This window comes from Trichosurus vulpecula, chromosome 7 (assembly GCF_011100635.1).
Source record: "Trichosurus vulpecula isolate mTriVul1 chromosome 7, mTriVul1.pri, whole genome shotgun sequence".
In the NCBI taxonomy this organism is placed as follows: Eukaryota; Metazoa; Chordata; class Mammalia; order Diprotodontia; family Phalangeridae; genus Trichosurus; species Trichosurus vulpecula.
Window position 1 is genome coordinate 133398019 of NC_050579.1, and position 1153433 is coordinate 134551451.

A 1153433-nucleotide genomic window follows, 5' to 3' on the forward strand; every position below is an offset into this window, starting at 1 on the left:
CTGCTGGGTAAGTTGGACAGCAATATGGGAAAATGTAGATTTAGACCAATACCTCCAAACTCAAATAAAGATAAGCTCCAAATGAGTACATGATATAGATACAAAAGTTCACCTCTTTAAAAAAAAATTAGAAGAATGGAAAAAAGTACCTGTTGGATCTATAGAGAGGACAGAAGTTCATGAACAAATGAGGGATGGGGATCAGAGAAGATATAAAGAATAATTTTAATTACATAAAATATAAAACGTTTTTGCACAAAGAAATCTAAGACTAAAGGAGAAATAATGAAATACAATAATATTTTCAGCAAATTTATCTGATAAAGGTCTCATTTTCAAGCTGAATAAGGAACTGCTTCACATTTGTAAGAACGAAAGTCATTTCCCAATTGATAAATAGTCTAGCGATATGCATAGACAATTCTAAGGGAAGGAATGCAGTCTGTCAATAGCTATATTTAAAAAAATGCTCCAAATAATGACTAATTAGAGAAATACAAATTAAAGTAATTATGAAATTCTGCCCTACGTCCATCAAATTGTCAAACATGACAAACAAAATAAAAATGACAAATGTTGGAAGGTCTATGGCACTCTGATATAGTGGTGGTAAATGTGTGAATGGGCACAATTTGACACAACTATATCTTTGCTAGGCTGATCTCCAAAAGAGATAAAGATAAACATCCAATATGTACAAAAGAATTTATAGTAGCTCTATTTGTAGTGAGAAAAATAAATAGCCTGGAAACTAAAGGGTTGCCCATCAGTTGAGGAATGGTGAATACATGTGTATGTGAATGTCATGGAATATTAATGTGATGTAAGAAAAGAGGTGATTTCAAAAACACATGGAAAGACTTTTTTGAAGTGATATAGAGTGAAGTAAATAGAACCAGAAGAAAAAATCATGCTATAACATTAATATTATACAAATGAATAGGTTTGAGCATTTTTATAAGCCAATGAAGAATGAAATGAGCAGAACTAGGAGAACAATTTATACAGTAACAACAAAAATTATACAAAGCAAACAACTAACATTCATTTTTCTGTTAAGACAAACCACTTTGGAAGCTCCAAGAACTATGATCAATATAATGACCATCTATGATGCCACAGCACAGACAAAAGAACTATCTACTTCTAGGTATAAAAGAGTTTTTGAGAATGAAGAATAGAACATAACTATTTTTGTATAAAACTAATGAGTTTTTTTTTCCTGCTTGACAATGCGTTTTGTTACAAGGAATTTGTTTTCTTTTTTGCAGTGAAGTGAGGTTGGGAGGGAGAGAAAATAGATTTCTGTTAATTGAAATAACCATTAAAAATAAAGAGGGGGTGCTACAAATATAATATGTCACATGTATTTTCAGATGAGGTCATTGGATTATTTGTTTTACTTAAATGTTTACTTTCTTCTGAGAGACTTCTGGAGGAGTAGGGATAATGGGTAAATGTTTGTAATGTAAAAACAAAATACATCAATAAAGCTTTTTTTTTAAAAAAAAAAAAAGAAAGAAAGATGACAGGATCTACAAGGCTCCAAATGTGAAGCCACCCTCTGCACCCCTCACCACCCCCCACCCCCTGCCCCATACTCTTTAGGAAAAAGTGGAGGAGAGAAGGAGAGTAAACATTTAGGAGTTTCTGTTTCAACTTTGTAAATTATCCTTATGCTTTAACTTAGCATATGAATTCTTAAATCAGAAGAATCTTTTTAGGAGACTTGATGTACTTAACTTTAAGTTGTCCCTTTTCAGGTTATTACCAAACAACAAGTAAACAAAAATACCAAAGGATAAACTTCCCTTTCATGCTGAAGGAATACTAATACAAAAAAAAATAGGAATATTATATAATATTATGTACTTCTCAGGCTAGTTCTTATGGAGAGCTAGAATAAATATTACACCCCCTCCTTTTTTTTGGTATGGAAATAGTGCACCAGTAAAAAGGAGTATTAAGGCATCTTTTAATTACTTGGAGGAAGCAATTTATTAAATACATACTGAGGCACCATGGATTCCAAACTTTATTTTTAGATATTTTTCTCAGCCATCAAAATATCTTGCTCATCACTTCTTACAGCACAATAGTATTCCATTACATTCATATACCACAACTTGTTCAGCCATTCCCCAATTGACAGGCATCCCCTCAATTTCTAACTCTTGACCACCACAAAAAGAGCTGCTATAAATATTTTTATACATGTGGGTCCTTTTCCCAGTTTGATGATCTCTTTGGGATACAGACCAAGAGGTGCTATTACTAGGTAAAAGAATATGCACAGTTTTATAGCCCTTTGACTCATTTTTCCTTATTTCCAAATATAGTAATAATTTTGCATCATTTACCTTACAGGGTTGTAAGTGGTTCAAAGGTCTCAAAATGCAATATAAATGTGAGATATTTTGCTTCCCCTCCCCCCAATAAAACTTATCACCACAATCAAATAACAAATTCTATAATACCAAGTCATTAGGCAAAGTTGCAGGGTTGGTCGATGTAAAAGAGATTCTCTTTAAAAAGAGAAGGAAAAAAAGTTATCATCTTTGCTATTGAAAACTTACTCATAGGCTGCCATGACAATAGTTCTGTAATTGCAGCTCCCTTGAATACAAGGTGTATTTTAAAAAGAGTCTGAGTGCAGATTACCCTAGGCCAGAGTCTCCTCTACCATTGTGTGAGGAAGAGCTGCTTTTCAAGCCTTTAGATTATCTGTGTCTAGTTTCCTAGAGATAAGAAACCAGTTAGACCCATTTTTCTCCCTAAAATACACATGAATGCCCTAACCCCTGAACTGCCCTGAAATATGGAACCAGGAGTCCTGCTGAGAACGTTTTGCTATATAATGGGAGCAACCTCTTAAAAAACCCTTCTGGATTCTCTCTACCACCTATGGACTGAAGACTATGGTACCCAAAACTCATTAGACCCTGGATTGTCTCCCACTCCATCCCTTTCCTACAGTATGAGTCCCAACTGGAGCAACAGGGAATGGCAGACTGTCTTAAACTTCTCTTGTTGCTCCTGCCATCCCCTCCAATTCCATTGGTGGCTCCATCTGCCTTTATTCTGACTAGGCCAAATGAAAATGCCTATTAATTTCAGCCTTGCCTGACTCATCTGATTCCTCCACAAAGTCCCTTTAGTCCCAGCAATAGATCCTGACAAATCATTAACTAGTACTTGTTATCTGAGCCAACACCAGAAGTACCTGGTGGCACACTGGAAAGAATGCTGGTCCTGAGGTAAGAAAGACTTGAGTTTGAATGTGCCCTAAGACATTTACCAGTTGTGGGATGCTTAGCAAGACACTTTAATTGCTTTTTACCTCAGTTTCCTCAGCTGTAAAATGAGAATAATAATAGCACTTACCTCCCAGGGTTGTTGGGAGAACCAAATAAAATGATATTTGGGTTTTTTTTAAGTGTTTAGCACAGTACTAGGGTCTATATAATGCTTGTTTTTTTCCCATTCCTGTCACTTTATGTGTCCTATAAGTTCCATGAATGCAGGAAATGTGTTAATTCAATGTTTGATCTCCTCCAGTGCCTTGCACAGTGTTTCTGCACACAATAACTTTTCAATAAACACTTGTTGAATTTGAAATACCCAGTACAATGATACTTTGATAAAGGAAAGAAATGGGAACACTCTGGGATCAGTATTACCAACTAGGAGGAGCAATTTACTTACAATTTGATGTAATTAACAAACATTGGTTAAAAAAAGCCAATCACAAGAGTGGAGATTGCATTAAGGTAGAAGGAAGGGACCATATCAGTGACATTTCAATCTTGTCTAAGCTGTCCCTGTTGAAATTCTTACCTATTTTCAGTGAGTCTAGCCTGACAATAACCTGATACAATATTAAGAACCCTTTCTTCTGGATTTCAGTATCTGGCAATGTTGTACCAGAAGCGAGCGAGACACACCACAGAGTATAAGTTTTGAGTGGAGAATTTATTAGCCGGCGGCCATTGGGGTATGGCACCACAAATTAATGGCAATGTGTTGGGGTGATGGCTTGGCTTATATAGGATATGGGGGTACAGAGTGGGGGGAGGGGAACAGGAACAAAGGTCCTGGCTGATCAAAAGATTCAGTCAGGTTATTGTACTAGTGGGATAATCTCATTTACATTCCTTGGTGGAGTCGCGGAGCCCCAGGGATATCTGCTAGAAAGGGTCTGCCAGGTTATCCTTCAGTGGGATGGTCCTATCTATTGACATTCCTTGGTGGAGTCATGGAGTCCCAGGGGGTTTGCTAAATGCCAAAGATATCTGAGTCCATTCTTTCTGGGGGTGCTTGTCAGTAGCTAGGGGTTTCTCAGGGGTTCCTAATTTTCCTTGTATTACAGCACCTTCTAGCTGTGTGATCCTGGGCAGGTCACAACTTCTTTGACTCTTTTTTCCTTATTTCCAAATATAGTAATAATATTTGCATCATTTACCTTACAGGGTTGTAAGTGGTTCAAAGGTCTCAAAATGCAATATAAATGTGAGATATTTTGATGGCTCAGAAAAATATCTAAAAATAAAGTTTGGAATCCATGGTGCCTCAGTATGTATTTAATAAATTACTTCCTCCAAGTAATTAAAAGATGCCTTAATACTCCTTTTCACTGGTGCACTATTTCCATACCAAAAAAAAGGAGGGGGTATAATATTTATATAACTAATGAGTTTTTTTTTCCTGCTTGACAATGCATTTTGTTACAAGGAATTTGTTTTCTTTTTTCAGTGAAGTGAGGTTGGGAGAGAAAATAGATTTCTGTTAATTGAAATAACCATTAAAAATAAAGAGGGGGTGCTACAAATATAATATTTTAAAAAAAGAAAGAAAGATGACAGGATCTACAAGGCTCCAAATGTGAAGCCACCCTCCACACTCCTCAGCCCTCCCCCCACCCCCACCCCATACTCTTTAGGAATAGGTGGAGGAGAGAAGGAGAGTAAACATTTAGGAGTTTCTGTTTCAACTTTGTAAATTATCCTTATGCTTTAACTTAGCATATGAATTCTTAAATCAGTAGAATTTTGATGAGCAAGTAAACTTCAGAAAAAACCTGGAAAGACTTATATGATCTGATGTTGAATGAAGGAAGCAGAACCAGGAGGATGTTATACACAGTAACAGACACATTGTATGATGACTAGCTTTCATAGACTTGGCTCTTCTAAGCAATACAATGATCCAAGAGAATTCCAAAAGACTCATGATGGAAAATGCTATCCACATCCAGAGAAAGAACTATGGAGTCTGAATACAGATGGAAGCATACTATTTGCTCTCTCTTTTTCTTTTGTTGCTTTGTTTTCTATCTTCTTTCTTGTGCTTCCTCCCATCGGTTCTAATACTTCTTTGCAACATGACTAATGTGAAAATATATTTATCATAAATGTATATTTTAAGAATGAATATTGTGGTGTCTTGTTTTGCTCCTACAGATGTTATTGAGAAATGGTTAACACTCCCAGGTTGTTGGAAGCTTGTGATAAGTTTGCATATCTTGTTTTGCAAGGATGGTGGTGGTTGAGCACATTCTGGCTCCAGGGGAACTAGAAAGGTTGGGACCTGACAACTGGCTGGAACTCAAGGGGTCATGCCATGGTTACAAGTGTCCTCACTACTGCAATGATAATGTAATTAACATTAGGCATATTAATGGATCCACCTTAAGGTGGAGCTTTCCACCATTTTCTAATCATGGGATGTATGATCTGGAAGGGGGAACATAATAAGGAGGGAATTTAGTAGAAGGATAAGGAAGACTGTAACCCTGACTCTGATGGAAGGAGTATGACTACACTAACAGTATTTAAGTTTATTCTTGCTTCTGTATTGGTGTGTGTGTTCTTTTAGAGCAGCACACCCATTTTCCCACAAGAAGTGTAATAAACACCTTCCTCTGCCCACTCTGCTTCTGAGTTCTTTCCATAAGAATGTTTCTATCATGTGGATCTTCCTGAGGGCTCACAACCAGGGAAGCAGTGGGCAGCGGCAGTTTGCCCAGGCTTATTCCTTGACCTTGGCTGGGAAGTCCTGTGATCTCCATAAGTGTATTTCTCACATATATGTAGAGCCTATATCAGATTGCAGGCTGTCTTGGGGAGGGAGGAGGAGAAGGAAGGGGAGAAAATTGAAAACTCAAAAGCTTATGGAAGTGAATGTTGAAAACTAAAGGAATAAATAAAATTTTTTTTAAAAAAAGAAAATGGAAGTTTTTAGATTGGAACAGATAATTCCAAATATTGGAGAAGAGACAGAATGAAAAAGATGAGATACCAAGGAGGAAGAGAAGGTATAGCTAAGTCATACACAGCTTGCAGGTCTGAGAAGGATTAATCCTGAAGAAAAAGAAGGATAAAAAAACAGAATATAACAAGAGATGGAGAAAATAGAAAATTGTGCCTGAGAAGCAACATTAGGGAAGGCCTGGTTTACACCATACCTTTACCTACCTCCACCTCCCCAAGGATTTCTCCCTCAGCACAGACCTACACGGGAATTTACTTTTAGCACCTTCTTTCCTCTCCAGTCTCACACCAGACACACATACACAGATAATCTAAAGGCTTGAAAAGCAGCTCTTCCTCACACAATGGTAGAGGGGACTCTGGCCTAGTGTAATCTGCACTCAGACTCTTTTTAGAATACACCTTGTATTCAAGGGAGCTGCAATTACAGAACTATTGTCATGGCAGCCTATGAGTAAGTTTTCAATAGCAAAGAGGATAACTTTTTTTCTTCTTTTTTTAAAGAGAATCTCTTTTACATCGAACAACCCTGCAACTTTGCCTAATGACTTGGTATTATAGAATTTGTTATTTGATTGTGGTGATAAGTTTTATTGGGGGGAGGGGAAGCAAAAAAAGGGAAGGGGGAAGGAAGTAGGTTGTGGGAAAAAGGGAAATGGGAATTGGGGAAATGTCTAGGATGACTAAGTAGAGACACATTCTATTTACCTGTCTGTGTTCACTGTGAAGCAAGATTCATTTTTAGTGACTGGACAAATAAAGCCTTACTGTTGGTTACAGAAGTGTAATTTAAGATTGACCAATGAAGAACCTATAGGTTATACAAGAAACCTATAAATGGGATTTTGCATGAATGGCAGCTGCAACATTGATAATGCTTCCTTTGGTGTTCTTTTCTTCTTCCCTGATCAAATTCATTCTTTTTCACTTTCAATTTGTAAGAAGAAACTAAGAATCTGGACTTTCTGTCTTTTTTCTCTTGATATATTGCTCAAAATTCATTATAGATGAGTACTATACTTAGTCTTATGGTTAAAGGGTGCTTGTTGGTCAGAGACGTTAAAGTGCCAACATGCTGCTGGGATGAATCTCTCTACTACTGAACCAAGGAAAGGGAATGCAAAGAATCCTGTAGTAATTTATGTCTGCATCTAAGTAACATGTTAAAAAATTATGATGGAGTTTGGTTCTAGTAAAGAGATGAGAAAATACAACTCCCTCCCTTCTTTATAGAAGTAGGTAACTAGGGTTTGGATCATTGCATATATTGTAAGCATCTAATAATATATTGATTTGTTTTGCTGAACTGCTTTGCCTCTCTCTTTAATTATTTTTGTTGTTAGAATGACTCATTGGTTTGTGGATAGGGGAGAGAAGTATTTAAAAATGAAGGTGATTTAAAAACAAAAGATATGACTAAAATTTTTTAAAAATAGACATACTAAATGAGTAATATGAAGGCTCTCAGGAGAGACACTTTACTAAAGTAGCTTAGACCCTAGGCCCAAATTCTTGTGTACTAAAGTCACCTGACTTACAGGAATCCGAAACTTAGAGCTGCCCAACCCCTTGTCAACTGCCACCTCAGCACAAGCTCTGCCAAATAAGGATAAAATGTTTTTTTTTTTATTGGCTTGCATTGGCTAAACTAGCATTTCCTTTTTCTCTGTGTCTGGGGTAGATTTCTGCACTTAGAATGTATGGCCAAACTCTAAGCCAATGAGGGTGAAGGTCAGTGGTGGGAGGAGGGTAAACATGCTAGGATATATAAGCATGCTTTACTTCCTATACTGCACCTTTCCTACTAGCTTGCTGCTGGTGGTGATGATGCCCTTTCTCTCAAGATCATAATGAAGAAGTTTTCTGTTTCTACCTTGAGAGACCTCTGACTCTTTTAATTAATTGCTGGCAAATGGTCTCACCCCACACACTAAGTCACAGGCACTCTTTTCTTGTTTTAGTTGCCCATTTCCCTTAAGCCAGTAAGGCAGCTTAACAAATTAAAACCTACCAGCAATATTAATTAGGGAATGGATGAATAATTTATGGTATAGGAGTATAATAGAATGTTATTTTACCATAAGAGAGGATGAAAGGCACAATTTCAGAGAAACCTGGGAAGGCTTGTAGGAACCTGTGCAAAGTGAAGTGAGCAGAACCAGGAGAACAATTTTACAACGACATTATAAAGACAAACAATTCTGAAAGACTTAAGAACTCTGATCAATGTAATGACCAACTATGATTCTATAGGACAGGAGAACTGATCATGAAACATGCTACCTATCTTCTGGCAGAGAGGTGGTGAAGTAAAGGCCCAGAGTAAGATATACATGTTTGGATATGGCCAATGTTGGAATTTGTTTTGCTTGACTAAGCATATTTGTTGCAAGTGGAGGTGGGAAGATGGGGATGCAGTTTCAAAAAGAAAGAAAAGGAAAGAAACAAAGACAGAAAGAGAAAGAAGGAAAGAAAAAAATATAGAGAAAGAAAACATGGATAAGAACATTGCTGAAGCATTTATGAAAGATTCATTTAATAGAATAGAAGTGAGAAGGAATCACAGATAAGCAAGATAGCTTTGAAAGTTACAGGCTGAATTTATTACATACTTAAAAAGAAAAACAAGCTATACATAGTAGTGACTCAGTTTCATATACAATCTTTTTCCTACCCTACTATGTGTATGCAAATGTTAATTTAGTTTGGTATTTGAATTCAGAATTTTAAAAACTGAAAAGAAAAAATCTATCTGCATGTGTATGACTTGTGCGTATGGCATTAAAATTTTTTTTCCTTTCCAAATCTCCGTTAAAATCTACAGGAAAATAAACCCACTGAAGCTACCAGGTAGCACTCACAATTGATTTGGGGATGCTCACTAGTCAGTACAAAATTTAGTTGTAAATGATGTCAAGAATGACCTTCTATCTGGTAGTGGTAGTGCTATGGGGTCAATGAGTTGGAAAAAAAAAAACAACCAACAAACAAAATACTGCATTTTACCCTGGGGAAGAATAATTAAGCTAAAGTGAATTGAAGTGTGTTAAGTTAGTATGCTTATAAGCCGTCTCTACAGCTCCAGATAATGTCTTATGAGGCTGCTTTTTCTTATCAAATTTTAGCTGAAAAATGTCTTTTTCTCTTGACTTTTTACTTATTCTTTTTTATCAATGTTACTTTGGTCTGTAGGTTCTGCCATTTACTTTATCTCTGATACTATTTAATTTGGTTAAAGGAAAGGTTCAGAGTATAAAATGTTAGGTAATAATAATAGAATTAATAGAATTTCAAGTTTTTCTTGACTTCTAAATGCCACATGTGTCTGAACATGTGAGGGAGGTCAATATATACCACCTCATTTTCTGTATTTCTATAAAACCAATTTAGGTCCATCAGAATATGAAATAAAACACTTAAAACTCTCTTCAATACATTTATGTACTTTTCTGCTATTTCCTTCCATACATAGCACCACTGAATTAATTCCACACTATACAGGTTTAGCATGAAAGCAAGTGATTATGGTATTCAGTGAAACACTTCAGGCTGCTAAAGAAGAGTAAACTGTCAAGTATTCTTATTATCATTCTGCAGTATCATTAGTCTCCATCTAGATGAAAGAAGCATCTTTGTAGGTGGAAAAATCTTCCCACTAGGTGTTTCTTGTGTTTTGAACAACCACTATACGATATTGTCAATGACTGGTAAGCCAGACTTTTTCAACGACTGCTGGTTTGGGGTCGGAGGTCCTGGTTTCAAAATCTGGCTCTGCCATTGATTATCTTTTTGACCTTGAGAAAGTCACAACTTATCTGGGTTTCCATTTCCTCCACTGTTAACCTTGTGATTGGACTAGATAACCTCTAAGATCCATTGCTACTCCTGCTACTTCCTTTTACACCTCTACAAGCTAGATCTACGTGAAAGAGGGTACTGTGCCTTCTTTGGACGGGGGAGAGTTGGAAGATTTCAAAACTTCTGTTTAAGGTAAATAATGTCTCATCATATCTGGCAAGTGCCAAAAGTGAGCCGAACAGAAAGGAGACAAATCAGCTTCCTATGCCATAAAAGTTGAGAGTTGGTTTGACACAGCACCATTCATTTATTATGCATTTCTAAGATGATATAAATAATGAATAAGGAGTTGAAGGGGGTGGGGTGGGGAGGTGGAGCATTCCCTCAAGTCTCCCTACTTTCCACCAAAAAACTGCTCCCAATCTGCTCTCTCCTTTCTCATCTCCGCCTCCTAGCTTCTATACAATCTTAGCTAAAACCCCACCTTCTATAAGAAGCTTTTCCCAATCTTGTTCAATACCAATTCCTTCCCTCAGTACTTATCTCCACTTTACCCAAAATTTATCTTGTTTGTACACAGTTGGTGGCGCGTTATCTCCACCCTCTGTTAGAATGGAAGCTCCTTGAGGGCAGGGGCTGTTTTGCCTTAGTATCGCCAGCGCTTAGCACAGTGTCTGGCACACAGTAGACCTTTAAGAAATGCTTCTTGACTGTCCAGTTGCCAAAGCAGGGTTACTTCTCGACCTCTTGAATCAGGAGGGCAGATGTTCAAGGACTCTTCTTTAGTCCAGCTACCGCTGTCGAGGTTAGAAAAGCCAGCTGCCATTTCTCTCCCCTTCTGCCTCCAATCCAACCGCGCCCCACAAACACAAGCGTTGATCCAGGCAGCCGAACAAAAGGGCTTGGGATTGCCGTTCAGACAGACGGACAGACAGACCCCTTAGACGGACGCGAGGACCGACGCTTCTGGACCGTGCCGCTTGGCCAGCATGCCGGGCTTTGGTCTCTCCGGCAGGAGGCGCGGGCGGCCGGGCAGCCTGGGCTCGGGAGTCCCACATTCCTGCGAAGTGTTTGAAAACGGAGGAGGAGACGTCACCCCGCGGGGCTCCTCCCCTCTCCCCTCAATCCCTCCCTCCCTCCGCCTTCCACCAAAGTAACTCTGGACTAACAAGAGTCGCCGCTGCCGCCGCGGAGCATGGAGAGCCGCCGCGGCCGCACCGGGACGAAGGTTGCCCCAGCTCCCCGGAGCTAGTTTGGAGTCTGCGAAAAAGCCCAAAGAAAGTGATCGCGGGGGGTGCTGCTGGAGGCCGGATTTCGGCCCGCGAGGTCTCGCCTCTCCGGGGTTCCACCGGAGGAGGGGGGGGGCGGTGTAATTTGCGAAGAGGCTGGAAAACTTCTCCCCAACTCAACATGGATACAGCGGCGTGGGCGCTGCCTCCTTTCGTGGCTCTCGTGCTCCTCGCCCCGTGGCCTTTCCCGGGAGCTGCCCGAGCCCAGTTCTCCGCAGGTAAGTTGTATAGTGGCGGCGCGTGTCTCTCTCCTTCCCCTCCTCCTTTCCCGACAGTGCTCTGGCAGGAGAGGCTTCCTTGGAGGGCTAGGGGAAGGGAGAGGGAAGAAGCCCCTGTGTCCCGGGTCCGGGAAAGGTGCTGGGAAGCCCTGGACTCTGCTCGAGTTTCTTGTTCTTGAGAACCGTGAAGCAGGAGAGGGGAGCCAGACAGGCACTTTACGTTCTGGTCACTTTCGTTATGCAAACCCATTGTTTCTTTTCGGACGGTTTCCCAGACCAGGGTTCAGGTCACTCATAGGTGGCAGCGTCTCGGTGTACTTGTGCTGGAGTGTGGCGGTTGCCTAGCCTTTCCTCCAGGGATTGTTAGCCGCCGAGTCCGGCTCGCTCTGGGTTAGTAGGGTAAGGGGGAGCAAAAGTACTCCGGACTTCTTCAAAGGATACTCTGTAGCTCTTGTTGATACTTGATATTTGTTCATTTAAAAAGAAAAAAATCACCCCCCCCCCGCGCCCCCCCCCCGGTAAGCCGGCCTCCTTATTGTGGCGGATCAAGTAATGTGCAGCTCCTTTCCCTGGCAGGTAGTGTTTGTCCCGGGAATGATCGAACCTGCCACTATTGTCTAACTTCTTTCTTCCCTTCCTCCTCCCTCTCCTGCCCCTCAGCAGCCTGCCTAGTAATGTTAAGCTACTCCTGTTCTTTGTATTGTTGATTTTCTTACCCAGTCTTAATGTGTGTGCGAAACATGACTTGAGGAAACAATAGTCATATTTCATGGAAGCCAGGTTTGGGCAAGGTTGAGCCCTCGCGTAAGTGGGGAGCTCGGCGTAGGTTTTAGGAATCCGGCTACTGCGCTGCTAAGGTCAACTGGAACCAGGCAGAAGGAGGATCAAGGTGATGGGGCGCGGGGGAGGGGGAAGGAACGGAATGAAATTCCTCTCGCCAGGAAGATAAACATATTAGCTCATAATTCAAGCCAAAGAGAGCCCTTGAACCCAGTCCCTTCCAACGGATCTGGTTCCTGCCCCCCTTCGCGTGCGACTGGCGCCTTCCCAAATAAAGTAACTTTTTGTCGGTTGCCTCCTGTGTCTCATCTGAAGCTTTGTGAGTTTCACCTGGTGGATGGCGGCGTGCAGTGGGGCTCTGTGGCTCCTACCCGCCAGTCCCAGCAACTTGGCTGGCCAGGCTCCCACAGCTCCACTTCGCTGGGAACTGCATCTGCTGCTTTGGTTGGTTGTGCAGATGGAGACACAGAGGTGGCCAAGTTATTATGGAGAAGATAGAGCGAGGAAGAAGCTTCACAGCTATCTAGGTTATCAGCATGTCTATTCTGGAGATGGATAATTAACTTAGTTTATAATTGGTGGTTTCCGCACGTGGTTGTGATTGTCCAGTTTTCTGGAAGGTGAAAAATCCTCAGCCTGAAGGTTTCACGAGTATGGCTTTATTTTCTCCTTCTCCCCTAACTGCGCGTCCCCCCCCCCCCAATCTATAAAGGGAATCAGGCTAGAAAAATTCAGGTAGTTCCATGTGCTGTGTATGCAGTGCAGTCAGGCAGAGATTATGAAATACAACGCTTGCAATAAAAACTGTTCTGAATGTTAGCCATGTAGGTGATATATGCAGAATGCATTTGCTGCCTGTGATGAATGATCTGATAATAGAATTTAATTCTCCTTATAGTAAACATTACTGCATGCATCTTTGACTTAGTATGACTATTAGTATTGGAGTTGTTCTTGATGTGTAAGGCATTCTATGCAGGCAAGTTGGAGGGAGTATTGATTTCTGCCACAGTGTTTGTCACTGCATTGAGTGCCTGAGCTGGAAAAGACAAGGAGTTTGTTAATTGAAAGTTTGAACTCCTGGCTAGTAGAGTGATTACACTACCTGTAGTCAAGAGTTGTAACCACTATTGTTACAACAGCTCAGGATACAGTCAGTAGTAAAGAAAACGAGCTTTCCTCCCCATCACACATTTCTTGTAGCATATAAATATTACTTTTTTCTTCAGAAGAATGCTTTTAAATCGAGAGAGGAGATTGTCTACTGTAAGCAGTAACGATATCTCTACATGATTTATCAGAGGGCTTCCTATAGAAGTTTTGAGATTAGTCAACCAACCCTAACATTATCCTAATTTTCTCTGTGGTGTCTTTTGCACCGAATATTTATTTATTTATTTAATTGTGAATTATATCTGAACTGCTTTCAAAAATAATACATTTTGAGTAATGCACTGTACATTGCTGTACTAAGGGGCAAATAAATGGTGGAACAGACCAGTTGAAGGCTGATTTGTCCAGGAGTTAAAAGACAGTGAAACTCATTAGATGTTTTCCATCAATATGTAGACTGAGTAGAGTCTGGGTATGACTGGATAATGATCTGGATAGAGTAATAATAAACATTTATCTGACCCCATCTGACCTGAGTAGATGTTCTTTTTGCTTTTCTGGTATTTTCCTTACCCTTTGTATCTTTTTGCAAGCTTTATCTTTATGAATAAAAGATGGAATAAGTTGTTTTATACAGTGAACTCCAACTAGTTGAGTAATTATGATAGGATATGCCTAGATGTTCTTTTCTGTTTAAGAAAAAAAAAGTTTGACGTTATATTGAACTAAACTAAAATGATGTGCTTCCTTAATGGATGTAATCTTCACAGGACTGTGCGACATAAGTTTTGTAAATAAAGAAAATTGCATCAGGTATGATACAAGATTGATTTACATATAATCTCCTACTTAATGTGAGTCTTTAAATGGCCCAGTTGTAGAAATTAAAAGTCTGTTTTGTTAAGAATGGCTTTAGTTGAGACTATTAGAAATTTGGTACGGCTTATTGTTAATATTAATTCCAAATTCTGTGTCAAGCTTGATGCAAAAACACAGATACTAGAAACATAGTAAGCATATTAGTTCGTGAGGTCTTTATGTCAATGTGGAGTTTTTGCCTATGGTGTTTTTTCTTTACTAGGTTTTTAAATGGTAGACCAGGCAATTCTTTTGGGAAGCCCTTTTAGAAAAGCACCTTATAGTTTGTAAAGTGCTCTACAGATGTAAGGTAGTATTAGTGTTATAAAGATTGCTTACTATTGTACGCATTTTAAATTATATACACAAGGGTCAACTTTCTACTTCAAGAAATTATAGTCTGTGGCTCATTTCAAACAAGTCTTGTTTTATGCAGTATACCCAGAAGGCAAGTGGAAGGTTTGATATTCAGCATTACTGCTGTGGAAGCTGCTGCCAGTCTATGCATTTTAAAACGTGATAGATTGTAAGTTTAAAGTTATTTAATATTGAAGAATTTTGTGATTGGTTGAAGTGTAGACATGCTATAAATGAAGCTCATTTTAAATAGACCTTCGTGTCAAGCTCAAATGAACACACACTCTCATTTTTCCATATTTCACTTAAAACAGCAACACCTGTTTCATAGTTAGGGAAACTGATGTGTAATGAAGTTAAGTGACTTGTTGAGATTATTCAGTGAATCAAGGATGAATCTGTACATAGAAACCACATCTCCTCACATTAGGTTCCGTAGCGTAGTGATTTTTGTGGACAGAAGAAGCAGTGTCCTGGATGATCATAAACCTAAGCAGTCATAAGAGCTCAGGTCTTAATCATATCTGTCCACTTACTGACCCTGGGCAAGTTACTTGCTCTCCCTGTACCTTACTTTCCTTATCTGTTAAATGGATCCAATACAGGGTTGTTGTTAAGTATCAAATTAGTAAAGTGCTGTGTACTATCTATAAAGTGCTACAGAATTGCAAAATCATATATTTTTAGAAATGATCAAATGAGTAGAACCTAAATGTCACCAGGTGTCACTCGGCATGGGAAATAATTTTTTTCTGTCTTTCACCTTCAACTAGTTGTTGCTTTTAGTCAGTATTACCCACAAGCACCCATACAGACTAGAGCACAATTTTTGTCATTTCTAAGAAAGAGATTGGTATTCTTTTATACCTACTAGCCTTGTGCAAATCACTACTTGTGCTGAGCAAGTAGGTGAGTGTTCTATTGACATTTTAAATATTCTACTAAAGCTGAATATATTTTACAAGTCAATTTCTTTTAGTAATTTTTATTCTGAATTCCTGTCGGTTCAGTTTTCAGTATTAGTGTCCAGCATAACATGCAGTATTTTAGATGCAGTCTTATCAGTGTCCTAGAGAGGGACCATTGTCTCTCTAGTGTGATGTATGTCTTTGCATGCAGCTCAAGATACTACTTTGAGTATAGCTTCATGTCATACTACAAGGCAAATATGCATCCAGTTTTCTTCTAGTTCTTGCATCTCATTTTAGCCATCCCGCCTCTAAGTGTTGCATTTTTGTGCTGTTATCTTACCCTGTTTTATATGTAAAAACAAACATAAAAATCTTTATCTTACAGTTCGCCTTTGTTTTAATTTTCTGCACATCTAGTAACACTCTTCAGTGCATTAATTTTGTAAAATCAAAACAAATGTCAACAAAGGTGCTAGCACAGGATGTTTCCTGGGAATGGCTCATATACCAACTCTCAACTCTCCACATGCTTTATGTGACAGAAATTTCATTTGTTGATTTTCTCAGTCCATGTAAAACCTCATTTTGTGTCTGGCCTAACCAGATGGGGACAAACAGATCTGGCTGGTGCTGGGGCATTAGCATGTATGGTGCTGACAGCTCTTCTTTCTCTCTTATTAAGTGTACGTTAGGGTGACAAAAAACCGTTGTCTTATGTTGGGACCAAGAAAACTTCTGGTCCTGGGCACATTTTTTTTAACTGAAAATGAGACTCACTTACATCCATTTACTAATGCCAGTCATGTTCCCATTGAACTTTATGTCTCAATTTCTGTCACATTACACTTGGTTTATCAACTTTTACATGCATAGCCACCATGTGGTAGTTATATTTAGGGAAACTTGCTTTGTTGCTTAGTAATATTTTTAGTCCCAGTATCCTCCTGGGTTATTGAAAGTATTAGTAAATGCATAAGGACTAAGTAATATTTACTATGATTTGAAGCCATAGAAAAGCTTGACCAAGTTTATAAAAACATGGATTTGACTTGAAAAAGACCTTAGAGATTATTCATGTTTTGGGTGTTGTATTTTGTTTTCCTGTTCCTATTCCCCTTGCTTGCTCTTCAGGGGGTGGCAAGAAAGAGGAATGCAGGAAGGCTGACAGACAGGAAACAACCTAGAGAATTTATAGATTCTTCTATTTTGTTGTTGTTTGTAAAGTACAAATAAAAAAAAAATGGAATTCTTTAAGGAGAGGTGTTTAGATGGTCTTTTACTTTTTATTTTCATAATGAGGGAAGAATCCTATGTTTATCTCTTTAAAAGCTACACCTCATTCATTCAGTAAATCAAAAATTTCCTCTTAGATAGACCTTGTCCTAAGGTTAGATCCATTCCACCAGCTTTCATTTCTAAGATTCTTCTTGCTCTCCCTTTTCCTTCTCCCCCTGCCCCATGTTGTCTTATTTTGTTACTACACCATATATTACTTTTCCTTTTGTCTAAAAATATTGTAGTGCTTTTTATCACTGCATATTCTTCATTAAACCACATGCTAGATGTCACCATTATGAAAATTCTATTCGTAAAATTATGGTGTTTTATGTTTCATATCAAAATACAAATCAACGTAATAGATTAACATTGGTATCATTGACTTTTGAACTTTGTGTCTTCTGATCTTTTGCTTTTCACAGAATAACTATTTATTTGTATTTCATGCAGGGAGGAAAAACATGGAATCAGTTGTTAAAATCCTTTATTAAAAAGGTAGCTTGAAAAAAATTCTACTTGTTGAAGCAAATAATTTCAAAATATTCTTTGGAAAACTTTATTGCTTTGTTTGAATATTTATTATGTTCATTAAGCAGTCCTTAAGAAATCTGATTCTGGAGATATTCAGAGACCAAAAATCCATTTCCTGATTTTTTTTTTTTTGCAGGAAGTGGTCTAAAGAAAATGGGATTTCTTTAATGTAAAATGGTTTGATAGCTACATAAATAGCTTTCCTACTACCATGTTGAGCATGTTGGTGGGTGTGGTACCTTCATTTTCCTTTAACATTTTAGTAAAGTGCTTGAGCAATTATTTTGATTTATAGTCAGTTTTTCCAGTATTGGAAATAAAACTTGTGTGATGAATTGTTTTTAAAAAAAGATTGTCGCCTTCTCTTCTGTTCAAGTGCTAAGATTCTGGGGAAAAAAAAAACAAGCCTTGGGATATAAGCATCATAGGGGCTGAATTGTGGAACATTGCCATTAATCCACTTACACTGAGCTGAATTTTTTGGCATTCTTCATTGCCTGTTGGTAATCCAGAAAAAAAAAACCAGAAGTGTCTCATTTTGTCACTTGTAATTGTTATAGGAACAAATTTAGCAGTTTGAAGTGAAATAATCCATGTTTTTTTATTGCTATTACTTCAGAATAGTTAAAGGAGCTGATAGAGAGGGTATTTGTAATTTGGAGGCATCCTAGGGTGGTGGAATGCTACCTGGGTCCATAAGGAGAGCCCCTGGTTCCCCTACTTCCTATCTGAATGGCCACAGTCCAGTGAATTCATTTCTTTGGGCCTTTGCTGATCTTTTAAATGGAGAGCCTTTACAGCTCTCCACCTGGAATCCGGGTTCTAGTAAGATTGTCATTGCAGCATGTTTTCTTATCAAGAAAAAATCAATTAGAAATAAATCCAAACAGAAATTACATACTCTCATTTAATTGTTAGAATTTACCTTTCAGTAGTCATTATTCTATTATGTGGGACATGAGTTAGCTAAGTTAATTAGGTGTATAAAACATTTTTTTTTTTGTTTTTCAGTTGTGTCTGACTCTGTCACCCCATTTGGAGTTTTCTTGGCAAAGGTACTTGAGTAGTTTGCCATTTCCTTCTCCAGCTCCTTTTAGAGATGAGGAAACTAAGGCAAACAGGGTTAAGTGACTTGCCCAGGGTCACACAGCTAGTAAATGTCTAAAGCCAGATTTGAGCTCAGGAAGAGGGGTCTCTGACTCCAGGCCCAGCATTATTCACTTCAGCACCTAGCTGCCCTATAAATTATTTTACTTGAGGGATAATATGTGATCATAGGATTCATAGCTGGAAAGGACCTTGGAGATTACTTAACTGAACCCTTTCATTTTATAGGTGGGGAAGTTGAAGCTCAGAAAGATGGAGTACTCGTCTTTGCCAAGAAGATGTCGAATAATAATTACTTAAGGCCTTTCCATGCATGATACCTGATTTGTATCAGCACATCCTGGTAGAGAGGTAGTATATAATACTATAGTGGATACAAAGAAGTCAGAAAGATTTGAGTTTCAGATCTACCTGTCTGGTCTCTGTGTGACCAGGCTCCGAGACCCTGGGCAAGTCACCTAACCTCTTGTCCTCAGGCAGCTCTCTCAGATTTTAAGTTGCAGGACATTTGTCGAATCTGCAGTGGTTGGGAAGATTTACTCTCCTGGAGTGTCCTAAGTAAAGGAGATCACAGTTTAGGACTCCCCCCTAAAATCCCTGCACAGCTTATTTGAAGGTAAGGTAATTATTTCCCCCATTTTGCAGATGAAAAGACTGAGCTGTTAACAGGACTCTATGTACATTATGATTTATAAGTTAAGCTTTTGAGGTTAAAAGAATCTTTGGAGACTAAATATAAATATAAGCTCACCCTTTCCCCACCCCTCATTCTGCAAAAAAGCAGCTGCTAATGGGCCTCCCCTAAAGCCCATTCTTGTGTTGCTTTGCAGAGTAGCAGCTGACAGGCCACAGAAATTCCCCCAAGTCAGAGTGGAGCAGTGGGATAATGTACAGCTGTTTAAGCAGCAGCCTGGGTAAATGAAGTTCCTTGACTCAGTTTGAACAAACTGACTCATCGAACAAACGCATATTTAGATCCTGTCAACCTCCCAAATCTACCTACTTCCTATTGAATCACCTAGTGATTTCCTTCCTGTCTGTGCCCTCACCAGAACTACAAAATGTTCCAGGGTATGGGCTGTACACCGAGTCTGCTTGAAAAGATTTGCCATGATGAATTAATTGATGACTGAAACATGAATGTGATTGTTGCTTTTTTTTTAAACAGAGAATATTTACCTATTGATAGCTTACCTGTTCAGATATATTAAAGCAAATGCAAATTCAGGGGCCAGAAAGAAGAAAGTTGCTTTTAATGGGAATGGAAAGCTTGTGGGGCTGCACTTCACTGTTGTTGTTGGACTGAGTATAGCAAGGGAAGGTTCCTAGGAGAGGAGAGGAGAGAGGTAGGGAGTAGAAAGGTGGGGGGAGGAAGGGGGGGGAAAGGGAGAACAGAGGTGGGGAGGGGAAGGAGGAGAGTGGAGGGGAGAAAAGGAAGGGAGAAGAGAATTGGAAAAGAAAAGAGGAGGGGAGGGGAGGAGAGAGATGGGGAGGGGAGGAGAGAGATGAGGAGGAGAAAGGAGAAGTGAGAGGAGGACAGAGGAGAAGAGATAGAACATAGATGAGGGGAGAGGAGAGGAAATGATAAGAGATAAGGGAGAGGAGGGAAGGGAATTGAAGGGGAAGGGAGAGAAAAGAACAGAGGAGAGGAAAGAAAGGGAGGAGAGGAGAGAGAAGAGAAGAGGAGGAGGGGAGAGGAGAGAAGAGGGAAGAGAAGGACAAGGGAAGGAGAGAGGAGAGAAGAGGAAAAGAGAAAAGAAAGGGAGGGGGAGGGGAGGAGAGGATGGGAGGGGAGATGTATATGGAAATGTCATAAGTGATATAAAAACAAAAGTCATCAATTAAAAATAAAAAGAGTAAGATATCTGATTCCTAAGAACCAAGAGCAGTACAAGATTGAATTGGACTTAGCACATGTTTGTTAGTAACATTGATATTAGAAGCTTAAAATACAATAAATGGTATTTGTTTAAATGTTGCCAATAGCAATTATATTTTCCTGTAGATTCTTAGTCTTAGATGGAAACTTAGAATCTTTTTTGCAACCACTAACCCCCCCCCCCCCCCCCCCCCCCCCCCCCCGCCCCAAGAATCCCAGCTCCACTGTCCTAGATGATAGTTCTTCTCTTCTGGATGCATTTTAAGAATGTTTGTAAAGAGAATACTTTCTTCAGGGGGCAGTCATTTAATAAGTGAGAGTTCACACTTAGAGCATATTAAATATTACTAGTATTTTCGTTGCTTTCCGTTCTCCACATTTAAAAAAAAAAAACTTAAAAAAACCATGAGATCCTTGTCAGTTTTCTCAAAAGAGAAATTATGATGCCATATACACCGTACAGTATTGGTGTCAAAACATAATTTTACTTGAATTAGATAGCTTAGTTTGGCATTCTTTTAGAAATGGATTTTCCCAGAAGACCTAATTGCCTTCTTATTAATGAGCCTGTAAGTGTTTTTCTTGATTCATTTACTATTCTAAGTGTGTCTACTTTTCCTGGCTGTTTCTGCAGTGAAGTCTCTGATTAAATCATGACTGCTGTATTTGTTTTTTACTGCTCACCAGTAATTCAGAAAATATCGAAAGAATGGTAAGGTTGTGACAGAGGCTAATGAAAAACAAGAAGGGTAAATTAATGTTAATCTCTCGTGCTCAGGCATAACGTGGTAGCTTACATGGGTATGAGGCTTTTTTTATATAAACTGTGGTAGGAGCTGGAGGGGGGCAGGCTCTGTGTCATTATGGAATTATTCTTTGCATACATTTTAGTCTGCTCTCATTGTTACCTTTAAAATGAAAATCCTAGAAAACCACACTTTTCAGAAGTGATAATTCTGTTCATTTCTTCTTAAAATGCTGGGGCCCACCCAAGCCACTCACTTTTTCTTTTATTTCTTCTCTCCCTCTAACATATTTGTTTCTATGCACTCATAGAAGGGTTATTTTATAATGTAACTCAGAAGAATGTACTCAGTTAATACTAATGTAGGACAGACAAAATCTGACTTGTATAAAACCCAATTGTGTTCCATTTTGGTATCTTGGAGCAGCTAGATGGCACAGTGGGTACAGTGCCAGGCCTGGATTCAGGAAAACTTACCTTCCTGAGTCAAATCTGGCCTCAGACACTAGCTGTGTGACCCTGGGCAAGTCACTTAACCCTGCTTGCCTCACTTTTCTTCATCTGCAAAATGAGCTGGAGAAGGAAATGGCAAACCACTCTAGTGTGTTTGCCCAGAAAATATCAAATGGGGTCAAAAAGAGTTGGATATGACTGAAATGACTGAACAACAATTGGTATTTTTAGTAAACAAAAAGCAACCAAAGTGATGAAAACAAGGAAGTGATAATAAAAATAAATAAGGCAAAAGGAAATTAACATAGAAATGTAAAAGTACTTTCACTGTGCCTTTATTGTTGAAGAAACTGAGACCGACAGTGGTTAAGTGACTTGCCTAGGGCCACATAGCTGAGGCTGGATTTGAATTTGGGTTTTCCTTACTCCAGACCCCACCCTATAATATAGTGTGTCCACATAGCTGCCATTATGATTTATGATGTAATACTTTCAACTAGTCTACATATTCATGAAAAAAGCTTATTTTGTGTAGAAAAGTTTTTAACGTATTTTTTTTTCTTCCATTTGAGTGAAAATCTAGTTAACCTATAATGTAATCCCTTTTTAAAACTGAAGTTCTGTAGTCAAGTACAGGAGAGTTTGTAAGTTTACTAACTGTTGTGCAAAATTACAGAGATAAAGAAGACTGACCACAGAGTTGTTTATAAGGACATTGAATGGTAAACAGAATGCTGTTCCATCATAAATTTAGTTCTAGCAAGGCCCTAGACCTCAAAATTAACGTTAGTAATGCTATTACTAATAATTTCTTATCTACCGTTGGCTTTAAAAATAATTTTGAGAAAATGTTAGTAAATTTTAGCTACCTGGGATTTCATTGATAGGGGATGCTTCATTGACTGGGAACAGATTGCAACCCCTTCCACACATTAGTATGCATTCTTAAACAAGTTCTATGGCCCCAAATTTCAAAACCTGGAAGCTGACCTCTAGTAATGCCAGTAAGATGACAGCCCAATCCCTAGAAGTCTTTTTTGCATCTTAGGATTTGGTGAAGAGTTAGGCTTCATGGGCATTACCATGAAGAATCCAGTGTCACAATGAGGTATCTGAGCATGACTAGCGGGGAAGTAAACAGAATAACATCCTTCTGTCCTTCAGTGATCTCGTAGGTGTGGGTATCCCTTCAGTTCACCCCCTTTTCAACCCATCTGCTTATTCTCATCCTCTGAAATTGTTGTACATGTATTTCCATAAAGCCTCTATAGAAGATATACCTGATATACTGGGCCTGTTTCTAATGCTTTTAGTATTTTGGGTGTATCAGTCCTCTGCTCAGGCCGTGAATCCCTTGCTTTTCTCTCTTACTATATGATTGACCCACCTCCTTTTTCAGATAAACATGCTTGATGTTGTCTTTTATGCCAATTTTTGTGCTCAACTCATTACGGATAAGATGCTAGTCAACTCACAGCCATTAATTTTATCTATAGACAATTCCAAGATTGTTTCTGTGATATACAGATATTGGGTATCCCTGGAAAAAACATTGGTATTTTGAAAAAGGCCACAGTATATATTTTGTGTATAATGGTCCTTTCTCTTTGTCTTTGGTTTGTTTGGGAGATTAGTGGATTTGAATTTAAAGGTTTATAATAGGATTACATTTACAAGCTAATTCAGAGGAACATGTGCAGTCAATCTATAATATAGCCGAAATGCTATAAATTTGGATTAAAAGTCACCAATCTTCCCAGGCTTCCATTTCCTCAGCTGTAAAATGAGGAGGTTGTATGTGATGGCTTCTGAGGTCCCTTCTAGCTTTAGATCTGTAATTTTAATTATTAGTGCTGTTGCAATATTAGTAATTAAAATAAGAAGCAGTAAACATATTAAAAAATTTCAATGCTGTTGCTGGAGTAAAAGCAGGTTTAATTTACAGAAGAATGAGGGGGAGTAGATTGAATCTTTAATGGAAATTCTGAAAGGGATCTTTGCTGTACTTTGAAGAGCTTTAGAGATTGAGGGTAGTGATTCTTACGTCTAATTTCATTTTACATTTCAGGATTTTCCTTTTCTTGTGACAGGGATATTCCTGGTGCTGCTTTTATTATCAGCCTTAAGATGGGAGGTATCTATAGTCTAATCTGATTTTACAGGTGAAGAAATTGAGGCACTGCAAAGTTGTGGCTTGCTCATGGTCAGACTGGGAATGAGTGGCTGAGCTGGGATTTGACCTAGGTTTTCTGATGCCACAGCCAGGCAATTTACGCTGCACACACTGCCTTTAAGGCTCATTTGCTGGCTCTCATATGAAATAAAGGCAGGAAAAGAAGATTTTCTTAGAGTAACAGTTGTAAGAGACAGAATGACAGAGGAATATTATTGCTATTATAATAAACTATATTAATAAGTAATTAAAATAATGCTGCTTTATATTTGTACAGCATTTTGTGATTTAATAAGGGCTTTAATATACATAGGTTGTGCAGTAGATAGCGTGTGGGCCCTGGAGTCAGGAGGACTGTGTTCAAATGTGACCTCCCAAAGTTACTAGCTGTGTGATGCTGGTCAAGTCACTTACCCCTGTTTGCCTCAGTTTCTTCATCTACAAAATGAGCTGGAGAAGGAAATGGCAAATCACTCCAATATTTTTGCCAAGAAATCTCCAAATGGGGCATAAAGAGTTGGACATGACTGAAATGACTAACCAACAACAATCATTTGATCCCTCAAATGGTTCTATGGAGAAACAAGTCAGAGAGCAAAGACTAGGCCTGCAAAATGGTGACTTTCTTCATGTCACAGAGCTAGTGACAGACGGAACCAGGGATGGAAGACTTATGTACAGTGGTCTTTACATTGTTCCACATTTTCACCTCCAAAGAGAATATGTTTGTATGAAAGAGTTTGAGTCTGAACTAAGTTAAAAAGGAAAGATGGTTGGTGCATAGCCTGGCCCTTGGGAGAGTCTGGGGCCTCCCTTCCCAAACTCCCTCCAAAAAGGAAAAGATGGTTAGTGAACTTTATCTGCTATGGGTAAAAGGGGCTATAGATCCCTTGGTTACTATTCAGGGAGTGAATTGGCCTTGGGATAAGTAGAGTAAGTGGTTAAGTCATATACAGTTGACTGAATATAAAAACCAGTGTTTATAACTGAGGGAATATCTTACAGGTGTTTCTTTTTAAGATCTAACTCAAAGTGTGTTTGGAGTGTTCATGGGATGTGGAATGGAGTAGATAAAGAGTTCTGGACTGGAAGTCAGGGGATTTGAATTGAAATCCCACCTCTGAGACTAGCTGTGTGACATCAGGCATGTCACTTTAACCTCCCAGAGCTTCAGTTTTCCTGTCTGTAAAGTGGGGGTAGTAATGCTCATGCATAGTAACCTCAGAGAGTTGTGAGAAAAGTAAACTCTTTTGAATACTACATAAATGTGTGATGTTTGGTAAATGTTTTTACTGTTTTCCTCATTGACTGGCCTGGGTAGTTTAAAAGGCGTAAAGTAGAGAATAAAAGTTGGATTAATTTAACAGTGATGTGGAAAATGAGAACTGAAGTTTTTATTTTTTTTTTAGCTCTGTTTTAGACATTTAGATGATGAAGTTTCTATTGTTTCAGGGTCCAAAATTTTGGCAAAGATTATCTTGGTAGCTTTAATGAAAGATTGAAACAGTAGCACAAGAAAATTCTGTCTTATTCCAGTGGTCTTAATGTGGTGTTAAACCTGAGGTGATTAAAGCTAAGGATCTTCAGTTACATGGCCATAAAGGCATTTAGTTTGAGAAAAAAATTTATTATCCTTTTACTTTGCATATGAAAATCATAGCATCACTGGTCATAGATCTACAGCTGAGAGAGTCCTCAGAAGATATCTACTTCGGTCCCTTATTTTACAGATGAAGAAACTGAGGCCCAGGGAGGTTAAATCACCTGCCCAAGGATGAACAAGTAGTACACATTGGAGCAGGGATTCACATCCAGGTCAGAGCCAGTGGTCTGTCTACCTGTCCATTCCTAAAAGTGAAAGTCTGACCATGTCACATCCTTACTCAATAAACTGGTGGCTCCATATTACCTCCAGAATCAAACATAAAATCCTGCTTGATATTCAAACCCCTTGATAGCCTGCTTTTCCCACCTACCTTTCCAGTCTTCTTACAACTTATCTACTCTCATCCCCCCAACCCCAACCCCATATCCTGGAATCCAATGACACTGGCTTCCTATCCTGTTTTTGTTTGTTTCTTCCATTGGATTATGTTTTGCTCCTTGAGTGATCCAGGCTAATTTAAAAGATAGTTAAAGTATGTAGGTCAGAGTGGAGTCAATCTTTGATCATTCCAGGAAGCTTTTTGGTTTGCCATATTTCTGAGTCTGACTTCTTGACTTGGGTGAAAATCAGTTCAGTTAAAATTTCATTGTGTTTTCCTCCTCTCTTTCCTTCTTCTCTTCCTTTCCTTCTCCTCCTTGTCCTCCTCCTCTTCTTCCTTCTCCTCCTTATCTCCTTCTGCCTCCTGTTCTCTCCCCCCCTCTCCCTGCCCTTCCTCTTCCTCACCCTCTCTTTCCTCCTTATTCTAATTGGGCTGGGGAATATAGTGAAATAGTTTGTGGATTTTGTGTGGCTATGCTGCATCTTAATTAGCATAAAATACATGATTGGCTGTAAAGCTTTCTAACTGGACTTTGAGGTAAACTTCACTGAGAGTTTTAATGGCTTTGCTTACTTAATTGGGAACAAATTGAGAGGTCAGTAGAGGCAGGACAAAGTTTTCTTTCAGGCAAATCTTATCTCACCTGTGTGTCACTGAGAGTAAAATAAGCCTGTTTAGGTAGCCAGAATTTCCACACAGTTGGAGTTTAAAAAGCTCAAATAGGAGAGAAAGGTCTGTTAAAGCTTAACAAAATAAAGCCAGATAAGCATTGTTTTGGGCCTGATGTGATCTAGCCCCTATATGCCTTCGGGACTGGCTAGAACTGAGGATTGTTGTAAAGGTGATGACTTTGTCTTTTGTACACTTTCCTTTTAGAAAATCGATTGTTAGTCTTGAATATTAAAAAAAAAAGAAATGTATACTCATGTGCTGGGTTTGGTGGCAAACTCCTGTAATCCCTGTTACTGGAGAGGCTGAAACTGGTAGATAGCTTTAGCTTAGCACTGAAGAGCTGAAGGAGATCTGCAGGAGTTTGCATGCTGCCCATGGAGGGCCAACTGGCTGGAGTTGGAAAGGGGCAGGCCAGTGCTTCCATGCTGGTCAGCATTGGCAATGAGACTGTAAGTGGTTGTACAAGATTCACATTAAAAGTCTGATTTGAGCTGCGCTTTGAAGGAAACTAGAGACACTAACAGAGGCTGGTGAGGAGTGAGTGAATTCCAGTCATGGGAACATCCAGGGTGAAGGCAGGGTCCTATGTGAGCAATAGCAATAAGACCAATTTGACTGCATCAAAGAGGATCTAGAGGAGTGGTCTTTTAACTTTAACAGCATGGTAATTTGTATGCTTCTTGACAGGTACCACTGGTTGACTCTTTTCTCTTTTTGAACTAAATTTGTTTCTTCCCATTGACTTTTTAGCCCCATTTATAAGTATCACTGAATTTTCATGCTTATTATTTGTGATAAGTGTGAAAATTGAGCAGTACAGTTTTAGTGATAGTTTGCCTACCACAGACTTAGTAGAACTAGCAAATAAATATATTTACACACATGGACTGAATTTACATTTAATACCTATGATGCTGGTCACACAGAGAAGGTATCAGCAATCTGATTCTAGTAACCTGGCATGTATTAGTGCTACAGCACATGGTAATGTAGGAGTATAATGATTAATAGCTGCCAGAAAACAATAATACATTCAGATGTTAATTATAAACATCTTAATGTTGAACAGAAATGAGAAAATAGACATTTCATATATTTGTTTCAAAGTTTGTGTTTTTGTGAAAGCAACATATGGCAAACCCAGTCAGCATATTTATTGTGATTTCTGGGTAATTGCTTAATATTATATTATCAAATTCCTTAATATTGTAATATCAAAACTATCTAAATCCTAAATGATTAGTAAAATGTACTATTTAACCTGATCAAAACAATGCCTTATATTCATAAGTATTTGTATGTATGTGTATACATATATAACATATATATGTATATATGCATTTTCCCTAAAAATTTGGTTGCTTTTTAAACCTTAAAAGTTTTTTTTTAAATTATAGATGAAAAAATGTTAAAATCACTCAGTGATAAAAATAGGCAATACCTGTGAAACTTCTTGACACTTTTTAGATCTTTTTCCAATAGATTCCATAAAGAGACCTTTAAAAAATCCATTACTGAGAAATCATGATAAGAAGATACTTGGTTTTAACAGTTTTACTTGAGTTGGTTAACCTAGCATGATGGTGATAAGGTTTTCACAGCTTGATCTTCGATCAAAACATGACTTTTCACTTTGTACAGAGAAAATTTTTCTTCTGTGGCCATAGGTATATAAAGTATCCTATAAATGAGTAGTATTGATTGAGTTCTGTGGATCTCAGCAGTATCTTGTGATTAGCTCATCATCATAACTAGAAAAAAAAATTATTTCCCTCTACTATCTCCTTCCGGTATGAAGGATAGCTCATTTTAATTGTCTTCCATAGATTGCAAGCTATTAGAGGGCTAGAATCAGATCTATTTAATTTGCTTTTGGTTTGTTTTGTGTACAGATCAGCTCCAAGTTCAATTCATGCTGAGTAAGTGCCTTTTGATTATGATTGAGCAGCAGAAACTAGTTTATATCATTCCTTTGGTATATATGAAAGAGTGGAATGTGCTTTCCAAACTTGAACCTACTTTACCCCTGGTCTGTATATGTACTTGAGGGAGAGTGTCACAGACTTCTGGATTGTATTGTGTCAACTGTTTCTTACTGTAGCACTTTAGGAAACACTTTTTTCTAAAAAGCTAAAAAAAAAGCAAAAAAAAAAGAGTGGAATATGCATTTTCAGTTGCAGCATGTGATGTAAGATAGGAGCTGGCTTGAAATGCCAGCTTGATATGTAATATATGAATTGTTTTGGAAGTGGTTGATGGATATTCAGTGCTTGGAGAGGACAGATGATCATCTGAGTTGACTCCTTTTTTCAAAAGTATATTAATACTTCACTGCTTGGAGGAACCTCTTTCTGAATTTCTGACATTCAGGTTTTTTTATACTAACTGAATTTTATTTTGAAAATACAAACATTGCAAAGGTATCCTTTCATACAAATTGTTAACTCTACCCTAAACTACAGAAGTTTATTTTTAATTTTTAGTTTACACCACTCAGTTCTACAAGTTTTTGAGTTCCAAGTTTTCTCTCCCTCCCTCCTCCCCACCTCAATCTCATATAGGTTCTACATATACCTTTGCATTAAACTTATTTACCCAATAGTCAAGTTATGAATCATAAGAAAGAAGAAGCAAAACCAAAAAAGAAGGAAAAAAAAAGAGAGCAAATAGTTTGTCTCAATCTGCATTCAGACTCTGTAATTCTTTCTCTGGATGTGGATAGCTCTTTCCATCATGAGTCTTTTGGAGCTGTCTTTGAACCTTGTATTGCTGAGAAGAGCCAAGTCTATCAAACTTAGTCATCAGAGATACCGTGTGTCTGTAATCATGTATAATGTTCTAGTTCTGCTCCCCTTTTAGGTTATTATGAAGTTTCTGCTCCTCATTTCTTATAACAAAATAGTATTCCATTACATTCGTATACCACAACTTGTTTGGGCATTCCCCAATTGATAGTCATCCCTTTGATTTCCAATTCTGTGCCACCACAAAAAGAGCTGCTATAAATACATGTATATATATGTATATTTATATTTATATAAGTTACAGGTCCCTTTCCCACTTGTGTGATCTCTTTGGGATACAGCCCTAGAAGTGGTATTGCTGGGTTAAAGGGTATGCACTTTTTATAGCCTTTTGGGCATAGTTCTACATTGTTCTCCAGAATGGCTGGATCAGTTCACAACTCCACCAACAATGTAAAAGTGTTCTGATTTTCCCACGTCTTCTCCAGCATTTATGATTTTCCTGTTTTGTCATGTGGCCAATCTGACAGGAGAGATAAGGTACCTAAGAGTTGTTCTGATTTGCATTTCTCTAATCAATAGTGATTTAGAGCATTTTTTCATATGTCTATAGCTATCTTTAATTTCTTCCTCTGAAAACTGCCTGTTCATATCCTTTGACCATTTCTCATTTTGGGAATGACTTGTATCCCTATAAATTTGACTCAGTTCCCTGTGTATTTTAGAGATGAGGCCTTTATCAGAGACACTGGTTGAAATTCTTTCCCAATTTTCTGCTTCCCTCCTAATGTTTGTTGCATTGACTTTCTACAAAAACTTTTCAATTTAACATAATCAAAATTATCGATTTTGCATTTTGTAATGTTCTCTATTTCGTTTGGTCATAAATTCTTCCCTTCTCCATAAATCTGACAGGTAAACTATTCCTTGCTATCCCAAATTGCTTATAGTATCAGCCTTTATGCCTAAATTGAGAACCCATTATGCCTTTATTTTGGTATATGTAAGATGTTGGTCTATGCCGTTTCTGCCATACTATTTTCCAGTTTTTGTGAAATAGTGAATTCTTAGTCATCACATCAGTTAATTTATACTCACACCCTCTTTCTATGTATATCCCTTTTAGATGTCGTACTAACTATACCATTCTCAAAATTAGCAAATATCATCCTCCCATATAGGAATGTAAACAGTTTGCCCTTGTTGAATAACAAGGTTTTTTTTTTTATATATTTTTTTGCTGTTTACCTTTTTATGCCTCCCTTGAATCTTTTATTTGAAGATCAAATTTTCCATTGAGCTCTGATATTTTCATCAGGAAGGTCTGGAATTCCTTTATTTCATTGAATGTCCATCTCCTTGCCTGAAAGATTATGCTCAATTTTGCTGGATAGTTGATCTTTGGTTGTAGTCCAAGCTCCTTTGCCTTTCAAAATATCATATTCCAGTTCCTTTTATCTTTTAATGTAGAAGCTGCAAGGTCTTGTGTGATCCTGACTGTAGTTCCACAATATTTGAATTGTTTCTTCCTGTCTGCTTGCAGTATTTTCTCCTTGACCTGATAATTCTGGAATTTGGCTACAGTATTCCTTGGACTTTTCAATATGGGATCTCGTTCAGGGAGTGATTGGTGGCTTCTTTCGATGACTATTTTAGTCTCTGGTTCTAGGACTCTGGGGCAGTTTTCCTTAATGATTTATTGGAAGATACTGTCCAGGCTCTTTTTTTCATGGCTTTCTGGTAGACCAATAATTCTTAGATTATCTCTCCTGGGTCTGTTTTCCAGGTCAGTTGTTTTTCCAATGAGGTACTTTACGTTTTCTTTTCTTTTTTCATTCTTTAGATTTTGTTTGACTGATTCTTGATGCTTCATATGGTCATTAGCTTCTACTTGCCCAATTCTAATTTTTAACAAATTATTTTCTTCAGATAGCTTCTGCATCTCTCTTTCCATTTGGCCAATTTTGCTTTTCCAGGAGACATTTTCTCCTGTTAGATTCTGTCATTTTTCTTTTACCTCTCTAATTTGCTTTTAAAATCCTCTTTGAGCTCTTCCAGGAATATTTTTTGGGCTTGAGATCAGATCATATTCTCTTGAGATTTCAGATGTGGGTATAGTGTCAATGTTGTCCTCTTCTGAATTCATATTTTGATCTTCTTTGTCCCCATAGTATGATTCAATGGTCTTTTTTGCTTTTCTAGCTTGCTGCTTTATGGTCATTGCCTTTTTCCTGGCTTTTTAAGTGGATCTCTGCTTCTGGGGCCCAGGGGGCTCTGTCTGAAGCTTCTAGTATTGGAAACTAGGAGCCTGGTTACTGGCTTTCTGTGCCGTGGCCTCTGGTTTTGTCAACTAGAAGCTATATACTGCTACAGTTCACCTGATACTGAGCTGAACCTGGCTGGTGTGTGCCAAGGATCGAGGCCCAGTGAAGTCTTTCTGAATTTCCCTGGAGTCATGGTGTGAGGTGTTGGGGGAGTGGTGGTCTGGCTGCTGGAAGTCTCCTCTTCCCCTAGGGCTGTGCTATATAGTATGGGTGGTCTCAGCCATAGGTCTGCATTGGTGTCTGCCAATTCCCCTGGCTGTGCAAAGGCACACCTGGGGTCCTGGTGTAGGTGCTTGCTAGCTCCACCCCACTGGGGCTCAGGAACTCCCACTGGTCTGCTAAGGTGGGGCTTGCTGTGGTGCCTCCCTTCCTGCACTGGTCTCCTATCAATGCAAGAGGGGGTCTCCTAGGCTTCCCAAGCTAAAAGACTACTGAACCCCAAGTTCTGGCTCCTCTATTCCAGGGTTTTTCCTAGGGCAGTATTCTCTGGGCTTTTCAAGGGAGGGATGAGAGCTCTTAGAGTTTACTGTGTCATCATCGCTCCCAGAAGTTCAAGAAGGTGTTTCAAACCTTTAGACTGTGGGCTGATAACTACTAGAATAGCTGCTGCTGCTGCTGCTGCTGCTGCCGCAGGCTCTGTGCTTCTGTCTCACCTAGCTCCTACAGACTCCTGTCCTCTGCCCAGAGACCTGGGGATCACCACTGCAGCTGGCTGGCTGGGCCTACCTGATATTCAGGCAGGTTTTATGGCATTAACAGCATATTTCCTGGAGCTTTCCCTTATTATGCTCTGGAAATCAATGCTAGGACAAAGTGAGGTTAAGTCTCATTGCCACTTGGCTGTTTCTTAGGGTTGGACCACTGGAAGACTCATCAACTTTCATTTTAGTACTTATACCCTTTAGAGGCTTGGCAGCAGTAGGCCACAAAGGGTCTGATGAAGGAGGACTGGAAGACAAGGATAAACATTGGGAGAGAAATGTTGATGAGAAAGGAGGTGTAGGGCCTTTCCACTGTCAGCCACTCTATGTATCTACTCCCTGAAGGACATCCAGACCACCCACTGCAACTAGCTCATACCTGTGAGAGACATCTTGACAGTGAAGATTATTTATACTAGGTATTCTTAACTTTTTCTGTATTATGGACCCCTTCGGCAGTCTGGTGAACCCCGTACCCTTTCTCAAAATAATGCTTGTAAATGAATAAAATAAAATAAAACACACAGGATTGCAAGTGAAACCAGTAACTTCAAAGTACAATTTATCAAAATGTTTAAAAAAAAAAAGATTTACAGATTCCAGGTTAAGAACTACTTATTTTCCAGGAGCTCAAAATCCTATTCAAAATTCTGGATTGATTTAAATAATTAAAAGTGGATGAGTTAAAGTTATTGCCATATTCTTTCATCATAAAAAGTAGAGGTAGACTAAGTTTCCATAAGTTGTATCAGAAAATTCAAGAATTTGGGTGTATGTATGAGTGTCATGGTTTGGGCATAGGATGGAAGGAGGCCTTGAAACTGATTCTGTTTTGTTTGAGGCACTTCAAATACTGATATCTCTGTCTCTGTCTCTCTCTCTCTCTCTCTCTCTCTCTCTCTCTCTCTCTCGATTTTATAGATGAGGGAGCAGTAACAAATATTTAGGCATTTATCTCACAGGTAGTAAAATAAATTACTATTTGCAATGCACTATCAACTTGCTGTTCCATTAAAAAAATCTATATTCACTTTGTTATTTTTCTTTGTAACATACAACCAATTTAACTGTTTTTCAGAGAATGTTCTTTAAGAAGGTTTGTTTCAGTCTTTCTGAAAAGTGTCTCTATTGAAACAAAGTGAATCAATAAGTTGAACAACTGAGAAAAAGACTCTAGGTAGCAAAATATGCAAAGAAGTGATTCAACTCAGAATGTGGGTCGGCTTGACAAAGGCAGGACTGCTAAGAATACAGCAGAGTATTGATGCAAAAGAGAAGTAGAAATAGATACAATCCTCATGTATATGGTGCTTAGAGGTTTGTAAAAGCATCCTGTACAGTGTACTTGAAAACAATGGGAAATATGGAAGCCCCCTCCCCCCAAAAAAAGGCCCAAATTCATCAAACCCTAAAAGCAGGCCTGAAAGTGAAATGAAGGGAATTCAATCTATTAAGAAAAAAAAAAAGACCTCATAAATCTTGATGAAACTGAATTAAAATTGACCAGCCACAATTGGGGAGGCAAGAACTATGTTGCCTATGTGAAGTTGCCCACCTCCATGGAGATTTAATCTCACACAATATATGAAAATTGACTTGGGGATGAGATTAAACTAGAATTGGCCAGAACAGGAGGATAGGTCATACCACTTCCAGCAGAAGTATCTACTCCTGTGGAGACTAATATCACACCAAGGAGTGGCAATCTGATTTGGAAATGAGACATTTAAAAATTAGCCAGAGGAGAAGTTGGGCCAGGGGCACCTAGAGTCACAGGGAGTCTTTGAGGCCTTGTTGCCTTTTGTATTTGATATATTTGCTAAGGAATAAATGGCTTACATTTAAAGATGAATTTTGTGGATGGATTCTTGGTATAGCATGTTAGCAGTTTTTAGCTAATTATGGAATTTAGAATCTCCCTAATCAGATGATAAATTTGAATTTCATTTCATTTTCTGAATCTTTTTAGCAGGGTCAAGTTACTTTTAGATAAGATAGATCCATAAATCAATGATACCAATAGATAGAATATTTATTAAGTGCATGCTGTATGCCAGGAATATGATTTTTCTTAGTATACAACATAAGTGTACTTCAGAGTTTATGTAAGGTTTTTGACAGTTGTCTAACCTCATTTGTGAAGTTGCTCTTTGATCAGTCAATGGCCTAATCTCTAATCTTTAGCAAAAATTTTATAGTTCTAGTATAGGTCAAGTTCCAGCCTCCTCCCCCCACCCCCCAACAACAGCTTTCCACCTGTGTGTTTTCTGGTTCTAGGTCAATTCACCCCCCCACCCCCCTAGCTCTAGTCTTTTTTACATATTACTATGCTTTCTTACTTCAGCTGAGTATTAGGGATGACAACTTTTGTTATCGTACCTGGGATACATCAATATTTGGTACTGAAGCTCAGTAAATAACAACCCACAAAAAACCAAATAACCATTCTGGTAAATTTCTAATCAAAGGGGAGGTGGGTTTTTTGAAATTATTTTAATGCATTTTCAGTTCAGCATGAAAAGGTAATTTCATGTCTTAAGTGATGTTTTATTTACTTTTTATTTATTTTATTGCTTTATTGATCTACACTTTCACAAAGTCTCTGCTTATGGTAGTACAGTGGATAAAGAGCTGGACCTGAAATCTAGCAGACTGAGATCAGATGCATCCTCAGATGCATTAGCTATGTGACTCTAGACAAGGCATTTAAACTCTCTCTGCCTTAGTTTTCCTTATCTGTAAAGTGGGTCTAAAAATAACACTTATTTCCCAGGGTCCTCGTGAATGTCAAATAAAATAACATGTGTAAAGCTCTTTTCAAACCTTAAAGAAAGATAAATGCTGTGTATTATTTTAGCTATCATTAGCAGGCTGTTTCTTTGTGGTGTTTTCATTTTGGTGTGATATTTCATCACCTGTACACAATTAAATATTCTTAATAAAATTGAATATTCCTTGTCCCCATACTCTCCTGAAACATGATAATGTAGCCTTTGTGAAATACTGAATTGTTTTTCAGGAGTGAGCATGAAGTTGAGCGAGAGGCAGCGAAGGTCTAAGGCCCTTGGCTGAAGTCTTGGTTTGGCTGGGAAAATTTCAGTGTTTTCTTACCAGTGCTAGGAAAGTTGATGTCCTGGGAATTGAGATGTAGTTAGAGAGTCGTTTGCTTGTTTGGGGTTGGGGAGGTGAGTATTTCATAGAATCATACAACTTAGAGGTAGAAGGTATCTTTAAAGATCATGTCTCTTCATACTTCTGGTTAGGAACTTGGATCTTAGCTCTCAAGATTACCAGTGCAAATATTCTTAGAATTACAAGGATTGGAAGGTGAACTTTGCCAAGATGGTTTTATATACCAAGGAAACTGGTCCCCAGCAAAGTGATAAACTACCTTGGGACCTATTTTATCATCGGTTTACTTAGTTTAAATTTATTTTCTCTCTCTCTCTCTCTCTCTCTCTCTCTCTCTCTCTCTCTCTCACACACACACACACACACACACAGGTTTCCAACAATATTTGGGGACTCCACATATATATATATATATATATATATATATAGATATATAGATATATAGATATATATATATATATCTCCGGGTGTCTACAATTTGAGGTCTTCTAGAAGGACTTTGGTTCTCCTCCTCACTCTCAATTATGATGCTTCCAAATCACCAATGATTTTGGGAAAAAACAACTTCAATTAATTTTATTTAGAATATCTCACCATGTCCTCTCCCTACTCAGTAAACTCTAGTAGTTCTTGTTTGCCTCCAGGGTCATATATAAATTCCTCTGTTTGACTTTTCAAGTTTTTTACCACCTGGCCCCTCCCTACCTGTCCAGGTCCTACTTGCTGTTCCTCAAACCGGTCTTGCCATGTCTCGACATAGTATCCCAAGCCCAAAATCTTCGCTCTTACCTGCCCTTCCTGGCTTCCTTTAAGACTCAGCTAAAGCCTCATCTGCTGCAAGAGGCCCTTCCCAGATCCTCCCTCCCCCCAAAACTAGTGCCTTTTTTCTGAGATCTTTTTCAGTTACGGATTTTGTTGTTGTTGTAGTTGTTACTATATGGAACCTCACTATCATGTCAAATAGAGAAGAATACATTGGAAAGATGAGTCTCTCTTGGATCCCATTACATAGAACTGGACCAAAATATATTTAGTTTCTTAGATGCTCTAAAGCACAAAACTTTCACTCTCCCTTGATGGATAGTATTAGAAGTATCAGTGTGTTAAAACCCTTAAAAAGAAGGTTATTAGATCTTCTCTTATGTTCTAACACTTCTTTCTCTGTTCCCTGCAGTTAAATAATAATCTTCTAAATGCCTTTTTCTTTTTGGTTTTAAGTGGTGCAATGGATTATTTAGACCCCTTTAGAGAGTTTTAACCTCAGTAGGTCCTGTACTAAGCTTGGCGAGAGAAATCATTTAACGTGTTTTTATGTTAAGCATCATTGACTCCTGAATATTGCACAGTAGGAAATATGGCCTGCAAATTACTATATACTTCTGGTTGCCTACCTCACTGATGAAAAATAGGAACATTCAACATTTTATACATGTATGGAATTGTGCATGATACAAATTCGGTAAAAAAAAATCATTCTATTTGTGCATTTCTCAATATTTATATTCACTCTGTAGTTCTCTGTTGTCTGTTACATTGTTAAACTATAGTAATGTATTTGTGAAATATATACGTATGTATGTCTTTTTTTTAAAGGAAAAAGAAAACTTAGATAAGATAGTTTGTATTGCTTATGCTTAGCCTCTGGTTTGACGATTTCTGATTTCTTAATTTTACTCAGGTTCATTTACCAGAGGTTCAATCTACAGCTTATTGTATTTTTCTTTGCTGAACTTTCCCTTTTAGTATAAAATGCAGATGCTAGTGTTGTTATGTTAATTTCTAGCACTAGGACATCTATTTCCACCAGAAATTGGCTATTTCCATACCCTCAAAAATGGTTCATGGTAGATAGTGCTTTGGGGGATGGGGTTGGTATGTAGTTACTATGAATTGCATTAAGTGGAAAAATTTGCTAAATTTCACATCTATCCAACCACTCAGTGTATCACTTTGGGCATATTTGTGTTGGAGTCCATTTTTTTTTAACAATTCACAGATATATAAATAATATACGCTTACTTTGGCATATATGGTCCTACTGTTTTCAATTAAGACGTTCTTAAAATTGACACAATTTGCAAAAAGTTGTGTTGATTCAAAGGCACTTTGTGGAGCAAGGTTGGCATCAAAATGTTGCCTCCAGGGACTGTAAATACAGAGTTAACCATTTTTTAAAAAAATTTTCTATGTATAGCCATTTTATGTATTGGTATTCATGGGAAAATTTCCCCCCACTTATCTAACCTCATCAGAATCTGGGGCGGGGAGCAGTTCTCACCTTTATGTTTTAAAGCCCATTTTTACCACAAACCATCTTTTGACTGGGTGAAAAGAAGTAATCTATCCAATCTGCCTTTCGTTTGATGGCATATATTTTGTTAGTAGTGAATATCATCATAGAGAACCTTGACTTTTTAGTTGTATTTGCTTTTTTTTTTATCAGTTTTGGTGTCACTATTGATAAAAGAGCAGAAGGCTAAAGTTGTTTAGATATGTCTCTAAAACTGATTATACAAGTGCGCTTTCAAGTAAACATGCATTTTAATTTAAATACAAAAATCTTTGTGAATCATTTCATTTTTTTTTTTTTTTTTGGTAATCATTCATGTGAAGCAAAATGGTAAAACTTAAGTTCTTGTGACTTAGAATACATTCCATGTATCTCAGAACAAAAATAAACTAAATTCAGGAAGCTGTATTTGGAGATATTTTGATAACCTCAAATAGCCTTTTCCCTTTTTCATCAATGGTTTGCCTTAAGTATTCAGTAAGATAGCTGTCAAGATGTGTGTTTAGGTTTGGTGACTATAGAATGACTAAAGTTCAGAATGTGTATAAAAGTTATTAGCGTTTATATATGTGATTAGCTAGAGTTTGAATGCTTTGCATTGTCTGTTACTATGGTAAAATATTATGAATTTGACAGCATTCTGTGAATGTTCACTCATGTATGATTCTATGTATGACTAAGGAGGTCCAGGCAGTTTCAGGAATGGGGGTGGGCAGCTAGTGTGGGTGCTATTTTCTTGATGATACCAGTTACTTCCTAACTGTTCGATCTTTACCTCTGGCACATGTTGAGATATAATTGGCCCCTTCCAAACCATACCACCTGAACTCTGTCCGGCCTCTCCAACCCTGTCCCAATCAGAAATCAGACTATTATTGTGTTGTGAGAAGTGAGATTTCATCTTAGGCCAAAACTACACAACATTGACAGTTCTTGGTCATTTTGCAGCTATTTTGCCACCTAACTCCTTTTTATGTATTGTGTTACTCTGGTAGAGTGTTAGCTGCTTTAGGGGAAGGACTGTCTTTCTTGCCTGTATTTGTATAGTAAAAAATACATTTTTATTCACTTATTCATTCATAAACAAGGCAAAGTATATGCTTCTAATAGGGAAAGGAGGGATAGGAAAAAAGATGTGATTGATGTTAATTTATATTGGGAGGTAGCCCATTACAGATGGTTTAACTAAGTCATTATCCTTTTCAGGGATCTAGGATCTTCTTTCCACCTGATAGGAATGGTCCAGGCCTCTGTAGTAGCTACCTGACCAGATGCCCCACCCTCCTCCCAACCACATGTCTAAAAAGAAGGTAGCTTTATGAAAAGGCGGTGGCGGGGCAGGGAAGGAAACCTGTATGTATTGTATTTTTTATTCTGTTTTTCTTTGTGAGTGACAGCTGCCTTAAAAAAATCTCTAGGTGGTAACATCATATGAATGCAATTACTCCATGTAGTTCACAGTGTAAAAATTTTGTATTTAAAAACATGCTATAATTCAGACTTTTTCACTGGTTCACATACCTGTTCTCCAAGCAGTGGAAATTAGTAGCACTTTACTGTGTATGTTTATCATCATGTGATTGTAAGAAAAACTGTTTTATGATCACTTATTCTGTGTCCTAATGTATACCAATCACTAAGCATTTATTAAGCACTTACTGTGTGCCAAGAACTATGTTAGACTGTAAGTATACAAAAACAAAAATAAAAGAAGCCTCTACTTAAAAGTATCTTCTGTTCTAAGCAGAGAGAAAACATGCACGCAAATAAGTATGTACAATATATTCAATAAACAAAAAAAAGATAAATTGTTTTTTAATTCAGATTTAACAGATGGGAGATAAATGGTTAATAATAACTAGCCCTTTAAAAATCAGTTTAAGGTTTGGAAAGCACCTTACAAATGCTATTTTACTTTATTCCCACAATAACCATGACAGGTAAGTGCTTTTATTATTCCCATTTTTACAGTTGAGGAAACTGAGGCAGTGAGTGTCTGAGGCCAATTTTGAACTCAGATCTTCCTAACTTCAGGTCTAGGCTTCACCCATGGCACCACATATCTGCCTCCCTATAAAACAGTTCTTAATCATGTGTATGTCAAAGATGGCTTTGGCAGTCTGGTTGAAACCTATGGAGCCCATCTCAGAATAATGTTTTAAATGCATGAAAGAAAATACATATGATTACAAAGGAAAATATGTTGGAATAAAATTATCAAAATCTATTAAACTAGTTCACAGACCCCAAGTTATGAATCTCTGCACTAGAAATTATTTGTATACTTGTGTTAGATAGTGTCTCACATATTTTGTTTTCATATCAGTCTCTAGCACAATGTCCTTCTGCATAGGTGCTCAGAAAACGTTTGTAGAATTCAGTTATATTGAATTGTGGATGAACGCATAAGGCAGAAGCAATAAAATGACAAATTTATCTCAAAAGGTAGAAGAGATATTTTAAGCTTCTTTTTCCTATTTTAGTGTGCATTTGAACAAACTAATATTTTTCAAATTTCCTTTTCAAAACCGAGGATTGAATCACAAACGTTTTGAAAGAATTTTAACAATATCTCATGTCGTAATTCGAATTTTCAAAATGTATCTTATCACTATGCATAATTAAGTTTAACAATATACTTTAAAAATTCCCTCTCCCTTTAATGCTATTGATTTTCCCTCTGGCATCAGAGCACAATAAGGTTAGTGTTTTGCTGTTGATTTTAGTTGGCATGTACAGTTTGTACCTCTATAAAAGAATTCCAGGATTGCTACCTATATTGCTGGGATACAATAGTCCTCACTCTTTGATTACTAGGAGTAAAAGTGGAATTTTGTAAATGATTAAATAGTCTTTCTTGGGTGAAACTGCTGCCTGTGATTGTGTGAGACTCTGGTCATACTTCATGTGGGCCCAAGTCACAGACCTGGTGTTTATGATTTTTGCTAATTCTGGAAAGAGTTTTAGGATTTTTGAAATGCATATTTTCCCTTCAAAAGTCAAGGTTTAAAGATATAATAATCTTGAAAATTATTTTAATTTTTAATATGTATCTTTCTCATATTTAAGCCAAAAGAAATTACCATATTCAATGATCTCTGACCAGCTGAGATTATAGGATAATAATTAACTAGCATTTATATAATATTTTAAAGTTTCCAAAGTACTTTATAAAAATTTTCTATTTTCTCCTCACAATAACCCTGTTATTACCCTTATTTTACAGATGAAGAAACTGAGGCAGGCAGAGGTGAAGCCGCTTCCCTAAGATCACATAGTTACTAAGGGTCTGAGAAAGGATTTGAACTTAGGTCTTCTTGAGTGAAAGTCTAGTGCTGTATCCACTTGACACCTTGGACGTAATCTCTGAAGTTAATGGGGCCAGCTCCTTCATTTTGTAGATAAGGATCCTGAGGCACAGAGAGGTTAAGCACCTTGTCCAAGGTCACACAGGTAGTAAGGAGAAGACCTGGCTTTGGAACCCAGATCCTCTGAGTCTAAATCCAGTATTCTTTACATTAAATCAGGATGACTGGTGGTGTTCAGTTTTTTCAGTCCTATCTGACTTATGACCCCATTTGAAGTTTTCTTGGCATGCTACTGTGGTTTGCCGTTTCCTTATCCAGATCATTTTACCGATGAGGAAACTGAGACAAACACGATTAAGTGACTTACCCTGGGTCAGTAAGGGCTAGTAAGTATCTGAGGCTAGATTTGAACTCAGGACTTTCTGACTCCAGGGCCAGAACTCTATCTGTTCCATCTAGCTGCCTAGTACTTCATAGGAGCTTAATAAATATTTATTGAATTGAATCTAGTCCAACCCTCCCCCATTTTACAGTTGAGGCTCAGGTATGTTAAATGACATGGCCAAGGGCACAGATTTAGAGGCAGGTTTTGAATGCAGGTCCTCCATTTCTAAATCCAGGCTGTTTTGAAATGTGCCATGCTGCCTATCAAATGCCACCTTTCTTCCTTCTTCACAGTACTTTCATATAGTCTTATTTGGTTGGTAAGTATTAATATGGATTTAGTCACTTGTTTAGTCCCATATCAGCTCTTTGGGATATATAAGCATGAAGTTGGTGCACTATGAAATTTGAATTATTAAGGGTTCGTAATTCACCTTTAAAATTCATCAAGTTTCTTATAAACGAAGACATTTTGGAGAATTGGCAGAAGAAGAGTGAGATCTAAGTGTCTTTTGTTGTGAGAAATTGCAAATGACAATCTTTGGATGTGTAATGAAATCAGAAAAGTAGGAAACTGTGCCTTACTCTTTCAAAGTATTTATATGTATATCTTTTATAATATATAGTCACACATATATACTATAACTATAAATTTATAAAATATTTATAGATTGGCAGGAGACCTTTGATAAAAAATTGGAACATTTAGAAAGTGCGGGATAATTCCCTTTCACAGACAAATCGAGTTGCAGGCCCTTTTGGAAATGTTTACTGGAAAACACCATGGGCAGTTTTAAAATGTTTTTGGATTGCATGACTGTGTGGTGCCATTTCTATAGAAAAGGCTTGTAAGATTTTATTTTCTTCTCAAGCAGTCAAGATAAATCTTGTAAACATTTTCTCTTGTTTTGTTGTTGCTTTTGTCCTATTGTGTTCTGCTCTAACCTTTTACCCCAGGGAAACAAAAGTCTTTTTTCACATCAGTGCCCCTGCTGTGTATTCCGGCTAGTGTCCGGCAGCATCAAAGCTAAAATGTGCCTTATTTACACAGTCAGTTCAGCCCTGATGAGAAGTGTTTGTAATACCTTATCTGAAGATTGTAAGATATAAATACTAAAGGGAAGTTCTTGTCACAAAATAATGAATGTAGCTCATGTATTTATAGCATTGTAAGGGTCACAAAGCTTTTTATATACATTATCTCATTTGAACCCAGTACAAGCCTGGGAGATAGGTGCTGATGATCACCCTTATTTTTCAGATGAGACTCAAGCTCAGTAAGGTTAATTATTTGTGCAGGGTCACACAGCTGGTTAGTATCTAAGGTGGGATTCAAAAACCTAGCTCTTTTTGACTTCATGTCCGACACTGTATACTTTGCCATAAGGCCTTTCCATGTAGCTTCTTGTACTTCAAAATATAATGGGTCAAATCTTTTGTAGTTTTTCTAATGGAATATTATAGTGAACATTATGCCTTATATAGATGACATTGACATGTAAAATGTCTGCATAAAACACAGGCATCTCTTTGTGGGGGATGACACCTGTTCATACCAAGTTCAGGTGTTACTAGAGTCTCTATCAAAATTGATGGGGGGGAAACCCGAGTGGAATGCAGAGAGGTCTGGAGAATTGAAAATTCGTGGACTGAATTAAAACTTCAGTGGAATAAGGTGAAGGGCCTATTCTGTCTAATGAAGCACTGATGGCCTCCGAGATGTTCTTACATACAGAAGCCACATATTGTCGATAGCTACTTCTGATCATTTTTCTCAGATGTTTTGGCAGAAAGGTAGGGACGCCTGGCCACTAACTAGGTAAGTGTCCATGAGCAAATCATAGAATTGCTGATTGGAAAGGAAACTCCTCAGAAGGCAAGATATGCTTGTTATTTACAAGACAAACCAGGTGTAGCATAAGCCCATCAGCTAGAGAGCTGCATATCAGTGGGGTTGAACGGACATTGGACCTGAATAGTAAGTAACGTGTTTGGAAATATGAATGCAGGTCATTTGGTAAACTATCCCTCTCTTCACCTGTACTTGGTTCATGGCAAGGAGTTCCAGTGACTACTAAATGTATGAGACTGGAACCCATGCATCAGACTAACATATAGCTAGAACTAGAAGTGACTTCAGAGGCCATGTAGTCCTAACTTCATAGAAATTGCAGGTGGAAGCCTGAGGACCAAACATGGCTCCTTTAATTCAAGATGAGAAGGAAGATGATTAACGTATTGATAAAGGGAAGGGCAAGCAGTGGACTTTTGTCTCTGGCTACAGCTTAGGAAATGAGACAATGAGACTCAGTAGTGAGCACAGGTTAGCAAGGGCCACCTTTAAATAGGCCTGAGATATAATGGTTAATGACAAAGGTTAAAGGAACAAGTGAAAGGCTAGGCTTTGCCCAAACTTGGGGGAAGCATAGCACAGAGGCAGCTGAGGTTACAGTAGGATATGCTGAGAACAGAAGGAAATACCTGACAGTTGTCAGGTAGAAGAAAAAAGAATGTGCTATGTTACTTTGTTTTAGAGCTCAGAAAACAATCAGAGCACCTCCTCCCCTCATATTAGAGGTAACAAAACCTGCTGTTTGAAGAGCTGTTGGCTTATAGTCCTAGAGCGATGAACAGCTCTTTTGGCCTCTGTAAAATATTTTTTTTTCTGAAAATGAGGAAAATAGATTCTATTTTGTTCCAAAATTTCCTTTACCTTTTAGGACCACAGATTTGGAGCAATATAGGACCTTAAAAGGCAACTAGCAGGGAAAGAAGATCTATTCCCTTCTTGTGGCCCCCCATGTCAACAATGGAGTTCCACCCATGTGTTTTAAGCCTTCCATATGTTTTTTGCACTTGTTATCTTGACAAACTTTAAACTAGAAGAACTCTGAGGCCTGTTTTGGTTCTAAAAGGATGATTAAGAGTCTGATTCTGTGAAGATTTTTGATAATATTTGAATTTTTTTTTTAGAGCAAACAAAACAGTTTTAGCCAAGACTATGGACAGTAGGCAAAAGTTTGTACGATCTCTTCTTTCTGAACAATCAGTTAACCGACAAAATTATGTATTTGAGGTAGTGCTTAGTCCAGGGGGTAGAGGAAGAAAAAAAACAACCCAGCCCCTGTTCTCAAGGATACTACGTTTTGATGGGAGAGACAACATGTAAATAAATAGATAAAAGATAGATACAGTGTAGATAGCTCTAGCAGTTAGTGTTATGTTGAAAGGCTTCATGTAGAAAGAACATTTAAGCATTGGATGGAAAGAAGAATAGAATTTCGACAACTTGAGGGAGGGGGCATTATAAGATTTAGTGGTAGCAGCAGCAGCAGCAGCAGTGACTGCCACTGATAGAGGGCTTTAGTGTTTGCAAAATGCCTTACATACATCCTGTTATTTCGCAATAGCAGTAACCCTGTGAGGTTATATTTGGGGCCATTACCAGTCATCTTGACTTTTGTCTTGCCACCCTGCCTCACTTAAATCCATTTCACACATGAGTCAAGACATCACTCCTAATGTCATTGGTCCTCTTGAAAATGAGTGACAAACAACAACCCCGTGGAGTAGATAGTGCTGACCCCATTTTATAAAACATGAAACTCAAACTCAGAGATTAATTGACTTGTCTGTGGCCACTTAGCATTTCCTGACTTCAAGTACAATACTTTGGCTAACTCACCATTTGTCTCTAGTAAGAAACTGACTATAGAAGGAATACCGATAACGTAAGAAGAGGGATCAATGCCAGACATTTGGGAGGTAGGGAGACAACTATGTCATGGTGAAAGAGGATTCAAAACTGGCATGTTTAAAAGCTAGCTGACTGGAAGAATAGAGGTGATGCTGATAATCAGTCAATAGATATTAAATGCCCACCATGTACCAGGCACTGTGTTAAGTGTGGTGGATACAAAGACTAAAGTGAAACAGTTGCTACCTTCAAGCAACCTACATTTTAAGGGGATAGTGCTGCATGTCTGTATGTATGTCAATAGGTACATATCATATGAATAGGCTTTAGTCTGGAAGGGAGTGAACTAGCAGCCGAGGGGATCAGGAAAGACTTCATGTTGAACATGGTATTTATATTTATTCTTGGAGGAAACCAGGGGTTCTGAGAGGTGGAGGTGAGGGTGGAGTTATTTTAGATGTGGGAGATAGACTTTATAAGAGAATCAGAGACAGGAGATAAAAGCATTTTCAGTTGTTTGTATATGCGATAGCAAGTTAGAGCGTTATGGTTTAACTGAAAAGGTAGTAAGAGACCAAATTGGGAGGAACTTTAAATTCCAAACGGGCATTTATATTTGATCCTAGAAGCATTAGGAAGCCACTGGAGTTTATTGATTAGTGGCTTTGTGTGTGACATGGTTAGACTTGTGTTTTTAGAAAATCACAGAAATTAGAAGGAGCTAGTTTAGCTATTGAGCCAAAGTGAAGGTATTCTGTGATTAAAGGATTGTTAACTAATTGAGAATAAAAGTTGTGGCAAACTCTTTTCCAAGAGAGTAATATCATTCTACCACTGTTACCAACTCGTACACTAATTATATTCATTTTTTTCCTAACTATGTCTCATACTATCCAAGAATCCTTATGATTCTTATACATTTGTCCTGGCATGGTGTCTCTACCCTAAGCTTCCTTTGTTCCAGTGTCTCTGTTATTTCTATTTCTAATACTTCTATATTTTAGATCCAGGTCCAGTAGTTGTAGAGATATATAAGTATACTTCACACAAAGCTAAACCTCATTTTACATTCCCAAACCCTGGCAGTGACCCATTTATAACATTCTTATAAAATTAGCTATTTCCTTCTCCCCAGCACTTTTATTAATGCTGTGTTTTCCTGGTACCAATAACAGATAACAAATAGGGGAGAAAAACTTGCAGAAATTAGAGTAGTAATTATGTGAACTCTGATATTAATAAGTAGTAGATGGTGATCTTTCCAGTGGCATTATTAGAGCCAGGGGGTATAAATTTGTGTCTATAAGTGAAAAATAATTGGAAACCTTATAACAATGAAAAGAAGCATCATTGTTACGACTGCCAAATATAGAACTATATGAGCCAATTGGGAGATCTGGGTTTAAGCCCTATCTCTTTTCCTAGCTATGGAACGTTGGACAAGTCTCTTTAATGTGTTGATATCTTTTTTCTCATCTGTAAAATTAAGAGGTTTGTCTAGATGACCGTTAAGCAAGTTCCCTTTAAATATGACATCTTATAATTATATGTTTTTCATTGCTTTCTCAAACATTTCTTCTGTCTCTATCTCTCTCTGTCTCTCTTTGTTTCACTCTGTCTCTTTCTTGTGCATGTATTAATCTTAGTGGGCAGCATTTAAAAATGCCAGACAGATGAAATTCATAGAAACCAGATTCATCCAAATTCTAATCAGTTGGGATAGCAATGCATAAAGTGCTGTCAGTTGTGCTCCTCTTCTTCCCCCTTCATTAAATATATATTTTTTCTGTTTCTTTTTGTATGATATTACTTAAGATGACCTCTACTTGAATTATAGGTGATGATTTACTCTGATTCAAGCAGTTTCATGATACATAGTGAAAAGACCACAACAAACTATTAAACTTTTCACATGATTACTTTTCAAATGATAATAAACCTAAACTTTCCCAGTGTCAAACTTGCTATTCATGCTTAGCAATATATGCAGAAAATGACTGTGCTGTTTTTCAAGAGAAAAAAATACACACACACACACACACACACACACACACACTTCATCTTTTTGGAAAGAAAAATGCAGAGTATGAGAGGTGAATTGGAGAAACCAGCACCATGAGATTAAGGACTGACTACTCTAAATATAAAACATAATTTGTTTCATCATGTTTAGCCATAATTTGAACTTAATGTGCAAAAGTTTGGATTAAATCTAATAATTAGAATTTCTGGGGTAAGGGCTTACTATTTAAAAAAAAAACTGCAGGAAAAACTGGGAAGTAGTCCAACAAGTTAAGTATAGATCAGCCTATCACATCACATACTAAGATAAGATCTAAGGATACATGATTTAGTTACAAAAGGTCATATCATAAACAAATTTGAGGAGAAAGGAAGAAAATACCTTTTAGAACTATGGCCAGGGGAAGCTTAATTACCAAATGAGGGATAGAGAGGATCACAGAAGATAAAATGGACAATTTTGCTGACATAAAACTGAAAAGATTTTGTACAAAGCATACCAAATGCAGTTAAAATTAGAAAGACAGTTAACTGGGAAAATAAATTTTATTTTTGCAGAGAGTTTCTCTGATGAAGGTTTCATATTCATGATTTATAAGGAACTGATTCAAATGTATGAGATCAAGAGGAGTTCTCCAATACGTAAATGGTCGAAGAATATGAACAGGCAGTTTTAAAAAAGGGAGGAAATCCAAGATACCAACTGCTCTATAAAAAAAGTTCAAAATCACTAATAATTAGAAAAATACAAATTAGATCATTTCTGAGACTTCCACCTTATACCCCTAATGTGGGCAGATGTCAAAAGAAGAAAATAACAGTTGTAAGAGGGTCAGTAGGAGAATAAGTGTGCACTGTTGGTTAAGCTGTAAATTGGTTCTGCCATTGGAAAAGTCAATAAACAATGTATACCCTTCAGACCAGTGATAAAGCTATTAGGTCCATACTCCAAAAACATAGAAAAGGGGTGGGGGGAGGACCCATATGTATAAACACAATTGTAACAGATTTTTTGTGCTATTAAAGAAATGAAAACTAAGGGGGTTCCCGTCAATTGATAAATGACTAATTGTATGAAGTATGAATGATTTTGAAAGCTGGAAAGACTTGTATGAATCAGTGCAGAGTGAAATGAGCAGAACCAGATAGCTAGTTATACAGTAATAATACTATAAAGATAAACAGCTTGAACGCTGATCAATTCAATGATCAGCCATGATTCCAGAAAACTGTTGATGAAACATGGTATTAGGGGTGTATTAGAGCCAATTTGAACTAGTGTGGCTGAGTTGATTCTTAAATTTTCAGCGTGAGAATTTACACCTTGGAAATTGGCAAAGGATACAAATCTGGTCTTGATTTATTATTTTTATTGTGTTTTTCCTAGACTTAAGAAAGTGATGGAGAAAATGTTAAATAATGCTGATTAAGCTTAAAAGTGTGTCCTGTACTTTTGTAGGTTTTTTTTTTTGTTGTTTTTTTGGAGAGCTCTTTATTAAACATTCACCCCGATGAATTACATACCTGCTGACAGAGAGGTGATGAGCTCTCAAGCAAGATGCAGAATGAAACATTTTTGGATGCAGCCAATGTGGGAATTTGATTTGCTTGTTTTTGATTATTTTTACATAGACTTTTTTTCTTCTTGATCTGGGGAGAGGCATGGGGAAGAAAAGAGGAGCTAAGAATAGAATTCACAATCAAGAAAATAAAGAAAAAGGAGAGAAAAATGAGTATGAGTGAAATATTTTGTTTTGTTTCTGAAATGCACAGAAGAGCACTGGATGGCCAGAGGGAATCACAGACAAGAAGGACAGCTTTGAAAATTATATGTTAATTTTATCATGTATTCTTTAAAAAGCAAGCTATGCATAATAGACTCACAGTTTTATGTTAAAAAGTATGAAGACAATAATGTATTATATCTTCTTAATGTGGACTAACCAGATTAGTTCATTAGTTTAGATGTTTTAGATTGTCTTTCTTATCTTATTCCCTGATGCTGATATTAAAGTTTACAACAACAACATTTCTAATTTTGCCAGCTGATAGCTTACTGAGTCAACATAAAGTGAATCAAATGAAAAAAAAAAGATTGTGAGATGAAAAAATTGAAATTTTTTTCTGAAGACATCTTATTCAGTGTATTTGAAATGAGTTAAAGTTGAGAGTGCTTTTATGTATTTAAAATGATATTTGGAATTGTGCTTAGAATACTACTGATGTATTCAAGTGGCTGGAAACCATTTCATTTTAATGAATTTTGATAAGACTTAGACTTTGTGGCAAATGGGTTATTTCTCACGGCAGTCCCATAAAGAGATTTATTTTTGAGCTTATTACAAAAATGTGCTTCATACACATTTATAAAAAGGTTTTAAATTCAGTGTGTGTGGAGAAACAAACTTCTAGTGCATAACTGAACGGTCTTCCTAAATTCTCATGTGATTTAGAAAAATGAAAATCATGCGTTTTTTATAGGCAATATTGATGTAGCATCTGTACATGTAGACGAAAGGGGGCTTGGGATTGAATCTGTAATTTCAGTGGTGTAGGGAACCCCCAGGTGAGAAAATTTGCATTATTAATGCAAGTTGACACCTTCTGTGCAACTTTTTCTTTGAGAGTACCATAATTTTTTTTTAAAAAATATTAATTAATTAATTTTTAGTTTTCAGTATTCACTTCCATATGATTTTGAGTTCCAAATTGTCTCCCCCTCCTTCCCCTTGCCAAGATGGTGTGCAATCTCATATAGGCTCTACATATATATTCATATCAAACATATTCACATTAATCATATAATCACATAATTCACATTAATTAAAGAAGAATTAAAACCAAAGGGAAAAACCACAAGAAAGAAGAAGCAATGAAAAAAAGAGAAAATAGTATGTCTCAATTTGCATTTAGACTCCATAGTTCTTTTTCTGGATGTGGATAGCATTTTCCATCATGCTTCCTTTGGAGTTGTCTTAGATCCTTACATTGCTGAGAAGAGTTAAGTGTATCAAAGTTAGTCATTGCACAATGTTATTGTTACTGTGTACAAAGTCCTCCTGGTTTGAGCACTGGTTCTTAAAGAGTGGACTGGAGTTCCCATCTTTTAGGGGGTTCTCTAGATCAAAACTATTTTCATAACAATATTAAGATGATTTATTTTCAAATATAGTCAATATCTATAGCTATAATCCACATAAATAAGAACTCTTTGGGATCCCTAGTAATTTTTAAGAGTGTACAGGTTTCCTGCATTAAGAAGTTTGAGTACCTCTTCTCTGGAGCTCTGAGAAGCTGGTTCAGTTGCTCAGGGTCCAACAGCCAGCATGTGCCGGGCAGGACTTACCTTCAGGTATACTTGTCTTCCAGTCTGTTTAAACCAAACTACCTCTAAATATAGATGCATATATCTTGTTCTTTATTGAATTATTGAACATATCTGAAAAAGTAGATGGAATGAATAAAAGGGATGTTATATTTTTAAGCATATAATGTAATATTTGTCAAAGTAATTGAACCAGGTTAGTATGAGTTGTGTTACTTTTGGAGAGGAGGTTTTAGAGCAGAGGTTCCCAAACTTATTTGGCCTACTGCCCTCTTTTAAAAAAAAATTACTTAGAACATCCCTGGAAATCTACTTTTTTTAACCCTTTGACAGTTTTTTTTTTTGAAGTTGTGTCACTTCAAAAAATATAATATATATTTTTAATGAAGCATCTTAAGTTTAATATTTTATTGTAAATTTGTGGGGTTTTTCTGCATTGACATTTTGATGATGCAGTATTGTGTCATATAATCATATAGTATCATACTGTAAACAAGTCATTACATGCATCTATTCCTGCTGGTGCATGCTGGACTTCTGGACACTTGCTGATCAGTTATAACTTGCATTTTGTGTGTTTATTTGGAAAATAACGTAATCACTATGACTTTAACTCTGTTATACAATAGATTAAACATGAAGTGTTTTCAAAATTTCCCATCATTCTAGCACCCCCCAGGGGGTAGTGTCACCCACTTTGGGAACTTATGCTAGAGTTTTCATTGTCTTTAAGAGAGTTTTGATTTTACAATTCATTGTTCAACTGTTTATTATCTATCTGTACTATGCAGTTTTATCAGGATAAGAAGGAGCAAAAGCACCTGAATTTACACCAAATTTAAGACTATAGGGAACCCATGTTTTGCATTAGATATGATTTATATTAGATTTTCTAATATGAAATTTTTTTATTTCTATGTATATGTATTATTAATATATAGATTGTGTGTATAATTCCTACATAAAGTACATTCCACCATGAATTTCTGACTTTTGTCCTTTTTTTTTAAATCAGCTTATTTACCACCTGAAAGTATAATCCTCTTGTTTATGGCACTGCAATTTGTTGCTGTAGTGGTGCTTTAAAATCCCAGGATTATGACTTGTGAGGAAAAGTGCTATAGAATAAAAGCAACTGGTTTTTGTCACCTTGTACAAGTCCTCTTGTATATGTTCCTAATTAAAATTACGTGATAAAAGAATATAAATTTTAAAATAAATTAATAATACAATACATAATTTGATGTGGTTTTTAAATTTTTCCATTAGTTGTCAATTACTTTGTATTTTGGAAGAAAATGCTTTTAGGAGAATTCTAATTCTAGGCTTCTGCCATTATGTAGTGATAACAAGATTTGGGATCTTTCAACATATACAGTTATCCTTTCCACATCTCTGGGAATAGGGGCACGGCACTCCCGAGGTCTAGAAAATCTACATGAAATGTTTTGGTCCTCCCTTTGTACCAGAGAAGTATCTGATTTTTTTCTTTTTCTTTTATGGGGTGTTTACAGTACCTTATTGTAAAATTTGGGTTGCTATTATAGAATACTTTACATATATTTTATGCATTTCTGAGTTTTCTGAACTTTTTCTGTGTTGTTTGCTGACCTTTGCATGTTGTCTGCTGCTTCCACAAAACTTCCCCCAAATTCCCATTGAATTTCTTATGCTGACTCACAATATATCAAAACAAAAATGGGAAAAGTCATGATGTGGAAGAGATAACTATATACTGAGATATTAGCAGTTCCTTTATGTTTTAGAAATGACCTCATCAGCTTTTGAAGAACCAATTGGCACTGAACTCGATTAATTATCTTTAGAGGAAAAACTAGTTAGTAAATGCAGCCTATCTAATGCCTTTTATAGTTTTCCTCTTGGTTACCCTGAGCTACTTAATATAATATATATGCATGTATATATGGGCAAGCCTGAGCCTTGATGCACTTGGACTACCATTTCAAACAATTCTCACACAACAGCAGTCAGTATGTGTGGCATATAGAAGGAGATAAAACATCTCCTGCTGACTTCAGTGAACAAGGGTAAAGGCCACTATCTGTTTGCTGCTTATTGTCTCAGTAGAATTTTCAAAAATAAATGAGCTATTACCAAAGCACCTTAATATAAAAAATATTTAATATTTATACAGTTAACAGATCATCTCTTGTAGTATCTCTCTTTTCTCCTGTACGATTTCTCTACGTTCATGCTGCTAACCATTCTCTGGTTTCCTTCCTTCCTCATTTATTGTAATAACCTCCTAAACAGTGTCCCAGGCCTTCTTCCAGTCCAGTCTTGCAAACTGGTGCCAGATTAATTTTTTTCTAAACTAAAACATCTCTCATACTGCACAGAGACCTTTAAGCCTAGTGGCTACTACAGGAAGAAGTCTAGACTCTTGTTGCCTGGCCTTCAAAGGCCTCTAAAATTTGGTCTGAGATTATTATGCTAACCTTCTCTCCCCTTGCCTCTAAAGAAAGCTCAAGCTCCAGCCATATTGATTCACTGACAGTTTCCTTTACTATTCATTTTGGTACTTTTTTTTTTGATAACTTTGCACAATGAATTATTATTTTTAAGGACATATTTTCCACCCTGCATTTTAACTTTCTTGTGCCCAGGGACCATTTCTATTGTTCCCCAGACCACCAAGCAATGTGCCTTGCAGATGGGTATTAACTATTGAATCAATATTGTAATCACTTGGTGATCCTTTTAAATCAATTTCATTAAAAAAACCCAAAAAACCACAACTTTAATGCTAGTAATTAGATTGGTGAAAGTTAGGCTTTCTTAAAGTTCTGTATTAGTTGATATGGAGATGATGAGATAAGGAGACTATTCATGCTGAGAAACTTAAATGACTTTGGTTAATATCATTTGAACATGACTGGTTAACCTTTTCACCAATTCTTTTTTCCACATTATTGATAACTATAAGGAATAGATTTGACAGCCACAGTCTTGTGAAAGTTAAAGTATATTAGTAACTGGTTAATTGCTTAGCTCCTGATCATTAACTTAAGAGTGTTTGCTATAACTATATACAAGTATACATTAAGAGGGCCCTCGTTGACCTGATTCTTGAAAGTGATGATGGGCAGAATTTGAGGAAACCACAGGTTAACATTTTTATAGACCACTGAAGGGGTTGCTATTTCTGGCAGTTTTCCTAGTTACATGCTTTGATTGTAATTATAGAGCTCCTGTTTGTTATTAGCATTAAAGTTCTAAATGATCAATGTTTATGATCTGCAGATCATTCTCCATTTTTTGTTGTGGTTCAGGGACCTTCGTGTTTAAATTCTTGATCCTATCAGTAATCCTATTGAGTCAGATTGCTTATTTTTAATTGCACTCTAATTTTTATGAGGTTCTTGTACATTTGGAAACTTAATTTCTAGCCAGAATGAAATTATAGTACTTTAGGTAGATGTATGTGTTTTTTTATATTTGTTAATTTAATTTTTCTTTTCCATTGAGAAGAAATCCAAATGTTCAGGAATGTTTCCTTTGACATTTTTGTTTATATACCATTTTGAACTGTAGAAGCTATGCTAATTAAAATAATTTGGAGAGCCTGTTAGAAGAACTATGTGCATGGGGATAGTTTGATACTGCCTTTCAGTGTTATCAAAAGACATTTTTTCAATTACTATCCTACTACATTTGTGTTTACTGGAGTTTTTAAGAATAGTCATTTACCACCAGTGACTGCTTTGGCCTTTAAAGTTTGCTTCACAGAAGATTAGTCAGGAAACAGATCCACTTCCCAATTTACAACTGACCTTGGGGATAAAAAAATGTGTATTAGTATTTTCTTTGATAATCTCAACAGCAATTGAAATTATTGTCAGACTTTGCCTTTTCACTCATATTTGTTAGAACTAGTTAAAATCTTATGATTGACATTTAGTTTACTAAAGGTCAGAACTTGATTTTAAAATTGAACTATATGTTTGGAGACATTAAACAAATCAACCATAGAAAGCATTTTTAAAGGAATAATCTGAATTTTAAGAGTGGCAGTGCTCCAAAGTTTTATATTGGGATTTCTATAAAGATAGAAGTGAAAATAGATTAGTGAAAATGAAGTCTCCTCATTCTGCAGAACATAAAGCTAAATTTTTGAGCTATGAGGGTGTTTTTTAGCAGCCATGTAGTACTGTAGCCTTCTCACTTTACAAATGAGGATACTGAAGCCCAGTGACTAGAAATGACTTCCTGAACTAGTAGAGCTGAGACAAAAATCTAGGTCTGCCAACTCTGGTCTAATGCTCCCTATGATAATACACTATGTTTTTAATGTGATTGTTCTTTAAAAACCATTTATTTCCCCCCACATGTAAGGAAATTTAATGGAAAAGGAAAAAAAAGAGATTGCTTTGATAAGAACTTTGTTTAGATCATCTAATCATGCACTAATGAGAAAATTCCTAGCCAATACTGGCATTTTGATAAATCTGGCTGCAGTAATATGTATAGGTCTTGGTGAAATTACTTAAAATCTGTCAAGAGATTTTAAGTAAGCTACTCCAAATACTTTTAAGTATTGAAATAGAGAAGTTTTGAAGAGGTGGTTAGTATATTGGTTCTGAGAAATCCTAGGGAATTGTTGTGAGAACATTAAGGTAAAGGGAGAAAATAAAATTGTCAAGGAAATGATGAAACCTAAAAATTGCCAGGGGAGATATATCCTTTGCTATTGATGTTATTTCCATTCTTTTATTTAAAAAAAGAATAAAAATCTGTATGTATCTAGGGGACTATGGCATCCTTGGATATGATTAACCTGAGAGGGTAAGGCAAATTAAAGCAGATAAATTTGGTAATTTTAATTATGATTACAGTTTAATTACAGTCATACTGTAATTCATTATATTCATTATATAATGATTGAAAATGAAGATAAGTTTGGGTCATGAAATCTTTTGTGCACAGTTATTTGACCTATACTCTATAACCAGCCCGATGCCAGGCCTCTACCAACCTTTCCTTGCCTGATCAACAATAAACTGTCTAGCTCTTCCAACCCTTCTGCATCTCTTACTCCGAGATTGCTAATCAAGTAGCCTTTACCATTGCTCCAGCGAAGACTTTCACAAGCTTCTCCCTTAAACCTCTACTCTGAATTTTATTATGAGTTGTGAATTGCCTAGGTAGAAGCTCTGTTCTGTTGACCTCCCAATTCTCACTACTTACTCTTCTTCCATGTCATCCATGTCACCCTCACCTTTCCCAGCCCTCCCCTGGAAATTACTTTGTGTACCTTTTTTAAAAATTTGTTTTGTGTGTGTGTGCGTGTGTGTGCATAATGTCTGTCCCCTCCCAAAAGAATGTTGTCTAAGAAAATTGTTACTTAAATAAAAATTGTTATCTTCTCCTTCCCTTTTACTTGGACATCTTTTCAGTTCCCCAGTGTTGGATTATCATTTCTATACAGATGATTCTCAGTTATACTTAACTATCCCTAACATCCCTCCTGACTTCCAGTTTTTCATCACCAATTGACTATTGGACATCTGGAAATGGATATCCCATAGATATTTTAAACTCGGCGTACCCCCCAAAAGAACTTACAACTTTTACCCCCAAACCTTCCATTCTTCCTAACTTCCCTATTACTGTACAGGACACCATCATCCTATTTGTTGTTCATTTATTCAGTTGTGACTCAATGGACCAAAACTTGCTAGGCCTTTTTATCCTCTACTATCTCTTGAAGTCTTTCCAAACTTGTATTTGTTGCTTTCGTGACACTACCTATCTATCTTATCCTTTGCCATTTTTGTCTTTTGTCTCCAGTCTTTCCCAACATCAGAGCCTTTTGCATTGAGTCCTGTCTTCTCATTATGTGGCCAAAGTATTTGTGTTTTAGCTTTGTTATTTGTCCTTCCAATGAGTAGTCTGAATTAATTTCTTTAAGTATTGACTTATTTGATCTTGCTGTCCAAGGGACTCTCAAAAGTCTTCTCTGGCATCACAAATGAAAAGTATTGATTTTGTGGTGGTTAGAATAACTGATGGAGAAAGCATTCACCTGGCACTTTATATGTGTTATCTCATTTTTTACTTGAACCCTGTGAAATGGTTAGTGAAAATATTATTACCACTAGATTTTTTTTGTCAAGGAAATTGATGCTCAGCTTTTAAGTGGTGGAGCTGGAACATGAAATCAGCTATTTTGACAGCAAGCCCAAAATTTGGAAGAGGAGAAGAAAAGGAGCCCTCTAAATTAGAGGAAATAACTGAATTATAGATTTTAAGAAAAGGATGCTTTTATTACTTTCAAGTACCATAAATAGTATAAACCAAGATTTAAATGGGTGCTGATAAATTAAATGAGGCAGATTGTTAGAAAAAGTTACAATTCACAGTAGGCCCTTACTGTATAATGCATCATAAATTTAAGCCTTGTAGTACAAATTATTTGCTGGCACTTGTAATGAATGCACTTTTTACTAAATAATGAAAACAGCACAGAAACCCTTCAGTGACTGAATTGTGACAAAAATCTCAGGGAGCAGAGCTTGAATTAGTGAGATTTTATTGTAATAATCATACTTCTAGAGACACTGAGAACAAAAACTCTTAGTAGACACAAGTAGGCAAACAAGCGTGATGTTAATGCATTAAGTGGCTTTATGAGCAGGAAACCACCTGGTTCCTCCTTGCACTGACTTCATTTGTTGTTATCTGAAATGATGAGTACTGTTCATTGGCCTAGTGCCTTCGTTTGTAAGAGACAGATGCTATCTGATTCCTCCCTGTCAGAGGAATTCCCAGAATAAGCCATTCAACCGAGAACAATTGGTGGCTTGTTGAGTGCAAACAACCAAAGAGGGAATTCTTTGTAATCTTTAGCACCTTGCTTTCTCTATCCCAGGATGTAGACTGATCCATCACTAGCAAGGACTGGGTACTTAGGAAAGTGAGACATTGGTTGCTTTGAGACTGTACTTCTTGGGGGGGGAGGGGGCTGGTGTTTTCTGCTAAAGTATGACATAAAATCTTGCATGTGATTACTCTGTGTTTGACAATTATAATGCATGATAATGTGCTTGTGAGGAAGCATGACTTAGCAGATAGAAAGCTGACCTGGAGGCTAAGAGGACTTGGGTTCGAGCCTTGCTTCTGAAACATAAAATCTAGTAAAGGGCTAGTCGCTTCCCACCTCAAGAAATAGGAGGTACAAAAAGCTCATCCAGTGTATAATTGCTTTCCATCTCTGGAATACTCTAGTTAAAATGTACATTCTTTCCACTAAAATACATATATATATACACACATACATATATTACAAGTCCTTGATGATAAAATGCTTATTTTAGTACCTAGACGGATAACAAGAGTCTCTCTGCATTCTGGATCCATAGTTATTTCAGTCTCTTATCTATTGATAGGAATTTTCCTTTGTTGCCATCGTTTCAGAAACGAACTAAGCCTTCTGTCTCTACATATTTCTGAACAAGGTTTGTGATTATCTTCTTTCTGGTGAAATACTTGGCTCCATTTTCAGAGATACAACTCCTTATTACCCATTGTACTGACATTATGGCTTACTAGGCTGCCCATATCTGTTTGCAAATTCAAATTTTATTACCTTAAAAATGAAGTGACTTATTCAACATGGAAGATGAGGAAGTAAACCTCAGTCTTTCTGTTTTGCTTCTGGTCACTTTTTTGGGAGAAGGACTTTGGTACTTTTGGATGAATGAAGCTTTGCCATTTGTTTACCCACACTGTCTTCATTACCATGGAAATTTAAAATCTGCCTTCACTGAACAGACCCTTCATATAAAGTACAGGGACAATGCTTAAAAAGCAGGGCTTATAAGCATCATTTCTCATTGGAAAAATGAGAGTATTTTCCTATTATAGATCACTGAGGTTCCCAGAAATAATGATCTTAACAGAGTGCTTCAAATTCAGGACATTCATGTCATTCTTGCTCCTATGGTATTGTGCTTCATCTGCCAGAAAATGTTTCCAGCACCCAAAAGGGAATCATTAAGAACAAATAGGTATTTTTTATATCAAACTGTAGTAGTGCCCAAGTCGTGCCTCTATTTAAGCCCCCTATTATAGCTAATGTAGGGGAATCCAAATATCCTACTAAAAGGGAACGATTTGGGGCAAAATAGCACGTCAGAACAAAATGAAATGTTGGGAAGAAAAAAGCAAAATAGCTAGCTGTATCTCATACCTCTCTCAGGAATTAATCACTAGTAAGGTAACAAGCAACTGAATGCCATCTTATGCCTAGCATTTTGTTGGGGCAGAGGCAGGTAGGGGGCAAAGTGGATAGAGTACTGGACCTGGAGTAAGAGAAACCTGGATTCAAATCCACCCTTACTGGCTGTGTGTCTCTGAGGAAGTCATTTACCCTGTCTGCCTCAGATTCTTTAACTGTAAAGAGATGGCAATAATAGCATGTATCTCCCAGGGCTGTTGTGAAGAGAAAATCAGATTACATTTGTAAAGCACTTTGCAAACCTTAAAGTACTATATCAATAAGTGTTGTTGTTATTAATGGCAAGATACAAGAGAAGTAAAAGATATAGATCTTTTCCTTGAACAGCCTAGAGTGAGATTTGCTAATATGTGCATTCAAAATATGCACGCATGAAAGGATGGAACACTGGACTTGTAGTCAGAAAAACCTAGATTCAGCTCCTACCTCAGACAGTGATTAGCTATGTGACTGGACAAATTAATCATTCTCTTCCTCAGTTTCTCCATCTGTAAAATGAGGGAGTTTGACACTTGGTAGCCACAATGTTCAAGCTCTAAGTTTGTTTTCCTGTGGTCCCATGATTTGGAACAGTAATAAATACAAAATCGTATTTTACAAAAAAAAAAAGCAGTGGATGGTGAAATTTGATCAAAATACCCAAAATTAATTATATGAAAGCTTCCTGATCTGTGTTTGAACAGAGTGGCTGAACATAGGGGGAACTCTTAGTTCTCTACTCCTGTATTCATGTAAACCACCCCTAATGTCTACAGTGAATTCTCTCCATATTTCTTCCTATTGAAATTAATCTTATTAAGGCCCCATTTAGGCATTATCTCCTCCATGAAATGTCCTTTGACCCCCTCAACTGAAAACAATCTCTCTCCTTGGATATTTTATATGATTTTGGATCTCTCCTGTGTCCTGATTCTGAATTGTATTACACTTATTTATGGGTCTTGTCTATTTGATGCAGTAGTTGTTCATAGACCTTGGAATTATCTTTCAAGTGCCATCTGGCATTTGGCACTTAGCTTTGTCGATCCTGACTTTTGTTGTTATTCTAGCATTTTTGATATTGAAAGATGTAGTTTGTTGGTTCAAAAGAAATCTAGGCATGTCTCATAAAATTGCTCTAAATAAACAGTTCGTAATAAAATCATTAACGTACTATAATCTAATCCTACTGTCAATTTGTAAAAATCACCTCCCTGTCCTTTGCATTTAATCACCCACTGAGTACACTTAGAACTTTATTTCTGTAGAGGAAACTGTCCTCTAATTCATCTCATAGAACCAATCAAAGTATTAGGCAGGACATGCCAGTATTGTGAACTTGACAACTGCATTATGTTCTTATATGAATACATTTGAGAGCATCTCAGATTTCCCATATCTTTATTTTAGCTAGCACAAAATAGCTTTGGTATAGCCCCAAACGTTGTTATATTACCGATGTCATCTAGAGGTCTGTATGGGAAGAATAAAAGTTTGGGTCACTTAGCTTGTGACTTTGGGCAAGTCAACTGGCCTCACCAAGTCTCAATTTCTTTTTTGTAAAAATGAGTAGGATGAACCAGATGACTTCTGAGGCCCCTTTCAATCCCTGACATTCTTTGAATGTGTTCCAAGTCACCATAGGTCTCTTTCATATGATGTATCAATGAAACTTTTAAAAAAAGAAACAAGCAGTAGATGGAGGCTGAATATTTTGTGTAGCACAGAGGAGGTAATGAAGACCAAGTATTGAAATAAAGAAGAAAGGTCAGATCCAGGCTGCCACAACTCTGTCTGTAGCCTATTCCATTTTTCGTTCAGCTGCCATAACTACATGTCTGACCATATCACCCTCCTACTCAGTAAACTCCAATCCGACCTATCATACCTTTCCATTCTTATACTTTAGACTCCACTGAGTACTCTTCAGTTCAGTGACACTGGCCTTCTTGCTGTTCCTAACACAAGACATTATATTTCCTGATGGGGCATTTTCACTGACCTGTCCCCCATGCTTGTGGTATACTCTTCATCTCCATTGCGTGGCTTTCCTGGTTTCCTTCAAGACCAGCTAAAATCTCATCTTCTACAGGAAGCCCCTTTCACAATCACTCATAATTCCAGTACTTTCCTTCTGTTGATTATTACCTATTTATCCCATGTCTGTACAGAGTTGTTTGCGTGTCATCACTCTCATTAGATTGTAAGCTCCTCAAGGTCAGGGATTGTCTTTTGTGTTTTGCTTTCCTTTGCATTCCCAGTGTTTTATTTTAGCACCAGGCTGGGCACTTGGTAAACACTTAGAAAATATTTATTGAATGACTGAGATCAGTCAACAAATTGTAAGGTGTCTAGGCTGCTAGGTGGCACAGTGGCTAGAATGTCTGGCCCAGAGTCAGGAAGACCTGAGTTCAAATCCAGCCTCAGACACTTATTGGCTGTGTGATCCTGGGCAAGTAATTTAACCCTGTTTGCCCAAGTTTTCTCTTCTGTAAAAAGAGCTGGAGAAGGAAATGGCAAACCAGTCCAGTGTCTTTGCCAAGAAAACCCCAAAGAGTTAGTCACAACTGAACAATAATAACAGCAAGGTATCTTAGAATTCATCTAGCTCAGTGCTCTAATTTTATTCATGAGGAAACTGGGGGCCTGACAGTTTTTAAGGGATTTGGTCAAGGTGAAATAGGTAGAAGATAATAAAACCATGATATTAACTTAGATCCTTTGGCTCTTAATCCTGCATTCTTTCTACTTATAACTTACTGTTTCATTAACTACTACCTTCCTTAGACTGCAAAGTATCATAGACACATTTGGAGATAGGAGGCAGATTTATGACAGACAAATCCATTTCTCAGTTTGTCCAGGGATAAAATAAAAATTTCAATTCAGTTTAACAAACATTTGTTAAGTAATGAAAAGGCACTGAGGATGTAGATAAAAAACTGAAATGGTCTCTGCACTTTCTCTGCCATTCTCTTCCCTCATCTTTTTCTTCCTTCTTGTCTTTGTCTTCCCAGGGTTAGCACACACCCTGCCTAACATATAATAAGTGAGTAATGCGTATTTGCTGGCATTGACATTGCTCTCAAGCAGCTAAGTTTCTGCTGGGGGGACACACAACTAAGTAGATATTTAAACTATATTGAGTAATAAAAAGTAATTTCAAGAGGAGAATGCTAATTAACTGGGAGTCAGTAAAGTCCCATGTAGGACCCGAGTTGTCCTTTGAAGAAAACGCAGGGCCTTGTGAGGCAGTGTTGAGTGGTGCATACATTCCAAACATAGGGGATCCTTGAGCAGAAACAAGGTGATCGAAATGAAATGTTGCTTACAGGGAGCAGCCAAAGAGTTACACTGGAGTACAGAAAGGGGGAAGGAAAATATAACTAAGTAAAACTTGAAAGTTAGGAGGGCCCTAGATGGTTGAGGGCTTCAAATGACAGGCTGAGTAGTTTGTATGGTACCCCCGAAACAGTAGAGACTAAGTAGCCTTCTTGAGGGTAACAGGGTCATATCTGTGTTATAGAAATACCTATTTTGGCAGCAGTGTGAAAGATAAGTTTGGAGAGAGGAGAGAATAGAGGAAAGGAGATCAATCAGCAGGCAGTTATAATAAAAGTTCAGGTGAGAGGTGATAAGGACCAGAGTTAGGGAGTAGAGATAAAGAGAGAAATCTAGAGTTATGATCCAAAATATTTACCAAAGTAATGAGATGTAGAGATTGAGGGAGAGGAAAAAGTTGCTAATAACACCAAGCTTGAAAACCTTGATGATGGGAAAGTTGGTGGTGCTTTCAACAGGGATAGGAAAGTTTCCCTGATCAACTTCCCACTATCCTCTCTGAGCTTTGTAGTGGTCCAAAGGTTGCCTTGGAATTATAATACATAAAGGGGGAACATGCCTGGAGCTATTGCAAGCCATTGGGTAATCCATATTCAAACTGATAAAGAAGCCAGTACATCTTCTGTAAATTAGATATATAATCTCTCACCTTTTTATTACAATTTTTCTTTATGTAATTAAAAAGTTTTAGTTAACAAAAATCTATTTTCTCCCCACACCTTCTCAAATTGAAAATAAAAGTACAATAAACATATGTAGCCAAATGAGACAAATTCCCAATATTGCCTGTCTCCAAAAATATAATTCTCTGTATATACATATATATATATATATGTGTGTGTGTGTGTGTGTGTGTGTAAAATCTATCATCTATCTATGTATCTATGTATCTATCTATCTCATTCTGTACCTTGAGTCCAAGAATCACCTCCTGAAAGAGATTCCAAAATGGAAACTCCCAGGAATATTATGGCCAAATTCCAGAGCTGCCAGGTTAAGTAGAAAATATTGCGAGCATCCAAAAGAAACTATTCAAGTATGGCAGAGCCACAGTCAGGATAACACGAGATTTAGCAGCTTCAGCACTGAAGGAAAGACTTGGAATATGATATTCTGGAGGGTAAAGGAGCTAGGATTACAACCAAGGATAACCCACCCAGCAAAATTGAGTATAATCCTTGGGTGGGGGGTGGGGGTGGGGCGATGGAATTCAATGAAAGAGAGGACGTTCAAGTATTCCTGATGAAAACACCAGAGAATAGAAAGAATAGAAAATTTGAGCTCCCAATAGAAGACTCAGGAGAAGCATAAAAAAGTAAACAGGAAAGGGATATCATAAGGGACTTAATAAGGTTAAACTATTTACATTCCTACGTGGGAAGATACTTGTAACTCCTAAGAATGTTTTCATTATTAGGGCAGTTAGAAGGAGTGTATATAGACAAGAGGGCACAGGTGTGAGTTGAACATGATGGGATGCTAGCTTTAAAAATAAAATTAAGGGATGAGAAAGAAGAATGTACTGGGAGAAAGGGAAAGGGATTGAGAAGGGAGGATGGGGTAAATTATCTCACATAAAAGAGGCAAGAAGGAGCTATTACAGTGGAGGGGAAGGTGGTGGGGAGCACTTGAACCCTACTTTTGTTGGAATTGGCTCAAAGAGGGAATAACATACACACTCAATTGGGGATAGAAATCTATCTTATCCTGCAGGAAAGTAGGAGGGAAAAGAGATAAGAGAAAGTGGGGGTGCTCATAGAAGAGAGGGTGGATTGGGGGAGGCAGTCAGAAACACTTTTTGAGGGGGCAGGTGAAAGGAGAGAGAGAATTGAATAAACAGGGGAAATCAGATGGAGAGAAATACAGTTAACAATTATATCTGTGAAAAAAATTTTGAAGGAAGTTTTTCTGGTGAATACCTCATCTTTCAAATATATAGAGAAATGAGTCAAAAGAGCCTTTTCTCAATTGACAAATGATCAAAAAATATGAAGTCAGTTTTCAGATTAAGTAATCATATTTTTTTAGTTATCTGAAAAAATGCTGGAAATTACTACTGATTTAAATAAAATAATACTGAGGTACTCCCTCACAGATATTAGATTGGCCAATAGGACAGAAAAGGAGAATGGTTAATGTTGGAGGGGTTGTTGGAAAATGAAACACTAATGCACCATTGGTGGAGTTATGAACTGATCCAACCATTATGTACAGCAATTTGGAACTATGCCCAAATATTTATAGCAGTTCTTTTCTGGTGGCAAAGAGTTGGAAATTGAGGGGATGCCCATCAGTTGGGGAATGGATAAACAATTTGTGGCATATGATTGTGATGGAATGCTATTGTGATATAAGAAATGATGAGCTAGATGCTCTCAGGAAAACCTGGAGAGACTTATGTGAACTGATGCAAAGTTAAATGAGTAGAACCAGGAGAGCCTTGCACACAGTAACAGCAATATTGTAAGATGATCAATTGTAAATGACTTAGCTCTTCTCAGCAATACAGTGATCCAAGATAACTCTTAAGGACTTATCATGAAAAATACTGTCCATCCCCAGAGAAAGAACAAATAGAATCTGAATACAGATTGAAACATAATTTTTTTTTACTTTATTTTTCTTGGGTTTTTTAATTTTGGTCTGTATTTCCTTTACAAAATGATTAATATGAAAATAGGTTTGCTTGATTACACATGTATAACCTGTATCAAATTGCTTGCCTTCTCAATGAGGGGAGTGGGGAGGGAGGGAGAGAATTTTGTAACTCAGTTTTTTTTTTTTGCAGGGGGGGGGGAGGCAGGGCAATTGGGGTTAAGTGACTTGCCCAAGGTCACACAGCTAGTAAGTGTGTCAAGTGTCTGAGGCCAGATTTGAACTCAGGTCCTCCTGACTGCAGGGCCAGTGCTCTATTCACTGTGCTACCTAGCTGCCCCTAACTCAGTTTTTAAAATGAATATTGAAAATTGTTTTTACATGTAATTGAGGAAAAATAAAATAATTATTTAAAAAAATGCTAGCACACCTTAGGCCAATAATAACTGCTTATTACCTTTTTCCTCTCTCTCTCTCTGTCTCTCTCTGTTGCTCTGTCTCCCTGACTCTCTCTCTGTCTCTTGCTCCACCCCTCCCCACCGCTTTTCTTGCCAGTCCCAGGAACATTGAATTAGATTCCAAGCAGGAAGGGCTCTTGAAAATCAAATTCACTAACTTCAGGAATGAACAGAGAATCAGAGAGATTTTTTCCTTTCTCTCCGGTCACACAAATAAAAAACAGCAGAGTCACAATCCGAACCCATTTCAAATCAATCCAAATCAATAAACATTTATTATATTCTTACTGTGTGCCGGGTACTTATAAATCTTGTGCTCTTTCCATTGTATTGTACTGCCTCTGAATCAGAGGGGTTTTTGTTTCCTGCTGAAGTTATTTATTATTCTAATTAATATTTTGGATGTGTTTCGTGTTTTCCTATTGCATCATCTGTATATTGAGATGTTTTATCCTTTGACTCCAAATATATAGCTGTATTTGCTATATTGCTTTAGCTAACATTAAAAAGGAAAAAACTGTCAAATAATAAGGACGTGACATGGAGACATTGGCATAGCCCCTTTTGTGTAATGCTAATAGTGATCTCAAATACTAGTTATCATGTTAAGAGAAAATCTTTATGTATTTATTTTTAGCTTTTAAAGCAAATACATTTCTGCTTCACTTTATCAGTTATTTTTTGCATGTATTGATATTCTAGATTTTAATTATTTTTCCTATTGCTATGACTCATGTTATTGTTTGTTTGCCTAATGCTGATCCTTCTTAATATTCTTGTTATAATAAAATCTTTGTACCACAGTATAATCTCAATATTATAACATGTATAACACATATATATATATATTATGTATGTAAATTATATATATGTATATATAAATGTTAATTATATATGTATATAATTTACCCCCAGATAAAATAGATTGAGGCATCAAAAATAACTCCAAATTTATGAGAAACATCGGGACAATGGAGGTGCTATTGACATTTGTAGGGAATTGGAACAGGCAAACTCATTATTGGAGGAGGATTAAGAATGAAGAGGTGATGATCTCAGTTTTCTATATGTCAAAATTTAAATGAAATCTGAGTGAGATGTCCTCAAGGCGTATACAGGTATGTGAAGAAAGAGAATGAGAGGTCAGGACTGGAGAAGGCACTTAAGATTAATCTAATTTAAGGTTGTAGCTAAAAATATAATGGATGAGCTCAATGAGAGTGAAAGATGATAGTAAGTATTTATATAGCTTTTTGTAGTTTCTAAATCAATCTCAAAGTTTTTTATTAAGTACCTGTTATATTCCAGACACTGTGCAAGGTACTGGGCATACAAAAACAAGATTATAAGCTCAAGGAGCTTATAATCTATGGGATAGACAACAACATAAATGAATGAAGACATTAATTTATTTAATACATCTGTAAATTTGTGCAGAATAAATACAAAATAAGTCCATTGGGGCAACTAGCAGGGCACAGTGAGTAGAGCACTGGCCCTGGAGTCACAACGACCTGAGTGAAAATCTGGCCTCAGACACTTGACACACTTACTAGCTGTGTGACCTTGGGCAAGTCCCTTAACCCCAATTGCCCTGCCTTCCTCCCCTCCAAAAAAAAAAAAAGAAACAAAATAAGTTCATTATAGTAAAATAATTAGCTACCACACTGGTTGGAGTTCTGGACTTGGCATCAGGACAACCTGAGTTCAAATACTACCTTTGAAACTTGCTGGCATGTGACTTTGGGCAAATCCTTTAACTTCTCTCAGCCTCAGTTTCATTATCTGTAAAGTGGGGATAACAATAGCACCTACCTCACAGGGTTGTTATGAGGATCAAATGAGATAACAAATATAAAGCATTTGGGAAACAGAGCACTATATAAAAGTTTTAGCTAGCTCTCATCATTAAATTGGAGATATTTTGGGAGGCTGGGCTCTAGCTGATGAGGATGATACCATGAAAGGCTTGTTTCAGAAGATCAGATTTAAAAGAAGGCTGTGTCTTAAAGGAAGATAGGTGTTCTATGAGATAGAAGCAAAGAGAGAGTGCATTCCAGGTATAGGGGATGGTCATAATAAAGGCGGAGAGGCAGCAGATTGGAGGAAGTCAGTTTGGCCTGACCATAGAATCAGTGAAAGGGTTGAGGCTGGGAAGATATGCTGGAAATATGTGGTGAAGGGCTTTCAGAGCTAAACATTGGAAATTATCTTTTATCCTAGAAGTATAGGGATCTAGTAGAGCAGGGATTCTGTCCTTTTTGTGTCATGGACCCCTTGGCTAGTCTAGTAAAATCTATGGACCCTTCCTTAGAAAAATGCTTTAAGATGAATAAAACAAAATACCTAGAATTACAAAGGAAATCATAGAAATATAATTATCATAATTTTTTTTTAGGAAAGAAAATTTTTAAGGAAAGAAAAACAACTACAAGCAGTTTGCAGACCTGAGATTAAGAACCCTCACTCCTGAGTTTATTGAACAGGGGAATATCATGGCCAAATCTACACCTAAGGGAAATAATTTTGGCAGCTGTGTAGAGGATGGCTTGGATGGGGAGCAGACTTGGGTCAGGAAGATCAATTAGGAAGCCATCCTGGTAGTCTAGATGAGAAGTGATTAGGGTCTGGATTGAGATACTGACTGTGATTAGAGAGAGAATGGGTTAGAGTCAAGATGATGGGGAGGTAGAAACAGGGTAATTTGGCAACTGATAGGTTACATGAGATGAGGGAGACTAAGGAGTCAAGGATAATGCCAAGGTTATGAACTTGATTAACTGGAAAAAATGGTGGTGCCTGTTGATGAAGGAGAAAAAAAAATACTTTTTTGTAAAGGTCAGAGATATATTTCAATACTACCCTTAAGCCATGGTTTATTTGTGAAACTACCTTGTAAATTCCTTTTATATTTCAGCAAGAAAATTTCATTGGATTCAAGGAGTAGTATGGAAACAAAGAGTAACAAGACAGTTCAGTTCAGTTTGGCGAGTATTTATTAAGTACTGGCCAGATACTGTTGTTACCCTTAGTAAACTGATCTTGGGGGGAATTTAGCTCCAGACCCTGTTCCTACTTTCTGGGAACTAATCATTTAGTGGAGAATTAAGGAACAAAATATGCTGCAACCTAGGCAGTGTGTTGCAATTGAAAGAATACACTGGAGTTCCAATCCCAGCTCCACCACTTACTGCTGGAATGACATTGGGCAAGTCACTTAATCTCTCTGGGTCTCTGTATCCTCAACTGTAAAAGCTGAGAATTACATTAGAGGGGATTGAATTAGATGATCACCTAAGTTTCTTGCTGCTCTTATCTCAGATCTTACTTATGTAAAATATCTTTCCATTGTGCTCTGGTTTACTTGCAATCCAGCTCTTCTGAGGTTGAGTTATATTGTATCATTTGAAGAATATTCATGTTTAGGAAGTAGATTTTTTTTGGCAGCAGCAATTCAGGTTATCATTAGTTTTCAAAATGTGATCCAGATTTATCTGGTTCTTGTACTTAATTCTGGTCCCAGTTTATCCATTTACAGTACCTGTCCAATTTACATATGTTGTTAGACTCATTTAATATCATGATCTTGGTTAATATTCATTTTTATCCACTTTGTTTTATCTAGAGGGAATGTGTAAACCTATAGCATTTTTGCTGTTTAATCTTTATGAACTTCTATTTACTCATTTGCAAAATGAGACCTGGGGGTGTGGGGAGAAGGAATGATAGCTTTCAAGAATTTGAAGGATTGTCTCTTGGAAGAGAAATTTGCCCTGTTGAGATCCAGAAAGCAGAATTAGGTTAATTTAGGCTTGATGTCAGGAAAAAGTTGATAAAAATTAGAACTGTCCAAATGTGAGATAGGATGCCTTACAGGCTGGTGTGCATCCTTTGACTGGAGGTCTTCAGGTAAAAGCCAGATGATGTCTTGTCCAGTGTGTCAAAATCAGGGTTCTTATTTGGGTGTGGATTTGACTGCATCGCTGTTAAGGTGCTTTCCAACTCAGAAATTCAATGACTTGGTTGAGAGTAGTCACAGAATCACAAACATGTAATAGCTCACAGTGTTGATGTGAAAGCTTTAATGAATTGTATATGTATAAAGGACTTTGCAGACTTGAAAATGCTATGTAAAGGTTAGTTATTATATAGTGTCCCAAAAGTGTTCAGACTGATACAGAGCACCACCCTAGCTGGGCTAACTCTTTTCTCTATATATTTGATTCAGACTTTACTGGGGCTTGAGCCCATTATTTTGCCACAAAAAGCATCCTTGTGGTGCATCTAGAGTAGAAGAATAAAAGGAAAAGGACTTCATGTAAAAATCCTACTATGGGCTCGATATAAAGAAGTCATTTCCATGTTTTGGTGACTGTCCCATAATTACAGTGCTTTGCTGTCCTATTTACTGTGAATTTTCTTTAGTGTTTACTGTTTGCTAGCCAGTTCATTCTCTGATCGTTGTCCAAATAGCAGTTAATCATTCTTTGAAATTCACTTGATGTTATGCTAAGGAGAGGAAAACTGAGCTCGCTTGTCCTTCCATCAAGTAAAAGCTATTCCTCCCAATTTCTCTGCTACCTAAAGTGTCAGACTACCAAAAAAACCCACAAACCACATAAAGAAAAACATGAAGTTTAGGGAAGGTAAATGACTGTGCAAGAAAACTTTTTTTTTTCCCTTTGGAGTTTAGAGCATTCACTATTTTTTTTTTCACAGAGATTGTAGATCAGCATTGCTAAACTATTGTTTCCATTACTGGAGAGCATAATTAAAAAAAATAACCATATTTCTAGAGTTTATCCTAATAGAAGTTAACTTGAAATGAATTGTCAATACAGAGCTTCATTATGATTAATAAATTAGATTTTGAATGCAAGTTTTGCAATGTGTATCATCCAGATAAGGGAGACTCCTTAGGTATCTGTCCATGTTCTAATTCAATAACTATACATTGCAGTAATTTCAGTAGAGATATATAGATAATTATTTTTGCAGTCCTCATCAAAGTACAGACATCTAATAGTTTGCACCATTGTATCAGGAGTATTGTAAGGTTCGATTTTCAGGGGAAAGTAGAAAGTAGTGTTCTAAGCGGGGCCTTCTGATCCTTGGACTTTTGATCTAAACTCTCCTTAAAATACCCAATTCAGTGCCATGTATTAAGGTGTACAGTAAATGTTTGCTGACAACTTCCTCCAACAGGAAAACTGACTCTTGAACCCGGACTGCCTTTAATGCTGATACCAGTATTAAATGTATTACATTAGTAGAACAGATAAGAAAGGAAGTAGGTGTTGTTCTTATCTGAGAATGGGTGCTTATCTCATTCTGGATGACTGGTCCTTTCCTTATTCTGAGAAAAGAATAGGTGTACAAGAGCCTTCACATTTTTGGAAATGCTTTGGTTAGACCAGTCATGAGCAAATAATGGTACATCAAGATTTTCAGTGTTAGGACCCTGGGGGAAAAAGACATTGGAAAAAGTAGCTTTCCAACTTTTATGCATCTGTTACCTCTCACCCTGGTGCCTGATACTTTCAGGTAACTGTCTTTCTAGAGCTTTCCTTCTTTTAAGTTCTCTACTCAAGATCATATTACTAGGGAAAAAAATTCATATTCCAATTTTTAATTTGATTTGATTGCTCCCCCTTTTTGGAATTCTAACAACATTTGATACCACAATGCATAATTATTGTGCATTTCTTCTTGCCAGTATTAGAGCCTAAGCTATATCTTCTTCGATGGATTGTGAGAAGGAGCAAAAATAGATTTAATTAAAAAAATTAAAATAATAATGGTCCTTTAAATGTATACATCCAATAGACTTAATGCTTGAAGGAGTTAAATCATATTACTTTTGACATTGTTACTCTAAATGAAACTAGAAGGCAGAACTAAATTACAGCTTAATAGATTGTGGCACAGAGGTCCTCCTTGAAGGGAGAAGTGAAAGAATTAATAGTTGTTTTTATTATGGATCTAAACACAACATGAAATGCCATTTCATTGTAGCACTTATAATAATAATAGATGACATTTTTACAATACTTTATGGTTTGAAAAGTGCTAGGTAATTGAGCCTGGAGCTAGAAAAACCTGAGATCAAATTCTCTAAATTTAATATATATGTGCTTTTAATAGTTAATTCAGTGAGTTGACCAAAGTTGGGATGGGAGAAATGTCAAGAAATATTTTGGGAAGTATGGCTTATTAAGAAATGAAACAGACCAAAGGCTTGAAGACTTCATGTAATGAGAAGCCAAGTGGGATTCTTTGTTATTTTTTGTTTAGGAGTGCTCAGCACTAAGGCAATTAGGTGCCTTTGATAAACTTTGCCTTTGTTTGAATCAAAAGTCACTGATTGGAAACAATATATATAATGTAGTGCTAGTCATGATTAAAGATCTTTCCCATACCCTTTTACTAAGTAGCTGCTAAGCCCCAGGGCCCTAAACAGGATATATATGCTCTGAGGTTAGCCTTTTGCTTTTGGGGCTCACTCATTGGAAGAGTGTTCATGTGATTTGGCCAGACAAGACTCAGGGTAGCCATTAAGGAACCTCCCCTGCCCTGGCTTTGAAAACCCCAGATGTTGATGCTTCTCTCTCTCTGGTAACTATGTGTGTAACATCTTGGTCAGACAGCTAGAAGCCTGTCTGTTGATTTATGTTATTTGCTCTGTTTATATAATTTCTGTTTGTGTTTTCTCTGAAATTCAGGGTGCTGACTTTTTGCCCTGAACTAAGTGAATGATATATGTATGTTTAATTAAAGTGAGATTGTAAACCTCTTAAAGTTGCTTTCCTTAGAAAAGCAGATCAAAGAACCTGTGTAAGCAGCCCTCCTGTATGCTGGTGTTATTGATTTTATACCCCCACATCAGCTGCTAGTAACATTGTTGTTGCATTACACAGAAGCCTTGCATTGATATATCATGAATACTTAATTTTAAAAAAAATCACTGATCTCACTGGTATTTATTTCAGTTACTGTCACAAACCCCTAAGTTAGAATCCTGGGTTTATTCAGTAAAGAAAAATGTAATTTTAGAGAGTACTTCAACAAGGTGGTGACTCCTCTGCATATGACACAACCAGAAAAAGATGCAAGAACTGAGAAAACTTTGTATTACAGTTAAATAGAGCATAAAACAGGGAGGCATATTTTCACTAAAGGTTTTTGCTATTGTTATAAATAACAATAGCAGAGAGTGGAAGAATTTCTATCAATTGTTAATACCTTCTTTCAGATGATGTAAGAATTACAAGTCCCTCGAAACCTGTCACCACAGAAAAGTTCAGCTTAACTACTCACAAAAACCAAGTGGATTAAGAATATTTATTCAGATTGGATGCTACACATTTAGGACGGCCCATAAAATTGGGCTTTCAATTCTGTCAGGGAAATTTTGCTTTTGTTGTTCATTCGTTTCAGTCATTTCCGACTCTTCATGACCCCATTTGGGTCTTCTCGGCAAAGATTATGGAGTGGTTTGCCATTTCCTTCTCCAGTTCATTTTACAGATAAAGAAACTGAGGCAGCCAGGTTTATGTGACTTGCCCAGGGTTATACAAGTGTCTGAGGTCAAATTTGAACTTAGGTCTTCCTGACTCCAGGCCTGGTGCTGTCTCCATTACACCACCTAGCACCCAGTCAGGGAAATTCTGTTAGCCTTTACAGGTGCCAAATCTCTTTCTCTTCCTTTGAATAGATTACTAGCATCCTGGAAGAATCTGCAACCATTTTACAGGTCAGATCAAGAATCATTACACATAGTTTTTCAAACTTGCATTAGTAGAACAGGAATTTGTTTCATACCACATATGGATGTCTACAGTAACCAAAATTACAGCTCCTAAAAGGAAATACAACTTTTTAATTTGTTTTCCAAACTACTCAATACAGTGACTTGTGCATAACTGCTTTGGGCATATAGTATCCTGTAAGCATGGTGTGCTGGGAAATAAATTTCTTTTGATAATATATTTTTATATTTCTTTCCATTTATTAGTTGACCTTATAGATGTGAGCATGAGGATATTAATGGTAGGAGTTTACTACCATTTACTACCTGAGAATTGAGTGGTCATCCTTTCTCTAAGCACTGTCATCAAAAAAATAAGTCTTTATCATTACTTAGGTTGGTCTGTTAGTAGTAATGGAGAAAAAAATCTTTTAGGCAAAACTATAAATCAAGGGGAAATGACTGAAGATGGTCTTTGAACGTTTCTCTGCCTTTCAACCTTATATATCACGCATTCAGCTGATGTGGTCTTTGTACAAGGGAATTTGAGTGGTATTGTTTTAGCAAATACTAAAAAAGCATTGCCTTCTTTCTCTTGATTTCTTAAACATTTTTTTGTTGTTAGATCACAGTACATAAATCCCATGAAAATTAACAAGGCCATGACTCTATAAGACTTTAGTTTATAAGATATAGAAAGAGGTGACCTTTTGGGAAGGTTAAGGACATTCATGCAAAGAGCTCTGTACTTTATATTCCTACAAAACTTTTGGTATTGTGATCTCTAAGAGAACACATGCATTTTACTTTTAACATAGTTCATTAACTTTTGCAAGAAAACTGGCTGATTTGCCGTATGTATTTAAAAAGCATGTGCAAGGGTAGTTTATGTCTTTTAATTTTGAAAAACTTTTCTTCTTTGCTTGGTCATTCTTATAGTTCCTAAGCAAAATTTGGAATTCACGTTTATCTTTATACCTGTGCCTTGTTAGGTAATATTAGTAGTTGGCCTGGTATATTAGAAAGACCTCTGAACTGAGTGGACTTAGATTGAAGTTCAAGCTCTGACCCTTAGCAGTGGTGCATCTGGGAGCGAGTCTTGTCAGCTTCCTGAGCATCATTTTCCACATAGATAAAATAGGGAGAATAGTATTGAGCATATAGCCCAAGTAAGTAAAGACCAAAAAGATCTCACGTATACAAATAACTCATATAGCAAAAAACTGGAAATAGAATGAATAAGTTAAATAATGGCTGGACAAATGCTGACGTAAGAATATTATTGAACTATATAATAATAAAATATAATGAGGAATTCAGAGAAACATGGAATGCAGAATGAAGAAGAACCATGCAAGCAATATAAAGGGAGTTCCAAAAGTCGTAGTGCAGTTTTAAGCTATTAAAGCTTAGTGTAATTTTAAGCTATTAAAAATTAGCTTTAATTTAATAGCATAAAATGACACTAAGACTTTTGGGACACCTTGAATGCCCTAAGTGGCCATAATAATATAAATTAAAATGATGCTGAAAGTTAACAAAACTCTGATTAATTGTAATGATCTGAGAATAGAAGAAGCATGCCTCCCCGTTCTTGGGAAAAAGATAGGATTTTATGAGTATGGAATATTCTGTTTGATTTGGTCTATGTTGTTTGGTTTTATTTACTTTCCACTTTTCCAGTAAGAAAGATTTTGTGTGTGTGTGTGTGTGTGTGTGTGAGAGAGAGAGAGAGAGAGAGAGAGAGAGAAAGAAGAGGTATGGTATATAGTGAAATGACTGGTTAAAAAAACAGCGGCAACAATAAAACTTTTTTGAAAGAGGAGAGAAAAATACATTTTCTCTATCTACTTCATGGAGTTGTAAAGAAAGAGACCTCAAAGAACTAATGAAATGGACTATTAAAGATACCAAACAGTATCACTTTTGTATATTGCAGGTTGCAAGTTGATAGCATTGAAATTTGCTGATTTATTTCTCAAAACCAGGCTTCTTGAACCCGGCAAGTTTTCTTTTCAACACATCACATTTGGTACATATGAAATAATAGACTTGAAACAATTAGTGATCCTTGAAAAACCACACAAATGCTCACACAGTCTTTCCAAGTAGATTGGCTTTTTAACTAAATTCCGAGTGTAACTAAAGTTGAATTTTTTAAAATGCCACGTAAAAACTTGGTGGAATGATTTTGAAAGGGTACTGAATTTGAGAGTCAGATGACCTGGAACCAAGCCCTGTCAACAGCTTATTTATTAATTTGTGGCCTAGACAAGGTCACTCAAATTCAGGGTCTTTATTTCCTTATTTCCAAAATGGAAATCATAACATCTGCCAAACCTAATAATAATTTTTGTATTATTTTGTATATGATAAGCCTAAATGAAATAATGTAAATAAATATTATGTTAAACGGAGACATAATTTTAAACTATAATTGTACCTAGAAGTAAATTCAAACCTGTGTATTTCCAGAAAATTAGTAAACTGAATAAAAAGCAGGAGAACTTTTGTAAAAAACAAATGGTCCTGTGGTCAGACAGCATGTTATTAATATTTTTTCCAATATAGATGGTGCTAGGTTACTGAAGGTACTAATTTAGTTACCACCTGTCACTCAAGAACTTAAATTCATTCTTAACCAACTTAGAATACTAACATTCTATGGCAAAATGATATGGAGAGATTACTGTAGATCTTGATACAGTATAGGAGAAACCCTGGAAACCTTTTAACTTTGATAGAAGTGAAAAGTTGGTAGTGTCTGCATTAGATGCCTCAGCCTTCTTTGGGGAAGATAAACCAAGTGTCATGCTGTTAGAGAATGAACTTGGTGAGTGTTTGGTATTATTTACTTCCTTGATTGAAAGTATTTAATAGAATGGACAAATGAATGGATCTGATAACAGCTTGTTATCTTGGTAGGAGTGAGTCTCATGCTACTTCTGAAGAAGAAATAACTCTCTGGTTGCTGAAGTCCAGTGCTGCTGTTGAACAGTTGACAAAGTGATGAACAGACCACATAAAAAGACTGGCTATTGTTGAGGATAGTATAGAGGAGATTTTTTTTTTCCTTTCAGTTATGTGTTAGACTAAATGAACTCAGAGGTCCCCTCCAATTCTTAGATTCTGTGATACTTTCTGAACTTCAAGTCTGTGTCAAAATAAAAGTTCACAAAAGTAAATTGTTTTCATGATTCTTTCTGTGCTATGGGAAGTGACTCTAGTATTACCCGCATTTCTGTACTAGTGAGCTTGACTAGGTTTATGTGCACACTCTGAGACAGATAGCTGTGAAATGGCAAAAATAGAGTCCTAGAATTTTAGAGCCACAAGGGATCTGAAAAATAATTTATTTTAATTCCCTCATTCTTACCGATTTGAAAATAGAACATAAACTTTTAGAGCCAGAGGTAATGGCAGAGATCATTCCCTATAAGGAAGCTTAAAAAATGTTTAAAAAAGTCTTAAAAAAAAGAGATTTGCTCAAGATCACACAAGGAGTTGGTGGTACCGAACCCAGGTCTGCTGATTTCTTGTCCATATCTTTTTCAAATGTGTTAGTATGTTAAGTTTGTAGCATTATTAAATAGAGCTCATCATGAGGATGATGTATTCCTGTATGAATAGAAGGTTTTAGAACCTTAAGAATATTTTGGGTCCATTTTTGTGGTACAGAGTAGGCAGTTGGATGGTATGCTTCCTACAAATTTTTTATCTTGAATATTTTCTAGGTCAAATTCTTTTTATAGCTGCAGAAAGTGAGGCAGAGAGAGATTGGAACTTTTCAAGGTCTCTCAGATTATGGCACACCTGGTAATAGAACCTGGTTCTCTTACGGTCCAGATCTCATTATATATCACAGTATACTGCTACCTGATATAAAAAATCCTCCAAAGTTAAATTTATGGGAACAAAAAGTAATGAGAAGCCCCCATATATTCTATGTGAACCACAGCACAACAAGAATGTTTAAAGAATGTTAGCTGAGAAAATCTGTGGCTACAAAGAAATGGAGAGGTGGTGTGGAGCAAGGGGAAAGCTAGATTCAGAGTCAGAGTAACTGGGTTCAAATTCTGGTTCTTGTCAACTAACCACCTGTTTGATTTTAGACAAGTAGTTAACCTCTCTAGACTTCATGTTCCTTGTCTGTTAAAAGAATTGGTTGGATCACGACCCATAAGTTCCCTTCTGTTTCTATCAGTGAACTTGAGTACAGTGTATTAATTTAGTTAACAAACATGCATTAGATGACTGCTGGAACCATCCAGCAGAGTTGAACAGGACCTTAGAGTCCATCTGGTCTACCTTTTCTCCTATCAACATTTAGAATACCAGCCTTTGTCTGAAAATTGCCCAGGTTAAGGAGCTTACCACTTTACAAGGTAGTCCATTTTAACTTTGGACATTTCTATTTTTTTTAATTGCAGGAAAATTTTTATGTTGATTTGAGATGTTTTAATTGTAATTTCCATCTAATGGTCTTAGTTATTCCATCTAGAATGACAAAGAATGAATATAAACCTTTCACTACCAATTTTTTTCATATTTTTGAAGATAGCTATCATATCCTTTCCTAAGTCTTCAAAATAAAAAAAATCCCTTAGTTTCTTCAACAATTTCTAACAGTAACGGTTGTCCATTCTGGTAACTCTCCTCTGGAAGCAGCTCAGTTGTTAATTTCTTTCTTAAACTGTGGTCTGACAGGGTACAGTGGGTCCTGTGTTCTGGATACTTGACTGTTACTATTAAAACTGAAGACAGTACTAGGTTTTTTTTTTTTGTGTGTGCGTGGCCTCCTACATTGTTGGCCCAAGTCTTCTGAATTGTGTGTGTGTGTGTGTGTGTGTGTGTATATGCAAGCAATAAATGTTGAGTGCCTAGCATGAATTAAATGCTTAATACATTTTCGTTGTCTGTTTACGGAGTGCCCCAAACAAGTTGGTTACCCAATGTGCTTATCCTGGCATTCAAGGCCAGTCACAATTTGGCTCTAAACTTCTTTTTTAAAGGTCATTTTTTAAAAAAGGTATTATTTGTCTTAATATATTGTAAAAAAATTGAGCTCCAAATTCTCTCCAGACCCACCCCCAGCCACTTAGAAGGCATGCAATTATATGTATTATACATTCTTTCAATTTAGCCTTTACTATTTTTCATGTCCTATTAAAAATCTGAGCTCCTTAGAGAGCTTCAGATGCTTCCCTCTTTTATTTCTCATTGAAATGAATCATTGGTAGTACTATTGTCAGAATTTCATTTTATAACAACTTCCAATCATGCTGGATCAGTTGTTTTTATTTTAAAATTTCATTGATGCCTTTTGTTTTTCTATTACCCATTTCCATATATGAAACCTACCCACATCCCATAGACCTTCCCTTTAATATGAGAGGTGGGGATGGGGGAGGGGGAAGACTCAGTTAAGCAAAAGCTGTAAACCTAACTAGTACATCTTAAAGCACATACCACATTTCTTACTCAAAGCCCTACCTCTGTAATAAAAGATGCCTTTCTTGAATTCTCTAGGGCCAAGATTGGTTATTATAATGACAAAGTATTTAACTTGGTATTTTTTCTTTTCATTTAAATTGTAAACTTGTATCTATGTTCATGGTGTATTATATCAATTTTTACAAGATTTCTCTGAATTACTCATTTGTTATTTTTTAGGGCATGTTCTAGAGCTCATATACTGCAATATGGTTATCCATTCCATAATCCACAGACACTTTGTTTACAGTTCTTTGCTACTATAAAAAGTGCTGGCCCCTTCCCTACTATTCCATCTTTTTACTCCTTACTCCTCTTCATATTCTGTAATCCAGTGACCCTAGCCTCCTTGTGGTCAAAACTACATCTCCTGACTTGGAACATTTTCTCTGATTGTCCCCTATTCCTGGCTTCTCTTACTTCTTTCAAATCTTAGAAGCCTTTTCCAGTTCTCCTTAATCTTTGTGCCTTCATACAAAACTACCTTAAACTTAATCTATCTATAATCTTGTTCATACATGGTTGTTTGCATATTTCCTCATCTCCACCCCCATTTGACTGTGAGGTCCTTGAGAGCAAGGATTGTTTTTTTTTATTTTTGTTTATTTTTTCCTTTTTTCTATATCCCTGCCCAGGAGTAGCTGACCTCTGCAGGGGTCACAGAGGCCTCACAACTGTGGAAGTCAACATATCCTTCTAAACTTCATGCCACTGTGGCAAATACCAAAGTGAGAGGAGGTGTGCCTGACTGTGGTTTTGCTCTCTGTATTTCTCATGCTGCTAAGTAAACTTCTTTTATTAAATGTCATATTGTTTATGTGTGTCTTATTTAATTCCAAACTCCAGCATGAAGAATAGAACTGGCCTGGGTCACATTTTATCCACAACTCTTTTTTTCTTTTTCTTTTTTTTCTTCTCTTTTTTATTTAATATTTTATTTTTCAACATTGATTTCCACAAAATTTTGAGTTACAAATTTTCTCCCCATTACCACCCTCCCCCCCTACTCCAAGATGGCATATATTCTGATTGCCCTGTTCCCCAATCAGCCCTCCCTTCTGTCACTCCACTCCGCTTCTCCCATCCTTTTTCCCCTTACTTTCTTGTAGGGCAGGATAGATTTCTATGCCCCATTCCCTATATATCTTATTTCTCAGTTGCATGCAAAAACAACTTTTTCTTTTGAGCATTTGATTTTAAAACTTTGAGTTCCAAATTCTCTCCCCCTTCCCTTCCCACCCACACTCCCTAAGAAGGCAAGCAATTCAACATAGGCCACACATATATCATTATGTAAAACACTTCCACAATACTCATGTTGTGAAAGACAAACTCTATTTCCCTCCATCCTATCCTATCCCCCTTTATTCAATTTTTTCCCTTGACTCGGTCCCTTTTCAAAAGTGTTTGCTTTTGATTACCTCCTCCCCGAGTCTTCCCTCCCTTTTATCCTCCCCCCTTTTTATCCCCTTTCCCCTACTTTCTTATGGGGTAAGATACCTGATCATGTGTGTATGTTATTCCCTCCTCAGTTGAAATCAGATGACAGCAAGATTCACTCATTCTCCCTCACCTGCCCCCTCTTCCCTTCCAACAGAACTGCTTATTCTTGCCCCTTTTATGTGAGATAATTTACCCCATTCTATCTCTCCCTTTCTCCCACTCTCAATATATTCCTCTCTAATCCCTTAATTTGATTTTATTTTTTTTAGATATCATCCCTTCATATTCAACTCACCTGTGCCCTCTGTCTATATATATATATATATATATATATATGTATGTATGTATGTATGTATGTATATTCCCTTCAACTACCCTAATACTGAGAAAAGTCTCATGAATTACACATATCATCTTTCCATGTAGGAATGTAAACAGAACAGTTCAACTTTAGTGAGTCCCTTATGAATCCTCTTTCTTGTTTACCTTTTCATGCTTCTCTTGATTCTTGTATTTGAAAGTCAAATGTTCTATTCAGCTCTGGTCTTTTCACTGAGAAAGCTTGAAAGTCCTTTATTTTATTGAAAATCCATATTTTGCCTTGGAGCATGATACTCACTTTTGCTTGGTAGGTGATTCTTCATCCTAGCTCCTTTGACCTCCAGAATATCATATTCCAAACCCTTCAGTCCCTTAGTGTAGAAGCTGCTAGATCTTGTGTTATCCTGATTGTGTTTCCACAATACTCGAATTGTTTCTTTCTGGCTGCTTGTATTATTTTCTCCTTGATCTGGGAACCCTGGAATTTGGTGACAATATTCCTAGGAGTCTTCTTTTTGGGATCTTTTTTAGGAGGCAGTTGGTGGATTCTTTCAATTTCTATTTTGCCCTCTGGCTCTAGAATATCCAGGCAGTTTTTCTTGATAATTTCTTGAAAGATGATGTCTAGGTTCTTTTTTTGATCGTGGCTTTTAGGTAGTCCAATAATTTTAAAATTATCTCTCCTGGCTCTATTCTCCAGGTCAGTGGTTTTTTTCAATGAGATATTTCACATTGTCTTCCATTTTTTCATTACTTTCGTTCTGTTTTATAATATCTTGATTTCTCATAAAGTTACTAGCTTCCACTTGCTCCAATCTAATTTTTAAGGTAGTTTTTTCTTCAATGGTCTTTTGGACTTCCTTTTCCATTTGGCTAACTCTGCCTTTCAAGGCATTATTTTCCTCATTGGCTTTTTGGAGCTCTTTTGCCATTTGAGTTAGTCTATTTTTTAAGGTGTTATTTTCATCATTATTCTTTTTGGGTCTCCTTTAGCAAATCATTGACTTGTTTTTCATGGTTTTTTCACACCTCTCTCATTTCTCTTCCCAATTTTTTCTCTACTTCTCTTACTTGCTTTTCCAAATCCTTTTTGACCTCTTCCATGGCCTGAGACCAGTTCATGTTTTCCTTGTAGGCTTTTGATGTAGGCTCTTTGACTTTGTTGACTTCTTCTGGCTGTATGTTTTGGTCTTCTTTGTCACCAAAAAATGATTCTAGAGTCTGAGTCTGAGTCTGTGTCTTTTTTCATTGCCTGGCCATGTTCCCAGCCAACTACTTGATCTTTGAGCTTTTTGTCAGGGTATGACTGCTTGTAAAGTAGAGAGTGCTTTGTCCCAATCTTTAGGGGCTGTGCTGCCCTTTTCAGAGCTACTTTTACTCTACTGTAACTACAAGCTCTGCCACAGCAATGCTCCTTCTCCCCCAAGAACTGCCAACTAGGATTGCAACCCAGATCCAAGCAGGGCAAAGCAAGCCCTGCACTCCCACACTGGTCTGCCGCTTGATTCCTCCCACCGTGTGAGCCAGTGACTCTGGAAGCAGCTGATGCTGGAGCTCTGGAAGCAGCTGCAGTAGCTTCCTGCTGCTGCTGCCACCACTGTGGTACCACCTCCACAACCCCAGGGCTGGTGTTGGTCCGCTATCTAACCCAGCCTAGCAGTTTTCCCCTCAACCTGCTCCATGGTCTCTGTTTCCCCTCAACCTGCTCTGTGGTCTTTGGCGGTTTTGGGTTGAGAAGTCTGGTAACTGCCACAGCTCAATGATTCATGGCCCTAAGGCCTGCTCTGGGCTGACTCCCAGTCTGATTTGTCCTGGTGCAGCCCATGCGGGGCTGTGCTCTGCTCCCAGCACCATGTGATAGACTCTTCCCAGCGGCCATCCAGGCCATCCTGGATTGGAGACCTGCTTCCCTCTGCTATTTCGTGGGTTCTGCAGCTCTAGAATTTGTTCAGGGCCATTTTTTACAGGTGTTTGGAGAGATTTGGAGGAGAGCTTAAGCAAGTCCCTGCTTTCCAGCCACCATCTTGTCTCCATCCCCTATCCATAACTCTTTCACCGTAACTCCTTAAACTTTTAATATTTCTTGTTCTATTAGTTAACCTTTTAGATTATTTTAAACCCCTGTTTGTCTATAGTTACTGGCTGTTAAATGTAAAAGATGCTGAACCTTGATATGTGAGTGTATAATACCTATTCTTTCTGAGACAGTAGAAAAGGGGGAAAAGTGGAAAACTATGTCTCTTTTCCCTGCCATCTTGTGGACAAGGAACATAGGTGGGAGAGAATATGGTAGTAGTGTTCCGTTTTTATGAAAAAAGAACATTTTTTAATTTTTATTAATTTTATTAGGGATAAGTATAGGGGTAGATATATGCTTCCAGTGGCATAGGGAACTCCTGAATGTAGAAACGTCCTCTACCTATGCAGGTTGGCACCTTCTCCACAATAGTCTTAGACTCTCTGGATATCACACACCCTCCATTAGGAAACAGCCCCAGAAGTGATGCTGTATTGAAGAAAAAGAACAAACTGAGTAAGGGAAATTCACATAGTCCAAGTGTTTCCAGGGGGTTATCAAGAGGACTTGTGTTACTTCTAAACCATGGTGATAAAAATGGGAGAGACCCAAGAGAGTGCAGTGTTATATCCAGCTAGGTGGTGGAATGAATAGAATCCTGCACCTGGAGCCAGAAAGGTCTGAATTAAAATCTGGTGTTAGACATCAGTTGTGTAACACTTGTCAAGTCACATAACTGCTGCTTCCCTAAATTTCCTTATCTGCCAAATGGGAAAAATAATCCTAACTACTTCTCAAGGCTGTTGTAAGGGTAAAGTGCGACAATATTTGTGAATTTGTAAACCTTAAAGTGCTATATAAATGAAATGGTGATGATGGTGATTATAGAATTCAATGGAAGAGAAAATTTCAAGAAGGGTGTACATCAAAAGCTGCAGAGAAAGCAACGAGGATGAAGATAGATAGGGTCAGTGGTTGCCAGTCACTGGTAGCTATTGAGAGTAATTTTTACTGGTTCTGAATGTGGATATAATTACCTGTGGGTTTACACGTAATTGAGGAGAAAGGAGGAGTGAGGAGGTGTATGAACAGAGGGTTAGCCTGCTAATTTGAGAAGTTTGGTTGTGAAAGGAAGAAGTATCATTGGGGTGGGAGACAATGCAGTGTTAAGATTGGGTTGTTATAGCTGGGGTGGGAGACAATGCAGTGTTAAGATTGGGTTGTTATAGCTAGAGATTTCAGATCTTTTGTCAATGAAATGAGTAACCACATCTCTAGAAGACTGATGTAGATATTTGTTTTCCGCCTGTTGGTGGAGAGGTAATAAACTAGAGGTTTAGGATGAGACATTCCTTTTTAGACACAGCATGTGGTTCTGTTTTGCATGACTACTTAATTGTTGGAAGGTGTTTTTTTTTTTTAATAGGAAGAAGTGGAGAGCAATAAGACCAAAAATAGGCAGAAGAAAGAAAATCAATGAATAATTAAAAAATAAAGTAGAAGGAAGTTCAAAAGGGGACAGATATGAGCAGGATGTGTAATATGCAAAAAAGTTGTTCTATTTATAGTGTATTTTCATGGTTTCCCATACTGTCCTCTTTCTCAATTTTTTTAAAATGTTCATGATTGTTGATATTAGTCAACTTATGATAATAAAAAGGAACTTTTTAAGAAGCTGAGGTTATTCCCACATTGAGATTGTTGCAGTGGAAAAATCACTGTAAGTAGTCATAGGAGGACCCCCAGACCTGGAAGTAGTAGTCCACATCTAATTATATGACCTTGGGTAGATTGTGTCACTATCTAAGTCTTAGCTTCCTCAGCTGTAACAGCATAGTATTTACATTAACTACATCTCAGTGTTACTGTGAAGAAAGTACTTTGTAAAATCCTATAGAAATGTTAATTTTTATCCATAAGAGCCACCTGTCAGTTGCTTTGTGTCCATATAACAAGAAAGTGGCAGCATTTTGCTTTATAATCCTGTGACCTATTTGACGCTTTTTTGCTTACTTGAGGACTTTTTTTCTGCCCCAGTAATGACCTAATTTTTAAAGGCAGGATGTTCATTTTTATTATTTTATTATTGTTATTAGAGATAAGGACTACTCTTGTGATTTCACTGATTACAGGGAGCTCCTGAATACAGAAACTTTCTCTACTAGCCCAGGTTGCCACCTTGGCAATGGTATTAGATTCCTTGGACGTTGGACATCCACCCCCATCCCCCACCCCATTCCCCACTCTGATCTAGCCAGACTGTTTGTTCTTCACAGTCAACAATTATTTATGAGTACTTCCGATGAGCCATGCAGGGTGCTGAGCACTGGGAATACAAATATAAGCAACAAGAAAGCTCCTTCTCTCAAAGAACTAAGATTATGATGAGGGAAGAAGATGCATAAAAGGAAGCTAAAAGTTGGAGGAGTGAGGAAGGTATCCAGCCAGGGACGTGATGGCAGAGTCAGGACTTCAGCCTGATGAGAATGAAGAGCTGGCTGACCAGACCTTCCTCCTTAAATAGAGGTTCTGGGAAGAGGGAGGGGCCTCAGGGGCTGAGGGTACTTCTCAAGTGTGAATTTTAGGGCTGAAATGATTTGCCAGGATAAAGAGTTGTTTGGAATGTGATGGAGGAGACCAGATTGCAGCCTGGTTAATGATGCTACATTTCCCAGCTCTCTCCTTTTGCTCTGGCTGTCCCACATGCCTAGAATGCCTCTCTGCTGTTTTCAGCTGGGAGCCCCTTTCTTTCAGATGTAGATCATCCACCATCTTCTATGTGAAGCCTTTTCTGATCCCCACAATTGCTGGTGCACTCCCTTCCAGACTGCTTTGTATATATTAAATTTCTCTTTATTCTACATAGTTTTATATGTACTTGTTATTCCTTTCCTCCCATCAGAATGTAAGCTCCTTATTGGTGAGGATTGCTTCAGTCTTTGAATTTATATCCCCAGAACCTAGCTCAGTGTCTGGTGCAAAGGAAGAACTTAATAAATAGTTGTTGTTTAATGGACAGTTTTTTAGAAAACTAAAGATTTAAATAATTATCCTGGGGTTGCACATCTGGGATGTGTCAGAGGCAGGATGAATCCAGATCTTGCCTCAAAGGCCACCTCTCTATTTACTGGTGTTTGACACCACAGAGGTATCAAATTCACCACCAGCAACACTCCCCAGTATTAACCATATTAAAATATAATTAGGAAATATTTAAAAAAATAAAATACTATCAAAAATATATAACACATTTTAAAACTAAGTCAATATTTGGCCCAGGTATCGTTATGTAAATCTTAGTGGCCCCTATTTCTATTTGTGTTTGACATCATGGAATTACACCATCATGCCTCTTACTGATGCTGTTACTAAAAGAAAAAGATAATTTTGGCCAGAATATTTTTATGGAATTGAAATACTTCAAAATTTCATATTTGAAATTAACAGGGCAACTCATGTGGTCTAAATTTGAATTGAGTTGTTCAGAATTAATGAAAGGATACTTAGGACTTTTATCTAGTATGTTGTTTTTCTACATGTGAATAAATATCTTTTCTTATCTCTGTTATCACTGGTAATTTGGTGTACATGTCTAGCTCCTGAGGAGAATATAATGAAACTCTGACTTGGTATGAAGATATTTCCCTTCATGCTTGTGCCTCAGGCGGTCAGGCTCTTATGAGATGAATTTTCTGTTGTTGCAGATGCTAGGAGAGCACTTAAATTCTGATGGACAGGGAAATAGAATGTTGTCTAACCTAAAGTTGAGTTTGGTTTGAGTGTAGGAGGCCACATTAATAAGGTTGTTGAATCTATCATGTGGAACTCACTGTCAAGCTCTGGATTTGAAATTTCTCGTTCTAGAGGAAGAATCACTCATGCAACTTGGCTATTGCCTTGTGGATTTTTCTCCTTCAGTCAGTCATTTACATTTCTAACCACTTCTTTCTTCAGTAAATCCCTATTCATTGACTGCTTTGTACAAAACCTGGTAAAGGCCCTAAGCGTGGGGCAGGGTAAGGGGAGGGTGATGCAGAAAAGCATAGATTTGTCAGGGAAGGTACTTTCAATTTGTTTGGGAGAGACAAGAAATAGATGGGAAAGGGTTAAGTAATAATAATTGACAATATGGTCCACCCTTTTTAGCATGTAATCATATGAGTTATGTGAGAGAATCTGAAAAAGTCAAGAACTTTTGTTTTTATAAGTAATTGGAATTTGAACTGGACTTTGAAGGGCTTATAGTTAAAGGGGAGATGTAAAGGCATCTTTTGCAGGGGAAGTAGGAGAAAAGGCTATACCATGAATGAAAGTTGTCTCCTCAAGGAAGGATACAGAATTGATACTAAATCAAATTGAGAGTTCTTACTGAGGAGTCCTGAAAAAATAAAATCGCTTTTCTTTTTGGGCCATGATTGCATTGATAGGAGGGACTCCCTTCGAGCAAATAATGTTCAGTGGGAGAAAGTTATTCTTCAAGCTTCCCTTTATGAGGAAGCCTGTCTTTCCACTTGAGAATTTGAGCTCTTTGAAGGCAGGGATTCTCTCCCTTCTTTTTTGTATCTCCATCACATGCCCAATGTCTGGCACAGTTAGTAAACACTTTCTCTCTCCCCTCTCCCTCTTTTCCTCCTCCTGCTCTTCCTCCTTCTTTCCCTCCCTCCCTCAATTGTGTCATTTGCAATAGAAAAAGAAGGAAGTGATCGAAGAGTTTTCAGAGGAGAAAGAATCAGCAGCATTTCAGTGGGGATCAAGAAAATGGGAGTGTCAGATATATTGAGATTTAGGGTCTGGGTCACTAGAAAAATGAAAACATCATTGATATAAAGGAGGTCTAATTGCGAAAGGGAAAATGAGTTCATTTTCACTGAATCTGAGGTCGTGAAAGTGTCCGAAAGAGAAAGTCCAGTGGGCGGTTTCAGGCGCTAGAGTTGTTCTAAGAGATGTGAGATGCCCCTCCCCCCCTTCTCACTTCTTTCTGCATTTCTTCCTTTTAACAGGGTGCGTTCTCCTCTTTGCTTTCTTCTCCTAAACCTCTAGAGAACTATTCCCCTCCATCTCCCACCTGTGAAATGGTGTATCATAATCTTAACTTCTGCTGGGCTCTGATAAACAAACAAGATCAGGACTGGAAATCAGTTTTAGAAAAAAAATGTGGTTTGAACACATTATGTCTGTTTTCAACATACATTTTATGCTGGACTTCAGAATAGTAGCATAGAAAACAGGCCACATTCAAACTTGTATTCCTTGTCCCTACCTTGTGTTTAAATAAATGGAGCAGTTTGATAATGGGGGTCAGCCCATCTTGCCTAAGTTGATTTTCATGACTAGACATCTTTCATCATGTAAGTCCTTTTTTTCTCTGCTGATTGATTCTTGTTTCCCTGTTAGAAATTGCTTTCACCTACTCAGTCCTCCAGATCACACTGAGCTAATCACAATTGCTTCTCTCCTCCCAAATCTCCTTTATCATTAATCACCCTCAGGCCCTTGAGCTCCTCTTTCCTTACCTATCTCAGTCCCCAGACAGAACAACTTTTCACTGCTCGTTCATTTACACCTTTCTCCTGCTCACTATAGAGTTAGACTTAGCCCAATATTTCCTACTACTCCCTATAATATCTAGATCCCTCTAACACCTCCCCCCACCCCACTCCTTAAAGTAGCAGCACAAAAGAATTTACAAAAATCTGAAATGCAATTTTCTGGATGTTGGCACTGTCCCATACCTGTTATGAATATTAGCAACAATAATCAACATGATTTTTTCAAAGCACTCTACACATCTTTTGTTTTTCACAAAAACTTTGTGAGGTAGGTGCTGTTATCCCCATTTTATAGATGAGAGAAACTGAGGCTGAGAGATGTTAAAGGTGTTGCCCAGGAACACATAACTAATAGGTAAAATCACATTCATGAGCATGGTAGCAATTCAGAGATGAATGATGTTTTAAGATAGAGGCATCTACTCCCTATTGCATGGCATGGTGTGGTGGACTGGATTTGATGTCAGGATAATGGGGAATTGGAGCTTAGGACAATGGAGTGTCATGAATTGCCCTTACACTTACTGGTTTTGTGACCTTGAGCAAGTTGCTTTCCTCCTCTGAAATTGGTTTAGTTATAATATGAGGAGGGTAATTTTACTGTCTACCCCAGAGGCTTCTTGGAAGGAAATTTTCTTAAACAGCAAATCTATACGAATATGAAATGATATTATTTAGTCTTGGAGTCCAATAGTAGTACCATATGAAGAAATATTAAATTCAAGTAATGATAGTATAATATTGCTACATGAAAGTATTTTTGAATAAAACAGTTTAGTGATGTGTATGTTAAGTGTAAACTTGTATTCATGCAATATTGTTTTAATTCTACAAACTTGAACAGGATTAAACTTAGCTCCTGTCCCTAATTAAGCTGAAATATCATAGTGTCATTTCTTTTCAGTTTGTAGAAATCTTCCTTAAGAGGAAAGAAAATAAATACTGTTGCCAAAGAAGAAAAAGAGTAAAAAGAGCCCTTCTTGTATGCAGTGACTATAAGAAGATGGCTTTCAGTGCTGATTTTTCGAGATCTTTCTGAGTTTATGTAGTAGGTGACTAGAAGGGGGAAAAAGAATTCTGTCTCTTTTTTTCTTTTTCTGTCTCTACCCCTGCTGTATCCCGTATCTCTTCCCCCTTATATAAACAAGAAAAGAAAAAGGATTTAATGTTTTCTTTTTCAAATTGTTGTTATTGTACTTGTACTTACACACACACACACATACACAAGCACACGTGCGCATTTAAAAGCTTGAGATTCTTAAACTACATGGATTTTTTGAGGGGGGATGGAGCTTTTCCTTTTCCTCTTCTCAGATAACAGGCTTGTTACTGAGCCAAAAATTACATGCTAACTGAAGCTTTCTCTTATTTAGACTTTGCCCTTTTGAAATAAGAACAGACAGGTGAAAGAAACTGTTAGGGGCTTAAAGCCAAAAAGTTAGGTTATTATGAGAAGATGAATGCACTTAATTTGGGTCATACTTATTTTTTACCTACTTTTTTCATATTCTAAGATATCACCAATCAGAGACTAAAGAACGGTGAAATTGATAATGTTGAGATGAGGAAGAAAGCCATGGGGTATAATGGACAACACTGAATTTTCGAAAAGAAGAAAGGCAAAGTATCAACAACCATATGAAAGAATGCTCTAAATTATGAATAATAAGCAATTTGAAAAAACCTTTGGGTTTCACCTTATATTTATCAGATTGGCTAAGAGGTTGAAAGGTAAGAAAAGCTAACTGTTGATGGTACTGTGGAAATATGTGTACTATGATACTCTATATAATATATAAAGAGTATATTTATTGATTGAGATCCATACATAGATCTATTGATGGGGTTAATTGTTCTGAACATTTTGGGAAAGTATTTGGAATTGTAATAGAAAATTTATAAAATTCTATGTACTATACACTTTGACTAAATGAAATATTATTAGGCATGTAATCCAAGGAAGTCAAATATACATGTTTCATGTATACAAAGAATTGGTAGTAAAAATGACAAAGAAGGTGGGGAGAACATGTGAATGCTCATTGGTTGAGGAATGGCTTAACAGATTGAGTATTAGTTGTTTGTGTGAACATAAGTGAGTCACTTCTGTAGGCTTAGTACCTTCATTTACTAAATGAAATGGCTCTCTCCAAAAATGATCTCTAAAATTTCTATACATTTGGATTTCCTGTATAGATTTCATTAGATGACTTCTGAAGTTCCTTCCAAATCTAAAATTCTGGCATTAATATGAATACACACCCATATCTCTATTTTGTTAGAAATTGTTTTCTGAACTAAAATTGTACAAATAGCAAAGTGTACATGTATGCATGGGTCTTAGAAAAAAATGCCTTGGTACAATACTTCTCAATCAGTGAACCGTTATAGGCACTGTGCTGGGAATGCAAATATAAAGAATTGAAACATTCCTTACTAAGGAGCTTGCATTCTTGTTTAAGGAATCTCTTTACCTTTAGTAATGCAATAAAACATATTTAAGGAAGAACAGCACATAGATAGACTTGCTTCCCTGCAAATTCAGCCAGTGGATAGAGTGCCTGGTCTAGAGTCAGAATTCAAATTCAGTCCCAGACACTTAGGAATTGTGTGATCCTGGGCAAGTCACTTAACTCTTCCTCACCAGTAAAAGATGAACTCAGAAGGAAATGGTAAACCCCTGTAGTATCTTTGTCAAGAAAACCCCAAATAGGGTCATGAAAAGTTGGAAATGACTGAAACAACCGAATGACAACATTTTTTCTAGTTTATATTAGAATTTATTTCAATTAAGATATAAATCAATTTTCAGCATAAAATACCATATTTTTAACATAAAAACCCACCACCACCACCATCATCATGTCTTGATTGTACTTTGTTTTTCTTTTTGTTACCTTGCCTTTACTCAAGACAAAAACTCTCTATATACTTGTATAAACTGGAAAAATAAATTTAAATAAATTTAAAGTAAACATATACATATATATGGGGTGTACACTTATACCTACACAATGAAATGTTTGAACTATGTATTTTTCTCTGAAACTGTTGTCATCTACTGAATGTCATTTAGGTACATCATTCAAGATAAAAAGTTAATGGAAATAAAACTGTAACAAATATACTTTTTTGATAGGGAAATGTATAAACAGCTTTGTTAAAACAGTCAAATACTAACCTAAGTTCTTACTAATGTAAAACTTATTTTATGGTAATGATCATTATTTACTCGAAAATACACAGAATTTTTTCGTTCCTTTCTTGAACTATTTATTCTCCTACATCCAACCTTACCTAGTAACAATATTAATAGTTGCCTAAATTTTGTTCCCTTGAATTTTAGTGCCTTTCCAAGTCATTCAAGTGTAAATTATTATGTAACTATTTCACTTATTTAGAGTTGGGTGAATCAGGCACACTCTCCAAGTATACATTCCTTTTCTGTTACATTGCAACAGCACTCTCCTCCCCTTAACATACAGTGACGGCTAAGTACAGAAGATAACCTTTTGTTTTCTGATAGATGGCTTAATATATGCCTACCAGGTAGATAAAACAACTGGAGAAAGGTACAAATTGGTAGTCATCATTTTTTTTTTCAAGGTTAGATGCTAGTTAATCACACAGCTGATATTGAGATCTCATTTTTCTCCAAAAGAGGAGAAGGCATTTATCATTGCTATCAAAGAAATAGGTTGATATGAAACTGTGTGGATTATTCATCAGAATAGTCTTCTTAGAAAACAAAAGAGCTTGGGCTTTGTGTATTCTTCATGTCCCTTTTTACTGTCCTGATCAGATAGTGGGTGGACTTTACAGAAATCTTCAAAGTAATAACTTCATTTTGGAAATAAAAGAAAGCCAGAGCTTATAGTTGTCAGATAGTTGACTAAAAAACCTTGAAATCCCTATTTCAGGAATCCTTAGATATATGATTGCATATCCACTTGGGGCATTTTACTGCTATACAATTAAAGTTATATTATTGTCAGTCTGTTGAGGGGGGAGAAAGGGAAAAACAAGAGAATATTTTCCATAAACATTAGTTCACATTTCTTTAAGGGTACTAGTAGTATAGAAATGAAATATTAATAACATATGGCAGTTTTTTAATTTTTAGGAAGATTATTGGATTTCTTTAGAAAAAATCTTTTCTCATATATTTATATATGTGGTTTGGCAAAAAATTCAGTTTACATGTAAGTTTTCTGGAGCATATTATATCTATTCTATTTAGTGTATTATTTCTGCTTAGCCCTGTGGACTGTCTGCACATTTGATATGGGTTCATTCAGCAAATATTTAATCAGCCCCTACTATGCAAAAGTTGCATTTGAGAGCCAGGATAAATGCTGAGTAAGGTGAACTCTCTGACCCTAAGGCACTTCAATCTTGTAGGGAAGATAAATAACTGAAAAGAAATGCAGGCTGTAGGCTGCATTGTTACACGTCATTAAGATTTGCACCTAAAACGCTTAAATTTATTCATGATAAAATTTTGATGCTACCTTCTTACCAGTTTACATTCTTCTGAACTCAGTATCTTCTGTCCTAGCTACCACTCAGGGGTCAGTCTTCCCTTCCCTGGCCATATTTTACATTTCAGTATGTTATGGTTAGTTTGGAATGAAATATGCAGCTCAGCTACAATATTGTCTTCTTGGTCTCTAAATAAAAAATTGGATGTGAGAGGTGAATAGTTGATAATTCAACACACAGTTAAACACCAGTTGTGCACTGTGCATGGTACTTTGAACTAGGGAAAACATGAAGATTTTAAAAAATACCTAGTCTGTACTTCAAGGAATTAATATTTACAGAGCAGATAAAGATTCTAAATGTAATGTTCAGAAATAGTAAGCATGGTATAGTGTTTGATCAAGAGGCCTCTGTTAAAAGATACTTTTCTTGTTGCACAATTGATAAATGGCCAATTTCTGTTTTTTCATTTCTTTATTTTTTTTTTGGAGGGGGAAAGGCAGGGCAGTTGTGGGTTAAGTGACTTGCCCAAAGTCACACAGCTATTAAGTGTTGTCAAATGTCTGAGGTCGGATTTGAACTCAGGGTCCAGGGTCAGTGCTCTCTTCACTGCCCACCTAGCTGCCCCTAAATGACCAATTCTGGCTCCTATGTTTACATAATCAAACCTAAGTGATATTGAATGTCCAGTGAAAATGCTATCTGGAAGTTCAAAGGATTTCCCAAATAGTTCTCAAAAGAATTGCAAACTATTTACAACCATGTGAAAGAATATTTCAAATTAAAACTACTCTGAGGCTTCAACACATACCCAGCAAATCAATGAAGCAAAATTAAAACTGAGAAGCTCGATCTGATACTAAGCTAAGTAAGCAGAGCTAAGCAAACAATATACGCCACAATACAAGGTTAATAGAGACCAGCTCCAAAATAATTCAAAGTGAATCTTGCAGAATTACAAAGAGTAAGTTGGTCCAAAGGAAAGTGATGAGAAAACACTTTACCCTACTCCTTTGAAGTGGTTTAGAATTAACAGGTTTGTTTGATGTACTGATAAATTTTACTGAATTATTTTCTTCTTTTAAAAGATTCTTTGTTATAAAGGATGTTCTCTGGGAGGGGAAAAATGGAAGTACAGGAGTAAATTTAGATGCCATAAAAAATTAACAAAAATATTTTTTGTTTCTGTTTAAATAATTTCCTTTTTCTTTTCAGTTCTAAATTCTCTTCCTCCCTTCAGCCCTTTCCCTATCCATTGGAGAAGGCAAGAAATACAATAGCCATTATACATATAAAGTTGTGCAAAACATGTTTCCTCATTATCCATGTCCTGGGGGAAAAAAGCAAGAAAAATTTTAAAAGGAAAAAAAAGTATCTTCAGTCTGCACTCTTGAGTTTCAGTTCTCTGTCTGGCAGTAGAAAAGAGTCCTTTGCAGTTGTTGTGGATCATTGTATGGGTCAGAGTAATAAATCTTTCACAGTTAATTTAAAAAAAAAACAATATCGTTACTATGTAGATTGTTCTGGTTCTGCTTACTTCACTTTGCATCAGTTGCTATAAGTCTTACTGGTTTTTTACAGATTTTTCAAGTCCCGTACAAATGTGATCTACTACTCCTACCCATTGCCTAGTCCTCTTCTTTGCATTAACGTACTCTTTCTTGTATCATAGTTATTTCTTCAATGGTGAAACATTTATTAAACATTTACTATGTGCTAGGCACCATGCTAAGTGCTTGGGAAGCAAACAACATAGTCCCTGTCCTTAAGGAGTTTACATGCTGATGAGGTTAGACACCACACATAAGGCAGCTAGAAGGAGGAGATATATGATTCCTTGTAAGAGTAAGGCAGCAGTTGTGAAGGAGGAATAGCAGTTTGGAGAAGTCATCTGATGGATAAATGAAGTGAAGTGTGACTGATGGTCCTAGTGAGGGAGTCTCCAATTATTAGAGTGGGTCCTTAAAGCAGGGTTTTTCCAGATTGAGACAATAGTAGATAAGAAGGACAGATTTTGAGAATGAGTGGGTGGGCATGAAGACTTATCTTTTGTGTCCTTACCTTTCTCCCCCAAGAGACTGTAAGCTCTTGGAAAGAATTTTATCTATATTGTATTTTCCTTTGCATCTCCATTGCCTAGCACAGCATTTTTTACATAACCGCATTTAAAATAACTCCATTAAATTTAATTTGTACCATAAAAGATCCATGATTTCATTGGTGTAAGCATACCACAAATCCCAACCTCAACACTTCTTAATGGAAATTCTCCACAAGTTGCTTCTCTCCTGCTTATTCCATGTTCATAACCTAACCCCACCCCCCCAAAAAAAAGGGGGAATCAATTTCCTGGTGGCCAACTTTCTGATGGCAAGCCTTAGCCTCCATGCCATAATGAGACAATGGATTAAGATTTTAATAGACAGGGTGTGTGTGGTGGCGAGACCACCCGAGTACCCCAATAATTCACAGAGGCTTCTCAGGTAGGAACAGAAAAGGAATTAAATTTTATTTTACAATCTCGCGAGATTTGGAAGTCACCTTCACTAGGACGCACCAGTGGAAGGAGGTGGTTCACAAAGGCAAAGCACCAACATATATCCTATAGCAAAAGAATTCCCACCCACCACTATCCTTCCTATCCATTATTTAGTAACTAGCTGCTGATGTGGCAATAATATGGCTGAGGCAAAGAGGAGGAATGAGAAAAGAAGGAGGGGCCTTCCTGGAGCTGGGAATGAACAACCCATAGGCACTTATTGCCCCAGGCCTTGAATTCCTGAGAGTTAGGTAATCACATTCCTACAAGGTTAAATCCCAAATCCATTCCATCCTCTTATTGCTCCTGCTTATTCCAGAAATAAAAAAAGTAATTTTTACTTTTTCTCTCTTTGTGAAGTCTTCACAAGAATTACCTCCTACTCAAGGGCATTGAATATGGAGTGAAGAAGACCTGGATTCAAATGCTACCTCAGCTTGTAGTGTGCCCCATGGCAAGTCACTTAAACTCACTAGACTCAGTTTCCACATCTGTAAAATAGGCCTAAATCATTCTAAATTTATGATACTTTTATCTACAAACAAGTTATATAAAACAGATTGGTAAATGGTAATTTTAGTTAAATGGAAATTTTAGTTAAATCAAAGCCTTTTAGCATACTAATGGAGTAATTCCTTCTCCATTCCCAGAATTTCCACTACTCAAATATCACCTTTAACAAGTAGATAATCTGACCTGGGGCATATGGGTTTATGTGTCTTTATTGTTGAGAAGACTTTACCTCTTCAAACTCTTTCCAAGTCATTAACTTCTGGGTGTTACTTTGAATAGAGGGATATGTCTTACATCTGCCTTTCTTGATGTCATAGCAAGAACTGAATTGTGCTGAGATTGTATGTGTGTGTGTGTGTGTGTGTGTGTGTGTGTGTGTGTGTGTGTGTATGTGTGTGTGTCTCCTTGGGGAAACATTTCAGAAGGATTTTTATTTCTTTTAGAATGTAGTGTTCATAAGACTTCTCCACTGTGATTTCCAGCAAGGTAAATTAGGAAGGGAAGACCATATCAGCCCTCTACCCCATTGGACAAGCTATATATAGTCAGGTTATTTAGTTATAAATTGACTAACATTTCCAAGTTTCATCAGTGTGTCACTAGGGATTGTAGTGAAACTTGGCTTTAAAGGAAGGTTCTTCAGATTTAAAAAAAATAAATATTATATATAGTAATTTCCAAATTTGGAGAGGGGATATTGGTTCTGCCCTCCCAATGGGAATTGCGTGAGATCTGTTTAAACAGTGTAGTCATCTCATGGATAGACTTTTTAGCTTCTTATTTTTAGAATATAGGGAGATAAAACAAGATCCAATATAAACATGCTTGAGTTGTGTAAATTTGGATGCATTTGCTTCAGTAGGGCAAGGCACATGGAGATACAAACACTTGTTCTTTCGAACATTTTTCTCAGGCTTCCATATATGCCAAGCATATTCCATTTCCATGAATGTACATTGGTATTTTGACTAGCAGTGTCATAAATTCCTTACTTTCCATGTGTAGATATGTTTATATATAATGTAAATCTTAAAAATAATGATTTTTATTAGTAATTATCTACTCACAGGAATGTATTAAATGCCCTTATGCAAGGCACTGTGCTAAACTCTCAGGATACAAAGACAAATAAAATATTCTCTGCCCTCAACTATCATACATTCTATTTGGGAGAATATATATATATAGATATACAAATATATGTGTAATAAAAACAATATAATTTTTTTTCCTGTGGGAGGAGCCCAAGGAGATTTTCCTAATATGCATTACAACTAAATAAGACAGCATTTAATTTAAGAAAAGTTGTGATGGGGAAATCTACAACATTTCAGGCAGGATGCCTCCAACCTCTGCTGAAATACTTGCAGATGAAAAGGAATATAATCTAAGATGGTGCCTATGTTACTGTTGAACTGATGAGGGCACAGTCTCTGGGAACCCCTTGAACCCTTGAACTCTCCTTGAATCTTGCCACTCGACCTGGCCTTGGCCTGAGGCTATAACCATTAAGCCCAAATGCCTACCTTGCCCAGTCCTATTGTCCAGCTGTTTCCCACCCTTAATCCTGTTTCCCATCCTTAATCCTGATCAAAATATCTATACCCTAGCTCTGCTACCCCAGCCCTTGATGGGTTGTCATTTCCATATGGCCTTCAGCTATTTCCCCCACCCTGGAGTCTGACCTCGTCCTTAAGTCCCTCCCTAGACCCCTCTTCTGGTCACCCCAGACCACCCCTCAATCCCTCCCACAACCTTTGTGTATATAATCTCCATCTTGCCTCCATGAGGTTGGTCAGAACCAACCTAGCTCAGATGGGTCTGGCCCTTTTTCCTTACAGGCGTCGCAAGGGGTGGGATCTCTCGGGGCAGGCTTATTTGGCTAACTCTTAATAAACTTTATCCCTTCCCTTGGCTGAGAAGGCTTGAGTCGAATTCTTTCGGCAGGACCCGGCGTGTCGGTACTTTGGGGTGTCGAGCACCTCTCACCCCAAACCCTCATCAGAACCACTCTAATCATTCCTCCATTCATTCATCCAATCAATTATTTTTTATCGTACTCCAAAAAGGCCCTTTGATTACAATGAGAAAATTCTTCCTGGTACTGAGCCAAAACTTTCATCCTGTAATTTTTACCTAGTGGCCCTTGTTTTTTGCCCTGGAGAACACAAAATGTGTAATTTTCATTTACTTGAAAGTTGGTCAGATATTTGAGCTATCTACTATGATTCTTCATTCTCAGTTTCTTCTAGATAAACAATGATTGTTGATTTATTCCCCATATAAAATGGGAATTCTATACTCCATAGTATCCTTAGTCATTAATTATGTGTGCCCCCTTCCACACGCGCGTGCACACACACACACACACACACACACACACACACAAACACATTCTTTTATATAGCAATAGGGATTTGATACTTTGGTGATTTCATTGGGATAAAGGTAAGGAAACTCCCTCTGCAACGTGCATTTGTACTTTCTCTGTAACTTATAGTATCAAACAGGGGCTATTAACCTGACATGAACTTTTATTTATATTTGTGTATGTGTATCTATGCTTCATATAATTGATTTCCTTTGCAATCCTATGTATTTTCTTTTACGCATTTAAAAATATTAGTCTGAGAAGAGGTCTGTAGGTTTCACCAGACTGACAAAAGGGTCTATGACACTGAAAAAGGTTAAGAATCCTTTTTACAGGGGCAGCTAGGTGGCGCAGTGAGTAGAGCACCGGCCCTGGAGTCAGGAGGACCTGAGTCAAATCTGGCCTCAGACACTTGACACACTTAATAGCTGTGTGACCTTGGGCAAGTCACTTAACTCCAATTGCCCTACCCCTTCCAAAAAAAAGAATCTCTTTTATAAAGAGTTGTCTAGAGCTCTGAGAGGTTAATTAACTTACCCAGGGCCACAAAGTATTGGTAAGAGGCTGTATTTGAACTTAGATACTCTTGACTTGGAGGCCTGCTCCTTTTTATAAAAATTTGAGCTCAGAGAGTATATTCTTATTTAAGTTTTTGGTGATTATATAATTAGAATTTCACCTTTTAGTTTTTTCCATCTAAATGAGCTGTATATTCTTTTGGAAAGTCTCTAATCTTTAGTGATACCTATTTGTTTCTTCTGAATTTCTTGAATTCTGCTCTCCTAAAGTACAAGGCATGACTCTTTGACTGTGCCTAACAATCACCTAGGTACCCTGAAACTTCTTTAAGGTGGTATTTTCTTCAGTGGTCTTTTGGACCTCCTTTTCCATTTGGCTAATACTGCCTTTCAAGGTATTCTTCTCCTCATTGGCTTTTTGGAGCTCTTTTGACATTTGGGTTAGTCTATTCTTTAAGGTGTTATTTCCTTCAGTATTTTTTTGGGTCTTCTTAAGGAAGTCATTGACTTTTTTTTTCATGGTTTTTTTGCATCACTCTCATTTCTCTTCCCAAATTTTCCTCTACTTCTCTTATTTGCTTTTCCAGATCGTTTTTGAGCCCTTCCATGGCCTGAGACCAATTCATATTTTTCTTGGAGGCTTTTGATGTAGGCTCTTTGACTTTTTTGACTTCTTCTGGCTGTATGTTTTGATCTTTTTTGTCACCAAAAAAGGAATCTAGAGTTTGAGATTGAGTCTGAGACTGAGTCTGAGTTCATTTTCACTGCCTGTTCATGTTCCCAGCCAACTATTTGACTCTTGAGCTTTTTGTCAGGGTATGACTGCTTGTAGAGTAGAGAGTGCTTTGTCCCAAGCTGTAGGGTCTTAGCGCTGCTGTTTTCAGACCTACTTCTTCTGCACCGTCATGGTAGGCTCTGTTACAGCAGCGCTCTTCCTCCCCCAAGAACCGCCAACCAGGACCGAAATCCAGATTCGAGCAGGGCACAGCAAGAGAACCTTCCTCTGTGCCTACAAAGTGCTCCTTGCACTCATGCTCTGCTCCGATGCTAGATTCCTTCTACTGTGTGAGCCAGGGACTCAGGAAGCAACTCTGGAAGCAGCCTGCTTCTGCCACCGCCACCACTTCACCGCCTTCACCACCCCCAGGGATGGGGCTGGACTGCTCTAAACTCGATCCCACAGTTTCCCACTAACCTGCCCTTTGGCGTTTGTGGATTGAGATGTCTGGTAACTGCCATGACTCAATGATTTATGGCCCTAAGTCCTGTTCTGGCTGGCTAACTCCAGGTCTGGTCTGTCCTGGCCTGGGCTGCACTCTGCTCCCAGCACAGTGCAGTAGACCCTTCCTGGAGACCTCTTTCCCTCTGCTATTTTGTGGGTTCTGCAGCTCTAGAATTTGTTCAGAGCCAATTTTTACAGGTGTTTGGAGGGATTTGGGGGGAAAGCTTAAGCAAGTCCCTGCTTTCCAGCTGCTATCTTGGGTCCACCCACCCCCCCCTCCCACCCTGAAACTTCTTGGCAAGAACCAGCTGGTACCTGGAAATTCTCCACTCTAACTTTTAACTTGCAAATTATCGACTGCATCTTTAGGAAAATAGTGAGGTTTGCTACCCAGTTTTAGCTGTTGTTTTTTTTCTCTGCAGCGTTCAAATAGATTTTTGTTTTAGCGATTGGAATTTTCAAACACTGGTGACTGCATAGTAATGGGAGTAAAATAGGTGGTTATTCTTGAACAATCTTTCCACGGACTAAGCTGTCAGACTTTAAATTTGATTTTCATTTCTTTGAAAGCTATTTGAATGAAAAATTTATATTTGTGGTATTGAATCCCAAATCCTATGCAACTGTTCTTTAAAAAAAAAATCTCAACTGACCATGGAAAATCTGTTGACTAATTAGCTACTGGTAAGTCAAGTTTCTCCCTAAAATGGTTAATGTTAGTTCATTTTTCTTTGATGGTATAGTATTTAAAGACTTCACTCTCTGTCCCCCTACCCCCCATTTCCCTTATTTTGGGCCTTCCCAACCCTCAAGTAACTGAAGGTACCAAATCTTTGGTTGGTTAAAAAAAATTCTTTGATTGCTTTACCAAAGGTCATATTTGTTTTTCACAAGGCCTTTTAATACATAGGAGTAGAGTAGGGCTGCCTATGGCAAAAACTTGAACCTTTCTCAGTTCAAAAATCAAACCCAGGAGAGAAAGAACAAATTGGATTTAATCTTTCAGTTCATAACCTTTGTGACCTGTGTTATTCCCACTCCTATAAACTTGCAATTGGTTTTTTTGTTTTGTTTTGGGTTTTGCTTTCCAAAACAAAAAAAAAAAAAAGCTTGGTTAACTGTATTTTTTTCTTTGTAATATTCTTGCCTCTGCTTGAATTTTCCCTTCTGTCAAGACATGGAGTTGTATACAAAATGGAGTTCATATTTCTGATGCTACAGGTACCCACAGGGCAATTTGTTAGTACCATAGTGTTTGCCATCTGTTACTTTATAAACAGGCTTTACTAACTTAAAAGCTTTCAAAGACTCCAATTGAGGAACATGGTAATGGGATGTTGGTACTTAGTGATTCCATTTGATTTTAAAGTTGAATTTGTTCAGGTGTTTTTTTTTTAATAAAGATATGGAAATGAAATTCCAACTTTGAGATTTCTGCATTATTGATTCACTCAATGATAACTTGCAACTATACTTCAGGTTTTATGTTTGCAAATCAAACAAAGGTTCCTTAACATGATTAATTATTAATGTACCTCTTTAGTTTTTCTCTTCAAATGGCCCTTTTCCTTAAGGAAGCTGCTTGGGTAGTCATGAATTTGTTTGCTCAGTTAAGTAGCATAGAAACTTATCCACTTCCATAGAATAGAACTTCAATACCAACATTTAATGTCATGTTTTTGAGGCTTGGCATTCTTTTCTTAAGGTTGCAATTTGTTATATAAGCTTTTGCATGTGTTACCATGGGCTTTTTGCCAAGCACATTATGCCTAAATAAATAGGTGCATCCAATTTTCAGACATGCTTTATTTAATGTGACATTATCTTTGGCATGGGATTTATAGGCCAAAGCATCTCTCTCTCTCTCTCTCTTTCTCTCTCTCTCTCTCTCTCTCTCTCTCTCTCTCTCATAAATATATGTCCTCTCTCTCTCTCTCTCTCTCTCTCTCTCTCTCTCTCTCTCTCTCTCTCTCATAAATATATGTCCTCTCTCCCATTCTCTCCCCTCTCTGTTTCATTTTATAGTCATTTGTTTGTCCTTGTTGGAGCATACAATTCATCCATCCTAGAAGTTTGCAAATCCCATGCCTCTTAATGGATGTCCATAGTTTATGATATTTTACTATCCAAGGAGTATATGTTTTACTCGAAGGCATCAAGTTTGTGTTTGGATAAGTATTCATAAAATAAAAGAGTGAAGCTGACTTAAATGCTAATAGGAGGTCCACTGGAGGAAGAGAATGTTGAAATTATCTAACTGGTATGGTACTAGCCTTATAACAACACACCGTGAATTTTAAAGTAGAATTTGTAATTTAAAGAGGGATTATAGAGGGATTGTATTATAGCCTGGGCTAGAAATGTGATTCACTTGGGCCATGACTAAAACAGAGTAAACCAGAAAGGTGAGGTATTTTTATAATTTTTAAAATTTCATTTATACACAATTCCTACTTCCTGAACTCACATACAGGTTATGTCTTTGAATCCAGGAAGTTGTAGTAGGAAGGAAAACACTGAAACCACACTGATTCTGTGGACTTTGTGGTAAAAAATGCCCTTGTGACTGGGAGAACCATGGGATGGTGGAAAAAAAAAATCTTAGGTGGATTCATTGTTTGAACACTCACATTATGTGCTTGATTTCTTTTTGTCCCCACAATTTAAAGGGATTCCATTCTTTTTTCTGATTTTCTCTATTTCTTATTCTTTACTATTTTTGCCCATTCTCCACTACTCTTATCATCCAAAATGGTAAATTCACCTTTCTTCCCTTCCCCTTGAGAAATACCTGGTCAAACTATTATTCCAGCAAAATGATGAGAAAGCATGCTGCCCACTTCATGACGTAGGGTTGGTAGGCTCCAGGTACAGAATAAGATATCTTTTTTTTTTGACATGGCCAGTGTGGATTTATTTTACCTGACTATGGTTATTGTTTAGAAGGATTTTTTTTAATTGAGGAGGATTTGAGGGGATTAAGGGAAGCTAGAGATAAAAAAAATGATGAAAAATGAAGAAAAGAAAGAAAAAGCGTTATTCAAACATTTTTGAATACACAGAAGAGAACTGAAGGAAGTTCAGAAGGAAATACAAAAAATAAAATTTTTGAAAGTAACATGTTGAATATATCATATTTTTAAAAAATAAAGCTGTATATAGTAGAGATTTGAATTTTCATATATCCTTTGTTTCTCTTGTTCTTTGTATGTGAAAATTTACTTTTCTTTGTTCATTAAATGCAGAATAAAATAAAATTAGCAAAAAAAAAAAGCCTCATTAGTATTTAAAAATAAATGCTAGGTTGAACTTATTATTAAATACTGGGTGGAATGGGCAAGTAGGTGGCACAGGGGATGGAGTGCCAGGCCTGAAGTCAGGGAGACTCCTCTTCATGAGTTCAAATCTGGCCTCACACACGTATGAGCTGTATGACCCTGGGCAAGTCACTTAACCTTTTTTCATCAGTTCCTCATCTATAACACATGCAGGAGAATGAAATGGCAAACCACTCCAGCATTTTTGCCAAGAATACCCTAAAAGCTTAGGGTCATGAAGAGTTGGATATGACTGAAAAAATGACTAAACATCCACAACAAAGCTAGTGCTTGTGCACTTAATGCTTCCCATTTACTATTCTGCCTATGTTTATTTCATTTAATGTTATCTTTGGTTTACCTATGTATTCTTGATACCCCTTAAGTATATGGTGATGATTGAAAGCTGATCACCTAGAATATGAATAAATACAGTAGCAGAAAGGCCCAGTGTGCAGAAAATGTGTCTCCTTTCAATCAGATATTATTCCATCTTGAAAATGTTATGAACAAAGCAATCATTTTGTGAAATCTCTCTCTTTTTTTACTCTTAGGGAACTTTTTAAACAAATGTACTAAGGAAGCAATTTAATGTATTTTTATAGCATTTTCTGGTTCTCTTGTTATTTTACTGATGTTCCAACATCTGAAGAATTGTGGTTTTTCATTAGGACATCTGGGGTAAAGCTTCTTTATTCTGCATAAGATGTTGTATATATATCTATTTTTGCTATAAATTTATAAATATGTATCTTTTGAACAATGCATGTGTTTAAGAGAAGTGTTTTAATTCAACTGCTTCGTTGTAAAAAAATGAAAAAGATTTATGTGGAAAAGTATTTTAAACAGTTTATTTCTAGTGTGCATTCTTCTTCGCCCCCCAGTCCCCATTTTCTTCTTGAATAACATTACACAGAATGTGCTCTAACTTTGTAAGAGAAATATCCTATTGTGGTGTTTCAGAGCTTCATTATTGACGTTCTCCTTTGGTTTCTGGAATAAGCTATCATTATCAATATATATGGAACTATTATAATGCATAACTATAAAACTGAAAACAGTAATTCTTTCTCTGGCCCTCCTACACATTTTTTCCTTGCAGTGTAAAGGAAGAAATCATCATGGATAAAGCATTTATTAGGGTCTTACTGCGTGCAATGTGATAAGTCCTGGGGATGCAATTTCATGCTAACAAGACAGTTTCAGAATACATCTTTTTTGCCGAGATCAAGATTTGGAAAATGTTACTTTGGGGATGAAAGTGAAACTTTAATAGTGTTAGTGACCAAATGGTCACTCTTGGTAATATTGTCATCTTGCCTTTTTCTTCCTCACTGTGAAAATCAAAAGAACATATGAATGTTCAGGTCGTAGGTCAAGAAAAGAAAGGTCCATACAAACTGATTTTACTGATCCAGATGCCACAGGAGTAGAAATATGCAATACCAGGTCCCCTTGGTACCACTGATTTAAAGCTTTGAACAAATTGCCACCTGATCCAGACCTACATCATATTTTTTCACATAGTCCAGGATTCTCTTATATCTACTTTTGAAAGGGTTTGTTATAGGACTCTTCCCAATACGACTGGTACCATTTGAATCCTTCCTGATATAGGAAATTGTATCTTTAATGCAAGCTCCAGCTGGCAAAGACTAATAGCTCACTTAGTGTTGTGTGTCATGGGCCTTCTGATACTTTGGACTGAAATTCTTTTCTTTGCATGGTATGTGTGGAGTAAATCATCCATGAAGGGGGGAATATTTCTGGGAAACTTGAGATGTAGGAATTGATACAGAATGAAGCAAGCAGAAACAGAACATTTTACATAATAAAAATATTGTAAATAGAAACAACTTTGAAAGCTTTAAAAACTCTGATCAGTGCAATAACCAGCTCCAATTCTAGAGGACTCGAGATTAAATATATTACCAGGAGAGGCATGATCTCTTGGCAGAAAGGTGATAGATTTGGAGTGCAGAGTGACACATATTCTTTTTGGACATGGCAATTTAGGAATTTGTTTTACTTGACTATGCATGTTTGTAATGTTTCTCAATGAAAGAAGAAAAGAGATGTGAGGGAGTAAAAGCAAATTTTTGTCGATTCAAAAAAACCCCAAATTTCTTTCCAAATAAAAAATAGTAAATCACCATTGCTTATTTTGGTTGAGGAAAAACAAACTTATGTTATGACCTTGATCCCTCTCTCCTCCACCAATAATTTTGCCTTATTAATATTTATTATTAATGCCAAAGTAATTTTAGGTTGCTGATAGATAAGGTCCATTGATGTCTTGTTTGAAAATGGAAACATAGTAAAGCTTTATTTTTAATTATTTTGAGATAGAAGATTTAGGTACAATGTTGGGACACTAATACTGAACATATTTTGAAGCATTTTAAGATTCATTATGCTCTTTTCTAAAGACAGCACTATGAATAATTTGCATAGCTATTATTATCCTGATATGACAGATAGTGAAGCCATCATTCAGAGAATTGAAGAGGCTTACTCATTGTCAAACAGCTAAGGAAGGATAGGCATTTGAATCCAGAGGTCTTGAATCCATGTGAGTAATATTTTCTGTAGGATCACTGAATGTGAGCAGCTGTGTTGCATGGGGGCTCTGTAGATTCAGCATCAGAATTTGTGTCTTGCCATTGGTGAAGGGGCATATTTAGTTGCAAAGACATAAAAGATTGATGTCACATTTGTATCTTTTGTAACTTAGGAGTCAGTTCATGTCTTAGTAGCAGCCATTATCCTTAATTTCTAATACAAGGACAGGGCCTCAGAAGCCATAAAAGAGGCACACATGTGTTAGAGATTCCCTAGACCCTCATTTCAATTCATTCTTCTCCACTTACTATCACTATCACTGCTGGAGGGATAGAGAGATTACAGAGCCTGAGGAACACATTCTCTGCTCAAGTGCCATATCTTGTGCATGGTGATGATGTAGTGATCAGACTCCTAGAGCAGTGGTGTCAAATGTAGGCCGGGCCTGCAGGTTTGACACTTGTGTTCTAGAGCATGCTTCACTTTTCTTTAATGTAATGTAATGGAATGTTCTAATTTAGATGTTTCTCCACCAGGTCTGACTCTTTTTGACCACTTTTTGGGGTTTGCTTGACAATGATACTGGAGTGGTTTGCCATTTCCTTCTCCAGCTCATTTTACAGATGAGGAAACTGAGGCAAAGAAGGCTAACTGACTTGCCTAGGGTTATACAACTACTTGGAACCTTAACACATAATACCGACAAAATAAGAAAGGTAGTGACATTTGAGTGGCCATGCTGCATTATTACCAAAAACAAAAAAATTGACTTGGAAGTCAGAAGATTTGGCTTTGCAGTTTGGTATATGTGTAGATAGATTGATCACTTCTAACTTCCCTGTGAAATCAGTATCCTCTTCTGTTAATGGGGATTATAGTTGTATGTAATTGTATTACCTGTTTTATAAGGTTATTGTGAGAATGAAGTTAGATAATTCAGTTCACTTAAAAATACTTATTCAACATCCTCTGGGGTTATAAAAAAATAATAGGAATATTTGTGCTCAAAGAGCTTACATTTTCTTGATAGTAAAGAACGTGTTTTTTGGATGTGTGTTTACATATACATACATGATTATTTGTCCTCCCATTAGGTTAGAACAAGGATCCAGGTTCAAGGATGTGTAGAAAATTGGTACTCAGGAAGCCAGTATAGATACAAGCTTTATTACTATACAGTGCAGCAAGGAGATTAAAAAAAAAACAAATAAATACACATACAATGGCAACATAGGCAGACAGGCATTTGAACACACACAGGCCCAGTGTCATGGAAGGGAGGGAGCCTTCTAAAGTGGGGCAAAGACTGCAGTGCAGCACGTGCTCAGAGTGTGGTCCGGGCAAGGAAGTTTAATAGATGGCCCTTAAACTAAACCTTGAAAAATTTAGGGGTTCCAAGAGATGAAGATGAGGAAAGAGAGTTTCACTGTGATAGGGACAGTAAGGAGCCACCAATGTTTCTTGAACAGGGTAGTAACATGGTCAGATCTGTGTTTTAGGAATATCAATTTGGTGGCTATTTGGAGGATGGATGGATTGAAGAACTAAGTGCCTGGATGAAGGATGATCAATTAGGAGATAAAGCATATGAAAGTAGGAAGCCTTAATCACAATAGGTATATAAGTTATGATTATTGTCTTTAAATATTTAAGTTTAAATATATAGCATACCGTTTATTCATACAAAGCTTAGTTTTGTTCATTCCTGGGTGTGGGTGCTTGTTTTTAAAAGAATTCCCCTTATGTGAATAGGCAAATAAGAATGTTAAATGTGTTCTGTGGCTTTATGTGATACGTGCTGTGTTTTGTGAACAGTTTTCAAGGAGGCACATCTTTATTTTGTTAAGAGGCAAAGTTACTTAAGTTTTTGGTTGGTTAGTCAAGAGACAGTGAGTGCCTACTGTGTGCTGAGGATTTCATGGAGCCATTTGTGGGGGTATGTGGAAAAAATACTTGACCTAATTATAAGATTAAGCAAAACTTGTCAAATGATGAGGTCTTCCTTCTTGTCCCCTACCCCTTCCCCCAATGCTCTTATTATATCTTCACCTAGTTTTCTTTGGAGGGGCTAGAGGGAAGTGGGGAGGGAGCTGACTGATGTTTTTTATTGCTAATCTTGACAACTGGCACTAGGGTATTATGGTGAGATGGAGGGAAATTGTCAGATTACTAAAGTCCCCACAGAGCCCTCAGAACTCTGCTGCATGGAAAGCTGGGAATACAAATCCTGGGGAACTGATTTCTTTGCCTTCTGTGCAGTCTGTGCCTTTGACAGTCTGAAGGAGTTTGGGGGCAGCACAAGGCAGTGCCATGTGGGAATGTTAAGGAGTTAATGTGGTATGTCTTAGTGTTACTGTACTGTGGCTAAACAGATGGTATAATTAGCCTACAATGGTGAAGAACTATGTTTTTATGTTTTGATAGAAAGGACTGACTGTGGGTGGTAAAATAAAAAGCTCTAAATTACCAGTACCTTAAATGTATTTATAAATATTGTGAGGGCAATAGTTATGGACTCTGTTATATTATACAGTATGCATATATGTGTGTTAGATATATTAATGCATCTTCTGTATATTTTAATATGCTAAATATTCAAACTTGTTATCTAACGGGGAAGAAGTATTCTATATATAGGCATAAATGAGCAAAACACATATTGCTAAATAATTTTTAGTGGCAGATGCAAAGGATAGTGGTGCAGACCAGGATCAGCCAAATAGCAAATCTGAGCTCTGTTACTAAGTGTGACCTTGGACAAGTCATTTACCTACTCTGGGTCTCAAAATTCAATTGTAAAATGAATGATATGGAGTAGATGGCTGGTCATCTGCAGTTTTAAATCTATGATCCTATGATCTTGGATTGTAAGTTAATGTGAATTTAATTATGTTGCAATCAGATGATAAAGCAACTTGGGTTAGAAGCCCCTGTTCAGCATTTTCCACCCCCAATTTCATATAATTTAGGCAAAGATTTGGAAAGCAGTATTGTCACCTGCTTCACTGTTTATGTGTAGGCTTTTTTCCCCCCTGTCTCATTTGATTTATTCTGAACTCTATGAGACATATTTTTATGAAGTACAAAAACAGTTTAGAAGGCTGAAAGACAGAAGGAGAAAATAAATTGAAGAGTTTTGTGCCTGTGTGATTTGAAAAAAGTTTCTCAGTAAAGAAAATAATTTTAAAATAGTTTTTTTTGACATATAAGTGCTCCAATAGATCTTAACTCTAAATTCACACCAATGTGCTTCTCACCTGCCTACATTAAATAATATCACCTGACACTTTGGCTAATTACCAGAGAGAACTGTGGGTAAAGATATTCCCTTTTGCAGCCCATCTGTTCTTATGGTGAAGTCATAATGCTGAAATAGTGACATCTCAATTATTTCCATGGCAACAAATTGATGTCACGATCCCATATTTGCCTTCACTGCAGGACCAAATAGAATTTGGATTGTGAAGTTTCTTATTCAAATATTGAAGGGAAATAGAGAACTCTTCTGAAAATAAACTTAATTAAATATATTTGGATTTAAACCACCCCCGGCCCCTGCCCAAAAAACAAGAGGGACATTTCTAAAGAGTGTTATGCCATTAATATGTCTTTTTGTAAAGGGTAATCTCATTTCTTCCCTTGCATCACCCCCATCCCATTACCTACATTTACTCTAGGTGACATTCACCATCAGTTGAGACTGTTTTCATGGAAGCTGACTTAATGCTGTCTTTAAATTCTAAAAGATTTAAGGATTAACCAAACATCAATATTATATGAGAGTAAAAGTCAAGATACTTTATTCTTCTAACTGGATAGTCAATAGAAGTCATCAGTGTGCAACATGTAACTTTCAGTAGTTGTTTCTCTGTGCTGTGGTTTTCTGTGTCATCATTCCACTAGCCAGGAATGGAATTTTTTTTTGAGGGGTTAGGAGAGGGCTAAAAAGATAGTAGGTTATATCTTTAAAGTGTTTGAACAAGGAATGTCTAGGTTTTAATTACTAGGTTCCCTCTTGCTGTAATCCATCGCACATCCTAATAGTTGTTTGCCATTCCATTTGCCCTCTTCATTAATGTCCCCTTAATCATTCCAGGTTTGACTTGGCTTAATCTATATTGGATAATTCTCAGGAAGACCCATTCAAGAGAATTTTAGTTCAATTTAAATTGTGGTCCTATTAACTAATTTCTCATCTATTTCTAGTATTTCTAGTTTGAAATTCTTAGAATCAGAAAACTGCTGAGAACCAAAGATAAAAAAAAAAGGATTATTCTTTGCTTAATGTAAGGCATTTATATTGAGAACAAAGATGCTTAGTTTAGTTTTTCACTGTACAACCTAAAATCCACTGTGCCTATAGTTTATATTTTCTTTTTTACCATATACCCTAAAATTTACTATGCCTAGAATCTCATGATTTCAGACCTTTCTATATAGTAAAGGTAAAATACATATATTTTTAAACCTCTATGCAAGCTTTTAAAACCTTAAATGATATATTAAGTTACGTATTTAAGTTCTAACATTATTTCTATACATCTAGTTATGATAAAACATGATGATACCAAATTACTTTTTTTTTCTTGGTTTGATGTGGGGCAGAAAAAGAACATAGGAGAGAGAGTACACTGGTATAAATTACTTGAAAATCTTAATCACAGAATAACTTTAAGGAATGAAGTTTTTTTTCCTCTAATTGTTAATACTAAAAGAAAAATTAAACTCAAGTTATTGGCTGGAAGGAGCCCTTAAGTTTTTTTTTTTTTTAGCTTTAAAGATTCTATACAGTTAAGTTGTGATTAACTTATTAATTATTCATTGTTTATAAGTAGGTAGTTCTGAAATACTTTATGTTCTTTTGGATAGATCCATAAGGGTCTTTTGGATCATTAACTTTTGGAAGAACTTAGTGTCTATAAGTAGTATATACTATTTGATAGTCTAGCAAAATTCACCTTATTAAATGTGCATTTATTAAATATATATTACCTACATAATTTTCACAAAAAAGATAGAGATCTTCATTTTGTAAGGGGGAAATTCCATTCTGAGATTTAAATTACTTGCTCAAGGTCACATAAGCAAGTAGAGAAAGAGCTAAAGCTAGGATCTAAGTTAATAGATTTGTAATCCAGTGCCCTTTAGAACACAGAGGCAATTCTGATTATATGAAATTGAAAAGTTTTTATACAAACAAATCTAATGCAATTAAAATTAGAAGAGAAAGAAGTAACTGAGGGAAAATCTCTGTAGTAAGTTTCCCTTGATCAAGGTCTCATATTCAAGGTGTGTAAGGAATTGATTGAAATATATAAGAATAACAGCCATTTCCAAATGATATGAAGGATATGAAGAGGCAGTTTTCAAAGGAGGAGATTCTGGCTGTTCTTCTCAGTGTTGGGGGCTGGAATTTGACATCTTTACTCTGCTGTGACAGGATTTGGAGGCAAAGAAAGATAATGAGTTTCACTTATTGAGTGTGAGATAACTATGGATGACTTAGCAGGTCAGTAATTGGTGGGGGTGGGACTACAGATTATGAAAGAAGTGATTTGCTGAAGGCCACGAAGGTAGTAGTAAGTACTAAAGCTTAGTTCTGAACACAAGTCTTTTTTTTTTTTTTTTGCAAGGGGAAAGGTAGGAAAATTGGGGTTAAGTGACTTGCCCAAGGTCACACAGCTTGTAAGTGTGTCAAGTGTCTGAGGCTGGATTTGAACTCAGGTCCTCCCGACTCCAGGGCTGGTGCTCTACTCACTTCACTACCTAGCTGCCCCAAAACACAGGTCTTTTAACTTCAAATTCAATGCTTTTTCCATGACACCTACTACTTTGCTTTCAAGTACAACATGATATTCAGGTCAGTGTTTAATGAGTTATTATGGATAAATTATTGGAATTCAAAGTAACAAAGTTTTAGAAATATTGCAGGTGCACCTAGTTTATAATTATTCTTAGCATTCTAGAGCCTTTAAACTTTTGTGGCTCTTTAGCCACATTTATGAATTATAACAATTATGAATTTTTAAAGATGATGGTTCTTATAAATATTATCAGGTTACTTAGTTTACAAAAATATAGGTTTGCATTAATTAGGATTAGCCTTTCAGGGCCTTCTAACAATGAGATCCTATGAACTCCTGTTATTGAGTTGTCTTGTGTTTTCATTTGAACAGTCAATCCAGTCAAATGCTCTTTGACAATTGGCCATTATATTGTTTTAAATTAAACTTAGGCAGAGATCCACTCCCTGTAGTGTTCATCCCTTCTTACAAATTCCCATCATGGTTTACATTTACCAACCTATGTCCCTCTAATGAGGCTTAGGCAATGTTACAATCCGGAAGTTTTACTGAATCGCAAAGATAAATCTATATAATAACTTCTCTTTGGACAGTCTCATATCTTTTTAACTGAGATATCACGATACCTGAACTTGTTCCGAAGGACTTTTAAATCCTTTTTTATGAAGATGTTAAACTATGAAGTGAAGTGGGGCAACCAAAAAAAGAAATGCCAACTATCATGTATTTGATGAACACAGGAATAAGAGTCAGTCAACTATCAGTGTGCAGAAGCACCTTTTATGCAAATGCCAGGCACTCCACTAAGTGTTGTAAGAGAATAGCCCCCAAAAGAGCCAAATGGCAAACAGTGCAGATAGATACTTGCTTTAAGCACGTAACACTTCAAAGAAAAAGAGAAATCTTTATAGCGATCTGATTTAGTGGCTACCCACTAAAAAATACTGCTCTTACAGAGTTAGACTAAACCACAGAATTATACAATGTTACAGTTGGCAGGATAGCTTTACTTTTTTTAAATTCAGTACTGCTAAGATGTATATACACTCTAAAACAAAATACTAATCATTGCAATAAAGGGAAAATTTATTTTTACTTTACATCTGAAAGAGTTTTCTAACATTTTCATAAAATAAATCAATACAATACTAACAATTATTCTGATTTAAAAATGCTTCAGTGCCTTAACGATCCTACTATCCTTTCCTCACCTTGACTCCCTAGCTTCAGTAAAGCTCCATTTAAAGGGAAAATGTATTTGCCTTTTTAATTGTGGTTTGATCCATGTTGATTGGTGCTATTTTAAAATTGCCCTGCCTACAGAAATGTAACTACAGTGAAATTCTCTTATTGGGAGTACAGTTGAGGATTAGCAATATGCTAGGAAATATTAAAAAGGAGTCTAGGAAAAGTGATTTTGGAGTAATCCTTGGTGTGTTTGTTGCTTCTTTTGTTAGCATCTGGTCATTGACATAGGTACAAAGGAATCATAAGATCATAAATTTAGAGCTAGAATGAATCTAAAACCATCCAACCTCATTTTAGAAAGGTGGAAACGGAGGCTTATAGAATAAATGAATTAATGGAAAAAATTCAAGCACTTAGAATGTGCTAAGTTCTGAGAACACAAATTTAAAAGCAAAGTTAAGCAAGTCCCTGTTCTGAAGAAAATTATATTCATTCTAATTTGCAAAACCAATACACATGGTGGGGGCCTGGATAGGCAGGGGACACTTTTGGTGAGTGGGGGATTAATTAGTTCTCTCCTTTAAAAACAATGGAAATATTGATTTGATAACGGTTCTAGAAGGGGAGCAGGAGTTAATGGGGAAGGTCAGCTTGTGGCAGGTTGCCAGGTGGTTGGCTAGGCTCCTGAGATAGTAGCTTGGTAGTAAGGAGTGAAGTGAGGCATGGGTGATGAAAAAAGGGGTGAGTTTGAGGAGATGGCTGGAGAGAGAAGTTAAATGACTTGCAGTGGTTACTCAGTAAATATCAGGGATAGAATCTGAACACTGTACTTGATCATTCTAAGATCAGTCTATCCATTATGCTTTGCTAGGGTAGTGAAAGGAGCACGATATCAAGGCAAGAGACTGCTTCCTTACAAGGAGGCTTTAGGTGAACCACTTCAGCTCTCATAACCTGAAGCTCCCCATCTGTGAAATATGTTTAGACTAGATGTTATCCAAGTTTTTCACATTTTATGAGCTTTTTTGTAGGCATATTTGCATCTCTCTCTCTGTCTCTCTCTCTGTCTCTCTCTCAATCTCTCTCTCTCTTCCCACCCCCTAACCATCCCCCCAACAACCTCATGGTAGTTTAACCTGTATTTTTTTTAGTGCTTGTTGCCCTGTACTTATCCATTGTAACATGCAATATTAAGCAGTGGATAATTTTAAAAGTCAATTATTTTTTAGATTGAATTATAGAATCAGCTTTATGTCAGTACTCACATATTTCTTCCTTAACTCTGTTCAAGCCATATTGAAATAAGTTTGTTATTCTCAAGACTACAAATATTGGCCAAAGGGAAGAGGTAGCTAAAATCTAAAGTATGCTAAGTTGGGATTTTAAAATTTGCTGCAGATCATTTACATGTTCTATTGCAAAGTTAGGACAAAATAAACATCTTTTTTTAACTGTTCAGTGAATTGTGAGGGCCTCATTTTGTCCCAGCATTGAACTGGAGCTAAGAGAGTAGCTGGTGTTAGGGCTGCCTTTAACACATGTGAATAATCAGATAACTGAGTCTGACTTATATAAGCTTCTTCCATCCTTTCCTTTTTATTTCATAGGATGGATTTCACAGAAAGACGTAGTATGTAATAATGATAGAAGGATGGCCTTGGAATAAAGAAGGCCAGGGATTAAAGTACTACCTCTGAAATTTACTTGGGTGTGAATTTGGACCTCTCAGTGCCTGGGGCAACTCTCTAAGCCTGAAAGTAACTGACCAGCCTTCTTTGCATTGATAGATGGGCCTTGAATTCCCCACAATGATGGATGGAATCACAGGTCTATCTCACTCCCTCTACCTCCCCGTGTGTTGTTTTGTTTTTTTTTTGATATATTCTTTTGAATGTTTCCTAATTCTTTGCTGGTCACAAGCACTCACTAATTCAGTGTAGTCATAGGAGCCTAAAACTGGAGAGGGCTTAGTGATTATTTAATCTAATGACCTCATTTTGTAAGTAGAGTTTGGAGTCATAAATGTTGAGACTTACCAAGGGCCTGATGGATAGGACTAGCAAAGCTAAAATTAGAAGTCAAGGTTTCCTGACTTCCAGTTCTGTATTTCTTAACACATGACCAGAAATGGTTTTTCTAACCACTTAACCATTTTTTTTGTCCTCTTACCCATAAAATAAATTATTAAATTGCAGAAAAATAGAGAGAGGGGGCAGGGAAGAAGGGGGAAGAGAAGAGGGAATTAAGAGAAAACTCTTTGATGCTACTTTGAGCCTGACAGAGGTGTGAGGACATAGGTAAAGAGCAGTGAGTTGGTGAAAATTGGATATAAAAGTTAGTGAGAACTATTCTGCTTAGGACAGAAAATAAGCAACAACAAAATCTAAGGAAAAAGCCATGAAATCAGTAAAAATAATTTTAAAATCTAGCTTAAATTTAAAATGTAGCTAAATCTAGAACCAAAACCAGGAGGACCTGACATACAAATGTGCAAAATGAACAATTTCAGTCTTGGACCATTATCTGGCTTCAAGATACACAAGTGGTCATTATGATTCCATAGTCCCATTACCTTATATCTTTGTCTGTTTCTTAGGTCTTTTTTACTTTGAGATTCTGTCATCTTACAAAAGGCTTTTCTACTAAAATTCTATGTGGAAAAAGATCAAGATGCTGAAGAATCAATAATTTATTTTAAGTTGGCTTTTGTTTTAACAACAGATTTTCTTGTTTATTTTAAAAAGATTGAGAGGCCATACATCAAAGTGGATAAGCAGCTGATATCAGAATTGAATAGAACTAGGATCAAGTTCTAGTCTAATATATACTGGCTCTGAGACTCCAGATGAATCATTTGGGAACATTTCATAGCCTTCTTTTGGTTCTTCTACTTGACTAAACACATTTATAATCTCCTCTACTGTTGCTCCTTTTCTGCCTGCCTGTTAAGTGTCAGTGTCTTCTAAAGTTCTTTCCTTGGTCAGCTTCCCTTTCTTCCTTAGAGGTCTCACTCCCAACCAAGGCTTTAATGTTACCTAATTTTATTTTGATTTCAGTTTTGTTTTTGATTTAGATTTGATGTTATTACTTTTCAGTCACTCAAGCACATGTACTTTGGGTCATATTTGACCTTTTCTTTGCTATTACTCCTCATATACAGCCAGCAGCCAAGTCATATTTGTTATACTTCCATAATATCTCTTGAATCTATCTGCTCTTCTCCTGTCACATTCTCACCAACTCAATTCCAACCCTCATTATTTCTTATTTGGCCTTCTTTAGGAGCCACCTTGCTGTTTTTCCTCTTTAAAGCCATTTCTCTTTTTAATTCACCTAGATATTTCTTAATGCCTAAGTCAAACTATGTTAAGGCTCTTGCTCAAAAACTTTTAGGTGAATCCCTTTTATCTTTTGAAAAAAAAAAACTTCTTAGCCTGATGTTTTAGGCCCTTCCCAATCAACATTCACCCTAACCTTCTCTTCTTTATTTCATCTTCATGAACTCTGCATTCTAGTCTCTGTCTCTCTCCGTCTCTGTCTCTCTCTGTGTCTGTCTCTCTGTCTCTCTCTCTGTGTCTGTCTCTCTCTCTCTCTCTCTCTCTCTCTCCCTCCCCTCCCACCTCCTCCCCTCATTCCCATTGGATTAACTATCTGCTGAGGTGCCTTCTGCCATCCTGTGATTCTTGCCCTTGTCATATACCCTTTATCAGAAATATTTGAATGACTGCATTATTCTTCCAATCCCCCATTAGTTAGAAACCTCCTTGAGGGCTGGGACTGTGCTTTCTTTGACGCACACCATATACTCTTGAATATACTTTGAATTAAGTTTGGAGTATTGCTCCACGAAAGATTTCTTGATTCATTTTTATTAGCGTTGCTCATCTAAATGCGTAAGAAGGAAAAACTTCAATAGTGTTTGGAAAGTTAGCACATTTCTCCAAATTTCAAGTATTGTTGATTTTCTGCCTGTATTCTTAGTTAAATTTTTATCCTCACTCTCCTTCTCTGCCCACATACTGATTCTGCCCAGTAGGAGCTTGAAAGGTAGTGGTGGTTGTTTTGTTTTCTCAACTACTGAATTCACATTGTGTCCATTTTAGACACAATTATTAATTGCTTTTTTCTATTCTTGGCTAAATGTAAGAATGAAAAAATATACCTTAGAAAAAAATAATGGCTTTGTCAAGTGTCTGAGAGATCAGAATCTTATACATTTCTCTTGTCTTTATGCTCCCACTTCTTTTCAGCTTTCCCTTCTTTTCTCTTGGGAAAGAAAGTGGATAAGGTACTGCCTTGGAAAAGGTGGCCTTTTCCTTTTAAGAAATAAAAAGGCCCCAAGCTCATTTTTCCCTCATGAATCTTCCACTGGCATGGACATAACCTGAAACAGTGTTGCAGGTTGACATCACAGCTTGGGAAATTAAGTTAGCAATTTCTGATAAAGGGGTGAGTGAGTGTAAAACAAGCATCAACTTTGACTTTAAGCAACTGTTAGTGTGGCACAAAGCTGGAAAAAGTGAGACATCTTAAGAAGTTTGTTTTTATTCAGGATCTGCCTGGTTTTAAACCAGATTGGTGTGATTTTCACAAAATTCCAACTACTCACAGTGCCTGAGGTTTTGCGAAGTACTTAATAATGACATTCAAGATGGTCGTGTGTTTAAAAACAAACACTTAAGAATTTAAACATTTTAAGCATGTTTAATAATCTGAAGGGTGAGGAGGGGTAGGGAAACAGACCACAGCAGCAGTCTGCTTTACATAATCTGATTTTATCTACCCAACAAGTTTTCAACATTTATCTAATGGAATATGTTTTATTTCGTCAGTGTAGAAATAATCAATTGTCCATTATATCTTAAATGGTGATTTAAAAAATAATTTCCAGGGTTTCTTTGATTTTCTTTTTTCCTCTCTGTGGCCTATATACAACAGAAAATAAGTGTCCTTTGCTTCAAAAGGGATTATATTCCCTATAAAAGCAAATTGAGGTATAGACTCAAAAAAGATGCATTATTGTTTTAAAATAAATTGTTTGGTGTATGATGACTTGCCAGAACTCATATTTTGATTTTAAAGAGTCTAAATGAGACAACATATGTATAGCACCATGCAAACCTTAAAGTGCTACATAAATATAACTATTGTTATTATTATCTTAATCTTTGGCTTCAGAATACTTGCGAGACTACTGTGTAACAAAAATATAATGGCTAACATTTATATAGCACTCGAGGATTTACAAAACATTTGTGCATTTCAAATGAAATAATGTATACAAGCATTTGTGTGCTACAGCCGAGTCCCAATTAGCACGAATGATAAATAGAATGAAGTGGTTGCATGTATTCACATTTGCACTGTTTGAAGTTATTATGTCAAATATGGTCATTAACTCTAATCCAGTGGAAATTGCGGAGAAGTGGTGGTGGTGGTGGGGGGCAGATATATAGATGATGATCCTACAAAGCAGAGTAAGGAACAGTCAGACAGAAGGAAAGATGAAGCTGAAGGCAAAGGGTAGTTAATTGTCAAAAACAGCAGAGAGAGTCAAGTCAATAAACATATGTTGAGTACTTACTATGTGCCAGGCACTGGGCATACAAAGGCAAAAGCAGTCCTTCCCCTCAAGGAGCTCATAATCTAATAGAGAAGACAGCACGCAAATAAGTTCATACAAAGACAATATGTACAAAGGGAAGAGGGAAAGGCTTCTTGCAGAAGGTGGGATTTTGGCTGAGATCAGGACTGAGAGAATTCTATAATGCATGGGGATAGCCTATGAAAATGCCTAGATATTAGAAAATGGAGTGGAGGAGGCCAGTGTCACAGGGCCACAGGGTACATTGAGGAGTAGGGGTATATATAGGTGTAAGGACACAGAAATGGAAGAAAGGGATCAATTTATGAAGGGCTTTAAAAACCAAGTAGGATTTTGTATGTGCTCCTGGAGCTGACCACTGGAATTTTTTGATCAAGGGGAGTGACATGGATAGATCTGCACTTTAGAAAGATCACCTTGGCAGCTGAGTGGAGGACAGATGGACTGGAGAAGAGTCTTGAGGCAGGAATATTAACCAGGCATCATTGCAATAGTGTTGGCATGAGGTAAGAAAGACCTGGATCAGAATGGCGGCAGCGTCAGAGAAGAGAGCCTGGGTATATGAGACAGATGTTACAAATGTAGGTAGAAGTCGCAAATGGTGACAACTAAGAAAACAATGCATTTTGCAAGCAAAATACAAACTCTGTGAGGTGGGTATGGCTAGAATTATCATTCCCATTTTACAAAGTGGAGGGATGAAGTTGAGAGACATTAACTGACTTATGCTGAGTCATGCACTCCTGTCAGGTCCGATATGTGGGTCCAAGTCTAGCTAGTTCTTCCATCACGGTAAGCTGCCCCTCTAGTTCCTATCTAAGTATATGCAGTGGAAAAGGGTCAAGTTATCCCTTGTCTTTAGCCACCCACCCTTTTTGTGGGAAGGAACTAGGAACAAACTTTAATTACGACCAAGATTTGAGAGAGAAGCCTTTTTGTGGAAGACAGTCCTACCCGACTGTAGCAGAACACGGAAAACAATTCTGTTCAGTTGCTTTCTGTTTTGACTTTGGACAGTCTGAGGGATGAAAATGTAAGACTGAAATTCTTTTTAGTGATGGTCTTTGTTAGAAAGCTGTTTTCCCCCACTGTTTTCCTTGGTTTTATTTGCAAGCTGGAGCAGGTATTAAAGATGAAGTGCTCTGGTGGGAGTAGTAGCCTGGGGTGCTTGAAGTATTGCTAATTTCAAACCTTGTAATTTAGTTAAATTGAAACATAACTGCATTTAGATGAATGGGCTGCTAGTTTTGTTTCCCAATACAAACATGCCAACCTTTCATTACTACTTGTCTGTGCTACAGTTTCTGTACTGTACTGTTCAGATATATTAGTTTCCCCAAAATTGACATGTTGCAATGATTTTTTTTTTAATTAAAAAAGAGAAAGCTCCTGTTAGAAAAAATGGAGTGGTTTCAGTGGTATACTTCCCCCTTCATTTTATATTCTGAAGGGAGAGTGAGGGAGTGATTGCGAATGACTAGATGTTTCCGTAGAAGCTTTGCACTTGGATGGTATACATTAAAAACATGCTTTTAATAGCCTGAGTGTGAATAAGTGGCATAGTAGGTATGATTACAAATACAGTTTATCTTCATTTGAAATCCATGGCTTCTATTAAATTTAATTACTTCCCCCATGGCTTCTATTAAATTTAATTAATTTCCCCTGCAGCTGGCATGGTAGAGGTGCTGCTACTGAATGAAGGTGATTGCTAATTGAGGGATGTTACTGCAAGAGGCCCTGTGTATCTGGATACTGCTTAACCAGCTTGGAAGCTCAGAACACTAGTGAGATGTCATAGGTTAGGCAGCCATCGGTTAGTGCATTGCCATGACCTAGCACTAATTTTTTCCTCCATCCTTCTAGTGTAATGTTTCCAGTGTTAGGGCCTGAAGCAAAGAAAGCTGGCTCAGGCCAAACCTAGACAAGATGGAGCATGCTATGCTCCGTCAGGCATGTAAAGGTTTCTGGCAACTGTGTCCAGGTTAATGTCTGCTGAATTTCTGAAAGCAAAAAAGGAGAAGGGAGGCCTGTTATTTTTGCATGGTTCCCTGGAGTAATATTAAGATAAACAAAGATTAGGAGTTGGTGTTCCTCAGGTTTTGAGGTGTACAGGTTTAAAAATCAGGTAAATAAAATATATGTTCATAGGCCAACATCGAGGTGAGAAAAAACACAGACATTTTCGGAATGGTATTAAACGTGTTTATACCTGAGGTATTGATGCCTCCTCTCTTGCAGAATGACTGTCTCCCTCACTTTTTATTTTCTTGGCTCTATTTATTTCACTTTGCCATATAAATCTTTCCAGCATTCTCTGTATTCATCATACTTGTCATATCTTATAGCACAGTCATATTCCATTACATTCATGTATCACAGTATGTTTAGCTCTTCCCTCAATTAATGGGCATCTACTTTTTTTTTTTTACAAGTCCTTTGCTAACAACAACAACCTCAAAATCTTGCATTTCTTTTGAGCGACTTCAGTGTTGTTTTGCACATAGAGCACAGCACCTTCTCTGATGAGGGCATGTCATGCTGTGCAGTCCTGTGCCATTGTCTCCAATGTCACACAATCATTTCCAAGGTTCTTAAAAGACACCTTGTGAGTGTCCTTGTATCATTTCTTCTGACCACTATGTGAATGCTTGCTCTGTGTGAGTTTTCCATAAAATAGTCTTTTTGGCAAGTGTACGTTTTGCATTTAAACAACATGGCCAGTCCACCAGAGTTGCACTCTCTGCAGTAGAGTTTGAATGCTTGGCAGTCTAGAAAGGATTTCAGGGTCTGGAATCTTATCCTGTGAATCACCAGGCATTGCTGGACCAGTATCTTTTATGTGTTGACCCTTTTAAGCTAAGGTGTATGTAAGACCATCCATAGGACATGAGTTTCTAATGTTGAGCATCATAGATTTTGAGCTCACAGAAGGATCTGCGTGTTCTATAACTTTTGTGAATGCATTTATGCATAATAATTAGCTAGATCAAGAATTTGTTGATTGCTTACTATGTGCCAAGCCCTGTGCTCAGCTCAGGGGATATAATTTTAAGCAAGCAAGACAGTCATGGTGCCCAGTGAGAGAAGTCTAGGTTTCTTGTCTTCATGTTCTTCCAAGTAGCTGTTTTTTTCCTTAATGGTTTTCTCCTTTAACTGACTCAGTTTCTTTATTGGGAATATCTTCCTGCCTCTGTTTTTCTCTTTCATTTTAGACACACTACTGTATAAGATTCCATATAATTTTAGGTTACTATATCACACTGCTGATGCATATAGGGCTTGTAATTCATTAAATGTCCCAAATCTTTTTCAGAGAAGCTTTTAGATAGACACATCATTCCCACCTTATACTGATGAAATTGAATTTATTTTTACCCAAGTATAGACCTTAACATTTCTCTCAACTAAACTACATCTTAGCCCACTGTTTCAACTTGATCATGTTTTTGATCCTATCATTCAACCGTAGCTCCTCCACCCAACTGTGTCACTTGCAAATAGTATAAGTATGCCATCTATAGCTTCATTAAGTCATTGACAAAAATGGCTTAAAAAAAATACCTAGGGCCAATGTCAGATTCTGGAAACTGTGAAAACAAACAACCTCACCTCTGGGAGAGAAAGGCAGACAAGTATTACTTGACTATATTTTTTCTTTATATACTAATAGATATAATTTTTAAATAACAAGAACTCAATTAATCTTTTGTCTAAGGAGTCTAACAGTAGTAGGAATAGCCTTAGATGTGAAGTCAAAAGAACCTGGTTTCCACCCCCAAATGCATTATGTAACTGAGTAAAAGACCCAACTTCTACGCACTTTGGTTAACCTATAAGGACCAGATTGGTAACAACCAGGGCTTATTCAGACTACCATTTGTACAGAGAATATTCCCAGTTATCAATTCACAGGCATACTTGAGTTGTCCCACTCCTGACAACAGAAACTAATGTTCAGCTGGGCATGGGCAGGGTCATGAAAATTGCAGTAACAGCTGAGGTAGAGTCTTCAAGAGGGTGGTATCAATGACATTTGTGGATGAATGAAGAAGAAGTGTTACTTGGGGAGCCCAAGGGAGAAAGGAAGAAGACCAGATATTTAAGGGTTCACACCTTTGCAGGGTAGATGGGGAGAGGATTTGGGCTGCAGAATGTCTTGTACAGCAAATCTGTTCTCACTTAGTATTTACTGGCACTATGTAGACTCATGGGGATGGAAGGAGAGTGGAGTATAACTAAATGTATATGAGGCCCTATAGTCAGATGCCAGGGACATTAGGGTTTATATTGCATGCATCCATGGCTTCTGACCTTATGATTTAACTGAAATTGTCGTCTTCAAAGTTATGAAGAATCTCTTCATTGACACGTCTAATAACCTTTTATAATCCTGTTCCTACTTCATCCATCTGCAGCTTTTGACACTGTTATTTACCCTCTCCTCCTGCATATTTTCCTCTCTATATTTTTGTGACCCTCTTCTTACCTGGTTCTCCTCCTACTCATTTCAGTTTCCTTTTCTGGATCTTTAGGTCATGCTCACTGGCAGTTAATTGTACCCTAAAGCTTTATCATGGGCCTTCTTCTCTTTTCATCCTGTGGTGTCTTTCTTAGCGATCTCATTAACTCCTATGTGTTCTGCTATCATCTCTAAGGAGATCATTCCCAGATTTCTGTATCCAGCTTGCATCTCACCACCAGTCGCCTTTTACACCTCTTGAATGGGATGTCCTGTAGGCATTTCAAGTTTATTATGTCCAAAAACGGAACTAGTTACCTTTCCTCCTAAACCTTCCCTCCTTCCCAGCTTCCTCCGTACTTTCAAGGGCACCACTGAACTTCCAGTCATTCCAATTTGAACACTGTTCATTTCTGTCTCCTGACTTTCACCCACCCCACATTTATAGTGTTGTCAACTCTTCCTTTTGCCTTTATAACATCTCTTATGTACATACCCCTCTCTCCATTCCCACATCCACAACCCTTGTATAGCTCTCTTTATTCTTGGACTTGGACTATTGCATTAACCTTCTAATTGATCTTCCTGATTCATATTTCTGCCCACATCAGTCTATCCTTCACTCAGCTGCCAGTTATTTTTTCAAAAAGCTAGGGTCAGATCCTGATTAAGCAAACTCCTATGGCTCCATATTACCCCAAAGATCAAATATAAAATCCACTGGCATTGAAAGGCTGTCAAAATCTGGTCTTTCTACTGTTCTACCTTTCTAGTCTTTTTAAACATGACTCCCTTCTAACTCTGTGGTACAGCTATACTGGCCTACTTGCCTGTTTCTCACATAGCACAAACGTTCCATCTCTCATGATGGCTGTCCCTCAAGCCTGAATTGCATTCCCTCTTCACTTCTGCCTCTTATCTTCCTTTAAGATAAGAAAAAAAAAATCTCTTCAAATCCCACTTTATACAGGAACCTGTTCCATGGAACTGCATACCCCTCTGTCCCTTTCTTCTGAGATTACCTTCATTTTCTACTGTATGTAGCTTTTCTATACATAATTATTGATACAGTCTCCCCTGTTAGAATATGTGAGCTTTTGGGGAGCAAAGACAAGTGTTTTTACCTTTCATTGCAACCCCTGCACTCAATAGAGTGCCATCCACATAGGAAATCACTTAATAAGTGGTTGTTGACTGACCGACATCGTAAGTTCTATCTGCAATTATATCTGTCTAATAAAATGCTTAGTTAGGTTTACTGTGAAGTATTCTACAACCTTACAAAATGCTAAGATGGGCAGGAGAAGAGCAAGGAAGGGAGAAAGGTGCATTTATGTCACATCTACTACATGACAAGCACTTTTAGAAAATATTTCATTTGATTCTATGATTTAGATACTATAATTATCCTCATTTTACAGTTGAGGAAACTGAGGCAAACAGAGGTTAAGTGTTCATACAGTTACTACAGGTTACATACAGGTTCATACAGTTACTATGTGTCTGAGGCCAAATTTGCTCTCAGCTCTTCCTGACTCCAGGCCCAGCGCTTTCTCTACTATGTCACCAGTTGCTACCACAGGGAGAAATATCTGGAACTAACAGTTTATGCTAGATGTGAAGGCCAGTGAGGTTCCCCACGAACCACAAATTCAGTGATTCTTATGTATTTGTTTATTTTTATGTATTTATGTATTTGTTTATTTTTATTGGATTTTATTTCATTTTAAGCATTGGCAGAAAATTACAGATGGCCACATCTCCAGATTTAGAGTTAAAGGAAATTATTTCAAAGTAGTTTGATAAAGAGGTAATGTTAGTATGTGAAATGTTTCTAAGTATATACTCATAAACACATGGATAGATAGATAGATAGATAGATAGATAGATAGATGCATAGATAGATGGATGATAATAGACAGTTTGTTTTAAAGAGGAATCCTTGCCAAAAACTCCTAGGAAGTTGTCTTTTCAGAAGGTTGACCTGAATGTATTCCCCAACAGATAGTTAATTTTTCCCCAAACAAATTGTCCTTACTAGGTGCTATAATTTTATTGTTTACCCAATTTATCCTTACTAGGTGCTATAATTTTATTGTTTACCCAATTTAAAAAGTGGTACAAAATAGAAACTCTGAAATTCATTTATGTGTTAAAGAATGCAGAAGTACTGTGTACTGAGGGTTCTTTGAATTTGAATGCTTTCTGCAATAAATCTTTTTCCCCCCAATTAGCCATTAAGGTTACTGATTATTGCTTAACTGATGGTATATTAATGGACTTGCCACACTAATTAGTGTCCTGAAAATGCAGCAGTAGATCAATGAATGAATTAGAGCTGGATCTTAATCTGTTTTTCCTCTAAGCCTAAGTAAGTTTGACTTCAGCATAGTGACTTGCACTCTTCTTGTGAAACCTATTTCTTATTATTGTAATTTTTAGTATGTATGGAGGCTCCTTGTAATAGAGTGGCTGCTCACTCTTCCATTTTCATAAATATTCCGGCTTTAAAATTCACTTTTTCTGCCTCATGAGTATTTATTCTTTTTCATCTCATAGTTAGTTGTGGTAGTTCATAGTTTGTTATTTTTGGTTCTTAAGAACAGAGACTTGTGGGTATATAAATGGAAAGGCAGAGGAAAGAACATAAAGATAATTTGGTACTAAAGAAGAAATTGTGTTGGGGATGTAGTTCAGAGTCATGCAAATAAGACCAATGAGGTAGATGTGTTTGTTGGTTGGTCTAAATGATATTTATTTAATAGAGTTACAAGAACACAGGGCAAGGAATTGCAAGAAATGCTGATTATATTTAAAGTAGTTCAAAGAAACTTAGAAAGACTTCTATGAACTGATGCAGATGGGTCAGGAGAAGCAAAACCATATGACTAAAATAGCATAAAGGAGAACAGTCAATACACAAATATTTATTGAATGGCTCTTATGTGTCAGGCAGGGCAGTTGGATGACAGAGTGGGAGCACTACACCTGGAGTCAGAAGACACTTCTTTTTGAGTTCAAATCTTGCTTCAGACATTTACTAGCTCTGTGACCCTGGGCAAGTCACTTAATCACATTTGCCTCAGTTTCCTCATCTGTAAAATGAGCTGGAGAAGGAAATGGCAAACCACTCAAGTATCTTTGCGGAGAAAACCCCAAATAGGAGTGCAACAACTGAACAACAACATGTGTCATGCACTAGGCACTGGGGATACAATTACAAAGAACAAATAATCCCTGCTTCTGAGAAGTACATTTTATTTTATATTCATTTCTAAAGTCCATTGATTTCATCAGTGGAAATAACATTAAAAAACATTACCATCTGCTTTGCTGCTACCCCCAAAGGACCATGGGACCTTAGCATCTGACGTACTGCTGAAACTTTCCATATGTTTTATCTCTCCCATAAGAACATCAGCTCTTTGGGAGCAGGCCCTATCTTAATTTTCTCTTGTCTCTTCATTTATTAACAAAGTGCTTTGTTTATACTAAGAGTTTTATAAATGCTTTTTATTTCGTTCTAATAGGGGAGACAGTGAGTACATATATCAGTATGTGCTGTATCGATATAACATATAAATAGAAATAAATACAAAGTAGTTAAACATGAGCTAGTTTGGAGGGGAAAGCACCAAGAATTGGAACATAGGAGATCCTGAGAGGCTTCATGAAGAAGATGCAAGACTGAAAGGCATCAGTGCTGTGCTCGATACAATAATCAAGCTTTGAAAATACCGATGAAGGGGCAGCTGGGTGGCGCAGTGATTAGAGCACTGGCCCTGGAGTCAGGAGGACCTGAGTTCAAATCTGGCCTCAGACACTTGACACATGTACTAAGCTGTGTGACCTTGGGCAAGTCACTTAACCCCAATTGCCCTGCCAAAAAGCAAAAAAAAAAAAAAAAAAAAAAAAGAAAATACCGATGAAGCTGGGATTGTTCAACTCTAAATATGGACAGACACGTATGTTGTTAGATGTGGCCAATGTGTTTTCATCTTGCCTAAAAACATATCCTTTTATGAACAAGGAATCTATTTGATGCAGGCAGGAGAATCATTGGGAAGTGATAGCAGCGTTACAAAGATACATACTTTAATTATTTTATTTTACTTTTTTAATTAAGATTTTTTATTTTTAGTTTACAACACTCAGTTCCACATGATTTTGAGTTCCAGATTTTCTTCCCCCACTCCCCTCTCCCTCCCCAGTACAGCATGGAATCCAACGTATCTTCTACATATAACTTCACATTGAACTTATTTACACAAAAGTCAAGTTGTAAAGAAGAATTATGACCAATGGAATGAATCATGAGAAAGAAGAAGCAAAACAAAACAAAAAAACAAAACAAAACCAAAAACGAAGATAACAGATGAAAAAAAAAAACAAAGGGAAAAAAAAGGAGAGCAAACAGTGTGCCTCAATCTGCATTCAGACTCCATAGTTCTTTCCCTGGAGGTCGATAGCTCTCTCCATCATGACTCCTTTGGAGTTGTCTTTGAACCTTATGTTGCTGAGAAGAGCAAAGTCTATCAGGGTTAGTCATCACAGAATCCATATATCTGTGGTTGTGTATAATGTTCTCCTGGTTCTGCTCCACTTACTCAGCATTATATCATGTAGGTTTTTCCAGGTTATTATGAAGTCCGTATCTTCCCCATTTCTTATAGCACAATAGTATTTCATTACATTCATATACCACAACTTGTTCAGCCGTTCCCTAATTGATAGGCATCCCCTTGATTTCCAGTTCTTTGCTGCTACAAAAAGAGCCGCTATAAATATTTTTGTACATATGGGTCCTTTTCCCACTTGTGTGATCTCTTTGGGATACAGCCGTAGAAGTGGTATTGCTGGGTCAAAGGGTATGAACATTTTTATAGCCCTTTGGGCATAGTTCTGAATTACTCTCCAGGATACATACTTTCAAGGACAAAGACTGAGGGGCTGAGACAGGAATGACTACTGTACAGTTACAACCACCACAATAATAATAATTGACATATAATGCCTTCAAGTTAGTAAAGAACTTAACATTGGCTCTCTTGCTTAATCCTCAAAACAGTCTTCGAATTCAGTACTGTGGAAATTAGTCTTCTCCATTTTACTTCAGGAAACTTAGAATTAAAGTGGTTAAGTGTTTGATCTGTGGACTTTTGACCAGTAAGTCCAACAGAGACTTTGAACTCAGGTGTTCCTGATTCCAGATTTCCTTCAAGCCTCGACTCAGAACTGACCTTCTGTGGGAGACTTTTCTGAGCTGCCTTCCTTCTGAAATAATAATAATAAACAAACAATAAAAATAACAGCTAGCACTTACATAGAATTTTGCAGTTTGCAATTTCCTTTACACATATTAACTCATTTTTTCCTTACAACAACCCTGAGAACTTAGTGTTGTTATTATCCCCAGTTTTCAAAGGACAAAACTGAGGTAAATAAAGGTTAAGTGACTTGCCCAGGGTCACAGCTAGTAAATGAATATCAATTCAAGTCTAACTAACTCCAGATCTAGGGTTCTATCCAATTGCCACCTAGCTTGTATACATCTTGTATGTTATACATATATGTTTTACTATTTATAAGTACATGCTTATATATAGCATACATAGTATATAGAAGCATTTATGCTACAAGTATATACTCTACTTAAATATAACATGTGTTATATATAATTATTTATTTGTCCCATTAGAATGTGAGCTCCTTGAGGAGAACACTGTTTTTGTCCTTTATATTCTCTGTGCTTACTACAGTATTTGGCATGCAGTAGTCACTTAATGAATGCTTGTTGAAGCTAGGTATCTTAGTGCTTGTTTACATGTAAAACCTTCTGTTTTTTTTTAATATGGAAATATTTGTGCTTATCAAGTTTAGAACAACAACAAACAATTTAGAAAAAAAAGGTTGTTGACTGATTGACTCTATTTCCTACACAGTGCTACCACCTTCCCTGGAATGATCCTGTTTCTAGTACCTGAGTAGAGCGACCTTGCTCCATTCCAAATCGGTGAAGATTGGAGCTTTCTCAGTTGAACACCTTTGTCCATATTGACCTTTGCTTCCCTGTTGGGATGGCCATGTGGATTGGGGATTGAGAAAAGTTGATTTGCTGTGGGATGACTCTAAAGCCAATGTAGACCTGCCATAAAAAAGTTCATATAGTGTAGATTGAGTGATCCTACACTTCCTTTTTGTTTGATGTTTCCAGCTTTCCTTGGGATAGGCTTCCGGGACTGGAGTTGTCTAGACTTATTTCTTGTTTCTGCAATTTGGATTTGAGATGATTTTATCAGTTTTCTGTTAATGGACATTCTCTTATGCTAAAACTGGTTGCCTAAATTTCATTTAGAATTTACGATAAAACAATTGCCCTACTTGGTGTGCTAGCTGAATATAGTAAATTTCAATGAAAGCCTTCTTGTTAGCCTTTCCCCAGGGCAGACTGAAACTCTGGTAAGCTTCTGTTTGGTTTGGTTTGGTAATGTTTTTTCCCCTGCAAGACTCCTAGAGTAGGTTCCTAAGATGTGAAACTTAGCTTGGTTTGTGGACCAGGCCTACCTCCCCTGCTAGAGTATTTTAACAGCAGAGGGAAAAAAATGAAAGAAGGCCAGCAGAATGCAAAATACTAAATTTAATGTTGCCTCAGGCTTGCTTTTCTCATAGATACTCGAGTATCCTCTTTAACAACCTTCCTTCTGTCTTCAGTTTCTTACCCACTTGTCTGAAGAAAATCTCTCTCCTCCCCTTCTTTCCCACTCAGTATTCCCTTCTGTCTGCTTTTGAGACAAAAAAAAAATTATCCTAATCACAGCTGAGAATTGTGAAACTAATTAAAGGGTGTTTGTTGTTGTTGTTGTTGAGTCTTGTCTTGACTCTTTTTGTTCCCATCTAGGGTTTTCTTAGCAAAAGATATTGGAGGGGTTTATGACTTCCTTCTCCAGTTCATTTTACAGATGGAGAACTGAGGCAAACAGAGTTGTCACTTGTCCAGAGTCACATAGCTAGTTAAGTGTCTGAGACCAGATTTGAACTCAGGGAAATGAATCTTCTTCACTTTGGGCCCAGCACCTTATCCACTTAACCTTCTTGCTGCCCAACTGTAGGGTGATTCAGTGAAAAGAGTCCTAGACCCAGAATCAGGGAGACCTGAATTAAAATCCCCATATCAGAAACTTACCAGTTAATTGTGTAACTCTGGGAAGTCCTTTAACCTTTATCTCCCTTTATCTTCCTTATCTGTAAATGGGGATAAGGATACCAACTTCACCAGAATTGTTGGAAGGATAAAATGAGAGAATATTTGTGAGATAATGAGATAATTTTACTTGGCAAACCATAAGTCACTATGTAAATGTTAGTCATTATTATTTTCATAATTATTAATTATTTTCATTGAACATCAGTGTACATTACTTATGTCACCTTGGTCAGGTCACTTGACCTCCCTGGCTTTCCTTTCCTAATCTGTAAATTGATTGGATTAAATGAGCTCTTAAACTCCTTTAGACCTCTCTCTCTAGGATTCTGTGAAATTTGAGGCAAAGCCTTCTTTTCACCCAAACCCTTACAAGTGCTTAGAAGTCTTCTGGCTGTCCCGCAAAAAAAGATTTAATCTACATTCTCATCCTAATTGATCTTTGCGAGAAACGTGGTTTTGGGGATCTCTGGACTTCCTAGGCAGGGCCAAAGTCCCGAGGAAGAACCCTGTGATAATCCCTAGGGAAGGCTGTACAGACCACAGGACTTCCAGAGGAAGACCAAGTGGTAGCCCCTCCCCACGTAATCTGTGGGGATTACAGGGCCCCCTAGGGGTCAGACCCTAAGGAGGACCCAAGTGATGGCCCCTTAAGATGGCAGTAAGACCACAAGGCTCCCGAGACAGGGCCGGAAGACCAACTGATTTCCCCTTAAGAAGGCTGTGCTGACCACAGGGTTCCCTGGGGGAATCCTGAGTGGTAGCCCTCTTAACACTGCAGTGGGGATCACAGGACTCCCCAAGGCAGGGTCAGGAAATCAGCCCAAGATGAGCTTCCGATGATTGTTGCTTTCCTGGTTGCATGACCTTGGGAAGATCTATGTGATTTGCCCATTGTCACCCAAAGAACTTAGGACCAGAGTGGGCAGAGGAAGGCATTTTATTATGGAGTGGGTGTAGTGCTCACTGGAATACTCACACTGATACAGCTGCAGGAGCAGGGGTAACCATTCCCTCCACTCCTGCTAGAGTTATGGTTAGTTTACAATCTTTATTTTTTACATAGTTTTAGGTAGGATAATAAGGATACGGAAGCAAAAGTGAAGTTAATTGGATTTCCCTTGGCTTAGTTTAGGATTAAACTGCATTCTTTTACTTCCCCTACTTTCCCTCTTTAACATATGCAAATTATGCAAATCAGTAGGCCTGGATTCTCCACCAAGACCAGACCCCAGATAAGTTTGAACTGGTTCAAGGGGTTTGGCCTCTCTAATTCTGCTGATCCCTTCTCAAAAAGCATGTGCATGCCTACAAGCTTCTGACCTCTCACCTGACAGACCTTGAGGCCTGGTTTCTGCTAAAGCTGGGGTGGGGGGGGGGGAAGTACACCTTTAGTTCTGTGGAAACAAAACTTCTCCTCCCATTTCTTACAATCTTGCATCAAATAAATTTCCTATTCAGTATAATTGTTCTCTCTTAATCTCATTATAGTAGCATTGTTTATCATTTTTGTATAGCAAATGTTTATGGAATTTTGGCCACATTATGAATAGAATTGGCTTCTATGAACCAGTCTGAAAAATTAGTGTTTCAATGGAAACTCGAGTTTCTAATGGAAAACGTGAAGCTCTAAATGACTTATTTTGCATTTGCCAGGCTCATACAGCCTTTCTTTTTTCTTTAAACTTTGGGAACTTCTTCTTCCATGAAGCTTAATATTGCTTGTGGCCGTGGAAATCCTTTTTCCCGGCTAGTTATTGCCTCTGTCAGTTTTCCTCATATCCTTAACCTAAGGATGGTAATTATTCAGCTACATTCTACTGGAAGTCCTTATGAAACTGTGCCAACAAATTGGTTATCTGTAAGTTAGCTCATTTGCTTTATAAATGTGAGATGTTCTAGTCCAGTTTATCTTCTCTGATGAGTATTTGTTAAGGCTTTTTACTTTGTGCCAGGCACTACACTAAGTTGCTGGTAATAAAAAGAAAAACAGCTCATATCCTCAGTGTGCTTAAATTCTAATGGTGGGGACTAAATATGTAAATAGCTAAATGCATGCAAGATAGCCTCTCCTTTACAGAATTTTAGAGCTGGGAGGGAAATTAGAGATCATTTGTGGTCGATCAGTGGTTTTCTTTTACAGATTAAACAGCTAAAATACAGAGAAATTAAATTATTACAGCTGTTGTTCCCAGACGAATGCAGCCATGAAGCACCTGATTCATGGATTGATAATTTTTTCTCTTCTAGCAGTTTGCCTCTCAATATTGGATTATACGAAGGGCAATATGATTTTTATTGTTGATAGTACAAGAGGAAAGTGGAATCATTTCCCTTAGATTTATTTTTATGATAGGTTGGGTTGGGGTAGCTGAAGTGAGTTAAACTTGTCAAAACATTTTCTCCATAAGTGGTCTTATTCAGGGCTTTTGTTTGATTAACATGAATTATTTACAGGTCATGCTGGAGAAGCCATTAGATTAGTTTTTAAAACATTGCCTGGGAATGCTGGGGTTTCCATTGTGACTCATAGCCTTTCTCTGAATTGCTTGTAAAGAAGAGTGATCAGGTATTTGGCCAGAGTGGAAAGAGAATGAAAAAGAAGGAATTTTCTTGTTTTTGTTGGGGGGAAGGGTAGGCTAAAAATGCTATGCTGAAAGGGAGGGAAGATTGTAAGACATAAAAGAGAAAGGGAGATTTTCGAAGTTCAATGAGAAAAAAATTCTTAAGCTCTACATTTACGTAACTTCTCCTAGCAATTGATTATTCCACATTTGGTTTATGGGCCTTTTGCTAGGTTTCTTCATTGCTGCCACCCTATTTTAGATCATATTGCTTGTTTGAAAAGAATAATCTACCAGAATTATATGTAATATTTAACTATTTCCTAAGTGTACTGGGGCAAAAAACAAAATTCAAAACAAAACAAAATCCATTGTTTCAAGTGAGAAGGATTTTCCTTTTTTGACACATATTCTTCTTTTTATTATTCTTGTCTTCTCATCTTCCATTATGGAATTGATTTGATGCTGCTGAAAACTGTGAGTTACCTTGAATTTTCTGTTTAAACATGAAAAAAATTAAAATACAGGAAATTAAAAGTTTCGACCCCCCCCTTCCCTCCCCACAAATGTCCACCATAAATCAGGGGAAGAGCTAGAAGTTGCTTTGACTTTTTGTCTCAGATTTTAGTGTCTCTTTTGAATTCAAAATCCCTGGCACGTAGGTCCTTAATAAATGCTTATTCATTGAATTATAATTGCTGAGAATGAAGTTTTCTATTTTTTTCTTGTGTTTTTTGAATCTAAGCAGTAAAATGCACTTTTCCTTTTCTTGTCTAGTTCCTTATCTCCTCTTCTTTCTGTGTTTGAGGGCAGCTCAGTGCCAGGATAAGGAGGGAGGTTTGGACTTGAAGTCAGGAAGACCTGAGTTTGAGTGATGGCTCAGATAATTACCAGCTTTTTGACCCTGGTTAGATTTTCCCTTTACATCTCAGCTTTAGCTTCCTCCTCAGTAAAATGAGGACAATAGTAGTATCCACTCCCTAGAGTTGTTCTGAGGATCAGATGAGCTACCATGCAGAAAGGGCTTGACATACCTTAAAGTGCTATGTAAGTTCTGTTGCAGTCGTGGTTCTTGGTTAAATAAGCAGGTGGGGAGAGTTTCTTCATCTTCAGATGGTTTTACTTGTTGCTTCTGGACAGGAAGGCACTGGTCTAGAATGTTTGGAGAACTAGCCAGTCCTTTCAGGTTTCTCTCCTTTTTCCTTACCAGCAGGAGGGGAAGAGGTTAAACTGCTTGTTGCTTAGTGGTAGTAAGAGCATTACCCTTTCACACTTAAATCTGGGGATGCAGCTGGAGCCCAGAATAGGAGTTTTGAGAGATCCCTATTGTGCTCCTGAAAGTTGCCTCTCACTCCCTTGAAGTGTCAAATAAAATTTATGGCATGTTGGAGAGGAGAAAAAGAATTGGGTAGGAGAGGGACAGAAGCTTGGTCGGTAGAAGATCATGGTGTAGTGGGGAGAGTACTTAACATGGAATCAAGCATTCTGAGTTCAAATCCTGACTTGGCCACTTCCTTGGGCGAATAACAGTCTTTCGTAATTCAATTTAACAACAGGCATTTATTAAACAAATCTTTTGGCCGTAGCACTATCTTGGAGATAGAATCTAATAAGGGAATATAACTTTTATAAATGATTGTAATGCAAGAGATGTAAACAAAATGAAGCGCAAGAAGGGAAAAGTCATTGCCAATGGGGAGCATCAACCAGGACCCATTAGAATCCACTTTTGCTGGTTCCTCTTCTGAAGCTGAAGCTGCTTGAGTGTGGTCAGATTTATTACTTCTGTCCTCTAGTACAGGAGAAGAGGTGGTAACCACCTTTGCCGCACATTTCCTTAGAAATTTAATCGTCTGGTTGTGACAACAGCAGCTCTCAGAATAAGTTTTCTTCTCCTTTTGAACACAGAGAATTGTTAACTATCTGGGTAGCTTTACATAAGTCCTGAAAATAAGGGCATAAAATTTAGCAGATTATCTTTGTTCCAGGAGGTCCATGGATAGTAAAATTCAAGCTGTAAATGCTCCTTACTTGTCTAAACAGTTAGTCAATTGGAAGACATCCATAGGCAGGTGTACTTTTTTCAAATGCTCTTGATAAATGTCCAAATTCTCATTAATGGAAAGTAGATCAGTTATTTTTATGTTCTTATTGAGAAGAGAGGGACTGTCCAGTCTTTTGGTAAGATGTTTCATTCTTCCTTAATGCAATAAAAATAGCTCACCTTTTAATCAAAAATAGCATTTAGAAAGACTTGTCCTCACAACAACTCTTTGCTAAGTAGTACTAGTATTACTTTCCCCATTTTGCTGATGATAAAACTGAGCCTGTGAGGGGTTAAGTGACTTGCCTAATGTCAGAACCAGAACTTGAACAAAAGTGTATTTACTTTATATCTATTTCCCTCCCTGCCACATTGCATCTCCTATCTTCACATATTCACCATGAGCCTATCAATTATTCTGAGAAAAATTTTAAAAGATAACCTTCTAATTCTTTTGCCTTTTGTCTTCTTTTTGAAGGGACACCATATTGTACTCTACGAGAAGTTGGTTAGGAAGGGGATTCTTTTTATGTATCAGAGATACGGGTTCAGCCAAAAGATAAATGAACAGATTTATGTTTATCTCAATATTTCAGTGATGAATATTATCTTCTCTGTGGGTACTCCACCAAGGCAGATTACAACTTTTCTATAACTTAGTAGATGATTTCCAAGAGTGAGTAGCGAAGGTCAAAAATTCACTACCCTAAAAGTGTGCTGCTGTTGAGCCCCAGTGTATAAAATGTTGCATTAAGTGTGTTCCAGAAAAAACAGTGGCCCTGCAAACTTTAATCACAGTGTTGACTTAAAAAAAAAATGTTTCCTGGATGGTTCTTTATTTATAAAAAAAGCAACATGTGTTGAATTTGTGTACTACAATTGAACTCACTCTTTTAACATAGGCATCTTATTTTGGAAAAAAAAAATCACCTCTAACTCACCCCTCGTCTCAAAGCCCAAGTTAACCAGGGTCCTCCAAGAGCTACAAAGGACATTCATAGTCCAGTCATAATTTGCTCTGGAACTTCCCAAATACCGAGAGGTGTTGTTACTGTTGTTCTTTTTGGTTCCGTCTATTTAAAGCTGCAACCTTTTCATTTGAAATTCTTAAGATTTCCCTGGATGGCTGTAAGGCCTTTTGTGAATTTTGGAAGTGTTGCCCTCCTTTGCAAAACCAAAGAGCATTTGAAATTATGTGTGTTCTGTGGTACTTTTGTGGGGAGATAAAAAGTTTAGGTCACGTTTGAATTTTTCAGTTAGGAAATAATTAGTCTAGTCTATGCGTATCATAGTACCAGGAATTCTAGAAATTATTCCTAGGGAGTTTCTTGCTTCCGCCCTTTTTGTGTTCAAGTTTTTTTTTTTTTTTTATGAACAAAAATCAATTTTCTGTCCTATCCCCACCATATGCTCACTATACCCCGCAATTTGCTAGAAGTAATTAGGCTCTCCCTGAAAAGTCAAGCTACTTTGTTGCCCCTCTTAACTATACCTACACATTCTGCTTTGTATGGTAGGTAATTGTATACATGAGCTGATCCCCATAGACACTTAGTGCTTTTTCCTTCCTCAAATAATCTTGTATTTACTCATCTTTATAAATGTAACATTTCCATAGAATGTAAGCAACTTGAAGACAGTTACGGTTTCCTTTTTTGTGCTTGTATAATCAGAGTACTTGCTGTGTTTATTAAGTGCTTATTTAATAAACTCACATCATACCTGTTAACTAAGCTCTTAAGAAGGCAACACTGTATTTCTTGATGTTGCTTAGATTGTCTTATATGTAGCCGATAGTATTATTGAAATTTAAGTTATCTCTATGTGGGTAGGCGTTTACACTAGAACACACTTCTGTTGTAATACTGAGTTTTTCGCACAGTTGGTGCTTAATAAATGTTTGATGAATGATTGAAAAGAGATCTGTAAGTTCTTTGAGAGCAATAACTGTTTCCTTTCTCCTTTGTGTCTCTAATACACCAAACATAGTACCTGGTACATAGCAGGTACTTAAAAACTGTTGATCAGTTGATCCAAATGCCTGTATGCTGAGTATAAGGAAATATTCTCATTTTCTGTCTACACATTTAAGGTGCAATAGGAAGATGAATTGCTACTCCTGAAGCTCTATCCTAGGGTAGGAGCTGGATGAGGTTCCATTAAAAAAGATAAAACTGTATAGGATCTATGATTTTAAGAAACATAACTCAGATATTTTCTATTTGAAGGTTTTTTAATTACATATTTGCACTTTCTAGTTCATTTATTCAGTAATGTCTAATAAAGGTCTCAGTTTCATTCTTTGCCACCATAATCTGCATATTTATCAGTTTCATGGCCTTAAAAAAGCACCCCAAATCCAAGACAAATGGAAACCTAATTAGCATTTAGCCTCACCTGTGCAGAAGTGCCATCTCCTGGTGACAAGGGAGAACTGCAAAGTGATATAGGTAGGCAGCCCCTAACTCTTGGGTTGCTCTCCCCCCACTATTTAATAAAGGCTCAGTGATACCTCTTTTCTTTCTGTCCTTACCTGTGGGTTATTTAGAGTAATGAAGTGAGGGGGAGGAGGCAAGAAGCAAGAAGAAGCTGGAACATCAGTTTTCCCACCCTGCCTCACCTATGAGCCACAGGCTCCTTTTTTATCCTCTGTGCCTTAGTTTTTGCTATTTTCCACTCCTCTTTTAATACCACTCCTCTCCCATTGAGTCCTTGCCCTAAATCTTAGGACTATCTGTGTCTTGGAGCTGGAAAGATCATCATTCTTACCATTGTTCTATGAAAGAGGGTATGAGTGGAATGATGGACCCTGTTCTAATGGCCAAGATTATAATGAGGCAAGATATGTTCATGGTATCTGAAAGTGGAATTCAGTTTCAGTCGAGAAAATGTGTTCATTGTTATAAATAATGGTTAGGCTATAATGTTATCAATATTATTATTCAAATGCATTTTATAGGCTAAGTAAAATTTGAGGAGCTGGCCTAAGAATCCCACCACCATTCATAAAAATATCTCAGTGAGAAAAGGGGTTCTGAACCATAATATAACTCATTAAATTTGGGCTTTGCTTTTATGGGCATCCTAACCCCAACTGGACAGTTGGAGACCTGTGGAGAATAATCTGCTTTTTACCATTTCACTTTCCCTCAAGGTTTCCTGGAACACGTTTTGGAGGGGGAAAACAGTAAGGACTGTTACTTGAAATGGGGATTAGTGACTTCCAGCCATTTTCAGAGCCTCTAGTTGCCTTCTTTGCCGTACTGCTGGCCTGTTCTGCTGCAGATATCAGTAAGCCAAAAACAATCCCAGAAGAGAGTATGTAGCTTTGCTCCCAGACTAAACTTCTGACTTGTCTGGAAATATAATGGAATGAGTACTGGATTTGTCATCAGGGTTTTGGGACAAATCCCAGATCTGCTTCTTACTACCTTATTACCGGAGGCTCCAGTTTGTTTATTTGTTGAAATGATGGAGTTGGATTAAATGATGTCCAAGGTTCCTTTTGGCTATAAGTCCTATGCTTCTTTATTATTTTATATCAAAAGAACTTAACCCGAGTTTGTGTTTTTGGTAACTGAATGTCAATATAATTGTCCTTTGTAATCCTATGTATTTTATTTTATTCATTTAAAAACATCATTTTGAGGATGAGTCTATAGATTTCACCATAAGGTCAAAGGGTTCCATGACACACATAGGAAAAGTTAAGATCCACTGTTTTAGGAAGAAGCTTCCAGAGTTGGCCCTCCTTTTCAAGTAGGGATATAAAATCTGAGGGGTCTGTGAGACGGATGCAACTGTCTACCCGTATGCACCCAAACAAGCCTTTGTTGTGGTCATTGACTATCCAAAGGGAACTTAACAAAAGCCTAAATCTGGTTTAGCCAGATATTCAAGGGCTAAAGGAATAAAGGAAAAGCTTTGAAAGTGATGTCAGAATGTCACATGTTAAATGAGAAATGTTAAGGACTTTGGACTAGGTGAAAAACTTAGTTGATTCATAAAAATGCCAGGTCTCTCTTTTTCCAACGATTGCTGCCTTATTTCTCATGCAGCAATCATTACAGTGCCTGACACTTTCAGTTTCAATATTTGTAATTTATTTTGTATATTAATATTTTATCTAACATGATCATTGTTCTCTTAATATATTTCTAAGAAAGCTGTGCTGCATTCTTAAGTGTGATTTTATTAAATCTTAGAGCTGAGTTCTTTTCCCCTAGGACTACTACTTTAATTTTTATATGGAAAGTCAATGGTAAAATAAGATTTAATACATAGAAATGCGTTTTACAGGCAACTTTTTAAGGATAGATTTCTTTGGTTTATGAAGAAGCACTTATAATGACTTGAAGCAAAAGTGTCATGAAGTTTTCTGAGGTCAGGGACCATGTCCTATGTTACGGGTATTTTTTGTAACACATAAAACACCTGGCACTGTCCCACATTTGATATATTACTGGTAATATGTACTTGTTGGATTGAATTATATATCTAAATCAAAAAGTATAGGAAGAGGATCCTAGTTATGTAACTAATGTTCATTGGTGTAATGTTTCCTTTAATCATGTAGTCAATCTTTTAAATGTCATTCATTTGTCAGATCTTGAGTTTCTCAAAAAATTTGCATAATTTTGACCAAATAATTATGTGGGATAAAATTAGACCTCCTTCTTGAGAATTTTTAGATCCTTGTAGTTGTTTTGGGGATACTTAACTTTAAACCTTTCCCTATATTTACCTCTCTTCCACTTAAAAAACCCCGCCATTTTAAAGGAGTAACTGATAAAAAAAATTGAAACTTTAGAGTTACTTTTAGGTTGCACTTATAGTTAAGTAGAAGAGCCAGGATTTGCACCAACGCCCTCTGACACCCAACTCCAGTATTTCCACAAAATTTACCTAATCACTGTGGTCTTTTAGAAGTAATTCAACAAGTTTTTATTTTGTACCTACTTAATGTCTGTATCAGGGCTTGTCCCAAGCATTGTAGGGCAATGACCAATACGAAACAAAATGAGGAGACCTTGGAACTTGTATTCTACGGGGGCAAAAAATGATAATGGAAGTTAGTTAAATATGGTGTTTTTGAATTTGTAAAGCACTTTTAAAAAAAATCTCATTTGAGTCTCATAACAACACAGAGATAGGCACTACATACAGAGAGGTTAAGTGAATTGCTCAGTGCTTTACAGGTAGAGAATATCAAAGGTAAGGTTTAAAACTTAAGCTGCCTGATTCCAAGTCCAGTACTCCATCCCCTGTGCTATATTGTCTCTCTAAGAAAACTTTACTGTGTGCCAGACAATATGCTAGCAGTTACTTTAGTGTCTGACACATAGTAAGTGTTTAATAAATGCTTCTCACCTTGCCTTGCCAATTCTACAAGTAAGTTCTGTTTCTTAGTTTTGAGAGAAGGGACTGGCATAGGAGAAGAAAGAAGGGTGAGAAGACCACAGACACTGGGAAGTATTAGGGTAAGTTTGCCAGTGTGGCATGGTGACAAAGTCTAGGAAGTTAGAAGCAGAGCTGAGAGAGGAAAGATGGATGCGGTAGTCAAATTGGAGAAAGGGAGGTGAGGACAAAAGAAATTGGTAGTAGGGAAACCAATTAAGATGCTGTCGCAGTGATCTAGGACTAAGATAATAAGGATTTGACTTCTGGTGGCTACCAGATTTTGAGACTGTTTAGAGTTTGTTGTTGAGGGAAAGGAAAGATTCAAGGATGATTCTGAGTTATAAAGAAGAAGGGTAAGAGGCATAGTAATTCTCAGTACCTATTCATTTTTTGATAGATAGGATGATACTCCAAATTCCATTTCAGGAGAACTTATCCTTGAAAAAGCATTCTTTAGTATGATGGTTTATAGGCTATTTTGTAATAAGGAAAATACTGAATTGACTCAAATGCTATGTGCTTTAGGAACCTTTTACCTGTGGGGATTTTATTGTAGTTGTCCCTTCTATCAATGACAACCTGTGTAGAGAATGAAGAGGAGCAAATTCCATTTTTCTCCTTCCACTCCTGTTTACTCCTTCCTGGTATTAACCAATTTTAAGTATAATCTCTTACTAGATATTAACCTGTTGTAAGTATAATCTCTTTGAGTAAAATGTCACTTAGTTCAAAGTATCATGACCATAAACTTTCTTTTGTTAGAGTCTGCCAATATACAGATGTTCATCCCAACCTTTGTGTGACAAGCCTAAATAATACTGGAATGGTGGATAGCCTTTTTTCTTTTTAGTGGGAGATAAAATCCTAGGCTCATAGGGGGCGGAGCCAAGATGGCGGCTGGTAAGCAGGGACCAGCGTGAGCTCCGTACCGAGACCCTCCAAAAACTTATAAAAAATGGCTCTGAACCAATTCTAGAATGGCAGAACCCACAAAACAGCAGAGGGAAGCAGGGCTCCAGCCCAGGACAGCCTGGATGGTCTCTGGGTGAGGTCTATCCCACACGCAGCTCGGAGCTGGGAGCTGGGAACGGAGTGGAGCAGAGCCCAGCCTGAGCAGCGTGGACCATCCAGACCAGAAGCCAGGCGGAGGGGGCCCTAGCGCCCTGATTCAGTGAGCTGTGGCAGTTACGAGACTTCTCAACCCACAAACACCAAAGACTGCGGAGAAGGTTAGTGGGAAAAGCTGCGGGAGTGGAAGGAGTTCACGGTTCAGCTTCCAGCCCCGGGGGCAGCGGAGGTGGGGCAGCTACAGCTGTTGTTACTTCTGGCTCCAGGCCCACCTGGTGGGAGGAATTAAGTGGCAGATCAGAGCAGGGGTGCACAGCCTGCCGAAGATCTAAGCCCAGTTCGGGTTGGGGGTTCTTGGGGAAGGAGCAGTGCTGGTGTGGCAGAGCTGGCACCTCCCCCCCAAACGTGGAACATAGGACTCTGTAGTCTACAAGCAGTCATACCCCACTGAAAAACTCAAGGGTCAAGTTAGTTGGCTGGGAATATGGCCAAGCAGCGAAAACGCACCCAGATTCACTCTCAGACTTTGCATTCTTTCTTTGCTGACAAAGAAGACCAAAACATACAGACGGAAGAAATTAATAAAGTCAAAGAGCCTACAACAGAAACCTCCAAGAAAAACATGAACTGGTCCCAGGCGATGGAAGAGCTCAAAAAGGAGTTGGAAAAGCAAGTTAGAGAAGTAGAGGAAAAATTGGGAAGAGAAATGAGAAGGATGCGAGAAAACCATGAAAAACAAGTCAATGACTTGCTAAAGGAGACCCAAAAAAATACTGAAAAATAAACTGAAGAAAACAACACCTTAAAAAACAGACTAACTCAAATGGCAAAAGAGCTCCAAAAAGCCAATGAGGAGAAGAATGCCTTGAAAGGCAGAATTAGCCAAATGCAAAAGGAGGTCCAAAAGACCACTGAAGAAAATACTACTTTAAAAATTAGATTGGAGCAAGTGGAAGCTAGTGACTTTATGAGAAATCAGGATATTATAAAACAGAACCAAAGGAATGAAAAAATGGAAGACAATGTGAAATATCTCCTTGGAAAAACCACTGACCTGGAAAATAGATCCAGGAGAGATAATTTAAAAATTATTGGACTACCTGAAAGCCATGATCAAAAAAAGAGCCTAGATACCATCTTTCAAGAAATTATCAAGGAGAACTGCCCTGATATTCTAGAGCCAGAGGGCAAAATAGAAATTGAAAGAATCCATCGATCACCTCCTCAAATAGATCCCAAAAAGAAATCTTCTAGGAATATTGTTGCCAAATTCCAGAGCTCCCAGATCAAGGAGAAAATACTGCAAGCAGCCAGAAAGAAACAATTTGAGTATTGTGGAAACCCAATCAGAATAACCCAAGATCTGGCAGCTTCTACATTAAGAGATCGAAGGGCTTGGAATGTGATATTCCAGAGGTCAATGGAGCTAGGATTAAAACCTAGAATCACCTACCCAGCAAAACTGAGTATCATGTTCCAAGGCAAAATATGGACTTTCAATAAAATAGAGGACTTTCAAGCTTTCTCAGTGAAAAGACCAGAACTGAATAGAAAATTTGACTTTCAAACACAAGAATCAAGAGAAGCATGAAAAGGTAATCAAGAAACGGAAATTGCAAGGGACTTACTAAAGTTGAACTGTTTTGTTTACATTCCTACATGGAAAGATGATGTGTATGATTCATGAGACCTCAGTATTAGGGTAGTTGAAGGGAATATGCATATATATATATATATATATACATATATATATGTTTATGTATATATATATATAAGTGAATGTGTATGTATGTATGTATCTATGTGTATATGTATGCATGTGTATGTATGTATATATATGTGTGTTTTTATATATATATGTATATATATATGTAAAAGAGAGAGAGCAGACACAGGGTGAGTTGAAGATGAAGGGAAGATATCTAAAAGAAATAAAATGAAATTAAGGGATGAGAGAGCAACATACTGAGAGAGGGAGATAGGGAGAGATAGAATGGGGTGGATTATCTCACATAAAGGTGGCAAGAGGAAGCAGTTCTGTGGGAGGAGGGGAGAGGGCAGGTGAGGGGGGAATGAGTGAACCTTGCTCTCATCAAATTTGGCCTGAGGGGGAATACCATACATACTCAGTTGGGTATCTTACCCCACAGGAAAGAAGAGGGAGGAAGATAAAAAAAAATAAAAGGGGGGGGGATGATGGAGGGGAGGGCAGATGGGGGTGGAGGTAATCAAAACAAACACTTTGGAAAGGGGACAGGGTCAAGGGAGAAAATTCAATAAAGTGGGATGGGTTGGGAAGGAGAAAAATGTAGTTAGCCTTTCACAACATGAGTATTGTGGAAGGGTTATACATAATGATACATGTGTGGCCTAGGTTGAAGTGCTCGACTTCTTAGGGAGGGTGGGTGGGAAGGGAAGAGGGGAGAGAATTTGGAACTCAAAGTTTTAAAAACAGATGTTCAAAAACAAAAAAAAAAGTTTTGCATGCAACTAAAAAATAAGATACACAGGCAATGGGGCATAGAAATTTATCTTGCCCTACAAGAAAGGAAAGGAAAAGGGGATGAGAGGGGAGGGGGGTGATAGAGGGGAGGGCTGACTGGGGAACAGGGCAACCAGAATATATGCCATCTTGGAGTGGGGGGGAGGGTAGAAATGGGGAGAAAATTTGTAATTCAAACTGTTGTGAAAATCAATGCTGAAAACCAAATATGTTAAATAAATAAATTTAAAAAAAAAAAAAAATCCTAGGCTCATAGATATAGTGTTATATCCCCTGTGTCTCAGAGGTTATCTAATCTATCTCCTCTCCACAACAGCCCTAAAACTAGAACTTTAGATTCTTTTATTCCATAAGTCTATGCTTTTCTTGATGCTTTCATTTAATTCTCACAGAACAATAGGCATCATTTTTGTGAAGGTACATCTCTTATTTTCAGATTATTAAACTGCCAGCTCATATCTTATGTGAGCTACTTGGTCACCTGTTTTTCCCAGGTTAGGTACCCCCCCCCCCACCCTTTTTGGTTATATGACCTTGAAGAAATCCGAGGATTTTAATTATTTTGTCCTTGGCATGTATTTATGGCCTCTGTTCTGGAGCACCTTTTCTAATAAAGTCAGTAACATCAGATTAAGGATAGTTACTTTGTTCACCCCTTGTTAATCAGTAGGACAAATCATTTGGTGAAAGGAACTCAGGAACTGAGAAGTGAGGAATCCCATGCTTTCTAGAGGGGCTAAGCAGAAGCACTTGATTTCTAATGTGGAATGATGCAAGCTTGGCAGTAGAAGTGCCAGTCCAAATTTCTATCAGGTGTCCTGTTCCCTTGTTAGAATTGGGACAACTCTGAATATCAATTAAATTTTAAAAATGAATTTATGTACAATAAGCAAAATACATTAGAAAGTTTTATCAACAGAATTTTAAGCAGGAAATGGCATGATTTCAGCTGTGTAAAGGTCTTTTAAGGTAGAACCTGTGCATTTTTATTTTAGTATTATTATGATTCTTTTAAGCTTAAAAATCACTTGAAATTTAAAGTATGAGCTAAACACTCGTTGACATTTTTTTTTGATATGAAGCATGTAGTGTAGCAGGAAAGGTATTGGACAGGACAGGAATTTAACTTTTATCTCCCACATTTACAGCACTGTGACTGACCATAGACAGACCAATTCATCCTCAGGGCCCAAGTTTTCTTATCTGACAATCAGGGATATTAATACCTCCCTCACATGACCATTATAATTATCAAATGACATATAAAATGCTTTTTAAATTGGAGAACACTTTATAAATGTCAACTATTTTCATTTGATCAATTGCAGATTTATGTAGTGTTTTCCTGGGAAGAGAGTTGATAGTTGGAATACTTATATAGAGTTCTTAAGTATTTTTTGCTATCACATAACATTAAATTCTTTGCCAATTATGAACTATGGATGGTATTTGTTGTTAGTACAAGAGACAGTGGAATAGTGGATAGAGAATGGTGGCCTTGGCACCAGGAAGATCTTGGTTCAAGTCTTGTCTCTGACATACATTTCCTCTCAGTGCACTAAGCAACTCTATAAGTTGGAGAGAAGGTGTTGGAGAGAGAGAGAGAGAGAGAGAGAGAGAGAGAGAGAGAGAGAGAGAGAGAGAGAGAGAGGGAAACAGAAATTTATATGCTAATGAAACCACAGATCCAGTCCTTAAAATCAAGTCAGCAAGCATTTATTAAGCTCCTACTATTTGTCAAGCACTGAAAACATCATTAAATAATGAAGGCATGAAACTAATTTTACATAAAAATGCATAAGAACAGAAATGACCATTTTACTTGCCTGGTCAAAAACTTAGATGGTTCCTCATTGGCTATGAAATTGATTTCAAAGTCTTCAGCCTGCTATTCAGGGCTGTTCATGTTATGGTACCAACCAATTTTTAGGGCCTTATCTTCTCCTATTCTTTTATGTGTCTAATCGCTAAGCTTTAGCTATTGCGCATTTCTTAACTATGCATGAATTTGCCTTGTACCTGCCCTCATCATAGCCTTTTTTCTCTTGCTATTTTCCTACAACTCTGCTTATTAATAGAATAGCTGTCTTTCAAAACTCCTATCAAATAACAACCACCTGCATAAATCATTTATAAATCCTTCATTGATGCCACCGTATGTATGAGATTGCTTCTTCTTTTGAACCCATATAGCACATAAGATGATTTATGCTACCCTTATGGAACTTAGCACACTCTGATGTGCTCACATTTTCATTCTACTTGTTTTATTGCCCCATCTACATTGTAAGTGCCTTAAGATGTGGCCCTTGCCTCCCTCATCTTTACGTTCCCCACAATACCTTGAACGTAACAGTAAAGTTAGCAGTGTGTTATATCCTCTAAGGCATCCAGAGGTACAGGAGAAGAAGGAAGATGAGAGGATAGATGTGGGAATGGCACTTAAGAGATATCTACTTTCAAATCAAATATATTATAACAATGAAGGAGCACACTCTGAGTAAAAGATTCTGATAGCAAATACATAGCCCTTTAAAGTTGGTAAAGCACTTGTATTAAGTATATTATCTCTTTAGATACTCAAAATAAAGAGATTATGTGTATCATGGAAGCCAAGGGAAAATAGATTTTAAGGAAATGGGTAATAACAAGTACAGATGAGTGGTCAGGGGTTGGGTGGAGGGACGAAAAAGAAGACAATTGGTTTGGGGTAGAAAGAAGTCTTTAGTGATCTCAAAGAGAACACTTTATTAGTCTTCAAGTAAAGGCGGTGTCCATGCTTGTTGGAAATGTTGTAAAAGAGATTTTATTTAGGTACCGTTCAGAACAGATAGCTTCTGAGGCCTCTTGTATATGGGAGAGACTGTGATTCTATTATAGTGGAAAGAGCACTGGATTTTGAGTCATGTAGACTGGAGTTTGATTCTGCCCCTGGTATTTATTGCCTTGGTAAAACTAACCACAATGCAGGTAAGTAGTGCAATGGATAGAGTGCTGAGCCTCGAGTCAGGAGGACCTGAGTTCAAATCCATACTCAGACACTTAGCTGTGTGACCCTGGGTAAATCAGTTAACCCTGTTTACCTCAGTTTCCCCATATATAAAATGAGCTAGAGAAGAAAATTGCAAACCACTCCAGTATTTTTGCTGGAAAACCCCAAATGGGATAAGAAAGAGTGAGACATGACTGAAAATGATTAAACAACAAAACTTTATCATTTAACCCTTTTGAAAAAAACCTGTTTCCTCATTGGAAAAACAAAACAAAACATGATAATAGCACTTAACTGACAGATTTGTTATGAGATATGAGATTATGTATGTAATGTACTTTGCAAACCTTCAAGTTGTATATAAATGGTAGCTATTATTATTAGTAAATTCCCTATAACTACTTGTTACTTGACCTTAAATCCATTATAATTTAATTTTTAAATCCCTAATTTCCCCTATGAGAGTATTAACTCCACTTTCAAAATGCTTCTATACCTTACCAGAAATAGTTTTATAGTCCAAATGTACTTATAGACTTATCATAAGCCTTACTAAACTTAGTCAGATTAGGGTTTGGGCATGTCACCAAGTCTCTACTTGAAATATTGAAGCTTTTTGGGTTCCCTCAAAGCATTGTTCTTCCAATATGGCCTAGGAGAAACTGAGACCACCTTCATGACCCTGCAGGTCTTCTGAAAAGAAATTGCATGAGTAGAAGAAAACCAGTGTTACACATATTTGTCTCTTTAATACCTGAAAAAACATTGATGTTATAGAAACCTGTTCCAAATCTTTTTTTTTCCTTGCCTTTGTTTCCACAATACTCATGGGGGTGGGAGGTGGTGTTATTAATATAAAAAAAGCCACTCACTAAAGGTCTTCAAAATAAGGCTGTATAGACTTTATATCATGTATATTGTAGATGCAGTTATTTTTCAATAGAGTTGGACTAATTGATTTCTGAGGTCCCTTATAACTTAGAGATTTTGTGATTCTGACTAATATAGTTATAATTGTTGTTTGGATCCTGTTTGTTTTTTTCCTTTCCTTTTTAAAGTAGATACTAACCATAGTTCATGAGAAGAGTCTGAAAATAAATAAGCTTATTGTTAATCACAGCTGTGTTGCTGACCCATAACCTGATCCTGCATAAAGAGCAAGAGAAAAATGCTTGAGTTTTCTCTATTTAATTAGATCAGCTGTTTTCCCAAGGCTTCTTTGCCAGACATGTTATGAGGGCTTCAGTACTAAGTCCATATTCAATACATCCCTAGAAAGTATGAAAGTGCCAAAGTAGAACAAATGTTTTAAAATAACCATATTATATTCATAACAGTAGTGCTGCATGAGATTTGGGGTAGGAAACCACAAATTCTGAGATTTTTGTTAGCCTGTCTCAATAGACAGACAACATGAGGTTAAAAATTGACCACTAAGGTCTTGTAGCTGCTTACTGAACCCTTGGGAACCTTGGTTTCTTTCTTTGCAAAATGGTGCTCCTGGACATTTCTTCATGAGTTAAGATAATTTCTGTCTTAAGTATTTTTTAGTTCCTGGGGTGGTGGGGGTGGGGTGGGGTGGGGTGGTGGTAGTGGTGGTGGTGGTGGTTCAATAGTGCCATGAAAAGGGGAAAGTGTGCAAACTTAAAAGCATTTTCTGTGTTTTAATTTTGTTGAATAAAGATTCTCAGAGTTTCACTCCAATTCAATAATAATGAGTTGTTTACTAAAGTGATATGTGAGTGATTTAGAAAAAACGGTCAGGGAACTCAAATGGTGTGGTGATTTTATTCATTAAAAGAAAAAAATGGGGAAATGGGTTTGTAATTTTTATTGGCAGGGTGTCTTGAATGACAAAGTGTCAAAATAATTATTCAAAATGAACGTGAAATTATCACATACATAAGTGCTAAATCAAAAAATAAAATAGACAAATTCAGTTAAAATGCATGATAATTTATATTTATGGCCTGCTTTTATGAAAAAAATAGAGGCTTTTTTTTTTTTAACAAGCTTCCATATCTCTTAAAGCAGCTCTTGTTAACTTCAGTAGATTGCATGGGGCAAGCCTTTGGTTGATAAGCTTTTGTATGTTGCTTAGCAAAGTACATTTCTTGTTTGAATGAACTTAGCAGATTGAATCATGAATTGTTGATTTATATGAGTAAGGTTCTTTTATACAGCCTGCCGAAAGCATAACCAGATTAAGACCACCTAAAAACTAGAAAGGTCTGAAGAATAGATTCCAGCTCTTTGGAAGTTTTTTTACTTGCCTTCTTTCTAGATTTGCTATGGAGTACTCCATTGTAAATCCTCATGATAATGCTCTGGATACAACCAGCTTCCAAACCCTCAAATCTTTTGTATTCAGATCCTTGGTTTTATTGTCTTCTGCTTGGTGGTAAAGGGGTAGAACACTGAATCTAAAGTCAGGAAAACCTGAGTTCAAATTCGACCTCAGCCAATTAATTAGTGGTTCTTGGACCCTGAGCAAATCACTCAACCTCTTTCTCAGCCTCAGTTTCCTCATCTGTAAAATAGTAACACCAACCTAACAGTATTGTTGTGAAGATTAAACAAGACAATACTTGCAAATGCTTTGTAAACCTTAAAGTGCTACAATAATGCTAGCTGTTATTCTATTGGGAAAGAACAGTAATAGTTTCTTGATAGCACCATCTGTGGCTTTTTGTGGAATGCCTTGGGTCCTTCGTTTCTTTCTTCTTAGACTGAAAATTTTAGATGCCTTAAAGAATTTTTTTTAAAGATGCTAATATTTAATCCTGGATTTAAAATATGAGTATGTTCCTCTTGTGTAATTTTTGAGTCATTGTCACAATAATCATATTCCCACAATCTTAATGATTTTGCCATTTGAACAGTTGGGTTTAATAGATCCATTGGCATCTTTGATCACCAATATCAGCCTTGTTTTCCAAAATCTTATTGCTCAGATGTGACAGTTCTCTTAAAAATCTTTTTGGCAATGGATCTCACCTTTCCACACTCCCTTCTTCTCAAACATATTTTCTTATGACTGAAACACCTTCATAGAAAACCAAAGCAAAATCACCACATTTAAATGAAAAAAAAAGTAATTTATAATTGGCCAAATTTGTATTTTCATCTTTGCCTGGTTTATGCAAGAGTTGAAGGGGGAAGAGCCATCTCGCTTACTAAAAAATCTGAGCTGTGTGATAATTTTTCAGGAAATGCTTTATTGCTTTTAGATAGATAGTAGAGTGAATCTTGCCTACCTCCATCTAACACTCTCTTCATAGTTCTGTCTCTTTACCTTTTTTCAACTGCTATTTCAGTCACTTAGAATATTTCCTTTTTTCTAATTTTGACTGAAATTTTTCCCTATAAAAATGGGTATATAACTTAGGTGAAGTCACAAACAGATTGGAGGAGTAAGGAAGAAATTGCTTCTTAGACTTTTGGATAGGGGAAGAGTCCATGACCAAACAAGCAATAGAGAGCATCACAGAAAGTGAAATGGAAAATTTTGATTACACAAAATTAAAATTTTTACATAAGCAAAACCCTGTTAGAAGAGAAACAGGTAAATGGGGGGAAACACTGAAGCACTTTTCTCTGGTAATGATCTCATTTCTAGGATGCAGGAGAAATTGATTCAAACTTAAAAGAATAAGAAAGATTACCAAATTGATAAATGTTAAAAAAAAATAAAGTTCCCTTCTCTGAGACTCACTTTTGTCATATGTAAAATGGGGAAATAATAATGCTTTCAGAGTTACAGTGTGCTTATATAAACATTATTGCTATTGATAGATTAATTTACTCTTGCAGTTGGAAAAGATTTAGAAATGACCTAGTCTAACTTACTGTTATTATAGTTGAGGAAACTGAGGCTCAGAGGTAAAGTAACTTACTCATTGTCATTTAAGCAGTCACAAATATTTTTGACTTTTTTTGGCTGTCATAGTAACTATTGTTCACTTATGAATCATGTGTGTATATATTATATATATGTAAATATTCTTCATGATAAACACATAAAACTTTTAACCTTTTTAGACTTTCTCATCTCTCAAAATATGTGTAAGTGAAGGTTCATGTCATTGCCTACTGCTGTTTTGGATGGAGTAAGAGAATATACAGTGGAGTGAATTAATCTAAATGAGCAGTATCATATCTATTAGCTTATACATCTTGGAAAGTATGTAGGAAAATGAGATTTGGGAAATGCTCTGAGCCCCTCAGAATACACTGTCAGTTAACATGCATTTTATTGACCCCTTACTAAGTGTCATATACTGTATTAAAGCAGTAGGTTTACAAAAACAAAAAATGAAAGAGTTTATATTTTAGTAGGGAGATAGGTACACATACTAATGTAACCCTTGTTTCAAATACTTTTCTCACAGAAACAATAGATGTAGTTACTATATCTTAAAGAGTAAATGGAATGCTGGTAAAAGCAGTTTGTGCTAAGAGTTTAGAGAATCAGTTGAAGTCAGGGGAATGTGTGAGTTAATATTGATCTGTGAGATGAACTTTGAAAGAGGCAGAGGGTGAATCTGGACTAATATCTTCTCAGAATTTAAGTGACATCTTTGTTGTTATAAAGAACTTTAAAAAGAAAATTCTGTAAGAGTCTGTGAAGGGCTGGCAAGTACAATGAATTCTGGAAAGGCCCTTCCCTAAGACTGCTGAAGAGAGGAAGGAGAAAGGCAACTTTTTAAGGATAGATTTCTTTTGTTTATGAAGGAGCACCTAACTTAAGAGACTTAATTACTATGAAGAACAACATAAGGCTATTAATTAATTATTTAGAATGAAATGAAAGACAAGGAACTGGGTTGTTAACAGCATAGAGGAATCGCCTATAGTATTGTTATGGTATTGCAAGGCTTGAGGTAGCTGACTATGGTCTTCCTTATGACCAACATATTGCAAATGGTCTCCATGCCTCAGTCTTATTATTGATTGATTTATTAAATACTCGTATATAAATACCTACTATTGGAAAAGGAGATTCCTTCAGTCTATTTATAAATAATATTTAATGAATTAGAATGAGGACTTAAGATGATTAATAAGCTAATGAGAAAAAATATTGCAAGTTGATTAATAATGAAAAAAAAAACCCACCTTTGCATTGCTGTAGAGCTCTGAATGATAAAATTAATATAGCATTCAGCCAAGTGGCAGGCTGGGTTTGGGTGACCTACAAATAAATTTGGTCAGACTGCAGACTCCCTTATATCTTGTTACATAAGGGTGTACGTAATGTGTACAAAATCTACAAAAGGTAGTTTTGGAAGGGGGTGCACTAGCTGCTGAAGGGTATTGGGGATCAGGGAAGACTTCATGTCAAGAAGATGATACTTGAACTGAATCTTGAAAGAAACCCGGGATTTCAAGAGACCAGAGTAAGAAGGAAGAGGCAGCAGCATTAAGGATAGTTCTATTAGTTCTATTTTATACATAGAGAAACTGAGGCAAAGTTTCTTTCATTTGATCCATGATTAGATAAAAGCTAGCATCATTTAGCAAATCAAATTGGAAAGCTCTGATCTCTGATACCTATTCAATGTTTGGTTGAGAAGTCTGAGTGATTGAGTGATAGATGCTGAAAGAATCTGTAATGATATGCCAACAAATTAGATTGTTTTCTTGTATTAAAGTGATCTGTGCCTATTAGCATTATTAAATATCCCCTGGGCTTTCCATTAAACAATTGCATTTTTTTCCCCCTGGATTTTAAAATAAGTCTTCAAATTTGTTCTGACTAGAAGCTGCACACTACTGTCTAATACTGTCTCTGGTTCCTAAGATACTCCCCATTTGTAAAGTGGATATGGAGAAGCAGTTATTAATCTCAGTGTTACCATGAGTTCATAATGTAATTTTAAAATTGCTAAATATTAACTCTTGATATAATCCACTTGTGATTTATTGTTTTGTGGCTTTTTTGTTGCTGATTGTTTATCCTCTCTTCCTGGCACCTAGTCCCAATTTAAAATTCTGGACTTCTTTCCACCAACCCACCCAATTAAAGTATGCTCCAGTAATGTAAGAACTAGCCTAAGCAGAATTAGAAGACTAATCCCTTTTCAAGGAAAAAAGAAATTTATCCACAGAATTTCACAATTAAGAAGGGATCGCTCAGAGGTTCTTAGCCTCAGGTTCATAGACCTCTAAGTGGTCATGGACATTTTTCAGAGGGTTTAGGAACTTGTACAGGAAAAAAAAAGTTATGTCTTTATTTTCACTAACCTCTAACTGAAATTTATCATTTCCTTCAATTATGAATGTCGGCAATAAATCATTGTAATACTGGCATCATCAGATTGGCAAAGGGGTTCATAACCCAAAAAAAGATTTAGAACCCTCTATCTAGTGTAACCCATATATACCTGAAAAGTTATCTGTCACCACTTTTGATCTCATGATACAATCTCATCCATTTTTGAACAGCTCCAATTGTTAGGGGAGTTTCTTGATACTAAGCCTAAATTTTTCTTTTGTACCTCCTACTCATTGATCCCAGTTTTGCCTTCCAGGGCCAAATAGAATAAGCCCATTTCTTTCTTTCTTTTTTTTTTTTGACTTGACAATTTTTGAAGTGTCTGATGACAACTATCATCCATACCACCATCTCCAATCCATTTTCTTCAGGCTTAAAATCTCCAATTCCTTCAGTCTCTTCATTTGATTCTTATGTGTCTTATGTGTCATTGACTTAAAGCCCTTAACCATTCTGGATGCCCTCCTTGGGATGTTCTCCTTTTTAACAATGCCCCTCCTAAAATGTAAACACCAAAAACTAAACAGGAATCGTAAGAAATAATTTGAAATTAGCTTTGTGTTGTCCTTCTTTGCACTTCTCCTCACTTTCTGCATGGGTGATGGAAGCACATTTAGACTTTACCTAGTCCTCACAATGCTGAGATTTCATGAGGGCAGCTACCCTGTTTTTAAGTAGTGTTACCTTATCTTCCTGGTTCCCATCACAGCACCCAGGGTACATAGTAGAAACTAAATGATAGGTAAATTTGTATTTATGAAGAAAATGAAGATAAGATTCATTGTATTTTGCTGAAATATCAATTTTTTTGTAATTTAAAATCTTTGCATATTCAGTTTGTACCTTTGTCATGAAATCTGTGCCAGTATTATATTTCTCCATGCAACTTTCAATCTTTTATTCCTAAACCAGTGGTTCCCATACTTTTTTTAACCCTTGGAACACTTGGAACCTTGAAATAAATTTGCAACTAGGGTTCCTCAGGATAAGAAAGTATAGGAGGAGGATCAGGGAAATGTTTGAGCAACAATAGAAGAAAATTAGACCACATTTTCATGCTGAAAAGTTGCTACACATAATAAGTATTTTATGTATATGCAAATTTGATATGCATAATTCAAAATTTGTCAATTAGCCACAGGGCAATAGAAAGATGTGCAGTGGTTGTAAATGGGCTGTAGCACATTACCGGTGATGACTACTACCCAAGAATTAGTATGAAATCATATCATGCAGATATGATTATGATCAGAAATTAAGTTGAGCTCATCATGTAATGAGGGCAAGGAATAACAAATGGACACTGTGCTGGTACCCACAGGCTGTAAGGAAACTGAGCAGAAGTTCTTTAGCACATTGGATAAACCTCTTCTCTTGCTATGGAGGACTTTTGGGAGAATGATGGTTGTGGATAACTTGAGAACTAAGCAGCTCAGGAGAATACCTTCAGCCATGGTGTTGTGGATCCCCTTAGGTAATTAATTATTAAGATTAATCTCTCGGTATTGTTACCTCTGGGAAAAACCTCTTCTATGTATACTTGACCTATTCCAACTTGTCTTCTTATCTCTTTTTTTTTTGTTTGATTTAGCACTGTTTCTACTCTCATGTAATACATTTGGAATGGTGAAATTAAAGTCAAAGTATGATAGCACTTCTATTATTAATGGAGAAATAATTCATTATTATTTAAAAAAAAATGCTGAGAAAGCTTTTGTCTTCCATTTTCTTCCCTGAGTATTTCCAGGATGGTATGGTTAACGATGACAAGTTTTATGTAAACTTGTTTTCTCTCTCTCTCTCTCTCTCTCTCTCTCTCTCCCCCTCTCTCCCTCTCTCTCCACTGATTGTTATTTCATGAGGTGATATTACTCATAATGTTGCACCATCCTCTATAAAATTTTATAAATGAATTAATTTTTCTAAGCTGGTGTTGCCTTGGCCACCATATCTCTCTCCCACATAATAGATACTTCATATTTCAGCTGCATAATGAGTAAATGAATTTTTGTGGACCTGCTAGGAAACTTAATTATCCTTTGAAACATTTTACAGGAATCCTATTCCAAGTGTCAAACAACCAACTTATAAATGAACCTTTCCAGCACAACTTATCCATCAAACTTGAGGTTCTTCTCATATCTTATGATCTATATTTGTAGAGAAGATCAATTTTGAATTATGGATGTTGAAGGAGCCTCTAGAAATCATGCAGCCCAACCCTGTTATTTTACACGTGAGGAAACTGAGACCTAGAGAGGTGAAGTAACTTGACCAAGGTCTCAAAGCTAACGAGTGATCAATCTATAGATCCTACTTCTGGGAGAAGCCAATTTCCAGATTTATTTTTACTTTTTTTATTTTGTAGAAGCACAGGGGCTCTGAAGGCCCTTATTTGATGAGTTCATAGGAGCTCATTTGTTTTGATTTATATAAGCAAAATGTGTATTTCCATTGTAAAGTTTTATTTATTAACCATTACGATAGTTAATGAAAGTGTAATTTTTAGATTGATGACTAGGATTTTGTTTTAGCTTCGTACTTTTTATGAAACCCTAGTTCTTTAGATTCCATATATAAAATTTTTGAGGTTTAGATGTTTTATAGCATTAGACTTGAAGGAAAACAAAAGCCCTTGCATATCAGTGGAGTGTTATTTATAGGTAGAGACAAGAAGAAGGTGCTGAAGTGTGCTTATTGCAGACTGGAATAATTTACTTTTATTTCATTAGGATAAGGAAATATGAAAGCTGCTATCTTTTAATTTTTTTTTCCCCTCTGATGAGATTTTATTTGCCTGTGTAACATAAAGGAAAATGGGTTGGTTGTTGTATGACAGCTTATTGAGGCTGAAGTTAATAAAAGGTGATTGAAAGCATATTGGGGAGTTAGCATGTTGCAGTGGAAAGAGCAATTGATCTGGAGTGTCAGGACCAGCCCACAAATACCAGCCTTACAATTCAATGCCTGTGTGACCCTGGACAATTGACTTAATTTCTTTGTATGATAGAGATTAAAAATGCCTTAGAATAGATAGTGTAGTCTTCATAGGATATCATTCTGGGTAAAATATATGCATAGGATCAAAAAGTTAGAAATCAAAAAGACTCCAGAGACCATCTAGGTTAACTCATTTTACAGATGAGGACATCTGGGCCTGGATTTCCTAACTAGGCCTGTGTTCTAATCCTAACTTTGCTACTAACTGATAATTTGTTCAAGTCAGAGAAGCTCTTGTAAAAGGAGGACATTTACTCATTACTAGATGAATTCACCCCTTCCAATTTTAACATATGGATTCTGTGATTTTATTAATTTGCTGGGATATGGCCCTTGGGAAAATCTGGTTTTCCATTTGAAGAGACACTTAACTTCAAAGATATCTGTCAAAAACACTTGTTGGTACCATAAATACCTTGCCTTTTACAAAGACAAGAGTAAGATTTGGAATGTGTTAGAATTCAAGATATATAGTTGTGGCACCCAAAGTGTAAAAGAATTCAGATAAAATGGAATTCTTTGAGGGCCAGAACCATGACTGGTAATGCACATTGTGAAGTGATTAGAAAGAGTAGACAGGTACTTGATAACTGCTTGCAGTGCTGGTTTATTTTCTCTTATCTTTATTCTCTACCCACTCCTTCCCCACAAGAAACAGCTCAGAACTTTGGCAGAAGTCATGTTAGAATGTCATTGTCTTGTTCTGTCTAAGCTGCCACGTGGGCGGTTTAAATATAGTCACCATCCTTCAAATCACTGGTTCTTCTTCACTAAGTGGCCCTTACTTCCGAGGAAAATATATGGGTTGTAGATGCTGAAATAAATGGGAGTTAAAAATATTTATTTCACAAAAGCTATGCTGAGTTGAAAGTGTGCTACAAGGGTTATGCATCCTTAATCTCCTAGCAGTTACTTGATGGTTAATGACACCAAACAAGATTTTGAACTTCTTACTGTGGGCATTTGGCACAGGCAGCTGAGTCACAGTTGCTAAAATAAAGACCATGCCTCATTTTCCTTTCCTAGAGGAGCCATGGGAAGAAAGGAAGGGATGAGAAATAGTGCCACTGAAGTATTTTAATGCATTGGATTGAGAGAGGAGAATCAAGGTTTTTAGCCAAGAGGAAGCTATTACTTCACAGCATAGCACTGTTTGGGCCTTTGGGTAAAGGAGCTCTTTGACTTGGGCAAAACTATAACTCCTCTTTGTATCAGTTACAGAATGAGCACCGTTCTCTAATGCCAGCAACATTCAGAACAAGATTTTGCACTTATCTTAGGCAGAACAACAGTAAAATTTGTAATTGAATAATACCCAGGATTTGGCAACCGCTTTCTTTTTGGCCCTGTTCTGAAGCTTAGAGGTTATTGGTAGCCTGCTGTAGTGGAAAATCACGTCAACAAGCACTTGCTGGCCTACTGTGTGCCAGTGCTGTGGATGAAGAGCAAAAGGCTTGGAAATAGGAGAGAGCACATACTAGCCCTGTGATCCAGGGCGAGTTTCTTAATTTCTATTTTCCTCAGTTTCCCCAACTGTAAAATGGGGACAATAATAGTACCCTCCTGGAGGATTGTGGTGAGGATCCAATGAGAGTATTTGTCAAGCACTTAGAACCATGCCAGGTGCACGTTGGGCACTTCATAAATGCTTGTTCACTTGTTTCCTTTCTATTCAGACTATATATTTTAAGTTTAAGGTGTTTCTTCCTTTCTTTTCAGACTGTATATTCTTAGTTGAATGTATTACTCCTATTCAAAGAATGTCTCCTACTGTGCTGACAGTGGAAGGAATTAAATGGTAAGGAGTATAGTGCCTCAGTTTCACAAAGAAGGTGAATAAGAAGGCATATTAAAAAAGGTATGTTTCCAAATTCTGGCAACAATCACTCTCTGTAAACCCAAATTCAGATCAAGGCTATAAAGTAATGGTTTGTTTTTAAAATTTATGGTTTGTGTTCAGTCAAAAGATTTTCATTAAAATCCCTTGAGGCCCATAAAGCCTTCCTGAGTTTTGTTTATAAATTACCATGCAACTAAAAGATTGCGATCTCAATCCTGCCTACCCGACTGGCACATGCTGTAATTTGCTGCTGCTGCTGGAAATTGGCAATGTGAGATGAGATTTGATCAGAGGATTGAACTAAAACTTCTTGCAATGTATGAGTGCCAACTTCATCTTCTTTTGTTTTCCCTTCTTTCTCAGCACTGATACATTGAGATAATTTCTCTATTCCCTTCCAGCAAGGAACAGTATATCACATGCTTATTAGTGTGTAATTTCTATTACAAAGATTGACCAGTGATCTTCTGACACAGATCATTAGGAAGGCTACGTTTTGAGAAAAGCAGTTTTCCGGGGGCAGCTAGGTGGCACAGTGAATAGAGCACTGACCCTGGAGTCAGGAGGTCCTGAGTTCAAATTTGACCTCAGACACTTGACACACTTACTAGCTGTGTGACCTTGGGCAAGTCACTTAACCCCGATTGCCCTGCCTTCCCCCTCAAAAAAAAAAAAGCAGTTTTCCAGGTACTGTATTCTATCTACCTTTGCACCATCAACATTTCTATAAGCTGTTTTGGTACCCTTGCTTTGCTTGCTGTGGTTATAAAATGAGGCATGTGCAGAACTTTTTTTTTTTTTTTAACATTGAAGATAGGAATTTGTTCCAGAGAGTTTGTGATTTGAACAGGGAGTCAAATTCCCTGAGATTTATTGCCTTCTTTTGTGACTTTCCTATTTGTATAGTACTATGAAGTTTTTAATCTGTGAATCTTTTTAATCTTCCAGTTTGGTCCTGGAAAGAAGGAAATAAGCATTTATTAAGAACCTACTGTGGTGCTAACACCAAGCTAGGTGCTTCGCCAATATTATTCCACTGGATCCTCACAACAACTTTGTAAGGCAGATGTTGCTATATTCCTTTTTTATTATCTGTGAATCTTACAGGCCTCACTTCACCTCTGGCAATATAATTAGCACAGCTTAACCAAATTCATAACCTTTTACCTGTAGAGTTTCTGGGGTCTTTAAAGAAATCAGATTATGTTGGGAGGAGGAGAGATTATACATTCTGTACATGAAAATGTCTACGCACAGCTAAAATGACACGGTAAGTCACTAGCCTTTAATTTTGAGAGTAAACATATTTGGACACCATAGCATTATGGCTCAAAGTGCTGAAAACATGACTTTCTCTTGGCACACTCTCCACTCTAGACATGATAAAAGGAAACTGTTTTGTTTGGCTGCTGCACCAGAATATCCTGTTAGAAGAAAGAATTCTCAGATAGTAGGCATTGTTTAACCTTTTTGTGCCTTACTGAAGCTGAAATTTCTTCTGGGAGACTTTCTGTGAATAGGAGATTTTTATCTGCTTAGGTGACCATGCATTCAAGATAATCTAGAGTTGTGATTGGATAGACAGGAACCTCTGAGATTGATTTCATCCTCCTCAAGTTTCCCTTGCTCCGTTACATGCATTCTACAAAAATATTGGTAAACTAGGAAAGCTTTTCATTCTTGTGCTTGGTACACAGTTGGTTCTCAATAAATGCTAGTGGAAATAGCCACATTGAAGCAGCATGAGGCTATTATGCTGGCTCTTCATTCAGAAATTATTCTGGATTCCCTTTCGGCTTTCCTTGCAGGCTGACTCAGTTAACTTGAACAAGTGACTTTGTCTCCCTTTGCCTCAGGTTATTTTTGTTGAAATTAAAGAATAGAGTAACACCTATCTCCTTCCATTGATCTGGAGCATCCTCAGCGGAGGTGCAATTTCGTTAATTTAGTATGCATTAGAAGACTCCATTGTATTAAGTAGCTGCTTAATAAATATTTGCTCAATGGGGACAGGAGGGGAAGAACCTATGAAGCTGTGAGAAACGTGGTTTTGGCGATCACTGGACTTCCTAGGCAGGGCCAAAGTCCTGAAGAACCCTGTGATAATCCCTAGGGAAGGCTGTACAAACCACAGGACTCCCAGAGGAAGACCAAGTGGTAGCCATCCCTTAAATCTGTGGGGATCACAGGGCCTCCTAGGGGTCAGACCCTAAGGAAGACCCGAGTGATGGCCCCTTAGGATGGCAGTAAGATCACAAGGCTCCCGAGACAGGGCCGGAAGTCCCATGTGATGTCCCCTTAAGAAGGCCGTGCAGACCACAGGATTCCCCAAGGCAATCCAGAGTGGTAGCCCTCTTAACACCACAGTGGGGATCACAGGACACCCCAAGACAAGATCCAGGAGTAAGCCTGGCGAGCTTCCGCTGCCTGTTGCTTCCCTTCACTTGACCTTAGGAAAATCCATGTGATTTGCCCATTCACACCCAAAGAATTCAGGACCAGAGTGGGCAGAGGAAGGCATTTTATTACGCTCCCCGGGAGAGCGGGTGTAGTGCTCGCGGGAACACTCACACTGATACAGCTGCAGGAGCAGGGGTAACCATTCCCTCCACTCCTGCTAGAGTCATGGTTAGTTTACAATCTTTGTTTTTTACATAGTTTTCCTAGGTTATATAGTTTATATAAATAGGATAATAAGGATACAGAAGCAAAAGTGAAGTTAATTAGATTTTCCTTGTCTTAGTTTAGGATTAAACTATATTCTTTTACTTCCCCTACTTTCCCTTTTCAACATATGCAAATTATGCAAATCAGTAGGCCTGGATTCTTGACCAAGACCAGACCCTAGATAAGCTTGAACAGGTTCAAGTGGGTTTGGCCTCTCTAATTCCCCAGACTGCCTTCTCAAAAAGTATGCACATGCGTACAAGCCTCTGACCTCTCACCTGATTGACCTTGAGGCCTGGTCTCTGCTAAAGCTGGGGTGGGGGAGGGCAGGGAAGCACACCTTTAGTTCTGTGGAAACAAAACTCCTCCTCCCATTTCTTACAAAGCTATAAGCATTTCTTACTTTTGATTGTAAATGAGTCTAAGTACAGGTAGCCCTCAGTTTAGAACAAAATAAGGTACAACAATTCAATCAGCCATACAGGAAATAAATGAGCCAGTCTGCTTCCTGAGGTGACCTTTAGCACAAGACACTCTCTCCTTTCTCCTTGTCAAGTCAAGTTAACAAGCATTTATTAAATACCTACTATGTGTCAGGCACTGTGGTAAGTGCTGGGATTATAAGAAGAGAAAATAGCCCAGAGTTCACATTCTGACAAAGTGGGATAACACTTAAGAGGAAGCTGAAAAGGAAGAGGAAGTAATAGGAAACAGTTGCCATTTGGGTAGGGTAGAGGAAGAATTCAGGAGTCTGGAGAAGAATAAAGGTGTGATCATGACCCTTCAAGCTTCCTTTCTTAAAAAGATTATGGCAGGAAATAATCTTTTAGAGGAGTGGATTGATCCTCCAGAGTGGGTAGACTGAGGAATGATGGGATAGATATCTTCAGGGAGTCTCTCTCATCACTTCCTATTATCCAACACCAGCCTAGCCCTTTTCCCCTCAAGTTCAACTTGATGAAGGCAGAGCTTCACTTCGAGTTTCCTCTCTTGACCCTTTGGCACTTTCCCATTAAATAAAATGACTCTTCTAGCTGTAGAAATCTACGAGTCTGTGAAATAAAATTTTTTATGATTACTCACTGTCATTTCTTATTTAGTTGATTTATGTATACTTCAAAAACTGTACTGTGTGGAGTATAAGCATATATCATTGATAGGTAATTAAACATGGTGCTTATGGTGACTTTTATAAAAAGTTAGGCATCAATTTCTTGGTCCAAATTGTAAAATCCTATTATAACATATAATATGACATATTGTAATATAGGATTTATATCATTCGACCTTAACAATTCTCTGTAAGTTTGGGGACTGTCTGTGTAACAAGCCATTCATTTTCATTGTGCCCTTCTGAAAAGCTATCGTGAGGCTGGCCAAACTGACAACAAAATAAAGCCCAGATGTGAAGTGAATTTCCTTACTTATATTTTAATCTGTATCTCATGATCATAAGAGGATTACTGTACTGGAAGAGACCTAAGAATCCATCTCCTCCCTTCTCATTTTACTGTTGAGAGATCCTGGGAATTGGGAACTAAAATGACTTATCTAAAGTCATACAACTAGTTAGTGCCAGCAATTGCTGTCCTCTAGTCACTAAAATGAGCTGGAAGTTGTATTTGTTAGTGTATAATAGTCTCTTCTTTTTTCTTATTTTTCTTTTTTTAGATTAATAAGAATGTGTTTGTACGTGAAGCTGCAAATCTATTATGTACACCTTGCTGTTCCTCTTAAATATATAATAAATTTATCATATAAATTTCTTTTTTTCTCTTCCCCCCCTCCCTGTTCTAGAGATGGCTACCATTAGTGACAAATATATGTGTGTATAAATGTAAAATCATTTTATCAGTTCTTTCTCTAGATGCAGATAGCATCTTCCTTCATAGGTTCTTTGTAGTTAATTTGGGTATTTACAGTAGTCAAAATGACTTAGTTATTACAGTTTTTTTTTTTTTTTGCTTTTCTGGCAGGGCAATTGGGGTTAAGTGACTTGCCCAAGGTCACACAGCTAGTACATGTGTCAAGTGTCTGAGGTCCCATTTGAACTCAGGTCCTCCTGACTCCAGGGCCGGTGCTCTACTCACTGCACCACCTAGCTGCCCCTACAGTTTTCTTTGAAGGGAAATCAAACATTAAATTGTTGGTTTATAATTATGGGAAAATCCCTTTACAGCCAAATACCTTATAAAGAAATTTTCTGTGTAAGAAACTTATTTTCATATGTTGGTGGCCAAAGCAAAGCAATATTAGTATGCAGATCTGCTTTAACAACTTCCGTACAACAAATAATTTCTGACAAGAAGTGTTCTTTCTGACTCCTGCAAATATAACAACTACTTTATATTAGGAAAGATTTGATTATGTGCTATTTTCATCATAGAAAAAGATTGGGAATTGCTAAGTGACAGGTTAAAAAAGGTGTAATGAGCTATCATTGACCTAAATGATAGTTCAGTATACTTCCTTTTGCTCTGCTAGTGAGGATCTTTTATCCAAACAAACTTGCCCCAACCCTTCCAACTCCTCACAAAATCTCATAATTCAGACAAAGAAGATCAGCTAGGTGGCTCAGTGGATAGAGTGCTAGGCCTGAAGTCAGGAAGACCTGAGTTCAAATTTGGCCTCAGACACTTACTATCTGTATGATCCTGGCCAAGTTGCTTAGTCTTTATTTTCCTTAATCCACTGGAGAAGGAAATGGCAAACCACTCTAGTATCTTTTTGGGCATGTAGGTGGCAGGGTGAATACAGTACGAGTCCTAGAAAAGTCACTTAACCCTATTTGCCTCAGTTTTCTCATCTGTAAAATGAGCTGGAGGAGGAAATGGCAAACTACTCCAGTGTATTTGCTAAGAAAACCCCAAATGGGTTCATGAAGAGTCAAACATGACTCAAATGACCGAGCAACAAGGAGAAAGAAATGCAGATAGCAATGGTGTCTAATATACTTTTTAGTTTTCTGCAGTGAGTTCAAAGTACTGTTTGATTTGCTAATCCTGTTTATCTTTAATTCTGAAGATTGGGAGTCAATAAGCAAAAGGAGACATATGTAACATCAAAATAATTTTTCCAGAAATATGGATATATACTATTTTCAATGTAATTACTTACTATTTGATGTATCTATTCTAGTATCAAATTTTTGATGCTGTTGTGGGGGGTGTGATATTTTTAAGATAGCATCATGTGCCCATTAAATAGTTGGAGGGGATGACCTAGCCAATAAGATTTTTGGCAATTTTCGTGTCATCATTGACTCTTCACTGGTACTTCACATTTCTAGTTGTCAGATCTAGTGCTTTTAAAGTCTTATTGTTTCTACCTTCATAAAATCTCATGTATATGTTCCTTTCTCTCTACCCATGCTACTACCAACCTAGTTTAGGCCTTCATCTCCTTTTATCTATACTATTACTCTAGCTTACTAATTGCTCTTCCTGCCTTAGACTTACACACAGCTACTAAAGTGATTTTCCTCCAGTGTAGGTCTGACCATGTTGCCCTCTGCTCATTAAACTCCCAAACCCTACTGTAGAGAGCATAACTCTGATAGGCTGGCTGCATTGTTTAAATGTTAAATGTACTTTTGCCTAAAAGTTATTTTACAAGGCAAACACAGAGAGGTCAGAAGAAGCATTAAAAGGACACTATCACATTCTCTCTAAAGAACTTTTGGGGGCAGTGAGGTGGTACAGTGAGTAGAGCACCTGCCCTGGAGTCAGGAGGACCTGAGTTCAAATGCGGCCTCAGAAACTTGACACATGTACTAGCTGTGTGACCTTGGGCAAGTCACTTAACCCCAATTGCCCTGCCCCACCCCCCCAATAAGAACTTTTGAATTTCTTTGAAGAACTTTTAGAACTTTGGGTTGTGAGAAATGGGAAACACCAGAACAGGACCATCTAACGTGGTGTGCCCACATCAAAGAAGGTACTGTGCTTTGCAATATTAGAGCAGCTCAAAAGAAACATGAGATGTGCAGATTTAGAAACCTCTCCATTCCAAATGTTCATGTGGACTATTTGTGCCTGACGTGTGGAAGAGCCTTTGGAGTTCATATTGATCTGAAAAGCCAAAACTGGACACACTGTACATGATCCTGACATAGTGATATCATTTTGGGTCCTCTTCAGCTATGAAGGACAACCACTACCATTAACTGCTGGTTATTTCCTAGATTGAATGTTAAGTCCTCTGTTCAGCATTTAAGTCTTTTCACAGTCTGGCATCTTTTTTATCTTTCCAGACTTCTGACACATTGTTGTCCTTTACTTGCTTTGTGATCAAGTAATACTGGCTTACTTGTTGTCCCTTTATTGAAACACTTCAGCTATTGTTCTCAGGGATATAATAAGGATATGACGTAGATTTTTTTGATGTTAGACAAGTGTCTCCATGTTGTGACCACATTTTATGATGCATTTCTCTTTTGATAGTAAAAAGTTAATGATAGTTACTTCCTCATTCAACTATGATGCTTTTGATCAGATGGGCAACATTCTGAAAGCTATCAGTGATGATAGTGGCTACTTTATTTGGAGGCTATGAGTGCCACTTGTTCAAACATGCAACAATGAGACTCTCTAGTAATGAGCACCAAGTCAGTATATATGTCTGTGAAAAATGTAGATGTATCTTGGTTATTGACACCCTCCTGTAAAATTCCATCACAGCAAAGCAGTACTGAATTTGTCCAAACGTGTAGTAGCTGAATATTCTCTATTAAGTTTCAGGAATGCTTTGGAAGGTTTTATTTTATATGGAAATCTGGATTATTTTTAGTTTCTCTCACAAAAGTTATGAGCCATGCCTTCCAGTTGCAGGAACATCAGAAATGCTTTGTGACATGCCTGGCTCTATATTCTGCCTAGTCTGTTTTGCATTCTGTCTGTATTTTCAGATGAGGCCTGAACTTACTGAACTGATAAGTGAAAAGGAGATAAGAAAATGTTTATTGGAAGGAGGGAGAGGAGAGAATACTAGGAACTCATAAACTAAGCCATTTTTAAAGATAATTTTATTTCTGCTTTGGCTTTTAGTGCTATTAAATATAATCTATCTTATTTTGAATGGTGAATCATATAAATTATATTATTCCAAAATAATTTGCCTGTGCTCATTTTGGTAATCTACTAGAATACTGCCAAAGAACCCATTCTGCCTTACTGAATTGTGGGGAAAATGCTTTACTATCTGATCTAATTTCATAGCCACTATGCTCTGTAAAAAAGTGACCTATAGCTAAATACTTCTTTGCTTTTATAGTCATCCCCAAAAGGAAGCTATGCCATCCCCACCCCACCCCACCCCCACCTCCACTAACATGTCAGTCAAAAAACTGCCAACATCTACTGCTTATCCCTTTCACTGTATTTTCTATTCTCTTCTTCAGCTCAACTTAGTAAATATTTAATTTCTACTGGGTGTAATTCACTCTACTAGGCACTGGGGCTACAAAGACAACCATGAAACAATTCTAGCCCTCAGGAATTTTAAAAAGGAGCAAATCAATTAACCTCTCAGTAATCTGGGTAGCCCAGTAAGACTATAAGTTGCAAGAGAAGGTCCTGGCCTGAATCAATAGAAGGAGTCTTCTCTCCTAGGAGTTCACTATACCAATGAAATTGTCATGAGAAATTTTAGTATGGCCAACATTTGCTTTAGACAGCTAGTCACATCACTAGCTAGAGCCTGTAGAATTTAACTGAGAAACTAAACTTTAGTTCAGATGATTAACTGAATAGTGGTAAGAGATTTTCTGATTGAGCTTTATTCTTCCTACCTAAGATGAATATGTCAGGTAAGTAGGTGTTAATGATTAGTCTGTAAATTCCAGCTTTATCTCTAGTGTTTACTGACTAGTTCATAATTTTACCTGATGCAGATATTCCCCTTCTGTTATCTGATCTTTGATACATACAAATCTTTACCGTCTTCTTCTGACCTCTGTCGAATTCTATGCTAGCCATGCTGCCTTGGAACTAAAACTGATGTAAGGTTGCTGAAAATGTTGCTTGTGGTCGATAGGTTTCTGTGTACCATGGGGTCTAAGCTCCCAGTTTTCAAATTGTCTCTTCTTTTTGACAAGTATGATTGACTGCAGGACCTATCAATAAATCCTTGGACAATTTTTTGTGTCAGAATCAAAGGTCTAGTTCCCATGCCACCTTCTTATTTGTAGTAAGCCCTATAGAGACAGATTTAAGGAATATGCAGCTATTTTTTTATTCGTTGAGATGCAGAACTGAACTAGTTTATTAATATTTTACTTTAGTTAAGTGTGGAATATTGGATGGAGAACTACCCAAGATCCATGAAGACCTGGTTTCAAGTTCTCCTGGCACATATTAGCTGTGTAGGTCTGGGCAAGTCACTTAACTGAGAGCAGTGTTCTAGGCATTCACTAAGACTATAATTAGACTGTATTATATGATATAAGACTACATTAGACTCTAATTATGCTTCCATAGAGGTAATCTTCTTGCCTGAGAGTTCTCCATAACAATTAAATCATAGTTCTACTCCCTGTCCCTCTTTATTATTTGGAGGGGGGAAGGCAGGGCAATTGGAGTTAAGTGACTTGCCCAAGGTCACACACCTAGTAAGTGTATCAAGTGTCTGAGTCCTCATTTGAACTCAGGTCTTCCTGACTCCAGGGCTGGTGCTCTACTCACTGTACCACCTAGCTGCCCCTCCTCTCTATTATTTGGAGTAAGATGCCTGCAATTGTTTCTGCTTTGTGAGCTAAGTGAAAAAATTTGCTCAAAAACTGCTATCTCATCTTTGCTATTGGTCTGCTATTCATAGGCAGTGTAATGTTGTACCAAAAGTAGGTGCCTGGGCCATACAACTAACTATTGGGCTGCAATTTAACTCTTGGTGGGGATTTGACCTCTTCTACATATCCAGTTTCAAACAGTTGCTAAATATTAATTGTGTCTATATGGTGAGCACTGGTTAAGTTTTATATGAGTGTCCAGAAGGGAGGAGGATGTAAAAGAAGTTTAGAAGGTGGACTTGCCTACAAGAAGCTTATACTCTGGTTGGAGAAGGAGGGTGGTTATACACACACAGACACAAAACAGTTAGCAAATAGTATTCTGTAGGCAGAGAAGGTTTGGAGGAAGGGAATGTCTCAGATATCTGAGAAACGGACTGTCTCAGATCTGTGGCTTCATCAGTGTGGGGAAATCTCAATGAGGAAACTCACTTTGCCAATGTAAAAGAAGCTGCTTTCTAATTTATAATGTTAGGAAGTTTGGGTCCATTCTGTCAGTAAGAATTTTAAGGTGTTTGCTATGTGTTATACAGTATGGTAAGTGCTGAGGATACAAATACAAGCACAAGAAAGACAATTCCTTCCCTCAAGAAGCTTATATTATAATGGATCAAGGTAATATGGAAAAGGAAGCTTAAAAGCTGAAAAAGGTACCAGATATGAAGTTCAGGGCATAATGAAGAAGGGCTTGATGGAAACATCCAGAGTGTACATCCTGGTGAGAAAGGAGGAGGTGAGTGGCCTGGGTGCCATACTTTGGTGGAGCTTTGAAACAAGCCATCCAGCGGGGGGCAGAGAGGGTACTGTGGATGTATGAATTCCTTTTGAGAGGAGCCATCATCCAGTCAGAGGCAAAAAGGGTACTGTGAATGTGTGAATTCCTGGCTGAAGTGAGAGTTCAGTGGAGAAGTTCAGATCCAGCCTGGTAAGAAATAGAGAGCATGGTACTAATGGTTTGGTTTTTAATTTTAATTTTATTTTATTTTTTGGTTAAGGGGGGAAGACAGGGCAATTGGGGTTAAGTGACTTGCCGAAGGTTACACAGCTAGTATATGTGTCAAGTGTCTGGGACCAGATTTCAACTCAGGTCCTCCTGACTCCAGGGTCAGTGCTGTACTCACTGTTCCACCTAGCTGCCCCATGGTTTTTTTTTTTTTAATGGTTAAGGTTAAATCAGTTGCCCAAGATTGCATAGCCAACATGTGCCAGAGATAGGGCTTGAATCCAGGTATTCATGAGGTCAGAGACTATCTCACTATCCATACTGATTCTTATCCTAAAATTATATTCTGATTTAATGAAGTGCTAAATCCATTTGACTCTCAGGTTTGGTTAAGCAAATCTGAATGGAATGATTGTTCTCATGGAAAACCTGTAATCCAGAAAGTTTCTGATGGAAATCATCTTGGTGTTAGTATAATTCATCACTGACGTGATAAAGCCATTTCAGAATTCATGTGCCTTATTAGGTTTGTTTCATTTACTTATGCTGATATTAGTTCACTTTGTGGAGCCGACGTGCTTTTAAAAAGTCAGTTGGGAAGCAGATTTCTTTCTGTAAAGGACCTTTCGCTATAACTTTGGAAATGTAATTCTAAATCTTGTTTCTGTTTTGCTGATGCTAGAGTGAGGAAGAAATGTTAGGAGGCCACAGCATTAGCTCTTCTAAAGATGGGACCAGCTGATTCTGAAATCTAGCCACATCCTGAAATAGTAGTGGTGAGAGTATAATTTTTTTCATGTCTTACTCCGGCTGAAGTTGCAGAGAAATGGGTCATAGGATTGATCATAGATTTAGAGATAGAAGGGGCATGCAAGGTTATTTAGTCCAACCCCCACATTTTACAAATTAGATTGTCAGGTCTAGAAAAGTTAGGTAAGGTTTTGAAGTTCATGCAGGTAGGAAACTGAAGAGCCAGGATTCATACCCCAATATAGCATATGCTGTCTGTCTTTCTACATTGTCCCCATTTCCAGGAAAATGTCATTATTATGAGAGTTGATACCACAGGTAGAATTGGCAGGGTTTAAAGAATACCAATGTTTTTAAGTGACTTCGTGAATTTTAAAGGGTATTCTCTGGAGACAGTGAATAGCAGAAATGACTTCAACATTTTTCCTTTAAAACCAGCCCATCTTTTTACTTTTATTATTTGTATTAGTGGTACCATCTGAAAGAACTTGAGAAACTGCTCCCCTTCCCCTTAAAGCCTCTAGGGAAGCTTAAATCCCAAGTCAAGTAAGGCCTGCAGTAATGGCTGACTTTCCTGGTGGTAAGTTCCAAGCTGCCATCTTCCCATCTTCACTTTTTCCCCCAGTTCCCCAGTGAATCAGCGTCAATCCCCAAATATTATCTACATATCTGATCCAGCAATCCCACTCCTTCCCCTCAATGTCTGGTTCTACTTGACCCCTATAGAAGCAACCAGGCTTTACTGGGTTGGACACTTCCCTTTCACTGAGGGACTCAGTGGGATCTGATCTGTGTCCATCTTCCCTGACTGGCCCTTCTAAATTGGGATTATATTCCACCAGTAAAGCTGGCTTGCTTTACCCTCTCTGCTGACTTGATGTATGTTCTGACTTGTGGTGCTGTATTCTCCTTTGTACTCTATGTTCTCAACCCTCCCTAAAACTACATTAAAATACCATCATTTCTCCTCCAAAACATTTTCCATGTCATTGAAACATTATTTTTGTCAATGTACAGTTCTGATCATGCTACTTACATACTCAAAAGTCTTCAGTGGCTCTCTCTCCATCGCCTGTTGGATAAGGCCCTTTAGCTTAGCATTTGAGGCCTTCCACAATCTGGCTTCAGTCCTTTCCAGGCCAGTCATACTCTCCTGTTCTTCTCATATATACTCTATGTAATAGCCAAATTGAGACTATTCCTTCCCCAATATATCTTGTGTTTTCATGCCTTTCCACTTTGTTCTCATTCTGATCTGTGCCAGTATTTACTGGTTAAATAAAAATCTGCCTGTCAAGGACAAGTTCAAAGTCCTGGGAAAATGAGAAACATGCAGAAAAGACAAATTTTGATTGGAGTCAGTTTTGTGACACAGTGTGGTAGAGTCTAACCTACTCTAGCCTAGCACTGACCCAAGTCAGAAAGAACTGAGTTTGAATCTTGTCTCAGACACTTAATAGTTCTGTGATCATAGTGAGGTCACGTAACCTTTGTGCCTAAGTTTCTTAATCTTTAAAATGAGGGAGTTGAACTTGATGAGCTCCAGGATCCCTTCTAGAGCTCTACATCTAGGACAGGGCTGTCCAATCTTAGGTTTTTATTGAAACAGAAGACATTATATTTTGATTTGCCATTTTAGTGAGAGCTCTGTGGTAGCTCCTTTCATTTACTAAAGCATTGATGTAAATTTCTATGCTTGTAGGCGGGCTGCCTAAATCGCACTGTGGGCCACATTTTGGACAGCCCTGATCTAGCATATAAACTTGTTTTTGATATACCATGTAGGACAAACCATCTGAGTTGGGGCAGAGGAGTCAGGGGGAGACTGGCAAGGGTATGAAATGGCAGAACAGGGGAAGGAAAAATAAAGGCAGATGTCATTGATGGCAAACTTAATCAATATACAGTTAAGCCTATAGGCTTGTCCTTATAAAACCAAATCTATTGCATGCTATCATCACCATTTTCTGTTGATGTATTTTCTGTTGAAGATGTTGCAAAAGTCTTAGTGCAATTGTAAACTGTTAAAATTTTCAGATACCCTGTTTTTTTTTAACTGTAAAATTCTGCTTTTCCATATACTTCTAATATTATTGGTATTGAGGCTACAATCATATAATATGAAGCCTACTTCCTTTTCCAAGGGACATCTCAGTGGACCACACAGGAACCTGCTGGAGAACATGGAGATGATTTTTCTTTTTCTTTTCTTTTAGAAGCAGTTGGGGTTAAATGACTTGCCCTGGGTCACATAGCTCATAAGGGTCTGAGGTCCGATTTGAACTCTGGTCTTCCTGACTCCAGGTTTGGTACTCTTATCCACTGCATCAGCTGCTGCTGGAGATGATTTTTCACAAACTCTTTACCACTTTCAGTAAAACAATGGAAAGCATGTACCCTACTGACTCTAGTTAGTAATCCCATCATTTTAAACAATAAATAGGGCATCGTTGCTGTTTTTATAACTTTAGGGTTATTGTTGTCACTGTTACTTTTAGACTTGTGGCTATCCATCATTTCATCGGTGCCTCTTCTGTCTCCACTGATGCTGTTTGGAGCATCCCCTGATCTTTTATGCGTTTCTGTGGCTAGAAGGCTCAAAGACTCATGAGCAGTTACCTGATGCTCAGTTTCTCCATGTTGTTGTATTGTTGTTGTTATAACTACTGGGATTAATATACCAATGTTAGATTTATAAAGTTTTTTTTTGAGGGGGAAGAGCTCCTTGAAAGCAATTAGCTGTAAAATATAGTTACGTTTTAGAAACTAACCAGTATTTAACCTCAGTGATACTGAGTCTACCAGTTAAATTTCCTTATTTCTCTGCTGCTACTTTCCCTTGCTTCTTTTCAAAAAATTAAATTTTACACATTTTAAGTCTTATTACGAAGAATTTTTTTTTTTACCAGCAAACCTTCCTGTTTGATAGGTTTAAAAAGCTGATTATTATATTTTTGGAGCAGGAACCAGAGTAAAAATAAAAGCAGGTTGTTGAATTAGTGGTGTAGATTGCTTCAGCTAGTCATCTGAACTAGATGAGACCCAAGTATGTTAGGAATCATGGGCATATATGATCTACAGATCTGCAGATATGATAGTAGAAAAATTGCTTCTTTCCAATGGCACACACTCAGTTATTCTATTATAGGAATTCTGTCTGTTTTGATCCCTTTTCATGTTGGTAAATAGTACTCCTGAGACTGATCAGTGTGCAATTAATGGACTAATTATTGGAAGTTACATGTAAGCAGCTATGCTAGTCACAGTGGTCAGACATTTTAAAAACTGATAACTAGCTATATTTGAAAATGCATAGTCTCTATACCTGAAAAATGTTTCATAAGGTGACTAAGACCCAGAGCATGCATGGCATGTACTATGTATATTTCTCCAACTTAGAAGATAATGACATTTAGAAATTAGAATCAAATATGGAATACAATTGCTGCCATATCATTTTCTTTGACCAAATACTGTGGCCATTAGTAACTTGGATATTGGCTCACACTTAGCTTCTAGTAAGTTTTAATGTATTGCTTGAAACGCTATTCATCTGGAAGAAAGGAGGGACTAGTTAATAGTTTCTTAATTTTATGGATGAGAAGATTGGGGTGCAAAGAAGATTCAGTTGCTGGATATGGGGCCCAAGTTATTGGTGTTTTCTGAACTCTTAGGAAGCTCTACAGTATTAATATGAACTCACTGAAGGTCCAAGCATGGGGATGCTATAGAAAAAGGAATTTGTGTAGTATGTCCTGCATCAGCACTCTAGACTTATTGATTCAGTTAGGATTCTTTGGAAGGTGATAACCAGGGATGAATTCACAAATATGTGGCTTTATTCTTTTCTTCATCTCCTGTGTTTTTCCTCTGAAAATTCATTGTAGAAAGAACCTTGATTTCTTCCTGCCACGTCTACTTTTTTTGAACCACATGGACTCCTTTGATGGATCTTGTTTTTGTAGGAATAAAACTCAAAAGTGATTTTCTCCACACTTTTCAGGGATGTTAAAATCACCTTGCTTACATTCATTGGTAGCTGAACTAATTTTACCTGTAGTTTTCCTGACATGGATTAGTGCCTTCTAAAGTTGGATTGTTTATTTACTTAGGGATTTTAAAGGTTTAATACACCGTAAAGCACCTCATGTATGCTTAAGAAGCTTTCCCTCACCTAGAAGACAACTTTGAATTCATAATCCTAGAGTAGATCTTTGCCGTGCTTTTAGAGAGGTGTTGAATTTTGGAGATATGTTTTCTGTACTTTCGCTCTTTAACAGGACTCCCTTCATAAAGGAAAAGTGATCTTCTGAGTTTCCATACCAAAGCTCAGGCAAGAGGAATTCTGAAATAAGCCAGACTAAGTCATATGTGGGTGAGGTAGAGCCCACCAGGAATCTCTCCCTGTAATATTTTTTAAAAAGGTTAAATGTGAGGTTGGGTGGTTTCCAGTTTTGTCAAAAAAGTAAACATGGCTTCAAACAGGAATTGTATTTTACAACTGTACTTATTCTCTATTACTTTGTTCGTTGAGTTCTTTGGGGTTAGAATGTCGAAAGCTAAGTGAAAAGCTATGATAGAATTTAAATAGATACAAGGATAAAATTTAAAAAAAAGCTAAATATTTTGATCATCCACAGAACAGTTTTTCACCTATATATCGATTATTCCTAACACCATCCTTGAGATGAGATGTTATGGATTATTTCAAGTGATATCGTGCAATTCTTAAAACACAATTCTAAATCTCTGTTATTAAGTACTGTGTGTATGTTTGTATGTGCTGAAATCACTGAATCTAGGAACAGTGATTTAGGGAGTACTCCATAGCTAATACTCATATCTACCACAACTAACTATTCATGTGTTTAGAATTTCAGTGGGTTCATGGTTTAAATAAAAAATCAGTTTAAATGAATAGTTGTGTGTAGCCATTTTTCAGTGAATTGAAATGAGAAGAAATGTTGCCAGCATATTGTAAGAGCATTTTCATGATTTTTATGTGGACTAATAGGACAAGTAACTTATTAAATTTTGTTATTTAGAGCAACTTCCTTGTTGTAGTCAGTAGTTAATAGATATGGCCTATTTAACTTATCCCAAAGACATCACTGTACTAAAGTTATAGGGGAAACCTCAAGGCATAGGATTCAAAACTTTTTGAATTATTCTTTGTATGTTAATGTCATTAGGCACTCCTTCCATCTTTGCCCCTAAGCAACTTTCTGTAAAGGTGTAGGAAGAGGGAGGAGAACTTTAGAACTTTGTATGTTGCTCTGACAGAATTATACTGTTTTGAGAAGATCAGAAAACTCCTAGTCTTGCCTCAATTTAAGAATGAACCATAGATAATTAAGTCTATAAAGATGAATAATATCAGATGTGTGGAGGATGGTCTTTGTTCTTTAATGGAGGTGAGTAAGGCTATACAGCATAGGAATGGGGTCGTATAGATCATGAATTATTTTACAGATAACAAACTGAGATGCAGAGACATTGAATGATTTTTCCTTAGGTCCCTCTGACTTTAAATTTGGCACTCTTTCTAAAGTTACCATACTGCCTCCCACTGGCATCCATTGATTTAATGTATTAGACAAATCTGAAATCCCATGAGATCTCCATGTTCCTTCTATAGATTATCAAGGCTATGACAGTGATTATATTTTCTAAATAAAAAAGTTGGTATCTGATTTGAAAAAAAGGGATGTTCCTCTTGCAAAGCTTCATTTAAAATATTTTTTCTCTTGAAATTTTCACCGTTCTAAGAATTCCAACATGTACAATTTGTTATAGTTAGGTATATATTGTTATCCCAGAATAACATGGGTTTGGGACACCTCAACACTTTTTTTAAATAGATAATGTCAAGAGCTTTTGGTCAACACAAATTCCTGGTTTTTGGTTCCTCCATTACATTTCAATCTGGACAGGTATTGGAAAAGGAGGGATGGAAAAGAACAATTACTTTGGCCTTGTTACAATGTAACCAAGCAGATTTTGTATCTCTTTTTCATTACTTCTATTTTAGATTTGTGTCTCCTTGATGGGAGACCCCCTAATCCATTGAAATTTTGTCAAAGCTACCTTGATTGAATTTGGGAGAATACCCTAACTTCATCAATGACTCATTTGTAAACCATCTCTTTTTATTTCTACAGCTGGCTCTTCTTATCCATTTCATGTCTGTTCTTCTGAATTTTTATTTCAAATATCTTTTAGCAACCTGATTTGTTAATTTTGGAGGTTCATCTTATTTGTTTGCCTCCCATTCTTCTAAATCTATGTTATAACTATATCTTAGTGAACAGTAACACTCTCTGATTCTCAAGGTGCTTTCAGTGTAGGAAATTAAAAATTCTTCACTATTAATTCATTCTTTCATCTGTTTTTGTAGTCTTTCCATTCATCAACATAAGTCAAGATAGCCTGTTCATAATAATTTTCCTTTCAAGGGGCAGCTAGGTGGCACAGTGAGTAGAGCACCAGCCCTGGAGTCAGGAGGACCTGAGTTCAAATCTGGCCTCAGACACTTGACACAAGTCACCTAACCCCAATTGCCTTGCCTTCCCCCTCCAAAAAAAATTCCTTTCAGTGAAGTTGTTGATTGAATCAGTGGTTGATTATTGACTGGCTTTCTGACTAACTGAAAAATCCCATATTTATTAGTTCTCCATTTTCCAGGCTAAATGATTCCAGCTATTGTGACCTTTCCTCATAGGCGCTAGATGACTCAGTGAAGCAGTTAGCTAGTACAGTGGGTACATTGCAAGACTTAGAGTTGAACTCAGGACTTAGAATCTCAGCGCACATACATACTAGCATCTGACCTTGAGAAACTCACTTAATTTCTACATGCCTCAGTTTCCTTATTTGTAAAATGTAGATAATAGCACTGGCTTGCCAGAGTTGTTGTGAGCATTGAATGAGTTAAGATATGTTAAACTCTTTGTATACCTTAAAGTACTACATAGATGCTATTTATTGTTATTACTATGATTAGCATTAGCATGAATATTTTCCCATTTTCTGTGCATTGGGTTCAGGGCCCAATATAATTTTTTTCATGTCCTTCTGAAACATTCAGTCAAAAAATGAAACACTGACTAGTGCTACATATAATAAGGATCACACTACTGTTGAGTGTAAAAAGAAAGATTACTTGGTGATTCTTACATGTCAGACACCACGTAATTGATCCTGACTGTGTGCTAGTTTTTTGAAGCAGTTTTGCACTGTTGATACTGATGTGTAGTGATATTGTGACCATGTCCTCATTATTTTTTTCCTAGCTTGTACTAACTCATCATGTCCCCCTTCTCAAAATCCCTATCTCTGTGCTTATTAAAACGCCCACATTTCTGATGGTTTCTGCAACATCAGCTAGTGGAAGGGAGATACAGTAGTTGTAATAAAGTATCTGGGATTAATCATTCTAATATTATATTGTCACTCTTAATATTTAAAAATGCCAATATCTGTATTGGCCAATGGCTGTTCAGCTTATCAGAATGAAAAATTTGTAGCTAGCAGTCAAATTTGTAGCCCATATCCTTAATTGCTGAGCCCTGGTGCTCTTTGTAATCTTGCTTCCTATTTAAGATCATATAATCATATATTTAAGAAATGGAATTGAACTTACAGGTCATCTAGTCCAACCTCCTTTAACAGTTGAGAACATTGAGACTAAGTGACTTGCCCGAGGTAGTAAGTACCAAAGAAATAATTTGAACCCAGGTTTTCATGTTCCAAATTCAGTGGTTTTTCATTTGAATCTGGAGACTTAGGTCCTTCTGGATGCTTCAGCTCCAAAGATAAACCCCATTTGGATTAGCTTTACAAACTAGAGTCCCATGTAACTTTCCCTCCAGCAACCCACCAAGTTGTGTCTTTAAGCTTCTTTTCATCATCGAACCTTTTGACCCTCTGGGGAAACTTATGGACCCCTTCTCAGAATGATGTCTTTAAATGAGTAAAATCAAATGCATAGGATTACAAAAGAAACACTTTATGTCAAATTACAGTTAGATGATTCAGTGGATAGAGCACTGGGATAGAGCACTTAGGATCAGAAGGACTCACCTTCATGAGTTGAAATCCAGCCTCACACACTAGCTGTGTGAAAGTCACGTAACCCTATTTGCCTCAGTTTCCTCATCTGTAAAAATTAGCTGGAGAAGGAAATAGCAAATCAATCTAGTATCTTCGTCCAAAAAACAGAACAAAACAAAAACGTCAAAATGGAGTCATGAAGTGTCACAAGTGAAAAATGATTGAGCAAAATATTAAAAAAAACCCAAATTTATGGGTTTCAGGCTATGAACTACTGTGCTATAAATAAATGGTTTTGTGAAGTTGTGGTTAAACATATCCTTAAGATCTGTCTTTGAAGTTGTGGTTAAACATATCCTTAAGGTCTGTTTTCAGCCCATTCTGCTTTTTTTTCCCTCCTCATTTTATCCAACTACATACTTTGTCTAGCTCATCCAATCAGCTGTTTGGACATATGTGTTTGTTGCTCAGTTTCCATATGATTCTGCTTCCCTTAGTACAACACAGCTTTATGTTATCTGGTACCTGCCTCACAGGATGGTTGGGAGGATGGTGCTTTGCAAACCTTAAAGGAAATATGAAAGGAAGGTATGAAGGGAACATTAAATGACTGTAACAAATTGTATGACTTGACATCTAAGTTTCTTTCCAACTCTAGATTTCTAGGAGTCCTCTACTAACACTGTGTTATTAGTGAATATTCAGTTTGAAATATTTCAACACTTTTTTTTTGAGGCAACATGACATAGTGAGCTGGCCTTGGTGTCAGGAAGACCCTATTTCAAATCTCATATCTGCTACTTACTATCTTTCTGTCCCTGGATAAATCACCAAACCTTTGTATGACGCAGGAATTCCTTAGGACTAAGTCAGTCAAACAATTAACAAATATTTATTGGTAAAGAGCTTGTGTTCTTTTTTGGTGGAAGTAGTTTCCATACTTTGAAATAGAGAAATTGCAGATCTTCCCATGTCAGATTTATATATCAAGTCTTGTTTTGCCTTAGTACTTTTATTTTTGTGGGGAGGGGACCAAACATGTTATGTCATATGCTCTGTACATATTAGCTATTAAACATAATCTCTCTAATTTAATGTCTAATGAAACTTTTGCAGATGAGGGAAAAGTTACCAAATGAAGAGGACATAAAGTTATGGTATGAAAACTATAGGTGCTCATAGGAAGAATTTACATACTAGACAACAACATATCAATTGTATCTACCTCTCTCTCCCATCTATGCCTTTCTTTTCACTTCAAAACCCCAACCCTAGGACAGGCCCTTGACATTTCTCATCTCCTAATTGGTCTGCCCACCTCAAGTCTCTCCACACATTCTACTCTCTCTTTCACTAAGCTGCCAACATGATTTTCCTAAAATACAGGTTGGACTGTTTCATTCTGTGCAAGATGCTCTAGTAACTCCCTATTGCCTCTGGGATCAAAGGAAATCTCTTTTATTTGATTCCTGCCTACTTTCTCAGGCTTCTTTCTCATTTTACTCCATCATAACTCTGTGTTCAGCCAAACTGGTCTGCTTGCTATTCCCAACATACGACTCTGCGTAACTTTTTGCTAGTTTATCCCCATGCCTGGAATACGTTCTCTTCCTACTGCTCCCTAACAAAATCCTTAATTTTCCTCAAAGCTGTTACAAGAAGGCTTTTTTGATCTACCTCCCTACCTGCCTCCCTACTCCTATAGTTGCTAGTGTCCTGCCCTCAGAATCAATCTTAATCCTCTCCTCTCCCCTCCCCTCCCCTTCCCTTTCTTTCTCTCCCTTCTCCCTCCCCTCCCCTCTACTCCTTCCTCTTCCCCCCTCTATATATACATACACACATCTATGTATATTTTGTATATATATTTCTAAATTCTTTACGTACATGTTATTTTGCCTCTGTAGACTATATATTTGAAGATAAAACTGTCTCATTTTTTGTGTATCCAACATCTAGCATACTTCCTGGTGAGTCAGAAAGTTAACAGACATTTAAATGTTTGTTGAAATTAATTATACGCTTGTAATGGGATACCAGAGAAATTTTGAAAGGAAGATTCTTCTTTGGAGATCTTTAAAAAGAAAAACTATTTAAGTATAGTCCTTCCTGGAGGCGCAGGGATTGATCTGACTGAACTCTCAAGGTTTCTGTCTTTACAAAAAAGTGGGATCTTGTCTATAGTTAGACTAGTGTTTTTAATCAGCAGTGGAAGTAGGGATTATACTGGGCTGTCCCAGAGAGATGACACGTCAGAAAAGGGTGTCCCAGTTGAGAGTTTTACAGTTGGAGTGGAGATGAGTTTCACTCAAAAAATGAAATTCACTCTAGGATAAAATTTATAAGTTAGGGAGGGAGGGGAGATTTATAAACATTACCTTTGATTTGCTTTTTTGGAGTTTTGCCTGGAGCAGACTTAGTAGTTCAAGAGAGGGAATAGTAGAGAACTTTCTGGTGAAGGAGCTACTGCTGTGCATGATGTCCTGCACTTTTGGAAAACATAGCTTCTTCTGGACAGTGGACAAATCATTAATTTGCTCCTTTTCATCAGACTTTCCCAGATATCCCTAAGAACAGACTGAAAGTGCAGGACTGAGGTCTGAGAGGAATTGCAATTTCTAGTAATAAAGTTTCTAAACAGTTCACTTACATACTTCAGGAATCTGGAACACATTACAGGAAGGCTGGACAGACTGAGCAATTGGCTATAATTTTCTATTTCCACATAATCAGAGTTAAATGTCCTTTTCAGTCTATGACTTTTCTATAATTTAGTATTTGTCAGGCCATTCGAGGATGTCACTGCTACAGTGGAAGTGGTAAGGTTCCATTTCTTTCCACCCAGTACCCCTCCCCCATCTTTCATCATGTGTTTTTCTGCTGATATTCTCTGTGTCATCTCCCACTCATCACTTTTACTTCATGTATCCAATCTATTATAAAATTAATATGGCTTCTAGCTTTCTAGCATGTCTCTCATACACTCCTTTCTCCTCACACGGTATCCACCCAAGTAAAGGCCTTCATTACCTCTCATTTGGACTAGAGGCTGTCAAACTTGCTGCTCAGCCTTAGATGGAAGCATCCTTCAGAACTCCTGATTGTTGACTGAACAAGATTAAAATGTAATTGGGAAATGTTTAACAAAATAAATAAATATACAATTCACCATAGATAATGTTAATTTGTAGTGTTTCAAGTTAATATGTATCCTGCAGGGATCTGTTTCTATTTAAGTATGACTCCAGCTGACCTGGACTATTGCAATAGCTTTCTAATTGGTTTCCTTGCCTCAGGTCTCTCCCCAGTCCAATCTATCCTCCACCCATCTACCAAAGTGATCTTCCTAAAGTGCAGGTCTGACCTTAGTTATACCACTGCAGCTCAATAAACTCTACTGTCTAACTGTTACTGCCAGAATAAAGTATAAAATCCTGTTTGACCTTTAAAGATCCTCACAATCGGATTTGCTTCCACTCACCTCTGAGGCTAAGGGGCCAGAATTAGAGCCCTGGATTTTTCTTAACCTTTTCCTCTTCCACATCCCCTCCCACATCAGAGATGTAGGTTTCTGATTAAAAAGCTTTGTGATTTTATTAACAGTAATAATGATAATAATGAGTAATTATTATTAATATTTACATAGTACTTTAAGGTTTGCAAAGTATTTTATATGCAAAGAACAAGCATGACTTCCTTTAGAATAGGTGACACTAATATTATTTCTTTTTTAAAAAAAAATAGAATTAGACCATTTAAGGAGATGCTGTAGACATAGTTTACCTACATTTTGATCAAGTCAATAAGCATTTATTAAGTGCCCACAATGTATCAGGTACTATGCTAAGTGCTGGGGACACAAAAAGAGGCAAAAATAGTCCTTGTCTTCTAGGAAGTCTCAACATGATGAGGGAGACCACATGAAAATAACTATGTAGAAACAAGATGTGTTGTGTGCATGATAAATTAGAGGTAGTCTCAGAGGGAGAGCTCTAGCCTTCTGGGGTACTGATTTGCAGGTGAGGTTTGAGCTGAGACTTGAAGGAAGTGAGGAAAGATAGAAAGTGAAGGTGAGAAGAAAGGGAGAACATTCTAGGCTGGGGGACAGTTAGTGAAAATACATTGACTGGGAGGAAATGGGAGAATCTTGTGTGAAAATCAAAGAATTTGGCAAAAGTATATCTTATCATTCAATCAGCAAAGATTTGTTAATTTCCTACTATGTATTAGGCACAATTACACATGCTGGGGATACAGATAAAAAAGTGAGTCAGTTCCTATCTTTAAGGACAACATAAGCTCCTGGAATATAATTCTCCTGGAGCTATTTGGCACCCATACTTTTCTTGTGGAAAAGTTGGAGAGATGTGAATTAGACAATATTACAATTAGAAGGATTCCAAAGTGGTTCAGTGACCAGACTCGAAGAGTAGTCATCAGTGGTTTAATTTCATCTTGGCAGATGATCTCCAATGGACATGAATCTGGATGCCTTAACTTTTTTATTTCCTCCAAAGTATTGGAGTGAGGTTCAGATGACAAGCTCCTCAATCAGGGTTGCTGGGGAGAGAATTCATACACTGGATTACAGTAAGAACCTAGAACAACCTTGACTAGATAGAGAGAACATTGAGCCAAAGGTAGTAAGATTAATTTAATAGGGGAAAATGTAGTCTCACATGTGGGCTTACAAAATAACCTTTACAAGTATTGAATGAGAGTCATGGTAAGGGCATAGTTTGTCAGAAAAAGATCTTTTGTTTTAATGGACTTTAACTTTTGATTCTATTCTCAGCCCCACAGGTTAATAATGAGCCTTGTAAGCCAAAGAGTATCTGGAGGAGAGCAGTCAGGATAGTAAAGACCCTTAAGTACATGTCATTTGAAGATTGGTTGGAAGAACCTGGAGAAGAGAAGCCAGTGGGGATTGATTGCTGTGTTGAAGTATTCGAAGCTCAGTCATATGGAAGAGGGATGAGACTTCCGATGGTTGGCCCTAGATGGCAGAATCGAGAGCAATGAGTGGAAGGTGAAAGATGCAAATTTAGACTTGATTTCAGAAAACATGTCCAAATACTTAAAAGCTAAAATGGAGTGGGCTGCTTTGTGAAGTGGTTGATTTTCCTATGACTGGACGTCTTTAAGCATAGAACTGCTTGTTGAGATGCTGTAATGGGAATTCCTTTGGGTGTGAATTGGATTGATGGCTACTGAGAACCCTTCCAATTGTAAAACTATGAGATTTTTTTTGACTTCCCATTTCATCGCTGTAACCACTATGTGAGCAGAGCTGAGCCATACTGATGCTCTCATCGTCCCTGTTTTACAAATGAGAAAAGAGTCAGTGGCCTTAAGTGACTTGTCAGTGGTTACCCAAATAGTGGCAATGTTGTTTCAGTTGTGTCTGACTCTTTGTGACCCTATTTGGGATTTTCTTAACAGATACTGGAGATCTTTGCTATTTCCTTCTCCAAGTCATTTTACAGATGAGGAAACTGAGGTAAATAGCATTAAGTGACTTACCCAGGGTCACACAGCTATCCCACGCCAGATTTGAACTCAAGGAAATCGATCTTCTTGATTCCAGGCCTGAAACTCTAGCCACTGGGCCATCTAGCTACCCAAGTGGCTATAGTGGAATTCAAATTCAGGTTTCTTCCTGACTGTAAGTCTAGCACTATTCACATCATCTCTGTTGTCTTAGTATTCTTACTGCTGGGACTTACTCTAGGAGTTGGCTAACTGGTGCTTGAAAATACATTCACTTTGGTCTTCTCTCAGATTCCTCCTCAGCTTCTTATCTTGTGTCCTTGGATGGTGTTTGTTACACTTTTGCTCTTGGCAGATAATCCTGACTGTGAATTCTAGCTCCCTGATTTTAAATGTTGGCCTGGCCATCTCTGTCTCAGATCCTAACTCTTGTTTGTGGTTTCTCTAAGCCTTGGAGTGTCCTTTGTTCTGGAGAGGCAAATTATGATGCCGAATGAAACTTAGAATCACAGATCCAGAAGTTACTTTAGAATCGTCTTGTCCATTTCCCTTATTTTGTAAATAAGTCTTTAGAGGTTAAGTGGCCTGAGCTTTCACAGCTGGTTGAAACAGTTTAATTTAAGTTTAAATAACCTAAAATTTAGCCAGTGCCTTTTGTATTATTTCATTTGTTCTGCAAAACAACTCCCTGAGGTCAATGCTACAGATTTTGTCATCCCTATTTTATGGATAATAAACCAATACCTGTCAGATTAAGTGACTTTCCTATGGTATGTTTAACTCAACAAACTTTACTGCATATCTACTATGTATTGGGTACTGGGTATTAAAAAAATTCTTGCCCTCAGGAAGCTTACAATCTAAAACAAGATATACATATGTAAATATAATATATTCAAAAGTAATACAAAGTAATTTCAAAAATTGCTAATTAATTGGAGGATCGGGTAAGTGTTCCTTTAGGAGGTAGTACCTTAGCTGTGCTTAGAAGGAAGTCAAGGGTTCTATGAGGTAGAGGTGAGGAGAGAATGCATTCTAGACCTGGAGGACAAGCTATGCAAAGGCAAAGACTTGGTAGGTGGTCACACAACCCATAAATGCAGTGTCAATTCTAGGATACTAATAACTATGCTACGTTGATTCCTGTCTGTGCCGCACAATCTCGTTTTACCAAATGGTCATAGTAAACACATGGGTACTATGAGGGTAGTGTTCTTTGCAGTAGACAGTGTCTTATATTTAATTTTACCTCCTCTGAGGTCAGGTCAGTCTTGATATTGGTGCTCAGCATTTATGAAATTTTCCTGGTCAGGTTACCTTTGTGTTGAGAGAAACTTTGGTAAAATTAGGGATGACAGTGCTGCTATTATGGAAGTTGCTGATGGACTTCTTTTACAAAAAATGATGAGGAGCATTCTCTTTCCACTAAAGCAATTAGTACTCACTTCAGTCAGAAATTTGGGCATGTGAATATAGCCATATGCTATTGCACGGGGCAAAGTGTTATTTAAAGGGTGACCCTGGATCAGTATTTTGTTTCCCAAAAGCTACCTTAGTGGATGACTAGTAAGGGAGTATACCAAAGATGGAAACCCTAGTTTCTTAAAGTCTTTTTAATGTAAAATGCAGAAGACTAGAGAAAAGGCTCTGACAACCACTTTGGGCTATCCACTATTCTTATTGAAAAATAAGGTACCCAGTCAGCTGAGAAATAGCTTTCACTTCAGAATATACACCATTTGAATAGAAATACTATTGGTTTAATAAGCTTGTATTGTATTATTAGGATTCTGCCCCTCCTTTAATACCAGGTTTGTCTGAAACTGCATGTTCCCAGGGATACAGTTTTTGCTGAATATGGGAAATTCTTTCATCACTACCAGTGTCTTGGTGCAGTGTGACTGCTTCTTATTCAGAGGAGAGTCTAAGTGCAGACATGTACCTTAGGGCCATGAATAACTCCATCCTCTTTGACCATTTTCTCCTGGGGAGGGCAATTAGGAGAGAATATAAACAGACTAAAAATAAGAATATCCCAGGGCCCAGATTGTGTCAACCTGACCCCCTTGACACACCCTCAAATCTCACCTGGTTTTCTCTGACTCTGTCTTTACACATGATCCCTGAAAATCAATAGAATTGTAGCTACCACGTTTGTCTGAAGATGTACCTGCTTTGAAAGTACATTTATCTTTACTTTTTAAATGTCAGTATTTCAGCGGTGGGTAGAAATACCATCAGACTAGCTTGACTTGTTCTACCTGCCCTCATTAGTTAGTGATGTGGAAGAACCACTTGTATTTTCTCCTGCCTGTCTGTCTGTGTCTCTGACAGTCTCACTGTTTGCTTGACACTGCCTGTCTCTGACTGACAATCCTCTCTGTCTGTCTCATGTACGTGTGTGAAATGGAGCCTAACTAAAGATGAAATAGTTATCCCTCCCACATCGTGGGGGTTAGGGGTGCACACCGCTATTTGGAAAATTCAGCGATTTGGAAAATCCATGTAAAAGTTTTTGGCCCTTCCTTCATACCAGAGAAGAATTTTGAATTTCTTCCTTTTCTTTTATAGGGCCTTTACAATACCTTATTGCAAAATTCAGGTTAAGTATTTGGTCATAGGCTCTATGTCATCTTCTGGCCTTTGCGTGTAGTTTGCAGCTTCTGCAAAACTCCCCCCAAATTTCCATTTAATTTCTGATGCCAATCTGTGATATATCAAAACTATAGTGGGGAAAGTTGTGATGTGGAAGGGATAACTGTAATAGGGATGAACAATTAGAAGAATTAGGGGTGATTTTGAAATTATCTCATTTTCCTTAAATGAGTCTTTTGTACCTGTCAGTATATCTTGTCTAAAATTCTATAAGCATATTTGTATTGCCCAAGTCTTGTGGATCCAAGATTTATCTTCAATGTTAATGTAGGTCCTAGAATTTTGAACTGGAAGGGATTTCAGAAATGATCTAGTGCCCCTTTTCTCTTATTTTATGTAGGAGGAAAGCAAATCCCCTGCCCAAGTGAAATGTAAAATATATAAAATATTTAATATGACAAGATTCTTTCTGTGATGGGACTCTAAACAAATTATTAAACCATATTTGCTGATTACAGTTCTGTATTGCTGGCAGTATATCATCAATGATTTTTACCCAGGCATATTTGGCCACTTGCCATTAGCTGAAGTTGTAAAGACATTTCTTTGTCCCATTTAATATTTTTTTAAACTGGATTCCATTTGGTAAATTAGTTAAAAAAGTAACATCACTTGTTTTTGGTAATATACCTAAACTTTTATAGATTAAAATCAGTTGTTATGAGTATTCCTTCCATCAGTGCAGATCTCAAACTGTCTCTGTCTTGTGATACCATGTATTTTGTTTTCTATGCCCCTGTTATGGGTATAGCATTACTTTGGTTACAAAATAAGAGTATGGTGAAAATAGGTAAAATTAATATGTCTTTATTAATTTAAATAAAATAACTTTTTAATGATCATCATCGTATATTTATCCTAGTGTAGCTGTAATTTGATAGACTAGACATAAAACTTTAAAGGACATTTGATTTTTGTGACTATTGTTTGACATTTGAATTTTGGTCTATTACATTTTCTTAGCAGTTGATTGTATCCTTTATTAAAAGGTTTATTTTAGGCAGACTTTTGCATTACGCTTTCCTATTAACTCATGTAAATATGATAGATTTAAAGTTAATTTAAATTAATGCCCCATGTGCCATGAGGTAATAGTTCAATGCTTCTTGAAGGGAGGAAGATCATTCCAAATGTAATGGACAGTTGGATATTTGAATGAGCAAATTTATGTTTCTGACTTGAATTCACAAGAAAAATGATTATGTTTGTGATTTTGCTTGAAGGTCATCAAACATTTGAACTGATCATTTATTCCAAGTACATTTGTTTTGACATAACCCAACCCCCCCCCCCATATGTTTTGCCCCATACGTCCCTCTTAACTTTTAAAACTTTGTTTATTCCAAGAGAAATTTAATTTGAACAAATGAAATGAAAATGGTCTGTGTCTTTAGTTAAATGGAAGCTTGTTCTATGCAAACAGAAAAGGAAACCATGAAAGATAACTCTGTGTGCTCATGGTCCTCATATTCAGTAAGATAATTAAGAACTGCACAGCTGCCCTGGAGAAGGGAGGGGGACTTGTTGGAGGACGCTGCAAATTAAAATCCAACACAGTGTGGCTGTCCCCCACTAACTCTTCTGAGCCATCCAGAGCACCTAGGGTCTCTTCTTGTCTCCCTGCCCTGCACTGTCTTAGGGAATATTGATTTAATGTTGGAGCCACAGGTCTGCTTCATTTTACTTTGACTTGTTCCAGCATTTTATCAAATTATGTGCCTTCAAAAAGGTTCAGAGTTGAGTATTCATCTCTGATGACTTCAGAGAAATCGGCGCCATTCCCATGTTCACACAGAGAACTACTGTCAGCTCTATAACTAAATTCCCAAGGCTCTGTTTTTCAAAGTGCCAGATGCTCTGGCAGGCCACATCTCAGGCCCACAGCATCTCCTCCTGTGCGCCTCTCCTTTTGAGTGAGCAGCTTAGGAACTTAAATAAGAACTGGTGGTGCAAGCCCGATCGGTATTTGATTTTTAGGTGAAAGGCTTGCAATGTATTTTATAAGCTTCAACATAGTGGAGGACATACATTTATAGTGATAGATTTGTTTTTTCAGCTAATCAGTTAGCACCATGGAATTAGCAGTCTTTGAAACACCTTTTCAGAGGCATTTTTTTTCTTTTAAAATCCTTTCCATTTATTTATTTTTCTTACACTTTAAAAAAAAATTTGCATTTGAAATTCTCTCTCTGCCTCTAACCCATTGACAATACAAGTAATATATCAATTATACATTTGAAATCAAGCAAAACATATTTCTATATCATCCGTTTCCTTAAAATAATGAGCCATGATTTTCTTTGTTAACTAGACCATTGCTATAAAACTAAAGATCACTCCATAACATCTTCGAACTTAAGAAGAAATCAATCATCTAGTCTGACCCCCCCCCCCCCCCCCCCCCATGATTGTTGAAGACATGGTGACTCAGAGAGCTGGCCGCAAAGCTGGAATTGGAGCCCAGGTCTCCTTATTCCCAGGGTCTATGCATTGTACAAAATGTACAAAAATGTCCATTGTAGCGACAACTAAAGTGGCTTAGAGGATAAAAGTCTGAGCTTGGAGTTAGAAAAACCTTGACTTTGACTCTCTGACTCAGACATTTATTCGCTGTATGACCTTAGGGAAGTAACTTGATGCCCCCAGGCTCACTTTCCTTATCTTTAAAATGAGGGGGTTTGATTTCCAAGATTCCTTCCAGTCCTATGTCTATGATCTTGTGATTTGTGAAGATAATTCCAGATGAGGCATATGTATCTTATAAAGAGAATTCACTTTATTATGTATTTCCAGATACTCCATAGTGCTCTCTATCTTTGATTTCAGACAAGTATGAATTTGAATTTTCTTCAGGGAAACCCTCATCTGAGGAATCTTCGTGTTAGCCTATAGGAAATGGGGAACTATTGAAGCCTTTTGATAAGGGGGCCAACATGGTCATACTTTGGGTAGTTATTTTTGGATTGGGGAGGAGAGAGACTCAAGATAATGAGATTGGTTAGAAGGCAGTTGAGATAGTCCAGGTGAGAGGTGGTAAAGGCCTGAAGTACTGTGGTGGCCAAGTAGGGAAAATGGAATAAAAGTGAGAGATTTTATGAAGAATTAGCAAGATGTGGCACCTGATTGCTTTAAGAGAGAAAATGATCAAGGATGGCACTAAGGTTCTGAACTTGGGTGACTGGAAGGATAATGGTATATATTCAGTAAAACAGGAAACTTTCTAAGAGTGATCACTTTAGAGGGAAGCATCTAAGATAATGAGTTCTGTTTCAGACATCTGTTTTGAAAAGTCTATAGACATCCTGTTGGAGATAACCAAAAGGGAGTAATGGTGCGAGATTGAAAGTTCAGAATAGATGCAATGGATATATAGAAGAGAAATATTAAGGCTAATAAAGTCTTTAAGGGAGTCATTTATGTAGAGATAACTGAAATCAAAAGAACTGGTGAGATCACCAGGAGAAATGGTTGAGAGGGAAAATGAGAGGGCCTTAGAGGTGAACCCCATAAAGGGCGCTAGATGGAATGATAATCCAACAAGGGACACTGAGGAGTTAAGACAGAGGAAGCAGTGTAGTACAGTGGAAAGAGTACTGCGTTTGTGATTAGAGATGCTGAGTTCAAGTCCCATCTCTGCCACTTGCAACATGTGTGACCTTGGGCAAATAATAATCTTTCTGGGCCTACCTAAAATGAGCAGGTTGAACAAGCTAGCCTTTAAGGGTCTCTTTTAGCTTTCAATCTCTGATTCTATGCAGTAAGAGAACCAGGAAAGAGTCCAAGGGAGGTCTGTTTGTCTAAGAGAGAATGAGAAAGAATGGTCAACCATGTTAGTATAGCAGAGATATCAAAAGGATGAAGAAGGAGAAAAGGCCACATGTTTTAGCAGTTAAGGGATTACTTGTAACCTTGGAGAGAGCAATTTCAGTTGTCATCATTATTATTTTATGCCATAACTCAAATAGTGACCAATTCCTTTCATTTTCATCTTGAGTAGTAGCATAATAATAATGTGAATGTATTCCTTTCTTTAGTTTTGAAGCATTAGGTATCTTGAGAAACATAAACAGCAATACAGTTCTAGTCAATTTTTCTTGGTCAAGGAAATGCCAACATTATTGAAATTTAGAAATCAGAATAGATGCCTAGTCTTTTGTTAGCTTAAAAAAGCCCTACCCTTAAGTTTAAGGTTTTAACCTTGTGAATAGATACAAAAATACCAATTTTCTACATGTGCCAGCTTCATTTGCTTAGGGAATATAAAAGGTAGAATGAACAGTTAGCGAGCGTTTTGCAAACTGGAACTCTGTGTTACCTGGAACTCCTGAATTTCACAGTTAGACATGAAGTTAAGAAGTTAGACTGAGAAGTGTTGTAGAATCTTAATGTGTTTACTGTAGTATTAGAAGAAAAAAGGAGACAGATAATATGAATAAAATTATTTTCATTATAGTTTGTCTTAATTATACTTTATTACATTTTAAGTCTTTGGAAATTAGTAATCTTTCTAGAATTAATTATCTATTAAGCGTGGTGTTTGATTAACTGGAATTCAAGTAATGATCACCATTCCTGATAGAGTTTATTATGAAATCAAAGAAATTCATCTCTTTTCCACCTGGAATAAATAGTTTCCCAAGTAAGCAAGCAGTTTTCTTATTTTCATGGGTGGATTTTACAGTTTGCTGTGTTCCTCTAGTTCAACAAATAGCCAGGGCTGACCCATTTATTTTGCACTGACTCTCCTGGTTGTTGTTGCTAATCAGATGCCTGATGTCTAAAATTAACATTGAATCTGAAGGAAGGCAATTAAAGCCATTTGTCTTCCAAATGAGTCAATGTAGGAACCACTAGTAGTTTAAATTTATATACTGAGGGCACTTAGGCCATTAAAAATGGTAATGGGTGCCCAGAAGACATATTTTGCAAAGCTGTAAGTCATTTTAGAACCTGACACCAAACAATTTTTTTTTGGGGGAAAAACACTTTCCCATTGTATGTGAATATGAGTTTAAATTTTTATTTATTGTAAATTTAAACTTATTATTTTTCCTGAGGACAATATAGAAACAATTTTAAGGGTAAATTTTAGGATAAATTTAAAGTTCGTTCTGCTAGACACACAAGCTATCTATAGATTGTATTTTAAACAAAAGCACTTACTGGCAAACATCTTCCAGACCTTACTGAGAGACTCTTAGCCGGTGGCACTGACATTTCTGCCCATGACATAGCATATTACATTTACATTTTTTATCATAATTGTCAAAATGGTGCTGAATGGAATTAATCCTCAGCATGTGGGGCAGAAGTGACCCCCATTTCTTTTTAGGCTGTGAAATCAACCATTTCCCTGTCCTTTTGTTCCCTGAAAAATAAGCTAACTCAAGGCTGTACACTTAGTCCTCCTGGAAAGAAGAAACATAACAAGCAAATTGCTTGAAAGGAATTAGTATCTTTATTTTACTTACTAGGTCCATTGACTCATTGTAGTAGTTCTACTTGCTTCCTAAAATGCTTAGACATATGGGTCAGTACTTATTTTCATGGTTTGGTTAAGCTAACTATGGAATGTGCTTCTAAAAATAGTCATCAAAAAACCCAAAACAAGCAGAATATATTTTCTTCAACTGCTTCAGACACTCTCACAAATTAAAATCAAATGTACACTTGACTTATATTATGGGAAAAAAAAATACTGTTTTCAAGAGGCCAGGGCTAGAGATATAGAAGACAAAACCCAAATCATATGGAGGTAAATCTTAATTACAAGATTATTTTGTCCTCTAAACCAATAATACAATATGTAATAAAATAAACCTGTCCCATGCTTACAAGCCACCTTGTGACCCAGAATGAATTTCTGTTTCTACTTGATTAAGGGCAGGGACATTAAAACTATTTTTGTAGTAATTGAAATACTATTTCACTTGAATGGAACTGTAATTATAGCATCAGACTTATTTTCTGTTCTTACCTTTTTGTTAGTCTTGCTGCAGGTAATTTGTATATCAGGGAAATTGAAGTATACATTAACATTATATTTCTTAATTAAAATGACAGCATTTGGGGTGTGTCATTCAGGACTGACTTATATATTTCCTTTAGTAGCTCAGTCTCATTACTTCTATGAGGAGAATGCACTACTGGAGGGAATTCACTTTGTGTGAGGTAAATAAAATGTGAAGACTTCAGGGAAGATACGCATAAATATATATATATATGTATATATATACACATATCTATATCTATCTATCTATCTATATATCTATGTCTATACTAAGGAATGTTTAAAAATCAAGAAATAGGGAAATAGGGAAGTGGAAAAATTCTGAGGCCATGAGTATCTGATGACTCAGCCTCTGGGAAAGTTTACCCTGAAACTTTTTGTTCTTTCTTCTGGTTCTGGTTTAAAGATTTGCTCAGTAAGAATAGGGTTACTGTGACCTGCTTTCCTTTGCTGTAAAAGTACTGTAGAAGAATGGAAAAGGTCTCCCCCTCCCTTTATCCTATTCTCCTTCTTTAGATTTATAGATGTCACCTCAGTTGTAATCATTAACTAAGGGAATAGGAATTGGAGTTTCTGTGCCTCGATTTCCTGGTTCTTTGTCTAGCTTTGGTGCTCAGATTGTAAGCCCGCCTCCCAGCCAATGGTGAGAAGGGTCAGAGGTGGGCGGGAATTCTCTTGTGTTAGGTATAATTATTGGTACTTTGCCCTTTGTAAAGTGCCTCCTTTGCTGGTTCTGCTCTGTGCTAGCAGAGGATGCCCAATTCTCGAGAATTGAATAAAATTTATGTCTGTTCCCACCCTGAGATGGCTCCTTATTAACTTCAAATTGATAAGGGTCTTTCATCCCACACAACTTGGATAGAGTACAGAAATTCGAAGAGTCCATTGATAGTTGGAATGCTTAGGAGAAGAGGGAAGAGTTGAAGTTGTGAATTGTTTAACAAGCCACTTTGAAAAATACATGCGGTATTCTTACTAGTCTTTCTAAAATATTTTGAAAAGTTAATTTAATTTTTCTGGAAATTAATCAAAGGCTTCTCTCTTATTTCCTCTAGGGGGCTGTACTTTTGATGATGGTCCTGGAGCTTGTGATTACCATCAAGACCTATATGATGATTTTGAATGGGTTCATGTTAGTTCTCAAGAACCTCATTATTTGCCTCCTGAGATGCCTCAAGGTAAGCGCCATTGTGATGATACCATGTTTGAAAATGACAGAAATGATTATTTCTCTCTTGTATTAATAATTAATTACTGAATTAGAACCAAGATTTTTCCCTTTTTCTCCTTCCTTATCCAGGAATCAACTACTGTGGGAAATCTTGCCCTTAGCTTGGCTAAGATCTAATCAAACACAGTAAAGAGAATTCTAAGTTTGGGGGAGTGGGTGGATTGCTGCTCATTGTGTTTACTCCAACAGGTCTGGAAAAATGTGGATTCTAATCCCTTTTGTCAGACAGGTTATATGGAAATTGATAAGTCTTTTTGACCAAGATTTGGGTGCTCAGTGTCACTTACCTTAGGACCCTCATTCTCTCATTTAATTGTTAGCCAGTCAGAGTTGATTGCCACCCTCAGAAACACCCACTCTTCCAAAGGCATATAAGCTGTGAGCCCCTTGCCATGAGGGGTCTTTGGCATTTGAGAGTGTTACTGACCTCTTTTATTAATAACATGCTAGCATTATTAATAAAATACTAATTACCTAGAAACTATGTCTCTCGACATTTTTAAACATCAAAGAAATACATGGTTTTATGTGTTCTTTGTTATTTTTTTTATTTTAAGAGCCACACCCCCTTATTCGTAGTGATAATGTGATTTGTATTTGGTATACCCTGTGCAAGCTTTAATGTCTTGATATACCTTTTGCTTTATCTTCATAAGGCTCAAATATTAGTATATACATTGTGGGTGGTCAATAAATGCTTGTTAACTGGCACTATCTCTTGGGGGAATATAAGAGATAATATTGTTCATATTATATTTAAATAGAGAAAACATTGACATTGGCAGAACGAGTAATAGTACTGGGTTGATCAAGCTTGCAGTTTAGTCCCTTAGTGCATTTTCCCTCTACATTATGCAGCCTGAATTATTTAATATTAGATTTGGTGTGAAAAGGAACCTTTGTCAGTTAAATAACAATGTAAACCTAGAAGGAGCTTAGGCAAAAGGAAAAAAAATGATTTCTGGCTGAAATCCCTTTTGCCTCTATATCCTTACTTTGCCAGGTATAGTTATTTTGGATTAAAAAAAAGATCTAAGCTTTGAATAAGATATTTATGATATAATAAAAAATATACTATACTTACAGTAAAAAAAAAAAAACAAACCTATTTTTTTTTAATCATCTCAGCACTGACGTTAACTGATTTTGTGACCTGGAGAAAATTCTTAGACATAGAAATATTCCTTATTCTCTCTTCTTCCATATTCTGCCCATGCTCCTACTCCAATGCCTCATCGTGTTTTGATGACCCTGGATTCTCAAAGGCTGTGCCAGTTGAATGTAAGCTCTGGGAGGTTATATCCTGTTAGAAAGGCTTTTTGCATATGTGTCCAGCTTCTGAGGATGATGTAGGCTGAGTGTGAAAAGATTCATTAACAGTAGGCTGACTGACTGCTTGGTGATGAATTCTTTGGCATGACATTTCATGAAATAAGATAAAACACAAGATCTACTCTATCCTATGCTTTCTGCTTCTATGATGGTGGTGGTAGAGTGGCAGAAAAGGGGACTGACAGTCACACAGTTTTCAAACTATATATGATATCCTTGTTATTGAACTATTGGAATGCTACTAGAAGAAAGAAATCATCAGTCTTGACATTCTCACTATGAGTGAAGCCAGGAATTTGGGAATAAAAGGAAAGGTGGCATACAGGTTTTCTTCAGAAAAGCAAACAAAGGATTTGGCAGAGTTAGTGTTATTTTTAGTCCAAAAGCAACAAAAGACCCTATATTTGAAACTACCATTACAACATAACGGTTCTCAGATTGTAGGGCTCAAGAGGAACATACCAACAAAGATCACATTCAAGATTACTGCCGTGCATGCCTCAAGATGTTGCAAGGTTAATATCCTGTTGAACTTATGAAAAGCCTCTAAATTAAACCACTATTTGTATTGATGACTCCAATTAAATATAAAAATGGGCACAGAGGAGGATTATGAAAAATGTTGGAAAATATGATGGAAGAATAAGAAACAAAAGCAACTCAAGGCTTGTTCATCACACAGAAGCCACATCCATATATATCATAGATACTTTTAAAAGAAGAGAATAAGAAGGCTTTGGAAACAGCAAACACCAAATAACACCACAAAAAAATAAAACTGATTACATCTGAATATACAAGAAGTGATTGCTTATCCACATTGGAGTTATCTCTGCCTCAGTTGTATGTGCTTAGGTAAATCATAGACTTAGTGAGGCACACATCGAAGTAAAATATCAAACTAGGAGAAATAACACAGTTACATTGATGATGTGTAGTACAATAAACCAGTTTTGACCTAAACTCTTGATGCCAAGAACTGGGAAATGACAAAAAAATAGACAGAACACAACCTGTTGTGTAAAATCTTTGAGGAGTGGTTTCATTTTTGCTTTTGTCTGTCCAGTGTCCAGCACAGTACCTGGCAGTGTTTGCTGATTGATCTTTATCATTTTCTAAGAAAGTTTATCCTCTATCAATCAGTTGTTACAACAAACAGATCCAGAGAACTTGCAGAAGGTTTTAGTCAATAGACTCTTGAGCTATTTGAAAATGGAGAGAGATGGCAGCCAATGGCAACACTAGCTTGGAATATAAACTTGTTTGTAATATTTCTGTGCCTCTGGAATCTCTTTAAAACTCTTAAATTTCAAATAAGGTCTAGATCTTCTATTGACAGAAACTGTTAAAGTGACAGGGCTAGTTAAGAACAAAATAGTCAAATTTGATGAAAAATAATTCATTTAAGATTGTTTTTGAGGATTACTCCTGCCTTCCCCCTCCCCATCCTCAATAAAACAACAAAGCAAATCAAAAATACATACCCAAGAACAAGTAAAACCTGAAATGGAAATTCTAAAATTTCTGCTCTTTATCCCCATCTTGTAAATTAAGCACAGAAAAGAGGTCAACTTCCACAGAATTACTTTACTAATTCTTCTTTCTTTGTGGTGATAAAACTGACAATAAGACGAGTGAAATTTATGTTCTTTTCTAACTGTTATTTGACATGGGTGAATAGGCAGGTAGTGGTTGCTGAAGCTAGATTGAGCCATCTTTCCTTGCAAAGGAAAATAATTTCACTGTGATGCTAAGATCCTTTGTTTTCTAAATTTTATTCCTACATTGTCAGCAGACTTATTTTGTACATAGGTTTGTTTCTCTCCTTCAATGATACTTAACCATGTTTTGCTTGTATATTTTAATTAGAAAAACATTTGCAATTTTTCAGTATCACTATGCTCTCTGGTATATTTAGCTTGAAGTATTAGGACAAAATTAAAAGGGGAGAGGATTGGAGCATGCACACATTTTGACTGTTCATCATCAGAGAATAATCAGAAAGATGTTGATTTATGGAAATGTTGCCATTGTTAATTACTACTGAAGTTAGGTAATGAATAACTGAAGAGGTCCTGACTGGCTCAGATGACCTTGATGACTCACCTTTGATGAACAACTTAATTTGTGGTTCCTAGATAGAATGATATGCTGAGAAAATGAAAGTGCTTGAAATTCTGCAACATCTTCCAGTTAATGGGATATTAAGTAATTAATTATGCAGAGGATGATAAAAGGTCATGGCCACTTTATTTTTACCTAATGTAACTACTGTTAGTTAAAAAAAGGGGGAGAAAACTTTACCTTTTTTTGAAACAATCATTCCTTCTCATCTGCCACCCTATTTCTTTTATCATACCCTTATTATGCTGACTGAACATTGTCTTTTGATGTTAACTCTGGAAGGCGGACATTTAGATTTATATCTTACTAGGTGACAGATGACTTAAAAGAATTGCATTTGGTATAGTATCCACTTATATAAAGCAGAACCTTTTGGTTTTTTGATTGAATAAATTGTGGTATGCTGACTAGTTCATGGGGCAGCAAGAATGAGCCACAGATACGAAATTGTGACAAATGATTTCCTTCAGTAAGCATTTATTGAATGTTTACTGTGCCCTGGAAGCTATCCTGTGAACTGTGGATACAAAGAAAAAAAGCAAAAATGAAAATAGTTCCTCTCCCCTACAGGAGCTTATTCTCTACCAGAGAAAAACTCTACATGCAGATAAATATTTGCAAACTTAATACTATTTAAGGAAAAGTTTCTAAGGGAAAGTTGCTAATAACTTGGCAAACTGATAAAGCTTTGCTTAGGAGTTGGGCTTGAGCTGAGGTGGAGGTGAAATCGAAGAATGTTCTCGACATGTAGTCATCCTGTGCTTTTGAATGGAAGCCAAAGATAGGATGTCTTAAATAGGAAATAGCATGTAGGACTTTTGGGTTAGCCAGATAAAGTACTTATTTCTTTGAGTCATTTTAATTTCTCTTAGTGTGTCTTGTCACCTTGTCCCTTACCAAAGCCCTAGGTAAACCCTGGAAGTCTAGAGCCCTCCTCAGCTCAAAGATTGTTCTCCACCCACCCAAATCCTCTATTATTTGTCCTCATTACTATATCTCCAGAGTTAATTAGCTACTCCTTATTTTTCCCTTCCTCTTCTTATTCCTGAAGGCATATGGAGAGTGTCTATTCACTGTAATCCTTTTTCCACATCTGTACAGGAGCAGAGGAACAGGCTTCTGAGCTCATAATTCCTTGTGGCCTTTGCTGATCCTCTTGTTGTATTCCACAATATGATGAGGCTAGCTTTCCTTGCTACTGTTTGACTGAGACTGAGCCATGGCCTTACCGAACACTTTTCTTTTGGGGTTGCAAGAACCCCTGGGTCTGGAAGCTGTTCTTTGTCCACATTTTCAGCCCTAATTTGTATATTGAATATTAGCAAACCTAGCCATTTCCATGTCCCAACTCCCTGTATTGGAGAGCTTTTTGGTTCTACCGGATCTTTACCCCTTCTAGTAGATCTCTAATTAATAACAGAGGCTAAAGTCCCTGGCTCCAGGGAGGGCCTTGTGGGATCCATAGTCTTCCTTAGACCCATTGATCTGCATCTCTGGGAAAGCTCATACACTCTCATTTGTTGACTAGTCTTCAGCATAAGTATTCTAGTTTACCATTTGCATTGCATTAAAAATTGAATACCGGGGGCAGGGGAAGGGATGAGGTGATTAGATTTTATGATCTTTAAATTGTCCTCTAGATCTGAAAATCTATATAGTTTTCTTACCTCACTAGGTTGTGGTCAGACTAGATAGGATAGGATAGGAAACTAAATTTGGAGTCAGGAAGATAGGGGTTCATATCCTGTTTAACATACTGTGTGGCCTATAGCAAGTTCTCTTAACATTTCTTAGTCTCAATTTTTAGACTTTGAAGTATACTAGCAAGCCTCCAAGGTCCCTTCCATCTTCTAATCTATGATCCTATCATCTGTAATTTTAATTTTTAAATCAGAAAAGAACATACAAATGGCAACTTATAATGATTATATTATCGATTGTCTGGTCCCCTCAATGCTCGTGTCTTCCTCTGAAATTATCTTCTGTTGAGAGAGAGAGAGAGAGAGAGAGAGAGAGAGAGAGAGAGTGTGTGTGTATGTGTGTGTGTGTGTGTGTGTGTGTGTGTGTATCTTGTATGTACGTAGCTGTTATGATGTTGTCTTCTACATTAGAAAGCAAGCTCCATGAGTTTAAGGTACATGTTTTTTACCTTTCTTTCTATCCTGTGCACTTGGTACAATGCTTGGCACATACTTTTTGACTTCATACTGAGGTCAGTATTTCCCAAACTGAAGTCCTTTTTTCCTGTCTTCCTGTTAATCACATCTCTCAGTCACCTAGTCTTAAAACCTCACTCATCTTGACTCTTCTCTTTACTTTGTCCCTTTTGTCCAGTTAGTTACCAAGTCCTGGTATTATAGACTCAGCACAGGCTCATTGGTATGTCTTGAATCTCTGCGATTCTCTCTAGTCATGTTACCACCATTCTCATTCAGACACTCATTTGTTTGGAGCGGTATCTCTCTTCTCCATTCTGACCTTAAAACAGGTTCCAAAATAATCTTCCCAATGCAAAAATGACTGTGCCATTTGCCTGTTCAAAATCCTATTATTTTTAGAATAAAATACAATTTCGTTAGCCTGATATCTATGGAGTTCTCCACAATCTGGTTCTAGTTGACATTTTTAGCTGGATTCCTCATTGTCATACTATAGTCGTGCTATACTTTTAGATGTTCGGTTCCTTGCATTTTACACAGGCTGGCTGTTCCTTTTACATAGAAAAACCTTTCTCACAGGATCACAGCATCTCAGAATTAGGAGGGACATCAGGGGCTGTCTGGTTCAACTCAGGCCTGAAAAAATTCTTTACTAAAACACATGTGACAACTGGTCATCTAGCTTTTGGTTTTAGAAAGTCAATGAAGGGGAAATGTAATATCTCTAGGCAGTTCTTTGTACTTTTAGATAGTTCTAATTATTGGGTAAATTTCATGTGTGCGTGTGTGTCTATGTGTGTGTGTGTGTATATATACGTGTGTGTGTAGATATGTGTATACATATATATGGTAAATTTCATATATATATATATATATAATATATAAAGTAAATATCTCATATACATACACATCCAAATCCAAATCCATACATGAGGCAATCAGGGTTAAGTGACTTGCCCAGGGTCATGCAGGTAGTAAGTGTTAAGTGTCTGAGACTGGATTTGAAATCAGGTCCTCCTGATTTCAGGGCTAGTTTTCTATCCACTTCACCACCCAGCTGCCCCAAATATCCCCAATATTAAACTTTAGAAATCTGCCTCTGCCACTTATTCACATTGATTCTAGGTCTTAGGTTAAATATCTTGGGTTAACAAGATAAAATCCTTTTTTTCCACATAATAGCCTTTCAGATACTTGAGTATGGTTGACTTACATTCCCTGATCTTTCTCTTCTCAAAGTGAAACATCACTAGTTTCTCTGATTGTTTTATAAAATGAACTCAAGGTTATTTGCTACCTGTTTATCCTCCTTTCAGATTGTCCAGTTGATCAATATCCTTCTTAACTTGTGGTTCCCAAAACTGAAGATAGTATTCCAGATTTGTTCTGAGGTGATCAGAATATATTTGGGTTCTTGCCTCCTTATTCCTTGGACGTCTACCTCTCAATAAAGAACAAGGGAGAATTAGCTTCTCACTTGCCATTTTATACCATTTACTCATATTAGGCTTGAAGTCTTCTAAAACCTATGGATTGTATACTTCAAAGGGGAAGGACCCTGGATTTAGAGTCAGAACACCAGGGTAAGAAACCCACCATGGATGTTTACTGATAGTCAATGGACATTTATTAAGCACTTACTATATTTTAGGTGCTCTGTTACCTATGTGATCTCGAACAAATCATTTTCATTCCCTGGGCCTCAGTTTCTTCACTTTTAAAACAAGAAGGCTATACTAGATGGCCTTTTAGATTCTTTTTTTTCTTGATAATTTCTTGAAAGGTGATGTCTAGGCTCTTTTATTGACCATAGATTTCAGGTAGCCCGATAATTTTTAAGTTATCTCTCCTGGATCTGTTTTCCAGGTCAGTGGTTTTCCAATGAGATATGTCACATTGTCTTCTATTTTTTCATTCTTTTGGTTCTGTTTTATAATTTCTTGATTTATCATAAAGTCATTAGCTTCCATTTGCTCCATTCTAATTTTTAAGGAATTATTTCTTCAGTAAGCTTTTGGATCTCTTTTTTCCATTTGGCCAGTTCTGCTTTTTAAGTCATTCTTCTCCTCATTTGCTTTTTGGGCTTCTTTTGCCAATTGAGTTAGTCTATTTTTAAGGTGTTATTTTCTTCAGTATTTTTGGGGTCTCCTTTAGCAAGTTGCTGACTCATTTTTCATGATTTTATTGCATCTCTCTTATTTCTCTTCCCAATTTTTCCTCTCCTTCTCTTTACTTGATTTTCAAAATCCCTTTTTGAGCTATTCCATTACCTGTAACCAATTCATATTTTTCTTGGAAGCTTTGGGTGTAGGAGCTTTGACTTTGTTGCCTTCTTCTGATTGTATGTTTTGATTTTCCTTGTCATGAAAGTAAGATTCTAAAGTCTGATTTTTTCACTGTTTGCTCATTTTCCCAGCCAATTACTTGACTTTTAAGCTCTTTGTCAAGGTAGGCCTCTGCCTCCAGAGTGGAGAGTGCTCTGTCTCAAGCTTCAGGGGATTTGTGCAGCTGTTGTCAGAGACACTTCTAGGCACCTGTCAATTTTCATTTCTTCTAAGGTGGTATGATCAAAGGAGAGGTGTTTACTCCTCTCCTGGGCTATGCTGTGCTCTGTGAGTGACCAGAAGCACTCTCTTCTACCTTGGAAGTGTGAGGACAATTCCCTCTCCACCACCACTGCAAGCTCTGCCATGCCAGTGCTCCTTCTCACTCCAGGACTACCAACCAGGACTGCAACCCAGAGCCAAGCAGAGCAAAGCAAGAGAATCCTACCTCAATGCCAGCAAATCCCCCTCTGATCAGCCACTTGATCCTCCCACTACCTGTGGGCCTGGAACTCCTGAAGTAGACACTACTGCAGTCACCACAGCCACTGCCACTGCCCTGGGGCTGGGCCAGACCATTCTCTTTCTCACCCAGGTCTGACAGAGTTTCCTCACTGACCTTCTACCTTGTCTTTGGCATTTGTTGGTTGAGAAGTCTGGAAACCACCACAACTGCCACTGATTCAGTCCCCTGATGCCAGCTCCTGCCTGGTCTGTGCTGGAGCGGTCCACACTGGATTGTGCTCCACTCCCAGCCTGATGTGATAGACCCTTCCTGTCAGCCTTCTAGGTTGTCTTGGGTGGATATATGTTTCACTGTCATTTTGTGAGTTCTGTAACTAGAATTTGTTTAGAGTCACTTTTTACAGATATTTGGAGGGTTTTAGGGCAGAGCTCAATTAAGTCCCTGCTTTTACTCACCATCTTGGCTCTGCCTCTGGCCTTTTAGATTCTTTCCAGTTGTCCATCAGTGTTCTTATAATTGTTTTCGGACTTCTGTCTTAATATGTCTCCTCCATCTTGTACTTGTCATTTTTAATCAAATACATTTTTTCCTGAATAAATTGAATCTATTAAATTCACCCCAATGTTGTTGGTGGTGGAGGTCTTTTTGGTCATGACCCATGACGACTTCTGGTATGTATGCAATTCTCCCAGACTTGTGTAATCTGCAGATTTGTAAAATATGTAATGAATTCAACACATTGCTTTGAAAACTTTCTTGCTTATCTCTTTCTTTCTGAATGTCTTTCTGTTCTTTGCTTTTAAAAATTGTTCTTTTTTTTTTTTGGAGGCAACCGTATCATTAGCTTTTCTCAAACATCATTAAAAAAACACAATCATCGTAATAAATAAGCATAGCCCAATAAAACAAGTCATGCATTTATCATGTTCAAAAGGGATTTTCTAGTTGCATACCCTGAATTCATCATTTTTCTGCCAGGAAGTGGATAATATCCTTCTTTATCCATCCCTTAGAGTCATGGTAGATCATTGAATTGGTTAGCTCTTAAAGTCTTTCCAGGTTGTTTTTCTCTGTACAATGTTGTTGTTACTGTATAAATTGTTCATTAATAAAAATGTTGAACAGGATAGGGCCTAGCAAGCACAGGTCCCTGAAGAAGTCTATGAGAAACTGCTCTTCAAGTTTTCATCTGGTCATTAATAAATAATCATTGTGTCTGGCTATTTATATATTCCCAAATTCATCTGACAATATTATTATCTAATTCCATGGCCCCTTTTCCAGAAGGATAGTGTGAGATAACTTTATTAAGCACTAAACATTAAAGTAAGGTAAGCTGTGTCTCTAGAATTCTGTAACCTACAAGCTTAATAACCCTGTCAAAAAGAGGGGTGACAGATATGGTTATCCTGGCATGACTTAATTCTTTTCGGAAGCTACATACTGGTTCTCATTCTGTTAATTCTCTTCTTCTTTTTCCTTAAGTTCCAGCTTGATGGTTATATTCTTCATGAAATTGTCTTTGAATCTCCTGGCACTTAGTGGGCATTTAATAAATACTTATTAATTGATTCTTTATTCCCTCTTCATCAACCCCTTTGGAAGTGAAAGTAACCTTTCCTTCCTCGGATGTTGCCACTGCACTTTGTATCTGCTTTGTCATGCCCACAGGTCTACAATCTCACATTCCCAGTAAACGGCTAGTTGCTTGAGTGCAGAATCTATCATTTTAAAAAATGTGTATCTAGTATGCAGAATAGTATCTTAATGCGGTAGATGTTTAACAATGTACCCAACAAACTTTTTTTTATTCTCACATAAGGATTTTATAGTCCAATTATACTTTGAATCAAAGTCAAAGTTGGGGGTAAATGGGTAAGGAGAGAGCACACATAAGCATGATTATAGATGGAAAGGGGAAGGGTCCAAGAAATGAGGCAAACAAAGAAGTTCCCCTGGTGAATTGCATATTGCTGCTAGTAATCATTTCAGAAGGTCACTGTGCCTTGGCTAGTTACCCTCAAATCAGACTTTTTGAGTGGCAATGGTTGAAACTGTGATTTTTTTTTTTAAAAAAAAGGAGGGCAAGGTAGAGATCATTTGCATTTAGCATAGTAGTACCAGAAAAATCCAAAGACATGGTTTTTGCAGATGTTGGACATGTAACACATGGTACTAGTATCAGGAAACACAAGACCCTTTAGAGACTCTTAAGTATATATCAGATCCCCAACTAAACCTCTATTAGAGGCTTAAACAATGTATGTACTTATTTGAGGCAGCTAGATAGCACAGTGGATAGAGTGGCAAAAATACTGGAGTCTTTTTTGTGGTTTGTCATTTCCTTCTCCAGTTCATTCGACAAATGAGGAACTAAGGCAAACAGTGTTAAGTGACTTGCTCAAGATCACAGAGCTAGTCAATATCTGAGCCCAGATTTGAACTAAGGAAGAAAAGTCTCCCTGGCTCCAGGCCTGGCATTTTCACCACCTAACTGTGGCACCTCTCTGTTTAAATACAAACAAAATGACAACCACATATCAGAAATCTATTTTCTTTTCCTCCCACCTTCTAATCCATTGGGAGGAAAAAGAAACAAAAGAGAACAAATGTCTTATAACCAACACATATAGTCTGGCAAAACATATTCTCTTGGTATTTACACAAATGGATTGATGTCCATATGTGTACATGTAAGTGTGTATATATACACTTATGTACATACATATATGCAATTCTAAACTATAACTCCATCACCTTTTTGTAATGGACAACATGTTACATCATTTTTGGTCCTCTGGAATCATGAAGGATCATTGTATTGATTGTATTTGTTACAGCTTTTAAAGTTCGTTTTACAGTGTTGTTGTTACTGTATAATTCATTCTCCTTCTTATTTCATTCTTCACAACTTCGTAAAAGTCCTCAAAATTGTTAGTTTTTATAATATTGATGTTACAGTAAAAAATTTTCTTCAGATTCTGCTTACTTCATTTTGCATTAGTTCATATAGCATTCTTTTTGAAATCATCTTTTTTCATTTCTTACAGTACAGTAGTCCTCAATTATTTTTCTAATTTTTCTTCCATTTTTGTCTAAAATAATCTTACCTTAAAGTCCACCTTATTTTCTGTAAAGAATAAGACTTACTTTACTTATTGTCTAACTTTTAGCTTTCTCTTTCTTACCTGACTCCCTTATATACCTTTCCTTCTCAACAATTCCTGATTATCATCTTTCTTGTTACATTAGGGATACATGGAATTTCAGACAAAAAATAATCTGTTATTTTTCCCATTTTTTGTTTGATACAAAACAATTCATAGGAAAACTGTGGCCTTTTAGATTGTAGGCTTCAGTGCAACATTGATGAATCAAAACCCAAAGATTGTCCTCAGAATCCTCCAATAATTGGATTCCCCCTCCCATACCCCATACTTGTTGGAGAAAGAGGCAACAAGGAAGAAAAGCCTCAGGTTATGGCAAAGACTTATTCAATATCAGCTTTCAGAGAGCAGCTTTATAGTCAATTCATATTTCTTGGAGCATCTAAGGGCCCTCAGTGATAATTGGTGTCCATCACTGGTTCACAGAAAAAAACTATACAGTCTTCACACACACACACACACACACGCACGCACGCACACAATTATTTTACATTTATTGCACTATATATGTAGTAGAGAAAATGTGGTTTGGAAAGATTTTCTACAGTAGAGACAACTTTTAAAAAATTTGACCCTACTTGATTAGGAAATACTCCAAGCATTCTCATAATTGAGAATTTACTGTAATTAGAAAAGCTAGCCAGATAGTTTAAAAAGATATTCCTTTGATTACATGTATTAGACAATTTATTTTCAGGCATCTTTTATTTTAAAATTTTGTTACTTCCATAGTTGTTTCTGTTATTAATAATAACAACATTAATTTTTATGTAGTTCTTTACATTTTAGCAGAACACGTTATTCCTTCTTGCTTGCCAGGACTTTAAGTCCCCATCTTCTACACCTGAAATGTATGGAAGAAAGTAAATGAAATATACAGGTATGGGAGGAATGAGTGTGGGGAAGGGGGAAGAACATAACCCAAACCTTTTCTGGCTGAAAGCAACCCCTGGGCTACAGCTGACCCTGGACTTATATGGAGAGGGCTTTTACACACAGATCCTGAGATGAAAACTTTTAGAACTTTTGGATACTCTGCCAGAATGCTCCTGTGCTGCAGGAAGGACAGTGATTGCAATTCTCCAAAATGTACATGGCACCTGTGTCCCATTGATGTTACCATTGCTATTCTTTTTCCCCTCCCAGGTTTTTAAATGCCTAATTGAATTTTGGGTGAGATTCTCTGGAGATGCTTTTAGATGGTATTTGAAATTATAAAGACATTAAAATTTAGCTTCAGTCTAGCACTTTATATATTCACTAAGATAATTCTTTTCAAAGTTTTTTGCTTAAAGTAAACATACATAAGGACAGTACTATTTATAGTTATCACTATAATTAATCTGAGCGTTGTTAATGTGAATGATTCCTCCTCTGGCTTATGAAATTTACTAAGATATATTGTAATTATGTAAAGTCTTATTAGTTACCAGATCTATTCTTTGCGAAACATAGAAATTATATATTAGATTGCATGTGAGATTAAAAAGGGTCATGGACAAGAAAGAGCTGATAGTAAGCAAGGTGACTTTGTATTTTAGTCTATCGGTAAATATTTATTAAGCACCTACTATGTGCCAGGCACTGTGCTAAGTGCTGGGGATACCAAAAGAGGCAAAAGACAGTCCCTCCTTCAAGGAGCTTACAGTTTGATGAGGGAAACAACGTGCAAACATATATACAAAGTAAGCAATATGCACGATAAATAGGAAATAGTTAACAGAGGGAAGGCATTGGAATTAAGAGAGGTTGAAGAAGACTGTCTGTAGTAGGTGCAATTTTAGTTGGGACTTAAAGAAAGCCAGAGAGGTCAGTAGTTAGAGCAGAGGTAAGAGAGCATTCCAGGCATGGGGTATAGCTAGAGAAAATGCCCGGAGCTGAGAGATGGAGCGTCATGTGTGTGGGCCAACCAGGAGGCCAGTGTCACTGGATTGAAGAGTACACATTGAGGAGTACATAAGGTGTAAGAAGACTAGAAAGGTAGGGAGAGATTAGGTTCTGAAGGTCCTTGGATGCTAAACAAAGCATTTTCTATTTGCTCCTGGAGGCAGTAGGAAAGCCTGCTAGGTGCCAGGTTGAATGCCCACTACTTCCTGCCATCTCCCCATAGCCAGCCTCCTCTGGTGAGACTTCAGACTTTGTTTCTTTTACTTGCTCCCAGTGTATCCCTTGAGAAAAGGCTGCTAGGGACCAAACTGAGCGTAGTGGGTTTTTGTTTTGGAGAAAAATAATGAAGCTATCCTTCATAATACTTACCTTCTCTTTGTAAAAACTTCATGTATTGTGTGGTGACATGTATTGGTCACATGTAGGATGACTTGTCTGATGGTGTTAAGTATGGAAGAGCAAAGAATTACTGATAGCATTTGAAACTAGAAGCATGTTATTGTTTTGGAAGCTTTTGAATCAGAACATTTAGGCATCTTGGTATGCCAGGCTTATAGTGAGGATGTAGGCTCAAATCTAACCTGACACTTGTTAGTTGTGTGTGACCTCTGTACAAATCATTTAGCCTTTGAGGTGGCACAGTAGATAGAGTGATATGCCTGGTGTCAGGAAGACCTGAGTTCAAATATGTCCTTAGCCAGGTACTTATGTGACCCTGGGCAAGTCACTTATCCTCTAGTTACCTCAGTTTCCTCAACTATAAAATGGGAGAAGCAATGGTACCTATAACCCAGAGTTGTTATGAGAATTGAATGAGATATTTACAAAATGCTTAGCACAGTGACTGGCACTTACTAAATGCTTATTCTCTTTCCTCCTTGCTCCTCATGCAACTTTTTTTTTTTTAAATTTAAACACTAAGCCATGATCCACTTTGAACAAATGTAATCATGATGACCAAAAATCAGAAACTCTTCCCAGATCCTTCTGTGGACACATTGACTATATTTCACTGTATTTTCCCTTATATTTACTCCAGAGAATTCCTTTTCTTCAGGGAAAGCAGAGCTATCATTTATTAAGACAACATTATTTGTGTAGCATATTGAATTCTGAATGTAAAGGGAGTTTTTAGAAGTTCACTTACCATTTCTAGTCTGTCATCTGCCTCTTAGAGCCTTGTTTGTCCGTTTAATAACTTTCTGAGTGGTCATAACTGCTGAAATCTCTGCAACCTCCTCTTGACAGTTACTTGACAACAAAACTGCTTTATGGAAAGCTTGGAACCATGGGGAGGCATTAAGGTGCTTGGGCATATAGTACTGGTAATAAGTGGTTGAGTTATTGGCATTCAGGAGTCAGTTAATCTGTTACTTAGAGGTTGGTATTGATGAGCCCTAAATCTTGTGTTCTATATCTAGTATAGATAGGTTAGCTTTGATCTTTTGGATGACCAAGGACCCTCTCACTAATTTCTATCCCAGTTGTCCTGCTTGTGTTTGTGTGTCATTTGGGGTACATTAAATAAATGACTTTAGATAAACATATCACCTCTATTGGAAAAATATCTCGGAGCACAAAAAACTAGTCCCCACCCCCATTTTCTTAGAGCATCCCCCTAGTTTAGAGTGTTTATAATTGGACAGAACTTTAGAGGTCATTGAGTCTAATTTGAACTTCTAACCAGGAATTCAAAGAAAATCTACCTTCTTTCTTCCTCTCTTCTTTTTCTGTCTGAGAAAAAAAAGAAAAAAAGCAAAACTACTTCTTTATATACTTTTATAGTCAAGCGAAATTCTCCCCATTGGCCAATAGTCCAGGGATTCTTAACTTATTTTGTGTTTGATAGCCCTCTTTGGCTTTCTGATTAAGCCTATGAACCACAGCTTACAATGATGTTTTTAAATGTGTAAAATACAGTACCTAGGATTAAAAACACACCAAGGGATACTGGAAGTAATGATAGAATTTGAAATTTCCTGCCAAAGTTCACAGGTCCCTCTGAAATCTATCTACATACTTGTCTTGCTGGATCCACTGACTTCAGGTTAAGAATGCCAATTTCAGACATTGTGTTCTACTGCCATGTCATTTGGGAAGTCAGCATTACATTGATGAGACATTATAGTAGGACTGTTACTCTTTATTTACCCTTTAACATGCTCTAAAAATGAAGCATATTTTATTAGCTTTTTATAACATCATAATACTCTTTCTTGCTAAGATTAGAAAGCTTCAGATAAGTATATCCTCCCTCTCCGCATCTTTCTGTAGTAAAACACCAAATGTCTTGAAGGGTTACTGGGCTTTAGGACTCCTGTGTGATATTGTATCTATGCACAGTGATGCTTCTGCTTTTCTTAGATTTACGTATATAATTTTTTTGCCCTCTGGATGAATGTTTTCTGCTTGTTTGTCTAAGCAAACTTTTTGGAAAATAGATATCATCCCCCACTTAAGCATATATGACAAGGGAAAAGAATCCTTGGTACAAAGGCCATTTGTTGCTCAGAATTAAATGCTTTCCTAGTTAGTTTGGGGTGAAAGTTTAAAAATATTTTTTTAACGCATGACTTTATCCACAATGGGGTCCTTCAGGAATAGAATTATGGGCAGTTTCATGGTGTTCTTTCCATCTACATTCTCATGAACCTGTTGGTGCATTTCGCTTCAGCTCCTAGAAGAGAGTTTATTTACTACATTTGGTTAGCAGTGGGGGTCGGCCATGAATCAGGGTCAGTGAATGAAAGCCTGTAATGGACTACTTGAGGGGGAGCCACTTAATGAAGGCTGGTTTTTAATGTAGGGACTATTACCCTCCTGGACACAAATGCAGCATGAAGAATGTCTAAATTACAGTGGACAGAAATGGCATGCTGAGGCAGGCATTTTCCCCTGATGTTTCAGGTACATAATGTATTTGAGTTAGAGATGTACTAATGTTTCATCAAGAGGGAAGTGTAGAAACAGAAAGGGAAAAAGTGAACTTTAATATTAATGTCAGTGCCATTGGACACCCCTCACCCCACCCCATAATGTTTTAGGAATAAGATTACAGAGTGATTTCAAGAACTGTACAGTAACCTTTTACATGCACCTTTAAAAATCAATATGTGATCCACAGAAACAAAATTACTTTCTCTTAAGAGGAGTACTACAGAAATTGCAGTTATGACCTTGTACCCTTACCCTACACAAATAAACTTTGTTTATTATGGCATGACTGTTGTCTACCAATTCTTAAGTTAAAAGATCCATCACTTTGAAGTACATGATACATGCTAGGGGAACATACTCAGTAGTGACAGAAGTTAGTATTGGGGTCCTGTTATTATTGGAATAGGTGTGGCAGGAAACTCCTCGCTACATGCCACTGAGACTTCCACATTCCCAGCCATTCCCCTCCATTCCCCTTCTCCACAGCCTCCATTGCTGTAAAACTCTAGAAAAAATCTTAAAAAGGTGACTGTGAGTGATAGGGGAGGAGGGGGGAATGTAGAGGGAATGGGAAGAAGAGGCAGAGGAATCCCAGGGTCTGAATGCCAGACTGACCTGCAACTCTTCTTTGTTGCTAACTTCGAACGTTTAGTGTGCTGTGATTTTTCACAGTAAAGAATACTTTGTCATGAGTCCCTCCCCTCAGGAAACCCCCCCAACCCTTGAAACCCATTGGAATAGTCGCTGAGCAGAGACCACTTCTTAATCACCTATTGAGCTGAAAAACCTTGTAGCAGGACCTGATAAACAGTTGTTGACAGAAACAATGCTGTAAGTATCCATAGTTATATAATTAAATAGCTATTGAGTGATAATCATATCCTGAGCACTTTAGAAATGTAACAATTAATGGGCTCCATGTGTAATACAATGATGCAGTGGATAAAATTCACAATCTGGAGTCAGGAAGACCTGAGTTCAAATGTGGCCTCAGACTCTGTGATCCTGAGCAAGATACCTAACCCTATTTGTATCAATTTCCTCATCTGTAAAACAAGCTAAGAGAAGAAATAGCAAACTATTCCAATATCTTTGCCAAGAAAAACCCCAAATGGGGTCACAAAGAGTTGGACATGACTGAAATGCCTAAACAACCATATGTATAATACACCATATTCCCTAGAAGAAATAATTGACCAAGAAATATGAATTTACCAACAAAAGTGAGTATCATATATTTAGAACATATGAGAGGTAAGAAATATCAGCAATATTATATTATCAATATATATTATATATATATTGATATATATATCAATATATATAATATATCAATATATCAATATATAATAAATATTAATATATTAATATAATAATATGATAAATATATCAATATATATAATATAATATATTATCAATATATATTATCAGCAAGTTTTACCTGGGATTTTAGATTCGGCAGAAATATGCTGACTTGTTTATTTATATCCTAAGAGAATAGAATTAAATATGACATAATCAAACTCCGTGTGGCTTTTTCCTACACCTTTTCTAGATTTTGTAATATTTGTGGTCATATTCTACTGCTCACTCTCATTCACCCCACATATCCAATCTATTGTCAAGTAGTATCAATTTTACTTTCATAACATCTCCCATATATAACCTCTTTCTCTCTACTCACACAGTCACTTCCTTAGTATACGGCCTTATTGTCTCACATCTAGACTATTGAAATAGTTGATCTTAACCATCCCAAGTCTCTCCCCACTCCATTCTATTTTACCCTGAGCTGACAAGCGATCTTCCTGAAACACAGGTCTAATAATGTCACCTTCATATACAGTAAAATTCAGTGGCTCCCTATTACCTCCAGGAAAAAAATAGAAAATGCTCTGTTTTGCATTTAATATTATTTGCACCTTTCCATTCATGTTACACTTTATTCCTCTCTGAGTCTTCTTCAGTCGAGCTGCATACCCTCTTCCCAATCCATCTCCCTTCTCAGTGCGTTTCCACTGGCTTTCAGCCGTGTCTGAAGTGCTCTGCCTCCTTGCCTCTCTTTCCTGTCTGCGAGATTCAGGCAGGCCTCACTTTGAAGGAAACCTTTCCCTCTCAACTCTTGTCCCATTCATCTGAGATTACCTTTCACCCAAATAGCTTTTATATACATAACCTCATTTGATTCTCACATCTACGCTGTGAGGTAGATAATGTGCTAGCATCATTAGCTCCGTTTCCCAGATGAGGACACGTAGACCCAAGAAAAATTTATTGATTTGTCCAAACTTTATAAGTGTTTGAACAAGGACTTGTACCTTTGTTCTAGTAACTTGTTCTAATAACCCTAGTTTAATGGCTCCAGATCCATGTTCTTTTCGCTACACTATGCTGCTTCTTAGAAGGAAGGACATTTCTTTTTGCTAAACATTGTCGGTAGTTACATATTAGTCAAGAAATGAAACTATAATTTTAGATATTTAACACACTTGCTATGCTGCTTTATTAATGAGTAGAAAGTAATGACCTAGAGGAGGCTCTGGGAAATTGCAGAAGGGTTTCACGAGACATGATATATACAGGTAGAATGTAGAGGTGGTAAAGGTAGACATGCAGTGGGGAGGTTTGAACGGATGGGGACCAGAATTGCCACGTTCGCTTGGGTAGCCTTTTTTCTGTACTCCAACTTCCTCCACTGCTCAGCTTTTGCTTTCCCTTTTCCTTTCCCCGTCTTGATTAGATAGGCACTCACAAGTTTGGAGGCATTGGGGGCAGTACAAATATAGACATTGATAAAAGGGGCTTGTGAAAATATAGATGTTTCTTCAGGTGAAAAATGAAGGGGTTGCTATGATTTCAGAGGATTCATAATATAACATGCTGTTCACCTACTGATAGGAATACACATATGCAAATGGAAACACACGTATGATATGGCCAGTGTGGGAGTAAGTTTTACTTGACTGAATATGTGTTCCAAGGATTCTGTTTTTCTTTCCATTTTTTCCTCTAATAATAGGAGCAAGGATGAGAAGAAAAAAAATAGATTTTTTTTATTAATTAAAAACATTAAAAAATAGAATGGAGTTGGACTAATATTTCTCCAAGCTTTAAATGCTCTGAACTCAAGTTATCATTGGGCATCATTATTCCACATATTTCTTTCCTAAATAATAGTAGACTCACTTTGTCTCCCCCATTATCACCCTTCTATTTACTAGCCTCAAGAAGTGTCTGTCCTTCTTTTGGCGCACTGCATCTTCTTCTGGGTGTTAGAAGACAGAATAATAATACACTTCGTGGAACTTTTAAAGGTTCAGATGGAAATTAAAGACATAAACTGCTTGGTCAACTAAAAATTTGAAATGTTGACACTAGTTTTTCTGCTGAATCTTTCTGTAGAGTTGACCAGCGTCCCATTATAAGTTAGTAAAGTTATTTTATATAGGAAGAAAGAAGTAAAGGCAAAATGTCTGTTTGAAAATACATTGGGATAAATCACCAGTGGATATCATTGGAGGCAATGAGTGTGTCTAAAATTGCCAGAATGCACTTCCCAATTTAGAATCTGAGACAAATAGATCATTCTTCTCAGGAAAGTTACAAGAAAGAAACCGAGCAGCACTGTTCAAACTGTTTGGATATTGAAATCATTTGTCTCATAGAACTGCTGGTTTACTGTACTACACATGGGGCCAAGTGCCAATATAGCCCAGACCTTCCTAGATAGAAAATGAGAGCTTGTCAGCTTGATCTGTTAAAAGGCCATCATGAATTTCCTCTTGTTAAACAGCACCCTTTGGTGGTCGATATGGAATGTATTTGATTAGATTTAAAGTATTTTGTGACTGTATGATGAACTAAGTGATGAAATCTAAGGCTAACTAATTCAAGATATGACTTAACTAGACAGAAGAATTAAAGATAATTAACTTAATTCACTACTAATGTTGACTTAGGGCAAAATGTTCACTTTTATAGCCTAGAGGAGTAATATTGAAAATAATTGGAAAGAATGTGCTAGTCTTTGCAAAATAGTCTAGCTCTTAAAATGGGAGCCTAGAAATTTGTAGTCAGAATTACAGCAGCAGATATTTTCCCCAGCTGCTTAATGTGTGTTTGTTTATTTTTATTCATACACAGAAGCATGTTTTGCCATTTTGCTTTTTAGCATATAATTTATATTTCCTTTTTATGTTTTGGTAGATTATCTATTAACTGTAGATTGATAAATGTTAAATAGTGCTGCTATAATATAAGAAAGGAACAAATTTTGATTATTCCAATGACTATGAATTAAAACTCCTTCACCGAATTTTCCTACTTGTATGTGTATAAATGAAAAATAAATGAATGTTTTGGGAAATGGTTTGAATTTGAATACTGGATACGTTCATGTACTGCTGCTTAACTGGCCTTTTTGTTAGGTAACACAATTACAAATGACAATGCCTAGGGCTGGAAGTATTGTCAACCCAAGACACACTCCCTAGCTAAAACTGGGAAGGAATGGCCAAGCCCTAAGCTTGTTTTGAATTGTGTTTATTTGTAAAATGAGGGTTATTACTTGAACCATCTACTTGTATGAATTGTGAGGCAAATGTTTTGAAAGTTGTAAAATGATTTATAAATATGAACTGTTACTTTGTGAGTTTCCTGAGACTGAGTTGTCCAGTTCCTTCCTTCTGATCCCCATATGGTGTGTCTTTGGAAGAAGTTAACTCTTGAGTTTAATGTATTTGGGTTTGGGGGAATAGGTGGTGGATCTGGGCAATACTATCACCCAGGTATGTTTGGAGCAGCTTACTGAAGACTTCCAGGTTGCCTAAGGGAAGTGACAATTGCAGTGGCCTGGGAATCTGAGATAACATTTATTCATCCTTACGAACTGCAAGTAGTTTGAATTTTCTAGGCAGATGACTCCCAAATCTTTATCCCTAGACCTAATAGATTTCCATTCCCACATCACTCATTATCCTTTGGACCTCTCTAATTTGATATCACGTACCTATCTCAGACTCAACATATCCAAATGAGAACCCTTAATCTCTTTTCACGACCACCTGAACTCCTTTCCCTAAACTTCACTCTTTCTGTTGAGGGTTTCACCATCCTGCCAGTAACCAGAATTGTCCAACTCCCTCATTCTAGCTAAAATCTTGTTTTCTATAAGTTTTTCCTCATTCCCTGTAATGTCAAAGCTTCCCTTTTCCTAATTATTTCCCATGTATATTGTCGATATCTTATTTGAACATTGTTTTTTGCATATTGTCTTCCCCATTGAACTGTGAGCTGCTTAAGAGCTGGCACTATTTTTTCTGGTGTTGATGTTTTTGTTTTTTGTTTTAGTTTTCGCCCCTTTCTTTGTATCCTTAGCACTTCAGTCAAGTACTTGGAACATATCAAGCACTTAATAAATACCTGTTGACTTGGCTTCTTCCTATTATTTTACTTGTTGCTGAATCTTATTGTTTTGATCTGTACATTACCCTTATTTCTACTTATGGGTATGACCATAGTTCAGGTCAGTTTTCCTTTTTCCCTGCACTGTTATGAAAGTCTACTGTTTAGACTTTCCAGATTCCAGTCTTTCCACCTTGTAATCAGTCCCTCAACGTAGATGTTAAATCAATGGCTCTCAAAATGTGGTGTCAGCACTCCTGAATATCCTTGAGACCCTTTCAGGTTGTCTATATGATCAAGACTTTTCATAATAATACTAAGATATTGTTTACCTATTAAAATACTAGTCCTTTTTCCAACTACATATTTATATGGCCAATTTGTAGCTATTTCCATATCACGCTGCATTTCTCAACTTAAGAGGTTTTGCTCTCTTGGTTCAATTGTCATTCAGTCTGTCCAGCACCGTTCAGCCAGGCCTCAAAGCCAGTGGTTGGCCTCTACAGCTGGAATTTGTATCAGAACCCTAAGATTCTTTCAGCCAAGTCAAGGCATAAAACTTTGACATTCAGGATCACATCTCTGAATATTCATGCACTTATAAGGGGAAGGAGGGAGTCTGTATACCACAAAGGAAGAGAATAAATACAGATATCCAGTATCATGGAATAAATGCACAAACAGGTATAAATTACCTAAATGTTTTCACTATCTAAGTCACTAGCAACTCAGCATCAACAGTGGCAAGTGTTCATATTGTCTTAGATATAGACCTGGAAGAGACCTTAGAAGCCATGTAGTCCAATGCTTCCATTTTACAGACTAGCAGACTAAGGCCCAGGGAAGTTAAGAGACTCACCCAAGGTCATACTGGTCATCTGTGTTAGAGTTAAGATTTGAACCCTGATCCTGTTGACTCCAGGTCCCTTTAAACTTCAGACTGAACCTGACAATGTTGAATAGTGCAAAGAATACAGGGTATGTAATCAGATGATGGGGACAGGAATCCCCAGCCATTATCCTGGATAAGGCCCTTAACCTCTTTTAAACTACCATTTTGTTAGATATAAAATTAAAAATTTATAAGGTGTTTGGACAAGATAATTTCTAAGATTTCTTTAAACTCTAAAATCTTGGACAATATTATCTCCATTATTTCTATATAATGGTTGGTATATAGGGAAGAGTAAATAGAGGGAACACACTATAACTTTTTAAATATTCCTTTTTCTTTGATGTGAGTACTGTACCCACTGATACAGATATAGTAAAAGTAATAGGTGACACTCTGTAGTTTTCAAAGGTATTCAAAGCACGTCATCTTCATTATTTCATTTAATATTCAAAATAACTGTAGGATAAATTACTATAAATATTCTCTTAATGTTACAAATGCAGAAACAGAGGGTTAGAAAGATTAAATGACTTATCTAAGGTCACTCAACTTAATGCTAAAAACTAAACTTGAATAAAAAGCCAAGTCTAAGAGATCAGAGCTCTGTGTCTTAGGAGAGGTATCATTATTGTCTTTTTTAATTGTCTTTTTACACAATTTTGCTTAGAATTGTGAGAAACATGCTTGTGGGAATCACAGGACTTCCCAGGCAAAGTCCGGGAGTAAACCCAGGCATGCTGCCCCAACCTAATGCTTCTCTGGTTGCAAGCCCTCAGAATGATCCATGTGATAGACACATTTTCACAGCCCCCCAAATTGTGAGAAACATGCTTAGTCTAGGGAAAAACAATACTCATTTCAAAGCCATGAAGTTTTCTTTATATTTATTTTTACATTCGTTGCAAATGAATGGGTAGCCCCCTTAATGGAGTACGTGGGCTTAGACAAATGTAAGCCTTTTTAGGCTGTTTGCAATTCAAATTGTCTGCCTTGTTCTCTATTGGCTAGATGCAACTTTCTGAACTGCCCACTTCATACCCCCCCTCAAACAGCTTGTCAGGCATGTGTACAAGGTTCTAATCTTTTACCTGATCAGAAGCCTGGTTCTGCTAGGTCATAGTTCTGATTAGAACCGGTCACTTCTGACTTTTATTTTGCTATCACTCAAAGCTGGGAGGAGTCCTTTTAATCCTATGGAAACAGAATTCATTCTTTTGTTTCCCACAGAATGGAATTGCTATTGTAACCTAATACACACACACACACACACACACACACACACACACAAAGCCATAAATGTCATGGTTTCATTGTAGGGCAAAAAAAAAGTCCATATTAACCCTTTCTACTTCATCTATTTTTGGAAATAGCAACTTGACCCAATAAAGACAATTTAGAAATTCAGGTTTGAGGAGAACTTTAGAGTATTTTTTTATTTTGTCTTCTATAGCTGCTGCTACACTTCTACAAATTTGGTTTCCATGTTATATAGATAGATAATTATAATTGTGATGATGATGATTTAAAAGACAGAGTAGCCTAGTTGGTTATGTATAGTCTTATATGAAAATCATATAATATGAAAATTGTATTTTGATGGATGCTTCCAGAACAAATGAATATACAACATAACCTTATAACAATGCTAAAAATCAAATGCTTCTCTAAATATCATTAATAATTTCGGAAATTTATCATAAATTTCTTTGGACTACTCTTTCTTGTATTTTTGTCGATTGTTCTGTTTTCCCTGAGAGAAAGTGTGGTATGATAGAAAGAGGGCCAGCCTTTAAATCAGAAAGACTTCTGTATAAGTTCTAAATTTGACCCATCCTGGCTGTGTGACTCCAGGATAATTAATTACTTAATCCGCACTCTGTGCAGCTCTCTTAACATTATAAATTGTAGAGAAGGTGCCAAACTTTATTTGTAGAGTGAGTTTTCTCATGTGGGAATTGCCTTTAACAGGGAAATCATAAGCTTTGTCTTTTTCCCTATACTTTTATTTGTCCTACTTTAATTTTTCAAACTTCTCAATAAAAATTATCTTTGCATTGGTTTTCAATATAGTCACACTCTTTTAATAATATCATCTTTGTGCATTTTAAAGATTATAAAGAGCTTTCTTCATTATAGCCCCGAAAGGTAGTTACATTGGAAAAACCAGTTATACTTCTTTGTGATATAGCTATTACAAGGGCTTTGCTAATGGTATAAAGAGAAGTTGCAAACAATTTATAAACACTTCATTGCAATTAATTCCTGTCATAAATTTGTTGTAACAAAAGACATGATAGTTGAGCTTTCTAGAGAATGTGTTAATGCAGGACTAATTTTTTTTTTTGCCTGTGAATTTTTTATTTTTACTTAAGTTAGTTTTTGTTATTTTTTTTTTTTAGTACAGTCTTAATTTGTTTACCAAATTATGTGGTGACCATTCTTACCCTGTATTAAAAATAACTGTCTTACCAAGATTTCCACCTGGCCGTGAGTGAATTTAGAAAAAGAAAAGGGTGACTTGGCCTTTTACCCCTTGTGAAAAATGGCCAGGTGTAAGCACACCTTACGATAGTTACAAAAGCCCTTTTTATAATTCTCCTGATACTAATTTCCTGCCTTGCTCTCCATTGGCTAGATGCAACCTCCTGAACCTCTCACTTAATGTTCTTCTCCCTTATAGGTTCCCCCTTCAGGAGCTCATTAACATTCTGACCTTTTACCTGATCAGAAGCCTGGTTCTGCTTTCTAGAACCAGTCACCTCTGACATACACTCTGCTATCAGTCAAAGGTGGGAGGAGCTTTAGTCCTGTGGAAACAGAATTCCTTCCTTTGTTTCCCACACCTGAAAAGATGGTTTGTGAAATGCATCATTGTCATTGGGATTTCATTTCATGTTCCCATTTCATGTTCTCTCTTAAAGGCAAGGGAGGAAGACATGTAAGAGGGTTCTAGGCAACTGGAAAAACGCGGAGAAATTATTGGAAAAAATATCCTTAATGGAATTCTATGAACAATGATTCTCTTTTAACTTCAAAATCATGAGATAGAGTATTGCCTTAAAAAATGATATGATTAAAAAATACCCCTAAAATAAGTGTGGGAAAGGTGCAAATTCGTATTGTCTAGCAGGGGAAGAATGCTTCATGTATGTAAAGGAAACCAACAATAGACAGTTTAAAGAGATGCTTTGGATAGCTTCTCTAATCCTGGTAGCAGTTATACACCCTTAGCCATCAAGATTTAAAGCAAAGCTCAGCTGAGTTTGCATATAAATAATATCTATTAGTTTGCATTACAGTTTCTAATGTGATTTATTAAAGGATAAGGCTTTTGTGAGTTTGGAGGAGATCTCATTTGTACATTTTGAGCATAACAATGACAGTAATAACATTCTGGTTACTAAGGTCTCATGATTAAACAAGAGATAGCCTACTCTTATGGTTTGTGGCTGACAATCACTTCATAAGTCAGGTAAATTATTGGGAGTTAAGGCAAAGTAGCTGTATAAGTTCTTTTGGCTTTGCCTTCTTTCATCCATGGAAATAAAACACATTTTTAGCAAAGGAAGATGAGGAAATATGTGTTGGTTTAGACTTCTAGCTTTAAAGATTCATCAACATGTTTACAAGACGGGATTGACTCTCTAAATTAGGTTGTCATGGCTTTAATATTTAGATGATCTAAACTATTTTAGGGAACTGCATTTGGCTTTATGACTTAAATGGGACTTGACTAGGGAAGAGAATAATCTGTTTGTGTCACACTTATACAAGTGTTTATTTAGCTTCTGTAGGTTTTGGGAATTTCTGTAACCTTGGATGAGGGGTTAAGGGTAAGAGCAATTCAGGAATTTTAAATAATTCTGTCATTTAAACACTTTCTGTCATACAGTTGTCATTGTCACTTGTTCCAATTTCAGTAGATTCACATACTGGAATTGTCATAGGCAGTGTTGATGAGGTTTGGGGTTAAGGGGTGCTTGAGACCCCAAAATACTGACATGCCAGGCCCTGCCGAATTATTTTGACCCAAGCCTTCTGAACCAAAGGAAAACAAAGTATATTAAAGATTTCACATATTGGGTAGACTCGTAGGGATCCTGAGCATTTGTGATGCTAATGCCAGCTGGGTCAGTTAACGGAGCTGAGCTAGATTGAATCTGAGCACCTTCATGGAGGCAAGATGGAGCTTATATACCGAAAGATCCTGGGAGGGATTAAGGGGTGGTCAAGTAGTCTGACCAGAGGAAGGGTCATGAGGAGGAGTCTAAGGAGGAGCTTAATGGAAATGGAGTAACTAGAGGTCAAAACTCCTGGAACCAAGAAAATGGGATTTTGATGGGATCTAGGGTGGGAAGCAGCTGGACAATTGAGGGCTAGGCTAGGTAGAGATAATGAAAGGCTTATGGCCTCAGGCAAAGGCCAGATCAAGTGGGAAGATTCAAGGAGAGTTCAAGGGGGGCTCTCAGACTGTACCCCACCAGATTCAAGGGGGGTTCCCAGAGACTGTACCCTATCAGTGTAACTTGGATTATATTGTGTCATTTCTTTGTGCCTCTTTGTACCTTTTCAAAAAAATAGAAATGATGGAAGCTGAGGCTCTTTTTCTTTTGATTATGTTGCCAGGATAAGAGTTAATGGTATCCCTTTTCAAAATCAATGTTTAGAGAAGAAAAGACCAGAGAGAGAGAATAATAGATCTCTTTTACATGTGTGAGATATATTTATAGATGTTTCATCAGAGGAAAGTTTGTCAAAAGAATTCTTTTATTATTAATAATAGGTGAGTCATAAAGCAAGGAGAAGTATTCTCACCAAAGGTGTTTACCCTTGTTGTGGAGGTTTTCCTGCATAGAGTCCAGTGGAAGTGGGATTCCTTGTAGATGGTAAGGTCTTCCACAAGGACTTCAGTTCAACAAATATTAAATACCTGTTACATGCCAAGGTCTGTGTTAGGTAGTGTGGTGGTGTGTGAGGTAAATAAAATGTGAAGACTTCACAGGGAAGATATGTATAAATAAATAAATACATACATATATGTATATACACTAAGAAATGTTTAAAAATCAAGAAATAGGGAAGTGGAAGAATTCTGAGGAAAGTTTACCCTGAAACTTTTTGTTCTTTCTTCTGGTTCTGGTTTAAGGATTTGTTCAGTAAGAACAGGGTCATAATGACCTGTTTTTATCTACTGTAAAGAATGGAGAGGGTCTCCCCCTCCCCTTATTCTCCTTTAGGTTTATAGATGTCACCTCAGTTGTAATCATTAACTAAGGGAATGGGAATTGGAGTTTCTGTGCCTCAATTTCCCAGTTCTTTGTCTAGCTTTCATGCTCAGATTGTAAGCCCACCTCCCAGCCAATGGTGAGAAGGGTCAGAGGTGGGCGGGAATTCTCTTGTGTTAGGTATAATTATGGGTGCCTTGCCCCTTATAAAGCGCCTCTCTTGCTGGATTTGTTCTAGCGGGGGATGCCCAATTCTCAAGAATTGAATAAAATTTATTTCTGTTTGCACCCTGAGATGGCTCCTTATTATAAATTTAATTGGTGAGGGTCTTTCATCCCACAAAGTGGTGACAAAGACAGAAATGAAGCTGATCCTGACCTCAAGCAGTTTATTTTCTATTGGATTGTATAAAGGCCTAGAATATTACGGAATGTAGCAATCTATATAGAAAAACCCAGGTGGATGAAGAATATTTCTTGTTGTCCCTACATTGATAGCAGTTGGATGGATAGTCCATTGAGCTGGTCCATCATTACATGGAACAGACATTGCAGAGGGATGATAATGTTGTACCAGAAGCGAGTGAGACACGCCACAGAGTATAAGTTTTAAATGGAGAATTTATTAGCCGGCGGCCATCGGAGCGCTGCAACCCAAATCAATGGCCCCGTGTTGGGGTGATGCTGTGACTTTTATAGGACATGTGGGGGTTAATTTTCTCCTGGAACCTACAGGCCAGGTTACAGGGTGGGGGGAACAGGAACAAAGGCCCTGGCTGATCAAAAGATTCAGTCAGGTTATCATTAAGTGGGATAATCTTATTGACATTCCTTGGAGGAGTCACAGAGCCCCAGGGATTTCTGCTAAATGCTGGAGAGATCTGAGTCCATTCTTTCTGGGGGTGCTTGTCAGTAGCTAGGGGTTTCTCAAGGGTTCCTAATTTTTCCAGTATTACAATAAGATAGGAACAGAATGGAACAGGCCAAATTATCCTTTGGAAATTTTAAAATAGTTTCAGCAATTTCAATTTTTCCACTTGGGAAAAATTAAACAAAACATACGTTTAACATGACGCTATAGATGATCTGATCTGATAAACTATTATTTTAGTACAATTATTTTTATATAAATATTTGTTGTTACATACACACACACACACACACACACTTATTACAGTTATATGATGATGTTGTTGTTTGTCCTTTGTTCTTGAAGAGGACAAGTGACATCAGGAGGGTGATGTCTTGACTTTCAAGTGAATTGCATTTAAGTGAGGCAGGACTTGCAAAGTCACCAGCCTCGCTCTCTCCTCCAGAATCACCTGGGTCCAGTGGCAAGATATAGATCAGAGTGAGTAGAGATAGCATTGCATCAGTGGGAGACCTTGGTCATTTTAAGCTAAGATTTTTCCCAGGTCTCAGTTTTTCTGAGGCAGCACCCATTTAATGGTTAAGGCTAGGTAAGAAGTGAGCCTCCTTTACCTATTCCAAAAGAAAAATCAATCTGGGAGGGAAAGACCCTCGAGGTTTCTGGCCAGAACAGAAACACTTGGTATTTGCATTTACTCTGAGCCATCAAAATTCAAACAATGATTAACATAGGCTTAGGCTGAGACTTATTATTGGCCAATCAGTAAGGGCCAGAATGATTTGGGTTTAAGGCATACTCCAAGAGCTCCATTTGAATCCCAGTGGACCTTACTAAAACCTGTTTTTTCCAGAGCTCTGTTTCAAAAAATCCACTTTCCTTTGGGCAGAACAACCAACCATATGTAAGAGCAAGCAAGCAGCATTGCCCAACTGGAATTGGCCAGTTGGGTCCCCAGTGGGGCAACTACTACTACTACTAGTACTACTGGAAAATATGGTCTTGACTTTCAAGTGAATTGGATTTAAGTGACACAGGGCTGTGAAAGTCACCAGCCTGACTCTTTCCTCCAGAGCTATCTGAGTCTAGTGGCAGGATATTCATTAGGATTACTGGAGATGACCCTGGATGTAGCAGGAGAATGGTAAGGCCCATCGGTATTCAAATGGAGCTACTTGAGTAGCCCTTAAACCCAAATCACTCTGGCTTTCACTACTTGGCCAATAACAAATCCCAACTCTAGCCTCTGATGGTCTTTGTTTAAGTTTTAATGGCTCAGAGTGAGTGTAAATTGCAGTTGTTTCTCTTCTGGCCAGAAACCCTGAGGGTTGTTCACTTCCAAGATTGTTTTTTTTTTTTTGAGTAGGTAAAAGAGGCCTCCTTTTTCCTCATTTCTTTGCCTCATTTCTTGCCTAGCCTTAATCACTGAATGGGTGCTGCCTCAGACATACTGAGACTTGGGAAAGACCTTAGATTTAATATAACAAATTATGGAACAGCACCTTCTCAAAAATGTGAAAATTGTGTGTGACCCAGAAGGGAATAGAGATATGTATAGTGACTATAAAAGATTTTACATAAAAATTAATGCAAAAGATATTACAGAGGAGATGGATCATTAGAAAAGGAAATTGGCTAGAGATGTTTTCCCTTATTTTCACTATGGCTGCTATACCAGTAAACATGAAATCTCAAAAGTCTTTGTATATTTTAATCTATTAGTAGCTTAAAATATATTGAAAAGCAGTTTTAAAGATTTTAGTAGCTTAAAACACACTAAGACTTTTGCTATTTTATATTAAAAGATTTTGAAGAAGGCCTTCATAATGTTGAATAGATTTTGGGTGAACTCTTATATGGGGTATTTTGGATGTCAGTATAGAAAACAGTTTCAAAGGATAAGAAGGCATGTGGCAGTTATGATTTGCACAGTTGGTAGAGATGTGGAGAATCTCACTTTTGTGAAACCATAGATCCACTGAAGTAAATCATAGATCCCAAGTTAAGAACTCTTGTTCTAGAGGATAGAACCAAAAAGTAGGGGTAGAAGGTACAATGATATGATGTAGATTTTTGTGTGGCATATGAAGAGAGTTTTAATAATTATCCAAAAATGGAATAGATTGAAAATGTGGTGAGTTGTCAGTGGAGTCCTTCAGGTGAACCCTGTTTATAAATTTGCAGTTGCCTCCAATAATAAAGATGTGAGAATCGAAAATTGGAGAACATATCAGAAATGCATTAAAAGACCAATCAGAGAGATAGATATAGAATGGAAGATCAGATTAATGTAAGTATAGGGACTTTAGGTAAGTGAAAGATTTTAGAATTTTTTCTCTCTCTCTCTCTCCCCACATATGTGTGTGTGTGTGTGTGTGTGTGTGTATGTATGTATGTATATACACGTATATGTATATATACATGTATTTATAAAATATTTTTAATTTTTAATTTTAATATTTATAAAATATACACACACAGATATATATACATACATACATATATGCATACATACCTATATAGTCACATATAATTCAATATATAACATATAGACATATAATATAATATGTATGTTTCTTAGATTTATCTTTATATCTGTCTGTCTATGTATCTGCTATATTTGTAATAATAATGTGGCTTGCTGCTACTGTGGCTGTGTGAGACCAATAACATCAGCACACAGGAGGGCTGATAGCATAGGTTCTTTGATCTGCTTTTCTAAGGAAAGCAGCTTTAAGGAGTTAACAGTCTCACTTTAATCAAACATACATATATCACTCACTTAGTTCAGAAGGAAAAGCCAGCACCCTGAACTTCAGAGACAATACAAACAGAAATTACAAACAGAAAATATCAACAGATCAAATAACACAAACCAGTAGACAGGCTTCTAGCTTTCTGTCCAACCTCTCAGTACATAGTTACCAGGGAAGCACCAACATGTGGGTTTTCAAGCCAGGGGGCCCTTAACAAAGGCTGTCCAAAATCTCATCTAGTCAAATCATACAACACTCTTCCAGTGATTGACAGCCCTAAGCAAAACACTAACCTCTGAGTTTATACACCCTGTTCAGGGTCAAAGGGCATCACAACCATGTGACTTAAAACTATGTGATGCTTCTTCAGGCATCACAACCATGGGACTCAAACCTATGTGAACTAGGATTTCTTGTTTCTTAGTAGGTCATCAAAGACTCCTGGATTTAATCAAAGAAACAAAGGCACTTGATCACTTCAGTGATCCAAAAGGGAAAACAGTAAAAAAGTCCCACCTTAGTTACCAATACAGTATTGTAACTAAAGTCTCATCTTTACAGACTATTCCATTGTTCGTTGAAAAGAATTTTGGTGATAGAGCATAATCTGTCGTTATATTTGAATACTTTATGGAGGAAATCAGTTATACCAGAGTATAAGAAAGATTAAAGCATATTCTATATTGGACAGAAATATGAGGAGGATCTGGAAAGTTAAAACTAAGTCAAGTGGTAAAAGGGTAGAAGGGATGCCCCAAACTATTCCTTTGGAACTAAGTGCACAAGAAACAAAATTTCTTTGACACTGGAATATTCTACATGAAGAATAAACAGTAATCATTGTCTTTATGGACAAATTTTTTGCTTATTTATCCTTTAATCTAACTGGTATTGAAGATATTGGAGGGATATTGAGTTCAGGCTTCCCTTATAGAAACCACTGTTTCCTTCTTAAAAAAAAAAAGTCCATCCTTTCTTTCCTTTTTAAAATGATAGAAGAGAGGACCATTCTAGAATACAGATTAAAGAGATGATTCTTTTCTTTTTTATTTTCTTGCCGTTCAATCATTTTGGTAGTGTCCAACTCATTGTGACTCCATTTGGGGTTTTCTTGGCAAAAATACTAGAATGGTTTGCCATTTCCTTCTCCAGCTTATTTTACAGGTAAAGAAATTGAGGGAAACAGGGTTTAGTGACTTGCCCTGGGCCACACAACTAGGAAGTATCTGTGGCCAGATTTGAATTTAGGAAGATAAATCTTCCTGACTCCAGGACTGCTGCTCTATGCACTGCACCACCTAGCTGCCCTTTCTTTTCTGTAAGGACATGATTTTAGAACAATTTCCATGGGTTTCTTTCATAAAATATATTTTAGTTTATTTTGAACTGAGTTAATCTTAAAAAAAAAACCCTCAGAGATCATATAGTATATGTAACACTAAATTTCTGACTTCAGAGTAACAACCTGAAACAAAAATGGTTTAATTTATTCAGACCAAGAAATTTGCTTGTATATAATTATTAGAGGCACTGATTACCTACTGAGTTCTTCCTTTCTTTGTTTCACTCCTTAGAACATTAGAGAAATACTTTTTTGCTTAATATTAACTAATATTACTTCTCATTCCTGTTCATTGCCACAAAGTTTTCAGTTTAACATATGAAAGAGATTTGTTTATTTTGAGGAAATATCTAGAAAGCAAAGATCACAAAAAATAAATTTGATTGTAGTTTCACTTTTGAAACATGGGGTTTGAATGCTGTATTCGAGTTTAGAACATGTAAAGAAGTAATTCTTTTTATGCCTTGAAGAATTAAATATTTTAAATGTTTTATACATTTAAAAAGCTGTGTGTAAAAAGCTGAACTTGATTAAAATCTCTAACATGAGGGGAATTTGCCCGCTGTAGTCTTTGTAGATGACCTTCTCTGTTAATTAGGACATTTTTGTTTATTTAGGGACTAAGTATGATGTTTTGTCTAATAGACTCTTCAATTTTTAAATATCTTCTTCCTTAAATGTAATAGAATATCCTGATACAGCTCTCTTTGTTCTTTATGCAAACTCTTATCTTGTTAAAAGAGAGCATAGCAGTAGCATAACCCAGTAGTCATTCTTGATACCAACTCATATGTATATTCACCCTCATCACTACTGAATTTATTTAAAGGTAATGTACCTACAACTTTTCAATCCCATATGCTTAATGAAACAGAGTAATAAAATTGGCTTGAGCAGAGAATATAATTGTTTAAACACCTATATACATACATAGATATGTTATACATAACAAAATTAATGATGCAACCTTAATTTCTCACTTTGATTAGATGTCGACCATTTGTCAAGTTCATAATTGACCTTCTAAAGTCATTCATTCATCACTAATTCCTGAGAAAAATAATTTTGAAAATAGTTCTCTTAGTGTAATATCATGGTAGATTATAAAATAATATCAGTTTTTCTTTTTCTTTTTGATGATGAGTAGGAATTGATTGGGTTCCAGTATTATCAGGGGGAACTAGAGGACAGTGCTAGAGGTATACATTTTAATACCTTATTAGCTGTAATGTTATGATTATTTCATGGAAAATCAGTAAGCTAATCCAGCATTTAGACTTGAAACCAATTAGCCAATTAGCTCCAAGTACTGAAGAGAAGTTGTACAAGAACCTTGAGTGTATATTACTGTACACTATCCTTATCTAGATGGTAACTAATGATGTATTTGAGTTATTAAAAATAATCAATTTTCTAGGATCAACTAATCTAGTCCAGTGTTTTCCAAAACATTTTAGTCTTGCCACACAGGCACATTCTGATTTACTCTGGCCTGTTTGATGGTCCATTTGTCAATCCAGGCATAACCTCACTGCAAATAATGTTTTATGATGCCTATGCAAACATTTATTTTATTTTTATGCTTTTTTAGTTTGTAGGAAATTAATATTTTTATTTGTTTATACATGCCATCTAACTAATAGAAATACTTGAATACCCAAGAAAATTCTTTATGTGATCAAGAAAAGAGATTTTTAAAAGTTATTTTTATTTATTTTGTTAAATATTTCCCAATCTCATGTAAAAATATTAACAGCCTTTTAAGAAATTTCAAGTTCCAAATTTTCTCCCTCTCTCCTCATTGAAAAGGCAAGCATTTTGCTTTGGATTATACATGTGAGGTGAGGAAAAACATTTCCATATTAGCCATGTTGCAAAGGAAAACACAAACCAAATAAAACAAAGTGAAGAAAGTATGTTTCAGTCTGCATTAAGAGTTTATTAGTTCTCTACAGGTGGATAGTATTTTTCCTGATGGGTCCTTTGGAATCTTGGATCTTTGCCTTGATCAGAGTAGCTGAATCTTTCACATTTGATCATCCTTACAACATAGTTATTATTGTGTACAGTGTTCTCCTGGTTCTGTTTACTTCACTTTGAATGAATTTGTGTAAGTCTTCCCAAGTTTTTCTGAATCCATCCTTTTGGTCATTCTTACAGAACAATAATATTCCATTGAAATCATATACCACCACTTGCTCAGCAATCTCCAGTTGATGGGCATTTCCCTTGCTTTCTTTGCTACCACAAAAAAGCTATTAAAATTTTTGTACAAAATAGGTAGAGACCTGTTTTGATTTCTTGGGGATTCAGACCTTGTTAGAAGTTGTTGCTATGTCAAAGGATACACACAGGTTTATAGCCTTTTGGGCATATTTCCAAATTGTTCTCCAAAATGGTTGGACTAATTCACAACTCAACCAACATTACATTAGTGTCCCAATATTTCCACATCCCCTTGAGCATTTGTCATTTTCCTTTTCTGTCATATTAACCAATCTGATAGGAGTGAGGAGGTAATACAGAGTTTTTTAAATTTGCATTTTTAAAATCAATAGTGATTTAGAGGCTTCTTTCATTGATTTGGTTTCTTCTTCTGAAAACTGCTTGTTCATATCCTTGGATCATTCATCAATATTTGGCTTGGTTCCCTATATATCTGAGAAATGAGACCTTTACTATAGAAATGGTGTAAAATTTGTCCTCAGTTTCATTTTAATTTTGGCTGCATTAGGTTCCTTTGTGCAAAAGCTTTTTAATTTCATGTAATCAGAATTGTCCATTTTATTTTCCATGATTCTCTTTGTCTTTATTTGGTCCAGAACTCTTCTATTATTGATAAATCTGACAGGTACATTTTCCCATGCTCTCTTAATTTATTTTTGACATCATCTTTTATGTCTAAATCATTTTTCCATTTTGACCTCATTGTGGTATATGTTGTGAGATATTGGTCTGTGCCTTGTTCTGCCAAACTGATTTCCAATGTTCCCAGCAATTTTTGTCAAATGGTGAGTTCTTGCCCCCAAATCTTGATTCTTTGGGTTTAATCAAACGCTAGATTACTATGACCATGTACTACTCTGTATCATGCAACTAATCTATTCCATTGCTCCACCACTCTATTTCTGAGCAAGTTGTTCATTCCTTTCAGTCATGTTTGAATCTTTGTGACCCTATTTGGCCTTGTCTTGGCCAAGTAACTGCAGGGGTTGTCATTTTCTTTTCCAGCTCATTTTACAGATAAGGAAACTGAGGTAAACAGGGTTAAGTGAGTTGCTCAGAGTCACAAACCTAGTAGGGGTCTGAGGTCAGATTTGTACTCTGCTCTCCTTGTCTTGAGGCATGATGTTCAATCCATTACACTACCTAGCTGCCCCCAGGGAGTACCAGATTGTTTTAATGATTACTACTTTGTAATATAGCTGTCAATCTGGAACTTCTAAATTGCCTTTCTTTAATTTTTTTTATTGATTCCCTTGATATTCTTAACCTTTTGTTCTTCCAGATAAATTTTGTTACTATTGATTCTAGCTCTATAAAATAATTCTTTGGTGGTCTGATTGCTATGGCACTGAATAAATAAATTTATTTAGGTAGAATTGTCATTTTTATTGTATTGGCTTGGCCTACCCATGAACAATAAATATGTCTTCAGTTGTTTAGATCTGTCTTTATTTGTGTGCAGAAAGTGCTTCATAATTTGGTTCATATAATCCCTGTATTTATCTTGGCTGGTAGAATTCCAGGTATTTTATATTGTCTGCAGTTATTTTAAGGGTAATTTCTCTTTCTGTCTCTTGTCACTGGACGTTGTTGGTAATATACAGAAATGCTAATGATTCATGTGGGTTTATTTTATATCCTGCAATTTTGCTCAAGTTGTTAATTACTTAAACAAAATTTTAAGTTGATTCTCTAGGATTCCATAAGTATTCCATCATATTTGCAAAGAGTGATAGTTTTGTTTCCTCATCGGCCCAGTTCGTTAATCTACTCTTTCTCTCTTTTATTAATATATATATTTAGAGATATAAGATTTCTCCTAAGTGTACTTTGGCTGCATCCCACAAATTTTGGAATGTTGTCTCATTGTTATTCTCTTTAATGAACTTATTGATTGTTTCTATGATTTGGTCTTTGTCCTACCCATTCTTTAGGATTAGATTATGTATTTTCCAATTGGCTTTTAATCTCTGTTTCCATGGCCTTTTGTTAAATGTAATTTTTATTTCTTTATGGTTTCAAAAGGATGCATTTGATATTTTTGTATTTTTTTTTTTGCATTCGATTGTCAGGTTTTTATGCCCTGCTACATTGTAAATTTGTGTAAAGGTGGCATGTATAGCTGAGAAAAAGGCATACTCCTTTCTGTTCCCATTTGGTTTTTTCCAGAAGTCTATCATATCCAACTTTTCTAAGATTATATTGGGGAAAGTTGAGGCCCCCCACCAGTGTAGTTGTGCTTCTTATTCCTCTAGTAAATCATTTAGCTTTTCCTTTAATAATTTGGATGCTGTGCTGTTTGGTGCATAGAAATCTAGCATTGATATTACTACATTATTTATATAATTCCTTTTAGCCAGATGTGGTTTCCCTGCTTATCTCATTTAATTAGGTCTAATTTGCTTTTGCTTTGTCTGAGATCATGGTTGCTACCCCTACTTTTTTTTTTTAATTCCTCTGAATCATAATAGATTCATCTCTAGCCCCTTATTTTTAGCTCTGTGTCTCTGCTTCAAGTGTGTTTCTTATAAACCACACTTTTTTGGATTGTAATTTCTAATCCATTCTGGTCTCCTCTTCTGTTTTATAGGTGAGTTCATCCCACTTGCATTCAATGCTATGATTATTAATTGTATATTTCCCTCCATCTTCTTTTCTTTTGTTTATCTTTCTCTCTTTTTTTATCCTGTCCCTTCTGATTCTGAATGCTGCCTTTTTTAATCTGCTCATCCTGTTATCTCTGTTTTCCCTCTTTCCCTTATCCTTTTCCCCTCCTACTTCCCTATTAAGATAGATTTTTTTTTTTTTTGCCAATTGAGTATGGATATATTTTTCCCTTTTAAAATAAATTTAGATAGGATTAAGTTTCCCCCTCCAGTGTAAAGTTTTTCCTTGCCTGCTTCTTCTATATAATATGATTTTCCCCATTCTTCATCTCCATTTTTTATATCATCACAACATAATTGTCTCATTCCAGCACCCTCTTCCTATGTAGAATTCTTCTAACTACCCTAATGATGATAGAGTTCTTTGATGATTCATGTATCATCTGCCCATAAAGGAAGATACACAGTTTAACCTTATTGAGTCCCTTTTCATTTCTTTCATGTTTGCCTTTTTATATTTCTCTTGGAGAGTCAAATTTTGCAATCATCTCTGGTCTTTTCATCCAGAATGCCTGAACATCCTTTATTTCATTAAATCTTCAAATATCCATTTTTTCCCCTTGAAAGATTATATTCAGTTTTGTGCAGTAGGGTATTTTATATTGTAATCACAGCTCTTTTGCCTTCTGCAATATCATACCCCAAGCCCTCCAACCCTTTAATATGGGAGCTGCTAAAACTTGTGTGATCCTGAATGTGGCTCCATGGCATTTTAATGTTTTTTTTTTTTTTTTTATTGTTGGTTGAAGTAGTTTTCCTTTGACCTGGCAGTTCTGGAATTTTGCTAATAGTATTACTGGGAGTTTTCATTTTAGTATCTCATTTGGTTGGTGATCAGTAGATTTTTTTTCCATTTCCATTTTACACTCTTGTTCTAGGATGTCAAGTCATTTTTCCTTGATAATTTCTTGGAATATAATATCAAAGATCTTTCTTTGATCGTGGTTTTTGGGTAATCCAGTAATCTTTTAATTATCTTTCCTTGATCTGTTTTCCAGGTCAGTTGTTTTTCCAATGAGACATTTCACGTTTTCTTCTATCTTTTTTTTCTTTTGACTTTGTTTTATTGTTCTTTGACGTCTTATGGAGTCATTAGCTTCCACTTTCCCAGTTCTAATTTTTAAGTAATTATTTTCTTCAGTGAACTTTTGGACCCCTTTTTCCATTTGTCAGTTTCTGTTTTTACGGTATTATTTTCTTCTGTATATTTTGTGCCTCTTTGGCCAAGCTGTTGATGTACTTTTCATAATTTTTTTCCTTTGCTTTCATTAACTAATTTTCCTCTACCATTCTTATTTTTTTTTCAAGATTTGTTTTTGTTCTTTCAGGAATTCTTGTTAGACTTATGTCCAATTCCCATTTCCCCCTCTCTTCAGAGGATTGGCTTATAGCTATTTTGACTTCATTGTCTTCTTTTTTATTTGTGTTTCAGTCTTCTTGTCACCATCATAACATGTTATGGTTAGATTCTTGTTGTTGTTTACTCATTTTTCCACTCTCTGTCTTGATTTGGAACTTTATGTTAATCCTGGGCCCTGTTTGTGGTGTGCAGGTGGGCTAGGAGCTGTCTCAGCCTTTAGGCTTTTTCATACTGTTATTTTCAGAGCTAGTTCTGGGGTTTTTCAAGTTTTTGGTGCTTCCAAAGTGGTATGATCTGGGGAAAGATGTGGTCCCTGCATTCATTGTCTACACTCTGGTCTTAACCAGAAGGGTTAAATCCTTTGGAATTATAATCATTACTGCTCCTCAGGGATCCTCCTCCTTTGGGATTGGAAGTGATACTGCCCCTCTGGGTCCCTGATCCTTTAGGTCCATAAAATGACACTGCTCCTTAGGGCTTCCACTCTCTCCACTGAAAGTGCTTCATTCTGCCCTTGAAGTATGATCTAGAAGACCGTGCATATGTCTCAAAAGTTCTTAATATTTTTTCACTTTGAGGGGTCAATCCCTAATTGGTTGTTTAGGGCCCTTGACCATTGAGCCTCTGCATATGAGAAGAGCATGATATTGTTGACTAAGCTTGTAAGTACCTGTGTAGATAAACCTGGTCAAGAATTCTACCAGAATTAAAAAGTATGAAAGGAGATAAAACTAACAAAAGTATGTAGAGTCAATTTGTACTTCATAGTCCAGAATTTAGCACAAGGATTTGTAGGTATTGGTATCACACATCCTCTCTACAGGCTAAACTTTGAATAAGTTGATGACTTGCTTCAGGGACTGTTTGAAAATATTCTAAGCAAAGACCCTGAACTTAGTAAATACCTAGTTTCAAGAAGAATATAAATAAGCAGCCTTGGAGTTGAAAGAGATACAAAGATATTTGCAAAGCCAGAACACTGGTTAAGAAAAGAAAACTATTAAAACAGATTATCAAATACATTCCTGCTATTGCAAAACAGGTGTATCCTTACTATCTACAACTATCCCATTGTTGAGGGGAATTTAAAACTAAAGGGTAGAGGCATGCTTAATTGGTAGATTTGAAGAGGGAATGAGAGAGAGGACTTTGATCCCTGAGGGCTGATGTGTGAGTCTGGGTGGAAATATACTTTTATTGAAACCTGGAGGAAAATTCTCTCCATCTTTCCCATTTGTCTCTGGTGGTTAGTATTGGCAGGTTTCTCCTTCTCTGGGGCCTTGGAAATTGTTTTTCTGACTCTACTTAGTTTCTAGGAAAGGAAGGCATTTTAATATATCATACGGTCCAATGAGGCAACAAAATGGGCATCTTTTTTGTTCTCCCCATCTTCCCAGAGGTATTTTCCTAGAAAATAGCAGCTCTAACTTTTGTCCCCAATATTCTGTGTGTATATAGTCTTTATTATGAGGCTTAGTCACATCTCTCTTCTTTCTGTTATGTAATTTTTGTCCACATGTGGTGCATAAGTTACAAATTGTTAAAGCTTGATTTCTTGGAAAGTAGTTAAATGACTAAATTTGCCATTATTGATTAACAATGAGTTGCATATTTTAGATGAAAATTTCTCTAATTTATCTGTCTATATTTTAACTTCCACATGCTCATAAATCAATGCTTATTTTTTTCAAAGAAGAACTTCTTTGAGTTTTGGGGTATAGTCTGACAAGACACGCTATTGCCAAAATGAAAGTTTAAGAGACTTATGGAACTCAAGGATATATCTAGAGGAGGAGACTTGGTCTCACTGTTGCAGCAGAAAAGCTATGTCTCTATCCCCTAAGGAACTGATAACCTAGTTGGGAATATCAAACAAATATCATTTGTCTCTTTTGGCAGTTTATCTTCTGTTAAATGAATTACTCATATGTCCTAAAGTTTAGGATGTGACCTAGACTTTCAACATCCTTCCTTTGATTCTTTCAGTTATTTTGTCTTTTCATATGAATGAGTATCTTGAACTTCAACAAATCACCAAGACTTTTTTTTTTCACAGTGTACTTCTCAGTTTTGCCACTTTTTGCTTCAGTAACCACTGTCCTACTGTCTTGGTACAGGCCTGAGCCACTACTCATCAAGGTTACTTATTAATGCCTTGTTTAGTTTTGTTGTATTTGTTTTCATTTTTTTTCCCTTTGTGCTCTATTTTCTCTTTATTCTGTTAATCAACAAGTATCTGTTCAGTATGTACTGTATTCTAGGAATTGGTCAAAGTACTCGGGATAAAAAGATAAAAATGCAACAGTCCCTGTCCTAAAGTAACACATTTTATCAAGGGAGGCAACATGTACATAGATGTATGTGTTTACAAAATAAATACAAGGTAATTTTTTGTGGAAGGTATTAGCATATGGCAGGCTGGGGGAGGTGGGGTGGGGTTGTCAAGAAAGCCTTTACGCAAAGGTTGCACTTGACTTGAACTTTTAAGGAAACTATTAGTTCTAAGAGTCAGAGCTTAATGAGTGTGCTCCAGACACAGAAGACTGCCAGAGTCCAGGCACAGAGGTAAGAGAATGTCATGTAAGGAATAGCAAGTAGGTCACTTTATCTGAACCTGTAGTGATATCAGAATTAGGCAAAATTATTATTGTTCAGTCTTTTCAGTTGTGTCTGACTCTTTGTGACCCCATTTGGGATTTTCTTGGCAAAGACACTGGAGTAGGTTGCCATTTCCTTCTCTTGTTCATTCTGCAAATGAGGAAACTGAGGTAAACAGGGTTAAGTGACTTGCCCAGGGTCACACAGCTAGTAAATATCTGAGGCTAGATTTGAACTCAAGAGAATAAGTCTTCCTGATTCCAGGCATGGCACTCTCTTTAGCATACCACCTAGTTTGCCATGGCCTTGCACAAAGTTAGCAATTAATTTTAGATTGTTTAGTGGTTTTTTTTTTTGACCTGGACATGTGATTTCAAAGTGTTGGGGATTCCTGTTTTGTATAAATTTTCTCTTCTGGTACAAATCATCAGTTATCTCGTAATTTCAAATCTTAGAAAATTTCCTATAGGTCAGTGAGAAGTTAAATGGCTTTCTGGTGAACTTAAGGCTAGCATGTACAAGAGGTTGAACTGAAATCGTAGTCTTTCTGATGCCATGATTAGTTCTCTGTTACTGTGCCAAACACCTTTTCTTTCTGTTAGCTAAAGTAATTCACTTTCCACCAACATCCCTACTTCCCCCTCTTCCCCCCCCCCCCCCCCCGCCCCACCACATACACAACCTTTCTCAACTGTTTTTAATATCTTGTCTACTGCTGCTTCATAGATGGTGCTCTCCTGACTCAAAGTTCACCTTTTCAAGAAACTGTCTGTGATTGACTGCATTGGATTGAGACAAGCTTATATGGATGTAATTGTGTTATGTTAATTTTCATATTCATCAAGATGCTTTTTAAAAGAAGCAATCTTTTATTTTGCACATGTGGATTTCTGCTGCTAATCTAGAAAAGAAATTCATTTCATGTCAATAAAACTGTCTTCCTGTCCGTCCAAAAGAAGGGCAAATAGACTCAATCACCAAGGTAGTGATGGTAGAAAGAATGCTGGTCCATGCCGTCTAGGGGAGGGAGGGGGGGAGGGAAGGAAGAAAATCTGGAACTCAAAATTATGTAGAACTGAATGTTGTAAACTAAAAATAAAAAAAAAAGAAAGAATGCTGGTCTTTAAGTTTGGAGACCTTGACTTCAGTTCTTCTTAAGCCAGTGACTTAGCTATGTGACCTTAAACAAATGAACTCACATTTCACTCATCTGTAAAACTGACAGGATGATGTCTAAAGGTCCTTTCCATTCTCTTTTTCAGTAATTTTAGATAGAGCCGAGGTCTTAGTTGTGTGCTAGAAAGAGTTGTGGATTTATTCCTGGTTTTCTGTGTCTATTATATACTGATCACAAGCAGCTGTAGGTACATTCTATACATATTTCACCTGTTTCTCTGATTTCAGCCTCAAAAGAGCAATATTGTTCCATTTCCAAAACTGAAGGAGGGAGAGGAAGAGGGAAGGAGGGAGGGGGAATGAATGAATGAATGAATGAATGAATGTATGTGAAATTTTCATTGGCTGCTCTTTTTTGTCTAGTGGAAGACTAATTATCCTTTCTATGTCATGTTATGGAGGACTTAACCTTTTTGTGCTTTAGATACCTCTGCATAGGAGAATTGGGCTCATTAAATCACTTTGAAAAGGCCCCCCAAGTTTTAAGCCAGAAATTGGCTTTTGCATTGTCATCTAGTTTGCCAGACATTGGGACACATACATGCCATTAATCCCTGCTTCTTGGGAAGTACAGACCAGTAGATCTCTGGAACTTCAGAGTTCTGAGCTGCAGTGGGCTAAGCTAATCTAGTGCCTGTGCTAAGTTTCGCAACAGTATAGTAAACCTTCAGCAGCAGGTGTTAGCTAGGTTTGACTGTGGGGAGGAGTATCTGAATTGATAAAAGTCAGAAACAGAGCAGGTCAAAGCTCCATTACCAATTAGTATGGGATCCGGCCTATGAAGAGTCCCTTAACTTCTAACCAGGCCAACATAGAACACCCCCGTCCCCCAATCTCTCTCTCCGCCCACCTCCCGCTCTCTACCTCCCTCCCCGCCCCCTGCTCTCTCCCTCTCCCCCCTCCATCCCTCTTCCCCCCTTTTTCTCTCCCCCCTTTTCTCCCTCCCCCTAATTTTTTTTTAATCTTCCAGGTGATAAGACTAAGACTGAGAGGAATGAAATGACTTTCCTGAAGTCATACAGGTAGTAAGTGGCAGAACCAAGGTTCTCTGAGTCTACAGTGCTCTTTCTACCACACTGTGCTACCTGCTTGGCTAAGCTACCAGTTATTACTAAGTTCATATAGAGTATTTGGGTGGAAATGACCTTTAGAGATCATCTTATCAATTTTGCATATGAAGAAACTGAAAGTGAGAGATTAGTTCATTTGCTCAAGGTCATATAACTTAGTCATTAGTGGAAGCAAGAATAAAACCCAGTTCTCCCAACTTACAGTCCAAGAGCCCTTTCTAACATAATAAACATAGTGCTTGAGTCTACGTTCTCATTTTTTTTGGATATACATAAAGATTCTTTTGCTGGCATTAAAAGAAATTTCTTTTCCTAGGTTATCAGCAATTTAAGGTACTACTACAAAGCCTTGAACAAAATAAATGCTTAATTTGGGTGTTAAATTTGAATTCCAAGAAGAAATCGTTCCTGAAAGGAAAATAAAATACACAAACTATTTTTTACACAAAACCAGTGAACAGAAGGAAGTAATCAAAACGAGAGAAAAAAGGACCTACTCTTCATTATTGTTAAGAGACAAGGATACAATTATGTTTTAATGATTTCTTAAGAAGAGGTATAGGTCTTGTTGAAAATGTTAGCATTTGAATGGCTTCGGCTCTAGTAGCGGCTCGAGGAGCGTGCCCCGGACCAGCCTATGGGCCTATGGGCCTCGCCCCGGACTGGGGGAATCGAGGCGTCCCCACCGGGACCACCATCATGGCCGTGCAGTTTGATGGGGGCGTGGTCCTGGGAGCGGACTCCAGGACTACCACCGGGTCGTACATCGCCAATCGAGTCACGGACAAGCTGACCCCTATCCACGACCGGATCTTCTGCTGCCGGTCCGGCTCAGCGGCGGACACCCAGGCCGTGGCGGACGCGGTCACCTACCAGCTCAGCTTCCACAGCATTGAACTGAACGAACCTCCCCTGGTCCACACAGCTGCTAACCTCTTCAAGGAGATGTGTTATCGTTACCGAGAGGATCTACTGGCTGGGATCATCGTGGCTGGCTGGGATCCCTATGAGGGGGGCCAGGTATACTCAGTACCCATGGGAGGTATGATGGTTCGGCAGCCTTTCTCCATTGGGGGTTCAGGTAGCTCCTACATCTATGGCTATGTGGATGCCACCTATCAAGAGGGTATGAATGAAAAGCAGTGTCTTCAGTTCACTGCCAATGCTCTTGCTTTGGCCATGGAGAGAGATGGCTCAAGTGGAGGCGTAATCCGGTTGGCAGCAATTACTGAGAAAGGAGTGGAACGGCAGGTGCTTATGGGGGACCAGCTTCCCCGATTTCCTGTTACCACTTTTCCTTCAGCTTGAGATCTACTACCTCCTCCCTGTTCTCTCTGTACCACCCCCTCCCCCTAGTCATAAGCCATCCTCAAATATACCCAAGATTCAATAAACTGTGGGTCAAGGGAAAAAAAAAATGTTAGCATTTGTATGAAATGGCCTATGTATTGAGGTGAGGTTATAATACACAGAATCTCAAGGCAGCAATTGATCAAGGGGCTGAGAATTCAGAGGGTAAAGAATTTCTAAGGGAATGAAATTGATCATGGTATAATGCTAGTTTTCTGAAGATGTTCAGTACCTCTGGCAGTTTGTCAGAAGTACTTTGGTTGGTTTGTTTAGTAGTAGGATTGTGGACAAGAGGCCTAGAGTTGAACCTTTCCAACTGCCACAGCAGGATGAAGAACTAACAAGGCTGCTTAAGTGAAAGAATATGAAGGAGGAATCAAAGTTAAAGTTGCAGGACCTGCCGCATGAGGGGGAGGGAAAAGGAAGAGTAACAGATTGTAATGGGCATAGAAGTGTTCCAAGTTGTTATAGCAACTTAGAATTTAGACCCATAATTATGTAATGACAATGTTATCACTGTAGCGAAAATTCTAAATAGATTTAAAAAAATTCATAGGGATATATAAAATTACCTTAACATATGTTAACAAGCCTTTTCATTCAGCTTAGAAATAGAGAATATTATTCATATTATCTTGTAGTAGCCATTTATTTTTTGTTAACTACAAGTGACCACGCAGTTGCAGTTGGAGTCTAAAATATTTTTTAAAAAATAGATGCTGCTTATAAATTAAAAAGGCGGTAAGCTTTTTGTGAAGAGGAGGGACAAAGGCAATGACAGTGTTATTTCTTCAGTTTTCATGCCAGGCTTAGGAATGCTTTTTGTTTGGCTATGATTCATTGCATCCTCTGATTTTAATTGAATTGCTCATAGCATTTACTAGAAAGCTTTTCAAGAAAATAATCTTAGAATTCAATTATACAGAAACAATAGCCACAAGACATGTTAAAGTTATTACTGATAATACTAACAAAGACTGAGATGGAAAAACTTTATTTGTGCTTATTCTTGTTGAAGCTATCACTAGAAACAAAATGTTTGGGAAACCTTAGAATTTTAGAGTTAGAAGGAACATAAGAGATGTTCGAGTCTAGTCCGTCTAGTTATAGTCTAGTTTCATTTATGAGGACCTGAGAGTGGTTAATGTCTTGCCATACAACTAGTCAAATAGTCAGCCAACAAATATTTATTAATTGCGTGCTATAGGCCAGGAAGTGTGCTAAGCAGTGGGGCTACAAAGAGAAAAGCAAAAGACAGTTCCTGCTGTCCAGGAAATCGCAGTTGAATAGGGGAGACAATAAGCAAACACTAATTTACAAATAAGACATAAACAGGATGAATTGGGAATAATCAGCAGAGGGAAGGTACCAGAATTAAGGGCAATTGGGAAAGGCTTCCAAAAGAAGGTAGAATTGTTTACCTAGTGAGGAAATGGAGTCCTTGTGCTTATTCCTGTTAAAATTCTTTTCTAACTAGTGAAGTAGCTAGACAAGAACTTTTCTTTAATAATGAATGTATTTTGTAAAAACCCTTGGGGGAAAAAACAGAAAAACACCATATCTATTAAAATGAACACTCACAGGTATTTTTCCTTGAGTTTTTTTGTTTTTTGGTGGGGAGCAGCAAGTAGGTGATTTTTAGATGTTCAAACAGGTTAAAATGTGAAATCTGATTCAAGAATTAAAATCCCCACCCCACCCCACCCAAAACCACAAGGGGTGATAAAATGTATGGAGAATATAAGTAGGCTGTAGTATATAAATAAAAATGATATATATGACCAGAAAGGGAGATAGGTTTGTAATTTAATGATTGAGAAAGAGGCAATGGACATTGAAAGTAGGATGCTGTGAATGAGAGAAAGGCCTTGATTGCCCTTAGTGGCGCCATTTTGGAAGATTTGTTGATGGAAGACTTGTTGATATATATTTCAATATCTGTATAGAATAAGAGCTTGTGAAGAGGTTTCAGTTTACATAGTGGAGAAAATACTTACATTGATGTAATCACGAATCTTTCACAGTAGGAAGTTTTTGTACCTGTTGTTATAGTTTCTACTAAACTGAGAGCAGATCAATGGCAGAAAAGGGTTTTATATCTTTGTATCTTGGGCAGCTGTGGGCAGAGTTGATAGAGCGCTGGGCCTGGAGTCAGGAACATTTTCTTGAGTTCAGATCTACCCTCAGACACTTACTAGCGGGGATCCTGGGCACTTAACCCCATTTACCTTAGTTTTCTCATCTGTAAAATGAGTTGCAAAAGGAAATGCAGACTCCTCCAATATCTTTGCCAAGAAAATCCAAATGGGATCACTAAGAGCTGGATATGATTGAAACGGACTAAACAAAAACATCAATCTTTGTTTCTCTTTCAACCTCATTTGGTGTTTTATCCGTCATTCTTCTTTAGATACTTATTAGGTTACTTAGGATCTCTAAGCCTTGGTTTCCTGCTTTGATAAATAGAGATTATAACAGCACCCATCTCCACAGGGTTGTTTGGAAGATCATGTGAGATAACATATATAAAGTGCTTTGCAAACCTAAAGGTGCTATATAAATGTTAGCTATATTATAGGCCCTTAATGCATTTTTGTTAAATTGTTTATAGACAAGTAAAAAAGAAATGACTAACCTAGTCTTTTTCTCCATTTCTTCTGTAATTTAAACCCAATTATTAACACAAAAAACTATATTGACTTTTGAAATACTAAAAGCTATTATCTGTCTACTTTGTGCTGCTTTAAATTTGTTATTTATTGTCATCAAAAAGTGAAACCTCTAGAATTGGGTTCTGGATTTGTTGTATGTGGTTTTTATTGAGTGATTGGAATTACTGATAAGAGGCTAAATGTTTGCTTGAGGACACAGCTAATAAGAAGCTTGGACTTGATACTTAATAAATGTTTATTGACTGACTGACCCAGACCTTCTGATGCCTGGAACTCTTAGTGCTATACCATTTTCCCTCTTTACATTGCTAGGTAAAACTGAGCTGGCTCTTACAAAAAATATTTGTTTCCAAGGTTCTTTCAGACCTCCATTTGTGACATACATCTAGTATTTAAAATTTATGTAATTTGAATTTTAAGAATACTAATATGTTTTGAGATATCCAGTACTTCCTTGTACAATATGTGGTATAAGAACAAAGAAATACTTTATTTCCTCCTATAGTATGTAATATAAGAGCAGGATGCTAAAGAGGCCACCATCACAGGTTTGATGCTTGTCTGATGAAAGAAAAAACAACAAAGTTTTATTTCTATAACTCTTAGCCATTTCATAAACATTTGCTGGGGGGTGAACATACCAAGTGTTACTCACTTAATGTGTTTTATCACCATCCTTTGAAAAAACAACTCATGGCATCTCTCGTGGAGGGGAAATGATGCTGTTTTAAATAATGGATACTGTATGTTTTTATAGATGGGAGGGTTGCCCCTGTCAGCTGTTACATTAGGACATCCAACATATAAGTGAATAGTTTAATAGAACAGATGCGAAGGACAGTACATCTTCAGAGAAACAGAAGAAGAGTGAATGGATGATTGGCTAAATTTAAAAATGAATTATCTTATTTAATGTCCAAGAAAATTTGCTAATGGATATTATTAAACTGTCCCAAATAGCAGGCTTATTTACCTTGAGCTTTCTCTCCATAGAACCCCAAACTTGAAAAAAAAAAACATGCAGTGTATCTTCTGAGAATTTTCTGGAAAAAAACTGCTTTGTTTTTCTCTAAGTGATCTGAGTATCTACTTTAGAAAGACATTTACAAAAATACCCAACACCTACAATTCATCATCTAGAAAGCTGGGCAAAGTGATGAACTGTTCTCATCAGGACTGAGGATCTATTTTATTCCCTCGCTTTCTTTTGGCCTTTTCTGTCTGACCCCCTAGGGCTGACAAGTTTTTCTAGAGTTTGGATGCTGTCCATCTCAATGGAGAGGCTTATCTCTCTTCACCTCAAATAGCTCATTTCCTGTGACTGATTTGAAGTCTGTGGAAATCACCTGGCTCAGATCTTACCCAGTGTTTGGGGAAAGGTTCAGGCCTGGTAAAACACAGTCATCTGTTGTTTGAGACTAGTGTGACGAATATCACAGCTATGTTGTTACTGGGCGTCTGTGCTAAGGGAGAGAGAATTTTGTCTGACATTTTTGAATCAATCTTCATAAAGGTGTTTTAAAGCAACTCAGCTTTTTCCAGATTCTTTGTCTGCTCAACATTATATCAGGATGATATCTTGGGAAATAGCATTATATCATAGATTTTTAGTTTTATAGTTGGAAGGGACCTTACAGGCCATTCATTGGGTCCAACCCTCTCATTTTATAGATGAGTAAGCTGAATCCCAAGGTCAAGTGTCTCCCCCAAGATTACATAGCTAGTTAAGTGCCCAAGGCAAATTTGAACTCAGTGCTTCCTGTGACTTCAAGAGCAGCCACCACCACATTGTAACCTGATATTTCTAAAGTGCCCTCTTAGAAATGCTTAGCATGTATAGGATCTTAGAGAGTGTGTCTTATCCTCTATTGACTGAGATGGATGACCTACCCACCATCAAGCAAGTATCAGGTATTTACTAAGTCCTTGGCTTGGAATACAAAGGCATAAGCAAAAATAAGCAAAGAAACAAGCAAACAAAATAAACAAAAATTAAAAAAAAATCTTTGTTCTTGAGGAGCTTGTATGCTGATAGGGGCACCAACATGTGTACGTAGGTATGTATAACACCACATCATCATCGTCTTCATCATCATCATCTTCACCACCACCATAATAATTGTAACATTTGTCATAGCCAGCATTTATGTAACACCTGCTATGCGCCAGGTATTGTGTTAAGTACTTCACAAGTCTCATCTCATTTGATCTTAAAAACAACCCTGAGAGGTAGATGCTGTTGTCATTATCCCTGTTTTACAGATGAGGAAATCAAGGCAAACAGGTGAAGTGACTTTCCTAATTTCATATAGCTTTTTAGTGTATGAGACTAAGACTGGATTTGAACTTAGGTCTTTTTAACTCCTAGCCCTCTATCCTCAACCCCACTTAGCTGCCACTGATATAGAAAATAGACACAATGTAACATCATAAGGAAAATGGGGACCAAAGGAAGGGTGGCAGCAAAAATATTTTTCAGAAGGTGTTGCTTAAGCAAATTCTTGAAGGAAACCAAGGATTGACTCTAAGAGACATTTTACTAGATTTGTGACTCTGGGTAAGTCACTTAACTTTTCTCTGCCTCAGTTTCCCCATCTGTCAAATAAGGATAATAATAGCATTTGTTTAACAGAATTGTTTTAAGATGAAATAACATAAAATACTTTTTACACCTTAAAGTGCCATATAAATGTTATAGAGCTCTGGACTTGGAGTTAAGAAGTTCAAATGTGCTCTCAGCTGTTTACTAGCTATGTGAAGAACCCGGGCAAGTTACTTAACCTCTTGTCTTCCTCAGTTTCCTACTCTGTTAAATGGGGCTAATAATAGCACCTACCTTCCAAGATTCCTGTGAGGATAGAATGAGAAAACACTTGCAAACCTTAAAGTGCTATTATAAGTAAAGATGTAGAGGGAAAACGTTCAGTCTCATGTGGACAATAAATGAACAAGAGCATGGAGAAAGGGCATTTGAACCAAGAAATAATAAGTAGGAAGTATTTACATGGCTAAATCCATATTTATATTTGTACCATCTGTTATACAGGATGCTTATGATGAGGTATTTGGGTATGGTGGGTCAATGGGGGAACACTGAAGAACTGTGATGTCTTACTCAGTATTGTTACACAAGGCTTCCAATTATTATCACTCATTTTCTTTCTCTTCTAGAGCTCCTTTGGCCAGTAAATTGGCTTTTAATTGTGTCATTAATTTCCCCATTTTACCATTTTCTTTCCCTTGTAAAATAAAGGAATTTTATACTCAACTTCTGAAGCATAAACTCTCAATAATGACTAGCTCATTTTTATTATGCAGAATTGTAACAGTGAAGATATTTCTGCCCCTAAAATTGAATCGTGGATTTTTCTCCTTTACAGAGCACAACAGGTCCCTGACCTTTACCGATTAGTGCCTATGGAGAACACAACTTTTACTAGGGTCACTAGGGATCGATTTTCAAAAGAAGTAGAAGACATAGTTGCTGTTCTCAAGGGACCCTGAAAAGTTTATTTTTATTTTTAAATAAGGCAAACTCTGTTCCCTACCATCAATCATGGAACATAATGTATGAACTCTATATATAATGGGAAAAATGTTGTATCAAGAACAAGTAAAGCTAGTGACATTTCTATAGAAATTTGATGTGGAATCTGGATAAACCACTGCTTTAGCTATAGTGAGATGACAGAAAACTGAAAGTGAGAGTGTGTGTATTGATTCTGAGTAAACTTAAGGCTTTGTGAGCATATGGGTACATAGAATATGAAAGCTATAGATATGTGACTAGTTATCGGTGTGATGTATCTTGTTAATCCATGGTTTAATGAAATTGGACATATTTAGGAAGTGCCTGATAGGAAAAGTAAAGAGGTTAGGTAATGCCCTATTATCCACATACTTCAAATAAAATAAACTCCTTATTAGCCATTATTGAATAGAAAATGGTGTATGTAGGTGTTGGAGGAGGTAATATAGAGGTAAATGGTTAGGAAAGAATCAGCTATCTTTAATGATGAATTTTGACTAGTTTGATTGCAGTCACCAAATAGTTATTCAGCTCAACACTGTGATCTGTGTCAAAAGAAAGAATGAATGACAAAGTACTTATTAAGCGCCTAATTTGTGTAAAGCATTGTGTTAAGTACTGGGGATAAAAGTAGAAAAGCTAGGCAGATTCTGCTTCAGTGAGACAAGACATATAGGAGGATCAGCTTCGGGATATACAGAAAAGCCTGGTGGTGCTTAGGGTAGGAGGTAATACCCAGGCCTCTGGAGATGGCAGCAGCAAGGCAGATGGTAATGAAGGCCCAGTGGTACAGAGGGCAAAGGAGCAGGTGAGGTGGTAAAGCAGTGGTCTGGCAAAGAATCCAATTTTGCTTGACCATAGAGAGAAAAGACACATCAGAATATAGTAGAGATAGATCATGGGACATTGCAAACTAACTCTCTTCCACTTTTTGACAAGTTATAATAATTTTGGTGATAACAACTTAAAAAAAATTGTTTTCCTGACCTAACAAGTAGAATACATTTAATTGAGCAAAGGAAGTAGGGGGCAGGATGGGGTTTCTGGACCTCTTGTTTCATTGATATAGGGATTTACTCCTCAGTAGAAACTCCTACTGCTGATTCAGATTGGCTACTCTTCTGAAACTTAGTTGTGTAGAGATGCCAGGGTGTTTTGTAGAGGGGGAGCCTAAGAGTTAAGGTTAGACTGCTAATGTGTGTGATAAATAGAACTGGTCCTCAGGGCTTCCAAACTCCAAGATCTGACATTCGTCTATTTGATATCTTCCCATAGTACTCTACAGTTCTGAAACAACTTAACACATGTATGAGATAGCATATATAACGCTCTCCAAGGGGGAGCTCACAGTATGATAAAGATATGGGACTTGGAGTTGGGGGACATGAGTTGAAATCTTAACTACCACATACCTGTTACTGATCCTTAGTTTTTGAAGGGGACCAGTGACATCATGGGTTTAAGCTGATGTCTTGACTTGCTTGTGAATTGTATTTAAGCGGGGCAGAGTTGCATAAAAGTCATCAGCTTCACTCTTCCCTACTCATTTAAGTCCAGTGGCAGGACAAAAGTCAAGATGACTTAGTGATGGCCCAGAATGCCATGGATGACCTTGGTGTCTTGAATGCCTGATCAGGCTCTAAGTACTTCACAGCACCTGCTTCAGCCACTTTCATGGCCTTTGGGAAATCTTTACATGCTTGGGGTAGACTGTTTGAGGCCTGTCAGTTACCCTCAACCTGGAAATGCTTGTGCTCCTGAAGAATGATATGAGACTAAAATTTTCATATATGCAATGTTTAGGGAAATAGAGGAGAAAACAAATCTATTACCTTTTATAAAAACTAGATTTATTTTGAGTATTTCTTAATTACAGACCACAAGAGGAATTAATTTCTTTATTTGTGACAAATCTGTAACGAATGAGATGATATGAATTCATAATTATATTCAACTGTGGTCAATATAATTATGTGGAATAAATGCCAATAGGAGAGCTCATCTAAGATATGTGAATATGGCTCAGAAATATATACTTTTGGAAATCATCACCTCCTACAAAATGACTTCCAAAGGGACAGTCTTACAAAGTTAAATTCTGGTCCCAAAAGCACAATTTCAGAAAATGCCTCCTTGCTATTTATCAGTTTAAAAAAATAAGGTTTCTGTCAAAAGTGGGATAACTTCATTTGTAGATTCTTTTTAGATCCCTAGGTCAAATTGATGACTATGCCTGGAACTTAATTATGAAATAAAAGTCATCCGGATATGCCTATTTGAGATCAAGGTTATAGAATATTTGAACCCAGGTCTTTAGAAAGACTTAATCATTTAAAATATATTTGCCCTGCAGTGTGCATGACAGTGCAATAAAAATGAGAGTGTGTATGGGTAGGTGAATATACATTGGAAAAAAGTCAGGTATAACAAAGGTGAAAGAACTTGCAGAACTTTATGGCATTTAGGTAAGTAGTTTGGAGATTATCTAATAGAACGATAAAACTTTAAAACCAGAGTGATCAGAAATCGTCTTGTCCACAGTCTTTATTTTATAAGTAATGACACCAAGGTTCAGAAAGAAGTTAATAATTTGCTCAGTCACACATTGATCACGTTAGTGACAGAGGAAGGACAAGATGTTGAAATAAAAAAAAATGAATTTTTTTTTCCCTTTGAGTTTTGATCATTAAGGAGATAATTTGTAAATGCTATGAGGTTAGAGTAGTTTATGGTCCTCTTCCTAAGTATCTTAAATGGTATTTGCTAAAAAGAAATTTAATGGAAACTTTGCTTAATCTTATGGGCTTGATTTAAAGACAGAGATGAGTGTTAGAGCTGGGACTTGTGCCAGCATTCTTAGTTCAGTTTTGAAGGCACTCCTTGAATGATTAACACAAAGTTGATTTACTTTTCCCTCACAGTAATGATCTGCCACAAATGTACAGTGCTGCTTCTCTTCAAATTTGGTAGACCCCACTTCCTCAGTCTCCTTGCTGTCATTTGCCTCCTTATGGAAAATCATCTGGTCTGCAAGTCATTGGGATATGGTGAATCAGTGATTTTAGGCATCCAAGTCTGAGAGGTCCCAACCTCACTTGGGTGGGACTTTTTATTCCCAGCAAGGTTCATTAGGGAAGCTGGGGCAAATCTCTTTGTGTTCTTTTAAGGGAAAGTACCCCTTTTGAGGGAAGAAAGAAAGAATGCCTAAATCTATAGAGGAGATAAAGTAGGTATGAGCTTAACACATGTTGTGGGGGAAAGCTGGTACATACTAGTACTGTGACAACTAGGAAAATTAAGGATGCATGAGAAAGAACTTTCTACTGTGAAATGAAGAGACTATATTGCTTTCTCTCTTTGTGTATTCTAGTACATTAAATGTTGAGAGAGCATGTAGGTGGGTGAACATGTACTGGAGAAAACCAGTTGCGTAATAATTTTGGCAGATGCTTCTTTGTGTTTAACAGATTCATTTCCAGCTTTTGGTGGAAATTATATTTTATTGAGGGAAATCAAACTCATGCATTGTATCTCCTTTATGTAGACAATAATATTTTTGGGGCGATGCTTTAAAAATGTAAATAAACTTGCCTTGAGTCTGAATGATCATCTGCTTGGCCTACTGTTTTGTTCTATTTCAGAATTTTATCTTGAAAGGTAAGCAGTTGTAGCTCCTCTTTAACAAAATACAAGAGCAGCTATACATATGGATAAAACAGGGATCAGGCAGGAAAGCTTACTCACAAACAAATGTTTCCTTTCTCATTTCCTTTCCATTTGTGAATTCGGAGTGATCCAAGTTAGAGCTAAACAAATAACTAAACATTAGAGAAGTTGAAATACCCCCTAGAAGCCCTCCTATTGTGCTGAGTGATAGAGTTATCAAGATAGTGTGTGGGGGTGGGAAAAGGAGTGCACATCTTCTTCATTAGCTTTAGTTACCTAATGCTTAGCAATATTCATTCCAATTTGGGGATTGGGAAGGAAACTAATGGAGTCTATTTAGGTTAGTATTTTTTAGCTGGAGAGTCAGGACCAATTTTTAAGGTCCAGGGAGTTCCTAGGGAATCCCTGAGACTAGAGCTACCAAATTACCAAAAAAAAATTTTTTTTGGGTGGACATGGTACTTCTAAATAAATTATTTTGGTCTAGCAATTAATTAGTATGAAATCCACTGAAGCATATTGTAATCCAAATCTACATTAGTGAGAAATGTCACTGAAGAACTTAGGAGTTGTGGCAGGGGAATGGGAAAAAAAAATCTAGAACTTATTAAATATTAAATTTTATTTTAATAACTTGAATATTTCATGCTGATTTATTTCAAATTATATTACAATACAATTCTCAGATACATCTAGTGATTCTATGACTATTTCTTTTATAGTAGTCATAGTGAAAAAGATTGTGTCAGTCAACGAGAAATAATTGATTGCTTACTATGTGGTAGACGTTGTGCTTAGCTCTAGGGTTACAAAGAAAGACAAGATCACCCCTTGCTTTCAAGGAGCTAACATTATATCTGGGAGGATACCATGCAAATAACTGTGTGTATATAAGATATACAGAGTATGAATAAGAGATGTCAGAGAAGGCACTAGAAGCTGGGAGACTCTGAAGAGACCTCTTGTAGAAGGTGAGGTTTGAACTGAATCTTGAAGGAATCCCCCACACTGCACCAAAATAAATATCAGTAGGTGGAGATGAGGTGGGAGAGTATTCCAGGCATGGGAAGCAGCCAGTGTGAAGTCACAGGATCAGTAGGTGGAGTGTCTGCTGAAGGAACAACATATGTTTTTTTTTTAAATCCTGCTTGATTGGGAATCAGGAAACCTGGTTTCTGGCCGTAACTTCCAATTGCTTCTAGAACAAAAAAAAAATGACTCTGTTTAGCTTTGAAAGCCCTTCATAATTCATCCCCAATTAGTCTTCCCAACCCTTTCGGACATTATTTTCAATCCTTCCCTTCCCTCTTCCCAACCTCTGTGATCCAGCCAAACTGGGTTTCTTCTCTGTTCACCACAAACTTTGCTTCATCTTTCATCTCCACACCTTTGCGGTGCATCCCACATGCCTTTATCCTTGTGTAAGCACTGTCTTCCGCATGAAACCTTTCCTGCCTCCTCTGAAGTGTGCTAGTGACTTCCCTCTCAAGCCACCTTGTATTTAATATTTCTCTCTCTCTCTCCTTCCCTCTCTCTCTCCCCCTCCCTCCGTCCTTCCCTCCTCTCTCACGCATACATACACATGTTAACTTTATATTTATTCTATGTATATGTGTACATAATATATTATCCACACATGCATAAATACCAGCATATAGGCACATGTATTTTATATATCTATATATCTATATATATGTACACACACAGTATACATGTATCGATATTATATATATACATATATACTATACACATAGATAGTATATGTGCATGTGTACATAGACATAGTATAATATATATCTAAATATATTTTATCAATATGTGTATACACACACTCCCATTAGAATGTAAGCTTCTTGCTATTAGGAATTGTTTCATTCTTTGTTACCCGTTATCTATGTAAGCCAGTGTGTTAATTGCTATTTCCTCATTTGTAAAATGTGAAGCTTATTTTAGAACCAGCATTTATTAAAGTGTAGACTCTGTACTATGCACTATGCTAGGCACTGGAGATACAAGGATAATATGGAAACAGTTTCTACCCTCAAGAATCTCATATCATAAAGGGAAAATTTGCCTATAAAAGAATGAATATGAACTACATATGAAGTAAACATAAAGTACTGAGGTGGGGAAGGCACTAACAACTGTGGAAGGAGATCAGGATAGGAAATGGTGTTTGAGCCAAGTGTTAAAGGAAGGTAGGGATTCTTTGAGGGTAGAAGAGAGGAGGGGAGTATATTCCATGCCCTGAGAACAGCCTGTGCCAAGGAAGTGTGATGGAATGTAGCGTACTGGAACCAGCAAGCTAGAACATACAGTAGGAGAAGAGTAGTGTGTAGCATGCTTGGAAAGGTATGGAACCAGATTATGTGGGCCTTTAGGTGACTCTACCCCCTTCCACAAAAAAAAGGAGTTTTCATTTTATTTTAGACCTAAGAGGGAACCACTGGAGTTTCTTGAGCAGCATAGTGACATGGTCATACCTGTGCTTTAGGAATATCAATTTGGCAACTTTGTGGATGACAGATTGGAAAAGGGAGAAATTGGAGACAGGGAAACCTGTTAGGGAGCAACCTTCAGTAGCCCAGTTGAGGACCCGAACTAGGGAGGTGGCTGTGTGATTGGAGAGAAGGAACTGATGGGAGAGAAAATGTGGAGGTAAAATTTACTAGACTTGGTAACTGATTGTATATGAGGGATGAGAGGAAGGAAATAGTCCCCAAAATGACTTGGGTAGCCTAAAGAACAACTGTACTCTGAATGTAATTAGGAAAGGATGACCAAATAAGGGTGTATTAAGTGACTATCTAGCACCAGGTACTGTCCTGGTCACCTGGCCCCTCAGGATACAAATAAGTGACAGAATGAGGATTTAAATGTATGTTCTCTAAATCCAGCACTCTTTCTCTTATACACTGCTGCCTCTAGAGTTAGTCCAAACTCCTGCTTTATAAATGAAAGCCAAACCCCCACACTTTAATTTTAGAGAGGATGAAACCTAAAGACAGAGAGATGAAATTATTGTTGAAGTTTACACAGGAATTAAGGAAAAGAACCAGGATTTATATGTAGGTCTTCTGACTTCAAATCCGGTTCTTTCAAAAAATGCCAAATGTTTTCAATGTATGGTCTCTTCTGTTTGAGTAAAAATTTCTAGACTATAGGGGCTATTTGGCTTCTCTTATTTTTATATGCAGAGCTTAGCCTACTGCTTGATATATAATAGTTGCTTAATACATGCTTCCCCCTCCCCCCCCACCCAACTCACCCATTTGTTCCATGATGTTTGCATGATATGAAATTTTACTCTTCCACTAAGTCATCCTCACTTGCTACTCCCATTGCCATTTTCATGTCCCCTCTCCTCCTAAAACAAGGAACAGTGTTATTCTTATCTCTAACTCTGGCACAGAACAAGAAGAATTTTCTTAGGTCTCCTTTAAGCAACCTGTTTGAATGTAACTAACTCAACTTCCTGTAGTCTCAGGGCTAAATAAATGTTTGTTGAATGAATGCTTGACTGTCTGGGCAACTAATCAAGGGATGGATTCCTTAAAAGGAGAGGTCCATTTATCTACACTTAGGAACAGTGATCTTGTGGGACATTATTCATTTGATAAAAGAGAAAGAGAATCTTTTAGTGATGGTCTCTTGCTTAACCTACAACTGAAAGGAAGTGTTTCATTTAGGGAAGAAATATTGTTCACATAGATCTTAGAAAATGGTATCAGCTAAAATTCGTTCAAAAGAGTATTAATCTTGAGGTTAGCATTATGGTCCCATACTGGATTTTCATATACGAGGATTTTCACAAGTAGAAGTAACCAAGGCAGATTGAATAATATTGCCTAGCTTTATGGAAAGACAAGCAGCATTCTGCTGTAATGATGAACCCCTCTTAGCAATGTCCAGATGTAGAACAGTGTACTGATTTTAGTGAAGGTTCTAGGTGATTCAACACCTTTCCCTTTTAATGTTTTAGCTTTTTGGTGTGGATTTTTTTTTTTTAGAGATTTATAGCCAGTAGAGATCTTTGAGGTCATGAAGATTAAGGTCACTTTCTGGCCTCTGGCATATCTTACTCTTTTTTTTCTTAATTATATTGATAATATTTTGTTATCATATCACCTTCATTTCCCCATATCTTTCCCCACTCACACCCAGAAAGGCTCTCCTTCTAATAAATAATACAGAAAAGAAGAGTGGGGGAAAAAAGAAGTTCAGTAAAACCAAATCATGTATTAGTGGTTCTCAAACTTTTTAATCTTAGGACCCTTTTACACTCCTAGAAATTATTGGGGACTGCAAAGAGCTTTTGTTCTGTGGGTTCTATCTATGGATATTTATTATTATGAAAATCATTTTGACCTCATGGTATCCATGAAAGAAAACATCCTGACCTTTTTTATGGCAACCCATGAAACGATCTTAAGAACCACTAGTGGTTCCTGGATCATACTTTGAGAACCACTGGCATACATCAGTTAAGCTTAACAGTTGTAAAAGGTTTTATGCCCACAGTCCCCTAGTACTACAATGAAAGGGAGGAGTTACATTCTTATATTTCTTCTTCAAAGTCAGCCTTGGTCATTTTATTTCCTCAACTTTCAGTTTTGAAATATTTTTATTCTTCCTTTTTCATTGTTGCAGTATTCATTGTTTATTTTGTTTTCCTGGGTCTAATCTTAGCATACTCTGCATAATTTCATATACATCTTCCCATATTTCTCTTTATTTTTAATATTCATTAAAAAATTTGTAACCTTCATGTGCCACAATTTACCTTTTCCTACAATCACCAAGCATTTGTTAAGTGCCTACTATGTGCCAGGTATTCTGCTAGCCAGTGAGGTTAAAAAGACAAATGACACTTATGCTTTCCTCAAGAATCTTACATTCTGTTGTGGAAGACATGTACATCAATCAGTATGTGCCCATCACTGTGCTAAGTGCTGGAGATACAAAAAGTGACAAAGGATATTCTTTGCCCTCAAGTAGCTTACAGTCTAGGCAGCAAAACAAAATAAGCTATATTCAGGATAAATAGGAAATAATGAACAGAGAGAAGTCACTAGAATTAAGACGGTTTGGGGAAGGCTTTTTGTAGAAGGTGGGATTTTAATTGGTAGTATAAAATATAAATGGATACAAGATGACATTTTTGGGAGAAGATCATTACAAAGGTAGGGGAAAATTGAGAAAGGCTGTATGTGGAAAGTCACACTGAAGTTAAGTTTTGAAAGCAATAAGAGATTCTAAAAAGTAGAAGGTAAGGAAAGAGGACATGCAAACATGGAAGGGGATGGGGTGGTGGTGAGGCAGAATAATGCTGGTATAATGGCAGGAGGATAAGAGTTAAAGTATCTTGTATGAAGAATATCAGGAAGGCCAGTTTGGCAAAGGAAGTAATGAATAAGATTGGAAAAGTGACTTGTGACCAGATTGTGAAGAGCTTTAAAAGCCAAGCTGGAGCTTATATTTGAACCCGGAGGCAATAGGGAGCCATTGGAATTTTTGCTTTTGAGTAAGGGAGTGAGATGGTGTGATATGAATTTTTAAGAAAATCATTTTATTACCTGTATGGAAGATGAATAAGAAACAGGGGAGTTTTGAAGCTAGAAGTTTGAGTGAAATTGATTTGAAGTCCAGATGAAAGGTGATGAGGGCTTGAAATAGAGTAGTGGCCATGTGAGTAGAGATGAGATAATTGTAAGAGCTATTGTGGAAGTAGAAGCAACAAAAATTGGCACATTATTGGATATTTGGTGTGAGACAGTACAAAGAGATGGGCATCTACTTTCCAGTTTTTACCCTTCTTTCTCTGTTTGACTTCCTTAGGGCATATACTTAACAGAGGGAACTCTGGTTCAAATTAGTACCATCAGGATATGCTCTATTATTCTTACATACAGTTTTTGGTGATGATAGTATTAGCTTGACTTAGTACTAGAATATGGATTCCAGGACTTGAAGTATAAATAAAAGCAAAAAGGAATGGTATTTTCTATCTCTTTTGCCCAGAGGTGGGTCCATCACAGGGAGTAGGGGGCGGAATGGTGTAGATGGATGCAAAAATCTATATAATCCTAAGTTTTTTTTTTACTTACACTCACATCATGAACAACTATTCCAAGGACCACTTTTCTGTTAATGTAGGTATCTCTTCATATATTCCCAAACTTCCTTCTAATTACCTTTTATTTACTTAACAACATGTATGACTATTTAAATTTATTTTCTACTTTATGTATGTTTTGGTTATTTATACCTGCTTTACAGTGGTACTGGGGGAAGAATTTCACATTTGATATGGTGTAGACACATGCTAGGGAATGTGTCTTATACTCTGTGGATCATTTTTTCAGTGCCTGAGAGTTTTGCCTGAAACCTTAATTCTAAAGGAATGTAGACATGCTATCATCCTTGCTTTTAGGCTAGGCCCTGAGGCAGACAGGTGTGGAGTGTCTAAATATCCAAACAATCATTGCCTCATAAACAGTCCTTTGTTTAAAATCATCTTGGAAAGGTCCATATGGACAGAATGAAGGTTTTTGTGCATAGAGAGGCATAGACTGAAGGGAAAAAACCTAATAGTTCTTCCATGGATGATTTCTATGGGATAATAGATTTAGACATATGTTATTTTGTTATTTGGCAGATGAAGGGACTGAGGCCCAGGAAGGTTAAGTGAGTTCCTTAAGACCAAACCAGGAGTGAACTAGCACAGGTCCTTTGACCCCAAATCCAGTGTTCTGTCCCCTTCATCACTCAGAGGACAGTTTTTTCTCTCCTTGAATATGTGAGTAAAGCAATATTTTAGTGAAGAATAATCTTTCTATTCTTGCCACCACATACTTTCTCATTTTTTACAGAAATATATAGAAACAATTTAGAAAAATATAATATAGCAAAATATAGAAACAATAACCACTGTGTAATATGTCATTCCAAATGGCAAAAAATGACCTCTCACCAAGTACCTAGAAAGATGATTGGGTGGTGAGGTTTGTAAAGCAGAATCTTGTTACCATTCATATCATTCAACTAACAGATGACAGATCTCCATATTACAAATACAGATGCCAAAGTATGCTTGAGAATTCAACAAATTAACTGTTCCAGACCCTTATGACAGACAAAACTGGTGTCCCAAATCACTCAGATTTAGTGTTGATTTAAAAATTGAGAACATTTGAATTTTCTATTGTAATGTTGAATACAGCACTCATTTTCCAAATTATATGGAATAAGAGCAGTAAAAAGATAAAAGATCTCAAAATCATGTGGGAACAGGGTGTTCATCCTTGTTCATCCCTATTGCTCCTGGAATTTCCTGAAGCAACCTTCAGTGAGCCTATTGAGGAAGAGTCAGTCAATAAGAATTTAATAATTACTTTTCTTGCACTAGGCACCATGCTAAGGGCTAGGAAAGCCAAATAATAGGTTCTCTTCCTTCTAGTAGCTTATATGCTACTGGTCTTGCATTCCAGTGCATTTATTCAGTTACAATAATCTGTCATTTATTCTGCATTTGTAATAGTTCACACAGAGGCAAAATATAGAAAAATAATAGCAGCGTAACTTACTGTCTTGGGATAAAATTGTGGTAAAAACCTGACACTTTTATAGTTCTTTCAGATAGCATTCATACAGCACTTTATGATGCTTTACATATATTTTTCATTTGATCCCAATTAAAACCCTTTTGGGGAGGTGCTATAATGATCCTCATTTTAGAGAAGAGGAAACAGAGGCTGAGAGGTTAAGTGACTTCCTCACAGTAACAAACCTACAAAATATTTGAGATGGGATTCAACTCATATCTTCATGACTTCCAGGTCTATAAAGTTCTATTTAAATGATATTTTATTTGATCTTTACCAAAACCCTGTGAAGTAAGTACTGCAGATACTATTTATGTTTTTACAGATGAGGAAATGGAAGTTTTAAAAAGCCGAGTGACTTGTCTCTGATCACTTAACTCAGAATAGACTTGCATGATATAGTACAGAGTAAGTAATATTAGCAGACAGAGTTAACAACAATATTTTTTTAAGAGCAGCTTTGAGTGACCAAGTCATTTTGACTACTATAAATACCTAAATTAACTAAAAAAGACATATTGAAGAAGATGTTATCTGCATCCAGAGAAAGAACTGGTAAATAGAAGTATGTATAGGATGGTGTGACACACACACACACACACACACACACACACACACACACACTTGTGTCTTTATTATATATTTAAGTGGAAGAGCAAGTTGTATACAATATTTACAGTTTTATGTACAGTCATCTTTTTTTCTGTTCTACTGTGTTATGGAAATGATTGTTTTACCTCTTAAGTTCAGAATGAAATAAAATGGGGAAAAAAGTAACAGAGCAGTGATTCAAGCCCAGCTTGTCATGTCCTTAAGTCTAACCTTGTATGTACTATATCGGGCTTTTATTCTATTTATACACAGGGGTGTATGCATTATGGAACACTAGGTAAGTGGGGTTATGGTATCAAAAAGTAGTTGCATATTTAGTATTGTAAAATACATAAAAAAATCTAACCCTATCATCATTCTATCTATCATCTTCATTTTAGTGAAAAGAGTCTAAAGGCAGGGTTTTGATTAAGAATGCTTTCTATGTTGCCTCTTCTAGGCTTTTATGTCTCTCACTCTGAAATCATCACCCTAATAACCTCAAGACATTGTCAAAAAAAATTAAGTTACATTAGTCTTTGGGGTAACAATGTAGTCTACTATGATTTTACCAGCTCTGGTATACCTCAAAAAATTCATTTGCTCAATAGTTCCTGAAATTATCAAATGATAGTTTTTAGCTTTATCAAGGAAAAAATGTTTCATTATAATGTTTTAGGTCTTAAAACATTTTGGAATTGGGAAAATAAGAAGATATAAATTATTCAAGTAATATTTATTAAGCACCAGGCACTGCAGTAAGCATTGGAGATATAAAAAGGACCAAACCAAACAAAAAACAGTCCCTGCTTTCAAAGAACTCAAAGTTCACTAGGGGAGATAGCATGCAAACAATTATACTAAAACAAGCTACATACAGGGTAAATTGGGGTTAGTCTTAGAGGGTAGGCACTATAAGATTAAGGAGGTTTGGGAAATAAATCTTGTAGAATTGAGCTGACACTTTAAGGAAGCCAGGGAAGAAAGAATGTGGAGAGGAGGAGGAAGAGAATTCCAGGCATAGGGGACAGCCAGAGAAAGTGCCTGGAATCAGGAAATGGATTTCTTGTGGTGTAAGGAACAGTGAGGAGGCTGATGTCACTGGAACGCTGAGTATATGGAGGGTATAAGAAGTCTGGAAAGTTAGGAAGGAGCCAAGTTCTAAAGGATTTCGAAAGCCAAATAAAATATATATTTTATATCTGATAGTGTAGATGAAAGGGACCTATTGGTATTTATTCCTTTGGGGAGACAGTCAGACTTATGACAGCTGAGAAGAGGATGGGCTGGAGTGGGGAAAGACTTGAGGCATATAGAACAACCAGTGGGCTGTTGCAGCAGTGATGAGAGACTGCACCACAGTGGTATCAGTGTCAAAGGCAAGAAGGAGGCATGTATGTGAGATGTTACAAAGGTAAAATTCACAGGACTTGACAACTGATTAGATACGGGGTTTAAGAGAGTAAATAGTTTGAGGATTACGTACACCAAGGCTGCTTGCCTGAATGAATGGACTGAGAGGATGGTGGTACCTTTCTATGGTAACAGGAAAGTTTGGAAGAGCAGTGGAGAGTTTGGTGCTGCTGGTGGTGGGAAGATAATGAATCTAGATAGTAATTGTACAGAATTTGTAGTTGTAATTATACAATACTTTTAATTGTACAGAACTTGGAGTCCCAGGATAGTAGGATCATAGATTTAGACTCAAAAAGAACCTTAGAATTTCTTCATTTTACACAGGAGGAAACTGATGCTTAAAGATGCTAATGTGGTTTTCTTCCTACCAATTATATTGTTTTAATAATAATAACTCATTTAGAGGGTTAGAATTTGCAGCTCATTTTTCATGCATTACCTTTTGAGTCTTATAACAAATACTTCTGTTAAGAGGGTGATATATTTTTTAGTTTCACCATTTTACGATGAGAAAATGGAGGCAGAAAGAGGTTAGGTGACTTGCTGAGAATCACACGCTAGAAAGTGTATGAATCAGAATTTGTACCCAGGTCTTTTCAACTCCAAGTCTTATGCCCTACCTATTATACCATAGTCCAGCCACTTTTTATTGTTCTCTCTCTGTCAGTGCAATCCCCCACTTACTCTACACCTTAGAATGAGCTCCCTCAAACACTGAGAGGACAAATGATTTGTTCAGGTTTGCACAGCCAGTCAGAAGTAGGACCAGAACTCCAGCCTTCTTGGCTCCAAAGGCAACTTCCATTCTCTATGCCAAGTTCCCTCCCAAGTCTCCATGATCCCTCCTAAACACTGTCAAATTGAGGGGTGACACCAGAAGGCATCCACAAATTGGTCAATGTGGGAATTGGCCGTGTAACTTTGTGCTTATTGAGATTGTGGTTAACTGTGATAGGCACTACTGGGGAGCCTTTTCCTGCTTAAAAAGTTGAAGTAGTGTTTTTTTTTGGGGGGGCGGGGGCTGTCATGGTTCCTCTCCTACCTCAGCTCAGTTCTAGTCAAAGTTACTCATTTTACAGATAATAAAACAAAGACCTGGAGGAGTGAAGTTCATGTAGTGGAAAGAGTACTGGCTTTGGAGTCAAGACAGAGGACCTGGCATTTGTGGCTCACCTTCACTTTTTTCACTTTTTGGGGGGCAGGCAAATAGGGTTAAGTGACTTGCCCAGGGTCACACAGCTAGTAAGTGTCTGCGACTGGATTTGAACTCAGGTCCTTTTGACTCCAGGACTGGTACCCTATCCCCTTTGCCACCTAGCTGCCCCTCTCCCTCACTTTTACTGAGAGACTGTTGTCACATCATTTCACTGTCCCTAGATTTCAGTTTCCCAATCTGTACAATGATGCTCTTGGACTAGTGGATTATGACTTCTTTCCCTGCCAGCCTATCTGTGATTCTGTGATCCCTGAGATCCTTCCCAGTTCAAAATACATGATTCTATGATGCTAAATACTTTCTTTATCCAGGTATCTGAACAGTAAGATCTGAGTGATACCTAGATAGTGAATAGTATAGCAAGTAGGACAGATGGGAATTCTTACCCAAGGTCTCTGATCTCATAAGGGGCAGTGCAGTGGAAAGTGTTAGCTTTGACATGAGAGGATGTTGGTTCCTTTTCCAGCTCTGCTGCCTTACTACCTTAATCTAACCTCCCTGGGCCTTAATTATGTCATCTGTAAAATGAAAAGTTTTGATGGGAGACCCTCTCAGGTGCCTTGTAGTTTTGGACCTGTGGTCCCATTTCCCTGTTTCCCTTGCCCTTTTCTGTCTCTCTCTGTTTCTTCAGAATTTAAGCCTGAAGTTTTCTGCTTGGCAATCCAGAGCTTCCAAAATCACACTTATCTCTTTGATCCAACCATATCTCCTTGGATTCCTCCCTAGGAGCCTGAACTTCATTTAAGCCAATCTCCTCAGTGTTACCCTCACTAGGCAGTGAATCACTTAATGCCATGCTTTTATTATAAGTATAGCGTAATTATAAATAGAATATTAAATTTAGAAACCAAATAACACTGATTTCACAGCTCAGTTGTCATTAGTTGCTATTTAAGGTCCTCCATTGCTTGGCTGAGCTGTGTTCTGTGGCATTTTTTCAGGCATTCCACATAGTTATATGGGCTCTTATTTCTTAGTTTGGTATTTTGGGTTTGTAACTAACCTAGGAGTCAGGGAGATCTTGGTTGAAGTCTTGCCTTTGACACATGCTGGATGTGTGGCCCTGGGCAAATCATTTAACTGCTGATGGCCCAGGACAATTATCTAAGCCTAGGAAGTTGCTGAGAAGAGCCTAACTACAATAGTAAAGAATTTGCTCACTTTAAGAGTCCAGATATCAATGAAATCATAAATCCCATGTCTGCCTCTGTCAATCGGGTTGTCACATATAATTCAATTAAGCTATTTTTGATTGATAGCATATCAATATTATACATTATATGCTTATCATATATGAAACAATGTACACATTCAGTTAAGCCATTTCAAATCATTAGCAATCAAATGTTGGATTAGCCTTAGAATAGTAGAGGAAAGAGCTGTTTGATGTGGGGGACAAAAACATGATGTTGAAAAATGTCAAGCATATAGTTGTCTACTGCTATCGTTACTTAACATTTGTGCGCATGTTGGGTGCCTAACATTGTACTAAGAGCTATTAAGTAGATTTAGTTGATCTTTCACTAGAAATAAGTAAGCAAGGCAATTGTCATAGTTTAGTCTCAAGAGTCAGATTTTGTTCAATAGTAACCTTGGGAACTATAGACTGTTATTTTTTTAGACTAGTTGTAGAAACCATTTCGTTACCATGAGGATAGTCTTTCTATATACGAGCTTCTGTTATATTCTGTGTATGATAGCTTTTTCCATTGTGTCCTTTAAGCAGTGCTGGTGGAGGAAGAGATGCAGAGTCTGAAAGGTAAAAGAGCATCTTTAACTTAGAAATATTAACTGTTCTTTGCAATATCCTAAAAGAAACATACAGATTTCAAAGATGGTCCTCCTGAAACTACAATGATTTTGAGATTCCCCTTAAACATTTTCTTGAATGCTACAATGAAACAAGGCAAGTCAGTGGATTTATTTAAATCTGAGAAGCCTTTATGTCTTACGTCTACACAGAACCAATCTTCAACCATTAAATGACATTTATTTCTATATGTGTGACTATGCTTGTGTATTGGCAATCAAAATGGGCTCTTAGCACTTAATTCAACCAAGTGCCCTTGAAGAGTTTGGCCTTTATTTCCTTGATTAAATTAGGAGTCCTTGACGACCTCCTTGCCTAAAGGGAAAGCCTAGTTTACATGGGTCTGAGTGACATGTTTGTGACATCAGAGGCTTTTGGACCACATGGGTTCAAGTCACATTTTTGTGACGATTTTAGGTCACGTGGGTGAGTGGCATGTATGACTCACCCTTGACCCTGAAAAAGACATAAAACCAGAGGTTGGCTTTCTCTTTTTCCAGACCTCTGACCCACAGCTGTAGTGGTGTGTGTGACTGGGCCAGCCATTGTAATGAGCTCCCCAGCTGAATTCAGATGTTGGTAACTATGAATTGTATGAGGTCTGTCTGTTGATGTTTGTAATTTGTTTTGATTTGCTCTGAAGTTCAGAATACTGGCTTTTCCCCCTCAACTGAATGAATGATATTTGTATGCTGGATTAATAAGATTGTTAACCCCTTAATGTTGCTTTCCTTAGTAAAGCAGATCAAAAGAACATGGGCTTGTAGTATTCTGTGAGCGGGTTGTTGGTTTTACACCCCCACAGCAGCTGCTAACTGGATTGTTGCAACAGCTTGGTATAATGAAAACGGCATATGACTAAAAGTCAGAAGTTCTAGTTCCTGTTCAACCTAAATAAATTAAGGTACTTCAGGCTTCAAGTTTTTTATTTATATAAAAGGTGGGTTCTACTCCTGGTGATTCTCTGACATTAAGGAATCCTAAGGTTCCACTGGAGGCATTCAGTTTCAAATATTTTGTTATCGTTTTCCTTTTTGGTCACTTTTCCTAGTTTTCTCATAGTTTCATGCTTTGCCTTGTAGACATCTTAATACTTCTGAATATCTTCTAAGAAGATGTGTGGGGAATAGATTTAGGGGGTAAACAAATCAGTAATTTTTAGTAATTCTTAGCTATGAGAGAAATTTTGTCTGTGAAGAAGGTGAAAACCATTTGCTTAAAATGAATGTTTTTAGCTTCTTGGTGTAACTTATTTTGATCTTCAGTTGCTGTTGGTAAGTGCAAGTCAGGAGAGAATTTCATATTTGCCTCCCTAATACAGTTAATATTGCTGGAGTTAAGGTAGCAGTGGAGCACAGAGAAAAGACAAAATATATAGTCAAATCTTTGGGGTTCTTTCTTTTCAGTATTTGTTATAATTGAGAAAGGAGTTGGACTGAAGCTTACTTTTCCATTATCTGTGAATAAAAGATTTGCTAAGCAGCATCAGCTCATTCCTTTCATTAAGGCTTCACAGGATGCCATCAGTGAAGTCTCCAAATCTTCTCAGTCCTAAAAGTCTTCATTTACTGTCTTATTTGGGAGTGTAGATGAAATTTTCTATCCCCATTTCAATACCTTAGTAATAGAACCATAATGCAATATTAGAAGAAGTTTAAACTTCTTAAAAAATAAATATTTCCAGGTTCCCTTGAGTATTTCAGTATTATCCCATTTAACTTGGTATGATAATTAAAAACCATTCTTCTGTATAATAATGACAACAAATACATATAGATGGAATCTGAGATTTGTAAAACACTAGGCATCTATTCTAATTTCAGACTCAGGACAGGTCTTTTCTCCCTTTCTCTTTATTTCATATTATTCAAATGCCTTTTAAAATTTTAAATTATCACCACCTTTCCCCTAGCTCATGTGAAGAGAGGACCCTTTTCTTTGCAAAGGTAAACTGAATAGAAGAATATTTTACAAATTAGAAACTGAGGTTTTGAGATTGATTTTTCTGCTCATAGTCACACATCTTGTATGTAGTGCTTAGATTTTTGTATGTAGTGCCTAAATTCAAATATAGTTCTCATAGTTCAGTAGTGCTCATTCTACTTTATCTTTCTCAGTAGATTGTAAGCACCTTGAGGCCTGTTTATGGCTTAACAAATGTTAGCTGATTGTTTGCATCATTTCTGGATGCTTTTCTTTGATCACCTGCCACTTTTTGGTTTTGCAGAGCTATGTCAGTATTTTCCTTTAGACCAAAAGTTTTCGTATTTGAATGAAATACAGAATCCTCAGCCTGACATTTAAGGTTCTCCACAGTATAGCTCCCATCTATTTGCCCATCTTATTTTATTTTATTTTATTTTATTCCCTTTTGCAAAATTTCCATTCCAATCCAACTAATCTGCTAAACCTTTCCCTGTATTTAAAAGAAAATCTCCCATCTCCCTACTTCTATGCCTTGAAGGCCACTCCCCTCTAGAATCCCTACCTTCCTTCAAAGCATGGTTCACATGTTACCTCCTATGGACCTGTCTTGGTCCCTCCTCTCCCCAGAGTTAATGTTTTCTTTCTCTTGAAATTACTTTATATGCACATTGTGTTTGTTGATCTGATTTTCTTGTTATGTTGCAAAATATAACCTCCTTAAGAGGAACATTTTTTTTTCCTCTTTGTCTAGCATAGTCTGTTGACCATTTCATGTTAAGTACTTGATAAATATTTGTTTAAGTGAATTAAATATTTAGATCTGAGAAACCAAAATTATTGGAAACCTTTCACTGAGGCTCCTTTGGCCATCTTTACATGTAGTAAAAGAAGGGAGAATATTCTTCCTTAGAGAAGTGTTTGAGATTTATGTTACACATTCCTAATGTTTTAAGATTTGAAAAAAAAGTTGCTTGTTCAGAAGAAAATTAATTTAAATTTTATGTAAATCTGAGTTATTTTTCTTCCAAACTATTTGTGCTTTTTACATTAAAAACTCTTTGAAGTTTAGGTGATCTCAGATTATCAATGTCTCTATTGTACATATTTATGTGTTTAGTGGTATTAAATTTGAACAGAGAAACATGATTTAGTTTTAAAAATCATTATTTGAAGAAACACTTGTTCAATTGGCACAGGCTATGATTTTGAGTTAAAAAAATATGCCTAATGGGCATCTTTCCCAAACCACAATTCTGAAATGTAGAAGATGCTATTCTAAAGAGAGAAAATGTATAATTTAAGGAAGCTCTTCCCTATAATAATAATGGTTTCCATGATAACTTAATGAGTCATGTGATATTCTGACTTCGATAGAAATTGCTTTGGTTTGAAAATGACAAACTGGAAGGTATTAGCTGAATTTGATACCTACTGATAGGGTTTTTTTTTTTTTTGGAGGGGAACTCATTTAGAAAAAAGAAGTCAGACTTTTGAGTTGTGGTGTTAATATGAATTGGGTATAAAATTACCTATTGGGAAGGTTTAGGTAATGTTTCGTTTGTGAAAATTACCTAAGAAGAGCTATCCTTTGAGGCTAATCCCTCAATCCCCTTTTCTGACTGGAGTTTATGTTAATCTACCATTCCCTCTTCACTTCTGGAGACAGGTAGCTAGGTATTGGTATAAACAACACTGACAGGAATGAGAGGACCAGTCAAGATTCAGATCCTGTCTCTGACAGTTACTAAGAAACTCAACTTTCCTGGGTATCAGGTTCCTCATCTCTAAAATGAGGAACCACTGAAGGTCCTTCCAGCTGCATACCTGTGATTCATATATCAGCTTTTCTGTGGATACTTGAGGAGTAATGGTGATAAATAATCCTTTGGGATTTGTAACTTTGAGACGTAGTGACCATTTTCTACCATATGAGATCCACATGTATCGCTTCTTATATAAATGGTTTAATTCTTGTGTACCTAGCTCATGGAGCATGGGCCAACATGTACACAAGTCCTCCATCTACCGCTTGTTTTTTTTGCCCAGGAGGAGGCCTGCTTTGCATGGGGTTATGGAGTGTAATTGTGACATGAGTTGGGGACCTGCAGAGACATAGTGATCAAGAATCGTACACAGAAAATGTGAATTTCCTTATGTGTCAATTGGAAGACGAAGTTGGAGAAGCAGCTTATTCAGAATTTCTTTGAATTTTCTTGAGTGCTAGTATGATTCAGGGGCTGCAGATGTAGGAGAGGCTGAGCCTGTGCTTTTATTGAGTCAGCAAAAAGCATTTTTAAAAATGCTTATTGTTTGCTTGGCATTGTGCTAAGTGGTGATGATACAAAGAAAGGCAAAAACCATGAGTTAACAAACAACTAAGTATTTATCAAATATATGCAGGATAAATTGGAGATAATTCTCTGTGGGAAGAAACTAATAGTGGGTGGGACTGGGAAAGGGCCCCTTGAAGAAGGTGAGATTTGAGGTAAATTTTGATGAAAGCTAGGGCTGCCGGGAGGCAGAGGAGAAGAGGATGCGCCTGAGGAACAGCACCAGAAGGGCACAGAGTTGGGAAATGAGTAGTATCTTGTGTAACAAACAGCAAATAGGCTGGATCCAGTTTCAGAGTACTTTTAGAGAGGAAGTAGAAGGACAAGAGTTATCTTGGAAAGTAGCTGAAAGGGGTTATTCTAGTATTTATTTGTCTTCCAATTAGATATCTGCTGTTTTAGTGCCTTTTTTTTTTTGCCTAAGGAGCAACTAAAAATAATTTCACAGTTTTAGGTGAAGGAGAGTGATCCATGATAAATAAAAAGCCAATAAGAATTTCCTTGTTGTGGTATGTGAATGAAATGAAATACTATTTCCATAAGAATACTAATTCCATCAGAAATGATGAGCAGGCAGACTTCAGAAAAACCTGGACTTACATGAACTATTACTGAGTGAAGTGAGGGAGTTTTGGGTGAGGGGTACCTACTGCGGTTTGGGTGATAAATAATGCTAATAAGAATTTCTTTGTTGTGATATATGAATGAAATGGAATGCTATTGTTCCATAAGAAATGATGAGCAGGCAGACTTCAGAAAAACCTGGAAAGACATGAACTACTGTTGAGTGAAGTGAGCAAAACCAGGAGAATGTTGTACACAGTAACAGCAACATTGTGAGATGACCAACTTTGGTAGACTTAGCTCTTCTGAGCAATGGCATGATCTAAGACAATTCCAAATGTCTCATGATGGAAGATGTTATCCACATACGGAGAAGGAACTGCAGATTGAAGCATACTATTCTCTCTCTCTTCTCTCTCTCTCTTTGTCGCTCTCTCTCTCTCTCTCTCTCGCTCTCTGTTTACTTTTTCTTTCTCATGGTTTTTCCCATTGGTTCTAATTCTTTATAACATGACTTATCTGGAAATATGTTTAATACCATTGTACATGTATAGTCTGTATGAGATTGCACACCATCTTCGGGAGAGAGGAGGAGAAAATTTCGAACTCAAAATCTTGTAAAAGTGAATGTTGAAAATGAAAATGGATAAATAAATCAGTATTTAAAAAAAAAGAAAAGGAAAAAAAGGAATTTCTTTGCTTCAAAACTGAGTCACTGCAGGTGTAGACTTTATAGGATGAGGCGAGAGGGTGGATGAACTAGCACAGGACTGTGAAGTAGGCAAGGTAAGTATTTCTATAATTTTATGTTTTGCAGATGATCTCCAATCACTTTCTCTTACCTGTAGGATGAAACAAATTCATCTTTTTGCCAAAGATCTTCACAGTTTATCTCCAATCTACCTTCCTACAAAACTGAAAAAGTCCCTGGAGCTCTTTATGTCTTCTCTTAGTCAGGCAATGAGAAAGTAAAACCTCAGTGGTCTGAGCCTATAGTTCCCTATGCCAACCAAGGTCCAAGTTTGGTTTCAGAACATTTAAAAAAATGTTGGCCCAACTTGCTTGGGGACAGGGATTTAGGATATTCTCTTATCTCACTTACTTTTGTACTTCTAATTGATGCTCTCCTCCCCATCTTGAGGACAAGGGGTTATATTTAGGGTTTTGGCTTTGTACCTTAAATGCTTAGAATTGTGCCTAGAACATAGCAATTGATAAGGCCCTTTTTGAGTTATCCCTTATAATAAAAAAATTTTAAAAGCCAAAACAGTTCAGCAAAACCAATCCATGTCAGTCAAGTCTTACAGTATCTGTGATATTTTGCACCATAGTCCCCACTGTCTTCAAAGAAGGAAGTAGTGCATTTTCTCATCTCAAATTGGAGGCCAGACTTGATCCTTACAATTACACAGTCTTCAGTTTCATATATTATTTTTCTTTGTTTTTGAATTTAAATAGTGGTAGTCATTGAGGGTACCGTCTTGTTGGTTCTACTTCTTTGATTCCGTTTATATCCATTTTTATGTGCTTCTGAATTTTTTTCATATTCATCACTTCTGAAGGCACAAAAATAGCATTCCACTATATCCATGTACTACAACTAGTTTAGGAATTCCAAAATCGATGGACATTTGGCACCATGATTAGAGAATGGGACCTGGAGTCAAGAAGACCTGGGTTCACATCCTACCTCTAACATATCCTACTAACTTTGTAACCCTCGGCAAGTGACTTATTCCTCTTTGTCTGAGTTTCCTCATCTGTAAAATGACCTGGAGAAGGAAATAGCAACTCATTCCAGTACCTTTGCCAAGAAAACTTCGAATGGGGTCTGAGAGAGTCAGATACAACTGAAATGACTAACTAGCAATATAAAGGGGATAATAATATCAACATATACTATAATAATAACTAATAATACCTCAGGGTTGTTGTGAGGGTAAAATGAGATAGCATTTGTAAAATACTTTGTAAATAATAAAGTACTACTGTTAAATAGTGGCTATTTTTTGCTACTACAGAAAGCTTTGGTATGAATATTTTGATGTGCGTAAGGCCTTTCTTTTTGTTTTTATGGACTTAGGATATTGTAGAAATACACTTATTCATGAATTTAAAAAGATTCTTCCTTCCCTTAATCTTCCCCAGCCTCTTCTTTTCTTCTCCTATAAAAATCAGGGTAAAAAAAACCTAGTTTAGTCCTTAGAACAAAAGTAAAATGCTTCAAAGTAATCCACATAGCTCTTGTGTTTATTTGGCTTTTTGATGAAATCGCAAAAGGCTTATGACCTTAAACTTTTGCAAATTTTGAAGTACATTATTCTAAAGTGGCATTGCTTACTTTAAAAAAAAAACTCTTTTTTAAAAATATTTTTTAAAATTCACTTATTTTTTAAAGGAGAGGAGAAGATAAAAAAGGAAGGGAATAAGGGAGGGGGAGGGAAGGAGGAGGAAGGGGGGGAAAGGGAGAGGGACAGGAGGGAGGGAAGAAAAGAGAATGAGAAACTTCTTTTATATGTACTTTCTGAAAATATTCTAGATTTGTTCTGTCAACTGAGGCAAGATAACAGCATACACTATAGCTAAATTGTCCCACTGGGCCTCTCACCTCAAGTTTTCATTTATTCATTTATTTATATTTGATATAATAAGAAGAAGATATGAAGAACATGGAGCTCAGGGAGGCGTGAAACGAGAACAAATTTCTACATTTTCTCATTGATGCAATCTCTCATCTATCAGCAATGGTACATTCAATTATAGACCACTATCTGAGGGATTTAATTCTTAAATAGAAAACCACAAGGGAATATTTATGGGCAAATTCATTTCTGCTCTTTGCCTTGTGCTTACATTTGATGAAATGAATGAGGCAGGAGAGAGGTGTGGAGAATAGTAACATTGTATATTTATAGCTTGGTTAAGCTATAATCTTACCATGTTGTCCTTGGCCTTTTGATGGGTTTATGTTCCTTTTTTTGCCTGCCCCACCTCTTCTTTCCCCCTCCCCTCTGCCCAAATCCACAGATAAACTTAGGAGAATTTTCACTATTCCTTGTTCAGAATGCTTCTCAGTATTTCACATTCTTTTCCTTTCTTCATTTTTAATTACCTTCTTGTATTGTATAAGAGGAGGTGAATATAGAATTTTCTATTTGTAATAGCCAATAATTACTAACACACTTAGGTATCAAGGTAGAGTTTCCTTTTCCTACTCATTTAACAAGAGTTCTGCCTATCCTGTGCTGTGGGCCCCACTAGTTTTTATTCATTAGTAACCCAATTAGCTATGATTTTTCTTATCTCTTTTCACAGAAACTTTGATTACTCCATCCTCTTTTAAAATTTAAACAAAAAAGAATGTTCTTGAGGCTCCCATGATTTTATTCATGGCCTATTTAGACATATCTCCAAATGCAGGAGTGACTGAGGAGAGGTAAAGAGAATTAACTTCAGTGTTGATGGGCTGCTGATTAGTCCTGGTAGCAGGCTATTCACTGGACCTTCAGGTGAGACATTTGTGTTTCAAAGCAAAATCAAAGGGGAAAAGGTGCTTTTTGTTAAGCAAAAGAAAAAAAAAGATGCTATTTCATCTTACAAAGGTATATTTGGAATATAATTCTTAATGTGGTGCTCTTTTTTTTCCTCCCAAATATATCCTGTGCATTTTTGAGTACCCAAGAATAGAAAAGCAAGGGGCCAAGAGGGTGTTTGTGACATGGCAAATTCTGTACTTCAAAAAATCAAGTCAAGTGAACAAGCATTTATTGAGTACTTTTGCTTAAGGTGTGTGTGTGTGTGTGTGTGTGTGTGTGTGTGTGTGTGTGTGTGTGTGTGTGTGTGTTTTTTTGTGTGTGTGTGTGTGTGTGTGTGTGTGTACATACATCAATATGTTTATATAAAATTTTATTTAACTAACAACTATTTCTTTTGAGGTAGAAAGTCCTGACCTTCAATGGATGTCTTCAGAAAGATTTTGCTAAAGTATTCTGTAACAGTATTTTCTCACTAGTATCTTGTGATTTTGAAAATGATATAGGCAGATTTAGTGGTAAATATTACTTGTTCATTGGCACATTGCTTTAATCCATTGCAAATTTCATTTGCAAATTATCTAATTATGGATACATATTTGGGAATAAAATGACCTTATTTCAGAGCTCAATTAAAATAAATATAAAAGCACCATTTTGACTTTGGGATTTTCAAGTACAAAATTTTTATTATTTCCTCAATCTTACATCAGAATGACCTAAGTGTTCTAGCTCTTCATTCTGTTAAATGTCACTTTTGGAAGTCATGATATCTTTCTGTAATAGAGAGCCCACTTTCTCTCATGAGAATATCCTTGATGATGTTGACACAATCTGATTCATCTGGGTACTAGGTGAATATTTTACACATCCAGCAAAGCAGTTATCCTGAGAGCTCCAACATGTTTAGGCTAAAGCTTTCTGACAGAACAAGAAAATCCATTACCTTCACTAATTAGTTGAATAATATATTTATAATTCCAGGGGTTTGATTTTCAAATTGTATGTCCATGCAAGCAAAGGGAGTCATTAATATTAGGAAATTGAACTGTTTAAAATAAGTAAAAGCTAGTCATGATTGTGAATCCCCAGCTGCTAATTATTTTGTTTTATTATAATTGTCTTCATCAATAAAATTTTAAATTCTTAACCATTTAGTATAGCTATTTCTTTCCTCATTTAATTCCTGTAAAGTTGAGTCACCATTGCCTTATTCATTCCACTTCAGTAGATTGTAAGCTCCTCTTTGGGTCGGAAATGTCTCATTTTTATAATCATCTCTCAATTCAACAGTATATTAAATATTGAGTAAATACTATGTGCCTGGCAGTGTGCTAGGAACTGCCAGATAGGAAGACACAAGTGAAACAGTTCTTACTCTCAAAGATGTTATGTCTAATCAGGGAAGGCAAGATAGAAGTAATAAATTATAGAAAAATGTTTCTGGGGGAGAATATCAGCAAAACGAGGGCTCAATATAGGCCTACTATAGGAGGCAGAATTTGAGCTGGGTTTTTAGGAGAGTTAGGAATTCTGTGTGGCAAAGGTAATGAGTGATTGTATTTAGGAAATTGGAAGCCTCCTGTGTAAAGGCACAAAAATGGGAGACAGAATTTCCTATATGCAAAGACAACTAGCATATCAAGCCCTTAATACCTGCTGGCATTATGATAAGCTTTGAGAATACCTTCTCCCCAACCCCCACCAAAAAAAAAAAAAAGGAAGAAAGAAAAAAGAAAGACAGTCCCTGCCCTCAAGGAGCTTACAATTTAATAAGGAAAGGTACATGTATGAATTCATGGAGTTGAAACCTGGAAAGTCCAGAAGCATGGCAGTGAGGGGAATGAAGGCTGGCCCACCTGTGCCCCTCTTCTACATGGAATCCCTAGGAAAAACTCATCAGTGGGAGAAGGGGGAGCAATAAGGTGCAGCACATGTTAATGAGTGCTCATCTATTGCTATCTAGACCAAAATATGTATGTAGCACTGACCTGTGTGACCTTTCAAGAGGGATGCAACAGTCTTCCCTGTATTAGAAAAGCTGCCCCAGTTACAGATATCTTAAGCTTATTGAATCATTATAGCATTTTTCTCATGGGATGACATGGTCTTTCTTTATCCAAAAGGAAATTTGTAGGAATTACATCTGTAAGTAAAAAACCGTTGAAAGAAACAAAATGTTTAGGCATTAGTAATCTTATTGGTTAAGAAATATGAACAAGTCAAAGATCTGAGAGGTCTTTGAGATCTCTGAGGATTCCTTAGGACAATTTACATACCACCACCACCTAAATTTTAGTTAGCCAAAACTCGGAAAGCTTGGTTGACTTGCCCCATAGTCATGGAGGGAAAGATGAGAAAGGGGGTTTGAATTTGAGGTTACTAACTTGAAGTGCTGAATTCTACCAAAGCTGTCTGTTAATTATTTCGGAATAAGCTAAGCATTAGCTAGAATTCACCATCATAACTATTTTGCACTTACTTAAAACACTTCAATTTCTTAATATTGCTGTTTTTACTTCCATACAGACATTGCAATGTTAATGATTATGCCTTTTAAATTATGAATTTTAATTTCTCTTAGCTCCAAATTGTCAAACATTTTTTGAGCATCAAAACCACCTCCCTTTGAAATTCTCCTATTTCTGTCATACATACCACCATTATTCCAATTTCTAATGTTCAGAACCTTGCAATTTATTCTTGAATCCTTACTCTTCCTCACCCCATATATGTAGTCAGTTGCCAAACTTTGCTGTTCCTAACTTCACATCTCTTGCATCTGACCTCCTTCACACACACCTCTCACCTACTCTTGCCCAGATTGTTGCAACAATTTCCTCATCGATCTCCCTGCCTCAAGTCTTTCCTGCTCCATTCCATCCTCCAGTACCTCTGCCAAAGTAATTTTCCTCAAGCACAAATCTGACCATGTGACATAGCTAGTCAGTTGAATCCAGTGGCTTCTTATTGCTTCTAGGCTTAAATATAAAGCTTTTCTGTTTAGTTTTTAAAGTGCTAAGCAATCTGCCTCCAATCTGTTTTTCTAGACTCACTGGAAATTACTCCCTCTACTGGACTCAATTTAGGAAAACTTGCTTTTTCTTTTTATCACACAGGATATTCCATCTCTTGACACTCCCATCTCTGTGCCTCTCCCTTGGCCATCATCCCACATGCTTGGGATATATAGCCTTCTTACCTCCACTAAATATAATTCCTTTTTTCCTTTAATATATAATCCAAACAGCACCTTCTTAATGAAACCTTTCCGTCTCCCCTCAACTTCTAATGCACTCTCTTGTAGGCTATAAATTATATTAACTATTTTGTATGAATTTGTGCTTAACTTTATATTCATGCTGTATAAACACAAACGCATATATAAATATATGCTTGCTGTCTCCTCTAAAGGAATGCAGACTCTTTGCTAGTAGGGATGGTTTCCTTCTTTTTATTTTTATCCCCATCGTCTAGCACAATACCTGGCACATAGTAGGTGATTAATAAATACTTGATTGATTACTTCAGAATGCCTTGTCTTCCTTATCTTTTCTATTCCTTTGCTATCAAAGGGACATCTGCTAGCTGCTAATTCATTCTTGCTTATTGGTCAACTAATGTTTCAGCTGGGCATTTTATTTTAATGTTTTATCAGATTAAGAGCTAGTTGTTTTTTCTTTGATTTTTGCACTTTGAAGTTTGATTGCAATTAATATTTTTGTGTGTGTGTAGGAGAAAGGTATCCAACTTAGTGTTAAATTTTCTAAGGGACACTCTAGCCTTGAAAATAGGCTGTATATGGTTTTGTGGGTTGTACATGGTAGCACAGAAGAAATGATGTGGTTTGAAGGAAGAGAAAAGGAAGAGAGTAACTTGGCAAAACTGGTCCTGGCATTTAATACTGCAATAAATACCCAGTAGATTGTTTTAATCCCATCTTGGATATCACCCAGCAGGCAGTCAGAATTAACCAGCTGCCCCATTCATGCAATTTAAGTAGATTGCTCAATTACTTCAGCATTTCAAGGATCCCTAATTTTAAGAAGGTAAGTATTCCCTCCACCTATACAGTTCTCTATCCCTTAACCTGTTAGTACTAAAGGGTATTCCTGATTTTCAGTGGTTGAAAAAAAATCATTATCTACTGGATAACTTTCTTGAAATGCTTCAGTATATGTAGCTGTGCTAGTCCTCAGGAGACAAACATTCAGTCCTTTGCCATGCCGGGCTCATAGCTGTTCCAGCCTAGGAGAATCTGTCAGAGCTTTTGTTCCCCTGGAGTAACCTTCAGTGCACCTGGGTTGCCTCCAGTACAAGAGGAATTGGATTTTAGTTGAGGTGAAAGCTCAATTTACCCTGCCTTCCCCTCCCCCGATCCAAGAAAAGGAAAGCAGCGAATACCTATGTGCAAAAGCACATCACATTAGGCATTATGGGGGTATAGAAATATTAGGCATTATTTCTGCCTTTAAGAAGGCATAAGTAGCTGTCTTCCTCTAGTCAATAGTATGAATGTATTTTGGCAATAGGACAAAGACTTACTGACCAGCCCACTCTGTGTTCTATTATAAGGAGATCATTTGCCTGTTTATTCTTTAGTTTTGACAAGCTGAAAATTGAACTGTTGTTTTGAGGATGCAAAGAGATCTCCTGAAGAGGCTTCGGTTCAAATTTTACCCTTTCTAGATAGATTGGTAGATAGGCAAATAAATTAATAAGGCATTTAGTAAGTAGTTATTGTATGCAAGGCATTGTGCTAAGCATTGGGAATATAAATACAAAAAAAAGCAAATATAAAGCAATATAAAAAGCAAAAAAGACAGTCCCTAACTTCAAAGAACTTGAAGACAACAATCTCCAAGGTTCATAACCTTGGTATTTTGTTCTTGAATCCCTACTGTTCTTCACTCCACATATCTAAGGGAACTGGAAAGGCGAAGGAGAGGAAAGTGGTAATAACACAGTGGCAAGGCTGCCAGCAAAGGAGAAGACAGGAGTCGAGCTGGGAAAGAAGTGAGTATTTCAGAAAATGGTGGTCCCAAGTTAAGAGTCCTTCAGGGGAGGAGGCACTTTCAGGTTGAGAATGCTGCTGACAACGAGGTAGAAAAGTCAGGAGAGTCAGGAATGGAGCTGGGAAAGATGGTACCTTGTATTTAGAAACCATGTGACCCTGGGCTGTGCATTTAGTTCTCCTTGCTTCATTTTATTTATCTTGATGGTATAGGTCAGGGCTCTCCAACCTTAGGTTTTTATTGAAAGAAGACACAATATATTTTGATCTGCATGTGAGAGCTCTATGTATACTAAAGCATTTATGTAAATTTCCATGCTTGTAGGTGGGCCACATTTTGGACAGCCCTGGTATAGGTAAAAGCACTTTGCAAACACTAAAGTGCTATGTGAATAATCAGTTAGTATTATGTTTCTCCACCATTTTGTAGCTAAATTCCCTGAGCAGGCTGTCTACACACAATGCCTCCACTTCTTTCCTCTTATTCCCTCTTCTTAACTCAGTAGTCTGGCTTCTGACCTCATCGTTTAATTAAAATTACTCTATCCAAAGTTACCAATGTTCTCCTAATTGCCAAATATAATCATGGCCTTTTCTTAATCATGATCCTTCTTGATCTCTGTAGCCTTTGCTACTGATAATCACCATCTTCTTGATACACTCTTCTTTCTAGGTTTTTGTGACATCATTCTCTTCTTATCCTATATGTTAGACCACTCCTTATCTTGATCTTCATCCAGGCCATGCCTGCTAACAGTAGGTGCTCCACAAGGCTTGGACTAGGGGCTTTTCTCTCCCCTCCCCTCTGCTCCTTCCTTCTCCCTCTCCTTTTTCACACAGTGATCTCATCTTCACTCATTGAATTAGTGATCATTTCTATTCAGATGATTCTGGGATCTGTTTGTCTGCAGTTAATTTGTCTCATGACCTTCAGTCTTACATTTCCAACTGCCTATAGCACATCTCACATTGATGAATTTGACATGTATAATTAGCAAGAAAATTACAAAATCCTGTCATCCACAAATTTTCTAAACATGTTATCTATGTATTTAGGCCTATGGCCAAAGACAGACATGTGGAGGTACTCCAGTGGAGATGGATCATTGTTATAGCCTGGAGAAAAATGAAGTTGGAGGACCTGAACCCACATCTTTAAGGATTCCAAAAACAGTGCTCCTTCCACTGCACCATACTGTGGAATCACTGCTGTCATGGCCTGAAATTAGGTGTTTTGTCCTTGGACTTTTCCTTGGTCTGACTCACCAGAATTTCATCATTCTGTAAGATCACATCAGGCTTTAAACTCACACCTCCTCCAAATCTTGGGGTCTCTTTCTCTCTCTAACATGAGAGTAGACATCATAGAGAGCTCCTCCCAGATCCTCCATTTACGGAGCACACCCAGGTTAGCCATCTCATCATTTCCCACCTGGCTTTACTTTCCTAGACTCCATCAAACCATTCCCCAACTCAGCTTTTTTTTTTTTTTAATGTGCTGTCTTCTCCCATTAGAGTGTGAGTTCCTTGCAAGCAAGGACTATTTTATGCTTTTCTTTTTATTTCCAGCTAGTAGTACTGTACCTGGTTGGCATACCATAGGTGCATAAAAATTCTTAAAGGGCAGCTAGATGGTTCAGTGGAAGGAATGCTAGGTCTGGAGTCAGGAAGACTCCTTTTTTCTGAATTCAAATCTGCTCTCAGGAACTTACTAGCTATGTGACCCTGGGAAAGTCACTTAACCTTATTTACCTCAGTTTCCTCATCTGTAAAGTCAGCTGGAGAAGGAAATGGCAAACCACTCCAGTATCTTTGCCAAGAAAACCCCAAATGGGGTCACAAAAAGTCAAATAAGACTCAAATGATTGAACAACAAAAATAACAAATGTTTACTTTTTATTAATTATTTTTTAACTTTCAACATTCACTTCCACAAGATTTTGATTTCCAAATTTTCTACCCATCTCTCCCCTCCCCCCACCCCAAGGCAGTGTGCATTCAGATTACCCCTTCTCCCAATGTGCCTTCCCTTCTATCACTGCACCTCCTTCCATCCCTTTCCCTTCTATTTTCATGTAGGGCAAGATAGATTTCTATATACTATTGCCTGTGTATCTTATTTCCCAGTTGCATGTAAAAACAATTTTTAACATTCATTTTTAAAACTTTTAATCCACATTCTCTATCTTCTTCCTTCCCCACCCACCCTCATTGAGAAGGCAAGCAATTTGTTATAGGTTATACATGTGTAATCATGCAAAACACTTCCATAACAGTCATGTCGTGAAAGGCTATTTCCCTCCATCCTATCCTGCCCCCCATTTGTTCTATTCTTGCCTTTGATCCTGTCTCTCCTCAAAGTGTATGCTTCTTCTTACCCTCTCCTCCCATTTGCCCTCCCTTCTATCATCCACACCTCCCCCCCATCTCCTTCCCCCCTCCCACTTTCCTTTGGGTAAGATAGAGTTCTATACCCAATTGAGTGTATATGTTTTTTCCCTCCTTAAGCCAAATCCAATGAGAGTAATGTTCCTTCATTCCCTCTCCCCTCTCCTCTCTTCCCCTCCAATGTAAAAGCTTTTCCCCACCTCTTTATGTAAGATAATTTACTCCATCGTACTACCTCTCCCTTTCTCCTTCTCCCAGCACATTCCTCTCTTACCCTTAATTTTATTTTTTTGGTATTATCCCTTCATAGTCAACTTACCCTGTGCTCTCTCTCTCTCTCTCTCTCTCTCTGTACATATATATGTATTTATGTATGTATGTATACACACACCCCTCCAACTACCCTAATACTGAAAAATGTCTCATGTGTTACAAATACCATCTTTCCATGTAGGAATGTAAACAGTTCAACTTTAATAAGTCCCTTATGATTTCTCTTTCCTATTTACCTTTTCATTCTTCTCTTGATTCTTGTATTTGAACATCAGATTTCTATTCAGTCTGGTCTTTTGATCAAGAATGCTGAAGTCCTCTGTTTTCATCGGATGTCCATTTTTTCCCTGAAATATTATACTCGCGTTTTACTGGGTAGGTGATTCTGGTTAAATCCTCTGTCCTTTTGACCTCTGGAATATCATATTACAAGCCCTCAGATCTGTATGTAGAAGCTGCTAATCTTGTGTTATCTAATTGTGTTTCCACAATGCTTGAATCATTTCTTTTTGGCTGCTTGCAACATTTTCTCCTTGACCTGGGATCTTTGGAATTTGGCTAAAATATTCCTAGGAGTTTTCCCTTTTGGGATCTCTTTCAGGAGGTCATCAGTGGATTCTTTCAATATCTATTTTCCCTTCTGGTTCTAGAATATCAGGATGGTTTTCCTTGATAATTTCATGAAAGATGATATCTAGGCTCTTTTTTTGATCTGGCTTTCAGATAGTTCAATAATTTTTAAATTATCTCTCCTGGATCTATTTCCCAAGTCAGTTGTTTTTCCAGTGAGATATTTCTCATTGTCTTTTATTTTCATCCTTTGGTTTTGTTTTATTATTTCTTGATTTCTCATAGAGTTATTAGTTTCCCTTTGTTCCATTCTAATTATTTTCTTCAGTGAGCTTTTAGACCTATTTTTCCATTGGCCAATTCTGGTTTTTAAGGCATTTTTCTCCTCATTGGCTTTTTGGACCTCTTTTGCCATTTGAGTTAGTCTATTTTTTAAGGTGTTATTTTCTTCAGTATTTTTTTGGGGGGGTCTCCCTTGGCCAGCTGTGGAACCATTTTTCATGGTTTTCCTTGCATCCCTCTTATTTCTCTTCCCAATTTTTCCTCTCCTTCTCTTACTTGATTTTCAAATCTTTTTTTAGCTCTTCCATGACCTGAGGCCAATTTATGTTTTTTCTTCGAGGCTTTGGATGTAGGAGCTTTGACTTTATTGTCTTCTTTTGGTTGTATGTTTTGGTCTTCCTCATCACCAAAATAAGATTTTAAGTCTGAATTTCTTTTTTTCTGCTGCCTGTTCAGTTTCCTAGCCAATTACTTGACTTTTTAGCTCTTTGTTAAGGTAGGTCTCTGTGTGCAGTGTGCAGGGTATGCTGCACCAAGCTTCAGGGCTTTTGTGAAGCTGTTTTTAGAAATATCTCTAGGACCTGTAACTTTTCAGTTCTTTCAAGGTGGTATGATGAAAGGAAGTGTTTACCTCCTCTCCTGGTCTGTGAGTGACCACAAGCACTCTTAATTTGCCTTGTAACTGTGAGGAGGATTGCCTTCTCCATTGCCACCACAAGCTTGGCCAAGCCAGTGCTCCTCTTCAACCCAAGACTGTGACCCAGGTCCAAGCAGGGGCAAAGTGAGAGAATCCTGCTATCTACCTCTGATCAACCCCTGGATCCCTCCACCGTCTGTGGCCCAAGAGCTCCAGAAGCATCCCCTGCCACCCTGGGGCTGGGGCCGACTGTGCTCCTCTCTCCCAGGTCAGACAGTCCTTTCCTACTGACCTTCTAAGTTGTCTTTGGTGTCCGTGGGTTGAAAAGTTTGGAAATTGCCACGCTGCCAGTGATTCAGGTGCCCTGAGGCCTGCTCCAGCCCCGTCTGTGCTGGTGTAGCCCGTGTGGACTGTGCTCTTCTCTATGACTGGTGCAACAGACCTTTTCTGTTGACCTTCCAGGTTGTCTTGGACTAGAAATTTGTTTCACTGTCATTTTGTGGGTTCTGCTGCTGTAGAATTTGTTTGGCAACATTTTTTACAGGTATTCGAGGGGTTTGGGGGAGCCCTTAAGCAGTCCCATCTTGGCTCTGCCCCTCTCTTCCCTAAATATTATTGATGGACTATTTCTGATAGCTAAAATTATCAGATTTACTATTTATGATTCCAATCTGCTGCTTTTCTTCCTATACCCAGGGATTCCACTGGTCCAAATTTTCCCTGGAAGCCCATGAGCACTTCTGTTGGACAATAAACACATTTCTTTTAAAATGCCTTCCTATCTAAGGACTTGTTAATTTTTCATTTATTCAGTTCATTTTTGCGAGTATTAAAATAGTACCTACTTTTCATGTTCTTGAGTTCTTTCTACTAAGAAAGCCAATTCTGTTTCAGAAGGGTTAATGGGAATTGAATTTCAGTCATATTTTATTCCAATTTTGCCTTTGCAGAAACATGCACATGCACACGCACATGTGTATAGATGCTCCCCTCCCCAACACCCATTGTAGATAGTGACAGGTCCCCCCGAGAACAATCATCTTTTAATTAAACAAACTGATCAGGATAAATATGAAACATAATGAAGAAGAAAAATAATGGAAGACTGCTATTCATTCTCAAAGATTTACTTTATACTTGAAAAGATCTGTGATCTGATTGATGTGGGTACTTTCTCTGATGGTGGAGAGTATAACAACTCCCCAGCCCCCTTGCCTTAGAATCCTTTCTGTAGCCTGTATTTCCCTCAAAGGGGTTCCATCCATTGGTCTGGCAACTTTCTTTTAGCATTATATAGGTGCTAGTCCAGCATAGGGTCTATCTATCTGCTTCCTATACTAAGTCTATTCCTAGATTGGCTATTTTTTGGAGGGGGGGAGTTGCATTATAGAGCTTTTTGGTATCCTTTGTACTCTTTAAAATATTTTTAAATTTCTTATTGTTAATATATTGTAGCTTATTTATACTTTTCAGTCCTGTGGATTAACTGTAATTCTGATTCTCTGAGACTGTAATATGCCATGATTTATTGAAAAAGTATAAAAATGTAGGTGGATTTTTTTTTCCAGAGTCAGACTCTGCAGATAGGCAAAGAGGCAATCCCATAATTCATAGACTCCTAGAATGTTAGGTTTAGATCTGGGAGGTATCACAGAGGCCATCTAGTCTCCTTATTTTTATAGAGGAGGAAACTGAGGCCTTGAGAGGTTAAATGACTTGTTTAAGGCCATATAGATAGGGGCAGAGTCTCAAATTGATGTCAGGTTCTTTGACTATAGAGCTTGTAATACTAGTTCCACTGTATGATGGTGTTTCTTGTAATGGGCTAGACAGTATTTGAGAAATTATTTAGCAGTTTTAGAAATCCCAGTTTCAACTAAGTTGATATTGTGGTTCTCTCCTGCCCTCCCACAAATTTGAATATTTTTGGCAATAGATGATTCTATCCATTGCTGTTTGATGATAGAAGGTAGAAGTGGAAGTTTGTGGAGGATTATGGGCAATTTTTCTAAAATAAAAGATCTTTTGAAAAAGAAGAAATCTAGGTAAATACTGAAAATTAATTATATAAAACCATCTTTTTGTGGAACATAGGATTTGTGCAATGTAATAGAAAAAATTCAACTCAAGATTATCAATTTCAGAGATATTTCTAGGGACCTGTAAATTTCAATTCTTCTAAGTTAGTATGATGAAAGGAGAGGTGTTTTCTCTCTCCTGGTCTGTGGCTCTGATCTATGAGTGACCACAAGCATTCTTTTTTGCTTCAGAACTGTGAGGAGAAATACACACACACACACACACAACACACACAATCAAAAAAATCAAACAATCAAAAATTATCTTTTAATTTAATGAAGTTTTATTCAAGTCTTTTAGTCATACTTGCTGTGTCAAATGGTTTTAGTTAACTATTGGTTCATTTGTTTTTTTAAAGGTAGTATGGAAGGGAATTACGGATGTGATTCTGTAAAGTGTTAATAAAACAAAATGAAGATGTTTTATTAATGTTTATCTTTATTGTTCTCCATTGTCTTTCTTATAGCTTTTCTTGAAAAGTGACACCTTTGCTATTGTTCATTATGTTTGAAATACAGTGTCTTAAAAGTCCCAGATGATAGATTTAGGAGCACATAAAATCCATTTGAATGGATCAAAGAATGGCTTTTTGCCTAGTTGCTATGATAGTCATGATTTCTGGACAAAACCCCATGGAATACCATCTTTGGAAGGTGTCTGTCAAGGGTCAATGCCTAATGAAGTGGCAGATTTTAATTTTGATGTCATTTTACCTGGAAATAACTATTAGCTTTTATTTTGATGTCACATTCTTTTCAACTTCATGAATCAGATGCCTTCTAAATTCATTGTGCCTTACTTAGCTTTCCCCCTTTTTGAAGTAGAGCTCTAGGCCTCCTATTTCATCCATTTGATAACCAGCCATTAATTTAGTTGTCATCCAGCCCCTTTCTTGGCATCTTACAATTATATCACTGGAGAGTGTTCTTTTGTAAGCATTTTTCATGTCAATATATATCATATCAGAAAGGCAGTGTCATATAGTGAGTGAGCTGATGGAAAGTCAGCCTTGAAACTAGGAAGACCTTGATTCAAATTCTGTTTCCAGAAAACTTGTTATAGGACCTTGGGCAAGTCACTTAACCTCTCAGATTCCCAGGCAATTCTCTAAGAAGAGAAAGTTGAGATAAAGTGCTAAGCTGCATAGGTAAATGGAATTTCTTCACCCAGGAGTTAGTTCCCTATACCACAGAAATCATTATTCTCATCCCTGTCCCATACTGAGGTTTCCAACTATCAGCTGGAACAGCCAACCTTATTATAAAGCTTTTCCTCCCCTTCCAATTTCTTCAGGTCTTTAACAGGATGGATTGAGTTTGTTCATAATATCAAAAGAACGTGAGGGATTCATAAGTATTTACAGTTTGGCTACTTTGAAAGTTGTGTTTTTTCCAAAGATAAGGAAATGTTCTTGGTATTCTACCAAGTTCTTATTTAAACAAGATGGCTACTGCTGAGCTAATGATGTCCTACATCTTCTCAGGCAGCAGAATAGTAATTAACTGTTGTTTTAAGATTTAAATTGTATCCTTTTTATTTGAACATAGCTGCCCATAATTTTGCAATCTTAAAAATAATACATACCTCTAGATATGCTCATTGGGTACACAGTAACACCCGGTTATGATCTTTGTTGTCAAAAAACTACTAAAGTACACCAGGGCTTCAGGTGTTGCCCAAGAGCCCTTCTCAAATCTATTGTGAGTGGAATCAAAATTTTAGGGCATGAGTGAGCTTTTTACATTCCAGTTTTGGGGAAAAGTATGGCTTTTATTCAAACTAGTATTCCAAGTTAGGTATGCTTGTTTAAAGAATAAACAAATGGCAGTTATTATGCCATAGTCTGAATAAATTGTAGAGCCTCAGACCCTAGCCAAATTCAGCCTCTATTTTTGTTTTCTGATTGGAAGGTTGGAAATTTGCTAGGAACATTGCTTACACAAGTTAAAGTTGCCATGGTAAGTCACTACAGTTCCACTCATCAAATATTTATTAAATGCTTCTGGTGTGTTAACCACTGTTTTGGAGTACTGCACAGAATCTTCTAACCTCACATGGTGGTTGTATTAAAGTTCTTGGTAAACCTGAAAGAACAGTATAGATGTTAGTTATTATCATTGGATTTTATTTAAGGAGCATTTAAGAAGTTTTAATTACATAAATTGTTTTTATTCTACTGTCATTTTCGAGTATATCCCTCAACTCCTCTCCTTCCTTCTAACAAAGAATAGAAAAGAATAAGAAGGACTTGAAGGTAGTATATTAGTCTGATTCTCTTGAATATCATGACCAGATTTGTGTTTTTCTAGGATTATTTTGGCAATCAATGATAGAATCAGAGACTAAAAGTGGGGAACACAATTAAGAGACTCATCAATTTCATTGTTGTTATAATCATCTAGTCACGTCACAAAAAGCAGATTAGAGAGTTACAACCAAAGTAAACAGCTCATGTTTATAACACTTTTTTCAAAACACTATCGGGTATCCCTACTTATAGAAGACGAAACTGAGGGTCACAAGGGGTTGTGGTGAAATCTGTCATTACCAAATGCAATGTCACCGCAACCCCCCAGTCTATATATTCTCTTTGATCTTTCAGCTGGATTTGGCAATGTTGACTAATCCCTTTTCCTTGATGATTTTAATTCCCTTGGTTTCTTTGGCACTTCTCTCTCCTGATTCTCCTTCTCCTTCTCCTTCTCCTTCTCCTTCTCCTTCTCCTTCTCCTTCTCCTTCTCCTTCTCCTTCTCCTTCTCCTTCTTCTTCTCCTTCTCCTTCTCCTTCTCCTTCTCCTCCTTTGGATTTTTTATTCTCCAAGTATGGATATTTCTTAAGCTACCTGCTAGACATCTCCACCTGTAGATCCTAGCAAGACTGCAAATTTAGTATGTCCCAAATGAAGCTCATTTTAGCTTCTGCTGACACTCTCAATTTGCCTGTGCCTTATCATTTCATTTGATGTTTCTTTTCTCTAAGCCTCCATATGCTGTCAATTACCATATCCTCTGAATCCTGCCTCCAGAATATCTCTTGAATTTGTCCTCTCCTTTGATCACACTACCACTACCCTAGTTATGATGTTTACTGCTTTTTGTCTGAAGTATTGTAGTAGTATCCAAACTGAATTTCCTGTTTTCACTTTCCCCCTCTGGTATTTCCTTCATACAGATGACAAATTAGCCGGGTGACTATGCCATTTTACTACTCTCTGAACACTTACTAGCTCTTTGATGCTGAGCAAATCACTTAGTCTGCCTCAGTTTCTACAACTATAATGTGGGGATAGCAGCTTCTACCTTCCAGGCTTGTTGTAAAGATCAAAAGAGATAATATTTGGAAAAAATGAAAATTGATTTTATCTTATACTATGGTTATTTATATATATATATATATATATATATATATATATATTAATTTGTGGAAATTTTCCCCTGTGCATGAAATTATCTCCTTCCCCATCTCTCCCTTTTTCTTCCAGCCTCTGAAAATGTGGTATACTTTCCATGGAAACTTTCTTGATGGTCTCTCCTCTCGCAAACTTTGCCCAAATTTCCATTTCTTACTTTATTTGGCTCATCTACTACCCTTATTAATTTCACATAAGTCACCATTTATCAAGGGCTTACTTTGTTCCAGGCACTGTGCTAAACACTAAATACTAACAATAACTCACTTATATTGCTATTAAGATCTGCAAAGTTCTTCCCCCATGACCTTAAAAAGTAGGTGCATAATTATTATTCTTTCCATTTTAGAAATGAGGCTATAAATAAATAATAAAAGAATAAAGGGGGGAGGGGAGAGAAGTTCAACAAAACTTGGTAGAAGATTGGTTTTGTTGAACTCCTCGCCCCTCCCCTTTTTATTCTTTGTTATAAAGTATATATATCCATCATCAGCCATCTACCACGTCTGGTAGGGCAGGCAATATTCTATAGCCATTGCCTCTGACCTCTACAAAGATGGAATGGAGGGAGCTGCATTTTCATTTGGGGTGGGGGAGGGGCAGGACCAAATTAAGTTTTGGTCATTAGAATTCCACACTTAGGGTTAATTATTTTCTTGGATTTTTTTCATTTGTGTTGTAGTTGAGATGTACATTTTTTTCCGCTGATTCTAATGATTGTGCTTTGCTTTTGTTCAAATGTCTTCTTGTGCTTCTCTGTATTTACCTTATCCATTATTTCTTGCAGCATGAAATAATATTTTGTTTTCTTTCCAGTTACCCAAATTTATAACCTTGGTGTCATCCTTGATTCCCCACTCTCTCTAATCCCATATACCCAACATCTGACCCAAATTTGATCTCCCTAACCCCTGATAGCACGACATCTGGCATTTAGCAAACATTTAATAAATGCTTGCTGAGCAACTCACATTCAGATACCATATTTATCAATTCAATTGATAAACATCTGCCTTCTTAGCAGTGTTATTAGTGATTTTAAGTAATCCTTCCTGTGGTTGTTAATTCTTTGTAATTCTTTCTTTGAGAACTCTTCATATTGTTTGGCCACATGGACATGTGCAGCTCGTCCTTTATAACACCTTCAATTTCTGCATGTTCTCTTGCAAGAATCCTCCACAAATTTATGCTGCCACATTAATCTCATTATACACAAATTTACTCATGTTATTCTTAGACTATTGGCCTCCACATAGCATACAATTCAGCCAAATTGAACCACTTATTTCCCCAGTATGGTACCCCAAGAGCTACCAGCATAGTGCTCTGCAAATATGTAGAGGAGAAAACTAGATTACTGGTAGCAGTTTAACTCTGTTTCTCATTCTGTAATCAATAGTTCTGCAAAGTTATGCAAGTAGTCTAGGCTCCTACAACTGTTGGTGTCATTGAATATCCTTACAATGAACCTGAACTCATTCACTAAATCAGATATGTAGTAGTCACTTTCTGCACTTGGTAATTTTAAGTTAATCTCTGATCAGCTAGTCTGAATGGGTTAAGACAACATATGTGTTTAGATACCTCATTTGTTGATTGGGTATGGGTTTGCTGATTTGTTGATTTGTTATTGACTAATAGCTTTTTATTCTTTGTATTCTGCAAAACCCAATTGATGGAAGCCTGTTCCTTGATTTATGAATTGCATTCTTGGAAGCATCCAAAGCATATTTATTGATCCTCATCAACTGCACAGGAAAATTCAAGTGGAGAAACTTAAGGTCCTATCTTTGGTCCTAAACCTTTGGTAGCTTAGGGCATTTTAATTTAGAAGGACAAACAGAGACTATTTGAAATTTGGAATTGCCCTGAGAACTCTGGGGATCTGTGATTTTTATTGGTAAAACATTTTGTTTCTAGGTTATTCTATTTGGGAGGACAAACAAAATAGCATTACAGGTTGCCATATTCATTCCAATGTCACAAGCAATAGATATGATATTTTTAAAAAATGAAGGAAAAAGCAGTGAGGGAAACAGTTCAGGTGTTTGAAGAACCATCATGAGGCCTTCTTATGGTCAAAGGGTAAACTGAGAAATAGGAGTAAGACTCAGACATGTTCATGGAGACAAGATAGTATTTCAGACTAGGATGAAGTACAGAGTTAACAACATCAAAAAAGTAGGAATGCCTAGGATATAATGTAGAAATAGTAAGTCATCCCAGCGTGGCTGGACAAAAAGTGTTTTTATGGATAATTCTGGAAAAGTAGTTTGATAAGAGACTTTGAATACTGAACCTATGAATATGTCTTTTATCATTAAATCAGCTTCATCCTTTAGAATTTCCTAAGGGCCTTGTAGATATGCAACAAATGATTTTAGTCATAAAATTTTGGGTGTCTTTTCAGAGAAATAATTCATTTTAATCATGTAAATATTTCCAAGGGGTTGCTTGTTAACAGAATGATCTGGGGACATACTTTAAGACTACTGCTAATTCTCAAGTGGAAGACATTTGATTCTCTTCTTTAATGCAGAAACCAATTTAACAAATTGTAAGGGAATTCTGAAAAGGAAACCTATCAGTCTGAGCATAATTTTTTTAAAAAGCCATTAGAAATTTAGAAGGCTGGCAATTCCTTGTGTGTGTAGGGGTCTCTAATCCAACAGTTTCTTAGATCCTTAACTGTCCTCTCATAATTCAACAGTTTCTCAGATCCTTTACTGTCTTCTCATAAAACAAAACAAAAGAAAACCACAACAAACCTGTATTTGAGGGATGGGCAGACATTTCTAGTGTTTCTTACTTTGGCTGAACCAGTTTATCCTGTCTTCATTTTGATATCTAGAGTTTGCAAAGGAGGGATACTGTAAGTGTGTTTACTTAAACTGAAATTCTTCAGTGTCGTGCTCATTTGGAACTTCAGCTTAGCAATGTATGAAACTTGTAAAGAACAGATAGCATTCATATTGCTCTTTACCATTTGCTAAGTGCTTTACCTAAATTAGTCCATTTGATCCTAACAGCAACACCATGAGGTTGGTGCTATTATTATCCTCATTTAACAGATGAAGAAACTGAGGCTGAGAGGTTAAGTGAGATGCCCAGAGTCACGAATCTATTAAGTATCTGAGTCAAGATTCAAACTTAGTTCTTCCTGATTTCAAGTCCAGCATTCTCTCCGAATTACCGACTAGCTGCTTTAAAAAAAAATAGCTAGTATCTATTTAGTGCTTTAAGGTGTTTAAAAAGCATTTTACATTTCTTATCTCATCTTATCTCAACAGTTCTGGTGTGCTTTTATTATTCTGTCTTACAGATGAAGAAATTGAGACAAACAGCAGTTAAATGATTTGCCACTGGTTCAAACAGGCGAAATCCGAGGCAGATTTTAACTCAGATCTTCCTGACTCCAGGTCATCTAATGAACCATGTGACCTGCCTCCAAAAGAAATGACTTCTTTAAAGAAGTATCCATTTTTTCCCCCCAGTGAAAAATAAACTTGGTTGGAATTGGGAGTATTTCTACTGTGACCCAGTTATCCAAGGGACTGCTCTTAAAATCAACGAGAACTGGCTTCAAGTCCCATTTCTCAGATCAACTTCTATGGGACCCTTGCCGATCATTTTATCTTCCTGTAACTCTTTAAGGCAGTATATGGAAAATGCCAACCTGCTACCTGTTGATCAAGGGAGTCGCTTCTACCATTGAAATGATAGATTCAGCCCCTATCCATGTGACTTGTTCAGCTTCTAGAACAACTGCTGGAGTGGCAGCCTGCCCATGCTGAAGCACGTTAGTCAGAAGGGGAACTGAATTGGCTGTCATTTTATTAATCCCACCAGTTGGAGAGAAAACCATCACTTGCTGCTTAGACTTCCCTTTGCCATAAGGTTGCTGAATATGGCACTGCATAACTGACCAGGTGCATTCTGCTGGCATTTTTTTAAGCATCTGCTGTTGACAGTTGTAGCAGGCAGAATATCTGATGTTGGGCAATACTGAGAGTCAATTACACATTAGTTGGTTGTATATGTGGGAACAATAATGCTACTAGAGTTTTGTAAAATGATCATCCCCCAGAGGCTTCAGAAGGTTCCATTTTGCTGATTAAAGCTCTTATTTGAAAAATTTCTGAGTTTGTAGAAACTTTTTTTTTTCTCTTGCTCTCAAGCTCTTAATATGTGGTGCTGTCATATAGTTTTTGGAATGGTTAAAGCAGGTGTAAAGTGTCCCTGGTCACCAAAACCACATTTTTATTATTTTTAAAAAGTAGGCCAGAGGTGTCAAACACATAGTCCAGGGGCCATAGGCAGGCACAACACTCCTAATTATGCTGAAGCTGATTAAAATGTTTCTGGAAAATATTTAACAAAATAAATAAAATTACGATAAAATATAGATAATATATGACCCACAGGGATCCTCCATATGTACAGTTTTAGTAGCCCCTGTTTCAGTCTGAAACTGCTAAAGGTACGTAGGTGGCACAGAGCACTAGCCTTAGAATCCGAAGACCTGAGTTCAAATTCTGCATAAGACACTAGCTATATGATCCTGTGCTAGTCAATTAATGTTTTTATCACAGTTTTCTCATCTTTAGAATGGGAATAGTAATAGGACCTACTTTACAGAGTTATTGTGAGGATAAAAAACATGTAATAATAATAATTGTAAAGTGCTTTGCAAACCTTAAAGTACTATAAAAATGCTAGGTTTTATTATTTGCCTTAGAACTGTAGAGTACACTTCAGAAAAGATAAGCTTGTGTTTGTGCCACTTAGCAGGATTTTTAGTAACTCCAAACACATCTACCTACTTTTTCATTAACTTGTCTACCTTAGTATCTGTTTCTATCACAAATTCCAATTTCACCCCTCCCTTCTTGTTTCACTTCTTTTCCCCTTCTTGTTCATTCCTTTTCTTTGTACCTCTCCAGCCCATTTTTACTTTGGTTTTCAAGGCTTTGCCCATTGGCAATAGTAGGCATCATTTAGTTCTGTTGGTGACACACTAAGCTATTGAGATTGCTGTCATCTGGTATAAATGGTACATTATAAGATGGCGGAAAAAAGGTTAATTTTTTTTTTTCCTTTTTGACATGTGGGCTTTGTTTGGCTTAATTATGAATATTTGCTTGCAACATTTTTCTTTTCATCTTTTTCAATAAAGGGAGGAAAATAGAATTTTTAAATAATATTTTATTCTTTTTCCCAGTTACATGTCAAGACAATTTTTAGCATTCACTTTTAAAAAGTTTGAATTCCAAATTTTTCTTGCTCCCTCCCTCCCCTCCTCTCTTCCTAAAATCTTAGGCAATTTAATATAGGTTATACATGAGTCACAGTTGTGGAAGATGAAACATATCAAAAGGAAAAATAAACACAAAAAAAAATAAAGTGCTTTGTCATCAGTTCTTTGTCGGTATGGGGATAGCATTTTCCTCCATGAGTCCTTTGCATTTGTCTTGGATCATTGTGTTGCTGAGAAGAGTTAATTTATTCATAGTTGATCATCAGATAATATTGCTCATACTGTGTACAATGTTTTCCTTGTTCTGCTTATTTCACTTTGCATTAGTTTGTACAGTCTTTCCACGTAAAAAGTTAAAAATTTTGCTTTGATTTTTTATTCTCTTATCATTTATAGATTATTACTGTTGAAGGTTATCTTTTTCTGACTTAGTTGATCCTTAAATAAAAAGTTCCTGGTTTCCAACTTGGATGATGCCAAGATATATTTGACTTTTTTGGAGAATATATTGCTTGTCTCTTCTGTTGCTAATCAGGATCTTTTGTTATTTGGATATTGTAAGGTCAGTGGAGGCATTTCCTTATTTGTGCCATCCCAAAACTTTCCCCCAGTAGAATATAAGCTCTTTGAGGATGGGGACTATTTGTAGGCACTTAATAAATACTTCCTGATTAGTTGGCATAGGGGTTCTCCCAGTGGGGGTGGGGAGGGACTTCCTTTGTCACTGCAGAGTGAGTGACAGTTCTTCTGAGGGTGACACAGTCAATAGGTGGTAAAGGTGAGAGGAAAACTGTAGCTTTTCTATTTCTGAGGCCAGCTCTCTCTCTCTTCATTATTGCTTGCTATCTCTTCCTGTCTTCTAATGTTTTTATCCCTTATCCTTATCCTCTCTTTTATTTTTCTGGCTGAACTCCTTGAGAAAGCCATCTTTTGTTGCCTTCATTTCTATTCCTTTCACTCTCTTCCTGATTCCGTTCCTTCCACTCTCTTCTTGATTCTGGCTTCCTACCTCATTATTCAACTGGATGAAATTTCCTTTGTCAGATATAGCTTAGATGTTAAAATTGGATCCTACCAAAAGATCATCTAGCTTCAACTTTTTGTCTGAAAATTATGAAGAGTACAATGACATAGATAAAATCCTTTAGGAAATAATGGAGAGTGGGTGGAAACATAGAACCAGAAGGTCGTACGCACTAATTATGAAAAAATAAGAAAAAAAAAGGGGAATGAATGAGCAAATTGGGTCCTGATGGAGATTTATTCATGAATGTCATATTGACATATTGACTCTTCTTGGTTTAGGTGTAAGAGAAATGAGTAAAAAGAACACAAAGGACTATTTGAGATAAGGAAAAGGAAAAGTGGTCAATTCATGTGTTTTAAGGAGTGTGTGTATGTGTGCATACGTTTTGATGGATGCTAGGAAAAGAGGCAAAAGAAACTGAAATTTAAGTTGCTTCTAGAGATAAGCAAAGGAAGAGAAAATCTTACTTTAATCATTTGATAAAACAATTTCAAGTAATCAAAGTTTTAAGTGGAAAAATCTGGAAATCAAGAGTAGGCCATGTAAAGGAGATTCATACTTTGGATTTTCAGTATTGTGTGTGGGTAAAAATTAAACTGTATATAACAGTAACAAGTAATCCCATTTCCTAAATTTTAACACATATCAGATGAGATCTCTTCCCTCCTTTCCCCCAGTCTTGTGTCAGAATAGGAAGGAAAACTGCTGTACACATTCAATAGCAGGCTTCTTTCTAGTCTTATCTGCCTTCTGAAAGATTATTGAGGTTGTTCTCCCTTATCAAAACATTTTTGTTCCATTTTTGAATGTAAATTGGTTACACAGAACAGTCACAAATCCCTTATGGAGGGATTAGAAAATATTTCACCCATGAGGAATGTGCCTGTGTATTTTGCCAAGTCAAGGGGAGGTTAAAAATGAATTTTTTTTTGAGACAAAAGCTTTTGGGAATTCTCTAAGTTCAAATTCAGCCATTTTCTTCTTAGGCTATGGGGCCTAATCATGTTGTTTAATCTGGCATTTTGGCATAGACTTGAGGTATTTGGTCAAAAGGTGGGTTTTATTCCCTTTTTTTTGGTAATGGACATATTATTTTGAAGGTGTAGGACACTCTTGGAGAGTTATTTCCTCTTATGCACGGTCAACTTCTCTCCAAGTTTTAGTCTTAGAACTTTGTTCAGGGTGCTGAGAGGAAGTGATTGGGTCAAGGTCACACACCCAGTATCTGTCAGAAGCAGTAAGTGCATCAAAGTCATCCTGATTCCAAGCCAGCTCTCAGTCTACTACACAATGTTGCTTCTGTGGAAGGGTACTGAATTTCGTTAGCATAGAAGCATTACCAGAAAAAAATAGAGACTGGTAGAGCTTGAAGAATACTGATTGATGGATCATCTAAAGAAAGATGCCAGTTTCATCTGTTTTGAATCAAAATGTAAATAAAAGTAATTGTAGTTCCTGAGTTTTCTTCCTCTTTTCCTTCTCAAAGATATGTTGTTTTTCCTTGTCCTCTTCTTAAATTTCTCATTTTGTTTGACTTTCCAGTTCCTGATATACCTGTGGTTTTGAAATAAGCAATTTTAAAATCCTGCTATGAACAATTTAGCATCACCTCTTTAGACAGCTATAATTCACCTTCATCTGTTAAGCCTCTATCACTTTCTTTATTCTATGTGGTGCTCCTTTGTTTCTTAGGCCTTTTATTTTCCTCTTAGTCTTGATCCTTGTCTTAGCTCATGGGAGCAAAATGAGACTTCTTTATGCTGATGTGGTACCTTTGTTGAAAGGCTTTTAACATATTACATCTCATGAGTCTTCTGTGGGGAAAAGCAGATTGCATTTCAGTTTTTGTGTTTTTTGTTTTTTCCCCTTGAAGTGAGTAGTTGGGTGTGGAGTGGAGCAGAAAAAAGAAATTTAAAGTTCAGTATATTATTAGAGGATATGAACTGAATTTCCATGGAAAATAACCAACAATAGATGTCTGCTATATCTCCTCTCAGACTTGATAAAATAGATACCACTATTACTAATTGTGAAAGATTAGGAATCCTAGGATCATGGATGCAAAGCCATGTTTGACCTCAAATGCCAGCCAGCTCACTTCCCTCATGTCTTAGATGAGGCAATTTAATCCCAAAGAGATTATGTGATTTGCCTGAATTCACACAGGCAGAAAGCATCAGAAGTAACATTTGAACCCAGTTTGTCTGACTCCAGAGCCAGTGTTCATTCCATGTTATCACACTGCAATCTTGGATAATGAGTGGGTGGCCTACATCAGTCTGAGATTCCTACAGGATAAATGGAGGACCTTGAATCACAGTCAGCTTGTCATCATAAAATTATGGGTAAAGTGCTAGACTTGAGGTCTAAAGTACCAAAATCTGAATCCTTCCAGAGACACCAACCAGCTACTTAGACTTGAGCAAATCATTTAATTATTCTTAGCCTGACTTTCCTTATCTCTAAAATGGGGAAAAATAATTAGTATCTCATTCACAGGGTTGTTGAGATATTCAAAGGAGATAATGTATCTGAAGTACTTTGTAAATTTTAAAATAGTATTAAAATGTTGACGTTTCTCTGAGTATAGCAGTAGCCTCAGCTAAAGTACTCATATTATCCAAAGTCATTGTCAATTTTGAGAAGAAGTAAGGTCGGAAAAAAAATCCACATGGGGAATGTAGACTAAAGACAGCACAGAAAAATGGCCCTCCCCAAACTACAATATTCATCTGTGAAGGCCATAGCAGTAGATAGGCTTGAGGGCATTATTTTTGGAACAAAGGAGAAAAAATTATCCTGTGTTGGCTGGGCCTCAAGTAATGATTTCAGTTTGTCTCTCTTCCCCCCACCCAGTACTCCTGATTACTGCTTCTTAAACTGTCTGGGCACGAAAATGTATTACCACATCATGTCTTTAGTTCTTTCAATCAACAGTTTCTGGCATGTTCATTTCTTCTTCTGGGATAATCTCATTTGATGCCAGAAGCTAACTGCTTTTCTACTGTGTGATGGTGCTCCAAAGAAATACTCAAAATAATCTATTTTTAAGGAAAATTAAAAACACAACTCCACTCGCTCCCTTTACAGTAAAATAGTATTGTTTGTCTCTTACATTTATTGTTGCATTGAAACGTTAATTGTGGTATAATGAGTCAAATTCTCAAAATTTTAGATGTGGTATGTTCTAGGACTAGAGTTTTCAACCTGGGGTCTGTGGATAGATTTCAGGAGTCCTGTGGCTTATGTGAGGAAGTGTGGGTGGGAGGCTGAAATACATCCTGGTTTCTTTTAAATTTATTTTGTCCTTTATACATATTTTTCCTATTTATTCTTTCTATACATTTAATGCTTTTAAAAACATTGTTTTGAAAATGTGTCCAAAGGCTTCACCAGACTATCCAGAAGGGTCCTGACACAGGAAAGTCAAGGACATTCACAACATTATTGAATGTTCTAACTCAATAGATTTACACTTTCACTTCACTTTCTTCCTATCCTTTCCACTCACACTTCATTAGGGAAGACCAACCTTTCAAGGTGTACCTTGAAGCAACAGAATGGTAGAATTTTACTCATTGTTGATAGCAGCAATAGTGTTCCGATAAGATTACCAGAGAATAAATAGCATTTCTCATATTATAAGTAGGATTTTGCTTGCAGGGTTAACAGGGTTAACATAAATGGAGTGGTTGAATGTTCCCTTCCCTTATCCTCTTCTGCCTTCTCCTTTTTGTTCATTCTGGTAAAATTTGCCATACCTATAATAGCATAAAGCAACAGGTTTTTTGTCCATGTCTGAGGTTTTGAGGTCCATGCTTTGTCTGCCTTCTGTTTTTTGCTCGTTCTATTAAAATTTACCATACCTATAATAGCATAAAGCAACAGGTTTTTTTTGTCCATGCCTGAGGTTTTGAGGTCCATGCTTTGTCTGCCTTCTGTTTTTTGCTCGTTCTATTAAAATTTACCATACCTGTAACAGCATAAAGCAACATGTTTTTTGGTCCATGTCTGAGGTTTTGAAGGACCTGTAAAGTCATCATGTTTTGTGTAAGGTGGTTATTATCCACATTGTTAATATGTATTTGTAGCTTAAAATTTTCAGTTATTCATTCACCAAACAAGTATTTTTCAGGCACTATTAAGGTACCCAGCGGGTGATATGGTGGGACCCAAGATATGGTTATAGAAAAGGATGACATAGAACCTTTCTTTAGAGAGTTTATAATATTTTTGGAGAAATTAGGCACCAGCTCGTGAAATGTGTAAAAAAAATACAAGCACATATAATTGAATCCAGTATTTAATAACTGCTAATCATATGCAAAGCACCATTCTGGGTGCTAGCATGAGGATACGAAGTTTGATAATCCATGATTTATGCTCCTATGCAACTTAGTTTACATGTTATATAACACATAGAGCAATATCAGAAATAAAAAATAATTCGCAAATGCATAAAGATGCACAGGCAATGAATGAATATACAGATACGAGATGAAATGTTATTGCTGACTTAGATGATCTGTGAGATCTTTTCAACTCCAGAAAACAAATGATTCTATCATTTTAGGATGGGGATAAATTCAGGAGGGAGATGGGATTGAGTTTTGTCATTCCAGGTATGAGACCTGTTCACAAGGCACAGAAGGTAGAAATTGCAGGGTGTACAGGAATATCCCAGTAATCCAGTTCAGCTAGAGTGTAACATAGTTGAAGGGATTAGTAGGAGGTGAGACTGGTCAGAATGATGCCAGATTGTAGAGGATTTTGACTATCAGGCCAAATGAATATTAACTGCAACCTAGAGGAGAAAGATATCAGAGAGTAGGATAGGTTAAAACCACATAAAATACAGGCATGTGAACCAATTTAGTTCATTTCAACAAACATACACTATGTCAGGCCCTGGCAATGCAAGGCTGAAATGAGATAGTCCTTCATCTCAAAGGGTTTATAATCTTGCTTGGGGATTTGGTGCACATAAAACAAATACAGAAGTTGCTCTAAGTCATTGTATGATAAGTGTTTAGGAGGGATCCAGTGTAAGATATGAAGGATTCAGGAAAGGACTGATTATTTGAAATTGGAGAAAATTTTGAGGGGATTCATAGAAGTCAGACCAACAATGATTTGGGAAGGAAGGTAAAGATCTGTCAAAGGTTCAAAGGCAGGAAATGTTGTGTCAGTGAGTATAGTGAATGGTTCATTTGGAGATTGCGAAAAGGCAGTATTGGATAAAATGTGTAAAGTTGGTTGGAGTCAGGCTTTAAATCTAGACTAGTGGTTATATTTTATTTGCTAAGCCTAGGGAAACCACTGGAATACTTTGAGGTGATTTGGAGAAGCAGGAGAATGCAACAGAATGTGCCTTGAGGTTGGGGGCTTCATATTCCCAGTATCTAGTACATAGCAGCTTCTTAATGAATGTTTTTTGAATTGAGGCAAGGAAGCTGTTGCAATATTATAGTTCATAATCAGTGAAGAAGAAATGAAGAGGAAAGAAACAAGCATTTAAGTTACTGCTGTGTGCTAGGCACTGTGCCAGGCACTTTACAAATATTACCTCATGTGATCCTCACAGACAACCCAGGGAGGTAGGTGCTATTATTATCCCCGTTTTACAGGTAAAGAAACAGGTAAACAGAGGTTAAGTGAGTTGCCCAAGATCACATAGAGCATAACTATCTAAGACCAGATTTAAACTCAAGTCTTCCTCACTTGAGGCTCGGTGCTCTGTTTATTGCACTACCTAGTTGTTTGACAGAATGGGTCTATGGAGAGGTATGTCACACCTTGCAGAAGTAGAATGTGTGGGATTTAGGATCTAGTTGATTGTGGTTGGTGGGGTTGTGAAGGAATAGGAGGAATTAAAGAAGACTGAGCTTTTGAGCTTGGGAGACTAGAAGTTTGGGGTGTCATCAATAGAAGTATTCAGCAGAGAGTGAGTATGGTGTAGTGACAGGAATATTTTGTTGTTTGTGGCACCAGCCAGTTGAGTTGAACCCTAGCTTTCAAGCTAGTTTTTTAATCTAGAGCAGTCCTTCCTCCCTCTGGGTCTCAATTTCTCACCTGTAAAACTGGGGATAAGAGAGGGCAGATGGACTAGAGAAAATATACAGGTCTTTCTAGATCCATGATTAATGGCCTATGCAGTATTGAAGTTAAGAAAAAAAGGCAGATTCTGGGAAAACAATTTAGAGATATGCCCCAAAGCTATTCAGTTGTGTGTACCTTTTGATGTATGATACCACTATTAGGTCTATGTCCTGGAGATCAAGTAAAGAGGAGAGGAGAACTCAGAGAGACTGGAAAAAGGAAAGGAGACAGAAAGGAAAAATCAAAGTGCCGAGAGAAAGTATCAAAGTGGCTGAGAGGCCAAGAGAAATGAGGGCTGAATACGACCACCGTATTTGGTGACAAGGAAGTCATTAGTGATTTTGGGAAGAGTCTCAATAGAAGAATGAGGAGAAAAAGGCATTACTAAGTGTAGGGTGAATGGTTATGTGTGGAAGTGGAGACCGTTGCTTTTAGACCATTATTTATCTTTTTCTATTCTTGTCTTACTCTTTTGTGACATCATTCATTAATCATCACCTTCAAGGTTAGTTTAGTTAATTCTAAATTCCTTTGAATATGACAAGGAGAAACACTCTTAAGAGAGTCTTAATATATAACCACAGTATAATGATCACCATAGCTTAGATGTCTTTGAAACTCTGGTGTTTATTTTTATCATAGCTTTTTTTCTTTGACCATTCTTTATGATATGAGCTGCTATGTTGTCTATTTTTTTTAGCAGTTAAAAGTACATGGATTTTTTATAGTAAGCTCTTGATTATCAATATATTATTGATTTGTAGGATAATATTAAATAAAACTTATTATTTAAGCATATCTTTATAATGAGGATTCTTGCACTTCTCAATGTTAAGTAACTCCAAAATTTAAGCTGTTATGGAAGTAAGGAACCTCCTTTTACATTATCTAGTCTTTCATGGAAGGATCATTTAGTTTTGAATAGAGAGAGAACTAGCTTTGAATTCCACCTCAAAGCTCTTTGTTGGTCAAGTCTCCTAGGCTCTCTCCACCCTAGTTTCCTTAATTCTAAAATGGGGAACAAGAATATTCATGATTTCTATCACAGGTTTATTATATCAAATGAACTAATTATACACAGGGTTTTGAAAACTTTAACGAACTACATAAATACCAGCCATTTTTATTTCAGTGTATCCATATGAGTTTTCTCTGATATAGAAGGAAAAGCATTAATTAGTGGAAATAGGTAATGAAGAAGGCAGTGGTTTCCTAATTGGCTTTCTATCACAAGTTGCATTTCTCTCTCTCAACCATTTTCCATACAACAGTGCTGTTTTGTTTTAAAGCGCAGGCACAACCATGTCAGTGTCCTACTCTAGAAGATCTTTTCTCTCCATTTTGCATTTAGAATTAAATGAAAAACTCCTTGATTTGAAATTCAAAGTACTTGGAAATCCGCCTCCAGCACATCTTTTTTTTTTTTTTTAAAATAACTCTCTTTGGTCCTCCATGGGCCAGCCAAATGGGCCTATTTCCTGTTCCATGTATATCATATTTCATTTCTAGGCATTTTTCACAAGCTGTCCCCTATGCCTGGGATTCACTTCTACCTCTTGTCTCCCTTTCAAATCCTTAGTCCCCCAACAAAACTCATTTCAAGTGATATTTCCTTAATGAGACCTATCTGGTACCTCACTTCTTTCAGCCACTACTGCTTCCTCACCTTCAAATTTCTTTGTATTGTCCTTGTATGTGTTTTACCTTCCCATGAGCAATGTTAAATCTTAAAGAGTAAGAACTGCTGCTTGACTTTTGTATTTCTAGCCCATCTTAGTGATGCCAACAGAGCCCGGCATAGTGCTTGGCAAAGAGTTATGCTTATTAATCTATGGATTATTGAGCAGTTTTCTCTCTGTAATGCTGCTGGAACAAGAAGCTTAAATTTTAAGTAGGAGGGGAGAATCAAGCATCTCTTGAGTACCTACTATGTGCTGAGCACTGTGCTAAGTGGTTTTTAAATATTATCTCATTTTCCTCACAAAAATCCTGAGAAGTAGTTGCTATTACTGTTAAAGTTGAAGAAATTGAAATAAAGAAAGGTTAAATGACTTGTTCAGGATCCCACAGCTAGTAAATACCTGTTGCCATGTTTTAACTGAGATCTTCCTAACTCCAGGGCCAGCTCTCTATCCACTACAGTTATTAAAAGTCAGTCACTGAGGGAGGCTATGAGAAATCATCTTGTGCATCTTTAGCAATAGCACAGGTGACTCTTTGGATTATACTGAAAGAGTTCTCTGCAGTGGAAATACTTCCATAATAGCTATGAGGCCAGAGTCACTAGTATTTTGTGTTCCCCTTTCTTATTTCCTTCTCTTGAATGATGCACTAAGTATAGATTATCCTTATAAGTCACCTAGAAGATCCAACTGCAGGAATTGGATAGAACTTTCCAAAGGAATCAGAGAAGTACTATTTTGCTACAGAAGATTGCTAATTACTGTGATGATTTAATTAGTATTGTTCACTTGAAATGTTAGTGTTAAAATGGGAAAATCTCTTATTTTTTAATTATTTCATTGTATTTCAAATTTGTAATTTCTGTAGACAGTAGAATTCTTATTGTCCATTCTGCTTATTTTTTCCCCTTAAAATCAAAGTCAAGCAACAGAAATGTATTAGAATTATATAAGATGTCATTACTGAAACCACTTAAGAATAGTGGAAGTTTTAAGATAATGAAGATTAAAAAGTAATAATTTGCTCAGTGTTCATTTTAGCAATAAAGAATAGGTAACAGTGAGAGCTAATTCAATACTTCTTCAAATACCAATGGCAGGGACCACTAATGTCTAATTGTGAATTGATTAGGAAGCTATAATTATTGGAGGCCTCCAATACTAATTTAAAAACCCTACTTCTGTCTTTTCCTTTTAAATGAAATCCATCAGTGGTGAAGTTGGCCATATTCCAAGGACATCTTGCTAAATTGTGTATGGTGATCACAATGGTTGTTTCTCTGAGGGTAACCAAGTAGAGAAAAATCCCATTTCCCTGGAATGGGTCATGAAAAAGTCATTTAATTAAAAAAAAAACCCAAACCCCATTTTTCTCTTGAAATGGAAACAGTAATTTTGTGTGGAGTGAGAGAGCCAGGAATCAAAGGAATTCCAACTGCCCCCCCCCCCAAATAAAACAAAGCAAAAAACAAACAAAACCCACCTGTCATAACGTGAAAATATTAGATGGCATGAATTTGAAAGTAATAAACTGAAAGGAAATTATGAACGAATTTCTTAATCATGAGCTACATCAAGACACCTTTTTCTAAAATACTGTATAATATGATTTGAGGTGTGGTTTTTTATGTGTGTTTAATTTGATTATTCATTCATTCCGTGTGAAGTGCTTCCTTATTGTTAAGTAACAGGCTTGGAGTTATCGACTAGGTACTGTATAAATAAACCTGTGCTGGCTACATTGATTGTAAAGCACTTCATGAAATCATTCATTTTATTTTGTAGCCTCTGTTTTTTCAGTCATTTAACAAGCATTTATTATTCACTTACAATTCCAGGTCCTGTACTAAGTGCAGTAGAAGTAGAATTATTTATCAAACAAATGGCCTCTGTGTTGCTCTGTCTTCTTGCATATTAAAACAAAACAAAACAAAATCTGCATCTCTGTTTTGTACGGGATATTTCTTGATCTAACACACAGGTTGAAATAAAAGTATTTAAGTGTTATTTTTATTGAGCAATAGTTTAACATTCAGCAATCTGTCCTGCATATCAAAACTGCATTTTAAACGATATATATGCAGCTTTCTCAGAAAGATGTTGGCTTGCCAAATGGTCTCATAGCATAAACATAGATAAGCATTTTTGAAAATATAAAACAATTAATTTATTACATATAAGAAAAGGTGAGCCAAAAGCCTACTAACTTTCAACTGAACCCATGGAGCTTTATCTGCACTAACATGCTTAGAAATAACAGAATGTGAGAGATTTGCCCAGATCATTCAGTTGTGCTAATTGTTTAACCGTCTGAGACCATCCTTGCTCAATTTCAATGAAGTCTAGAGTATTTATTTTATAAAATATTTTTCCTAAGTTTCTTTAATTTTAATTTGTTATAGTAGTGATTACTTTTATTGGTAAGATGTACATTGAATTTTTCATAAGAAACAGTATAAATGGAGGAAATTTGTGGATCTAATTAGAAATAGAAAGACGTGTGTGTACAATATATATGCATATATAACATATGTATAAAATCATGTATCTCATAACATGTCAACTTAAACTGGTACATAGACTGTGAAGTGGGAGCATTCCCTTTTGGAAGATTGAGCTTTAATAATATATTTCTGTGAATTCTTTAGCTTTTCTCCTCCTCAAACCCTCTTTTTTATTTTCTCACTTTTGTTTTTGTTTGATGTCATTTCAGGATCCTACATGGTAGTGGATTCCTCCAATCATGACCCTGGAGAAAAAGCCAGACTTCAGCTCCCAACAATGAAGGAAAATGATACACATTGTATTGATTTCAGCTATCTCTTATATAGCCAGAAAAGGATGAATCCTGGCACTTTGAACATATTAGTTAGGGTGAATAAAGGACCTTTGGCTAATCCAATCTGGAATGTGACTGGCTTCACTGGTAAAGACTGGCTCCGGGCTGAACTGGCAGTGAGCACCTTTTGGCCCAATGAGTATCAGGTAAAACTATGGTTTTGTTTGTTTGTTTTAGTTTCCTTTAATTGATTTAACAAATCTCTTTTGCAATCCAAATGATTGAAATAAAATCTTTTTGGATATTAGTTAATCTTTTAGCTCTACTAAATTATTAAGTTAGTGATAAGACTTCCAATAAAAATTAGATAAATCCATACTCATATTGGGACCAAATTCATTATTAAATATATTAGATCTACTTATCACTGGTGTGTAAGGGCCATTTGGGGATAGAGAAAGGAATAAGCACTTACATAGCACCTAGGCACCAGACACTGTGCTAAGTGCTTTACAGATATCTAATTTGATATGCACAACAACTCTGTGAGGTAGGTAATGTTATTATCTCTATGTTATAGTTGAGGAAATGGAGGCAAAAACAAGTTAAGCTAACCTACCCAAGACTCACACAGCTAATACATGAGTGAGGTGGATTTTGAACTTAAGTTTTCCTTACTCCAGGCTCAGAGCTTTTCACTTGTGCCACCTAGCTGTTTTAAGATTTTCCTTTGTAGAAATCTATTTGTTTGATAGATCTTTAACTGGAAAAGTTAAAGAAAGTAGTTTTTTTTCTTCTTGGAAAAAATTTCAAAAATATATTTGAATTAGAGTGTGAAGCAGGTCTTCTTAGGAAAGGTATTTTTGAATGATTCATTTATACCCTTAAATTCAGACAGAGTATTATGAGATTGAATATTTAACAAACTAGGCAGATTATTTTTTCTTTGTCAATTTTTTTAAAGACATGGTTGGACTAGTTGAGATTAAAATAAAGTAAAAACTGTTATGTAGGTATGTGGGGAGGGAGTCTGTTTCATGGATTAAGTTAGTCGATAGGTAAGGTTGTCCTATCATCCCTAATTATCAAGTTCCCTATTTATTTTAAGTATTCAGCAGCCAGAAAAGAGAGCTGCTTTTTGAAAAGAATGTGTTTTCAAAATCCTGGAATCTTGGTGAACTTTTTCTTTAATGTTGAGCCTATCAGACTTCTTAGTGTTCCTCAGTTTGAGAAAAAATACATTTTTCCTGGTTTTGTTAATCAGGATTATTTGGTAGTTTAAATTTCCTTTGTAATTTTTTTTATGATTACTGGTAAAATGTATGACTGATTTAGGTGTTCTTCTATTTCTTAAAAAGTAACAAATGGTTGTATTTCCTTTGTCTTGGGTTGAAGTTTTCCTTTTAAGCACTGTCGTTTGCTCTATTGAATGCCTAGAAGTCAAAGACTAGTTATTTTTTGTTCTTCCAAGTAAGGTAGCTAGTTCAGTACCATGTGCCTAATGGATCTTTGTGGGTCCTCAGTTGATGGTGGTGTTAAATTTGTAGCCCATTGCCTTCTATTCCATTCTATTTTTCTAGATCAATTCAGGGTTCTTCCATAGACTAATGGAAAGGAGCTAAAATAGGGCATCTAATAGTTAATACAGTCATACATACAGAAAGGTCTTTCAGATGTTTTGTGTTGATATGAATTTAGATATCATAAACTCAGAGAATCTCAGACTTTGAAGGGACTTTACCAGTAGCTACGTGCAACTTGGGCCAGAGCAGAAATGCCTTCTATTATACGGAAACTGCTTGTATACAATGACTCTTCCTATCTCCAACCATGTCTTTTTCATTTGTTTTTGTAAGATCTATGTTTGAATGCTTAAGGTTAACAACTCTGTTAAGCATTCTCCACTTTTAAAATGCTAGCTTTCATGTTGCCTTTACAGTATATTCCAAAGTGTGAATGTGTCTTTTGTTCTGTTCCACTCTGCATGATGATACAATGCTTCAGTTCACTGGTTCCCAAGGTTATTTGTCTGTATACCATGTGTTTAGCAAGCAGGGGAGGAAACACTTAGGCAAGTTTTATACAGGTCAGTAATCTCTTTCAAGAATTCCATTGTCACAAAGAAAAGTAGCTAGGAACAAGGGACCTATCACTAATGTCTCTTTGTTAAAACAATTAGTATTTGGAACTGACATATTTGTTTCTTTTATATAATAATAATTACTGACAAAGAAACCACATTTTAAGTTTTGTAAATTGCTTCAGATGAACAATTGTATACAACCACTACTTTTACTTAGCTGTGATCTTGTTTGCTTCTTGTATGCATTTAGATTGCTCTTGATTTTTCATGCCTGTCAGTAGTGATCATTAGACCTTTTTTTTTTTTTTTTTGACTTGTGTTGACCCGCAACTGTACTGCAAGTATAGTCTTTGTTGTCTGGGACACTGAGGCAGGAAGGGGATGAGAATAAATATATAATTGCCTACTTTGTACCGAGCATTGTGCTAAGTGGTTTACAAGTATCTCATTTGATCCTTACAACAACCCTACTATTGTTGTCCCCCTTTTAAAGTTGTGGGAACTGGAACAGAGAGAAGTGATAGGATCACAGAATTTTGGTGTCTGAGGCTGGATTTGAACTTAGGTTTTCCAGACTCCATGTTTAGTATTCTATCCATCCTACCACCTAGCTGGGAGGTTCATCTAACTTTGGAAGATTCAAGAACTTGCTCTCAGGTGTGAGCTAGTATCTGTTAGATGTTGGCCTTGATGCTAGTGCTTGTTATTTATCCCTTACTTCATGCTGCCTCGCAAAGAAAACATAGCAAATGAGTTCTAACTCAGCAGTGACTTACATTTACTAAATAAATGTTCTTTGTAACATTAAACAATTAAATAAACATGGGCTATTACTGTTAAAAATGTAATTGATTCAGTTGTTTAGACACCCAGCAGTATAATAATTATAGACTGCTGTAGTCTGGGAGAAAGACCTTTGGTGAAGTTTGCATTTAGACTACTTCTTGCCTCTTTGTTTCATCCCCAGTTTGATTGAGTGTGCTTTCATGTTCATTCCCTTTACATGGTGTGTTTTGATTTCTTAGTTCTTTTCCTCTAATACCAGGATTTTTTGTTTTTGTGTTGTTTTTTAATTTTAATTTTTAGTTTGAGTCATTCATCTTATTTGTTCTTTGGCTTACTCATTACATCCTTATCGCTTCCTCCATGGTCTGCCCTGAACTCCCCTGGGTTGCTGGACTGCTCCCATGGTGAGATTGCACCCTTAGGACTTGGGGCCTTTTCCTTCCACTTTACAGCTGAACTTGCTTTTATGTGTTATATCTCCCAATTAAAATGTGAACTCCTTTGGAGCAGGGATTTTCTACCTTTTTTTTTCTATTTCTCTCCTCAGAGTTCAGCACATTGACACATTATAAGAGTTTAATAAATGTCTCTTCCTCTTCCTCTCCTTGTCTCTTTCCCTTTTCTTCCCCAAGAGTATCAGTATACCACTCTTCACGATAGATGAATGGTATAGAACTTCAGATACTTTGTGTATTAAATAGACTTTTCTTTCTAAACTGTGCTGCATACAGTTGATAAACTACTTTTTGCCTTATACTTTTTTGTCTACTTAAAAAAAGAAAAGTATGGTATAGTTGACACAGTCTTGTGAGGCCCAGTACCTTTTCTTAGGGCCACATTTGTGCAAGCCAATTGTTTTCTATCATGCTCATGATCAGACTTCTTTGAAAGTTGTAGTTTTCTCCTTTCAAATAGTCTGACCCATCTTGTATGCAAAAAATTAAGTTCTGGTCTAGGATTAAATCCATTACTTCTTTACTGAGCAGTGAGGTTGTTACCAAATGAGCCACAAAGATATAACTCTCAAATCTATTAGTGGAAACCTAATCTGCTGTTTTCCATTAACTGGGTGCACGTCATTAATCACTACAATGATGCGTGATAAAAACTACAGGGGTGGCCAGAAAGTGGTATGAAATAATAGTTGAATTTTTTTCCCTGAGAAATAAACCATAAACTCTTGCCACCTAATTGTTTTTCATGGTTTTCTTCAGAAAAATAACAAGATTCTGAAGGGTAAAGTCTGTTGTATCCCATTCCCTGTTCACCCATCATCCTTTTTTTTTTTTTTTAGACATTTTGTTTTTACCCAACTTTCATGTCTTCTGTTAATATTTTTGCCTCAGAAAGGGTTGGTAAAACCCAAACTATCGATCCCTCTGACTTTAGGTCTGGGAGAGATCGGGTATGATTTGAACTCAGAGAGTTTAAGTCATCAAAATGCCATGACAAGACAGATTTTCCAAAAATGAGAAATTTAGATAAGGTCCTTCCAGTGCAATCCTATCTGAAAGGGAAGAGTTTAGGAGTGGGTATATTATACACAGTAAGCCTCTAATAAATTGTTTGTAATAAACCATTGTAAAGAACAAAAATAATAATGTTACATATGTAGCTAGATGACATAATCCCTGTCTTCTAGTGTACTTGATATTCAAAATTTTGCTTTTTTTCCCCCTTTTTGCTTCTAGTAAACCAGTCAGCCAACCAAAAGACAAACAAAACAGAAACATTAAACAGATCAATGAAAGTATTTCCTTTAGGATTTTTGACTGTAATAGTAATTTTTGAAGTTATGCTGTCATCTAATTGATTTCTTTTTTATAATAAAATGTGCATTCTTGCTGAATTTTGCTTTTTTATTACAATCAGTTCTTGTCTTCCTACTCCCCTATTGAACCCTGCCTTTTGGCAAAAAGAAAAAGCAATTGAACAAAACCTTTGATACAGAGACCTTCAGTATTCTATTCTATTATTCCCCTGCCTCTTTGCATTGGGGAAGGAAAAGGAGGTTTTTACTGTATCTTATCTGGGACTTTTGTTGGTTTTTCCATTACTCAGAGTAAATAATACTGATACTAATACTTAACATTTATTTAGTGCTTTAATGTTGATATCATTTCAATTGATGCTAACAACAAATCTAGGATTGGTGCTATTATTATCCTCATTTTACCGATGAGGAAACTGAGGCAAAAGGCGGCCAAATGACTGCCCAGGATCACAGAACTAGTAAGTCTCTGTGGCTTAATTGAATCTCAGGTCTTCTTGACACTTAAGCTGAGACTTTATACACTGGACCTTCTAGCTGCCTCATAGCTTAATAGCTGCCTCTTAGAGTTAAGCTTCCTTTTAGTGATCTTTTCATTTATATTATTATAGTCATCTTAAATATTGTTCTCCTGGTTCTGAGTATTTCTCTTGCATCATTTTAAGTAAATCTGCCCTCAGTTCTCTGAATGGATTTCTATTATGCATCATTTCTCACAACATAGTAATATTTCACTAATTCATATATCTGGTTTTTTTCAATCATTCTTCCATCAATGGATACCATTTTATTTTGATTCTTTGCTTCGAGTGCTAATGTGAATATTTTGTGAAATAATAGAATTTTGTTTCTGTCTTTTACATTCTTGGGTATCTACCTAAGAATGCTATCACTTGGTACAGTTCAGTCATTTTTTCCTTGCATCACACCAAATTGAAATCTGTAATGGTTGGGACTACCTTACACCTCCACCCACAGAGAATCAATGTGCGCTTGGTTCCCACAGAATCACATTAATTTTTCCCATCTTTTTTTCCTCCATCTTTGCTGCTTTGCAGGAAGTATGGAGGAAAGTGTTTCATTTTTCTTCTTATTAGTGATTTCAAACAAGTTTTCACGTGGTCATTTACAGTTTTCAGTTCTTTCTAAAACTGTTCATATCCTTTGTCCATTGGTAGAATAGATCTTGGTATATTAAATTTTAACTGTAGCAATTAAAAAAATTTCCATAGTCAAAATTTTCTTTAAAAATCTATTATGTTCTCCTCTATCCCTTGTTTGGTTAGAAGCAATCCTTTAAATATAACTGTAAAACATACTTGGTCACATTGTGAAATTTTGTCATGGTATGACTTTTTGTATTCATGTCTATATTCATTTGCCATTTATTTTGCTATGTGTTAGTCTAATCTTAATTTCTATGAGACTATGTTTCAGTTTTCCCAGAAGTTCTGTTCAATTGATTGCTTACATACTTGGCAAGATTAATTTTGAATTAGAAAGACCCTTTATATTAGATAGTATATTTGGCATTTTGGTCTTTTTTTCTGCTGCCATTTAACATGTGTATTAAAGTGTTTCTTTTATTTTGGATGGTACCAACAAGGTTGCAAAAACTCCCATGCTTTTTCAGTTGTTGTTTTCTTAAACTTCGTAATACTATTAAGGAGATTTGTCTCTTGTCAGTGCCCTCCTGCCTATTAATGACCATGATCTTGATTTAGGATGAAAATTTAGACTTCAAAACTTTGAATTGACTGATAGCTATATCCTTTTGTTATTAGATAGGTATCATAAACATATGATTAGAAAACTCATGATATTTATCAAAACTATTGAATGAAGTATCCTGCTAATTAAAAAACAACAATAAATAATACCAGCTTAATTCCAGAAAGCAAAAGTAGTCATATGCATGCTTGTTTCTGGTTTTTTTTGTGTATGAATTTTTTTTATCTTAATTTTGTCAATTGTCTCTAAAATAATATAAATTACAATGTATCAGCAAGTTAAGACAAACCAGTGATGATTTTTGGATGGTTCAAAGTTTGTGTTGATCTAGAAGAGTGGGGAGTAGAGTTATTCAAAGGAAATTCGATGGGATGCTGCCTGTCAGCATTACGATCCACTTGGATTCAGTTGCAGCAACTCGCCATACTGAATTAGTGCGTTTTGATTCTTTAGTTTAAGGTATCATTGCATCAGTTATTTTTCTCCATATATCAAGAAAGGAAAAGGGAAGGGCCCTACTGGGTTGAGAGTTCCAGCAAAGCACAATCTCATCATTCAGAGCCATTTAATGCCTTCTAACCTTGCTTTGGCATCTCTTGATGCAATACTACATAATCAAAATGCATATAAACACCATTTTAAACCAATTTCTTCCACTGTCGTGTTGACTGGTGCCTTCAATAGTCAGCTAATTTTGTTTTAGTTTATTGGTAGTTAGTATTTTTGTATGGTTCCCATTTCTCTGTGAACTCTTTATTTTATTTTAAGATACAGGGTTTTTATTTTCACTTTTCAGTAGATTGCATAACAGTAGTGAAACAGAGTCATAAATCTAAAGGTGAAGAATACCCATACAAGTGACATTTATTTTTATACATTTGTTATTTCTTATGATAATCTGAGACATCAATTTTGAGGCCTCAATGGACAAGTGAAAAAGTGTGAAATCAAAATCATCATGAGTTTCTGCTACCTTTGCAATTATAAGAGACTAGAAGAAAGGAAGCCCAAGTAGGACAGCAAACATACTTGTGGTTGGGATTTCATTAGGACACATTCTGAGGATGTTGTTTAGTCGTTCAGTCATGTTTGACTCTTTGTGACTCTGTGGACCATACATGGGGTTTTCTTGGCAAAGATACTGGAGTAGTCTGCTCTTTCCTTCTTAAGTAGATTAACACAAACAAAGTTTGAGTGACTTGGCCAGGCTCTTACAGCTAGTAAGTGTCAGAGGTCAGATTTGAATTCAGGTCTTCCTGACTCCAGGCCCAGCACTCTGTTTACTGAACCACCTAGCTGTCTCCCCCAAACAAACAAATAAGCAGGGAAGTCGGCATGTCCTATGAAGAGAACTTCAAGTAGTCCATTCTGGCTAGAATGTAGTATGTAGAGTGTGTGTGTGTGTGTGTGTGCGCGCGTGCACGCGCCTGTGTTTGTGTGTGTGTGTGTGTGTGAGTAGTGTGAAATCAGTTTATAAATACAGTTTGGAGCCAAACTATGATGGGCCAGAGGAGTATGCATATTATCCTATGGAAATAGGGTTGTTGTCTTCTTCATCTTTGTCTTCATTGTGTTCTTCTTCAACTTTGTCGTCTTCTTCATCATCTTCTTCATTATTGTTGTTGTCCAGTCATGTTTGACTCTTTGTGACTCCATGGACAATACTAGCCATGGGGTTTTCTTGGCAAAGATAACTGGGCTGCTTTGCCATTTCCTTCTCTGGTGATTTAAGGCAAACAGAGGTTTGTGACTTGCCCAAGGTAAAACGAATGTCTTCGTGACTCAAGACCCATGCTCTATCCACTGAGGCACCTAGCTAGATGCCTTTCTGAGGATACTGACATATAAACAAATAATACACTATCAGTGAGGAAGGCATTAACACTGAAGACCAAAATTTAATTGGACTTAAAATTCCATTAAGGACCTATTCCTTAAGTGTGGTCTTAATTTTTTCAGTGTAAAACTAGCCTTTTCTTGTTATTTTGGATTTATTAATATAAATAACTATTTCATATCACTACTTAAATTCCCAAATGAGAATTAGATTCTAAATATTCTTGAATAATCTTAAAAAAAAAACCATTCTCTATTGCCTTTTTGAAGCACTAAATCAATTCTCATTGTATAGTTTGAAAGGGAAAAAAGGAAAGGTCTATAATCATAAATTTCTACCTAACTGCACTTCAGTGAGTAAAAGGAAAAAGCTATAGAAAATAAAAACTTTTTTTGAGTCTTGAAAATTAAGAGAATATTTGGTCTGGTATAAACATAAATACCTTTATTTCTCAGAGTTTTGTAACAACAGTAGTATTCTCTAAAAACAGTTGTAGGTAAGTTTCAATACAAGCTTCTTTTAGTCCAAAAAGGACACAAATCACATTTTATTGTGTCCCTAAGTAACGTATAGGTTCCCACAGGAATCAGTATTTATTCCCTAAATACTACAACTAGATTTTAAAGCAGAAACAATAGGCATGTGGTTATCATCTATTTTTGAATGTTTATGTTATATTCAGGGAGGCTAAAAAAGAAAAAGAAGACCCTTGTTTTGGGATGGTAAATATTCATATGATAAAAGGAATGGGTATAATGGAGAAAGAGATTGGAAAGACCATGGATCTGGTCCTGACTTTATCATATACTAAGTCTAGGCAAGAGGGCATGCTTGGTTTTCTCATTGGTAATGAGGACATAATAATTATCTTACTTACTTCCCAGGGATATTGTTATGCCAAATGATATAATGGGTTAAATTTTCATTAGATATGAAAGTGTAAAAATCAACATATTTAAGGTATTATTGCCATTACATATGCCACAACATGTGATAGGATCACAACCTAATTCATGTAGGAACATAGTGTATGATATTAACACATGTATGAACTTAATATATGATACATGCAGTGGAATAAAATACATAACTGACTTTGTGAGAGGCTTCAGAACTTTAACTGAATTAAGCTGACATTCTTGAGACATTCTTTAAATAATTTTTCATTCAGCTGTCTAGTTCAACTTGTGACTTCTATTTTTTCTATCAAAAGGCTTCATATATAAGTAGAGAAGTATTTGATTATTACGTGCTTATTCATTGATCCCTTAAAATGTAGTTTCTGTCTATACCATGGGATTAAAATTGCTCCCTTCAACCTAATTCATGACCATTTTTCAGCCCTCATTTTATCAGTCTGGCTACCTCTTATAACAAATAAGGAAGGGAAAACCTAGAGAGATTAAATGACTTACTTCAATGGTGCATAGGTAATAAGTGGCAGGCCTGGGACTTGAACCTAGGGCATCTGACTCCAAATCCATTACTCTTGCCATTTCATCATGGTTACTCTCCAGCAGTGTCCTCTGTGTGCTTCCCTTGCCCCAGCAATTCTTTTGTAATTGTTTTGCATATGTATTTTTGGTTTCCTTTTTGTGTATGTGTATTGCTTCCTCTTAAAGACAGGGACTGTTCAATTTTGCCTTTATACTTCAGTACCTAACATGGTGCCCTAGCACATAGTAATGTCTTACAAAGTGCCTGTTGACTGCTTGAATTTGAGTTAAGGGAAACATTTTATTATGGGGCGATATATAAGACACGGTATAATATGAACAAAACCATAGAGACAGAAGTAGGTGCTAGGACTTGTTCAATTTTCTTAGAACATAGAGTATATGGATAAGGTAGGCTCTGAGATCCCTTCCAGGTCTTTCTCTTTTTTAAATTATCGTTACGGAGGAATAATTTTCAAGCAGACATCTCCATCCCTTCCAGAAACAAACCCTTTCTTCCTGTTAAGTTCTTACTCTTCCTTTAAGATCCACTTTATTCTTCACCATCTCCATGAAGCCATTTCCAAATTGCTTCAGCTTCTGGAAATTAGTATCCTCTTAACTTCCATAGAATTTATTTTGCTTTTAACAGGTAGTACATGTGGTATATTTTTAATGTTTATGTCCTGTCTCTTTAATCTGATTGTAAATTACTTAGGGACAGGGACTATGCTTTAAATCTGTTTGCATGTTAATGGTTTGTGTGGTTTTCTAGCTATAATTCATCAAACATTTCCACCCCTGGATTCCTAAGAAAAAAATGACTCGACAGCTAACTATTTATTTGTCAAGGATAAGGTAAAAGTATTGTTAACCTTAATTGATTTCCATAGTGTGTGTGTGTGTGTGGGGGGAAGTTGTTTTATAATATTGTTTTCCAGCATATCTTTGAAAAGGAATATATCATAGCATTGTCTCACCTTCATTTGTCAGCCTGGGAACAAAATAATGTAATGTAACTGCAAACCTTCTCTCCACTGTCTTAAGTGCTTTGTTGGGCTGGAATTCAGTTTATTTCAAGCAACAGGTATTTACTGTGAAACCCCAACTACATTCTTCACAGTATGATAACCCAATAGGACAGAGAAGAAGCATGACACACAATATGTTTAGGGAGATATGACATATACACATGAAATAAATTGGAATATGATAACTACGAGAATCAGTAGCTGGGGCAGACTAAGTACTCTTATTGAGAGGAAAGATAGATTAGTACCTACTGGGGCAATTGGAAGGAGGCCCTGTGGGGCAGGTGAGACTTGAATTAAATTTGGAAAAATGAAGAGAATTTGCATAAGATTGAGTGAGAAGAGTTGAATTAGGATAAGGTTGAGTGAGAAGTGTTCTACATCTCAGGTAGGAGGCACAGCATGAACAAAGTCTTAGAGGCAGGATAATGTATATCTTGTGAGGAGGATAGTGAGAATGATTTAGCTCAAATTGAACATACATTGGGGAGCAGTTGGCAAATAAAGATAGATATATTAGGATTCCAGTGTTGAAAACCTTGAATGTCTGGGTGAGGAGTAAGGATTTTATTCCATTGGCAATTGGGAACCCTCAGAAATTTCTAAAGAGGGATGTAGGATGTGGGGTGTCTTATGATGGAAGTAGTGAATAAAAAAATATCCAACCTATTTTAAGGTAACGGTAGTATTTGCTGGTCAACCATAGTTGTTATCTTGATTCACCTCATCACCATCCAAAATGGAAACCCTTTGATAATTTTGGCAGGACAGGGGGTGATGGAAGAAATATTTTTTTTCTTTTTCTTTTGTTTTTCTTTTTTTTTTTTAAATAGTGCCTCTGTAGCTTCATGGAGATTTGTGTTCTCTTAAAAGGTAGTGGCTTTGAGGCAGACAAACCAGAGTCTTTCTCCTGATTTCTTTTAGAGGATCCTTCCTTTTTTTCCAATTAATAGTGAATTCCTGCTCCTTCTGTTTTAATCTTTGGGGATCTTTCCCTTATTATAAAGGATGAAATGTGTCCAGATGATGCTCTTCTACTCCATCTGCTTGCTAAATCCTTAATCTCCTACACCTGGGTGGCTTCTAATACTCTATTTGTTTTACCTACTGATGGCTCCAAGTTCTACAAGCTCCCTGCAGAATATGCCAAATAAATTTTCCTGCACCAGAAAGGGGATACTCCCTGCAATCTCCCAGAAAATCAAGTGACTGCTGTTCACAAATGGACCAGACAGTTTTAATGCAACCTGGTTAGCAAATTGCATTCACTACCTTTACCACCAGGAGTGCCCTATTGATTGACAGCAGGAAGCTACTTGTTCACATTGAGAGGTCCTTTGTACCAATCTGCTAACCTCTGAATTGTCAGTGTGTTTCCTTTGCAATGGAGTTAAAGGTGCTTCCCATTTTTCTAACTGCCATTTGCTTCCCAGTTTGTAGCCAGTTAAGTAATCTCCCTGCACCGTAAGATGTGGAAGTTTAAAATTAGTTTGATTCTTGGACATTCTGTAAGCACTCTTTTTAAAGAAAAATGTTAAGAAGAGACTAGGAATGGCCCAGCTTTCCAGAGCTTCTAGTCTATCATTGCATTGACATTGGTTCTGGACAGTGTCTTTTCTTAAGTGGTTATACTCTGTATTGTATTCTAGTCTTGAATCTTGCTCTAATTGAAAGTGTGTCATCCAGAAATGATTCCTTTGCTTTTTAATTTTAAAAAAGACCTTTCTCATTTATATTACTATAATGTACATATATTACTATCTCAACACAGGGACCATGGTTATGTAATGTTTTTTTATCACCTAAATCATTCTGCTACAGTGATATAAGCAAGCAAGCAAGAAAGGAAGGATAACAGAGAAATTAAAACTGTGGTCAGTTCATCCACTGCAATACTGTTAGCTGGTTGACAGAGAATGGTACTTATTAGGACAAAGCTATATAGATATGAAGCATTTAATGCAAAATCAGAATATTATTTTCTGGCTGAAAATTTCATCTATAATTTTTTAAAATAAATTCAGTTCTCCAGAAGGAGCTAATGTGAGAATGTGGCTAACTCAGTGTAAACAAAGTGCCTAGCATTTGTGGAAAGAAGTCACAAGGACAATAATTTATTTCCACAAAAATTTAATTTTTGTAGTAAATTTTTTGCTGATAACTTTTTTTAACATTACCTATATATCCCAATAAATTTCTCCTCTCCCTCCGTCCAGAGAGCTATCTTTGAACAAAGAATGAAAAAGAGAAAAGCAAAGCTCAAAAAGAAACCAGCACATCGAAAAAGATTGCCATTTCTTATAGTATTCCACATGCAAAGCTCAAGATCTCTGTAAAGTAGGAAATTGGAGATGCCTTCATATACTTTTTCTTTGGAGCAAAGCTTAGCCATTTTAATTTCATAGCATTCAGTTTGGATTTTCAACTTTTAAGCATGTATTATAAGGCATCTTCTAAGCAGCCAGACTTATTATTTGTAAAGTACAGGGGTGTGGGTGTGTGTGTGTGTGTGTGTGACCATGTGTAATAACAATGCTGCTAGCAGCTGCTGTGGAGGTGTAAGACCAAAAACCACCTGCACACAGGAGGGCTGCTAGCACAGGTTCTTTGATCTGCTTTTCTAAGGAATCAACTTTAAGGGGTTAACAATCTTACTTTAATTAAACATACATATATCATTCACTTAGTTTAGGGGGTTCTGAATTTCAGAACAAATACAAACAGAAATTGTAAACAGAGAAAATAACACAAATAAACCAACAGGTTTCTGCCTGACCATAGCAATACATATGTAGTTACCAGAGATAGAAGCACCAACATCTGGGTTTTCAAAGCCAGGGGTGGGGTTGGGGGGGGCGCTCCTTAATGGCTATCCAGAGTTTCTTCTGGTGAAATCACAGGAACACTCTTCCAATGAGTGAGCCCACAACCAAAATGCTAATGTCAGAGTATATATACACTTCTAAAGGGTCAGCCGACGGTGGGGGAGGGGCATTGGGGGGGTGCTTGGTGTCACAACCATGTGATTCAAAGTCATGTGACTTAAGCTTTCTTGTGACTTAAGCAGGTCATCAAAGACTCTTGATTCAAACAAAGGCAAGACTCAATCAAAGGCACTCGATTGCCTTATTGCTGAGAAGATCTAGAATTCCAAAAGAAAAAAGAGCAAAACAAAAAGTCCCGCTTTGCTTGCCATTATACCATGGTACTCCTTCCCTCAGGAATCTTCAGTAGTACTAAATTTCCTTTAGGATAAAATACATATGCCTTTGACATTTAAAACTTTTCAGATTCTAGCTCCAGCATACCTTTCTAAGCTTCTTGCATATAATTCCCATTGATGCACTCTGTGATTCAACCAAATTGTTTTTCTTTACCATATAAGATACTGTTATCTTTCAACCAAGTATAAATCTGCCCATCCTGAAACAGTTTTACTTGCTCTAACTGCCCTTTTGCCCTACTATTCCTTTTCTCTGCTTTCACTATCAGATTTATTGAAATAGTGAACAGCATCTACTGCCAACTCTTAACTGTTTTCTATTTTCTTAACCCTTTGCTGGGCTTTACTCTTTCAATTTTACCCTGAATCATCAGATCTAATGGTCTTTACTATTATTTTACTTCTGTAGCACCTGATACTGTTGATCATAGCATCATTGTTTGACAGCTTGAAGGAACCTTAGAGAATCTAGTTGAGCACCTTCATTTTAGCGATAAGGAAATGTCTTGTCCAAGATAGTTGGAATTTGAACGTAGGTCCTCTAACTCCAGATCCAACACTGTCCACTGCATCATACTGCCTCTTCATGGTGTTTTACCCATTCCATTGTGAACTATCTTCTGACTTTCATGATGCTATACTCATCTGGTTCTCCAGGCTATTTGACAGCTCTGTATTTTTTTTTTGTCTTTACTTGTTCATTTAATACAAAGCATTTTCCATAGGTCAGTCCTTGATCCTCTGCTCTTTTATGTTTCACTCTTCTTATGAGTTTAAGTTCTTTTCTGCCTGCTACATATTTCTTATTTGAATTAGACAATTACATTGTCTAATAAACAGTACATCTAGAATCCAGCTCATCTTTGCCTGACTATCCCTCCTCTTCCTGACTTTTTGTAAAGGTACTGTCCTGTTTCTGACCTCTTGGGCTCCAATTTTTAGAATAGCATTGGCTTACCTTGATCTCTCTCTACCTTCACACTCTGTTACCTCATTTAAGGATTTTAATTTTTTTTTTCAAAATGTCCTCTCTATTTCTTCTCTCTAAGCCAACCATATATAGTTACTCATTTTTTCTTATTACAAAAGTTTTGCTTGGATCATTCCTCCTGCCTGGAATGTTCATTTTCCTTCTTTCTGCCTATCCAAGCCTTGCCCATTCTTTGAGACTCAGCTCAAATCTTTTCTTCTTAGTGCTTTCCCCTATTCTAGCTAATCATGCATGATGCTATGGTATTTATTATGTTAGTCATTTGGCAGTTGTTCATATACTGGCTTGGGATGCATCTTCCATAAAAATTATTTTTCTCTTGCATTTTTTATTCACTTTTCACATCTTTAAGGTCACCAACTTCATTGTAAACTCCTTGAAGTAAGAAGCATTGTGTCTTCATATTACTTCCACTCCTTCATTAACTATCCATCACTATTCCTTCTACAGTGAATATACTTGTTTGTTAATTAGTTATACTGATTAGAGGAACACTTAATCTTAAAAAGTTAATTGTTTAAATGACTTATTTTTCACAATTTTATAGGTGTTTTCTCATGAGTGAATTATTTTTATCTTCTTTTCTGGTGCTTTTTACTTTGAAGAAGCAATTTTTAAAAATCACAAATTATTGAATAATTTATTTACTGTAAAGTGCATTTCTACTCTTCCTTCTTTGATATTTTTTCCTCTCCTCTCCATTTAACCTGTGTTTCTACATTTTCTCAATCATTAAACCAACCTACCTTCAACTTTTACTATATTAGCTACATTCCTTCATGTCCCCCCAAACCCTCCATATCCTCTTCCCCTTCCTTTCTAGATTGTAATTGCATGTACAATTCTATGGTCCAGTGTAAGAAACTTTTCTTTTCCAAAGGAGAATTTTGGGGGGAATTCCTTGATGGTTTTGTAGCTTCCTTGTAGGGAAAATAGTGCTTGAAATTCTCCATACTGCTAAGCATTATGGTGGTAGACTCCTGTCTTCTCTGAACAAGAAAAAAAAATCACAAAATGAGATTTTATTTAGGTCATATCATTCTAAATTGCACTTAGTTTCATTTATACTCCAAGGTGACATTTATAAATTGACCAAGAATATATATTAAGGAATGAAATTCTTCACAGATCTCCCACAAACCATAGTGACCTGGGTTGCCTCCATTTTCAAACTTACTGTTTAAGGCAAATAATAGAAAGTTAGGTGCAGAAAAGATCTTTATTTCTTGGAGACTATTGTTTGTGAAAAGAAAATTTGCAGAAATAAGAGTAGCAGAAGAGGATGGGGCCACATTCACACACTAGCAAGTAGAATTTTCTGTTTCTTTACCAAAACTATGTGAGTGTTTTGTCATCAGAGAAAATTGTACATCTTAAGGTTTATTTTTCCCCCCATATGTGCTGCACATAGAAGACCATAGCATTTAAAACTGGAAAGTGCTTTTAAGGTCATCTAGTTCATAGACTGAGATAAGTGAAGTGACTTGTTTGAGAACACACAGGTAGTAAATAGTGAAGGGATTTGAACCCACTTCCTAATTCAATTACATTGCTCTTTCCAGTGTGCCACACTGTTTTTGTCTTTTTTTTCCTTCAAACTTTGCTACCTACCTACTTGTATAGTTTCTACAGGATGGGGTCTTGTATTTTTGCTCATTAAATTGAATTTTGTGGAAATCTGGCACCATCTCATTAAGATTGCCTGTTTTACAATTATTTGAGAAATTTTTGCAAACTACTTTGGTTCTCTTGAAATGATCTTGTTAGCACCATTCAGTGGATTATCGATCTATATATTTATAACTATGGGGAGGGCAATCACAACATCTTGCTTTTTTTTTTTTTGCTTGTTTCCTCTGGAGTTCTCTATATTTTTTCCCCAAAGGAGGTAATTTTCCCTCTTCAATGGCAAACTCAGCTGGATTGAGTAATGTGTGCTCTTGTTTGTTACCTTCTCTGGCATTCAGAGAAATGCAAACATAACAAGGTCCAACCCATTTCCTGTGTTCAGCTAGTCTTGGTGAATAAGTCTCAGGCATAATAGGAATGGGCCTTCCCTGTGGCCTTGGTGAGCAAGCCAAATTCCACATGGGTTTGCATGGTTACAGAATTGTGCAAGTGGTTGGGCTCTGACGATATCTCTTGTACATGGGCTTCTACATACAGTGCAGCTTTTGTCTTCTGAAAGGAAACCTTTGTTCCCCTAACCTGACTTCAAAGGGCTTCACAATAAAGGTGTTGAAGCTGAGGTAATCAGACTTTAGCTTGGAAGTTACAATTATGGTGGAAAAATCTCTGTTGGGAACCTGGTACTGTGGCCTCATAAGTTTCTCTTGGGAAAAAGAATGTGGGCTTTAAAAAATATTTTTAATGAAATAAAATAAGATAATTTTTTTATTTGCATGTCAGGACTTTTGTTTCAGATCTGCAAGTTTTATGTGGTTTATATGATAAGAAACATTAGGCTAACACCTTAAGATAGCAGAGTCATGTCCACTTAGGGAATAAATGATTTACAGCAAATGAATGCATATTAACTGAGTTCTATCCAGTACATTAAATCTTTTCAAAGAAAGTCAACCTTCTTTTTCTTTGATCAAAGGAGATATAATATATGTGAAACATTTACAAAACTTAAAATGCTATGCAATGTTAACTCTGTTTCCCCCCTGGTATTCAGTTACATTGGTAAGTGAGAGAAATTGGTCCTGAATAATACAGTGGAAGAAGTAATATCTTTCTAGATAAGGAGTTCTTAATATTGAGTCTGTGAACTTGAAAAAAAATGATCATTTTATTTCAATGTAATTGGTATCCATTGTGTTATTATGATTTTTAAAAAATTGCATTCAGAACCTCATTTTGAGAAAAATCCTATAGGTTTTACCAGATTGCCAAAGGGGTTCATGACTGGAAAAAGAAACTAAGAACTTCTGTCCTAGATGTAAGAATTCCTATTGTCTTCCATATTTACCCACAATGAATTTGCCTTTGCTTTTCCCCCATGTATACCTTGCCAAGAAATCATAGACATTCACTATGCAGAAAATGTCCAAGTCCTTGGAAAGATTGTGTTACAGTTTTATGGGTATGAGAGACAACATGGTCTAGTGAGTGGTCTAGTACAGGACCTGGAACCAGGAAGATCTATGTTCAAATTCCACCTACCATCACTATGACCAAGGAATGTCCTAAAGCTTAGTTTTTTTCTTCTCTAAAGTGGAGATAATAAAACCTGTGGTACTCCCTTCACAGTGCCATTAGCAGGTTCAAGTGTGATAATTTCTATGAAGCAGGCTGAAAGACTTTGTTTTATACATATCAGACATTAATGTTAGTAGCAATGTTAATATTAATAGCAATGACATTAAGGGATATTTGTATTCTTCTGTCAGGAAAGGCTTTTTAAAAAAACCCAAAACTTGATTGCCACTGTTCATTATGCTAGGGAAAATTCAAAGACACATCAGAGTAAATGGTTTTAAAAGTAATGAAAACAATGTAGTAATTGAAGAATACTACCATTTCTCTTAAGTCATAAAAATAATGATAAATTATTTCATCTGTGTGGGTATGCCTTTTCTCAGCAAGAATCACAACAGCCCCACCCCTTAATAGATGCTCTTCATGTATTGCTGTGACAAAAGAAAACCAATTACCTAGTAGTAAGTCTTCTAGTGATGAATCTGTTTGAATTTATCTAGGCTGGTCATCAAAAATCTTTCAGTCAAATAGGACCTACATAGGTGGACCTGTAATCAAAGGCCTTCCCACTTGGAAAGGTAGTGTATTACAGGTGGATTTGGAGTCAGAGGATCTATGTTCAGCTGTTGGTTCTGATGTTTACTCCATGTGTGGCATTGATCAAGTTACTTTTTTACTTGGGCCTCAGTTTCTTCATCTATACAATGCAAGGGTTGGGCTAGATGATCCCCAGAAACCCCTCCAAGTATAAATTTAATTCTATGACCCAGCAGATGTGTTAGAGTTTTTACTCTGGTGACACAATCACTGAAAGCTCTGTGGATTATGTCCATTTTATGAGACATCACAGTGGAGCTTTCGTATGTATGATTCAAGAATGGTTGACTGAACCCTTTGTATCTCCTTGAATAGGATGACTCCCTCAAGTTATCATATTTTTCTCTTTGAATCATAGAATGTTAGTTTTGTAACGGATCTAACTGATCCTTGCAGAGCCAATTGCTTACTCTTTATAGGGTCCTAAGGATACACAGTTCATCTTTCCCAAAATGAATGACCCATTTAATTGGGTGAAGAAATGCTGGTGTAAATCTGGGCAGTATTCTCTTTGTAGCTATATGTGACTAATTTATAGGGAACAGAATTTTTTCTTTTGATCATGGATCATTCTAAATATACAGTTTAGCTAAAATTACCTGATACATAAGGTTCATAAGTCTTCTCAGGAATCATGAAAGTGAATTCATGTCAATTTGGTAGAGTAATAGAGTAATACTATAAAAAGGAAATCACAACTCTATCATGATACTTAAAATAAGAACCATAACTGTATGGTAACTGGTCAAGGATGGACAATAATTAGATAACTGGGAAGAATATCTTTGGTCATCTGGGTAGAACTTGTGGTTTTAAACTACAACTCAGTAAATTTGAAAATACTTATATTTTTACAAAGAAAGATTATTTGCTTCCTTCTCTGTATGCATTTCTTTAAAAGAAAATTAGACCTGATTCTTCTATATTTTCTTTTTGTCTTTATAGATGTCTCCTATAAATTTAAATAAGTAGTAGTGTAAATCCAGAAAAAAAAAATGTGTTATTCTCTACTTTTGGAATGTTCTAAACTCTTTTTTAGGGTTTTTTTGTTTGTTTTTAGTTTATTTTTCTTTTTCTTGGAGGGGGGCAGGCAGGGCAATTGGGGTTAAGCGACTTGCCCAAGGTCACACAGCTAGTGTGTCAAGTGTCTGAGGTTGGATTTGAACTCAGGTCCTCCTGACTCCAGGGCTGGTGCTCTACTCACTCACTGGGCCACCTAGCTGCCCTGTTTTCTGAATTTCTTAAAGAGACATCTAGGTTTTTTGCAGGTTGAAAAATTTTGGATTTGTGGTAAAGAAGTTCTCTTGTAATTAAAGACCTAACAGAATGGTGCATAACATCAATAGTACCTATGTCTGCTGCCAAATTGTGAAATATATAGGTGGCACTGGTTTTTTAAAAAAAAAAAAAGGTAACTTTTTATTATGTGCCGGATGGCTTTTGCTTGCTACTTAAAATGTATGTTGAAGGAGCTCATTATTTTTGTCTTCCTGAGTTATTTGCTTTGTACTAAGGAAAGGGAGGAATGATTTCTAAAAACCTGCTCTCTTATGAGAGGATAGATGAATTTACATCAGTTTGTAGAATGTATTAAAAATGTCAAGGCTTTTATTTAGGCAAATACCCATGTTGGGGTACAAAAGCAGGAGATCCTGGTACGTATTGATGCTATCACAATTATGAAAGTAATGAATACACCTGGTTTTTATGTGATTCAGTTTTTATTAGGGAAATTAGACTTTCTCATCTGTCACAACTTCTAAACTGTTGACATCTTTGGGAGGGTGGAGATGGCAAATCTGATAGAGAAGAAAAGTGGGGGGAGATTATTGCAACACAGCATCAAAAAGTAAAAAAAAATTTGGAAACAATTCATTGTTTGGGATACATGAATTAAATTATTCAGGGATTTTAATCAGATTTGGGGTCAGACTTTGGGATGTTGAAATCTGAGTGTGTTGTTCTACTCATTAGAAATGATGCTTGCTGAAAATACTACAGCCTTAAGGTAATCCACTTGGGCCAGTCTAGACAGATTGTAGTTAAAGTATCTTGCTTTAGTTTAGTTTGGCCATGACTGCACATAAATCATTGTAAAGATATACTTACCTTAAAAGGAAAAACAAACTCCTCTGGCCAACTTAAAAAAAAAAGGAAATTTTGGCTGTTCTCATTGTTCTCATTATCTGAGGCTATATAAATGATCCTAAATCTTTCCCTAAAGTCTGTAAGGCACAGAAATGTCTTAAATCTATAACACCAGAATGGTGCATACATTAAGGCAAAATTCTACTTTCTTCCCATTTTATATATGTGAAAATCATAACATTTCCTTTAAAAGACAAAGCAGTGATTCATTATAATATTGAGGTAACAGGGATTATGGGGTAACAGAACACTTAATCTGAAGTCTGGGGACTTGGATTCAAATCTTTGTTCTGCTACTTACCATCCACGTAATTTTTAGCAAGTCATGCAACCTCTCTGGGCCTCAGTTTACTTTGCTGTAAAGTAATGAAATTGGAGTTGATGACCTAGAAAGTCCCTTTCAATTCTCAATGAAAAGATCTTTTTGTTTAACATTTCCCCCTTCTTAGCCATTTGGATTTAGATTGGTATCTCAAATTTCCTTGATCATATATTCTTTTGTATCTGGCTAAAATTATGTTAAAGAGCTATGGTTTATCACTATTGTATTTCATATTATGATTCTCAGTAAAAGTAATAACTGGATCTCCTAAATTCACTTATTGTAATTTGAAATTGTAGTTACATGTTCATAATCATAAAAAAGAAGATATGATACATATTAATGTGTTCAAACTTAAACAGATCTTCCTATCTGCAACTTGGAAAATTTACTGCTTAGAATTGAAAAGTAAGGAGAAACCCCCACAAGTAATAAAACCTGTCATGAATGAGGTTTGGAAAAGGTGAGTGAGAATGGCTAAAGGAGAAATTCTGCCATTAATTGGTGCATTTGTCTATCCCTAGTTTCCGCTGTGCTTTTTATGTATGTGTGTAAAAAAAGGCTTCATTGATACCTCCCTCTGTGGTAAAATTGAGAGAAGGAAATGTTGGTGGTATTAATTTATTATAGTTCATTAAAGTGCTTTAAAATGATGGAATAGGAAGCCAGAACTCTTGGTATAATAATGTATTATAGGATATTGTTATAGTGTAGCCTACTGGCTCTTCATGGAAGAACAGTTTAATAGTGCTGGATTCAGCACGTGAGTTGAAAGGGGACCTCGGGGCTATCAAGGTCATTTTGAACAAGAATTTCTTCTACATCTTACTGGACAAGTAGTCATTTGACCTTTACTTCAAGATCTCTAGTGAAAAGGGAACCTGATGCCTCTGCCAGTAGCCTATTCCAGTTCCAATTATTAAGAAACATTTACTAATATCAGGTCTAAACTTGGCTCCTACAACTTCTGTTACTCATTGTCTGCCTTCTGGGAATGAGTAGAGTAACTAACATCCTTCTTCAGTATGATTATGCTGCAGATACTGAAAGATGATTATCATATCTCTTTACATCTACTCAGAGATTCAGAAAACCTGAAATGCCATGAACTAGAAGCCATTGGCACAAAGGATGGTTTGGCATAAGGAAAGAGTGGAGGTTGAAAGAGTAGGTGGGTAATGATTGCATTGGTATTGACTGGTCGTAAGGAGGACTTGTATTACAGGGGATAGAAAGTTTGTGTCAAAAAAAAAAATACTGCCACGTTAGAAGTCACCTGAGTCTAGAGATTTTACTTGTCAAACAAGGGGAAACCGAGTCAAATTGTTTTGAACACCTTACTAGTTCTGCTTAGTTCTGCTTAGCACAACTTTCCATTTCTATGGGTTTTCTATGGTTTCCATTTTCTATGGGTGAAAAGTAGTGGGACAGTGAAATGAATATTTTGCTGTTTTCTATCTTTTAATTCTGTAATATTTATGTTTTACATTCTAAAACACTTTGCATCAAAAGCATGCATCCTAGTGATTTTAGTAGAAAGTGCTTGTTGCATCAGTTCTGATCAAGGTAGAATTCCTTCTTTTCAGCAGAGATTGCTGAGATAGGATCCATGAGCTTGATAACTAATTGGATGTGGATATAGGAGAGGGAAGAGTCAAAGGATTCACAAGGGTTTCAATCATGACAATCCAGGCAAATGGTGGTGCCATGGCAGAAATAGAGAATCCAGAAGGAGGAACTAGTTTTGAGGGAAAACATATATTTGGCTTTAGACTTTCTGCATTTGAGATGAAGAAGGGGGCATCAAAAAGGCAATAACTGGCAATGCCTCTTGAGTTCTGAATAAGACTATAGGGATAGAGGTTCCTAAAAGTTTTCCATTTTCTAGAGAAGATAGCTATTATACTATTGATCATTAGTAATGGAAACAAAAAATCAGATAGAACTTGATTTGAAATACTATATAAATTGTTTCATGTTACTTTGGAAAATCTTTAAGGCAATATTTGAAGACGTACATTCAAAAGGCTATTGTTTTAATCGTGTGATCTCATCTATGATGGTTTTATATTTCCTTACGAATGTTAAGTCAGAGTCAAAGAGAGTATTTGGAATAACCTTTTTATTTTCTAAGGACAAGTAGCTTCTGCTCTTGATAAATAGAAAAGAAAGTAAAATGACAGATTTCACTCTGGTCTTTTTTTTTATGTTATTGAAAAAAGAACTGTCAGTCTGCTAAACTGGCTCAAAAAAAATCAACATGTCCTCTATATGAATCCTGATAGTTGCTTTTTTTGTTTTGGCTAAATTAAGTGCACTTCTCTTTCTCCCCCCACCCCCTTTCTAGGTCAAGATGATGAAGGGAGAAGGAGAATCAAATAATAATTCCTATCTGACAATACTACTGAATTATAGATAAATCAAAAAGATTTTGAAAACCTCAAGACTAGAACTCAAGATTTTCAAAATATTCTTCCAAGGAAGTAGAATTTATTCACTCTGGCATTTGGCCAAAATGAATTCAATCTTGAGATGTTTGTAACATTTTGTAGTTTTGTCAAAATAGTGCCTCAAATCTAGGTATCTAGTTAAAATTTTAAATGGAGACAGATTTCCATCAACAGAAATTTTGAAACAATGAAATGAAATTTTAATTGTCATATAAAATATTATGTATTTGACTGTATGAGCTATTTTGTTCTCTTCCCTTTCCTCTTCTATTACTTTGCCCATCTCTTATATTAAATTAAGCTGTGTTTCCAAAGGTCTGTTATTTCTACTTTGATCTTCCCCTCTGTCATTAGTTTTAATTTGTAAAGTAAAAATAATTCTTCTTGTAAAAACTTGATTTCATAAACCATAAATGGCAACACATTAGAAATAATGTGAAAGTGGTTTGTGTGTATGTGTATGTGTCTGTGTGTGTGTTTGTGATGCATGTGCATCAGAAAATGTTTTATTATCTCAACCCTGAAGTCATTTTGAAGCATTCACACAGGGGGCAAACAAAAATTGGTTTTTTAGCAAAGGCGATATTTAACTAAAGCTCAAATAAAATTTCTCTGCTTATGGTGGCTCTACCTCAAGTTATTTTAAAAACACACTGCCTGCCTAGTAGAAAGGGGAGATCAAACACAAGCTTTGTTCCTTGCCCTACAGCACTGACTAGCAAATTACCTTAATAAAATCAAATGTGCAAAATACAAACATTTGCCAAATTCATCCTTGCTGGTCACAATTGAGGGGCAAAAAGTCTGGGACTGTAAGCCCATGGGAATTGCAAAGAAAACATAGTTGATGATCTGTGTGACAGTGGAGAAATGTAAACTGAGTGGTTTTCTACTTCACTGTACGTGCAAGAAATAAAAGGAAGGTTTCATGAAACTGCTGACAAGAGAAGCAGAAATAAATCTTGCCCGTTCAACAAAAGCTTTAACTTCTCTCATTCTCTCACATTTAATCGATAAGCAACAATAGATATCTGACCTTCCCTAAGTAGATTGTAAGTTCTCTGTGGACCAGAACTATCTTCTATCCTTTTGTTTTCCCCAGAGTTCTTTCCACAGAATAGTTTCACAATTAAGATTTGTTGAATGATTAGTAATCGCAAAATTTTTTTAAATGTACCAAATGCTCTTTGGTTATGGTTCCAGTGTATAACGACAATATATACATTTTTGGAACAAAAGTTTTAAAAATGTTAAAAATTACAAAATTTGTAATATAGCAATTTTTATATATTAAAATGTTTTATTGAAACATTTTTCATTTTTCACATTTCCTTTACTTCTCGGTAAATCTCCGCTCTTCAGTGGAGGTTGTTGTTGGTGGTGGTGGTGGGGTAATGCTGTATTCCATTTAGCCCAAAAATAGAATCAAGAAGGATTCATATAAGAGGGTATGTTTTATTTTTTTTGGGGGGGAGGGGAGTCAGTTTAGCAGACTGACAGTTCCTTTTTTCAACAACATGAACCATAAAAATGTATAGTGTTCTATTTGATTCCATTAATGCTTCACAAATCAAGTGTGTTTTAATAATGTTGTCTTGAAGGTGCTAAATACAGTGCTATTATTTTGTAACATGACTTTTATGCAGTGCAAAAGTATTTTCTTGTTATATAATGCATGAAAAATGAAATGTTAAATTAATAATGTACTTTGACACATCCTTGAAGTTGTCCTTGAGTTATGATACTATAAAATACCAAACAGTTTGCACTAAACTAAATTTGAACTCAATTTTGCTATAATATATTACCGAAGTAACAAGTTGTAGAAAGTATTAAATCTTCTTAAACTAACTTAAGATGGCATAGGTCAAATTATCATCATTTATCTAAGTTGTAAAAGGCAGAAATTTTAGAGGGAAAACAAAGATGGGAAAATCTCATTGAAACCTTCAAGTTCATAATTAAAACAGTAGACTCCTGCAGGAGTAATTGCTGCATTTTGGCAAATGGTGTTTAAAAAAGTTTAATATCATTGCACTGAATGGAAAGTGGAAGAAGAGCTTGTTCGCTTGTGAACTACTGTGAACCACTGCTTCCTTAAGTGCTAAGTCAGGTGTTCTTTTTCAGCAGTCTTGAACGGACTTGGTCATTTTAAAGTGGACTTGTGTGACCCACTTGTTGGAAGAATAATGTAAAATAGCTAATGAATTAGAGATAGATAATGACCTACTTCTGGTTTCATGTCATCTTATTGGGATAACTTACTGAGATTATATAACTGTGTGGTATTGTTACCTACAGTGGACATTAGGTATCTGACCCCAGGAACCAGGAGGGTCAAGAGCCTTGATTGTACCAGCAGGGAAGTAAGTGGACAAGGCTGACTCAGGGATGTAGGTAGAGTCACAGGGGAAATGGTGAGAGAGGAAACTAGCAAAGGCCAGTGCTTTTGTGGGCAAAGGGGAAGAAGAGTCAGGAGCTTGGGGAAACAGTGGGTGACATTACAAATGGTGACATTTCTGGAAAGACACGTACTGATTTCACTAGTGGAGGGAGCTCAAAGTAACTAACTCCTGCCTTCCTCAGCCTTTGCAGCTGTTCTATAATTGATAGCCTTGGAGAATTGCCTTGGCACTGAGAGATCAAATGACTTAACCAGGGTCACACTACCACCGTGTCAAAGATGAAACTTGAACTTTGAAGTGGCCCTGATGCCAAGGCTGGTCTACTGTCCCTTATGCCATGCTGGCTGTGTGTGTGTGTGTGTGTGTGTGTGTGTGTGTATGTGTGTGTGTGTGTGTGTGCGCGCGCGCATGTGTATGTGCATGCGTGCATGTGCATGTGTACGCATGCCTGAGCTCGCCATGCACGTCTGTCTGTTTTTCTCTCAGTACAGAGGTACATGCATGTGTCAATCTGACTTTGGTATTTTAGAGTCTTTTTAAATTTCCGGAAGTAAAAAGTAATAATCACTGATAAAATAGCTAGAGAAAAAAAATCAAATTAAAATTCTTTGGCTTGTGGATTAATGTTACTTATTTTTAAAGGGGAAATGTAATTTTTTTTTTTCTTGCAATTTGGAGGGGTGGAGGGGAAATGTATGAACATTTAGCTTCTAGTTTCTCCACTGGTCCATCATAATGGTATCAAAGAAGCTTTCATTTTCTTTCTTTTTTCCTTCCTCCATCCCTCCCTCCCTTCCTTCCTCCTTTTCTCTTTCTTTCTTTCTTCCTTTCTTTCTTTCTTTCTTTCTTTCTTTCTTTCTTTCTTTCTTTCTTTCTTTCTTTCTTTCTTTCTTTCACTCTCTCTCTCTCTTCTTCTCTCTCTGTCTCTCTCTCTCTCTCTGTCTCTGTCTCCGTCTCTCTCTCTTTCTCTTCTTTCTCCCTTTCTCTCTCCCTTCCTTCCTTCATCTCTTTCCTTTTTTGGCTGATTTTAATTTTCTATTACAATGCCTTCTGATACTTTGATTTGATTTAAGTAGCATGGGATAATAGTTTGAAGCCAGGAAGATCTGGATCACAAGTCCTGCTTCTGACTGAGTGTGATCCTGGCCAGATTACTTTATTTCTTAGTATTCTAAGAAACTGTTTGGAATGATAAATTACAGAGAATGTACCTACTTACATTGGTGAATGGGATTTCCTCACTAGAAATTTCTCTATACCAATGAAATCAAAGATCTAGTGCCAACTCTAACTCTGGTGTAAGTAGTTATTTCAAAGAAATAAGATTTTTAAAAAAGGTTTATCAATACACTTGTATTTTTTAACAGCATTTGTCATATCCCAGAGACTGAAGGTTGCTGGGAAGGAGAATACCTTCTCAAGAATGCTGTTTATTAGCATATTCTGCAAATTGGCCCCCATAGTTATTACTGTCCCTTTTTTGCCTGGGCATCTATTTAATATATCTATGCACTACTAGATGGCTTAATGGAGAGAGTGCTGGCCTGGAGTAAGGAAAGACCTGAGTTCAAATCCAGCCTGAGACACTTACTAGCCATGTGACTCTGAACAAGCCATTTAACCTCTGTTTGCCTTAATTCATTGGAGAAGGAAATGACAAATTACTCTAGCGTCATTGTCAGGAAAACACCGTGGACATACTGTGCTTCACAGGGTCACAAAGAGTCAGACATAACTGAATGACTGAACGATATCATCTGTCTCTATGTCATTCTGTGTATATGTGTGCATGTATCTGTCTGTCTTTTTGTCTGTTAGTCTGGGCTAATCTGGAAGCTGTTGAGTAGGAAATTAGAAAGTTGGCCAGATAAAAAAGTTTGTGAACTGCTATCATGGGAAAATTAATTAACAAGGGGATAAGAAAGCTTTAGATTTTAAGAAAAATGGAATAAAAGTCAAGGTGCAGCTTTTAACATTTTGTTTTAATAGTCTTCTTTTGCTCTTTGTTGGAACTTAATTGATCTGCTTGCATTGCATGTGACTTTGGACCTTCCAGAATAAAGAATTGAGCTTCATTTGTGGTTGCAACGTATCCTTCTAATCCAAACTAGATGATCAGATGAGAAGCCTTTGAGCCTGAAAATGAAAAGGAAGTAAGGAAGAGTTTCACTGGATTGGATTGTATCACCTACCTAGTATCAAACTTGCAATATTATATACTTATGCAGCACAACCAGGACGCTGGGTATGTGAATTGTAGAGAAAAAAAATCGTCTGAAATTGTAACTTTCAGGCATAGAACTTTATCTCCCCGCCCCCCCCCCCCATTTGTTACAATTTCCTTTCTTACATGCTCTGAGCATGTTTCTTCAACTATAAAATGGATATAAAACCAAATACCCAGGTTGTTTCTGAGGAAAGCACTGTCTAAGCCCCACTGCTCTTTGTTAGAGTGAGTTCTCAGTGTCGTCATTCACATAATTCTAAAGTGTATTTTTATAAAATACTTTTGAAAGGTTGTACAGGAAGCTGCCAGTTTACCACTTATTTGTTTCATTTTCTTCATCAATAAAATTAGGAGATTGAACTATATCTTGTTTGAGATTCCTTCTAGCTTTAAATGATTTGATTTCTGTGAATTATTAAAGATCTAAATGCCCAATGTGTTCCTCTAGTCTTCCTTTTCCTCTGCTTTTGACATGCTGTTTGGTCATTTCAGTCCTTATTGTAGCTCTTAAGGAATGAAGAATAGAAAAGAGAGAAGTTGAATTCATCACCCAGCATTTATTCAGTTCCTGCTTTGTGCCAGGCGCTGTGCTAGGTTCTGGTTCTACAAAGACAAAAATGAACAGTCTCTGTTTTTAAGGGGCTTTCAGTCTGGCTGTGAGACAGCATGTACATACAATGGTATATGCAAAATAGATGCCAACTAGGTACAAGGTAACCTTAGCTGGAAGATGTGAGTGGCTGAGGTGGTCAAGAAGTCTCTCAAGTAAGAGAGACTTGCTTAGCTAGGAATTCTAAGAAGCACAGGTGAGGAGAGAGCAAATCTCACATACATAGCTCAATCAATGCACAGTCCTGGAGGCGGCAGGTGGTGTGCTGTAAAAAGGGTTTGGGGCCAGATTGTTAAGAATTTTAATGCCAAGCATAGTAGTTTATATTTGATCTTTGAAGTCATAAGGAGGCACCAGAATTCACCGAGTAAAGAAATGACACCATCAGATGAGCACTTAAAGAAAAAACACTTTGGCATCTGTGTGTAGGATGGGTTGGCCTGGGGAGTGACTTGGGGTGGAAAGAACAATTAGAAAGGAATTATATCAGTCTTGGAATTGAGAGCTAACAGGGTTGTGTAAGTGGAGCAAAGGGGTCATATGCTAGAGTTGTTACAGATGTACAAATGGCAAGATTTGATGATCTGCTATGTTGGGTTTTGTGTAATGGAGGATTTGAAGACAACACTGGGGTTGTGAACCTGGGTGACTAGAAGGATGGTGATGTTGCCCTCAAGAGAAACACAGAAGGGTTCGGAGGAGGGGGGGCGGTGGAGAAGAGATATATTTGGAGTAGGGAGGATAATTAGTTGCATTTTGGAAATGTAATTGAAAACCCTATGAGATGTCCACTTAGAAATGTCCAATGGGTGAATGTGGTCCTTGAGTTCAAGAGAGAGTTTAGGGCTGGATAGGATCATTCCAGGAGTTATCTGTATAGAGATGATAAAGATGGGGACCATTAAGAGAGATAGTGTCAAGATAAGAGCAGAGGGCCAGTTATAGTGGCCTGTGGTTCACTAGTGCATTGAGGGCAGGGGCATGGTTGATGGTTCCGGAAAAGAAATTGAAAAAGATTGGTAACACAGGCCGGAGGAGAAATGAGAGAACAAAGTCTAGAGAGGAGAGGGCATGCAGGAAGAAAGAGTAGCCAATGAATGAAATGAATTAATGAGACAAATATCAATTAAGTTATTTCTGTGTGCCAAACACAGTATGCTAAGTGCAGGGGTTATAAAGGTGAGAGGGTGAGACGGGAAGAGAGAGGGAGAGGGAGAGAAAGAGATTATATTCTAATAGAGGAAGAAAACACATATGAGCATAGGTGACCAGGGAGGGCAGTTTTAGTTGCACAGGTAAGAAGGGAAGAGACTTATGGAGTTCTATGATGATGATGATGAATGCCTTAGGTGAGTGGCTGGATGGGAAATGAAGCCAAAGCATGATCTGAAATCAAGGGCCAGTAGATAAAATTAGTTGAGAGGGCTTAGTTTGCACTCATCCAGTTCCCAAGCTCTTGGGTTAGGTTTTGGGGCAGGGCTGCCAAGGATGAGTGGATAAACTTTCCCTGAATCTGGGATTTGGATTCCAGAAGACCTTGCTGTGGAATTCAGCCTCTCAGGTTAATAGTGTCAAAAGCTGCAGAGGGGTCCAGAAGTATGGGATAGAGAAAAGGTTGTCAGTTTTGGCAGTTATTATTAGTAACTTTAGTTACTAATAATGATTAGTTACTTTGGAGAGCAATTTCAGTTGAGTGATGACATTGTAAGTCAAATTACAAAGAATTATGGGGTGAATGAGAGGAAAGGAAGTGCATGCAATGAATATAGACACCTTTTTCTAGGAGTTTAACTGAGAATGGGAAAATTAATATAAAATGGTAGTTGGGATAGCTGGATCTAATAAGATTTTTTTTAAGATGGTATAGATTGAATAAATTTGTAGGCTGCAGGGAAGGAGCCAGTAAAGAAGAAAGATTATAAAGTTTAGATCAACATAGCCTGCTTGTTTTTTTTCTTTAGCACATTCTTCTAAAATGTCAATAAAGGGAAAATTGACAACAAATTTGAACACTATTGGTGGATGTAAAATATGTCCATACTCTATTAAGATGACTGAAATTAACTTAAAACGGAAGTAAATTTTATTTATTGTTGATAGAATTTTTTATTTGGGATTATTTTTTTTTAAAAAGGTCTTCCTTGCTAGGTGACATTCTGATGGACTTGGCTTTACTTTTGTATATGTTGAGAATGACTCAGTAGAGGAACTTCATGAGAAAAATCTTTGTGTCTCTATTTCTAATTCTTTAAAAAGAAGATAGCATTACTTATATACTGACATATAGGGGAATTATGAACAATAATTATTAAAAGCATCAAGCACTTAATAAAATCATTTATAAATGCCAGTAAAGCATTTTTCAAATAGTCATGTAATATTAATAAAGTAGTTTAGCTTGCTAAGTCCTTCTATAATATAGGCAGTTGGGTACTGTCTTCAAAATGGTACTTTATATGTAACTATAACTATTTACTGATTCATTAAACAAATTTGTTCATTTGTTGTCTCTGTTTCATACAAGGCTTTGCTTGGTATGTGTAGGATAAAAAGTATGAGAATGGTCCTTACCCATAAGGAAATAGCTAGCATTTATATAAGGATTTATAGTGTGCACACATTTTATATATATTATCTCATTTGATCTTTACAACTGTGTGAAGAAGATGCTATTACCCTATTTTACATAGGAGAAAACTGAGCTAAACAAATTGTCAAGGGTCACAAAGCTAGGAAGTGTCTGAATTTAGGTTGTTCTGACTCTGGGTCTGGCAATCTATCTGCCGTGCTACCCAAATGCCATTTAACAGTACCTCTTTCTGTGTTCAAGGCTCCATGTTAAACACTAGGAATTTTATAATGGAAGAGGGTAGAATAAATCAGATACATATATCTGTTGCTGCTATAAAATCCTAAAGTTATTTTTAATGAACAGCTTTCTACTGAATCCTTGAATAGGAGTGTTTCTCTATCCCCATCACTCCCATCCTGCAATGAAATCACTTCTGCCTCTTCAGATCAAGGGCTCTATAGTCATCAACTCTTTCTCACATGATGTCGAGCCTCTGAAGTTGCTTTTCTTATTCCTAGCATTTCGATCCACCAGGAGATTTAGGTTAGTATTAATCAGAACTAGCAGATATGCTTGTTGGTGGTAGAAGAGGCACATGCCTTCCCAATCTCTTGTTGGGCTAAGAAGTCATATAGATTATGTCTTCTGTTCTCTTTTCTCTCTCTCCTCTATCACTCTATCCTCTCTTCCATAATAATAATAATAATAATAATAATAATATATGAATATCCTCCTTCTCCTCATCATCATTCTAGAACAAGAAGCATTGGAGTTGTTGTTTCCCACATTCTCATTCTAATAGACAAAGATAGTGAACTGGGTTACATCTGCCAAGAGATGCTTGGACCCATCATAATAGCTTCAATTTCATCATCTGTTAAATGAAAGATTTCATAGGATAAATTTAGAGTTGGAAAGGATCCTAGAGACCATATAATCCACCCCCCTCACTTGACAGATGAGAAACTGAGGCTCAGAGAGAGTAAATTATTACCCCAGGGTCATACAGCTGTAGAAATGTCAGGCTGGATTTGAGCCCTAGTTCTTCCTTGTCCAGCACTCTATCCCCTGTGTTATATTCCCTCTTTGAACCAGATAACAGGTAAGTTTATTCACAATTCTAAAAATGTCTAATTATTATAATGAAGATTAATATAGTCCCCTTTGTAAGTTGTAGTTTTTGGGATATTAGTTTTCCTCTCCTCCCCTAAGATGGAGATTCATAATAGGAATCTGTGCTAACAGCGTACTGTCCTCTTGGGAAAATACCCCACTGCTAATTCTCCACTTAGTCTCTAGAAAATATTCTCCCATGAAAGATTCTTTGTGAATACTTAACTCACCAAGGAAATAAATCAGTTCCTTTCAGACCAATGAGGATTTGACTTTTCAGTTTGGTAGATATCAGCCCAGTTGCCTCTGGTTAACCTTCTTTCTGCTATATTCTGTAGAAATTAGACAGCTCCTTGAGCAACTGCCTCTATTTTTTGTACTATAAGCATGCTATGAGAAAAGTTGTGTGCAGATACTCAAGTATCTTTAAGGTTTGTGATTTCACTGTATCCTTACTCCCTTGGCTGGTAACAGATCAAAGCCCCTTCACAATTTAGTAGATGACTTCTTGAAATTCTGTGATCGGAAATGTCTTCACTTTGTGTCCTGGACAATTTTCAGGCCCTGCTCTTCTTCAGTAACATTTTTCAGAGCTTGCATTCTACTGGTAGAATTTTGGAAAATCTGAATGATATGATAAGGCATTTAAATTGAACATTAGAGGGAAAAAAATGTGCAGATGATTAATGACCATTACTCATTAACATGCATATTCATGAACTCATTAATTTCCTACATAGAGAGTCAGAGACACTATTTTCACTCCCTACTCAAACCCTAAAAAAATCAGCAGGAGAATCAGTGAAATGTAGTGGTAAAAATGTTAGGCTTGTAGCTCAGGAAAAATAGGTATTCATATTTCACTAGTGGCCACTAGATGGCAGAGTGCATCGAGTGCTGGACTTCGAATTGGAAATAGAGGATATCTTTGTGATCTTGGGTAAGTCAATTAACCTCTTTCAGCCTCAGTTTCTTTATTTGTAAATTGAGGATAACAACAGCACTGACCTTGCAATGCTTTAAAGATCAAAAGAAATAACACATGCAAAAGCATTTTGCAAAATTATGGTGATTTTTCTTAAAAAGACATCAATAAAACCTTTTTAAAAAAAATCTTTGCAAACCTTAAAGTGTTATGTGAAAGCTAGTATTATCTCTCCTCTGATACCTTCTGGTATCATAAAGTCCAATGATCAAGGGTCATCTATTGCTCCATGATATACATCAGATGATTACACAAGCTTTTCTCACATGCAAACTCAAAGCTGCATCTCCTACTCCATAAACCAAACTTCTTGCAGGCTCCAGTATTGGGCAGGTGACTTCACCTGATTGGCCCTCAGTTTCCTTATCTCTTAAATGAGATGTTTGAACTCAAAATGTCTATAACAAAATTCATATTTTCTACCCTTCAACTTACCCTATTTCTGTCACAAAAGTTCACAGCCTTGGCTACACAGATCTGCTCATTCTCTCTCATTTCACATAACCAATCAATTGCCAAATTTTATTATATCTATCTTTATAATATCTCTTGCATTCATATCCTTCTCTCTAACTAGTCATGACCTTGATTAAGATCCTTACCACATTTTACCTGGATTATTGCAATAGCTTCCAAATTGGCTTCCCTACCTCAGTTTCTCCCCTTTACAATCCATCATAATGTAGTTGCCAAAGTGATTTTATTAAAGTGTCCTAAAAATGATATTGTTACTCTCTTACTTAGTGAAATCTATCTTTCTATATAGACTCTAGAGTCAAATGTAGCTTTGGTTTTTAAAGTCCTTTACAAGCTGTTCCCAAACCTAATTTTCCAATCTTATTATATGTTACTTCCCTTCAAGCATTCTGTGGTTCAGCCAAAATGACCTTCTTGCTTTTCCTCATGTTTTGTCCACTCAATTTTTCCATTTCTTTGCCTTTGAGTTGGTTGTTCTCCATGCTTGTAATGCATTCCTTTCTAACACCTTGTCTTAGATCTATTTTCTTCACAGCTCTGCCCCAGTGCTTTTGACTCCCCCCCCCCCCCCCCCCCCAATTACCTTGTATATATCCTTTTACAAACAGATGTGGTATCTCCCTAATAGAATAAAGGACCTTGAAAGTGAGGACTGGTTTTGTTTGTGTTTTGCACTGTAGCTGGCATATGGTAGGTGCTTCATAGATTCTTTGTTTATTGATTGTTTGAGATCATCTCTAAGACAGCATGTCATAATGGATAAAGTTTAAAGTCAGGAAGACCTGAGCTCAGATTTGGTTTCAAACACTTATTAGTTCTTTGGTTCTAGGGAAGTCACTTGAACTATTTCAGCCTCATTTTTCTCATTTGTAAAATTAGGGTTGAACCTAGCATCTTAAGTCCCTTCCACCTCTGAATCTATGATTCTATGTTATTTTGGCCACTACCAGAGGCAGTTTGATTTTGTTTTATGCACACACACACACACACACACACACACACACACACACACACACAGATATTATACCAAAGTGACCTAATTGTCTTTTTCTTCTGAACAAGATTACTATTCTAGTAGAACAGGGAAGGGACAGCTAGGTAGCATAGTGGATAGAGCATCAGGCCTAGTCAGGAAGATTCTTTTTCTTGAGTTCAAATCTGCTTTCAGAAACTTACTTGCTGTGTGACTCTAGGGAAGTCTTTTGACCCTACTTGCCTCATTTTCCTAATCTGTAAAATAAACTGGAGAAGGAATGACAAACCACTCTAGTATCTTTGCCAAGAAAACCCCAGATGGGGTCACAAAGAGTCAGACGCAACTGAAAAATAACTGAACCACAAGGAAAGGGAAATCCTATAGACATGGGTTACCTGGATTTTATCAAAGCATTTTGCAAAACATCTTTCTATTACTATTTTTGTGGACAACATCTCCTGAGTTGTAACTCTAGAAGAAGTTCTCACTCTGACTTGCTTCCTTCAAAGCATAACTCAGGTGTTACCTTCTACATTAGCTCTATCCTGACCCTCCCAATTATTAGCATACTTTCATTTCTGAAGTTACTTCATGTGTACTTCTATTTACTCATCTGAGTATGTAGTCTATCTTCCCCACCACTTCCAAGCCCCTAATAGAATATAAGATCTTTGAGGGCAAATTCTCTTGAATTTTGGTTTTTGTATTCCCACTACTTTGCACAGTGCCTCCTTACACAGATGTGTAATGATTGTTTTTGAATTGTATAGAATTAAATGTAGGATAGATAATAATAGTTAGATGGATCAAGAACTGTTTGAATGACTAGGTACAAAGCATAGTCATCAATCATTTTATGTCAGTTTGAATGACGGATGTCAGTGATTATGATTGTGCCTAGGCTGTTTGACCTCTTTTATCAATGACTTGGATAAAGGAAGAGATGGCATGCTTATCAGAATTGCTGTTTATACCAAGTTATGAGGGATAGTTAACATGCTGCATGATAAACTGAGCATTCAAAAAGATATTGACAGGCTACATTGTTGGGCTGAATCTAATAGGATGAAATTTAAGAGGAATAAATCTATAACCTCAGACCCTTGAATTACAAAAGAACCAGAAGTATAGAATGTAGGGCTGTGTGTCTAGGAAGCAGTTTGTGAGGGAAAAAAATATGTGGGCTTTAGTGAACCTCAAGTGCAATATGAAATAGAACTATGTTGTTTTAATGAAAAAACTTGTGACAACTTTCAGATTTATTAAGATGAGGAGAAGTCCAGGAGTTGAGAAGAACTCATCCTCCTCTGTCCTGGTCAGACCTGTACATCTGAAGTATCCTATTCAGTTTTTGGAGCCACATTTTATTAGTGGTATTAATAAACTGGATAGTCTCAACAGGGATCCAGAATCACAAAGGCCCTCAAGGAAAAGAGGATCATTAGCCCTATGAATAGAAGAGTTGGGGGATTTTTTTTTAAACTTCAGAGTATAGTTGTGAGAGCAATGGATAAAATTTACAAATAGCATAGTTGAGGTTGATGTCAGTTTTTCCTTTTTTATATAATGAAAGCCACCTGAAGGTTGAGTGGCCTTGGGAGATGAGTAATTTCTCTTTTCCCTCAAGGTCTTGAAATTAAAATTAGATCATAAAGGCACCACTTGTTTTGAATTGTGTTATAGAGGCTTTTGCTGTTGTTCTAGAATGCCTTGTACTAAATGGTCTTCACTTCTTCCTCAGCTCTTCTTTTTCTTGAGGCTATGCAAAGATACAAAGGCTCAAGTTAATAAGGTGTGATAAAGTGATGAAGAGCAGATTGCCATCAATAGATTGTAGGATAGTAGAAGGGATCATGAGAAAGAGCATCAGGATCAGAATCAGAATATTTGGATTTAAGTGCTATATTTTCCACTTTCTCACCATGGGATGCTGGACAAATTATGTCACACTAAGCCTCAGTTTCTTCATCTGTAAAATGGGAATGACACTTCCACTGCCTATTTTGCTGAATTGTTTCAAGAAAAATACTTTGTAAACTATAAATTGTGAATTGTTATATTGGTGATATAATTCTAAAGCACCTAGAATACTGACTTAAGAGTTTAGAATTTATCCTGTGACAATGGGAAATAAGCAATTTATGGTTTTTAAATTAGCCATTAAAGTTAATATATAATTTGTAATATAAGGAATTAGTCGTTTGTGGAAACAGTCCTATAAGATCAAAAGACATAGATGTTATGTTAACTGCTATGGTATTCTCATGCTTAAATTACTTAGCCTAATCAATGAAGTCTTGGTCAGCAGCCTCTGGTTCTGTTTGTAACCTGTACTTAGTAAAGTATTGTTGTGGCTTGGGTTTAGTAGTGGCAGCTTTTCCCATCTTGCTCAACAGTGGGGTGTTAAGTTCCCAGGACCAACAACACTAGATGCGATGGAGCGATGCCTTCCCCAGCCCAAGAACTATTGTGCCATTGCCAAGTTCTCACTTCCAACCCAATGATGGTCTCCATCCCCATCCAGACCTTTACCAAAAGGATCCCAGTGGCCCCATTATCTCTTTGCTTGGGAACCATTTACCCTGACGTTGCTTTCCAAGGTCTTCATGGCCTTGCCATCTACCCTGTTATTTCCCCTGGTAGGACTTAGGTACCACCTCACTTTTGCTCGTCCATGAATTTAATCTTCCTCAATGTTGTCTCTTTCAATTGGAGCTTGCACTCCTTGTGAAGATTGTCTCAGTTTTGAACTTGTATCTCTAACATTTATCACAGTTATTGGCATGTAGTGAATACTGTTCTATTCCTTTCCATGTAAAATGGTTAGGTAGGATTAACTCCTGTTTATAATAGAGGAAATATTGAAATTGTAGTCAGAAGACCTAGATTTCATCCTGGCTCTACCACTTAAATGCTGTGTGGTTGTCAGCAAGTAATTTTTCCTCTCCTTGAAAAACCTAAAGTTCTATATAAATAAGTGAGTTAATAAATAAACATTTACTGAGCACCTAATCTATGCCAGGTACTGTGATAGACACTGAGGATACAAATTCAAAAGTGAGAGTCCTTGTCATCAAAGAGTTTTTTGTTACCATTGTCGTTGTCGTTATTTTGTTATGGGGTTACAACACATGCAGGAGAGTTGTGGCTAGGGTGGAGAATTTTGGTTGGGGAGTCACAAGATTTGTCAGTGGAATCATGGGTGATTTGAGACAGTTCAACAACAATCGTGATAATGATTTGGTCATTATAGAGAGCAAGAAGCACACAAGGTGGTTGTAGGGTAGAGGAGTACGGTAAAGGACAGTTTCTGAGATCTGGAAAAGTCACTGTCTCAGGTGATAGATGAGGAGGTCAGTGTCTTGGCAGATAGCAAAATATCCTATAGGCTCTGGTTTCCTCATAGAAATTTGAATAGAATGTGAAGCTTGAACTGCAGTTGGCTAGATATAGTAGGCTAGGTGAGTTTTCACTCACTTAACAATTTGTGTATCTAAGACCCAAGAAATAGTCCCAAAGCTGAGTACATTAACCCAGCTAAATGCCATCTTTAACATTCAGTGTCCTCTGGGATAGTTGCACTTGATAATCTCTAAGGCACCTTTCTAGTTTATAATATTCTATGATTCTGAATTATTACATGTGAAGAAGCCATCATGGTGTTTGGGCCCCACGAAAAATATATAGAAGTCTCCTGGTTTTTAAGTCTTTAGGACATTTCTGAAGGAGAAAATCTTGCCATTTATACTCAGAATTTAAGCCTGTCATCGAGGCCCATCTACAATCACCCCAACCTTCTTGGATCCTCAGTACTATTTAACCTAACATATTGTAGCTGGTGAGCTCCTCTCTGCTTTAAGACAGGACTCTTGTGCTTTTCTTTCTTCATCTGGAGGTAATGTTTTGAGCTACAATTCTCTTATCATTTATATTATACTAGTGAAACGCTTATTAAAAAAGAAACTGAAAGCTTCTTCCTTAGGCATTAGAACCTGAAGATCAATTTGGCATAGCTCTGTGCTCATGATTTATTTACATGTATCTCTATCTGTACCACTTACTGTTTTCTACTAATCTGTTTTACTTTGTCTTCTCTGCACTGAAACAGTCTTGGGAGTTCCATTGATTTTTTTAAAATCTCAGACAATTTCAGTTAGAACTAGAGGCTTGAGTTAGCTAAGGCTATGTGGTATTAAGATGCTGAAGTAAATGTGGGGAGAGTAACTGATATTGGGTCTTATATTATAAAAGAATGCTTTGTAAATTTCATATTTTTGGTTTTCTTTCATCAACAAGCATTTACGAACCACTCACTAGTGGTCAAGTGATATTTATGAATTGTAAAGTATAAAGACAAAAATGAAAAGGACCTTACATTTTATTAGGAACAAAACACACAGATTCACAAAATAAATACAATTAAACATAAAATCATTTTGGGGAGGAGGCACTAGGAGCTCCCATACCACCATTCAACTAAAAAGCATTTATGAAATTGCTGTTATCTATAAAATTATTCAAAGACTAATAGGTTTAATTTTCAGTGTTCCTTCAAATAAGTACTTTTTTTAAAAAAAAGTATGGATTGTATCCTTACTGTTCTTTCACAAAGAAGAAAGCAGTGGCAACATTGTTAAAAAGTTGCAGGAAATAGCTTGGTAACCAGTATTTGGGGTATAAAAGCAAAAATTCAGAAAATGTTAGAAGTGGAAAGGAACCTTAAAAACCACGTAATCCAACCTCTTTCTTTTATAAAAGAGAAAACTGAAGTTCAGAGAGATGAAGTATCTTTCTTATCATGCCAAACAGGCATCACCACATAATGTTGCCTGCTTAACATGGTTTTACCATAACATAGTTTAATAGATAATTACCTAGTTTCCCTGTATGGACACTGACAGAAACTAGCTCTTTTCTGTTCTCCCTTAGCCAACTCAACTTAGCTGAGCAGAAATCCCTACTTACCTCCCCTTTTCTGTTCCCTCTTTTCCCCAGGACTTTTTTAGTCTCCAGCTAACCCTTGTTCCCTTGATAACTGACACCCAGCCCCCTTACCTGTAGCTCATCTCCCCTACTTTCCTGTCCCACTTATACAGAAATGGTGCAAGCTCAGCTTTTCTATGAAAGTTCTGCTTACCCTGATAGCAGCCTTTCCCAGTCCACCTCTTGCATCTCTAGCTCTAACCTTCCTTGTAGAGCTATCTCTCGTTTATAACATGGTTCCTGTGTCACTAAAAATCCCCAGTGATCTTATTTTGCTTAGTGTCATATTTTCAAGGGACCAGTTAATGTTAGTTATAGCTGTACCAGAGTAATTTATTTCCAAGTGCTGTGTATTCAGTAAACAAGAGATTTTAAGATTTTGGATCAAAGAAAATATCTTGTTGCAAGTAAAGGAACAAGCCACTAAAAGCTTTCTGACATGTCTACTGAGAAAAAAATTATGTGAAACCTGAAGTTCCCTGTTCCCACAAAGAAATTGATGAAACTTATCTTATGTTGTTTTGTTTATATGCTGTCAATAACCTGGTATTATACATACCATGAGTTGATTCAGAAATGCTTATGTATGAAGTATAAAATATTATCATAAATAGCATTAAAATTAATGCTTAATTGTGATCTATGAATACATTTTTCTCTCCTAAACTAATATTTTCTATGTGGACGTTATAAATTGCTGCTGTCTCATGAAAATTAGAATTAATGATATTTTGAAATATTTAATCTATGCATATTATTTGCACACACATTTTTTGGACAAACCAAACCTTCTGAAATAATGTCGCAAAAGTGACTTCCTAAGAAGAGTATTTTTTTTTTTAATCTAGGAGCCTGGAAGGAGTGTAAGGGGAGAGGAGAAGAATTACTAGGACACATTCACATCAGCTATTCAACTACATTAATCTTTATTGAAAAACTGTAGTTTTAGCATTCATTTGGAAAACTGTTTCTTACCCACCCACCTCAGGAAAGTGTTTCAGTAAGAAAGGAATCCATTTACTTTGTGATTTTAATTAAAAGCCTATGACTTTGGAGAGCTTATAGTTTTACTGTTTTCTAAAATACCACTTCATTTTTCCTGATTTTTCCACAGCTGACCTATGCTTTTTTAAAATTAATTAGATATAGAAAACAATACATAAAATAGTATGCTTGCATTTAAGTAATGAAAAATTTATCCAACAATCTTCTAAGCAAATGTTCTTGTGAGAATTTTTTAAAAAATCTTTATTTCTACTTAAAAGTTCTGACACACACATACACATATACATACACATATGTGTGTATTATCAGTAGCTTCTTAGCTATTATTTACATAGTACTGTTAGTAAGTTTGGGGTTTTTTTGTGTTTGTTTTTGCAAGGCAATTGGTGTTAGAAGCTTAATGACTGAACTGTAAGGTGGGTGCTATTATTATCTCAGTTCCACATATGAGGAAGCTGAGATTGAGAGAGGTTAAAGGACTTGCCCAGGTTCACACAGGGAAGTGTCTGAGGCAGGACACAAACACAGGTCTTCTAATGACAAGTCCAGTCCTCCCTGTATTCTGCTACCTGTCTGATTCTGTAGCGTTCTGGACTTAGTTGGGAAAAGTTGCAATTCAAATCTTTCCTTTAATGCATATATACCCATTTGTCTAATGGTAGCCTATATCTCTAGGGTGAGGAAGAGAAAAAAAAATGGGGGAAAAGAAATTTGCATGATAATTTGATTATATGTTTAAAAGGAATAGCAAGGTGTACATAACATATTCATGTGCAATCATCTTTTTATTATACTATGTTATGGAATTACTATTACATAAATTAAGAATAAAATAAATAAAAATTTAAAAAAATTAAAAAGAACTGATTGATCAGGCATTATCAAGGATGTCTTTAATAATAGAGAGGAAAAAAATAAATGCCTAGAGATCCACATAAAAACTGATCAGGCTGAACAAACCAGTAATAAACAAATACTTTGAAGGTAGTCTGCATTATATCACAGGATGTTTTCTTCCATCTCATTCAACTGAATCCTCACCTTCTATGAAACGATTATTACCATTATGAAGCTACTCTGTGAGGGATTGAGACCTAGGCTTCCACTCAGGAAGGCCTGAATTCAAGTTTCACCTCAGTTGCAATCCTGGGCAAGTCACTGTAATATCAATTAAGTTGGGACTTTTTTTTACTGTTTTAGAATGATAAATTAAGTGTCTTTGAGCCTTACTAGGTGCAAAGCCCCAAGCCCAAACCCCTATCTACTAGGTACTAAGCCTATGTGGGCATGAAGCCCTCAGGGTCCTAAGGCAAATTGCTAAGACCAGAGCCAAAAGTAGGAGCCTACATTCTGGTTGCTCAGATGACATTTGATGATGGCTAAAGGGTGTATAAAAAGAGAGAACAGAGCTATTTGCGAGAGGCTCACACTCTTGGAGGCATGGGACTCTGGGCAGCTGCTCTAAGAGCCTCCCAGGTCACCCAGATGTTGATGGTTTCTTGGTAACTATGAATTGTATTTGGTCTGTTTATAATATATGTTTGTATTTATGTGTATTTGCTTTGAAGTTTAGGGTGCTGGCTTTTTCCCTTGAACTATGTGAATGATATTTGTATGTTGGACTGAAATAAGACTGTTAACCCATTAACATTGCTTTCCTTAGTAAAGCAGATCAAAAGAACCTGTGATTGCAGCATTCTTGCTGTTGGGCTTGTATTGGTCTTTCACCCCCACAGCAGCTGCTAGCCAGATTGTTGCAACAGTCACTTGACCACTCAAGGCTTTAGTTTTCTTATCTGCCCATCCAAGGATAGATAATGCACAGAAAGTGCTTTGTAAACCTTAAAGTTCTATATGAATGCCAGCTCTATAACAACACTTCAAGTTTATACAGTTCTCTAAAATTTTCAGAGTGTTATTTTCACTCGGCCAGGATGCCTATCTTGGAGTGGGGGGGAGGGTAGAAATGGGGAGAAAATTTGTAATTCAAACTATTGTGAAAATCAATGCTGAAAACTAAATATGTCAAATAAATAAATTTAAATAAATTAAAAAAAAGCTACCTATCACTAATCTTCTCTCTTCTTTTACAAAGGAAGAAAGAGAGTGGCCTTAAAGGCAGCTAGGTGGTACAGTGGTTAGAGTTCTGGATGTGGCATCAAGAAGATCCATTTCAAATCTGGCCGCACACACTTACTAGCTATGTGACAAGTCACTTTGGTTTGTCCCAGTTGCCTCAAAATACAAAATCAGGATGATAATAGCATCTACCTCCCAGGGTTGTTGTGAGGATTAAATAAGATAATATTTTATAGCACTTAGCACTGTGCCTAAAGCATAGTAGGCTTTATATAAAAGCGTAGCTGCCATTATTGTGGCGGCAGCAGCAACAGCAGCAGTAGGAATAAGAATAAGAATAACATATATTCTCATTACTGCGTGACTCTCATTTTCTCTTATGTTTACCCCAAACTCTGGTCCTACATTTTTACTAGTTAACCAGTTGCTTTATTGCCTGAGGATGTTGGTTTTCATTCTTTGTCATATTTAAGGGTCCTTCCTGTCTTCCATCCTACTGTCCTTCCATTCCTCCCTCCCATGTCCTCTGCCCCTTTGATTGGAGAATGGATCAAAGTACTCCTCCTAAAGCCTCCATTTAAAGAGGGCTCCTGGGCCAACAACTCTTCATTTTTTCACCCACTGCATTCCTTAAACTGGACTCTACTTTGCCCCTGCATTGGGCACTGGGTACCTTCTTACCAATATCCTACCTCCCCTGTTTTTCAGCCCCCCACTCCCAGTTCCCTATTTGATTATAGGCTCTTTGAAGGCAAGGATTATCTTTATTTTTCTTATTTGTATCCTGAGCACTTACCACAAGGCTAGGAACACGACAGGCACTAAATAAGTCTTTCCTTCCTCCTTCCCTCCTTCTCTCTCTCTGGTAGTTATCAGGTTCAAACTGACAGGTGTCATTCACTGTGAAGCAGTAGTGCGCTGAAGTTTCATTGCTCTGGATTTCTACAAATACTGCTTTAAATACCATGTAATTATTAGGATTAAGGACTCCTTTTGGTATATCGAATTAGATATGTGAGATTAGTATAATGGGATTTGAGTGTTTTAGGTAGTGGAAAACTGGAGACAGTGTTTCATCAACATTCGGCAAAAAAATGAGATTTGAATTTTTTTTAACCAACTGTGTAGAAGGCCATTCTACTCAACCTCTCCTCCCTCAAATCTTTTACCCATGGTAGTATGTTAAATTTATGTATGCTCCACATAGAAATACTCTGGATATTTGTGTTTGTGCACATGTATATATATATACATGTATATGTGTGTGTGTGTGTGTGTTTGAAGATTATGGGTAAATTTTATAACAGAAAATTCTTCTATTAAAGTTTTTAGTGCTCAGAATGGATCTTATATTTCTGGTGAGAAAGGTAAAAATAAATTGTACACTTTTGAAGCTTTTAGGAAACAAGTACATTTAGTAAATCATTTCTTCCACTTCACTAAATGACATTTTAAATACTAGTCAGTGAACGTAGTTCGAAAAAGCAAGCAGTCAACTCTCTATCACCTGTTTATAGATGTCTCCTATTCTTAAATTCTGAAGTACTGCATTATTTATTTGGGATTTAATAGCTGATGAACGTTTGTGAAATTTTGTCAAAATTTGTATGTTAGAGCTAGGTTCTTGCTTTAGGAAACTAACTTGATTACATATTTCTAGGTGAGTTTGCAGCATTCCTAGTGTTTTCTTTGTAAAGGGTAATACCTCTTATTTCTGTAATGTTTAAAATTTTTAATATGGATAAACTTTATATCTAATTCTTCCTATTAGGATGTGGATGTTAATAACACGTGATTACATTATCAGGATGTAACTTTCCCCTTTGCAATCTAATCCGCAACTTTGGTTTCAGTGATCACTTCTGTGCCAAGAATTCTCAAACCTAAGTACCTTCTCTTGAGGCTCTAGTCCTGGATCTCCATTTCCAAAATGGGCATGTCTACCATCACTCCAAATACACCACCTCCATAATTGAGCTCCTCATCCCTTTCTACTCCCAAAGTTGCCTCTCCTCCTATATTATCTATTTTTGCCCCTTTAAAACTTCCCTACTTGTAACTGACCTCTCATTTATCCAATATGATTTTTCTTGGTCTTGTCGCCTTTATCAACATATTCCCTGTGTCATACATATTTGTGGACAGGTTTTATGCCCTCTGTTTATTTCTTTTAAGTTCCTGAAACAAGTATTGCTTTACTTTTCAGCTTCGTGTCACCAGTATCTAGTGAAATAAATGTTGTGTGGTACAGTGTGTAGCACTGGCCTTGGAGTGGGTAATACCTGAGTTCAAATCTGGCATCGGACCCTTCCTAGCTGTGTTAAAAATCTTGACGATATTTTGTTAACGCTTTTGTAGGGGATTGATGCAATTTGTGAGCAGATGATCATTTTTCTATCCATTATTCCACTTGAGGTGGTAGATTTTTTTAAAATGTCATTTGGCTTTTATAACCTAAATAAGGTAAATAGAAGACGTGAAAACAGAAATTAAATTGTGCACCAGTGCATTCAACCAATTGAGTGTAATGTGAAAAGCGAATGGTGTACTTAGACTTATGCTTCATGATAGAGTGACCATTTTTTAACTATATATCTTGTCTGTGTAAATTGCTGAGGATACAAGTATGATAAGCATGTTAGTCCCTGTTCTCTAGTAGCTTCTGCTATCCCAAACCTGAATGGTCCATTAGTTTGCTGTCTTGACATCCCTTGTGTATCCCATAAAGCCTGACTCAAATGTCAGTTCCAGTGAAGCTTAACCTGATGATTCTCTGGGTTTTAAGTGCTATTCCCTTTACATGATTTCTTCCTACTTTTTACTACTCTCATGTACTTATTCTTTTATTAAGTACTTCAGTGATCCATGACATTAGTGACATGAGTATTCTTTCAGCAATAAATATGGCTCCTCTAAAACTTCAAAAATAGTCCTTGTGAGTTGCTTTGGTAAAAAAAAAAACAAACAAAACAAACAAACAAACAAAAAAAAAACACCTCAGCACCCTGAGGCCAACCTGGTGGTGACTATCTCCAGACTTAGCTATGTACTGGTGGTTGGATGGTTGCCAGGCTGTTTTAAAAGTTTTTACAGTTTGGTATAGTACCTGCTTTAAGGATCACCTCTACATCTTGATGAGATTAGATTAGATTAGACAAGTAGATCAGAGCTGAGAAGTATCATCTTATATTGTAACTAAAACCCATGGAAATCCCAACTAAAATCCAATCTTTTACTGGAAGCTTTCCCTGGTCCCTTCTATTTCTAGTGTCCTGCCTCTGTTAATTATTTCCTATTTATGCTGAACACAGCTTGCTTTGCATATATATTCTTTTGCATGTTACCTCCCCCATTAAATAGTAAGCTCCTTGAGGGCAGCAATTGTCTTTTGCCTCTTTTTGCACATTGCCTGGCACATAGTGGCACTAATAAATATTGACTGATTGATTGTTTTGTGTTATATTTATAGATGTTCATGTTTTATTTCTTCTTCCTAGATTGCTGACACTTTGGTGCTTGGGACAAACAAATGGCTCTCCTAGCACCTAGTAAAGTGAAGTGCTTATATTGCCTATATATTAAATACCTCTTGAATAGATGAGTTGACCTGAAACTCAGCTTTTAAAATGTGGGTATTTTTTATCAAATATTCTGGAGATAAGATTACAAATCAGGCACTATGACCAATGATTATTTGTTTTTCGGCATACTAAATAGATATTCTTTTCCCTAAATTACCAGTTTATGAAACAGAAATGTGAAAAAAATGTTCTGGACAAAACACTTTAAAATGATTTTTTTATTGAGCTTATAATTATTTTAGGATATAGTAGAAAATACACAAAACAGACAGGTGATATACGTGTAACAAGGGTACATAGTATTTTAAATATTTTAATTAGATGACATGTATTTAATAGGAAAACCTCTCTATAGCAAGAATTACTAAAATTAGATGATCAGGTTACAGTACATTAGTTTAACTAGTCTGTGTTTTAGAGAATTTCAGAATGTGTGAATTGTCCTAATTGTTTTATTGTTCACTGGGGCATAATGATTACTGCAGAATAATGCTCTTTCTGTTCTTCCTCCTGTTATATAAAAGCAACGAAATTTTCACCTTTTCTGCCTGTCTTTAATGCTCTATATTTCTGAACTAGACCTTTGTTGTTAAGAAAAATAGAAATTATGATCAGCATTTACTTTTTAATGACTTTTTGGTGCTATAAATTTGAAATGATTATTGAGACATTCTTTAAATTAAAAAAAATCCACTCTACTAGTAAATGTGATTCTACCTTTACATTAAATGAAACTCATAGAATTTAATGAAAATACGGGTTAATTTAAATTGTTAGCTTTGCTTTATCAAACACCTTAGCTATTTTTTTTAAAAAAAATTATTGTTTTGAAAAACATAGTTCTAAAGGAAATAACATTTATCCATGAGATAATAAAATGCTGTGCTTGCAAAAGATGAAGACATATATCACTGTTTCTTTGACACAATGATGACTTCATAATAACTGGGTACTCCACTCCAGGTCTTTAATGATGTCATCACATTTATTTATTTAAATTTGTCAGTGAAGTGGAGAATATAATTTTCTGTATGTGTTAAAGTATGATGCTGTTAACTTTATCATATGGTTCAATGTAGATTTCTGCTGAGCTGTGCATCGCTTTCTAATTTGAAACCTTAATAGCCCATTAGTCCAGGCAGTTTCTATAATTAAGAGAGAACATTTTCCTGAGTTTTCCTTTTCTTTTCCTTTCCCAGTCTGGCCTTCCAAGCTTCTCTGGTTAAACCACAAATATTAACATGACCTCTGCAGGTGCCAATATTTTGAATAAAAATATCCTTGTGCTCAACGCTTTGTCCCCCTGAGAACTTTGAGGCACAAAGTTGCATTGAACTCTATAGACTGGTCATCAGCAGCCAGTTTGTTTTGGTGCCTTGGATTTTGGTGTTCAGGTATTGTGATTCTTCTTGACCATAGCAGATTACCCTGTCATTTAATATTCTGAGTTAAAGATGACTAGGTAAACAGGAAAAATGACTAAATTATTGTTGACCTTACTTTGTACTCTAATCAATTAATTAATTAATTAATTTTCCGCTAGGTCTGTGATTTCATTGTCATAGGGGAGTTTCCGGTTAATAGCTTTCTCAGCTAATGCTGTATCAGTAAGGCAAGATTCATGACCTCCACGATGACCATGAACATGCCTGAATGGTTCAGAATTGCAAAGTATGAAAAACTCTCTATGTAGAAGGCAGAGGAAGTATAACATTTACTTAGATTCCAGAGGATCAAGTTCAAGAACCACTATCCCCAATTCGATATAGTAGCAATTATATTCCAAAAGCAGTAAGCCCCGCTCTATGTAGTAACAAGGAAATTATAACACAGCATCATAGCAAAGAACCAAGTCATCTTGTAACCTTCCCCCTTCCTAGGTCATTCCTGTTAACAATCACTCACCAATCCTAACTCTCCTCTGGAGCTCTGCCTAAGCTGGTTCTCTCAACGTCTGCTCTTCAGTGCCCTCTGGATGTCTGCTGCCTCAATGTCTTCCTCTCAGTCCTGCTTCTCTTTCAATTCTGCTCCTCTTCAATTCTGTGCTCTCCTTTTATGCAGTTTTAGCCAGCATCTGATTGGCTAGAACTCAGGTCTCTGATTGGCTGAATTCAATCAAGCTTTCCCACCTAGGCCCACCTGAGGCCTATTGAATGGGTGGGGAAGATCTTTGATCACATTAATACTACAAACACACATAGGCACCTATTCTGCAATTTACGGTCTGAAAATTACTTGGAACATAGAGAGGATGAGTGTTTACCCAAGGTTACAAAAGGTCAGTTAGTATCAAGGATCAGAGCTGAACCCATTTCTTCTTGATGGATGCCATCTTTCTGTCTACAGCTTCATGCTGCTCTCTTCCTTTACAAAAATTCTGATTGTGATCATTTGTTGTGAGAAGGAAGCTGTCATATTCAATTTTTCTGTCTTCTCGTATCTTCTCTTCTTTTTACTACAGTCTGGTAGGATAAGTTGACTTCTTTCTTTCCTTCCTTCCTTCCTTCCTTCCTTCCTTCCTTCCTTCCTTCCTTCCTTCCTTCCTTCCTTCCTAAATATATGTCTCTCATTCTCTCTCTTTCTCTCTTTTTCTGTGTGTGGGCAAATTGAGGAAGACAGAGGAGTTCTTTCATTGCATGCCAGAAGTATCAGTATGGAAATCCCTTCTGTCCCATGGTGATCAACACATAGTCTGTAACTTGAAGTCTTAGAGAGTATTAAGAATTAAGAATTAAGAACTTAAGTTACTTGGCCAAGGTTTAGGGACGGTCTGTATCTGAGGGAGAATTTGAACCCAACTCCTACTGACTTCAAAATCAGCCTTCTGTTTCCTGTTGCCACATTACCATTCTCATTTTGTATTTGGACAAGTCTTTGAGCCTCAGGTTCCTCATCTGTAAAATGTCTATTTTTTTTCTCAATCCTAAGATTTTTGTGCTACCAAGTTATAAATTTCAAAGGAGTATTAAATATTTGCAAGCTACCCACCCAGTGCCAATGTACCAGGCCCAAAGTTTAGTTTAGAAAATATAAATGACAAATTTAATTTAACAGATTTCACAATTTAACAGACATTTACTAAATAGGCAAAAGATTCTCTTCAAGATGCTGAATATATGAAACAAAAATAAATGAGTCCTTCCCTACAGAGAGCTATGTTTTACACTGTGGAATCAGGGAGGTTAAACAGACCAGACCCTCTGAGCTAGTAATTGTTGATGCCTCTCTCCTGCCAGAACACTTTGAAGGGCTCAGTATGGGAGCTGTAGTAAAGTAACAGAAATCAATTGTTAACTGAATCTGTGATCCTGTTTGCAACAATGTCTTGCCTTCTTTTACCTACATATATTTCTATTTAAAGGCTCTTCTCTTCTTCTCTTAGCATCCTGCCTATTCCTATGCTTTTGAGATATTTATATATTGACCATTTTGTAAATATCATTTTGAGATTAGTTCTTTTATTGAAATTAGGGCACTGAAACCAACATGTTAAAAGTAATCTTCTTCTGGTCTTGACAGAATTGGTACTCAGAAAGACCTCATATAAACTTGAGGGTGTCTTTAACACTAAATTTTCTCTTTAAAATGTCTAAGTTCTTTTTTGGAGTCAGCATTGAAATAAGTGTTGATTAAATTACTTGACTTGAGGAAAACCAAATTAGTTTAACAATCCATACATTTTTACTCTTGCATAAATACACATTTTTGTTCTTTTATTACATCTACTGATACCAAGGTTATAGGTACAGAAAGCATGCGTTTTTCTTTTTTTTTTTAAAGTAATATTCTATTTATCCCCAATTACATGTAAAAATTATCTTTAACATTCATTTTTTAAGAATCGAGTTCCAAATTCCCCCCTTTCCTCCCTTTCTTCCCCCGTCCCTTAGATGGTAGACAATCTGATATGTTATACATGTGTAATCATTATTTCCACATTAGTCATTTTGTGGAAGAAAATGTGAACTAGAGAGAAAGAAAGGCAGGAAGAAAAAAAGAAAAAAAATAGTACGCCTCAATTTCTATTCAGACTTTATCAGTTCTTTCTTTGAAGGTGGATAGCATATTGTATCATGAGTCCTTTGTGATTACCTTGGATCATTGTACTGCTGAGACTAGCTAAGTCATTCACAATTATTCATCATATAATATTGCCGTTACTGTTTACAATGTTCTCCTGGTTCTATTCACTTCACTTTGTATCAGTTCATGTAAGTCTTTCCAGATTTTTCTGAAATCATCCTGCTTGTAGTATTCTATTACAATCATATACCACAGCACGTTCAGCCATTTCCTAATTCATGGGCATCCCCTCAATTTCCAATTCTCAGTCACTACTCACACACACACACACACACACACACACACACACACACACACAAAACAGCTGCTCTAAATACCCTTGTACGCATAGATCCTTTTTTAAAAAATCTCTTTGGGATACAGACCTAGTAGTGATATTGCAGAATCAAAGAATATGCATAGTTTTATAGCCCTTTAGGAATAGTTCCAAATAAAGCTCACATTTTCAATATAAAATACATCTAATTTGTACAGTAATTGATAGCAAAGGTATAGGGAGGCAGTAAATGAAAGCTAAATTGGGAGAGGGAAGAGAAAAAGGAAAATCATGGCTCTTGGTTGTGGGATTTTTCTGCATGCCTTTCAAACATAAAACATATTATACTCTTACTTTCCCCATTAATCTTATCCTTAGAAAATTTATTGTTGAAAAGATACCTTGTATTTTGTTCCCTTTTGACTCATTTATTGCAATGAAATTAAACGGGAACTTTTGATTTATATTATGTTTATCTTGTACCAACACTAATTTATTTAATTACTATACAAGAATATTTACTAATGCTTTCCAGTAATCCCAGATACCAAGGTTACCATTTTCTGTACACTGAATTATATTTTAAATTAACTGTGATATTGCTGTTAGAAATTTATAGGTATTATAGCAACATTTAAAAATAAACATAGCTCGGTGAACAATGATATATTATTATACCCAATGATATTTAACAGAATAAAGCAAAGCATCCCCCCCATCCCCTTTTGCCTTTATGATTGCTGCATTTAAACTGAGCTTAATGAAATGGACAGAAAGCTGGATGTAGTCTCAGGATACTTTTCTTAATCAAAGATTTGACACTTAGTTGGAGTGTGACTTTAGGCAAATGAGAATAATAAGTCTTCATTAGACCTTGGCAAAAATATTATCTCTTTTTTAAATAAGGAAAGGATCAAATAAATGTGAATACTTGTTTTATTATGAATTGCCTTCCTTCTACTTGAGGGGGGAAGGCAGGGCAATTGGGGTTAAGTAACTTGTCCAAGGTCACACAGCTAGTAAATGTGTCAAGTGTCTGAGGCTGGATTTGAACTCGGGTCCTCCTGACTGCAGGGCTGGTGCTCTACTCACTGGGCCACCTAGCTGTCCCCTTCTTTCTACTTTCTTACTTCTTTCTCTAGTATAGTTAGCTCCACCTGCAGGTTCCGAGCTAGCCATACTTAGAAATTAGTTCTTTCCCCCACAGGAAACGTAAAAAATCTCTTGAATCAGAAAGAACGTGTACACTAATTGTGATGCTGCTTTTTGATAGTAGTGCCCTTTACCTATTGCTTGTGCTCCTTTTTGTCTATCAAAAGCATTTATTAAGTTGTGTAAGAATTGTGAATACAAATCCAAGCCCCCACATGTACTTACCCCCCAAAAGATCGTTCCTGCCTTTGAAGAGCTTATTTTATGATGGGGGAAGATGACACATAAAAGGTAATCTGAAAGTGAGGAAAGGAAGAAGGAAGGAATCTGGAGAGGGTATATGATGGAGAAGTCTGGATTCTAGCCTGGTGAAAATGAAGATCTGGCGGGCTTGGGATTCCACCTTAAATGGAGGTTCTAGGTCAAGGATGGAGGCTGCTTCCAAGGAGTGAATTCAAGGAAGAAGTGATCTTTCAGGATGAAGAGCTTTTGGTGGCATGGTGGTGGGAGCCTGGTGAGAAATGACTTTGTCTTGACTGTCTCAGATCCTTGATCCTCAGTGGGGACTCTGGATAATGGAGCTATTGTCTGCATTCACCTTCAACATGTTCCTATAAATTATAGAATCATAGAGATGGAAGAGGATCATTTAATAGATGAAATTGAGTTTTCACATGAGTTGACATAGATAATGACAGATCTGGAACTAGATCCCAGATCTCCTCATTTCTAGTCTAGTTCTCATGCCAAAATGATACAGTGTTATCCATGTTTTTGTTTCCTACTGTTCAACTATTTTTGTACATCCTAGTTTAGCCTGAACTGAACTTTCAGATTCTTGTCCAAGGATTGCCTATTTTCGAGCTTTACTCTTTGTTATAGAGACCACACTTCCTCTATTTTCTCACTTTCAAATATTATGTCCATTCAAAAGTCCTTTGTAAAACTTTATGTCCTATCTTTTTTGATTGAGAAAATATGAACATAATACTTCTTCATATCCACCCTTCTCGGTGTGGAAAATTGCTATGATTCCAACATAATACATTTTTTTTCCTGTTTGTTGTTTTATTCCCTTTCTCTTTCCCTTTCCCAATAACTGTTTGATGTTAGCAAACCACCGGAGCATTAGGATACAATTTAGTTTTTATTTACACTCAGTGGCAGTTGATAGAAGTTTTCTGATGGGGATAGTGTCTAATTTTCCTTTAATAAACATATTGTGAAATGCTCTATTGATTAGAAGTTACAGCGGTAAATGACATGCGATCACCTCCGTTTATCTCTTTCTGTTTGTTTTTTCATTCATTCATTTTTTTTTGTGATCAGTTGGATCACCTTACATTGCCCAGGCTGGAAGTGCAGTGGTCACTCATGGGTCTTATCCCATTGTGGACTTTTACGGGAGCTCTGTGCTGCTCCATTTCTAACTTGGACCGGTTTACTCTTCCTTAGTCAGCCTGAGGTTGAGAGAGTATAACAAGGTGAGAATATGTTCTTAATATTTAGAAGTAAGTCTAGGTAAATTATTACTGGCTAGAAAGGAGCCTCTCTATTGAGGGAGGCAGATGATTAAACTGTTCAAGGCCCTTCTTATAAGGTAAGAACTTCATTGCAGATGATAATGTTGTATTCTGTGGGGTTGAGGAGGCCTGCCTCATGATAGGAAGGAGCAAATGACAAGTATAGTCTGGAGGAGATTGGATAGGAGTTTGGAGCTGGAAATTTTGTATGGGTCTAATTAGACACAGGTCTTTGGAGCACTGGAGAAGGCCCTCTCAAGTCTTGAGCAATTATAAAATGAATTTAAATGCTATGACATGGGGTGAATATAAATTTAACAAATATATTGTTTCTTTCTTTCTGGTTCCTTTTAGCATAATGTAATTTTCCTGTTTATCACTGGTGATCATGATAATTTTTCACTGTTAGCTTTTCTGGGATCATGAGTGCACACATTTTGTGTGGTTATTAACCCTCTTCAACAGGGCTAGAGGGAAGAGTGCATTTCTCCTGTCTCCCATTAAAGGGATTAAATAAGGTGACTACTATAGGGAGAATGTTTGATTCCATGAGGTAAAATTCCATAGGGAGGCTGGGTATGATCTGGTTGGGGGAAGGATTTGATGGCATTTATGAATAACTCTACTAATGTAAGTTGCTGTTTCATAGATCCAAAGGATATCTTTTTTTAAATGTAGTTTTAGTATTTATATATTTGGTAGATTGCTTATTTATTTGAATTGGCTTCTGGAAATTATGTTTATACCTGTTCTTTTTGCATTCGTGTGATACCACATTAACTTTACAAAACATTTAGCCATGCATTGTCTCATTTAATAAAGTTGTGTGACTAGGTTATGGTATGCTTCAATATATTGTAATAATACTATGCATCCATAGGGATTCATATGGTATGTTTTATTGAAAAAAAGTTTGCTTCCTCCTTTAAATATTTAAAGTAAGTGGAAGTTTCTTTTATAAATCTTTAATTCTGTTTTTCTTGTCAGATATGTCCACTGGTGATAATTTATAAATACAGGCTACTAAAAGAGTTAAAAAATGATAGAATTTTCATGTAAATGAAAAAGACAGGATGACTGTAGGAAAAGGAAATTTGTAGTCCCAGATTATTTTTTAGACCTAAGAGCTATTTTTTTTGAGAGTTTTCTAGAGTATTATTTTGATTTTAGATTTATGCTTTAAAGGGATGAGGAGAAAAATTACTTTTATTGAAGGTAATTGGAATTGGTGTATATCAAAGCTCTTCTCACCGTGAAGTTACTATCTTGCAGCTGGGGGGAGCAAGACAAAATTTAAATAACTTGCCTAGTTAGGCAACCACTAAACATACAGTACAGAAATACCATGCAGATTAGTGACATGGTTTATCAATAACTTTTAGTTGAAGTATATCTTTCAGTGTGTTGCTGAATTTTTCAGCCATAAAATTAAGGCGAATAGCTAACCCAATAAAGGAATAGTTCTTGGTGCTAGTAGAAAGCAGTACAATTTTGTTAGACCAAAAAATAGTAAAGCTCCATTGATCTGGTATATTTGTTGAACCTTTGGAGATTTTTTTTTCTAACACTGAAGACTACTAGATATAACATACCAGAAGGAATTGTGGTGATTGTTGGTGTTTATTTGCAACATGAATGACATCATGTTGTAACGTCCTAAATCAAATAGTACTTGCAGAGAGAAATGTTATATTTGGATGAGAGAGAGAGAGAGAGAGAGAGAGAGAGAGAGAGAGAGAGAGAGAGAGAGAGAGAGAATGAACAGTGGTCTTAATTTGTATTGCCTACTTCAAAGGTTTTTTGAAGATTAAATGAGATAATATGTAAAAGCACTTAAATATTAAAAATCACTATATTGTTATTATTGCCACTACCACTAATAAAATATGAAAGGATGTAGAGAAGCAAGTATTTCATAAATTTGCTGCCTAAATACCAAAGGAAATTACAGTTCCCATCACAAAATTGTTCAGGCTATGCTGTGCAATTAGTTAAATGGAAAATACATAGTGCTTATCTATTAGTGTATGTATGTGTGTCTGTCTGTGTCTTTGAGAGACATTAGAGATGGATTCTGATATGGATCTATGATTGAACAGCAGTTGGAAAGCCAGTTGCATTTTGTTTGGGAATTTGCAAAGTACATTTAACAACCCCAACCTACTCACTGAAACAAAGAGGCGTCTTTTTAATATTAATATCCTTTAGTTTTATATAGCTGTGAGGCATAAAACACCTTTAGAGTCTGGGAAAAATTGAAAAGTGAGTATCACCCAGAAGGTAATGTGTAAGTGTGTGGTGGGGGGAGAGCGCAACACATTACTAATAAGAAGTTAAGAAGGAAGAATGGAATAAAGGATAATGAATGGGGAAAAAAAAACATAGTAAGCATTTCTTTCATGATAAGCACCTTGCCAGTGCCGGAGATGGGAATTTAATAGCTAAAACAGTCCCTTTACTCAGTGAATATACATTTGAATGAGGAAAATAATACACGTTGGGAAGTGAGTGGTGGCTAAGGAGAGTCACCTTTTTTCCAGAAAAGTTACCGGGAAGGTAAGTTGACTTGGTTGTGGTTGTTGGTTCCAGAACTGGAAGAAGGAAGTACAACTGATATTAAGGAAGAGTTGTGGAAGTAGTAAGTAGTGGTGGGGTGGGAACGAGTAAAGTGATGCATGTCTGGGACTTTACTGAAATAGTGGTCTCACAGAGACAGTCATCCAAAAAAAAAAGTGAAAAAAAGTTACGGGCCAGTCACTTGGCAAATGTGAAGGGTTATAGCCAGCAGGCAGCCTTTGTGCTCCATAGTTATCCTCATTATATGAAGAGACTTTTAGGAAAGCCTCCCAGCATGTTTGGTGAGTCCCTTGTGATACATATTTGAAGAACGTGTGCAAACATTGCAAATGACAGACTCAGTTGGATTATGATGCATTATTGGATGTGATTTACACATATATAAAAGCACAGATCATCCATTTGGGTATTTGAATTTAACAATTTTAGAGCTGAATGGGGATTTTTATATCATCTATTTCAGAGGTTTAAAATGTGGTGCATGGGACTTCCTGCAGTCTATAACATCCTTTCGGGGGGTCCACGAAGAGGAAATGAAAAAGCATTTATTACACACCTACTCTGTGCTAGGAACCATGCTAAATGCATCACAAATATTGTCTCATTTGGTTCTTAGAACAACCCTGTGAGGTAGGAGCTATCATTATTTCCATCTTACAGTTGTGGAAACTGAAGGCAGACAGAGCTTAAATGACTCAACCTGGGTCACACGGCTAGTAAGTGTTTGGGGCCAGATTTGAACTGACTTAATGACTCCAGGCCCAACTTTCTGTCCATTATGCCATCTAATTGCACATTCAAAACTATTTTCATAATAATATTCTGATGCTATTAGTCTCTTAAAATACACTGTTTTCTAGCTATGTATCTGTATGAAGCTGGATTTTCTTCAACCAGCGTAATATATCACAACATATTGAATGCAGAAGCAGATAGAAGATTCCAACTGTCTTTTTGAAAGCCAAACATGAAAGACATTTGCAAAAACTATTTAAAATAATGCTACTCTTCCATTCAATATAGGGAGAAGTGTCATAATTTTATATCTATATGTAAATATTTGCATATATTTAGTGGGGATAAATGTACAATTAAATGTTTAAACCATTAAAGCAGTGTTTCTTAGGTACGTTTGGAATAACTCATAATGACCTTTTCCTTTTGCACTATCTTCTGGCATACTTGAGCCCTCAGACATTGAGCTTGTTTTGACAGTTGAACTGAAACAGCAAAGGAAATCTGTGCCTACCTTTCAGGATGTGACATTAGCATGTAGGCCTAAGAAATGGAGATGGTGAGGGATAACCATCTAGTGACTTGCCTGTTTCAGACATGAACAGAATTTGATTGTAAAATGCTCCCAGTAATCCTTAGAGCAAAACTCCTGATTTTGCATCTCGCTGCAATTATACTCTTAAATAGCTAGGATTGCTCAGCCCAAGCAGAAAGTAGAGAAGAAAGCAGGTATTTTTTTTCATTTGCTGATGCCTGTGCCTTGAATGACCTGACCTGGTCTCTGCATGTTGGAAACTTGTTTTATCATCTCTTTACTCCCCTGAAGGTAAGATTCAGTGAGTCAGTCAGCAAGCATTTGTTAAGCCTTTACTATGTGCCAGACACTATGCTGAGAGCTGGGGGGAAGAGATTAGTGAGTGATTAATAGGTTCAAGTTGTATGTGCCTGAGTGCCTGCTATGGGGAGGAGAGTGGGATTCATTATCATGTCCTAACATTGTTCTCATTCAGGAGTTCAAGTGAGCAAGGTTTCAAAGGTCAAAATGATCCTCTCCAGGATAGCAGATAATAGTATGAATTTGACAACTGTCCAAAGCCAAGGGGAGGTATAGAGAACAAATAGGGAGTGGCAGAGAAGTTTTAATGATGACACTTGCTTCTCCAAAGAATTGAACTGAGACAGCCTAATTTTATGGCTGAAATCACCTCTGTAAATAATAGGAGAAATGTTAAGTCACAGTCCTGTATTTTCACTCTAAAGATTGACATAGTGACCTTTATAATGTGTTGTGATGTAAATAGTAAAATTGGTCTCTATATAGACATAGAACTTTAGGCTTGGAGTGATGAAGACTTGAGTTCAAATTAGCTTCAGCTTTGTGACAAACCCTTGGCAAATTATTAAGTCTGCCCGCCTCATTTTTTAAAATTTATATAATGAGTGTAATAATAACATCTACCTTCTAGGGTGGACATGAGGATAAAATGAATCATTTGTAAAGCGCTTGTCAATCTTTAACATGCTATATAAATATTGGCTATTATTATTAAGCTTTAAAAGTTATTTTAAAAAGTTATATGATACTTTCCCTCTTTCTTTCCCTCTCTCAGTCTTTTCTTCATTTATTTCTTCCTCCTTTCCTCCCTTCCTACTTCCATCCATCTTTCCTTTTTTTCCCTGTGTGAATAGGTTTTCCCCATTCACGTCTCATACCTTTTTTATTGCTTCTTTTCCTTTTACTGCCACACTTCTAGAAGGAATCCTCTATTTTGGTTGCCTGTGTTTCCTCCTATTCTTCCACTTGTTTTTGCAATCTTGAAACATAAAACAAAATAACTTTTATTTTTAAAAGTCCCTACTATGTGCCAGGTGCTGTGCTTACCTGGGAATACAGAGATAGGCCCCCTCGAAAAACAGTACCAACCCTTGCTTTCAAGGACTTCACAGTCTAATGGAAGACATAATGTTGCTAGCAACTCTATCTATACAAGAAATGTATGGAGTAAATTTGAGTTAATCTCAGAGGGAATGCACTAGTATTTTGGGGATCAACAAAGCCCTCTTAGAGACTGAAGATTGAATTTGAGGCTGAGACTTGAAGAAAGCCAGGGAAGCCACAAGGCAGAGATGAGGATAGAGAACATTCCAGGCATGGGGGACAACCAGTGAAAAGGCTTGGAGTCAGGAGGTGGAATGTAATGTGGGAGGAGAATCCAAGACAATAATGGTGCTAGATTATCGATTATGTGGAGAGGTTTTGAAATGTAAGAAGACTGGAAAGGGTGACCTGGGTTGGTAAGGATTTTAAAAGTCTGGTGGGACTTTGTTTTATTTTATTTTCAGGTGAGGCAAAATGTCTTTTATTTAGCTCCTTCTGGAGATTAGAGATGAGTTTGTTCTTTCTCCTACATCTTAATGCTGGTATCTACTTTTTTTCCCCACTCGGTAGTATTTTATTTTTTTCCAATTACATGCAAAGATAGTTTCCAACATTCAATTTTACAAAATTTTGAGTTGCAAAATTTTTTTCTTCCTCCCTCTCTCCCTCCTTCCCTTCTCCCCGTGATGGCATGCAATATGACATAGGCTATACATGTACAATCATATTAAACATATTTCCACATTAGGCATGTTGTGAAAGAAGAATGAGAACAAAAGGGAAAAACAAGAAAGAAAAAAACAACAAAAAAGAGAAAAATAGTATGCTTCAATCTGCCTTCAGACTCCATAGTTCTTTCTCTGGATGTAGACAGTATTTTCCATCATGAGTCTTGCATTTCTCCTAGATCATTGCATTGCTGAGAAAAGCTAAGTCTATCAAAGTTGATCATTGTGCAATGTTGCTGTTACTGTGAACAGTGGTCTCCTATTTCTGCTCACTTCACGCAGCATCATTTCATGTAAATCTTTCTAGTTTTTTCTGAAGTCTGCCTGCTCATCATTTCTCACAGAACTATAATATTCCATTACATTCATATACCACAACTTGTTCAGCCATTCCCCAGTTGATGGGTATTCCCTCAATTTCCAATTCTTTGCCACCACAAAAAGAGCTGCTATGGATATTTTTATACATGTGGGTCCTTTTCCCTTTTGTGTGATCTCTTTGGGATACAGACCTAGTAGTGGTATTATTGAATCAAAGGGTATGCATAGTTTTATAGCCCTTTGGGCATAGTTCCAAATTGTTCACCAGAATAATTAGATGAGTTCACAACTCAACCAACAATGCATTAGTATTTCACTTTTCCCATTTTTTTTAGCATTTGTCATTTTCCTGTTTTGTCATCTGACAGTCTGACAGGTGTGAGGTAGTACTTCAGTTGTTTTAATTTGCATTTCTCTATTCAATAGTGTTTTAGAGCATTTTTTTTTCATATGACCATAGACAGCTTTAATTTTGTCTGAAAACTGCCTGTGCATATCCTTTGACCATTTATCAATTGGGGAATGACTTGTATTCTTATAAATTTGACTCAATTATCTATATATTTTAGAAACAGGGCCTTTGGCAGAGAGACTGTGGTTGTAAAACTTGTTTCCCAGCTTAGAGAACACATAATTCTTGAAGACAGGTCTCTGTACCATCAGCTGGTAGCAGGGCCTAACACCTTACATGATGGGCACTTAATAAATGTTTATTCATTGGGATTGAGTTAGCTAAGGCTATGTCCTTGTCCCTCTTCTTTTTTTATTGTCTTACACTTTGTGATCTCATCCAGTTCTCATGGGTTTATAGCATCATAGATGTAGAGGTAACATGGGCACATTCTTTTTAAAGATGTGGAAATGAAAGCACAGAGAGATTAAGTGACTTGCCCAGGGTCAGTTATCAAGTAATATCTAAGGCAGGACTTGAATCTAGGACTTGGAACTGAGGGGATAAAACATGTATTGTTAGTAGATTGTAGATTGTAAGCCTCCTGATCCAAATTCCACTGTTTTATGCACTGTACTCCCAAAGCTGTATATCTATGTTACTTCTTCCTCCACACATCTGGTGATAATTTCTCTCCTGAACTCCATCATCAGCTCCCTCCTAGGTGTTGACTATTGGACACTATTAAACTCAACATGTTTAACATGGAGCTCTATATCTTTGCCCTGCACCTACACCTTTTCAAAACTTTCTGATTTCTAATGAGGACACCTCTGACCTCCTCCATACCCAGGATTATAATTTGGTTCAATGTTCACTCTTCCTCCTGTCTCTCCTCTCCTCTCCTTCAATCAATCGCCAAATTTTGTCACTTCTACATCCATAGTATTTCTCACATCTATTCCTTCTATGCTTCTCATATATTGAGAACCCTCATTCCTTCTTTGCCTACACTACTATAATGGTTTCCTAATTGGTCTCCCTGCTGCCAGTTTGCATCCTCTGCATTCGGCATCCCCCCAGCTGCCAAAATAAGATAAAAATACATCTATGTCACTTTTATTGGGGAAAGGAGGGTAGCAACTCAATAACTTCCTATTGCTGACAGGATAAAAATACAAATTCCTTAACTTGGCCTTCAAGTGTTTCCATAGTCTGGCTCCAGGAATTCTAGTCTCATTTCATGCTGCACTTGCTTTGTCTCTGTTCCAGGGAGAGGATGAAGAGGATGAGCTGGACTGCTTACTATTCTATGAACTCCCTCATATTCTCTCCCCTATTTCCTCGAGGTCAAATGTGCCAGATGGAAATACCTTGACAGCTCTCCATTTTTACCTATGCCTCTCAGAATCTTTAATTTTCTTCAAGATTTAGTTCACTTGTCACCTCTCCCTCATTTCACGGTTACTAGTGCTCATTTTGCCCTGAACTCTCTCTGTGGCTTTTGATATTATTGGCCCCTCTCCTCTCCTCCCAGACATTCTTGGTTTCTGTAATCATGTTCTCTTGATTTCTTTCCCAGTTTTCCTCGAATTGTACTTATTTGTATACATGTTTTATGCCCTCAGTTCCAATCCACTAGTAGATTGTAAGCCTCTCAATGACAGGGATTGTCATATTTATTCTTTTTATTTTGGTATAAATCGGCATTTATTATTTAAGTTCAAGAACAGGTTATGAAGGGGGTAGGGAGTACATTCAGAACAAAGAGTCAAAGATGGAGCCATAGGGGAGGGGATGGAGGGAGGAGACAGGCAGAACAGAACCTCTGATCTGTGTCTCTACGTGGTGTCCCTAAAGTCTGGACACATAGGAAATCTCATTAACCATTTCACTGAAGACTCTGTGTTGTTCAGCAACTTCTTTTTCTGGGATATTCTAAAGGAAAAGGTGAATGAAAATGACAATGAAAATCACAGATGCAACACACTTGATTGAACACATAAAGGTAAATGTGCTAAAAGTGATGGCAATGTGGAGTTACTGCATTGAGTTCACATGAATCTTGCAAAGCACATCAACCTTTGCATCACAAATGATGGAAATCATATTGAAGATGTTGTTAATATTCCAATTCAATAAAATGTTATTGAAAATTTCATTGGGGGGGCGGAGCCAAGATGGCGGCTGGTAAGCAGGGAATAGTGTGAGCTCCATACGGAGACCCTCCAAAAACCTATAAAAAATGGCTCTGAACCAATTCTAGAATGGCAGAACCCACAAAACAGCAGAGGGAAGCAGGGCTCTAGCCCAGGACAGCTTGGATGGTCTCTGGGTAAGGTCTATCCCACACGGAGCTCGGAGCTGGGAGCTGGGAGCTGGGAATGGAGTGGAGCAGAGTCCAGCCTGAGCGGCATGGACCATCCAGACCAGAAGCCGGGCGGAGGGGGCCCTAGTGCCCTGATCCAGTGAGCTCGGCAGTTATGAGACTTCTCAACCCACAAACACCAAAGACTGCGGAAAAGGTTAGTGGGAAAAGCTGCGGGAGTGGAAGGAGTTCGCTGTTCGGCTTCCAGCCCTGGGGGCAGCGGAGGTGGGGCAGCTACAGCTGTTGTTACTTCCGGCTCCAGGCCCACCTGGTGGGAGGAATTAAGTGGCGGATCAGAGCAGGGGTGCACAGCCTGCCGAAGATCTAAGCCCAGTTCGGGTTGGGGTTCTTGGGGAAGGAGCAATGCTGGTGTGGCAGAGCTGGCACCTCCCCCCCAAACGTGGAACATAGAACTCTGTAACATACATGCAGTCATACCCTACTGAAAAACTCAAGGGTCAAGTTAGTTGGCTGGGAATATGGCCAGGCAGCGAAAACGCACCCAGATTCAGTCTCAGACTTTGCATTCTTTCTTTGCTGACAAAGAAGACCAAAACATACAGACAGAAGAAATTAATAAAGTCAAAGAGCCTACAACAGAAACCTCCAAGAAAAACAGGAACTGGTCCCAGGCCATGGAAGAGCTCAAAAAGGAGTTGGAAAAGCAAGTTGGAGAAGTAGAGGAAAAATTGGGAAGAGAAATGAGAAGGATGCGAGAAAACCATGAAAAACAAGTCAATGACTTGCTAAAGGAGACCCAAAAAAATACTGAAAAATACACTGAAGAAAACAGCACCTTAAAAAACAGACTAACTCAAATGGCAAAAGAGCTCCAAAAAGCTAATGAGGACAAGAATGCCTTGAAAGGCAGAATTAGCCAAATGGAAAAGGAGGTCCAAAAGACCACTGAAGAAAATACGACTTTAAAAATTAGATTGGAGCAAGTGGAAGCTAGTGACTTTATGAGAAATAAGGATATTATAAAACAGAACCAAAGGAATGAAAAAATGGAAGACAATTTGAAATATCTCCTTGGAAAAACCACTGACCTGGAAAATAGATCCAGGAGAGATAATTTAAAAATTATTGGACTACCTGAAAGCCATGATCAAAAAAAGAGCCTAGATACCATCTTTCAAGAAATTATCAAGGAGAACTGCCCTGATAGTCTAGAGCCACAGGGCAAAATAGAAATTGAAAGAATCCATCGATCACCTCCTCAAATAGATCCCAAAAAGAAATCTCCTAGGAATATTGTCGCCAAATTCCAGAGCTTCCAGATCAAGGAGAAAATACTGCAAGCAGCCAGAAAGAAACACTTTGAGTATTATGGAAACCCAATCCGAATAATCCAAGATCTGGCAGCTTCTACATTAAGAGATCGAAGGGCTTGGAATGCGATATTCTGGAGGTCAATGGAGCTAGCATTAAAACCTAGAATCACCTACCCAGCAAAACTGAGTATCATGTTCCAAGGCAAAATATGGATTTTCAATCAAATAGAGGACTTTCAAGCTTTCTCAGTGAAAAGACCAGAACTGAATAGAAAATTTGACTTTCAAACACAAGAATCAAGAGAAGCATGAAAAGATAATCAAGAAACGGAAATTGCAAGGGACTTACTAAAGTTGAACTGTTTTGTTTACATTCCTACATGGAAAGATGATGTGTATGATTCATGAGACCTCAGTATTAGGGTAGTTGAAGGGAATATGCATATATATATATGTTTATGTATATATATAAGTGAATGTGTATGTGTATGCATGTGTATGTATGTATATATATCTGTGTGTTTATATATATACACATATATATACGTGTGTGTGTGTATATATATATATATATATACATATATATATATATATATATATGTAAAAGAGAGAGAGCAGACACAGGGTGAGTTGAAGATGAAGGGAAGATATCTAAAAGAAATAAAATGAAATTAAGGGATGAGAGAGCAACATACTGAGAGAGGGAGATAGGGAGAGATAGAATGGGGTGGATTATCTCGCCTAAAGGTGGCAAGAGGAAGCAGTTCTGTGGAAGGAGGGGGGAGGGCAGGTGAGGGGGGAATGAGTGAACCTTGCTCTCATCAGATTTGGCCTGAGGAGGGAATACCATACATACTCAGTTGGGTATCTTACCCCACAGGAAAGAAGAGGGAGGAAGATAAAAAAAAAATAAAAGGGTGGGGGGAATGATGGAGGGGAGGGTAGATGGGGGTGGAGGTAATCAAAACAAACACCTTGGAAAGGGGACAGGGTCAAGGGAGAAAATTCAATAAAGCGGGATGGGTTGGGAAGGAGCAAAATGTAGTTAGCCTTTCACAACATGAGTATTGTGGAAGGGTTATACATAATGATACATGCGTGGCCTAGGTTGAAGTGCTCGACTTCTTAGGGAGGGTGGGTGGGAAGGGAAGAGGGGAGAGAATTTGGAACTCAAAGTTTTAAAAACAGATGTTCAAAAACAAAAAAAAAAGTTTTTGCATGCAACTAAAAAATAAGATGCACAGGCAATGGGGCGTAGAAATTTATCTTGCCCTACAAGAAAGGAAGGGAAAAGGGGATGAGAGGGGAGGGCTGACTGGGGAACAGGGCAACCAGAATATATGCCATCTTGGAGTGGGGGGAAGGGTAGAAATGGGGAGAAAATTTGTAATTCAAACTGTTGGGAAAATCAATGCTGAAAACCAAATATGTTAAATAAATAAATTTAGATAAAAAAAAAGAAAAAAAAAGAAAATTTCATTCAGTTCATTTCTTGAAAATATGCATTTTTGCCTATATGTCCAGACTTTAGGAACACCCTATAGATGGGGTTGATCCTGATTTCTGAGCCTTGGTCCAGGGCACACTATGAAGTACACAATAAGGTGAAGTTCCAAAGGGTACAGTTTTAGGAAAACATCAAGGGGTGACCAAAGTTACACATCCAACCAAAGGTCAGGCTGGGATTCTCCTTGGATCAGTGGCATTGCTTTGCTTCCTGTTATGCAATTGAAGCATAGAAGTTTGATAAATTCCATCCCATGCATTTCAGCTCTTATGAGACAGTCTTGTAGTTAGAGTCATTTTGCTAGAGAGTTCCTTGATCACTTCTCTAACATCTTCTACTTTCCTTCTAGTTTCTTTGAATATTCATCCAACTTCTAGGCTTAAAGATGGAGAGCTGCTCCTTGCTCCTCAGTTAAAGCGATCTGATCCAGATAAGGGTGAAGTGTTGCATATTTCTGGTTTAAGTCCTTTAGATTTCTACTTGTGTTTAAAGCAATATCTTTCATTTGTAGACACTTCAGGCTAGTCTGTTGGTTCATATTTTCCAGAAGTTTATAGTCTTCACTGGCAGCTGGCAGCTCATGGTTTTGCTCTTCATAGCTCTTTATCATATTTCTTCTTGATCCTCAGCCTCTTACTCATTGCTTAGCATATAGTAGAAGTTTAATAATGTTTTGTAAGATAACTAATAACAACAATAATAAAAAAGGGATAATAATGATATAGGGGATAATAATAGCACCTTCCTTACAAAGTTGTTGTGAGGATTAAAAAGGATTGTATTTGTAAATATTTTATACTTGCGAACATTTTTAAAAATTACAACTTTGTGAACTATAAAGATCTATATAAATGCTGCCCAGTAGTACTGATAATGATGAGATGATGATGATGAGTATGACAACAATGATGATGCAGTATCATGATTCATCTTTGGTCCTCTGGACCCTTGGCTGGTAACTGCTTGATCAAAGTTTTTAAGTGTTTCCATTTTCCTTTTACAATGTTTTTACTAAAAAAAAAAAATGTTATCCTGTGTTTCTGCTCAATTCACTATACACCAGTTCATACATGGCTTTCTAAGTTCTTCTGAAACCATCTTTTTTGCCATTTTGTGACATTTTTATTACACAGTAATTTCCCATTATACTTATATGTAATACATTATTAAATCTTTCCTTATTTGATGGGCAACTCCCCTTAGTTTCTTACAGATGATGAATAAAAAAAGATTCCTTAACAATACTGAATCTATGCTATTAAAGGTCATGCTTGATAACATGAGACTAAATGTAATTTTTTGAAGAGATTATTGGGGTATTAGGAAATTTTTTGAGGAGGGGAGAAAAGCCCTGTTCTTGGTATAGTGCAAAATAATGCTGTCCGTAGACTGCTAATTAAAAAAAAAGAATAATGTATTTTGATTTTAAAACACCTGTGCTCTTATTTTTTTAATTAAAAAGTCAATATCTTCTATTTTTATAGCATCTTCACTTCCAAATATGTCCTTTTCCATCAAACCATCTCTTACAACAGTCATAGTAATAATGGTAATAATAATGCAATTGAACACAATTAATGGAATTTTAACCATAGACATTGATTATATTTTATTGATATCTATTGGTTTTTTTTCCTAAATGTATCCCTTTACTTCATTGCTACTCTCCATCTCTTATAAGAAAAAATAATTAAAGCAAGAAAAATTTTAAAAAAGAGGAAGAAAAAAGGCAGGAAAATCAATCAATGCATTAGAGAAAAAAAAAGGAAAACCTGATAGCTCACAAATGTACCATGCCTGTGTATCCCTCACTATTGCAAAAGAGTGTGGGGTGGTAGACTGCATAGGGTGTTGGGTATAGATTTAGAAAAAAATCCTGTTACTGATACTTATTTATTCTTTAATCCTGGGCAAGTCACTTAACTTTTCTTAGCTTCAGTTTCCTCATCAGTCAAATAGGAATGATATTGGCACCTGCCTTCCGTCATTGTTGTGAGCATCAAAGGAGATAACGGCTACACAGTGCTTTGTAAACCATCATGTGCTATATGTATTGATGGTTCTCTTGAAAAGCTCAGGGCAAACAACAATTGGAAGCATTATATTTTTTTTCTTTAGAGCCAAGTGTTGTCTTCGTGATTTTGCTACATTGACTTTTTAAAAAATAAAATGTTACTAACGTTTTTAACATGCCCTAAATTTCCCCCATATTCTCTCTCCACCTCCCAGAGATTCATGCCATATAACAAAGAATTTTTTTAAAGAAAAAAGAGAGGAAGAAAAAAACCCAGCCATATCATTTAATACATCAGAGTTCTTAAAATGTATACAGTTTTCCCCTCTTGTACACCTTCTTTATCTATTGCCATGTTTTCCTTCATCTGGACTGAGGCAAGATGTAGAAATATTTTCTGTCTTTTCCTAAATATTTGTAACTCTTCATTGGAGGAAAGAGGCCCAAAGAAGCAAAATCACCCCCAAATATGTTAAAATTTATTCTTTTAATAACTTTGAAGTTTTGCCTATTTCTGATAGTCTCCTCTAGAAAGAGGAAATAATGTAATTTTAATTTAATGTAAATTACAATTTCCCAAATCAAGTTCTATCTGAAGAACTATGTTAAATAATCCCTTAAGCTGTTTTTCTCCCCTTTGAAATGAATGGTACTTCTAATTATTTCTCCTTTAAAATCAAAGGGTGGTCTTTATATTCTCTAAAAAATGTATGTAGGTGCTGTAGATATTTCCCTTACTTCTCTATTATTAGCAAACAAATTATTAATAGCAAAAAATATTTCAGTATCAGTGTGGGTAAACTTAAAATGACAGAAATCAGGTACAGACCCAACTTTCTTTGTGAGACTCTTTCCCAAAATATGTTTCATACTCATGAATCCTTACAAGTCCCACCAAATTATGTTCCATATAAAATGTTAGTTGGCTCTCTTTCTTGCTTTGCTTTCTTATAAAGTTTATGGCAAATAAATGTTTATTCTTTTTATAAATGAGTGGCCCTGGTATGTAATAAAGAAAGCTATAAATTAGTTCAGCATGCTGTGTCAGATTTGTGATGGCCCACTGTTTTGAGACGATTAAAAGTGATTACACATCTTGCTTCTCTTTTAGGGCTAGACTTGAATTATAGTTTCAAGGGTTCAAGGTTGGCATTTTATCTACAACATCTTTTCTTGACAATTGATAGTTCTTTGCCTAAAAAGAGAAAAGTTTGTTTATTATGGCACAAAAAAATCTCTCAAATTAAAATTCAGTATACTGCTGGCTGTGGCCTTTCATCTTCAGAGAAATACATTGACAATACATATTCATGTACAGTAATGCAGTCTTCACTCAGTGGTCTTGTCAACAGGGATTTGAGCTTCATTCGCTGATTATAGTTACAGTGATAATAGTGGTTATGTAATAAGGATTGGGGGACAATGGAAATTGCTGCATATGAGAAATTTCTAGATCTATAGCTAGGTCTCAATTAGTATAAAGTTCAATTAAGTCCCCCTGCAGTGGTTGCATGTATTTAAATTTGTACTTTTCGAAGTTATAATTAGGTAAAATATATTAAATGGTTTCAGACCAATGGAAATTTAGAATACAAACTTGAATAATGTGACTATTTCAGGGAATTCATTATTTTTACTAGTGGGGACCTAGCTGTGTTCCCAAGCACAACATTAAGGGTTATCAATGAATTATATTACCATCATTTTTCTTTTTGGGGGATTGAATGCTTCCTTGATACCCTTTTGACTTTATATGAGCTTATCCATAAATTATTAGAGTTGCTTTCAGGTGTCTTACCAGTATTTAATTTCTTGAACCTTTTCTCCCTTATTCTTTTAGTGCAGTGGTTCTTAATCTCTTTTTTGACATGGACTCTTTTGGCATTCTGCTGAAGACTTAATAACCCTTTCTCATTTTGAAATGATAAAGTACATAGGATTACCAAGGAAATGGTTATGTATTGAAATGGTTATCAATTAAAAAAAAGTTCATGGACTTTTTGTTTAGAATCCCTGTTTTAAAATCTCTACCTGAACATCAATGCTTCTCTCTGAACTTATTGCAGTCTAGTTTCAGATTTTGTCTCAGTAGAGGGAAGAATTTTCCAAAAATTAGCTTTCTCTAGCAGTGGAACCAGTTATCTGATAATGAATTCCTTCCGAAGGAAAGGAGCTATTTATGCAGAGCTTGTCGCTTACCTTTCAGAGGTAGCATTTCAGAGATGCTGTGCAAAGTATTCTTGTTTTGGAAGGAATATTAGAATACATGGCCTAAGACCCCTTCCAATTTCCCAAATGCCTAACTTGTTAGTTGCTAGTTACTAACCAATGCTAGTAAAGCCAAACTGAAAAGTTAACAGATTTTGGAAAGAAGAAAATAAAGCTAGGCTTAGTATGTGAGGTTATATGAAAGTAAGCTAAGCAAAGTGATTCATCTTATCTAGATTGGTGATAAAATTCAAATCAAGGAATTTATCAATTTTTACTTTGGGAGACCAGGAAAACCTGGGTTCAAATGTCTCACATCTATCTCCTTTATCCTTACCACATTCACCTTAGTCCAGACCCCCATTACCTCTGGAGAGGTTCTATTTTTTTTTTCCCATGGTACAAAGAAATGTTGTTTCATACTAGATTCTTAATAAATTCTTGTTGAATTGAATCACACAATATGTAACCATAATAGTAAAAATATTGAATTGACTTTTTGTTAATGGATTTGTAGATTCAAGGAGAACCTTTGATGAATTCTCCTAATTTGCTGCCATTTTCTTTTGTGTTCTGGGTTCATTTATATTGAAAATGTCAATATTGATACGTTCCATATCTCTAGAAGGATTTCAACTCCTCAATATTTGGATGTCTTCACATTTCACAATTACAGACTACCAACAGTTATTTAAAGATAAGAAATGGTGTAGAAACTAATTCATAGTATCCTCTGTTAATTTTTCTGTTATTTTAAAGAAGCAGAATGAGAATCAATAGACTCAGTGACCATTTTGTACTGTTCTATATCTGGTATAATAATAAGAAATACTAAGAATAAGAATAATAATACTATCTAGCATTTTTATAGAGCTTTAAGGATTTCAGAACACTTTGGTCATATTTATTCATTTGATCCTCACAAGGACCCTTAAAAACAGGTGCCCTCATCTCTGTTTTATAGATGAGGAGCCTATATTTGAGGGAGGTTATGGGCTTGCCCAGGTTCCTCCGTTGTATGAGGCAGGATTTGAAAACCGGTCCTCCTGACTGCCACTGAAGAGATTTATACAAAATTATTAGGTCAACATGATTTTAGATGAATCTCTTGATCTCTTATCAATTTTATAATTTATCAATTACCAATTTTAGTGCAATAGACAGTATTTTGGTTTAAGTGCTTGGGTTTGGGAAGGGAGTAATGCACTAAGCATCAACATCTACTCATATTTTGGTTTAATATGATATAAGTGTCTCATTATTCTTTGTTACCAACTTGAAATCTACTTACTTATTTGAAAACTCTCCTCTCTTTTATTATCTTAGGTTGATCCTAGCCAGGAGCTTGTACATCTCAAGAAAAACTATGATGGTTTGAACCATATGTGAAACTTTCCTTAATTGAGTACTTTGATTATAAACAGAGCTCTTTTACCAACCAAGAGACCAACTTGCAAATATAATTGTGTGAGTGAAGTGATCCACTCTCCCATGTGCAAGATTGGACTGTTGGTGCTAAAATTTAAAAGGTTCTGCTTGTGGATTGTAAGAAGACAAATGACACATCTCTAACAGCCAGGAAAAATAGTAATGTAATTCAGTGCCATGTTTGATAAATGAGTAAAAGAGATAGAAACCTTTACCAATCGTCTTTTATTTTTGTCTAAGTCAACTCACTGTAAAATATAACACAGATGGTGGAGCCATGATTGCAAAGTTATGGAACTGACATTTTACTGATGAATTTCTTGGTCTCTTCTTCAGGTTTAAAAATGATGTTCATGATGTGTACTTCCTGTGAAAGTACCTGAGCATAGTGCCTGGCATATAGGAGGTGCTTAATAAATGCTTTGTGATTGACTAGCCAACTCACTGAGGACAGGCCTTTAAGAAAAAAAGATTTTTTTAAAAGATGATTTTTGGCTTCTATGGTTTTAGTTGCATCCCATGTCATTGAGAATGATTCTCTCCTGCCTCTCTCCTCCATCTTATTGAATCTCCTTTTCAGTGTTTAGTAAATACTACTGTGAAACTCTTTATCTTTTCAATTTATGCTCAACATCTTAAGAGCAGTATCTCATCAACTATTTGCCTAATACCATCTTCCATTTCCCCAAACAGACTTTGTGTTACTTTATTGACATTAAGAAAAGGGAAAAGAAAGCACTTTTGAAAATTTGAAATATCTTAGTTAATTAAATTACCATAGAATTGGGAGAGAAAAGTATGTTGTTTTATGGCTCTTATTTATTATGTAGACATATTAGGTAAAATATAAAACAGACTTAAGCTTGAAATGTATCACTTCCAATACATGGTTATATCTCTGAATTTGAATTGGCTGTTGGTTAATGACTGGTAACTAGCCAAAGAAAGTATTTGGAATTGGGTAAGTTTTTGTGAAAAGGTCAATGGAAGGAAAATGCATGTCAAAACTCTTTGAGATAACATTCTTCCTCATTTAACTCAATTTAGCTTCAAGGTAAAAACATGTAATGACAAACTTACCAGTTGGCATCAGTTCTGTGCACTTAATGTAAATTGGTGTCCCAATATAAATAAAATAAGATACCCTCCCTCCCTTCCCTCTAGGATATAGGGCAAATAGTTGGCTAGTTTTCTTTTTTGAGTGCTAAGATGTCAGGCCATTTTTGATCTATGGCTTTAGTCTCTTTTACTCACTGAAGCATCAGGGAATGGAGTGTTACTTTTAAGGGGTAGAATACGTTATGATCAGGATGTACTTCAGGGATATCTTTGGTCACTAGATGCATTGTATGTGCATATATTATTGCTGGGGTCTCTTTTTGGTCATATTCTTCCTCTTTCTGAGCTTCAGAAGTCCATGAGTATAGAAAACAATCATAGCCATCTTCTAAAATTTGAAGCATTGTCAAGTGAAGAGAGATTAGAATTATTCTATTTATCCCAGAGCACCAAAGTAGGAACAATGGGTGGTATTTACAGAGAACTAGATTTTGGTATGATTCTTTTGGCGAGAATACTTCTTATTAGTTAGAGTTTTTTAGAAGTGGAATCAGCTACCTGGGAAAGTAGTCAGTTTCCACTTGTTAGAGGTCTTCCAGCAGAAACTCTGTGAATATTTATTAGTATTTTATTGTGCAGATTCTTTTTCTTATATGTTGAATTAATTTTTCTATAGACTAACTTTGTGTCTATAATTCATCTTGTGTTAGATGACTATATAATTTAGCAGGTCCATGACTCTGAGGATTTATTATGCATCAAATTGGGCATATGCCAATTATTTTGGTGCTACAAAAGACAGAAAAAATGTCAGAGAACCAGTCCTCAAAGGGTTTTAATGAAAAAAAAAATTAAGAACGTTGTCTCATTAGTAGCTATTATTTGTTGCCATGTTCAAATGGAAATTTGACCTGGTTAAAAATCTGATGTGGTTTACAGCCCAGTATGATGAGTTTACCATCCTTTGAATAATAATGTACCTAGGCATCTGATTTGTCTTTTTGAGATATCTACATTAAGATTCCAAATTTCCTTAGTTTTGAATGAAAAAATTGGAATAGGTAATGTATAGGGCCCATTCCAGTTCACATGTATGACCCTATGAACGGAAACTGTGCCTTCAGAAAGGAGATTCTTTTCATTTTTGAAAAGTAAAATAAAAAAAAACCATAGAATTAAAAAGTTTTCCTACAAGTGTTTGACTTGCAGTATTTAAGATCCTCTGGGGTCCTGTCAGCAGAAAACTGCCTCACAGCATCATTTAGCATTGAAATGGAAGTAATTATGTTTTTGTGGTTTCTAAATTAGCTCAGCAAAAGTATCCAGGACTTTCTCCAGGGAAAGTCACTTTATTATGTCAACAAAATTTTATGAATTAGGTAAAAATGTTCTAAATATCTTTGTCCTATTTTCCCCTTCTTAGCGAAACTACCTTTACAATAGAAATCACTTTGATAAAAGGACACTTGAGATACCTGACACTACTGTGATATTTTAGCCAAGGGTTTTAGAGCTCTTTCAAGCTTGGACTTTTTGTATTGTCTTTGTTAAATATTTAGGGTCTTCAGTTGTATTAGAAACACTAATGAATGGAGATAAGCTCTAAGTTTAAATTAACTGTTTCACTTCCTTATGTGTTAACTGCATTATTCTGTACCTGACCTTTCAGTTGCACATAATAGAAATCAGTATTGAAATAGATAAATTTCTAAATGCTGTCCAGTGTTTGACTTATGCTATCAGAGACCTGAGTATAAACTGAATTTTTAAAAGCAAAATAATAAAAAAAATATGTAAAGTTACTACTTGTATGAATGCAGTCCTATATTTCAGTTTCTCACATGAACATATTTTAGATTTCCTAGATTTTTTACTTACTTGAAATATATTTTAATATTTCTATATTTTGGTAAGATGATATTTAACTTGTGCCACTTTCTTTTCAGAGGTAGGTGAGTATAAGTGTGGAAAATTTCATCTGTGATCAGACTGAGTTTATGTGTTGGTTTATTTTTGCTGAACTGCCTTTGCTATCTCTATTTTTAATCTGCTTTTGTTATAATGGATGGTTTTCTGGAAAGCTTTAGAGGGAGGTGTATATTTGGAAATAAAAGTGATATAAAAATGAAAGTTATTTTTTTTTAAATAGAAAGGTGCTGCTTTTTGCTTTTTAATAATATTTCACTTTTGGACTGTGGGTAGCTTCTTGACATATCTTCTGTTCAGCCAGAATACAATTGGTCTTCAGATCGTTTGCAAATAATTAGCTGAATTAAATTAAACAAGAATAAAGTTGTCCTTAGTCTCATTACCTATCTGCTTTCCACTATTTTACTCTCCCCCTATTTTCAATCAGTAGTCCTGAAATGTTGCTACAGTTGCAAAAATGAGATGGAAAGAACTACCTTCACAATCTCAGGTAATGGAGTGGAGGAAGAAAAACAAACAAAGTGGAGCTCATTGTACGCCTCAGCAGAGGGAATAGATTTGGCTTTTTTCTTAAGTTGATCTATGTCACAATGACAGACCCATTCTATTGGAGAGCAGTCTCCTGGGAATGCCTACTCTATTAGAACTAACCCATTACCACAAGCTTTGCCTAATTTACATAGTAGGAATCTTTCTACCCCCCTCCTCCACTTTTTTTGAGGGGTTGGACAGAAGAACTTTATGAGTTGAATGCTCTGTTGAAGTGAAAAAGCTGATTAGATCTTTACCAGTCAAGGGATAGACTCTTAGAAATTTCCTCTGGCTTTTGTTAATGATGCAAAGCCAACACCTAACAGGGAGAAAAAGGTCAGTAAAAAGAGAAACTAATTATTTTCTCACAATCAAGAAACATTTCTTTAGTTTCCTTTTTAACAAAGGCCTAGATTTATTACACCTTCTTGAATGAAGTTGAATTTAAATGAGCAAATAAAATACTTTTCTCAGGGGTGCAGTTTTCCCAGTCCCTAAAACAACTTCAGAAACAAAGGAATTTTAACAATTTGGAAAAGTAGAACTAGAGCAAGTCTACAACTTAAAATAACTTATGAAAGATACATTTAAATGGTAAGATAAATAATATATGTTATAAATAGGTCATTAACAATACAGAAAACCATATATTTCAACATGTCAGTGACCTGTGACCTATTGATGTGAGTGTCGCATTGCCCTTATATCCCCATCCCATTCATTCTTCTCATCTTATATGTTTCTTATCTGATATGACATCATATATGATTAGGCAGCTGAGTGGCATACAGGATACAGCACTGCAAAGTCAAGACCTGATTCCAAATATGACCTTAGACATTTATTAGCTGTGTGACATTGGACAAGTTATTTGACCATTATCTGTCTCAGTTTTGTCACCTATGAAATGAGAGTCATAATAGCATCTACCCCACAGGATTTTTGAAGCTCAAATGAGAAAATATTTGTGAAGTACTTGGCAAATGGTAGGTGCCCCACAAGACTCAGACTAGACTCTCTTTTCTCTCCCCTCCCCTGCCATTCGTCCTTCCCCCTGCTCTGTCCCATTCTTCCATAGGTCTTACAAACTATCCATCCAATGTGCTGGAGGCATTGCTTTAGATCATAGGTGGCACTGGAACATTGGCTGCCTATGTGTTAATCTGTAGCAGTTGCTACCTGAACATAGTATTTATGAGCAGTATATAATATACTTCATAGGATTATATATTTAGAGCTGGTGGGAGCCTCAAATGTTACCTAAATCAACTCTCTTATAGATGAGGAAATTGAGCACCAGTGTGGTTAGCTGAGTTATCTAGGATCATACAGAGTGTAAGTTACAGAGCTGGACTTTGAATCTATATTCTTGGACTCCAAATACAGCACTTATATCTCTCCATTGCTTTTTAGATCATTCAGCACTCTAATATAACCGAGATTGCGGTGTTTGAACGTCCTCCATCATACAGTATCACTAGAGTATTTGTCTGGAAAAATCTGGGTGTTTATTGTAAGAGTAAATTATAATAATTAAAAATATGGTGAATTTTCCTAAATCTGTATCACCGCCATTCTCTTCCATCTATTCAATTCTTAGCTCAACTGATGTCCTTCTGCAGTACTCTGTGTGTGTGTGTTTGTGTGTGTAAGTAAAGTCATGGTCTGGCCTTCCAGCTATAAATCATAGTCTTTACAATGAGCATATTTAATCTATTTAATTTTTCTTATATGAATTATTAGGACAATCTTTCTTGTATATTTTTGGATGCCATTGAAGAGGCCCTGTAATGTTCTGAGGCTTGATGCACTCAGCACATATCTGTAGGGAATCGCTCTTCTATTTGAGCCTTGCAGAAAACATTGTCCAGAATGAGGATAAGAACCTATGGCCAGTATGCATTTCTTGACCATAGTTAGAAGATTATTGACCACAGTTCTTTTTGTTGTTAGATCTGTCTAGGAACACAGGTGCCAGAAAATTCTGAGTAGGAAGAGGAAAGTCTTTAAACTTTCATTTTCCTCTACTGCGTTTGTCTTTTTTTTTTAATTTCTACATATAATGAACACAATAGCATCTTATATTCTCTATGCTTTTTCAGGAAGTTATTTTACTCTATTTGTATTTTCTGCATCTCTCTTTGCTTCTACTGTGTATCTTTTAAAGTTTCTTTTTTTATGTGTATCTATATCCACTCATATGCCTGCCCCCATGAGAAAACTCTCACTTTCAACAAATATGAATTGTCCTGCAAAATAAATCCAGGCATTGGACATGTTTGAGAATGAATATCTTGTTCTCTACCTTGAGTTATCAGCTCTTTGCCAAGAGGAAAAAGATATATTTCATCATTGGTCTTTTGAAGTCATGATTGGCTGCTGCTTTAGTCAGATTTCTGAAGTCTTACAAAGTTATTTCCCCCTACATTGTTATGATCATTGATTAAACTATTCTACTGCTTCTACTCACTTCATTCAGTTAGTCCATAAGAATCCCTGTATGTCTGAATCTGGTATATTCCTCATTTTTAATAGTATAATAAAATTCCACTTTATTCATGTGCCACTACCTGTCTAGACATTCCCAATTGATGGGGATTTATTTTCTTTCCAATTCTTTGCTTCAAAAAAAAAGGGCTACTGTAAATATTTATTCACATTTATGTATTTTCCTTCTGACCTTGAATTCTGTTGGATTAATGATTATTAATAATATCACTGGTTCAAAAAGCATGTACAATTTAATATCTTTCTTGGTATCATTTCAAATTGTTTTGGAGAATAGTTGAACCAGTTTCCTCCAATGGTGTATTAGTGCATCTCTCCTGCTCCAACCCGTCTAATATTGGCCATTCTTTTCCTTTTTCTGTCCTCTTTGGTGGGTGTGAAGTGAAACTTCACAATTCATCTTTCCAAGATGTTCACTTTCACTCCTCATTGGCACTTCCCTACATAACGCTCAAAATATTGAGTTGAAAAGTCCACATGTACTGGTTTCAGGATGATTGCTCATGAGAATTGATTTCAGTAGAACTCTTGGCAGATCATTTCCATTCCATGTTATCTTTGACCCTCCTTCAATTGGGGTGTGTGTGTGTGTGTGTGTGTGTGTGTGTGTGTGTGTGTGTATACACACACACACACACACACACACACACAGAGAATTCTCTCAGGATAACTATTTTGTCTCATGTCAAGCTTTCTCTGAGTGTATATTTCCCTCAATTATTTTCACTCTTCTACGGGATATAATAATTCAAAATCTTTCATCTTCCTCCATATTTTACAAAGTTTTCATGTGCTTTGGTCACGTTAGGAAGTTTGCGAGTCCTTTTGACTTACTCAAATGTTGGTTTAGTTTCTCAAAGAAACAGTAAATGAGTGATTATCTTGACTTTTTTTTTTTTTTCTATTTTGGAGTCAACTTGTTTTAGAGGTCAGATTTTAGCTGTTGTAGTGATATGTATTGTCTTCCCCATTTTTTCTAACAATTGTTCTAACCAAAATGGAAATCTGACTCTACATTCCCTCTAATAGTGTGGCAACTTGGCACATTCTTAGTACTAATGGTTAAACGAACATTTGCAACATCTAGCAACTTTGATATTCTGAGCAGTCACTTCCCTTGTCTCTCTCAATCTGCCATTTTTGTTAGGAAAATAAAGGGATCTGAACATGATAGAAGCCTTCATATTTTTTCTTTTACTTTTATTGGTTGCTGTTATTAAAAAAAAAAATCACATAATTGTGAAACTTAAGGTGACAAGAGTCTCTCTACCAAGGTGGGTTGATTCTCATGTGGCTGAAAAAGTCTGCCTCCAGACCTGTACTAATCTTTTCTAATTTGATAGAACCTGCATAAGCATAAGCTCTGTTGTTGTAACCTTCAGAAACCTATAGTAACCTCCATATCATAATGAAACATGATAGGATGGCCTTAAATGAAACATGTTACCTAAGAATGCTATTTTATCGAGCAGTGGTTTTCAAAGTTTTGTTCACTGGTTTTCCTTGCCATAAAATCCCTCTTTTTTTAAAAAAAAATTAACATCCATATTTGTTTCATTCAACAAATATTGATTACATGAGGATAAATAAGATAATGATATGTTATTTGTAAACTGCTTTACAAATATTTTAACACTAAATGTATGTTAGATATGATCATTATTTTTAAATTTGTTTTTAATTTTCTTTTATACTAATATGCATTTTTTCTCTCCTTCCCAACTCTTCAATTGAACAAAAAAGAAAAAGGAAACCTTTCTAGTAAATATGCATTGTCAAGAAAGGCAAAAATCTAGGTTGACCATGTCCAAAAATGTATGTTCCATCCTGAGGCCTTCACCTTTCTGTCAGGAAGTTGGTAGCATCCTTCTTCTTTGGCCCTTTGGAAAATCATTGATCATTGCATTGATCAGAGTTCTCAGGTCTTTTAGAGTTGTTTTTTTTTTTCTATAAGGTTTTTGTTATTTTACAAATGCTACACCTGTTTCTACTTTACTTTGTATCAGTTCATATAAGTCCTCACAGTTGCTCTGAAATTATTATATTATTTCTTAAGGACAGTAATAAAAATATTACAGGCATATACTCCAAGTTGTTCAGCCATTCTCTTAAAAAATGAATACCTTCTTAGGTTCCAGTGCTTTGCCACCATAAAAAGAGTTACTACATTTCTGTACATATGAGCTCTTTTCCTCATTCTTTGATTTCTTTGGGTGTATAAGCCTGGTAGTGGTATAATTACCATGATTATTCCATACTCTTATCACACATTAAGGCAGGCATATGATGATATACAATTTTATTGCTAATTTTTCTCTCTTTTCCCACTTGGTCACCCTCTTTGAATGGATATTTATTGTTCTGTTGTCTGTGCTTCACACCTTAAGTAAGGCTTGAACATGTGACTTTTGATGGTCAGAATTAATTTCTTGAGTTCATGGATTGATTTAGTGCCTGCTAAATAATAACAGCTTCAGAAACCTACTGTAACCTCCATGTCATCATGAAACATGATGAGAAGGCCTTAAATGAAATGTTACCTAAGAATGCTATTTTATTGAGTGCTGGTTTTCAACATTTTGTTTGCCAGTTTTCCTTGCCGTGAAAATCCTCTTTTTTGTTAACATCTGTGATTGTTTCATTCAACAAACTTTGATTATGTGAGAATGAATAAAAGAATGAGATGTTATTTTAGCAACGTGCCTGCTATGTAATAGTGGCTTAATAAATGCATGTTCATTTTATGGAATGAAATTGGAGTGGCTTGTTGAAAATGGAGGGGTAGAGTCAATGTAACTATTGCCTGGCATCAGGACTCAGAGAGACATCAAAATGGAAGTAGGCAAATTAAAACTGGGAAGAGTTCTGAGGTCTGTGTGTCCTTAGAAAGTAGAGAGCAGAGCCATTTGACTCTAAGAGCCTTTGCCATACTATGACTATCTTGGTGGCATTTAATTAGTAACTAAGGATTATACAGATCATTGTCACGTGCCTTGAAGGAGTTGCAAGGATATGTAAGTCAAGGTCCCTTCTGTTCTGGAGCCTGCAGTGTTGTACAGTTTATTTGTAATCTACCAAATATGTTACATAACAAATTTACCATAATTATAATCCAGAGTGGACCCAACTAGGCTACTAAGTGTTACCAGCATTTTCTTGGGAACAAGAAATAGTGAAGCCACCATTGAGACGTATTATGAAAATAGGAGGTGTTCTGTTTAGACATGATAGGAGATAGCAGAATAGTGTGCTATATTGGTGCCCTCAAATTATTAATAGAATTAGAGGAAGTCCTCCAGTGTCTTAGGCAAATCTTCCATGGGAAGACATGAGCCAAAACCACACATAATGTGAATGTGTAAAGGCATAACACCTTGCAATGGTGGATAGAAATGATATCTCAGACTCATGAGTATAAAAGTATTATGTATTTAGCATTTAATTGCCTAAGAGAGGTAGACAAAGTACTATGTGAAGTTCAAGAGAAAGAAGGGAACATTTCTCACTGGAAGGATCAAGGATATCTTTCAGAAGGAAGATGATTTTGAGGTAAACTTTAAAACATAGGTTGGATATCAAGCCTATAAAAGTTAAGTAGGTTAGGGTAATGGTTGTTTGTGGTAATTGCAGGCATATGAGAAGAGACTAGATAGAAGACCAGCAAAAAATAAAGACAAAACAACTTTGAAAGCTCTTTGTTGAAATTATTATATACTTAAAAAACAAACAAGCAGTACATGATAGAAGTCTGTAATTCCATGTACCCTGTGTCCTCAACTCCACTTTGTATGTTACTCAGGTCCCATCTCTTGGAGGAGATCTTCATAGTACTTAGTGTTCTCCTCTACACCTCCAAAGTGCTTTGGTTTCATTCTGCATATATTATCTTTATACCTGTATGTGAAGATATTGTCTCTTCCTGGTAGAATGTTAGGTCTTTTCCAACAAGAATTGTATCCTTTTGTCTTTGTATCTTCGGTGCTTAACACATATTAGCCATTCAATAAATACTGAATTAATTCAATTTGGTATAATGGTTATCTGATCTTTATAACAGAATTTTTGTGAGGATCAAATGAGATTTATTAATGAAATATAAGCGAACAAGCTTGCCCCAGTCTTTTTTTTTCCATGTTTATCTCTATTTTCAGTGGTGTGCATGTATGTGTATGTGTGTGCTCATGTATATTTATGCAACATAACTTATTTTTGGAGACCATATATTGCCTACAGAGATAAAATAGCAATTTTCAGTAGGTTTATTAACTGAGTGACAATTTCATCTCAGAAAAAAAATTAATTATTGTTCTGATATTCCTGTGATCCATCTGTGATTAAAGTTTAGAATGTGATCAAAATCTGAGATGTTACATAATAAATATCTTTTAATCCTTATGGAAAATTCAGTGTAAATAAAAGTCATATGTCATCTGCTCTGCTTCCACACTGGGAATTGCACAGAAATGAGTGTTGTAAACATTTTTCCTTTCATTCTGACAGGTAATATTTGAGGCTGAAGTCTCAGATGAGAGAAATGGCTACATTGCCATTGATGACATCCAAGTTCTGAGCTATCCTTGTGGTAAGTGTGATTAAGAGTTGTGTTTTCCTGGGGCTTTTCAGGACCTGTTTGATATTGGCACTGACTTGAGTTTTCATCACTTGATCATTCCTCTCTTTTCCCGTCTCTACTATTTCTTTTTACTGCTTTTTAGGAAAACCATTTCATGGTTTTTTGCAATAACTTGTGTAAGAAGTATTCTTCAATCTTGAGGAATGTATCCCATCCCTGTCAATTCAGTTCAGTTTTAAAAAACTTTTATTAAGTACGTTAATAGGTACCTTAAGTTCAAGGCCTTATACGTATAACTATGAAGATCAAGAAGTTATCATTCAGTATCCAATAGAACATTAGAACTACAATAAGGAAAAGTAGTTCATTTATTTGAATTTATCCCAATTCTTAATGTAATATTGTGCAACTCATGTACTTTCTTTTTCTGCTTTTCCCTCATACTGATTCCCTTTTCATCAGTTTGTCTGGATAATTGCCCTATCTCCTATATACTTTGTACAAAATTGACTAGAGCATTTTTTCTCCTAGGCTATTTAATAGAAAAATATGGTAAGAACCCTAGTAGCTGATGCAATTACTGACTGGCACATAGGGACGGACTTTATCTGAACTTTTCTTTTAAGGTTACAATTGAAAGCATAGACATATATACATACATATATGCATATATAGAGAGATGTGTGTATACATATGTACATACATATATACATACACACACATGCACACACAGACACACTCAAGCAACTTGCTTGCAACCCAAATAGATAAATATTTATATATATACCGATGTTTCTTAATGTGGATTCAATGTATTGCTTAAATTAGAGGATTTCTCTTAGAAGACATAGGCATACACACAGTTGTACCTTTACAGTACCATGCTATATTTAGAAATGGGGAAAAAAAAAGCCAAGCATAGGAACTAGTTTTGCCTATTCTGGTCCAAGTATTCAAATAGATTCTTATATCAAATGGGAACACTGATCAATCTCAGTTTTAACACACTTCATTAATACATTGTTCCACATACTATGATCTATATGTCAACATCTGGTCCATTTTCAGATAGGTTTTCCTACATATCTCTTGATCAAATCATATCCACTAAAACATAACAATTACATAGAACTGCTAAAGCCAGGTTAAGGACAATTATCCTATACAGCATAATCCTGTCCCCTAACACCTGATTATAAAAGGGCTTCTATTTCAATGATCCTCCATGTCAGGTTTATGTGTGTGTTTACATAAATGTTCTGTTATCGATATGGAAGAACTTTATTAAAAATAGGTGTCATTGTTCCACCTTTATTGCAATGGCAGCTAATTACTTCTTCTAGTGTTTTGGGAGAGCAGCTAACATTTTACTAGAATCAAATTACAGGCAGCAAAAATCTTAACTGTTTCCTCTAAGAATAAAGAGGGAAGAAAATGAACCACTGTAAGCATCATAGATTCTTTTGTAACATTAATGTGAGAAATTAAGTAGTATGCCAACCTAGTGATCATTTGTACCTTAGAAAAAATAGATGTTGAATTCAAAAAAGGCTTTGGCATATAAACAAATTGCTGAACAAATATTCATAATTTTAGCTCTCAATTACCAATAATATGGTATTCCAATTCCAAATACTTCCTAATTGTACTAGTTTCAAGTTGATTTTTTTTTTTATTTTTTTAAAGAAACCATTTAATTTTAACAGGTAATTCTGTAGAAAATATATCTGAGGGATATATAACTCATATCCTTCAACTATAGTCATCATTTTTGTCAGTCTAATATTTCACTTGGGTGGCTTTCCTGAGGCCGTACAGATATAAGGATCTAGTTACACAAACTTACTATACTTGATGGCACCTGAAAGGCTATTTTCTTGGAAGCACTAGATAGGGAAAATTATGGCAGTTGTACTGTGGGGGCTCAGAGGTGGAAAGGAATGAAACTATGGCTGATTAAATAAGGTGTTTGTGAATCTGTGGCACTGTCATGATTTTTATATAACAGATAAAATTGGGCTTCTTTCTGTATGATTATTTTCTGTATTGTGTCTGCTTTTCCTTATTATAATTTGTAATGACTTTATTATTATTTGCTTATAACTTGCAACAGTTGTCACCCAGCAATTATTGAACTCTCCTTGCATGTACAGCATTATCTTTGCTACGGTATAATATTCAAAGAAAACAAAGTTACTGAACAGAGACAGGATAAGACTGTTGAAGAGATAGAAAAAAATGTTCTTTTTTTCATTTTTGAGAAAATATCATATTGTTTTTGGAGAGAATAGGATATCTTTCTTTTCATGGAATTTCTGTTGGCCAATTTTAAAATTAGCAATTTTGTTAATCTTTGGGAAATAGAAGTATGTAATATGGGATTCCATGTGAATTGTGTTTATCTTTTTTTTCCCCTCTCTCCATAGATAAATCCCCTCATTTCTTGAGGCTTGGTGATGTAGAGGTCAATGCAGGGCAGAATGCTACATTTCAGTGTATTGCTACGGGGAGAGATGCCGTGAATAACAAGTTATGGCTGCAGGTAAGGCTGACTCGTCTGTTTGGCTAATGTGGATAAATTTTGTAAGGAAAAAGCACCAAAGCCACATGAGCGCGGATTATATTTTAATTCACTTACTTTATCATGCAACTTTTCTCGGCTTGGCTTGTACTGATCTTGTGAAGATTCATCCTTTTCCTTGCTCTCCACTTAAAGATGTGAATTAATTTATGGAGGAATTTAAATGTTGTGTCTTCTATCAGCTCCTTAATAAATTTCATCTTTCTTCCAATTTCTCTGTGTTCAACTTAAAAAATAGTTCCTTAGAATAGTTGGAAGTGAAAAGAGTAGAAAGAAATTTTCTTTCATTTTAAAGTGCTTCACAAACTAGATTTACTAGAGCATGGTTCATAAGATGGAGAACTGTCAGTATGATAAATTACATTTTGAGAAACCTTTGGGGCTATATTTCAAGCAATGTGTACTCCAACAAAAGAAAATTAAATTGTTCAGAGTTTAGGTGCATGATGGATAAACTCAGATTTCAGGGTCAAGCTTAGGTTAACTGAAGGATAAATGTACAATTTATGCAGAAGAAAATTATATATGTAAATGAAATTTGAAGAATCAGATTGGCCAAGGGAGAGAAACAGTCTAAATCAGAAAATAAACATGGAAATGAGTTTGGAGAAGTTGGGAATGAGATGAGGAGATTGTGTCTTTGAAGCCTTGGAGAATGGATCTGTGCAGTGAGAAGTAATATCAATGAGGTTAATTTGAAGTTCATAGATGCTTATTAGCTAGGTCACCCTAGGTGAGTCACATAATCTTTGTGGGCCTCAGTTCCTCATTTGTAAAAATGACACTGTTGGCTTACATGACTTTAAGATTCCTTACAGCTCTAAATATATGATTCTATGATTGCATAATACTTTGACTCATAAAATCTTAGAGTTAGAAAGGACCTCAGAGGACATACAATCCAACCCATAACTGATTAAAAATTCCTTCTACAACATGTTTAACATGTGGTGATCTTATATAGATGACAGATTGTCATTGTGCTTTTGCTTAAAGACATCAGACCATTTCACTTTTGGATAGCTTCACTTACTGGGAAGTTTTTCCTTAAGCCAAGCCTAACAGGCCTGCAAATTGGCTTGACAAGGCTATACGTAATGAAGTGGTCTGAGAACTATTTCATCCTAACCAACTCAAAATAAAGTAGGAAACTTGGTTGGCTTGAGTTCTAACATGAAGAAAAGAAATGTTAAGACTTGGTGAAAAGTAAATAAATGGATCTTTGTATAGATTACTATTTAGTCTGCCAATGTGTGTTCATATTTACTATCACTTACCTTTTAGTTCTCTGCAAAGGCAGGATTATTGTGGGCAGTAATTCTAAATTTATAGTTGGTAGAGAAAGACACTTTTAAACTTTTTTTGTTCTTAACAGTTTTTGTACCTTTAGAACCTATATGAAATTGTAATGGAGTCTGTGCTCCAAAGAAACTTCTGGGTATCTCTTTTTCTTTACATGTTAAAATAAAAATGAATCCCCTGAGTGGCATTTCCAATATACTTGTGAAATGGACAAACAAACAGAAGTCTTGAGGGTAGAAGGGCATGATACATGTCTTCTCATATTTGAAAGGTTGTCACTGAGAAGAAGAATTAGATTTGTATTGATTTCTCCCAGTTCTACCATTTGGGGCAAACATGTCAAAGTTCTAAAGAGGCGTAGACAGCCTTAGCATAAGCAAAGACTTGAAACAATTAAAACTATCCAAAGTCGAAATGTGTTACCTTAAGGAGGTAGTATGCACCCCCCACCCCGCGAAGTCTTAGGCAAAGACCGGTTGACAACTTGATTTTGGTTCTTGTTGATTTTTAAAGATAAATTTATTCTGTGACATGATCAGACTATAATATTTAACAATCATCAATATGGGTGGAGAAGAAAAAAAACATGATCTCTTTGTTGGAATGCTGTATACTTTGCATTAAACACAAAAGAAATTAACCTGTTATATAACTAGTCAAAAATACAATGCTGGTGGTTTTTTGTTTTGTTTTGTTTTGTTTTTTGCCATACACACACACACACACACACACACACACACACACACACACACACACAATATTATTTAAAGCATGTCACCACTCTGCCTGAGTTCACAAATCAGTGGTTAAGTTAAAGTTTTCCTATTCCTTCTTTGACTCTCGTTTCCTGCTAAGTTTTGCTTTCTTTTGCAGTAATTCTTTTGTGGTAATTAAAATTTGTCATTGCTGGAACTACCATGCCACTATTTTAAGGTCTGGAGTTTTTGCCTTCAAAGTTTTGTCACTTTGTTGTGCCAGAATTTGACAATGAGTATTGTATTTTCGAAAATAATTTTAGCTTCTTCCACTTTTAGAAATGTTTCTATTATTGCCAATTACTCTGTGGCCCTCTCTACTTCAGCTATATCCTCTACTACCATGCCTGCCCCTAAAACCACCATGACTAATGAAGTTTTCCACCTTGACCAAAGTCATATTTACACAAAAGTTGGGATGTCTCTCTACTATCAACAGAACTCCCAGAACCACTTCATTCTCTTCCTCTATATTAAACACTAACCATTTTTTGTTTACAAGTATTTGTCACTTCACAGTTTTTATTTTTATAGTATGGTAATTTTATTTAAAATATCAATTCCTTTTTTCAATGACAGTATAAGATCTATTTTCTCTCTCTCATCTCTTTTCCCCATTGGGAAAAAATAAAATTCTTCCAATAAAAAGGCATAGTTAAGGAAAAAAATTCTTCAATGTCTATGTAAAAAAAAAATTATGTCTTAATCTGCTCCCAGAGGCCATTACCATGCATTAAAGAGTAGGGTAATTAGGTTTCATCATCATGTCCTCTAGACATCATCCAGTCTTCTAGAATTGTGGCCATTGCATTGATAAATGTCTTTCAAAGTTGTTTTTTTCCTTATGATGCTATTAGTGTATAAATTGCTCTCCCATCACCCTGCTTTAGTTCATGTATGTGTTCCCTCAATTTTCTGAAAAATCATCTCTTTAGTCATTTCTTACTGCACAACACTATCCCATTCCATTTATATGTATCATCATTTGTTCATCCATTGTCCCTTTAGGCACCACCCCTCCCCCCCATTTCCAGTTCTTTGTCACTACCAAAAGAGCTGTTATGATATGTTGTTTTTGAATGAGATAATCTCCACAGTCACAGTCATCAAAAGTCACAAAAGCAAAACCCATCTTCTTCCCACCTTTTGGTCAGTCATAGTTTCAATCACTTCAGTCTTTCCATTGTCTTCAGAATTATCTCTTAATTCTTACTACTTAATGTATTCCTCAAAGCTACCTTCAAAGATCTTTCTCACATTTGAATGGATAGTTACTCATTGAAAATTCTCTCTGAAAATAGCCACTTTGGGGTTCAACAACCCTACTGTCATTCTTATGAGTTCTTACATTTATGTGCATATTGAATTGTGAAATAGATAGCAAAAAAAAAAGCCCCTGGATTGTTACAGATTACAGACCTCTTCAACCATGTCCTGGTTCTCAAAATGACTTCTTAAACTCTCATCTATCCTTTGGAAACTGAAGCATCCTAAAATGGTTTCCACAGCTGTTAATCCTCCTTGGTATAGACTGACTTTGACATAGTAGCGATGGTGGCAGATACTTCTATGATCTTTCTTCATTTGTTTCAGAGACAGAACACTGGATGAACACCTTTTCCTGAACAAGTGTACTTGAGTTCATTTGCTTACATGTTGTGTTAAGTGGAATCAAAGCTTCCTTTCATTTCACTGATTCTCTGATTCCTTGTACTAATGGTGAAGAGAATCCTTCTTTAAGCTAAATATGTGTGAATGACAACAGCTGATTTACTAAATCTTCTTTCTTGATGTAGGCTTTAATTATCTTAAGATCCATTCTAGGAGAACTCAGATACTTTGCAGTTGTTGCTTTGTTTTAGGTTCTAAAACTTAATATCATGGTGGAGTTAAATTCATTTTCATGTCCATATCTCTGTATCCTCTTCACAGCAAATAATTCCTTAGATTGACCCTGCTCTTTTAAGTGAACTACACTAAATCCTCAGTTCATTGTTTATTTTTCCTATTCTAGTAAAGGACATAATTAATTATTGATTCTATAAACTTATCAATGTTGTCTCTTTTTTGAGGAGGGAAGGGGGAGGCAAACATGATGGATATTAGAGACTTCCCTGAGAAGAGATAATAAGGATTTCTCTCTCTTCTACCTTCCCATCAGTAGCATTTTACGATTTCAGTGAATCTTGGCATTTTTCTTAACCTCTGGCACCTCTGTTGTCTGTTTTCGGAGCAGTTTACGTACACACACACACACACGCACACACACACACGCACACACACACTCACACTCACACAGTCAAATCAAAAATCCGTCATCTTTTGTTCAGCTAAAGTATATCCATTATTAACCTTATCACTTAAATAATTTTTTCATTGTACAGGGAATAGTGAAATCATTGATCTTTGTGTAAAAGAATTTGTTGAGGGGCAGCTGGGTGGCACAGTGAGTAGAGCACTGGCCCTGGAGTCAGGAGGACCTGACTTCAAATCTGACCTCAGACACTTGACACACTTACTAGCTGTGTGACCTTGGGCAAGTCACTTAACCCCAATTGCCCTGCCTTCCCCCCTCAAAAAAAAAAAAAAGAATTTGTTGGAAAGATCTCAATTCTCAATTTAAAAAATACCTCTTAAGTTTATGTTTTGTGAGTATGCTTTGATGTGTAGTGTAACACTGATAAAATTATGTCTCAATAGGTTCCACTTCTCAAATACCCATTCTCCAAGGGTATTTGTCTCCAAGACCAGTTTTCTTTCCATGAGGATCAGAGGATCGTGTGATGATCTTGCCTTATAACATATTATAAAAGCTGGTCATGACCTTAAAGGTCAGCTACTTGAAACTCGCTCATTTTATAGATGAGGAAATTGAGTCTCATGTAGGAGAGAAATCTGGGGTTTCATATGTAAGAATTAAAGCCAAATGTAGAACCCAGGTCCTTTGAGTCCAAGTGCCCTCTTTCTACATTACAATATCCCTATCTTGCCTATGACATAGTCTCTTCTGTGAGGCAGTTGGCTTTAATTTTGCTTCATTTATTTTAAGAATAATAGACTTTTTCCTATGAGGTTTTCAAGAATTCATTGTGAGAATAACTACTTGAGATGTCAAACTGAGACTGTGGAAAATGATACATTAGAAACAACTTGGTGAAAGGGTATGTTATCCATATGATGCCATGGTAAATGGCCTTTTTACTGATCCTGTTCTATAAGAAGTCAGGAAAACATTATTTCCATCTTTGCAATTCTCAGTTTTCTTAAATTTTATAGTATTTTAATATGTGCCCAGTTAAAATTATTTTCAGTAATGAAAAGAGTAAGAAAATTATAAATTTAATAGTAAAAGATCTATTTCTGTGCAATTGAAAATAACGTTGATGAAAGAATTCAAAAGTATTGTGCACAATAACTTATTTAAATTGAGCTACAAAATAGTACATGCATTTTAAAATTGCATATAACACACCTAAAGAACTGCTTGTTTACTGTCACTAACATAATATATAGATGATATAATACACACTAATTAAAATATATTAAACTTTTAAAGAGAAATAAATAGTTTTATGAAATCAAGAAGGTTTGGTGCTATGGAAGTTTAAAGTACTTTCATGGTACTTCTTAGACATGTTCTTTAGAAAGTTTATCTCTCCATTAGAACTGAGATCAACAAATCTTAGATCAGAGCCCTTAAGAGAGTTAAGACACATCAGCAGAACAGTGCCAGTGCCTCCTAATTTAGTTCTACTGTGAGCTGTGCCCCAGAGGGAGACCTAGCCCTTTTAAAGTCCTTAACAATCTGAGTATTGCTAGACTGCTAAAGGCCTTAGGATTGTTCTTGAACTTCAGTTTGAAAGCCAGTATAATGGATGACAATGATAGTTCAGAAGTGATACTTTGGTGTGAGGATTTTATTCAGTCTCTTCTTGGAGGCTAATTCTACCTTACATCCCATAGCCTCTAGGAATAAAGAATTTGCTTCTTCCTTGCCCTATATGTTTTTCCTTTCACTTCCCTCCTTTCACACACCAAGGACTGTCTTAGATCACCTAATCCTGGGACTGACTAGTCATGAGTTTAGTGTATAAGCATACTGCTACCTGTAATCTCTTCTACTTGACCTAGAAGAGATGTTGGGTTTCTCTGAAGGTATATAAGTAAGCCTCATCTGTTGTAATGATCTACCCTAGGTGCAATTCATGTGATAATTTTTTTAATTGCATCCATTTTGAACTTAAATTAAAAAAGACACAAAAAGAACATTTCCATGTACACAACACAGCACAACATAAAATGAGGATTCAATATAAAACAATGAATTTCCATTTCACACTGTTTGCTTTTATCATTTTCAAAGCTACCTGCTTTTTTGGGTTTCCTTCTAAGTTTTCTTTTGTTCTCTGCTGTGCAATTTTAACTTTTTTCCCTCCCTCCTTCCCTACCCTGACTTTAGAGAGAGCTAACAGTACACATAGTCGTGTATGTGTGCCTTTGTCTATATACACATAAATACATACATACATACACACACACACATCCACACACAAGTGTGTGTGTGTGTCTGTGTGTGTGTGTGTGTGTGTGTGTGTGTGTGTGTGTGTGTGTGTGTGTGTGTGTAAAACTATACTATACTTCCGTTCTTTCTCTGGATGTGGATAGTATCTTCCTTCATAGGTCCTTTGTAGTTGCTTTGAGTATTTATAATCAAAATGACCTAGTTGTTCAGAGTAGTTCTTAGAACAGTATTGCCTGTTACTGTGTCCAACATTCTCTTGGTTCTCATTTCATTCTTCAGTTTTTCGTGCAAGTCTTTCCATGTTTTTCTAAAATCAGCCAACTCATCATGTCTTATAGCACAGTATTATTCTGTCAGATCATCTGATAATTTTAATAGTCATGATAGTGACCTACAAAAGCATCCTCATGTCTTGTGAGCACTGGCCTTCTAGATAGTTCCTGAAGGGAGGAAAAGTAAACAACAATCCCTGGGTATTGAGACACATATTAGGACAAAATCAGTGGAGTGCTTCTGAGGATTTGTGGAGAACAGTTTCTGTGTTGTTGCTTTTCTAATCTCATAAAATAACTTATTTTCAGAATTGTTCCCTCTCAGACTCAGGTGGGTCCTCGTCAACATAGATGGAAGGAGTGTTACTGGATGACTCTGGTTAAATTTTTAATAGGGAAAAAAGTACAAGCTATTTCAACTAATTTTCTGTCTTGTAAAGAAGACCACTCCATTCAAATCCTTCTCTAAGATGCAATTATGATTTGGAGGTAACTCTTAACTTCTGTAAGGCTCTCCCAGAAGAGCACCTACTCTTTCAAGTCCTACTTCAGAAAAAAAAAGATTTCAGTTTAGGTTTAGTGTAACACTATGCCTTCCTAAGTTTGGAAAAGCTAACCATTACCACCAGTTTCGATGTCAAGTGATGCATTTCCTTGTCCACAGCAAATCATGAAACCATCTATTTGTGCATAGAGTCGTTATGGCCTGCATCAGTGGATGAAATTCTGAAGAAATCTTGGTTCTTTTCAAGAATGAAAATTTAAAAAATAACAATTGATATTTGTATTCATTCTTGTTTATAAAAATATGGACAAAATCGACAGTAAAACAATCAGAGATAATGTGGTTCCATGCAGTGCTGGAGTTGATGCTCTTAGCTTATATCCTAGTTCTGTTTCTTAGTGCCTGTGAGATTTTAGACAAATTACCAAGCCTCTCTGGGCCCCAGTCTACTTATTTGTAAAATAAGGGGCTTAACTTTGTTGACCTCTAAGGTCAATGAAATGTTAAAGACACATTGCCATCATTAATCCAAAGTGAACACTTCTATAATATCATTTAAACAAGGTTATTACATTTTAAGTCGTATATTGATTTCTTTTATTGGGAGGGAGGATATGGGAGGAGTCAAGGATCATGACTCAGATACATAACACCTACAAAAAGATCCCATTGCCAGAACATCTGTCAGACCATATGCCTTGGCTTCAGGTTTAGTGTAGATAACTAAAACACTAATGACTTCATCCATCATTTTGGAGCTTGGCAGGGATGCATCATTGGATCAGGCAGAGAAGCTTGATTGCAGATAGAGTGAGAGTAGGGTATTTGGGGGGCAGTCTTTGGTTAGCACCATTTGCTTTGGTGCCTCTGAAATGAGGCTGTTTATTGTGTGACTGGTAATCCTATGCAGATTGCCATCAGAACTGTATAGTTGGGCCAATCTGTCAGCAATTGCTGTAGGGGGTTGGCTCAGTGCCTCTTCAGTTGGTCTGCCAAAACAGGGAAGTCAGCCACCATGCTGCCCTTGGTGAGACTCATCAGTGCTAATGGAGTGTGATGCAGCCAGTCTCCCAGCCAGAGGAAATGTCAGTCCTCATGGAGTAACAGATAATTTAAACAATTGCCTCAGAGTAAAATTTTGAAAAATAAAATTAGGTAATTGTGATGTGAATCACTCAAAAATAAAGCCCACCCCCAAACAAAAATCCATCACCAAGAGAGTCAAACCTTCAAGGAAAACCAAATCTTATTAGTTATAGACTTTTTACCATGTGATGTTTTCTCTTACTGCGGAAGTTTCTTATCCTTGTGATCACAGTTTATCTTAAAATTACTGTGGGCCAAGGGAAAATAGAACTGTGGAGCTTGTATTTGTGGGGAAAATACAAAAGTTTCTAAAATACAATAGAGCTCCAGCATTTTTCAAATGTTACATAGTAATCATTCAGGACATTATTTCTGACTTTCACATTCTGTACACTGTTGTCCTAAAAAGCACGTTTATAGCATCATGTGGAGTCTCAGGTTGAGTTTACTATATTTTCATTTGTCAATACCTTAAGTCATTTTTTACTTTCTTAATTTTGACAGAACATTTAGTGCCACTAGAACTTTTTTACTTTTTAAAGAAGTAGATTTTTCATTTAACCTAGTTGTTATTAATATAAAGGTGGACAGAAGCATTAAATTTTAATTATGTTTAAAAATATGCAAAGGCCTTTCAGATAAGCAGTGCTAGGTATTCAGTCTAGAGAAGTGAAAGAATCATAAATATGTTAGAATTAGTAAGCGTATCATGGACCATTGGATTAGGGGAATATGAATTGAAATCCAAGCTCTTTTGTTTGCTATGTGATTTTGGGCAATTTGACTCTTTTTCTTTTGGTCCCTTAGTTTCCTTATCTATACAATGAAAGACCTGGACTTCATTATCTCCATAGTATCTTCTATCTATAAATCCTATCATATTATGATTTAGTTGAGCCTTGAAGGGTAGAAAGAATCTGAATAGGTAAAGGAGAGTCTTGTTGGGTGGATGTAAATGGAAGAGAAAACATGATCCAAGTATGGGTGGCAGGCATGGTGTATAAGGAAGAAAGTGAGGACACTTACCTAGACAAAGTGTGGAGTTTTCAGATAGAGGGCTGAATAGACATGAAAGCTCCACAGGTAGGCAGTAGAGTTGGGACTTTGCCCTCAGAGCAAGACAGTGAACCAGCCACTCACTATTTTCGAATGTTGTAAATGTTCAAAAATCTGAGTCAGTGTTTTGGCAATTATACAGTCTCACAGTTGGAAGTAACCTCAGAGAACATCTAGCACAATCCATACCTGAAAATTAAACCCATACCTCAGAATCAAATCTTCTCAATAATATCTTGGCAAAGTAAGCATTAAGCCTTTCCGTTAAGTCCTCCAGTGAATCAGCTTGTTCTGGTTTCATATACTAGCTCTAAATGCTAGGATAAGTTTCCTTACGTAAAACTTAAATTTTTCTCTTTTTCCATATTCACCCTAGTTCCATTCGTAGTTTGACCTTTGAGATCAAGCAGGACAACTTTAATCCTTTTTCCGTATGCCAGCTCGTTACATACTTGCAAATAACTGTCATGATCCATTTATTTTTTCCCTTTGGATTAATTCTTCCCAATTCCTTCAACTTCTTCTTCCATGAGTTCAGTTATCATCTTTATGCAGTTTATTCCTATGTCCATTTATCTATTTATCCAACTCCGTCTTTCTCCTGAACTCTAGTCCCATATCACCAATCACATATTGGACATTTTGAACCAGATGTCCCATAAATAAATATCTCATTTTCAGCATGTTTGAAATGATTCATTATCTTCAAAAGTCTAAGTCTGTTTTGAACTTTTATTTTAAACTATTGAGGGCATCACCTTTCTTCTAGACCCTTTTCTGGCAAACTCAGCTACTCTCCATTACTGTCTGTCTGTCTGTCTGTCTGTCTGTCTGTCTGTCTGTCTGTCTATCTATCTATCTCTATCTCTATATCTCCACAATCAGTTGCAGATCTTATAATGTCTTTTTGATATTTCTGGAATGCATCCCTTTCTTCTTCATGGATACCACTACACATACTTAGTATAGACTAAGCTTGCTGGAACTTTTTTGGTGACTATGTGGGACTTTTTACTCATGTTGAACTTCTACTTCACTTAAACTCTTAGTTATTTTCTACACAAAGTGCTACCTAGTCATGCCTACCTCATCTTATTCTTGGGAAATTGATTTTTTAAAAATCCAAGTGTAAGATTCAATTTTTCTCCATCAAAATTCATTTCATTAGAGTTGATCCAGAATTGCACCCTGATAAAAAATCTATAGCATCCCACAATTTTAGAGTTTCAAGGGATCCCGTCATGTAGAACCTCTACCTGAAAAAAATTACTTGTGTAATAATGATAATAATAATAATGTTGCTAATAACAAACACATGTAAACTTATAATGTGTATATATGTGTATGTGTGTGTGCATCACATTGTTTTCCTCTTTATCTCTATGGGGTTGGTTGGCCTCTGGAGCTACCACTTTGTGGTACTTTTTACTCTCAGTACATATTTCTGGGAGAAATCTATATACTCATTAAAAAAATACAGATTGTAGCTTTATTCTCTTTTGATATTTAATAATGAAAACTCTTTTTTTCTTTTTTTAACTTCTTTTTTAAAATTTATTTAATATATTTAGTTTTCAGCATTGATTTGCACAAAAGTTTGAATTACAAATTTTTTCCCAATTTCTACCCTCCCCCCACTCCAAGATGGCTTATATTCTGGTTGCCCCGTTCCCCAGTCAGCCCTCCCACCTGTCACCCCACTCCCCTCCCATCCCCCCTTCCCTTCTTCTTTTGTAGGGCAAGATAAATTTCTATGCCCCATTGCCTGTGTATCTTATTTCCTAGTTGCATGCAAAAACTTTTTTTCATTGTTGTTGTTTTTGAAAATAATGAAAACTCTTAACAAAAGACTATAATATATGAAGGCATTAAATTTCATTGTTTTGTTTTCCATTTTGGTCATTCTCCGCTCAAGACCATGTCAATCTTCACCTTCATGCTGCTTCCTAAAAAAAAAAAAAATCAATAGCCCAACTAGAGGGATGGGCAAGATATAAGTGGAGAGGAATTTGTGCAGGAGTGTGTGCGTGTGTGTGTGTGTGTGTGTGTGTGTGTGTGTGTGTGTGTGAGAGAGAGAGAGAGAGAGAGAGAGAGAGAGATGTAAGTGCTTATATATGTGTATATGTATACACACATATGTATATATATGATCTAGAGATGTATGCATTGATTGTGGTTTATTCGTTCAGTCATGTCTGACTCTTCATGGAGCTTTGGACCATAGCAGACCAGGCTCTTCTGTCCTCCACTTTTTCCTGTTGTCTGTCCAAGCTCATATTCTTTGCTTCCATGACTCTTTTCTATCCATCTCATCCTCTGCCATCCCATTCTCTTTTTGCCTTCAGTCTTTCCCAACATCACGAACTTTTCCATTGAGTCCTGTCTTCTCATTATGTGGCCAGAGTATTTAAACTAGCTTCAGTATCTGTCCTCCCAATGAGGAGACTGAACTAATTTCTTTATGAATTGACTGATTTGATCTCCTTGCTATCTCAAAAGTCTTCTCTAGCACCACAAATCAAAAGCATTGATTCTGTGGCACTCAGCTCTCCTTATAGTTCAAACTCTCAAAATCATCCATTACTAGTGGAAAAACCATAGCTTTGACTACATGGACCTTTGTCAGCAAGGTGGCTTCTGTGCTTTATAGTACGCTGTCCAGATTTGCCGTAGCTTTCCTTTCAAAGAGCAAGCATCTTTTACTTTCATGGCTGCAGTTATCTTTGGGCCCAAGGACAAGAAGTCTGATACTACTTCCATTTCTTTTGCCTCTCTTTGCTAGGAAGTGATGTAACCATTGCCGTGATCCAGATGTTAAGCTTCAAGATAGCTTTTCCACTCTGATTTTTCACCCTCATCGCTTTCTCCCATCAGGGTGGTATCTTTTGCATAAACTTTCAGTTTCCCTTAGTTTAGACACTTTAACCTTCCCCCTCTACCCAGCAGTGATCTCATCTTTGATTAAATTTGAGGACTTTTCTTCTCTATGCTTACTTTAGGTTTTAGCAGTTTTCCTTTTGATAAAGTGGTTTAAATTCATTTCTGTTCCACTTAAAGAGGAATTGCGTTATTTAGTAGCCTGGAGCCATCTAGCCTTCCTTGCTATATGTAGTATTTGTGATTGCTTTCTCTGTGAGTCTTTCCTTATTCTGTAGTCTTGTTAACATTAGGTTTCTATGTTCTTAACTTGAAAATTTCACAATCAGAGATTCTGTTTCTTGGGCTCTAGGTCAAAATCTTTGATCATGTATAATTGATTATTATTTGACTCTTTCACCTTCTTTGTGTGTGTGTGTGTGTGTGTGTGTTGGTGGGGGTGGGAGGAGGCTTCTTTGGGTTGCTGAGCACTATAAAATGTCTCTGCAATAAATTTTGTAATTCCACCTTGTGTTTGGGGTTCTTTGTGTCTGCCTAAAGTTATCTAATGTAACTTCCTGCCTGAAAGAGCTATATGCAATGAATTCATAGTACATCCTTTTCTTCCTTCATTGACTTCATGAACTCTTTGGGCCTGATGGCTATAGCCTTCCTAATCGATTGTAAAAGAATAATGTAGAAAGCTATTTTGGCCCTGCTCATCCTCGAAAAATGCCTGTAAAAGCTGAGCGATTGTAGAAGCTCAAGGATTTCTCAGTATTGAAGTCTATAAATAATAATGTTCTGCCCTTCAAGAATGAAGATGATGGACTGTTCCATTGTCAGTAGGAGTATTTGCTCTTGGACTTGGATTTCCAGATTAAATTTCATTGAGCATCCTTGCTTTTGCCCATTTGCTTCCTCTTACAGGTAATATTGATTTGAGAGTTGGCTGCTATTGATAAGAGGTTTATTCTGTGACTACAGATGTTTTTCGCCGTGCAGATTGCCTCATTATTGGTGTATTTAGTCATTTTTCAATTGTGTCCAACTCACCCCTTTTGGGGTTTCCTTGGTACAGATATTAGAGTGGTTTGCCATTTTCTTCTCCAACTCATTTTACAGATGAGGAAAGTGAGACAAACAGAGTTAAGAGACTTCTCCGGGGTCACACAGTGAGTGAGTGTCTGAGGCCAGATTGGAACTCAGGAAAATGAGTCTTCCTGACTCCAGTCCCAGCAGTCTATCCACCGTGCCACCCAGCTGCCCCATGGTAGCATTCTGCAAATCATTACTTTGATTTCATTTGCACTATGCTCATGTCAACTTTCCTAACCTGTTAAAGCCGATTCTCATGGAAAAGAACAAAAAACTTTCCTTTATTTCTAACTGTGAGCTAATGCATGGAAAGAACAATGGATTTGTTTTCTGAAAATCTGAGTTGAATCTTGGCTGTGTTATTATTTACCAAAATACCTATTTTACAAATAATAATAATATTAGTGAAAATTATTCCCATTTTTAGAGCCCTTTACATAAAATTCCTCAAGTGATACTCACAGTAGTTCTGTGACATTGATGATGAAAGCCTTATTTTCAGTTTACAGATCTGGAAAGTGAGGCATAGCAAAATTAAATGACTTACTTAAAGTCATAAGCCTAGTCAATGGCATGGCTAGAATTTAAAACCAGGTCTTTTTTTCCCCTAGTTTAGTGTCCTTTCCACAACACAGGACTGCCTTTCGTATTTCTGAACATGACCTTAAAGATCTTTAAGAGATTTTCCATGCCTTTTTATGCCTGATCCTTAATTTTCATCTAAGCAAGTCTGTCAGTCCGTTGCCTTTAAATTTTTTTTTCTTATTTCTCCTTAGTCTTTGTCAAATCATTCCTTCACCTTTTTCAGATGTATGTTCAAGTATCAGCTTTTTCCTGACTCTTCTTAAAATAGCTTCATGTAGATTAGCATTCGTGTCCTTATACCCATAGATATTCTTGTGCTTTGTGAAGTCATATAAGAAAGCTTTTGTCCACTGGACTGCCATCACCTGCCACCCTTGCTTCTCCAACTTCTTTGTTCTTTCAAACTAGATTTGGAAATGTTGAAGTCTAGAGGTAAGTCAGTATTTACATAGGATGATAATTTGTACAACTATAGGATCATAGATCTAGAGCTTTTTAGTTCAACCCATTCATTTTCTAGCTTGGGAAAGTAAGACTCAAGGGTATTGGGTGACTTGTGCAAATTCATACTGCTAATAAGCAACAGAGTTAGGATTTGAACCCAGAACCTCTTACCACAGCCAGTAAACTTTCCACTATGCAGAGAGGAGTAAGAGACCTCAGAGGCCATCATGTCTAACCCCCTCATTTTGCAGAGGAAGAAAGGAAGACAGTAGGGCTCCTGAATATCCCAGTAGTAGAGTGCCAGCTAGGTCATTCAGTGGGCAGCTAGGTAGCACAGTGGATAGAGCACTAAGCCTGGAGTCAGGAAGGCCTGAGTTCAAATGTGGCCTCAGACATTTGCTAGCTATGGGACCTTGGGAAAGTTACTTAACTTTTTTTGCCTCAGTTTCCTTATGTATAAAATGAGCTGAGAAGGAAATGGCAAACAACTCCAGTATCTTTGCCAAGAAAATCTGAAATGGGGTCACAGAGAGTCAGACACGATTGAAACAACAAAAACAACAGGATAGATCTGAACCCATCTTCTGATTCTAAATATAGTAATTTTCCCACTTACTACTTTACGCTTTAAGTAGAGAAGAGTAACTGTGTACCAGGAGGAGCACTTAACTAGCAAAATCCAAAGCATAAATGGAGAATTTTGTTTTAGTAAACAGGAACTAAGTAACTATGACAAGATTATAATACTAAATAAACTGTTAGTAAAAAAAAAAATGCAGTATGAACCTTATGACTCAAAGAGAGAAGAAACTGTTAAAAATGTAGCCTAATGGTCTCCATGTTGTCGGGGAGGGGGATAGGACAGATAAAGAACTACTCATAAAGTTAAGTGTTTTAGAAAAGCATGTATGGTTTTGCAATTCTGGTTGACTAAGGATTGGATTAGATGATCTTAGGAGCTTTTCGAATTCTCTCATCCATTTCCTTGATTGTTAAATATGTAACAACTGACTTCAGAAAGCTTTACTTTAGGCAAAATATTTATGCAAAAAAGGGAATGTATGGTTCCTGACAAACATTAACTGCTAACCTTTTTTCTTCAAAAAGATAATATTATTAAACATGTTATTGCTAAAAATTCCAGTCTTTGGAGATGATACATCAAAAGCTTTTCACAAAAGCAACCAAGTACCCCTCAGAATGAAAATTAGTAAGCCATTTCTAATGTCTTATCTCAGCCAGAATATTACTATTACCCCAATTTTTGTAATGCATGAAGGAACTACTCATACTATGAGTGCAATCAGAATTCTTAGAACATTCCAATAACTCATAAATGCTTGCTGGTTTTTAACATACTATTTTTCAAGTCCTTGATGTTGGTCTACAGCCTCAAATATCCACAGGTTTAACCCCCAGATACATGTCTGAGACTCTTGGTTGATTGTTGACCTTTGTTTTGAGGACTAAAATGGCATCACTATGTTGGCATCGCGTTACAGTGTGTCTGACTGTGCCTGATGAGACTGATATGAGCTTGGAAGGTTCTACCACAGGTCAGGCACAAATAGTCCATATACACATTTAGAATGGAATTGGCTCTGAATTTGTGCATCTCACATTACTATTAGAAAAAAAAGAAAAATACTTACATGGCATTCCTTCTTAGCCTTGCTACCCTTAACTCAATTGATGAAATCATACACTGGGCAGGGGTGGGGAACCTGTGGCCTCAAGGCCACATGTGGCCCTCTAGGTCCTCAAATACAGTCCTTTGACTGAATCCAAACTTCACAGAACAAATCCCCCTAATGAAAGGATTTGTTCTATAGAAGGACTCAGTCAAAAGGCCTCACTCGAGGACTTAAGAGGGCAACATGTGGTAGGAGGAACTAGAAATTACAGTCTTTCATTAGTTACTAACATAAATTTACATTGATTTCCAATGTTTTTTAAACTTAATTGTACAGAGTTTCCAGGCCCTGTTTGGAGTGAGTAGACATAAATTGATACAATAGCTCAAATTGTATACTTTGTAATGAGACTTTCTATTCTCAATAAACAACAACTGACATTAGAAAGAATAGTTTAATTAAAAGAGGATGTGAGCATACCTGGAATCAGGTTAATGATTTTTCAAGCATTCCTAACTGTTTGTGTGGTAATGCTACTAGAGTTATTTCAGTGTAGCTTTTCTAAATTGGATAATGTTTTCTTTTGCAGTATTTATTGTTGATGGAGAGTCAGAAATTCCTCTCTTCAAGTTCCAGCTCTAACACTTGGTTACAAATCATTTCACTACATTTAAACTCCTGGAGTTCAGGAACTGAATCTTACATTTTCCCAAGTGCCTAGCACCGTGCTGCTACATACATAGGTAGTTAGTAAACATTTATTATATTTTAATTTTTACGTTGCATTTAAGTCTCAGTTAAATCAGCCTAAATAGTTGCTATAATTAATGGACACTGTTGTTATAAGGAAGATGATTTGTAACTCATGTGTGAATGAACTATGTGAATATATTATTATTTCTTTGAAATTACTGAGATAATACCAAATAATACCAAATAAATACCAAATGGTCTGTGATTTTTTGTGTTAAGATTATGGTTTTAGGAATGATACTTCAGAGTTCTTGGGGAAATTGTATAATTTTCATCATGTTATACCTATCTTAATAATAAATGGAGGAGGTTTTGCATTAATTAATGTTGCACTTCCTTTATTTCATTCCTTTAGTCTGTGATTTATAAATAATGAATACTCAATTGTCTTGCAGACAATTATGGACAACCACCAATTTGAGGAGGCTGATTGGCCTATAGTGAGGTTATCACAGTTACTTGAGAACAGCTCAGCAGAATTGTCATTTAATTCAATTCCAGCTCTTTTAATTAGAATTCTCAGGGTTCACTTTGGGAATATTGCTTGGAATAAGAGTGGAAATTGGTGGAACTGACTTGAGGTTCACTTAATATCATTCATTGGGACCTAAATGCAGAGTATAGGGAAAATAATCTTTTTCTAGCTACTCTAAATCTAGAGAGATGAAGGATATTAAATCATTGTTTTGCAGTTAAAAGGCAGTGTTCAGTTCTTAGTGAATGAATAAAACACTGAAATTCTGTTTTTATTTTTCCTGTGTTATCACACAGAGCAATACAATTTCTATAACTTCTAAAGGGTCACTTATTCGGAAAGGGGATGGTATAGTCCAAACCTCTGACTTGATGGATATGAGGAGCTCCAGACACATAGATCCTTAACTTACATTCATAGAGAGTTATCTAGGCCATTTAGAGCTTAAACGACTTACCCACTGGTTTCTTGTCCTCAAGGACTCTACATTCTGCTGCAAATTTTGAGAGAGGTGAAACATACTTGAGGGGTTGGTAGAGTTAGTAGAATAGGCTAGGTTTTTAAGTTGAACTAAGAATTAAAATGACAGAAGTGAAATAGGAAGATTATTGTATGACTGGCAAAACCACCTGGAATAACTTTATTTCTCTACTTTTGGTTGTTTTTAGTTTTCACAGTATTGATTGCCTTGTATCATTATCTGAAAGGTCAGTATTTTTCTTGTTAGGCAAATGAATAGTTCCAATGTATTCAATGATCATTTAATATATAATTGGAAAAACCTGTATCTTTAGGATATTATGAAAAATGAACTACATTCAAACAAATCTAGTTATTGCACAGAGGAAGTACCTTAGGCCTGCTGAGTGAAGAAGGTATGCAGAGATGCCTGAGTGACTTTGCCTTAAGCATCAATCATGTGGTACATGCTAGTATAATTCTGCTGTACAAAGTTTTAACATGTATGTATGTGTGTGTATGTATGTATGTACATATGTGTTGTTTCCTTGAAGTAAGGAATGATCCATGTAGAAACTAACTCTGCCGAAGCAAATGAGAAACTTGGTGTGTCTTCTGGTCATTGAGACTTAGCGGGGTCACACAGCTCTGAGGCATCTGAGTTAGGAGTCAATTCCATTTCATTTTTTACTCCAAGTCTAGACTTATGCCTCCTTCACTAAATTTCTTGTCACTTTTTTTTTAAAGCAAATCTAAAGCTAAACAAATTGGACAAAGGAAGCTACATTATCCAAAGTAATACTTATCTTATTGCTATAATTTTAGTGCTTCTGAGTATCTGTAATTTCATTGATTGAAAGATACTCCCTTAACTGATGTAAATTGAAACTCTTCTTTTCATTAATAGATTCTGTGCATAGGTTGCAACGATGATGTGACAATGACGATGATGATGATGTTAATGATGTTAAGTTATTGTCTGGTTTCCAACTCTCTTGTGATGAGCCCCCTGAACCTAGATTTGTTGGTTGGCCAGTGGAAAGGAGATATAGTCTGTCCTTGATTCCTTTTCCTTTTGGTGTAATATCTACTGTCATAGTCCTGAAGAACACAAGCTCACAAGCACATCACAGAGAGATTTTTTTTTTTTTTTGCTCAGGGCAATTGGGATTAAGTGACTTGCCCAAGGTCACACAACTAGTACATGTGTCCAGCGTCTGAGGCCAGATTTGAACTCAGGTCCTCCTGACTCCAGTCCCGGTGTTCTACTCACTGCGCCACCTAGCTGCCCCACACAGAGAGATATTAAAATAACATTCTAGTGTTGCTACTCTTACTCTTTTATATGAAACTTTTTGATAGTTTTCATAGTGTTCTTTGAATCTTTTACAAAGGTATATTCTTTTGAGTGCATTTTGGTAACATTTAAACTAATGTACATTAGTGTTATATTTTTCATTTGTTGTCTTAGAAAGGCTTCCCTCTCCCTCCTGCACCTCACATTATGAAATGCCCGGTCCTTAAGGCAAATTACTAAATTCTCTTTTTTTACTGCTTATAACCTAAAGTAACAATGGTGTATATGTTGTGTATGTATATGGACAAACATAGAAGAAAAATATTATAGCCATTTTATTAATTTTAAAATTACATCTATATACATACATATATATTCTAACATTGATATAAGTATCAGTTGATATAGTTTCTTTTTTTATTTCTCTGACATCCAAGTTTTACTGCAAAAGCATATATAGTCTCTAAAATTCAACTGACGATATTGGAGCCAAAAAAGAAATAAAAATGTATCTTCATAACTTGTCATCTCATTATTAAATAAAAGTCAAAGTCCAGAGATATTACTTGATAAAGAATACAGAATTTTGGTTCATCACAGTTTTCCCTCCTTCTTTCTTTTAAATGCAAGGAGAAAATAGATATCTGATGCATGAAAATATAGCTTTGTCATGAGATCTAAAAAGGTATATCCTGGATGCCTAAGAAAGATTCTGCGAGGAACAAAACAACTTATACTTAAAGGGTTAAAACTTGTTGCCTAACATAGAATCCAAAGTAGTTTTAAAAGTCCAGATAATTTGTGATGATACTATTTTTCTTCAGAAAATGTGCTGTGATCCTTCACTGATGCCATAAATATTAGATGTAAAAAAAATACTTTTTCTTTAGGCTTAGATACTGAGAAATGTTACCTATGTACACTTTGAGTCTATGCATGCATGTTTCTGCCTGTCTCTTTCTCTGTAAGCTTAATAAATGCATGTTGACTTCCTTTCTGTCTGTCTCTCTAGATTAATTTCTCTGGTACATTTATTTTGATGTAGTTCCACTTAGTGACTCAGTAGCTCGATGACAGTCTCCTAAACTGAAACTTAAAAATCTAAATTTAGAATACAAGATTCTATATAAAGGGTTGACCCTAACTAGGAACACTTGACATGTTGTGTTTCTTCTGACTGGGGATATGGAGGCTTATTGCTTCTGATATAATCCCTTATGGTCCCTTTTATCCCTCAGTCCCTCTTTCCTTTCTTCCATTTTAAAAGTGTGATAATACAAGTCTTGCATTCTAGGTGATCTGTCTGAAGTTATTCACCAGATGACTAAATCTAGACTAAGATCATTCCGAACTAAAATCAAGAAGTATCATTGAGGAACTAGATTTTTCCCCCCACTCCCCAATTTGTTCAGGAAAAAATAACTAAAGCATCCATTTTGGTTTATATGTAACTCAAAAGTCAGCCTCTGTATAAGGGGAGTGCATAATCCCAGAAAACGATGAAAGAATTAAGAATTGCAAAAAATTAATGGAAAACAGAAAGTGCTCTCCTACCCCCCCCCCCAATCAACTGACCTTTGCTACCTATGTTATTGAATTTCCCATATTTTAGTGTTTTCTGTTGCATGCTACATGTTAGAGGTGGTAGGGACTCAGCTTTCTGCAGTCTCAGCCTGGCTACTGTTGATGTCTCAGGGGCCAAGATGTAGGAGGAAGTTGTTGTGGTGGTGGGCGGTGATGGTGGTGCGTGGAATATAGAGGGAGACAGAGAGACATAAGGAGGAGGAGAAAGAAGTCAGCAGAGATAGAGAGAAAAGGAAAAGGGAAGTTTTACTTGGAAATTTTAAAATACAGGATTCTTCGGTTGTAAAATTTTTATGGCATAGTAAAAAAAAAAATTTTGTAACACCATTTTCTACAGACCAGGGGTTTTCAAAGTGTGGCCCCTAAGATGCTTTTGGGGACCTATGAGGTCAAAACTATTTCAATAAGTATAATAGGATACTTAATTTTAAAGTGATAAATATCAGTAGATCTAACTCACATAAACAAAAGCTTTTTTGGGGAAGGTCCTCAGTACTTTTTAAGAGTGTAAAGTGGTCCTGAAACCAAAAGGTTTGAGAAACACTGCTACAAGTGGTAGTTCAAGTGATACACAGCTAGATTGTAACTCATCATTTCTAGAATGTATGGAAAAAGGAAAATATGCTCTTGTTCTCCAACACAGCTTTTCATGCAATGTGTTCCCGGAAAATGGTTCCTAAATTAGTTTGGTTTAACATAATTTCAAGAACATGGTCTAACCCAGGATTGTAAACCTAACAAAGGAGTTAAACATAATTTAAATATTAAATATGATCAATATGATGTAGTACACACAAAGTGATGACAATTGCGTAAAACCTGATAATGATCTGAAATATATTACAGGTCTTTGAGAGTGGTCCCCAAATGCATGACACACATATTTTACAAGGGGCAGCAATGTACTATAAAGTATACTTGCAACACGTGAACATATACAGTGCTCTTGTATCATAAATTTGACCTGAAAGTATTACAATAAATCTTTAATTTGACTTACCTTTGTTTCTTCCACAGAGTTTAGAAGGATTTTGCGTGTGTGTGTGTGTGTGTGTGTGTGTGTGTGTGTGTGTGTGAAGGAGCATTATTTGAAATGTCCATGAGTGTGTTTCTTAATAAGAATAAATGTCATAAAAATGTTTGTTACTAAAGGGTATGATAAGACAGTAGATAAGGAGAAATAGTTTTACTCTTTTACCTCAGTGTAGCTGAGGGTATTATGTGGTTGATTGGGTGAATGTAAACCTCAAGCATTTTTTTTTCAAACTAACCTGGAAGCCACTTTCTCTCCCTTACTACCACTCCTGCTCCTACAACTTCCCATTATTTCCTGGTGTCATTTCTTTTTTCCAAAAACTCTTCAGTGAGTAAATAAAGTCTCTGAGAGGGGAAGGATGGATATTAGGGGGAAAGTTTTTTAGTACAATGGTGAACTATGAGCAAGAAAGGTAACAACCTTTAGAACCTTAGCTATAGAGGAGGCAACATCTCTGTGTGCACAAGTAATCCCATTTCATCCTATCTTCTCCAGCAGATAGCTCCCTCTATTGTCTCTACTCTTTGACTAATCAGCATTCTTTCCTTGTCTACTGGATGCTTCCCTGCCCCTCCCCCCTTCCCCACAAACATTGCTACAGAATAACTCTCACCTGGTCCATCTGTCCCCTCCAGCTTTCAAAAGATGTTTCTCATCCCATGTGAAGGCCTTCTACAATCAGTGTCTCTATTTCCTTTCCCTCTTAGCATTCTGGCTTCTGACTTTATCGCTTTACTAAAGTGACTCTCTCCATAGTTACCTATTATCTCTTGATTCCCCAATATAATTAGCTTTCTCGTTCCTCATCTTTGAACTCTCTGCAGTGTTTGACACTGCTGATTACCATCTTTTTGGTATTCTTATATCCCCTCTCTCTTTTTCTTGCACTCTCTTTTACACACACACACACACACACACACACACACACTTGTGACTCTAGTCTTACATGGTTCTCCTCCAACCAGGTTTGACTATTCCTCCTCAGTCTCTGTTGTTGTATATGCATCCAGGTCACACTCACTAGATGTCCCTTCAGCCTCTGTCCTGGGCTCTCTTACCCATCTTTTTCTGTGATTTTTGCTTTACTTTTCTGCTTCTGCAGATTCGTTGATCTTCTCTGAGCAGATGATTCTTAATTCTTCTTATTCAGGCTGACCTCCAGTCTTGCATCTCCAGGAGCCGTGTCAAACTGGGTATCTGATAGATATCTTAAACTCAATGTGTCCAAAACTAAACTTCTCATTTCTCCAACTTTCTTGTTACTGTTGAAGTGGCACCATTTTAGTCGCCCACATTCGTAACTTTGGCGTTGTTATCTACTCCTCATTTGCTTTCGCTCTCCACATTCAGTCACTTGCTAAATCTTATGGATTTGCTTTTGTAACATCTCTACTATAACACCCCATTATCTTCTCTGACACTGTCTCCATCTTTATCTAGACCCTCATCCCCTTCCTTTTGGACTATTGCAATAGCTTTCTGATTAGGCTTCCTGCCTCAAGGTTTTCCTCAATCCTGGCATTTTATCTTTACTACAGTGGCCAAATTGATTTTCCTCTTTAGGGAATAGTTCTGACCGTATCACACGTCCTCTCCCCCAATTCAGTAAACTCCAGTGCCTCATTATTACTTCCCAGAATAAACAGGAAATTCTCTGGCTTTCAAAAATTGTTCATAACTTGCTCCCTTCCTATCTTTCCAGTCTTCTGTCCCCTAAAGGCTGCTAGGTCATACAGTGAATAGAGTATTAGGCCTGGATTCAGCAAGACCTGAGCTCAGATGTGGCTTCTGATACTTAGTAACTGTGTGATCCTGGGCAAGTTACTTCACGTCTGCCTCAGTGTTCTCATCTGTAAAATGGAGGGATAATAATAATACAATAATAATAATAATAATAATAATCTGGGATTGTTATGAGGATTAAACGCAGTAATATTTGTAAAGCACAGTGTCTAGCCCAATGTTTAATAAATGCTTGTTTCTTCTTCCTACTCACAACTTACATCTTTCCACCTACTCTGTGATACAGTGACACTGTCATTCTTGCCATTCCTCACATGTGGTACTCCATTTCTACACACTTAAGTGTGTTCCCTGACTGACTGCCATCCCTAGAACTCTCCTTCATTTCCACTTTGTACTTTTCCTGGTGTCCTTCAAGTATCAACAAAAGTCCCGTCTTCTACAAGAATCTTTTCTTAATCCCTGTTAATGCTAGTGCCTTTGCTGCTGTGCTTATCTCTAGCTTATCCTGTTTTTCTAGTTTACCTTATTTCTACATACTTGTTCTCATGTTCATGTTCATCATAGTGTTTCACATTAGACTGTGAACTTCTTATAGTGGGGACTTTTTGTTATTGTTTATATGTTTTTTTTTTTTATGTTTTATGTCCTCACACATATTGCTTGGGACATAGTAGATAGATACACATTAAATAGACTTAATGCATTTGGCTTTATTTAACTTAACTTTTAAAATAATAATGAAAATAATTTCTGCTGTAATTTGACTATTTGATTTCTGTCTGCAGAGACGGAATGGAGAAGATATACCAGTGGCCCAGACTAAAAATATCAATCATAGAAGATTTGCTGCTTCCTTTAGATTGCAAGAAGTGACAAAAACTGACCAGGATCTGTACCGCTGCGTAACTCAGTCAGAAAGAGGTTCTGGAGTTTCCAATTTTGCTCAACTAATTGTGAGAGGTATGGTAAGAATTTTATTTTTCATTTGTAAAAAGAACATCTTTTGAGCTCCAGATAACTTAAAATGAAGATTAGATTTTCTTTGTTTATTCATTTTCAAATCTACTGATTTCACTCCAAAGTATCGTAAAATAGTATCGCAAAAAGTATATTTTCATAGGTAAAAATTATGTTTTAAAGTTTGGTACTATAATAAAAACTATAAGAACTATAATAAAAATCTAATTTTTAAACTGTACTAAGCATAACAAATGCATTGCCAACTTTTGCTATCATGAAGTTATGTGAAATTAAAATGAATACAGATAAATATTTCAAACATTTTTAGGTAGAAATATTTTTTCCTGTATTATTCAAAGCTCTGCTGAACTAGCAGAGTCAAAGCCTTGTATTCCATCCCCAATCATTCACTTCACCCTCTTCCAACCATTATACTATTTCATTCAGTTGGTGGGAAAAGAGGCAAGAAGTATGTGGAAAGCCAAGTGAAATGGTGGGAATTGGTCAATACTACTACCATACAACCTGCATGTGCTAATCTGTGTATTAGTAACATTGGTCTCTCTTTGTTCCTGGGATATTTTTTAGATATTCCTGCATGCAGGTCACTAAACAGCTGCCTTTCTGCCTGGTTGTGGCTCTACTTCACATGAACCTTATCTCATGTCTGTACAATTAACTCTATCATAAATACTAGGGGAAGAGAACAGATTTTCTCACGTAAAATAGTAGTGACACTAGGGAGAGTTACCATTGTGTAGAGTCTTAGATCTCGAGTTGAGAAGATCTGCGTTCTAATCTTTTTTTTTTTTTTAATTTAATTTATTTTTTGTTCCACTTTAAGTTCTGAACTGGCTCCTTACCTCCCTCTCCACCCCACACTAGAGAAGGTCGCATTTGACATAGATATGTAAATATATATAAGACCACTGAGTTCTAATCTTACCCCTAATGCTAGCTCTATGACGATGGAAAGGCTAATCTCTCTGAACTTTGCTTTTGTCCTTTGTAAAATGAGGATAAGTAGTACCAACATTACCTCCCTTACTGGGTCATTGAGAAGCTTAAATGAGATAATGGATGTAGAACTCTTTGCAAAATAAAACTATTACAGAAATATCGTTGGTTATTATTATTGATGATGTCATATTAAGTCAAACATACACTCAGGTATAAGTGTATTCTCTTCCTCTCTCATATACAAATAATTATGATTCTTCCATTTTACCCTTCCAGTGTTTGACCACAATCTATTCCCACCTTTCCACTAGTGCTAGCTTTTATGTTCCTAGCTGAAATAAAGATGGCTGTGGATAATCTCCACTGTAAATATGGTGATTATGCTGCAAGGTTGTCATGATACAGTGAAGTATCTTCAGAGCATGCTGTGTGGATGTGTGTAAATTCCCTCGATGTTTGGCTGTTGCGGACAGACTGTTTGATAGAGCAGTAATGACTTTAAGAAGTGTAGTGATGAATTTTTTAAAAGGAAAAATTGGCTTTAATGAAGAGATGGAAGTGTCTCCATATAAATAGACTTAAGAAAGAGGTTTGGTGGGGAATGTGTTATTGACAAGATCTGGAAGACTGTTGAAGTTTTTATTGGATACCATAGATTAAACTAGTTTTATGGAAACTGTGCTAATCTTGGTTAAGAGTTACTGTACCTATTCAGCAACTCATCATATGTCTCTATAGTGATGAAATGTGTGACATTTTAAAAATAAATAGCTTTTAAGTTGCTCAAAGAGACTTATGCTATTTCTATTTTTGTCTAAGTGGATATTGACACATAATGCAAACACATTTTAATCAGTGAAATCTGGCATAGTTGCCTTGTGCAGAGGAGCGGGTGGCCATAACTGATGCATTCTAACCATTACAAGAGAGAGAATCCAGTAAATATTTAATTATCTAAAATTGAAAAACTATAGGACAAGAGCTGGTTCTCTGACTTTTTAAGGCGATATTGACTGAGTGTGTAACCTATATATTTCACAAATTAATGTACTTGGATGTTAGCACAGAGTTCATTGTCTACAGAATTCATAAATTCTTCCTGTAAGGAACTTTAGAAATCATGTAACTAACTCTCCCATTTTATGAGTGAAGTAAATGAGGGAGGCCACTGAAAACTGTAGCCACATGCAGCCAGTCAATGAAAGAGTTACAGAACCCAGGCCCTTCAACTCCTAATCCAGGGCTTTTATATCATGTGCAGTGGTTTTGGTTTTTTGGTTTATTTTTTACACTTGATAGTACTTTTTTTTTTCCAATTACGTATAAAAATAGTTTTCAACAAAACAACAAAATAAAAAAAACAAAAGTGTGAAAATAGTATGCTTCAATTTGCATTCAGTCTCCAAAGTTCTTTCTCTGGATGTGGATATCATGAGTCTTTTGGAGTTGTCTCAGGTCATTGTATTGCTGAGAAGAGCTCAGCTAGTTGATCATTGCACAATGTTGCTGTTACTGTCTTCTCCTGGTTCTGCTCACTTTACTCAGCTTCAGTTCATATAAGTTTTTCCAGGTTTTTCTGAAATCTGCCTGCTAATCATTTCTTACGGCACAGTACTATCCCATTACTTTCATATGCCACAACTGATTCGGCCATTTCCCAATTGATGGGCAACCCCTCAATTTCCAGTTCTTTGCCACCACAAAAAGAGCTGTTATAAATATTTTTGTACGTGTGAGTCCTTTTCCCTTTTTTATCATTTCTTTGGAATATAGACCTAATACTAATAGTAGTACTGCTGGATCAAAGGATAAATCATGTTCATTTTTAAGCTATTTATTACAGCTTAAAACTTTAGCGTGACTTGGGTGACCATTTGTGTGTGTACATGTGTATACAACAATTTATGCCTTGGTTTGTAACTTTTGCTGATTTTGGAGGTGTAAATACACTGAAAATGTAACAGTTGACTGCCAAGAACTGCGTTGAGATGGCTCCAGCAAACGCATATATGTGGACATGGATATTTGTACATATGTATATTTATATACATGCCAATTTTTAAAGAAAACACCTCACCAGCCGCTGTACATCTGAATTAATGTATATGATAGCTTGTTCATAGTTTTATTTGACAATATAGGCAAATATATTTCCATGTTTGTCTTGATAACTACCAAACAAATATTGCTAACCAAAAACATCCCCTCAGGGATCAGCTATCCTGGTGTTAAAATTTGCTGAAAATTAACCATAATGACAGGTCCTATATCTCAGTGGCACTTTAAAACTGACATCCTGTTACAATAGATATAAAAGATGGTAATTTTAAAGGAAATTTTTGGGCCACTGATATGAATTGTCTTTAATGTAAGATGGCATAGTATTGCCTGTTGTCAAAGATGACCCTAGGGTAAGAGTTTATTTGTGCATTTCCTCTGAAACTGAAAGTGACAGGGCATGCTTAGGGCTTTTTTTGTTGCTGTTTGTAACAAATGAAAATTTCACTGCTGGATTCTCATGCTGAAAGTATTGAACTATTGATCTCACAGCCAAGGGAAGGAAAGGAGGGGGATACACGATTTATTTTGTCATGACTTTAGTATTGCTTCCAAATCATTTTGAGTAATGATAAGGTCTTCAGTTTGGGGAAGTCAAACTTATTGACAGCAGTGGTTATTAGAGAGTGTGAGATGGAACAGAAGCTTTTGCTCAATGTATCTAGAAATTGCAGCGTGTAAAGTATGTAATCTTGGCTGAAGTGTCCTGACATTTGTTCACTCTTCTTTTTCCAGTAGTTTGTCAACCAATGACAAAGTTCACTTTGTAAAACTCTGATTTTGTAATTTAAGGTGTGTTGTTGTGAAGTTCTGCTATCCCACCCGCCTAGAATTGCCCACGCTCCTTTTCTCCACCTACCTAAAAAACGATGCATCTTTCTAGTTGAGGTCCGCTTCTTTGAAGCCAACCCCCGACTACTTTACGATAATCCATTCCCTCTCTGAAAGTCTCATAGCACCATTTCAGGCCATTCTATAATCTCAAATTTGGGAGAAGATACACTGATTTATTATATTTGAATAACAATTTCTGTTATGCTCAGGAGAAGTGGTTATTCAGTATTTTCTTGCGGATTTCAAGTGAAAGGCAAGCCATTGTCTCCTGAGGCAGCCCACTCCACTTATGGCCAGCTGTAATTGTTAAGAAGCTCTTCCTTTAATCTGACCTAAATTTCTCCCTTTATAATTTTAGTACATTTCTCCCGGTTCTGGCCCTGGGGCCAAATAGAACATCTATTCCTTATTTTTTCCCATTTTTTGACTCCTCTCTTGATACTTGAAGAAACTATCTCATCATGCTCTTTTATCTTCTCTTCTCTCTGGGTTAGTGCAACTAGCATTTATTAAGCACCTACATGGTAGTTTATAGATATTATCTGATTGACCCCCACAATAACCCTGGAAGTAGGTGCTATTATTATTCCCATTTCCTCAGTGAGGAAACTGAGATAGACAGTTTAAGTGACTTCCCTAAGGTCCACTCAGCTAGAACGTATCGGGGCTGGATTTGAACTCATAACCTGCTGAGTTCAAGCTCAGTCTTCTACTGAGCCACCTACCTAGCTTCCTCTCTAGGCTAATTAGCATTCCCTGCCTGAACCAGCCCTCACACAGCATGATCTAAAGGCTGCTTAACATCCTGCTTACCCTTTGATAGCAAGCACCCTAGCACACCCAGGATGGCTTGCCAGCACAGGTTCTTTGATCTGCTTTTATAAAAGAAAGATAGCTTTAAAGGGGTTAACAATTAAACAATGTAGACTTTATACTTCTAACCTTCTCACAAGGGCTGCTGAGCACTAGCTCCTGCAGCATTTTCTATTCACCCTTCTCACAGGGGCCAGCAAGAAGGGAGGTGGGGGCAACTCTCCCTATGTCTCGATGGGGCCAGTGGAGATGGGCACAACTTGTGCATTCCCCTAAATCCCCTCAAGCTTCAATGGGGGCCAGTTGAGGCAAACACAGATTCCCACCCGTTGCGCCACCCCTGCATTTATCTTGTGCATTTAAACACTAAAGGCTCCCACTCACTAATCGGTGCCCAGGTGCATTATACTTACACTCCACCCCTCCAGGGTCCTGGCCTTTACAATCTAAACAAGTGACACCTGGCCCTTACAATCTCCATGCTTGTGGTGGTGATGTTTTGAACCAAAGAACTCATATCTAACACCTGGGAACAAGAGATTGCTATGGCCATGGGTCCTGGAAAACCATGCTCACGCTTTATACCTTTCCATGTTCATGTTAAAAATTATCACTATCTTTCCTAAATTATGGCCCAGAATTGTACATAGTACTTCCAGTGTGTTCTGCAGAGTGCAATGACATTATCACCTCCCTGAATCTGTAGACTATGCCTCTCTCAATGCAGCCTAGCGTTTCATTCACCTTTTTGTCTCCTGGGTCACACTGTTGATAATCTTGAGTTGTAGTCCACTAAAACCCCGACTTTTTTTCTGGTAGAATGCTAGCTAGACTTTCTTCATCATCTTAGAAATACCTGACATATATTAGGCGCTTAATAAATGTTTATTGATTGAATTGTGAATTTTTTTTAAAACTATGGTGGAGTGTAGGACGGTTTTATTTTTTTATTCTGTGCCTATAGATCAGGCAGGAATTTTCTGATGAAAGACTATTACCAATGCAGATTAGCAACTGGTTTGCACTTAGAGAGTTACTTGTAATATCAATGGGGTTATATAGTGTGGCAACAGTCACGTAGTATCTGTCACAAGTTAGGCTTGAACCCAGAAGTTCCCAACTTTGTGTCCTGCTCTTTATTCACTAGGTCACATTGTCACTGAAGACTTAATTTCATTTATTACATCTTTTAGACCACTCCCTTTGTGATCCAGTGTGTTAGCTGTCCCTCCTAATTTCCCTGGTCACAGGGTAAAAAATACTGGCTCTGAGGTCAGAGAACTTGGGTTCAAAATTTCACCTCTGCTGTTCCTACCCATGTGACCTTAGGGAAGTCACTGATTCTCTGTGGGCCTCTGTATTTTCATCTATAAAATAAGGGGGTTGGCACAGAGAGTGTCCCAGGTCAGCTAGCTTTTGATTTGTGATCCTATGAGCTTTGATTGTATCATCTGCAAATTTAATCATACATGCCTTCCCTGCTTTGGTCCAAGTCATCACAAGGTTGCATACCACCAATAGGTTGTAGTATATAATGCAGTGCTGAGAGAACTGGATCAGAAGGAGTGAACTTGAGTTCAAGTGCTGATTCTCTTACTTACAAGTGTGATTTAGAGCAAGCCACCTAACTTCTCTGGGCCTCAGTTTTCCTGTAGATAAAGGAGTTTGACTTGATGGTTTCTAGGTCTTTTCAGATTTAAACCCATAGACAGTTGAATAGTCCACTAGAGACTGCCTTCCACCTTGACATTTTACACTTGAAGATGACTCTGGATCCAGACATTTGTGCAGGTCTAGATTGACCTAAATATGTACAGTTATCTAGTCTATAACTCCATATCCCCACAAAATAGTATGAGACCTTTTTCTGTTATGAATTGCTAAAATATAGCTTTACTGTACTTCCAGTCTTTCCTTGATTCAACAACTGTATTACCTATCTCCTCCCTCCCCCCCCCCCCCCCAAAAAAAAAAGCAAATATGTATACTCTGGCATGACCTATTTTTGGTGAATTCATGTTGGTTTCTTTGTTATCTCTCCATTTCTATGTCTTTATTAACTGTCCCTTTTAAATACATGGAAGAATTTTGCAGGAATTGAAGTCAACATGAGTGCCTTAGAGTTTGCAGACCGTATCTCTTTGATTCTTTGAACACATAGAATATTTCCTCCTCCTAAGCCTGTGGCTTGTCTTCTGCTTTCTCTGTGTTACTTGGCACTTAACAATTGTAACCATATCTTGTCAGTTCCCTTGTATGCCACATCTCTCCTCTGTCTCAGACTAGATTGTAAACATCTAGAGTGCAAGGATTCTTCTCCATCTCCGGTATTGTCTAGGATAGGAAACTGTTTCCTGACTCCCTCCTTCAGTGTCCTTTCTGCAATGGGAGCAAATCTTTCTACATTCAGGTGCCTTACAAGTATTAGATGCCTGATAAATCTTGGTTGGCATAGATATTAGAGCTGGAATTTTATTAATATAACAACTTCTAGGTGAGAAAATTTCCCCCTTTTCTGCAACTTAAAGTCTTTTATGGCTTTCTGGAGGAACTAAAAGTTAAATACCATATCCGGGCCTTCAAAGCCAGTATGTCAGAAAGGCTTGTCTTGAGCTTGAACCAGGTCCACCTAGCTTCAACCCAACTCTCTATCCACTACTCCATATGCCTCTAGAAAAAGTTTTGTGATTTTATTATAAATAACAAGGAATCACAAAAAAAATCATATTTGGTACATAATATAACATTTTTGGAGCCCTTGACTGTAATTTTGCCTGTTTTTTATGAATATCACTTGCCTTAATAGCCATGTATCCATCCTTATTTTGGAAGAGTATATTTTGTCATTGCTAATTCTCTCATCTCTTGCCATGGCATGATGGATAGGGAGCCACTCCTGAAACTATTGAGACTTTGGTTCAGTTCTTGCCTCTAACTCTTATTGGCACTTTGGCCCTGGGCAAATCCCTGAACCTTTTTTAGTGCCCCAGGCAACTCTCTAATACAATAGGTATAAGTTATCAAGAAGATGATGACCTCCAGAACCCCTATCAGGAGTTATATATACCAAGGAAATATCTGGTCCAGCCTTTATCTCATTATTCATCCTTCCTTTCATAACCCTCCTTGAAGATCTCTTCCTGTGGTCCTCTCTAACTAAGCTCTCCCCCCAATTAATCCCCCTACCCTATTATTATGGAGGTATGCTTCTTTTTGCTAAATTATTGAGAGTCTTTTAAAAGAATGTCTTTGCCTCCTCTCATCTGTTTTTCTTTCCCTTAATCCTCTTCTGTCTTCAAGGCCCACAGTGCTGGCTCTTGGCTTTTAGAATTTCCTAGCAGTAAAAATGGGTTGAACTCTTTGCTTTCTTCATTTTCCCACCTAATAGTATTTTATTTTTTTCCAATTGCACATTAAGGTAGTTTCTAACATTCAAATTCACAAGATTTGTGTTCCAAAGTTTTTTTTTTTTCCTCACTCCCCCCCAAGATGGCATGCAATCTGATATAGGCTGTACATGTACAATCATATTAGACATGTTTCCTCTTGAGTCATGTTGTGAAAGAAGAATCAGAATAAAATGTCTGAATGGTGTTGGTCTGTTTAGTTGTGAAACGTGTGTATTCTAGTGACCCCCTTTTAAATTCTGTTTAGTGAAGTGCATGGTAATTATATTGGGATGTCAAAAGAGAATTGATCATATTTCAATAGTTAAGCTTATTTTAAATCCAGTAGCCCTCATATTTACCTCTTTTCTTTTGTACCTCTTGAAATGCTCTACATAAGAAAAAAAATGAAAGTCTTGCTTCATTCAAAGTAGTTATTTGTCATTCAGGTGAATCATTATTCAAATGTTTGATGCATTTTTAAAGACTGTATGAGCAATACGATGTGAGGATACCATTATTTCACATAGTGCATTATGGCAGAAATTTGAAACCAGGTATCATTCAAATTGTTCTATCTAGTCATGGAAGACTATTTATGTCTGAAGAGTACATTCATTTCCAAATAGTAAGTGCTGAATGCAGGCTGTCCCAAAAGTCTTAGTGTAGTTTTAAACATTAATAGCTTAAATGACTATTTTAATAATGTAATAGCTTAAAATGCACTAAGACTTTTGGAATATATTATATAATACTATCTGAACTGTCTTAATATTCATTTAAGAATGTTTCATTTGTTTGTAATTTAATCTTACTGATGTCTGGAATTAACAACAGGTTTGTTGGTCTTTCTGTCATCATTCCAAACTGCCCATACTTTTACTAAATGAAATATGTAAGATTTCCCCACATGGATTCCTTTCCTGCCCATGGTATGACTGTAGCAATCTTGAGACTACATTTCAATTCAGATAGGTTGTGGATTTTTTTTCAGGTGTGTTTATTCTTTCTTAACATCCTCATAAAACTACTTCATAGCAGGGGATGCTGTTTTTCCTGAAGAGTTTTGAATGTCTTTCCAAAATTAATTCCTATGGATCAGAGGAGTATTAGCAATGAAGGTGATATTAGCTTCTCTCACTGAGCAAGTCTTGGGGTGAGTTTGTCTTTAGTTAGGATCCTCATTGAAGACTTCAGATAGATCATGGAGGTAGTAGAATTATTTCCTCTAATGCCTGCTGCTAAACTCCTATGTACAAACTGCCTGTCCCAGCTGGACCTGATCCCTTTATTCTGTTCTACCAGAATTGTGCTAATATGTGAAGTTGATCCCACTAAGCTAAGGGATTCTTTTGCTTTGCAATGAGGTGGCTATTAGGGACTATTTACATTTTATATTACTTCCCTCTCACCACCCTATTTTCCTCATTGTAAGGACTAATTAGAAAACAGCCTGGGTAAGCAAAAGGAAGAATGCCAGTCTCAATTGGTTTCTGTGCAGCTCCACTGGATAAGGTAGCCACATGAATTGAGAATCCATGATGTTCTAGACCCTGTGAGACACTGGAAAAATAGAGCACATAACACCTGCCCACAAGGAATTTTTAATTTAATTGATGGTGCATGCCAAGAAAATATAGCAGTACAGATTACTTTAAACATCTTTCTGGATTTGACTTACATTTTTAACTCCTTATAATGGCAGAAAGTAGTAAAGCAACCTTTCTATAACAGCATGTTGGCATTTAATGACTTTGTGCCACGTAGGTGCTGTAGTACATGAATTAAGCAGAAATATTTCTTATCAGTAGGCATTATGTTGAAAAGCACACCTTAATGTGTGCAGAAGTATTTAGTATGAGCTAGATAGATACATAGATAAATGCATCTAATGGAACCAGTTGGTTTAGTGAATTTATTAAGTGCTTACTAGGTACTGGGCTAGCTAGCCACTGGGGATTTTTCTTCTTTAAAGTGAGGATTTGTCATTTTAGTCTCTGTGGAACTCCCTGCTGATGTTGATAGGTAACTCTTCTCTAATGTACATATAGTCTTAAAGTTATGTTAGTTACCATAGGAAGAGATTAAGTGACTTGTCCATGGTTACATAGTTATTATATGTCTACTGTAAGACTTGAACTCAGATTTACCTGAATTGAAAACTGTTTCTTTATTGACTAAACCAGGGCTTCAGCACCAAGGCTGCAGTGAAGTTAAGAGATGCAACGTGTGCAAAGGCTGCCAGAAACACCTTGGATTCATTACATTTTTGATTTTCAATTAATTTTTGGTGTTGTGTGTTCAGAAACCTTTTACTGTTGCCAATTTTTTTGTGACCCCATATAGGGTCACGACTCACAGTTTAGAATCACTGGACTAAACCACAGTGTCTCAGACACTGGGGTGGAAAAATGATGTGGTGTATGATGTTGTAGAAATTACATTCTACTAGTCAATATACAGGGTGTTCCTAAAGTCTGGGCACATAGGCAAAATGCGTATTTCAAGAAATGAAATGAATGAAATTTTCCAACAACATTTTATTTAATTGGAATATTAACAAATAACATCTTTAATTCATTTGTGATGCAAAGGTTGATGCACTTTGCAAGATTCACGTGAACTCGCTGCAATAACTCCACATTGCTGGCAATGGCCTATGTGTCCAGACTTTAGGAACACCCTGTGTGGTATAAAAATAGCAACAACGATGATAAATAGTATGAGAGCCAAGACTTGAACCCAAGTCTTCTTGACTCTTTAGCCTAGTTCTCTGCTTTGCCTTGATGCTTTTCAATAAATACACATACATGTAATATAAAGATGAGGTGATGGAAAACTTCAAAATGTTCAGAAAAACATGAGCAAGTTATCCGAGGGATTCAGACATATCCTATAGGCAACAGAACCTGATGAAGCTTTTATATTAGCATTGATATATGCTCTCTGCTCTGCCAGTAGTTGGAACAGCTAGATGGCTCAATGGGTAGAATTCTAGGCTTGGAGTTAGGAAAACCTGAGTTTGAATTTGGCCTCAGATGCTTTCTTGCTGTGTGATCCTGAGGAAGTCACTTAATCTCTGCTTTATTCCACTGGTGGAGGGAGGTGCAAACTATTCTACTATCTCTTTGCCAAGAAAGCCTCATGGACAGTATGAATCCATGGGGTCATGAAGAGTCAGACACAACTGAACAAGAATAACAATGTCAGTATTTAGCAGAACTTATTTAAAAAAATTGAGATCTAAGTGGTGAGTGATGAAAGCAAGAGAGCTTGGTGAATTGGAATGGAGAGAGTGTTAAAGGTTTAGGATTACAAAACACTTTAACATTCTTTATGCCATTTGATTTTCCTAATTAGTCCTAATACTTGGGTAAGACATTAAGTATTATATAGCATTCATAGGGGTAGAAATGCTCAGAAAGTGACTTGGCCTTAGTCACATGATTAGTTAATGGACTTGGAATCATAAAATATGTGTTTGAGCCATAGCTCTATCAGTTGCTAACAGTGACCCTAGGAAAGCGATTTATCTTCTCTGAGACTGGTTTCCTTATATGTAAAGTAATATTGAAGAATTACTTATGTTTACTTCTTCATGATATTGTGTCTAGATCAAATTCAGTTGTGAATATGATCTGTACCTCCCAGGTGCTAAATATGCCATTAAATTTAACTGATCTTCTTCTGACCTCTTCCCCACCCAAGAATAACAGGAATGATGAACAACAATAAGCAGTATTACAGAATGCTTAACGTGGAAGGAACCACAGAGGTCATTTAGTTCAACCTTATCATTTTAAAGGTGAGGTGAAAAAAATAAGAATTGAGTCTTCCCCAGTGCTACCGGTAGGAGGCAGTAGAACTCTAACTCATGGCTTCAAAGTCTAATTATTTTCCTTGTACCAGGGTGCTTCCTTGGCCAACCTCCACATAACTATGTCCTATCTACAAAACATTTTTGAATCATTTATAATGCAGGAAGTCTTGAGTTGCATCAAGTCAAAGTGGCTCCTTGTGGTTCATGAGAAAGAAAGAACCTGGTGTTCTGCTACTCTATACTGGAGAAACAATAATGGGCACCAGAAGAACTGGGAAACATTCTTTCTGACTGAGCACAAATATTTTCCTTTGTGTACCTTGTTAGAGACCTCAGTGCTATCCTAAGCATCTAGAAAAAGATGAAAGGTCTTTCCTGCCAAAAGGGAGTAGGGTTGAGACGAAAATGAACTGGACAAAAGTTTCTATTTATACTTAGTACTGTATGTTTATATGGTTATGTATCTGATTAAGATCAAAGGTCACAGTTAAATAGATGGTTAAGTTTCAGAATACTTGTTCACACCAGAATGAATTTAAAAGTCAACTTCCTTATGGTTCACTTTTGCTTGCCAGACTAGAACCCTTGAGTAGTGATAATGCATGTAGGAAGTATACAGAAATATTTTTGATTTTTCTCTCTTTATCTTTCAGTCATAGTTGGGTTCAAAACAGCCTATGTGAAGTGAAAATCCTTTACTAGTCTTTGTGAAAATTTTTATGCTCCAGAACAATGGAGTGATTTCTCAGCAGAATTCACCACCTCTATCTCTGTCCTTTGGCTTACTACTCCTGATAATTATGCCTCCATTCCCTGTCTGTAAAGACATGTTTTCTTCTATCATCTGAAAACAAGGAATCTTTTCTCTTTAGAACTACAGTAATAGTTTTCTCAATTTTGTCTGAATGTCATTGATTTCAGAAGGTGGTTTAAAAATATTTACTTCAAGGTAGACAAAGAGATCCAACCTGTCATCATATCTCTTCTGCAAAACCCCCACCAGGTTTGGCATCTCTTTGTGTTATGTAGGAATGTTAGAAAACTGTTCTGATGCTTGGATTGGTTGATGCATGGTAATGATGAAAAGGGAGATATTTGGAATTCACCATACATGGCAGAAAATGCAAGATGTCAGAGGAGCCGTATATTAAAGAGAATTTGAATTGGAAACTGAATTCCAATCTGCCACTGGGAACATTTTGATCATTTTGATTTATTAAACTTTTATAACAGCATTCAGATGGAACTGAATTAAAATACTTTAGTCTGGGGTAGTATATGGTACACAAACCAGCATGTTACCAGTGTTGTACTGTGAAGGTTGTTTTTAGCAATATGTACACTGAAACAAAGCTTATTTTTAAAAGTAATGTTCACATGGATGCTTACATGCATATTTGAGTCATTATTTTCTGTCATTGTGTTCAGGCTAACTACAATATTTTGCATTTTTACATAAAAGTTTATTAACTGTGTGGATGCTAATTTACATTTGTATTATGCTTGTGATGGAATTAGTACTTGTCATAATTTGCTTTATTTCTCTATTCTCTGTGTTAAATATACAATATGACAGAAGCACTAATGAAATCCTTTCAACAAGCATAGCAAAAAGGAGATGACTTCCTAAAACTAATGAAATTCGGTATAACAGCGTTAGAGTTGTTTGTTTGTTTATTTTAACATCTTTCTGCTTCAGCACCCAGGGATGATCTTTCTAAACAGTGGCTTTGTAATAAAGAGAAATCAATTACTATTAGAGTGGCACTGTAGGTTAAAGGCATTACAGGTTCACACTCAGTTTTGTAGCCAGGAAATGGTGCTTAGCTGTGAATCAGGAATGATGCAAAAGATGGATGAGACAGAGTTCAAGGAGCAGTAATGTGAGTGTCCAGCACTATCATTCTAAGCTGTCTCAGCAGTGTGATGGATGGTTTGGTGGCAAGAAGTAATACTGTGAGATGATGCAAGATTCATCTCCAGATTTTGAGCCATGGCACACCGTCTACCTATGGGTGCTCTGGTGGTATAATGATTCCTGATTTGTCATGAAGAGCTAAATTGCTATACTTAAGCAGACAAACTGGTACACTGAATTTAGCAACCCAGATTTTTGGCAGCTGCTAAAGAAGCAAGTAGCGTATCAAGCACTCCTGCACATTGTAAATTTAATTACCTTATATTTATGCATAGTAGTTGTTGACAGGTTCTTGTAAGCTATGCTAATATGGTAGGTAATTTGTTACCTCCAGAAATCACTTTCCATGTGTCTTCAGATCATTATCATGAAACATGATAAATGATCTCACCCATGAGGTGTAAATGAAAATGAAATGGATAATTGGATTCTATGTCTAAATGTGGCTGGAATAGTTGCTGCAATTATAATGAATTTATCTCATTAAAATGTGCTTTGCACTATATTGGTGACCTTTAATAATGTTGGTTGTGGTATTACTTGAGAACAATTTTTAAAGAGATGGCAAGACTTGTGTTGGTAGAAATGCTTTCACCTCCCTTAAATACCCTCTACCCCCTCAGCACTTGCATTTTAAATGCCTTGTTCACTTACAATTGATTTATACTAATTGATACTTATAATACCTTCAACTAGGGATGACATAAAGGAGTGTGCTATTAAAAACCATAATGGACTCACTCAGAAGACAATGCAAAAGGTAGTAAAAGTGTTTAAAAATAAATTATCACCAATGGGGAATATGTCATACTAGTGAATAAAGAGGGGACATCTTGCAGGTTGGTTATTTCTTGTTGGTCTGTTGTCAGATATTGCTACTAAGGTATAGACACATAACTAAAATTTAATTTCACTTTATGCACAGGCTCATCAACTCTAAAAGCTTGAAGTATATTACTTAGATTCAACCCCTCCATTATTAAATTGAGGATTCAACCAGGTAATCCCTTCTTCATTCACTGACCTAAAGATTCTTCAAACTAAACATACTCAAAAAGAACTTAGCATCTTTCCTACTAAACTCAGTGCACCTCCAGCTTTCTTTATTTCTGTTTTTATTATTCTCCCAATTACTCAAGACTATATCTGTAGTAGTGGCATTCATGTTTTTCTTCGCCTCATCCTCTTTAACCAATGAATTGTAAAGTCCTTTCAATTATACCTTCATGCCTTTTTCCGAACTTGTCTTCTTATTCATGTAACCAGAACCTTAGTTCAAGCCTGTACCACCCCTTTTCTGAGCATTGGTAAGAGCCTCTTAGTCTTTCTACAAGACTTTTCCTTCGTCAAGTAATCCTACATATAGCATCAAGTAATCTTGGCAAGACATCTTTTCTCATTTCCCTAGTTAGCATCCCACCTCTGAAGTTATTTGGTGTTTGTTCTGACTATTCCCTAGCTTTTTTTTTAAATTTATGACATATGTATCCTCCAGTAAACTATAAGCATCTTGGGGGAAAGGGACTGTATTACTTTTTTGTATTCTCAACACTTAAGAACATTGTCTAGCATAGAATAGGCATTTAATAAATGCTTAGGGGTGATTAATTGATTAAGTGACAGGTCTGACTATATCATTCACCTACTCAGAAATTGTTGGTGGCTACCTTGCATGAAATATGGATTCTTCTTCTCATTTAACATGCCATACAATTTGATTGTCATCTGCTTTACTGACCTTATTCACCATTATTCGCGTTTATGAACTTTACATTCCAACAAAACTAGACTAGGAGCTCTTACCCAAACTTGACAGTTCATCTTCCACTTCTCTATCTTCAGATTTGTCAGTCAGTTTTCAAAATCTTTATCTGCCTTTAAGGTTAAACTTAGGCTTACTTTCTGTGCCCAGCCTTTTCTATTCACCATCACAATCCCTTCACATCACAATCCAATCTCCATTGCTTCGTAATGCAGTTAGTTACCTTCTATGCTACTTATCTATGAGATGCAACGTAGCTTAGTGGATAGAAAGCCATTTTCAGAGTTGGGAAGATCTGGGTTCAAGTTCATCCTCTGTGAATCCACTAACTGTGTGAGCCTGGGCAAGTTACTCAGTGCCCAGGACAGCTCTCAAAGATGACTAAATTGTAGAGTGGTCATAGCTGTGAATTGATTTACTTTCCTCACTAGGCATCCCCTACAGAAATGAAATCACAAAATGAAATCAAAAAGCAAAGAACTTCTCTGTATATATGCCAAGTCCTTTTCTCCCCTCCTTCCCCCTGGAATTGAGATCAAGACTTATTTACTTTTTGCTGTTATCCCCAGTATCTAGCAGAGTATCTTATTCATAGGAAATACTTAATAAAATCTTTTTTTTATATTGAATGGATTTGGATCACAAATTTCATTCCAATTACAAATATAGAAATAGCAACTTTTGTTCTCCACAAAGCTTTTTTTTTTTAATTGACTCTTGTTGACATGGATAGAAAATGATTTTCGTGAGGATTCCAAACAAATGTTTCGGTAAGGTACAAAACTATTGCCTTCTCTAATTTATATATGTTCCCTGTCACTTATTAACAACATTATCATTTCCCTTCATGCTTTCAGGCACATATTTACCTTTATTAACCTTCCATCAAACTGATTCTCCTTTTCACTTATCTTTCTTGACCTCATGTCCATATCAAAGTGTGTTTGTGTGTGTGTGTGTTCGTGTCTGTGTGTACTTTGGAGATACATTTTATATATACACACACATTTATGTCTTTCTGATGTATATATACATACAGATACATATATATACATATATATACATAAAAATATATATCCTTAAACAGAAACACATATGTGTGTATCACTTTTTACCATGTGTGTGTGTATATTTTTGGTTGAAGTTTGGTTAGGAGGCATTGCTATGATTGTTATCCCTCTCTCCTCATTTTAAATGGAATTCTGTGCTTTTCTTTCTTTCTGGGCTCTCCTTCACACACACACAAACACACACACCCGGTGTACTTCACACAGATCACTCATTTTAAACCAGTCATTTTTTTCATTCTTGCTAAAACTGCCTCCAAAACATAGCAATAGGTACATACTCTATGCTGACTGTCCTTCCTGACCCTACACTCATCATATGATGAGAATTTAAAACACACACAAATGCAAACATTCCATTCACTCAAACACCTCAGTGGTTTTGTGCCTTCATTGATGAGGATATTCCCTCCAGTGTCACAATGCCTACCCACCTTTTGATTGTAATCCATGTTATCTCATTAAGTTTGCCAATGATCATGGGGGGCGGAGGGGGGCATTATGCAGTGTCCCAGTTCCCATTATTTTTTCTTAACATTTCAAAGATACTAAAAGAACACACTGTATGCATTGGTTATCCCTCACCACATGACAAGTGCATCTTCTTTTTTTGCCCATCATTTCCTTGGTGATATCCTTTAGCTTGTTTTATTTTCATTTTTCTTTTTATAAGCACTGTAGTCTGCTTGCTTTGGCCATTTACCTCTCCATTTTGCTTTAGATGATTTTCAATTTCAATTACTTGGAGACCAGTATTCTTATGTTTTGGAACATAATAGAAAAAATTAATGAAAATATATTATAAAGAAGTAACTTTTTCATGAAAAACTGTAAAGTCTAACGGTATATTTTAATAATACCAGGGTTTCATAAATAATCCAAACTCTAGGCTCATATGAGGAAAGAGAATAGTAGCCAGCATTCTTGGATTCAATTAACAGCTCTTATATTTATTATCCAGATGACCTTGGGCAAGCCACTTAGTTTTCTTAGTTATCAAAAGGAATATATTGGACTACTTAATTTTAAGTTTGGGCAGGTGTGCGCGCACACACATACACACACACACACACGTACATATACGCACATGCACACATGTGTGGTATACGCCTGTATGCATGCATGTATGCATATATGCTCATATATACATTCATGTGTGTGTAAGCATGCAGGAAAACACACATGTGTAAATCTGTGCACATGCACATGCTGTATATATGCTGTATTTCCTATCTATCCAACTGCATATTGTAGTCCCTAGGCAATAGGTATTCTTCTTCCACTTGGTTTTTCTTGGGCAAATAAACATAAAAGACAACTTGCAGTACTTTTGTCCACCTTAAAAATCATCCTGCTTGCCTTCCAGTTACCTTATTTGTGTGCGTACATGTGTGTCAGAAAGTAATATGCATATTATTTCTTGCCTAATATGTTTTCAATTCCTTCCAATCATCTTTTTAGAATTTTTTTTTCTTTTTTCCCTCTTTTTTGCTCTTTTAATCATATTTTGGATAGAACAAAATAGTGTTAAGCACAGTGTTTCTTCATCAAAGAAATGGTTATGGGAAGTCTAGTTTTAGTATTATTTGCTCTGTAAGTGGTAACTTAAATATCTCTGATACCATAATAACACTAATAAAATAGTAAGACATAGTTTCACAATATTTCAGCTGCTACAAATATTGAGATAGCATCCAGATAGTTAATACAGTGTCTCATTGTCATATATATCTCCCCATTCCTTTCCCCACTGCAATCATTTAGTCTTGGCCTTTATTATAATTGATTCAGACTATTCCAGTAGCCTCATAATGCATCTTCCTTCACTGCCAAACTTCTACTTTATGCATGAGTCTTGTCATGTCACTCCTGTTTTTCAGACCCTAAGACAGATATCTATTGTCTACTGAGCAAAATTCCAAATTATTAACAAACTCAAACTCATTTGAGGCCTTCCACAACCTGACAATACATTATATTTCTACTTCTTTATCATATAACCTCTCTCCACATAATAATGATAATAGCACCTATTTAAGTAGCAGTTTTCAAACCACTTTCTTCATAACAACCTTGTGAGACAGGTAGTCAGATATTTTATTCTTTCTTTTATCTGTGAGAAAAGTAAAGCTCTGAGAATTTGTGGTTTGCCAAGATTCACATAGATGGTAAATATCATATCCATGATTTGAACTTATATTTCCCAACTTTGAGTCTGCACTCATTATACCATTTACCTTTCAATATATATACTCTAAGATCAAATAAGATGAGATGATTTTCTGTATCCTGCACCATACCCAACCTTTTTCCATGACACACCTTTCCTTGAGTTCTTTCCTCTGCCTGTTATACCCTCTCTGCCTCCTTATCAGTCCCTCTGTATTTAATTGCTTTTCATCCTGTTCCTTCATGAACTTCCCCGATCACCCAAATGAACCATGACTTCTGTTCTCAGGACCTCGTCAGTTTATGTTGTTACGGTTTTTTCTTATACTCTTATCTTACTCCCTCTTTCTACACTGTAGAACTTCTTCACCCTTTCTGCCTCTTTAGAATCCCTAGTTTTCTTAAGAATTCTGCTCAGAAGGAACACTTACATAATGCTTTTCCTTATACTCTTCTCCAGCTCCTTCTATTCTACCCCCCAAAATTTATGTTTATACTTATTTATAGAAACATTTTTTATCTCTCCTTCTCACTGCCCATATCACTAAGCCAATTTAAAGAAAAGAAAAGAAAATCCTCATTCCACATGTGTAATCCAGAAAAACAAATTTCCACATAGGCCAGATCCAAAAAGGATGTTGTTTTCTGCATTTTAAGTCCATCATGATATGTTTATTTTCAGTCCTTTGGATTTGTGCCTTACGTTTACATTGACTGGAGTTTTAAATCTTTTAAATTGTTTTTTTTAAAATGGAAAAGAATATATGTTGTCATTGTATATAAATTATTTCCTTGGTTGATTCACTTCTCTGTCTTCTCTGAAACTGTCCATCGCATCATTTCTCATAGGCACAATATTATTTCATTATATTCATATGCCATAATTTATTTAGCCATTCCCTAATAGTGAGTGTCCCCTTCCTTTCCAGTTTTCTGCTGTTACAAGGTGCTATGAATATTTTTGTACATATAAGTAGGCCTTTTCCTCTTTTTTTAACCTCTTTGCAGTATTTGGATTTATTTTGTATATGTTTTATTTATATTTTTGTATTTTGTATATATTTCATTGTATGTTTGTTCTCTTCATTTAGAATGTAATCACCTTGAGGACGAGGATTCTTTCTTTTTTTGTTTCTGTATCTTGAGTATCTAACAATGTTTTGGGTACATATTTTTTATTTAATAAATAGTTGATTGATGGATAGATATATCATTTTGTATGATAGTTATTGTTATTCTATAAGGACAGGGTTCTGTCATATCCATCACTCTTATTTCCCCTAGCATCCAGTATTTTTTTAATAGGGACTTAAAAATGTTACTGACTTTGAAAAATTAACTAAGTACTTAGTGGCCTATCCTCAATCTAAAGGCATAATTCACCCAAAATAATCTAAATGAAATTAGATTTGTTCCTAATTTGAAATTAATCATCGAAGGGACCCAGAAAACACAAGTATGATGGTAGCTCTCTTTTCTTCTTCTTTTTAATTGATTTTGAACTTAAATACAAAATGAAAAAAGAAAGAGCCTTTCCATGTGTGCAGCAGAACATAATGACAGGATTCAATATAAACCATAAATTTCCATTTCAGACTGATTACTTTTTTAAAGAAAACTGTAGAAATACTATACATTGTTTTTAAAGCTACCCAGCTTATCTTACTTCCTTCTAAATTTTCTTTTTATTTTTTATATTTTTTTATTTTCTTCTCCCTTTCTCCCTACCCAACCCTAGAGAAGGCTACAATTAAACATGACAGTGTACACACACATACCACACACACACACACACGCACATATTTGTATATATATACTAAACCACATACATTCATATACATATATGTAAGATCATACTATGTAATTCTGTTGTCAGTTTTTTTTCTCTTGAAGTAGATAGCATCTTCTTCATAGGTCAAAATCTTCCATATTTTTCCAAATGAACCAGCTTATCATTTCTTATCTCATACTAGTATTCCTTCACCAATCAATATTACATCTTGTTTAGCCATTCCTCCTCTCTCCTAATTCTTACTCTACACACCCTTCAAAAAGTACCTCCCTTATGTTATCCTCTAGCCCTCTTATTTCTTTCTAAATGTAGATGGCTTTCATACCTTCCTGATGTATATGTTGTTCCCACCTTAAACCATTTCTGATGAAAGTAAGGTTCCAGTACTACTAACCCTCCATCCCCACTTGCTTCTTGGGTATCACTTTTTCCTTTCATGCTCATTTGTATGAGGTGATTGCTCCTTTCTACCTCTCCCTACCCAACTTTTTAAAAAATAATCATACCTCATACTTAGCTGGGGCCAAACCTTTCTTTCAAACTACTCAAATAATGATGACAGTCATGAGTATTGATGACATTTTCACATATAAGAAGCAAACAGGCAGAGATAAGATGGCAGCTGGAAAGCAGGGACTTGCCTAAAGGTCTTCCCCAGGGCCCTCCAAACACCTATAAAAATGGCTCTGAACAAATTTTAGAACTGCAGAATCCACAAAATAGCAGAGGGAAGCAGGGCTGCAGCCCAGGACAGCCTGGATGATCTCTGGGTAAGGTCTATTGCTCCGCGCTGGGAGGGGAGTGGAGCAGAGCCCAGCCCAGCATGGGCAGCTCCTGGACCAACCAGACTGGGAGCTGGGCAGAACAGGCATTAGCGCCCTGAATCAGTGAGTTGTGGCAGTTGTCAGACCTCTCAACCCACAAACACCAAAGACAGCAGAGAAGGTTAGTGGGAAAAACTGCGGGGACAGAGTGAAAGGCTTCAGTCCGGCCACTATCCTGGGGGCAGGGGGCAGCAGAGGTGGTGCAACTCTGAGGACAGAACTACAGCTGCAGTTGCTTCTGGCCCCAGGCCCACCTGGTGGGAGGGATTAAGTGGAGGTTCAGAGCAGGAATGCAGAGCCTGCTTAGACCTGAATCTTTGTCTGGGTTGACAGTTCTTGGGGGAGGAGTAGCGCTGCTGTGGCAGAGCCTGCTGTGTAGAAATAGCTCTGAAAACAACAGCACAGCCCCTCAAGCAAGTCAACAAAGTCAAAGAGCCTACATCAAAAGCCTCCAAGAAAAAGATGAACTGGTCTCAGGCCATGGAAGAGCTCAAAAAGGATTTGGAAAAGCAAGTTAGAGAAGTAGAGGAAGAATGGGAAGATAAATGAGAGTGATGCGAGGAAAACCATGAAAACAAGTCAATGCCTTGCTAAAGGAGACCCAAAAAAATACTGAAGAAAATAACACCTTAAAAAATAAACCAATTCAAATGGCAAAAGAGCTCCAAAAAGCCAATGAGGAGAAGAATGCCTTGAAAGGCAGAATTAGCCAAATGGAAAAGGAGTTCTAAAAGACCACTGAAGAAAATACTGCCTCCAGAATTAGACTGGAGCAAGTGGAAGCTAGTCACTTTATGAGAAATCAAACAGAAGCAAAGGAATGAAAAAATGGAAGACATTGGAAAAACCACTGACATGGAAGATAGATCCAGGAGAGATAATGTAAAAATTATTGGACTACATGAAAGCCATGATTTAAAAAAGATCCTAGACATCATATTTCAAGAAATTATTAAGGAGAACTGCCCTGATATTCTAGAGCCATAGAGTAAAATAGAAATGGAAAGAATCCACTGATCACCTCCTGAAAAAGATCCCAAAAAGAAAACTCCTAAGAATATTGTCACCAAATTCCAGAGCTCCCAGATCAAGGAGAAAATATTGCAAGCAGCCAGAAAGAAATAATTTGAATGTTGTGGAAACACAATCAGGATAATACAAGATCTAACAGCTTCTACATTAGGGGATCAAAGGGCTTGCACAATGATATTCTGGAGGTCAATGGAGCTAGGATTAAAACCAAGAATCATCTACCCAGCAAAACTGAGTATCACGCTCCAAGGCAAAATATGGATTTTCAATAAAATAGAGGGCTTTCAACCTTTCTCAGTGAAAAGACCAGAGCTGAATAGAAAATTTGACTTTCAAACACAAGAATCAAGAGAAGCATGAAAAGGTAAACAAGAAAGAGAAATCATAGGGGATTTACTAAAGTTGAACTGTTTTGTTTACATTCCTACATGGAAAGATGATGTGTATAATTCATGAGACCTCAGTATCGGGGTAGCTGAAGGGAATATACATACATACATACATACATACATACATACATACATATATACATATATATACATACATACATACATATATATATGTATAGAGAGAGAGAGAGACAGAGACAGAGACAGAGAGAGACAGAGGGCATAAGGTGAGTTGAATATGAAGGGATGATATCTAAAAAAATAGAATCAAATTAAGGGATGAGAGAGGAATATATTGAGAGAGGGAGAAAGGGAAAGATAGAATGGGGTAAATTATCTCACATAAGTGGCAAGAAAAAGCAGTTATGCAAGAAGGAGAGGGGGCAGGTGAGGGGGAATGAATGAATCTTGCTCTCATCGGATTTGACCTGAGGAGGGATAACATACACACTCAATTGGGTATCTTACCCCACAGGAAAGAAGGAGGAAGGAGATTAAAAATGGGGGACAATAGAAGGGAGAGCAGATGGGGGAGGAGGAAATCAAAAGGAAATACTTTTGAAAAGGGACAGGGTCAAGGGAGAAAATTGAATAAAGGGGGATAGGATAGGAAGGAGCAAAGTATAGTTAGTCTTTCACAACATGAGTTTTATGGAAGGGTTTTGCATAATGATACACATGTGGCCTATGTTGAATTGCTTGCCTTCTTAGGGAGGGTGGGTAGAGAGGGAAGAGGGGAGAAAATTTGGAACTCAAAGTTTTAAAAGCAGATGTTCAGATATACAGTCAATGGGCATAGAAATCTATCTTGCCCTATAAGAAAGTAAGGGAAAAAGGGGATGGTGGGGGGAGAGAGATGACAGAAGGGAGGGCTGACTGGGGAATGGGGCAATCAGAATATATGCCATCTTGGAGTTGGGGGGGGAAGGGGAGAAATGGGGAGAAAATTTGTAATTCAAACTCTTGTGGAAATCAATGCTGAAAACTAAAAATATTAAATAAATAATCATTAAATTTTTTTTAAAAAGAAGCAAACAGTTTGACCTGACTGAGACCCTTATAATTTTTCTTTACTATCTACCTTATACTTCTCTTGGATCTTATATGTTGAATTTTTCTCTTAGGTTCTGCTCTTTTTGTCAGAAATACTTGGAAGTCTTTCAGTTCATTAAATATCCCCACCACCCCCCCCCCTTTTTTATTCAGGATCATTCTCAAGTTTACTGGTTAAGTTATTTTTGGTCACAACACCAGCTCTTTTGTTCTTTGAAATGCAGTTTTCCAATAACTACTGTCTTTTAATGTAGAAACTGCTAGGTCTTTTGTGGTCCTGATTGTAGCTCCATATAGGTTTTCTTGTTGCTTGTAGTATTTTCTCCTTAACATGGAAGCTTTGAAATTTGGCTATGATATTCTTTTTTTTTTAAATTAAGATTTTTTTTATTTTTAGTTTATAGCACTCAATTCTGCATGTTTTTAGGTTCCAGATTTTCTTCCCCTCCTTCCACTCCCTTCTCCTCTTCCCCCTGCCCCAAGACGGCATGGAATCCTATATAACTTCTACATATACCCTCGCATTAAACTTATGAATTATGACCAATGGAATGAATCATGAGAAAGCAGAAACAAAACCAAAAAAAAAAAGAAAAAAGAAATAGTTTGCCTCAATCTTCATTCAGACTCCATGGTTCTTTCTCTGGATTTACATCGCTCTTTCCATCATGAGTCCTTTGGAGTTGTCTTTGAACCTTGTATTGCTGAGAAGAGCATAACTATCTAGCTATCAGAGTTAGTCATCACAGAATCAATTTGTCTGTGGTTGTGTGTAATGTTCTCCTGGTTCTGCTCCACTCACTTAGCATCATATCATGTAGGTCTTTCCAGGTTATTATGAAATCTGTATCTTCCCTCTTTCTTTTAGCACAATAGTATTCCATTACATTCATATACCACAACTTGTTTAGCCATTCCCCAATTGATGGGCATCCCCTTGATTTCCAGTTCTTTGCTACCTCAAAAACAGCTGCTATAATATTTTTGTACATATGGTCCCGTTCCCACTTGTGTGATTTCTTTGGGATACAGCCCTGAAAGTAATATTGCTGGACAAAAGAGTATGCACATTTTTATAGCCTTTTTGGCATAGTTACAAATTGCTCTCCAGAATGGCTGGATCAGTTCACAACTCCACCAACAATGTAACAGTGTTCCAATTTTCCCACATCCTCTCCAGCATTTATCATTTTCCTGTTTTGTCATGTTGAGCTGACAGAAGAGATGTGGTACCTACAGTTGTTTTGATTTGCATTTCTCTAATCAATAGTAATTTAGAGCATTTTTTCATATGCCTATAGATATCTTATTTCTCCTCTGAAAACTGCCTGTTCACATCCTTTGACCATTTCTCGATCAGGGAATGACTTGTATTCCTATAAATTTGGCTCAGTTCCCTGTATATTTTAGAGATGAGGTCTTTATCAGAGACCCTAGTTGTAAAGATTTTCTTCCCAATTTTCAGCTTTCCTCTAATCTTTCTATGCATTGGCTTTTTTTATACAAAAACTTTTTCAATTTAACATAATCAAAATTATCCATTTTGCATTTTGTAATACTCTATATTTCTTGTGGTGTCCTGAATTTTTTTCCCATAAATCTGACAGGGTAAACTATCCTTGCTCTCCCAAATTGCTTATAGTATCAACCTTTATTCCTAAATCAATGAACCATTTTGACTTTATTTTTGGTGTACATGTAAGATATTGGTCTATGCCCAGTTTCTACCTTACCATTTTCCAATTTTCCCAGCAGTTTTTGGTGGAATAGTGGATTCTTTAGCCAGCAGAAGCTGGGTTCTTTGAGTTATCAAAGAGTAGATGGCTATAGTCATTGACTACGCATCTTGTTGACCTAACCTATTCCACTGATCCATGACTCTATTTCTTAAGTCAGTCGCAAGTTAGTTTGATGACTGCTGCTTTTAGTACAGTTTAAAATCTGGTCTGACTAGGCCACCTTTCACCTAGCATTCTTTTCATTAATTCCCTAGATATTCTGGACCTCTTGTTCTTCCAGATGAATTTTGTTATTATTTTATCCAGCTCTATAAATATTTTTGGTATTTTGATTGCTATGGCATGGCTATGATATTCTTGTAAGTTGTTCTCCTAGGATCTCTTTCTGCTGGTGATAAGTGGATTTTTTTTCTATTTCTGCTTTACCTTCTTCTTCTAGAATTTCATAGCAATTTTCCTTTATAACTTCTTATACTATTGTAGCAAGATTTTTTTTTGTCTCACAATTCTTATATTGTCTCTCCTTGATCTATTCTCCATATTAGTTGTTTCACTAATGAGATGTTTCACATTCTGTTTTTTTGTGGAGGAAATATGGAGAGCTTGGAGTTATCTTACCTACTCTGCCATCTTTCCGGGTAGCTTTTTACAAGACCAAATTTCATGACACTGTCATTTTGGATCAGTCTATTAATATATGTTTGCCATCTGTGTTTTAATCTCATTTTAGCATGTTAAAAAATGTTAGTTGAACACTTCTGCACTTTATGAAATGTTGTTGTTGTTCAGTCATTTTGTCTGTTGTGTCCAACTCTTCTGAATCCATTTGGATTTTCTTGGCAAAGATATTGGATTAGTTTGCCATTTCCTTCTAAAGCTCATTTTTAGTTGAGGAAATTAAGGCAAACCAAGTGAAGGGACTTGCCCAGGTCACACAGCTACTAAGCATCTGAATACAATTTGAACTTAGGAAGATGAGTGCTCCACACTCTAGTCCTGGTCCTCTATCCACTGTGCCACCTAGTTGCTTTTATGAAATAGATGATTATAATTTTGTCTACTAACTGATCACATTACTTACTGAATTGTGAGCCAAATCATTTCTCCTAGTGACTCACATTGGTGAGTTGCTTTATTTCACCATTTGTCAACCAATCATATAGGAGGAATGATGATACTAAGCTATCTCACAGCGATGCTATGTGAATTTATAATAGACATGCAGTTAAACATGCAAGTAGCATGAAATAAAAATTTTCTATGGTTGGCATGTTGAAATATGGATGTTTGGAAAAGAGACCAAGTCAGGAGAAAAAAAATATATATTTATATATATGTATATATATATATGTATATATATTATGTATATATAATTTGTATATATATACATACATTATGAAATGCTGTTGGGGACACTTAAGTAGTGCATACTTGTACAGTGGTCACTTGGTGATTTGAGATAAATTTGGGAGAGATTATTACTGGAACTGAAGATCTAGGAGTCATCTTAATAGAGATGATAACTTGCCCCTCCAAGGGAGTGTAGAAAGACAATGTAACCTTGAAGAATATACCCATATTTTAAAAACAAAGATAATGATCTAAGAAAGGGTATTGTAAATGAGCAGTCAGACAGTTTTAGAGAAAAACTGAGAGAGGGAAGTGTCCATGAGTACAAGGGAAGAGAATATCCAGGTTGGAGGGAATAATACACAGTGTCAGAAACTCAAGATGTGTCCAAAAGTATGTGAGTGATAAAACATGCTGAAATCAGTTAGACTGGTTTCAATAGTATTATGAGAGCAGAATTGTATTTTAAAGGATTGAGAGAAGAGCAGGTGATAAGGAAGTGGAGTCAGTGAGTATATTTGAATTTCTAGGATTTTGGTATTAATGTGGTACCTTTAAGCATGTTTGTAGGCACTGATGAGGGAGCCAATGGATGGGAAGGAACTGAAGACAAGAGATGGCAGATGGAACCAAGGCACAGCTATAGGAATTAGCTTTGGCAAGGAAGCAGACCTCTTTTTTCTCTCAAACTTGGAGGAGAAGAAGAAAGAATGGGTGAAATGTAGCAATGGAATAGGGGATCAATCAAGTCAGCCAACAAGCTTTCATTTAAGTTCCAGGCCCTGTGCTAAGCCCTAGTGATAGATACACAAAATGAGACAGACCTCACCCTTCAGCTACTCCTATTCTATCAGAGGACCCAACAACGGACATATGTATATATGTAGATATATACAAATAATACAAAATAAATAATGCAAGATCTATAAGTGGTATTGGAGAATAGAAGAATTTAACAGCTTTCAAAGATTTACTGAGACCTCTTAACTTAGTTTTTTTTTTTATCAATTGTTATGTTTCTTGACCTGGTTTTGTTAAGGGACCAGAGATGAGGAGTAACCATCACTAGAAAGGGTCATGTAGGATGAGGTATCATTTTTTAAGAAAATTCAAATTTCTATGAGCTGAGAAAAGATTGAAAGAATCTTAGGGAACGTGGTCAAGGAAGAATGAGCTCATGAAAGTAAGCTAGTTAATGATAGAATAGAATTCCAGTAAGTAGAAGGGTATAGGGTTGGGGTTTGATTTAGATGAAAGTTCAGTGGAGCTAGCAGGAGAAATAGGTTTTTATTTTGGTAGATAATAGCCCATATTGTTTGTGTGGGTAGATATTTGAGGTTGTGTTCCTGGAGGATGAGAAAATAAGCAAGGTTAGTAATAAGTCTGTGAAGTATTAGGAATGAGAATGTAGAATCTTATTTATATCGGTGTGGCCAAAAGCATCCATGTTTGTGTGTCTTTAAAGTATGTGGTGTATGTTGGGTCTCTGGGTTCTGTTAGCTATCTGATAAAATTGTCTCATCACATAGTTTATGAATAATGATATCTTAAAAATGAATTGTGTACTCATGATCACTAAAGTATTGGACATGTATAACAGAGCTTTCACTGAATATTGCAGTTTTACAATTCTTAGTCTCATGATCCCTATTAAAAACCTGAGCACCAAGGATTTAATTCCATTATTTTATTGTCTTTGATTTGCATTTTAAATGACCACTTGATTACTGGTTCCCCACCCTTTGCATGAAGTGGGGAAATTTCCCAGTTAAAGGCTCTTATTAGTATATAATTTTATAAAATCTGTGCCAAGTCAGTACACCAATTCCTCCCCTTGAATTAGTACTGAAAATAATATTAAGATATTTGCCTAATGCATATAATCATTCATCTTCCTAATTCACCTTAATCAAATCTATTAAATGTGGTGAAAGGGTTGTCTTTTTAAAGGATCTGTGTGCCCCATACAATCATAGTACCACTCTTAGAAATTTTCCAGACTGAGGACAAGTATCAGAAGAGAAAATTATCTTATCAGAGTTCATGGGTAGGAATATGGCTTTCTGGTGGCTTGGGGGAGATGAATGCATTGGCAGTTCAAGCTATAAAGGCATCGGTGACCTTAGACAAATCACTCTTTTTTCTAGAACTTATTTTCCCCATTGTACAGTGCAAGTATTAAGTGCTCTCACTTTATGATTCTAGAATTTTTGAATTTGGTTTGACAAAGATGGTCCATGGGCCATTGTGTACTTCAGGCATTTCATGTTGTCCTAAATTCAGATACAAAACAGAGGTTGGCAGCAATTATTATTCAACAGCAATTCTCACAGAGAAGAAACTTAATTCCTTCAACTATACAGTAGCATCCTCTCTAATGAGCTATTTTAGAAGCTGTATGGCCCAGACCAAAGAGTACTGAGGTTTCAATTAGAGCCACCTGGGCTCAAGCCATCTCGGTTATTGATAGCCTGTTCATCTTTGGGCAAACCTCTGAATCTCTCTGAGCCTCTGTTTCCTCAACTGAATGGGTTTGACTAGATGATTGTTTAGATGTTTCAATGGCAATTACTAGAAATATGACCAAGATCAAACCTAGCATTTTGGAAAATATTACCCATTCAAACAAATTTTTAAAGAATATTTATCTTAAAATATGACATCACACTATATGTGTATATAAACACATGTAACTGTGAATTTTAAAAAATATTTATGTTAAATGTTAAATGATTTATTGCATTTTGACATTTTGGTTGTCTAGTTACCTCTATGAAAAGAATTCTAATGGAAATGGTTTTTTAAAAAAATGTGTCTTAATGAATGCAAGTCCATGGCAAGTTTACAACTGAGACAGAAAAAAGTTGTTTAAAAATATTAGTAACTAGATCAGTTGGTAAACAGTGTAATCTTTTATTATAACCTGACACTTCTAAGGTACATGAAACACATTTCTTATCTCTGGCCCTGGCTGAAGGAAAAAAAAAATCCAGTGCTGATTAGTTCTAAAACAGTCCAAGTGGACTTTAAATGTTCCTGTTTTAAGACATTGTTTGTTTATTTTTATATAAGCCCAAGAAAGACTCTGTTTTTCCTTAGTGCTAAGGATTAAATAGAAATTAAATGTCTTTCTGTCACGTTCAGTTAGCCAAACATGTATTAAATACCTGCTACAAATAGAGATCCGTGTTAGGCTTTACATTGCCAGTGGTGGCAGATATGTGCTAGAGATCAGATAATGTATAATGTCCCTGCTTCTGTGGGCTTTATAGTCTAACATCAGGAATGATAGATACATGGAGCTAGATTTTGTTTGAAAACGAGTGAACTTCCTAACATCAGGCACTACTCATATTACAAAATACTGTTTGATAAGTGCATTAGAGAGTGTAGCCTGCTGTGTGAGGTATGGGGAGGAAAGATCGTTACTGATTGGGAGGATCACAAGGTTTCACGGAATAGACATTTTAGTTTTATATTAAAAGATGAGATGGCAAGTCACTGAGGTGGGACAGTGGTGGGAAAAGAATGGAGAAGACAAATGAGGTACAGAGAATGAGCAGCAGCAGGAAGGTTCCCATGGAGGCATAGCCGATTTTTATAGAGGAATGGTAGGTAATCAGTCCAGGTTGGATAGAGTCTGTAGCAGGAGCAACATGAAAGAAAACTGCAAAATCACAGTTATGAAGGTTTTCCTTAAATGCTTTTGTTTGGAGTACTATGTTGCACTAAATGCAAAAATGACTTGGGATAATCAAATAATAATTTTTTTGAGTCTTTTTATTTTCCACTTAGCAAAGTTGTATTTGATGAGCGTGTGTTGTTTGGGCAAAGCAAAAGCAAAGGGTACTTGCTGTAGCCTGAGATTTGGGTAAAATGGAAAGAGCGCCCTGACTTTGATGTCAGAGTGCCTGGGTTTACATCTTATCTCTTTTACTTGGCTGTGTGGTATTGGGCAAGACATTGCCTCTCTGGAGTTTTCATATGTGACAAATTAAGGGGTTCGATCAGATGGCCTCTAAGACCCCTTCCATCTATAAATCTATGATACTATGAGCCTTAATTGAATTGAGAGTTGGGATTGCTTAGTCACCAGGAAGGACAACATGCTTTCATAATGTCATTTCCACTGGTCCCAATGCTGAACTAAGTCAATTAACAATGGCAATACCAATTTCCTTCATTATAGACATTGTAGAGAGCTGTAGATGCCTCACTGAGGGAGTTTGTGCTGCTCCATGGTTCCTGTGTGTGCTATTTTTGTAAATCTACTTTTTTTTTTCATTGTGAATGTGCATTTCAAAATAATTCATTCAAATTGGGACCTCCTATAGTTTGTTTCTGACAAAGTTTTCCAGACCTATTAGTCTCATACAAATTATCATAGTCACCTAATGGAATGACTCACTCTATTTTCCTTTACTAATTGAAGAAATTTGTTTCGTAATTGCTGACAACTATATAATCTCACATAGATCTTTGTTGTTTTGGTTTTTTGGAACAGGTATTTCAAGATTATGGTACCAAATTCACTGAATAGAATGGGTAGGGTAGTGAAAATGTGTGGGGGTTATTTTTGTTAGTATTTCGGGATTGGTTGCATGTTGGAAATCAGCTTTTTAAAAATTATCCTCAAGACATAGAGAAGCAACAAGGTGCAAGCTGTACCGTATCATCCTAACAGGGTGTACACAAAGATTGTTCATAAAAATTTCAAAAGTATTTGACTTAAGGCCTAGGAGGAAGTACCTAGAGTAAAGGCAGAGAGTCAACTCTCTATAATTGAGTAAATAGCACTGTGAATAACAGGATCAGCAGATTCCTGCTTTCCCCGTTTAGCAGAGGGTTTGTGTGTGTCTGTGTGTCTGTGTTTGTACGTGTATGTGTGTTCTGGCAGGGTGTGTATCTTTAATAATTTAGAAGATGTTGCTTTGTGGGCAATAGCTTTAAGGATACTGGATTTTGCTGTCACTACTGCTTTACTTAGTTAAGTTTGGAAATATAAGTACATTTTTTTAGTCTCCACAGATAATCCAAAGTAAATTGAAAATTTACCTTAATTATGTGTAATAGGCACATCTTTGTTATATTACTATGAAATACCTTGAGAAATGTTAAGGACTGGGGCAGCTAGTTGGTACAGTGAATAGAGCACTGGTCCTGGAGTCAGGAGGACCTGAGTTCAAATGTGGCCTCAGACACTTGACAGTTACTAGCTGTGTGACCTTGGGCAAGTCACTCAACCCCAAATGCCTTGCTTTCCCCCCACCAAAAAAATGTTAAGGACTATTAAAGGGTCCCCTGAACTTGTCTTTTTGTGTTGCCATATTTTCTGGAAACACTAGAGAATGCAGGAGGCCCTGAATGTGTTGAGGAAAAAGGATCCTCCTCCCCCCCGCCCCCCCCCCCACCCATACACACACCTGAGCTGACATATTGGGTTGTTTCCATCCCAAACCAGACTGTGTGTGTGTCCTCGGGAGTCAAGACAGGTGCTAGCCATCTGTACTAGGCTTGTGCATGTGGTGGGACCCGTGTTGATAAGCAGACCATCTTATCTTCATAGTCTAGAGGTTTCCAAGGGAAAAAAATGTGCCTTTTGCTTTCACCTTGCTCTGCCCCTTCAGGAGGGGTTTTGTCCTTTTCCCACCTTTACTGCACCTTTCCCCTTCCCATGCCACTCCCCTTCCTGGTATGTCTTCCTTTCTTTGTCCTGCAATTATAAAAATGCAAACTTCTATATGGATTGTGAACTCTTTGGGTTCCACATGCACATTCATTTCTCTTGTAAAATACCTGGTTTTCAGGTAAGCATCATGAAGTTGTGATTGCCTGTTGACAAAAATAGGAAAAAAAAAGATGACTGACAATGATTCATTTGGTTAAAATTTGAAGTAGAGAAAATCATTCTACTTGGATATAAAACATTTGCTTGAATTTTTGACCATAGTCCAAAAATTCTTAATACAAATTAAAAGAGCAAGCTAGGAGGTACAGTGGATAGAGAGCTGGATCTGGAATCATAACACCTGAGTTCAAATCCAGCTTCAAACCAACTAGCTCTGTGATCTGGGATAAGTCTCTGTTTGCAGGTTTGTAAAAGGGTGATGATAACAGTAGCTATGTCTCAGAGTTGTGAGGACAGAATGAAATAATTTTTTGCAAATCTCTTTGCAAGTGTCATTTAAATGCTAGCTGTTGTTATTCTTAGGCATAGGATTTTCATTTCAGGCATTTTTAGATTGAATTGCAAAACAATGACCTATTCTTTTAACTGGATTTACCTTTCCATCTAACCTATTTTTATCTATTTTCCTTTCCTTCAGAGCTCAAGAATATTACTTTAAATTACATATTTTGTTTCAAAGATGAAGTACAGACAATTCTGCTATAATTTGATATATGTAATCCCCAGAAGCACCTGTCTAGAAAATCTTGCAATAACAACCCCAAAGTTTCTGGGTAAAATGAGGCTAGGGGCTCAAACAATGCTCAAAATGTTACCAGCAACATTTAAAAAAAGATATTTAATAAAAATAATATCATATTTTTATACATATTAAGAAATACAGAAATACTTCAACAAATAATAGCAATGTCTGTGGGGCTATGCCCTAGGTGACGTGAATAAGTTGGATAGGCAATTCAGGGACATGATGGAAGGTGGTGAGTGAGAGTGCAGACCAGCTTTCCTCCTCTGTTTCTGCTGTAATCAGAAGACATATGATAAATATGACACTTGGCCTTAACAGAGACCTAACATTTGCTTGTGGAAGTGTGTGTCAGAAGGGTTGCAGATTGTGAGTTATTGTTATGTGATGCAGTTTTCTGAGTTCTATTACTGTGTCTCACAGAAAAAATTATACAGAGGCAAACTCAAAATTCAAGTTTTGCCCAAAATATTCCCTAATATATTTCATTGGAACAAATTCACATTTTTCAAACACATGTTATAGCTGAAATGACTGTATCTTATTTTATATGTAATTGTTTAACCAGCTTATTTAGTGAGCAAGGCACATACTTCAACATGTTTCAGGTGCAGAAAATGTCATGACAAATACTATTGTCAAATAGTATTTTAATACCTTTTTCTGCATTCTTTATTATCCGTTAAAAATCAGTTGATCAGTACCTAGAATAACGGGGGGAAACCCACAAGAATAACAGAATTATACTCCTTCCTTTATCCATTTTTTAATCTGTTTTTTTATGATTAGTCATCATAAATGAGTTAAGCAGATGTCATTCTCTTCACATGTATAAATATTTCAACTTCTGATAGAGCTGATGTGAGGAATTCCATGTGTCGAGTTCTTTCTCTCCATTAATTCCTGACTCATTCACAGTGATACATAACTCATTCATCATCATCCTGTGTGGAGGTTGCTGCTTTGTATATTGTGGAATCTATGAAAGATTATGGAAAATTTTGAATTATTCTGAGTAATTCATTGTTCCCTGAATCAATTCATTGTATAAATGCCTGGGTAGTAGACTGTCATTTTTTGGTCAAAGGGGACATCTTGTGTCTAATTGTTTCCTGGGACAGTATACATCCTGCATTTGATATGTATGAATTAAAGTCCAACATCACTTTGATTTCAGTGAATTTCATCTTTTCAAATGTTCTCCAAATATAGGACTACCCTTGTTTAAGGTATCTTCTGACAGAAAGAAAACCATGTGTTCTGGTGCCTTTTTATTTTACAGAAGGTGATAAGGCTCTTGTGGAAAGGTTTTCAAATCAAGGTTAACAAATTGATACAATAATGCATAGAATATGTAGTTCTAAATGCAGAATTTGACAATATCTTTGCTGAATTAAGTTTTTCCTGTTTCATCACTTTCATTAGTAAAGTCCTATGTCACAAATATGAAACACTCCAGGTTCCACAGAACTTGCTTCTTATTGTTTTTAAAATGTCCTACATACATACACATGCAGATATAGAATGGACATATCAAGCAACTTGACAGACAAAATTGCTGTCTACAATAAACAGTGGCATATTTAATGCTCATATGCTATAAATTAAATTTGAGCCAAGATCAAAGAAAGTTATGATTTATATTCCGGGCCTAGTACATTTAACCTTTTTTGAGTAGCATTTCTTCATTCATATTCTTGACCATTTCAGTATATTGGGAGATACATTTAAAATGTAGGGCTGCAAGGTGGCACACTGCCTGCCCTGGAATCAGGCAGACTCATCTTCCTGAGTTAAAATCTGGTTTCAGATGCATAACTAGCTGTGTGACCCTGGGCAAGTCCTTTAAAGATGTTTGCCTCCATTTCCTTATCTGCAAAATGAGCTAGAGAAAGAAATGGAAAATCACTAGAGTATCTTTACCAAGAAAACCCCAAGTGGGGTCACAAAGAGTTGGACATGACTAAAATGAATGAACATTTAAAACATAGCACAAATAGGCTTTTCATAGAGAATACTGAACATATATGTATAAATATACATGCCCAGTGATCACAAGTGTCTTAGTCACTCTGATTGTAGTAAACGACCAGTAAGAATTATTGCTAGGTTTGCAGATGTGCCTTTTTATATGAGCTGGATAAATCATTTGATGCCACTTGGTCACTAAGCAATGGCTTAGAAAGTGTTCTTTTGTTCCAGTCAACTAACTCCTTTAATTAAATAGTAACATTTTGTAGGTGCTGTGTATCAATGTCAGAAGGAACCATTAGTTACAAGGTTTAAAATGCAAGGGGGTATATCTTATTTTGGAAGACAATTTCAGCCGCATTTTTCTAAAATGCCAAATATTACATTATTCTATTCTACATAGTATCTTCTCTTTGGAGTGCTGGTGCCGTAAAGATAGTTTAAACTGCTCCTTGGTGACAGACTTAGTACAATGTAGTTTGGTACTATGGCTATAGTAATATATTTATACAGATAACCACTGTAACTAAGTTATATTTCTAGTAACAACTCTAATAGGTTTTTTCAACAAAAAAAAATGGAAGGGTGAATAATTTGATTCGGTGGTAAGAGAAAAGAATAACAGAAGTATACTCTTTTCCCTTATCCATTTTTTATCTCATTTCTTTTATGGTTAGTCATCATGAGTCAAGTAGATGCCATTTTCTTCACACGTATAAATATTTCAACCTCTGATAGAGTTGATATGAAGATTTCCATGTGTCCAGTTCTTTCTCTCCATTAACTCCTGTGCATTATTCCCATGGGAATATAATAAAACCAAGTTTCATTGAACTAATTGCTAGAAATTGAGATTGTATAATTTTAACTTAACTAGGGGCATTGTCATATATAGCTATGTATTTTCTTGTTTTCATTTCACTGACCAAGATCTGGATTTGAGTCTGGATTTCAGTACTTTCTAAATTTGTTAAATTTAAGTTACAGTTTATCTGAGACTAGCTAATCCTATTCTGTAGAGGATTCATACCTGCAAAGTGTTACATAAATATTAATATAATTAATAGATATTGTAATAATTTTTCTTCCTTCAGGTTTTTCCTCTTATTTCTATGCTGAATGACCCATCTAATATGTTCCTAAAGTGAAATATAAATGCCAAGTGATAGCAGGGTATAAGATCTTTTAACATTATGTCATAATCTATAACTATCATATCTAAGAAAACTGCTTGAAAGAACCATACCCAATGCTCAAAGTCACAGGGTAGCATTGTTACGGAAAGTTGATCCCTGACATTTGACAATTATATGATGTTCCCCCAAATCAATAATATACTTCCTAAGACAAAGAATAAATGTTTAAAACTCTTAATCTTTTTACATTCCCTGGGAACATGTTCTATATACATTGTTTAAAATATCTAGGCCTAGGAACCTCCAGTGTTTATCTTTCCCTGCCTCCTTATTCTCTTAATGTTAATTATACAAATAATAATGGATTTCTTTTATTTACATTTTACATAGATGTATCAAACCCAAAGAATTAACAAAAAGACTATATACATAGATACAAAATATTCAAATAATCAACAATAGTAGTATTTGAGATTCAAAAAAATTAGCTCAAAGTAAAAAAAAAATCAGCATATATTATTCACATTTCAATGTTTTCACCACTTCAAATTTCATTTCAATTTAGACAATATAAATACATTAACCAAGTGAAAAAGCAAAGAAAGAAGCTTCAAGGCAAAAAAGAAGTCATAGACAGAACCAGAAATACATTTTAAGGTGTCTGTTATAACCAAGGTCTTCCCTCTCCCCACAACTATACAATTTGTCCAACAAACTCTCTTCCCTTCCTCATCTACCATCAAATCTTATCATTCATTTTAAAGTGTATATATGAAATTTGTCAATTGGGCCTCAGGAATCAAGCTTTTCCAAAATAATCTTAGCCCTATGTGAGAAGGAACAGTACATTAATAATGTTATCCTCTAGTCCTGGGCACCCCAGTGTAGTTGTACTTTAAGTTACATTTTTAGTAGTTTGGAATTTTAGCGAGAATAATACAATTTAAGATTATAATTAGGAATTTTATCATATAGTTGGTTGTAAAATAACTTTCAATCATCAGTTGAAAGTTAATTGAACAACATCAAAAAAGTTGGTAGATGAGATTGTATGCTTCAACTGATAACAAGCGTACTACTGGGATTTTGGTTACACCACACCTCTGGGTCTGCTAGTGTATTATGTTATGAAGAATATTAATAATGCTGCAGAACAATTACTTGCTCATTTGCTAGCTGATTAAAATGCATGCATAATTTATTGAAATGAATAGAGATTTTATAAATAAGAATCCTTGTCCTCCAGGACCTAAAAGCAAAATACATATGCTAATATATGACTGCTCTTTACCTCCAACATAAAAAATTTAATATACAGTGGTATATTAGTCTCATTAATGCTAGATTTCACTTTTTATAATCATGTTGTTAATCAAAATATATGCTTCTTAGTTGCACTCAAAATTGTCATAGTTCAGATTTGGAGCTGCTTCTCTGATTTTTGGTTTTCTCTTAAAGTTTGACTAACCATTTAATAATATATGAATTCAATTGCTGACTTCTTCAAGCCATCTATCCTTAGGAAGAAGGGATTCAACATAGGATCTCCATAAAGTCACAAGTGTATTTTTAGAGGTAGTCATCATAATACAACACTATGGAGATTAACCTCATTGTCCCTTAGTTGCTTCATTTGTGACTCGTACTATGCCTGGCACGATATCAGCATTAAATAAATGCCATTCAGCTTAAGAAGCTCTAAGGTCCCTTCCAGCTAAAACTTTTATCTTATTATCCTATGATTGTCTACCTTTCTATCTTGAAATGAGTATTCTAAGAATTTAAAATATAGAAGAATGTGGTTTTATAGTTTTATTATATGTTTTAGGCTTTTGTTTGGATTTTACGTTTGGGGCGACAAGGAATGGAGTTTTGATAGCTGAAATTTAAGATCCCTTACATTAGTATTTGCTCAAGGTCCTGGTAACTGTAGAGTTTTAATCAATAAAGGCTTATTGTTTAATAAACCTTTACTTGAAAAATTCTTTATTCATTGACCGTGATTGTGGCCAATATCTTCAGGTTGTTGCTAAGCTGTAATTATTGCTTTCCTGATAGGTGATAGAGATCTAGTGTGCTATGAATTTAGAATTGTTTCCTAGTTAACTTAAATTAGTCAATATATGTACCATCTGGTATGAAAACAAACTTTGCATGTGTGAGGGAACTCATTTTATTAATAAAGTGCAGATTGCTTCTGGAAATATATGTAATGTTTAGTTAGTCTAAAAAGAAATTTGCATAATTTTTCATTCCTCATTTATTTTCTCTAGCCAGCTTCCTTTGAGATTTATGTATCAAAAACATACTGATTGTCCTTTACAGTTATTTTCATCACTCCATCACTTCCCCATGTCCTAAGCTGGAAACTCTTAAAGAATAAAAAGAATTAAGATTAAAAGAATAAGATGATATGTAGTAAATGGTACTACATGTATATTTGTTTATGTAATTGTATCTACTACATTGATAGTATAGATATGGTCCAAGTTCCCAATTAAATTTAATTTGTAAGTTGAATAAACATTTCTATGTGACTATATGAACTCAAACAAATTTATTGTTGTGTTACGGGAAAAATTCTTAAGAGTGCTCGAGATCAGTTCCTACAGGGTCAGGATAGAGATGAGAACTTCAGAGAAAGCTTATCCAGCTGCAATGTATCATTTTTTGTTTGATTAGCATGGGTGAAAGGGAGAGATGTAATAGTCTTTTTGAGAATGAGTTTTACCTATAAAGAAATTGTATTGGAGCTTCAGTAAAGACCTATCTCACCAAAGCATGCTAATTATTTCTTCATAGCATCAGTTAGGCAACATATAGAGTTTTACAGCAGATTATTAGGTTTAATGAATATAAAAGAACTGGCACACTAGTTCATTATTTCTATAAGTTCACATTTCCAGGTAATGAGTTTTACTATCATAACTTACTATTCATCAAAGATAGGCTTTTCAAAATCTTGTTTCTGTTTTTCTTTTTGCAGCCAAAACCTCTGAATGTTCATCTCCTCTAAAGAATGGTTTTTATCCAGTAAAACATGCCATTTATAATTGCCAAACCACTCTATAGGACATTATCCTGTTATTTATTTTTCTGCTTGATTATGTTTAACTGGTGTAAGTCATATATAGAGAGTAATGAGAAGACTTTGAATATTTCATAATATGTTATTTGGGTTTCATCTAATTATTTTGCATATTTCTTTCTCTTAGAACCACCTCGACCTATAGCTCCTCCCCAGCTGCTTGGTGTTGGACCTACATATTTGTTGATTCAACTAAATGCCAATTCCATTATTGGTGATGGACCTATTATCTTGAAAGAAGTAGAGTATCGAATGACATCAGGATCCTGGACAGAAACTCATGCTGTCAATGCACCTACCTATAAACTATGGCACCTGGACCCAGATACTGAATATGAGATCCGTGTTCTACTCACAAGACCTGGAGAAGGTGGGACAGGACTTCCAGGACCACCACTTATAACCAGAACTAAATGTGCTGGTAAGATTGAGTAGCTGTTATTCTCTATTCTAATGGTGAAGCAGCCATTTTAGCAAACATAAAGAGTTAATTTTTGTTTTAATTTTCCATTCCTGCTTCTTATTTTAGCAATACCTAAAGGGGGTGAAATAGATGAAGACTTAAAATTATTGATAGATGTTTTTCACTTGAAGTAAAGTATGAACTCAGAAACTCCGCAAATTTAGGGGGCTTGGTTATATTAGCTTTTCCAATGATTCCTTCCTTTGCAAAAGAGTTGTCTTTGAGTCCTTTTATAAAGTAAAACTCCTTTAGTTCATATTACATGATTTCAGGAATTGTATTCATTTCTCCAAACCCAAACAGAATGCACCAGCAACTCATCTTGATTTTATTATGACACATCCATTTTTATTATAGTGACTATCTATTTATGACCTTTTCTATGTTGTGCATTGTTGAATCACAGTGTTAGCTAATCTTCTCCTGGGGAAATTTAACTTCCCCTGCATATCTTACAGTCAGACTTTTTGACAGGTGCAAGTGTATTGTATGTGCCATCAAGAGAGAAGACCTTGTGGGTTGTTCAACCAAATACTGAATCTTTATACCTCTGGGAGATTTCTTGCCTAATAATATGTTGCTCTAGTGCAAAATCCACATTTTGTATTGTAGAATGAAAGAGCCACAATGGAGTCAAAGCTCTGTGGCTAATCCTCTTTAGAAAACTGTTGTTGGTCATTCCTGATTGGCACAGGACTTTAGTATCCTGTGGTCCAAAGTAGAGTTATGTGCTCTCTATATAGATGTAATTCCAAAATCACTGTACTACCTTTATACTAAAATAACCTTAAAAATATACAGTGGAGAAACACAAAAGGAAAACAGTGAGAGAATGGGGAAAGGAAGAAGGGGAGGCAGCAAAAGAGAAGGGATTGTTGAGGGAGATAAAGGGATGGGGAATGGATTTCCGGTGCTTAATATAATAATAGTGTCAGTGTTAAAAGAGGGATGATATTTAATCCCTTGACATCTATTTAATATAGAAGAAAAAGTCACAGGTTTAATTATCTCAGCAAACAAATTATTTGTTTAGGGTAATTTTGAAACCATTGGTTATTATAAAATTTAAAATAAATACTCTAGTTCTTAGATGGTCAAAGCAGAATTCCTGTGACAGCCATCATCAGGTCAAAAATATTGCTTAATTGCACAATTTAGTTGCAAATCTATTTTTAAAGTCATTTAATTATTTAAGTTTTGAAAAGGGGTCAAAAAGGATTTGAGGTTATTTTATTTACCAAAAACAGTGCCCCAAATTTTATTATATCTTGCAAATTCCATGTTTTTTGTGTAAGTCTTTCTATCTTTAAAAATGCTTTTAATACCCCGAATACATTAGATACTTAGGATTTCATATTCTGAAGTAGGCTAGATAACTCGTTTTACTTAAGTGTGACATGAGCTTAATTTCAGTGCCAGCTGATGTCATACAGTAATCAATGACGATCTTTTATTCAGCTAATACTATTTTTGATATATTTGATAAACCTTATTGAGTTACCAGCCATCAATCAAATTACGAAAAGATCAGGGATGAAAATTCAGTCATGCTAATTGGCTGATGATTTGCCACTTGTCAGTCAGTTGCTAGGCAGTTGCTTACCGTAGTAATATTGAAACAAATTTCTTTTAGTAAAAATTGAGCATTTAAAACTTTCTTGTTCTTTGTAGTGTTTTGGTTTTGTTAATATCCTTTATAGGATACTGTAACAAACTATACATGCAATAGAAGGAGAAAAGCTATCTAGAGAAAATCAAATGAATGCTACTTCTTCATGTAGACGTTTTGAGATGGCGTCACATCCAAAGCTGATAGGCATTTCATGGGTCCTCCTTTCTTTCCTCCAAAATTCAAATTTGTTGCTATTATAAAAACAAGTACTTGTACTCTGTTGAGAATAATGAAAAGGCATAATACTTTATGAACTTGGTATCCAGTTGTTTAAGAAAAAATTAATAAATGACAATGCTGTAACTGTGTTAAATAGAAAAGGAAATGCAAAGATGGTATAATCTACATGTCTTCCATCTTTCTTCACCAGAAGGGACAATAAGATGTATTTAGAGATGAATATTGTTGAAATTGGAAAGTGCTCTGAGATTAGATGAGGGAGATTCCTTCCAAGTGGAAGGGGGAAACAGGGAATAGTGAAAGGCTCATGGCAGTCTGTGAAAGATGAGTAAGATGCAAATAATTAAAACTGACTTTAATGAGTGAGTATCTTATATTTAAGTTCACCATCAGAGACAGAGATGTGGTGTTGGGAAGGTCTAAGTTTTGTTTGGTGTAGGAGGATATTGTGAAATAAACTTGAAAAGTGGGTTGGTGTGAAATCGCTTATGTCATAAATACTAGTTGAAGGTTTTTTTTAACCTTACCTGGTAACGTCAGGGTGCTAATGAAAGTTTTTGAGTAGTATAGAGATAAGAACATGCCAGTTCAGTGGGAAGATTAATGTGATAACTACTGCTTAGTATAGATTTCAGAAGATCCATTTAACAGCCTGGAAAACTACTTAAGAAAGCACAGCAGTAATCCAAACAAGTGGAAGTAAAGATTTGAACTCAAGTGGGTGGTAGGAGAAATTGTAAGGGAAGGATGCATGTGCCCAGTGTTACAGAGAGATGATCCACAGGACTTGGCTGATTGTCTGGAAGTTTGTGACTGGGGAGCAAAGTCATCAAAGATTATTTTGAGTTTGAGCATGAGTGACTGGGAGAATGGTAGTGCCAATGAGAGAAATTCGTGAAGATGAACACATTTTTTGGAGAGAAATGATGAATGTGTTTTTAAAAAGTAGAGTATTGGTGGAGGTCTCTATTAGGTCATTGGGAATATAGGTCTGGAGCAAGCCTACACAACATTGTGGCTTATGTCACTGCTTGCAGCCCACCAAAGGATTTCAGGCAGGAAAAATGTAAAGAATGGAAAACAGACTTGTACAACATCTGGCCCTTGGGCCAGATGTTGTGCAGGCCTGGATTAGAGCATAGGAGAAAGGAGAGGACTAGAGGTGATAGTTGGATCTGTGGCATTGGTTGGGATCACCTACTGAGAAGTCATAGAGAAAAGAAGCCAAAGGATAAAAAGTTAGGGAATGCTGCCTTTATAGGCAACACATGAAGAAGACAGAGACATAGGAGAGGGAAGAGATTAGAAAGTCATAAATTTAAAGCTGAAATGGATCTCAAAGTGGCTACTAGTCAACTGTTTCCTTTTGTAAATGATGAAATCGAGAATCAAAGAATTTGTGATTTGCCCAAGGTCAAAAAAGGTAGTAAATTACAGAACCTTCATTCAAACTCATAATAATTCTATGTTTTGCATTTTTCCACTCTTCATGCTGCTTCCCTCATAATGTCTACATTCACCAAAATTCATTGAATTCTCATACATAGTATTCTAGATGCAGTAAGAATTTAATAAATGCATGTTAAAGAAAATGAACTCTATTCTATTAAAGTACAATTGTACATGTATGCTGAAGGAGAAAGAAGGATTTGAAGGAGCAAGGACAGGGCCGGGGGGAAGGGTTGTTGCCTTCTTGAGAAAGGAAGTTTAGACTAATTTCAGAAGTATTCTTTCTTTGAATATCTGGAACTAATAAAAGTACAGTGCAATGGTAAAAATTGTATAAACCTATGATGTCTATATACTCCAGCAATTGTATTTCTTTTCCATCCCCAAATTTTTCCTTTTCTTTGTACTAGCTCCTTTCCTTTTTTGGGTTATCTTTGTTTTCATCCAAAGTGAGCAGACAGCATTTTTCTATTTTAAATGGTAATTTATTTACAGATGGCTGCTCATTCTTTCTTTCTGGTAATGCATGCTTAATGTGCATTTGCCACCTTTTTATTTGTGTTAATGAACTTTTTGGTTCTACTCTGAAATCAGTTACAATTGGCCATTTGTATAGTGTCTGATAGTGACAGCATTCAAAGTAAATGAAATTGTACCATAATGCTAGTTATGCTTTATTATGAAGATGAAAATCCTCTTTGAATTTTTATATTCAAAGTATGTTTTGTATTATGTTTGATAAGAATGATTATAAAATTCTATGAGGTATTTTATTCCAGGAATAAACGTTTATTTTGAGGAAGAAGGTAAAAATAATTTATACTCACAGTTGTTTTCAAATTTACAAATGTCTTGACATTTCACAATAATACTGTATTGATCCTTGAGACTGCTTTTTATTTGAGTCACATTGATGTGTTGTTTTGTGCCATGAAAGTAACCCTTTGATAAAGGCTGTACTTCTACCCTTGAAGAAATTTATGTTGTTGTTTTAAATGTCCTTTTCTAATATGTGTATTTCTTTATTATTTTTGCTTAAGTAGAGTCATTTGTTGATTTTTCAATTAAAGATGGAGAGTCCGATACAAATATTTAGATTGATGAAAGTATCCCTTAGAAAGTATTTATTACCTTAATAAGAATAAAACATTTGTATACTGTTTTAAGTTAGTTATTTAAATCTAGGTATCTAGCTAAGAATAATATCATTTCTCCAGCACATTAAGTTTTTTTTTAAAACATTGTGAATGCATCATTTTTTTTTCTTCTCAACAACCCTGGGAGTCAGATGCTATTGTTACCCCTGTTCAACATATGAGGAAAGTGAGGCACAGAGGTTTAATGATTTGCCCAGGGTCATACAGCTAGGAAGTGACTGGGCATGATTCAAACTTAGGGCTTTCAGAATACAAGTCTAGCACTCTACCTAACAGCCACCTACCTGCTATTTTCTGTATTAATCAATTGATAAGCATATATATCAAATTTCTACTTTGCATGACGTCCTGTTTCATGTACTGAGAATATAGTGACAAAAGTGAATCAGTCCCTGTCTTCAAAGAACATATGTTCTAATGGTTAAAACAACAAGTATTTCTATGTGTATATACTGCAGTGATACAAAGTGAATACAAGGCAGTTTTGTGAGGGGGGTCACACAAGCAACTAGAGTCTGGAAGGACTTTATGTAGGAGTGGCTCTTGATCTGAGTCCTGAAGGGAACCAAGGATTCCACAAGGCTTAGGTGAAGAGGAAGTGTAGTATAAAGATAGAGAAATGGGACAGGTAGAGTCATGTGTATGGAGTGGCAAGTAGGCCAATATAACTAGGTCAGAGTAGAGTACCCAGTAGGGACTAATATGTATGAAGACCAGAGATGTAGGAAGGGGCAAAGGTTTTAGAGAGATTCACATTCCAAGCAGCAGTTTATGTTTGATCTTAAAGGTAATCAGGGGAGTCCCTGGAGTTTATTAATAATGGAGGGGGCAAGTAATGTTGTCAGATCTGTGACTGGGAACAATGGATTGGAGTAGGGAGAGGTTTGGGGTTTGGAGAACAAATAGGAGATTATTGCAGTAGTTCAGGCAAGATGTTATGGGAGTCTGAATTCTGAGGGCTATCTGAAAAGAGAAAGAGACTAGGCCAATTTGTTGAGGAGATGGAATTAATAAAATCTGGTAAATGATTGGATATATGGAGTAATGAGAGTGGGGTGGGGGTGAAAACCTTGATGACTCTAAGGAAGGGCTGGCTCTCAATAAGAAAATGCTATCCAGGTGCTAAAAAGATACAGGATGCTGATGGCAAAGGGCAGGAAAAAATGTTTTATTTATTTTTATGTTTTTTTTTTAAAGGAAAGTACAAGGTGGTTGTTGTTGTTGAGTCTTGTTCAAATCTTCATGGGGATTTTCTTGGCAAAGTTACTGGAGTGCTTTGCTGTTTCCTTCTCCAGTTCATTTTACAGATGAGGGAACTGAGGTAAACAGGATTAAATGACTTTCTCAGGGTCACACAGCTAGTAAGTGTCTGAGGCCAAGATTTGAGATCAGGAAGATGAGTCTTCTTGACTTAAGGCCTGGCTGACTATCTACTGTGCCACTTAGGTGCTCCTAGCGTAAAGCCATGTTGTTAAAAGATTACAACATCTAACTTAGAACTAGGAGGAAATTTAATAGTTTTTTGTTTATTTTTCTCTAACCTGCTCATTTTACAAATAAAAAAAGGTGGCCCAGAATTTTTAAGTAGCTTATCCACAATCATAGCTAAATTTATTAGCCTAGACCCAGGGCTGTCCTAGTAAAATTTTTCAGATTTGTTTTAAGGTCTCCTAATGGGCTTTCTCAACATCTCAATAATTGTCCTCAGTTCCAGTTTCTCCCCTGAAAACCAATCTGTTCAGCCCTATTTTGCCACATACCTCTATGACTTACTCTGAATTTATTATATTCCACTCTTCACAGCTAAGTAGGAGGTAGCTACATGGCTCAGTGGATGGAGCACTGGGTCTGGACTCAGATCTGGTCTCAGGCAGTTACTAACTATGTGATGCAAGGCAACTTACATAACCTGCCTCACCATCAGTTTCCTTCTATGTAAATTAGGGAGAATAATAGCATCTACATTTCAGAGCTATTGTGAGGATAAAGTGAGATAATATTTGTAAAGTGCCTGGCAGCCGTATCTGACTACTATTTATCATCATTCTTTTTATTTTAATAGGGAGCTCTTCTAAGGTGAAGAATGAATCTCATGCTAGAAGTGAGAGGGGAAATCATTTGTTGGGGTGTTTTAAATTATAATATTAAGGGAGCAGGTCATGTTTAAATTTAGTGAAATCTGTAGGCACTGATTACTGACCTATCATGATTTTGAAATCAGTATATGAAGGATGATAGGAGCCCAATTTGTAAATGTAATATTTTATTGGGTGAGTATAAATCTGACCTTACCTAGTAAATGTTTTTTATTAGGAAATAGGTATTTTGACAGATACTGCAGGCAAGCAAATTTATTCCTTCATGTAAGTTTGTTCGTAAGGAAAGCTTTGCAAATAAATACCAAGATTTATCAGCAAATTCACTTGTTTTTTGAAGCTCTAGCTATTTCCTGATGATTACTCAGGTAATCAAAATTCTTTTTGCTTTCTCAACATAAATTGTTACTCTCCATAGGTGAGTGAGAAAGTGAGGATTTACAAGGACACCATTATCCCAATTTGTTGATTACTGTCTTGCTGTAAAACATGCATAAAATGATCGTGCATAAACAAGTTTGAATGAAAGGATATTTCAGGCCACAGTGGACATTATATTGTTCAGCATGGACTGCACTGGTTAAAAAAAATAGAGATTGGTTAAAATTTTGCTTGTAGCTTAACTTAGTTTTATGAGTACCAACTGATTTTACCATTGCCATAAAAGAGTGAAATGTTTTTCTAGAATTAAAGATATATTTAAGAAATAGCAATATAATTTGCATAGTAATAGAAACTATAACAGAATTAAATAACCTCCGTTTAGACTTAGAGTCATTTGGCACTTTTGAGGTCACCTACTTCACCAGCCTTACACTACTACCACTCCTGTTTAGGAAACTAAGACTGGGTAGGACTAAAAAAATTCTCCAGGGTTATAAGGTTAGTTAGTGACAAGTTTATTTATCAATTCTTAACCTTGTCAATTGAGGAAGCTAGATGGTGCACTAAATAGAGCACTGGGCTGGGAACCAGGAAGACTCACCTTCCTGAGTTCAAATCCAACCACATCTACTAGTTGTGTGATCCTGGGTGAGTCATTGAACCCTGTAAAATGAGCTGGAGAATGAAACTGGCAAGCTTTGCCAAGAAAATCCCAAATGTGATTATAGCAGGTCAGAAATGACTAAAATGAATGGACAACAACAAGCATCTTACCAGTTAACCAAATATTGCTAGATTGTCATGGGTTTGTGTGAATTTTGGCTTTAGGATCTCTTCAGCACATATCTTTTCCAGTAGAAGATCAATAATGGGTGAAAGGTGGAACAACTAAAATCTTGGATGTAGTGCTGGCTGTATCTTTGTTTTAATTTACCTGAATAGATGGCCAGGTCTCTTATAGAGGATATTCTATCATATAAATCTGTTTCCAAATGATAATGTCTTGTATTCCATTGTTAAAAATAAAATCTTATTTGTTTCATTAAATATTTTCCAATTACATTAAAATTTAACTTTTTTAAAATTTTCAGTTCCAAATTCTCTCTTGCCTCTGTCTCTCCTAATTGAGAAGGCAAGCAATATGATATTAATTATACATGTGCAGTCATGCAGATCATATTTCCATATTAGTTATGTTGCAAAAGGAAACGCAAAAAAACAAGAAAAATAAAGAAACTGAAAAAATTATGCTTCATTTTTCATTTACAATTAATCAACTCTCTCTCTCTCTCTCTGGAGGTGGATAGTATTTTTCATCATGGGTCCTTTGGAATTGTCTTAGATCATTGTCTTGATCAGAGTAGCTAAGTCTTTCACAGTTGATCATGGTATGATATTGCTGCCACTATGTACAGTCTTTTCTTGCTTTCGCTGACTTCACTTTGCATTAGTTCTTATAAGACTAACCAGGTTTTTCTGAAACCTTCTTCTTCCTCATTTCTTCTTTTTCTTTTTTGTTTTTGGAGGGGGAAGGCAGGGCAATTGGGGTTAAGTGACTTGCCCAAGGTTACACAGCCAGTAAGTGTGTCAAGTGTCTGAGGCCGCATTTGAACTCAGGTCCTCCTGACTCCTGTGCCAGTGCTGTACTCACTGCGGCACTTAGCTGCCCCATTTTTTTCTTTTTCTTTTTTTTTTTTTTTGGAGGGGGGAAGGCAGGGCAATTGGGGTTAAGCTTCTCATTTCTTATAGCACAATGCTATTCCATCCCAATCATATACCACAATTTGTTTAGCTATTCCCCACTTGATGGATATCCTCCCAATTTCCGATTCTTTGCTACCACACAAAGAGCTGCTGTAGTTTTGTACTACAAATAGGTCCTTTTCCCTTTTCTTTGATCTCTTTGGGATGTAGACCTTGTAGTGGTATTTCTGGGTCAGAGAGTATGCACAGTTTTATAGCCCTTTGGGCATAGATCTAAATTGTTCTCCAGAATGGTTAGACCAGTTCACAACTCCACCAACAGTGCATTAGTGTCTCTAATGTTCCAGTGCTGTGTATTCCTATTGCTCTTTAATGTTACAGAGTAGTGTTACATGCTTTGTCTAACCTGATCCTGACTAACCAACCTGTGGTTTAATTAGTAGGTCTAATCTATTATATGGATGAGAAATTAAGTTTCACATAGGTGAAGTAACTTACTCCTGGCAAGAGACCTAATGCAAGAAGACATTTAAATGGCATATTTAACACATATAGGTCATAAGTCTTAAGCATTTGAAATATTAAAAATCCCAAGGCAAAACAAACAGCTCTAAATATTAACACCACTTGTTTTCTCTTCAATTCTCCTTTCTTCACACCCAGAATTCTTTTTATTTTATTTTGTCAAGAATGTTAAAATCATGTGATAAGTATGAATGCCATTTTCCAGAATTTGTCTGCTTTGAAGTAGTTATAATTCTACATCTCCTGGGGATGAATCCACTTAACCTTGCCTCCCACTTGTATCTGGTACCTTGGGGAAAAGAGTTATTTATTTTCCTGGAAACACACAGCCTGACCTGTGTTGTTGCTCATATAATGATTCTTGCAGCATTTTTTTAATGTATTTAAAAGGAGGTAGAAGTGTGATACTGTCTTAATGGGAAATCATTGAAGAATTCTATAGAACAGTTGGGAAAAATATGCATTTCTGTGAGCCTATTTCCTTTGGGTATACCATCTGTTACAGAGGCAGGGAAAATTCACTTTTTCTCTCTCTTATTAAGTGGAAATAAACTGTATCAGAATCAAAGATCATCTAAATAGCAGAGCTCGAACAATTGCATAGTGCAGTTGCTCTCTTACATTGGTTTCTACTTGGACCTGGCCAGTGGTAGCCTGGTGTTATGATTAGTTGATATTTTGGCAGCATCTCTCTGGTTGAGAAGGTCAATAGTTCAGTGCATCCAGAACGTAATATATTTACACAGATGGGAGAGTTCCTCTCTGTTATTTTATTGAAGTTCAGTGCTGTTGGCAATTTTCAATGAAACATGTAGATCTCTGAAGCAAAGAGGGGGAGGTTGTCTGTTTTTTATTTTCACTGTCAGCCTTTTCTAGAAAACTCCTTTCCTTCTCTTCTGTACTTTCCTTTCCTTGACTCTACTCCCCTCCCTATCTCTACCTTAAAAGGTGAGGAATTAGTTTTAGCCTTCTGGCTACAGCTTTATCAGTGAAAATGGAACCATATATATTGATTTTTTTTTTTACTGGTGTCCAAGATAGTTATCAATCACAAAGACTAGTTATCAATGACAATCAGCCTTGAGGCCAAAAAGCTGTGGCAAGCATTTGTTCAGCACTGTGAGGTAGACTTATGATTTGATTTTACTTAAAGGTTCTCCTCAAGGTTGTTTTATTATTATTGTTATTATTATTAATCCTCTCATTAAAATGTGTGGATTATTACTATTATTATTGTGGTATTTCCTCAATGTGATTTCTTATTTTCTTATACGTATTGGAAATGAAACTTCAGTAGGAGAGAATAATAATGATTGAAATACCAAGAAGAAAATAGCCCGCGGTGGGGGGGGGGGGGGCGGGGAATGATCAGATTTGGAAAATAAAGAAGAAAATAGAATACTCCAAATCTCCTTTTCCTCTTTTTCTTTTGTGTAAAGCTCCCTATACCCTATGGAACAATTTGTCGAACTCCCAGGAGTTTTTCATTAATTTTAGCAGCTTCTTGGCTTGTCCTGCGGCAGCCCTCACATGGTGCAGAGAGTATGTAGTTTTCAATTTTCAGATGAGCATGTAATGTGCTTTCAATGAATGAAAATATCTTGAGTATCATCTTGCATGCTACTACTTTGAATTCTGGATTGGAGGAAATTAATTCATTGAAAAATTTGTCCAATCAATCCAGGAAAAAAGAAAAATGTCTTTATATGGATGACTCATTACTTGCTAGCACTTTTTAGCAAGTAGCACAGTCCATTTATGTTTCCATTTCTCTATGTGTGAGTGCTGTTAATGGGCACTCTCACAAGCGTAGTATTTGTGATTACTTTCAGGAAGTATTCTTGACGAATTGGAGATGAAATTTGGAGGCAACTGAGGTATCATGAAATGGAAATAAGTAATTTCATCAGTTAAGTAATGATTGTGTATATTTGGAACACTACCAAAGAAAATGTTGATAGACTGTATAAAGAAAGAGGTTCACTCTGTGTCCTCTGGAAATAGGAGTTCTGCTGCCATAGGCCTCACTGTGAACTGATTTTCTTTAGATAGTGTTTGAAGTCAAGTCAAGATGTTTTTTCCAATCTGCAAATCAGGTCCAATTTTAAGTAGTTATAAATGATGTCCTTCTTTAAATTTCTTTCTGGATCCATAATCTATAGCAAACTTTGTTTATGATTCTAAGCAACCAGAGAATCTTAGGGGTATCCTTTCTTTCATGTTGGGGAAAATTGTCACACTCTGTTAAGTGTTAACACTAATCTATTAACAGTTTCTGTAATTGGGATTGTGATTATAGTGGTCAAAGCTTAACAATTATGAATGATTTTGATAGATATTTTTATATCTTTGATCTCTTGATCAGTTTTTACTCAATTCAGGGTTTTTTTTTTGAAGTAGATTAATTTTATATATTTTAATCCTACTTATTTATTTGCTGAAATGCATTTTGTTATCATAGGAAGTGACACTATATTTAATTATCCTTAGGACTTGAAACCATTCTGAGTCTGATAATAATAATATAAAACACTTTTTAACTTGCCCCATTAGGTTATATTGAATTTTGAAAAAGGCTGTGTGGCTGACAGGTGGAGATAATTCTGTTGACAACATGAGTCCTAGGATGAGTGCATTGTAAAGGTCCTGAATCTTTCTCTAGGTGCCAGTTTTTTTACTTAACATTAGTAAAGTGAGAGAAATTTAAAAATTAAAAAAAGACATGTTAATAATAGTGTTTTGAAGAGAAAAACAGAGATGGATTGAGGAAATAAAAGAACCTAGTGTGCCTAATATTATCTTAATGTGAGTTGGGACCGAGCCTCTGGTTCTCAGACCAGGAGCTGTGACTTAAAGGAACCTTGAAAAGCAAGGGTCCTAATCCATTTTTATCTCATGTCCCCTTTGCAGTCTGTTAAAGCGTATGAAAAACTTCTCAGAATAACATTTTTAAACATATAAAATAAAATACTCAGGATTATTATCATTACAAAGAAAATTATTGAAATGTAGTTATCAGAATTTTATGAAAAACAAGTTTATAGCCCCCAGGATAAGAACCCTTGCTTTTGAGAAAACTGAAAAAATTAGACACCTGGAGCCATACAGTTTTTACTAGAGACGGCTTTACTTCTCTACTGACTTTTCCCTTTCCTACCTTGACATTCTGCTTTCTTTTCATCTGTCCAGCCTTCCCCCTACCCATCCCAAAATGACATGTTCACAATTATTCTGTCTTGAATCCTCTGCTATGCTTTGCTAATGAGAAGATAAGGACCTATCCTGGAAAACTGCATAAACATTCTACCTCATACCTCATGTGTATGATTGTGTGTGTGTGTGTGTGTGTGTGTGTGTGTGTGTGTGTGTGTGTGTGTGTATGTATGTGTATGTATCTGTGTGTGTGTGTGGAGGGGTGGCATGGGGGATAGGAGTAGAAGCAGCTTGCCTAAAAGGTCATTTAGATTATAGGAAAACCTAATGGTTTGTTGTTACTATTTTTTGTTGTTTTAAAGATTTAAGAAAAAAACCAAGAGCTATGTTTTTAGGCTATACATGAAGGAAGAATAATTGTTATGGTTAGAAACCAGTTGAGGAAACTCAAGTCATCTTTGAATGACAAGATAATTTGTCCAAAGGAATGATTCTTCTTGACTCTTACTTAAATCTCCATTTTTACTAACTGATTGCAGCCTTGTTAGCTGCTACTTACTTCTAGCTGGTATGTAGACAATATATGATGCATGTTGTTTTCTTTATTCATGTTTATAATCATTAGTGACTATGGGAATGACTAACCTTCTATGTTTCCCCCTTCCCCCTCTCAAACCTAAACAGCCAGATGGAATAGTCTAATAAAAACATAATGACACAATTCTGTTCTGAAATGTTCCAAATTGAACCATGGTTTATGCATTAAATGAGAAAGAGATTTCAATGGGGATATATTCATGCCCTCCATATTCCCAAAGGCAAAGCCTGTGCAACTTCAGCTGTCACTCCAAATGATACGTCCTAGAAATGTCATTGAATGATGTCCATTTAGATTTCCATCTTATCTGAACATTTGGATGAAATTTGAGCTTTAAGGCCCCTATTTCATTATTCTAATGTCCTTCCTTTCCCTCCCTTCCCTTCTTTTTCTCCTCCCTTACTTTCACCTTTCCACTTCCCTATATTCATTTTTTCTAGAGGTCTTCTCTCCTCTCCTTTCCCCTTTCTCTCTTTTCCCTATGTCTTCCCTCTCTTCCAGCCTATTTCCTCATGCCTTTATCTCTCAGAGATAATTCACTGGCCCTCCCTCCCTCTAAAGGGAGGAAATTCTAAAATATCTACATAGAATACCTAATATGAAGTAAAGTGGTGGAGTATGGGGTAGTGGTGAAGAAAGATCCAAGTACATCTCCTATCAGAGAACTTTAGAAAAATTTTTTAATACAAACGCTTCATTGCCTGGTTTATTCTGCTGCACAAACAAATAATTCAAATAAATTTTTTTTAGTGATAATGCCAAATGTAATTCCATAATTCTTTAATCTGATCTCAGAATTTTTTCTCCAAATGTGAGCTTTTTCTTGACAGTAATTGGGAAAGTAAGGGGAAGATATTTGAAAGTAAAATTTTTGAGTGGAGTCCTATTTGTATTTTTTAAAGTAAATAGCCACCTGCAGATGGTTCGCCCAAAATTCAAGGCAAAACTCCAGCTCAGCTATTTGAAAGCATAACTCCTGCTTCATTAAAATAATATACTGCTGTTCCACATGTTTCTCTTCTCTAAGCTGTACCTTGAAGGAGAAGACTTCCATTTTTGGAATGAAAATACCAGGATCATATTCAGAGTATTGAGTTACTCTTTTCAAAGTGTAAAGTTAAAGATATGTTTTAGTTTGAAGGAATTTCCCTGACTTTGTTATTCTTCCCTTACCATTTTATAAATAAATGTTATGCTAATATTTTTATTCTTTAAAGATATATTCTCATGTACCTTATTCTCTGAGTCAAAAAATATAGCCTAAGATTACTTCTGGATCTTACCTACAATGTAATTCATTATCCATCCAAGATGATCCTCATTTTAGTGATCATTTTGGAGATTTCTTATAGTCTTTCTTCAAAGATTACTTTGAATTATCCTTTGTAGCTGATACCATTGGCATCTCCCACATATATTTTTAAATTTCTATAAAAGGTTTTTATCTTAAGTGTTTCAGTAAGAAATAACTGCCCTTCCCTCTTTTCTTCATCTCTCCACCCCTAATCCGGTGATGAGAAAATCTACATTGACCAACACTTCACTTTCCCCTTTTTATTAGGTCACCTAGAAGATTTCTGATGTTTGCCTGGAAACTTTACACCTACCTATTCTTTTAACCAGCTTAAGCTGTGTACTTTTGAGAGATGAACTTAGGCAGCACCTCCCCTCTTTCTCTCTTTTTTGGGCCTATTGGCACTCAATAAGTCATAATAAGAACTGACATTTATATTTCATCTTAAGTTTTTCTAAGCACTTAACATTCCTTATCATATTTGAGCCTCACTACTCGCAGTTATGCAGTTATAATAAATATTCTATTCCCATTTTACAAATGAGAAGGCTGAGACTCAGAGATATTGTCATGTGCCCACCTTGACACAACTAGACAGTTTTCAGTTTGGGGGTTTAAATCTAGGATTATCCTGAATGCAAGCACAATACTGAGGTTCTGTTTCCTAGCTAACAGATTGGAAAGACAACAAAGAAAGGGAATGTTTAAGAGTCTGGGGGAGGGACAGATAGAATTATGTAGGTATCTGCTGCCATGCTTTGTTTCAGCTCCAAGGAACAAGATGCCCCATACCAAGTATCCCCAGTCTCTCTACCACTCTGCCCCTGCCATGCACAGCTAGCACACCGCCTAGCACATAGTAGGCACTTAATAAATATTTATTGCTTTAGATTGTATGTATTATTGGTGAAATTGTAAAGTGAGTCAAAATTTTTGAAAAGTAATTTGGTATTATACTCAAAGGTATATACATACCCTTTGACCCTGCTAGGAATATACCCAAAGGGAACAAAGAAAGTAGGGAAGGACCCAAGTTTACAAAAGTATTCATAGCAGCATTTTTTCTTGTAGCAAAGAACTAGATTTAATGTGAGTTTCTTTCAACCAGAGAGTTGCTGAAAAAAATTATATTTTATGAATGTGATAGATGAAAGGGGCTGTTTCAGTGAATACTGGGTTGGGGAAGGGCTTTGTGAATTAAGTGATAAACATCCAAGTGAGAAGAACTGGGAGAACCATTTATGCAATGTCTATAACATTGTAAGAATTAAAAAAAAAAACAACTTTGAAAGACCTCTAGATCAATGTGAAAATCAGCCATGTTTCTTGGAAACTGGTGATCAACCTATCATCTCACATTCTTGCACAGAGCTGATGGACTAGACTTGAAGGGGTGGGGAACCTCAAGTGTGGCCCTTTGACTGAATACAGTTTGAATTCACACTTAAGGACCTAGACAGTCACATGTGACCTCGAGGACGCCGATTCCCCACTCCTGGGGAATTCAAAATAGGACATGTGTTTTCAGATACAGTTAAAGTTTGCTCAGCTTTACTAATTTGGAGGGTTTTCATTTTTTTTTCTTTGTGAGGCATAATTATCTCGTGAGAAATGAGGGAGTAATATTAGTGATGCTTAAGATTGAAGAAAAAGAGGGGGAGGGAAAGCATCAATGAATGAAATAAATAATAAATAAAATCAACAATATCAAGGTAAGAGGAGGACACAGATAAAGTAGAGCAGTGTTGGAACAGCCATGTTAAATATGAATGATCCTGGTAAACAAAACAAAACAAAAAACTAGCTTTCTATGGTGAGAGGGGGAAAATATAACAGACTTCATAGTTTTCTCATATTTTTTGTTTTTCTTGTACTCTTTGTTGATGTTTATTCAGCTGGAAAAATTTTTTTAAAATAAGAAAGATACAGGTAGGCAGAATATACCTTAGTATACTAATTTATTTCGAAACCTTTAACAAATCCCTGGGTAATTTTTGAAGTCTCTCTGTATTTTCTCTCTTAAAGGACCTTCTGCTCCACTGATTTCAGGATGTATCCATAAAGGAGCAGAAGAAGGAATCTTAGGCATCTCATTTCTTTCCCTGCTGCATTCATTTGGCACCACTTTAAATTCTATGGCAGCACTCATTTTGTATTTCTTTGTTTTTTCTATGTTCCTCTGTGGGGATCCTTTCTCCCCTCTTGCTTTTCAGCTCTTTTTTTTTTTTTGTATGTTGCCTTTCTCTATTAGACTATAAGCTCCATGAGAGCAGGGGCTGTCTTTCTTTTTCATATTTTTGTTCCCAATGCTGAGCACAATGCTTGGCATACAGTAGGCATTTAATAAATGTTTATTGAGAACGATGATGATGATGATGATGATTGCTTTAATTTGGCTCCTGCTCTGTCTTCTCTTTTCTGGTTTTAATAGTAGCCTTCCCATATGTCTTTCAGTTCAAACCCCAAATCTGGAAGTACCATATCAGCTATAGTAAGACACCTCTTGTGTAACCTTTATTCAGTTGACAGACTTTATGGTTACCTGATGCACAGATCATTGTCACTTGTTCTACCTCCAGAAACATAGAAATAGCTTCGTTGTGTAGAATGCGATTATCTTGGGGATTCTACATTTTAGCTTCAGCCTAATATTTAAATTATATGGGGTACTGTCAATTCATTTAAAAGTACTTATGGATCTCCAAGCAACAAATCCAATATATGAACTGCCTTCCTTTTCATCTCTGTTTTTTACAGGGGATTCTTTCCTTTAATTGGCCTCTGGAGCTACCACTATGTATTACTTCTTACTCCCAACATTTATTTCTCAGAGAAATAAATATTCTTACTGAAGAAGACTGTTCATAGCTTTGGTTCTCAGTAGATATTTAATAATGAAAACTCTAAGAAAAATCTATGCAAAATATGAAGGCATTACATTGCGTTGTATTTTATTTTCTGTTTTGATCATTTCCTCCCTTTAGACCACATTGGTAAGCATGACAGCTACCATGCTGAATCTCAACTAAAGAACTTTTTACTTTTTTTTTTTTGCCTTGTGATAAAAATAAACAAAGAATTTAGATATAAAAGTTATGTTGATGAGTCCATTTAAGGAATAAATACATGTAACCATGTAATTCTAAAACTCATGTTCCCATAGTAACCCTGACATAAGATTATTTTATTTAAAAAAGTTTCTATTAGTTTATTTAATATTTTTTCCTCTGGTTGGGGAAAATGCATTACCATGTTCTTTTAGAAGTATGTGTATGTAGGAGAAGATCTCCTTTTGCATCCTTCTTATGCTTAAACTGTACCCATTTTAGTTTCACAATTACCTAGATATAAGCACTTTTTTCATACCTATATACATAAACTAGTTTTATTCTTATCTTACACCCCACCCCTATCCCATAAAGTTAAATTTGATCAAAGAACCAGGTTTGGTTTTTTTTTGGTGGGGGGGAGGTAGAGGCATAGGGAGTTTAGAATAAAAAAAGATTGAATTCAATTAATAACTTAGAGGGTGGAAGTCAATTAAAGACTAGTTTGAATTAAACCAGTTTTAGGTGAGTTATATGCACTGTCTTCCCTTCCTCTGCTCTATCCCCAATGAATTTGAATGTTTTGAAATTTGTGAATATATCAGGGCTGGAAATAGAAGAATCATTATCTTAATATATAATTATAAGGACTCAGCTAATAAATATTGTAGGCAAGATTGGAACCTGGTCTTCCTAAACTCAGTATTGTATTCATTACACAATCATGCCTCTTAGTAGTAATATAACAGAGTTCTCACAAATAACCATATGAGGTAGGTAATTACAAATATCATCCACATTTTATAGATTAAGGAACTGGAGCTGAGAGTTTAAGGGGCTTATTTATACCCACCTAGTTTATACATATTGTATCCAGAATTTCCCTCTATACCATAGAATCATTGAGAGGTTAAGATTTGGATTTTTGCAGTCATATGTAGTTTGAGATGAATAGAAGTACTCCATCCTTTTCTACTCCAGTCTTACCTTGCTCCTTAATTCTGGGTCCAGGTCATTATTCATCTGAGTCACTTGTACACTATATATCAATGTGCTAATTTGATAGAGTTGCCATTCAATTTTATGTTATTGTCTAGACAATTTTATTTCACGTTTTTTTCACTGTGTTATATGGTGAGACCAATTTCTTTTGCGTGTTAGTGATTTCACTGAGGAGACTTTATGCGGTGTATTGGGTTCACCACAGTTAGTACACTATCATGTTTGAGTAGGAGCATTTGGAGTCCCTCCGCATTGGTAGGGAAGCTTCCTCAGGTGAGAAGACTTCTGATTGCAGGAGTAAAGTCTGCTAGGAGCCAGGACAGGCACTTCCATTTGCTCCATGCCACCACTTCTATATGCAACAGCACAAGGCATCTGCCACCACTCGTAGCCAGCCCTGTCTCCTGATGGGATGTAGAAAAACCCCATTGCAAAGAACAACCCTCCCAGGACTCTTATCTCCTGCTATCCCTGTGCATTAGATTACCATCTAAACTACATTCCTCACCCCTAATTACGCAATTCCTCATTCCCATCCTCTCAGCCCTTCTACCCCAAAGTTTCATCTAACTCTGCCAAGCCTTTCCACTGTATACTCTGGAATTCTTGTTCCGTAGGCAACAAACTTCATTCAAATTAAATATTCCTCCTCCACTCTTTTCATTTACTGGCTCTTACTGAAACCTGACTTCTCCTGATGATACAACTCCCTGGTTACCCTTTCCAATATTGACTGCACCTTCACTCATTCTCATCTAACTGGTAAAGGTGGGGAAGTTGGAATATTCTTTGTTCCCCATTGACACTTCCAGGTACTTGTCCTTCCTCTATCAGTCAGTCACCTCTCTTCCTTTGAGTTTCATCCTATCCACGTCTGCCACCCTATCAACATTTTGGTGGCTGTTGTATACAGACCTTTAGGTTACTCTCTTTCTTTCCTTAGTGACTTCAGCACTTGGCTTAAAATCCTTGTCTCCTCCGCAACTCCTATCCTCATACTAGGGGACTTCAAAGTATATACATATTGATTCTCCCTCAAACACCCTAACCATTCAGCTCCTCAACATGCTCTCTAAACCCCGCCCCCTCCCCATGCACTACTTTTCCACCTCAACTCAGTTACACATAAAGATGGTCATACCTGATCCATAATTGTAGCTTCTCCATGTTTAAGAATTCTGAAATCCCCTTATCCCACCATAACTTATTTGCTTTTCACCTCTCAATCTGCCTTCCCTTAAATAAGCTTACTCTTCAATCCCTTGATCCCTCATCTCCTCTGAATGGACTAGCTCTCTCCTCTTAAGACTTGATCCCTTGGTGAACTAATCTGTATGTACACTGTCCTCCCTTGAATAAGGAATCTAGCCTGCTTATCATATTGCTGATTACTCCTAGGTAAGTCTTTGGTCTCTTCCCACCATTCCATCCCATCTCCAATAGATTGCCCACTCTGTCATCCCCTCTCTTTTACTCTTTTTGCATCTCTCCTCTCCTGGTTTTTCCTAGTATCTACAGATATGCCCATGTCTCTTCTGTCCTGGAAAAAAAAAAACCTCCCCTGATCCTTCCATTCCCACTATTGACCTATATCTCTTCTGCCCTTCTTAGCTAATTTCTTCAAAAAGGCCAACTGTAATATATACCTCCACTTTCTTCTCACCATCTTCTTATCTGCTTAAAATTTGGCTTCTGATCTCATAGTTACACCAAAATGGTTCTCTCCAGAGTTAGTAATAATCTCTTAGTTGCCAAGTCGAGTGGCCTTTTCTCAATCTTCATTCTCTTTCACCTCTCTGAAACTTTGACACCACTGATCACTTTCTCATCCTTGATATTCTCTTCTCCCTAGGTTTTAAGGACACCACTCTTCTACCTACTTGACTTCTCCTTTTCTGTCTCCTTTGCTGGATCCTCTTCTGGATTATGCTTTCTAACCCTAGATATTCTCAAGATTTCTGTCTTGATCCTTCTTCTCTCCTCCATCTATACTACTTCACTTGGTGATCTCATCAGCTCCCAGGGATTTAATTAACATCTTTATCTTTGAGAATAATTAATTCTCAAATCTATCTTTACTTCTCCCTTCTTTCTTCTGACCTCCAGTCTCATACTTTCAACTGCCTTTCTGACATCTTGAACTGGATGTTCAATATGATGAGGTTTAGACTGTGGGAGCCTCCTTGAACTCCCCTTGAATCTTAAACTCAATGTATCCAAAATGAAACTCATTACCTTTCCGCCTCAATCCCACTCCAACCCATCTTGTATCCAGCCACTAAAGTGATTTTCCTAAAATGCACATCTGCTCTTTTCACTGTCCCCTACTCTGTAAACTCCAGTGGTTTCTAATTTCCTCCAGGAGCAAATGCAAAATGCTCTGTTTAGTATTCAGAGCCCCCAAACCTAACCCCACCCTGTCCTTTCCAGCCTCCTTACACTTACTCCCTGACATTCTTTGATTCAGTGACACTGGCCTCCTGGCTGTTCTAGGAACATGATACTTCAACTCTAGGCTCCAGAAACCCTCTCCTGTTGTCCCCCATGCCTGGAACACTCTCCTTTCTCTGCTTTTACTAATGACTTTTCAGTTCCAAGTAAAATCCCACTTTCTTCAGGAAGCCTTCCCCAGGCCCTCTTAATTCCATCTCCTTCCCTTTGTTAATTATTTCCAATTTTTATATAGTTTGCTTTCTATATATGTTTTTGCATGTCATCTCCCTTATTAGATTATAAGGTCCTCAAGGGCAAGGAATATCCTTTATTTTTTGTACCCTCAGCACTTAGCAGTATATCCTCAATGCCTAGCACACAGTAGGCCCTTAATAAATGTTTATTGATTTTCTACCTTCTGTGATACTGAGCATCATTAGAGGTTCAGAGGACAGAAAAGACATAGGAGCTCAAACAGTAGCTAACAGAGATGGTAGGACCTAATGAGGCTTGCTTATTATGGAAAGTTATAAAGGTAGCAGAAGAGGAACTAAAATGAGGGAGATTGCAGGAAGAGTGTGTGCTGGGGAAGACAGGAGGAAATAGGATCAAGGTTACCTGTAGAGAGAATATGGCCTTTTCAAGGAGAACCATTTCTTCAGAGACTGGAATAAAGGTGGAGATGGTGAGAACAGTGTCACATGGATGGTGCAAGTAAAAGAGAACACAGAGCTTTCAGCTTCTCAACTTTTCAGCTCATTTCTTTAGGTGAAGCTTGAGAGAAGAGAAGGTCTAGAATGGTCCAGCTGGAGAATGGAATAATCAAGTAGAGAGGGATAGAACAATTGTCTTGCCCTAATTAGGGCCAAGTTGAGATTGGATACCAAAATAGTAGTCTACCCAAGCCAACATCATTTCCTGGTTTACTCAAACTCTCTTCAGTAGCTCATGAATAGAAGCAAAGGAGGTAGAAAGTTAATGTGATCCAGGTTTGGGGTTTGAATTAATTAGTCTCATTTCTGGAATAGAAGTCAAGGTAGGGGTTGCATAAATCTGTATAATTGGTATGTTCCAAGTGTTTTTCTAACCTGTGATTAGGTTGTTCTCATTCCTTCCCCAAGTTAGAAATAGTCAATGTAGAGTTTACTATCCTTTGAGATTTGTGTGCACTAGAAGCCATAATAGGAGAGAATCGATTATCAGCTTTTTATGATATCAACAATGTAAGTTTTAAGTAAAAGAGATAATGTAGCTAATCATGAATGCTGGTGAAAGGATGGATGGAACAATTAGCTTATTCATAATTCCTCCTAAGGCCACCATCTCTTAATTTTTAAGTATGCTCTTAACTTGTGTTGAGGTTATTCAGCATAGCTTACCCTACCTCCTTTGATTTCTTTATTAATTATGAAACCATATTCATCACTTGGTCTTTGTAAATAACTAGGCCTGTTCGAAGAAGCTCTTCTGAGCTAACCTGGCCAGATCTTGAAATCAGCTCAGGGCATGATATAATACTTGAGATCACACAGTGTGTGCACATTGCATCTAATACAGCAGAGAAAAACATATGAGAATTAAAGCTTTTAACCTTTTGATTGAAGATCAGGAATTGATCTGACATGTGGAAATTCTTCCAGAAATGGAAACATTCTTTGAGAAAACAATTAAGTATAATTATAAGTCATTAAGATAGCAATCATTGTCATTGTGTCTGAATAATAGAGAATGAATGAGTCTGTATGCTTGCCTGCATGCAGAGCAACCAAACAGAGCTGTCTCTGTGTTATAAACAGTGCATGATATTTTAATTCGAGTGGAGGCTCCCATATGATTTGGAAAGCCCATACTATATTGAGGTATTTAGTAAAGAACATACCACAATGTTATCATTTTTAAAATATATTCTCCTCTTGGACAGGTGGTATTTAAGAAGTTTGAAGTGAGAAATGGCCTGGCAGGATAACAAGACATATCACAAGTGACTGTCTGGAAAGGCATGAGAATGAGACAGACATTTTCCATTACTGCCCAATGTTAAGGTGCGGGCATTATCCCCTAAACAACCACATGCTCCAAGCAATAATCGTGCACTGTCTTCTTCAGTACTAATATGAAAGTGGAATTCAATCTCTTTGACACATATTGCTTCAGCTTCTGGCTTGGTAACTTTTCTTTGCTGAAACTGAGTTAATATATGAGTAGGCCGTAGTGTACTGGCTGAAATGAGTTAGTCGATATCCCTGTGTGGAGAGTAAATTTGTCTTGGCTAAAACATATTAGGTGTGAAGTGTCTCTTTCCTCTGCCCCCTACCCTCATCACACTCCTAAAGTGCTATAGAACCTCATAGAGTGTCTAACCCCCCAAAAAGCTCCTCACATACATGCATTTCTTCACTATAAGAGCTATGGAATAATGTAGAGGAAACCTAATTAATACATATGTGTCTTACTATAGGGGGTCTCTATTTTTTATTCCTTGGTTTCTCCTTTTCCCAGTAGGTGCTATGTGTATTTGTGTGTGTAAATTTTCTATCACAAGATTTCATAAAATTTTTATTTGCCTCACTGGAAGAATATTTCTGAGACAGTCTATGAAACTGGCTCTGTTTACTCTCTGGCATTATTCGTAATATGTCTTTAGTGATAGAAAATGAAAATTTCTCTCTCTGGTTGTATAGTAGTATATTATATGCTGAGAAAATGTATCTTCTGTTAAAAGGGTCTTCTTTCGAAGTACCTATGCCGTTAATCCCCCCTAAATTTCAGCTTGATGTATTTTAAATTAATCTAGAGAGTATAAAGAGGGTTCAGTCACTCACTTAAAAATATTATCCATGTACTAGTCATTGTACTGAAAGTGCAATATACTTGAGACCACTCCCTCCTCACCCCATTCAATGTAACATTTGTGTGGATTTGGGGGGAAAAAGAAAAACAAAACAATAGAAAGTGCTATTTCCCTAAAATTTAAAAAAAAAAAAACAACTCAAGCTTTCAATTAAACCATCTCTAGAGTTGTATTTTTTCTTCAACTCTATTGCAAAGACAGTTAACTATTCACTGTCTTTAATATAAAGGGTGTTATAGCATTCATCAATTAATATTCCCATTTAATATTTGCCTGATTTTTTTAACTTCATAGTTCAACATATCTGTTAAACTCCCAACAGCCTGTCAGTGCTTGGCTTGCATATAGTAGGTGCTCAAAGGTCTGCTGAAGGAATGATTCCCCAAATGAACCATCAAGTCAGAGAACCTTGCACAGATTGACATGGCTGCATTATATAGTAAAAATAATGAATCTAAAAGTATGGCACAGTCTTAAGAATGAGTTGGGGCTAGGGATGGGTCATTAGGTCTGTAAAGTTCCACTTCTTTTGTCAGGAACAAGAAAGATCAGAGACAGAGAAAGGGTAGGACTGACTGGAGCTTGGGGTAGTTTGGATGACAGATGGGGGAAACTACTCAACTCTTATTTTTCCCCTATTTTCTTTACCAGAGAGATTAACATTGGAACTGGAAAGCTTTAACAAAAATGGCTTATAGGAATTTGAAAACTGAGATAAATTGCTTGACAGTAAGAGAACACCTAGCTTCTCTTGATGAATTTCTGTCACCAAGCTCAAACTACACCCCACAGTACTAAAAAAAAAAAATTGTAGTATGCCTACTACCAAATATATTTTAAATATCTTAGAAAATGGAAGACTTGCTGTAGAGCTGGAGGGCATATGCCCCATTTTTTTTAAAAAGAGCAAATTACAAAAATCTGTAAATGATAAACTGAGGGGCTTAATACTGGTTTATATACCAGTCAACCTAATTTACTTTTTTTCAAATGATTATTAGACTGGTAAATCAGAGGAGTACTAGTATGGTTTATCTGAATTTTAGTGAATCATTTCACATTCTTGCAAGTTATTTTCATGGATAAGGTGGAGGAATCTTTATTAGATGGCAATATAGGTTTCAAAAGCAGTTGAATAACCAAACCCAAATGACAGATATTAATGTTTTAATGTCAACTATTAAGATGATATCAACTTTATTTTTTAGACATTGGGTATTTATTAGATGTGGTTGACCAGAAGATTCATGTGAATAGAGTTGTGTATTAAGGTTAATCTGACAAAGGGTGTATTAGGATGTATTAGAGGAAGAAAGACTGGCTGTAGAAGAGAACAATTATGAATCTGTTCTAATAATAGGTACTGATGACCTGAACTAGGGAAGTTGCAATGGAAATGGAAGGAGAGGAGTAGAGGTAGAAGAGATTTCTAGGGAGTAAAATCATTAAGACTTTGTGACTAATTGAATGCTAGGAGAGGAGATAAGAAAGAGGGAGGAGTCAAAGAATATTCCCAAATTTAAAAGCCAAGGTGACTGGAAGAAGTATGTACCATTAATAGAAAAAGAGGATTGATAAAGAAGGGCAAAGCGTGTATGTGTGTGTGTGCGTATGCGTGTGCACGCACACATGCATGTGTGATTCAGAGGTAATGAAAGGAGGAAGAGAAGGCAAAAGCATTTGGGTTCAAGATTCAAGATTCTCCATGGTAAAATCCTGGGTTTCAAGGGAAGTCTGGTCAAATCCTTTAGTTCACTTGGTAATAACCATTCAGAAACAAATTTTAACTAAAATTTTAAGTTATTGTCATGGAATATTCTTTAAAAAACTGCCAGCAAAATTCTCTTAGAGAGGATTTCTTACTATCATGTGTCCTTCCTTCAAATTGTAGGAACTATTTTTACATTTGTTTTATATTTGAAATACTCATAGACAAAATTTCTGTAAAAAAAATCATTTAGCACAATGAATATTTAAAAAAGACAATGCCAAAATAATTCACAATAACAAGGATATAATGTAAAATATGAAGGAAAATAATTTTATACTAATTAAGAAATGTCATTTTATGGCATAAATGAATATAATGAACTTTTTTTATATTTGTATGACATTAGGTTTAAAATTCTGCATGTGGGATTCATATCATTTGCTAGTATGTTTGACAGCAAAGAATTACTAAATTTTATTATTTATTCTTATAATTGGATATTTTTCTTTGCTCTACATATATTTCTGTGCAATTTTACTTTCTTCCTCACCTAGCTCTTATTGTAATTCATGTTAGATGGTGGATGCATATGTGTTTATATTGTCACCCAAGCCTTTTATTTCAATGAAAAATGCTGCCCTGATTTCTTGATAATTATATTTTGCTTCCTGTATTTTGTGAAAAACTAGGGAAAGGAGTTATCATTAATGGATTAGATTGGATATGGTGTCATACACTGGAGTGAATCCTGGTTTTCTAGTAGAGTATCTGGGTGTGAATTCTGACTATTCCACCTAACACCTCTTTAACATTGGGCTAGTCACTTAATCTCCCTAGGTCTCAGTTTCCTCTTTTTTTAAGATAATGGTGTTAGACTAGATTTCCTCTGTTGTTTCTTCTACTATTATCCTATGTTTTGTCTGTGCATTCTCAAAGGCATTTGAGCTCAAGATCTAATTTGTCTCAAGCTGAAAAAGGTGTCTAGTATGGTACTGGCTATATTCATTATGGAAATACTCACCATCAGGGTTTTGGCCACTAATGATGGCAATTTATGAAACAAGATTCCAAAATTTACCCTTAGTCCTATGTGGCTCCTTTCCTTATCTGCTTCAGGCCAACAGTCATACACTATGTTCTAGCAGCATGGCTTAGTGGATAGAGTTTGCCCTTAAACCAAGAACCCCTAAGTTCGAGTTCAACCCCTGGATGTATCCTGGCCATTTGACCCTGGGTAAGTCAGCTTAACTGCTTCTCCCTGGGCACTTTTCTGATTATTGGTGGCAGATGAGATGCTCATCTGCATTGGTTGAGCTGTGTTGCCCTTTACTTTCCTATAAAGATTGTGCAGGAGAAGCAGAAAGGGAAAGATAGGTTTTGAATTGGCTTAGTTGTGAGCTATTCTGATGGGTAAAGAAGTAATGTTTCAAAGTTGGAAAGAGAAAATGTTATTTTTCTGTAATTGGAATAGCCTAGAGCCCAGGTGGGGAACTTGTGGCCTTGAGGCCACATGTGGCCCCGTAGGTCCTCAAGTGAGGCCCTTTGACTGAATCCGAACTTCATAGAACAAATCTTTTTATCAATTTTAATAACAAATCCTATTATTATCTGTTCAGTGAAGTTTGAATTCAATCAAAGGGCCTCGTTTGAGAACCTAGAGGGCCACACGTGGCCTTGAGGCTGCAGGTTCCCCACCCCTGGCCTAGAGAAATGCTGCATTTTGCAAATGGTACCTACAGCTTGAGAATGGGGGAACTTCACCAGTGGCTTCCCTGGGTTACCCTTTACTGGCCTGTAATGTTTCTAATTAACTTTGTAAATTGCAGGTTTGAGGTAACTGCTGTATTGCTGCACTAGTATAGCATTGTAGGGTTACTAAACTTCTTTTGTGCCACAAGAACATCAGAGATTCTTGCTCAGCAGGACAGCAGATAGGATCAGAAGAAGAGCAGTTGGTGGTTTGTGTAGGATTTTCTCAAAAAGATTGCCAGCTCCCAGGCCTGTAGTACAGTATGAGTCACACCAGGCAAAATCTCCCCCCGCCCCCCATGTGACTCATGGCTCAGTTATTATAAATGCATCCTACTCCTACCCACAGACAGCATTTAAATTGAGGGAAATTGACACAGGTTTATGAGTTGAATGGTATGTTTTGATCATTCTTATTTTTGTCTTCTATTGAGTATGTGTTATATTAAGATTATTTTTGCTTTAATTTGTTTAGTAAATGTTGCCCAGCTTGCATTGACAGAAGCCACAGCATTTAGGATATCTCACCACAAGTTCTTCACTCCCAGGAGTATATTTTCTAGTTTCCTGTCACAAAAGCAAAGCAGCAGATACTGGGGGAAGATGAATAACTTCCCGAAAGATGACCCCCACCAAGCCCATATACCTCACAAACTTTCTGGTCTATAAAGCAGGCATATCCCACATCATTCAGAAATTGGACAGGCCTTGTTCAGCATTGAACAAGAAGAAAATAAGCAAGGTAGTTACTAAGAGATACATCTCCATCCCCAGTGATCTTTGTAGGTATTGTGGGCTATGTGCAAGGCCTATGCATTGTTGATGAATGCACCAAAGAAAAGTATAAGAGTCCATTCTACAAGAACTGGCAGAAACTTCTGGGAGCCAAGGTGGCAGACTAAACAGAAAATCACATATTCTCACATATTCGCTTCTAAACAGCCATTAAAATAGCACCCCAAAACAAATCCTGGACCAGCAAAACCAGCAAAAAGATGGAATCTTTTAGCCCAAGAAACTTGTAAGATTGGCAAGAAAGGTCTGTCTCACTTGGGTAAACAGGGAACACATAACTCTGGAAAAGAGAGTGAGGTGCCTCACTTAAATTGAATTTATATGCAACTCAAGACATCACCCAAGATGTCACTTGCCATCTTCAAAAACAAAGGATGAAAAACAATGTGGTTGAAAAGTAATTTGTAAGAAGATTGAAAGAGTAGAGAAGGGGACCAAAATATGAATGACTTTGGATAGTAAACAGAGGAGTTTATATCTGATCTTGGAGATGATAGGGAGCCATTGAAATTTATTAAGTAAAGTGATAACACAATCACACCTGTGGTTTAAGAAGATCACTTTGACAGCTAGATGGCAGATGCACTGGAGTGGGGATGGACTTGTGGCAGGTAGACCAACCAACAGAGTATCACAGTAGTACAAATGTGAAGTAATAAAGGTCTGCACCACAGAAGTGGCCATGATAGAGGACAGAAGGGAGCATATGAGAAAGATATGGTGAAAGTGTAAAATCAACAGGCCTTGGCAACAAATTTGATTTGGGGAGTGAGAGAGAATAAGGATTTGAGACTGACAACTAGATTATAAGCCTAGATGACTGGAATAATGGCTCGAAGTTTCAGTTTAGAAAATTTTGCTCCATTCAAAGGGTACCATGACCAAATGCCATGCTATTCCTCACGCATGATGTTCTGTTTCCTATCTCCATGCCTTTTCATAGATGGTCACCCATGCCTGGACTTTACTTCCTCCTCAGTCATGCTACTTAGATTATCTAATTTTATTCAGAGGCCAACAAAAATTCTGTCTCCTATATATTAGAGTTTTACAAGACTCCCCTCCCTCCCCCACAATAATGTCTCAACCTTACTACTGCTAAGATTTCTTTGTATTTATTTTATATATAATGTTGTGGAAACATGTGGTCTCCTGGAGAGAATGCCATTTTGAAAATAGAGACTTTTCATTTTTGTCTTTATATCTATAATGAGACAACTTGGTGTTGTAGGTATAATACTAGACCTGGAGTCAGGAAGACCTGTGTCCAAATTGGACCCCAGATATTTATTAACCATGTGATCCTGGACAAGTGATTTAATCTCTGCCTCCATTTCCTCAACTCTAAATTGGGGATAATAGCACATACTTCCCAGGGGTGTTTTGAGGATAAAATGAGAATAAACGAGATAAATAACAATTGTAAAACATTTTACAAACCTTAAAGTTTTATATGTGTTTACTTTTACTACTACTGCTGCTGTTGCTGCTGCTGCTGCTGCTGCTATTCTTATGATTATTATTATCATTATCATTATTCCTAACAGTTAGCTCAATGCCTCACGCTGAGTAGGTGCTTAATAAATGTTGACTGATAGCAAGCTATAAATCATGTCACCTTATTGTTACAACTTTCATTTTTCCTTTGATATATATGTTTTCTTATCCTTTTTACTTGTTTCTTTTTTGTTACTTTTGCACCCATAACAAAGCAGATTATCTCAAAGATGGGCACCATATTTGCTCATTTTTACATAGCACAGTTAAAGTTTTCATCATTATTTACAATTCACAATTGTAGTTTGCTTTTAAAATCTGTTAGATGTTTAAATAAAATATGAATTCCTTGTTTCTTCTGTAAAATATTTAACCATTTGATTTCCCTTTTCTATTCATTTACCTTCCAATGGAGGAAAAAGGTGTTTTGATCCCACTGCTGCCATCTGGTAAAGGTCATTAAAAAATCAATCACAATCAAAAATCAAAGATGCTGCAGAAACCACATCAGTTTTGTCTTGCTACCATTTTTAACCCTCTTCAAAGACCTCTTCATGAATGGCCAAAGCTTCTGGATAAATGAGTGGTTCTTCAAAATCAAACCTTGGTAAAACATTCATGAGAAATGGCTAAAAATGAAAAACCAATGAGTAGTCTACCTTAGTCCATGACTAGTAAATGTGACCTATGTACAGAGGTAAGGAAAAAAATGGTCACAAATTTTTAATAAGAAATTCAAACAGAAATTGGATTTCTGATTTAAAATATGGGAAACTAACTGAAGCAGTAAATAGAAAAATGCTGAGCCAGAAAAACTCATTGGGACTTCAGATCTGGCCTTAGATACTTCCTGCCTATGTGACCGTGAGCAAGTCACTTAACCCTGTTTGTCTCAGTTCCTCATATGTAAAATGCGCTGGAGAAGGAAATGGCAAACCACTATATTATCTTTGCCAAGAAAAGCCCATATTGGGTTAAACACAGCTGAAAATGACTAATCAACAATATTTAAAACATGCTTCTTATATTCTTAAGGTAAATGCTTCTAAAAGTTTGCATGAATTCTGGTATCTGGCATAATAGGACACTGTTGTGCTGAAAGAAATGACAAAATGGACAGTTGTGGAGAAATTTTCAGAGATTTGCGTTAATTGATGCAGAGTGTAGTAAGTAGAACCAGGAAAATGCATTATAAATCCTAACAGTGTAAAAATAAACAACTTTCAAAAATTTAAGAACCCCAACTAATTCAGTGAGCACCCATGATTACAGAGTACTGGTTATGAAGCATATTTTGCCCACCTCTTGACAAAGAAGTGATAGACTCCATTTGGTAAATAGAATGTACATTTTTTTGGACATGGCTAGTGTGAGAATTTGTTTTCTTTAACTATGCATATTCGTTATAAGGATTTTCTTTTGCCGGTTGGAGAGGTTGGCAGAAGAGGGATTAAATAAAAGCTTATTAATTGAAAATTATTTAAATTTTAAAAGTATGCCCCTAGTGCATTCAGTATATTAAAGGATTTTTAGATTCATTGTCAACTTGGAGTAAATCCATATCTAGAGTGTAGTCAATAGAGGTCGGAACCATGCATTTCACAGAAAGTAGTAATTAATTGGCTGGTTCTTGTCCAAAAATCCCTTCTACAGTATACCTGACAAGTGGTTGTTAACCCTGCTCTTGAATTCATCATTTACTAAACACCTCATACATGGTGTTTATCACCAAGGACACAGTAACAAGAATGTCAGTTTAGTGATTTTTAAGGGATTTAAAATGAACTACTTTCATGGAGTCTTGAAATCTTATGTTTTCTTTGGTGTTATTTTTTTTTAATTTTTTGTATTTTCAGTATTGGATTATTTAAGCTGATCATTCTTTTCCTTTTGCAATATAAATGTTGCACATGGGATTTTAAGTATCTCATCAGGAATGCTAAACTTGTTTTAGAATTGCTTTTTAGTTATTTCTCTTTTATATCTCATATTTAAAGTCAGTTGGAATATGTTGTATAAATTCTTTCTGTCTCTCTCTATACACATATGTATTCTGAGAAAGAATAGTGTGCAATATGCTATGTTCAACAATTGTTTCATAATCACAATGTCTATTACACTGTCACTAGTTTAATAAAAACTAATTTTTGAAGACCTAAAATTTTCTAGGTATAAATTGGCAATCTCAGTGAAACTTAATTTCTCATCACGACTAAATTTGCCTTTCATTTCCCTTACCTGAAAAAAAGAATTAAGTATTTTAGCAAACATAAAGAATCTAGTAATTAAAAATAATCTATACGTTATTTGTTATTTTGGCTACTAAGGTTTTCTTTGAAAGGTATAAAAGAAGAAATATTGAAACCTCTGGTAGATTCAAGCATTCATTGCACAAGATAATTATGAAAGAATATTTAGAAAGGTTCTTTAAATAATATAATCAATGAATCAATAGTAATATCTGTGGGCCTCAGTTTTCTAATCTGCAAAATGATGGGCTCTGGTAAGATGGCCTCAAAGATCCATCGTTCAGTAATTCAGTCAAGTCTGATTCTATGTGACCCCATGGACCATATCCTGTCACTACTATCCATGGGGTTTTCTTGAAAAAGGTACTAGAGTGGTTTGCCATTTTGTTCTCAAGTGGATTAAGGCAAACAGAGCTTAAGTGACTTGCCCAAGGTTTCACTGCTAGTAAGTGTCTGAAGCTGGATTTGAACTCAGGTCTTCCTGATTTCACGTGTAGGGTTCTATCCACTGAACCACCTGACTCCAAAGGTCCCTACTGTCTCTAAATATCCATCTTTCCATTTTATGAGATAGTCTCCACCCTTAAATTCTTCATACTTTAGTAGCAATTTGAATTATGTATGCCAGTGTATGTAGTTTAAATGAAAAGAATGAATTGGAAAAGTCATATAGAGAAGAATAAGAGATGATAGGGATTCAGCATATCCCATTTGTGCAAGTAAACTGTCAGTGTCTTAGTCAATAGTAAGCAATGATATATTAAGCACTAACATGTATTAGTCCCTGTGCTAATCCCTGAGGTTACAGAGGAACACAAAAACAGTTCTTGCCCTCAAGGAACTTACAGTCTAATGATGGAGACAGTATACAAACCACTATGCATAAACAAGATATATACAGCATGAATTCATGGTAATCTTAGAAGAATGGTTAAGGGAAGGCCTTAAGGGTGATTGGTAATGGCTTCCAGTAGAAGGCAGGATTTGAGCTGAGACTTGAAGGCAACCAGGAGGCCATGGTCTATCCATTCTGCCCTGCTTGCTCTTCTGCCTTCACAATGCTCTTCTCCCATTTAAGTGCCTTTGTCTACATGATCCCCATGTTTTGTATGCTCTCCCACCTGAGTACTCTCCCTATGAGCACCCCTGGCTTCCTTCAAGATACAGTTGAAGTACCATCTTCTATGGGAGACCTTTCCAAATCTTCTCCCCTGCTCATGTTTTCTCTTCTATGTTGCCCCTCGATCTTTTCTGTGTGTCTTACATAAAAGTTGTCTATGTACTTGCTTTCTCTGCCATTACAGTTGAAGATTCTTGAGGGAAGGCATTCTTTTTTTCCCCTCGTATTTAGAACAGTACATGGTGGATGATAGTAAATGTGTAATAAATGCTTGATGATTGATGGATAATATGGAACAATAGTTATACATGTGTTGGGATTCACATCCCATGTAGCTAACATTGGAGGTGAACTTCCACAACAATTGAATAACCTGAAATGAAGAGATTTCTAATGGAGCTGTGATGGTTTATTATTTTTACACTCTGTTCATTGTTAGTATTTTTATGATTTATACATTAGATATATGTTTTATGAAGAAAGATATTGGTCTGTAAAGGGATACTTTTCAGTCAAGCCCTACTCTTTGTGACTGCATTTGGAGTTTTCTTGGCAAAGATATTATAATAATTTACTATTAACTTCTCTAGCTCATTTTACTGATGAGAAAACTGAGGCAAAGAGGCTTAAGTGACTTGCTCAGGGTCAAAACAGCTAGTATCTGAGACTGGATTTGAACCCAGGTCTTCCTGACTCCAGGCCTGGTGCTCTATTCACTGAACCACCTTCCCCCCCTTTCCCCCCCTGCCCCCAGCTCCACTATATGTAATTATACTTGTGATTTATGTAATATTCTGTGGTATTTAAAATTTCACTTATTGATGTTAGGAGAACTATAAAAAGAAAGTCAATCACACTTTAAAGAATTGTGGCTTTTGATTAATTTCATATGGCTAGTGTTCATTCAATTTACTTAATGTTTTCTTCATTTCACTTATGGCTATATCATGAATAACTTGATTTTTCTACTACTTTTTCTTCCCATTTTCTATATACAATTTAAGAAATATATATGTGTATATATATATATATATATATATATATATATATATATATATATATTCTCATTAAAGAATTAGGACTGTTTGCTTTTTGATGCTAATTTAGCTCAATTTTTCTCCTGCATAAACGTGATATTAAATTCTGTTTCTCTGGCACTGAGAATGGGTAAGCAGGTGTGATTGTTAAGAAATAGTATTTAACATAGTACTGTTTGAAGGCATGAGGGCAGACTTAGTGACTTCTTTGAATTTCTTCCTGCTCAAAGATTCTGTGATCAAATGAAAGTTATAATTGAGGAAAGAAATCTACTTACAATATACATTCATATCGATGTATAATATTTAATATATTTATCATCACCACAAACATATATACATGTATGTATTAAAGATGCTTATAAATTCATGTATGTATATTTGTGATGCTGATGAATATAACTACAAGTATGAATATATCATATACATGTTTGTATCATATATGTGTACATACACTATATACAAGTATATAGTGCTGATAAATAGTGCACCCAGAAGCAATGAATAAGTTATTTCTTTTGCTAAAGAATTTCACTGCATAGTAGAAAGCAGGGATGATCTTATGAAGAATACCTGGGTTCCAGTTCAGGCTTCACTGTTTCTATCTGTGGGATTTCCCTGCTGCATGTTTTCCCCTCTCTATGATTTGCATAATAAAAATTACATTATTATCCTCCAGGCTTATTTTTAGAAAAGTTCTATATAAAACTTTAAAGTGATAGGTAAGAATGAGCTGTGGTTGCTATTATTTTTTATTTTAGTTTTTCACATGTACATTCTCAAATATTAGTTAAAATTATGGCTCTGGTCCAATGATTACAATACTGAAATTAAATGAAATTTAAAGACATGAAAATGAAATTAAAGACATACTTTTTGGTAGAGTATTAAGGAAAAAATTTTTAAAATGTCAAGACCTGTCTCCTTTACATGAAGTTTTGATCAACACTACCATTCTAGAATGAATTTTAACCTTTGAACTAGCTACTGTTCAGAGCTCATTAACATTAATAGCTTCCTGTAATCTGTTTTGTTGCTGACTTGTAAACAATAAATGTGTACTGGCCAGATAGAATTAATTGTGTATATCCAACTTTTATTACTTTCATTAATTGAGCACATGAAGAGGTGATTTGGCTCTTCCTTGAGTTTGAACTGCAGCTATCACCTAGGATTTGACAATTACTTTATAGTAAATGTAACTGGATCCATCAGTATCATCATCACCACAGGCTGTATTTGTATCCATGAAATATGTCATGAAGGCAACCTTAATAAGTGGATCAGCTGTGTTGTGTTTTAGTTTTCTTCCTCATGGAGGCATTGGTAATGACATTGACTGTCATTATGCAATATATAAGGAAAGGTGGTTGGGGAAAAATGATAGAATGGGGAAAAATTATAGAATTGTGAAAAATCATAGTTTTTTTTAGTAGTTGTGGCAAGCATACTTATTGTACCAGATGGTAGAGAAAGATCTGATTTTGGAGGGTAATTAAAAGCAGCAAAGGATAAATAAAAAAGATAGTTATTTAACATCAAAACTCATATTTTCATTATTGTGTATGATGACATATTGACGTTGCTATTAAATACCAGTCCCACTTCCTTTTATTGTTATTGATATTAACCTTGCAATCACTCATCTGCCTGAAAGTTAATGTCCTGTTATACAAGTCTAATAGTTCTTCATTGAAGGAATATCAGATTATTTTGTTGTTTGCTATATAATGACATCTAGCTCATAATCATAAATAATGATACAATCTTCTTTGAAATTAAGGGCACTTTTTTTTCTCTTGATGCAATTGCCATTCTTAAAAGTATAAGATTTTATTCTTAAACCTGATAAACTTAAGTATTTTTCTCTTTCCTATTAGCCCACTCTGAAACCCATATTGGGGCAAAGAAGGAGTAAGAAAATGAATATAACTGTTGACTATCAAAGGTCAGAGTTTTCCTTTAGAAAATTGAAATTTCAAGTTTAGCATATTAAAGCTGATAAATTTAGGAGCATTATGTTCTGTCAGGACTCATGTATGCCCTTGTCAAGCCTCACTGGATTTTATTTTATTTTTTAATTTTATAAGAGTCAAATTTGAATTGAAGCTAATGTTACTGACAAGAGGGAAATAGAAGCAATTGGCTTTCACTAAACAAGTTTGAATGGTTGTTAATGTGAATGACTTTCAGGCAGTGAATGTCAGAGAACAGTAGATTACTTTCTTTACCTCAGGCATTATAAGCCATCTCCTGTGGTAGGCCTGACATAATTTCTTTTTTCCTTGAACACAGGAAGCAAAGTAATTGGAGTCCGGTAATTTTGGCCTATGGGTGATGAAGATAAATCATAATGAGCTATTGGAATACATACTGACAGTCCACATAAGGCTGCTAGAACACTAATGCATTATTCAAATTTTGTTTCTTTCCGAGATTCACATTTGTGGGAGATTTTGACACTGTTAGTTATGAAGGCAACAATCATTTCTTATTTTTGAACAAATTTCAGGTGCTCATCAAATTGCTTCAGAATTTGAAAGATCTTTGATAGTTGGACTATGACTCAAAATAGCTTGTGTTATGTGGGTTATTCCTTGTACTCAAATAATAATTTTTAAATGTCCTTTACAAGGGACACCTATAAAATAATTTCTTGGCAACAGATATCAAAGTAACAGAGGTGGAAGAGGCTTCAGTATAATCTGGATCATCCCCCTCCTTCAAATTTGTGAAAATTTTTGCTGCCGTGGACAGTTGGTCTTTTCTTCAAAATCTTCAGGAATGTCAGTGGCAAAAACTCCCAGCCATTTTACATTCTTTCATTCCTAAAGTTAATAAATTCTTCCTCTTATCTAAACTAAATCTTTCCCTTCATGGAAGTCAGGGTTTTTTTTTTTTTTTTTTTTTGCTAATTAGTTTCTTGTGGATATAGAGAAAGCGTATATTTGTGTGTGTGTGTGTGTGTGTGTGTGTGTGTGTGTGTGTGAGAGAGAGAGAGAGAGAGAGAGAGAGAGAGAGAGAGAGAGAGAGAGAGAGAGAGAGAGAGAGAGAGATTTGGGCCTTTATTAAATTCAAGTCTCAGTTGAACCAATTAATTAAGAAGTAGGGATTATTAAGTATAAGGTACTATAATTTAATACTTTCTATATAGAGCTGCTTCAAAGAAGCAATTTCCATGCCTGATCATCCTTCTCAATTTTTATAGGCATCCTTTATTTTTTTCACTGTACTTTTGGGTATTCTGTGGCCTCTGTAGCAAAAAAAAATTTTAAAAATATTCTGATAAGAATCTGGACTCTTCAGACTATAAACAAAGGATTTTTTTTCCTTAGATTTAGGTTGACAAAGACCTCTGATGAGTCTTTTAAAGCAGAAATTTAAAGTTGTTTCACTATCTATACTATGCAATATATTTTAAAATATATTCTAGAAATCTGTTGGCAAGCTGATAAGTTCATTGAACATCATTTCTTTACTCCTTACCCTAAAAAGTGCAGTGTGCACCTGCATGCATGTATATTTATATACAAACTGTGATGCAGAAGATAAATTGATGTTCAGTTCTTTTTTAGATTTTAAAAATGATTTATTATTTCTTTATTGCATTCTTCCCTTTTTAAATTTTGAGTACTAAATTCTCTCCATCACTGCCACACCTCCCCTGCCCACAGAGAAGGCAAGCAATATATCAATTATACATTGCAATAATTAAAACATTTCCATATTAGCCATATGACAAAAATAAGCTAAACAAAATAGAGTGTGAAAATTATACTTCGATTTGCTCTCAGAGTTCATCAGTTCTCTCTCTGAATGTAGATAGCATTTTTTCATCATGAGTCCTTTGGAATTATCTGTTATCATTGTATTGTCCTGAGAAACCAAGTCTTTCACAGTTGATCATTATTACAACTTTGTTCTTACTATGCACAGTGATCTCTCTGTTTTTCTCATTTCATTTTGCATCAGTACATATAGGTCTTACCGTGTTTTTCTCCAACCACCCCTTTTGTCATTTTTTATACAGCAGTAGTACTCCATCACAATCATATGTCATAGCTTGTTCAGCTATTCCCCAATTGATGAGTACCCCCTTGATTTTGAATTATTTGTCACCATAAAAAGAGCTGCTTTAAATATTTTTGTACAAATAGGTCTTTTTCTTTTGATCTCTTTTGGTTACAGACATAGTTGTGATATTGCTAGGTCAAAAGGTACTCACAATTTTATAGCCCGTTGGGCATAGTTCCAAATGATTCTACAGAATGATTGAACCAGTTCTCTACTCCACCAGAAATTCATTATTGTACTTATTTTTCTCCTCATCCCCTCCAGCATTTGTTATTTCTTATAGATGTGAGGTGGTACCTTACAGTTTTAATTTGCATTTCTCTAATCATTAGTGATTTTTAAAAATATGACTATGGATACTTTTGATTTCTTCTTCTGAAAACTGCTTATTTAAATCAATTGACCATTTATCAATTGGGGTATTGCTTATATTTTTACAAATTTCTCTCAATTCGATCCTCAGTATACATTTGAGAAATCATACCTTTATCAAAGAAACTTGCTGTAATTTTTTTTGATATTATTTGATTGTCTGAGGTACCTTTTAGCAAAATGTAGTTTAACTGATTACTTATTTAATTAGGTTTAATTTTGCTTTTGCTTCATCTGAGAAGATTATGACTACACCTGCCTTTTTTTTTTTTTTTACTTCAGCTGAACTATACTAGATTCCACTCCAGCCCTTTATTTTAACTCTGTGTTTAAACTTCTGTTCCAAGTGTGTCCCTTGTAAACAATTTATTGTTGGATTCTGGTTTCTAATGCACTCTGCTATCTGCTTCCATTTTATACGTGAGCTCATCCCATTTACATTCACAGCTATGATTACTTACTGTGTGTTTCCCTCCATCCCATACAACAAAGCCAACTGCCTACTCATTTATTTGCCTTAACAAAAAGAAAATGTGAACCACCTTTTATTTTTACTTGCAATTTCCTTTTTATAGTCCTAATAATAATAGTAATAATAATTGCAATATTGCAAATCAGTTTCTTCAGTAAAAGGTGGACGCTTCTTGCTCACTGGACAAGGAGTTCATTTTTAAAACACCAGTAGCTAAATTAAAATTTGTATTTTTATTGCCCTCTGCCTCCTTTTCTACTACTCTACCACCATTTTTGCAGAATTACAAATGTGTTTCATGGACTGAGGAAAATTTTGCATCCCTCTTTCTTTTGTGGGCTATTGAATTCATCCCCAATTGGAGAGCCTCCTGATAGTGAGGCTTTCCATCTGTGTTTTGGATGGTCCTTGCCTATTCAACATTGTATAATATACCCTCATAACTTTCACTTCTCTGCTGTGGCCTTTGAAAATTTCCATTGATAAAAGAAATAAATTGGAAATATTTTCCCCTTAAATGTCTTGTTGTCTTAAGAATTAGAACCTTCTGTCATCTATCTTTGTCTTTGAAGATACATTGCCCTTATGCCCTGGAAAAGTTTTGGGGAGAATTCATTATTTGGTAAAAATTGTTGGGAAAGCTAGAAAGCAGGCTGGCAGAAATTAAGCATAGACCAATATCTTAAACCATTTACCACGATAGGGTCAAAATGGATACATGACATAGATATAAAGGGAGGTATTACAAGAATGTTTGAAGAACATAGAATACATTACCTATGAGACTTATGGATAGGCAAACAATTTATGAATAAACAAGAGAGAGCAATGTGAGGTATACAATAGATAATTTGTATTACACCAAATGAAAAAGGTTTTGTACAAATAAAACAATTATAGCCAAGATCAGAAGGAAAATGAAAATTTGGGGAAAATTTTATAAGACAGTTTCTCAAATTAATGTCTCATCTGAAATATATAAAGAACTTTGTCAAATCTTTAAGAATACTAGTCATTCTCCAATTGACAAATGGTCAAAGGATATGAACAGGCAGTTTCTAATGAAGAAGTCAAAACAATTTATAGTCATATGAAAAAATACTATGAAATATTATTGATTAGAGAAATGCAAATTAAAACAACCTTGATATCATTTTATGCCTATGTGATTGGTTAAAGGCAATTAAAGGGGAAAGTGACAAATGTTGGGGTAGATGTAGAAAAATTGGGACACTAATTCACTGTTGGTGGAACTGATAAATGATCCAGCCATTTTGTAGAGCAACTTGGAATTATGCCCAAAGAGTTCTTAAACTGCCTATGTCCTTTGACCCAGAAATAACACTACTAGTTCTGTTTCCAAAGATGATTAGGGAAAGAGGAAAAGAACTTATATGTTGTAAAATATTTATAGCAGTTCTCTTTGTGGTGGCAAAGAACTGGAAATTGCAGGGATGCCTATCAATTGGGGAATGGCTGAACAAGTTGTGGCATATTATTTTAATTAAATACTAGTGTGTTAGAAATGATGAACATGGATAGACTTGCACATAATAATGAAGAGCAAAATGAGCAGAACCAATAGAATCTTGTATACAGTAACAGCAATATTGTTTGAATAACAACTGTGAGTGACAAAGCATTTTGATTGTTCTAAATACCCATAATAACTATACGGGATCTATGAAGGAAGATACTATCTACATCCAGAGAAAAAACTGGTAAATAAATATATGGAATGTGTGTGTGTGTGTGTGTGTGTGTGTGTGTGTCTCTGTCTGTCTGTCTGTCTGTGTGTGTCTGTCTGTAATGTGGCCAATCTGTTGGGTGGGGGGGAGGGAAGAAAAAATGGGAAAAAAAAGAATTACATGATAACTTTATTATGTATTTTAAAAGAATAGCAGGTTGCATGTAATAGATTTGCAGTTTCATGTGCAGTTGTCCTTTTTTTTTCTGTATTCTACTATGTTATGGAAATTCTTTTATTCCTTAAGTTCAAAATAACATTTAAAAATTAAAGTTTCTTAAAATGTCATTGCTCTTACAGAACCCTAAGATTTTCACACCAATTTCAGAGCTGTATTTCAAGAAGTTTCCTCTCCTATTTCACCATGTATGTGGTTTATTCAGTAGCAGCATGCTACATTTTTTAATTACTTTTAGAATATTTTATGTTTGTTACTTTTCTCGTTATGACTTTTCTAAAACTTATGAGAAGTTCCTTAATGTCTGACTCTATATTCCTAAATCGCAACACATTTCCCTTTTTCCTTCTATTATTTTCAATGAATAATAAAACAAGGCATAGCAATCATACTTTACCGCCAATATATTTTATATCTGATACTTAGGTTTTAAACCATTTTGGTCCAATAATCCAAGTGCCTTACTCTTACTCTGTCAGTTTGGCAAAGTTAGTCTTGCCTAAAACAGGATGAGAATTCTATATGGTATGCTGGTCAGACTGTCAGTAGTGTAATATTAAAAAAAAAACGTTTACTTCAAATAACCAATAATTGTGCAAAATGAATTTTTTTAGAACCTAAGTCTAAATAGCTTAGTTGTTTTCATAGCAGTTTTAATTAAAATGAGCTTTTAAAGATGCCCCAGTATAATGTTACAGAAACACTAAGCATTTTGTCAATTAATTTGCTTGTGCATTTGTATTATAATGAATAGAACACTAAAATAGTATTCAGGAAAACTTGGATTCAAATTCTGCCTCATACTTAACAGTGTGTGTAATCATGGGCAAGGCATGGACCCTCTTTAATCCTTAGTTTCTTCCTCTGTAAAATGAAAATAATACCTGTCATACTTACTATAAAGAGTTTTTTTTAAGACTTTAGTGAGGTAATATACGTAAATGCTTTGCAAATTCTTAAGTATTATGTAAATGTTTATTGATATAGTTATTTTTCTTATTTTATGGGACCTATGATTTTATTGGTTTTATTGGTCCTTCAGGTGAGGAACTCCCTGTACCAATGCAAATTGGCCTTTTTTTATAATGCAATCCATAGTTTTAGTGATTTGGTCAGGCACTGGGAGGTTACAAAGCTTTCACAGAGTCACACAGCCAGCATGTATCAGAAGTGGGACTTCAGTTCAGGTCTCCCTGAACTTCAAGGGCAACTCTGTATACAATGTGCCATGCTGATTCTTGTTACATATTTATTAGTGAACAATAAATGAACAAATTGTATGCTTAAAAATAACATTTATTTTGCTTAAAAATTATATTACCTGGCTACTTCCTTTGCTTGACTCTAATGACAGCATTAACATTTGAACATGAATATACTATTTCTACTATGGATTCATAGTTTTCTGTTTTGACATCAATATCTGTTACCATGGAAATTATTGATGCCCCAAATTTATCTTCATATCTTCACAGCAGGGTCATAAGATTACCAGGGAGAAAAATTGGTAAACACCAGTGAATTTATGAAGATAGTTTGCTACTTCTTATGTTAATTGGCATTTATTCTTTAAGAACAATGGGCATTAAATTGGCACTTTTGGAAATTCACAAAATTGTTTTCTGTTGTGTGATTTTTCAGACATTTTGGTCAGCAAATCTTTTCAAAAAAGAAATATAGGATTAGGACATTTACATTTTTTTTTCTTTTCTCTATACCTCAAGTAAACATACCATCAATGTTTAGCAATTTGCTCTTGTGGAACATACATAGAGAGAACAGAATCTGTCAATAGTTAGAACAGAAAAGAACAAGTCAGAATTTGTTGTCAAAAAGATTAGCTATAGATTAGCATAGATTAGCTATATAAGTTAGGAAGACATTGTTATCAACATATTTGAAAAATTGTGTGTTGGGAACTTTGGTCTCCCATCTCTAGAAATCTAGCTTTAAATCTAAGATCCTGTTGACCTATATCCAGTAATTATTGAACATGTCTAGAACATGTGGTTTCATTCATATCAGCACTGAGTCACACCACAATCTGATCTGTTTATTGGTAGAGAGTTTTACTGAAAACAATCAAATGAGGACTAGTTTTTTAATAATGAGATAGACAGGTCCTCAGTTTCAGTCCCCTTCTTGGGAAAACCTCCCTAAACTTGTGCTTCTTTACTTAAGATCTAAGGATACTCTCTTTTTCAACAACGAGGCATTAAGATAAGATTTTAGAATAGGTTGATATAATTTATTAGTGATAAAAGTCTTATTACTAGAATCTTGAAAAGAATTACATGCTTTCTGAAGCATTTATTATTTTAAACACAAATGTTAAAGTTCTGTAATATTTGCATAGTTTGAAGTATCCTTTTCCATTGTTATGCTTCCTCAGTCCTTTACAGAGACTTTTGATGAAAAGTATGGATCTTAAAAAAAAAAAAAAGAAAACTAAATACTTATGTAAACAGTTTAAGCTGCCCTAGAAATATAAGGGAAACTTTTGGGGCTCTGTTTATCTTGTCAGGACCCTTCCCCTATTTCTTCTTCTACACATACATTTTGGAAAAATAAAGAAGTGAATTGTGTGATTTTAAAATAATTCAGCACCAGGGACAGTTTTCAGACATAAGGAAAATTATAGGATATTGGATCAGCTTCCTGTGTCGCTTTACAGGATAGGTGTGATTAGAGTGCAGATTGAAACATTTGCAGGAAAGTAAGCAAATAAAGTTTGGCATCTTACTGTTGTGAAAAAAAAGAATGCAGAACAAATTAGAATAATATGAGATTTTGTTTCAAACCGATATTTTTATGTAGAAGGGAGTTGAAAAAATCATCTGTGAAGATGAAAGTGTCACTGAAGAAACAGAAAAAAGACTGACAAATTTTAAAAAGACAAATAATAGAGAAATCTGAGTTTTCAGTGGATTGTCTGAAAAAAAAGCAAGAAAAGGATAAAGAAATTAAAAAGATTGCAGGTGTCTTTCAAAAAATCTCCAAAGGAATTGATTTTACATTTGATTGTTCTGAATGAAACTTTCTAACAAAAAATGTTCCTGTGTTTTTGGCCATTATCTGCAGTATGTTTGTATTATTGTTATTTAAAAGTAAATGCAACTCTGAGTAAATTAGGCAAAGCATCCATTGAGTTTTGAAGTTGGCATTTTGTTGTAGATGGTCTAAATTTTCCTCCCCAACTATGTATGTTATTGCTTTTAGAATAAAGATAAAAATAGATACACATGTATACAATAACCAAATAAGTTGTTGCCCTTTTATACAATCTCTAAAACAAGCCTCAGGAAGAAATTATGAAGACAAACAACAAAATGATATTTATATCACTGTGTCTGTGGATATAGGAATTTTTTTTCCAATGGTCTTTTTCATAATGAAACCCATTAGAGAATTTTAGCATGTTTTGTTTATGTTGTTTGTTTAGAAATGTTAAAATCAATAAGTGTAGAATTTAAAAATAACCTGGCATTTTGGTTTTTTTTTTTTTGTTGTTGTTGTTGTTGTTATTCAGATACTAGAATTAGTATGGAAAATATTGTGTTCCCATGTTCAAATAAAATCAATTTGAAAGAAAAGTGAATTAAAAGTTATACATTTTCTTTAGATTTCATAAGATGTCTAATACAAATTTGAAAAAATGATTCCTGAAATGTAGATAGAAATTGACAAAGCCACATTTATTTATGTTTCCTATACAAACCTTTCTTCATTCTTCCCTCCCATGTCTCCAAATGCCTGTTATAATTCTTCCCCTGATTTCTGTGCAAACACTTCAGACTAAACATATACAAAACAACAAATCATATTTCTCCTAAAACTTAGCATTCCCCTATCACTGTTTCAGCATCTCCTGATTGCCTTCAGGATAAAATATGAATTGCAGAGCATAACATTCAGGGTTGTAGCATACCTTTCTAGGAATATTTCTCAGCCTCTTCAAGTGCATTTCATCCAAATTAGACAACTAGCTGCTCTCCACAAATCTTCCTTTTTTCTGTCATCAGTGTATTTCTTCATCTTGTTCCCCATATGGCTTAAAGAATTTTAGAATCATGGTTTAGAGCTGGAAGAAATATTAGAGATCACTTATTCCGCTTTTCTCATTGAAGAAATGTGGAAATTTGGGCTGTGAGTGGCTAAATAACTTACTAAAGGTCATACGAGTAGTGAGCAGAAGAGCTAATATTTAAACCCAGCTCCTCTGCCTCAAAATTTAATACTTTCTTCCCCAAATCATGCAAAACTTGGTTAAATGTTCTCAGTTTTATTTATTCAGTTGTTTCTAGTGTTTCTTCTTTTGCCCTATATGCATGAATATTGCTAAAAGTCAGGGTTGCACTTTATCTTGTGACTAAGCTAGAATGAATCTGGTAAATACCAGTCCATTCTTTGATGATTATACCAACTTAAGTCAGCCAAATAATTCATTCTTCCATATAAGCTGTATGACAAATCAACGGATTGCCAAGAAAAATCCTTAACAAGAGAGTAAAAATTATATTATGATAGGGTAAGTCCCACTGTAAATGAATCGCAACTGCCACATGTTGAGCTTTTTAAAACATTGTCATAGGGGATTGAAACTATCAACTATCCAGAGCAGTAGTATTCTGTTTGCCAGAGGCCTCAGGCCATGCATTCCCATGCTTTCTAACTTCTCTCCACTTCTGATATTCAGTTTTCTGATGTCATTTCCAACTCTGACTTTTCTATATTCTAAGTAGGTGCTTGATAAATGTTTATCATATTTAAAGCACACCAATGACTAGTCTTGACCTGCTTCACTCAAACCTCACATACTTCTTAGTTCTTACTTTGCATTTTTATCAAATTCAACAAATTATCTTTACGTTCCTATTATGTGTCAGACAAGGTTTTAGACTGTTGCTTGGCAGCACCAATACAAAGAGAGTCAAATAACTTACAGTCTTATGAGGGAAGGAGGTAAGTTGTTGGTGTTGGTATTGTGTTGCTTTTGACTCTTTGTGACTGTATTTGGGGTGTTCTTGGCAGAGATACTGGAGTGGTTTGCCATTTCCTTTTCTAGCTTATTTTACAGATGAGGAACTGAGGCAAAAAGGGTTAAGTGACTTGCTCAGGGTTACACAGCTAGTAAGTGTCTGAGGCCAGATTTGAACTGGAAGAGTCTTCCTGACTCCAGGTCTAGCTCTCTATCCACTGCATCACCAGCTGGATATAAGACAAAGCCATGAATTAATGTGATTCAAGGGCTAGTTTAAAACATCAGCTTTTTGCTTTTATGTTCTACCTACAGACAAGCCCCAAGTTACTGATTCCTTCATGGTTAGTGGCAGTCTACTATTTATTTCTGGTACTTTGAGTCAACTGCATCATCTCTTCCTTATTATCTCCATGCTGATGATTCTCAGATCTACTTATGTGACCCTAAACCCTTTTCTAATCTCTGTACTTTTGTCTCCAACTACATATAAGACCTCTCAATCTGGACATCCTGTAGACACCTTAAACTCAACGTGTTCACTACTGATAACTTTATGTTTCCCTCTAAACAGCCCCCCACCCCCTTCTTAAATTCTCTATTACTGTCAAGAGCACCTTTATCTTCCTAGTCACACAGGCTAACAACCTAGGTGTCAAACTGAACTCCTTTCTCTCACCCCACCCACATATCCTATCTGTTCTCAAGTCTGGTCAATTTTATCTTCTTTATATCCCTCATATATGTCCCTTTCTCTCTTCTGACACTGCCACCATCTTGGTACATGGTCTTATCCTTCCACCCTTGGATTGTTGCAGTATTCATCTGGTTGGTCTTCATGCTTCAATTCTTTCCCCACTCTAGCCCATCCTGCATTCAGCTATCAAAGTCATCTTCCTAAAGCACAAATCTAACCATGTCACCCCCAATTTATTAAACTCTATTGACTCTCTCTTACTTCAGTGATCAACTATAAAATTGTGTGGTTTCTAAATCCCTCCAAAACATTGGCCTTTCCTAACTTCCCTGTCTTTTTTTTTTTAATATACTTTATTCAACCCTATTTCTGCAATTCAGTCACATTGGCCTTCTTGCTGTTCTTCCAACAAAAAAGTCTATCTTCTAACTTTGCATTTACCCTGTCTGTCTTGCATGACTGGAATTTTCTCCCTCCTGATCTCTGCCTCTTGGCTTTCCTGGCTTCCTTAAGTCTCAGCTAAAATTCCATTTTCTATGAGAAACCTCTCCTGATCACCCTTAATGCTAGTCCCTTCCCTCTATTGATTATCTCCACTTATCCTGTCTATTTCTCATTTTTATATAGTTGTTTGCATGTTATCTGCCTTAGTTTAATGAGCAGTTAAGAATAATGAGGAGGTAGAGAACCTGGGAGTTTGTAAGAATGATGGCTGTGGGAGATAAGGAAGTTCCAAAGAGGGATGAGTTTGGCAAGATTGTTAATGCAATCACAAAGCATTCATAACTGCTCCGCTTTGGGTATTGACCCTTGGGAAAGGGTCAATTTCCCAACAAAAATTAGAAGTATGGATCTGGGTTGTGAGATTTATTCACCACTGCCCCAGATTGTGAAACATACTTTCTGAGGGGCACTTTGTGATAACCAAGAGGCTCTATCAGAATCCTGGAAATGTCAAAGGCAGGGTGAAATAATACCTGTGGAGTTACTACAGGTACCTGGGTTTGAATTACATTATTAATGTAGTAGAAAAGAGTAGATTGGAGGAGTTTTGAGGGGAGGATAAATTGTGTTGAACAAAAGCCCACTATTGACTGTGATGGAGGATAGGATGTGAACCATCTTCTACTTACTTCCATTGTTTAATCATACATACTTCTACCCTCAAAGTGCCTGCCTCTGGGAGTTAATTTTATGTCCCATCCCCCAGTTTTAGGACCCGTTGTATAATCAACTGATTTAGTAGTAGAAATATATATTAGAAAACTATTGCAATAATTCAAGTAGTTAGTAATGAGAACAGTCTCTTAGATGGTGTCAGTGAGACTAGCTAGAAGACAGCCAATAGCCATATCCAAGAGTCTGAATGAACCCTAAAAAAAAGTACTACCATCTATATCACTTACAATTCATCTTCATTTTCTAATTATTGGATTTCATGCTTATTATACATATGCATGTACAATTACTGTCATATAGAAAAGATTACTGATTTAGCCCTCTTTAGAAAACTAACGTTCTTAAATTATGAACTTCATATCTTTATTCTTTGACCTAAATTTGAATGATGGCTACAGTACTTCTGTACTACAATGAGCTCTTAAATGGCCAGATATAATAGATGACCATATAAGAAGGTCGCTGATTCATTCAGAGTAAATGAAACCCTGAATCTCAGCCAACAATCATGAGCCAATTTTATATTTATTCAGCATTGAACATATCTGCCCTAATATAATTATAAACATACCAGCTCCCAGAATAAAGAGTAAATGTTTACTGATTTTAGAGTTCTTTATCATTGCCGTTCTCATTGTCACTACCACATTAGGGAATGTGCTGTTGGGCAAGGCTTAGTGCTGCAGGAAGTGGAGCTTCTTTTAATCAGTGCTCACCCTTCTCCATTTGTCACTTGTCTGACACAATCCCCTCATGGCTATTTTAAAACTTCAGAGGGAAAGGTTGCATTTATTCATGGGCATACTGAATGAATAATTGTCCATAGATTGAAAAGTTTTGGTTGAATGATTAACACGGTGTTGCTGAATTTCACAGTATGTTTCATTCAACAGACAAAGTGTCTGAAAAACAGGCATTGTCTGTCACATCAGCATTGTTGCGCCTTTATCTTCAACTGTTTGTAAATTACTAACAGCTTCTTGAAAGGGGTGACTGTAAATCTACTGATATTCATCATAGCTTGAAAGATGAATTTCAACCTGTAGATCAGCAGTGAAAAAATGAACATAAATTGTACCCGAATTGTTCTCCCTTCCTCATCTTGCGTTTAGTTCTACACCCAAGTAATTTAAATCAAATTGTGGAGAATATTTTCTTTCTCTTAAAATCCATTTGCTAAAGAGAGAGCACATTGATTAAATGGATTGAATTACTTTTCCCAAAGTTTATATTAACAGTTTTCATGTACCCTAATCTGAAACTTTTTTTCTTTATCCATGTCTCAGTACTTTCCCCACCTTCTTTTTCCTCTTTACTGAACAAGTTGGCTGGCTTCCCACAGACATAGATTTATGTTTTCCATTGCAATTTTTTGATTCATTGAAATCCACTCTTATGTCTCCAATTCTCTTCAGATCCTTTCCTTCCTTAACATTTCTTGGCTTGCATTGTCATCTAATTTGATGTTTATGAATTTTATCTTACCATGTAAATTTCATGCTCAGTGAAAGCAGAATTCTTAGTCTTATGTCAGATCACAAGACCTTCTCCGGCTCATTTTACAGATGAGGAAACTAAGGCAAAGAGGGTTAAGTGACTTGCTTAGGGTCAAACAGCCTAGTGTCTGAGGATGGATTTGAACTCAGACTTCTGGACTCTATGTCTGGCACTCTGTCCACTGCACCATCTAGCTACCTTTATTCATCCTTGGTCTTTACTTACTAGCTCATTAAATTTCTCATGGAACTTTAGACTGAGATAAAGTATAAGTTTCAGCAATTAAATCATTTTTAGTCTGTTTGGAGAACTGGAAAGCTCTAGGCACATCTTTGAATCTAAGGTAGACTTTAATACTGTTCTTCATCATTGCTGTTCTCATTGTCACTACCACATTAGGGAATGTGCTGTTATGCCCCTTTAATGTCTACCCCCCTAGTCTGGAAACCAAGTGTCATTATGTCCTTATGTTGCTTTCCCACTGTCCCAAGCTTATGGTATCTCATCCTGTGGAATTATCCAGTAAGAAATCCCTGAAATACTACATTCCACCATATCTTATTGTTGATAAAGAAGAAAGGGGAGAGTAGTTAGCTTATACATATTGCTTTTTCTTTTCCTAAGCTCCCTCCTGTAGCATTAATGGGATTGAAAATCTTCCCCACCCATTGGGTGGGCCTAGGTGGGAAAGCCTGATTATGTCTTTGTTTGTAAGTAGGCTTAAAGCCCTTACTTACTAGGTTCTAAGGCCATGTGGGCTTGAAGCTCTCAGGGCCCTAAGGGAAGTTGCTAAGACCAGAGCCAGTGGTTTGTGCACTTTGTTCTAGTCAGTCATGAATTCAGCCAATCAGAGACCTAAATTCTAGCCAATCAGATGCTGGCTAGGAGTGTATAAAAAGAGAGCCCAGAACAGGGAGCAGCTGAATGGAGAGCATCAGGATTCAGAAGCAGATATCAAGAAGACATTGAGGGAGAGCTTGCATTGAGGGAGACTGCAGAGAGGAGAGTGTAGAACAAGGGAGAGTCGCAAAGATCAAGGAACTTGGAGTTGGCAGAGCTTCAGGAGAGTGTGAGGAGGGGAGAGTTACAGGAAGGCCCTAGCAGGGGGGAGGTTACAGTATGGCTTGGCTCATTGCTATAGTATTTTGTTATAATTTCCTCATTGCTACATTTAGTTGGGCTCACTGGTTTTGGAATATAATTGCTACTATATGGGATTGGAGTTATTGGTCCTGGGATTGGATTCTCTCGTGTCTAAATAAATGTTATACTTCCTCTGCCTTCTATCTAGAGAATTTCTTATACTTTGCTATTCTGAACCATTCAGGCATGTTCATGGTCATCTTTGAGGTCACGAATCTTGCCTTACTGCTGTACCCTGCTCCCGTTTTCATATAAAGTACACTAGAGTACAAATTAGAATACAGGTGTTCAAGTCTTGCTTCATCCAATTACTATATGATGTTGACGCACTTAGACTTTTTGAATCTCTTTTTGTAAAATAGAAATCCCTAAAATAGAAATTTCACATGGCTTACCCTTCTTGTCTCATGTGATTTTTGTTAGGTTGATCATCCTATCAACAGATTTATTCAGTAATTAGTCTGTACCAGGCACTATAATAAGCACTGGACTTATATGTACAAAGAGTGAAATAATCCCTACTTTCAAATTTCATTCTAATGGGGGTACAGAAGTGTGTGTGTGTGTGTGTGTGTGTGTGTGTGTGTGTGTGTGTGTTCACAACATCAATATAAAATAAAATATAGATATACATCATGTAGTTAAATACAAGGCTTCCTACAGAAGATGGTGCTTGAACTGCATCTTAGTGGAAGAAAAAAAAAGACACCTTATGACTTTGAAGTGAGGAATGAATGCATTCTAAGCATGTGAATGTCCAGAGTACTAAGGCATAGAGAAAGTAGACAGAGTGTCCTGTGTGTAGAATATTGAGAAGGCCAATTTGGCTGAATCTCAGGAGTTCAGGAGGTGGAATAATGTCTAACGAACTTTGAAAGATAGATTGTGGCCGTATTGTGTAGGGCTTTAAAAGGTAAACATTTTAGCTCCCATGAATTAGTTATGTATATAGTCTACAAGGTTAGAAAATTTCTTCCATCTGCATTCAGTAGATTGTGAGTGTCAGGACCTTTCATTAACTGTCAGGTGTTATTTATCTTTAAAATATCATTATTACTGTTATTATTCATTATTAGATCTTTCGGGTAGGATGACATTCATAGAAATTGTATCTTATTGCTGGAATGTAGACTTCTCTGATTCCCTTTCTTAATAAAGGTTTGGATTCAATTGTCATCTTCTCCATCCATGATCTCCTCACTTCAATCAATATACATTTATTAAATACCTACTGTGTTCCAGGCTGTTAAGCTACTAAGGGGGATACAAAAAGAGTCAGAAGACTGTTGTCTGCAACAGTCTTATAATTTAATGAGGGAGACAACATGCAAACAGTTATATGCAAAGTATAAATTCATTTCTAGATTTATATTTATCTATCATCTTAGGTTTCTGTGATCATCTGACTCCAATTTCATTCTACACATAAAGAAATTATGTCCCAGAGAGGGTAATTAACATGTGCAAGGTAATCTTAACTAGTAAATTGCAGACCCAGAACAAAGTTCCTATTATTATTGTTGCTGTTATTTTTATTATTAAAATATTGTTAGATCCACATTTTAAAAGTTCCAGTATAAAGTTGATATAGCAACTATTGAAATACAGTCATTATGCCATGAACACCAATAAAGCAAACTAAGTTGCTGAATTTCAGATTTGATGATTTTCATCTCTTTATATTATACTATAATGGTGCTAATTGATTTTTAATGACCAATAATATTTGATTATCATTAAAATTTGTCCGTTTCAGCCTTTCTTTTGTTTGAAATGCATTGGGGTTGTTTTTTTTCCCTTTAATTCTGGATGTTATTGAATTTTCTTTGAAGTCGCAAAAACAGGTAATTAAATTTTGCAATCTTTTCAAATATTGATTTGGATATGTTCTCTAAGACATTGTACAGCCTTTATAGACTAAAATGCTTTTTTCACATACATGTAACCCATGTGAATTAGCGTGGAAATATATTTGTTTCAGATACCAGACTTGGGGTTCTTTTTAAAGTTTTTTGTTCCGTTTTGAGTTCTCAATTGTCTCCTTCCTTCTCTCTCTCCCTCCCCACGCATCACTAGATAAGGTCACAATTTGATAAAGATTTACGACTATATGTAGAACAATACTGTGTGTACTTATATTTATCACTAATTTCTCTGGAGGTGGATAGCATCTTCCTTCATAAGTCCATTAGAGTTGATCTGAATATGTATAAAACTCAGAATAACTTAGTTGTTCATGATTATTCTTGGAACAAGGTTGCTGTTACTGTACACAACAGCTTCTTGATTCTACTCACTTCATTTTTCATTATTTCATCCAACTCTTTCCATGTTTTTCTGAAATCAACCAGTTCTTCATTTCTTACAGCACAGTAGTTTTCCCTCACAATCATATACTACAACTTGTTTAGGCATTCCGCAATTGATGAGCTTGCCTTCAGTTTCCAGTTGTTTGCCATCAAAAAGATAAGTGTTATAAATATTTTAGAACATATAGGTTCTTTTCCTTTTTCTCTGATCACCTAAGGCAGGGCTGTCCAAAATATGGCCCTCCTATGGGTTTTGAATTTCATGAGCGAAAAAAATAAAATAATAATTTGCATGGAATGGGTATTAGATTCTTTATTTCCATAACAAATAATCTAATTGATGTTAGTTTTCTTTGATGTTTTTAAGCAATATTACGGACGGAACATATTGCACATCATTTTCAGTCGATCTGTGGGATACGTTCCATCTGTAGAATGCAGACTAGTCAGTATGCACCTACCTTTATACTGTTGTATTGTTGTTTTGTATTTACTTTCATGCTTTGCACCTTCACCTCTCTTATTGATGGCGCGCATTCCCCCACTTTCTATTAGTGTACTGTATTTTTTATTCTGGGTGTAGCCCTCAAATAATCATTTTATTTTAATGCAGCCCTAAGATAACCTAAGCTTGGACAGCCCTGACCTAGGGAGACAGACCTAATAGTGGTGTTGTTGGGTCAAAGAATATACACAGTTTTAATTCTCTTATGGTTCTTTACTAGGTAAGTCAACATAACTGGATATATTAATTCCAAACAACACTTTTAGGGAAAATTTTAAGTTATATGAAAATTTTTGGTAAGAATTTCCTCAACATAATGTCTTCTCCTGAACAGCCAGTGTGTTGTTGCTGTTCTGATTAGTTGGCACATTGAACAAATAAACATAATACATTCATAACCTTGCTAAAAAGTAGCACCAGTAGAATTCTTTAGGATGTGAGGAACAACACATTAAATAATGCCCTTTGGCTTTCTTCCCATTAACATCTTAATAGATCATTTGGTGATTTCATGCCCAGTTAGATGAGGGTCATCCCTTGTTATCCACATTTAAAAATAGAAAAAGTATGTCTTGAGAAATGCCACTGGTTTCATTTTTAAACCTTTAATAACCTATCTTTACCATTGTCTGTGCTAGGTCTAGTGTTTTGAGGAAGCAGTCCTTTGGTCTTCATTCCAGTTAAGTCATTCTTAAGGATGTATTCATATCTGAAAATGAAGGTTTGTCTTTTCAAACAACTGCAGAAATGTTATAAAACTATTTGTCCTCAACTAAATATTCTTTTTGAAAAGCTTTCCAACAGTATCAAATCTAAACACTATAGCACTTATTCATAAAAATTATTAATGAATACCTGAATGCAACATCTTTAAATTTTGCATTTGTATATATTCTCTAAAGTTACATATCTAGTTAGGCTCAGTAGATTTACTAATTATGCAACTACCCAGTTAAAAATGGATGCAGTAGTCTATAGTAGGAAAAAACAAACTATATCTTAAGAGATAACAAAGGAGGAAGCTGAGATAGAAATAAGTGCTAATTAGAATAGCACAAGAAAAAATGTCCCCCTTTCAGCCCTCAAGAGACTGTTTTCCAGGCTATTCATTTGTATTGAAAAATGTGCCTTTTGGGGCAATTATATGATTCTTAAAGATTTTGAAAACAACATGTGAAATTGCCAAATAACATACCCTGCTACATAGAACAATATTAAAATATTAATTTTACTTGTCATTTCTTCTCAGCAGTTAATGTTGTTAGAAGCTTCTAGTTTTTCAGAATATACAAACATTATGACTGCATTAACCATCTATAAATGTAAATTAACCTATGAGATCATAGAATTTAGAGCTAACAAAAAATAAATTACATAAAATAGTACTTCCAACTCATTTGGGTACAATGGTGTGAGTTTCAGTTTTAGTTTCTTCTATAAAGTGAGACCTTTGCTCTTGCTGACTTTGAGGTCCTTAGCATTCTGTGATTCTATTTCATTTGCCCGGTGTATATACAATATGGATTGTGACCTCTGCTGTGGCTGATGATAATATGAAATAGCATACCTCTTAATATGCAGAAGGGGCTAGCGGAATCAAAGTCTCTGTATCAGAACTGCCCAGTTGTTTAGAAATGCTTGTCTTCTTTTGTTTCACTTCTTTCTTCTTTCTGTCTCTCTGTCTCCGTTTATTCCTCTCCCTGCCCTTTCCCCATTTCCCTTCTCTTTCCTTCTCTCTCCTCACATTTTTTTCATTCTTCTTTAACTAGTTATTTTAGGTTCATGGTTATGTGACAGAAGAGCTCTGGCAACTTTGTAATAAATTCCCTTATTAATCTTGGTTTTGCTACAGGTGCATTTTAAATGGCAAGTGTGAGAAATATAGTCTCCCCAAGACGTAATGGTTACTTGATATTTATTACTATTTTTTTCTGCTAACACTTTCCCTTATAAGGTCTGTTTCCTTTCATTTCTTTCTTTCCCTTCCTACCTGTCCTTCCATATATTTTCAATTTGTCCTGCCTTTCCTGTTCTAACTTCCTAATCCTCCCACTAATTTCAATATATGCCTTTTCATGGGAAAGAAGACACTGTACCAAATTGGGCAATTAAAAAAATCACATAAAAAACTACATAAAATTAATATTTTCTATTTTAAATGCATATAAATTAATGCCTTTTAATGATTATAATCCTTGTTGTGAAGGTTTTACATGAATACTAAAATTCCTTGCTTTCTTTATATTTGCTGCTTCCATATTATCCAACTGTTTCTTGTTTGTTACTAGATACTTATGATTATGAGAGTATGTTTCACTTATGGGATGCTTTACATTCTTCTTGGTACCTTTAGATACATTAACTTGTTTATAATAACATCATAATTAATGTTTCAGTTTAGAAATTAGGAAACTGATACACAGAAACCTCTGTAACTAGAATCTGGCCACACAAGTTTAATAATAGATATGGGTGTTTTGATGGGAATCATTCTGTAATCATAGAGGCTTATAATTGGAAGGGGTGTCAGAAGTTACATAACTCAGCAATTGAGCAGGAATATTATCTGCAACATCCCTTAGAGTTGGTCATCCAAGCTGTATTTGAAAATCTACCTTAATGAATGGGAAAATTACTACTTTGGAAGAAAACCTATTCTACTTTTGAGCAGCAATAATTGTTAGGAATTTTCTCTTTAACATTGCATTAACACCTTTCTTTTCACTACTTCCTTTCATTTTTCCCAAGTCTGTCCTCTGGAGTCTGGCAAATAAAACAAATCTAATTCTCTTTCAACATACTAGCTTTTTGTATTTGAACACTGTGATGTTTTCCTCCCTCCCTCCCTCCCTCCATTCTCTCTCTTTCTCTTTCCCCTCCTCCTTAGGGTATTTTTTTTGGGGGGGTGGTTCAAACCTAAGTGCAGACTTTTACATTGATCCCCATAAAGTTGCATCCTCTAACTAATTTGCCCATCATTCTAGTTTGCTGGGATCTACCATACATTGTGTAATGTATCTAGGATGGAAAGACATATGTGTCACCAACAGCAGTTGGACAGTTGTGAGGAAGTGGAGCATTTTTTGGGGGGTGGGGATGGGGATTCTGAATTTTGAAAATGCTGAATATTCAGATTTCTGGGTGTTTAGAAAGGGGAGAACAGAATTTCAAAGATGGATTAGTCATAGATTTATTAGACATTTATGTAGACATCATATAGGATTGATAAATAACTGATCCTGTAACCACTCATACCTTCATTTTCAATCTCAGCTGGTCAGTCAGTAAGCATTTATTGAATACCTACTCTGTGCCAGGCACTGTGGTAAGCACCAGCGATACAAAAAGAGGCAAAAGACAGTCCCTGCCCTCAAGTAGGTCACAATCTAATATAGGAGACAATAAGAAAGTAAATATATACAAACAAATTATAAAATGGAAAAATCAGAAATAATTAAAGGACTAGAGGCACTAGAATTAAGAAGCTTTGGAAAATATTTTCTATTAGAAAATGATATTTTAGTTGAGACGTGAAGAAAGCTAAGGAAGCCATTAAATGGAGATAAGAAAAGAGGGTATTCCAAGCCTGGAGGACAGCCAGATCAAATACTGGGAACTGAAAGATGAAGTATATTATTTGAGGAATAACAATTACATCAGCATACCTGGATCTGCATAGTTGGTGGGGAGTAAGGTTTAATAAGACAGGAAAGGTAGGAGGATGATTGGTTAAATGGACATTGAATGCCAAGAAGAGAATTTTATATTTTATTCTGGAAGTGATAGGGAGTCCTTGGAATTTATTTAATAAGTGAATGACATGGTCAGATCTGTGCTTTAGGAAAATCACTTTGTTGGCTGAATAGAGTGGAGAGAGACAGATCCATTAGAAGACTATTGTCATAATCCAAGTGCAAGGTGATGAGGACCTGCACCATAGTGGTGGCAATGTCAGAGAGAATGGGGCATATTTGAGATCTATTATAAAAGTGAAATTAACAGGCCTTGGCTACAGTTCAGATATGGAGTGGGGTGGGGGTGTGAGAGATAGTAAGAAGTTGAGAATGACTCCTACTTTTCAACCTTGAAGAACAGAGAGAATGGTAGTATCCTCTACAGTAATAGAGAAGGTAGGAGGGGGAGAGTTTGGGGAAAAAGATAATGAATTCCATTTTGGACAGGTTAAATTTAAGTTGTCTATTGGAAATCAAGTTCCAGATGTCTGAAAGGCCATTGGAGATATAAATTGGAGGTCAGCAGAGGTTAGGGCAGAATAGGTAGGTCTCTTATTTTTTCAGTTTGCATGCTTTTTGAGAGAGAGACAGAGACAGAGAGAAAGAGAGAGAGAGAATACAGAGTGGGGGAGAGGGAGAAGAAAGGTCAAAAGAGAGTTCATGTTAAAAAAAATGGTAAGATGCTATGCAAATGGAACCATGTGGTCTCTATTGTCATTATTTTAATATTAGGGATTTTTGTCTTTGGATTACAAATGAAGTGACATACCTGTTTTAGGTGGCTAGGTGGCAAAGTGGATAGAGCTCTGGATATAGGGTTAGGAAGATCTAGTTCAAATCCAATCTCTGGCACTTAATAAAGTCAGTTTGCCTCTATTTGCTTTAGTTCCTCTACTGTAAAATGAGCATAGTAGTAGCAGTTGCCTCCCAGGGTTGTGGTGAAGATCAAATCAATAGTATTTGTTAAGGTTCTTTGCAAACCTTTATAAAAAGCACTATATAAATGTTAGCTATTATCATTATTATTATTTTTTATGTATTTATTGGTTTACAGATTTCTTTCAAAGTTTATTCCAAAGAGACTAAACTCCGTAACCAAGAGTTTATTTGCTTCATTGGAGAAAATAATTAAAAGGATTCTATTCTTAACTATATTATCAAATTGTCTGCTTGCTAATTACCATAGCTGTAGGCATGTTGTCTTGAGTTTGGGGCTATGACGTATTTCTTTCAGTTTTTTTTTTTTTAGGCTATTTGATAGTTCACTCTTTTCCTTTTTCTTTTCCTTAGTCATATACCTTTAATTCCATGTTTCTTTGGTAGGAACACGTCAACTTAAAATAAGGCAGAAACCTTGTTTCCTTTACCGAAAGGAGAAAATTATCTCTAAATGTGTTCACTTTAGAGACCACACAGTCTCATAAATGTAAGTCTTAGTTTCTTTAGAGTGGAGAGGACAAATGTCCAGGGATACGTATATTGAGTAATACTAAAATTCACAGAAAACCTTTTTTACTCCGAAGCTCAAGACAACTCTTACACACTTAAGTGCATTACTCTATTTTGATATCTTTCACCTTTATAGACTAAAAATGTTTTTATTTTATGTTTCTTCTGGAATTCATATGTACTTTATCAGTAGTCTGGATTTTTCTTTTGGTCAAAGGAGAGGTACTTCCCATCAGCTTTTACTTATTATATGTGGTAAAAGAGTTTTGACTTTACATAATATAGAACTAGAACTCTATATGGTACATGTAAAGAAAATGTGATAATCTTGAATGTCAATCAGTTGTAACTATTCCTGTTCCCAATACACCTGTAGTTTCTTCTTTGTAAAAGCTTATCGTATTACATTTCACTCCTAGGATACTGACAGTTTTGAAGGCTTGAATCCCTCCTTACTGTGTGAGGTTTTGTACCAGAAAACCATTATTTAAATTTAAAGTCTTATTCTGTAAGAGTGGGATACCTTCAACCTCAAGCTTCTAAGCATTACCTAGACTCAAAAGCCTCTGTGTCTTGGACTATTTTGGCAGTCTATTGAAGCCTATGAATCTCACCTCAGAAAATTGTTTTTAAATGCATAAATTAAAATAGATGGTATTACATAATGCATTGTTTTATTGAAATCTAGTTATAAAAATGTGTTTTTTTTTTAATTCCGTGGACTCAAAGGTTAGGAATCCCTAGTATAAATACCTAAATTTATTTTCCCCAATAAACAAACCAACCAGTACCCCAGGTATTGCTATTTAATTCAATTTAATTTAATTTTTTTTTTAAATTTCAAAACTTAATTTTTGAAAGTTCATCTCAAAGTAGACATGTATAGAAAAAGGAAGCTCATGATACTACAAAGGGTGGCAATTTGATGTGAAACATTTTGGTTAATGCTTTTGATGAGAGGTGATTGAGAAATGAAAGAATTTACCAAAATCTCATTAAAAGGTAGTATTGAGTCTGCATCATTAATTGAAAAATTTTCCTTGAATCTTGACTAGTCTTAAACTTTTTTTTTTCATTTGTGCTCTGATTCATTTAATAGTTTCTCTTTTAAACTGCTAAGTTAAAAAAATTAACATGTCCCTCAGAATATAGAAAGACAGGGTAAAAAAATCCAAATCATGTTCTTGTAAAATATAGTGAAGAGCTTACTTTTGTATCTCAAAATGTTGTACTTTATATTTCTGTAACCTAATGAAAGGTTATAGCGAAAGAAAAGACATTCAAATGTTTAATACTGGAATGACTAGAGAAAATACCATTTCTGGAAGAAGGCTAGCACATCCCCCTCCCCATAGCATTTATTTTTATTGAAATTTCAGAAAGCTTGACGTCCTTTTTCCTTTAAATATATGCATTTGAATTTCCTCGGGATTCAACTTCTCTTATAAAAGTTATACTGTGTGCAAATATCACTAATCTAATATCACTTTAAAGAAATAGTGCATTGTATTTGGACCTGGAAGACATATTTCTGAGAAGGTAACATTTATATATTCTGAGATATTTATATGCATAACTTTCCCTGTGTTTTGTGCTTTGTACGGCTTGCATGGGTGAGTGTCCTGATGGATTTGTTCACCCTAGATGATATTTATTCCTTTTACTTCATTACACATAATCCACCTGTACTAGATCTGAAGGCCCGTGTAGACTTTATACTCTACTAGAGAGCTTATCAGCTTCTCTGCAGGCTGTTCAATTTGAATTTTAAAAGTGAAAATGAATGAATTTGTGTTGCTTGTTGAGCTCATGTTCTGAACTGCTTCTGCCCCCTGGTACTGGTTTGATAACTGGAGAGTAGAGAGCAAGTTTGTGAATTGTCATTCACAAAGGATAAAAGGGATTTTCATGCAGTTTACTCATATTTATTATTATTATTATTATTATTCTGATTTTTAAGGGATAAAAGGGAATGGATTGATTAATGGAAGTAAGGAAAGACTTAAAGAATCAATGTAAGAAAGTATCATGAATTTTAGAATGTTCCAGTTATTTTGTACCCAGCACATAGCCACTAATAAATAATCCCAGCATATAGATTCCTGAGCCTAAGTTAAATTATTAGTATCCAAGACTTCATAGCATGGGGCTGTTAAACAGGTTGTTAAACACTACTGATATTTCTTCTTTTGGTACAAATATTCGCATAAATAAGGACAAGGCATTAGGGGGCCTGAGGCCTTGAGGAGATGCAGCAATTTCAGAAACAAATAAAGATGAAATGCTTTTGCCATCTAAAATTGAATTAGTGCGCTATAACCTGTTGAAAACAGTTTAGGTCACAGGGCTTGGGAACCTGTGGCCTCTGAGGCCTTTGATTGAATCCAAACTTCACAGAACAAATCCAGATTTGTTCTGTGAAGTTTGGATTCAGTCAAAGGGTGGCATTTGAGGACCTAGAAGGCCACATGTGGCCTGGAGGCTGCAGGTTCCCCACCCCTGCTTTAGGATAGAGTAAAGCAGTTTACCAAGTTACCTAAAGACAAAACCTTCCAAGTTACCTTCCTAGAAGAGAAGCTTCTTGTGGTAGAATATTTAGGTGTTAGAAGACTTCAGTTAAGATTTATAAAATGCTTCTTCCATCTGTCCCTCTTTCTATCCCATTGCAAGTGAGCCCCATATGTCTTTATTGTCTAATGGCTTATAATCATGTAGGAGATATCAAAATACAGGAAGATAATAAATACAAGAGTACGATGAGAGATGTTAGGAGAAAACAAACACTTCAACAGGAATTTATTAAATACCTATAATTATATTACTATCCTAATCACAACAGATACTCAAAGCAGCCCCTAAAAAACCTTCTGCCCTTTGGGATGGAGTTAGATGGGGGGAGGGGATGAATAGAAGGAAAGATACTACATGTGCACTGACAAATAAATAAAATATAATTTGAGTGGTTAGAAGGCACTTAACCACTAAGAGAATTTTTGAGGAGACAGTGAATTTCGGGCCCAGGAATCCTATTCCATCAATTACAAAGAAGTGTTTGGGGGGCTTCCACCACAAAAAGAATCATGTATCTTTGGCATCTCCCAGTCTCTGTCTGTGGAAAGTCCACCTGTCCTTCAACTAAAGAGTTGTACCTTCTTCAGTGATCCCTTCCACTCTTGTAATAATAGTAGTCACTTAACCCCATGCCATTCTTTATTTTTATTTGTCTATGTTTTTCCCCACTAGATTATGTGATCTTCTAGAATGGAGACCTTGTCTTATTTAGTCCTTGTATCTCCCCCAGCAACTTGTATCAAAATACTATGCACTTATTAGGTGCTTAATAATGTTTCTTTAAACTGAAATTTCTTTTCTCTCCATCCAGACCAAAACTGACTTCAGCTTGAGGAACATGAACAAGTCACTGAACTTCTCTGTACCTGAGGGTTTCCTAATTTGACACGTGAAGGGAGTTTGAAGTCTAAGTAATTTCCTTCACCAGGTCTTGGAGATATTAGGATAGAACATCCCACTGTCCAAGGAAAGAAAATATACTCTATCACACTATTTCATAGACAAACCCCTTCAGGCATACTAGCTGCATCCTGACAACATGAAATGATCTTACTTGGATTAGAAACTCGGATTTGTATTTTAAATTTTAAAATCAATAACGGTATGTTTGTGGGGGGAAAGTAAATGTGAAATTATTAAATTTGTAATTCTCCTGTATCAATGCTTTTAATGATTTTCTGGCTGGAGTAGGGTCTCATTAGAATTCAAATGTTGGGAGAAGAGATTTTCAATGATGCCCGTTGTTTAGTATAAACCTACACATATCACAATGAATATGGAATGTATGTTTTTCTCAGAGGTATAATGACAGCCAGGGAATAGTGGGACCCTTCATAATAACATTCTTTTCTGTGTTCTTAAATATATGTGTAACTTTCTAAAATAGAAAATCTCCTCCAGAGCATTGCCTTTATTTCCTCCACAGTCTGTTCTTTTTTCATCAAGGGCACTCTGAGTTCTAGTAATGCTACATTGCACGTTCATCGTCTACTTGTATATTGTGCAAAAAGAACCAAGTGGACAAATCACGTTTTAGGCTTGCTCCCTTTGGAAGTGTGGCCTTGACTGAAATTACCATCATAGTTAAATTAGGAAACATCATTTTTCTCCCCTTAAGTATTTTTTAAAAATTGCTTTTGCACTTTTTGGTGTATGATACCAGTTATGTGTTCAGGCTGGGACTTGTTGTCATCATGTGGTAGGACCTAGGGACATAGCACATGATATGCATGAGCTAAAACAGTCATCAATTAGGCATGTTTTTGTCATCTTTTGGGAGTATTATAATTAGTGTTCAGAAAGTCTTTAAGCCTTTTTTATAAAGAGAAATATGGTAGATGAGGATCGAGGGAGAAAATATTTTTAGATGACTGCATTTGCCTATTTTGAGGATGATCGGCCATTCTCAAACTCCTAATACCATAGCATCTGAATATATTTTGCCGTTTAAATACTTCATTGTAATGATGTCATGTTTGGGGAACATTTTTAGAGGAGAATGGAATGATTTGTTCAACTATCATAAGCTCCCTTAAATGTTCATCAAAGTAACCTGGTAAATAATGTTTCACAAGGAAGGTGTTGGTGTTGAGAAAAGAGGGAACAACATCACAATGTATTCATCTGGAGGCAAGACTAAGGTGTACTTAATTTTTGACATGTTGAATAAGAAAATTCCTTTTAAATTGCAGAGAATAGGAATGGATGACTGTGTGTGAATATTCCAAGTTATTTCCTAGCATCCTAGCATGCCAAATTATTCGGACAAAATTTTGTTTCCGGTCAGATAGAAACAAAACTGTAATTGATTAAACGTATGTGGTTAAATTCTGACTGCCAAAATTTGGCATCAAATGACATTAAAACCTAGGGAATGACACATGATGTTTCAGTCAATCAACAGGCATTTATTAAGTACCTACTGCATAATTGGGACTGTGCTAGGCACTGGGGTTACACTTGCCTTATTATTAAAAACATTTCAAGTCTTTGTCTCCAGTATCTGCATATTAATAACAGATTAAAACATTTGAGTCAGTCAATGTCCCCAACTTCAAGGAGCTCACATTGTAGTAGGGGAGATATGCAAACAACTATGTACATATAGGGTAGGAGAAAGACAATTTTAAGAGGGAAGGGAATAGTAAGGAGGCACTGGAAAAAATCTGGAAAGTGTGGGATTTGAGCTTTCTTGATGAAATTTAAGAGGTGATAGTGAATGTGGATAACATTTTAGGCATGGAGGACAACCACTAAAAAGGCAGAATCAGGAGATGGAATGTCATATTTGAAGAATAGCAAGAAGCCAGGGTTGCTGGGTTGTAGAGTACATGAGGAGAAGTAAGTGGAGAATACTGGAACCAGATTGTAAAGAGCTTTGACAGTGAAACAGGATTTGGGATTTGATTGAATTGGTAATAGGAAACTACTGCATGGGAGAGGGTTTTGAGATGGGGAAACCAACTAGAAGGCTGTTGCAATAGTACAGATATGAAGTAACGAGGGCTTGTACCTAGATGGTGACTGTGAATGGCGACAAGGGGATGTATAGAATAGATTTTGTAAAGATAGGAATTAAAAGACTTGGCAACAGATTGGCTATATTGGGTCAGTTCAAATGAGGAATCTTGGAGGATGATGAATTTGCCAGCTTCCATTACTGGAAGAATGGCATAATCCTGGAAAATAAGTTCAGAAGAGGTGAGGTTTTAGGGGAAAAGATAATGAATTCTATTTTGAGCATGTAGAGTTTGAGATGTTTATGAGAAATTGAGATGTCCAAGAGACAGTTGGTGATGTGAGACTGGAGCTCAGGTAAAGTATTAGAACTCTGTGTGTGTGCCTACATATATAGATAGATATACATCTGTGTATATACATATATGTATAAATAATCTGTATAGAGACTATAATTGAACCCATAGGAGCTGATGAGATTACCAAACACAAAAATATAATATGTAGAGGGAAGAGGGGCCCCAGACAGACCATTGGAAAACACTCATAGTTAGTGGGTGGGATCTTGAAGAATGTCTGGCAAATGAGATGTAGTCTCAAAGAGAAATGGTTAGTAGGAGATCCACTAGAGAACAATATCATGACGACATATAGACAAGAGAGTATCCAGGAGTAGAAAATAGTTGAAACTGTAAAAGACTTCATTGAGGTCTAGGATGAAAATTCAAAAAAAGGAAATTTATTTGGCAATTAAGATGTAATTGGTCCAAGATATATAAGGAACTGGTTAAAATTTTTAAGAATAAGAGCCATTCTCCATTTGGTAAACAGTAAAATGATATTAACTAGTATTTTCAAATAAAGAAATCTAAGCTTCTTGAAGCTAAATGAAAACATATTCCAAATCACTAATAATGAGAGAAATACAAATTAAAGAGATTATGAGGTTCCACCTTAAACCCATCAGATTGTCAAAGTTGACTAAAAGGAAAATGAGAAATGTTGGAGGGGCTGTAGAAAAAAAAAGACTCATTAATGTTTAATGGATAAGCTTTAAATTGATCCAGCCATGCTGAAAAACAATATTATACTATTTCCAAAGCATACCCTTTAGCACAGTGATATCAGTGACCTGTTCTGTACCCCAAAGAGATCAAGAAAAGAAGGACAAGATCCACTCATAAAATATATATATATATATATATATATATATATATATATATATATATATATATATATATATATATATGTATATGTATGTATATTTATAGCAGCTCTTTTTGTAGTGGCAAAGAACTGAGAACTAAGGGGGTATCCTTGATTGAGGAATAGCTAAAAAAATTATGGTTGCATTCCCCTCCTATTTTGATTTTTTTATGAAGGCAAACTAGGGCTATCTTTTGCCTCATGCAACATTTTAGCATAATATTAAACCTTCAGATATGGAGGACAACCACTGAAAAGGCAGAATCAGATGGAATGTCATATTTGAAGAATAGCAAGAAGCTACTGTCATGTCATAGAGTACATGAGGGGAAGTAAGGGTAAAATACTGGAACCAGATTGTAGAGAGCTTTGATAGTGAGACAGGATTTTGTATTTGTATTTGCAACCCTTACACAGCCTTTAATTAAAGAATGAGCATTGCCTCAGACAAACTGAGACCTGGGAAAGACCTTAATTTAAAAAGGCCAATGTCTCCCACTGCATCTGGAGCCATCACCAGTCATCTTGACTCAGGTCTTGGCACTGGACTGCTATGACCCTGGAGGACAGAGTGAGGCTGATGACTTTGCAGAGATCTGCCTCACTTAAATACAATTCACTTGTCTCTCCTGATGTTATTGGTCCTCTGTAAAGGGGTAACAACAAAAAACAAGACCAAATGACAATGATGTACTAAAGTTCCATGCAAAATAATGAAAAGGAAAGTTTTAAATAAATATGGGAAGCTTTAATGCAGAGTGAACTTTTTTTTTTCAGTAACAAAAACGTTGTCAAGTTGAATAACTTTGAAAGATTTAAGAAAGCTAATCCATGTAATGATAACCAACTACTATCCCGGGCAACAATAATGAAGCTTGATACCCATCACCTGACAGAGAGAAGATGGACTCAAGACATGAACAATGAAACTTTTTTTCTTGACCATGAATATCTGTTTTCTTTTTCTCCACCATTCCAGAGTGTGTGTGTGTGTGTGTGTGTGTGTGTGTGTGTGTGTGTGTGTGTGTGTGTGTTTTGGGGGTGTGTTGTATGTGAAGAAATCTTTGATATTTGCAAAAAAAAGTTAAGAGATCATTGTTAACATTTGAGAAAATAATTTTCATTTGAAAGATGAGACCAGAAATTAGATTTCATAGGGTTTAGAATCAAGTGACACTAGAGAAAATGAAATGACCAAATTGTAGATGGTCTTCTGAAGGAATTTAGCCAAGGGAAGGAAAGCTGTAGGGTAATAGGTTGTGGTCATGAGTGGGTTTTTTTGTTTGTTTTTTTACAATGGGGAGAAATAAGCGTGTTTGGAGGCAGCCAGTAGAGTGAAAGAGATTGAAAATTAGAGAGAATGGGTTTGATAATGGGGGCAATCTTTTGGAGGAAACAATAGGAGGTGACATCAGAGGTGCACTTAGGGGGATTTGCCTAGGCCAGAAGAAGGGCCTGTCTTCATTTGAGACAAGAGTGAAGGAGGAGATAATGAAGGGAAGGTGTCTGAGTGATGTCACATAAAGCAGAGGGGATAAAAGGAAGGACTCAAAATAACTTCAGTTATTCAGCAAAGTTGGAGCCAAGGTTTTCAGCTCAAAGGATAAGAAATAAGGTTTTATGGGAAGCTTGAAGAGGGCTAAAAAGTTTTAGAATAGCTTCTGAGGTGAATGGAATTGCAAATCAGTTAGCATGATGTAAAAGAAATGCCTACCTGTTGTGAGACCCCAGTTGACATGCTGTAACATAAATTTGTAAAAGCCCAAGCTGCACATCTTAGTGATTTTTTTTTCTGCTTTGTTTCAGTATCATGTAAATATTACATTTAATACTATAGTAAAGTCTTTGGAACATGATGAAATATAAACAAAAATAGAAATTAAAGTGTGAGAGGAATATGAAATAAATATTATAAATTAGGTATCTAAATAATGTATTATTTTACAGATTTCTCTAAAATTTTAATTTATAATTTTCATTAGTATTTCAGTGAGAGAAATGAGATTAATTAAATAATTTTTTGCATCATTGACTTTCGCTACTATACATATGTAAGATCTATATGTAATATATGTAGTTATTTCTTGCTATTCTGACTTCTTCTGTATTAATTTTTTTTCAATTAACAAGCATTTCTTTTCATTGCCTCCTACTGATCCTCTCCCATTGGAGAGAAAAAAAAGAGGAAAAACAAAATTCTTGTAACACGTATGCAAAAAAAGTTACATATTGTCCGTGTCGAGTAATATGTGTCTCATCTTGCATATTTATTCTATGACCTCTCTGTTGGTAGGTGGATATCATTCAGCACCAGTCTTCTCAAGTTGACCATCACACTAATCAGAGATATTATCTTTTCAAAAAAGATGGGAATATTAACATGAACTGATGCAGAGTGAAATGAGCAGAACCAAAAGAATAATTTATACTGGATGAATAGCATTGTAAAAAAGAACAATGATACTTATATTTCAATCTCATCCATCAGTATGAAGAGACTTTTGTTGAAGGTTTACTTTTAAAATGTCTTGATAATAATTAACATGGCTTTCTACTGTCCTCAACTAATAAGCTCAGGTACAATATACACTTAGAACAGTGCTCATCATTAACAGTGCTGATGGTGACTGTTAATCCATATTTTAAATAATCTTGGTTACTTCAATTCTTTAACTGACTCATATCTAATTGGATCTTCATTTTTGTCTTGTAATGTGGCTGATAAAGAGTTTTTATCAGTAATAGAACTGTTTGCTCTGACATTTTCTCCTTTTTTTCCTTATGCTTGCATTTTAGTATTTTCAAACCATGGTCTATTTGCAGGAGTCTTTTAAAGCATTTTGTACATTTTTCAAGGCTAGTTTAGTTAAAACTAGGTAATATAATCTGAAAAGTCAATTTACTAGGAACATGTAAACTGTAATAGTTAATAAAATACTTACATGATCAAGGGAAGGCACTGTTTTCAACCCCTCTACATAAGACACCAAACCTGTGAGTCAGGGATAAATGAGTTCAAATCTTGCCTCTGTCATGTTTTAACTGTTTGACTTTTGGCCACTTAACCTCTCATCTTCAGTTTTCTTATCTGTAAAATGGGAGCAATACAAGCACTTATCTCCCTAGGTTTTTTGAGAGTCAAAATGAGTGTGTGTGTGTGTGTGTCTGTGTGTGTGTGTGTGTGTGTGTGTGTGTGTGTGTTAAGCCCTTTGCTGACTTTAGAACCCTATATAGATGTTATAGTGATGGTGTGAGATGTAGACTAGAAGCAGCATTGTCTATCCCTATATTTAATATTTACAAATCTTAATTTAGTTTTAAGAAAAACTAGGAATACCAGTATTTTCTTCTAATGCCCCAATAAATCATTAAGCTTACTCTGCCTCACATAATGAATAGCTCATTTTACTCGATAAACATTCATGAAGTGACTACAATGGGCTAGATACAAAAACAAAAAGATGTAGTAGTTCTTGTCCTTAAGGAGCTTAATGTTCTACTGCAGAATCCTCAAAGCTACAGAGACAAGAAAACATATAACTCCAGGAGGAAGAGAGCATCTTGTTTGGGGAGTATACTAACATCAGAATAGCTTTAATATATGCAGGCCACTTAAGCCAAACCTTGAATGAAGCTAAAGATTCTAAGAGGTGAAGATAAAAATAAATGCATTCTAGACATCAGGAATCATCCATTCAAAGGCATGGACATCTCAATGTCAAATTGCAGGAATTGAGGGTTGTGTGACTACATAAATAAAAGTAGTAGAGAAATTCACATATTATTCTGATCAACTAACACAGTTATATATCTTGACAATGTAAGCCCAACATTACCTTGCGTTTCTTAAAACTTAAAAGTAACACGCCAGTGGAGTCTTCATGATTTATATTCTGATTATGGAGATGGAGTGTATGATAGCTATCTTTAAGAAGTATCATTTAGTGTAGTTCCAAATTATGTCATCTTTTAGCAGAATGGCTTTGGTTAGAAATGCTCTTTATCCTGAAAATGAGGCCTCATTGCCTTATGATTTTTTTTTTTAGCTCTTAGATTTCAAATGGGCAAAAAGAAAAAAATAGCACAGGAGAGATAAAATTACATGAGGGACTATCTTATTTCTTTTCTTTTTGTTAATACTTTGTATAACTACTCTTCTTTGAATAGATTCGTAAGAGCTGTAAAACCTCAGCATTTAATGTTTTCAATTTTTTTTATGTTGCACTGAAGTTTATAGCCTCATGCTTTGCTAATAACTCTGTAGATGCTGGCAACAATTGATAAAACTACTTGGTCTGTTATTCTCTAAAACATACAGAATCTTTTGCTTTTAATAGTATAATAGTCAATGAAAGAATTTTTTGATGCCACAACTTCATAATATTAGAGATACAATGTTTTGCTTCTTAAGCTTGGTGTTTAATAGAATAATTTATTGCTTCCTTACTGGTTTCTCCTAGTAAGAGCTTGGTTTTAAAAGGGATCTGTGAAGGTGCAGCTTATCTTCTTATACTTTTGTTTAAAAACAAAAATCATATTTCTCTTCTCATGTTTAGTATTTGAATCAAAGACATTAAAAAAATATTGTAATGCTTCATTGTTAAGAGCATGATTGCTTCAAACCAGCATGTGTCAGAATTCGATAGTTTCATCATGTTGTTTTCAACTAAGATAATCTAGTCCTAGTTATAACTGTGTCAAAAAAAATGAAAACACATCAGTATAATGTTCCCTCCTCTATTATGTGCATATAATAGATTTATGTTTAGTGAATATTAAAGGAGACATTTTCTTTGCTATTTATTCTAAATCTCCAGTCCCATTTTTGCAGCTTTCTGTATTCACTTTCCACTTAGGAAAAAGTCATACTATCCTACCTATAGATCTGTCTAGTCACCAGTGCTGAGTTATGGACAACAGTGGGATGGAATAGGCCAGTTAGGAGTTCAGCTTCTTCAGTTCTGCAGGTAGAATGGTTAAATTGGCAACACTTAAGACAATGGCCACACGAGACATGTTGTTAAGATACGGAACAGTTTTAAGTGTTGAGGGTATATCTCAGTCAAGACATCAGGCCCAACTGGAGAACATAGGCAACGTGTAAGTAGGGAATATGAACTTCAGATGATAATGAAGACACAGATAGAAGTGTCTTCATGATGTATCATCTATTCCCAAAGGTGGCAGATTAGAATTCTTTGTTCTGAGGTGCAAAGTGGGAGAAAAAAAACAGAAGCAGTAGCCAAATATTCAGTCATGCCTTTTTGGGATTCAAGCCAGATACAAAGACTCTCCTGATTTTCTCAAATACTAGTTCCCTCCTCCCCTCCCTCCCTATCTTCTTTTGTCTCTATTTTGCTTGTATTCTACATATATTTGTCTACACTTAAATATTTGCATATTGTCTTCCCTTATTAATTGTATTCTCCTTGAGCATTGAGAAAGTTTGATAATTTTTTTTGCCTTTATATGATCAGCAATAGTGCCTAGAACACAGTAGACACTAAATAAATACTTTTTTTTGAATGATTTAATGAATGAATGAATGAATGAGTTAAACTGGGAACAGCATCTCAGGATATAGTTAGAGCCACATCTCAATGTAACTTGGGTGACTGTTGATCGCCCAGAACAGGAGCTATTTCTCCTCTATCCTGGTTTTAAGCTACAATTCTCTTTTGAACAGATAAGGAGCTATAGGAATGTGCTGCTTTTCAGAGAAAGCAGGGCCCCGTTGGTGATGGTGACTATAGAAGATCTCTAGATCCAATAGAGAGTCCTTGCAATACCTTCCTTCAAAGAATAAACCAGAGGTGGGGAACCCGAGGCCTCAAGGAAACATGACCCTCTAGGTCCTCAAGTGTGGCCCTTTGAATCCAAACTTCACAGAACAAACCCTTTTAATAAAACTTGGACTCAGTCAAAAGGCCCTACCCAAGGACCTAGAAAGCCACATGTGGCCTCAAAGCCACAAGTTCCCCACCCCTGGAATAAACTGATGTCAGTCTCTATGTACTCTGAGTAGAAAGGAAGGAAATAAGCATTTATGAAGCTCTGCCAGTTATTGTGCTAAGCATTTCACAAACACTATCTTATTTACTCCTCACAGCAACCCTGGAAGAAAAGACTTATTATCATCCCTATTTTACATCTGCGGTAACTGGGGCAAACAGAGGTTAACTTACTTGCTCAAGGTCTTTTAACATCTGTATTAAAAGGAATGACACATGGATGGAGGAAAGAGGAGGTATATTTGGAAATACAAGTGTCATAAAAGCATTTTTTTTTTCCCAGTGGAGGAAGTCAGTAATGGATTGAGGAAGGTATTCTCCTACTGACAAAAAATGATGACTATTATCTTGATTAGATCATGAACTTTAAAAAATTCAGTCTCTGAACTTCAGTTTTTCTCTTCTATAAAACGGCAATGATACAACGGGGGAAAATAATACCTAACAGTCTTCTACGGCTCAATTTAGATAACATAACCTATGAAATTATATATAAATAAGAGTGTCAGCATTACAATCTGAAGGCTCTGTCACGTTTACCACTTTGTAAAGTAACTCAAGTAACTTTGTCGTACCTCTGAAACACAGCCGTTTCTAATATTAAAATCAGTATCTTATAGAATATAGAGGCACATTGGGGCAGGAGCAGGCTGAAACATATAACACATAAAGACCTTTGAAGAAATGGATTACACCAGGGAAACATATATTCAAAGAAGGTATACTTGGTATGTGCAATGGTTAGTGATAATAGATGGGCATAAGTAGTCCACTTATATCTTTCTATTGTCAGGAGAAGTTGAAGATGGCTCTCAGAATATTGGGTGGGTCCTTTGAGGCACACTTATGGGAATATAGGCATATTTGGATGGGTATCTATCTATATCATTATAGGGAACACCCAGATTCATATCCTAGATCCATTTGAATATTTAAGTAATTACCTAGATAATAATAATAAGTAGAATTTATATAGCACTTTATGGTTTACAAAGCACTTCATAAATATCTCACTTAATCTTCACTGCAATAGTAGGAAGGGAGTGCTACAATTATTCTCATTTTGTAGTTGAGGAAACTGGGGCAGACATAAATCAAATGACTTGGCCAGGATCACGGAACCAGTGAGTATCTAAGGCATGATTTGAACTCGGGATTTCCTTACTCCAGGTCAATGATTCTATCCACTGCACTGCACCATCTAACTGATATAAATTTAGAATAAATCAACAGGGTTGGGAGGAGAGCAGATTGGGGGCAAGGTAAGAAGGGTTAAGTTCACTTAGTGCACAATACAGTTATTCCTTTGTTTGAAAATATTTTAGAGGATATAGTAGTTTTTAACCCTCAGCACACTTCCAAACATTTTCTTGGTATTCACAGTTAAACTTCAATAATACCATGTTTATTCCCTATATTTAATAGACTGTGGGAGCATCATATATAGCAGAGTTCATAATTTATCTCAGTATCTTATGCTCTTAAATATTTAAGACCCCACGAAGAGCTTTTGTTTATATGAGTTATAGGTATTGATATTTACCAAGTTAGAAATTAAAATATCTTAGTATTATTGTGAAAAGTCTTTGGGACTTGTAGAGTTCCCTGAACATGACTTTGAGAACCACTGGCATAGAGATTCTGGGGGTAAGATCCTCAAATAATTTGGATAAATATTAACTCCTTTACTCAGGTTCATAAAACCAGCTGCTGTGGTTGATGTGCAAGGAATCTGGGACTTTGTTGAAATGTAAGCATAATATTAATTGGCTCTTGTCTGTCATCAAAAAATAGTAATACCACCATATTTCATCTTTTTAGCTAAAGAGAAGCCTCTTTGTATTGCCTCTTAAATCTACTCACCTTCTCTTTTTAGTAAATCATTCTATTCGTGAAACTTTATCAACACACGATGCCTTCACCCACCATCTTAGTTCTTTATTCATGCCAAATCTGTAAAGCAAAGAGAGTGTGTGTGTCTTGTGTTTCTGTGTCTGTGTGTGTGAGTAGGAATGTGTTTATAATTCAGGAGAGGTAGCATGGTATATAAGGATAGAGGGCTGAGCTTGGAGTTGGAAAGTTGATAAAATCACAAATCCTAGGCTCCACACACAAATGCCCAGCTCCCCTTCCCACCTCCCCCATTACCCCCAATTAAAGGAATTCATAGACCAAGCAATGAATTGGGACTGTATTTTTTCTTGTATGAAAGATCGAGCTGATCTGTGTTTTGCACATCGTTATTAATGGAAGTAAATCATTTAAAAAATTTCAAGTCTATAGAAAAAATCATAACTCTGTATGAGGAAATTAAATATGAAAAGACATGGAAAATGCACAATCAGTATAATTAGTAGAGCATATGATATCCCACATTAAAATACCCAAATCTTTTGGGTAGCAGATACCTAGCAGATACTTCATTTATGTTTTGTTGCCATTTGAAAATCTACTCTGGATGGAAGAGACTGTCCTATAGCAAAATTGTGACTGTATATTGTTATATTTCCTTTCAATGCACTAGTTCCCAAGCTGTATATTCAGGACCAGCAAAGTGATTGTCAGGATATGACATTATCTGATCACGCAGAAAGCCTTTAAACATAAAAAAAAATATGGAGAAATGCTTCATTGCTTTTGTAGATGGCATTTCTTTCTTTCTGAACCTAAGGAAGATAAATGTGCTCAAATGACATATTGGTACATCATATAGGAAAATGACAGTAAAGCATATTGATTGGAGGTAGGAAAATGCCTAATAAAAAATCACTGCCTTAAATTTTTAAATACATTTGGTTTGAGGTTATACTAAAGTCAATGACATTTACCTTTGCGATGGATAACACCATCATATTTTTACATTTATGTGCATATATTGCCTCTACTAACAGTAAGAAGTGGTAGCTCTAGATGGATTATCACCCCATCGACTCAAATGCTGCCACTAAACATAAGACCAGAGGCAGACCTTGTTCTCATATGTAAATTGCATCTTGTCAGAATGAAATCAGGAAAAGAAAAAACTGAAGAGCTGGTATTGAGGAAAAAGCAAAAATGAAAATTTCAGGAGACTGGCTGCAATTGGACAGGCTAGTAAAAATGAAAATTCTGGCAGCTATGCAAGGTTTTCCACTTGAGAGTTGCTTATCTTTTGTTTTTCATTAACAAAACTGCTTTTGTGTATTCTAGAGACTCAGAAAGTAGAAATGATCGAGATTAAGATTGAACAAAATTTTAAAATGCCACTTGACATTTTGCCCTACCCCTCCTTAACTTTCAGTGCCTACCTGTGTAGTTTCTTTCTCTTCTGTCTACAAACATGCCTGTCCCCCTCCATCCATAAAATAGTTTCCCTATATTTGCTAAAACTATCCTTAAGAAGGTTACCTGTCTTTTACATCCAAATACCTAGAAGTTTTCTGTACTCATTGCCTCTTATTTCTTAGCACTTCTCAAGTCTTTGCAAAGTCATTTCATTTCTCAACTTCAGCTTCCCTTTCCAAAACTACCGCTGATCTCTTAATTGCTAAATCTAATGTTTTTTTTTCTCAAACTCCTCTGTCTTGATCACTGTACAATCCAGCATTTGACACTTTTGATCACTCTGTCCTTCTGAATCTTCTGTGTTTCATGTGTTTCAGTGGCACTTTTTTCTACTATTTTGTCTGACAGATCCTTCTCAGACTTTCAGGTTAATTGTTGTTTTCATCTCATGCCCCAACAGTGGGTTTACACCAAGGCTCTATATTTTGTCTGTCTTAATTTCTCCCTCTCTCTCTCCCTCCCTCTTTCTTTCTTTCTTCCTCCCTTCACTTTTCTTTTCACTTATTCACCCAATCAGCTACGGTGGTTTTAATTTCTATCTTTATGTAAATGGTCCTCAGATCTCTATTTAGAACCCAAGTAACTTGCCTGAACTCCAGTTCTGTATCACCAACTGCCTGCTGAACATTTCAAGCTGGGAGCTCCCATAGACATCTCAAATCAGTTAATCAAGAGGCATTTAAGTGTCTATTATGCACAAGACCCGTAAGTGCTAGGAATGAAAATATAGGGAAACAAACAATCTCTACTCTCAATAGGCTTACATTTTAATGGAGTGGGCAACAAATTTTAAATCTACATGACATTCTAACTTCTCACTCTTCCTTATCCCACATATCTAATAAGTTCACAGATCTTTCTATTTCACTTCCACAACATCTTTTGCTTTTTCTCCATTCATATAGTCAAGCCTAAGTTTTAAGTCTTCATCTTCTTTCACCTGGACTGTTGTAATCAGCTTCTAATTGATCCCCTTGCTCTAGGTGTCTCCCCTCTACAATCTTTCATTCACATGAAAACCAAAGTGATTTTCCAAAAGTGCGAATCTAAACATGTCACTCTCCTAATAAATAATCTAAAGTGGCTCCCTCTTACCAGCCAAATTGTCCCTCTTATTGATCCTAATTCGTGAGTCTTCTGTGTGCCTTCTCATTTATGTGCCTTTGCATAGATTGTCGCCTGTGCCTTCAATTGACCTGTTATCTATTAGTATCCCTAGTTGCCTTCAAGACTAAGCTGAAGGACATCTACATGAGAACTTTCCTGATCCCCCTCCCATACCAACTGTTAATACCTTCACCCTTAAAATTACATTTCTGTGTGACTAAGCACTTAATAATGTTTTTTGTTCAAGTGAAGAAATTAAGCATATTCATCATGTAGAAGGAAAGACAGGAGACTTACCGCTCTTTTGAAGTGTTTGTGGGCTCATTTTGTGGAAGTGTATTTAAATTGTTCTTTTTTACCTCTGGACAACAGAATCACAACCAATGAAGAGCATATACAAGGAAGTAGATTTGAGGGAAATCTCCCTAACAATTAAGAATTGTCAAGGCAAAATGGACTGACGAGATATAATGGGTCTCCACCACTGGATATCTTCAAGAGGACCCTAACTGGCTAATATTATTGTAGAATGAATTCATGATTTGTTATAATATTTTTTCTTATATTAAGTTAGCATTTTTGTTATTATCTGGTTGTTTCAGATATGTCTGGCTCTTTGTGGCCCCATTTGGCGTTTTCTTGGCAAAAAATGTTGGAATGGTTTTTCATCTCTTTCTCCAAGTATTATTTACTGAATTATAACTTCATTATGCTTGTACAAAGTATTGTATAAAATTTAAGCAGACTTACATTCTGTGAACTTATAAGATGGATGCTATCAGTACAAAAATATAGATAAATACATATGTACATATTTTATAGATATATATTCATTGTACTATAGAATTTTATTAATTGCTCACTGAATTTAACTGAATTAAAAGCCAAGTTTGTAATAATTCATAATCTATAACGTAGAAGAGATTTGGTAAATGTTTGGTTAATTGGCTTGAATAGTATATAATATCCTAAGTATTTATCACTCTTTATTTGTACATTCTTTATTATCAGAGGAAAGGGAAGGTACCTGGCAAACCTGGCCAATAGGATTAATCCAGGTAGAGAAACAAGGGCAGTGCTATCAATTAGAAGCAGACAGTTTGACTTAGAGTGGCTAATTGAGCTTGCATAAGCATAGAAACAGTTCAGTCAGACCAGAGTTCAACAATCAAATGGAGAAATGTCATTTGAGCAACAATAGTGAATTAGTTTTTATGTAAACTAACTTGTTTCTGAAAATCTCTGGCCTTGCAACTCATGATTGTAGATCTAAGTTAAAGAACAGTCTATGTCATTTATTAGGAAAAAGCCTAAAGTTGTTTCACAGATCTTTCAAGGCACATTATTCAAGACCAACTAATAACAGCATCTTTTTATAGAAAGAAATTTGATAGCAGCATATGAATATACTGGCTAATACTTTTTTGTTGAATCTCTGGCAATCTTATGCTGCAGAAACATCTTTTTTGTCAGTGTTAGCTGGATTCCCAGTGCTCTAATCAAAGACTGTATCAGTGGAAATTGCCCTTGCAAGTCATCTTCATCCAGTCCCTTAATTTTATAGATGAAGCAGGAGTCCAGAACTGCAACAACTTTGTTGAAGTCACCCATCTTGTCCTCAGAATAAGACCCAGACTTTCTGACTCCTAGCACAGAAATTCATTACTTGTCCAATTAATAAATTAATTTTCACATAAGATAACCCTGGCTATAATTTTTTAAAAAGGTGAGCAAACAGAAACCAGAGAAATATTTATATTCCCTCATTTAAATAATGTTAATAGTAATTGATTTCACCTCAGAAATAATTTATTTGTTTCCTTTCCTCAAACTTCATAGTTAAAAAGAATGGTTGGTCCTCCACTTTTTACCTCTTTTCTTCCCTTTGAGCTTCTGCACAACTCTGTTGTTTCCTTGGATGCCTTATAAACTATAAATTATTTGTGCCTGAATTCAAGTGTAGCATTTGTAGAAGCTATTAAAAAGTTTGTAGATGTCAAGTAAATGTATATGATTAAATAAGTGATTCAAATAGCATAATTAACAGATGGCAGGAACAATTATATATTCATATTTCTGGCCAACAACATTTGGTAGATATAATTACTTTACAGGTGTTAACTGCCCTTCTTTCATGAAATGAGACATCTCTGAGCACTGGAGGTTCGTAGCTAAATGACTGATGGCTGCAAATTGGTAAAGATACCATTGGCTCTTTTTTTAAAAAAAAACATGAGGCTAGAAAGCTAAATTCAGCTCATGGGGACTGATACCAAGTTCAGAAAAAGTGAAACTAACCAGGAGAGCAGGTGTTGTATAATCTCCACATTGATTGCTGGGGGAGGGGGGAAAAAGCCTGAACATTAAAAAGTGTTTAAAATTCACTGTGCGTTTGAAAGGTACCAAGTCCAAATAGGCAGTCATTTAGGGAGATGGTAGCAGCTGGTATGAAGTATTCCTCTGACTTTTTCAAAATTACCTGGGTTTCATATGTAAAATAGTCAAGGGAACAGTTTTAGGGCTTTGTGTTAGTAAGATCTATAGCTAGAATGAGAAAATAGGGAATGAAAAAAAAATAGGCCTAAAATTTCAGGTTTTTTTTTTTTTGCTCTTAGTTTTAAGAAATAAACTTTGCCATTTATATATTGAACATTAACTATCCTAGAATAAGAAAATACAAACCAATTGTCACTTTGCTAAAGGTATAATTCTGAAGTGAGACAAGTCATTTGTGAGGAATCAGAAATAACTTGGTAGACTATAGGACAAAAACTGTATTATATTAATAGAAGAAGAGAGAAAAGAAGATCTGATATGGGTCAGCTTCAATTTGATCTTGAAATAATCTGGTAATACTAAAAATGAGAAATGGATAAAGAACAGATATCAATACAGACTATCACCGTTTCCTAAGGAAATTTGACCAATGCAAATAAGTGCTCACAGCATGTAGACCAAAAATTGAAAAAAAAAAAAAAACTTCACATGGCAAACAGTTGATCTTGCCAAGATAGAAAGATAATTCAGCGAAGGACATTAAACACCGTTGGCTAACACCTAGGTTCAAATACAAATTCTTCTCTTTGGGTGAACAAATTTTATAGTTGAGAAAAAAAGAAGCAAATAGAGCTTAAGTGATTTTCCCAAGGTCACACAACTAGCAAGCATCCCTAGTAAAACAGACAGCAGATTCATCAACAGACAAGGAGGATTATACCAAACACTGTGGGGGGGAGGGGGTTGCATAATTTCTTACCCCCAAATAAAGACAGCCAAGAAAACACAATAAATATCATCTCCTATATCAAATCCTATATCTGTACAAAATCTTTATGAGAGTCATCTGCCCACAAATTGAGTCTTATTGAAATATGTGTGATAAAAGGAATAGGAAGGTTTTTGCTGCTCCACTTTTAGGCAACTGACTGAAAAGTGAAGAAAATGCAGGATCCTCCTGTGTATATTTTGTTTTACTCCAGAAATCCATTTGATTTAATAGAACCTTAAATGTTTTCCTTCAGAATTTATGCTTTTGTCATAATCATAACAAGATTACTTAAAAGGTGTAAAGAGTTAATATTATTCAGTGATATTCATATATAAATATAAAATATAATATGAAATGAGGCATAAATCAGGGAGACACAGAGATGTTTGCCACTGTCATGGAAAACATTTAACATTAAGTGACAAATGGTGGAGGAAACTGCTGTTCTTGAAGACATCATTGATTTCATAAAAATCAGTATCAGTAATAGAGCCTTCTAACATTGAATCCCTAACATTTAAAAATACTTGGCCTAATTATTCATATAAGAAATACCAGGAATATGAAGAATGACTGTTGTCTAGATTATGTTAATCCACCAATATGCTTTTATTAAACATTCCCTGGATATACAAAGAAAGTGAAAAAAAAAACACCTTTGCCCTCAAGCAACTTACATCCTAAAATGAAAGATAGCATGGAGATATGCTGGTAAAATGGAAGTAAAAACATCCAAAGTAAGAGGAGAAGGCATTAGTAATTGGGGACTAGGAAAGGCTACCTGTAAAAGATGGTGCATAAAATTTGTCTTGAAAGAAACCACATATTTTAAGAGATGACTATAAGGGGGAATGGTGTTCCAATTACGATGAAAAGCCACTGCAAAGCCCTGGAAGTGTGTGGGGGACAATGCAGGAAGGCCAATGTGGCTAGAGTAGGATCAGGCTTTGAAAAGCTGAGATAATATGCAGATTGTAAAGGGTCAATTCAAAAAACAAACAAAGCTTTTTTTTTTCTTTTTAAAGCACTTATCATGTTGCCAGGCATTATGACAAATGCTGGGGATAGAAAGAATGGCAAAATATAGTATTTAATCTGAAGTAGCACGTAGTCTAATGGGAGAGGCAACATACAAATAACTATGTGCAAACAAACCCAGAGCTGGTTCCTGGAGAAGCAGTAGGACTAGGATCAATAGAGTAGCTAACAAGATTGGGAAGGAATTGGAGTGCCTCTTTTTCAAAGACAGCAGGGAAGGGGGAAAGGATAGTAATGATGTTGAGAAGTAGAAAATGATAGTTTATTGGATCATGAGAACATTTTAATCCCAGTAAAGTAGGTAGCTGGTTCAATTCTAATAAGTCTGGGCTTAATATTTTGAGGATAAAGGAAGTGGATTAGAGCATTCATTTTGAGCTGTGAGGTAGCATAGACAGATTTTTGAGCAGTGAGGTTTTGTTGTTGTTTAGTTGTTTCAGTCATGTCTGATTCTTTGTGACCCCATTTGGGGTTTTCTTGGCAAAGAGGCTAGAGCGTTTTGCCATTTCCTTCTCCAGCTCATGTTACAGATGAGGAAACTGAGGCAAAGGGGGTTAAGTGACTTGTCCAGGATCATACAGATAGTGTCTGAGGCTGAATTTGAACTCAGGTCTTCCTGACTCCAGGGCCTCTGCACCACAGCTAGTAGCTCATTGTAGACACTTAATAAAATATTGGTTGACTGATTGGTTGAGGCTGGTAAGTCAACACAAGGTTTGCTCATTATTTTTTTTTCTTTATCTTAGCATGAACTTAGTAATAAGACTCTAGTCTGTCTCAAGTCTCTCTATAACTTCAGAGCACTTTCCTTCCTGGTAGCAAGACTATTGAAATAAGAAAATACTTCCATAGCTATTGTACTTACTGTTTTCCTTTAATCAATGTTAGTTTTGAATAAGAACAGGACTCAGAATTTTAATAGTGATTATTATGTTCCAAGTTTTATGTTTTATTTGGGTACTTAAATTCCCAGTGTCTGTAGTTGAAGTCAAACATATGATGAAACCTAATTTATTTAATTCCGACAAAGTATCTGTGACTTGTACTATAGTATAACATGTTTGTTTCATATGCTCTCCAAAAAATCTGTTCATTTTAGAAAATGTTCCCTTTTTTTGTACGTAAGCAGGTACCCACAAATATTACAAAGTTTCTGTTAATCATTTTTATCTTCATCTAAACTCTTCTGGCATGCATACCTTTGAGAAGGAGTCAATAAGCAAGGTAAAATTTCATTATTTCATAGGCATGCTCTACTTACAACATGATCATTGGTATACATCTTTCTTATAGCATATATGAATATTGAATAGTCATGATCTATTCCATAATAAAAAGTTGGCAGTGTTTTTGCTGATGGGTATTTTCTTTTTGGATAACCCACCCTTCTTCCTATTGCATTACTGTTGAACAATATAATATCATTGAGGGTATTTTTTTTTATAAGCAAGAGTGAACTGAGTGAAATTTACTATAGAATATGGGCAGAATAGAGAATTGCATTGCCTAATTCATGTTTGGTTCTTAATGTGTCTAGGGTACAGGTTCACAGATTATGCAATCAAACTGCTTCAATGTTGACATTTTTCCAAAACTGTATTCTTACCCATCCCCAAGGTAAATCAGGAAACGTGTTTTTCACTGAAATATATACTTTAAAATAAGATATATTTGAAAAAATATTTCATTACTATTCTTATATAATGAACTGTTTTAAACCATTCTTAAATACACTCTGGATATTGATCTCCCTTTGTACATGATATAGGTTTGGAAACACATGTTAAAATGTTTGAGAAGTCTGTCAAATGCTGACATATGTAAATTGGGACTTTATTTTCATTGGAGATGGTCAAAATTCATTCCCAAACTGAAGGTCCTTTTCTGCCCTCCCTTTTTGTTCTCCGTAAATATCTACATCCTGTTCTTAAAAAATAGCTTCTAAATTCAGTATTATAGATCCAGTAACAGTATAAATTTCTTTTAATTTGTTATTATATTTAACCTGATTTGGGAAGAGGTGACAGTTAGCATCATAACCCTTGAATATCTTAGAGTCATAAATTTAGAACTGGAAGGGACTTCAGACATCATCAGATCTAGCTTTCTCGTTTTCACAGTTGAGGAAACTGAGGCCAGAAGAGTTGAAGTGACATATATGTTCACACAAGTAGTAAGAGTATGAATTGATATTTGAACACAGATCTTCCTGAAGTCTAGTGTTCTATTTACTATAGTAAATACATTATTAGTTAAAAGTTGAGCATCTTCCCTGTGTTAAGCATCTATTTGGTAAATAAATATGAAGCCCCAAAATAGCCCTTCTGAAACAGAATGTGCATCAAAGATATGTCTTCCTTGATTTTAGAAAATTGCATATAAAGAACCAGTATCCAACAAAGTAAGTCGGAATAGGAGGAGCAGGAAGAATGAAATCATCTGCAATTTTTTTCCTCTTTATTTTGTTTGAATACTCCAGTTAAAAAAGATCTCATATGTGGCATAGCAGAGCTTCTATGGCTTATGTAAATATATTTAGCAGAACAGCATTAAGCTTTATTTAGTAGACTAATTATTACATTGGTGCTTTAAATTTACTCATTTCATTCAATTTGCTCACCTTGATTAGAAAAAAAGTTGTTATTCCACCAGTGTTTTTAAACACTAGATCTAGCTTCTTTGTTGAATAGGAGCTCCCCTAGAGTGTGGAAGGAAGGAAGGAAGGAATTGACAGATTTTTTATTTATAAAAGAATGCTTGTTGCAGCCTCTAACTTTTGATAAAATCCCTTGAGCAAAGCTATTAAGGAAACTTGATGACAGTGGGTTTAAAAGGAAAATTTCCATCACCATTTAAAAACTGTTGAGAGAGAAAGGAATAAGTAGAAGCAAATGGCTGATTCCTCAACTGGAAAGAGGTTAATTGGGGGGTACCCCAGAGATCAATCCTAGTACTAGTAGTGTTCAGTCCATTAATGATTTAGAAGGTGAGGTGAATAGTGAGTTGGAGAAGTTTTGCTGATGTCACCAAATTATTTAGTTTAGTAAAAACCTAAGTAGAATTTTGAAAGAAAGAAATACAAATAGATTTTCTTAATCTAAAAAGTCCTCTCTCAGCACATACAGCAAAGTGGTTAATGATTATGTTTGATTTGCCTCGTTTACCCTTGTTAATAGAACCTGTAAATATCTAGGAAAATGTCAGATTCTATCTCTGACTTAGATGTAGAACACTCCTGTTTCTTGGCTTTGTTTTTCCTGACTTCTTTATTCACCCACAGTGGCTTCTGTTTTTCAAATAGTTCCACTTTTGAGAAGGATTAGGAGTGGAATTCTCTACCACTCATAGATGGCTATCTGTTCCTCTGAGATTCTGTACTGAGGTTGGAGAGCAAAAGTCCCTCACAATGGAATCAGAAATATTTCTGACATTCAGCTTGGTGTATTTCTTTTATGGCCTGAATTTGCTGCTTGTAGGTTCAGGAGCAGACTTATATTGGTTTATTTGTATATTTACTTGGGAAGCAGAGAAATATGGGGCCATTGAAGCTAATTAACATGAAGGGTTAAGTCTGCTTTCATTCTTACCGCTGTCATTGATGTTGGTTATTGCCTAGAATATGATTGTGATGAGAGAAGCAGGTATCTAAACCATAGATCCTTCAAACACTACCTGCTTCCATAGCCCTGTTTGCAGAGTTTGGTCCACCTTCTAACTGCCTCTTTGAATTATTGTTGGCCTAATCATAATTTAACAGCTCAGTTATGAGAATCCTAGAAGCCTTAACCTAAGATTGATTGTTACATTTGGAAAGCTTTATTACATAGAAAACCATTTATGTAAACCTGAAACTTATGTCAATCAATCATTTATTAAGCACCTACTGGGTGCCAGGCACTGTACTAAGGGCTGGTGACACAGAAAGAGGCAAAAGACAATCCTTGACATCAAAGATCTTATAATCTGATGGGGGAGACAACTGTACAAACTAGCTATATCATAGATACATAGGAAGCAATTGACAGAGAGAAGTCACTGGAATTAAAAGGAGTTTGAGGAGGCTTCCGATGTAGGATAAGATTTTCTTTTGAATTTAAAGGAAGCCAGAGAGCTCTGTAGTCAGGGCAAAAAAAAAAAATGAGAGCATTCCAGACATTGGAGGAGAGCCATAGAAAATGTCTGGAGCTGAGAAATAGAGTATCATTCAAGGAACAGCAAAGAGGCCAGTGCCACTGGATTGAAGAGTACATTACATAGAATAAGGTATAAGAAGAAATTATAGGATGAATGCCTAGAGGATTGATTTTGGAGGCCAAACAGAGAATTTTAGGTCTGATCTTTGAGGCAATTGGGTTCCTCTGGAGGTTATTGAGTGACACTGTCAGGCCTTCCTTTTAGAAACATAACTTTGGTAGAGGAATGGGGGATGGATTGAAGTAGAGTGAGACTTGAGACAGGCAGACCCACCACAAGCTATTGCAGTAATCCAGGAATGCAGTGAAGAGAGACAGTAATAGAGTGGTCCTAGCATCAGAGAAGAAAAAGGGTTGTTCTAGACAGGTGTTGCATATGTGAAATTGATAGACCTTGGTAACAGATTAGATATGGGGTGTGAGAGCTAGTGAGGAGTTAAAGATAACACCTGGTAGGGGTACTGGGGGGATGAGCTTGCCCTCTATATTAATAGGGAAGTGAGGCAGAAGGGAGAGTTTAGGGGAAAAGTTAGTGAGTTCCACTTCGGACAAGTTCATTTTAAATAAGGAGGAAATGTTTTAAAATATCTTGAGAACTTAAAATGCAGAAGGCAAGGTGTGATGGCAAGCAGGATGGGACTTTTTGCTGTTTTTTGTTTTGGAGTGCTTCTTAGCACTAAGGCCATCAAGTGCCTTTGAATCTTGCCTTTGTTTCAATCAAGAGTCTTTGATTGAATTGGGAGTCTTTGGTGGCCTAGGTCATGTGGGTTTGAACTGTATGGTTGTGATGCCCTTTGACACTGAAGAGGTGTATATATATACTCTGAGGTTAGCATTTTGCTTGGGGCTCACTCATTGGAAGACCGTTCGTGTGATCTGGCCAGACGAGATTCTGGGTAGTCATTAAGGAGCCCCTCCCTGGGTTTGCAAACCCTGATGTTGGTGCTTTTCCCTCTGGTAACTGTATGTATTGCTATGGTCAGGCAGTCAGAATCCAGTCTGCTGATTTGTGTTTATTTGCTCTGTGTTTCCTTTGAAGTTCAAGGTGCTGGCTTTTCCTGCTGAACTAAGTGAATGATATATGTGTGTTTAATTAAAGTAAGATTGCTAACCCCTTAAAGTTGCTTTCCTTAGAAAAGCAGATGAAAGAACCTGTACTGGCAGCCCTCCTGTGTGCTGGTATTGTTGGCTTTACACCCCCACAGCAGATGCTAATCACATTGTTGTTACACAAGGAAGGTATTAAAATAGGATATTTTACATTGTCATCTTTGATAAATTGTTTGCCTCTTTACCCCTGCCACAGTAATCATGTTTATCAAACTAAGAGACTCCTGAAAGCATCAAAAAAAATATAACTGATGGTTTTATCTAAACACTTTCTTATGACCTTACTGGAAACCATATTCAATTAATCTGTGTATTGAACCATGTCTTCTGTAATAACAGACTTTCTTCAGCCTCAGTGTCAATAGAGTATATGCACTAGTAGTCCTCTTCTGGTTACAATTGCATGTACTTTCTTAATGTAGATGAAAGGAATAACAAAAACAGCATTTCATTTGGGGTATTAGAAAGGATAATTAAAGTTTTCCCTTTTCAATTCCTGATGTTTCTCCTCTTTAGAGTGGGCTACACATCAGTTGCCTTTGGTGGCTGTTGTGAATGATGAATCTGACTTCTTTTCAGATGCACATTTCATCATTTTCTTAATATATGCCTACACCATTTTCTCTTCATAGGTAAATCAGATGCCAGTATTCTGTTGTTGTTGTTTTAATAAGGATCACAGTTCAGATATTTATATAAACAGACAAACATTATTATATATATATATATATATATATATATATATATATATATATATATATGTATGTATGTATGTGTTTACATACACATAACAATCTCCTGTTTAGTCACTTAGAAGAAGAAAGTAACTAGAGCAAGAGAAATCTTTAAAGACTTTTGACTATATTTTCATTGGGGGACTGTTTGGCACAGGCTCAATTTGAATTTTCTTTTTTTGATCTGTCAGCCAGTTAGCTTCAACACGGTCACACTTAATTTACAGATATTAGAGATAGAGAAGACTTGTTAGATTATATAATTCATTTCCCCAGAGCCAATTGTAGAAGAAGAAATGAAAGTATCACATTACTCTTAAATATCACCTTGAACTAGTGAAAGGTAACAGCAATGATTGAGGCAGTGAATGTCTATACTGCTTATAAAAAGAGATTCAAAAGTTATGAGCAAAAAAGGCATGTAGGAGTTAAAAAATAAATAAAAAGTGTATGAAATAGCATATCCCATTTATAGGATCCAATAAGAAAACAATGAGAACTCTCAGTGGCATAAAAAGCAAGTTGTTAAAATTTAACTTAAAATTTAATGAATTTAACAGTTCTGAGCAGAGAGCTTATTATCATCCTTAATAACAAACTACTACTAACAATAAAAATGTGCAAATAAATTTTGCCTCCATTCTACTTTTTAAAGTCCTCTTATCTCTTACTATCTTGCTACTTCCCCAGTAGTTACTCGGGGTATCTAAGTCCCATTTGACAGTACTTTGCCAAGTCACACAGCTTAGGAAGTCGACTGAATCATGAAGAGTGTTATCCAGTTCTCCTAATTGTTCTTAACACATAACAACCAGATTTCTACTTATTTTAAAGATACCAGATCATTGGCCCATTTGGATTAAGATGAAGACATAACTACTTTGCCTGAATGGGTTGATATTCAACTAACTTTACTTTAATAGTACTTTAGGATGAACACAAATTTAGATTCAACTTAGCACTTACAGTCATCCCCTAACAAATTAGGATCTCTTCTGCATTTCTAGATTATTTCACATTATTCCCTCCTGTGCATTCTATTGTATATTCTAGCCAAATTGACCACCTTGGTGTTTCTTGAACTGGGCAATCCTTCTTCTCCTCCTTGGTCTATGCATAGGCTGTTTCTTTCTCCAAGCCACTCACCTCCCTGCCTCCCATGCCTTGAATGTTCTCTTCTTAGCTCCATCTCAGAATTCTCAGTTTCTTTCAAGATTTGACAGAAGTTACACCTTCTACAGGAGACCTTTCCTGATCCCCCTAGTTATTAACGTTCTTTCCTTCCTTAAATTATCTTATATTTAGTCACCTGTTCACATGAGTTATCTTTCCAGAAAAAAGTCAGCTCTTTGAGGGCAGGCACTGGATTTTGCTTGTTGGTTGTTGGACTTTATTTACCTTGCACATTGTAGTCACTAAATTTGTTGAATTAATTAAAAACATGTTGAAAATTGAATAATACAGTCACTTCTCCCCTACCAAATTGAATCATTTTGGTATTAAAATGCCATAATCACAGATTTAGTGAGATAATAAATCATCATGAGTATCTAACCAAATTAAGACTTAACTTAGGGAATAACTAATCTCATATTGAGTAAAATTTCTGCCATTAGATGTCTAAATACCCTTTTCTGTGGATTGATGATGAAACTGAAATACCTTAAAAAAATACTCTTAAACCCATACAATATTTTAAAGATGATTCTAATGCCTGAATGTAGAAAAGAAATACTGTTTTTCTTAAAGGAAAATATCAAATTACTGCAGACATTTTGTTAAACTGGTATGTCAATGATAGGACTGGTGTCTTACACAGTGAGAATTGCCATCTCAATTATACTTCTCTGCAGGAGGGCTTACTCAGTGAAACAGATCAACAATGAAGAAATCATCTTTCTCATTTGGAAAGCTTTACAAATGTCTAGTTTCCTAAATTGTTAAAATTTTATAATTAAACAGAAAGTTCTATAGTGACAACCAAAGGAAATGTGCGCACATGTTAGATTATGTGTTAGTTAAGAAAACTTTCCTCTTTTGTTTATGTTTCTACTTTATAAGGAGCAATGTCATTCCTTCAACTAAAATCTCTCATGTTTGGTATTTACCCATGTACAAGTGTTTCGAAGAAATATGAATAAAACCATTTTTCCCTCTCCATTGTAGTTATATGGTACTGCATATGTCTCAGGTATAGCCTAGAAATCATAATAGTTCTGCTTGTCCCTGTTTTAGAGCCCCAAAGTTGTTGCCAAGAAATGGCAAATGGCTGATTTTCAATCCTTCAATCAATCAATAATTTCTTTATTAAATATTTTGTTGAGTGAACATCTACTGTGTGTAGAGCACTGTGCTGACTTTTCTGGGGGTTACAAGGTATACACACTCAAGGAGTTTACAATCCAGTTGTGGTGAAACAAATATAAGTATGTAAATATATGTGTGTATATATGAAAAGTTTCATTAGAACACAGGAAAATATCTATTGCAGGGCTGTCATAAGGAACATAATTTTAAAACCTTTTATAAATGAAAGTTGTTTTATTGTTTTTTATAAGCTTAAATGGAGACAAGTAGTTTTTGAAATTAATTGGAGAAAAATATTTTATGTTGTTCTATATTTCCCAGATTCTCCATGAATGTTCAACTTTTATCCTTTTAAAAGAAAATTTACACACTTGAAGTAACTAAAAGATATCATATAGTACACAATGGCCCATAAACTAAAAACTTTGTATATTTTGAATTTTTTTTTTTGCCCAAGGTTCTTACTGACAAGCAAAGGAACTTATTTTGCATTATCAGGACTTGTTGCTCTGTGTGTGTGTGTGTGGGTGGGTGCGTGTGCGTGCGCGTGCGCGCATGCTTTTGTTTGATAGCCAGCAACTTATGGATTCTTAAAGAATTTCAAATTATAGCAACAAATAATGAAAAAAATTTAATGTCATCTATTCCATTAAAACTTTATTTCTCCATCTTAATTTTTAAAATAATTTTATTTATGCTGCACTAATCATTTTTAAGCAATTACATAAAACTCTAAAGCTAGTGTAAAATAGGAAGCATTTATCAGTTCTGAATGAAATGCATATTAGTACTTTTGGTTGTAAAAATCAGTGATACAAATTATATCCACATACTAATTTTGCCAAAAGAGATTTATTGGCTTGATTTAACTTTGGAGCACATGCCTTGGTTCAGCATTAAAATATGCAAAATAGAGTAATGATTTTTTTTCTTCAAAAATCTCTATCATTCAGGAACAAACCTGGAAGAAAAAACTTTTGAGTAGTGAATCTAGATGTCACTCAGTTCATACATTTTCATCATAAGAAAATTTGATAGATTGATGGGTGGAACCCATTTACTTTTATTATAAACATGATCCACACACATTTTACTTATTTTTAACTCACTGCAAATGAGGGGAGACAATAAACAGTAGATATCTCTAAATATTGATGACTTGCAAACTGATTGGAGCAAGAAAATGGAAAAAATATTTTAAAAAAAATCTTAAATGCCTTATAAGGATATTTAGTGCTTAGGTAAACATCTATGCATACTTCTGTAACTTATTAATTGATAGCTGTGCAGACAGTTGATAATTCTGAATGACCAACTGGTTAGTATACTCAGTGCTTGAGAAAATAGAAATGTTATATTTTTTTTTAAATTATTTCCATGCAAAATGTCTAAAAATGTCATTTAAAGGGGAGTGTTTGAGCTATCTTGAAAATTATATTTATTTGGAGCACTATACTACTGTTTATGTTAGGTGGGAGGTTATCTTTTTTAAAAAAAACCACTATTTTTCTGTTTTATATCCTCTAGAATTTTTGTGGAAATAGCAAAAAAGAAAAAAATCACCACCCAATGATGTTTCAGTGAGCTAGATTTTATTAACATTCTTTAGGCTTGCAATGATTTTAAATTAGTAAATCTTATTTCACAAAAAGGTGAATTGTTAAGATTTAGCAATTAATTTCATATATTTTTGGTCAATATAGAATTCTTATGTTGTAATAGTCACAGCTTGATGTTTTAGTTTATGCAATCATTTGTAAGGTGTATTATATACCAGGATATTTTATTTTGTGGATCCAAAGCAGGCATGTTAACAAGTTAAGCACCAGAATTTTTGGACAAGTTCAGATTATTCTCAAAATGATTTAATTTCTTAAATTCAAGCCCAGTTTTGTAGAAAACTGTGTCTTGGGAGTGTACTCAGGTAGTTTCTAATTAACTAACTTGCATGTATACTGAAAAGCTATTAAAATAGTCCATTAAAGCAATACACATCTTGTAGTCCCTTGAAATTATATAATTAAGTACAGTTTGATCAAGATATTTAGTTACCAGCACTGTTTTTGGGCAACTGCTCATGTAGAAGAAAAATCAGCACAACCTTCCAAACTACTTTCCCCTGGGAATTTTACCATTGAATAATATTTCTACTAATATAAAAATGACATTTAGTGATGTTTTGTAAGCACTACTGTGATAGAAAAGCTAATTTGCACATATGTGAAAATGAGTGGGAATTCTTTTTTTTGGGGGGGTAGTGAAAGGGGGAGAGAAGGCTTTCATATTCAGTATCAAAAACACATTTTAAAAATCTTGCTTATGATCTGTTCCTTTGTATTTGTATTTCACAGCCATTTCCTAAAAATCAGGCATGAACTGTCAGACATTCTGTAGGTGCCATGCATCTATATTCTTTGCCAAGCTGAAAAGGGATGCAGAACCAACTAGAAACTCTATTTTCTTCAGCTATTTGCCTGGGTGACATATTGAAAGTTTACAATTTAAGGAAATGAGTTCTGCTTTCATTTAGAGAGTGGACACTAGCCAACAGGAAGATAGAAGTAACCACAGAAACACTCAGTGGAGCTTGTAAATTTTAAAGATGTAAAAACAGAGCAACTCTTCTTAAGCCTATAAAGGCTATTATTGTGAGTGAATCCACTGCTATATATGACATAGTGCTACCATCCAGCTATTAATTCAAGCATTTTCTCAAGAAATGTACATTAAGAATGCATGTGCCTTTAGGATTAAATGCTATCTCTTTCCACCTCACCTATAAGAAAGCAACAGATAGAAATGAATTGTTTAATATGTTCAGTATGGATTTAAATGACTTCAATACCACAGAAATCCTGAGGATCCTTTTTTTAAAAAAATAGTGAAAAAAAACTCTTGTCATTTCTAAAAGTCTTTGCTCTCTACTAGCTACTATTATGATTAGAAAGCAGCACACAAGATAATGTAGATGTGGGAATCAAAGAGCTTGATTGCAGCAAGTGGAATAAATAATCTCATAGTAAACAGTAATGACTCCAGTTGCAATTAAAGAACTAATCCTTTCGATCTCTCTGAATAAAAATGAAGTTTTGTTTTTCATTCAGTGACACCATCTGTTATATATTGTAGCCTAAAACAAGATCAGTTGCTTGTGAATTAAACTCAATTGGTACATCATATTTCATTTTTAAGCTAGCCTATTGAACAATTTAAAATGCCAAAGATTTCTTTCCACTATTCTTTCAAAAAACTAGTGATTTTCTTGGCTGTATTCTCCATCATCTTTGTTGACTATTTTTCCTTTGTTGCTCTAGGTATAGCTCAGCCTTTTTAAAAGCTGTTAGATATCTCAATAGCTATAGGTTAAAATGGTTCCAAGTTAAGATGTGAAAGTGTGCTGTCCATGTGGAAGGTTTAAATAGGCAGTTGAAGATGCCAATTTGGGCCTCAGTGAAGTTTTTCTAATCTGCCAGGTCTTATGCTCTATCGTCATAGCCTTGAAGCACCCATGGGAACTTCCATGCCACTTAGAGGAATAAGAGCAGGATGATATGTAAATTTAATTTAATTATATAAAATCTAGATTTTTTTTCATCCATGTCAAACTTTGACGGAGGCTGAAATTTCACCCACATATCAGCAAAAGTTGATGTACTGACATTATAACATTGTCTTAACAAGTACATGTAAAGGGGCTATCTTATAGGTAGGAATACTTTTGAGAGAAATAATTATCAATAACCAACGATTTGAGGACATTCAGATTTCCCCCATTTCTTTTATTCTCATTTTATGACCTCATCCTCTGAAAGTTGAGCTACTGTTCTTCTCTATCCTGACCCCACCCAGGTGGGGAAGCCATTGTGCCCTACTCAGATTTGGGTGAAGATAAATTCTTTGAAAGCTGGGGGTAATTTAGAAATAGATGGCATAATCCAAGTTTAGGTTCAGCCCCTCATTGTAATAGTCATTCTCATGAATTCTTCATCAGTCAGAGTTGCTTATCATCCTTGGGAACACTCCTCTTCCAATGGGCATATAAGCTGTGACCTGATTGCCATGATTGTTCTTTGGTCTAACAGAGCAAGATGGCCAACTGACCATCCTTTTATTAAAATGCTGGCGTCATTGATAAAATGACTAAATTGCCCCCAAATTTTGTCTCTCAAGCCTTTCTAAATGCCACACTTTATAATATACACTCTTAAAATGTCTTAACAATAAGGAGGGCAGATAGGTGGCATGGTAGATAGAGCACTGGCCCCTAAGTCAGGAGAACCTGAGCTCAAATCCGGCCTCAAACACTTGACAGTTACTAGCTTTGTGACCTTGGACAAGTCACTCAACCTCAATTTTCTTGTGCCCCTCCCCTGACAAAAAAAATAAATAAAATTTCTTAACAACCTTTAACTTTTTCTTTAAACTCCCCCCCCCACACACACACCTCAATACTATTTAGATGCCAATCCAATAATTTGTCTCCCTTTCTTCAACTTGCCCTCTTCCCTCTTCTGGAATATCTCATACTCACTGTAACAACAGTGTTACTTGCAGATACCACGGCTGTGTAAAGCCAATAACACCAACACACAGGAGGGCTGCTAGCACAAGTTCTTTGATCTGCTTTTCTAAGGAAAGCAATTTTAAGGAGTTAACAACAGTCTTACTTTAATTAAAAATACATATATCATTCATTTAGTTCAGGGAAAAAAGTCAGCACCCTGAACTTCAGAGCGAATACAAACAGAAATTACAAACAGAGAAAATATAAACAGATCCAGAGACAGGTTTCTATATGGCCATAGCAAAACATACATAGTTACCAGAGAGAGAAGCACCACCATATGGGTTTTCAAAGCCGGGAGGCTCCTTTAACAGCTAACCAGTCTCCACACCAACACTATTCCAATGAATGTGCCCCCAAAGCAAAATGCCAACCTCAGAGCATATATACCCTGTTTAGGGCCCTGCAGTTCAGTTAGGCACTTAACAAAAAGGTGTAGGCCTAAGGCTTAGCATCTCCTTAGCAAAAGTATGTTGTAAAGATCTTTAATCACTAGTACCACATCATATATATTGTTTCCAGTCAATGACTCTTGATTCAGACAAAGGCAAGACTCAAAGGCACTTGATTGCCTTAGTGCTGAGAAGCACTCCAAAACAAAAGACAACAAAAAAGTCCCACTCTGCTTGCTATAGCACTTACCTGTTCAGACACTCTCAGAGGCCTACCTCTCAAGTTCTGCTTCATAAGTGTTCTGAGGTGTCTTACTTAACATAAGAGGGCAAAGGATAGGAATTGAGTGAAAAAATGATAACATTGTCTCAAGTGATTTTCCCTTTCCAAATTTAAATAATGTTATGTTTACTTGTAAGGTCTTTTAAGTAAACTAGAGTTTGGAAATAACTGCAAGCAAAATATATGATAGGAAATTAAGTTTTTCAAGCCATTTTCATTAAGCACATTTATCCATGGATTTACTGAATGACTATCTTACTATCTTAAAACAATAATTCTTATCCTTCCTGGGATTAAAGTTATTTCATTGGGGTTTGTTGTGTTATTGTTGCTTTAGGGAAGAAATAATTCTTTAGTATAGTTTTACTATAACTATATACTTATCAGGTAAGAGTTAAGGACTCACTTTTTCCTATATGTGTCATTTTAAAAAAAAATTAAAAATGAGCTCAGACAATTAATTCTTACAAGATGCCTGTATTAATTACAGTCTGAGACAGGGCTCTTTGTCATTTGGTAATTCTTTTTGTCACATTTATACTGTGTTGACTGCCTCAGCTTGATGCTGATAGGCATGCTGATTCATGCTTGATTGTGCCAGGTAGGTTTTATTCATTTAAAGGAATGAGTATAAAGAGGTCACACCTTACAATCACACTGCCGTTTCTATTGCATGTAGGCCGTATATCTGCTTTTAATTTTAACTCTGAAAAATGTACTGGGATTTTTGCAGCTTAGCTGTACAAATCAATGAAATTTATAATCAAGGGATGTCTAATCTCTAAAGCTAATATGAGAATTCACAGCTATTGATTACATGTGACGGATACACAAGCTGTTAATCATGCATGAAGGCAGTAAAATAAACACTGTGTCAGAAGGGAATGGACAAATAATTGTCAGTCTTGTAGTTATTATTTGTCTCTTTACCATTCTCCCCAAGCATCTACTTCAGTATACTTGACAGTTACATTTTGCATATTAAAACAAAAGTTTTAAATGGAGTATTTTGTCCCCTGGTTACTATTGTAAAAAATCTTAAGTGCAATTGACTTTTGTTTTTTTGTTTTTTTTCCTAATTCTAATGTGTTTGCTCTCTTACTAAAATATGGAGCCCTTTAGAAATGGATAAATTGACTGGTAATTGGTAAACTAATAACCTAATAGGACTTGAATCCCACTGTGGTTTATGCTCATTGGGGCCCATGTTTGACTGATCTAGATGCTAAATTACCCATGATAGTACCTAAGAGAAGAATCACATTAGTTGTGACTGATTTTGACTCATGAACCAGCTTTCTTCAATACTCACTAATTTTTAGCCTAAAAATGTTTCATTCGTACACACACACACACACACACACACACACACACACACATATAATGTGTGTATCTATAGGTGTGTGCTGTTTGTTAATTGTACCTCTGCTAAAGCAAAAAGAAAAAAAGACTTCTATTTTGGTGAGTACTTTCCCACATCTTTCAATATAGTGAAGAGAGTCAGGGTAGGGGGTGGGGCAGGAGGAGTAATGTGGAATATGGGATAGTTAGCCTCAAAGCCATGAAGAACTTCATCGAAGTCCCATCTTGGCTGTGTCACCCTGGGCAATTCAATTAACCTCTCAGTGCTCAATCCAGTTGTCTAAGATATTAAATTATAGAGAAGTTTTCAGCCTGCATTGATAGGAATTCCCTCACATGGAAATCACTACGTGTATACCTATCACTATAATGAACGCTTTCCACATCCTCCTATTAGTGCCCTCTGATTGTGAATCCTTGAGCATCATGGTCTCTGAAGACCAAAAGAGCAATGGAGAGTTGCATTTCCAATAATAATCTATGCAAAAGAAGTTGCATAAAATATATTATTATCATTATTACCAATAATAGTAATGGTTAACACATATAAAGTGCATTAAAACATAATTTTGGAAAAGGAGGTGGGATCATCATGTGGTCTGAGTGAGGGATAAAAAGACATTCTATTAATAGAGTTAAAATATTAAGAAGATGTAAAAGAAGGTCCCTAGTCATTCTATGGAACTTTTGAAGGAAGGTTGATCATCTGTACCAATGGAGAGAAAGTAAGATTGAAGTTAAAAACTAACAGTTTTCTTTACATGGTGAGGAAAAAGTTTCATCTTTTTTTAAATAATGTTTTATTTTTCCCCAGTTACAGTAAAAACAATTTTAATATTATTTGCTTTGTTCTTTTAGTTATGAGTTCTAAATTCTATCCTCCCCTTCCCTCTACCCTGAGATGATAAGAAATCTGATATAGGTTATACATGTGCAATCATATAAAATGTTTCCTTAGTAGTCATTTTGTACAAGAAAACAAAGAAAGAAAAGAAGAAAGAAAAGAAGGCAATAGTGAAAAATAGTGTTCTTCAGTCTGTATTCAGACATCACTTTTTCCTCTGTAGGCAGATAGCATGCTTCATCATGAGTCCTTTGGCATTGTATTGCTGAGAATAGCAAAGTCATTCCCAGTTATTCATCGTACAGTATTGCTGTACTGTGTACAGTGTTCTCCTGTTTTTGCTCACTTGACTTCATATCACTTTAGAGGATTTTTTTCTGAAATCATACTGCTTGTTATTTCTTTTTTTAAAATTTTTAAAATTTTTTATTGTTTAATATTTTTAGTCTTAAACAAGATTTTGAGCTACAAATTTTCTCCCCATTTCTACCCTCCCCCTCACCCCAAGATGGCATATATTCTGTTTGTCCCTTTCTGCAGTCTGCCCTCCCTTCTGTTGCCCCACTCCACCCACCCCCCCAATCCCTTTTCCCCCTACTTTCTTGTAGGGCTATATAGATTTCTATATCCCTTTGCCCGTATATCTTATTTCCCAGTTTCATGTAAAAACAACTTGTTTTTGAGCATTTGTTTTTAGAACTTTGAGTTCCAAATTTTTTCCTTTCTTTTCTCCCCACCGACCCTCCTTGAGAAGGCAAGCAATTCAGCATAGGCCATGCATGTATCATTATGCAAAACACTTCCATAAGTCATGTTGTGAAAGACTATATTTTCCTCCATCCTATCTTGTCCCCTTTTATTCAATTTTGTCCCTTTACCCTGTCCCTTTTCCAAAGTATTTGCTTTTGATTACCTCTTCCCCCCAATCTGCCCTCCCTTCAATCATCGCCCTGTCTTGTCCCCTTCCCTCTACTTTCCTCTAGGGTAAGATACCCAATTCAGTGTGCCTGTTATTCCCTCCTTAAGTCAAATCCGATGAGAGCAAGGTTCACTCATTCCCTTTCACCTACCCCCTCTTCCCTTCCATTATAACAGCTTTTTCTTGCCATTTTTATGTGAGATAATTTACCCCATTCTATCTCTGTCTCCTTCTCCCAATATATATATTCCTCTCTCACCCTTTATGTTTATTTTATTATTTAGATATCATCCCTTCATATTCAACTCACCCTGTGCCCTCTATCTATATTTATGTATATTCCCTTCAACTACCCTAATACTGAGATAGGTCTCATGAGTTACACACATCATCTTTCCATGCAGGAATATAAACAAAACAGTTCAACTTTATTAATTCCCTTCTCTTGATTCTTGTATTTAAAAGTCATATTTTCTATTCAGCTCTGCTCTTTTCACTGGGAAAGCTTGAAACTCCTCTATTTTACTGAAAATCCATAATTTGCCCTTGAGTATTATACTCAGTTTTGCTGGGTAGGTGACTTTTGGTTTTAGTTCTAGATGCTTTGACCTCTGGAATATCATATTCCAAGGCCTTTGATCCTTTAATGTAGAAGCTGCTAGATCTTGTATTATGCTGATTGTGTTTCCACAATGCTAGAATTGTTTCTTTCTGGCTGCTTGCAATATTTTCTCATTGACGTGGGAACTCTGGAATTTGGCCACAATATTCCTAGGAGTTTGCTTTTTGGGATCTTTTTCAAGGGGAAATTGGTGAATTCTTTCAATTTCTATTTTACCCTCTAGTTCTAGAATATGAGGTTAGTTTTCCTTAATAATTTCTTGAAAGATGATCATGGCTTTTTTTGATCATGGCTTTCAGGTAGTCCAATAATTTTTAAATTATCTCTCCTGGATCTGTTTTCCAGGTCAGTGGTTTTTCCAATGAGGTATTTCACATTGTCTTCCATTTTTTCATTCATTTGGTTCTGCTTTATAATATCTTGATTTCTTATAAAGTCACTAGCTTCCACTTGCTCTGATCTAATTTTGAAGGTAGTATTTTCTTCAGTGGTCTTTTGGACCTCCTTTTTCATTTGGCTAATTCTGCCTTTTAAGGCATTTTTCTCCTCATTGACTTTTTGGAGCTCTTTTGCCCTTTGGGTTAGTCTATTTTTAAGATGTTATTTTCTTCAGTATTTTTTGGGTCTACTTTATCAAGTCATTGACTTGTTTTTCATGATTTTCTTGTATCACTCTCATTTCTCATCCCAAATTTTCCTCTATTTCTCTTACTTGCTTTTCCAAATCCTTTTTGAGCTCTTCCATGGCCTGAGACCAATTCATATTTTTCTTGGAGGCTTTTGATGTAGGCACTTTGACTTTGTTGACTTCTTCTGGCTGTATGTTTTGATCTTCTTTGTCACCAAAAAAAGATGCTATTGTTTGAGTCTGAGTCCTTTTACATCACCTGCTCATGTTCCCAGCCAACTATTTGATCCTTGAGCTTTTTGTCAGGGTATGACTGCTTTTAGAGTGAAGAGTGTTTTGTCCCAAGTTTCAGGGGCCTTGCACTGCTGTTTTCAGAGCTACTTCTACTCCACAGTCACCACAAGCTCTGCCAAACCAGTGCTCCTCCTCCCCCAAGAACTGCCAACCAGGACCGTGACCCAGATTCAAGCAGGTCAAAGCAAGAGTGCCAGCGTGTGGGCCTGCGGCCAGAAGCAGCTGCAGCTGGAGCTCTGGAAGCAGCCACAGGAGCTTCCTGCTGCTGCAGCTGGGCTACCTCCACTGCCCAGAGGGCTGGGGCCAGACCACGCCCTTCTCTCATCCAGATTCAGCAGTTTTGCCACTAACCTGCTCTGCTGTCTTTGTCATTTGTGGGTTGAGAAGTCCGGTAACTGCTACAGCTCAGTGATTCATGGCCCTGAGGCCTACTTGCCCAATCTCCTCCACCTGATCTCCTCCTTTGTACCTGGTCTGTCATAGCATGGGCCATGCTGGGCTGTGCTCCACTCTGAGTACAATGCAATAGATTCTTCCCAGCAACCATCCAGTCAGTCTTGGGCTAGAGACTTGTTTCCCTCCATTATTTCATGGGTTCTGTAGCCCTAGAATTTGTTTAGAATCATTTTTTACAGTTGTTTGAAGGGATTTGAGGGAGAGCTTAGGTGAGTCCCTATTTTCTAGCTACCATCTTGGCTCCACCCCCCTGCTTGTTATATCTTATAGCACAATAATACTCCATCTCAATCATATACCACAACTTGTTCAGCCATTCCCAATTAATGGGCATCCCCTTGATTTCCAATTCCTAGCCACCGCGCAAAAAGTGCTGCTATCAATATTTTTGTACCAATAGGTTATTTTCCATTTTTTAAATATCCCTTTGGAATACAGATATAGCAGTGGTATTGCTGGATCAAAGAGTATGCACAGTTTGATAGCCTTTTAGACAGAGGTCCAAATTGCTCTGCAGAATGGTTGGATTAGTTTACAGCCCCGCCAACAGTGCATTAGTGTCCTAGTTTTCCCATATCTCTTCCAACATTTATCATTTTTGTCATATCCACCTATCTGATAGGTGTGAGGTGGTACCTTCGAATTGTTTTAATTTGCATTTCTCTAATCAGTTCTGATTTAATGCTTTTTTTCATAAAACTATAGATAGTTTTGATTTCTTTCTCTGAAAACTGCCTGTTCTTGTCCTTTGACCATTTATCAATTGGGAAATGACTTGATTTGACTCACTTCTTTATATATTTGAGAAATGAGATTCCTACCAGAAATACTTGCTGTAACATTTTCTGCCCAGTTTTCAGCTTTCTTTCTAATTTTGGTTGCATTGGTTTCATTTTTGCAAAAAAATTTAAAATTTTCATATAATCAGAGTTATCTACTTTATATTTTGTAATGCTCTCTATGGCTTGTTTGGTCCTAATATTTTTCCCTTTTCCACATTCCTGACAGGTAAACTATTCCCTTTTCTCCTGATTTGCTTATGGTATCATGCTTTAGGTATAATCATATACCTGTTTTGATTTTATCTTGGTATATGGTGTGAGAAGTTGGTGTATACCTAGTTTCAGCCATACTGTTATCCTAGCAGTTTTTGTCAAATAATGAGCTTTTGTAACCAAAACTTGGATCTTTGGACTTATCAAATACTAGATTGCTATGGTAATTTACTGCATTATATTGTATACCTAATCTGTTCCATTAATCCACCATTCTCTTTCTTAGCTAGTATTGTATTGTTTTGATAATTACCACTTTATAATACAAATTGAGATTTGGTATGTATAGGCCACCTTCCTCAACTCTTTTTTTTTTCAGTGATTCCTTTATGTTCTTGACCTTTTGGTCTTTTCTGTTTCTTGAGAAAACACAAAAATTTTACTATACTGACTTTCAAAAAAAGATTTTGCCTTTATTTAGATATAGTTTTCATATTTTTATTTGTAAACTTTATTGCTTTACATACCTGTTTATTATTTCAGTAATATATACTAAGTATAGTAATTTTTATTACTTTGATATACATGTTTAATAGAAGTCTATAAGAATGTATTTACTGAATGACTCATACTTAATAGGTTACCAATTAGTATTTCAAATAAGAAACCAAACTATTATTGGCTTCTTCTAGTGTTTTTTTCAAACCTTTTAAAATTTGTTTCCTCATATACTTACTTTGTTGAATTGTTTATCTACAGACAATAAGGTACAATACAGTTCTTATCACAAGCAGGTTTAGATCATAAGTGTTTAGATAATAATTTTAACTGGATAAAATGCAAATGAAATGTCATACTACAAACATGATAGCTTAACTATTAAGTTTCAAGTTCCTGCAAAATAACCATCTCCTGATAGAGATGATGGACACAGAGCCTAGACAGACAGATGAGAGAGAGAGAGAGAGAGAGAGAGAGAGAGAGAGAGAGAGAGAGAGAGAGAGAGAGAGAGCAGACATAACGATAGATAACAGATATGTAAATAGATCACAAATAGATGGGTGACAGGTGATAAATAGTCATAGAGAGATTGACATCTATCTACATAGATATCTATAGTATATGGTTATTGCCAGTGTGGGGATTTGTTTTGTCTGCTCATGCTTACTTTTTTCCACTGGAGGGTTGGTGGTAGGAGAGAGAGAAAATAGATTTTTGTTAATTGAAAAAATGTTGATAAAAAGAGAGGAGCATCTGAAGGAAAGGCAATAAATATGTACCTTTAATAAGGAAGCAACTTGCTTTTCCTTTCTCCCTACATGTGTTGCTCAACTCTTTGTCTTTTTTTTTTTCCTAAAGGTTATGTTTGGTACTGAAATTTTTCCCAATGTTTTCGACTGACAAATACTTTGTCTGGCTTTCAGAAGCTTCACCTTCTATTTATTTAGATAAATGGAATGGAAATTGTGCATTGGAGTCTGGCTCTAGGATTTCTGAGGAAGCAGCAGCCCCTGCACAAAGCTCTTGTCATGCTCCGGTGTTCAGGGTTTGTGTACATCTTGGACAAAATCTTTGCTCCTTTTTTTTTGTCACAAGCTTTGGGACATCTCCTATTTTTCTCTGATTGACAGTTGGATAATAAGTTTTATCATTAAAAAACAGTTCTAGGGAAATACAAGCTTTGCCTTCAGTTCCCCTGTCAATGGCAAAGCTTTTGTTTTCACAACTCTTTCAGAATAACTAGAGATTATCTCTCCAAAAGAGGTGCTGATATTGACCTGTCCTGTCACGTGTTGCTTAACAAGTGCCAGAGAAATTGAATCCTACTTTATCTGTTTTCTAGTGCCGCTTATTGAATCTTCGTGCTGTTGAGAGGTAGCTAGGGGTCAACAGATTCTGTCTCTTCCTCTCATCCATCCCTCCATTAACCTTGACAGAATTACAAAAGTGCCTCTTCATTTTATTTTACAAAGTTGGGTGAAGTCTTTCTGATTCTTGTACTTCAAGTCAGCACCTTAAGAATGAAATCTTTTTTTTGACATTGTTTCGTGTTGGAAGTGAAGCCTGAGTTGGCTGTGTGTTCATTTTTGTTTTCACACATATAATTATATGTATGTATGTGTATGTTTGTGTGTATGTACATGTATGTGCATATATCTATGTGTGTATGTGTACATGTATGTGTGTGTGTGTTTTTTCTGGTCATGTCACATGGGTACTTTATTGAGCTTGGAGGAAAACCTAAGTGTAGAGAATGCTAGTTTAGGTATCCGAAGTTGATAGATATTGTAGACAAGATATATTACATGCTCTCATGAAGGTTACAGTTAGCCATATCTCTGTCTATCTGTCTTTCCGTCTATCTCTATCTATTTCCGTCAATCTATCCATAATCCACCTATCAATCTATACATATATATATATACACACACATGCATATATGTATTTATACACACGTGCGTGTGCACACACCCACACACACACTCACACACAGAGGCAGCTATATGGTACAGTGTATAGATTGCCAGGCCTGGAGTCAAAAAGACTTCTTCCTGAGTTCGAAACTAGCCTCAGACACTTACTAGCTGTGTAACTCTGGGGAAGTCACTTCACACTGTTCACTTATTTCATCATTTGTAAAATGAACTGGAGAAGCAAATGACAAATTACTCTAGTACCTTTACCAAGCAAATGCCAAATATGGTCACAAAAAAGTCAGACGTGACTAAAAAATGACTGTAAATACACACATATACATACATACACACATGCGCACACACACACATAGACATACACACATGCACACACATGCATACACACACATATTTTGCCTACATATGGAAGGTATCAAATCCCATTAAGCATCTAGGGCACAGTGTCACCAATTATGAGAGGCTTGATCTCTTACTCAGGAAGATTGGGTTCAAGACCTGTCACAGTTCTGCACGTATTGGGGGACCAGGGAAAAGCCATTTAATCTCCTAAATTTTCAGATAAATTAGAGATACATTGCTGATTTGAGTTGAGAGTTTCCACTTGGAGAGTTGCCCCTGGGACAGACCTTATAGATCAAGATGAAAAATGTAAAATTTTACATGGCCCTACACATAAGACCTGACGATACAAAGACAAAAACAGACATGCCTGTTCAAGGAACTTAAATTTTACTAATAAGGATATGTAGACCATTAACTAAATACAGATATACATAGACTAATATAATGCAAAGTAGAATGTGATAGGTTCAAAGGAGAGCTTCAAATCTAATTTAGAAAATACTAGCTTACACACTAACTAGCTCTGTTAACTCTGGACAAATCACTTACCCTGTCTCATCCTTTATGGACCAACATTTTCAAAATGATAAATTAACCAAATATTTAACTTAATTTCACTGTCTTATATTGTTTGTTAGTAATTTTGGGATGAGTAATGCTTTCTGAAGATACAAAATCATGAAAGGTAGGCCATGAAGTCCATCCACCTAATTTTAAAGATCAGAAGACTAAGACTTAAGGAGGTAAAATGACTTGTCTAAGGTCTCACATTGAACAGCCTAAAAGCTGGCCAGATCCTTTGACTACAGAGCCAGTACATCTTTGAATCTCTTATTTTCTCATTGTAAAATGGGGACAATGATAAAATAAGGCATTTTCAATTCAGGGAACATTTATTAAATACTTGCTATGTACCAAGCACTGTGCTAAGCCCTAGGGATACAAATAAGAAAAAGAAACACAGCCCCTGCCCTCAAGGATCTTACAATCCACTAGGGTGAAGGCAGCAGAGGACCATGAAACAAAAGGAAGCTAGAAAGCCTAGGTTAAGGAGAGAGGCAGGGAACAGAGCAGGGAAGGAGGGTGGTGTGGGCTGGGGAATTATGTTTCTTGGATTTCAAACCACACAGAGCTACAGATATAAAATGGAGAGTTAGATGTCAAAGTCCAGATCCAGCCACCCATAAAGGAAAGTCTTGAGAAGAGTTTAATGCTAGACGCTGCAGCCTTTTAATCAAAGGGGAGAGGAGACTGAGGAAGTTGGAAAGGTTTTGAGTGTCCAAAACTAAGGTAAACAGCATCGAATATGAGATCTCCAATGACAAACCTATCCTGGGATGGTCCTCATGTTCCTTGGACTTCAAACCAGGCAGAAGTACAGATCGAAAGGGTACAGTTAGTTGGGACAGTCCCAGATCCAACCTTCTTTAAAGGAAAAAAAATTGGCTTGTTCAGTTGTGTCTGACTCTTTGTGACCCCATTTGAGGTTTTCTTGGCAGATAGTGGAGTGGTTTGCCCTTTCTTTCTCCAGTTCATTTTACAGATGAGGAAACTGAGACAAACAGGGTTAAGTGACTTACCCAGGGTCATAAAGCTAGTAAGTGTTTTAGTTCAGATTTGAACCGAGGTCTTCCTAACTGCTAGCCATGTGCCACTTAACTGCCCAAGGAAAATTTTGGGAGGAATTTAGTACTTTACCCTTCAGCTTTCCAATCTGAGCAGAGAGGAGACGAAGGGATTTGGGAATATGGTGAGAAACCAAAACTGAGTTAAACAACATGCTGATGAGATTTCAGGCAATCAGATATTTATATAGTACTTTAATATTTATATCAAACTTTACTTGTATTGTTTCATTCTTATTAAAAACACTATGGCTTAGGTAAATATAACTAATTTTATCCCCATTTTGCAGGTTATAAAACTGATTATCAGAATGCATCATATTCACACTGCTAATAAATGCAAACAGTGGTTCTAGCTCCCTCCTAACTCAAAGACAAATATGGTTCCTCATATACAATTCTTCTTTTTAATACCTGCACTATAGAGAATTAAAAATATGGGTCTGGAGCTTGAGAGTTGTTGTCTTCAAATTTTCTTTTCTTCTCACACATTTTAAAAATATCCCAGTATATATGCAGTTACTTGTGTTTAAGGAATATACTTTATACTGTATTCATAATTCAATATATTATAAATGTAAATTAATACAAATTTTTAAAGAATGAAATAAAAATGAAAAAAAATTGATCCTAGCCACCTAAACTTTATTGAATAGGAAATAATATGGTAAGACTTGAGCTGTAAATATATCAATTTTATTAATGATTTGGAAGCTCTTTTGATGATGATTTGGAATTGGAAGTAACTCGAGTCTGTGAGACTAATTAGGAGGCTATTGCAATAGTTCAGGTGAGGAATTGATTGAGTCCTGAATCACAGTGTTTATTATATGAGTGTAAAGAAGTAAAAGGATGCTAGAGATAGTGACTCACCTCCTTTGGTATATGGCATGAGTGAAATCGGAGAGTTGAGGATGACAACTATTTGTGAATACTTGTGTCAGGAAGGATCTTGGCAGGATCGAAGAAGTTTGAAGGAGGCGTAATTTTGAAGAAAAAGATAATACAATGAGATTTATGACATAGCTTATAGTCCATCCATGTCTGCTTATCTTTTGTGTCTCATCTATCCCACTAAAACAAAAAGGAGGTTTGAGTTCTCACTCATGACTTGTGAAACACACCCCCAGAACATTTCCTAACAGAGCCATAAGGTCTTCTGACGCAAAGATGCAGAAGTCACCAGAGAGGGCATACCAGGGGTAGGGACACCAGTGCCAAGGCATTGTGACGGGAGAGGGAGTCATTTAGAGGGAATAACAACATGGAAGCCACTTTTTCTGTACTCTACATATGTAAGTTGTAGTAATGTAGAATAAATCCTAAAGAGCTTTAAAGTCCAGATTTAATATTTTATCCTAGAGATAACAGGGAACCTCAGAAACTCCTTGAACAGAGAAGTGACATGGTCATTTCTGCACATTATGACCATCAGTTTGTCAGCTGGTATGAAGAATGGATTGAAGTAAAGAGAGACTTGTGTGGGGTGATCAATTTGAAGTTTTCTATTTAAGAGGGGATTAACATCTGAAATACAGTAGGAGTATGGAGAGAGATTTGAGTGATGGGGAAGTATAATGGTTAAAATTTGGTAATTTATTGAATATTGAAGGGGTAAACATGAGTAAACAGTCAAGATTTACTTAGAAGTTTTATTTGTTAACCTTTATGACTGGAAGGAGAAGAGAGCTCTCAACAGAATAAAAGAAGTTAGAAGGTTTGGATTTAAGAGACACTCTATCAGCAACAACAGCACTTAGATGGTATTTTAAGGTTTACAGAACACTTTTATATATGTTATCTGATTTGATATATAAGACCATATCTTCCTGACTGTTTTCCTTTATTCGTTTTATATGTAACAAATGCAAAAGTCAGCATCCTACCATTTCTTCCTCTACTTGTGTTTCTATTCAGATAAACCATTCTTGATGTATATTGATTACTCAAGGGAAGGACACTTCCATACTATGGAAAGAGTATGAATCCCAATTATGACCCAAGCAAACATAAAGCATAAGTCAAGGGTAATCACCACCACCACCTTTCTTGAAAATGTCTTAATTCAAGGCTCTGAGATGAACTTGAAAACTGGACATAAGATCAAAGCTTCTGGCCAGCAGGTCAGTATAGGATCAGGAAGTAAAAAGGTTGACCTTTTATCAGATTCAACCCATCTCTTCAAAATGGATCTCTTTATGGTACCTTCTTAAGTCCTCTCTTTATTCCTTTCCTGAATGAACAGGTAGACAGCTCCATCAGCAATTAACATTGGCACAGACACCATCCTTCCCTGAACCCATTACACCGTGCCATGCCTTGACCAAGCTACTCTTGCTTGATTGTATTACAGTACCTTTTCCCCTCAGAACAAAAAAAAAAAACTTGAAATTAATATTCTTAGCCTATTTTGTGTGATGTTTTATTTGTCTATTTTGATAAGTTAGAGCAGAGGTTCCCAAACTTATTTCTCCTACCACCTTCTGTTAAGAAAAATTACTCAGTGCCCCCCTGGAAATCTACTTGTTTTTACCCTTTAATAGTTTTTTTTTAAAAATTTGCATCATTTCAAATACATACATGTATATACGTGTATATATTTAAATGATACATCTTAAATTTAATAATTTATTGAAAATTCATGGGGTTTTTCCTGCATTGAAATTTTGATGATGCAATACTGTGTCATGTAACCATATAGTATTGTATTGTAAACAAGTCGTCACAAGCACATATTCCTGCCAACGAATGCTTGGCTTCCCTACAATGCATGACGCTCACCTGCCAACACTTGCTTGTTAAGACCTGTCAGCGGACTTGACTGCTGATCTGTTATAACTTTTATTTTGTGTGTTTATTTGGAAAATAATGTAATCCCTATGACTTTAGCTCTGTTACACAACAGATGAAAAATGTACAAATGTTTTTTTCAAAATTTTCTTCTCTTCTTTCCTTATGCTTCTACTGCCCCCTTATTTTTTATTCAACACCCCCCCCAATTGTATCTAAAGCTATGACAATCCCCCTGGATCATTCCAGTACCCCCCACAAAGGGCGGTGCCACCCACTCTGGGAACCTCTTAACTAGAACAACAACAAGAGAAAAGGAAAAACTATATATAAAAGTGCTGTATAAAAAGTCTTTAATGAGAACTCTGGGCTTAGTCTCTTGAATGGTTAAAAAAAAAAATGAACATTGTTGAAAAAGGGAAATCTTTTAATAATGTCAAAATGTTGGGAGTAGAAATGGGGATATTATTGATCAGATCCCTAATCCTACAGATAGGTGGAATTGTAAAGGGCTGGACTTGGATTCTGGAAAACATAAATTTGAATCCTGCCTTAGACACTAGCCTTTGTGATCCCTATGGAACAAGTCATAATATAATATATCATATGTTACATAATATATATGTGTGTGCTTCATCAAACTGAAAGTGTAGTATAAATGTTAAATATTAATATTATTCTGAAATTCATACCCCAATACAAATGCAAATAATTTTAGGTGTTATTTTGGGGAGGAGGCAGTTCATTGAGAAGATATCCTATTCTGGAAGATATCCTATTCCAGAATTCTTCATCAGCTGAAAACCAGTCAATTTTAGTTATAGACAGTTTAGTTTAGTTTTGGTAAATGTTATTTTGAGACAAGAATACAATTATATCTGAGACTGTACAAAGCCAAAATGGCAGATTAGAGAGAGCAACTCAGCTGAACTCTCTCAACATTTCTCTCTAAATAACTTTAAAATAACACCTCAAATCAAATTTTGGAGTGACAGAGGTAGCAAAAGGTCAGCATGAGACATTTTTACAGCCTGACAAAATTTAGGGGGTCAGCAGGAAAGGTCCATAACACCCAGGTGGGTTGCCAGGCTAAGGCACACATGGAGAGAGCACTTATGACAGCTGTAGCAGTGGCAGCAGCAGCAGCTTTAGGAACTTTAGGAACAGAGATTGTAGGGGGATCAGACAATGTTATTTCTTATACAGTTCCAGATAGTTTAGATAATTAATACCTTTTGATACGGTTTAAGGTCTGACACAGCTAGACTTCCTTTCCTTACTTTTTAAAAATTAATTTCTTTGATATTCTTGACCTTTTGTTCTTCCAAATGAATTTTATTATTTTTTCTAGCTCAGTAAAAAAATTTTTTTAGGTAATTTGATCAGGTTGGAACTGAATAAGTAGACTAATTTAGGTAAATTGTCATTTTTATTATATTGACTCAGCCCACCCATGAACAATTACTATTTCTCCAATTATTTAAATCTGACTTTATTTGTATGAAAAGAGTTTTATAATTATGTTCATATAGTTCCTGGGTTTGTTTTGCAAGTGTACTCTCAGGTATTTTATATTGTCTACAGTTATTTTAAGTGGGATATCTCTTACTATCTCTCCTTGTAGGGCTTTGTTGGTGATAATATAGAAATGCTGATAATTTATGTGGTGGTTTTTTTTTAATAACCTGCTACTTTGCTAAAATTATTAATTGTTTCCACCAGCTTTTTAATTTACTCTCTAAGATTTTCCAAGCATTCTGTCACATCATTAGCAAAAACAGATCATTTTATTACCTCATCCCGTATTCTGATTCTCTAAATTTCTTTTTCTTTTATTGCTACTGCTAGCATTTCTAGTACAGTATTGAATACTGTTGGTGATCATGGAGATCTTTTCCCACTCCTGATCTTATTCAGAAGGCTTCTAGCTTATTCCCATCATTGATGATGCTTGTAGATAGTTTTAGGTTGATTCTTATCGTTTTAAGGAAAAAATCCATTTCATTCATGCTTTCCAGTGATTTTTAATAGGAATGAATGTTGTATTTTGTCAATTCTCTTTCTTCATCTAATGATATAATTGTGTTTTTTGTTACCTTTTTATTGATAAAAGTTTGTTAATAATTTTTCTTATACTGAACCAGCCCTGCACTTCTGGTATAAATCCCACTTGGTTATAATGTATAATCTCTGCAATATATTGTTGTACACTGCTACCTGGTACTTTTTTTTAGGATATTTGCATCAATATTCACTAGAGAAATGGGTCTATAATTGTCTTTCCCTGTTTTTGCTCTTCTTGGCTTAGGTCTTAGCACCGTATTTGTTTCTTAAAACGAGTTTTGTAGGACTCCTTCTTTGCATGTTATTCCAAATAATTTACCTAATATTGGGATTAGTTGATTGTTAAATGTTTGGTAGAATTTACTTACAAATCCATCTAGTCCTGATGTTTTTTTTTTCTTTTTTTCTGCTTTTATTTAGTATTTTATTTTTCACCAGTTGCATGTAAAATCAATTTTTAACATTCATTTTAAAACTTTGAGTTCCAAGGTCTCTCCCTTCCTGATTTTTTTTCTTAGAAGCTCATTTGTGGCCTATTCATTTTTTTTCCCTGAGGCAGGTTTATTTAATTATTCTATTCCCTCTTCTATTAATCTGGGCAGTTTATGTTTTTGTAAGTGTTCTTCCATTTCACTTAATTGGTAAATTTATTGGGATATAATTGGGCAAAATAACTCCTAATGATTCCTTTAATTCCACCATCATTAGTAGTGTATTCACCTTTCTTATTTTTATAGTAATGATTTGGTTTCTCTCTTTTTTATTCATACTAACCAATTATTTTATTAGGTTTTTTTCATAAAACCAACTCCATTTATTTATTAATTCAGTAATTTTCTTACATTCAGTTTTATTAGTCTCATCTTTATAATTTTCAGGATTTCCAATTTGGTGTTTAATTGGGTATTTTACATTTTTTAAATTGCATACCCAATTCGTTGATCTGCTCTTTCTCTGTTATATTGATGTAAGCATTTAGAGATACCAGTTTTCCTCTGATTATTGTTTTTGTTCTATCCCATGAGCTTTTGATGTGTTGTCTCATTATTGTCACTTTCTTTAATAAAATTATTGTTTCTATGACTTATTCTCTAACTTACTCTTTCCTTAAGATTAGGTTATTTAGTCTACAATTTATTTTTAACCTGCGTTTCCTTGCTCCCTTATTAAATGTAATTTTGTTGCATTATGATATGAAAAGGTTGCATTTAATATTTCTGCTTTTCTGTGTTTAACTATAAAATTTTTGTGGCCTAATGCATGGTCAATTTTTGTAAAGGTGTCATGTAGCTCTGTGAAAAAGGTATATTCCTTTATATTACCATTTAATTCTCTTCAGACCTCTATCATCTACCTTATCTAAGATATATTAATCTCCTTAACTAATTTCTTATTTCTTATTGGTAGGATTTATCTAGTTTTGAGATGGTAAGTTTGAAATCTGCCACTATTTTAGTTTTTCTGTTTCCACCTGTATGCCATTTACTTTTTCCTTTAAAAAATTGAATTCCATAGCATTTGGTGCATATATTTTAGTATTGATATTATTTCATTATATATGGTGCCTTTTAACATAATGTAGTGTCCCTGCTTATAAAATCTATTTTAGCTTTAGCTATGTCTGAGATCATGATTGCTACTCCTGCTTTTTTTTACATCTGAAGTATAATAAATTCTACTCTAGCCTTTTATTTTTACTCTATTTATGTGTCTCCTTTTCAAATGTGTTTCCTGTAAACAACATATTGTTGGCTTCTGTTTTTTCATCCATTATACTATCTGTTTCTGTTTTATGGTTTAGTTCATCCTGTTCATATTCAAAGTTATAATTACTAGTTTTGTATTTCCTTCAATCCTATTTTTTCTTGTTTTGTCTTTTTCTTTCTCTTTTTCTACCCTATCCCTCCTTGGAAATCTAATTGACTTAATGGCCACTGTCTCTCCAGTGCACACACCATTCTGAGTCTCTCCCTTTTCCTATTCCCTTGTCCTCTCATTTCTTTAAAACTTCAGAAGACTTTTCTAGCATAAATGTATATATTATTCCTGTTTTAACCCAGTCCTGATGAAAATAAGGTTTCTGTACTATTTGATCCCCACTCTATTCTCTTTTTCACTGTAATCTTCCATTCACACTGCTTTTGAATGAGATAATTTGCTCATTTTATCTCTCCCTACCCAATTCTTTTTTTAAGGATCATCCCATTATAACTAACTCAACCCCAAGCCTTTTATCTGTGTATATACTCTTTCAGACTACATAGTAATGGTAACATTCTTAAGAGGTACAAATATCATTTCCTCACCTAAGAAGTAAACAGTTCAAACCGCATCAAATACCTCATAATTAGTCTTTCATGTTTACCTTCATATGTTTCTTCTGATTCTTAAAAGTCATTTTCTGGTCTGTTGTGGTCTTTTCCTCAAGAGTACCTGAAAATCCTTTGGTTCATTAAATATCATTTTTTTCCTTGCAAGATTAGATGCAGCTTTGATGGGTAGGTGATTCTTGGTTGCAATCCTAGCTCCTTTGCTCTTCAGAATAGTATATGCCATGCCCCTTGGTTTTTTAATGTAGAAGCTGCTAAATCTGGTGTTGTTCTGACTGTAGCTCCACAGTATTTAAATTGTTTATTTCTAGTTGCTTGTAATATTTTCTCCTTTACCCAGGAGCTTTGAAACTTAGCTTTAATGTTGCTGTGAGTTTTTATTTTGGGATGTCTTTCAGGTGGTGATCACTGGATTTTTTTTATTGGTATTTTACTCTCTAGTTCTAGAACTTCAGTGCAATTTTGCTTAATAATTTCTTGATGTATAGCATCTAGGCCTTTTTTCAATCATAGCTTTCAAGTAATTTGCAAATTTGCAAATTTGACTTACAATATGTTTTCCAAGTCTATTATTTTGTTTTCCAATGAGACGTTTCATATTATCTTTCCCTTTTTTTCTCATTCTTTTGATTTTATCTTATGATTTCTTCATGGTTTGTGAAGTCATTAGCTTCCCCTTGCCTGATTCTCATTTTTAAAGAGTTATTTTTTCCAGTAAATTTTTGGATCTTTTTCCATTTGCTTGACTCTCTTTTCATAGTTACCTTGATTTTCTTACATTAATCATTTCTTTTCCCAATTTTTCTTCAACTGCTTTCATATGATTTTTAAAGTCCTTTTTAAGATCTTCCAAAAACTCTTGGGGCTTGTGACCATTTTACAATTTTCTTTGAATCTTTACAAGAAGCTCTTTTGTCTTCTTCATTTTAACCCTGATCTTCTGTGTTACCATAGTAGCTATCTATGGTCAGGTTCTTTTTCTTTTTCTTTTTTTTTTTTTTTTACTATTTTTTTAAAATGATCTATTTCTTGGTTATTAAATTTATGTTAGAGTTGGGCTCTTCTCCCACAGAGTGGGGGATAATGTCTTGGGCTTCGGGTTTTTCATGCTCTAGTTTTCTGATGGCTTTTGACCTCTTTGTTCTTCCGCTGTTCAATAATCCAAGTCCAGGTGTGGTCACCACTCCCAGCACTCATGCCTTGGCCTATGTGACCTCTGGTATTCTTCTCTGCTCTTTAGCTAGGACCATTCCCATTGCAAACTCTTGCTCCCTACAGTTAATCATATGGCTGAAAATATCAGCTCACCCCTCTTCCCTGGAACTGAAATCAGGGGCTCAGCTTTCCTTCAAATAACCACCACCAGCAGGGTCCCAACTCTCTGAGATCACACTCACTGCTCACTCCTCCTCACCTGTAGCCATAATCTGGGACCCCATCTGGTTAGCACACCTGGGCCCTGAGTCCCTAACCAACAGAGGGCCCCCACAATCTTCCCTGATCACCTTCCCAACCACCACATTGTCTGTGAGACTAAAGTTCCAGAAGCTAGGGTGGCCAGACACAGCTGTGCCCAGTGCTTGTAGTTTATTGATTAGATATTATCTGACTAGCAGCATCTCCACTTCAACCAGGCCAGACCACCACCCTGGGAAGTAAGATCTTTCTCAATGTCCTTCCAAGTTGTCTTAGGCTAGATGACTGCTTTATCCCAACTTTTAGTTATTTTTGCTGCTCTAAAATTTACTCTGAGGCATTATTTGAAGTTATTTACTGGGGAATTTGGGAGAGCCAGGTAGTTTCCTGCCTTACTCTGCTATCTTCCTGCAATTCTATTTCTCAAGTTTTTTTTTTTTTAACTAACAAATGAAGGACTTTTGTTATTGTTTTGGTAGTTCTTGTTTTTTTCTTAATGGATATTAATATCCTGGGCAACACCATCTTCTCTATTAATGTAGCTCACCACTTTTGTGATGTTCTCAACTTCTCTCTTGCACTCAACTCACATATACAGTGTTATGTCAAATCTTGTCCTTTCTAACTTCACAGGCTAACCCTTATACATGTCCCCTTCCCTCTACTCACACAGCTGCCCTGCTAATAGAGGCCTTAATCACCTCTCACCTGGGTTATTGCAGTAGTCTTCTAATTGGTCTTTCTTTCTCAAATCTATCCTGCTCCAGTTCTTCCTTCACATAATTGCCTATTTGATCTTCCAAAATCACAGGTCTAACCATGTCGCCTTTATCTCACCACTTAAATAGACTTCAGCGTATTCCTCTTACCTTTAGGATCAAATATTAAGTCTTCTGACATTTAAAGTCCTTTCCTATTTTTGCAGTCATCTTATATTTATACTCTTTCCAGTACAGCTTTGCTGTTGTTCAGTCATTGAATTCATGACAGACTCTTTGTGAACTTATTTTGTGTTTTCTTGGCAAACATGATGGAGAGCTTTGCCATTTCCTTCTCCAGCTCATTTTACAGATGAGTAACTAAGGGGAAAAGGTTTAGGTGACTTCCCCAGGGCCACACAGTAAGTACGTATCTGAGACCAGATTTGAACTCGCAAAGATGATTCTTCCTAACTCCAGGCCCTGTACTCTATCCCTGGACCACCTAGCTATATACACCTCCAGGCAGATAAAACCATGTCGACAAACAGCAAATACGGCTTTACTGACCTACTTATTATTCTTTATACATATCATCTGTTCTCCCTTTTCTCTGCTTTTCACTGATAATATCCCATGTGCTTGGAATGTTCTCCCTTTGCATTTCCCACTCCTAACTTCCTTTGTTTCCTTTAATAGTCTGCTTAAATCCCAGCATCTGCAGGAATCATTTCTTGGTCTCCCCTCCAACCCTACTGCCTGCTAATACAGTCACTCAGATTACCTTCCATTTACTATATGTACACACATACATATGTACATAATACATGGACATATCTTCCATGTACATTGTTATTTCCATCCATGTTGTCTCCTCTAGCAGATTATTAGCTTCCTGAGGTCATGCATCTTATTTTTCTCTTTGTATCCCCAGTGCATAGCACACAATAAGCTCTTTAAAAGGTCATTGACTGACTTAAGATTTATAATGAAATTTCTCCATATATAAAAATGACCTTATTGAAATGCTTGTATAAAATTCACTGTGAGTTCAGATTAAGATCATTGCTTTTTATACTCTAAATCAAAATCTTCACTCAACGTTTCCTCTCTCTCTTCATTTTATGTGTAACTAGGTAGTATATGTCTCTTGTTGATACTTAGGAATACACATCTTGACTGTGCGGAAAGGTCTCATGCAATGTGTTTCATGTCCAGCTTTGATTTTAAAACTAAATTAGTATGCAGAGAAGATTATAACCGGAGTGATGAAGACATGACTAGGGAAGTGAATACATGACTTGGACCAGGGGAAACAAAAGACAGAAATGAATTGGTTGTTCACTTTTCAAAAGGGAAGTACAAAGAGGTTGTACTAAAACAGGTGTAAAAGCTCTAGATAACAAACACCTAAATAAAGCTTTAAAATAATTGTAAGAGTAAATTTGCCCTGTCTGCTTTTTCTGAACTAGTATTCTCTCCTCCCCACTTTGTCCTCTTCATCTAAATAATATTGAGAATTTCCACAGCTTTATTCTGAACAACTTAAGCATAGTATGGATTTCTCCAGTCATTTCTACATTATCATAGAGGTCACAATGGGTTGTTTTGTTGCTAAACAGAATCACGGAATTTTGAGAGTTGGCAGGCTCTTCAGCTGCCATCTAGTCCAATCTGTATGTAAAAGGAACCTCCTATATATAGCATTACTAAAAAGTGGCAAGCCACCTCATGCCCAAAAATGGTGTATTGTAAAGAACTTATTGTTTTAGTCAAACTCTAAGTCTTATTAACTTTGTGACCTGAACAAGATAGTATTTTTTGAGCCTTAATTTTCTCAATATAAATTGGAAATAATTCATATATTCTTACTTTCTGTACTGTGAGGTACATGGTTTGTAAACTTTAAACACACAGTGTCACATATAATATATAATTATTATATTATACATAATAACATATTGCATATATAAATGTGGAAAGACAGGCACATTAATAAGATGTTGATAGAACTGTGACTGTAGTTGAATCATTCTAAATAACAATTAGAGTGATGGAGAAAAATGTTTGTCTCTCCCAGATCCTTTGTCTAGTGATCCTACTACTAGGTATATACCTCAGAAAATTAGATAGAAATAAAAGTCAAAAATATGTGAAAATATTGATGGTGGTACTTTTTTGTGATATCAAAGAATTAGAAACAAAATAGCTGCTCTTTGGAAGATGGATACAAATTGTGGTAAATGAATGTGAAGGAATATGATCGTGCTGTAGGAAATGATGAATATGAGTTATTTAAAGAAATGAGAAACAGCTTGTCTGAACTGATGCAGGGCAAATTAAGCTGAGCCAGAAGAACAATATACACAATGACTATTCCAGCACTAATAAGAGATCTCTATCTGGAAGTAGAGCTTGTAAGTAACTAGGGGAAAAAAAGATAACAGTACAGGAGAAAGAATAAGGAATCATCTTGTTCTCCTTTCAGCTTAGAAGGAGAGGACTATGAAGATAGAATGTTACATGTATTGTTAGACACAGTCACAACATTTATTGGTGATTTTTTATTAAACATTTTTCTTTGTTTGAAAGGAAAGGTTAAGTGTGTGTATGCATGTGGGTGTGCATGCACATGTGAATGTATGTTGGGGGAAGGGAGGATATTATATATAAATGTATATATAATGTATACAAAAATTTATATACATATATATATTTTCCATATACCATCTATATGAAAGTAATTGTAAAAATAAAAGGAAATAGTAAAACTTCTAAAAAAAGAAAGTAAAACTAGTTGCTTTTAAACATAATTTTCAAGTAACCATAAATCCCTGTATAATCACTTGCCAGCAATTACCCCTCAAATACACAAAATAAAATCAGCTATTAATGAGGCCTTTTTTTGGTTGCCTTTCTTGTGTAAAGTATAGACAACTAGGTGGACAAAGGGCTGGGCCTAGAGTAAGGATGAATTGAGAGCAAATCCAGTCTCAGACACTTACTAGCTGGATGACCTTGGACAAGTTACTTAACCTTTCTTTCCCTCAGTTTCCTCGACTGTAAAATGAGGTAATAATTGAAAGCACTGGTCTCCTGGGGTTTTTGGGTGGATCAAATGAGATATTTGTAAAGTGCTTAGGACATTGCCTGGAACATTATAAATGCTACATAAATGCTATCATCATCATAATTAACAATAATATTAGTATCATAAATTCCTATCAGTGCATGATTCTATTCCATACAGAGCACTGTGCATGATATTTCTATTTTCAGAATTGAATTATTACAATTTTTATTGAATGCATAGGTTTTGATATGTTGTTTTTCCACACTAAGTTACCATATGTCTTTCCTACAAAATGCTACTTCACTTGTCTCATTGTGTGTAGTTTCCTATATTTTAGCTGATGATTTTTTAGCCATGCTGTGCACTTTGTTAAGTTGTTGGAACCAACGCTTATTTAGGATATCTACCTAGCTGCAAGCTCTCCCTTTCTCTGGACGAAGTCCTGGCCCAGAATTGGGCACATAATTGATGATTAGAAAACCCTAGCTGAGTTGAATGGAAAAAAAAAATATATTTTATTCTACCTTCCTGTCCTCAACTCTTAATGGAATTGTAGAACTCAAAGGGAGAGACTGTGTCCTGTTAACTTCTCATAAGACAGAATAGCAGCATTGAAATCAAAGCATCAGATAGTATAAGAGTTATATTTGTGTATATTTTTAAAAATACTTTGTTATTTTAAATTAAATGGCCACCAGCATCTTTCAAGTTGCATATTAAATACATTGAACTAGAATTCCAAATTGGACTTGCCATCTGTGCACCCTGCTGATTATCTTTGCAGAATTGAGATTTAAATTTCAAAAATGTAAGTCTCTAAACATAGGCCCAGAATGTCTTTTATGAGGGAGAAGGGAGTTTCTTCTTTCATTTTAACTCCAAGAGTCTATCAACATTGAACCGAGAGTGGTAAGTTAAGGTTCAACCTAGAATTTCGTTCTTCTTTCTTTGAAGAACAAATACAATAAGGTTATGCTCTTATGTTGGTTTCTTTTATGTATGTGTGTAGTTGTGGTCATGGCTTTCAGTGTATCAGTATTTTAATTAAGTTAGACTATTAAACTTTTTCTGCTGTTAGGGCTGAACACACTGGGGAAGCAGTGATGAATTGATAGATCCCTGGGACTGCCCACTGTTCTGCTGGCACTTTCCAGATGAATGGAAATTCAAATAGTAGTTCGATATGGGTGACAGTGCTGTAATGATCAACCGTGAGCTCCTCCTAGGAATGAGTTGGAAGGGGACCAAAGGGAAAGGATGACAGTGTGAACATCCAAATGTTTTCTTGTCATTTTTCTCAGCTTTCCTGCTTTGATGAACAACATCATTACTGAAATAATAAATGTTAATTAATATCTGCGTCATTTTCGAAAGTGGTAGTTTAGTACCACAATTAGTGTAATTAGCATACAATGTAGTTTAGTGGCATGATAAATCATAGTGCAGAACATGTTGACTCTTTTCCATTATGATATATTAGCTAATTTACTCAATTAATAACAACAGAAGAAAAGAGAGGCGAAAAGTTAGCAATGACAGTTGTAGTAGTATTGTGTCTATTTTTGTAGCATTTTTTTATTATGGTACTAAATACTTTGGATTGCTGATGCTTTAATTACCATTTTGTTTATACAATGGATAAATCACAATCACTGATCTGGAACCTTCCCATAAAGAAAAATAGATTTGGGATATCTGTAATTCAAGGTGGGAGACGAGATAAACAGATTCTAATTCATTTCCAAGTTTGCATTTGTGGTGGTAATGCTTATGGAACTATCTGCATTTTTGTTTTGTTTTACAGAACCAATGAGAACACCAAAAACATTAAAAATTGCTGAAATCCAAGCAAGACACATCGCAGTGGACTGGGAGTCTTTAGGCTACAACATTACACGTTGCCACACTTTCAATGTCACTATTTGCTACCATTACTTCCGTGGTCACAATGAGAGCAAGGCTGACTGCTTGGACATGGACCCCAAAGCGCCCCAGCATGTTGTGAGCCATCTGCCACCTTACACAAATGTCAGCCTCAAGATGATCCTAACCAATCCTGAAGGGAGGAAGGAAAGCGAGGAGACAATTATTCAAACTGATGAAGATGGTATGCTCATACCATGTTACAAAAAAAGGAAAATATTTAGCAATTTCACGTTACTCTTAGTTTGATTTAGACTAAACTTGACTGAAAACTTGATAAATTCTATTTTTTAAGATTAAAATGAATACCGTTATCTTCAATGAGACTGATTAGTTCTCTCATTTAAGCTACCAAATGCTATTTGGAATTCAGTTATATGTTTGAACCTTGTTACAGATAAAGCTTTGATTGAGGATTTTGTAAGGCAGTTTAAAAAAAAAAGTTTAATAGTTTTAACTATTACGGTCTGTATGTCAAAGTATTTGGTAAAGCATTCATGTGTTCATTACATTTTTACAATTTATAAATCCAATATTAGTGGCTTCAGGTTTTTCTAGCAAAGGAAAGTGATGTGACATTCTCAGATCTCAGTTTAAAGTGTTTTTGACATATAAGTCCAGTAAGGAGAAAGTCTTTCATCACTTGATAATAGGGAAAGAGGTATATCATCAAATGTTAATAGAACTATTTCTTATCATCTTTTAATTATCTTAATATCTGTTTTACTAAAAAAAAGCATTAAGTGAAGAATTTTAATTAATTGAGCCATACTGCCCTTTAGCTAGTTTGTATATTTGCTGGGCCAGGAGTCTGGAAGACCTGAGCTCAAATCTGGCCTTAGACATTTACTAGCTTTGTAACCGTTGGTAAGTCATTTAGCTTCGGTTTGCATCAGTTTCCTCATCTGTAAAATGAGAACAACAATGGCACCTAACTTGCAAAATTGGTATGAGGTTCAAATGAGATAATAATTGTGAAACACTTGGCACAGTGCCTAGCATGTAGTAAGCACTATGCAGATGCTAGCGGTCGTTATTTATTTATCATTATTATTAACTAGCAAATAGTAATAAATATTTAAGCGTATTCATATACATACCAAATATAACACATCTTTGTATGTAATATTCAAGCCTATAAATATATTTTTAAATATATTTTATATTTAATATATTTATATATTATTTATATATATTTAATATATTTATATTTTTAAATAACATCTCAATGTGCTAAAAGTCTTTTACTGCTTTAAACAGATCTTAATACTAGGTTGGGGTCCAGTCATCACACCTCCAAGAGGCAGAGCTGTAACTGGCAATTATAGTATGCAGGTCAAGCAGCATGGAATATGAACTTAAACGAGCTTCAAACCTTGGAACACTTTAAAGTTTATAAATTCCATTAAATAAAGTATCTCACTTGAGTCTCAGAAGTACCTAATATACATGTAATTACCTCTGTTTTAGAATTTAAGAAGTAGGCTCATATAGCCTAAGTGGATAGCCCAGGATCATACAACCAGTAAATATCATGGCTGGTATATGAACCGAGATCTTCTCAACTTTAGGTCCAGTACTCCATCTATTATACCGTACTGTCTTTCGTGTGTCCTCTACACATACAATTGTGATATGTCTGTGTATCTACAGATCAAAGTATCATAAATTTAGAGTGAGAGATCCTCAAGGACAGTGGTGTCAAGCTCAAATAGGAATGAGAGGCACTAAACCAATCATTATGATCCCTGTGGGAGACATTTTTACTTAAAAAACCCCACCTTAACATATTAATGTGTTCTGTTATATTTTTATTTATTTTGTTAAATGTTTGTCAATTACGCTTTAATCTGGTTAAGGCTGCATTCAGAAGTGTTGTCAGCTGCATTGGGCCATATGTTTGAAAATCTCTGCTCTAGGCCTTTCTCCCTTGTCTAAAAGAGAAAGACACTAAAGCCCCAAGATGTCAAATGACTTGGCTCAGATTATACCTTAGATTTGAAGCTCAAAAACAAGTCTTTGGACTCAAAATCTAGTATTCATCCTGCTGTTTGATGCTTCAGCCTTAGATTTTTTTTTTTCCTTTTGGTCACTCTTCACCATTTGATCTGATGAGTAATATGGGATTAGAGGAAGAAACAACAATGTGATTGTTTCTAGCTCTCTTGCACTTTCTGTTCTTGACCAGTTAACTATGTTGCAGTTCAGGTGAATCCTAGTAACAGAGAGGAGGGAAATACCAGACATCTTCCCTCCCCTACTATATACATCTACAAGACTTCAATTTGTGCTCTTTGAGAAGAGAATGAGATCCAATGAGACAGGCTTCTCTCCTTTTAATTTACAGGGAGAATAACACTAAATTCAGCTAATGGGGCATTGTAAATTATAAAGAGCATTTTCATGTGCAAAGGAAACATATAAGATATTCTGACAAATTCATGAAGCATTAATTAAAAAGAAGAGTCTCATGTATAATACTACCCAGTCATAACATCAGATCTATGAGATGTTTACCTTTTTTTATTTTTTTGCATACAAAAGAAATAAAAGAACATATAGCATGGAAACACATAGAAAATAGAAAGTGTATTCTCTTTGAATTCCTCTGTCTAAGCTGGGCTGGGAGTCAGAAGGCCTGGATGCTCTTCTTGGATTTGTCACAAACTAACTTTTGATCTTAGGCAATTCACTTAATCTCTCTCGTCTTAGTTTCCCTATGTTGAACTAGATAATTTTTGCAGTCTATATTGGCTTTTAAATGCTCTATCTGTGAAAAATATAGCAGTGCTGTCAAACCTCTACAAGATAGAGTGTGATGGGTGACTTGAAACATATTCTGACATCTGCTTGGAATCTTCTTGCACAGCTAGCAGAGTATCTGAGAAATTCTTGACTTGCCTTACCTTATGGACAGTTTCAACCTTGAGCAAGTAAATGAATGGCTACTCTGGATGTAATTCTGATCAACATAAAGGAGTTGCTGGGTAGAGTAAAGATAGTGGGAAACTTCTTAGAGACTTGATTGCAAATGATCCCACAAAGCTTGACATGAGCCTATAGTCTAAAGCTGTAAGAAGCTGAAGAACCAGTTACCTATATGCCATATGAAAATTGAAGCTCATTGGTAAGCTTCCTATGCTGCCAGATTGGCCTTTTTTGTATGCTTTTTTCTTTTCTTCTGTCTTCATTTCATGGTTGTGTTTTCAGGCTTTCTTCCTTAGTAATCTCCCACACTCATACCTGCAGGGTGGGATGGTGCTGTATTAATAGGTGACAGAAAATAAAACCACCCAGAATCTATGAATAATCTTTAGACTGGAAAAAAAAAGTTCACCAAATATTGGTGAAAGAACAGTAAAAAAAAGTGGTAACAAACTAGAGATAAAAATAGAATAGATGTAAAAGTGTAGGTAGGTGAATTTTTAACTTGTTACTTGATTTGACTAAAATATTGTTGATTAGTGGATTGAATCCCTTTGTCACTGTGATCAAATCAATGGACCATTTCTCAGAATATTTTTAAATACATCAAATAAAATATATAGGATTATAAAGGAAAATAATCATTGAAACAGTTATCAAAATGTTTTAAAAAAACCAAAATTTGTGATCTCATATTACACTTGTTTTTATCTGTAGTGTTCATTAAAGCATAGTTAGCGTTTTTATCACCTTTTGAAATGATTTAAAGCTGGGTGGGAAAGACAGCTAACATGTTCAATGTCAAAAAACGAAGATCCATAGAATTCTTGATTGCCTAGAAAAATAAAAATTAATAAGATTAAACCAAACAGATCATATAAAGTTCTGCAGGAATTGATACTTTGCCCTAATCAGCCATCTTTTTATTTTTTAAACAGTCACATATTAAGTGCTTACTTCTTGGTCAGCCTAATCCCTGGGAATACAAATACAAAGCAAAAAGATAGACAGTCCTGACCCTCATAGAGCTTAAATTTTATTGAGGAAAGACAACACATAAAAAGAAGATGAAAAGTTGTGATGATGGGGAATGGTACACGACACAGGAACATGGTGAAGAAAGTCTTGGGTGCAGTCTGGTAGGGGATGATATCTTCTCTGACTTGTACATTCTCCTTAAATGGAGGATCTAGGAGGATTCATCCACTCAGAGGGAGAGACCATTTGGGCAATGGGACATCCAAACTGTGAATTTTAGGACTAAGGTGAAATTTCAAGAAAAAGAAGTCAGAAGTAGCCTAGAAAGAAATCAAAGACTTTGTTCAAGATTTTATGATTCTTTTTTGGGATGTCAAAAATGAGTTCAGATTTCATGCCCAACTGTTTCTATATCCCTCGTAGTACTGAACCTGTCATTTTGGCCTAGGTTTCTTCTACATATAACCCAGATTGAAAAATGTATATGTGACTCCAGCTGACCTATCCCGATTGGGCAGATTGATTTCCCTGTATTGTGACAGTGTAAACATTAATCAAAGTTTCTTATAGCTTTTGATGTCCAAATGAAAACCTATCAATCTATTACTGAAATCTAGACAATTATACCCCAGGGAGATGGTAAAGGCAAATACAGTTCAATCAGTTTCAAATGAACTGATTCATCTTTATTATTTGAGCTAATTCCTGATTGTAGCAACAATGAAAATATTTTCATTATCTACCACACTCATGATATATTTAGAACTAATTGCTTTGAAAATTCTCCTGTGCGAAGAGAAAAAGATAGTTGTTTAAAAATCAAAAGATGAGAGAAGATGAGGCTGGGGAGCTGGAGAATAACCTTGTGAGGTTTGTAAATACAATTTAGGTCCTGGGATTAGTGAGAATGGATCCTCTCCCCACTGCCCCCTAGTGGTTGCATTATTTGAATTCTAACTACATATTTCCACTGGCCTAGAAGTAATGATCTTGTTTTACAGAATTAGAGCTTCTAATAGTGAATTCAAATACATGAATGCAGCTACTTATGGGTTAGCACTAATCTGCTCTTTACTGGGCTTTCACCTGAATCTGCTTGAGTTCTATCAACATCCAAAGTAGACATTGAATTACCTAAGCCCCAATAGGCATTTTTTAAACAAGTTATTGGCAGTATTGCTTTACAAGTGTATCATGTGGTCTTTGTTGGAAAGAAAAAATGCTTAGAATCTGTAATTTTATAGCCAGTTTTGAGTTTTATGCTTCTTTGGTTGATCACCATGTAGCCATTATATGACCCGTTTTTATTGCATCCTGTGTTCTTTTGCCCCTCTCCTCCCAGTATATCCCAAATAACATTAATAATACCCGTGCTGTTTTATGCATATTACAGTAAATTTCTGGGTACCTATGTATAAATAGGTTAGTAATAAAAATGAATTCTTGTGGGTCTTAAAGTAGGTTCTAAATTAGGCAAAGCTATGACTTTCCTATTTCCCCTCCGCTCCAGGAAATTCATATGTAAATTGAAATACCATTAACTATATTATTAATTTTAATCTTAGTCCTTTAGAGTTTGCTTTTGCTGTTTTTATTATGCAGTTATTGCTGCATGATTTTGTCATGGCAACAACTTAAAACATACTCCCTTTTTGTATTGTAAGATTTAACCAAAAAATGCAAATTTCGACAGTTTTATAATATAAGACTATTTTCATCTTTTCCCCATTTGAGCTACATTTTCAATATACAATACAAGATCCTTCTTAATGTTCTTTTTGGGGATGGGAGTAGGTGAGAGAAAACAAATCATAATCTATTGTTTAAAGATCAATGGATGGTGGCAATCTGATTAAGTCACTGTACCAAATTATTGCTTCCTTACATGCATGGTGGAAGAATAAATTATCAGCCATATAATAAAAAAGATATGATTTGACAAAAAAGAATTCTGGGGATATCCATAAATCACACAAGCCACACTAGAATGATTTCCCACCAGAACCCTTAGGTAGAATTTATATTTAATTTATTGGATACTTTTTTTCCTAGTACAAGGCTAGAACTTTTTTGTATGAAGGTTTTGGTGTCATTTTTTATTGTAGAAGTCATAAAAATTAATAATATGAGTTAGCTCAGAAAAAAAAAACCTGTTATGGGGGACTTGGGTAGAGGGTTGTTATACATATGTTGTGAAAACCATTTATGATGATTATAGTTTAAAGACTCCATTATGCTCTCTTATTGTAGCTGCCCTCTATATCATTGGTCTTCATGAATCTTCCGTTCCCCCCCAACTCTGTAGTATAATCATTTTCAGGAGTTTTCTCTATTTGCCTAAATTAATTGAAATAATACTGAAGGGAATTATTAAAGTCATATTAGCACACGACCATAAAGTAATAAGTCAAACTTCTGGCTCTCCATTGAAAGGAAGAGATGATGTGGAGATATACAATGATGTCCCATGGCAACCTATTTGTTGCCATGGTGACAGCCATTTACCAACTTCATGCTACATTTAGCCAAACCACAGGTATACAGAGAAATTGGCAGCTTTCTCAAGATGATCCCCCCTTCAAAGGGAGAAAACTGCAGAATAGCATCTCTCTTAGTGCTGCCAAACTGCTTTTATGTAGTTTACCCTCCAGCTTAGTCACTTCCATGGCCTAGTTGCAAGTTGTATAAAGCATTCTTTTCACTCCAGATTCCCCAGGAGAATTAGGCCAACTTCTGGAAGCAGCTTGTTTTCTCCTCTCCATGTCCATCTCAGTGACCGCCCTGAGCTAAATACAGGATGACCATTGGGGGCTAGAACAATTCATGGAACTTTTTGAAGTGAACTTTATTTGCTGAACATTGAAACTTAAGAGAATGGATAGAAAAGGCACATCCCATTTTAACTGCTGTTGCTTGCCTATTCTTAAAATCCAGAATGCTACATACTGACTTTAAAATGCCCCTACATATCCCTACCATGCCCACTTCCTTTTTAAAGTTGTTAGCAAAATCTGTGTTGACTGAACTTAATAAGTGCAGTTCTCTGATAAGATATGTCCTCATTGATTGGGGTCTGTAAGACAGACAGGATAAATGGAGGAATCTTTCTCCCTTAATTAAACTAGTAAACGTGCTTGTTTTGACAAGAAGAGAAACAACAGACACTCCTTTAGAAAACAAAGCCCTGCCTACAATAGTATCAACAAATGCCACAAAACACACAGAGGGGTTGTCATGGCCTATCAGTCTCTATGTGTTACATAATCTGTGTCAATACAGTGAAGCAAAACAGCCTTGGATGCATTTAGTTAACTTCTCCCCAAGTCTTCCACTGACAGATGGATGAACAGTTCTTACGAAGTTTAGTGTTGGCGTCTCAGCTGTTTACTGTGGGCTTCTTTGCCTTCATGAATTTATTATTAATGTGCCAAATTATGTTGCCTGTCCCAGAGGTCATGTCATCATTCATGGTCTCCTTGTAGATTGAATTGAATCTCACTGTTGTGACAGACTGTTCGCTTTGCCTTGATGCTGCTAGCCACGGTGCAAAGCATTTCCTTTGATGTAGTGATTTTTAATTTATTTCTCTCCTCACGAAATTGCAGTATACTTTGAAAATGCATTCCCTGAAAATGTCATGTGTGAAGTTCATTAGAACATTAGATTAAGGAAAAATATTAATTAAAAATATGCAAGCAGATATTTAGGTTGGCTTTAAAAGGGAAAAAAACTTTAAAAACTGAAGTATGAGGCACATGTTTTAAAAGTATTATATTTCTTCTACTTGTTTTTTCCCTAACTTTTCAAAAGCAACACCTAGCTCTCTAGGTGAATTTATGTTTAAAAGTATAAACTACAAGAGAATCAAAATAGGATATACTATAAATGGAAGTTCCCTAGGCCTTCCAAACTGCTGCTGTTGTGATTATCAGTTATTATGAACTATTCTCAGCATAAACAGGGTTTGGGGTGAAGCTTCAAACCCTGTTACACCTGGGGATACTTCATAATTGATTATGCTGATTAAAAAAATAACAACCAAAAAGAAAACCCAGCTCCTGCTGTTTTAACTTCCCTTGGCTGTTAGCTTTGAAAAATGTTTTTCATTTGAAAGGTTAAAGCAGCACCAGCTGAAGCTCTTCACCATTAACAATCCATTTTTATGAATTTGTGTTTATTGGGGTTTTATTTGTTTAGAGAAAAGTATTTGAGACAATGCCAAACTGAGTAGTAATGGATGACATGGTGGAATCTACTTGGTTTGGCTTTCAGTTTCTCTGGATCTAAACAGTTTTTATTAATCATAGTTAATTATTTTATGAACTGTGTTTGCTAAGGCTCATTGGTCTGTCATAGTGTTCACAAAATTCTATCTGAAAATTACAGTCTTGTTCTTGAAACAAATGTATTAATATTATCTAAGAGGATTAATGAAGTTAGACCAGATTACATACTTTCATCTCAAAGCACTTCATTTCCATTCAATATAGATTTATTGAGTGCCTATGGTATACCATGCTCTCTACTCAAAATTGAATTTAATCTGTTCATAACTCTAAGAAATAACATCGCTTTTGGAAAATTCTTGTATTCCAAGTATGTACTGCAGTGAATGTACCTTAGTTAGTTCTCTATTTGCAAACATGAACCCAGTGTCATTAGATAAATTTATGGCTTTTTAAATTTAAGAAGTCTTCAAGCTGGCCATGGCAGTATTTCTATATAATCTCTGCTAGTGGAGACGTTGAAGCTATTGGATCATTTTAGCTTGAGTTCTAATTCACAATGGGGCTAAAGCCTATTAGATGTCTGCCATAGTTCAACACCAATATGGTGAGCTCCTGGATCAGGAGGTCACCAGGCTACCTATGCTCAAGTCAAAACTTCCCTGCCAGTCGGTTGTAGAATCCTGTCCATGAGAGGTTTCTGCTCAGGCTAGGTAGTCTCTAATATACACAGATTAGCTATAGATAGAAGTTATATAGATAAACAATTCATGTATACATGCCATATACATATTTACAAATAAACATCTAATTAGTTGATCTAACATATCTGATTTAAATCTTTCTGTGTGTGTGTGTACATATACATACATATATTTGTTTCTAACAAAACCCATCTTGTTTGTAGTGCCTGGTCCAGTTCCAGTCAAGTCTCTTAAAGGAACCTCATTTGAAAACAAGATCTTCCTGAATTGGAAAGAACCTTTGGATCCAAATGGAATTATCACTCAATATGAGGTATTGATGAAAATGTTCATTTTAATGTGCATAAACATATTGGAAGGGAGATAAAACAGAGTAGGAAAAGAGGGAAGTAAAATTTAGGAAAGAACAATATTAATCATTATTAGTTAAGTGTGGTTTGTAAATTTTTTTTTATTGTGTAAATAGTGGAAAGATTGCTAGATTTGGAATCAGAACTTCCTGGGTTTGCATCCTTGCTCTGCTGCTTCCTATCTATGTGATCATGAAAGGTAGAAAGGGCAAGGAGGGAAGGGAATAAGCATTTATATGATGCCTACTAAGTGCCCGGCACTGGGCAAAGCACTTATACATATTATCCCATTTGATCCTCCAAACAACCTTTAGTTCTCTTTTTATCTCCATTTTACTGCTCTGGAAACCAAGGCAAGTAGAAGTTAAGTCACTTGCCCAGGATCACACAGCTACTAAGTGTTTGAGGCTGGTTTTGAATTCAGGTCTCCCTAATTCCTGGCATGGTGCTCTCTCCACCATGCCTACTAGTTGCCTCATGGGCATGTCATTTCCATTCTGTGACCCTCAGTAGCCTCATCAACATATGAAGATGTTGGAATAGATTATCTATAAAGCCCTTTGCATTTTTATATATTTGATCCTATAAATAATGTTTCCCTGATACTGAGTATTGAAACTACCATGAAACAGTATATAGAATTTTCAAAACCCTAATCTAAATGTGTAACCTTTTTTTTTCCTTGGCAGGGGTGGGTGGTGGCAATGTCAATCAGTCTTCTTCATGGTTATGTATAATAAATGATAGAATTCACAAATATACAGAACACTAATTTTCAGTCTTATAATATTAATGGATAGCTGTCCTAAGTTCTGATTTAATAGAGACCTGGGAATTTCACTTGCCAAGTAATACAAGAATAGTAAAAGGTCAATATAAATCTGACTCTTGGAGTTTTAAGCTGACTGGTTATTTCTTTGAGGCTCTCTGCTCATGAGTCCAAGAATGGGATAAACCGGATATTAAAATACACACATTTTCAGAATTTTTGTCTATTTCCTCCTTTTCCTAAATGAGAAGTTACTAAAGAATCAAGTCAAAAAGCATTGATGTATATATAAGGATATCTGTTCCTACTTAGATTTGATTAAAGCTTACAAATACTTAAATTTCCAGTGGCTACAGAATGAGGCAAGTGCATCATTGAAGTGGGAATCATGAAGGTATTCCAAGCAAGTTGTGATTATATTATCATACCTTGAATACTATTTGCATAAAAATGTGTTGTTTGACTTGGGAAAATGAGATAACAAAGGAGATTTCTGTATCTATAGCCACAAAATTCTAAACATGATTCTATGTGCATGCCAAAAAAGAGAAGGAAAGGAAGTTAAATGAAGTAGATTGAAAAAATAACCCAGCAAGTAAATGGTTTTATTTAGGAATGGATTATTTAGCATTCATTCACTCAGTTAAAACCAGAAAGCATTTATTAAATGGCTACCACATGCCAGGCATTGTATTAGCCTCTGGGGAATACAAAGACAGAAATGAAACAGTTCTTGCTTGCCATCAGGGAGTTTGCATTCTACTAAAGAGATATATTCACAAGTTAATTACACAAAGGCTGTAAACAAAATAAATATATAGTGGGCATCCTACCGACTCGGGAAGTGAGGAAAGACCTCTTCAAAAAGATGGTGCATGAACTGAAGATTGAATGAAGTTAGAGGGCCCAAAGTGGAGAGGTGAAGACCACAGCCTATGCAGGAGGCACAGATATTGGAGAAGAAATAATATGTACGTGGAAGAATATGGTGTCGCCTTTGATGGGAATGTAGAGAGTGTGACCAGAAAAATGTTTTATCAGCCAGAACGACATACTTAAGCCAGATGATTGTGGGCCTAAAATGACAATGGAGTTTACATTTGACCCTAGAAGGAGTAGCAAGCCACTGAGGGTTCTTGAGCAGTGGAGTGACATGTTTGGATTTGAACATTTAGAATATCATTTGGGCAGTTGGATGAAGGATTGATTAGAGAAGGAAGAGAGTTGATACTGTGAGATAAGTTAGGACCAATTAGCTAGAATAGAGAGAAACAGCTAATGGGACATATATTTCTTTAACAAACAGGTCAGCTATAACAGCATTAGGTCATTTGATCCTGCTGTTCCTGTGGCTGGACCTCCTCAGACTGTGACAAATTTATGGAACAGTACGCATCATGTATTTTTGCATCTCCACCCTGGGACAACCTACCAGTTCTTCATCAGAGCCAGTACGGTCAAAGGCTTTGGGCCAGCTATAGCAATCAACGTTACAACCAACATCTCAGGTATTCAAATAAATGATATGGAAATATGATTCTTTGTCTTTTTGGTTTGTACTAGTGTCTTCTGGGGGAACATCCATGCATTTCTTTTTAAAGATAGCCTTTGACAATCCATCTTGATACATTTAAGCATGGTTTAAAATCACTTAAGATAATTTCAGATCAAATAATTACATAGTTACACTGGCCTACCTTCACATTAAATAAGAACTACACACTATTAATTTTAAAATTATTTTTCCTTTTATTTTATCTCTTAAAAGAATTACGAAATTCATCACAGATACCTATTTTAGACTTCATAATACCTTGGAGAAATTGGTAAATATGTCACTAGCTCTTCAAATGGAATAAAATTTTCCCTGAAAACTAATTCCCATCACTTGGAATAAATTCATAAGGATGGAGATGTCTTGCTCTTATCACAAATAATATCTTCTTGTCTATCTGTCTTACATTTTCAGTTTCCTGGGATATAGTTCATTTTAAATAAGCACATTTTCTGCTCATAGGTGCAAGCACATACACGCACAAATATAGGGAAAAAGATGAAACATAGGAAGATCTTATTAATAAACTACCCTTTGTATAAAGATCATATGAGGTACCTAAAAATGATGTTACACAACATAAATTATTGTTTTCTTCTTTCAAAACCATTTGTCAATATTCATTGAACTATGAGTGAAAAGATACTCTCTTGTGCTATCAATTACGCTCACATACAAATTTATTTTATTTTATATACAACTATTATAAATATAAAGTTACTGATAGGACTATTCACTCAGTGTATTAAAATGCTAATTTTATACTATATCATATTGGAGCTATTTCCTCATAGTCAAGACTCTGTGTATTGATACACATTTAAATAGAAATATAGACATAGATATGTATGTGAATTCACATCTCACCCCTTTCCCAAAACAAAAAATTCATAGATCTCACTTATACTTTATCTGGATTAATCAAAATCAGAGGTTTCTGTTCTTTTTCTTTGAGAATACCAGTAAAATGAATTTTCATTATAAAATCTTTGCATCTAATACATTTGTTCCTGTGCAAGCTGTAGTGGTCAGAAACAGTATTTATCACTACTCTTTGTTGAGATATTATGAAAGTTCAAAGAACAATTTGACTTATAACTCTTGGTCAAACTGACCATTGTCTTCCATCTACATAGCCAAGTGATGGCAGTTAAATATAACAGTGTACTTATATTTCTGTCTGTCTCATTGCCAGGTATATAGATCACTATTGCCAAAAGATATTATTAAACTTTGTCAAAATTGACTTAAAAAACCAAAACCTCTAGCCGTCATTGTACTTTTTCCTCTCTGAGACATTTATTCTCTCCACTAGAATTATTCATGTTGATATTAGCAAAATGTGAAAACCAGTTCAGCATATCAGAGATTTCTGTGCATATATGTATTAATAAAAACTTAAAGAAGATCCGATGTAGTTTTCAGTGTTTTATAAGATCCTTGTGGTATTCTCTTCTACTCCTTCCAATTTTCCTGTTAAAATGAATTTATTTCACTGAATATAAAAAAATCACTTTTGTCAGTATCTCAAATATTAGTTCCTCTGACCTGTTCAGATAAAAATTATCAGAATTCAAGTCACTTTTTAAAACATATTTTAGCAGTACCATTACATAACCATATAATTCATGATTAGAAGTCCTTTCTGTTGACCAAAATTTATTCCTTTAGAATGAAGGAAGGAAGCAATGACTTTTTAGAAGTTTTGTAGGGAGTTTGTTAAAATTAATTTTTTTTTAATTTCAGTTCAACAAACATTTACTAAGTACTTGTGATTTTCATCCCATTTAGGAAATATATTACTGTACATTTCTTCCTAGCATTTATATTAAACATACTGATATAGCAGTTTATATTGGTATATTTTATCTATATAGTATATCAGAGTTGTTGAAAAGTAAAAATTATCATCCATTGAATCATTTTGTATTATTTAGTTCAATCATGTCAAACTCAAATAGAAGTAGCTGCCAACAAACTACATGAAGATCCCGGTGAACTGCATGTTAACTTAGAAAACCATATAGTAATGTTATCTATGTTCTGTTGTATCTCCATTTATTTTGTTATATATCTCCCAAACATTTTAGTTTAGTTTTAACCTTAAGAATGTTGCAGTCCACTGTGTTTGACACCTTTGACCTCAATCATTATTCGTCACTGGGTAGCCATACCTCGTGGCAGTTATTGCCACAAATACATACCACATACTATCCAACAATCACTTCTGCCTCTGATAAGTTGTTTCTTGCCCAGAGGAGCACATTGGACCATGATTCCTCCTTCCCGTTCATCTCTTATTCACTAACTGAATTTCTTCTCCTGCTTCAACCAACTTCATTGACTTTAGATAATGAAAAAGTTCCTCATAAAAGTATTAGGCACTTCTGATTTATATAAGACCCAATGATTGGCTGAATACAAGCTATTTTTCCTTTTTTTTTCCTTAATCAAACCTAGTCATAATGGTTCATGTGCCTAGAAACAGTCATAATATAAATGCTCAACATGAGAAAGTTCTTTTTACATACACCTGTGATATAATGGAAGAAGACAACATTGAAAACCTAGTGGTTTAGATTCTAGTCCTTGGCTCTGTAATTAACTGTTGGTGTCACCTTGAGCAAAACATTTGACTTTTCTGGAGCTTAGGCTCTAGATCCACAAAGTAAGAAGTTTTCATTATGTAATGTCTAAGAGTCCCTTCCAGCACAATAGCTCAGTGACTTTCCTTGATAATATTTCATGATTATTTATTAAGTGTCATAAATTGAGTCTTATTTGTATAAGCAAGCTTCCCTCAATTTTCTTTCCATTTCATGGTTTCCATTCAGTCTCTTTCATTTAAAATCAACAACAAAATATTCATTGCCAACACATTCAAATGATGGCAAATACCTATAGATTTGTAGCAATTAGTGTTGTTTGCTTTCTCCTAATGAACGTTTTTGGTAATTAAACATTGCATTGATTTTCATTTCCTTTGGAATTCAACATTGTTTACACTCAAACAGTGACAAAACTGTGTTACTTGATCAAAGCCTCTTTTTCTCCCTTTCCCTTTAATCAGCTCCCACCTTACCTGATTATGAAGGAATTGATGCATCCCTCAATGAAACTGCCACCACTATAACAGTGTTATTGAGACCTGCACAGGCTAAAGGTGCACCTATCAGGTAAGAGGAAGAAGAAGGATATCAGAAGCAGCAGCCAAAAAGAGTTTATAGTTTAGTCATTTAACAGCTAATAAAATAATTCATTTCTAAGTGATATTCATTTGACATTACTGTGAGAAGGTTTGTTTTTCTTGGCTATACAAAGCCTACACACAGACCTGTATTTGAAAGTAAATTCTAAGGGGATTCTTAGATATTCGGGACCTGAATTATCCTCCTGTCTGTTGTTTGATTTAGATTGTTGGTCTTTTCTTTTTATTTTTTTTCCCCTTAGTACCATTTCATTTTGCTTCCTCTCTTGGTATCTATGGAATATGAGGTTTGAAGGTATTTGTCAGAAAGAAGATTGGAAAATAACTCTTTTCCAATGCAGTAAATCAGCTATTATGTAGTGAATTTCATATGTATGATTGAAAAATTGGAAGCTGAGGAAATAGAAGTAGAATAATAGCATTGAATACAAACTATCTGACCTTTTTCTTCCTGGAGTACCTGTTACTGGAAATTGTGTTGGAGCTATTAAATTTTGTTTAGTATGCCCCCGTACCATATGAAATATCCTATTTTGCCTTACCATTCAGAAATATTTTCTCTCACCTCTACCCAATGATAAAAAAAAAATTGAGTCTTCTTAATTTCAAGGAATAATTCACATCTTCTTTCTCCCAGCCCTCTCCTCCTCAACATAACAAAGGTTTATTTGTAACTGTCTAAATGTACATGAGTTAGCACTCATGTTCAAACTTGTAATAAAATCTAATTTTATACACAGGCACAAATATAGAGTTATGAAAATTAAAATATTCCTAGTGTCGGAATAAGGTACCAAGATGATTTTGTATTATTTATTACAATTTAGTGCTTCCTTAGCATTTATAAAATCTATTATTTTACTTACACAAAAATAATATTTAAAGACATGTAATAATTGATCATTTAAATGTATATTGTCTTCCATTTGGTATCATGATTATGTTCATGTCTTAATCTAGCTTTATTAGAAAACTTCTTGAGGTCAATGACTGAGTCTGGTTTTATCTTTCTGTATCTCTAGTGTCTAGTTGATAGTAAATGCTTAACACTTTGTTGACTAAGTTCAAAGAAAAATTTTAAATTGTTTAGTCATTATTTCTGAGGTATGCGGTGGTTGACACGCAGTGAACATAGATAATATCTTAATGCCTCTTTTAAAAACAGGATGCTGTTCGCAGTTTTAAAAAACGAGAAGGATAATAACTGAAAGTCCATTACACTGTCTGTTTTTAGTAAGTAGCATAGTTCAGGGTCTTATATACTTTCTGTTTGGCACAGAGCAACCAACAGGACATTAGTAATCAACAAAAGTACATTTACACAACAAGAAGACAAAAATTATTGAACTATGAGCAAGTGATAGAATATTTTATAAGATAACCTTACTCTCATAAAAAGAAGGTCCTTCAACTACCAGCTTCGTTCTACTTTGTCCGGGTCCAGCTAGTCACGCTTAAGACAGCTGACTAGTGAACTGATGAAAAGCATTTGTTGAGCTTTTATTGTTTGTTAAGCATAGTTGTAAGAGATCAGGATATAAAAACAAAAGCAAGACCATTCCAGCCATTTACACTGAGGGACAGTGAGGCTATTCATGTAAAGGGAGTGGTGGGAAACCACAGGAATGTTGAGGGTGGTCTCTGGGAAATCTGTTCTCAAATCTCAATTCTAATACCTTCCCTATGTTAATGATTTCCTATTTATCCTTGCTTTGTTTATATTTGTTTGCATGTTGTCTCCCCAATTCTATCATAAGTTTCTTAGGGGGCAGGGGCTATATTTTGTCCTTCTTTGTATACATAAAGAATATCACATTGCCTAAAATATATTTAATAAATTTTTATGGATTTTCTGATTAATTTTTACTGATTAATTTATTTGACATACTGTGTCTCAAATTAATGACAGCATTGATTTGATCCTAATCCTAGAGCTCTCTCTGGGTGGTTCCTACCTAATGGCAGTTAAGATAATAAAGAGTTGTATCTAGACCTGTGAAGCATTTTCTGAGATGTGGGAAAGTTTAGATAGTGGATCAAATAAATTTGTCTGACTAACCAATCAGGATGGCAAGGCCTCTGGGAAGCATTACAATCCAAACCATTTAAAGTTATTCTTCAAATTAAATTATTAAAGAAAAATTGCCCTTTTTTCATTAAACCAAAAATAACCACTAATATTTCTACAGGTTTTCCTTAGGTCATATTGCTTTTCATTTTAAGATACAGTTTAAACTTTCCCAGGTCTTCTATGGTTCTTCTCTAAATGAAATGCTAGCAAAATACTCAACTTAGGGCCAAAATCATGCCTGTAAAATAAATTCAAAAATTCCAGTGATGCTGATAATCAGTCACGTGCCCTATGATCTTAAGTAGGACTTCTTAATTTGAGAGAATACTTCTGGGTGATATATAGTTACTTTAGCTTATGCCTCTTCAGATAGTGATCATGACCTCCTTACACCACCTGTGTATGTGGGATTTAGCATTTTTTACTTGATAAGGACTTTGACTTCTCTGTGTACTTATAAGTTGTAATGTGGAAGACTTCAGCTGATTTTCTGTAACTACATTTATGAAATTGTCTGAAAGTTTTAAATGAGAGAGAATGTACTGATAGCTCTATTTGCTTTGGACTTTTGATTATGTGCCCTGTGTTGGTCTCTGGAATCATCTTGGCATTCAACTATAGCATAATTCAGGGTATTGCTCTTGATTCACTTTCATATACTTACTTGAGATATCAACTTTCAGCTGCTGAAGTCAACAAGGAAGCTGTTGCCTAAATGAAAATCAATTTGTTTTATATCTATTGCAAAAAGTGATAGATATGCTTGCTTTACCCCTGACTTAACTGAGGCTCAACAAGATTATATGTTATCCAAAGTCATGTATGTAGTAGCAGTCCAGCTCCTGGATAGGATTTAGAGTGAGACAGAACCATTAAAATCATCTGGTGTAGCTTAGTCTAGACGAGGAAACTCAGAGCAAGCAAACAATCATTCAGTGTTTATTAAAAGCCTACTGAGTGCTAAGCCCAAGGGCAGCTAGTTGGTGCAGTAGATAGAGTACTGGGCCTGTAGTCAAGAAAACCTGAGTTCAAATCTAGTCCAATACTTACTAGCTATGTGACCCTGGGCAAGCCACTTAACCCTGTTTGCCTCAGTTTCCTCATCTGTAAAATGATCTGGAGAGGGAAATGGCAAACCACTCCAATATCTTTGCCAAGAAAATCCAAAATGGGTTCATGAAGGGTCAGACGTGACTGAAATGACTGAACAAGCGCTAAATCCTGGGGATACAAAAAGAGGCAAAAAAATAGTCCCTGCCTACAATCTAATGGGACAGGGCAAGCAGAGCAGATATTCATACCCAGCTCTTTTACATCCCACTAATTCTAATACTCTTTGTACAATATACACTGATGGATTTTCCATTGAACTTGGATGTATCAATTTGTATTGTTTTGTTTCTTAATCAAAAAAACTCTCAAAAAGCTGTTATTTCTTATGGGTATGAATTCAGAGTATGGAGGTAAATTGATAAGATATAAAGGTTCCAGATCCTTGAAATTCAATAGTTTGCAGAGTAGTTGATTCTACTGTAGATCCATTTTCACTCACAAGGAACAGAGAATCATAGACTCATAATTATAGAAAGAACTTAAAGTGCATAGTAACCAAATCAATAGTAATATTTCTTCTGGAAAGAACATATCACTTGACTGCTTGATGAATCAACTCACCCCTGTCCAAATCCTCCTGGGTTACCTTTCCCTATCTGTGTTGTTTACTTGCAACTTAGAAAGTAACTTGCCTGAGTGCAGGGACATTATTTATTTGTATCCCTAGTACTTTACATAGTGCTTGTCACGTAGTAAACACAAATATTTTTTAATTAATTAATCCAGTCACTTATTCATCATATAATCCTACTTCATTTTATCAACTAAGCAAAACAGAACAGAACAGAACAACTAAGAAATTGGCTTCTACTAGAAAGGACTCATGAGCAACTGATTTCTTGTCGTGTATGCATAATACTGTGATACTGGAAGAGAGGACTTAAATCTACTTCCTTATGAGCTGAAATTACTTGGTTTCATTCACTAATTCATGAATCAGAATACAGACTACCTTGGATCTTCCAAATTAGCTAATTCTTCTCATGTCTTCACATAAGAATTGAATGGAGGTCTCTCCACTCCATATCCACACTGACTGTCTCCTAGACAGTTGCATCCTCCTAAACCATGCTTTTTCCTCATTTGTACCCAGCACCAGCTTTTGATCCGCATTTTCCATTTGAAACTCTATGTTTCCTTAAAGCCTTTCCCAGTACATTCACATGATACATCTAAAAGTATTTGTATTTATAATGTAATATTACTGCTGAACATGATACCATCTTTACACAAAGCCAAGTTGGGATTGGTCTCTTCCTAGGGGGAGGCCCCATTTCAGATTTTTCTTCTATTTCTTCTGTTTCTAACACAGTTACCTATTTTAATCTCTCAATATTTCATGCTGTTTTCAGAACCAAAAATATGTATCACACTGATCATTATGGTGCCAGATAACGTTACACAAAGTGATATCAATTTAATCTTTCTGTTAGCCAGAAAGAATTCCTACCTACACAGTATAAAATTTGTTTTGTAGGCCTGATAAGTTTCATTCTGAAGAAAATTCCTTTTGGATTCACTCTGAGGCATGTCAAAGTGTCCTTTGTAAAGAAATCCACTGAATGTTTCATCTAGGCTTTCACATCTCACCTACAACTTTGAAAAATTTTCCCTTTCATTCATCATAGTTTGATAACCTAGATTATCATTCAAAATGGACACTATTTTAAGTTTTAAGTATCAATCCCATTGACTATAAGATTTTTGTTAATATTCCAAAAGATTAGCTGTTCTTCCTGAATTTATTCGCATTCTGATCTAAGTAGTTTTAATTATGAATTATAATATATGGAGGTGGTCTAGCTCTGGGCCAATGTATTAAAATTTTGACCCATTGAAATTATATTTTCAAAGGGTCACAGTTTAATTGTACTCTCCTGCCAGGAGAAAAGTAGTAATCTTCCCAGAGAGATTATTACCTCATTTTGTTAAAAAAAAAATGCACTTTTTACCTTAGCAGCTACTGCTATAAGCATGATAGCCTCACCTCTGTACTCTCTTTATACTCTCTAATACTGTCTTTATGGTCACTATATTTTTTCACATTTGATTTTGTATGTATAGTCAAATTGTTATGTGACTTTGGGCAAATAATTTAATCTCTTTGGGACTCAGTTTCTTTACCATAAAAGAAATAAGCTGAACTAAGTGATCTCTAATGTTCCTTCCAGTGCTAATGTTCTGTAACTTCAAAGTATGTATCTATACCAGCATTCCCTACCTAAATCATTAAGTGATTTCATGCAAACCTGACAAGGTGAAACTACAAGCACAGGGTATTTATTTAGTTCCATATCAGCAATGTTACAAACGGAAGACATAGTCCTAAGCAGTCAAAATTGAGAGTATAAAACCTTGAAGTTGATCTTTATGGGGAACTGAGACCATATAAAGCTTCCCTGTACCCATGGTGCTTAGATCACCAAAGAAAATGAGATGTGGAGACTCCACACACTAAGTCATCAGAATTTGAAGTTTACAATTGGAAATAAATAGAGAGAATAAGGAGGTTTGTCTAACTAAAAGATAAGAAGTTTACATATGAGAAAGGTAATGAAATGAAGGATAACTTAATTCTCAATGAGTCACTCAACTGCTGGCTTTAGATCTAGTTAAAGAAGACAATTGTCAGATAAGTTAAGACATTGCTTCTCCAAAGGAAGGGGACAGGGGGCCTATTATCAGCAACTTGGGAAGAGAATACATCTCCTCTACCATATATTAGAAAAAAAAATCTGAACTTTTTAGTGTGACAGGGAAGATGTTTAGTATAATTGCTGGATCCTGGACACTGAGAATGTCAGATATTAAAAGACCTATTATAGGAATTTTTAAAGTGACTGTGAAATTGATAATTAATGGAAAAATGACTTAAATATTAAACTGAGCTTGATTATCATATTCAATTTATAAATTAATTTAGGTAGTATCTTCATTTTGATTTTGGCGATGTAAACCAATCAGGATTTTTCCCAATTAATGTTGCTTTTCTAATTCTACCTGACTGAAAACTGAGGCAATTGATATTTTTTCATGCAAAACCTTTTAAATTTTATGTAGTAGAAAAAAATGAATTTTATTATCTATAATGACCTCTATCCCTTATTTGCTCAAGAATTCTCACCCTAGTCATAGGTGTAAAAGGTACCTCCTTCAGTTTTCCTCATTTAAGCAACTACCAAATGGTATTGATGATCACAAATTTGTTAAGTTTTTTATATTTGGTAATGTTATACTCCCTACATTCCTACATTTTTCAGTATATGTCTTGAAATCAATGGTCTTTGAGATGAATTTCATCATTATTTTATCTAATTCTATTAAGTAAGCCCTTAATATTAAGTTTAATATAGCACTAAATATATACTTTAATTTAGGAGTCATTTCTGTTATGTTGATTTGGCCCAACTCTGAGTAATTAACATCTCTGCAATTATTTGTCTTCATTTAAATGTAGCAGTCAATCAACAAAAATTTTTTACTTACTGTGTGCCAGGTACTGTGCTAAGCAATAGGGATACATAAAGAGGCATAAGAAAGCACCTCTCCTCAAGGGACTTACAATCTAATAGAGGAGCTGACATGCAAACAAATATACAAAGCAAGCTATGTATACAATTAATAGGGAATAATTAACAGAGGCAACTAACTCCAAACACTGGAGTTAAGAGGGGTTGAAAAAGGCTTCCTGTAGAAAGTGAGGTGTATTTGACACTTAAATGAAGCCAGGGAGGTCAGTAGTTGGAGAAAATGAGGGAGCTTATTCCAGGTGAGGGGGACAGCCAGAGAGAATGCTGGGGGCCAAGAGATGGGCTGTCTTATTCAAGGAACAGCTAGGAGGCCAGGATCACTGGATTAAAGAGTATGTGTTGGGGAATAAGGTATAAGAAGATTGGAAAAGTAGGAGGGGTCTTATGAAGGGCTTTGAATATCAAACAAAACATTTGTGTTTGATACTGGAGGTGATAGGAACAGCTATAGTTTATAAAATAAGAAGGTGACATGATCATACCTGCACTTGAGGAAAATCACTTTAGTGTCTGAATGGAAGATGGAGCAGTGTGAGGAGAATGGAACTGAGACAAGCAGACCTATCAACAAGCTATTGCAATAATCCAGGTGCGAGGTAATGAAGACCTACATAATTAGAGTGGCAGCACTGTCAGAGGAGAGATAGAGGTATATTTGAGAAATGTTGCAGAGGTGAAATCAACAGGCCCTTAGCGATAGATTGAATATGAGGGGAAGACATGATGAAGAATTGAAGATGACTCTCAGGTTTTGAGCCTAAGGGACTGGGAGGTTGGTGTTGCCCCCTATAATAATAGGGAAGATAGGAGATATTTTATAATTATATTCATGAAACTGCTAAGTGTGCCTTGGTACATTGACTCACAGATAATTTATATATTTTATAGCTCAGAATGGAATTTGTTTTTTCTATCTATTACTATTGGGCTTTTATAGGTACCACCCAGAAAAAAAATGCTGATTTTTGTAGGTTTATATACTACTTTTCCAAAGTTACTAAATATTTTGATTTTTTTCATTGAATCTCTTCAGTTCTTTAATTCTGTCATTCTTAACATGGGGGAAGTGGTACGTGAACCTTTGAAAAAAAATTTTCATCACAGTGTTTTACTGTAATAGTGTAATACTATACTATATATCCTTTGTCTTCCAATGTATTTTATTGTATTTCAAACATTCTGAGAAGGGGTAAATAGGTTTCTGCAGACTGCCAAAGGGACCCATCACCCAAAAATGTTAACATCCCTTGTGTTAAGTAGATTATTATATTTTCTGCGAGTAAAAATAATTTTATTTCATATACATGCGAGAAACATGCTGAGGAAGTATTATATATCAAAGGCTCAGCTCCTAGCAACTGGCAGGACAAGAAAAGGCCTTCCAAGGAATGTAGCCTCTAAGCTGGGCCACCTTGGAAGGTAAAGATTCTAAGAGGAAGAGGGGAAGAAGGAGAGAATTCCAGGCATGTGAATCATCCAGGGTAAAGTCACAGGAACAGAACACAGGCCAATAATATGGTCTATTATCTTTTTGATACCATCCATTCAATTGTATATTTGTTGTAGATTCAACCCAGTCATGGTGAATAATCTCTTGACTATATTTCAGCCCATGTTTTAGGCCAGGTCTTGCTATGTCCATCAGTTAGCATTCTTCATCATGGGTCCTTTGGAATTGCCTTGGATCATTGTATTCATCAGAGTAGCTAAGTCTTTCACATTTGATCATTATTACAATAGTGCTGTTACAGTGTACAATGTTCTTCTGGTTCTGCTCCCTTCATATCCCATGAATTCATTTAAGTCTTCCCAGGCTTTTTATGAAATCATCTCGCTCATTATTTCTTATAAGACAATAATAGCCCATTCCAATCATATACCACAACTTGTGCAGTCATTCTGCAATTGATGGCCATCCCCTTAATTTCCAATCCTTTGCCAACAGAAGAGCTGCTACAGATATTTTTTGTACATGGAGGTCTTTTTCCTTTTTCTTTTGATCTCTTTGGGATACAGATCTATTAGCGGTATCCCTGGGTCAAAGGGTATGCACAGTTTTATAGCCCTTTGGTCATAGTTCTAAATTGTTCTCCAGAATGGTCAGACCAGTTTACAACTTCACCAGTAGTGTATCATTATCCCAATTTTTCCACATCCCCTCCAGCATGTTGTTTCCTCATTGCCTATTTTTATTCCTCCAATTTCTTTTTCTCTTCATTTATATAGCTAGAATTTATTTTTTTTTCATAGCTAGAATTTCTAAAACAGTATTGAAAAATAGTGGTGATAATGAGCATCCTTCCTTCAACCCTGATCTTGTTGGAAAGGCTTTGAACTTATCCCCATTACATAAAATATTTGGTCTTGGTTTTAAGTGGATGCTACTTTTCATTTTAAGAAAGCCTCTATTACTATGCTTTCTAGTGTATTCAATAAGAATGGGTGTTGTATTTTATCAAAAAGCTTTTTCTACATCTCTTGAGATAATAATGTTTTTTGTTGTTTTTGTTATTAATCTGATGAGTTATGCTTATAGTCTTTCTAATGTTGAACCCAAATTGCAATATAGGTATAAATCCTATCTAGTCATGTTTTATGATCATTGTGGTGTATTGCTGTGATCTCCTTAATATTTATTTAAATTTTTCATCAATATTCATTGGGAAAATTGGCCTATAATTTTTTTCTCTCTTTGCTCTCCCTGATTCAGTATCAAAACAATATTTTTGTCATGAATGGAATTTAGTAGGACTCTTTCTTTGCTCCCACCCCTACACCCACCCCCAATAGTTTATATAGTATTAGGATTAATTGTTCCTTTTATGGTAAAATTCACTTGTAAATCCATCTGGTCCTAGGGATTTTTTTCCTTAGGGAGTTCATTGATGGATTGCTCCATTTCTTTTTCTAAGACAATATTATTTAAGTCTTCTATTTCATCCTCTGTTAATCTTGGCAGTTTATATTTTTGTAAACATTCTTCATTTCACTTAGGTTGGCAAATTTATTGGTATATAATTGGGCAAAATAACTCCTAAAAGTTGCTTTAATTTCATTTTATTTGGTGGTACATCCAATCTTATTTTTGATACTAAAAACTTGGTTTTCTTCTTTTTAAAACAAATTATCCAATAGTTTATCTATTTTATTGTGTTTTTTAAATGAAACCAGTTCATAATTCAATATTTTTTTTCATCTCTCCTTTGATTTTGACAATTTCCATTTTGTTGTTTGGGTATTTTTTTTCATTTTTTTTAGTTGTATGCCCAATTCATTAATCTGATCTTTTTTACTTTTATTGAGGTATGCATTTAGGGATATACAATTTCCCTGAAGTATTGCTTTGACCACATCACACAGATTTTGTTTTGTTGTTTCATTGTTGTAATTTTCTTTAATGAAATTATTAATTTTTTTTTGATCCATTTATTCTTTTGGATTATTTAGTTTCCAGTTTTTTTTTTATCTATGTTTCTATGGCCATGTATTGAAAATGACATTTATTGCATTATGTTCTGGAAAAGGTGCAGTTAATATTTCTGCTTTTCTACAGTTATCTCTGATGTTATGTCCTCATACATGGTCAGTTGTTTTTGCATATGCCATCTATAGCTGAGAAAATTTATACTTTTTTCTACTCTTATTTAATATTCTCTGGGGAACTATCTATCATATCTAACTTTTCTCAAATTCCATTTATCTCCTTATTTCTTATTTATTTTATGATTAAATTTCTCTAGCTCTGACAGTGCTAAGTTGAAGTCCCTCAGTATTATAGTTTTACCATCTTATTTCTTTCTACGACTCATTTAATTTTTCCTTTCTGAATTTGGAGCATATCCTTGAAGCTATACCATTTGGACCATATTTGTTTAGTACTGATATTATTTCATTGTCTGTGCTGCTTTTTAGCAAGATGTACTTTCCCTGCATATATCTTTTAATTAAGTCTGTTTTTGCTTTTGCTTTGTTTGAGATCTTAATTGCTACCCCTACCTTTTTTCCTTCAACTGAAGCATGATAAACTCTGTTACAGTCTGAATTAGGGTTTTTTTTAAATTTGTTTAATTGGGGACTTTTAATTTGTTCTTTTTCCAATTTTTTAGTTGCATGCCCAATTCATTTCTCTGTTTTATCGAGGTATGCATTTAGAGAGATAAATTTTCCCCTAAGTACTGCTTTTGCTGCATCCCACAAATTTAGCTATGTTGTCTTAATGAGCACACACACACACACACACACACACACACACACACACACACACACACACATATATATTCTTCCATGTTTGAACCAATTCATATGAGAGTGAGGTTCAAACATGACCCCACCACCACCACCATTTCCCCCTCCATTATAAAAGCTGTTCCTTGCATGCCTCTTTTGTGTGAGGTAATTTTCCCCATTCATCTCCTTTTCCAAGTGCATCCTTCTTTCTTACCCATCTATGAGTTTTATTTTTTTTATTTTTGAGATCATCCCAACATAATAGATTCATTCCTGTGTCCTCTGTCTATGTAGAGTTCCTCCAACTGCCCTAATGATTAGCATAAAGTTCTTAGGAGTTACTTAGGAAGTTCTTAGAAACTTAGGAGTGCTTATCTTCAGATATAGGAATGTAAACAGTTAAACCCTATTGAGTCCTTATAATTTCTCGTTCATGTTTACCTTTTTATGATTTTCTTGAGTCTTATATTTGAAAATGACATTTTCTATTCATCTCTAATCTTTTTTATCAGGAATGCTTGAAAGTCCTCTGTCTTATTAAATATCATTTTTCTCCTGGAAGGATTACACTCAGTTTTACTCAGTAAATTTTTCTTGGTTGTAAATCTATCTCCTTTGCCTTCCAGAATATCATATTCCAAGCCCTCTGCTCCTATAATGTGGTAGCTACTAAATTTTGTTATCTCCTGACTGTGGCTCCATGGTATTTGGATGGTTTCTTTCTGGCTTCTTGAACTATTTTCTCTTTGACCTGGGAGCTCTAGAATTTGACCATAATATTTCTGGGAGTTTTCATTGAGGGATTTCTTTTAGGAGATGATCAGTTTTTAATTTTTTAATTTCTGTTTTACCCTGTGGTTCTAGGATGCAAGGACAGTTTTCCTTTACAGTTTCCTGAAATATAATGTCAAAGCTGTTTTTTCAATCATAGCTTTCAAGAAATTTAGTAATTGTTAAATTATCTTTCCCAAATCTATTTTCTAGGTGAATTAGTTTTCAAATGAGATATTTCAATTTTCTTTTATTTTTTTTTCATTATTTTGACTTTGTTTTATTGTTTTTTGATATCTGATAGAGTCATTCACTTCCACTTACCCCATTCTATTTTTTAAGGAATTATTTTCTTCAGTGAGCTTTTTTATAACCTCTTTTTACATCTGGATGATTCTACTTTTTAAGGAATTATTTTCTTCAGTATTTTTTGTGCCTCTTCCACCAAGCTCCGTCTTTTCATAATTTTATTGCTCATTTCTTTTCCTGTTTTTTCCCTCTACCATTCTAATTTGATTTTGAAAATATACATGCCTATATCTTTAACTTTTACAGGAATTCTTGTTGGGCTTGTATTTGAGGATTTACTTGCTTTTTTGATTTCATTGTCTTCTTCTGAGTTTGTGTCTTAATCTTCCCTGTCACCATGGTAGTTTTTTTTTTTTTTTGGTTGGATTCTTTTTTTTGTTGTTGTTGTTTGCTCATTTTTCCAGCCTATTTCTTGACTTTGAATTTTATGTTAAAGTTGGACTCTGTTCCCTGGATAAAAGGGAGGTGGGGTTGAGGGAGGGTACAATCTCAAATTTTAGGAATTTTTACACTGCTGTTTTCAGAGCTAGTTCTGTGGTTTGGGGAGTTTTTATTGTTTCCATTGCGCATACCAAAGCCATGTGATCTGTGTAGAGGAGTAATCATTGTTTGGTTGTGATGAAAATGATATTGCTCCTCAGGACTTTAGGTCTAATGACTTAAAGAACTCCTCTCTTCCCTGGAAATGTGACTGGAAAATGGGTATAGACAATGGAGTTGCCAAACAATGCCCTGTCTTGCACCATGGGTCCTCTATTGTCTCTTTCTGACCAGTTGTCAGATCCCCTTATCCTTTCTATTTTGAGAGCTGCCAAAGCTGATGCTGATACTGATGCTGTTGCCAACTGCAAGGCCTACCATTGGTGCTATAGCCATGTGGACTCTTGGCCAGCCTGCACCCTAGTGTCACAGACCTTTCCTTCTGACCTCCTAAGTTGTTTTGGGCCAGAAAGATGTTTCACCCTTACTTTTGTTGGTGATGTCACTCCAGAGTTTGATTTGAGGGATTTAAAAAAAATATTCAGTTAAAACTTAAATTAGAAAACAATGAAAAAAAGAACAGTTCTGTGTACATAGTCTACATGGAGGATTCACTCTAAAACAATAAATTTCCATTTCCAACTATACTTTAAAAAATATAATAAATACTACACATTGTTTTCATAGCTGCCCAGCCTTTATGTGATTCCTTCTAAGTTTTCTTTTGTTTTCTTCTGTGCACTTTGTTTTCTCCCTGCTTCCCCATTCTCCCCTAGAGAAGGCTAAAATTAAACACAACCTCATACTTATATGTGTGTATATACAGATATACACACATATACATATACATATATGTAAAGACCATACTATATATATTTCTTTTTCTTGGTTCTTTTTCTGGAGGCAGATAGCACCTTCCTTATAGGTCTATGTCTTTCCATGTTTTTCTCAAATGAACCAGCTGATTATTCCTTATAGTGCAGTAGTATTTCATCACAATCCTATACCACGTCTTGTTTAGTCATTCACCAATTGAAGGGCATCTATCATTTTAACCATTTTTTTTTTACTATAAAAAAGCAAAATAAGTAGATGTAGTGAAAGATGAACTTTAGAATTTATTTTTGGATAACTTTATTATTAAGGATGCTTATGATTAGGATTCTTCAATTATGTATTGGAGAAAGAAAATTTTTGATCTCTGTCCATAGTATATATGAAGAGCCAATGAAACATCCATCTTCCTTTTCAGGGGAATTATAATTCAGGAATCCATGCTCATGAAACTGCTAGTGAAAATTCCATGTGCAGAACTACCTGGAATGCATGTTGATGCTTAAAATGAGAAGAATAAGGTGGCCTTGAAGTATATTCCCAGTACTACCACTTCTTAGCCAAGTGACTTGGGAAAAGATGTTCACTTAGTTCTAAACATCAGTTTTATGATCTATAAAATGGAACTAACACCTCTGCTTCTATGTCACAAAATTGTTGTCAAGATAAAGTGACATAATGTATAGACAATTATTTTGTAAACTCTTAACTGTTAGTTAATGTAAAATAACATTCTAGAGAAAGTGCAAATAGACATAGCACAGACTGTTGATATTTTGAGGTCCATTTTAAAAACTATATTAGATATCAGGGTCAAAAATTGAAATAAAAAATTAACTCAACCCAATGGAATTCTATTAACACTTCTTATTTGAGGAGTGCTTTTACGCTTTTTTGCATTGTATGTATGACTTTGGTTCAATACATTTTAAAGGTCTCAGTTCTGTGCTTCCAGATTTTTTTTACTCAAATAAATATATTGAAAAAAAAATGTGTTCAATGATGGATCATCAGAAGTTAAGGTTATATAAGTGACTAGTTGGTTTGGACAAGTCACTTAATATTATAAGAATGAAATGATAATGGCAGTAAAAGGGAGGAGTAACGTGTACATTGTTTTGCGTAGTGATATATTGACAAAATCTTTGTATTGTCAGAGAACCTAGATTTAAATACTACTTCTACTTAGGGCCTCTAGGTACTGCAGTGGATAGTGCTAGGCCTGGAGTCAGGAAGACTCCTCAATATAGATTGAAATCTAACTAACCTCAGACACTTCCTAGCTGTGTGACTGTAGACAAGTCACTTAATTCTGTTTGGCTCAGTTTCCTCATCTGTAAAATGATCTGGAAAAGGAAATGGCAAATCAATCCAGTATCTTTACCAAGAAAATATCAAAAGGGTCATGAAGGTTTAGACGTGATGGAAAGTGACTGAACAACCTAGGGCAGCTGGATGGCACAGTGGATAGAGCACCACGCCTGGAGTCTGGAAGACCTCAGTTCAAATTGGGACTCAGACACTAGCCTGGTATCCTGGGCAAGTCACTTAACCGCTGCTTTCCTCAGTTTCCCCTTCTGTAAAACAGGGATAATAATAGCACCTATCTTTCAGGTTTGTTGTGAACATCAAATGAGATAATTATAAAAGTGCTTGGCACAGTGCCTGGTACATAGTAAGTTTTATATAGATATTAGCTATTATTATGAATATTATTATTACTTGTTGCCTATATGGCCTAGTAAATAATTTAACTTCTTTAAACTTCAATTGCCTCATCTATTTATTGCTATGACTATGGCATTGGATTTGGTCCCATGATGCTTAAGGTCCATTCTCACCTGTGCTGTTGATACATTCTCTGCTGTATCATAGTGTCACCAGCACCATTTAATGAATAATGAGGTCTAGACATATGAATTGACTACCTAAAAGTCATTCATTTCAGCTGAATTTGAACCCAGGTGCCATTACAAATTTAGCCCTCAGTGCAGGTACCCTGGCAGAAAATAATAGCTGTACTAGCTACGTCACAGGAAAAATATGAGGAACAAATGAGTTAGTATATGTAAAGTGCTTTGTAAACTATAAAATGCTATATAAATGTGGATTATCATGGCTAGCAAAGTTGGAAATAATTTCATTTATTTATAGCTCTCAAAAAATCCTGAAGAGGTATACTATCTGTACCATGTCTTCTTTCAGATATCCAGGAACATTGACACATCTAAAGCACATCTCAAGGAGTTAATTTGGTCATCTGAGAAACACTGCTCTGGGTCCTTCATCTAAGAGTTCTTTCCTTTTTCCATAAGGCCCAAATCAACCCTAGTGATGACATAAAATACTTTTACGTTCTCTAAGTTTGTTTCTGGGAGATTTGGACGCACCCGCTATGTTCACTTAAGTATCTTTGATTGTGGACTAGGCTCTTATCAGTTTAACTCAACACGCATTGACCGAATATTGAACTATGAACTTTTACCTGCTTTTTACATGAATTTTGGTGTTTAATTTATAGATATCAGCTACTAGTGAAAATATTTGTACTTTTTTTTTTGCTTAATTTTTTCTCTGAACCCAGAGATTCTATGAGGGAGAAAAATGATTTCTGTGAAAAGACTCTTCTTTGTTGCCCTTATGTCTCATCAGATAAAATAGACACTTCCTTTTATAGCATTTAAGCCTCTTCATAGCTGTAGCCTTTAGCCCACATTTCTAGCTTTGTTTAACACTATCCGCCTCAATACACAATACATCTCAGCCATACTGGACTCATTCTCACCCAACCTTTTTTCTTGACTGTGCCTCCTATACCCTAAAGAGATTATCCATTTCTCTGCCTGTTCGCTTGCTTATTTTTCTTTTTGCTCACATACCGCTTCATTAAATTTTCTCTGTGTTGTCCCTCCATCTAGAAATGGCTCATGTCCTTTGACTATCACAAGTATCTTTCTCTCTTTAAGTTGGACTTTCTCTCCCCCACCCCAACACACACACACACACACACACACACACACACACACTCAACTAAAATATTTTTTGTAAAGTTTTCTAATGCAAACTATTGTGCTTGGTTCTAGGGAACACAAAGATAAAACACAAAAACAATGCCTGCCCTCAAGGACCTTACATTCTACTGTGGTGGGGGAGGGTGGTACAACATATAATCAGATGAATTTATGTGTGATGATTTATGGAGGAGAAAGAAAGAGATTGCAAAGAATGAAGGAATTAAGATAGGTTTCCCATAGGAAGAGACGTATGAGCTGAGCTTTGACAAAGGGCAGGGATTCTAAGAAGCAGAGGTGAGAAGAGAGTTCATTCCCTTCTCAGGGAACAACATATGCAAAGGCCTAGAAAGAGAGAATGAATGATGAGTTTGGGAAATAGCAGATAGACCCATGTGACTGGAACATAGCAAGTGAGCTATATAAGCTTATAAAGGAAAGATAGAGTCAGATTGTGGAAGGCTTGCTATGCCAAGCTATTATGGTCTCCTATATACCTACAACAGTCCAAGTTGTATTACAGTTATTTGACTCTACAATTTATTTTTCTACTGCATTGTAAACTTTTTGAAGTTATTGATCATATCATTTTCATCTGTGTATTTCTAGTAATTAACAGTAATGAACAACAACATTTAAATGTTTATTGAATTGAATGATGGTAAAAACTAATCTAATAATACTCATCTAGCAATCTTTTTTACTAGGTTCTGATCCTGGCTCTATCACTGACTTCATGTGTGACCTTGGCCATGTCACCTAATTTCTCAGGGCTTTAGTTTTATCAAATATATAATGAGAAATGTGGATTAGATAATCCTTCAGATTTTCTTCCCCTCAGAAATTTCTTTGGTCTATGAATGTATAATGCAAATGTGGATGAGAAATAAAATCAAAGAGCCCCTGGAGTGTCTTTTTGTTGTTGGGCATATGTCTGCAATGCCATGCATCCCACTTCCCCTGCTGAGTCTATGCTTAAGAACTTAAAGGGTTTTGAATTGAAAAATTCCTGCTCTCTGGGCACCTCTCAGAGCAGAATTCTTGTCAGTGCCAATCTTAGAAGCTTAGGGGAACCAAGCTGGCAGGGAGAAAGAAGAAAGATGTAATGCACACAATTTCAACTTGCATAACCTTCGGTCTTATTTGGTTTCCCAGATTTGGAACTGTGATTTACCAATGTTTCTGTTATATTTTTAAGGGAAAAGAAGTTCTGGGTAGGCAACAATCACTGAATTTATTAATAATTTTTAAGAGAAATAACTATTTCTAAATATTTAGGGGAAAAGATGATCATTTCCCCTTAATTCTGAATGCTCTTTTGTCTTCTTATCTAGTATGTTCTCCCATTTCTCTGAGTAAATTAGTTTTTACAGGCCAGGGTTTTGTAAAAAGGACTGTTGATGGTTTCTAGTATATCTGAATAACACTTTCATCATAAGTTGGCACTTCATCCAAAGATTCTCTTCTTTTTAAAATAATAAAGGGGGCACTTTCATATTTTTATAGAACCCAAAATTTAAAGTTAAACCACTTGCCAAAAAGCACATTTATTATCTGTATCATTGGGTTATGTATAGTACAATATCTCTACATTTTTTAGGCCTTTTTAAGCTTGTGTTTGTTTAATTGAGTCTAAAACATAGGCGTATCTCTTTCCTCAGAGCACCTTTGCCTGAAGAGTTTGCTGTACACAATAATGGAGTGGGTGATATCAGTTCAATAAAAGACAGCTAACATAGACATTTCAGTTCTAAGTTAGAGTATACTTTTGTAAGAATTTCAAAGTTGCCCTTTTCCCAGGCCTCTATAGATAGTAATCCTTAGTAGAAAACTACCCAGCCTTTTCAGAAAGGTATTGGAAAGCTTGGGTTGGCATTTTAATAGGCCAAATGCCATCTGTTTCTGCAATTTGTGGCTTTTTATCATTGACAACTGTAAGAAAACGAGGCAGTCTATTTTGGTGGAGTGGACAGATTTCTGTCCATCTGTGCCCATATTCCAACATGTCACTTGTACTTTAGATCTCCATAGCTCTGAGCCAAGATAGATGCCATAGCAAGGTCAAGAGGTGGAGAAGCCTGTCAGCGCATTCTGTCTCTAATGACATGACAATTGCAAATTGGTGCTTCAAGCACAGCCCAAAGGCAGTCATTATGTCAGGCCTTGAAACTGAGCTTTCTATAATATCATTTCAAAGAAGAATGTTAACTTTAAATATTTTAAACTATCAGGCAAAGAACCTAATCTCTCGCATGGCTGTGGTTAGTGTCAAGTTCTTTATTAGGTTGCATTACTAGACAAAATTTCCAAAATGCGGAGAGGGTTCTTTAATGTGGGTTTTCTTTTTCTTTTGTATCACATGGATTATGTGGGAAGAAAGAAGTAAGAAGTCCATTTAGAATTCTGTAGCAATGCTAATAAAGTGGCTTTCACTGAGACCAATTTTTTAAAAGAATAAACGGCTTTGAAACAGTAAAAGTTACATTAATGCTAAGATTAATATGAAAATGTGTCATTTGTTTCCTGCCCTGAATAGTTGAGGTATGGGATTGGAGAATGTCCTATTTCCCTTGTTTAGAATTGACAAATTGTCTGTAAAGTGTCTATGGATGCCTTATACCTTAGCACAACTAACTAGAAAAATTGTCATTTTTTTCCCCTCCCATAACCTAAAAGTGCCTATCAAATTGTGGTAGAAGAATTACATCCCCACCGAACCAAGCGAGAAACAGGGGCAATGGAATGCTACCAGGTCCCCATCACCTACCAGAATGCCATGAGTGGAGGTTCACCATATTACTTTGCTGCTGAGCTACCCCCTGGGAATCTACCTGAACCAGCCCCATTTACTGTCGGTGACAACAGGACATACCAAGGATTTTGGAACCCACCTCTAGCACCTCGGAAAGGTTACAACATCTACTTTCAAGCTATGAGCAGTGTGGAGAAGGTGAGTGCCTAGCCAAATTTTTTTTCATCGCTCCATGGAAAGGCCCAGTGGCTTTTTAGAGATGCCAGACAGCATTAGTCAAAAGTAGTAGTGTATGGTGGTGCTGTTGCCTCTTTCTCCCACTGTGCATACTTCTGTACTATGAGGCTGAGGCTTCACGCCAGTCGTATTTCACAGGACTCCCGTTTCCTAGTAACTGTTTCTAGTTGAGACTTTAGTAAAAGCCCACGGTAGCCGTTTTGAGTAAAATGATTTAAGCAGTGTGTTTCTGCACCCTCTGTAAATATGCCCCATTGTTCTTGCCCCCTTTCTCTGTGGTGGCACACTTCAAAAGATTAAATTTACCGTAGGATAAACAAAATGCGTACTCCTCAGCAGGCTAATAAAATGTTGCAAACTTTTTGGGCAGTATTGAACAAATAGAAAATAACAAAGTAAAAAACTACTGATTACAAAGTAACGCACTGCCTGTGGTACATTTGACAGAGCCCATGCAGAAGGCTGCCTCTAGATTGCCCGACTGCTGTGTAGCACGAAAAGTAGGCCTTTGCATCTCCTTGGTTACCTCCTTCCTTTATCCATTTTTTGAACACTGTTACTGGTCTTGTATGAATATTGAAGAGAAAAACACAAGTGAAAGTTAAATACCACCATGGTTCTGGGTCAGAAAGGTCTCTCATGCCCCATGCTGTTTTCTTTGAATGATTTTCTTTCTTAAAATGGAAATATGTTTTGGGAAAGGTAGTGTCATAAAATGTGGCGTGTGTGTGTGTGTGGTGTGTGGTGTGTGTGTGTGTGTGTGTGTGTGTGTGTGTGTGTGTGTGTTGCAAAAGAGGGCAGCTGCCAAGTTTTAAAATCCATTTAAGGGTTACATTTTTATATATATATAGCTCTATGGGAAATGAGCACTTTCAGGTTATAGAGATCCTAAAGGAGTATCTGGGAAATTAAATGACGAATTTGAGAGAATTTGAGCTTACCTGTAGTCTTTTAATTGGAGGATAGTCATATTCTTCCATTTTCATTCCTACAGCCCCTATGAGAAACTAAAACTTCTGGATAATTATTACTCAAGTTTTTAATAAAATCTTTCTCCAATTATGGAAATATTTGGCTCAGAGCGGACAGAGAAGAAACAAAAGCAATATCTATAGCCAAAGGTGACTTATTATGGAAGAAGCTGTTCTATATGTCTATGTGTGCTTGGTAATACTAAAAAGGAGAACAATGTGCCCCACTACCCCCAAGACTTCTTAATTCCTGCATTGAAGGCAGTTAGTTGCCCTGATAAAGCAGTGACTATAGAAATTAATATTCCATTCAGAGTATAAAGACACACTGGTAGAAAATATACTTCTATATTTGTGGGGTTTTTTTAACTTTTAAGAAGTGAGAGATAGAAAATTAACTTTTGTGACTTAAATCTGTGATATGAGATGGGGTGTTAATGAATGTCCCTTTCTGGGAAAGGGTTTTCTACAGTACTACTTAAAGCTTTGAGAAGAAATTTTCCTTTCTAATTGCTACTGTGACCATATTCTTGTACATCTAAAGTGTAAAGTTGTGACAATGTACTTCACAGTTAGCTTGGCATAGAGTTTTTAAATTGATGTGGTTCACATCAGCAGCAGGGTCAAGGAGAGCTGCTGTAGTTAAAAGTGATTGCTTTCAGTAAAGCAAAATCCCTTTAGATTTCTGCTAGAGCCAGAAATAATCTCTTGTTCTCAGTTTGCTATGAAGGCCTCAGGTCAGAACTAAATAAGAGTAGTATACTTTTAATTATTACTTGCTGAGAGAATTGTCTGTGTGGTTTTTAATATCAACCAACAATGCAAGATTGATTTTGGATAATAATAGAACTTTTTATTTAATGTAAAATGCTTACAGGAAAAATCTGTTCTTTGTTATATATTAAGGTTTAGTATTACCTCAAAAGACCCTTCGGAATAAAGAATGTTAGAAAATGAGAATGAATTTTTCTCTTTTTCTTAGGCCTTCCCCAATCCTCCAGCATCTAGTACCTTGCTTCCCTAGCTTAAATTCATACTAACATGTCAGGTTCCCAGAGTATGGCTGCGACCTTGGGTTGTAAATGTAAGCCTGTGAGTAATTTCTCCTACTACTGTAGTTGACAAGCCCCTACTAGTATGCTTCCCATTGAAATCAGCCAGTAGACCTTATTAATTTTTACCAAAGGCATTTGTTTAAGTGATATAGTAAAAATAAATAAAACTATGAAATATTCCCTTCAGAAGCCCAGGGTTCACTCTTCCATATAGAGTCTTTTGAAAGTGTGGCCTTAAACTTAAAATTTCTTGTGAGGCACACGTGTAGGATACTCACAGTTCTTGATATTGCATGGCCTGGTCCTTTCTCTCTAGGTAGCTACTGTTAGGTATAGCATATCTACTTAGAAGGATGCTCAGCTTGGCTCCTGGGATCTGTTTCTTTCTTGAATCCATACCAAGAACACTTCTGTGAGGCTAGGGTTATGTTCCTTGATGCTGACCCCCTCCCTCAGGTGACTCTCTCCCCACCTTCATGTCTATCCTTGGACATGTCATTGCTCCTCAGTGGATGCATTATTTCCTTCTAGTCAGGAGTTCATAAGACATGATTGAGGGGGATGGGCAAGGCAAGAACCACCCCACCTAATCCCCTCTGCACAGATCTTCTGTATATAATTGCTGTGGAGCTGACATTCATCCAAATATGTAAAGGCCCCAGTGGTGTGGTTGAATTGTTTGCTCAGCTTTTTTTATCTTCCAAACTCAATCAAAAAGGTCCACACTTTATAAAGGGATCATAGAGTAAAGATGTATCTGGTTTATACGTTAAGATTTTTGTCACATGTGACTGTGCTCTATGTTAACTCTCAACTGAGATGGGGACGTGTGCGGGGAATCATCACAAACATTCACTTTACATATACAAACAGGCATACACATACACATGTCCACATACAGATAAAATGTGTGTACATGTAGTTTACTGTAATAGAGGGCAAGTACCATTTCATTTTTGTCTTTGCATCCCAGGGCCTGGCACACAGTAGGGGCTTAATAAATGTTTGCTGATTGATGGAGAATGAATTTATTGTCTACCTTCACTAAATCTCAGTTTTTTGTTTTTTTTTTAAGCATTGAGGCCCAAACCTTGGTAAAAGGGAACAAATCTGGAAAAGGCATATCCATGTCTTCTCCCCCAGAAAACTTTTTAAAAAAAAAAGAAAAGTTCATGAGATACATCATGTATTTCTACCTTTCACCAGTCTTAATTTTGCCTTTACTGGTTGAATGGAAAGAAGAGTGTAAAAAGTCTGGCAGGATATCCAGCATATGTCCTCTTCATGTCATCTCTATCCAAAATAAAATTTAAGAGAGAGCATAAAAACACACAATTGATGAAGGCTGTGCTGGACAGAATCTGATCTTAAAACATTTTTTCATAACTCACTGTATGGTAGGATGCATTGTGTGGATGGAGAGGCATACTACTGACCAGGTCCAGCCTAGCTACCATATAACAAATCTCCATTCTTATCCCCTTCATTCTCATTCCAAATCCCCAGTAGAACTGGTATGCTTCTGGGCTCTGTACTACACTTTTCCTTGCTGTCTTTCTCACCAGACTATCTTTAATGTATGACCCACTCTCACTCCATTACCTCTTTGTAATCTCTTGGAAATTCACTAACAGAACTCCCCTGTGAATCTCTTTCTATACTCAGGTGTTCACAGATCCCTAACCAGTTTCTCAAGCTACTAAATCAACATATACAGCAGCCAGCCCTTAGGCTATTTCTTAAATTTACTAAATACCTGGGTTGTTTTTTTTTTTGGCCTTAATATCTTTTTGCTCTCCTCTCATGTTCTTGATGGTATCTATAAAAATATCATTTGTAACAATGTAAATCACCAAAAAAGCAAATAAAAATCCAAGATCTTTCATCATTATATATTGCAATGATGTGACAACTCTCTGATGTTTGTTTTTTGCTACCTTTCTTATATATTGATAACCACCCCTACACTCCTGTTGATAACTACACACATGCCTTTTGACTTTTATGGTCCCAGTGAGTATATTTGCACAACTGTATTTTGGCCCTTTCACAGATGGAATTTAACTGAACCATGGAGAAAACAAGTTGTGTCAGAAAGAATGTATTAAGTTCCTCCTATGTGCCAGGCACTATGCTGAGCACTAAGGATACAAAGAAAGGTGACAGTCCCAGCTTTCAAGGAGCTTGTAGACTAATGGGGGAGACAACATGAGCACAACTATGTACAAACAAATATATACAGGATAAATTGGAGATAATCAACAGAGGAAAGGCACTAGCTTTAATGAGGATCAGGAAAGGATTCTCACAGAAGATGGAATTTTAACTAGGACTTGAGGGAAGTCAAGAGGAAGAAATGAGGAGGAACTATTCTAGGCAAGGGGAACAGTCAGTGAAACAGCCTTGAGTCTTGAGATGAGAGGGTCTTGGGCAAGAAACAAGAAGCAAGAAGTCCATTGTTAATGGATTGCAGAGTATGTGGGAGGGAAAGGGCTTTGATTGTCTAATAGAAGATTTTATATATGATCCTGGAGGTGATGGAGAACCACTAAAGTTTATTGAATAGAGGGACGTGACATGGTCATCTCTGCACTTTGGGAAGATTAATTTGTCAGCTGAGTAGGGAGAGACTGTAGTCCAATCAGAAGGTTGTTGCAGCTGTCCAAGCATGAAGTGATGAGGGACTGGACCAAGACAGGTAACAATGTCAGAGGAGAGAAGGTTGTGTATGTTAGTGATGTTACAAAGGAAATATCAACAGGACTTGGCAACAGATTGGCTATGTGGAATGATAAAGAGTAAGGAATTGATGATGATACCTATGTAAGCCTGTGTGAATGGGAGGAAGGTTCTACCCTCAACATAAAAGGGAAGTTTGGAAGAGGGGAAGGATTGGGAGGAAATATAATGAGTTCAATTTTAGAAATGTTGATTTTAAGATATTATAGGCCATACAATTTGAGATGTCTACTAGACAATTAGAAATGCTGGTCCAGAGGTTAGGGCTAGATATATAGATCTGAGAATCATTATTATAGAAATGATCATTGAAATCATGGAAGCCAAAGAGATTATCAAATGAAATGGTAGAGAATGAGAAGGGAAGAGGCCACAGGACAGAGCTCTAGGAGACACATACCTTTAGTGGGCATGACCTGTGGGAGTGTGGTACCAGCCTTACAATTAAGCACAGGTAGGGGGAAGGGAGGGTTCTAGGCCACGTATAGAAATAAAATTTTTCTCTTGCCAGTGGATGTGCAGGGGATGAAAGTAGAATTCTGTCTATACTTACAAATACTTTGAAAAGTCCTGCTTAATTTTATTTTTAATCTCCCTTTTCAGTCTTGGAAAAAATTTAGCTATCTAGTGTCCAAACTCCAATCTTTGTTACTCTAGATTGTTCTTAAAGTCTTTGCTTACTTGGTAAGTAGGACAGCTTGAATTGTACATTGATTATATTTCCTTTCGTTTTTTACCCCTTCAACAGGAAACTAAAACCCAGTGCGTACGAATAGCTACAAAAGGTAAGAGACTGGCTTTCTTTCACTCCATTTTCCCCCTGCACTAAGAGAAAAGTGCTTTATTCCTTGCACCAGGACCAATTAAATGTGCCATTTCTACTACATAGCTTTTGTAGCACAGCCCAGTTGTAGGGCCAGCAAAGTACTCTGAGTCCTGGCTCTCTTGAGTATCTTTAACACGTAATGGAGGGCTACTTTCTACTCCCTTTGTACTTGGCTAGCAGAATCTTGTTTCAAGAATAGGCAGGACTTAGCCAAAACATGAAAAGCTCATTTTTGTCGTTTGTACTCAGCAATGTCTTGTACTTATGAACAGTTGGACTGGTAGGAGAAGTTACCAAGGACAGGTTAGAAGTAGAGAGTTACTATAAGCATAAAAGAACCATCCTCCTTAATGCACATGTAGGCATAGTTCAGGACATGGAGACAGGTTGATATCTTTATTATACAAGCAATTTCCTAGAAGGTACTTTTCTCCGTTCCTTTCTTTCTTTCTGTTTCTTTCCTTTTATTTTTTTTTTCCTTTTCTTAAAATTTCAAGGGACAGCATAGCATAAGACCTCCATGGTGTAGATTTGCCAGGGCAAATCATGTTGATGCTATATAACATGGTTGAGTGATACAGTGTTCAGTCATTCAGTAGTAAGAAGCCATTTTTCTTAGGATAAAGACAGGGTTCAGAGTGGATGAGATTCTCCTTTTCCCACCTTATTTACAGGCTCTCATTGCAAAGTTACGTGAGTTTTCAGCAACGAGGAGAAGTATTTGATAAATTTTAGCACTGGAAACAAGAAAAGACTATGTTGATGTTAACATGATAATCCTCAGAGAACTGGTGTTGTGTTTATGTGTTGGCTGCTTTAATTAGAATTGGACCCATATTCGTGAGAAGTAGTAAATCAGTTTGGGGTAAAAATGAATGGTCACATTCTGTTTGTGTTGGCATCTTTTCTTCCATCATTTCCCAAAGTCTAATCATCAGTCTGCTCAAGTAAACCCTTGTGTTTAATTCTTGATTTGTGATGGCAATTAAAACTATTCCCCTTGCTTTATACAGAATACTGTGTGCACATTTCAAAAGAAAATGAAATAGCAGTTTTGGAAAAAAGATAGATTTAGTTTCCTGTAATTGTTCAAAGAGAATACAAAAGAGAAAAATCTTAAAGGAGAGAGAAGGAAAAAATTGTTATATGTGATTATTTACTTTCATATAGTCTAGTTTGCGTTCCAGCAGATTTTTAGTGGAATTTTCTTAGGAAGTGGTTTAAAGAGAGCAGACATTTCAGATTTTTACCAGCATTATTTTCCCATGCTTTGGGCAGAGGCATCTGCTGGATAAAAGTATTCTCAAATTAACACTTGTCATTGAAGTCTTAAAGAATCTTTTTAGGTGTAGCACAAGTGACAGAGTCAAAAGCCCCTGAACTATTTTCAGTTTTTACTGAGTTTTTGTATTACCTTAGGGAATTTGGTTGTCTTGTTTTTCTTTCACTAAAAAAAAAAATCTGTAACATATTTCTTGGAGTCCAGTATATTTCATGTCATGGAAGTCTGGGTTTAAAGTGTTTGCTAGAAAGCAACATGGTCTGGAAGGAACCCTGGATCTCGTATCAATGGACATGAATGTAGCTTTTGAGAAATTGTGTGAAGACAAAACTGTATAGTGTTTTTGTGGTGATGGTGCTATCAACAGAGATCAAGATGTCAGGGAGAGCTGCATTTTTGAGGGAGAGCTAAAGAGTTCTTTTTTCGACTTTTTGAGTTTGAAACTCTGGAAATACATCCATGTCAAGATGATATTTAAGGAATCCATACCTTCCCCATCAATCAGCATATTTGGTATTTAACCAAAAAGTCATGGGCTCAAATCAGCCTATCTCATTATGCTTATTATGGACAAATCCAATTCATCAATCGGAAGGAAGGAAGGAGGGAGGGAGGGAGGGAAAGAGGGATGGGATGGGATGGAATGGGAGGGAAGGAAAGAAAGAAATATTCATTAAGTACCTACTTTGCACCAGGCACTTTGCCTTTACAAATCTCTGTAGTTTAGTGTAATCAAACTCAAATAAAAACAGATGCCCCCAGCTTTACATAAGGATAAGCATAACCCCTTGGAAAATACATATTGAAATTATCCACTCTGATTTTTATCGTAATAGGTATCTTGTTTTGTTTTACATAGGTCATTTCCCCTTCATTGGATTGTAAGCTCCTCAAGGGCAGAATCTGTGTCATGTTTGTCATTGTATGCTCACGGCTAAGCATAGAGTCTTGCATATCAGATAATCTCAGAAAGGCCCTCCAAGGTCATCTGGTCCAACTTTTAGTTGAACAGTATTCCCATCATTGGTTATATTTTTTCTGAATGATGACTAGCAGTGATGTAGAACTCACTGTACCCCCAAGGCTACCTGTCCTACTCTTGTATAACTCTGATTGGCTGAAAGTTTCTCCTTCCATTGATCTGAATTCCGCCTCTCTACAACTTTCAAACTTTCATTTATTCCTACAATTCTAGTCTCTGATACCAAGCAGAAAAGTCTAATCCCTCTTCCAGTCAACCACCAGTCAAGAAGCATTTATTAAGGACTTCCTATGTTTGAGGCACTGTGCTAAGGAATGAGAATACAAGAAAGGCAAGCTTTCATTCTAATAGGGGAGACAATATGCAAACAACTATGTACAAACAAGTTATATGCAGGCTAAATTGGAGGTAATCTCCAGGGGAAAGAAGTAAGATTGTGGAGGCCCAGGAAAGGCTTCTTGTGTTATATGCAACTAGCTGATAACTTAAAACCTGAAACTTAAAGTTTCAGCTAGTTGCCCAGGATCACACAGCTTGTAAGTATCTGAGGTCAGGTTTGAACTCAGGAAGAAGAGTCTTCCTGCCTCCAGGCCCAGCACTCTATCTACTGTATCACCTAGCTGCTAGAGTCTGGATGACCTAGGTTCAAATCCCACTTTAGGCTGTTACTAGCCCTGTGACCCTGAGCAAGATAATTAATCTCTCTAAGCCTCAGTTTCTTCACCCATGAAGCAGAGCAGTTGATCGCATCTACCTCCCAAGGTTGGCATGAGGATCAGACGAAATGATATATATTAAGTGCTTTGCCATTCTTAAGGCACCATATGTGTATGAGTGTCCCCATTAAATTGTGAATTCCTTGCAGGGCAGGAATTATCTTTGCCTTTCTTTGTAGCCCTAGTGCTTAGCACAGTGCCTGACACATAGTAGGCATTTGAATGTTTATCGATTGATTGCCTATTATATGACATAGTTTTCAGTTCTCTTACCTTCAACTTCCAGTTTATCAGTGTCCCTTCTAAAATGTGGCATCTCCGGAACTAAACACAGTGTGATCTGAACAGAGCCAAGCACATCAGCACCTTCCGTCTGCTGTACAGGATATTTTTATTACTACAGCCTAGCCTTTTTTCTTTTATTGCCACATCACGCTCCTGATTTAAACTGAGCTTGCAAACCCAGACCTTTCTCACATGAACTGTTTTTTAGCGGTGCCTCCTCATTCTTGTACATATGCAGTTGACTTTTTGAACTGAAGTATAGGACTTTTTTTCTACACAGACATCTGGCAGCTGACTGTTTTTGTACAACCCCACAAGCTGAGAATGATCTTTACATTTTTTAAATAGTTTTGTTGTATTTTAAAATTTAAAGCTGTTCTTAGTTCATGAGCCTTATAGGCCTTTAGGCCAGTCCTTTCCTGACCTCTGTAACTATAAAAAAGGTTGCAGTTTACTAATGGAAATAGTTCCCACAATGGGAGTTCCTGGCTAACAAATAATAAAATATTCCTTAATTTTCATAAAGCATTACATTTATTCCTATTAAATATAATAATTTGAGGATTGGTCCTTTAGTCTGTCAAGATTTGTTTTTTGGCTCCCAGTTATGTCATCCAGTGTGGTAGCCTTCTTTCCTATCTTTACGTCATCAGCAGATTCAATAAAATGTGTTATCCATACCTACGTTGAAGTCATTAAAAATATTAAATAGCACAGGCCCAAGGACAGATCTTTGGGACTTTCCACTAGATATCAACATGGAGAAAGGGTGATATCATCATACGGGCCAGACCTATCACTGCAACTCAGAACTCCCAAACTCAGGAGATCCCCAAGGCTCATCCTTTCCCCAAGCTGGGATTATAGGCATGTGCCAACATGCCTGGTTGTTACTATTTTTTGGTATCCTTGGATAGAGTTTGTGAAGGCCTGGTGTGTTCATTAATTTTATCTAGTAGCTCTCTCTTAACCTCTCTTAATTTGTCCTCAGTTTTAGTAAACACATAATAATTATTTGTTGAGTTGAACTGAATTCTTTATTTGCTCCTATTTAACAGGGTTCCCTAGCCACCTTCACCTTTGTGTTATTTTTGCCCCACTACACAAAGTTTTGTTTTTAAGTGCATGTGCGTTAATAGAAAAATTCAGTAAATCTTACATTATTCATTGAATAATAACTATTCTATAAAACTGATGCGGATATTCCTAATTAAATTTCCTAAATAAAAACTTTTTGCAGGCAATATAGTTGCAGCCACTATTTAAGTTTATAAAGTTTACTGGAGTGGCATTTCTTTTTTCTACATAGATTTACATTTTAACCTAAACTACCATATGGTACAGATTCTCTCTAACCCAAACTGGTAAGCCATATCATTTCCAAATGGAATCTATTTAATTATTGTTTTAGTAACTAATAATAACAATAACAATCATGTAGCTAACATTTGTATAGCATTTACTATGTGTTAAGTGCTTTACAATTTTACTTGATCCTCACAATAATGCTGGTAGGTGTAGGTATCATTATTATCCCCACTTTATAGATGAGGAAACTAAGGAAAACCAGAGTAAGTCATTTGCCATGGGTTACACAGCAGCTAAGTGTCTGAGGATGGATTTGAACTCAAGTGTTCCTGACTCGAGGCCCTGTGCTTTATGTGTCTCCTATGCCATCTAGGTGCTCCCAAACTAAAACATATTTTTGCTTTACTAAGTACCTAGTTATATTCAGGTCAGAGATTTTTTCCTGTCACTGGTATAAGTTTTTATCCCTACTGTTTGGATTCACCCAATCTATTTGTTAGCTTAAATTGAAATACAGTTTAGATGAATCCCTCTCAACACCTTAATCATTGTTACTGTTATGACTTCCTTCTACAGTTGCTTTGGGCCAGTGGAACTCACAATTCAATGTGAAGAGTCTTTTTTTGTGATTTAATCCAAATTAAGGAGTGTGGTGATAGATCGGAGCAGAGGCTCCAAAGGAAAGGTTAACCATTACCTTTTATCATTACTTAGATCTCAGTTGCTAGAGTCTTATGTTAAATAATGAAAACTATAATTAAATATCAGAGGATTGACACAAAGAGGTGGCAGGTGCTTGATCTGTCATTTGGTAGAGAGTTACAATTTAACCTTATGGTGAATTTGGCCAGATTTCATCCCACAAGAAATGAGCACCTAGACATGATGCCTTTCCTTTCAGGGCCTTAGAGTACTTTAGGGACAGGGAATATTGAAGAGATTTCATTTTCGGCTTTTTCAATATGCTGTTGATTATATTACTCAATGATTGAAGCTGAGTCCTAAGATGACTAGAACTACAGAGGTAGTTTCACATTGGCACAGGTCATTCCCCTTTCTGCTTTCCTGATCCGTAGCATACATGCCAACTTCAGCTGCCTCCTCATAGTGTCAGTACTGAAGAAGTTTAACACAGAGTGAGGAGATATCCTTCCTCTGAAAATAGTACTCTGACCAGTACACCCTACTATGTCCCTTAATTCTAGGGATGTATAGCGAACATAGAGTCCCATCTCCCCCATAGTAAAATTCGACAAGGAAATCCTTAGACAAATATTTGTATATCCATTGTGTTTTTTTTAAATTATGTATGTGTATACATCCCTCCACAATCATCCCCACTATTTACTCCCCTTCTCCTCTTTTGGGGCAGCTAGATATTAAAGTGGAAAGAGCACTAGGTTTGGAGTCAGGAAGACCCCAGTTTAAATTCAGCATCAGACATATACTAGCTTTGTGGCCTTCGGAATGTCATATAACCTTTGTTTACCTCAGTTTACTCAACTGTAAAATAAGGATAATAGCATCACCTGCTTCATAGAGATGTGGTAAGGCTCAAATAAGGTTAATATTTGTGAAACACTTAGCACAGTGCCCAGCACATAGTAGGCACTATATAAATGCTTATTCCTTTTCCCCCTTCCCTTCTGATGTGGGATTTTTGAGAACTTTAATTCTGACTCAGTTTGGATCTTGAGATAGAAAGTGGGATGATAACCATACTAACTTATTACTGATAGAACAACTGAGGAGTAAATATATTCCCAACATACAGGTTTTACCACATCACTCTCAAGCATCATCAATGGCTCCCCATTGATTCTAGGATTAAAATACAAATTCTTCAGCCTAGCATTTAAAGCCTGCTTCAAGGTGAATTTTTAATACATTTTTTATGTTATTCCCCTTTATACACTATATTTTTTATCCAAATTTGACTGCCTTCTGTCCCCAATCTCAACATTACATTTTCTGTGTCTTTGCCTTTTACACAGGCTATGCTTTATGTACAGAATGTACTATTTTTTCACTTCTGTTTCTTAGAATTCTGGACTTTCATCAGTGAGCAATTTGGATTCCATCATATATTGCAATCATCTCCTGATTTTCCTAAGTTTTTAGTGCTGTCTCCCTCTTCAAGTTATTTCACAGTTACTTATCTGTGTGCCTATTTCCCATCCATTCTCCAACACACTGATACAATGGAAACTCCAAAAGCTCTGTGAATGTTTCTGTTGTGTCTTTGCATACTGCGTGATTGGCATTTAGAAGGAAGTTAATAAATGCTTTAACTGAACTGAATTTACAATAATAAGGGGAGATGATACAGACTACTTGCTATCCAAGCTGAGTCTGTATCTCCATTATAGTATCCAAAGTGTCTGCTGGAAACAGCAGCTAAAATAGTTACCTGTCTTCAAAAGACATAAGACAACTTCCTTTGTTGCGAAATATACAACATTTTGTGCCTCCAAGCCAGTATTACAGAGAAATTGGAGAAGTGACCAGAATCAAAAAGGGAAAAAAAATTAAAGACATATGCAAGGGAGTACACTTATGGGGGAAAACCCTACAAAGAAAGTTATGACACCATGAGAAAATACCCATCAACATCATATTTCTGGTGGAAATCGGTATAGGTGGCACACTGTAAGTGCAGATCTACACGTGAGTCAGCATCTTTTAACATTATAGCGCACACCATACAATCAATTCTGAGTCATGATAGGCACCCCCTGCTGCCAGGAGACCTTATTTTTATTAATTTTTTTAAACAACAGAATATTTACTAAACATGGGTTAAAGAAATACAAAATCTAGATAAGACAGGATCCAGAATTACAAAATGTAGAGGTAGCAAATTAATCTTTTTCTAGATTGTTCAGAAACTTTGTAAAATTCTGTATCCAGTTCTTGGTTCCACAGCTTAGAAAGGATTCAGAAAAGAATGCAAATAATCCAAGTCAAGTGAACAAGCATTTATTAAACACTTAACCATGTGCCGTGCACTATGTTCATATCTGGGGATAGAAAGAAAGGGAAAAAATAGTAAACTGTTACATCTATGAAAAATGACGTGTAGATATTTTAATTATTGGCAAAGAGGGAAAAGAGGCAAGGGAGTAGCCGTCACCTATACAGAGCATTTGGCTGGAGTCAGGAAGACCCAACTTTAAATTCAGCCTGGGACACTTACTAGCTATGTGACCTTGAGAAAGTCACTTAACCTTTGTTTACCTCAGTTTACTCAACTGTAAAATGAGGATAATAGCATCACCTGCTTCATAGAGTTGTGGTAAGGCTCAAATAAGGTTAATATTTGTAAAGCACTTCACACAGTGTCTAGCACATAGTAGGCATTATATAAATACTTACTCCCTTTCCCCCTTCCCTTCTGATGTGGGGTCTTTGAGAAGTTTAATTCTGAAAGAGTCTGCATCTTGAGATAGAAAGTGGGATGATAACCATACTAATTTATTACTGATAGAACAACTTTGACTGGTAAAAAGCATTTCCTCACAGGGAATGCCCTACACTGTTAAAGCCACAGATTGAATTAGAAAGGAGAGTGACCAACTGTTATTCATCTCCACTGAGAATAATACTAGAAGAAAACAGGTCATGTTGAGATTTGAACTAGTTCAGTAAACTTCTGTAAAATCATTTTTTTAAAAATCATCTCCCATTATTGGATGGATTTGCCTTTAAATTTTTATTTGCTCATGCTTTGATCTGTGGTCTTTACTGAGTCCTTGCAGGCTTGTGAAGTAATTATTATGTCTCTCCTGAAACCCATCCTCACTTGTACATCTTTTCCACACCTAGTCCATGTACATAGCATGTCCCTTAACCATCCTGCCTGGATGTTCCTGAAAAACATGAAAGGAGAGAAATTTAGTTTAGTATGCACCTGGAAGATTGAGAGGAAAATGAGAAAGTACTAAAGATAATAAAGAGATAGGCAAAATAAAGTAGTATCAGGTGGTTTAATAATAGTGATCATTAAGGATAGCAGAATTGAAAAGGAGGAGTGGCCTAAGTTTGAGAAGAGAAAGAGCCAGAATTGAGGTCATGTTGGAGGTGAGGCTGTGGGGAAAAGAAACTGGAATGATTCTATTCTTCCTCATACCTGCCCCATGACATCTGCCTTTACCAGTCATGACCGTACACCTCTCTAGGTTAACTCTCTCATCTCAAAATTGGTCTATCTTGAGGCCAAGAAAGGCAGTGAGAGGATAGAAAAAAAAGACAGAGCAGTAAGGAGGTGGTTAGGCAAACTCTGGATGGCACTCTAGGGCCATTTCCATTTATTAAAATAAATCTAGAGACCTATTAAGAAGGACCGGCATGGTACCTACCCCCATCTTTTTCCAGTTTACCTGGAGCCTTGCTTCAGGGGAAGAAGACTTTAATGAATTTGTTAATGGATAGAGTTACTCTTGAGGGAATTTACCAAGTAAAGCCAAAGAGAACTTAGCAACACAAAGTAAAGTTGGGGAAAGTAGTCGGTGAGTAACTGTGGCAAATGAAAAGACCTTGGAAAAGTAAAGTGTAGAGAATAGCACAAACAACCAAAGAAGACGAAACAAGGAAAATATTATTTAAAAAAAAATTTAACATTTTACACCATACATAAGTTATAAAAACATGAAAGTTACAAGTGTGTATTTCTGCTGGTTTAGTTGAAAATGAAGTTTAAAAAAATGCTTATTCTGCTTTTAAATTTTTTTGTCATTGCAAATTTTGGAACAACATGGATAACCCCTTCATGTAACTTTTATTCTGAATACAGAAAATTAGAATAATAGCTCTCTGTATAAGCAGGGGTAAATATTCCCCAGGACTCTCAGGGCTTAATTCTGTCCCAATATTGCTGGCATGTACAGTGTACCTGCCCTTCTTTTATGGCCAAGAAACCCCGTACTTCCATTTAATTCTTATTTGGTATAGCATGTACTCTGCGATTCAGAAAGTATATTGAGAGAGTCCCCACCCCTGATAGACAAGTAACATATAGATAGACTTAGCTCTTCTCAGCAATCCAGCAATCTAAGACAACTCCAAAAGACTCATGATGGAAAATGCCATCCACATCCAGAAAAAGACTAACCATGAGGCCTTGTTAAGTCAGCTAATTTATCCAAGCTTTAGTTTCCTCATGTCTAAAATCGAGATAATTCCTGAAGTAGTTATGTTACTAATACTGGTAGGATAGACACCTGAACAAATATTAACATGTTAAATAATAAATGGTGTTATAATGTCAAATAGAAATAGTGCATGTGGTAAGATAGCAAATGAGGAAGACTCATGGCAGTTATCTGTAGATTTGACACCAAGAAGAGCTTGTTGTCTCTTCTTTCTAGGCAGATTGGTCTTTATTGAGGAGATGCAGTTTGAGGAGTTATTTATGTAGAGGGGGGAGAAGGTGTATATAAATTAGAATACAATAAGGGAAAAATCATTCCAGTAGTAGTGCATAGATTAGGAGACAACCTGTAGGCAGGAGTTGTATGAACTGAGAATTGAGCAATTAGGTTTGTGATGAGCACAGAAATAGATAGAAGTTAAAAGAAGGAAGAAAGGCCCATGAAAAGCTTTGAAGTAGACCATGAGACCTAGTCCTGCTGCTGTGGGAAATTATCATTTAAAATCATGAGAGAAAATGACTGCAACACCTAGCTTCCTCTATAAATATATTTTAAAAAAATGCTTAGCACAACACATGTACAAAAATATTTACAGCAGTTCTTTTTGTGGTGGACAAGAATCAAAAGTTGAGGGGATGCCCATCAATTGGGGAGTATCTAAACAAGTTGTAGTATATAAATGTGATGGAATACTATTGTTCCATAAGAAATGATGAGTAGCAATTGTTAAGGACCCCCTACCCCTTCCTGGCTTTGAAAATCCAGATGTTGGTGCTTCTCTGGTAACATTGTATTGTGATTTGGTTAGACAAAAATGTTGATCTGTTTATATTGTTTCTGTTTGTATTTGCTCTGAAGTTCAGGGTGCTGACTTTTCCCCTTGAACTAAGTGAATGGCATATGTATGTTTAATTAAAGCGAGATTGTTAACCCCTTAAAGTTGCTTTCCTTAGAAAAGCAGATCAAAGAATCTGTGCTAGCAGCCCTTCTGTGTGCTAGTGTTATTAGTCTTATACCTCCATAGCACCTGCTAGCAACACTGTTGTTACAGGATATCAGAATTAGCTTTCAAATTTCACATAAATTTATTCATATCTGATCACATGTCCCAAGATCACCCCATCCCTGAATTCTTTACCCTGGAAAATGCTAGAATAAAAAGAGAACTAGTACTGCCTGATCCATGCCACACCTCCACTAGAATGGTGTGAAGTAATCATCACTACTTTGCAAACATTAGTACATTTAATCTACAAACTGGAAGGCTTTTAATAAAACTGAGGTACATAAAAGTTCAGTGTCTTCCCAAGGTAACCTTGCAAGCATGACCATGACTGGAACCTAGTCCATTAGTTTTCCACTGTGCTATTTTATGATAGTGATAGGGTGTTGTAGCAGTATATGTTAAAGGTGACAGTTTAGGGATTTATATCTGTAGCTTAAAGAGTAGAAAGGAAGGACTATATATGGGCTATGTCAAGACAAAAAAAGTGGCATGACTTGAACATAAATTGCAAACGCAGTCACCAGTTGAAAAATACTTTCAAGGGAGAAAATTTGGAATTCAAAATTTTCAAAAATGAATGTTAAAATGTTTTTACATTCAATTTGGAAAAAATAAAATATTTTTTAAAAATACTTTTAGTTTTCATGCTTACCGTTCAGCATGCAGGATGGGACCTCCAAGACCATTTGTTCCAGCCTTCTACCTTGGTTAATGTAAAGTGGCAATATCCCTAATTTACAGATGATACAGTGAAGGCCCAATGAAGATATGAAGTTATGAGTATTACATTGGCATTTCACATTTTGTGATGAGGAAGCTACATAGGTATTAGATAGTATACAGGAGAAAATGTAAGTTAAGGGTGTGTGTGTGTGTGTGTGTGTGTGTGTGTGTGTGTGTGATTTTATGGGGGAAAAGTGAGGTGGGGCTTGTTTTTGGTTTTATGCCATTTCAATTTGGCAACAAGACAATCAGATCAAGATATCCTGTAGATATTTTTGGCCTGAACTAAAAGCAATGAGTTTAGTGATAGACACATTCTACTTTATAGATAATAATGATGATGATAATAGCTGACATTTATGTACCACTTTATCATTTACAAAGCACTTTACATACATTATCTCACTTGATCCCCACTGTAACCCTCTCAGATAAGACAGCTGACGCCAGCAGGTAATGCCACTTACTTTAAGTCAGAGCTTGTCAGTGGGAAATATGGTCCGTGTCTCTCTTTTCTTCACTAATACATATTTTCTAATGAACATGAATCACCTTGAACATTTTTAATGTTGTGTTTGAAACTTGTCTGTAGCATTTTAAAATCATTATATATTATTAAGAGCCTACCCCCAATCTTTAGGACCCAGATCCCCTGCTGTACAGCTTGATAGATGCAAAACCATAACTCAATCCAGCGGGGCAGTTTTTCTGTGACAGCACTCCCCTTGGCTGGCACAGATAATCTAGAGCTGGATCTGCCTTTGTCTCTGAAACATAATAGAAAGAGGAATATCTTATAAACTATGTTTCAGATGGCTAACATCCCCTTATAAACTTTGCTGTCATATTATCTACAATTCAGCTCTAGTTCAGGATATAAAATGTTTTCATTTTAACTTAACAGCTAATAGTCTTGGATTACCATCCTTTGTGGGATTTTTAATATGTGCTAATTTAATTTTCTTAAGGAAATCACATTTTACATTCCTCAATTTGCCCCTTTCTTAATTCATACAAATATCCTATATGCTACAATGGATTTTGCTCAATGGATTTTTGAAAATACCAGTTTCCTGCAAATATTGATTAATCCTTTATCAATATTAAACCTACAAGGGTCACTGCATTTAAATTGAAACTTTGATTAGATAGTACTTTGTAAATAGTTATGGCACCATATCATCTTGTATTTTCTAAATATAAAAAATTACAGAGGCTAAAATAATAACTCATCTGAAGAAATTACTGATAGAGAAAAGCAAGAAATAATGTGGAATTCAGGTGTTGAATTAATGCTCTTAGTATAAGCCTGAAAGGCGAAATCAATAGTGTGTGAAATTGGAAAATATATGATAAACTGTTCCTATAGATACTACAAATTGTGACATGCTTAATTGTGCCTGATTTCCCCTGCCTGCATTGTTAGTAACTTCTAAATGAAATTGGTATTTTGTCCAGTTATGTCAGTACAGAAGATATTTTCAGCAAATTCTACCATTTCAAAAAAGACAGATAATTTCTTTAGAAAAAATTATAATTTATGGAAGACAGACATATGTAGAACAAAGATATTTAATGAAACTTATGACTTCTAAACACAAAAATAGGTAACAAAGTTAATCCTAGTATTTTTGTTTCAAAAGTTGACTTATAAGTTCAACTTTTTCCCCTTCAACAGAACAGGACAGAACATAATGTCTCATTTAACTAACTCACAATATAGCCAAAATTTATTACTTACAATAGTGATAAAGAACCTGATTATACCATGACATAATTTTATGTGCAAACAGATTTTGAATTTCCACTTCAGAGATAGAATGCACATATCTCTTCTGGTACTTGTCTCTCCTTCCTGCACTCACCCATGGGAATAGGAGTGTGGCTTTCACTGCTCCATCAGAAGGAAGGGTGATGGGGAAAGAATGAGGGTCACAGCAACAGGGTTATGTAGAGAGAATACAAGTCTCAGAAACAGGGTTATGTGAACAGAAATCCTGGACCTCTCCAATGGTGGTGAGTAAAGAAGCATTCTGGCACCTGCAGGAGGGAGGCTGTGTTCCCTGGAGCCAGGCTAGCCTTGTTTTCACTGTTCCCCAGAGCCTTATTCTCATGAGACCTCTGAATATCCAAGAATTCCCCTGAATAATCAAAGACAGTATCTGCTTTTACTATTAGAAGTGTTACCTAGTGGAAAATTGAAATGCATAGATCTTAGAGGCACAGTAGTGCTTAGAATTCCTTAAATAGATTAACTGAACAGTAAGTAAGCCAGAAGTAGGTGTTAACTGCCATTCTTTGAAATATCCTTTTAGCACAACTTAGCCCTGTACTGAAGAAGACCAAAGTGCCTCCATACCTTGAAAAACATTCATGAACTTGCTTTGGCCAAAACAATTTATTGTGTGGTGGCCATCCTTCTGGTGATGCATCACAGAACAAGTATTTCATGTTGTTGTTGTTGTTGTTGAGTGGTTTAATTCATGTCCAAATCTTCATATCCCCATTTGGGGTTTTCTTGGCAGAGATAGAGGAGTAGTTTGCCATTTTCTTCTTTAGTTCATTTTACGGATGAGGAAACTGTCACACAGTTAGTATCTGAGACCAGATTTGAACTTAAGAAGAGAGGTCTTCCTGCCTCCAGGCCCAGCACTCTCTCCAGTGCACCAGTATTTCATCTAGTCCATAATTAAGGCCTCTCAGGATGGCCTTTTCTTCTAACACTTGCCCTCCTATGGTATATCCTGAAGACCCAAGCAATCCTCTGTGAAAAGTTGAGGCAGGTATGGAACAGGATGGTAATACTGTAGGAAGGAGTGGATAAGCAGTGCAGTTAAATTAGGTAATTATATAGAAAGGAGAGGTATTTTGCTAAATAGTGATGTTTCAAAAAAAAATCCTGACTGGAGAAATACCATGCAGCCTATAAAACCTTTCCAGAATTGAAGAAAATCTACTGTGTAGAAGGGAAAAAATAAATGTCAGGTTTTCTTTTTAAAATGCATTGCCTCCAAAAGAAAATCTATAAGGAGCAAAATAATAACCAAAAAAGCTGATATTCAGTTCCTCCCTTCATCCTTTGTCTCTTCTTTCTCTGTCATTTCTGCTCTTCTCACTAGGCAAAGTCTATATTTTTAAAAGGCATTTGCTTTTGAAGTTTCAATATGTGCTGCTACTTTGGGCAACATCTTTCACTGCTGTCTTTTTCTTTGGGCTTGCAGATGGATGAAAATGCCATCTCAAGTGACAGACATTTGAGAATAAGTTAGAAATAAGGGAGAAAGACTTCTTAATCTGGAAAAAAAAAATAAACACATCTGAACTGCATTTGGGGCCTGCTGTATGTGTGTATATCATTTGAATGAATTCCCATTGTTTTTATTCAGTTCAGTTCAACAAGGATTTCATAATTGTCTGTTGTGTGCAAAGGATTGTACTATGCCTTAGGAATACAGAGTCTAAAAATGCAAAAATGAACCCGTCTTCTAGCAGCTTACTTGATACAACACAGCGGTCTGAAAAACCGACTGTTGAAAGACCTTCAAACTGTACTTGTATTCTGGTACCATATAGCTCTTGTGACAATAAGATTATTTACTAGAAGTATCCTGCAATCTAGATATCAGTACTTAAAGTATGTCTTGGGAATACAACAGAATCCAAGAGAAAAAAAAAAAAACAATTTAAAGAGATCTCTTACCTAATATAAGAAAATTACTCCAATACTTCAAGGATCAGTAATTTTATTGGTGTGACTTCTTCCTTTACTATAGATTGCAGCCACTCCACATTTAAAATAAAGTCTTAATACCTGGTGTTTCTCCTGATATTGAGTCCTTTCTAATTTAGCTGTAATAATTACCCTCATTTCCTCACATTTCAGTTCCTTCTCAGCTCCTTTTCATCTAGCTCTGACCTCACAAATAAACTTGAAATGGTTCTCTCCATGGCTACCATTAATACGTGCCAAGACAAGTGTCCTTTTCTCAGTCTTTATATTTATTCCTTGTCCTCTTTGCAGTATATGATAACTTCTGATGACAATCCTCTCTTCATTGGCAACCTTTCTTCCCTATGTTTTCATGACATGACTTTCTTTTGTTTTGTTTTGTTTTTCCTGTCTAGGCATACTCCTCACCCTTTTTTGTTCCTTGTCCTATAACTGGGTCTTCCCTAGGACTCTGTCCTGGCCCCATTTTTCTCTTTTTACACTCTCTTTGTGATTTCGTCAACTCACATGGGTTCAACCTTTATGAAGGTGTGGCCTAGATCTATATAGCTAGATATCATTTCTTTCCCAAAATCCATTCCCACATCACTAACTGCCTATTACACATCTCTAACTAGATGTCTCACAAATATCTCAACCTTAGCTTATACAAAACAGAAATTGTTGTGTTTCTACCCAACAACAGAAGGAAAAAAAGAACAACCCTAGAACCTAAAAAACAAACAAATAATAACAAAAACCATTTTCCTCTTCCTGACTGGTCTATTTCTGTTGAGGACATCAATGTCCTTCCAGTCACCTAAGTTCTTAACTCTAAACTCCTTCTTGACTCTTCATTTTCCCTGGTCCCCATTTCCAATAAGTTGCCAAGTCTTGATTCTCTCCTCACAAAATATTTCATATCTATCACCTTCTCACCATTTATATATCAATCACCCTATAATGTTGTGGGAATTATGTGGAACAAGTAGAAATTGTGATATAGTTTCATTCTGTGACAGTGATGTATGTGTATTTTTAACAACTCTAGGCCAAATCAGAAAGTTTGACCCTGGCCGGATTGAAGTGGCTTCCCCACTTCAATTAGTTCGCTCTCACATGAGTGCTAGATTCCATCCCATAAATGTATGTCATTAGTCTTGCATTCTGTTTTTAACAGTATGGTTTTTAAGAATGGATATTCTTAAAATGCACATTTCATTGACTGTTAGAGATAGTGCCAAGAACTGACAGACTTTTGCTGCAGAAGAGCCTAATTAATCCTAGGAAAACAAGCAAAAGGCCTTTGGCAAAATTTGACAATAGGAGAGGTTTTTTTTTTCTTTTATTGATTCCTGTACAGTGAGGCATTGACTTCTTGAACCTGGAAGAACAGTGAGAATACTAGTTTAAGGGAAAAACTTTGAATAATAAAAATATTTGAATAACAAAAAAAATAATTCAGCACTTGTGCCAGGATGATAACTGTACAAAGACTATAAAACTGAAGATTGGAAATTTTTAATTTTTGCTAATGTAACTCATTCAAAACTATACCAAACCTTTGTCAGAAGACATCTATATGAGCCTAGAAGTTCTAGGTATCTTTGTGAAATTGTAAAATATCCAGCCCCCAAGAAATTATTGTGGAGATATTTTTATTTGCAATAATCTAGGAAGTTTGTGCCCATCAAATGAAAAATGAACTGAGAAATACAATGATATAATGAGAAATAGAGATATTGTAGAATTACCAGAATTCCCAAATGAAGATGGAGTCCTGCAGTTCAACCTTTCATCATTGCATATGTGATAAAAGATTAAGAAATTTTTCTAAAAGGTGACTATAAATATGACCTGGGCACTTACCAGATTTAAGTCCCTTTAAAACTTGTTGGGGAGAATAAAGGCTAGACTTGGAAAAAATAGACTATTCATCAACAGTATGCATATTCAATGTATTAAAAATGTGGTTTCATAGCGATACATTAAAGATTCTGCATCAAAATCTTGTGAACACATTGTCGAATTATGTAAAACAACTGATTCCTGGGAGAAAAAAGGAATAGTACATATTTAGATTTTTTACCATGTAGCAAGTTGTAATGTTAAATTTCATTGTTTTCCTTTGTCTCTAGCAAGTTGCACATGATTGTCAATCAGTCCCTCATCCCCTCTTACTGCAAAAATTATCAATAGCCTCCTAATTGGTCTACCTGTCTGTAGTCTCTTTTCTCCAATTCATCCTACATGTAGCTTTCAGAGTGGTATTTCTAAAGCACATATGTAATCATATCCCTTTGCTCAAGAAGCTCCAGGCTTTAGGATGAAATATAAACTCCTCTCTTTGACATTCAAGTTCTTAACAACCAGGCTCGAGCCCACCTTTCTAATCTTACTGCACCTTGCCCTTATTTACAAATTTTATGTTTCAATCAAGCTGGCCCACTTTCTATTTCCCATACATAATATGCCATTTACCTTCTCTGTGCTTTTGCTCAGGCCATCCATCCTTCATGTCTGTTGTACAATTCCCTTTTACATCACTGAATCCCTACTTCCTTCAAAACTCAAGTGCCATCTTCTTTGGAAACCACAACCTTATCCCCCCAGGTTCTAATGTTACTCCAACAGTAGTTACTATGTCTATATTTTTATTAAATTTTCTATGTATTCATATTTAATTTTTTCTATATTAACCACCCAATTAGAATATAAATTCTTTTAGGGCAGGGGTTGTTCTATTATTTTGTTCTTTCCAGTGCCTAGTACAGTACTTCACACATATAGGAAGTATTTATTAAATTGTTGTTGATTTTGCTATCTTGGTCTTAAAATGTTAGACATAAAGAATGTTGCCAGTTCTGTCTTCAGATGTTCTCTAGCTTGCTAGTACTGGTCAGTGCTTTCATTCTGACGGCATAGCCTGGTTTATCTCCACACCATTATGAGACATCTCAGTTAGACTTAAATAGAGAATCAAGACTATAATTCTTAAATTATATGGGAAGGGAAAGGGAGAAGGGATAAAGGAATAAACATTTATATAGTTTCTACTATGTACCAGTCATTGTGCTAAGCACTTTACAAATATTATGTCATTTGATACTCACAATGTACCTGCAAGCTAGGTACTATTATTATCCTCATTTCACGTTGCAGAAACAGAAGCAAATGGAGATTAAATAACTTGCCCAGTTTGCCCAGTTAGTAAGGTGTTAATAGTTTAATTTGAACTCAGGTATTCCTGACTCTAGGTCCAGGACTCTAACCACTTTACCTATAATCAATCTGAATATTAGGTATCATGAAAAAAAAATTCTCTAAACCTTCTAAATTATTTGAGCAGTAACGAAAACTGGGGTCATTTAACTGTTACTCACTGTGATTTCTCTAGCTTGTTTTTGAGATAGCTATAAACAGAGACAGCTCTTCTTTCTTCATTGGAAAAAGTGCTAGATTTGGAGTCAGATAATGGGAGTTTATATTTGGGGCTCTTATACTTCCTGTCATTCCACTTACTCCCTGTGTGACCTTAGGTAACCCAACCTCCTTTAAGTTCAGTGTTTGCATTTGAATGATGAGGGGATTGGTCTGTATGACCTTGATGGTCACTCCCAGTTCTAAATCCTATCATTTTAGAACTTTTTCCCTCCTCAAATACTTAAGTAATCTAGCTACCACAGGCTTTTTTGTCAAAATAAATGCACACTGTTTCTTCAACCTCTTAAAATGCACTCGTCCCTAGAATATCCTCTTGGTAAAAGCATAAATAGGAATGATTGATTTTCCCTTGGGGCAAAAACAGTAGGGGGAGAAGGGCAATAAAGTAGCCTGGCCAACACTCCTTCCCCTAACTGGGTACAGTAGAATAATGAAGTCCAAGATCACATACCCCCATCAATGACCCTATTGGTAAAAAATTACATTATATTTTATATACACACATACACAAGTCTCTGTGTTTGTGTGTTTATATGTCTGTGCATACATATGTATAACTATATATATGTGTGTGTATGTGTATATACATATATACATACACGCATGTTTATAAATTATAAATTTTATACATGTACTGCAGTACTACTAGGTAATGCTATGGATAGAGAGCTGGACTTGGAGTCAGAAAGACCTGAATTCAAATCCTGTCTCAGCTACTTATTAGCAATATAAGTGACTTGTCTTTTTCAGCTCATCTATAGAATGGGGTCTGTAGTTCCTAGACCATACTCTCCAGAATAACAAGGGGAGAAAGAATGCTCCCAGAAATCCCCACATACCAGGATCACCGATCTAAGAACCTGAAGCAAATCTTTGACTGTCCCAGCCCAACAACAGCCTAAATTCGGGCTTCAGTTTTAGAATTCAGGAAGACAGTTTGGAATTAAGGAGTAACAAAACAAGAGACATTGTGATACATAATAATAATAGTAATAGGACCTACCTCAGATGGTTATTGTGAGGCTCAAATGAGATAACACATGCAAAGCATTTTGCAAGCCTTAAAGCACTGCATTACATAGCATAAACAAAAACTAGAATTAGAATCTATGTTTTATTTTTACTCCCTCTAAAACATTAATATCTCAGTGAGTTCAAGTATAATTGAATGTTTCATTAGTTTTCAGAATTCCAGGTTAACACTTGTTGATGTAGTCTTTTGAAGGTCTGTAGTTCTAAGTTCAATTTATGTTTTAGTAACTGTCATAGCTGAAAAGGTAACTCATAAAGCTATGTAGATCCAAATGGAAGAAATTCATATGTGACTACACTTAGATCATGGTTTATACTTTATAATGTGGCCGATGAAGACCTTGTAACAGTAATAGCAGTATAAGCTTTTTATTTACTTATGCGTTTGTGGTTACATCATTGGCAGTCTTTAATCTGTGGTTAAACCAGTTGTCTGTATCGTGGGCATTAACTTAAACCGATGACATTGTTTGTGAACTCATTTTGGTCAGCCACGCGTAAACTGCAATACCTGGGAGTACGCTGAAAGTGAAATGGATAATGTCACCATTCCATCATATGGGAATCCCACATTTCCCACAGAATACCTCATATATCATATGTGACATTTGACTATTTGATATTATGGAATGGAGGGTACCAGTATCCATCCTTCTATTATATATTGGTTAAGCTTTGATCCTTTTTTAGATTAAAAAATAAATAGAAATTTAAGTTCTAATATTTTTCCTTTCTCCCGGTGGATTAATCCCCCCGCCTCCCCACCCCACCCCAATCAATACGCACTTTTGGGACCTATGACATAGGAGATGGTAATGAGGACAGGAGTAGCAAAGGAAAGGGTATTGGTGAGGGACCTCAGAATCTCAGACTCTTTAAGGACAGAGGCTGGACTCCTAGGAAGAAGCTGAAATGTTTCCTTAGATGAGGAGCTGCCAAAGAAATCTGTACTCTTTGGAAATAAAAATTGGGCTATTTCAAGAGGCATATCTCCATCCGTGAACCTTATTGCTAACAGACGAAAAAGGTCTAATTGGGCTCCTAGGAGCTTCAGTGAAGTGGGCCAGATTTCTCCAGTTATTGGCAGAAATTTTGGTAATTTTGGTAGAAATGGGTAGCTTGGAGAACTTTCTCAATTAGAGGCTTTGTTCAGGAAGAAAAGACTCTTCAGAGAACTCCAAGAATGAAGCATTCACTGATCCAGAAAGGGAGGGGGACTTCAATCGGTCAGACAGAACAAGATTCCTTAACCACCACAGCCCAGCCTCCCAACCCCTCAGGGGCAAGGTGTTCAGTACACATACCATAATCTCCAGAATGTCAAGGGAAGAAAGCATGAGTCTGTGTGCCAGGAAATACCCACATAATACAGACACAGATATAAGAACTTGAGGCAAAACTTGGATTGTCCCACCTCAATAACAGCCTAAACTCAGGGTTCACTTTTAGAACTAAGGAAGATCGTGTGAAATTAAGGAGTAACAAAACAACAATAGGAAACACTCTGTAATTACTAGCATTAACACTTTACCAGATATTTCTCAAATGAACACCTGACCCCACCTTTCCTATCAGAATTCATCACATATCTACTTCCAAAAGATTTGAACACAGGTAATACCTCTAAATATAAGCCAACTACATGCTTACATACTTATGCACAACATTCATAGCTTGTATCACTAAAACAATCTATAAACAACTAAAAGGAAACAAATATTGACTAGTAGCAACAACAACAACAAACCCAAGGTGTTCCAAAAAGTTCCAGCGATACAAAGATCAGCTTATTATTGATTTGGTAATTAATGAACAAGCACAGTAACATTTATATCGCCATTGATTATCACCAAGTCTTTGATTCAGTTCTGCTTTCGTGATTTATTCATACACTGCAAAAAATATAAAATAGACTTAAGGATATTAAAAAAAAACTCATATTTGAGGTCTATCAGGAAACCTGCTAATAGATTTAGAGGTGGAAAAGGCCTTAAAAGGCCATTGATTCTAACCTCTTTTTGCAAATGAGGGAACTGAGACACAACAGATTTATGTGACTTGTCTAACACCATAGAAGTAGCAAGTATCTGAGGCAGAATATGGACTCAGATATTCCCAATCCCAAGTCCAGTGTTATATCCAGCATTCTACCTAGAGGATTCTACACTTCAGCAACATAATAATTTCACAATTGATTTATAGTGTGGCACTTTGCAGGGAGGTAGGTTAAGCCCATTAAGGTTCTGTCTATTATTAAATCCATTATCGTCTCTTCTAAATAAAAGTACGTATGGTAAAGAGGGATTTGAAACAGAATCTCTTTTAGTCACTTAATATACATGGGTGATGTCAAGTTAAATGCTTTCACCCAAAAAAAAACCCGCATGAAGTAATTTCTTTATCTTGTAGAGCTTTTCTTTAATAATATCAAGAATTTCATTTGGACTTAATAAGTATAAAATTCTTAACACACACAAAGAAAAGATAGAGAAGACTGAAGACTGCAAGCTTGAATTCAGTGATCAGATTGAACCCAAGGATGAAGATAATATCTCAAATCCCTTGGTTACCTTTTGGTAAACAAAACATTTAACATAAAACTATCAAGGAAAAAGCTATAGCTAGCAATGTTAAGAGACTCACTGACATCCTGAAGTCAAAGTTCAGTAAGAAAAATGCACTTAAGGTTATTAAGATATATTTTGGAAGTATAAAATGGACCATAAAAGATTATTTGGAAAGTATCCTAAGAAAACCCATATGAGTAAAATATAGGAAAATCACCCTCAGGCAACTATAGAAAAAATAACCAAAGGATTAATGGTAATCATATCCATATTATGAATCATACAAAATTTATCTAACAATTAGAGGTTTACAGAATTCTTTATATGCATTACTTTATTTGAACAGTACAGCAGCCTGTGAGGCTTACTTACCTGTAGTTTTACTTACTTGGTATTACTTACCTGTAGTTTTATCCTCATTTTTAGAGAGCAGTGATATTACTTGCCAGTAGTTACACAGCCAGGATGCATAAGAAGTGGAAAACACAAGTCATGTCTTGGCAGACTCCAAGACCAATAGTCTTTTTACTACACCACTATAGCTTGAAAGAGATGAGAATCCAAGGTACAAATACACAGCAAAAGAGATTAGTAGAGTCCTATAACTTGAAAACCAACCTCTGAAAGAATAAAAATGTTAAGGAAAAAAAGTTAACTCAGTATTGGCGCTCTCATAGATAACTGGTACACTGCTGACTGAAGCTTCCTAATTGTTCATTTTTAATAATAAGGAAGATTTGATGAGATAAATTCATGGATTTATTTAATATCCTTGATAGATTTAAATGTACTTCTAATATGAAGGTCTCAAGTAAAAATTTTGTATTATGGCTTTATTTCTCCTGATTGAAAAAAAAAGTACACCTGTCTGGATAATTATGTCACAAAATCAGTCATGGAATTTGAGAGTTAGAAGGGACCTCAGTGACCAAATCATCATTTCATCCATCAGGAAAACATCATTTCCCAGAATTCAGATTATTAATAAATGCTGATATTTCTATAGCACTTTATAGTTTATAAAGCACTTTACATACATTAGTTCACTTGATCCTCTAATCCTGAAGAAGGTTGTGTGAAAGAAGAAACTGCAAAACAGATTTTAATTGACTTGTCCAATTTAAATAACTAGTAAAAGGCAAAGCCAAAATTATGCCTATCAATTAGCTTTTCTTTCTCAACATCATAGCTCAGAGTTAAAAAAAAAATAGATTCCAGTAATTTCTTTTGCTCTCCAGAGTCTTACCACTTTCTTGGGCCTTCCAGTTAAACCACAAAAACAGGAATGCTTTCTGATTAAACTAAGTGATCTCTAGGGTTTCTTCCAACTTTAAAATTCAATGTCTTAGTGAAATAAAAATTATCTCACTCCTATTGAATCATCATGGGTTGGGGTATATTTTAGTGGAAAAAATGTGTTTCTCTTTAACCATTTGTGAGACGAGAATGTCAATTTGCATGCAGTGCTATTATGAAGTAGTAGATAAGGAATTCCATTCCAAAGTTCATTAAATTCTTCCTGTATTCAAGGTGCACTGCTTTGTGCCTAGTTCTGGAGGTATAGAAGTAGATGAGAGGGATCCTTCTGTCCAAGAGTTGATGATCTAATGGGGGGAGACACATGTATTATGGAGAGAGACAGAGACAGACAGAGAGAGAGAGAGAGATACAAAAGATAGGTCCAGACAAAATATCATGCTAATTTGTCATGAGGTAGGGGAAAGGTGGCCAGGGAAGGCTTCATATAGTAAGTGGCATCCAAGTTAGTTCTCAGATGAAGAGAAGAACATTAGCATCTGATGGAAATGGCATTGGAGAATGAACAGGAAAAAGCAAAGTAACCTAGTATATCTGAAATGTAGAAAAAAGAAGGTAATAGAGTGAGATAAGTATGGAAAGGAAGATTTGGATCCATATCATGGATATGAATGAACCATTAGTAGTTCTTTTTAACATAGAATAAATCAATTCCAAATTGTTTTCCATTTTCATCATCACCAACAAGCATATACATTGAGTAATTACTATGTACTAGGAACTATGCGAGCCTCTAGGGATACAAATTAAGACAAAAACACTATCCCTGCCTTCAAGGAGCTCTCATTCTAATTGGCAGGACGGTATGAAAACAACAGTGGCATTTTTATGGGACTCAAATTAGGTACAGGTGTGAGCCTAAATCAAATTTCTGCCAAACTACTTTCTAGTGTTCTCAGCAATTCTTGTCAAAGAGGGTTTTCTTCTGCATGTATTTTGTATTCCTAGGTAAGTTTTTTAAATATTGGGTTATTGATTTCAGTTTCACCAACCTTTTCCATTTTTCTGTCGTCTTTTTTTTTTTTATCCTTCTCCTTTATCCTTAGGTGATGCTGGACCTACCTAACTTAATTGGGCCTTTGCCAAGGTGTTTTTGTTTAAAAACCCCCCAATAACTTCAGAACTTGAAAGCTGCTTAGAGATCATTTAATTCAGTCCCACCATTTTGCAAATGAGGAAAATGATGCCCACAAAGTTTACATGATTTGGCTAGGATTGTACAACTGTACTGATTTACTGGCAGTGCTGGAACTAAAATTAATATCTCTTGATTCCTTCATTAATTTTCTTTCCACCACATGACTTATAGTCACTACTTTGAGAATAGAGACACACTCCATCATGAGTTGCAAGAGAATAGTATAGAAATTATTAGGTCAACTATAAGTTTTGTTACTTCTTTATGAAACAACAAACGGGAGGTACATTCACAGAGATTTTGATGCTACTATCATTCTGAGTGTAGCAAACTGGTTAACATTATTTTTTTCATTGGTACAGATTCTGTAACCTAGGGTTTCTTTCAAAGAACATCAAAATCTAAATTACTTAATGGTTCTCTGATAGGATCATGAAGTTTGGTGAGTAAAGGACTTCAAATTACGCTTGGTTGCACACGTCATTATCACAGAAATTTAAGGGCAAGAATGGAAAATCCCTTTACCTGATATAATAGTGATGACATAGCTTTAACATAAGGCTTGCCCTTCTCTCTAATCCTTTTTATAAGCCTCTCTTATCAGGAAAATTGAGCCACTTAGCTTTGCTGGGGAACTCCAACTGTATTCAATAGATAAGTGATTGTAAACTTAGTAATTCCTGGTTTGGCGCTCTTTCAGCAAGCTTTCAGAATATGTGAGTTTTCTCTCGGCACATTTCCTGGATTGAGAGCAGGAAGGACCTTAGGGATCACCTAATGTCACTCCTTCGTTTTACAGGCAAGGAAATCCAAACTTTGGTAGTTTTAAAAACTGGCTTAATGTCACATTGTTATTATATAGCGGAACCAAGTCCTCAAATACTGTCCCTTTAGCTCCCAAGTCCAGCGTGCTTTCTACTACATCTTCTTGTGTCTCTTGTTAGTAAAGCTCCATTTTACTGTTATTTGAGTGAAGTAGACTTTATATGTCAGTGAAATAGATAATTTTATGTGGAGGAAATTTGGCTGTAAAAACAGTTATGGGGAACACTGGATTCATACTAGACTTTCCAAAACATTAGTTCCATTTAAAATCTTTACTTATATTCGAACACCCTTCAAACCTTGAATCCATTTGGTAGATACTGAAATAGAGAAGTATATTGCAAGGAGAAAAAAAAAGTTCAATATGACACTAAGATGCAAATTCCCCAAATATGGATATTTCATTCTAAGGCTGTAAAATCCATGTGAATGAAGTAATTCCTGAAAACCTAAAATCAAGGAGTTAGTCTGCTGACAGTAATTCTGATAGGAGCATTTTCCTCCACATAATTGAATTATGTTTAATATAAGTCCAATGTATATTTTGTGTAGTGTGTATTTTGCAAGTTAATAAAATCAAAACAATGCAATGAAAGTTATTAATCATTTCAGAGAAATGAGGTGATGATACCTTATTTTTAGTTATATCAGTGATTGACAGCTTCATGTTGCTGATGATTAAAAACAATGACATCCTTTTATAGTTAATCTTCATAGCAAAAGGATTATATTATTTATTATTACAATATTGTGCTATCTCGCTCATTTTTGTTTTCATGATGTTTTGTTCTTAAAGTCATCCTATTATGGGAGGAAAGATAAAAAGTCATCCTGGTGTTTCTTGAATACATATTCCCAATGTTTGACTAGCATATTGCTGTGATAGAAAAATCATTTTTTTCCCTTTCTTTAACATTCATCTATAAATTCTTTATTTTTTAAATTTAAAATGAAATTTGAAACTCTTTAAAGAATATCCTTCTGATTTATCCTGGTGGTAAATAATATTGAGGCCAGAATGTTAATTGATTGTTTCCTAAGTATGTTGTGACCTTTGTTGGTAGGGAAAGAGAAGGGAAGATAAGAGAAGGAATAGATCAAGGAGGAAGAAAGCTGATTATTTGACATTACACATAGTACTATTTGGTCAGTTAGGAGGTGCAGTGGATAGGGTCCTGGAGTCAGGAATACCTGAGTTTAGATTCAGCCTCAAACACTTATTAGCTGCGTTACCCTGGGCAAGTTATTTAACCCTTTTTGCCTCAGTTTCCTCAGCTGTAAAATGAGCTGGAGAAGGAAATGGCAAATCACTCCATTTTCTTTGCCAAGAAAACCCCAAATGGGGTCATGAAGAGTTGGACATGACTGAACAACAAAATACTACTATTTATCATAAGTGGTGTGTATTTTTTAAACTCAACTTGCATAGTTATTAAGACACGGACCTCTGATGGAGGAGATGGAGAACTTCTGATTTAATATCTCATAGTAATAAGCCAACAGTTTTTTCCAAATATTATCTCCTCATTTCATGACTAAATCTGATTTAGAAGGGTTTTATTGTAACAAAGAGCAGTATTGGCGATTGGAGACATTTTAATTTCATATAAATAGAATTTTCTTCAAGACACTGAGCTAGTTACTGTAAGGATCATTTATTATAGTTTTGAGAAAAACTTTAGAGATTCTTTAAAATTTTGAATTTTGTTCTAGTTCTCTTTACAGTGCTTGAACTTCCTTGCCCAGAGAGTTGAATTTTACATTTAAAGGTCCCTGCCACCATTACCAATGGAGAGATGATCATTTTTGCTTTAAAATGTAAGCATCTTTCAGAATCAGTAGATTTGTATTTCATAGTCATGTTTATAGCTTGAAGCAAAAGCAGAAAGGTTAACACAATTTAGGCGTTCGCAGATGTGATACTGGCAGCAATAAAATGATCCTAGCCAACTTGGGCCATTCCTTATGTATAACAATGTTATATTTGTTTTAAAAAATAAAAATACGCATTATCAGTTTACATTGCTGCTACTGAAATTGAGCATTATTTGTCTGCTCAGGTGTGCCCAAATAGGTTGATAAGTGAAGGACCCGCAGTCATTTCGGTGGGGCACAGATGCAGAAGCCCTTCTCTGATTTCTGGCTACATCTGTTATTTACATCACTTTGCATTTCAGCCTCTTCTACCAACTATTGAGGCCTTTACTTAAGAAAAACCACCCGATTGCCTTAATACTGTATGCCCAGTTTCTCTGTCTGCTGCTGTTTCACTGTGGTGAACACAACTGTACTATGTCATTGGAAATTTTGTTTATATGTGTCATTAAAAATTACCATTTTGGGGGCGGAGCCAAGATGGCGGCTGGAAAGCAGGGACCAGCCTGAGCTCCCTGCCGAGCCCCTCCAAAAGCCTATAAAAAAATGGCTCTGAACCAATTCTAGAACGGCAGAACCCACAGAACAGCAGAGGGAAGCAGGGCTCCAGCCCAGGACAGCCTGGAGGGTCTCTGGGTGAGGTCTATCCCACACCGAGCTGGGAGCTGGGAACAGAGTGGAGCAGAGCCCAGCCTGAGCGGCGTGGACCAACAAGACCAGCAACCAGGCAGAGCATGCCCTAGCGCCCTGATTCAGTGAGCTGCGACAGTTACAAGACTTCTCAACCCACAAACACCAAAGACTGCTGAGAAGGTTAGTGGGAAAAGCTGCGGGAGTGGAAGGAGTTCGCGGTTCGGCTTCCAGCCCCGGGGGCAGCGGAGGTGGGGCAGCTACAGCTGCTGCTGCTTCCGGCTCCAGGCCCACCTGGTGGGAGGAATTAAGTGGCGGATCAGAGCAGGGGTGCACAGCCTGCCGAAGATCTGAGCCCAGTTCGGGCTGGGGGTCCTTGGGGAAGGAGCAGTGCTGGTGCGGCAGAGCTGGCACCTCCCCCCCAAACGTGGAACATAGAACTCTGTAGTCTACAAGCAGTCATACCCCACTGAAAAACTCAAAGGTCAAGTTAGTTGGCTGGGATTATGGTCAGGCAGCGAAAATGCACCCAGATTCAGTCTCAGACTTTGGAATCCTTCTTTGGTGACAAAGAAGACCAAAACATACAGCCAGAAGAAATTAATAAAGTCAAAGAGCCTACAGCAGAAACCTCCAAGAAAAACATGAACTGGTCCCAGGCCATGGAAGAGCTCAAAAAGGAGTTGGAAAAGCAAGTTAGAGAAGTAGAGGAAAAATTGGGAAGAGAAATGAGAAGGATGCGAGAAAACCATGAAAAACAAGTCAATGACTTGCTAAAGGAGACCCAAAAAAATACTGAAAAATACACTGAAGAAAACAACACCTTAAAAAATAGATTAACTCAAATGGCAAAAGAGCTCCAAAAAGCCAATGAGGAGAAGAATGCCTTGAAAGGCAGAATTAGCCAAATGGAAAAGGAGGTCCAAAAGACCACTGAAGAAAATACTACTTTAAAAATTAGATTGGAGCAAGTGGAAGCTAGTGACTTTATGAGAAATCAGGATATTATAAAACAGAACCAAAGGAATGAAAAAATGGAAGACAATGTGAAATATCTCCTTGGAAAAACCACTGACCTGGAAAATAGATCCAGGAGAGATAATTTAAAAATAATTGGACTACGTGAAAGCCATGATCAAAAAAAGAGCCTAGATATCATCTTTCAAGAAACTATGAAGGAGAACTGCCCTGATATTCTAGAGCCATGGGGCAAAATAGAAATTGAAAGAATCCATCGATCGCCTCCTCAAATAGATCCAAAAAAGAAATCTCCTAGGAATATTGTCGCCAAATTCCCAGATCAAGGAGAAAATACTGCAAGCAGCCAGAAAGAAACAATTTGAGTATTGTGGAAACCCAATCAGAATAACCCAGGATCTGGCAGCTTCCACATTAAGAGATCGAAGGGCTTGGAATGCGATATTCTGGAGGTCAATGGAGCTAGGATTAAAACCTCGAATCACCTACCCAGCAAAACTGAGTATCATACTCCAAGGCAAAATATGGATTTCCAATAAAATTGAGGACTTTCAAGCTTTCTCAGTGAAAAGACCAGAACTGAATAGAAAATTTGACTTTCAAACATAAGAATCAAGAGAAGCATGAAAAGGTAATCAAGAAACAGAAATTGCAAGGGTCTTACTAAAGTTGAACTGTTTTGTTTACATTCCTACATGGAAAGAGGACATGTATAATTCATGAGACCTCAGTATTAGGGTAGCTGAAGGGAATATGCATATATATATATGTTTATGTATATATATATATATAAGTGAATGTGTATGTATGTATATATCTATGTGTATATATATATGTGTGTGACAGAGGGTGAGTTGAAGATGAAGGGAAGATATCTAAAAGAAATAAAATGAAATTAAGGGATGAGAGAGCAACATACTGAGAGAGGGAGATAGGGAGAGATAGAATGGGGTGGATTATCTCACATAAAGGTGGCAAGAGGAAGCAGTTCTGTGGGAGGAGGGGAGAGGGCAGGTGAGGGGGGAATGAATGAACCTTGCTCTCATCAGATTTGGCCTGAGGAGGGAATACCATACATACTCAGTTGTGTATCTTACCCCACAGGAAAGAAGAGGGAGGAAGATAAAAAAAAAAATAAAAGGGGGGGGATGATGGAGGGGAGGGCAGATGGGGGTGGAGGTAATCAAAAACAAACACTTTGGAAAGGGGACAGGGTCAAGGGAGAAAATTCAATAAAGGGGGTTGGGTTGGGAAGGAGCAAAATATAGTTAGTCTTTCACAACATGAGTATTGTGGAAGGGTTATACATAATGATACACATGTGGCCTAGGTTGAATTGCTCGACTTCTTAGGGAGGGTGGGTGGGAAGGGAAGAGGGGAGAGAATTTGGAACTCAAAGGTTTAAAATCAGATGTTCAAAAACAAAAAAAAAGTTTTTGCATGCAATTAAAAAATAAGATACACAGGCAATGGGGCGTAGAAATTTATCTTGCCCTACAAGAAAGGAAGGGAAAAGGGGATGAGAGGGGAGGGGGGTGATAGAGGGGAGGGCTGACTGGGGAACAGGGCAACCAGAATATACGCCATCTTGGAGTGGGGGGGGAGGGTAGAAATGGGGAGAAAATTTGTAATTCAAACTATTGTGAAAATCAATGCTGAAAACTAAATATGTCAAATAAATAAATTTAAACTAAAAAATAATAAAAATAAATAAAAAAAATTACCATTTCTCCATCTGAAAGGCTATCATCCCTCTTTAGTCTTTTTTTTTTAAACAACAGGTATTTTAGAATTCTTGTTACTCCTTTTTACCACATGCACCATCTGCAAAGGTATTTTTGGTGTGAGAATAGCATTGCTTTGATGGTAGTATCTGGATGGTTTCCACTAGCTTCATTGTCAAGGAAATGGGACAAGAAGGAGCAGAGAAGGGTAGTAAAGAGAGCAGCATAAATACACCAATAGACATAATATAACAGAAGAGAAGGAGGAAAAAGAAGATGAAAAATATCCAAAGGAAACAGAATTCCTCAAGATCACTTCCACACCTTATCTGAAACAATTCTCTCTCTATTCTCTCCAACAGAAGTCTACTATATACATATTATTTTGGTCTCTAGGGATACAAAGACAAAAATTAAGCTGTATCGAAGGGGAAGTGTAATAGTTAAAACACAGTACATCACCTGCTTCCATGCCTTCTCATTGTTGGTTCCGTGTGTTTGCACAGCACTAGCTTCTACATTACCTGTAATAGGGTGCATCCTCCTACATGTGCCTTTCCAGAGTCTCAAACTTATCCTATACCCCACTCCCCTCTAGCATTGGCTTTGTACATACTTTGTAAGGACTTGTGTTCATTTGTATTACTTCTCCTGCCCCTCCCATCCCACCTTGCCCTAAGGACAAAGACTTTTGCTCCTAAATCCTCCACTCTGCCCTGCATTGTGTTGGCACTTAAAAAAAAACAGCTTTTGAGGAGAAAATACACACAGACTACTGGGGAGATCAAAGCAGGACTCAGCATAAAGCAGGCCACACCTGAACTCAGCCTTAAAAGAAAATAGAGATTCTGAAAAGAGGTATTTCCCTCAATAAATGACAGTTGGCATGTGTGCACACAAACAGCAAGTAGTGTTGAGTTTGGGGAGAGAGGGGGCAGCTAGGATTCCAATTTGCCAGGAACATAGGGTAGGTGAAGGGAAAATAATAATGAAATAAGACTGGAAAAGTAGGTTGGAACCAAATTGAAGAAAGGCCTATATACTAGCTGAGAAGCACAGTGCCTGACATATAGTAGGCATTTAATTAATAATTTATTGAATTTATTGATTGAAAAGTTTGTGTTTATTCTAAAGATTTTCCCATGGCTTCTAAATCCTGGTAATTTCTCTCCTAACTTCCCTGCTTTGCTAGGACTTTTTCAAGATAGTAATAGTCCTTAGAATTACCACATTGTTATCTGATTATTTCTCAGACCAAGTTCTCACTTAGACTAGTGGATAAAACCAACCCTAGGGCACAGCAAATTGTGACAATTATCCTAGGTCCTGTATTTCACTTCCCTTACCCTCTCCATACTCTTCCACACTGCACCTCCTGTATCCCAACCCCCCCCACACACACACAGACACATACACTCTCACACACACGCTCACAAGAACGTTTCAGGGGGACAGTAGCTCAATGAATCAGGCAATGAAAGATGTTCCTCAGCCTCTTTGTGATATAGGAACAATAAGCCATCACCCTTACAACCCCCTTCATGTCCAAATGTATGAATTCCACTTCCACTTCTCTTCCCTTTTGTGACTTATTTTCCAATACAATTCTGTCCTGAGTTGAAAGAAAGGGAAAGTATTAAGTACTTATATAGCACCTATGTTATTCCAGGCAATGTGTTAAGCACTTCATGAGTATCTCATTTGTTCCCCACAACACTCTGAGGTAGGTATTTTTCCTTACCTCCATTTTACAACCAAGGAAACTGAGACAGATGGAGTTTAAGTCATTTACCTAGGGTCACAAAGCTAGAAAGTGTTTGAATCTAGTTTGGAACTAAAGTCTTCCTGACTCCATACCCAGTTCTCTATCCACTGTACCACTTACCTGCCCCCTCTTAAATGAAAATGCTTGGAGGAAAGGACACCCATATATTATTATTTAATTCTAGCTCAGTGGAATAACAGCCCTATGAACAGAAATGGCGTGAATACCCCCCTCACATCCCATTTCAAGTCATTTGTACAAACATTAAGCATCTTTTCTGTGTGGGGGATATAAAAAGAATAATCAATATAGTCCTCTCCTCAGGAAGCTTACAGGCCAGTATCACATCTGCAAAGGCCTGAATTGTATTAACTTTTCTGCTTTTGCTTCAAGCAATAAACATGAATATGAAAAACAAATCTACTGATTCTGAAATTATCTAACCTACAATAAAAGAGACTGAGGCAACGCTCTGAGCCAGTGGCACTTTATTAAAGGTTTCATGGTCCCTTCTAATGAAGTGGACCTCAGATCTTCATGATCTGAGATGCCCCCTTCTTCCAGGATCTTGTTTTTATATGGTTGAAAGATGTTGTCCAGGCTTCTTTTTTGATCATGGCTTTCAGGTAGTCCAATAATTTTTATATTATCTCTCCTGGATCTACTTTCTAGGTCAGTTTTTTTTCCAGTGAGAAATTTCACATTTGTTTAATTTTTTGATTTTGTTTTATCATATCTTGTTGTCTCTTAGAGTTACTAGCTTCCATTTGCTCATTTCTAATTTTTAAGAAATTCTTTTCTTTTCTTTTGTACTTCCTTTTCCATTTGACCAACTCTATTTTTTTTAAGGAGTTATTTTCCTTGGTGAATTTTCATATATCTTTTCCCATGCTATTGACTCTTTTTTCATGATTCTCTTGCATTATTCTCATTCCTTTTCCCAATTTTTCTTCTACTTCTCTAGATTGCTTTTTAAAATCCTTTTAAAGTTCTTCCAGGAATTCTTTCTGGGCCTGACACCAAATTACATTTTTTTTTTTGAGGCTTCACATGTAGCCATTTTGATGCTATCGTCCTCTTCTAAGTTTATGCCTTGATCTTCCCTGTCACCATAGTAACTTTCTATAGTCAAGTTCTTCTTTTTGGTTTTTGTTCATTTTTTTTCTGCCTTTTTTGTGACTTGGTGTTTTTACATAAGAGTTGGGCTCTGGTCCTGTACTGTCCCAAATGTTTTGTGTTCTGGCTCTGAGTCTGAGGCTTTCACTAGGTCTCAGCCTTGCTTTCCCTGGAGGGTTGACATTCTTTCTTGCTTTTATGGAGATAGGACCTGGGCTCCCTGTTGGCCTCCCCTGTGTGTGGGGGTTAGCTGCTGCCCTGCCCCAGGCATGTGGCCTTGCTACTACATGGCCATGGTAACAGTCTTTCTGGTAGCTGGCCCTGGAGGAGGGATCTTGTTGCTGTTCTGCCCCAGGGATCAGGTCCTGCTACTAGCTTGCTATGGAAACAGAGTCTCTCTGCTCCCAGGTATGGTGCTTCACTACTAGTCAGCAATGCTTTCAAGTCCTCACTAGTGGCTTGTGCTAGGGGTGGGGTCCCTGGGGTGGGACCTTGCACAAACTGATTACTTACCTAGGGGTGCTTGTTGGCTGGAGGGCAGGGCCTCACTGGTACATTGCCCCATTCTGGGTGTCTGCTACTCTCAGACCTAAGTCCCCTCCCACCCCAGTGAGACAGACCTTTACTAGAGGGCTGATACACTACTTCACTGCTCCTAGATCAATTTGAAGTAATCTAGGTGTTTGACGGGGAATTTGGGAGGACTTCAGAGGGTTTCTTCCTCACTCCAACATCTTATCACTTGGAATCCTGAAATAAACCATTTTTAAGATGCAACTCAGACTTTAAGAACTTTGTTTTGATGATTTCAAAAGTAACTAAACTGAGGTCTTCTTTGATAGTAATAATAGCTGAAATTTGTTTAATGCTTTTACGTTTACAGATTACTGTACAGGCCTTTTTTCAGTTGATCTTCACTCTAGCCCTGTGAGGTATGTGTTTCTCCTCCCAGTCCCCCAGTTCATGTAGTATTACTGCTGAGGAAACAGATTCAACTGAAATCACACTTGGCCAATGGTCACATAGTGAGTATCAGAGGCTGCATATTGATGTAGGTCTCTAGACTTGTCGAAGGTGGACATTGTAAAGAGGTATTTTTAGGCTTGATGTAAGGAAAAGTTTCACTGGAAGTCTTCAAGAAAAGACAGCATGAGCACTTGTCCATTACATTATAAAGGGACTTTTTGTTCAAGTAGGAGTTGGAACAGATGGCCACTGAGTTTCCTTCCAACTCTGACATCCCAGGATTCTATGAAAAACTTCCTGACATTTAGAACTATCTCAACGTGGAAAGGGTTACTTCTGGAGGTAGTGGGCTTCTGTGGACTAGAGGTCTTCAGCCTTTGAGGTGGATTGTGCCAGATATCTTCTGAGGTTCCTCCTAGTGCTCAAATTCTGCAATTCTGTAATTCCCTGGTGATTGCTACAAAGTTTTTCCAGAACACACAGTATTTCCCTCAATCTCCCTCCCAGTATATGAGACTGAGTTTCAGAGTAGGGCCCAGAGACTTGAATCTACTGAATTTGCTCCTGCGATACATAAAATGTGCCTTACATTTAAAAAAAATAAGACTCATAAAAGTTAATTTCAAAAGAAAAAAAAACATGGAGTGATTCACAAATAGCTCAGGATTAATTAGCCAAGTCAGTAGCAGAGACCAGTGTGGATAATATTTTTAACTTTACTCCCATGAGAAGTCTTCAAAAACATCTTGCTTAAGGTGACTGATATTTGAAAAATCTATACAATATGTTGCATAAAGGAAACAAAACGAATGCCACAACAAACATAAAAGTGCACATTAATATTTTATATTTCTCCTGAAAAAAACCCACAACATGACTCCAAAGTTATTTAACCAAGTTTAAAAAAATCGCAAAAATGTTCATATCACAGGCAAAGTTCAAGCTGACTCGTGTTTACCAGATGTTTTGATAGAAGTCTTTTTCAGCGTTCATTCTAGTGATATCTCTTTCTCACTTTGCTATGAAACATCTAGCTTTGTATCCTGTTTTCTTATAAAGAACATATGGTTTTAAAGATAGGTGTTAAAACTACATAAAAATTTTTTAAAGAGTAAAACTTAAAATTCCGTAGCAGTACAATCAGTGCTTTTAAAACCTCACCAACATATTGCACCTGAAGGTGATCGCTAAAGGGGAATGTTATTGAGACAGAATAGCAGTGAGTCACCCTTATGTGGTTTCCCATGTTGTTTCCCTTCTTTAGATAACAAATATTGACCAGATCCCCAGCACTAGCACCAGTAAAGTTCATAGATCCCTTATAACTCTTTGTAATTAGCAAAGTAATTATTTCCCAAATGATGCTGACTGTGGTTGTTAGAAAGTTTTTTGTTTGTTTGTTTTTTTTTTCTCTCTGAATGAAGACTGGTCTCTCGCCATTTGATCAACTTACAGAGTTACATAAAGCTTGTGTTTTATGAACCTGCTTGTAGTGGAAGGACTTGATGCGAATCTCTTTATTGCCAAGGAATTAATGTAAGGCCTCTGGGTTTTATGTGGGCCTCTAGAAAACCACATCAGACAGCTCATTAGGTGATTAAGTGTCACAGTGTTAAAATGCTTTAGTTTGGGCCCTATAACAGGATGGATTCAGCCTAATCTCATGGTACTTTGTTTCTACAGTATTAAAAAAATAAAGACTGTAGAAGCATATATCATCCCAGACTCATCTTCTTTCCCACTTTTCTCATTGTACTTGTCTTTTGCATTAAACTACAAATCTGAGTCAAAAATAACCATTTGTTTATCCCTGTGACAATTATACCTCCCCCTATTTCTAAGGATCTCAAAGCACCTTTACAAAAAACTAATTCAGTTTTTATCACAATGTTTTGTGAGTTAGTTTGGTTGGTTTTTATTTTGTTTTGTTTTTAAATATCAAACAAGTTCTCCTTCTTTACTATTCTTTTATTTCTTAGAAACAACACTTTTTCCCCAAAGCATTTTGAGATAAAGGTCATCAAAAACCTCATTCTTTGGTCTCCACATTTACCACTCTGTGGGTTTGCCTTTTCAATCAAATGCCACCTTTTTTAATTTTTGTTTTTGGAAGGGGGAAGGCAGAGCCAGTGAAGTTAAGTGACTTTCCAAAGGTCACACAGCTAGTAACTGTGTCAGGTGTCTGAGGTCAGATTTGAACTCGGGTCCTCCTCACTCCAGGGCCGGTGCTCTACTCACTGCACCACCTAGCTGCCCCAAATGCCACCTTCTTATATTAAATTTTGATAGTTTGAGAAAGTCACTCAGATCCTTAGTTTCCTTACCTAAAAAATGGGGATAGTAATATCTATTGCCCTTAATTGCCAGGGTTATAAATAATAAATGAGAAAATGTACATAAAGCACTTTTGAAATCTTAAAATACCATATAAACCAACTATTATCGAAAATAATCTAATTCTCACTTTTGATGGAGTTTAGATGGCAACAGTTCTGGGACAAGTCGCTGTTCTTCTGTTATTATTTTATTTTTAGTGTCCTGTGGACTAGTGCACAGGGGAAAAAGTAATTGCTATTTGTAACTGAATAAATTACCATCATGCGTAACTCTGCCATTTGTTGAGTGCTTCTTTTGGATTCCATTGTTGGATCTTAGCCTTTTCATAGGCTCCATCTGGAAGTAAGTCAGTCACTTTCGGTTGCATTAAACAAATCCAGTGGCATGTACCTAATATATGTCTTTACTGTTGCTCAGTAAAATGACTCCTGCTTATTCCAAAACTATTTTTTGTAAATTTTTAAGAGAGAAGGGTAATGGAGGGTAATCACAGATAGAGTGGCATTAGCAAAGAGATGAGCAACATTTGTGAGATGAGAAGGAAGAAATGAAGGAAGGATGAAAGGAAGAAATTTATTACGCATTTACTAGGTGCCAGCCATGGCTGTACCAAGTACTAGCAATATAAATATAAGCAAGCAAAACTGTGCCTGATGTCAAAGACCTTCCATTTCATTCTGATGGAGAAAGACAAAACCTAGAACAAAGCTGGAAAGTAGAAAATGGGGGAAAGTTAGATGCGTAGTTTCTAATGAAAAATCAGAATATGTCTCTATTAAGCTGAGTGTCCCCTGAAGGATTCAAAACTATCATTTCAACCTCAGTAATATTTTCTTTTAGTTAATTCAGATGTTGTGAATTTTAAGGCCATTTCTTTGTGAATTACTTATGCAACTTTGATCAGTTTGATAAAAAAATTTTTTGATATATTTCATTTATATCTTTAGGAAAACGTAATGACACCAACTAAGTTCATTTTCTTGTGAATTTACCAGTCAACTAATAGACATTTATTGAGTGCTCACTAGGTGCCAGGCATAAGCACTAAGGATGAATATAAAGAAAAATGTGAAGTCCCTGCCTTCAAGGAGCTTCCATTTAGTGAGAGAGACAATATGAAGCTATATAAGTACATGTATAACGTAGACAAAATGAATACAAGGTACTTTTGGGAGGCAGAACACTAACATCTGGGATATCAGGAATGGTTTCGTGTGGTTCATGAGCTGAGTTTTAAAGAAACCAGGGACTCTAGGAGGTAATCCTAGAATCCTAAAAGTGAAGAGAGTGTGCATTCCAAGGAGTGGGGTGAGGCAAAGACTTGAGATAAAGTATGTATGGAAGAAGCAAGGACACCAGTTTGGCTGGATGGCAGAGTTCAAGGAGAAGAGTGATGTGTAAGAAGACTGAAGACAGGTTGTGAAGAAATTTATGCATCAGAGGTTAAGAGACACTGAACTTTATTGACCATGCAGAGTGAATGTATGTCTATGTGTGTGTGTGTGCGCGTGCGCGCACATGCATGTGTGATAATCCCAACTGTAGTTTAGTAAAATCACTCTTGGCAGTTATGTGGAGGATTCATTGGAGTGAAGGTCAGGAGATAACACTGAGGTTGTAAGCCTGGGTGACTGGAATGCCAGAAGTGACCTTAACAATGATTGAGAAGCCTGAAACAGTGATTTGTTTAGAGGCAGAGTGAGAAGGATAGGAGAGATAGTAACTTCCATTTTGGATGTGATGAGTTTTGAGATGCCTATAAAACATTCAGTTGGAAATGTCCAATAGTTAGTTTTGATAACCCCTAATATGAAGGTAACATTTAAATCCCTGACATATTAATGCCAGTATGTGCTATTCTAAAATCCTCAGAAATTTAGAAAGAATCAAGGAGATAGTTCTAGGCACACGAATCTTGAATATAGGCTTAAGTTCTTTTTAAAGATAGACTTGTCAGCTGGATTCTAATGCTCTAAAGTTCTGACATCAACAAAAGCTGTCTTTGACCATAGTGCATCCAATTATATATGAGTATCTCAAGTCATTTTCCTAAAAACAAACTTCCACTCTCAAATTGAAAGCATAACAGAGACATCTGTGCCAAGCCCCAAGTGCTATCCTCATGTACCACAATCAGTTCTGCTTTTCTAAGATTTATCCCCCAGGGCATTTAGACAACTGGAAGTAATTTAGAGTTGTAAAAAACATCCTCATCCCTTTTCCTCACCACCTCCCCCTTACCTCCTCTTCTTGCCTTCAGCAACCATTCCTATCATTTATTTAGGGGGAAATGTTATTTCCTTTATCCTTTGGAATATCATGTAACTTCAGTTTATTTTAGGTTGCATCTCTGGGCAATCAGAAGTGATCTTTTAAAAAAAATGTTTGTTATTCCAGAGGAGAGAGATCTAGTATCAGGTACAAGCAGAGCTGTCTCAAGTGTGTCTTCTCTTTTACACATGGTAGCTCACACTGATAATAGCACTCCTCGAGTGAACAGATAGAAAGATCTGTGACAGACTATGTTGGCTACTTCCCACATAAGTTTTGTCTCCCCTGTATTGATTTAAAAGCCTAGAGGAAAAGATGTAGGTCACTGCAAGGACTGAGAACTTTGAACCAATGGGAATCAGAATTGCTGGTTTGTACCATTCTTAAAGAAGGGAGTATTTTCATCTTTTAGATGAACTGACCTTTCACATTTGGGGACTCATAACTTTTTAATCTACTAAGAATCAGGTGATGATTCTGATCATGAGACATGATAACTTCAATCTGGTTGCAAATTACTTGAATTTTTCTTTATCATCTTTATCATCTGAAGTTCATTGCAATTTCATCATGGAATGAAGAAGTTATAAAATTATAGTAGTAATCCTTTAAGGCATTAAATGAATCCCCCTTCTCATGTTAAATTTGTTATACATTATTTAAATTGAGTGTTAAGGTAGTTTTCACTGGATACATTGCTGGAAGCAAGGCCAAGGAATCAAAGATGGGGGTCCTAAACAAAGAATAATGTTTAGCTCAGCAAATAGTTCAAGACTAGGGAAGATTCATGATCCCAGAGAAGGTAGAGTAGAAGATTAGAGATAAATGAATAATTAGGAGCCAAAGAGTATAATGAATGTGAAGACAATGCACAGAATGTAGGAGCTAGAATCAAATAGAACTGGATAGTTGAGACTAAGGCATCCTCAGACAGAAAGTTATATATGTGGAGCAAAAAACCAGTGACTAGCTTCCTGGTGTATGGTCTGCCGAGAATCATGAAGTTCAAGTTGTTCATGAAATGGAGAAGCTGAAGCAAGAATGTGATAAACTTGATAAGGTAAATTATTATTCAGTGATGGAGGAAAATATAATAAAGGAGGGTGTTCAATTTTGGGGGATGTTTTGGTTGTTTGTTTTTGGTTTTTTTAGCAAGTCATTGTTACTCTGTTTGTTAGTAAGGCTTAAAAACCTGGTTCATTCACCCTACTATCTTAGCAAGTTATAATCGTATATTTGTCACTTTTCTCGAATTTCTAATAGAATGTAACCTTCTTTGGGGCAGTGACTGTGTCATCTTTGTATATGAATTCCTAAAACAGTGCCTAAAACACACATGCTTAATAACTATCTTCAGATTTCTCCAGTGCTTTATCATCAGTATGATTCCTAAGTATCCCTCCTCCCAAACACTTTCTCAGCACTCTCCTCCTTTCTCTATGTACTTAACCACGACCATCAATTCCCATGACTTCAGTCATTGTGCAGAGGACACCCAAATCTCTACATGTATCCTCAAACTCTTCCCTGTGTTCCAGTTGAGTCTCCAACTGATTGTTAAACATTTCCATTTGAATGCCTCACTGGCACCTCAAAATCAACATATTCCAAACTAAACTCAGTATATTCCCCCTTGTAAACCTTTCCCTTTTCCCAGCTGATCACTTCCTGTTGATTGTGTCTCGCTTGTCCTCATCAGCCAAGGATGAAATCTCACTGTCACCTCTGACTCTTCCATCTCCCTTATCTTCCACATAGAATCTGTGAGCCATTCTACTCTCTGATTCTTTATCTCTTGAGTCTGTTTTCTCCATTCACGTTTCCAAACCCTCATCTTCTATTAACAAAACTGTTATGATTCTCCCTAGATTCAACCCTTCTTTCTCAGATCCACCTTTTGTAAGGTATGAAAATAATCTTCTCAATGTACAGATCTGACCATGTCTCTGACATGCTTTAAAAACAAACAAACCTTACATTATTTCCTATAGGAAAAATATTAACTTCATAGCTTGGCATTTTAGCCTGTCCACAATCTGACTCCAATCCAACTTTCCAACCTTATTTCACATTATTACTCTTCATGCATTTGTCATTCCAGCCAGCCTGGACTACAGACTATTGCTAAACTTTATCCTACTCTTCTCTATGGCTAGTTCTTTCACATGGGCCATATCTGATATGCACTGCCTCATTCTCAAGGTTTTCTTAGAGCATGTTGTTGGAATATTTCCTTTGCCTCTATTGCATTCTAGCTTATATCATACACAGCATACTCCTGTTGATAAGGATGATGCTGTTTGTTGTTTATATGAAAGCCTTGGAAAAAACCATACATGGAATGATCATCAAAGTTGCAAATGTCACAAAACTAGGAAGGATAGGTAACATTTTGGATGATAAACTCAGGATCTCAAAAGACCTTGATAGGCTAGAGCCCTGAGCTGAATTTATTAAGATGAATTTCAGCAGGGAAAAATGGAAATTCTTACATGTGAGTACAAAAATCAACTTCACAAGTATGATATTGGCAAGACATGGCTGAACAACAATTTGAAAACTATCCGGGGCATTCACAGGACTTCAAGCTCAATATGAGTCAGCAGTGCCATATGGTAGTTAAAATGGCTCATCCAATCTTAGACTGCAAACAGAGATCTTAGTTCCACTTTCCTCTTTTTTTTTATCATACATTGGGATTCACTTCTCATTACCACAGTTTACTAAGGATATTGATAAGCTAGAGAGTATCAGAGGAGGGGAACCAGGATAGTGAAGGGCATTGAGTAAATGTCATATGAAGACTGGTTGAGTACACTTGGGATATTTAGCCAAGAGAAGTGGGGACTTGGGGAGATGCTGTAGTTGTCTTCAGATATTTGAAGGGTTGCCATGTGGAGAAGGAACTAGACCAAGGGTGGGGAACCTACAGTCTCAAAGCCACATGTAGCCCTCTAGGTCTTCAATGTGGTCCTTTGACTGAATCCAAACTTCATGGACCAAATCCTCGTAATAAAAGGATTTGTTCTGTAAAACTTGGACTCAGTCAAAAGGCTGCAGCCAAAGGCCTAGAAGGCCACATGTGGCCTCAAGTCTGCAGATTTCCCACCCCTGGACTAGACTTATTCTTCTTGGTCCCAGAGTGCAGAATAAGGGGCAGTAGAAGTTGCAGAGACAAATTAAGGTTTAATGTCAGGAAAAACTTTCTAATAATTAGAGCTAGCCAAAAGTGGAATGGGCTGCCTTGAGTGGCTTAGCCCTCTCTTTGAAGGTCTTTAAGCAAAGGTTGGAGGACAGCTTGTTGAGCATTATATAAAAGGTTTTTTAAGATATAGGCTGGACTAGATGGCTTCTAACTGGCAAGGTCTATGACTCCGGGACTTGAAGTAAAACATTTATTCCCCGATACTTAACAGAGGGACTTACACATTGAATAGTGCATGTTATTGTGGAATTTAATATTCCTTCAACTCTCCACGTTGTGAAATTAGGTAAATCATGATAATTGGTATTTATAGAATGCTCTGAGGTTTGCAGAATGCTTTTTATGCATTATCTCATTTGATCCTTACATCAACTATTGGGTAAGTACTGCAGGTATTATTTCCATGTTACAGACGTTATGCCAAAATTCTTCATCTGTTTAATTAGCATTACATACAAGCCATTCTTTAAGTGGCAAGAATGGGTTATTAGCAAGAAGTTCTATAATTCATTACCGGGGAGAAACTTAAGCTAACTTGACTCATTTGGGTTGATTCTGTGTAGAGAGCATGTTGGCAGAATTCCCAGGTAACTGCTCCCTAATGAACCTAAGTAGGAATACTTAAAACAGGAAAGTCTGTAGTAATAATGCACAATGAGAATACAGTGAAGTATGGATCCAGAACAATGTAGAAGAATTGGGAGATGCTGGAGAAATAACAGTTGTAGACCCATCATGTAAGCCTGAGAGGGGAAGAGAAAGAGAACCAAACAACAGCTATAGCTGTAAACCAAAGATTATTATCCTATTTATAGCAGTATTGAAAGGTTCACTGGGCATGCCCACATCTGTCTTTTCACTGTCTCTTAGCCAGTGAAGGAGAGCAATGTCCTCACTCCAAGCATCCCAGTTCAGGATCTTATTATCTTCTACCCAGACTGTTGCAGTTGCCTCCCAGATGTTCTGCCTGCTTCCAGGTTCTCCCTTCTCCAGTCAAATCCTCAACCCTAGAACCAGCTTAATCTTTCTAAGATATGGCCTTTATCCTGTTGCCTAACTGAAAAGCCATGAGTTTTGATTACAAGTTTGACACTTGAGGCCCTTCCTAGTCTAGTCCTCACTTAACTTACCAGACTTTATACATTTCCCCTACATGACCCCTCCATTCTCTATAAAGTTGCTTACTCACTACTCCCCAAATATTAAATCTAACCCAATGCTATTTATTTATTGGGCATGGGCTAAGTAGGAATGGAAAAACAAATATGAAATAATCCCTACTCCCAAGAAATTTGCATTCTCTTTGGAGTGGGGGGAGAAACAGCATGTATACATAGGTAAATAAAAAATATGTACTTGATATCTATGAGGAGGACACAGGTCTTATATGAAGGGTAGTTTTTGTTTTTTAGACATAACAGGGATTTCAGAGGGCATCGGGGGTGAGACTGAGTGGTAATATGGTTAAAAGAGAGCCATAGAGCAAACAGTAGGTTGCCGTGAACTTCATTGCATCAAAAGTAGCATTAATTTGATTAGAAGTCCCTGAAGATGAGTTGAAAAGACAGGAGGGACATGGGACAACAGAGTAAATGTCCAATGGCTGATAATCGGAAGAAGGGCAGGTAGATTCTTGGGTCTAGGCTAGGAAGTGTAACATAGTTGAAGGTACTCAAATTTGGCCAGTTGTGCTCAGTTTTGCACCACTCCAATGTTAGTTGATTATTTTTCCTCTTGTGTGCCTGGGCATGGAGGGGAATGGCATTAGGGTATTTCTTCTTTGCCACTTCCTGTCTTCTAACTTACATTCACACTATTCCTCTAGCCTTTACTGCCTATGTCCCTTCTGCTCTGTGTAATCTTCAACTACTTCAACCTCACTGTATCTTTGTCTACTCATCTGTAAAGTGGAGTTAACAATACCTGTAGTACTTACCTCAAGGACTTTTTTGAAGTTTAAATGAGTTGCCATATTTAAGCCCCTTTGTAAATGGTGCAGTGCGATGTGAATACCAGCTATTATTGTTATATATACAAAAAAAAATCTAGAGAATATTCATGTGAAAAGGAGAGAATCAGCTTCTGATAGTGAGTTTTCAGACTATTTTTGGTTATCTCTTTAGAATTTTTCTGTACTAAAGTCTGAAATTCTTCCTGAACTTTGGTTCTGACTGAAGGAAGTAAGACCCAGACTTGATGTGCATGTGCTCAATAAACAGAATAAGCAGCTTTTCAGGAGTAATCCAACTACTATCTGATCAGCCATGTAGGACTTTTTCCTTGGAGGAAGCTAGGGAGCTTGAAGGAGCCTCTTATTTTTTCAGTTTGAGTCAAAACGTATGAAGGCTTTGATAAGATTAAAATAATCCCAAGAAGCAATTTCAAGAAGCACAGCTAGAAACAAGAACTAAGAAACATCCATGTCTCACATGACATATTCAGCTAATGGAAGACTAAACTCTTAAGGACCTTCTGAAGATAATGTCAGGATGTGCAGATAAATATGAGTAATGGCTGGTTGTGCCGAGAAATTGTTGAGACATTTTTATGTTTTCTGGATTTTTAGTCTTTAAAAATGTTGCTCCTGTCTTGGTACTTCATATTCTTTTTGAAGTGTCAATTATACTGCCAGCTGGGTTTTTGGCTTGGGGTGTGTGGGTGTGTGTGTGTGTGTGTGTGTGCGCGCGTGCATGCACAATGTACATTGATTAATCACAGTTAAGTATAGGTTATAGATCAGTTACATAAACTAATTAGAAACTTGGTGGTTGTTATGGCCAGAAAGTAGGGAGTGGATTCCCACTGGTGCAGTATAAATCAAACCTTGTATTTTGACCATATTTAAAAAAATTAAAATGTAGGAGCTCATCAGGACTAGCTCTATAATCAACAACAGTTCATTTTCAAGGAATTATGGAATAGGTTTATCCGGTCTAGGTTTTTGCACTTTTTTGGGGGGGAGGTTGTTGAATAACAATGTAAAGGCTTTATTTCTGTTCTTGCCAAAGTAAGGAAATTAGCAAGCCCTGGACAACCTCTCCGCCTTGCTTTTCAGTTTTGGGAGTAGAGCTATTTAAATTCAATGATAAATCTTCTCATCCATTTCTCAATCCCATTCCTTCTTTAATCATGTTGGCCAAAACTACATGCAGCTCTGTAGGTTTACTCTTTCTTTCTGTGTAGGACGTGATAGTGAATTGCATAAGTTTCTAACGTGAGGGGGAAAAAAGATTCCTCGATCTAATATCAGACTTGCGCCCAGTGCAGGTACTCTTAAATATTGACACTTGACATGAAATTAATGTTTGGAAAATAAATTACATCTACACAAGACATTTTCTGAATTCTCTCTTCCTCCCTGACTACTTCCAAATTATTAGCACTTTCTCCCTCTTGAAATTGCTGTATTCCTACATTGTTTTTAATTACTTGGTATACATTATATTCTTCAGTAGAATGTAAGCTCCTTCAGGACAGGCATTTTTTTCCCTATTCCCTGTGCCCACCACATAGGCCTACTGATAATAACTGTTTGATAAATATTTCTTGAATAATCTGTAAATATATACATATATAAACACATGTTATATACATATATGTATATGTGTAATGTTAAAACAACACAATAACATTTTTAAAATAAAATAATTTAAAATAATTAAATTAAATAATAAATTATATATAAAGTTTATTTGTATTTATTTTTATTATATTATAATAAATTAAATAAAGTAATAAAATTTAATTAAAATAACTAAAATAAAATAATTTAAAAATAATTGAATATCTGTTCTTCATAGCCCTTCTGCAAATAAATATAGTGTATATTTAAATAGTATTTTAAGATTGGCAAAGTGCTTTACAAAATGTTATTTCATCTCATCTGCACACAATGAAAACAATACATTTTTATAAATAGTAACACAGAGCAACTTCTGTCTTCTCTAATTTTAAATGCGTGGTGCTTTTATTCACTCTCCCCCTTTATTTCTATATATCTGCAGGGGGTTGGGAGCAGAGTAGATGGGATATAGAGACAAATATATTGCTGCTACCTAAGAGGACTTTAGTTTTTTGGTTGTTGTGTGTTTATTTTCTATAGAAATGAAATGTGCTACAACCTACTTATGCTACCATATTTCTCTATTGCCTTCTAATTAATAGTCAAATTCAGTTGTTGGAAGATTTTCTTTTCCTGGAACCTCAGTCATACAACCAGAAGAGTATTGATATTAAAAAAGATGGGCCTTGTTTCAGAGAAAAGTTTGATTTCATTAAATGGACTCTACAGTTTCCCAGTAGCCATCCAGCCTACTTCCTTCCTATTCAATTCTAAGCCCAATTCGTTCTCCACTGGTAGTGTTTGCCTAACATATATGGATTGATGGACCAGCACTATGAGTTGTCCATCTAGTAATTGCTTATCATAATTTGGACAACAAAACTGTACTGTCCACCTGATTTTTTTTCACTTCAGGTCAGCACGCATTAAGAGATTGTCTACACTGTGCCTAGTGTGTAATAGGCAATTAGGCCAAACTCTTACAAGTGATAATGCATCTCATTTAGGAAGCTTTGCAGCATTCTGGGTTCCGATATCATCAGTACAATGCCATCTGCAAACAGGAGCATTTGGAAGGTACCAGCATCTCTAGGGTGTATGTTGGTCATAAGCTGGCTACAACATAATTACAAATGAGGAATTTCATTAGGAGAAGCAACATAAAGGATGTTTTCAGAAAAAAGGAGGGGTTGGTCCCACAGTTAGAGTCAAAAATAATCAATAAAGAGGGCAGCTAGGTGACACAGTGAGTAGAGCACCATCCCTGGAGTCAGGAAGACCTGAGTTCAAATCCAGCCTCAGGCACCAGACACACTTACTAGTTGTGTGACCTTGGGCAAGTCACTTAACCCCAATTGCCATTCCTTCCCCCCTGAAAAAAAAAGAATAATCAGTAGATAGCCCGTGTGCACTTTTGGCATCCATGCAGTATCAGGAAGGTGTAGAGCCAAAGAAAAAGGTAAGGCCTGGTGGTTTGGGGCCAGTCAAATTACTCTAGATTCAAAACATTCTTACTACTATGCCTTTAGATGGAAGCTCATATAATTTAGCATACAACAACAGGTGAAAAAAACCTTGAAATTTAATTATTTAATAAATACTCTTGATAAAACAAATGATATAAAGAATTTCCAATTTTTCTATTTATATAATGTATGGTATACAATATTTCATTTCATGTGCTATACATAATAATTTAAATTAAATATTTAAAAACAAAAATAATTGGAGAGTAAATAAAAAAATATACCTATCAAATGAGTTAGCATGTAAAATGTTTTGAAAACCTTAAAGCACTATGTAAATACTATTGTTGTTACTACTACCACTATTGCGACTACCACTACCACTACTACTACCACTACTACTACTACTACTACTACTACTCCCACTGCTGCTGCTGCTGCTACTACTACTACTACTACTGCTGCTGCTGCTGCTGCTATGATCTTTTGAGAGAGAGCATTTTTCAACTACTGTAGTAGAAGAAATTAATATGATCAAGTGGATGGAGTTGATTAGGAATTTAAAATTTTGATATCTATAATTTTAATGGATTTGCTACAAGTCTCTAAGTAATTGACAGATGATATTACATTTTATATATCATACATTATAATAACTTTCAGATTAACTAAATGTTTAAAAACAAACACAAATAATTGGAGAGTGATTTTTTTAGTATACCAATCAAATGAATACACAGTGCTTTGAAAACCTTAAAGCACTACTATAAGGGCAGTAGTACCCTGTCTTCAACTGAATAGTGGTGAAAGGATATAAATAAAAACTTTACACAAGAAAAAACACAGATAAATAAAATACTTTGGGAAATGTTAGGATTCTCCAATAATTTTTTTAAATGTAATTCAGAATAACTATGAGGTGCAATCTGACATACATTAAATTACTTGAATACCTCAGGGAGCCAAGACATCATCTGTGTGTATGCATTCTCAGTCAATTTAGTTCATATCCTTTTTATGATCTTATAAGATATGATAATTTGCTTTCTCAAAAAAAATCTTTAAAAAATCATTGACATTTCAATAGTTCTTTGAGATTTACAAAATACTTTTCTATATTTGAACCTAATAACCATCTCATGAAGTAAATTAAGTAGTTCTTATTATCCCCATTTTACAGTTGAGGAAAGGATAAATAAGTTGTTCACAGTCACACAGCAAGTGAAGATGAGAGGTGAGAATCCAACATAGACTTCTCCGTTCTCCAGATCTATCACTCTTAACTGTATGTGTTCTCTCTCCCCTACTAAACAGCCATAGAGTTGTCTTCCCAAAGTTAGCTATGTCCATCTTTGGACAGCAGAAATCAATTTCATCAAATGGCCATGTGTGCAGTTTTTTCATCTTGTCAAAAATGACAGATATGGCAGCAAGTAAGATATAGTGGAAAGCCCTGGGCATATAGTCAGAAGACCTAGGTTCAAATCCAGTCTCAGCTAGTTAATTCTTTTGTGATCAGAGGCAGATCATATAACCTCCAAGAATTTCAGGTTCCTCATTTATAGAATGGGGATAATAAATACTACTATTACTTGCCTCACAGATTATTTGTGAATAGAGTACTTGGTAGACTTTAAAGGCCTATGTTTGTTGGTTCATTGTCGTCCTGTGTTTTTGAAGAGGACCAAAATGGCTGTGCTGTGTTGGAGTCAAGATACAGTGTGTCTGACTGGCTGATCAGATCAGAACAGCTCAGAAAGCTGTTCCACAGGTTGAGCACAGATATTACACATGAACTTTTAGAGTGGAGATCTCTCTAAATATGCACATCTCGTGTTTCTTTTGAGCTACTGCAATTCTGCTTCATTTGTAGAGCACTCTCCCTTTTTTTGATGTGAGCATGCCATGCTGGGCAGTCCTTTGCCAGTGTCTCCCATGTCATGTTGTCTGTTCCAGAGCTCTTTAGGGAGACCTTGAGCGTGTCCTTGGATCACTTCTATGTGAGCACTTGACTTGTGTGAGTTCTCCATAAAAGTCTTTTAGGCAAATGGCATTTGATGCCCATTGAAGTTGTATTCTCTCCCATAGAGTTTGAATGTTTGGCAGAGAACCTCAGTGTCTGGTACCTTATCTTGCCAGATAATCTTCAGAATCTTCCTAAGACAATTGAAATGGAAGAGATTCAGTTTCCTGGCATGCTGCTGGTAGACTGTCCAGGTTTCACAGGCATACAGAAATGAGATCAGCACAATGGTTCTGTAGACCTTCAGTTTTGTAGGCAGTCTGATACCTCTTCTCTCCCAACTTTCCTTCAGAGCCTCTCAGACACTGAGCTAGCTCTGGCAATGCATGCATCAACCTCACCATCTATGCGTACATCCCTGGAAAGTATACTGCCATGGTCATTTCCTTTAACTAATGGTTCCATGCATGCATGGTGTGGTTCCAGCTGATGGAGAACCTGCTGTTGTTAGGCCAAAATTAGCACAAGCAGTAGAGAATCGATCCATACATTGTTGCATCTTGGTTTCAGAGGCTGCATTGGGTACGCAGTCATCGGTGAACAAAAAATCATGTACCGACTCTCCCTCCACTATAGTCTTGGCCTTTTCAAGTTAACATCAATGCAGTAACTGACCTGGATGCCATTTTCCTCTTTATTGAAGGCATCTGACAACTTTGCTGAAAACATTTTGCTAAAAAGCATGGTAACAAGCACACAGTCCTGCATCATCCCATTGATGTCAGGGAAGGTACAAGAGCGTCATCCATTATCCAGAACCCATAAAAGTATGCTGTCATGAAATGACTAATAAACTTCTCTAAGCATCCAAATTTTGCCATAATTTCCCACAGCCCCTCATGATTGACAGTATCAAAGGCCTTGGTCAGATTGATTAACCTTGTATATAAACCTCTGTTCTGCTCCTGGCATTTCTTCTCGAGTTGTTGGGCAGCAAACACCATATTGACTGTTCCTCGACACTTTCTGAAGCCACACTGATGCTCAGGTGGATGACCACCTTCCATGTGAAGGATCAACCTATTAAGGAGGACTCTGGTGAGAATCTTGCCAGCAATGTCTAAGAGAGGAACCCCATCCCACCCCCTGCCCCACCCCGTGATAATCACAGGATAATCTATTTCCTTTACCTTTATAGAATAGTAGAGGCATTCTTGAACTTCTAGGGGATAACCTCCTTTTGCCATATAAACTGGAAAACTTTAGTCAGCTTTTGTGTGAGCAGTGGATCCCCTGCCTTGTGAATCTCAGCAGGAATAGAATCAACACCAGGATCTTTTTCACACAGGAGGGACCTAATACCATTCAAAACCCCTCTTCAGTTGGCAATTCAGCTAGAGAGGGATTGACTTCAACCTGAAGTATATAGTCAGTGGCTTCAGCATTGATTGATTATGGTCTGTTAAGAACTCTATGGAAGTCTTCAGCCCATGTCTCCAGGATCGTGTCTGTATAACTAATCAATATGGCTCCATCAGCACTGAGTAGTTGAGATGCACTATAGGTCTTTGGCCCATAAATAGCCACCAGAGCATCATAAAAGTTCTTTGGATTGGTATTATCAGCATAAAACTGAATTTCATCTACCTTCTTACTGAGCCAGGCATCTTGCATACTGTTAAGCCTTGCTTACACTTTACTTTTGATGGAGTTAAACTCTGCCTTCTTAGAGACAGACGAACTATCCTGCTGGTAAATCCTGAGGTGTGTTTCTTTCTCTCTCTCTCTCTCTCTCTCTCTCTCCCCCTCTCTCTCCCCCTCTCTCTCCATCTCTCTCCCTCTCCCTCTCCCTCTCCCTCTCCCTCTCCCTCTCCCTCTCCCTCTCCCTCTCTTCCTCCCTCCCTCTCTCCCTCTCTCTCTCCCCCCACAGTAGCTTCTAAATGTCCCCATCATTTTCATCAAACCAGTTTTTAGGTTTGCAAGTGTTCCACCCCATATGAGTAAATGCAGTGCTGTACACCAGATCTCTGAAACCTGTCCATTCCTTTTCTGCCCCACTGTTGCCAACAGTGTGTTGGCTCAGCTTTTCCCCTAAGTTAGCAGTGAACTGTTCCTGCTTGGAGAAGTGCTCTAATCTGTTGACATTGTCTTCTGGTAGTTGCCTTGCCTTGGGGCCACTGTTTTTGTTGAATGTGAATATTTAGCTTGGAGAGGATAAGTCTATGATCAGTCTGGTGCTCTGCACCACACATCATGTTTGTCACTTTCACATCCTATCTGTCTCTTTTCCTTACAATGACATAGTCTCTTAAATGCCAATGTTTGCTGTGAGGATGCATCCACAAAGTTTTATTGCATTTAGGTAAACAGAAGACGGTGTTGGTGATGAGGTCATGAGATGCACAAGTTTTTTGCTATATGAGAACTATATAGAAAAACAGATCTCTATGAAATAAAAAGAAGCAGAATGTGAAATATTTATATTGTAAGAATTAAAAAACCATATGAAATTTTTGCCCTTTTGGTCCAGCTGTCTCAATGTATATGTGTGTTTTTTCCTTATCGTAAAATTGATTAAATAAAAAAATTAAATCCAGAAACTATCAGAGGACTTATTTTTGATGGAAATCTTTATAAATGCACTGGTTCCTTAGTAATTAGAATATAAACAGCAATCTCCAAGAAAACATTACACTTATGGTGATTATTAATGTTCTATGTTGCATCATAGTTATGACTTCAGATGTTTGGGGAGGAGGGAATACATAAACTGTTGATTCTTCAATGGCATTCTCCCCAACCATTTACTTTTTTTTTCTTTTATCTTTGTTGATAATTTATTGACCAGGCTCTCTGCTACTGCTGTGCTCTTTTATCATTTTATATGCTTCTTGCTGGCCTCATTACCTTTATTGTTTTTGTTGCCCACTGCTTTCTTCCCTCTATCTCTGCTCTTTTCTACTTCCCTTCTACTTCTCCTGTGATCCTTGCTTGCCTTTGGCTCCCATGTCTTTTCTAGAGCTGTCATCAACCAGGGAAAATATTCCTCTCTCTTTCTTGAGGATGATGGATATCTGAGCGCTAGTGGTGTTATATTGCTATATTTTAAAGGAGTGACAATTCTATCTTAATAAGCATGAAAAAGGATGGGTGTATGAAAGAATTGTCCTTTTCTATTCATTGTCTTTTAAAAATGTATTGTTGTTACATGGTTGAGGGAAGGGAGGAAAATAAAAGGTCAAAATGGTAGAAATCATGTAAGAATAGGTAATAACTCATTTCTATAGAATTTGAATATTTGCAAGGAATTCACTGACAATTGGAGATAAAGTTAAAGCCAATGGATTCACTAGTGATTATCAAAATTCTAAGGAGCTTCCATGACCAGTAAAATAAGAGACTGTACCCTTTTTGCCTGTTTACCCCTGTTTAGCTGTACAATTTAAGTCTCTTCCCTTGGTGGAATTTTTGTGTTATTTCAATCACATACCCTGGAAAATATTAAAAGTAAATGTTGGTAGGTATACACATGGAATGACTCCTTAATGATTTCTCAGAGGATTGATTGTTTGTACAATGTTTGCCTTCTTCATGCAAGGATAGTACCAGTTTCTTCACCTGCAAAGCTCCTGAGTTTTATCTTTATTTAAATGTGTTCATGTGTTTTCCTTCCACAAGAGGTAGTACAAGTTCCATAGGTGAATAAAGTTCTATACGAATTACTGTCTCCTTTGAGGTACAGCATAAATATCTTTGATATGCTGAAACTAACAACAAACAATCTGTCCAAATCAGAGACCAGAATATGAATATATTAAGAATAATGAAGGTAAGCAAGCCTTGGCCTCATAGAGAAAGGACATCTTATGTAAATCTTTGTAGCCAGCTAGGTTTGTATATAGAGAATGCAAGGCTGATAACTCCTGCTGTTTCTTGGGGATTGGGAAAATAGTTTGAGATAATCAAATTACAGTTGTATCAGAGATCTAACAAATTCCTATAGAAATGCTGAGTTTATTCAATACATTTCAAGAATGATGCTTATTGTGGTACAAAATCAAATTAGTATGATGTGGGATCTTAACATGAAAAGTCAGCATTTGTATTTCTTCCTTTTATCTTTTTTTTTTATCCACTGGGTCCTGCAAATAAATTAGAAAAAAATGTTGCCTGCATAAGAAAGGTCAAAGGTTGGTTTAATTTTTATTCTAGTCCTAGGACCCATCATAAAACTTGATTATTCATTCTTAGTTAGAGTACAACTTGAATCATTTTTCCTATAAATATAAACATTTAATACAGCAGAGTCCCACTATTAATATTTTCTCCTTGAGAATTTGCCTGGTAAACAAAATATATAAGATCATGGCTTGCTGGTGCCATGGCAACCTAATTCTATACTAGTACCATCATCTGTTAAAATGCGAATAACAGTATGGTCATAGCTTAAAATAGTCTTTGGTGACTGAAGAGCATGGTGATGAGCTGGGATAAGATTTGTCCAAATGTTTACACAGTTCTTTTAAGTAATTATTTGAATGGGTTCAGATGAGTCAGAATATTACACGATCAAAAGATTATATATCTTTTAGTTCAAAAAATATATTTTTAAAAATTTTAACATGTTTATTAAAAGCTTTGAGTTTCAAATTCTATCCCTCCTTCCTCTCCCCTCCCTGAGACAGTAAGAAATCTCAGATATAGGTTATATGTGTATAATTATGTAAAACATTTCCGTATTAGTCATTTTGCACGAGAAGACTCAAAAGGAAAAAATGAAAGTGAAAAATAGCATATTTCAGTCTGTAGTCAATCAATATCAGAACAAAACCAACAGAAATCATCTGATTATCTCAATAGATGCAGAAAAGTATTGATAAAATATAGCATCCATTCCTATTAAAAACACATGAAAGCATAGGAATAAAAGGAGCTTACCTTAAAATGATAAGTGATATTTATCTAAAACCATCAACAAGTATGATCTGTAATGGGGATAAGCCATAAGCCTTTCCAATAAGATCAGGGGTGAAGCAAGGATGCCCATTATCACCACTATTATTCAATATAATACTAGAAATGTTAGCTGCAACAATAAGAGAAGAAAAAGAAATTAAAGGAATTAGGATAGGCAATGAAGAAAAAACTATCAGTCTTTGCAGATAATACGATGGTATACTTAGAATATCCTAGAGAATCAACTAAAAAACTACTTGAAATTATTAACAACTTTAGCAGTTGTAGAATACGAAATAAACTCACATAAATCATCAGCATTTCTATATATTACCAGTAAAGTTCAGCAGATTATGCAATTCTGTTTTACTCTCATCATTAAGTAGCTTTGAACTCCAGACATAAAGCTAAGTTAACTTTTTTGAAAAGAAAAATGAGTGGATAAAAGACTAAATTATGAGAATTGCCTGATTAGCTCAGAGATTCTCTCAGATCAGGTTAAAATGTAGATCAAACAATTTGAATAAAACCAAATTAGAATTTGACATTCTCTCTCTCTTTCTCTTTCTGTGAGAGTGAGTGTGTGTGTGTGTGTGTGTGTGTGTGTGTGTGTGTGTGTGTGTAGGACTTAGCTTCCAGCTTTTGTTGCTGTTCTTTGTTGTGGAAAACTTGCACAGAATAAGCAGTATGTAAGGCAGTTTCAGAGGACAGAGGAAAAATCACATGCAAAAAATGAAATGACCATTCAGTAGCACAATGGAGATATAATGCTGGACATAGACTCAGAAAGACTTGGGTTCATATTCAGACTTCAGTATTTCCTAGTTGCATGACTTGGGACAGATCACTTAATAGTTGTCTGCCTCAGTTTCCTTGTCTGTAAAATGAGGCATAATAATAAATATTATAATAATATGTGTTATTGTTTTAATTTATTAATTTAATTTATTGTGAGGATAAATCCTCTGATTTTTAAAGCCCTTCACAACCTTTCTCCTTCCTGCATTTTCAGTCTGTCCACTCTTTGCTTTCTCTGCATACCTTACAGTCTAGTAATACTGGACCACTTGCACTTCCTCATATAAAACATTCCATCTCTATCCTCTGTAACTTTACCTGGCTGTCCCCTCCATGTTTCAAATCAATCAATAGTCAATTGGTAAACATTTGTTGAGTGTAACAAAATATTGGGAATTTGAAAAAAGGCAAAAGAATTCCCTTCCTTCAAGGAGCTTACAGTCTAATGGAGGAGACAACACACAAACAAATATGTACAAAGCAAGCCACATAGAGAATATGTTAATCAATAAATATTTAGTAAGTGCCTGGTATTGCCAGATTCTGTACTAAGCAGTGGACATACAAAAAGGGGCAAAGAAGAGTCCTTGACCTAAAGCAGCTTACAACATAATGAGAGAGACAACATGCAAACAACTATATACAAAGTAATCTATGTACAGGATAATTAGGAAATAGAAGGTACTAGAATTAAGAGGACTTTGGGAATGTTTCTAGTAAAAGGTGGAATTTTAGTTGGGACTTTAAGAAAGCCAGGATGTCAGTAGGTAGGGCAGAAGAAGGAGAGTATTTTAGGCATGGGGAACAGGCAGAGAAAATGTCCAGAACCAAGAGATGTAATGTCTTGTTTGTGGAACAACCAGGAGGGCCATTTCACTGGATCAAAGAGTATGTGTTGAGGAATAAGGTGTAAAAAGACCAGAAGAGTAGAAGACAGCTAGGTTATAAAGGGTTTTGAATGCCAAACAGCATCATTTTGAATGCCAAACAGCATTTTGTATTTGATCCTGAAGGCAGTAGAGAGCTACTGGAATTTATTGAGTAGGAAGCAGATTTGATTGGACCTGCACTTTAGGAAAATCACTTTAGTATCTTAATGGAGGAAGGATTGGAGTTGAAAGAGACTTGAGGCAGATAGACCTACCAGTAGGCTATTGCAGTGATCCAGGTATGAGGTGATGAGGGTTGTACTAAAGTGGTGGCAGAGTCAAAAATAGAGGACGTGGTATATTTGAGAGATTTTACGAAGGTGACATCTGCCAGTCTTAGCAACAGATTGGATCTGGGGGATGAGAGGTAGTAAGTAGTTGAGGATGACTCCTGTGTTTGAAGCCTGAGGGACTAGGAGGATGGTGATACCTTCTGTAGTAGTAGGGGAGATAAGAGGGGAGGGTTTAGGGGAAAATATAAAATGAATTCTGTTTTGAACATGTTAAATTTAAGATGGCTACTGGACATCCACTTCAAGATGTCTGAAAGGCCATTGGAGATGTAAGATTGGAGGTCAGCAGAGAGGCTCAGGTTAGAGTTAGTAATTTCTATGGGAGCTGATGAGATCACCAAGTGAAGGACTACAAAGGGAGAAGAGAGAGAACCAACCCTGAGAGACTCCTATAATTAGAGGATATGATCTGGAAGAGAATCCAGCAAAGAAGGCTGCACCTATGGTCAGAGAGGTAGGAGGGAAACCAGGAGAAAGTAGTGTCTAAAAAAAACTTAGAAGAGACCGTCAAGGAGGAGTGGATGATCAGCAATGCCAAAGACTGCAGAGAGGTCAAGGAGAATGAAAATTAAGAAAAGGCCATCGGATTTGGCAACAAAGAGAATCTTAGTAACTTTGGAGAGAGCAGTTTTGGTGGAGCAGTAAGGTCAGAAGCCACATTGTAAGGGGTTACGAAGAGAGTGACAGAAGAGAAGGTTGAGGCCTACATGGTAAATGGCCTCTTCGAAGAGTTTATCTACAAAGGGCAGAAGATATGTTGGATGGTAGCAGGGGATGCTCAGCTTCATTGCCTCTGTCTTGGGCTTCCCTAGATTTTTTCATCTTTGAGATTCAGTTCAAATTCTACCTTACCTCATCCACTATGCACATAGTAAGCACTTATTAAATGCTTGTTGGTTAGTTACTTGATTATACATGTTCCCTGACCTTGAGTCACTTAAGTTCTAATGAGGGAGAAAGCACACATTGCGACTGGCATGGTAGGAGGCCTTTCCTGGTTCTACCCTGGGGAGCCAGCGGCTAGTGCGTTCCCCTTTGAGATTACCTCCACTGACTCTGCATATATCTTTTATATACCTAGTTACTTATATATTGTCACCCCCATTAGAATGGGAGCTCTTTGAGGACAGGGTCTGGTTTTGCCTTTTTCATATTCTTGGTGCTTAGCGCTGTACCTTGGCACATAGTAAGTGCTTAATAAATGCTTATCAAATGAATGAATGAATGAATGACAAACCAACTGGCTTGGGGTCAGGAGAATTGTAGAATACCAGCTCTGACATTTACTAGTTGTGTGGCTAGAAGTAAATCACTTAAATTGATTCCTCAACTGAAAAATAGAGGTAATAATATATATGCTACCCACCTGACAGGATTTTTATGAAGAAAACAATTTGTAAATCTAAAATGTTGATAGATGTGAAGAGTTATTTATGCATATAAAGATTAGTTCCAACACAGGTCTGTGTAGGCTAGGTACTAAATCAGTGGAATAGGAATGGTATAGGAGGATATGCTTACTGATGACTGAAGCTTGGGAAGACTTCCAGAGGGATGGAACTTGAGTTGGGCCTTTAAGGATTAGAATGGTAGAGAAAAGGGGAATACTCTTGATAACAACAAGCATTGTATAACACTTTGACATTCACAAAATCCTTAACATACATTATCTCCTTTTGTTCTCCTAACAACCCTGTGAGGTATGTACTATTACAATCCTCATTTTACAGGTGGAGAAATTGAGGCTGACAAAAGAGTGACTTGCTGAAAGGCAAACAGCTAATGAATTTCTGAGGAAGGATTTGAACTCAGATCATCTTGACTTCAAGTCCAGCACTCCATCCACTGTACCATGTATGTGCCATTTTGATATAAAGGATGGATCATCAATTAGGACTTGATAAAAAGTAGGAATTTTGAATATATATCTTGAGAAGAATAGAATTGACTTGTAGTTTTAAGAGGTAGAAATGTGGCACCTCTTTGGCTCACACTGTTCCCTCTACCTAGCATATTTTCTATATTGAAACCCCATTTCTGCTTAGTGGAGTAATGTTTGTCTTTCCTGGCCCGGCTCATCCATGGAGCTTTTTTGATTCTTTGTTCCAGAAAAATCTCCTGAACTCCCCAAATTCCTTCTTCATGACAGTTATAACTCTTTCCACATGCTACATTATATTATGGCAATTTATGTATCTATATTATCACCAACTTGATTGGGACTTCCTTGTGAGCTGTTATTCCTTTCTGTATCCCCGATTGTACACTGAACAATACAGTGAATTTCAGTTCATCAGACGTTTTAGCTGTGGTGCTTATCATTGGCACTCTTTAATCTTTCCCTTTCCCATAAGTTCTTTTGCAAGGAGAGAAAATCTGTGTTCTACTACTTGGAAGTATTTAAATCCTACCAGTATTTTGATATTCTTCCTAATTTTCCAGCTTTTAGATTTTTTTTTCTGGTAGCTGATGAAATCATGTTGCTAAATACCACCTTTCTCTACTATCACCACACAGGCCATGGCTTTATCACACCCCTATTTACTTTTCCACAATGACTTTCAACAATCTTCTCTCTCAGAAATCAGACTTTTGACCAAGGACTTCAAAGAGCACACAAGCTGGTCCTGCCTTTTCTCCTGAAGTTTTACTCCACATATATTCCCCCAACCAAGTGGAGAAACTTTGTAACTTGAACAAAATCAGCCAAATTCAGTCTCCTTCCATTAGGTGTGGTTTACAAAATGATCCTTCTACATCATGAGATGCTAACCCAATTTATTAGAACTCATACCAGCCAGGGCCCAAGAGAGGTAGGGACTATATTTTGAAATCAATTTAATATTCTCCTCATTTAATTTAAAAAAAAATATTGAGTAAATGCTTGCTCCCAACATTACCTGCTATTTCACATTTTATCTTTGTAAGTATTTAAAGGATGTGGAGATAGGGTGATACAGAATATTGGGGTTTGAAGGCAGGACCGAAGGCTACATCCTTTCTTGCAAAGACCGTGTTGCAAATAAACTAGAATCTCTTAAGTAAGTGTTGTTGTGGAATAATGTTTTCTTTTTAAAAATCAAAAATGTTTAAAATCTCCTATAATTGACGGTTATTCTTGAGTGCAAAGGGCATAAAGTTAGCTAGTATTCAACACTGCAGAAAAGATTATTGCCTTCTGTTGTATGTATCCTGTAATATAATGTAATTAATATAATCACGTTTTTCTATGCGAATTTACTATAAAATAAAATCTATGCAACCTTTATCTCCTCTTTTCCCAAACCTAGTATACTAATGTAATGTAAGTATGTTGCTGTACAAGTCAGAAGGGCATAGAAAAAAGCAAATTGGGTCAGTTCTAAAGTACAAACAAAAGGAAGTATATACATTTTTAAGTCTGGAAGATGTTTTTTTTTAAAAGTTTTTGAAAATTAGATTTTTAGATATTAATATTTGTTTTGATTTAATGTCCATTTGAAGATCTTAAAGCATTCTGCGCGCCAGGTACATAGGTGGCACAGTAGATAAAGCTCTTTGCCTGGAGTCAGGAAGATTGGGCTTCAAATTCCACCTCTGTCACTTGCTAGCTGTAATCACCCTGGGCGAGCCTTTTAACCTCTGTCTGCCTCAGTTTCCTCAGCTGTAAAATGTGGATCATAATGCAGCCTACCTCCCAGGGTTGTCATGAGAATTAGGTGAGAAAATATTTAAAGTGCTTAGTGCAGTATATTTTCCAAATAGAAGTTGGAAGATGACTTGCCCTCATTTCCTTAATATACAAATCTCAATAGTTTTCCAGAGACTTTTAAAGTAGAATTTACTACATATGAGAATGTAGAAGTGTTTTTCTTTTTCTTTTCCCTTTTCAATAAAAATTACTCACAAGGTAATGCTGGCAAATTATAGCAGGCTCTACAGGTTCTTTACCTGAGAATATACAAGTCATCTAGAATCATGTGACCTTGGGGATCAAAATGGTTCAAAGAATCAGTCAGTTAAGTAGACCCATAGAGTTGTTTATAATGCTGTCACCATGTTAAAGTCCAGTATTACTGAGTGTTGAGTTAATAATATAGATTTAACAAAGTACCTAATTAGATATTTATACAACAGTTAAATTTAGAGTCAGTTCTCATAGTAACTTTTATTTTCTGTTCTTACACTCCTGCCTCATAACAGATGCACTGATAAAACCAATGCAAATTTGATCAAACTTTTCTAACAAAGCTTAAGTCATAGGACAGTATTATTAACCATGTTTTTGTTCAAGGCGGGATATTAGTGAAGGATTAAATAATGATCAAAAAAGACAAAGACCTCTGAGGCAAATGTTTCCTCCTCCCTGAGAAATTCCTAATCTTTGCCCAAAACATTCCTGTCCTCCTCCCTCCCATAGTCTTTCCACATCTTTCTCTGAAAATTGTGTTAAAATGAACACTATAGTTGCTTCTTGAAAGGTTGTGTCAATGGAATGCCCTATTAATTCCACTCACCATTCTCTGTATAAAAACTCCCTTCCTTGGATACCATTCCCCATACTTGTTGTCTCCCATTAGAAGTAACACCCTTGAGGGCAGAGACTGTATTACTTGTGACAGAACAAACAAAGCTTTAGTTTAGGTGGACTGGTTTTCTAAAATAAAATAAACACCAGCAAACAATTTTGCCTTGCACTAGTATCTAGGATATAAGTGCATTTGACTGGTAATTACTTTTTTGCGTCTAAACAGATGACTAGCTATGTTTCAATATGGTCACTGTGCCACTGGAAGTTGAATTAGTGAATGAAAAGTTATTTATTATGTTCTTATTATGTGTCAATCATAATGCTAAATGCTGGGGATGCAAATGCAGAAGTGGGATAGTCCCTGCCTTTGAGGAGTTTACATTCTCATGGTGAAGACAATATATGTAGGGAAATGGTGGGCCAGGAATGTATTTCAGTCTGGGAGGTCACAAAAGATGGTGAATAGGGCTTATAGATTGATGCATCTTTTTCTGAAAGCCAATTAGTGTTGATGTGGGTAGTTCCTAAAGCACGAGGTAGAAGAGGACTGGGAATGGGGGGAGTGTATACCCCTGTGGGGAATTTAAGACACCTAAAGGCCGGTTCCATGTGGAGGCCACAGAATCAGCAGAAGGTGACTGGGGTGAAAAACCATGGTCAACTGAAACTTGTTCAGTAAGGTAGGAGAAAGAAGCAAAATAGTGGCAGGGCAGACAATTGATAGGCTGAAGAAGTGTAGTATGATTTGGGGCCTAATCTAGTTTGGAGGGTACGATGAATAATTGTTAGCTCAAAATACTTGTTCATAGCTGCTCCTTAAAAATATAAATAAATTTACTGCATACCTTAAAGCCTTTCATTATTAACACTTTAACCATAAAAATTGAGTCCACTAGAGTGACAAAAATATAACACTCAAAGCAAAATTTGCTGTCTTATTCATCAGGGTTTATAACTAGTTAAGACCGTTATAGGGTAGATCCAAGGTAACTCATCAGTCCCAAGGCCTAGATAATTTAGGTGCCATCAGCTCCGGCCTAGAAACAGACATTTTCAGCGTCTTGATACTGTGTTATTAATTAAACATTCTGACTGGAAATTTCTTCTGACAATGGCAGAGCATACCAGCTTTATTAAAAAAAAAGTTTTGATGAGAAAATTTATTGCACCGGTCTGCCATTGCTGTAAAAATCAAACCCATACTAGTAAGTTCTAAAGTTTCCAATCTGGGATTTGAGTTCAGGAGTCAATGCCTCCCATCCCTTACTAAAATTTCTCCAATGTAAGAGCTTCCTGCATAATAAGGAGATGATCCTTTAATTCTTCAGAAGATCCACAAATTCATTTATGGTCTTGTATATAGTAAGAACAACTGAATGAATGACACATTTATTAAGTGCCTCATATGGGCAGGTAGGTGGTGCAGTGCGTAGAGCACTGGGCTTGGAGTCAGGAAGCCCTGAGTTGAAATCTGACCTCAGCCAGTTACTACATGTGTGCCCCTCGGCTAGATATTTAGCCCTGTTTGCCTCAGTTTCTTCATGTGTAAAATGAGCTGGAGAAGGAATCTTTGCCAAGAAAACCCCAAATGGGGTCATGAAGATTCGGACACGACTGAAATGACCGAACAACAACAATGTTCGAGGCACTGTGCTATGTGCTCTGCAGATATCATCTCATTTGATCCTCACAAAGACCCTGGGAGCTAGGTGGTATTATGATTTTTGATTTATAGTTGAAGAAACTGAGGCAGATGGTGAAATGACTTGCCCAGGGTCACTCAGCTAGTAGAAACTAAGGCCAGACTTTGAGGTCGAGTATTCCTGACTTCCAAGCTCTACATTTTTTCTGCCTAGCTGCCACTGGGGATACAAATAGAAAAGTAAGCCCCTGATCTCAGAAGGAGCTCCTATTCTAATGGTGGAGACAACATAGATGTAAGGTTTTGGCTGCAAGCAGATAGAAAGACCCCATTGTCCTTAGGGTGTAGTGAAAAACTAGCTGTTGTTGACTTTTCTTTCTCAATGATGGTTACTGGGGGTAGACTAGGAAACAGGCCTGGTGGTTTGGGGAACACTACTATTCCCCCAAGGCTCTCAGGTTTGGGGTCCTGGGATGTTGTAGGAGCCTAATGAATGCTTGTTAAATTGAATTGAATTCAGATGGGTACCTCTTCAAAGAGATGGTTTCATGAGCTTCTTATATGTGTGTTAGACGCATTGTAGACACATGTGTATGTATACATAGACATAGATATTGGTGACCACCTTTCTAGTGACAAGTCTCCCCACATTTAGGCTGGTCTTTGTTTAAAAAAGATGGAGTCTGTTGCCAGACCCACATGCAAAGCTTTTCCAGTTCAGTGTTTATAACTTGTTGGAGTTTTATGATGTGCTCACATAACCCAAGATGCTGGAGCCATATTTATGCCATAATGGGACATTAAGACAGGATTTCAATAGTGCATAGATAAATAAAAGATATGACTTCTTAAGTGATCATTCCATTATTTATACAAGAATCTCAATGAGTCCTTCCTGAATATTGATCTAATTTTTATGAAATTGTACTATATTTCTTCCAGAAATAAAATTAATTTAAAGAACATTAGGCATATTAATTAAGATTTATATTTTTAAACATACAGCTAAGCCTGCATGTTATAAAATTTATGATGTAAGTTTAAATATTTTTGTAAAAATACCTTTCAGAAGTTTGCTCAATAAAAGTGATATACTAGTTTAGATGTTTCTCATTGTCCAAAGAGTTAGATGGCTCTTGGCAAAATTGAAGAGCTGGGGAATCTGAGAATACTCTTTGGATGATAAGAAGGTAAAGATTTATAGCGTAAGGTAAAGTATAGCTGAGAGATCTGCATTGTCTTGGTACATTGTGCATAAATAATGTATTGGGCTCTGGAGTGCAGTCACTGCCAATAACTTTGTTATCTGGATAAGGAAAACGGAAAAGTCATATTTGTTCTTGCTGCCTGTGCTCCCACTAACAAGTCTTCTACATTTAAATGGTATGTTGTAAAGAAGAAATTTAAGCCCTTTAGTGGATTTATTGTAGGACAAAGACTCAAAGGAATGCATGTACACACATATGTCAGGATCTAAAATTATAATTTGTTCTTCAAGTGTTAGGTACACTTTTAGGAATATTTTTGTCTGATCTTTAGCTAGTATTCACAAGTCTTATGGATTCACTTGCCACAACATCTCTCACATCTGCTACCTTCTCTCTACTAATGTGGCCACTACCATAGTTCAAGCCCTCTTCTTGCTTGGACTATCACAATATCCTCCTAAATGACCTCTCACCTTCAAGTCCCTGTTTCCTTTCATCTTCCACTTCCCTTCTAAAGTGATATTTGCAAAGCATAGGTCTTACCATGTCACTTCCGTGCTCAGAAAGCTATGGTGGCTCCCTATCATCTCTAAGACAAAATAGCAACTTCTCTGTTAGGCATTTAAAACCTTTGAAAGCATGGCTCTAGAATTCATCCACTTACACTCCATGGTTTTTGCTGTGGCCCCACTTGACATTCTATCTCCTATTTCCAGGCTTTGCCTAGGCTTCCCTTTAGAACAGGAACTCTATCCTCCCTTATATCTACCTCTTAGAATTGTTCTAGTTTTTTTCAAATCTCAGATCAAGCACTATAGCCTACAGGAGCATTTTCCTCACACACACCCCCAGCAGTTAGTGTCTGAATTCCCTCACCAAATTCCCTCTCTCACAAAAACAAACAAAAACCTCATGTATTTTATATTTTTATATGTGCATTGTTATTTCTCCCAGTGGATTTTAAACTTCTTGAACACAGGGACTCTTTCATTTTTGTCTTAATAAATGATTGCTGATTGATATAAAAACAAATACAGAATTTTATACTATGATTACCAAGGATAGTTGTTCAGATATTAAGACTTAGTTCCACATGACATTTTTTGCATTTCAGTAGGTCATTAAATGGACACTAATTAAGCTTAAATTCAGCCAACCTTTTTTGAAGTGCCTTTTGCATACAGAGCACTTACTTTGTTAGTTACAGAAAGTTACAAAATGAGAATAATATCCAGCTCCTTATAGACTAATAGAAGCATGTCACACAAATAACTCTAATGCATACTAAGTACATAAGACACTTACAAACAAATATTTGAACTCCTAGGAAGAAAAGGTAATTACTTTCTGGAAAGAGTCAGTTCAACAATCATTTCTTAAGCACCAAGCTAGTTGGTTGATTCTGGTACCTTTCTTTCAGGGCGAGGATTTGTTACTTCTCCCCATCATGGTTCTCTACCTGGAGGCATTTGAGATATCTCATTTCTCTTACCATCAGCCATTTTAGGGGAATAATGACCAGCACTCCATTTCCATTTAGCCAGTTAATATCAATTGGCTTTTATAAAAGAATATTGATTTCATAGCTATAGCACAAACAAGTATAAAGATACTTCCTCTTCCCCTCCACACCACCCCAATCTTACCTGTCTTAAGGGAAAGAAGCAGGAATTGGGCTTTCATTTCTTTTTTTTTTATTTTTTTTAAATTTATTTATTTAACATTTAGTTTTCAGCATTGATTTTCACAAGAGTTTGAATTACAAATTTTCTCCCCATTTCTACCCTCCCCCCCCATTCCAAGATGACGTATATTCTGATTGCCCTGTTCCCCATTCAGCCTTCCCTTCTGTCACCCCACTCCCCTCCCATCCCCTTTTCCCTTCCTTTGTTGTAGGGCAAGATAAATTTCTACGCCCCATTGCCTGTGTATCTTATTTTCTAGTTGCATGCAAAAACTTTTTTTTTTCATTTTTGAACATCTGTTTTTAAAACTTTGAGTTCCAAATTCTCTCCCCTCTTCCCTTCCCAGCCACCCTCCCTAAGAAGTCAAGCAATTCAACATAGGCCACATGTGTATCATTATGTGTAACCCTTCCACAATACTCATGTTGTGAAAGTCTAACTATATTTTGCTCCTTCCCAACCCATCCCCCTTTATTGAATTTTCTCCCTTGACCCTGTCCCCTTTCCAAAGTGTTTGTTTTTGACTACCTCCACCCCCATCTGCCCTCCCCTCCATCATCCCCCCCCCCATTTTTTTATCTTCTTCCCTCTTCTTTCCTGTGGGGTAAGATACCCAATTGAGTGTATATGGTATTCCCTCCTCAGGCCAAATTTGATGAGAGCAAGATTCACTCATTCCTCCCTCACCTGCCCTCTCCCCTCCTCCCACAGAACTGCTTCCTCTTGCCACCTTTATGCGAGATAATCCACCCCATTCTATCTCTCCCTATCTCCCTCTCTCAATATATTCCTCTCTCATCCCTTAATTTGATTTTATTTCTTTTAGATATCTTCCCTTAATCTTCAACTCCCCCTGTGTCCGCTCTCTCTCTCTCTCTCTCTCTCTCTCTCTCTCTCTCTATATATATATATATATATATATATATATATATATATATATATATATATATATATATATATATATATATACATACATGCACATTCACTTATATATATATACATAAATATATATGTATATATATATATATGCATATTCCTTTCAGCTACTATGATATTGAGGTCTCATGAATCATACACATCATCTTTCTATGTAGGAATGTAAACAAAACAGTTCAACTTTAGTAAGTCCCTTATGATTTCTCTTTCTTGTTTACCTTTTCATGCTTCTCTTGATTCTTGTGTTTGAAAGTCAAATTTTCTATTCAGTTCTGGTCTTTTCACTGAGAAAGCTTGAAAGTCCTCTATTTTATTGAAAATCCATATTTTGCCTTGGAGCATGATACTCAGTTTTGCTGGGTAGGTGATTCTAGGTTTTAGTCCTACCTCCATTGGCCTCCTGAGTATCGTATTCCAAGCCCTTTGATCTCTTAATGTAGAAGCTGCCAGATCTTGGGTTATTCTGATTGTGTTTCCACAATACTCAAATTGTTTCTTTCTGGCTGCTTGCAGTATTTTCTCCTTGATCTGGGAGCTCTGGAATTTGGCGACAATATTCCTAGGAGATTCCTTTTGGGATCTAGTTGAGGAGGCAACCGGTGGATTCTTTCAATTTCTATTTTGCCCTGTGGCTCTAGAATATCAGGGTAGTTCTCCTTGATAATTTCTTGAAAGATGATATCTAGGCTCTTTTTTTGATCATGGCTTTCAGGTAGTCCAATAATTTTTAAATTATCTCTCCTGGATCTGTTTTCCAGGTCAGTGGTTTTTCCAATGAGGTATTTCACATTGTCTTCCATTTTTTCATTCATTTGCTTCTGCTTTATAATATCTTGATTTCTCATAAAGTCACTAGCTTCTACTTGCTCCAATCTAATTTTTAAGGTAGTATTTTCTTCAGTGGTCCATTGGACCTCCTTTTCCATTTGACTAATTCTGCCTTTCAAGGCATTCCCCTCCTCATTGGCTTTTTGGAGCTCTTTTGCTTTTTGAGTTAGTTTTTAAGGTGTTGTTTTCTTCAGTGTATTTTTCAGTATTTTGGGGGGTCTCTGTTAGCAAGTCATTGACTTGTTTTTCATGATTTTCTCATATCCTTCTCATTTCTCTTCCCAATTTTTCCTCTACTTCTCTAACTTGCTTTTCCAAATCCTTTTTGAGCTCTTCCATGGCCTGGGACCAGCTCATGTTTTTCTTGGAGGCTTTTGTTGTAGGCTCTTGCACTTTGTTGACTTCTTCTGGCTGTATGTTTTGGTCTTCTTTGTCACCAAAGAAAGAATGCAAAGTCTGAGACTGAATCTGGGTGTGTTTTCGCTGCCTGGCCATATTCCCAACCAACTAAGTTGACCCTTGAGTTTTTCAGAGGGGTATGACTGCTTGTAGACTAAAGAGTTCTATGTTCCATGTTTGGGGGGGATGCTCCAGCTCTGCCGAACCAGCACTCCTCCTTCCCCAAGAACCCCCAACCCGTTCTGGGCTTAGATCTTCAGCAGGCTGTGCACTCCTGCTGTGATCCACCACTTAATTCCTCCCACCAGGTGGGCTTTGGGCCGGAAGCAACAGCAGCTGTAGCTGCCCCACCTCCGCTGCCCCCGGGGGCAGTGGCCAAACTGGGAACTCCTTCCACTCCTGCAGCTTTTCCCACTAACCTTCTCTGCTGTCTTTGGTGTTTGTGGGTTGAGAAGTCTGGTAACTGTCGCAGCTCACTGATTCAGGGCGCTAGGGCCCGCTCCGCCCAGCTCCTGGTCTGGTTGGTCCAAGCCGCTCATGCTGGGCTCTGCTCCATTCCCAGCTCCCATCTCCCAGCTCCGTGTGGGATAGACCTCACCCAGAGACCATCCAGGCTGTCCTGGGCTGGAACCCTGCTTCCCTCTGCTGTTTTGTGGGTTCTGCAGTTCTAGAATTGGTTCAGAGTCATTTTTTATAGCTTTTTGGAGGGACTCGGTGGGGAGCTCACGCTAGTCCCTGCTTTCCAGCCACCATCTTGGCTCCGCCCCCAGAAGTCAGGAATTAGGCTTTAACTTAGCTCAGTTCTTTTAGAGCATTTGGTTCTACCAAATTCATGTTTACCAGTTTCTGTTGGCTGGTATCCTGGACCTAAATTCCTCTGGGAGTTATTGCTGGGCTGACCGCAGTACTTGACCTGTATTCTTGGACTCCTCAATCACCATGGCTCAAGCTCGTAGGCTGGATACTGACTCAGTGCACCATAAAATAAAGGAAGAAGGCTTCCCCCAATCAAGTGTAGGTAGGCCAACTGAAACCAGTTACAGAATGCCTGGACATATTCTAGTCCTCTTAATTCTCTGAGGATCAACTCTCTTGCATCCTACATGGGGATGACACTTTCTTAGCAAATTGATGGGGTCTACACATACACTAGATCTCCTATTATACCAAATATGTATAAGCCATTCCAAAGTTTAGATTGCAAAGATAAAAAGCAGTACAGTCCCTGCTCTCAAGGAGTTTACATTCTGCTGAGGTGATATAACATCAACACAAGTAATATACTAAATAGTTTCAATAACCCCTGGGGAATTCAGCAAAGATTAGAGAAGAAAGAGAGGAACTCAACAGGTTAAACAGTTAAATTGCAGACAGAAGTCTAGATGAGACAAATCCATCTTGTGAATAGAAAGTTAAGTCAATGCATAGTAATATTAATCTGCTGCTTATTTTTCTTAACACTAGACATGAAATTGAGACTTGGCTTTAACTCTTACACACACAGACACACACAAGCACATGCACATGCACACCTTATGGAAGGCATCCTAATTATCTGACAGTCACACCTCTGAAAGCAATATTACTTAGATAGCTACAGAGAGAGTGTGTGGTCTAGTGGATATAGACAACTGGCCTCCAAGTGAAGAAAACTTGGGTTCAATTACTGCTTCTGATATATACTTGCTGTGTGACCCTGAAGAAGACTTTTAGTGCTTCAGGCAACTTTAAGAGAAGGTGCCTGCTTGAATTAGCAGCTAGAGTTTCTTTATCAATGAAGACTTCTCTGTGGGAAGAGAAATCACAGGGCTTATCCCCTAACCCAGTCTCTATGGGGTGTTACTGCCCAGGTTTATAATTTTGTTCTTAATTGTGTTTTCTTTGCCTAGGCAATAAGTGCATCTTAAATATGTTGAACAAAATTCTGAATGTATATGCCTCTTCCTCTGAATTTTAAATAACTTACCATTACCTCATGTCAATATGGTTTATTAATTACCCATTTTATAGTTGCAATGTGTCCCCAAAGTCATAATGTATAGGTGCTGATCATTTGTTTAGATTTTATAATGTGTCTGTATACACACACACACACACACACACACACACACATACACATTCAGTATCTACCTTCATGTATAAAAGGTCAAAGTAAATGCCATCTACTTCTGCTTGAACTTTCAGCACTTCTGAAGATTGCTTCATATTAAACACCATGTTTTTGTAAACTCTTATAAATTAACATTAGTTTTTATCACACAGTGGTGAAGGAGTAGGCAAAAAATAAGCATCTTCTAATAAGACCTTTTTTTTAACAATCAGAAATATGTAATCTCAAAGGAGATCTCCATGACCCCCCCGCCCCAAAAATAAAGCCCACACCTGTTACCTCCCAAATGCATAACACTAAAATTCAAGATTTGCCCTGAATATTACTGAGAAAGGTAGAATTTTAATTAGCAAGTACCAGAGCTAAGACTAGCATCTAGGTGGTGCTATATAGAATACTGGGCCAGAAGTCAGGAAGATCAGAATTCAAATCCAGGCCCGGATATTTACTAGCAGTATGACTCTGGGAAGTGACTTAACGCTGTTTGCCTCAGTTTCCTCATCTGTAGAATGAGCTGGAGAAGGAAATGGCAAACCACTCCAGTATCTTTGCCAAGAAAACCCCAAATGGGATCACAGAGAGTCGGACAGGACTGAAACAACTTTACAACAACATTGAGCTAACACTTAAACTCAGGTCTCTTGACTTCATATTCACTATTGTTGACATTATGCTACTCTCTTCTGAAGAGGAAAGAGCTCGAAACATTGAGTAAAACATAAAGAGAGTGGCATATTATATGGAAAAACTTCTTAACTAGTACTGTCTAAAAAGGAATTAGATGGGATACTCAGAAATGAGTTCCCAGATACTGGAGGTTTTCAAACAGACTGGGCAATGACTTGCTAGAAATGTAGAAATATTGATGCATGCATCGAAGAGAATTGAACTAGCTGTGATGTCTCAGATCCCTTCCAACTCTGAGATACTGTGATTCTGGTTACTAAATGTCATCTTCAATTGAATTATAATGTATGCATTGAAATGTGATATGCCTTGGATATTTGTGCTAAATGGTATATCTTTTCCTGGAGCTTGGGTAAACTGGAAGTATTAAGTAAAGGAAGTGCCTTACACAGGAGTAGAATGCTAATGACTATCATTGTCAAGAAGACAGAGACTTAGGAAGCCAGGTGGGCTATGTTTCCAAAGCATTAGAGGAGAGGAAAAAGTAACAAATAGGAAATTTAAAAGGGAAAAAAAATTTTAATTAATTGGTTTTAATTAATTTTTTAATTAAACGAAGCAATGTTAGAATTGTAGGCTATTCTGAGACAATGTTTCCCTTTTTGCTGTAGTTATTGGTAAGTTAATATAATCTAAGCAAGAGTTAAATTCAGGTTTAGCTACAAAAACTAACTCATCTGAGCTTCTCTGCTCTCCTTAAATAGTTTTTAAAAATACTTAATTGCTCCGTTCTATTATTTAATTTTATTATTTTTATAAGCCACCTAAACTTTTTTCAGAAGATGAATTACTCTTAAATAAAGGAGAGAGAGAGTGTGTGTGTGTGTGTGTGTGTGTGTGTGTGTAAATATCTTCTGTGTGGTAGAGGTATGAAGTTTGGGGAAACTCATTCATTCAATTAGTATTTATTAAGCATTTGCACTGAACGAGGCACTGAGCACTTTTCTTAGAATGACATCAGGATGTACAGGACCTAGGCTCTACCCTCAAAAATTTTACTGTAACTATTAAACGTAAAGAGTCTTTTAAAGGTGAAAATTTTAAGGCCCAGAAAGAGAACGTGACATGCCTAAGGTCATTTAAGATGTTAGTGGCAAAACAAGCCTAGGACCAAGTTTTGTTGACTCATAGCCCTGTGGTGTTTCCTTTGGGTCATTCTGACGAGAACTGAAGATTTCACACCAGTAAACATTATCCATACTTCATCTTAAGGAAATGCTTGAGGTCAAGTGGCTGAAGCCACATAATTGAAACCAAGTCACACATTAGTATGAAAAGTGTGGTTGATTTCTCATTGGTCCTTTCAAATTTGGTAATATCATCCTCCCACTTCCAAACTGAAATAACCAAGTCTAAGAGTCAGTATGCTTCATTCCCCCTCTTCTTTTTTTAGATTTATTTTAAGCAATCCTTTTTTTAAAAAAAAATATGTCACTTGAGCTTGTTCCCAGTTAAACCAAAACAGGATTTGTTTGCAGTAAGTATTGAAGTTCAGAGTTGGTTTAAATTGGGTGAATGTGAAGGTTTTAGTTAAATTTGAGCACACCTTTTGTTTTCCCCATTCTGATTTGCTTTTCTGTCTTTCAGCACAAGGTGCACTGGATCTTGCCAATTTATCAGAGCCAATCATTGTATTTTATTTTTTGAGTAGAAAGACCAAAAAAAGATAACTAAAGCCTCTGCTTTCTCAAAGTTCTATTTTATAAATAGCCTTGTCTCCTGTTATTAGCATGTTAAGATAATGTTTAATATCATCCTTCCTCATTTTCCTTTTTATTCCTTCTGTCCATCCAACTCTTTACCATATCTCTTCACGCCATTTAGTTGTCAGTCACTTTGCCTGTTCCTCTGTGATCAGGCAGGACAATGCATCACAGCTTCAGATGCAAGAATATCATTGTTTTTAAGGATACTTAGAGAAGGAGATTCAATCACCTCACCTGGCAATAATTTCTGATGTTTAACATCATCCCCGTTGAAATGGTTGCCCTTACATGTCACCTGAATCCACAGTACTGTGGCTCAGTGAGCTCATTCATGTTTATATTTCTCATGTTTATTTTTATATAAACAAAATAGATTTATTTTGGGGAGGGAAAATTGCTTCTGAAGTTGATCTTCACGTCCGTAATAATTTTGTGCTTCTAGTGACTTCTTTTTAAAAAAAATGTTTATTTAGCAGCAGCAACAGAAGAACCAGAGGTGATTCCTGATCCAGCCAAGCAGACAGATCGAGTAGTGAAAATAGCAGGAATTAGTGCTGGGATTCTGGTATTCATCCTTCTCCTCCTAGTTGTCATATTAATTGTCAAAAAGAGGTAAGACTTTTAAATGGTGTCTTGTCCCACGGCCTTACCATATACGTCAATAATCCACGCACATTTTTCCCCACAGGATATTTCAGTGTAGGGTGATCATCAAGAAGAATAACTAAGTTTTTCAAAGTTTATTGAACTCTTTAGTTTATTTCTCATATTTCAAAGTAGCTAATTCTTTGCAATTCATTGTTGGATGCTTGTGTTCTCTGCTATTTTTTGGATTTCCAAATTAAATTATGTGTCCAAGTTGTTGAAATGCAAAAACGTTTAGGATATCAATATATATGTTATTTTAGTTTCTAGTGTATTAGTTTAAAGCTCTTGATGCTTTCTGCTATATCATGTCATGTTTTACCAACTGCATTTTATATGTTCACTTTGGCTAAAAATCTAGATCAGAGAAAATTTGGATATTACGTAGTCAAATTCTGTATTATGTGTTCAGTATATATAAACCTCACTATTAAAAAATGAAAGTCAGGGTCTTTTTTTTTTTTTTGATTACTATTTTTCTCAGCTTTCAAGACTCTTTGTAAGACATCAACCAATATCGCCATCTTCTGGAGTTATAAAAAGATGTTGAAATTTAAACAACTGTTTAGGAAATTAATTTAAAGAATGCTGCTTCTTAGATATCTATATCAATGTGCATACTTTTCCATGGTTGAAAATTGTTAATCTCTTGTCATATCCCATAGTCATTTTACCAGTACCTCAAAGCAATACTATCTCATAATTAATATAGCTGATGAACTCTATTAATCTCTACCACCATGTCTCCAAGTCTGTATATTTGGGATGTGCTGCACCAACCAGTTTGTCTTTCAAAAGGCACAGCTGTCTGTCTTAAAAGTGTTTGTGTGCAGCAGTGTTTTCTAATTTATGGATCTCTCAGTGGAAAAATCTACTACTTGTAAATGTTGCATATGTTCATTCGAAACATAGTGTATTTTTATTATTAAATAAGTGAAATAAAACATTGAAGTTGTAGCTAAGAGTCATGCTACATGTTTTTGATGGTTCCATTAGTTTTTTTAATTTATTGCCTCTTTACAATGACACCCTGGAGATATATAACTTGGAGAAGAAGCGTCTGCATTAGAAACATTAGGTATGCTTATAGTGTTTTGTGTTAGTTAGCTACATATGTGCTTTCTCCAATAGTGCTCTCCCTTTTCTCTGTTGTCTCCCTTTGTATTTGAGAATTACATTCTACGTGAAGCAAGAAACAAGACCGGCTGGTCTCTTAGTGACAAATTTGGAAATGAAGGTCAATAAGATTTTCAACTCTAACCTTCTGCTGTCATGCTGTTTCTAGTTCAGGCTAACAGTTGCTCTCTCACAAGTTAACTACAACCTTGCTTCACCATTAAGATTCATTCAGTCACCTTACGTCTGATAGAGGAGCATATTGGAGTGGCTTCCAATTACATATCATTAGTCATTTCCAGCTGGGATAGACTTAGCTAAACTAAGCTATTTTGTGCAATTTGAAAACATTTAATATTCCTTGAAGTTTTATATTGACAGCCCTCCCTCTTAAGGAAAAAAATGTTTATAAAATAAAAATTTCTTAAAATAGTAAGTTAATGCTGTCATGTTTTCAACAATAGTAACAACATTTCCTTATGGGAAATGCACTAATCTCTCATGGCAGTGATGTGTCAGGTGTAACATTTTGTCAGTTACCTAAAGACACAGACCACCAATGAACTCCTTTCTAGTCCGTATTTAAAATTGGTGGGAAAAGTTAGCCTATTAAGTGAGTCTCTAATGCTTGACCATTTTTCATGATTATAGTTTTATTCACTTTTCTAGTAGAATGGAGAATAGGGCATACCCTTATTTTCCCTTCTTCTATCCCTACTCCTAGAGAATTTAGATGTGTTTTTTAAAGTGGTCTTTTAGATATATTCATGATGACTATATATAAACTTCAGAACATGGAATGATATATGCCAAGATTAACTAACCCCAATTTGCTTTGGGCAGTTTAAAAACAGCTCCAAACATGACTTCCATACATGTATACATACACACATGGAATCATACATTTTTATAAGGAAATTGGATGTTTAAAAAATTCTGATCATTTATTTTCAGCATATGTTGCTAGTAAATTCATAATGTAGTATCCCTTTTACCATGAGCTCATTACAAAGAAAGTGATGAAAGAGTGGATCTATTTAGTTTCCTAGCATATGAAATGTTATGGAATCCTCAATGTTCTCAAACATGACTCTATCCCTTGCTGGGAAAAATATGAGTGGGTAAGCAGCTCTCTCTTCCTTATTCACGTGTTGAAAGGGGGGTTGTGTATTTCTGGTTGTTTTGTTAAAGAATGGGTTGAAATTCAGTTGAATAAAATTACCAATTGGAGTTATGTAAAGTAAGTGGTTAGACTAAGGAAAGGGATATTGCATCTTTCAAAAAGCAGTGTCATTTTTTTAATTTAATCGCCATTGAAATATTTCCAGACTTATGCCATTTCTTCATTGGTTCATATATCTATCTATATATATATATGATATTTTAAAATGCTCAGCATGAATACATTAACATTTCCAAACACTAAAATGTTAAAATTATGTTTCAATACAGTAAACATTTGTGTGTGTGAATGTGTTCACATGCATCTACTCTAAAAATGTTTGTGGATGTGTGTGTGTGTATATATAGTGTATGGTTTATGTGTACACATATATGTGCATATGTATGTTCATATAACATATGTATACACCTGTGTACCATTGGGATTTTAAAAAAAACTTTTCCTGTAAATGTAGGTGTCATTCTGTGTACAAAATAAACAAACATTTTAGATGTTTAGGTTTTGTAACTAAAAAGTAAAAAAGCCTATGTAGTGCACAAGTTCTATACACAGCTGTTCCATTTGTCATGACATCTAGATGGTAATGAATCATATTGTGCTTAACTGCATGTTGAAAAGACACAATCCATTTAATTCTTCCATGGGGGGGGGAAATGAATAAAATATCAGCATGTTATTTTTTCAAGTGATCTCTTTTCAGAATTCATTTTTGTATTGCTTGTGTGTGTTTAATTGCATGGCAAAGGGAGTCTAATCAATGCATGGAGCAAGCGGAACTGCTAACTGAAGAAACATGAGTTTGGTTTTATTTTATTTTTTTAACGCACATTTTTCTGCTTTATTGAATGTGACAGAGTCACGCTTTTCATTCACCATTGCTTCTCTTTTTCCACTGTCTGTGATTTGCTTGCCAGGAGGAGCTACTATTCTTACTCCTACTACCTGTAAGTAGAAAATGGGTGACGTACTTCTTTATGTGTGTAAGATGCAGTATCCCTTTTCAAAAAAATGAAGAAAGGGCTTTATAATTCTGGTAAAGTTTCAAACAGTGATCTCTTTCTTGGACTCTAAAATCAGAAACCTTATCTCTTCCTTCCTTTGAATTTCTAGACTTTGTTAGTATTTTTTTTAAAGGGATATTGTATTACTGTATGTTGAGCTTCTTTAAATTTTTATTTGCTATTTTCCATGAGTAGCTTTAGCGAATCCACTAAGCCAGACTAGACCTATGTCTTAGCCTCGGAATGTCATAGCTCAGCTCACCAGATTAAGTGGAGAACATGTTTATGGAACACTAATTCCTATATTTGTCTAATACTTTCAGGTTAAAAAATGAAGTCATCATACCTGATTGTCCAAGAGACCTACATGCTATCAATTAAGTCTAGCATAGAAACATTTAAATTGATTTCCTATAATTTAGGGAGATGAAAGTATATTGTTATTAAAGTATCATTTGATCTGGGCCCCAAATCAGTCAGAATATACATGTTAAAATATGTAGAATTATAGTATTGTAATAAACAGCAAAATGTAATGGGTTGTTGGGGCCTTGAGTAGGATGAACTGATTCATTATAAATTGAAGTGAATTTCAGGTGGGAGGGGTATATAACCAAGGACCAAATACATTGGTATAAATACTTTTAGTAACAACATGGAGCACTATAATTATCTGTCTTCTAAAGCCAGTTATGTCTTTCTAACTCTAGATATGGGACCTTAGACTATAAAAGGTTCTTGGGCCTGCCTGAGTCATCTTTGGATTGAAAGGTCTCCTGAAGGCTTAGGACAGTTATGTGGGATTTGATTGCTTCAAAGCAGATCTGGTCTTTACTTTACCACCGTAGACTGGCTTTCCAAGATGAACAATTGTGGAAAATTTTTATGGGTTATTTTCCTTACCATGCCCTCTGGAAAGGCAACCATATTCCTTTAAAATCTATTCCTTGGAACTACTACTATTAACAGAGTATTGCATTGCATAGACCAACTCAGATAGCAGTATATCAAAAAGTTAGGAGACTAATAATTTGACTTTGTTGGAAGAATTAAAGCAATCTTTCATAAACTGAAATAGCTTCCAGTTTATTGTAATGAATGATATTTCTTTTGTTAAATAATGCTTCACGAAGCCAACCATTTAATACTGCTACAGAATATTTTTTCCCACTAATACACCCACCTGCATAGGTTTATGCTTTTGAATGCATTGCTAGATAATAAAAGTCATTTGTACTCATCAGCTTTGAGTACTTGCCTAATGAATTGCTTAACTGTCCAGAAGTTCAGACTATATAGAGTCTTCTAAGGGCAAGAAAGAATTGAACACATAAGGAATTAATAAGTATTTAGATATAAGAATATCAACATGCTTAACATGAACCAATTATAGATTTTAGATACACTTAGAACATAGTTGACACTATAATATTATTGACTATCCACAATTATGGTAATATGCTAATAGGCTTTAAAAATCTATTGACATTTGTCATAATTAGACTGCTTTGTCACAGAACTTGCTACAAAAGGTTGCATAATATAATTGAGTTATAAATTCTTTTTTGTCATTTTCAAATTATATTAAATCAGAGGGGTGCTCTTAAGAGTCAGGAACACCTGGGTTCAAGTATTACCTGTAACACATACTGATTATGTGACCATGAGCCAACTGGTTAACTTCACAGTGACACAGGTAACTCTCTGCTACTCTAAGTTATAGGCAAGTTGCTCATCATCGTCAGAGAAGAGCGTTTGCACAGTGTGAGTGGTCAACACTGAAGAAAGCACAGATGTAGACATCCTCCTTCCCCCAACCCCCTCAGTTTAGCCAAAGGCTGACACAGTGAAAATTTAAATCCACTGAAAATAGACAGAGGAGACAAAACCTGCAAATCAATTATGAATCAGAGAGGGCATTTTGAAAACTTTGGGACTGAATTAGAAAAGGGGATGAAAGAAAACTGGAGTATGATGTAATAGGAAGCTACCATCAAAGGTACCTTGATGAACTGGTTTCTAGACCAAAATACTTAAATTTGATGCCATTTTTTTCAAACTGTAAGATATGGTGAATAAAAACCTACCTCACAGGGTTGTTGTGGGGAACAAGGTGTAAGAACAAAGTTATGGGAACACATGTAGCTTGTCAAGTAATCCAGATTTGGGAATCTAAAATACTGGTGTTGATCTGTGCCATAAGAGTTTTTTCAACCATCACCCATTGACACAATCACTTCTCATTTTTCATCAATAAAGAAATGCGAATAAATTAACCATGTGTTCAAACAAAATTTAATCCTTTAATGTTATTCTCTCATTTTATTCAGTACCAGCCATCTTCAACACTTCTTTATTGCCTTCTTGAAAAGAAGTACCCCAAATTTCAAGCTCACATACATTTTTGGCAACTCATTCTTCCCCTACATACACCATAAATAAGTGTCTCAGAGGACATGGTTGATGTTCTTTGCCATTTATTTGCATATGTCATTATTTGCCATGAACTATTTTATGTAATCATGTATCAGTAGGTTTATTTTTCTGAAATTACAAATTTGGAAATTTAACAAAGTGCCAAATTTCAGGCAAAGAGATGGGCAAATAAGAGTTGAAATACATACATGCATGAAGTGTTTCAAGTTATTACTAAAGTTTTTTTTTTATTCTGGCCTAGGTTTAAAAAAAAATGTAATACATCTCTTCCCTTGATGGACCAATCTTTAATCTGCTGTTCTTGCATCTTTGCCTCTATTCTAATTTACAGCCAATGAAATTTAGCCCAAAGGACTAAGCAATAGCTTTCTACCATGATCCATTATATGATATAACAATAGAAAAAATATTTCTCATCATATTAATAATACCTTTATCCAAAACAGAGAGTAGGAAATTACACTGTGTTAAATCATGAATTACCCAACTTCAATTATTCTGTCACTCACAAGCCATATCCAGTTTACTATAATAGAATCTTATTGAGAAACTTCCCTAGTGGCCCTTTCAGGTTTCTTCTGTACTTTAAACAAATGAAGCAGCTAACGACTCCAGAGTAACCAGTGACTGTCATAAACTCTGGACAATGACCACTCTATGATTCAGTTCTGGGGTTTGGTATTATAACTTTGGGAGGACACAGTCCCCTCTGGATCATGTGCTGTTAGAGTGCTGAATGTCAGTAATGATCTGTAGACATTTAGCATTCATTCAACAAATACCAATATCAACCTCCTATAGTTTGCATACGTACTTAGTATTAGGAAAAAAAGTAGAAAACAAAATTTTTGCTGTCTAGTGCTGCCTAGCACCAGATTCCTTGATTATCTTTGCCATCATGTTTGAATTGCCTATGATTTTGAATATTTTGGATCTCCTTTTAATAAGGCTTTATCATGGCATGGTTGCATAGAACTTTCATAAAGAACTAGTAAGTATTTCTTATCCTTGCTGCAAAAATAGTAAAGTGGGCATGGCCACTGATGAGCTTGCCTCAGGTACACAAAGCTGAAAGATTCAGAAAATATATAAAATATTCCTCTCCTCGTCTAGGTATGCCATATCATTATGATGGGGAGGGAGACCCTGCCCTTTCATATTCTTGTCTTTTGCGCAAGGTTAGCTAGTTATATAGTTTTACTTGCTACATAAAATAGAAGCGTCACTTTCCAAATACAAAAGATTTTAACACTGCTAGTTCCAAATCTTATGAAGTTGCAGCATTTCAATCATCAATAGTTTTTGAATGGGAAATTTTAATCATGCAACACTGGAGCATGTTTCTTTGCTGTCATAGTATCTAATTTGAATCCCAGCTATGCCACTTACTACCTGTATGACCTTGAGCATGTCATTTAATATTTCTGAGACTGAGATTATAGTAGATAAATTTTGAGTTTGCCATACATGTATAGAATCCTGCTAGACTTTTTGAAGGCACTTACGCATACCTTGTCTTTGAGCCTAAGGATTGGTATACATTTAAGTAACACTGAATTGCTGGTCCTGAATATTTTTTGACCATTTAGTGAATAAAGTAAAGCAATTGTTGCTAAACATTTAGTTGTCGAGCTTTATGCAATTAACTGAAGACAGAAGTACATAGTATGAAAAGTGCAAAAGGTGATTCTGTGAATATTTTTAGGTGTTCTTAGTAAATAATTCTGAAGAAGCAGTCATTAAATTCTTCTCTATAGGAAAACCTTTAAGCAGATCAGAGAAATTAACTACCCAGCAGGAAAACAGCAAAATTTAGCTTGAGGAGTCTCATGAGCTTCTATACTTATTTTTAGTAAAATATAGTTATACCCTTTAGCACTATAATTATATAAACAGGGTGGGTAGGGAGGAAAAAAAATATGACAGGCTAAAGGCATTAAGGACATGGATGTTGAAATTTCAATACAGCACAAATGGAATACTTTTTTGTGGCAACTAAGAAGTATTAATATGCATATCTCAACCTCTTTTTTGGAATTTTCACTGCCACTAGTGCTTATATCCTACAAGCTTCTTCTACATTTTTACTCCCAGGCTGTCCTGAGTTACATATTGCTCATTTCCTCTTCAAATAGTATACTAACATGTTCCTTTTAATATGTTGATTTGGCAGCAAGCTTGCTAAAAAACGCAAGGATGCCATGGGGAACACCCGCCAGGAGATGACACACATGGTAAATGCAATGGATAGGAGCTATGCGGATCAGAGCACTCTGCACGCAGAGGACCCTCTTTCCATTACGTTCATGGATTCTCATAACTTTAGCCCAAGATGTAAGTATGTGGGTAAGAATTTTACCGAGCTGTTAAAGTGGGTTTTGGCCTCCCTGAGTGCTGCATATTTAGGTTGAGGGTAGTTCTTATCAGAAGAGATGAACACATTTAAAAATATTTCTCATGTCATAGTCTTGCTGAAAATGAAAGGGTTAGCCTCAAGATGCACTGTTTCTGAGGAAGCAAACACCCTTCAGGTCAAATTACCAACTTGCAGAGGACAGTTTTAACTATGTAGCCAGACTGAGGTGGTTTTTTTTTTGTTTTAACAGCCAAAACACAGTTGTCACATTTAACCATTTGTACCTCTATTTGCGAAGACCTGAGTCCTTTCATATATTGAAGGGAAAACTTATGAGTCGATGTAGGGATGTCCACCCCTATAAATTCTTCTTTACACCTTCCTACCAAGGATCTATGGAAAAACACCAAAATGAAAGTTAAGTAGCCACATTAGCACAGATATTTCATCTTTTAATATGTGGCAGTGGTGTCCAAAGGTATAGTCATCTTGGAAGTCTTGGGAATTTTGTTGTTTAAACTCTTGTCCTTCACTTTACCTATGAATTTGTGGTCTTTATGAGAAACAAAACTGTAAAATTCCCTTATCTTTGCTTTTGTAGGATGATGTAGGAGTAGCATTGTGAGCATAAAGCATTTGTAAGGTTTATCTTTGTATCTTTCAGAGGAAGATTACTTGTTAAATGTTCAGTTTGCAGAATTTTGTCTGTTCTGACTTTACCTCTCTGTGCCCTGCTGTATTCCCTCATGTTCACCTACTCTGAATTATTTCTTAGAAGTATTACATGATTCATTTCAGAACTTAATGTTAAATTTAAGAGTGCCATTTTGATCCGTTTCACTTTAGTTCTTCACTATATTGTAAGAATAAAGGAAAAAAGAAAATGCTATTATTTGTTGAAAATTTGTTTTGTTGAAATGATAGGCAGATCATTTTCTCCACCATTTTATTACTGTTTGATCAATTTAAGCCTCCTTCTTCCCCCGCCCCCCAAGTCTTTGGAGCTTGATAAATGGTTGGAAGTGGCACATTGCCATCATCTAGTTGTTTTCTAATGTGAATACCCACGCCTTGCTGCCCAGCTTGAGAGGCCAATGGCAATAGAAGAAGATGACCAATTATAAGCTTAGGGAAGGGGTTAAATGGAGTACCGCTATGTCACAGTTTAAACAATTTTTTTTTTCACTTCATCACAGAATCAAAAATTTAGAACTACAATAGACCTTAATGGTCATCTGGTCCATCCACCTCTCCCCCATTGTTATACAAATGAGGAAACTAAGGTCAAAGGAGGTTGATACTTATCCAAAGTCATGCAGATAACAAGTTACAGAGTTAGATTCAAACCTAGTTAATCTGATTCCCAATCCAGTAATCTTTCCTCCATAACTGAATGATTCCTAGTCACAAGGAGAACATAATTTCCGAAAATACTATGGACTGGATATATACATAGTCCCCAACATCATTAGGGAAATGAAAGTATCCTTATGATAGCCATTTATAGCTTCCTGGCCTTTAATTAGCAGTCACAGTTTTGTTTTTCCAAGTGACCAGTACAATCCACAGTAATAACCGATACCCCTTTCCTTGCCCAAGCTGGAAATTTGAATTTTAAATCTGCAGCCCATGTCAGTTAAGAGAGGTTTAATTGAGCTTTTTTTCTTTTTGAGCATAATCCCTTTTTGAAAAAGAGGGAGGGAGGGAAAAAAGAAGGAAGGGACAAGGGATGAACAACAGAAATTGAGGGTAATGTATTTTTTCATGAGCTTTGTTTCCCTGCAGTGCCCAATGATCCACTTGTGCCAACTGCTGTGTTAGGTGAGGACATAGTCCGTTATCATCCACTCCTGCATGGATTGTATTTCTTTGCATGGTTGTGAGGTCTGTCAACAAAATAATTGAGTGCAATACCTGCAGCAGCTTGTTTCTGATGATAGATAGCCATATTCTACTCAGACAGTGCAGTGAGAGTCAACTCACTACTTAGTTTATGAACTCCGATGGCAATAAAATTAGAGTAAGTGCTGCATTTAGAACAGTACATTCTTTAATTCTGAATTGTAACTGAACTGGAACTAAGCCATGAACTGCTCTTAATACATGATACATTTAGATCACCAAACCTCTAGAATTAATCCAGATTGCCATCCATGAGGTCAAAGACTTGTTTTTACTTAAAACAAACCCACAACAATAACAACAACAAAACCAACCTTGTTTTGAGATTAATTCAAAATAAAACTTAATCTGAAGTATATAATCTAAAGTATATTTTCTCAATTCTGTTTTAAAATATCTGAAGTAAAAGTTTGTGGTTAAACAGTATGAATAGGGGAATTTATTTTAAGGAGGAATTTGCATATCAAAAGAAAATAAATGAGGTTAATAAAAATTAGTAAATTTTTGCATATGAAAATTATAGTTTTAAGTAACCTTTAAATGGTATGCAGAGGTTTCATTCAAGTAGTTTTGAACAACTGCTTTGCTTAATTTTTTTCCTTCTATAAAGAAGATCTAAGAAGTATTATTTTAATGAGGATAGGTTAAATGGAATCAAAAAACCTTGCCCTTTTATGGTTTCAGGAGATTCCTATAAACCAATAATCTGGTTTTAGCTTAAGCATATCTTTTTACTATCTGTTTATTTACTATGTAATTATATTAAGAATAAAAGGCACTAATTCAGTGCCTAGCACGATACCTTGCCTAAAGTAGTCACCTAATAACTGTTTGTTCATTTGAATTGAACTTGAATTTGATATTTTGTATATCAAATTGCCACCTAAGGAATAGACTTTTAAACAAAATTAGTGCAGAGTGGATCCTAGGGGAGTGAGAATATTAGCAATTTCTGCATGCATACATTTTCACTTATTTTCATAAGACATGCTAGCTGAAAATGGTTTTTAAAATAATGACTTTTAAAACTTCAATTAATTTTGATAGATGTTCAAATCTTATTTCATTTTCATCACTAGAATCTTGGAAGTTTGTGCATGTGTGGGGTTTTTGTGGGGGGATATTATGTTATGTTCAATTTGTTATTTTAAAAGCCATTTTAGGAATATTTCTTCAGATTGATAACTGTTTAACAATTCAACATGGGATTTTTAATATCGATTCCTATTTTTGTGTTTTTGTGTGTGTTTTACTGCCTCATTGGGTTAAAGTCCCTATTACTGGTAAGTGTATTGGAAAGCAGTGTAGAAAGCCTATGTAAAACAAGAGAATATTTAAAATGCGTATTCTTAAGTATGGGTAACAAGAAATAATTGGTATATGTCAATCATGTTATTAAATGGTTAACTGAAGTGTAAATGTATTGAGATTAAGAATTCATGTGTGGCAGTTTTAAGGATCTTTGGTACAGCTTTGGTACAGCACCCTTTTATTATTCAAGATTAGTACAAAAAAAAACCAGCCTGGTCTATTTCCTATTTGGATAGAGTCGTAAGTAGGATGGGCAAAATGGGTGCATTAACTGTACATGCTAGGTTACTTATGGGTTGATTAAAATCATAAATAATCAGATTTTCATGCACTAATATTGTGCAACAAGCACAATATTTATGTGTTCCTATGGCTAGCCAGTGGTTCTCTGGCTTCATTTCAACTTGGTTTTTTATTCATTTGTTGTTTTTCCCATTTTACCCTTTTGAAATCATGTGAACTATTAAGTTATTGCTCTTTCCTTTTGGGCCTAAACCAGGGGTAGGGAACCTGCAGCCTTGAAGCCACATGTAGCCTTCTAGGTCCTTGGGTGTGGCCTTTTGACTAAGTCCAAATTTTACAGAACAAATCCTTTTATTAAGGGGATTTGTTCTGTGAAGTTTAGATGCAGTCAAAGGGACACATTTGTAACCTCCAGGCTGCAGGTTCCCCATCCCTGGCTTAAACTATATGTTAAGGGATTGTGCACAGTCAAAATGGCTTTTGACTTTAAGTTATTGGGGGGCACAGGGAGGCAACGTACCCTAGTATTTATTCTTTTAAATCATTTGGATTAATTGTAATACTTTGACACAATTGAATCATATTTATGTCCACACTAGCAAAATGGCAAAAAAAAAAAATGCTCCTTGGAAAAGTTTATTTCCAGAAAAGACAGATATTTCTTATCTCCAAAAGACCAGTTAAAATGTGCATATTATTTAGGGATGGTCCCTCCATTAGCATAAGTTAGTATTCTAATAGCTTAGCTCAAGTCTTGGGACCCTATGTGCATGATGAAACAGATAGGTTTCAAGTTGGGAGGTGTGAACTTGGCAAGGAATAACATGAAGCTATGAGGCCCAGGTACTGAATAGAAACTGGCCACTTGCCTAGGTGGGAAAACAAAAAAAAAGGCTTAGTTTAGTCATGACCAACATTTGTATGACTTCATAGAAGAGGAAAAACAAGTAACAACTTATGCAAATCTAATTTTGATGATGTTTAAGTAGATCCAATGTCCTCTTGTACTTGATAGTAGATACCTTACTGACTTCTACATTAACACATTTTTACTCTGCACTTGGAACTAAAGAAAAGACTTGGAGTTTTGTCTTTGTGGATCTGATGCCCAACTCCTCTGTAATATAATACTTATTAACTGATGGGTTCTAAAGGGTCCAGGATTCACACTTTTTAATATTTGCTAAATGATTTTTTTTTCTTTTTAAATTTCCTGCATTGTGAAAATGCTAGATGAGAACCACAGTGCTCCAGCAGAGTCCAGTCGCCTCCTTGATGTACCTCGCTATCTTTGCGAAGGGACTGAGTCTCCCTACCAGACTGGACAGTTGCACCCGGCCATCAGGGTAGCAGACTTATTACAGCATATTAATCTCATGAAGACATCAGACAGCTATGGATTCAAAGAGGAATATGAGGTAAAAACCTAAGAATAAATTTTAAAGTTATCCTCATCATCATTTTTATTATTATTATTATTTTTAGCACACGGTAGTTGATGAGTTAGCTAAAAAGAATATGGAAAAGGAAGCCAAGGGTAGGGGTGCGCCATATACTACAGGGAAGATTAAAACATTAATATCATTAGCAAATCAAGTCAACAAATATTTTACTAAGCACCTACCACTATGTGTCAGGCACTATTCCAATTTATAGGAATTGCAAAGAAAGACACATCCCCCTCTGCAAAAGAAAACAAAAACCAAAATGAAAAAACACTGCTTAACTAGGCCCTGGACACTGAAGGAGAGATTGCTTGTGGATTTAAAGCACCATGGACATCTGAAATCAGTAAAATACTTAAAATAAGGCTAATTACTAAAATTACTTGAGTAACTTAGACCCTAATTTGAGTCTTTGGGTCCTGCTTGCCATTATATTTTCAAAATACCCATCTAGAAAAAGTAGTTGATACTTTTGAACACGGCTGCTTAGGGGTGAGAGATACATCAAAATCTTTCTAATCTAGCCCGTAACTGAATAGGAATCCCCTCTGCTACGTTCCTTACTGATAAACCGTATTGACGATACAGTATCAAGTCTCAAAGATAAAATCTAACCTTCTACAAGAAGCCTTTTTTCCCAGTCTCCTGAAATTACCTCCAATTTGCCTCATGTATATCTTGGAGGTTCAGAGTTGTTTGCATGCTGTCTTACCCATTGAAATGTGAGTTCCTTGAGGGCAGAACCAGTTTTTGCTTTTCTTTTTTTTTTTAATCTCCAGTGCCTAGTACATAGTAAGCACTGAATTAATGCTTGTAGACTCAATGACTTACAAATACGTTAATTTTTCTTTGCCCATTCTCTAAAGAATCAGAATAAGCTGCTTGAATTAATACTAATAATAACTCACATTTGTCACATTCTTAGGATTTTAAAACTTTTCCTTCACAACATCCTTGTGAAATGAGCAACACCAAGCATGATTATCTCCATTTAGAAAAGAGCAAACAGAGACCCAGAGAAATTAAGTGACTTGCTCAGAGTCTTATAGGTAGTAAATGTCAGAGCTGAAATTCAAAAACAGGTCTCTACTGACTTCCAGGGCCTCTATTTTTTTCAATGCAACAGGCTATTCCAAGTAAACTGTTTGCAATGGCTACTTTACTGCCCATAACCAGATCATTATTATTGGTGTTGTCATCAATTGAAATTAACAATTAACACAAATACTTTTAAAAGTATTTGATTTTTTTTTAACAAAGCTATATGGCAAGTCTGGTATTATTATCCCTCATTTGACAGGTAAGGAAATTGAGGCTTAAAGAAATGGACCTAAGGTTCAAATCCATGCTTTTTGATTCCAAATTCTACCTTATCATCTGTTTCTTTCCTAACATGAAAAATAAGAATGGTGTGGGCCTAGCAAAGAACCAGTTAAGAAACAAAGAATGGGCTGTGAGAGATTTTTACTTCTCTATCTCATATAGGAATATTCCTGTCTTATGTAAAATATTAAGACTTCATATATTTAAGGAATAATTTCAATGATAGCACCAAATTGACTCCATATGGTAGGCTTGGAAATGTCTTCCTTGCCATTCTTCGGTTCTCTAAGAAGTACCCAATTAAGAAGAGGAAAAATTCTGCATATTTTTTAAAAAGTTCTGAATACAACCCACTTTGTCAAGACCTTAAAAAAAAAACTCCAGTTTGTGTGCAGATTTCTTAAGCACCTAAGTCTTTGTTTTAAAGTATTTTAGTTGGCAGTTTCATACTGCTAGAAGGAATAAGTGATGGTAACCAACTAACTGTACAGAGGTAAACTGCCTCTCCAGAAATATCTCATGCACATTTTGTACAGATTCCTGTGTATACCTGACCTCAAAGACCCCATTTCCTGTGCTAAGTGAAGCTTAGCTTTTCCTGCAAGTAGAAAACCTATGCACATTTTAAATTGCTACACGTGGTGGATAGAATGATCTACAAACTTTCCAGTTCCAAGATACATGATAATGGTGACACTTTATTTAAGCTCACATGTAGCCAGGTTGCACCATGGTTAGAGCCCGGGGCCTGAAGTCAGAAAGACCTGAGTTCAGATCCAACATCTTACAGTTACTAGCTGTGCAGCCTTGGGCAAACCATTTTTCCTGTTTGCCTCCATTTCCTCAGCTGTAATAGCACCTGCAACCCAGGATTGTTGTGCGACTCAAATAACATAATATTTTTAAGGTGCTTAGCACAGTGTCGGACACATAGCACACGCTATATATTGCTAGGTATTATTGTTACTGTTGTTGTTATTAATATTTTTATTATTAGCAGTAGATATTTCTCCTTTTCATAAGCTTCAAAGATTTTTTGTGGGGGGTGGGGAGATAGTGTGCGTTTATGCATGTATGTATATACATAATTTGTGACATTTGACTTGTTGATTTTTTTCAAATAATTAAATGGAAAGGTCTAAAATTTATTTTTTCCAAATATTTAGTTACAAAGCTTATATCAAATATGTTGATCTAATAACTATTTTAAAAGCTTCTGGTGTTTTTTCTCTTTTAGCAACTTTCAGAACTAATACAGTTCTCTTCCAAATAGTCTTTGTATAGTTCTTTCTTTCCTTCTCTATCATGAAATTTCAATTGTATAGTTGTTTCTTATCACTACAGTTCTTTATAGCTCATCCACATAAATATTATCACCTGTATTACTAGAGGTGTAGGGGTCAAGGGTTTTAGGAGGTTTTTATATCAATTTTGCTTGCTAATATACAGTAAATGATGTGTGATCTTACAGTATGAGCTTAATACAGTATGATCTTAATTTAGGTATTGGGATTGGTTCCTGATTGTGTTTTGTTCTGTTGTTTTTTTTTTTTCCTAGAGTTTCTTTGAGGGACAGTCAGCATCTTGGGATGTGGCTAAAAAAGATCAAAATAGAACAAAGAACCGATATGGAAACATCATAGCATGTAAGTTTCCATACCATTTTCACTAAACATGTATCTCATGTAGAGTTCAGATTTTGTTAATTGCCTTTCCTCTGTGTGTGGTTTAACAGAATCCCAGAGGGTAGCACATCTGTTTAGAAAGTCAGTCATTTAATTTCAAACGGCATTAGCTATTGGCCGTGTCTCCATGATTGTCATCATCCTCATTAATTAAATCGACTCAGATTCCTTACCCAGTGGAGATAGCCTGCTGTTTGATTTCATGTTTGCCCATAAATGCATGGAGGTGTTATTAAACAACTGAGAATGTCAGGGTAATAAAAAAAATCATTCATAGATTACAGAAATTATAATATTGCACAGTGAACGTATTCAAGTTAGGAGTATTGTACTTCTCACATGCCTTTAGCAATCTTCTTGGAGCCTATGTGCCTGAATTCTTAATGGTTCCAAGCTGATTAGTATCAGGGGCTTTCTCTTATCTCAGGCCTTGAGTTTCAATATCTTGGATTTAAATGTGGGAAGAATACAGCGATTATCATAGGAAACCATAGAGGCAGTGGGAAAGGTAGCTGAGGCAAAGATGCTACACAGCTGTTAATTAACCAAGAGCACCCTATTCTCATTTAAAAACAATTTAAAACATGTTGCAGAAAGAAACTTTGGAATTTTAGACTCATAACAGTCATATGGGATTATGAGCCAAAATTGGAAGTTCTCCCTTCAGATCTGTTGCTTATTTGCAGCGAAGAGCACATGTTCAGATTTGTACAAGTGTCTATAGTGGCCACGTGGAGATTGATGCAACTACAATTTTGTGAATGCAGTTACTTCCTAGATGCTAACCGCATCTAAAATAAATAAATTCGTGACATAATAGGTTCCTATGTCCTATATACCCAGGAAATTGACATTGATTTAAGACATCCTGGTATCTCATCCTTTCTCCCCCAGTTCAGATTCAAAATAGACCTTAAATTAGATTACATCATAGTTAGGCAAAATTTGTTGCCCTTGTTCGGTCGTTCACTCACATCTGACCGTGACTCCAGGTGGGGTTTTCTTGGCAAAGATACTGGAGTAGTTTGCTATTTCCTTCTCCAGTGGATTAAGGCAAACAGAGATCAAATGACTCACCCAGGATCTCACAACTAGCAAGCGTCTGAGACCGAATTTGAACGCAGGTCTTCCTGACTCCAGGTCCAGTGCTCTGTCTACTGAGCCACCTAACTATTCCCTCGGCAAGTTTGAAAAGTAGCTAATGGAGGATGAAAGGATGCAAATCACTAAAATCTATGCACACAATCACAGAGCTCTCGTAATGAAAATCATAGACAATACTTATATTGAGCTTTAAGATTGTGGAGCACTTTATATGACCAAATTTGATTGTCACGACCACCTTGTGAGGTTGGTGATAATATTATTCCCATTTACAGATAAGGAAACAGACTGAGAAGGGTTAAATAACTTCTCTGGGACCCCATAGCTAGCTAGTACATGTCTGAGGCAGAATTCACACTCAAGTATTCCTGACTCCAATTACACTTTATCTACTACACCACTTAGCCTCCTAACTGGTAACTCCTTTATAGAGGGCGTCCCAAAGGTCTTAGTGCCACTTCAAGCTTAAAATGGCACTAAGACTTTTGGAACACAGCACAGAACAACAGTTCAGATGTATATGCCATTTTACATTTGACAAAGTATTTTACACATTTTATCTCATTTAATCCTTCCAACAAGCCTATAAGAAAATGGACTACAATTTTCCCTCATCTCCCAGGAGGAAAGACAAAGGTATATAGTGGTTAAGTGAATTTCCCATGGTCACACCACTACTAAGTGGTAGATCCAAGTCTTTTGACTTATAAGTACAATGTACTTCTTACTACACCACCCTACCTCAGTGAAAGGCTTATGATTCCGTTTATCAAAAAGTTTATTATCAAGGAGACTGACTTCCATAGGAGTCTCCTGCATGTGATTCCTCTCTGCCTATTGTCATTTCACATTGATGACCTTAAGTCTATATAGTCTTAGAAAATCATAAACTTTTAACAGATTGCCTTTATTGTTTTAAATTTGCAGATGACCACTCCAGAGTCATTTTGCAGCCTGTTGAGGATGATCCTTCTTCTGATTATATTAATGCCAACTATATCGATGTAAGTGTTCGTGTTATGGTTGTTTCCACTTTGTTGACTTGTATATATGAATCTTTTTTTTTTGCATGTTCTACCTATAAATTGATTGATAGCTTTTAAAAATAAAGAACAAACTGTACACTTTTCCTTGTTCTACGTCCTAGTACTCACTGACGTTGTTGTGCTTTCTTTCACACCTGACTTTGGTTTGGGCTGTAGATTTGGCTGTACAGGGATGTAAGTACCACTATATGTAAATAACAGCACCCTATTTTAAATATTGACTTTATCTACTCTTAATTACAGTTCTTACTAATGCCTATTACTAGTTTATCTCTGCATGCTTCACCTAATTAACATCATATGATAAAATATCTCTCTCTCTCTCTATATATATATATATATCTGTTCTTTCCTTTTTGTCTGTGACTTCTGTTCCTTGTGTAAAAAAAGATAGTTTAGCCCTTCCCCTTGCTGGCTATTGCTAGTGGGGGAAAAAAGGTAAAAATGTTTCACTTTTGCAATTCATCAAGTATTTGAGTTTTATTTCTTGATGGTTTTTGTTTCTAGCTTTTTTTTTCCACCCTTGTCCCCAAACTCTATGTGAGAAGCTGGATGGTATGATGTGTAGTAGTAATGCTGAAACTTCATGTTTCACATTCTCTTTTCTGCTTTACAAAATGGGTGGGGAAATTTGTTTATGGAGTGTGGTGGTGGTTTTTGAAAAAGTAACATTTGTGACAATCAAATTATTAAGTTAAACTTAGATGAGATGTTCAAAATGTATTTAAACCATACTGACCAATTAGGTGTGGCATAGATTTTTCTTATTGTCTTTTAGTTTTACAGAATTATAGCTATAAGTGAGTATACATGTAAATAACCTTTTTTAAAAATTCAGTAGCTAAGTTATTGTGAAAGGAAATGAAAATTGAATTATTGCAATCTGGTTGTAAAGAAGATAGGATTCTAAACGTTAATAAATTACTTCAAAATTGTGGGATAATTGATAACTTTTGAAATGAATATGTTTGCCCAAATTATACACTATACATATATATGTTTATATATGTGTATATAATACATTTGAAAGTAACATATCACAGCCGAAGATGAGCTTACTAATATTGATAACCATGAAAAGTGCTACTCAAAAAATTCACTAGTTAGAATTATGTTTATGTTTCTTTTGTCAAAGCTAATCATTCACTTGCTTAAACTGAAATTTCTTTAGCTTATTACAATTATTGCTACCTATTGCTAAATAATAATAAGGTTGAATTTCATAAGTGTAGTGGGTGTGAATTACACATTTGCATTTCTTCGAAGTGTTCCAGTATTACTCAATATTGTAACATAACCACAATCCTCATCATATGTTAGCTAACAAAAGATTTTTCTTCATGATAAACTATTTTTAAAAACACCCCAATTAATCAATGGAGATCATAAAATTCTAACAGCTTTCTTGTATTGTTTTAAATTCCCTATTTAGCATTTTAGTCCCAGGTTAATCTTTTGTCATAACTTAGATCCTGGAATCTTATATATTATACCATTTTCTACAGTTACCCCATAAGAATGTGTTATAAGTGAGATGTGTCATAATGAGAACTTTCCGGTACTTTGAATTTAGAATTCCTCTCAGATGAAAGCCTATTTGGTACCAAATACTGAACTGTACAGTCATCTTATAGAATTCCAGTGATCACCATACAGATTTATTATATTTTCCTTTTTATTGATTTATTATAAATAAAATAAGTGCACCTCAATAGACAGAATTGTGGTGATAAGATCACCCTGGACAAAAAGCTTTAAAAAAAATGAAAAAATTAATTGTTCCTCCTCAAATATTTTATGTTGATGTTCATTAAATTTTGGAGACCAGAGATCTTCCCAAAGAGTTCCAATGGAGACTTAGGCTTTTCCAGTTTACACAAGCTGGTCAGTTACAATGAACTACCCACACCCAGACATAAAAAAAAAAGTTATATTCTCTATTGTGATGTTAGCCCTTAATCAGGCCTCTGAACTTCAAACACAACAAAATTGAACCTTACCACCACCACACTTAGTAATGATTAAAGGAATTTTGAATTTGTCTTCAAGGATTGGTCCAGTATCAGAACAGTGAACAAACTATCTTTTAACACTACAATGTTTTTTGAAAAATCAGATGTTTCACCTGAGAATGTGTGTGTACACATTCAAAAAATGAAAGTTTTTGTTCTGTTTGAGGGTTGTTTGTTTTTTTAATCTTCCATATGTGTGCATGTTTATAATTGTGTGTGTGTATAAAGTAAGCTTAATAAACATGCACAAATACAGTTGGTATAATCATGATCACATTTCTAGAAAGTGGTTGTTTCAAAATATATCAAGATGTTAATTCTATGCACACATGCATTGTCCAGCTCTAACATTGAAATGTTCAATTATTATTTTATGGTTCTAATATGTCTTTGTCCATTTGTAATTCACTGTGATGTATTTTGGGTTTATAAAATAAGAGCCTAGATCTTTGTACACCATTATCGTTGGATGTGTGACCACAGACCAGTGGGAAGGCATAAAACTCTTTAATGGAATATAAAATCTACAATGAAAAGACTATTTTAATGAAATAAAATGAAGTGTATTGGGGTCATAAAATAGCATACAGTGACTACTTTATGTTATTCTAATCAGATGTTTATATTTGCTTTTCAGATAAAATATATCTGTAGTTCGAAAGGTGAACCATAAAAGTTCACTACTCATTTCTGGGCATTTTATTACTTTACCTTAATAAGGGGTTTTCTATACCTTCTTATGCCTTCATTCTTTTATTTTTGGTAACATTACACAATGATAACCTCTTTGTTTTGCTATTTTAGGGCTACCAGAGGCCAAGCCACTACATTGCAACCCAAGGTAAGGTAAAACCCTTATGGCTTTAACTATAATAGAACAGTAAGATAGTAAAAAGAAGCACCAGATTTTCAGTGTAACACACAGAGCAACAGCTGCTCTCTATTCATTTGTACAGCTGCAATGTTATATCCTCTGTCCATGTGGAACATATATAAGTAAAAGCTTGTGTTAGATTATTAGAGCTAGGGGTTGCTGAGTAACTTGCCATATTGATGATTTGGTCCTCAGTGTTCTGGCATAACTGAGCACTTAGCCAAGAAAGTGAGTGGAAAAAGAATCGCTGATTCCCTTGGTGAAGGGGAACTAAAGCTGGCCTCATCCCGAATAAGGTGACTGCCTCCTTGAAGCATAGTTTGTCTGTGGGGAATTGTAGTGGTCCAACACCAATATTGTTGTTATGAGATTTTAAACTTTCTTCTTGCCATTTCTAGACAAGGCAACACTGGAGACAGACAAAGGATGTAAAGGAGATTTGACAACTTAAATTCCTAGTAGAGAGGAAGGGAAAAGTCAGGGAAGTCTTGCTTGATTGAAGGACAAAGAATAAAAATGTCTGAGGTGGAGGCAGGGAGGAGTTTAAATTTTCTATCCAACTTGGTCCTCACTATATGAAGGTGGGGGCAGGGAACTACACATCTGTCTTATGGAAAATAGAAGCAGGTGGCTCTAATCTAATGTTTACTGCTTTGTCAGAGGTCATATCCTAAGTATTTCCACATATCTCCAGGAGTAATTTAGTTTAATTGTGCATCATTTTAAAGTTGGAAAGGTCGACGGTGATGAACAGCATTGGAGTTTTACTGTTTTAAGTGCACTACATCACAGCAATGTGTTTGCAGGGAGTGAACATTTATCAGCAAGAGTGCATCTTCATTAGCCCCCAAATGGGCATTGTTTGTGAATAATGGGCATTTATTCAATTAGCATTGTGGGCTGTTTTGTTCATTGTCAGTGGAAAGTATACATTTTTCATGATGATTTGAAAATGCATGGACCTAATGCAGAAATAATAAAAGTTCCCTAGGAAACAAAGATATCTATGACTATATAAAGAACTGACAGATACACATACACTATGTTCTGTAGCAGATTTTTTTAAGTGAACTTAAATGCTATCTCCTGACAATTTGTTCCATGTGTCTGATTGTTTTGATCTGGTGTTTTTCTGCTTTTTTTTTCATATCTGAACTCTTCATTAATTACAAAAGTGACTGAATGCACATGGTATTCCAGAGCCTGGACTCTTGCAATAACCTTTTAATTCGTCTCTCTGCCCTACTTCAATCTATCTTTCATAGGTCTGCCCATGCTGCCCCACCCCCACTCTGTGAATTTGAAATGTTTTCATGTTACTTTTATCATCAAATACATACTCTCCAATTTGGCATTTAAAACTTCATAACTGGTATCTTCCCATATTTCCAGACTTTTAACACATTACTCCCTTCTGTGGATTCTGTGGTCCAGATGTACTGGTCAATTTGCTTGCTTAGATATGTTCCTCCATCTTCCATGTCTGGGTCTTTACCTTGACTTTTCTTCATACGTAAAATGTTCTTCCTCTTACTATTCTATGCTTCTTCGAATTCCTGGCTGCCTTCAATCAGCTCAAACACCACTTCCTTCAGTAATTCCTTCTTAGTCCACTAAGCTCCTTGTGCTATCTCCTCTTAACTCTGCCTTCCATCAAATCTGTGTTTATCTTGGGTTTACCATTTCATGTTTATGCTCTTTTGTCCATTAGAATGTAGACTCCTCCTAGCAGAGGGAGGACGGCTTTTTCTTCTTATTCCCAACACTTAGCATAGTGACCGACGCATAGTAAGTGTTTAATAAATGCTTTTTTATTGACTGATTGCTTTCTTTTGTAGGTCCAGTCCATGAGACAGTTTATGATTTCTGGAGGATGATCTGGCAGGAGCAGTCAGCCTGCATCGTAATGGTTACAAATTTAGTTGAAGTTGGCCGAGTAAGAAATTGGTTTTGTTTTGTTTGTTTTATGTTTTTTTAATTGCCCAGCGATCCAATTCAATATAAATTTAATGTTTAATGTATAGCATATTGTGCTTATAGCTTAGTAGAGAGTATATTGTAAGTAACATGTAAAATAAAATTTAAAAACATAAAGAGGAGTGAAACCAAGTACTTTGTGAAGACCAAAGGAAGAAAGATTTCATGCAGCAGGTCACCCTTTATTTGGACTTCAAAGCTTTTTAGCAGGCAGAGAGTGTATAAGAGGACATGGAACCATATAAGCAAAGGGGCGGAGAGACAGGAAGCACAGAGAGCATGTACAGGGTGGTCATTAGTTATATGGAGTAGATTAGGGTTAAATAAGGCTGGAATGTTAGGTGGTAGAGAGCCTTCAATGCCAGGGACAGGTGTTCAGATTTTACTCAGTAGCCAAGTGGAAGGACAGGTGTTCAGATTTTACTCAGTAGCCAAGTGGAAGCCATTAAAGATTTTGAACGAGGAGTGACGTTCCAGATCTGTAGAATTGCCTAATGAAGTTAGTCTGGTATGAAGGATGGTTTGCAAGAGTGAGATGATGGCCTACAAGAAGCATGACCTATAGGTCATAGGAGGCTATTGAATATTTCATGTGCTTGTTAATAAGGCCCTTTATAGGTATAGTGTTAGTAGCTTGAATAATGGTCATTGAAAGAGATGTTGGTGAGTTAGAATTTACATAAGACAAGTTAGATAGGGAAAAGTCAAAGATAATATTTCAAATATAAGAGATTGGGATAATGATGATACTTTAATCATAAATAGTTGTTAGAGGCAAGTTTAGGGACAAAGGTAAGCCTTGCTTTGGCTCTCCTAAGAGTGAGGTTTCAGAGAGACCTCCAATTTGGAAATGTAGGTCTGGAAATATCAATCGGGAAGTTCTATGCTTAGATGTAATAGTTGAAGCATAGAAATCTATAAGATAGCCAAGTAAGAGAATGAACAGGGAAAGGAGAAAAGGTTAGAATACAGGTGCTTGGGGCGCACTCAGCTCTGGAAGCGGGGGATTGGTAGGAAAACCATCAGAGTGAAAAGGAGCAGAGAGAGAGATGGAGGTGATATAGAAGAATGTGTTATCTCTAAAGTTGAGGAAGCAGGGCATCATCAGCATTAAATGCTCCAGAGAAGCTGAGGTGGATGAAGACTAAAATATGGTCATTGGATTTTTCAACAAAGAAGTCATTGACAGATTTTGAAATAGGACATGAGAAGTGGGGACATATGCCAGATCCATATTATATCAACTGACATTTTATTTAAAAATAAAAACAAAAAAAGCTGTTTGTAATTGGAAGTTTTTTATTATGTTCTATAAATAGAAGGCAGTGCTCTTAAAATCAGTACTTCATATTAAAAACCCATTAGCCAAGACATTTCTCTTTGAACTCTGCATTTCATGGAATGTATTTGAATGGTCAGATGTCATCTATTTGCTTTACCAAGTCTGCCAGTCTTGTATGCAACTGGCATCGTAAATTTCATTGATGTTGTGATGATGACACTGATTTCAGATAACTCGTAGGTTTCTAATTAGTCATCTTTGATTGAAACGTGATCAGAAATGGAACCTTAGATAATAAGATACTAGGTTCCTGAATGCATCCCATTTGATGTAAACTACCCTTCATGTCATCACTTTTACATTCTTTAACATGTTACCTCAATTTGCCGTTTAGGTTAAGTGTTATAAGTATTGGCCTGATGATACTGAAGTTTATGGCGACTTCAAAGTAACTTGTGTAGAAATGGAACCACTTGCTGAATATGTGGTTAGGACATTCACCCTGGAAAGGGTAAGTATTTTAAAATCCTATTACCAGTGTAGTAAAACGACTGTCATAGCCAACCAACATTTATTAAGCATTTACTATGTGCCAGACGTGAGAATAAAAAGAAAGGCAAAAGACCATTCCCTGCTCTAGAAGCTCACAGTTAATGTTTTTGTATTTAAAAAGATAGCAAAAAAATTATTTGCTCTGAAAGCAACGCTATTTCCTTTAAAAAATTTTTCCATATATAAACAGAAATTGCTAATAGTTCCATGCTATTAACATATTATGAGTAGCAAGTTTCTCCTTGCTGAGATCATTGTATTCAAATAAAACTGATCATACTGTAGCCTGCTAGCTTCCAGTTGAGAAATAGAACTGTCTTCCATGAGAGAAAAATGATTTCCTTCTAATTCAGGTAGAAATAAAACCACATTCCTCAAGAGTTTACCATAAGTTATCTTTCACTCACAAAATTATTCGGGAAAAAAAAAATGTATTAAGCACTTTTTATGTATAGAGAATTGTGCTAGGATCTGAGAAAGATAGAAACTTGATATAAGACACAATCTCTGTGCTCTTGGAGCTTATAATATAGGAGGCAGTAATTCAGTTTTGCCACTTGTGATATGGGGACTCAAACTCCAAGATGTGGTGAAATGAACTAGCAATATTTAGCCTGCAGAAACAAGAGTTAGAAGAGGTATTGGAGTCGACTTGATCCCAAAAAGTAAAGCTAGGAGAAAGTTGCGATAAGATAAAAGTTGACTCACTTACCACCCCCACCCCTACCCCACAGAAAAAGTTCAGCAAGAACCAGCATGTTATTTACAATTCGAGCTGTCCAAAAGTGTAACAAGCTGCTATGAACTGGAGGTCTTCAAACAGACCATCCTGTTTGACGATGAAAGAGGATTTCAAATAAAATATCCTGTTTTGTCAGGGACTTTGTGGAAAGGATTCCTGCTCTGGTAGAGGTTGGATTACATTGCCTCTAAGGCCACTTCCAGTTCAATGACTCTAAAAAAATAAGAAATGAGAGCAGAAAAGCCAGAGGGAATAGCAAAGTTGTCCCTTTAAATAGCCTTAACTGCCAAGTAAGATAGATGGAACTGCTTGTGGCTATACAAGGAAGCACAGTAGGGACAGCGTCTCAGATGCTGGCCTGAAGACGAAGACATCCTGATGAGAGCATGTCTCCACATAAACATTTAGGGTTCTACTCAGATTTGGAAATAAAACTCAACTTAATCAATTGGGGATTGATGAATAGGATATATATTTTTATTTAGTTAATAAAAGGATAAAAGAATGGGGAAATACGTCAAATTCCAGCTCTTTTGAATGAGAATATTCAGCATATGTCAAAATGCCATTAAGTGAAATTAAAGGACCCAGGAGGAAATTATTATCCCCTTGAATCTGGGGATTGAAAATCTGAGCCAGGGGTGGGGAACCTGCAGCCTCAAGGCCACATGTGGCCCTCTTGGTCCTCAAGTACAGCCTTTTGACTGAATCCAAACTTCACAGAACAAATCCCCTTAATAAAAAGACTAGTTCTGTAAAACTTGAACTCAGTCAAAAGGCCGCACCCAAGGACCTAGAAGGCCACAGATTCCCCACCCCTGATCTAAGCCCTGTGAAATGAGACATTCTAAACTCGTGCTTATAATTGCCTGGATTTAGTTTAAGAATTTATTTGTACATGAATTTTAGTGACTTGATTATTGAGGAATGTTGAGAATATCCAGGAGTCTGGATTCTTCTGATGTCTGATTTTTTTCCTGAGTCACCAATCATTAGCACCTCTCAAGTCATTCTGATTCTCTCTTTCAACAGTTCCAGTAGATAACTTAGAGAATGGCTGTTCTTGGATTCAGGATAGCCTGGGTTCAAGTCTTTCTTCTGACACATCTTAGCTATGTGAAGTGGGCAAGGCACTTCACCTCCCAGGCAATACTCTAAAGTATAGCTGATTTACTAATAATCTTTGGATGTAGGGGAATTCCTTACTCCAAACAAATTAGAGGTCTGGACGGACAAAGCAAAACCAAACAGAAAATAGCTTTTTCTAAAATGATTGATGAGGGCAAGGGGTAAAGGTTATATGATTTGTCTAGAAAAAGGTATTTTTTGTATCATCTGTGAATTTTGATGACTTTTCTTACTAATTTATTGCAGAATAGAATATTAATGCTGTAGCTACCTATTAATCCTCAGCATTGTGTTCATTAGCATACCATTGTGTTCATTAATATACACCTGTATTTAGTAATACTGTGTTAGGGCACTATGCTATACAACTGGGATAGACAGAAATAAAAGAAATGGAACTTGCTCCTGATATAAATACATATGACAGTAGTATGGAATTTAAAAGGTAGCTATTTCTTTTCTTAGTGGAACCATTGCCTAAATAAAATATGCTTTAAAACCAAATTTTTAAAAAATCCTTTATCCATCCTTAAAAATGCACATACTCATGCACAAAAACATGCACAGAATTTAGTTTTCACATTAATGAGTTATAAGTAATAGAGAAACATTAATCATGGACTTTTTGTTAGTATTCAGTACTTCACTATCTTTAAGGAAAATTATAGTTAAGGAAGTACATTCTAAAGAGAAATCTGAAAGAGGAAATAGTCTTTCAAGTTGGGGAGAGATGTGACCTAGCATAGCAAAGGAAGCAAGAGAATTTTTAAGATGTGCTAGATAATGGGATAGAATAAAATAGAAGTGAGGTTGTGTGCAGAGAGCATGATAAAAGTGAACAGAACAGAAATGAAAAGCCAGAAATTAAAGCAATATTTAGAATCCCCTTTTATCCTGTGACTCTCCTACTCAGAGACATTCAGTGACAAACCATTGTATACAGAATAAAGTTCCAATGATATTCAGGGTCAAGCACTGTCTGGTCCTAGTCTATCTATCCAGAATTATATCCCACTACTTCTGTATAGAAAACCTCTCTTCTAGCCAACCTGCTGTCATGAACATGTTTTCTACTTTCTCAGCTCCCTGCCCTTTCGCCTAACTGAAATATCTTCTTCCCTCCTCTGCATGTATCCGAGGGGTGGGGAACCCACCCAAACTCTGGGGTTGAATCAAATCTTATTTCCTCCGGGAAACCTTCCTATATAACCCTATCCCAAAGTAATTTCTGTCCTCTGGAAATTCGAAGCAGTCAGTGACTCTACTTTTACTTGGCAATTAGTTGTTTACTACCTTGTGATAGCTCTTATGTTTATGGTGCTGCATTATTATTTCACTCTTGTATTGTTATTTAACTTTTCATCTATGTATTGCTTTCTTTTCCAACTGAACTGTGAACTTCTTAAAGGGGAGGGTCATACCATTAGCAAATGTAGAGTAGGAAACAAAATTCAGGTCTTCTGACTCTAAGTTCTGTGCTTTATCCACTGAACCACTGCTAACCCCCAGCAAGGACCGATGGATGGGACAAATTCAGTTAATTTAGAAAACATTTTAAAGTGCTTCTTATGTCTAAGGCACTGGGCTAGATCATCAAACAGATCAGTGCACCCGCGTTAACATTGCTTCCCCTCACTTCTGCTACAATTACTTTGGTTTCTAGCATTAAGTTCAACAACTATATATTAGTGCCTACTCCATGCAAAACTCTGTGCTAAGCCCCAAGGAAGATACAAAGATAACTAAGAAAAGCTCATATCCTCATGGAGCTTCCACTCTGCACAAGGAAGAAAAATTATTTCTAGCGTGTGGGGATTATAGAGTTAAATAGATCAAGAACTGGAAGGTACATAAGAGGTTGTCTAGTTTAGCCTTCTCATTTTACAGATCAGAAAAATCGAGGCTCAGGAAAGTTAAATGGTTTGCATAGCATCAAACAAATAGTAAGTGTTGGATTAGATAAGACTTGACTGAGGAAGTGAAATTTGAGGTGGATCCTAAGGAGTAGATGAGGATGGGAAAGGAGCATATTCCTTGCTGAGCATAACCAAATGTAAAAGAGTCAGAAAGCACATATAAAGACCAGAAAATATTGCCAGATTATTTGCCCATTATTATATAAACATTTCCCCTAAGGACTCTTTTAATGTAAGAATCCCCTCTAAAATGATATTTATAAATATATAAATATTCTATCCGCTGTCTTTTTTCATTCTATCTTTAGATAAGTGGTGGTATTGTGAAATATTCAGGCAAATAAATTTCTTTTGGTTTATTTTTAATTAACTGGGTTGAAGAGTGGGATTTGAGAGACAATGTGGTACAGTGGAAATAGAGCAAGAATTCAAATCAGGAGGCTTAGGTTTATATCAGAGCATTGACATTTCCTAGTTAAATGTCCTTTTCCTTTTTTAAGTCTCAGTTTTCTCATCTATAAAAGGGGAAGGATAATACCATTGCAAGGTAAGGAAAGTGCTTTGGAAATATTTATTATGTTACAATATATAGAGAAGTCAGTTACAATTTTTTGATCAGAAGTGTATTTTCATTGCTGTAGGAAATGCCAATGCAGATCTGCAACTGCACTCCAACTTTTAGTCTGAGAGAGTTGCCCAGAGCCCTGAAAGGGTTAAGTGATTTGCTCAGGAACATATCACCAGTATGCATTAGAGGCAGGAATACTGGACATTTTCTGAGTCCGAGGCCAATGCTCTGATCCTTTTACCATGCTGCCTCTCCAGATTATAATTTTTCATGAAAACATGTACATTTTTATCAAAAGGAAGATTTTTAATAGTTTACAGGGAAAGAAAATCAGAATAAGGGAGATTACAATGCTATAATAGCAAGAGTAAGAGATAACTGAGGAGTACATTAACTATTCAGCATAAGAAATATAGGAGACTGCTGGTGACTTTTTTGTATTAAAGGAATGTTCTTGTTCCCAGAAACTTCTTTCTGACACCATCTCAGTGCTTTGTATTGACCCTCCCCCCTAGAAAAGAGATTACTTTTAGTGCAAATATCAAGCACATGCTGTATTTTGACTTTAAATATAGGTGAATTTAGAATAGACACGGAGCAAAAAATCTCTGATGGAAGGATTTTATTGCTACTAATGCTAAAGAAGATGAAGAATAAAAATAAAAGTGCTAGGGTGTGCTTCTCTAAAATGAGAAACACACACATTTTTACCTGTACAGTGGCTTCAGTTTCATCCCCTACATAGCCTGTGGATAAGAGTGTACCCTTGGGACTTGCAAAAGAAAATGATTAAAGGTATAGTGGCAGAGACACTATCCAAGACAGATAAATCATAAGTCTCAGTGGCATCTACAGAAAAAAATATGAACTTTTGACTTCTAAAAGGCATGGGTGCTCAGTAAAAGGGGGAAATACTTTAACATGAAGATCTAGAATAGGGGTTCATTATTGTGGTCAGGATGTATATTGTAGCTGGACTGCATGAGAGAGAAAAAGTAGGGAATTAAGGGAGACATTGTTGGGCCATATATATACTTTTTGAAATAATGTTTTACCAATGTTCTTTCCAACCTTTTGTTAATTTTTTTCCATTAGCAAGCATTTGTTTTATCTTTACCCCACCTCTCCTTCACTAGGAGAAAATAAAAGGAAAATACACAGTTAGCAATAAACAATTCCACACGTATCTTAGACCCTGTTGTATTCCAAGTGCTATGCTGTATACCAGGGGGTAAATAGGTATGAATAAGGCATTGCCCCCATTCTCAAGGAGCCTGAGAGCTAGTTTTATTCACTTGATTCTCCAGTAATTTCTATCCCTGTTTCCTCATCCCCTAGTTAGTCATCATTCTGACTCCAGATGTACCCAAAAAATCTCCTTCAACCTTTTAGACTTAAATTCTAATGTTTGGTCACATCCCCATCATCTTTGACTCCTATAATATTTGTTCATCTTGGCCATGAGAAAATGGTTGAATCCATGCAACTAGAGACTCTTCCAGGTGATATAGATCTGAAAATTAGAAAAGGTGAGAGGGAAGAATCTTCCTCATTTGACAATATAGGGAAATTGGCTTGCTGTCACTGACAATGTGCATGTTTCTATTACTATGTATGACAAGGTTTATTGTTAATTAGATACCAGATGGGGATCTTGTGTTCACTGAGAACTTTTAAAGCCTCCATCAGAAACAGTAGTGACAACCAGAGTAATGATTTCTGAATAATAATTATCAAGTCCTTTACTTTGCTTCCTGATAATTAGGCTTCTAAGCCTCCTCACACATGCCTCACCTAGTGGTGGAGTTGACTAGGAAGCATGATTTCATCACAAATAACTCTTTCAGAGTACTGCAGGAACCTGTGCCTCAGGCAGCTCAGCAACCCAACCACACACTCAAATTGTACCTTCCTCCACCCCCATTAATGGAACAAAAGAAGGAAACACCTAGTAATAGCTGATCTTCATGGTCATATTATAGTAAGGGGACTTTCTTCTCTCCTTCTCCTATCATAATATATTGAATGAATACTCATCTCGAAGGCTGGAAATGGGAGGATCTACCTCTCTCTGAAAGCAGCTTCATCTTGGCAAAACATCTGGTGCCTTCCTCAGGGTTGTTGACCACAGCTTTTCCTTTTCTGCCCCTGGGGCCAAGGTGCTTGCCTTACCTATTATACCAAGTAGGCATGCCTGAGATATCAGAATAATATATCAGGTGAATCATATTCGAAATTGAATTTGCTGATGAGTACCAAATTTGCAACCCAGCCTACATTAGAAAACCTTAGTTTAGAGAAATAAAATTGTCAAGATGACTTGTAAGAAAGAAACTTAAAGAGTTGAAGTTCATTTTTTTTTTTTGGTGAATTTGAAACCATTCAACTTAGAATGAATTTCCAAGTAACCAATATTCCTTTGACCATTACGTTGTGGCTCCATCGTTTAGTATCTTATAATTAATATTAGGAAGGTCATTAGTACTTATTAGCACAATGCTTGGCACATGATAGAGTGTTTAATAAATGCTTGTTGACTGGTTAAAGCAATGGCTTTTACTTATTAAAGCATAAGAATCTGTCATGAAGACAAGGCCTTTATGAGAGCCATTATATTTGAGTTGTTGTCACTGTTCACTGGTGTTTCATTGGAACAAGGGAGATTCAGAATCTTCATGTAACAGCTGTGTACCTATAATGGTGTTCTATGGTATATTATTTAGATTTCCGGAATTTACCTAGAAAAGACAATATTATAGGGTTATGTATGAAATGTGAAAACATAAATATCATTTTTAAAGATTGCTCTCTCAAAGTTGTGCCCCAGAAGTGTTGCCCATGTTGCTTATTAGTGTTATATGTTCCTAATCAGAATGTTAATGTACAGTGCTAAGTATTAATTTTTAAATGTGTTCTCAACTGTTCTCTGAGCAAGCAGTTGTAATTGAGCTCTTATAAATAGTTCACAGTAGGGTTGGAGTTTAGTGGAATATAATATTTTTGACACAAATGTTAATTTTTAAAAATAGATTCTGTAGTTCATCTGTGTTCTGCAAGCTGTGCAGCTATTTTGCCATCACCATCTCAACAGGCTGCTTTAGCAAATGAGAAGAGAAAATAGGGAGCCATGTGTACAGAAAAGATTGCATTAAATTAGCCCCATGTAAGGAAGGTTTAGAATCCAAGCTCTTTTGCACAACATAATGCAGGAGGATGGTGGAAGATTACAAGCAGTCTCAGCTCACAAAATAGGGAAGAGCTTGTCCAGCCAAGCCAGATCATCCCGAGAGCATTAATAGATGAAACTGGAAGGGGAAAAATAGACAGTATTGGAACACATAAATTTACATGTCTATAACAAATAAGTTTCATCAGTGATAATGGAGCTTAGCAGCTAAGATATATTTTATGAGGAAAAGGAAATGGCACTAAATATGAAGAAGGCATCTAAACTACAACATGTACACAGAGAAGAAATTCATGCTGGAGGCAACACAGTTTTTAGAGCACTGAAGGATCGGTTTTCAAGATAACTGAAAATGTAAAACAGTTAGTGAGGGGAAGACTGGAAATATTACTTTGTTAAAAAGTCATTGAGACCAGCCATAACTAACAACCTATATGCCAACTTCTGCATCTTTCTAAAATCTTCATGTGAATAATCTATGCATTTATTGTGGATACCCCTGCTTGAAATACAAGATGATGAAAGGCAAGCTTTTGCCCAGACTACATCTTCAGGCACCCAATGGACTGCTGAGCTCTGACCATTCTCTCTGGGTCTCCCCTATACCTGGAATGCTCTCCCTTGACTGCTGACCTTCCTAGTTTCTTTTAAATCCCACCTAAAATCCCACCTTTCACAGGAAACATTCCCAAAACCCTCTTAAAGTTATAGTGCCCTCCATCTGTATATTATTCCTGTATATCATGTATATGTTTTATGCATATACATGTGTGTATGTATATACATATATATGTGTGTATCTTGCTGTGATCTGTTTGCATGATGTCTCTCGCAATAGATTGTAATCTCCATGAGTGCAGGGAGAGCCTGTCTTTCACCTCTTTCTGTCCCCAGTGTTTAGCGCAATGCCTGGCACATAGAAGATACTTAATAAATGTTTATTGATTGATTGATTAGTATGAAGAATGTTACATCCTACTGAGTTTATTTGTTGGTTAGGAAAAAAATAGCATTTTAGTCAGAAGACAAAAGAGCAAAACCCAGCCATGAAGACTCTCCACCACTAAGGTGTAAAACTAAACAAGATTTCTTAAAAGATGTATCTCCAGATATAATTTTGTTCAACAGTAATTTGATTACTAATATCTGGCAAAACATTAAAAAGAAGACATATGCTTACCAGGCATACATCCTAATTCTTGGAGGACACATGCTTCAGATTCCAAATGGAGGAGGAATCCCCTATAGATGATGAAATTCTCCAGATGTTCTTATTTGGAGTTGATATTCTGTTAATTGCATGAAGCCCCAGAATACTCCTTGACTCAAGATCCCAGACTGCCCTCCAAAAAAAAATCAACCTAAAAATCTAAAAAGGAGGAATCAAATGGATAAAGTGATTTGCAGAGATATCAGTTCAGAAAACGTGATCCCTAGCCATCCTTTTCAGTACTGTATGTACCATACCACTATTGCCAGTCATACAGCTGACAGGTGAATGAGGATTTGGCTTACTCTTTTTTCTATTTTTTGACTTTGCACTGCCACCATCATTCAGCAACCTCTCCTTTTTTTGACTTTCATTTAATCTACATGTATCATCCTTTCCAGAACTTGTGGCAGTTTAGTGATCTCAGATCGTTCTTTCTCTTATAAGGACTTCATTACCCAACCCACAGTGTTGTTTTCCAACCTAATCCCTGAATTTATGCCGTAACACTTCAACATAGGTATGCATGTTAATGTTACTTCAAGTACCCAAGTAACCCAGTTCATCAATCTCTCTTAACTTTTAAGACTTTATTTTGACTCTACCTCAGTCACACACAAGGGTGGTTTATATCTTTGATCTCAGCATTGCCTACTTCTACAATCAAGAATTCTAATCCTCTATCAGATCATATCCTCCTGTCAATCTATTTATCTCATTCCTCCAAAATTTATTCTCGTTTCATAGTTTCTCTTCCCTTCAGTACTCTCCCAGGACATCACCCCCACCCTGCCTTCATTTTCTTCCTTTCTGTTCTTGACTTTATATTTACCAATTCAACATTCCACTGCTCTCTAATCTCAAATGTTTTCTCTCCTTGTCCTGTGACCAATTATGCTTTTGCAAATAGCAACCTTGGATTGCCCTACCATTCGTGTTCTCTACTCTACTCGCTTGATACTATTGCAGAAGAGTGCTGGGGGAATAAAGAAACCAAGCAATCAATAAGCATTTACATTATTTAGTACTTACTAGGTGCCAGGTACATGCTATGATCCAGGGATGCAAAGAAAAAAAGTCATTGTCCTCAAGGATTTTACTTCTGCAGGGAGGGTGATGGAGGACAACTACATGTATACGCATAGATATGCTTAAAATAGATCCTAAGTGAATATAATGCAATATCAGGGTACACTAGAAGCCGAAAGGATCAGGAAAGTCTTCATATTAAGGGGCTAGGTCATTTAAGTTGTACTTTGAAAGAAATTAGGGATTATAAGAATTAGAAATAAAAAGGGAATGCTAGCCAAGTGTGAGGAGGGACAGGAGTCCTGAAGGAAAAAATGAAATTTCACGTGTTAGGAACAAGAAGGTTGGTTTACCTGGATCGCTGAGCATATAAAGCAGAAAAATATGTAATAGGTTAGAAAGGTAGTTGGAGTCCAGTTATAAAGGATTTCAAATTCCAGAGAGGGAGGTTTGAACTTAATCCAGGTACTGGATATATTAGAAATTGACTGGACCCTGATTTCAGCATGAAAATTCTTTATTTCTTCTGATATTGACTTTATGATGCTACCAATAGTGGCATCTCAAACCCTTGCAGTCTGGCTTCTAACATCGTCATTCAATGAAAAATATTCTCTCCAAAGTTACCAGTGATCTCTCAAAGGCCAGGTTCAGCAACCTTTTCTCAGTACTCATCCTGAATTCTCTTTCTGTGTTTTCTTGACACTTCTCTCTCATGGTTCTCCTGCCATCTTTTTGATCTACTTCTCTTCTTTTTTTAAACATCTCAATTAAAATATAAGCTCCTTATGAGTAGGAATTATTTCATTGCATTTGTATCTCTAGTGCCTAGCACAAAATTTGCCACATAGTAGGTATTTAGTAAATACTTTTTAATTGATTGATCACCCATATCTCAGCCCTTAACTGTGGGTAACTCTAAGGGCTCTGACGTGGACCTGCTTAATTCATCAACTCTATACCAGCTCTCTTGGTCACCTGATCAAAGCATGGATTCAATTATCATCTCTCTGCAGATGACTCTTGGATAACTCTATTCAGCTACAGTCTTTCTCCTGAGCTGAAGTTTCACCTCATTCATTTCACCCATTCAGCATTTCCAACTAAATGTCCCATAGGCACAAGTCAACATGTCCAAAACAGAATTCACTATTGTTTCACCAATACACACCCTTCCTAATTTCCCTATTTTTTTTTGGTCTATGGTACTATCATTCTTTCAGCCACTCAGGTTTGCAGCTTCAGTGTAACTTTCACCTCTTCATTTTTTTTTGCTCCACATATCAAATCAGTTTCAAACCTTGTCAGTTCTATCACAGCACTCTCCTCACCTTTGCCTCTTGAAGTCCCTAGTTGCCTGTTTTTTGTATGTGTGTATTTGTATAGAATGTAAATTTCTTGATAGTTGGGACTTTTTCGTTTTTTACATTTGTATCCCCAGCACCTAGTGTATATTGTAGTAAACAGTTAATAATGACTTAGTGACTGATTGAATTCCTATTGCCCAGACTATGACACAGAGTTGTTATAAGGGCAAACTATTGATTCAGTCTATCATTATACATAAATTTACAATCTAGCACGACCTATTTTTGATCAAGACATGGTGTTACATAGGTGGTTTATTGGATAAGAACACTCAAAATAGTGTCAGGGAGACCTGAGCTGAAATCCTGCCTGGCATACTTAATAATTGAATGATATCTCTCAACCTTGTGTACTCATCTGTAAAATTGGGGTAAAATAGCATCTACCTCTCATGGTTGTTGTGAGGATCAAATGAAATAACACAGAGAACATTTTACAACCCTTCAAGTGCTTTAGAAACACTAGAGAACTGCTTCTTTCTCTAGATGTTCATTAACCAACTCTCAATGTTCTAAAATCAAAGTCAAGCTCACTATTCACTAGAGGGCTTTGTTCTCTTGTCAACAAAGAATGGATGATTCTCTGCTGTTTGTTCTAATTTCGGCTTGACAATGTGAAGAAAACAGAGGTTCTCCACTAGCTATCACTGCACCATCCATACATGGAACCATCAGTTACAACAAATGGAGAAATTTCGAATGCTGTGGCTAAGTTCACTTACCTTGGCAGTATACTTTCTAGGGATGTCTACATTGATGATGAGGTTGACGAAGCTCCCAAAAAAATGTGTGGGAGAGAAGAGGTATTACATCATCTACCAAAGTGAAGGATCTTTTTGGAATATGCCTGTGAAGTCTGGACAAGCTACCAACACCAGAAAATTGCCACAAAATTGAATTGCTTCCATTTGAATTGTCTTCAGAAGATTCTGAAGATACCAGATGCTTCAGTCCTTTCTTGAGATGAAATGCCAAGCTTTCAAAGTCTACTGCAGAGAGTACAAATCTGATGGGCTGGCCACACTGCTTGAATGTGAGATATGCGTTTGCCTAAAAGACTATTTTACAGAGAACTCACACAAGGAAAGTGCTCACAAGGAGGTCAGAAGAAGCAATCAAGGTCTCTCCGAAGAACTTTCAAATAGACTGCATGACACGAGAGACATTGGCAAAGGACTACCCAGCATTGCGTGCTTGCATCAAAGTATTCTGTGAACAAAGCAGAATCACAGTAGCTCAAAAGAAACAAAGGATGTGCAAATTAAGAGATATCTCCCTCCCAAATGGCCATATGGGCTATTCATGCCTGACCTGTGGTAGACCCTTCTGAGCTCATACTGGTGTGATCAGCCACAGCTGGACACATTATACATTGACCCTGACATCATGATGTCATTTTGGTCCTCTTTGAGCATGAAAGACAAACAACATGTGCTCTTCACTTTTTTGAAAACCAAGTCATTCAGGGGTGGAGCCAAGATGGCAGCTGGAAAGCAGGGACTTGTGTGAGCTCCCCCCCCAGGTCCCTCTATAAACCTATAAAAAATGGCTCTGAGCAAATTCTAGAACTACAGAACCCGTGAAATAGCAAAGGGAAGCAGGGCTCCAGCCCAGAACAGTCTGGATGGTCGCTGGGCAAGGTGTATCATGCACGGAGCTGGGAGTGGAAAGGAGCAGAGCCCAGCTGGGTGGAACAGGCCCTGGCACCCTGAATCAGTGAGCTGTGGCAGTTACCAGACTTCTCAACCCACAAACACCAAAGACAACAGAGAAGGTTAGTGTGAAAAACTGCAGGGACAGAGTGAAGGAGTTCAGGGTTCAGCTACTACCCCAGCGGCAGCAGGGGTGGTGCATCTACAGAGCTACAGCTGCAGTTGCTTGTGGCCCCAGGCCCACCTGGTGGGAGGAATTAAGTGGTAAATCAGAGCGGGAGTGCAGAGCCTCCTTAAGATCTGAGTCAGGTCTGGGTTGGCAGTTCTTGGGGAAGGAGGAGTGCTGGTGTGGCAGAAATAGCTGTGTAGAAATAGCTCTGAAAACAACAGCACATCCCCTCAAGCTGGGAACAAAGTACACTCTACTCTATAAGCAGTCATACCCTGATGAAAAACTCAAGGGTCAAGTAGTTGGCTGGGAACATGGGCCAGGCAGCGAAAACAGACTCAGATTCAGACGCAGACTTTGCAGTCTTTCTTTGGTGACAAAGAAGACCAAAACATACAGCCAGAAGAAGGCAACAAAGTCAAAGAGCCTACATCAAAAGCCCCCAAGAAAAACATGAACTGGTCTCAGGCCATGGAAGAGCTCAAAAAGATTTGGAAAAGCAAATTAGAGAAGTAGAGGAAAAATTGGGAAGAGAAATGAGAAGGATGCAAGAAAACCATGAAAAACAAGTCAATGACTTGCTAAAGGAGACCCAAAAAAATACTGAAGAAAACAGTACCTTAAAAAATAGACTAACTCAAATGGCAAAAGAGCTCCAAAAAGCCAATGAGGAGAAGAATGCTTTGAAAGGCAGAATTAGCCAAATGGAAAAGGAGGTCCAAAAGACCACTGAATAAAATACTACTTTAAAAATTAGATTGGAGCAAGTGGAAGCTAGTGACTTTATGAGAAATCAAGATATTATAAAACAGAACCAAAGGAATGAAAAAGTGGAAGACAATGTGAAATATCTCTTTGGAAAAAAACTGACCTGGGAAATAGATCCAGGAGAGATAATTTAAAAATTATAGGACTACCTGAAAGCCATGATCAAACAAAGAGCCTAGATATCATCTTTCAAGAAATTATCAAGGATAACTGCCCTGATATGCTAGAGCCAGAGGGTAAAATAGAAATTGAAAGAATCCACCGATCACCTTCTCAAATAGATCCCAAAAAGAAAACTCCTAGGAATATTGTCACCAAATTCCAGAGCTCGCAGATCAAGGAGAAAATACTGCAAATAGCCAGAATGAAACCATTTGAATATCGTGGAAACACAATCAGAATAACACAATATCTAGCAGCTTCTACATTAAGGGGTCAAAGGGCTTGGAATATGATATTCCGGAGGTCAAAGGAGTTGGGATTGAAACCAAGAATCACCTACCCAGTGAAACTGAGTATCATGCTCCAAGGCAAAATATGGATTTTCAATAAAATAGAGGACTTTCAAGCTTTCCCAGTGAAAAGACCAGAGCTGAATAGAAAATTTGACTTTCAAACACAAGAATCAAAAGAAGCATGAAAGGTAAACAAGAAAGAGAAATCATAAGGGAATTACTAAAGTTGAACTGTTATGTTTACATCCCTACATGGAAAGATGATGTGTATAATTCATGAGACCTCAGTATTAGGGTAGCTGAAGGGAATATACATATAGAGAGAGACAGAGGTCACAGGGTGAGTTGAATGTGAAGGGATGATATCTAAAAAAAAAAATCAAATTAAGGGATGAGAGAGGAATATATTGAGGAGGGAGAAATGGAGAGATAGAATATGGGGTAAATTGTCTCACATAAAAGTGGCAAGAAATAGCAGTTCTATTGGGAGGGAAAAGGGGGCAGGTGAGGGAGAATGAGTGAATCTTGTTCTGATCGGATTTGACCTGAGGAGGGAATAACATACACGCTCAATTGGGTATCTTACCCCACAGGAAAGAAGGAGGAAGGAGATTAAAAAAGGGGGGACCATAGAAAGGAGGGCAGATAGGGGGAGGAGGTAATCAAAAGCAAACACTTTTGAAAAGGGACAGGGTCAAGGGAGAAAACTGAATAAAGGCAGACAGGAATAGGATGGAGGGAAATATAGTTAGTTTTTCACAACATGACTGACATGGAAGTGTTTTGCATAATGATACATGTGTGGCCTATATTGAATTGCTTGCCTTCTTAGGGAGGGTGGGTGGGAAGGGAAAAGGGGAGAGAATTTGGAGCTCAAAGTTTTAAAAGAAGATGTTCAAAAAAAAAAGGTTTTGCATGCAACTAGGAAATAAGATACACAGGCAACGGGGCATAGAAATTTATCTTTCCCTACAAGAAAGTAAGGGAAAAGGGAAGGGGGGGGATTGGGGTGACAGAAGGGAGGGCTGACTGGGGAATGGGGCAGTCAGAATATATGCCATCTTGGAGTGGTGGGGAGGGTAGAAATGGGGAGAAAATTTGTAATTCAAACTCTTGTGAAAATTCATGCTGAAAACTAAAAATATTAAGTAAAAAAAAAAACTTAAAAAAAAACCGAGTCATTTGCCCATCTCATGGTAGCACTCCTATTTCCAAAAAACTTTTCTTTCTACTGGCAATGATTAAAAAAAACAAAATCATGTCTACCAGTTATTTCTATACTCATGGATGTAGTTCCTCTGGGCCAGATGAATTGAAATAAGCAAGGACAATTTGATTCTTTCTTAAAATCACCTTACATATCTTAGTATCAACTCCCTCTTAGTATTTTTGTTCTTTTATTTGCAGTATTGAGGTCATTCTTCCCAGCAGAGAAAAGAGAAGCAAAATGAGAATTGACTTGCTTTGTTTTCTTTTTGGTTATAATATCCCATCCACCTGAATCATTGGGAGAACCATTATCTGTGAAATCAAGCATCTATTGATACATATTGAAGTATAAGAAAGGCATACAAATTGTTCATTCTTTAGATTTTAATTTTTTTAAGTAAATGTAAGAGACTTTGTATGCTTCATTGTTTCATTAAACTCACAGAAAATCTTCCTAAAGACTATTTAGCTATATGTGTATTTTTCCACATCATAAAACAAACTGCCCCCACCTATTAACACATATTGTCTCTCAAAGCCATTTGTAAGTAGATAGTTCTAACAGAAAGTTTTCTAAGTCATCAGTTAGCTGCTTTGTAAACTCATCTTCACAGTATTAAGTAGGTGGGTCAGGAAAGCATTAGGTTTTCCCAATTATTTTTTTCCATAACAATTTTTTTATAATGCCATTTAAATTAAGGAGCAAATTGGATAGGTACATACACTTTACACATATATAGCTGCAAACTACCTAGCTACAGCATGATACTTCCAGTGATGATCCTCACTTACAATCAGTTAGCACTTTTACAAATTCACAAAGTGTTATCCTTCAAAGAATCCTCTGCAGGTAGCTAGAGCAAGTGCTTTTATTGTATCTATTTTTCAGATGAGTTAACTGAGGCTCTGAGAGGTTAAATGACTTTCCCAGGGTCGTTTGACTAGTTACATATCAAGACCAAACTTTGAATTCATATTCTCTTAGTGCTGCTTCCACCAATCTATTGGCCTGTGGTGGGGTGGAGGAGGTTGGGGATGGGGAATAAGCTGTTAGGCCGTGGTAGATCCTCATGGCCATTATCTTCTTTCAGTACAAAATATCCTTTGTTAGTAAAATAGCACGTATTGTCAGTTTTAATTGGATCCAGTATGTTAGATTGTGTTTTGGAAGGGCATAGTTTTATATTTGAAGCCTTCCTTTTTTTTCTTTTCACAGAGAGGATACAATGAAATCCGTGAAGTTAAACAGTTTCATTTTACTGGCTGGCCAGATCATGGTGTGCCATACCATGCCACAGGTCTGCTGTCATTTATACGTCGGGTCAAGGTATCTAATCCACCCAGTGCTGGGCCCATTGTGGTCCACTGCAGGTATGTATAGGTAACAAATGGACTAGCAGTTTAAAGAGTGATCTTCGTATATTTTTAATAAGATTTGGCTCACAATATGCAGTAAAACCTTTGAATTAAAGGTCTTATAGATGAGGTTAAAGAGTATTGACTTGAAGCTTAGCTGTACATGAGATATAAATTAGAGAATAAATATGTGAATGTATTTATCTCAGGATGTGAGTATGTTTTCCACAGAGAAGCCAATAGGAAGTTCTTTTCAGTGGCAACATCTGTATTGTTTTCCTGTGAGTTTTTTGCAAATCCCATGTTAGATGAAATGGTTTGTTGTAATAGCGTTTCCCCCCAAATCTAATAAATCCCCAGTAGAACCTAGGCTGTTAAAACTCAATATGAGACAGCCAGTTACTAAATAGGCACAGATTGCAGGAAATTTCACAGCAGAACAAGTATTTTAAAAAAATGCATCAGAGGACCCAGAAAACAACATCAATGAGTTCCAACCAATATAAACCAGAATATTGTGCACCTTATATTCAGACTTTCTTCTGATTAGACATTTAGCTTAAAACAAGCATCAAGAGCCACTGAGCACATATCAGATAGACTTATTTTGAGAGGTCACCAGAAAATAAACCCAGGTTCTGCAGATCTTTTCCCACATGCTACAAGGTGCTCTAGGGAACTTTTTGGTGCTCTCTCTTTTCTCTTCATATATATGCAAGCTAAAAAGAAGTCAAGTGAGACTATACAAAAGGAAAATAAAAACTGGAAATAAAACCATAGTAATGCAGGGAGATCAGATACTATGTACCACTTTAAAAGATTACAAATCAAATAACCCTTAAAGAAATCTGATGAACTCTCCAACTAGGCCTCTTGTCTCTAATACTGAGAAAGGTTAAAGATGGTAAGGGAAGTCTGAGGATGGCATAGAAGAAAAAGAAAGAGAGAGTTGTCAAGAGAGCTCTCATGAATTAAGATAGCTGTTAGGAGCAATTTTGCCTATTTATATGCCAATAAATTTGACAATCTAAATTAAATAGATGAATGTCTACAAAAATATGTTACCCAGATTAAATGAAGAAGAAATAAAATACTTAAATTACCCAATCTTAGAAAAAGAAATTGAACAAGCCATCAATGAACTTTTTCTAGCAAATTCTACCAGACATTTAGAGAACAATTAATCCTAATACTTATATAAACTATTTGAAGAAATAGGCAAAGAAAATGTGAGAAAATTGGGACACTAATGCACTATTGGTGGAGTTATGAACTGATCTAACCATCCTGGACAGGAATTTGAAACTAGGCCTAAAGGACTATAAAACTGTGCATACCCTTTGATCCAGCAATATCGTTGCTAGGTTTCAATCCCAAAGACATCCCCCAAAAGAGAAAAGGACCTATTCATATAAACATATTTATAGCAGCTCTTTTTGTGGTGGCTAAGAACTGGAAATCAAAGGGATGCGCATCAGTTGGGGAATGACTAAACAAGTGACATATGACTGTAATGGAATAAGAAATGACAAGCAGGATGATTTTAGAAAAACCTGTAAAGACTTATGTGAACCGATGCATAATGAAGTGAACAAACCAGGAGAACATTATACTCACTAATAGCAATATTGTTCAAAGAACTGAATGACTTAGCTGTTCTCAGCAGTACAGTGATCCAAGATAATCCCAAAGGATTAATAGTGAAACATACTATCCACCTCCAGAGAAAGAATTGATATTGTTTGAATACAGACTGGAGCATATTTTTTTTCACTTTCTTTCTTTCATGTTTTTCTTTTATTCAAGTCTTCTTGTACGGAATCATTAGTATTGAAATGTTTTACATACTTGCACATGTCTAACTGCTTACCATCTTCGGGAGGGGGAGAGAAGTGAGGGCGAGAGGGATGTAATTTGGAACTCAAAATGTTAAATAAAAATGTCTAAAAAAAATAAAAATATGGACTCTTGTGAAGAAAAAAAAAAGAGAGCCCTTATGATAGCAGGAAGGCTCTGTTGCTTGAATTTCTGAAGAAGCAATGCTCTCTCAATCAGTGGAATAATGTTAATAGATAAAGCTAAGAATTTAGAGCCTGAGATAAAACAGCCCTTCAATGGAGGGATCCCTTGGCTTGTCACAAAAAGTTTCACATCTTAGGATTTCCATGATCGAGGGGATGCTCTGAGATTCTCCGTTAAGTTTCTGTTTTCAGAGGTATCATTTTTCACTTTAAAGTCTAACTTTAGAAAAAGGTGAATTACAAGAAAACAGATTGACAAAGTAAAGGAACTTCTCTTTTTCTCCAACAGCTTCTGTTATAAAACTGAAGACACATCACCCCTTGTTGGGGGAGGGAGGGAAACTATCAATACACAATTAGTCAAACCTTTTGGAAAATGAAGTTGCCATCTAACAATGACCTTTTCCCCTTCTCTGTGGCACTTTTTCATTCCTCTTCCACCCTCAGCTCTCCCACAGGATCTTCTAATTCCATCAGTTTACCCAAGCCTAGGTAGCACTCACATCTTTAAGCCCTAAGAACTTGGTCCTTTTGTTTATTTTGTTATTTGCAGTTTTCAGCACATAATAGAGGGAAACTACAATATTCACAATTTGTCAACAGTGCCATTTTTCAAATTGAAAATTTCTTTACTTTTCAAGGTTTGGATTATTTTTAAAATATAATTGTGTCCACTTCTTTTTCGTTTCTTAAGAGTGCAAAATGAATTCCTTCGAAATTAAAGAAACCTATTTATGATATAGAATGTTGTGTTTTTTTATGTAAAATCTGACAGCAATCCTTTATTCTGCTTACAACCAATCCCAGTCCTTAGAACCTTTCTTTGTCTTTGCACAGAATGAAGTGTTTTACTTTGTAATAGAAAATTTTTATATATATGCGCTATCCAAATTGTCATGGCTATTAGTTATTTATTTGTTTTTACATCAAATTCAACAGGTTTGATTTTATTTGTAGGTCCTAGATGATTTTACTCATTTATGATATAGTTATTTCCAGAGTAATGACCCAGGAACTGATTAGAAAATGAAAGATCAAGTGAATGACCTAGGTGTTTGTCTGAATTAATGCACATATATCCATTCAGTCCTTTATTCATTTGCCTGAATTGATTGGCCTGTGTCATTGGATTGAATGAATCATCCCATTCTTTTGGCATCTAAGAATCCTCCCCATTATCACAGGAATAGTAATAGTAGATTTTCTCTCCATTTGTGGTTCATTGTATCCATAGTTTGTAGGGGTTTTTTGTCTGGTTTTTTGTTTTGTTTTGTTTTTGTAGGGAGAGAGGGGAAATCAAGTATATATACAGTGGCATCATTTGATAATGCTAGTGTCAGGACAGGATTAACAGTCAGGTCCAGGGCTCACTATTAACTCACACTTTTTCTTTATGTAGTTGTAATTCACATAACATTGTTTCATCTATGGTTTGTATAAATACATGAAATAATTATGTAATGAATTTTGATGAGATTTCCCATAGTTAGTGATTTAACTTATTAAAATAGACCAGATGGTATTTTTTGGTATGTATTTATGAGTTATGTGTAGTATTCTGTGCTTTCAATTAAGTTTGCATCTTGGGACAAAATGATGTACAGAGATGGATTAATTTCAAAAAGAAATGAAATTTTGGTAAACTGTAATGATCCTCCCTGTTTGGATATGAAAGAGGCCTTGCACTATCGCCAGAGGCAACTATACTTGTTACATAATCTCTTTTCAGTGCTGGTGCTGGACGAACCGGATGTTACATAGTGATTGACATCATGCTGGACATGGCTGAAAGAGAAGGTGTGGTAGACATTTACAACTGTGTCAAAGCCCTCCGTTCTCGTCGCATCAATATGGTTCAAACAGAGGTAAATTGGTTGATCTCTAGTGAGTCTATCGCTTTCTAAAATTCATCAAACAAGATAGTAGGTTGGTTTATTTGCTTTTTCTTAGAATCACAAATCTTAAGTGTTTGCAGAAAAATATCAGTGTCCTTCAGAAAGGTTACCTAAAGAGAGCTCTTTGTCTTCTTTATCCTTGAAGAAAAGTTTTATTAAAATTCCATAATACTTTCCTCCGTTTTCTTCTCTTGGTAGGAACAGTACATTTTTATTCATGATGCCATTCTGGAAGCCTGCTTATGTGGAGAAACTGCCATACCTGTCTGTGAATTCAAAGCTGCATATTTTGATATGATTAGAATAGACTCCCAGACTAACTCATCACATCTCAAAGATGAATTTCAGGTATTTGCAATTACTAAGGATTCTTCATATAAGCAACTGAAGACATTAGTTCTGGGCACTCTTAATTTTTTGAATGAGATCTTTCATATCATATTCACAACCTTTAACCTTATTTTCTTTGATTCTTTTCGTTATCTATGTTATGAAGTCATTTTAATATTAATGAGCTCTGCTCTCGTGTGTTTTGAAGGACATGTAAGTTCAAACACAAAGGATTTGTGGGTAAAATAAGGAACATTAAAAAAAAACCTGACCACGTTTGTGATTTATGTATATTTACAACCTTTTTTTCTCTCCTGCAATCTTACAAAGTTGACCTTATGTACCCTTCATCATATTGTAGAATCCAAGCTCATTAATTATAGTAAAAGCTGGTTATGTTCCTTTCTTGTGAATAAACCCAGTACTTTCACTAACATCGTAGCATGCCTACAAATATATGGTTTTACTAAGATGAAGAGCTGACTCCAGGGCCCTGGTATTTTGACTCTCTACCCAGTGCTCTCTCCACTAGACCAGGATTTTTTAATCTGGGTGCCATGGACTCAGTGGACTAGCCCAGTGATGGATTTTAGAAGGTCTGTGAATTTGGGTAGGGTGAAAATATATCTTCGTTTCAATACAGTTAGTTTCCTTTGCAATCCTGTATATTTTATTGTGTGTGTGTGTGTGTGTGTGTGTGTGTGTGTGTGTGTGTGTGTACTTATACATATATTCCTGTACATTTTATTTTATACATTCAAAAACATGATTCTGAGAAGCAATCCATAGGCCAAAGAAGTCTGTGATACACACAAAAAATGTTAAGAACCCCTGAATTAGACCATATTGCCTCCTAAAAATATGAAACTCCTTTTGTTAATGTTTTAGCTGCTGACTTAAATGTAGCCTAGTGACCTTGAATTAGTTGGTTTGATTTTTCTTTTGTGCAGGATAGTTTTTTGCACATTGCTATGTTCTTAAATTTTTCCTTATTCTTTTTCAGTGGGGTTACATCAAGGCGAGAAATATTTAACACCATATGCTATATGATTTTTCCACATCTCAGGCTATCAACTTGCCACTCAGGTGGATGCCATCCGTCATTTTGTACACATCTTAATTTTATTCTTGGCCTAAACCAAACAGTCTGCAACAGATTGCATGAAAGTCACTATGTTTTAACCTGGGATTGCTCTTTCTCTTTAGACCTTAAATTCCGTAACTCCTCGACTGCAAGCAGAAGATTGCAGCATAGCCTGCCTGCCAAGGAACCACGACAAGAACCGTTTCATGGATATGCTGCCACCTGACAGATGTCTGCCTTTCTTAATTACTATCGATGGGGAGAGTAGTAACTACATCAATGCTGCTCTTATGGATGTAAGAGACTAGTTCTTTGTTCACATAGAGCGCCTTAAAAAGCTGCATAATGAGAAAGAACACTTACTGGTTTTCTTTTTCAGCAAATTAATCCTACAATGGAAAACCATTAACATTTTTGAAGTACTAATTCTTTTTCTTAAGAATTATTTTGGAATTTTTCACCAAAAGGGTATTTGGGGAGCTAAAATATTCATAACTTGATAGGAAATTCTCCTTTTCTCTTTGAGTATCTGCCTAGAAATTATTTTCATCTTATTTTCAGAGAAAAACATTATGTAAATCTGTTTTGAATATGGTAAATAAATGTCTAAAATCACCGAATATGCAATGTTAAGTAAGAATCTTTGATCTCTAACACTTTGTGACCTAACAGTTTGTGGTTAACAAATATTTCTTTAGGTCTTCATATTAGGAAAGATTATATAACCTCAAATCAATTCTTAATTGATCAGATGTTTGTAGGCAGGGCTGATTTGAACCTCTAGGATCCTAAAGAAAATTCTACGTATACCTAGATCCTAATTGTCTGAGAATTGCTTACATAACAATTAAAGAATAAGCATGCAGCCTAAATATCAAATGAATTAGCAAAACTAGATCAGAAAGGAATGAAAGAAGTACAAGATTCTTTAAAAAGGAAACAAAAGTATTAAAGAAAGTTCTCACCAATATAGAATTTTTTTTCCTTCCTTCATATATTTCTCAGTTCTTTATAGCACATTGTAAGGCTTGGACTTATACTCTTCTTCCTTATCCCCTCAAGTGGTTGCAAAAGAAATGTTTCATAGTTGAAACTCCTACATAACCCTTGTGATTTAACTCAAGCTCTTTAATTGTAGCCCAAGCATAATATGGATACTGTAGGATATGTGTGGGGGAGTTGAGATGGAAAGTAGAGTGCATAGAGGAGAGAATTATTCCACAAATCTTCAAAGTTTCCATCATGTATAATGACACTATGTGTCAGGCCAAGAAATTCTGAATTTTACTCAGAAGGCAGTAGGGAGTTACTGAAGCCTTGAAAGCAGAAGTGTGATATGATTAGATCTATATATAAAAAAAAATTATTCTGGCAATAGAATGACTTGGGAATGACTTGGAGAAGGGAGAGAATGGATACACAATGATCTATTAGGAGGCTATTGAAATGGTCCAGATGGCTGATAATGAGGACTTATATTTTGGTATTGGTGGTGCAAAAAAAGGTACTGGACAAATGCAAGGGATTTTATAGACATGAATTCAGTAAGACTTGGTGGCTGCTTAGTCATCAGAGATGGAAGAAGAAGACAAAGAAAATTTTAAAATTTTCAAGATTTCAAGCACTTAAAGTATAGGACACTGGATATGAATGGAGATGCCAAAACCAATTAAATTAGAATGAAGGGCAGGTTTAGGGTAAAATATGCTCAATTTGGGGCATCTTGAATTTGTGGGTTTGGGGGAAGACACAAGGAACTCTACTGTTGGTGTGGTGAAGGTTCAATCAGTAGAGAAGCCAGGGTTGGAGATGTATAAAAGAAATTTTGTAGTGACTACACTGTACTATATAAACTGTTTTGTTTTTCAATCCTGCACTCCAGTTTGTTTTTGTTTTATTTCGGAGGGGGGACTTGCCCAAGGTCACACAGCTAGTAAGTGTCAGGTGTCTGAAGCCAGATTTGAACTCAGGTCCTCCTGACTCTGGGGTGGGTGCTCTATTTGCTATGCCACCTAGTTACCCATGCATTCCAGTTTTTAACATATATGAGAAGAATAAAGGGGAAAATGAGCACTTAAAGAAAAATTTGCAATTTTACAAATTTATCAGTATTTCAGTTGTCCATCTAGTTTAGTCATTGAGTGTATCAATGAATCAGCAATGCATTAACATTTTTGAAATACATTTAATTTCTGTCTTGTTTATGCCTCACAGTCATTTTTGTATAAGCCACTTCCCAACTTCTCACTCCCAACACTGGAACTGAACCCTCCCTTGTGACAAAGACAGAGTTAAGCAAAAGTAACTCAGTGAATAACAACATCAAAAATTATGTGCCACAATCTACTCTTGTAGTTCCACACTGGGCTACCAAGAAGAGGAAAATATATTTCAAGATCTTATCTTGTGACCTCTTATTGGGTTTCCATGACTCTGAGCTCAACTTCTTTTAAATGATATTTTCATTTGCATTGTATGAATCATATAGATTATTCTTGTGGTTCTGTTTATTTTTTTCAGTATCAGTTCATGTAAATTATCATGGGTTTTTTTTCTCATCCTCATAATCTTTATTACTGCACAATAATATTTCATTTTGTTACATGCCAGTTGGTATATTCCCCAGTCATTGGATAACAACATTTTTTCTGTTTCTGTCCTACTACAAAAAGTGCTGTTACTATTTTGCACCCCCCAAAATTAAAAGAGAAGTGGCAATAACAGAGGAAAATGAAAAAAAGTATTGGAAACATAGGCCAACACTAAACCATATATAGTGGTCCTCTCAAGTTCTTCCACTTCTGTTCTCTATATAGAGTCAAAAGACCATCTAGAAGTAATCCTATGGGAAGCATCAAGCTCAGAAGGAAGTGAGTTAATGGCATTCCTATATGGCAGCATGCTTTGCAGACACAAGATCAATTCCTGCAATGCTATTAAAACGTTTGGAAATATTCAAGATATTATGTTACAAATGAATTAGCAATACACTGATAACTTAGATCAGCATTAAGGAAATGGTGCATCCATCTTAGTGAATTGACTAGATGCTCCCATCATTGCCTATGAAAGACAAAATAAGAGTGTTTAATGGTTTTTTGCCTTTTAAGTGGGTCCTAGAGGACCATGAGAAGAGTCCTAAAGAAACTCTCCAGTTCTTTTCTCCATATTTAATCCACTCACTCCTTAAGCATTTATTAAGCACCTATGTTCAAGGCACTGTGGTATGTGCTGAGTATAAAGATGAAGTTGGATTTTGCTCCTGGCTGCATGGGTAGAGAATCCTAATTAATCTGGAAGCAAAAGTGCCTGGTTACACTGAACTATAGAAGGTGTAATTGAAAACACTCTGGATTATGCAGCAGCTTTTCTAGGGCTGGATATGAGACTGTTTTGCCCAATTTGTGTTAAGGTGAAGTGTATTGCTTTGGCTCATGAATCTACAGTCCTAATGCTCCCTGTCTACCATGTTTCTTTACAGAGTTACAGACAGCCTGCTGCTTTCATCGTCACACAGTACCCTCTGCCAAACACTGTGAAAGACTTCTGGAGATTAGTATATGATTATGGCTGTACCTCCATTGTGATGTTAAACGAAGTTGACTTGACCCAGGTTGATGCCCATAATGTGGTTGTTGTATCATATACACTTATTTTCTAAAATCATATAGTAGTGTTACAATTCTCTTTGCACCTTGTAAATTTGAAAGTCTAATCACCATCTTCATTTCCTTCCACAATACTCATCCTCTAGGGCTGCCCACAGTACTGGCCTGAAGAAGGCATGTTGCGATATGGGCCTATTCAAGTCGAATGCATGTCCTGTGCAATGGATTGTGATGTGATCAACAGAATTTTTAGGATATGCAATCTCACAAGGGTAAGCAATTGTTCAGTCGTTCTAACCGGGCTGCTTTAGGATATCACGAGTTGAAATAATATTAATGGTGTAGTATAAATTCTATTCAGACACCAAGGGAAAAAAATTAATAAACTTCACCCATTCAGTGCTGAGGCTAGTAGTCATTCGATGCTTTAATACCTGAATAAAATATGCATTCTGCAAACAGAAATGCTGACAGTTGGAAGCTAGCTCTCTTAGAGGATTTTTGCAGTAGTTTATTACTTCTGGAAATCTCAATTCAAATCTGCTTAACCCATTCGAGGTTGCTAGTCTTATTCTGGCCCATGAGCGTGTGTTTACCATGTCAGGAATGACTACATGTTTCCTTAGGATTGTCATTCAATTCAGAAAAGGCATTTTGAAAAAATAGCAGAAATGTTCACCTATGAAATCCCAGGCACAGTAGAGTGGCTATGGTTTGTTAGGAATAGTAGCAGTCAAATCACTTTCAGTACCAGCCTATAGTGGGACCCCTACATTTTCCTTGAATAATAAATTAAGATATCATGTTCTCCCTCCTCCCAAATATATATAATAACATTGGTTACATCTTTAAATATAGCCAGCAAAGAAGTAGAGCATAAAAAGGAGTATTTTTTTTAAAAATGTCACCTCCAATTAGATATTAAAGAGAAACAAGATTTTTTCCTAGGGTCCTAACTAACTATTTTGGTAAAAGTACTTGAATCTGCTCTTAGTTTATTTATCATTTCAGAGATCTCCACAAATAGTAGCTGCTGTATTTCATCATAGTTAACTCTTTTTTACTTTAAAGAATTCATGATGCTTATCAATACTGGTATGATATCAAATGAGTTTTATATTCTGCCTATTAGTAACAGTCATAATCACAGCTTATTTCCCTATGAATACTTTTCTTCTCACAGCCACAGGAAGGGTATCTAATGGTGCAGCAGTTTCAGTATTTAGGTTGGGCTTCTCACCGAGAAGTCCCTGGATCTAAACGATCATTCCTGAAGCTGATACTACAGGTCGAAAAATGGCAGGAGGAGTGTGATGAAGGGGAAGGGCGGACCATCATTCATTGTCTGTGAGTATAGCATTTTGGTCACATTGGAACTGCATTTACTTCATGATTAACCTTTGCCCTAGCAACTACCCCCCTTTACAAACTGGGCTACATTCTTTTATTCTTTTTTCCTGCTACATAGTCCTAAAGTCCTGTCATTCACTTCTGTACTGACCCTGACCCCTTTTGGGGTGTCAAGATATATGCTCTTATATTCAGTGTATTATGGAAGTTGCTTTTCCAGATTCTTCTCTTTGTAGTTTCCTTTTTCCTATTTTTGTTTGACACCAAAAAGTGATTACGATGTCCAATTTCCCATTGTAAGCATGAATTCTTGGGTTAAGGATGTTATTGATATGGGGAACTCTCTAACTAGGCAGCTCAACAGTTTATCTGCACTGTGGGCTCAGAGTTGCTTACAATACCAAAAGATATGGTGACTTTCCTACTCGAGCAGTTAGTAGGTGTCAGAGATAGGATGTGATGTAGATCTTCTTGGATCTGAATTTACCTCTGCAATGTCATAATATCTTCAAACACTGCTTCCCCCACCCCAAATTGAGAGAGAAGAGACAAAATGGAAATAATATTTTCTGAGGGAGTCAATATTGTGTGTGCCTTCTTTGTAGACACAGAAGTTGGCCTGAGTTGTGGTTACAAACAGGTATGAACTTTAGTGTAATCATCCACTCTTCCGTCTTTTCTTCCTTGTCTCCCTTCAGGAATGGTGGGGGGCGAAGTGGAATGTTCTGCGCCATAGGCATTGTTGTGGAAATGGTGAAAAGACAGAATGTTGTTGATGTTTTCCATGCTGTCAAAACCTTACGGAACAGCAAGCCAAATATGGTGGAAGCTCCAGTAAGTTGTCTAATCATAAAATCTTTTTTTTAAATTTATTTTTATTGATATCTTTGCTCTTACATCACCTTAGTTTCTGAACGTAATCCTCTTCCCTCCTCCTCTACGTTACATGACCTGACCTTATATGACAAAGTTTATGAAATAAAGAGAAAAAATCAGCTGAGCAAAATCCATCAACATGTTAGGCATATATGACAGAATATGCAATATTCCCATAGTTCCCATTCCCAAACACACATATTTCTGCAACCTCTACAAAGAGGGGAGGGAGGTGAGTTTTCTTAAGTCTTCCCTAGACCCAAGTTTGACTGTTACAATTATAGAGTATTCACCTTTTTTTGTTCTATTTATACTGTCATAACCATTACGTGTATGCTTTCCCAGCTCTTCTTTAGTCATTCTGTATCAGTTGATGTGTCTTCCCTTGCTTCTCTGAATTCTTCATACCCTTTATTTCTTGAGGGCACAGTAATGCTTCATTACATTCATGCATCACAGTTTGTCAAGTCCTCACTAGTTAATGGGTACCTGCTTTGTTTTTAGTTCATTGCTACCACAAAAGGGCTGAGCAATATTTTAGATGATAACCACATACTCCTGGCAGAGAGGCATCATAGCACAGCAGAAAGAAAGCTGGATCTGGGAGTCAGGAGAACTTAGGTTCATAGCCTGCTTTTGGCATTTATCCATAGTGCGGCCATGTTCAGGTCACTTAACCTCTCTTAGCCTCAGTTTTTTTTATCTGTAAAATATCTCTAGTATCTACCTTACAGGTGGTTGCAAGGCTCACAAGAGATAATATATGTAATTAACTGCAAATTTAAAATCCAATTATTGTTGTTGTTGAACCATGACCAGGAATCATTTTTAATAATTTCTTTAAATCTTATTTTTGCTAATGTCTTTATTTTTTACCACTTAAACTCCTAAATATATCTTTACCTCTTGTAACAAAGATTTTAAGAATGAAAGAAGAAAACAAGCATTTCAGCAAAAAACAATCAACATATTAACTATATCTGATACGATATACATCCATAATCCCTCACTTCTGCAAAGTGAGGAGGGAGGCACATTTTATTAATTCTTCTACAGAACTAAGCTTGATGATTATAATTACATACCATTCAGTCTCTTTTTTTTGTTCCTCCTACTTACTTTATTGTACTCATTGTGTTTGTGTTTCCCTGGTTCTGCTCACTTTACTCTGCTCATGTAAGTCTTCTCGTACTTCTCAGAATTCTTCATTTGGCATTTCTTATGAGTGCAGTAGTATTTTGCTAATTTTGTCTGATAAGTTGCAACCTCAATTACCTCCCTCCCCATTCTTCAACTTCTCCCTACCTACTGGTGCCTTCCCTACAGCCTCTGAACTGTCCATCTCCCCCATTCTGAAACCTTTACTAGACCCTACCATCCCCTCAAGTTCTCATATTATTCTTCTCAGCCAAACTCCCACACTTTTGCATCCATGTCCTCTCCTGTACTCACTCTTTAATTCTTTGCAGTCTGTCTGCTGACCTCATCACTTACTGCAATTGCTTTCTACAAGTTATCAGCAATCTCTTAATTGAAAAAGTTGGTCTTTTCTCATAGCTCAGCCTTCTTAGCATAATCCACTTGAGACTACCACACCCTTTCCTCCCTGTTTTTATTATTATTATTATTGGTAACACCGGTTCTCCTCCTATGTGACTGCTCCTTCTCAATCTCCTTTGCTGGTTTATCATCTGGTTTATCAAACCCCAATCTAGGGTGTTCCTCATGGCTCTGTCCTGGACCCTCATCTATCTGTCTATATATATATATATATATATATATATATATATATATATATATATATATATATATATATATGTACTCTTTCTCTTGGTTACCTCATCAGCTTCCATGATTTTCATTATACTCTCTATGAGATGATAGATTTATATATTCCACACACAAACATCTCCTCCATTCTTCCCCTCAATGAGTCTTCTATCACCAAGAGTAATCATAGGATCTTGTAGCTCAGAGGAACTTGAAAAATCAGTCCTATTCTGACCTTCTGATTTGACTTCTTGCACCATCATATAGGGACTCCGAAAGTGTCAGTGCGGTTAGTGTGAATCTCTCTGGGCTATTCCTTACCTCAAAGAGAGAATCAGTAGTTTATTGTTATTTTTCTTTGGTATGCCCACATAAAATCCTTACTACAAGTTCCATTCATGTGCCAGGGTTGAAGAGAGTCATTTCTTTTGTACCAGAGAGAATTATAGGCTTTAATTCTGCTTTATTAGCATGATATGTGCTAATAATTTTCACATCATAGATGAATTCAGTTTTAACAGAAAAGTTAGTACCCAAGACAGCACAGGTCTCAATCTCAGTAATCTCCCTATTTTCACAGGCACAGATAAAATTTAAAAAGAGATTAGAATATAGTTAATATTTATCAGGAAGTAGTTTTTCCTCTTAATGTGTATTTTTTAAAAAAGGATTTCATTCTTTTGTTTGATTCTTTAGTACAAGGGAAGGAAGAAAGCAGGAAAGGAAAGAAGAAAGAAGGAAAGGGAGGAAGGAATGCTTATTGAGTGCTTTTTTTTCCTTTGATCTCATTGTGTTCTATGGTTTGGTGCAAAACATTAAGCTGAAGAAAATCTTTTTGTGTTTCAGTAATATTTTGATCACACAAATATTTTCAATGAAGACTAAAGCCTATTTTACTTATCCTCAGTATATTAATGAATCTGTGATCTTTATTATAAAATTAATTTGTAAATTAGATGCTATCTTTCCAGTTAGCAGCTATCAGCTTTTTCTACCAGGCAAAAAGACAGTGTCATTTTGGCCTCTGAATAAATGTAGAGATCATAAAGCAGTCTTGGCACATTGCAAAAATGGCTCAATACTTTGAAGAGGAAAGTTAGGATTTAATTATTCATATATTGAACAGTTTCTTTAAATATTTAGTATATATTGGTACTGTAAGATTAAATAGATCATATTGTTGGAAAGAAAATTAAAGCTTGCAAATGAAACTGCCCATAAGGGACAGTTCTTGATCATACTTAGCTATGGATCTCCTCCGTACCATCACTTCAACTCTTTTAATTTTTTTTTTCAATTAACAAACTTTTATTTCCTCTCCTATCCACCTCCTCCCTACCCCCCCCCCCCAAATCTTTAGAGGAAAAAAAAATTGGCAAATATGTGTTGTCAATCAAGCTAAACAAATCCCTACTTTGTCCATGGTCAAAACTGTATCTGTCATTCTCTGTTTTGAGTCCATGATGCTTTTGTCAAGAGGTGGGTAATGTGCTTCTTCATCAGTCTTCTGGAATCATGGCTGGTCTTTGCATTGATCAGTGCTATTTAAGTTTTTCAAAATTCTTTGTCTTTACAAAGTTATTGTTGTATAAATCATTCTGTTTCTATTTACTTCATTCTGCATCAGTTCATGCAAATCTTTCCAGGTTTCTCTGAAATCCTCATTGTATTCCATTACATATGCCATATTTGATAATTGGTCAGCCATTCCCCAGTTTATGGTTACTCCTTTAGTTTCTAATTCTTTGTAACTATGAAAAAACTAGTATATACATGTTTTGTACCAATGGGTCCTTATCATCTTTCTTTATTCTCTTTGGTGTCTAGGCCTACTAACATCACTTTAAATCTTCAAACGGGTAGATGAAACTTTCTGGAAGACAGTGATTGTCCATGTGAACAATACCATTTGTAGACAAGGACAGGGAAGGTCACAGAAACCACTGCCTTAGCTTTATAATAGGTTGCTGTCATGGTTTTCTCACCTATCTTTATCCTTTTTCTCCTGTGATCCAGATAGGATTCATTTATGAACCAACTATTATGTGAAAAGCACAGTGTCAGGCATTAGATATACAAAGAAAAAAAATGAAAGACCTTAACCTCAAGGAGCTTACATTTTATTGAATGAGTAGGCAAATTGATTTTGTTAACACAGTTCACTTTCCAGAAGAACTAAACGTGAGGCTAAAATAACCAAGATGTTCATATAAGCAAAACGATATGGAGACAAGAGCAGCCTACAGCTCACAGCATATAATCACAGCTATAGAATCATGGGACCATAGCATCATAGATTTAGACCTGGTAGGGACTTAGAGGTCATCTAGTCCAATATCATCATTAAAGAGATTTAGAAACTGATTCCCAGAGAAGTAAGAGCATACACATAACAAATGGGACAGTTAGGTGGTGCAGGGGATAGACTTCTGGGGATGAAGTTGGGAAGACTCATCTTCCTAAGTTAAAGTCTGGCCTCAGAAAATAACTATGTGACCCTGGACAAATTACTTTACCCTGTTTGTCTCAGTTTCCTCATCTGTAAAATGAGATGGAGAAGGAAATAGGAAATCACTCCACTATCTTTGCCAAGAAAACCACAAAGAATCAGACACAACTGAAAAACAGCTGAACAACAAGATGTGGGATTTGAGATCTTCTGACTCCAAATCCAGCCTTCTTTCCAGTAGACCATGCTAATAATCCTTAATAACCCTGAGTTGGTGGCAGTAGTGTCTGTTATCATTGTGGCAATGAAAGCAAAGAGATAGTCTCTGCCCATTTCTTAGCTAAAATGCCTTTATTGTCTCTCAACCTACAGATGTGGACAATGATGTCACCTGATAGCTGACTGCAGTAGCCAAAGGAAATGTCTTTTTTTATTAGAGAAAAAAATTCATGCTGATTCATACTGAGAGTGGTTTCCTGTCTCATGAAATTTAGTTAATTCATTTTAACCACCCATTCTCATTTTTTTTCTCTCCTTAACACCATAATTCCCCAGGTATTCAGAGTGGATTGATATGCAGTTATCATGCTAGATCCTCAGCGTAGCCTTCAGTCATTCCACCCTTCCCTGCTTTCCTGGGACATCTACCGCTGCTCTAGCCTCACCTTCCTCTCTTTTGTTTCTTTACCTTTTAATCAACCACTTCAATTTTACACTGTCACCATCCTTTGAATCCCTTTCCCTGTTGTTATAAAGCTGCTCATCCCTTCCCAAACCCTAACCCTGGATTACTCCTACAGCTTCTCTGCTTCTGCTTGCATGCAACTGAATGCTAGTGAAGAAGATCACACAACCTGACTGACAGGGTCCAAAAATTTATGTTATTTAATCTCAGTTGGGCCCTTACTGCTGTTTGTCCATCCTTTCACACTGATCAATTCTGTTTTACACCTCAAAGCAGCTGGTCTAGATCTTCTTTTCTTTTCTGAGGAAAATCTATTGGTCTGAGCCACAAATCCCCCCTCCTCTCAACGGAGCACCTTGCCACACACTTAATCGAAAAAATTAAGGCCACCCTCCCCTATTCCACATTTCAGATCACGTTGGCATCATCCTGCATTTTCTCCTTTGATTCAGTCTCTGCTGGACAGAGAGCTCTCCTTATCAAGGCCAACTCCATTACCTGTCCCTTTTGTACCATCACCTTTAGTAGTTTGCCCCTTAAATCCCTCCCTTTGCTTTGCCTAATTTTCAATCTCTTTTTATCCACTGACCCCTTCCCTACTGCCAACAAATAAACCCAAATCTTCCTCATCCTTAAAAAATCTTCACTTGACCCTGCCATGCCTTCAAGACATTGTCTTCTAAACTCTCTTTCGTTCTACGTGTCTCCTAGAAAAATCTACCAACACATTGCCTCCTACACGCTTCTCAACACCTCACAGTCTGGCTTGCAGTTCTGCTGAACTGAAAATGTTTTCTCCAACGTCACTAGTGATGTTCTTGCTTATTTGTCTTTTCTTTGTCCCCATCCTGGGATCATACATCTAGGGCAGGAAGTGATCTCAGAGGGCATGTATTCCAATCTCATTTTTAAATGAAGAAGCTAGCACCAAGAAGATTTTGTGATTTGCCCAAGACTACACAAAGAGTAATTGCTAAATGCTAGATTTGAACCCAAGTCTTCTAACTACAAAGCCAGTGCCCTTTTCACTGTTCCATGCTGTCTAACTAAGTTGTTGACCAGCTACTCCTGTATATTTTTGCTTCATTGAGTAATTGTGATGCTACTGTCTTTTGGTTCCTTCCTACCCATCAGCTTGATCGATCTGGCTTTTCTTTGCAGGACCTTCATCCATAATCCTCTATACAGGCTAAGAACTTGTCCTATATCCTCTACTCATCTTTCTTTATGTTCTCTTTTTTCTTAACCTCATGAGCTGCTATAGATTCAACTGTAATCAATTTGTAAATAAATCCCACATCTGCTCATCTCTGTCTTAAATGAGCTTCTTTGAATTCAACAGCCATCAATCTGCAGATGATTCCTATATCTGTGTATACAGTATTCATCTCTGTTCGGAATTGCATTTCCAACTACCTACTTGACATTTCAACCTGAATGTGCCATAGGCATCTCAAATTCAACAAGTCCAGATTTGGATTCATTATCTTTCCTCCTAAACTCGCCCCTTCTCCTAATTTCCCCATTACCAACAACAATAATTAGTATTTCTATAGCACCTATTGTGTGCCAGGTACTTTGCTAAGCACTTTACAATTATTATTTCATTTGATTGTCACACCAATCCTGGGAGGTTTACAATTGGGGAAAATGAAACAAACAGAAGTTAAGTGACTTGCCCAGAATCACACAGCTAACAAGTGTCTGAGGCCAGATTTGAACTCAGGAAGAGGAGTCTTCCTCACTCCAAATGTGGCACCCTATCTACTTTGCAACCCAGCAAGCCCGCTACAAATGCACTACCATCCTTCCAGTCAGCTGAGTTAACCACTAGGAGGCATCCTCAACCCTTTACTGTCACATATTCCCCACTATTATGTCTTGTTAGTTCTATCTCTTTAGCATATATCACATCGTATCCTACTCTGCTCATGTCACATCCACCCCAGTCCAGGCCTTTACATGAACTCTTCTAACAGCCTAAGTATGTTACCTGCTTCCAGTTTCTCCTATCTCTAACCCATCCTCCATGCTGTTGCTAAATTGATCCTCCTAAGCTTTCCTTTCCTCAAGAGGTTTTCTTTACCCCCTACATTTAGAATACAGTACAAACTTCTCTGGGTGTTAAAGCCCTTCCCATCTGACTCCAGTCTTTATTTCTAGGCTGGATACCCAGGACTACCTCTGACACACTCAGTAGTTTAGTCAAAGTGGACTATTTAATGGTTTTCTATACATGATATTCCATCTCCCAACTCCATCATGTTTTTGACAGACTGTCACCCCATTCTTGGAATGTTCCCTTTCCTCATCTCCACCTCTTGGAACCCCTTCAAGGGCCATCTCTTCAAATGGCCTTTCTTTATTCCTCCTTTTGTTAGTGTTTCCTCACCCCCAAATAATTCCATATTTATTTTGTTTGTGTTCTGTCTTTATTTCTCTGTGAATATGTTGCATTTAAGCAATAGAATGTATACCCCTTGAGGTCTGGGATTCTAACTTTTTTCTTTGTATCTGTCGTGTCAAGCACACATATAGTAGGCATTTAATAAATGCTTCTTGATTAATAAAGTGTATCTATGACTCTAAGAGGTCTGTTACTAAGCAACTCCCTGAACAGCGTGAACATTAGTTTCATGTCATCACACCATCAAAAGCAGATTTTTCTTGAAACTTGAGAATTCTAAATATTACTGCATGGGTGTGCGAGAGTTCACAATAAGAGGACACTGCTGTGTTTCATCACAAAGCCAATGCTGAACATTTTATTCTAATGTTGATTAACTACATTCATTTAAAAAAAATGTGTGTTTATTAAATGCTTAGCGTAATGTCTTGCATACACAGTCACCTAATATTCGCTATTGAATCTTATCAATCCATCTGCATTCATGTATACATATGTAAAATTCTGTACCACATTTCAGTTCTAATTTGCCACATTGCTGGAAGACATGTGTTTCTCTGGTTGGTGCATGTATGTTTTCTATAATGTGATCAGGAGCAGCTGTTAGTAAGGAAACAGACTAGAAAAACCAATGCAGCATTCTTGTTTGCCCCATGTATATCAAGATGATCAGATAACTAAAAGGAACGACTCAATAAAAAAACTTTTTTTAAAACAAAATCCTCACCACTTCCTGCTTATGGATGGAGCATATTGAGGTTATGCTGCTATCTGAAACAAATCTGAAGAGTTGGGTTGATATTCTTTCACTTTGAAGGCTTCTGGCATGCTCTGTCTCTTCTTCCCCTCCCCCCTAGAACTTAAGCACAATAATTTGATGTTTCAGGCATTGTCAGGTATTAAGCTGAATAGCTTTAAAACTACACCAAGACTTTTGGGATATTCTGTGTAACAAGAAATTAAGATCTTTAATTTTGTTTAACTGCACATAGGGTTATTCATTATACTTAGTCCAACTGTGAATTCAAAATTAGAATTAACCTGTTTATGTAAATTAACCATCCTTTGCCAGCATTTGGCTTTACATTAGCATCCTTTTACTTGTAAATAATATGTGTAAATAAAGAATCTCTTCTTATTTTTCTGGTGAATTTAGAAGCCTTTTTAATATAATGTTCCCAGACTTAAAGATCTTATAACAACCATCTCCTTTAATGGTCAAGTTTTAATGCATCACTATTAGGCCAAAGTGGAATGCATACTCTGAGATTATTTACTCAACTAGTCTTGTGTGCTCAATGGCATAAAATCTCTGTCCCTAAAGATATTAAGGATTTTTGTGGTAGCAAAGAATTGGAAATCAAGGGAATGCCCATCAATTGGGGAACAGCTGAACAAGTTGTGGTATGTGAATGTAATGGAATACTATTGTGCTATAAGAAATGGGGAAGATACGGACTTCATAATAACCTGGAAAAACCTGCATGATATAATGCTGAGTGAGTGAAGCAGAACCAGGAAAACTTTATACACAACCACAGATATGTTGATTCTGTGATGACTAACCTTGATAGACTTGGCTCTTCTCAGCAATACAAGGTTTAAAGACGACTCCAAAGGACTCATGATGGAGAGAGCTATCTACATCCAGAGAAAGAACTATGGAGTCTGAATGCAGATTGAGGCAAAATATTTACTCTCCTTTTGTTTTTCTTCTTTTATTTTTTTTTTCCTCTTTTGTTATTGTTTTTGTTTTTTTGGTTTTGTTTCTTCTTTCTCATAGTTCATTCCACTGGCCATAATTTTTCTTTACAACCTTGACTATTGTGTAAATAAATTTAATGCAAAGTTATATGTAGAAGATATATCAGATTCCATGCCATTTGGGTCAGGGTGGGGGGCAGGGAAGAAAATCTGGAACTCAAAATCATGCAGAACTGAGTGTTGTAAACTAAAAATAAAAAAACCTTAATTAAAAAAAAAGATATTAAGGAGCCAAAAGTGTACATCTATACCTGGGATAAAAGGCATAGTGTTCTTTGGAATCTAGTCATTGAAATCCATAGTCCTTTGAGTCTTTTCCATATTTAAGATATTTTTATATTTTATTCCTATCTTAATTTTATTGACATCAATTGTTTTTATATCAGAAGCAGTGTGGCATGGGGCCTGAGGCACTTTAAAACTATGGGACCCAGGGCAAGTCACTTAACATCCTGGTGCCTCATATGCAAAATGAGAAGGTTCAACATGGTGGCCTTCTAAAACTCTTTCCAGATCAAAATTGATGGTGCAGTACATGCACCAATTCTGCAAAGAGGGGAGGGGAGCATTTTTTTAACTCTTCGCCAGGCCAAGCTTGGTCATTATAATTAAGGAGTTTTCAGTTTCATTTCTTTAATTTTTTTTTTGTTTTTAAATGATCATTTTTTTTATCTTTTATCTTGTAGTCAATGTGTATGTTGTTTTTGTGCTTCTCTGAATTCTTCCTATTTATTGCTTTTTATAATGCTGAAACATTCCATTCCACTACAACGGATGCTTACTTTGATTCTAGTTATTTGCTACCTCAAAAAGTGTATATGGGACCTTTCTTTGACCTCCTTGGAGTAATGAAATCTCTGAGTCTAAGGGTATTGACATTTTGCTCACTTTTTTTTTGCATAATTCTAAATTGTTTTCCAAAATGGTTGTATCAGTTCAGAGCTCTACCAACCATGTATTTGTATGCCTACAGCATGTCTAACATTAATAATTTCCATCTTTTGCCATCTTTGCTTATTTACTGTTGAATTGTTGTAACTTATATTACCTTTATATTGTTAACAGCTTGCAATTATGTCAATATCATTTGACCTCTTATCCATTAATAAATGACTTCTATATTTATGTAAATTTCCTTTATAGCTTCAGTATAGGGCCTTATCGGAAATGTTTGGTGAAAATGTTTCCCCAAACACTGGTTCCCTTTCTTGTCCTGTTGTAATTAATTTTGTTCATGCAAAATCTTTCCATTTGCATAACATAAAATGTGTTCTCCACTGTCCTTTAAGATAGAATTTAAAAATGTCTCCCTAGCAATTAATATCATATCTACAATTCTTAATCAAAATCTAGTGGCTTAGAAAGCCACCTAGGCCATGATGCCTGGTTTCCATCTCTAAGCTGTAGCCTCCTTGTTTAGATTTTCCTCTGCTCGTTCTTTCCAAACATCAATTCTGGTTTGTTGTTGGGTGTGTGTCTGTGTCTGTATGTGTTTTAAACCATACTCATAGTTTTTATCTTGCCTTTTGCATAATTCATCTTACTCTTTAGCTCTGTGATTACTTCTTATGGATGTTCTTGAATATTTTTTTTCAAAGGAACACCTATTTTCCTTAAACCTAAGGAAACTTCTTTCTATGTTCCCACTAAATTATCTACTTCCTGATTTGTATTCTTCCTATCCTTTTAGTTTCCCTAAGATCTTCTACTAGTTAACATTTATTTAGCTGAACTTCTGGTTACTTCAATGTATTTTTAAATATTAAGTTAGAAATAGTTTCATTTAGATAGTTTTCTACTTAAAACAAGGATATTTCAATTAGTCTAATATATTGAAGTTTCAATGAACAAAAAATAAATGTTATAAGTCACCATTAAGAGTAAATTCTGAAAACAAGAAAAAAAAGTTAAGATAAATGCTACTTTTAAAAAGTGACTACAGATCAACATATGCTTTACTCTCCAAAAATTTTCTTTGAAATCTTTGATGAGAAGACAGGTGAGATTAGTTTGTTAGTGTTTTGAGTCAGTCCTCATTCAAGGTTAGCCTCAAAGAGCCAAAATAAGAGTACCCATTTCTGAAAATTATTTCGATGGAAACCATAGGTTCTATAAGTGTACTGTAGAGCTACTCTCACCGATGCAGAAGGCATGGAAGGTACAATCTCTTATTGTCCTTGTTTTTCTACAAAGTTTCTTTAACTACAAGATGAAGAGGAAGGTTTTCTGTTTGCAAGTTAAACTCATAAAATGCAGCCAAACATACCGTAAATGTGGCTTAGGCTATATTTTAAAATTAATGTTATCCATTACCAGCATCCCTTTTTTACAATTTTTCTTTACTGTTTTTTCTAATTCTTTATTTTATCTTGACATATTTTAGGAACAGTACCGTTTCTGCTACGATGTGGCTTTGGAGTACCTTGAATCATCATAGTTGGACTGGACATGGAAAGTGAATCCCAACTAAAACCTGTTCAGCTGTTGAACCATCAGCTAATTTACCTGTTGAACCTGTGAAGAGATTTAAGTGTTGGGGGGAGGGGAACATTTACATTTTAAATGCAAAAGTATTTTTCTTATGAAGTTGTGTATGTTAATAAGAGAACTCAATCAGTTTCTATGCCTGTAAACAATATTAAAATTTAGTGCCACAAAATTATATTTAATAAGAAACAGACTAAGCCAACTGGGGGGCAAATAGGGACTTTTCAGTGTTTGTACAGTTGATATGATATGCAGCCGCCTCTCTCTGGGCTCACCTGTTGCATGAATCGATATTTCCTATATGGCATTTTTTTCTCCTTCTTTTGATAAAAGATGTTAAAAATTTAAAAAGAAGAAAAAAAGCTGTGCAAATTGATAGTAAAAAAAAATCCATTCTTTATACGTTTCAAGTGTAGCAGATCTATATAAATATATAAATATATTTAACTGGCTTATTTTGTTTTAATGTGCAATGATGGCTGGATCACATAAAATTCTTTTTAAAGAAAGTAAACATAAGCCAAAGACTCAAGTGTATATATGTCTATATGGAGAAAGCACACTGTATTTATTGGTTACTTGCATTCCTTTTTGGATGGCTTAAGAAAAAAAAATCATTTTTCTTGAAGAAACCTTTTTTTTCCTGAAATCAAGTGTAAACGATTTTTGTAGTTTATTTTTTGTATGTTTTAGTGTTAGTAGGAGCCATACTTTTTATGCCTAGCCGAGAAAACATTGTCGTAGTGGTTTTGTTGTGTACATGCTTGTGAATTTTCCTGTAAAAATAAAACCAACTTGGCTATCAGGTCTTTTAACATGGGACCAAATTAAAACATTTTGCTAAAAATGTATAGTTTTCCAGATACATTGTCAAATATTGGTCAGATCATTATATAGAAGTGTACACATTCTGATGGCCTTGCTAATGACTTGCACAATGTTGAACGTAGTCTCTTTGCACCATTTCAATCTTAACACAGCCAGTCTTGTTGAGCCACCGGCTAAGCACAGGTCAAGACAATAAGATGGCAACATTCATCCTTTCAGGGTAAGACAAGTTTTATCAAATTGTAAAGTTGACACAATGTTTCTTTTGATGTTTACACACAGGTAAGCTTTGGGCTCTGGCTAAGCAGAGTTTGAATACATCAATACCAGATTCCAGTTTTGTGCATTGTCACTTGATTCCAAGTGGACCTTCCCAAATGTGGTCTTGTTCATGTGTTCCACACAGCTGTAACCTCCCATCATATGCTTGCTGTTTGTTGTTGACTTGAGCATTCCAGTCTCCTCTTTTTAGATTGACAGTACATGACATGGTGCTTATAAAATTTTAATGTAAAGTAAGAGTGAATTAAAAATTTTTTATAATAACATTCTGCCAATTGCACATTATTTACCACTTCTTGATTCTTATGTGTCATCTGCATATTGTTACTTTTCACTAAAGAGTAAATTCCCTGTTTCACTCCTGACCTGTGGAGTGAATATCTAAAATCAAAAACAGTGTTGCAGAACTGGGGCTTTTCAAAGTGAGATAAATTTGCCCCTATCACATCACCAATGTAAGTTTAAACAAGCAGAATGCAAACCAGGTTGGTGGAAAACTTCATGTGTGTTGCTTTGCTAATGGAGGACAAGGATACAGTCAACTCTTCTCTTTCCTGTTCCTTAATCGATTTCCCTCATGGGAATCTTCAACCCTCCATTTTCAGCCTAGCTCATTAGGACATTTGTGATATCAGAGCCCAATCTAACTGGTATTTCCCTGTTTAAATTGAAAGAGTGATTTCCAGAAAGAGGAGAGACATTTACAAGAGCCCCGAATCATCGGCAGACCAGGAGTAACCTTTCACCCAAATTTGAAGATGTCCTGTATTAAAGGAGGAAAAATAAAAATTATTAAAATACATTTTCCACATATAGTAACTTGGATAAAGTACACAGTGTTTTAAAAAGAGGATGGAACCTGAGTTTCAAAGTTATCTAACCTAAGTTCCCCCATTCCAGACAAGAGGAAACAAAGTTAAGAGAGGTGTAGTGGTACCTTGTTACACCCAAGTTCACACCTGTTCTTGTATGCTGTGTCTTTTTTATAAAAAGCAAAGTACTTTCTTATGGGCAGTTGGGGGTGCAGTGGATAGAGCACCAGGACTGTAGTCAGGAAGACCTGAGTTCAAATTCAGCCTCAGACACTTTTGGCCTCTCACTAGCTGCGTGACCATGCCCAACTCAACCCTTTTGCCTCAGTTTCCTCATCTTTAAAATGAGCTGGAGAAGGAAATGACAAACCACTGCATTATTTTTGCTAAAACAAATGGTGTCATAGAGAATCTGAAACGATTGAACAATAACAAAAGTAGTTTTTAATGGAGGTATCATTGGGTTGTACCTAGTCTTTTAACATTCTAAGGCACCACAAGTGCTTTTGATTACATTCATGCTGCTATACACCTGGAGTAAGACTGGAAATCAGGGTGCCAGGGATTGCCTTGATGCTCGATCCACATGGTAAGGGATATTAGAGGAGGAGAATCCTGGAATCTGAAACAAGCTTAAGATGAAGATGAATGTTGAGAAGATCACTAGAACTAAGTCACAGGCCAGTTGGTTAGCCTTCTGTTTATAAGGAACTCTTCAACATGTTTCTAAATTTTATGATCTTTTGGAATGTTACATATTTCTATGTAAGTAACATTTATTTACCTTGGCAATATTCATTCATTCAACAATATTTAATGGATATCCTGTGCCAGGTGCTATGTCACAGTACCAACCTAATCTCCAACTACCTATACCCAATGCAATTAGTTCACTTTTAGTCACATTTAACAATGTTGACTTTACCCAACTTTTTTATATTCCCTCCACCTTTGGCTTCTGGAACGCTACTGTCTTAGTTTCCCTTAACATCTCTGACTTTCTTCTCTAGGTTCTTTGCTAGCCCCTTGTCCAAGGCTCTGTCCTCGGCCATTTCTCTACTTATGTTGTTGTTCAGTAGTTTCAGTTGTGTCCAACTTCATGGCCCCATTTGGGGTTTTCTTGGCAAAAATATTGGAGTGGTTTGCCATTTCCTTCTACAGTTCATTTACAGATAAGGAACTGAGGCAAACAGGGTTAAGTTAGTTGGCCAGGGTCACACAGCTAGTAAATGTCTAAGACCAGATTTGAACTCAGGAAGTGTCCTCCTGGCTCCACATCCAGCACTCTATCCACATGCCCCCTAGCAGCCATTTTCTCCTTTTAATCCATTTAATCCCTTTTAATCCCATAATTTCAACTATCATTTTTAGAGTAATGGATGACTGCCGCATCTATATATCTGATCCTGATTTCTACTTTGATTTCCAGTTTCACATTTTGGATTCCAATCGGACATCTGCACGAAAATGTCCTCCCTGTATCTCAAATTCAATGGCAAAAGTTAAACACATCATCTTACCCCTTCCCTAATTTCTACCCACACACTCCCCCCTAAAAGATTGTCTATTATCCCACCACTTCACCTTGTATCTGCTGCCCTACCTGGTTTCAACTCCACAAAACAGGAAGCCCCTCCCAGGATAAGCTCAAACTTCTTAACATGTTGTCTAGATTTCTCTTTTGTCCTTATACTATCTGAAATCATAGTTGTATGTTTTTCTTATCCATATACACATGCTCAAAAGAGAGGTTTGCAGGCAGGCCAACTCACCACCTTGCTGCCAAATCAAACCTTTATTGACTCCACCTCCCTCAGCCTTCTCTCCTCTACTTGTTTGGAGTGCTGGAGGGTGGAATATCAAACATGTTCTCTCTTTATAGAGGGCAGAAATTAGACTGTCAGATCATTCCACCCTGCATCTGCTGGCCTGTCTAGTTGCAACTCCATGGAACAAGATACTCCCCAGTATCTCATGTCCATCCTCATGGCCTCCCCCACCCCCTGCTTTCCAGCCTCCTTTTGTGTGTTGTCTCCTTTGCATTGTAAGCTCCTCTTTATCTGCTGATGACACATCTAGACTCAAATCTTGAGTCAGTTTTCCTTATTCCCCTCCCACACAAAAAGTATCCAATCAATTTCCAAGCCTTTTAAAGCCTACCCCAGCAGGTATGTCCCCATTCATTCCTTCATTAGCTCTGAGCTGGATAATTATAAAAGCCAATTATGAAACAATTATAATTGATCTGCCTACTTCTAGCCTTTTCCTTCTCCAGTCTATCTGTCTTATTTGAGTACTTCAATGGATCTGTAATAATACTGATATCCACAACACCTACATTATTATAGAGTACAACTGATCCATGGCTTCTTATCCTGTGCAGTTCATAGTCCTGTCGTTTTGTTGTTCCTCCAGAAGGCATCCTATAGGCAATTAGCCATCCTTCAGGCTTTGTTTGTTTTCATTTCACTTAATCCATAGAGCACTTGAACTGCCTATTGCTGTCTACCACTTGCTGTCACTAAAGGTGTGCTCACACCACCCCAGCTCCTTTCCTGAGCATAAATGTCCTCTCTAACATCTCTTAAAACACTTCTTACACACATATCATCATTGGAAATTTGCCCTCAATTCTATGTAGCTCCTTTGTTTCTACACTAAACAGTGGAGTGGTGGAGAGATAGTGGCAGAGGCTTCTGGGAATGACTCAGTTTTTAGAAGATCCATAAACATGAACTTGGTATTGTTAACTAGCAGTTTGTCCAATGACTAAAAAAAGTTCAATATTTGAAGACTTGAACCACATCAAACCACTTAGGATAGGGATAGGAGCTGAACCTATGATTTATTTGACATAGCAACCTCACAAGTGAGAAAATTCTGCCTACCAATGTAGCTCAAAAGGTTTTCTGCAGCATATTATCCTAGGGAGTTGTCTAAAACACTGAGAGGTTACGTGACTTGTCCAGAGTCACAAGGTCAGTATTGTGTCAAATGTAGGACTCAATCCATATCTTCTTGGATCTGAAGTCAACTCAATATTGAGTATGCTTCTTAATGTTTCATTTAGCTACCAAAACAATTTCCCCAATATACCACCATGACACTCTCCTACTCAAAACTCTTGAGTGACTTCCTATTACCTATAGCTTGATATAGACTTTTTAGCCTTGCAATTAAGTTCTTCCATTATCTAGCAACTTTTTTTTTAAACCTTTCCAGCTTTATCTTATACTACTCCCCTCCCTGTACTCTGTTTCAGCCAAAGCAGAATATTAACAGTGCCTCAATCTTATTCTGCCCTCCTCTATACTTCTGTGCTTTTTGCATAGACCATCTATCACCTGTGGCAGGAAAGAACCACTTCTGCAATGATACTTGTTAATGTCCTTTCCTCACAACCTAGCTCATGCCACCTCCTCCATGAATTGTCCCCTCATCTCTTCAGCTGGAAGTGACCTCCCTCTTTCTCAAATTTCTTAACATGTTATCTAGATTTCTCCTTTGTCCTTATACTACCTGAAATCATGATTGTATATTTGTCTTATCCCTATACACATGCTCAAAAGAGAGGTTTGCAGGCAGGCCACAATCTTTTATTAAGTACTTTCCTAGTACCAGGCACAGGGCTAAACACTGGGGATACATATATAGGCAAAAAAAAAAAAGGACAATAATTACCTTCAAGAAGGTTAAATTCAACTGGAAGAAGATTACACATGGGAGACCTAAAAAATGCTGAGGGCAGGGGGAGCGGAGAAAAGGTACCATGTGGAGACACAGTGGCAAAATTCAGTCAGAAGCACATCTGGGACTGGAATGAAACCATCATCAAAATGGAGGATTCCACAAGAAACTCAGCAGTGGGAGAAGACCAGCTTAGTGAAAGTCAGCAAACAAATGCTTGCTACATGCCTGCCTTCCTGTCTTTTAAGCAAGCGCATCAAGATAGAATGATGAGGACAAAGAAGAAGTCTAGACAACATATAGTCAATGAGGGATGTTCCAGGGTGACAAGGCAGCTGGATCATGGTGGTAAAATCTGGAGAGTCAGAAATACAAAAGAGTGAGATGTTTAAGAATAGATACTTTGCTTATTTCAGTTTTTTTCCTAAATCACTATTGCTGAGCATGGTACCTACCTCCTTTTCTGATTACACTTTTATTAGATATTTTTTATGCCATTTCTTCCATATAAATCATTTTTGTTACTATACAGTAGCCTTCTTACATCTACCTTATGCATAACAGCTTACTTTGGCCTTTTAGTCATCATCAGTTTTGATTCTTCAGTTATTGTGGTATTTTATAATTTGGACTCATATCACCTGAATAATACAGATGTTGAAAAGATAGGCTTTAGCTTCATGAAGAAATTTGAGGTTATGGAAAGTTCTACATAATTTTCTAAATAAAATTCAGTCCCTCTGCTCTTCCTATTCATTTCTAGTCCCAGTTAGCATTAGCATCTGCAGTTCCTATCCCATTCACACGTACTAATGGGCAACCCGATGTGTTACCCATCTAGATGCATGTTCTATTCTGGGCAGAGTGTTTTTTATCTGCTTGAGTTTTCCTTTGTGGATTGCTAGGCCAATCTTTTTTGAGTAGCTGTGGATCTCATGTAGAAGACCCCATAATATTGTAGTGAAGAGGTTAAAGAAAAATGATGAGGTTGGGGAACCACATGCTTCTAGGGGTGCTTGAGACCCCAAAAACCTACATGCCAGGTCCTGCCAAAAGAATTTGACTCAAGCCTTCTCAGCCAAGGGAAAAGACAAAGTTAATTAGGGATTCACCATAATGGGTTGTCTTAAGAAATTCCACCCTTTGTGATGCCTGTTTTCACAAGTGGGCCAGATTCAATCTATTGAGCTAGATTGAATCTGAGCACCTTCATGGAGGCAAGATGGAGATTATATACATGAAGATTGTAGGAGGGATTGAGGGTTGGTCTGGGGTGACTAGAGGAGGGCTTTAGGGAGGGTCCTGGGGAGGAGTCTAAGGAGGATGAGATGAGGCCAGAGTCAGTCAGAGTCCAGGAACCAAGAGAATGGGATTAAGGGTGGGAGGTAGCTGAAGGCATGAATATTGATAGTATCAAGGGTGGGAAGTAGCTGGGCAATAAAGGGCAAGGCTAGGTAGAGATTTGGGCCTAATGATAATGTAAGGTAATAGCCTCAGGCCAAGGCCAGATTAAGTGGGAAGATTCAAGGAGAGTTCAAGGGGGTTCCCAGAGACTGTGCCCTCATCAGTAGGGCTTGATGCAACAAGCACAATACCATGCTCAAATAGGAACATCTGGAAAACATCACCTTCTATAGCCAATAGAAGTAGAACAGGAATAGTCCATAAATCAGGATGCTCCTTTGGTAAATGTAGGTTCCCATGTTTCATGCTTCCTTGATAGGAATAATCAACATTATTGCTGTGGTTGCATCTGTCAAGAAGTCTTTTTTTTAAAGGCAATTGGGCTTAAGTGAGTGTAGCAACAATCTGCTAGCGGCTGCTGTAGGGGTGTAAGACCCACCAACAACCAACACCCAGAAAGCTGCCAACACAGGTTCTTTGGTCTGCTTTTCTAAGGAAAGCAACTTTAAGGGATTATCAATCTCAGTTTAATCAAACATACAAATATCATTCACTTAGTTCAGGGGGAAAAGATCAACCCCCTGAACTTCAAGGCAAATACAAACAGAAATTATAAACAGAGACAATATAAACAGACCAATTACAAACCAACATCTGGGTTAGCAAAGGTGGGGGGCAGTTACAACTTGCCCAGGTTCTCAACACTCTTTCCATGAGTGTGCCCCAAAAGTCAAAAGCCAAGCTTCCCCCAATTATATTCTGTTCTGAGCCCTGAGGGCTCTGACCTCACCCAGGCTGGGTGTGTGAAAGCTCCCCATCCCCAGTATCACATCATACATAAGTCAATGGCTCCTGATTGTCTTAATGCTGAGAAATAGCTGAGAAATATTCTAAGACAAAGACAGCAAAAAGGTGTCCCACCCATTCAAACAAAAGGGAGACTTGATAGTCTTAGCAACCCAAAAGGGAAGAACCTGGAAAAGTGATTGCCTTAACAGTGATTTACACAGGGTCACATAGCTAGTAAGTGTCAAGTGTCTGTACTTGGATTTGAACTCAGGTCCTCCTGACTCCAGGGCCAGTGCTCTCTTGACTCTGCCACTTAGGTATCCTGATCAAGTAATCTTAATGTTTTCATGGGAAGCATCTTTTTGAAGGAAAATATTTGAGATTATTTTATTCTACCAAATCAAATGCTATTTTATCAGCAATGAACAAACAAACCCAAACTGGTGCTTGCTGCATGGAGTGAAGAGGCAATTACACAACCTCACTCACTGTTTCACCATTATCTAATCTCAACTGAGCTGTGAAGACAGCAAAGCTATCCTTTGTTTGTTCCATAATTAATTCTCTACCCAATCCCCACAACAACTGTTCCAAACTTTCTCTTCTTTCCTCAAACCTCTCCTTATCTCCCTCTCCCTCTTAAGCAGAACTCACCTCATGTGTTATCCCCAAATTTAAACCAATTTGCAATGAGCTGCCTCTTATCTCTTTCTCTTCATCTCAAAGCTATTGACATCATCTATCTTCCCAACTATCTCTTCCTTCACTCTAGTCTCTGGTGAATAGGTAACCCATTTCTTTAGCAAGGTAAACTCCTCTAAATGTATCCTTCATCCCATCCCTTCATGCCTTCTCTAGAAAAATATGTTTCCACTCTCATCCAAGCACAATACTTCAGATGTGATCAGATCTGAGCAAAGTGCAATAAGAATATTACCTCTCGTTGTGAACACTATGCCTCCCTAAAAGCAGCCTGATATTGAAATGGACCCTTAGGTCCCAAAGTCAACATAGAACATGAAAATTGTGTACAGCCAAAATTGACCCTGAAAATCCTTTAAATTCTCCATAAAATATGATACAATACCTTTAAATGGTTGTAGCTAGAAAGGGGATATTTTCGCTTTAGAAGAAGACAGCCTCTATCAGCAAGATCGATCCAAGATAGTTTCTATGGAGATGATTAAACATAATTCCTATTCTTCAATACTCCCAGCTAAGCTATTGACCAAGAGAGAAAAGAGAACCAGGAGTCCTACTCAAAGAGAAGGTAAATACTTAGCTGGCAGGAAAACTGATGATTGGAGGGAAAATACTTCTAAAAGGCCTTCACTCCATAACTGTGACCATAATATAGGATGATCAGACAAAGACATAGCTGTTTATTATTCTTGCTTCATCATGTGGCAATTGATGATACCATAAATGGCCTTTTGACTGACCAGGAACACTTCTTAGATTTAAATAAGGCTGGCTCTCTCATTTGCTCTGAGGAGCTTAAGAATAGTGAATAAGAACAGTGAATAGATTGTCTGTGGGTGCAATGAAGAGTTGATTCTAGAATTATGCTGTGTCCTGAGATATTCCCACTGATACATCATACAGGCAGGAACAGGAACCAACAGAGGGAACATCACACATTTCCATCTCACATTCATTCTGGGGCATATGATTATTAAGTAGAATGGTATGCAGAATCACAATACTATTTTATCTCTATATAAAATGTTAACTGTCTTGTTCCTGGTCTCTCCCTTATCTCCTCCTTTCTCTTTATTTTGTTGAGGGCACATTGTTGAAGGTATGTAATATAATTCTATAGGAGTAGCTAGGTGGTATATTGGATAGAGTGCAGTCAGAAAGACCTGAGTTCCAATCTGACCTCAGACCCTGGGCAAGTCAATTAACCCTGTTTGCCTCAATTTCCTCACCTGTAAAATGAGTTGGAGAAAGAAATGGCAAACCACATCAGTATCTTTGTCAAGAAAACCCCAAATGGGGTCACAGAGAGTCAGACATGAGTGAAATGACTCATCAATCGCAGCAACCCAATTGCACATATAATACATTTTATTTTATTGAGCTTGAAGTCCACTAAAATTCCTAGATCATTCTACAAATGAAATGCTATCTAGCTAGGCCTCCACATCTTGCATTTAGGAAGCTGATTTTTTTAACTCAAGTCTAATCTTTTTACATTTATCTCTATTAAATTTCATCTTCTTAGATTTGACTCAATGTTCTAACTTGTTGATATCTCTTTGTATTCTGACTTTCATCTCCTTTGTTATCTTTCCCAATTTTGAATATTTGCCATTATACATACATACATACATACATACATACATACATATATATATATGTTTGTTTTCCTTCCAGTTTTACCTTAAAACCTTTTCAAAGATTTGGCTTAGTTGGGCTTCACAGAAAAGATTTTGCAGGATTTTCTTTTATTTTTACACTACCTAAATTTCATGCTGTATCTCAATCCCTCTCTCCTCCCAGAAAGACATCCCTTATAGCAAAAAATGTTTTAATAAAAGAGAAATAAGAAAAAAAAACACATAAAAACAAATCAACAGATTGAAAAAATCTGACTTTCTATGTACTATTATGGGCCCTGACATTTGCAAAGATAGGGGGCAAGGAAGTTCTCATATCTCTCCTTTAGGAACCAACTTCTTTTTTAGAATTTTGCAACATTCAGTTCCAATTTTGTTGTTGTTCTTTTCCTTTACACGTCCATTTTTGTAGTCATTGTGTATGTTCCCCCCACCCCCTTCTCTAATCACTTCACTTTTCATCAAAGTTATTTATAATTGAAGTCCTGACTATAAAATATACTAACTTTGTGACCCCAACTAACAACACTTAAATGCTCTAGGCAACTCTCTAAGACTATAAGTTGCATAGTAGATGACAGCCTACATTGGCAAATGGAGTTGATTCGCTCAGAAAGGATGAAATTATGTACTTATACCTTTGAAATTATAGGTCAGCCCTAATCCCTATCCACTTTACTCACCTGCATATTGAAATCACTAAGTATCCAAAATACAGATTGACTTGATTTGAAAGACTTTTTTCAAGTTTTCATGGAATTATTCTAATTTTTTATTCTTTCTAGTAGATACTAGTATATAAATTGTGATTATCATAATGGTGATTTTTTTTTCTCATGCTCATCCTCCCCACTGCAAGGCTATATGTCAAATATCCCATGAAATGATGTTTCTTATTTTCTTTGAGTACGCAATGAAGCCAAATTAGTTTTGTTATAGGAACAATATCTTCCAGGGTTCACCCCTTCACTTCACCTCTCCAATGATATGGTACAGTTTGACTTTTCACTAAAAAACAACAAAGCTATCACTGAGACTTCATTGGCTAAAGGCCAAGGCTAAAGCTTCACGTCTCTTGGCACAGCTTAACATGGCACTGGCCATATTAATGTGCCTTTCTTGTCACGTAAGAGAATAAAAGGATTCTGGGGGCTTCAGACTTGGTGGATGTCTCAACACCCTGCCCTCCCTACCAGATTTGTTTGGAAGAGAAGATCAGGTGGGTCATGCATATTCAAGCTAGGTGCTGTCTTTATTCTTGTATTCAATTTTATGGTTAAGCAAAACTCTTTTTGTTAATGATTGAATGACCTGTGAGTGTCTCATGCCATCCCAACATCAAACATGAACCAACAGGACACTGGTATGGGTGAGGCCCACCCCTAACAAACTCTGACCAGAGTCTTTGAGCTTTCCTATTTAGCTTCAATTTCCTTAGATCTTCTGATTTCATTTTCTATATTGTCTCAGTTATTTTTCTTCATAGATGTATTAGGAGGTCCTATTCCAATGCTTCATTGTAGCCATACAAATAAGCATAAGCCGTAACAGATTCTAGAAAAACTGAAAAGGATTTGAATATGAGTCACAGGATCATCTATTTAGAGCTAGAAGAAACCTCAGAGGTCACCTAGTCCAATTAAAATAGCTAATAATAATAACAAATAATAAATAGCATTTATTAAGCTACTTAAGGATTTAAAAGTATGTTACAAAAATTATCATCCTTAGAACAATGCTAGAAGGTAGGTGCTGTTATTATCCTCATTTTACACAGAGAGAGGTTCAATGATTTGTCCAAAGTCACATAGTTGGTAAGATTGAGCTGAGGCAAGATTTTAACGAAAATCTTCCTGATTAATCATTCAGAGCTCTATTAACTGTACCACCTAACTGACTGGTCTAAGTTTACACAACAGCAAATGACTGTAACAACATGGTTGCTTGCAGCTGCTGTGGAGGTGTATGGCCAATAACACCAGCACGTAGGAGGGCTGCTAACACAGGTTCTTTGATCTGCTTTTCTAAGGAAAACAACTTTAAGGGGTTTATAATCTTACTTTAATAAAACATAGATATATCATTCACTTAGTTCAGGAGAAAAAGCCAGCACCCTGAACTTCAGAAAGTATACAAACAGAAATTACAAGCTTGCATTATATGAACAGAGCAATAAATACAAACCAGTAGACAGGCTTTTAACCTTATAACTATAGCAGTTACCAGAGTGAGAAGCGTCAACACCTGGGTTTTCAAATCAGGTGGGGTGGGCTCCTTACAGCTACCCAGAGTATGGTCTGGTCAAATCACAAGACACTCTTCCAGTGAGTGAGAGCCCCAAAACAAAACACCAACTTCATATCATATATACCTTTCTCATGACCCTGGGGCTTAACACCTAGTTAACAAAAGTGTGTGGGGCATGGGGCCTCAGACTTTCTTGTTTCTTAAGGAGGTCATCAAAGACTCTTGATTCAATCAAAGACTTCAATTGAAACAAAGGCAAGACTCATCAAAGGCATTCGATTACCTCAGTGCTGAGAAGCACTCAAACAAAAAACAGCAAAAAGTCTCACTTTTCTTGCCATTACATTAGAAAGGCAAGACTCAAAGGTACTTGATTACCTTAGCATTCCAAAAGAGAAAATATTAAAAATAAAGGTCCCACCCTGATTACTGTTACAGTGACAGAAGCAGAATTTGACATCATGCCCTTTGAAAGCAAAGCTAGCATCCTTTATATTTTGCTATACTGTCCCCCATGGGACCTCTCAAATATAACCTAGCTAAGTATGTAGAAATTTACCGATAGAAACTCATTAGGTAATGAAGGGGATGGATCATGATAACCCCCTCCCCACCCCCCAAAAAATATTTTAACATGTCCCTCAGTCCAATGCATCCCCTTCTATAACTATGGTGATGATGGCTGAGTTGGCAGAAATGGGAGCATTAAGTACTAAGGTTCAAAAATTTTTAGAATTCCTATATTCTTTGATTTTATTTCTGGCACACTAAATGTGATTTCTTTGTCCAAAGGCCAATGAATTGATACACAAAGGTATACAATGTGGACACATTAAATGTTTTCTGAAGTTAATACAATTCCTAATTTCCAAAGAAATGATACAAACTTCTCAGACCCACTTTAGTGGTATTGGTTTTTTAAAAATCAGTCAGGAAAGTCTTATGGATATATAGTATAAGCCGTTTGTGTCTCAGTCTATGTCTGTCTCCCTTTATTCTATCCTCAGTGAAGATGGGGAACATATGGTCATGATTCCCTGAATAATAACTCCACATACTTGATTTTGTGAATCACTCCCCTTAGCAGCACAAAGAGTTTTTGTGAGGAGGGAAGTATAGCACTAAATTTGTTCACAGCTCTAGAATATATACTCTGCAGAATACTACTAGGTTATCTCTCTGGAACTAAAAGAAAAAGCTGCGTTCTGGGATCTAGTTTAAATGAACTACATGCAACTCCTAGAATATAAATTGTCTTCTCAAGAAAAAAATCAAGGAAAATGGAGTGGTGGATAAATTAGAGGAATGAACTTCCAGTTGCCTACATACTGAATTGAAATACTAACGTGAGAGATACAGAACACAGGAGAGAGATTACACTTACCAGATCATTAAAGAGACCAGTGAAGAGATTTCTAAGGCTGTTGAAGAAGAAAACTCTTTTTCCCCATAGTATATCTAAAAGCTTCTCCTTTAATGTGAAATTCTGCCCTGCGGGGGAAAAAATAAAACCACACATTCACCTCTCCTGATGTCCTTGCCAATTGGATGAAGTAGCCTGTATTGAGTTAAATGATCCTAATCTCACAGAGAAACTAGAGTAGTGATTTATTGTTGATGGGTCTGGTACAGTCCTGAGAGACATAGGAAATAGACCCAAACTCTGTAATTTAACGCCACTCCACCCCTCTCCTTTTTTAGATGTAAAATAGTAATGATTCACCAACATGTTCTAATCTGTGGAAATGACAGTGAATGCCTTGACTATAACTATTCAATTGAGCTGTATTGCTTGGAATAATGGACAAAACCAAACCAACAAGAGGAAAGGAAATAGATGTGGTAGTCTTGACACTCACTTGATATTTTATATTTTTGTATGACCTTTATTTTAAACATCGTCATATCTTGAATATATTTTGAAGAAACTTATGAATTTCAGGAGTCAATATATTTATCATAGTTGCCTTTGAAGTACAGGAATTCTTCATCTCACACTTATTCTTTGTTTCCTTTCACCTTTACTTTTGCAGCTGGGGCACCCCCCACTCACGCTGGGTTTCCTACAGACAAAGATACATCAGCTTTATTATTTTTTGTGGTTTCACATTCACTCAAAAACAGTAGCTCACAAGCCCCCACCAATGGGTTTACTTTTTGTTATCAGCCAGAGGACCCAGTTAGCCCAAAGCAAATGTATTAAATGAAACGGCAGAGCAGAAAAAGAAACAATAAAACATTCCCACATAAATGAGGAGTATATTTTCTTACAAATATACCTACTATCAGTGGGCAGCATAGACATATTTAAAGAACATGTGTGGAGAGGCATACACACAGACAACACATGTGGCAAGCATACATACATTAATGGGTGGAACTGTAGGCAGTATTATAACCAGAATGCATACATGGAAGGAAAACCATATCTTGTTTCTTCCAGTGATATTATCATGTTGCTCCTGTAGTGTCTTTATCTGCTAATGGTCTCACAATGTGAGTAGTCACTATTCAGTATGAAAGTCTCTATTTGGTATATATTGTTTTGTGTGTGTGTGTGTGTGTGTCTGTGTCTGTGTCTGTGTCTGTGTTGTTGCTGGTGGTGGTGGTATAGGAGTTTATTTAGAAAGTCTGTGTTTTTCACCACTTCTACTTTGCATGGAGATTTCATGCTCCCAGGTTCATTTCAGAGAGACTTTTCAAAAGAAACTTCATAGAGTCCTGTGGATCTGACCCCTTACAGTATTGGGGTGATTCTAAATGATTTGGCTGAGATGTAACAATGAATCTGAGTAAGCACAAAGATAAGCCTAGAAGGCAAAGTTATTGTCTAGCTCAGGGGTGGGGAACCTGTGGCCTTGAGACCACATGTGGCTGTGTGGTCCTCAAGTGCAACCTTTTGACTGAATCCAAACTTTACAGAACAAATTCCCTTAAAAAAGTATTCTACAGTCCCTTTTTCTTTCAACATCGAGCTTAATGTCTTCCTCATGATTGCAAATCATGAAGAATCATGGAAGAAGAAAGGTTCTCTGATCAATTAATTTCATATATGAGCTCTCTTAAATGTTCTCTTCTGCTGATATTCTCTTGAGAAATAGCATAGCATAGTACATAAAGGGCTAGCCTTGGCTTCACAAAAGACTTTGGCTAAAGTACTGCAAAGGACTAGCTAGCAACCCATACTAGCTAGGTGACTGTGTTTTCATTCAATTGCCATGTAGTAAGCAGATTCAGAGAAAAAAAGCAAAACAAAATAATACAGTTCTTAGTCCAAAAGACTTAGTGTATTAGAAAGAAACAATATCAACCTAATAAATACAGACAAAGCGAATACAAGGAAGTTTTGGAGAGGAGTAAGATACTAAAGGTTGAAGGAGGTCAGGCTGAGGCTCTTAGAAGCAGAACCTGAACTGAGCCTTGAAAGAAGATTAAGGAGAAGAAAAATGCATTGTGGGGATAAAAGACAGGCTGTGTAAACCATAGAGCCTGGAGATGGAAAGTCATTTGGGAGAACAACAATAAGTCGGTTTATCTGAAACATAAAACATATGAAGAAGAGTAAGTAAAATAAGTCTGGAAACGTAAGTTGGGAAATTGGCAAAGATGACAAAAGATGAGACTAGTCAAAATTGAATGGGCTATAGGAAGAGAAGCATGTTGATTCATTGTTAGTAAAGTTGTGAATTTGTCTACTCATTCTGGAAGAAAATGTGGAATTAATTGTAAAAAAAAATAGAAAATATCCATAACTTTTGACCCAGAATTCCCACTGCTAAGAATGTACTTCAAGGAGGAGAAAGAAAGGAAAGAAAGAAGGAAAAGAAAGAAAAATATGGGAAGAAAAAGGAAGAAAGAAAGGAGGGAAGGAAGGAAGAAAGAAAGGAAGGAAAGGAGGGAGGATGGTTATATTCACTAAAATATTCATGGCAGCACTTCTTGTAGCAACAAAGAACTGGGAACAGAGAGGGAGTACCCATCAGTTGGGCAATGACTGAAGAGATCATGGGGAGGAATGTAATTCTATATTACTAACCCATAAGAAATGACAAATATGAGGAACCAGTAACATGAGAAATAGTATATGAAATAATACTGAAGCAGAACCAAGAAACTAATATGTATAATTACCACAAAGTAAATGGAAAGAAAAAGAAAACAGAACTGAGTATTCTACCCTTGTAGTGACCAAGATTAACCCCAGAAAAGACAAGAAAAATGTACTTCCTTTTGTTGTGAAGTACTGCTTATGCTGTCATATATGATTGATATGTCAATTGGTTTTGCTGTTATTGTATTTTTTTTAATCTTTGTAACAAGGAATGACTTCCTGGGTAGGGAATGATTATATAAAGACAGGTATCAGCAACAACAAAGTTTTAAAGAAAGGAATAGAGTAAGATTGTGATTTATTTTTTTGGTGAAGGTAGACTGGAGTCAGATTGTTTAAATGTCAAATGCATTTGTATTTAATCCTAGAGACAGGTGGGAATCACCTGTAAGTCATATAGTCAGACTTCTACTTTAGGAATGTCAATTTGCCTACTGTATATGACAGATTTCAGAGAGAAGAGACTGGAGGCAGGGAACACAATTAGGAGGCTAATGTCATAGTGCTGAAGAAAAATGATGAGGGCCTATACGAAGTTGGTTGCCATGTGAATAGAAAAAAGGGATTCAATTAAAAATATGTTGTGTGGTAGAATTAACACCTTGATAACCGACTAGTTTTGGAGGGTGAGTGAAAGGGAAAATCTGAGAATAACCCCCAAGGTTGTGATTCTGGGACACTGGAAGGATTGAGGTGCCCTTAACAGTAACAGTGGAGTTAGAACATGGAAGGGTTTGGTATGAAAGATAATGAGTTCTGTTTTACACGTGGTGATTTTTGAGGTGCCTCACAGAAATAAAGTGAGAAATCTTTAGTAGGAAATTAGTAATGTGGGTTTGGAACTCAGCAACGATACTCAAGATGGGTTATATAGATGTAGGAATCATCTTCATAAAAATTTTAGCTGAACACTTGGAAACTGTTGAGATTATCAAGGGAAGGATGTAGAAACAGAGGAGATGCATTCCCAAGAAAAAGCTCTGGGATATAGTCACACAGAGGGGACATGATATAAATGATGAGCAAAGAAAGATGCCTGAGAAAGTACGGCTAGCTACATAGGAGGAGAATCTGAAAAGAGCAAGGTCACAAAAACCCAAGAAAGAGACAGAATCCTGGGGAAGGAATAGTTAACAATGTTAAATGCTGCAAAGAGGTCAAATATTGACAAGTCATAAAACTTGGCAATTAATAGATCATTAGTAATTTGGGTAAAAGCAATTCTTGTGAGTTATCAGGTCATAAAACAGGTTATAAGGATTTAAGGAACAAGTAAGGAGAAAAGAAATGGGTTCAATGAATTTGGCTGTGATAAGATGATAAATTGAAGGAATGGTAGGTTAAGTGAAGCTGTTTTTAAGGATAGGGTAGATTTGGACATATGGGAAGGCATCAGGCAAAGACCCTATGATGAAAAGGTTGAAAATTAAGGAAAGAACATAGATGATTAAAGGAAGAAATTGCTGGAGGAGACAGGATAGGATGAGATCAAAGGCACAAGTAAAGGGGTTGACTTTGTCCAAGAGAAAAAGGAGTCCCTTCATCAGTACCTAGAGCAAAGGAAAAGAGTATGGGGAGTGTTGTCACAGGATTCTGAAATGTCTAATAGCCTCTGCAAATGGCCTCTAATTGTCTTATTAAAGTATAAGGTGAGATCCACTTCTGAAAACAGGAGGGGGAAAAAGGTGGTATGTCTGAGCAGAGAAAAGGTTTGAAATGACCACTCTCTGGGAGTACAATTTAAAGTCAAGTAGGGAAGGGTAAAATGACTGCCTTGCTGCTATAAGGATCCAGATGAAGTTTGATAACATGTTCATAGTAGAGCCAGTCAGTTTGGTTGTGATGTAGCATGTGATGAGGAAAAGAGAAGGTAGATGGTTTGGATAAAGTATGATGGTGATAGTCATGGAACAAGGGATTCAAATGCAAAGCATAATGTAGAGTTGAGCTGGTTAACTACAGAGCCTGCATTGGAAAAGAAGGTAAGTGAAGTCAGAGCAAGAGTATTGGCCTAGAAGAATAATGAGTAGTAGAGAATAGAGGTCATAGTGAAAACACACACTCTGTTTAGAAGGAGTGAGACAAAGGGAGAGATGGAAGGCATGGAAATTTTTGATCAAATTAAAAAGTTTCAGAGGTCTTGATGATAAAAATAGAACATGTATGAATGATGGTAAGAAGGAAAGTATGTCCATCCCTGCATGTGGCTGATATAGAGTGAAGTTCATGGGAGCTTGCTGAGTAAAAGGTTGCTGAGCTGAGGGACTAGGATGTTTGTGGGAATATTAATGTACATATTGATGACCCCAAGTGTAAGTGTAGGGTGTGGTGTTGACATTAACCAAATTATAAGAAAAGAGGGTGAATATGTTGGAGAAAAGTGGGCAACTATCATCAGCGTCTGGTTTATAATAATATATCTAAGTGCTATAGATCTCAAAGGAGGAGAATTTGTTAAGTGATGGATCTCATAGAAGGAAGGGCTGGAAGGAGAAGAGGGGAATAGAGGGGTATGCCTGCTCCTCCTTAGTGCTAGAGAGGGACCCAGAAATGTAGTATCTTCTGATGGATGGGGTGAAGATGGGAACCAAGTCTCTGTATGACAGAAGACAGGAAAAGAGAAAGAATAAAAATAAAAGAAGATATGTTAATAATAGAATCTGGCTCCAGAGAATATAATAGAAGGGAAGGACAGAGCAGGATGGAAATTTTGAAGGGATGTGACTGAGATAAATAGAGAGACAAGAGAATAGAGAGCAGTAGCATGGGAAGTGGTAGATTTTGCTTAGGCAGCTTTCAATACTGTATCATCAGGATTAGGAAAGGGAGGAGTTTGGAGGTTGTTAGCTAAAGGATGGAAATGAGTTATCTGTTGAGTAGATATCCTATCATCAAATATTCTATGAGCTGGAGAAAGTGACTAGTTCTCTTTCAAGCACTAGGAAAGAAAGGATATTGGGCATGGTTTTTGTGGCCGTACTTATAGATGTGGCTCTGATGGCAAGAGGTCTGATAGCTGAACCTCTAGTCCTAAGCTGCATCCTAGAAATGTCTGATTTAGGTCTTAGACTGGTCCAGTCCAACAACCGAGGCTTTGCCCAAGCCCAGCTCGGGTGAAAAAACCAACTAGTCTCATTGCAGTAAGAAGGGGGAAGAGTAGTAATTTATTCCAGGGTGGTAGATTGAGGAGAGGCAAAGGAAGTAGTTTTAGGTCCAGGAAGATACTGCCAAGGCTACCTTTGATGATGACTTTATGTGGGCTCTGGTCCTTGTCTGGCAGTGCTTGCTTTACTGAAAAGTCAATGGGTCACCATTGTGCCGTGCCAGCAAAATAAGCTAATGAAATCTTGGGCTGCATTAAGAGGAGCATAGATTCCAGGAATAGGGAAGAAATAATCTCACTATATTCTGCCCTCATCAGAACTGATCTGGAATATTGCATTCATTGTTAGGTACCATAGTTTGGGAAAGACATGGCTAAAAGAAAGGTAGCCAGCATAGTGAAGAGACTTCAGTCCATGCTGTATGACAATTGGTTTAAGGTTGATGATGTTTATCCTAGAGAATAGAAGACTCAGGGTAGCAGAGGGCAGAATCAGGAACACTAGGTGGAAGTTGCTAAAACCTTGCTGTGAGGATACACTTCCTATCCATTATAGAGGCGGCTCAAAATGGGAAGGTCTGCCACCTAGAAGCCGTGGATTTTCCTCTCTTTGGAGTTTCTCCAAGGAGAGGCTAGATGATTTCTTGTTGGGTATTTTAGAATGAGGAATCTTTTTTTTTTTTATTATTATTACGGGTTAGACTAAATGACTGCTGAGATTTGTTCCAATGCTCAGATACTGTGATTTTGTTTTTCCACCACTTTACCTCTTAGTGCTCCAGGCAGCTTTCCAATACTATAAATTACAGGGGAATTTGTTGGGTGTTGATCCTCAAACATGCAGGAAATTTAGTACACCAAGGAAAGCGCATGTCTAATAACAGCAACTACCTTGCAGGGTTTTTGTAAGAATCAAAATGATATAATATTTGTATAAAGAGCCTAGCATAGTGCCTGGCACATAGTAGATGCTTATAAAATGCTTATTCCTCCCCCTTATTTGCTTATTTCTTACAATGCAACAGCATTCCATCATATTCATATCACAGATTTTATTGAACCATTCCTTCATTGGCAGATATGCCTTTAGTTTTTGGGTTTTTGCCACTACAAAAAAGAACTATTGTAAATATTTTTATAATATAGGGCCTTTTCTTATTTCTTCAATATCTTTTGGGTGCAGGCCTGCTAGTGTTATACCTGGGTCAAAGGGTATTCACTGCTTTATAACTTTTTTTGACAGCTACCATGATCTTTTAAAGCTTAAATAAGTTAGGGCTCTTTTTAGAAATGTGGGGTTGAATGTAGGGAGGCTGTTTTCCGCAACACCAGTTGGGTGCAATTTCTGCCCCCAAGCTAAAGTTTGTTTTCTCTGCCCTAGCATTCCTAATCAGATTATCATACTCTGCACAACTGGCTCCCTCTTTCTTCTCTGTCCTTCCACAATTTACTTTCCTATTCTTCTGTTGCAATCCACATGAAAATACTTTACATGTCCACAGTACTGTATGAATATTGAAAGAGCATTCTTTCTCCACAGTGTCCAGTTTCTGCTTGAAGATGGAGAGTACGGTACTTCCTGAAGCAGCTCATCTGACTTGGGCAGGTCTAGTTAGGAAGTTTTCGTGCCGTCAAACCTAAATTTATCTCTTTTTAATTTCTACCATTGATCTTAGATTTAATGTGCGTGTCCAACCAGAAAAAGAAATCTAATCCTCCTTTAACATGGCTACCTCTTAAATATTTAAGGACAGAAACCATGCCCTTCTCTTTCCTCCAAATATTCCCTGGTAAACTTTACAGAATCATTCAAACAATCCTCGGATTGCATGATCTATTTTCCTGGTGGCTCTCCTCTGTGGCATTCTTTTGGTAATCAATATTCCTCCTAAAATGCATTGCCCAAGCCAGGTGGTGCAGTGAATGGAGCACCAGCCCTGGAATCTGGAGAACCTGAGTTCAAATCCTGCTTCAGACACTTGACACGCTTACTAGCTGTGTGACCTTGGGCAAGTCACTTAACCCCAATTGCTCTGCCTACCCCCCTCAAAAAATGCATTGCCCAATAAGATTATCTCTGTTTATTCTTTCCAAAGAATCCTATATAATTTTAGCATATGTGTGAGAGATTCCTTGCTGTTGTTGTTTTGTAGTAGCAGAGCATCTAAGGTCGTGTTTTCCTCAACTGACTTAAGTGTTTTTTGGTAGTCAGCAAACAAACACTGTAGGTTTATATTTTCTTCACTTCTCAGTTAGTTGTATGATGGTAAAGATGTGGTCTACTAAAAAGAATTGTTTAAAAAAGATTGTTTTCTACTCTAATCATCATTAAGAATGCCCTTGAGAGGCAGAGCTAAGATGGAAGAATGGGAGGAAGCAGTACAACCAAACTCTCCTCTACGAAACACCTTCAAACTGATCTAGATGATGCACCAGACTCAATCCTGATGGGGAAATCCAGAAAAAATCACAGTCACTTGTCCAGTCCAGCTTGACATAGGGGAAGAGACAAAGTGGTCTGTGGACACTACAGACAGGGTCCGGCTAAGAGCATGGAGCACTTTTGGGAACTAGGTCTCTGCATACAGAAGACTCCAGCATCCAGGAGGAGGCTGTGTACTAGTGCAAGAGGAGGTCCCAGGTCCATGCCAGATCTCTCCCAGACCTAACTTGGGACACTGAGATAAGAACAGGTGCAAGCTTGCAACTTTGTCGTTTACTGCCCAGTGCAGGGTCATAGGCCCAGTGCAGACTATAAAGGGGAACCATGCATGGGGGTGAGAGTGGGAGGTGGTGGTGGATGGTTCTTGTTAGGAAGGCCTTGGGCAATGTTCTTAGAAAGGAAAAACTTCAGGAGCCAACAGCTGCAGTCGTGTGGCTCAGACCTAACGCACAGAACAGGGTGTCAGTTCCAGCATCTGGACCAGCCTGCAGAGAAATGACCAGAGAAGGAATCCCAGACCGAAGGGGAGCCTATAATTCTGGTACTCTGATCCAACAGAGATTTCCAGGACACTCTTGAGTACCACTGTTTTATCCTGAGGGCATCAATACTAAGCTGGCTAGAAAACCCAGACTCTTGAGATACCTGAATACCAGGACACCTGAAAACTGAGAGATCTGCACACTTAATTTCCTGACTTTTTGAAACTCAAAAGGTTGAAACATGTAATCCTTTCACCTCAAATAGAAAAGAAGAAATGCCAAGGCAGGCAAAGAAACCAGGCCCATTTTCATAGAGCCATGTGGCCTTTGAGGGGAAAAACCCCAAGGTCTCATTCCTTATATCGTTGTTGCTCAATGGACACCATCATGAAAGAGAACAGTCAAATAGAAGATGGCCAAAGCTCTGCTTGATAGGGCCTTTTGAAGTTAACTCCATTTCCAACTATATAGTCAATTTAAATGCTTCTCCTAATCCTACAACTAGCAGACTGAACCAATTATAGAATCTTTCTGTATGCTCAATTCTATCTAAGGCCCTTTTATTAAAACATTATCACAAGTTTTGGGGAAGCAAGTTGCTCAGCCTCTCCATGTGTAGAGGCAACATCAGAGCTCCTCTGAGCATTGCCAAGATTATGACAAAACATTCTATGAACTATCTGATATTATTCCTCTGGAACAGGTAAAGCGATGTGGATGAAATGATATTACAATTGTGTTTGTTCTGAACTGGTTAAATGGCTGGATTCAAAGAGCAGTGGTTAATCATTCAATGTCCACATAGCAGGCAGTCTTCAGTGGAGGAACTCAGGGATCTGTGCCTAGACTTTTGCTGTTTAACATTTTTACCAATGATTTGGATAAACGAATAGATGACATGATTAGCAAATATGCAGAAGGCACAATGACAAATGGTATTGTTCAGTTATTTCAGGTGTATCTGACTCTTTGTGACACCATTTGGGGTTTGCTTGGCAAAGATACTGAAGTGGTTTGCCATTTCCTTCTCCAGCTCATTTTATAAATGAGGAAACTGAGTCAAACAAGGTTATGATTTGTCACACAAATAGTAAGAGTCTGAGGCTAGATTTGAACTCTGAAAGATGAGTCTTCCCAATTCCAAGCCCAATGATCTATTCACTGCATCACTTAACTACCCCTTAACTAACATACCAGGTAATAAAATCTAGGTCCAAAAAATATTGGTAGTTTTTTTACCTAAATCTAAGAAAATGAAATTCAGTGATATTAAATCTAAATTCATATATTTGGGTACAAAAAACCCCAACTCTACAAATATAAGATTAGAGACATGATTAGACAGTAAGTTGCTAAAAAATCCGGTGGGGGGAGTCTTAGTGGAGTATAAGCTAGACATATATATCAGTACTGTGATATGGAAGCCGAAAACATTATTGTGATCTTGGGCTTCCAGAAATAAGTAGAGGACAGCCCCTTTCTATTTTGCCCTGGTCAGACCACATCTTGAATGTTTTCATTTTGGGATACCACGTTTTAAGAAAAACACATAATCTGCCGAGCTTCCAGAGGACAGAAGTAGGATGTTGAAAGATCTTCAGTCCATATCATATGATGATTAGTTGAAGGAGGTGAAGATGTTAATCATATAGAAAAAGAAGACTCAGTGACAAGATAACTTCAAGTATTTGAAAGGCTGCCTTGTGGAAAAAGCATTAAAGTTAGTTTGTTTCTCCCCAAAAGACAAAACTAGGAATGATGGATAAAGGTCTTCAATCCAAAGCAGGATGAGTTCTTATTGTGTATATTATATTAGTGTCACAGTAGATAGAGCTCCAGGCCTGGAGTCAGGAAGACCTGAATTCAAATCTGAACTCAGATACTTATTGGTTGTGTGACCCTGGGCAAGTCACTTAACTATGTTTGCCTTAGCTGGAGAAGGAAGTGGCAAACCACTCAAGTATCTTTGCCAAGAAAACTCAAAATGGGTTCAAGAAGAGTTGGACACGAATGAACAACAAAACTATTATATTGAATATTGCTTTTTAAAAATTTTGCGTTGAACTAGATAGACGCCGATCTCTTCTAATTCTAAAGTTTTGTGATTCTGTGATGATCAATATAAATCATTGTAGAAATATTGACAAATTTGTTGCATTTTCTCTTTGTTTTGTTGTTTGTTGTTGTCCTTTGTTGTCTTTTGTCCAGTTTCATCTATCAATACCCTTACAATGGTATGAATTGATGTGAACACGTGAGGGAATGTTATGTTGAATGCCAAGGCTTCTACATGTCTGTTTTTACTTTTGTAACTTTTGGGGTTTTTAGAAGTCAATTCTATTTGTAATTTTTTCCCATTCTCCATGTTTTTTAAAATGATTTTTTGTTCTAAACTAGTGTTACTCTTGGGTGCTAGCTCTATCTGTTTAGCAATGAGATCAAGTCTATTGTCCCTTTGCCAGTTTCTAGGCTCTTTTGCTCCCTTAGTCATGGTATCTAATTTAAACTCCTTAACCTTTTGAAGACAGTGGTAATAATTAAGCCATATACAGTGTGCTAGGTGTCTCCACTTTCTCTTACTCCTTTTCAACTTGGCTTTTAACCTGATCATTTAATTGAAACTATTTTCTCCAAAGTTACCAATGATTTCTTAATTGCCAGATTTGATGGTCTTTTCACAGTCTTCATCTTTCTCAATCTCTCTGTAGCATTTGGCATTGTTGACAGATCACTCTTCCTAGACACTCTCCACCCTCTGGTTTTTCTTGACATTGTTTTCTCTTGGTTTTTCTTCTACCCATCAGATTTTTTCCTTCTTAGTTTCCTTTGCTATTTCTTAATCCATATCACGATCCTTATCTATGCTCATTATTTTTCCCATTTCACCTTCACTGCTTGTTGATTTACCTGTTTCTGTTGAGAATACCAGCATCCTTCCAGACACTCAGGTTCACAGCCTTAGTATTATCCTCAACTTCTATCTCTCCCCCTCCCCATATAGCCACTCAGTTTCCAGTTTACTATTTCTACCCCCATGACCTGATCCCAGTCTACATTTCCAGCCATATTATATATCACACTCCTCCTTGTACACTAACTACATGATTTACCTGCTTAAAAAGTGCCAGCCTAGCCATGTGTGCATGTGTGTACACACATGCGTACACACACGTGCACTCACAGGTGTGTTTATATATATTCTACTTTGTATTTGTTTTCTGTAGGCTTCCTTATGTATATGTCTTCTTGCCAGATAGAAACCTTAAAGTGATATAAAAATGTTATTTTTTATTGCTTGCTAGTACCCATGGCTTCTTGAAAAGTGGTGTGCCTTTCTACCTCAGTGAATTTGTTCTTTTCTATATTATAAGTTCTATGGTATCAAGGATTAGGTTTTACTCTTTTCTGCATCTCTCACATTGCCTAGCACAATTTCTTTGACTTAGTAAGTGTTCACAAAGTTTATTGGGGAAGAATGAAGCGTTCATTCTGATTAGATTGCTTTCTACCCCCATCTCTACCTTTCAGAGCCCAATTTATATACTTCCTCCTCCAGAATATTTCCCTGGTCACCCTAGGTAAAAATAATTTATCACTCCTTCTGATGTCTTATGGCTAAGAAACAGCACATTCTGCCAGGTATTGTCATTGTTTTTGTACATATTTTCTTTACTTAACTAGTTCCTTGAGATTAGGAACTCATCTTATTCACTCTTGTATCTTCCCCAGTGAGCGGCAATGTTACCAACTAATAAATTGGCAAGTATTTATTAAACCTTTATTATATGCCACTCACTGTGAGACAGTGGGGATGCAGAGATAAAATGAAACAATTCCTATCCTTGAGGAGTTCACATTCCCAACCTATCTCCCTAAAACTTTGGTCTTTTATTTTGGCTTTTTATATTCTCTGACCATTCCTTGCACTGATATGTCCTCATGGTCACGGGTTGGGTCCACCACACCCTCTCCTGATTCTACCACAACAGCAAAACATTTAGGTAGAATTTCAGGATATGACTTTGGATTTTATTTGGTGGGAAATGATGAAATAACTAAGGAACAAAAATTATAGCCATCACAGATTTTAAACATATTTTTGCGGCTGGGTTAAAATGGAAGCATCAATTGTGACCAAATTCTGAGTGAGAGAGAACACTGTTGAGCTTAGCCTGAGAACACTGTTGGTTTCAGATAAGGCTGCAGCTCACAGTTTAATTGATGGTGGGAAATCAAGAGTAAATGTCACAGGAAGCTGGTGGTATGGGGTAGAGGCCTTGGGGTTGGACTCTTTTTAAAGAGACATGGGAACTTTCATGTCTATTTGCTTCTCTTTCTCTAACAATTTCTCTCACACATGCTCTGCCCAAAGAGAGAAGAAATGGCTTGCTTCAGTTTAGGAGAGATTGAAAGATTAAATCCATTGCCTTCTAGTTTAATTCTGCAATATTAGATAAGAAAGAAAGAAAGCAAAGGGAAAAAAGGAGACTCAGGCAGAGGTCTTAGAATGCCAACCCTCAAGTAATCCCAGAGGAAAAATAGAAATCTGAATTAGAAAGTTATACCCACTGGCCATAACAAGAAAGATGCAATACCTAAAATATAATGTACTGGATGACCTGTATGTACTAGTTTTGATCTATCTCTTTTAACAACAAAAAAAGAAAGAAACGTGGCCACCCTACTCAGTTAGTGGATGTACATAAGAAGGGAGGTTGGCAGCATTTCCCCCTTAATTCAGCTGTAGACAGGACTGGAGGGTGCCAAATATGTAAAACCAGAGATCTATTTCAGACTTGGAAGCGGAAGAGAAAAATGGTCTGAGAAGGACCATCCTGAAATGTTTGTATTTTGAGAGGCGTGTTTTCAGATAAAAGAAAAGATGGACTAAAGCCACTGGGTCTGTGTCCATGTTTGATGATTAATTTCTTTCACTCTAGCCAGATTTTCCTTTGAAGGGATCTCCCCTCTGCATCTGGAAAGAACATCTCTGGAGCAGAATTGTGTTAAGGTTTGACAGCAACTCTGTGTGTAGCCTCAGGCAGAGGAGAATGACCTTAGGGCCAACACCCTGGTCCCTAAGAGTTCTGGACTCTTAAGGGAGCACTGGGTAGGAATGTCTAGAAAAGGAATTTTAACCTTTTCTTAACTTACTTTTAAAGACTTTTAGTTCCTTTCTATTAACTAGTCCAGGAGACCCTCAAACATGACATCTAAAGATGATACTGTCCTGTCTTTGCTAAAGGATTGTGGTATTCAGGGCCCAGTTGCAGATTCACTGCCCCAAGGATTTGAGTTGTTTCTCCATGAATGTGGTGAGGGTGGTCTGAGTTACTCAGGTCCTTGATGGATGTGACTCTCACCTCTCTCACCTTGTTCCTCCTGGGGCTAATGGCACGGTCAAAATGGATGTCTAGGCTGAAAGGGATACACTTAGGCCTTAGAAAAGAGTTTGATTTCTAACCATATCCCAGCACTGCTCATATTAGCCTCATGAACTTACGTAAGGATTCCTGGAATCTTAAAGAATGTCACAAAATCCTCTAAAAAAAGATTTCCAATTGATTTTAATATTACTAAAGGCCTACCTTATAAAATAATATAGCATATTAAATTTTATACTGCACTTTTTACATAATAACCCTTTGAGGGTGGTAATGTCATGTTATTATCATCATCCCCATTTTACAGATTATGAAACTAAGGAATAGAGACGTATAATGACTTATCCAAAGTCATACAACCAGAAAGAATTGGAATTAGGTTTCAAAGCCAGGTTTCTTGACTTTAAATCCAGTATTTTTCACACTGTACCATGTCTTCCTATATTAGAGTCAGTTTTAATGCCGGCACTCTTAGTTCAGGTTCAATGTTGGAATGAAGTGAGGCACTAGCAAATCATTGAACAACTAACAAAAAGAGATTAAATTTGCGCTAACACAACATGAATAAGCAATAAGGATACTGTGGCACTTAGCTTCTCTGGATATGCCCCTAACCTTGTATCCATATGCAAATGAAATACCCAAGATGGAGGGCCCCAGACTCCATTTGGATGGGATTTCTTATAATGTGGAGCTGCATCATGGAAACTGGGCCAATGGAGTCCTGGAAACAGGTTTGTTTCCTTTGTGGGAAAGCTACTCCCTCTCGGGAGAGCAGGAGGAGGGGTGTGTCTAGCAGTGGGCCTGTAAATGTTTAACAAATGGATCTTCAGAAAGGAAAAAAAAGGATACAGGACACATTTTAAAATTTAATCTGCATTCTTGACATTTTATCCATCACTTTCTCTATCAACAACAACAAAATTTCAAGCCCTGATTTATAGCATTTGCTGCCAAGGTCTAAATGCTGACACTGACAATTTAAGCATTGGTTTTCCCTTTAGAACTGGCTTTAGCACACCTCTGGGTATGTCTAATCTTTGTTGTGGGGAAATAGCTAATAGATATTAGTTTTATTAGATCGCAAATATATATTGCATGTGTAAATGTAAATATATGTAGCATATAGTACTTTGGTAGAGAAAGCATCAAAAAAACCAATAATGAGTTGCAGTTTCTAAAAAATTAGGAATCTTAGTTCTCCAAAATAAAGTTTATACTCAAAGGAAGTATGATATCAGAAATTAAATAGAGTCAACATGCCTGGAGATGTGGTAGGTGAAAGATGAAATGACTGAGGAAACAAAGGTTCATGTTTCTGAGCATATGGATTCATTAAACAACGCATGCTAATTGCCCAACAGATCAGGACCGGTAGACTTCCTCAGCTTTGGCACTGGACCCCAAAGCAGAGGAGATAGACTTTTATGTACTAAAAGCAATTAAGCAAATGAAAACAATTAATTAAAGAAAACAATTAACCAGGATACAACATTAGGTAATCTGATTTCTATTTTTTTGTTGGAGGGGGAAGGCAAGGCAATTGGGGTTAAGTGACTTGCCCAAGGTCACACAGCTAGTATGTCAAATATCTGAAGCCAGATTTAAACTCAGGTCCTCCTGTCTCCAGGGTCAGTGCTCTACTCCTTGCACCATCTAGCTGCCCCATCTAATTTCTATTTGGAGGAAAGATTAGAAACTTTCCAAGTTAGGTGGGAGAGAGTGAACAGGTGCAATTCCCTGAGTTGAGAAAAAGAGGTGTCCCACTCCTCCCCAGTGTCTGTATACAATCAAAGGAACATGGAAAAAATAACTGATCAAAACAGGGCCAGTTTTCAGATAAGACATGTGGGTTGCTTGAAAAGTATAATTGTGAGACAACTCTGTATCAATCTTCAGATCAGACTGGGTTTCTGGTGAGCAGAACCTAGGTCCTTAATTAAGGGTCTCTAAGCAGCAGTAACAGGTGGTCCAGCTTCCCAGCTATGCAGGGCGAGGTTCAAACAATGCAACAAAGTCCTCTCATAATTCCCACGATTGAATAAAGTTTTTTTTTCACAAGACAGAAACTAGACTAGGCCCATAATTGCATAGAAATGGAGTTGAACTAGATCCAGAATTGGGTCACAAGATGGAGTCAGTGTGGTTCACTCAATTCCCACTATCTCTTGCTGTTCTAATCCTTCAGTTCAGAGAGAGAGACAGAGACAGAGAATATATACTGATTGTAATGAAAACACAGTAGATAATCACTGACCTGTGGGAGATTTTAAAGCTAATCTAGTCTGAGGGGTCTAATCATGTTTGTGTCATGAATCCCTTTGGCAGTCTGGTGAAACCTATGGTCTCCTCAAAATCAATTGTTAAATGCAATCTATCTATTTTGTTTTTCAGTCATTTTTCAGTCACATCTGACTCTTTGTGACCCCATTTGGGGTTTTCTTGGCAGAGATACCAGAATGGTTTTCCATTTCCTTCTCCAGCTCATTTTACAGATGAGGAAACTGAAGCAAACAGGGTTAAGTGACTTGCCCAGGGTCACACAGATAGTAAGTGTCTGAGGCCAGATTTGAACTCACAAAGATGAGTCTTTCTAACTCTAGGCCCAGCACTCTATACACAGAGCCACAGGCAGCGTTACATAGTGGTACGCACGGGGCTTAAAACTCAGTCCATAGTTCTAGGCTTTTTCCACTGAACCATAGTTGCAGCCTAAATATTGGCTCAACTTGGAAGTCTTATTACAAATGAATTAATCTCCACCTGCTATTGGGAATAGCCTAGGACTTCCTCAGTGGATGTATTTCTTAGGAGGCAGGTTGGATCAGTGGAAAGAATCCTACACTTGGAAGTAGTAAATGGCTTGGTTACTAACTATGTGTCATAGTTACACATAGTGCTGGCTCATAGTGCAAGGATCGCAATCTGTCTAAATCTCAATTTCCTCAGCTGTAACATGGGGATGATAATATCCATACCATTGGATTCATGGGATGGTTGTGAAGAAAGCATTTCATAAACATTCAGGTCCTACGTATATGCGATACTATTAATTTTTTAAAAGAAAATATTTCCTATTTGTTCATACAACTAGATATGTTTTCTCTTCCACAAGAGAATGAATTAATAAATATTTTTTGAATTCAATTAAGTTTAAGTGCCTGCCATTATGCAAATTGAAGGCTCTGTTCTGTTGAATGGCACCCAGCAACACGAGGAGAGGTTAGAATGATTTATTGATATAGCCAAAGCAGCAGAAGAAAGTATAGACAGATGAAAAGAAGGGAGAAAGTTACGTGGGGTCTTGCTTGGCCTCTCTGTCTTACAGGGCAACATGTTGGGTCATGGCTTAGGGACAGTAGGATATAACTTCTAGGCAAAAACCCAGAGCCTCTTGGAGCCTGGATTTAAAGAGAGTTTTCAGACAAAGGCCTTGCTGTGACAGCAGTCATGTCATCAGTGGAATGGTAGAGTTAGGAAATAGAGACCAGTAGCAAAAGGGGAATCTCCAAAGATGTACCTGAAAGACCCACTCAGAGTGAGGAAGGTGAAATGGCTAACTGTGCCATGTCAGTAAGCTTGCTAGAGAATTTCAGTTTTAACTAGAGCTGGGTATGCTTTAAACCTTAAGCACACCACGCTTAGGTAATGTGAGATAGGCCCAGGAGAGTCTGGGACATAGGCCTTTCTGACTATTCACATGTTGTGTGCTAGGTCCTGGGGATACAAATACAAAGAAGAAATAGTCCTTGCCCTCATAGAGCTTACCTTCAATGGGAAGGATCCAAATAAATAAATAGAAGGTGACTCAAGCAGGGAACAAGCACTAATAATTAGGAGAATGTAAGGAGGCTTCATGGAGAAGAAGAGACTGGACTTGACCTTGAAGAAAGATTAGAATTCAGAGAAGTAGAGGTGAATTGAGAACACTTTTTATGCTGGAGGGGAATCTATGAAAGTATATAGAGGCAAGAAATGGAATGCTGAACTCATTTAAATATTTTTGAAATAAAACAATCAATTGTGCTGATATTATAATTCCAATGAGAAATTTTCATTCTGAATAAATGGAATGAAACAATAACACATGATAAAAAGATAGATACATAGGTATATATAGACATATATTCAGTGTCTAACAATAGCAATAGGACATAAAAACAAAAGGACAATATTTGTGATAGACATATAAAAGGTAAATAATTACTTCTTGATTATAGGAAGAGATTAAAATAATTATGCCTTTCTAACTTTAAAAAAATTATCTTTCTTCATATATATTCATTTTATGCACTTTTTTCCCTGTAATGTGCTCAATTTATGAATCCCCCTGTATATAATGATACAGCACACCATTAGTTATGGTGACGATTGCCATGTTTTCATTCAGTTCTTTAGTCGTGTCTGACTCTTTGTCCTCATGGACCATATTGTCTGCGGGATTTTCTTTTGCAAAGATACTGGAGTGGTTTGCCATTTCCTTTTCTGGCAGATTAAGGAAAACAGAGGTTAAATTACCTGCCCAGGGTCATACATCTTGTTAAGTGCCTGAGGCTAGATTTGAACTCAGGTCTTCCTAACTCCAGGCCTAACTGCTCCACCCACTGAGCCATCTAGCTGACTCCTAAGATTGTCCATATCTCTTCCAATTCTTAGTCTCAATGACGGCCAGGTCCCAACCTCCCAAATTATCCATAATCATCACGTTACTGTGTATTCTATAACCTTGCCTGGCCAGATTTTGGCATACTATTAGATATTTTACTACTTTGCCAGTTTTGGCTAATTAGAAAGCAGAGTTCAAATGTTAAGCTCATAGTACTCTTAATTATTTTTTAGTCAAATTTGATGAATAACTCTCTGTTCCTGAAAGGGACTAAAGTAAAACAAAGCTTGAAAGGTTAACCGGAGCCAGATTGTGATGACTCAAATGCCTGGCAGAGGTGGTATTTTATGCAAGATGTACTAGGGGCCACTAAAGATTTTTGAGCAAGGCAGTCATATGGTCAGATCTGGGGTTTTTAAAGTATTATTTTGGTATCTCTGCATATGGATTGGAGAGGGGAAAGACTAAGAGCTGGTAGAATAATTATGCTCTATTACCTGACCAGTCTTAGCCATAGAAACTCAGTTCTTCAATCAATCAACAAGCATTTATTAATTGCTTACTATGTGCCACGGTACTAAGTGATGCAGATATAAGTAAAGGCAAAAAGCTTCCTGCTTTCAAAGGGCTCACATTCTAGTGGGAGGCAATATGCAAATAATTGCGCATATAAGATAGATACTGTGAAAATGTAGCAGTAAGGAATCACCTCTGTCTTTTAGGTGTGTGTGGGAGGGGGGCAGGACTTTGAGTGTGTAATGTTGCATATATTGTCAGATTAGGCCGATGTTGAATTTGCTTAACTATTTTTATTTGCTATTGGGGAGGGCATATTTGGTGGCCAAGGGAGAAGGCATATGTGAAACTTATAGCGATATAAAAACGATAGGTATCAATAAAACTTTTTTAAGACACTATAACTATAGTTCAGTTAAGGCTCTATGAATAAAGAGGAGGGGACAGATGGGACAGAATTTAACAACTGATTGTATGTGAGGGAAAAGAAAATGCAAAGAGTCCAGGGTGATTTCAGGGTTAGGAATCCCCATGACTGGGAGGATAGTATTACCCTCAGCAGAAATAAGGTAGTTTAGGGAAGGGATGGTTTTGGAGGGGAAGGGGAAGTTCCATGAGCTCCATTTTGGTTATGTTAGATTTGAGATGCCAGTGGAATTTCCATCGGGAAATGTGGGATGAGGAGTTCAGGAAAAAGACTAGAGCTGCATAGAGACAATTGAACCCATGAACACTGATGAGATCAGCAAGGGTAATTAGAGATAGAAGAGACCTAAGAAAAGGAACTTGGGATATACCTATGTTTAGGATTCATTAATCATCAAGTGTCAGAAAGTAGAAGCAGAAGAGAATAGTGTCCCTGAAGTCAAGAGAGAAGATGATATCGAAGAGGAAGGAGCATTCGATAGAGTTAGCTACAGAAAGATCTATGAGGATGAAGAATGGGGAAAGGACCATTTAATTTAGCAAAGAAGAGATCACTGGTAATCTTTGAAGGAGCAATTTCAATGGAGAGGTGGGACTGGAAGTCAGACTGATACATGGGATTGATAAGTAAATACATAGTAAAGTGGAAGTAATTAGCATGCTATACTATTCTTTCAGGAGTTTAGAAATGAAAAGGAAGAGAGATAAAGGATGATAACAATAGATTGACAGCTGTGGGTGAAGATTTTTCAAAAGAAGGAATCCTGAGCATGTTTGTAGATAGCAGAAAAAGAACCAATGAATAGAGAGAAATGGAAGATGAGGGAGAGGGAGAGGAGGAAATGATAAAAGATCTCAGGGATGGAAGGGAGACCAAAGGCCATTTTTAGCAAGAAGAAGAGCCACTTCTTCATCAGAAATTGGGTTAAAGGAAAAGAATTTAGTTGAAGTTGTAGGGGGTTTGAGGACATGGAATAGGGGGAGGTGAGGAAACTAATAACAAATGGTTTAAATTTTCTTGCTAAAGTGGGAGTCGAGGTGATATACTGAGAGAAAAGGTTTGGGTGGCATTTGGGGGCTTGAGGAAAGAGAATATTTGGAATAGCTGCTTTGCAAAGGGTTACAGAGATTTAATCAGGAATTATTAAAAGGATTATTAAGCAACAATGAGGGCCCAGTTGAGATTAAACAATATGAATTTGTTTTGCTCCCTGGTTGACATGGCTTTGTGATTTCTCCCAGCATCATTAAGTAGTGTAGGAACAGAAAAAGTAGCTAGATGGCAGAGGTGATCAAGGGTTAAGGATTAGCAGGGTGTGGATAACAAAAGAACAGGGGAAGAGATACTGAAGGTTGGAGGATGGGGAATTGTTGACCTGCTTAGGGTCAGTACTGTGAAGAAAGGAAAGTATAGCCAGAATAGGAGTGATGGACTAGGAATGCAGGAGGAGATGAAGAAACAAGAAGTTGTGTTGATTAAGAATAGGCTGTAGTGATTAACAAAAGGACAATGAGCAGAACAGAGGTTTATGATCAAAAGGAACTCTTACAATTCACAATACTCTAAATGGAAGAGTTTGGGCAACGATGAGTTCATCCCTTGTGATGATCCTGTTGGTGACTGAAGTAGAGTGGAAGAGATGTAAATCATGAAAATTGATGGATTTGGATGCCAGTGTGTTCAAATGGTCATGAGGTCAGGGGCATTGGAGAGGAAGACTGAGTTAGATGTTGAACTCTTTGAGAAGGTAAGAAGACAGGGACTTAGAAGTCAGTAGATGACAGCAGAAAGGGTCTGCACAGAGTGATATAGATGGATGGAGTGAAATTTGAAGCTAGAGAGATTGCTCAGTGATTGAGATAACAACAACAACAATAATAAAGATAGCTAACATTTACATAATGTTTACCATGGGCCTGACACTGTGCTAAGTACTTCACAATTAGTATTTCATTTGAACCTCACAACGAACCTGAGAGATTGGTACTATTATTCTCCACTTTACAGATGAGGAATCTGAGACAAACAAAGGTTAAGTGACTTGCCCAGGGTCACACAGCTAGTAAGTGTCTGAGGTGAAATTTGTACTTAGGTCTTCCTGACCTCAGGCCCACTACAGTCACTGTGTCACAGGATCACAATATGTCAACTCCTTTTCCTGTCCTGATGTATTGGGAGCCTGAGAAAAGGAGGAATTGGCACCTGAAAAGAGTGGCCAAGGATGAGGATTTATTCACAAAAAGCCAGGTTTCTGTGAATGGAAAAAGATGGACAATGTGAGAGGAGGGCTAAGATTCAGGAGCTTCTAGTTGTCACAATCAAATGATTAATAAAAGAGATTAGCTCCTGGAAAAGGTTAGAGCTGAACTGGATCGGGACGAGAATCCTTCCTCTGACACTTGTTAGCTAGGTGGACGTAGTCATATCACTTAAACTCTCTGGGCCTCTGGTCAAAATGGAAAGCTCTAATCTTAGTCTCAGACATATCGTCAGGCTTGTGGTAGCTATGTATGATTCTAAACACTCTACCCTAGTGTAGAGGTGTCAAACTTGTAGCTCTTGGCTGCAAGCAACCTGTAAAACTCCCAAGTATAGCCTGAGCCAGATTAAAATGTAATTGGATAATGGTTGCAACATACATGAAAATACAGTACAACATAGACAATATTACTTTGTGGTCTAATAAGTTCAATATACAGCTCACAGGGATCAATTTCTATTTGAGTTTGACACCATTGACCGAGCAGACTGAAGGTCATTAAGGCAGCTTGCCCTGAGGGGAACAGTCCTCTTCAGGACAAGGCTTGTGAGAACAGCTCAGTGGTTGGTCCTCTGGCATAGAAGGTATGATTTATCCTTCCACACGTATTCCATACATACCTTCCCCATAGATGGTGTATATATTTGTGGGATTTTTGTTGTTGTTCAGTCATTTTCAGTTGTGTCCAACTCTATGTGATCCCATTTGGGGTCCTCTTGACAGAGATTGGAGTGGTTTGCCATTTCCTTCTCCATCTTGTTTTATAGGTGAGGAAACTGAGGCAAATAGGGTTAAGTGACTTGCTCAGGGTCACACAGCTAGTAAGTGTCTAAGGCTGGCTTTGAACTCACGAAGATGAGTCTTCCTGATTCCAAGCCCAGTGCTGTATCTGCTGCACCACCTAGCCAACCCTATTTGTGGGATAATATACACTATTTTTATGAGGAGAATGCTCTATTGAGAATCTTCTTATTATGCTATTTCATTAAATACCTTTGCTTTAAACTAATTGTTTCCTTTGTCTGACAAGGTTGAGGCTTATGAGATATTGTTTCAAATGAATGCAGACTCATAGAGCACTCTAAGTCAAGTTTAGCTATTCTGGAGCCCCCATTTATAGTTGAGGATGTTGCTAATATAAAGCTTGGTACAATGTAAATTGCTTTACTTCAGGGTCTGTTTGGGTTTGATCTTTATATCCCCAAGACTTGTTCATAGTAGGTGCTTACTATTAAATGTTTGTTCAACGCAATCTGAAATCCATAGGCTTCCCATCCTCCCCAACAAATATCTCACATATTCATGTTCATGGCTTTGAATTACTCATATTCAAAAGTCATTGACGACCTATCCAATGTATAATACAGAATTTGACATGAAAACCACTGAGGTTAATGTACAATTTCGTCCTCTAGCAGAAAAGCATCTGGAAAAATTTGTTGACATCATTTTGCCATACACAAACATGCTGCTAAATCTATTTCCTAAAGCAATGTGAAGAGCACCACAGACTGTCATTTTACCAATAGTAACTGCTGCAGTTGTGGCGAGATCTGACTGGGGGAATGATGACAATAAAAAGCCTCAACCACTCTGGGCCTCATCCAGGAGGTTAGCGATGGAACTCCATTGAGGGAGTTGCTTGCCCAGGGTCACAGTTGTTCAAAGAAATGGCAAGTCAATCTAATTAATATGAGAGGAAGCAAGAGAAGTAAGGGGGAAAAACGAAATTCTCAAATTCCAAAGAGCTATTCCAAAAGTATTTGGTTTGGCTGTTTCCCTTTTTCCTCTCAATTAAATGGTTTGAAATGCAGATTTGTTGAAATGACAACTTTAGGAAGGGCTAGGAAAAGGGTCTGTGTGGACTTGTACCATATGTCACACATTGCAATTCTCTTGTCAATGGAAAATAATTGGGCTTTGTTTGAGGGGTGCTAAACACAGTAACATTGCAGAAAATGCTATAGTGTGTGAATGAAAAATAAGATGGTTTTAGTTTTCAAAAATCAAATTGGGCTGGAGAACAGGAGGATGGGAGAGGAAAGAAGAGAATGAAAAAGGAGCAAAAGATAGAGGCTAGGAACGCCTGGCTCTTAACTTGCCACCTTTCATATTCCACTACAAAGACAATACACACTGCATGTGGACATGCACCATTATTCATTATAAATACACATAATGTGGGCTAATATATACCCATTTTCATGAGTAATCTTTTTTTCAGCTTGGGATTTTCTATTATTTGTTCAAACTCTTGTGATTTCTGGGTTGTTTTGTTGTAATGTTTCCTGAATTTGTTCATCCAGTGACTATTTGCTGAAATAGTCATTTCAGTATTTTAAAATAATAATTTCATTGCTATCTTTTGTTTTTAACTCAATTCCATTTTCTAATATATCGCTCAACCCTGAATATGATCTCTTATTTAAAAAAATTAAAAAGAAAAAAGAAAAACTAATCCACATAGCAAGTTTGATAGTGTATGTATGCAGTATTCTACACCCATAGCTGCCCTCCCTCTTCCATAAAGAAGGGACAGAGGTACAGTCTTATATTTCTTCTTCAGAAGAAAGTTTGGTCAGTATAATTACACAGTATTCATTTTCCATTTTTTGTTGTTCCTCTATCTATTGACCTTGTGGTCATTGTATACATTCTTTTCCTGCTTCTGTTTACTTCACTTCAAATCAGTTCATTTGAGTCTTCCCATGCCTCCCTACTCATTGTTTCTTAAATCATGGTGATATTCTCTTACATTCATGTACCACAATTTGTTTAGCTTCTCATCTCTGGGAATTTTGCAATGAAATATGGGGACAGGGTGACAAAATATGGGTCAACCTCTGAGTTCCCTTCCAACTCTGAGATTCTGTGAATATTTGAAGATGGTATTTTGGTGAAAAACCTAGGATATGCTGATAACTAAGTAAACCTATGTTATTATGATATACAAGGAAGAATATTGCCTCTTGGGGGAGTAGGGATTTGGAAGGGTATTCTGTTTTGCAACTCTTTCACCTCTCATCCTGCCTCTGCTACTGTTTGTCATTACAGGGGGAAGAAACACTTGTGAGGAGCTGGAACAACCTCATTGAGCCCCCAGAGCCATTGATTGGCTGGAAGGGTTTCTTCTCTCCTCCCTGTCTCTGCCTCTGTCTGTCTGTCTGTCTTTCTCCCTCTCTCTCTCTCCCCACCCTCCTCCTCTCTATGTCAGTCTCTCTGTCTCTATCTCTTTTCTATCCATCTCTCTTTCTGCCTCTTTATCTCTGTCTCTCTATCTCTGTCTACATCTGTCTTTTTCTCTTTCCCATAAATTTACCTTTAAACAAACCCCTTCCTTTCCTTAAGAAACCTTTATTATTCCTGTTGCTCCCTACCTGGGCAAATGGAAAACTTTATTTCTCTTAATTAGATGGAGACAAGGTTAATCAGGGTTTTAAAAAAAATGTTACTATGGAACTAATAGAAAAAGGTGGCTTTTAAAAAATAAGGTAAAAAGCTTAAATTGCAGAAATATTCTTCTACTTAACCCTGCCTGACCCTTTCTGAATGGCTTCTCAAATACCCACCCTTTCCTAACTTAAGATGCTTTCCTTTTTCCATAAGTTGCACACATATAGACACCTCTTCACAGGCAAGAATAATGAGTAGACCAAAGAATTCCAGTATACAATAGGATCTTTCACCTCTGCTGGAGTATATTTACATGTTAACCATTACTGCATACGCTTTGGTTTCCTTTCATTGAGTACTCAAATTGTTATCTCAAAATTTTTTTGAGGGGAGATGAAAATTTTTAAAAATGGAAGAGCAATTTTCTTACACTTTAAGAAATGAGGTCAAAGAGGTTGCTTTGCCTAAAGTACCCAAGAGGTTATCTTAATTCTACCCTTCCTTTTCATTTTTAAAACCTGGGCAGGTACAGGAAAGAAAATATCTTTAGGAAGACACTGTCCCAGCTATCATTCCAGAATAACCTTTCCCAGACCTTTGAATCTTCATTTCTTTCTGTCTCCTGCCCTTTGCTATTAACAATACAAAGAAGCCTGTCTCTCTTATGTATGCAAATTAATTCCACAAATTATTTAAAGTTCCTCGCTGTTTCCTAAGGAAGAAGGAGGGTTGGAAGTTGGACATGGAACTAGATTATAATGGGGAGAATAAAATCCACCATACTGGTAAATGTTAAAGTCAACAAAATATGCAAAATGCCCTGAAGCTATGTAATATCTTGGCCTCACAGAAGGTAGGAAGTTACTAGAAGAAATGTAAATGATGTGCAGGAGAAGAATGTTAGCTATATTCTGAAAGCAGACTTGGTTCTACAGAGCAGCTACATATACATTGCAACCCTTTAAATGAAATACTATGGAAATGTTTAAGATTGAGATTTACATATAGTGAGGCAAAAAATTACTATTAAAAGAATCCTTCCAAGTTCTAAAACCTATTTTTGAATCTAAATATAGAACATATACATTCACGGGATTCAGAGTTGGAAGGGAATTTATTTTACAGATGTGGAAACTGAGACCTAGAGGCATGAAGTGCTTGAATCAGTGCCATTCGTGTAGTAAATGGAAGAGCTGGGATGCCAGATCATGGCTTCTAACTCCAAATCCAACACCCCTTTTGCTATACCATAGTCTACTGCAAAGTAAAGATATACTGTAACTGCCAACACTGAAGCAAAACTAAAATACCAAAGGCCTTTTGTCAGATATGGCATTGGACAAAGTACCAAGGAAAGAGAATCTCCTCCCTTTCAAAGGTTTTATCTACCTAAACTTCTCTAGATCATTTTATCAGTGCCCTGCCAAGAAGTCTATAGGCACTAAAATATAAGGAATAAACTGAAAAGCAAAGGCAGGTAAAGGAAGAGACACCATCAAATAACCAAGACCTCCAGGTGTATTCATTTCCACTGATGAGGAGCTTCCTGTGCTTTTTCAATCAATAAACAAGCATTTAATAAATGCTTATTATGTCCCAGGCACTATGCTCAGTTTGGGGGTTACAAAGAAAAGCAGAAAACTTTCTTCCTGCCCTCAAGGAGCTTATAATGAGTGAGACATCCTGTAAAATAATTCTACATAACAAGATACGTACAACGAAAATGGAAGATAATCTCAGATGAAAGGTACCAGCAGTAGAGGGATTGTTAAATCTTCCCACAGATGGGTGTATTTAAGCTGAGTCTTGAAGGAAGCCAGGGGAACCAAAAGGCAGCAGTGAGGAGGGAGGGCATTCCTGGGGTGGGAGACAGCTAATGCCATCATGGAGCCAAGAGGTGGAGTGTCATATGCAAGGAATAGCAAGAAGGTTACTGTTGATGTTTGTACAGTGCATAGAGGAGAATAAAGAGTAAGAAAATTGGAAAGATAGGAAGGCATTGGGTTGAAAAAAAGATTTAAAAGTCTGGTGTGCTAGATGCTGGTGATAGAAAGATAAAAAAATGTAACAATATCTGCCTTTGAAGAGCTTGTGTTCTATCAGTGGAGACAACATAGGCACATTTAAGTATGTATCAAATAAATGCAAGGTAATTTCATGGGAGAAGCACTAGCAGAGGAAAAAGGGTGAGGGGAAAAGGTAAGGAAAGGCCACATGTAGGAGGCAGAATTTTTAAAAAATTGATTTTTATTTTTGAGGTATTTTCTTTTTTTTCTTTTTTCCCCTTAATATTATTTTATTTTTTCCAATTACACGTAAAGATAGTTTTCAACATTCATTTTTGTAAATTTTTGAGTTCCAAATTTTTCTCCCTCCTTCCATTCCCTCCCCGCTCCCCAAGACAGCAAGCAATCTGATATAAGTTATACATGTATGATCATGTTAAACATATTTCCACATTGGTCATGTTGTGAAAGAATCAGAACAAAAGGGAAAAACCTCGAGACAGAAAAAAAAATGAAAAAAAGTGAAAATAGTATGTTACAATCTGCATTCAGACTCCATAGTTCTTTCTCTGGATGTGGTTAGCATTTTCCATCATAAATCTTTTGGAATTGTCTTGGATCATTGTGTTGCTGAGAGGAGCTAAGTGTTTCGTAGTTAAGCCATTGCACAATGTGGCTGTTGCTGCAGTGTTCTCCTGGTTCTGCTCTCTTCACTCAGCATCAGTTCATGTAAGGCCAGGTTTTTCTGAAATCTGTGGGAGGCAGAATCTGAACTGAATTTTGAAAGAGGGAATGAGGAGGAAGTATTCTCTGGGTGAGGGGATTAGCCCATGCTAACAGCATGGAGACAGGATATGTGAAGAAATATCCCAAAGAACACTGGTAGCATCTAAGCTTTGAATTCTTCAAGATTCATGTGGGGATAATAGGAAGAGCAGATGATTTGGCATCTAAAGACCTGAGTTTGAAGTTGGTTTTGCCATTCACCAATTTTGTAACCTAAGCAAGTCATTCAACATGATTGGACTGGATAATCTGAGGTTCTTTCTAGCTCTAACAATCCATGAGAATGTGTTCCTGAATGCTCTCCCTGTTTGTTGAGTCTGTTTTCCCTCAGATTTAATCTGTGACTCCACAGTCTTATAATATGTGACCCTATTCTCTGATTGCTCCTTTGCTCAAGGGTTTGCATCACTCAGACCCCAAATAAGCCCGCAGCACAGCTGACACGCAAAAGTTCACTCAGTTGGGATCTTTTTATGCTGTTTCTTAGTCTGCACCTCATCCTCCTTCTTCCCTTTACTACCCTTTTTCCTGGGGTGACCCTTCAGAAGCTGCCACCACTAAGAACTATCTCATTTTATTCAGTCCTCATCCCCAAACTACCTATAATCTCTAAACTCCATGGGAACTCAAGCTACTGAGATTTGAGGTACAGACTTAATAGCCATGGACTCCCCTGGGGAAGTCTTTCTTGGGGCCAAGCTTGCTTATAATTTTACAACATTCATTTTAATCATTTTAGGATAGTGGTTTTCTCCATTTACATTGTTGTAGTCATTGCATATATTTTCTTGGCTCTGCTTACTTCACTTTGCATCAGTTCATTTAAATTTTTCCATGCTTCTCTATATCATGTTCAGCCCTAAAAACAGAAGATTCAAAGAGAATATAGTAATTATCATCAACTATTCGAAGGGCTATCATATAGAAGAGGGATCAGGCTTTTTCAAAGAAGAACCAGGACTAATGGGGTAGAAGTTGCAAGGAAGCAAATTTAGGCTTGATATCAGAGAAAAAAATAATAATATATAGAGCTGTTGAAAAGTGGAATTGGATTGCTTAGGAAGTAACTAATGCACTCACTCTTATTAGGGTGACACCTTGTCAGGTATATTGGAATGAAAATTCATTTCGAGGTATGAACTGAGGTCCATCCCCATTCAGAAATTCTGTGATTTCCATTTCTGTCATAGATCCCAATTCCATTAAACCAGATGGTCTCTAAGGTCCTTTCTAGCTCTAGCTAGGTCATAATGGTGAAAGGAAATCCAATTCTCTTCGCTGGATAACTTAAAATGTAGTTAGTTGGATACATCTAAAGCAATGACAATCATAATAATATTTTTTAAAAGCTCACCATAGAAAGTTGATTTAGAATCTTTTTTTCTTGCTATTTACTATAAAACACCCCCGGACAGTTACATTCAATAAAAGAAGGGTCAAAATAGGTCTCCTTGTAACTTAAGACATTAGAGAAGATAAGGAAAGTGACAAACCCAGTTTAATTCAGGTGTCATTAAAGCTCTTGGCTGTCAAGAGAGACAAGCTATTTTGCTTCCCTCCTGTAGGAAATTGTCAGTTGATAGGCAAAACCTCAAGAATAATTAAAGAAAGAGGATATGTGCCCACCACTGGGAGAATCAATCTTTTGCAAATGTATTAAAATGAATTCAGTATCCTTCCCTTTTAATAGCATCTGGGTACAAACATTTATTTTGCTTGCCTTTGATGGTGCCTCTGAACTCACGTTGCCTCCTTAAAAATAAATTACGATGCTGGAAAAAAAAAACAAACAAACCAAAGAGGAGGTGTTGTGTGTGTGTGTGTGTGTTTGCCTTTTTTTTAACATAATAATTCAGAAAGTTCTGTGGGTCTGCAGGTGTCTTAAGTGCAGTTAAGATATTCCAGGCATGTCTCAGAATGCTTCCTGTCACCTGAGGAGATCTGGAGGAGCTGGGAACACAGCAGTAAATGTTTAATAGGCACCTACCTATCTCTTATTCAGAAAGCTAAGGAAAAACAGAAGCCTTTCTACCTGCACAGAGAGGGACTACCTTTGCTAAATGCCACACATGAATTTGACTGTTGCTGATGTGTCTGTGGAAAGTCAAGGGGCTTGGCAGCTGACTGGAAATACTGACCTTTCATTTGGAAGGCCTGACTTTGACATTTGGATTAGGTCACAAGTAAAATTGCAGCATTCACTCTGGTTGCTGTGTCAAAATAACAATCCTACTCTCTCTCTCTCTCTCTCTCTCTCTCTCTCTCTCTCTGTATGTCTGTCTCTGTCTCTCTGTCTCTGTCCTTGTCTCTCTCTGTCTCCCTGTCTCTCTCTGTCTCTATCTGTCCCTGTCTCTCTGTCTCTGTCTGTGTCTGTCTTTCTGTCTGTCTGTCTTTCTGTCTGTCTGTCTCTGTCCCTGTCTCTCTCTGTCTCTCTCTGTCTCTGTCTCTCTCTCTCTGTCCCTGTCTCTCTCTCTCTGTCCCTGTCTCTCTCTCTCTCTCTGAAAAATAGTCTTAAAAAAAACCACTACCTACCCCTCCACCCCCCTCAACAACTCTGTTTTAAGATGACTCTAGACCATGGTGTGCAGAGGTACCCCTACTGGGGCTGTTGTTGTTTGTCATTTGTTCTCGAATAGGACCATGACATCAGGAAGGAGATGTTATAACTTGCAAGTGAATTGAATTTGAGTGAGCAGGCTGTTAAGCCGGGAAAGGAAGGGCATAAGTATTTATATAGTGCCTATTCTGTGCCAGGCACCATGCTAAGCACTTTACAAATATCTCACTTGAGCCAACAGTCCTGTGAGATAGGTGCCTGTTATTATAACTACTACATAGATTACCATACCTACTTTATAGTTGAGGAAACTGAGGCAAATAGAGATTAAGTGATTTGCCCAAGGTCACATAACTAGTCAGTCTTTGAGGCCAGATTTGTGTTCAAGCCTTCCTGACTCTAAAACTGAGTACTCTATCTGTTGTGCCATCTAGCTGCTGTTCTTAGTTTTCCGGGGGGGACTGGGATTCTAAACCAGGGCTGGCAATGAGAGTATTCCCCAAATCACCATTAAAACACTTCTAGGGAGCCCTAGGATCTTTTAACATTTGGTAATAGTCTACTTGACTAGACTTTCACGGAGATTTTCCCGTAATAAAGGCACATATCTCCAGCTTTTGCAGATGTGGGGGACTTATAAGTGTCAAACATTGAATGTATTGTCAGACTCAGCTAATGTGATGAGTCTTTTTGCTGAATTAATTTCCTTCTCTCTCCCTCCCTCTCTCTCTCTCTCTCTCTCTCTCTCTCTCTCTCTCTCTCTGTCCTTCCCTCCCTCCCTCCTTTCCTTCATGTCCTCCTCAAACTGCCTTGTGTTTTACCACTTTGTATTTTTCTGTTCTGTTCTGTTTCTATTCTGTTTGTATGTCCTTGTTCTCTTCCCTGTTGGAAGGAAAGCAAGCAAGCTCTTTGTATGTAGGGATTTTTTCATCTTTTGTATTTGTATGCCCAACATTTGGCATAATGCTTGGTAGATACATAGTAGATGCTGATAAATTATTTGTTGATTAATTAATCGGTCTCTTTGTAACAAGGGATGGCTCTCTCAGGTGGGATATGTTTAAAAATGAAGGTGATGTAAAGCCAAAAGACATCAATGTTTTTTTAAAAAGAAAATTATCTATTTCCTTCCCTCCAGGTGGTCTGTAGTGTAGTGTCTGTTATATAACTTGGTGGTTCATTGCCACTATGCATGCTCTCTTGTTTGTCACGTGACCCAAGGCCATCACACCCAACCATCGTCAGTCTGTCTCTAGTCTGAGAGGATTGAGAGTCATATCTTTTCACTGTGTTTTTGGTTGTTGCTCTCAGTTGTTATTGGTGTTGAACAGGGAAAAAGTGAGTGCAGCCATGCGCCAATGCAGCTGATGTCCCCTAGACTATTAACAGCAACAATGCGAGGGCTTCTTCCTCTCCTTGCTTCAGGCCACCCTCCAAATTACATGAGTTCCTGGCACTCTCTTTAAGGTCAGACACTCAGTTCAGTATTTTTTTTTGTATGTGAGCAGTTGCTGTGGAGATTTTTTGGTTCTAACATTAAAATTTGGGGGGTGACTTTGTAAAATGAGTAATAAAAAGAAATGGAAGATTGAATCAGAATATAGAGTATTTAATTTGGAGTGGACGAATAGATACTTGTTTACTCACACTAGAGACAAAATATTGTGCCTTGTTTGCCCGAGAAGTAATAGCCGTTCCAAAGGAATACAATCTTTGTCACCATTTTGAATCAAAACATCCTGACTTAAGCAGATTGGACACCAATGAAAAACAGTGTCCAAATTGTTGAAAAGCCTCAATGGGCAACAACAGTTTTTCAAGCAAGTAAACTCAGAAAATGAAGTGACTGCTAAGGTTAGTTTTCAGATTTCTAAATATGCTGGGAAATCTTTTACTGAAGGTGACTTCATAAAGAAGTGTTTCTAGATTATGTCCCGATAAAAAGGTGTTTTTAAGAAATAGTTTAAACATTAATTATACTGTTAATTGCAAAGTGAGTCACTAAAAATCTATCTGCAGCCTGAAGAAGTTTAGGCTATTTTAATTTTGGCCCCTACCTACTGCCAAGTTGTGCAGGCCTGGCTTAGGGTATAATAGGAGCTTAATAAGTGCTTGGTCCCTTCCCCCATAACATGATGTTGATAGTATTGCTTTTGTTCCTCTTTCCATTAATATTCACCTAAATGCTACTTTTTTTTTTTGGCAGGGCAATTGGGTTTAAGTGACTTGCCCAAGGTCACATAGCTAGTACATGTGTCAAGTGTCTGAGGTCGGATTTGAACTCAGGTCCTCCTGACTCCAGGGCCGGTGCTCTACTCACTGCACCACCTAGCTGCCCCATAAATGCTACTATTAATGTAAATTAATATATCTTCTTAATATGTGATGCTCTCCCTCACTCCTTGCATCAATTCATTTTTCGTTGAATAAGTAATAGTCTTTCATAGCTATGATCTAGTAATGAGTCTCATTATTTCACCAAGTCTCGTTGATACTTACGAGGTCACTTTCAGCTCCTTGCTTTGGCGTATCTAGTTCACCTTGTTTTTTATATACTTTGTGAATTATATACATTGTGAATTGTGCAGGTATCTGAAGTAATGAATCATGTGACTAGTTCTCTTCTTGGCTGGTGTTTCGCATGAATTACTGATCTTCTTTATTTGATTCAGTAAACATTTATTAAGTGCCTATAGTGTGCAAAGTTGTTGTTAGGGATACATAGACAAAAAGGAAACAGTCATTGCCCCCAAAGAGTTTACATTCTGCTCCCATTGTTCTGTCTTTTACCTGCTGTTCTTTGTAGCATATGGCTTGGCAGATGTTTGTGGGAAGTTTGCTCTTTCCCTTCCATTTTCAACTTAAAACTCTCTTCAGATTCAGAAGACTTGAGGAAAATGTGTGGTATCTTAATGAGGGTATATATAAACATATATGTATGTCTGTATACACACAAATGTACACACATATTGTTGCTGTTTGCCCTTCATTTTCAAAGAGGACCAATGACAACACAGGGTGATATCTTAACTTGAAAGTGGATTGGATTTAAGTGAGGCAAAGTTGCACAGAGTTATCAGCCTCACTCTCTTTTCCTGAGTCATCAAAGTGCAGTGGCAAGACAAAAGTCTTGGTGATGCAGTGGATGACTGTGGCATCTTCGAGGTCTGACTAAACCCAAACGCTCCATAGCACCTGCTTCAGCTGCCTTCGTGGCTATTGGAACAAATTGTTCTCATCTGTCCATACCACCAGGGAAGATCTTCACATGCTTGGGGTAGACACCCCCCTAACTCATCAACAGGTTTGTGGTCCATGTATTTACTCTCAACCTGGTTTAGTCCATCTGCCAAGGTATTTTACCAGGATGTGGTTGGTACACTTGCTATAGCTTCTTGGAGCCAGAGATGAGACAGGTGTGAAAGGTAGACACCATGGGTGGATGAGCACCTTGGCAAGCCCTCACACCAGAATTGCTGGTCCTCCTTGAACACCCACATTCCCCCCACATATATATGGATGTAGCCAAGAGCCTACCATACTTATATTTTAAGACATTATCCAGAAATCCAAATCTTATTCTCTGACATCTTCTTAACCACCTTTTTATTTCCAAAATATGTTTGTTTTTATATTCTGAAACTTCTATCTTCAATCAGTAAGCTTGATGAAAACAACACCTTCATTATTAAAGTCTTTAGTTTTGTGCCCAAGATTTCATAACCTCTAGAAATGCTTTCTATGTTCCTTCTGGTGGTATCATTTATTCCTACATGAATCTCCAGGAGTGCATAGCAGTCATCATTTATGACAAGTCTCAGGAGGTATTCTGTCATATCCAGGATACATGCCCCAGGAAGACAGCAGAGTTTTCTATTATTCATGTCATGTTGATATATGGCTGCCTTGGAATCTCTCAGCAGGGAGTCACTAATCACCATTATTCATCTTTTCTTCTTCATACCATTACTGGATGACCTCTGTCTTTGCACTGGCTGTCCCCCATGACTGGAATGCACTCCCTCCTCTGTCTAAACAAAAAATGCTAAATGACTATAATGGTATATTGCCATATTGTAACAAATGATTAATATAAAGAATTCAGAGAAGCTTGGGAAGACCACATTCTCAAAATAAATTGTATTTAGCTACTTTGTTTTCACTTCTATTATTCTCTTTATATTTATTTCATATGTACCTGTATATGTCATTGTTATCTTCTCTGCTTGGAGGTAAGCTTCTTGTGAGGGCTTGCGAGTGTTCTTGTATCCCTACCACTTAGTACACATAGTAGGGACTTAATAAATAAATGTTTGTTGATTGATTGACCTGTCAGTTATATTTGGTGAACATCATCATTTCTTAGAGCACAGAAGATACATCCTTCTAAAAATGTCCAACTCTACCCTCTTTAGGAAGATACTCATTACATAAGTCCAAATATTCAATGTCTTCTCTTCTATCTCTGCATCACACTCCTCTGCCTTCAAACTTCTGATAGCAGTTACAGTTCTCACATCTGCTTCAGATTGCTTTTTTCCCTTTGATTTCTTTTAAAAGTTCTTCAATTTGTTCAAGGAACACTTCATTTTGGCTCAATGTCCCTTTTACTTTTTTTCTCCAGCAAAAATAACCGGTGGTTTGTGTATATGTAGCTGTTACTCATCACTGGCATAGCAAGTACAAGCACAGCACATGCTCTTCAAGTCACAGAAAATCCCCTTGTCCTGAATACATGTTGGAAGTAAGCTCTTCAGTCACCTGTCACTCCTTTTGGTGGTTTTTATAGCTAACCAGCCTGGTGAACTGCTATGGTACAATATTTCTAAATCCTCTAAATTACAACTCTGCAACATCTCTAGCATCTATCTCCTATTTATATAGTTTCCACTGCATCATATTTATTGCTACCTGCCTGAACTATTGTCATAGGCTCTTGTAGGTTTTCCTGCCTCCACTCTCTGCCCTTTCTGGTCAAGTCTTTATACTCTTGCTAGAATATTCTTTGTCAAATAGAGACCTGGATATGTTACTCTTTCGTTCAAAAAAGTTCTGTGGTTCCCTTTTGCTTACTTAGTAAGGTTCTAATTCCTTTTCTTGTCATTCATGGTTCTTTGCAATCAAGTACCTCATTACTTTTCCATTTTTAACTCATGTAACTACCCTCTAAGTACTCTTGATTTTAGGATAATGTGTCTACACAATCCATGTATGCCATGGGTCCTGGATCTCTTGATTTCCTATACATGAAAAGTCCTCTTTCTCCTTCTTATTCTGTTGAATTTTTTACCCCTTCTTTAAAGCTCAAATCAAATGGTACTTTATCTTGAAGCTGTCTTTGATTTCCTTGGGCTGGTAGCAAGTTTTCTCCTAGGACTACATGTGAACTTTAAAAAAATTCTCTAATGTACTTTTCATGTAATATTTTGTACAAGAGTTATTTCTATTTGTATCTTCTGTTAGGTTCTCAAGTCTACAAGGGCAGAGAATGAATCATCTACCCTTTGGATTTCTGCTAAAATTTAATGCAACAATCTGCACATAGGTGATTAATAAATGTTTGTGGAATAACTAAATAGATGAAGCATCTGTTGCTTCATTTTGCATATTTGTACATTTTTATTGGGGGCACACAACATGTAAAGTAATTTCATGCTATTTTTGAGTCACTTGCTTAAACATTTTTTAAACTGATGTGTTTTTTCCATTACTTTCATTTCTGAATATATCCCTCCTTCCCTACTGAAAGTGCCATCCTTTCTAAGGGGGCAAGAAAGGGGAGAAAGAGAGAGACAGATAGAGAGAGACAGAGAGAAGGAGAGAGAGAGGTAATGAGACAGAGAGAGAGAGAGAAGAGAAGAGAAGAGAAGAGAAGAGAAGAGAAGAGAAGAGAAGAGAAGAGAAGAGAAGAGAAGAGAAGAGAGTCAGGGCAAGACAGACAGAGATTTTTTTTTCATCTCTTCATCTGGGCCAGGTTTAGTTGTTATTATAGTAGGGAGACTGAAGCTTTCTGCTGTCCAAAATACAGTTCCGGAGCAAACAGACTTCATTGTTGACAAGTATGAATGAAAAAAGACAAAAATGTGGGCTAGATTAGTGGTGAACAATGACCTTTTCTTCCTGGGTTACTTGTCTAATTCATTTGTGGCTAATCGGAGATCTTGGGGTTATGTAAAAGGTGCTAACCAAAGGTAAGGTCATTATCTGTAAAAGCAGGTTATGATCTCTTTCTGAGGCCTTGGCGTAGAAAAATGTTTCTTCTTCAGTCTGACTTTTCTTGACTGGGTTTGGTGGCTATGACTTGAGAACTGTTATCCTGCCCTCATCAGGGAAAGGTTTAACCACCACACAATAGCAGAATGAAGAATACCTAGTAGAGATGCTTCTATATGCAAAGAGGAATTAGTCCAGCAATCCCCATGAATATACTGTCCAGGAGGGGTGATATGTTCTGTAAGGAGTAGATATACTGAAAGTATTGGGATAACATCACAACAAGATATCATATTTCAATGTTGGAAGTATGATTTGCCTTTACACGATTTCCCAAACTCACGCATGTCTGTGATCCATATGCCTGTTCCCTCTCCCCACTAAAAGGATATGCATTTGTGGGGGAATTTGCCCTAAGTTTACAAGGGAAATATTGTATTGTTCCTCTTTCTATATTTCATTAAATGCTATTGCTTTGAAATAAATACATCCTTTAAATGGAAAGAATAAAAGTAGGCACATCAAAGAGAGCTTATGAGCTATTGTTTTAAGTACATGTGAATGCACAGAGAACCTTGAACCTGGAACACTTATTCTGGGGACGCTTTTTGTGAAAGGAACATGCCACAGGTGCTTCATATGGTGTCATTCACTGTCTTTTGTTGCTGCTGTTCTTTACAATTAAATTGGCATAATCATTGTATATATTGTTTCCTTGGTTCTTCTTTCTTCACTCTGTATCCTTTTATATAAATCTTCACAAACTTCTCTGAATTCTTTGTATTCATCATTTCTTACAGGATGGTAATATTTCATTACACTCATTTGGCTCTTAGCCAATCAGTAGATACATACTTTGTCTCTAGTTCTTTGTTACTGCAAAAGCGCTGTTATGAATATTTTGGTGTGTGTGAAAGTTTTTTTGCTACATTTGACCTCTTTGAGGAATATGCTTAGCAGTCAAAAGGTACAGGCATTTCAATTTCTTAATTTAATCCAGATTGCCTTCCAGAATAGGTGGATCAATTTCTAGCTCTTTTTATAGCATATATCAGTTTCCCTTTCTGTAGCCTTTCTAATACTGAATATTAATTGGAGGTTCTTACCCTTTGGTCCATGAAATTGTTTTTAATAATATTTTTATCATTTTTACTTCAATATGGTTCAATTGTTTTCCTTTGTAATCCTACATATTTTATTTTAGGCACTTCAGAAAGTATTATCAGACAAAGGGCCCACGAAATTCATCAAATTGTCAAAAGGGTCCATGAAACGAAAAAGTTTAAGAATGCTTGCATAATCTCCACATTTTGCAACCTTTGACAATGCCACCCTTTTATGAGTTTTGGGTTTCCATCGTGCTCAAAAATAGAATGATTTCAATGATTGCTTCAATGTAGATGTATTGAAGGTAAAATGGCCTTTCAGGAAGGTCACAAAGGCTCCTTTGACTTGTCCAGAATATAGGTTTTTTTGAGGCCAGCTTGATACTTTAGGTTCATAATCTCTTTGAGCTTTAGCTCCACCCTCCACAAAATGAGATGGCTTCTATGATCTCATCTTGCTCTTGCATTCTAGAATTCTGTCATTCTATGACTTGAGAAATTGATTAGAGATTCATTTTATATCTGAAGTGACTGACAAAAAGAATATAAAAGGGATTTTTATCATTGATGCTTTGTTATTTAACAGCTTTAAAGAATTTGTTCGATAATACTAACTCAAACTTTGGCCTTCAATATCTTTTTAATATTCAATGTTAAGTAGCCTAGGTTCACTGATCCCTGTCAACCAGGCATTCTTCCCCTCTCCATCTCCTCTCCCTTCCTCCAACACACACACACACACACACACACACACACACACACACACACACTTCTTTTATTTCCAGGAAATGGTTTGTCTAGATTGTTATTTGATTCAATACTTGCAAGTGAGGAATAAAGCATTTGGTATTGAGTTGTAAAGTGTGAGCTATAAAATCTCACCCTAGGGAAATATTTAGAGCTTCTGTGTGTTGTTGATATGAGATTCAAATACTGCATAAAGCCTGCTTTAGAGAGGTACAAACCTGAACTTGCTGTCTCACTCACACAAAGCTAGATATCCCACAGTGAGATAATGCCATACGGTGACTGTCCTGGTATTGCTTTTGCTGTCCTAATCTCAGAGGTCAGCCTGACACCCACTGGGACTTAGAACTAGCTATATTCTGGACAAATCAAAGGAGTCTGCTTCATTGTGTGTTAGTGGGGAAACAGGGAAGTAGTAGGAAGTGGGGAGGCTGGAGAGGTGAAAGGAAACTCTGACCTAGCTCCAGCTCTGGATTTTTCCAATTAGTTCAACAAAAATGTGTTGAGAGCCTACTTTGGGTCCTATACCATAAAAGACATTGTGAGGAACATATCAGTCAACAAGTACTTACTATGTTCCTAGCATTGTGCTAAGTGTTGGGGATCCAAAGAGAAGAAGAAAAAACTAAACAAACAAAAAAACTCAGTCCTTATGTTTAAGGAGCTCACATTCCAAAGAGAGAGAATATAGGAAGTTAATTCTCATGGAGAAGGCACAGAAGAAACATTTGATATAATCCCTGCCTGCTGTCAAAAAACTTATGATTAAGTCATATGTCTTCCATTTGTATAGTGCTATACATGTTCAAGGAAGAGATTGGAGAGTGGGATCATTGCCCATTTGGACATGAGGACAGTGTTGCCATGTTGTGCTCCTAGTGAGCCCCCATGCCAGATTGGCCATGGTCTCACTCCCCAATCTCTACTGTTCTTGTAATGGCTTTAACCTAGTTGTTTAGTTCAACAGAGAGTATATGATATCTCTGATGAGTGCTGATTACACACACATGCGCGCACACACACACACACACACACACACACACACACACAGACACAACTGTATGCAGTGAGAAACATTAGCAAATTTCCTTTATTGGTCTTGAATCTTTGATGTTCCAGGTCTCTTCGCTTCAGGCCCCAGACCACTGGATCAGACTCATGACTACCTTCTAGCAATCAGTATAGATGAAGCTCTTTTCTGCTTCATCCCTCAAGGCTCTCTGACATGTTGACAATGAAACCTGAAGTTCAGCCCACTGAGAAAACTAACAATTGTTTTATTAATCCTAATTTTTGGGAGCCTCCGGCAGTGGGTTTTGTGCTTTCTCCCCTCCTCCCCTATTTGCACTGAGAGAATTATTTTCCCATACCATAGCAGTCCCAATATCCTGTTGAAATTTTATCAGTTGATCAGCCCATATCTGTACTGTTGTGTGGCATGGGAGACCCATAGCTAATGTCCGAGCTTCCCCCAGAATGTAATAAGTATATAATTGCCTCAAGACAGGCTAGTCATAAGGGGTAGCAGACTGGCAGGCAGTGCATAGATCCAATTTCTCAAATCCATTTCCTTTAGGAACGTCACTTCCTTCCTTGCAAATGTCCAATGGGGTAGCAGGCTGCAAGAGGAATCCATCTTTATGGAACCAAATACAGGTAACCACATCTTAGCCACCTAAAAAGAAACAATGGACACCTTCCATGTGGAGTGGGTAACTGATTCAACTGGTTTTGTAATAGTAACTTCTCTGAGACTTTCCCAAACCTCTAGAACTCTGCTGTGGAGAAAGGCTCCATGTCATCAGTAGCTGCTAATCCAAGACTCACCAGGTTGCTATTTGAACTTTTCTTGAAGCCTCTCCAGTTTCTTAGTGCATAAAGCCTGCCTAGCCCCTGCTCTCTAAGTAGAAGAATCACTCTTGGAGGAATAGTAATAGGATGAGCCTGGGGCTTTCTTATTATGGGTTTCCAAGTTTCTGACTGACTCCTGCTCTCGTTTTCCTGTGTTATGGCTCTGAACTCAGCATGAATAGAGTGAAACCTCTTTGTTGGAAATCCTATTTCTTGGCCTCAACCTATCTTTTCCCGGATGAATCCATAACTGTGCCTGTTGAACCCCAACCCCATCAGTAGGGCATCTTTTACTTGTGATTTTACAAGCTATATTATCTGCACCCCAGCTTTCATTGCACAGCTCTTAAAAGTTGAAAGCTCTGTCTATAGTTGCTGATGTACTGGGCCAAATTATTTTCAGTCTTATTATTCTGGTAGTCCAACTTCTACAGGAGAGTTAACAATAGCCAGGGAATGATGGACCTGGAGGTTTATTTACTCTCCCTGACAGCTTCCTCCAGCACCCACTGAGCTAATTGCTTCTTGTGAGTTGAAGCCTACTCTCTGTTCCATTGAGAGGACTCTCTATGCACCACTAGAAGGATCCTTCGCACAACATATTGCAGGACTGTAATTGCCCATCTGATCACCTCATGCTCACCCTGCTTCAAGCACTATGAGAGTCACACTACCATCTTATTCCATTTAACAACGATACCAAAAGTTAGGGTGGACCTAACTCAGGTTGGTGCTCTGTTAATGCAAGTTCAATGTTGGGGGGGGGAAATGTAGGTAATTCAAAAGTTAACAAATGGAAGTTTACTTAACCATAACATAGAAAGTACAAGAAGTACACTCCAACACTTATCTGGGGTAGATGTGAGGGCATTTCTCTCCCCACCCCCACCCCACCTCCATCTCCACATGGAAGCGTGTCTGGTCAGCAGGGTATTGTGTGGTAACTTGCACAGTGTTGGGACATCCACCAGGTCTGAGGCCAGGGCCATCTCTAGTAATCCTGATTTAGATCTTGCCAGCTGGACCCAAATGGCTCCAGAGGAGAAAGTGATGCTGGTGACTCTGCACAGCCCTCCCTCACTTAATGGCATCACTTTCCTGATGTCATGGTCCTCTTTGAGAATGAACAACAAACAACAACAACAACCAAGTCTGAAAGGCTACAATTCCAGGTAGGGGGCATGCTCTATGCCCTCAGGTGACTATGAGAAGCTACCAGGACCCTATATTAAAGAAACTCCTGGGCCAATCAAATCTCAGGAACAATTTGGTTGCCTTTCAAGGAAAAACTAGCCTAACTTAGTTAAGATATTTTTTTCCATCATATTTAGTAATCAATAATTCCTCTGACACCATACTAATGTTATAGCATTCAACAAGTACCTTTTAACCACAAATGTATAGGCTTACACAAAAGCACCACAATGGCCATGCTATTTATTATCAATATGAAGTAACATGTTACAGAAGGCTGTGAGGTCACAACTTTGTACTAGGAAAGCAGGAAAAAGAAGGAAGCAGCTATTCAATAAACTTTATTCTCATCAAATGCCCAAATTGTCATACGTGTTGGTTCAGACTGGTCTCAGTTCCCATTTGCCACGTATCCATTTCCTTTCATTTCACTCTCCATACTGGGCAACCATTTGCCTGATGTTTGCTCCCATCTCTCCATGTGCTCCCCCAAGACTTGAAAGTCTTTTTCCAAATGCTACCAGACCTCTAAAACAAATTGAACTCTCCTGAATGCCTATGAATGCTCTAGCCCAAGAATTCTCTTATCAGCCTGGGAAGGTCCTCCAAAGCCTTGGTGGCCCTAGGGAAGTCCTCCCTATGTTCCTGGAAGCAATATAACTTTTATATGAAATCCAATTAAAAAACTACCTTCTTTAAGAAACTTTCCCTTTCACTTGCCAGTCACTTCTCACCTCCCTTGGAATTCAAATTATTCTTGTAATTTTCTGATGTAGTTGTAGACTTTTTTGTAATATAATTATTGCTGCTAGATTCTAAGTTTCATAAGGGCAGGCACCTTATTTTAGCTAAATTTTACTTACCCCCAATACCTAGCACCATGCTCTGCATACATTTAATATTAGTTTAATAAATGTGTGTTGAATTGAGTGAATTCATTTTTATGCTATATATTAGTCAATGTCATATAGAAATAAAATCTGTTACATTTTGTGTTCCTGACTACATGGAACTCAATAACTTGAAACTATGTGAAGCTATGTGAAGCTACCAAGTCAATTGACTAATCTTTAAACCCCTATTCCTATTTGTTTCTCCCAAGGGCATGTGTGAGCTCCCTCTCTCAAGTTGTCATAAATTTGTTCTTTCTTTTTAATGAACCTTTCTATTGTTCATTGAGATCAGTGACCCCCAAGTCTCAGACCTGACTTTTTATTCCATTTTAATTTCCCAAACGACACAGCAAAAGTGCCATTAGAGATGGTCAGCATTATTTTTTTATGTATTGAGGCATGTGGATTTTTATGAATTTTTCAAAGGCTGACATAATTAATAATATCCCATAAATGTCTATTGGATTCAGCAAGAGATACCAAAAAGGCTGACTTAGACTAAAGAAGTAAAAGAAAAAAAGTCTAGACGACTATTTGTAAGGGAGTCCTAGCGAGGTGCCAATTGGACTCGATGTTCTTTGAGCTCCATTCCAACTCTGAAATTCTATAATTCTGTGAAGTAAATATTCTGAATTAAATTTTCCAAAGCTATATATAACAAATAAATTGCATATAAAACAAGGCTTCACTGAAATTTGAAATGGAAGATCTAATTCTTTTTGGGGGAGGAAACTCAGAATTTCAATCCAAATGGACCTGAAAAGGTCAGGTGTACCCAAATAATTCCCTCTGTCACCTCCTCAGTACATGGTCATCACAACTAAGCTTGAAGACTTCTGGTGACAGGAAACTCAGGCAGCTCATTCTATTTTGAACAGTGGGTACTTAGGATATTTCCCCTTAAATCAGGGCAAAATCTACCCCCTGCAACATTTACCAATCCTTCCTAGTCCTCCTGCCCCCCACCATTTCCCTTAAGGAGAAGTAAAATCAATTTATTTTCCACATGAGCATTGGTGTGCCAATAAATGTTCAACAGCCTACTCTTCAAGAAAAAAAATACTTCATTACTTTCTTAAATAGAGACTGTCAACAAAACTGTATACATTAATCCCAAGTGTGTAGTTTTTGCCTATTTATGTGGTATAAATGCTCACCCTGAAAACTTAGCAACCAGCTCTTGCTAGCAGGTTTGCACATTCCCGAACAGATGACAGACTTTCAAAAATTTGAATATACCTCTGTCCCACTTTCCCCATGTCTTCTCTTTCCTAGGCTTATTCTTTATTCAGATTATTAACTACCCAATTTCCACCTTCCTGAGGGCATGCTCCAGCTTGTTTGTCTAAGGTATGGTCTGGTTTTTGTTCTTGTTCAGTTCTTTCAGTCCTGTTCTGGGGTTTTCTTGACAAAGATACTGGAGAAGTTTGTCATTTCCTTCTGTAGCTCATTTTACAGAGGAGGAAACTGAGGCAAACAGGGTTAAGAGACCTGCCCAGGGTCACATAGCTAGTAAGTGTCTGAGGCTGGATTTGAACTCAGGTCTTCCTGACTCCAGGCCCAGTCCCAGTAAAATGGGACTCTTCATCTCTTTTGTTCTGGACACTCTACTTCTGCTATTATAGTCTAAGCTAGAAATAACAGATATAGAACAAAAAATTTAATCTATTCTTTTGACTTCCTTTTCACAATGTTGACTCCTGTTGAGGTCACAGTCCACCAAACTCCCAGGTCTTTACACACAAACTGTTGGTTACCTGAGTCTATCACATCCTGTGTTTGTGCAAATATTTTATTTTTAACCCAGTGTATAACTTTAAATTTATTTCTGGTGAATTTTATCATAATATAATAGAGAGAGTACTAGCTGTGGAGTTCAAGGATCTGAGTACAAATCTTCACTCTAATTAATGCTTCCTAATTGTATAACTTTGGACAAGTCATTTAACCTCCTGGGCCTCAGTTTCTTTATCTGAGAAATGAGGGATGAAATTATTTCTAAAGTCCCTTCCAGCTGTAAATATATGTTCCTATAATTTGATTGATGTTGGTGCACTCTTCCATACTGCCAACATGATTTTAGATCCTAATTCTGCCATGATATTGTACCAAGATTTTTTTTTCTTCCTTGCAGTTTTAGAGCAGATGGGAATGCTGACCTCTTCCCCACTTACCCACCTCTCCCTAGATATGATAAGGAATAATACTATGTAGTTTGAATAACCCCATGCTATTGCCTACAAAAGACTCTTGAACTTACGATATAACAAAGGTTTTTTGGCAAGCTTTTGGGCTCTTGGATGTGTTTATTTGCAGAGAACCTTTACCATCCTAGTTCTTGGGACAAAGACAATATTAGGGAATATATTGGATTCCTCTTGTTCCAACCCGAACAGAGAAATTGCTTAGAAATGAGAGGGGAGGGTTGTGTTCCTCTTTATAAATGTCTGTGTTTATAAAAAGGTTTTTGTTCCTTTTGATGAAACAGAACTAGCCCCAAAACTTTAGGTCATTAAGAATCAGCCTGCAGTTTTGGGCTGGCTTCCAGGGATGTTATTCTGGGCCAGGTCTAACTCAGGCCAGTCCAGTTACTCAGGTTCCAAACACTAATGAAAGAAAGGGCTATAGAGTACAGCCTCTATTAAATGGTACTGCATTTGCGAGTCACGTAAGGGAGCCACCTGCCAAGTCATCGTACAGTAACTCGGTTTCTACACTCTGATAATCTCATTATCCAACCTGCTTTCTGTCTTCCACCTACCCACACACATCAGCAATCTACCAACTTCCTGATGTTCCTAAACAACTCTCTCCATCTCTAGACTTGCAATCAAATTCCTTCTTCCCCATCTCTATTTATTGAGACAACGTAGTGCAGTAGAAAGAGTGTCGTATTTGGAATCGGAAGAACTGTGTTCAAGTCTTCTTTGACACTTGCTACCTGTATGATTTTGGGCTACTAATGATAGCTGGAGTTTATATGACCATTTAAGATTTTCAAGGGGTTTTGCATATGCTATCTCATGTGATTCTTATGACAAGTCCATGAGGTAACTGCTGTGATCATTCCCATTTTATAGAACAGGAAACTGAAGCACAGAGAGGTTAAATTAGAGGCAGCTGGCGGTGCAGTGAATAGAGGGCTGGGTCTGGAGTTAAGATAGACCCAAGTTCAAATAAGGCCTCAGATACTAACTGTGTGACCCTGGGCAGGTTGCTTAACTAATCTCTGTTTGCCTCAGTTTTCTCAATTATAAAAAGCAGATAATAGCGCTTACATCACAGAATTGTTGTGAGAATCAAATGAGAAAATATTTGTTTTTTAAAAAAAAACCATGTATACTAGTGCCTGGAACATAACAGGTACTTTGCTTATTTGATTTATAAATGCTTTTCTTCTCCTTCCCTTAAGTGACCTGCACAACTAAAGTGCACTGGTGCGGTTTGCCATTCCCTTCTCCAGCTCATTTTACAAATAAGGAAACTGAGGTAAACAGAGTTTGCCCAGGGTCACACAGCTAGTGTCAGAGGCCAGATTTGAACTCAGGAAGCTGTCTTCCTGACTCCAGGCCTGGAACTCTATCTGCTATGCCACCTAGCTGCCCGTCCAGTAGCTTTGCCAAGAAAACCCCAAATGGGGGTCACAAAAAGTCAGACGCAACTGAAAGACAATAGAAGTACTATTAAAATTCAGGTCTTCCTGGGACAGCTAGGTGGAGCAGTGAGTAGAGCACGGGCCCTGGAGTTAGGAGGACCTGACTTCAAATCTGACCTCAGACACTTGACTCACTTGCTAGCTGTGTGACCTTGGGCAAGTCACTTAACCCCAATTGCCCTGCCTTCCCCCCTCCAAAAAAAGTATCAAACAGAGAAGTGACTGATTCAGGTAAAAGATAATAAAGTTTAATTTTTAAAAAAAAAAATTCAAGTGTTCCTGACTCCATGTCCTATACTCTATGCATTGCACCATCTAGCCATCTCAAGTGGCCTGGAGGTAGTCCTTTCATTTCTCTGGGCCAAAGTTCATTAACTATAAAATGAAGTTATTGGATCAAATGACTTAGAAGGTCCCTTACAGCTCTAAATCTATATTTCTATTATAACAGTATTCTCATTATGTTTGCTCCTCTCCTTCAAGTGTGTGGTGGAGGGGAGTATGAAGGAGCAAGAGAAGTATGTAAGTGATGTGACTGCAGCAGAGAGATGCCAAAGTCAAGATCCAAAAGGGACTCTTGCCTTGCTACTAAATCTATATATCCTGTTCCTTCTTTGAGGAGGCTAACTGAGGCTGTCATCAGTAAAGATCCCTGCCAGCGCCAGGATACTTGGAGAGAGATCAGAAAAAGCACTGACCTTCATGAGTTTCAGGTCATCCCAAATCCCAAATTCCATGTCCAAAGATGAGCTGAGATCCTGAATTTGGAGTCTTCGTGTATTCATCTAGATGCACAGGTACTTAAACTGTAACCTAAAAACTTGGTTTTTTAAAAAAAAATATTTTGGTGACTGTATTTCTATATAGTTGGTTTTCTTCGTAGTTCTATATATTTTATTTTATGCATTTTAAAATTATTCTACAAAGGGATGAATAAGCTTCAACAGGCTGACAAAGGAAGTCATGACACAAAAAAAGATTAAGAACCCCTGATTGGAGATTTCATCCACAGGTCCCTCCCATCTGACACTTGGATTCCACTCCTAGGTTCTCCAGCTCTGTTAGGTGAGCTTTGATCTTATCTTGCCAGGGCAGAGACCTCCATTTCATTTTTAGCTATCTCCTTGACTAACTGTCTGTCACACAGTCTTTATCTTTGTCTCTCTCCTACTGTAAATTTGGATTTTGTCCCTTGGGTCTCCGGTTCTGATAGGTGAGATACCTTATCTTAATGAGACCCAGATCTCTATGCCACGTCTCCAGGACCTCCTGCTTCTGGGCTTAAATGCCTTCCTTGTACTCCCTCAACCTTCTCCACTCCTACTTCTAATAGCTCTCTGTGATTCATCAATTAGAATGCAAGCTCCTGGAGGGCAGGAACTGTCTTGCATAATTTTTTTGGTTTGTATTCCCAGTGCTCAGCACAGTGCATGGTATATAGTGCTTAATAAATATTTTATCTATCAATCTTGAGATTGCTTCATTGGAATCATTTCTTAGTATCTTCAGGGTATTATTCTTGAGAGCCTGCTTCCCCTGCAGAGTTTTAGGCCATTGCAGCCTACCTAGTTTCTCTCTGTCTTTTGATAGCATTCCCAAATTTAGGGTTTCTGTCAGAATGTCTGGATTTCCTCTCCTGTCTATAATGAACTCTACTCTGGAGCGGTCTCTCTATCCCAGTGCTTTCAATATTTCTACTTCTGCCACCAATTCCTTTTTGATAATGAGAGCCTGGTCTAGAATGGCATTCTCTTTATGCCTTCCTTTAGCTTTTAAAAAAAAATGAAATTATCCTTAAAGCAAGTCAAGAATGCATCAGCTTGCCCTTCCCCCAAAGGCAAATGTGACTTGTGTGATGGCTCCCAGAGTCTCTAGTTTGGAATGCACTCATGCACTGCTCTCATCCCCAAAAGCACATGCACCTAAACCTTGAGAGCACTCTTGGGACCAAGGTCAGCTTCCAACCATCCCCTTGCCACATGCACCAGAAATTTGCCTGCTTCTTGATCCCTCTAAGTACCAACATTACCTCCCTTCCCTTCCAATCACTGCTCTTCACAGCTGCCCTCACAAAAATATCAGAGTCAGGACCGGGAGTTTCCCCTGCTTAGTAGGCAGCACCTGTGTTTCTATCTTTCTCCCAGCTGGGCAGCATCCCAATCTCCAGTCATTGGAGGCTAGGATGGAGCAGACAGATGGAGACAAATGGAAAGATGGGCATCACAAAGCAAGACAGTATAGCAGGGCAGATGTGGTAGTAAGCAAATGAAGTCAGGGTGAGGTGAAACTTTGGCTATGAGAGCCAACTGCACTTTAGCTATCTTCTGCTGGCGAAGCAACTGGGTTTTTTTTTTGTTTGTTTGTTTTTAAATTGTAGAGAAAGTGTGTTATCCAACCCTTCCCCTGTTCTTGAAAGAAGAGCAGTTACCTCAGTTTTAACCGGTTAGAGACCCAAATTTGCTACTTACCAGTTGTGTGCCTCAGTTTACACCTCTGTTAAAAGAGGGAGTAATACAGTGTATAGTGAAGAAAATGCTCTCCAAAATGTGAAGAGCTATGTAAAAGTTTGTTACTCTTGGTATGCTGAATGTTCCACACCTCAAACTCCTACCTGCCCTGTGAGTTTCATCAGGAGATTTTTAACCTGGAAGTGACCTTAGAGACTCATAATGAGGACTATAAGTGCAAACCCCTCATTTAGAGGCCCAGAGAAGCAAAGTGACTTGTTTGTCACTGCACAGGGATTATTTGCCAAAGCTGGGATTCAAAGCCAGGTAGGTCTTCTGATACCAAAGCTAGGGCTCTTTACATCATATTGTTTCCTTCAAAGCCTAAATAACATGACCCAAGGAGGTCTCTCCTGATCTTCTCAACCAAAGAGAATCACTCCCTCCTATGAACCCCTTAACACTTCGTACTCTTTGACTACAAAATACTTTCCCATTCTTTTGTGTATTATAGTCATTTGTGTTTGTCTCTTCTCAAGATTGTGTAGTCTAGTGGAAAGTGCACAGGCCTTGGTTTCTGGGGATTTGTGTTTGAATGGGAAATTTACCAATGAGGTGACACTGCTCAATTAACTTCTTTGAATTCTATTTTTTCATCAGTAAAATAGGGATAATAATACTTGCACCACATACCTTGCATGGTGTTATGAGGGAAGTTGTTTATAAATTTTAAATTTCTATGAGAAAGTGTATTATTAGCATCATCAGCATAGTGCCATGAGGGCAGGGCCTAAGTCATATTCATTGTTGGACCTGCCATGATGCATGCCTAGATATATAGTTACCTGGTATATATGACATAGTAATATGCTTACGTATTTGTCGAATTGAACTCACTTTATGAATTACATCTAAAATCATTCTCTGAAGTACTAAGGACTGAGTTGTTTTAGTAATGGCATCAAAGTTGATCACACAAAGATAAAAAAAGACTATGTTCTGTTATACTACCCCTGGGAAAGCTTGTAAAAAGAGAAGACACATCCCTATGGGCACATTACGGTTAAACATTAAAGTATTTTTTTTGAAGTTACAGCAAATGTTTAGATACTTATCATGGAAACTTTCATTTTGAGAAAAGCATGTTGAAGTTTCAGCACATTATAGTGGAATGAGCAGTAGACTAGGTGTCCAATCCAGTGAGTTAGGTTATAATTCTGGTTCTGGAACAAGCTACCTTTATGACTTTGAAAGAATCACTTACCCCCTCTGGGGCAACTGAAGGGGTTGGGCCAAGTGATGGCTCAGGGCCCTTCCAGGTTGTTGTTCAGTTGTGTCTGACTCTTCATGACCCCGATTGGTGTTTTCTTGGCAATGATACTGCAGTGGTTTGCCGTTGCCTTCATCTTACAGATGAGGAAACTAAGGTGAACAAGGTTAAGTGACTTTCCCAGGGTCACACAGCTAGTAAATATCTGAAGCCATATTTGAATTCAGATCTTCCTGACTCCAGGCTGGGCACTTTATCCACTGCACCACCTAGCTGTCCAACGTACAAGTACAAGATACAGGTACAAGATTCTATCATTTGCGTAACCCAATTAAAATGACTACATTTCGAAATAGTCAATACAGGACTAAGAGAAGAAATGTAGGGAGAGAGTTTGGAAGAAGGGCCAAGGAGGAAGGATGATGCACTTTACCACATATTTCCACCTCTACCTCCCCAGCCAGGAACTAACATCCGTTTGATTCCTGTGTCCTATCCTGCTGTATAGCAGTTGGTCCGAGCAACACAACAGGTTGCTGTTCTTTTGGATATTGCAGGGTATTCTTTTTTAAAAGAAGGCTCAAAACAATAAAATGAACAAGGGCCAAAAGAAATCCTTAGTAATTCAGGAGTGTTCAATTCATAAATTAAGAAATGAACAACAATGACAAGAAGAGCAAAAAACCTCATCGTATTTATTGTTATTCTTCCATATGTTTAGTCATAAGAATAAAATTTTTGGACCAAGCTTACAATTTCATTGATTTATTCCACTGGAATATGTCAATTGGAATATTCTATAATCCAATATGGAATCCACCTGTATCAATGCAGGTCAGCAGTTACTTTTAGAATTTTAGTCTTACAGAGTTGCCTATAGCACTGACAGGTTGTGACTTGCTCAGGATCACCTAGACTTGAACCTATCTGGCTCTAAGCTTGGCTCTCTATCCATGGTGCTTCTCATGGGATAAAATTAAACATACTTATGGCCAAGAAGCTTCATTCGCTATGTAAAAATATAAAGCAAATTGATAGTTTTTTTTAAATGGTATTAGAACCTGGAGTGAAGGACGTGGAGTCAGAAAGACCTGTTGTCTCAGATATCCCTTATCTTTGTGATCCTGGGTAAATCACTTAAACTCAGTTTCCTAATCTGTAAAGTGGGGATAAAAATGATAACTACCTCCTGGAGTTGTTGAGACGATAAAAATGTGTTATTGTGTATAAAGCAGTTTGCAAACCTTAAAGAAACAAGTAAATGCTTAGAGAGCCACATTAAAGTTAATTAATAATAGCTGCTTATATTACAAGATCATCATAGTTGATTTTTTTTTTGTGCAGAGGTTGAAATTAGAACCCATATTCAATTAACACTGTGTACCACACACATTGATCTGTTTCATAAAATCATAACATTTAGAAATAACATAAATATACATGACTGGGCTTCTGTAATAGCAATTTGGATTTGAAGATCTTTCCCATGCATTAATAGGTCATGTGACCTGCCTGCATCACAGAAAGCTTGGGTCACATATGGTGGGAGGAGCTTGCTGAGAGGAAAAGGAAGTTGTGTCACAGGAAATGTTGAGAGAGAGAGAGAGAGAGCTATTATGGCTGTTAATAGCCATCATGATAGTTAGAGCTGAGGAAAAGAGAGTCTGCCTCTGATTGCTGAGCAGACTGTGATAGCTGTACTGTGAATTTGTTTTTGGGAAGACCCCAGCAGGGGGTCAAAGAGGTTTTGGAATGGTGAGGCTCCATGTTGTGATATTGTGTTTTAAGTTACTTGCTGTTGTGATGAAGTGGGCTCACTGGTTGTGGGAGCTGAATATTTGGTTATGGGATATGGTTCTCTGGTGTCTGAATAAATGTTTTACTTCTCCCTTCTCTATGGAAAGTCTCTCATACTTTGCGATACAGAACTACACAGGCATATTCATGATTACCATTAATGTTGTATTCATTGCCTTACTGAAACAGCTTCTACCTTCAGTACTGAAGTACTATCATGACAACTTCAGATGCTAGCTAGGATCATAGGACTATGGAATTGGAAGGGACCTTAGAGATCATCTCATACAGTACCTCCTTTCCCAGAGAAGGAAACTGAGTCCCAGAGAAGGAAAATGACTTGACCAAAGTCATGCAATAAATTAGAAGTTGAGCTGGGATTGGTCTTTTGATCATGTTCAGTGCTTGTTTTACAACACTGTGTTTGGACACCATGTTCTATACGTCAGCAGTATGACATCAGTCAAAAAGCCCAATCTCTTTGTAGGCTATTGTGGTCATAGAACTATAATATGGAGAACAAGAAAGGTAATGGCCTACTGTATGATGATGTACAAAACTTTGAATAATAATTTCCTATGTCTTTGAACTCTTCTCTTTTCCAGGCTAGTCTTTTTTTCTTTCCATCAATCTTTGGGGCTTATTTGACCATGTCCACAGTATTTCATACAACATTGGGTACCATATTTGAGGAGGGACATTAACAATCTACACACTTCCAAAGTGTGATGAGGGACTTGAAACCATGAGAAGTAATTGAAGGAATTTAGGGATGTTGAGGCAGGAGATACAGGAGACCTAGAGTTAAATATTTGAAGGGCTCTCATGATATTCCTGTTTACTGCAGTTGTTGTGAGATTTTCTTTTATGAAAGAATCAGGTTTGCTAGTAGTGTTAAAAGCAATGTCTTTATTTCTGTCCTATTTTGACTCACACAAAGGAAGGCAAAAGGTCAATATGTCTCATCCGCGGTGTGTGCTTCTCCTGTGAGCAGGCAAAGGAGCAGAGATAATACTCAACATCATTGCCAGCTGATATTTGACTCATGCCATCAAGTAGGGCAGATTGTTCAGTGAAGACTCAAGAAATCTTGGCCCGGGACTTGTCTCCTCATACCGTGGGGCATGATCTTATGATCTGGCATGAGCTGAAACCTTGAACTCTCAGTGCATTTCCACCTGGCATCTTGCCACTAGCTTACTTCTGACTTCATTTTTTTGCCACAGGTAGCTCAAGACTTGTGGAGCAGGTCCTAGCAAGGAGCAACCTGATTCAGCTCTTCCGTCCTTCTATCTCTGACCTTGACTATAGCATTTCTCTCCAGCAGCATTTTGCCACTTTTGCTCCTTCCTCTTTCATTCCCTGATGTCATGGAAGGTGGTTGCTAAAAGGCAGTTAAGGTGGATAAGTGGTGCTATAATTGTGCATCACTTATTTGTGTTGATATCATATTCACCCCATATTGCCCTCTTTGAGAGATGGGACTATATTTTTGTTGCCTGCACCTAGCATGATACCTTGCACATTTAAATATTTGCTGAATTGAATTACAGACATACTTCATTTTATTGTGTTTTACTTTATTGTGCTTCGTAGACATTGCATTTTTTTTTTTTTACATACTGAAGATTTGTGGCCACTGTGCATTGAGCAAGTCTATCGGCGCCATTTTTCTAACAGTGTGTGCTCATTTTGTGTCTCTGTTACACTGTGGTCATTCTCGCAATATTTCAAACTTTTTCATTAACATATCTGTTACTGTGATCAGTGGTCAGTGATATTTGATGTTACTATTGTAGTTGTTTTGGTCCACCATGAACTGTCCACCCATAGAAGATGGTGAACTTATTCAACATTTTGTTGTGTGTCTTCTGACTGTTCCACTAACCTACCATTCCCCTTTCTCTCCCTTTCCTCGGATCTCCCTGTGAGGACAATTAATAACCTTACACTGGTCTCTAAGTGTTCAAGTGAAAGAGTCAATCAATGTGGCCAACTTCATTGTTGTCTTATTTTAAGAAATTGCCACAGCCACCCCAACCTTCAGCATCCACCACCCTGATCAGTCAGCAGCCATTAATATTGAGGCAAGACCCTCCACCACAAAAAGATTATGATACTCTGAAGGCTCATCATGGTAAGCATTTTTGTTTTTTAGCAATAAACTGTTTTGAAATTAAGGTATGTATTTTTAAAAGATATACCAATGTACACTTAATAGACTATGGTATAATGTAAACATGACTTACACATGTACTGGGAAAACAAAAAAATTATGTGACTTCCTTTATTGTGATATTTGCTTTATTGCAGCAGTCTGGAACCAACCTCATAATATCTCTGAGGAAGACCTAACACAAAAGTGGAAATTACAGGGAGACAGACTTTTACTCAATGGACTTCCCTCATGAGTCAATGATATTGTTGTTATTGTAGATCTTCCAACAGATATGGGATGACTTCCTGTTGGAAATATCATAATAAGGATTTATCCTTTAAATAGAGGTTGGCCTATAAGACCTCTAAGGACTTTCTTCCTCATCCTCTCTTGCCACATTATACCTTGAAAAATCTCTGCCCTGGGGTCTTCCTTTACTCATTAGTGACTCCTTCCCAGTATCATCATTTTAGTAAGGATACCAGCCATGTTTCAGCTCATGCCTGGACTCCCTCCTCCTCTTCCCTCCTCTTCCTGAAGCATTATCCCACTTCACCCTTCCAGTTTGTCTTTAAGTGTTGTCTTCCCCTACTACAACATAATCTCCCTGACTACAAGGACTGTCTTGATTCTTTGTATTTGTATCCTCAGTGCTTGGAACAGCGCCTGGAACATTGTAAGCACTTAATAAATGCTTTATCTATCTAACTTTCAAATTGAAGAGTCTATGTTCCTTAGTGTTTAGGTGGGCTGATTTATTCTGGTTCCTCTCATACTTCCAGCTGTCCTTTGAGCTCCTGTGAGGGAGTGAACTTCTCCTCTCCTTTAAGGTCATTTTATATATGACTATTAAATATAATCATTACATGGATCTGTGAAAAGAACCTTTAAAAATGGAGAAGAGAAACATAATGCCAAAGGAATAAAAGGGAGTTCTGAATAATATCATGCAGTGCTAGCATCATTCAGGGAAAATAGCAGATCAGAGTGACAGCTGTCTTGTACTTGTCATTCATATTCACATGTTGATATTTTGGATTGTGAGTATGTCCAAGGACATATGGACATGTAGGTGTTGAATATTTTGGGGAGAGTTGGTTACAGAGCTGTCTCTCTCCTTTTTCTCTCTGTTGTCTCATTATCCAAAGTCCTTTTGCTTTCCCTGCCTTTTACCTAACACAGTTCTACTTTGCCATCTGCCAGGAACTGAGATTTTTTATGACATAAGAGAGCTGAAGGTTTCTGTTCTTTGTGTATGTACAAAAAAAGCCAAGCTTTTGAATGAGTGATCTATGATGAATAAACAAATCCTCCCTTGAGAATGTATAGGTGGTTATGATTCTCAAAGAATCATACAGTGTTAAATTGCGAGGGTCTTTAGAGCTCACCTAATTAGTACTTTCATTTTACAGATGTGGAAACTGAGGCCAAGATAGACTATGCAGGACCACACAAAAAGTTGAGTGGCAGACTCATGACTCAAATCCAGGTTTCCTGATTTATTACATCTAATGCTGTTTCTGAAACATCACATTTTGTCCCATCTGTTATGGTCCCTCAACAGGACCGATAATGGACCACAGCTAAGTTTGTTCCATGCTTCTGGATAATGACTTCCTCTTTTGGAAGGCAAGTGGACAGCATAGCCAGGAAGCTCTTCCATCAGTAGAAGCTAAAATCATTGAGCAATGAATTAAATTCTATAAATAAGATATAAGATGAGGTGCGTAAGGGAAAGATGTATTTCCAAGTCAAAATAGGGTCAAAGCAGAAAGTCTGAGAAGTCTAGGAAGAAGCAGAGCCCAGAGGCAGCCTAAAGGAATTTGATAATGAGAAAAGCAGCAAAGGGACTCTCAATTTGCCAGACTAAGTTTTGCATTTGTAGGGTGTGTGTGTGTGTGTGTGTGTGTGAGCAAGGGCCTGCATGCTTACTTATTTGCATAGATGCCATTCTCTAGCTTCCTTTGAATTTGTCTCACCAATACCACCACCCTCAATTGTCTCTATGGCAACTGTGGTCAATGAGTTGTTGCTATTGTTGTTGTTCAGCCATTTTTCAGTTGTGTCTAACTCTTCATGACCCCATTCGAGTCATTTGTTGGAGTGGTTCACCATTTCCTCTTCCAGTTCATTTTGCAGTTGAGGAAACTGAGACAACCAGGGTTAAGTGACTTGCCCAGGGTCACACAGCTAGTAAGTGTCTGAGAACAGATTTTAATTTAGGAAGATGAGTCCCCTTGATTCTAGTTCTGGCATTCTATCCACTCTATCTACACTATCCATTCTATACCACCTAGCTGCTGGGTCAGTGAGTGGTAGTGGACAAATGGACATTAGAAAAAAATCATGTAACCATTGAAAAATCACACGCTAAAGAGGGATTTATAGTGATGTAACTAAGATAATTGGCTCTAAGCAGAAAAGACAAAACATTAAGAAAATACCTATGAGATATGTACACTTTAAGAATATGTTCACAGTAGCTTTGAAATACTTGTGGGAAGAGCCTATATGGTTATTTTTACCCACTTGCAGTGACTCAATTCTGCATGTGGTAGTAACCACCTCAATTCATTTCAAAACTCACTTGTGTTTTACTGGACATATAATCTGTTGTTTAAAGATCCTGCCAATAGCATACAAACTAAGTGTTTTTTATATCAAGTAATTTCTTTTCTTGGATTCTTCTGATAAAAGTGACATGAAAGGATAATTGTACATGGCATGTGATCATTCAATAGTTGATAATAATGAGGAAAAACATATAATAATGGCAACCTCTCCCGTTAAATATACATTATTGGAAATTCTCATACCACCATCTTATACTTGCATAGTGCCTCTCAGCTCACAAATCACGTGAACCTCACGGCAACCCTGTGATAGAGAAGGGGCTGGTACTATTATTATGATTATTGTTTTTATTATTCTTGTTTTGCAGATGATCTGAAGTTGAGTGAATTGTCAAAGATCACTGGGTTATTACATGGTAGACTCAGAATAAAATCTAATCTTTCTGAATGCTAGTCTGGAGAATCTTTTGTTTTGATGGAGTAGCGTTATCAAGGCATCTCAGAGTCAATAATGTACAGGTACACTGTTTATGTCTAATATGGTCTAATGGACAAGCCTGACTCTAATTGGCAACCTATTAGTTCTGGTTCAATGTTAGAACAAAACGAGCCCCTTGAAAATCATTCAACAGTTAATAAAAAGTAGTTTACTGCTTTTATTAGCATAGAAAGGCTACTGTAGCACTTAACTTGGGTAGAAATGGCTCCCTGGTCACCATATGGAATCATATCTGGTTAGCAGGGTAGAGTGTGGGGACTCTTGCTCATGTAGCATTTGCTACATCTGAAAGACCCTGACTCTGTGTGAGTGGGTCTTTTTATGCCCTTAGGTGACCAGGAAGCCATTTCAGTACAATCAGAGTCTTATCTCCCTAATCCAATCAAGTTTCAGGGACAGTCTTGATGCCTTTAAGGGAAAAAAAATAGTCTAACTTGCATGTGGTGAGGGTTAAAATATTGTTCTTAGCACTCATGATGTGTAGCTGTATGAGATGAGTTTATAAGAAATGAAACAACTGGCATTTTGAAGAGAGAGCATCACTTGAAAGTCATATACTTCAGTACATCAGTAGATATGTGGTCTCATAAATCTAGATACTCCCTCTATTGATGAGGATCACAGCCCATACAAGCCTGCTCATCTCATGTGATCCTCAAATTTCTGAAAATCCACCATGTTGATTCCATACATCCAACAAACTAGAGTATTTTCCTCTAGGTCTTTTTACATTTAATGGATATGAGTGGAGCACTTTGGATATCTATATACTACTATTCTCTTTTGCCATAAGACTGGCTCATCTCCTTTCCTGATTACACACTTCTTCAAATATGTGTTTTAGCACATGCCATTTCTTCTATGTTTGTTCAGTCATTTCAGTTGTGTCTGATTCTTTGTGACCCCATTTAGTGTTTTCTTGGCAAAGAACATTGCAGTGGTTTGCCATTTCCTTCTCCAGCTTATTTTACAGATGAAGAACTAAGGCAAACAGGATTAAGTGACTTGCCTAGGGTCATGCAGCTAGTAGGTGTTGGAGGCCAGATTTGACCTCATGAAGATGTATCTTCCTGATTTCAAGTCCAGTGATTTATCCATTGCACCACCTCATTGCCCATTAAAAATGTGCTATAACTTATTCCAGCCTAACATACAGGGTGTTCCTAAAGTCTGGACACGTAGGCAAAAACGCATATTTTCAAGAAATGAAATGAATGAAATTTTCAATAACATTTTATTTAATTGAAATATTAACAAACAACATCTCCAATATGATTTCCATCATTGTGATGCAAAGGTTGATGTGCTTTGCAAAATTCATGTGAACTCGATGCAATAACTCCACATTGCTGTCAATTTTAGCACATTCACTCTTTTTGCATTCAATCAAATGTGTTGCAGCTATGATTTTCATTGAGTACACCTTCTCCTTTAGCATACCACAGAAAAAGAAGTCAAGGGGGCTAAGGTCTGTTAATTTTCCAAATATTTCAAAATATGCATTTTTCCTATGTGTCCAGATTTTAGGGACATCCTGTATCTAATCTCTATGCTACTTGCATATGGTATTCAAAGATTCGCAATATGTAGCATTATATGGAGAACATTTTTGTTAACAAGATGGGTCCTTGTCCCAAGGTGCAATAGCCTGGGATCACTATAAACACTGCACATTTTCCCAAATGCAATCTTGCTCACTGTCTACCTCTTTTTTGATTCTGGGCCCAACTAGTTGTCAGTCCGCAGTGCTTGAAAGAACTGTATACTAACACAATTTTCCAGCCTTTAAGCAAAATACAAAAGCAAGGATAATAGGCATTTTTCATCCATTTTGTTTTTCTCATGTAGATCATTTGGCTAATTTCTTTCCCCAGTACTATGCTGCCCCCAAGAATATTAAAAGCTATTCATTCATTGAATTTTCCCTGGGTGAATTGCTAGATCTTGTTTGAGTTATGTAGAGTATCATCCACAAATGAAAACATCTAGAAGATGTCATCATCTATGAGAAATTTTTATCTTTTTGTACCATTCACAAAACAACTTTTAGTAAAGTGAAAAACATCTTTGGCCAGGTGTTAAGTCCCTCTTTCATGCTTGGCTTGAAAATAATAACTAGAGGAGCATTGAATGATGCTCTCTGTAGTTGCATCTATCAAGGAATCTTGTTTGATCTAAAAATATGCATGAAAGATTCCTTGTTAGAGAGTACCTATAATATTTTGTTCTATTCTATCAATTCACGTATTTTGTTTTGTTTTGTTTTTGTAATCAACAAACACTAAACATGGTAGGATCTTGTATTCTTTCACCTTTCACTAGGTAATAAAAGTTGGAAGAACACTAGCACTGGATTTGGAAGATGTGGGATTAAATCCTACTTCTTATAATTCTTAGATTTTTAGTAAGTCACTTAGCCTTCCTGGGCCCCAGTTTCCTCAAGTCTAAAGTGAGGGCATTATATTGGATGGCCTCTGAGGTCCATTCAAGTCTAGGTGAATTAAAGAATGAAAAAGTATTTTAAATGCTTACTATGTGGTAAATGTTGGGGACAGAAATCTAAGCAAACAAGACAACCCTTGTGCTCAAAGACCTTACATTCTAACAGAGGAAGATATCACATAAAGGAAAACTAAAAAGATCAGGAGGGATTCATGAGGCAGCAGAGTTTGTAAATAGCCAGGAAAAGGCATAGTAGACTAGTTTTTGGATGGATGGATGGATGGGTGGATGGGTGGATGGATAGATGGATGAATACGCATTTGTTAAACACATAAAGTGGATTTTGCATTATAGTTATCTCCAAGGATCACAGTCCAGGAGTAAGATTGACTGTATATATTGATGGTGTACATGAGGGTATATTGTTTGTGGCTCAGATAGGTTCTGTTTTCCTAGAGGATGGCTGATGGAATGTGAAATGTAGTCTAGGGCCAACTAGATATGGTGGTTATTGGAGACACAGGTGAGAGTGAATAGGCAGAAAGGACTTGGGGAGTCAGCAGGAGGCCTGCAGGAACCTAGATCCCCGGGGAAAAACAGGCTTTGGGTATCTTGGGGAACCAGTAGCAAGGAGACCTATAGGACAGACTCTCTTCTCCCTTCACAGAAGAGGTTTTGAAGGTATGAGTGAGAGGCTTGCTAGGGGAAGGCTTACAGACACGCAGACCTCTGGACTGGGGAGGGATCACTGGCAGGACACAGGAAATCTGGGCTCTGATTTCTGGGCTGGACAGCTGGACAGAGGAAGGACAAACCATGCAGACAGAACACGTGGGCAAAAGAATATGTGTTAGGGTAGGTGAAACAAACTTCGTGAGCCAGCTGCTAATGCGGCCTGCACAGGACTTCAGACCTAAACTGCCTTCAGGGGACACTTTAGGGAGAAGTAGGTTGGATCTGTTCCTAAGGGCCCCAAACTCATGCCTGGTTCCTACATGATCAGGGAATGTCATCTCCTTCATCCTGTACTCCAGCCCTGAGTGTTCATATACAAACCTCCATAGATCTATGATCTAAAATGGTTCACTAGAGGATTATTTATAAGTGTACCTGGACCATTTTCTTGTTTTCATAAAGTATATACTTGCAGATCATTCTTTAAAAAATATGCTAAAGGTGAGTAAGTAGATATACAGATAAGTAGTTGTTTTCTTGATTGACTTTTCAAGATAGTGATCTTCCAGCATGGATTTCCTCATTGTATACTTGACTTTTCTTGACATTTTACCATTTCTGCCTCTTGAGTACTTGGTTGATAGTTTCAAATGTGGTGTTTTCCCTGTCGATGGTGAGGAATAAAAATCACTGGGGAAATTGTCATCATTTAGTTCCATTTTCCATCTGCTCATTGTCTTGCTGCTCCTTTCGTCTTTGAATAATCTTGAGTTGATGTGGTTAAGTTGGGTCTCATGACAAACTTTCTGTATATTGTCTTCTCCACTCCTTTTTCACTGGGCTGCAAGGCAAACATTTAGTTTTTTAAAAATCAGATATCTGAGGGGCTGGAGCCAAGATGGCAGCTGGAAAGCAGGGACTTGCTTAAGCTCTCCCCCAGTGATAATGGATCCAGATTCAGAATCAGGCTTTGGAATCTTTTTTTTTTGGTGACAAAGAAGACCAAAACATATAGCGAGAAGAAATCAACAAAGTCAAAGAGCCTACATCAAAAGCCTCCAAGAAAAATATGAACTGGTCTTAGGCCATGGAAGAGCTCAAAAAGGATTTGGAAAAGCAAGTAAGAGAAGTAGAGGAAAAATTGGGAAGAGAAATGAAAGTAATGCAAGAAAATCATGAAAAACAAGTCAATGATTTGCTAAAGGAGACCCAAAAAAATACTGAGAAATACACTGAAGAAAACAACACCTTAAAAAATAGATTAACTCAAATGGCAAAAGAGCTCCAAAAAGCCAATGAGGAGAAGAATGCCTTGAAAGGCAGAATGAGCCAAATGGAAAAGGAGGTCCAAAAGACCACTGAAGAAAATACTACCTTAAAAATTAGATTCGAGCAAGTGGAAGGTAGTGACTTGATGAGAAATCAAGATATTATAAAACAGAACCAAAGGAATGACAAAATGGAAGACAATGTGAAATATCTCATTGGAAAAACAAGTGACCTGGAAAATAGATCCAGGAGAGACAATTTAAAAATTATTGGACTACCTGAAAGCCATGATCAAAAAAAGAGCCTAGACACCATCTTTCAAGAAATTATCAAGGAAAATTGCCCTGATATTCTAGAGCCAGAGGATAAAATAGAAATTGAAAGAATCCACCAATGCCCTCTTGAAAAAGATCCCAAAAAGAAAACTCCTAGGAATATTGTCACCAAATTCCAGAATTCCCAGGTCAAGGAGAAAATACTGCAAATAGCCAGAAAGAAACAATTTGAGTATTGTGGAAACACAATCAGGATAACACAAGATCTGCTAGCTTTCACATTAAGGGATCAAAGAGCTTGGAATATGATATTGAGGAGGTCAAAGGAGTTGGGATTGAAACCAAGAATCACCTACCCAGCAAAACTGAGTATAATGCTCCAAGGTAAAATATGGATTTTCAATAAAATAGAAGACTTTCAAGTTTTCTCAGTGAAAAGACTAGAGCTGAATAGAAAATTTGACTTTCAAACACAAGAATCAAGAGAAATATGAAAAGGCAAACAAGAAGGAGAAATAAAAAGGGACTTATTAAAGTTGAACTGTTTTGCTTACACTCCTACATGGAAAGATGATATGTGCAATTCATGAGACCTTTCTCAGTATTACGGTAGTTGAAGGGAATATACATATACATAGACAGAGGGCACAGGATGAGTTGAATACGAAAGAATGATACCTAAAAATAAAAAATAAAATTAAGGGATGAGAGAAGAATATATTGACAGAGGGAGAAAGGAAGAGATAGAATGGGGTAAATTATCTCACATAAAAGTGGCAAGAAAAAGCAGTTCATTGGAAGGGAAGAGGGGGCAGGTGAGGGGGAATGAGTGAATCTTGCTCTCATCGGATTTGACTTGAGGAGGGAATAACATACACACTCAGTTGAGTATCTTACACCACATGAAAGTAGGGGGAAGGGGATAAAAAAGGGGGGATGATAGAAGGGAGGGCAAATGGGGGAAGAAGTAATCAAAAGTAAACACTTTTGAAAAGGGACAGGGTCAAGGGAGAAAATTGAATAAAGGGGGACAAGATAGGAGAGAGGGAAATATAGTTAGTCTTTCACAACATAAATATTTATGGGAGTGGTTTGCATAATGATACATGTGTGGCTTATGTTGAATTGCTTACCTTCTTAGGGAGAGTGGGTGGGGAGGGAAGAGGGGAGAGAATTTGGAACTCAAAGTTTTAAAAGCAAATGCTCCAAAAAAAAAATGTTGTTTTTGCATGCAACTGGGAACTAAGATATATAGTCAATGGGGCATATAAATCTATCTTGCCTTACAAGAAAGTAAGGGGAAAAGGGATGGGGGGGAAGGGGGAGTGGGGTGATAGAAGGGAGGGCTGACTGGGGAATGGGGCAATCAGAATATATGCCATCTTGGAGTGTGGGGGAAGGGTAAAAATGGGGAGAAAATTTGTAACTCCAAATCTTATGGAAATCAATGCTGCAAACTAAAAAAATCAAATAAAAGATTTTTTAAAAATTAAATAAAAAATATAAAAAAGAAGCCATAAAAAGTCAGATATCCTATGTCGTTTTACTTATGATTTTAAAATTTTAATCAAATGTCCTTCACTGTCCTCTCTCTCTCTTTCTCTTTGTTAAGGAAAACAAGTGCTAGTTGGCTAATGTAATTTCTGGGTTCTTTTGTTCTCCTTATTATGGTGATTATTTTATATTGTTCAAACTTTTTACAGGAAATGATGATAATCAAGACTAACATCTTTGTCTATTGCACAATTTTTGGTATCAAGGCTTATTTGACTAAGCAAGATTGAAATTGATACAATTGCTCAATGTGTTTTTCTCATCTTTAGCCAATACTGATTTTTTTTGCCTTTGTCCTAATTGGTCAATGGTTTAAATAGTCAGAAGAACACTGAACAGTGTTCTCTGTATTTGTCTATATCAAAGAGTCTTTTACAATCTTAAAATTGGAATGAGAGACTCTTTATTAGAAGAGACCCTATAAGACTGTGTTTTGCGCCAGGTGCTTTTTTGATAATGATCAAATATAAAATGCAGTAGGATCTTGCATTCTTTTGCCTTTCATTAAATTATACAGTAGGAAGAATACTAGCTCTGGAAAGAATACTAGCTTTTAACCTAGGAGATATCCTGGATTCCTCATTATATCTCTCCCCCTATATCCAAGCTATTGCCAAGGCCTGCCAATTTCACCTTTCTAGCAACTCTCAAATATGTCCCCTTCTCTCCTCTGACACTAACACTGCTCTGGTTACAGGCCCTCATCATCTCATGCCTGGACTTTTGCAATGGCTTATTGGTGGGTCTGCTGGTCTCATGTATCTCTCCCCTCCAATTCATCCTCCACTGAGCCACTAAAGAAAATTGTAAATATAAGATATATTGGATGTAAGTGGATAGTAATCTCAGAGCAGAGGCACTAGGAGTGGGGATATCTACAAAGTCTTCCTACGGAAGATAGAATTTGAACCAAATCTTGAAGGAAGCCAGATGATCCAGGAGACAAAGCTGAAGTGGAAAAATATTCCAGCCATAAGTGACAACCATTGCAAAGGCATGGATTCCATCCCTTGGAGTGTACTTGAAACATTTCCATTATGGTAGAACCTGCTACAACTCATAGCCTGGGATAGCCTTGGAGAACCCAAGATGAACTCCATACTTCAGTGAAGTATTGAAATCAAACTCTGTTTATTTAATGCTTCAATTGAAGTGTAATGTCACTGAAAAATGATTTGTAAAGCCCAGCCAAACTTCTAGCCCTGAAACTCATACAGTTTAGACATATACAAGAGGGGTAACAAGACTCTATCAAGGCAACCTTTGCCCCAACTTGCTAAAGTAGGCTTGTTCAGTGGATAATATTAATATTAGGTGATCCTTTGGAAAAACCTTGAACAACTGAGGTAGAGATTAACGCTGATTGTCAGTAGTATCAAACAGGTCCAGAATGGTTGCAACCCAAGATTAGATGGCTTGGTTTGAGTGAAGTGCTGTGTGGACTGGTAACTGAGGCTGCATGTAGTAGTACCCAGACCTGGGAAAGAATGGCTGCAGCCACAAACAGACCATAGTCTTCCTGTGGAAAGAAGGGTGGAGACCATGCATTGAGTTTTGCATTCAAGAACTTTCATTCAGACAAGAGCACAGGCCAGGGTAGTAGTAAACACACCTCTTAGAACCACCATGGAAGAACTGAAAACTCACAGGTCCCTAGAAGTATCTCTGAAAACAACAGCACAAAACCTCTGAAGCTTGGGACAGTGTGCCCTCCACCCTGGAAGCAGAGTCCTGCTTTAACAAAGAGATAAAAATCAAGAAATAGGCTGGAAAAATGAAAAAGAGCAGAAAAAATTCTGACCATAGAAAGTTACTATGGTGACAAGGAAGCTCAAAACACACACTGAGAAAAAGATGGCAAAGTCAAAGCTCCTACATCCAAAGCCTCCAAGAGAAATATGAATTAGTCTCAGGTGATGTAAGAGCTCAAAAAGGATTTTGAAAATCAAGTAAGAGACGTAGTGGAAAAATTGGGAAGAAAAATGAGAGTGATACAAGAAAATCATGAAAAACAAGTCAATAGCTTGGTAAATGAGAGGAAAAATACTGAAGAAAATAACACCTTAAAAATAGACTAGGTCAAATGGTAAAATAGGTACAAAAAGTCAATGAGGAGAAGAATGCCTTAAAAAACAGAATTAGCCAAATGGGAAAAGAAGCACAAAAAACATTGAAGAAAAAACTCCTTAAAAAGTAGAATTGGCTAAATGGCTGTCTGGGTTGTGTGTAATGTTCTCCTGGCTCTGCTCCTCTCACTCAGCATTATGTCTTGTAGGTTTTTCCAGGTTGTTATGAAGTCCGTATCATCCCCATTTCTTCTGGCACAATAGTATTCCATTACCATCATATACCCCAGCTTGTTCAGCCATTCCCCAATTGATGGGCATTCCCTTGATTTCCAATTCTTAGCTACTACAAGAAGAGCCGCTATAAATATTTTTGTACTTATGGGTGAAAATTTGATTTTCAAATACAAGACTCAAGAGAAGCATAAAAAAGTGAATAGGAAAGGTAAATCATAAGGCACTTAATAAATTTAAACTGTTTACATTCCTACATGGGAATATGATACTTGCAGGGCAGTTAGAAGGAGTATATATAGACAGAGGTCACGGGTGTGAGTTGAATATAAAGGGTTATCTTAAAAAAATAATAAAATTAAGAGGTGAGAAAGAGGAATGTACCAGGAGAAAGGGAAAGGGAGAGGTAGAATGGGATAAGAGAGGATGTCTACCTAGTGCCATGTAGATATCTACGTGTATAAGGCAGTGGAGTGCATTCTGAGGAGAATGACACTAATAATGGTGTACATAAAGTTTTACTTTCATATTTCAGTGGGTCTATATTTTCAATGATGTAGGTATTCCCTTCTCTAATCACTTGCTTTTTCCTGTGGAGTTAGGCCAATCTCTTTTAGATGGTTCTGTATCACACTTAGTAGGCTCTGCTGTGTTCCAGGTCTTGGTACAATCATAATTATCATTCACAAACAAGACTATCCTCAGCACCTAACTATCTCCAGGGAGTTCGTATTCCACTTGAACTCTATACTGGACTTGTCTACCATGGTGGTAGATACCTTAAGGAGGTATACATAGCTTTGCTTAATGAGATTATAGTGGGCCCAAATTATGTCTACTATTGTATTTCCTAAGGAATCTTGTGTGATTTGATATATACATGGTACATACTATGCTGGAGGAGAGCCTTTAGGTTTGCTTTAAGTTTGTTATAGAAAATACTTTTTAAAAATAGACAATAAATTAAAAAACACAAAAGGATCTTGCGTTCTCTCTCTTTCTGATAGTTGTACACAGTAGACACTGACTCTAGAGACATAGGACTTGGGTTCAAATCTTGTTTCTGGTGTTTACTGCCTGTGTAACCTTGGCCACGTTGCTTAGCTTCTCTGGGACCAAAGTTCATCATCTGTAAAAAGAGAGGATTGGACCAAATGAATATTAAGATCATTACCAACTCTAGACACCTTGTTTTTCATCCTTTTTGGAAATTTTGAAATGACATGATGGATGATTTCTAGACTTGTGGGTGAATCGGATTTAAATGAAGCAGTGTTGTGCAAAGGCATCAGTCTCATTCTCTCTTTCAAAGTCATCGAAGTCCAGTGGCAGGACAAAAGTCACGATAACTGGTGGTGGCCTGGGATACAGTGAAAGACCTTGGCATCGTTGATTAGTGACCAAGATCTAATTGCTCTGCAGTGCCTGTTTCAAACATCTTTGTGGCCACTGGAACAAATGTTCTCATCTGCCCATAAAACCGGGGGAAGACTTCACGTGCTTGGGTTAGATATCCCCTTAGCTCACCAATGGGTTTGAGGCCTGTCAGTTACCCTCAACCTGTTAGCCCATCTGCTGAGATGGTTTTATTGTGGTGTAGCCACATGGTAAAGCTTCTTGGAACCATATGTGAGATTTGGACACCAAAGGTAGATGAGCTGCCCTGAAAACAGCTTGGCAAGCCCTCGCACCAGAAGTGCTAGTCCTCCCTGAATGCGCCAGGTATATGATCTCATGATTCTATGTTGTCTGTTGTAGAATATTATTTGTGAAAATCTGCCTCTTCTCTACTCATAACTGCATCGCAAAGCTTATAATCGATGCTTGCTATATATTGTGTATCACATACTATGTATGATATATGAAAATTTTAAATATGTATGATTGAGGGAAGAACGCAATAGAGAAAATTTTTTTTCTCCCTTGTCATTCTCCTATAGATGCTTTATAAGCAGGCCCAGGTAATTTCAATAACACTGCCAAGAGGAATCATAGGGGATTGAGAAGAGATGGGAGAGAAAAAGTAACATACATTTCCAAACTCCTAGACTCATAGAAAGAGGTGACACAGAAAGGAGGCTCAATTCTTAGATGATGGGCACATAGCTAGGACTATGAAAGTCACCCTTAGGTAATAAGGTTATTAAAGAGAAAACCTTGCTGGTAGGATGCAAGAAGAGTTATAATGTCAGTCCTCAGGAGACTTCTTGTTTCTTTTTTGTTTGTTTTTTGGCAGGGCAATTGGGGTTAAGTGACTTACCCAAGGTCACACAGCTAGTACATGTGTCAAGTGTCTGAGGCCGCTTTTGAACTCAGGTCCTCCTGACTCCAGGGCCGGGGCTCTACTCACTGTGCCACCTAGCTGCCCCGAGACTTCTTGTTTCATGGCAGAGGTCATAGGAAACATCACATGAGGAAAGGAAGGCTTCAGCTATAGTAATAGCTAGCATTTAGATTACTTTAAGGTTTGCAAAGCACTTTACACAAATCTCATTTTACCCTCACAACAACCCTGAAAGGTAGGTTTATTATCATCCCCATTTTACAGAGAAGGAAACAGAGGTGAACAAAAGTTAAGCTATTTTCCCGGTTTGCATTGCTAGTAGGTGTCTAGGGCTGGATTTGAACTCAGATCTTTTTGACTCCAGGTCCAGTGTTCCATCTACCTCACCACCTATCTGCTCATGAGTGTTGGATCTATACTTTAATCTGCCAGGGACTCTGAAGTGCTCTTTATCTAGGGGAACTTCACAGAGATCTGGTTCCCTGAAATAAAGAACGGTTATACTTTCTTCTAAGAGATAAGGAGAATAGCAATGAAAATAACACGGCGGATAGGACACCCTATCAGACCATGGAAGAAGATGCCTGCCCTGATTATTAGAAGCTCAAGGGAGCTTTCCTGAAGTGATGTGACTGAGAGGACCACGATGGAATTTAGTGATGGGAAGCAGTGATCTGCAGCATCTGTTAGGAGCTGTGTACGTAGTGATGGAGCAGGAAATTGGGGCTACAGGAAGGACGGCACTGTGAAGTTAGCTGGTGATAACTGTAGAGGAGAGTGCTAAAGTAGGAGTTCCTGTGGTATCATACCCAGGGTAATTCCACAACTGACTGAACCCCGGCTTCTCGGTGAGAGTTGTCACCATTAGGTGTTTTTACTTTAATAAGGGCTCTGATATGATCACTGGCCTTTCAATATACTTATTCATTCTTTGAGCTTTGTTCTTGCAAGGTGAGTTAGTTACTGTCACACTGGGTGATATGAGATAGGAAATTCACAGATGATTTGGTGAGAAATAAATGAGATAAATAATTGAGAAATCTAAAGTGTATCCCAGTCATGTCTGGAGAGAGCCTTTGTGAAAATGGTTACAATAATAAGACTGAGAATCAGAACAGAATTTAGAGGTCATCTAGTATATAGCATCTCCAAAATACAGACAAGGAAACTAAGTTCCCTATTTACTTATACAACAGTTGACACAGTGAGACACATACAATGCAGTCACTTAGGGCCTGATAAGAAAGTGATCAGATAGAAAGTCCGTGTGAAATGGGCCACATCATAACACAATTTTGCATCTTTGTTTAGTTTCAGAGATCATTTTCTCCTTCTGTTCAGGTAGGCCTTTCACCTGCAGCTTTGACCACAAACAGTTTTGTCTAGGCTGCAAAAAGACACCTGGGGCAGCAGTAGGCAATGAAAACCGTACTTGGCATTCTCATTCTGTAGCAGCTGTTTAGACTCGTTCACCCCGCCCCCATCCTGTGTTACTTTAGTGTTGGAAGGAAATGAAGACCACAATGAGGACAATGAAAAAGTTTTAGCACCTTCCTTATGGGTTCCCCACCCCCATAGTTCAGTGTGTGTAGGGAAATGGCCCAGATTCTAACTGCCATGAAGTGACTCTTGGCAGCCCCAGCCTTGTGTGGCACCAAGTGTCTGCACATCCCTGGCTCAGCAATGACATCCACTCTTCAGGAATTCATCCACTCTCTGAATCCCAGAACCCTCCCAAGAGTCCTTCAGATCCAGTCAGGCATCTATTTCCAAGGTAAGCTTCAGTTTCCTTCTAATTAGAAAAAAAAAAAGTGTTATGGAGAGAAGACGTAACCAGCATTCTTGCACTTTGCACAAAAAGGGATAGGAAGAAAAAAGATTAAGAGGGTCATGTGAGAATTCTTTTAAAGTAACAGTTCCAACAATCTTACAGGAGAAGATGCCACGTACCTGGTGAAAGGAGCGGGTAATGGCAATTTGTGTGGCGTCCACCTTGGTGATGGTGTGAAGGAAGGAAATAGAATTCTTTTTTTTTTTTTTTAGAATAAGAGGTCTATCCATCGGTCAGTAAGCATTTATAAAGTGTCTACTATGTGCCAGCTAAGTAGGAGGGATACAAAGAAATAAAAAAGACAGTCCCTGCCTTCCAGGAGCTCACAATCAAGTGGATTGTGATTAGGTGATTGGAGGCAATTAGGAGTTTTGTTTTCTTGGCATCCGCTGAAATGTACTTGCACTCATATTTTGCATTGCCAAACCTTTCTACTTGGAGAAATGACAAACCTTTGATTTAAAGGTGCATCCAAGCAAATGATGTGTTAAAGTTTATTTAACTTTATTTCAAGGTCTGATTCTATGGAATCATGATAAAAAAATCTGACACTCAGAATTTAGATTTAAACAATGATAAAAGGGTAATTATAAATTCTGTTGTGGATTCTTAGAAATATAGTGAACAAGAGAGATTATTTAGAATCTTAAAGGATGCTTTAAAAGCTTTGCTCCCTTCAGGTTGTCTAGAAAATATGGGTAATATGTATATAGTTTTTTGTAAAAAATCTTAGCCTTTCACCTGTGGTTTGCTAGCAGAGTTGTATACACACATACATACACATATATGTATGTAAATGTATATATATACATACATACACACATATATACATGTATATTGAAATGAAGATTATGGGTTCAACTCAACAAAACATTAAATAAATATGTGCCTTTGGGTAAAGCATTATGCTAGGTACTAGAGATACAAGGCTGAAAAAAGGGCATAGCTCCTATCCTCAAAAAGCATCCAATCTAATGAAAAAAAGGATACAACACATACACACACACACACAGAGTAGTGTGCATGCGAATATATACGTATATATATGTGTCTACACACATATACACATACATATATGCATATACACATATGTAAATGGTCTGCCAGGTATGGTAGAATGGTACAAGAGGTGGGTATAAAGCAGAGCCAGAGAAAGTGCCAAGAAGCATCTGAGGGGAAAGGGGTCCCTTTCCTTTGATGTAATAGGGGAAAGGATAAGGGAAGGCTTATTGGAGGAAATGACATTGGAGGCAGATGTTGAAGGAAGGGAGGAAATTCAATATTTGGGGGTGTTGGAATGGAGGGGAATCTGTTACAAATGGGTTGGGGCAGGAGGGGTGCGAATCTGCACAAACAAAGGCATGAAAAAGAGATGAGTATTATGAGAATAAGGGACAAAAAGTATGATGCAAAATTCAAAGCCCTCCGGAGGGCCTTGATCATCAGGATCGAGAACTTTAGCTTTATTTAATATACAATGAGATATCACTGAAAGTTTTTGAGAAGAGTGGCATGATGATCATGGTGGTATAATAGGAATGTTACTTCAGAATTGGTATGGAAAATAGAGTGAAGAGGGCATTGACTAAAAACAGGACTACCATTTATAAGACCATTAGAATAGTCTATTAGAATTAGCATAGGCTAACTGGGGTTTCATCCCAATATATTGACCTCTAGGGGGCACACATCTTCCCTTCAGAAACTGCTGTCCTCATATCTGACTTTTTGTTTCTCTTGGGCCTACACTGCTACATGGCATAACCAGCTCTAAGCCATCAGTAACAGGATTTCATTACTATGGAATTCTTTTCCCAAGGCCTGCCCTATCCATCAGTCTTCTTGGGGATGAGGGTCAAATTCTCTGGCAGATGAGCTGTTACCTCTCCTGGTGTGATTTCACCAATGGTTAGACTATCCTGGCATTCCTTCTACTCCCCCCACTGACTACTGAATTTGCCACAGGTACAAGGATTCCAAATTAAAACTCTGATGATCTACATGAAAAACAATGAGGGCATGAATTGGGATGGCTGTAATGGGAGTGAAGACCAGTTAGAGGCAAGGGCTAATGCACACATAGGGGCAATAGGACTTGACATCTTATTGGAAAAAGAAGGTGATGATTAAAAAAAGGTCAAAAGTAACTGTAAGGTTATAAGCCTAAGTAGCTGGAAGGATCATGGCGCCACTTCCACAGAGGGTCAATTGACTTTATTCTTATTCTTGGATTAGAGCCTGTAATTTTTTTTTTAAGGGATGGTTCGGTAGTCACAGACTGTACTCTTAACTCAAGGAGAACCATGTGTTCACAAACATAATTGGACAGAATATTGGAGGTAAACAACCAACCTATCAATAAATAAACATTTATTATGTACCTACTATGTGTCAGGCACTGTGCTAAGTTCTGGGGAATAAAAAAAATGTGAAAGATAGTCTTGACCCTCAAGGAACTTACAGTCTAATAGGGGAGATAACATGGAAACAAATACACAATCCTAGTTCTTCATTTTTAATCTAGCCTTCATTTTTAAAAATGAGGGAACTGAGGCCCAAAGTTCCTTTTGCCCAAATCCTGCGGGCATGAAGCAACAAAGGTGGGAATCATATACAAATCTGCTGCCTCAGCATGGTACAATGAATGAGTACTAGCTCTCAAGTCAGAGAATCCGCATTTAAATCCTCCCTGCTAAGCTTATACCTGGGTCATCTTGAGTAAATCTCTTGGCTTCCCTGATCTTGAATTCGGACAGAAAGTCTGCAACGTCTTTTCCAGTTCTAGACTGACAATAACTCCAAATATAGTGTTATTTCTTTTGAACTATGCTGAGATTGCAAAAATACAGGGTGACATGGGGTCACTTATAGTCCTCAGCAGTGTAATATAGCTCTTGGTCCAGAGGAATTTGTAACACCATTAGAAAGTCCATGAGAAGAAAAACAGAGACCCAGTTATTAGCAGTCCAGATTCAGTTGTTCAGTCATTTTTTTCAGTCGTGTCCGATTCTTTGTGACCTTATTTGCGGTTTTCTTGGCAAAGATACTGGAATGGTTTGCCATTTCCTTCTTCAGCTCATTTTACAGATGAAAACAATTGAGGCAAATAGGGTTGAGTGACTTGCCCAGGGTCACATAGCTAATATGTGTTTGAGGCCAGGTTCGAACACAGGTCTCCCTGACTCTGGGACCAGCACTTTATCCACTGAGCCATCTAGTGGCCCCAGATAGAGGAATGCTAGAAACTTAAAATAAGCATGAAACTTGAATTCAAGGTCATGAGGCTACGTACCAGGGGCAGCTAGATGGCATAGTGGATAGAACACTGGGCCTGGAATCAGGAAGACCCAAATTCAAATATGGCCTCATATCCTAAGACTATTTTTATCCTGATTACATTTTATCTTGCTAGAGTGAATTCATGTTAGAACTTAAATTGTCAAAGAGCTGAATGAGATTCTTATGGTTCCCACCATTTGTCTTATTCTTCTATACAACATGAGTAATGTGAAAATATGTTTAATAGGAATGTGCATGTAGAGCCTATATTATGTTGCATGCCATCTTGGGGAGGGAGGAAGAAGAGGGAGAAAATTTAAAACTTATGGAAGTGAATGTTGAAAACTAAAAATAAATAAACTTCAAAAAAAAAAAGAAAAACAAAAGCTGAATGAGAAATTGAAAAGCAAAGCCATTGTGCTTAACAGGAATTTTAAATAAGAGAGTTTTACCAAAATTTATCCTTAATTTTTTCATCTGTAAAATGAAGGGGTTGATCTTAAAGGTTCCCTTTCTCTCTCTCTCTCTCTCTCTCTCTCTCTCTCTCTCTCTCTCTCTCTCTCTCTCTCTCTGTCTCTCTGTGGCTCTCTCTCTGACTCTGTCTGTCTCTTCTGTCTCTGTCTCTCTCCCTCTCTCTCTCTCCCTTTATTTTATTAATACAAGAAACTCCTGTTATGGAATTTCCCTCTATTAATCTGCAGTACAGACTGTCCTCTGTAACTTGAGAGGCTTAAAGAGTTATCTGGATTCACTGAATGGTCAGATGACCTGCTTACTGTCACACAGCCAGTATATTGTCAGAGGCAGGACTTGAACAAGATCTTTCTGACTCCAAGACCAGCTCTCTATTCGACACACTATGTCATCTAACCAAAATCTCATAACTCTGAAATTTTATGACAATAACCAGAATGGTACCTTACTGAGTATGGGAGAGGAGAAGAGGACAAAGACTAGAAATTCCCATTTTCTGGACTAGGGGAACTTCTATGCCAGTCTAGATGAGGGAAATTTGATGGAATTCTTATATCTCTGATAGAGTCTGACAATTTTCTTTCCTTGAGAAGTGCTAAGACTCTCTTGATGAGTTTTATATCAAAGTGTCCTATTTGAGTTGTAAAATGTTCATGAGAATTTTAATGTTGGAAATTGTTTTTAATGCCAAATTAAAGCTCACAACAAAGTCAAATTATTTATTGAGTGTCTGCTGATGGATACAGAATAATTTAGAATTTCTAAGAATTAATTGTTACTAAGCAAATTATGGCCTATTCGAAATAGGCCCTTATCAATGAAAATTGATAGAAATAATGCACATTAAATGAACATCTATTCTATTAACTGATACTCTGTTCATGAAATCCTTGTTATTTAGCCCCATGTTAACTTTCCACAATTCAGAGAATCAACAGTAGTCAACAATTTTATGTTGACTTCCACTTTGTGTCAATTAACAAGCTACTCCAGTCTCCCCTCCAACCCCCACCCCATCCCCACTGAGCCAGAGTGAACTCCTTCCCCTCTGTTCCCTGGCTTTCTCAAAGTACAGACTAGGTGCCCCCTCACATCCTAAAGCTTTACTTATCTTCCTAGGTATTAGCATTCTCTACCTCATGAAATTACTTTTATATACTTTTATATTTACTTACTTGTATTCATGTTGTATCCTCCCTCCCCACATTAAACATCGGCTTCTTGAAAACAGAGACTATCTTATTTTTGCCTAATATAGGTCCTGACACAACATAGGTGCTTTATAATGTTTGTTGAACTGAATTTCCTGGATAATTTTTTAATTTCAAAATGTAGATATAGCACTGGGTATAATTTTTTTCTCCTCCAAGTTGCTAACAAATGTCATAGTTGCTAAAGGCAAAAGGGGAACCCCGATACGATCTGGTAAAGAGTAAAGGATGAGGGTGCACTGATTCCATTTTAGCCCTTACAATAAATAATCTGACCACATCTACAAATCCAAAATGGATTGATATCACAGGGTGGAAATTCCCAGTACAGCGTCCATGTATCTAGGCATGAATGAGAATTCTGCAGCTCTGATTTGGTCCTGTCTCATATTCTATAATGGAATTCCCTTATGGGGATGTGGCTGGGCAAGAAATCTTTTGCAGAACCATGGAGCATATCAACAGGGTGATTTCTGAAGTCCAAGCTATACAGGAAACATTTTCGAAGAGTCAGGATGCTAAATTGCTTCTTTTTCTTCCAGAATAAAAATTCATATTTTTTGGTGCCTTACTCAGAAGGTGCCCATGAAGGTAGGCATTCCTTTGGCCAAAGGCACTATGGTGCCTTCCTCAGAAGGTGCCTGTGAGGGTAGGCATTCCTTTCCTTTTTTACAAATGAGAAAATTGAGGCCCCCAAAAGGTTGGATGACTTATCTAAAGCTACATTGTATGAAGGTAGGGGTTGAAATACAGGTTTCCTAACTATCTAAGTAAAGCTTCCTTCTTTCCTTTACTGATTACACATTTTCGTATATAACAGTCATCTTTGGATATACTCAATTCCAGTCCTCATTACTCCTGAATAGAACCCTACATCATTCTTAAGAAAAAAATAACTAAGAAAAAACACCTGATACAGTAACTATGTCTGAAAGCATATGGCTCTGCTAAGAAGGGCAGTGAGCTTTATTATCAGCTCTTTGGGATCAAGACATGTTATTGCAGTTATCCAGAGTTTGGCTTCTTTTCAGTATTCTTTTCATTTACATTATTGTAGTTATCACTCCTTCTGAGCCTGCTTATTTTACTCTTATTTGGCTGACCCCTTATTTACTCTTGCCATGTTTCTCTGAATACCTCCAGATCCTTCTGTCTTACTGCACAGCAACATTCAGTTACATTTATTAACACATTTTGTTCAGCCATTCCCAAGTGAAGGGCATTCACTTCTTCCTCAGTTCTTTGCTTCCACAAAAAGGAGCTGTTATGAATTTTCCATTATACATAGACCCTCTCTTTCTATCTTTTACCTCTTAGAGTACGTGGCAAGTAGTGGAATCACTGGTCAAAGACTATCTACTGTGGACCAATTGACAGCTCTTTCTCCAGTGTATGCCCGATTGTCTTATCATAGCTATTCCAACATTGATTGGTTCCATTTTTAACATCTTTGCTAACATATGCAGGACTCTTACATTATGCTGCTTTTTCATACTGATTCCCCTGCTGATTCAGAACAATCTAGAAGCTAAATTAGCTAAAAGGCAAATTTCCAGGAGTGTTAAATTGTTGAAGGAGAAAGTCAAGGGTAAAAATGTCTCCATGTGACTTGTAAAGTCTTGTGGAATTCTTTTAATTTACAGAATTATGGAACTGTAAGGGGTTTGAAAAAACATGTAGTCCTGTCCCTATTTTATATATGGAGACACTAGAACTTTTCCAAAGTCACACAATAAGTTATTGGCAAGACAAGGACCAGAACCTAGATGTCCTGACTCCTCAGGCCAATGTTCTTTCCACTACACTATAGAATTTCTTCTTTCTGCCATTCAGGAGATAGTTTCTGATTCTAACTTAACAAGATGTCAGAATTGTTAATAATGTCCTTGTCATCATTATCACTTTTGTATATTATAATAGTGAGGATTATGGATTCTTCTGGTTACTAACATTCATAAAAATGAGATTTTAAAAAAATCATTAAAAATAATTACAAGGTTAACCAGATTTTAAAGATTGGAAAAAGGTTCTAAATTTCCATCTCCTCATCTCCATTAAAGGAATTTTTTTCTATTCGCATAACATAAATCATTTGGATCTGAGTCTCTATGAGGTTCCACTTGAGTTAAATCCTGTCAGGAAGCTTCAGAAGATTTTTCCCTGACAGGTGACTGGCACAGGAGATTACTCTTGGTTGCCAACCTACTTTCTCTTTGCCTTCCATATTGATCTGCTCATCTGAAAGCTTCTCCCATTTATTATCGGAGGAACTATTCTAGGGGTCATCCAGAGTTTTCTTCTATGTCAGGAGACTGAGGATACTTCTTGTTTAATTATTAACCAGACTGGGGAAGGGGTTAGAGAGTTGTAGAAGTTGTAGTCATAGAGCCACAGCCACATTAAGAAGAAGGAAAACAAAATAAATCCCACCTTGAACCCTAAAGATGAGGAGGTATTTAGATGTCCCTCAAGTACTATTGCTGTAAAGGGGGCTTCCAGGTAATGGCTGACCCCTTTAAAAAATCCATTATCATGGAACACCACTAAGCGTAACAGGCATCTGGAATATGGAATGTTAGAGGATATGGGAAAGGAAATGTTCTTTCTGCCTTCTTTCTCTCCTTCCTCCCTTTCTTCAAACCTTCTTCCCTTATCCCTCCCTTCCTTCTTCCTTACTTCTTCCCTCCTTCCTTCCTTCCTTCCCTCTCCCTCTCCCTTCCTTCCCTCTCCCTCTCCCTCTCCCTCTCCCTCTCCCTCTTCCCTTTCTCCCCGCCTCTCTTCTCCCCCGCTTCCTTCCTCCCTCCCCCCTGCCTCTCAGGGACTGAGATTAAAAGTGTATTGCATTGAATGTGTCAGAACTTTTATAGTATGTATGAACATATAATATACATATATGTATAGCATAGATGTGTGAGTATATACATACATGCCACAAGGGGATTTTAAAACATTATTGCTTAGTATGGTGGCTATCCTTAGTATATAATTTAGTACATGTGTGTTTGTATACACACAATATCCATCTACTCCCCAAGTTATTTACTGTTTCATATACATACTTGTGATTCATGACCATAGTACACACACACAACACACCCACTCTTAATGAGGGATTTTTTCCATGTTCTTTCCCTAAGATCTTTCTCATCAGCAGAGACAATTCTGTACTCTCCATTTTTAGACTCTCTTCTCTCTATAATTGATAGAAGCAACTTCTTTCTTACTGTCACCATCTTGGCCTGAGTCATAGCTCCACCCCCTCACCCCAAAGCATAACATGCTTAATATTCCATCCAGTGCCTTCCTTAGAGTTGCCCAGTCTTTTGCCCTTACTGCGTTTAGATCTTCCTGTGGTTCTTTAACAATGTACGCTTCCATTGTTGAGCCTGAAAATATCACTGTCTAACTTTGGCACAAGGGGCTTTTAAATAATTTTGCTTGGTGTGACAGCTATTCTTTATGTATAATTTAGTATGCTAATATTATTGAGACAAAGAGAGAGGGGTCCTGTGTCTTCCTTCCATTTTTTTTTTTAAATCTTGCCAAACTGATAATGTAGCAGCCGTTTACAAGGCCTGATCTCACTACTCATCAGCATGGAAACTTTAATCTGCTCCATTTTTGACTGCACTAGTTTGCCCCACCTTACACAGTGTGTTGGTCCCCAGATCCTGGGGGTTTATCATAATGGTGCTGACTTTAGTTAGTGAGGACCTAATCCACTTTAGTCCTGCTGCAGCTCAGAACTGCCAAGCTCAAGAGATCCACCAGCTTCTGCCTCCCCGGTAGCAGAGATTACAAGCATGTATCACCTTCTTTTGTTATGAGTAACAAACACCATCTTAGAAACTAGCTTTCATTACATTCAGAGTGAGAAATCACACATACTTCTTTGTCTTTGTTCTTTAAAATTCTTCCTACCTTTGCCCTAATTTCAAGGCTAGTGAAATAGACCACAGGCTAGACAACAATAAAGTTCTGCATCAATGCAATAAATGCAAGATAAATCCACCTGCAAGGCTAATAGAAACAGGAACTAGTGACTCATCTTAGGGCATAAAAAATGCCTTCAAGCTTTGTAAAGCAGGGGGTTGTTTTCCCCTTTTTTACCCTTTTTTATTGGTTTATAATTTTTACTTCTAAATTTAAGAAACACTAAAAAGAAGGAATATTTCCACATACAAAGTAGAACAGAAAAAGTATTGCATATGAAAAGATATCTCTATTGAGTATAACTTAACTTTTACAAAAGTATATAATAAATTCCATTTATTACTTCAAATGTTTTCTTGCTTGTTTGTGTCACCTTCTGAACTTGCTTCAGTTCCCTTATGTTCATTTTAAAAAGTACTTCAGTGACCCTTCTTTTCACCTTCTTTTTCTTTTTGGCAACACTCCCCATCGTCTCACTTCAATATCTCCCTCCTAATATAAAAAGAAAAACACAATCTTTATAATGAATAAGCATAGTCAAGCAAAACAAATCCATACCTTGCCAAAAATGTAGGTATAATTCTGTACCTTAAGTGAATCACTGAGAGGTTTGTTCTCGGAAAGAAGCCTCTGCCTATAGCTATATCATTGCTGTGTTTCTAAATAAAGCTTCTTCTGACCAGACTCAAAATTGCAATATGTGGTTTCTGCTACAATGGTATTAACACATCATTAATTGAATGACTGATACACTAAAACCTTGATTAGTTTAGAGATACCCTGTAAAAGCTTTCTTACCACCCACCCACATTTTTAAATCAATCACCCACATACCTGGGGTTGACTGGGCAACCCTTTATTTCCATGAGTGTTGCACCGGTTAGAAATATTGAGGGTACTTTTCTGTAATGGCAAAAAACTCTCAGAACAGTTATTCTAACAGGGCCTCCACCTGCTGAAAATTTCAGCTGCATGAAATCTCTAGATAATCTGAAGAAGAGGAAAAAACAAGCAAACTGTGAGCATGCATTGCGTGGAAATTAATGGCGATCTAAAGAATAGTGTTATATCTAAAATTTCCCCATCATCCCTTTACTCTCCACCCTTTATCCATCATTTAAACCACTTTCACCTAATACTTTCCAAATGGTTAAGTGCTATGGTGAATTTAGTTCATATTTTCTAAACTCTCAAAAAGGACTTGCCCCAGAAATCCTAAGGATAATGTTATTTTAGAGTAATAAAATTTAGTGTTTCAAAAGACTTTAGAGTTATTCTTGTCCGTTGATCTATCTATTGCACCATCTAGCTACCTCAGTCCTTATAGTAGTGAACCTTAACTACATTTCATTACTGTTTACTAGCAGCTGTTGTGAGACTATTAAAGCTGAGTAAAAGAAACAAATAATCAGTGTGATATCCATGTTCATCTTTAGGTAGAATTACTCTGTTTGAATTGGGGGCATGCAACCCTTCACTAGATGAGAGTAAAGCTTTGCCTCAAAGGTCACTGAAACAATTTTGTAAATATTGATGTTCAGTGAATTATATATTATGTAGCCATGCATTTTATGGATCCAGTGCAAGTTTGAGATTTTATATTGCAAATGTTTTCTCTTGTTTTAATGCTGACGTAATTATTTTATGGCTAATTGCATTTAATTATTTTTGCAGGCTTAATTTAATCAGAGGCACAACCAGTAAAAAGTGCCAAATCCTAATTCCGAAAAAATTTAGTCTTCTATTTGCTCATTTTAGTATTTCACAGAAAAACTTGTACTTTTCCCCCCATACCTTTTTTTTTTTTTTAGTGTCTTTAGTATGGTCCACAATGATTTCAGCTATATCAACTAGAAGCAAATCAAAAAAGCTGCTCTTTTGGAATGGTGCCCTCTCTAGTGATACAAGATATTTTATTGAAAGAGCTTCTGTTAAATGAAATGATGCAGAGCAGTAGTTTTTCATGGAAAGCAATATCTCTAAAGCTGTATTGAAAATGTGAGTAAAGTTATTAAAATAATTCTATGTGATTTGTAGTTATCCTGTAATGATTTTCTCAAGCAGAGAGCATGATTCTGTGATGCTTCTCGGTGATGATCTTGGTTGAAAGGAGCTGTCTTGGTGTTTCATCAGAATCTATAAGTTCATTTGTCTAGTTCCTATTCACCTCCACCAATGAAGAATTTAAGGCATTTACATCTAAGTATCTCAATAAAAGAAAAATGTTCTTTGTTGCTGACATTTGAAATAGATAATAATTTAGTAAATACTCCTTTGAAGCAACAGTGTGAGATGGGGTGCTAAGAAGGCAGACAAGGTTCCATTTCAAAAAGTTTCTTTGAAAAAAAAATCCACTCATATTTGGCCTTTACTGACTTAGTAATACTTGAACATTTCAGATTTGGCCATATCATATCATAGGTTGGATTTGAAAGGGACATTGGAGGTTATCTATCATTTTACAGATGAGAAAACTGAGTCCCAGAAATGTTAAGTGATTTGTCCAAAGAGATAATTTTTTAAAAAGGCAGGAAAAAAAGCATTTAGTAAGTACCTATTATGTAGCAGGTGCTATGCTAGGTACTTTGTAAATATCTCATTGATTCTCACAACAACCCTGTGAGTTATGTGCTAGTATTTCCCGCATTTTTACCATTGAGGAAACTGAGACAGAGATTATGATTTGCTCAAGGTCACACAGCTAGTAAATGAGGTTGGAGTTGTACTCAGGTCTTGCCTTCAGGCCCAGGGCTCTAGTCACTGCACCACCTACCTCCCCTGCCTAGGTAGTTCTCATGGCAGAGATATGCATTTAAGCCAGGCCATCTTACTCCAAATCCAGGATTCTTTTCATTGGACCAAATCTATGTTTTCAGGTATCATCTTGTTTTGAGCAAGGTTTAATTCTTTTTCCCTTAAAAACCTTTTGGAGCTTTTTCATCTTCTTAGTCCTGATGCTTTAGCTTTAGGATAATTTTGCTGCCAAAACCATATTAAGTAACTGTAATTAAAGTCACTGGAAAAAATGAGAAAACAAGAGTTCCAAAACCTTAAAACTGAGATATGTAAATGAACCTGAAAAGTTTAGTACTTTTTAAAATTTGAATTATATACAAAAGTGCATGAAACATTTTTTCCTAAACTTTTTTCTAACTATGAAGAGCTGTTTTAGGAAATAAGTGTGTAATAAACAAAGCAAGAAAACCTCAGATGAAAATAATTACTGCTATAACATTTTCAACAGTGGCAGAACAAAATCAAATAGGAGTACACATTCTACATTGTTGGCTTAATTGAGGATATGCCAAAGACGCACGTATTTGAGGACAACAGAGTATTCAGATCTGCTATAGGAGAGTCACACTGGATAATTGACTCTTTATTTTAAGTAAAGAATAATCTCCTCTGTCCAGCGTGGACTTACATCAGGAACTAGTTAAGACAATTATAGATTTACATGTTTTCCCCCCTTGCATGATGATCCCACAAACACAGGCAACAAACTTTTCTTGTGCTTTCTCTCATAAACCTTAAGAAACGTGTGATTATGAATCTTCTTCCTAATAATGACAGAAAGATAAAGCCAATGTGGTATTGTAATTTCTGTCGGCTGCCACTATGGTCTATAACAACATAAAAGCTGAATTGCCGAGTGGGACTATTACGGTGCTTAGTTTTTAGCAAGTACAATTTCCTAGACAACTAGACAATTATCTGCTAGTGAGGAATATCTGCTAATGCGAAAAAGAAAGTAAGAATGTGGCTTCTGGAATTGTGATGTTTGCTGTTTGTTACACATGAAATTTATACTATACTGTAGCTAGTAAAAACTTTCAAAATGGGTTAAAGGGCAAAACAAATACAGAAAATAAATCAGAGCTATAAAAGTAACTTTGAAGCATTCCTGTAGGCTCAAAATTTTCAAATCTCTTGACATTTAAAATTTTGCATTATTCCGTATACAGATGTGTCTTTCTCCTTCTAAAACCTTTTTATAATAAGTCTTTCTATGTCAAATTTTAACCTGAAAATGAGGTTGACATTCACATTATCAACCCAGGCTTTGGCATAAACTTTCAGTTGAAAAAGCTATTTGAATGAATCTTATGCTTTTTTTATTTTAGTGAAAAAATGTTTTAAATGGAGATGAATTATTTATTGTTTGACAAGGAGATTTTGCCTGAAGAAATAAAAGATCTACTCTGAAAAAGGAAGGGTGACATCTACTAAGATATATATTTGGATTAAAGGCTCAAATTTCTTATTTTTAGAGCAGGGAGAATTCGACCATAACTGGACTGGGTTTATTCACAGTACCTTTTTGCAAGCTGAAGAAAGGACACACTTAACTAAGTATAAATTCAAACCACTAAACAAAGTATTGATTATTTTCTTCTAGTCTTCTCTTAATGAAATCAGAAAAAAAAAGTTATGATGCCTCACTCGTGCCAGATACAGCCTTTATTCCTCAGCTAATTCAGTCCTCAGATCTTCTACTTTCTTTTTTTTTTCAAGTAGATAGTCCTACATACACATAGTCCTCATTCTCCTGCCCTTAAGATTTTGACTCAGTCAATTCATCATAACTTTATTTTCCTTGAAATTGCAATTTAAGGTCAACTTCTTCTAAGAAGCTATTCCTAATCTCACTCTCTAGCCTAATACCTACCCTCTCCTTTTAAATGAATTTTTCTTTTTTATTTATCAGTCGATATTTTCTCTTCCATTAGCTAGTGACCTTCATATACTGAGGATCATAGATTTGGAACTGGGAAAGACTTTAGAGGTCATCTAATCCATCCCCTTAACCCAACTTTATGTTAGAACTGTGTCTAGTTTTTACTATCTACCACAAATTCTTATAGGTCACTGCTATATATTTTGTGTCGAGTTACAAACTGCCTCCCTTGAATGAATAGCTGATTACTGAAGCAAAACATCTGATAAAATCCTGTGTAATTACATTTACTTCTCATTTTGCCTCAGCACAAAATTCCAGGAAAAAAACAACTTATTAGATGGTAAGAAAGTGTTCTCAATGACCACTTTATATTTTTTTTTGCCCAAATTTAATCATACATCCAATATGAGAAAGGCCTGTGTTCAATCATTGCCTCTGACACATACTGGCTGTATGATTTTGGAGATTGTTTAACCTCTCAGTTCTCTCTCTAGGCAATTCTCTAAGATTAAGCTGCAGAGACAGTGCTGTGCTAGAGAGTTTCTTCTAGGATTTCTTTATATTAGTAAAATCACAAGGCCAGTCCCTATCCCTTTATGTCTCTGGTGTAAGTGACTAATGCATTCATCTTTTCCCTCTCTAATTAGAATGTGAGTTATTTGAAGGCTAGAAACAGTTTCTCATTTCTTTTGTGTCCCACAAGAACCTAGAGCAGTGCTAGAGTCTTAGAGGGCATTCAATAAATATGTTTATTGATTTACTGTTACTGTTTATATATGAGTTATATTAACAGCTGCTATATCTTCTGAAGCCGCATCATGATATATGGTCTGACAAAAGTTTTCCCCCTTCGTTTGTGGGTTGGAAAAGTCTTAAGAAAGCATAAAAATTAAATCGCATTTAGTTACACATTCAATGAATTGCTTTTACTGAAAAGAACATTACATGAAAAGAAATTATGGTTGTTGCTTTTGATATTCAGTCATTCGGTCAAGCTCGACTCTTCATGACTGCATGGACCATACTGTCTGTCCATGGGGTTTTCTTGGGGAGGACACTAGTGAAATATAGTTTTTAAAAAGTTAATAAAATATTTGTTGTTATCATTCTGTCTTGTATCTACTGTTGAGGGCCTGTTGAGCTTCATACTGGTTTGAATAACTTAGGTTTTTGATAATTATCTATTTTTATTTTTCAAACTACTCTATGCAAGTCTCTGAGTAATTCGTATGGATTAACGAGAGATGATTCAGTATTTCAGTGGTCACTGATGACTTTCCCGGTGCCTCAAAGGTGTTAATCAGTAAAAGTGATATTTCCATTTTATCATTGAGTATTAATTTGAATATTTTTCTTTGATCTTAGAAAATAAATGTTAGCATTATGGAAAGTCTTTCCATTCAGGCACCTATGATCTATACACTTTCCCTTGTTTCTCTTTCAGAATGATGGATAGTTGCTATGTCAGAAACACATAGCCACCTGAGCTACATATTGTTGTTCAGTTGTTTATGTCCAACTCTTCGTGACCCTGTGAGGTTTTCTTGGCAAAGATACTGGAGTGGTTTGCTCTTTTCTTCTGCAGCTCATTTTACAGAAGAAGAAACTGAGGCAGACAGGGTTAAGTGACTTGCCCAGGGTCCACACCTAGTAAATGGCTGAATTTGAACTCAAGTCTTCCTGACTCCAGACCTAGTGCTCTATTCACTGCACCATGTAGCTGCCCTGAGCTACATACACACTGCAAACATATGGTACCTTCCAAAGAAACAGAATCTTATCCTTGGAAGGGATTTAGGCAGTCATTTACTTCAGGTCATACACCTCCCACCAAAAATTAAAAAAGGACACTACGAAATATCTATTAAGTGGTAATCCAGATCTGCTTGAAATCCTCCAATAGGGGTGGGTTGGGGTGGGGAGGAGGACATTACCTCTGAGACAACACATTCAATTTTGGAATATTTCTGTTAGGAAATTTTGCAAATGAGCTAACATAGATAAAGTACTTTGCAAACATTAAAGTGCAATATAAATGTCAGCTATTATTATTGTGGAAATCAATCTGGAGTTTGAGTCTTTGCAACCTCTACACTTTTGGTCCTGATTTTGCACTCTGGGCCAAACAGAGCAGAGTAAATCTCTCTCCTACATGGGTACCCCTTCAGATATTTAAACACAGTTATTATCCCACTTGCCTCCCTTCCACCCCAACTGATTTAGCTATGGCACGTACTCAGACTCCTTCATGTTCTAGGCTGTTCTCCTCAGGATGCACTAGCTTATCAATGTCCATCCTAAAATGTGGTCCCTATAATTGGACACTGTATTCCAAAAGTGTTCTGAAGAGAAAGGAGCTTTTTCTTCCTAATCCTTGATACTAAGCCTCTCTTAATGCAGCCCAAGATCACATCTGCTTTTTGGGCTTTCATATCACACATTCAACTCATATTGATTCTGTGGCCCACTAGACACACCGAGACCATTTTCAGACTACCTAATGCCTAACTGTAACTTCTCCATCTTGTTTTCATGAAGTTGATTTTTTTGATACATGGATGACTTTATCTCTATTAAATGTTATATCATTTGATTTAGCCCAGCATTCTAACCATGTAGAGTCTTTTCATGTAAGGGTACCAGTTCTCCTTTCAAGCTGTGTGTCATCTGCAAATCTTATGGGCATGCCATCTACACGTTCATCAAAGTCATTACCAAAAATATTAAAAGCCCAAGGCCAAGTAGAGGTCCCCAAGCCCTTCCTCCCCCACTGGAGACCTGCTTCTAAGTAGACATAGAACATCATGATTCCTCTTAATTCAACCACTCAATCCATTCTGATTCTAATTATATTATTTTCTAGCCTACATAGAATCAGAGGATTACATTTTTTCAAGCCACCATCTTGGCCAAAATATTTAAATTTTTGAGGCAATTAGGGTAAAGTGACTTGCCCAGGGTCACACAGCTGTTAAGTGTCTGAGATAAGATTTGAACTTAGGTCCTCCTGACTCCAGGGCTTGTGCTCTATCCACTTCGTCACCTGAGGATTATGGTTTTTACAGGAATAGCATGACAGACTCTTAATTTTTTTCTTAAAATCTAAGTGTACTTTATCTACAGCATTCTCCTAGATTTCTGCTGACAAATCAAGCTTCAATAATCTTGCTGGGTGCTTCATGTGGTTATCCTTACAGGATAGTGCATATAGTTTTGGAGATGATGCCTTAACTCAGTGAAGAACAATAATCATTCAGGCACTATACATAGTCATCAGGGAGTTGTAGAGCCAAATTACTTTTCTCATTGACCCTCAAATCACATCACAGTTCATCTTAATTTTCAACATCAGTAAAATTATCATCTTAAATCTTGAATGGTTAAGTGGAGGGAAGTGTTCTCCTCTTACTCCCCTAGGGTTGGGTCATACCAGAGCCCATCTGGGATTTCTGGGCATCAGGAAGATCCACCACTCAGACTGGGGAGACCCACTTATTCCTGGGCTTCCCCTGGCTTGAGCTGCCCAGAAGTTATGAAGTGGTTCAACAGGAAGAATTCCCTATTCCTTTGACTTCCCCTCTACCTGAGCTTGACTGCTCATAGGGTTTGAATGAGATAGAAATCAACAACTCCATTCCTTCTAATTAGATGGAAGACCACCAGGATTTACCATCTGTCCTGTTGCTACCTTCCCAGGATCCTCCAAGCCTTATTCTCAGTCCTGTCTCCATATCCTACAATCACTGGGATTTAACTGTCTTTGTAACTTAAGGACTTCTAGGCCTTACCATCCACATCACTGCTGAGCTCCTAGAATTTATGGGCTTTTCTATCTTCTCTGAAGTAGAGCTTTCTTTTATATGGTGTATCCTCCAATTAGAATGATTAATTCTTGAGATCAGAGACTATCTTTTTCTGTTTGCATCTTTAGCATATTGCTTAGCTTGTAGCCCAGTTATTTATTCATTAAATCCTAATTGTTTCTATTGATTCAGATAATAACAGCTTGCATTTATATACTACTCTGATATTTTTATAATATTTTACACACAATATTTCATTTGATCTTTACAAAGATCCAGTGAAGGAGGTGTTACTACTCTCCCCATTTTGCAGGTAAGGAAACTGAGGCTGAGAAAGGTTAAGTGATTTACCAAGCATCATACAATTAGTAAGTGTCCAAGCTGCAAATCATACCAGACCCTCCTAACCTCAAATCTAGTGCTCTATCTACTATGCAACATTGCCTCTCTAATAAATTTTCAGAATACTGCTTTGACTAGTCAGCAAGATCCCAGAGGTCATGCTATCCTTAAAAAAAAAAAAAAGAAAAGAAAAAAAAGAAAAAGAAATTCAAACTCTACTATTTTATTTCTTTCTTTTTTTTTTGGAAACCCATTGTTTATTTATATTGTTACCTATCGATGAAATAAGTGATTTAGCAAGTTTTATTATTTTTTAGTAATTACATGTAAAAATAATTTTTAACATTTATAAAAAATTTTGAGTTCTAAATTTTCTTCTGCCCTCCTCCTTCATTGAGAAGGCAAGCAAAAGTCAAGCAAAACATATTTCCATATTAGTCATGTTGCGAAAGAAAACACAGACCTCTCTCCCTCAAAAAAAAACACCACTCAAAAATAATGTTTAAAAAAGTATGCTTTGATCTGTACTCAGACTCCATTGCTTCTTTCTCTGGAGGTCAAGAGTCATGAGTTTCCACTGCTTTCAGAAAAAGCTTGAACTTTTTTCTTCTATGCTGAAAAAAATAGAGAATAAGTCAACAGCAAGATACGGTTTCTCTCTTAGGCTATATTAATACAAGTGTACTATCTAGAATGACGGAGGTAAATTATACCGTTGCACTCGTTCTTGGTTATACCACATTTAATGTATTATGTTCAGTTTAGGGTGGCACATATTAAGAGGGAGACTGACATACTGTAGCATGCCTGAAGAAGCATGACCAAGGTGGTGTGGAGCTTCCAACTAAAGAAAAGTTGAAAGGATCAGGGATGTTTAGAATGGAGAGAAGAAGACTTAGAGGACCCCTAATCCCTTCTTCAAATATGTGGAGAACTGTCAGGTATAAGAGCAATTAGGCTAAATATATGTGACTCCTGTGGGCAGAACTAGGGCTAAGGAGTACAAGTTACAAGGAGGCAGATTAAAGATAAGTACAAAGAAAAAAAATTAAGAACTAAGAGTTTTTCAAAACTGGAATAAATAAGCCATTCATAAGTAAGGAATTTTTGGCAACTGAAGGTATTCAAGCAAAAGCTGGTCAGCTATTTGTCAATTATAGACAAAGATTTACACTTCATATAAGGGTTGATGTCTATAACCTAGATTCCCTTCATTCATGAGCCCTGAAAATAATCCTAGGTTTAAAATATACTTGTGTCAGCAGCATCTACTCAAAATTATGGTCCTCTTTTACCAGACTGTATCAAATGGTAGACTAATTTAAAGCAAAAAAACAAGAAAAATCACCCCATAAACACAGGGGGATGTATTCCTGAAGGTTCTTATGTCACTGGTGGGAGAAGGAACACACTTAGCCAGAGAACATATGTGAGAAAAGGAACATGCAAAAGAAATACAGGTAGCCAGGATAAGTTATCTTCCCAGGGTTCCATCCTAGCTCTGACTCAGAAGCCACTGCTTCCTGCCTCTCTGTACTGCCATCTTCTGATTTGTTGATAGCATCCTCTGGGCCAGCTACTGGTGATGTCTGCTGAATGGCAGCTGCTCAGTATCCTCTTCCAAGTCAAAGATTGGTCACAGCTCTTGAAGTCCATGGCCTCAAGGTTACTTTTTTTTTTCCTCTACTGTGAGTCAAACTCACTGACTTGCCTAGCAAGCAAACAAGGTACTTAGGTAAAGCTTATCTTTTGAACTGTTTTTGTTTTCTCCCATTCATACCTCCTTCAGACACTGTTTTTGTTTGCTCCCATTTATACCTCCTTCAGACTTGCTATTTAATTTGAAGTAATAAATGTCCTTTCAAATCTTTTCATATCATAGTTGCTAGTAATGGGTTGATGTAAATTGCTCAGGAGCTTTAGTTAGGAAGGGTGTTGGGTAAACTACAGCTCCCAATCTTCATTCTGAAATCTTGGGAAAAAAATAGGTCCTTTCCCTACATTTCTGTAGCTACATATATCTCTGAGATTAATAAGACAGCATAGTGTGATGTGGTATCTCTTCTGCAAAATGGCAATTATCCTGATAGTACCAACCTCACAGAGTTACTATGAAGATCAAATGAGATAATGCATATAAAGCACCCTGAACACTTTGATATACCATATACACATCGGCATATCCAAATACTATATAACATATTATTTTAAATGTATAGTATTCAAGGCTACTAATAACATTTTGGTGAGATTTATTTCAATTCAATCTAGAAAATACAAGGTGTCTCCAAAATCTTAGTGTTACTTTAACCTTTAATTACTATTATAGACGATAACATTGAAGTTTAAAACTACATTAAGGGGTGCAGCTAGGTGGTGTAATGAATAGAGCATTGGCCCTGGAATGGCAAGGATCTGAGTTCAAATCCAGCCTCAGATACTTGACACGCTTACTAGTCATGTGACCTTGGGCAAGTCACTTAACCCCAATTGCCCTGCCTACCCCCCCCTCCCAAAAAACAAACAAAAAAACCCAACAAAAACTACATTAAAACTTTTGGGACACACTGTATATATTAAGTAGCTGCTATTTGCATGATACTGTGTTAGACTGTGGATGCAAAGACACAAAGGAAATCATTCTTGTGCTACAGGGCACTTTAACCCCCTAAAACTATTTATTGAGCTTCTGTTATATGAAGGGTTCCCAGGCTTTGACGTTCCATATCTGTTAGCTTTCCCTTTGAATACAAATGGAAATAAATTCTAGAGTTCATCAGAAGAAATAAAAGAGATTAATTTTTCATAAAGTCAAACTTACATTGCTATGTTTATCAGAAAAAAGTCAAATAAATTAGTGAGACTCTTCATTCTGTTTCTGGTCAACCAGTAGTTTTATTCTTCTTTTAATGTTTGAAAGAGATACCTGCAAACCATGTGCAGAGTCCATTTTGTTTCTTGCTTTGGGTTTGGTGGAGAACAGGACTAAGAATCCTGATTCACAGAAAAATGTTGATATGAATGCAATTAAAGACTTTTGAACACATGCCGTAAGAATGGGCAATGGTTCTCCAATGGTAAACCAAAACTTTGTAATTACATTGATTAGAAATCAACTCTGAGTTTCTGTTGAAGATTATGAAGAATTATGAAGATTGAGTAGTTGGTCTTTCACTGGGTCATTGTCACTGATTGTTTTTCTAGTTCAACATGAAAAGGGTTTTGTACCTAAACCTCATTACTATGTTTTGGTCAGTAGAAATTATTCCTTTGTCTTTAAAATTTCTCAATTCATTATAATATTCCCTTTCTTCCCCATCCTGCTCCACTTCTTCACTGGTCTCAATTGAATCTACAATTTTTTTCAATGAAACTGCTAATTTTTTAATTTTTCAGTAGCATGATACAGATATTTACTTTTAAATATTCCCTGTACCTCCCTGATAAACTTCTCAGAGGAGTGGATGGGAAATGGGAGGTGTGTGTATGCCAGGTGTAAACCCTTGCATCATGTTTAAGGGTTGATTCTAGGAGTTGTGACAAGGTACACACTGTTCTCCCAAGACCTTAGAATCAGGTTTGGGAGAGAGGCCACATAATTGATACCTGTACTGTTCATTTGTTTTTGGTTTATAAGTACTCACAGTTGTTGCTATGAGATCATAGTCATTGAGAAAGGCTACATGGAACAGTTGATACCTGTAACCAGACAATTCAGGATCATAGAGCTAAAGTAATCTATTTTACCACTGGGGAAAATAAGGCTGAGAGGTCAGGTGATTTAGTGAGTCACTCACTAAATATTGGAGACAAGATGGAAGGATAGGGAAGACTCAAGTAAAAGAAAAGTTGGGGAAGAAAGCATATAGGGAGGGGTGAAATGTTTCACATCTCTGCGCCTTTGCACTGAATGTCCCTCATGCCTGTAATGCGCTCCTCCTTCACTTCTGCCTTTTGGAATTCCCATTTTCCTATGACTCACCTTAAGTACATGCTACTTTCCATATGAAGCCTTTCCTGTTTTTCACCTCACTCTCCGCTCCTAGGGCCTTCCTTCCCCAAACTACCTCATATTCATTCAGTAAATATTCTAATTATACTTTTATAGGTACATTTTATCTCCCCTATTAAATTGTAAGTTTCCTTAGCTAGAGACTATTTAACTTCTCTTTATCTCCCTAGAGCTGGCATGGAGTAGGGGTCCTATAAATGCTTGTTGACATTAAGTGATTGGTAATTGATATGGGTATGTCAGTATGAGAGGAGTTGAAGATCTGTGCATTGGATATAGTGGAGGATAATGTGGTAGAGTAGATTAGGAGCAGATTTCATTTGGCCTTGAATGCTATGTTATAGAGTATTTGATAGTTTTGATTTATGGAAGGTTTGTTTTTCATAATTGATTGACCACAATACATCCGTTTCCTTCCTTAATAGCTGCTTTTAGGTCTGACAAACCACCCTCTGATAAGGGGTGTGCTGGAGCAAACTCAACAGGCTTGGGAAAGTCCATTGTTAAATATTCAGTTTGAGTATTTTTGTGGTTTTGTTGTTGTTGTCGTTCAGTCATGGGTAATTCATTTGTTTTCCCTGGATCTCAGCTTAAGGGAAGGACCTTTCTGTTTTCTTTGCAGAGGTGGTAGACTATGGATATGGGATATTGCAGTCAGTCAATAAGCAGTTATTAAGGGGCAGCTGGGTGGTTCAGTGGATAGAGCATTGGCCCTGGAGTGAGGAGAACCTGAGTTCAAATCCTGCCTCAGACACTTGACACTTAATAGCTTTGTGACCCTCGGCAAGTCACTTAACCCCGATTGCCTCACCCCCAAAAATAAAAATAAGCAGTTACTAATTGCCAACTATGTGCAAGGCATGTAATAAACAAGCGTCATCAGAGTCAGTTGATGGTTTTGCTGACGTGCTCTTTTTCTCAAAAAAAGTTTGTTTTTTTTTTTTTAAATAAGAGAAGGCTACTGGATAGCAGAGGGAAGTGAGACACATTTAGAAATGAAGGTGATGTAAAAACAAAATATACCCATAAAATCAGATTGAACTAGTTTTAAAGGGTCATAAAAACAGATCCGAATGTTTGGAGGAGGGCATCTGAACCTTGGTATTTCTAAAGTGACAGGTTTTCCCTGAGCAAACCCACTGCACATAGTATATTGTCTCTGCTGGGGGTGATTCTTAGGAAGGAAATGAGAAGTTGTAAATGCCAGCGGGTCCCTGACCACTCTGGTTGATATGGAGTACTTAGAAAAAACACACACCAAATTATGGCAGTTCCCCCAGTGGTATTTTCCATCCATTATCTCCTTGGAGTGCTTTGCTTTTCACAGAGACATGTAAATGAAAATGGTCTTTGCCAGTTATTAAGCTGCTGCTCTTGAATGGCTAATGGGCCAAATTTTCATTCCTTCCCAACTGCAGATTTCCCCATGGAAGTCAATAGGCGCTTCAGATGTCTTGCTACTGATCTGCTTCTGATTTGCAGTATAACCTTAGGCAAATCTCTCCAGCTGCCAAGGAGCTTCCTTATCTGCAAAACAGGCTTCCTAGGGACTATTGGAACTGAGTACTCAAGATGAGAAGGCATTTTGCAACCGTAAAATGTGGCAACAAAATCTAAAGTCAAATTTTACTGGATGGCACACTCCCTGAGGGCAAACACTATATGATTCTGCATCTTCCTCATCCTGGCAAAACAAATGAGTCCTCAATAAATGTATATTGAAGGATGCACGTTGAGGGGACAAAAATATCAACTTTCATCCCTCCCAGTTCGTTTTATTTAACATTTCATTTCTTTCCCAAAAACCTGTAGTCATCTTAATTAGAATAATAAAATGTGCCAGGCACTGTCCTAAGGCACTGTAAGAGCTGGAAAGGGCCATAGATTTTATGGTTGAGAAAACTGAGGCTCTTAGAATAGAAATGACTTCCTTAACTTGACTGAAATTAGAATTGGGGCTAGATCTTAGGTCTCCCAGTTCCCAGTCCCATGTCCTTTCCTAGCACCGTGACCTTTTGGTTCAAATCCTAGCTTACCGTGTGAATTGGGGAAAGTCAATTCACCATGTCTGGGCCTTAGTTTCCTCATTTGCAACACAAGAGAATTGCACTCATTCAAAATCAATGAGAGGGCACTTGCAATTTTTTTTTAAAGGGAGAAGTAGAGAAAGGTAAGAAAACATTACTTAGTTAGGAGTTTTATCTTGTCTCTTTCTAGCTAATGACTGATGAAGATCCTGATGTTTAAATTAAGGAGCCATGATTTTTTTCATCAATTAAATATTCATCCACCAATAAATCCACAAGTATTCATTAGCACCAATTTTGTGCCAGGTACTGTGTTAGGTGCCAGGAATACAAAGACAAAAATTAAATGGTTCCTGCCATTGAGGGGATTGTTTTCTTTAGGAGGAGACATCATGCACATAAACAAGAATATACAAACTATGTACAGGACACAATCCCTCTGCACTTAATTAAAAGCCTTCATGAATTGCTGTAGCTGAAAAAGAAAATTCAACCTTCTGGAACTCAGCCTCTCCCACCTTAGCTAGACTGATCATCAGACCTACATGTTTGTCCTCTGTTGAAGAAAAATATTAGGGCCAGCTAGGATAGAGCACTGGAGTCCAGAGGACCTGAGTTCAAATCTAGCATCACACACTAGTTGTGTGATCTTGGGCAAGTCACTTAACCCTGATTGCATCCTAAAAAAGAAAGAAAGAAAAATATTAATGATGCATTGTGTTTCAGCCTTCTCTGTTGGAAACGATTTTTTATTAATTTAACATAATTCTAAACACAAGCATTTTTAAGTTGAAGTGAGAAATGTCCAAAGTGATCATCTCCCCCTACTCTCTCCCCTGGCCTCAGATTTGTCACTAATCCAGGATGAGTTGTGGTAACATTTATAAGAATCTTGAACAAGGAAAAGGTCATAATATGATAAAATATAGTTTTGAATTAATATTCTATTCCATTCAATAAAACAAAAGTCACTTAATCTTCTCCTAAAAGTACTCAGTGACTTCTTTGACTGATCATCTCAAGGGTTCAAAGGGACTTCCTCATGTGATCAATAGTCTAATCCCTACAGAATGGAGCAAGACTAGGATACTGCCCATAGTTAAGTCATCACTCCCCCTTCCCTTCAAAGGAAGGGAAAGGCCATGATCTTAACTTGATAAGAGGTATTTCTCTTTCAATCCATTGCCCCCAGCTTTAGTTCTTAGCCTCATTATATGTACCTTCCAAAGGGGAAAAGTCTGGAAAAATTTCAAGTGGAAAAAATATTTATTTATTAATACTTTCAACTGAACTAAAATGAAGGTTTCATGTTTTTCCAGCTTGGTAGAATTGCTGGAACTTGTGTTCTGCTCCCAGAGTCTTCAAGAACCTTAGTTCTTAGCCCATCCCTCCCCCACCCCAACTCCCCTAAGCCTTAATGAGGGATTGTAAAAAGACTAATAAAGTGCTAATAAAGAAGACAGCTTACATATAGTTAATCTGTGAAAAATGAATGGGAAATATTTAAGGTATATAGCACCTGGGGCTGCTAGCTGGCACAGTGGATAAGATGCTGGGCCTGGAATGCAAACTACTTCAGTATCCTTGCCATTTGTTTGTCTTTCAATTGTTTCTGACTCTTCCTGACACCATTTTTTGGATTTTCTTGGCAAGATACTGCAGCATTTTGCCATTTCCTTCTCCAGCTGATTTTACAGATGAGGGAACTGAGGCAAATAGCATTAAGTGACTTGCCCAAGGTCATGCAACAAGTGTCTGAGGCCAGATTTGAACTCATAAATATGAATCTTCTAATTCCAATTCCTCTGTCCACTGTGCCACCTACCTGTCCCAGTAGCCTTTCTGAGAAAAACCTATGTGGGGGTCACAAAGAGCTGCACACTACCAAAATGACTGAACAACAACAAAATGTAGCACCTGGGGATATACACTCACCTACAGTGAAGGTTTCTCTGTTCAGTATCCTCTGTGTGTGAGGGGCATGTGTGTCATATATGCATTATACATACACACACACACACACACAAAATACACATATTTATCTTCTAATTATATATTACTTGTAAAAGTTGACCTATTGAGTGAGGTCTCCAAGCTACAATTTTGAGCAGAGCTAAATATGTGGCATGTGTGTATACATACACACATATATAGTGTGTAATTTGATATATATGTAATACATATGATCTATATTACACATATACACATATTTTTCTGTCTACCCTCAAGATCATAGTTTAGAGCCCTCACTTAATATGTTAACTTTTACAACTCAGCCAGAAGGCAAAATTAGGTCAAAGAAAATACATTACGTGGAATAGTATAGTAAGCAAAATAGCAATAAAACATTCCCCTTATAAACCTGGGTCACACTTGCCCATGAATATGCGCTTGAAAAACATGTGTAGGTGACAGATAGACAGACAGACAGATAGATAGATAGGCAGGCAAGCAGCTAGATGTCACAGTAGATAGAGCTCTAGCCCTGGAGTCAAGAAAAACTAAGTTCAAATCCTGCCTCAGACACTTACTGACTGTGTGGTCCTGGGCAAGTCATTTAACTATTGTCTGTCTCAGTTTCCTTAACCGTAAAATGAGGATAATAATGTCTACCTGTCAGAGTTGTCTTGAAGATCAAATGAGATAATATTAAAAGTACTTAGCACAGTGCCTGGTATACATAATAGTTGATACACACATACACACACACACATATGTAAATGCTTTACAAACATTGAAGCACTATATCAATGCTAATTATTGGCTGTGAAACATCTATTTTTTTGTTAATGAATATTAGCTTTATTATATCAAGTAATAAATACATATAAAGATGCACGTAACAGTTTTAGTCATTTGTCCACATTTTTTTTTAAATCATTCTACGGCAAACTCAAGACCTGAAATCTACAGTCTTTGTCCGAAAAGTAACTATCTGGGTTGTTAATTTTTTAGTAGGCTGATCTGTCCTCTATATTTTAAGTTGACTTCAAAGCATGAACAATCAAGGAAATGCTCACAAACCAAAACCAAACCAAAACAAAAACCCATGTTATTTTTAAAAACAGGGTCTCTATCATGTGGCCCTAACTGGGAGACCCAACTGCCAGTCAGCATTGACTCATGAAAAAATCTTTAAGAGTTTTTGGAGATTCTCAAAAAGGTGCAAAAGAACTATGATTTGTGTGAGTTTAAGCGTGCTCAAAGGAAGAAAAAGATTGGGGCAGGTTAGCAAGGCGGTAAACTATAGTCAGCTGTAACAGAAGCACAACTTTCTATGTACAATTTCTGGACTCAATGCTTTAAAAAAAAGTGACATAGGTTGTTCCTAATTACTTGTAATGCACATCTGAACTGCAAAATTGCCTTTTCTTCTATTCTTATAGACTGTGGTGGGGATGAGAGAAAGAAAAGGGGAAAGAACCCAAACTTTTAGGCGATCTAAATGTTTTGAAAGTCACCAGAGGAATAAGTGTTATTCTTTCTTCTTCACAAAGAAATGGAAAACTTTGGAAGTGAAGTGGGAGGCTAGGATCTTGCCTTTCATTCAGTCTCTGCCAGGTGTTCCCAGACTAATCCTCAAGCATGAATGATGCCTCACTTTAGCCTCTCCATGGTGCTTTTGATCCCCGCATACACGTGTCTGGTCTATTTGCCTAGCTCTTCGATGATAGCCGGGAGTTCTGTATATTTGCTCTGGGGTACCTGGCTGTTCCCCGTACCCTGGGTGTATCCTAGAGATGGGGGTCCATAGTCATTGATCAACTGCTGGTACTGGGTGGAGGCTGCCATCCTGGCAGGAGAGTGGACACTCCCAGCTTTCAAAGGAAGGGCAATGATAACAAGAATTACCAGGAGAGAACTGGAATCCTCTAGAACATCTATTAAAGCATTTATGAAGTGCTTACTATGAGCTAGACACTGTGTTAAGGATATAGATACAAGAAAATATGCTCCTTACTGTCAAGGATCTTACGTTCTAGCAGGGGAAGGTAAAACATAAAAAGGGAGTGGGGGTGGGGTTAGGAGAAGGATACTCTTATTGGAGCAGGACAGCTGGTGGTAGGTGGTCCAGACATTGCGTTGAGTGGGAAGGGAACACCATGGCTGGGGCTCCTGAAGAAATGGGGATACTAACCAGAAAGAATCACATAGAGAATATATTGCCAGAATATGTGGTAGAGGGGCAACTTATATTTCTGATGAAATATGATACTTGATGAATTTTAGTGATTGTGCTGCTTCTTCTAGACCTGATCCTTTCCTTTCTTCCCTGTCATACTGTTTCTGCTATGGACACGGCATGATATATAAAGGCAAGGTTCCCTGCCAGTCTCACATGGTCCCTCTTGGATGGTACTTCACTGGTCCTGGATCGAAGCTGCTTGCTCCCAGGTGAAGCTCCAGTAGGCACAAAGTTGTTGACCTTCTAGGCTCTGGATTAAGCTAGAGTTGAGGTATTACCATTTTCTCATAGGAGAAAGAATGGCCTCTGTTTACTTTTTTTTAAGGTCCATTTGTTTAAGAAACTAATTTTAGGAAACATTTTAGGAAAACAAGGCCTCTACCTAGTCATCAGACTAAGGAATCCATCCTTAGTGACTTGGCCAGTTAAGATGTCTGAATGACACCTTAAATTAAACATGTCCAAAACAGAACTCATCATCTTTCCCTCTAAACCCTCTCTCTTCCCAGTTACTGTAAAGGGTGACATCATCCTCTCAGTCACTAAGGTTCCCAACCTATGAGTTATCATGGACTCCTCACTATCTCTCCCCTCCCTGCCCAATATGTTGCTAAGGTCTATGGATTTCACCTTTGCTATCTTGTATATGACCCCTTCTCTCCTCTGAAATTGCTACCACTTGAGTCCAGGCCCTCATCACTTCATGCTTATATTATTGTAATACTCTGCTGATGAGTCTGCCTCCCTATGCTGAGGCGTCTCCCTACTCCTCTCCATGCTGATCATGTCACTCCACTACTCAATAAATAGTATTGGCTCCCTATTACCTCTAAGATATAAAATGCTCTGGCTTTCAAAGCCCTTCAGAACCTCCTACCTTTCTAGTCTTCATACACCTTACTCTTCACCATATATTCTTTGATCCAGTGATATTGGTCTCTGGGCTATTCAACTAAGACACCACAACTCTTGGCTCTGGGCATTTCTTTTCTGGCTATCAGTCATGCCTGGAATACTCTATCTTCAAAACTCTACCTACTGACCTCTCTGGCTTCCTTTAAATCCCAACTAAAATTCCTTCTTTTATTGGAAGTCTTCTCTAACCTCTCTTAATTCTATTGCTTTCCCTATTTATCTTTTATATAACTTGTATATATCTATATCTATATACATACACACACACGCACGCACACACACACACACACACACACACATACCCCACATAATTTGTTTGCATGTTGTTTCTCCCACTAGATTGTAAGCTTCTTGAGGGAAGGGGCTGTCTTTTACCTCTTCTTGTGTTCTCAGTGCTTAGCATAGTGCCTGGTTTATTGATTGATTGATTGGCCCATGAGGAGAGCCGGTCAGTTCTCACAGACTTGGCTAGTATAGGCATTTTCTCTCCAAAAGGAAGTTCCTCATTCCAGGACCTGAACTCACATAATTATGATAATAATAGCTGACATCTATATAGTGTTTCAAGGTTTGTAAAGTTCTTTGCATATAATATCCCATCTGAGCCTTACTACAAACCTGATAGGTAGATGGTACCTATTTTACTGGTGAGGAAACTGAGACTGAGATATTAAATAATTTGCCTGGAGGGTCATGCAGCTGTTAAGTATCTGGGGCAGAATTTTAAACCAATTCTTTCTGACTCCAGGTCTCAACTTTCTATACAGTATAACATGCAGCCTCATCAGAACCTCCCAATGTAGGCTTTAAATCTATTTTTTAAACCTCTTATTTCTGTTTAACCTCCTCACCAATGCAGGGTTTCTTTTAGAAGCCTCAGTCTGATTTGCAATTTGAAATTCCTTGAAATTCCCTCCTCAAGGTTGCTCACAAGGCTCTGCCCAGTTTGTAAAGACTGTCATTTGAACAAACTGGGCGAAGCTCTCTCAAACTACATCTCCTCACCACCCCCAGAGGTTTTTCCTCAAACAAAAGCTTCTTTTGGCTTTCCAAAAGTGAAGGAAAGGAAAAGTGAACAATAATACCCTTTAGGTGGAGCTGCATCAACCTACTTCAGTCACTTTTATTTCAAATTCCTGTCATTATGATATATAAGTGGCCCCAGCCAAAGCTTCTCGTTTCCAGCTCCACCCAGAAGGTAATAATACTGAAAAGGGGAGAAGTGCCTATGGGTACCCAGCTCAGAGGAAAAGGTCCTAAGGATGCCAGTGGGGATGCTGGGGGTCCTCATTTTAGAGGTAACCTCTGAGAGGCTAAAGGCTAAGGGGTGGAAATACAAAGAAAAAAAAACAGTTCCTGCTTTCAAACAACTCTCAAGCTGATGGGGAATACAACATTCAAACAACTATGTACAAACAAACGATTAATTGCTACTGTTTACACGGCTGTGTTCAACTGAAAAACAGTAGAAAGGCAACCTGATGTAGTGAAAAGAATGCAGAATTTGTTGTTAGATCTGGGTTCAAGTTCTGGTGCCAACACTGCCTGGGTGACCTTAGGCAAGTTACTTGGCTTCTCCTGGGCCTTGATTTCCTCATCTATAAAATGAAGGGGCTGGACTATATATTAATAGTGACTTGCAACATAAATGATTTGAAGGGCTCTGCAAACCTGAAAGTGTTATAAAAGATGTGAGTGGTTATTATTATTTTTTTTTTGCCGGGGGGAAGGCAGGGCAATTGGGGTTAAGTGACTTGCCCAAAGTCACACAGCTAGTAATGTGTCAAGTGTCTGAGGCTGGATTTGAACTCAGGTCCTCCTGACTCCAGGGCTGGTGCTCTACTCACTGTGTCACCTAGCTGCCCCAATGAGTGGTTATTATTAAAATGACCAAATATTATTGATGGATTTTTACTGTCTAGTCTGTGCCATTAGGAAATAATGGAATAATGTTTATTTGAGAGAAAGTAGTATTTTAAATTGATTGTTATCAAGCAGTAATGAGGTTTTGCTTTGTTGTAAAGTAAGTTTAAAATATGTATTAGGCTCTAGATTTTTAACATAAAAATTAATGAAAGGAAGGCAAAAAATAATTTTGAATCTAGAACACAACCCTGCTTTTCCTAATTGGAACAATGAACCATAGCTACATAAATCTATTCTCATTCAAAAAAAGTTGTCTTTTTTGTTTTTGTTTTTCTTTTTGCCAGTGCAAATTAGCAACTAACAGCATCCAGTTGTTAAGTGGCATGTAGTATTGTATTTTTACTGTCAGATTTCATCCTAGTTGCTTTTCAAATCCAAGTCTTTCTGAAAAACAATGTAGAAATATTCATAGCATCATCTTGTCTTTTTAAAAATCACATACTCACTGATCTGTAAAACTCAATAATTGGTAACAAGTCACCTAGTTATTAACAGGAACTAAAAAATCATGCCAAATTTTCTGGAGAAAGTGAATCTTGAATACATCTGTATATGTGTATATAGAATACATTTTTGCATTATGTATAATATGCATTATGTGTTATAAGTCTGACATAAGTATACACATGCATGTATGTATACACACATATCCCTTTACACTTATTTTTTTAGGAAGCTCTTCAATTTACCTAACTTATGGCATGTACTGGATACCTGTATGCTTCTCAAATGTTTACATATGTGCTCTGGCCTCCAATTCCCTGCCTGGTTTTGTCTGCTGGATGTCTTTACTTTCGGCTCTTCTTTTGGCAGCCGAAACTTGCCAAGGATTGAGTTTATCACCTGCAAATGTACAGAAATTTCATCACTGTTGTCATCAACAATAGTTTAGTGATCTCTTTCAGTGCTCTTAGTCCTTATGATCTCATTAACTCCCCTGGGTTCAATTGTTATCTCAATAAGAGATGAATACCAAATCTGCACATCTATCTTTTGTCTCTTTTAATAATAAAAAAGAATAAAAATAAAAATAGCTAGCATTTATATTCTGTCTATTAAGTAACTGGCACTGTGCCAAAAAGCACTTTACAAATATTATCTCATTTAATCTTACAACTACTCTAGGAAGTAAGTGCTATTACTATTTTGACCAGAATGGCCTTTGTTTTCTTTGGGTGGCTCAGTTTATCTCATTGGGTGCTGGGCCTGGTGCTCCTCTTCCAGGGCAGGAAGCCCAGAGACCATGCCTGGGAACAGAGAACTTCCTGTGTGACCTCTTCCAGGGCAGGAAGCCCACAGACTATGCCTGGGAGCAGAGAACTTCCTGTGTGATGAGTCATGGGGCTGGCTGAGGGGAGGTGTTGACTCCAGAGCCACGCCCTATTGGGTGTTAACCTAGGGGAAGGGGCCAACGCAAGAACCAATCGGCCCTGGTCATTCAGGTGGCGCTTGATGATGTCAAAAACTCTATAAGTGGGGAGAAGACGGCTTGAAGATTCCTCTTTCCTTTTCCGGTTGGCGCAGGAGCAGTGGCAAGCGTGACTCTGGGCCAGCCCTTGCTCTCGGGCTGAGCCCAGATGTTGGTAACTATGAATTGTATTGGGTCTGTCTGTTGATATTTGTAATTTGTTTGTATTTAGTTTTGAAGTTCGGGGTGCTGGTTCATTTCCCCTGAAGTAAATGAATGTTCTGAACCTCAGGGTGCTGGCTTTTTCCCTTGAAGTAAGTGAATGAATCTGTATTGGGTCTGTCTGTTGATATTTGTAATTTGTTTGTATTTAGTTCTGAAGTTTGGGGTGCTGGTTTTTTACCCCGAACTAAATGAATGTTGCCTGTATGCTCCCCTGAACTAACTGAATGCTGGATTAAAGTAAGCTGGTCAACCCCTTCACCGTGCTTTCCTTGTTTAAGCAGATAAAAAGAACCTGTGCTTTCCCGGCGTGCCGGCAGCCTCCTGGGTGCATCTTATGCCCCCACAGAAGCTGCTAGCTGGATTGTTAAAACACTATTCTCATTTTACAGTTGAGAAAACTGAGGCAAACAGAGGTTGAGTGAGTTGCCCAAGGGCACACAAGTAGTGTTTGAGGCTGGATTTGAACTCCAGTCTTCCTAGCTACAGGTCCAGCACTCTATCCTCTGTGTCCCCCAGAAATTCCTTTGACCTCCAGTTCCCACAACTCCAATGGCTCACTGGATGCAGATATCCCATAGGCACTTCAAACTCAACCTATTGAACACAGAACTCATTATTTTTTGTCCTAAGTCCAACCTTCCTTTCACTTCCCTTTTTCTGCTGAGGATACCACCATTCTCTTGCTCACCTACACTGGAAGCTTTTCATGCTCACTCACTTCATATCATTGACTATGGAGGCCAAGAAAATCAGTTCCCAAACCTTGTCAATTCTACTTCCACAGTATGGCTCACAACATTCACCTGTCTGCCACCCTAATTGAGACCCTCATCACCTTTCACCTGAACCATTGAAAAAACCTCTTATTTGATCTGCCTGTAGGTTCTCCCCCTTCAACCCATCCTCCACATGGTTCTTTAATTGGTATTCCTAAAGCACAGGTCTGACTATGCTACACCACTGCTCTAGAAGATTCAAAGACTCCTTATCAACTCTAGGATAAAATACTAATGCTACTTGTTGGAATGTAAAGAACTTCACAACACGAAGGGGTCTAACTTTCATTTTCAAGTTGATTATCAACCTCACTCACATACAATGCATTCTAAACAACCTAGTCTTCTTGCTATTTCTTGTAAATAAAATTCCATCTCCTATCTTGATGCCATGTACAGACTATCCTCATAGCTGGAATGACCTTCCTTCTCATCCCTGCTTCTTGGATTCCCTAGCTCCTTTAAGGGTTCAACACAAGTACCACCCTCCTGCAAGAAGTCTTTTCTAGACTAGATGATCCAGTCATGGATAATTCTAGGATACCCCTACTTATTAGTGACCTCTACCCTGTTATTTTCTATGTATTTAGTTGTTGTCATTCAGTTGTTCAGTTATATTCAACTCTTAGCAACCCCTCAGACCAAAGCACACCAATATCCTCCACGGGATTTACTTCACTAAGATTCTGGAGTGGTTTGCCATTTCCTTCTCCAGTGGATTGAAGCAAACAGATGTTAAGTGACTTGCCAAGAGTCACTCAGCTAGTAAGTGTCTGAGGTAGTATTTGAACTCAGATATTCTTGACTTCAGGCCCAGAATTCTATCCATTGAGCCACCTAGCTGCCTCATTTATTTAGTACATATTTAAATTTGTTTTCCTAAGTACACTCAATTTTACCCTAGTAGAATATAGACTCCTTAAGAGAAAGGACTATTTGATTTTTGTCTTTGTCCCCAGAATGCCTAACAGAGTGCCTAACACATAATAGGAGCTTAATCAATATTTGTTCAGTTAAACAGTAGTCATTTAAAATAATTTCCTCAACAATTGCAAGAGGCATCATTGTTTTCTCATCATTCACTCCCAAGGATCTCAGTTTTGGAGTTATTTTGGGCTCATTTTCTTATCTAAGATCCAGTTTATGGTGGAGTTCTAGTCATTCTGTCTACAATTACTGTCATTAACTTAATCGTTTCCATTAAAATGCTTGATTGGTTGACTTTTTAATGCTATGATACTCTATCTCATGGTAGAGTACCACAACATTGTCTAATCTTCTAAAATTCTGTTTTCTTATTGTCACTTCTGAATCCTATTCAAATTCATATTGACCAAATGACTTTTACCACAGTATCCCTTTCTCACCTACTTTGTCAGCTTTTCATCTTTTCTTCTATATAGGTCCACTGTCCTTGCTGAACATATTTATTGGATGGATGACTTTGATTTGATTCCTTTTCTCCTGTAGTAGAAAGCTAGGGTTCAATGGCAAAAACCACTATTTGTGTGTGTGTGTGTGTGTGTGTGTGTGTGTGTGTGTGTGTGTGTGTGTTAGAGGACCTGGTCCTGGGTTTTTAGTCCCAACCTGCTATTCCCTAACTGGGCAGCTAGGTGGCACAGTGGATAGAGCACTAGGCTTGGAATCAGGAAGTTCATAAGTTCAAATATGGCCTCAGACCTTTACTAGCTGTGTGATCCTGAGCAAGTCACTTAACCCTGTTTGCCTCAGTTTCTCATCTGTAAAATGAGCCAAAGAAGGAAATGGCAAACTCTTCCAGTATCTTTGTCAAGAAAACCCCCAAAAGGGGTCACCAAGAGTCTGATATGACTGAAACTACTCAACAGGTTCTTTTTTCTTCTCTGCCTATTTCTGTCCAGCTATCAGACGCCATCCGCTCTGGGTCCAAACCACTGACAGTGCATAAACCTATCGTTTTTCCCAAGGAATTATCAGATTTCTCATTAGAAGCTTGCGAGTCAAGCTACAAATAAAATGAAGGAATTGGACTAGAGATGATCTCCAAGATTCCTTCTGCTTCTAAATCTATAACCTTCCCTGCCTATCCTTTTCCTCCATAATTTATACAGATCTTTCTCCAACTCTTTGTAGTTACCATTTCTTTTAGCTAGAAGGTCTTCTTCCTTCTTCTCTACTGATCCATATCATTTACTACATTCAAAACCAAGGTCAAAATTTGTCACCTTCTGGAAGTCTTCCAAATGTGATGACTTCCCTTCTCCCCCATCTTCCTCCTCCCCCACATGCTCTTTTCTTCATTGTCCATATACTCAAATTGCGCTAGCACTTTGGTTGATTTATATCTTCATTGGGCAGCTCACTTCTTTCTTGTCTGAACTAGATTGTAAGATTAAAATCAGGAGATGAGATTCTGCCTGCTTTTGTATCCACTTGTAGCTTTTCTATAGTGTTCTATGTTCAGGAGCTACTCGGTACTGACTGGAAAGGACAGAAAGTTTCAAGCCCTCAAGTCTATTCCCAGGATGCCTAGTGGCTTGTTTTGAAAGGGAACTTTCTCATTCAATGGAGGGAGAAACCTGAGTGCCAAGATAGTGATCAATTTCAACAGGAATGAAAAATATTTACAGAGCACTTTATAATTTTATTGCATATTTCATCCTCAAATCTCAGTCTTATGATAATAAAAATAACATTTCTGACTAATACTTTGGGGGAAAAAGGGATATTGAAATCTCATCCACAGCAGATGTGTAGTGGTGGCAAAAAGCCCGACTGAGAGAGATGTGATGTGATTTGGGAAAAATAAATGAATGTATTAAGAAACATAAATACATGATGTTGTTAACTGCAGTTTATTTTTAGACTTTCTGCCCTCTAAATAGCATTATGGGCATATTTGTGTTGAGTCTATGCAAATAACAGCAAACATAATGGACCTGCTAATTATATCAGAGAAAATACATAACCTGAAGCCCACTTGGACTCTGGTATATTGAAATGTATTTCAAAGGCAAGCATGGTCTTTAACCTTTTACTGCTCTATTCACCCTTCAGCAATTGAAATGCAAAAGTGCTTAGTAAGGTACAAAAAAGCAATAACTGTAGGCAGGGATTTCCCCTGTAATGAATCACTCCCTAATGCTAGTCTTGCCCAATCCCCTACTGAAAAGAGTCCAAAAGCTTTTCCCCCTTCCAGTACTTTCGGACCCTCTCTCTGCCACCATCATTCTCTGCCTTTGAAATTTGCCTGCCCCCACAGATCTCTAGAACACTCTCCCCATTTTCAATGAATTTCACATATGGCTCACCCCAATACTTACCATAGTCTAATTCCCCTTGATATGCTTTCTAATCTTCTGTCTTCTAGCTTACTCAACCTACTAAGTCAGGTGGGCAGCTAGGGGGTACAGTGGACAGAATGCTGGGCCTGGAGTCAGGAAGACTCATCTTCCTGAGTTCAAATCTGGCCTCAGACACTTACTAGCTATGAGACCCTGAGCAAGTCACTTAGCCCTATTTGCCTCAGTTTCCTCATCTATAAAATGAGCTGGTAAAGGAAATGACAAACCACTCCAGTATCTTTGCCAAGAAAATCTCAAAAGGGGTCATAAACAGTCAGACACAACTGACTGAACAAGTCAGAAGACCTTTATTACTATGACTCTGTATCACCTACAGGGGCTAGTTACAACTTAGACCTAAGACCTCATCATCACGCCAAACTACTCCACCTGCAAGAACTAAAACTCTGACATTTCTCTTTCTAATCACAAACTCCTAATTTTCTAGCTTTCCAATCATTTTGTTCAGTCGATCTATTTTTTGTCAAGGCCTCTGGACTCTCCCTCCTTCTATGTTTTGTTAATCATTGGATCATTGAATTAAATCCAGAAGGGACCTTTTTTTTTTTTTTTTTTACAGATAAGGGAACTGAGGACCAGAAAGGTTAAGTGACTTCCCCAAGGAATATATAGGTGGCAAGTATCACAGGCAAGATTTGAACCTGAGAACTTCAAGCTCCAAAGTACACAAATTACCTCTCTATCATAAATTTGAAACACCATTTAGCATGCAAGTATGTACAAAATACATAGAGAATGAATAGCAGGTAACTCTTTTTTGGAGGGGGGTAGCATGGCTGAGGGGATCAGGAAAGGCCTGAAAAATAAGGGAATGACATAATGCAATATACAATTAGCAATAATTTGTTCTCAACCTTAAAAATAACTTAAGGTTTGATGTGAAAATTTTATGATAAAAATTTTGTGTTTTCTTGTTTCGTTGATATATATTCACTCTCTCTGCCCACCCATACCATACTAAACTACAATTTTCAATCTTAATAAGGTAGAAGAGTGCCATAATTTCTGGAGGTTCAGAACTGCTTCAAATGACAGGCTTTAATTTTTTCAAGTCGGGTCTTCCCTGGCAACCACTTAAATTTTACACAATTTATTACATGGACCTGTTTTTTTTTAATGATATCTTAGTGACAAGAAGGTTAGCTACTGATGTTTGACTCCCACATCCAGTAGGACAAACTGCTGAGTGAAAACTAAGAAACTTTGGACTCATGATTTCTTCTGTAAGACCTCTTGCATGGGACATAGACTTAGGATCTACAGCAGACCAGAAGTAGTAAAGGGTGATGCTTTTCTATTTGGTGCCCTGTTGCTGGCTGTGACTTCTCCTTGCTTCTAGCCATGTCTAACTTATTGTAGTAGAGTAGGGGTACAGCCAAGGACAGGCCATACCCAAAGACACCCTTTTGTAAAGAAATGGGGAGGAGGGAGGATGAGAGTACTTTCTTATGTCTCTTCTTTCAACTCATTGTTTTTTACCATCACCCACTATGCATACCTCTGTCTAAATTCATAATGTATCAGAGCTGAAATTTGAAGCAAATTCTAATAATTTTGAATTTAGTACACAGCCAAAAAACTTTTATATTGGTAAGTAGGGTGGGACTTTTTTTACTTTTTTCTCTTTTGGAGCACTTAGGTAATCAAGTCTCTCTGATGAGTCTGGCCTTTGTTTCTTTGATTAAATTGGGAGTCTTTGATGACCTGCTTACATGAAGGGAAAGCCTAGTTCACATAGGTTTGAGTCTCATGGTTGTGATGCCCTTTTACCCTGAACAGGGTATATAAACTCAGAGGTAAGCATTTTGCTTGGGGCTCTCACTCACTGGAAAAGTATTGTGTGATTTGACCAGACCAGGCTCTGGGTAGCTGTTGTTAAGGAGCCCCTCAGCTTGAAAACACAGATGTTTTATGCTCCCCTGGTAACTATGTACTGAGATGTTGGACAGAAAGCTAGAAGCCTTTCTACTGGTTTGTGTTTTTTGATCTGTTGATATTTTCTGTTTGTATTTGCTCTGAAGTTCAGAGTGCTGGCTTTTCCCCCTGAACAAAGTGAATGATATATATATATATATATATATATATATATATATATATGTTTAATTAAAGTAAAATTGTTAACCCCTTAAAGTTGCTTTCCCTAGAAAAGCAGATCAAAGAACCTGTGCTGGCAGCCTTCCTGTGCGCTGGTGTTGTTGGTCTTTCACCTCTGCAGCAGCTGCTAGCAATGTAGTTGTTACAACTTTGCTGCCTCTAATCAAACACCATCATTTATATGTAGAGAAAATGAACCCAGATCCTTACTCAAGGTCATACACCAAGTTAGGAACTGAAGGAGAGCAAAAACCCAGGCTTCCCAGAATACTTCTCTTCCCATTAAATGTCTATGTCCAGCAGCATTTGTCTCATTGTGAAATAGTTGCTATACCTTCATAAAGTTAGTGCAGGCATCAAGCATATTTCACATAATCAATTACATGATATATTCTATATAAAATGAACTCTGGTAAAAAATAAGTCATTGCTATAAATACAAGATAGTGGCTGTGGTGAAATAGTAATTGGTCTCAAAAAGATCTGGGGGCTTTGGAGTATTGCAAACTCAATTTGAGTCAACAATATATTAAGGCAATCAACAGAGCTAGTGATATTTCTGAACACATTAAAAGAATAATCTTGTGATCTTGCAATTAATTTCATTAATATAAGTGCAGATCTTTACATTCTTTACATTTATCCCTGCTATAATTTTTGGTAGTTTTAGTCCATCATTCCAGCCTGTTGAGTTTTCTTAATTGTGTTTATATCATTTAATGTCATTTATTCTGTTATCCAAGTACAAGAAGAAAATAGCCAAGGAGGAGTCACAATATTGTGTTGTGTCTGTCCTATCAATGTTGTGAGAGAAGTATTGAAGCTCTTTTCTAGAGCCACTTAATAATCTGATAAATGTTTTTGTGACTTTCCAATGAAAAACATCACATTTATATCATACTCATTTTTACCAGAGTAGTATTTATTTGATATGATATTTACTAGATTTTTAAATGAACAGAGGACGTTATATTGGCCTTTAATTTAAAAAAAAAATTTATCACTGGAAGCCCCACTAAGTCCTTACCAGCTGCCTTGCCGAGTATGGCAGTAAACTCTGCTTCTGAAGGCTGAACCAACAGAGCAGAGGATAAATTATGCTAGGTTATGCCAAACTGGAAAGGTGACAGACTGTGCATATGTGTTGTCTGCGACCCAACTGAGCTAAATGAGGTGAGCTCATCACAAGAATAATGGCTACCATTGATTTTTAGAATACAATTGTTTTCCTCATTAGAATATATTCTCCTTGGAGGGTGGAGCCAAGATGGCAGCTGGAAAGCAGGGACTTGCGTGAGCTCCCCACAAAATCCCTCCAAAAACCTATAAAACATGGCTCTGAACAAATTCTAGAACTGCAGAACCCACAAAATACCAGAGGGAAGCAGGGCTCCAGTCCAGGACAGCCTGGATGGTTACTGGGTGAGGTCCATCATACGCAGAGCTGGGAGTGGAGGGGAGCAGAGCCCAGCGTGGGTGACGGCAGGACCAACCAGACCAGGAGGTGGGTGGAACAGGCCCTAGCACCATGAATCAGTGAGCTGTGGCAGTTGCCAGACTTCTCAACCCACAAACACCAAAGACAACAGAGAAGGTTAGTGGGAAAAGCTGTGGGGAGCAAAAGGAGTTCTCAGTTCGGTCACTGCCCTGGAGGCAGTGGAGGTGGTGCAGCTACAGAACTATAGCTGCAGTTGCTTCTGGCCCCAGGCCCACCTGGTGGGAGAAATTAAGTGGCGGGAGTGCAGAGCCGGCTTAAGATCTGAGTCAGGTCTGGGTTGGCGGTTCTTGGGGAAGGAGGAGTCCTGGTGTGGCAGAGCTGGCTGTATAGAAATAGCTCTGAAAACAACAGCACATCCCCTCAAGCTTGGAACAAAGTACTCTTCACTCTACAAGCAGTCATACCCCGACGAAAAACTCAATGGTCAAGTAGATGGCTAGGAGCATGGCCAGGCAGTGAAAACTGACTCAAATTCAGTCTCAGACTTTGAAATCTTTCTTTGGTGACAAAGCAGACCAAAACATACAGCCAGAAGAAGTCAACAAAGTCAAAGAGCCTACATCAAAAGCCTCCAAGAAAAAGATGAACTGGTCTCAGGCCATGGAAGAGCTCAAAAAGGATTTGGAAAAGCAAGTTAGAGAAGTAGAGGAAAGATTGGGAAGAGAAATGAGAATGATGCAAGAAAACCACGAAAAACAAGTGAATGACTTGCTAAAAGGAGAACCAAAAAATACTGAAAAAAATACTGAAGAAAACCACACCTTAAAAAATAGACTAACTCAAATGGCAAAAGAGCTCCAAAAAGCCAATGAGGAGAAGAATGCCTTGAAAGGCAGAATTAGCCAAATGGAAGAGGAGGTCCAAAAGACCACTGAAGAAAATACTACCTTAAAAATTAGATTGGAGCAAGTGGAAGGTAGTGACTTGATGAGAAATCAAGATATTATAAAACTGAACCAAAGGAATGAAAAAGTGGAAGACAATGTCGAATATCTCATTAGAAAAACCACCGACCTGGAAAATAGATCCAGGAGAGATAATTTAAAAATTATTGGGCTACCTGAAAGCCATGATCAAAAAAAGAGCCTAGATATCATCTTTCAAGAAATTATCAAGGAGAACTGCCCTGATATTCTAGAGCAACAGGGCAAAATAGAAATTGAAAGAATCCACAGATCGCCTCCTCAAATAGATCCGAAAAATAAATCTCCTAGGAGTATTGTCACCAAATTCCAGAGCTCCCAGATCAAGGAGAAAATACTGCAAGCAGCCAGAAAAAAACAATTTGAGTATTGTGGAAGTACAATCAGAATAACCCAAGATCTAGCAGCTTCTACATTAAGAGATTGAAGGGCTTGGAATAGGATATTCTGGAGGTCAATGGAGCTAGGATTAAAACAAAGAATCACCTACCCAGTGAAACTGAGTATCATGTTCCAAGGCAAAATGTGGATTTTCAATAAAATAGAGGACTTTCAAGCTTTCTCAGTGAAAAGACCAGAGCTGAATAGAAAATTTGACTTTCAAACACAAGAATCAAGAGAAGCATGAAAAGGTAATCAAGAAAAAGAAATCGCAAGGGACTTACTAAAGTTGAACTGTTTTGTTTACATTCCTACATGGAAAGATGATGTGTATGATTCATGAGACCTCAGTATTAGGGTAGCTGAAGGGAATATGCATATTACATTTATATATGTATATACGTGTACACACACACATATATATGTGTGTGTGTGTAAGTATATATATGTGTTTGTGTGTATGTATATATGTATATGTATATATATAGACAGAGGGCACAGGGTGAATTGAATATGAAGGGATGATATCTAAAAAAAAATCAAATTAAGGGATGAGAGAGGAATATATTGAGAGAGAGGGAGAAAGGGAGAGATAGAATGGGGTAAATTATCTTGCATAAAAGTGGCAAGAAAAAGCAGTTCTGTAGGAAGGGAAGAGGGGGCAGGTGAGGGGGATTGAGTGAATCTTGCTCTCATTGGATTTGACCTGAGAAGGGAATACCATACACACTCAATTGGGTATCTTACCCCACAGGAAAGAAGGAGGAAGAAGATAAAAAGGGGGGAATGATAGAAGGGAGGGCAGATGAGGGGGAGGTAATCAAAAACAAACACTTTCCAAAAGAGACAGGGTCAAGGGAGAAAATTCAATAAAGGGGGATAGGTTAGGAAGGAGCAAAATATAGTTAGTCTTTCACAACATGAGTGTTGTGGAAGGGTTTTACATAATGATACGCATGTGGCCTATGTTGACTTACTTGACTTCTTAGGGAGGGTGGGTGGGAAGGGAAGAGGGGAGAGAATTTGGAACTCAATGTTTTAAAAACAGTTGTTCAAAAACAAACAAAAAAAGTTTTTGCATGCAACTAGGAAATAAGATACACAGGCAATGGGGCATAGAAATTTATCTTGCCCTACAAAAAAGGAAGGGAAAAGGGGATGGGAGGGGGAGTGGGGTGACAGAAGGGAGGGCTGACTGGGGAACGTGGCAACCAGAATATACACCATCTTGGAGTGGGTGGGAGAAATGGGGAGAAAATTTGTAATTCAAACTCTTGTGAAAATTAATGCTGAAAACTAAATATATTAAATAAATAAAATTTAAAAAAAGAATTTTTCTCCTTGAGGGCAGGGAATGCTCTTGGCTTCTTCTATTTTTTTTTTTAAATCCCTAGTGCTTATCATGGTACTTGGCACATAGTAAGTAATGCTTGTTGACTAACTAAGAGAGTGAAGATCTGGTTAAGGGGAAAGTATTCAAAGTGATGAAATTATGGCCCTTTCAAAGTATCAGGAGCAAATACATGGTTGAGTACTTTCCTTATTTTTAAGGGACTCCAAGATTCAGTTGAATGACTTTCAAGGTCTTTGCTTAATAAGAGAAAGGAACCCATCATGTTAAATCCCTGAGTAGTCTATTTAAGTAATCTGGACCATCCATGTCATTCACCTCCTCCAACCCTTCTACATTCAGAAAAGACTTGCTAATTTATTAATTTAATTATTTTTTTAAAGTATGATTAACCCATTTAAATTAAACTTATATTCGAGCAGAATGGTATTCTTACGTCATGTGTGCTTTGGGTTCAGAAGACCTGGGTTCAGATATCTCTTGTGATACTATCTGTATGACTTTGGGGAAGTTGATTATTTTCCCTGGGATTTAGATTTTAACTTGTAAAATGAGTGTGTTGAACAAGATGACCCCTGAGTGTAACAACAATGCTACTTGCTGCTACTGTGACTGTGTAAAGCCAATAACACCAGCACATGGGAGGGCTGCTAGCACAAATTCTTTTATTTGCTTTTCTAAGGAAAGCAACTTTAAGGGGCTAACAATCTTACTTTAATTAAACATACATATATCATTCACTTAGTTCAGGGGGAAAAGTCACCACCCTGAACTTCAGAGAAAACATAAATAGAAATTACAAGCAGAAATTATATAAAAAGCACAAATAGACACAAATCAACAGACAGGGCTTTTGTCTGACCAAGACATTACATACATACTTACCAGAGAGAGAAGTACTAACATCTGGGTTTTTCAAAGGGGGTTGGGGGTGGACTCTGACAGCTACCCAGAGTCTCATCTGGCCAAGTCACCAACACTCTGCCACCAAAGCAAAGCCTCTCCTCCCACAGTTCTGAGAGTTCTCGATTCTCAATTCTCAATTCTGAGTCCAATGGCTATCCTCTGGGTATATATACCCCTTTTCAGGCCCCAAGGGCTTCATACTTCTTGAGGGTTTCACACTTCTTGTGACCTAATTAGCAAAAGGGTGGGGGCCTTCCTACAAACAAAGGCAAAACTCAATCAAAGGCACTTAATTGCCTCAGGGCTGAGAAGCACTCCAAAAGAAAAAATTGTAAAAAGTCCCACTTCGCTTGCCCTTACACTGAGTTACTTATTATCTGATGTAGATTTAGAGGTACATTGAGGTTTCTTGCATAATCAAACAGATTATAATATTTGGAAGCAGGGGTATACTGGATCTGGAGAGCCAGTTATTAAAATTTCAGTATGAAGATTTACCCCTCAGAAATCAGCAAACACTACAGATTAGGGCCTGACCTTATTTTGTTGATTATCTACTTAAGTGATAGAGAAAATGTTCTTAGTGAATATTAAATTTTAAAATATGTCTGCATATAATCCTTCCCACCTCCTCACCCACCCAAAGCTAGCTATTAAACATTTATTAGCACACCACTGGCTATGACTAATTAGAAAATATCCACATATTACTAAGCTAGAAACAGAATGATTATGTCTAGATTTGAAGCACATTTGCTTTTAGCCCTTGGCAGTTAGAAAATAGATCAGAATCCATTTCACTGTATTAGTTGTTCTGTAATCCACTTGTAAATCATCAGTGTTATCACCCATATAGATAGCATTTTTTAGAACACATTTCATGCTACTTTGGAAAGGCCTTTGTTTGTCGATAGCTATGATATTATTTATGTGTCCTGCACTTCAAGAATATTTGAGAGGCTATGGTGTGATGACCTTGCCCTATTTGAAGGTACCGAGAATATTTTGTTTTTGTAATTATGGGGTAACGATTACAGGCTCCAGGAGCCACCTTCAGGAAGGGATGTGTGTGTGCGTGTTCGTGGGAGGTGTTCATTCAATTGTGACCCTAAGTCTGAGAAGTGGGTCGACGTGGAAGCCCAGGTTTGGAGTTTGAGATCATTTTCTCCTGGAGGAAACCATAGGGTATGGAGGATTAGAACTGGGAAACCCTGCTCTGTCCAGAACATGGTAGAAGTAGAAGACATGATGAGTCTGAAATGACTACAAGATGTTGCTTGTAGGGGCAGCTGGGTGGCACAGTGAGTAGAGCATGGGCCCTGGAGTCAGGAAGATCTGAGTTCAAATCTGACCTCAGACACTTCCTAGTGGTGTGACCCTGGGCAAGTCACTTAACCTTAACCTTATTTCCCTCAGTTTTCTCATCTGTAAAATGAGCTAGAGAAGGAAATGGCAAACCTTTCCAGCATCTCTGCCAAGAAAATGCCAAAATGAGGTCACGGAGAGTTAAACACGACTGAACAACAACAGCACTGGAGCCAAATTAAAAACAAAAGTCTCTTTCCTCCTCCTCCACACGATTACACCTCAAATATTTGAAGACAACCATTATCTCTCCCATGAGTCTTTTCTTCTCTAGTCTAAATAGGCCCAGTTTCCTCCAAAGATCCTCTTAGGCCATGGACTCAAGCCCTTCATCCTCCTGGTTGCTCTCCCCTGGACACTCTTGCAGCTTATCATTGTCTTTTTTGGACTGCAATGTCCAGAATAAAACACAATTTCCCAAATGGGGTCTAAGGAGGATAGAGTACAGTGGGACTATCATACCCTATTCCAGGAAGCTTCCCTCTCCTTAATGCAATCTAAAATCACATTAGTTTTTCTGGTTGCCAAATTATATTGCTGACTCATAAGAAGCTTATAGTCCCGTAAAAGCTCCCCATCTTTTTTTCAGAATAACAGCTGATGTTATAACCATTCCTTCCCCATCTTATACTTACAAAGTTGATTTGTTTGTACCCAACTGCAAGACCTCCCATTTATCCTTACTGAATTTCATCTGATTAGATTCAGCCCAATGCTCTACCCTGTCAAGATCCTTTTGGATCCTGACTCTGTCATCCACTGTGTAAGCTATTCCTCTTAGCTTTGTGCATCTGCAAATCTGATGAGCACATCATCTCTGCCTTTATTCAAGGTACTGATAAAAATGTTAAATGACACAAGTCCTCCTATATTTTCTTGAACTCTCTCCGCTGGAGACCTACTGCAAAGATATTGAACCATTAATAATAACAGCTCTTTGAGTATGTCCATCTGACTAGTTCTGAATCATTGTTATGACTGTCCAATCATTTCTTCTTTTGCCACAAAATAATATGAAATACTTCATCAAAAACTTGGCTAAAACCTAGGTAAACTATATCTGCGACATGTACACTATCTCCTCTTTTTTGTTGCCTACACTTTAAGGCATTTATGTATAGACATGTTAGGTCATTGGTTTTATTACCAATTCCATTCTTGGATTTTGTCACCTGTGATTTCATATGAACATTTGGAGTGGATTTTCTAATAATGCCCATCCTTTATTTCCTTTGAGCTGTTTGAATTCTGCTTTGCTCACAGAGCACAGCACCTTCTCTGATGTGGGCACACCATGCTGAGCAGTCCTGTGCCAGTGTCTCTCATGTCATACAATCAATTCCAAAGTTCTTAAGAGGGACCTTTAGAGTGTCCTTGTATTGATTCTTCTGACCACCACGTGAGTGCTTGCCCTGTGTGAGTTCTCCATAAAATATTCTTTTTGGCAAGTGTACATTTTATATTCGAACAATGTGGCCAGCCCATTGGAGCTGACCTCTCTGAAGCAGAGTTTGAATGCTTGGCAGTTTAGTTTGAGTAAGGATCTCAAAGTCTGGTACCTTATCCTGCCAGGTGATCTTCAGAATCTTCTTAAGACAATTCAAATGGAAACAATTCAGTTTCCTGGCATGGCCTTGGTATACTGTTCAGGTGTTACAAGCATACAACAATGAGGTCAGCACAACAGTTCTGTAGACTTTCAGTTTGGTAGTCAGTCTAATACCTCTTCTCTCCCATATTTTCCTTCAGAGCCTCCCCCAAACTAGGCTGGCTCTCTCTCTCTCTCTCTCTCTCTCTCTCTCTCTCTCTCTCTCTCTCTCTCTCTCTCCAGGATAGAGAGAGATAGATAGACAGATATACACATAAATAGATAGGAAGTCTTCTCCTTCCCCCTTTTCTAGAAGTTTAAAGGCCTTTTGATGAGATTTATAAGATACTTGGGAAATATATTTTACCTACTTTTTGTAGGTATACTTCATCAATGGCCAGGAATTTATCAACCTTGTATTAGAAGCTATGATCCAGAAATCCAGCTTCCATTCTCAGCTGCCACCTTCTTAGCTTGCTGTTCACTTCCCAAATCAATTTTTCTCTTTTGTGTCCCTTGTGTTCAGTAGGCAAAAATGAGGAAAACATAACCTGTGCCCTTGTAAATTTCAGTTTCTTGCCCAAGACTTCCTAATTGTTGACACTACTTTTTTTGTTCTGTGTGAAAGTGTCTTTCATGCCCATGTGAATCACCTGAAGTGTCCATTTTATAGGATTAAAATAGTCAAGTGGATTTTCAGTGGCTCAATGGATAGAGCACTGAGCTTAGAGTCAGGAAGCTTGCCTCAGACACTTAGTAGCTATGTGACTATGGCAATTCATTTAATCTCACTTGACCTCAGCTTTCTCATCTGAAAAATGGGATAATACTAGCACCTATATCACAAGTTTGTGGGGAGAATAAAATGATATAAAATATCTAAATTGTTTTGGTAACCTTAAAGCACTATGTAAGTGCTAGTGCTTATGATCATCATCATCATCATCATCACCATCATTATCATCATCACCATCATTATTACCACCACTGCCATCATAATCATCGTTGCATCAATTTGGATGGTCCCCTCTGGTGATGCAATTCTTAGCCCATCTGTGGCTGTCTTTCCTATGCAACTCTGGTCTATGTCCAACCATAAGTTTCCTATATTTTCTTTTGATATTATGAGCATGTCAGTGGACAACCTAGACTGTTATCTTTCACTCTTGCCACATGACCAACCAATTTTCTTTCCAATCTTAAATTTCCCTAATGATATCCTTTACTTAAGTTCTACAAATTCCATTATGGTTGTATATTTCAATCTGCTCAACCTACCATATGTATCCCTGTTACGAGCTTCCGAAGCCTCGTAACTATGCTCGGGGTTCCCCCCAAGCCCCAGGCCTCTGCCTAAGCAAAGGACCTGATCTCGCGGACAATGTACAGGGCGGGAGCCGAAAAGATGGTGAATGACTCTGTTTATTATTTCAGCAAGCAGCACATTTATACCTTTAGTGACATAGGTACATTCTTTGGTTACGTGGGTGAAGGACAGGTGAAAACTCAATACACCTGGGTCCTAGGACCGCCCTGACTCTGCCTACTCTCCTCCCCCTCTCCTCCCGCACTACCCAAAGCTCCCTGCGGGCAGGCAGTCCAGGCAAAGACCGGACACTCCACGTGGTCAGGCAGCCGGAAGTTCCACATGCTCTGCCAGAGAGCCGGAGGTTCCACGTGGTCAGGCAGGTCCGACCTGGAATCGCTAGGGAGGCAACAAAGGCGAGACCCCTCCTCCTGGCTCCACCCACATCCCAAAGCCCTGAGTTTATCTCAGCAGGCCCCTGGGCCTGGAGGTCCGAGGAGGACAGGGCTTGGCTCTAACTCGGCCTGTAACATATCCCCATTGTCCTCTGTCTGATACTCACTTTTAATTCTGTACTTATTGTCTGTGATTCACAGCTCCACAGTAACCTTGACAGAATTCTCTTATTCAAAAAACTGGTCTTTGTTTCTGGGAGAAGTTTGGGATAAATAAAGGAGCTATGCAATGACTTGAATATAATCTAGGCCACTCTCCTCCTTTATAATTCATTATGCTTAATACAGCAAGCACAGGATTATTATAGAGACTTTTGTAAGAGATATATATGCATTCAAAAGATGTTGGACTAACCATCTATACATGAAAAAATGTGGATGAAGAATGCCAATCTTCCTAGTTGATGCTTAGTTAGACAATGAATGAAGCTTATCCATCAGTATGTATTTATATGACTGTAAGTGTTATTTTAGTATTTTGAATGATTGTAGAGGCTTATAGTTGTTAAATATTTTTTTTAAAAATTACTTTTTTCATTCATGATGTGATTTATTTGGTGCTGAACATGACCCCCAAATATAACATTATTTTAATAAGAAAGTAAAATTTGCGTTATAATAATAACCCACATTTTGACAATTATACCAAGAACACTTTACAGCTCATTCAACCAATATTCATTAAGTCAACAAATATCTATTAGGTATGTACTTTGGGTAAGACATACTGAGGAAGACTGTAACTTTACTGCTGTAATCAATGATAGAATAATGCTCAGTGACCTTTTCTGTTGCCATAGGGAGAAATACTGGGAATGTAAGAGGGGCAGCATGTGAAAGTACGTAGGACTTGGAGCGAGGAAGACTTGGGTTTGAGATCTAGTTTTATCACTTACTAGATTTGTGACCTTCAGTCACCTTTTACCTCACTGAGCCTCCTTCCTCACCCATAAAATGAGTGGAACCCCTAATGTCCTTTTGGCTCTAAAGCTATCCCCCTATGATACAAATACAGATATATTCCTATCTGTGCATACGCACAGATGCATTTCCATTCATTCTCGATCATGAACATTTATCAAGTGCCTGCTGGCCAGTGGATAGAGTGTCAGGTCTGGAGTCAGGAAGACTCATATTCCTGAGTTCAAAATCTGGCCTCAGACACTTACTAGGTTTGTGACTCTGGGCAAAACACTTAGCCCTATTTGCCTCAGTTTCCTCACCTATAAAATGAACTAAAGAAGGAAATGGCAAACTACCCCCCTAGTATTTTTGCTGAGAAAACCCTATATGGGGCGCAAAGAGTTAGGCATGACTGAAATGACTGAACAACAACATAAAGGCAATCATCCTGCTACCTTGCTGGGGATATAAATACAAAAGTGAATACTCTATACTTTGGGTATAGTGAGTGCTTGATAAATGGTTTTACATTCATTCCCTTCATACCCTGCCCTTGAAGAATTTGAATTGGACTACAGGGGGATGCAACATGCTCCCAGATAAGTAAAGGCAGAATACATATGACATAAATACAAAGTGCTTTAGGAGAGAGGCACTAATAATGAGAGGAATCTGGAAAGTCTTCTTGAAAGAGATGGCACTTTAGCTAATGCTTGCAGGGAATTAGGGATCCCAAGAATCAGAGGTAATATAGAAAAATCATTCTAGCTATGTGTCAGGCATGGAGTCCAGAGATAGAATTACGTGTATGAGGAATAGCAAATAGACTAGTTTGTTTGGAGTACAGAGAAGTAATGTATAATCATCTTCAAAATGTAGGTTGGAATCAGATTATAAAGGGCTATGAATTCTGAAGAGAGAGAGTTTGTATTTTGTCTTAAATTCAATGGGGTGCCATTAAAGCTTTTTGAGTAGTGATGTGTTCAGATCTTTGCTTTAGAAATATTAATTTGGCAGCTATGTGGAGGGTGGATTGGAGAGGGGAGAGAATCTCTGCTGGAAAAAACAGTTAGTTCGGCTATTCTGGTGGCAGAGTGGATAGAGCCTTGAGCCTGGAGTCAGAAAGATCTGAGTTCAAATCTGACCTCCAAGATACCAGTTGTAAGATCTTGAGCAAGTCACTTAATCTGTTTCCTCAACTGTAAAATGAGGACAATAGTAACACCCACCTCTTTGTCTTTATATAACTTTCTTTGTTAATGTTTGATTGAATGTTGTATCCCTGATCAGCTCCTTGGCACCTGTCTTTTGCTGCTCTTTGTATTCCTAGAGCTTAGCACATTGCTAGTGCTCAGTATGAACTTAATGTTTATTAACTGATTGCTTAACTAACTCATAGGGTTTTTGTGAGGATCAAATAAAGATACTTGTAAAAATACTTAGCATGGTGCCTAGCACATAGTTGGTGCTGTATAAATGCCTGTTGCCCTATGCACTAGTCCATGTGAGAGGTGAGAAGGTATGGTGTAGGGTGGTAGATTTGGATGTGAGAGATTAGATCTGCATTAAATAAATCCTTCAAACATATGTGCAAGGAATTTGTCTCCTTCTTAGTGGGATTCCTGACCAATTCTGTTCCATGGGAGATTCACAGTGATCAAATACCTGTAAATATCTGTCCAATATAATTAGAGTCAACTGGTTTGCCCAGTTCCCCTGGAAAGCTCTCTCAATAGTTCACCTGGAAAATTGAAATTGCCATTGTAATGGTCTTTCTCTGCCCTATCAACCACCAACTCTAGGGATGTGATCAGTGATTATCTAATTTCACACTTATGAACTTCCTGCCCAGGGGTGAGCCTTCTTGGTAATTGGGTCTGTCCATTTTGAAGTAGGAAGTCCTCCCATCTATTCAAGTGTCTTGTTCCATTGTCAGGGTAGGGGAGTTAAAGGGTCCCCACTAACCATCCCTCACTATTGTGGTGGTGAAGACAGCTTGATATGGTATAAAGAGCTTTTCCTCTGAGGCAGCAGACCTCAACTAAAATCTCAGTTCTAATTTTTACTCCCTGTGTGACCCTGGGAAAGCTACTTAACTTTCCTAGGCCATATCTGTGAAATGAAGGGCTTGGACTCAGATTCCTACCAGCTCTACATCTATGATCCTAAGGCACTGATATCTTGCCATTGCTGAACTTAAAAAAAGCTTATGTGGTGACTCAAGATACAGCACTGAGGAGCATGGTAAATGAAAACAGTAATGGTCAATATCATATTTTTGGAATTATTATTACACAATGGTGATTGGAGAAGGGGAACAGCATGACATAATTAACAGAGAGAGGGATATGGAATCTGTAAGACTTGGGTTCAAATTCTGCCTTTGACCATTCTGAACACTGTGACACTGGGAAAGTCACTTAAACTAAATCTCAATTTAGTAAACTATAAAATAGGGATCATAAGACCTCTAGTACCAACCTCAAAGAGTTGTTGTAGAATTCGAATGTGATCATGTATGCAAAGTGCTTTGTAAACCTTAAAATACTATATAAATGTAAGTTATTATTATTTATTACTATTACAGACAGCTTGAATAGAGGATGGGCCTCCAAGCCAGGAAGACCTGAATTCAAATGCTATCTCTGACATATACTGCCTATGTGACCCGGGGCAAATCATATCATCTCAATGAACAAGTTAGTGCTCTAAGTTAGAGGAATATAATCTCAGTGCTCTACGTTATAGGAATATAAGTTGAGGATAGGGTTCCGACCTGCACTGGTAGAGGGAATTTCTTCACCCAGGTCTTCCTTATACCATGGAGTCATAGGACTCGTCCTCCTTGCTATTATTATAACTATTCTACTACACAATCCATAGTTGGCATGAATTTTCATGATGACTACCAAATGTGGTCTCTTTGACACCAACTGATTTAAGTGGGATGGAGTCCATGAATGAAACCTTTAATTTACCAAGCTCTAACTGTGTTAATTAGCCATGGACAACCATTACATCCCATGTTGATAATGAGGTCCCTTCCCTTTATGTGAAGTCAAAGTTATTTCCCTTGTCTGAAAATAAAACCAAAGAAAAAAATATCAAAACAGTAGTAGCTTTTGTCCCCACATACATATTTAACATGGTAGGAAAGATGGAGGAAAAATATATTAACCAAAGGCTTTTGGATGCTCTGATGTGATCTCAGCACTGCTTATGTGGATTTTCAAACTAAAGATGGGCTTATAAAAGCATACAAATGTAGTTTTTATTGAGCAAAATCGCAATCCCAAAAAGGTGATTTCAAAGGCACATGGCTCTTTAATTACAGCCTTCAGGGGCATTGTTTGATCACTGAAAATAGGCAGCCTTATTCCAGCTTTCTCTGATGTTTGGCATTGTGTTGCAAACATATGCCTTCCTTTGGAAAGAATCAGTCTGTAAAGACTTAATAGATTTAGGTTTTGCATGTTTGTGATGTATTCCTTGGGGTTAAGAGGAAGCCATAAAAAAAAAAAGATTCTTATGTTTATATGTGTATATGTATTCCAAGCACATTTTGACTCCCATAATTCCATAATGCATATTAAATTGCATGTGGCTTTTCAAAGGTCATAAAAATAGATGATACCCTTAGGCCTGGGACCTATCCTCCTGGTGAAAGGGAAGCTTCTTAGATGATCCATGACTAAATAAACCAAAAACAAGTACTGGTTTCGGAGTCAGAGAAGTTGAATTCATTTCCTGCTTTGGAAACATCCTACTTATGCTACCTTTAACAAGTCATTTACCTTCCCTGGATCTCAGCCCCTTTATCTGTAAAATGAGCTGGGTTGAACTAGTTGTCCTTTTTCATACCTTCCAGGTCCAAATATGTTTTTCCATGACTCGAACAGTCATTAAAGGCAGATTTACAAGTGAGAGAGGCTTTATCTGTAATAGGGAAATTGGAAAGGCTTTGAAAGGGGGAGGAGAGGCCATTGTTTTCCTTACCTGCCCTTTAACAGGGATTGGAATTGAGAACCTCTTTACCACTTGGCTCTCCCAGCTGCCGGTATTGTTATTGTTGTTAAGTCCTTTTTCAGTTGCATCTGACTCTCTGTGACCCCATTCGCAGTTTTCTTGACAAAGATACCAGAGTGGTTTGCCATTTCCTTCTCCAGCTCATTTTACACATGAAGAAACTGAAGCAAACTATTAAGGTTAAATGACTTGCCCAGGGTCACACAGCTAGTAAGTTTCTGAGGCCAGATTTGAACTCTGGAAGATGATGAGTCTTCCGGACTGCATGCCTGGCCCTCTATCCACTGCGCCACCTAACTTCCTTAACTGCCATTATCATGGGCAGAATGGAACATCACCCCCAAAGATAATGCTGCCCTGGCCCCTCCCTGGTAAGGTTGAGGAAGGGAGTCATGGTGTGAAGTGGCCATGTGTTTCTCAGGACAACAGGCCTCTCTTACCTCTTTCGTTAGGAAACTGCCCTCAGTACCTGACTTTTATATTTTTTTCATCTTACTGGCCTCCCAGAAACCTCACCCTCTCCTGACGCTATGTCATTTCTAATCATCCTTCGAGGTCTGTGATCCTATGATATTACCTTTGGAGTCAGTGTAGATTTCACATCGGTATTACTTCTTTTCCTTCTCTCTGTTGACAATGCCACTACAGTATTCTAGAAGAGGCCCTTATCACTACCAGCCTGGCATATTGTGATAGCCTTCTATTATGTCCACTCCTGCTTCTAGGTTTTTCTTCTGCTTCCAGTCCATCCTTCTTAATATTGTCAGGTTAAGCTTTCAGGTACAGAGTTCTGGCCACTCTTTTGCTCAGACATCTTGAATGGCTCCCTATTGCCTACTGAGAGAAGTTCGGTATTTGGATTCAAGGCTGTTCATAACTGGCAGTAACCTTCATTAGCCTTATCTTCACATCGCTCCCATCCATTCTCTCTATGCTCCCCAACCTCTCTATATCCTGAGCATATGCTATGCTTTTCTACCACTGTGCTCATGCTATTTCTTATGCCTAGAATGCTCTATTTTCCCACTTTGCCTGTTCAATCCTAATCAACCTTCAAAGTTCAACTCAAATGCCATCTCCTCTATGAAGCCTTCCTTGGTGTACTTGGTCAGAGACGTACTTTTCCCTTTGGTTCTTCACATAGCAATGTATACTTCTCTAATGCACTATTCAGATAATAGTGTACACTAAAGTCATTTGGTTTTTGTCTTATCTCCTTCCTAGACTGTAAGTTCCAGGAAGGCAGGCATTATTTCTTTTTTTATTAGAGTTTTTAGAAGTTTAAACTTAATCATCGACAGACACAAAAATTCAATATATAAAGAATGGTTTCTTTTAAAAAGAGAATTCCACCTTCTATTTCTCCTTATTAGTTAGAAGGATTAACCTTCTCCTTTCCCCATATAAACATCCATGCCCTAGAACATGACTTCTCTATGCCTAGAAATTTTCCAGAATTTAGTGATGAGGCAGTACAAACGAGGGGAGACAGAATTGCCTGGGGTAGTTATGTCAACTCTTCAGCTCAATAGGTTTCTCTAACTGCTTCAACATTATCCTTCTCCACCTTGTTGGGTTTGTGGGACACCTGATCTCCCCTGTGCACTTAAGTGGATCAATAACTGTACTTGTCTTTGTGAAGGGGAGAATAGAACCCTGTGCCTGAACAGAAAAAAAAAGAATTATGAAGTTGTTTAATGCTCCAGACACTGTGTGCTAAGCAAATCAATCAGTCAACAAGTGTGAGAGACATCTTTAAGGAGTTTGTATTCTAATACAGAAACTAGATCGAACTGGGAATAGTGGTGAGGGAAGGAAGTAATTGGGGAGTCATAAGAATTGTCCCACAAGGTGCCCTTTCTAGGAGCAATGTAGGAAGGGTCGATTTGGTTACTGAGCCCAGAGCAACAGATGGAAATGGCTGAGGCTCTTGTCTTTCTATAGTTTTGAATAAGCTTTCCCTTTTCTCTTCTATTGACCCACTGTATCCTACAAAATGTTCCAGCATTTAGTGATATCAGCCTCTTGTTTATTGGAATTTTAAATTGTATAGAGATACAATGAAAATAATAGGTAACATTTATATAGCACTGAAATGATCTCATTTGATCCCCAAAACAACTCTGAGAGGGAGGTGCCATTATTATCCCCATTTTGCAGATGAGGAAATCGAGGCAGACAGAGGCCAAGTGACTTGCCTAGGGTCATATAGCTAGGAAATGTCTGAGGTCGCATTTGAATTCAGGTCTTCCTGATTTCTGGTGCAGTAAATAAAGTATGGGGCCTGAAGTCAGAAAGACTCTTCTTCATGAGTTCAAATCTGGCTTCAGACACTTAATAGCTGTGTGATCCTGGGAAAGTCACTTAACCTTGTTTGCCTCAGTTTCCTCATCTACAAAATGAACTGGAGAAGGAAATGGCAAACCACTCCATTATCTTTGCCAAGAAGCCCCCTGGGGTCATGAAGAGTCAGACAGGCTCCAAATGACTGAACAACAACAATTTTCTGACTCTTGAGCCCCTGCTATAATCACAGGAGCTTTCTTCCCATTCCCTCTAATCTCTAGTCTCATTTCCCTACGATGTGGCAATTGGGGAGAAGCTGAGACTTGATGGCCCTTTTAAATTCCCTTTTAAAGACATGTACCTATGAGAATTGTCTTTCTCTTATTATGAAAAGTTGTCTTTAAAAGCTGTTTGAATCTTCGGGACTGATCCTCAGTGATTTCTACCTTGGTGTTTTCTACGTTGGCGGTTTTTTTTTTTTTTAATAAGGTCTGGTTTTGCCTCTTTTATCAGGGTGAAAGGCCTGAACATAAAGATTTCCTTTTAACAAGTGAACCAAGAATCTTGCATTTTTAATAATAGAATGAGTCAGGCTCAACATGAGATTGGATTATTCACTCTTAAAATCTGAGAGGACTTTATAGTCCATCTAGTCTAGCTCCTATATTTAATTTTTTTCTTCTTTGTTTTTCCAACTAACAAGCATTTATTTTCTCTCCCACTTCTTCCTCACTATCTGAAAAAAGAAAACAAAACCACTGTGACAAACATACATATAGTCAAGCAAAGAAAATTCCCATATTGGTTACATCCAGTAGGTTTTATTCTGCATCTTGAGTCTATCACCACTGTTGGGAGGAGGGTAACATGCTTCATCATTGGTTCTCTGCATTTGTGGGTGGTCACTGCACTGATTACACTTCTTAAGTCTTTCAAAATGTATCTTTTCCAGGGTTATTATAGAAATAATTGGTTTTCCTGTTTCTGCTTATTTCACTCTGTATCAGTACATACAAATATCCCTAGTTTTTCCTTAAATCATTCCTTTTGTATTTTCTTACAGCAGATTAGCATTCTGAACATGATCCTAACCAAGTGATAATCCAGCCTCTACTTAATGATCTCCACTGAGAAGTAACCCATCACTTCCTGAGGCCACTCATGCTTTTTGGCAGCTCTGATTATTGAGTTTTTCCTTCTGAGAAACCTAAATTTGCTTCTCTGACATTTCCACCCATTGCTCCTAGGTTCTGTCCTTTAAGGCCAAGCAAGTATAGTTTCTCTTCTATATGAGAGCCCTTTGGATATGTGAAAATAGCCATCCTCCCTAAGTCCTTTCTCTGAGAGCTTACTGAGCCTTTTTCTGGGCTGCTTTGATGTCCACATGGCACTCAACTATCACCTGTGGCTGTAAAAAGCTGTAGCACGCACAGTGGCTACACCTCAGTAAAACGTTGTTGGTAGATGGGCTAAACCAGGTTGAGTGTAATTGACAGGCCTCAAATCTGTCATGAGTTAGGAGGTGTTTACCCCAAGCATGTGAAGATTTCCCCTTGAGGAATTGGTAGATGAGAACAATTTGTTCTGAAGTAGTCATGAAGGCTTGGTCAAGCATTGAAGATGCCAAGGCCATCCATTGCATCCTGGGCCATTGCCAGTGGTCCTGCCTTACCTTGCCACTGGACTTCAATGACTGCAATACAGTGAAGCTAATGACTTTGTGCATCTCTTTCCCACTTAAATCCAATTCATGCACAAGTCAAGACATCACTCAGTGATGTCTTTGGTCTTCTTCCAAAATGAAGGAAGAATAGCACCTCAATTCCTTCACCTGATCCTGGTATGGCATCACCTCTAGCCCCATCCCTATCTTAATAATTTTCCTCTAGACAATCTCTAATTTATTTTCTTCCCTAATTTGGCATTCAGAACATAGTATAGTACTCTGGTTGTTAGTCTGAGCAAGTCAGAGTAAAGCAGGACTACCATCTAGTCCAACTTGGACCTGACCTCTTTTTTCTGGTCTGAAATTCATTATCCTTGTTAGAGAAACTAGAAGCAAAATAAATCATGAGTAGTGTGAGTGACACAGGAATAATGAGTCCTCAGAGTATCAAACTTGTCTTGGGATTTATGGAGTTCACCAGCAAGGGATCCCCTCCCACTGGGGTGGAGACTTCCAGGAGGAACAAAAAGCCAAAGCTTAAACCATAAAGGAAGGGTAAGGCTTCAGGCAAAAGGAGCTTGGGAGGTGATGTTTCCAGAGCTGGCTGATTAGATAAGTAAGATACCTTGACCTGAATGACCAAACTGATACCTGAAGTCAGAGAACCTTTCAATTCTCCCAGAATGGATGCTATGACACAAGATGTTCTTGTGGATGTTACTGCATAGAATGTTCTTGGGAGGGGTCATTGGGATAGGGAGTATGACAAGGAAGTCCTTTAATTGGTGGGCTAATACTTAACACAAGATTAAGGGAATTGTGGTCAATTTTTGACCCAGAAGTAATTAGACCTCTCCACTATCCATTACCACTGGCACATACCCTCCAAGCTGTGAAGAAAAGATAAGAATCTTTCATCGAACTTCTTCTTGACTCCACAGCCAGGTCTAAAAGAAACAAAGAAACCTTTTTATTGTCTTAATTATTACCTTCCTTAGCTCTGTAAAATTGAAAATTGATTCTAATTCTATTTTTAAGACTTAGTCAAGCTGGCCTAGAATTTATATTCTCCCACACAGTGTGTGTCTAAACTCCTAACCCTGGTAACTTTACCCTTTACCTACATTCTGGAGAAACTTAAGGTCAAATTTTGGCTTGTAATTTCTGTTATTCATTCATTTCAGTTGTATCCTACTCTTCATGACCTATTCGAGGTTTTCTTGGCAGAGATACTGTAATGGTTTGTCATTTTACATATGAGAAAACTGAGGCAAACAAGGTCAAGTAACTTGCCCAGGGTCACATAGCTAGTAAGTGTCTGAGGCCACATTTGAACTCAGGAAAATGAGTCTTTCTGATTCCAGAACTGACATTCGATCCACTGTATCCCCTAGCTGCCCCGTGACTTGTAATTTCCTCTACCTTTTACTCAGGTAGCCTGCAGTCAGTTTGACTCTCAATTCTACTATTTTAATTTGTATTTCCGCCGTAGTATCGTCCACCTTTGTAACCTCACCCACACTCTTGATGTCACTGGTCCTCTTTGAGAACAACCTTATCCACCAACTACTCAACCCAAATTCTAGTTGATTCATTCAAAGATGCTACAGATTACTCCCATTATCTGAAGCCTGATACTATTATTTGAAGATTATTCCCATTTTCTGAAGAGGGAGGAGCTGAAGCGGATTCTCATCCTATTTCCTTATTAAAATGTCTACCAATCAGGATTGTCTTGCCTTTTCCAGGGGAGGTCTAAATGATGTGCTGTCAGGCCAATCAGAAGAAAGACACATCTAGGTTTAAAAGATCCTGTCAACCCTTGATGCATTGACCTAATTTATTGATTACTGATAGCCTAACTTATAAATTGATCATGCTCAGGACCTTCTCTCTCAGTTTACCTTAATTTTCAAACATAGTAGTTTATTTTGGGTTTTAAAACTCCTTACACTCTTCCAACTGAACTGTCTCTTCTTTTGTATTCAATCTCCATGACCTACCTTGGCGTCCATATTTTATACATGTCTCTTTAAAAATGTGAGTTCATTGAGGAGAATACTATGTTCCCACTCTCATCTCTGATAAGTTGGCCTTTTCCCCTTTATTGGAAGTGTGTCTCTTTGTGTTTTCATATTTTCATTATTAAGAACTTTCCATCTTTCCTCTACTAACTTGCCATATAAAATTTTAAGTCATGGGCTCCTATTCTTTCTCTGAGCCTTTTGAAAACCTTTCTCCTTAAATCTAGCATTCATGTCAGATTTTCCCCCCAGTATTCTTCTTTCTTCTCATGTATTTGAAGATGGATTCTCATCTTTTCTACCCTGGAAATCCATTCCTCCTTGCTAGAATCAGATCTGGAAGAATCATTCACCTTTGTTTTCTTCAGTTTCACAAATGAAATTGTAATTAAAGCAAGTAAACAATATATTAACTCATTTGCTTTTGACAGAGACAGAGAGAGATAGAGAGAGACAGAGAGACAGACACACAGATGCACACACACACTCACAGAGAGATAATTGAAGTGCCTGTTAATGTAACTTGTCTTCATGCTAGTTTTGATATCTGTTTCATCAACTATAGATAAATCTTTCTTCTGCCCTGGTGGTGTGTCGTATGCTTCTACAATAATATCACTTTTGTTCTCCTTACAATAATTCTCATTCAAATGCTCTCCATGATGCTTTCTCTCTTTTGGTTTCTGATCTTCTACCCATGAATATATTTGATTAATCAATTCTACACTGCCGTCTCTTTTACGTATAGTATTCCTTTTAAATTGGCTCTCTCATAGCCACCATATTCCAGTCAAGAGTTCCATGTGTCCCATGCCCCTTCAAATTTGAGTGATAACCTAGAAAAGGTTGGATTCATTCCTTTGCCTTAGGATTTCTAATTCACCTGGCTTATTATCCATACTTCAATCATTTTTTAATATATACCTGAGACTATGGGTTTTATTGACAGCCACTTTTAAAATATAATCTTTTATGAATTACTGGTTCCCTCTATGATTCTTCTTATGCCTGATATTTTCTATGATATCTATCTTGGCAAATAGATACATCACCATCATAAAATAATCATAACAATAGCTAATACTGGTATAGCACTTAAAGGTTTATAAAGTATATTACCAAAAAATAATCTCATTTTATCCTCACAAAAACTCTGGGAGGTAGGTACTATTATTTTCCTTATTTTAGAGATGAGGAAACTCAGGCAAAGAGAGGTTAAGTGAATTTCCCACAAAATCACTTGCTGTAAATGACTAAGACTAAACTAGATTTGACCTCAAGTCTTCCTGACTCCAGGTCTCTATCCACCCAGCCACTTAGTTGCCTCGTAATGTATATGGGTACATTTCTCCGTCCACCATTCTTTTCTTTAAAGACAAGAAGCAAATGCATTTTTGCTAGCCCTCATTAGGTATACTGTACATTTGGTAGAGAGGTCATCATCCTTTCTATATTTTAAGCCATGCACAGGGGTGGGGAACCTGTAGCCTCAAGGCCACATGTGGCCCTCCAGGTCCTCAAGTGGGACCCTTTGACTGAATCCAAACTTCACAGAGCAAATCCCCTTAATAAAAAGATTTGTTCTATAAAATTGGGACTCAGTCAAAAGGCCGTACCCAAGGACCTAGAAGGCCAAATGTGGTCTCAAGGCCACAGGTTCTCCACCCTGGTAGGAAATCAAATCAAGTTCACAGACACCATCTATTTAAACAGTTGTTTGCTTCCTAAATGTAATATCTTAAATTTATATAAATATTTACAGAACATATCCATATTTAGTCTTCATGATAACTCAGCAAAATAAATAAAGGAAACAGGTTTTTATTACTCCTGTTTTCTAGTTATGGAAACTGAAACTCAGTGATGTGATTTTGCCCAGGTCATATCCTAAATAGCTAAGGCCAAGAATAGTACCTAGGTTTTCTCATCTTTAGCCTAGTGTGATTTCCCAATAATGGACTGCGATCTATTTTTCCTTCTGTCCTTAAATTTTTCTTTCCCTAGTTTTTAGGTCATTGTTGAGTCCCGTGAACCTAATCCACCTGATGTAGCAAGAATATATAATAAATTCCAACAATCTATAACTTGTTTTCATCCTGATTTCAATATTGTGAGCCAAAAGTACTGAGAAAAATACAAACTAAAGTTTGTAGTAGAAAAGTAGCATTTACTTTGCTTACTAGATAGAGTAGGAAGCTATTATTCCTTTAGGTCAAGTCAAGTCAACAAGCACTTACAGTATTAAGCACTTATGATGTGCTAGCCACTATGCTAAAATCTCAGTATACAAAGAAAGGCAAAAAGATAGTACCTGCTCTCGAGGAGTATACATTCCAATGAGATAAAAAGCATGTAAACAAGTAGGTAGATACAAGATATTGAGTTGATAGAAAGCACATTGAAAGGGGAAGGCTCTTCTGCAGAAATGGGAACTTGAATTGGATCTTGAAGAGAGTCAGGGAATCTAAGAGCAGAAATGATGAGGCAGACCATACCAGTCGTAAGTTGCTGGAACAGAATGTGTGGAGGAAAGTTGTGTTATTTTTACTTCATTTTGAAGAGGACCAATTACACCACAAGATGATGTCTTGACTTACACATGAATTGGACTTAAGTGAGGCAAAGTTGCACAGAGTCGTCAGGGTCACTCTTTCTTCCACCTATTGAAGTACAGAGGTAAAACAAAAGTTAGAATGATGATGATGATAATGATCCAATGGCCTGGGATACAGTGGATGATTTTGGCATATTCGATGTATGATCAAGCTCTAAGTGCCACAGTGTCTGCTTCAGCTCCCTTCATGGCCATTAGAACAAATTTTTCTCATCAGTCCCTTTCTCCAAGGGAAATCTTCATATGTTTTTTGGTAGACATCTCCCTAACTCACCAATGGGTTTGAGGCCTGTTTAGCCCATCTAAAGCTGGTTTAGCCCACCTAGCAAGACAGTTTTACCTCGGTGTGATCACTATGCATGCTATAGCTTCTCGGAGCTACTGGTAAGAGTTGGGTAAAGGTGGACACCAAAGGTAGATGAGAAGCCTTGGAAAGGGCTCAGCAAGCCCTCACACCAGAAATGCTAGTTCTCCTTGAGCACCTCATACACCCCTATGGAAGAAAGTTGTGAGAAGACTGGAAAGGTAGGAAAAGGCCAGGTTGTAAATAACTTTAAATGCTGAAGAGAGGAGTTTGTGTTTCATCTTGGAGGTAGTAGGCAACTATTGGAGTTCTTTGAGCATGAGGTCACATGATGACACCTAAGCTTTAGAAAAATCACCTTGGCTACTTAGAGGAGATTGTATTTAATTGGGAAGAGATTTGAAGTAGGGAGACCAGTTGATGAAGAATCATCAAAGGAAATTGAGGAAAAGCAGGTTGAACAGATAGGAAAAGATCCAAGAGTGTAGCATCACAAAAACCTGGTAAGAAGAATGTACTTAGAAAGAGAGGGTAATCAACAATACCAAGTGTTAGGCAGCTTGGAGGCCCAGTGGATAGACTCCTAGACCTTGAATCAGGAAGACCTGAGTTCAAATCCTGCCATTTTATGAATCTGGGCAAACATTCAACTTCTATCTGCCCCAGTTTTCTCATTTATAAAAGGAGGATGATAATAGCACCTACACCCCAAGTTGTTTTTTTTCTTTTTTTGAGGATAAAATAACATTTGTAAAGTGCTTTCCAAAACTTAAATTACTGTACAAATACTCATTTGCTAAATGCTACAAAGAGGTCAAGAAGGAAGAGGGTCAAGGAGAGGTGTTCAGATTTTTTTAAATTTAAAAATCATTGATAAGTTTGGAGAGGACAGTTTCAGTTGAATGATGGAGTCAGAAGCCAGATTACATAGGGTTTAGAAGAGAGTGAGAGGAAAAGAAGTGGAGATATTTAGTGTAGATAGCTTTCTCAAGGAGTTTAGCCACCAAGGGAGGGAAAGAAATAGGATGATAACTGATACCAGGGTTGGTAGCATCAAATGAGGATTTTTTTAAGGTTGGGGGAGACATGAGAATGTTTGTAGGAAACTGAATAGGAGCTGGTATATATAGAGAGATTGAAGATAAGGGAGAGGGAAAGAGAAAAGTGGGATGTGAAGAGTACTATATAGAGAGAAGTGGTTGGTTTTGGCAAGAAGGTCTGCCGCTTCATCTGATATCAGAGTGAAAGAGGAGATTGGAAGAAGATGTCTTCAGTATATAAAACGAGGAGAGGAGAGGAAGGAGCTCTCCACAAACAGTCTCAGTTTTGTTCCATGAAGTTTGAGGCAAAGTCATCAGAGGAATGAGTTCAGGGTAGAATGCTAGGTAGAGGCTTGAGGAAAGATGAGAAAATTCGAAGCAGCTGCTGTGTAAAGTAGTCTATGCAGTCAATTGAGGTTTTAGATAAACATGTTTCAATGAAACATAATTAAATTCATTTTAGTAATGGAAAGGTGATACAAAATGTATGAAAGGAGAAGTATACATGAGTGATGAATTATGAAGAAGGGGGAACCAAGAGAACAACATATAATGTAAGCAATACCAACAAATCAGCTGAAGTCTATTAATTGTGAATAGTTCTGGTGTATTTCTAGCTTAGGCCAATTTCCTTTTCAACTAGCAATGTTTTCAAACAGATGTACAGATTTCTATCCTTCCACCAGAAGGATTGTTTCCTGTTTAAATGTTTCCCTTTGTTATAGGAGGTGTTTGTTGTGTGGGGAGGTGAAGATAAGAAGAAATTGTTGTTCAGTTGTTTTGAGTCTTGTCTGCCTCTTCATGATGCCATGCGGGGTTTTCTTAGCAATGATGTTTGCCGTTTCCTTCTCTAGCTAAAACAGGTGAGGAAACTGAGGCAAGTCGAGTTAAATGACTTCCCCAGAGTCACCCAGCTAGCAAGTGTCTGAGGACAGATTTGAACTCAGGGAATATCAGTCATCCTAACTCCAGGCTTAGTATTCTAATCACTGTGCCACCTAACAGCCTCAAGGAGAAATCACTATGGTATAAAAAACAAAAAGCATCAACAATTTATTTTTTAAAAAGAATTTTAATAATTTTCATCAATTGCTAAAAGGAACTAATTGATGATCATGATGATGCAGGGTATCCCAAAATCTTAGTGTAGTTATATCCAAGGTATTGACTTCTTCTTCATGGAAACAGTGGGACATGAGCCACATTACAATAAATCTTTATTTTTTTCTTTAGGTTCTATTTATGAAATGTTTGGAAATGAATGCTCTCTATCAACGGGAGAAGTGATTAAAGTGAACAGTTTCAAAATAAAGAAGGTCATGGCTAACACTTGTAAGGAAAATGAAGATGGTCAATGTTCTCCCAAATTTGAACTGCCTCTAAATTTTCCAGGTACAGTATTTTGTGAGCATGTTATCTATTAGCTCTCCTCATTGGAGAAACTGCAGGGTTGTTGTTTTTTTGTTGTTATTTTTTAACGCATTCACACAACTAACAGGAATGAAGCAATTGTTCCCACTCTAGGGAGAATGATCTGTCATCCTCATTCATAACTTTGCTTTATATGTGCACTTGAGGAATCTTTAAGATGTCATATTAAGCTGGCTTATTTTGATTTGGAATCCAGACAATTCAAGCAATTTGAAAGAACAATAGAAATTTTTGAGCTTAAAATTTTCTCTTTCTTCCTCTTAAACTTCCTTTACTCGAAAGTCTGAGTGACTTCTCTTTTGTAAGGAATGTATTTCCCCCCTCGACTCTAGGGCTACATCTATGTTTCATTTTAAAATGAAAGCCATTTTATTTGATAATAGTAAGAAGTTGGATTTATATACATACATACATACGTATGTATACACACACACACACACACACACACACACACACAGTATCTTTCTAGCTTAGGCCAATTTCCTTTTCGACTAACAGTGTTTTCGAACAGATGTTCAGATTTCTATCCTTCCACCATAAGAGATGTTTCTTGTTAAGGCAGTTAAGGTAGTTGACCTGTTTGCCAACATTTTCACAAGACCAGTTGTTGCTCAAGTCATCCCTTTGAGTTTTCCTGTTGGCATTATATTATTACATGATTTGAGTTGATGCTTGGAGAAGTCATTTAGGATGCATTTGCAGTTAGGGGTAATTAGTTTTAAAGGAAGAAATGGGGCTGTAATGGGTGTAAGATCAGAGAATGCCTTTCTACCAAGATGGCTCCTTGATAGTACAACATAGAACTGCTCACACTCTCCCTCTAAAAGGTCATCTGGTTGTGGATTTGAGCATGTAGATTGGGTGGGGGAAAACCTGGCCCCTAAAGAGAATGGTGAGATCCTTTTTTTTAAAACTCTGGATCGTTACATCCCCCTCTAGGGCTTTGAGTAGAATCACTTAAAGCCTAGATCAAAATCATTTCTAGGGTATGCTCATAAGGGAAACAGAAAGATGCTACTCATCAAATCTGCAGGGAAAACAAAAGTGGGGGGGAGGGGTGAATAATGAATGCTCTTGATAACAGAGTCAGGATCTAAAATGACATTGATTGTCCAGAGCATTAGGCTGAATCTAATGAAATGAAATTCAGTAGGGATAAATGTAAAGTCTTACACAGGTCTTTTAACCTGTAAAAAGTACAACATGGGCAATGCATGGTTAGATAGCCATTCGTCTGAAAAAAGATTTTGGGATTTTAGTGAGCTATAAACTCAAGGTATTGTAGCAACCAAAAGAACTCATTTGATCTTTGGATGCTTTAAGAGAAGCAAAGATTCCAGGAATGTAAGGATATGTTAGTCTGGATACTCTGCTCTGACGACACCACATTTGGAGTGTTATTGTCAGTTTTGTTTGCAGCAGTTTGGGAACGACATTGAGACAGTCCTCCTCTAGGACAGAAACTATTCCATTTTTTCTTCTTTGCAATGATAAATTGTATTATGGACTTCATTACACCGAATCAAAGAATGCTGGACTAGAAGTCAGGAAGACGTAGGTTCAAATTCTGACTGACTCTTACGTGCCATGGGTATGCTGGTAAATGTTTTAAATCTAGTACTTAAGAAAAAAAAACTGCCTACAATATACTTACAAATATAATTTGCATTATTGATATTTTCCCTATCACTTTCTTAAGTGTAAACAGTAAAAAAAAAAAATAAGTTAGGTCCTGATTTGTAGTATTTGACCATTTCTGAGGTATAAATGTGTACCCTGAAAATAGCTGCCTCCAGCACACCCCTGTTATATGTCCAAGCGACCATATCATTTAAGTGTTCTAAGCCTCAGTTTCCTTATCTGTAAAATCAGGATAGTAATACTTGTATTTATATACTTTGTTTTCAAAGAGAACCAAAATGACATTACTATGTTGGAGTCAAGTTACACTATATCCGACTGTGGCTAATTAGACCAATACAAACTCAGAATGCTCTATACAAGTCAGACGCAAATAGTCCATATGAACAGCTGGGGTGGTGAAATCTCTAAATTTGTGCATTTCACGTTTCTTTTGTATTTCACATTTCTGTAGTATGTACTTCACAGATGTATGATGGGGCTCAAATGAGAGCATGTATGTAAAGTACCCTATAAACTTTAAAGTACTAAATAAATGTCAGTATTTCATATATATATATGTATATATATATATATATATATACACACACATATATATTTATTTAGTGCTATTGTGTGTGTGTATGTATGTGTGCGTATATATACATATGTAACAACAATGTTACTTGCAGCTACTGTGGCTGTGTAAGGCCAATAACACTGGCACACAGGAGGGCTGCTAGCACAGGTCCTTTGATCTGCTTTTCTAAGGAAAGCAACTTTAAGGGGTCAACAATCTCACTTTAAACATACATATACCACTCATTTAGTTCAAGGGGAAAAGCCAGCACCCTGAACTTCAGAGAGAGTATAAACAGAAATTACAAGCATACATTATATAAACAGAGCAAATAAACACAAATCGGTCTATCCATAGCAACACATAGCTACCAGAGAAGGAGAAGGACCAACAACTAGGCTTTCAAAATGGGGCTGGGGTGGGGGGAGGAGGGCCTGCTGCTTCAACAGCTTACCCAGAGTCTCATCAGCAACACTCTTTCAATGAGTGTGCCCCCCAAGGCAAAGCACCTACCTCAGAGCTCTTATACCCTGCTCAGGGCCCTGAGGGCTCAGAGCCTACTTTGCAAAAAGGTATGGGGCCTAGGGCCTTGAACCTAGTTAGTGGTGTGGGCCTGCTTCTAATCAGGCCTCCCTTTGTTGGCCCCACCTAAGGCCTCTTGAGTGGAGAGGAAGAGTCTGTAATCCCTGATCTGCATCACAAAGGTGTGGGCCTGCCTCTAATCAGGGCTCCCTTTGTTGGCCCCCCCCTGAGGACTTATTCAATGGGCTGGGAAAGAGCTTTCACTTACAGATTGGCCTTACAATATATACATATACACATACACACACATACACATACAAATATACATATATACATACATATATATGTATAATGGAAAGCCTGATCAGGGCTATTTATTGCTGTTTGTCAACATCAACATTCCTATGATGCAGTGGAAAAGAATACTGGATTTGGAATCAAATGACATGATTTCAAATCTTACCTCAGACAGTTAATCACTATGTGACTTTGGGCAAGTCACTTTACCTTAGAGGGCCTCAGAGTGTTAGATTAAATAACTAAGCCCTCTCCCTTTTTTAAATCTATGATCCTATGATCATCTAGAGACATCTGATGGCACTAGGGGATTGCAAAATGCAACAGGCTTTGGCATAATGGAAAAATCCGTATAAAATAATGACGCTCTATAATATTATCATGAAATAGGAATTGCATGTGACTCATGGAAAATAATGTATATGGAAATTTTACTTCTTATCTGAATTACATGCCTACCAGATAAATGAATTTTCCACAAAATCCCAAAAGGTTTCAGTCATTTTGATTGAAGAGAGATATTTTCCCTTTAATAGAGTTGTTATCTTAAGACAATCATTGAATTGACTGAAGGGAAAAAAAATCTACTAAACAAATGACTCTGTTCCCGTTCATAAAATAGAAGTGTACTTTTAATATAAAAACATTAAAAAATTTTTTTTCTTTTGATTTATTTAGGTGAAGGTAAATGTTCTGTTTTAATATTATACCAACTATATTTATGCCACTACAGTTAAAAAAATGATGAAAAATACACTCTATGTTATTTCCAAACGTTATTCATTGTATTATTATCTATCTCTTAGGTGTCTATAGGCTTTACAGTTAGACCTTTAGACTACTAAAAAAAAAAACTAACCATTTTTTTTGCCTGAATCTTCCTTCTATATGTTTGAATTTCAATTGCATATAGAAAACAATATTGAATTTACTTTAAAAAGAAACTTTCAAATATCTTCATTTCCTTAAAAATAAAACCTCTGTATTTTGGGGACATATAAAAATGTATATTAAGTAAATTACATCTCAAAATATAAGTATTTGGGGATAGATATAGATACTTATATGTTTGTTCACAGAATTTGATGGTGACAGTGGCTATCTAGGAATCTCTCTTTTCAACATAAAATATGTATGTGTATTTATACACATACATGCACATGCCCAAATACCTACATATGTTTATATGTGTGTATATGTGTGTATGGTGGGGAGATGGGATTAGCGAATAGAAACAAATCTGCTAATTTAAAATATTCTATTTTTTCACTCAGTTAATAATTTGTTAATTTATTTTTTTATTCTAATCTGGACCTTTGATTACATCAGTGTAGGGACCTTTGATTTTATCAGGTTATGAAAATTCTCCAAGCAGATGCAGATTGTCGAATGACTCATTTATTATCCTAGAAAGTTGCCTGGGACTCTAAGAGGTTACTATGACTTGCCCATAGTCTCAGAGCTACTATATGTCAAAGAAAAAACTTGAGCCTAGTGGGCTTCTTGACTTCAAGGCTGGTAGAGTTACAGTCATTTCTCCAAATGCAAAGCACTGTCCTATGGTTTGGACTCCCCTGGAAGGGAAATCCCCTTGTGAATGCCAGAAAAGTATCCTTTTCCCCACACTTGAAAAAACTGAGTAATAGAGTATGGAATTCAGGACACTTGCTCATCTTTATTGTGACATTAGGTCCTTGCAACAGCTCTTCCCAACATATAAGCCTCACACATGATGCCTCTTTTCTCTCTGAGAGGCCTGTTGCCCACCAAAATTTCCCTTTCTCATCTGGATCCCAGAAGTTTTAAATTTGGAGTTAATTATGAGGCAACCCCTGAAGCAGATACTGTCCAAGAAATCTCCCTTCTTTGGCTCCTAGCCTATATTCTGGGATTGACTGCCCTGGAAATCCCCTTTCTCTGCTTAGGAAGCTCAATTCAGGTCCTCTCAAACTTAAAGCGGATAGAGAGGCATCCCTTAGGAGCTCTTGGCTAATGGCCTAGCCATTGTCCAAATGGTTCCTTTCTTCACAGTTGCTATATCACTAACAAATTATACAATGGTCTCTTCAAGACCGAGGATAGAGACTAAATATTATTGAGGACTTCTCTGCTTGGCATGCATTGCCCAGTATGTTAATCCCCGCCCCCCCCCCCCCCCCAATTCCTCAATAAGCCATTGGGTCAAGTCAGCCACTAGCCACCCTTGGCTAGGTTTACTCATCTCTGCTGTGCTCCCAGCACCTCCCTGGAAGAAAGGAAGATTGGAATGTGACCTCCCCACCGCCCCCCTAAAAAAGATCTGTTCATTCCCCTTTATCGGTAAATACAAAGGGGTGGTTCTTCCTATGACATTGCATTCTATACAGTGAGGGGAAGGGAAAGAATTCATTTGGTGGCAGTCTACATGGGGGCGACTCTTCTTCCAGGATGGCCAAGAGGCATACCCAGGGCATTCATACATATGTTTTTAATACACACACATACATACATATAAACATATATATATATACACATACATGTATACATATGAATATATACATATATGTATATATCATGTATATCTATTACATGTAATCAAAAGTCCCAAAGATAGCCTCAATAACCTCTGGCTTATCCAGTTGGTGGGGGAATTCTCTTCCTCAGTCCTCTAGAAATGATTCTTTCAGGAGTGGCAGAGCATATGGTTCCCTTCTTTTGGCAATACAGGCCTTCCCTGTTCCCCCAACCTGAGTCAAAGTAAAAGAATGGCATTCATTCATGTGCTACTTTCAGAGCCTGCCACCAGTACCCCCGTTGCTTTGGCTTTTTGCTCTGCCTTTCCATGTTCCTAACTACTTTGCATCTACCTGCCTGCTTGCCAAGTTTAGCCTTCCCTGCAGAGCTCTGTAGGAGCCACCCAAGCTGAATCCCAGATTAGACCTAGGAAAGTGGATAGTCTTATTTTAACATTGATGTTGCCTGTAAACTGCAGGCAGCTAGGTGGCGCAGTGAATAGAGCTAACACATCTTCCTCATTTCCAATCTGGTTTTAGACCTTTACTAGCTGTGTGACCCTGAGCAAGTCACTTAACCCTGTTTGCCTCTTTATCTCTTAAATGAACTGGAGAAGAAAATGGCAAACTGCTTCTGTATCTTTGTCAAGAAAACCCCCAAAAGGGTCAGACATAACTGAACAACAACCACAACAGTAACAATTGTCTGAGGCTCTGAACAGTTAAGTGACTTAACTAGGCTCACATAGTGAGTGTCAGAGGCAGGATTTGAACCCGGGTCTTCCTGACTCCAAGCCCAGCACTCTCAGCACACTAGGCTCAAATTCGTTTGTAGGGCCTATCGAACTAAGTGCAAGGCTCTGGACTACCTCTCAAGATCTAGGAAGAAAAAGGAAAGGCGCTTTTTGTGTTGATGATGGTAATAGTGGAGATGTTCATCTTTGTTCAGCATTCAAATCAACATCTATTTAAAACCCCAGTTTCAAAGGGAAACTTTATTATGCTTATGTTGGAAAATGATATGGTTTTCTAATTTGAATTTAATGTGAATGGATTTTAATTGTTTTGCATAACCATGGGTAACAGATTTTTGGGGGAGCGCTGCACGGTAAACATCAGCAAATATGTCAGGCAAGGCACCACATTAGGGGGAAACACCACAGCATATGTTGACAGCGAAAGAAGAATTGCTGCTGTTCACCCTTCACACCAGAATAATTTTTTCAATATTTACCTCCCATGTGTAGAGCGAGAAACATATGGGTCTTTCCATAATCGTAAGCATAAACAGGTGGCTGCTTAGGTAGGTTTAATTCGCAGGCAGCATCCATATTGGAGCAAAGCAATCAGCTCCACATGGCTCCCCAACTCTTTCTGCTGACATTCCATTAGCAAAATTAAGACCGTTTAAGTAAGGGGGAGTGTGGAGTCCTCCCTAAATTGGTTTCAAAAAACCCCTTTCAGAGCCATGAATAACAGAAGCTCTGGGAAGTGCCTTTGCATTTTGTGGTTTCTTTTCTTTGAAGGAGCTGTAGCAGCTGAGCATAATGAGACTTTGAGTAAATCAACACTCACATTTTAAATGTGCTGACACTTTCTGTTTTGCTCTATAATCGGCTTATTATAGATATGGAATTGTGATAGTGAAATACTAAGCAACACGTGGGGCAGGGGGTCAGAAGAAGTGGAAGGTTGGGTCATTTCCCCCTCCCTCATTCCTTTCCCCTATTTTAGGGTCCATGACAGGAATCCAGAAAGCTCATTTCAGTCATATAGATTCTGTGGAAATACTGGGGGGCTGGGTCTAACCTAGACTCTCTAATCTATGGATTTTGAATCACTCAAGGGGCCTTCTGTTGTTAATTTAATCCCTGGAATGCTTCAGAATGCTGGGAGCTGGAGAGGTTAGCAGTTCTGATGTGCCCCTCTCCTGGGAATTACCCAAACCAGTTGTCAATTTGGGGCAGCATTAGATATCCCACTTCTCTATTATGGTGTTCTCTGATGTTCCCTTGATGGAGATACAAAATCCCAGGAGTCCCTAGAGCCTTTTGAAGATATTCTTCTTCCCTCATGTTTGGGCAGGGTAGAATCCTCAGATTGATAGAAGGATGCTACTCCACTTGAATGTAGAGAAAAGTCACAGGGAAGTGAGGTGACCTTACTAGGGGTTCGCAGTTCACAATGTCTTCTAGGCATGTAATCTTGTTTTTATTTCTTGTCACTTCTTTTTGAGAAGAAAGGTGTCTAAATATAAATCACTGCAGATGGCAGCTTTATGGATAAATTATCATTAAAGCAGACTCCTTAGGCAGAAAAAGCAAGAATTCTTGTGTTATCATTACTAATAAAAAAACTACTTATTAAGTGTCCATGATGCGTTAGGTACTACACATGTCATTGTGCTCTGAAGGGAATGCATACGTTAAGGAGATGGGATTAAAAAATGTTTTGGTGAAAGTTTCAGAGAGTTATTGATCCATGGAGAAAGCAAGCAAGCAAGAAATAAAGAAAGAAAGAAAGGAAGAAAGGAAGGAAGGAAGGAAGAAAGAAAGAAAGGAAGAAAGAAAGAAAGGAAGAAAGAAAGAGAAAAGAAAGAAAGAACGAGAGGAAGAAAGAAAGAAAGAAAAAGAAAGGAAGGAAGGAAGAAAGAAAGGAAGGAAGGAAGGAAGGAAGGAAGAAAAAAAGAAAGAAGGAAGGAAAGAAAGAAAAAGAAAGAAAGAAGGGGGGAAGGAAAGAAAGAAAGGAAGGAAGAAAGGAAGAAAGAAAAAAGAAAGAAAGGAAGGAAGGAAGAAAGAAAGAAAGGAAGGAAGGGAAGCCATACAAAAAGGCATAGGCATGAATCTATTTCTTTACCTCTATGCAGATCCAATTTAAACTATTTCATACAGGTATGATTCTAACCTAATTTTGAAGATATATTTACAACTGCACAGCCTCCCTGAGTCAATCTTTTCAATTTTTACCAGTTTTCCCTCTTGGGAAACAATCCTATAAAATTTGTGGTAGATTTTTCATGGTGCTGCTTTAACTCATTTTCTTTTTCTTTTTGCCTTTGAAGGTGGACATCAGCTTATCACATCTCTCTCTATAAGAATTTTTCATTACTTTAATATCATACTTAAATTTTCCCTAAGTGTTTTCTTCAGAAAGGAGTGATTTCAGTTCAATACAACTCAACATAGAAATACATCATTTAGTGCCTCCTGTGTAGAGAGCATATAAAGTTTAGATAAGATATAGTCTTTGTCCTCTTAGAACTTACAGTCTAGTGGAAGAGTAGGAGGAGAAAGCTAGGTGGTGCATAGAGTGCTGGGCCTGGAATCAGGAAGATTCATTTTCATCTTCATGAGTTCAAATCCAGCCTCAGACACTTACTAGCTATGTGACTTTGGGCAAATCGCTTTTAACACTGTTTACCTCAGTTTCCTCATCTGTTATTGTGTTTGTCCTTCGTTTTTGAAGAGGACCATGACATCAGGGAAATGATGACATGACTTGCAGTTGAATTTGATTTGAGTGAGGGACAGCTGTTCAAGGTCACCAGCCTCACTTTCTCCTTCCCTTCATCTGTAAAATGAGCTGGAGAAGGAAATGGTAAATCACTCCAGTATCTTTGCCAAGAAAATTCCAAATTTGGGGCAGCTAGGTGGCGCAGTGAGTAGAGCACTGGCCCTGGAGTCAGGAGGACCTGAGTTCAAATCTGGCCTCAGACATTTGACACACTTACTAGCTGTGTGACCTTGGGCAAGTCACTTAACCCCAATTGCCCTGCCTTCCTCCCTCCAAAAAAAAGAATCCAAATACACAGAGTCAGACACAACTAAACAACAACAGCAACAATGGAGAAAGTTAACTAAGCCTTCATTATCATAATACACAATTAAACACATGGTATGTGCACTGGAGAAGTAAAAAACAAAGTTCTAGGTCCAAGGTGCAAGGGAGAAAATTCCTGTTTTGGGAAATCAGAAAAAACCCTAATCGTAGCTAGTAGTCATGTCACGCTTTGAAGTTTGCAAATCACTTTACAATTTCATAGTTTTATGGAAGAGGTGTCATTTGAAATGGAAGCTTGGCATGAAGACAGAGATTTGCTGGCTTGTAACTGTCTCATTGCCACAACTATTCCTTTTTATACTCTGGTCGGGGAAACTTATACATCTTCTTCACCATTCCCCAGTTCCATTCTATATCTTCTGTTGTGACATTCACTAGGCCAGAGTAATGTTACATGTACCAAGTTGAGTCCCTTATCTTATTCAAGATAATGGATTCTTAACCTTTTTTTGGAGCCATAACTCCTTTAGCAATTTGAAAAAACCTGTGTAGCCCTTCTCAGAATGTTTTCAAATGCGTAAAATAAAATGCATAATGTTACCAATGATTAGTAAAAATAAAGATATATATGTGTGTGTGTATGTATGTGTGTATGTGTGTGCATTTATACATGTGTGTATATACACATATATCTATATCTATCTAATCTGGAGTTAGATGATACCTCGGAGACCACCTACTCCAACACCCTCATTTTACAGATGAGGCAACTGAGGTTTTGTGAGGTTAAATACATTTGCCCAAACTTATACAGTGTCAAGAGTGAGATAAAAATTTTTACCTTAGCATCAAATCTATTTCACTGTATCACAAGGGTGATGATGAAGAATTTGGAAAGGGTTCAGAAGATCAGTACCCAGAAATGGAAAACAAGATGCAAGTCACCCAAATGAGTGTGGGATTAAATGAGAAAGAAAAAAAGAAAGAGGAGACAAAATAGACCAAGGTTTGGGAATGAAGGGACAAAAAAGTAAATCCTAGCTCTGAGTAGGGGCACAGAACATCAGAGCTATTAGGGAAATCAATGAGTTAGGATAGCAATTCACCTTTGGAGTAATTTTCAATACCTTTAAGGTATTTTCTCTCTTAAGTCACTATTTTTTCTATAATGAATGAGATTCTTTGGTGACTACTGTAATTCAGAAGATACCTTTTCCCCCTAAAAACACCACAACGTACAAAACTAAAAATCAATATCTATGGTTTTTCTTAGGTTAAAATATTTGCTCTGTAAAAATAACAAATTATCTAATAATTATAATAATTTTCAGTGAATATTTTAGGGCTAAAATAATATACAGATTTTTGCCCATTCTTTGCAAAAAAAAAAATATGGAAGCAAAATTGATACCAAATTTAGCAATACTAGACCTAACTGGGTGTTTTTTAACCTGCAATCATGGTGGAAATGGACTTCAATTTTAGTGGTACTAGGATGTGGGGGAAGGTTACCCTAGGTTATGCGGCATTTGGTGGCTTTTTATTAGGAAGGAATATTTTGTTGGCTTTTACAACTCATGAAGTGATAGGTTAATCAACCATTTCTACTATATTCTCCCACTTAATTTTTTTCAACTGTTTACAAAATCATATACTACGGGAAAATACACAGACCCATAGAAACATTTTTCTTGTAATGTGGATTTCTAGGGAGAAAACTCCAAAGGGTGCAATTATTCTGAGATACTGATGCTGCTAAGGAAATAAGGCATCTCAGCTAAATCTTTTTCTTTGTCACACTACTTTGTAATATCCTGAGGTTTCTAATTACTTTAGCATAACCAACCCACCTACCTGAAAACATGAATTTATTCACAGGGGGACTTCTACATATTATCGATCAAGTTATGCAAGTTTTTATCCCTTCCCGCTATATTATTTTAAGTAGATCTTTGACAACCATTAAAAGAATTGTTGAATTCTATTTAAGAGACTAATGATTGTAGGCTTTGAAAGGTGAATTTTGCTATACACAGAAATGAGATTAAAAAACAAGTTGTGGTACAGGATGGTAACAGAATACTATTGTTCTGTAAGAAAAGATGAGCAGGATCCTTTCAGAACAACCTAGAAAGGCTTACATGAACTGATGCAGAATGAAAGAGGCAGGATCAGGAGAACACTGAAGTCCTATGAGGGCTGAGTATAGTGGGATTATCACCTCCCTATTTCCTGAAACTTACATCCCTCTTAATGCAGCCAAGACTGCATTATTGCATTATATTTTTGGCTGTTATGATCTATTGCAAAATGGTCTTAGGCTTGTAGCCATTAAAAATCCATAGATATTTTTATTTTATTGTAGAACAACTGCTAGTTAATCTATGATGTAGGTGTGATTATCCATTTTCCATCAGCAGCTCTGTTTGGTTTCCACTCCGTGGAACATCAGGCCTCCTCCAGAATAAGCTGATCACCTGAAATCTCACCACCATGCAGACTGTACTGGATTTTTGATACTTCTCACCTTCTGGACTTTCTCAGTTGCCTTTCCCCTCTGATCTGAGGTCTGGAAGGTGGAGCAATAAACTCGCCCCATAGCCTTCCATTATAGATGGCTCAGAACTTTGCAGGTAACTCAATTTTTCATCACTCTACAGAACACCATGCCCTTGATAGATACCCTCTCATGGCCCTTCTCTCTTTTTTACCTTCCTTTTGTGTGTTATTCCTCATTAGATTATAAAATCCTTGAGGGACTATCTTTTGCTTTCTTATTTGTATTCCCAGCACTTTGCACTGTACCTGGTGCATAGTAGGTACTTAGATGTTTGTTGAATAGAATAGAATACGTGAAGTTGATTTTTTTTGGTGTCCAAGTATAGGACTTTATATTTTTCTTTTTGGAATTTCATATCATTGGATTTAGTCCAATGCTCTGTCCTGTCAAAATCTTTTGGAATCCTGACTCAATTCTCCCATGCATTAGTTATCTTCCCAACTTTGTGTCATCTACAAATTCCATGAACTTTTAAAATTCAAGTCATTGATTAAAAATAGCACAGGGCTATTTTTCACCAGATTTTTGGGGTTCTCTACTGGAGATTTTTTTTTGACGTTGACATTGAACCTTTTGTAACTATTCTTTGAGTCTAATCTCCTAAGTCTGAATTAATCTACTAATGTTGATCATTCTGTATGTCACTATCTTTTCCACAAGTATTACTGATTAGTCCACCTGTCTATATCTTCTCCCATATAAGATCAGTATACCTTCATCCCACCTCCTAATCTCACAAATGAGTACTGGTCCTAGAGCAAGGCTACATTTCCCACTCAGAATTCTAGGAGTACTCCTGAAGAGTTGGAGGTGATTCTCTAATGCCATCAGTTTGAAGCCCCATCTGTGTAAAAAGAATGGAAATAGATAACTCTTGTCTATCAACTCAAACCCTGTTGAAATTATCCCTCCTCCTAGGCTCTTTTATGGCATGTCTGTGGATTCCCCTCTAGATTATCAATTGAGGATTTTTCAAGTAGTTTTTAGAGAGGGCTATTTACTAAGGTGGCATAGTAGAAGTAATTGGTATCAAATATCCCAGGAAATGTGTCACACATTCTCTCCCAAGTACTTACAGATTCCAGGGGGAAGTGGACTAGCTTAGATAGCATATGTAGTAAAAGAGTAACTCACAGCTCCTTATTATTGGAAGTCTTTTTCTCCCATTGGTTGGGTGCTCAAGAAGTGCCCTTTAGACATGTTTTAATGTCTTTTCTGGGCTCCTCATGGAGCCAGTGATTTACATCTGATCTGTCCCTTGCTCCCAATGAAGACATTTCAATCAGCTGATTCAAGGATGTTCTTAGGACACTGGAGGGAATATGGGAATTCAAGTATCCTCAAAAATCAAAAGGTCTTTCTCTGGTCAAAGGGTCAAGGGTAAGAAGAGTTAAGGTAAAATTGAAATGAAGGCCTCCTTCCCTAACCCAATTTTCCTGCTGCCCGAGATAGTTTCTACTCAGGAGTTTATAGGAAAGCTCTCTCGTGGCTATCTACTTGCTTGAATTCCTGGATTACAGCTAACTCAGTGCTTTTATACAAGCCGCAGAGGGCTTGAAATAGACTTCTTGTCTGGCATAATTTCACTTTGTTTAATGGCTTTTAGAGGTTTTTTTATACTTTATCTAAAACCTATGATTGAGACTGATTGATTAAGCATCTTATCACTTACTTTAAGTCAATTTACTTAATCACCATGTTTACAATAATATAATCTACTTTATCAAAATATTTGCCATAATCTAGATAAACTATATCTATGGCATACCTATATTCTACTTGTTTAGAAATCCTTTAAGAAGGAGAAGAAAGAAGAAGGAGAGGGAGAAATAAGGAAAGAAGAAAGAAAGAAGGAAAGAAAGAAGAAATGAAAGAAGGAAGGAAGGAACAGAGGAAGGAAGGAAGGAAGGAAGGAAGGATAAAAGGAAGGAAGAAAGGAATGGAGGGAGGAAGGAAGGAAGGAAAAGAGGAAGGAAGGAAGGAAAAGAGGAAGGAAGGAAGGAAAGAAGGAAGGAGGGAAAGAAGGAAGGAAGGAAAGAAGGAGAGAAGGAGGGAAAGAAGGAAGAAAGGAAAGAAGGAAGGAAGGAAGGAAAGATGGACCTGTGGTTAGTTTGACTTGACTTGATCTTGATGAAGCCATGCTGGCTCTTTATAATCACAACTTCCTTATGTAGAAGGAACCATCTCTTTAATGATCTATTCTAGAATTTTCCCAAGATCCAAAGTCAAACTCACTGGGCTATAGTTTGTAGATTCTGTTCTCTTTCCTTTTTTTTTGTTGTTCTTTTGAAAATAAAGATACTACTTGCCTTTCTCCAACCTTGTGGTCTCTCCTACTTTCCATTGTTTTCACGTACAATGATAATGGCTAACATTTATATAACTCTTACTATGTACCAAACACTGTCCTAAGTGCTTTACAATTGCTCTTTCATTTGATCCTCACAACAACTCTAGGAAGTAGATGTCATTATTATCCCAATTTTGCAGATGAAGAAACTGAGGCAAACAGAAATTAAGTGACTTACCCAAGGTCATGCAATAGGGCTTCCTGATTCAAGGCCCAGCTCTTCATCCACTGGCCCAATAAGCCGCCTCACATATCACTAACAGCAACTCAGCTATCATCTATGCCAGTTTTTTCAGGTCTCAAAGATGTATTTCATTTTACCTAGGTGACTGATTCATCAAGGACAACTAATTATTCTTTTAATACTTCCTTGTTTATATCCCATGTATACCAGGATATTCATAACAATGCTTTTTTGTAATATCAAAACCAAAAAGACCCCTAAAATTAAAGAGGTGTTTACAGCTAAATAAAATGAAATTATATGACTGTTATGGAATATTACAGGGAGCAGCTAGGTAGTACCACTAGTGGTCGTGGAGTTAGGAAGACTCATCTTTGTGAATTTCATTTTGGCCTTGGACAAGTACTAGCTATGTGACCCTGGGCAAGTCACTTAACCCTGTTTACCTCAGTTTCCTCATCTGTAAAAGGAAGAAAATGGCAAACTGCCCCATCATCTTCTCCAAGAACACCCTAAATGGTATCATGAAGAGTCAGACATGACTGAAAAGCACCAACAAATGGATTATTATTGTACCTTAATCAATGACAGGAATTCAGAGAAACATGGCAAGATTTGTATAAACTAATGCAATGTGAAGTAAGCAGAACCAGGAGAATAATATACAAAGTATAATTAGCAATATAAGTGAAAACAATACTGAAGTGAAGTAGTCTGTGCAAAGGTTGATACTAATGATAATCAAAGAGAAGAGATAAGGAAATGTGACTCTCTCATTTTGTTGAATATTTGGGGGCATAGAGAGAAGGAATAATGTATAAAGTGGTAGACAGTCTCTTTGACAGTTGACTCTCTTGTTCGTAAGGGAAGACTCATGGGATCCTAGGGGAAAGGGAGATATTTAGAAATGACTGATATAATAATAAAAGGCATAAACAAAATGTATATTTTTAAAAAGCATAAAAGCACTCCCCCTCCCCACACACATATTCCATTTACCCTTCTAGTGGAGAATACAAAGAAAATACTAGGCAGGTTGTTATTTTTGTTACTTTGATGCTAATCCTAAAAAATAAGAAAATTTATGCAGTAAATGTTTAAGAATCCCATTTCTCCCCTGAAACAAAACCCTTCTCATGGATTTTTAAAAGAAGCAATCTTCGATTGGAATTAAATGGCTTCAAAAAAAACCCCAAATCTTAAGAAGTATATACTGTATAGTCCATCTGCTGCCTTCAAGACCCTTGACTTAGAAGTTGCAACTTTATCCAGTCCTTAAAGACATAAGCAAGAGATCCCACAACATACTTTTTTAATTATGTTAGCGCGTTGAATTACCCACATCATCAAGAGTTCATCCTTGTATCTAACAGAAATCTTCCCAGCTGTAGCATTATACCATCCTTCCCCCCACCCCCATGCCACCCCACCTTGATTTGTTTAAAATAGAGACCATGGCTTATTGTCTGGAGGATGGTGATTATTGTATGGAGGGTAGAGATCATTTCACATATAAATATTTTTAACTCAATTTGACTTTTAAATTGTCTATAAAATATATGTGATGCTAGGTAGAGTTTTTTGGTAAGCCAGATTAGAGAACATTGGCAAAAAAAATGTTAGTGTTAATGATAATTATCCTCATATTAGCAGCATAACTGAGCACTTTAACATTTTTATTTCCTTAAGAGTTTATAAACTGTAAACATTAAACAAATTTCTCAGACAACTGCAAAACTAATAGCAATAAAAATGAAAGAGTAGTGGAATATTTAAACATAGGGTACTTTGGGGATTTGTCATAATAAATTACATGTTGTATAGTAAAGAAATGGTGGAGTAGAGGTTATATAGAAAGGGACATTCACCAACAAGGGAAGATGTGTAACTAAAGGTTATATAAAGAACTATTCAGTAATAGCTAATAATAATACCAAGCATTTATATAGCACTTTAAGGTTCGCAAAATGGTCTGCAAACTTGATCTCATTTTATGCTCACTTCTACCCTGGGAGTTATTGTAGATAGACAGTCCATTTAAAAGGTAGGTTCTGGATGTTATTGGATTCATCTATGAGTTTACCCCATCTATTATTACTTTGCATGCATTCCCTTGGTATGATATCTTTTTAATTCATTCTTCTCTATTCTTAGGTCTTTTCAAGATTATGACTGATAGAGTACCATATCATACGATGGGTGACATTACAAGAGCAGTTTATATTGGCCCAAACCGGCTAAGTCACCCTTGCTTCTACCATCAGAAGGATATAAACTTGGGGAATCTCACCATCAGCCCTGGTGAACCCATCATGCTCAACTCCATCGAAGAGGTCAATGGGGAAATGTTGGTGAACTGTGGAGTGGTGAGGGACAATCAGAATCACTCATTTACCATACCTTTATCACAAGAAGGAGAGTTCTATGAGTGTGAAGATGAACATATGTACACCCTAAAAGAGATTGCAGAGTGGAAGATTCCAAAGAGCAGGAAACGGATTGTGAAATTTACAGATATTTCCAATAAGTGGAACTCCATTTATCCACTGCCTAAGGATTTTGATGGTTTGCTTAGTCTCACACCTATCTATGAAATACAGGCAGTGATGAAATGTAAGTATTTGCTGAAGCTAAAGTTCTATGAACTTGGACACAATGTACGTCAGTGCTACTAAGCAGTCTCTAGGATGGACTATACTTTAGAAGTGAATTACAATAAAAAGTTCAAAATATGTAGAGCACCATGTTTAGCATGGGAAAAGAAACAAATATATAAGAAATGGTTCTGTGCATTCACTGATTACAGTCTGGTACCAGGTGGGATCAAAATAATATAGAGTATGAAGTAGATCTAGATAAGTAGAAAAGAGAAATATGGAGTACTATTTTGAGGTATGAAGTGAGAAAGAGCATTTGTAATTTGGAGCACTAGAGAAGGCTTCATGGAATAGGTAACATATGAGCTGATTCTAGAAGGACAGGTCAGAGTTCAAAAGGTTGAGAAGGGGCTGAAGAGGACGTTCAACTAGGAGAGAAATATTTTTTAGATTGCTCTTCATGTCACTCCATAATCTGGCCCCATATGGCTTTGCTTATGCTGCCTCTATGCCTAGAATACATCTCCTCCTCATCTCTGCCTCTTAGAAACTCTGGTTACCTTCAAAACTCAGCTGCAGTACCTTACCTAAGGTACCTTACCTTACATATAGGTACCTTACCTATACAAGGTAAGACTTTTCCAAATTCTCCGCACACTCAAATACTATCATGTCCTCTCTATCAAAATTACCTCATATTTGTTGCTGTTTAATTGTGTCTGACTTCACGAACTCATTCGGAGTTTTCTTGGTAGAGATGCTGGAGTGGTTTACCATTTCCTTCTCCAGCTCATTTTTCACAGGTGAGGAACTGAGGCAAACTGGGTTAAGTGACTTGGCCCAGGGTCACACAGCTAGTAAATGTCTGAGGCCAGATTTGAACTCAGGAAGTTAAGTCTTCCTGATTCCAGACCCAGCACTCTATCCACTGTGCCACCTAGCTGCCCAATCTAGAATTAACTTTGTATATATTTTGCATTTATGCATATGTATACATGTTGTTTTCATGATAGAATATATTCTCCTTGAGGACATGGGCTATTTCATTTTGCTTTTGTATCCCTAGCAACTCACATAGTTAATAAGTTGATTCAATCAATAAACATATTTTGGCAGCTAGGTGGCACAGTGGATAGAGCTCTGCACCTAAAGTCAAGAAGATCTGAGTTTAAGTCTGACCTCAGTCACTTACTCAATGTGTGACCCTGGGCAAGTCACCATTACCTCAGCCTGCCTCAATTTCCACATCTTTAAAATTAGACTATTAATAGCACATACTTCACAGAGTTGTTACTAGGATACAGTGTCCCAAAAGCAGGAGTGTGTAGGAGCCAAGTAGAACTAGTTCTCTGTAGCCAGTTGAAAACTTTCAGCTTGAGTGTTTACACCCTAGATATTGGAGAAAATGTGAATAATGTTGATTAAACCTAAAAGCATGTCTTGATTACATTTTTTTTTCCCCTGGAGAGCCAGGTGTTAACTTACCAACACACCCCTGCCTGAAAGTCTTAGTGCAGACTTTTGGGGCACCACTGTGTTTCTAAAATATTTTGCAGATCTTAACAGGCTACATAAATGCGTCTTGTTGTTGTTAAGCATCCACTACATGTCAGTCACTGGGCTAAGTGTGGAGAATATTAATACAAAAAATGAAACAACCCTTATACTCAAGATACTTCCATTCTCAAGGAGAACAGTTCCTAGAACACAGAAGGTACTTAACAGAGGCTTCTTGATTAAATAATTTCTGGCTTCACACATGTCCCAGTGTTCTGACCAAACTAGATTGTGCATTGTTTCCTGAACAGAATCCTCCACCCTCCTGACTAAGGTTTTGGTTCCTCTCCTTACCTAGAATGCCTAACTCTTCATAATTCAACTCCATCCCACTTGTGAAATTCTACCTGTCCTTCAATGCCTAACTCAAATAGTATATCTTTCCTGAAGACTTTCTTGATCTCTTGCAATGAGCTACAGTCTCTCCCTTCTCTTACTATGCCTAGAATATAGTATGTCTCTTAATAATAATAAGTGATGTTTACAGGGCAGCTAGGTGGCACAGTGAGTAGCGCACTGGCCCTGGAGTCAGGAGGACCTGAGTTCAAATCTGGCCTCAGACACTTAACACATTTACTAGCTGTGTGACCTTGGGCAAGTCACTTAACCCCAATTGCCTTGCCTTCCCCCCTCCAAAAAGAAAAAAAAAACCCTAATACGTGATGTTTTCATACATGCTACAAGGTTTGTGAAATATTTTACTTACCTTATCTCATTTGATTTTTGTAATTGTGTAAGGTAGATAGTACAGGTATAATCACTCCCATTTTACAGATTAGGAAGCTGAAGCTCAGAGAGGTTAAGTGATTCACCCAATTTGGAACCCAGGTCTTTCCTGTTTCCAGGTCCAGTACTTTATCCACTAAATATGGTACTTATCTATTTCTTGTACCTATTTGTTGAATTAGAAGGATTCTTAAAGCTCGAATAATCTAGCTCACCACCTGATGCAAGGTGGCCTCTTTTGCCTTATTGAAAATATTAATAAAATAAATAATCTACTTTCCTGCCTTAGTAAATATAATATTAGGAGCATATCTTCCTTTGGTTCAAGGTCTTATAGTGTAATAATTTAGGACATCAATTCTCTAGTAATGTAGGTATTGTGACAGTGTAAGATATGAATCTGATTTCATACTTACGCTAGCTTGAGGCTTGGGGTGTATTTCTCCCCTCCCTCTTCTATCCTCCTCCCCATCTGCTCTCCTTTAAAATCTTAATATTATTGTATTTTCATTCTCTTTCATTGGATCTTAAGGTTGTGGCTCTAGACAACTATTTTTATATTTATCCCTCAATTGATATATCGTTGTTGTTCAGTCATTTCAGTCATGTATGAGTCTTTGTGACCCCATTTGAGATTTTCTTGGCAAAGATACTGGAGTGGTTTATCATTTCCTTCTCAAGCTCATTTTATGGAGGAGGAACTGAGGCAAACAAAATTAAGTTACTTGCCCAGGGTCACACGGCTAGTAAGTGTCTGAGGCCAGATTTGAACTTCAGAAGATGAGTCTTCCTGACTTCAGGCCTGGCATTCTATCCACTGTGCCACCTAGTTGCCCCCAATTAATATATAGATTCTTTTAAAACCAGGACTAAGACTTACTCATTTTTTTAATCTTCTGCAGCACTTAGCATATCGCCTTGTATACAGTACATGCAAAGTTTCTTTGATACCCTTCAGTGTCTTTTTATGTGACCCTTTCCTATATCAGTGTCTTCTATCTATCCTCACGACTTCTGACGTTTTCATAGTGGTCTTGATCCTTCTTGTCCCAAGGAAAATATTCTGATGAAATAAGTTACCCTAAGATATCATTAGTTACAATTTCAAGGAGTCAGTGTAAAAGAAAATTGAATGGAAGATGTCTTGCTTATCTGAAAGGGATGAGTCTCTAATAGTTGAGTATCAGGGTCTGTTATCTGGATAGGATAGATTCTTTTGGGAAAAGAAGCCTGTTGGCACTTTTTAAATGACCATTCTTACTTTGCACTTGCATGAGCTTGTTGATTATTTCTTAAATATTATTGAAAAAAAATTGAAAAATATAAAATAATTGGTGAGAACATTTTCTGGAGGTTTTAAACTGTGAGAGTGTCAAAAATGTTACATACCTACAATTATTCAGCTAGAATGGATGATAAGAAATCTATTTGAAAAGGGTTATATTTTAGGAAAGTATGAATTTGCCTCTGATAAAAACAGGATTTCATACAAGAGCTTATTATTTAACATGAGAGGATTCTGAAATTACAGGAAAATTTTCCCTACAGTGGCCAAGAATGAGGTAATTTGGTTAATTGAGGGTTGACAGGGATAAAATAGTTGAATTAGAAGTATTCTTAAATGTCAAATAATCTAGCTCACCACCTGATGCAAGGTAGCCTCTTTTGTCTTATTGAAAATATTAATAAAATAAATAATCTACTTTCCTGCCTTAGCAAATGTGGGATTAGAAGCATATTCCAATCTTCCTTTGATTCAATGTCTTACAGTATAGTAATTCAGGACATCAATTGTCTAGTAATGTAGATATTGTGACAGTATATGAATCTTATTTCATACTTACTCTAGCTTGAAGCTAGGGGAATGTTTTTCCCTGGCCTCTTCTATCCTCCTCCCCCTCTGCTCTTCTTTAAAATCTTAATATTATTGTATTTTCATTCTCTTTCATTGGACTTTAAGGTTGTGGCTCTAGAGAACCACGGGACTTTAAAGACCATTTAACTGATTTTACAGATGAGAAAAGTGAGGTTCAGAGAGTTTAAGTGACTTGTCCATGATCACACAACCAGTAAATATCAGGGACAGGATTTGAATCTAGGTCTTGTTAATTCCAAGTTCAGCATTACGCCACAAACCATCTCCAGTTAATTCATTTCTTCATTACATCTACCCTCTCAAACAAAGGGCTGCCAATGAAATTGGACTCATGGGGAAAATATGAAGGTGTCTTTTCTTTCTCTGAGCATCAGTCAGGCTGCAAGCTTCAGCACTTTGTTCAATAGCATTCAATAAATATTTATTTAACAAGAACTATACCCTGGGAAAGATACAAAAATGAACAACGTGTGGCCTCTACTCTCAAGGGACTGAAATTCTGGTAGGGAAGACAGAGTACGTAAAGGGGCAATTATTGTGCAAATTAAAACACAATGAATATACAAGGTGATAGGAGTTCAGATTAAGAAGAATGTCAATAAAGGCTAAGGGAATCAAGACTGGGTTCATGGAGGAGGTGGCATATGAGGTGGGCACCAAAAAATGGGTAAGATTTCAACTAAATGAAAGGGGTGGTTAGGGTATCCAGACATCAGAAATTGTGTGAAAATGCAGCATATGCACAGTGGATAATTAGTATTATAATTTATTTTGTCTTCTCAATTCAAGGAAAATGGAGTGCATGGGGGACCTCATTTAGGGTAACTAGGGAACAGAAGGGACCATAGGACCTCTCACAGTTTTCCCCTTTTGTGGCCTGAAATAGATGGAGAACTAAGTGAGTTAGAAGGAAAAGCATGAACAAGCTATGAATGCTAAATATGAACTAAACTATAAGTTAACAGAGGAGACTGGCGTCTCAGGCAAATTGACCATAATTAGTATTTTATACTAAATATGTAACTGATATTAGGTCACTACTTTACTTCATTTCCTTATTTTTTTTTAAATTTTTTGATCCAGATCTATGATTTTATGCACATAGGGGACTGCCAGTGTGGAAACTGTTCACCTATATGAATCAACAACTTCCTTGAAATTTATAATTTTATCTTTATTTTTTTTCATGTAAAACATGAATATTGAAAAAGCTTGCTTTACTTAACCCTTGAATGATTACATATGTTCTTTCTTAATATTTATATTATTTAATATTTTAGTTTTCAACATTGATTTCTACAAAATTTTGAGTTACAAATTTTCTCCTCATTTCTACCCTTCCCCCCCAAGATGGCATATATTCTGATTGTTTTGTTCCTCAGTCAGCCCTCCCTTTTGTTACCCCACTCCCCCCACCATCCCCTTTCCCCTTACTTTCTTGTAGGGCAGGTGAGATTTCTATGCCCCATTCCCTATATATCTTATTTCTCAGTTGCATGCAAAAACAACTTTTTTTTTTGAGCATCTGCTTTTAATGAGTTCCAAATTCTCTCCCTTCTTCCCTTTCTACCCACCCTCCCTAAGAAGGCAACCAATTCAACATAGGCCACACATGTATCATTATGTAAAACACTTCCACAATACCCACGTTGTGAAAGACTAACTATATTTCCCTCCATCCTATCCTGTCCCCTTTTATTCAATTTTCTCCCTTGACCCTGTCCCTTTTCAAAAGCGTTTGCTTTTGATTACCTCCTCCCTCTATCTGCCCTCCCTTCTATCATCCACCCTTTTATATACCCTTCCACCTACTTTCCTGTGGGGTAAGATACCCAATTGAGTGTGTATGTTATTCCCTCCTCAGGTCAAATCCAATGAGAGCAAGATTCACTCATTCCCCCACACCTACCCCCTCTTCCCTTCCAACAGAACTGCTTTTTCTTGCCACTTTTATGTGAGATAATTTACCTCATTCTATCTCTCCCTTTCTCCCTCTCTCAATATAGTCTTCCCTCATCCCTTAATTTTATTTTTTTTAGATATCATCCCTTCATATTCAACTCACCCTGTGCCCTCTCTCTCTCTTTCTCTCTGTCTCTCTCTGTCTCTCTCTCTCTCTCTGTCTCTCTCTCTCTCTCTCTCTCTCTCTCTCTCTCTATATATATATATATATATATATATATATGTATATATATGTACACACACACACACACACACACACACACACACACATATATGTGTGTGTATATATTCCCTTCAACTACCCTAATACTGAGAAAGGTCTCATGACTTACCACATCATCTTTCCATGGAGGAATGTAAACAAAACAGTTTAACTTTACTAAGTCCCTTATGATTTCTCTTTCTTGTTTACCTTTTCATGCTTCTCTTGATTCTTGTGTTTGAAAGTCAAATTTTCTATTCAGCTCTGGTCTTTTCACTGAGAGAGCTTGAAAGTTCTCTATTTTATTGAAAATCTATATTTTTGCCTTGGAGTGTTATACCCAGTTTTGGGGGGTAGGTGATTCTTGGTTTTAATCTTAGCTCCTTTGACCTCCTGAATATCATATTCCAAGCCCTTCAGTCCCTTAATTTAGAAGCTGCCAGATCTTGTGTTATCCTGATTGTGTTTCCACAATACTCAAATTGTTTCTTTCTGGCTGCTTGCATTATTTTCTCATTGACCTGGGAACTCTGGAATTTGGCTACAATATTCCTAGGAGTTTTCTTTAGGGGATCTTTTTCAAGAGGCAATCGGTGGATTCTTTCAATTTCTATTTTACCCTCTGGCTCTAGAATATCAGGGCAGTTTTCCTTGATAATTTCTTGAAAGATGATGTCTAGGGTGTTTTTTTGATCATGGCTTTCAAGTAGTCCAATAATTTTTAAATTATCTCTCCTGGATCTATTCTCCAGGTCAGTGGTTTTTCCAATGAGATATTTCACATTGTCTTCCATTTTTTCATTCCTTTGGTTCTGTTTTATAATATCTTGATTTCTCATAAAGTCACTACCTTCCGCTTGCTCCAATCTAATTTTGAAGGTAGTATTTTCTTCAGTGGTCTTTTGGACCTCCTTTTCCATTTGGCTAATTCTGCCTTTCAAGGCATTCATCTCCTCATTGGCTTTTTGGAGCTCTTTTGCCATTTGGGTTAGTCTATTTTTCTAAGGTGTTATTTTCTTCAGTATTTTTTTTGGGTCTCCTTTAGCAAGTCATTGACTTGTTTTTCATGGTTTTCTTGCATCTCTCTCACTTCTCTTCCCAATTTTTCCTCTACTTCTGTTACTCACTTTTCCAAATCCTTTTTGAGCTCTTCCATGGCCTGAGACCAATTCATATTTTTCTTGGAGGCTTTTGATATAGGCTCTTTGACTTTGTTGACTTCTTTTGGCTGTATGTTTTGATCTTCTTTGCCACCAAAAAAAGATTCCAGAGTCTGAGTCTGAGTCTGCATCCTTTTTCACTGCCTGGCCATGTTCCCAGCCAACTACTTGACCTTTGAGCTTTTAGTCAGGGTATGACTGCTTGTAGAGTAGAGAGTGCTTTGTCCCCAGCTTTAGGGGCTGCGCTGCTGTTTTCAGAGCTACTTCTACTTCACTGTCACTGGAAGCTCTGCCACAGCAGTGCTCCTCCTCCCCCAAGAACTGCCAACCAGGATTGCAACATAGATACAAGCACGGCAAAGCAAGCCCCGCACTCCCTCTCTGGTTTGCTGCTTGATTCCTCCCACCATGTGAGCCAGGGACTCTGGAAGCAGCTGATGCTGGAGCTCTGAAAGAAATAGCAGGTGCTTCCTGCTGCTGTGGTAGCTACTGCCGTGCCACCTCCGCTGCACCCAGGGCTGTGGTCAGACTGCTTTCTAACCTGATCTAGCAGTTTTCCCATTAACCTGCTCCATGGTCTTTGACATTTGTTGGTTGAGAAGTCTGATAACTGCCACAGCTCAATGATTCATGGCCCTAAGGCCTGTTGGGCCAACTCCCAGTCTGGTCTATTCTGGTACAGCCCATGCTGGGCTGCGCTCTGCTCCCAGCACCATGGGATAGATCCTTCCCAGTGAACATCCAGGCCATCCTGGGCTGGAGACCTGCTTCCTTCTGCTATTTCGTGGGTTCTGCAGCTCTAGAATTTGTTCAGAGCCATTTTTTACAGGTGTTTGGAGGGATTTGGGGGAGAGCTTAAGCAAGTCCCTGCTTTCCAGCCACCATCTTGGCTCTGCCCCTGAAATTTATAATTTTAGAAAGTTGTCTGGGGGCATAAGAGGTCTTCTTGACTTCAAGGTCAGCCTTCTCTCAACTATATCATTATGTCTCCTTCTTCAGTTAATTTAGGTGACATCAAAGTAAAAAATTGCCAAAATGGTTCATGAAAAACAATTTGCTTGCACTGGATCCATGTGTCATTAAAGATTGAAAAACAAAAAAATCTGTGCAACACTTATGAAAGTATTATTTTGAGGCCTTATTCCATAGCTATTCATAGGCCCTTTGAGATCTGGGTGCTTTAAAAGATGATTCTTTATCTATATAATAAGTTTACTTTATGGTTTATAACCTAAGACCTCTGGAGCTTGCCATCTACTCCGGTAATGAGCCCTTAGGACTTCTGGGCTTCCCATCTACCCTGCAGCTGAACTTTCTTTTATGCTTCATGTCCCCCAATTAGATAGTGAGCTTCATAAGAGTAGGGACTGTCTCAGTTTTCCTGTTTGTATCCCCAGCACTTGGTACAGTGCTCGGTACATGATAAGTGCTTAACAAATGACTTGCAAAATGATATAGTTGCAAAAACAGCAATTTTGCGGAATCTCTCTTTTACTCTTCCCTCCCCACCTGCACCCCACCCCCAACTTTGTGACACCAAAGTTATCCCTTTCTCTGTTCCTTTCTTCAAACAGGCTCAGGAAGTATCACTAGTAACGGTTGTTATTGGTGTTGTTTTTCCAGTAGCGTTAGAGCAGATGTTGTGATTTACACTGATGGCTTTTAGAAAGCATGGGTAATTTAGTCTGCACTTCTAATCTCTAACCTATCTCTTTAGGCTGTGAGCTTATTTCTTATACACATGCCAAACAGTAAACAAAAAGGGTTCTGCTTTCATTCTCTGAAATAGTTATCATATCCCCCACCCCTTTTAACTTTCATTGTCATTATTTTAGTATAAGCCTTCATCATAGCTCACTACCCATATAGCTTTCCCACCTTTTCTCTCTTTCCCTCCCCATTCAATCCATTTCTCATACCTCAACGGGATTAGTCTTTCACATTCGTACATTTGGTCATGTCCTGGAATATAAGCTGTTGAGGGCAGTAACCATTACATTTCTGTCTTTGTATCCCCAATACCTAGCACCTGATACATGAGGTGCTTAATAAATGCTTATGGATTGATTAAATGATTGATTGCTGTCACCAAACTTTATATGGCCCTCTCCTGCCTACTACGTCAAGTCCAAATTCTTTTGGTTGGCAATCCAGGCCCTCCACAGATTTCTAGATTTGAGTCATTCTCTCACATATGTTTTATGTTGTGGTCAAACTGGATTCCTCTCTTTCCTCTTTGCCTTTCTTTATATCCCACAGTTCCTGGCACATAGTAGGCACTTATCAAAGGCTTGTTGACTGACTGTCTAGTTACCTGTCTTGCAATGAGTATAAGAAGTGTGTCTTATTTAATGTTATGTCTGCCCCATGACTTAGTACAGTACTCTTCATATAATTAATACAATTGCCTGAATTTGTAGACAGCACTGTTGAATTTCTGGCCAACCCAAAGCATTGTTTTTTACTATCAGTCTTTAACATTGCCAAAGACTACCCCTTTAACTGTTCTCCACTGTGTGAGGGCAGTGAGTTAAAAATCATGACAATTTTATAGTTTTCACAAGTCTAATGAAATAAGAACAGAAATAAAAAGAAACATTTATTAAGTGCCTATCATATGCCTGGCACTATGTTAAATGCTTTGCAAATATTATATCACTCGATCTCATTTGAAAGATAGTAGGACTCTTTGGTACAGTGGAAAAAAGGACTGGACTTGAAGGCAGATGAGCTAGGTTTGATTATCTACTATGCTACTTACTACCTGTGTGATTGTGAATAAATTACTTAAACTCTCTGGTCCTCAGAGATAAAATAAAGAGATCAGATTAGGTGACTTTTGAGGTCCTTTTCTTCTTTGTATCTCAGGACCTAGCATGAAAAATTCATGTTCACCTTGTTAGGTGTTGAATGCAACTATATTATTTTTGAACAATCACCAGCTCCTAAATCTGAGTTATGGGTTGGTTCTCTCACTAAAGAAGCTAGAGAATGAACTATACTTGGTTTAATAATAATGAAAGCAGAAGATATTATGGGAATAATATTTGGGATATTTTGAATATATTTGCCTTTCTCAAATTGAGATAAATCTGAAGAAGGTGAAGCTAGGAGAAACTAGAAGATATAAGTTGTTTATAAAAAAAATGTGACTAAAATGATGTGTTCATGGGTAAGTGCCCCATGAATTTTAAATGAAGATATAAGAAGAATCTAGAACTCAGCAATTATGAATGAGGATGATGAATCAATATAAAAGGAGAAGTGAAATGTAATGTGTATGCCTGGCCAGTAAAATTCACAGAGCAATTCAAAAATGGAGATGGGTTTTATAAACCATTTTTGAGTGGGCAAGCATTGAGGAAATGATAAAGAAAGTGAACTCTGCAACTGAAAGTATTGAAAAGGACATAAGAAATGATTTATTTAAAAACAGAAGGAACTGGAGATTGAGAGAAAATGCAGCACTTACTGTAAGTTAAGTTATAAAAGGATCTTAGGAAAAAGAAGGCATAAGAAAATGAATTTCTTGCCTCCAAGAATTAAAAGAGAAAAATTCTCCCAGGATTTGTAGTCCTATACTTTTAGAGGGCTGTAGGGAGAAGCTACTGAAATACTGAATGGGGTAAGCAGTTTAACCAAGCTGTGAAGTCTTGGGAGACAGAAAGACCAGAATGGGAAATCAATTTACAATCATGATCATAAACTTGAAAACTCCAATCAGATTTTTCAAACAACAAATTATCAAGAGATTTTAGACTTACATGTTTCCTTTGTTGAGAACATTCTCAGATACTACATTGGCTAAAAAACTTTCCTTGATACCTAGATAATTCAAGTAAGTTCCCAAAGACTCACCCTAAGATCTTAAGGTGTTGAAAAGAAAAATTTGGAAATATGAGACAGTTTGGTATATCTGAGGTCTAAGTGGGAAAACAAATGTCCCTAACAATTGCTTAGAAGGAGTAAAGTCAATGGAACGATTCAACAATTCAAAAAAAAGAGGAAGTTAAAGGGCTTTATCTACTTTGTCAAGTAGAATGGAAATCCTTTTAAAGCCTAGAATATGTTTTCAAAACCTGAAATGATAATGAAAATAACTTTTGTTTATATTACAGTTTAAATGTTTTTAACATTTGGAAAGTACTTTATTTTCATTATCTCGCTTGACCCTCACAGTAAACCTGTGGGATAGGTATTACAGATATTATTATGTCCATTTTGAAGATGAGGAAACTGAAGCCCAGAAATATAAACGTGACATGGTTAGTACCAGAGATGGTGTGTGAATTTCAAAGACTCTAAATCCAACTTTCTATCCAAAAATATTCTTACTGAACAGGAAAAAAATCCCTAACTACCTTGACAGGAAATTTATGAAGCCTGAAGCATGGTAAGAGGTTTACGTAGCTTACACAAGAAAAACATTTGAGGAAAAAAATCACTATTGGAAAGTCCCCTCTTGCTTGAAGTTGTTTTTTTCCTCTTTCTGTCCATCATTTTGAAATCATAAATAATTAATTATCGGATGCTCCTGTATAGCTAAAAGGAGTGATAGATGACTGACGATATCTTAGAACTGAGTTTATCTACCGCACGTTAAATGATTTGAAAAACCTGTTGTTGCTTGTGAGTCAACTTTTTCTTTTCCCTCCCTTGAGCCAGCTGCCTTTACGCTTTTACTAAAACCATCCCTTTTGTATATTTCACTGTATTTATCTGTGATTTCAATGAAATGAATACATTTTCTCTGCTCAGATCACAACTCACGGCTTCTCATCCTGTGCAGTTCTTGTTCATATTCTCCCACAGATTCTCCACAAAAATCCTACCCATGTACTAGATGTATGCTCCTTTCTTGGGATTTGTGCCTGGAACTTAATAAATATCCTTTGATTGATTTATCTTTACATTTTGAATATATTAGTTGGTGTAGTATTTGGGCTGTCCATCTGTTATCCCTTGCTCCTTCTTCTAGTCATACATTTCCCTAAAGACATCTTTTATACCAGTTCTTGAAAATACATTATTATTGGAAATATACTTTAGCCTAATTTTCCCACCCATATATGTTTCTATTGCAACAGTGATTTCCAAGAGATTGAGTGTTCCAAGACTTTCAGAGTAATAGAATCACTAAGAGAACATTTGTGTATGAACAGGTCATGCTGTAAAAGGCAGTATAAAATAGTGGAGAAAGGATTGCACTCGAACTCAGTAGAGAGCTAGATTTAAATTTTACCCCTGATATTTACTATTTGAGTGTCAATTCCTTCATCTGCAAAATGATGATAATTATACTTTTGTAGTTTTGAGGATTAAAAAAAATGAGGAAGTTTATAAAAATTTTATAAACTATAAAGTGATATATAAATGTCATCAATCATTATTATTAAAACTTGATTATTTTTTGATGCTTTCTTCCTCCTCCACCAAAGGGAAGATCTAGAAGAATTAAAAACTACCTATTGTTAAGTTCAACCTCAAGAAAAGAGTGCAAAGGACAACAAAAATAATTAAAAAAAAACTATCTTTACCTAAAAGAGAAAGACTGAAGCAATTGTCCCCTTGTTTGGCGTAGACAGTGCAATGTGAAATGCTGACCAAAAGAACATGCAGCTATTTCCTATTTTCTTTCTTTTCCAAAAGGGAGAATTGTTTTCATATCAAAAACAGTGGAATAAACATTTGTGTAGGGGGGAACTGAAGCCCCCAAAAGATGAAAAGGTAGCAAGAGCGTACCTAGCTACCTTAAGACTGCCTTGCAATTTAATTCCAGAGTACCGAAAGATATTGTAGGTCCGATCTCAAAACCAGCAATGGTAATCTTTAAAAGTCATGGGGGAATTGGAGAGTTTGTGAAGATCAGAAGAGACAAATGTACTGCTTTCCAAAACAGAAAGGCCTGAATTTTTGAAATATTTTATCCAGACATCAAACTCTGACAAAATTCTAGAACTGCTTTATTAACAATTAAGTACTGGCTTTATTAATGATGTTTTTAGGACTTAGATAAAACTATTGATTATGAGAAACCAAACGGGTTCACTAAGAACAAGTCATATTGAGATGGTACCATTTTCTCATTTTACAGGATACGAAGTATAGTAGATACAGAGAATGTCATAAACAGTATACTTTTAGCAAAGCATTTGACTTAAGCCTTCTAAGATGTTCCTTTTATGTGGTGGGATGTGAACTAAGTGACATTTGACTTTCAAATGGATTAAGCAACCATAAACAAGTGTTAGGCTAAGAAAAAAGGGAGTGACTGAGAATACTATCTTTGACTAAGTCCTTGTCAATCTTTCTATTGTTGACTGGGATAACGATTTAATAGATATGTTTATCATATTTAAGGATGACACAAAGCAGAGAAAGAAAATTAATACAATAGATGGCAGAATCAAGATTGGAAATGATCATGATGGCCTAGAATGTTGGAGAGAAATCAGATGAAATTTAACTAGGATAAATGTTAAAGTGCAGCATTTAGATTTTAAAGATTTAATTATACAAATACAAATTAAAGGAACTTTATTTCTGTTCATATAAAATAATACCTGATGATCTTAGATGGCTATAACCTTGATAAGAGTCAAAAACCTGATGCAACTATTTTTTAAAATTTACTTATTTATTTTTAGTTTTCAACATTCATTTCCACAAGTTTTAAATTTTCTCCACCTCCTTCTCTTCCCCCCTCCCCAAGTCAGCATGCAATCTGATACAGGCTGTATATATACATTCCCATCCAACATATTTCCACAATAGTCATATTATATAGAAGAATTATAATGAATGGGAGGAACCATGAGAAAGAAAAAAACAAAACAAAAAAAAAGAGTAAATAGTATGCTCCATATTTTCTTGTCTGGATGCAGATGGCATTTTCCATCACGAGTCTCTTAGAGTTGTTTTAGGTCCTTGCATAGCTGAGAAGAGCCAAGTCTTTCATAGTTAATCATAGCACAATGTCGCTGTTACGGTGCACAATGTTCTCTTGGTTCTGCTCACTTCACTCAGCATCAATTCATATAAGTCTTTCCGGGTTTTTCTGAAGTCTGCCTCATTATTATTTCTTATAGCACAATAGTATTCCATTACATTCATATACCACAACTTGTTCAGCCATTCCCCAGTTGATGGGTATATCCTCATTTCCAGTTCTTGGCCAACACAAAAAGAGATGCTATAAATATTTTTGTACATGTGGGTCTCTTCCCCATTTTTATGATCTCTTTAGGCTACAGCCCTAGAAGTGATATTGCTGGGTCAAAGGGTATGCACAGTTTACAGCCCTTTTGGGCATAGTTCCAAATTGCTCTCCACAATAATTGAATTTGATGCAACTATTAACAAAAGCTAATGTGATTTTTGGCTGCATAATAGAAGTATAGCCCTCAGATCACAAGAACCTATTCTGTGCTGATATAATCATGGAAACATATCATGAAAGGAATAGGAGAAAGAACTAGAATAATTTGGTTTAGAGATGACTTAAAAGGGAGGCAGATATGACAACTGTTATCAATTTTTGAAGGACTTATTTAGCATACTACTATTTAGAATTGGAAAAGACCTTACTACTTATCTATTCTAATTCCTTGATTTCATAATGAAGGAATTAAGATCCAGAAGGTAAAGTAATTTGCCTAAGGCCATACAGGAACTAAATAGCTTGCTTAGTAGGTTGAGTTGAAACCATAGGGTGGGTCTTGGACTAGCAACTGAAAGTTAAATGAAGGCAGATTTCAGTTCCACATAACAAGTAACTCTATAATCCCAGCTACACAACTATGATAAAGCTGCCTTGTGAAATTCTAACTCCTTGTTAGTATCCACAAAAGCAGGAATTCTTAATCTGAGGTCCACAGACCCCCTAACAGCACCTGGATAGATTTCAGGAGATATGTGAGTTTGGATTAGAAAAAGTTACATCCACAGGAACTTCTTAAAATTCTTAGTAATGATTTAGTGTAATTGGTTTTCTTTGTAATTCAATTTGTTTTTCATTTTATGCATTTAAAAATATTCTGAAAAGAGGTCAATAGATTTCATCAAGGGGTCCATGACACAAAAAAGTTAAGAATGCCTGGACTAGACATATTTAAGCAGAGGCCAAATGGTCATTTTTTTGTTGTTCCGTTGTGTATGACCATAGCACACCAGGCCCTTATATCCTCCATTATCTCTCAAAGTCTGTCCAAGTTCATGTTCATTGTTTCCGTGATACTATATCCATCTCATTCTCTGCCATCGCCTTTTCCTTTTGCCTTCAATCTTTCCTAACATAAGGGTCTTTTCCAATGAGTCCCATCTCCCTGTTATGTGGCTAAAGTATTAAACTTCAGTTCTTAGTATCTGAGCTTCCAGTGAATAGCCTAAATTAATTTCTTAAAGTATAGATTGATTTGCCCTCCTACCTATAGAAGAGATTAATGAGTTGGATAGAAGATTCCATTAGATAACTTCTGAGGCAATATAATGAAGTGCAAAGAACATGGGGCTTGGAAACAAGAGACCTGGTAAAGGGCCAGCTCTTCAATTTTTAGCTGTGTGAATTTAGGCAAAGCACTTATTTTCTGAGGCTGGATTTCTTCATCTACAACTCTACAAAATAAGGCCTATTTGCATTGGCCTTATTTGATTATTAAGAGGATCAAATGAGATAATAGGTACTTAGAAAGCCATAAAGTATAGCAATTATACAAAGATGATTAATTATGATGGGTAATATTCCATTCTACATTTCCATGATCATAAGATTACAGACAATGCAAGTCAGAGGGGAGGTAGTTTGTTTTAATGCTAGGTCGCTGGGACCCTTCAACTCTGCAATGGGTCCTCAAATAGTACCCAAACACTTATAAAACATTTAAGTTAGAAAAGAATCTGAGAGCCAGCATGGCATATTGGCTAGAATGCTAGACTCAGGTTAGGTTGACCAGAGTTGAGAGACATATTGGCTATATGATACTGGGCAAGTCATGGAATCTTGAAGCATTCTAGGTAACACTCTATAAGACTATAAGTTACAGAAAAGGTAATATTTCCTTCATTAGTAAAGGGACTGTCCCCATCTAGGAGTTTCTCAAATTAATGAAATCACAGGTCTAGTTTCTAACAATTTCTTAATTAATGATTTTTGGATTAGCTTAGATTGGAGACCAGAGGAAGTTTTAAGATACTCATACAAATGAGAGGACTGGGGAAAATTAAAGGTTAGGTAAAAAGAATTTGATGATACATGAAAATCAGGAACTGAGAATTAAAGCCTTACAGAGAGATATTAAATGCTGTTCCAGTGAGTCAACAGAAAAAATTATCGACAGAGAATTGCTTAAAAATAAAATCCATATTATTTTCAATTCCATACATATATATACATACACATATATGTGATGATTGAAGTCTATGCCTGAGTTGGATATATATACATAATTATATCTATGTCTATATACATAATATATACAAATATGTATATGAATAAGGCAAATGATATGTATGTGAATGTATATATGTATTATATATACACACAAACATATATATAATATGTACATACGTTATATATATAAAATTTGCCTTATCAAAACCTTGAATGTTTCATTCATTTTCCTGAGAGTTTAAGCCACGTGTAGTGTTACTACTTTGAGGGAGAGGGGCATTTTGTTGTTGTTAAATCACTTTTTAGTCATGTTCAACTTTTCTTGAATCCGTTTGGGGTTTTCTTCACTAAGATGTTGGAGTGGTTTGCCATTTTCTTCTCCAGCTAATTTCACAGATGAGGAAATTGAGGCAAACAGAGGTAAGTGATTTGCCCAGGGTCACACAGCCAGTAAGTGTCTGAGGCCAAATTTGAGTCTTCCTGACTCCAGGCCAGGTACTCTCTCCACTGTGCCACGTAGCTGCCCTGGGAAGAGATTACAGTTCAGGTTCTCTTGGCTCCCAGCCTTTTGTTTAGGGGGTTAATAGCAATAGTGAGATCACTCTATGTTAGCCTTGCTAGTACTTTTTATTATAACACAGAACTAATAAGGCCAAGGTCAGGATTTCAATATCAGCCTTGTCCAGTTGCAAGGCCACAGCCTCTAGCTTTAAACTAAAAATGTTGTTTCTCAGAGGTGTGCCATGGTCACAAAAATTAGATGAATCACTGTATGTCTAACATCAGCACTGGGAAAATAACTCAAAGTGTATGCCCTGATGACAGTTCAGTATCATTATCTTTTTTAGATAACTTTATCATTAAAAGTTGAGTTAGAAAACAATTATATTCTTCTCATTATACTATAGGGAAATGGTGTTGTTATCATTGTACAACAGCATCCATGTTGTTATTATTGTTATAGGGAGAGAGCATTTTTCTTAGATCTTTTTTGATTTAATTAAAATCTATTTTATACATGGGAAAACTCAAATCTGTACCTACAAAAGAAAGTTCATACCAAGTCTATGATTGGATCTAGAATGGAATTGACTGCAGAGGGCAAGTTCTTGTTTTTTTTTTTTTTAACGTTGTCAATATTCAAGTTAAAAATTCTGTGATTCAAAGTCATCTTAGCAGCAGCAGATTGACAGAGTAACTGTGAACTATTGAAAATGTAATTGAGGTCTGTCTGGAATCCTTTTTCTGCATTTAAATGCTCATGCTATGGGACTTTGCAGTGATCCCCTTCATCATAAAGTAGTTTTTAGTGGGTCTGCCTGGGTTTTAGCGGCTTTATTTACTATTGTTTCCAGAGGATCACAGGATTTGGAGCTCCGTGGGATCGCAGAGGCCATTTAGTCTAACTCCCTTGCTTTCCTAATGAGGACATTGAGACCCAGGAAGGTTAATCGATTTGTTCAAGATTATTATTGCACTTAGTAATTGTCAGGGGTGGACTCAGGTCCTCTCACTCCACAGGCAGTGCTTCACTTTTTATAAAGTATCAGAGGATATGTTCCTACAAATATTGATATGGACCTGGTATAATGGAAAGAGAGTTTTCCTTTAGAGTCAAGGGACCTGAGTTCAAATCCCACTACTGATGATCATTATCTGTGTGGCTTTGGGCAAGTTATTTAAGCTCCCTGGGACCAAGTTTTCTCATTTGTAAAATGAGGGCTGGGATTCTTTGACCTCTGAGCTCCCTTCCAGATCTATACCTATGATTCTATGATATAGAAAGGCATGTATATTAAGAAACATAAGATTATATACCATTTGGGATATACACATAATACACATACATACATATACATATATACATGTATATATGTATATATATATATATGTATATGAAAGAAGAAATTTGTATATGGTATTGGGAAACACTCTAATGATATAACATTACCAAAAAAAATGTGACTAGGTCAAGTTTAAGCACAAAATTTCTTTTTTTTTTTCCTTTTCAGTCCGGAAGGATATAGTTCGTATCCTCTCTGATCTTGATGTGGAAGTTAAGGACATAACTGACTGTTACGATGCTAAGTGTTTCCTTCAGCTCCTATCCACTGAAGATCTTTTTGAAAAGACTAGTAAGGAATTCCCTATGGCAGTTGAAGTGATAGAAGGACCTCAAGGGAATCCATTGGCCAGTGGCTTATTACAACCTGGAAAAACCATTGTCATCCACAAAAAATACCAGGCATCAAGGATCTTAGCTTCAGAGATCAGAAGTGATTCCCCCAAAAGGCATTTCTTGATTCCAACTAGCTATAAAGGTAAATTCAAGCGGAGACCTCGGGAATTCCCTACTGCCTATGACCTGGAGATAGTGAAGAGTGATAAAGAGCAGCTCCACGTGGTAGCCACGAAAGGCTTTGATTCCCCTTATGAGGAGTTGTCTTCTGTGTCTGTGGGGGACCAGTTTTTAGTTCAGTGTTCACAGACCACTGAAGTTCTGTGTAAGGGGATCAAAAAGGAAGTGGGTGTTCTGGCTTGTGAAAAAATCCTCAAAAAGGCCTATGAGCCTGTTCTTTTACCTCTGTACATGGAAGGTGGCTTCATAGAAGTGATTCACGACAAGAATCAGTACCAACTTTCCAAGTTGTGTGCTCAATTTCGCTTGCCTTTCAATGTCAAGGTCTCTGTGAGGGACCTTTCTATTGAAGATGACATTTTGGCTGCCATACCTGGCCTGCAGCTGGAGGAAGAGATCACAGATTCTTATCTGCTCATCAGCGACCTCACTAACCCCAGTGAGAGCTGGGAGATTCCTGTCAGCCGCTTGGGCATGTCTGTCCAATTGGTCAGCAGTACAGTTGATGTCATTGATTCATTTCCAGTCCGAACCATTGTAGAAGAGATCAGTGAAGAACAGTATTACATGATGAGGAGGTATGAAAACCTAGCCTTACACCCACCACCTCGGCCCCCCAAAAAACCCTCCATAATGGAAAGGAAACCAGATTTTCTTGCTCCTCACAAGCTAAATATCATGGATCCACCAAAGTCTCCCAAGGTAGGCCTTTGTTCCTTTAACTTATCCCTCGAAGCATCTACTGGAGGAGACTTCATTGCTTGTCTTTATTGAATTTATTTTTTGCTTACTTGCCTTTTCTTCTTGCCATATTTGAAATGAGGCTTTACGAGGCACATTAGAGGAATGAGCCCCTACAGAGCATAAGCTGCTACAGTCATGTATTTAGATGCTTAAACACGGGATGTTGTGTGAGGTTTCTGCTGAATTAGGAGTAACAGGGATGGCATTTGTATATAAGGACTCAAATTGCCATTTCAATGGTGGTTTTGGTAATTATGAGTGTTTTATAAGGTATCTTAACAGCAAATCAATTTCATTCTGGAAGCACTGAGTGTTTTCATCTAGGTAGTGTAGTTTTAATACTTTATCTAGGAAATGAGCACACAATAAACTCCACTGCTTTTGGGGTAGCCGGTAGCATAAGCAATAACACTTGTCTTCATTTTGTTTTATGTTAGGAAAGATGGAAAATAGCTTGGCAAAACTGTGTGCAGAAATGGGAACAGCATCTGCCCACATTCTGTCTGTCTTAGCCAGAGCTGTTATCGTTCCCTCTTCCATTCAAAAACAAAATCAATAAAATTGCAGACAGTTTGGGATTGTTAGAGTCAATAGTACCATCAGCAACTTCAAGATTTTCTACTAGAGCAACTTCATTCTTCCCTGAGCCAGTTGCCCTTTGGTTTTTGCCTGGATGTTGGTTGAAAAGAATTTAACCTTTAGTTTATCATGAGAGAGATTGGTGCCCACTTTTAGGCTGTAAAGCCATAGAAGGGGTAGAGAGCTTTAGTCTGGCAGATGTTGTAGAAACAATGAGCATGACAAAGAGATGGAGGTGTTTACTTTGTTCTTCAATGATAGCCTCAGGCTTTAAGAATCTGGATACTGAAATACATTTAAATTCAATTGCCAAGATTATATTCTCATCATATGTAGGAGAGATCTTAGAATGGATTTATAAACTCTTCTGGAAAAATTGAACCTGTAGGAATTTTCTATGCTTAAGAATGTTAGGTGGATTCCTGGCTGGGTGACAGTTTTATCCCAAAGAATGCTGATTAAGGGATTATTGTGAAACTGGGGGGAGGTCTCTAAAGCCTGCAGGACTCTGTCCTTGGTCCTTGAATTGTTCAACATTTTCATCAATGATTTGGCAGAAGGTAGAGAATGAAGGCATGCTAATCAGATTCATACATGGCAAAAAAGCTGAGAGAGAATTATAGGCTGGATGACAGAATCAGGGCTGGAGATGACTTCACTCAGTTAGAATGATGGACCAAAATCAACAGTAATTTATCAGTAATAAATATGATGTCCTACTTTTCATTTTGAAAAAAAAATGTCATATGAATATAGGAGGGAAGTGTCTTGATAGCAGTTCACATAAAAATCCCCTGTAAATTTAAAAAGGACTGATGAATTTTTAAAAACTAAGACTATGATTTCATTGGAGTAAGGCACTTCCAGTGGGGAAATTCCTTCCCCAATGCAGAACTTTACTTGACTTTGTAGTCTATAGTCTTAGAATGATGCCTGCAGAGGTTGTGTGATTTGTCCAAGGTCATATAGAAAGTATGTGTCAGAGGTAGGACTTCAACCTAGGTCTTCCTGACTTTGAAGTTTTCTCTCTATTCACTATTCCACTCTGAGAATGGATAGACACTACCTTAAACTGTCTTTTTTAATGTAGAATGAAGTTTGCCCCGATTAAAGGAGATAATTCCCACTTGTCCTGGGTGCTGGCAAAACCAGATCTGGAGTCATAATAAAAAAATTAAGAGCAACAGCAATAATAACTAGCATTTATAAAGTGCTTTAAGGTTTGCAAAATGCTTTACAGATATTATTTCATTTTATCCTCACAGCAACCCTAGGAGGCAGATGTTATTATCATCCTCAATTTTTTTGGTTGAGGAAACAGACAGGCGAAGGTTAAATGACTTGCCCAGGATCACACCGCATTAAGTATCTGAAGCTAGATTAAACTCAAGTCTTCCAAGCTCCAGATCTAGTGCTCTGTTCATTGTACCACCTAACTGCCTCTGAGTCATATGTCTAGTTCTTTCTTTTTTTGGCCTATACAATTTTTTTTATTTTATTAACAGTTTATCCTTAATTTATGATGTTTCATTTTGTATTTGTTTACAAAGCAAATTATCCACTAACTTCTATGAAAGGAAATATATCTTGCAGCCTTGTTAAGGGAAAAAAATATTCTCAGTATTTTTTTTTCTTCCTATAGTCTCAATATTCTAGTTCTAAGCATAATACTTTAGGAGAGACTTTGACAACATCGGGGTGGGAGGTAGGGGAGTAATAGGGGAGTAATAGTAATAGTAATAAATAATACCTATTTTTTCTTCTCACTTTAGGGTGAAAACAGTTAGAAAAGAGGAGAGAAATCATAGAGGGCAGAATAACCATGAGTACAAATGTAGGAGGAGAGGGGTCTAGCTGTCACTCCTGTGAGGTTTGAGAGAGAAGAAGGTGAGCCTAAGACCGTAGTGCCATAGCAACAGGATGGGGGTGGGAACTGCACGTGATAGGAGATTGGTCACACTGAGGAGGAAATCCAACCCCTTCCCATACTCTCCTATGCAAGTACCTGGAGCACCTTTTGCCTCAAACTTTTATTGCTCGGGGTGGTAAGAAATCTTAAAACCACATCATAAGAAACCAAGGAATATTAGAAAAAGAAGGGATTTTAGAGGTCATCTAGCCCAATGCTTTCATTTTATGGGTTGAGGGAATTGAGTCTCAGAGAGATAAAGTGACTCACCAGAGGTAATACTGTAAATGGAAGAAGGATGTTATAATGGGGATTTATTTTGTCTCTTAAATTGGACTAGATTCCTGCTGAAGTTCTTTCCAACTCTCAAATTCTGTGATTTGGGGAAGGGAAATCAACCAAGTCCTGTAACTTTATAAATCCAATGCACTTTCTATTGTCATAAGGGAAACAGCCAAGTGAGCTAAGGATACTTAGTTTGCATGGGATAAGATTTAGGGGCACATAGCAACTGTCTTCAGACACTTGATAGGTTATGGCCTTTTGGATGAACTTAGGTATTTTCACCAGAGCACTGAACTAGGACTAAAAGTCAAAGTCACAAGGAATCATATTTTTGTTCAATATAAAGCCAGAACTTTCTTTAAATTCTTAGAATTTAAGTAGCCCAACAATTGAATGAGCTCACTTACAAAATACTGAGCTCCCCATCTTTGGGGAATGTATACTTTATGAATTATGAATGGTAGGCTTGTTGATAAGCTTCCTTTTAGAGGAATTTGCTACTTGGAAAATCAACCACTTCTTATTTTTAACAGTAATATTTAGAAAGCCTAACATCTTTAAAAAAATCTATTTTTCCCTAACATACATACATGTTCATGTACACACACACACACAGATACACACATACATGTTTGTGTTTGACCCCATTGAAATTGTAATGCCACTTGCTTTCAACATAATAGAAAGGACCATTTTAATGTGTTGTCTGTCCCCAGAGAAAGCCATTTAGAGAAAACCCTTAGGATTTTGGATCGTGTTGTGAATGCAGTTTCAAGTATGGAGATTTTTTCCCCCTCTAAAGATAGTCAGCTTTTAAAATGCCTCATTACACACTGAGAAGAGAGTTGCAGATGCCTCATTAACAGAAGTTTACTTTTACCTTCCCAATGGGTCATTAACCTTATTAGATCATTTCTTGTGTTATTAAGTTATTGGGCAGATATATGAGAAGTCTGAGTGAACAAGTATCTAAAGGATACTGAGCTCTGGTCAAATCTTTACCATATATTATTTATATTACCTTATTTATTACTTCACAATTCATAGAATCACAGCATTATAAGAGACTTTAAAGGTTATTGAATATATCCTCTACAATATCTCTGGCGATTTGGTCACTCTTCCTTTGTGTGAAGATGTTCAATAAGGGAGAAACTAAGACACTTCCCAAGGCAGACCAGTCTGCTTTTGGACAACCCATTGCACTGAACAGCAGCAAATAAACAAAAAGAAAAATTATTTCGTATTCATAAAATAGATGAACTTTATAAGATTTTGGTCATGGTTTTAGATAAAGCTTCAGACTTTGTCTATCATCCACAATTTTCATTTGAATCACAGTTTCCTATTTCAAAAAATTATTGAAGAAAACAGTTTCTCTAATTCACTAAAACCTTTGCTTTTGATGGTTTCCTGTTGTAATTTTCCTGTGTAACTTCCCTTTTGAGGGTTCAACAGTAGTCCGCTGGAATGTTTCGACTCTGCTTGTCTAAATATTGCTTTTTCTCTGTTGAGATTTCTTGATGGAAACATTTATTCCTTGTGCTTCTTACTGGACACAACTAAGTTTCTAGGGCAGAAGTCCAACTATGAATCCAAGAAATAGAACTTGAGTGGCTCATTAGGCCACACAACATTATAGGCTTTGAAAGTAAAAATTTATTGATGTGTTTACCTCAAAGTTTCCTAAAATATTTTGTTCACTTTAAAAACTGGCTTAAAAGGCAGGTCTGTCTGCCTCAGTTTCCTCAATTGTTAGATGAGGATAATAATGAAGCTACTTTTCAAGATTGTTGTGAAGGTAAAATGAAGCTGAAAGACCAACATCTAAGTCAGGAAAAGAGGGAAGGAAGGAAGGAAGGAAGGAAGGAAAGAAGGAAGGAAGGAAGGAAGGAAAACCATGTGCCAGGCATTGTGCTAAGTGCTTTATAAACATCTCATTTGATCCTCACAACAACTTTGGGAAGTAGGGTCTGTTATTATTCCTCCTTCTCTTCCTCACTTCCTTCCTCCCTCTCTCCCTCCCTCCCTCTCTCCTTGTCTCCTCCCTCACTCCCTCCTTTCCTCCTCCCTCCCTCCCTCCTTCCCTTCCTTCCTTCCTTCCTTCTTTGTTTTGATGTTGGCCTTTTAACTTTATTCAACTGTTTCTTAAAATATTAATCTTTCATCACTTTCCATTACTTGAGATCTTATAACTGTTATCTCTTTGAGAATTGATTCTTAGAAATTTATCTTTTTATTTATTGGGGAGATTTATTTTTCAGATAAAGAAAATCTGCATAATTTCTATTGCCTTCATAATTTTTTCATCAAAGTTTAATTGACATCTTAGGACTGGTTGTTCACTTGCCACAATTTCTTTCCTTGAATCAATTCTTTCTGTTGAAGCCAATGCTTTTTTTTTTGATAGTGGTTTTTCTGTCTCCCTTTTCATAAATAAAACATCAGTATTTGGTCCACTCAAGTTGTAATCCTAGAAAGAAGCCAATCCACTTAGATCATGATAGATATTCTCAGACTCCTTTTCATGCTTTAATGAGAAGTTTAATATTTTGAACATACCTTCTTGCAAAAGAATCTATCCTTTTTAAGCTAAAAGTTAACCTTGAATTTCAGATGTTAAGATCATGAATGAATTATTAAAAGAGGACCTGAAGATAGAAAGTTTCCTTCAAATGGGCAATCACCATCTTGCTTCTATCTTATCTTGTTGTATCATCTCATTGTTACATTTGAAACAATTAATCTTCTTAATCCAAGTTACAAGATTTTCATAGGTTGAGAACAGGCAGTTTTTATTTTTCTTCTGTGTAAAACAGATCTTATAGCATATGGTGGATGTTGATATTGAATGGTATGCTTAGAATTGCAGGTAATAGTTAATATATTTGTTTAGCAAAACAGTCAGTTATTGAATAGTGTTTTTGTTCTCTTCAGTTCACAGGGATAGGGGATCTAACCTCATTTGATTTGACCATCCATGCTACCTATTATCCTTTAAGTCAACTTCCCAGCAAAATTCATTGAGAACATTTAGGAGCCTCTGTTTCTCTTACTTGTTTCTAAACTTTTGGCAATCTTTTAGTCTTATTATTCACTTGAAATTACCCTCTCTATAGTTACTAATGATATCTAATAGCTTTTTTTGTCAATCCTCATCCCTTTTGATTTCTCTGTAGCAACTGTTGCTAATGATCACTTTCTCTTCTTGGATAATTTCTTTTCCTTAGGTTTTCATGACACTGATGTCTCTTCATTGCCTTTCTACCCATCTGACCACTTTTCTATCTCTTTCCTAGATCTCTATCCATGTTACCGCCCCCCCACTCCCCCGGCCAATCTGTCAGTGTCACCACAGGCTCTGTCCTTTTTTCCCTCTATGCTATCTCAGCTCCCATTGGTTTAAATATTATCTCCATGATTCTCAGATCTATATATCCAGCTCTGGTATCTCTGCTAAGCTATAGTCTCAAATCACCAACTGCCTTTTTAGATGCTTCAAACTAGATATCACATAAGAATATCAAGTTCCATATGTCCAAAATAGAACCCTCCCCTCTTCCCAGCTTCCCTATTACCATTGAGAGCACCAACAACTTTCTAGTCACCCAGGCTCACAATTTTTGTGTAATCCTTGACTTCTCACTCACCCCACATATCCAACCCATTGCCAAATTTCATAGTTACTAACTTCATGACATCTTTAGTATACATCTCTTTCCCTCCCCTCTCATCACTTATCACCTGGACTATTGCAATATCATTCCGGATTGTCTCCTTGCCTCAACTTTCTTGCCACTCCAAAGAATTCTCTACTCAGCTGCCAAAATGATTTCCCTAAAATGTAGGTCTGATCATGTTGACTCCATGCTGAAAGAACCTCAGTGGTTCCCTGTAACCTCCATGATCAATCAGATATCAAGACCTCTGTTTGGCATTTAAAACCTCTTATAATTTCATTCCCTCTCCATTTCTGGCTATCTTGTACTTTACTCCTCTCCCTGACCTCTACAATGCAGCTACACTGGCCTAGTTGCTGTTCTTCGAGCAAGACACTCCATCCCTTGTCTCTATGCCTTGCCACTGGCTGTCCCACATGCTAGAAATTCTCTCCCTCTTCCCCACCCCTCACCTCATAATTTCCCTGATTTCCTTTAAGATTCAGCTCAAATTCCACCTTCTTTAGGAGGCCTTTATTAGTCCCCCAGTAATATACTCTAGCATCTACAAGGAGCAAAACACTTGAGAAAACAGGACTAGAAATAACAATTGTGTTCAGCAAATACCTCACATAATTTCACTATTACTGAACATGTGTGAACGTGTCTCAGTCTGGCCTGCCATGTTGCATATAAACAGGGATTTCACCCAGAACACAAGAATCTAAATACTGATTTCTCATTATCCCTCCTCAAACATAGCATTCTTTATTATTGCTTTACTATGTATAATTTATATTAAAATAAATAAAATATTCAATATTGATGGATGATAGACAAATTACATTTACATTTTTGAATTTACCATCAAAATATTAATAAAACACCAAAAAATGAATTAAGAAGTTTTTTCCTTATATCTAGCCCCAAACTATCTCTCTGCTACTTCTAATCATTGTTTCTAGGTCTACCTCAAGGTCGACAATTGTCTTTTGCCTTTCTTTTTATCTTCTTCAATTAGTACAAGGCCAGGTACTTAGTAGGCCCTTAATAAAATGCTTAGTGACTGACCGGGGCAAAGAAAACAAGCTTATTTTTTCTTCCCTCGGTAGTCTTTCAAATGATCCCCTGCCTGTCCTGGAATTCTTCTCTTCTAAATGTTTCTAGTTCCTTAAATTATTTTTCAAAAGATTTGGTCTCTAGCTGCCTCAACAGCCCTGCTCCCTTTTTTTCTGGCCTAGCTTCATGTTCCTAAAATGTGGCATAATACTGAAATGAATACAATATTCTAGATTTGACTCTAGGTCAGAGCACAGTAGGATGATAACCTCCTATGTTCTATATACTGTGCCTTTCTTAATGTAGCCTAAGATCAACTTATCTTTTTTTTTCTTTTGGTTCCTGTGTCACGTGACTGGTTTTTATTATACTTATAGCACATTAAAACTCCCAGATCTTTTTTCATACAAGATGTTTTCTAGTCACACCTTGTCAATCCAGTTTTTCTAATGTAGATTGAAAAAAACATACAAAAGACTTTATAATTATTATTTTAAAATTTCATCTTATTAGACTTAACCCATCAGCGTAGTCTTTTTTTGTATCCTAAGTATGTCACCCAAGGTTTGATTATTTCTCTCAGGTGTGTGTCAACTATCAGTTTCATAAGCATATTATCTATGCCTTTATCTACATTATTGATGAAAATATTGGTAACACAGGGCCGAATATAGAGCAGAAATCCCCTTATTAAATGATGCCTACTCATCAATGTCACATTTTGGGGGTCTGGTGCTTTAACCAGTTTTGAATCCAATTTACTGTATTATCATCTAGTCCGTGTTTCTCCACTTTGTCCACAAAGATGATATCAAAGACTGTCAAATACTCTTCCAAAACTGAGTTGTATATGCCTACTACAATGTCCTGGTCAACCAGTTCAGCAGCTCTGTCAAAAAAGAAAAAAAAATCTAGTCTTCCTGTTTCAATTAAACTGTGCTGGCAATTTGGCAATTAATCATTGCTACCTATTCTAGGTGCTCACAAACCAACTCTTTAATAATAATAATAAATATAATAGTAATGACAACAAGAAGTATAATACCAACATATTCTAGACTTTGCTAAGAGTTTGTCAACCTCATGGTCAATCCTTTGTAGGCTCCATATTTTCCTTTTTTCTGAAAATTGGGATCAATGTTCTTTGGCACCTCTTTCATTCTCCATGACTTTTTGAAGATCAGTGATAGTAGTTTGGTCATCATATCTTCATTTAGAAGCTGTTTTTGAATTGTAGGAGGTATTTCACTCAAAACTTGTAACTTGGACTCACTGGAAAAGGAAGGGACTTTCTTAATGTTACTTTACTTATTTTGGGTTTCAAGGCAAGAGTAATCATTTCTTGTATCCTTTTCAATCCAAAGTTCATTGTTCTTGGTGGAAAAAGAAGCAACATAAGGGATAAGTCATTTTGCCCTCTTTTTGCTATCTGTTATCATCAGTCCACCTTCCTAGAGCTGAGGTCTTATCTCTTCTTTGATCTTCCTTTAGCCTCAACATAACTACACCCTTCTAGTTTGTTATTCTTTACCAGTTTCCTCTCATTCTGAAATTTAGCCTTCTAAAATTATTCTTTCAGGATCATTTTGTGTCTTTGCATTCATCCTATTATTTCCTGCCTTTGCAGCTGTCTTTTATATGTCTCTCTCTCTTTTTTTTTAAAGATAGTTGATGAAATACTTCTGTGGTCTTTTTTAAAATCTTCCCTTTCTCATCAGAATCATTGTTTATTAATTTAGAAAGTTTTAGAAATTTAGCTGAATCCTAATCAGGGCAGAGTGACTATGGATTTTCCCAAGAGGCCAATGTCTGGAGGAGTGAGAGTAGGCATACTTCTTTCCTTTATTGATCCTCTCTGGCTCTATGTAGCCCTTAAGGGGTACTGTACCCCACTAGAGACAATTTTCTCCCACTGCCATGTCTCCTGCTTGCTGCTTCATTCTACTTTCTGATCCTTCTGTGGGTAAAAATTATTGGCCATGCTAGAGGGGCTGGAGGTAGACTCTCTTGTGGGATGGGACAGCCATTTTCCTGGTGTGACTATACCTGCCCAGGGCATATTATCCTTTGTACCCCTTCTCCCCAATCTCCACTTAACTAAATTTGCCCTGGGTGCCAGAATTCCTAGTTATAGAACTGAAAATAAGAACCCATGTGAAGAGGTTAAAGAACATAGACCAGTTATCATAGAAGGCTGAGGACTGATTTCATATTTATCTTAAATCTTTAAAGGGATTAAATTAGCATAAGATAATAAATCACCAGTATTCATCTTTGAAAATGACTGAATAAATGCCAATATACTAGGGCTGAAGTAGGAGGGATTTAGACTAGCTTTTCCCCGAGTTTAGTTGTAGTTTTTCAAGGCATAAAGAGGGACCATACTCAACTGATCTGAGTTTGTTGACAGTATGGATGCAAAATCTCACTGCCACCCAGAGTCCCAGTGTTGCTTTGGGTTCTAAGAAACAAAGTAGACTATGTAAGAGTCCCCAACAATCAGCCCAAACTAGAACTTTTGTTTCAGTAGAAAGAGCACAGAGTTTGACTTCAAAAAGCCAAGGTGGTTATCTCAGTTCTGTCTCTTGCTGACTGTGTTAATGTTAGTGGAGTCACATAACTTCTCTGTGCCTCCGTTGCCTCATCTGTAAAATAACAGATTTGACTAGGTGGCTCCTTGGGTCCTTTCCAGCTCTTATTCTGTGATCTTTTGATTTACAGTCTTATGATTCTCAGTGGCCAGTTCAAGATTAGAATCTATAGGGTTTTACAAAGGCTCAAATCTAGGGAAGGAAACCCTAAGTACCTTCAAATAGCACAATCAGGAAAGGATGAATAAAGGGGCTTGTAGAATTCCTTTGGTGTCAGAGCCTGTGCTTAATGAATAATTCAGTTATTCTCTCTGGAGAAAAGGAATGCAGTATAATCAGACTACATTAGCTATAAGGAAAAATATGTTTCTAATAATGACAGTTGTTGTCCATCTAAAAGCTCGTGAAACCTGCTCCTATGAAAGTTTTGCAGAACAAGATATATGCATATCTATTTGAGGAGAGCAAGAGAAGGGTTTTGCATGATGCTGTCTGAAAATTAGAGTCTGGATTGGATCAGGGAATCTCCAAGCCTAGCTCCAAGGCTCACTTGGCTGCTTTTAGCTCTCCTTTGTTCAGATGAATATGTAATCAGATGAACAAGTCTTTGTGAAGAGAAACAATGATTTTGATGGTAGTAGTACAAATAGATGAGTGCTATAAATTTAAAACAGACACATAGTGTGAGTTTGAGAATACCAGTTGACCCAGCAAAATCCCTTCTAGGATGATATTGTAATGAACAGTAAGTACACTCAAGATCTGGATGTCTATAAATTCTACTTCTTCTCAGTAGCAACATTTTAAAGGGATAGATGGAAATCAATTCAAGATGCCATTATTAAGTGCCTACTATGTGCCTGAAACTGTTTCAAGAGCTAGGGATGCAAAGAAAGAACCCCCCCCCCAAAAAAAAATAAAACCACCAACCCTTCTTTCTCTCAAGGAGCTCTAATGGGGAAGACAGTATGGAAAGAACTATATATAAAAGAAGATATGTACAAAATAAATTTGAGATAATCACAGAGGGAAAGCAATAGCATTAAGGGGGACTAGAAAATGCTTCTTGTAGGAAACGAGATTTTAGCTGAGACTAGATGGAAGTCAAGAAAGCCAGGAGGTAGAGATGAGGGGGAGAGATGGTGAGAATGCATAGAGTTGGGAGATGGGCTATGTTGTGCCAGAAAACAAAAAGAAAGACAGTGTCACTGAATCTCAGAGCACAGGTAGGGGAATAAGATTCAGAAGCCTGGTAGGAGATAGGAGAAGGGGCAGGTTATAAGGGGCTTTAAAAACCAAAGGATTTTATATCTGATCCTGGAGCTATATTTATATTTATTATATGTTATATATGCTAGTAACTAGAAGAAAGAAATAAGCATTTATATTTTTGTTGTTTATACATTTTCCATTGTGTCTAACTCTTTGTAACTCTGTTTAGGTTTTTTTTAAATTATTTTTTTTATTAATTTTTTTTTATTTTAGTTTACAACACACGGTTCTACATAATTTTGAGATCCAGATTTTCTCTCCTCCCTCCCCCTCCCTCCCCAAGACGGCATGGAATCTCATATAACTACCATGTATAACTTCGCATTGAATTAATTTATACACTAGTCAAGTTGTGGAAAAGAATTATGACCAATGGGGTGAATCATGAGAAAGAAGAGACAGAACCAAAAAAAAAAAAACCCAAAAACCAAAACAAAAGAGAAGAAAAAAGGCGAGCATGGAGTGTGCCTCAATCTGCATTCAAACTTCACAGTTCTTTCTCTGGATGAAGATAGCATTCTCCATTGTGAGTCCCCTGGAGTTGTCCTTGCACCTTACGTTGCTGAGAAGAGCGAAGTATGTCAGGGTTGGTCCTCACAGAATCCATATATCTGTGGTTGTGTACAATGTTCTCCTGGCTCTGCTCCGCTCACTCAGCATTATATCGTGTAGGTTTTTCCAGATTGTTACGAAGTCCGTATCATCCCCATTTCTTATGGCACAATAGTATTCCATTACTTTCATATACCACAGCTTGTTCAGCCATTCCCCAATTGATGGGCATCCCTTTGATTTCCATTTCTTGGCTATCACAAAAAGAGCTGCTATAAATATCCTTGTACACATGGGTCCTTTTCCCGCTTGTGTGATTTCTTTGGGATACAACCCTAGAAGTGGTATTGCTGGGTTGAAGGGTATGAACATATCTACAGCCCTTTGGGCATAGTTCCAAATTGCTCTCCAAAATGGCTGGATCAGCTCACAACTCCACCAGCAATGTAGCAATGTTCCAATTTTCCCACATCCTCTCCAGCATTTGTTATCCTCTTGTTTTGTTATTTTAGCCAATCTGACAGGAGAGATGTGGTATCTAAGAGTTGTTTTGATTTGCATTTCTCTAATCAGTAGTGATCCAGAGCATTTTTTCATATGTCTATAGATAGCTTTAATTTCTTCCTCTGAAAACTGCCTGTTCATATCCTTTGACCATTTCTCAATTGGGGAATGGCTTGTATTCCTATATATTTGGCTCAGTTCCCTGTATATTTTAGAAATGAGGCCTTTATCAGAGAAACTAGTTGCAATATTGCAGTGGTTTGTCATTTCCTTTTCCAGCTCATTTTACTGATGAGGAAACTTGAGTCAAACAGGGTTAATTGACTTACCTAGGATCACACAGCTAGTGAGCACCTGAGGCTGGATTTCAACCCAGGTCTTCCTGATTCCAAGCCAGGCACTCTCTTCACCGTGCCACCTAGCTGCTCCAAAGCACTTATATAGCACCTACTATATGCCAGACACACTGAGCTCTACAAATATTATTTCACTTGATCCTCACCACAGTCCTGAGAGACAGGTAATATTCTATTATTATTACCATTTTATAGTTGAGGAAACTGAGGCAAACAGAGGTTATGTGACTTGCCCAGGGTCACATAGCTACTAAGTATTTGAGGTCACATTTGAACTCAGGTCCTTAACTCCAGGCACAGTGCCTTCCACATCTATTATATTTGACACTAGAATTTATTGATTAGGAGTATGACGTGATTAGATTTGAGTTTTAAGAAGGCCAATTTGACTGTTGGAGGATAGATTATCAGAAAGAGAGCCTTGAGTCAGGGAGAAAGCAGAATGACTCAAGCTGCATTCCAGAAATGATTTTTGGCCTACTACAGGCTGCTAGTAGGTGAGTCTGTGTCAGAATTCCTTTCCACTAGCTTGAGAAGCATATGCTCACAATGGGGGCTTGGATTGTCAAAGATATATATGGCTTTGACTGCTAAGTGCCACACCAGAGAAATGTAACTCTTGCACTCTGATGAAACAGCCTATAATCAGATAGGGAAAACAAATGTGGGATTGGAAGAGAGGGTATTTCAGTCTCTTCTGAGATTTCAGTTGGGACCTGAAAACTGGCATATGAGAAACATTGCCTAGCCACTTCAAGCCCCAGAGTACAGTTTGTCACCTGAGTTTCCAAATATTGATCAGACAAGAACCCACAAAGGAACGATTAAGGCATAGAGTTAAGGAGACAGTTATTCTGTGTTCAGTAGTGGGGAGGGGTGTGAAAGACTTCTAGAACCCAAGTTGGAGAAAGAACTGAAAAAGGGAGCTTATGGTTTTCTATTAGGGTCTGAAAGAGCAGCTCTGCAGCTGCTGCTTGTGTTAGGGAATCACTTCTGATTGTTTGTGACAGCAGAAGTAGCTGATAAGTGCCAAAGACAGAAATCCACAGTCTCCCAGGCATTGTCCAGACCTTTGGAGCATAACACTGTACCCACCAGACTGGCATTTACAGGCTTTTAATCATGAATGCTCTGTCATCTCTGGCAGTGGTTTTGTTAACGAGCTGCTGAATGAGTCATCCCTGCGTCTGAATGTGTAGCAGGTCTGGGATTTGAATAAGGTCTGATGTCTGCCCCAAGCTTTAGGATCTTCTCTTTACTTAACATCAAAGCCTGTACTTTTGTCTTCCCTGTGATTGCAGGAAAATGTACTCTTACATGACCAAGTGTCACCAAAGTATTTCTGTTTTCTAGGGGCAGATGAAGATTCAGGATTTGGGGTTCAATGTCTCATAGTAATGAGAATCGGAATGAACCAATCTCAATAAATAAGCCTTTTTAAGAAATATCAGGATCATTGAATTAAGAGCTGGCTTGGACCCCAGAGGTATTTTAGCTAAAGTCAACAAGCATTGCTCAAGGCCTTACATTGTTTTAGGCACTGTGCTAAGCACTGGAGATAGAAATACAAGCAAAAAGACAGTATCTGCCCTCAAAGAGCAGGGGAATGGGGAAAATCAAAGGTAAAAGGGGAGATGAAAAAGAGGTAGCAGGTACTCAAGGCATCATGGTGGTAAAGTCTAGAGAGTAAAGCATGGCTTTACTCAGCATAGAAGTTTGGGGAGAAACTCACTAATCCCATAGGAATGAGGTAAAGGGACTAGATCTGTGATTTCATCAGTAGGGGAATTCTGGCATGAGGAACCTCTATCTACCAATCTGGATAGACACTTTATCTGCAGCTAAAACTCTTAGAGACTGCCTACAGACCTAAGAGGTTAAGTGACTTGCTTAGGATTACACAGTCAAGATGTGTCAAGAGTTAGGACCTGAGGCCAAGCACCCTATCACAACTTCTCCTTCCCCTCTAATTTCATACCTCCCATAATAGCATAAATTTATACAGTACAAGGTGTCCCAAGAATCTTAATTCAGGCTTTAAACTTTAGTAATTTAAACCTGCACTAAGACTTTTGGGACATGCTGCTCTTTAAAGTTTAGAGAATTCATTTTTCCAGTAGTAACCTCATAGAGGCAATTAGTATAATTATCATTACATTCATGCAGTCATTCAACAAGCATTTATTACTCATGTGCCAGGCACTTGGCTAAATGCCAGAGAAGCAAAAACAAAAAATGAAATTATTCCTGCCCTCCTGCCACCCAAGGAGTATGCATTCTACATTCTTTCCTTTTATAGATGAAGAAACATAGGCCCAGAGAAGCTGAGACTCATTCATAGTGACAAGATCAAAAAAAGTGTCAATCTCAGATTTTCTGAATGGAAGTCCAATATACCTCCTATAGGGTAGCTAGGTGGCATAGTGGATACAGCATGGGGCCTAGAGTCAGGAAGACCTGAATTCAAATCTGTCCTCAGTCACTTACTAGCTGCGTGACCCTGGACAAGTCACCTAACCCTGTTAGCCTCAGTTTCCTCATGTATAAAATGAGCTGGAGAAGAAAACGATGAGCCACCGTAGTATCTTTGCCAAGAAAATTCCAAATGTGGTCGTAAAGAGTTGACACACCTGAAGTGACTGAATAACAACAACAGCATCTTCTATATGAGAATTCTTTCTTGATCTCCAACCTCTTCTCTCCTTGGTTTCTTGGGCCTCCTCCACCTCCCAAATGACCTTGTATTAATTTTATATCTATTTTGTATATCCTTATAGGTGCACACATTTTTTTTCCTTAAGGACAGGACCTGTTTTATTTTTGTCCTTGTACCTTTAGTGCCTGGCATAGTGTATGTCACATAGATGGTGCTTAATAAAAGGCTTATTACTTCCTTGCTTGATTTTCACTATAGCTATGCCCTTGAGTCATTAAAAAAGAGAGGTTATGTTATTATTCAGAATGTTCAATTTAATAAGTCAGAGAAGTGTGTAATTGATTTTAGGAATGTTTTCATACAAAACAATAGATTTGTTGCTTAAGGAGTAAACTTTAGAAGTTTGTTTGTTTGTTTGTTTTTAAATGTGTTTGTTTTTTGAGACTGCATCTCCTTATCTCACCCAGACTGGAAGTGCAGGAGCTATATTCAGGCCTGATTTCATCGATGATCAGCATCAGAGCTTTGACATGCTTTCTGATCTTGGCCCATTTGTCCTTTCTTAGGAAGCCTGGTGGCCTCCCTCACTGTACTGGGGCTAGATTTAGTACAATCACTGAATCAGCTTAGTGAATTGAAGATCTGAACTCCTGAGCTCAAGCAATCCACTAGTTTCAACTTCCTTAGTAGCAGGAATAACAAGAGTGTACCACAACACTCAGTGGTAAGCTTCAGTTATCTGAAAAACTCAATCTAATGACTTTTCCGAGTCTTCGCACATAGTAACAGAGTCAGTATTCAAACCTAGGGCTTCTGATTTTCAATAGAATACTCCATCAACGAAGTGCTCTTTCTGCCTATTTTGGGGAGAGCGTTATTTCACACAGGTAATGGATGGTAAAAAGGAGATAATGACATCTTTTTAAAAAATGATATTTGTGCTTATGTTGCCTTCATTTTCAAATATGTATTCTCTTCCTCTCCTACCTATAGAGCAATACCCCGTAGGAAAGAAAATTGAACAATGAAAAAGAAAAGCAGTTCAACAAACTAATTACCACATCAAATGAATGATAGTAATTGTACTTTTTGCACTAGAATGTCCCATCTCTGTAAAGAAGGGAAGGGGGTGTATTTTCTCATCTCTTCTTCATGTCAACCAAAGTCATTATAATTGCACAGACTTCATTTTCTATTTTTAAATTTTTTTTCTGTTGATACAATTATAGTTATTGTGTATATTATTTTGCAGGTTCTATTTTCTTTACTTTGCATCTAGTCATATGTCTTTCTATGCTTCTCCCTCTTCTTTATATTTACTGTTTCTTATAGTAATGTCCTGTTAATGTATGACAATTTGTTAAGGCATTCCAAAATTGATGGGCAGTTACTTTGTTTCTAGTTCTTTGCTACTATAAGGGGTAATGCCACTTATAAGACAAAAATATTAGGTAGTGTTGAGCCACTATTATTTATTTCTGCTGAATAGTATGTGATGGAAGCAAAATAGCAAGACATTGGGAAAACTTCCTGACTATAATGGTAAGGAGATATTGGTTGATATTGTCAAAGGGATTTTTGTTTGTTCATTTTCTCTGGAGATTTAAAGAACACAGTGGATTGCTATCTCTGTGCACCGATTAAAGTAGAGTGCTGCCTGCAAACAACTGAATGAACCCTTTCCATTTGTCCCTTTATACATCCATGGGGATATAGCCTCAGAGGCTGAGTGGCAGTTCTCAGGCACATGCTCTGACCTTTTAGAGGGAATGAAGGCTTTGGAGAGTTCTCATACCATCACAAGGGAACCAAAATCCCCGAAGACCAACAAATATTTCACAAGTATATCTGTGTGTATAGAAGTAGGTGTCTGAGAAAGAGACTGTACAAAATCTTGTAGAACTAATTTTTCCTCTTTTCCCAATGAGATTCCAAAACGACCATGTGGAGTATGGAAATATGAGAGAGTTGAGATAGTAAGAGTGTGACTTTTCCTGTGTCATGTAGACTCACACTTAAGTGAGCAAAATTTTCTTCTGTTCCCTAATTGAACGGCACCTGAGAGACTTTGTGATTTCTGTCTCAAAAGACAGAGGATGCTATCAGTTAGGAATACATTAAATATATTGCTTCCTCACAACAGAGGGCTGGATTTGATAAAAAGCCCAAATTTCTTCAGTCCATATAGTCATTCATATGTGTACATATCCTTTCTTTGAACTTTGTATCTGTGATTCTATTTCTCAAATTTAAAAAGGGGAAAGAGGGATGGGGAGAGGAGAGAGGAGAAAAGTTCCAGACTTTGCATATTTCAGTGGTATTTTTCACTGAATGCAGACCAACTTTGGACAGAAAATGAAAATATTTCTGCTTCGCAGCCCAAAATAAAATGTCTAAGTAATTATTAAAATAGAAAATGAACTTAAGATAACTAAGAGCAAAAACAGGTTTTCAAAATCTGCATTTTTTTCAACTCTAGAAAATAAAAAAAAGCAGAAAAAGGAGGTACATTAAAACAGAGGAGGTAGACAGTGATAAAGAATTTTCTATATAAAAGATCAGTGGGCCTCTCTCTAAATGCTCTAAAGAGTCTCACAGGGAAAAAAGTGACTCATAGGTTATACATTATTTAAACAAAAACTCTCTAACCCAACCATTTCTTCATTGCACTTTTATTATCCATCTTCTTCACTGTCCAGAGTCCTAGTAGGGCATGATCACAGAGCTATAGCAAGTCTTTATGCAGTGTTTTATATTCTAGTTGTACCTTTACCAGACGATGTAATTTTCTTCTAGATATGATGTGGGAGAGCTTGTCATTTCTGACACTTACTATGAGCCAAATGACAGAGCTAACTTTGGACCTTATGGGGAGGGGAAGTGCAGAGAATCTTCTTAAGTTAGAAGGTGACTATCCACCAGAAACAAAATGATCCAGCCAAGGAACATTTGATTTACAAAGGAGAAAAGAAATATGACAAACACTTCACTTTCCATATCTTCCTAGATCTGGTTTAATTTATTTTATCATTACAATAGGCCCCAAAGCAAAGAGTGGTGATTATAAAAACATGCTATTATCTGGTAACTAAAAACAACTGGCTGCTCTCTCACTGCTACAACAATGGGAAGAAAGTTACTATAGCTACCGCCTTTGTGTGTCTCTATTTATTTACAAATGCATTAAGAAAACATTTTAATTTACTTAAAAACGTACTTCTATTTTTGTTTGTTAATACAACGTAACTTACACATTAAAAAAAGTCAATCATGATACAGACATACAAAAAGATGTCATAGACAATAGGAATATACATTCTGGTAGCTCTCAGCTAAGAGCCATAGTTGTAATTATGTGGAGGGTAAGATGAAGTCCAAGAACCCCAAGACTGGAGTTCCCAGACAGCGTCCTTGATGGTGGTGGTGGTGGGGGGGGGAACCAGACTACTGGAGAGGGTCAGGGTCATCTGGAATGAATTCATGATCTCAAGCATTCTTTAAGAAAAGGTAGCAAAGATTTATTATGCTTTTCAGTGGGCAAGAGTTCTTAGGGAACCTGCAACCTTACAGGGGTACAGGTTAAGTTTATACAGATTAAACTTTAGTAAAACATGTTCTAAATATGTTAATTAAGTGATTCAGGGTGAGATTAGGGAGTGGTTAAGGAGTGGTCAGTTCTTAAAAGAACATGCACTTTTTGTATCTACTGCACAGGTATCTTATTTGGAGTTCACTGGGAAATAGCCCAATGGGGGGCTACAAGGAGGTGTGGTTTTAGGCCTGAAACATCACTAAGTCAACTAATGGTCAGGGCTGACTGGTAAATACCCAGATTGCTCCCATCAATGTCTTGTTAGACAAGATAAATGTAAAGGAGTATACATATGTCTAGTTCTAGTAGTCACATGATAGGTCAGTGAGTAGTGAATATCTCTGTGACCTAGCACACAGCCAGTTCAGCCAGTACACAGCTTGTTCAAATTAATAAATTCTATAGATATAGCTGGCCACTGTATCAGGAAGAGAGATAAGTGTTTTGCTAGGGCATGCTGTCCTGTTTTGCTTGAGAGAAACTGCTAGGACAGTGTTTGAGATTAGGAAGAGATGTGATTTTGGAACTGGGGTAGAAGCCCAGGCACCCAAGTACCCCATCAATTATACCCAAATGTTTTCTGTTCCTTCTTTTCAGCTAATACTCTTCTTGGGCACTGGCTTCATTGGAATTAAATTCCTTGAGGGTAGACTGTTTCATTTTTCACTTTTTATCACTATCATTTAGCAGTTAAGTCACTCAACAAATATTTGTTAAGCACTTCCTATGTACCAGGCACTGTGCTAAATGCTGGGGATACAAACAGGCAAAAGATTGTCCCTGCCCTCAAGGAGCTTACAATCTAGTGGAGGCTTGGGTAGGCCACTCAGAAAAGCCAATCTTAAAGGGGAGGAAGAAGGATAGGAAGGAGCCTGGGCCTTGGTGAGGAACCTATCACATAGAAGGCAGTCAACTAGCATTTTAAATTGCCCGCTATGTGTCAAGAGCTGTGTTAAGCACTGGGGATACAAAGAAAAGCAAAAACCCCAGTTTCATCTAATAAACGTTTGGTGATTAATTGATAAGAATGGGTGGGTAAAAAGAAAACCAGAAAAGAATAATCCTAGGTTGAGAGGCATTGTCAAGTAAGGATATGACAGATAATAAGACTTCATTTGCATACTGAATGTAAAGAAGTACTAGAATGAGTTTCTTTGGAACACACATATATGTAGAAAGGAATTACCCTCCACATAATCTTTTAGGAGGAAAGAGATGTGTGTGTGTTTCTGTGGGTGTTATGTCTCTGTAGTGAGTACACAGAGTTAACCATGGGCTACCAGATCAATTGTGTTCCTACTCCCCAACTACTTTTTGAAATTACAGGATATAAGTGAATGGCAGAAAACTGAGACAATGAGATATAAGCCTTGAGCAGCTTATTTGCATATGAAAAGAAACAAAGAAACAAGACTTCATTAAGTACCTACTATGTGCCAGACATTGTTTTAAGTGTTTTACAAATACTATCTCATTTGATTCTAATTTACAGTTGAGGTAACAGAGGCTTAAATAACGTGCCCAGAGTTAAACCTTTCCTCACCCTGGAGTACTTTGCTAGGTGCTCCAGGTTCCCCTGGCTTGCTCCAAGATTCATCAATTGAAAGGCTTCCCTGTCTTCCACTCCAGAGTTGAGCTTTTCTAGTTTTTCTGGCCCTAGTGCCCACAGACTCCTTACTGTCTCACAATCTGGACATTAGTTAAAGAAATTGACTTATTCTAATTTCTCCTTGGATTTCTTGATCATTGCTTAGTTTCATTCTCTTTTTTCATTGTTGCTAGAGTAATCAGTTGTGTGAGAGTTAGATGTGCTTCAGCTCACCCACCGTCTTGAGGATCTAATGAAATAATTGCTGAACATGGAAGTAATATAAAGATTTTCCTGGGATTAGCAGAAAGCTGTCATAAATATGACTCAGCCCTCAGTTAGTGGGGAAAGCTTCAGGACCTTTAACTCCAAGGCATACCCAGAGAAGTCAAAGCATTTTCAAATCAAAACCATTAGAGAAGAGCCTGAGGCAACAGTAAGATTATCTTTTTAACTTGTTGTAAATGGAAGCCTATTGTAAAAGGAAGGCTATAGAAGATTTGATTCATGATTGAGGCATTACAGTAAGAGCAAAACCCAGGCAAGCCAAGAAAGATTTGAGGTAAAGTATTTTTACTTAAGTTTTGAGGAAAAACAGGAAACAGAAGTAATTCAGAACAAAGTTTAGTGGAAGAAATATCTTACTGTCCCTAGGTGTTTCTATTTATTTAACTCTTTTTTTTTCTTTTTTTTAATTTAAATTTATTTATTTAACATATTTGCTTTTCAGCATTGATTTTCACAACAGTTTGAATTACAAATTTTCTCCTCATTTCTACCCTCCCCCCCACTCCAAGATGGCATATATTCTGGTTGCACTTTTCCCCAGTCAGCCCACCCCTCTCCCTCTCATCCCCTTTTCCCTTCCTTTCTTGTAGGGCAAGATAAATTTCTATGCCCCATTGCCTGTGTATCTTATTTTTTAGTTGCATGCAAAAACTTTTTTTTTTGAACATCTGATTTTAAAATTTTGAGTTCCAAATTCTTTCCCCTCTTCTCTTCCCACCCACCCTCCCTAAGAAGTCGAGCAACTCAACCTAGGCCACACATGTATAACCCTTCCACAATACTCATGTTGTGAAAGGCTAACTACATTTTGCTCCTTCACAACCCATCCTGCTTTATTGAATTTTCTCCCTTGACCCTGTCCCCTTTCCAAAGCGTTTGTTTTGATTACCTCCACCCCCATCTGCCCTCCCCTCCATCATCCCCCATGCTTTTTTTTTTTTTCCTATCTTCCTCCCTCTTCTTTCCTGTGGGGTAAGATACCCAACTAAGTATGTATGGTATTCCCCCTCAGGACAAATCTGATGAGAGCAAGGTTCACTCATTCCCCCCTCACCTGCCCTCTCCCCTCCTCCCACAGAACTGCTTCCTCTTGCCACCTTTATGCGAGATAATCCACCCCATTCTATCTCTCCCTATCTCCCTCTCTCAGTATGTTGCTCTCTCATCCCTTAATTTCATTTTATTTCTTTTAGATATCTTCCCTTCATCTTCAACTCACCCTGTGTCTGCTCTCTTTTTTACATATATATATATATATACACATATATACACACATACATATATAAACACATATATATTTGTATATACACATACATACATATACACATAGATATATACATACATACACATTCACTTATATATATACATAAACATATATATATATATATGCATATTCCCTTCAACTACCCTAATACTGAGGTCTCATGAATCATACACATCATCTTTCCATGTAGGAATGTAAACAAAACAGTTCAACTTTAGTAAGTCCCTTGCAATTTCCGTTTCTTGATTACCTTTTCATGCTTCTCTTGATTCTTGTGTTTGAAAGTCAAATTTTCTATTCAGTTCTGGTCTTTTCACTGAGAAAGCTTGAAAGTCCTCCATTTTTTTGAAAATCCATATTTTGCCTCGGAACATGATACTCAGTTTTGCTGGGTAGGTGATTCTAGGTTTTAATCCTAGCTCTGTTGACCTCCGGAATATCGCATTCCATGCCCTTCGATCTCTTAATGTAGAAGCTGCCAGATCTTGGGTTATTCTGATTGGGTTTCCACAATACTCGAATTGTTTCTTTCTGGCTGCTTGCAGTATTTTCTCCTTGATCTGGGAGCTCTGGAATTTGGCAACAATATTCCTAGGAGATTTCTTTTTGGGATCTATTTGAGGAGGTGATCGATGGATTCTTTCAATTTCTATTTTGCCCTGTGGCTCTAGAATATCAGGGCAGTTCTCCTTGATAATTTCTTGAAAGATGGTATCTAGGCTCTTTTTTTGATCATGGCTTTCAGGTAGTCCAATAATTTTTAAATTATCTCTCCTGGATCTATTTTCCAGATCAGTGGTTTTTCCAAGGAGATATTTCACATTGTCTTCCATTTTTTCATTCCTTTGGTTCTGTTTGATAATACCTTGATTTCTCATCAAGTCACTACCTTCCACTTGCTCCAATCTAATTTTTAAAGTAGTATTTTCTTCAGTGGTCTTTTGGACCTCCTTTTCCATTTGGCTAATTCTGCCTTTCAAGGCATTCTTCTCCTGATTGGCTTTTTGGAGCTCTTTTGCCATTTGAGTTAGTCTGTTTTTTAAGGTGTTGTTTTCTTCAGTGTATTTTTCAGTATTTTTTTGGGTCTCCTTTAGCAAGACGTTGACTTGTTTTTCATGGTTTTCTTGCATCCTTCTCATTTCTCTTCCCAATTTTTCCTCTACTTCTCTAACTTGCTTTTCCAAATCCTTTTTGAGTTCTTCTATGGCCTGGGGCTAGTTCATGTTTTTCTTGGAGGTTTTTGGTGTAGGCTCTATGACTTTGTTGTCTTCTTTAGGCTGTATGTTTTGGTCTTCTTTGTCACCAAAGAAAGAATCCAAAGTCTGAGACTGAATCTGGGCACGTTTTCGCTGCCTGGCCATATTCCCAACCAACTAATTTGACCCTTGAGTTTTTCAGTGGGGTATGACTGCTTGTAGACTAACGAGTTCTATGTTCCATGTTTGGGGGGGAAGGTGCCTGCTCTGTCAGACCCTCACTACTCCTTCCCCAAGAACCCCCAGCCTGGGCTGGGCTTAGATCTTCAGCAGGCTTTTTCACTCCTGCTCTGATCCGCCACTTAATTCCTCCCACCAGGTGGGCCTGGGGCCAGAAGCAGCAGCAACTGTAGCTGCCCCACCTCCACTGCCCCTGGGGCTGGAAGCCGAACCTCGAACTCCTTCCACTCCCGCAGCTTTTTCCACTAACCTTCTTCACAGTCTTTGGTGTTTGTGGGTCAAGGGGTCTGGTAACTGCTGCAGCTCACATATTCAGGATGCTAGGGGCCGCATCTGCCCGACTCCAAGCTTGGTTGTTCCACATGTTCAGGCTGGGCTCTGCTCCACTCCATACCCAGCTCCCAGCTCCCAGCTCCCAGCTCCCTGTGGAATAGACCTCACCCAGAGACCATCCAGGCTGTCCTGGGCTGGAGCCCTGCTTCCCTCTGCTGTTCTGTGGGTTCTGCCATTCTAGAATTGGTTCAGAGCCATTTTTTATAGGTTTTTGGAGGGACCCTGTACGGAGCTCACTCTAGTCCCTGCTTACCAGCCGCCATCTTGGCTCCGCCCCTATTTATTTAACTCTTACTGTAGCTGTGTTACAGTGATTAGTAAATGATACACTAAAGCTATTTTAACAGATGTTTAAGTTGTTAAAAGTATAAGTATGTTATTTTCTTTGCCTTAGTTAACTAAGTCTATGGGAAACTAACTTCACTCTCCATGCCCCTCCCCTTTAACCACAATGCCAAATATAGACACTGTTGTTATTTACCTGCTATCAAGTATCAGTGCTCATCACAGTGCTTGGCACATAGTAGGCACTTAATAAATGTTTATTGATTGATTATTGACTGATCAGTTTATATGAACTGCAAGAGTAATACGTAGAAGGAAACAAAAATGTTAGCACAAGGAATTACTTTTGCAAATCAGATCTGTGAAGTTCTTCTATATTAGGTACTCATCTTTCAATTCCACTAATTTAAATTTTAGAGCTTCTATGATTCCTCAAGGCAAATTTTCTAATTCTTAGTGACAATCTATTCCCATGGTGATTCTCAAATCTGTATCTCCAGATTCTATCTCTTTATTTGAACCCCAAACCTGCAGTTCCATTTGTCTGTTGGATATCTTCACTTGAATAGTCTGCTTGCAAATTAAACTCAATACACCCAAGAGTTAATGCATCACCTTTAGCCACAAATAGGCTTTTCATTTTAGATTCCTTATTTCTAATAGAATTATCATTCTCACAGTCACCCATGTTGTAAACCACTGCAAGAGTGAGATATGAAGTTGGCCATTTAGTACAAAAAAAAATGTGCTGGTTAGGTGGCAACAGGTCTGTATTTGAATTTTGACTTTGTCTCTTGGTATGTGATCCACACCAAGTTTTTTCACTTCTCTAGACCTCAGCTTCTTAATCTAAAAAATGGAAGTAATAGTGAAGTAATACTTGTACTTCTTGCCTCATGGGATGGTTATGAAGAAAGTATTTTATAAAATATAAGATGCATTGTGAAATATTATTATTATATTTTTCGCTTCTTCCTCTTCCTCAACCTCCACTTTAAATCATTCACAAAATCTTGTCAATTTGACCTAGACATCTCTTGTATCTGTCCCCTAATTTATATTGACCCTATTGTAACCATGGTGTGGAACTTCCCTGAATTTTATCCGATCCACTGTGATTGCCTATGAAATAATCGTTCTGGCTCCATTATCTCCTAGCTCTGATCTATTTTCTAAATCACTGGCAGATTTAGTGCTGGACTGAACCAGGAGAGCTGGATTCTAATCCTGCCTCAGAAATATATATATAAACACACATATACATATACATAGAGAGAGAGAGAGAGAGAGAGAGACAGAAAGAGATAGACACAGAGAGAGATACATAAACACACACACACAGGTATGAGTGTGTATATAGATATACACATATATATATATATATACATATGTATGTATGTATATCTGAACCTTGTTTATTGGGAAGACATTTTGGAGGTTCACCTCATCACATGATCCAGGATGCTAATTATTGATTGTTACCCCCAGGCATTTCCAACTGAGGGCATAATCTTTCATGCTTTTAATGTTTCTGACTTCTAGTTTGCTATTGAAAAGACCAGTGTAGGCCAAAAATAGCTGGAAGGTGGTCATTGAAAAAAGCAACAACTCAGAGAGGTATGTTCTTGGCATTGCCTTACAGGAGAAATTTCATCTATGATCTATCATCATCATCATCATCATTTTCTTCTTCTTCCCCTCCTCTTCCTCCTCCTCCTCCTCCTTCTTCTCCTCCTCTTCCTCCTCCTCCTCCTCCTCTTCTTCTTCCTCCTCCTCCTCCTCCTCTTTCTCTTCTCCTTTTCTCCTTCTTATCATCATCATTGTCATCACGATAACTAGAATTTATATAATACCTTAAGGTTTACGAAGTGCTTTACAAGTTTACGAAGTGCTTTACAAGTTTTAACTCATTTTATCCTCATAACAACCCTAGGGAGAAGGTGCTGTTATTATCCCTACTTTAAAAATGAGAAAAATGAGGCAGATAGAAACTAAGTGACTTGCTCAGGGTCACACAGCTAATAAAATGTCTGAGGCCAGATTTGAAAGCAGATCTTCCTGACTTCAGTACTCTATCCTCTTTACTCCCTAGCTGCCTCTAAAAGACAAGGGCTATGGTGTTCTTAATAGTTTTTCAGTATCAGAAACCAAAGGGGTCCTGAGTCTGTCTTAGGCAATTACCAACTATGTGAACATGGTCAAGTCACTTGATCTTTTATATAATCAATTTCCTCATCTGTAAAATTGGGAAAATGATGCTGGTACTATCTGCCATGCAGGGTTATTTCAAAGAAAAGGCTCCGTAAACTTCCAAGCACTTAAAGTCAATATTATTGTTCCTTCTTATTCTAAATTAAATGTCACTGAAATGACCAATTCTATTCTAAACATAGGTCCTATAGAAAGTAATGCATAATTCTGTATGTCATTTCTTAAAAAAATAAAAAGTGATGATATGTTTCTGGCTGTGGAACTTCTTAATTGTAAAGGGGAATATACATCTTTAAGCAGCTCTAAATTGCATTGCAAGTGAAATGTACTTCTTTTGCATGACAGTGATTGGAACATTATTTTGACTAATATGACTTGTCAGGTTAGTGTTGGGAAAGAAAACCTCACAAAAGCTGGTGATGAACTTCCTCTTGTTTGCAAAATAATGAGACACCATTTTCAGAAGCTTTTCACTTAAAATTCAGAGACACATTATCTTCTCTAACTATGTTCAATGCTATTTGGAGAAAGATGACCTTCTCTATTAAAGCTGAAGACTGATCTTACTTTGCCATTCATGTATGCAAGGCCCTCATTCCCAATGATCAATAGAAACCAAGTTGCTAGCATTCTTTGTAGGTGGTTTTTAATTCTGTCAGCTTTTTCAGTAGCTCCTAAAGGGGAATACAACTTGAGCCAAATGTTTGACTGGAGATGTTTCTACTTTGTTGCTTACCTAAAGGTTGCAGTTTTGTTTAGACTTATCATCTTTATGGAAATAAAACTGGGCCTTCTGACTCAACTAGCTGTAATTCATTTGCCAAGGATGGGTGCACTAAATCATACAAATCATGCAGATTTCTCTAAGCAGCCTACAAGATGGGTCATTTATGCATTTCAGGAAATTCTTTAATTTTAGTAATCATTGAAAGCATTCCAGAAAGAAGTTGGGTCAAGTGTTTCTGGTTCACCAGCCTCACTTCATTGGCACAGATCATCTGAAATTATAATACAAAGGATTAATATTCATTTATTCATACTATAGCTTTTCCCCCTCTATTCACATAGACATTTCTAAATGAATATGGAGTTCTTTCTATTATTTTCCTCCAGGTTAGGAATAATAGCCATGATGTCGTGACATGGTGTCTTGAAGAATCACTGGTGTTTAAGAATAAAAAATTCTGTCTCTGGCTCTGTGATGGTTTTTCAAGTCACATGATAGGAAGGTTTACTTTGTGCCACTGTGAAATGTGGAAGATGTTAATGCATTTCTTTGGAATGCTATGAAGAAATACATGTTATTTCATCAGGAGAAAGTTCTTCACAGACATCCCAAGGTGAAGTTCTTGAATACATTAAAGGCAGCTGTAGTCCATTAATTCTAGTCCATTTCATTCCCCTGCAAGCACCAATGGTGAAATAAAGTAAGATCCTTAGCATAAATTTACAATGTTTGCAAGTGAGGAGAAGAGGAGTTTGAGTAGATCACAGTGCAAGATGTCAGAGCACTCTGGGCCAGGACAAAGAATCACAGGATAGAACCATAGGAATCATAGAAGTTTTTTTTTTCCTTTTAGTTCAGTGGGCTCCTGCTTACTATTACATGTAAATGAAAATCATAATATTTTATTTCTTCACAATTCTTATTTTTGTCAGATTCTGGGGATAATTGAGGAAAGAGATCACCTAATTGTCATCATGGCATTTAAAATGTTAGGGAAAGAAAAAATATTAAAAGCGACAACAGGTGGAGCCAAGATGTCAGAGTTGAGGCAGGAACTCATCAAAACTCTCCCAGATCCCTCTCAAACAACTTTTTAAAAATGCTTCAAATCATATTCTGTAGTGACAGAGGAAATTAAAGGTATGTGTGAAACAATTTTCTAGCCCAAGAAAACTTAAGTCATCAAGAAAGGTTGGTCACACCAGCGTGGTGGTTGGGCATACAGTGAAGAGCACGCCCACCATGGCAATGCCAGCAGCAGGGCATGGAGTCAGCTGCAGCAGTAGCAACTTCAGGAGCTCTCAGCCCACAAATGGTAATAGGGTTGGACAACTGGTCAGAAAGAGATTACAGGGGATCTTTTACTGGTACTAGGTTCAGGATCTTGTTGTATTGCCATACATAATTCCAGAGTAAAGAGGAGCACTGGCACTTGTGGCTGCAGGGGAGAAGAGGCTCTGGTGGCAGTTCCAGGGTGGAGAAGAGTACTAATGGTAGCTCACAAGAGAGTAGAGGCCCTGGTCTCAGTTCCCAGTCAGAAAGGAGCCCTAGTGTTCGCAGCTGCAAGAGAGTAGGGAACCCAGTCACTGCTGCAGGGTTAGAGAAGCCCTAGAACTTGCAGCTGGTAAAGACCAGAACACAGACCAAGCCGGCAGTGACTATAGCTCTCCTCAATTCATACCACCCTGAAAGCACCAAAAACTTACAGAACCCCAGAACTAGCTTTGAAAACAGCAGCACAAAAAACTCAAAGTTTGTGGAAGCCCTTTCCACCTTGGCAGCAGAGGCAATCTTTAACATAAAGTCGAGAAATAGAAGCAAAGAAAAATGGGCAAATAACAAAAAAAGAACCTAGCCATAAAAAGTGGCTATGCTGACAGGGAAAATCAAGACACAAACTAACAATGTGAAAATAGTTACAAGCAAAGCCTCAAAGAAAAATAATGAATTGGACATAAACCCAACAATAATTCCTGGGAGAAATAAAAAAAGATTTTCAAAATCAAATAAGAGAGGTAGAGTAAAACATGAAAAAAAAAGGAAATGATAGTGACACAAGAAAATTGTGAAAAGAGTGTCATTGGCTTGGTAAAAGAGGTACACAGAAACAATGAAGAAAATACCTTAAAATAGAATTGGCAAATGGTAAAAGAGGCACAAAAATCCACTGAAGAAAACTATCCTTAAAAAGCAGAATTAGTCAAGTTAAAAAAAAAATACAAAAATGCACTGAAGAAAAGAACTCCTTAAAAAGTAGAATTGGCCAAATGGAAAAAAGAGGTGCAAAAGCTAACCGAAGAAAATAATTCCTTAAAATTAGAATTGTGAGAGTGCAAACTAAAGTCTCTACAGACATCAAGAAATAATAAATCAAAGTCAAAAGAATGAAAAAGTAAAAGAAAATCTGATATATCTTATTAGAAAAACAACTGACCTTGAAAATAGATTGAGGAAGATAATTTAAGAATTATTGAACTGTCTGAAAGCCATGATAAAGAAGATCCTAGACATCATATTTCAACGAATTAGCAAGGAAAACTGCCCCAATATCCTAGAATGAGGGAGTAAAATCAAAATTGAAAGAATCCACAAATTGCCTCCTGAAAGAGATCCCAAAGTAAAAACTCCCAGGAATATTATAAGCAAATTCCAAAGCTTCCAGGTCAAAGAGAAAATATTGTAAATACCCAAAAAGAAACAATTCAGATATCATAGAGCCAACAGTCAGGATGACACAAGATTTATCAACTTCATGTTAATGAAGTGGAGGACATGGAATATGATATTCTGGAAGGCAAAGGAGCTAGGATTGCAACCAAGAAAAGCCTACCGAGCAAAACTGAATATAATCCTTCAGGGGATAAAACAGATATTTAATGAAATAGAGGACCTTAACTTTCCCTGTTCAGAACTAGAGAAATCTAATCATAAAATAAGTTAAGGAAATGGATAGAATTTTAGAAAAGTTAGATGTGATAGACAGACCTTTGGAGGAAATTAAATCGGAAGAGAATGGTGTATACCTTTTTTCTCAGCTTTACATGGCACCTACACAAAAACTGACCATGTATTAGGACATAAAAACCTCACAACAAAATACAGAAAAGTAAAAATATTAAATTCATCCTTTTCAGACCATTATGCAATAAAAATTACATTCAATAAAGGGTCATGGATTAAAACTTAGTTGAAAATTAAATAATCTAATTCTAAAGAATGAGTGAGTCAGAAAGCAAATCATAAAAACCATCAATAATTTCATCAAAGAGAATGACTACAATGAGAAAACATACCAAAATTTGTGGAATGTAGAGAAAGCAGGACTTAGGGGAAAATTTAAATTATAACATCTTACATGGTACATGAAGATAAGTTCAAAATGGATACATGATTTAAACATAAAGAATGATACCATAAGCAATTTAGGGAAGCATGGAAACTTTTGCCCATAAAATTTATGGATTAGGAAAGAGTTTATGACCAAACAAGAGATAGAGAACCTTGTAGGGTGTAAAATGTATAATTTTGATTACATCAAATTATAAAGTTTTTGAAAAAACAAAACCAATACAGTTCATATTAGAGAAAAAGCAGGACACTGGGAAAAAAATTTTATAGCAAGTTTCTCCAGTAAAAGTCATGTTTATCAAATATTTGGAGAACTGAGTCAAATTTATAAGAATGAGTCATTCTCCAATTGATAAATTGTCAAAGGATATGAACAGGTAGTTTTCAGAAGAAATCAAAGCTATCAAAGCATATGAAAAAACAATCTAAATCACTATTGATTAGAGAAATGCAAATTAAAACAACTCTGAGGTACAAACTCACAGCATTCAGAATGACTAATATGGCAGAAAAGAAAAATGACAAATGTTGGATTGGATGTGGAAAATTTGGGACACTAAAGCACTCTTGGTGGAGTTGTAATCCAACAATCTGGAGAGCAATTTGGCACCATGCCAAAAAGGCTATAAAACCTTGCCTACCCTTTGACCAAACAATACTACTACTAGGTCTGAATCCCAAAGAATTTTTTTTAAAGGAAAAGAGCCTGCTTGTACAAAAATATTTATACCACCTCTGTTTGTGGTGGCAAAGAACTGGAAATTGATGAGATACACATCAATTGGGGAATGGCTGAACAAGCTGTGCTATATGATTGTGATGTACTATTTTACTAAAAGAAGTTATCACCAGGATAGTTTCAGAAAAACCTGGGAAGACATACATGAATTGATAGAAAGAGAAGTGAGCAGAACCAGGTGTTACATTAATGAAAATGGTGATAACAATTTAAAGCTGTTTCTCATCCATTAATAGTCCCATGTGACCTGTTTATGGAAGCCTAAGTCACATGAGCTTGGGTCATGGGAGTTGTGATATCCTCTAACCCTCAAGAAGTGTATATATGCTCTGAGGTTAGCATTTTGTTTTAGGGCTCACTTATGAAAAAAGTCTTTGTGTGATGTAGCCAGATGAGATTCTGGGTAGTCATTAAGGAGCCCTCTGGCTTTGAAAACCCAGATGTTGGTGCTTTTTTCTCTGGTAACTATATATGTGTTGCTTTTGGTAGGACAGTTGGAAGCCCTGCCTGTTGGTCTTTGCTGTTTATATTTGCTCTGTTTATATAATTTCTGCTTATGATTTGTTTGTATTTTCTCTAAAGTTCAGGGTGCTTTTCCCCTGAACTAAGTGAAATATGTGTGTGTGTATATGTATATGTATGTATGTATATATGTGTGCATATATACATATATGTGTGTGCGTGTGTTTGATTAAAGTAAGATTATTCACCCCTTTAAAGTTGCCTTCCTTTAGAAAAGAAGATCAAAGAACCTGTGCTAGCAGCCCTCCTGTGTGCTGGTGTTATTGGTTGTACAGCCCCACAGCAGCTGCAAGTAACATTGTTGATACACCAGGAGAATATTTTACACAGCAACAGTGATGATTTATGAAGATCAGCTGTGAATGACTTAGTTGTTCTCAGTAATACAATGGTCCAAAACAATTCTGAAGGACTAATGATTAAAAATACTAGCACCTCCAAAGAAGACCTGAGGTAGTCTGAATGGAAATCAAAGCATCCTTTTTAAACTTCATTTTTCTTATTTTTCATCTGTTTTCTTTTGCAACATGGCTAATATGGAAATATGTTTTGTATGACTTCACATGTATAATCTCTATCTAACTGTTTGCCTTCTCAAGGAGGAGGGATGGGAAGGAAGGTAGAATACAAAATTAAGAAAAAAATGAATGTTTAAAAGTGTTTCTATGTTATTGAGAAAAATAAAATGAAATTACATTTTTAAAAGTGTAAAAAACAACAGCAACAACAAAGCAGTGCTGGAGGGGACGTAATGACCTAGAGATAGAAAAGTTATTGACTTGGACTAGGATTCAACTAAGTATCTAAGTATTCATAGTATATGTTACTTAGAAAATAAAATTGTCTTCCCAAATACAATTATCTGCATTAATGATTTTTTAAAAATCTGTGTTACTGCTTTACTACATTAATAAATTATCTAGACCTGTCAGATATTTAACATAAGGAAGAATAATAGCAGATTCATCTAAGCCAAACTGGGAAAGAAAAAAAATGAGGAAACAAAAAAACAAATTGTTTGAAATAATTCTAGAAAACATTAATATTACAATATACAGATATCACCTGATTTTGTATGATTTCAGCATTTGTTTGTTTGTTTGTTTGTTATTAGTATCTAATTGGTATTACAAAATACCTTGGCCAGCTCCAGTTACTTGGTTGACCATCAAATGGCACTTTTTGTAGCTTAAGGTTTTTTAATCTATAATTCCTTCAGAGAAAATTGGAAAAGAAAACATCTAATTTTGAAAAATTAGCACTCATTTGCAATTGAAGACTGTGTTAGCACTACAGATAACTCTTTATTGGAAGTGTTCTTTTGAAATATGTGTGTGTAATCTGGACTTATCTGGACATGGCCAGAGTAACATGGAGGCCTCTTTGGTCCTCTACCATGTGGATGAGTATAGCTTCCTTTGCTTAGCTGCATAACTGAACCAGGCATCTTCTTTAATAGTAAGTTTTTATAATGGTGAGACTGAAATGACTGATATCTTTTTGCATCAATTTCTGGCTTGTGTTCTTTGCCGGGTACTCCTTTATGCTATGAACATAGCAGGAAGTTCACCCATCCAGTGTGAACTATGAAGTGCAGTAAGGACCTCCTTCCTCTGCTCTCTCTTTTGCTCTGGCCATGGCAACCTTGGAGTCAGGAACAGAGGCAAGGAGAGAATGCAGCTTGCTCTCCCTCCCCAGGGTGCCTGGTGCTCGAGCTAGAGGTGACAGGAATTTAGACATAGAACTGGGACTGTGTGGTCTGTAGAAAATAGGTAAACTATTCATTTAATTCACTTTCTTATGCCTCCCATGTATTGGGATAAGTTTATTTATTTGTGATAATCCATTTGAAGGAAATATTTCTTTCTAAAAGCTAATCTGAATGTTAGTGGTTAAATGAAACTGAAGTACAGGGTAACTATCTTATACTTGGGAAAACATCATTTGGGGGCTGGAACCATTTGCAGAGAACCTAGACACCCATCCTCGCTTAACCCCAGAATCTTGAGTGGTGGGACTTCCAGGCAGTTAGGGGCAGGATAATATAATTATATTAAAGTATATATATATATATATATATATATATATATATATATATTAAAGTATATATATCTATTACATACACACACACACAGACAGAGAAAGACAGAGAGAAAAGATGTTTTGAAAGTTAATATTTGCAAACATTTCATGTAAACACTGTTTATAATAAAGACTGTAAGCTCCTTGTGAGTGGGGGATTGCTTCATCCTTTGTTGTATATTCCCAGTTCCGACCACAGTGATTGGAACATAGTTGATGCTTAATAAATGCTTGTTCATTGACCACATGAGATAATATTTGTATAATGCCTAGCTTAGAGTAGGCATTGTATAAATGGTCTTATACTTATCATCATTGTCATCATTAATTGATTTATTTACACATTTGAATTTATACTTATAAAAGCAGAAAAAGGGCCTTCTAAACTAATTTACAATTAGTTATCTTAGAAGTTATGTTTCAGCTTTAAACAATTAGCTCAGGGGAGAACTTATTTCTGTAATATTTAGCCCCAAGGCACTGTGCTGTGAAGGACATTACTAGGACAGTGAAAGATGGAGTTAGAACCTCTTTTTTGTTAGCCTTTGCACTGTCTAGTCTTTCTAACTCTCTAATCTCTTGTCAATCTACTAAAGCCTTACTCTGATTCATAAGAAGGGCCCAGCAATAGTCTGTGTATAATAAGGACCATCTTAGCTAAGTTTGAAAAGGCTGATCACTGATACTAGCCAAGAATTTTTTCTTTTCTCTTCTTTTTTTTTTAAAGGTATGCAGCAACTCATTGAATTATCTCCTATGGCATAGAGGAATTAGGATCTGCTCTTGTGGAAGGAATACCTACATTGAAGAAATCTTGTATCCCCTAAATTTTTAATAAGTTGGAAACTTATTTTTTGTTAATTGAAGTTAAAAAGTATTGGATTGCATTTAAATCTGGTGTGACCCTATTGTTGTCACAATCTAACTCTATTATCTACCTCTCAAAAACATTAGGAGCCCCTTTTAGTATGGATTCTTCCTGGTCCAAACAGGCCCCACAGCTACTTGCAACTCTGGCAACAGAGAGTCCCAAACTCTTTTAGTTCTGATGTTCTTGCTAACAATATTTCTGAACTTCTTTGCTGGAAAATCCCTGTTCTTATTTCCTTCCCCAAGAGAGCAAATCTAATTAGTTGTCCATCTTATCACCTCATATCTATGGTTGACCTGTACTGGTCCCCAAAAGACCCAGGGAGAGTTACTTGTAGATTGTCCTTACTGGCCACTCTACTATAAACTGGCTTTCCTCTAGGCAAGAGGCAGAAGAAGGGCAGGAAAGAGCATGCATGAGATTTCAGTTTCCTTCCCCTTTGTTTGCAGAAGTTTCTGAGATCCTTAGTTGCCTTTCAGTGAGTACAGAGCCTATTTCCTTTAGGAAGGCCACTAGCAATTTTCTTCCCTCTCCTATTTTCTACGGGGAATATGCATTTTTCCAACTCCTTTTTTTTAAGTCAGGATTTCTGGCTTTTAGCAAAAGCCTAGCCCAGGGTTTTTTTTTCTGATTGAAACTGTTGTTGTTTTTAATGTAACCAAATTTTAGGATGATTTAAAACTTATGCTATACCTAATACTATACTACATATAAATATAACAATGCTGTTTTCCCTGTACCTGCCAAGACTGTTATATTTTTTACTTTGAGCGACCAGAATTTAATCTACCCTTTTGTCAAACCTGTGTGAATAAGACCTAGTTGATAGGGATTAAAAATAAAAAAGTAGAAGAAGCCAGAAAGTATGGTTTGTTATTGTAGTTAGAAAGAAATTTACTCTCATTTAGCTAAAAACATGAGACCAGTCTAATCACAGATTTGACATCGTGCCTATATTGGATTTAAAAAAATGTGCCTGTTCAACCAGCTGCATGTTATAATTGGTCCCAAATTCAAAAGTAGATTTCTCATTGTCTGTCTGACTACAGGATATATGGTTAATAGAAGCACATGTCAGCCTGACTGTAGCTTTTCTATAAAAGTCCCAGCCAGGCCACTTTGAGAACATTTTATTTCCCATTATGAAACTGAAATTTTGAGCGATTGTTAAAAGGTAATCAGTCTTCTGTAGAGTAGCCCTGAAAGGCAAGCAGCCACTCAGTCTTGATTGGCAACATGGACTTTCTCATAGAATATTTAAAAAGAATGAGCTTTGCTAGGAAGACAATCAGGGGAAATGCATTCCAACACAAATCATGTATCGAATGCTGATAGCTCCAGGTAGAAATGATGACTAACTCCTCTAATATCATTCCAAGATTGGAACCTATATTAAATGAACATCTGTGAGTCAAGGGGTGGGGTGGAATTTGTCGTAGTATCTATCCAAAGCTCCTCGCGCTTGGATAGGATGTTGTACGTTGTATCTATAGGTCATGTGCCCAAAAGACAGATGAATTTCAATGATGTTCTATGCATGTGTCAAGTTTTGAAGTTGATTTGTTCCTTATGATTGAAAAGCATCAGATGCTATTATAAATACATCACAAGAAAAGGGGGCACTTAGATTTTCTTTGTGTAGGAAAATGATGCTATTGTGTATCAACTTTAATGTATGTGCTTTGAACTGTTTTCTCAGATAGCAAAGACAGATTTGCATTGTACATATGGACATTCTTACCTGGTATTCCTTTCATCCAAAGCACAAATTTGTGAGATGATTGGCTTAGTTTAAAGGTGCACTCAGTGACTATAGAAGCAGAAAAGACAATTAGTCCTTTCTGGAAACGCATCTATGACCATAGCTTTCTTAACACTAAGTGCCAATCAGCTGATGCAGTAGGAAATTGGAAATCAATCTAGAATAGACTTTGGCATTGTAACTGTGTGATCTTTAGAAAATTTAATACTGTATTGCGGTAATAGAATTCGTAGGGTCATGGATTTAGATCTAGAAGAGACCTTAGAGGTCATCTATTCCAAATGCTTACTTTTAGAAAAGAATGCACAATCATACTCTTGGAAGGGTTCTTGGAGGCAATCTAATACAAATGAAACCTAAGGAAGAAAACACTCTTCAGCATCCCCAATGAGTGATCATCCAGACTTCATTTCAATACCTCTAGTGAGTAGAGCCATTATCTCATGAAATAGTCCATTCAACTTTTGTGCTATCTACTTGGAATTAAAATTTTCCTTATACTTAAATCATTTTTCCCAGTTCAACTCTGTGGGACCAAACAGAACATTTAAATTATCTTCTATTTGATAGTGGCAGCTTTTAAAATTTCATGTCATGACCACCTTACCCACCCAACTTGTCTCTTTTGCAAGCCAAACATCTGTTCCTCATATGGCACAGTTTCTAATTCATTAGAATCAACTGGTAGGACTGTGGGCACAGTGGATAGAGTTCTAGGCCTGGAATCAGGAAGACCTGAAATCAAATGCAGCTTCAGATACTTTCTAATTGTGTGACTCTGGACAAGTAAATTAATTTCTGTTTGCCTGAGTTTCTTCCACTGTAAAAAGATGATAATAATAACCCCTCCCTCCCAGGGTTGTCATGAGGATTGAGTGAGAATTATCTTTACTTGTTTTTATTATATTTGTAAAAAAGCACTGAGTACAGTCTGGTACATAGTAAGTCTTACACATATGCTTATTATCTTCCCTTTCCCTTCCCCCTTCTTTTACCTGACTCTCTCAGTGAAGGAAATTATTTGTGATACACAGCAGTGAAACTTTTGAGTGGTCTGTAAGCCTATAGTCTTAACAGTAATTGGATAAAGATCTCACATTTAGAGTGTTGCTGTTCATTTATGTCCAACTTTTCATGGCCCCATGGACTCTACTGGCCACAGGGTTTTCTTGGCAAAGATATTGGAGTGGTTTGCCATTTCCCCTCTCCCAATGGATTAATGCAAACAGAGGTTAAGAGACAGATTTAGAGTGCCAACAATTAAATCAATTTTTATAGACAATTAAAAAAAAGTATTCTTAACACTATATTCTCCCTTCCCTAATACACCTCTACCTGTCACTATAGAAGTTGAAAGCAACCATTTTACATTTTTTCTTTCTTTCCTACGCAGCATGACTAAAGAATTAAGCTCCTCTATTAGTGCCTGGAGTCTTTCTACTAATCAGGAGTTGAGTCCTTCCAAGGAAGCTTATATAATTCATTTTTTGTCATGAGTTGGGAGTTCCAACTTCAGCCAATAGGAGACACAAATGGCAGTGAGACACAGAAGACTGAGACAGGCCTTTTCCCATCAATTATATATCAGCCATGTAGGTGATGGTCAGGTAGTGGAAGATAATCTCTTTACTTTGCTAGGCTGGCATTTGGACATAGATAACCAAGCATTGGGACCATATACATAGCTTTTCTAATTTGCTTTAATCTTCCAGAGCTAACGTTAGACTTGCCTTACTTTTGGGAACTCAGTTTTACTTCCACAACTTGATGAATTATAAGAGTTTTTAGAGGGCATAAAAGTATAAGAACTTTTAGAGAGATTCTTTGCACCAGAAGAGGCAGTATAGTGTAGTAGATGGAAAGCTGGCCTAGGAAGACTTGGGTTCAAGACTGACTTCTGACTCATACCAGCCATGAGACTCTCTGTTGCCACAAACAAATTGACGTGACAACCATAAAAAAAAATGACAGCACATTTCTTTATTGACTTCATTAGCTAAATTTGTTTTGACTCCTTTCTTAGATTTCACCCATTTTATCAGACCAATCTGGAGTTAAACTATGTTTGGTTGTATTTGGCAAATTTATTGGTATATACTTATTTTACTATCTTATACCATTTGCTGGTGAAGTGATGCCTGCTTGTTCTAGAAGTATTTCTGTAAATATTTTACTTTATTACATATTCTGAGAATGTCTATGAATCATTTTCCTCCTTTTTGAGAAGGAAGTATTTACCTTTATATAGCTGCCTAAGGGTGATTGTGCCTTGTGTTTTGTTAATATTGTACTCATTTCTATTATGATATTTGACACATTTCTTGTGGTCTATTTTTGGTTTCAAAAGGGCCCGAGAACATCTAACTTTGACTTCAGGTTGCTAGTAAATCTCTTTTATGTTTTTCCTCATCATTATCATCATCATCATCATCATCATCATCATCTTTATTATTATTGTCATCCTATCTTCATCTTTTTGTTATAATTCAGCTAGAAATGTCCCCAGGATAGGTCACTATTGTTCTTTTATATTTAGTGTTTGATAGAGTATTTTGCACAGGAGGATAAAATCAGGTCTTCTGTAGTTGAATAAACATATTAGGATAAATGCTAATCCTCCATAGGCTCGGTAAAAGCTCGGTAAATATCTCTATTATAACTCTAGTAGCAGACACAAGAAGAAGGAAAACATGCACCTTTCTGTATTACCACATGATTTTTACCTCTGCTGTTAATTGTCTATATTTTGAAAGATTTACATTCCTTGTAGCTTCGAAATTATATTTCTTAAAACATTGTTCTTAAGTTTCTTATCAATGTTATGACTGAAGGATGATGGGAAACAGGTCTGCAATAATGATCTGGTTTGAGTACCATATATTGGTTGAATGCTCCAGAATATTTTCAGGTCTGTATTTGTAGTTATGAGGATTTGTTAAGCTATGAAAGGGCAATGAGCTTCTGAGGACTAATTCTAGCCCCCGGGTCAAATTTTAATGGGTATTTGGAAAATGCTAAATTTTTTATAGCCTGTAGTACTGTGTTGTGCTGTTTCTGTTGTTTACTTTTATATATCAAGTTGGCTGAAAATCAAAAGGGAGCATACCAGTTAGGGCTCATGCATAATAGTCCTTGAAACCCCATCAACCTACAAGGTTACCTCTAGAATGCTAAGTGGGATTAGCAGCTGCCCTCTGGGGAACTGGACTACAAGTGCAAGTGGGAGTAGGAGAAATAATTCTAGAAGAGTTACTACATCTTTGTCAGTATATGGCTAGTTGAGTTCCTGTGGATGTTGTCCATGGAGGTCATTTCACAGGCTCTATCCAGCGGCAATCCACTTTTGCTTATATTAAGAAAATCTAATCCAGTAGTATTTACCACTTATCTGACTGTACATATAAAAGCTATGGCTGAGATGAATTTTTCTTTTTCTTTTTTTGGCGGGCATCTAGGAAGGGATAGAACTGGATTTTAGTGCTCAGTGGAAAAAGAAATTTTTTGCGATTCTGTCATATTTTAGGATGACATTCCACATAATGAACAAGATGAAACTTCACAATAGTCGGCATTTATTGTACTTTGAAAAATTAGAATGTCCTTTACTCATATTTGAAGGGTTCTCTTACTGCCAGAAAATGATTATGCTCTAAAGTTCAGGTAGCTTAGACTGAGGCAAGCCATCAAAATCATTGGACGTTGGTTGAAATGCCATTTTTAATGGTGGAGCAGAATTTTCTTCTGTCATTCCATGGAATGTCAAACCTGTTTTTTCCTTTTTTTTTAACTTTGGTCCTACAAACATTGATTACCCACCAATAGGAAGCTGGGGCTGAAAACAACATTAGAGGGAAAATATAGTCTAACAAATATTGGAGAAGAGGTGGAGCAAGATTTTATGTGGCAAGGAATGAATTGCTATCATTTGAATTCAATAGCTCCTCTTGAGCAGGCTCAGGGGAGACACTTGTCTTTTGATGCTCACACAAAACCTCTTGTTGATGCAAAGTCATCCAACAGCCAAGCATTAGGCCATTCAGACAGGTGCCAATGATATGTAATTTATAAATGGGTGATGTTGACTACAGGTAAAGGGGTATGAAACATCTCCCTAAATGTTCTTGTGTTACTGAAATATGACATGTATGATAATGGCCATCATGGACAGGTTGGTTCAATTTGGTGAAATGAAAATGGGAGCTGAGAGTTCATCTTTACTTCATTTTATTTTATTTTTAGTTTGAAAAGCACAAAGAAGGCCTCTGCTGGCACATTTTTATTTCTGCCAAAGCACTTCTGAGGAGCCAAGAAAAATTTGTACAAAGATCAGATCAAGAGATACTTGAAAGAGATTTAGAACTAGCTTTTTTTGTAGATAGCAGCCCTGACGTAGGTTTGAATATTCAGCCCATTTTTGTGTGTGTGTAACACATACGCTCAAAAGACCATATGGAATAAGATGTCAAGAATATGAAAAGTTTTACAACCCCCCAAATGCTATATAGATATTTGTTATCATCACCATCATCATCACCATCGTCATCATCACCATCATCATCCCACTTTTGGTTTAGAAAACATTTTGGTGAATGTTTGTCCCCAGGCTTTTGGTATGTGGTTAAACATAGGCATAGCAACTGAGACTGATTTTATTGGTATAGGGAATTCCTAGATGAAGAAATTCCTCCTGTGAACGTTAGCACTTTCTCTCCAACTTAGAATCACAGAGAGTTTCCTAGAGGATTTGTTAAATGATTTGTCCAGGGTCGCACACACGCGCGCACACACGCGCGCGCACACACACACACACACACACGCGCGCACGCGCGCGCACACACACACTGTGTCAGAAACCGGATTCGAATGCAGGCCTTTTGCTTCTAAAGGCAGCTAGGTGGTTCAGTGAATAGAGTGCAGGGCTTGGAGTCAAATCGGGCCTCAGACACTTATATCTGTTCAGCCCTGGGCCAAGTTTCCTAATCCTATTTGCCTCAGTTTTCTCATCTGGAAAATGAGGAGGAGAAGGAAATGACAAACTACTCCAGTATCTTTTCTAAGAAACTCCAAATGAGGTGAATGATGAAGATTTGGACATGGCTGAAAAAAACAACTGAACAATTTTGCTTCTGAGGTTGCCTTCCTCTCCACTCTACCTCTTGTGCTTAAACGTAAGGCCTCTTTTTATGGTCCAGTCAACAAACACTTATTGAGTGCTTCCTGTATGCAAAGCCCTATTTTAGGAGGCTGCTCAAGAATCTTTCTTCTGGAGATTTAAAAAGAAAACTGCCAAGAAGCAGTTTTGTAGCAAAATTACTACCCTGGGAGCACAACAACTTGAAATCTATCTCCTAGGTTTGACAGTCACTTAAATTGTCTATGGCAACTGGAGTTTATCAGGAACTCTGAATTCCCTAAGAGAAAGGTCTTACATAGGGCTGAAGTTTTCTTCTTATTTTTATTGTGCTTTAAAAAAAAGATATTAAACAACCATAATATATCAATCACATTGCACACATTTAAATGAGTCAGACCACTTGTGAGGCACATATACGAGGAGGAAAGATAAATTTCCAGAGACCATAGTAACATTTTTATTTTAGAGGATGCTTTGTTGAATATGTTTCTAAGCTTGCAGTGGGTTATTAAAAATGAGGCCATTTTATGGTATTCTCATCTGTTCGTGTTGTGAGTGCCTACTGTGTGCAAGGCCTAATTATAGGAGGATATAGAGAAATATGAAGTCCATCTCCAAAAAGCTCCTTGTTAGGGTACAAAAGACAGGAAAGAAGTTAGGGCTTCAGTATGTTTTTTAAATGAGGTTAATAATTCAACTGAATTCAGTTGACTCCCAGCAGTTCCTTATAGATCTAATATTGTGCTTAAAGGTAAAATTTTTGGTTCCATCTTCCAAATTGCCTCACCAAAATAGCTAGACTTCTTGCTTAAATTATGAGGAAGCATCTCCTGCCTCCAGGCAGGAGTAGCCCAGGACATTCCAGATTACCTTTCTACCTCCTTCTTATGCCGGCAACACCTCCAATCCATAGATCTCTTCCTCTGATTGCTGAGTTCCTCTCTGAATCTCTATTTGAGAAGGCACCCACACAAGCTCTTTTCAAACCCAGACCAGTCCATGAGATTCCAGACCATATTTCTTCCTCACACCCTCTCTGGTACCTTCCCTACTTCCTCCATAAATCCCACCTTTTCAGTACCTTTTTACATGTTGTCTTCCTCCTGCCAACTAGAATGTAAGCTTCTTGAGGGCAAGGATTTTCTTTCAAAGAAAAATTTTGCTTGTCTTTGTATCCCCAATGCTTAGCACAGTGCTCAGCACCTCGTAAACACTTAATTAAACACTGTCTATCCTCTGACTTATTGTTTTTAGTACACAGAGAATCTAGCCATAATCCTGAATGATGATGGTTCTCTAAATTCCTGAAGCTTTGCAGGGAAGCAAACCGTAATAAATAATATTATTACATCTAATATTCTTAATAAGATAACTTAATAATATACAAGCATATTGTTACTAATATTATTATTAAATAATGATAAACTATGATCAAACTATTAATTAATGACTAGGAAGATGTCAAATCACAGGATTTTTTTACTCTTATAATTCATGCTTGAAATATGAGCAGCTAAACTATCAGAGGCAACACAGTCCAGTGGAAAGGTCAATAGAGTAAGAGCAGACCCGAATTTTAATTCTTATCCTACTATGTGACTTTGGGAAATTTGCTTAGCATATCTGAGCCTCAATTTCCTCATGGGTGAAATAGAGTTGGAATAGATAAGGTCTCTTATAATGTTCCATGTTCACTACTGACTCTGCAGGTGACACTGGAAAGTATATCCATATGTCCCCCCACACATATTAATGCTAAAGGAAATACTGATTTGCCAAAAAGGAAGTTGGAAGGTTTGAGGCAGAAATCTTATCACCTTGATGTAATTCCAAGGGCTCTAAACTGGGACTGAGTGTAGCTGAATTCTTGTCTTACTCCCACCCTAACTGGTTTTGTGAAGCTGGTCAAATCATACAATCTTCCTAGGAATTCTCTTCATCTATAATGTATAAAGGATTGGGTTGCATGATCTCTAATGTCCATTCCACATCTTAAAAGAGCTATGATTAAAATGTTCTAACTACAGGAAGGAAACAAGCATTTATTAGGTATCTATTATGTGTGTCCGGCACTGGTGCTAAGCACTTTAGAAATATTATCTCATTTGATCCTCACAACAGCCCTGGGAGGTAGGAAACTAAGGCAAACAGAGGATAACTGACTTTCCCTGGGTCACATAACTAGTAAGCACCTGAGGCTGGATTTGAACTCAGGTCTTCCTGACTCTAGGCTCAGCACTCCATTCACTGTGCCAACGACCTGTCTTACAGGTGATGGATATCATTTTGCAAAGGCTAAAGAGGGTTTAGTCAGGCAGAAGAAATCTTTAATCATTTCTAAAAGATAAAAAAAATCAGGAGCGATTAAGAAAAAAGCCTAGGACAGGGAGGGGTGGGGCGGTGGTGGTTATGACTAAGTTTTTGAATGATTGACTGATATTCACATATACCTAGTTCTGTTTTCTGGTTTTCAGCAACGCAAAAAAACCCTTACTTTCTTTGTACCTGCCTCAGGGGAGAGAGGATTTTGTAACAGTCTATCACATCTCCTAGAGTTTTGTAAGACAAAGTGGCTCTAGGGTTTCCTTTTATTCAGGATTTCCAATTTGAATCTGTAAGATGAAAATTCAGGTTCAATCAACATAATGGATGATTTCCTCTCCCTCCTCCTCCCCATTTTCTACATATCTTTTCATTCAGCAGCAAACACATGACTTTCAGGAATAGATATAAGTAAACCTCTTAGCCAGCTCTGGGTTGCACTGAGCTTAGTCATCTGTAATTTGCTAAAACTACAATACAAAATGGTACCCGAAAAATGTTCAATGATGTATAAGGTCATGTAGTTGTAATTTCTGTTTCAAGAGCTTATGCTTTATGGAGGACAGAAGGGCTACTGGCATAAGGTACTAATAACCTTTGAAAAATCTGACTGCTGTGCAAAGGGGATGGCAACTTGAGTTGTATTGAACATATGAGAGAGATCTACAAAATTCACTTGACAAATATATTCTCTGAAACCGGTGGCAATGTCATCTGACAGGAACAGATGTTCACTCTTTGTGCATTCAATTGAGCCAAAAAGATTGGCCTACTCCTTTTTTTTTTGAATAACCACCTTATTATTTCCAGAAGCAAACCCATCCACACATCTATTCCCTCTTCTTTATTCTACAGGGAAGGTTATTAGAGAGGACCTTTTGTCTTGCTTTTCCTATTTGCTTCTGCTCATTAGACAATTCCAAACCATGCCCTTGCGAAGAACATTCTCTTTGGAGAGCAGGCTCTGAGCTACAGATTGCCATTTTACTTGCTCAACAATTCCTTGAGCCATTTACTGTGAATGCAATTTGAATCCCACATTCTGTTTAGGCTGTTGCAGTCCAGACACTCCACTAGATTATGCATGTACTTAATTTTTTTTTAAATTGGAAAGCTACTCATGAGTGCTGTTTCACTTGTGTCTTTGCCAAGTTTCAACACTTGCAATAGTCACTGGGGCTGCATTGCTACAATCTTCTTTTCATAATAGAGCTCTGGTTCTGGCAGCTTCTGTGTTTCAGAAGCTAGTTCCTCTTCAGAGAGATTTGTAAATCTTACTAATACTCAGGGCCTCTCCATGGGCTACCTCCAAGCAGATAGAGTAGCGCTCAATGAATCTCTAGGGAAAACCTATTTAGTGGGGAGGGGGGGAGGAGAAGAGTGATTCTTTTTAATGCCAATAAATAACAATGCCATTGACACAGAGATCGTTTTCTACCTGAGCATTGTCAACATGAAAGAATTCAGAGATAACAAAATGCTGCTGAAGACTTTGAGCCCTTCATGCTATCAGATCACTGAAAACCACAAGGATGGCTGTTGTTCATCTGGTGAATAGCACTTGGCTTTCAGCACTCACAGCAGCATTGTGACTTCTTTGAAAAACGTTTCCACAGATTAAAAGCAATGATTAAGGTCCAAAGTTCCCAAGAGCTAAAAACTGGCTTTTGCTGTTTTGTATTCTACTTCATAAATACCTCTTCTTGTCTTCCTTTAAATGATCCATTTTACCCACCCTCTATATAGCTTGCTTCAAATATAACTGTTTGCATGTTGTCTTCCCCATTAGAATGTGAGCTCCTTGAGGGAAAGGATTGTCTTTTGCCTCTTTTTGTATCCCCAGCACTCAGCACAGTAAATGACACAAAATAGGTGCTTAGTAAATGTTTATTGATTGATTGATAAGTTGACTCTAGACAATTCCCTTGATGGAGCAAATGCAGATTCTCTTTGATGGATTTTAAAGGCCAGAAATACTTCATGAAGATAGTAGGTTTCCAATCGTTGTGTCTTGTCATCAGTTCTGAAGGACAAACAGATTACAAAATTGCATGACATTGGACAACAAATAGAAATGGTTAGTGTTCTACTTTTCTAAGACATAAAAGGTTGTGGAGATTTGGGAAAGAGGGAAGGATAGGTTTACTTCAATGACCATGAAACACTTTTGAGATCCCCATAAACAAGGTCCTCTGTGTCCTTAAAAATGATGCTGGTAGAACCTTGTGAGCACCTTGAGATATAGGCAAATGAAATTGTTTCTACTTCATTTTCACTGGTTAGTACTCTTTGGCATCATCATAGCAGTTGGTGTCTAATGCCATAGTGTATTTGACATGTTATATTGCCCTCTATGGGCTATAAGTTGAGCTGAAACAGTGTAAGGTGATTTTAAACTACAAAATTGTTAGTACATGAATATTGGAGGTGTTTGGTGTCGGTCTCCCAAGCCCCTAAATCATCTTTACTTGCTTGCTAAAATCTAAGATTCCTTGAAGGTGAAGCAATGCCTTTTATAAGTGAATTAGAAATAAGTCCTGAAATGCAATGCCACATACACACTTATATTCATGTTAAGATATGAAGTATCAGTGGCTGAAAGTAAGTTTTGATAAAAGGAGAGGGAGAAGAGGGCACAAATATATGGTTGTGTAGAGATGGAGAGAGAAAGTAGATGCTTCAGAGGGAAGGAGCTCAAAAGGGGAAAGGCAGGGGTTCTGATAATTTAACTTCATCTGCTTCAGTTTTGCCTAATATTGGTACTGTTTGCGAGGTCCTGAGAAATGACCAGGGCCATGATGCTAAAGCATTAAGCCAGTGGCTGCTTTTGATTACTAAGAACTCCAAGTACTTGATGTGGAAAAAAAATTGCCAATGATTATGCAATCTATAAACTTTGAAATCATTTCCATAAGTCTTTCATTTCATCCCAGCTCATCAAATGCTCTTTCATGTGCTAATGGTACTAATCAAGGCAGATGTCATTCTATAACCAAACAATTAACCTTAAGAATAAAAAGCAAAATGAGAGAGAGTGCTAATTCTTTACTTGGGATATTATCTAGTGTTCAATCTTTAGCCATGACTTTCTTATAGATTTATATATATATCATAGCTCTTAAAACTCTCTAACATGTAAAACAATCCTTTGGCTTCCTTCTGAGACTTCCTACTTCAAATTAAGTGATAGATTTAGCTATTTATAGATGCTTTTAAGAAAAGTTATTTCATTTGTTATTTCAATAGTCACAAGTCAGTAAACATTTGTTGAGTGCATACGATGTACCAGGCACTCTGGTAACCAATGGGGATACAAATGCGAAAAGATATAGTGCAAGGGACAGGGGGAATGATAGGAATGGTGGGGAAGGAGCAAGAAGGGCCAGGAAAGGTACCTGATGACATGGAGGTATGATGGAGTAATCAGAGTAATCATATTAGAAGCAGAGTAGCCATATCAAGGAAAGGAAATGGAGTGAAGAGCCAAAAATGTTTTCTGGAATTCTTTAGTCCTATACAGTTGATACATTCCTATACTTCTTTTGGAAATGTTTACTATCAGAACTAGCTCTACTAATTATAATCTGCCTCCATTTTTTTCTCTGTAGTAGAAGCCTTTATACTTCAATACTTCTAAAGATCTATAATTTCCAGCCTTATTATGTATTACTCTCCCTTAATACACAACATTCCATCTTCCATGTCTGTACTGATCCCCCTAGCTTGTAAAGCCTTTCCCTTAATATCACCTTGTAAATACTTAGCATATATTTTGTATCTATCTATAATCATATGTGTATATATCTTCCCTGGCTAGGCTATAAGTTCCTTGAAGGCAAAGCCTACATAATATTTGTCATTGTGTCCCCATTACAGAGCACAGTGCCAAGCATTCAGTAGGTCCTTAGTAAAAGCTTGTTGTTAGACTGATGTTGAGTATTCCTTCTACAAATGGAGATCATTTCATTATTTAGGGTTTCATGACTTGATGTGGGTAAAAAAAAGTCACCTGGTGGTCAGCTTTCTGATGATGAACCTGTCCATACTTATCTAGGTTAATGCTTGAACAACGGACATGTAGACAATAAACATTACTGGGTCCATACCTGAAGACTTTGCAGCTTATTAGGACCCCAAACCCAGGGCCTATATTTTACTTTCTTAGAAGGCAAGAACTCAGAGTTGCCTTTGTATCATGATCAGGTAGCTAACAAAGTGGGACTTTAGTGGTGAAAACTTTCTCTCTAAATAAAACCTTAGTAAAATCACTAAAGTCTTTTAAAAGGACCTTTAAAAAAATGCAAAGTACTAGTAGTATTAAAATAATGAGAACTTGATTATAAAAGAAATCTTACATGTTCAGAACAATTCAAAGTCTCTCCAAACCTTCCCATTTTATGAAGTTATCCATAACATTTGGTATGATAAATAGATATAGATATAGATAGATAGATCGATAGATAGATAGATATGGACACTGATCACATCCTAACTTGACAGACTAGCTGTCTGTCAGTTATTCCAGGTTAAATATATAGCACATTCAGTGAATCATTTTCCAGGGGTCCTTGACCTGGCTTCTATGGATGCCAAAGGGTTCTATGAATAGATTTTGAGGGGTGTTTGAACTTGGATAGAAAAAATATTACATCTTTTTCACTAACCTCTAACTAAAATATAGCATTTCATTCAATTCTGAGTCAAAACCTCTTCTGTGCCCCATGACTCCACCCCACTCCCACCACAAAAAGAAAAACATTATACTGAGCAGCTGTCCATAGGCTTCAAAAGACTGATATCAGTACACAAAAAGATTAAGAGCCCATACTCCAGACCAATAGAATCACAACTGTGCAATTGAGCATTTTTCTTTTAATTGTGTCATTGTTTTTCTCCTTATTACAATATACACAGAAAGCAAATCAGTAAGATTTGTACTTTACACTAATCCTCTATTATAACTATTTGTGCCTCAGCCAGATTTGACAAATTTATTTTGTTTTAGGTTTTTGGACTCAGAGGAGGTTATATTGAAAATAACTACTCTGCCTTCTGGATGATCACCTGATTCCATCTTAGATTTTAAAAAAAACATATAGAAAATGGAAAGGAGGTCAGAGAATTGAAGGCCAGAATAAAAGTGTGGCACGGTACTTTAAGAATACTATAAGGAGTGCTCAAGATGACAATGAGATGAGGCTAGCAAGAAAAGATTAGGGTTACAAAGAATATTTCAAAAAATCTATTTAGAGGGGAAAAAAGAAGATCAAAGCAAAGGATAGAATCTTTGTGTGGTGTGAGATTTATGACAAACTGGTGAAAGAGGGAAAGCAGAACTACCAAACTTTTGTTTTACTACTGTTTTCTCTTCCAAACATTATGATGTTTGGTCTGGAAAGGAAAGGACAAAAATTGTCATAAGGGAGTTAATACTCAAGATAAATATGTAGATTTTATTAGAGTACCTATCTGTCCCCCTCCCTGGGCAGCTGGTGGACAGAGCACTGGGCTTGGAATCAGGAAGACTCGTCTTCATGAGTTCAAATCTGGCCTCAGTAGCTTACTTAATAGCTATGTGACCCTGGGTATGTCATTTAACCCTGTTTGCCTCAATTCCTCATCTGTAAAATGAGCTAGAGAGGAAAATCATAAACTACTACAGTATTTTTGCCAAGAAAACCCCCCAAAATGTGGTTAAGAAGAAAGTTGAGCATAACTAAAAAGACTGGACAACAACAACTGCCCCGGGTGAACTTTATCTCAGGATCTTTAATGATCTGCTAAGTTGATGGCTCAGTCACTATCAATGACCTTTGAAAGGCTGTGGAGAAGAGGAGAGACATCTTAGGACTTAGGACATCTTAGGAAGAAAGATAATTGTTAATTTTGAAAAAAAAATCAGCTTGTAAACTACAGACCAAATGTTTTGATTCCTCAAAAAATTCTAGAAAATATTATTAAAGGGATAGTTGGTGGACATCAAGAAAAGGAAGTGGTTTGCACAAAGAATTGTCATGGTTTCATGAGGAACAGTTCACACCTCATTCCTTTTTTTTCCCCTTTGGCAGACTACTATCCTGGGAGATCTAGGAAGTGCTATTGATATAGTTCGCATAGATTTTTGCAAAATATTTGCTAAAATCTCTCATGCTTGTGCCCCTACATAGTGATATGAAAAAGTTGGAGAAAAAATGAGCTAGGTTATAGTTCACTAAAGTGGATTCAGAACTGGTTGAATAGTAAGATTGAAAATGTAGTCACCAGTGGTTCAATGTCTTTATAGGAGCTTTCCAGTGGAGGGTCCCAGGGACAGAGGTGGGATCCTCTGTCATTTTAAAATTTTTATCAATGCCTTGGACAAAGAAACAGATGGGATACTTACCCAATTTCCAGATGCCACAACATTAGGAGGGATAGGTAGTACACTGAATGATATTGAATATCCCAAAAGATCTCAGTAGGGTAGAATGCTGTGCCAGATACAGTAAAACAAAATATAATGTGAATGAGATATAATGTGCCATGGTGTATAGAGAGCTGGCATTGGAGCCAAGGAGACTTGTGTTCCAGTTTCATTTCTAATGCACACTGGCTGTATTTAATCTATCTAATACACCTTGGATAATTTACTTAGCCTCTCAATACTCTAGACCAGAGAAGTCAAGCATGTAGCCCTTGCCCACAACACTCCCAAGTGAAGCAATTGGTTTCTATTTGAATTTGACACTAATAATCTGGATGACTCTAAGTTTCACAGAAGACACCAGCTTGGATTGGTAAAGGGAGATGCCTCATTTGGGATTTCCCCATACCAATGAAATCACTAGTAGATTCAGTCTCTATCCCTATGATTTCCTATGTCTTATATTTGGATTAAAAAAAATGTACTAAATAAAGTCCAGTGACTCCCTATCACCTCTAGGATCCAATACAAAATCCTCTATTTAATATTCAAAGCTACTTATAACCTAGCACCCCACCCGCACCCCCACATCTTTCTAGTCTTTGTATAGCTTAATCCTCACGACTTAATCTTTGATCCAGTGATTCTTGCCTTCTTGCTGTTCCAAGAAAAAGGTGCTCTCTCTTTCAGCTCCAGGCATTTTCTCTGACTATCCCCCATGCTTGGAATGTTCTCCTTCCTTATCTCTGCCTCTGCCTTTCTTCAAATCCTGACCAAATTTTCATCTTCTACAGGAAATCTTTCCCAAACCCTCATAATTCTAGTGCCTTCTCTCAGTTAATTATTTCCTATTTATCCTGTAAATAGCTTGTTCGTACGTATTTAATTTTCATGTTGTCACTTTCAATAGATTATGAACTCCTCCAAGGCTGGAACAGGTTTTTTTTGCCTCATTTTGAATCACCAGTAGTTAGCACAGTGCCTGATTTATAGTAGACACTTAATAAATGCTTATTAGCTGACAGATACGTAAAATGGGGATAGAATATTCACAGGACTTAACCTCATAAGTGAGGATCAAAAGAGAGACTGTAAACTTAAAACATTATATAAAGATTCATTATTATTACTAATATAACTTAGTTTCACGTGATGTAAATGACAACTAAAAGAACAGGGCTTACCCTAATCAATGAAAGTGTACTTTTCCACCCCAGTCTTAGAATTTCCTAAGATTACAGATTTATGGCTATAAAAAAGTCAAGTGACTTGCCCAAGGATACTCAGTAGTAAGTGACGGAGTTGGGATTCATATTCGGGCTTTGTGACTCAATATCTAACTTGATCCCCATTATACCAAGTTGTCTCTGAATTTCTTGAAGACTTCAGGGGATTGTGATTTTATGTTGAATGAGCTATCCTTATGATGGTATTCTCATCTTTAGGAGAGAATTGGTATTTCAATAATTTTCTTTTCAGACTTTTTGAAAGAATAAATGTACTCATTAACGTACATAAGGATTTATTTCATTTGTAGTAAAGAACTTTTAGAATATTGGTATTTGTTTTCTGAGAAGCAAAAATCTTACCTTTCAAATGTGTCTGATAGCATTGGGGAGGAGGAGGAAACTGGGTGTTGCATAGTTTTAAAGCAAGAGGATTTTACTCCTGGAAATGAGCCAAAGGCCAAAATGTTTTCTGTATGAGTTAAGGAGTAAGGAAATGATCATTGCATGCCATTTAGCTGGAAGTCATCCATTTAAAAATTGGATTTAGATTAAAATAATAATTATAAAACATTATCCTTGATTGATAAAACTGTATAAATGCTGGTGAACTATTAACCTTTATTAGAATATGAACTCCATGAGGGCAGGGACTAGATTTAATCCAATTTTTTTCATTTTCCACTAGCACCTAACACAATGCCCTATTGTACTCTAGGTCTTAAAAAATCCTTGCTTAATTAAATGAATTGATAGTTATTTTTTAGTATTTTAAAAGTTTTTATGTAGATGAGAGATTAAATTTTCCTATTTGTCCACATAGGGTGAGACTAGGATCAATGGATAAAATTGTTAAAAAAAAGTCAAATTTCTCTTCAGTCCGAGTAATACTTATCTAGTTCCCTTCTCAAGCATTAGTCTCTCAAAAAAATCTGCCTCAGATTCAAAACACTCTGTTTATATGCCTCCTCTCAAGAATGGTTTTCATTGTGTCTGTCAATGTGTTTACTTTTCTTAATCAACTAGAAGAAATAATTAATTAAAAACAAAGACCTTTAATAAAAGAGTATAATAAGAACAGCAGCAATAGAACATTCCTGTCAAAACCATGAGGTGCCCTCTCCCCAAAATATGTAATCAGTGGAAAGAGTGGATGCAAATGTAGATCCCATGTGGCTGGGGTACAAGTTTCTGGGAGCATACCTATATGGAACCTGTGTGTCAATCACATGTTATAGATGGGGAAAAATCACACCTCTAATTTTGTTGAACACTGATGTCTTATGGTGATATCATGCTTTCTGGATTTCATGTCACTAATGGGACTACTTCCCCCAGTGGGTGACAATGATGCCACTGAACTTGATCTCTTCTAGGAGTGTGACTCCACTGTTCACCACTAGGCTTCACAGCTCTGTTACTAGGCATCATTCATTTCTTTGGTCCCTCCACTTATATTTCATGATGAAATGTGCTATCCACCTCTAGTTAGATTGCTGACAGACTCAGAGGAAAGCTGAAGAACACTTTCTTCTCTCTCTGTCTCTCTGTGTTTCTCTCTCTCTCCCGGACTGTTCTCAGTGGTACTTTTCTGTTGAAGGTCTGCCACTTTCTCATAAAAAGCCACAATTCTCTCTCTCTGTCTTTCTGTCTCTGTCTGTATCTCATAATCAAGATGCTAAGCCTTAACTTTTTTCCTGAGAAAGACAGACATTCACACTCAAAACTTTCTCTCCACAAAAGAGATGTGCCCAGAGTCACAGAATACAGACCAGTCGATTAGTTAAATAGAACGCTCAAGCATTTAGTCTTTCTTTTGTGCTCATTTCCTTATGGTATCTGACTCAGTGTTATTGTTCCAAGTTTCTAATTTAGATTTAGAAAGGCCCCTTTACTCAATTCCTGATTGTCGACCTGCATTTTCATTCAAACAGTTTTGGGAGGCTGCACTCCAACTAACCACAAAAGCCTGTGTTAGTCTAAGACAAAGATTCCCAAACTTATTTGGCCTGTTGCCCCCTTTTAAAAAAAATTACTCAGCAACCCCAGAAATCTACTTTCTTTAACCCTTTAATATTTTTTTTTTGAAATTTACATCATTTCAAAAAATATATAATTTTTTAAATGACACATCTTAAATTTAACAATTTATTGTAAATTTGTGGGATTTTTTCCTGCATTGAAATTTTGATGATATGATATTGTGTCATGTAACCACATAGTATCCTATTATAAACAAGTCATTACAAGCACACATTCCTGCCGATGCATGCTGGACTTCTTGACAATGTATGATATACTTGCCTGCCAACACTTGCTTATTAAGACCTGTCGGCAGACTTGACCACTGATTGATTATAGCTTGCATTTTATATGTTTATTTGGAAAATAATGTAATTGCTACAATTTTAATTCTGTCACACAACAGATAAAACATGCAAGAATAGTTTTCCAAAATTCTCTTTTCTCTTCTTTCTTTATGCTTCCACCACCCCCTTATTTTTATTCAACACCTCACAATTGCACCTGAGGCTACTATCCTCACCTCCAGATCATTCTATTGCCCCCAGAGTGTAGTATCACTTACTTTGGGAACTTATGGTCTAAGGCAACAAGATCTTCTAGATCACTTATGAAAATGTGGAAGCCACAAAGAACTTAGCATCTCCTACCACAAATCCTTTGACCAAGACTCCTGTCTTTTACCTGCTTACTTGTAGCTGGCAACAAATTTAGACTTTGAGCAGTCTTACCTTTCCTAAAAATGAGATTGTTTTGAAAGTGAAGTGGGCTGCTTTGGGTTTCCCAACATTGGCCTACACAAAGGGGATTCTGACTCAGGTATGGGTTGAACTAGATGACCTTTGAGGTCCATTTAAATTCTAAAGTTTGATGATTCTATTATAGCAGACTATATCTAATCTTAAGAATATTTAATTTGATATTTAGCTGAAAGTGTTAGCTGTAAACTTTACAAATGCACAACATTATATAAGGTATTCTATTTAGAAAACAGATCTAGGTTATTTCTGGAGTCAGAGTCTAGAACATGGTCTTTAAATTCATTTTCAATAAAAAGAGAAAATGGTTTAGGACCAAAGACTATTCCTTAAAAAACTGTTGAGTTTTCAAAGTATACAAATTTAGGCATTAAGTTATCGCTAGATATGATAATACTTAAAATCTCAGAGAGCCACTTGAGGCTCAGAGGACTTACATGGCTTATCCATGGTCACACACCTAGTAAGTGCCAGAGTTGGAATTCAAACACAGACCTTTCTGACTCCAAGCCTAGCATACTATCTCCTTCATAATTCCTCTATCCAACAATAATGGTGAAATTACTTAAAGTCATTTAAAATTCTACTTTCCAACATGAAACTGATCATTTCTGAAGATTCCTAGCATAATCTTTAAGGTCCTATATCTGATAACACAGAAATGAAACTTTCTTGACCCAAATAACCTAACCCATTTGAAACAGTGTATTTGGTCAATAGTGACGACAACACAGAACAAACTAAGCTATGTGCCCTCTTTGCTTGAGAATGAATCTCCTCCAATGAATGACTTGACAGGTTCCATATGCCACTGAAAAATAATGCTTGTTTTGTTCCAATCTGTTTTCTCCTCATTGAACTTCTTGTTTTTACTTTCAGAATGCATCTGAGAGAAATCCAATCCCACTTTCAGATATAGTCAGTGTGACCACCCGCTTCTGGAGTAAGATAGTCCATCCAGCAGAATTTAGAGAGTAACCAAAGCATATCCTGCAATATAGATGGAAATCATTTCCAGTTACTGCTGATGCATTGAAAATCAATTGCCTATTTTTGTTCAACTGAATTGATTGAACATGTGTGTGGCCTGAGGTTGAAAGGTCCTGCTATAAGGACTGTATGAAAGGAAGAAAGTGTTGCATGAGTTGGGACCAATGCTAGCATAAGGAATGGAACCTGTTAGTGGAAAGTGATGCCAATCTGATAAATAGAAAGCAAGCCTTCTGCATTTATCTTTGAACTGTCTCCAGATGGACGCTGCATAACTTCAGGATTTTTATATCAAAATATTTTTAATATTTGGAACTGTTTAAATCACTGACCTGAATAATTTTCTGTTTATATAAATAGATGGTTCAACAGATAATTGTGTTATATGTTAATTAATATTCTAGATTTAGAAATTACAATCTCATGCCTTTTAAAAAGCCTTTTCTGAACAGGGTCTTATTAATTCAGCAACAGTGAATTCCCTTGTCTTTTTTTCCCTCCCCCATTCTATTGTTTTCATTGGAAAGTATGCTCTCTTTTTAGGGCTGCCAACTCCTCCCTTCAGATCTGCAGGCTACAAAATTGCTGATATAGCAAAAATGTTCACACTTTGAAGTTGGAACAACTTAGTGGGTTGAAAGAGGGAAGTGGAGAGAGAAGTGCCAGGAGTAGTTAACAGATCCAGAAACACAGCATGGCATTTCTCTGTTAGGAGGGACAAGAGGATGAGTCCTAGGAATACAAACAATGTTATTTGACATTTTTAATGCACTTGAAAGTATAACTGATACTTCTCCAAATATATAAAAGAAAGTGTTTCTTCCTCTGAGCAGCATGTAATCCATTCATGAGAGAAAACTATAGGTGCAACTAAATTGTATAAAGTGCACACATACTTATGTGTATGGCTCTGTGTGTTTGTGTGTATGTGCGTGAGTGTGTGTGTGTGTGTGTGTGTGTGTGTGTGTGTGTGTGTGTAGTTAGACATAAGTGTTTAGGGGAGAGAAGAGCAACAGTATACCAACAGCAAGGGGTGTGCTAGAGCCAGCTTGTACCAGCTTGGGAGAACCAATCATTACATTTTCTTGGAAAGTGGAAAACATTACAAATCAGGACTTGACTTATCTTTTTGTTGATTATCTAGACTGATAGTGGAAGAGAAAATGTTAATAATGCAGATTAAATTAAAAGTGTGTCATTTGTACTTCCCCCACCCTCCCAACTCGAAAGCCAGTTGTTAATAGTAAACATGAGATAAATCATTGTTGATTGATATGCCATATATAATAAAGACACATTGTAGCTTCATGTCAAGATGTGTTTACTACCTAGGAAAGGAAGTTCAGATTTTGCCGAGATAGGGAAGGAGGCAACTTTATTACAAGACAGCTAGGTGGCACAGTAGATAGAGTGGCCAGCTCTGGAGTCAGGAGGATCTGAGTTCAAATCTAGCCCCAGACACTTACTAGCTGTGTGACCTTGGGCAAGTCACTTAGCCCTGTTTGCCTCAGTTTCCTCATCTGTAAAATGAGCTGGAGAAGGAAATGCAAGCCGCTCCTGTATTTTTGCTAAGAAAACCCCAAATGGGGCCACAAAGAGTCAGACACAGCTGAAATAACTCAACAACAAGGGGAGGAGCAGACTTTGTTATATTTCTAATAGGTCAAGTCATCATTTGGGTTATTCAGGTGAGTAACATTATAACAACAACACTTAAACCATAACAACTCCTGTAGAACCGTGATATCCTAATCCTGGGTCCATTTGATTTAGGCAACATTCAGTATATGGGTAAGAACCCTGTGTCCCCTCTTCAACAACACAAAACCTAAATATTTTTCCTTACCCATCATACCAAAGGAAGAGGTAGCCTTCCTCATGACCAAGGCCAACTCCTAATCTTGTGCCTTTGATACCATTTCCTCTGTGTCCACCAAGATCTTACTCCATCATCCTTTTTTACTTTCTTCTTCAAACCTTCATTTCTGTCTATGAACATATTCAGATGTCCCCACTCTGAAAGACAAATAAGCAGCAAAAATATCCTTTCCTTGACTTTACTCCTATCTCCAATCCATTGGATTCTAATAAACATTACAAATATAAAATGAAAAAATACTTCCAGATCTTTAAAGAGTTTATTCTCGTGGTAGAATACAATATCTATACAGATAAGTTATGTATGACCATTTGAAGAGGGGGTAGTTACCTTTTAACAACTAAGTGGATCACAAAAGGTATCTCATAGGAAGTGGTATATGACCCAAGCCTTGAAGAAAGGTAGGGATTCTAAAAGGTACAGGTGGGGAAGGAGAGCATGCATTTCAAAAGATATAAAGCATGGAGGTAAAAGAAGTGTTGAGTTTAGGGAACATCAAACAGGCTATTTAGGCTGAAACATAGTGTATAGGAAGGGCAGTAATATATAATAAGCCTGGAAAGATAGATAGAGTGGAGACAGATTGCAAATGGTTTTAAATGTCAAGCTGAGGAGTTTTTATTTTATTCTAAAGATCATAAGGACCCATTGAAGTTTCTTGAACAAAGTAGTAATATTATCATACTTGTGCTTTAGGAAGGTTATCATGGAAGTTGTGTGGAGGACTGGTTTGATAAGACAATGGGATGCCAAGCGGAAGGCTTTGCTATGGTCCCAGTAAGAAGTCATAAGGGTCTGAAGTAAAGCTGATGGATGTGTAAATGGAGAGAAGGGGCAAGATTTGAGAGAAGTTGTGTAGATAGGATAGGAATCACAAGACTTAACAACTGATTAGGCATTGGGGAGGGAGGTGAGAGAGAGAACAAGGATGATACTACGTTTTCTCATCTGGATTCCTGGGAAGACATTTGGTGGAGCAGAAATATGGAAGTTTTGAGGAGGGGTGGACTTTAAAAAGAAGAAAATTCCATTTTGGATGTGTTGAGTTTGATCAGGAAATCTAGGTGGAAATATCTAACAGGTAGTTGATGACGTAAGCTGAGAATTCAGTACAGAGAATAGGGCTGGAAATATAGTTTTTTGGAGTCTTCTTTTTGGTGATCATAATTAAATCCATGGGAGCTGAAGGACATCACCAAGAGAGAGCATGTTAGAGAGAAAAGAAGAGGTATCCTGAGATTAGGTTTTAGACATTGATGGTGATCCCGCAAAAGAGACTGAGAGGGAATGATCTCACAGGTTAGAAGAAAACCAAGAGAAGAATATCACAAAACTCAGAGAGGAGAGCCTAGCTGGGACAAGGAGGAATCAAAAGCAACAAACACTATGGAGAGATTAAGAAGGGAGAGGACTAACAAAAAGTCATTGGATTTAACAATTAAAAACAATATTTGCTAATCTTAGAGAAAGGAGTTTCAGTGCAGTAGGTAGGTCAGAAGCTCAATTAAATTGCAAGGAATCTCTGAGATGTTTGGGAAGAGAGTAAATGTAAGCAATAAGTATAGACTTTTTCTGGAAGTTTAGTTATGAAAGGGATGAGAAATTATTGTGAAAATGTATGCAGCCTGGGAGCTTGCCCCTACCCACACATATCACTCAAGCCTGAGAATATGCCTGAGATATGAACTCGGAATGGAGAAAGTACTCCAGAGAAATTCAAACTTAAGCTTGTATCAAATGCCCTTCACACGTGAGCCTCTAGACTTCCTGTTTAGCTACCAATCTCTCCTGAAAGGGTAGATTCTTCAGCTCAAAAAGAAATCCAGATGTGTGTAGAACAAACTTCTGGTATGGCTCACCCCATGAAGATTCTCAGGCCAGCAGAAACATAGAAAGCAGTTGTGAGCATCTTTACAATCATCTTGAGACAGCTAACTTCTCCATATCTAACAATCCTCCTCAAATAAAGCTATGTGAGAAAACTGAGTATCTTCCATTTGTCAGACAATTAGAATCCATCAGATCCAGTATTTTATGCTGAGAAAGATGGTTTCAAAACTCTACAAAAAGTCCAGAAAAAAAGTCACATCATATGTAAGGGGAACATGTTAAGGACTCCAGCAAAAGAATTTTCAAATGCTGTGAGTTACCCCTTTGCCTACACTCTCTTGGTCTCCATATGTGCCTATGTAACAATGTGTTCACAGAATTTATTGTTGATGTTGTTCAGTTGTTTCTGTCATATACAACTGTTTGTTTCCCTATCTGGATTTTTCTTGGCAGAGATACTGGAGTGCTTTGCCATTTCCTTTTCCAGCTCATTTTCATAGATGAGGAAACTGAGGCAAACAGGTTTAAATGACTTGCCCAGCATCACATAGCTAGTAAGTATCTGGGTCTGATTTTGAACTCAGGTCTTCCTAACTCTAGGTCTTATACTCTACCCACTGAGCCATTTAACTTCCACTGCATAGACTTTTGGAAAAGGTTTTCTACCAACTGTCTTTGACATATACTAGTTTAAAAGAAAATTGCTAACAACTAATTGACTGACTAATGTATATCCCTTGACAATTATGGTGGGAAGGAGTCTGGTGGGTACTCATGAGCTATAGTATGATGAAGACATCTCTAACATTTCAGCGTTAACTCTAGACTCCTGAGGAGATATATAATAGCCATGGTCTGGGGACCCAAATTGCCAGTGCAAATGGTGTTGAAAGATTAGCTTCAGAGCATATGCTGTCCTGGGTTTATAATGTATTAGAGATTACATGAAGCTCTTGTGTTCATAGTCAATATTTTTTATCCCTTTTGTGCCTCTTTGAAATGAAGTTAGAAGATAAAAATGACATTTGGAGATTTCAAATCACTAAAAAGGAAATGAGGAAGTAGATTTGGTGTATAAATTTATATAGTTATCTTAACCTTTAGAACATGGTTCTCAGAAAACTCAAGGGCATCTAGACAAATAAATATTTGAGTATGAAGTCTGAGTGGGGAAATGGAAAGGGTAAGATATTGTGAACCAGAATTAAGCCAATATTCCTACCAATGTCACCAATGTCAGCATCTCTCTGGAGCATAATACCTCCTGAGACCTTGACCATCTATATTAAAGAATGGGACACAATTATCATCTTCAAAAGCATAAGATCACTGACTAGCTTGAATAAAGTCATTTTTTTATCCTTTTTCCATTCCAATTTCATTTCCCCCAAATAGCTTAATAGTTCCTTGGCCCATGTCCTCTTTCATTCATCTAGCAAGAGGAGAAACATGCTAACATTGAGTTTAAGAGAGCAGACCTAGGTTAATCTTGTGATGGTTTATGCGATAGTGATATTCTTTATTTCTGGTTTTTTCAATTCAAAAGAGTACAGCTATTACCCAAAGGGCAAAGATTACTTATAGTTAACCATGTTCCTATGTGCCTTGTCAATTGTCATGACCAATTTGACAATTGCAACACTAGATATATTACAATCTCCAGTGGAATTTTCTCCCCTGATTTTCTCCACTCTAAACTAGGGGTGTGATTATTATGTGTGAGTATAGTACTCTTATTGCTTTTACTGGCATCCTCTATGCATTGGCAGAAAGGCCCTTACGTAGGCCCATAGTTGAAGAGGTTATAGTTTTCTCATCAGAAATCCTTGAAACAAGACTGAGGGAAGTGGCATTTTTTTGTTAGCAGTTAGAAAAATGGGCTGCAGAAGCAGGCTTTGGGGGAGCTCAAAGTAACTTGATGGTCCCTGATTTAAAAAAAAAAACAACTAAGAAATGAACAACCATGATTAAGCTCACTTCTTGAATTCATTTGATGATTATGTCAAAACACTACAAATTGCACTGCTACTCAGTATTTTATTCTTTTATTTCTTCAATTAAATAGAGCAGTTACCACACAGGTGAATGCCTAATAATTAGCGATTAAACTGCAATAGGGAAACTATTGAAAAATATTAGCTGATGCTGTTGAATGTCAGTCAGAGGAAATTATAAGAAATAAATGTCAAGATTCTCATTTAAAGGGGAAAAAATTGCCAGAATATAGGGAAGATAAAGGAAATGTTGTTTATCACAGCTTTTTGATATATATATCACCACTTTCTAAAATGTTTTGTGTACCGATCATACTTCCCTCTTTATTTTTTATTATCATCTTGTCAGAATAGCCATCAGAAGCAAAGGGGGTGCAAACATTTTGAATGAAACTGAGTGTGCTCATGAAAAGTATTCTAGAGGAAAGAGGCATTGGGGGCATTTTTATCTCCTATGTTGCTGCAAAACTAAAAATGATTCATAATAGCTTTATAGGTATGTACAATTTGCCTACGATTTTGCAGTTGCATTTCTGGCATTGATCTACAGTTTATTGAGATAATGCCTGTTTCCTACCTTTTTAATATACTAGGAGTGTGGCACCAATTGTACTTATAAAGTCATTTAAAATGAGCACCTGTTTGCCTGCTTGGAGATTTTAGAGAATTTAGCTAAACATTTTTTGGAAGGAACATTCTAGATTTTGTAAGAAGAATTATGGCAGGGCTAGCTTAAAATAGGATACTAGTTAGTGCCTCTTCTTGGGCTGATACTCTACAATTTATCATTCCTAGATTGGTTAATGTTGAGTGCAGATGGATAAAATAGGAAATGCAGAATAAGAATGCTGCTGATCCTTTACTGTTACTTCGATGGTAAGGATGTTTGTAAAACATGCAATTAAACGTTACAGTAAGCTAGTAGCAGAGTCAAGAACATAAATTTTTTTAAATGATAATTTGGAATACCAGATGGTTCCTTCTGTCCTTCTGTGCCTTTTGAGGCAAAAATGCACATTTTGGATCAAAATGTGAGGTGCTAAACATATTACTGAAACCATCACAGCTCTTGCTAATTGGCACCCTTCATTGTCTCTCAGTAGGGGTCCAAAGAGTGCCATGTGGATGTGGAAAATAACGCATTAAGTTACTTCTTCCAAAATGACTTCACTTGAAAAGAGTTTGGTTTTCTTATTGAGAGGACTGGGTCTCAGTCTGGTCCCTTATGCTACGTGGGTTTCCTACAAAGCACTAAATATAGTTCCAGGGCATAGAAGGTGTTAGAATTCCCCGGGGGGGCTGAGATTCCTTATTAATCTTATTGCGATCCTTTGGAATTCTTATAATTTGTATGCTTCAATGACTTGACATGGCTAGCCTAGAGGAGTCTTGTAGCCTGTAACTTAATGATTTATAATGACAATTTATAGTACTTTGTAGTTGTGACTAATTCCACGTCTGTTTTACTGCTACTACCAAACAATACTTTGTCTGTTGGTGAGTTTGTGATCCTTAAATGTTAAATGAAGGAGATGGACTAGATGGCCTCTGAAGTCCCTTCCACCTCTAGAGCTTAGATCTAAAATCTTGTGAAATTAAAAAAAAATACTAGGTAAGGCAAGGAATCTGAAGCAACTGGTGGCACAGTAAATTGAACCTAGGCCTGGGTGAACCTAACCTGAATTAAATTTGACTTCAAAAAGTTCCTATGTGACCCAGGGCAAGTCACTTATCTTCTGGTTGCCTCAGTTTCCTCAACTGTAAAATGGACATAATAGTAGGACCTACCTACATGTACATCTATTGTAAAATTGATTTCCTTCTCCCTTTCCCACCAGATACTAGTACTCTCCATTTCCTTGTATTTATTTTGGATATATTTACTATATGGTCACTGTATATACATACATATGTATATATGTATATAGGTATTATACATATTATAGCCCTCTGTAGAGAATCAGCTCCTTGAGGGCAGGGACAGTTTTGTTTTTGTCCTCATGCCCTAGCACCTACCATATGATATCTAGTACACAGTAGGCATTCAATGAACGAATATAGACTGGTTGGCCCATTGCAGTGGTCACAATCTAGCTGTCCTGGGCCATGGGGTTGTCACCTTTTTAAGGATATTCCAGATACCTGACCAGTTTTTCTAGCACTTGTGGGCATATATTTACAATATCTCTTTTATTCATTCTATTTTCTCTATTCCTTCTATTGCTGCAAAACTAGTAAAAGGTACACCCCTGAATTATTCCTGTTGTTTCCAAAGGAAAACCCATTTTAAAATCTAAACAACTAAATTAAAAGGAAGCTTGTGGAACCCAACCTGTTTCTAACTTGGGGACGACTTATGTAGTCTGCCACATACAATGCGGTTAAATAAAATGTCAAATGAACACTACTCTCCAATAGCCTTCAACTGCAGGTTTAAAATTTAACTTTGTATCTGTTCTCCTGGAACCAAAAGGAGGCTAAATTCTTAGAATCTGAAATATCCAGTCACTATTTAAACAAATATATTCTTAAACCTCTTCACTAGGACAGATTCTGAGTGTATTTTTTGCACTGCCTTTATGAGACTCAAGTCCAGAAAGTCTAGTAGATGTTACTTTTCTTGTGCTAATGGTGCATCAACATATTTATTTGGTATTTGTAGTCAGAAGTTATACCCACACTCATTGATGACTAATTCTGCCTTTTCTTCTCAACAGTGACTCTTAATATAGTGTGTATTTGTGCCAGTATTAAAATAAAATGTGCAAAACCTCTTCCTCCTCATGACTAATAAAGTAATATAGAGTTAACTGCGCTGCTCCACTGATCAAAAATCTTCAGTGGTTTCTTATTGCTTCTAGAAAAAAAATAGAAACTCACCAGCCTGACTTTTATATTCCACCACAATCCTCAAGTGACTATAAACCTTTCAATTAAAGGGTCCGATCTTTCTGACCTTTTTTGATTAAACATTTTCTCAAATGGGCAAATGCTCTGAGAAGCTGTTGGCTAAAGATACATAGATATTTATTAAATACTTACTATACACCAGGCACTGTTCTAAGGGAAACTCCTCTCAATTTGCCCTCCACTTTCAATGTCACTATAATAAAATAATGAATATGTTGTCTTACCACACTTCACTCGGCTTGTAGGCAGTTCATCTGAGGAGGTCAGATGGTCCATCTTGATCTTCTTCCTGGCATCCCTTCTCAGAAGCTCTCCATATTATTTCTGCCTCTCCTTTGCATGAGCTTTTAAGAATTCTTTGCCATGTTTCCCGATTCTTAGGCAGCCATGGCCTTCAACCATGGGACAACCAAGAATGAGAGGTAATCTTTTATTATAAAAAATCAATCAACATTTATTAAGCACCTACTATGTGCCAGGCATTAATTCCTCCCTCCTGGTCTTTCTGTCATGGTGGTCTGGCATATAAATATATATATATATATATGTGTGTATATATATATATATATACATACATATGTATGTATGTATATGTGTACATATGTACATATATATACACACACACACATATATATGCCATAACCTGTCCCCTTCCTATGTTTTCAGTTGTTATATACCTTATTCCATTCTTTGAATATATGTACATATATGTGTATATATACATATATATATATATACACACATATACACATAAATGTGTGTGTGTTTTAATAGAAATTTGATCAGGACAACAATACCCACCATTCTCATCATTTTCAATTCTGGGCATTTCCTTGGAGGCTTTTTTATTTCACTCCCCCAGAGTCCTGCATATATTGGGGGAAATCATAAGAATGCCCACAAAACAAAGGGCTTTTGTCAATTTTCCTGTTGGAGAATATATGTGTGTGTATATATATACATACACAATACACTTATATACACATAGACTTAATACACACATACACACACATATATCCCGATATCCTTCCTCTTCACAGCTATCTCTTAAGATCCTTGCTTTCTTTAAGGCTTAACTCATGTGCCCTCTCCTATTGGAAGACTGTCCAAATTAATCCAGGTGTTTTCCTTCCTTCTCAAGTAACATTGTATTTGTTTAGGTGTGGTAGTGCAGTACAGTGGATAGAGTGCTGGGCCTGGAGTCAGAAAGACTCATTTCCCTGGGTTCAAATCTGGCCTCAGATACTTCTTAGCTGTGTGACCCTGGGCACACTTAACCCCATTTGCCTCATATGTAAAATGAGCTGGAGAAGGAAATGGCAAACCCCTCCTGTATCTTTGCTGAGAAAACCCTAAATGGGGTCATGAAGAGTTGGACGTGACTGAACAAAGCCATATTGTACTCCCCTCCCTAGGTACAATGTAAGTTTCTTGAGGCAGGGATTTTCATTTTTGGCTGTGGATCCCCAGTGCCAGTAGTATAGTGTCTTGCACTGCACCATTGTAATAGCACTATTATTGGTCTTCTTATCTCATGCCTCCGCCCATTCAAATCCATCCTCTACTCAGCTGTCAAAATGATTTTCTTAAAGCATAGGTCTGACCACATATCTCTCTCTCTCTCTCTCTCTCTCTCTCTCTCTCTCTCCTTCCTCTCCCGCAGTTGTCTCCCCCCCACCCCACTCTCTCTCTCTCTCTCTCTCTCTCACACACACACACACACACACACACACACTCAATTCACACATGTAAACCCCACTCAATAAAACTCCAGTGGCCCCTAATCAACTCTATGATCAAATATAAAAGTCTCTGGCATTTAGAGCATTTCATAACCTGTCCGCTTCCTACCTTTTCAGTCATCGTATACCTTATTCCATTCTTTAAATTTTACAGTCCAGCAAACAAGCGGCTAGCTTGCTATTCCTCACACACAATATTCCATCTCCTTCTACCCAGCTTTTGCACTGGCCATTCCCCAGTGCTGGAAAGCTCCCTCTCCTCACTTCTGTCTCTTAGTTTTCCTGGCTTCTTTGAAGACTCTGATCAAATCCTACCAGGATACCTTTCCCAGTACCCCCAACTGCTAATGTCTTCCCATTGGAGAATGCCTTCCATCTACCCTGTTAAAATTGTGTATGTACCTAGATATTTGTTATCTCCATCATTAGAACGTGAGGTCCTTAAAGGCAGGGATTTTTTTTTTTGCCGTCTTTGGATCCTCGATGCTTACTTAGCATAGTGGCCTGCACATAGTAAGCCCTTAATGAATGCTTGTTGACTGATTGTGATGATGACAATAATGAGTCTATTAATACTTTGTATTTGCACAGAACATTCCTGCCAAGTCATTCCAAGTGCTTCAAGGGGCAGCACCTACTTTATAAACCCAAGAAGAGCTTAGAAATAGCTCTTGCCATTGATGTCTCACAAAACAAGGAGAAATGTGCCTTCTTTTGAATACTGCACTCTTCTCCAAACTCCATTTCTCTTGCCTGCATTCAATACAAACATGTGACATGGTGTTATTGTGGTCAGTGGAGCCAGCAGTCATTTCCCATGATGTATTGTGCTCTAATAAACTTTCAGTTCAAACTACGTATGCAGGGGATAATGCCTATTTTATTACTAATTTTTCATCTGCAGCCTAGTAAGGTCTTGGAACATTTCACCCTGTGGTCCCAGTGGTTCTCTCTGCTGGGGGCTTGTAGTATAAGTTTGCTTAATTGGAGTCTTAACCCTTGTTCAAAGAGGTGCTAAAAATATTTCCAGCTCTGTCTCCTCTTTTTCTTTGGATTTCTGGTTATATACATACATACATACATATATATATATATATATATATATATATATATATATATATATATATATATATATATATATATATATTTTTGCTACAGTTGGAATGCCAAGGAACAGATTCTCTCTTCTATTCAGTAATGTGTCAAAGGCAGATTAAAAACCTAAGGTGAAATTGAATATTTGATAGAGGTGTTTATGTGTATTATCATGATATTCTCTCTGGAACCCTCTTTTGGAGCAGCTGTGAATGGGAATGCCTCCTATCAAGCTCAGTGAAGACTTTTCTTGCCCATTAAATTGACATCAAGATCATCAGTCCTGGGCTTTGAATAAATACCAGGCATGGATGCTTTATTTACAGCCGATTTATAATGACTACATAGCCAAAATTTATCATCAGATTTTCCCAGAGACTATGAAAACTCACCCCCTAAAGAGGGGCAGGACCTTAATAATTCTCTGTTTCTCCAAACCATACCCAGAAGATCCTTGTTCTGTTAGCACAAGGCTCTTGTAGGACAATTTCCTCTGAGTTGAGTCAAAGTTTTGTCATCACTGGCAAAATTCTGTCACATATTATTAAAAGTATGTTTAGTGAGCACCTTGAAAAGAAACTGGTGATCACAGAGAGCCAGGACAACTTCAGCTAAGAATAGATTAAGCTCATTTCTTTTTGTTTTTTAAATAGGGTAATTATAATAGTAGATCAAGGCTGCATATATCATTTACCTAGATTTTTAAGAAAGCATTTGATAAATATCTCATGCTATGGAAAAGATAGAGATATAACCTAGGCAATAGAATAATTAAATGACTATGGAACTGGTTAACTGTCTGGACATGAAGAGTCAGTGATCTGACCCAGGAAGGAATAGCTAATACCCTTAATGATGGATTAAGGATCTCCAAAATTTTTGACCAGCTCTAGAGAATTAGGATGATGTTCACAAAATAAAATGTAAAATCTTATATTTGGTTTAAAAGAAATTGAATTTATGAGTAAAAGGCATATGATACATGATTAAACAACAATTTGTTTGAAACCAGCTAAAAAGCAAGAGGGACCAGTGGGAAGGGAGCAGTATTTGAAGTCACTGGACCTTGGTTTCCATTCCAGATCTGCTACTTGCTACCTAGGTGACCTTGAGCAATTGGTCAAACAATAAACAAGCATTTATAAATATTTGCTATGTACCAGGCACTGTGCTAGGTGCTGTGACTAAAAGTACAAAGAATGAAAAAGATCACTACTTTAAAGGAACTTAGAGTCTATGTCACTTAACCTTCCTTTGTCTCATTTCATTTATCTGTAAAATGAAGGGGTTGGACCAGAGGGGTTTCTTTGATGTGAAAAGAAAGGAAAAATTTTAGAAGGTGTAGGCATGTAGGGGAAGCAGGTTCCTTACTGCCCATAGCTTTCAAAGTCCTTCTCAATCTCTCCATATATCTGTCAGCCTTGAAGAATCTCCTATCACACATATCCTCTTGAAGAAAAAAAATGCCCCTCTTCTCCAAAGCTCTCCCAACAATTCTGTAACTCACACAAGTACATAGCCTTGCACCAGCACTCTCTCTGCTAACCCATGGAGGCATATGCAAAATACCCAGGTACCCATGTACATGCAGAACAGCCAGTAGTAAAGGATATTATAAATCACTTTTCCTCCCAACCACTCCATTTCCTGGATGAGGAAAGAGAGTATTAGATGACTAAAAATGACTTGTCTAAGGTCCCACAGCCTACTAAGACTAAGTTTTCTCATCTATGAAATGATGAGTTTAGCCTTCGAATTTCCATTATTCTGTCATTTGTATTCTATTCATTTGGCCACTTCCCTGTTTGGCCAAAAACATATTTAAAAGATAGATTACTGGGGTTTGGGATGTTGTTTATGGAACCAAAGCTGAGTGGACTGATAGATAGGAGGATTAAATCTCTGACCCTGCTCTCAATATCAGCAAGTGCTAACCTGGGTTTATTCTTGTGTGGGAAGAGAGTTGTAGTAGTTACTTGTGGAGTTTGATTTGAGAAACCCAGGAAGCCTATTCCTGTCGAATTCCATTATTTAGGTGACTCAAAATATCTTCCCTACATTGGTCTTACCAGTGTTTAAAAAACTCATTAATATGTAAATTCATTAATCAATTCTCTACTAACAGAAATATGAAGTCTCTGGATATCTGGGGAAGGGGGAAAAACTCTCAAAGTAGAGATAGGGTCTAGTGATACAATGTCTAGAGTTCTGTGTTTTGAGTGAGAAAGACTGAAATTTCAAATCCCACCTCTGAAATTTACTTGCTGTGTGACCATGAGGAAATCACTTAATCTCTGAACCTCAGTTTAGTCATGAGTAAATTGAGATAATAATACCCACAGTACTTACATTATAGGGTTGTTTGTGCAAGTTAATTGACACAGTATAAGGAAAATGCTTTGTAAACTTTAAAGCACTATATAAATAGTATGATGCCAGTGAATAGAAAGCAGTGAAGACAAATTTTGCCTACTTCTCATTTTTACCAGTGGCTTACCTTTCTCTGACTAACTAGGTTCCCTGGTGGTAGGACCTTTATTGAAGGCACAGAACACAGGAGTGCTTGATGTTTCAATAAAATCCCAAAATGCAAGTACCCTAGTAGAGTTAATGAAGCAGTCACTGAAGTTATTCTCCTCATTATACTATTCTTTCATCGGACATCTGAAAGCTGGCCAATTTCAATGATTCCTAAGAATGTTTTTCTCTCTCCCCCCCCATCCCAGCTCCTTCCAGGTATTTATCTTCACTATGTACTCTGTTGGTGGCAAAAAAACAATTTCCAGTTCCAAATGATAGCATATAAAATTGTCAGAAATAAAGCCAAGTGAGCTACTGCTCTTTTGCCTGAGGAAGCACCTCTAGGCCCCATGCCAGGAATGACTGGGCTACTGTTAAATAACCATCATCTATTCAATATTTGTACATTGTTTTCATCCCAAACTTCAAATACTGGAAGACCTGGTTTTCTGATCCATTGTACAAACTTTGGGTCAAAATTATGAAAGCAACTGACTTCATCACTCTAAATATATGTCACTCATTATCTCCATTCATCACATCACTCATAGTCTCTCATTCACATCACATATCACTCATTCATCTCTAAGTGAATGCTAAGGACCTTGGAAGTGGTGGCACAACTCTTTAGTCATGTTTACTAGCTGTTTCACCTTGGACAAGTCACTTAATCTCTATGGGCCTTAGTTTCCTTATCTGTAAAGTGAAGGGATTGGACTAGATGAGCTCAAGTTCCTTCTAGTTCTAGCTCTGTGGTTGTCTGAGATTATCTATCTGTCTATCTATCTATCTATCTATCTATCTATCTACCTATCTTTCTGTCTGTCTATATCTATCTACCTATCTACCTCTCTATCTACCTATCTTTTTGTCTGTCATCTATCTATCATCTATCTATCTATCTCTATCATCTACCTCTCTACCTATCTTTTTGTCTGTCATCTATCTATCTATCTATCTCATCTATGTATGTGAATGTCTGTGTATAGATTTCTGGTCACATGAATCCTGCTCTTCAACAGCATAGTAATTGAGAAAAACCTATCCATCCTCCTAAAGACATACATATCCTAAGGAGATTTTTATCCTCCATCTTCGTTAATTTTAAGGCAGGGACAATACCTCCTACAGACACTATAATAGTGCCTCACTCTTATAAAAAAAAGCAAAACAAAATAAAAAACCTCTTATTTTCAATCTCTCTTAAACACCAAGCTTATTTCTTACCAGTGAACTTCTTTCCTCATTTCCATTCACTCACCTCTTAATTTTCAAATGCCATGGCAACTTTTCATTTTCCTGGTGTTTTGGTGGAAGAAAAACTGAGGGGAAAAATAGGATGTCCTCCACGATCTGAGGTGTCACATCTTCAATTTTTGCTGCCTGGTATGGTGGCAAGGAAGTTATAAACTTTTGAAATTAAGGGGCTACGATGGAAAATCATAACCAGACCAGGGAATTCATTATTTGTAACACAGAGAAGACAGCCATCTAGTGGTTCTTTCACCTTTAAACTATACTCTGGACTATTGGCTTATTAGCATGCTTCTCCTCCTGTCCAAAAAGAAAAAAAAATTACTTTGAAAAAAACTTTAAATGAATGACCTTTACTTGTGCTGTATATTATTTCTAAGATAATTTGTACTTTTCCAGGTCAGCCTGTTTAATAAATGACACTTTGTAAAATGCAGGAAGAAATGTTCTTCATATTCCTTTTTTCTATATTTAATGTACTCCTCTTTGCTACCCTGCAATGAGCTTGTCTAACTCATCTTCCTTCACTTTATTCTGTGGCAACTGCCTCTTTTGTCCATTTCTCCTGGTAGTGGTTGGTGATTATCTATTCTAGGATCAACTGTCACCTGACAGAAAAATTTTTGAGCTCTGATAAATTACTCATCTCCTTCCTTCTCTCCCAATTCCATCTGTAACAGTCTCATATGACCTTAACTCTTGATTTGACCAGTCTCTCATTGCTAATCTCCATTTTGCTGATCAAGAAATGGATGGAATTAGTGACAGTAGTCTAGGTGCTTTAAAATTGCCACTGAAAAGACCAGGTAAAAGCTGACTGTGTCAGTTTGCCACAGGGTCCTGAGGTTCCAGGCATCGCTTGGTATAAAGCCAGATATTCAGATGAACTCTGGGCCTGGAGAGTCCACAGTTTTTACTTCCAAGGCTCAGGTGAGTTCTTATGTGAGCTCAGGCAAGAGCAGGTCTAAGAAGATTTGTTCAAAACCGTAGAAAATAGCATGCAGGGGTTCTTAAGCTTTTTTGTATGTCATGGTGGTCTGCTAAAACCTAGGGACCCCTTCTCAGAATATTTAAACGCATAAAATAAAATGCATATGATTACAAAGAAAGGCAATTATATTGACATAAAGATATACTTTTTTCCATCCAAGTTCACCAACTGAAATCTTAAATTAAGAAACCTTCACCTTGTTTAGCATACAGTGAGTGAATGGCAGAGCTAGGCCTTGAACCAAGGTCTTCTCACTCCAAATCCAGTGCCCTTCCTTTTGAACCACATTAAGTTGTTTGAGGTCACTTTTAGTATTGGGATTTTATTTAGAGTCTTTGTCAGAGGCTAAATTTAAAGACAATTCTTCCTAACTTTCTGGTTCTCTGTTACCATTACCAGGCTGCCTTTCTATTCTATTCTATTCTTCTTAATTATTATTAATATCCTATCTTATCCTATACTATCCCATCCCATCCCATGCTATTCTATTCATGTTAATTACCTACTGTGTGTCAGTCATTGTAGTAGGCATCTGGGAAACTATAACAGCGACAACAACAAAACAACCCAGTCCCTAATCTCAAGCAGATTGCATTCCAATGGGGGAGCTATCCTACCGAGATGAAATAATACAAAATAAATTCAAAGTAAGGTAAATGACAGGACTAGGAATTGAAAGATGATCCCAGAACCAATATTCTACACCATGCATCCCACCTATCCTGAGGTGTCCAATCCTTTAACTATCTTCCCTTCTGTCCCCAAGCCCAACCCCATTTTCTTTGTAAGGGGCCTGGAAATTCGGCTTAATGTAAGATAAATTGCTTTAATGCTGCCTAGCCTGGCATGTGAAGAGGTGGGAGGGGTGGAAAGAGGGAAGCTTGACAAAGTAACAGCTATGGATGACTTACCCAAGGTGACTCAATGAATCACTGAAGCTTAGGGGGAAGGGTGGGGTTTGAGGAGGCAAGGTTTCTAAATTTGGAAGCGAATATATGTACTGTATTCTTTAGTTCTAAATTAAGTGCTGTATTCTTCACACTACAATGTCTTTCAGAATTCTTTGTGAGCTCTCAGCATTAAGGATGCATTCTGGTTACTGTTGTGTTTCCGTATTTGGCCCATTCTTCTCGTATGTCCCATTTTATATCTTTATGTGGTTGCACAGCACAACACATAATATGCCTGGCGGCTTCTTCCTCTACAGCTCTAAGTCTTTAATGTTGCAAATGAAATTTGATGGGTGACATCAAACAATGCTATTCTCTGAGCTATTTTCAAGATCATAAAAAAAGGCACTGAATGAAATAAAAATGACAGTTTTAGATTTAAATGAGGTAGTGGTCATTACTTGATGAGAGAGAGAAAAAGAGAGAGAGAGAGAGAACAGAGACACAAAGAACACACACACACACACACACACACACACACACACAGAAAGCTCACAAAAAAATGAAATAAAAAGCCAAGTTTGAAGGAAACCTTAAGCTGACCCATATGTTTACCACTTATCTTATAGTGGCTTATATTTTGCTGCTTCTGTGTCTATAAACCAAAGTTTCTGTTTGAAAATTGCAAGGTGTGATATATGCTTGGGGGTTGTAATAGCATTTCCTCATGGAACTGCCTTATTTGTTCTTTGTACTTATGTGTGTTTGTGTATGTGGAGGATAGAAATATTAAGGACTTTTTACCTATCAGTGAGTATATATATGAATCTATATGTATAGTTAGGTTCAAAAATGTACAAGAGGTAAAGCAGTATCTTTTTTGTTTTAATAAGAGCACTGGCAGGTAAAGCAAAGTGTTATTCTTGTGTTGTGTGTGTATGTTGGTTTTTTTTTAAGATTGTAATAAATAGTTTATGACTTGTATCTCATAGCCCTGGTGGCTCATAAATGCACTCTGGAGGTGGAATACTATGTCCATCACAGATTGCTTCAATAAATAAGTCATCTCCTTCTCTAAAGTCATTTGTAACCCCACAGCAGCTTTACTTTCAGCCAGTGAGAAAATAAAGGATTTGATCTACTAGTTTATACTGTCATTCCTCCTGAAAGAAGTCAGGAGGCTGGGTCTGTATCTAGTCACTTTAATCAAACAACACTTTTTTTTGGCAAAGTTGTTGTTTTTATCCATTCTTTATGGCCAATTTCTACAGAATCAATTGGATTGGCTGTGCTCTTGAATTTCTTCATTATGATGGTTAAGAGGACCAGATGGACCATTTTTTGATTTGGTGATTTCATCATACAGCTGTGGCCTCAGAGACAATTTCATTTTCACATGTCCATCATCAGCTGTGATGACTACTTTTCCTCATGGGGTGAAAAGGAGTGGGGGCGGGAGTGGTGTTCCAACATAAATATGGAGGAACTCTAATAGAATAGGCCCCTGACACCACCCAGGGCAGCATCCCAGCGTGATGCCTATTGCTATCCTTCTGAATGAGTTTCCTTTATCATATGAGGAAGGAGATCAGGATTTTACACTAGAAAGAGCACCAGCTTTGGAGTCAGAGAACTGGATTCAAATCATTGATTTATGGGTCTAGAGGTAGAAGGATCCTTGGGGATCATCTAATTTAGCCCCTCATTTTAATGGAATTTGAGGCCATGGAGGTTGTGAAATGTCCTCAGTCACAAAGATAGTATCAGGAACAGAAATTGAACCCAGGTCTTTTGATTGTATAATCAGCACATTTCCCCCACTGCCTTCATGTCTCATTATTTGTTTGATTTTGGGTTGTCATATAACTTCTCTTGGCCTGAGTTTACTTATCTGTAAAATAAAGAAATGGGGCAACTAGGTGGTGCAGTGGGTAGAGTGCTGGCCTGTAGTCAAGAAGACTCATCTTCTTGAGTTCAAGTCTGGCCACAGACCCTTGCTGGCTGTGTGATCCTGGATAAGTCACTTAACCCTGTTTGCCTCAATTTTCTCATCTGTAAAATGAGCTGGAGAAGGAATTGGCAAACCATTCCAGTATGTTTGCCAAGAAAACCCCAAATGGGATCTTGGAGAGTCAGTCACGACTGAAACAACTGAACAACAACACAATGAGAGCATTGTCCTAGAAACCCTGTAAGATCCCTTTCAGTTGCGTTTTGATGATCCTGAGTCTATTATCGATGATTCTTTGATTTCTCTTTTTAAAACAGACCCAAGGGCATCGCTATCTTTTTATTTCTCTTGGGGTTCCCTTCTTCCATCCTGTCTGCTGCAGCATAGCAAGTGTGATCAATGATCTTCCCATTTATACCAATGAAATTTCCACAGTCCCACCTCTGTGCCTCATGCGGTCTCTGAACACTCCTGGGTCTCCTGCTTAGTTTGGCCTTAGAGCAAGCACCCAGTGCTTCAAGTCTATACTTTTCAGCCTTAAAGCCTTCTCTTTAAGGTACCTTAAACCTCATTTTTCTAATTAACAACTTTGTACCATTAGAGCTAATAAAATAAAACTGTTGGATGCCCTCTCTATACTTAGTTCAGCTAAATGAGGTAAACGTGACAACAGCGGGATGAAATCATGTTAATAACTATTAAAAAAAGAGTCAGTTTTAGAAGGGAAAAGAGTTTGCAGTGGCATCCAGGCTCCTCATATACTAATACAAATCACCCTAATGGTAGAAGAGAATTTATAGCCAGATTGGGGGGAATGGGAGAAATATATTTTCCTTGTTAAAATTTTGTTAGTTAAAAATTAACAAATTTAACAAAATTCAAATTTTGTTAAAGTAGCTCATATTTATATAGCATTGTATAGTTTAATTTTTTTCCATTAAAAGAGAGTGTGATACAAATATTTTTCCCATTTTTAAGAAGAGGAAACCGACACTGAGTGATAACTTGTCCAAGGTCACACAGCTACTAAGTGGCTAAATTAGGACTGGCACTAGGCTTTTCTAACAAAAGTTCATTATGCTCTGCTACTTTGATGGTTAATCCATTCCTCTTTAGAATAATTGTCATTAGGAGTTTCTTTCCTCCCTTGAACCTAAGTCTGCCTCTCTAATTTTCATTGCTCTTAGTTCTGCCTTCTGGAGCCAAAAAAGAACAAGTTTAATATCTCTTCTATATGACAGCCCTTAAGATAAAGCCCTAAGTAAATTTTTCACGTACAGATGGTCACAGAAGGATTGAATTGTTTAGGATTGCCTTAAGCATTAACATCCATCTTTATAGAGTGCTGGGCCTGGAGTGAGGAAAACCTGAGTCCAAGTCTAGACTCAGACATTTAGAAGATGTGTGACTCAGGGTAAGCCATTTAATTTCTCTCTTCCTCAGTTTCCTCTACTTTGGGTAGAAATTGGGTTAGTAATATACCTAACTCCTAGGGTTGTTGTGAGGATCAAATGAGATAATATTTTGCTAAAGCACTTATCGCAATGTCTGGCACACAGTATGTGCTTAATAAATGCTTCCTTTTTCCTTTCATTCCTTCCCTTCTCCCTCCCTCCCTTCCTTCCCTATTTCCCTCCTTCCTTCTTTTCCTCTTTTTCTCTCTCCCTCCCTGCCTCCTTCCTACCTCCTTCCCTTCCTCCCTCCCTCCCTTCCTTTCTTGTTTCCTTCCCTATTTCCCTCCTTCCTTCCTTTCCTCTCTCTCTCCCTCCCTCCCTCCTCCACTTCACTTCGCTTCACTTCCTTCCTTCCTCCCTCCTTCCCTTGCCCCTCCTCCCCTCCTTCCCTTGCCCCTCCTCCCCTCCTCCTTCCTTCTCTCCCTCCCTCCCTTCCTTCCTCCCTCCCTTCCTTCCTTCCTTCCTTGATAGGGTACAGTCTTTGGGAACCCCCTTGAACCCACCTTGAACTTTCCCACTTGATTTGGCTTTTCATGCCCAAATAACCTAGCCTAGCCCTCCATTGTCTGATTACCTCCAGATTGCCTCCAGATTCTTCCCACCTTTGATCCTATAAAAGTATCTATACCCAAATCTCTCACCCTAGCCCTCCATTGTCTGTCATCTCCAGGTAGCCTTCAGCTATTTCCTACCCTTAAGTCCACTCCTGGAGTCTGACCTCACCCCAGTCCCCCCCCATCACCCCAGTCCCATCAAGATCCTCCCTAAACCCCTCCTCCCTTCACCCCAGACTCCTTGACCACCCCTAGACCCCTCCCACAATCTTTCTGTATATAAGTCTCATCTTGCCTCCATGAAGGGGCTCAGACTCAGTCTAGCTCAGCTCAGATCATTCAGCCCCATAGCATCACAAAATGGTGAGATTTCTTAATACTCTACTCAGTATGGCAAATCTTTAATAAACTTTATTTTAATTTGGCAGAAAGAAGGCTTGGGTAAAATGCATTCAGGCAGGAGCTGGCGTGTGCGTATTTTGGAATACTGAGCACCCTTAAACTCCTAAAAAAAATCTCAACATCCTCTATGCCACTTGGCGTTCATTGACCCAGACCTCAACAGCTGCGCTCTCTCCCTCTTTATGACTAAACTGTTTCAGAAAGCTTTGTCCTCGTCCTCTCCTTTCACTCTCTCCCAAGCCTTCTGCAATCTAACTCAACGACAATGACGACGACGACGACAACAACAACAACGACGATGACGATGACGAAGATGACAAATGACAATGAGGACAACAACGACGACAACAACAATGACGATGACGATGACGATGACGAAGATGACAAATGACAATGACGACAACGACGACGACAACAACAATGACGATGACGATGACGATGACGAAGATGACAAATGACAATGACGACAACGACGACGACAACAACAATGACGATGACGATGACGAAGATGACAAATGACAATGACGACAACGACCAACGACGACAATGATGACAACGACGACGACAACAACAATGACGATGACAATGACAATGACGAAGATGACAAATGACAATGAGGACAACGACGACGACAACAATGACGATGACAATGACAATGACGAAGATGACAAATGACAATGACGACAACGACCAACGACAACAATGACAACGACGACGACAACAACAACAATGATGATGACGATGACGATGACGAAGACGACAAATGACAATGACGACAACGACAACAACAATGACAACAATGACGATGACGATGACAATGGCGAAGATGACAAATGACAATGATGACAACGACCAACGACGACAATGACGACAACGACGACGACAACAACAATGACGATGACGATGACGAAGACGACAAATGACAATGACGACAACGACAACGACAACAGCAACAACAACAACTACCACCACACTTTCATACAGTTGGCCACTCTCTCCTTCTTGGTATTCTCTTCTATCTAGATTTTCAAGCCAAACTCCCTCCTGCTTCTCCTTCTATCCATCTGACTACTCCTTCTCTGTCTCTTTTGCTGCCTCCTCTTCCAGGTCACGTCCTCTTACCATAAGTGTCCCTCCAGGTTCTTCCTGGGCCCTCTGCTCTTCTCTGTTTCACTTAATGATCTCCATTGTACTTAATTATCATCTCTCTGCTCATCTTTAATCTACTTCTCCAGCCCTGATTTCCTTGTTGATCTCCAATCTCACACTTTCAACTGTCTATTAGACATTTGGAGCTGGATGTCCCGTAGACATCTTAAATTCAACATGCCTAAAACTGAACACTTGTCTTTCCTCCCCAAACCATCTCTGCTTCCAAACTTCTGTATTTCGGTTGAGGGCACCACCACCCTCCCAGTTCCCAAATTGGCAACCTAGGTATCATCCTCAACTCATCACTCTCTTTCAACCCTCCCCTCCCCTGGATCCAATAGATTACAGAGGCCTGTCAACTCTATCTTCATAATATGTCTTGTATGTACCACCTGTAATGTTAATGGGATATGAAGGTCTTCCCCCACCCATTAACAGGCCTCAAGTGGAAACTTGCTTAGAGGAGGCTTAATAGGAAGGCTTTCACACCTTTTGCTAATTTCTAATTAGTCACTGAGTCATGAGGGTTGTGATGCCTTCTGGCTCTGAGAAGCGTATATATACTCTGAGTTGGTATGTTGCTTTGGGGGTTCGCTTATGAGAAGGATCTTTTGATTCCCTGATTGAGACTCTGAGGAGCCATATGTTCACAACTCTCCAACTGCTCAGATGTAGAGGCTCTCTTGATCCAGCGGTGAATGCGAAGTGTGTAGCAATATTGCTTTGATTCCGGAAGTCAGAGCCCTGTCTGTTGGTCTAACCTCTCTCCTTGTATTTTCTATGATGTTAAGGGGACTGACTTTTCCCTTAAACTAGCGAATGTAATTGAAGAAGATTGTTGATCTATTTAAAATTGCTTTCTTTTAAAAGCAGATTAAAGAACCCGTGCTAGCTGTCCATCTTGGGTAGGCTAGGGTGCTTGCTGTTACACCACCCTCTACCCCTTCCTCTTACACTGCTACCACCCTGGTGCAGGCCCTCATCTCCTGGTTTGGTATTCATGAAAGCCTGTATCCAAACCTTACCTTATACATCTATTAGCGGCATGACCTTGGACAAGTCACTGAACCTTTTTCTATATTAGTTTCCTCATCTATAAAATGAGGAAGTTGGATTTTATGGTTCCTAAGGTCCCTTCTACCTCCAAATCTGTGCTTCTATGAGCTGGCCTACTGGAAACAGATTATTTCATCTTTTGTGTATTACCTATCTAGAGTTGAGAGCGCATGCTGCTAATCCTGAACCACATGAATTTATGAATTTAAAGAAAAATGACTCTAGAAACTCATTAAGGTTTCCTGTGGCAATATAGTAACTCATTGTATTTTCAGTTCCCCTCCTTGCATGCAAATGTTGCTGATCATTGAAAGAGGCCTGTAGTACTTCTGGCTTTTGTTTGTGATTTCCTTACATCTAGGCAGTTACTGACTATACTTCTCCCAGCCAGCACATCTGTCAAGCTATTTTGTGCTTGGCCATGCACATATGTATTTATAATAGAGTAAATTGCATTTACAGTATAGGGTGGTATTTTTCATGCAGTCTGGAAGCATTGTTAAGTTATTAGGCAGTTTAGAAGATTGGATCTGATAAAAAAAAATTGAACAGAAGTGAATATTTGGACTTGATGTCTGGCCCGGTTGGCTCTTTTTGCTTTTTGTTTGTCTTTTTTAAAAAGCAAACAATATACTGAAACGTCCTCAGAGGCACTTCCCAGCCTCTCTGACTCCTGCATATCAACAAGGGGTGCCAAACTGAGATCCTGAGAGGGCTGTCTGGCTTAAGCCTTCAATTTTATGTAAATAGCCTTTGTTGTTTAGATGTATGTATGGACTGAGCCTCTGCTCATAGAAGCCTCTTTTGAAATGAGAGAAATCCAATCTTGGAGCCACAGAGGGCTGGCAGATATCACATATTTGCACACAGTAAATAGATCTAATAGAATTGCTTTGTCAGCTGTTATTACCTAGTTTTGAACTCTCTAGAAAGAGAGATAGGAAAGACTGCCATCTGGTGGGTATATCAAATTACTACAGAAATAATTCTACTCTGTCCTGTTTTTCAATGGATTTGTTTACATTGTAAGTTTTGAACAGACACTGAGAATGTTTTTTCTTTGCCACAATATGATTAAAATAAGCATCCAAAATCACTAGATACTAATGGCATTCTTAAGCATTATCAGCGATATTTGATATTTCTTTTTAATAATCGTCTTATATTTATGAATTTTAAAATTGTATTCAACAAGCACCTTCTGTGTCAGACATTGTATTGAATGTTGGAGATGCAAAGAAAAAAAATGAAAAATTCCTGCCCTCAAGAAGCCTCCTTTTGGAGGTCTGTAATTATAATTTTGCTGATTAATTGAATGAATGAATGAAAATTAATGTTGAATGAAAAGTCCCTGTCTTTCTTGCATTTGCCATTTTATTGATGCCATTGAAGAAGGAAAAAAAAACTGTACTTGTAAAACACCTTTCCTTAGGTTGTAGGCTCTTGGACTTTTGATTCCTGGGAATCAGCTCCTTCTCTGAATCACTTTCGCCTCTAACATGTCTGGGGACCCCTTATCCTTTGACCTAGAGCTTTGTTTTTCACTTCATGTGCACATTGCTGTCTCCAGCTCTGGCTTAGTGCAGATGAGCCATCTGAAGTAAAGCTCAGTTTTCTCATTTCTGTGATTGTGTCCCAGAACCCCTCAGCATCCCTATCAATACTGTATGTGGATATCCCCGGCTCTGGTACCTAAACACCTCTTTCCTTCCTTTTCCCTATACCATACTCTCTAGAGTACAAGCGTGCTTCTTTTAGGGCATTTGTCTACCAGGAAAAGATTACTAACAGAAATAAAGGTATTTATAAGAATCCTACTCAACAATCAGAATGGAAAGCTTGCATGATTCATAAGCTATCTAAAGTAATTAACATTTCCCTAGAGCAACACAGTATGATTCTCCAGAGCTTTCTGTCTGTTCCTGCGTGACCACTGAAAGGGAATGGCAGCTTCCTTCCCATATAGTCTCTGTATCCCACAAATAATTTAAAATATACCCAACTAGTCATTCTAAACAAACTTTAGCAGGGTCACTATCCCAGGACAACTTTTAGCTTATCAGAGAGCATCTTGATCCATGATGGCACTGGTGGTACTCCAGCCACTGAACTCCTATTTAAGCAACTGCCATGTTCTTTTCCCCATGGGAGAACATTATAGGAGTCAGGATACAAAATGCCAACATTCATTCATTCAACTAACCAGGAATTTATAAGATACAAAGTAGCATATTCATTGTAGATGCAAAGGAATGCCAATAGTTTCTGGTGTTTAAACTTTTTACTTCAAATTGTACAGGGGATATCCTCAAGGGATGCACCCCTACCCCACCTCCACTTTCCCTCCTGAAAAAAGAAAAGTTACAAAGACCTTCTTGTTTTGGCACACACCTTTCTTTATGAATCCTTCTATTTGTTCATTCATGGCATTTGGTTTTATCTACTTCAGGAGTTCCCAGATCCTTGGATAAGGATAGTAGCCAGAAGAAGGGAAATATAATCTCTTTTCCCACTGCTTCAGACCATGCTGGGAATGGGTTTGTAGGGGTCAAGATAGTGAATATTGAGCAATAAAGCAAATAATTCCAGTGATTTGAACATGGACTTGAAAAACTAATGAATCTAATACTGAACCTACTTCTGATTGAGAGTTTAGCAAACTGCCCAATCTCTGTGAATTTAAGTTTCATGTGTCAGAATGAGTATTGTGCTTTGTCAATTGTGGGTCCTATGTCAGCTGTGTTCCAACTCCCAGATAATCAGAGTAACATCTTACATTTGTATGGCGCTTCTTACTTTTCAAAAGTGCTTTCTCTTATCTCAGGCCCATGCCTAAGAATTTCTGAGCCACTGTTAGCCTCAAAACTCCTACTTCTCTCCTATCAAGGAGTTTCTTTAGTCAAAAGTATAGCCCTATGGAGGATGGGCTACAACAGTTTTCCTCAAATTAAAAAAAAGAAATAGGATATATTAATAATGTGTACTTTATAAAATAATAACTTTTTTAATCTGAGTTTTAAATAATGAATAATTGTTTATAGTGGACTGATGTTTTTTCTCCCTGTGCAATAGTGTGTATTATTGAAACACAAAATGTCACACTTTTTTTTAAGGCAGTATTTAGTATATGAGAAATTTAAAAAATAAGTATTAGAATTGTTGAATGTCAGAGTAAGAGAGAGTATTGAAGATTCTTACAAGGTAATGTGATTAGATGGATAAAATATTTGACTTAAAGTCAAGAATACCTGGGTCCAAATCTGGCTCCTGACAACTTCCTAGATTTGAGTTAACTTTTCTGAACTCTAGATTTTTCATCCATAAAATGGGGAAAATAATAAATCTAGGACTTACCTCACAGTATTGCTGTGAGGCTAAAATGAAATCATATATATATATATATATATATATATATAAATTCACCTGGGATATCTAAAGACATAGACTGGGACTTGAGGGGAAGCTTGGATAGATATTTCTACCTTGCCTACCCTTTTTCTCTCTTGATTATATTTCTGGTTCCTGAATTTCCAAACCATGCTGTCTTCTTCTGGATCTTCCCTCTGAACCTGGGGCCTCCTCACACTGGAACATCCAACCACCTTGCAGTTTTCTGATCTTGTAATATCGCTCTGTAAGACTGGTTCTCTTTTCCCACTGTTTAGTTCCTTCCAGAGTCTCTCTTTTGTGGAAAGGCTGAGGAGTGGGGGCGGGGAACCTGCAGATTGGATAACCACATATCGCCCTCTAGGTCCTCAAATGTGGCCCTTTGACTGAATCCAGTTTGCATTGGATTCAAAGGGCTGCACTTGAGGACCTAGAGGGCCACACGTGGCCTTGAGGCAGCAAGTTCCCTACCCCTGGCCCGGGCAAGTCTTCATCCACTTCCTGGGCTGGCCTGTTCCTGGCTTTTGTACTTTAAAATCATGTGGCTGTGACAGATACCTCTGTCTCTCCCAACCCTTCCTTTTCTACTCCCTTTTGTGTGCTGTTTTTCTCCATTAAAATTTAAACTCCAGGAGGGTAAGGACTACATTTTTGCTCCTGTTTGTATTCCTAGTACTTAGAACAGTGCCTGGTACAGAGCAAGTGCTTAATACTTATTTCCTCCTTCCTTCCCTCTCCAAGGAAGACTATGATTCCTGCATTGAGGAAACAGGAGAAGAGGCCATGAGACTGGCTATTCTGGTCTCTTCTGAGAGACAGGAGTATTGGACTAGATTTATATCTTATCTGCCTCCCTAAATATCATTGGTTTGCTTATATGATATTTTTAATTCAAAACTGCTAGCTTCTCTGGTGTCTGGCTCTTAAACAGGAAGGGCACTCCAAGCTTTAACCTACAAACTTAGTCCCTTTCCACCAAATGCTAGTTATAAAAAATACCATCACAAATAGTGAATAGCCCATAAATGCATTTATCCAAGTAGATAGTAAGCAGGGATCACAGAAATTTTTCAGATCAGAACATGTCAGCCAATCAATCAATAAACATTTATTAAACACCTACTATATGCCAGGAATTGTGTTAACCTTTAGGGTAACAAAAAGAGACAAAAGACAGACCCTGCCCTCAAGGAGCTTCCAACTTAATGGAGAAGAAAACATGAAAACAAATAGTATGAAATGCAAGCTAATACAGGCTAAATGGAAAATAATTAAAAAGAGGGAAGGCACTGGAATTAAGGGGGTTAAGGAAGGCTTCCTATAGAAGGAGGGATTTTAGTTGGGACTTAGAGGAAGCTAGGGAGGTCAGTCATAGGAGTGAAGTAGGGAGAGCATTCCAGAAATGGTGGACAGCCAGAGAAAAAGGCTGGAGCCGAAAAAGAGTGTCTTGTTCATGAAGCAGCCAGGAGACCAGTGTCACTGGATCAAGGTTTACGTATTCTTTGTATTGGATTAAGGTGTAAGAAAACTAGAAAGGTAGGAGGAGCTTTGAATACCTAACAGAGCATTTTGTATTTACTTCTAAAGGCATCAAATAGGAAGTGATTGGGGTTTATGGATTTAGAAAAGTGACATGATCAGACTTGTATTTTAGGAAAATCACTTTAGTGATTAGAGAATGAATTGGAGTTGGAAGAGACTTTACGGAAGCAGACCCACCAGCAAGCTATTGCAATAAGCAATGCAGGAGGTGGTGAATGTTTGCGGCAGTGTCAGAGGAAAGAAAGAGGGCATATCTGAGAGATGTTGCAAAGGTAAAATTGGCAGGCCTTAGCAATAGCTTGGATACGAGGGGTGAGAGAGCTAGGAGTTCAAGATGAGTACCTGAGGAACTGGGAGGATGATGTTGCTGATCACCGTAATAGGGAAGGTAGGATGGGGGTGGGTTTAGGGGAAAAGATGATTAGTTCTGTTTTGGACACATTGAGTTAAAGATGTCTACTGGACATCTAGTTGTTGAGATAAGGAAACTGAGGCAAACAAGATTAAATGACTTGCCCAGAGTCACACAGCGAGTAAGTATCTGAGGCTGGATTTGAACTTTGATCTTCCTAGAACAGGTGAATTTTGGGGAAAACCTCATCATCTTGCAAGATCACATCAGTTTTGGTACCCTCCCTCAGTCCTACTCTCTGGCCCTTTGAATGAAAGAGGGAGCCATGAACTCTGAAATGTTCATTTAAGGATGGAATTTGACTCAGAACATCTCATTTCTCACCTGGCTGTACTACTCTGGACCATCTCTGCCTTTTCTATCAGAGACTTGGGAAAGACCTTGGCTTAAAAAAGCCAAGGTCTCCCACTGCATCAGGGGCCATCGCCAGTACTCTTGACCCATGTCTTGCCACCAGACTTCCTTGACTCTGGAGGAGAGAGTGAGGCTGTTGACTTTGTATCACTCTGCCTCGCTCAAATCCAGTTCACTTGCAAGTCAAGACATCAATCTCCTGATGTCATTGGTCCTCTTCTAGAACAAAGGACAAACAACAATCAAATCCCTCCATACCTCCCTTGATCCTTTGAAAGTTCCTTTTGTGTGTTGTCTTCCTCTATTAGATTGTAAGTTCTGGGAGGGCAGAGACCGCCTGTCTTTTTTTATATTTGTACCCCCAGACCTTAGCTCAGTGCCTGGCAAATAGAAGGTACTTAATAAATATTTATTGACTATTGACTCTCTATGCAGCTTAGTGCACTGTCTATGCATCACAATGAAGTCACTGGACACCATTTTCCCACACCCTTTCACATCCATCCCAAGTTATTGTCTCACCAGCCATACTCACAAGAAAGCTATTTTTTGGGGGGAGATTCAGCTAGATGGTGGAATGAATCAAGTGCTAGGCTTGGGGTCAGGAACATCTCCGTATGAATCCTGCTTCAGACGTTGATTACCTCTGTGACCTTGGGCAAAAATCATTTAACTTCTGTCTGCCTCAATATTTCTTATCTGTAAAAAGGGATAATAATAGCATTTACTTTACCTGACTGTTGTGAGGATCATTTGAGATAATATTTGTAAAACTCTGCAAACTTCAAAGCATTGTACATATGTTAACTATTATTATTATTCAACATACATAAGTAAAGATGGATAAAAGGTATGATTAGTGAGATTTAGCAGTGAAAATATCAATATTAATGGAAAATTATGTTTATTCATCTGGGAAAAAATTATTAAGGAACGATTATTAGCACACTGCTCTGGTTGGTACCCAGTAACACTGATCTGTAAGGCCTGTGGCTATGATGTATTCTTGGATGTCTGAATCTAACAAACTGCACAGTAGATATTTGCATCCTGCCTTGTCTTCTTGGCTTTAAGTATAGCATGTAGTGTGCAAGGTATTTTAAATAAAAACAGTGCCTTAGAACCTTAGAACATCTTCTGGAAATAGACTTCCTTTTTCACTGAAAGGCATTGCTCCCCTCAGAGTCAGAGAGAATGTTAGAGAAGCATTTAAGTTATTAGAGGGAGCACCAGCTAAGGTTTTCTATCCAGAAAAATAAATGTAATTCAAACAGGTTTGGCAGAAGGTCCTTTTTCCACCCCCACCTCTCTCAAAATTTTCTGAGGCTGAGTAATCAAGGGGATAGCCCTCATTTGCAGGGCTTTACTGCCTTGAAAATCTATTTCTAACAACAGCTGGCTAAATGGTACCCACTTGCATAGCCCCTACAGCAGCAGAGGCTGCTGAGTTTCCGTCCAAAATAGACTCATTCCCATTTGTATGCATTAATTGCCATGTATCTCCTGTGTGTTTGTGTAAATTTCATCCAGGTATTCGTGTGTGTGTGTGTGTGTGTGTGTGTGTGTGTGTGTGTGGCTGGGGGTGCAGTGAAGCAGTGGTACAGAGAGATGTATAATGTTTGTTAAGTAGTTAAGAGACTTTAATCCTTGGAGATGTCTGGCATGGGGGTAGTAGAGAGCTTAATGAAAATACATAGTTTTTCACCCATATATTTTAAGGAAAGTTTGAAATTTGTAGGAACAATAATATATAGCACCTCTCAGCTACTTTAAAATGAGACCTTTAGCTATTTTGAAACATTTCAAGACAGCATGTGAACCTCACTTTGTCTGTACTCTGGTATGGATTCTCCCTCTATTGATAGCAAAGCAGAACTTTTTGAGGTCTTAGTAGATGAACTTGAGCAGTTTTGGCTGAAAAATTCACCACCTTGAAGCCAAACTGGTAAGGAGCATCAATGAAATTTAGCTAGTGTGCTCTTTGGGATTACACACATGTAGGCGATCGCTAGACATCACTGCACACACACACACACACACACACACACACACACACACACACACACACGTACACACACACAACTTACAGCTTGGTCCCACCTATGAGAACCTACCAGTCCGTACACTGGCCTATCCTTCAAGATGCTAGAACCTCAAATTCCTGAGTTCAAATCTAGCTTCAGACACTTTCTAGCTGTGTGACCTTGGTCAAATCACTTTACCCTGTTTGTCTCAGTTTCCTTATCTGTAAAATGAGCTCCATGGAGCAAGAAATGGCAAACCACTCCAACATGTTTGCCAAATGGGATAATGAAGAGTTGGTCATGACTGAAAAAATTGAATGAAATGGTGTGCAGAGGCAAAGAGTGGGCTGAAAGCAGAGGATATACAGGATATACAATTTAGATAAGCTTTGACTCCTGACTTCATGAAGCTTGTAGTCGATTAGTGCTAGGCATAATTGTGGATAATTGTAACAAACATTATATGGTGAATGCATTGGAAAGGTATAAGGTGCTTTAAATTGGACAGTGTATATACTGGTTTCTGCTGTCCCTCAGCTTTAACAACTTCAGTGTTCAGAATCTCTTCTAATTCACTTTCTCTTTCTTATTGATTTCCTTTCAAGTAGGCTTTGTCGCAAATTGCTGCTCTTTTTAGCTGAATCTGTTCTCTCCCAAACCGCCACCTACTCCACCCCTCCCCCCACACACATGAACACACACACACACACACACACACACACACACACATCACTTCCATCCTCAGTGGATTGGTCCTGTATACATGGGGCCAATTTTCCCTACTATAGATTATTTATAAAAATGAATGTGAACAGCCAGGGTATCGGAGAAAGGAAAAATCAAATGTATTAGATGATTATAATAATCATAATAGCTAACATTATATAGTGCTTCCTATGTGCCAGACACTGTGCTAAGCACTTTACAATTGTTATCTCATTTGATAATCACAACATCGCTGGGAGGTAGGTGCTGTTATTATGCCCACTTTACAGATGAGGAAACTGAGGTAAATAGGGGTTTAGTGACTTGCATAGGGTCACTCGATAAATTAGGCCAGATTTGCACTCAGGTCTTCCTGACTCTAGGACCAGTTTCCTTTCCACTGTACCACCTAGCTGAAAGAGATGGTGAGTAAAGGAGGGCAAGGGATGTGCATGAGGAAGGACTTTCAATTTAAAGAACGTTTACTAAACACCCTCTCTGTGGAAGTCACCATGCTGAGCACTAGAAATATAAATATGAAAAAGATTTGTTCCCTGTTCCTTAAGGAACAAATAACCTAGTAGAAGAGAGAAGACATGATACAGTAATGTAAAATTAGATATAAAATGTAGTCTGCAGAAGTATAACATACTATGAAGGAGTTTATTTATTGCATGTTATGGACATCCTTATAGAGAAGGTTGTATTTTCCCAGGCCTGCAAGTAGAAGAAAAAGTACATTCCCCATATAGGCATATGTAAATAAATTCCTCAATAAGCATAAGTAAAATTGGGGAGGTGAGGAAACTCATGGATATTTTAGAGAATTACGAAGTTTGGGTTGGAGCTTAACACTTGGTTAGGTAAATAAAACTATAAGTATATTTGGAGCCAGACCAGTTTAAGAGGATTAGACCTTATACTACAGGCAGTAGGGAGCTATTGATTTTTAAGTGTTTACTCCCTCATTTTATGATTTATCTTCATTTTCAATTTTTTTCACTCTTTCTGTGTCTAAAAATCCCATTTCCATTCAACACCTATAAAGATATTAGGATTACATTAGCATTAACATATAAATACAAAATAAAAATGAAAACATGTTTCAAATTCACTCAACGTATACATACAGCAGGCTTTTAAGACAAATATTTTTATGACATCAAACGTAAATAAAAAATCCAGTATCTATCAAAGTACCATTAAAATACAGGGCTTTTTTTTTTTTTTGCTATGGAACACCTACATAGTTTTTGCTACAGAAGATTCAAAAAATCCATGGCACAGTGCATCATACAGGCTCTGAAATAAGATGTTCTGGGTGTGTATCCTGTCTTTGATGCTTGCTACCTGTGTGATTTTGCTGCTGGGGTGTGTTGGCACCTACTCATATCGATTACTGCTTTTTACATTTTGAAAATAGTCAAATGCTACAAATCAGGGCTTGATTTATTGTTTTGTTGATTTCTAGACTTAAGAAAATGACAAAGAAACAGTTAATAATTCTGATTAAACTGAAAATTGTGCCATGCATAGATTTTTGTTTTGGACTTCTAGTTCTTAAACATTTAACAACATGCCTCTGGATTTTGGGTGAGTCACTTAACCTCTCTGGGCTTCATTTTCCTTAACTATAAAATGAGGGAGTTAGACTCAAGTGTCTCCAACTGGGGTCCCTTTAGCTCTTGATCTGTGATCCTATAATTCCTATCTAGAAAGGAAGGTTGTTTCATCTGGGGTTCTTAGACAGTGTTGAGCCCAGTTCCTTAATTTTGTAGGTGGGGAAACTAAGGCCCAGAGAGGTCACAAAAGTGGTCAGTATGGATCCAGGTCTATTACAAGTGGATATGGATCTGGGTCTTTGGAATCCAGGGCTATTATATTTTCTACTCTACTACAACTACTACTATTGAAACTCTGAACATATGAACAATTGAAACAGTTTTTACTGGTGAAGACAACTCAGTTTAATTTTTTTAAAAAAGGGAGGGGTGGGAGGCACAGAAGTTTAAACAGAAGAATACCTGCAACATAGTAAAAGTAGAGATTCATAGAATGTTAGAGCTTGAAAAAGTATCTATTAGGCCTTCCTAATTTTGCAGATGAAGTTGTTGAGCTCAAAATATTTAAAGTAAATTGACCAAGACTGTATAGCATGGATATAGAGCAAGCACAATGATCATTATTTCCTGGACAGTCAGAACAGAATAACGATACATCTTGTATATACAATACACAAACATATACAGTAATAACTTTTTAGTTAAAGCTAGAATTAAATAAGCTAAATGTATATCACTGGATACCCATAATTGGCAAACAGTGTTTAACAACAACAGCAACAACAACCATACCATCTACATAGTGCCAACTATGTGCCAGGGACTGTGCAAAGTGCTTTACAAATATTATCTCACTTGATCCTTACAACAGTCCTGGGAGGTAGGGGCTATTATTACCATTTCAATTTTACAGTTGAGGAAACTGAGGCAAATAGAGGTTAAATGACTTGCCTATGGTCACTCAGCTGGTAAATATCTGAGGCTAGATTTGAACTCGTCTTCCTGACTCTAGACCTAGTGTCCTATCCAATATCCCACCTTGATGCCAAGGAAGTGAGTTCCACTAGTACCATTTAGAAAGGCAGATCTGTGATGGGTCTTCCCACACCTCTCATCATCACTTATTTCTCCTCTTCTGGTACTTTATTCTATCTTCTTTATTTATTTACTTTTAATTTGTTTTCCATTTCTCACAGCTTGCTAAAGATTGCATGGTAAAGCGAAAAGAGTCAAGACATGTAGTTAACTCACAGTAACCCACTTTTTCCTAGCAGAAATATGGGCCTTGAGGGAAGGGAAGTCACTTTATAAAATTGGTCCTAGTACTGCCTCTATCGCTAACAAGATATGGAATTTTGGTAAATCAACTCATTTCTCTCAGCCTCAGTTTTCTCACCTACAAAATGGGATTAAAAATGCTTGTTACCCTATTTCATAGTTATTTTGAGAAAAAAATGAGATGATGTGTGTCAAGCACTGTAGAGTGCCCTATATCTACAATTGTCTGTCTCCAGAAGTCAGCTGTTGGAGAATTGATGAAGTGACTTGAAGGCTTCCAAAATTTCACCACAGTTCCCAATTTTTCTCCTATCAGTCTGACCCAGGACCTGAAGTTCTTCCTTTTTCCTTTGCTTTTTAAAGTCTTGGTAAAGAAATTTCATTTTTAGGAGATTAATGTATTTAAGGATAGAGTAGGGAGAAATACATATGTTAGTTAAAATGTTAACAATATTGGAGTTTAGATTAGTTTATTTGACTTAAGTTCTTTGTAACCACTGTCCCCTAGCTCAGAGGGAATCAAACATGGGTCAGATAAGCTTATTAGATGGGATTGGGTAAGGCATGGTAAGGGACGAACAGAATTTGGGAAGAAAGCAGAGCACTGGTGGGCTGGCAGGTGGAGGGGGTTGGAAACATGATAGCTTTAGGACAAAGGCAAATTGTGGTGAAATTAAAAGTTTTTCCCAGAGCTGGCTCTGACTTTATGTAAGGTTAAGAGGAGTAAAAATTTTCAATCCATATAATTATTCTGCATCAATAATGATTGCTTGCTTACTATATGGAAACAGGCACCTTTGAATCAAGATTTGAGACCCTACTGAGTAGCTCTCAATCACATAGACAAACTCTTAATTCAAATATATTGAACACTCTAGAATTTACAAATTGCTTTTTGTCTGTTGCCTCTGATGTTGCCTTCTCATAGAGAAACTGATGCTCAGAGGTTAAGTGACTGTTCCAAAATATCAGAGTCAATCAGGCAGAACTGGGACTTGAATTCAAGTTCTCTCCTCTGTCTCTAAAACCAGATCTAGTATTACTTCATACATGACAAGTAGGGAAATGGAAAGGAAAAAATTACAGAAGCTCCTATATCAAATAAGTTAGGTCGCAAAACATTTTCATTTACAGAGTTTCACCTGAAAAGGCTCTGTTTTAGTGCTATTTTAGTGGACAGTTGGGAGAACTATAACCACAATTTTTCAGAAATGAATTTAGAATATTTGTCCTAGGCTCTGCCCTATTGTACTATACCATGGTTCTCATCCGCCATCTGCAGCAGGCTTTACTCTGCTGGACCCCCTTCAAATGAGATTCCACTTCACATGTTTCCTAATTCAAAACTAATTTCACTGAGAGCTAATCTGACCATAAATGTGGTGTGTATTTTATTCCGTTGTGGTTTCCATTTGCATAATTCAAAAGAAGATGAATTTTTCCTCCCCTTTGGCCACAAATTAACCTCTCAGAGTGCAACAGGCATGATTTCCCAATTAAAAAGAGAGCCGCTAGAAGGGGGCAACAATAACATGAATGAGGAATAACCACATTTGCAGCAAAGCATCGAAGCAAAGGGGAGATAGGGTTTGAACAAGTGTAGGATTTGTTTGTACGGGAAAGATCCACTCTAGTGTTCCTATCACAGACACTTTAGGTGACCCACCCCTTCCCCTTCCAACGGGATGCGTGTCACCACAGTTCCTGGGAAACAAGCAAATATTTCTCTGTGTTAGCCTAACAAGGCAGGTAGTCTAGCCAAATAGTAGGAAGTAGGATGGAACAGGTGCGGGCTTGGCTCTGTGAAACACATTGGTCCTTCCATTTTGTTGGGGGCCACCATGAGCCAGTGTACTTAAGCAGCGGGGAGTAGCGGATGTTACTGGTGTTTGAGCCTTGTTCCAGCTTTCATAATTCTGTCTTTTAAGACTGCAAGGGGAAAGAAAGAAGAAATAAGGCAGGCATTTCACCTCAGGGACAGCAAAATTACAGTATCCTGGACCCACAGGTATTTTCCTGTTCCAAGTTGCCTTTGAGCTCTGCTCTCATGCTACCTATTTGGTTAAGGTCCCTTAGTGAGATCTGTCTCATGTGTGTCCTCTCGACAACATCCAGTTGTCTGTAGCCATATTGGAAAGTGAGTTGAATGTCCTAGCACATACACTACAAATGGGAAACTGCCTTGAATTTAGCTTTGCTGGGTGTTTGAGCTGATACTCCTGAGACTATTTCCTTTCCCTTATATATTCCTACGCAAAAATCCAGGACCCTATAACTCTCAGGTCTTTCACAGCAACCCATGTTAAACTTAACTCTGCAGTGACTGAGTGGCCATCATCACAGATTTTAGAGTTGGAAGGGACCTTCATGCCCATCTAATTTAACCTGTATCCATAAAAGAACTCTCACTATAAGACTTAATACAGAGTTGACCAGACTCTGCTTGAAGTTCTACAATAAGGCAGAGGCCTCCACTGCCTGAGTTCACCCATGCTACTTTGGGACATCTCTGCTCATTAGGAAATTTGTCTTGACATAAAGTCCAAGTTGTTCTTTCATCTTCCACCCACTTTTTCTAGTTCTGCCCTCTGAAGCCATGAAAAATTAATCTAATCCTTCTTCCATATGATTTCTCTTCAAATATTTCAGGACAGCTATCATGATTCTCTGAGTTTTCTCTTCTCCAGGTTAGATATCCTCAGTCTTTTTAGTGGATATTCAAGCAGCATGGGCTCAACACTCTTCACCATACTGGTTGCACTTCTCTGGGAGTTCTCCAGCCATGCCCTTCTTAAACTGGGATGTAGCTTAGCAAAAGACCAGGGTTGGATTTTATTTTGTACTGTGCCAATTTTTTGTAGCACTGTTATGATTTTTGCCTATTGCTGTTTTTAATAATATACTTTAAATAACATACTTGTTTTGAGGGTTTTGGAACTCTTATCTCATCTTGAAATGACAGAATCTAAGATGTTTTGTTGAAATGACTTGTGAGAAATTTAATGCAGTCTAGATCTGTAGAAGTCTAGAAGAGAGTTGGCAGTTAGCCAGTTCATTCTGATTAATGTGTGCAGTCAATATGGATTATCCAGGCCTCAGGGTTTATATTTTATCTTAAGTGACCTAGTTTCCTTGACTACATAGACTAAATTAACTGGATAACTACCACTTACTTTGCATAGTGTGGAAGTTGCCTATGAATATTCTTAGAAGTTATACATAGTGGGAGACATCCACTTGGGCTTTGGTGATGAGGGAAAGGGTTGAATGCACAATTTCAGATGAAGGGTTTGAATTTTTGCTCTTATTTGATGGATCTTTTGAAGCATACAGTATGTCAGGACAACATCAAACACTGTGTCATCACCAAATTTGAAATGAATTTTTAATGATCATTAATGCTGTGTGTGCCTTAATAATCCTTTCTTATCCTGACTTGTTATTCCAGATTGAGTAGAGAAGCTGGGTCAATTTCTGTAATGCTGATGAAATGTGCAACATTTTGAATTGAAAGTATGATTTACTTTGTTTATGGAATAAGTATAAACTAGACATGAAGTATATTGCTGTTTATGACATGGAGAGTAATGAGAGACTTGGAATTAATTAACTGTAGGATGTGAGTAGTCAAGTTAAAATTCATTTTAAATGAAGCACATTCAAAAAGCTAAGAAGAGAGCAATGCTCAAGTGTATCCTTGGAGGATGATTTTCTGTGCCCAGGGTGACTTTTTTATTCTTGTCATTTAAATTGCAGCATTTCACCACACCTATATTACTACAATCTATTGATGGAAATGTGATTTGTAACTCACTTTGACATGTAGGAGATTCTGTTTCAGAGTTGTAGAAATGACCTGTAATGTGATGGATGCTACTCCTTGTCATATCTCTGGAAAGTATTCAGTTTGGACTAATAATTTACTCGTGAAATCAATCACACTGGCCTATGTAATTTCAGAGTCTCCATGTAGAAACAGCCAAGAATCTACACTCACAGCAAGCAACTGCCGCATCAAAATTACCAGTTAGTTGTCAAATTGATTTGACCCATCCGGAGACAGAGCAGGATGTGATCAGGACAACTGCATTAGCAGAAACCAGCGTGATGAGAGGTCAGTTATGCAATATGATTTCATTTGTTAATATGCCACAGTCTAACCCCGAACTTGATAAATGCTCAATTTGCAGGCATTTGGTTCCCCCCATTACTTTAACTAGAATGGGAACCTCAGGCAAAGTAAACCTCACTGTCCTAAATGTCCTGTAGAAATGTCAGTTCTGATAAAAGGTGAGTGTATCCAAGGTTTCAATGGCAATGTTAAACTGTGCTCACATCACTGACATGCATATGCACTATTTTCCAGGAACAGACACTTAGAGAAGGGCAAACTTTATTTATGCTTGCTTCATCCATGGTCATCTTGGCCAAGGAAAATGTTCCTATTTGAGATTGCTGATTCAGCTATGGTAATAAACTTTTAGTGTTTTTATTTAAAACATCACAAGAATGACTAATGGGTTGGAAAGAGGTGTCTTATGAGAAAAGGTTCTTTTTTTTAAAAGTTAGAAAGAAGTGGAAGTGAAGGATTCTGATATCCTTTGAGTGTAGTAATTGTCCAAAGGATGACAATCAAGGGCTTGCCATCTGAGGGTGAAACAAGAGAAAACAGGCTCACGAAGAAAAGAAGAGAGCTATAAAGTTAGCTGTAAAGTGTTATTTAGCTTTGAGTGTTCAGGCCTAAAATAAAGGACCAAAAAAGTTTTTCCTAAAAATTCCTCTCCTCTCTCCTCACAATAAAAGGCAGCCTGAAGCCACTTCTACCTCAATAATGCTGTGTACTCCCATGCATAATTCCAAGAAAAACTAACAGCAACAAATTGATCTTTTTTTTCCCGAAGCAAACAATTTGTTCCTTCTCTCTTGGTTTTCTCCTTATTACGCATTCCTGTCCCTATATCCTCAGTTTTGTATCATTACATTTCCCTTCCTCCATCCTACAAGGGCATGTCAAAGTCAAAACACTGGATATTATGCTCCTGAAGTGTTCCTGCACCAAAACCAGTCTATATAAATTAGGTTCTTTTATGTAGTGAGCTTACTGACTTCTGACACTAACATAAAAATATCCCATAGAGCTTTCCTTATTACCTTGTCATTGGATCTCTCTGACTGACAAAAATGAAATTCTGTAAAAGACTTTGAAAACCAAACAGATTGCATTTCCTCCAAGTTTCAAATACTAATCAAGTGTGAATTTAAAAGAAACAATTACCAGGGTAGAAATTGATGTAGCATGTTGAGTCTCAGGGCTTTATGCATTGGCAATATCTTTTTTTCTTAAAAGTATTGATCCTGAAAGGTACTGGATACACAATTCCCAAGATCAACGTTTTGTATTTCAGTCTTAATAAACTGTATAGTCCAGGGGTGGGGAACTTGTGGCTTCAAGGCCATGTATGACCCTCTAGGTCCCCAAGTGAGGCCCTTTGATGAAATCCAAACTTCATAGAACAAATCCATTTATTAAGGGCCTCAAGGTATAGTCTATTCTCTGTCTGATTTGTAAATTTACAGAAGGAGACTCTGGGTCTGCAAGAGACTGCTCTTACTGAATCCCCCCAATTGTGTACGTTGGGAGGGTTAGTACAGATCCAGAAACACACCCAGTTGATTTCTGTTTGAAACACACCTTTAACTACAACAACAACAACAAAAAACAATAGGGAATTCAGCAGCAATAACAAAGATCTCTTGATTTGAGTCAAAAAATTAAGGAGAAGATTTTTGTTGCTGTTGTTGTTGTGGTTGCCCTTTCAGTCATGTTTGACTCTTTATTTTCTAGCTCATTTTACACATGAGGAAACTAAGGACAACAGGGTTAAGTGAGTTGCCCAGGGGCACACAGCTAGTAAATGTCTGAAGCCAGCTTTGAACTAAGGAAGATGAGTTTTCCTGACTCCAGGCCTAGCTGCCCTAGGGAGATGATACTTTTTTCTAATTTAAGATACCAAAGGTATAACTCTGGGCTGTACTTTTACTTACTTCTACTAAGGATCTAGCATCTTTATTTCGCCTTACAAGTTCCAAAGGACTCTTCTTGCCACTTTATGAGGCAGGTGACATGTTATCATCTTCATTTTACAAATATGGAAATCAGAGCTCAAAGGGATTTAGTGTTTTTCCAAGGTCACAGATCATATAACTGATGGAGCCAGGATTCAAAACTAAGACTTCCTTGTAAGGCTAATACTTTTTCCATTGTATCACCCTGTGCCAAAGCTTGTGACTCATATCCTTTTTATAGTTATATTTGAAAAGCATTATAGCCTTCTGAAATTACCAATATTTGCTAATATAATAATAATAATACACTACTCACATTCTCCAGTCCTTCCTTTATAGAGTCAAAATGAAACCTTAGTGATATGCTCCCCATATCATTAGAGTAAAGCTATGCTTATCCAATACCCATTAACCAGTAATTCAGTGGTAAATGATTTATCTAATCAATTACCTCACATAATGGAAAAAAGAAAATATTATATTGTAATTTTCTCCTTTTAACTGGTTCACAGAATTTCAGAGGGAATAGGGATCTCAGAGGGCATCTAATCTAACCCCTAATTAAATAAAAATCACTTTTACTATATTTCTGACAAATGGTCTTTAAACTATCACTTAAAGGCCTCCAATGATGGGAAATTCACCCTCTCCTATTTTAGACAGTTCTGTGTTTTTAAAAAAATTTCCTTATATTGAACCAAAATCTGCTTTGCTCCAAATTTTCCCAGTTATTCCCTCTGAGGCCAATCAACACAGTCCAATTTTGCTTCCATATGACAGCTCTTCAAATACTCGAACACACCTATCAGGTCATTGAGTCTTCTTCTCCAGGATAAATATTCCCAATTTTTTCCAACCTATCTCTTATGGTGTAGATTTTGATCCTCTTCAAATCCTGGTTACCCTCCTATGGATTTGCTCCAGTTTCAGTGTCTTTCCTAAAATGTACTTCCCAGAAATAAACCTAATACTCCAGAAGTATTATGGTCAAGAAAAAGTATAAGAACATTACAATTTCTCTTTTATATTTTTATCATGCCTCTTTTTGGCTTCCATGTCACACTACTGATTGATATTAACTTTGAAATCCTTTAAAAGCCCTAGTTTTTTTTTTCATATTGCTATTGTCTTACATTTCCTCCTCTATCTTACACTTGGATAGCTGATTTTTTTAACCTAAGCATAACTATTTACATTTTTTCCCATTAAATTTCATCTTCCCCACTAAAATCCTACTTGGATACCTCATTGTGGTTTGGAGATGGTCATAGGTTCTTGAAGCCTATGCTGTTTATGCACAAGGTCTGGCGAGTCCTACCAAAATGGGGGGAAAAAACAACTTGCAATATTGACATTATGTTATTTGGCCAAGGACCAACCTTGCTAATTTCAGAAAGACTCATCCCTAGTTTGATCACAGGATAATAAATTTTTTGGCCACAGAAAATCTCCAAACCCACATATTAAATTATAGAAAAAATGTAATCTGTGTCAAAGGATACCTACATTGACAAAGTTTCAGGTCCTTGACATATTGAAGTAAATTACATCTTATTAAATTTTGAGCTCTTTCTACATACTCATTTTGGTTTCTAATATATAAGCTATGCCCCCCAGATTCCTGTCATTGGTTAAAATGAGCACCTCAAGGCCAAGGAAAGATTCCTGGGACATCCCATTAGCAGTCTTGTCCCAAACTAAAATCTAACAATGTTCATTAGGTCTAGACATTTGTAACATATAAAAAACTTGAGAGACATAGTTTCTGGGTAATTAATTGTTTTATTAATTATACTAGCAAGTAATTAATACAAGGGGTCAGTGGCTTGGCCAAAGACCCCTCATGGAATGCAATCAATGCTAATATGCCTTTGGAAGGGTGGGTTATCCTTGAGGGTGACAATCAACTGTTATTATTTAACAATTAATGAGAAAAATGAATATTATAATGAGAGGTGGACCTATTCCAATGAGGATCTGGGGGACTTGACTTTGACTTTGACTTTGACTTGACTCTTGCTTTCAGACCACCCCCGACTTTGGGCAATCTAGACAAAGGATCTACCCCCCACCACCACCACCCAATCCTGAGTAGAACACAATGGGCTTCCCCAATTGGTTGGAGTCTGAACAAGATTGAGAAAAAAGTTAATCTAATCTCATTATGAGCAATGTCTTTCAGATGCTGGCTTGACTAAGTAGAGAATAAGGAGATAGGAAGGGAAAAAACTCTGGATATCCCCAATAATTTGTTATTTAATAATAATTTCTCTCACATTCAAACAGTTCTGAGCCCAGTTAAGTATATTATCATTGAACCCACATGTCTCTATCTTATTCCTCATGACAGCATGAGAGAGTTTGCCAAATGGTTTTGTGAAATCCAGGTATATCATGTCTATGCCAATCTTTTGATCTATCACTTTATTAATTCAATTCAATGAGCATTTATTAAGTATCTACTCTGTTACAGGCACTATGCTAGGTATTATAGGTATGAGGACAAAATTAAATAGTTCCTGGCTTCAAGGAGCTTATATTTTATTGTCAAAAATGAAAAGACTTTAGTGTGACATGATTATGACCTGTTCTTGATGAGGTTAGGTAGGAACTGAATGATTACTACCTCTCTTTATAAATTCATGCGAACCATCCCTTTAATAATACATTCTAGAATTTTAACACTAAAAGACCATAAATGTAGAGCTAGAAGGGATCTTAGACACTGTTGAGGACAACTTCCTTATTTTACGGCTAAGGAAACTGATGTGCAGAAAGTTTAATTGACGTGCCTGGAGTCATATTGTTAGTGTCTGAGGTAGGATTTGAATTTGTCTTCTTAATCTAAATCTTGCACCCTCTGAATTACATGATGCTGCTCTTCTCTAGAGTCCAAATCAAGGCCAGGCTCTAAAGAAAGCCCAAAAACCTCTATTTTGAAGACTCTACTTTTCTTATTTGTCTTTTTTTTCAGTCATGGCTGACTCTTTGAGATCGCATTTGGGATTTTCTGGGTAAAGACACTGGAGTGGTTTGTCATTTTTTTCTCCAGTTCATTTTACAGATGAGGAAACTGAGACTAACAGGGTTAAGTGACTTGCCCAGGGTCACACAGCTAGCAAGTGTTGGAGGCTGGATTTGAATTCAGGTTTTCCTGATTCCAAGCCTGATGCTCTTTCTTCTGTGGCTCCTAGCTGCCCATAAAGAATCTACACTCTTAAAAAAAAATCAGGACATTTACTTGTCTTCTGTTCTTTATGTCATTCTGCTATCATCTCAATTGGTAGGAATATTAGGAATTTCCCCCACTCCTGGCCCCTTTCTATTTTTCTCTTGATCAGATTTGCAAATATATATATATATATATATATATATATATATATATATATATATATATATATATATATATACATATATACATATACATATATATGTATATGTATGCAAAAATTGATTGGGCTTTGTTAGGTATACTCCATCCCTGGCCAAGAGTCTATCAGTTCAATATCTTAAGCTAGTTGTGTTTTCTTGTAGATATGCTGTTGGAGAATACAAACATGTGATTAGAAAACATGCTTAAACATCCCCACATTTCTGTTATTTTCTAATGAGGTTCGGATGGTAAAATTAATTATAAATCCTGCTTATGTTATTCCCCTATTCAAAACACTAAGATGGCTCATCCAATGGCAGGGAATAAAAACCCCTTGAATGGCATTTAGGGCCTTCTTACAATATGGCCCCGAATATTCTTCCAGGTTATTCTCTCCAAATTCCCTCCTCATGCACTCTACGATTCAAACAAACTAGAATACTCAGTCCTCCCAGAAAATGGCTAATACTTACCTGCTAATAGCTCACAAGGACACAGCTAGGTGGCACAGTGGATAAAGTACCAGGCCAGGAATCAAGGAGACTCATCTTTGTGAGTCCAATTCTGGCCTCAGACACTCAGTAGCTGCATGACATTGGGAAAGACATTGCCTCCATTTCCTCATCCGTAAAATGAGGTGGAGGAGATGGCGAATCACGCCAGTATTTTTGCCAAGAAAACCCCAAATGGGGTCACGAAGAGACAGACACAAATCAAACGTGACCAAACAACAACAGTCATAATAGCTCCTAAGGATTTTCTAGTTACACAATTCAAACGTCCTGAACCAAAGTTAAGGATACAGAATGATCGAGTTTCATGTGGACTAGTGTTTTTCAAAGTACATGAAGTCCTACAAGAACACCACCACAAATATTAATGACAACCAACATCGTGTTGCTACTTTGTGTATATTATGACATTTGATCCTCAGAACAAACCTGTAAGAGTTATTATGTTCATTTTACAGATGAAGAGAGAGGCCAAGTTTGTTATTTAAAGTAATAAAGGTAGCAAGTAGAAGAACAAGAATTCAACCCCAAGAGGACTAAATCTCAGTCTAATACTCCTTCCACTATGCCAAACTATTTAGTCATAGTTCTCCATTCCAGTATTTTGATCCATAGGCACAGATCATTCAGAACTTTCCCAGGATGGAGACAGTTTGCATAGCGGAAGATGGCTAAGACTAGGAGTCATGAGACCGGAATTCTAGCCCTGGAGCTACCATTAACTAACTCTTTCACCTTGAACTCTTCCACTTCTCTGGACTGCATAGTTATCAGATACTTTCAAGCTCCACCTGCCATGATTTTATGCCTATATATTGTAGGTATCATCTGTTAACTTGTTTTAGACACTGGAAAAGTGGATAGAGTGCTGAGCCTACAGTAAGGAATACCAGAGTTAAAATCCAATCTGAGATACTTACTAGCTTTATGATCTTGGGCAAATCACTTAGCCTCTGTTTACCTCAGTTTTCTCATCTATAAAATGGGGATAAGATAGCATCTGTTCTTCTGCGTCAACCAGGTGGCACAGTGGTGCCAGTGCCCAGCCTGAAGTCAGGAAGACTCATCTTCCTGAGTTTAAATTTGGCCTTTGACACTTACCAGCTGCATGATCCTGGGCAAGTCACTTAATCCTTTCTGCCTCAGTTTCCTCTTCTATAAAATAAATGGAAAAGAAAATGGCAAACTACTCCAATATCTTTGACAAGAAAACCCCAAATGGGGTAGCAAAGAGTCAGACAGGACTGAAAAAATTGAAAAATAGTTTGCAAGATTGTTGTGAGGATGAAATAAGATAATATTTGTAAAAGGTGCTAAGCACATAGACTGGCCTGGTATAGGTGTGATATAAATGCTTACTGCCTTCTCACCTTCCCTTTCTCTACCCACTTCCTAGGGTAGATATGAATCTTTTGTCTCAAAAATAGCTTAGTGCTCAAAAAAACAAAGATCTGGCTATGATTTGGACAAAAGAATTCTTAAGGATCTGTCCAGTGGCCTGCCGGTAAATGATTAACAACTGAGTCTAAGGGGAAAACATTATATGCACAATACACTATTCAGTTTAACTCACTTATCTCCATTACTTAATTGAGTCTACATAGTCAACAAATCATAAATCAATTCCTGATTTGTAGCATTTTTTGATTTCTGAAGTGTAAATATTCAACTGAAAAATTTTTATTATATTTTTATTTCATTAGATATTTCCCAATTACATGTAAAATATTTTTAATGTTCATTTTTTTTAAATTTTGGGTTCCAAATTCATTGCCTCTCTCCCTCTGCTACCCCACCCCCTTGAGAAGGCAAGCAATATGATATTGATTATACAAGTCACACTGAAAATTTAACAATCAGCTCCCACCAGCTGTTCGTACTAGATCCAGCACACCCCTTTCTTCTCTTCCTCTCTACTAAGTGACTTCCAGAGTCACTGGGAAAATCTGACAACTATATAAGGATACATAATGATTATAAATTTATTATAAACAAAATATCCATGCCTGGTATTTATTCAAAGCCCAGAATTGATGATCTTGATGTCAATTTAATGGGCAAGAAAAGTCTTCACTAAGCTTGATAGCAGGCATTCCCATCAGTAGCTGCTCCAAAAGAGGGTTCCGTAGAGAACATCGTGACTAATACACATAGACACCTCCATCAAATATTCAATTTCACCTCAGGTTTTTAATCTGCCTTTGCCACATTACTGAATAGAAGAAAGAAACTGCTCCTTGGCATTCTGACTGTAGCAGCAAAACTATATAACCAGAAATCCAAAGCAGAAGAGGAGACAGAACTGGAAATATTTTTAGCGCCTCTTTGAACAAGGGTTAAGACTCCAATTAAGCAAACTTATACTACAAGCCCCCAGCAGAGAGAATCACTGGGACCACAGGGTGAAATGTTCCAAGACCTTACTAGGCTGCAGATGAAAAATAAGCAATAAAATAGGCATTATCCCCTGGGTACATAGTTGAACCGAAAGTTTATTAGAGCATTATACATCATGGGAAATGACTGCTGGCTCCATTGCCCACAATAACACCATGTCACATGTTTGTATTGAATGCAGGCAAGAGAAATGGAGTTTGGAGAAGAGTGCAGTATTCAAAAGAAGGCACATTTCTCCTTGTTTTGTGAGACATGAATGGCAAGAGCTATTTCTAACCTCTTCTTGGGTTTATAAAGTAGGTGCTACCCCTTGAAGCACTTGGAGTGACTTGGCAGGAATGTTATACAAATACAAGAAGTTAATGGCTTCATAAATGTCCTCATAATCAGAGGGCAAGACATTGTACTGCTATTCAGATCTGGCTCAACCAATACTAAATGACAAGGGGGTGGAGTGCACTTAGAGCATAGCTCTCAAATAAAATCAGTGGTTACCATGCCTATTAAAACGATCATATGGGCATCTTCAGTGGATAAATGTTTCCATAACGTATTTGATCTGAAGTGGGCTGATTTATTTCAAGGAGTAAAGTAAGATCTGGAGATGATTAATCAGAAGTCTTAACCTGCTTTTAAAATATAAAATAACATATAAATATATCATAAAATATATAATATAAATATAAAAATATGAAAATAAGTAGGATAGTATCAGCCTCATCACATCTCCCTTCAAATATGTTTTGCCTTTGTTCAATTCAACAAGCATTTATTAAGCTTCTATTATGTGTAAAGCATTGTACTTAGCAATAGGGGATAAGAAGGAAAAATGAAATAATTACTTACCTGAAAAAGCTCTTATATACCAGGCACAGGGGTAGGAGAGCATAAGTACTCTCATAAGTAAATACTAGGTCCTTTGAGTCTGGAGAGGATATTAACAGCAGTGTAAATCAAGAGAGGTCTCCCCAAGTGGGAAGTGGCAACTGACTAAGCCTTGAAGGAAGCAAGGGAATTTAAGAGGTGGAGAAGAGAAAGGATATTCCGAGCACTGAAAACAATCACTCAATTCAGGAATATTTATTAAGTACTTACTAAGTGCAAAGCATTGTCTTAGGTCCTAGGTACACAAAGATATTAGTGAAGCAATCCTTGCTGGCAAGGAGTTTATTTTTGTTTGGGGGCATTTATTGGTATATTTACTATTGCTACACATTTTTGGCATATTTACCAATTGCTATAAATTGGCATTTATAGGTTAATATGTAGTAGAGTTCCGGGATAATTTTTTTTGAGGGGGAGAGACATTAATAATTTAGGCATTCAGAAAAGGTATCATCTAAAAGGGGGTCTTTGAATTAAGCTTTGAAGGAAACTAAGGATTCTAAAATCTGGAAGTGAGGAGGGACTGCATCCTAGGCATAGGGGACAGTGAGTGCAAAGGCATGGAGGTGGGAGGTTGATTCTTGGGAATGACAAGCCTTAACCAGGCCATTCAAGTTGGACAGTGGATTGTGTAAAGAGGAGAAGTGTACAAAAAGGCTAGAAAGGCAGATTGGATCATTGCAAAGGGCTTTAAAAACTGAACAGAGGAGTTTGCATTCGATCCTAAGGGAAATAGGTCACTCTTGTAGGTTTTGTTGAGTAGGGAGGTAAAATGTTCAGTGATGTGCTTTGGAAAAATCATTTTAGCAGCTGTGTGTGTGGTGAATTGAAACAAGGGAAGACTTGAAGCAAGGATATCAATTAAGAGAATATTGTAGTAGTTTACTTGAGAGGTGATCAGGACCTGAAGAATGGTGGTGGAGTGTGAGTGAAAGGAAGGGGACAGATGTAAGAGATATTATGGAACTAAAAACAAGTTTTTGGCAACTAATTGGATATATGTGGTGAGAAGTACTTGGGGACCGTATGAGACTGGTGGCAGTGAGAACAGAAGAGCAGTAATGGGTATGAAAGATGTTGCAGAGAAAGATTTGTTGGGCACCTGACATGGATATAGGGAAGTCAGAGGAACTAAAAGATGACAAAAACCAGGGTGACTGAGAGGATGGTGATACTATTGATGAAAATAAGAAAATCAGGAAAAGAGTCAGTTCAGGGAGAAAGATAACAATTTCAGATTTGGACATGTAAGATAAGTCAGAAGACTTGAGTTCAAATCGGTACTCTAACATTTAATACTCATGGGATCTTGGACAAGTCATTTAAGTTACCTGGTCTCAGCTTTCTCATCTATGTAGCTAAAGCCTTGGATGACAAAAGCTAGAGGAAAAAGTGGCATTATAGGAAGGTGGCACAGTGGATAGAATTGTCATTTTTGTTATATTAGCCCAGCCTACCCATGAGCAACTAATGTTTACCCAGTTATTTAGATCTGACTTTCTTTGTATGAAAAATGTTTTATAATTATGTTCATATCATTCCTGGGTTTGTTTTGGCAGGTGAACTCCCAAATATTTTATCATGTCTGCAGTGACTTTAAATGGAATGCTGAGAGATGCTTAGGGAAAGTACCCAGAGTTACAAATGTCAAGGCTACCTCTGAAAATAAACTCAAATATTTTCCACTTAGTTCTTGCTGGTGAGGGGAGACTAAGGTGGGTATAAATATTGCCAAGTGGATGATCTTTCATTTCCTTACCCATATGTTTTATTCATTTGTTTGGCCTCAGCAAAAACTGTGCTCATAAAAGATGATCTGGAAAGGAAGCTAAAGGATGAGCATGATCATAAACACATCAATGAAAATTTAGCTGGGGATGTAAAACAAAAATTACAAGAACGGACCTTCCACAGTAAAGCCCACTCTTGAAGAAGGTAAGTGTGCATTGCAAACATCCATATTTATACCCAATGGACTGTTTTTTCATCTACACTCAATCACTCTTTAGCAAGCTAATTTTCTTAAGTTTGTACTTTGAGCTTTTTAGCAAGAAGAGCAACATGATACAAATAGATGCAGTTCAAATGGATATTTAGAAATCACATCCCTTATAACTGAGAGAAAACTAAAAAATAATTGTCCTGTGGTATCCCCAAGCAATGGAGATTCCTCCTTTTCACTTTAAGCCCCCATCTGCCCTTCTGGCTGTCTGACAAACTTCTATTCTCTGACAGGAGGTGCATTATCGGCAACGTGCTGGTAAATGTTTATCAGTGAGCTCTTCAAAGCAAAATAAAACAATAAAAAAACTCTACAATACACTTTTAAGTTTAATCTGCATTATTAACCTTTTCTCCATCACTTTCTTAAGTCTAGAAGATCAACAAAACAATAAATCAAGCCTGGACTTGTAACATTTTGCAATTTCTAAGGTGGAAGTGCTCACTCTGAAAACTGAACAATCAGCTCTTCTGAGCCAGTCCCCTGGATGACAAACAAAACTTCATTTTACTATATTGTGGATTCTGATTAAGGATAGTCTTCTTGAGCCTTCATTTTTTGTGGGGGCCTGGAACTTCATGACACAAGATTATGTTAGCAAATGTTGCTTTTGTCTTGTCCCAACTGAGGCTGTGTCTATATGAAATGAAATCAACCGCCTGATTGTAGTCAGTTTAGCTGAATGGACAACTCAATGGAAAAATCAAATGAGGTCACTTAGTAAACAAACATCTATTAAGTATTGACTATGTGCAAAGTACTGGGATAAGCACTGGAGAAATAAAGAAAAGAAAAACACATGGTATCTGCCCTCAAAGAGCTCACACTCTAAGAGGAGAGACAAATTACAAATAAATATCTGTACAAGATATATGAGGCAGCTAGATGGTTCAGCAGATAGAATGCTGGGCTAGAGTCAGGAAGACCTGAGTTCATATTTGGCCATGGACACTTACTAGCTATGTCACTTAACCTCTGTTTGTCTTGATCCACTGGAGGAGGAAATGGCAAAGCATGTGTGCTTTGCTGAGAAAACTTCATGAACAATATTGGGCATGCTATGAGTTCACAAAGAGTCAGATGTGACTGAAGGACTGAACAGTGATACTTACAGAGTAAATGGAGGGTAATCCCAGAGGGCAGGCATTAGAAGCTTCACTTGGGACTGGGAAAGGCTTCCTGCAGAAGGTGGTGCTTGAATTGATTTGTGAAGATAGCTAAGGAAGCCAAGAGGCTGAGATAAGGAAAAGAACATTTCAAATGTGAAGAGCAGCTGAGAAAATGCACAGAGTGATGGAATTTCTTATATGAGGAACAGGAAGAATGGGTTGTAGAGTAAATGGAGGACAGTAAAGTGGGAAAAGATTGGAAAGGTAGGACTTAATGCATTTCTTCAATACAAATATCTAAACAAGTCAATTCATATACCATAGACACAGCCTTGATCCACACAGGTATGTTTAATCCAGTGTATAATGTCTAAATGCTAAAAAAGTTTCCTTAGCTTGTTTCTGAGAATGGGATAGCAAATTTTGATTTCTAGAAATTCCCCCAATCTTCAACTGGTCTGATATCCATCTCAGACCAAAGTGATAGAACCTACATTCTAAGAAGTATGTCAATAAGCAAGAGGTCTGGAAGAGGGCATCTAGGATGGCAAAAGTTCTTGAATACTAGGATCATTTGAAGGAAATAGGGACTTTTAGCCTGGAGGAGAGAAGACTTGGGGGAACGTGAGAGGTGTCTTGAAGTCTTTGAAAAAATTTTAATTTGGAAGAGGGATTAGACTTGATTTTAGTCCAAGACAGAAGAACCCTGAAGCAGTGTTGATCTGCGTTACAGGACCAGGATTCAAATTTCAGCTTTGCTGCTTATTAGTAGAATAGTAGATGCTCCAAGGTTACTATCTCAAATCCCACTTGCACTGGCAAGTTGGGTCCTTAGTGCATGGCTGCTACATTTTTCCTCTTAGTTCTAAAGGACACATAGTGCCCGAAAGTGATTTTCTAATGCTAGAGCTGATACTAATTAGCCAGACAGACTTAATTAGCTTTTAGAAAGCCATATTTGCTAAAATGACTTAGTAAGAACACTTGGTAGAAAACATCCTCCCCAAAACTCTGTGACACATACACCAAAATTTATGGCTTCCATGGGAAAGTGGGCTCAAGTTTAGAGAGTGCTTGTTACAAAAGGATACCTCACAACTCCTGGTTGCTGGAAAAGTTCTTTTCTATACTTCCTGGCATTCTCTTAAAATTCCCCCTTAGACATGGTGTAGCTTCTATACTGGTCTCCTTGTAGAGTTTTTAAGTTGTCCCTATAAATCTGGAAAGTTCATAAATTTGGGTACAGTGATAGACTATGCATCTATGGTCTATGTCTATTTTCTGAGAACTAGCAAAGAGACTCATTACCAAAAAATTGATGACTAGTTGATCATATATTTTTTCAACCACGGTAACCCATAAAATGGAAAACAAAACACAGCAAACATCACCACCACCACCCAAAAAAAGCACGAAATGGTACTTAGTATTGTCTGGTTTTCAGGCAAAATGGCAGAGAATCAGGGGATACTAAGAAGCATATACTTACACTATATACAAATGTTAACTATTCTTACTGTCCAAGGTTTTTCCAATAGCTAGTGAACAGACAAAATACATATGACAGTAACTGACTCCGTTACTGGATTTTGTCTCCCTTGAATTTCTGTGCATCTCAATTCTTTGCAATTAACTTTCCGTAGTATCAAGCTCAGCAGTTATATATAGTCTTCTCCCCCCCCCCCCTTTTTACCCTTAAATTCCTTTTGATTATTTTCGCAAAATACCCAGCAAATACATCCTTACCAACCTTTGCTAGGTATTGTACTCAGCCTCTGGACAGAAATCTGTCACATCTATGTTTTAAGTGGTGGTCCAGGAATCCAGATCCCAGGCTTATTTACCGCCTTCTTAGCTAGCCATTCTCTTCCCAAATTAATGTCTCTTTTCCATACCCCTTGCCTTCCGTGGGTAGCAGTGAGGAAAATACAGCCTGCATTTCCACAGTTTTCAGTTGTTTGCCCAAGACTTTTAATTTTTGCATTACTTTTTTACATTCCTTCTGGCAGGGTCATTTGTGCCTAAGGGAATTACCACAAATATGTAGTTATCAGTTATTTTGATGTCTTGGGAAGTTCTCTGTTAAAATATCTTACACACATACCTTGGGAAAACAACAGACCTTTCTATTGTTATCAGATTAACAACTAGGAGATTAACCCATCCTGTTTAAAAAAGTTTTCAACACTGAAAAAAAAAAAGAATTGGATTAAAGTTAATGGCATTGACTCTCACTATGACCACTTCCTGGAGAAGTTTAACTGTTGCCAAATAATCATTGGAGTATGGAAGCCAAAACAGCCTGAAAGTTTATGTGACAAGAAAGTGCTTAGTGGCGGCAACCAAGGAGAGTCATGTTTTGAGTTCAAGTACAAAACAAAGGTCACAAATATAGCAAAATATTCATAATAATACTTTTCATGAAATTGAGAGACTAATGCATTGTTGGTAGAGTTGTAAACTGATTCAACCATTCTGGAGAGCAATTTGGGACTATGCCCAAAGGGCTATAAAACACGAATAACCTTTGACTTAGTAATACCACTACTATGTCTGTATCCCAAAAAGATAAAGAGCAAACAAACAAAAAAAGAACCTATATGTACAAAAATATTTATAGAAGCTCTTCTTGTGGTGGCAATGAATTGGAAATTGAGAAGATGCCCATTGATTGGGAAATGACTGAACAAATTGTGGTATATGAATGTGATGGAATACTATTGTGCTTTAAGAAATGATTAGCAGTATGCTCTCAGAAAAACCTGGACAAAATTTATATAAATTGATGCAAAGTGAAATGAGCAAAACCAGGAGAAAAGTGAAGACAGTGTGTAACAACAGTGCTGCCTGAATCTGCTGTGGAGATATAAGGCCAATAACACTAGCACACAGGAGGGCTGCCAACACAGGTTCTTTGATCTGCTTTTCTAAGGAAAGCAACTTTAAGGGGTTTACAATCTCACTTTAATTAAACATACATATATCATTAACTTAGTTCAGGGGGAAAAGTCAGCATCCTGAACTTCAGAGAAAAAACAAACAGAAATTATGAGCAGAAATTATATAAACAGAGTAAATAACACAAATCAGCAGACAGGGCTTCTGACTGTCTCTCCATAGCAATACATACATAGTTACCAAAGAGAGAAGCACCAACATCTGGGTTTTTAAAGCTGGGATGGGGGGCAGCACTCCTTAACAGCTACCCAAAGTCAAATCACATGAACAGTCTTCCAATGAGTAAGCCCCAAAGAAAAATGCTAACCTCAGAGTATATATACACTTCTTTAGGGCCAGAAGGCATCACAACCATGTGACTCAAACTCATGTGACTTGGGCTTTCTTGTGACTTAAGCAGGTCATCAAAGACTCTTTATTTAATAAAAGACTCTTGATTGAAACAAAGGCAAGAATCAAAGGCACTTGATTGCCTTAGTGCTGAGAAGCATTCCAAAAGAAAAAACAGCAAAAAGTCCCACTTTGCTTGCCATTACACAGTGATAGCAATACTGTATCAATGATCAACTGTGAAAGACTTAGTTACTCTGATCAAGAGAATGATCCAAGGCCTATGATGATAAATGCTATACATCTCCAGTGGCAGACCTGATGAACTCTGAGTGCAGACTGAAGCATGCTTTTTTAAACTTTCTTTATTTTTCTTGTTTTTTTCTTCTTTTTTGGTCTGTGTTTCCTTTCACAACATGACAATATGGAAATATGTTTTGTATGACTGCACATATCAAATTGCTTACCTTCTCAATGCGAGGGACATGGAGGCGGAGATAATTTGGAGCTCAAAGTTTTAAGAAACAAAAGTTATTTTTACATGCAATTGGGAAAAACAAAATATCAAATAAATAATCCAAACAAGAAATAAAATAATCTTCTTCATGGTAGCAAAAAAAGGAGACAAATTAGATCCCATAAATTGAGAAGTAACTGGATAAAATGTGACATATCAATTTAATGGACATTGTTGTATTATAAGAAGTAACAAATATGAGGAATTCAGATAAATGTGGGAACTCTGATGTGAACTCATATAGAGTAAAGAAAGAACCAGAATAGCATAGGGAATAATCACAATAATTCAAATGACAACCATGCTAAATATAATATGAATCCCTAATAAATGCAACAATCAATCTTGACCCTGAAAGTCACATTTTTTTCCTCATGATAAAAAAAATATGTGGGATTGTAGGCAGCATAGTCGCTGTGTTGAATAATCTTGAAGAAGTCTTAAAAAGAGTATTATATTGTATTATGAGGAGTGGTCCACTGAGAAATTATTGTGATATAAAAAAGACATAAATAAAACCTTTAAAAATAGAGTACAAAAAGGTCATTGGCAAAATATCATTAAAGAAAAATAATGGGAAAAAATTGAGAAGTATTATCTTATAAAAGTGTTAAAGGCAATTAGAGAAAAATAAGCCTTTAGAGGCTTTGGCATGAGATCCAGCTAAGTCAAATTATCCTGAAAGCATTTGTAAATATATGCACCTGAAATGAAGACAATAGACACCAAATTATACAGTTCTGCTGATGTGCCATTGGTTTGTTTTAATTATTTATGAAAATAGAACCATGACATTGGTACTTTGCTACCAAAAACATGAGGAAGTTCTAATGGCACTTAGAGAGATAAATTCAGGAAAGGCAACAGAATCTAAGTAAAAAAGTACAAAATCAATGCATGCTCCTGCAATCAAATCTTTGAATAATCCTGGCAGATTCTTTTCTTATAAAAACTCACACTTTGGTGAGTTTTCTCATTTTATTGGCTCATAACTCCTTTCTAAAAAAAAAAAAAGACCAAGGAAAAGGCCTGTCATCTTCCAAATTACTGGGTTCAAAAGACTTCTAAGTTTTGATATAAGGAGTACACTCATGGTTGACTTGCTTTCACAAGCTTTATTATTATTATTTATTGGAGAACACACAAAGATAGAAATGAGCAATCCGTAGAGTACATTAAGTAGATCAACTAGTCTGCATACATAGTCCCTTTGTCCCAGTATGTTCTAAATGCCAGCAATTAATTGATCATCATCCTGGAGTCTATTTCTATTCCTACCAGAATAGGAGTTTGTTTAAAGGGGAAGGTGCACCCTTCTGTAATGATTTGAGGTTAAATAGGACTCCAGACCAGGAAGCGTGTTTCAAATGGACTTTACTCAAGCTTAAATTGGTCTAGTTGGTGGACGGTGACTGTGGTATGCATGTTTATGCATGTATGCATGTGCATACATATTAATTTGTATACATGCACATGTGTACACATACATGTATACGCGCACACAAACACACATGTGTATATGCATATACGTGTGTGTGTGTAACAGCAAAGTATTTTCTGGACTCAGTCCGAAAAGCAGACATGTTCCTAGTCTTGTGTGATAGATGAAAGCTTAGGAAAGCTATAGTGTCTCCTAGCCTAGTTCTACTTCCATACTAGTCTACCTCCAGGATTTCAGGGAGGCCACAGGAGCCTTTAGGGCAGCACAATCTATGTTCGGACCAGTGATCACTATTGTGTATTTCGGTGGTTCCAAGTCTAGATAGATTTTATGTAGTGGATTGCAGGGGCTCAGGTGAGTGATCTTATGAATTTGTAGGTAAAGTAGGTCCAAGCAAACAGTAATAACACACTACAGAGTAAAACAGCAGGATGTTACAAAAGATTTTGTAGAATTATCTATAGTTTTTGTTTGATCTATTCCCATCTCAGTGAATTTCTTGGAAAGGAATGTTTTAGAAAAACTTTTTATTCTAAAAACTTTTCTTGTTCTATTGGGATCTACAAGCATTTTTTATTACCAATTAAATACTTGCGCAAAAGTTAATCATAGAGCAGTCAGATTTATTATTTTAGGAATTTACTGAGAAAGGGGAAGGGTGCTTTTATTATTATTGCATTGCCTGTATTATATTACAGCCCTGGCTGTAATATTCCTAGGAGTTTCATTTTGGAATTTCTTTCAGGAAGCAACCAGTAGATTCTTTTAATTTCTACTTTGTTCTCTAGTTCTAAGGAAGCTGAGCAGTATTCTTTTATGATTTCTTATAATATATGTCTAGCCTTGCTGTTATTGTTGTTCATAGCTTTCAGGTAGTCCACAGATTCTTAAATGATCTCTTCTTGACCTATTTTCCTGGTCAGTTGTTTTTCCTATACTTCACATTTCTACTTTTTTTTAGGCATTTGAGTTTGTTTTATTATTTCATCATGTCTCATATAGTCATTAGCATCCAATGGCAGCTCTTATTTTTTTTTTTTGGAGGGGGGAAAGCAGGGCAGTTGAGGTTAAGTAACTTGCCCAAGGTCATACAGCTAGTCAGTGTGTCAAGTGTCTGAGACCGGATTTGAACTCAGATCCTCCTTACTCCAGGGCTAGTGCTCTACTTGCTGCACCACCTAGCTGCCCTGGCAACTCTTAATTTCAAAGAGTTATGTTCTTCAGTGAGAATTTATACCTTTTCCCCTCAATCTCTTAATTTTCCTTTCATATCTTTCTTGCCTATCTCTTGCTTCTTTGTAAAATTATTTCCTCTGCTGCTCTCTGATTTTTAAAATCATTTTAGTTCCTTCTTTACTTTTTACTTTAACTCTTCTAGGAATTCTTGTTGGACTTGTATAAAAACTGCATTTATCTTTGAGGCTTTGCTTGTAGGTTTGTTTTTTAATCATTCATTTCTGTGAACTTCCATCACCATAATAGCTCTTTATGGTTGGTTTCTTTTTTTGTTTGCTCATTCTTCCAGCTTACTTCTTGATTTGGTACTTTATGTTATTTTTGGGGAATGAACAAATCTGAGGTGAATGTTTGGTCTTTGCTGCCATCCTTTTGCATCTCTCTGCTGTTTTCATAGCTCTGACTGGGGGCTTGCAAGTTTTTGGTGCTCCCAAATTGGTGTAATCCAGGGAGTGATCTGTTCATTGCCCTTGTGGTTTGAGTTACCCAAGTTCTTGATCCAGGTTCGAGTTTATCATCTTGTTTCTTGTTGTAGGCTTCAGCAAACTACTGAAACTACTGGTTGACTAAGTGCAACACTAATTAAGGTGGGACTTTTTTACTCTTTTCTCTTTTAGCCCTTTTTTAATCAAGTGCCCTTGATGAGTCTGGCCTTTGTTTCTTTGATTAAATTAGGAGTCTTTGATGATCTCCTTGCCTTAAGGGAAAGCCTGGTTTACATGGGTTTGAGTGACATGTTTGTGACTTCAGAGGCTTTTAAGCCACATGGGTTTGAGTCTCACATTGTGACACCCTTTGATGCTGAGCAAGATATATAAACCCAGAGGTTGGCATTCTCCCTTGGGGCTCTCAGTCACTGGAAGAGTGGCGTGGGACTCTGGGCAACCATTTTAAGAACCCCCGGGTTGGGTAAACCCAGATGTTGATGCTTTCCTGGTAACTATGAATTGTAATTTGGTCTGTTTATATCATGTATGTTTGTAATCTGTTTGTATTTCCTCTTGAGTTCAGGGTGCAATCTTTTCCTCCTGAACTAAGTGAACGCTATTTGTATGTTGGATTAAAGTAAGAATGTTAACCCCTTAACATTGCTTTCCTTAGTAAAACAGATCAAAGAACCTGTGTTAGTGACCTTCTGTGGGCTGGTTTTTATTGGTTTTACACAGCCACAATAGCTGCTAGCAGATTGTTGTTACACTAAGCTACCCCCACCCTTCAATGGGAAGCTCTTCAGGTTGAGAATGACTTCTTCCAGCTCCCTTTTGTTCTGAGATACTGCTCTCTGCTTCTAAGATAAGCTCCACACTACTACCATTTGCTTACTAGAACTTGTTCTGGGCTTAATACACAAGTAGGGCCAGCACTCACAACACTCCTCTCCACTCTGAATCTGTGACCTGGCACTGAGTGGTAAGCAACAGAGCTACCAGATCAAACTTCTTCCCCTTCCCAGGGCTTGCTCAGCTCCCCCCACCCCCCCAGGATGGCTTCCTATCTTGACCTTCTCTCAGTACCTGGGTGCTGGAATGATCTTTGCCACAGCTCCTGGGAGTTTTTGCTAGCCTATATCCCCAGACCTCTCTGTCCAGCTCCCTAAGCCAAGCTGGGTAGAAAAATGACAAAATGAGACGTCTTGACTTTCTTGATCAGAATTATGTCTGGTACATTCTCTAAATTTTTATTGAGGAGGTGTGAGAAAAGAGCTTGACTAATGTTTCCTCTGATTATGCTATCAACTCTTTTGATTTATTATTTTATTGATTATCTAGACTTAAGAAAGAGTTGGAGAAAATGTTAATGATTCAAATTAAAATTTAAAATGTGCATACTTTTTTTCCCTTTACAATTCAAGTTATTAAACTATCAGCACAACTGTGATCTGAACCACAGCTCTGTTGTGTGTATGACCTTTGGCAAATCACTTAACATCTCTTCTTCTAAAATGAGGGGGTTGCATTAGAACTCTCCAAAGGCCCTTCAGGCTTGAAATCCTATTATCTTTTTGTATTTATTTTCTTAAATCAAATCAGCAGCAAAGGTTAATGAAACTGGGAATTATTGGGATGAGATTAAACAATTAAGCACAATATTATGATAATGTATCATGTATAATATATTATAAAAGGACTTTGTAATGCACAGCTTTAATCCTAGCCACTGGGGAAGCTGAAGCTGGTGGATTGCTTCAGTTCAGGAGTTTTGAGTTGCAGTGACTTAAGCTAATTACCTGTCTGCACTAATTCCGGGACCAATATGGTGAAGCCTTGGGAGTAGGGGGATTACTAGGTTGCCTAAGGAGAGAGGCAACCTGGCCCAGGTTGGAAATGGAGCAGGTCAGTTCCCATGCCTGTCATTAGTGGAATTGAGATGAAATAGAGAGACTCTATCTGAAAGAAAGATTGAAAGAAAAATAGATTAAAGGAAGGAAGGAAAGAAAGCAGAGAAAAAAATAAAGGAAAGAAGGAAAAGTAGAAAGGAAAGGAAGAAAGATGGAAAGAAAAGTTTATGTAAGATAATATCACTGATTTTGGTCTTGGTATGACTCTTCTCCTTTAAAGTACCTCTTCTCTTTTAAAATATAATAAATAATAGGAGCTAGAGCTAAGAAAATTGGAGATGATTGGCAATTCTTCAAGTTTGAAGCAGGCAGGATGAGCTACCTGTCCAGGCACCTTGTCCCCACCAATTACAACTTTCTCTCTCTCTCTCTCTCTCTCTCTCTCTCTCTCTCTCTCTCTCTCTCTCTCTCTCTTTCTTTCCCCCCACCCCCCCACCCGGTGGCAGTAGAGGAAATGACTTGCAGGCTGTTTGTGGCAGTAGCATGGAATGTGAAGAATATTTTTTTTGTACCTATTCTCCTTTTTACCTATTCAGGAAAATGAGTCAAAGAAGCTAGGTATTACATAAGTGTTACAAAGCACTCACCTTTATTTCATTTACATTGTTCTTATCATTGGGTATGCTGGTTTCTGGGTTTTGCTTTCCTCATTCTACATCATATCACTTTTCTTCCCAAGCTGCTCTGAATTCTTCATCTTTGTTTTTTCTTATGGCACAGTAATATTTAATTATATTCCTGTATCACAATTTGCTCAGCCATTCCCCTGTCAATGAGCACCTGCTTTATTTTCAATTCCTTGTGTAGAAGAGAGTTTTATTCAGATAAAGTTTAGACTAAACTGCCTCTGAGGTCCCTTCCACTTCTAAGATGTGATTCTGTGACTATAGAAATCTACCAAAATAGGATAGAGAGTTGGCTTGCCTCTTTATGTGCTCAAACTGAATCTGTGATTTTTGTTAGATTAAATATGGTCTGTCCAATATTTGATATATTGGTCTGAGTGTTTTTATAGAAGTTGGATACTTTTTCCTTTGGGTTACAAAGCCTTGAACACAGATCAAATTTTACTATTCCTTGGGACACATTTTGTGATTTCTGTGAGGCTCTCTCAATATTGAACCCAACCTATGGAAACCCAGAACTTTGGGTCTGGACAAATTACATCTGTACCACTGACACTTCATTTTTTATGCCTCTGTTTCTTCAATTCTTAAATGGAATCTATTGTTGTTGTTTGTCCTTCATTTTTGAAGTGAACAAATGACATCATGGATAATGTCTTGATGCGTGCATGAATTGGATTTAAGTGAGGCAGAGTTGCAGGAAATCATCAACCTTACTCTGTCTTCTGATGTTATCAAAGTCCAATGGCAAGACAAAAATCAAGACAACTGGTGATGGCCCAGGATGCAGTAGATGATTTTTATATTTTTGATGTCTGACCAAGCTCTAGGTACTTCATAGTGCCCACTTCAGCCTCCTTCTTGGCCATGGGAACAAATTGCTCTCATGTTTATTATTGTAACTATTATTATTATTTCACTTTGGAGAGACCTAATTGTTAAGTTCTTTCTATTATCTAGCCCAAATTTGCCTCATTGCAAAGTCTACCTTCTTAGTTCTGTCCTGTGGGGTGAGACACAGTAAGTCTAAAGTCTCTTTTAGATAATAGTCCTTCAAATACCTGAAGATAGCTATCATGTCTAAGTCTAAAGCTAAAAACATCCCAGTTCCTTTGAGTGTGATCCGCATATGACTTGCAATTTGAGACATTCAGAAAATTATGGTCACTTTTTCTTTTAATGCCCTCCAGATAATCAAAATATTTCCTAAAAATGTGACAAAATTTGCTATATGTTGTCTTACCAGGGCAGAGTGTAAGGGGATGATCACCTTCCCAGTCCTGGACACTATGCCTTTCCTATTCCACACTAAAATGGCATTCACTTCCTAGGCTGGCATATCATACTTGACTGTTATGGAGCTTATGGCTCAGTAATATACTCTTACCTTTTTCAGACATAATGCTTCCGAAACATGTCTCTTTCATCTTATAGTTATGAATATGATTTTATGAACCAAAATGTAATGCTTTATATTTATTGCTATTAAATTTTATCTTATTCTGTTTGGCTCAAGGCTCTAGCATGTCAAGATCTTTTAGAATCCTAACTCTGCAATCCTGATTCTATCCTTTCCAGCTTTTGTCATCTGCAAATTTGATAAACATGCCATTTATACCTTTTCCACTGATAAAGATATTAAAAAGTATAGGCCCAATATAGATGCCTTGGGCACTTCACTGGGGACCCCAGACAATCCTCCAAGTTGACATTGGACCATTAATAATGAATCTTTGGATACATTCATTCAACTATGTACTTCCAAATCCTTCACGATGTACTATGATTTATTCTGCATCTCTACATCATATCCACAAATAGGTCATGAGAGACCATATTCCATTGATATTCCAGCTTACTAATGCTATCAAAAAATGAAATAAGTTCGATCTGACATGATTTTTCTTCATAAAATCAGGTTGATTCTTTGTGATGACCAATTCCTTTGCTAGGTAGTTACCAATCACTTCTTTACTATTGTGCTCTACCTTATTATCATTATCATCATCATCATCATCATCATCATCTTGACATTGCATGGATATCAATGGAGCATTTGAGCTATCCATTGGTTGTCTATCCTTTTCATTACATGATTGACCCTTTTCCCTCTGGTTAACCATTCCTTTGATGGCATCTTTTATTTTACTTTGATGGCATGCCATTCCCCTTGTGTAATTCCCCATTTGTAATGTGTTGCAATCTATTGATGTTCACAATATGCCACTCCATTGCTTCTGGATGATCCTTAAATTCTTTGTAAAGTGGTATTCTATGATCATATAATGCTACAAGAGGAAGAGATTGCAATAATCAAGAGATGAAAAAAGGCCTGTGTAGAAGAGGGTATCTGAATTATGCTTTGAAGGAAGCTAAGGATGATATGAGGTGATGATGAGAAGTGCATTCCAGACAACGGGAACCTTTTGTGCAAAGATTTAGAGGCACTCAGTTTGTTCATGGATATTTCCCAATCCATATTTCATAATGCACTCTCCAAATATTCCTCTTAAGAATCAACTTTAAGAATAGACTATTTTTTCTAGTGTCAATTTTTTTTGTTTCATCTTCCTAACTTATGTTTTTGTTTTCTTACAGAAACCTTCCAAAATGACTAATATCTACAGTAATGAGAAATAATTGAAACCACTTGAAAATTAAATGGAAATATTACATGAAAAAAGATGCTTTACCGTCATCTTCTGAGAATCATCTAAAGCTCAAATCAACTGTCATTACAATGGTTCTCCAGAGCAACTTGATTGACATACATAGAATATTAAAAACCCAGGAGATATAACGAGTTTGGCCTTATGACTTTAAAAGAGAAACCTGTGGCCAGAAATTAATATCTTTTCCCTTTAAGAATTTCATTGTAATTTAGGGACTAATTTATGAAACTTATACCCACATTTCTTCCTTCATGTATTTTATGTATAATACTATCAGTAAAATTTAAAAGCAATTATATTGCCCAATTTCCTAGAACCTCATAAAATCACCCTGAGATAGAACACAATCGTGCACAAATCCTTCAAAACCTTTCATCCTAAATTTCTTGATTGTTAAAAAATCCATTTTATTATTTCTCCAGTTTTCTCTTTATTTTTGCTAAATGGGAAAAATTAAGAGTTTATAATTTTATAAAACATGGTTATGTGTGGAAGACATCTAATATTTACAGCAATTCTATTTTCAAGCTTTGGAATTGTAGGTATGGACTTGGTTTCAAGTTTTTACCTTTCTATAATAAGTCACAATAAACTGTTAGGATTGCTAGTTGAAACTTTTCTATGTCATAGGCCTTCCCCAGGCTCAGATCCAAGGATGTGATAAACACCAGTTGACCAACCTGGTTACAGTTTAGCCACATTTTTTTTCCTTTTAATTATCCTGTGTTAAAACCATCAAACTAAATATCTCCTTCAGCTGAGCGTGTATTGAATCCCATAAGAAATCCATTTTGTTACCAGTAAGATTTGAATTTTTAAAAAAGTCTTTGTAGTTATTACCAAAGCTAGTTTCATATTGTAAGTCATATTGATCCATATTTTTAATTTATAATACCCTTACATTTGTGTAGCACTTTAAAATATTTTTACATCAATGATTTCAGTTGATCTTTTTAACAACTACATGAGGTAGGTGTTTTTATCCCCATGTTATAAATGAATTAGCCGAGGCACAGAGAATTTTCATAAAGAGTAATGGGAAAAGCACTAGATTTATAATTAGAAGGACTAGGTTCAAAGCCCAAATCTTACTTTTTCTAGTTGTGTGCCTTGCCATTTAAGTCTCTGATGCTCAGTTTCCTCTTCTGTAAAACGGGGGTGATAGCAATTGCACTACTGTTTGTTTGTTATGATAATAACACTTTGTTAACTTTAAAGCGCTATATAAATGTTAATTATAATTATTATTATTGTTAAGTTACATACATAATGGCATACAACCATTTTGTGGAAGATACACAATTATAATTGGAGCCTTCTGACTCTATCGTCTTCCTGTAATACTATATAACTTCTTGACCAACAACCTACCATATCATAATTATGAATTGTATATGTAATCATTCATAAATTCATCACCAGAAAGGGGTCAGAATCCCCCAAAACATTTCTCCTTCTACAAAGGATATTCTTTCCTAATAATATTATTTAAATGTATTCCATTTCTGTTGTCATATTCTAATATGTTTCCTTCCTTCCTTCCTTCCTTCCTTCCTTCCTTCCTTACTCCTTCCTTCCTTCCTTCCTTACTCTTTACTTCCTTCCTTCCTTCCTTCCTTCCTTCCTTCCTTCCTTCCTTCCTTCCTTCCATCCCTCCCTCCCTCCTTTCTTCCTTCATTCCACCATCCTGCCTTCTTTCTTTCTCTCTCATTCTTTCTCCCTTTCCTTCTCTCCCATGCTAAAACAACAACAACAACAACAACAACAACAACAACAACAACACAATTTTCAATAGCACAAAATAAATTCCTGGTTGGTGAGTTCATAGCCGTAAATCTGAGTTACCGCTAGTGCATATGGAATACTTCCTTTTTTCAGCCTTGAAATATTGTAGTATACACATATGTAAATACCAATTTATTCTTGATAAAATTGTGTTAATGATCAATATCTTTTTAAGTACATGGACAAAGTTCCATTTCTTCTTCTTTCATCAAGGACCAAATGATAGTAAAATAAAAAATAAAAAGCCTTAGGTCATTGCTAAATCTTGCTAATGTAGTATGGTATCAATGAGAAGCTGAAATGCATTTGTAATGCATTTCACCTTTCTTAACAAGGGTGCATTTTATATTATCTCTCACACTGACTTTTATTAAAAAGCAGGCTTAGTATTAGATGATTTGCTGTTTCAGACAGACCTTTATGAGATTGTTTCTTGTTGAAAATAAATTTTCTAGCTCCACATATGGCTACTTTGACCTGATTTTTTATACACATTTTTTTCCAGGGAATTTAATAAGCATTTTCTTATGGTCATTTAAAAGTAAGGCCTCTAGACTTGAAAGTGAATTGTATTTTCTCCTGCATATGAAAGAAGTTGGTTGTAGTAAAGGAGAAGGAAGAAAGAAGGGACTTCTTTTGGACACAGGGACTGCTACACATTGTCTCATGGCCATTAAAGCATTGCATAGACCAAGTTACATGACCCTGCAAGAGGATGTGGTCTAGCTAGTGATGTGCTGTGATCTGAATGTTAAACAACCAGCTGTGTATGTATCACTGGGCCACTTCCTTTAGATTCAGTAGACCGCGTATTAGGTTGAGATGAAAAAAAAAAAGATCACTGTCCTCGTTTGTTGTTATACTGTACTCAGAGGGGAAAGGAAAGTCAAATTATTTTCACATTATAAAGCTTTTGCTTTGATTTTTACAAGCTATGAACCAATGTCAATAAATCATTTGGATGTTTACCCACAGTATTGTGTTACAGGTTTATTTTAAGGTCAATAAGGATTGAAACTTATAAATGATCTTTACTATACTTTGGTAATGTTACTACTTAATAATAGTCAAGTGTTTTATTAATGTCAATGACACTAAAGAAGATGGATTACCATCTGCTTTGCTGCTGCATCCTGTCTTTTTGATCTGCCCTGCAGCTGAACCATCCTTTATGAATTATTTTCTTTTATTAGAATGAGTTCCTTGAGAACACGAACCGACTTGCTTTTCTATTTGCATACCTAGTACTAAGCACAATGCTTTGTATGTAGGAAGCACATACATGCTTTTCACTGATTGATTGATTCATGTGTAAAGTTAGTTTCTTGTTCCACAAATCTACCCAATGAATCAGATAGCCTCATCTCTTTTGGCTTTTATCCTCTTCTCTATTGTTTTATCTACACCAGTGGTGTCTCCCATCCTTTATCAGCTTCCTATAATGGACAAGCCTCAAACTTGGTGAGTTAGGGGAATGCCTACCCCAAGCATTTGAAGACCTTCCACAGTGGAATGGGTAAATGAGAAAAATTTGTCCCAAACAGCCATGAAGTGGGGTACTGTGGAGCACTTAGAGCTTGGTCAGACTACATTTCCCAGACCTTAGCCAGTCATTTTAACTTTTGTCCTACCACTGGACTTTGATGACTCAGGAAGAGAGAGTGAGGCTGACAACTTTGAGCAACTCTGCCTCACTTAAAGCCAATTTATGTGCAAGTCATCACTCTGTGATGTTTTCGATGTTCTTCAAATGATGGACAAACAACATTCATCCCACTGGGATTCAAGGTAGGGTTGAACAGGAATCAGGATGCAAACACTAGTGGCGTTGAGCCTTAGTTACTCTCAGGGCCTTATTCGTTAAGACTGTCAACTGTAACAGTTAGAACATGATGAGAATACAAACAAGGTAATGGGTTCAATTCCAATATAGACCATTGAACTTAGACAACAGCACAGTTCTTTTGAAAAGGTCAGAAGTTACTTAAAGATGGGATGACATTACTCATACTTTAATGTGTAGTTCACAAAACTAGTTATAATAGTGCCCTTTGTACAAAATTACTGTTTCCCATTAGATTTTGTACCTTCAATTGTTTGTTTGTTTTGGTTGTTATTGTTTTTTTTTTTCTGGTAGAGATAGATTGCATTGAATCATTCATAATAAACCATTACAATAAAGCTAGCTTTTTTACAGGGAGATATATATATATATATACATATATATACATATACATATATATACATATACATATATATATATATATATATATATATATATATATATATATGTATATATATATATCATTGGTCACAAGGAAACCCAGTGAGTAACTGAAACCCATCCCCATAATGGGGAAAAAGAATTCCATGCCATGGCTGATGAATACTGTTACTTTTGCTTGCTAGTAGTATGAATTTATCGAGGCTGTTTTTGTTTTTGTCTTTTGCAACAATATTTGGAACTTTGAAACTATATGTAGTATGTGAAAGGAATATTTTTCTTTATTCATATATATATATATATACATATATATATAATCACAAATTTCAAAATTGGAGGAGACCTCAGAGGCCCTCTAGTCCAACCTATATCTGAAGAATTCCCTTTAAATTAACCAGCTACATGGTCAGGTATCATGGCCTGTCAAGATATTTTTGAATCTTGACTGTCATTCAATGTTTTTTTCTTTGCCTCCCATCTAAACCTTATAAAAGTCACTGATAAAAATGTTAAAGGATAAAAGTATAATACCAATCATATGTCCTTGGGGCAGTCCCCTGGAGCCCAGTGTTGAGGGATACATCTCCAATATCTATTATCCATTCCCACTCATGACATAAATAAAGAGCATCCTCTCCTTTACAGAGTTGATAAAATAAGGTCTCTGTTTTAAATCTGACTCATGAGTTTTTCACTGTTTAATTCTTATCCAATAACTTTTGAAGGGTGTGACTGATTTGAGATATGCCTGAAAGGTGACTTACAATTCAGCTTGTTTTTTAAAATAATGAGAAGGCAGCCAACAAAATAAAGGTTTTCAAATCAACTCAATCCCCCCCCCCCTATTTTAACAGACTTAGATGAAATTTGTTACATGGTCAGAAGTTATTTAAAGATGTGATTACATTGTTCACACCTCACTCTGTAATTCAATAGAACTAATTATAATGGTGCTTTTTTCTAAGGAAAGATGGAGTTACTGCTTCTCTATCATTATATTTTATATGTTAAATTATCTTCCTAGTTGTAGGGAGAGATTGCATGAAACCACTCATATATTTTTTCAAGCTCCTTTATAACAGATATGAATGTATGAGGTATTAGAGGTATAGACCTTAGTCATCAATAAAAATGAATCTGACTTAGCCTTCAGCTTAACTTCTCAGTAGATATTCATGACAAAACCCTTCAGTCCTAACATTGCATAAATTTTAATTTTGTAGCTAGGCTCTACTACCTCAGTTTTTGAAAATTTTGAAGATAACCTAAAGATTGGGGAATGTTTTGTTTTCTGGTCCTTGTAAACATTTTGCAGTTTGATAGAAGCCCTAGATTCAGAGCCAAAAGGCTTGGATTTGAATCCTCTGTCCTACTACCTATTTTATTTTCTCTGTGTCTCAGTTCCTCATCTATAAAATCAGAAGGTTTTACTCAGTTTCTAAGGTCCTTACCCAACACTAATTCATATCCATTAATACAATCAAAATGTATTAGGTAAATGGTCTGGTTAATAGTATATTATCTCAACACCATTCTCTCTGATTACTATGTTTATCCACAAGCTGACTGGACAAGATACTCATTGTAGAAAGAAAGGAAGACACCAATCTAATGTTATAATTTTTTGTTTACTAATGCCAGAACGGTGTTTCAAGAACAGGAGAAGCATGTGCACAATATTTTTGTGGAGAGCAGTTTGTTTTTTGTCCTTCCTTTTTGAAGAGGACCAATGATGTCACAGGGTGATGGCTTAACTTGCATGCAAATTGTATTTAAGTGAAGCAGAGAGCCTCACTCTCTCTTCCAGAGTCATCAAATTGCAAGACAAAAGTCACAAGAACGGATGATAGCCCAGGATGCAGTGGGTGACCTTGGTGTCTTTGTTGTCTGATCAAGCTCTAAATGTTCCCCAACGTTTGTATCAGCTACTTTCATGGTTGTTAGAACAAATTGTTCTTATCCACTTATTCTGCTGGGGGTAGTCTTCACATGCTTGAGGTAGACATCCCCTTAATTCACCAACAGGTTTGAGGCCCCTCAGTTACCCTTACCCTGGTTTAGTCCATCTGCAGAGGGTTTACTGGGATGTTACCACTGTGCATACTACAGCTTCTTGGAGCTACAGGTAAGAGTTGGGTGACAGACGGACACCAAAGGTAGATGAGCAGCCCTGAAAAAGGCTTGACAAGCCCTCACAGCAGAGGTGCTAGTCCTCCTTGAACAACCCATACACCCCAAGAGAGCAGTAGTATAATGATGTATTTGGAATGAGAAGACCTAAGTTCAATTCCTATCTCTGCTAGTTAGTACCTTCGTGAATTCGGTCAAGTCACTCATTGGATATGAATTTTGTTATTGTAAAACAAGAGGACTGGATTACATGATGTCCAAGATCTCTTCCTTCTCTAAAACCTTTGAACAAAAAAAGGATATATTTGGATTATACCTTATTTGTCATGAAAGTGAAGTAAGGAGCCCTGAATTTGGAGTCAGAGGACCTGGGCTCCAATTCTCATTTTCCACTGTCTGTGTAACCTTGAACAAATTACTTCACCTTTTTGATCTTCAGTTTTGACATGTGGAAAATGAGGTGATTAAATGGCCACTAATGTCCTGTCAAGTTCTAAATCTATAATTTTATGATCCTAAATACTTATTATTATATTTAGTAATTTATTGCCTTCTGACTGGAAATTTTCTTTTGGGATAATCAATAGGTACTTTCCCCTATATTTATCCTCTTAGCTAATAGAAGACAAAGGAGAAAAAACTTTCTCCCCCCAATATGCTTCTTAAGACACCCCAAAAACCTCCTGTCAAAAACATAACATCCTTTGTTTTGTGTGTCTAATTCTTATCTATAGCAGTCTATAAGATAAGGCCAACTCTCTAAAGCCAATGTTTCCTAAATACTTAATGTTTGTGATAGCATGTTTATCCTCTCTTAGGTCTATTCAAGTGTTATTTTAATTTTTTGCTTTGATGCTTTTCACCCTAGAAAGCCTAGTGTTTTAGGTTGAATAACTCCAATCTTTAAAAAGATAAATGAAAAGTCCTTGTTTCCTGGTGATGTTGCCAGGGGAGGGCTGGAGAGGAGAGAAAGAAGAGGAACATGAAGAAAAAGAGGGAGAATGATAGCAGAAATGTTCCTAAAGTCCTTATCTCCTTCATCAGACAAATAACATGCCATATGAATGACAGACTTGACTAGTTATTTTCCCCCTTTCCATTATCTGAAAATGATTGCAAGCAACCAATTCTATTTGTAACATATACAGGGATATTGAAAGCACTACTATTTGAAAGATTTCAACAATTATTTTTCATACACAGGTTTTTTTCAATCTAAAATTAAATGGGTCTTGCTAGATTTTGTTTCAACTTGCTAGTCCTTATAAGTATATATGTATTATATATTTATATATAATACATTTATATATTTATGTATATATACATATATTTATATACACATATACATGTATTTCTATACATACATGTAAGCATACATATTCTATTTTATATTCACTTTTGTAGCTTTTGACATATACAAATGAACATACACATATACAGTTGTAATAACATTTATATAGAGCTTTACTAATTACATTATATACACAGTATTTCTTTTGATCTTTATAATAACCCTACGAGGTAGGTGGGGTCATATGCCGTCATGAGGTAATATTGTCAAGTTTTGTCAAGTGGCTCAAGCACTGTGGCTACTGGTAATATTGTCACCAATAATGTCACCACAAAATTTGTAATGGACTCAAGCACAGAAGTTAAGTTACTTGCTTACAAAAACTCAGCTACTAAACCAGATTAGAACCCAGATTTTCTTGATTCCAAGCCCAGCCCTGTACCCAATAGATCATGCTGTCTCTCAGTGCTAAGCAACTTTAGTCTGGTACATGCATTAAATAATGCAGTGAATATTTATAATTGTATCCATTTTCAGAGGCTGAGAAGCAGGATTTTCATTCTGAAATCTAAGACAACCATATGGTATTTTGGAAATAACTCCAGCAAGGTTGGACATGAGGAGAGCAGGGTTCTAACCCTAGCTTTACCATTAGCTGTTGTAACTTTGGATGTGTCATTTGACATCTTTGTCTCTTACTTTTCTCACCAGTGAAGTGGGAGAATTGAATTAAATAGTCTTTAATAACTCTTCCTCTAAAATTCTATGTTATAGGATCAAACATATAATTATCCTTTTTAAGGAAGGTAGGTGATGCAGTGGATAGAGCACCCAGCCTAGAGTCAGGAAAAATTTAAGGTCAAATTCAGCCTCAGACACTTACTAGCAGTGTGACCTTGGGTAAGTCACTTATCCTCTTTCAGCCTCAATTTTTTTTTCACCTGTAAAATGAGGATAACCTACCTCAGAAGGTTGTTGGGAGGGTTAAATGAGACAATAATTGTAAAGCACTAAGTACAATGCTTGGCATACAGTAAGTACTATATGTTAGTATAGAAAAGAAAACATAATATAATATAAAGTATAAATAATATAATGTGATATAACATGACATAATATGACATAATGTGACAATGTGACATGACGTGACATGACATGACATAATATAATATAATATAATAATAAGGAAATCTAATAAAATGGAGTAAGGCATGTTTAAAATGGCATATAAAGTTCCCCTCTTAGTATTACTATTGCTGTTCATTTTTCTCAGCTTAGTTCAATGGAATTCATCAAGAAATATACCTGAAACAGGTGGACGATCTGCTATTATTCTTTTGCCTGGACTATTGTGCAAGTAGATAAATAACTGCTTTTGTATAATTAAAAAGAAACTATTGGGACATAAGTTTACTTTCTTTAGGCTCATTAAAAGCATCTTTGAGACAATTCTAGTAGCAGAAAGGATGACAGGGTTGGCATGCCTCTCATCATGTCGCCACATGATTTTGCTTTCTTCCACTAGGTACTCTTATCATGAAAGTTTTTCATTTCATGTGGCTCGGAGATTAAATATATTCAGTATGGAAATATCTATTCAAATGCCATTAATTTTTTTTTGATTAATGTTAGGTCTGGAAATCACAAGTAACAGTTTTGTCTCCTTTTCTAAGATAGTTCATTTGCCAAATTTTCAAGGATATTTTGAGGTCTAGGTTTGTGATATGGGGATTTATTGTCTGTTAGTATGTGAAAGACTGCCAGCTTTCGATGTATAATTCTGGCTATGTGGTCATGTATTACTAGATATTTGCTAGGTACTAAATTTCTGTAACCTGCAATGAAATGTGGCATTGATCGATAAATCCAATGTTCTTAAAGGTAATGTTTCCTTAATTTCTGGTGGCAATGACCTGATATTTAAATGTTATCATTAATTTATCCATTTCTACAAGCAAATCCAGACAGCATCATTCAATTCTCTTTTGTTGACATGTTGGTTGAGTTCATGTGGATGCTGCCCCTGTATGCTTTTTTATTCCAGTCTTGGATCATAGATTTTTCCTAGAGTCTATCAAGAAGTGGTAGGTTTGTTTATATTAAGCAAAATCAGTCTTTACAATTGCTCTCAAAAACCATCTGGTAAGTTAAAAATGGATTGAGATCTGCATTGATGGAGCCAGTCCTTGGATCTGCTACTTAGAACCAAACCTTAATTTCTTCTAGTCTCTCAGTCACACAAACCAGTGGGGTCATGTAATGGAAGCCTGCTGTCCTGAGCAAATTAAGATGCGGGTGGCCTACCTGAAACCAGTATCTGCCCCCATAGCTAGGAGTAGAACTGGCACAACTCAGAAAACCAGTGATACAAGTGCCAACCACAAGAAATTGGTGGGTCAAATTTCCTAAGCAGGTCACATCCTGATTTGCAATCAACCCTCCCAAAGTCTGGCATGAAAGGAGCTCGGCATAAAAGATTTTAAAAGTGTAAGGGGACAGGAGGGAAGGTAAGGCTCTAATTCTGGTTTTTTTCTGAGAGGGATTCGTGTCTCTGGAATGAAATGAATTAAATGATCTCTGACATTCTTTCCAGCTCTGAGATTCCATGATTTCATTATTTTTATACCATCTTACATTGCTTTCAAATAATTTCATCTCTCTTATTCATATCTCCAGTGAGATTGTCACTCTGTGAAGAAGTTCTTCATATTGGTATCCTTCCCGAGTCATTCCCACAGAGGTGGTTAAACTACTTCCTTCTAGGTTGGTCACTGTTGTCTGCAATTTAGATACTGCTAGTAGTGTCAGATAAGTTGTCTTCTGTTAGTGAACCTGCCTACTTCTTCATGTGGAGCTTCCTCTTGGGCAGAGCACTAAGGTACTCAAAGCATCCAAAGCTTTTCCCTGGGTTTCCTGTTAACAAAGAGCTTAAGCATCTCTTACAATCTGGACAGAGTTACAGCTCTTCCATGCAAATCCCACTTCCATGCAGAGCTCTAGAAATAATATGTCAGATGACATATTGCTTGGAAGGAAACAGAAGGAGGGCCAGAAGGAATCTCAAACAAATAGGGCAGCTTTGAATATCAGATATCAAGTTCTTGCTTGGGCAGCATACGCACTAAAATTGTAATGATCCAGAGAAGATGAGCATGGTTCCCATGCAGTGATGACATGCAAATTTGTGAAGCATTCCATATTTTTGTTTGGTATCTAAGATATTTGAACCCTTATTGAATAACCATTCTCCAATAGATACATGGGCAAAGGATATGAGCAAACAGTTCTCAAAAGAAGAATTATAGAGTATCCATACCTACATGAAAGACTGCTCCAAATCTCTAATAATAAGAGAAGTGCAAATCAAAACAACCTGAGGTTTTGCCTTATATCTTTCAAATTGGAAAATATGATAAAAAATGGTACTGGTCAACATTTGAGAGATTATGAAATGATAGGTACATTAATGCATTATTGAAGGAACTGTGAAATGGTACAACAATTTTGGAAACCAATTTAAAATTATACGAATACTGGGACTAAGCTGTCTATCCCCTTTGAACAAGAGACTCCATTGTTTGCCTTATACCCCAAAAAAGTTACCGATAAAAAGAAAACCTCCATGTACACCAAAATATTTATAGTAACACTTTTTGCAACAGCAAGGAATTGGAAACAAAGTAATTGTGTATCAACAAGGAACGGTTAAACAAATTGTGGTACATGAGTATAATGGAATGTTATGGTGCTGTAAAAATGATGTATACAATGAATACAGAGAGGCATAGAAAAATCTATATTAACCGATGCAGAGCGAAGCAAGCAAAGCCAAGAAAATAATGTACATAGCAACTACAACAATGTGAATGGAAAACACAACTACACACCAAAAAATCAAAAATGAATGTAACAAGATGATAAAGATCAATCATAATTCAAATGAAGAGATATGAGAAGACACTGCCAACCTATGTCTTCCTGGAGGTGGGAGGTCCACAGGTATTACACATTGACTCCCCACTTTTTAACATTTTCAATGAACCAATTGGTTGTACTGATATTTTTCTCCTTTAAAAAATATTTGTCATATGTGAAGGCTCTCTGAGAGGGGAAGGGGAAAGGATACTAGAGGTAACTATGATGATATAAAAAACAGACTAGAGAAGAAAAGCAAACTCTACCTAATAGAGGTTGAGTTTCATGTACAATCTTCTCCTCTTCTACAATGCATGTATAGGAATGTTCATTTTATTTGGTGATTGTTAAGTTCATACTAAAAATATAATTTATTTTGAGAGACGCAATGGTGTTGTAGAAAACAGATTAGTCTTGGAATCAAGAGGACCTTGTTTCATGCCCTATCTGTGACTGGTAATAGTTATTCAACCATAAGCAAATCACTTAACTTTATAAAGTCCACATGAGCTTCCAATTTACTTAATTGAGATGAGTTTCCATGCAAGGAAAGAATGAAACCATAGATCTATCCTTATCCCACCTGTTAAAAAAAAGCTCATTCCATTTGCTGTTTCCATGTTGTCTAGCAATTCATATTGTCTTTAGTACACAAGACCTGGGCAGCAGCAAGTAGAGTTTATTCTGAAGATGAAACACTATACCAGCCAGGAGAGGATAGAGAAGGAAGTACTTGTGGTAGAGAGGGGAAGGTGAGGGAAATAGTTTCTCTTTCTGGTTTGGGTGGCATCATGAAAAATATATTATTAATATTTTCTACATATTGTTGTCTACTTGGATGATTTATAGGAAATTCCACCAGAAGACAGAGATATAATCCTAGTCTTTAGAACTGAAAAGTATTTTGAAAATCATCTACTTCATCCCCTTCATTTTATGAAGAAAGAAACTGAATCATAGAGAGAGGTGAAATGATTTGTCTAAGATCAGAGCAGTATGAAGTAGTAAAGTCAGATCTGAATCCAAGATCCTTGACTCTAATGCTATTTCCATTATATGCTCCATGCTCGGCATAGATTTTAGTTGGAAATTACTGCTCTTAACTTTTCTGCACAGCTAAAACTAACCATTTCCCATTTGAATTAGTACTTTATGAGTGAGTGAGTGATTTGAGTGAGTCTGTGCAATCTTTGCACAGGCTATCCCTCATACTAGGAATATACCTCCTCCTTTCTACCTCCCAGAATGCCTGGGACCTTTCTTGAACTCTCAGGCTTCTATGGCTTCTCCCCCAAATTACCTTTCATTAATTCATTTATTTTACATATATGCCTCAAATGAGATACTATTTGTTAAGTGCTTAGCTCCACGCTTGGCACATAGTAAGCATTTGACAAATGCTATTCCATCCATCCATCCAAATACTTAGGGGAGTCAGCTTGATGATATAATGGATGGATGGATGGATGGATGGATGGGTTGGACTTGGAGTCAAGAAGATTTGAGTTCAAATCATGCCTCAGAAACTTATTAGTTGTGTGACCCTGGACAAGTTACTCAACCTTTCTGTGCCTCAGTTTCCTCATTTGTTAAATGAAGTAGTTGGATTGGTCTTTAGGATCACTCTCAGCTCTAAAGCTATGCTACAATGTTTTTTTTCTTCAATAGAATGTAAGCCTCTGAGGGGCAAGAACAAGTTAATTTTTGCTTTTGCAGCTCCTAGAGCATGCTAGGTATAAAATAAATGTTCATTAATTGATTGATTATTGTGTAGCAGTTTTTTACTAGTTGGTGGTTTGAAGGAAAAGATGCATTACTAGGTGAAGGTTTTCTTGGATTTCCACCAAAAATCTCAATTCACTGAAATCTCTTTAAAATCAAAATATGATTTGTCCAATATTGTAATTAGTCATTGCCAGTTGTTCAGGACTTTCCAGATTATTTCCTAAGCTCTTTAAACAAAAAAATTCAAACAATAAAATGAAATATCCAAACTACATTTCATGTCAATCTGTCTGGCATTGCAACCATCATTCTCCCCGATCTATGTTTATTTCCTCTAAAGTAATTGAAGAGTTTAAACTAAGTACAACAAAGAAAAGGTCAAAATCTTATTTTTCATATCCTGAGTATAATTAGTCCAATATTTTAACAGCTGGCAGCAGCAGTAATTACTTTTTACGATTAACATGGAATCTAAGGAAATATAATTACCCTGATCTATGAACTGAGTAATTAAGGTAAGAGTTCCTACATTTCTTAGACTTTGTTTTTTTTAACCTTTGAAATTTATTGTGTAGTGTAAAAAAATAAAAAGTTTACTCTAAAATGGCACCAAAAATTAAAATCTATGTCCTATGATGTTAAAAGTCAGAATTCAGTTTAACTGACAATAATGTTGACATTTATTTGGTGGAATTTTGTTTAAATACTCACTGTATAAAATTCTTAGCATTTGACATCAATGCTTGAGCTAAGTAGAAAAAAGAATTAGAATGGTTTAAATAAGATCTACTTTCTCTCCTCCTTCAGTCATATCAACTCACTTCCCAAACTTGGCATAGATCCTGATAATAGGTCCTGTATGTATGTTCCTTTAAGTTTTAGCAAAGTATTCTCATTGAAACCTGTAAGGCAGGTGGCATGAGCATCAGGAGGGCAGCACTTTGGGGACCACTACAGGGACAGAGAGCAAAGGCTGAAAGTTCTACCACATCCTTCTAGTATTACTAGGTGAAGCACTAGGGTAATCTTCATGGCACTGGCATTAGCTGCCAAGACTGTGAAAGGAGCTGAAATGGATTTACTTATCCATCCCATATATAACATGAATAATAATAAAGACAATGCTGTTGCTGATTATAAAAGTATTAATAGCAATAATAATAAAAATGGCATTTTTACAAAATGCTAAGGTTTACAAAGCACCATACACATTATTTAATTTATTCTAAGGTAGTTGCTATTATCATCATCTTATAGACAAGGAGACTGAAGCTAAGAGAGGTTAAGTGAACTCAGGTTTATCCTGACTCCAGGTCCAGCATCCTATCACCCCATCTAGCTGCCCAATATGGTGAGGGACTAGGCAAATTCTTGCTGAGGAGGGAACAAAAGAATAAAAGCACCATACCTGACCTGTGAGACTTTCCTGTGTTGGTTAAAAAAGACTGTGAATTTGACTCTTAAAGGAGAAAAATAACCATGACCATTGGGTCATGACCTAAGGACTTTATGAATACCGTGTTGTTTGATCTTCACAATAACACTGAGAAGTAAATGTGATTTTTGTCCCCATTTTACAGTTGAGAAAACTGAGGCAAAAAGATGTCTCCAAGGTCACATAACTAGTAAGTGACTGAGGTTAGATTGGAACCTAAGTCTTCCTAACTGTAGGCCTAGTGGTCCCTGCACCACCTAGCTGCCTAGATAAGGACCAGAGACATGTTTAGCCTGCAGTGTGGGAGCAGCATCAACCAGAGTCCTGAAGCTCTCACAGCGGGAATAGTACTGATGCCCAGGGCTCTTACATCTCTAGCATTCTGTCCTGAGATGCCATAAAGGACCCTAAAATTTTAATTCTCTGAACTTCAAAGATCCCAGGAGGTATAATGCCAGGAGGTGGAGGTCAGCACAGAAACCAAAGGATCAAAGATGAGAGCAAGCAGAGTGGATCATACCACTCAAAAGTTCAACAATGGGTTGTGTCTGTCCCTGACACAAATCCCCAATTTAGGAACTAAAGATAGAGAGATGAGTAAATAAGAGAAAATATGAACTAGTATAAAAATTTATTGGAAATCTCAATCTACCCCAAAAGGAGGGAATAACTCCATAATAGCTACAAGAAGAGACTGAAAGAAAAAAATTTATTCTCCACAAGGACTACATGAATACCTAGAAAAATGAAACAAGAGGTAAAAAGCAAAATAAAAGCTTTAGAGAAAATTATTGGAAAGAGAATGAATAGCTAAGAAGAGAAAGTGGTAAGTCTTAAGGAAGTAATAGTGTCCTGGAAATTGGAAAAGAACAACAGAAACCAATGGTTCCGTGAGACCACAAGTTAAAACAGAGCAAAATAAAAGATTGAAAAAAATAGAAGAAAATGTAAGATATCTGATATAAAAAATTACACTGACCTAGAAAATAGGCCAAGATAATTTAATAACTATTACACTCCATGAATGCCATGACTGAAAAAAAAAAAAACCTGAACACTATTTCAAGAAATTATAAATGAAAGCTGTCTAGCTCTATTAGGATCGGAAGGCAAAGTGAAGATAAAACAATATACTGACCAGCCCCTGAAAGAAACTCCAAAAGGAAATGTCCCAAGAATATTGAAGCCAAAGTCTAAAACTTCCACATCAAAGAAAAAATATTATAAACACATAGAAAGCAACCATTCAAATACCAAGAATCTTATCTAGATAACATAAAACCTATCAGTCTCTAGGGAAAGAGGAGGGGGTTATTATGGCTACTCTGTGCCACACACTATTTTAAGTGTTTTATAGATATTTTCACATTTTCTCTTTGAAATATTATCTCACTTGAGCTTCCACTACAAACAAGAGAAAATTTTACAGTACAATATTCCAAAAGTCAAACACAAAATAACTTAACCATCAAAGTTGAATATAATTATACATGGAGAAAAACTGGGCCTTTAATGGGAGAGAGGACTTTCAAACATTTCTGATGAAAAGCTAAACAGGACCTTCAAAATGCAAAGGACTCAAGAGATATCCAGAAAGGTACATTATTTGAGCAGTTCTAAGACACTGTCTGATAATGTAGTGCTAACATTCCACCGGGGTAAGAAACAAACATATCATCAAAATTTTAATGTCTTCAAAGGGTATTAAATGAGCATAACAAGAATATATATAATAAATATTGTAAAAATAAATAAGAAAAATGGAGGATCTAGGGTTGGATTGGATCTATTGTGAGAGTTTTAAGAGGCAAAAGAGTAGGGAGAGAAAAATAAATGCACTGGTATAGAAAGGAGGGAGAAAGAGGTGGATCTTGTTATTTCTCAAAATTGAAACAAGTGAAAAGAAGAACATATAAACATGGTGGAAGGGATAAAGGTAATAGGTTTCAATTGAATTCCCCTTATCAGAAACAGAAAGGAAGGTTGAATACATACATGTGCAGTTTGCTATAGAAATATATTCAATTCACAGAGGAAGCAACCAAGGATATGGTGAATAGTGTTGAGAAAAGAGAATACTGGGGAAGGGAGATAACAAGCAAAACAAGCTTTCTGATCCTTAAGTGGAGGTGGTGGAAGGTTTAAAGAAATGAACTAGAATCTAAAGTGATGTCTGTCAACTGGGGAATTCCTGAACAAATTGTGGCATATGAATGGTATGGAATACCATTGCATTTTAAGAAATTATGAAAGAGATAATTTCAGAGAATCTTAGGTAATATGAACGATGCAGAGTGAAATAAGCAGAACCAGAAGAACAATGATTCAAAGACAACAGTGTCATAAAGAAAAACAACTTTGAAAGATTTAAGAACTCTTATCAATGCAATGATCACCCATGTCTCTAGAGGAGCTATGATGAAACATATTATTCATCTCCGGACAGAGAAAAAGAAATATTTTTGAACATGGCCATGGTATGGATTCATTTTACTTGACTGTATGTACTCTTTAAAAGTCATTTTTTCCCATTTCATCTTTTAAGTTTGGGAGGTTTGTGGGGGCACAGCAGCAAAACTGATGCCAAGAAAAAAGAGGGTCTTTGAATTTTTTTGAATGTATAGGAAGGAATAGAAGGAAGTTTAGATGAAGCACAGACAAGTAGAAGAGTTTTGAAAGCAATGTGTGGAATTTACTTTAAGATATCAAGCAGAATAAAATGGAGATTCATGGTTTCATAGCCAATCTTTTCTCTGTTTATTCTATTGTGTAGTTTTGAAATCCATTATTTTTTAATGTTTAGGTTTCAAATAAAAATTAAATTAAACTAAAAAGTTAAGTCAGTAATGGGGGTGAGAGTGGGTACAAAATATTTTCCATTCCTAGTGGTAACAGACAGTCAAATTCCTGATTTTTAAAGATTCAATTAATTGTATGAACTGAAATACAAAGAAAACATATCCAAATTTTATTTTAACCACACTTTAAGTATGATTTTAATTCAATAAATTCTCTACATTTATCATGTAAAAATGTTTATAATTTGGTCATCTCAAATATACACGGTTGTAAAATTCTGTGGGAAACTTCTTGGTAACAAAGAAAAGAGGAAAAGAAGACTGGATTCAGGAAAGATTTGATTTATTACTTTTGAATTACACTATAATTAATAAATAAGACAGACTCTCATTTGTATTTAAGCTAGACATTTTAATTAGCTAGAATGAGAAAATAAGAACTACTAATTGGTATAATTAGGCAGGAAAGCATTAATTCAGTTAAAAAGGCACAAACATCATTAACCAAATCATACAAAAAAATCTAAACCCAAATCACCATATGACACAGGAATTATAATGTGATATCAAAATCCATTGTTGGAATGACTTTTTCCCAAGGAATTTGAATTAGAATAATCATATGTATCCTGAAAAAATAATATCCAATTCCTGAGGTGATATATTATCATCTAAAATAATCTGTTCCAATACAGTATTTGCCATCTTCCTTAGAAGTTCAGACTTCATTAAATTTCTGAAGAGAGACAAAAATTTGTGTCCTGGGAAAGAAAGAGATGGAGAGGTTATTGGTCAAAATGTAAAATTCACATATCACTTAAAGTGTGTATTTTAAATTAAATTGATTTTAGTATCAGGACATTAACTGTTCAGGTTCTCTGCTCTGATATTAAAAGTAAGTTACTTTTTTTGGGAAGCCAATCTCTAGAACTTTCTGGAAGGCTGTTCTTTCACTGAAGAAATATTGAGTATTCATTATGAAAAAGAAATGGAAAAGCACATAGATGTGAGCACACTGTAACATGTAACTTATGAAGGACTTTGAAGGATAAGAGTGTGCTAGAACCAGCATCCCTTATTTCCTCACAACAGAGGTTAGTTTTCCCTAAAAGGGGAAGGAAAAAACTGCCTGTGACCTGATTAGCCTTTGCCTCTCTTGTCATAGCTGCCTGATCACCTAAAGGGTATACATAGTCCCATCCACTATATCCATAGTCCCCTATTACTTGGTGGATGTCTGAAGATGAGGTGAGTCACCATATCCCACCCTGCTGACACAACATGTTACTATATTAGGATGAAGGGGACTGTATCTGGAGAAGCTAAGTACCACTGTATTACTATTTCATATCCTTGCTATGTTGGGACAAAACAAATTTTCTTTTGCTAACCTTTCAATTATTTGCAAGTTTTAAGTCTCATCATTGAATCTGAATTAACAGTATTGCTGTTAGGCCCACCTCTAACAAAGAGTAAAAAAAATGTTGTTCAGGAAAGAGAATGTGTCAAATGGCAAGAATGAAGGATGTCAGGTAGACAGCCAGAGTGCCCTGTTGGTATCTTTGTGGTGTCAGGAGAAAATGAGGAAGCTTCTAGCCCATTCAGTGGACATGCTCTGTTAACCTTTTGAGAAGACGTGCGCAAGAGTCAAAAACAATGAATAGGAATGTGTGGATTTCTATCAACAGTAAAGGGAACTTACAAATTGATAAGATCACAGATCCATTTGAGTATATAAATATGTCTATGATACTTCCCAAGTGCTAAGGATGACAAGAAGATGAATAAGATACAGATCCTTAATGGCAATAAAGGATCTCACTCTAGTTGAGGAATAAGACAAATGCACAAGACAGTGGTGGAGGAATACTGGGAGTCAGGAGGCCCAGTAAATTTATTACATAAGTTAAGTAATCACCATTCACCCAGTCATACGTTAGGCTATCAGGGGTGGGGAACCTGCAGCCTTGAGGCCACAGGTTCCCTACCCCTGGCACGGCTAAAAGATATTTTAGGTCGGAGATTCTATAAATTACTCACCAAACATGGCATATGCTGTGAATGAAGTTACAAAATTTATGAGTTTAAAGTTGGCCACCCTCTCTAGGAGCCTACAGTTTGTTATAAGGACAAGATCCAAATATAGATGATCATAATGCTAAATACCACATTATTGGCCTTTACTATACCAATAACTAGCTATGTGATTTTGCATATTTGTGTAAAGAGTGGTTTGTAGTTGTATTTATACAGTTATTTTATCTATATTATTATGTAGACTCCAAAGTATTTTACACATTCTATGGTTATTTTAAGTGGAATTTCTCTTTTTATCTCTTCCTGCCGGGGTTTACTGACACAATACAGAAATGCTGATGATTTGTGTAGATTTATTTTATATCCTGGAAGTTTGTTGAAGCTATTGTTTCAATTAATTTTTAGTTGACTCTTGAGGGCTCTTTAATCACATCATCGTATCATCTATAAAAAGTAACAATTTTACCTCTTCTTTACTTCTGCTTATTTGGTGAATTTCTTTTCCTTGTTTTATTGCTAGAGGTGGTATTTCTAGTACCATGTCAAATAGAAATGATGACAATGGATGTCCTTGTTTTTCTTTACTGAGCACCTTAAGGGCATAAACAGACTTGCTCATGTAGACTCAGGGCATATTTAGCAGATGTCCCAAGGCTCCAAGTCACCGCTTCATGCCTTGCTAGCCAGATTGTGATTCTCGTCTATCAGTTAGGTGCTGTGTCATTGTCAAGTATCCTTCTTATGCTATGTCTAAGTAAACCTACTTTTGTTAAACCACTGAGCACCTAGAGTATCTCATTTCATTCCACTATTGGATATATATTAACAACAAACCAACATGAGCCAGGCCCAGCCTATGACATTGAACTTTATTCAAGAGGCAATTGGGAGCCAATGGATAATTATTTTTAGAAGAGTAGAGAGGTGGTTAGATATACATGTAAAAAGTTAGTAAGGTAGCCATATTAATCAAAGAGGGTTAACTGAGGGAGTGCCATTAGTTGGGGGTTACTAGTTTAATTAGAAAGTATACAAAAGGCTATTTCAATATTCTAGGTAGGTGCCAATGAAAGCTATCATTAATATCCAATTATTGTGGAGTTCATTTACCAATTTTAAATATTACAGGACTCCAATATGGATTTAAAATAAATTGCTGACACTCAATTTTGTAGATTACCCATATCAAAATTTAAATCTCTAGCTAGCTTGCTCTTAAGCTCCTTGAGGTCAGAGACCTCCTAATTGTCTTTGTAACCTCACAGAGTACTAACTAGTACATTCCTGTCCCAGAGTAAAGACTCAGAAACTGTTGTGGGTTGACTAATTACCTGAGCCTACCATTTCCTTAGTTATCATCTGATCTCTTCTCCTTTCTTTTCTTTCTCCTTTACCCTACCTTTCAGCCAGTTTTAAATAGTCAGAGATCCCAAAGCATAGATCTGGCAGCTGAGATAACATTATACCTTGCTTTCCTGCCATTCATAGCCCTGAGAATCCTTAGGCTGTGAGGAAAACTGGTGGATGTCATTAAATATATTTGATGGGCACCTATATTTCCTATATAATAAGGGAAAGTTGAAAAGCCATCTTAAGAGATGCCACCCCTGAGCTAACATCATAAGTTGTGGCCCTCATAGCTAATTGAGACACAACTCAACACACAAAGTCAGACACTCATGGTATCCCCCTATCTATAAGAATAAAAGGGAACAAAAATTTATTAAGCACCTATAATATGCCAGGCAGTATGCTAAATGCTTTACAAATATCTCCTTTTATCCTCACAACTACTCTGATGGGTGCAATTTTCTCCCCATTTTATAGTTGAGGAAACTGAGGCAGAAAGAACTTTAGTGATTTGCCTATGGTCACACAGCCAGTAAATGTCTGAGGCTTGATTTGAACTCAGGTTAACTCAGGTCTTCCTGACTCTAGGCCCAGTATTCTAACCACTGAGTCACTCCCCTTTCTTTGTCCAGAACATTTTAAAAATTATCTTTCAACAAATCTCATTAGGAATGCCTAGGTTTTTGACTTTGCTTTCCTGGCATGGCTACTGATTTACTATAAAAACACTCATTTAGAATAGATTTTGCTGTCAAATGGCAAAAAAAAAAAAAACCAAAAAGCTAAACTAAAAAGAGTAGGAAAGTTTGATCAATCCTCTTTCTCATCTAAAGAAAATTTTTGTAGACCCAGTATAGAACAAATTTTAAGTTATAGGATTTCCTTTCCTGAGGCCTTTAAAATAGAACTGATTTGCCTGTCTTTAATAGCTTCTGTCTATAACTAATAGAATATCATAGAATCAGAGTTAGAAGTGATTTTGTATTTCAGATATGCAAGCTCAGGTTCAGAGAAAATAACTGACTTGTCCACGGTCCCACAGCTTAGAAGAGAGAAGAGCCAGGAGTTGAAACCAGATGCTCTGATTCCAAATCTCATTATCTTACCCTTATACCATGTTGATTTTCTGTGCTCTCTACATATATGAACCTTACACTTCGATAATTTTTTTAGTTTTCTTTTTTTATTTAATATTTTTAGTTTACAGTATTGATTTTCACAAGAGTTTGAATTATAAATTTTCTCCCCATTTCTACCCTCCTGCCCACTCCAAGATGGTACATATTCTGACTGCCCCATTCCCCAGTCAGCCCTGCCTTCTGTCACCCCACTCACCCATCCCCTTTTCCCTTACTTTCTTGTAGGGCAAGACAGATTTCTACGCCCCATTGCCTGTATATCTTATTTCCTAGTTGCATGCAAAATTTTTTTTGAACTTCTGCTTTTAAAACTTTGAATTCCAAATTCTCTCCCCTCTTCCCTCCCCACCAACCCTCCTTAAGAAGGCAAGCAATTAAACATAGATGACATATGTATCGTTATGTAAAACCCTTCCACAATGCTCACGTTGAGAAAGACTAACTATATTTTGCTCCTTCCTATCCTATCCCCCTTTATTCAATTTTCTCCCTTGACCCTGTCCCTTTTTGAAAGTGTTTGCATTTGATTACCTCCTCCCCATATCTGCTGTCCCTTCTATCATCCCTCCTTTTTTATCTCCTTCTTCCTTTTTCCTGTGGGGTAAGATACCCAATTGAGTGTGTATGGTATTCTCTCCTCAGGTCAAATCCAATGAGACCAAGATTCACTCATTCCCCCTCACCTGCCCCCTCTTCCATTCCTACAGAATTGCTTTTTCTTGCCATTTTTATGTGAGATAATTTACCCCATTCTATCTCTCCCTTTCTCCCTCTCTCAATATATTCCTCTCTAATCTTTTAATTTGATTTTTTTATATCATCCCTTCATATTCAACTCATCCTGTGCCCTTTGTCTATATATATATATGAATATATATATATATATATACATATATACCTATATATATATATGAATATATATACATATATATATATTCCCTTCAGCTACCCTAATACTGAGGTCTCATGAATTATACACATCATCTTTCCATGTAGGAATGTAAACAAAACAGTTCAACTTTAGTAAGTACCTTGTGATTTCTCTTTCTTGACCTTTTCATGCTTCTCTTGGTTCTTGTGTTTGAAAGTTAAATTTTCTATTCAGCTCTGGTCTTTTCACTGAGAAAGCTTGAAAGTCCTCTATTTTATTGAAAATCCATGTTTTGCCTTGGAACATGATACTTAGTTTTGCTGGGCAGGTGATTCTTGGTTTTAATCCTAGCTCCACCTACCTCTGGAATATCATATTCCAAGCCCTTTGATACCTTAATGTAGAAGCTGATAGATCTTGTGTCATCCTGATTGTGTTTCCATAATACTCAAATTGTTTCTTTCTGGCTGCTTGCAGTATTTTCTCCTTGATCTGGGAGCTCTGGAATTTGGCAACAATGTTCCTAGGAATTTTCTTTTTGGGATCTTTTTCGAGAGGTGATCATTGGATTCTTTCAATTTCTATTTTACCCTCTGGCTCTAGAATATCATGGTAGCTCTCCTTGATAATTTCTTGAAAGATGATATCTAGGCTCTTTTTCTAATCATGACTTTCAGGTAGTCCAATAATTTTTAAATTATCTCTCCTGGATCTATTTTCCAGATCAGTGGTTTTTCCAATGAGATACTTCACATTGTCTTCCATTTTTTCATTCCTTTGGTTTTGTTTAATAATATCATGATTTCTCATCAAGTCACTAGCTTCTGCTTGTTCCAATCTTCAGTGGTCATTTGGACCTCCTTTTCCTTTTGGCTAATTCTGCCTTTCAAGGCATTCTTCTCATTGGCTTCTTGGAGCTCTTTTGCCATTTGGGTTAGTCTATTTTTTAAGGTGTTATTTTCTTCAGTATTTTTTGTGTCTCCTTTAGCAAGTCATTGACTTGTTTTTCATAGTTTTCTCACATCACTCTCATTTCTCTTCCCAATTTTTCCTCTACTTCTCTAACTTGCTTTTCCAGATCCTTTTTGAGCTCTTCCATGGCCTGAGACCAGTTCATGTTTTTCTGGAGGCTCTTTGACTTTGTTGACTTCTTCTGGCTTTATGTTTTGGTCTTCTTTGTCACCAAAGAAAGATTGCAAAGTCTGAGTCTGAATCTGAGTCCATTTTTGCTGCCTGGCCATGCTCCCAGCCAACTACTTGACTCTTGAGTTTTTCATCGGGGTACGACTGCTTGTAGAGTAGAGAATACTTTGTCTTAAGCTTGAGGAGTTGCACTGTTGTTTTCAGAGCTATTTCTACACAGTGAGCTCTGTCACACCAGCACTTCTCCTCCCCCAAGAACCACCAACCTGGACTGAGACTCAGATCTTAAGCAGGCTGTGCACTCCTGCTCTGATCTGCCACTTAATTCCTCCCACCAGGTGGGCCTGGAGCCAGCAGCAACTGCAGCTGTAGTTCTGTAGCTGTACCACCTCCACTGCCCCTGGAGCGGTGACCGAACCTCAAACTCCTTTCACTCTGTCCCCACAGTTTTTTCCCACTAACCTTCTCTGTTGTATTTGGTGTTTGTGGGTTGAGATGTCTGGTAACTGCCACAGCTCACTGATTCAGGGCACTAGGGCCTGTTCCGTCCAGGCGCAGCCTATGCTGGGCTCTGCTCCGTTCCGCTCCCAGCTCCGTGCGATAGACCTTACCCAGCGACCATCCAGGCTGTCCTGGGCTGGAGCCCTGCTTCCCTCTGCTGCTTCATAGGTTCTGCAGTTTTACAGTTCTACAATTTGTTTGGAGTCATTTTTATAGGTGTTTGAAGGGTCCTGGGGGGAGAGCTTTAGGCCAGTCCCTGCTTTCCAGCTGCCATCTTGTCTCCGCCCCATACTTCAATAATTAAAAAGATCTATGATTTCATTCATGTGGGCACTTCCTCTATCTCTACAAATCACCTCCTCACACTGACCCCTGTGATTTAGTAGATTGCCTTCAGTAGTTGTTTTGACAAAAAACACCAACATTTGCTTGTCAACTTATGGGTAGTTTAAGGTCCATACCTGAAACCTTTCCAGCTTGTTAGAACCTAGCTAATCAGAGTTAGAGGACCACTGGCATAATCTTGGATGCTCTGCTATCACTTTCAAGCTATGATAAGAAATCAAAGTGAGACTTAAGTAGAGGAACACATGATAAAATAAACATTGACACTTCAGCTACTTACCTGAATCATTATGCATTTTGTTTAGACCATGAAGCAAAAACAAGAATCTGTTCTGGGAATCAGTGAAATCCTCAATGAAGTAGGGAGGGTCATCAGGCTTGAGCAGTCTTGGGGGCAGAGCCTTCTGGAATTTAGTAACATTCTGCAAAGTTGTTTCAAAACGGATTGCAGCAATATAATTCATAGCAGTTGCCCAACTTTTTCCAAAATCTGTCTCTGGTTTGGGGAAATACAGAGACCTAAAAGAAAAACACTAAAAAGTTAACATTTAGAGTTAAGGACTTAAATATTTATCTTCTCTAATTTTCCAAAAGTGTGATTTATTTTTTCTTCTAATTATACTAAGTACTTATTGTGATTTCTGTGCTCCCTCTTCTTCATCATTGTTAAGAAAGTATTCCTGCCCTTTAGCCACTATTTTTGAGAAATTGCTTCAAATAGGAGCATTCTTGCCAGCGGCCTTCTCCCCAGGAATTCCACGTTACTAAAACATTGGTACACACCTATGATAACCAGGCCAAATATACATTCATGCTATTCTTTGTAACCTTACCCCAGTGTTCATCTTAACAGGTAATGCTTTTTATTAATTTGTTGATTTCTAAGCACACTCCTTATGGTAACTTTCTTGAACCTGCTTAAGGCCCAGATTCCACCCTCAGTCCCAGTTTACTCTTGGCACTTTTCCTTTCTTACTAACGTAGCCCCCCTATGCTCAAGGAATTTGAGGCAATAAATCACAAACTCCCTCATTTTCTAACCTTAAAATTTCCCCATTCTCTCATATTTATTTTCTCATGAAAAGAGGTGTCCTTAAAGGCTTTCTGTATTCTAGATTCCATTTCCTCCTACCTTCTCCAGTAACTTCCTAAGTCCAACATCATCAGTTTTTGCCTAGCCACTGAGTGTCTCCCTATTAATTCAAATATGAGAAGAGTGCTTCTATTATCAAAGGCATCGTAGTATAGAGGACAGAGTGGCAGATGTAGATTCAGAAAGACCTGGGTTGAAATCTGACCTTTGACACATACTGACTGACTGTGTGATTCTGGGTGTCCCAGGCAACTCACTGTAAGTTGCAAAGCAAGCTGCCAAACTGCATTTGTAGAGGAAATTTCCTATACCAAGGAAATTTCAAGTCTGGCCTTTTAAAAAATTCTATTTTAAGAGTAAGTTGATACTCACTGACAGAGTAATCCCAGCCAGGCAGTAAACATTTGATAAGTAATTTGCTCATAGAAGTCTATATTAGTATTCTTCAAAAGTCAACTTTATTCCACAACATTCCTGTGTTTTCTGAACTGAGTCAGCATGATGAAAGAGCACTGAATTTGGAATCACTGGACTGAGTTTGAATCCTGACTTTACCATGTACTACCAGTATGATCTTAGGCAGGTTACAACCTCTCCCAGCCTTAATTTCCTCATCTTTAAAATGCTAAGATTGGACTAGGTGACCTCAAAAATCCCTTCTAGCTCTAGAGCCATTAGGCTAAATTTAATATTCTTTTTGATGATTTATAAATACCTCTTATTCATGACCTCTCTCCTTAAAGTTACAGACAAATTGCTTGTTAAAGACTATGATATAGACTTGGTAACTTGGCCATAACCGATGTGCTTCATTCATTCATTTAGTATCAAATGCATGTGGATATAGACTGAAAAGGAGGAATTGGATCGGCCTATTATGAGGTCTTTTAGAAGCCAGACTGCAAGGGCTTAAGGAAGTCACATGGGGTAGCAGAATTAGGAAAAGACTGGTAATTGTCTTAATATTTCTGGATCTTAATGTACGTATCTTTAAAATGAGGCCAGAAATACTGCATAACACATACACATACAAATAAATATTATATATGCTGAAGTATAGTATACTGAAGCAGAGTGGATAAAGAGCTAGCCCAAAGCCTCAAAGATCTAAGCTTAAATCCCACCTCTTACACATCCTGGCTATATGACCCTAGACAAATCTTTAAGACTGTAATTTGCATAGCAGGTGCTGATCCACATTGGTAGAGGGCATTTTCTCATCAAGGACTCCACTATACAAATGAAATAATAATTCTAGTCCCTATCCCAATCCCATATTATTACAGATATGAAAATTGAAGGTCAGAGAAGTTAAGTGAATTACATGTGACCACATAGCTAGTAATAATAGGAGGCAGTTTTTGAGCCTAGATCTTTTCTGACTTTTAGACAAAATGTAGCATCCAGTTTGTGGATTGGTGCCCAACTGGCTTCAAGGTTGGCATCAATTATCAGCCTCCCACTGTGGTTCCTGGTGGTGACCTGGCCAAGGTACAGCGGGCTGTGTGCATGTTGAGCAACACTACAGCCGTTGCTGAGGCCTGGGCTCGCCTGGACCACAAATTTGATCTGATGTATGCCAAGCGTGCCTTTGTCCATTGGTATGTGGGGGAGGGCATGGAGGAAGGAGAGTTCTCTGAGGCACGGGAGGATATGGCTGCCCTGGAGAAAGATTATGAGGAGGTTGGAGCAGATAGTGCTGATGGGGAAGATGAAGGTGAGGAATATTGATGTGTATGTTATTTTTCTTTATACTAGGTCTTTTTATTTCTGTTCTGTGAAAATGTCCTCTGATCATTAAATGTCACTTCAATGCCACTTCATTCCATATACATCTTGTCCACATCCTGCCATAAAATCTCCTCAAAGGATTTCCTGAAATGTGCTTAGATCTCATTAGGGAGGCTCAGTGGTGTTCTGAGTTTTGATTCAATCAACACAAGGTCATCTGCAAACAAGAGTATGTAAAGGTATAGATAATATCTTTTCTATTTGGATTTGACCCCAGATATTTTGTTTATGTCTTCCCTTATATTGATTATCAGAACATCTATAAAAAAGGTTACTTCTGTTATCACACCTATCAAGGAATCTCACATGATTTTATGATATAAATTAGAAACATTTTGTTGGAGGAAATCCCTCTAGACTAGATTTTGCCTTACTGGGAAAAACTTTTTAAAAGATCAATGCAAAATGCAGTGAGATCGTGTATTCTCTGAAAGTTTTGACCAATTTTATGACTATGTAGATATAAATGACTGTAGAAAATGATCCTCACAAGCTTATCAGTTCTTTTCTCAAGTTTTTGTCAAGATCACTCTCAATAAGTCAATAAATGTGTGTCATAAAAATTTCACAGAATTAGAAAGTAGGTACATGAGTCAATAACTTTTATGTTCTCTCTGTCACCTTTTTTTCTGATGGTAATACTATCCACACTACTTTTCTAATCATTCAGATCTTTCTTCTTTCAGATATATGGAGATTTGACCTCTCCTTGCTTTCAGAATTATATTACCTTCAGCAGAGATTTCTTCTATGTTAACTTGGTCTGATCCACCTGCATTACCACGTTTGTCTCCTTTATTGTTATGGTCACTTCCTCACATAGATGCCAGAGTCTAAATGTGGTGTTTCCACTTATTATTAGTGATGTTATTTTGTTATATAAATGCTAACAGCTCTGTTCCCCAAATGGTGATGCATTAATAAATTTATGGAAGGAGCTCCAGAATAATAAAATAAGATAAGATTGAAATTTTGCTTAGGCATTAGATGTAAAGCATGGCCCTCAGTAAAAATGGATGAATTCTTACCTATCATCAAAACTGGTTCTGCCCTCTTCAATGGAGGCTACGTGTGCATCCCATAAGTATTTCAATAAGTCATCCCAGCTTTTAGAAGGTTCCATTGCTTGCTAAGCCATGGAGGAAAAACTGTTTTAATAGTTAGGCAAAAAATGAAGAAGCACGAAAGATCATGGGAGCATAGGATTTAAAATGAGAGGAGAACAAAGTATCTAGAGTGAATATATCTGAAAGAAATTAACTAGGAACATTTTACAAAGTCCAAATTTCTACATTTTCATATTACTAGAGGCAGCTAGATGGCACTGTGGACAGAACTACGGGCATGGAATTGGGGGAAAAAAACCAGAGTTCAAATGTGGCACTTGCTAGTTGTGTGACCTTGGGGAAGTCACTTAACTTCTGTTTGCCACGGTTTGCTCAACCGTAAAATGGATATTATAATAGCACCTACTTTATAGGGCATTTGTGAGAATTAAATGAAGTATTTACTTATTTATTTTTAAATGAGGTATTTATAAAGCACTTAGCACAGTGCCTGGCATATAGTAATGCCATGGAGCTTGATTCACTCTCATTTCCTTACCTTCCTTTCTCCTCAAATTGTGCAGGACTAAATCATAATTTTTCAAAAAATTACTAAGTTTTGAACTTTCTTTTAAACATTCATGAGGATTGAAATAGAAAGGAACAAATAGTATCATTTTAATCACATCAAAATCCAAAGAAGTGGGCTAGGTATCTAGAAGTATAATCTTATTATTTCATTATCAAATAAAAGCCATTGACACTCTCCTTGTGGATATTTCATGACTGATTTGGATTGCCATGTTAATTTAACCAGCCACTATAGGATCTTTGATGAAAATAACTGGAACAAGCAGCTCCATTATTCTAGGGAAGATTCCCTGATCCTACATCTCAATAATTGGCCCCTAAGTTTACCAGATTATTGAGTTAACCAGAACATCTCATTACTCAGCCATACTTGTAAACTAAAGTATGCATTTATTGTGATTGGGGGGTGAGGATGATGATAGTTGTCTGGTTCCTCAGAGGTAGAAGAAAAAGATGCTTCATAGATTTACTGGAAACTGAAGAAAGCTGTTGAATTGTTTAAGAGCCCAAGAAAAGCATGTGCCAATACAGTATTACTGAGAAAAAAAGAGGTACTGTATTCCTTTATAAAGGTGCCATTCTCTTCTCTGCAGAATTTGAAGGGAGCAAGTAAAATATCCCCAGTGTAAGAAAGAGGTAGGAAACCTTACCCCAAGAGTAGCATAAATGTTTTTAAACCTGAAAAAATGTACTCCATTTTGTCATAGTCTCTGGGAAGGTTGAACGACAAGTAGTAACACTATAACAGAAATACATCTGGTCCTTTGGTGGTGGCAAAAGTTGCACTTGGTCTGATGAGATCCCTAATACTCCAGCCTCAATTGCACCAAAGAAGGGTAGTACAGATAGATAGTAATTCATGCCTGTGGAAATAATGCTTGTTGTTATTAGAACAAATATACATTGCTATTGATACAAGATCAAAGAGTTAATCATATAGTGAAGATGATTATAGATAACTTAAGCAAACACAACTGTGCAGTAGTGAAGCTGTATGAAAGTTTATTGGATTATTACTACTAATAAAACTTAGTGCTAATGATAAAATATTCCAAACCAAGAAAATGACCATAGCCAAATTTTAATTTCTGAAACAAAGGGATGAGGCTATAAAATTAAAATCTATAGAATTCCAGTACAATATATCTAGTTGTATTTCTGTCCACTTGGATCTGTATTGCCACCAAAAAGACTTACAGAAAAAATATGTATTATGTTCCCCTCTTCAAAAATTTCTCTGTCTTACAGACATCCCACTGCATTACTAATCTGAAAAGGATTCAATCTTAGAATCATTTCTGACTAATTTCACTTAGTCTCCCCTCAATTTGATCCTTTACCAAGTCCTACCAATTCTTTCCCTATAGTACTTATTGGATTCAACTTTTCTTCTTCATTCCTATAGTCACTAGGCTATTCCAAGCCTTAACCATTTTATGCCTAGATTGAACACCACCATGACTAGCATCTGAAAAACTGGAACCTGAGGCAACATTGCAAAGGCTTAGTGTTGCCCTGACTGAGACTTTCAGACACAAGACTGAATGCCCAAATAGACCAGGGTCTCAAAACCCAGGCCTGATACAGAACTAAATATGTTCCATGTATGTATATATGTTCCAAGTGTGAGATATCTTTTGGGTATATCTCATCCCCATTTGTCTTAGGGATATAAATAAAACACTGAACTGATGTGATATATGAGTTCAGTCTGGTCTCTGGGGAAACAGACCTCTGGATCAAATTTGTACTTTTGACTACAATATCATCCTACATCATCATCAAAGGTCTCCATAACATAGAGACCCCAAAGTCTTCTTTCTCAGTTTTAAGGCTAGCAAACTTGTATCTCCTGCTCCCCTAAACCCAGTGATTTAAAGTTTCTTCCTCTTAAGGTAAACATCCTTTTCCCCTGTTACTTCAACACTCTCATACCTATCCAGCTCAATCTAATAGCTCCCGTGCCTTAATTTTTTCTGCCACCCCTCTCTTTTGTACCCTTTGGAATCCTTGCTTTAAGAAACAGACTCTTAATCCTCAATTTCTTTTCACACTCTTTCTACCTTGTGCTCACAGAAATCTGAGTCTCCTAGAAAGACACCCTCTCCACTGCTGGTTGCCCTTTCTTTTCCCTCAACAGATTAGGCCAGGAAGAAAAGTGGCTCTACTCCTTGTTCCCCAACAGTCCTTATAGATCACTCCTCAGACATCCTATCTATGCAACTTCTCTTCATTTGAAGTTCAATCCCTTCATCTAGATAATTCAATCCTATTTGCTGTGAACTATGGCCTTCCTTTCTTAAGGAATTCAGCTCCCGGTACAGAGTCTCTCTCTAATATAACCTCTGACTGAAGACTCGAGTACATATACACACACACTATCCCCTCTGTCATCTTTGATTCCCAAATCATTATCCTTTTCAATTCTCATGACATATAGCTTTACTCTAACTACAGCATCTCACAAAAAACATCCTATTTTAGATTTCATCACTCGTAACTGAACCACTTCCAAGATTATGAACTCTACAATTTTCTTTTTTAAGTTAAAATTTTTTTTAATTTACATAGCTCTATTTTTCTCTTTCCCATCACCCAGCACATTGAGAACAAAAGAAAAAAGTAAAACAAATTCTTTGTAACAAATATGCATAGTCAAGGAAAACAAACTTCTTCACTGTTCACCTGCCCTTCCATATCTTTCTCCATCTCACTCTTCTTAACTATTTTCACCTCATCTCACTTTTCTCACTTAACAGTCTTTAATCATTCACTAACCATTTCAATCATACATTGTTCTCTACCGTTCAATCCCTTGCCCCGTTGCCATACTGCTAGGGTTCCCATCTACCAATCTGAGTTATACCAAAATTTGCTTTTTTCTATATACTCCTAAGCTATTGAATTGAACAAAGTCACATCACTATGCTTACTGGGCCTATGAAAACTGAACTTTATCCAATCCCAACTATGAAATCACTGTTACCAAGCAAAATCATATTTCACAGTAAATATTGAAGCTGTTCACCATAAGCTACCTCTTTTCCCTTCTTCCTCAAATCACTCAGATACCTTTGGCCACTATCTCCTCCTTCACCTATCTATCTCATACGAAGAGGTGGCCTTACTCCTTACCAAGACTAATCCCTTTACCTGCACAAGCAATCCCATTCCATCACATTTCCTCCAACAGATTATTCCCTCTCTCATCCCCACTCTATCACTTATTTTCAAGTTCTCCTTATTTTCTGATTCCTTCCCTACTACCTGAAACATGCCCATGTCACTCCCATTCTCAAAAAGCTCTCACTTGATCCTTCTATCCTTTGTTATTTTTTGGGGGGGGTTGTTTCTGGTTTTGGTTTTTTGGGGTTTTTTGGTTCCATCATTGATAACTATTGTCCTATATATCCTCTGCCTCCTATGCTGACAATTCTCAAATCTATCATCTTGGCCTGACCTCCAACCTCATATCTCCCTGTGCCTTTCAGTGTAGGGATCATCATTGAATCTACCCTTACCCTCCCCCCCCCCCCAGCCAAATCTAATCTGTTTCTAAAGTCTACCTGCTTCATCTTTGGAACCTCTCTCAAATATGCCTCCTTCTGTCCTCTGACATTGCCCACACTCTGGTACAGGTACAGCTCATCAGCTCACTTGGACTATTAAATAAGCCTGCTGGTTGATTGAGGCAGATGCCTGCCCTAAGTGTCTCTCTACTACAATCCACCCTCCATTCAGCCACCAAAATTTTCTTTCTAAAGCAGAAGTCCAACCATGCCATCCCCCTACTCAGTACATTCCAGTGACTGCTTATCATGTTCAGAATCTAATACAAAATTCTCTGTTTGGCAATCAAAGCCCTTCATAACCTAACCCCCTCCTACCTTTCTAGTCTTTTTACACCTTGCTCCCCAACATGTACTCTTTGATTCAGTGACACTGGCTTCCTTGTTCTCTCAGCTCTGGGTGTTTTCTCTGGCTCTCCTCCATGCCTGGAATATTCTCTTTCCTCATCTCCACTGACTGACTTCCCTATCTTCTTTTAAGTCCCAACTAAAATTTCATCTTCTACAAGAATCCTTTTCCAAACTTTATTAATTCTAGTGGTTTCCTTCCTTTATTCTTTTCTTATTTAGCCTATGTTTTTAGCTTTGTTTGCATATGTGTTACACATTGTTTCCCCATTAGACTGTAAGCTCCTTGAAAGAAGGAACTATTTTTGCCTCTTTTTGTATCCCCAGTGCATACTACCTAGTATGCAGTAGGTGCTTAATAAATTTTTATTGACTATTTCTCCCTAATAAATTATGTTTTAATCTGTAAAGCAACTGGTCCAAACCTTCTCTTCCTTGGTCAAGCCCCTAGTAGCTCCCATTCTACATGTTGGGAAAATTAAGGCTTTATTCCTCAAGGTTCCTCATCTCCTCTACAAATAAGGGATAAGGACCAGACCTGTAATTTCAATGAAATAAGGAACTCCCTGCAGTTGCCTAGAACACTGAGAGGTTAAGTGACTTGCTTAGGTTCACATAACAAGTACGTGTAGGTCTTCCAGAATTCTAGGCTGGCTTTCTATTCATTATGCCATGCTCTCTCATCTCTGCTAGAACAGACCTCAGAACTCCACTTTATCTTTACTTATCCTCTAGTCTTTAACACTTGTCTCTAAGGAAAACAGACTTTTTTTTTCTTTACAAGGTGAACCCCTCTCCCTGTGCCCTGGATCTCATCACCTCCTATGTCCCACAATATTGAATCTTATGTTCCTTATCCTATCCCTACCCTCAACCTTGAACCTCTCTTTACTAGGTCCTTCCCTGCTGCCTACAAACAAGTTCACCTCCTCTATTATTCATTTGATGTTTTTCATGCCCTCAAGCTATGAGTCTATGTTTCTCTTCCTCTTTATTATTAAATTCCTCCAAATAATATACATCCTATAGTCATTGCCTTCACTTCTTCCTTACCACTCTTTGACTCCTTATAATCAGGGTTCTGACTCCTGAAATCTATTGGAACTACTTTCATAGTGATTACCAATAATTCCATAATTTCTAAAACCATATGCCTCTTTTCACTCCTTATTCTCCTTGATATTTGTATAGATTTTTGTCACTATACTCTTGGAATGTACCTGTTCCTCTCCCTCTTCCTTTCTGCCTTTCAGAATCCTTGTTTCTTCAAGGTGCCATTTTTTCTTAAAGAAAGTGTGCTGGTAATCAAAATGGGCTCCTTAGCACTTAGTTCAACAAGTGTCCTTGAAGAGTTTGGCCTTTGTTTCCTTTGATTAATTCAGTGTCTTTGATTGAGTCTTACTAGGTGCTAAGCCCCAGGCCCAAACCCCTATTAGGTGTAAAACCTTAGTGGGTGTGGATTGGCGATTGGCAACTAAGGTAGGGCCCAAAGTGGGGCTAATTCCAGGGAGGGCCTAGTTTACATGTCTGGGAGAGCAGAGACTTTTAGACCACGTGGGTTTAAGTCCGCCTCTTTGTGACGATTCTAGGTCACGTGGGCGAGTCGCATGTGTGACTCACCCCTGACGCTAAAAAAGATATAAAAACCAGGGGTTGGCTGTCTGTTCTTGGGAGCTCTCTTACTCACAGCAGTGGTGGTACGTGTGACTCTGGGCCAGCCCTTGTTCTGAGCTCCCGGGCCGAACCTAGATGTTGATAACTATGAATCTGTATTGGGTCTGTCTGTTGATGTTTGTAATTTGTTTGTATTTTGTTCTGAAGTTCAGGATGCTGGATTTTTCCCCTGAACTAAGTGAATGTTGTCTGTATGCTGGATTAAAGTAAACTTGTCAACCCCTTTAACCTTGCTTTCCTTATAAAAGCAGATCAAAAGAACTTGTGCTTTCCCAGCATGCCATCAGCTTTCTGGGTGCAGGCTGTGGGTGGATCTTACACCCCCACAGAAGCTGCTAGCTGGATTGTGGAAACAGAAAGGTACATCTCAAAGGTGTAGGAGCCATCTCCTCCCTCCTTTCCCCTGGTTGCAAACATTTTCTCCTTTGTCAAAATTCCCTAGGACACTTGTCTTACTTTCTCTTTCCCCCTCATCACTGCTTACCTTGTATTATATTTATCTGTGTACCAGTTACATCCCATGTCCCCATCCCTAGACCATAGAATGTAAGATTCTTCAGGTCAGGGACTGTTACAATGTGTCTCCTAAATATCTTAAATATTGCTTCTTTTTCAAGAGCTACAGCAGTGCCTTGTACAGAGTAGATGTTTAATGTGAGATGATGTATGTAAAGTTCTTTGCTAACCTTAAAGAACTATATGTGTATATCCCATTTTTGTTGTTAATAAATATTTGTTGAATAGTTTTTAATTGAACAGCCAAAGTGCTCTTCTTCAGGTTACATACCTCTCCTCTCCACTTCATTTACAATCCGGTGGAGCATGGAAGTATGCCATACCTCCCTAAGAAGTTTTTGGGCCAATTGTTAGGGAATTTCAGTTGTATTCATTGTCACTGTCATAGCTGAGAATGTGGCATTATGGCCACAAGATGGTGCTGCGACACAGTCTTATGTGCCCAGAAAAGAATATTTTTCTTAAATGGTAATTTAGCCACTAAGACTCTGGAGAGAATTGATTTTTTCTTTTTAAAAAGGCACTAGTTTACTCTTTGAATATTCAAATGTACTTACAGGCCCACCAGCTGTCCACAGAAATGCATGTATGGTTTCCATTTTCCCTGCCACACTTAGTCTCATCAGTAGGATCAGCTAATCTGCCTGGAAGGGAATAAATTATACCTAGGTTACAAGTTTGTGTGACTTGGAAGATAGATGGTGATATTAAATGATACCTAGGTTATGAGTTTGGGTGACTTGGAAGTTAGATGGTGATGTTAAATGATACCTAGGTTATAAGCTTGGGTGACTTGGAAGTTAGATGGTGATGTTAAATGATACCTAGATTATGAGCTTGGGTGACTCAGAATATAGATGGTGATAAGCTTTTGAGCACTTTGGGTACTTTTAGGGATATTAGAAAAGGGAATAGTTTAGGGGGAAAGATAATGATTTTAGTACATAGGTTGTGTTTAAGACATCTAAGTGACAACCAATTTGAGATGTCTAACAGGCAGTTGGAGATGTGAACCTGGACAAATAACTCTGGCAGTCATCTGTACAGAGATGATCATTAAAATTATGTAAATCAGTAAGGTCACCAAGTGAAACAGGTTAGAGGGAAGAGAGAAGAAGGGCCCAGGATAGAGCCTTGGAGAGTCCCCACAATTAGTGGGTATGACATGGATGAAAATCCAGCAAAGGAAAGAGAAAAGAAATGGTCAGAAAGAAGGAACTACCAAAAGTTAAGTGAAGGAGATGAAAAGAAGTGGAGACATCTAATGGAGGTGGCCTTGTCAAACAGTTTAGCCACAAAAAAGAGGAGAGGTATGGGATATTAGCTAGTGGGGATGCCTGGATCCAGTGAGGGTTTTTTGAGAATAGAGGAGAAATGGACATGTTTGTAGTGAGTAAGAAAGTAGCCAGTAGAGAGGTTGCAGTTAAGGATTATGAGGGGATGAAATGGGTAGATAACAGCAAGGACTGGAACTAGGTTAGTTGGCCATATTGGTGGAGAGAAATGGAAATGACACTTATGAATAATTTAGAGAAGCCTGGGTAAGCTTATTGGAATGGATGTAGAGTGAAGTAAGTAGAACTAGAAAAAACAATAAAGATAATAACTATAATACTGTAAATAGAAAGAAAAAATACCAGACTGAACCCTGTGTTGCCATGACACTCAAGTATTGCCCCCAGAAAAGAGATGAGAAAATACAACTCTTATTTCACTGGAGAGGTTGGAGGCTATAACCTGAAATTTGTCCTCTCATGGAGGTGCACAAGAAGGCACTAGCTCTTCCAGAGAATCTACCTTTGGGGTCATGATTCAGGATGAGCAGCTAAGTAAGAAGGGTATACTGCAGAATCCCAGTTACTTACTTCTCCCATCTCAAGGAAAGTTCGGACATTTGGGGAAATCAAAGCATTCAGGGAAAGATAAATTCTAAAGAGGCATTCCCAGGGAGTCAAGGCTCTGTCCTCTTCTTTACCCTGTTTGCTCCCCCCAGTCCCTTCTCCCCATCTTCTCCCAGGGAATTCATCAGTTACATAAAAATAGGTACAAGAGAATTGAAGTGACTTTGTCCAAGGTCAACTAAGTAATAAATGGCAGAGGCAGGCTTTGAAATCCAGTTCTATGACTACAGTTCAAATATTAAAATATCTTTGGAGGTACTCCAATTTACATTCATAAAGTTCAGGGCTCTTTTCATTGAACTCCCTATTGATCCTTTAAGGACAGCTAGGTAGTGCAGTGGATAGAGTGCTAGCCCCCTGGGTCAAGAAGACTCATCTTCCTGAATTCAAATCTGGCCTCAGACACTTACTAGCTGTGTGATCCTAGGCAAGTCACTTAATCCTGTTTAACCTCAGTTCCTCATCTGTAAAAGTGAGCTGGAGAAAGAAATGGCAAACCACTCCAGTGTCTTTGCCAAGAAAACCACAAAGAGGGTCAGAAAGAGTTAGGACTGAACAACAAATTGATACTTTAAACTTTCCTTCCTTGGAGCAAATCTCCTACCCTTGCACAACAACCTTTCCTGGGGCAAAATAGGGATTATAGTGATAGACAGGAATTTGTAAAACAGTAAACCTTAAAGTGTTCTTGAGGTCTGAACTAGTATTTTTATATTTTTTTAAATACTGGCATAGCACATATGCAATAACTGTAATGATCGGCTAATGGATTTCTTTTTCATGTAGTTGACGTGCTCAGTAATTGTCATTGTCATTTCTGTCCTTGCTCTTGTTTGTCCTTCATTCTTGAAAGGACCATTACATCAGGAAGACAATGCCATGACTTACAAGTGAATTGGATTTGAATGAGGGAGAGCTGTACAAAGTCAACAGCCTTACTTTCTCCTCCAGAGCCATCTGGGTCCAGTGGCAACATATAGATCAGAACTACTGGAGTTGGCTCCCTGCACTCAATAATGGTAACTGATTAAATGAAAAGGGGGGGAGGTTAATTGTTAAAGACTGAATACTTATAGAGAATTGCCAATGTTGCAGTAATTAAACTTGTCTACCATTTGGGTCACTAATTTATCAATAACATATTGCTGTCTGCAGTCTAAAACATAACTAGGTAAAGATTGTAAAAGGTCTCTTCTAATCAATGAGCGAATATTCCCAAATAGTCAAAAGAATTACCTAGAAAAGAGAATCCTTTTTTATTTTGACAAGATAAATGGAAGTCAAAAGCAAATCTGATTTGCCTAACATATGTTGGGTGGGGAAGGATGTTTCATAAGTTAAGTTCTTTTAATTTAATAGGGTCATAATGACTATTCTCTTTGATGTCTACGTTTGATAGATAGGATATTGATTTATCAATAGTGCAAGCCAAATTATAGACTAATTTAGTTATTCTCACCCATTGAGAGGTGGATAGCCACATTTCCTGCAAATTTAGGAATATGAGTTACATCAAAAATTACACCCAGGTATTCTGTAGTATTGTTCATGTTAAATTCCTTTCATGATGCCCTACAATTGCATGTTAATATGGTATGTATGAACTGCAAGGTGGGGGGAGAAAGAAAAAGGAAGCTGTAGAGCGAAGATGTGGATTTTCAGGTTATTAGAGCTGATCTAGATCTTAGAGATCATCCAGTCCAATCACTTCATTTTATAGAGGAGGAAATTGAGTTTCAGAAAGCTTTTATGACTTACTCAAGATAATCCAGGAAATAGGTAGGGGTGATGGAATTTAAAAAAAAATCCTCTAAAACCAAATCCATTCCATAACACTACAGGATTGAGTTAGACTCCTTTGCCTAATATTTAAGAGCCACCATGAGAGCCAGACCACCACTAACAACAAGAAGAGTCTCCACAATTTCCTCCTTAACTTCTACAAATTGAACTCTCATTGCCATCCTTACACAAATCTGATGCCCTAACAAAGTGATATGCTGTTTCCTGAAAATGCCATCGCCACTCCTGTTCTTGATTCCTGCCTGGGATCATTTCCACTATTTCTTTTCACTTATCCAAGGCCTCTCCTCCTTCAAGGCCTACCTCCTTCACATTTTCCATGGCATCTACTTTGAATCCCCCAGTTTTGCGTTGCCATTCTCTTTTCTGCAATCCAGAAGCCCTCTTTTTGTATTTTTGTATTTTTATTTTGTTGTTGTTGTTCAGTCATTTCAGTTATGTCTGACTCTTCATGACCCCATTTGGAGTTTTCTTGGCAAAGATGCTGGAGTGGTTTGCTATTTCCTTCTCCAGCTCTTTTTACAGATGAGGAACTGAGACAAACAGGGTTAAGAGATTTGCCCAAAATCATGCAGCTAGTAAATGTCTGAAGTTGGATTTGAACTTGTGAACATGAGTCTTCCCTATTCCACGCCCAGTGCTCTATCCACTGAGCCACCCAACTGCCTTTTATTTTATTATATTTATTTAATTTTACATTATATGACCATTTCTTGTCTCCCCAGTAGGAGTGAAATACTCTGGCAGGTAGAGTGCTGTAGCTAGGAGTGCAAGGGATGTGGAATCACAGGACCTGGTTTTAAGTACTTACCCATTTGACACTGGGCTAGTCACTTGCCCATTTTGAACCTGAGTTTCTTCATCTGTAAAAGGGTAATAATAAAACTTGTACTTCCTGCTTCCGAGTGGTGGTGAAGATCAAATGAAGTATTGTAGGTGAAGCACTTTGTAAACCACATAAACCATAAATGAAAGTTAGCATTAGAGTTTCTATATAATAAACCTATAGCTGGAATGTCATCAGGAAGTCATCCTGCATATCCCTCTCACTTCATAGACAAAGATATGAATGACCTGCGGCTTTACATTTAGATTAGAAGGTACTACAGAGGTCATCTTTTCCAAGCCCTTCATTTTACAGATGATGAAACTGAGGGCCAGAGAGGTCACATGACAAAAATCACATAGGTAATATGTGGCTGAGCCAGTATTTAAACCAGTTGTATTGACCCCAAATCCAGAACTTTTTGTATGCTCAGCAACTCCCACAGTGTCTCACATATGGTAAGCACTCAGTCTTCATCAGTCATCAGTGTTGATGATGGTGAATCAATTTCATAACACATCAAGTATCCATCCCCTTGCAAATTCATGGTTACGTTAGAAATATCCTTCTACTAAAGAATCTTATTCTTACCTGTTTCATATTGCCATCCATGCTGCAGAGGCAGTCCCCATAAAATGTTTGCTTCATTATTTGGTGCAAATCTTTCAAAATATTCAGCTGTAAATGTAACTAAGATTTTGTACATCCCCATTCTTTCAGGATATAGCCATGGATTAATGGTGTACACCCCATTCTCTACTCTGTAATCACTGAACTGGCCAGGACACTCCTTCCAAAGTGGAGGATAGAGATCTGTGAGACTTGAAGTTTCTACTAAAAAAGCAGAAACATGGCCAGCTAAGGCACAAAGTAGGGAAGATAGCAAAAACATCATCTTTGGAGATGTGATTGGTAGAGTGTGGCAGGAAGTTTATATAAGAATGGATGAGGAAGCGAGGGTATACTTTCCCTATCAGCCAATCAGAGAGTCTGTTCATTTACATGTCAGAGATACCAGGGTGGGGAGAAAGAGTATAAAATTATGCTCCAGAGACTGTCTTAAAAAGCCAAGCTATTTAATATGTAGTAGTTATAACCAAATAATTCAGAACTTGACCTTCTACTCACCTGGGAAACGGAACATATGGGAAGCCTACAGTATTTTCTTATCACAGAAAAAGCATGTTTGGAGCAGGTTTTTTGAGCAAATTAATGTTTTAAATTTTTCTTTAAACTATTTTTTTGTTTTTAAATCTATTTATTTTCTTTTCAAAAGAATTAGAGAAACAAACTTATTTACTATATACCTGTATTGAGTGCATAGAGGGCTCTAGCCTACCACAAAAGGATGAAGCCCAAAACTTGACAGCTATGACCATGAATAGGATTAATATTTCATTTTATTTTTCCAGAAGTAACTGGACTATGCTATGGTTTGAAAATAGCTTATCAGTGAGAGTAAAAGATCTCATTTATTCATTGAGTAAACATTATTTAGCAATACCTGTGTTCAAGGCATTGTGACAGGTGTGGAGATACATTGATGAAAAGCTATGCATTTACAATATTTTCCCCTTTCATCCTCTTTCATGCACTGTACATTATGGCTAGTGTAGGCCACTGGAGGGAGCCTTGAGGACTCTTCAAGGAAGTTACAAGGTTACTGTGGGGAATTATTATTCATAAAAGGATAAACTTTTTGATATGCAGGCAAATAAATATAATAAGAGACAGAATGAAATAGTTTGGAAGAGAAAAATTTGGACAAAGTAGTCTAAGGGAATTTAAAGAAGGAGAAATCACATTTGGCCAGAGGATCAGGGAGATTTAACAGAGTAGGTGGTCCCAGAGCTGGGGCCTTGAAGAAAGAAATGGATTTCAAAGGAAGAGAGGAAGAGGTGGTACCTTGCATGCATGCAATAGAGTCTGCTCAAAAGTGTGGAAGCAAGAAAGACCAGGATGAGATTAAAGAACAGCTAACTGGGTTTGATCAGAATGGATATGACACAAAAATGAGAGAAAAAAAAAGACTAGAAAAGTAGATTGAAATCAATTTGTGGAAAGTCTTAAATTCTAGACTAAAGAGTATGGATTTTATCTGTTTTTAGAAGGTAGAAGAAGTAAAACATTTATTCAGACACCAGGTAACCATATCCCATAAGAAAATGTTCAGCTCCCACAACTGGTTAGCCCACTTTATCATAATAGCAAGGAACTTAAAACACAATATCACAACATGGAGCCTTGCCATCCCCAAACCTCTCTGACCCCCTGCTGGGGCCTTCCCAAAAACAAACTCACAATACAGCTATCACAGTCTGCTCAGCTATCATAGGCCTACTTTCTTTACCTATTCCTACAGCCATTTCCTGTGACACAGCATTTCCTGTCACACAACTTCCTTTTCCTCTCAGTAAGCTCCTCCCACCACATTTGACTTAGGCTTCCTGTGACATAAGCAGGTTACATGACCTATTAATGAGTGGGAAAGATCTTCAAATATAAATTGCTATGACCTTTGGCCCGAAGATCTTCCTTATCCATTACATAGGGCAATGGGAATTTTGGGATAACTGGTGTCAACAGAACTTTACAAAACAGTATAACAGGGATAACAGAAGATAAGCATGTAAAACAATGTAACCATTTCCCCCTCAAACAAATGGGGCTCAAAATCTTGAGGTAAAGGGTGAAAGTCTCATCTCCAAAGCTTTTTCCTCCTGAAATTGGACACAGAACTGTCCCTGCCCCAAGAGGTAAAGAGTCCTATTTGAGAGGTCAGTTTTTTAGCAAGCTGGCATCTAGAACTCAATTGATGCCAGGTCCTGGGAAGACATATCACAGTCGTGGACAGGTCCAGAGGTGACATCTGAACTACATTTTGCCCCTTCCTAACCTATCCCCCTTTATTCAGTTTTCTCCCTCGACCCTGTCCCTTTTTGAAAGTGTTTGTTTTTGATTACCTCCTCCCCCTATCTGCCCTCCCTTCTATTGTCCCTCCTTTTTCATCTTCTCCCTCCTTCTTTCCTGTGGGGTAAAATACCCAATTGAGTGTGTATGGTATTCCTTTCTCAGGTCAAATCCAATGACAGCAAGATTCACTCAATCCCCCTCACCTGCCCCCTCTTCCATTCCTACAGAACTGCTTTTTCTTGCCACTTTTATGTGAGATAATTTACCCCATTCTATCTCTCCCTTTCTCCCTCTCTCAATATATTCCTGTCTCATCCCGTAATTTGATTTTTTTTAGATATCATCCCTTCATATTCAACTCATCCTGTGCCCTCTGTCTACATACATATATATATGTATATATAAATATATATGCATATATATACACACATATTTATATACATATACACATACACATATGTATATTCCCTTCAGCTACCCTAATACTGAGGTCTCACGAGGTATATACTGCATCTTTTCATGTAGGAATGTAAGCAAAACAGTTCAACTTTAGTAAGTACCTTGTGATTTCTCTTTCCTGTTTACCTTTTCATGCTTCTCTTGATTCTTGTGTTTGAAAGTCAAATTTTCTATTCAGCTCTGGTCTTTTCACTGAGAAAGCTTGAAAGTCCTCTATTTTATTGAAAATTCATATTTTGCCTTGGAGAATGACACTCAGTTTTGCTGGGCAGGTGATTCTTGGTTTTAATCCTAGCTCCATTGACCTCTGGAATATCACATGCCAAGCCCTTCAATCCCTTAATGTAGAAGCTGATAGATCTTGTGTTATCCTGATTGTGTTTCCACAATACACAAATTGTTTCTTTCTGGCTGCTTGCAGTATTTTCTCCTTGATCTGGGAGCTCTGGAATTTGGCAAAATATTCCTAGGAGTTTTCTTTTTGGGATCTTTTTCAGGAGGTGATCAGTGGATTCTTTCAATTTCTATTTTACCCTCTGGCTCTATAATATCAGGCAGCTCTCCTTGATAATTTCTTGAAAGATGATATCTAGGCTCTTTTTTTGATCATGGCTTTCAGGTAGTCCAAGAATTTTTAAATTATCTCTCCTGGATCTATTTTCCAGGTCACTGGTTTTTCCAATGAGGTGTTTCACACTGTCTTCTGTTTTTTCATTCCTTTGGTTCTGTTTTATAATATCTTGATTTCTCATAAAGTTACTAGCTTCCACTTGCTCCAATCTAATTTTTAAGGTAGTATTTTCTTCAGTGGTCTTTTGGACCTCCTTTTCCTTTTGGCTAATTCTGCCTTTCAAGATATTCTTTTCCTCATTGGCTTTTTGGAGATCTTTTGCCATTTGAGTTAGTCTATTTTTAAGGTGTTGTTTTCTTCTGTATTTTTTTGGGATCTCCTTTAGGAAGTCATTGACTTGTTTTTCATGGTTTTCTCACATCATTCTCATTTCTCTTCCCAATTTTTCCTCTACTTCTCTAACTTGCTTTTCCAGATCCTTTTTTGAGTTCTTCCATGGCCTGAGACCAGTTCATGTTTTTCTTGGAGGCTTTTGAGGTAGGCTCTTTTGCTTTGTTGACTTCTTCCGGCTGTGTGTTTTGGTCTTCTTTGTCACCAAAGAAAGATTCCAAAGTCTGAGTCTGAATCTGAGTCTGTTTTTGCTGCCTGGCCATGTTCGCAGCCAACTACTTGACCCCTGAGTTTTTTGCCAGGGTATGACTGATTGTGAAGTAGAGAGTACTTTGTTCCAAGTTTGAGTGGATGTGCTGTTGTTTTCAGAGCTATTTCTACACAGCAAGCTCTGCCACAGCAGCACTCCTCCTCACCCAAGAACCACCAACCCGGAACTGACTCACATCATAGGCAGGCTCTGCACTCCTGCTCTGATCTGCCACTTAATTCCTCCCACCAAGTGGGCCTGGGGCCAGAAGCAACTGCAGCTGTAGTTTTGTAACTGCAGCACCCCCACTGCCTCCAGGGCAGTGGCTGAACTGCAAACTCTGTTCACTCTGTCCCCTGCAGCTTTTCCCACTAACCTTCTCTGTTGTCTTTGGTGTTTGTGTGTTGAGAAGTCTGGCAACTGCCACAGATCACTGATTCAGGGTGCTAGGGCCTGTTCTGCCTGGCTCCCGGTCTGGTTGGTTCGGGCGCAGCCCACGCTGGGCTCTGCTCCCCTCTGTTCCCAGCTCCGTGCAGGATAGACCTCACCCAGCAACCATCCAGGCTGTCCTGGGCTGGAGTCCTTCTTCCCTCTGCTATTTTGTGGGTTCTGCTGTTCTAGAATTTGTTCAGAGCCATTTTTATAAATTTTTGGAGGGGCCTGGAAGGGGAGCTCATCCAAGTACCTACTTTCCAGTCACCATCTTGGCTCCACTCCGAGGAGAAGCTATTATAATAGTTCAAGCACAAAGTTTTGAGGTCATGGACTAGTTTGAGAGGAAAGGATGGAAAAAGCAAATGCAATTTGATTTGGCAATACTTAATGTTTTAAGGAGAGGAGAGGAGGAAATGACTCTAAGGAGTGGGCCTAAGTGTCTGATGCCAATAGAAACAGAGAAATTAGAAGGAAAGGGGGATTGAAGAGAATGGTGAATTCAATTTTTAATATGGTGAGTTTGAAATGTTGGCAGCTTTGCCCAGGTAATTGCAGATATGAGGATGTAGCTTAGGAGAGAGGCCTGATAACTGTAGGCCTTAGAGTTATGTAGATTTTAATATTATTTCTTATCAATGATTTGGACCATTTTTCATGTGGCTTTGAATACTCTGCAATTCTTTTTGAGAATTATTTGTTCTTATTCTTTGATCATTTCTTAATTGCAGAATGGCCACTAGTCATATATATATGTGTGTATACATACATACATACATATATGTATATATGTGTGGGCATGTATATGTGCACTCACTTATATACAGCAGAGAGGGGGAAGGGAGAGAGAGACAGAGAAAGAGAGACAGAAGGACACACAGAGAGTTTGCCTATCTCGAATACTAAGCCATACTTGGAGAATTTTGACACAAAGGCTGAACAGGCTGTACTGTGAGTTTGTTTTTGGGAAGACCCCATCAGGGGATTAGAGAGGTTTTGGGATGGTGAGGCTCCATGTTGTGATATTATGTATTGAATGTTTTACTGCTCTGATAGACTGGGCAAATGGCTTATGAGATATGGTTCTCTGGTGTCTGAATAAATGGTTTACCTCTTCTACCTTCTACGTGGAGAATCTCATATACTTTGCAATACAGAACCACACAGGCATTTTGACAATTATCATCTACATTGTTATTATTGCCTTACTGATTTAGACGCAAAGGGGAGCCTCGACTTGAGCTTCCTGTGATGTAAGCAGGTCACATGGCCTATCAATGGGTGGGAAAGATTTTCAAATCTAAATTGCTACCATATTCAGCACCAAGGTCTTTCATATCCAATACATAGGGCAATGGGAATTCTGGGGTAACTGGTGTCAATAGTACTTTACACAACAATATAACAGGGATAACAGAAGATAAGCATACAAAAAATATCATCATTCTCCCTTCAAACTAATGGGGCTCAAAAATTGGGGTAAGGGGCAAAAGTTTCATCCTCCAAAGCTTCTTCCTGCTGAAATTGGATGTAGAGCTGTCACTGCTCCAAGAGATTAAGCGTCCTACTCAAGAGGTCAGTTCCTTAGCATCTGGAACTCAGTTGATGCCAGGTCCAGGGGTGACACATCACAGTCATAGACAGGTCCAGAGATGACACATCATGGTCGTGGACAGGTGCAGGGGTGACATCCGAACACATCAGAGGGTGACACCTGGCTTAAGAGATCAGGCACCTGTAGGTGGATGGTACTAAGCCTGCAGGAAACAAATCTCACAAACAAATCTGACAGACAAAAGCTAAAAAGAAACAAAGAGACTATCATAGCCTCATTCATGAGTCAAGGGTACAATTTCGTAATTATTTTCTTCTGGGTAAACCACTGTTACAATATTGTCTTTCCCATGTGCTATAATTTCTGCAGCCTTTGGAACATTGTCTGGCTTCTGCTTTACCCATACTTTAGTTCCCAATTTTATTCTATCGATAGAACCAAATCCTTCCTTTCCTATTATAGTTATTTTGGAAGGAGGGTCAGTTTTCACAAGAGGTATTGTTTCACAAGGAATCATAATCAATTGAACTATTCTATCATTTTTACAAAACTGTACAGGTTCTTCACCGAAATTGTGGAGTGTCACAATAATTTCTCCTTGAAAACCAGAATCTATCACTCCAGCCAATATGTGTATTCCCTGAGCTGCTAATCCTGGTTTAGGTAATATCCATCCAAAATTATTCTTAGGGATTCTGATACATATCCCAGGAAAGATTTTTCTTATCTCCTTTCTATTCAACCAAAAATCCTCTAAACAATGTAAATCATATCTGCCAAACCAGGTATTCCTGGATACGGTGGTGGGACGTCTTCCCTCACAGCCCAATACTCAATATTTTGGATCTTATGCATTTGCTGTTTTCTAACTTGCAGATTTGGGGTTATCATTCTGGCTAGAGGTGTACTTCCTCCTAATGTTCTATTATTTAAATTACGTAGAGCAGTGAACAAATTATCCTTCCAATGTTGATATAAATTATTAGAACTCAGCTTTCTTAACTGTTCTTTCAACAATCCATTCATTCTTTCTATCAACCCATATGCCTGTGGATAATATGGAATATGATACATCCACTTTATATTGTTCAATACACAATATCTCTTCATCTCATTACCTTTGAAATGTGACCCATTGTCACTTTGAATCTGCATTGGGGCTCCATAATATGGCCTTATAACATCTAGAGTTTTACAGGTGTTTTTCTGGGTTGCATTCTTATAAGGACAAGCCACTAGTACACCTGAATGATTGTCAACACAAGTACATATAAATTTGCATCCTTTACCTTGGGGTAGTGGTCCAATATAATCTTTCTGCCAGATCTGAGCTGGAACTTTTCCCCTTGCTATTTCTTCAGTTACTACCCAAGGAACAGTTCATTCCTTTTCTAATTGACATATATTACATTCTGCTGCTACTTGCTTTGACAATGAATAAGAGATACTAATACCTCAATCTTGTGCCCACCAGTGTGTGGTCTGGACCCCTAAATGGCCAGCCATCTGGTGGACCCATTTTGCTAGTACTGGATCATCAGTTGGTGTCAGAGTAGGGACAATATGTTCTGTAGCAATCTGCTAGTTGTTTGGCAAGTGCATTGTACTCATGCTCTGGCGTAATGAGGGGCATGTGAGCATCTACATGAAAAACTGACAAATTAGTAACCAAAGACATGTCCCACATATCTTCCCATTGTTTTTGCCCCAAACTTGTTTACCATGAATTTCCCAATTTTGATTTTTACATTGGTATCCATGTAGCTAACCCATTAGATATTGCCCACTAACCGGTGAATATATGACACTGTCCTCCTTTCTCTGTTCTAATAGTTTGATGTACTGCCATAAGTCCAGCATATGGACTACTTCCACCTATCCCAGCACTTTCCAAAGTTTTCTTAGTATATGGGTTATAGGCTACTGCTTTCCAATGTCTTTTATGGCCCAAATATTTTGCTGTCCCATCAGTGAACCATGCATGTTTCTTCTGTTCTTCAGTCAATTCATCATGTCTATCATGCCATTTTACCAAGGATTGTACCAACTGTTGCCTTGGTTCAGAGGGTTTGTCTTTTCCATCAATGTTGATGCTTATTATAGATTCATGTAGAACAGAAACTCCACTCTTGCCTGTTTTTGATCTATTCTGAATATACCATTTCTATTTAATTATGCTAGCCTCTTGAGCATGTCCCATTCTGTGAGGTGCTGGGGTACTCATTACCCAAATCATTTTCGGATTCCAGGCCTTAATATCACTTCATGGCCCAGAGTCAGTTGTTCAGTCTCTACCAAAGCCCTATATGCAGCTAATAACTGCTTCTCAAAAGGTACATATTGTAATCCAAATGAAGGAAGTTTCCTTGACCAAAATCCTAAGGGTACATTTCAGCTTTCTTGTTTCTGCCGTAATCTCCAATTCACATAGTCGTCTTGTACAGCCACTTGTAATTCCATTGGTCCACTTTTCATAGGCCATAAATCCAGAGCCAATTGTATGGTAGCTTTAGCTTCTTCAAAACTGTACTCTGCTCAAGCCCCCAATCGAATCCATACTTTTTCCTTTATAAAAGGGTTTCCTTTTCCCTATCATAATAGCAGCCTTCATTATCTCCTCCTTTAACTTTCTCATACAGTCCCTAATTGAATACCAGGATCTATCTGCAGTAGGCCATGTAGAATCAGCAGGGTATTCTCTATTACAACCTGTTGCAGCCAAAGCTAACAGACTGGTTGTTTGATTATCTCCTTGCAAATCATAATCACTAAAAGCTTGCTGGACAAAAGAATTCTGGCTAATACTTATGAATCTCATACAATCCACAGTGTCTACAGACACTCCTTCAGCCCCTTCATCACTGATTCTCAACTTCCAAGATATTAATGATTCCTCCATTCTCTGGCTGAACCTACTCAAGATATCTTTGATTTCTTGCTGTGTAAAATCTTCCAAAACCTCCCTGAACACAGTATTAGGATCCTGCGTTTCCCGCCTCCTTTGCTGTATGTGGCGCACTTCTGACTGAGAGGTCTGGTATGATACTGTAACATTCTGTGGCTCAGAAGTAGCATCATACCACAAAGTATCCTCGACTTCTGACATTGTATCCTCCTGCCTAGAATCTCTCCCCCTGCTACCATGGTAACCTGACTAGTTGCTAGACTCGACCTGGCCTAAACTGAGGTACACTCTTGACCTCCGGGGCTCCCTCTGCCTTCTAGCTGAATTTACTGCAGGTAGTAGATTCCTATTTCTCTACCACCTGAGACTCTCCAGATGTTTCAGTAACTGTCTGGGTCTGAGTTCTCTCTCGTAATAGTCTGTCCCTGCTTTCATATATAATACAATAGGCTCTGAGTAAAATCCAGCCTACTCTAGAGATCACTGTTGGCATTTCCTTTCCTGGCTCAACAGTAACTTCTCTGAGACATCATTCCAAATCTCTAGGTCCTCCCCTCTGTCGCTTCTGTTTTCAGTCCTCACACAAACCAGTGCTTTTAGACCATTCCCTTGCTAGGGAGCAATAAGTTCCACCCTCCCATCCTGGGATAACCGTTTCTTCTTCCAAAGCTCTTCTACCTCTAAATAGAGATCTTATACTCTGCGATCCTGTTTGTGATGTCAAAGGTACCAGTAAGTCAATAATAACAATGTAGATGATAATTGTCAAAAGGCCTATGTAGTTCTATATCGCAAAGTATATGAGAGTCTCCACACAGAAGGTAGAAGAGGTGAACCAGAGAACCACATCCCACAAGCCACTTACCCAATCTATCAGAGCAGCAAAACATTCAATACATAATATCACAACGTGGAGGCTCGCCATCCCAAAACCTCTCTGACTCCCTGCTCGGGTCTTCCCAAAAACAAACTCACAGTACAGCTAAGTCAGCCCGTTCAGCTCTAACTATCATGACGGCCATTAGCAGCCATAACTTTCTCTCTCTCTCTCTCTCTCTCTCTCTCTCTCTCTCTCTCTCCCCATTTCCTGTGATAAATTTCCTTCTCCTGTTGCTCCTCCCACCACATGTGACTTAGGTTTCCTGTGATGTAAGAAGGTCACATGGCCTATTAATGGGTGGGAAAGATCTTCAAATCTAAATTGCTACTACAGTGTCTGAGGCCAGATTTAAACTCAGGCCTTCCTGACTCTAGGCCTGGCACTCTATCAACAGCATCACTGAAATTCCCTGGTATATGGGCTACTTCTTTTGTAATTTTTTATAAGCTGATCATTCCTGTTATATATTCATTTATAATATATTAAGGAATGTGGTATAAAATGTTAGTCTAAGCCTAATTTCTGCCAGACTGATTTCTAGTTTCCCTAGTTGTTTTTATCAAATAAGGAATTTTTTGCCTGGTAATTTATTTCACTAGTAATTTTATCAAACATTGGATTATTGAATTTCATTGTTTCTAATTTTTCCTTGTTTAGTTTGTTCCATTGATCTATCTCTCTATTTTTTTAAACAACACAAAATGGGTGACTACTACTTTATAATATAGTTTGAGGCCTGAAAATATTGCTTCCCCTTCATCTTAATTTCTTTTTCATCATTTCCCTTGATATTCTAGATATTTTTGATTTTTACAAATGAATTTTCTTATTATTTTATCAATTTCTAAAAAGTATCCCCTTTGGTAATTTTATTTATAGAGCATTAAACGTATAAATTAACTTTGGCTGTATTATCATTTTTATCATAGTGACATGGTTAACTCATGAGGACTGAATATTCCTCCAACTATTTAAGTTGTTCTTTATTTCCTTAAGGAACTCTTTGTAATTAAAACTATCTAAGTCTTTTGTGTGCTTTGATAGGTCTATCTCCAGATATTTTATTCATTTTTACTTATTTAGAATGGGATTTTCCTTTCTATTTTTGCTTCTTGGGCTTTGTTATTATTATAATATAGGAATGTTGCTTTTTTTGAGTTTATTTTGTAGCCTGTAATTTTGCTGAAGCTATTCATTATCTCAAATGGCATCTCTGCTCTCTAGGATTTTCCAAGTACACCATCAGGTTACCAACAAAATAAGGATAGTTTTCTCTCCTCTTTGTTTATCTTTAAGCCTTTTATTACAATCCATTAGAGTGTAAGCGCCTTGAGATTAGGGTCTATCTTTTGCCTCTTTTTGTATTGCTATTGCTTAGCACAGTGCTTGACACATAGAACATGCTTAATAAACACTTGGTTACTATTTCTTTCTCTCATCTTATGCTGTTGCTAGCATTTCTAGAACTACATCAAATAGTAGTGGGAAGAGGGAACATCCTTTCTTCACTCCTGTGTTTATTATTAGAAAAATTCTAGTATATCCCCATTGCATATAATGCTTGATTTAAAATAAAAAATTTAGATATAATATTTCATGATATTTTAAAATGTCTTTCTATCTCTATACTTTCTGGGTTTTTTGTTTGGTTGGTTGGTTTAGTATAAAAAAGCACTGCACATTGTCAAAAGCCTTTTTTACATCTATTGAAGTGATCATATGGTTCAGAGTGTTTAGGTTTTTAATATTATCAATTATGTTAATTATTTACCTAACTTGAACTATCTTTTTTCCAAGGTATAAAGATGGTATTTTTTTAAGAGAGTAGTATAAATTATCTCACTAAAAGAAAAAAACAAAACAAAACAGAATTGCATGGCTACAGATACACAGGTGGCCAGATCGAGGATCCATTAGAGAATATGATTTAATGTTTGTCTCTGGATTTAGGGCCAGTTTTTAACTGCACTATTATGGAATATTCTTCCTTTACTCTTCCTCAAACTATAAACCAGATTTTTATTTCTGCCTACATGAATCTCATCATCTTTCTGGGGAAAGGGCACTAATTTTACCAGACTTCCTTGATCTTCGCAGATTAGGGATGGCCAACAGGTATCCAGGATTTCCCTTTCATCCTAGAAGTTAATTGCTTTGGTTTTGTATCACATTCTGTAAAGTGGTCTCAGTCTTTTGTGTGGCCATGCTACCTCTCCCAAATTCTAGTTCTCTTTTCTATTCTTCTTGCTCCTTCAATTCCTTAATTCCTTGAATTCATGGATGACCTCCACAACCAATAACATGTGACCATATGCCACTATTTACTCCCCTCCTCATTGCTTGTACTTTCAAGAACTGAGAAATTCCACACAAGCAACAACACCTTGTTCCCTAGGGTTATACATCTGCATTCTTATAGACCACCCCAAGTGACCAGCATTTCCTATACTCAATAATGTTACACAAATACTCTGTTCACAAACTGATCGCTTCTGATCCTAGAAACTTGAGCCTTCAATAAATACAGGTGCTGATCAGAGATCCTCACAAATATACCAAGATGTTATTTCCTGAGTCTCCTTTCTATCATGAGAAAAAATTAGATTTTCCTAAGTAGGTTATTAGGCACACATAGCTCCAGCAAGCAGATAAGAGGTACGAGTGTGCTGCATATACAGAGTGCAAGTTCAGTTTTCCATAACAATACAGAATCTCATAATTAATAAGTACAGTGTGATAGAATGACTGCTGGGTTGGTAATATGAAGACCTGGGTCCAAATCCCAAGTCTGTCACTTACTGGCTATGTGATGTTGAGCCACTAACAAAACCTCTCTGGCCTTTGGTTTCCTTGTCTACAAAATGAGGGTGTTTGCCTAGATGACCATTCTGAAGGATCAACTCTAAAGCTATGTCCATCACTCACAGGTATCACTTCTCCCTTACACCTCCCTAAATGATGTCCAAGAACCATTTCTGATTGTCTTCCTGGATTATGCTTAAGGCTTACATATTTAGGAACTAGATTTTTCAACCTTGGTAAAATCTATCCTAGGTTTTAGGGTAGAGACCAGAACTATGAGACTAAGTACAAAATTGTTATAAACACTTACATGTTTGTAATATAATGTCTTGAATACATGTAAAGTTATCTTTAGAAAAAGGGTGACAAGGTGTTCAGTATTGCCTTGGTTTTTAGTTATATTTAAATTGAAGTCAAGAAAAAAAAGTATTATAAAGTTCAAAGCCTGTGGGAGCTTTTCTTTATTGTAACTTACAAAAAATAAATACAAGCTTAACTAACTATACATATATATATATATATATATATATATATATATATATATATATGCTGTGTATACATATATATAATATACATATGTATGTATATGTGTATGTATGTATATTGTGGAAAATATTATACTATTTTATATCATTTTTAATTTCAACTAGACCCAGAGCCTGAATTAATGAGTAACTGGATGAAGATCCAGGACCTGGGCTTCTTTGTTCTCTCTAAAAGTTTGCTCAGGAAGTATCCTTACCACTGTCAACAAGGCCAGATACCTGTTAGCCATTAAGGGATGAGACCCTAAACCCAAGAGTGACTACCTTGCTTAATATTAACTGACCTTTGTCAACATTCTTTCCATTAAGGAAAATCCTCTTCTTGTATCAAGGTTAAACATACATGGGGGGTCATAAAAAATGAGGTAATACAGGCTTGCTAGCTCTGCTAAAATAACATATATAAGTTTTCTCATTCCTTTGTTAAGACAGCCAGAGCCTATGCTCTGACTCCTTGTACGTACAAGTAAGCTAGCTTAGCTATGCTTTAAGAGAAAATAATAAACAACATGGATTTTTCTATCACCTAGCTCTGTTGTTTCCTTCAACCAAATTTTCAGGTTTAACAATATCCATACTGATTAATAACCATACTGACTCTCCACTGAGGTAATCATACCTGCATTGAAAATAGGAGTTTTGGTGAAAATTCCCTTTTAAAGACATGTTCTATTTTTCCCACAGTCTGTATTACTAACAACTCCTAGTTTGGGACAGGATTGTTGAAGAAGTTATTTTAACAATACTGGCTCCTATTATGATTGGGAATGACTAGGGCTTATACATGCTCAGTAGTATCACTCAAGACAAATGCAGAATGGCCTCTGTTAGAATGAAAGGAAGTAACATAGCATATGAGCTGTAACATAGTGTGTTATTGTATCATCAATGACAACAAAGTGACTTGGAGAGGAAGAATGTTGTGGAGGCAAGATGCCCTTCAGTGCCTGAGTGTCATTTTTACAAAAACCTCTTAACTTGTAGGAATAGACTGACTAATTTATATCTTTATAGAACAAGGCCAGAGATGTCTGCCAACACTTTGAGACAATAGAATAAGATACTGGAAAGAAAATTCTGACTTAGTCCTGGAACATTAATATAGCGTTTTCTGGTAGGGCTTGATTGGTGGGGTATCATTTTACTGTAGACTAGTATTAAACTAACCTCTGGCTTAAAGAACTGTGCTGGGGGAAAATAATGATCCATTTTTAAAATTATTATTCTTACAAAGTTTAAGTATTGTGTGTGGACTTATAATGTAGATACAATAGGGGAATAATTGGCAAAATGACATATTTAGATATCATAGCTTGGACTAATAGCCAAGAACTGATTTGGGGCTCTGGGTGATGCAACGTATTTCTCACATGTTACATTTGCTAAGTTTCACTGTATTTTATAAAGAGAAAGGAGAGCTATGTACAATTGCAGCAGCTTCTAGGTGATATATTCCAATAAGCTGTTTTTACTACTTCTTTTCTGAGCTAGAAGCTCTGGCAATACAATAAACTGTTTTTGGGCATTTTTATTTTGGAATATTTCAGGAGTTAATTGGTGGACTTTCTATTTTCATTTTGCCCTCTGGTTCTAAGTTATCCAAGAAGTTTTACTTTATGATTTTTTGAAATGTGATGTGTAAGCTCTTTTTTTAGTTATGATTTTAAGGTAGTCCAATGATTACTAAATTATTTCTCCTAAATCTACATGCCAATTCAATTGCTTTTATATGAGGTCCCATACATTTTCTTCTTTTTTTTTCTTCTTTCTTTCTTTCTTTCTTTCTTTCTTTCTTTCTTTCTTTCTTTCTTTGAGGCAGTCAGGGTTAAGTGACTTGCGCAGCATCTAGTAAGTGTTAAGTACCTAAAGCCAGATTTGAACTCAGGTCCTCCTGATTCCAGGGCCAGTCCTTTATGCACTGCACCACCTAGCTGCCCCACTTCTATTTATTTCAATTTTGTTTTTTAATATTTCTTCTTGTCTCGTGGATTCATAGGCTTTTTTTTAGCCCATCCTAATTTTTAGATATTTTGTTGCTTGGTTTTGTTTGTTGCAAGATTTTGTGCCTCTTACACCAAGCTGTTAATTACCTTTCTAACTTTTTCTTCCATAATTCTAATTTCTCTTCCATTTTTCTCTTGAGCTCTCACTTTACTTATAAAAAGCAATTTAAAATTTTAAAAATGATTGTTTCATCTCTTCCACAAATTCTAGTTGAACTTGTGTGTCAGGCTTTATTTATTTATTTATTTTAGAGGCTTTGCTCATAAATGTTTTGGAGTTATTTTTTTTCTTGTTTTATATCTTGAGTGTAACTCAAGTAACATCATAATAGCTTTTTATCAGGGAATTATTTTTCTTAACTTGCTTATTCTTTTTGATACAACTTCAGATTTTATGTTAGTGCTGGGCTTTGTACAAGTCTGGAAAGAATGTCCTGCTGCTGCTTTTTGGGGGAATTGAGAATAGTGCCTAGGAACTCAGGAACATCCCAGGCCAGAGAACTGAAAGCTTTCAGTGGTCCTAAAGTGGTTGGATCCAGGGTAAAGTCTGATTTTTGGCCTCCTGGCCTGAGTTCTACGAGTTCGGACCTAGGTTTGAATCTCAGAAATGGGCCCGTGACTTGTTCCTAGTTGTAGTTCCAGAAGACTTCTTCTGAACTCCACACTATCAATCACCTTGAAAGCTTTGCTGGCAGAACTTCAGGCTCTCCTTTGGTCTAAGATTCCTGCTCTGATTATTCCATTGTAGATTTTGGACTGGGCTGAAGCCTGGAACTGAGACTTCATTTCAACCTCAGGGTTAAAATCACACAACTATTGCTTGTTTCTGAACTTTTTTCCTTACTCAATACACAGTGTATGGTCCACAACCACTCCTCTCTCTGGAAGACCGTCACACTTTATAGGTCATCTCCTTAGTCAGCCGTGGCTTTGTGACACAGAACTGGGTTGTATGTAACAGAGCTGCCAGTTGAGACATTTCTGCATCTTACACAAATATAAGTCTCTCTATGATGGATTCAGGACTTCTACTTGCCCTGGTATACAGCTTCACCCTGCATTGAAATGCTCTGTATGGCCATCCAGGGCTAGAAACTGTCCCCCATGTCTAAAGATCTCTCTCTGTTTTCCTATGTTTTCTGGCCTGGAAAAATTGCTCACTGATGTTTGTTTTTGTTTTCTTGCATTTCCTTATCAGGAGTCAGCCTAGTGCTTTGATATTTCTGTTTGGAACAGTGTTTGGGTAGATCTTAGCCATACTTTTTTCTGCTGCTCTGCAATCTTGGCTTAATGATACTTTCTTAAAATATATTACCTAGTCCATTTAGATTGATCCTACTCATCTGTACACAGGGTGGGATTGGGGGGACATGGAGACAGAGACAACTAGAATTACTGATGAATTTATTTAGTCCAACTCCTGTCATCAAAGAAATTATGCCAACCCCTGTGATTTATTTAAGATCAGTGAACTCAAAGCCAAGTGAGGTCTGCTTGATTCACATCTAAGAGATACTTTCTCTCTAGTCTAAAACACTACAAACTTTAACCTTCCTCAGGCATCCAAAATTTCAAAGCTCTAGATAAAGCTATTTGCTCGGGACTAGTGTGTGTCCTGCAATATCTCACAAAACCAGAAAATATATTGTAACCAGGAATGGTGGTGACATATCCTTGCTACATAATTCTCAGGTTTTATACACTATCAACAAAAGTTCAGTAGAGATAACTCAGTGTGATACTGTTTCCATATTTAGAAATCCATAACCAGATTGATGGACAGTGTTGCTCTACCTCCTTAAAAATATCCATCCTGATCTTTTTGAATCAAGTATACCCTTCCACAGTCATATTCCAGTCTTGATTCTCACCTCATTCTTCATGAGAATTCTCACATCAAAGGAACAAGAAGGCTTTCACAGATTATTTTCCATAATATACAATATTTTTCTAGTCAGTCAAATAACAGAAAAAAATGAAAACTTGCTAATGTTAATAAAGAACAACTACTGGGGAAAAAAATCAGCACAAGGATGGTCATGGAATGGTCTTTCCAGTCACAGTTCATGCCATCAACAAAGCTGAACAAATGCCGGTTTACGTAATACTTTCATATTTGGTATCTCACTGTAATTCATAGGTATTCTATAAATAACCATAAGCAGAACAGGTGGCATGATTCACATTGAATATGTGAAAAAATAATCAGAAAGAAAGTTTGTAACTTGCCCAAGGCCACAGATAAATAGTGAAAAATCTAAAGCTAAATTCTAAGTCTATAACTCTGAACTCACTGTTATTTTTCTTAGAAAATTTTCTTCAATACACCTCATGAATTCTTCTTCAGGGAAATGGGAATGGAAGGTAAAGCTCTAAGTTCCAGCCCAGATATCAGTCAGAGAAATATGATTCACATTCCCAACACTTGTTTGCTAAGCACTTTAAGAGGAATTTTGGGGTAAATGTGACTGTTGGGATTTTCAGACTCCTTGTTCAGGCTTTTAATATACTAAGGCACCCTGCCACTGAACAAGAGGTCAGACATGTCAAGGGGAATTTCCACGAGGTGTTTAGAAAGTAGGAAGAACCAAGGAGTCAGGAGCTGAGTAAAACAAGCAGGTTTATTAAGCACATATGACTGGAAGCAGCTGGGACAAGGGAAGGGACCCCAATAGGACGGGTCATCTTTAGATGGACAGTAGCACAGAGATTTGACCATACTTTTATATGGGCTAAAACAAGGTCAGGGTCATCCCCTCTTTCCATGATTCTTACTTAGGGGGATTAGATATGACTAAGGTCTGATACCAAATCAACCTCCATCAAGGCAGAAGTGTAGATGATATAGTTGTTAACTAGGCAACCGTAAGGTTGTGTGGCAGGATCCTAGTAATGAAGGGGGTTGGGCCATTATAACTGTTATTCAGAGCACTCCAGGGTAGATTAGCCAAAGGTCTTTATTCTTTTTTTCTTTATAAATTTTTAATTATTTACTTTTAGTTTTCAACATTCACTTTCACAATATTTTGAGTTCTAAATTTTCTCCCTCTCCCCTCCCCAAGATGGTGCACAATCTGACGTAGATTCTACATGTAGATTCATATTAAACATATTTTCATATTAGTCATGTTGTAAAGACTTAGAACCAATGGGAGGAACCACAAGGTAGAAGAAACAAAAAAGCAGAGAGAGAGCAAACAGTATGCTTTGGTTTACATTTAGATTCCACTATTCCTTTTCTGGATGTGAATAGCATTTTCTATCATGAGCCCTTTGGAGTTGTCTTAGATCCAAAGGTCTTTATTCTTTTTTTTTTTTTTGCATTTTCCTTAAAGCTTTTAATTTCATAGACATGATGGAAAATTTTTTATAGAGACACATGTAAAACTTTGACATGATCACAGTTTTGATAGTGTAGACAAACTAACCAGATAGCTAGCTGTACATCAAGGCTGCCTTTATACCATCTCATGGTACCTTCTCAATAGTTGCCCAAGTAACAGATAAGCTAAGTGTGTGTAAGCTGATGACTTTTGGATGCTACATGCTGCAGAGTTGTATGGAAGGGGTAACTAGTACTCTTCTCCTTCCTCTTCACCCTCTCCTTCAACAGAATCCATACCAACCTCCTCATAATCTTTCTCCAAGGCAGCCATATCCTCCTGTGCCTCAGATAACTCTTCCTTCCCCATGCCCTCCCCCACCTACTAATGGACAAAGGCATTCTTGGCATGCATCAGATCAAATTTATGATCCAGGCTAGCCTGGGCCTCAGCAATGGCTGTGGTGTTGCTTAACATGCACACAGCTCACTGTACTTTGGCCAGGTCACCACCAGGAACCACAGTGGGAGGCTGGTAATTGACGCCAACCTTGAAACCAGTTGGGCACCAATCCACAAACTGGATGCTCTGTTTTGTCCTGAGGGTGGCAATAGCAGCATTGACATCTTTGGGAACCACATTACCATGGCAGAGTGGGCAGCAAGCCATGTATTTACCATGGTGAGGGTCACATTTCACTATCTGGTAGGCATGCTCAAAGCAAGCATTGGTGATCTCTGCTACAGAAAATTGTCGTGGTAGGCTTTCTCAGCAGAGATGACTGGGGCATATGTGGCCAGAGGGAAATGGATATGGGGATAGGGCACCAGGTTGATCTGGAATTCTGTCAGATCAACATTTAGGGCACCATCAAATCAGAGAGAGGCAGTGATGGAGGACACAATTTGGCTAATAAGGCGATTCAGATTAGTGTAGGTTAGGCGTTCAATGTCAAGGTTTCTGTGACAGATATCATAGATGGCATCATTGTCTACCATGAAGGCACAATCAGAGTCCTCCAGGGCAGTATGAGTGGTCACAATGGAGTTGTAGGGCTCCACTACAGCTGTGGAAACCTGAGGGGCTGGGTAAACGGAGAACTCCAGCTTGGACTTCTTGCCATAATCAACTGAGAGATGTTCCATCAGCAGAGAGGTAAAACCAGAACCAGTCCCACCACCAAAGCTGTGGAAAACCAAGAAGGCTTGAAGACCTGTGCACTGATCAGCTAGCTTCCAAATCCTGTCTAGAACCAAGTCGATGATTTCCTTGCTGATAGTGTAGTGCCCATGGGAATAGTTATTGGCAGCATCTTCCTTGCCAGTGATGAATTGTTCAGGATGGAAGAGCTGGCAGTAGGTTCCAGTATGAACTTCATCAATGACAGTTGGTTCCAGATCTGTAAACACTGCACTAGGGACATGTTTGCCAGCTCCTGTTTCACTGAAGAAGGTGTTGAAGCAGTCATCTCCTCCCACAATGGTCTTGTCACTTGGCATCTGCCCATCAGGCTGGATACTGTGCTCCAGGCAGTACAACTCCTAGCAGGCATTGCCAATCTGGACACCAGCTTGGCCAATGTGGATAGAGATACACTCACGCATGGTGGTTAGTGGGTTAAGCATGACTAAGACAGCAGAAGCAGAATACCCAGGTTCTCGTTATATCCCTTGACAAGCCAAGAGTCGAGGTAAGTAACACCAAAGGTCTTTATTCTTACACAGAACCTTTTCTCATCAACTGATCACCAAGCATTCATTAAGTGGCTACTATGTGCTAACTTCTATACCAGGCAATGGAGACCTCAAAGAGCTTATACTCTATTAGGGGTTAAAAATAGACAAGTAAATATGGTGTGATGGGGGAGGGAGCGTCATTGGAACCTGGGGGCAACAATGAAGAAAAGCCTCTTGTAGAAGCTGTTATGTGATTTGAGGAAGTTAGACATTTGAAAAGGTAGAGATGAGAAGAGAGTACATTTTAGGGTTGTGAGCCCTGGAATGGTGGGCAGCTGTTGCAAAGGAGAAGGAATGTTATGCATGGGGACCTGCATTCAAGTAAGCCAATTTGGTTGGAACATAGTGCAGGGGAAAAATGTGTAAAAAGCCTTGCAAAGTTGCCTGGAGCCACATTGTAAGGTTTTAAAATGCCAAATAAAGGAGTCTTTATTTTATGCTAGAGGCAATAGGAAGCCATAGGAGCTTTTTGAGTAGGGAATTGACATAGTCAGACCTTGCTTTAAGAACAGTAATTTTAGCAACTCCATAGAGAATGGAATGGAAAAGGAGAGCCTTGTGATGAGGAGCTGAGCGGGAAGATGGAACAATCTAGATGAGAATGGATGAGGGACTGAAGTAGAGTGGTGATTGTGTAAGGGATCAGAAGGGGACAGATGAGAATGATGTCATAGAGGCAGACTTAACTTGGCTTGGTGTTTGATTAGACATGAGGAGAAGGAACTAATCATATCCTGGGGATAGCTTTATGAACTTTAAGGGAAAAGTAGCCTAACCCGTGTTGAAGATGGGGAGGTGAAGAAGAAAAGAAGGAAGCAGAGAAAGCACTGATGTTAGTCCTATTGCTTACTGACCCATTGAATACCATTACACACAGATATTAATTCAGATTTGAGGTTTCAACTGTGTAGGGAATTCTCAGTAAGAAATCTTCCTCTATCAGTGCAAACTGCCAGCAATTGTACAACTTACTGTCTCATAAAGTCATCTGGGACACTGAGAGGTTAAGTGTCTTGCCCAGCCAGTATGTGTCAGAAGTTGTATTTGAATCCCCATCTTCTTGACTACAAGTCCAGGACTCTATCCACTGAGGCCCTCTATCTCTACAGATAATAATTTAAGGGTTACCAATTTCTCCTTCCATGTTCTTTACAAACACTAATTCAGTTGATCCTCAAAAAGCAAACAACAAAAATAATGATAAAAACAAAAACAAAACCCAAACCTGTGAAGTAATGTCAGACCAAGCCTGACTTGAACTAGTCTGATGCTTCGAGGATGCCATTAGAATGAAAGGAGAAACTTCTAGATGGTCTAGCGGTTAAGAAAAGGAAGTTTATTTGGCTCCAGAAGGGAAAGAATAGTCAGCAAGAAATCAGTGTTGATTCAGTCGGACACAGTTTCCTGACCTCAGCATCAGATGAACTGTCTCACGGGTCAGAAAAGTATGTCAAGCCTGGAGGATGAACTCCTAATTTTCATGGACTGGATTTTGTACTTAGGTCATCAAAAGGCTATACTAAATGTTTGAATCTTAGTCCAATGGACCACTCATGTCTCAGGAACAGTTTCAATAGGGTTTAAGGAAAAAATTTGTCTAGCCTGAATGAGGTATATGGTATTCATACCACAAGTAGGTGTTGCAAGCAGTGTTTTCTCCCTGTTGCAGACAAGAAAACTGAGGTTTTGGGAGGTTAAACGATTTCCCCAACATTATGCAGTTCACAAAGTGTAGACTCAACAAGTCAACAACAAAAAGCATTTATTAAGTGCTTATTGTTTGCAGGCACAGTGTTTTTCCCTGGAAATACATACAAATATAAACAGAAAGAACAAGACTTCCTGTCCTCAGTGAAATTATATTTAAATGGTGGAAGTCAAACCGAAAACAATATCAAGGCAGGGAACGTGTGAAGGCACCCAGAGAAGGGGCATAATACAGAAAGACATGATTAGTCTAGGCTTCTTCCTTAAAATGGAGGTTCTGGGAGGAGCCAGCTGGTCAGAGGGAGAAGTGCAAGGACTGAGGGTACATCCAATGTGAGAAATAGTCTGGGGTGGAATGATCTTCCAGGGTGAAAAGCTTTTATGGTCTAGCTGAGAAAGTCTCGTGGAGATAGGTCAGCAATAAATTCTGAAGAAGATGAAATAAACTGAGACTCTGAGAGATTAAATGATTTTCCCAAGGTCACACAGCTCACAGAACCAGAACCTAATACCTGCCAGGATTTCTGACTCAAAATCTAGCTTTTGTTTGACTACACCACCTTTGAGAGCAGCTAGGCAGCATAGTAGATAGAGTGCTTTACCTGGAATCAGGAAGACTCATCTTCCTGAGTTCAAATCTGGCCTCAGACACATTCTAGCTATGTGTCCCTAGACCAGTCACTTAACCCTGTTTACCTCAGTTTCCTCATCTGTAAAATGAATTGGAGAAGACAATAACAAACCACTTCAGTATACTGTAAACTACAAATGGGATCATGATGAGTCAAACACCACTGAAAATGAGTGAACAACAGCTGAACACCACCCATCTTCCCAAAGGCAACAACCTAAGACTGATACAAGTTTGGGATTGAGAGGTGCATTATATACTTAGAAATTAAAATTAATTCTACTTTGTAATTGATCCTATGCTGCACTGATTTCATATTGTAATCGATATATATATATACACACACATATACATATATGTATATAAATATATATGTATATAAACAATCTTTCTATGTCCTTTAGCTAAGGTTCTCCCCCTCTAAACCAGTTTAAATTCAGCCTGTCCATAAGTCACTGTAATTAAAGGGAAAAGACTTGTTATGTACCATACCTTTAGATTCTGGCAAAATTCCAGGAATCTGTTTTCATCTTTAAAGACCTACATACTGAGCTGATATATATGCATAAGCTATATTGCCTTTCTTTACCAGTCCTTGTACAATTAAGAAGAGTGTTATCTCCCTAACAAACCTTTCAATCAGGGAGTTGGCTAACTCAGGTCCAGTACTAAGGTCTTCAATATGCAGACAGAGCCTACAAATCAATCAAGCATTCCCTAGTGATAGAGAGGGATGGTTACTAGCTCCACCTAGGTGCCAGTCAGCTTTGCTTGATATAACCAATTATATTGTCCCCACAACATAATGCTGCCTACCCTGTAACCAATTGTGTTAACTTCCTCACCTACCCAACTCTGTTCTTTGTTCTATGCTTCCCTAAAACCTATTTTTAAAAAGTGGCATTAACCCTATAACAGGGTCTTAGCTTTGCTAGGGGAAACTAAAAACCTATTTCTTGATTGATAAATTCACACTTTATCAACAAATTGAATGTGCTTAGAACTTTGTGCTTCAGTTTACCTCAAATTTTAAATACAACAGTATATATGTAATTTGAGCCCATTTCTAATAAAAATGATAACAACGAATGCTTCATGTCATAATTTAAAGTGAAGCATCCCTTTTTATAATAATTGTCAGTAAATGTCACTATGGATACTTAGGATCAGAAATGCCAAATCCTATTATCTTTTACTAACAGATTTATATCTTACACACCTTATCTTCCACTTAGCTATCAAACTGACCTTCCTAAAGCATAGGTCTGACCATGTTTCTCTCCTTTCAATAAAAAAAACTGACTTTTATATGTGATCTTCAGGGTCACATATAAAATCCTCTTTTTGACTTTTAAAGCCTTCCTAACCTGGCCTAGTCTATCCTTCCTTTCTAGTCTCCTTATACCTTATGCCCCTGTATGTACTCTCTGATTTAGTGACAAGAAACTACACTGTTACTCCCACCTCTCAATTTTCATTGGCATTACCCTATGCCTGGAACTCTCCTCCTCTTTACCTCCTGGCTTCCTTTCAGTCTCAGCCAGTCATCCCTTCTGCAAGCAAACCTTCCCAGTCCTCTTTCACCTTAGCTCCTTTCATCTGAGATTAACTGCAATTCAACCGGTATATGTTTTGTTTGTACATATTTGCTTTCATATAATCTCTCCCATTAGGCTTAAGTGAGCACCTTGAGAGCAGGAACTATTTTTTTTCCTTTCTTTGCCTCCCAAGTGCTTAGCTCAGGGTGTGGCATGTAATAGGTACTCAATAAATGCCTGTCAACCTGACTTGACTTGGTATGGTAGCTATTCCACGGAGAGTTTAAATGGCAGTTCAAATCTTATTAGTACACAATAAAAGGAATTGGCCAGTTTTATTTAGGGTTGTTTGAAATTTATAGATCCAAAATAATCTATAAAATGAAGGTGTATCAGCCTAGATTTTACAGTCTTTCAGTTAGAGTAATGATTCATAGCTCATAGATTTTCCTACCTTCCTCCCCCAACCAAATGCAGCTCTACCACATGGGAAATATATGTGCTAGTACATGGAAAAGCTTCATTTTGGGGAAAGACTGGGAAGAGAATCTCTCTTCAGGTTCTATGTATTTCCTTTGGTAATAGATACTCTTCCAATGTTGATCTGAGTTATCTAAGTTGGGCAACGCCACACTGTAAAGTTCAGAGAATACTGGCAGGTCCAGCCTAGTGTGTAGACTGAGTGGCTAGCTACCATGCAATATAACTTAAGAGGCATCAACAAAGTCTCAGTGCTTGATAGACTCTCCCTAATAATGCTTGAAATCTGCCTAATTCCAGTTTGGCTTGCATTGCCAGGAACCCTGGGAGCAAGAAGTTGTTATAGTCTCAAAAACTGTCTCAGGGAAGTTTCCCCAAGGGCAATTATCAATTATCATTATTTTTGCTATTGTTATTACTATTAATTACCCTCCCTGCTATCCTATTAGGAGTTGGAGTTCCTGTGGTTTCAATTTAGCACTTATTCTGCAATATATAATCTTAGAGAGTTGACTGAAGGCGCTGAGATGTTGAATGATTGACCCAGAATCACACCGCCATTATGTGTAAGAGTTGGAGTTTAATCCAGGCTTTTCTGACTCTGAAGATAGGGGTACTTCATTAGACTGTGAGCTCCTTGAGAGCAGAAATTGGTTTTTGCCTTTCTTTATTTACTCAGGTTCACACTGTGCCTGATACATAATAGGAGCTTAATAATTGCTTGTTGAACTGACTTGCCCAATGCCAAATTTCTATCTACTATTCCATACTGCCTCTTAAAAGTATCTATGGTTGTCAGAATATCTCCACACAAGCACCATGCCTCTGTAACTAAAATTTTAAACCAGAAGCTCTACCATAATGTACTGGCTATTACAAAGCTAACCATACTCTCTCCACAAGTGGTAAGAGTTAGGGAACAGGGAGCTATTGAAGACTTGTACCTCTGTGAATGAAAGCATTAGGAGAACTTATTCCCTACAGATTTCTACCTTATGGCTGGCATCCTCATTTGCCCTATCTGGTGAATTATAAAGATGTGGGAGTTCCAAGGGTATGGTAAATTGCATGTATTTTTTGGACTTTTTGTGTATTGATTGGTTTTGCTGATTTTTCTCTCCTATTTTTTGTTTTTCTTTTCTTTTTTTCTGAATCAACAAGCTTTATTAATTGGGAAGCCAGAGAGCAGGGGGCACAGGTTGGGGTTGGGGGAAGGGGCTATGGAAGGAAGTTGAAGGAGGGAGACATAAGCAGGGTCCCAGGGAGGTCACTAATAAGTGGCTTTCCTTTTGCTTCTCCCTTGGGCCAGTGGGGATCCCTTAGTGGGTAGATTGGTGGACATGCTCCTGGGAAAAGATGACTTTGCCATCCTGCACCTCCTCCACAATGATGTGCACCTGGTGAGTGGTCTACAGGTTCTGAGTTTGTACTGAGACTGGTGGGCATTCTCTCCCTCCCTTCTTCTGCTTCAGTCAGGTCTTCAAGTCTAGGAGGACTTTGTACTCTTGGTTCTGCTGTTCCATGTCACAGTTGAGCGAGCTGCTCCTCAACACTGCTGATGAGCCCCTGGATCTGGGACAACTAGACACAGTAGTGGCTTTCTGTCTCAGCCAGGCTGCCCTCTAGTGAGGCTTTCATACTGAGTGGGGACTGCAGCTCAATCTCCAAGGCTTGAACACTGCAGTGAAGCTCAGAGATCTCATTCTCACCACTCTGTAGGAGGTCACTGTTAGTGGCTACTTCTCCGTTCAGCTCTTTGGTCTTGCTAAAGAACCAATCATCAGCATCCTTGTGGTCCTTCTCTGCCACCTCCTCATACTGTCATGTATTTCAGCCAGGGTTCGGCTCAGGTCCACACCAGGGGCTGCATCTATCTCCACATTGATCTCTCCACCCACTTGGCCTCTAAGGGCATTTATCTCCTCCTCATGGTTCTTCCTAAGGTGAGCCAGCTCCTCCTTCAGGTTTTCAATCCAAATCTCCAGGTCAGCCCTGGACAGGGTCAACTCATCCAACTCCCTGCTCAGCCCATTGATATCAGCCTTCATGCTGGTGCTCAGGGCCAGTTCTGTCTCATACTTGGTTCAGAAGTCAGCAGCAGCCAGGCAGGCATTGTTAATCTGCAGAATGATGTTGGCATTGTCCACAGTGAGAGTGAGGATCTTTTGTTCTTCAGGTCCTTGATGGTCTGATGGTAGCCACTGTAGTTCTTGTCAAGCCCAGGCACCTGCTTCTGGTACCAGTCTCAGATCTTCAGCTCCAAATCAGTGTTGGCCTCTTCCAGAGCATGTACCTTGTCCAGATAGGAAGCCAGGGGGTCATTGAAGTTCTACATAGTGGCCTTCTCCCCAGCAGACAAGGCTGTCCACACCACTGAAGCTGCTCCCATAACTGCCCCTCATCCCACTACCAAAGCCGTAATTGCCAGAATAGCAGCTGCCTCCATAACTTCCCCCCAGGCTTCCTCTGGAGACCAGCCCAGAGGAGGAGACAGAACTAAAGCTGCTGCCCGGGGCCCCACAGGAGGCTCTGGAGGAGCTCCCACCAAGGCCAGAGGAGCCCTTGATGGAGCTGGAGGTGGTGTACTGGGGAATGGTGGTGGTGGCCATGGTAAGGGAAAGAGAGAAAGCCCACTCTGTTTTTAGTCACAGGAGGAGGGGTGTCTGCAAGCTGTGGTTGCTCTCCCTCAACTTTATCTGTTTTTTTTCTTTTAAAATAGTATTTGTTATGTGGTATGATTATCTGGGTGAAGGGAAGGGAAGATACTGGGAGAAATTCTTTGAATATAAAAAATATCAAGAAAATTTAATTTAAAAATTTTCTTCTTCCAAGTCTTTCTTGCATAGCTTTTGTTTCTTTTATAACTCTTTCCTCTAGTAGTTACAATCTAATGGGAAGAATACAATACACAAAAGAGAAACTGAAAAGTTGAGGGGGAGGAGGTTACTCATTCTTATAACTGCTGGAACATGATAAAATCTTGCATCTAGGATGGGAAATGATCTGAGGGGAGATAGGAGTTCCCAAGTTAATTTCATCTTGCAGAATGATGACCTACTCTGCAGGAGTCCTTAACTGTCCCCTTAGTTTTTAATGTCTTCTCCAAGGTTACCTTGTAGCTGCTCTGTATGTATCTTGAATGGACCTACTTATGTACATCTTGCTTCCCTAGAATGTAAGGTCTTTTAGGGAAGGGACTCCTTTGAGGTTTTCTTTGTTGACCTATCACTTAGCACAATATCTGTCACATGATAATTGCTCAATAAATACTTTTTAATTCATTTATTCTACACTATCCAATTTGAAGATCATTCTCCTTGTTGAGGAAGGAATGGGGCAAAATAGGAATTCAGCGAATATTATATTATCCCCTCTAACCAAGAGATGTGTTTCTTCTTTCTTTCTCATGTTCCAAATATACCTTCAAAAAGTCCCTTTTCCTATTCCTTAGCATTTCTATAAGCCTCAGAAATTTTCACCACTTTTCTTTACAGCATTATTTTTGTTCCATGTCATGCTTTTCATTCATTTGGGGAAATTTTCAGACCATATCTGTAGAATAGTGCTCAGTTTCAGCTGCTCCATTTTAAGAGGGATATCAATGAGTTCAAGTACATCCAGAGGACAATGACCAGGATCACAAGGAAACATATAACTATTTCCTGTGTGGAGCACTTGAAGGAGCTAGCAATGTTGTGTGTGTGTGTGTGTGTGTGTGTGTGTGTGAGAGAGAGAGAGAGAGAGAGAGAGAGAGAGAGAGAGAGAGAGAGAGAAGAGAATTTGGACCAGGAGAAATATGTGACAGTGTGACAGGGATTTTCAAATCTTTGGATAACTGTGGTACAGAAGAAGAAGAAGAAGAGGCACACATTTTATATGACTTCGGGGCCAAGGGGGCAGATTTCATCCCAACAAAAAGAAGAACTTCTTATAATTAGAGATGAAAATGAGATGGACTGACTGAAGAGGATAAAATAAGTTCCCCATCCATGGATAACACGAGAGATTGGATTATCACTTGTCATTGGTGTTTTAGACTTTTCATGTAAGGAAGATTCACAGATTTACTAGACAGCCTCTAAAGTCTCTGATAAGTCCTTAGTATTATTTATAAAATTATATATATATATATATACATATATATATGTATATTTGTGTGGGTATATGTCATAAATGTTGTCTCTTCCTGAAGAATGTCAGCCCCTTGAAATGCCATCATTGGTTGTTCTTTATCTTTTATTCCCCAATGCCTAGAATAAGCTTAATAAATGTTCGTTGATAGCTTAAAACTTCCTACTAGTTTATAAATTTCTTGAGAGTACAGACCATGTCATATGTACCTTCATATTTTTCTCAGCACTTTAATACTTTTGACTCTTCATTTTATGTAAATCAGTTGGCTTGGAAAATTGCCATTTCAAGTAGTTGGTAATTTGAGCACTGAAACTGTGTGTAGTTCTGGGTTCTCGTGATCTTTCATGGAGGAATATCAGTAATTTGGGGACTGTGGTAAATTCCTTGTATATATAAGTAACTGATTTACATAATATTGAAGCCTTTGATCACTGTGAAAAGGAAGTACTGGGAAAGGGATGGGAATGATATGTGAAAGGTCCAAAAATACCCAGAGATTGGTAAGTGATTGAGCTTGCAAGTGTTTGCAAGTAAGTCTATGTCAGGACATGACACTCTACACCTTAATTTGCAGACCATTCAAAAATTTTTAAGGATATGTGAAAGACTTAAAAGAAAAATGTGACCAAATTTAAGCTGTGACTATACAGGACCACATAATTGAACTGAAAGGTAACTTTTAATCTCCTCAGTTTCTTTTCCCACTAATCTATATCTTACCTGAAATATTTGCATCAATCACTTGAACCTCTTGTGACATCCTTACTGCTGTACTAAGACAGTTTTTCATACATTTATATACTGAGAGAGAATAGACATAGCATAACTTTGATGGTGTGTGACAGAATCATCCTTCTTCAGCAAGGTGCTAGATGTCCCAATCACATTTGGAAAATATGACCAGTTTATATATACTTGTTTTCTTTTCATCATTGGTACCATAATTCTGATGATCAAAAGACTAATATTATGCAGTTTGTTAACTGAATTAAAATTTTAAATAAAAAAATCAATGAGGAAACAGTCTAAAAGGGGGACAAATCCATTATAAAAGGATAAAAGTCACAGGATTCTTAAGAGATGTGGAATGTAAATTTTATGTCTCTTGTACCTGTATGGCTTAAATGTATCACCATTAAAAAATAAAAACAAGCATTCAGACTTGAGTCACATCAAAAGATTCTTTGTCCTTAAGTCATCTCAAACTTAATTCTCTAAAGATTTTCACCTCTCTCTCTCTCTCTCTCTCTCTCTCTCTCTGTGTGTGTGTGTGTGTGTGTGTGTGTGTGTGTGTTTCTCTCTCTTTCTGTTTCTCTCAGTGCCTTTTTGTCTCTCATATTACTTCTCCCATTCTCCTGTATTTCTAATAACTTTAACCCAATTGTGCAGTATTTTTACTTATTATTGCCTTTACATATTTTTACATGCTTTTATTTACCTAGAAAATTTCCCCCAAATATTTAATGCTCCAGGAAAGTTTTTCTAAGTATTCATGTCTTCGGGTGTGTCTGAAAGTTTGTCAAACACAAATATGTATTAGGTTTCCATGAAACAGACGGGACTCCACTCTCTGTTTCCTGATTGTGCATCTTGCTGAAGTATATTCAGGGATGTACTAGAACCAGCTCTATCTGCCAGGTAATAGCACATTGTTAAATGTTTAGTCTGATCATTTACACCTCAGAAGTTGGCAATTGCTACAAATCAACAGATTATTTCATTGATTGCCTAGATTTAAGGAGTTAATAATGCAGATTTAGCTTAAAATTGTATGTGCATATATTCTTTTTTCCCAGGGAGTCATGCTGCAATATTGCTCTATAAACACTGCTTGAGTTCAAAGAAGTGGAGTAGAGAGCTCAGAGAATGGTCATTGCCATCACCATCACTGTTGGCCTGGTGACTGGGAGGTAACAACTGCCAGAATACTAAGCAATTCCATAGCACTTTAAGGTTTTAAAGAGCTTTATCTCCATTATCTCATTCAAGCTTCATAATACTCCTGATTATGATTCTCAAATTTTCCTTAGGCAATTTATCTTTTAGCTATATAATTGTAAGATTCAAGCCCACATATATGCTTTGGAACAATGGTGTCAAACTCAAATAGAAATGGAGTCATTAAACCATACAATAATAACACAAACAATAAATTTCAAATGACATCAATTGCACTTCCAAATTATCACATATAAAAATCATTCATTTTATTACCTTTGGCATTTTGAAACCACTTAGAATTCTCAGGTATGGAAAAGCTTTATCTAGAAAGGGATTGACTTTTACCTGATGTATATAATCAATGGCTTCTCCATTGACTGATGATAGTCTGTTGAGAACTGTTCAGCCCATTTGTCCAGGATCATATCCTTATCATTAATCCATAGGTTAATCATGGTTCCATAGGCACTGAGTAGTTGAGATGCACCATGGGTCTTTCGCCCATAAATAGCCTTCAGGTCATCATAAAAGTTCTTTGGGTTATTGTTACAATCAGTGTAAAACTGAATTTCATCTGTTTTCTTACTGAACCAAGAATACTGCATCTGTCTAAGCTTTGCTTATACTTTACTTTTGATGGAGTTAAGTTTACCTTTTTAGAGATTTATGAGCTGTCCTACTGGTAAACTGCTCCATTGTTGCCAACCATGAGTTGCCTCAGCTTTCCCTCTAAGTTAGCAATAAACTGTTCCCACTCAGAGAAGCACTCTAATCTGGCAACATTAAGTCTTCAGGTAGTCATCTTGCCTTGGAGCTGAAGCGTTTGTTGACTGAAAATGTTTAGCTTAGAGAGACTAAGTCTATGATGGGTTCAATACCACACAATGCCTTTGTTATTCTCATATCCTGTCTGGCTCTTCTCCTTAGAATGTTATGGATTATTAAATGCCAATATTTGTGGCCTGGGTGCATCTATGAAGTTTTATTGCATTTAGGTAAATAGAAGACAGTGTGGGTGAAGAGAAGGTCAAGGAGACACACAAGTCTTCAGTAGTAAGTGACTGTTGCTATTTCTGACTCCATTCCTCCAAAGGGCTTCCTGCCATCTTTAATAGTCTGTGACTACTTTGACATTAAAGTCAGAATTATAAGCTCATCCTCTTTCAGTACGTTAATGATAAGGATCCCTTGATCTTAATGAAGTTTTTCTTTGACCTCATTAAGGATTGTCATGGTGGGAGAATACACACCAATGATGGTGGCATGGCACTTTACTGTAAGTGGCAATCACATTGTCATGAGTCTGTCATTCACTCCCTTTGGGAGCCATAAAAGCTTGCTGACTAGATTAGTTTTGATTGAAAAACCTATGTCAGCTTCATTGTGCTCCTCAGTCACTGTGGCCATTCTAGAACAACATATTCCCAGCTCCTACTTCAGTAAGCTGGCCTTCATTTTCCAGCCTTTGTTCTACTTGGGATTACTATTTGGAGGCAATAGCTGCTGAATTCTCTTGCAACAAGAGCTGTTCCTTTTTCAGGTCTAATGAATTTCTTGTTGTCCATAAGTGTGCACACATTACCAATGGTGAGTGGAATTATCTTAATAAAAGTTTTGTACATTTGTGTGTGTGTGTGTGTGTGTGTGTGTGTGTGTGTGTGTGTATGTTTCAACCACAAGGCAGGATCCCTGGCCATTTAGGTAAGCAGGATAGGGTGAAGATTGGTGAAACGCAATTTTTAGGGCACCTTTTCTAACACCTTCCTCATGCCAGGATATGAGTAATGTGGTCCTTTAAAAAGGCTGCTTAGACACCCTTGCTTACCCTCAATCTGGTTTAGTTTGTCTACTGAAATGGCTTGCTGGGGTACAGCTGCTGTATATGCTACAATTTCTTGGAGCCACAGTTGAGAGTTGGGCGACAAGTGGACACCAAAGTTGGAAAGTACCTTGAAAAGAGCTTAGGAGCCCTCACATCAGAGACGCTAGCCTTCTCCAACACCTGTATACCCCACTTTATAAGTATTATATCATTTAATCCTAATAACAATCCTGGGATGTAGGTATTGCTAATTATCCTCATTTTACAGATGAAGAAACTAAGGCAGACAGAGGTGAAGTGTTGTTGTTGTTTGTTTCTTTTTTTTTCTTACAAAAGAGATAGCTAAAAGAGTATAGAAGTGCCTAGGCCAAAGAAGAGGAAGAGCATAAAAACAGAGTAGCCCTTGACACCTTGACAGAGTGCCCTGGTCACTTGCTTTCCTTAGATAAATGGGTCTTTACTTGCTACCACTAGGTGTGTCTTCTCTAGTGTCCTTATTAATGGTGCATTTGTGGAAGAGTATGCTTCAGGTTTATGTGGAAGATGTTATGTTTCCTAACACAGTATTTTAGCTACACTTTTACACTGAATTAAATGCATCTTTTGTCTTATCCTGGAGGAGCTGAAGAAACCTTCCAGTAAATGATGGGATTTTAATTGCAGCTTAAAGGAAATCAGGGAAGCCAGTAGGAGGAGTTAAGGAGGAAGAGCATGCCAAGCATGGAGGACAGGCAGAGGAAAATGCCCAAAGCTGAGAGACTGTGAAAAATAATCATCTTTACCAAAAGAACTCCACATGACCCTCAGTGAAATAAGGAAAGATTTTATTAATCATTCTCTTGCCAGAAGTGGCAAGAGCCCAGGTGACTCACAAGGAGACATGCCCTTATAGACAATTACAAAGCTGTTTATAATCCATCCTGATTTGAATTTCCCTCCTTGCATCCCATTGGTTAGGTATTTCAGGTTCACAGTCTATCTAAAAACACCTAAACCCCACCCTCACGTGGGTCTATACCCCTGTTTACATCTCTCATTTCCACATTTCAATTCCTCCTCCCCCCTTTCATCCTCATACTTTATCCTTTATTTAGTAAAGAAAATGCCAAGCCATAAAATGCTTTTACTCTCATCCAAGTTTGTCTGCATCAGATTTTATGATGTCCATAGCATGAGAAAGGAATTTTCTCAACTGCTAAGAGAATTGACAAAAGTTGTGAGTTGAAGGCTCAGCCCAGGATATCAATAAAAAAGGTCCTATTATCTAAGACAGCATCTGGGTCAATGGACCCCTTCCCTGTGTGGTTCAACAGTTTTTGATACACCAGAAAAAGTCCTTCTGAGAACAAAAGGAAGGGAGTCTGATTTTAGAAATGCTGATTAACAGGCAGCCAACATCCCCCACTGTCCTCCACTACAATCAATTTTATCTCTCACATTAGCCATCAGTATGACTTCTTAGGCTTTGAAAATTATGTTTCATATAATTTCTGTGGAAACAAAGTTCAGTCATCCCTTACAGAGATAGTGTCTTGTTCATGAAATAGCAAGGAGTCCAGCATCACTGTAAAGTTAGCAGGGGTCTAGGTAATAAAGGACCTCGAATTTGGTTAGTAGATAGAGAACAGAGAGAGAATTCATCAACTATCCATTAAGTGCCTACTATGCATAAGAAATGGTATAACGTGTTTGAGATATAAAGGCAGAGAAAAACAATTCCTGCTTTCAGAGAGCTTATAGCATACAACAATGATGCAACTTAGAAATATAGAAGGGAATTCAGAGTAATTTAGTGAGACAAAACACTATTGGGAAGATCAACAAAGTTTTAGGCACAAGAACCAAGTCCTGAAGAAACCCCGGGGATTCTAGAAGGAAGCAATGAGGAGAGAATTCATCTAGCAGAGGGCATAGCCTGTACAAAGATATGGACACAGATGGCATTGCCAGTTTGGGGAGCAGTTAATATTCCGGCCTGGCTGAAATGTAGAGTCTTGTGAAGGTAAATGGTATGAAATAAGTCTGGTATTGTAGGTGGTAACTGATGGGGTATAGGCTGTGGGAACCCCCTGGAACTCTCCTTGAATCTTCCCACTTGATTTAGCTTTCACCTGAGGCCATAAGCCTTCCATTATCGATATGCCCAAATATCTGTTATCCTTAACCTGACCTAGCCCTCCATTGTCTGTTATCTCTAGGTAATCTCATTCTCTGGATTCCTGCAGTCTGACCTCTAGTCACCCCTGTCCCATCAAAATCCTCCTTAGACTCCTCAAGATCCTCCCTGGATCCCTCCTCCCATCACCCCAGACTACTTGGCCACCCCTAGATCCCTCCCACAGTCTTTCTGTATGTAAGATCCATCTTGCCTCCATGAAGGTGCTCAGATTCATTCTGGCCCACTTGTCAACACAAGCATCACAAATGCTCAGATTCCTTAAGAATCTACTTAATGTGGTCGATTTTTTATATATATAATGATTTTTTATAGATTATTTCATGCCATCTTTTTGCTGGTTCTGCTGTTCCAGGATTTGTTTTGGGGTGCTATTTTATAGTTGTTTGTAGTTGAATATGGGAGAGTTATGGTGATTTACTGCTTATTCCCACTATCTTTTTTTCTGGATATATACAATATTTTTCCTCACTATGGAAGCTATGAATTTTGGGTATGACATTTCTGGAAGTATTCTTTTTGAAGTTTCTTTTAGATAGTGATTGGAAGATTCTTTTTGTCTTTACTTTCTGTCTTTACTGTCCTTACTTTCTTACTTTACTTTCTGTCCTCTGGTCCTAAGAGGTCTAGACAGTTTTCATTCTTTATTTCTTAAAATATGTTGTTTAGGCTTTTTATCATAGTTTTCAGGAGGTCAATGATTCTTAAATTATCTCTGTTGGACTTGTTTTTAAGGTCAATTGTCGAATAACTAACATTTTCTTCCTTTTTGCAATTTTTTTCCCCACAATATTTTTTTTTTGCTATCTCATGGGACCATTGATTTCTGTTTGCTCACTTTAATTTTCAAGGGATCCCCCTATTTTGGTAAGGTTTTCCACTTTCTCTTCTAAGTTATTTATTTTATTTTTCATATAGTATTAAAAATGGGAACAATGGAAAGAGAAATTCCATTTATAATAACTATAAAATGTATAAGATATATAAGTATTAACCTAAAAACCCACAGAAATTATATAAATATGACTACAATGAACTCTTAAAAGAAATAAATGAAGGCGAATGATTGCGGGGACATTAATTTTATATGATAAGGATATGCTAATATAATAAAAATAAGACTACTGCCTAAGTTAATTTATATATTTCTAGTTGACTTTCCTACCTGAAGTCTCTCAGTCAATCCTCCACTCAGCTATCAAAGTGAGCTCTGACCATGTCATAACCCTATTCAATATAATACAGTGAGTGCCTATCATTACTAGGATCAACTAGAAAATCATATTTTTTGTCATTTAAAGCCCTTCAGAACCTGTTTCCTTCCTACCTTTTCTCTCTTGTTACAATCCAGTGATGTTGGTTTTCTTGCTATTCCTTACTTCCTTACACAAGGCACTCCATCTCCTGATTCTGTACATTTTCACTATCTGTGTCCAAAGCCTGGGATTCTCTTCACCTCCTGGCTTCCATCAAGTCCCAGCTTCTGGGAAAAAAAAACAAAAAACTTTTCCCAGGCTTTTTAATGTTAGTGCTTTCTCTCAAAGAGTGATTTGGATGTTTTCCCCTCATTAAATTGTCAGCTTCTTGAAGGGAACGATTATTTATACCTTTCCTTGTATCCTCAGTAGTTAACATAGTGCCTAGTACATAGTAGGTTTTTAGTAACTGCTTCTTGATTTGACCTGACACACTTAGTGCTACATCATTCAAACTACCAAAAGAATACTTTAGAGAAGTGGACAGAAAACCAATTCATTTAGGGAAATAAGAATTTTCTAATCTTAAGGGAAATAATTTTAAAATGTAAGAATAAAGGATAAATAACACTTTTAGACCTCAAATCATACTAAAACACTCTTCATTTTTTTTGAGGTTTCTTTTAGATAGTGATTGGAAGATTCTTTTTGTCTTTGCTGTCCTTACTTTCTTACTTTACTTTCTGTCCTCTGGTTCTAAGAGATCTGGACAGTTTTCATTTTTTATTTCTTAAAATATAGTGTTTAGGCTTTTTATCACAGTTTTCAGGAGGTCAATGATTCTTAGATTATCTTTACTTGATTGATTCTTGATGTCTCATAGAGTCATTGGCTTCTACTTGCCCAGTTCCCACTTTTAAGGAGGTGTTTTTTTTTTTCTGGTTAGCTTTTGTACTTCCTTTTCCATTTGTGTAATTGCACAATTCTACTTTCAAAAAGAATAGGAGGGGGCGGAGCCAAGATGGCGGCTGGTAAGCAGGGAATAGCATGAGCTTCCTACAGAGTTCCTCCAAAAACTTATAAAAAATGGCTCCGAACCAATTCTAGAACAGCAGAACCCACAAAACAGCAGAGGGAAGCAGGGCTCCAGCCCAGGACAGCCTGGATGGTCTCTGGGTGAGGTCTATCCCACATGGAGCTCGGAGCTGGGAGCTGGGAGCTGGGAACGGAGTGGAGCAGAGCCCAGCCTGAGCGGTGTGGACCAACAAGACCAGCAACAGGGCAGAGCATGCCATAGTGCCCTGAATCAGTGAGCTGCGGCAGTTACGAGACTTCTCAACCCACAAACACCAAAGACTGCAGAGAAGGCTAGTGGGAAAAGCTGCGGTAGTGGAAGGAGTTCGTGGTTCAGCTTCCAGCCCCAGGGGCAGTGGAGGTGGGGCAGCTACGGCTGTTGCTGCTTCCAGCTCCAGGCCCACCTGGTGGGAGGAATTAAGTGGCAGATCAGAGCAGGAGTGCACAGCCTGCTGAAGATCTAAGCCCGGTCCGGGTTGGGGGTTCTTGGGGAAGGAGCAGCGTTGGTGTGGCAGAGCTGGCACCTCCCCCCCCAAACGTGGAACATAGAACTCTGTAGACTACAAGCAGTCATACCCCACTGAAAAACTCAAAGGTCAAGTTAGTTGGCTGGGAATATGGCCAGGCAGCGAAAATGCACCGAGATTCAATCTCAGACTTTGCATTCTTTCTTTGCTGACAAATAAGACCAAAACATACAGACAGAAGAAATTAATAAAGTCAAAGAGCCTACAACAGAAACCTCCAAGAAAAACATGAACTGGTCCCAGGCCATGGAAGAGCTCAAAAAGGAGTTGGAAAAGCAAGTTAGAGAAGTAGAGGAAAAATTGGGAAGAGAAATGAGAAAGATGCGAGAAAACCATAAAAAACAAGTCAATGACTTGCTAAAGGAGACCCAAAAAATACTGAAAAATACACTGAAGAAAACAACACCTTAAAAAACAGACTAACTCAAATGGCAAAAGAGCTCCAAAAAGCTAATGAGGAGAAGAATGCCTTGAAAGGCAGAATTAGCCAAATGGAAAAGGAGGTCCAAAAGACCACTGAAGAAAATACTACTTTAAAAATTAGATTGGAGCAAGTGGAAGCTAGTGACTTTATGAGAAATCATGATATTATAAAACAGAGCCAAAGGAATGAAAAAATGGAAGATAATGTGAAATATCTCATTGGAAAAACCACTGACCTGGAAAATAGATCCAGGAGAGATAATTTAAAAAATATTGGACTACCTGAACTCCATGATCAAAAAAAGAGCCTAGATATCATCTTTCAAGAAATTATCAGGGAGAATAGCCCTGATATTCTAGAGCCACAGGGCAAAATAGAAATTGAAAGAATCCATCGATCGCCTCTTCAAATAGATCCCAAAAAGAAATCTCCCAGGAATATTGTCGCCAAATTCCAGAGCTCCCAGGTCAAGGAGAAAATACTGCAAGCAGCCAGAAAGAAACAATTTGAGTATTGTGGAAACCCAATCAGAATAACCCAAGATCTGGCAGCCTCTACATTAAGAGATCAAAGGGCTTGGAATACGATATTCCAGAGGTCAATGGAACTAGGAATAAAACCTAGAATCACCTACCCAGTATCATGCTCCAAGGCAAAATATGGATTTTCAATAAAATAGAGGACTTTCAAGCTTTCTCAGTGAAAAGACCAGAACTGAATAGAAAATTTGACTTTCAAACACAAGAATCAAGAGAAGCATGAAAAGGTAATCAAGAAAAAGAACAAGAAAAATAAATCACAAGGAACTTACTAAAGGTGAACTGTTTTGTTGACATTCCTACATGGAAAGATGATGAGTATGATTCATGAGACCTCAGTATTAGGGTAGCTGAAGGGAATATGCATACATATATGTTTATGTATATATATGAGTGAATGTGTATGTATGTATATATCTTTGTGTGTGTGTGTATATATATATACATATACATATATATATATACACACATATATATATATAAATATATATATATATATATATATAGAGAGAGAGAGAGAGAGAGAGAGAGAGAGGACACAGGGTGAGTTGAAGATGAAGGGAAGATATCTATAAGAAATAAAATCAAATTAAGGGATGAGAGAGGAACATACTGAGAGAGTGAGATAAGGAGAGATAGAATGGGGTGGATAATCTCGCATAAAGGAGGCAAGAGCAAGCAGTTCTGTGGGAGGAGGGGAGAGGGCAGATGAGGGGGGAATGAGTGAACATTGCTCTCATCAGATTTGGCCTAAGGAGGGAATACCATGCATACCCAATGGGGAATCTTACCCCACAGGAAAGAAGAGGGAAGAAGATAAAAATAAATGGGGGGGATGATAGAGGGGAGGGCTGATGGGGGTGGAGGTAGTCAAAAACAAACACTTTCAAAAGGGGACAGGGTCAAGGGAGAAAATTCAATAAAGGGGGATGGGTTGGGAAGGAGCAAAATATAGTTAGTCTTTCACAGCATGAGTATTGTGGAAGGGTTATACATAATGATACACATGTGGCCTATGTTGAATTGCTTGACTTCTTAGGGAGGGTGGGTGGGAAGGGAAGAGGGGAAAGAATTTGGAACTCAAAGTTTTAAAAACAGATGTTCAAAAACAAAAAAAAAAATGTTTTTGCATGCAACTAGAAAATAAGATACACAGACAATGGGGTGTAGAAATTTATCTTGCCCTACAAGAAAGGAAGGGAAAAGGGGATGGGAGGGGAGTGGGGTGACAGAGGGGAGCGCTGACTGGGGAACAGGGCAACCAGAATATACGCCATCTTTGAGTGGGTGGGAGGGTAGAAATGGGGAGAAAATTTGTAATTCAAACTCTTGTGAAAATCAATGCTGAAAACTAAATATGTTAAATAAATTAAAAAAAAAGAATAGGAAAGAAAAATCAATGGAATATATTGGATAAAGAAGAATCAGGAAAAAAAAACACCTTATCTTGATAACCCAGAATTTGACAAACCCAAGAACATAATATGTAAGGAAGAACTCTTTACCTGACAAGGATTGCTAGGAATACTGGAATTCAATTTGGCAGAAATAAGGTTTAGGCCAATAGTTCACATTCCACAATAAGCTCAACAGAAGAAGCTCAAATTCATATGTGACCTATATATTAATGATCACACCATGAAAAGAATGTTTCACAGAAAACCAGATCAGATATCTTTCACAATTGGCAAGCAGGAGAATGTCTTGTTAAACAAAGAAATAAAAGACAGAAAGTCCATTTCAATAACATGAACTTTAATTGCTTTTTGTATGAGCAGATTCTATCAAAGTAGGATAAGAAGGAAAGCTTTGAATGACTTCTAAAAATTTACATTAAATATCACTAAGGAAGGTTTGATATCTAGAAACTCAAGAATTAACACAAATATGTAAGAATTAAATCATCTCCCAAGATACAAATAGATATTTTTCAAAAGCATAACTTCATGCTATTAAGAACCATATAAATGCTCTGAATATTTAAAAATAAGAGGCATGAAAACCAAAGTTACTCTCAAGAGTAATACTAGTCCTAGTAAAAATGGGCAAACATGACAAAACATGAAATTGTTTGTATAGGAATAGTTAATGTATGAAATCAACGGCACACCAATAGTGTTGGTAAAGTTGTGAACTGTTCCAACTCTTATGGAGAGGAATTTGGAATTATACTAAGGTCACTCCTGGAGGAGCATGTAGGCTCTGTCCCTAGCCAATACTTCAAGCTCTTAAATATTTTAAGGTGAAATTTCATATCTTGACTCATAATAATGTGACCCGACTGAGTTACAAACGTAGACTCCCTCCATTGATGGTAGCTCATCCCATACCAAATTTTACTTTTTGTGTAAATGAGCAAAACAGCAAATTCTGGAATCTTTGTAGGTAATTCAGGGAAATGTAATTTTACTTTCACTATTCCTGATGTCAATAATGTTTTCTCTCTTATATGTGCACTGACCAAAAACTTGTATAACAGTCATAACTTTTATTTTGCAGCTGTCATTTATAACAGGCTTAATCTCACTAATGGAACTGTCAAAATCCCTGAACTGCCATGGGGTTTCGTGACCTCTGGATAGTTTTCATCTCTACTGGTGTTGCCTTTTCTTCCCTTCCACCAGGATGGTATGGGGTTTGTGGGATAGTTTATCTGATCCTACCTGTGACTGTTACTAATCATTCTATAGGACTGGTAAGAATAAAAACAACCAAGAATACAGGCACATTGTGGTATCATTGGAAATGAAATAATCTTTGGGGAGATGGCAATCCTGTTGCAAAGCTAGGTACTGGTTATTGCTTTTTGTGGGTCCCTCATTCCTAGTCTAGGTATGACTGCACTGATAGACTCTGTTAGGAACCTCTTTGCTACTCTGGAGAATCTTGCCCAACATACCTCTGCTTTCATTCAACATACCACTGCTGCCATTTCAGGGTTGCAGGCAGAAAGTGACCCTGTGGCTTATATAGTAATGGAGAACTGAAGGGCTTTAAATATTCTGATTGCAGCTCAGGGAGGTGTGGTTTTTATATAATTATATAATGTGCTGTTATTAATCAATCTTGCTGTTCTTATGTAAACCATTCAGGTGATATCATTACTAACATAGATGAACTTCAGAAGATTCTGAATGGCAGCTCAGCAAACTCATGTGCCTGCAAGTGATGGAGAATGGTGGGGACCTTCATCCTTGGGGTTTTGGATTGCCCCTCTCTTTCAGGGTGGAGTAATTTTTGTGCTGATTCTTAAATGGGCCTTAGCTATTCTGTGTACTATTTTTATTTTCTGGGTGTGCATTAATTGTTGTATAACATATGCCTCCAAATGAGCTACCAGATGTACATTCAGATTTTATCATGGATTGTTTTCTTTTCTCTTAAGCCATTAATGGGTTCTTCTTCAGTTTCTACTCCCTCAGTGATGGATATCTCTCTATTCAAGACAGAAGCTGGTTTTTCATCCACACTTCCTAAGAAACTAGACAGTATTTCAATCCTGTTTAATATGATGAAAGTTACTTTTGATGTCTGTGGGGATCTTGATTATGTCTTCCATTATGCGGCCTATTTTTATGAAAGCTGCAAGACATTCTTTTACAGAGCACAGAAAGGGAGCATTGCTTTCTTATGTTTTTCTTCTGATAATAACTATCCTCTCTCTTATATATGAAAATGTCCAGGCTGCCACCTGAAGAAATGTTTCCAGATAGAAATGTCAAGTAAAAAAAAGCAGATCAGAGGCCCTTGTCCTTCAATATCATCTCAACTTTTTGAGAGTTTAAAGAAAAGACAGGGAACCAGGCTTTCTGGTCTACCTAGAGCAACTGGTGAATTATCACTCCAAATTGACAGATTATCGGGGATTGTTGAAAAATTTAATAGCCCTTTTAAGGACCAACTAGATACTTTATCTCAGCAGGTCACAACCCTCAGAACAGAAAGTGGTCAAACTTTAGACCACTGGAGAGAACTTGATGTTTCTTTTTTCACCGACCCTAAAGTTCCCATTTTCTTCATTACTCTAGGCTTTCACAGACTTGGCTGTTTATCCACTGTGACTGTCTCAATGAGGAGGAGTTTCCCACTGTATCTGTAGTCATGTCAGAAGATGATCAAATTCAAGATCTCAATAAAGATTGTCTCTGCTGATCTACCAGAGGATTCAAATCACACTGAGAAACGCCTTATTGTTCTTAACAGTGCTTCTGGTGCTCCCTTTTTACTCCCTGATATGGCACAGAAGGTATATATAAATACGTATATATATATAAATATATATATATATGAATATATATATATATATTTAAAAGGTATTGATGAACGCTATTCTTTTGTCTCTTATGAAGTGTCTGTCTGGTGTGTGGGAGCATTTCTTTTTTGGCCGTAATTATGGAGTGCTTACTTTTGGGGCATTTGCCACTTTCATTAACCACCACCTTAAGAGGGAGAGACCATTTAAATATAAAGGGAAATACAATTGTCCTATTACTCCCCACACCAGAGGACTCTATTGTGTATGCTGACTACAAAAATGTTATACTCTGGGTGTGAAGGTGCAGTCTTAGATATGGCCAAACTAGACAGGGCTGTATTTTGTTGTTTTTACTCTTGTTTCTGCAGGATCGTGGCTGAAGCTTCTGACTCTTCCTTGCAGACACTCTCTATGATGAGAGAAGATCCTACTGCTTTTGTTTCACCCACTGTTCCCCCTGCCTCATCTCATGCTCATTCTTCATTATTGCCTTCTTTATCTACTTTGAGGAGAGAGGTTCCACAAGAAGTGCTTTTTCTTTGTATAATTTGTGGTAGGCTTGCTATGGGCTATTGCTGTAAGGTTCTGTATTGTGATAGCTGCAAGAAATTTTTTAAGACTGCTTCAAGAAAGTCATGTAGCTCCATACGCCACTTTAACAATTATTCAATAACTTTTGCTATCCACAATAGTTGTGCTGCATGTCTACTAAAAAAATGCCACTTTGAGGTGCATCTCAGAACCTGTAAGATTGTGTCTTCTGCAGAATGTCATGAAATCTCATAAGAGGCCTTGATTCTAATCTACAATCAACACCATCTCACAAACTTTCTACTTTTCTAGTAAGCAAGCCATTTTCATCATCATCCTCTCCACAAATGATTCCTAATCCACCTATTCCTGAACCTGCAGTGCCTGGAATTTCAAATCCTCATTCTCAGTCTCGTACTTCAGCTTTTATCCCATCATCAACACCAGTGACTGATATTTCTTTTGTTCATCTACCTCAACCTGTTCCTAATTTACATCCACTGTCTCTGTTACTGTCATCTAAGGCTGTTTGTATTGTCTGCAGGAATGTTGCCTCTTATTACCATAATGAAGTAACTGTTTGTCAAACTTATTTGAATTGTTTTCACAAAAGAAATAGAATTCCAAGACCTATGTGTAAGGCAAACAATGCTTGTACTGCTGCCCTTGAACAAATGCCCTATGGTCCCCCAATTTATATATCTTGTAGGGCATGCTTTATTAAAAGGTACCTGTCTCTTGTGACAGGTATGTACATACATGCAAATATATATACATGCATATATACATATATACATTTAGTGTATGTATATGTGTGTATGAGTATGTGTGTGTATATATATATATATATATATATATCCACACAGGTACATATACACACATATATGTATGTGTCAGTATATATATATATGTGTGTGTGTGTATGTGTGTGTATATATTATGAGTTATGTTTAATCAAATGAAACATAATCAGTAGACTCTAAGTTGTGCCCATTTCCCTCTTATGTCACCTTTGCACCTCAGTTGGGGGACAGTCTGCTACTGGTTTTGCATCTCCCAAGAAAGACTACCCTCCATGCATTTAGATTATAACAATCTAAAGAAAGACTGGAGTCTTTCTGTGATCAAAGGGGAGGATGAGAAAATTGATTCCTTGAGTACCCCTACTCAAACTCTAATCTATATTAGTCAGTTCATTATGATTTCATAAGAGATAATGATTGTTAGAAATTATTTTAACATACTCATTCTTAATCCATGCTTTATGTAAGTTACCTAGGAACATAGATTCTAATAGGAAGGCCCTATAATAGGCCTCATGGTTTAATATAATGGTTATTACTTGTTTACCAGCTATGGAGCTTACTTGCATAATAGTAAGAATGATGACATAGAAAACTCCATCTTTTTTTTTCTAATTCCATGGCCCAACCAAGTGTGGATAGGAGCATGGTCCTCTCAAAATGTTTTTGGAGCATATGTATATCCTATACCATCTCCTCTTGCCCAACCTTAGGAGTAAATCTTCCATCTTGTGACCATCTAGTCAGTGGAGGTATTTCCTGCTTTGCCCGACCTGTGACCCTGCTGATATATTGTTTTGCTTATTTTGCCTATGTATCATATGACAACCAGTTGGATTATTCTGTGTTTGGTATAGCTGTTCTTGAATGTCTAGATATCTAGCCCTATAAAAAATAAGGCCCTGAAAGGAGGAGACATCTCAGATCATGAGGAAAATCTAAGGTCTACTTCATTAGAGGGATCCATGGACGCTTTAATAAAGTTCCATGGCTCAGAGCTATGCCTCAATCTCTTTTATTGTAAGATGGAAAATTTTAATCCCCAAATTTTGTAACATCTCTAGTATACACCCCCTTCTCTCCTCTGACACTGCCACCATCCAAGTCCAGGCCTTCATCACATCACACCCATCCTATTGTAATAACCTTCTGGCTGGTCTCCCTGTCTCAAGTATCTCCCCACTCCAGCCTACACTCGACCCAGTTGTAAAACTGATTTTCCCAAAGTGCAAGTCTGACCACATTCCTCCCCCTCAGGTGTCATTCTACCAACTCCAATGGCTCTCTATCACATCTAGAATAAAATATAAAATCCTCTGTTTGGTATTGAAAGTTCCACACAATCTACCCCACTCCTATCTTCTTTCCAATATGCTTACACTATTCTTTCTAGTGACACTGGTCTTCTTACTATGCTTGCTGAGGAACACTTCACACAAAACATTCCATGTCCTAACTCAGAGAATTTTCACTCGTTGTTTCTCATGCCTGGTATTCTTTTCCTCCTCCTCACCATCTACTTTCCATTGCTTCCTTCAAGTCATGGTTAAAATCCCACCTTCTACAAGAAGCCTTTTCTGATCCTCTCTAAAATAAATGCCTTACCTCCACTGATTATCTCTAATTTATCCCATATATATCCCAAATATGTGCCTGCTGTCTCCTCTGCCTGCCCTCATTGGATTGTAAGCTCTTTAAGAGCAGAATTTCTTTTTTACCTTTCCTTGTATCCCTAAAATTTAGCATAGTCAGTGCCTGGCACACAGAAGGTGGTTGATGAGTGATTGTTGACTGACTGGCTAGTATTCTCATTTGTAAAAATAATAAATAAATTAACATTCATAAAATAACTTCCTTACAATAAACCTACAACATAATTAATGATCATAGTGTTTTATAGATGAAGCAAATGAAACTCAGTTAAAGTGGCTTGCCTAAAGATACTCAGCTAGGAAGTCACAAGGTCTAGGGTCAAACACCAATATTTGGATTCGAACTCCTGGACCTTTTAAGAACATTGGGTCTAGCCATGATTCTGCTAATATTGACTAATATTATTGACTAATAACATGATATTGACTAAGACACTTTACTGCTCTTACCTTTACTATCCTCATCTTCAAAAAGAACATCTTGTGACTGTGATCTCACAATTTTCCCTAGGGACAACCTTGTTTAGCAGAGTACATCAGTATGCCTTGAGGTAGATTTTAATATCTTTAGCACTTAGACAAACATAAAAGGCTATTACTTCTTTAACTTCCAAGCATGATGACATTTTTTTTCTGTCCTCTGTCTTTTTGTCCAAGGCAGGGATAAGGAATGAATTTGTGGTTTCATTGTATAAGAATTCTCAAGTGAAGAAATGCCTTCTACCAATGCAACTCACCACCTTATCTGCAGTTTATAATCAGAGAGAGTTGTATAAAGCAGTGGGTCATTAAGTGACTGACCTTGGGTCACACAGTCAGTATGTTTGGAAGGCAAATATTGAACCCTGGTTTTCTTGGCTTTGAGGTTGGCTCTTTATCTAGTATGTCATGCCATCTCTCCAAGGTAAAAGAAACAAAATCAAGCAAAATAATTTTTGATAACTTACATTTTGTCAATAATTATGGGGTAAATATTTAAAGTGACTTGAGCTGTACAACAGATTCCAACCTGTTCCAGAGTAGTTCAGAGCACAGCAAATATAGGATAGGCATACAGAAAAAATGCTTAGGTCAGGAGAATAAAAAAGATGGATAATCTCAGATAATTGCTATGGTGTGGTGGAAAGAACACTATTCTTGGAGACAAATGATTTGAGTTCAAAACCTGATTACCTACTTACTAGACTCATGAGGGTTACCAGCTGTCACTTCATTTCTCTGTTCCCCAATTTCCTCATTTGTAAAATAGCCATGCCAATTTTTTAATGTCTAACATGGAGTAATTATAAGGAAAGCATTTTGCAAACTTTAAAGGTCTATATAAACATGAGCTGTGGGTTTAGGTGCTCAATTAGTCCCAAAAGAACAACAAAGTCATAGCAGTAAGACTGCATATTACCTACTATGTGAAGCTTCTTTTTATATTTTTTTTTTTATTTCTAAACCCTTCTCCCTCAAAATGACTCCAAAAGGGAAAAAAAACCAAAATAGTTCTTGTAGAAAATAAGCACATTTAAGCAAAACAAATCCCAATATTTATAATATCCCCGCAAAAGAATGTTACATTCTGCATTTCTGGTCCTGTAACATTTTTGTCAATAGATGAGCAAACATAATTCACCATCAGTACTCTGGAGTTGATCATTGTATAGATTAGAGTTCTTAAGTCTTTTAAAGTTTTTTTTTTATAGTGGACTTTTTATTGTATAAACTGTTCTGATCATACTTACTGTGTTCATCGGTTCTGATGCATTGTTCCAGATTTCTCTGAATGAATCCCTCTTATGATTTTTATAGTCTACTAATATTCCATTTCATTCCTATACCATAATTTGTTTAGTGGTTCCCCAATTTAAGAAAACTCTCTTTGGTTAGGGTTTTTTTTTTTTTTTTGCTTTTTGCTACAACAAAAAGTTTCTATAAATGTTTTTATACACATTGTTTTTTCTTCTTTCTTTTCTCTCTTTAGGGGACAGGTCTTATAATGGTATTTTTGAATCAAAGTTAAGTGGGTCTTTGGCTATAATTCCCAATTGCTTTCCAAAATGTCTAGACCAGTTCACAGCACAACCAACTATCCACCAGTGTATCTATGTTTCTGCAGCCCCTCCAAGAAGTCTCAATTTCCTCTTTTTGTCATTTTTACAACTCTCATAGCTCAGAGATAGAATCTAAGAGTTGTTTTACTTTAGATTTATGCAACTGTTGTTTATTTGGAGCATTTTTTACATATAATTATTTATAGGTTGATTTCCTTCCTTGAAAACCACAAGAATTCAGGGTTATATGAGCAACAAGATGGAAGACTAGTCATTTTTTTCTAATCTCCATGACTTCTCAAACCTCTCCAAAACAGAAATTATGAGCCAAAGGTAAAGCAACTTCAGCTCTCTCCATGTGCTAGGACACCCAGAATTTTTTTTAAAAAGGCCAAAATCTAAAATTATAAATCAATACCCTGATGCCAACCTTGAGATCATTCACCACCTGCTCCTTCACCTCCCATGCTTCTGGCAGTGAGGCCATGCTAGCTGACCTAAGTACCAACATATGGGATGGTAACAAAAACAACCCTACATTCTTGTTCTTCCTCCCTCTTTCTAGTGCTGTGGAGACCCCAGATCTAGACTAAAGACATTTATTTGGGCTGCAACAGACAGCTAGCGGCAGCCAGTCAGGAGCAGAAACCTGCTGAGGGCTGCAAAGAACAGAAAGTGCCATGGCAGTCTGTAGCACCAGCACTGGAAAGCTCTTACTAGTTTTGGGCCAGAGGACTGAGGAACAGAGGAAATGGGACAGGTCACCAGAGAGGGAACCGTATGTATCTGTATGTGGAGGCGGTATGTGTGTTGTCATGCACTACATTAAGCCTGAAGAAAAAAACTCAGCATCTAGATGTGTCCAGTTCTGGAGATCCAAAAGTCACTTGGGGCAGAGGCCTGGGCTTTTGTTCTATGAATTACCCAGTGAGGGAGGAGGCTAAGACTTTGTGAACCAGCCCTGAAGGAATCCTCCAATAGATGTGAGTCAGAAAGTAAGCAATAGGGAACAATAAGGACAACAAAATACTGAAATTACCAAGGATCCCAGGGAGAAAAAAGCTCAAAGACTTTGCACATAACCAGATCAGCGACACAGAGAAATGTGAACTCGAGGTCACACAAATGAGTTCAAGCGTCTATGAAAAAGTACTATAAAACACTTCTTCGGTGATAGGAGAGGGTTCTACTGATGAATGTTCCTATGGTCTGTGAAGGGTGTTTGGGACTGGGTATGATATGGGGTATTGGGCGATTTAAAAAGTCCACTCCTAGATGAGCATGGACCCAGGGAAGAGATTTTGAGACAAATGTTGGGGGGAAGGTAAGTGGGAGGGAATAGATCAGTGGCAAGTTTCATAATCAGGAATGTGATGGGGAAGGGCTTCTACCACAGGGCAAAGTCCTCTCTGATAACTACAATAATTAGTACTGTTCTGTGAATGAGGCATAATGGAAACGGAGAATCTAAGGATCGAGCTCTAAAAGCCAGAGGCAGAAGCAGCCTAGAGGGGACAACGTAAAATGAGTATCTTGGGAGTTTTTGATGCATGAAGAATATATAGAATGCATAAACACTAGATAATTATAGGGATCATGAATCAGAGAGTGAGAGTCTAGAGTAGACAGAGAGGATGGATAATGAGGAGAGTGAGAGAAATTATTTTTGGAAAGGGGTACAAATGAAATTTATAAAAATAATGGACAGGATTAATTGAAGGGGAGGAATGGGAAAATGAATGTATTTGACTAACTGAGAAGAAGAAAAAAGAGGGGGTAAAGCATTATATAATCAGATAAAAGCAGGAGAGAGGGAATTAATAAGCAAAACTCCAAAAACAAAGAGGTGACAAATAAGAGTAGATCAGGGGTGATGGAAAGAGAGCCAGTGGAACAAGGCCACCTTAAAACAATTAAGGCAAAGTAACTGAAGGAATATAGAACTGTGATTATAGAAGAAGGGAGGAAGCATAACATGAAAAAAGTCAACATTAAAGACACAAAATATATGTTCTTTTTTTTAGGCTATGGTTTAGAGTATTGGCATTGAACTCAAATAGAAACAATCCCTGTGGGTGTATATTGACTTGGAAAATCACAAATTAATATTATTTATGTTGTACTGCATTTTCATTTATTTTGTTAAATATTTCCCAATTAAATTTTAATCTGTTTTGAGTCATAATAGGGAATTTTGCTGGCATGTAGCAGGTATAGCATAAGGGCTGTGAGTCTGAGATCTCTGGTTTAGAGGGAAACCTGCGCTTCTTAAAAGATCTCACATCCTGTTATCTGGGGGAGTTGTTTTTTGACAGTAAATACAATTGTTTCTCATTATTCATGGATTCCATATTTGCAAATTTGTCTACTAGCTAAAATTCATTTGTAACTTCCAAATGCATATTCACAGTAGTTCTTGAATATGTGCAAAGTGGTGAAACAATATATGAGTTGCCCTGGCTCCTGTTTTCCCAGCTGTGGTCAAAGTTATGCTCTGCCTTCTAGTCTTAGCTCTCATACTATAAACCTGCATCATTTTTACAATCTAACTAGTACCTCATTTTTAGTGTTTTTGTACTTCTTGTTGGTGATTTTGCTGTTTAAAGTGGCCCCCAAGCATAGTGCTGAAGTGCTGTCTAGTGTTCTTAAGCACAAGAAGACTATGGTGTGCCTTATGAAGAAAATACATGTGTTAGATAAACTTTGTTTCAGGAATGAGCTGTAGTGCTGTTAGTTGTGAGTTCAATGTTAATAAATCAACAATATGGTAGTTCCAGAAAAAAGAAGAGGAAATTTGCCAATCTTTATGTGAGGCCAGCGCTCTCATCAGGATGCCAATATGAAAGTCTACCTCCACATGAGGTGCCCTTCAAACAAAGGACCAAGTATAATAATTTCATCATCTTGATCTAGGGAACTCTTTGAATTGACCAATAGTTCCCTTGATCTCTCCTCCCCACTGCCATATACACAAATGTAATTTTAAAGTGTCTTTTATATAAATAAGGGAATTTTGCTGACCAAAACATACTACACATGTAATGGAATATATGTCAATCTCCTCTCCATCAGGTGAAACATAAACCTATAATGCCAGAGTTGGCTTGCTGTGTGATTTTGGGCAAGTCACTTAAGCTCCTTTTGCCTCAATTTCCTCAGCTATAAAATGGAGATAATAAAAGCAACCATCTCTTAAAGTTATTGTGAGAATTGAAAGAAATAATATTTGTAAAGTGTCTTTCATATAGTAGATATAACAAAAATGTTATTAACAATATTATGGCTGCTATTATTGTTACCAATAATTTCCTGAATGAAACTCCAAAATTAAATATCTAAAGATATCATACTAAAATCTAGAACTTGCAGATCAAAGAAAAAATACAGCAAGTGTCCAGAAAGAAAAAATTCAAATACCAGGTAGTCACAGTCAGGATCACATGTTTAATCAGTAACTAATACTATAAAGGATGGGAGATAGTGAAATATGATGTTCCCAAAAGCAAAAATTAGAGGCTTACAACTCACTGCTTTTTTTTATGTTTTGATTATTTTAAAAGAAGAAAGAAAATAAACGAAGAAAGGAATATATTAAGACTATATTAAGGAATAAGGAGGTGGAATTCACTATCTCACGTAATTAGGGTACGCAAGAAGACAAACATGGAAGGAGGGATGGGGAAGTAAGCTTCATTTGTACCTCACTTGCATCTGAACTAGAAGGCGGGTACATACACATGAAGAGTTTGGTGCATAACTGTATTCAAGTCAACAGAGAAATAGGAGAGAACTGGGAGTGGAGGAAATATGAGTGGGGTAGATCTAGAAAAGAATTAGACATAACATCATAACCAAAAATCTTTTTTCATTCTTTTAATTGTTTTAAATGATCAAGCATTTATTTTTCTCTTACCTACCTCTGTCCCTTCACTGAATAATAAAAGAAAAACAATACTTATAACAAACATACATGGGGATTTCCGAGGGTGGAGCCAAGATGGTGGCTGGAAAGCAGGGACTTGCATGAGCTCCCCACCACGTCCCTCCAAAAACCTGTAAAAAATGGCTCTGAACAAATTCTAGAACTGCACAACCCACAAAATAGCAGAGGGAAGCAGGGATCTAGCCCAGGACAGCCTGGATGGTCGCTGGATGAGGTATATCACACACAGAGTGGAGGGGAGTGGTGGGAGGCAGCAGGACCAGCCAGACCAGGAGCCAGGCAGAACAGGCCCTAGCACCCTGAATCAGTGAGCTGTTGCAGTTATCAGACTTCTCAACCCACAAATACCAAAGACAACAGAGAAGGTTAGTGGGAAAAGCTACGGGGGACAGAGTTCGTGGTTCAGCCACCGCCCCAGGGCAGCGGGGGAGGTGCAGCTATAGAACTACAGCTCCAGTTACTTCTGGCCCCAGGCCCACGTGGTGGAAGGGATTAAGTGGTGGATCAGAGCAGGAGTGAAGAGCCTGCTGAAGATTTGCATCAGGTCCGGGTTGGTGGTTCTTCAGGAAGGAGGAGTGCTGGGGTGGCAGAGTTGGCTATATAGAAATAGCCCTGAAATCAATGGCACATCCCCTCAAGCTTGGAACAAAGTATTCTTTCCTCTACAAGCAGTCATACCCCAACCAAAAACTGAAGGGTCAAGTAAGTTGGCTGGGAACATGGCCAGGCAGTGAAAATGCACCCAGATTCAGTCTCAGATTTTGGAATCTTTCCTTGGTAACAAAGAAGACCAAAACATATGGCCTGAAGAAGTCAACAAAGTGCAAGAGCCTACACCAAAAGCCTCCAAGAAAAACATGAACTGGTCTCAGGCCATGGAAGAGCTCAAAAAGGAGTTGGAAAAGCAAGTTAGAGAAGTAGAGGAAAAATTGGGATGAGAAATGAGAATGATGCAAGAAAACCATGAAAAACAAGTCAATGACTTGCTAAAGGAGAGCAAAAAAAATATTGAAGAAAACAACACTTTAAAAAATAGACTAACTCAAATGGCAAAAGAGCTCCAAAAAGCCAATGAGGAGAAGAATGCCTTGAAAGGCAGAATTAGCCAAATGGAAAAGGAGGCCCAAAAGACCACTGAAGAAAATACTACCTTAAAAATGAGATTGGAGAAAGTGGAAGCTAGTGGCTTGATGAGAAATCACAATATTATAAAACAGAACCAAAGGAGTGAAAAAATGGAAGACAATGTGAGATATCTCATTGGAAAAACCACTGACCTGGAAAATAGATCCAGGAGAAATAATTTAAAAATTATTGGACTACCTGAAAGCCATGATCAAAAAAAGAGCCTATATATTATCTTTCAAGAAATTATCAAGGAGAACTGCCCTGATATTCTAGAGCCCAAGGGTAAAATAGAAATTAAAAGAATCCACAGATTGCCTCCTCAAATAGATCCCCAAAAGAAAACTCCTAGGAACATTGTCACCAAATTCCAGAGCTCCCAGGTCAAAGAGAAAATACTACAAGCAGCCAGAGAGAAACAATTTGAGTAGTGTGGAAACACAATCAGGATAATACAAGATCTAGAAGCTTCTACATTAAGGTATCAAGGGCTTGGAATATGATATTCCAGAGGTCAATGGAGCTAGGATTAAAACCACGAATCACCTACCCAGCAAAACTGAGTATCATGCTCCAAGGCAAAATATGGATTTTCAATAAAATAGAGAACTTTCAAGCTTTCTCAGTGAAAAGACCAGAGCTGAATAGAAAATTTGACTTTCAACCACAACAATCAAGAGAAGCATGAAAAGGTAAACAAGAAAGAGAAATCATAAGGGACTTACTAAAGTTGAACTGTTTTGTTTACATTCCTATATAGAAAGATGATGTGTATGATTCATGAGACCTCAATATGATAGTAGCTGAAAGGAATATGCATATATGTATGTATATACATATATATATATATATACACATATGTGTGTGTCTATGTATGTACCTATGTAGGTATATATATATATACAGACAAAGGTCACAGGGTGAGTTGAATATGAAGGGATGATATCTAAAAAATAAAATCAATTTAAGGGATACGAGAGGAATATATTGAAAGAGGAAGAAAGGGAGAGATATAATGGGGTAAATTATCTTGCATAAAAGTGGCAAGAAAAAGTGGTTCTGTAGGAAGGAAAGAGGGGGCAGGTGAGGGGGAATGAGTAAATCTTGCTCTCATTGGATTTGACCTGAGAAGGGAATACCATACACACTCAGTTGGGTATCTTACCCCACAGGAAAGAAGGATGAAGAAGATAAAAAAGGGGGGGTGATAGAAGAGAGGGCAGATGGGGGGAGGAGGTAATCAAAAACAAACACTTTTGAAAAGGGACAGGGTAAAGGGAGAAAATTCAATAAAGGGGGATAGGTTAGGAAGGAGCAAACATAGTTAATCTTTCACAACATGAGTATTGTGGAAGGGTTTTACATAATGATACGTATGTGGCCTATGTTGCATTGCTTGCTTTCTTAAGGAGGGTGGGTGGGGAGGGAAGAGGGGGGAGAATTTGGAACTCAAAGTTTTAAAAACAGACATTCAAAAACAACAACAACAAAAAGTTTTTTCATGCAACTAGGAAATAAGATACACAGGCAATGGGGCATATAAATTTATCTTGCCCTACAAGAGAAGAAGGGAAAGGGGAATGGGAGGGGAGTGCGGTGACAGATGGGAGGGCTGACTGGGGAGTGGGGCAACCAGAATATATGCCACCTTGGGGTGGAGGGAGGGCAGAAATGGAGAAAAAATTTGTAATTCAAACTTTTCTGAAAATCGCTGCTGAAAACTAAATATATTAAATAAATTTTTAAAAAATTAAAAAAAGAACTAGCAGGAAATAGTTAAAATAAAAGAAACAATATATATACAAAAAACAAACAAACATACATAATTGAACAAAATAAATTCCCTCATTTGCCACGTTCAAAAAACATCTGTCATTCTGCTATTTGTTCCATTACCTTTCCATGTTCTTCTGGCATGATGGTTTGTCATGTTTTGACTGAAGACTTTCAATTTTTTTAATGTACCAACAAGAATTTATTAAGCAAAACAAATGCCAGCTTCATGAGATCAATTGTAAAGGGAGAGTTATTAAAAGAAAATAAAAAGGATAAGAACCACTGATTAGGGCCTGTGCAAGGGAGGAAGAAGACAAGCAAAGAAGTAGAAGATTTTTGATTCAAGTTAGATTGCTATTGTTAATCATACTTCTCTCTCACAACCCTCCTCTTCTTAGAAAGGAGGAAGGAAGTAAAGAGAGGGGAAAAGTATAATAGAAGAAGGAGGAAAATGAACAATTAAACATTTATAACCATGAATTTTTATCATGGGAAGTCGCTCAAAAAACATGAGTACAGGAGAATAGAGCAGAAAGAAGATCCAACTTGTTTTTTAAAAATATTTTTTATGATTATGTGCCAATATAATTGATTTCCTTTATGATGCTATGCAGTTTATTTTAGGCTTCAAAATTTTACTCTGAGATGGGGTTCATGAGTTTCATCAGATTGCCAAATGAATCCATGGCCAAAATAATGATGAATAAGAACTCATAGAGTATCTCTAAAACTAAAAGTAATGAAATTCTGTGTATAATTTTTCTGCCTTCAAATAGAAAAGTTGACAATCTAAATGCAGAGCATATGCAACCATTTGTATATCAGACTCCATATGGCACACCAAAATTTATTATTGACATTATAAAAGATCCCCAAATCAAGAGGGTTTCCATAAACGTAGTGTTTTGTCATACCTAGTTTGTTTTTGTGCTTGACTCTACTGAATAAATGTTTCTCTTTGCCTCTCCTCCTTTTAAATCTCCTGTGATCATTTAATCTAAGCCTGCCAAGGTAAATATTCTTCTTTCCCTATTGTGATTGTGTAACTTCCTCCTTGGTTCAGAAACTCTGTTCCCAGATTTATCATCAACCAACTGACAAATAGGGATACGTATCAACAAAAGTGTTTCCTCTAGGTCCTATAAAAACTCTCTGGTCTTGTGCAAAAATTAAAGAAAAGCAAAATGGGCAATCAAAGTGTCTGGTCTTCTCTGATCATTTTACTTTCAGTATTTCTATGTTTCTTTTCTACCAGGTCAGCCACAGTGGAGAATTATGACTACCCCTACCTTTGGGACCAGGTACCTGGAAGCATAGAAGATCTCCTGGTCAAGGATGACCAAATCATCATGGATCCTTGGGACTATAGAGACAGATTAAGCATGTATAAATTGATAATAAACCATTCAGCAAAATATTTCACTCAATTTGGAATAAAAAACACTGGGAATGCATTCTGGGCACTCACTATATTTTATGGAAAACTCTATGAAACAGGTATGAACATTTTAACTATTTCAAAAAGTTCTCCCTCTTTTGTAGAAGTCATAGTAGTCATGAGAGCACAATTCCAGGAAATGCTCTTTGAGTGCTATGGTCTGAATGCCCTAGGATTATTCTGGGAGAATGACTATTTTGTCTACCAGCATTCACAGTGCAGTGAGTCTGTTTACAAACTAGTATTTTTTTTTATGGAAAAACAAATATAACATGGAATTTCTAAAAAATTATAACAACAAGAATAATGAGGATAAAATCACAGATGTTTGAGAATTGAAAAGGATCTCAGTGGCAATTCAGTCCAATGTGTGTGTGTGTGTGTGTGTGTGTGTGTGTGTGTGTGTGTGTGTATGGAAGCCAAGATTTTATGTCTCTATGCTACAATCAGATGTTCCTAATTTTTGTGTTTCCTAATGCTCCTAATTTTCCAGCATATTAATCATTCTTTTAAGCTAGCTATTCCTTCTTTACAAACAGCTCTGTGTGTGTGTGTGTGTGTGTGTGTATGTGTAGGTATGTGTACATGTGTGTACAAAACTAGAAAGAGTACATTCCTCTGCACAGGTGGTCATGAGCTAATAAGCATTTGTCTGGCAAAACCAAATCAAAGTTGAAAAAATTTGGTTGCCATCTCATTTTTTAGTTAAATCAATTCTCCAGTGTCTAAAACATAGTAGGTTCAGCAAATGAGTTAATATTCAAGAACTTCTTTTTTGAGTACTTCATATATTGCATCTATGTGATGGGATAGCAGGTAATTACTAGAAGTTAAAAATTACCCACTGACACTTCAGCTTTAATCAGAAATAGATGGACTGGTGAACATTTTAGGATGATACAATCTCATCTAAATGCTTGAGTTTTGTCCCTAGACTTTCTCTTTTCCTTTTATCTATGAGTGGCTGCTGATTTACCACAAAATCATTTATTCAAAGAGATATTTGCTACTCAATATAGGGTATACAAAAGAGAAGAGAATGATTAATTTTCTTTTTCATTTACAATTTTTAAAAATCCCATCGATTTCTATTAAGTGCCATTTATGTGCAGACCACCATGCTAGCTCCTGGGGATACAAAGACAAAGATGAAATAATCCCTGCCCTCAAGAAACTTATGCTCTACTTTTAAAATAAGATAGGTGTGTATATGATAACTTAAAGGAAGAGCAATATTAATGACTCAAATGATCAGAAATGGCTTCCCAGAGGAGATGATAAATGAGCTGAGTCATTAAAGAAGGTAGATATTGTAAAAGGTGTAAGTGAGGAGGGAGTCTATTCCGGAGATGGGGAACATCCTTTTCAAAGTTGCAGAGGTAGGATATGGAATTTAGTATGTGAAAAGCAGCAAGTGGGTCAATTTGGTTAGAACATTAGAGTGAATAATGGGGAATCACATGAAATTAGCCTTGAAAGACAATTTGGAAGCAGACTGTTATGGGTATTAAATGCCAAATACTTTTTGTTTGGCTTTTTTTTATCCTAGGAATCATTGAATGTTCTTATACAGATGAGTGATATAGTCAGACATACTTTAGGAAACATCAATTTGGGTGTTGTACAGAGGATGGTTTGGAGAGAGGAGAGACTGGAGCCAGTTCTGAATTCTCTCCTCACCTTACTATTCCTTGCTTTGTGATTTTGAGAAAATCACTAGCCACTTCTAGATCTCCTCAATTTCCTTAGTCTTCCAAACTAAGGGTTAGATTAAGGAATCTTAAGATCCCTGCTTCTGTAAAAATGTATGATAGGAAAGGAAACTTAAAAAAAGATAATCTCATTACCAACTGGACTGTAAATCTCTGTTTCATTCCACATTAGTTTTCTAACAGTAGCCAATTTCTGTTGCCAACTTCCTAAGCATTTGAAATCTTAATCATTTTCCATCTCTTTATCCGTTGTAGGAAGATGTGACGATCCTTCAAATGATTTAGTTAATAAAATTCCAGAAAAAGAGAACTTCGTCTTAACCAAAACTGGATGGGGTGGTGAGTATTTTACAATGACATGATCTCTGCTCCTGAACTGTCCTGTTCCTGTGAAGTGACGTCCACAATGGACTGTCTGTCCCTATGAAATTTCAAGTCTTATTGTAGCTTTTTATTTTCAGAGGATTGGAGAGTTTATGTGGGAAAAACAAATGACCCCTTATTGCAAATATATGTTGATAAACATTGTGTGTGTGTGTGTGTGTGTATATAATGCATATGTTTAGTCAAAATGATTAAGGGAAACTATATCTTCAACAATTTCCAAATACTGCCCTTTAAACAAATCACTCAATCCTGCTAATTCTCTTTCTGTCACCTCCAGCTTCAACAATCACATGAAGGTCTTAGCACTTCAAAGGGTCGGGAATTCTGCAGGACTCAGTCCTGCTGAATCCCCCTCTGTCACCTCCACCTGCTCAGCAGCCATCAGAAGGCCAAAGTCACCTTAGGATGTAATCATTTAGCCAAGCCAGTTTGATTAACTCTCTTTTCAGAGATAGGGGTCAATTAGCCACTTTTCAAGTGACCACACCTAGATTTAGCACTTAGCATATTTCCTGGCACATAGTTAAACAATACTTAATTAATGTTTGTTGATTTATTGATTGAATAAATCTATCCAGTCATACCAAAGGACAAATCAACTGTCAAAAGGAAAGGATGGGTTGCATAACTACAAATTTTCCTTTGTGAAATAAATATATAAGAAACTGGAGAGACTTAACTTTGAATCCCAATAATGCTGGGTAATTACCCAGTGAATTTTCCCTATATAAGTAGCCAGTTGTGATAGTTCTGGATATATTTACTGAACAAAATGACCTATATTAAGATCAATAATAGTAGTAAAAATTAAGGTATCTTTTAGAATCGTAAGAACAAAAACTGGAATAAGATTTAGAAGTCATACAGTACAGTTCTCTCATTTTACAAATGAGGAATTTGAGACTCAAAGAAATTAAATGATTGGCCTAAGGTCAAGAGATAGCAAATAAGAAAACAAGGATTTGTAGCTAGGGCCACTGTCTCCAAATTCCATAGTTAGGATATCAACAACCACTAGTTCTTAATTCTTTTATTTAAAAAATATATATTTTGTTTTTGTTTCACCTTCATTTCCCCAAACATTTCTCTCACACTCTTTGAGAGACATCCATTACAATAAAGATTTTTTTAAATAGAGATAAAATAGTTCATCAAAATTAACTAATGCAACAATTTAATTCATCATCATATTCTATTTTTCATACACATAGTTCCTCACCTCTGCAAAGAAAGGAGGGAAGTATGTTCTCATATCTCTTCGGGGGACTAATTTTGGCCATTATAATTATTCAGTATTCAGTTTTTATTTTTTTGTTTTTGTTTTTGTTTTTCCAATTTGCATTGCCTGAGTCATTGTGTATATTGTTTTCCCAGTTCTGCATACTTTCCTTTTCTACAGTTTTCGTATATTTTCCCATAGACAGTGTAGTACAGTGGAAAGAGTCCTGGATTTGAACATTAGTTCAAATCATGTCTCAATTTATTTCTTACATGACTTTGGACAAAGTATCTAAATCCTCTGGGCCTCAGTTTGTACATAAGATAATAAAGAGTCAGACTGGACAGCTTCTAAAGTCTCTCTCAATTCTAAAAGCTATAATTTATGATCCACATTTCTTTGCATTTTTAAATTCATCATTTCTTACAACATGGTAATGTTCCATTATAAGCAATAACTAATAGCTATAATTAATATAGTGCTTTATTAAAAATATTATCTCATTTTAGCCTCAAAACAACCCTGAGAGGCAGGTGCTGTTATTAACCTCATGATACAGCTGAGAAAACTGAGATAATCAGAGGTTAAATGACATGCCTAGGGTCACACAGCTAGGAAGTGGCTGAAGCAGGATTTGAACTCAGGTCTTGCTGGCTCCAAGTCCAGCACCATAGTTATTGTATTACCTAGTTGCCTCCTAATACTTTCATCAGTTTCCCAATTCATGAGGTTCTTCTTAGCCTCCAGTCCTTTGCTGCTAAAAAAAAGAGCATTGCTATAAATATGTTTTAGTGCATATGGAACCTTCCTTTTTTTTTAACTTCCTGTGGATAATGCCTAACAGTGAGATCACTCAGTCAAAGAATATGTACAATTTATTTACTTTGATCCTTTATTTACAAATTGTTTTTCAGAATGGTTGGAGCAATTCACAATTCTACTAGCACTATTGCAGTATGTCTTTTTTCCCTACAACGTCCAACTTTGAGTATTCTAATATTTTTGTCATTTTTGACTATTTCATGGATATGATGTGAAACCACATTTGTTTTAAAATATATTTCTCTTGTTAACATTGATGGAGCAATTTTCATATAGTTGTTAAGTTTCTATTATTATTTTGGATTTTGGTATTCAATAGTTGTTTAAATTTTCTGTGTATCTTGAGTCTCAGTCCCTCATCAGAGATATTTAATACAAAAGTTTTCCCTCACTGATCAACAGCTTCCCTTCTTATTCTAGTTACATTGATTTTGTTCATATAAAAGCTTTTCTATTCCAGGCAACTGACATTACCTATCTTATCTTCTGTGACAACCTTTATCCTTTTCTGGAGAAGAGTTTTCACTCCTTTGCTATAGCTTTAAAAGACCCCTCTTTATTTCATTATATTTTTATATGTTATAACTTTTAATAATCAGGTCTTGCATCTATTTTAGTTCATTGTATAATGTATTGTAAGATTTTCATATGATATAAATCTAATTTCTATAATCTTGCTTTATGGTTTTCTCGGCAGTTCTTAACAAATAAGGAGCTTTCCCAAAGCAATTTCTGGTCTCAAGGTTATTGAACACTGTATTTTTAGCTCCATACTTACTGGTTGTACCATATGCAGCCAGTTCCATTGATCAACTTTTTAATTTTTTAGCCAACACTAAATGGTTTTGATGATTACTTTATATCACTATTTGAGCTCTGCAAGTGTTATTCCCTCTTCATTTCTACTTTTTTTCATTACTTACCTTGATATTCTAAACCCATTTTCCCCCAAATGAATGCTTCTTAAAAAAGTTTGTTTTTCATAGTTTGAATGGCATAGCACTAAATGTTTAAATTAATTTAAGTAGCATTATGTTGTCATACTGCCACATCTCAGTAATGAGTATTGAACAATCTTCTGGTTATTTAGTTGATTATTTCTTTCAAGAGTTTTTTTATAGTTGTATCTACATAAATCTTGAATTTGCCTTGGTAGATTTGACACAAAGCTATTTCATGTATTCTGTCATTATTTTTAAATGTTTTCCTTTTGGATTTTGTTATTACTCTTCAAAAGTTGCAATGTGGTTGTTTTCTTGTTTTATTTTGTATCTTCTTGCTTTCCTCAAGTTATTCATTTTCTCAAATAATTTCTTTGATTCTGCTCTAGAATTTCCTATCCGTGTGTGTGTGTGTGTATGTGTCTGTCTGTCTGTCTCTGTGTCTCTGTCTCTGTCTCTGGGTCTCTCTGGGTCTCTGTCTCTGTCTCTGCCTCTCTCTGTCTCTCTCTCTCTGTCTCTCTCTCTCTGTCTCTCTCTCTCTCTCTCTCCTCCCCCTCCCCCAATGCCTATTACCTTTACTTTATTTATTTCTCTTCTCTTACTGTGATCACTATAATTTCTAGGATTATGTTAAATAATAGTAGTGGAAGAAATATCCTTAATATACTCTGTAATTAAGGCCAGTCACATTGCTAGCTTTGTGAAGAATGGATTAGAATAGAGAAATTCTTGAGGAGGGAGATCAATGAGCAGGACTTTGTAATATTCTAGGTGATAGGTAGTAAGGACCTGAATTATTGTGGCAACTGTGTGAGTATTGAAAAGACCAGTTGTGAAAGATGTGGAGGAAAGAACAACAAGATTTGGAAGGTTCTTGGATATGTGGGTGAAGGACAGTATAATGCCAAAGTAATGAACCTGGAAGATGAGAAGAATTGTAGTTCTCTTGAACAAAATAGGAACATTTGGTGACAGAGTGTGTTTGGGGCAAAAGGTCTCTTTGGACATGTAGGTTTGAGATGTTTACAGAAAATTCAGTCTAAAATGTTACTAGGGCATTTGGTAGTTCAGAACTGAAGCTAAGGAGAATGACTGAGGTTGGATATGTTGCTGTTGGAGTTATATGCAGAAAGATAATAATCAAGCCTGTTGGAGGTGATGAGATCAAATAGAGAATATACATATAGACAGAAGTTCCAGGTAAAATTCTGAAACATACCTGCAGTTAAGGAGCAAGATGTTGAACCTGAAAAGTAGTCAGGTGCACAGAAGAACCAAAAGACAGTAGTGTCATGAAAACCCAGAGAAGAAGAAAGAAATCATCCAATAGAAGTTATCAACAATGTCAAATACAGCACAAATCTCAAGAAGGATAAGGAGTAAGAGAAAGTCATCATTTGGCAACTAAGATATGATGGAGAGAGCAGTTTCAGTTGAGTAATTAGATCAGAAGCAAGATTGCAAAGAGCTTAGAAGTGAATGAGAGGAGGGAAAATGTAGGCAGTAAATGAAGACTTTTTTTTCTAGGAGTTTGGCTGAGAAAAAGAGTAAGATATAAGCTGAGAGTTTAATGGAAGTTAAGACTAGTGAAAGTATTCTAAGGATGGAGAAAATGGGCAGGTTTGAAGGCAGTAAGGAAGTAACCAATAGATAGGAAGAGATGGAAGATTGACCAGTAAAATGATTGAGGGGACAATTTGCCGAAGAAAGCTTCATTATGACAAGGTGAATGACTGCCTCATTATCAGAGACTTAAGTAAAGGAGTAGAAAGTGGAGGGTGATTTTAGGGGGTTTTGAAAAGGAATAAGAATGGAAGATGATATGGAGTGCTTTACTGCATTAGAAATGGGATGGGAGTATTTAGGCAGTCACTATAGCAAAGGTTCCTATTCTCATGTTAGGCTCAGACAAACACCTTCAAGTTTGCTTGGGTAGGTGTCTGGAGTTTGGTATGGAAAAAGCACTGAGTGAGATTTTTAGATTTTAAAGTTCTCTATTTAATTCATGAATTTTTAAACAGTTTTTTTATTTTATTTTACCAAAACACAAATACAAAATAGAGAAAAGAAACAAAAACATATCATAAATTTAAATATTGAAACAAATATAAAGAAAGAAAAAACAGCATGTCATGTGCAAGGCAGAACATAGGAGAGGATTCAAAATATGTAACAATAAATTTTCAAGAAATCCTGTATGATAAATAATATACCTTATGTTGAGAATTGTCCATCTTTTCTTTGTTTCCTTGTGTTTTCTTTTGTTCTCTGCTGTGCACTTTTTAACTTTGTTCTTTTTTTCTCCTCCCCCCACCCCCCAGAAGGCTACAATATAATTTAGATATTTCTTGATATATACATATACATACAAATATATACATACACTTATATATATATATAATGCATATATAGACATATACTTTCCCAACATAATCTATTCCTGATCTATGTTTTTTTTATGTTTGTACACATCTTTTGTTTCCTATCCTTCCTGCTTCCTCAACTTTACTTCTACCTGCTACAGTACCTTCCTATTACTTGCCTACCCCTCCCCCTCCACCAACCACCCTGCACTCCTATTGCTTGCCTTCCCCCCTCCAAGGATCCCTCCCCAATTCTCCCATTCCCATTAATCTAAACACCCTTTACCTATTCTCTCATCCTCCCCTCTAAAATCCTCCCTTGTCCTAATCCCTCACTTGTCCTCTCCCCCCTCACTATACTCCTATCATTTTATTTCTTCTAAATTTCAAAGACTTTTATACTCTTCTAAATATATATGTATTGTTCCCTCTTAAACCCATTCCCGGTGAAAGTGCGTTACCAGAACTACCAGCCCTCCTCCCCCATCTAAATCCTATGTATCCTTTCTTCTTCTTGCAGCTCTTTTGTATAAAATAGTTACTGTTTTTAGTTGTTTCTAAATGGTTTCACTTTTTAAATTCATATCATAGTCAGGTTTATCCCCCTCTTTCTTATGAGCTTGACAATTATTAATAAGAATGTTAGACATACATTTTACATTTTATGTTATACTAAAGGTAAGCAGTCTGTTCTTATGAATCCCTTACAGTCAGTCTTTGGTGTGTACCTTATCTTTCTCTTGGTTCTTGTATGTCGAATCTTCTATTAAGTTGAGGATTTTTTTTAAACAAAGTCTCGAAAGTCTGAGGGTTTGTCAAATGTCCATTTTTTTCATTCAAGATAATACTGAAATTTGAAGGGTATGACATTTTCGGCTAGAGTCCCAGGTCTTTTGCTCTTTGATATACTGTGTTCCTTTAATGTTTCTGCTGCTATGTCTTGTGTAATTCTAATTGTGGCACCAACATATTTAAATTGTTCTAATCTTGATGCTTTTAATATTTTATCCTTCAGCTGGGGGTTCCAGAATTTGACTATGTTATTCCTATGAGTTTTCCTCATAGGATCTCTTTTAAGTGGTGTTCAGTGGATTTTCTCTATTTCTACTTCCCTGCCTTGTTCTAATGCTTCAGGACGATTTTCTTTAATTATTTCTTGTATTATTGTATCAAGATTCTTTTTTTGGTCATTACTTTCTATTACTCTGATTATTTTTATATTTTCCCCTCGTGATCTATTCTCCAAATCTGTTGTTTTTCTTATAAGATGTTTCAGAATTTATAGAAGATCTTTAAAAAGACTTTAAAAATCAAATGACAGAGATGGAGGAAAAACTAAAAAAAAAAATAAAAATAATCCAAGAAAAACAAGAAGGTTATGTAAGGAAAATCAACCAATTAGAAAAAGAGATCCAGAATCTCAAGGAGGAAAATGACACCTTGAAAATTAGAATTGGGCAAAGTGAAGCCAGTGAAATTATAAGAGATCAAGAAATAATTAAACAAAACACGAATAATGAAAAATAGAAAAGAAAGTGAAACTTGAATTTTTATCTTATTATTTTTTTCCTCATTCTCCTGTGGTTTCATCTGTAATCACTCTGTATCTGGACCATAATTTCCCTCTCCAAGAGCACCAATAAATTAATTCTTAATTGCCAAATCCATTAACTTACTCACAGACCTTTTTATTTCTATAACGTGATATTTTGCCATCTTCTCCTTAATATTCTTCACTCCCTTACCTGTTATGGTGCTTTGTCCCTAGTTCTTTTACTTACATAATTATGCTTTTCTTGGCCTCTCTTACTGGTTAATCTGCATCTTTCTATAACCAAAGGATGGTTTTCCCCCAAGACTATGCCATTGGCCATTTTTCTCTTGTTTTTCTATACAGTCTCCCTTGGTGATCTTATCCATTCCTATGGCTTTGATTATCATCTCTGAGAATGGTTCCAAAATCTCTGCATTGATATCTATATCCCAATCTATCCTCGAGCCTCTAGTCTCATCCTTCCTACTGTTTACAGGACATATTTGCCTACAAATCCTAGTAAAACATCAAACTCAATATGTCTCAAAATGAAAACAGTCAGCACTTGGCACAGTGACCAGCACAGAGTGGGTGCTTAATAAATGCTGCTTCATCTTGCATTGTATATTTTCTTCTTCTCCCTCTACACTAAAATTACCTTCCCTCTAATCTCTCCTTATTTCTATTGAGCTCACCACCATCCATCCTCCCAATCATCTTTAACTCTTCCTTCTCCTTTCTTCCTCATTTCCAATCAGTTGCCATGTCTACTACCACAAGATCTCTTAAAATCTCTCACCTTTCTAACAAAACCAGCACTATAATTGAATTATCTACTATTTGATAACTTCACTATTGTAGGAGTCTCATAAGCTTTCTGTGTTTGACTACAGAGCTCTGCACAATCTAGGACTACTTAATGCTTAGGTTTCTAACTTTTCTTGGCTGCCTTTCCCTGTCTTTTCACTTCTTGGCTCCTAGAAATATGCCTATATCAGATTGCTTGCCATGTTGGAGAGGGAGAAGGGGAGGATGGGAGAAAAAATTTGGAATTTAAAACCTTATAAAAGTGAATGTGGAAAACTATCTTTACATGTAATTTAAAAATAAAATACTATTAAGTGGAAAAAATAAAAAAATTAAATATGAAAAAAATGAAAGCATATCCTGATGCCGACCTACTATTCATTCAAGTATCTAGACCCTTCACCATTTGCCTGGTTTTTGAATCACCACACCTAGTCTAGACACATTGGGCATATTGCCTACTTGGCTTGGTTCATCTCCATTCTATCCATGGTCCTAGAACCAACACATGGGATTGAAAGACTGAGGAACTAATTTGCCTCAATTAGCTATGTGGACACAGTCTTCCTAATTTTGATTTTTCTTTCTCATTTGTACAGGGATTTGTCCAAATAATTCACTGTCATGCTTTTTATTTTGCTTCACAGGTATTAATTACTATGTGGTCATCCCGTTTTTCCTTTCTGCCTTGAAATTGAACTTCTTTGGGCCTTTGCCATATCAAATTGAGTTATTACCACAAGAAGAACGCAGATCTGATTTCTGTTATTCCTTTGATGAATGCAATGCATCCTACCCACAGATGATGGCAATCGACTTAAAGATTTTTG

The 1153433-nt window shown here is 36.9% G+C and overlaps 5 protein-coding genes, 1 non-coding gene and 3 pseudogenes across 9 annotated transcripts in view; 5 read left to right on the forward strand and 4 right to left on the reverse strand.

Moving 5' to 3' along the window:
- Positions 1 to 11223: 11223 nt before the first annotated feature.
- On the forward strand, positions 11224 to 743950 carry PTPRK (protein tyrosine phosphatase receptor type K). Of its 3 annotated transcripts, XM_036768513.1 has the most exons (33): positions 11224 to 11574; positions 191423 to 191545; positions 299217 to 299488; positions 380877 to 380958; positions 383376 to 383491; positions 407781 to 407955; positions 447675 to 447968; positions 565811 to 566113; positions 574966 to 575075; positions 577188 to 577389; positions 580507 to 580612; positions 599667 to 599940; positions 605493 to 605529; positions 678073 to 678211; positions 681458 to 681487; positions 686154 to 686314; positions 688122 to 688157; positions 689510 to 689521; positions 691026 to 691210; positions 694119 to 694206; positions 696277 to 696353; positions 699212 to 699248; positions 701120 to 701217; positions 702935 to 703051; positions 719709 to 719863; positions 723599 to 723734; positions 723963 to 724112; positions 725301 to 725474; positions 728660 to 728791; positions 728933 to 729058; positions 729970 to 730133; positions 730835 to 730970; positions 742471 to 743950. In XM_036768513.1, exons 1-33 carry the CDS (start codon positions 11478 to 11480, stop codon positions 742522 to 742524), a joined length of 4398 nt encoding a protein of 1465 aa, XP_036624408.1. In that variant the 5' UTR covers positions 11224 to 11477; the 3' UTR covers positions 742525 to 743950. The 3 variants fall into 3 exon arrangements, with proteins under 3 accessions (XP_036624408.1, XP_036624406.1, XP_036624407.1); XM_036768511.1 differs by lacking the exons at positions 681458 to 681487; positions 688122 to 688157; positions 689510 to 689521; XM_036768512.1 differs by lacking the exons at positions 681458 to 681487; positions 688122 to 688157; positions 689510 to 689521 and having other exon boundaries at positions 678076 to 678211.
- On the forward strand, positions 236168 to 236997 carry LOC118858072 (proteasome subunit beta type-6-like). Its single transcript, XM_036768514.1, has one exon. It carries the CDS (start codon positions 236168 to 236170, stop codon positions 236885 to 236887), a length of 720 nt encoding a protein of 239 aa, XP_036624409.1. The 3' UTR covers positions 236888 to 236997.
- An 81974-nt stretch (positions 743951 to 825924) lies between the features above and the next one.
- Positions 825925 to 1046433, forward strand: THEMIS (thymocyte selection associated). 2 transcript variants are annotated; one of them, XM_036767981.1, is made up of 7 exons: positions 825925 to 826015; positions 890578 to 890736; positions 907315 to 907773; positions 926641 to 927689; positions 1021955 to 1022108; positions 1033018 to 1033162; positions 1046383 to 1046433. In XM_036767981.1, the coding sequence occupies exons 1-6, from the start codon at positions 825925 to 825927 to the stop codon at positions 1033155 to 1033157; spliced, it is 2052 nt and encodes a 683-aa protein (XP_036623876.1). In that variant the 3' UTR covers positions 1033158 to 1033162; positions 1046383 to 1046433. The 2 variants fall into 2 exon arrangements, with proteins under 2 accessions (XP_036623876.1, XP_036623877.1); XM_036767982.1 differs by lacking the exons at positions 1033018 to 1033162; positions 1046383 to 1046433 and adding an exon at positions 1022185 to 1022210.
- Positions 853363 to 853626, reverse strand: LOC118857299 (annotated as a pseudogene).
- Positions 1046434 to 1056987: 10554 nt separating the features above from the next.
- LOC118858916 lies at positions 1056988 to 1057090 on the forward strand. Its single transcript, XR_005011029.1, has one exon. It is a non-coding gene; the product is annotated as a U6 spliceosomal RNA (small nuclear RNA).
- A 7287-nt stretch (positions 1057091 to 1064377) lies between these two features.
- On the reverse strand, positions 1064378 to 1087195 carry LOC118858123 (protein LEG1 homolog). The gene is made up of 6 exons (XM_036768575.1): positions 1086895 to 1087195; positions 1082331 to 1082417; positions 1076345 to 1076529; positions 1075058 to 1075158; positions 1071426 to 1071664; positions 1064378 to 1064520 (listed from the first exon to the last, which is right to left on the reverse strand). The coding sequence occupies exons 1-6, from the start codon at positions 1087193 to 1087195 to the stop codon at positions 1064378 to 1064380; spliced, it is 1056 nt and encodes a 351-aa protein (XP_036624470.1).
- Positions 1087196 to 1105580: 18385 nt separating this feature from the next.
- LOC118857016 lies at positions 1105581 to 1109508 on the reverse strand (annotated as a pseudogene).
- Positions 1109509 to 1112742: 3234 nt separating this feature from the next.
- Positions 1112743 to 1114032, reverse strand: LOC118857653 (annotated as a pseudogene).
- A 28532-nt stretch (positions 1114033 to 1142564) lies between these two features.
- The window catches only part of LOC118857654 (protein LEG1 homolog), a 17450-nt gene continuing 6581 nt past the window's right edge, over positions 1142565 to 1153433 (forward strand). The window contains exons 1-3 of the mRNA XM_036768251.1: positions 1142565 to 1142877; positions 1144786 to 1144869; positions 1153251 to 1153433. The exon at positions 1153251 to 1153433 is cut by the window's right edge and continues 2 nt beyond it. Coding sequence (XP_036624146.1) covers positions 1142565 to 1142877; positions 1144786 to 1144869; positions 1153251 to 1153433 — 580 coding nt within the window. The remainder of the gene's footprint in view (positions 1142878 to 1144785; positions 1144870 to 1153250) is intronic.

Excerpts from the sequence above, each read along its gene's own strand:
- PTPRK (XM_036768513.1), top strand. The coding sequence starts at position 11,478 with ATGGATACAGCGGCGTGGGCGCTGCCTCCTTTCGTGGCTCTCGTGCTC. Across the intron at positions 383,492-407,780 it reads ATAACAAGTTATGGCTGCAG|AGACGGAATGGAGAAGATAT; the intron begins GTAAGGCTGACT and ends TTCTGTCTGCAG. Across the intron at positions 730,134-730,834 it reads CGGACCATCATTCATTGTCT|GAATGGTGGGGGGCGAAGTG; the intron begins GTGAGTATAGCA and ends GTCTCCCTTCAG.
- LOC118858072 (XM_036768514.1), top strand. The coding sequence starts at position 236,168 with ATGGCTTCGGCTCTAGTAGCGGCTCGAGGAGCGTGCCCCGGACCAGCC.
- THEMIS (XM_036767981.1), top strand. The coding sequence starts at position 825,925 with ATGACATCCACTCTTCAGGAATTCATCCACTCTCTGAATCCCAGAACC. Across the intron at positions 890,737-907,314 it reads ACTGCCTCTAAATTTTCCAG|GTCTTTTCAAGATTATGACT; the intron begins GTACAGTATTTT and ends CTCTATTCTTAG. Across the intron at positions 907,774-926,640 it reads AATACAGGCAGTGATGAAAT|TCCGGAAGGATATAGTTCGT; the intron begins GTAAGTATTTGC and ends TTTCCTTTTCAG.
- LOC118858123 (XM_036768575.1), bottom strand. The coding sequence starts at position 1,087,195 with ATGTTTTTGCTATCTTCCCTACTTTGTGCCTTAGCTGGCCATGTTTCT. Across the intron at positions 1,082,418-1,086,894 it reads TGGATGGCAATATGAAACAG|GCAGATTAGCTGATCCTACT; the intron begins GTAAGAATAAGA and ends ATTCCCTTCCAG. Across the intron at positions 1,064,521-1,071,425 it reads CAAAATGCATAATGATTCAG|GACACAAATTTTTGTCTCTC; the intron begins GTAAGTAGCTGA and ends TTTCTTTCCCAG.